At 38.3% G+C, this 1,023,048-nt stretch overlaps 4 protein-coding genes and 1 non-coding gene across 6 annotated transcripts; 2 read left to right on the forward strand and 3 right to left on the reverse strand.

Annotated features, from left to right (window-relative positions):
• Window positions 1-138,405: 138,405 nt before the first annotated feature.
• TBC1D5 (TBC1 domain family member 5) lies at window positions 138,406-629,359 on the forward strand. Its single transcript, XM_054595215.1, has 25 exons — window positions 138,406-138,569; window positions 172,041-172,135; window positions 191,762-191,870; window positions 251,861-252,067; window positions 317,116-317,247; window positions 386,517-386,586; window positions 407,294-407,402; window positions 408,919-409,008; window positions 409,101-409,175; window positions 410,248-410,315; window positions 435,933-436,035; window positions 442,900-442,988; window positions 444,461-444,511; window positions 444,605-444,674; window positions 449,889-450,061; window positions 507,063-507,205; window positions 521,397-521,503; window positions 553,528-553,613; window positions 568,501-568,772; window positions 572,915-572,980; window positions 585,270-585,433; window positions 609,584-609,683; window positions 621,975-622,054; window positions 622,877-623,020; window positions 626,172-629,359. Exons 5-25 carry the CDS (start codon window positions 317,151-317,153, stop codon window positions 626,472-626,474), a joined length of 2,460 nt encoding a protein of 819 aa, XP_054451190.1. The 5' UTR covers window positions 138,406-138,569; window positions 172,041-172,135; window positions 191,762-191,870; window positions 251,861-252,067; window positions 317,116-317,150; the 3' UTR covers window positions 626,475-629,359.
• A 40,603-nt stretch (window positions 629,360-669,962) lies between these two features.
• Window positions 669,963-828,149, reverse strand: PLCL2 (phospholipase C like 2). Of its 2 annotated transcripts, XM_054595504.1 has the most exons (7): window positions 827,767-828,149; window positions 738,106-740,592; window positions 735,191-735,394; window positions 707,407-707,482; window positions 697,150-697,198; window positions 686,807-686,916; window positions 670,669-670,828 (listed from the first exon to the last, which is right to left on the reverse strand). In XM_054595504.1, exons 1-7 carry the CDS (start codon window positions 828,088-828,090, stop codon window positions 670,800-670,802), a joined length of 3,279 nt encoding a protein of 1,092 aa, XP_054451479.1. In that variant the 5' UTR covers window positions 828,091-828,149; the 3' UTR covers window positions 670,669-670,799. The 2 variants fall into 2 exon arrangements, with proteins under 2 accessions (XP_054451478.1, XP_054451479.1); XM_054595503.1 differs by lacking the exon at window positions 697,150-697,198 and having other exon boundaries at window positions 669,963-670,828; window positions 827,767-828,148.
• Window positions 828,150-867,913: 39,764 nt separating this feature from the next.
• On the reverse strand, window positions 867,914-869,404 carry LOC129087909 (actin-related protein 2/3 complex subunit 2-like). Its single transcript, XM_054595000.1, has 2 exons — window positions 869,260-869,404; window positions 867,914-869,102 (listed from the first exon to the last, which is right to left on the reverse strand). The coding sequence occupies exons 1-2, from the start codon at window positions 869,402-869,404 to the stop codon at window positions 868,060-868,062; spliced, it is 1,188 nt and encodes a 395-aa protein (XP_054450975.1). The 3' UTR covers window positions 867,914-868,059.
• Window positions 869,405-884,309: 14,905 nt separating this feature from the next.
• On the reverse strand, window positions 884,310-884,473 carry LOC129061134 (U1 spliceosomal RNA). Its single transcript, XR_008528098.1, has one exon. It is a non-coding gene; the product is annotated as a U1 spliceosomal RNA (small nuclear RNA).
• A 102,058-nt stretch (window positions 884,474-986,531) lies between these two features.
• DAZL (deleted in azoospermia like) lies at window positions 986,532-999,870 on the forward strand. Its single transcript, XM_054595002.1, has 13 exons — window positions 986,532-986,984; window positions 987,413-987,559; window positions 987,719-987,769; window positions 992,686-992,832; window positions 993,099-993,190; window positions 993,729-993,780; window positions 994,296-994,359; window positions 994,454-994,593; window positions 995,980-996,051; window positions 996,962-997,012; window positions 997,853-997,966; window positions 999,046-999,144; window positions 999,817-999,870. Exons 1-13 carry the CDS (start codon window positions 986,532-986,534, stop codon window positions 999,868-999,870), a joined length of 1,536 nt encoding a protein of 511 aa, XP_054450977.1.
• Window positions 999,871-1,023,048: the final 23,178 nt, after the last annotated feature.

Here is a 1,023,048-nt window from a genome sequence, read left to right on the forward strand (position 1 = left end):
TTTTTTTTTACCTTAACTACAAGGGAAAAGATAGATGGATTTATTAAGACACAGTGCCTAGCGTATATCAAATTAACATAAAAATGTTCATAGACTAAGCAATCTTTATATTATACTGCTTTTAATGATTTGGAAGAAAATGCAGTAAAAAAAAATTCTGGGTCCCTTTCCTCAAGCTTCTCTTTATAAAATCTACCCAAATAAAGATTCTACTTCCTCATTGTCATCATTATTAAAAAATAATCACTTGGTTGTTGAATTCTGTCTGATCCTATGCAAGGAAAAGAGCCATTTATACGGTGATAACCACTGCCCATGATAAGATGAGATGGCAGTAAGATGGATTCACACCCACAAAACATACAGATTATGAAATATAAGCATCGAGTAGAATTCCTACAAGGAATGTAGAAAAGTGTTGAATTTTAAATGCTATGCTCTGGTAACATCTTATGCTTTAGGCTCAGCAGACAGTAAATTACACAGGCACACACACGCACACACACAAATGTTATCAAGCAGTACAAGTTAGTGACTTAAAAATGACTAATAAACACATCGATATATCTGTTAGGGGATAATTCCTTAACAAATTTTGGAAGTTTGTAAAAAAGTTGAAAAGGAAATGAGATGACAGATTTTTACTTTGTTTTAACCAAATTCACTTATTTATCATTTATTTAACATTTTTTGAGTTCTTACTGGGTGCCAAAAAGCATGTTTTGCTAAATTTATAATTCATGAGAGAAATAAAATGTTCAAGAAAGAAATCACTCTAATTCCTAACGCACTTTCCACCAAATTTGCAAACCAAGGGAAATGGGTAAGATATTGTTAATAAAATACTTGAAATCTGAATTTTAAAATCAAAGAAAAATTAAAGAGTCAGTACCTTAACTACCTCTTTTTGTTTTTATGAAAGCTATTTCAAAATTTTATCCCAGTCATTCTTTTGTAGCAAACAGAATATATGATTCATTACATTTAACTTTAAAGATGTCACTCATCTGGTAACTGTAGATTATCTGAAAGTAGATGATTCAGCTCATAGTCAGGCATAATCCTCTACTGGGCCACCTGCTTCCAACCAGAATTGGCCATTTGAGTTAGTGGAAAAGGAGCTAAGAAGGGTCATGTTCCAAGAAAGTTATGACAAAATAAACGCTGAGAGCATGACCATTAAAGCTGTATTTCCATACCATTTAAATTTGGTGTCTTTGCATCTGAAGATAGCACACCAGGTGACATTAACGACCCTTCCCCACCTTTCACAGGCTGTACTAAGGAAGTGTCATCCTGGGGTTGTCTCAGATGTAGCTCGAGTAGACATACAACCCGTTTGCTCAGGACATCCCCAGTTTACCCTGCTATCCCAGTATAATTATTAATAACGTCCATTCACACTTTTAAAAAGGCCCTGGTTAGGGATGATTAATTATAGCAGCGCCCTAATCATAATACAATCTATGATACATACACGAAGCCCCACATTAGAACAAATTCTAGTCCTGATCCAGCACCGGGAATATGACAGTCTACAACATTACCAGCTGGAATTTATAATCCTCTTCCCCCATGCCATGGGCAGATTTTTGTTTAAAAAAAAAAAAACTGGCTGAATAAGCTACCCTGTCTGATGCATGGATGTGACCTATAGGTACATGTTCCTGTCAAACCGTAACTGTCCTTCACATGCACCCATTGAATTCACTAAAAATTCCTGGGATGCTGCTAAACTCTATTGGCTTCTGCGCAAAGCCTGACTGTTACAAACATTTTAGGAATAGAAATGTATCTTATTCACCTTGGTGTCTCCCAATGCCTTTAGCACTCAGCCTTGTTTATAAGAACCATTCAATAAATGCTTACTGAAATGCGTGGAACATCCAGTCAAAACACCTGGATGGTTGGCTTAATTCTTTACTTTCTTTGCAACTATTTATCATCATGTAGATCTATAGAATTTCAGAAAACAGACAAATACCAGGCCTGGGCATGTTTGTAAGCAGTGCCTAGGTGCACATGGAAGGAAGTAACATCCACACTTAAACTACTGTTTCCCCTCCTGGTAAACCTTTTCAATCTATCTTCATGTTCTCTTCTAAGGCAACTAGTTGGCTACTTTCTACAACCCAGATGTTCTAGAGGTAGGAGCCAGCCAGGAAGACCCATCAACAGTTGTTTCCACGAGATCTTTTGGACATATAAAGTCAGGGTTCTGGACAGAATCTTGCTAAAGAAGCATTAGTGCTTGATGGTATATTCAGCCTTCACTTGTATTCTTGACTCCATGGAGAGACTAACTATAGTGATGGGAGAATAATGAAAAGATAAATGAAAGAGTCGAAATAATCTTCGCTCATTCTGACTTTGTTTAAAAAGTGGAGGTTTGTCTACAAGTTATTAGCAGGAATTACAGTATTTGAATAAACCCTCATAAATTGTGCTGTAGCATTTGGCCCTCAGTTTTTTCACATTCCCAAATTTTAATTTGTGATTTGTTAAATCACAACTTCAGCACATTTGTGAATTTTTTTTTTTAGATCACTCAAACAGACTAAATAAATATGGTGACTATGCCTAATGGAATGACTTTTGTGAAACTGCCACATGGGACAGAGTCAAAACTGTCATGTAATTTGATGCCACGTGGTAACGAAAAGGTTTTCTTTCCTTTTCTTTTTTTAAAGATATTTATTTAGTTTTAGAGAAAAAGAAAGGGAGGGAGAAAGAGAGGGAGAGAAACGTCAATGTGTGAGAGATACATTGATTTGTTGCCTCTCACATGCACCATAACTTGGGACTGAACCCACAACCCAGGCACATGAACTGACCAGGAATCAAACTGGTGCACTTTGCAGGACAACGCCAACAGAGCCACACCGGTCAGGGCAAGGAAAAGGTTTTCTACAACATCCAACCATTTCTGAAAAATAATGAAAAAGCAAAGTGGATTTCAAGCTGGAAAGAAGGGATAGACAGAATTGGGCCCTGGAATTCAGACTCTACACTCACACAATGTGTTCCCTAGGAAGGTGTGAGTCTGGGAACTCTCTCTTCTCATCTGCCCACATGAAAGTTGTTTTAGCAAGAAGGAGGGAACAAAGGAAGACTTTTGTTTACAAAAGCAAGTCGAATGACACAGTGTCTGTTAGGAACTTCTATTCATGCTGCACCTGGCATTATTTTTAACTGTCTGTGGGACAGAGTTGCTTATGACAACTCTGACAGGGAAATGGTGGGTTTCTGGTCCAACACGTGAAGCTCTGTCATGTGCCTATGAACCCCTGGCTCCTGTCAGCAACAGCGGTTCTGATTGGAGGACCCCAGAGGAGAGGGGCTGCACCTGCATTCCTTGAGTGGGCAGAAAGTTTGCCTCCCTCTTCTACATACAGAAGGTTGTCACCAAGCGCTCTGGTCTGAGCCTTCTACACTTTGTGCCAGCTCGCATCTGTAGTTGATGATCTCGGTGCTTCCCCATCTCTGGGCAAAGGGTCTTTGACATGGCCTTACAAAGAACAGATGGAAAAAGCTGACTTGAGAAAATCTTTTTGCCCATTGCATAGCTCCTTCCAGTCAAGGCAGGCCTTCGGAGTTTTTATATGTGAAGTCCCTAACTTCCTGGGTACAGGTTTCTATTTGGAGTGATGAAAATATTCTAAAATCAATTATGGTGATAGTTGTACAATTCCATGAATATGCTGAAAACTACTGAATGATGCATTTTATTTTTTTAATTTGACCAATTTTTTTTTATTGTTCAAGTATAGTTGTCTCCATTCTCCCGCTACCTCTTTGCCCTGCCCCACCCACCCCCACCTCCCACCCTCGATCCTTCCCCACTTTGGCTTTGTCCATGTGTCCTTTATGCATGTTCCTTAATGACCCTTCCCCTTCTTTCTCCAGTTATCCCCCCTCCTCCCTCCCCTCTGATTACTGTCAGTTTGTTCTTTATTTCAATGTCCCTGGTTATATTTTGCTCGCTTGTTTGTTGATTAGGTTCCACTTATAGGTGAGATCATAGGCACTTTAAATGGGTAAACTATATAGTGTGAGCTCAATAAAGTTATCGCCAAAAAAATAATCACTTAGTAAGAAAAATAAATAAAAGCATTATTGTTTATTTTTCTTTTCTGTTTTATTTTTAATCAAAGAAAATATGATCCAAGTATGTGGTTATGTCTTACCCTGCTAAGGAGAACAAGTCCAGTTGTTGAACTGACCTTGAACAAGCATAGAGAAAAACCCAGAAAGCGCCGGGACAGTGTTTCTTTGAACAAGCCACTTCATCTTTTCCTTCGTCAGATTCCCTCCTCGATATAAGAATGTTAGCCAAGATCATCTCAAATGCCCATTCCAACTGTAACATGACTCCATGATGCTCTATGAGGAGCCTAGGTTCACTATCGTGCATATTTTAGTTGGATGTGAAAAAAAAAATATTTCCAATGCATTTAAATGCTATCACAAAGGAAAAGAAAGTTTTGAGCTACAAAACCTACAGGTCCTGACCATCAGCCCCAGTAAATTTGCAGATCCAGTATTACATTCTGTACTAATCAAACAGACAGAAAGCAACCAGATAACTCAGACTTACAAAGCTATCTAGTGGCAAGTTGTATGTCTAATTTGCTCTTGGAGCACAGGAGACGCTGCATTTAATTCACACAACAGCCACTCAGAGCTCAAAATGGGGGTTCAGATAAATCTCTTCCTATCTTAAATTAGGAAAAACGTAATCTTATAGACCATATAAAATCTTAACAATCATTTCTGGTTAAATATGCCATGACCATAAAGAATCGGAATTTAACCATAACACTTGAAAACCCAAATATTCAAACTAAGGCTTTTCCTTGTGATTTTCAAACTTTTAAAATCAAGCATAATCTCCCATACCAACAAACCTATAATTTAGAAAACTAGAATGATAAATGTGCCGCTCTTCCCTAAGGTTCTAATCTCTCTCTCTCTCTCTCTCTCTCTCTCTCTCTTTCTCCTCGCCCACTCTCCGTCTCACCATGAGTGACTGCACAGGCCAGCAGCCCCAACCAGATTAGCCAGGATCAAAACTGAATGTACCATGTGACACTGAATTGCCAGCATGTCCACAAAAGCTTGTTTGCAGAGGACATGAAAGAAACAGCCTCCAAGTCCAAAACACTCTCTACCCCACACAGGGCAGCCTCGCACACCCACTTTGGGGCCATGTCTTCCTTCATTCCCATGGCAGCAAGCAGTCATTCCCTCCAAATGGAGCTGAGGCATCTTCTGGGTAGGCAGACCACAGTCGAAGCACAGCAAAGCTTTTCTTTGTCGCTGGAGCGGTTAACTGCATTCTGAGTTTCATGTACCACACACTTAGTGAAAGCTGGGAAGGGGTGGGACAGAAAAGTAGTACACAGATGTATAGTTAGCATTTATGTCCTGTAGGGATACCCTTGAAACTTGTTTAAAAATGTCAGTCAAGACATCTGGTCAGCTGTCCTAATCCATATTGGGGTTTTTAGGCTACTGTTATGCCCCAATATGCTTTGAACATTGCCAATATGCTTTCTACGCAGAAGCAGCAGTGTGTCCCCTTTGGTTTCTCCGTTCCTCCCCAGCAATGGTATTTATAGTGTCACGTACAGAGCAAAATGAAAACCGCATACTGTATCTCGTGTGTCTGGCTAACAAAACGGGTCAGACAAACCTTGTGCAATCAGGGATGGGGGCCGATTGGCTTAGGCCCGGTCCATCTTGCACTCTGCAAAAGAGTCAGCTGCCGCCAGTGCCATGCAGCAGATGGACAGTTTGCATCCGATTTCCAGTCAGGCGCCAAACCCTTTAGAAGCTTTGGCAGCTCAAGTGCCATCAGGCAGCAGCCTTTGATGTCCTGCAGATGGCTGTGGCAGCCACCTTGTCTTTGCATCCGGAGAGGCCCAGGTCTTGCTTTCAGGCAGCATTCACTCTGGCCTAGGCCCACGTGGTCAGCCAGAGAGGTGGCCACTGGTCTGAGACGCACTCAACACCAGCCAAGACACTGTACCACTTCTCCATGCATCGCAGCTGAAAAATGGCCCCTACTTTATAAAAGGAGAACACACACATGCACGCAGGCGCGCGCGCACACACACACACTCACACACAGATCTAACTCTTCCTACTTCAGCTTTCTGAATGTAAACATGCCTCTTTACCTTTTCCCAAGTCACTAGTCCAACCCTTAAATGATATCCTTTCTTCTTCCCTGGTAACTGAAAGACTTTTCTGATACTTATCAAAACTTTCCACCCACACCCACTTCTGTGTAGATGACACGAGCACCTATATGTTCCTTTAAAACAAAACAAAATCAGAAGGAAGCGGGGAAGGGGAAAAAAAACCCTAAATTACGGGCTGTTGCTTCTTTCTCCAGATTTCCTCAGGTAAACAGTGCATGCTTTCTTTTCCCCAGGTCACAGGTCTGGCCCCCAGAAAATCTCAGACTCCCTCTTTCTCTGGCATTCCCCCCAGAGTGACAGCAATTGGGTAATTTCAGGATAATCAGGATTTCACATTCAGAGGTTTTAAATTTGGTGTCCATTTTAAAGACCCCTCGGAGCTCCGCTTCCTCTAGGTCTGACTTGCCCGAAGCCCAAGTGCAGAACAAAGCTTGGCCTTCCAGGCGGTCAGACTCATCATACGCTGGGAAGAGCCCAGAGTAATCTGTTGAAAAGCTGAGCCTGGAGGTCTTCCAAGCGGAGCCCCGGCGCATTTGGTAGGAGCAGTTAGGGATTCTGACTGGCACCATTAGTCAGAAGTCCTGTCACTGCACTGCAGAAGCAGCCGTGGGTCTCTCCCGATGGGAAGATCAGCCTAGAAATTTCCATTTCTCTCCACACCCCCTTGACAGAGCGGGGCAGGCAGAGGGAAGTTTAGAGCAAGTGGCTGACAAAAATTAAAAACAAACTCTGTGGAAATAAATTCAATAATGTATGATTTCCAGCCACTCAAAAGTAATAGAAATATTTGGTAAAAATACATAGATATAAATTGCCAATTAATGCAAACTGGTTAAAGCCAGTAAATGGAAAAAAATAAAAAGTTAATTAGAGCTTTTTGAAGCTTTGTTATATATACATCATTTGCAGGTGCTACAAAAGTGAAAAATAACCATTATAATTACTAGTATTCAAAGATTCATATTTTTCCCTGTGTAATTTATTTAGGATTATCAGTTTCCTTGTAGTTATACAAAAGGCCTGTCAAGGTGTTTCCCACGTGTTTGGCTCATGTGTGTTCCAAAAACAAACCAAAATGCTGTTGTATTTCACCCAGTATGGGGAAGCTACTCTGAGAAAGGAAAAAAAAAAAAAAATAGGCCAAGTTTTTACCTGGATCTCTATTTTGGTTAAATTACCTTACATAGGTTTTAATTTTTTTTCTTGTTCTTTCTGTCTTTATCTTTCTCTCTCTCTTTGTTAAAATACATCTGTGTTTGTTGACTGCCCCAGATTACACCTAAGTGAGGAGTGGGTGTACTAGCACCTGGTATAGTATATGTAGCTTAACAATACATATCATTACATTATTTACAGCTCATTTTATGTTATTCAATAGTAAACTGCAAATTAACCCCTCAAAAACCAGTGGGAGAATATGCTCCGTTAGGCATGAGACATCCAGTGAAGGTTTCCCCCTGGCAGAATCGTGAAGAGTACATCGATAACTGTATTCATAAACACAGAAGTGTGTTCATTACAACAGGGATGCCCACCAGAGCCAGCTAATTCCTCTCTCAGGAAATCTGTTCATAATGATATTCCTTACTACGCCACACTTGTACTTATGCTGATAACACAGGTTATAAAAGGGACTTAGGACTGGAGTCAATTAATGTACTGGCTCTTTAACCTCCTTTATTAGAGTACATTAGGCACCAAAGGGAATCGATGTTATGCTGCTAGCAACAGAAAGACCCAAGCGGTACCGTTTCATGCCGTCTCAGCCCTGCCTTCAGTTCCCAGGAATACGCAACATGATCTGACCTCATTAGGCACAGATTCGGCTGCAGTTCGATGTGAGAATGGGGAGGGGGGGAGGTTGGTGAGAGTGGGTGGCCAGAAAGCACCTTTCTCACACCCAGTGAAAGAAATCTCCATCGCTGACAACAGGGTACCTTTAACGTGATTGTAGTGATCGGCAGTGTCTTCTGGATCACCAAGTTCTGCTGATGTTTTGTTACGTTTGTGAGAACTGAAGCCCAGGGAGGCAGCAACATCCAGTTCAAAGTCGCCCAGCTTGTTAGGAGCAGAGCTCAAACTAGAGAATTTAGAGTCCTGATTCCTGGAAGGGGACTCCCATCCCATCTACTGATGCTTTTTAAATAAAAAGGCAATCATTAATGAGCTGTCACTAAAGATTGAACCCAGGGAAGGGAGGGGGAGAGAAAGAGAGATAGCAAGAGAGGAATTACAAGTTTCAAAATAAGTTCTTTTTGCTAATAAGAAATTTGGTTTCTCTTTTCTCTACTAATTAGCATTAATGGGAAAATAAATGTATGCATTCTTAATAATGTGGCATTTTCTAAAAGAAGGATACATATAATTTGAGGTGAGAAAGAATCTTACACTACTCTGCTGCACAAACACTACTGCTAACCTTTAAATAACCCAACAATGTCTTGTTCCTGAATTAATCAGTCTCAAGACTATCAGCAATTTAGCTATACTTTGTTGGTAATTAGCTTGATAAATTAAGATCTGCAATAGAAAACATGACATCTTATTGTTCCCGAGGTTTTATGGTATTTTTCTAAAAACAGCAGCTTTCTTTTAAAACGTTCATTTCTATTGCAAGGAAACAAACAACAAAACCCAAAGTTTGCCGAGTCTGGCTCTAGCCAACAACAGTCCACTGGGCAAAATATCAAAGATTAGCCATTCATAATGCAAACTTCAAACGTGTGGTTTAAAATAATATTCAAATCCTAGGACTGTAGGCAGTAGCTTCTAGATAGTGAGAAACTATTAGTTCAATTCCTTCATGTTCTCTTCTCTTTTCTGCAATCATAGAACAAATGGGCTGGTGGAGAAATATTGTTTAAAATGGCGTAACATGGAGAGATGTTTCCATGTTTATCCAAAGGGCTCCACGCGTATTAGGAGTGCAAAAAACGGCAAATTAGAAGCCAAGCTCTTTTTCATCAAAACTGTCCACAGACAAGATGATTTCTTGGGGCTAATTTCCATTCAGGGGATAGTGAAAGTTATTTTAAATGACCAAAGCCATTTCAGAAGGCTAAGAGCGTATCACTATGTCCATAGGGTTAGAACTGCTCGCTCTCAAAGACTCGAAATGCTCCGCAGTGCCTTGGTACAATTCCCTGCCTTTCACAATGAGTGGAAATGAGAAAAGGTATCTTCCTCGGAAACATGCTAAAAATATAGCAATTACCCGATACAGATGTGGTGTTATAAACTCCTGTTCCAAAGCGTTCTGTTTCAGCCATGATTTCCATTGCAGAAAACTGTACTAATAGAAACATCCCGATTAATCTGAATCTGAGATATTTCATACAATGTATATTACCTTTCTGCTGCTTGCAACCTTCTGCCAGGTTTTTTTTTCTTTTTAGGAGGTGCTTTGAGGGGACCATACCATGAGAACAATACACAGCTGCTGCTGTATAGAGATATCTAATTGTCAATATTGTGGAAATTCTACAGCTTATTACGTGCATTCAGTCTAATTCTGGGCAAATTGCCAGTCACTTCAGGGACAATCAAGTGAGCCACATTACACGTGGTACAGCATCACAGCTTTAAGATACCCGGCTGTTTTGCCTCTGGCCAGAGAATGTTTGTACCAATGCTACCGAGTGAAGGGGGGTAACTACAAATAAAATAAAATTTGTATTTTTTCAAGTGGGCTGCATTTCAAGCCCAGATGTTAGTAATGAAAGATTCAATTTAAGGATTTAAATTACAAATAAATAAAGTATGAAACAGATGTGATTTTTAAGGAAGTTCAAATTATCCAGGAAGAAAAATATCTCTGTGCATGACAAAGTAATAGGGATTGTCTTGAAGAGTCTGTTGAAAACAATCTGCTAAGCGCAATTCACCCTTAGGACAGGATTGGTTTGGAATGGGAAGGACTGGTGGAGCTTGTCATTAAACAAAAATTGTGTTTAATAAAACTTTATAACCGTGATTAATCCTATGAGGCCCTAAAGGAGTTTGCAGTTTCTGATAAACACATTTTCCTTGTTTGCAATGGTAATGATATTTTGGAGTGAATGGAATGAGAACAAAAAAAACTTCAAGGGTAGAAAAAGGAGGTTTGGCAGGTACCACCTAGGCAGAAATTACAGGGACATGTAGGAGGACAGGGTCATCCATTGGGAGGCTGCTTTGATGTGCATGGGACGCATATACGCTCAGACAGGTTCAAATATTACCAAGAAACCAAGCTATCGAGCAGGCAGTAACAGCACGCTCTTTATTTATACAGACAAGCTAATAAGGCTTTTCTAAAAAATTCTACGCTGATCATTAAGTTTGCCTATCAGAAGGATGACAGTGATTTAAAACACAGTGTCTGATACTGGAGAATAGCCCTTAAAAATGAAACCAGAAGGGACCATCCAGGGTTGCTCCATTCAGCCCAGTAGCCATTAGTCATATGTGACTATTTAAATTTAGATTTTAATTAATTTAAATGTTTCAGTTTCCCATCATTTTAGTGACATCATGGTTAGTGGTCATCACGTTGGACAATGCAGATGAAGGACATTTCCATCACCACAGAGAGTCCTATCAAACAGCGCTGCTCTGGAGCAATGCAGGGAGATTAGATTTGAGTGTCAGGAGACAGAGCTGGACAGCAAGTCCTCCTCTTCCTCGCCATGGGACCTGGCGCCATTTGGTTCTCTCTTATCCTGAATCTCACGCATACCTATGTGTGCAGACACACACTTCCATATACTGATACTAAAAGAAGGTTGACAAAGGAACCAGTACAGTAACCCTCATGAGGTCCCAAGGAAAAGGTCAACCTACCAGCCCAGCTCTGCTGACCTGACCTCAGCTGCTGGTCAGTTATTGCCAACAGGAGACTGAGGACCTACAGCTGTAGAATCTCATTCTCGCTGTACAGGCAGCAATGGGTACCACAGCATGAACCACCAAACCTCAGCCAATCAAAAGGCCACGAAACTGAAAAATTCTGTGACAACATGGATGTGGAGAAATGTAAAGGGCAAGGCAATAGGACTGAACCAGGAGAACTGATTCAGAACAGAAGTGTTCACCCCTGAACACATTAGGTCTAACAACTGAGTCATGTCTGTGGTGGAAATCTTATCCCTGGGCATCTCCCCGGTGCCCACTGAGCATCCTCAGAGTGCCAGCTCGCACACAAACCCGCCCTGGAAGAGCAGCACAGCTTCTTTGTGCACGGGGCAGGATCCCTCTGCCACATGAACTTTTCCTGACTCCTTGGAACTGCCAGCAGCCATTTCACTCGGGTTCTGGCTGTGACAAAAGCACCACTGCCTCCCCGGCATCAGATGGAAAATGTAATTTCATGAAAACTCAAAAGTCAAAATCTTGCAGAAGTCAAAACCCTTCAGTATGTGCCAGACTATTGAAAGCCTTTCACAGGGTCTTCACGTCCCAAGAGCATTTTCAAAATCTGTACATTTTTCTCTAGAGTAAAATAGATGCATTTCTGACATCTCTCACATGGCCTTCCTCCCATACTCTGTTTGTTGAAGGATTTTTTGTTTCATAAAGGCATGTGTAGTTCTCTTTCTAATAGATCAGGGTAACGCAAGTATTAAAAGAATCCTAGCATCTTGGAGCTAGATGGGACTTAACTCCACAAATAATTAGGAGATTCAAGAATGGGCTACAAGAAGCATGTGAATCTTTCATTATATATAAAAATTATACATGGGAATTTTTCTGAGAAGCAGCTTCACAGCTTTTATCAAACCACCAAAGGCCCTCGGCCCAAGTAGCTCAGCTGATTAGAGTGTTGTGCTGATAGTCCAAGGTTGCAGGTTCTATCCCTGGTCAGAGCACATACAAAAAGCAACCAACGAATGCATAATTAAGTGGTACAATGAATCAGTGTTTCTCTTTGTCTCCCTCTCACATCAATAAATAAAAATTAACTTTATAAAAAATCAGAGACCAAAGAAATTGTCTGATTGAGCCTATTTTAAATTACAATAACTGAGACTCAGAGAAATGAACCTTCAAAAAGTCACACCAGCTGGTTTGGTGTGACTGGAAATTGTTCTCCAAAGGCACAATGGACTGTGATTTCCACAGCAACAGGCTGCAGAGGGCATTGTTCTTTTTGCCTGTAGGTAATTAACGTGCCAAAGGTAATTCAATATCCGTGGGTATTCTTGTAAGTCAAGAAAGCCAAAAGCTCACAACTGAGGATTTCAAGGAAATGCTCAATTGAAAGTTTGCTGTGTTCTGTTACTATTACACAGACTCTCAAATAGTCACTACATTGAGGGAAATTTGAAAAGTCAGTTTCTTGGCAAAACAATCTTCTGACTTTCCCCAAATTTTAGAATTATTTAGAAAGAAGGCCCTACCACTGGTTATTTCCTAAAGGCATGTATCTGTTTCATTTTCAGTTGAACTCCTTTATTGGGTTGCGCTACAGTGACTTGGATTTGGAATCAAGATAAGTACTGATAATTAGAAAATGCATGTGTTAACATAACTTGTTCACCAGCAACTTTTAAGAGCCTGAAGAGAAAAAATATTTGTTTTTGAATTGAAGCTTTTAAGACACTGAATGAATGCTTTTTCACTCTTTCCACAGCACAATGGTTAAGAACTTAAACTCAAAGCAGATGGACTTGGACATAACCTTGGAGCCATCCCTCACCATCACGCAAGCTCTGTGACCCTGGACAAATCACTTACCTTTCCAAACCTGAGCTTTCTCATCTGCACCATGAAATAACAACAGGAGCTACCTCATAGAATTGTTATGAGGCTTATCATGAAACAAGCTCAAAGACTTTGTACCATGCAGGACACAGAGAAAGGGCTCAGTAAGGGCTGGCTCATGAGTGCGGCATATTTTAAATGACAAAGATCAGACATTTCAAGGTTATAAAAAGATCAACAAACCCATTGTAGTGGGTTGAATGATAACCCCCAAAGTGATACAGCCATATCTTAACCACTGGAACCTGTGAATGTGACCTTATTTGCAAAGAGGATCTCTGAAGACATAAATAAGTATAAGATCTTGAGAGATGATCGTCCCAGATTATCCAGGTGGGTCCTAAATCCAATGACAACTGTCCTGTGGGAAACACACAGAGAAGGGACACAGGAAGGAAGAAGAGAAGGCCACGTGAAGATGGAAGCAGAGATGGACTCCGACACAGCCACAGCCAAGGAACACCTGCAGCCACCAGAAGCTGGAAGAGGCAAGGAAGGATTGTCCCCTAGAGCCTCCGGATGGAGGCAGGCCTCCAGCACCTTGATGTCATTCTTCTGGCCTCCAGAATTGTGGAAAAATATATTTCTTTTAGTTTTAAGCCACCAAATTTGTGGTAATTTGTTACAGTGGCCACAGGAAACTAATCCACCCACTATATTCTAATTGCAATCATATGTATTATTAATGCACACTTACATGTCTGCCATGATATAAAATTGGGATGATTTTTAAAAAAATATTTTAATCACCCAAGGATATGTTTATTGATTTTAGAAAGAGAGGGAGGGGCGGAGGGAGGGAGGGAGAAACATCAATGTGAGAAACACTGATCAGTTGCCTCCCATACGTGCCCCAACCTGGGATTGAACCCACAATGTAGGTATGTGACCTGACTTGGAATTGAACTTAAAACCTAGGTATGTGCCCTGACTGGGGATCGAACCCACAATCTCCCAAGGCATGGGATGACACTCTGACCAACTGAGCTACATGGCCAGGGCAAATTTAGGATGATTTTAAGCAAGTCTTACAAATAATAAAATGTTTGACTTACACTTAACAAACTGTCAAAAAGTTAATTAGGGACTTCAGCTCTCTTGAGGGTTTCCCTGACTCATAGGTCTACCTCTATGGGGCTGCCTCAGAGTTGATGCAGTTTGTAGAAAGCGTAGACATCCCATCAGAAACTCACCCCCTTCTCCATCTCCCCAGCCCTTTTGTCTTGTCCTCCCTTAGACAGAACAAGCTCACACAAAGCACCTACTTGGTTTTATGGCAGAGGGGAACAAGCACAGTCAGTCAAACCCCTGGATAAACCCACCAACCAAACTAAGGCAGCAAGCTGAGGAAAGGGTGGACTAGCAAAGGCACACACTAATTAAATCCTATAAATGGATTTTTCTTCTGCCTCTTTTGAGGGTTCAGAATAATCAAAAGAGAGCAGTGCTAGAAGGGAAAAAAATCAGGTAATTCAAGTAGGTTAAATAATTTCTGTAAGAATCTTTACATGCCCATAAAATGACCATTGCCCAATCAGTACTAAGCAATGCCAGGTAGCATCTTTTCAGTGAAAATGGTCAAACCCATTTTGTAACCTGTCTTAATGCCTTGCATGATCAAATGTATAACCAATCAGATCACATCAGCATTTGGCCCAAGTTCGCTCAGGTCCCCTTGGTGGGGGTCTGTGCCCTCATCCCCTAGCTTCAGAGTCTTCCACTCCTAGGTTGCCAGTTACAAGCGTAATTGTCTCCAGAATGACCCTTCTCATACTGGAGCTGCTGCACCTCACTCGCTGAATCTGGGAGGCCCTGTGAGATTACAACAGCTCCCCCATGCCCCACACTTCCCACCTGCCCAGCAGCTCGTAGCCAGTCACTTGACCCATGTCACAGACTGTCCATTAGTTTGGCCCTATATTAGTAATACTAAACGTAGAGGACTACAAGATCCTGAATCTTCATATCCAATCACCTTAAGCAGTTCTTGGTATTTTAACAGAGATGGAGATGACAGAAGGACAGATGGACAACCAGAGAGACAGATATCATCTTTGATAGCAAATATTTGTCCTCTGGGAGTAGTTTCATTCTTGGAGGCAGACAAAACGACTAGTGACAAAGCCAATGGATTAAGTCAAATAAATGTTTTGGGCCAAAAGAAGCATAAGTGAAAAAAAAATTGATGGATTTTTTAAAAAATGTATTGAATTTTTTTCAATTACCATATATCCCCCTATACTCTCTTCCACTTCTCCCCTTCTCCCCCCTCCCAGTGGATTGTCTTATGCTGCTTATAAACTGGATCTGAGAAACATTCCAAAAGGAGCAGTTGCACCATTCTGGACAATGACAGTACTCCCCAGCATTTGGATGCTTTTGTTTATTAAAACGGTCTGTCTCCTTACTTCCTAACCGTACATGTGCATGAGTCAGGATGCTAACATACAGGCCAAACATATATGCCATTCTGAGGAAGAATGAATTTGATGAAGTCTCTTTAAAAGTCTCCTTCTTTTGTCATTAAAAAAAAAAACCCCTGAAATTTCTTAGTCTTAGCTGTTTCTTGGTCAGTAAAAATTATGTGGTTTCAAATCAGGAAGGAAATTGCCAGTAGGTCCAAGATAGTAGGCAAGAGAGATAAGAGTAAGATAAGAGGGAAAACAATTATTCTCTGAGAGAGCAGCAGATAGAAGGAATAAAATGCCTATTGGAAAGAAAGCACTAAGCACAGTCAGAAGTCCTGCGTTCAAATCTTGAGGTTTTGTCCTACTGATTTATTCAAGTCATTTAGCCTACCTGAGCCTAGTTCCCTCACCTGGAGAGGCAGCATAGCCTTCACTCTTAGGGCTCTGAGAATCAACTGAGACACGATATGTATAAAAATAATTAGTGAGCTATAAGCACCAGAAAATTTTTTCCATGATCATCATAAACAAAAATTAGTAATGTCTGAGTATTTGTGGCTGTCCCCACCCTACATCAACAGCGCCACATGCCTGACACTTCCTTCTGTCCAGGCTCACACCCTGCGCCAGCATCTCTGCAGCACCCACTGTGGTGTCCTTCTTCCCCCAACTGGTTCCTTGGGCTTTTCCGAGGCAGAATTGAGAGAATGAGGGAAGCCCAAGAGAAACAAGAAGAAAACAAAATTGGCTAAAGACAATGTATATATCAAACTGCAGAGGGACAAGGAAGTGGCGGGGGGAGAAATATTGATGTCTGTTGGAAATAGAGGAATTTGTAGGTGATTTGAGGAGAGAGGCACTGGAATTATTCCAAAGTGTGAGAGAGTTGATTGAAGAGAAAAGAGTTGCTGTAGACTTATGTTTAGATCCTATTACAGACTTCCAAAATTCAAATAGAGAAGAGAATTCCTTTTTAATTACTTTTGGCTTTGAAAATATGATTCCTGAACAAGATGTGGCTTCCACACTGAGCCATATGGGATGCTGGTTTTATAAGGATTATACACTCTAGCTGGTTGGACTGAAGAGTTTGAACTTATTAAGGCATAAACCTGAAGTTATTTTATTTTTCTAGTATATAAATTGTCTTTAGCTTATCGACTGTGTTCTGCCAAACCACCCATTTTTTTCTATATGTTAGAGAACATTCTTTATGATACCCCAGCTTAATTCCATAGCTTTTTTTCAGTCACTTTCTGTTATAGAACAGCCCCATTTGGGTTATTAAGAGGTAGCCCTTACTATTTAAGAACTTGTATTCAGTTCAGAGTTCCCCCACCTTCTGGGTGGTGGAATTGTGATTCTGGTAATCTGCAGGGAATAATATCTACTCTGCCCCATACATCCTTCTTCCCTATGTTTTCTATTCTTGTGTTCCCACAGGAAAAAGAGAGAAAAGGATTTTTTTTCTAATGTGACTGCTCTGGCAAATTGGCTGTGTTCTTCTTTGTTGACCAAAAGCACTGTTCCCTTATATGAACATCCCCTTATATGAACGTTCCCTTGTATGAAGCACTGGATTAGACACCCAATCTATCTCATGGTCCATACATCCTCAGAGAGGCAGTTGAAAGTCTCCACCAGCCTCACTAAGAAGGAATCCACCTGTACCATCCTCCCTGCTTTCGCAGTTGAATAAAGAAATGCAACTGCATATACCACTGACTCCCAGAGGGTGCTCTCTAATGCCTGGGTCTCTGTGCCTCACACTGTAGTAGGCTCCAAAAATCCAGCAGTCCGTAATCTCATCTGTCTTCCAAATTTCAAATTCTAGAACCTATAGGCATGATGGTCCATCGTTACTATCACTGATGAATTGGGAACTCAAGAGGCAACCCGTTCTCCCCTCTTCTTGCCAAAACCATCATAACATCTCTCCCCTATTCTTTTCCCCCACTCAGATAACACTGGGGCAGATCAGCAAGCCCGGTGACTCAACAGACACCCAACCCAGGAACAAGATACTAGTTTCTGCAACCCCCTACCCCCAGCTTCTGAAAAAATGCCAGGTAAGAAGCAACCTAAGTGCCCTTCAGTAAATGAGTGAATCAAAAAACTATGGGACAATTACACAATGGAATACTACACAGCAGAAAGAAGGAAAGAGCCACTACCCTTCACGACAGCACGGATGGAACCGGAGAGCATTATGCTAAGTGAAATAAGCCAGGGGGTAAAAGACAAATACCATATGATCTCACCTATAAGTGCAACCTAATCAACAAAACAAACAAGCAAGAAAAATATAACCAGCAACACTGAAAGACAAAACAAACCAACAGTAATGAGAGGGAAAGAGAGAGGAGGGTAACGGAAAAGAAGGGGAAGGGTCAAGTCAAGGAACATGTATAAAGGACCCATGGACAAAGCCAAAGTGGGGAAGGATGGAGGGCGGGAGATAGTGGGAGGTAGGGCAGGGGAAAGTGGTGTCAGGAAAATGGAAACAAATGTATTTGAACAAAAATAAATAAATAAATAGATAAATAGATAAATAAATAACAGTGAATAAAAAAAAATACCATTTAAGTCCTGCCCAAGAGCGGGGGCAGGGGGATACAGGGAAAGATGAGCTAGCCTTTTCAGTAAAGTGCGGTAGTTAGCGTGGACTCCAAAGCAAGACTCTCTGGGTTCCAGTTCTGTCTTTATCATTTACTAGCTGGATGTGCTGGTTATTTATCTATTGTCACTCAGCAATGAATCCATGCTTTCATCCTTCTCCAAGGCATACCATAAAATTGGGGCTAGTAGTCTACAAGTTACATTTCCAGACTCCCGTGCCAGATGGCCTACCATTTTACAGATTGGAAGAAAAGAGAAAGGGAGACTTAACTCTCCTACTTCTGTCTCCAGTCTACATCACTCAGCAGGAGAGGACAGCTATGACTCCAACTTCCTACTACTTTTGGCACTCATGGAATTATTTCACTAGAAGCAGCCATGCTAGCGGGCCCCATCCCATCTTCATGACTTGAATACAGCTAGCCTTTCTCTTTGGGCTGGCAGGGTACCAACCAAGCCTTCCCATGTGCATGGTTGGCTGTGCCACTACTAGAGCTCAGACACCAACCAGCTATGCTCCCCACAGAAGTCTGAGCACCAGGCCCGCAAAACTCCCTTCCAAGACTTGGCCATTTGCCCTGCAAAAGCTTCTCCTCCAACCTCCCAGCTTCTGATAATACCTCCTCTTCCTTCTGCAATAATGTCTGAGTCCCACCCCCAAAGATTCTTAATTTATCGGTCATGGGTATGGCCAGTCAGGACTTTTAAACACACTACCATGAATCCAAAGTGGAAAGCCACTGCAATGAGGCATTTCACAAATAATGAGAAAAGTTTTACACAGATGAACCCAGATCTTACCATGCCGGTTCTCTACAACCTTCAGCACATTAGCAAAAAAGCGTTGTTCACAGGTAAGGTGGAAGCAAGAATGTCTGAATTAACTCATGAAGTCAGAAGGTAGCTGTTGAAATTCCACATGTCCAGTGCTAACTTGCGTTAATCCTCAGGGCACAAACATGTAAAAGACATGGTCCCGGCTCATCAGATAACTTTAATTCAGTTAGAGAAATCAAGATTAACACTCATGAAAAAAGTCTCTCAAGTCTTACCCCACTGCTTCTGAGTCAGATGGGCTTCGCAATCTACATTTTAACGCTCTAACTGATTTTTTTAATTCCCCAAGTGAGTCTGATAGAGGTGGTTTCCAAGCATACACAGGAAAAGAACTGGGTTAGGGATTGCTCCATCCCATTTTTCTTTAGCAGGCTTTGCCTTGCATTTGGAATCCAAGTATCTGGCCTCCCACCCTACTAGCCCCTCTCCTTGCCTTAGCCCCTGAGCCCTTTGCCACAAATTAGGTATCTTTGTACTAAAATGTGCCTTTGGGGCTTGACCCTAAACTCTGCACTGATCCTGGCTCTAATCTCTGTCCTCACCTAATTACCGCTGATCTTGGATTCTCCCAAGCCCATCAGCTCCCGGGGCCTTCGCCAATGCCTCTCCCCTGTCTGCCCCGAGTCTTGCCTCTGTGCTCTTAGTCTTGCCCTCCATGCACACTGCAAGGTTCCCTCCTGACTTATGGGCTAACATCTGAGCTGCCCTTTTGAGCAAGCAAGACTTACTCTGTACTTTTCATCAAAACCCATACATGCCTTAGACTCATTAATTGAGATCTTTGAGCTAACCAGCTAAAGGCAGGAAAGCATACTCAATTATAGAAATTACCAAATTATGCCTCCTCCCTGTCAGGGAGGAAAGTAGAAAGACCTAATGGGCTTTGTGCCGTTCTGAATAATAATGTTACGTGTGTGTGACAGCTTAATGCTTCACAAATGTCTTACCTCTGCTGATGCCTTCAACAACTGTGTAAGGGAGGCCATGCTGTATTTTCATCCCCACTTTGTGACTGAGGAAGCTGAGGCCCTAAGGCTAGCTTTGAAAGACTTACAACCATCCAGAAGTCTCTTTGGCCATCAACTAACATTCCTTAAGGTCCCTATAGCCCCCCAGCAGGAAGAGGAGCACCACGCATGTGCCAGATGTTTTACACACATTAGCCTTCTCCCCTCCCCCAGCTCCTTCGTCTCCAGCCACACTGGTTTCCCGGCTGTTCCCCCAACATGCCAAGCACCTCCTGCTTCAGGGCTCTTCCCCTTGCTGGTGTCTGCCTGGGATGAGCTCCCTCCAGCTACCCGTACAGCAGGCTCCCTTTCTTACTCCTGGCCTTTAGTCAAATACTTTCTCTGTGACGTCTGCCCTGACCGACCAACCTTCTTAAAATCCCAACTCCCCACTCCAACCCTTGATTTTCCCTGATGCTTTATTCTCCATAGCACATATCATCATTTGACACAATATTTATGTTCTTTATTGTCTATCTCCTCCACAACAGCATCTAACCTCTATGAGCACAGATTCTCATCTGCTTTGTTCATTGCACAGAGAAGGCAGTCGATAAGCATTTTTCAAATGAATAAATGATATCATCTAAGCCCTCAGCATCCCCACAAGATGAATGCTATTAGTTCTAGTTTAGAGGTGAGGAAACTAAGACAAAGAGTTTAAGTAGCATTCCCTAGCTCTAGGGTTGCCAGATTTAGCAGGTCAAAATAAAGGATATCCAATTAAATGTGAATATCAGATAAACGAAGAATAAATTTTTTAATATAAGTATGTTCTGTATAATATTTGGGACATAATTTACTAAAAAAATCTAAAATTATATCTGAAATTCAAACTTAACTGGGTACCCTGCATTTTATCTGGCAGCTCTTTGTTGTTGTTTTTTTAATCCTCGCCCAAGTGTGTGTTTATTGATTTTAGAGAGAGAGGAAGTGACAAAGAGAGAAAGAGAGAAAAACACTGATGTGAGAGAGAAACATCAGTTGGTTGCCTCTCATATGCACCCAGAGCAGGGATCGAACCTATCACCTTTCAGTGCACAGGACAATGCTCCAATCAGCTGAGCCACTGGCCAGAGGTGGCAGTCTTCTTAAATCACATTATAAGTAAGACACAGAGCTGGTAATCTAACTCGGGTTTCTTTGACCCCAAAGCCCTGCCATCATCTCTAATGCTGGGGAGCAGGGTCAGGTGAGAAGAGGTCAGAACAAGACAGGCTTATATATTCTCACAAGGGCTATAGGTGAAGAAACTGTGGTACCTTGACAAGCCTTGCCAAAAGTTTCAGTCACAGTCCCTGATACAACTGTACCTATTCATCAGAGAGGGAAAAAAGCCCACTTCATTCTCCTGGGCTGTCAGTCTTATAGCTTTCATAAGCATTAAATTAATTTAAAAATCTAGAGCCTCTCAATGGAATTACAGCCCTCTAATTCAGTTGCCTGTTACTTATTCTGTATTAATAATCCCATTCTATGACCGGCCATTGGATATAAAGGAGTTGATCTCATAAAATTTTAAAGTAAACCTGTTTCATTCCCAGGAGGGTCCGGTGTGACAGAACATATTACAGAAGATTGACAAGAAAATATTTGGGTAGCCAGGACATTCTCTGGAGCAGCATATGATATTTAAATGATTTATTGAGAGTGAGGTGGTAACGCCAAGAAAAAAAAATGGCTGGCATAAAGAAACTTTTTCTGTGGATAAGATATCCCTCAGCCAATCATGTAGGGAAACTAACCAAATCTAATGATGTTTAGCTTCATCATCCCTCATTTAGATTTTCATTAGCAAATATTTTTCCTCACCATTAACAGATATCATCATTTCCTAAGTAGGAAGCTTATTCTAAACCTGAGGCATTTGAAATCTTAGCAAAAGCAAAGTTTAGATCGCATGATCTTTAGAGGAACTTTGGGGTCCCAGAGTGATTCTGGGTCTTTCCTGTGTAGAGTTGCTCTAACTAGTGTGCTTAATAAATCACAAAACTCTGCTCAGACCCAGCCGAGTTAGGATGGATGCACAGAGGACCTTGGGAAGGCATTCTGCACATCAAGCAGGGGGTGGGGTGGCCCGTAAGGCACCTCCTGTAGAATTAATCACATCTTGCTCTTTTTATGAGCCCAAGAATTTGTTCCACAGATGCTAGTTTACTGTGAAGACATTTAACTTATTCCTCAAGGTAAATTACAAGTTCAGAACCACTCATGAACTATATTAATTCTCAGAATATTCCTGTAGCATATAAAAGATGTAGTAGTTTTTACTGTCTCCCTATCATACCTTTCCCCAACTTTTTCTAAAAGCCTGTGTGCGTGCACGTACACACACACTGCCTACAGAGGTACACAATACCTAGCCTGGCCAGTCTAAGCCATCATCCCACCACGCACTTTGGAGATTGTTCAGGGATGGGCATGTGACCAGAGATGAACCAATTCTAGCCTTTCCTTGAGATTATGCAACTGGCACTAGCAACTGAGACCTCTTGCCTCTTAGGTGCCACAGCTACAGAATATAAATCCAGGGTTAATGGTAATCATAATTTCTTGCCATGTGAAGACATCTGTCTGCCATAGGAAAGAAACAGAGCAAAGGCAAGTTGAACAGAGAGGCAGAAAAATAGAGATTGAGTCCCAGCAGTACTGAGCCGCCCAGTCTAGTCCCAGGTTCCAAAGCTGCCCATTTTCTCCTCAAGTTTTTGCTTTGGACTCTATGAGCTGACCCAGAATCTTTCCAAGAAAGCCTTTTTTTTTTTTAATCCTCTCCTGAGACTATGTTCACTGATTTTTTGGAGGGGTGGAGTAGAGGAGGGAGAGGGAGAGAGAGAGAGAAAGAGAGAGAGAGAAAGAGAGAGAGAGAGAGAGAGTGAGAAACACTGATGTGAGAAACAGTGGTCAGGTGCCTGCCACATGCACTCAACCAAGGATGGAACCTGCACTGTTCTGGTGTATGGGATGAGGCTCTAACCAACTAAGCCACCCGACCAGGGCGAAAGCCTTCCTCCTTTTAACCGAAGCTATTTTGAGCTGAATTTCTCTCACTTAACCACCAGAAGAATCTAGACTTTTACATAGAGAGAAAATATAATCCCTAGTTTGTAAATAAGAAAAATTAAAGCACCACAGGTTATGTGGCTTGGCTCAAACTATAACCATAACACTAGACTTTAAAATTGCTACTATCCATCTGAAAACTAATACTTGCAGCACACCTCCCCTATAGCAGTGACTTTCAGAGTTTTTATAATTCACTATAAAAAAAAAAAGCCTTTTACATTGTGGCCCAGTATGTACATTCATGTGTATATGAGACAAAAATTTCACATATTATTTACCCTCATTAAGTGTGATGCACTGTTTTATTCTCTATTCTATTTCATTCTTTCAAATGTTGTTTGTGACCCACTAAATTGATTACACTTCCCACTAAGCTGATTTCACAACACACTAGTGGGTCTAAAATTGTAACTGTTTTTAAAAAATTATACTATACCCTTGTCACAGTATATTGCTAATTAAATAATCCTTTTCCCTATTATAAATTTCCCTTAGATGAAACTCTAGAATACATAGATTTACTGTGTATTCATTTTGGCTTAAGCATATGTAAATTCCAAAGCATTCCTACTAAAATGATTAGAAAAACAGAATACTGGGGAGATGGGAAGAACCTAAGAGCAGGATTTTGTCATCAAGCCACCAGAGAGATAAAGGTAGTGAATTTGTAGAATGCCACCCTGGCCTTAAGTCACCTCCTATGTCTACTCATCTCATCACAAGTTCATTATGTCCAAACCAGAGTTCCTAGTTTCTTCCTCCTCTAGTCTCTGGCCTCCCCATGGCACCACCAGTGACCAGAATGTTCAGGCCAAAAGACCTCTCTCCAAACCAAGCTCTGACTTCAGAACATACCCCAAACCCAACCAACACTCCCGTCGCGGGCACTCAAGTTGGACCACCACTGTCTTTCACTTGGACTTCTACAATAGCCTCTCCCTACTCACCCCAAATCCACTAGTTCCCCCCACAACCCAGTCTCCACAGAGTGGATAGAGTAATCTTTCAAAAATCTGAATCAGAGCATGTCACTCTCCCCTGAAATTCCTCCAAAGTATTCCCCTTCGTATTCAGAACAAAATCAACCACCTTTCCGTGGCTCCCTCTTACATCTCTGAACTGCTTCCCCGGTTCTTTACCTCATGCTCTGACCACCTTTCTATTCCTTGGATACACCAGTCACTCCTACCTCAGGACTTTTATGCTTCACATCCTCTTCAACTAAATTCCTTTCCCCAGATCTTCTCACCTACCTTAGGTCTGTGCTCAGATTCCATGTCTCCAAAGAAGCCCTCCTGAGCACCTTACCTGGAGGTGCCCCTGCCACCTAGCATTCTCTACCCCCTCTACTCTTTTATTTTCCCTCACTGCAATTATGATTACCTTAGATTATATATATAGTATGTGTTTAATATCTGTCTCCCTCATTAAAATGTAACTTCCATGAAAGCAGGTATTAAGTGCTGACTCCTTAAGGAGACCATCAAAATGAGCTGTTAATCAAGTAAAGCCAAGTTCAATGCTTACTGCAGCAAAGGAATACAATGCCTTGACAATATATTAGTAGCTTCTCAGGAGGGAGAGGAAAAGAGCAAGATATTTTAAGGTCTGGGGGTTCTGTTTACGACAAGTGCTTCTTCGGAGGTATGGGAAGTGAGTAAAGCTTGTGATAAAAGAGTTTAGGACTGATGGACTCAGACGACAAGAGTTTTGAAGAGAACCTTGAACAGTAAATAGTTACTTGGTAACCTAGTGAGTATTATTTTGAAGAAGGGCTATTATTACAACCTGATGAGACCTAGTTTACCAGCCTATTATTATGGGGAAGAAAGGAATTTTCACAAGTTCTTAATACAATAAATTTATTCACAAATTCATCTTTCTGGGCAAAAAAAATATTCTAGGATAATAAAATATTGTTAATGCAGTTTTAGTTCTTAATCCTGTTAAGCTGTGTGGCTGTATATGGTTTCATTTATAGGGATCTTGTATATCTGAGTTAATAACAGAACATGCTTAGAACTCTGTTTGGCACATAATAGGCACTCAATAAAAGTTTATTGCTGTTGTTCTATAATCGTGGAAATTTCCTGTCAGGTGCACAACACGTGTTTTTTAAATTAGTTTATTAATTATTATGATTGGAAAGACAGAGACAGAACTAAATCAAACATGAGAGATAGAAGACTTTAGTGATAGTGTCCTGTGATCTAATTTGGGGTTCTTACCTGGAGTCATTATGGGAGGGGACACAGAGAAGAATGCCAGAACAATTCTTCTCTTCCAATGTGAATTGAGTGGATTAAATGAACACTCCCCAAAACTGCTTCTATATCAACCATCCTTGTGCCTTGTACTATGGTGGGACCTCATGGTGGAATCAAAAGTTAAAAACATAAAAAGGCATAATTATTGAACTGTCAGATGGGAGATCAGACATGGAATGAGTGAGCCCTTCAACACATCCTCAACAAAGCAAACAACTTTCTATATATCTTATTGCAAATGCAGGGAAAGAGATTCTGAAAATTTTCTATTAAGTAAGGATGGTGAATGGAAATTGATTTTACGCTAATAATGTAAGATGTGAAAATGCTATACATAATATCAAAGTGTAATTTTTTTATAGTTGAAAACAAGACTCTCATACGAATATAAAATGAACACCTGCCAAAGATTTATTAACTCATTAATGAAGGAGGCAGTGAGAAGGTAAATCTAGTTCAGAGAGCATTTTGAGGAATGAGGTATTTATAGGTATTTAATAAGAAATGTTAGAATTAGATTGCTAGGTTAGATACAAAACAGATTAATGTTCCATGGGACAATAAAAACCATAACCTTTGGGGTTATCTTTGCTACCAGACAGAAGTTATTTGCATCTCTGCCATACAAGATCTACAAGTTAACACATAACTTCACAGAGGCTGAGCCCTTAAGTAATAATAAATAGCAAAGTCAAGCAAAGGATAATTAATTACCCTTAGGTGGCCTTGTTAGATAATGTTCCTATATATCACTGAAAAGACATGCCTTATTTCCAAGCATTGGGGAATTTTTATAACAATATTCTCTTTTGTTATCTTTTTAATTTAATGAGTGTAATTTCCATAGATTCCATAAATTTCCATATCTTTCATAGATTCTCTCTATCCTGATCCCTAACTCTATAGTTTCCATAAGGTCACACAAGAAGTTTGTTCATTTTTAGAGGATGCTGGGGGACATCAGGTTCATGATTGAAAAACACGTAATACTTCGTGTCTCCTTCAGAATGCAAGCCCCTCAAGGTTAAGACCTGATCAGTTTAGAAACTTTAGCATTTACCTCAGCTGCACATTTTGCTGTCTAGTGATGCCTAGGACATTCTGGGAACACACTCAATAATGATGCCTAGATAAATGAATGAATGCAATTAGAGCGAAATAACCGTTATCCTTAATCAGGAAAAAGTCATGACGTTATGTAACAGTTTGACACATAGGTCCAGGCTGTGACACAGTTTTATACAACAAAGGCACAGCTCAGCCAGCTGCACCTCAGAGCGGCCCGACACCTGTTCTTTTAGGACAAGCAGAATTCAGCTTATAAGAAAAAGACTTCAAAGTAAGACAAAAATTGTCCAATCAGCATTTAGCCCAGAAGATACTATTTTCTTCTACCTAAAACAACTAAGGTCTGTAAAATTCCCAACTGTCACATGTGGGAATGGGTCTTCAAAGAGCTGCTTTGGAGAACTGATCCTCCAGTTTTCTGTTCTTTTCTTTTTTCCTTGCTATGAAAGAATTTGTCCAATAACTGTAAAGAAGAGAAATTATGATAGAATCTACATGTTTGTTATATTTTTCCTGGGTGTTATTTTTTTTTGAAGTGGCTTAAAATAAGATACTAAAAAAAGATTTTTTTAGTGAAAAAAAGTATCAAAAAGTAAGGAAGGTAGGTACCTGTACCAGAAACTTAGCCCTGAGCAACCTGGTAACCAAAGCAAGAAAAAAAATTTACAACTTGCACAAATCCTATTTTCTAGTAAGGAAAAATACCAGGAGAAATTTTTTACTTGCATTGAATTATGCAAATAAGTTACTTTATAAACCCTTGTATGGGGACACTAGATATTATGGTCAAAGACTTCAACACAAGCTTTACAAAAGTGGAACTTATGATCTTTATATTTCTATGTTTATTCTATTCTTATTCTATGTTTGTTCTATTACTGATTACTAAAAAATTAGTCCACATTATTATATAATATATGGGCACTATATCTCGATATGTAGTATTGGGTGGTTCTAACCAGCTGTCAAGGTTAAGAATTTGCAGAAATAAAGTTAGAAAATCTCTTGGTTTAACCATTTCAGATATCATTTGAGTAGCACTTTGACCAAGCTAGGTAATGGTCTAATTCAAGACTGAAATATAAATGTTAAAAGAGCAGAGATATATCTCATTAATCTTTGTATTCTCCATGTCCAGCATGGTGTCTGACACAAAGCAGGTACTCAATAAACACTTGACAAATGGCATGAGCAAGCGTTGAACAGTGCTCTGTAACAAAGAGCAGCCAGAGGGTCACCAGGACAAAGATGGCCTTGAAGAAAAGGTCTTACATTTGGATCTGGGTAGGACAGTTGTCTCTTCTCTGCCTGTGTTTGTGTATCTAATACATCTCTCCTGGTTCCAGACTGACTACAGTTATGCTATGTTACACCTCATCTGGACTTTTAGTAATATATGTAAGTTAAACTGCTCAAAACCTGTATGTAGCTTATTCCTTAATATGAGTTTAGTTCTTGTTAACAAATCCTTTACTGTTTTTTTTTTAATGGTACATGGGAGTGCAAAAGACACTCCCACAGTATCCTGGTGCCCTAACCAGTGTAATGTGCAAAGGGGCTCAGTATTGGGGTGCCTGTGCAGACAACAACCATGATAACACCAAGAGTGTGGTGATTCCAGTGATCCATTTCAAAAAATGGCCTGTCAGATGATCAAAACCACTGTCCCAGGGGCCTCCTCCAATTCCCCTAGTCCAGTCTAACCTGTCCATGCACACAAGACTGATTTTATAAAAATATCACTTTCATCACATTGTCCCTTTGCTCAAAAACATTCCATGTTGAGGGAGAACTAACAAGTAAGAGAGTTGAGACCTGGAGGGCAAGGAGGACATCTCTCGGGGACCATCCCACTGTTATGCCCCCACCAGATGAAACACCAAGTAAGCCTGGGAACCACAGATAAGAACACAGTTCCTTTGGGATCGGAGAGAGTGGTTTTAAAGAACATACTCCATTATGCATCCTCCTGCCCTATCGTATGCCTCAAAGATTCCAAAGGAGCAGTAAAGGCAAGTCTCTCCTAGGAGCGTATCAGCTTGATGAGTGCACCAATGACAAAAATGTTACCCATTTGTAGAACAATTTATAGTTTCTCATATCATCACTTCCTGATTCTCACAGCAACCTACCTCATGCATCCTAAGAGAATAATCTAAAGCAGTGCTTCTCAAACTATCCCTGGTGATGAACCACTTGATTTTTCTGCTTCTAATCCACAAAGTAATGAATTGTTTCTTCATTTTCATAATAAAAATGAACAAAATATAACCACATTTTTGTTATTAACATTCAACAGATGTAAAAATGTGTTCATATTATTATTAAAGTTTGCCAAAATCTGGACTTACCATGTACCAGTGCTGCTCGGGGACTGTCGCTGGTCAGGAAACAATGCTGAACAGCACTGTGCTGGGAAAGTCCCTTAGGACTCCAGATACACTCCTTTTGTCTTTGTCTCTGAGCACTCGGCTTGGATTAAAAACCAAACCCCCCCCCAAAAAAAATCCCTAATAATTTAATTTTTTAGAGAAGGGATATGAATATATCAATAGATCATATAGGTGTTATGACATGAATCCATCTTCTATGTCATATGAGATGGATTCACTGACCTGTGTCTATCACTATATTACCATGGGAAAGTCAGTCTTTGGAATACAGAGATTTGGTCTCTATGGATGTATTAACAGCAACTTAGATTGCCATAATACTCATCATAAGTAGTATGAACTTATTTAATGTGGTACATGCTTAGGTCCAAGGCAATTTCCAAAACAAAAGCATCCATCCAATCCATACAGGACTCCCATCCTCCAGTTCCTCCTCCTGCTTTGGGTCTGAGACACTGGCCATTTCAAAGTTTATGCCATGAGCAGGCAAGATTGTATGCTCCCATCCATGCCAAAGATGATCCAAACTGATCGGTATATTTTATTTGTCTTCAGCAGCTAGAAGAGCCAGGGCCTGCACTCCAACCCACTGGTTTCTTCTAACAGATATTTGAACAATTCTCCTCTGTTCCCCAAACTGTTTTCTCTTCTTAGACCAGTTCACATTCCTCCCTGAAATCACTTGTGGCCATGAGACTGAGTTCTGGACAGTGGAATATGGAGGGGAGAGATGTGTGTCTCACCTGCTGGCCTGCCCCATAAAAACCTCCCATGCCTGGTCCTTCATGTTCTCTCCCTTCATCTGGCAACCTTGGGAGCCATATACTGAAGGTGAAAGAGCCACAGATTTGAGTAGCAGGAGTCCCTGAATCAGAGCTTGGAGGAGCCTCTCCCCAGTCAGGAACACTCATTCTAGACATTATGTGACAGTGAAATTGGATATGGGACACTGGCATTGGGATTTGGGGCTTTGTCTATTACAGCAGCTGATGTTTCCTTAATTAATATGCCTTCATAATCATAGATATTAGCTATTTTCCCTATCATTGTGCTAGGTTGGCTGGTGAATTAGAACTTCTTTATACATCAACGCTTGTCACAATCCGTTCATGGGCCTGCTCTCTCTCCACTCATTCAAAATTATTTACTGAGCACCTATTATGTATCTTCACTGGGCACAAGTATCATATCTAAGAGTCCCTTTAAATGAAACCCAAGAGGAACAATTCTCACTTCAGATCTGGTCCTAAAGTGACTAGGTTTAGAGCTATGAGTATAAAGCAGAATGCGCCGGCAGTGCCCTCACTGCCCACCCCTTCCCTCCTCCCCACCCCGCCCACCACCACCCCTGCGTTCCTCTGTGCCACGCAGAGGCACGGCTTCACGCTGTATGACTCTGAAGAAAGAAAACAGAAAGTTCCCAAGGAGGTTTCCTTGCTCCCCATCATTTCAGGTTCATAGCTTCACAGGGACTTCGGTCTGGGAGGTACCCTTTCCACTGTGACAACAGAAACACCGGGAGGGAGAAAAGTTCGCCCTTGTAAAATGAGAGTGTTAGATTCTTTGTGTGTGTGTGTGTGTGATTCCCTCTTCTGGGTTCTCAAGTGACTCTCATTAAATACCAAGATTAGTTGTTAAGGCCTTTGAAAGTCTGGTTTGTTTCTCATTAGTGTGTCGCAGCACCGAGACAGAGCTTAGGGGATGAGCAAAGGGCCCAGCGTTTTATAACGCATCTGAATACGACACTCCAATTTCTACAATTAAATAGAATTTACCTGCGCACCTTCCGCATTCAACTCCCAAACAGGCATGTTCCACCTCTGTCATGTTTCATCACGCATTGGCCTCTTAGCTAGCTGTTTTACCGGCTTTCCAGAAAGTTTAACCATTTCTCACGAACCTTCTTACACGGCTCAGCAGCTCTCCCTCACGCACCATCAGATTTGTTTACTTGAAATGGAGAGTTGGGATTTGCAAATCTATTTTGATTTGATTTTTTTGTGAGTAAAAAAATTAAGCTTAGATGAATATAACCCAGTATATTTTATTCTTTCCTGCTCCTCACATCCAACCTGTGGTCCCATTTCTCCAAGGAAAGATTCTTTTATTGTCCCATTGTCCCACCCGTACTACTCCCTTCTTCGCTGCTTATAAAAACACTGCTGGGAAATTAAAACAAGAAATGCTATTTCCAAAGAAGCTGAAGCATATCTGAGCTTAGGCAAATGACGTTGTTTTAAATGATATTATAAACTCAGAACTGAGTACAGTGCTTTGCAAGCACTGTGTAAATGGTTAATCTTGATGCTAGAGATGATGGAGACACCCACTGACCTATCAGAAAAAAAAAGAAAAAAAAGGAAACCTTCGGTTTACAGTCTGCAGACCCAACTCAGGGACCAACACTCGCTCTGAATATGGATTTCAGGAAACTTCAAATCATCTCCCTCACATGGAGGATTTCAGCCCCCAAGTCTAGGACCGTCTATTTTTCACATTTGATTTGGGCTGGGATTTGGGGCTGAAATCGGACATCCCCCTTTCTCTTCACTACCCTCCCCTGCACCTCTGTAACTCGGTTATTTCTCCTATTAATATCTCATCAACATCGGGCAGGTGCTTCCTGTGCGCAGGTCCTTCATTAGCAAGTTGTCAGCGGGACAAAGAGTCAGCTCTCCACTGCTGAAGGAAATTGGCATGAAACGTGGCGGGCGCGCGCCAGAGAGCAGCCTGCGCAAGACGGCGCTTGCCGTCGGGTCTATGTTTTCCTATCGCACTGAAATTTGGACTCACCTCTCTGACTTCTGAAAACTTCCCCGGAACTTCCTCCTTGCGCAAACATTTATTCTCAAATTAAATCTATTTTTATGCTCAATGTAATATCTGAATCAGCAGTTTTTAAATACTCAATATATCTTCCAATGCCAACAGACAACAAGTATAGCAGGTGTTTAATTGTGGTTTAAAGATCCACATTGTTCACATTTTACAATCACAATTAAAATTAAGCAATAACACCAAAGGAGTTCCGGTACACAGCAATAATACTTACCCATATAGTGAAATTGATAAGGATCCAGATATAATGGTGCCCATTGTAGTAACCCTGTGGTGACTGATTGCTATTCTGCTGTTAGCAAACAACCAAGAAATACTTTATTTTTTCAGAATTATCAATTTGTTTCTAGGGTATGTGAACAATGGAAACCTTAAGGGAGAATGCAATAGTTAGTGAGGTATTAAAACAGTTATATAACTAATAAAAACACTAAATCAACTTAGATATGCAGCAGTGTGTCATTTCCATTTTAATAAAAAAGTACATTATTCTCTTCCCGAAATTACAAAATTTTATTTTTTTTTTACTCTGTGCCAACATATTTGGAAAGTAAAAAAGTCATAAATCTGTGGTCTCTGGAATTGTCATTTATGTGATTCTCTAGTCCTTAAAAAAGATAGAATAAAAACAGGCATTTTCATAAAAAGATCGATTTGAAAAATTATTTGCATTCGCTGCTTGCAATTTTTTTTTTCTTTGGGAGGTTGGGAGGGGGAGCACAGGGACTTATAAATAAAACACATTTGTTTTTCATAGCATCCCTATATGCTGAGCATTAAGATCCCTGGATGTGCCTGCTCAAAAAGGCAGTGTGTGGAGACGCGTTATTGAGGGAAGCTTTCACATCCTTTGCTGTGCAGCCTGCAAGGTAACAAAGGCCCAGGCGGAGGGTCAGACTCCTGCTCAATTAAATCCAGGCACTGGCCACATGGGAGACAGACGGGAAACCGAGCCAGAGGCTGTAGCAGGCTCTCCTATTTGTAGGCCTGAGGTGCCTTGGAATTTGTGGTTCCAAATCTGAGCAGAGCTGGCCAAACGTTACATCAAGAAATTTAGATGCATGCATTTTTCTTCTTTGAAAACACAGGGACAGGCTTATGAACGGGGGCCATGGGATGGTTTCCAATCACCCCTGAACATTCTCATGAGATAATTGCTTGGGTTGCTAGTGAACGTTCTCCCATGGGGAAGAGCCAAAAGCAGCTCTTGAAAGACCCAGATGTAGAATTTTAGAGCTACAAGATCATTCAAAAAGGGCTGAAGAGGGAAGAGGCCCCAACTAGAAAGGACCTTTGAATTCACCCAGAGCACTGAGTGCATTTTTCCACCAAAGTACCTGGAACAATGGTCTCTGCCCTGCCTGCACAGCAGTGTCCTGTGGGAGCTTTTAAATATGCTCATATATTGATGCTCCGCTCCAGTCAAGTTGAAACCAAATCCCGGGGACAGGGCCTTGGTGATTCTGACATACGGATAATCGTCACCGAAGAACTTGGGGGTAGACTCCTGTATCTTGTAATTTGATTTAATAAAGCATTTTTGTTTAATTCATTATATAGACTTCCTTTCCCCAGATATTCAAGTAAAGTCAATGAACCAGGAAGATGTGCCATAGTCTCCCTATGACTTGCCCTGTGCCTGAGAGTGTTATGAATGCCAGGACAGCAAGGGTCTAACTTGTATTGCATAAATGAAGAAACTGAGGCTCAGAGAGGTAAAGTCCTTTGGGATTTCTGACGATACTCTACCATCTGCTCCTTTGTACCATATGTAAAGGGCAACTTGGTGATGAAATACTCTGGATTCCATTCAAGAGAACATAAGGAAATATGAAATGGCTGGAAAGTCTGATAAGAGAGCACCATAACAATGGCAATTACAATTTACCAAGCCCCTGCTAAATATCAGAAAATTGCATATTCATGCATTCATTCAACAAATTTTATTGAATATTATTATAGGAAAAGCACTGATCTAGCCACCTGGGGATACAACAGATATCAATGTGAGACATGATCCCCAATTTCTTGGAACTTCAGGCTCCTGGGGGAGACCAACCATTAACCAAAATCACAGTAATAAAAAAATAACTGGGCCTGTGATAAATGCTCTGAGGAGACTATGGTTCTGTGAAAACAACAAAGAAAGATGATCTGTATAGGAGATTCAGGAAAGGAAGGGATGTTGTCAAGCATGAAGGATGAGGAAGAGTCCACCAAATGGTGTGGGGAGAGAGGGTGACTGAGTAAGGAAAGAACATCCCTCACAGAGAGAACAGCATGTGCAAAGGTCCTGTGGTGAGAGAAAGCAAAGCACTTTGTAAGACTTGAGAGAGCGTTAGAGTGACTGGAACAGAAAGAGGGTGTGGTACAGAAACAGACTAGAAAGGCAGGCAATATTAGATCTAATCATCATAGCTATCTTTCATAGAGAATGTTTCGGTTCCTGTTTTCAGATGAGAAATCCAAAGCCCAGAGTTTAAATAATATAATCCAAGGTTACATCTCTAATATGTGGCTGGTGGAAATTGGGCAAATTTACTTTCCTGGATTATCCCTTTTTATGCCTTGCCACTCAAACACTCAGAGTGGACAAAGGGCTTTAGAGGTTATCTGTTACACCTCCACACAGATGTCCCCTCTGTATCACATGGGTAAGCACCATGCTCAGGGGCTACACTGCAGAGTCTGCCCGAGCTGAACGGAGTGCAAGGAAAGTTCCTTCAAACAAGACCTGACTTGGCCTCTGAATGATCCAGACTCACAGTGCAGTGAAACAAGGAGAGAGGAGCTGCAGAACAGCTAAGACAGCACTGCAACCCTAAAATCTACATGGAATTGTCATATTCTTACCAAACATTTTTTTATCATTATCATGATTTTAGCTGTGTGTATGTAGCAGAAAACTCAACTTTAAATGGTTTAAGCAACGAGGATATTTCCTTATTCCACAAAACACAAGTTCCAAAGGAGCTCGGCTCCAAGGTTGGTTCATTCTGACACTCAAAACCATCAAGGCCCAACTTTTCTCTGCTCCACCACCCTTAGCTTGTTTGCTTTCTCCTCAGTGAGATTCCATCATGGCCACAGGAAGGTTGCCACAATTTAAGTTTCATTTGTAGACAGGACAGCAACCAGCCAGAGGAGAACAGGTCATCTCTACCTTAGGTTTTCTTTTTCAGAGTGAAGAAGCAGTTTCCCAAATGCCTCAGCACCAGCAGACTTCTCAGATCCCAGAAGCCAGAACTGGGTCGTGCTCCCACCCCACATCATTAACTGTCTCAGGCAATGAGAAGACCGCATGTGGCTTAGACTAATCAGGATTTACCCTCTAGGTGGGGATAAGGTCACCTGAAAGACAATTAGATGAAAAAAAAAATTGGAGTTCTGTCAGCAAAGGGTGGGGGGGATTTATCTGAGATAGGTAACTGATAGTCTTGTCTTCACTCTGCTTGACTTGCTCAGAAAAAGTCCCACCTTCTGAGCACCAGGAATTGCGTGGTATCAGGTTCATTGACTGTGTTGCCAACCAGTTCAATGTGGTATAAACAAAGCGATGAACACTGGGTAGGAAGAAGACACCTAACTTTGCATCTGGATCTCTTCCTGCTGAAAGAGAACAGGAGCAAATCCCAGGCAGGCCCCAACTGTGGCAACGGTGAAGATGTTATCAAACCAGCAGTATCCCATGCACGTTGTTCCCAAGTTAACCTGCCCACACGTGAGGGTCAGCAACAAGGCCAGCCAGACCCTAAACCGAAGGATGGAGTTTAGATTATCCTGAGAGTCAATTATCAACCAGTGGGATCTGCTCCAAATGCCTCTCATCTTTCTGAGAGCATCAGGCTATCTCCAGCATGTTTTTCTCATGACCATGGCAAGCACATTTCAGACCCTGTTACATCACCCATGCTAACATTCCATTAGCCAAAGAAGGCTACATGGACAAACCCAGGTAAGGGCAGAGGAATAGAATATACTGTACCTTTTAGTGATAGGAACTTCCAAGTCACATAGCAAAGGGGTGAAGAATAGAGTCTGACTTGAAAGCCTGCACATTCTCCTCCATCACACTGGCCTCCCAAGATAAATAAATACAGGGTCAGGCCCAAATAATGTCCCTCTTTTATTACAAAATCTTCTATTACAAAACCATAAGCATGTAATTCTGTAACATAATAACAATATCACACTCAAGCACCATACAACATTTTAGGTGAAATGTTCAAATTAAAAATATACATTATTACTCTACCAACCACACTCAAGCAGGCGTTACTTCTGCTGGACCCTGTGCAATATCTGTAAAGGTTTAATAGAAATACATCTAAAATGCTGGGAAAGTTTGGTGGAAAGGCACCTCATTCAGCTCAGCGATTCAGTGAACAGGTGCACCAAGAAAAGGGACTGCTGAAAAGAACGTAATTATGGTCAAATGTCTCCAGATTGAACACAAGGAGAGGGACAGGCATGAACATGCCACGCTCTGGCCTCAGCAGGATCGTCACAGTGGAAAGAAGCCCAGGAGTGGAAGAGGTTTTTGATCACTGAGATTAAGCCAGGGGACAAGCAAACTGGAACTGAAACTTTTGTGGTTTGACTAACCCAGGCATCAGCTTGCTGGAGCAATGGACGTTATGATCAGTTAAACAATTTCATCAAACTTCACATTGTAACTCTTGGGCAGAACCAGAAATAAACATTCAATGGTAGGACTTTAACAAAAAGACGTAGACAAACCAAAACTCTGACAGAAGAGTGGCATCCAGTGGCCAGGGGTTAATTTGCAATGAATCACAGATGCAGACGTGCAGATATGGCAGTTGCTGGCTAACGACATCCAAGTGGCTGTTCAGCAGACCACAAGAAGTGGCAGGAACCAGCCTGGGGTCTGCAAAGGGGAGAACTCAACCAGTGACAAAGCCAGATACCATCACTCTCCACCTAGGAGAACACAAGAACCTCATGAGTGTCCTTCTTTCCTGGTGTTCCCATCCAATCAGTTCTACAAGCAAACTGCATCTTGCATACTATATATTTAATTACCTCCCAATTTGCAACTCTACTCCTGGACCCATTAAATTTCTCAGGTTGCTAATATGAATTTTATCTCTGATTTGTCAGAATAGTTTTGTCTAGTTTTCCTTTATTGTTGGGAACAAAATATACCACATGTATATCAAACCCATGAAAAAGGACCATTTTGCACATGACCCACCCTCTCACTCTACCACCAGATTTGACTCTGGCAGGGTATGTGGTTATTAAAGACTGACTTTCTTTTGCAGCTAGAGACCACATCCTTCATCACAAATCAAACCTTCATTTAAAGGAATTTAAATATACAAAGTATATTTTCTGACTATAATAGAATTAAACTATAAATTAATAACAGAAGAATACAGGAAAATTTCCAAATACTTGGAAATTAAACAACACATTTCTAATCCATGAGTAAAAGAAAAAATAATTTTCCCAAGGGAAATTAGAAAACATTTTGAAATAAAGAAACTTCTCAGAGGGAAATTCATAGCATTAAATGCTTTTCTTTATTAATTCTCTAAGTTTTCACCTCAAGCAACTAGAAAGGGAAGTGCACAATAAGCCCTGGTTAAGCAGAAAAGGGAAATAATAGAGAAGAAATCGACAAAATTAGAAACAGAAAAACAATAGAGAAAATCGATGAAGCACAGGGATTTATTTGGAAAGATTAACGAAATTAATAAATGTTTAACAATCCTGAAGGAGAAAAAAAGAGAAATGAGACAAATTATCAAATTAGAAGAATAAAAAGTAAGATAAAAGGCCTCACTATAAAACTCCAAATATTAAGAGGATCATAAGGAACTACTATAACTATAAATGCAAAAACTTAGATGAAATAAACCTATCAAGGTTTCAAGAAACCTATTTCTTGAAAACCACCAACTACCAAGACTCACCCAAAATAAAATAATAACCTGGAGAATCCTAAAAATATTAAAGAAGTTGAATTTATAGTTTAAAACTTTCTGGAAAAGATATCTCCAGTCCCAGATGGTTTCACTGGCATATTCTAGCAAACATTTAAAGAAGAAATGACACTAATTCTACACATTCTCTTTCAGAAAATAGAAATGGAGGGAACGTGTCCCAAATGATATTGTAAGTCCTGCATTACCTTTATGCCAAAAGCAGGCAAAGATGTTACAAGAAAATGAAACTACAGACCAGTATCCCTTAAATAGACATAAAAATCCTCAACAAAAATATTAACAAATCAAATCCACCAATATATCAAATGAACAATACAACACAACCAAGAGGGTTTATCCTCAGAAAGCACAACTAGTTTAATATTTAAAAATCAATATAATTTACTATATTAACAGCCTAAAGAATAAAAACCATGTAGTCCTAGCAATAGATGCAGAAAAATATTTGCTAACACATAACACCCATTCATGATTTCTTAAAATCTCTCAGTCAACAGGAATAGAAGTTTCTCAAAATTATAAAGGACATCTACAAAAAAAATCTGCAGCTAATCTTACTTGATAATGAAGGACAATGTTTTCCCCCAACAATCAGAAACAAGACAAGGATGTCAATTCTTACCATTTCTATGTGATATTGTCCTGGAAGCCCTAGCCAGTGCAATAAGGCAAGAAAAAGGAAGAAAAGACATACACATTGGAAAAAAAGAGATAAAACTATCTCATTCACTGACATGATTGTCATTGTAGAAAATTCCTTGTAATTCTCTATGAGTTTTTTTAACTAAAATCTCAATGAGGTCAGTGTATCTAGCTGCCAAACATAGCTAAGGTAATCTTAGGAGTGCATTATGAGCTCTGCACAACAAGGATGTATTAAGTCCATATCAGACCTCCAACTAGAGTTCTGTGTTCAGTTTTAAGTGGAGTGTCTTAACAGGTACATTGATAAAAATCAGTGTCTTCCTAAAGGACTATGACTGAAAGGATAAAGGTTTGGAAAACCATTCCATGATCACAGCAAGGAGGGGTTGCTGTGGAAACATATGGCTTAACAGTTGTAAGAGAGTCATCCATGTGGAATGGGGGTAAACATTCTCCAGATAAACCTATGACCAGGAAGTAGACAATATACACTTGTTTAAATTTAATATTAAAAATAACATTTAAAGCTCCTCTCAACTGGAACTAGCTATTTTATGGGGTAAACAGGGATTATAATTTGATCTGCATACTTATAGATGACCAACAGATAGATATTAGACTCATCAAGGTGATCATTTTGTAAGGTATGCAAATGTCTAATTACTATGCACCTGAAACTAATATATTATTGTCTGTCAGCTGTAATTGAAAAATAAATTTTAAATAAATTAATAAAAATAAAGTACTTGGCCAAGATTTCAAAGCTAGCCCATACAGGATCATGGTTTAAATCTTGGCCTTTTGCCTCTATCCAGGTATTGTTGTGGTCCTTCAGCAAGTCAGAGAGAGGCTAGAACTGGAGTCCACAGCCTTTGGTTCTGCTATTTGGTCAAGTGGCCCAGGCCTCTTGAATGCAGCAGAAGCCAAAATGCAACTGTTTTGAAGCAACTTTCTAACTATGCTGGAGTTGGTCTACGGTGCTGAGTTTAAATCCAGAAAGGTACAGAATCTAACCATCCAGCAAATGAATGCGGGGTAGGGTGAGGGGATGTGAGCAGATGCTATTGATGTATTTTGCCGAGTGTTTGAAAACCCACTGTGAATATTGATTCCAAGAGCTTGTTACTGGCTCTCAGAAACAAACAGAAGATGAAACAGCCATTTTCCCCCCTCAATACTGTTAGCCAAATGCAGAATTTCAATTTGATTAAGAAACACAAGTCTATCGTACATCTGCCCCTATTGTTAAAATGCAGTTGTTGATGCTTTGTAAAATGGGCTCTCCTGAAAGGGTTACACTAACCACTGAGTACAGAGGCCCAGGTAGCCAGGCCATATGTGTGACAATGCCCTGTCCTGACAGCTGGATCAGCCAATGAATGGATTATTAAATGATTATTCAATCCCTTCCAACAGAACCTCATTAGCTGCGACCATTGTTACCCTCTATCCTGCCAGTGAGTTGGGTTTTCAGTTCAGTGGAAGCTTAGAATTTTCCTATTCATGCGGGCAGATTAAAGCTCTCAATTAACTCAGGTGTAACTTATTTAATTCACCACCCAACTAATTATAGCTGATGCAGATAAACAAGGCTAAGGGGAAAGAATCTATCTCCTAACACAAAACAAAGGGCAAGTGAGCCTATTTCTGAATACCCGGCAAGAATATGTCAGATGGCAAACGTCTAAAAAAGCAAACAAATGTTCCAATGACTTCAAAGATCAATAAATTCTAAGATAAAAAAATATATAGCATGGTTTTTGTTCATTTGGGGGCTACTTGGTTCAACCTTGAATGCCACTTAACAAGGGAAATAGAATCAAGTTTTTCAATCAAGTAAAATTTGAATTCAGCCGGTTCTCACACAATTCCATTTTAAACCAGGTATTTTCTGCCTGCCCAAATTGGGCTTGATTAGCTGTGAATAAAGTATGGAGACTAGAATCAAGGACATTTTTTTAAAATGTGAACTCTCTTTCCTTCAGAGAGGTTAACTGTGAAATATGAACTTAATTGAATGTCTTTTGCTCTAAAGAACATTAATTGGATGTAGCTTATTGTAGTAAAAAAAAATATGTTTCAAGGGGAGATAATTCTAAAAATCTGACTTTTGTTTTGACAGGTCATTTTCTCAAAAGACATATTCAGGAAATAAGTGATTTGAGCATATACTTTGAAAACAATATAGAACCAATCTTAAACATCCTGTTAAAATAATTCATTTTTTTTCATTTACAAAGATTACAGACTGAATAAAAGTTTCAATCTTGGCAGAGACTGGTATGCTTACTTATGGAAGGAAATCGCCATACAAATTTTTTTTCTATTTTGTAAATGGCTACTACATGGTAACCTTATACTCATCATATTCCTACTAACCTGTCACTCTGAGTTTTGGCGGAAATATTTCATGCTCCCTTGTGCAACAACTATAACCTATTCTGGAGAATATGGTCAAAGTGGACAAGCCTGGATATTAGGAAGTTCAAGTACTAGCTCCATCATTCACTGTGTGTGTGACCTTAGCAAGTCCCTAACTCTCTGGGCCTCAGTTTCTACATCTGTAGAGTATCATGGTCTTTTTGAAGCATGTAGAACAACTGAACAGAAATAAACCTTTATGCCAAAATTCCATTAAAATGGCCAGGTCATTGCAGGACAACAACAGGATCTTAACTCATAATCAGACTGTAGAAACTATTCAGTCTGGATTTCTATGTACTATATCATAAAACACAGGATATGCACTTAACACATACCATGAACCAGATACCAGCCTCTGTCCATTCTCATCCTCTCTGTCTTCTTTCTCCTTTCTTTCTCTCTTCCTATGTCTCCCTTTCTGCCTCCCTCCCTCTCTCCTTTGCTTTCTCCCTCCCTCTCTCCCTTTCTCTCTCTCTCTCTCTCTCTCTCTCCCCCTCTCTCTGAAGAGCTTGTAACTCTGTATTTTCTTGAGCAGGTAAAATCAGCAGTCTCTCCAGCCATGAGACAGTGGGAAAAGACATTCTTGAATTCTCTTCCGTATAAATTTACTTCCAGCTCAGAGAAAGAAACCATGAACAACCCATTGCTCTGAAACTTGGGGTTATGACCTTCCCGGAACACATCCTTAAAAATTTCCTCAGCAACCATAACTTAAGATATTTCCTAATATTTATTCTTCAGAGTCAAATCCCAAATGGTTCATCAAGAAAAAAATGAGGACAGGGGCTCAATGACTAAATGTTTGGGAAACATTACATACTTTACTCCCTTCTTAGAAATTCTTAATTCATCTTAGTTTATAGGAACTAATATTTGCAGGAAATAAATATGTTTAACTTTGTTTAACCTGGTATGTCCCAATTATATTTGACTTTGTCTTCATGGGAGTTATTTAGAAACCCCACTTTAATGTTCCATCAAACACACTTAGGAAATTCTGATTTAATCCCATGGTGCCCAGTATCATATGGACCACTTCCTAGGAACCTTTTTGTTAAAGGCATCAGGAAAATCTCAAAACCTAGAATTTAAATAACACACTTCTGAATAGTACCTGGCTCAAAGAGGCAGTCTCAAAGGAAATTTTTTCTTTATCCTTAAACTTCAGAAAATTCACCAGACTTGTTTATCAATAATTGCTATCTCCATAATTCCCAGTTCAGGAATTTTGCCTAAATCATGACAAACTCTTCCAATCCACTGTCCTGGAGTTGTTTTGTTTTGTTTTTAATGCAAGCCATCTTCCTACACCGCTCCTTGTTACTTTAATTATTTTTCATCTGCTTTCTTTCCTCTAGCTCTGCTCCTCTGGTCAATTTTATATCTTTTCCCTCTGCATTCCTAGAAAACATTGCATGTTTGTCCTTTAAATCATTAATTCTCAGTACGGGAGAAAAGTTTTCATCCAATGAAAATTTATATTTCTATCTGCCAGTTCCCTTTTCATCCCACCCTACAACTTCTTAGTGTGCAGTAAACTATATGGGATAAAGCAGATAATGTCCCTACCATGGCTTCTAGGACATAGCAAACATACAATAAATAGCAGCTATTGTTGTAGCTATTATTCCAATTTATACAAATAGTTGAATATCCACAAAAGAACTAAAGTAATGTTTTTGCAGTAAAAAAGAGAGTATATAAAACTAGATATACAAAGTCATAAATGAATTCTCCCAGTAGACAGAATAAAAATGATAGTCATTATGTTTCTTTACATTATTTAGATAATGAAAATAATATGCAGAAAAATATGAGGCAGAACAAGAATCATCACCCATCAACATTCCTGGAATGTCCACTTTTCAGGACAGTCCTCTAACTCTCCTCAGCCTCACCGCTCTCTGTTCTCCTGTGATTTCTGGATAGTAAATAGTAAATTGTTCTGGCTCTAGTTTGCTGTTCATTTCAGGAGTAAATAACCAGAGAACTCTAGCTTTAAAAAAAAAAAAACAGTTGAGAGAGAGAGAAACGATACCATAAGAAAACTGTTTTTCACAGCCGCATACCCCCAGCAATAGAACAGTAATGGCTGTTAAATACTACCCTATTCCTACAAGTGAACAGATTATTGAAAATTTCAAAGTGGCAGCTTTGATTTGAAGATTCACCTCATTGACTACCTAATTCATTCCTAATGACATAATCATTGGTGAACAGTAAATGCAATTCAGAGGGTCAGAATTCTCCTATTAGTCATTAGCTTTTATATCCGGAGTGCTGTTTTACTATTGAGCCTTGTATTTTACTATTTAAAAGAAGAAGAAAGTGTCCCCATTTCCAAGATGATGATTACTAAAAGTACTGCCACAAACTGCACATGGTTATTATAGCACAAACGGAGAGCTATTTGAGACCCACAAAATGCATTTAAATCTATTCCACCAAAAAACCAAATTTTTCACAAATAAAACTCAGCTAGAGATAAATGAATTACCTTATTATGTTCCACTAGGAAAACAAGTGTTAGATACCCTGCTGCATTGTTTGTAGTAAGCAATCAATATTTTACTGTCTAACCATATTTAACTTTACATGTACATCTAACTCCCTTTCTACTAGGAATTCTAATACAATACTCTAAGCATAACTCATGGCTATATTCAGGTAAATTAAAGATTCCCTGAAATATGCTACATGAAGGAAATCGTATTTCATCTGCATCTGTTTCTCTTATTCATTACCTAACCCTTCAACCCTCAATTCTCTCCAAAGCTCTTTATTAATTTAAACGAAATATATTCAATTGGACTTTTCTTGCTAAGACATAAATCTGTACACTTACCCTATCACAGATGGTTAACAAAGACCAAAAAATGTTATACAGAGACTTAGAAAAAAATAAGTTTCTAAAAATGTTATGTGATTAATTAGAAAACTGTATATGCTCGTATTAAGCTCCTTTGAAAGATTTGCTTATAGGATTGACTGCCTGTAGCTCAATCATTGATCTGTTTCCTGGATTCTGAAGATGGGCGGGACAGGGCTGGGATGTTTGGGTTTGCAATAGTTAACTCAAAAGCCTTTTACAGGTGCCCAAGAAATTTCTGAGTGGTAAGTATCAAGAGCTCTTTAACGATAAAAAATGTTTTCATACCTACAATGGTGTGTGGGTTTTCTTATTATTTGAAATTTGTTATCAATGCCTCTATATTTCAAAATCCAAGAGAGAGGCTAATGCTAAAAAAGAAAATGATAGTGGTGAAATAGGGGGAAAAAAATGTGTAATGATAATCTTAGTTTTATTTCTATATGCTTATTAATGTGATGAATCCTAGGAGAGAAAGCTTGCCTTTTGAATCAACTTGAAGCTACTGGACTTGATTTATTTTACTTTACAGTTTACAAGATTAAAGAATAATGCACATTTGACTCTACACTTAATATTTAAACTTAATAAATGTTTTCATCTCTGTGCCCATATGCTGTTACTTCCTTTCTCAAAATTTCAAAGTCAAATATTCTCTTAGAGCATATTTCTCAGTAAACTCTAAAATCTATTACTAACATTGGGTATTTCCAAAGGTTCTCAGCAAGGTCTCAGAGGAAGTGAATGGACCAATAGCCCTAACTGTCCCCACCCCACCCGTGCACGGGGCCTTGCCCCCCTTCATCTGAAAGGACACCAAAGAGGAAAAGGCAGGGCTTCCAGCTAAGAGACTTGATTGGAATTAAGGCCCCAATCTGAATGCATTCATTGATTGAGTCGCATTAATAAAAACAAACAAGTTATTTGATAGGTGAATAGTATAGCTCTGAGCAATGCCATCACATAATATTAATGATAATGTTTTATAGCCCTCAGAGGCAAAGACTGGCCCATTTGTCAATGGAAAGCCCTTTTGCAGACTTTTCCCCAAGGGCATTAAATTCTCAGTCTAGTGCCTCCACCTTTCCCCCAAAAAATAAAATAAAAATATTCTTATTAAAGAGGTCAGGGAGAATGTGGAAGTTTTGCCAGAACTAGAAGTTACTGCTTTTTCTTTCCTATGCCTAAAAAAATACAGCAAAGGTTATGCCAAAGACCCTTCAGGAATAATTCGACCTCAACTATTACATCCTAGGCAACACTCACAAATATCAGACTTTAAAATATAAAAATAACTGTAACATATTACGTGAAACTGAAGTCTTCTGAAATCTCAACTATCTAAAGTTCTTAGGAGGGAAGTGATTCATCAGCACTGTTATCTCATGGCATTGGAAATGACTTCTCAGTCTCTTATCCTTTATTTACTGTAAATACTTATTTGTTTGCAATCACTTCAGCAATGAAGATCATGGATAAGGGAGAATACATTAAATTGGAGTCTCTCATCATTCTTTGCCAAGAAAAAAATCCTCTAACAACTGACTACATGTATGAACTTCTCTTAAAAATCGCACCTCGCTCCATACCTTTCCTTCTCTCTGTCAGACTCCCTTGTATCTATGTAATGGCAGCTCTTCATATTTCCTCACTTTGAATAAATCCAATTAACTTTGACCTTTTTTTGCTGCCCTGTCTGGTTTAATCCCATTTTGCCAGTAAGGGACACCCAGAGAATTCCCAAGAAGTCATGATGAAACCCAAGAAATTCCCTGGTAGGATTTTAACAAAATTAAAATGAGATACAACTCATTTAAATCATTTCCAAGGGCTCGATAAAAGAATGTCACACCACAGACAAAATTATGTCCGTAAGATATGGCTTCAGTGCTCTGTCCAGATCGCCTTTCCTCAGGTGGCTGAAAAGCTGCACTTGTAAATAAGAATTGATTGTTAAAGATAAGAGATTCTGACAATCAAAAATATGTTTGTCATAACAAATTTGATAGAAAGGGTGAAGCAAAAAAAGAAGAGTTAAGTCTCCTAACACATACCAAAGAATGAAAAATAAACAGGAAATCAACTGAGGGAGGAGATTCATTAGCAAAATACAAGAGGAAACTAAGAAAATGAAAGGAAGAAAATAATCAGAAACAAATTTCCTGAGATAAAAAAAAGGCAGAAACCATGGCATTAAGGACAGCCAGAAAGTGTCAAACTGAATGACTGAAAGACGACTCATCCTTTGATAACTTAATGAGATTTCAGATAATTGATGGTACTGTGAAGATCCAAAAATGACCAGCAAAAAGGACCGGTTCCCTACAAAGGAAGGAGAATCTGAGAAACCAGACTTCCCACCAGCAACCCAGCTGCCAGAAGACAATGGAGTTATCCTTTAAAGCTGTGAGTAGAAATTATTTTGAACCTAGCATTCTATTTCATGGCAAAACAATGCTTTTTTTGTTTTTTATCCTCACCCGAGAACATGCCCATTAACACTAGAGAGAGGGGAATGGAGGAAGGGAGGAGGAAAGGGAGGCAGAGAGACAGAGGAACATTGATGCAAGAGAAACATCGATCAGTTTCCTCAAAGGCACCCCAACCAGGGATCAGACCCACAACCTAGGTATGTGACCTGACTGGGAATTGAACCTACAACCCTTCAGTGCATGGGACAATGCTCCAACCAACTGAGCCACACTGGCAAGGACACAAAACGATGTATTTTTAGACAAATAGTTTATCTCCACTAATCTTTTGTTAAAAGTAACTTGAGGCTGTAAAAAGAAACATAAGAAATAAGGCATGGAATCTAAGAAATAATTCTATTTCTATACCAAGAGTTCAATGACAGTATATCCCAGGAGGGGAGCTCTGCAGCAGAACTAGAAAATAGCTGCTCCACAATGGAATGGAGGTCAGGGGATCCAAGAAAATCATCTCTGAGGAGTGGATTCCATTTCATTCTTTTTTAAATAAAGAAGCAAGTTGAGCTTAGCAATTTGATTAAAACATATGTTTATTTTGTCATGGTGGGGAGGGGGAAAGAATGTCAATTAAGAACTCCAAGAAAAATTACTTGTGTGAGACAAAAAAAAAATCCTCAAATATGAAAGAAACTAAAATATGGCATGTTTTTGAACAATTAAGTAAAGACATTAAAGTGGAAGGATAACATATGTAGTTGAAATGCTGGTATTCTTCAGGGCTGACTCACCCTTCCCCCAGCTGCTGGTAACATCCGATGCTAACTGCCCACATCTTCTTCACTGGCCTTCAGCCTCAAGGCAGTGTCTTGCCCAAGGTTATGTCCCTGGTAGGATTGTCTGAGGCTTGAGTTGCAACCACACGGCACGTCAGCTCCTCCCTCTACCCAATCCTGCCTTCCTCAACCCCTTACACTCATTCCTTCCTCACTTCTTCATGAGTGAATCTCCCAAGATGCAACTCTCCACCTCAGAATTCATTTCCGGGGAACCCTATCTAAGATATGTGTAAAGTCTCAAAGGTAAAAGGGAGCATGGAACATTCAGAAAATTGCACACTGTTCTCTCTCTCTTTCAGACAGGGACACGGGATTCACATGGAGAGATGGAGAGAAAATTAAGAGGAATGTAAAGGCCACAGAGCGAATAGCCCTGACTGCCACACTATGGAATGTGAAAAGTCTGAGCCATTTGACCCTGATCACATAACCTCTCTGAACCTCGATGTCTTCATTTGTAAAATGGATAAAAACCTCCAGGCTCTTGTGAGAAAAATGAGATACTATCTATGAAAACACTTTGTAATGAGATTCAAATATATATTATTAATAGACTTCAGCCTGTGATGTTTGAGCATGCCTACAGGCCCGATAGAGTGGGCCAACTACAAGTCTATTTGCAGTAAGAGCTAAAAGAAATCTATCCTGTGGGGCAAGGGAATCAGAGAGACAAGCGAGTCTAATCACAGTGGTTACTGGAGGAGGACAGGATGCTGAGTTAAGAGGTGCCACTTGGATTCGTCCATCCTACCCTTACTGCCCTCCATCCCCAACCCCAGTGAGCTTCGTTTGAGACTGTGGCGATGGAGGGTGGGGGGTGAGGTGGAAGGAAGAAGGACAGGAGGAAGAACTAAGCAGGAAAAACAAAGTAAACACAACAAGAACTGCCAATAGCAGAGCTCTGTAAGACAGCACAAATATCCCTGCTTCATCACGTGACTCAGAATTAGGACAGAGCCATTTCATCTACTTCTGCCAGGAATATGATATGGCTCTGGCATCCTGAGGACCCAGAAAGAATGATGCACAGTTGCCACCTCAGGGGTTCCACACAACAGCTGCAGTGCTACTCAGCCGAAGAGGTGGAACCCATGAAGAGCAGCTCTGTCGTGGGCCCCAGAGACGGTGCCATGCCAAGGACTGGAGGCCTTAGCAGAAGGAAGCCAGAGCAGCAGAGTAAAAACATGGGGCCACATGTGGTTTCCATCAGAAACCATGTGGGACTCCCAGCAATCACTGCCTGACCCTTTTCCAGAAGTGGAGGTCCTGCAGTTATAGATGAGAGAGAATCAGAGAAATGTGCGTTGTTGTTAATGTCAAGCCACCAGGATTTGTGTATCTTGGGAAAGCATAAAGATAATTACTATTATTGCTTACCAGATAACAGCAATCTTCATAAGAAAAATATCTTTAAATGTCTTCTTTATCATTGCCTAGCTTAATCTCCTACAAATAGGTGCTGAATGAATGTTGACTGACAAAATGAGTAAATAAATGCATGACTACTTCATTACATTAGGTTTCCCTGAAATTGGAATATAAAAGATATTAGGACAAAATAAACAAACAAACAAAATTGAAAGAGACCCATAGAGACCAAGAACAGACTGATGGTTGCCAGAAGGGAGGGGAATTAGAGGGTTGGGTGAAAAAAGGTGAAAGAATTAAGAGGTACGCACTGGTAATTACAAGAAGCCACGGGGACGTGAAGTACAGCACAGGCGATAGAGTCATAATATTGTAATAACTACATATGGTGCCAGGTGGGTGCTAGAAATAATGGGGGGAATACTTTGTCAAGCATGATTGTCTAACCACTATGCTGTATCCCTGAAACTAATACAAAACAACATTGAATGTAAACTGAAATTGAAAAAAATGAGAATTTTGTTTAAAAAAGAGAGAAAAGCCCTGATCGGTGTGGCTCAGTTGGTCGGGCATCATCCCACAGAGAGAAAGCTCACCGGTTCAATTCCCAATCAGGACACACACCTGGGTGGCGGGTTCAGTCCACAAGAGGCAACTGATCAATGCTTCTCTCTTACATTGATGTTTCTCTCCCTCTCTTACTCCCTCTCTCCCTGTTTCTCTAAAAAATAAATAAATAAAATATTTTTTAAAAGAGAGAAAAGGTATTATGAAAACCTGAAGAATGGCAAATCAGATTCATCATCAAAGGATGACTAGTAAATAACATCGTCCAAAGATTCAGGAATGTTCCGGAAACACTCAAACTTCCATGGATGTATCATCTGTAAATAAGTCTAAAAACTCCTCTGGAATTGATAATATTTTCCATCTGCAACATCTCCTTGGGGTAGTAAATGTCATATGCTACTACCCCCTGGGTAAATGGCATATCTTTTCCCTGTGCTTGTCTGTCAAAAACTCTAAAGAGTGCTATTTGTCATCAAGCGTGTCTTTCCACGGGGCATAAACTGGGTGCTCAGTGTTTGCTTATCAGAGTGTGTCTTAAGCTACACTGAAACATGGATCAGTGTCTCCTGCTCAGCTACGGTGAGTTACAGATGTGAACTTCCTTCTTACTGACACCGCCAATAACAATGTGCTTTGACCTCTATTATTAACAATTTAAAACATAAGAAGCAAAATCTAAAAAAAAAAAAAAAAAAAAAAAAAAGAAGTAAAATCTTATACTCTAACCATAAGTTCCTCCAGAGTCAGAGGACACAATCAAATTATCAAAATTTCTCTTTTTTAATTAAAATCTTTGTCCCAGCTAGATCTCATTTGTATCCTTCTTGGCTAAGCCCCAGGGCTTTCAGAGTTTGAGCCCCCTCTGTTCAAAAACCTTAGACTGAAAATAAGTAAACAATAAATTAAAAGTTTGAAGGATTTTTGGGGTGGTGGTGGTTTAAAATAATTGTGTGAACGAAATATTTTTTTAAAATAAAATTTTCTACATTTCTTAAAACTAAAAACGGTCTTATTTATTCCCTCACTTTCACACCTTGGCAGGAATATCCTAACTGATTTCATCCAATAAACATGGTTCAACCCATTTTTCTCATCTGATTTTCCTTCTGCAAAGTTTCGTTAAGTGTAGAATAACATGATTGCCATCAGCAGTAACATGATCTATTTATCTGGTCTCCTTCAGGCTGTTTATCATTTGCTTCACTATTTCAGATGAAATTTATCTTCTAAAAACAGATTACACTCTAAGATGTTTTATGGCTAAAAGCTCCATCAAGACTTTTTCACAACTCGTTAATGGAACAGAAAGCAGCCAGGTAACTGTTCCAGGTGCTGTATTAAGTGCTTACTACTGCATTTATTGAAGTCATCACTGTTGTTTCTCAGACATTGAGGAAACCTCTTTGTTTCATAAATCACTGAAATACTTCGGGACCTTTTTCATGAGCCAGAGATATTCTTAGAGTATTTAGCATCAATAACAATGAAAACCAACATGACAACATCTTAAGCAACCTGAAATATTGTATGGGGAGTTCCAGCGTGCCTTTCATTGAAAGACTACTAAAAATAAGTACATTTTGCCCTGGCTGGTGTAGCTCAGTAGATTGAGCCCTGGCCTGTAAATCAGGAAGTCGACAGTTTGATTCCGGATCAGGGCACATGCCTGGGTTGCAGGTCAGGTCCCCAGTAGGGGGCGTGCGAGAGGCAACCACACAATGAATGATATTTCTCTCCCTCTTTCTCCCTTCCTCCCCCTATTTCTCCCTCCCTTCCTCTCCTTATAAAAGTAAATAAATAAAATCTTTTTAAATTTAAAAAAATAAAAATGAGTACATTTCATCACCCCCCTTCACACATGTGTCTCTCACACACACACACGCACACCCCTCCCCACCCCGCACGCACACCCCACTTAGGCAACTTATCACTTCTAGGGCTAATTAAGCCTTTTTGTTTAATAGAGATACTATAGCCAGACTTAATGCATAATGAAAATTTTAAATTTTAATCTACTTATACCCAGTGGATCTAAAATACATAAATTAGTTGAACATATTCATTATGAGTGAACTCAACTCAAAATACTTTACAATGGAGGATCTTGCTCAGTGAAGTTCCTTATTGGCAAAATAAGTAAATCCTATCAAAATAAATGAACTCAATGTTGGTGAGACTCATTTTTCTTCTTCCAGTTGCTGAGACCAAAACCCTTAGACTCACCTTTGACTTCTCTGTCTTTCACACCCCATATCCAACCATTAGCAAACCATGACATCTCTAATTTAAAAGAGCCAGAAGCCAATGTCTCACCACCTCTACAGCCACCAGCTGATCCAAGACTTTCCTTTACCCCTCTGTAATCTAGTCTCCACCAGAAGCCAAATGATCCTATAAAAATAAGTCATGTCACATCATTCCTTTGCCTCAAACTCTTCAGTGGTTTCCATCTCACTAAAGGTAAAAGCCAAAGACCTACCATGGTTTAGAAAGCCCTTCATGGCCCAGCCACCTACTGCCTTTTTGACCTCATCTCTCACTACCTTGCCCTCACTCATGCCAATCTAGTCACACTGGCCTTGTTGCTTCTCCTCCAATACTCTATGCTCCTACCTTCTGCTCTTGCCTAAAGAAGGTCTTTGCACTTAATGTTCTCTCTGCCTAGTATAAATTTCTGCAATGTAAACTGAACTGGCTGTCTGGCTGGCTGGCTGTCTCACTTGCTTCAGAACTCTGCTCAAATAATACCTTATCGGAGAGGCCTGGCCACTATACAAAAAAACCTCATGTACTGGATCCAATTTATGTGCCTCCTACACTCATTCTGTTCCACCTGTCCTCAGGCATCACCCATACCATTTGCCTTACCCCCTCGATGGAGAAGCCCCAGGAAATGCATTATCTGTGACCAAAGTCTGGATTATCATCATCATCTGCTCATCTCTTACCTTTGCTGGCTGACTCAGCTTTCTCCTCTGGAAGAGAACCAGCCCTCTGCAATTCCTGAATCCAGGTCCAATCCACCCAGACCTATGAGGGTTCCAGTCTCCCCAGGAGCTGTCCAGAAAGACTAAATAACACAAGCCAAAAGTCGAACGCTGTTAGGTGAACTTTGATCACTGAAAGACAGGAGGTGGAAGGAAGTCAACATAGATTGGTCTCTCTTCCTGCCCCTCCCCTCCACCACCTCCCAAGCACAAAGCTCCACATGGTCTCTGGGAATGTCCTGAGTGACCCAGCAAACCAGGTGTTTCTTCCGACGCTGTGGCCAGCTCAAAATGCATCACCTTTTGTTTTCCTCATTTCTCTACTTCCCACTCTTTCCCCACATCCAACCCCCTTATGCTGACCCAGTCATTAGTAATAATAACTACTGATTGCTGAGAATATATGATGTGCCAGGAGATATGGTGAACATTTAGTCCTCACAACAACCCTGAAAAGTATAAAAATATCTTAATACTCATTTATACTAAAGTGTTTGGGACTTAAACTATATTCTCTTCAGAGTTACTTGCCTGGATGAAGTTGACAGAGTCAACAGAAATGAATCACTGTTACAACTTCATGCATCAGGATGCCTTCCTCATACTCCTAACTTATGGTCCTGTCCAAATCATTAATTCACAGCCTTGTAGCTGTCCTGGGATTGCATCATGAGAATACGTTTTTGTCTCTATAGGTAATTTAAAGCTCCTTGAGATCACCCATGCCTTTTATTTCTTGGGCACTCCCAGACCACTACATTTGTCTCCTAACTTGATTCTATCCTCTAGTCTCCCCTCCTCCCCTAGCCTGCCTGTATTTCCACCACCAGATTCATTCTCCCAGAACAGGGGTCTCTAAAACGCGAGTGCACATATCCAGGGAGTGAACAAGATGATTTTGGAGGGATGTGCGGAAAATAATTAGGGCTTTTATATCTATTTATTGATACTTATTGTTATCTAAAAAATAAGAACTTATATAAGCTTAATTACATTTGGTATATGGATTCATGCTCTTGTCTTCCCTGGTCTATATGTAAGAAGGTCAAGAGTACATAAGATATAATAGGGATCCAAACACAGAAATTATGACTAGAATGCCTTCCCCTTTCTTCCACATTCAGTGCCTTATACAACAGTTTAGGTTTATGCACATAAAAGTGGTGTTATAAACTATATAACCAAATAACATGTAGTTTCTTTCTAAAGGTGAACAACAAAGGCTACATGTTATTACTAAACTAACTCTGGCAAAATGGACACCTGGCTCTAAGATTCCTGCAAAGAAGTCACAAATAGAAGAGAATTCCAATTTTCCAAGCTCAAGTGAACAAAAAAATGGCAGAGGTAACATGTCTACTCCTAGTACAAAGTCCTCATTTAACATATTATAAAATTGTGACAAGAAATTAATTGGCTTTAAAAAGTTCAAAATTATCTAGAAGACAATTTAAAATATGGATTTATATTTATTTTTATTAACAAAGAACTTTATCTTATGTATATATTGTATCTGGACATATTGCTTAATGATTATGATATAAATATATAGATTTGTGCTTTAAAGTAATAGCTAATAATATAAACAGTCACAATTAACAAGACATTTAAAAAATTAGTATCTAATATACAGAGACAAACCTTTGTAATTTTTTCAAAGGTATTTGAATTAGACAATATTCAATCCTTTACAAAATTTCACTAAACATGTAGTTTCTTTCTAAAGGTCAACAACAAAGGTTGTATGTTATTACTGAAATTCTATTCTTTTTTTTTTGCTTTGATGAATGCTGAAATAATACATTCATAATCATATGGTACAAACCAAAATGGACATCTTTTTCAACAAATAGAGGACTTTTTAACCAGTTTAATCTCTTCCAAACAATTTCAGTGGAACTTGAACCCATTTTGATAAGAGGCGTGGAAAACATTGCTAAAAATTTTTTTTTCAGATAAGAATTGAAAGAAATTACACTGTGTTAATGTTTGATATATAATTTGAATGAACATACCGATATTTTTATTTTACCAAGTCTTAGCATATGGTTTTTGCGAAGTTGTATTTCAGTAATAATATACATGAAGATTTTTTTTTCAAATCATCAAAGGTAAAATACACTAAAAAGAATATTCTCAACAGTAAATAGCTTCCTTAATGGTAAAGCTGTATAACTAATGGAGCCACCCCTTTGACCAAAATTTTAAAAAGATTTTGGCTAAGGTAACTGAGACAGATCCCCTATGACATTCACTCACCCTGCTATATATAGGCAAGCATTTGCAGCTAAGGAGTTGGAGCCAGAAGTGCACAAAGTACTACAGGATGTCATCAGTGTGGTTAATTTTATGTTTTTAATCTTTAAAATAGATTTCACTCTTTAGAACAAGTTGAAATGGGGAGTAACCATGAACATATTTCCCACAACACAAGGATTTGCTCCTGGCAAAGTACTCAAATGAGCTGAAAACATATACAGAGTGGGGTAAAAGTAGGTTTACAGTTGTTCATAAGGAAAATAATACAATAATTAATAAAAATTAATACAAGAGTAAACTCTGTGTTTTGCATACTCAAAACTATAAATCTACTTTTGCCCCAGCCTATATTTACAAGAAGGCAAGTATTCAAAGTGTGCTAACCTTTCTGTGATGACACATGGGATGTCTGTAGCATGCTACCTATCAAGTATTGTTTTTAAATAACAATAATAACATCAATAACCACAATCTACTCCTTTGAGGTGAATGTAATGTTTCAATAGTGAATAAGAGGAAAACTCCTCTTCTAAGGAAGTTTATGGTACTAACAGGGCATTTTGGAAAAGGATCTGTAGAAAGCTTCCCATTGGTATGTAATTTGGATGTCAAAAATAAGATTAGTAAATCCATCATCTATTTTTTTTAAATCTCATACCGGCACATTCTAAAAACATGGAAACAAGATTTTTAACCAGTTTAAGACACTTCCAAAGAATTTCATTAGAATTTGAACCCAGTTTGGTAATGAAAAATGGTACACCTGCCTATTGTCTTGTAAGAACAACCAATTGACATCAGAGAAGATGGAAATCTACTAGCTAAATTTTAACAAAAGCCTTTCCATAACTGTTGAATGGGATTTACTTCAAACATCCAGTAAGGAAATTCTTCCATTTTGATTTACGTGTTTTGTGAAAAATATTTTTCAATTGCAAAAACCATTACACTAAAGTACTGAAAGTTAAAAGTGAATTTAAGAAACATTTAAATGACCATATCACAAATTTCTCAAGTTTTCAAAACTAGCCAAGCATATTCAAACATAGTAATAATTTCAGGGAGAGCAAAATGACTTTTGTACCATTAAAAATAAAACAATAATTGTTTATTTTTTCATTAGCTCAGTTTTTTAGGGCTATAATTGGTTTAGACCTTACAATAGTGACATGGTAGTTTGTCTACAATTTGAAAATAAAAATATATATATAAAGGATATACGATGAAGTTTTTTATTAATAAGAACATGCGAACAAAATTTTTGAAAGGTTGTCTGCTCTAAGTTAATGCTATTCCATGTGTTCTGTGAATTACATCCTCAGCTTGACATGCGAGACTGTTGGAAGTACAAATTCGGAGGCTCCGCCCCAAACCTACTGAAGCAGAATCTCTGGGAGAGAGCCAGGAATATGTGTTTTCACAAGCCCCTGAAGTGATTCCCTGATGCATCATAAAGTTTGAAACATACTGTCCTGATGCACAGATCAAGAACATCTCTTAAAAGTTGTTAGTTGCTTGCTAAATTAAGTCCAAACTCACCAAAGTCTCTCCAAATACAGCAGAACATCCTTCAATAGACTATTTCTGTGACTCTCTACCAGGTTAGATGCCCCAGATATTCTTTAGTGCCCACTTCTTCCCCCCTCACTGTCTCCTTTACAGTCTTTTCTTTGGGGTTCCTTCCCTTGCCTATTATGTCTACTTAACTAACATTTCATCTTCTTCCATGCTTACCTCAAAAGCTACCTAGTCTAAGGATGCTTACAAGATATTAGAAGAAGTGGGGTCTACACATTCTCCTTACTTTTTTTTTTAATTCCCGTAGCATCTTCTTTATTTCCCCTAGTATTTAGTACTGACTGTATTGCATCACGCATTGTACTCATTCAGGTACTTATCTAATTCCCTTTGTAAATTATAGGCTCCTTGAGAAAGAGCCTTCCTTTATCTTCTTTTATGCCCTGGTTTAGCACAGGCCTGGAAGGCTCTCAATAGTTCACTGCAGAGCTAAAACAAAGCACCATAACTGAGCTCTGCCCACACTATCTGCTTCCTTCATTATTCGATTAGGGATTTCATCATCTTGGAGAACGTGGATTTCCCATGGACTTTTCCATATACAGCTGACCCTGGAACAACACTGGTTAGAACTCTGCAGTCCCACTTACACAGCTGGTTTCCTTGTGTGTGTGTGTGTGTGTGTGTGTGTGTGTTTCAATATCTGCCCTTCCTATCTGTGGTTTCACATTCACAGATGCACCAACTTGGAGGTGGGGGCAGGGTGGGTACAAGGATTCACATCCCTAACCTCAGTTTTCCAATCAAGGTGGAAAACAGTTTTTAATAGCTGTTGGTTGACTCCACCAATGAGAAAAATTGAATGTAAAGTCAAAAATTATACTCAGGTTTTCAACCTGGATGGAGGGTGTTGGCACCCTAACCCCACCTCCCACGTGTATTCAAAGGGTCAACTGTACCTCAGTCACTCACTGACTTGCTCCTACCCTCACATTGCATTTCTGATTTGGAAAATCCCTCCTTTTCACTTAGTCATGATTGCAGGTTAACACTAGGAAGCAAATGCTGATTTTTAAAAAAATGGTTATTATATTTGAGGGTTTACCAGTACCAGGCATTATACCAAAAAAACTTTACACGATTGTCTCAGTCCTCTATTTTGTGGGCATATTACCACTCCCATTTAACTAGATGAGGAGAAAGGTGCAGGAAAGTTAAGGATTAAGTAGCTGGTTCAAGGTCACAGGGCTAACAGAATGGTAAGCCAGGACTGGATTTCAGGCTGACTGGCCCCAGAGCCTGCAGAGTTAGTCTCTACATTACCCTAACTGGAGATAGCAGTGTTCCAGGGTCATCCTTATATTATATCCAAATCACTAGCCCTTATAACCACATGAAAAAGCCATGCGCATTAGAATCAATTTTCATGACAGTATAAAAACTATGATTTTACTACATAAGTTCAGTTTAGATCTAGATCAAAGAAATCTAAATTACCCTTCATTTGAGCTATAATCTTATATTCCAAAACTTAAATGCTTATAAGAAAGCTTTATCTAAATCAAGATTACTAGCTCAAATATAAGCAGAGAGTTAATATTACTTTTCCTCTAAAGTAATCAGTACAAAGAGTTCTATTCTTCTTATTGTAAAATATGTCATAGAACTTGAACTAGTAGGCAATCACTATCTTTTCTTCACAAGAAGAAAAAGCCTTTGAAATATGTACCATAACCTCTGAAAAACACAATTATTCTTCCTAAGAATTGAGGCATTTTTTTCCAACAAAAAACGATAGGCAATTGATCTATAGTTCTTTTCTCCCTCAAAAAAATTATTGTATATTGTGTAATGATCATTATAATTAAAAATTAAGATGGCTTGCAATAATTCCACCATTATTTGATTCAAAATCTTTATAAAATATTGGCATTTTCCAACATTTATTTTTCTTGTCTATGTTCCATTTAAGGCCAAATTTTCAAACCCAGCTGCCAAATTACACATATAATTACTGCATTTGCGCACAAAAATGTGATAATTGCTTACACAATTTCAGAGGCCAGCTTGGGGCTCCTTTCCAAATTTGTTTTACATGTACAGTGCGGTGTATGTGGTTTTATATAAAAACAGGGGAAAGTTGAATTCATAGTTCTTCTGGGTGGTGTGTGAAAATGGGTACAAAATAAAGCCTTTCTATAAAAGTCCAGGCCTTTGTTCATATTTTCTCCATGTAGACCTTTCTAAAAGAAAAGTCTCATAGAGCAGCTTAAACTTCAACTGATGTTGGAATAATAGCAATGGTAAGAGAAGACACTTGGTATAATGCCCTCTATAAGACAGGTGCCCATTTTGTTTGCAGTTGACATGTTGTCATGAGGCATTCTTCTGTCGCTGAATACTTTCTGTCAGTATGGGTAAGAGGAGACAAAAGTGACTACACAATTGTAGTCAGCCAAGACAGCACCAACCTCAGTAAGGCAGAGTAGTTGAGCATGGTGGCTGGGGATTTATCCTTCCTACTTTGCCCAGTGCTTGGTGTACTGTTTGGAAAACATACACCATGGACATTGTTTACAATGGATATTACTAGTGGAAGATTTGGTTCAAGAAAAGGCAAAGTAATAAGATCCAGCTAGTCATACAAATTAGTGAGATGATCTGAGATACTTTTGTTTCTACACAAGCAGATTAGAAAATTATGTGCAGTTCCACGTTAGTTGATAACTAGATTCAAAAAATTCTGCTTCCCAAACTCATGGACTATCAGTCTGACCTCTGACTTTGTCCAGATACCTGACTATGGAACTGACCAGAAGCAATTAGGCCAGAAATTTATTAAATATTGAAGGAAGCTCTATTGCCAAAGAAACCCTCAGAAAGATCACCCTCCTGTTGCCCACTTCAAATAACCATAACATTTCTGAGTATTTGATATATATTAAGCAAATTTATAAGCAGTTTGCATGCATTCTTTTCCTTTTTACATGCTTAATAATCTGAAAGGTAAGTACTATTATTATCTCCATTTTATATCTAAGGAGAATGAAGCACAAAATGTTTAAGATATTTGCTCAAGATCGTACAATTAGAAGGTAGAACTTGAACCCAAATATTCTGACACCAAAACCTTTACTCAATCACAATAACATATCGCCTCTCAGATGAAGGAAATAGTGGACAAATGATAACCTCCCAAAGAGAAGACTTGTGCAGCCAGTATGCCTATCCAAAGAATTCACTACTGTAATGTAGTCACATCATTTCTGTCTAGCAGGAATGATATTGTCATGGACTAATGATTAATTTATGTTAAGTGACATAGTAAAAAATTTGGCCTTAATTTAGTAAGAACTGGCAGCTCTTAAATATTAAGAGCTGACCTATTGACATCTTAGAGACCATTTTTGTATTATTACCTACCAGAAACAACACAACCTTTCTGTTCTTACAGAAATCATGAGGAAGCTGTTTCCCCAGGAAACATCTCAGGCATTGTGATTATTTTCCATAGATATTTATGGAGCCATCATTTGAATATCTCTATTTTCTCAGGGTACTGAAGAAGAAAATATTGATTATAGAATATTCTGAAAGTCACTGAGTGTGCATAAAACTAATAAAAAGGCATACTGTGGTCATGGTAGAATTTCCAAAGAGGTAATGTTCATGGCTTCACTGTACCTACCTGTCTGGCAGTTTTTCTTTTATATAAAATGACTATTCATTATATTGTCCAGGTTTTTGTTGACTGAGTTTAGACACATATAACAAGAAAAGAATATCTATATTCTTATACCAATTTTTGACAGCCCTAATAGGCCTAAAAATCTTTCTAATATTTTTCCTAGAGCAGTTAAATACAGTGCTCAACACAAACTTGTTCAGAGTCATCCTTTAATTGCCAGATTGGAAGTTCAGCCTTAGACGAATACTTTAAACTTAGTATTTCTAAATGAGATCTACAGGATACATCTAACTTGAGCACAGTTTGTTTTGGTTTTGGGGGTCTTCTTCAAGTGAATGGGAGCGGGGCAGAGGAGAGAAGGAGGGTGACAAACACTTTAGATTTTCAAAGGCCCAAAAGTGAATAACAGATAGGCAGGAAGGAGAGAAAGAGAGGAAACAGGGAAGGAAGGAAGGAAGGAAGGAAGGAAGGAGGGAGGGAGGGAGGGAGGGAGGAAGGAAGGAAGGAGGGAAGGAGGGAAGGAAGGAAGGAAGGAAGGAAGGAAGGAAGGAAGGAAGGAAGGAAGGAAGGAAGGAAGGAAGGAAGGAGGGAAGGAAGGAAGGAGGGAAGGAAAGAAGGAAGGAAGGGAGGGAGGGAGGGAGGGAGGGAGGGAGGGAAAAAGGGAAGGAGGGAGGGAGGGAGGGAGGGATCTAAGGGTTAATGTAAACTTTTACCCAATAATGTAACGTGGTAAATGCTTCTCAGTCATTCAGCAGTCATATGTCCATTCTGTTTTCTACATATGAGTAGGTCACAGAATGGAAACATACAATAGATATCTAATCATTTAAAATGCTTTCATCACAGCTGCTGCTTAAATGGCTGTTGGTTTTGAAAGGTCACTAAAAATAATGTAATAGTTTAAAATGTGGGCTCTGGAACCAAGTTGCCTAGGTGCAAAATTGTTACCTTCTATTAATTAGCCAAATGATTATGAGCAAGTTACTTAACTGCCTGTGCCTCAGCCTCTCATTTGTAAAATGGGAATAATTATAATACACCTACCTAAACTTAATTGGGATAAATAAAGTGTCACAAAATACAGTGGCTTAAAAATAAGTCTATTTCTCTCATGTTGCAGCCCCCAGTTGCTGGTCTAGTGAGTGGAGTAGACTGGCTCTGCTCATTCACTGAGTTCCCCCATCTAGTTATTTTACCTCCCTCTAGGTCATTGTCCCACTTGTACCTGTTTTATTGAAGTTGGGTCATGGGCACAACTGTGCACCATCTCACAGGAGTGGACACAGAACACCGACCCAGGGAAAAAAAGATTGTATTTTAAGGAGATGACACATAAGTACACTTATCATTTTCACTCACATACTGATTCACATGTTCACATGCTTCAAAGGAAGCTGGGGAATATAGTGTCTAGCTGGAAGGCCACGTATCCAGCTCTATTTTGGAGGGAGAAGGGGAAAATGGATTTTATTGAACAAAGAGAGTCTGTTATCCTACCTTACAGAGTTACTAGGGAGTAAATGAGATATGCACTCAGAAGAACTTACTAAGTGTTCTGCAATGGCTAGCAATTGGTATTGCCAGGTTACAGCTTCTCACAAATATTCTATTTCTCCCTCTTAAAGGCACATGGTTGGACTGCAATTTCTTGACCTTTCTGATGTTAGCCATTTGCCTTTTTTTGGCTGGCAGTGATAAGTGTCACATCTGGGCTGAAGAATTAACAGCCAGTATGCCCTGTTTTCTTCCCCCTGCCCTGGCACTTATGGAAACACATGTTAGCCTGGATCCCTGAATAAATACAACAAGCAGAGGCCACCTGATAACCTATGGGCATGTAACATGAGCAAGAAATAAACATCTGCTGTGTTAAGCCACTGAGATTTTGGAGTTGTTTGTTATTGCAGCATAACCTAGTTCATCTTGACTAATACATGAAGGTTGCAGGACATTAGGCAGACAAAGAATTTGAAGAGGTTTCTTTACCTTAGAGGTCTGCAGTGTTAATTAATATCACTAAAAATAAAATTTGAAAATTGGCCAATTAACTTGTGCATCCCTAGGCTGCTGTGGGATTATAGCTGATTATACTGAGACAGCATAAGTATTAATGACTGTTCATGCAAGACACACCAATCTACCTGGGCTTGATTTTATACTGTAAAAACATGTTCATTGATTGCTAAAGTCTTCCTTTCAAATCTGCATCTGAAAGTGAACTGACACTTGCAATCTTCTGATTCACTTCCCCTGAAATAAGAAAGGTAGCCATCTGACCACATTTGTGGAAATGCTCATATCAAGGAGTGGATCCTGAAGAGAAATGTAGGTCCTTGAAATTTTTTGCATTTCCTCAATTTTGGATTTTTGTATTTCCTTCAGATGAACTCAGTATTAGCAATTCAGAGAGTACCAAGTAGATATTAAAGGTTGTGTTTTCCCGCAAGAATCTAGAAAGTAGATAGTGTGGGTTGCTTGTAAAGGTTATAGACATAAAACAGTTGTAGTTATTATTTATGATCACTTACATATTAATTGGCAGTGTATTAAGTGCTTTATCCACATTATCTCATTTAATTCTCACAGCAGCCTTTTAAAGCAGGTACTACTAATATTTTCATTTTGTAACTGAGGAAACAGGAACTTACAAAAGTTATGGAGACATTTATTTCTTGGTCATGTTACATGCCCATGGATTATGGGAAATGCCTAAGGTCACATAAAAGGCATAATTGGAATTTGCTGTCAAGCATATGACTACCAAAGCCCACTTGTACCTACAATTCAACAGGTGTTAAAACTAAAATATGTTCAACATCTTGTGAGAGCAAAGAAACAGCAAAGTGCATAGATCAGTCAAAGATTCATTCAGAGTCAGATCCTGACTTGACAGGAATTTGCCACATAAAAAGGGGGAAGGACATTCAAGTGAAATGAAAAGTTATATTCACTGTGATCCTTATAACTAACCATGTTCCTGGCTTTACATTGGCTGCCATAGAACTTGAAGTGAAATTTGTAATACTCTTTCAGTAAGAGAGCCAGGAATTGTCAATCCTCATTCCATTTTGTTACAATGCTTTATCGTATTGCCTGGTCAGTTCTTGGCTGCCACTGAGGTTGAATGAATTGCTAGTAAACAAATATGTGCGCTGTTTCATTTATTCGTTCAATTCATCTATTTGTTATCCATCAAATATTCACAGAGCCTACTCTTTACCAAGCATCTACTAGGCATTTTTGAGATCAAGGATCTAATATGCATATGTGTATAGACCACAGAGATTCCTTACTGATAAGTGATAAGTCAGAAAACTCACTCTCAGTGTACAATTATTCAGCATAAGATCCAGATGTGAGTCAAGTAAAGGCAAAGGTTTAATTCAAACTTTTATTATTTGCATGAGTTTGATTAGGTAACGTGAGTAGAAGTCAATTACAACAGTTTTATGTAATTAATTACATTTGTCTTCTATTTCAGTTTCTAAGTGGTTCAATGCCATTATCAGAACATTTGGAAGACACAGTGTTGGTGTTTTTCAGAAGCTGAAGTCCAAATGTTCTACCAGTTTATACGCCCTAGTAAAAATTCAACCAGTATTAGGCAGGAGGTAATCAAATAGAATGTCCCAATTTATCCCTCCCTAAGGGATATTTGGTGGTGTTACAGAAGTGTCATTATGCTTTCCAAATGGAAAGGATTTGTATTCAGTTTATATTCCAATCAGGAAGGATCTCTTTCTGTATGGAAGAATGCTATTATTACAAAGATAATATAACGACCAAAGAGGCCTAAAACATAGGACAGTTTGTACAAACAGTAGTTAGATATCCTTGTAAGTACCTAGATGGGGTTTTGACCATATTTTGGTGATGTAATTACCTAACACCCAGGAATTTATTTATTTAGTAAACATTCATCGAATCCCTGCTATGTACCAGGCTCTGTGTTTGGTTCTGGAGTAACAGGAGTGACCAAAACAAGCATGGTCCCTGCCCTCAACAACCTGCCTTGGAATCCGGTAGTCTGAGTCCTCCCAAGCCAGGTGCCTCTACCATTCTGCAGCAAGCCTGCATCGGCTCCATAAAGAATCAATCTGTTATTGGCACCTTATTGGTGCCTTCTACCCCAATGCAGAACCTTCCAAATGTGGGTTGGACAGCTCATATAAGGCCAGATGCTGGCATGTGGTCCTGCTTCTCATAAGTCTAAGCATTTCACATAACATTAAAAATGACCTCTACTTGACACCCTGTGATAAACCAAAAACAATAAGCTGTATCAGATATCTGTTGCTGTATAACAAATTACCTCCAAACTTTGCAGCTTGAAACAATAAACATTTGTTATCTTACATATAGTTTGGGTCAGAAATCCAGGAAAGCGGTTCTAGATCAGGGTCGCTCATGAGGTTGCAGTTAAAATGTCCTTTGCAATTGTCTGAAGACTTACCTTGGGCTGGGGGTCTGCTTTCAGGGCGAATCATTCACATGCTGGGTTAGTTAGTGCTGGTTGTTGGCCAGAGGCCTCAGTTTCTCGCCACAAGGACCTTCCCTTAGAGAGATGCTTGGGCGTCCCCTGTCACGACAGCGGGCTTCCCCTAGAAAGAGTGATCCATGAACATGCAAGATGGAAGCTCTACCTCTTTTAATAACCTGATCTCAAAAACCACACTCCACATCTTCCACCACATTTTATTTTTTAGAAACGATTTATTTAGTATGGCCCACAATCAAGTGAAAAGAAATTAGCCTCCGCCTTTTGAAGGAATAGTGTCAAAACATTTGTAGACACATTTGGAAATCACCGTTTTCACCCTGTATGCTCCGAGTCTCCCCAACCCCCTGAAATCCTTGAATATTTCCTGTAAACCTGTAACTCTCTAACAAAACCAATTTTACCCCCAGCTTTGGCATCATGACCTTTATGGGTATGATAATCACATGAGCAAGTTGCTATTTTCACCATGAATAAGTAAATGTCTGCTTGGTAATCGATAACTTTGCAGCTTTTTCTGAAATATTAGCTATTTCAGTAAACTAGCCAATCCTTTTGAAGTTTGACTCCCTTTTACTCTTTGCACGTGGATTTTTCTTTTATTTTCTCAGTACTGTGATCTGAAAGCTTTCCTTTGACAATGTCTGAATAGGGCCTCCCACCCTACCCTCTAATCCTTCAACCAGCCTCATAAAGGAAGGAAGTTGTAGAGAAATGGAAGACAAGGTGGCCCAAGCAAGATCAGAAAGCAGGAAAAGCACACAAAGGGGAATCATCATATGCTTCTTCTTGCCATCGTACACTTCTGCCACTGCTATGAAAAACCCTTTCCCTGTGTAGCTGCTGCTCCTTCAGCCTGGATCCCAGAATGAATGTGCATGGAACAGACCCAGCGCAGGAATCTGCAGGCCTGCAGCATGAAGTAGAGCCACCCCAGCTGATCCTCTGATTCATGAACAAGAATAAATAATTATTATTTTAAGCTATTAAATGTTGGTGCAACTTGTTAGGCAGCATAAGCTAGCTGATACACACCCAGTTGTATGTGGATGACTGCACCAACACCAGTAATCTGGGACCAGGAAGCATGACTGTGAAAACACATATCATCTGCACAAACCACAGGTTTGGGGGGGCGGGGGAAGAGGAGGAAATGGTTTTCAGAAGAAGGTTGTGGCAGGAGTGGGGAGGGTGCTGGGCATGCAAGTTAATGAGTAGGTACCTCAGTCTGGAATTTCCTAACCTTTATCTATGTTTCCATCCCTTTACTTCATAAACACTCCATCCAATAATTCTTTGAAACTCTTCTGCTACAATTTAACGAAAAGTACTTTTCTGGAGTTGGTGAGATTCAATGGAGACTTTGAGAAAGAGGAAGCCTGTGTGGTTTCAAGCAAAGGTCTCAGTAGTATGAGTGGGAAAATGGAGCAAAGAGGTGAGGTGTAGGTTGGAGAAAGTAGAGAGCAAAGAGGCCGGGGTAGGATGACAAATTACACACAAACACCTGACATGGGGGACACCTGTAGCCGGGCCAGTCTTCTGCAGCTTTGCTGCATCCAGTGGGGTACACTCTAAGGAAGAATGTTGGAGAAACATTGAACATGATACCCCAAAAAGCCAGAAGACTGGGAAGCACCAACAGGCAGCCATCCCTGGTGCTTTTCTTTTTTCCTATAAACCACTTTTCTGTTTTGTTTTGTTTTGTTTTGTTTTGTTTTGTTTTCCTTCTCACTCCACACACCACCACCAGCAGAACTAAATGGAAGTTACAAAATGAGTATTTGGAGGCTACGTATGTACTATCCCTCACTCACCATAATAGCTTTTTCTTTAAACCAGAACTTTCCTGTAACACATCACTAATCATTTGGGCGTTTGATTCCTCTGTTTGAAGTGTGCCACATGTCCTGTCAAAATAACTTCTTATAGCTGCATAACAATTGTGGGTGGCCTGTGAGCACCTTGTCAGAGTGTCTTTTACACCCAGAGCTGGTTGCCAAATTCCACATTACTTACTTCCCAGCCTACCCGCTCCCACCCAACACACACACAACTTAGGCTCCATATATCATCTCCTTCCTTGTTTTTTTGCTGGCAGTTACTGGGGCCCAATAGCAATTTGCAGTTATGTATGCGGCTTAAACCCTATTGTCAACATCCTTATCCTCCATACACAACCATTCCAATGGTGTGAGCCGAGCTTTTCAGGAATGACTGTGAGCAGGGGAGGAAGACAGGCTGAGGTTAGCAAAAGCGAGGCTTCCCGGGGTCCTCAGCCAAAACACACATTGTTACCTCCGAGCTGCTTTTTCTCCTTCTCCTCTCTATTTGGGGTGCACTTTCATTTGGAATTAAAAGCAGATCACAGCTTGCTGTTTGTTTTCTATTGTCAGGTCATACCAAGCACTCAGGGAGAGGGTGGTATCGTTGTGTGCATAGAATTTTCTTGGCACCCGAGGAGGGATGATGGAATTTGTCTGCATTTGTATAGCACCTTCTCTCCTGGGCCCTCCAAAGGCTCCCAAAACAGAACCTCATCCTCCCAGAAGTCTGGTGTGGCATGGGATATTGTCCCCCTCCTCCCCCAAGCCCATTTTAAAGGGTAGAGTTCAGGGAGCACAGGTGAAAGCAAATGGGGGGAGGGAGGGGAAGCCTGGCACCTCCTTAGAGAACCAGATACAGCCTTTGTGCTACTTACAAAAAAAGAAAGGAAAAAGATCCCCTCTGTGTGGATAAATTTCAAAACGGCACACTTCTGTGTCGACTGACACAGTCCCATGCCAGTGCACACAGCTTCGGTGCGTGAAATATGGACTGGATTTAGGCACCCATTTGTCCTCTCATCCTTTTATACATAACACAACTGTACAGGTTGGCCCTGTGAGATTTTTTGTGCTTCATGCCAGAATTTTGTCAAAAGGCTCACTATATCCCCATTATACTATTGACCAATGAGGAGAACCTCAGTGCCTGAACATCTACTTTGAAAACTACAGTTTAGAGACCTCTAACCGTCTTTGCAAGCATCATCTCATTTATTCAATAAATATTTAGTAAGCACTTACCTACAAAGCACTAGCACTCCCCACTCCCGCCCCAAGAGCCTAAAGCCCTTTAGGAGGACAACAAAACTTGCAGTAACTGTAGCTGTAGTAAGCAGCTTCTCACATGGGCCCCAATGTTTCCCACCTGCTGGTATTAAAACTCTTATAAAATTGCCTCTCCTTGAATGTGGGCCAGGCTTAGTGACTAAGGAATTCTATCACAATCTAGTGATTAGAATAAAGCAAAAGTGATGGCATAGCACTTTTCTGAGAAGGGTACAAAAGACTATGACTTCCGTTTTGCTAGCACTTTCTCCCTTGCGCTCTCGCTTGCTCACTCTGATATAGCAATCAGCTATAATATGAGATGCTGTATAGAGAGGCCAATATGGCAAAGAACCGAGGGAGGCCTCTGGCCAACAGCTTTTGAGGAATGAGGCCTCCATCCAACAAACCCGTGAGGAATTGAATTCTGCCAACAACCACGTGAGTGAGCTAGGAAGTAGATCCTTCCCAGTCAAGCCTTGACATGAATGCCACCTCGTGAGAGATGCTGAGCCACGGTACCCATCTAAGTCACGCCCAGGTGTCTGCATAGAATTTTCTTGGCACTTGAGGAGGGATGATGGAAGGTGCTATACAAATGCAGTACTTTTGTTATGTAATAACATAACAAGCATGTGTTATTTAAGTCACTACATTTTGGGTTAACTTGTTACGTAGCACAGGCTATTACCATAAGGCTGAAATCGAGGCGTCAGCCCCGCCTGCAATGATCTCCAGGTTCCACTTCCTTGAGTGGGGAAGGATACACTTCCAAGCTCACTCACAGGGTTGTTGGCTGTGTTCAGTCCCTCAAAGGTTATTGGACTGAGGGCCTCAGTTCCTTGCTGGCTGTGGGCCAGGGACTACCCTCAGTTCTTTGCCACATGAACTTCTCTATAGGACAGCAGCTGTCTTCCATCAGAGTGAGCAGGTAAGAGAGCAAAAGAAGGCAAGAAAGACAGAGTCTTCTTGCAAGCTAACCTTAGAAGCAACACCCTAGTACTCTTGCCATTTTTCTTTTGCTTAGAAGCAAGTTACTAGGTCCAGCTCACACTTCAAGGATAGGTCATTATGCAAAGATATAAATATTGGGGGGGGGGGCGCGTCATGGGAAGCCATTTTGGAAGCAACCTTCCATGTCCCTGTCCCTTCTGTTGCTCCCTCACCTCATCCCTTCCCCAGGTCCTCACAGGCCTTGGTGATCGTATTTGCTCCACGTTCTCTCTATTTTCCCATCACTATGTCAATGTGTACACCGCCTTCACAACACATGCCTAAACTTTAGAAAAGCCTCCCACTGAATCTACCTCCCTACCTGCATTCTTTCTACTCTCCCAGCTGGTACCTAGAAAACTGATTGGTATTTCTAAGATATCACATTGTATTGTTATAATTTTCCTATTTAAAAATGCCCCCTGGCTCCCCCATTCTTCTTCTATTATTCAAGACTTTCCTCAGTCTAAACCAATGTGCCTTTCCAATAGTATTTACCCTCCTACTGCCCTCCAACCAAACAGATATGCTCCTTATGTGGAGATCACAACTAGTAGACCTCTTTTTCACCTCTATGTTCATGCTTCTCCTTCGCCTAGAATATTCTTTCTTCTTTCCATCTATTAGAATTCTCCCCCTTATTTTATGGCTTAATTCAAGTCTTGTCTCCTTCCTGAAGCTTTAAAGCTCATGATAGAGTTCCCTGGACATAGCTGGTCAAGTAATCTGTGTGTTAGCCTAGTTAGATGTCTGTTAGTTTATAATCCCAGTACAAAAACAATAGGATATCAATGTTAATAATATTAACGCATATTAATTTAGGATGTGGAACAGGTTCAGATTGAAGATCCAAGCTGAGACATCTAGTTTGGGGAGAGTAAAATCTACCATCAAATTTGACCGTAGTCACAGTATGTCCTAGAGCTGTCCTATCAATCTTCACAGATTCCATTGCTTCTTACCCTGTCTCCTGGGATTCATCATTTTTACATAAAGAAATTACTGCTATTTACATTCATAAGCATGAAATATTCACACATCTCAGATACCATTTCTTAACTACATTATACATTTAAGTTTAAAAAAGAGGGAGAGAGAGGTGAGGTCCTAATACCACTAGCCTCTGAGTCTCAAGCCAATGGTATAAGAATGGCCATGAAAGTGGATCTCTGTGGAGGTAGAGAGTTATGGCACATAGCAAAGGTGCTGGTGGCACCTCACTGATATAAGACTACGCAAGGTGTTATTCTAAGAATGAAATAAGAGCTCAGTAAAGGGGGAGAGGTTTTTTGATAAAAAGATATGGTAAGTAATTAGGGAAATATAAGAAGGCTAAAATTTCATTCACATACTAACAGACAGCAAAAACTAATAATTGTGTCATTCTATGTATTATTGAAACAATTCATTTTACAAAAGAGAAAAATGATAGCCCAGAGAGGTTAAGTAATTTACCAAAAGTACATTACTTTTGGTAATTGGTGAGACAGAGATTCCAACACCCGTCTGGCTGGTTCCAAATCCCATTCATTTCCTTGTTTTGGACGTTACACGTGGGAGACATGGCATCTCGTCTGTTTAGAAGGTTATCATTGGATGGAAGACAGCCTATGTCATTCTCCCAAAAATTATTCCATTATCTTTTAGTAGCTGTGCCAATCCAATCTGTGCCTATAGGAAAAATCATCCGTCTTTACGTCTCCAAATGAAATGAAGTACAGACTAACCAACCCACGAAGAAAATTTTATTGTAAAGAGAGAGATGGATGGTGAAATTTGATGGATTCATCTTATCCCACACTAGGTCTTCTGCTGTTATATCCTTAGAAGTCTTGGAAAAAACATTCAAGTACTTTTTTTTTTTCTTTTTCAGATGCATGTTGCCTGGAAATGCAAGGGGTTAGAAATATAGCTTTGTCTCAAAGTTAGTAAATCTTGTCCCAAAGATATCTCAAGGTCGCTGCTTGATTGGTATTTTTCCTGAATGGAGGGCTCTCTAGAACCATCCATTCAAAAAATGTCAAATGACCGTGTTAAATTTATTTAATATGTTGACACTACCCAAGTGCTCTCCCCATTCCCCTGGCTTGACAAAGGTGAAGGTACAGAGGAGTCAGGTGCGCGCACGGGCGTGTGTGTGTGTGTGTGTGTGTGTGTGTGTGTGTGTGTGTGTGTGTGTGTGTGTGTGTGTGTGTGTGTGTGTGTGTGTGTGAGAGAGAGAGAGAGAGAGAGAGAGAGAGAGAGAGAGAGAGAGAGAGAGAGAGAGAGAGATCAGTCTGGAAGGTGTGGACCTGGGAACCACGGGCCTAGGAGCCCGAAGTGTAACGTGCAGACAGAAGGGGGCAGCAGAGAGCTGCTGGAGAGGAGTGCTCATTAGCAGGCTTCCAAGTTGGTTCTGGTCACCAGATACTGGCTGGAAAACCCTACCTGCCCCAGGATCAGTAACCCAGATGACAAATTAGCTCTGTGGAAATCCCCAGCTGGGATCCACAAACAGGATCCTCCATCTTCCACACTATGACCAGAGATTTTCATAAGCTTGCCTTTGATCATGCCATCCTCCTGCTAAAAAAGCACTTGAATCAATTTCTCCCCATTATTTAAGAACCTTGCTTTAGCATCCATCAGCCTCACTTGGAGGACCTGGTAAAACATAGATCACTGGGCCCAAGCCCAGAATTTCTGGTAGGTTAGGTCTGGGTTGGGGGCTAAGAATTTGCATTTCTGACCAGGTCCCAGCTCACAGCCCTGGTCTCTGCAGGCGAACCACTGGCTTAGAACATGCTCAACCTGCCCTCCCACCCCCTGTCCGACAGCTCTCTAACCACTCACTCCCACCTGGTTCCCCCACACACCCCACTCTACCTGGGAACTTCCTTCAGTTCCCCAGAGGAGCCACGTTTTCCCACACCTCTTGGCTTAGTCAGATTCACCCTCCCTCTTCACACCCTCTCCCTCCATCTCTTCACCTGGCTAACATTTACTCATCTTTAGGTCCCAAGTTAGAAGCTTCCCTTCTATGAACTCCCATAGTTCATAGAAATACTTCACTTCTTACACTGTGTTATAAATAGCCATTTGTGCATTTGTCCCCACTAATCGATCAGCCTCGGGGGAATGGAGGCTTGCAAACATATAGGCCATTCGCGGTCACCATTCTTATCTGGACTCTCACAAAAGCCATGCTACATTTTTGCCTCCCTTTGCCACTCTCAATGACTATTTCAGTCTTCATTTTTCCCGAATCTCTAACCTTCACAGCTCCTCTATCACACTGAACAGATGGCCTTGCCTACTCCACACAGAGAAAATAGAAGCCACCAAATAGAAACCTCTCAACTTCCCACCACCAAACTTACAAATCCACCAGAATCTGTACACACCCCATCCTCCTGACCTCCTGTTCAACAGAGGGACTGCTGGTACTTTCTAAGGCTAGTGTCTAAAGCCAGACCCCACATTTATACTGTGGTTTTCTCTCTCCTGCTTCCTCAAAACCCCCACTATCAACACACACCCTTCACGTCTCCTTGCTATTCTTAAAACATGTTCGACACTCTCTTCTATAAATAACTATCCTCTTTAGGCTCCATGTCATCCAGAAATTACCGTCATATTTTTGTTTGCTCCTGCTCAGCCAAATTTGTCTGACATTATGATTTCTATTTCCTCATTTCCCATTCATTTCACAAGCCACTTTCCTCAAAAACTGTTCTCACTAAGGTTGCCAAGGACCTTTCTTTAGCTTAATTCCATGGATGCTTTGCAGTTCTCGTCATACCCTGCCCAGGTGACTGCCTCCTCCACTGTGGAGACCTCTCTTCCCTAAGCTTCTGTGACATCCCGGCCCCATCTTCTGCCTACGTGGCCATTCATCCTTTAAGGCCTTGTCCCCTTCTACTTCACTTGTAACTGCTAGTGTTTTGTTGAGCTCAATCCTTAAACCTCTTGTCTAAAGTCTGCCTGGATATCCTTACAACCTTATCCATTCCCACTGAGTCAGTTACTCTGTACATACCAATCACTCCCTCTACTGGAGACGTCTCTAGCTCTGTCCTGTCCAGATTCACATAACCAGCTGCCTACTTTATGTTATTTTCTTTGATGTTCCACATGTCTCTCATTCTCACCTGATGCAATCTTCTGCCAAACTTGCTTTTTCTAGGTTCTTCTTATTGAAGGAATTTAATGTCTTTGGCCTCAGGGGACATGTTCTTGACACCTCTCTCTCTACCTCCTACTCCATAGCTCACCAAGTCTCTAATTCCTCAATTCCATTAGCCTCTCTCCATCTCCCCCTCTCTCCATCTCCGGGACTACAGACACAGCTACAGTTTCCTCTTATCTCTGGCCCCCTCCAATCCATAGAGGAGTCTTTCTAAAAATAAATGTCACTTCCTTGTTTAAACCCCCCAATAGCTATTTATCACCATTGGGATAGTTTAGTCTTGTCTTGCTCCCATATCTCAGTCACACAAGACTTTTTTTAGCTCATCCAAAGCACCGAGCTCCTACCTACCTCAGGGCCTTTACACATGCTGTTCTCCCTCCTTGGAATACTTGCCTTCACACCCTTCTTTGCCTCGCAAATTCCCATGAATCTTTCAGGGCTCAGCGTCAGATTCTCTGAGAATCTGACCCTCCACCACCACCCACTCACTACCTGCGGATTTAAGTTTACCAGTTGAACACTCTTATACCATGCTTTTCTCTTCCTTCATAGCATTCATTACCATTGTGGTTAATTAAATAACTGTAAAATTACTTTTTAATGCCTCTCGTCTTCTCAGCATCATGCAGACACAAATCAAATCTTTCTTATTCTTTACCATATCATCACTACCTTTCATAATGACTAGCTTAGACTAATCTAACGAAACTTTGGTGAAAAAGTAATGAATGACTAAAGAAACAAAGTCATACCTCGGCACTTGTTCGCTTCGGGACTCATCAAGCCCTGTATTTGTCGCATTTTGACAAGAAAAGAATGTTTCAGTATTCCGTGCTTGCTTGGGACTCATTGCACTTGCTAGGACTTTTATAAGTCATGATACCACCCCACAAGAGAAAATGCTTCATCGTTTGTTACGCATCAGTTTTGGCACTCCTCACGAGTTCCAGAACAAATTAACAACAAGTAGCAAGGTACCACTGTGTATGCCATAATTTGAGATTCAAAATCTCCTGGACTGGCTGGTTTACTGATGCTCTACATTTTGCAATGTACTCTATATTTACTAGATTATAAAATAATAATTTACACTTCTTTAAGCTTTCTGTTTATCTGGTGCTGCCTTATATGCATTACATTTTCACCAGTTCTTGTGAGTCAGAAACTATTATTAGCTCCATTCTACAGTAGAGGAAATTGAGGCAGGGGAGGTTAAGAATCTTGCCCGAGGACACAGAACTAATAAGCAAATGAGCTGAGCTACAAATCAACATAATCTGTGTTCTTAAACATGAACTATGATAAATACTGTGATATACTATCTCTCACGATCTCTTTGTTATGTACAATGAAGACCTTTGTGAGTATTGGGATATGTGCATCTCAAGGCTGCTGTTACAGAGAAAGACAAAAAAATTACATTGCAATCACCTAGAGAAATTGTTAAAAATACAGATTACTGGATCCCATCACCAGAATCGTAGGTCTGAGGGATGAGGTCCAATAATTTGCATTTTTAACAAGTTCCCAGGTGATGTTGATTTATTTGGTCAAGGAATACCCTTTGAAGACTATTGCAGTAGATGAAGGATTTTCACAAGATTTCTCCATCTTTATACCCTTCTTCTGCAATCTGTCCTTATATAACACATAAATAAATAGAAAAGAGAAGCTGTTCAAGAGGAAAATTTTAGATGCAAACAATCTAGAATAGAGGTAAAGTGTTGTTTCAGATTTCTCATCCATTGGATTCTCCACTTCTCTTTCCTTTAATCTCACTGCACAGGTTGTGGTATGCACATCCTTTTGGAAAAATGAACGTATTTGCCTCTAACAAGATGAATGTGTTACTTAGCTAATCTTATGCAGACACACTCTAAACTAATGTGTTACTTAGTTAATCTTGTTTAATCCTCACAACTTCATAAGGTTACTATTGATAGTCTCCTATTAAAGAGGACGAAATTGAGACTCCAAGAAGTTAAGGAACTAACATAAGATCACAAAGCTAGAAAATACAGTCCCAGCTCAAATTCTTGTTCTCACTCCAAATCCCTATTTGTTCCATTGTTTGACACCATCATCTATATTTCTACATACCTTTTTAATTTTCCTACATGCACAAAGAACAAAGTTATTTCTCTCATACATATAGAAAATGTCAACTGAAAAAAAGAAACAGATCTAAATTCATCTCTAGCTCAAAATATGCTTTTCATGCCTCTTCCTCCTATTACTTCTTTGAAATTGGTTGTTATTCATTTCAAACATACAGGGGAAAAAACTCAAGATCTTGAATCAAAGAATTATGAGAACCTCTCTAAGAAGTATGTAGCACCCCAAAATAACCACGGCATGGTTTGTCTTTCTTGAACTACCAAAGAAGCTGAATTGTATCACCTTTCTAGGGTGGTTGAAGAAGCCTTTTAGAATTCCAGTGCAGTGCTGTGAGGCCATACATCCTCCAGGATTAATCACAAATATTTTATAAAGATGAAGTTTTGTTATATCTTTGTTCTTTGTATCTTGGCTTTTGTTAGCGCATTTTAATTAGGATCTGGTATCTGCAATAAACAGTAAACATAAAGAGCTTTGCAAAAATGTATTAGACTGTTTGTTTTCACACTCTAATGCATATTTGCACAATTTTACCATGAAAAAAGGAAAACATGCTAAGCTCTTGGGCTCTATCCCAAATGTCCTGGAATAGAATCCGGAAATTACTAAAAATGCAACCAAACCTCATTATATTCCAGCAATTAACCTAAGAAACGAGGGTCCATTCTCTGTATGAAAAAAAAATATTTTTGAGGGGAGAAGTCTGTGGAAGAGAATGCTTCTCGATAACACACGAATCGCATTCTCCAAACCTGTTTTGAAATTTGGACTATTTCCCTTTCATGCTAAAAGAGCTTAATAAACAAATTCGGTTGGGTGATGTTTTGTTTTTCTCTTTCAGAGTGTTAAGAAAGCCTCTCTTACTAAATCAAGACAGGAAGGACTGCTAAGCATAAAACAAGGGATAAAATAATCACATGAAGTCTCATTTTTAAAAGTAGCTGGGGATTAATAATCTTCCTGCTAAATAGTTATACACTAGAATGAATTATCATTAAAACAGCGAATGCTGATGACAAAGGACAATTTGGGGTTTTTTTTATTTGAACATATCCTAATCAAAAAGTAACAAAAACTTTTAAAATCTCCAAATGTGGCTCTCGTGTACAATTGTTATTGATAAGGCACCTTGATAGTGTTCGAATGCAGCACAAAATCATAAAAGTATGAGCAATTCAGAGGCATAAAGTGATTTTTTCTTTTGTATCTAGATTTTAATATGTTTTCAAATAAAACACAGGATTAAGTAATTTATTTCTTTTTTTGTATGATTTATTTATTATTGAAACACAGTAAAGAACAGATAAAAGGCATAGTCCCAAGGATGACCTTCAAAAAGAAAAATCATTACATTTTAGGGGGAGACGTATAAAAATGCCAATGGAAACTGTCAAGAAAGTAAAAGTATTAGCTCACAGGTCTTAAATTTGAGTTAGAGTTTGTATTCCCCACTCCCCTTTCGGGGAATGATATGCCTGAATTTCATTAGAAAGCTGGTTTTTTAAGATTAAAGTTGTGAGAAAGTTAAAAGGTTGGATCATGCAAAAATAAAAATGGCTCCAAGGATCTGAGGGAATCTGAACGGGTAAACCTAGATTTTATTTCCTGCCAACTGTTTGTGGGAGGATTAAGAGATGTACAGGAATTATTAGTTTTAGATAAAAGCCAGCATTTTATAAAGCAATTAATTTTTCATTAGTTCCACATAATTTTGGCAAAAAATAGTTTTGTTCCAATAAAGCTATTACATTTCAAGAGGCTGCTCTAAAATATAGCCATTAACTTCGTATTAATTTAACCAAATTTATAATAGGCTAAACTACCAGCAGGAAAGCAGTAATAGTTTTTTACAGAATATATTAGAATTAAAAGGAAAAAATTAAGTTGAAAAATATTAAAAAACAGGCCATAAAACTTCTAAATTTCTAAGCATGGTTATGCATTTATTTAAAAGACATTCCCCTATAATGTTTCTTAAGCCTATAAAATGAATTATATAAAGTTCACCTGAAGTTTCTGCATAAGGTCACCTTGGGAATATCAGAAATCATTATTTTTATTACAATAAACTTATTCTATAGTACAATAAATAAAATGCACTTTCAAGATTTGAAAATTTTTTGGTTAGCCCTGGAAACTCTTCACAGAGGCATAGACTACCCTTCCTAATCCTAGAGCGGTAGCCACAAAACTCCACGCAGCTGGCCCATCCAGCCATATCGATGGAGTGTTCCCACCTCCAGTCTGAGTTCTTCAGTCTTCACCAGGGTGACAAAGAAGTCTAGGAGAGTCAGGGTATGGGACCTCAAAGTCTTGGCTGGAGAATATTTCTTGTCTGTTTACTTCCAAATAGACCTCAATGGGCATCACACTCCTCCTCCATCAACCCGTTCCACCCCAGAACTACCTCTCTCTAGTTCCTACTCACTCCTTCAAATCCCATTTTTGTCCCCCACTTCAACCCAGTTGAACAGAAGGACTTTGTTAAAAATGTAAGTCACGTCATGTCACTCCTAAGTTGAAAGCCCTCCACTGGTTTTCATGGAACCTTGAATAAAAGCTTTCCTTGAACCTTGAATAAAATCCTTATCTTCGCCTATAAAGTCCCTGGCTTTTGTTTCTCTCCTCTGAGTAGCGTTTACCCTGGTAATCACTTCAGCTCAACCCTGTGACATTCCTATAAGTGTTCTGCAGCTGCTCCCATCCCCAGTCATGTACCAGGAAACAGACAGATGCTGAATTTCTCTGTTACCGTCGCTATGATTCTAAGAAATTTGTCCCAGTATGTTCTTGATGAGATTTTGTGTGCATCCAGTTTTCAGATGGATGGCCCGGCTTTGTGCCTCTCTTTGCCTTTGGACTGGGCACCGAATATCCTCCTTCACATAGGATCCTCACCCCCGGTCAAACACTACCTCGTTACATACACACACACTCCCTGGTTCAGTGCAGCCCAGCATCTTCTACATGAGCACTGATCAAATGGATGGCACATTTGCCTGGTTTGTACCAGCTCCTTGTGGGTCCAGGGAAGTACCACATTATCAAGCATAAATCTATTATTTAAAGATAGCATGTGTACTCATATTGTCTCCCCTAATAAATCATTACATCTTTGAGTATAAGTAATGTACTCATTTAGATCATGTTGGTGGAGTGCCAATGACTTAGCAGATGTCATATCTTACAAGGACTCAGCTCAGAACGTCGTGGAACCTCACAATGAGCTAGCTCAGAAAAGGGCACTAGGACAGGTCTGAGGAAAGCAAACTCGAAGGAGGGCAAATCACTCACTCATTCAGTATTTTTCTATATCCTAATAGCTGTGCTAAGTGATGCAGAGAAAAATGAATAAAACATAGATGCTCAGTTTTTATTTCTTTCTAAGTTCTTGGTGTCCCTTCAGTCATGCACATGGTACATGCACACATGTACACTTTTTGCTTCCCTACTCAGTATCATTAAGTTTGCTTACGAAGAATAGCAGATCATTGTGTATATAAAAAGACCCAAGAGATAAAATGAAAACTAATAATAGAATTCAATTAGGTGGTAGATTATTGGATATATGTAGAGAAATCCACTAATTTCCTATATATAAACAATAATTAAGTAAGCAATAATCAAGTAGAAATTACTCCCATTTGAATACCAATGAAAAATATAAAATAGCTAATAATAAACCAAATAAGATATATGTACAAAGAAAACTCTAAATTTGCAATGCACGTGAAAGAAGTAGTATAATTTGAGTGGAATACATATTCTTTTATTGGAAAATTCATTATACAAGGTATCGATTGGTTCCCAAATAATTTAGACATATATGTAATGCCAATCAAAAGCCTCAAAAAGTTTTTAAAGACAAAATAATGTTCTTGTGAAGTGATAAATAAGGAAGAATACAAAAAAATCGAAAAGAATAATTGTGTTACTGGTGTATTACTGCACAAAAAGTTACCCCAAAATGTAACGTCATAAAATAAGAAACTTTTTATTGTTTCAGCTCCTTTGAATCAGGAATCCAAGCTTGATTTAGGAGGTGCCTCTGACTCGAGTTCTCTCACAAGGCTAAAGTCAAGGTATCAACTGGGGCTACAGTCCCAACTAAACATTCAACTGAAGTAGGATCCACTTCCTCACTCGCATATGTGGTCCTTGGCAGGATTCAGTTCCTCGAATTGTTGGATTGAAGGCCTCATTTCCTCACTGGCTGTTGTTAGGAGACCTCCCTCACATCTTGGGCACATGACCCTCATCATAAAGGCAGCTCACAACAAGGCAGCTGGCTTCAAAGCAAGTGAGAAAACAAAAAAGCTTGTCCGAGACGGAAGCCACAGTCTTCTTGTAACCCAGCATCAGAAGTAACATGCCATTATTTTTACCACATTTTATTCACTGGAGAGTCACTTCAGTCCAGCCTGCACTTTAGAGAAGGATATGTGCGTGTGCTCAAGGGCATGAACACCAGGGGGCAGTGTTCATAGGGTGCCATCTCAAAGTGTGCCTGTACCCATATTTAAGGGGAACTTGCTCTGCTGGCATTACAACATACCATGACGCTATAATAATTAAAATAGCACGTAATTGATGGCAGAATGGACATTATTCAATAGGAAAAAATAGAAATCTTAAAACACATATAAATATATAAGCATTTAGTACATTAAAATGGTGATCTTTAAATCAATAGGGAAAAGGATAGATGACTAATCAAATTATGCTGAGAAATTTTTTATCCATTTGGAAAAAAATTATATTGGATCTTTACCTTACTTCAGTGCCAAAATAAGTTCCACGTGTTTAAATAGTTAAATATTTAACTATATATATAGTTATATATATAACTATTTGAGGAGGAATGTAAATGGGTCTTCAATTCTATCAGTAGCATCTTCTCTTAAGCTGAGTGGGGATACACAGATATTTGTTATATAATAGTAAAGTTTTAGCTCACTACACATATGTTCATTTACATAAGCTTCACAAAATGATCTTATAAAGAGAGTTCTATTATTTTCTCAACTTTAAAATAAGGAAACTATGGTACAAAATCACACAACTTAAAGATTCATGTTCACTGTATTAGTCATCTATTGCAACATATCAAATTACCCTCAAACTTAGAAGTCTTGTAACAACAAACATTTATTATCTCATAGAGATTCTGGGAATCAGAAATCCAGGAGTAGTTTAGCTGGGTGGTTCTGCCTCAGGGTCTCTCATGACATTAAATCCAATATGTTACCTGGAAATGCAGTCATCTGAAGGCTTCATGGGACTGGAGGTTCTACTTCCAAGCTTATCATGTAGCTGTTGGCTTAAAGCCTCCACTGGTCTTCTCAATGGCTGCTGGTAAAGGCCTCAGTTCCTTATCATGTGGACTTCTCCGTAGAGTGGATTGAACGTACTGAGGGCAAGGTAGTTGCCCTCCCTCAGAGAGGGGAAGAGAGGGAGATGATAGAACTAGAGAGAGGTAGATATAGAGATGGAGATATAAAGAGATACATTGATAGATAAGCCCCCAATGCCTTTAATGACCTAGTGTAAAAAGGCACAATCCATCATTTCTACAATATGTACTCATTAGAAGCAAGTTACTGAGTTCAGTCCATACTCAAGGGGAGGGAAATTAGGCCCCATCTTTTGAACAAGTCCAAGAACTTGTGGATTTATTTTAAAACTGGACCCAGAAAATCAAGCTCAGAAGTCTGTGCTCTTAACTAGTACATATATTACCTCTCTTAAATTATTCTTCATACAAATTTTTATATGTGAAATATTTCATAATAAGTTAAAAATTAAATTAAAACCATTAAATGAATTATAGGCAAGTATTTTTAAATTTTAGGATGCGTTAGAACTTTCTAAGCATGACATCCAAAATAGAAGCCCCACATCCCCCCAAAAAAAGACTGAAAGGCATAACAAAGAATAACTACATTAGCAGTAAAAATGTCTGTATATCGAAATCACCATACAACAAAGTTAAAAGTCAAATGGAAAACGTAGAAAAAATAATGGCAACATAAATGACAAATGAAGAGTTGCTCTCCTCAATATCAAAGGGTGCTTTAAAATCACTGAGAAAAACGTAAATACATTAATAAGAAATTGACATGAATAGGTAACTAAAGGGATAGAAAATATCAATAAACATATGAAGAAAATATTTCAACTTATTCAATATTTAGTAATCTAAAACTAGGTATTAAAAGTTAAATCTGTACTCTCACATTGACAAAGATTGAAAAAAAATATAGAATTTTTAAGATTTGGAGGGAAAAATAAGTTTATATGTTCACAGGTGTATAAACCGGTACAAATTCTGCAAAGAAGATTTCAATATTTACCAGAAATCTTAAGGAATTGTACAGCCTTTCATATAACAGCTTTTACTTCTATAATTCATCTTAAGAATTAATTGTACAAAAATGTATGTATAGAGATAGAGATACTTATTGCAGCATTTTTTATGATACTAAAAAAATCTGAAACAAATGTCCAAAAACTGAAGGATTGTTAAATAAATTATGGTACAGTGGTGAATGATGGAATATGATGCCATTCATGTTTTAGAAGTATATTTACAGACATGGAGTAAATTCATGCAGTTAAATGAATAACATTTAAAGTGGCATTAAAAAAGATACAATTTTTGAAAGAAAAAATGTTAAACTGTATTGCATAAAGCATACAGTTACTAGTGTTAAAATGTTATATAGAGTAAAATGTTAATAGTGTTTACATGAAGCAGTTTGGGGTGATTTTTATTTCCATTTGTTTATTCTTGTTTTAAAAATAGGACTTCTGAAATAAGCCCGAATCGTAAATTCAAAGTTATTTCTTCAATGACCCCTCAGTCTTTTTCCTTTGTCCCTCACTTAGTGACTAAACGACAGAGGAGCTGGAACCTGTTATCATCACTTAATAGTCATTAACACCCCTCGCCCTTAGCACAGCCTCTGCAATTTGCATGATAAAGAAATGAGTGTGCATTCCCCTGCCCAGGGATCTGCATCAGCTTTAATAAACCCACTAGAGTTCTGCTTTCAGGCTAGAACCTTAGGCAGCATATCCAAAATGATGTTTTGTTCACACTTAAAGCAAGTGATCAAAAACGTACAGGAAGACAAGGCTGTGTTACATACCTAAAAATCTCCCAGTAGCTTTTGTTAACGTGGCCTACCATTTCTCAAAACTGTGGCATTTTAGAGATGGTTGAGAGTTCTATTTTGAATATGAACAATTCTTAGACTTTATACACAGGTTTCTAATTAACAGTTAGTTGCTCATATTGAGAGGTAGCCAGGACCAAATAGACCATCCATTTATTACTCTTATGTTCTAATACATTAATGTATTTAATTAAATTAGTCAAATTCTGGCAAACCTTCTATCAGGGAAAACAAAGTCCAAGATAATAGGTAACCATTTTTTGATATAAGAAGAAAAACTCACGTTGACTTCAATATTTTGAAAAGCCAAACAACTACATTAATTGCATAATAATAATAATACAGTAAAACATTTCAAACAGCAATGATGAACATAAACTCACCATTTAGTTAGAGTATTCCTGTATTTTAAAAGCAAGAAAGAATTTGCAATACAATGGGTAGGTAGCTTTTAAGAGGTAAAAATTCTAAATTTTAATTGGTAAGAAGGAATAAGTGGTTTTCATTTTTTTCTCCCTTAATTATTAAAATCTCACAAATTCCTTTATTTCCTATTAGTCAGCACATGCCAAATCAAACCAATATAAACTTACAAAGACTTTTTAAAAATTGTTTGATTAGTTTACTAATTTGGAAATATTTTTATGAGTAACTTATTACTTATTATTTTTTGTACTATTATTATCGATTATCTTTGGAAAAGAAACATTGGCTGGATGGTACTTGTCCTTTTAAAACATGAAGAAAATGTTTTACCCTCTCAGAGCTATCAATTCCCACTGAGAACTAACTCCTTTGATAGTATTAAATAAATAATAAGAATAAAGTTATAATATCCAATCTCTGATTCAGCACCCGGCTTAATGAGTTTTAAGGTAATGTTAAGTGCTTTGAAATCTTCAGAGAGTAGAAAGAATACACCATATTAGCCATCTGAACATAACATCATTCTATTAGAGATTAATATTTCAATTTTTAAATTTAATTTCAATATTTTCACATTGTTCTTTTTGTATTGCTTACCTGTATTTTATGGAAACAACGAAGGTTTAAGATAATACAGAAATCAGCAAAACTTCTAAGGAGTTTAGAAATATTTTGGGGTGGTCCTTTCTATCAATGATGTTTAATGAAGCTTCACTGCATTTAGAATGGCAATAAACTAGTACTTAACAGAGGCATCTGTTACAAAGTAAAAACAAGCTAAGAATCAGATTGGGGTTCTTTGATTTCAGTTCTCTTTTCACTACCTGGTGGGACCGCAAGCTGATCATCAACCCAATTTAGACCTCAATCTTCTTATCTAAAAAATGGTGATTAATAAGACCACCTGCAGCAACAGAATTCTTTGAGCACATTAAATCAAAGTTGAGAAAGACCTGTATCTAAAAAATGTCTAATTAGGATACTTTGTGCTTCAATATGGGGGTACTTCTCTAGAAATCCTAACCTAAGAACGTTCAGTACGAAAGGTCATACATTTAGATAACCAAGGTCTCTCCCAATGAAGTCAAAACAATCACCTTCAAATATCAGTTCTCCTTGACTAATGCCATGATTTGTTCAAAATGCTTTTAGAATCAACCCAGCAGTTTAGTCCACAGCTTACCTATCTGGAGCCAAAGATTTATTTTTTATAAGTGAATATATCAAAGATTGTCATTTGCATGCTATACAAAGTTCCCAAGGGTTAAGATATGTGAGAAATTAAAATAAACAAAAGGGTTTCAGTAATTACTTAGCCTAATCTTCCCTTTTGAATATCATCAAAATTTCATTTCACAAAACTAAGTTAGAGGGTTAAAAAAACTTCTGTTTTGATTTCACTCCTGGTAGGTCTTACTCCGTTGAGATGAAAGCGTTAAGGGCCTCTTCTTTGAGATGTTGGGACCAGACAAAGCTTTGCCTCCCCTGAGAGGTAAGCGCACTTTCTCCTTTCTGATGCCTCAGTTGCAATTGATCATGCCTCCCTCTTCCCCAACCTGACAAGAAGCTGAGGGTTAAAACTCATTCATAGCAACCAGGTGAACAATTATAGTCAGCACAATTTTCCTTGTCCTTTTTCCTATATCCTACTTTTTTTAAAAAAAATTTACTAACCTTGTTGCTAAGTCACTTTTTATGTCATTGCAAACTCTTTTGGAAAGAGATGAAGAATATGTAAAATGAGCATAAAATATAAAAATTAGTCTATGTCCAAAGAACAATATTCCTTGCCTCTATACATTGATATTAAAATTAAAAGCTAATTTATTTGGAAGTGAACAGTGTGATATCAGCAAAATTTAGACAGGTAATTTGTTTATTAGATGCTTCATCAAGTATCTCAATCCATTTTGCTTTATTAAGCTCTTGGGGAAAATTGAGACCTCTCTGAATACTTAGAGTGCTCAATTAAATGAAATATTTTGTAAAAATACTTAAAACTAATTTTTAGGCAAATGCCTACCTTCAACATGAAAACAAAACTTTTTAGAACCAGAGGCTCTGTATTATCTAGGGGAGTATTGGCTGCTCTAACAAGTCCAAAATGTGTCAAGGCTCAAACACATCTGAAGCTTATTTTTTGCTTAGTTAAGTCCGAGGGAGTTTTTCCTAGTCAGCAGGCAGATCCCCTCTATGTGGTGCTTCAGGTGACCTGGGTTCCTTCCATCCTTGACTTTGCCAGCTCCTGGGGTATCCAGCTAGCAGAAAGGAAAGAGAACAGAAAGCCTTGGATTGAAAATAACTTATCACTCGCACTCCCATTCCATTGGTGAAGACTAGTAAGGTGGTCACATCTAGATGTAAAGTAAGAGATGGGGCGAAGATGGGGATTAGGACAAAGAAATGTAGTACATGGCTGAATGGCCACTTTTCAGTAATGACTCCATGCAATGGAAAGGGGACATATTAACTTTTTTGTTTTTTTGTTTAATCCTCATCCAAGGATATGTTCATTGATTTTAGAGACAGAGAGAGAGAGAGACAGAGAGAGATGTGAGAAACTCAACCGGCTGCCTCCCTATGAGCCCAGATCCCTGACTGAGGATCGAATCTGCAACCTAAGTATATGTCTTAACTTGGAATTGAAGAACCCTTGACCTTTTGGTTTACAGGATGATACTCCAACCAAATGAACCACCCAGCCAGGGCTGGAGCACATTAACGTTTGTGGGCAACTTGCCCTGCCTACTACAAGTTCATGTCTTTCCATCCTTTGTGTCAAAACCCTCCATCCTCTATGCAATGGCAAACATTCAAACACAAGGTGACTTGGCAACATAACTTACTACATGTTAGACTGGGTTGCTGGTAAAGAAGAGCTGCTGGTAGAGGTAGACGAGCAGAACCAGGAAATCACACCAAAGACTGAACAGACAAGTAGACACTAGCCCTGAGATCATAAATGGACAGCTTCTTTCCATGCTATTGAGTTTGTGGGAACCTAATAAACTAGATATCCCAGGACAAACCCAATCTCATTTCCTTTGCATCAATGAAGGTTCTTTGTTTAATGTATTACAAAGTATGATACTTCTGAGATATTTTCTAGTTAAAAAATTTACAAATTAAAAAATTTACTTTGTTAAAACAAATGTCCTGATGTTTATTCAGGAAATAATGGTTATTACCTGGGTTATGGGTTGAGCTCCACCATTAAATAGTTGTGTGACTTTAGACAATCCACTTCGCCTCTATAGCTCTTAGAATTCTTCATTTAAAAAGAAAAATTAAGGGATTCAGCCATGGTCACTAATATCCAACTAAGATCCAAGTTGAAAAACTCTGCAATCTGACTGGCAATATAAAGCTAATTCATCTTGAACATATTTTTAATTAATATATTCTGGTATAACCAGTAAATCAAGTTATTAGAATAAATACATCCATTGGTTGGATTTTGAACAAGAAATGTTTTGTTAAATCCAAATATTGCCTACAGTGGAGGCTATTCTTTTCATATACAGACTGCTATTAACCAAATGCCTAATCTACTGTTGCAAAACAGAGTCTAGATAGGTCTTACCTCTTTAAAACGATGACATTGCATTTAACTGAATGACATGAAACGTAGTGCACAACTTCTTAGCCTACTTAACTCAAAAGAGAGCACACTAAGGCTAATTAATCAAAATATGTTATAAACATAAATACTAGTCTTCACCTGATGGGAAATGCCCCATCTAATTCCAGGGACTGTAGCCTTGCCGACAGGCAAGAGGACCCCAAGGCTGGAGCTAGTCAAGGAAGCCTTGGGAAAACAGGCCACTAAGGAGACGAAACCTGTCCCCCTGGCAGGGGCACAGCCCCTGTCCACCTCTCCTCCCCCTGCTTCTGCTTGACCCTGTGATGGTCGGTAATCCATGACGGGTAAGTTCTCTCACGAGGAGAGATGACCTAAGCCAGACATTGGCAGGTATGGGCAACAGACAAGGAGAAAAGGCAAAAAGGCCCTCACCCCTCAGGTTGGCTTGGACTGGACACGGCCAGAGTCCTCATTCTCTCTGAAAGAGGTCTCCTTATCTCTTGGTGGCTCTGCCCCACCCTCCTGGCTCAGGCTTGAAACAATACTAAAGTCACGTACACCCCTAAACTGGGTTGGGCAGTTCCCGGGGACAACCAAGCCTAGAAGTAAGGTCATGTAAGCATGTTTTGTTCTTCCCTCAAAAACTATGATAACCGGCTCACACTGGGAAGATTTACATTATTCATAGACCCTGACCTGAGGCAGATCTCTTGTGCTCTTCCAATTGTTATCTATGATCTCTGTCTGTTTTCTGTAAACATAACCTTTTGATATTGATTGATGAGCTTTGGATCCATACCCCTATGCATATGGTTCTCAATAAAAGCCTTTGGACATGGGGGTTTGGGACCTTCTCTCCCCTAGAGGGAAGAGCCATCTCCCCTCTCCTGGCAAACAGAGAAGTGTTTGGGATGACTGTGTTTATTCCCCCCATCCATGACAACCCCGGGATGGGTTCTGCGGGATTCAGAGCCCCACTCCCTCCTCAGCTGGCTCCAGGAGCCCCATGCTCCACCGCGGCACTCCCCCACTCCCCGCAACGCATCACTCCCAGCGCCATTCACCCATTAGGTACTTTGTGGGCCAGTTAGAATGTCCTTCAGTAAACAGCTGAATGCCTGGTTTAGTGAACTAAATCATAATCCAGTTACTCAGGTAGATAACTTGGCCTTCCTTAGCAGTGTCCCCGGCCAGGGAGCTGCTGCTGGGAAGTGGGCTTTTCCCACCCACTCTCCCTGCACCAATTAGAAGAGTTCAGGGTTAGGGAACTATCCCAGCCACCTCTCCTGTGTCTTCCACAGTTCATCAGAGCTCAGTATTTACGGTGCCTCCCCTGCAAGTATCCTCAAAAAGCATCACTCAAAATCTAACTCTTAATTTGAGAACCAAATGGCTTTATTTGCTTTCTAAACCTCACTAAAGGAGTTTTGATGCAGGTCCAGAAACTGGTAAGCATCATGAAAGAGGGAGGAGCCGATTTTACCTGGGTGGAGTGTTGGGGGAAGGTTTAGAAAAGACTCCATAAGTAAGAAAACACGAGTTCTTCCGGTAAGTGGCCTGGTGACCTCTGAAAATGTTTTGCTATTCACCTGACCCAAAAAACCCCGCAAAATCACGCAAATCAAGACCTTCAGAACTTTGGGTTCACTTTAAAAACACTTGTGAAACTGCCAAGGCCATCAAGGGTATGCATTTCTTAAAAGCCACCAAGTATCTGAAGAATGTCACTATAGAGAAACAATGTGTACTATTCTGTCTACAATGGTAGAGTTGACAGGTGTGCCCAGACCAAACAGTGGAGCTGGACACAAGATCAGTGGCCCCAAAAAGAAGGCTGATTTTTTTATGCATGTGTTTAAAAATGGAGAGAATAATGTTGAACTTAGGGCTTTAGGTGTAGAGTCTCTGGATATTGAACACACCCAGGTGAACAAAGTCCCCAAGATGCCACGGAAGTTACAGAGTTGTGGTCTGATGAACCCATCCAGTTCTCCCTGTTACACTGAGTTGATCCCAAACGAATAAGAGCAAATTGTTCCTAAACCAAAAGAGGAGGTTGCACAGAAGAAAAAGATATTCCATGGGGGGGAAAAAAACTAAAGAAACAAAACTTACAGTTTGCGAGGAAATTCAGCATAAAATAAATGTGAATACAAGTAAAAAAAAAAAAAAAGGATGACATCTGAGAGGCTTCTTGAATGCAGGAGAGACAAGGAGATGGACAAGGAAGGATAATCTTTCTAACATGCATGGGATAGAGAAATAAAGTTTGAACTTAATCTTGTGAATAATGGAAAATCCCTGAAGGATTTTAAGCATCAGGGTAACATGATGAACTTTTGCATTTTACAAAGATTGTTATTCTGGCAACAGTGTGGGGGATAAATTATATGCCAGGATGGAAACAGGGGGCTAGTTAGGAGACAGTTGTGGTAGTTATTACATTGTCAGTTTAGCATACACGCTATGATGAAGTTCCCAGCCAGGAACCCACCCCGCCATATACCCACCCTTAGGCAGGCTCACAAGCCACAGAAAATTTTGCACAGACAAATGCCTCTAATCTAAACATAGATGCTTCTAGGCAGAAATGTTACTTCAAGGTGTATTTATGAAATATGTACAGCCAGATAATAGATAAAAATGCCTTGCTTTTTATTGATTACTTTCAATTACACATTACCTGGGATGGTCTTTTGGCAGATACATCTTATAATTTAGATCACTATTTCTTCGTCTGTGGGTAAGGACCAGGTTTGTGTTCTCTTTTTCTAATTTGTAGCTGACTGACACTTTTGTCAAATACAATCACAATAAATTACTAAGGAAAAAAAAGAAATGAAAAAGCAAAGAATACAAAATACAAGCCCCTTTTCTAATTTTATTGAATGAACATAAAATAACTCCATCAAATTGCTATCAGAGTTTCTGAATGCTTACTCTCAATTTCTTCCACAACCCAGTAAGAGTTTGCAGACTGGCACAAGTCCACAGACTAAACAATGAGTAGCACTGGTCCAGATGGGCATAGCAAGAGCTGTGGAAGTCCAGGGAAATTGATAACCTCCAAGGGGAACCCAGAGTCCTCTAGTTTAGTCTTCCCAGAGATACCGAATGATAGCAGTACTAAAACCATTAGGCAGACGTGGTCAAACACTAGGTCCAGCTTTCTATCACGAAACAATTTAAACAAAGCAGAATTTTTTATTAGACTTGGGTTTTGGGGGGATGTTTCCCTCCTGCATAACTTTGCTTTTAGCAACCACAGAGACCGATATTGAAACACGTTAGCACTGATGAGCAATGCCAGAAAAAATATAATCAAACAAAGTGACTAAATTAATAATTTATACACTAACAACTATGTGAAAATATAAGGCATGAGGAATTAAATTAGAAAAAAATGTAATCCAAATTAGAGTGTGTTTCAATTAAATTAGATTCCCCAGCAGTGCTGTAAGTTTAGTTAAAGCCCACAGCACTGCAGTGACCTTAGCATCACTAATGGTAACTTGACTGGGAGCATATGTGGTATATTTGAAGCACTTTATAAATACTTCTGTGGCTGCTTTGCTTTAGCTTAAGTAGTAATAAGATTCTTCCCAGACTTTTCTTCATAATGCAATAATGATAGTTTTGTGTTGAACATTAGTTATGCTTCAGAGACATTACGTCCTTAAATATACCCTGACAACCCTGCGAGTACTATATTCTCCCATTTTAAAGATGAGAAAATTGAGGATCGGAGAGGGTAAATACCTAACGAAAGGCACACTGTTGTTAAGAGGAGAGGCCACGCCGAGCCCCAGATCTCTCTGATGCCCAAGCCTGCCCTCCTAGACAATGTGCTCTACTGTGCTCTTCCTGGGTCACTGGTTTTAGCTTTGCCCCTGAGGCTGGAGCCTGCTGGTTGGAACTGCTTTTTCAGTTTGGAATGGGAGGGAGACACACTAGTCTTTAACCCTCCCTCAGTAGTAAAATCCCTGACATGCCACCATCCAAGGAAGACATCTTTCTGTATCTGCCACTCTTTTTTTAAAAAAAACTTTTTATTTTGTAATAGCTTTATACTGAGAGAGAAGTAACAAAAATAGTACAGAGAGTTTCCAAATAGCCTTTATCCTGTTGCCCCTAATGCTAACATCTTCCATAGCCATAGGACCATTAATGAAACCAGGAAATTAATATTGTTACAAGGCTATTAATTAAGCTACAGACCTTACTTGACTTATGTCTGCTTTCGCATTAATGCCCTGTTTCCTGCTCTGGCATCCTTGTATTTAGTTTTCATCTCTCCTTAGTTTCCTCTAACCTGTGACAGCTCCTCTGTCTTTCTTTGTCTTTCATAACTGTGACACTTTTGAAGAGTCCTGTCGGTTATATTGTAAATGTCCCTCAATTTGGATTTGCTGGATGTTTTGCCATGGTAATATTAAAATTCAAGATTTGAAGGGAAGAACACCACAGGAGCGTTTTATATCAGGGGATACATGCTGTCAATGTGCCTAGTATTAGCAATATTAACTTTGATCAATTGATTGAGGTGTTGTCTACCAGGTTTCTGCACTGTAAAGTTACTATTTTTTTCACTTTATAATTAATAAATATTTATCTGGGGGGAGAGGAGATGCTTTGAGATCCTCCTGCCAGCTTTTTAAACTTTCACGGGCCAGAGTGTTGATTTTGGCAGATATGACACCGACTTCAGAGCCCTGTTCTGGGTAACTGTTCAGAAGAGGATGGTTGGGGCAGACGATCAGAGAACAAATTTACTCATCACTGAGAAGGAGGAACAGCCTCCAGAGAATGAACAAGGAGCAGAGAGGCAAAGTGAGAATTGTCAAAGAGAATAAATAAAGCCCTGCAGAACCCTGAAAAGAGACTGTGAAGTGTCTCTCATCCCAGTGTTCAGTATTCCTTTATTTCTGTAGTAATTTAACCTCCCCTCACCCTCAATTTTTAACAAAACACATGGCCTTCCAACTTGAAACTGCATTTCTCAGCTAGATGTGGCCCTGTGACTAAGTTTTTACAACGCACGTGAACAGAAAGTCTGAGTGCGTAAAGATGGTTCTTGCTCCCTTGCTCTCTATTCTCTTTCCTTCTTGGACTGAGACCTTAGACTTCTTAGTCATTTTGTATCATGGACTGGCGTGATATGCCAGTGAACTCCCTGAGACGTTAATAACATGATGTTTTAAATACACAAATATGCAAAGGATTATCAAGGAAATCAATCATCCTAAAATTATAAAAACTACGAAGGAAACCAATCATAATGAAATACCATTATAAAATAGTCTAAATAAATATAAGATACATTATATACACCCTGAATTCTATCCATAGGATAGAACTGGAGCAAAAAGACAGAAGGCATATGGGACCTCATTGCCCTGACTTCCTCTCTATTGATCTCTGGACTGTTGCTTTAAAAAAGAGAAATTTCTATATTGTTTGAACCACTTTGTCATCCTTTCTTCTCTATGTCTCTTCGTTACAGCAGCTTAGCTGTACTCCAATTCAGTAGTTCTCAAACTCTTTGGTCTGCCGACCCTTAAAAATCTTGAAAATTATTGAGGACCTCAAACAACTTTTATATGGATTAATGTATCAGTATTTACCACATTAAAAATTAAAACTAAGAAATTTTTATTTTTTAATCCATTAAAAATAACAATAATAAACCCATTACATGCTAACATAAATAACATTTCTTGGAAGAATAGCTGTATTTTCCAACACAAAAAAATTAGTGAGAAGAATAGGCATTGTTTTACATTTGTGAAAATCTCTTTAGTGTCTGGTTTAATAGAAGACAGCTGGATTCTCATAGCTGATTCTGCATTCGGTATGTTTTCCTCTGTTTGTTGTTTTGGTTGAAATACATGAAGAAAATTAAGCCTCACACAGAGAAGTAGCTGGAAAAGAAGGAGTATTTTAACAGTCATTTAAAATAATTTTGGACTCTTTTTTGATAGTATACTAAAACTCTACAAGTGGTAGTTTCTTAAAAGTTAGTTGTAATGTGGACTGTCAAACCATATCAATGAAATTTTAACATAACACTGTTTATGTTAAAATACATGGGTCCATCTTGCATTTTGAATAGATATCTTACCCACACACAATTTTGTAACGTCATGAATTGGTCATTTTGAAAATATTGGTTCACTGAGTTATGCAGATCTTCTAAATGTTGATACATCATTATACAATATTGAAAAACTACATTGGTTAATGCCACCATAGATCTCATGAAAAAAAGTTTTAAGCATTGGGAAGCTGTCAAGCTCATGGTGGTAGATGCAGTCTTCCAAAATGATAGTTATCACTTGAGAGCTCAAATGTTATTATTGGCAACAAATGCTGTTAGTTGTTTTCCTTAAAGTGACAGGCTCACTTACTTTATTTTTGAGGAAATGTCTGCCAACCACCATAGCTTATCTATCAGTTATTCTTTCAAGGAAAAAAAAAAGGTTTTCCATCAAAAAGTGGCTAATTCATCTCACAGCTCAAACAATTGCAGAAGTACTTCCTTTTTTTAAAGATTGTATTTATTTATTTATTTATTTTAGAGAGAGGGGAAGGGAGGGATAAAGAAAGGGAGAGAAACATCAATGTGAGAGGGAAACATCAATTGGTTGCCTCTCTTAAGCACCCCGACTGGGGACTGAACCTGCAACCAGGCATGTGCTCTGACCAGGAACTGAACAGGCAACATTTCACCCTACGGAACGACACCGAGCCACACTGATCAGGCCTCAAGTACTTCTTCAGAAAATCATCATCTTTCTGTGTACAGTAGAGGTGCTTTATGTGCATTTCCCATTTTGTCACCTAGAACAGGACATGTACTCCAGGGTTGAAATTCGATCAAATAAATTTTATTTTATTAATAAGTTTAATAACATTTCTATTTGTTTATCAAGGACATTCTTAAATGGAACTGCCTTTTTGAAATACATATATCACCAGTGCATGGCAGTAAAGACAATCATTATTGCTATTTTGGCGTCACAGCTTTGATTCAGGCTGAGGAACCAGCAATTTTACCTGTCATTGCTTTTGCACATCAGTACAAATGTCAAAACAGTGAAAAGGACAAATAATATCTTAGTATCATTATAAAAATGATTTGACCTGAAAGAGCCTGAGACACACAGGGGTAAGGGACCTGACTTTTGAGGATCACAGTTCTAACTCATGCAACCTCCAGGACCTAAAGCAGGCAATAAACGGGATGGGGATGGCTCCGGGAAAAGGGATGCAAAGTAAGAAGAAATGAGCCAGTGTGACATTTCATGACCCAGGCCAGGCCAATCTCTGTGAATGTGGGGAACTTCACTCCGCATGCTACCCCTAGGCAGGCCAGCACCTTGTTAACTTCCCCTGACCACTGGTGTCAAGCTTTGCCCAGCGAGTGATGGCTCTCAGGTTCATAGTATGGCAATCTGGCCCTTGTGTTCCCTATTGTTTTTTCCATGTAGCATTCTCATCCACATCCCACTTCTTTTCCAAACTGCTTATTTTCTGAAACTGCTCTCATCTCCATCCCATTCTGCAATGGGATGAGTAAGGTTACAGCATGATCCAGATGACCAGCTCTGAAGCCACAGCTAATCAGTGCAGAGGTGCGTCCCAGACTCAAGCTATGCCCATAACCCTTTGCTGAACATTTTGACCTTGGGATTACAAATGGGTCAGCCAGATGGCTGAAGCTGTAAGATAGAAACCAGTGGTCCTCAAACTTGGCATGCGTTGCAGTCACCTTGTTATAGGTGGCTGGTTAGAACTGACTGCTGGGCCCCACCCCAGAGTTTCTGATTCTGCAGGTCTGGGGTGGGGCATGAAACTTGATGTTTCTAGTGAGTTCCCAGGTAAGGCTAATGCTGCTGGTCTAGGGACGACACTTTGCAACTGATGTGAAGTTCCAGAACTACCAGGGCTCAAGGTCATGGTTCCCATTAAACAACTAGAAAAGTTGGGGGGAAAATCTGTCTGGAAATAGAGATAAAGAGTGATATACAAATATAGAGACATAGATAAACATCTATAGTATATATGTATATATACATATATCAAAACACATATACACATACACATATGTATATGCATATACATGTATACGCAGACACACACACACACAGAGAAGGAGCGTGAGCCTGAAAAAGAGGTGAAATTTACTGGAAGTTTTTAAGGGTTACTTGTAATATTCCTGAATCTCAGCTACATGCCTATCTTTAGGTTCCACAAAATCCCTTGGTTCCTTATAATAAAGTGTGAGCTAAAGTTGGGTGTCTACCCCGTTAAGACAAATACCTTCTTAACAGATACACCCACCCAGAGCCAGCCCTGCAGAACTGGCTTCTTCCTGAAGTTCAGTTAGGAGCCATAAACAAAAGCAATGTTAAGAAGACAGATGTCACAAAACCTCTCACAGGCACCCAGAACCTCAGCTAAGATCTGCACCAAAGCTGCTAGTTCATGAGGAAGACCCCCGAATACCAACAGTATTTTCATTGTTTTGTCTCATAAAGCTGCAAAGTAGATGATGGCTGGACTGCATTCCTTTCTGGAGCTCGAGGTTACTTGGTTGTTGGCCAAATTTAGTTTTGGGCAGATGGAGGATGGAGATCCCCACTTCCTTCCTGAGCCAGGGTCCCTTCTCAGTTCTGAGGAGACTAACACAGCTCCTTGCCACATGTCACTCTCACAGGCCATCTTACAACATGGCAGCTTACTTCTTCACAGTCAGCAGGAGAACACCTCCAATCTGCAAAGACAGCCTTATGTAATGTCACATAATCATGGAAGTGGCTATGCTATCACTTTTGCTATGTAAGTAATTTAATCAAGGGAGTAATCATCCCGTTATATACACAGATCCTGCTCATACTCAAAGGGAGAGGATTATAGATGGCATGCACGCCAAGGGGCAGGAATCTTGGGGGTCATTTTAGGATTCTGCCAACCATATCTAATCTTATATTTGTATTTTTATATAAAATATTTTTGCACAAATGTATTATTCTGACCTCTATCTCAAGTATTTTGGGAGAATAAGTTATATAAGAAATTAAGAGAATGTCGTACATTATATGATAAACTGATTCTAAAAATGACCAGCTTCAATTACTTCATTCCCTGCATCCATGTCTCACACGATGTGACTTTGCAGCTGATCCCAGAGATTCTGACAGTCTATGGCTTACTTGGCCAATAGAATGCACCTGGAGTTATAGTATAAGAGTATCCAGCCTAAACCTGGAAAGGGACTGCATGTTTTTGCTCTCTTTGTTTTGGAACCACACCACTACCATGGTAGCAAGCCTAGGCTTGCCTCTACAGAATGACATGATGTCAGGGGCAAAGGCAAGCCTCCATCTTGGCCAATCATAGGTCGGATGGCCACCAAGACCCATGAGTGAGGTTACCTAAGGCTAGCCAAGCCTGTTTCAGATCAGTAGACCCTTCCTACCAATCCATAACCTCATAAGAAAGGACAAATGATTGTTGTTTCAAGCTACTAAAATTTGGGATTGTTTTTTATACAGCAATAGCTAACTGACATATCTGGGGAAATGTAACAAAGGACTCTGGGATGGAAATAAAGTATTTGAAATAAGCATAATTAATTTATAGTACCCTCAAATTTGTTTCATACACTAAATCACTACTAGTGATGGTGGGATGTTTTCAATCTGTGTGTTCAGATAATTTTCATTCAAAAGACTAATGAGTGACCTGAGTCCTTTCTAGAATGAATAGAGCAATAAAGAGATACAGAAATCAAATAGCAAAAAAAAAAAAAAGAAGAAGAAGAAGAAGAAGAAGAATTCTGCTGTGCTGTTCTAGACACAGCTGCCTTAATGGAGAAATGTGCAGTTTCTACTTTCCTTGCAGTTTTTCAGTTTAGAATTACTTTAAAATAAATCCCAATGAAAGCAGTAATCAATTATGTCAAGAAGAAAACAAAGTTTGATCTGAAAATACTAACAGAATCTAACATTTTAGAAATGAACTACTGTGTTACATCCTGTGGCAACGTTGTATGAAATTTCTTAAAGATAAATTGTACAATCAACTCTTGGGTATCTCCATGTGGATTACCCTTTTTGTGGATTATTAATGGAAAACATTTAATTCCAGGATTTTATCCCTCATCTCCTCTGTGTATTTTTCTACCACCTTCCTGACTACAATCACTCATAGTATACAAAAGGGACAGAAATTTAGTGAAATACAACAATAATTCACTTTCACTGCATCATGAAATAAGGTGTTAAATATAAGTAAATTTTTAGCATAGCCTAAAAGTTATCCAAGAACTCTTGCTTTAAAAAAAAAGCTGTAAATATTCTGGTATAAATTTTTCTAAAATGTATTTTACCTCCTGGCTGGTGTGGCTCAGTGGGGTGAGCAACCTTATGGACCAAAAAAATCACTGGTTCAATTCCTACTCAGAGAATATATATGAAGGACTCATGTACATAGACAACGACGTGGGGATCAACTTCTGAAGTGGAGAGCAGGCTAGGCAGAGGGGGATGAAGGGAGAAAACTGGGACAATTGTAACAGTAATAATAATAATAATAATAATAATAATAATAATAATAATAATAATAGAAATTTTAAGAAGAAAAAAATTCCCAGTCAGGGCACATGCCTGGATGGCAGGCCAGGTTTCCAGTTGGGGGCATGCAAGAGGCAACCAATAGATCTATCTCTCACACGTAGATGTTTCTCCCCTCCCTTCCCCTCTCTCTAAAAGTAAATAAATAAAATCTTTAAAAAAATAAATGTATTTTATATTCTTCCTTATGATGTTAACTGTGCTTTACTCTTTAAGTAAACCTTTATTGTACAGGCATTTTAACAGATGTTAAAAGGATGCAAAGGTGAACCAAAAGCGGATTCCAAATTGCAATATTTCACCTTTTTATGGCTCAGGGGTAGTCCATTATTTTGCAAGTATCATGCTAAGTGAAGTAAATCAAATGAAAAAGGACGAGAACTGTATGAATGCAGTCATATGTGGGACAAACAAAAAGCAGCAAACAAATCAAACTCATAGGTACAGACAACAGAATGGTGGTTTCCAGAGGAGAAGGGGGCAGGGGAAGGGTGAAGAAAGTAAAGGAAGTCAAATATACAAGTGAGAGAAGGTAACTAGTCTGTGGATGGTGAGCTTATAATGGAGCAAGTACACAAGTGCTGCATTATAAAGCTGTATAAACGTTACTGACCAATGTTGCCCCAATAAATTTAATTAAAAATTTTAAAAACCCTCAGGATTTCAACCTCAGATAGTTTACAACTGAACAAGGGAGAATGGATGATAAGACATGTTCATAGGTGACTCTAGTGTTAAGGTCATCAAATTGGTAAAGAAAAGAATATATGAACTCAGAGGAAATACTGAACCCATCAGTGACGTGAGAGAAAGCTGTGTGGAGCTGAACCATGAGGACAAGAGGCTTGGGACTAGAGTGAAGCAAGTAAGGCTCTTTCCCCAGGCACAAAATTTAAGGGGGTACCAGCAAACACAGGAATCAAGAGATGTAATATTTTAATGTATAATTTTTTAAGTCAAAATTAATGCAAAATTTAAATAAAGACTAGATCAGCACCATACAGAGCCATGTTGGGGTCTGAGGCAAAAGGGGAAATAAATGAAAGGCTGTTAGGGTTGGTGATTAAAGAGTCCACTAACTAGGGAACTATACCATTTTCTAAAACTAGCATGTTATTAAAAAAAAAACAAAAACCAAAAACCAAAAAACAAAACCAAAACAGTGGTCTACTGCAAGGACTGATCACTTTTGTGATCATTTACCACTTTCTATAAATTTGAGTGACTTTTTGCACCTGAGTGGAATATTGAGGAAGTAAATTACCACATGTGGACCTTACTTGTTAATAGGAGTAGATACTGGTCTCAGGCACTATGTTTCCTAACCTAATTAGGGTTTGGGATTTTTTAAAAGATCTTATTTATTTATATTTAGGGAGAGGGGAAAATAGGGAGAGAGAGAGAGAGAAACATTGGTATGTAAGAGAGAAACACCAACTGGTTGGTTGCTTCTTGCATTCTCCTATTTGAGGACCTGGCCCACAACCCAGGCATGTTCCCTGACTGGGAATTGAACGAGCGACCTTTGGGTCCACAGGCTGGTGCTCTATCCACTGAGCCACACCAGCTAGGGCCCAGTTAGGATTTTTAGATAGAACCTAAAACCTAATGCCATTCTTCAACTGGTAAGGCAGAATATTGGGTCAGAAATGTACTGCTCTAAAAATTATATTAATGTGTTTTTTCTCTATACTTTCTGCTAGAAACAGCTCTCTTTAGGCAGCCTGTGAAGCATCCATCTACCTTGGGGCAAATTAAGATTGTTAAACAGGAATTTAAAAAGAAAGGGAAAAAAGAAAGAAAGTTATAGTTTGGTCTCTAACTTGGAAAATCAAATTTTCAAATATGCAGCATGACTCCCAAGCTAGGCCTTATCAAAAGAAAAGGAATTTCTACATTCCCTTATCTTCCACTTTAACTTCTCAAGAAAGGGTGGGACGCAAGTCAGGGAACGTTTTCCGTAGTGAAGATAAATATCCCATCCACCTTTGGCTTGACAGAGATGGAGGCTGGAGGCCACAGAGGTTTCCTGCACTAGGTAAAAAGGATCTGATACATAGGAAGTGAAAAGCACACTTGCTGCTTCTCATACAAGAGATTTAGAAAGAAGACAAGCAAAAGGGGGAAGGAAATGAGTACCTCTGAAAATAGTATGTCTGAAATAACAAGTCCAGAGGGGATTTTCCCCAATTCATATTTAAGGTGTGGGAAGACATTGCCCCACAGGCTGCCCTGACTTCAACTTCAGCCCCATTAAGGTCAAGCAAGGGCATGGTAAGGCAAAGGAAGACCAGGGTTTGATTTTTCTGAGTCCAAATTAAGGTATGGACAGAACTCAAAAGTTCTCCCATGCCCCCAAGGGGAGATAGAAAAGTAACTGAAATGAAGGCCAAAGGGATTTCTGGGACTTGCTATGGCAAGGGACAAGGTCACCACATAACAGAGACCATGTGATAAACTGCCTAGGTCATGACGAGGGATGTGTGCTAATATGAACCACAGTAATGCCAAGTAAACAGGTATGCACATACATACGCAAGCTATATAATACTTGGTCACAGGTAGAGGACTCTAGGTACCAACCAAGCCAGATAAGTACTCTCAGTTATACAATCTGTCCCCTGCAAGTTTGTGTAATTCCTTTTATTCTCTTGGCCTGTATGGTAAGATGTGACCATGTAGACAGGGAACAATTGTACAAAGACAGGGAAAGCCAGAAGGCACAATGAGGTAGAACTCTCAAAGCTCTGCCCAGATCCCCTTGGATCTCTTTACAGGTTCGGTGTACACCCACTCTACCACCTCCTTTAAGTGAGGCTCTTCTTTGCAGAGATGCCTTCAAGCTACTGGAACAGCTTCATCCATCTGCCACCTAGAGCTAGAAGTGTCCTGTGAGTGGACCGTGCCTAATGACTGATGGGGGAGGGGAACAGGGATGTGTGCTGGGAATAGGAAAGCCCAGTCTCTCCATTTTAAATCCTCAAGTCAAGACTACTTGGGAAAGAACATGACTCCAGAGTTCCCCTGCAGGATCAGGTCAAAGCTACCATTTGCCCGCCTTTGCCTGGAATCCTACTGTTAGTTGGCTGGCTCCCTTTTATTCTTCTATTTTTTGTTGGTTTTTCCTATTATTTTTGTTGCTTTGGTCCTATATGAATTTCCTGAGATGAATGCTTAATTCACTTATTTTTAATCTTTTCAGTGTGTTAACATTTAAGTTGACAAATTTTCCTCTGAGTGCAGTTTTGATGTAATGCTGTGAGTTTTAATATAATATTAATATAAAAGTCATTGATTTCTAAATATTCTATAATTACTATCTTGATTTCTTCTTTAATCTAAAAGATGAGTTGGGAGACTGTTTTATAATGTCTGTTTGTTTCTATGTAATTAAATATAAATAGATATGAAAACATATGTCCACTTAAATACCTGTATGTGAGTATTCATAGCAACTTTATTCATAATAGCCAAAGAAATAGAAACAACACAAATGTCTATCAACTGATGGATGCATAAACAAAATGTAGTACATTCATACTATGGAATATTATTTGGCAATAAAAAAATAATGGACTTATACATGCTACCACATGGATGAACCTTGGAAACATTATCTTAAATGAAAGATGCCTGTTGCAAATAAGCATATGTTGTATGATTCCATTTTTTGTAAATTGTCAAAAATAGGCACATCCATAGAGACAGACAGTAGATTAGTGTTTGCTAGAACTGGGGGGAGGGGAGAATGGGAATTGACTGCTACTGCATATAAGGTTTCTTTTGGGGATGAACAAAACGTTATGAGATTAAATAATGGTAATGAAACAACTTTGTGAACATACTAAAAAACACTGAATTGTACATTTTAAGAGTGAAATATATAGAATATGAATTATACGTCAATAAAGTTCTCATTTTTAAAAAAAGGTACTATGGTAATACAAAATGTTAAAAGAAATTGATTGCTCCTATATCTGGGTACTATATCCATAGGATCCATAGCTGTGTATCCTATATCTGTAAATTGGTTTTTTCCATATTCATATTCAGAAAAATATATAGATGTAATTTTTAAAAAATATAACATATATACATAGAAGTACACAAACACACAACTTGATAAATTTTCTAGTGATGAAAGCACCTGTGAAACAGCTACCTAGGTCGAATTAGAGGACTTTGTTATTACCAGCTCAATAGAAGGCCCCAGAGGATCCCTCCAAGAGTTGGGAGGTTGGGAACATTTCTGTAAAAAATCCTCATCTCAAGGATATTCCTGCCTCAGACAGTGTGAACACAGGGGTCCCTTTTCTTGTCCCTTCCCCAAACACCCAAGAGCCATTTTGGGGAAAAAAGAAGAAGAAAAAGGAAACCCAGGAGGCTAAACTTTCACTTGAAAGAATTAAAATCAGAAGTTATACTTTGAATATCCTGAATGATTAAACTGAGAGGAGATGGCTGAAACTAAAAAAGACTGACATAGTCATTGGTGAGCAGACATTGTCACAGCTATCTGAGAGTTGGGGACTGTGGGAAAAAGGTCAGAGCAACTACCGGCTCCCTGCACATTTGACACCATGTGAGTTTGTCAGGTGTCCCCACCAGAGAGACACCCTGCGTAAGGCACAGAGCTCAGTGACTGGCTCAGAACCAAGCCCTCTGAAGGGTAGTTACTCACCACTGCCTTGTCATGTGACCTCACAGAATTTCATCTAACCACTCTCAGCCTTTGAGTGCTTGACTATGTATATAGGAAAAAACTCTGAATTACATGTGGCTTTCACATCAGTGGTTATCTAACTGTAACTTGTTCAAAGAACTTCCACTTTTACATCAGAAAAGGCAAATACTTATCTACATAGAATCCTGCCCTAGAGGGGCTGTGGTGAAATGACGGCTTCCAGAAGGCAGGGAAAGGGATCAATTTCCCCTGTGACCTTCAGCTGACTAAACTATCAGGGTAATCTTTCAGGAGGCAAGCCAGTCCCTTAATGAAAGAGCATGCTCAGCTGTCCCTTCAACAATAAGTCAAATTCATTATCCTACAAAAAGATTTGGGCATGGTCAACTATAAGCCAATAGTACACTACTGTAAAAATCTGTTCATTGAAAATGCTGCAGTGAAAGAAACTAAAAAGGGGACAAGTATTAATGAATATGCTAGTGAGATTGCTCCAACAGTTGAGTATCCAGTCCTGATGTTGTCAAGTTTTATAGGATGGAAAAGCCCACCTCAACAGAAGAATTTTTTCAGAGCTCCTTTGAATAATATTCAAGACCATTCATGATCTGGTTCTTCACACTCCTTCAAAGTCATTTCCAATCCAATTCTGTTGCCTGGTGGGTCACAGAATATTACTTTGTTATTCTCCCTAAACACCTCCTGTGTTTTTTTCACCAGTTATCCCCAATTCTGGACATTTTATGTATTTTATGTTAGATAATTCCCATTTTTTTTCTTTAAAGAGTCAGATTCAATAGTTAAATGTATTGGATCATGGTTTTGTTTTGTTTTGTTTTGTTTTGTTTTAAATATAGCTATTAAAACAGTTTGAGGAATAATCAATATGGCCTGGATATGAAATTATTTTAGGGAAGTGTTGCTAATCTTATAACAGTTGTGTAGTAGAATGCCATTTTAGGAGATGCACATGAATTATCTAAGATGGAATGCTTAATGTCTGTAACTTACTTCCAAGTGGATCAGAAAATATAGAGAGAGAAGATTATTAAGTAAATGTGGCAAAATGTTAACAATTGTTTCATCTAAATGATAAGTATTCAGACATTGATTTTTTTCAGTCTTCCTTTATATTTGAAAATTTTCATAATAATAAGTTGCACGGGGTGGAGGGAATCAAAGTAAGTTCTTGATATTATCCTAAATCAAACATAAGTAATAATGTGGCTTAAAAAAGGAAGAAGGAGAAATTATCTTAGATGTCATCTCTTCAGAGAGGCCTACTTTGACTTCTGTGTTGTGGGTCCACATTTTACCTTGCCTGGTACTAGCATCAGTATAGGGTATTCTTACTAACATAAATGCAGCAGGATAATTTATTGATCTATTGTGTTTGTTTCTCACTATTTTTTTCCTCCCTCTCTTCCCATACCCAGGAACTCAAGGGATTTTGACCCAAAGTGCCAAAATTGGGTAAGTGCCTGTTAAACTGTAATCTGACTTATGTATATTAGTCAAGTTACTGGTACACAAAATTACTACTTTTAGAGTTCAGCACCGCAACACTGGAAACTCAAGTAATCACTGACAGCTTTATGAAAACAAGCAGTGGACAAGAAGGGTCTTGAGAAGCAAAATCCAAATTGGACGAGGGAAGAAGGTATTCCTTATAGGATATAAATAGGATATGAATAAATATAACAAAGATAGAATGGCCAAATCTATTTATATGGCAATGAATAAAATTCATTTATTTGGTAACTACAGCTTTATTGGTGCCCACTATGTGCAAAGCAATGTGCTAAGGATTGAAGGTATAGTGGTAAGCAAGACAGACAATGTCTAATGTCCTAGATTAGAGATTGGCAAACCTCAGGGCTGTGGATGAAATACAGCCCACCACCTATTTTTGTAAGTGAACATTCATTGAAACGTAACCATACTCATTTGCTTACATCTTGTCTATGGCTGGTTTTGCACAAAAACAGGACCGAATAGTTGTAACAGAAACTTTATAGCTCACAAAGTCTAACACATTTACTTTTAGTCCCTTTACAGAAAAAATAAAATTGCTGACCCATTCCCTATAGCATACAGTATTGTGGGCTGACAGTTATTAGTTAAATAACTACAAATAAATTAAAAGTACAGCTTTGATTAGGGCCAGGAACATTAGATATGTGATACCATAAGAATATATAATAAAGGAACTTGACCTAAACAGAGCAATAAGAAAGACTTCCTTAGGGAAATGAAAATTGAGATCAAGGTTAAAGGTTGAGCAGCAGCTGAGCAGGTGAAGTAGAAAAAGAACATCTCACACACAGAGAATATCACACATAGAGGCCTTATAAGACTATGATGAATTTGACGGAATAAGGAAAACTTCACAGTGGCTGTAGTATCATGAGGAGAACCTGGTACAATAGGAGATGGAAGAGGAAGGCACAGGCCAGACCACAAAAGACCTTGGAGGCCAGGTTGGGAGGTTGTCTTTAAGCTTATAGTAAAGGAAATACATTGACATATTTTAAACAGATGAGTGATGCGATCCATTACACTCTAAAAGCATCAGTCAAGCTTTACATGGGGGAGATAGGAATGATGTCATGTTCCTCATTGCCTGAATCCCTGCTTTGTTTACCTGCTTCCCCACTCAGAATCATAAAGACAGAGGGATCATGATTTTACCAGACTTCCTAGGGATTTGTATGTTGTCTCTGAACTTCAGCCAATGAGCAGAGCCCTTCCTATCTGTTGCTTGTGTCCCTCATTGTAGCCTGAAACAGTTTTGCCTTATCCCAAGCTGGCATTGCCAGGCTCACCTGGCCACAGGTGAGACACCCTAATGTCCTGCTTGGACCAACACAGTTGCTTACACCACACCTACCCAGGATCAAGCTTTGCCTGCCTGTCTTAACTTCTTCCCATTTCCTGTAGTTAGCCCACTGCCCTTGCATTGGGTATTTAGAGTTTCCAGGTTCTCAGGTCTCTTTGGTGTGGCTCATGCAAATGTTTACTAGAGCTCCATCTTATCTGCTTCTGCAATTCCATGGCTCTCAGAAGAATTCCACACTATTAATTATCAAAGCCTTGCATAAATCTAATACCTGGTGTCAGAGTGAATTGCCCCCATACCTATCCTATTATATGAGTTATGACTTGGAAGTCATTCTTAACACCTCTTTCCATCTCACATCCAATTCTGCCTTTTGTAGGCATAGCTCTTCAATTTGCCCACTTGCCCATCTCAGTGGTATAACTGATAAAGGATTACATCTTGCTCACATTGCATGTTCATTGTAGGTCAGCTGTGTATTGCCACATGTTGTCTTCACACTGTGATCCAGGCTGATGAAGCAGGCTTTTCCCAGAACATTATAGGCTGCATGGCAGAGAAAACAGAGAATATGGTGAACTTCTTGCTGGCTCTTGCATCATCTGCTCACAAATTCCCATGTCAAGGCAAGGAAAATAGTCCCAACATGCTCCACAGTAGGAGCAGAAGTGAGGGAGTAGAAGCAACTATGGTTAAAGAACTAACAGAACTGCTAATTGAGTATGAGCGGTGAGGGAGAGAAAGAGTCAAAGGTACAAATATTCTGAGCTCTCTAGGAAATTGTTAGGAAAGGCTGTCTCATGCGTACAGTCTTTCAATTCCCACTGGGCCACATAAGAATCGGCTTTGGGCCTGGAACACTGTCTTATCGAGACATAAAAAGCCTGCACAGCTTGTGCTGGGCTTATCACCTTGTGTGGGAATATCTTCCCTTGTTTCAGGTTCAATGCTGCTCCTTTGTTCTGCTTAAAGCGTGTGATTCAAATGGCACCTGGCCAACCCCACTACTATGTCTGTCTCTATGAAGAAGGAACGGGGGTCTTTTCTCTGTGGTACAAGACGGATGCACCTGAGTGAACTGCCCTACATTGGCTGCAGGAGGGACCCACTAACCCTCAGGACCTTCACGTACTTTTGAAGCTGACCTTGCTCTGTTTCTTCTCTACATAAAGTGCTGTTCCATCCAGTGCTTGACTGTGCTGTGTTTTCCTTGGTGATTCTCATACCAAATGCAGTGAGCAGAAACGCTTAGAGTCATCCCGTGGGATTGGTAACCAGTGCAAGGCACCCTGCTCTACAACTTTCCTCCCTTCATCATGTATCGGGCAGAGCAAATCACACAAGTTCAAGACAGGAGTATGTAGTCCTCTTGCAGGTAGAGGAAATGCATGTAGGAGCTGTGGGCTGAGGTTCAGAGACAAGATACAAGTCCCTGGGATGTCTAGTAAAATCATGGCCCACTCCCGTCTTCGGGGTTCTGAGTGGCAAAGCAGGTTAACAAAGCAGGGGTTCAGCCAACGAGCAATATGGCAGGGATAGTCATTGAAAGTGGGGTACCTGATGGGTGCTTAGTCACAGGACATGAATTAAAGAAAGGAGAGACCAAAGCAAGGGCAATAATCCCAACATGCGCCACAATAGTAGCAGAAATGAAGGAGCTGAAGCAACTATGAAAGAACTAACGGAACTGATGATCCAGTATGAGTGGTGAGGAAAAGAGTCAAAGGTATAAGTATTCTGAGCTCTTTAGTAAAGTGTATGGTGATACCTTGTTGACTTTTTTGACTCAGAAAAGCTGTAACTACACTTCTTAGTATTTGTTCTCCTCTAAGTTTAGGCTAGCATTCATCACAAGAGACTTTTTGTATGGAATCTGGAAGGCAGAAATGAGGCAGTAATGACAGTTTTTTAGCCCAATAGGGTGCTGGACATTGTGGCAGCTCATATACATTGTCACTGATCCACATGGGGCAGCACGGACTCGCAACTCCTCCAGCTCCCACCAGATGTCTGCCATGAGCTTTTCTGAGCGCTGTCTCCAAGCAGGGCACCTCCTTGGTGAAGGGCTTATGCTGTGGGACATCCACAACACCAAGGTTGGAATTTTAGTGAGAAATGGATACAGGTTTCAGCTCATCTTCACAGATTTTAGATGGTCCCAGCTCTTGTCTACACATCTTTGCTTCCTGAAGGATGGCTTATCTACAGTGACTTCAGGCTCAACTTCAGAGTTAGAGCATGTGATTCCCTCAACTGCCCCACCAGCACCCACAAGGGTAAGGGTGACCACCTCACTAACTCATGCACAGCAGTTCTGTTTCTCCCATTCATCCTGACAGCATGTGCACCTTAAGGCCTTTTACATGATGATAGTGTTTGGCCTTAATATGTGGGGTTTTCTCTGTCTCTTTAAAGAATGTTCTTCATTACAAAATCAAAAGTAAGTCTGAGTAAACGTGCCTTGTGGAAAGTCGCAACTATGGTTCAGGAATATGTGCCCATTTACTGTTTATCTGTTAATGTTGTCTTTATGGAATGACACATATATTTTATTTGCTTAACTTTTCTCCTATGAGTCATATAGACAAAAACTGTTGCAGGAGACCTTGACCAAGGCTTCACAGTGAGTCTCGTCAAAAGTACAGAAAATGTCGTCAACTCCTTCTTCCCACTCAGGTTTGTCACTCAAAGCAAACATGATTCTCAAAGCTTTCCTCTGCAACCCACCCACTCATATTAGAAGCAGAAATAAACTGGCCAAGTTCAATGCTGACTTGTACTTCTCTTTCAGAAAGCTCTTATTTGCCTTCACAAATGCCCAGTGTCAGTTGACTCCGGTCCTCTACCATCAGTGCCAATGCTTCACACATTTTATGTTTCTCCCAGTTACAGGTATAGTGTGCATAGTTAGCATGCCCAGTATGCACCAACTTAGGGCATAATACCTCCTATAGCCCTAACATTTGTATGCTGAAACCCTTATCTGCCACATCAGAGGAATCCAGTTATTTCTACTAGCTGCCCTCCTCTACTATGTGCAGAGAGACTCCTTCATCTTCTGGATGCAGTCCTGAGTTTTTTTATTGCATGTTATGGGATAGACAATCAGATGCTATACTAATACATCTCATGAAATAATTGGGACAAATGTTGTGTGGAGGGGAGCTGAAATGGTCCCAGTAGGTTCCGTGAGGTTGCATCCTGGGCAAGCAGTGAGAGGAGCGTACAGAGGAGGGAGGTTGTCCTATCATGAATATATTAAGCCAGGGCTGTGGGAACTAACCAGCTCCAGGCTCCAGGACTGGTACTTTAGAGAGGGTGCCCACCAGCTGAATCTCAGTACAAAAAAAGCCACACTTGGGTTGACGCTGGTATTGAGGGCACCTAGAATGATAGGTAAGGAACAGTAGTAGACTCACGTCAATAAGACCCACTCCAAGTGCTATCTGTTGGGGAGCATGGGCATCCAAACACATCACCAAGATTGATTAAGTTTGGTTCAGGAAGAGCGCTGGCTTGAGCCTGCATGCTGCTAAACAGTGCTAAGACAAGTAAAATGCAAAGCTACAGATAACAATTTATCTGTGACGGGTAATGGGTTTGGGTAATTTTCCTCCAAAGGCGGTAACCATTTCAGTGTCAATCATTAGAAAAAAAGACAGAGCCTCAGAAAGGAAAGTAGAAGTTTGGAGGTGAATCTAGCTCTCCTGCCCAGACCTTAAAAAGGGAGAGTTTTTAGGTATGGGATCCTTCGTAGGATATGCTAGACTGATGACTGACGCCTGGAGAAAGGAGTAGAGGAAACTAATCTTTGAGGGGGTTCTGCAGGGTCTGAAGAGCAGGCCATATTTTAGAAATCAGAATCTGGCTTTACACTCCCTTTAATATTTGTTATCACTCTTAGTTTCCCATTTGTTATCTTTTATCTGACACAAGATTTCCCACCCCTGGCTGCACAGATGATCATCACCTGGGGAGATTTTAAACAGACTCCACTCTGAGCCCCACCCAAAGGAATTTAATTAGAATCTCTAAGGGTGGGACCCAAGCACAATGTATTTAGCATTTCTCTCTCTCTTTCTGTCACAAGTATATATAAAAAATACAAAATTAGTATACAGTGTGTGTATATATATATATATATAAAATCAATATACATACAAGATCAGCATACATGCGGTGTATATTTAATTAGCTATCAGCATATACACAAAATGATTATATATTTATACATACATATATCTGTATACATATAATTATATTTCTATATTTTTATTTATAATATATATTTACCTGGTATATATATTAAAAACTTTCATGCATCAAAGGACACTATCAAAAGAGTGAAAGATAACTTACAGAATAAAAGAAAATATTTGGAAATCACTTACCTGATACGGATTTAATATCTAGAATATATACAGAACTCCTACAAATAACCCAGTTTAAAAATAAGTGTGTGATTTGAATGGACATTTCTCCAAAGAACATGTACAAACAATAGGCATGTGGGAAAAATATATGACAGATAAACACATGAAAGGATGCCGAACATCATTAGTCATTAGGGAAACGCAAATCAAACCGACAATGAGATACCATGGCAAATTTATTTGGATAGCTATAAACAAACAAGCAAACAAATAACAGAAAATAACAAATGCTGGCAAAAATACAGAGAAACTGGACCCTTGCACATTGGTTATAGGAATGTACAATGGTGTAGTTACTGTGGATGGAGCCTCAAAAAGCTAAATGGGATTACCATATGACCCAACAATTCCATTCTTAAGTATATGCCCCCTCAAAATTGAAGACATGGACTCAAGTAGATAGATACTTGTATGTCATATTAATTGCAGCATTGTTGATAATAGCCAAAGGTGGAAACAACCCAAATGTCCAGAGACACATGAATGGATAAATAAAATGTAGTAGATCCATACAATGGAATATTACTTAGCCATAAAAAGAAATTAAGTTCTGATACATGCTACACAGTGAATGAAACTTGAAAACATATGCTAAGTAAAAAAGCCAGACACAAAAGGGAAATTATTGTGTGAACTCACTTATATGAATACCTAATATTGGCAAATTCATAGAGACAGAAAGTAGATTAGAGGCTAATGGGGGGCTGAAAAGAGGGGGGACTGGGACATCGTTGCCTAATGGGCACACACTTTCTCTTTAAGGTGATGAAAAAAATTTGGAAATAGATAGTTGTCATGGTTGTACAACACTGTGAATGTAATTAATGCTACATAATTAATGTAAAAATTGTTAAAATGGCAATTTTATGTTCCACATATTTCACTACTATAAAACTATTTTTAAAAAAATTCATGAAGCTAAGTACTGCTTTATTTACTGTATTCTCCCAATTTCTACTGTCAGTTAAATGTCAATGAAATTAATAGGAAATGTGAAGTTACTTTCGATGAGAGCAAGGAATGCATAGCTAATTTATGCTGGAGCCCAAATACAGATGTTGTCACAGTATAACCACCACATGGCATTAGTTCACAGGACACTCAGGAGACCACCCTGAATCTGGAGGAAGGCTTCACAGACCACTGATCTAGAAGAAAATGTATTATGGAGTATATATGCTCTGATTCTAGAAACACAGATTTCCTTTCCTCTTTTGATTTAATTAAGTTTCTCTTTAAGACAATCCTATTACATGTGGATTTGTTATAGTTGAGATTAGTTTTTAAAAACAAAGTAAAGACAATGTGGTCTTTGAGTGAGAAAATCAATTTAATTTGTCATTACTCAGAATTAGTGTTTTAAAGGAAAAAACCCATAAATTCTAATGGTCTCATACTTCTATATTGTGAAACAAGTCATCATAATACAGATTACTTAGATATTGCTCAGGAGGTGTAACTCCGCAATAGAGTATGAGTTTAGATATTGCCAATAGATTCCAGTAAAATTTTGAAACATGAGAACACAGGTAACTTTCTTTTTGAGTCACTGGTCTTTTTTAATGCTGAATATATACTTAAACATGTAAAAACAATGTATGTAGGAGTCTATTAGAAATTCAGATGCAGAATTTTCTTTCATCTGATCATGTAGAAATGGATTAATACACATAATATGAACAGAGAATGAAAAAAACATGTCATGTTGAATATTCAATAATCCATTACTCAAAGATAAAAGTTTTCTAATAGCCATTAAAAAGAAAATCAAAGAATATATAAATTTTAATTTAGCATAACATTGCATCACATCATAGCTTATGGGAGGCTTCCAAAGCATCTAGCAACAGATGGATTACTGGTCATTGTCTAAGGACTTGCAAATGCCAAAGGTAAAGAAAATTGGACTGCTCCAAGATTTTAAATAAGAAGTTAAATTCCCCATAGTAAAAACCTTATGGAGAACTGTTATGAATTTAGGCACTATTGAATAAAACTGCAGTTAAGAAAACCAATTATTTTTATAGGGAAAATAAATTTTCCTATGATAATTCAGATAAAACTGGTAAATGGATAACTGCCTTAATAAAAGGGAGAGAGAAAGCTCAACATAACAGCAATTTATACAAAACAAGGAGTGATAATGAGGAAAGAGATAAGGAATATCTTTAAAGCATATTATGAGAGTATATAAATCTGAGAACCTGGTAAGTATGGTAGATTTAGAAAGTTTGGAAGAAATAAATTGAAATCTTATATTTCTTCTTAAATAAGACCTTTCTTAAAGATGAAAGAGTCTGCCTACCTTGAAAGTGTGCCTATAGGACCACCCCAAAATTTAGGGGGTTCTAAATAGGACCCAAAATTTCTGTTGACACATTTCAATGATATGGAGGATTCAAACCCATTTTGAAGTTACTGTGTTCTGTTGCTCCTAATTCAATTAGCTGATGCTGTGGGAAAAGCATTTACCTGTATAACTCAGGACTCTCCAATTATAAATGACAAAAACGAACTCAGGTTGGCTTAAGCAAACCAGGAGGCTAGGTTGGTTACTGGCCCCCGGGAAAAACACGGGGTTAGAGTACCTGGTGCTGAGCTTAAGGCCTGGTGACCTGGATTCATCATTACCTGCATTTGCTTCCCTTTCTACTTGTTTCCAGTCTCCATTTGCCTCAATGTCTCCAACTGCCTCCAGTGCCAGAGAATGAAGCTAAGCCTAGACAATCCAGAATTAAAACAATTAGAAGCAAGAGAGAGAACAAGAGGGAAAGAGTGTCTTCATGACAATAGAGTTCCAGTTTCAAACTCTGAGATCCTCAGGACCATGCAGGTTCCTGAAGCTTTTCCTCTGGTCCTGCTAGCTATTATAAAATTCTTAAAAAAAAAAATACAAAAAACTTTTGGCTCAAGCTAGTTTGAGTTGAGTTTGTATCACTTGTAATCCAAAGAGTCCACATTAATATAACTTTCCTCTCTGAATAATGCTGGAGTATGGACTTCCTGGGAAAGGAAATGTGAAAGTAAACTCATGTTTGAGATTTGTTATAAAAGGAGGGAAGACAACATCAGAAGAGAGACTGGGGCAAGTTATTTGTGAGGCATGAAAGTGGAGGAGAGCAAAATGATAGGCTTAAAATAAGGAGAGAGAGTAAACGATATGAATATGTTATACTAACTAGCAAAGTTGTTGATTTTCATGCTTGACAAGTGTTTACTGAGCACCCTTTATGTATCAGGCATGGCAGTTTTAATAGAATAGTAATGGTGGAAGCTACTTAAAAATATGTAAAATAGCCCTGGCAGGGTGGTTCTGTTGGTTGAAGCATCAAGTACACCAAATACACCAAATACATCAAATACACTAAAACGTTGTGGGTTTGATCCTTAAAGCATGTACAGGATGTTTCTCTCTGTCTCCCTCTGTCCCTTACTCTTTCTCTCTCCCAAATCGATAAATATATCCTTGGGTGAGGATCATAAAAAAATAAATTTATACATATAAAATATTTTATAGAACATTATCAATATAGTCGAGGCCTCTGGGTGCTGATTTCTAATAACACTTCTCTTTCTCCCCTGCAGGAGGTAGAGATGATTCAGAACACTGCGCTTAAAGCCACTTATTCAAGAGTTAAGTGGTGAGAGAATGGAGGCAGGGAATCAGGGAGGCCCTTTCGTGATTTGCTGGTAAAATGAATGAGAACAATAGAAAGAAAGCTTCAGGGGAGTGCAGAGTGAAGAAAAGTTTTTTAACTTAGAATGGAGCAGAAGTGAGCAAGTCTCTGGCTGAAGTAAAGCAGGCAGAAAGAGATTAAGGATGCAGAAGAGATGGAAAACTCTAAAACAATCCACTCACAAAAAGGTAGGAATGATGGAAACAAGCACTTTGGGGTAAAATTCGGCTACATCCCTGAATGATCCAGTCTGGTCATTAAGACAATTTCACTTACTCAATTTAATGTGTTTATTTTCCTTGTTATTCAAATATTCCTTTAAGTAAAATACATGTCACATTAGCATAAACCTTTTTTTAAAAGCAGACAAATCCCACTGAAATTTTATAAAAGCAAGGAAATGGTTAAAACTCAACAAAACATTAGCAGAACACCCAGAGAGAAGAACGCTGCTGCAATTCCTTGAAGAATTGAACTCTGTAAGAGACAAAATTTCTTCATTTTTATTTCAAATAGTGCCACATGCATAAATCAATCTCTGGTCCCATTTTTACACTATTATTGAAAATGAATAAAAGAGCTACTTGGCTGTTGAAGATGTTACTCTATTTTTCTCAACAAGATTATGCAATGATATCCCAATTTTGACCAACAAAATGAGTTGGGTTATGGAACAATTTATTCATAGAGATAGGACTCGCTCCATAAACGGTAGACTCTCATGAAACAATGTGAGCAAGGTCTGAGTATTATTAGTTGCGCCCCAGATATTTTATTCCCAGTTCTGATGATAGTGAAATACACTAAACTGGCATTTGATACCATTTAAATGTCTATATGCTTTGGATGGCTCTAAAGGGTTTGGTCCCAAGAAACTACTTAAAATATTCAGTTGATATGCCTCCTTATATACATCTTGTGAAAGTATTTATTAAAATTAATCAGTATTAACCCACATTCTTTATTTAAAGGATTGGGTGATCCAGGATGATATCTGCCCCCATAGCTATATTTGCCTGATATTAAACTGCTTTTGTACTTGTTTTAGACAAAGTAATAATGTATTAAAGTATTACAAGCTTGGCAGCATCTAATTATTTATCATTGAAAATTTATCACTAAAATTATTTTAAATTTTCTTTCATCTAAAAACATAAACATCAGAATGTTTCTGTTTCTGAGAGATATCATATGGACATATATTTGAGTCTCGGTATTTTATGACTAGAAAAATAAAGTCAGAGAATAGATCTCTTTCAAACTGACTCACTTATTAATGATACAGTCAATAGTATTTGAAGTAATTTTCATGGGATTATATATTTGTAAAAACAAACAAACAAACAAACAAACAAACAACCCACCAACACTTTCCTATACGGGGTAAATTATAATCCTTATCTTGGTAGATATTCGGAACATATTTCCAAAAGAAAAATAAAGTTCTTCTCTATGGACCGCTGTTGCTCTTGAGTAAGTTATTTAACCTCTGAGACTGAGCTAGTACCCCAAATTAGCTAGTTTATCCATCGCTGCCAATCATGCCCTTGTCGCTCCTACCCATAGTCCTACTGATAAATTATCACATCCATAGCAAAAATGGAATCATCATTAATCGAACATGCCACTGGGCAAGGGCCTATTGTGCTATTTGATATTTTGAACTATGTCCTTTGAAAAAGATAAAAACTAATTAATGAAATAATTTTTAGATATGGGTAATGTATCAGCCAGAGTCCACTCAAGAAAGCAAAAATCATGCTAGATATTTCAAACAGAGGTATTTAATACAGAGATTTGTTATACAGGCATTGGAAGGCTGTAAGTAGAATGCCGAGGTCACTTAAGAGAAAATACCAGGAAAAGCTACCACCTCTGGGGCTGAGAAAACAAATAGAAGAGATGGTGTTTCTAGAACCCAAAAGTTCCATGTGGTTGTAGAATAGGAAGGGACATCCCCATGGAGCTAATTTTTTCTCCAATCTCTGAGGAAGGGGTACAGCCAGGTGGGAGGTAGAAGGTCAAGGAGATAGGGCTTAAAGGTAATGGAAGTGGAAATCTGGGGTTAGCGTGGCAGGTGCTGGGACAGTTGATTGGGAAGGGGTTAAGGAGTGTAGTGGGGCCGTTCTTCCAACAGCATGGCCGCTACGTGTGCCCATGAGGGGCGGCTGCAGGCTGGCATTGGAAGTGAAAAGAGAAGCTGGAGGCTACAGTTACAGCTGTCCTCTCCTCCTGGAGGGATGTCAACCTGAACTGGAAACCAGGAGAGGGCCTCTTATCCTCTTCTCCTGCCTTCCAATCTCCCATCAATTGGCAGAATCTTTCTGGAAGTGGGTTGGGAGATGGGGTTTTGGAGTGTCTGCCCCAACATCACAAAGCAGCCTATAGGTAAGTGAGTTTGGGTCTGAGAAAAATACGCAAATAACTGGCACAGTAGTTGTGTGTATTTTCCAAAGTTAGAGTTTAAACTCTATGGGACTGTAAGGATTGGTTCATAGGTTAAATAGTATGTATGTTTGCTGTTAGAAGAGTCTCACGACCCTCTTGGGAGACAATTCTCAATGGATCTCTTGTGTTTCTGCATGTCTTATGAGCAGGAGCACTGACACTTTTGTTATCCACTATTTTTCAAGAATGTTCATATAGCAAAAAGCTTTGGAAGATACAGATAGTGTCCCTCTCTGGAACAGAGAGAAAGTTTGTTATCCAGTATAATAAAGACACTGTTTCCCCCAGGGCAAATATTTAAAAAGTTCACTTGCATGAGGCACCAAGGAGAAGCTTATAGAAGACTGGGGTTTCCGAAGCTGTGCTCCCTGGGCTGCATCTCCCTTGCAGGACTTGGGGGGCAAGAGGACCCTCTGTGAATATAAAGCTCATGCTGCTTTTTGTGCCTTGAGTAATAGAGTCCTTTGTCTCTGACCAAGGAATCCCATATCTTCTGTCAACATTCACATGGCAGGCTAACCTATTTGCTTGCAAGTAGGGTAAAATCTCAGATCCTTCACAGTTTTTAAGAGAATCTATTATACAATGCAACAGACGTTTACCGTGAAACTTCTGCTTAGTCATCTCTCACGGGCATGTCCAATGTACACAGGATGAGCACTCTTTACCCTCAAGAAGACGCAATGTAGAAGGAAAGAAATGTATTCTACCACCAGCTCCATCACCACCACCATTGCCTCTATCCCACAAAAACTTGGCGGAGAAAGTTGATGCAAGTCAGTTACCATGAATCGATCTGCTGTTAGTCTTCTAGAACATTGCTAATAGTCTTCATCTGCCATTGTCTCCTCTCTGACTGTTTCTGCCATTTGGGTTTATGTTTAGCTGTACTTTTGGTGAGAAAATTGTCAGAGGTCTTCAACCTGGCATACTTAAACAGAAGTCCCTAAACTTTCATTTTTTTTGTCTGATACGCTATGTATCTTTTTTTGTTTGTTTGTTTGTTCCTGTACATACCAATGAACTCTAACCTTCAAGATCCTGCCTTATAAAGGGATAGCTGCTTTGATGTAATTTTAGGGGTGGAAATGGTATATACACCTTCACCAATAAAAAACTTGCTTCAGGAACTTTATTTTCTTTGGGGGGGAAATATGTTGATCTGTTAGCCATCATTAACATTGACGTGCAAATGAGTTTTAAGTTTTTTTGACAGGGACAAAACCCAGAGGCCTCCTTTTAGGATCCTTATGATGATTTGCAAAGGAGTGTCTCCTGGAGGAAAGAGCTGAGGCTGGGATCTCAAAATACAACTGACCTACTTAACAATTTTACCTGGGGCCAGCAGAATATTTTTTCATTGAGCTGAGGTGCGTGTATCTCCAAGTCTCCAACTTTCTAGGAAATAAATAATGCATTGAATCCAAAAATCTTACTGAAGCTTCAACTACCCCTGATCCATCCTTTGCAACAAAGAGAGAAAGCACAGCTTCTGCATCTTCTGCCCTTTAAAAGAGATTAGTTTACCTTTTCACCAGCTTAAACAAAATAGCAACTCAATGGTCCTCCTAGGACTAACCAAATAAGAAAATAATGATCTAATCAATGTTACTGCTAGGCTTAATAGTTTTCTGATATTTGGTCTAAATTTATTGCTGTCAGCTGAGTATCTCTTTTTAAGCAATTCTATTTGCCTCTCAATTATGTGCATATGTTTCATGTAATATATCTCCTTGTGGCAGAAGAGGAAGGGGACTCTCAGAATGACATCGGTTATTTAGTTTTTCTTGTTATTACAATCAATGGTTTCTTAATGATCATTTTGCTAAACTAGGCATTTATTAGGATTTTTATTTTGGGTTCAGTGAAGTCAGTGCTGTTGGCCACTTATCCCCATGTTTTTTCCTCCCATCTGATGAGAAAGTCAGTAACGGCGTCTTTTCATCAAGGTGCTTTTAAGGTAATTTTTATGTTTTTTGTTTAACATGGCTCAAAGAACAACCCCAGCACATCAAGATACAGATGCTGATTAAAACACATGGCTGTCTGCTTCCCTGCGTGTTGGCCTGGTGCCTGGAAGGATCGTGCAATAGCAGGTGGATAGGCTCGTAACTGATACACCTGACATGAGAATGGACTCTAATGAAACCCAGGCTGTGCTCCAGTAAAAATCAGGATCTTAATACCTTTGACTAAATCACTTCAGATCAATCTTCTATTATGGCAGAACTGACTAGTGGTTTCAAAATTAAAATCAGGAAGGACTTCGACGTTATTATGCTGTTTCCACGTATTACAGGAATCTTAGACTTGGGGAATGATATCATGAAGCTGAACTGGCTCCAATTCTTTACTCTCCTTTGCCATATCAGTCTGACTCTAGTGTGGTCAGCAACTTGCTAGAGTCAATGGGATGTGACCAATATGTGCAAGCAGAAGCTTGAAAAGTGCTTATTGTCTCAACTTGCGCTCCTCCACTTTTGCCGCCACCACGAGACAATGAGTGGGGTAGCCTCCTGGTGGGTGGAAGAGACAAATGCCCAGTCACCCCTGTCACCTAGCAATAGTGAGCCTACCCTCTGGCTCTTCAATGAGTCTAACCTGCATCAGATGAACTACCTACCAAGCCCAACCTAAATTGCTGAACCACAGACCAATGGACTAAATAAATGCCAATTAGTTTAAGCCACTGAGATTTAAGGTGGTACCACTGAGCATTCGCATAGTTAATAACTAATACTACCACTATTTAATTCGAGAAGTATGTCTTGAGTGCCTAGCAGGCTCCTTGATGATGCAAGGATGAGTAAGACATAGTCCCCGTTCTCAAAGTGCTTACACACTAGTAAGAGACAGACTTGCAAACAAATAACCTTGATGGAAAGTAGTTTTAACTGCAAGTACAAACATCTTGCTATGAAAACATCACTCAGTTTCAACAATTTGAAAGAATGTTTACAATGTGAAAATTTATTGCATCACCAGTGGCTACACACGTGTGTGTGTGTGTGTGTGTGTGTGTGTGTGTGTGTGTTACCTGCATAGCATGAGACAGAGTCAGAGATACCGACTCCAACTAGTTTGGCCAAAAAGTCCATATGGTTTTTCCCGTAAAATAAAAGACACATTTTTCATTTTCACCAATAACTATATTGGTTTAGATATTTTGAGTATGTCAGCGCTCTCCTGCGGTTCTATAACATTAGTTGTTCTCAATTAACATCTCAGTCGCTATCAACTTCAACTGGTCTACCTGACCATGGAGCATTATCCAGAGAGAAATCTCCCCCACAAAATTTTGCAAACAGCTTTTGACACATTTGATCAGTTGCAGCACCTTCTCCATACACGGCACAGATCTTATTTTTTTTTGCATTTCAGTTGCACTTTTACCTTTCTTGAAATAATAAAACATAATACGCCGAAAACATTGCACGTTTTCTTCCATCTTCAATATTAAAATGGCTTCACAAAAATTCACCATTTTTTTTCTTAAATTCATGCTGTCACATGACAGCTGTCACAATACAATCTAACAAAATTGTTTCAAATGAAGTTAAAGACAACTAAGCGCTACTTGTTGTTCCCATAAGCCATCTTATGGAAAAAAAACGAATGAACTTTTTGGCCAACCCAATACTACAGCAAAGTGGGTGTTTACCGGTGTGATGTCTAAGGTTCATAATGTTCACATATCTGTTCATTTGGTGTTGGGGGGAGGGTTCCCTGCCATCTCAAGCTCCCATCAGGGGTCACTTTGTCCATAATGGGAGTGAAATAAAATACTATTCACTTCATCTGGGTTTGTGCAAAACTAATAACTAAGGGAGAGTACAGAGCCAGCTAGCCAGAGGATAGAGGGGTATCCAATCAGAAAAGAGAGTGAGTTGAGGCATCTTTGTCTAGTACCTTGCTGCTCTAAGTGTGGTCCATGGACCAGCAGTACGAGCTTTAGCTGGAAACTCATTTGAAATGCAGATTTTATGTCCCATTCCAGACACAGTGAATCAGAATCTTCATTATAATCAGAATCTCAGGTGGTCCTCATGCACGTTGAAGCTTGAGATTAAAGTTTGAGAAGCGCTGCTCTAGCCCACATGCTGCAAATAATTGTGAGTGAGCTTATTCAAGTGCAAAGGTACAGGAGCAAATGCAAGCCTCAGAATTTTATGAGACGCATTTGAGTAATAATAAAGAGAAAATAAGTATTGTTTTAAAAAATAAAAGAAATGTAATAAAAAAACATTTTAAAATTGCTTTAGCATCAAACAATAATCAAAGAGGCCATTCCAAACAGTGCTTTTCAAACTGAGAGATGAGACCTAACACAGGATGGTGAAATCAATGTAAATCTATGTTTTCTCAGTCCTGGCTACACCTTAGAAACACGGAGTTGCTTTTAAAATCCCAATGCCCAGGTTCTTTTCCAGACAAATTAAAGCACAATCTTCAGCGGTGGGAATTAGGGCAATGTGAGAATGAGGGATGAACCCGGGCATCAGTATTTTTTAAAGTTCCCTAAATGATCTTAATGTATAGCCCAATTTGGGGACCACTGATTTAGAAGGTCACAGTAGCAATTCTTTTCATAACTAAAGGAGAGTAGCAAAGAGTAGAGTGATTGAAATAGAATAGAAAAGAAAATACCCATGTTCCACATGCAGTCAGGGTATTATGTTGAGACGTTTTTGTTCCATACCCATATATGTGAGAATATATGTGCAGTGCATTATACCACAAAATATGTTTCTAACTGTGGGTCATTGCCAAGAAATTTTTTAAAACTAGTGTTTTAAAATGAGTAAACAAATACATAAAAGATGGAGAAATATCCACAAATGAAGGACTTGTGTTTTTTTTTTTAAATTACATCCCAGCACATATTGAGATAAGACAAGAATAGTTTAGGAGACAAAATTACCAATAAATCTACATAGAAAACAGAGGAATCTGGAATATACTGGACTAAAACTTAGATAATTTTTGCTTGTTGTATGTACTCATGCTGAAGCTAAAGAGAGAAAAATACACACCATGAATTTCTGATAGTGAAAGGTCACTCTCAAATATTCTGTTATATCCATAAAAATCCTGATTTAGAGAAACTTTTAAGATATTGTTAGGGAGGTATCTCAAGTATGTAGGCAGTGAAATTTAGCAGACTAAACACCTCCAGTAACAGTGGTTTTCAGCTTTGGGCCCCCCTTGAAAATCTGTTCAGAACAAAGAGACTTCTTTAATAAATAAATAAATAAATACACACACACACACACACACATACATACATATACATATATACATATATATACATACATACATATATATACACACACATATATATATATTCAGCTACACACAGAATTTTGCACAAAAATAAAGACCCCCAGCCAAACCCATTTATGGACATTTTCACAGTGTTCCCTAGATTAGGAGCCCCTGAAAGAATGTGACTTTCAGAAAGCTTATTTCCAAGTGGGTGTGCTACAAATTATTCAAGCTATCCATTAACTGACGACAACTTGATATGTAGAGTTTTCATTTCACAGAATTAATAAAGCAGGGACCAGATTTAGTAATGAAGTAATCAAAGGTGAAGTCCCAGGGGCCCACTTGTAAGGTTCTGCTGCTGGTGCAATGCACCTATCCTGTGCTAGACCAAGCCTTCCCTTCTTTCCTTCTGTCCTCTTTATCTCTCTCTTTCTGTTTTAACATTTTTGTGGTAAAATATACTTATAAAATTTACCATCTTATTTTTATAAGGGTATGGTTCAGCAGCATTAAGCACGTTCACATTCTGCAAAACCAATCTCCAGCACTCTTTCACTTGCAAAACTAAAATTCTATATTCCTTTAACAAGAACTTCTCATTTCTCCTTTCCCACTCCCTGGCAACCACCATTCCACTTTCTGTCTCTGTGAATTTAACTACTTCAGGTAGCTTGTATAAGTGGGATCACACAGTATTTGTCTTTTTGTGACTGGCTTATTTCACTTAGCATAATATCCTACAGGTTCATCTATGTTGTAGCATGTGTCAGAATTTCCTTCCTTTTTAAGGCTGAATAATATTCCATTGTATGTATAGACCACATTTTATTTACCTATTCATTTGGGTTGTTTTCACCTTTTCGCTATTGTAAATAATGTTGCTATTTTAATCTTTTAAAAATTAATTGCAAAGAGGTTTACCCCAGAGAGCAGACAGGAAGAATCTCAATTTGGGAATCTAGAGTAATCCTAAAATGAAAGAAATCATTATCAACGATCAGTAAGGATAAAAGAAAGTGCAAACCTCAGATTGTAACTTGTTACGTGGTAACTTGCGGTTGGAATGCCCTGTTTTTACAGAGAAGAGCTGATTTAAAAATCTCTTTTTCTGACTATAAAAATAATATGTGCTGCCTTGGCTGGTGTGCCTCAGTGGATTGAGTGCTGGCCTGCAAACCCAAGGGTCGCCAGTTTGATTCCCAGTCAGGGCACATACCTGGGTTCCCAGCCAGGTCCCCAGTAAGGGGCATGGGAGAGACAACCACACATTGATGTTTCTCTCCCTCCCTTCTTCTCTCTCTAAAAATAAATAAATAAAATCTTTAAAAAACTAATATGTGCATACTATAGAATATTTAGAAACTACAAAAAGAAGAGCGAAGAAATTGTCTGTAAACTGTCATCCTAGAGATAGTCACTGTAAAGATTTTGGTGGGTTTTCTCCTAGTTTTTCTGCTATATTATATAAATGTATATAAATACTATGTTTTATGTGTATATATGTACACACACACACAATTTTTTAAAACCAATTTGGATCATACTATTTTGATATAATTTTATATTTCTTTTACATTTATAATACCACTCTGTATTGTTAGTGTTTTCTTATTATAAAATTATTTTTAATATCCATGTAATGTTCCATTTCATAGATTTATTTATTATAACTATTTGTCTCCCCATTGTTTAATGTTTAAGTTATTGCAATGCTCTCTGTGTCGTAACCTTGTGCAAAACATCTTTCGACTAAGTCATTATATACATTGTTGATTAATTTCTTTTGGATACTGGAAGTAGAATTGTTGGATACAAAGGTGTGAATTTATATAAATCTTATACTACATATTGCCAAATTACTGGAAACCTGCAACCAGTTTGACAATACGTAGTAAGAGATTTTTGGAAATTCATAACTTTGGGTTCAATAATTCTGGAGTATTTTGCTTATTTGTAAGACCAAAAAACAATTAGTATTTGTATTTTTATTTAATTTGCATTTTTCATAATTTTAATGGCCTTTCATATTTCTTCTTGAAAGGCAAAACTATGGAGACAGTAAAAATATTTGTAGCTTCCAGGGCGGGGGGCTGGTGGAAGAGAAGGATGAATATGTCAATCATGGAGGATTTTTAGGGCAGCAAAAATACTGCGTATGAGACCATAACAAGGATACATGTCATTATACATTTGTCCAAACCCATAGAATGTACAACAGCAAGAAGCAACCATAATGTAAACTGTGAACTTTTGATGTTTCAATTTTTACATTTAATTTTTAACTTTCCAAAAGTTATCTTAATGTCCTGTGAGAAGACAATTTAACTTAATTTCTGTCTACCCCCAACTCCACAACTAGCACAAAGTCAATAGCCTGCCTGCCCCCTCACCCCCAAACCCTGACAAATATTACTAACATTTTGGAAAAGAGGGTTGTACTATTTTATTATTAAGAATTCTTTGGACTATTGTTTAAAATAGTTATTAAGGATATATAATTTTATTCTTGGTTCATTAAGAGTTTCCACCAAGAATGAATGTTCACTTTATTAAAGAACTTTTACACCATCTACTAAGATGATAATGAGTTTTTTTGTTTTTCCTAATGATATGATGATATGTATATATAATTTCCTAATTTAGAGCAACCTTTCATTAAAAACCTAAATACAACTAAATCATAGCAGATGGTTATTTTAATATAACTGATTAATTCAATTTATTTTAATCACAATTACATCAGTTGTGATTTTTGATCCTATACATAGGTAAAATTGTGCATTATATTTTTTAGGTTTTGGTATCAAAGTTACATTAATTTCATAAAATTGTTTGGATAATTTTGCAATAAAATTTTTATCTTATTTACTTTTATATCCACTTTTTAAAAACTAATATTTTTTATATCTTTTCTTTTTTTCCAAAGAAGTACCTTATCAATTTATCAATTTTTCTATTTGTTGTTTTATTTCTTAATCTCTGTTTTTAATCTTTATCAATTCCATACTTTCTTCACAGTTTTCCTGTTTGAGTTGTTTTCCTTTGGTTTGGGGGCTCTTTTGTAATGAAGTATAATACAGTTACACAAAAATGCACAAATATATCTATCTCTATATAAAGCTCAAATAATAATTACAGAATAAGTTAATTACATCTTTCTCTTATAAGAAGGAAAAAATACTTAAATAGAACATTATTTAACAGACAGTTGAATAAGCTCAACTTCTCTTTGTGAAATTCTGATGTATGAGTTCTGTCCAGAAAAAGTCCAACCTTTGTTAACATATCGAGAATGATTTTTGCACAACATCCATGTAACCTGGTAGCCAGGGAGAGTGGATTGGATTGTACATGTGTGAACAATGAGGACTTCACTGTACTAGTCAATGGGGGCAGTAGATGAGTTGAGTGAGCATATACTGTGTGGTTGTCACATCCAAAATGACTGAGCAAGTAGAGCAAAGAATCTAAATCAAATGTTGCATTAAGCTTGAACATTCCTCCACAGAAACTTATTTAGATGACTCAGAAGGCCGCAGCTGTGGGCAATCGGTGATTGGCAGCTTCATTAGCAGTGTGCCCGTTCATGCATTACATTCCATGAAGAGGTTTTTTTTGTCAAACATCAAATCACCCAGGTGACCCAGCTCCCTTACAGCCCAAATTTGGTGCCCTGAAACTTCTGCTTTTCCCAAAACTAAAATCACCTTTGAAAGGGAAGAGATTTCAGACCATTGATGAGATTCAGGAAAATACAATGGGGCACCTGATGGTGATTGGGAGAACTGTGTGAGGTCCCAAGGCACCTATTTTGAAGGGGACTAAGGTGTCATTGTCCTATGTACAATGTTTCTTGTCTCTTCTTCAATGGTGTGTCTATTTTTCAGAGTACATGGCTGGATACCTTCTGGACAGACTTCGTATGCACATGTAAGTTAAATCAGTTAAGTTAAAAAACTTAAAATTATATTATTCAAACTATATTTGGTTTGTGTTATTCAACTCTTTTTAGAACTATTGGTAGCAAGTAGCCTTCTGGCTAGATTGAATGGAGTTCCTGTTACTTGCAACCAAAAATTTTTCTAAACCCATTATGCATTTTAGGAGGATTTCTCAAGATTGTCCTCCACATTACTGGTTTTTAATTTTGATTTTCAATCACTTCTTTGTAGATTTTAATTCTTATTTTGTATTTTGGTTTTTCATTTACATTTTTCTCATTTCAGTAAGTTTCTTTCATACCTATCTTGATGTCAGTCTTGTTTATTTCTCTGCTCATCACAAAGAAGCCATGTCCTTGGGTATCTTTTTGAGTATTTTAAGCATATACATTGTAAAATTTTAATGTATTTCTTAGAAATACTTTTTTTTCCCATAACCATGGTCTTCCTTTGACTATTAAAAGGAAGCTTCTGTTCCCATATGCTACAGTACTTTTCATAGAGCCCTAAACTGATTTTTTTTATTTTGTTTACTCATGTTGGAATTTGGAGAGCACCATTGGTTGTGTCCAGTGTTTTCCAATAAACTGAGCAAATGTCCTTGACTATCCTTAAACCTAAACCTGAGGGTCAAGTTAATGTGCAAAGTATCTAATACAGTGCATATTGACCAGGGATTGTACCAGCCCAAAAGGAGAATTTAAAAATGTGGGTACATAGCTTACTTTGTGAGGTAAGTAAGCAAGCAGGCAGAGTCATGCCTTTTCTAAAGATATTCATGGTGTAATTCTTGGAATCTGTGGATATGTTACCTTAAATGGCAAAAGAAACAGATGTGACTAAGGTTATGGACACTGAGGTAAAGAGGGTATCCAGGATTATCCTGGTGGGCCTAATATAATGAAAAATCCTCCAAATCAGAGAACCTTATCCACCTTCCTGAATTGTGGTCAAAGAGATGTGATGGTAGAAGGGTCAGAGGGATGTTACATGAGAAAGACTCAACCTACTTTGAGGATGAAGGAATAGGACCATGGCCAAGGAATGTGGGCTGGTCTCTAGAAACTGTCAGCTGATAGTCAGCAAGAAAATCAAGACCTCAGTTTTACCACTTCAAGGAACTGAATTCTGCCAACAACGCAAATCAACAGGAAACACTTCCCCCTAGAACCTGCAGAAATGAATGCAGCCTGCTTATACCTTGATTTCAGTTTGATAAAATCTGTGTCAAACTTCTGATTTGTAGAATGAGAAGATAACTTGTTTAAAAGGCTCAATTTGTGGTAATTTATTATGGCAGCCACAGAAATGAATACAAATTGTTTTAATAACAGGCAGATTCTATTTTCCAAAGATGATACATACAATACCTCCCTTGATATTCTTCCCATTGAAAAGTGGGTCTGCCCTTGACCTCCAATCTGGGTGGGCCTAGACTCACTTGTAGCCAAGAGTGCAGCAGAAGAGACATTGTTTGGCTTTCACCGTAAGGCCAGAAAAGTTCATACCACTTTTACCTGGTTCCCTGGAACACTCATACTCAGACACTTCCACTGCCTTGTGTAAGTCTGATTATCTTAAGGCTACCATGCAAAGATGAAGCCCAACCACACGGTGAGGCTTCTCAGGGGGCAGTTCCAGTATTTTAGTTCTCTCAGCCCACATGCCAGACACATGGCTGAACAGGCATTTAGATGATTCCAGCCCTCGTCATTGACTTGCCCTACCTTTGAAGTCTTTCCAGCTGAGGTCTGGATGGGGTAAAGAATAGAACAGTCATCTTTGCTGTCCCTGTCTAATTCCTGACTCATAGAATTTGAACACAACAAAATGAGTATCGTCCTATGCCACCAAGTTTGGGGTCGTTTGTAACACAACATTGATAACTGGAATACAGGGGGTACTACCTGAGTCAGGAGCCCAGGGGCCAGTGAAGCCAACTGTCCCACACAAAATCACTTCTCCAAAACCAATAGTGCTTCTATTGACAAATGTGGCTTTAACACATTAATATATGTCTATTGGTATGATGTTGCAGTTTTTCTCCTGCTCTCGACATTGGTTTCTACAGTGAAAAGTTTGCAAAGCTTATTTGAAGAGTGCAGCATGTATGTGAGCCTAATCTACTCACCCAGCAGGTGGCCTTCCTCATGGCTTTTCTGTCTCTATCCCATTTATATCACTTTTCATTAGATTAACTAAGAATCCTAAGATTTAATTTGTTTCTGTTCATTTACCCCTCTGTCCGTGAAAAGGCTGTACATGCAAAGTGGCACCCAAATGCTGAGGAGAACCAATAAGCCAAAGAACAAGACAGACAAGTTCAGCTTGTCAATTTAGAGAGCTTAATAGTAAACTTATGTGCAGAAGCATGTCCTGGGCAGCCTGGGGACATTCAGATCTCCACTACCTTCCTGTCCTCGACCGCCCTCTTTCACGTCCTCTCAGATGTGGATCTGTGTGCTCTGAGAAGAGTGCATGGGTAGTCAGAGGGAGACTGAAAGGCCAGGCAGGTATCAGCAGGTGCCATGATAGCTAAGAGATAGGTTACATCTAGAGCTTTTCGTCCCAGAGGAAGGAGTAATAGAAACTCTGTGACTAGCCCAAAACCTCTGCACACATTCCAGAGTCCAGGAAGGGGAGGAGGTCAAAAGGTCTGGGCTCAGTCACTAGCAAGTTAAGCTGGTGGATTAGCTTCAAGATGGAGTCAGCTCTGTTGGCACACGCTCTTTCTGTGGGAGCTGCCTCTGAACGCATGGAGAGATGGATACTACTGAGGTTAGGTGGTCAAAAGAGTAGGTACATGACAGAGCTTCTGCTTTCACTGGCTCAGTTGGTGCTTGTTTATATTGACCATAAACCTAGCTTTGGTTTTTTAACTGAATGCTGGAGTTAAATGCAAGCAGTGAGGTGGGTGACAATTTTTTCATCATCTGTCACATTCTGTTTTAGAGGAAAGGTTTTTGACATTATCTGTCACATTCTGTTTTAGAGGAAAGAGCTTACAGAAAGTAAATTTCAGTCCATCATCATCAATAAAGCAGTTAGTTGAAATCCCACCTGGACCTTGGCAACTGCTCCTCTCTCATTTTGAGTCCACAGCACCATTGCCAGTCTTTCTCTTTTTCTGTATCTCTATGGGCATTTTAACAGGAAATTGTGAAGCAGCATATCAGAATCTCTAAGACAGTCCCTTTGTGAATCCAAATTGTAGGCATGCTTTTAAAGGCTTTTGCCCAAGGAATATACCTTCAATACTTTAACATAAGATATGGAAGTTAAGTGAGAGAATAGTCTGGTATATGGATTTAGCTCTACTCCAGCTTTTCAGGAATGCATCTGTTCATGTCTGAAGGCATACATAAATGAATTGATAATTGGATATCAGGAGTTGGCTACATATGTGACACTTACTATGACACTACAGAATTTGGAAGGAGTAACATTATATTGGAAGGAATAGCTTTAAGTTCTTTAAGTATATTCGATAATACAGTGTTTTAACCTCCGGTGTTTCGATGTATAATTTAAACTAAATGTAATATTTATTTAATTAATTAAGTACAGCATAACATCTAATGTCCCTCAGATAAGCCAAGTTAAATGGCAAGATCAAAAATTATTCTGTATTTCTTCATTTTTAACTGTATAGGTAAACAATAGTCAAAAATAGATGATTTCTGGAGGGTCTGTGAGTCTAAAAGTAAACAGAATCATCGTATGTCAGTTTTCCAGGTTCATGAAGCTGACTCATTTGTGAGTAAATAGATACCCACAAAGATCCATGAATTAAAGAAAAGTACTAAAATCTGAAACAAAAACACAGGAATAAAATATTGGCACTATCCATAATATATCTTAGAAAATGCATTTCTTTCTATTTGGATTACAACACCACAACCTTTATTCAGTCACCTATTAAACATTCACTTGCATTATGCTGTACATTACTCGAAGCTTCATCCATAAAATAAAATTCCCAAACTGAATCTATAACTCTTTCATAACCCTCATCCCTGAATATGCATGATTCCCCATTACTGTTTATAGTTAGGACTTTTGTCTTTACAGTATATGGGCACAAAAAACTATGTTATACTTGCCATGGGAACTATAATTTTTAAGGCACTGTGCTTGTAAAATCTTTACCTTTATTATATTACCATAATGTAGATTTTGTATTTTATAGAGGATTGCATATCGAGGGAGCACAGTATGGTGCCGGTGGGTGGACTGAGTTGTTAGTTACATTGTGGTGTGGCTTGTTCTTTTAAAGTAGCTGCCAGGGAGCTTGTTATAGTGTCACAAGCAACTTGATCAACTTCTAAGGTTGGCTCCCTTGTGCTTCACTCACTACTGCCCACTTTTTAGTCTCTCCTGATATTTGAATGATTTGCCATGTCCTCTATCATGGGATTTTTGCATGGCCTTCTTCTATAGTAAACAGAGTACATTTTTATACCATATTGATATTGGACTTGGCCATATGACTTGATTTAGCCAATAGAATGAGAGCAGAAGGGATTGAGGGCCGATTTTGAGGCAAAGCCTTAAGAGTTATTGACTGTTTCCACTTGCTCCTCTTACTCCTCTGTCATCTGCCATGAGCAGAACATCCCTTACGTGGTTGCTGGTCCCAGAATGAAGGAGACATGTGGAACAGACCTGGACCTCACCCAAAGCCTGGAGTCTATCCCGGCCCACTTTGGCCCTGTGGAGCCCAAGCTAGTTCATGTGAACCACAGCCAACACGCAATCCCTGGGCAAGAAAAATAAATGCTTTGGTAAGTCATTAAGATATTGGAATTGTTTGTTATGAAGCATTGTTGTAACAATAGCTAATTAAATCTCTCCTATTGTTGATTGTTTTCATGCATTTGTCTACCTGTGTGCATGCTCTGTGTTTTTGGCTGGCTCTTCAATGAATGAAATCAATTGAGCATCCCAAAGAACACATGAGACTTTTTTTTTTTTTTTTTGCTGTGAATTCCTATGCTAGCAAAGAGATATGGCATACCTTCAATGTTCAAATTTCAGTCACCATTTTAAAGGACTTCTAGGTGGACATTCAACCTAACAAAACTACTGTCTGGTGATTTGAAGGTTCAACAATTTTTGATTAATGAGTTATGACTCATTCATTCAAAATGTAAGGACTTCTGTGAAAGAAACTCTTCCTCTTACATCATCTGTTTGGAGCATTAACACATTTTAGTAAGCATCTGGACATTCTCATGAATTAGCATGTGAACCTAACCAAGACTCATCATTTGAGTGGACCAAGAACTAATATCTTATTTATACCAAGGCCTCGCTTGGGATGAACAGACTCCAGGATAGCTCCCAATTATCCCTGCCTCCTGGTACCCCTGCCACATGTAATGCTTTTCCATAAGTATGGAAAGGACCTTTGACTTGCTTCTAACAAACAGTATGTTGTAAAGGTGACGAGATGTCACGTCCATGATGGTGTTATATAAGATTGTTAAATCTGTCTCGCTAGGAAACTCTCTCTCTTCCTGGTGATTTAAAAAAAAAATTATTATTCATTTTGAGAGAGAGAGAGAGAATTTGATTTGTTGTTCCCCTTTTCCACTTTATTCATTGATTCTTGTATGTGCCCAGGCTGGGGATTGAACCTGCAAACTTGGCCAAATGAGCTACCTGGCCAGGGCCTCTGTCTTGCCGGTTTTGATAAATTAAGTTGTTATGTGGTAGGCTGCCCTATGGAGAGACTCACTTGGCAAGAAATGGAGTGCAGCCTCCAGTTGATAGCCAGCAAGAAACTGAGGACTTCAATCCTGCAGCTGGCAAGGAACTGACTGAATTCTGTCAACAACCATGTAAACCAATCAAGCCAGGAGCTACAGGCTTGGCTAACACCTTGATTGCCAACAAGTGAGAGATCCTGAAGTCGAGACCTAGGTAAGCCATGCATAGACTCTGGACCTGCAGAAACTGTGAGGTTATAAATGTATGTTGTTTTAAAGAGCTTCACTTGTGGTAATCTGTTGCATTGCAATAGATCCATAACACATTCTGCAACCTTATAGCAAGTTGATGATTTCCACAATGTGATACATATTTGCTTTTATTCTTATCAAACATATATCAAATACCTGCCAGATGCTAAGCACTTCTTAAAACACTGCTGATGCAGAGATAAACACAACATACTGCTTGCCCTTGAGGAGCTCACAGTCTAGGGAACATCAGACATTCAAACAGCTGGTCATAACACGATGGGACAAACGTTATAACAGGGATATGAACTGAATGGTGTAAACTGTATTGCTTATTTACCCTTTTCATGGCACATTTTAAGCCTGCATCTGGGAAAAATGTAAGGGGCTTATATGGCACACAGACACTACGGAATCACTGTGGAAAGGTGTTTACTAAGGAACCATCTGTACATTCCTAACTGAGAATTAGTAATCCAGTGAAAATAATTGCTATCACAGGAACAAAAGCTTCAAAGAAATGGCTTTACATAATTGTGATCATGATTCTTGTCCTTTTACAAAACTGTGGAAAATCAAAACTGATTATTTTCCTCCAATAAGCTCTTTCTCCTTGTTGGAAAATGCTTTGAGATATGGTATTTCCAGCATAACAAAGTTAAGACATTACTTGTACTGCCATGTCATTTAGGCATATTAGCAGGTATATCATATATGTTTGAGCAGTACAACAAAAATACTGTTCTTTTTTAAAAGTATATCCTTTAAAACCAAGATTTTTTAAAAAATTTTTTGAGAGAGAGGGAGGGAGGGAGAAAGAGAGAGAAAGAGCAGTGTGAGAGAGAAACATTAATCAGTTCTCTCTCATATATGCCTGACCTAGGACCAAACCTACAACCCAGACACATGCCCTGATCGGGAATTTGAACCAGGGACCTTTCACTTTGCCAGACAACACCCAACTGAGTCACACTAGTCATGGCAAAAAACAAAAACAAAAACAAAAAAAAACCCCAAACCAAAAAACAAAACAAAAACCAAACCTTCGATTTTTTGATTTCCAAAGTAAAACCCAGAATTTGCTATTTTGTGTGTGTAAACAGTGAATCCCAATCATTATTGTTATGTCTAGAATAATTTGCTCTTCCTATAGACTGAAGATGTACTGTACTAATAAAGACTTTTCTAATCAAGTCTCCAAGATATAATATTATATAAAATATCTATTTTTTAATTAAATGGTTACCAAGTGCTAAATACCTTACTTAATGGTGGATTGTCTCAATTAATGCTCACAACCACCTGATACATTAGAGACTATTTTTTTTATTTTCTTTTTTTTTAAATTGTTCAAACACATTTGTCTCCATTTTCCCCCTGCCACTTTCCCCTACTCCACCCCGCACCCTTTCCCACTTTGGCTCTGTCCATGGTCCTTTATACATGTTCCTTCATTTGACCCCCATCTCACATACGGAACCAAAGTCACAGAGGTTAAACAATTTAAGTAACTTCCTTGAGATTACATCATTAACAAGTAAGGGAACTGAGATTTGAACTTGGGCAATTCTACTCCTAGCTCTACACACTTAACCTCTATTTTATGCTGCCTCACAATGTCTCTGGCTGCTCCAAGATCTTTACAGGCAGTTTTGAGCACAGGTGCTCTGGTGATAACGAAGAACATAATGGTGCAAAAATGGGCCTTATAATATGAAAGTATTAGATGTTCCTCTTATATCCATAAATATTGACATTATTTTCTCTAAGGGCAAGTGGACTTATTCATTTGTCTTTTAAAAATTGATCTAGACAGTCTTTTGTGAGATTCTCCACATGTCAGCTTAGTTAACAGACTATAATATCTTACATGTTATGCCAGGTAGGGTACAGGACATGCAGATTTTTTAAAAAGATTTAAAAATTCAGTGGCTTATGCAAAGTAGAAGTTTATTTCTCTCTACTTTAAAGGTGTATTGGAGAAGTCAAGGTTGGGAAGGCAGCTCTTCGTGAAGCAATTCAGGGACCCAGCTGCCTTCTACCTTGTGTCCCTGACAGCGCTGCACCCTGGAAGCTGGGTCACCACCATGTCTGTGTCCAGGTGGCAGCGATAAAGAAAAGGCCGCATAGGGCAAGTGACTTTCTTTCAAGTAAGTAATGCGGGAAATGTACATGTTGCACCGTGCAATACTCCATAGATGAAAACAAAGTCACACCGCCGTGTCCAGCCACAAGGCAGAGTGGGAAATGCAGTCTCCTGAGGATGGCCATATGCCCAGCTAAAATTCAGTTCCAATGCAGGAAGGGAAAGGTCAGTTTGGAAGGGAAGAGGAACTCTCAGTCTATCACACGTAGCTATGCAGACACCACATACACATTAGTTTCTGGTTTCAGCTTTTTTTTTTTTTCCCCCTTGGTAGGGCCTCTGTAAAATAATATCATTCTTGTTTTTCTACGACTTGCATGAGAGTGAAAATGGCTTTCAAGCCTGGTATCTGTTGCTGTAGCCTAATATCACTGATCAATTTGTTTCATACCTGCTAATAATACCTACACTTTAATTGCAGGATTAGTAAATGGGTAGTTACTTTATATTAGGTGAGAGCATCTTGAAAATGTGTAGAAGAAGGTTGCATCTATGTGCTGAGTAAGCAATAGAAGGAATGCAGTGAACACGTACTGTTTTATCTGCCAAGCGTCCCTTTCCTCATCTGACAGATAGCCACAGCCCTGCTTTAGGAAGCCGACTCTGTCCCACTCCTCGGGGAAACCTTGCAAGGGCTGTCTGAGGAAAGCTGCCTTGAGATGCTCTTTCTGCATGCAGCTTCTCAGACTCTGTGCCATCCTGGTGTGACCCGTCAGAGGACCCTGGCCCCAGGAACATGATCTCTTCCTTGTGCCTCTTCGGCTCAGGGGTAGCGCAGTTTCCTCCTGCTGTTGCTAATCTCTGGGTCACCTCCCCGTTGCTTAGGCTCTCAGCTCTTCCATCATCCATGTACTCATTCCCTGTATTAGATTGGCTGGTGTAAATAATTAAAGTGGTTTCTAGTCTCCTGATCAGACCTTGACTAATAAAATGGCCTGTTGCATTGGGCAGTTAAAGGTCTAGTCATGTAGTAAGACTAACCAGTGGACTCTTAATCCCAATTCTCTTCTTTCAGAAAGAGAGGCTCTTTGGCTCGCTTTGTTTCAGGTTCTTGATGGGCTTTTGGGGTGGGGAGAAGGGAAAGGCAGTTGAGAGTTGGTGGGAAATAGCCGTATTATGAGCTAGGCAACAGCCCCCAAAGTATCTTCTGTAACAACACAAAGTGGGGAGGGGGTACCCTTGTTATCCTACAACACTTTTAGTAAGTTTTATCATTAGCCTCACAATCTTTTACAATCTTAATTATCTTCAGAGCCAAAATAACCCTTACATAATCTTTCATATCTTCTTAACAATGAAAGATTTTAGCTTGTTATCTCTACCTGGGGTTAGCTCCATTTTAATGGATGGCTCTGAAAGATGAAAAGTTCTTCAAAACCCAAAATACAAAAGAATTTAAAAACTTAGTTTTCTTGTTATTACTCATAACCGTGACCTGTAGCTCTAGTCTGCAGGTGGACCAGAAGAAGTCATAGAATGGGATGTATTTTAGTTCAGGTTCCCAGAGAAGCAGATACCAAGATGAGATTGGATGTACAATGGTTTTAATGAGAGAATACTAGTGAAGGATAAAAGGATAGAAGGAGGAGCAGGGTGGGAGAAACTTCAGGCCATGATGTAGGTATGACCCCTGTAAAAGCAAAGAGGAAAGGAAGGAAGATTGGCTAGGAAAATCCTAAGACTGCAGCCAGTTCTCAGAAGGCTTGAACAGGTCTATGGGGAATCCTCCAGCCAAAGCCACCCATTAAAGCAAACCTGCATTTCCTGATAATGAGCCTGCCCTAATACCTCTGCTCTGTTCAATCTTTGACTGGGAACAGCCCAGGGGAAATGTGGCTTCAGCACAAACACAATGGTGGATCCAGCAGGCGGCAACTGAGACTGAAATTCGACTATGCTCCCTGCAGTGGGAGATCTGAGCAGGGTATTTGCACAAATGAACGTAAAAGGTAGCAAATGAGGAGATGGTTCCTAACATCAGTTTCGCCCACAGCCCACACTTAACCATACCCTTCTCACTGCCAGACTGCATATGTCCATCGTGTCACAATGTTAGTCTAGGCCACTATGGCAATTTCAGCACCTGATGACGGCCTGTTTACCCAGGCAAGCTGAGTGGAATGAAGGACAGAAGAGCCAGTAGATGGGATATATATGTTGGCCTGGCCAGAGTGGGTCCGGGCTGTGTCCCCAGCAGGCAAAGGACTAGGAGAGAGTGTTCCACCTACAGAACACCTGCTCTTTTTTTTGGAGATTCCCTTTCTCCGTGCCCTAAGACAGAGAATGATGCACACAGATGCTAAAGCTGAGAACCAACTACCACATGTATAGCTGCAAAATTGCCTCAATTGTTTTTTTTCTAAGAATGCTGATGTTGGTTCAAATTTAATTTTTTTAGCTTAAAAAATATGAATTGTATTATAAGTAGCATCACTCAAAATGAGTGTCATACAATGTTTATATTTTCCGGAGTTATTAATCATCAGCTTTATTACTTAAGTTTCTTTTTCCTAGATTAGATTGCAGGCCACTCTCAGCCTTGTCAATATGCTCTGTGCTGCCTGGGGACTAGCAGACTTCTCATGTCTTTTCTTGGAGACCAAGGATGTGAGAAGCCAGCGAGGAGCTGCGTCTCCCAAAGGACGGGGTCATTGCTCTGGCTTTCAGTAGCTGGGCCTTCCAGCCTTGAAACCACCAGGATGCAGGTGATGGGAGATGACTGGGTGGGTTTCCCATGTCTCCTCATTTTCTGCCTGCCAATAAACCCCTAACGTAATCTGGGTGCATATGTGACTCTTTCTTGTAACGTGAAAGAAAATGACTAATTTTCAGTAGTTCAGCAGAGGGATACTAAGGATCGAAGGTGAGATGATGTTAGTCGGGCTTGAGAAGGAACCTGATTATTTGGTGCCTGAATGTTGCAGAATAAGGAAGAGTCAAGGAAAGCTCTTAGGTTATCTGCTTGGGGCTCAGAGTGGGAGGGGAAAAGGTAAGGGTAGAGGTAAGGGCACAAAAAAAGGAAAAGATTTGGGGGTAATTTGAAAAACTCAATTTAAGCAGGTTGAGTTTGAGGTGCCAGTGGGACCATTTGGGACACACATCTAGTAGAGAGCTGGATATGTAGGTCTATTCTGGTTATTTACTGCTACTTAACAAGTCAATGCCAAACTCAGGGGCTTAACACAAGAACAAATTCATTTGCCTACAATTCTGCAATTTTGGCTGGGTGGAGAACAGCACTGGTTATGTTCCATGCGGTGTCATCTGGGGCAACTTGACCAGAGTTGGAGAATCCACTTCTAAGATGACCTCACTCACATGTATGGCTTGTGTCTAACTGGAGCACAGCTGAGGCAATCAGCCAGGGGCCTCCATTTTCCTCCATTCGGCCTCTCCTGATGGCTAGGTTAGACTTCTCATGTTGGGAACCATCCCACCTGCTTTCAGGGACTGTAGCCCCGCCCACAGGCGAGAGGTTTCCAAGGCTGGAAATAATCAAGGAGGCCTTGGGAAAACAGGCCACCGAGGAGACAAAACCTGTCCTCCTGGCAGGGGCGCAGCCCCTGCCTTCCCCACGTCACCCTGCTTGGCCCTGTGACTGTTGGTTAGTCAATGACGGGTAAGATTCCTCACAAGGAGGGATGTCCTAAGACGACATGACCAGTATGTCTTAGGGCAGCAGACAAGGACTTGGGGGACATGAGAAAGGGCAAAAAGGGCAAAAAACTTGGCTCAGCTCCGACCACGGCCAGGGTCCTCATTCTGTCTGAGAGAAGTCTCCTTATCTCTTGGCCGCTCTGCCCCACCCACCTGGCTCAGGCTTGAAACAGTTTTAAAGGCAGATACAGCCCTAAACTGGATCAAGCGGTTCCCAGGGGGAAATCAGGCCTAGAAGTAAGTTCCTTGAAGCATGCTTTGTTCTTCCCTCAAAAGCTATGATAATCGCCTCATACTGGGAAGGAGATTTACATTATTCATAGACCCTCACCTGAGGCAGATCTCTTGTGTTCCTTCAATTGTTATCTATGATCTCTGTCTGTTTTCTGTAAACATAGCCTTTTGACATTGATTGATTAGCTTTGTTGTATACCCCTGCACATATGGTTCTCAATAACCGCCTTTGGACATGGGGGCTTGGGGCCTTCTCCACTAGAGGGAAGAGTAATGTCCCCTCTCCTGGCACACAGAGAAGTGTTTGCGATGACTCGTGTTTATTCCCCCCATCCGTGACAACCCCAAGACGGGCTCTGCGGGATGCAGAACCCCCCTCCCTCCTCAGCTGGCTCCGGACAGTGGCCCTCAGATCCAGGAGTGCCCTTTGCAGTGCTCCCCTGCAGCATTCTGACAGCATGGTAGTGTCAGAGCAGTTGGGTTTCTTACATGGTGCTTCCCCCAAAGGGCAACAACAGAAGTGACTGTCAAAGTCAAAAACCAGACAAGCAAAGAAGCAGATTTTATTTCAGCTACCGAAATAGGGAGAATACCCAGATTTGAAGATGAAGATTAGAGTGCCTTGGCAGGGTAGTTTGCTTTATGCTTTTATGGGGAGAAGTAGGTAAGTTATAGGTGGAATGACTAGAGCTGGGATTATTTTATAATCAGGGGAAGTCTCAGTCAGTCAGGAAATACTTATCTCTGAGTCTAACTAGTTTCAAGGGGACTAACAGTTCTAATCTCAGCTAATCATTCATGAGATGAATAGGAAATTAAAGGATTTTCGTCTGAGCTTGTGAACAGGTTTAGGCAAAAAGAGAAAGGTCTGTGCTTGGCATTGTCACTGGTAAACAAGGAGTCATCTTCCAGTCTTATGAGAAAGAGTGGATAGTGAATCTTACCTAAGCCATATGGGGAAGGGTGTTTTTTGTTTGTTTCAAGGCATTTCCCAGAACACAGACAGGTGGGGTGGATGGGGGGGTGGGGAGTGGCGGGTGTAGGGAGGTGGATTTCCTGATCACTTCTGTTTTCCATGACTACAGCTCTGGTAAATTTCAGCATGGTCACTGCAAAGCCTTTTTAAGGCCTAGGTCTAAACTGGCATAGTCATTTTTGCTGCATTCTATTGTTTAATGTAGGTGACAAGTCCAGCCCAGATGCACGGGGATAGAATTACACAAGGGCATGAATAGTGGGAAGGCATGGTTCATTAGGAGCCACCGAAATTATATTCTCCCACGGAGTCTGAACCTTGGATTGGGTATTTGGAAAGGAAGCCACTTAACATAAACTAGGTAGCAACAAACTACTTGGTAGGATCAGTCCGTAAGTGTATACTTTGGTGAGTATGGTAGTTTCCGTCAATATTGCAGACACATGAGATTGGAGTTCTGAGGGTTGTGACTGAAGGGGCACACTTCAATAGTCCACTTTGGCAATGTGGACTATTGGAAGGCAATCAAAGATCAGTAGATTCAAGAAAAAATTTTACCTATCATTAAATTACTAAAAGAATTTATATAAACTGTGTGTTCCCGAAAGGGAGCTATTACCAGATTTATCTTTTTATCTGAATGACCTATCTGTATGGCAGGGCAAACATTTAATTACCAAAATCTGCTCTTATTTTCCTGTGAATTACCTTTTCCCTCATTTAAGACCTGTTCCCTATCCTATTTCTTAGCTCGGTACAGCAAGTCCTTGAATAATGTCATTTCTTTCGGTGTTGTTTTGTTATGTTGATGAAATGCCCTAGGAACTTGGTTTTATCAATTAGCCTACGGTAAAATTGATTTTGTTATATGTTGTTTCACCTAAAGTCAAAGAAGGTATCAACGAAGTTAAGTGAGAACTTACTGTGTAAGGCTCAACTGACCAACTTGCCCTTGGGTCTCATATTCTTTTGGGACCCTGCATGTAATTAATTTTGTTTTTCTCCTGTTAATTGGTGTTATGTTAATTTGATTATTAGACTGCACAAAGAACCTAAAAAGGTACAAAGAAAATTTTTCCTTCTCAACATGAATTTCCTAGTTTTTCAGAAGCCCTTGTTAGTACTATTTATTGATGAACATTTATCCCAAAGTTTTTTTTGTTAGAAGTTCTATTTCCTGAACATGCCTGTATTCGCTACTTTAACAGTAATAATGACTGTTCTAATCAGAGCTCTAAGTTTTTACATTTTAATTCTTTGCCCAGATTAAATCTGGCCAGAAGCACTAACTCCACCTGTCCAGGTTCTACATCAAAGAGGGACAACAGAAAAAGAGGGAATCCCTAAGTGAAGGGCAGCTGGACTGTGAAGAAAGGTCTCCCACACAGGGACCCTCTCTGAAGCTAGCTAACCTTTTGAAATTTGAACTTTCTCCCTCTTAGTTTCCCCTTGCTGGACTCAATAGTGTCAATTTCCTTCTGAGCGGTTGGTGAAGATGGGCAAATAAAAGATCATAAATCTTTTTTACTAGGTGAAGCATTTACTACTCTAATTAGCATTGCCATTCAAAGACTTTCCTATTGGGGAAACAAACACTAGCATTCCACGCGTGCTTGGGTTAAAGGAAATCTTAAATCATGACTAAGCAGAAGTGAAGGGCAACAGGACACAGGGTTTAGGCATTGCCTGTATTCTGAGTCATCAGAATTTAGTGCTAACATGCCAAAATGCTAAAGACACGCCGTCCTAGGTTATGTGAAAAAGATAAAACCTCAGCCTAGTATTGTGGGTTTGTAAAAATTAACTGTTACATGTTATTTCAGTATGCGTTACATTATAGTAGGTCAGCACAGAATGCTAACAACCCTCCCCTTTCCCCAAACAGAGGAGGCTACATTTCACAGAGGAAGTGACAGATAAGCTGGGTCTTGAAGCCGGAATAGAAGTCTACTCAGCTATCTGAAACTAATGAAGACAATTTGCATACAACAAGGAAATGCAACTTTTAGGCCGGGAGAGTTCGGTGGACTGACATCTCTCCTTCCTTTCACTCTCAACCTGGAAAGCTGGTGGTGAGTGTGAGTTGTTAAGTCTCTGTTCCGGGTCCCCAGGCTCTAGCTGCACACTCGTGGTGGTGGGGTGGTGGAGCGGACTTGAAGGACGAAAAAAATTTAAAAAGCCTCCAGCGCATGCGCTCTTTCAGCCGGCCGGCTCACTCTCCACCTCGAGCTTCGTGGGGCCCCACAGACTTGGCCCCGAGAGGGAGCACGTCGCGCGTTCGCGCAGTCTCCAGGCCCAGGCGGGCGCCTGCGCAGGAGCGTCCCGGACCCGCGAGCCCGGGGTTATTAGAGGTGGAGCGCGAGGAGGGCGCGCGGTAGGAGGCGGTCGCCGCTACGGCGTGAGCGTGGTCACGTGGTTGCTGGTCATCGCCGCCGCCACCACCCCTCCCGACCTGTTCTCTTTCTGGTCGGGCCAGCCGGTTCCACGAGCGCCCGGCAGAGACTGAGGGGGAGAGAGAGAGAGAGATTGAAAGAGGAGGGAGGAGGAGGAGGATTCAGGGAGTAGGAGCTGGGGAGCCCTTCTGCGCCACAGGTAAAATAAAATAATGATGATGATGATGATGATGATCATAAAAAAGCTGAGCCCTCTGAGCGCCTCTGCCTTCCTCCAGTGCATCCCCCACATGCAATGACTCCCGCCCCGGCTTCCCCCTCTGCCTCTTAGGAGGAGTCCCGAGTGCCGCCTCCCGTCTCGTTGCTGCTGTAGCTGCCGCCTCCTCAAGGGAAGGCCTGAGGGTGCGGGTGCTGCCGCTGCTGCCGCCGCTGCCGCCGCCAACGGGTAGTCGCACCGCCCCGTGCGTGTGCGTTTCCCGGGTCGGCGTGCGGGTTGGGTGGCGGCAGGGAGGCTCCCCGGCTCCAGAGCGGGAGGGCGTGGAGACTGCCTTCCTCAGTCTGCCTGCCTTGCCCTCCTCGGGAGATTGGGGTCTGGGCTGCAAGACCAGGTGCAGCCAGAGGGCAGAGCCCGGTGGCCGGATAAAGGCTCAACTTCCTACTTGGTAAATTTCCCTGTTCGTTTCGGCGCTGGGTAGCACGCTTCCTTCGCAAGCCGGAAGCGAAACTGGCAGGCAATCCCAAATCTCTTAAAATGCAACTTTAGAAGAGAGAGAATCCTTTCACCTTTAAGGCAGCCAACGTGACCTTGTTTTAGAACGACTTTTGGTTATTCATTTGTAAGAACGTGCAAGCTGAGAGGCCTTTCAGGATGCAAGAAAAACTTCGCTGAGGGTGAAAGTTATTCCCCCCGCCTTTTCCTGGAAAAATGAACACAAACCTCAAAAATAAATTTTCGGTTCGACAAATGACTTTTTCAATGCTAGTATTAAACAGTTCAGGTTCCAGGAATATGATGTATGCCTAAAGTTTACCTCCTTCAGATTTTTTTTTCTGAATGACTTTCAGGAAAAAATTTCATTTGTCAACTTTAAGTTGAACCGAATCCCGAAATTTAGCACACAGTTTGCATACCTTTGGACAGGATTGCTTTGAAATTTCTAGACCCAGTCATTCTTCTGTACTCTTTGGACAATAAAATGTAGTCTAAATAAAATTTCGTATTATTAGTTTTGTGCCGTTGCACAAAATAGTGACTCAAAGCAGGAAGCATTTAACTGCAGGCATTGTTGGATATAGTATAAATCTTTTGAACATTTGCGATTGATGTCACTGGTAAATAAATTCTGTGTTCGTTATTTTCTCAAAGAGATTTTCTGATTCCACATTTTGCTAAGTTTGAGAGTATATGTCTCAATTTAAATGGAAAATTGAACATTTTAAAATTATGCAGGTATCTGCAGCAGTCGTATAGAACATTGCTTCTCAAACTTGAATGTGCATAGGAATTCTCGGGACTCTGTGTGTAAAAATGCCAGTTCTGATTCAGCAAATCCGTGATTCACTTCGTATGTTTCTAGGTGCTCCTGGACAAGGAACCATCCTTGAATAGCAAGGATGTAGACAACTTGTGTGATAAGTAAAACGTGTCAGTGAACAAGCGCCTTTTAATAATTCATGCTGGGTGTAGAGGTGGCTTGAGAGAAAGGGTAAATAGCATAATGAACTTTGAAGGCTTCCCTTAGGGAGATCCCTTATGAAGAGTGAGCAGGCCAAGTTTGGGTCCTGCAGCAGAACTGGAGGAGCTGCCCCAATCAGGAAGAGTGCAGGCACCAGGTGTATATGCTGTGTGGCACCTGTATCAACTGGTCTGCGACTTTTCCATGGATCTTGCTGTACTTTCAGCTGAAGGAATTGCTCAGCTATAGGTAGTTGAATTTTATCAACAGGTGTTTCTGAATGCACTGCTGGGATGAGTTTCCCTAATTTGTGGAAGTATTGAGTGTGTGCTCTTTTTCAAACGCAACCTCATTGAGAATTGCCATCCTGAGTCTTGGAAGCAAACTTTCAAACAGTGAAGGGTCTCCCTCTGTTGAGGTTGTGCTAACTGGATTCAGATTTTTTCCTAATATAATAAAATCAATCATAAACTGAAAAATTTAAAAGTGTCATGCAAAACTTCAAATACTTTATGTACATAAAAATGGTTGTACTTAACTCTAAAACAACTTTATGGAAGTATAACATCAACTATTTTTTAGTACTCTAAGTTTTATAGTTATTAGTTTTTACTTTACCATTGCTTCTTTATATTATTAAATAATATTTATGACAATATTTTTGAAGTAGTTACTAAGTGCCAGGCACTGTTCTAAGCACTTACTAATCTTAACTCATTTAATGCTCTCAACAACTTTTAAGGAAACTGAAACAGAGAGGGGAAAAGTCACATGCTCAGCCTTACGCAGCTAGGAATCTGGCTGGCTGACTCACGAGCCCATGCTTTCAACAATTCTCTGCTGCCTTTTTAGAAGGTAAATTAATGATACTCTTTTACACCTCCTTTCCTGTTGTTGAGAATTATGAGCTTCTCTTTCATTTTAAAATCAAAACTGTCATCCTTTTTAAAATTTCTCCTCTCCCTTTTAGAAATGAACTAGTGTTAGTTCTTCAATGTTTGTAATCGTTTCTGAATAAAATACTGAAATTTGCAAAGATTTATTTTGTTTGTACTTGCTTGCTAGACCAGTCTCTTAAGTTTGTATGTCACTATTAAATGTAAAAGTATTATCTGTTTCTGTTTGACCCTGCAAGTTTTCAGACCTGTATTTCCTGCCTATGCCTGAACTCTACCTCCTCATGCAAACCTGGTAGATTTATTCTGTTTTAATTATCGTCACAGTTTTTGGGGAGAGATTGACTGGGTTACCAACTTTTTATTTTTGCCAGTAAGGACAATGTAAAAACTGAGCATTGGTCATTATCATTTTTTTCATACTGAAAAAGTAATAACAACAACCTCAGAATAAAGGATGATATTTTAAGTTGAATAATTTGTGTTTTGTAAACATATTAACCCCCACCCTCTTTTAGTGTTGGACCATAGAAAGCTTTGTTTTATATGAGCACCAGTCTGAGGAATGGTGCTTTTACAACTGGTCTAAGACATCTCTTAACATGGACAAATAATAGCAGGAATATAAAGTGCGTACTAGAACTGGAGAAATGAGAGTTTGAAACTGGGTCTAGTTGTAGGAGGGGAAAGTTGTGGGGGAGGGAGAGTATTGGGGTGGCCAGGGCCTGTAGGTTGGTTCCAGAAGCATTAATTCTCTATTAACTACGATAATAGTGAGTTTGGGAAGGAAGTCGGTATGACAACAAATCCCTGTTGTAAATGTTTTCTCAAATCTTATACTCTGTTATTGTGATGTCTGTTATAATGTCATGCTGGCCAGTTACTTATCCTCACGCTACACTTTTCTTTTTTTAAAATGAAGATAGTAACTATCTCAGAAAGTTGTTTCGAGTATTAAATGAGAATACATTTATGTATATACATGCATATATACGTATGTACACATATGTATAACATACAAATATAAAATGATTAGTGTCTATCACATAGTTAATCTGCCATGGATGTTCTATGGATAATCTGCAGTGTGGCTGATTATATCCACATAATCAAGACTGACTATATTTGAGTGAACCTAATGGAAAGTGTACATTTATTTGGTATAAGGCTGTATTTTGTGAATGAAAATACAAAATTGGTATAGTAATGCTTTTGTCTGTTTGGAGAATTATTATTAAATATGGTATATCAGCTCAGATCTTTCAAGACAAGGAAGTAAGACTATAGAAATACTAAAAGTTGTCTTTAGTGGATGTATGAAAGGATTAGTTTAAAAATTTTCAAGTGTTGTATTTTGGTGCCGAGAATAAGATAACCTTTTTTTCCTGACTGTTTCTCTGACTATATAATTTATACCTTGCTCAACTGACTCCTTTGCTTCTTAAAATAATCCAGCTTTCCATTTTCTAGACCTGGTCTATAGCCCTGTCTCTGAAATCCATGGTAGCATATGTATCTCTGAAGGGAAAAGCTTTTGGAATTTAGAAAACTAATATGGCATATGTGCTATATATCATGAAACCTCCTGTGCATTGGAGTAATCAGCCCATAATCATTCACATTAATTTTCCCAGTAAAATTATACATATTCACATTAAGAAGAATAAAGAAAGACTATAAAAAGGTAGGCCATGTTTTATTGACAACTTAGAAAACAATTTTTAGTTTTCAGAGTTCTTTGGATTTTTGGAATTGGCTATAAGGGGTAGGAGTCTGTATATATATTTTGTAGTTATATTCATCATAGTGTATGTTTTTTGACTAGATAGGCGAAGAACTGGAATATAGGATATCTGTGTTAGGATTTTATGTCTTTAGGACCTAGTATAGGTCCTAGCATGCAGCAGTGCTCATCAGATATCTATTATTTTGTACGAAAAATACCCAAAGATAATATCATTCAGTCATTGTTCTGTGCCGCATGCAGTATCTGTGGCTGACTTCATGAAAATATTTAGTAATTCCAGATTTATTCTTTTTCTTTTTTTTTAATTTATTGATTTTTGAGAGAGACAAAGGGGAAAGGATGGAGCGGAGTGGAGAGGGGGGATAGAGAGAGACAGACACAGACAGACAGACATTGATTTGTTGTTCCACTTATTTATGCATTCATTGGTTGAATCTTGGGTGTGCCCTGACTGGGGATTGAACCTGCAACCTTGGTATATTGGGATGACACTCTAACCAACTGAACTGCTAGGCCGGGGCCTGTTATTTTTCCTAACTCAGTGGCTAGGAAAGGTGGTTGTTGTATTACTTTTTTGAAACAAAATAGATAAGAAGAGATTTGACATAAGCATTACAGGCATTTGCAAAGTTTCATAAATTTTTGTCGGTTAGAAAGTCTACATTTAGAAGAATGATTTACTTTTTAAAATTGATTAGACTTAGTTTTATGTGATAATTTATGACAGGCTAGTTACACTGCGTGTGTCTAAAGAAAATGTTGCTGTGGATGTGTATCTTAGGTCAAATAATTACAGTATGATAGTTTAGCCTGCCATGAGAAATTTTTTTTCTTCTGTTACAAAAAGTAATGCCTATTGTGGAAATTTTATAAAAATAAATGATCACAAATAATTATCCACTCTGTTGCAAAATTTTTAAAAGTTTTCTTCAGGGTTATTTTGCCTTGAGAGACCTGGAAAAAACTACAAGTACTAGTTTTGAAAGATGAGTCACAATTTTGGTTATGACTCAGGAATGTTTTATCTCTTATTGTTACTAAAAGTTTTTTCCTAAGAAAGATGAAAAAGTTGAACCAAAGTAATTAGGTCTTTACTTTTATATAGTGTGTCTTCAGAATACTTAAGATTAGTTAGAAGTACGCTCCCACTTCTGGTGTAACTACTTTGGGGAGAGGCACCCTCCTTCTGATGGAATTGGGGTGATAATAGTGCAAGTAAACTGACCCCAAGTTACAGGACCTGGCTGCAGAGCCATGCACCCTGTTTTCTGATAATTAGGATCAGTATCAACCTGTTCAGAATTTCCCAGAATAGGTAACTTTGGAGTTGTCTCAGTAGCTACCTTGCAGGTAACTCCAAGAGGACTTACTAATACTAGATCTCTTGCCATCCTTGGGGGAGACAGTGGATTGATTATCCTGGATTTCAGGTAGGGCGTGCTGGGGGAGATGGAATTGATATGAGATGGTTCAGTGGTACCACTACTTCCATCTTTGTTTACTGCATTCACTAAAGTAGGCTTCATGAAGTTCAACAGTCTTGTGGCAAGAATCATTTAGGCACGGTGGGTAGATATGTGTGGTATATCGAGGCTTGTGATAAATTGCCCCCCTTTTCCAACCTTCATTTCTCTTAACTAATTTAAGGATAATTTTAATTTATCCTGTGTGTCATGTGTGTGTTGTGTGTGTATCATTAGCTATACACAGATAAACATGAGTATGTATAGATATACCATATATTTTTAAAACTAAAAGTGGATTCTTGCAGTTTTGGTGCTTGCATTTGTTTTTCATTTATCATTTTATATTACTAATGGTGTTACTCTTGCGTGTAATTTTTAGTGGCTCCATACTACCCAATATTTTATTGTGTGAGTGTACTATAGGTAGTCCTCCATTCTTTGACACCTAGATTTCTTTCGATCATTATGACAAGTAGTGCCACAGTATTATTGTAGCTACTATCCCTTTGTGCAGATGCATTATTATTTATGAAGGAAAAGTTGTGAGTGGAATTATTGGGTCAAAATATATGCCCTTGATTGATACACATGGCCAGATTGCCCACCAGAAGGGTTGTACCACTTTGTCCTTTATTACAAAGCTTGCTATTAGTGGGTATTACCATCTTTTCTTTATTTTAAGTTTTATTAGGGTATAATTGACTTTATATTCGCTGCCCTTCTCTTTCACAGGTTTTAACATTTTCTGTAGTTACATTTTGCCCTTCCTTTGTGTATCTTGTAGGGTTTTTTTATTCCTTATGTTTATATAGCTATTAATTTATATTTCAATTCTTTTCATAATTTCAGTTTTAAACTTTGAGTTTGAGGAACAGTTTTGGTTCTACAGTGTGAAGTACAAGTTTCAAAACAATTTAAAGCTTTTTATTAGCCCATTTTCTCTATACTGCTTAATGAAAGCTCTGTTCTTTCTCCATGGGTATCAGAAGCTTTATCATTTGGCTTTCTATTCAGTACACTGTATTTTATTTTTTATTGTTGTGAGTGGGATTTCTTTCTCTGTCTCTGTATATGTATTTTTACCAGATTTTTGCTGATAAATAAAGATTTTCTGATTTTTTTATGTGTATTTATTTTGTAACTAGTCACTTCCTGAGTCCATTTATTAAAGAGTTTTTGAATTGATTCTCTTATATTTTCCTGGTAGAGACGCATACCATCGAAGCCAGCCATTTTTACATGGGTTTTTTTCGTGATTACTTTTCACTTACGGTAGCTGTGCTGGAATGATTTTGTTAACTTCATTGACTTGAAATATGTTTTGATACGGTGTCACTGTGAATTGATGTACTCAGCTCCCAGAAAGCTTTTCCACCAAATGATCTCTGTTATGGACTGATGTGTCCCCCCCCAAAATTCATGTTGAAATCATGTTCCCCTTCCCATGTGGTAGTATTAGGAGGTGAGACTTTTGGGAGGTAGGATTAACTAGGATTAGATGAGGTCATGAGGGTGGCGCCCTCATGAATGGGATTAGTGCCATTCTAGGAGTCACCAGGGAGTTTGCTTCCTTTCTTTGGTATCTGAGTACATTCCCAGAAATCAGTGGTCTGCAACCTGGATGAGGGCATTCAGCCCTCAGAACTGTGAGAAATAAATTTCTGTTATCTATAAGCCATTCAGTCTATGGTATTTTGTTGTAGCAGCTCAAACTGACTAAGACAGTCTCTAAGGATCCTCCTAGCCCAAAAGTTTTGTATTTCTACTTTGTCAAAAGACACAGCTCTCTGGTACTTTATGTTAAAATAATTGTGGTTGTCTAGCTCCACCTCCCAAGCAATTACTCTTAGATTTTGCATTTTTATCTCCTTAGAGCTTGAAGATTTTTTCTCTGTGGTTTGGCAGAAATTAAAAGACAAGACTGATAGACCGCAGAGATCAGACTGTACCACTTTGTATTTGCTTGTTAGCAGTATGAAGTATCATGGTGTTTTTTTTTTTTTCTTCCCTCTGGTCAGATGGTATCATTTTTTACTCCGTGTGGTGATTTTTTCCCCCCTTTTTCAAGCTAAGGTCCTGCTTGGTCTACTTAAAGATCTCCAAGCCAAATTTAGTGATTTTCAAACTGATTGTAATGGAAGCCATTGAGAAGTGATAAGTGGGCCAGGAGGCACTGAGGATAGGACAGAAAGGCAAAGGTAAGGATGGAGAAGTGTCTTGTATGTCAGCTCTTCTCTCTCTGGTTCTCTATTTTCTGATTATCATTTCTGGACTTCTTTAACTCTGCCCTTTTAATGATTTTCTGACTTTCTATTTATTCTCCAGGTATTCCTTGGTTTCTTTCAGAGAACAGCTCCTCTCCATGCTTTCTACTTTGATCAGGAGAACAGATGCTTTGCTCCAGTCTGGGAGGAGGTCCTGATCTGTGCCCCTAATTTACTTCCTTCTCATCATTAAAATTACCCGTTAAATACCCTGACTGGTGGCCTTTATGCTGCTTACCTTGTAAAGCCTGTGGCAAAACAATGATTAAACTTGGATTTCCTCATAACATAGATCTTTGGAAGTGTTAAAATGAGAGAGAGATAGTTCATAAAGAGAAATTGTCAAGAGAATTGTAGAGTGGTTCAGGGCTGCAGAGGAGATAGTGGGAGATTAGTGTTACAAAGATAGAAAAAGCTTTTGAAGACTGTTATCTTAGATTTCAAACTCTCTTTTCTTCCCGAGCTTTAGATCTGTGCATCTGGTTGCCTACTGGATAACTCCACTTTTGGGTGGCCTGCAGAAAACTCAGGTTCCATATGTCTGCAACTGAATGTACTATCTTCTCTTACCAAACCTATCCCCCCTCCCACGTTTATTATCTCAGTGGGTGGCGCCACTGCTTGAACAGCATCTCTCTAGTTGTTCAAGCCAGAAACCTGGAAGACACATTTTACCCTCTTTTTCTAAATTTTCCCTTAATGGCGTCGAGCTCTATGGATTCTACCTCTTAATTCCATTTTCTCTTGATCCCCACCATTTCTACTCTGCAGTATCATCTGTTGATCTCTCAGACCTACCATGTTTTGCTTATGTTTCTGTAAGGTTTTCTGACTGGTGTCCCTGTAGCCAGGTGATCTTTTTTAAGCTCTCACCTGATTCTCTTAATTTAGAGCTTAGGAACCTTCAATACTCTTTGTCATCTGTTTCTCAGTCTTATGTCTCCCTCTTCTGCCTCCCCCATACTCTTTGATTTCATTTTTAAGTACTGAAATCTTTGAGTTTTTCTTTTAACTGTTTATGATTTTGTTTGCCTCAAACCTGAAATATTCTGTTTCTTGATGCAGTGTAAGGTCTCAGCTTAAATGCCACATCTAGGGATCTTCCTTATGCTACTTAAGTCTGAGTTGTGTGCCCTTCCTATTTGGCCACATATACTGTACTACTCCATAACATTTATGTATTATACTTGTCTTTTTACCTAAGGGTCTGCGTTTCACTTTTGACCGCTCTGTGGGCGCCAAGGCCATATGCATCATCTTTAGTCCTGGTGCTATGCCTATTAAAAGTAGATGACATACCAAGTACTACAAATATAGCAGTAAATAAGAGGGTGTTCCACTTATCAAATACTGTGTGATGAACCACTCTAAATTTTCGTAGTTTAAGACATTAATATTTATTTACTCATGATTTTATGATTTATATAGCACTTGGTAGGGGTAGTTTATCTCTTTTTCACTTGGTGTCAGCCCATTGTTGGTTGGTTTCCACATCCAAGATGGCTCTCTCACAAAGCTGGCAGGTGATTCTGGCTGCTGCCCAGGAGCTCAATAGGGCTGTTGATCAGAGCCACGTACATGAGGCCTGCATGACTAGCGAGTTCAGAGAGAGAGTGTCCCAAGAGCAAGCATTCTAAGAGGTAGGAAGTGGAAGCAGCCAGTCCTCTTAAAGGCTGTGCTTGGAACTGACAGGCATTACTTCTGCTGTATTCTGTTGGTTAAACAGACAGAATCAGTCCAGAGTCTATTCAGTGGAGGGAGGAGCATTCAACTCCATCTCCTGACGGAACAAGTAGCAAAGAATTTGTGACTGTGTTTAATCCATTACACAGACCTAAAAAACAAACAGAAAGTAAAACTACAAAAGTTGTTGCATGAGTTAATTTCTGTCTGTATTTTCAACCTCCTATGGATCATGATCCTACATCATTCATTTAAAAAAAAGTATAATATACAGTGAAATTTTAAAAAGTAATTTTTATTCCCACTCTTCTTAAACAATAACTATTTTCTGTTATTCATACAGTTTCTAATTTTTAAATTTTAATGATGCATGTAACTTCTAATTTTAATTAATGTTGTGTTCTCTTTCAAAATTTTGTTTTTTCTAAACCTTCATGCACCCATGTTATTATTGTAAGTATATTTCTAGAAGTGGGATTGTATCAAAGGTCTGTATATTTAGATTTTAATAATTATTGTCAAACTGCCTAATAGAAAGATGATACTAATTTATACTCCAACTGTTAGTGCAGGGTATAAATTACATTTGTTTACAACTTCGCTACCTAAAGTTATTGTAAATCATTGTATATGGTTAACCTATTGGCAAAAATTGACAGACAGTTTTTATTATTTCATTAATACCTATTTAGTCCTGTGTCTAATTTTGGTGGAATTTTTTTCTTAATGCCATTTTTCCATGGCTCTTTGTATATTATAGATTTTAAATCTTTGCCTATCATTATAGCCAGAGATCCCAGAGATTTTGTCTTTTAATTTTGCTTCTATCTTTTTAAAATTATTATGAAGAATTATGTACCTCTTTATCTTCACAATTTTGTTTCTTGGCAAAAACCAGATTAAACTCAGTTCTCTCTTATTTGTCTTTTTTTTTTTTTTTTTTTAAACCACTCTGGCCAATCTTCCAGTAGCTTCAAATATAGACTTTATACACATACCTATTACCAGTAGGGTAAAAAAAAACGATCAGTAGACCAATTAACTTCATAGCAATAATACAGCTTTTCTTTTTGGAGATTTAATTTCAGACTCTTGTCCATCTCTTACTAGTCTTATAATATAATGAAATTGATCTGTTTCAGGGTTTGGAAAAAATTTATCCTAGACACTGGTGGTGAATCATATCGAATAGAGAGAAATTGTTCCTTGCTGTGTGTTAGACTTTTATGCAAAATGAAACTTTTAGTGACTGAAGTATAGAAATATGAAACCTTTTAATGTTGAAAACAGTATAATGTGGGGTTATATGCACAAAATAATTTCCTGAGAATTACAAATGCTAAAATACTTTTTTTTTCTTGAAAGCTAACATGACAGTAAGAAATTACCAGGCTGAAACCTACATGAAAGCAGGAATTCAGAGCCGTAAGCAGAATATTAAAACTGCTTTCCTTTGTAGGACATTTGCCACATTGAAGGGGACTTTTCCTTTGGTTTTGAAAGCCTCACAATGCACATGGTGTAGAAAATAAAGTCCAGATAAGCCCAAGAACAGGAGTCTGATAGGAAATGTCTTCCCTGTGAAATTGAGACTCTGAAGAGTGATGCCTGGGGTAAACCAGGAATAATATTCTTCCTATGCTCTTGTTCATAGGAGGCTGCAAGAACAGTTGCTTTGGACATGAAAAAATACCTGTTCCTAAGAAGGTCTTCTCTCTTGCTTGTGGCTCAAACTTAGTGTCACCTGGGTGGTCCAAAAAAGCCCTCAAGTTGTGAATTTAAAATGGTTCTAGGTGCCCGGCATAAGCAAATGAAAGTCCTTTCAGGCAGGATACATTTTCTCCTAGGGCCTAGGAAATTCCCACAAATAATTTTCCAAAGAATTAATTCAAAGTAAAATATAACCAAACACATGAGGTAACAAGGCTCCATGAGCAGTAAGAAGCAGCAGAAACAATAGATGGATGTAGACCCCCAAAACTTCAGATTTTGAAATGATCAAAGATTATAAAACAACTGTTCATTATGTTTACAAAAAGATGGAACATATCTGCAGAGAATAGGAAGCTAAGCAGATTTGAAAAGACCTGAATAAAACTAGAATTTAAAAGTACAGTAATTATAATGAAAAACTCAGTGGATGTGGTTAATAGTAGGTTAAATATAGCTAAATAGAATTAGTAAGCTGGACAGAGGAGAGAAGAAATTATCCAGAATTAACACAGAAAAACGGGGGAATGGGTAAAAAGAGACACTTAGATACATAGAACATAGAATGAGAAGATCTGATATCTTCCATTAACGTTGTAATTGTAGAAGGGAGAAATAATAGGAAAGGAGGCAATGCTTAGAGAGATAATAGCTGATAATTTTTCAGAGCTGATGAAAAATACCAGTTCCTGAATTTAAGAAATTCAGAGAATTGCAAGCAGAATAGCTAAAAGGAAAAACACATCTAGTTACATCATAGTAACATGGAGAGCACCAGCAACAAAGAGGGTATCTTAAAAATTAGCAGAGAACAAAAAATAGATTACCTTTAAAGTAACTAAGGCAGTTATGCTGATAGCTGATTGCTCAGGAGCAGAAATGGAAGCCAGGAAATAATGGGTTGATAATCTTAATGTGCTGGGAAAAAAATTTGCCAGTTTGGTATTCTTTACCCAATGAAAATGCATTTCAGAAATAATGGTGAAATAGTGACATTTTCAGACAAAATTATAAAATACTAGTCTCTGATTGTAAATGTATAGGTAAATATATTTTCTGATTTATTCTAGTATTTAAAATGGATTTTAATTAATTAATAACTGTTGTTCATTTATAGTTGTCTCGCCCTTTCCCCATTGCTCACCCCTACCCGGTCCCCAGCAACTCCCACAGTCAGTCCCCGGGCCATTGTCCGTGCCCATGAGTCCTCTGTTAATCTTCCTTTTCTTGACCCCTGCCCTTCTTTCCGCCATTATCCCTGAAGGATTGTAATTAATATAACTAAGCAATTCTGAGTTTCACATGGTATTATATAGTTCTAGAATATTGTGTTTATATTTAGTAAACAGAGATACTGTTTGACAGTACTTTTACTGATATATTACTCCCAACTTTTGGATCTTTGCTCTTTTCAGAATTTTCAGTGTGGTAGGAAATCTTTTGTGGTGATTAATGTATGCCTCTAAGTCTTGCTGTATCTATGATACAATTTTTAATACTTGTATTTGAAATATTAAAAGTCAAGACAGGAAGAATTTGGAGAAAGTCATGTCATTGTGTCTTGGTATTTGCAAAATAACTCCTGGAAATGACTCCCTCAGTCCCCAATAGAAATTTCTGGAAAAAAAAAGTGGGAGTTTTTTTAAACCCCCTGAACAAGGTTGGCATTAAGGGGAGTCTGGAGTGATTTAAGAGCAAATGGACTTTAAAGTTGGTTAGATGGACCTGGATTAGAATCTGGCTCCATCATTTAGTAATTTAGTCTTGGCCGTGTGACTTAACCTTTCTGATACCTAGTTTTCTCATCTATAAAATAGGAATAAGACTGTTTTACCCTGTTGTGGGGAATAGAGCATGTTTATAAAGAGCAGTGAGTATAGATCCAACTAATTGTTAACTACTGAGTAACACATAAAAATGAATTGAATCTTGCAAGTAATTTGAAATTGTTTAAGGTATAAATAATGTAAAAGAGTTGATTATATTTTTACTGTTGAAGAGTTATGGACAATGATAGTAATACATTTTTTTTTAAATTAAGAAATTGTCAGAATGTGATGTGACTTGTTGATTTGGAGGTTAATTTTTCATCACATTAGCTGTGCATGCTGCCTACAGGTTACACAGCTTTGCATTCTTCATGGCAGGTAAGAAGGCAAGGGGAATCAGTGACCATCTTTAGAAAGTTAAAAAGATTGCCAGCTGCCATCACTGCTCACTCCCCCCACATACATAATATGCGTGCGTGCATGCGTGTGTGTGTGTGTGTGTATATATATATATATTTTTCTGTCTCCTGAGATTGAAGTTTGTGATAATAGTTAATTTATGGTAATTCTGAATATTTTAGGAATTTAGTCCAAGAAATGGTTATAAAGTATGAACTTAACACGTTATGCTTAATGTTCAGAAGTTAAATATATTTATTGGCTTCCAGTAACTCAAAGTAAGAGCTATCAGAACACTTTATTGCTATTTGAATCGAGGATACTAATTTCTATAAAATATTTAGACCTAGATTTTCCTTTTTCTGCTTTTTGTTATTTATAGTCATGAACAAGAATTTCTTATGAAGCAGAGTTACTTGTACACCTTGCATATTATTTTCTAGTTTGTTATTCTTTATTTAATAACTAGACATTTTCCCACATTGAATAGTGATAACTATGTAGAATATATTATAGGCTGATTGCACTTTTAAACCACACTTCTTATTATCATAGCAAAATTAAAAATACATATAATGAAGACAATTCAGTAGTTTATATTTTGGGAACTTGACATCATTTTTAGAATGTTGTTTACAGCAATATGTTGTATTTGTAGCTTTTGAGTTTATTCAAGTTACTGAGACAACTTGTAAAAACAAATCAGGCATTTCTTATCTTTCAGGAAGTTTTAGGATCTCCAGTCAAATACTTTGAAAATAATTTGGGTAAAAATAGTGACACAACTTTGTCTAAATATATACTGTACTTTGCCATGTATAATGCGCACCCATGTTTTTGTGCATATTATACATGGGAGTATTATACCCATTATTATACCAATGGTATATATTAATTATATCCATGTATAATGCACACCCTTATTTTCCCCTCAAAAATTTGGGCAAAAAATGTGCATGATAGCAAAATATGGTACATGCCACAAATGCTTCTTATTAAGCATCGTAAATGTTTTAATTTTCTTGACTTACTTTAGACACATGTGATGCAGAAATTGAGCAGCAGCAAATTTTTGTGCAGTTCAATCATGTGATGTAGGTATCTGTGCAATGCTGCTTTTGATCTCGGAAGTAATCCCTTGTAATCACAAACTTTAAAGACCATTAAGATTACACTTTCTAAATTGATACATTTTGCCTTAGTAAAAATACATAGGATTAGAAAAGACACTGTATGAAACTCATATAGACATTTTTTTTTGTTTACAGTTGTTGCCCTTGTATTTTATATTTTGAGCTTTGGCTTATATTTCACAGGCTGGTAATTTCTTTTTAACCAGTGGTTGTACTATGTGAAAAATTATAGGTTAAATTGGAATGAGCCTGATTTTTCTTTTATCTTTTAACCTTTTATATTTTGAAAAAGTATTTCATGATATCAAACTCCATATGAATCATTCATTCCTCATAGAAATAAAAATTACTATAGTCTATTCAGTAGGGTTTATTATATATATGTTTTCATTGCTCTAGTTTGATTTTTTTTTGCAGAACCAAAGAGATTTTTAGATACAATCATATCTACAACATATTATATGAAGTAATGTAAAATGTATTCCTTCAGTAGAGCAGGCATTTTTAAAAAAGGACTAGTATAGAGGATACTGTTGACCACATGGTGGCTAGAAAACAAATGTCAAATTTGCACAAAGGGGCTAGGATAATAACTCAGTTTTCACTGAGTTTCAGACATTAATCAGGCACCTAGGAGTAATAATTACCCAAGAAGATCTGACAGGACTGTTCTATCAGCATATGATAATAGGTCATGTACAAAGTGAGGGGAGTAGGTTAGATGTAGCTTGGAGATGTTGATCTCATTTTAAGGCTTTTGTATCAGTGAGAAATGTTTATTAATCGGTAATTAGTTACATGCTTTTGAGGTAGGTCCTTTTGTAATTGGTTTATTTGCAGAGCTTGACAAACTAGGTGCAAGTGAAGTTCTCTTTATGTTATACAAATATTATTTGTGTTAACAATGTGTGTAGATTTGTTAATAATTACTTTTGATATTTAAAATACTAGCTAGAGAGTGTCATGTTGTTTAGCCTTTTAATTTTTAAAAAGTAATTCTCTGGTTCATTTTTAGCTTAAAATCACTCACGGGAACATTGTTCCAGAGACAGCAAGAAAGAGCCTGACACTAGAGCCAGATAGGACTGAACTCAAATTTTACCTCTACTGTTTGCTAGTGTGGTTGGTTGCTTGGGAAACTTTTGTGACCTTTTGGGCTTCTATTTCCTCATTGTGAGGTTTTAAGTAAAATGAAGTAATTTATGTGAAATGCCAGATAGTACATAATTGCTCAGGAAATGTTTGTTGTTCCAAACCTCCGCCCTCTTTACATATTTCAGTCTTCTAAAGTCTGTAATCTTAAATTGATCTTTTGCTTTACTTTGGGAATCATTGTCTAATAGTATTTTTCTGTGATCAAGAACAACTAATTCTGTGATTAAGAAATACTGTTCATTGAGAAAATAAAAACAAATAATAGATGTTTGCCCTAGAATGTTTCATTTTCTGAAATAGTTTATGGATGGTGAGTGAGTAATCAATTATTTTATTAGGCTAGTTTATTTAAGGAATTTCATGTAATGATTACATGAAAGAAAGGGGAGTTGAAAAGTTCTGTGATAATCAGTTGTTAACACTGAACTGTTTACAAACTGTGCCCTTATTCTTTATGTTTAAAGCAGTGCTTTTCAACTTTAACATTTTATGATCTTTTAAAAAAATTGTGAAATAAGATTAACGGTTAAAGGTGTATATCTTTTCACTGATTTGTCTAGTTGCATTTGTCTTGAACAAGGACTGAATTTTGTGGATTTGAATGATAAGTCAGTGACAGGAGGTCTTTAACATTTTTTTTCTTTTGAACAGATGTCTTGGCCTCTAGTGACTCCAACTCCCACTATCCTTCCAATTTTCCCCTCTACTAAATAAGTTTTTTAAAAGTGACATTTTTGTTATAAGTGATTGACTTAATTCAGGCAAATGTTGCAGCTGAGGAAAGACTTCATTTAAGTGAAGAACACTTTGGTATGAATAAAATGTTACATTCTTTAATTTTTGAGAACTTTTAAAAAAAATGTATTCTTAGAGGGGAAAGGAGGCAGAAAGAGAGAGGGAGAAATGTCCATGTGTGAGAGAAACATCAATGTGTGAGAGAAACATCAAGTGGTTGCTTTTCTTGCATGCCCTGGACTGACTAGAGACAGCCTGCAATCCAGGCATGTGCCCTGACCTGGGAATTGAACTGGTGACCTTTGGCTTTGTGGGGTGACGGCCAACCATTGAGATACCTCAGTCAGGGTTACTTTTAAGAATTTAATGGATGGTTCCTTCTCTCTCTCATCCCTCCCTCCCTTCTTTTTTCTCTTTCTTTATCTGTATTCTGAATAATATTTCTGTGTAATAAGTTTTCCTCAAGGTCAAAAATTTTTATGCCCTAGTATACTAAGGTGTATATGATTCATTCTATTTTAAATGACAGAGTCAGTAAGGATCCATCCAGATGACAGTAACCACAGTACGTCTTTCGTCAGAGGAAGGTTAATCTGGGAACTGGTTGCACAGATTGCTGAGAAGCCAATCTGAACTGTGAGACAAGCCAGATATTAACAGTACCTGAAGGCCTCTCTGATTCCACTAGGGCTGGGGCAAGATTAGAATAGTTGTTATTACCAGAGCACAAAAACCATAGCGGAGTCTGGGAGCTAGAGCCATAGTTGGGGTCTCTTGGTGGGAGCTGGGATGTCAGAGGGCAGGACTCCTGGAGGGAGTAAGGAGAGTGAGGAAAAATACTCTGGCTTCTTCCTCTTCTGCCTTGTATCACCCATTAGCACCTCCCGACCAGCCCTGTCTTCCTGGAAGCCAGAGGGCAATGTTGCTTGGAAATTGCAGTTGCCTAATACAGAGCAACACAGGGTCTGGGGAGTGGATCTGAATACTTGGTGGACTGTCTCAACAACTATGTTGTCAGTGTCTAATAGTCATTAATATACCTGTGCAATTGTGTAGCATTAGCCATAAGGAAGACTTCATTTAAGAAAACCCCAAACTGACAAAAACAAAAAAACAGAATCCTCTTGGTTTTTTGTTTTTGTTTTTGTTTTTTTGACAATGGAATAATTCCTCAAAAACCAATTCTGAGATCAACGTCTCAGTTCAATTGAAACATTTACTGAGTGGCACTATATTAGGTAATTGACAGCGAAGTTGAAAACACTTGGTCTTTGGTCTTGTGGCACTTACAGTCTACTGGGAGAGTTTTTATTTTTTTAAAGGATACTTTCCATTTTAAAATTTCAATAGAATGTGCAATAAGTTAGAGATGGGGACATGTTTTTGTAGGAACTCAAGGGAGGAATAGTTAACCCAATCATATAGTTGAAGGAGTACTTTCAGGAGTTGGAAAATGTGAGCTGAGCTTTAAAAGATTAGCAAAGAGAGGTGGAAGGGATGATGCTGGAAAGAGAAGCTTGAGTAAAGGCTAAAAATTCTGGAAGAGCTTAAAGCATGTATAAGGAATTTCAGTCATTGTTGCTGGAGCATCAAGTTTGGCTCATAAAATGGGACTGGGAAGACAGGAAGAGGTTATTTTATTCCCAAGCTGATAGGGAGCTATTGAAGGTGTAGTGGAGTGGCCTGACTAACTTTGCTTTAGCTCTGCTTTTTTCTGCAAATGTGGAAAATGAGTTCATGAGAGTGCCTTCTGGAGGTAGGAGACCTGGTAAGAGGATATTACACTGGTCCAGGGAATAGAGGAGTGTTAGATATAAACTTACAAAGGTGTCTTTATATCTTAGAGTCATTCATTTCATCTACTCGCCTCCTAGTGCCGAGTCTTTCAATCCATGCCCCACTTAGGTGCTATTTTGTTTTCACATTACTCATGCCTCCCTTAATATTCTGTTACTTGTTCTCTTTGAGAATCCCTGTCTCAGGGTCACAGACCTTTCTCTCTAGAAGCAGGAATGGGAATCAGTAGTCATGATCTAGTGTGCTCTGGAGTGCTGGAAGGGTGCTTTGCTCTCCTGGAGCCAGGTGACTGCTGTGTTCCTGAAGTATTGTGGGGTGCAGTAATTTCCTGTAGAAATTTGCTTGAGAAAAATATCCTGTGTTACTTAATGTAGTTTCTGATATTGAAGAGTAACAGATTTGCAGTGTGACATTTAATTTTAGTAAATATATCTCTTAAAATACCAAAATCCTGCATTTGAATAAGATCCACGTTACACATTGATTTTAATGTATATTCTCTAATTTATTCTGATAATAAACACAAGATAAGTGTTATTATTAGTGCTATTCCTCCCTCCCTCCCTCCCTCCCTCCCTCCCTCCCTCCCTCCCTCCCTCCCTCCCTTCCTTCCTTCCTTCCTTCCTTCCTTCCTTCCTTCCTTCCTTCCTTCCTTCCTAGAATCTCATCTGGGTTGTCTTACTCAAACTCCAGTGGGATTTCTCCTATGTCATAGATGGGCAAGACAGTTTTTGTCCTTAGGAAGCCTATGATCTACAGACATTGTCATAAAACAAGGCCTAAGAAATAAGTTAAATAGAAATACAAACACTGTATTGATGGAATATAGGGGAAATAGGTATTTACTGTATTTTACTGTAAGGCACATATATATTTTTTACACATTTCAATGTCTCTAAAATTGGCAGATGTCTTAGAATATGATGGCATCTTAGACTTGAGGAAAAATATATTTTGAGAGAATAATAAAGACACATAACTCTTGGAGGATGAGGAATTCAGTTAAGTGGAGAAAGCGCTAGGGAAAAAACAACTGGGCAAGAAAGCCATGGTATGATCAAGGAATGATAAATGCTTTTGCTGTCATTTAGGGCTCAAGAAAAACATATAAAGTGACATTAGGCAACTGGGTTGAATCCATCTTATAGAAGATTCTGAAGATCAGGCTGTGGAGAGGTAGAATTTTATTCTGTAGTAGGTGGGAAGCTACTGAGGGGTTTTGAGAAAGGGAAAGTATGGTACATGCTGCATTGTTAATTTCTTGACCTCCATTTAGAAATATAATACTGTAGTGAGGAGAAGAGGAATTGAAGGAAGGGAAATTGTGATCCTTTGAAATAATGACTTTATTAGTTGAAAGGAAAAGAAAGAAAGATGTTATGGAGGTAGAACTGACAGAAATTTGTGACTGACTGAGTGGGGGAGGGGTGCGTGGAGTAGGTGGTTGTGAGGGTGAGATTCCAGAGTTACTAATACGGAAGACTTGTAGGACCTATTAGCCGAGACAGTGTGTTGAATGAAGTAGGAAAAGAAATTTGAACTTAGTGACTGTTGTAACTCCTTCTGTTATGCATGTAACAAGAAGACGGGAAATTCAGGCCTAGAAGTCAGGAGGAAAGTCAAGGCTGATGACAAAGATTTAGGAGATACCAGCTGGACAAGGTTATAATTGAATTCAGTTTAGAACATGAAATTCATGACGAACGTAAGAAAGTAAAGGGAGACTTAGAGAGTGAGGGAGAACTATATTTTTAAAATAGCTTTTTGAGATATAATTCACATGCCAAATAATCTACTTATTTTAAAGTGTACAGTGCAAAGGTTTATGGTATTCACAGAATTAGTTGTACAACCATCACTACAATTGATTTTTGAACATTTTCCTCACCCCCACAAAATAAACTCTGTATAAGGTTTAGCCATAGGCTTTATGCTACTTCTACAAAAAAGGCTGTTGGAACTTGGTAAGAATTGCATCGAATCCGTAGTTATTGCCATCTTAACAATTCTGAGTTTTCCTATCCATGAGCATGGGATGTCTTTCCATTTATTTAGGTTCTTTAATTTCTTTAAACGATCTTTTGTAATGTTCAGTGTATATAGTTTTCACTTCCCTGGCTAAAGTTATCGCTAGGTATTTTATTCTTTTAAATAATATTATAAATGCAGTAACTTTCTTCATTTCTTCCTTGGGTCATTCATTGAGGTTATATTGAAACAAAATTGTGTGTGTGTGTGTGTGTGTGTGTGTGTGTGTGTGTGTGTGTGTCTTGTACCCTGCAGCACTGAAATTGTTTATTAGCTGTAGTGGATTATTTTTTCCATGAATTCTGTGGGGTTTTTATATGTTTATTGGATTATTTCATTTTTAAATAGACATAGTTTTACTGTTTTTCCAGTTTAGAAGCTTTTTATTTTTTTATCTTCTAGCCTACTTACTCTAGGTGGAACTTCCAGTGCATTGTTGATTTGCAGTGGTAAAAACAGGCATCCTATTCTTTTTCCTACTTTTAGGGAAAAAGTCTAGTTTTTCACCATTGAATGCTGTTAGTTGTGGGTTATTCCTGAGTACCGTTTATTATGTTTGGTAAATTTCCTTTCATTCCTGGTGTTCTGATTTTTTTTTTCACCATGAAACGTAGTTTGGATATTGTTAAGTGCATTTTATGCATCAATTGGTATGATTGTATATTTTTTTCCCCCTTTCATTCTAATAATGTGTATTATATTGACTGATTTTCTTATGTTATTTCATCCTTAAATTCCTGGGGAAAATTCCGCTTGCTCATGATGTATAACCCTTTTAAAATGCTGTTGGATTTGTTTTGCTAGAACTTTGTTAGTCTGCAGTTTTGCTTTCATGTGATGCTTTGTCTGTCCTTCATATCAGGATAATACTGGCTTCACAGAACGGGTTAGAATTTCCCCCTTTTTAATTTTTTAGAAGAGATTGAAAATGTTATAATTGGAGTTAATTCTTTAAATGTTTAGTATAATTCACTGGTGAAGCCATCTGGTCCTAGACTTTCCTTTGTTGGGAGGTTTTGATTACTGATTGAATCTCTAGCAGTTTTAGTCATTGAGATTTTTCTAATTCTTCTTGAGTTATTTTGGGTAATTTGCATTTTTAGGAATCTGTCTATTCCTCTAGGTTATCTAATTTGTTGGCATACACAGTATTTTCTTACAATTCTTTTTATTTCTCTAAGGTCTACAGTAATGTTTCTGCTTTTATGATTTTAGTTATTTGTGTTTCTTTTTGTCTTTTTTCTAGCTAAAGTTTTGTCAGTTTTATTGATATTCTCAAAGAACAACTTTTGGATTTTTTGATCTTCTGTTGTGTTTATCTCTGATCTTGATTAATTTTTTTCTTTCAGATAGCTGTGGGTTTAGTTTACTCTTTTTCTCAGTCCTCAAGGTATAAAGTTAGGTTGTTGATTTGAGATCTTTAATGTAGACATTTAGAGTTGTAAACATCCATCCAAGCACTGCCTTCATGGTATTGCTTGAGTTTTGATAGATCTTATTTGTTTCCATTCATCTCTAATCTCTGATTTCCTTTGTGATTTCTACTTTTATTGAGTGGTTGTTTAAGACTCTACTAATTTCAACATATGCTGAAATTTCCTTCCGTTATTGATGTCTAGCTTTTTTCTATTTGGTCAGAAAAGATATTTTGTATGATTTTAGTCTTTTTAAATTATTGAGACTTGTTTCGTGGTGTAACTATATGATCTTTTCTGAAGAATGCTCTATGTGCACCGGAGATGAATGTGTGCTTTCTTATTCTGTGGAGTGTTCTAAATGTGCCTGTTAGGTTTCGGTGGTTTATAGTATTGTCCACGTCCTCTGTTTTCTTATTGACCTTCTTTCTAGATGTCTTTCCATTTTTGAAAGTGGAGGGTTGAATTCTTCAACTACTCCTATAGAACTGTTTTTTCTTCATTTCTGTTGGATGTTCTCTGTTTACATTTGAAGTGATTACTGATAAGGAAGCACTTCTACCATTTTGTTACTTGTTTTCTGTATGCCTTACACCTTTTTGACACTCATTTTCTTATTATTATCTTTGTTGTGTTTAATTGATTCTTGTAGTCAAACATTTTGATTCCTTCCTCACTTCCCTTTGTGTATCCTTTAAGATATTTTTGGGGTTACCATGAGGATGACTGCTATCATTTTAAATTCATAAAAATCTAGTTGAAATAGACACCAACATAACTGCAATAGTATACAAACCTCTGCTCCTAAAATACCTTTGTTCTCCCACCATTTATATTGTTTTGTTACAAATTACATCTTTATACATTATATATCAATAACAGTTATAATTTCTTGAATGTATTTGTCTTTTCAATGTTGTAAGAAATAAAAAATGAGATTACAAATAGAAAGTATAATAATAATGGCCTTTATGTTAGCTCATGTGTTTATTAGTGCTGGAAATCTATATTTCTTCATATGGCTGTGAGTTACTTTGTAGTGTTTTTCATTTAGACTTAAGGACTCCTTTACTATTACTTATAGGACAGGCATAGTGGTAATGAACTCTGTTAGCTTTTGTTTATCTGAGAGTATCTTAATTTCTTCCTTAATTTTGGAGGACAGTTTTGCCAGATATAGAATTCTTGGTTGACAGTTTTTTTAGGCCAGGTTTTCCAGAGAGGCCTTTGTGTGTGTGTATGTGTTTATGTATGTTTAGAAAGAGCCTTATAAGGAATTGGCTCTCATGGTTATGGAGGTTGAGAAATCCCAAGATCTGCAGTTGGCAAGCTGGAGACTCAAGAGAGCCAATGGTATATTTACAGTCTGAGTCTGAAGGTCTGAGAACCAGCAGAAGTAATGGCATAATAGGATAAAATGTTAAGAAAAAGTAAAGGTATGATTAAGAAGAAATTTAGAGTAATGAATTCCTATGTGGGATGTGCAGCAGCAGGTGAGAATTGGGAAGGAACACACCATGAGCTTAAAAATATTGGTAATATTCTACTTCTCAGTTTCAGAGATGAGTTTATCATTTTATTACTGTGCTTTATAATATGTATTAGGTATAATCTTATACTTATCAAATAGTTTTAATACAAAGTTAACAACTTTTGCACAAGTTTGTTATAAAAATGCTTTTTTGACATAGGAATAAAGCTCATAGGAAACAACTCAGCATTTCTAACCTGAAGTAATCACTAGTCTTTTAAAATCCAGTTTTCTCTCCAGATCTGTCTTTATTTGCCTCATGTGATGTTCTCAGGTCCAAAATCTTAGGGTTACCTTTGACTTCCTTATTCTCAGGTTAATTTAATAATGCTAAATGCTGGGGATAGTGTGATAAACAAGTGTGTAATAGGTATTTTTGTGAACAGATAAATGAATGATGATGTCTTTATCTTATCTTTTTTTCTCTCACAACATCAAGTCATTCTACAAGTTCTTTCTATTCTTATCAATGTGTCTGGGTTAATTTGTGTTTTCTGTTGTTAGGGTCTTTGTTTGGAATTCGGGCCCTTACATGCCTACACTATTTCCCAGCAAACTTTGTTCTCTGTATTCTTCCCTCTCTTGTTCATTCTTCCTAGTCAAGCTGGGTTAATCTTCCTAAAACACCAATTTGAACATTTTACAGTCTCTCAGAATTTTTAATAACATAACATTAAGGTACATATTCTTTGAGTGGGGCACCAGGCTTTGAAAATTTGGTTTAACTGAGTGTCCACACTTACTACTCCTCTTTTGGGGAGACAGATCCTCTCTTACTGGCTTCTTGGCCTTGGGTTATGGGGATGAAGTAACCTGCCTGGATATTCTTACCCTTCATGCTGTCAATAGCCTTTAGATTCCTTCTAGCTTCATATACCATAGCTTTTTAGTACTTGGATACCACTTTCAGAGAAACTCCTGTAGTTGCAGCAATTATACTAGATTCTCTCTCTCTCATCAATTAAGATATTTTCTTCTTTCTGGTATCCTTTAAGTTTGAGGTCTAACTTCTGGTTTTCTAGTCTGGTTATGGTTGGAGTTATTATCAGTGGAATCATTATCATTTCAGTGTGATGCTATCTTAGACAAGATTCTTTGGGTGCCAATAATAGAAACCTATGCAAGTTTGCTTAGCCCAAAGAGGAATTTATATTAAAAAGCAACAAAGGTATCTCATAGAACAGATGAACAGGAATTACAGTTGGTCTTTGCAAGGGGCTAGAAATTGGGAACTACAAATTCCAGACCTAATTTCTGTAGGGTTGGTTTGGGTTGGTGAGACTGGGATATATGTCAGTTCACCATCTTGATTCAATCTGAGTCCAGTTTTAGAATCAGTTTATGAAATAGATTGTTTTACATAGAGGAGGTTTGGTAATAGATATTTCCATTATGACTACCCTGTTGTATATCTCTAGCCTACTTTTATATTTAAAGACCATCATTTAGCAGTGTGAGTGTCATGAACCTTGCATAAATGATGACATCGATTGAAATATTTGAAGGGACTTATTTAAAACTCTATACATCTTGAAAGATTTAAGAATGTGGAACAAGGATCATAATTTTGAAGCTTCTAGGAAAAATAAGTTTTATAAAGTTAGAATTAATTCAGTAAACTAGTACTAATATGCATCAATGTCAAGAAAAAAACCACCTAGCAGAAAAAAGGCCAAGTAAAAGAGAGAGAAGGGATACGATTGTAGATCACTTTCCCCATTTAAGCTTAGGGTTTTAATATAATTTCTTAAGAGTGGCACATGTGTACCACTTATTCTTGAAGTTAATAGTTGCAGTGGCATTCTCCTTTTGGAAAATTAATCTTTTATTGGAAAAATTTAAATGGTTACACATTATCGAATTTTGGCAACAGTATTTGGAAACCAGAGGTGGTATATGCTAATGTGAATATAAATTGATGCAGGTATTTGGAGAATAGTTGGTTAGTATTTAGTAATGTGGGAAATATACATATAATGCAGACATTCTACTGTCATTAGAGCAGTGGTTCTCAGCCAGAGCACTTTTACTTCCCAGGAGACATTTGGTAATGTCCGGAGACACTTTCGGTTGTCACATTTGGAAAGTATTATTGACATCTAGTGGATGTTATGGAGATACCAGGGATGCTGCTAAATGCCCTGCAATTCCCAGGACAGATCCCTGCAGTAAAGAATTATCCAGTACAAAATGCCAGTAGTGCTGAAGATGAGAAGCCTTGTTTTATAGAACAAAGTGCACATGTTCGTACATGTGAACGTAGAGACTTGTTCAAGGACAGTTGTTAAAACATTGTAATAGTGCAGAATTAGAAACAACCTAAATGTGCATCAGTTGAGGAATGGATAATAAAATGTGGTATGCATATTTGATTCAGTACTTTAAATCATTAAAAGGAATGATATATTTATGTATATTTATATTAATAGATCTCAAAAATAGTGTTGAATGGGAAAAAAGTGCTTTCAGTGTGATATTATTTATGAAAATAAAAAATTATATAAAAACACAACTCTGTTATTTAAATATGTAAATAAAAATGTAGAACATAACTGAGCAGGCTCCATGCCAGTCTCGTTATACTGGCTGTTCATAAGGAGATGAGAAAGAGGAAATGGCACTGGGCGTTGTGAATGGTTGACTTTAATTTTGTCTCTAGTAGTTATTTTGTAAATACACATAAAGTGAAGCAACTCCGGTTTCATATTTATCTGAATTTGAATGCATAATATGAATACTATTTGTTAAAAAAAATCTGGTTGGTGAGAACATGGATATTTGTAATATTGTTTATGTCTCTTATAGTTTTTAAGTTTCTCAAAAAAAAGCTCATCCATGAATTCCACTTACAGCTTTATCTCCATTCAGACTTCATAGTATTGGGTTGGCCAAAAAGCTTGTTTTGATTTTTCCATATGATAGCTCAGCAGTGCTTAGTTGCCTTTAACTTCATTTGAAACAATTTTATGAGATTGTATTGTGATAGCTGTCATATCAGTGTACGTTTAAAAAAGCTTAACAAAATTGGTGATTTTTTGTGTAGTAGCCATTTTGATATTGAAGATGGAAGAAGATACGCAACATGTTCAGCATTTTATGCTTTATTATTTCAAGAAAGGTAATAAAGCAACTGAAACGCAAAAAAAAGAAAAAATTGTGTGTGGTGTATGGAGAAGGTGCTGTGACTGATTGAACCTGTTGAAAGTGGTTTGTGAAGTTTCTTGGTACTATTGACATTTTGGCCAAATAATTGTTTGCTCTGGGGCAGTCTTATGAGTTGGAAGATGTTTATTAGCAGCATCCCTGGCCTGTACCCACTAGAAACCAATAGCGGGAGATAGCTGACATAGTCAAAAGTATCCAAATCAATAAAGTTATTGGTGGAAATGAAAAAATGTGTCTTTTATTTTACAGAAAAAACTAAGTAGACTTTCTGGCCACCCCAATACGTAGTAGAGCATGCTCTTTCTATTCCCAGTTCTTCCTGTTCAGGAAGTTAGCTTGGCTTCTTACGGAGAGGAATGTAACTATTTTTGTGTATTTATTGTTTAGTTTATGTGTATACTTGTGAAGGAGTTCTATTGATGGTCATTAACTGCTAAATTTGTGCTTAATTTACAAAAGTGAAAGCCGTCATGAAGAACTCCAGGAACTGTTTGTTTTACCTGATTTTGCGTATTAGGATATATAGAAATAATTGGGTCTTCAGCAGAAACATGAAATATTTCTATTTAAACAACTTGTTGCATTGATTTTTTTGTTGTTATTGTAAAAGTCTATGATTATAGTAGTTTAATCTTTTCAGTAACTATTCAGAAAATTAAATTTTGGTTTCTAAGTGCTTCTATGAACTTATAAGATATACTTTCAAATCTTAACTAATATTTCTAAATAAGTTACATTTAACTATGAAAATTTTTTAAATGTTGAAGAGAGAAAATAGATGTAGAGTCATAGCTAATATATTCTTTTTAGAACACAAGGATCAGTTTTTGATAAAATACATTGACAGTAAAATATATAGTGTATGACCTGTGATTTTTTTCTCAGTGATATAAAAATAATTGTCTCAAATACAGTGTAATTAAAAATTATAACTATGATTTCTTTGAATTTAAATTATGTCAAATTAAGTAACTTAGATTAAAATTGCATTTATAATTATCTAGAAGTTTATAATTTTTAAACAAAAAGCATTTACCAAAAATTAGCCCAGAGAAAACCCACTAATTGAAATGTAGAAAGTTAAAGTAACCTTTAGTTAATGATTTTTATTTACCTTTATTAGAGAGAACTTAAATGCAAAAATAATAATCTATATCTCTTTACATGTAGATGTCAATCCAATCAAAAGGTGACTGAAAATTAATTACTTTATTTAAAAAACTGAAGTCCTTAAAGTTTAGATTGGATATAATTTTTTAATTTTTTACAAATTATAAAAATGGCTCATTATAAAATTCATAAAGATAATTTAAATTCAGAATATTTAATTTAAGATAATTTAAGCTCAAATGTATAATTATGAATAGCTTTGACTTCTTAACTATATGGAATTTGAAATAAGTCATATAACCTTTTAAGATAATTTTCATAATTAGGTGAGAACAAGACTTGAACTATCTCTATTTGATTTTCTTACTAATATTTGCAATTTAATACTAGAGTTAATCCTTAATTGCTGAAAAAGAGTTGTCTATAACATGGTTACCTACTATTTTTCTGTATTACAGTATGTACTAAGTTCTAAGGATGGACTATTCAAGAAATAAATGTTGGTTAAGAAGTTTAAAAATAACAGCTTTCTAGCGGTGGGGGGTGTGTGTGCATGCATGTATGTGTAAAGGTACAGTTGATTTTTTGGTGGATTCAGTGTTGATGGAAAAGAATAGCTGATTAAACTTAGAAACTAGTTGGAATTAGTTTTCCTTCAGTTATAAAATACGTGCTCCTTCAACAATGGCATGAGGTTCTGGTGCGAGCAGAGGGTGAGACCCCTCAGCTGCACCCGTGTTAGCACTGGGTATGTGAAGAAGTAGTATAAACATGGGGCACTCTTTTCAGGTTGAATTGTAGTGAGATGTGGAATGGGACAAATTAACACAATTATTTTAAAACTATACTCAGTGCCGAAGAAAATTAATGATTACTGTCAACAGTTTTGGGTTCTATTCCTCAACTCAGGTATGTATGTATTCACTGTCTGTTGGAGCTAAAAGGGGTAATAGGAGGGAGATCTTTGTGGTACGTTTTTGCTGATAACATGATGGTGTAGCCCTTTGGAGTAACAGCTTTGTGTAGGTGTTTCCTTTTGAGAGACTTTAAAGTCTATCTCCTGAGTTTTGCTTGTGTAGACATCAGAAGGTAAGCTGAATTTTGCCAATGCTAGGCACTCTCAGGATGAAATCTGGTTCCTGGGATTTCTTATTCTACTTCAGTTTGTATAGCTTATGTGGATACTGTATTTACTTGCTGTCTAAGCAGGTCTTCCCATTACAGATTAAAAGTTGGATCTAGTAGTATTAAGGTATCTAGTCTGTCATACTGCTTGAGATCAGTGTTCCCTTCTCTCCATACTTCAGTTTTTGCAAATTGGTTACTAGTTTGTGCCTCAGCTCTCTTATATTTGTTATTATAATAAACTTTTTCTTTAACTCTTTGGTCTAACATGTCTGGTGTAGGTCCATCACAATCTGCACTTAGTTATGTTTTCTGTTCTTGTTTCCTGCTGTTCTTTCACTAGCTATATCCTGGTTTCTTAAAGACATGTGTTGTAGCCACCATTTGTTTAATCATGTCATTCTATCCTGTTTAAATTCTGTCTCTTCTTTTGCTCAACTACGCCTTCTAGCAGTGTTGACATTTTGGGCTAAGCAATAAATCTTTGTTGGGGGGCTATTCTGTGCATTGTAAGATGTTAGTAGTAAGATGTAAGATGTTAGTGGGTAAGAAGTTAGTAACCCACTAGACATACATAGTACCTTCCATTTGTGACACCAGATACCCTTGCCAAATACCCTTTTGGGTGGAGGGGGCAAAATCTTCCACGGTTGAAAACCGCTGTTCTAGTGCTATGTAAATTTGGTCTCAGTTGAAGATCTTGTCTGATTATCTCTGATCGTGGCTTTTATCTTCTGGGTTTTCGGTACACATTTCCTGGCTTGTACACTTGCCACCTATTACTTTTGGTTGTGCATTTCTTTTCTCTCCCTCTCTGTTGTGTTTGTGTGTGTGCCTGCTTTTCCCGAGGTCTACATGTATTTTATATTTTTGTTTGCTATTTTGGTCAATCCTATATACTTATTAGTAGTTCTAAATTCACAATTTGTTTGCTTTTTTCATATTTTCCCATTTTTTATATGGTAGCAATGGAGGTTTGGAAAATTGAATCATTCTAGAAAATGTGGAGAACTTTGAGGCATTCTAAGTTCTAATATTCTATTAATGATAATTATGAGACTTGCAGACAATAGAATTAATACTGATGTAATGGTAGTATGTATACCCAATAATAACTGGAAAATTCAAGACAGCAGAAGATAGTTGTAAGAAAATGTAATTTCCATTAGATGTATCTATTATACTTTATAAGTAAGGAGAAAAAATATGCAGTAGAATAGAAATTAAAAAAATAAACTGAGAAATACAGAAAACTGAAGGATTTGTAGAAGCATGAAGTAGGAATGATTAGTTCTACAGAGTGAGATGAGCAAAGTCATCAATATGTTGAAGTAAATTGTTAGGAATGACAGATGTAGCATCTGGTTAGGAGTGACTTGTGTAAAGCTGACAAACGTGATATGTGAATGTTAGTAAGTTGAAAATAAGTTGGGCATAGAGAAGTTAGCTTCTCACTACCAACTAAAGAGAAACATGTATTTTTTTGTACCAGTTGGGAAGGATACAGCTCAATTATAGATTCTTCTCCACCTTTAAAAAAATTATCAGCAAAGTCCATTAATAAAATAATGTGAAACTTGAATCTAACTACTTTTTATAAGGTGGTTTTCCTCATCTAGACCAAATTTTCATGGAAAATAATCATAAGCATAATATGTGTTCATTGTAGGAAAATTAGAAAGTAATGAAAAATATGGGGAAAGTGAAAGGTAGTTACAGATCCCAAAGCCTAAATCACTATTTTCATTTAGGTTAATACTTATTTTCTTAATTTTTATATGGTCTACGTCTCCCTCTCTAGATATAGAAATATGATATGTGTATATATGTGTTTGTATGTATACAGTTATATAAAATGGGTTATTTTATATGAAATGGTTTATAGCCTGTCCTTTTTCATTTAATAGTATGAACATTTCTCCATATGTATGTGTTTTATATATGTTTACATAAAATGGGTTATTTTATATGAAATGTTTTTTTTTATTTTTAAGAGTTTATTTATTCTTTTTTTAGAGAGAGGGGAAGAGAGGGAGCAAGAGAGGGAGAGAAGCATCAATGTGTGGTTGCCTTTCATGCGTGCCCAGTTGGACACGTGGCCCGCAACCCAGGCATTTGTCCTGACTGGGAATTGAACTGGCGACTCTCTGGTTCACAGGCCGACATTCAGTCCACTGAACCACACCAGCCACGGCTATATGAAATGTTTTATAGCCTGTTCTTTTTCATTTAGCTTTATTAATATTTTTTATCAGTAAAATTCTTGAAAGTGATATTAAGTGATTACACAGTATTCTATTCTGATTATCTCCAAATTTATTTAAGCATTCACCTCTTGTAAAACATTTAGGTTTTCTTTCATATATGTGTGTACACAAATAAAAACACACCCATCTATGTGCATATACATATCATTTACAGTGAAGCACTCTAATAAAAACCTTGACTATATCTCCCATTTCCTCTGAAGAATTGTAACGTCTGCTGCAGCCTGGCTCTTACATTTTGTTCTGCAAAATTCATTCTACGTGTCTTCCTTAGTAAAAACAGCTCAAATTTTATACCTGGCTATTATCGCCAGTGTTGGACACTACATTTCCTGTCCTTCCAAGTGGTTAGGTGTGGCCAAAACACTAAGTTATGGTCTATAAGCTGTAAGCTGAAATGTGAGCATTAGAAGGGAGCAGGGTGGGCCTTTCTTTCCCTTTCTTTTTGCTGCCTGCAATGTGGATGTGTTAGCTGGAGTTCCCATAGCCTTCTTGGAGTATTAACTGACTTTGAATAGAACAGTATGTGGCACAGCAAAAGGATGGAAGGAACTTGGGGCCCTGATATTGGAGCTTCCATATCAGCCTTTTGATTGTCTACTTCTGGACATTTTCGTGGCAGAAATTCTCTCCTTTTGTTTCTTCCTCTCCTATTTAAGTTATTATACTATTGTTATTTAAATTTTCTTTTTTGGCTGGGGAAGAATATGACCTAATCCTGCCTGATTATCGTTATTTAATGCTCTGTGTGGTAGTGTGATTGGCCAAGTATAAAGAAACATGCATTGTGTCATGGTAGATTCTAGATCCAGGTTGAAACCAAATCTACTTTGAAACTAGAGAGAGATTAATTGGTATTGAAAAGAAAGCACTTAAAATGATATATAATTCTGGGGCTCTTTGACAATTATATTGTTGTATTTTTCTCAAATGCTTTTACTATCACAAATATTCTTTCAGAAAACACTTCATAGCTTTTAGGTGACCTTCCTCAACCCCAAGTTTCACAAACCATTGAAGATTATATATTGTGTTATGTTAGAATAATCCCTTCAAGCCCTATTAAATATCTTGGCTAGTTACTTTGACAAGGTTAACTCATAGATGTGACTTTTAATGCTCTCATTTTAACTTTATTGGAAGAATTTTGATAAATGAAATGAAAAAACATTTTTTATAACTGTAGATTTGCATTTTAGTATTGATTCTAAGAAAATTATAACAAAAAAGTAAAGGACATTATTTTTTAAAAAATAAACTTTTTTGAGCAATTTTAGGTGTATAGAATAAATGAGCAGAAAGTACATAGAGTTTCCATATACCCATTTTTCCAAGGGTACACATTTTCATCTAGGGTATTCCACTGCATATAGTATTATACATATTAAAGAAACTTGACACCCCTGAACCAAATCTATATATCATTGTAAAATAGGAAATCCATACACTACACAATCATCAATCATTTTATTCTAATCCAGGGTTTTCCATCCTCAACACTATTAATGTTTTACGCCAAATAGTTCTTTGTTGTTGAGGGTCTGTCTTGTGCATTGAAGATGCTTCCATCCTTGATCTCTGCCCACTAGGTGCAGATAATATTCCCCAGTTGTGACAACCGTGTCTCCAGATATTGCCAAATATCCCTGGGTTTGGGAAGTGGGGGTGGGCAAATTGCCCCCAGTTGAGAACCATTGCTGTAATCAATTTATGATGCCCTAGAGTTTGCTGTATTTTTCAGATTGGGCTCAAATATAAGGGATCTGTAGTTGAACAAACCGTCACTGGAAATTGGTATAGGTAAAGTTAGACCCTTCCCTGCCACTGTGGATCTTAGGCAATATGCATACTCTTACTGAGCCTCAGTTTTGACTGTAAAAAACAACCTTTCAAGTTAGGTAATATTTTACCTAACCAAGAATTCATTCAAGAACCAAGAATTCAAGTTAGGTAATATTTTACCTAACCAAGAATTCATTGAGCTAAATTATCTAAAATACTTCTGATTGATTTTAGTGTCCTCTTCAAATGTGCTATATTGTTTGGATTTATTCTCTTAAATGTGTCAGAAACTCTACAAAGTTTTTATTTCTATGGGGAAACTATCATAGTTTGGGATCTAATGGTTATGGATTTCCAGAGTATTATACTATGGATGGTTAAAAACTTTAAATAAATATTCAATGAATACTGATTTATGAGGTCAGTTGTGTTTTGACTCTTTGTGGTGCTCTAATTATATTGTCACTACATTCAAATTGTAATTGTTAAGTGATTTCATGTGTTCTTTCAAGGACTTTGAGCCTCTCAAATTGAGGATAGCATTAGATGTCAGCCAGTCACTTTGTCCTTCGAAGTTTTTGTCTTCACGTCTGAAATCCTGCCAGTTTTAACAGCTTGTGTGTCAGCTGCAGTAGTGGAAGCTGGCCTCTGTCAGCTTGTACTTAGTCCATTAAAGACTTACAAAAACTTGACATAGTTCTCAACTAATAATGTCCACATCCCATTACTACTTTGTTGAATTACAAAACATTGCACTCTAGTGAATGAAATGCCATCTGTAATAATTAAGGTTATTCTTACTGTTCTACCCCTGCAGAAAATTTTTAAAGACTTGGTGAAGGAGGACTTTGTGAATGGAGAAGACTTTCTGATAGGAAGATGATCAATGGCTGGCTGTAGCACTATTATATTGTAAGTACTGCTTTGATAAAGAGGTGTTAAGTTGAGAATGAGTGTTCAATTTTGTGGGGGAATACGTTAGGCAATGATATTATAAGTAAAATATAGAGAAGAATATATCATAATCGTGTTAATAATTTATAAGAAGTGATCCTATGCAGTCTTGTAAAAACTGAAAATATGTTCTCATGTATTAAGGTGAAGATTTTACCAATAGCATTGAAAAATATATCTAATTCTAACAAGGGTTGATCTAGTTATGCACATTTGCTTATTTAAAACTATCAGAATCCAGAAAATCATTGGAGCTTTGTAGGCTTGTGATTTGTTTGGGTGACTTATTGTTTAGGTTATTTTGCAGAATTATTTATTTGCTGATTTATTTATGTATTTCATTATTTATTTATTTGATTATTTAGTAAATTATTTATCTGATGAATTATTAATACATCTTCATGACATGCTTTAAATTATTTATAACTTAATTTTGAGTTTATTGCTTTTAGACGCCGCATTGTTACTGACTAGTTTAGATTTTTTTCTTTGTGGTTCTTTAAAATTAAAGTATTTGCTCTAAGGCAGAAGTATATTCATTGCAATGCCCATGATTTTTTTAAAAAGTAATTTATGGTAGAGATAAAATTTTAGTTAAGCTTTGTTTAGCTCCAAATTTACCTGTTTAGGGTTATAAGTGATAAGTATGTGTGTTGTGTGTATATTCATTCTAGAGTCACTTACAAATTGATAATACAGCCTATCGTCTGTCAACTGAGATTGAGCATCTAAACCTCAGTCCACATTATCCTTTGTATCTCTAAAGGATAGGTCTGTATTTCTTACTTGCTTTAGAATAAATAATGGAGTCCTAGTTACTTTATTTTAGTGGCAAATCTGTTTTACTCCTGGAATATTTTTAGGAAAGTTCAGAGAAATGAAGTCTGACTTAGATTTGGGTCCCTGCGATATAAATTTGACTGATGTCACCTTTGTTTTTTAAATCCCCATTATATGTGATTTGGCAAACAGCATGATGTTTATATAGATTTTTATATCAGTCATAGTGACATATTTATTTCATAGCCTATTTCTTATAGAAAGTTTCATAACACTTTATTTTAATGAACTAAAATGGACAGAGGTCTTTATAAATGCAAGCTATTGTTTCTCTTACTTTAGCTAATAATTCCCTTAAATAAAGTTTTTGTTTTTAACCAAATAAGGTATATCTTCTATTTATGACTCTATTTTTTACGATAGTACAGTATTCAGGCTTCCTTGTTGACTTAATGAATGGGTTAAAGTATTTGTTCAGGTAAAAGAGTGTCATGTGCACAACATGGTCTTTTGTGTTGGCTTGTAGTGAATTACTGTGTACTTTATAGTTTTAGCATTTTAGAGATATGTAGCATTGTGTGTTTCTTGTTAGAATGCTGTTGCAATATAGTGAAAATGTCTGTACACAGGTTTCACTATAGAAATGTAAATTACACATATTTATGTCCAAATTTCTTATTTCAAAATTATTGAATATACAAATGTTTAATTAAAATATTACTTTGATATCTTCATATACTCACCATAAAGGAAAGTGGTTTCTTTTAATTTGTACACATGGGTTTAAAAATGTGTGTAATTGTACATATCATTGACTTTTCTGTTCTGGAGATGAACAACTACAGATATTGTTAGATATGGAATTTTATTTTAAAATGTGTTTAAGTATGCTGATATAGACTTCTTTGGAAGAAAAAAACTTCCTTTTCCAATGTTGACTAAGATCTACGTTAGTTGTCATGAAAATATATCCAGCCCGCAGTATTAACAAGTCTTTGTGAACAATTACCTGTGTCATCTGGGAAGATACACATATGTGTGCACATACATATGCACATACTTTTGAAATTTTCCCCGTACATCAAAGTAAATTTTTAGGACTTGTTTTTGAAAAGAGACATTAATGGAGATTATTGTAATAATAGCTAACGTTTATTGAGCCCTTACTATGTGCAAGCACAGTGCTCATATCTTTTAATGGACTGTTACTCTTCACAGTGAGGTAAGTACAGTTATTATCTTCATTTTATAAGTGAGGAAACAAAGACTTAGAGATGCTTGCCACACAGGACAGTAAGTGATGGTGCTGGGATTAGGATTCATTTAGTTTGACGCTCAATGGTCTTTCATAGCCCATGACAGTTTTGTGTGTGTAGTTGGTGTAATGTAGTTTTCACCAGTTATTTTATTTATTTATTTTTTAAAGTTATTTATCTCTGATAGGCTTAATTTGCTAACCATCTTCACTTTGGATAACACTTGGTCGTCTTTTTTAAACAGTAGGCAGTACCTGAGCTTCTCGAATTTTCTTATTTTATTCTTCTTGTAATCCTTTGTATAGTGGACCAGATCTTTCCAACCCTGTTTACTACCTGCAGGTAAAGGGAAACAAACCTTCATCCTGGGTCTGGAACACACAGAAAACATCAGAAAACTGTTGAGTTAGAGTTAGACAGCAAGAGAGTCTGGGTGATGTTGCATGAGTTCGTAAGTAACTGCATCTGAATGAATGGTAGGGCACTGTGTGAATCAAAGTTTTAAGTTAGATTTTTCAAATGAATAATTAATGTTATATTAGAAAATCCTCAAAACCCGTGATTTAGGCAATATGAAATACTGTAATAGCTAGGATAAACGTAATTTGCCGTCGAATTCAGGGCAATTTGGAGAGTGAAAGAGTGTATTGTAATATGCCAGGGCAATAGTTATAAACTGGGATCTTAGCAAAATTGGGAGCTGTATACACCCTAGTAATAGTACAAATGCCTATTGAATAATTTTAATAGTCTTATATAATGTATGTTTAAGAGGAATCTTAATTCACATGAAGTATCTTTAAAAATATATTGTTTTATGATAAAACTAACTTCCATTATGACCACTATTTATGCATTTTTGATAGCCTATCGAGGCAGTTTGTGGCTATGACTATTATAAAGCATGACTGATGTTTTACAGATTTTGAAACCTATTTTCAAGGTGAAAATAGAGAGGTATTACTACTGGGAAGAAAAAGATAGGTATTATAAAGTTGGTTATAATATAGTAGATAATTCTAAAGTTTTTCTTTATCACACAAAGGATTTTTTATGCTTGTCTTGCCTTGTAAATATTCTAGTTGATGGTATATTTGACATTGCGCTGAAAACAAATCCTATTTGTTATACCTTAGGAATTTATAATTTTATGTTGGATGAGCCAGTGGTCTTTTTTTTTCCCTTAAAAAACCACGTTACATGTTATATATATTGATAGGTAGACAGCTTTGCCAAAACATTTTTGAAAACAACTGTTTTTCCTTGGTGAATTTCTGTATGCAAAAATAAGGATATCTAAAAAGTTTATTAAAGGTTTATTTTGTGTGTGTAGTTTTCTTTTTAATTTCCTCTTGACATGTATTTATCTAACATGGCATATTACATTATTAAAGTTGTAATTAGATTATTAAATTAAGTTTCTAGTTAATTTGCATTTATGTTATAGCTGATTTGTTAAGTTGAACTAGGTAACCATGCTGGCGTATTTGTATTTGAATGTACATTAAAAAGAAAAATTCTCATGCAATCATTCTTAGTCATTCATATGCATAATATCTGAACTCTTTTTGTTCAGAAAGGCCTATTATGCTTAGTAACAAAAGTAAGAGTTTTCATATATTCTGCCTGGAGTTTTTTGTGGTAGAAGCACTTCATGAAATACCTCTATAGTTGTAAGACTAATAACATAGCTTATGTGTTGGCTCTGAGAGTACCTCCTTTATTATTATGACAAGTAAAAGTACAGCCAAAGGTCATGTTAAACACAAGATTTCTTCCATAACTCATCTATTTTGTGGATAGCATGTGAAGTAGTTTGGGTCCCTGTATTGATATTTTAAGAGGACAACCCAAAAGGTTGTTCCCATGGAAGTGTTTCAAATATCTTTCTATCTATCTCCCATGTGGTTGCAATATTTGGCATGAATGTGTATTTGAATTCTGGACCAGTTAAATAGAACCTTAATAAATTTAGAGTTTGCACAATAAAAAGGGACTTTTATACTGCTGGGATTTTGTAGGGCACTAGAAAATAATACTGACATGTAAAGGTCTTTAGTAATATTGAGTACTATACTGACTAACTGCAGTGTCTGAGTTTTGACCCACCTTAGTATTGATATTGCTCACTCAAACAGTAGATATCAAGTAACATACCAACAGAATATATCATTCAGAAAATGAAATCACACAAGTTAAATTATATAAGCAAAGCATGCCTAGATAGATAGATAGATAGATAGATAGATAAGATCATATTTTTGACTTTGGTAAGTAAAATTTAGAATATTGAAAAGATCATATATAGGAACGTTTTCTGTTAAAAACCACATACTGTATAAAGAGAATATACGTGAGTTCCAGAGTGGTTATCAAATCCCTTTAAGTCGTCCTCAGTATACAATACCAAAAAATATAGACTGAAGTAAGGATATTTGGAAGAGGATAAAATTGGCAAGTTACAGTTTTTTGTATAATTGCCAAAGCATTTTTTGTTTTAAATTTTTTGTATTGCTTTTACATTATTGCATGCTTCTTGCAATAAGACTCCTTATTTCATTGATATTATATATATATATATATATAAATTAACTACATATGAAGTATGCATAAAAGGGAATTGAAAGATGAGATTTTATTTTGTCCTTCGTCTCTGAAGTAGAGTAAGTGTAGCTTTTCACTTAAAATTTGAAAAATAACTGAAACTAATCAGCCAGGCTTTTTTCTGGGGGGGTGGATTTTGAAGTTGATAACTGATACATAATCATTATCAAGCATTTTGAATTGTTGCTCTTATCTTAATTATTCTCTTTACAGAAACTATACTGTTACATATTGTTATTGGTTTCTTAAGTAAATCCTAATTATAAAATAATCCAGTTAAACCATGTTGTGAGTCAAAATGTGTGCGTGTGTGCATTTTTGTATAGAAGCATTGTTTTATCTACAAAAGTGATATTATTTATAATGCATGTAAGCATAATTTTAGAGATGAACGCATAACAGTTTGGCAGTCATTTGATATTGGTTTAATGTAGAAACTGTTATCTGAGGACTAACAGTCATCGTCATGGGGGTTTCCTCCAATCTCACCAGCGTATTTGCCCAAAGAATACTTGCTTCTAATTGCTTCCTCTGCTTTATTTCTCCAGCTGCTACTGCCATTTTCATTCAGAGTTATTCTGTGATGTTAGTGTGATCTACAATAAAGTTAAAGATTTGATATCCCTAGAAGATAGATAGCTTTGCTCTGTTCCTTATCTGTGGATCCCATCTCATTGTCTTTTTTACTCTCAGACTTGATTAATAGTTGGGTTGGGTATAGAATTGTAGGTTGCAGATCATTTTCTTTTAGAATTTTGAGGGCTCTTTCATTCAGGTTTGCTACCAAGAAGTCCATTGCCGGCCCTCCCCCACACCCCCACATATACTGTTTTCTGCTGTGTGTGACCTATTTATATCATTCTGGAAGGTTTTAGGATCTTTATATCTGAAATTTTATGATGATGTGTTTTGGAATAGATTTTATTCCTTATTTTACTGGATCTTCAAAGAACCCTTTCATTCTGGAAGCAAGTGTCCTTCAGTTTGGGGAAGTTACCTTGCATTATTTTCTTCCCCTGTTTGTTAGTTGTTTGTATTTCCAGTTCTCTTAGTTGGAGATTCCGCCCACCTCCCCCCACAGGGAAACAGGTGGGTTGTGTGAGGTTGAGTGTTGCCAGACTGTTAGCAAAATGGTTTGCTTTTCCTCAGTATGTTTTATGATAAATTATTTTATGAGTTACTTCCTTTGATGTGTTACTTTCTATTTTCCAAAAATTTGTGTTTTCTTTGGGATTTTGTGAGGGAGATGGAATGAGCCCATATGGTTTACCTTTTCTGACTCAATCTTTTTATGTGGTTCACTCCTTACTTCTCTTCCTGGCTAACTCATCCTGCAAGATGTAGTTCTTGAAAGCTTTCCCCAATTTCTCATTGCTGTCATCTCACCTTTTACAAATCTTTGAGGAATACTTATTATACCGCATAGTAATAATTTATTGCTTACCTTTGTGATAAAAATTTCTGTTGACTTACTTTTACCATTGTCTGTTCAAAACATAGTATTTCTTGAATGAAGACATAAACAATACAGAAATAAGGTAGATAATAGGTAGCAAGAGAACACTTTTTTCTTAATTGTAATTTTTCTTATTTTAATCTTTTTAAATTAATACCTGATAGATAAAAAATAAAACTTAATGGAGATTTATTTTTAGTAAAATATTAATGCTGTTATTTCATTGAAGATAAATTACACAGTAGTCATGAGAGTTTCAATGTAAAAGAGCATCTGTTTAAATGCCTTTATAAAAAAAACAGAAGAACTAGTGAATAGTGTTATATATTAAGGAGAGTACAGTGGAATTGTAGAAAAAGTCTTGTCTTCTTTGGTTAGTGTAGTATTCCAATAATTCCAAGTAATAAAATTGAAATTTGTAAGAAACAACATATATTTATTTTCTGAAAACTTGCCATATCTACAGACAAAAAGAAAATATCTAAATTAGCACAAGATTTTGTAAAAAGTCTGTCACTTTCTTGAGTTTATTTCACCATCAGAATTACTTGTTGTCTCTTTTGCAAAGTTTTCTTTGACGTGTATTGTTTTTATTCATTTTAAGTTTAATAGTAGGAAATAAAATTGTTTTAATATAAACTATTTGACTCATGACTCATGTTTTCAAAAATGTTAAAAATAAATCAATCAGCAAATATATTTTGAGTACATACAGGACCCTGGTTAGAATGAAGAGAAGTTGAAGAGGTGTTCTCTTTTGAGAATGTATCTTCTCTTAGGAAAATGTATGCACATAAGAAGTGGCAGATACAAAGTTCAGTAGGATGAGAAATGTCTCAAAATTGTGTATAATTAACTACTATGAATGGCCTAGAGGGAATTTATAGTAATTTAGATATTTTAGCTATCTTAGTAGAATATTTACATATTCTTAAGTCATATTTTAGGTACGAGGTACATATAAAGCAGTAATGATCAGTAATTTGAGAAAGTCAGATTACTTTCTCAAATAAAATTAACAGCATTCTAATTTTATTTTTAATATTTATCTCTCATTTTTACCCATAGACCCTGTATGATCTACCTATAAACCAAATCTTTAGGGCCTAGCCATTTTTATCCTTGAGTTTGCTTGCTGATTAGAAATCTTGTTAAAGTTACATAGAATTACTTTTGGGATATTACATTTTTCACCTATAATTGATATATATACCGTTATGATATTTTTATAAAACCATTTAAGCTTTAAAAATTAGGGATTTTGCAGCAAAAAGTAATGATGATTTTTTTACCATACAATAATCTTTTTCTTCATAAATCATAATTTGAATTCATTGTTCTATGTTCATGTATTTTTATTTAAATTCAAATTTACATTTTTTCAGTAGTAGTTTTCAGGATAAAATTAGATATAGTCTATTTTTCATTCATACTAACTTATTTGAATTTCACTCAAATTTTCCCTTATCTTGAGACCTTATAATTCATTTGGAGTTTCATGAAAATAATTTTTGGAGTTTACCTAGTTTACACCTACACCATCTCTATCACTTTATCTCCCATACTTCCTTTATCTTCTTATCTTTCATTTTGTAGCCCACTTTACATGGTAGGTTACATTGAACCCAGTACATGCAGAAAGGAAAAAAGTTATGAAAAAATGAAATTGGGTGCAGAAGGGTCTTATAGAGAAAAAATATAGTTATGATATTGTATAAACTTAAAATGTTTAGCAAGCTAGAATTGTTCAACAGATGTGATTGCTTCATTGTTTCAAATTTATGCCAATCAGAGTTGATAGGATTTGATCACACTCTAGTAGATTTATGAGATAAATTACAATATTGCATGACACGCTTCAGATAGAAAACATCAATATAAGTTCAATATGATTTCTTGTTTAAGATAACAAGCCAGTAATTCTTAAAATCAAATGGTTGTGCTTTGAGAGAGTATCAGTTTTTATGAAAAGTAATAGTATCTTTGATATTTTCTTCATGGTGAGAAAAAGTATATTAAACCTTTTTTTAAGTATACAAATGTGATTACTCATGAGAGGCACCATGTTTTTATTTAGCTTTACGTGACTGGCCAGATTTACAACGGCCTATACAGAAATAGTGCTGAACTTAATTTGTCTACAGAAAATTTTAATAGAAGGTAAAAAAAGTTTACCATTACGATTCTGAATTTCTTTAGAGTAAGATTTCATTAGATATGTCTAAAGTCTTACTAGAAATTTTGTTTTTCTTTTTTTAAAACAAGTAGAACTTTAATACCTCACATAAACAAAGAAAATGAAAAAGAACATATTGACTAATGAAGTGACAGGTACCTCTATGGAAGTTAGAGCCAAGGAGTGGGAGTCAGATTCTCAAGCCTCTTTGTTCTAACAACAAATGGTAGAACCAGCTATTTTAAAAGCACTTGCTAAAAATGATTTTAACTTCATACAAGGTAATGATTTTAACTTCATATGAAGTCTACATGGTGGAATCTCGCAGTTCAATTTTCAAATACAAGCACTGGAGTCTCTTGAGAAATTGATTTGAAATTGTTACTAAGTCAAATCATTTGTGAAAAGAGGGTGGGATTTTTAATTTCTTAGGTTGGAATTAAAAAACTGTAGACTACGGAGACTAGCCAAACTAATGATTTTTAGGAAGGTAGACCCTCATATAAGAACATTGTCAAATCTTTAAATTTTTTCAGAAGAAAATTTTACAACATGGCTTAGATTTAAAATATTCAAGAAATTATTCAAATAATCACAAAAAATAGAGGATAAATAGAACAGGTGACCTTGTATTTACCCTGCAGAATTAGTATGTTAACATTTGCTCTTTCTTTCTCTGTAGATAATTTATATGTAGGTCTATAATGTTTTGAAGTCCTTTCTTTCTAAGATATAACCGCCATCCTGAAAGTGTCCATGTTTTTAGATTTACTACATTTATGTGTTTGATAACATTGAGTGTCCTTACTAACTAAAATAATTTATTAGTCTTTATGCAGTTTGCTTTTTTATGCTTTTTACCCATCATCTCTGGGCTGTTCCTTACTTCTGGCTTATTTTAATTGTTCTTTAATACTTCATGATAGGACAACATCAGTACCACAGTGTGTTTATCAGTTTCTCTCTGGATGGACATTTATGGGTCAGGATACTTTGCATTGACTTCTTCCGCAGATACTAATGTGGCTCTGCTGGGCTCAGTGTTTTCAGCACATGAGACAAGCTGCCCTCAAGCTTTACCGCATTGTACCCAGATTTCGGCATTAGGCAGCATCCTCAGGCAACTGGTGCACCTAGTGCTGTACATTGTTTTCTCTTTTCTTGCCAAAGTTCCCCTGCCCTCGAAAGCGAATCACAAGGAAGCCTGCAGACAGCACTGTCTTTCTGCTCTTTCAAAAAAAAATTTTCCTATTCTCTCCCCCCCTTCCCCCCACACCAAAATAAAATTCCATAAAATATGGGGGTTTTGGGGGGGGTATTTGTTTGAAAAAGATATCTTTCGTTATATTTTACAGTTTTTGCATTTTTGCTTTATTTTAGTCTGTAGAAAGCTAGGACCTGTGCTATTGGGGATTTTTCATTTGCCATAGCAACAGGTGCACAGGGTCTGTGCATATATAAAACATGGTTTTGCTTAATGTGAACAATATGATTTTGTGCCCAGGAGGTTTTATAACTGTTTCCGTTAATAACAGTTAACTATTGAATATTGAGAATGACACACTTATTTGTGAGTATATTGAAATTTTTTAGAGCTTGCTTGAACATTTTATAATCTGAATTACATTCTTTGGGTTCAAATTTATATTATAATTTTCATTAGTCAGGCTTCTTTTATTTTAATACATGTTATATATTGGTAGAAGTTATATATTTAAAAGTATACTTAAACATATATTACACACTTAAAATTTGGATTGTGAGGCACTTTCAAACCATCAAAGAGAAAGCTGTCAATTTACAAAATTCTTTGACTGTATGCCCAGCAGCTTCACACTGCCTCACAGAATGCCAAATATCAGAGTATTAATATTATTAACCCTTTTTGAAATACCCTTGGAAGTATTTCTTCTCAAAATAAAAAAAAGATTAAAGAAATTACTAGGTCTGGATAATTTCTTCTGTGTTTTTTCTACATAATTAATAGACATACCTTTTGATGTCATTGTCAAAATTTTTTGGACTTTTTATTTGATTTTCACACATATTTATTGGATTCCCAGGAATATGTTATTATCTTATAAACCCATTCAAAATAGTTACTAAAATATTTTAAAAGGCGATGCTTCTCTTGTCATGTATCGTCTATTTTGCCTGAAAAAAATTCTTACCTGTTCATCTTTTAAATTTCCTACCCTTATTTTTTCATTTTTTTATTTTTTTGAGGGAAGGCTGTATTTTTTTATGACTTACAGGAAAGCTTTAGGGTAGACTGTCAGTTTAGTCAGTGAATTCACTATTGTGAGATTGCGACGTGAGGTTTGGAGTCTCTCATGCAGTGCGCTATGGTTGCCTCACAGGTTTGCTGATAGCAGAATCACTGGAACCTTTTCTTGTGTCTGAGAGCTCTTTGCTAGGCTCTACTTTTGTTTCCTTTTCATTTGATTTATTCCCTCAAACTCAACTTCAGTTGCTGACTTTGAGCCCTTAAATTCTTTTGCATCTGGATTGTATGTCTTGATTGACAAATTTGCCTTTACATATGGTCAGATAATTCTGTATTTGGAAAAATATTCCTATTGTGTGTTTTATTCCACTGAACCTTTCAGTGTTAAATGTAGTTTGGATGCATAGGGAAGAATTAATGATTGGAAGATACAGAGTTGGTAAATTATTTATTCTGGCCCGGAGGAAGCTGAAAAGCTGAGTGAAAGACTAATAAATCATTTGTGGTAGTGCTGGTTGTCACTTCCAATTATTTTAGACTGTTTTGTGATAAACTGCAGCACCTGCTAGATATCCACACACCCTCCCTTGATGCTGGTGGTGCAGCTTGTTTAGTCGATTATCAGAGGCAAGTTTGTGTAAAGTTTATTTAGGTTGGAAAGGAAATTACTCTTTTTAAGTCAATTTTGTTGCTTTTTCTCATTGCTTTGAGTGAAAGGATTTCTGTGACAAGGCAGGGAATTTGGAATATATATACTAGTTTAGCCAGGGGAGCCTGCCTTTATCGTTTGTTAAATTAAATACTTGAAGAATTGGGCTTCTTTATTATTCCCAGACTAATTAAAAACTACTTCGACCGAAATGATTAGTATGCTAAAGATCAAATCATCTCTTTTATATGCTACCACTTAAAAGAGAATCACCGCTGCTGTTTGACCAGACCTTTTTCATCGTTCTCTGTTTTTAGTGGCCGAGGCTTTGAAGCTTATAGTCCTAAAAAGTAGTGAGGTCCCTCTTTGCATTGGTCCTAAACTCAGCTGCTGAGATCCTTGGAGGAAAACAAAACAAAACAAAACAAAAACTTGAAAGAAGGCTTAGCCTAGACTGGTCTGGATTTAGCAGTCAAGAAGTAGGGCCACTCTAAAACCCCTTCAGAAATAAATTATGAACATCATATAATATGCATGCTTCATGTTTGGGATTATGGTCAGCTCTTTTGTTTCCATCGAGTTTAACAATTATTTATGTCAAGCCCAGAACACTGTTCGTTTATACATCAGAGTAACTGGTTTTCACTGAGATTTTCAGCTTTAAAATAAAAATACAGGAGATTTTAGAGGACTCTTAAGACTATATACAAAGAAATAATCTTTATAACTGTCTCGTATTCATTCAGTCACAATTTTACTAACTTATTTATCCTTATAAACATTTATTAAGCTCATGTGTACCTGCTCTCTGGGAACAACTGTGACTACTATTAGTAATAACAACCAACTCTTTTTTAGAGGTTGGTATTCTTAGCATTTTATGTATATTAACTCATTTTAATACAACAACTCTATAAGCCATTTACTGTTTTTATCTATGTTTTACATAGGATCCATATAGAGTGGTAAGGTCATAGTGATTTCATTTTTTCTTTAGATCTATAAAGGAGGGAAGAGTTTGTGATAAATCTTGAGTAATTAGGTTTAGGAACTTCAAATAGTGTAATAATTGCTCAAATTCATCGAACATTTAATTTTGTGTTTAGTATTATATATATCTTAATTTTTAACTTCTGCATAATTAATCATTATCTTCTTTGTTATGATGATGAAATTGAAGTTTAAAGAGGTTAAACCAGCTTGAAGGTGGAGAAGCTGGGATTCGAGTCCTGATCTGACTGCCTCTATACTCTGTTTAGGGGCCACAAACCCTAGTCCCACGTCTGTTGCAAAGTAAGCAGTAGAAAGTATGGAGGAAAATGGGCTAGTGGGAACCCAGGCAGCTGGAGAGCTTTTGCAGAGGTGGGGCCAGAGTCTCTAGATATAGTAATTTGTTTTTGAGAGAAGTTAAAAATCTAGACTTTTATGTAAAAGTTTAAATTTTAAAATCTTGGCAATTCTGTATTAATTGTTTGCCTCCTGATGTGGCCTGTGAATGCCAGTTTATAACCTTTGCGTACTATGCTACCTTTAGTAGAGTTTATTTTGAGGTTTCCCTTCCAGCTTCATCCAATGGAAAACTAGTAAGAACGAATGTAACAGAATTAACAGGATAGTGTCAGTAAAATTTCATCCTTTAGGGTAAGGGTCCCCAACACTGGGGCTTTGGACTCATGCTAGTCAGCGGCCTGTTAGGAACCGAGCTGTGAACAAAGCTCACCTGAACTCTGTGCCCGCCGCCAAGTCTTCCACAAAACCTGTCCCTGGTGCCAAAAAGGTTGGGGGCCACTGCTTTAGGGGGATTAACAGACTAGATGAAATGTAATTATTCATTGTATTTTAGTAACCCTATATAGTTCATAATGCATCTCAGGTGAGTTTTAGTTGAATTTTCTTTTCAAGTTACCATGGGGTGCACAGTCTAGCATAGAGCATAAAAATCAAATAATTAAAAAATTAGACTAAAATCTTAAAAATTTAAACAGTTATTAAAATATGTAAATGTTTATTGAAAATCTCTCTCTTAATGTGTTTCCTCTGGTAACAAATACTTTCATTTCCTCCTCTCCCTACTCCTACACATTTCTTTTCCAATGCTATGAATCATGTGGGAAGGTAAGATACATATAATTTCTCATTGAAATTCCTTTATCAGATTACATGTAGAATCACATAATATGTGGAATGTTGTGACTTTTACTGGAATTTAACACAATTAGTCAAAGACCTTTATTTATATGAAGTATTACCCAGTGGCAAAGTTTTAATGAATCGGAACAATCTGAAATAAAAGTCAGTGGTTATTTGCCATGGTTTTATTGAATGCTTTTATGATACTTCAAATTTAAATAAAATATCCTTGGAGACAACTTCAGTGTCATTGTATAACTGTTTGAAAAAAAATTCAAATTAGTTCTTAGAAGGTCCTTCCACAAACCTAGAGTAAAGACCTAACCTAATAATTGTTAGTGGCAAGTTCACTATTTCAAAATAATTTTTTAATGGATTTTCAAAGCCTACTTTATAAGGAAAGATATTTCATCCAGAATCAATAGTTCTTTTTAAAAAGGGCTTAATAAATTATGAATTATTTAATGTATCCTTCTGATCTTTTACATATTATTTAATATGAAAGTAAAATACTTGTTACTGACTTAATTTTTTTGTTATAAGTTTGTTATGTTATAGGAGTATTTTGATTTAGAGCATTTCATTTAATAGTGTTCAATTATCGGTAAAAGTATGACTTGAAAAATTTAATAGAAAACATTTTATTTTGTCTTTTTATTATAAGAAAAAAGTATGCTCATTACAGAAAAATTGAAAAATAAAAAACACGTGATTCCACTATGCTGAAATGACTAGCAGACCCCTTTGTGTTTTGAGGTCTTTTTTTTCTTTTTCATTTTGACTGTTTAGCATTATATATTTGTTTTTTCCTGTGATATCATTCATAGTTTAGTAGATTTGTTTTTAAAAGACATCATATTATTTGATCAGAGTTCAAATGCGCCTCCTTCATAGACCTTTTTGTCCAGTAGCTAGAAGTAAATTCTCCTCCTTCCTGACTTCAATGTGACCCTCCCTCTATACCTTTTAGTTACTTATATTTTACCCCAGATTTCTTTGAGGGCCAGAACTATCTTATGTTTATCTTTATGTTCTCATAACGTTCACTGAGTGCTGAATGATACATAAATGTACATCTTCAGTTCAATTTGTCCCTTGTATCTACCATTTGAAATGGCAAAATGGCAGCAAATACATGAATGAGGTTTTTATAATTTTAATGAGTAATTCCAGTAGGGCTTTGGTGGAAGTATGATTATACAAAGAAATCACTGAAGTTTATGGTGCTAATCTTTCTTTCTAGCTCTAAAGATGTACCTGGTGTCTTATATCATAATTAATAAAGATTTACTATGTTCAGATATGTTAAGTCAATGTAATTTGAGGGGTGAATTTCACTAAGTAAATGTCTGTACACAATAGTATAGTATTAGAAATCTGCAAAAGAAATACTGAGTTATTGGAAGGTTTATAATTAAATGGAGCATGGGAAATATGAAGTAAAAATTTTTTAGGTATGGTGGATCTAGTATGGTATTATTTAGATAAAAGGTAATTTATAGTGCTAGCGGTGATAAGGTCTTTAGAAATAATTACGTTCTTTGTGGGTAGGATACTGAAGTTTTGGGACATAAATAATTAGACCAAGGTCATATGACTGCAGTGTACCAAATCCTCATTGCTAATGTGTTTTTGAATATATTTTGAATGAGTAAATTAAATGTATTATGTGTAGAAGATGTTCATAAAATTGCCACTTTGAGGCAATTACCTGAGGGAAGTTATTTCAAAAAAATTTTACCATTAATGTCTATATTAGAAAACGGAATGTTTGTATTCCTTAAAATATTTATGCTTTGAAGAAAAGTTAGAAGACATAATACTTTTAAAACATGGCAATGTAAGGAAAAATGAAATAGAATTGGTTCTAGTAGTTTTATTTCCAGCAGCGCTTTGACTATGTAATTGGAAGGTAGCTTTATGGAAACTTTTGAAGTTGGAGGAAGATTTCAGCTGGAGTGTCTTAGGGTCACTTAAAAAAAAAACCCATCTATATTAAAATAAAATGTGTCCAAGCTTAAAAGAAAAGATCTCAGAGTTTGCAGATGATCCTAAAATTGGAGCTAGAGGAAATAATGAGGAACAATGCAATCAGATTCAAAAAGATTTGGATTGTTTAGGTGATTGGGCCAGCAGATGGCAAATGCAGTTCAGTGTAGACAAATGTAAAATAATTATCTTAGGAACAAAGAACCAATCATACAGCACACTGATCAGGAAAAAATTTGTGGGTTATTGTAGGAAAACCATTGAAACAGTTAACCCGGTGCACAGCTGCAGCAAAAAAGGCAAGCAAGAAACCAAATTAGCAGACGGATAGAATATAAAGCAAGAGGCAATACTTATAGTGTATTAAGAAACTTGCTAGACCCCATCTAAATTACTCAGTCTAGTATTGGTTGATGGAACCACTTTAGAAAGAGTAAATTTTTGCTTTGGAAATAGACTAGAAATTGTAACAAGCAAATCTAATAATGTTAAAGAGATTTGAACTAATTTTTATGAACTTTAAGTTTGTGAACCTTTTTAGATACAAGCAACACACTGAGTCCAAGTAATGGTACTTTCCGGTCTGTCCACTACCAAAACTTGATCTTAGTAGAGGACATGTATAGTTTCAGCTGCTTTCTTTCCAGTTTAGGTAGAAGTCTGTCCCTCACCTCTCTTGACTAAAGAAGCCTAAGAGCTGGTACGAGGTATTTCTACAGCCCAAAAGCTGCACTGTAGTACCTAGAGCCGTCATGGCCGTGAGTTCTGAGAGCTGCTGATGAGATGCTCCTCCCTGGCCTGTTACTCTTGAAGCAGTAACATACCTTGCAAGCTACATTCCAGGCTATGGAGGCAGGACTTTGTGATTTTCTTCATTCCTGTACAAGCTTGATTCTCCAGCCTAGTCTCATTTTTTTTTTTTTTTTGAGCTACTCAGTACACAGACAATAAATTCCATTTTGACTTGATTACCCAGAATGTGTTTGTTTATAATCAAGAACCCTAACTGGCATGGTGATGGTGTTCTGTATTTTAGCTTTGGCCATTGCATTATGTTTTTATTCTTCAGTGTGTTTGCTTTGTTTGGAGTGGTGTTGGATGAGAAGAAAGCTGAAGTACAAATATCTATCCCTCTCTCCCTATCTGTCTTCCTCCCTCTCTCCCTCTGATCTTTCTCGTAGTTGGAAAGAGGAAGGAAGAATTTGTACCAGTATCACAGTATCTGTAATTCTTGTATAAAATTTAACTTTACCCATGCAGGTGAATTGTTAAAAATGGTTTTTGGTATTTAGGCTATCGGTAAGAATAGTATGCATGTTTTGTTATATTAATATTTGGTATTTCTAAAAATCATTTTCTCCTTTTCTTTTGAAGGAAACAGTGCATGATTTTCTTAATGTCACATGAGTAATAGAGGGTGGAACCTGGAATACTGTGTAAGGTTTTCTTTTGGTTTTATATTGCTACTGATTTTGGATTTTGTTGAATGAAATATTTTGAAAAATAACACTTGTAATTTAGGAATAGTGGATTATATTTTAAGTTTGTGGTGAGTTGATTGGTCAATATTTAGAATTGGTTTTAATCTATAAGCAATGTTTTAAATAGTGGTTAGATTTTCAGTTTATTACATATACCATTTTGACTTATTTTTTAGTTAAATTATTAGTTCAGTGTATGGATGCTTGAGACATAGCCACACTCAGTAAAGTAAGGAAAAAAGTAATGGGAGCTTTTTTATTTTTCTTTCTTTTTTTCTTTTTTTGTTTTAGAGGTGGTAGACAGGGCTGTTCCTTGGAAAAATTTTTGAAATAATCAATAATTTGTTTTTGAATTTTTTCTTCATTTTTAAAAGTGAAGTGGAGCCCTCCCAATAGAAAAATATCCTTGAGTCTATTACTCATACACCTGTAGGTTGCCAGAACTTTTACTCCTCTAAAAACTATATGTATCATGGGATGTCCTGCCTTCCAAAATAAGTATCCCATGATTCAGATTTGACACCTCCATGCCCCACTCTGTCCCAAATATATGTAGATTATGGACAGTATTAGGAGAAAAGAGCTGTGTTACTGAACTATTTGAAACATCTATTTAATAGTCCTTTCTTAAAGATTATTCTTTTATGAAGAGACTACTTAGTTCTTTCAAATGTTGGTTAGTATGTCTCAGTGAAGGAAAATGATTCATCTAGTTCAGGGAAATATTTTTGGTTGTTTTGCATAGTTAGGGACTGCCTGTATCATATATGTTTTATAATAAAGAAAATAAATTTACTTAGAAAATTCATTATTTTAAGTATGTGATTGTTAAGGGTAGTCGAAGTTTTACATTCTAACCTTTAAATTGTTTGAGATCTTTGTATAATGGAAAGTGTGAGTAGTTTTTTTGTTTTAAAATACAACTGATATATCTTTTTAAAAAGCTTTTATTTATTTGCTTTTAGAGAGAGGGGAAGGGTGGGAGAAAGGGAGAGAAACATCAATGTTTGAGAGATACATTGATTGGTTGCCTCTCACAAGCCCCCAACTGGGGACCTGGCCTGTAACCCAGGCAGGTTCCCTGACTGGGAATCAAACCAATGACCTTTAGTTTCACAGGTCAGCACTCAGTCCACTGAGCCACACCAGTCAGGGCCGTGAATAGTTTTTCCTACATTATGTACTTGTGTAGAAAGAGATGTGTGGGACATGGGCCCGAAATACTTAGCAGATGATTATATATTGCAGTTGGCATGCCAGATTGTTGAAGACTAGTCTGCATGTCTGCAAGGTAGCATAATGGTCCCTTTAGGGTTAGCGTCAAGACCCACTACCCAACCTCCATGCCCTCCCCAGAGGAATGTATTTTATCCTTCTTGTCTGCACTGCAGGTTCCTCTTAAGGCACAGACTCTGGAGCTAACCACTTCTTTTGCTACTTGCAGTTAAGCTCAGCTGCTGCTGTGGGGCAATGGGAGGGTCGGGCTGATAACTTTTGGGATTCCTGGTCAGTTCCTGAATAAAAAGACATGCCTTCACTTTCAGAGTGCACAAAGTATAGAGATGGGGTCTGTGCCTAACACCTGCTTTATATACTAGTCTGTTGGATGTTCAGCGGCTGCCTTTTCCTTGCCCAAAACCTTTTTTTTTCTTTTAAGTTATTGTTAGGTTTGGAGTCATTTCCAAAAACCAATGGCTCTGGATAGCTTATCTTTGTAGTGAGAATTTTTTGCATTTAGCTCTGCCTGCCTGCCTGCCTTTCCCCGCTACCCCCCCTCCCCGCCCCGTTAGTTCCTTCACCCCCCCTTCCTCCACTGCTTCTTCCTTCCTTCCTTTTTTCTTTTTTTTGGTGATAATTTTGCTTATTTCTGGCCTAAAGAAAATGGTTGTTAGAAAATTCTGTGTAAAAATGCAACTTGTCAGTTTATTCTAAAAAATATTAAGTAATTATTAGTAAGAAGGGATTAAATAAGTTTAAAAATTTTAATATAAAAATAGGATCTCACATCTCTATTACTGTTTTTTGCTAACTGTAATGGTCAGGAAATATAAATCTATATCATCTCTTTTAAAAGTTGCATCACATTCTACTTGGTTTAACCAGTTCCCACTGATGACAATTTTGGTCATTAGAATTTTTCACTATTACGTAAAAAGCGCTGCATTCAAAATACTTTTGCTAAAGTTTGTATATGTCTCTCATTATTTCTAAAAGGATAAATTCTGTAAGTGGAATTATTGATAAAAGGATAATAATTACATTGTTAAGGCTTTTGATACTTATTGCTAAAATTTCCATGTTTTACTCGCACCAAAAATTTTTGAGAATCCTGTTTATTTCCACATCAACAGCAAGCTTTAATACTTAAAAAAAAAACTTTGATAATTTTATAGGTGAAAAGTAGTACCTTGTGTTAATGTACATGTTTAATGCTATTGACCTTTTGTATTTATTTTATAATTTTCTCCTTAATATCACTTACCTGTTATTAATGTGTTTTTCTCATAGTTACTTGAGTACTAAGTTACATGGTAAAAAGCGACCCTTTTCAGGAATGTTGGCAGTATTTTTTTTTTTTCTGTATTTGTATGTGTGTGTGTATATATATATTTTTAAAACTACTGAGTTGAAGTACTGCTTTGTTTTTGTTTTATTTTGGGGCTATGTAGGCCTTCAAAATTTAATCAAATGTGTTGTTTTACACAATTTTTAAAAAAATTTTTAGTATTAAAATTTTTTTAATTAAAATTTTTTAAAAATTTAAAATTTTTAAAAGGATTTTTACCTGTTGGCTTTTGGACATAAAGTCTGCATTTTCTGTTTATTGTCTTTACAGACATTGATGTTCATGTAAACTCATAATCAGAAACATAAAGAAGAGAGGACTGAACTGTTGCCAGCTGACTGTGATCTTGAATCTCAGCTTCTACATCTATAAAGTGAAGGTATTTGTTTGGTACAGTGCTGTTCCTTCAGTTACTTTGTCCAAGAACCACATTAAGAAATAAAGTTTAAATCATAAGCTAAAACTCACATATGCACACTTATATAAGATACATGTTTGTGTGTGTAAACATACACTACATGTTGTACTTTTTGTGTGTCATGCCATATCATGCCATGCAAGGCCAGACTATTTATAAAAAACCCCTGCTGTGTGCAACTTACTAAATTCCTTTCATTACCCCACAGTGGGGTGTCACAGTTCGTGAAATGTCACTGATCCTAGAGCATTGGACACTTAAATGCCTTCTAGGGCTGACCAGATAACAGGTGCAGGTACCTTGCCACTTTAGCATATCAGAGGGCCTGGGTCCTATCTAAAGGCATTCAAAGTAAAATAAAACAAAGCTTGTTAGGTCAGTAAACATTTTCAGGTGGAATACAGCCTGCTAATGTGAGCGCCTAGCTCAGGCTAGAGGGAAAAAACCCACAGACAAAATACGAGCTTATTACTCTATCAGATTGTTATAAAATATTTTAAACAAAACAGTGCATGTTCAGGCAGTGAACCACAGAACTAGATGAGTAGCATCTATCTAGTCTAGATGCTGATCTTTGGATACCTTCCTGTTCTAAAAGTCCGTGGCTCTGTGACAACTCTAGACATGGAAATTAGGAGATGAAATGGCCTCACTCAGTTTTTCTGTGATAGGATCTGAAGAATAGAAACGTAAAAGAGATTATTCTAGGCACTGAGTTACTCTGGAGGCTGATTAAAGGAGGAGGTGAACTTTGACCTTTTCCTGTCAAGCAAAGGTGATGACACCATATCCCAGCAACTGTGCCCCCAAACAGAAAATGCTGAGGAATAACCAGTGAAAAATCATATAGAAGTTCAGTGTCATTGAAAAAGTACAGCAGCATTTGTATACCTACTAAATCTTGCATATGTGTACACACAGAATTATTTTTATGACCTGATTTTCTAGTTTTGGGGGCAAAGCTGTGTATACCTGCAAGAGAGATGCTGTGATGTACAACCATTACGGCTCACTCTGGTGACTTGGGTAATTGTAATGGAACCATGGAGCCATTAGGCTCCAGATGGAACTTTAATCTGGCTTCTGATTGAGCCAAGTGTCCTTGTAGAGTCTCTAAGCATCTGTTTTGGAAATATATGTGACATTATTCAAAATTTGTACAAATTAAGCCACCCTTGGGTTATAATTCAATTTTTCTTTATTGAGAAATGTATTGTAAACAGTTTTATGCAATCAAGTAAAACTAGCCTGTACCCATTATTTATTTGCATATTAACTGGTCATTTGTATTTTTGTAATTGAACTCTTAATGGATTTAAGAAAGCTTACATTACTTCTAAAATTGTTATTTGTTTATAAAATCTGAAGACTGCTTTCTAGTTTTAAATAGCTTCCACATTGGTACTTATTATTGAGACACTATTTAAAAATGTATAAAATTATGGTGATTTTTACCTTTGAATGACAGAAACCCCCAAATAATCTTCCTCATTCCAGAATGAAGTTTATTTTCTCCTGTAAACAGAAATTCAGAGGTAGAGGAGGCTCTAGGGATTGGTCTCCAAACACTGTGTGAACAGGTACCAGCTTGGTTTATCTGTTCATTCATTTGCCTTTGTACTGGTTTCCTTCGTGGTCATACGATGGCTGGCCATTCAGCAGCTGGAGCAACAAACATCCTTTAGTTCCAGCAGAGAGAAAAGGAAGAATTTTCCCCTTCATTGAATTTCAAAATTTTTTTCATTCTGTTTTATTGGCCTACTTTAGACCACATGCTCATACTGCTTTTAATTAATTGTTCTCCTATTTACAGAACACAGAAATTAAAATTATATTGTGGGAAGAAATACTAGTTAGGTATTTTATAGTTGCTTTGGTTTTTCTTCCTAAGTAGAGACTGGAAAAACTCCTTTTTTATTTTGGGGGTTATAAATATTACCTGGCCCAGGTGAAGTGTGAGGAGATTGCATTATTAAATAAATGTTGGTGACATTTTGTCAGGATTATATTCTCTAAAATATATTATTGCTACTATTTGTTCCTTCCCCCAAAGGAAGCAGTACAGTTCTTTGGACCCCTGGTCCTTGGCATGCGTAGCTAAGTTTAATTAAAAAAAAATTGTATAATTCACATATACCAAATATTTAGTTAAGTTTTAACAATTGAGGATGAGTACTGGAAATGAAGAGGTATGAATTCATGGTAGAAATATCTTACCCTGGATTTAAGTTGGGAAATATTGAAAATGCTGATAGAAAAGAGAAACATTCCTAAAGGAGAATTACAGCAAATGTAGATTTTAGTTTTACATTGTCTGTTCCTATACGGTAGTATTTGATCAGATCTCTCTGAAGGGTATAAAGCTGTGTTTTTCTTCCAGTTCGTTCACTGCTAAATTTCCCTTGCCCTTTCATGTGTCAAAAATACATCATTGCCAAAACCATTATTTTGGATTTTGTAATTAATTGATCAGAGGTAGTTTTGACTGTAAACAGTTTGATAAGCAACTACTAGAATGAATAAGTACCTGTTTAACTCTTTAAGGGTTTGAAAAACAGTCATGACATTGTGGATATCTCCCTTGCATTCATCTCTCACAGGTCACGGTGATTGTCCCTCTTGCTTGTGTCTGGAATCGGTTTTCTGTATTCTGATTTGGAGCCTATTTATCTCTTATTTGGGTTTCTTAATCTCTGCATCATAATATTCATATGATACATGTTATTCTTCACTTCTTAAAAGATTTATTAGAATATAACACCTTGCAATGTGAGTACATGTACCTGCTTACTTTAGTTTTAGAGGCTCCGTAGTATTCCAAAGTAGATGTTTGTTCTGTATAATTTTAAAATAGCCCTTCTTGATGATGAATCTCTTCATGTTACTCTTGTTAAAAGTTCCCCTCCCATCCCCTACAATGGTGATTCTTAGGTCAGGGAACACTCGTTTTCCAAGGATGGGTAAGTCTGAACCATGTGTGAGCGTTTTTAAACTCTCTCCATAAAATTTTGATATACTTTCTTCGTTGAGAATTTCTCTTGTAGTAGGAACTGTAACCATTTCAGATAGTAATGACAAAACATTATAAACTCCCTAGTGATCTGACCTTCTTGCCCCCTGCAATCTAATAATTTTGAATAGCTTGCCTTTTCCTTGGCTGGAAATGTTTTCTCTTTCACTTCTTTGCACTAATGTGTCTTTTTACTCTGCTTGAAAATGCTTCTTTTCTTTTTGTATTCATTCTGATACTTTATCCCTTCTGGATTAACTGCTCGTGAGCTGTTTACCAGGAACACTTGTAATTCATTCTAAACTTACCCTCTAGTAAATTTTAAGCTACGTGAGGACAGAATGGTGTTACGATCTTTACAGTTTTAGTATGTAATTGTACATAGTACACATGGTAGCAGATGAATTATCTAATTACATGAACGAAATTTAGTGGAATTATTACAGAAATATACTTAATATGTTTTTGCATAAAATAGCTATGAGAGTTAAACTTTTAAATTTACACAAGGTGGAGCAGCGCAGAGATGCCGACTCTCTGAAGAGGCTGAATGACTGATGGGCTCGCAAGCTCAGTGTCCCAAGCCTGGTCGCCGCCTGTTTAATGCAGCTTAAATAGGGTATGCCCGTTAAGGGTGGGTTGGGGTTGGTCTGCCATGATTGTAAAAGGAGATGCCCAAAGGTTGAAGTTGATAGTACTTATCACAGCATTGGCAGGAAGATTTTTAACATTCTGGTTTCTAGCTCTCGATAAAGAGAAACACGCAGGGAGTTGCAGATGGATACTCCAGATTTTTCTTGCAGGTGGAATAGTGATTAAGAGAGAGATTTGACAGACAGGGTTGCAATTCTTTATTACTTGCTAGCTGTGTGTTCTTGGTCAAGGCTTTCATCCTCCTTCTGACACAATGTATTCATCTGTAAAATGGTGATAGTAATAGCACCTACATCAAAGAGTTGTGGTGAGATTTAAATGAGACGATACATGTAAAAATTCTTAGAACTGTTCCTATGGTAAGTACTATGTATTAGGTGGTATTGTTCCCCTAATACTTGGGTCTCCTATCTCTTCTTGTTCTAAAAAAAATCTTAGGTTTTTTGACTTTCTGTATAGGTTTGTCTGCAGGAAGAGAATGTGCTAGTTATGCTGTTACAAAAGTTCCAGTCCTGTGGCACAAATGTTCCCAGTTCTTTGGTATTTATTTTCCAATATATGATGAAAGACTCAAGAGTCAGGCCTGTTTCTTGACTTTGATTAATTTTTTTTTTACCATAAATCATTCCATTCTTGAATGTTCTATCAGAATCCACTTTCTAGCCAGCTTGGCTGAAAGCCAGACCTGGAGCCTATTAAATCCTTAGAGTAATGACTGCCCTTCCATGACACTTCTTGAGAGCCAGCCCTTGTGTTGCCCTCTGACAAGACCATACCTCGTCCCAGCAGCACTGTGGGCCCAGGTGCTTGAACTGTTCCCCTATTTGAACATGTATTCTTGTATGTATGCAGCTGTATGTTTGACAGTGACTGAAATTTCCAGTTCATCCTTTTCTAGTGAAAAAATATATGAAAGCATATGAAATACATCCAGCCCACAAAATATACTCACTAAAACACACACACACACACACATTTGACATGTACTGAAATGATCTTGAAGAGCAGGGTCTGGGTTTGGGTCTATTTTATTTCTGTTTTACTTTGGATTGTATTTGCAAGGGGTATTTGAAATTAGTTCAAATTTAAAAATGTGCAGACGGAAGAGGAGTAGAAATCTGAGAGCAGGGCTTGCTTTTAAGATTATAGGAAGTGCTTTTAACTTTGAGGCAACATAACAAAACAAACCTTGAGCTTTTCTCTGTGTGGCACCTTTCTGTCTGGTTACTATCACAAGTTTCTCTCTCAGTATCATTTTAGCTTGCGTCCTTAGTTTTCCTACTGTGGTATCCAGGGCAGAACACGGGTTTCTTCAGAGATACAGTTCAAATAGTTTGAGAGGCATAGGGAATCTGATGCAGCCCATCCTTTCAAATCAGATGGGGAAGGCCCTAGATTACTGAGGAGCTGGAGCCTAGTACCTACCCAAGGCCCAGTTCATTGTTATGGGTCTGGTTTAGAACTGAGCCGCCATGCCGCAGAGGCTGGCTGGGTTCAAGACAGCTTCTTTTAGGGAGTGATTGTGACTGCTATATTCAGGAAAGTATGCAGGGTCAGAGAAAAAGACTACCTTTAATATGAATACTCTTCTAGGAGAAGGTTGTTGTGTGAATACAGGAATACACTATTTTATTTGCTGCATGGTAACTATCTCTGTTTTCATATATGAAATCAATATACAGAAAAAAGCACCACAAACTGGGTGGCTTAAATAACAGAATTTATTATTTCATGTTTCTGGAGGCTAGGAGTTTGAATTCATGGTGTCAGCGTGGTTGATTTTTTTTTTTTTTTTCCTGAGAGGTACAAAAGAGTGTGGTTTTAGAATCTTGATTATTTATTTAAGCATCTCTTCGTTTTTAGTAATTAGCAGATTTACTGAAGATGATTGTCGTACTGTTTTAGTATGGTAGTAATGTAGTTGTACAGTATTTGAATGCCAGAATGTTTACATGATTATTAAAATTGGGAATGTTTATAGAAATTATGTTGGTGGGTATCATTTAAAAAAATGATTCTTTTGGTCATTGTATACATACATTTTCAAGAGAATTATTTCTAATAGGAAGGTACCTCCTATAGAAGGGCATACAACTAGGAGTTTTATGTCCAGATACAAACTGACTTAATTATATATCAAAATCTCTTATTTAATATTTTGTATTATGATCTAGAGAGCAGGTTACAGATTTAAAGTAAATTTAATTCTAATTAAATTATTAAATGGCTTTCAGTTAGTGTTATTCTAAGCATTCTGATAAAAAAATTTAATATTTAAAATGTTGTTGTAACCTATATTAATTTCAATATTGTTTTAATTTTCTCTTTGACTTGTTTTAATTTTGAATTCTATTGAAAATGTCAAAACTAGTGTAAATTTTACTTAGCCTGATTTCTAAGACTTAATTATTATGATTTGACTGAGGAATCTATCCCCTTCCCCTCAGTGTGAGTATTCTCGTACATCATTAAACAGATGCAAATTTTATGAATTAAGTCTTGCCATAGAATAACCTTTCTATTTATTATCCATTTAACTTTTTTGACAGTTTCCTAATATATATGTTCATGGAGCAAGTTAAAGTTGGTTGCTAAACCTCTTCTTCCTTCCCTTCTTTTCTTTCCTTCCTTCCTTCCTTTCTTTCTCTCTGTTATTTTAAAAAGATTAATTTATTTATTTTTAGACGGGGGGAGGGAGGGAGAAAGAAAGGAAGAGAAACATCAATGTGTGGTTGCCTCTCTTGTGCCCCCGACTGGGGACCTGGCTGGCAATACAGGCATGTGCCCTGACTGGGAATTGAACTGGTGACCCTTTGCTTCATAGTCCAGAGCTCAATCCACTGAGCCACACGAGCCAGGGCACTCTCTGTTTTTATTATATTTCATTGATTATGCTATTATAGTTGTACCAGTTTCTCTGCTTTGCTTCCCTCCACCCAGCACACCCACTCCGTCAGGCAATCCCTATACCATTGTTCATGTCCACTGGGTTACGCCTATAAGTTCTTTGGCTACTCAATTTCCTATACTGTACTTTACATACCCAAGGCTGTTCTGTAACTACCTATTTGTACTTCTTAATCCCCTCACCTCTTCTTCCATTCCCTACACCCCCTCCCATCTGGCAACCATCAAAGCACTCTCCATATCCATAATCTGTCTCTTTTCCTCTTGTTTGTTTAGTTTGTTTTTTAGATTCAGTTGTTGATGAAGATGTGTTTATTGCCATTTTATTGTTCATAGTTTTAATCTTCTTTTCCTTAAATAAGTCCCTTTAACATTTCATATAATAATGGTTTGGTGATGATGAACTCCTTTAGTTTTTTCTTGTCTGAGAAGCTCTTTATATTTTCTCATTCAATTCTAAATGAAAGCTTTGATGGGCAAGGCAGTCTTGGCCAAAGGTCCCTGCTTTTCATGACTTTGAATATTTCTTGCCAGTCCCTTCTAGCTTGCACAGTTTCTTTTGAGAAGTCAGCTGACAGTCTTATGGGAACGCCTGTATAGGCAACTGCTTTTCTCTTGCTCCTTTTTAAGATTCTCTCTTTATCTTTAACAACTTTGGCATTTTAATTATGATGTGTCTTGGAGTGGTCCTCTTTGCATCCATCTTGTTTAGGAGTCTCTGTGCTTCTTGGACTTGTGTGTCTATTTCCTTCACTAAATTAGGGAAGTTTTTTCCATTATTTTTTTCAACTAGATTTTCAGATTTCTTGCTCTTTCTCTTCTCCTTCTGACATGCCTATGATGTGAATGTGAATATTGGAATGCTTGAAGTTGTCCCAGAGGCTGCTTACACTGTCCTTTTTTATTTTTATTTTTTTTATTCTTTTTTCTTCTCTTAATTAGTTGTTTTTTGCTTCCTTATGTTCCAAGTCATTCATTTGATTCTTGGCTTCATCCACTCCGTTGTTTCCCTGTAAATTGTTCTTTATTTCAATTAATGTATCCTTTGTTTCTGACTGGATTTTTTATGCTGTTGATGTCCTCACTAAGTTCCCTGAGCATCCTTATAAGCAGTGTTTTGAACTCTGCATTTGATAAATTGCTTATCTCTGTTTTGTTTAGCTCTTTTTTTGGAGTCTTGATCTGTTCTTTCATTTGAGCCATGTTTCTTTGTCTGCTCATTTTCGCAGCCTCCCTGTATTGTTTCTACGTATTAGGTAGAGCTGCTATGACTCCCTGTCTTGGTAGCATGGTCTAATGTAGTAGGTGTCCTGTAGGGTCCAGTGGCACAGCCCCCCCTATCACCCAAGGTGGATACTTGAGGTGCGCCCTTCATGTGGACTGAATATACCCTCTTGTAGTTGAGCCTTGATTTCTGTTGGGAGGTCAATCGGAGGGATTTAACCAGGCCAGTGAGCTGCAAGGACTGGCTGTGACTACTTACCACCAACCTTCACCCTCCGTAGAGTATCAGCTGTGCAGGGGCAGTGGGTTGGTGCTATGACATGGTCTGTAGCTGTCCACTGGGTGTGCAGGCTCTGGGGTTTCCTGGGTTGTGCAGGCCAAGGCAAGCCCCGACCTGTGTTCTGCCTGAGGCCACCTTGCATGAATTATAAAGCAATCTGATATGGCTGCTACTTGTGCTGGGCTTGGAGATTCACAGGTGAAGCCAAGTTGTGAACCTAGGCTGGCTGCTGCTAGTGCCAGGCCTGGGGCTACTTAGCGAGAGGTAGGGGTGTGGGGGCTCACTGAGGCCGACTGTTGTTTGTTTGAGAACATTTAGGAAGTTGGAAGCATGAGCCAAGACCAGCTATTCATTTGCAAAAGTCATAGTTAACAATTTGAGTGGACCTGTAATTTGAGTGGGTCTGAGTGTCAGGGGATCTCCAGGGCAGGGCCAACAGTGTTACCAGGTTGATAGAGTCTCAGATAAGGCACCCACCTGCTGGTTCTATGGCCCTGTAGGGGGAGAGCCCAGAAAAGGGACAGTGGTCTCTGCCCACCTTTCTGCCTGGGAGCAAGCTCTGCCCCAGCTCCCACCTTGATGTCAGACACTTCAGTTCCTCCCTGTGTGCCACTGGTGCCTTTCAAGCTGCTGCCCCAGTGCTAGAGCTCAGAGGGAGTGAATTTGAGTAAGTCTGTGTATGGGTTCCTTAAGAGGGACTGCTTGGGGCTCTTGAAGTTTCTTCCACTGACTCAGTCCCTGCTGGTTTTTGCAGCCAGAAGTTATGAGCACTGAAACTCAGGCCTGGGCATCCTGATGTGGTGCTGGGACTCCTCGCTCCTGAGATATCCTTCTGGAATTTTATGCACCACATGTGGATGTAAGACCAGCCTGTTCTGCCTCTCCATCCTTCCTACCAGTCTGGATGAATGTGGTTTGTTAAATTCTGTAGTTGTCAGGCTCCCATTTAGCTTGATTTCTGACAGTTCTGAGTGATGGTTCTATATTTTAGTTGTAATTCTGATGTGGTTGTGCAAGGAGGCGAGCCGTGTTTACCTACGCCACCATCTTGACCAGAAGTTCTTTCTCTCCTTTTTCACTTTTTAATTTTAAATATTTTAGATTTGCAGAATAATATAAAAATAATACTCTTTACCCAACTTCCCTTAATGTTCACACTTTATATAGCCATAGTATAGTTTAAAAAATTAAGAAATTAATATTGATACAGTACTATTAACTAAGTTACTGATTTTAATGTAGATTTCACCAATTTTTCCATTAATTCCTTTTTTTGAACCTGTGTTGAACGTAGTTGTCACATCTCTTTATTCTTCCCAGTGTATAGTAGGTTTTCAGACTTTCTTTGTTTTTCATAACCTTGAGACTTGTGAAGAGTACTGGTCAGTTGTGTTGGAAAATATCCGTCAATTTGGACTTGTCTGATGTTTGCTTATGATTCAGTTGAAGCTATGCCTTATTTGGGAGGATACTACATATGTGATGTCCTGTGATGTACTCAGTGTATTGTCTCAGTGGTAGTGTGGTGCTTTATTATTCATTTAATTTTAATAGTTTAGGTAAGATTTATGTAACATAAACCCAACCATTTTAAGGTGAACAATTCAGGGGCATTTGGTACACTGACAATATTGTGCAACCCAACACCTCTATATAGTTCCAAAACATTTTTGTCTCCCATAAAGGAAACTTAATAGCCATTAATCAGATACTCCCAATTTCTTCCTTTCCCCATCCCATTTTTCCCCAGTCTGTCTCTGTGGATTTACATATTCTTGATAGTTCATGTAAATGTAATTATACAATAAACATCTTTTAGTTTCAGGTTTCTTTTGCTTGGTATAGTGTTTTTTCAGTACTGGTAAATTCCCAGATTTATTTATTTTATTTTTTATGGCTAAGTAATATTTCATTGTAGTATACACCACAGTTTGTTTAACTGTCCATTGATGGACATGTGGCTGTTTCTATTTCTTGGCTGTTGTGACTCATGCTGCTTTGAACATGCATGCACATGTATTTGTTGAATTGCTCTATCCTGTAGTAGTTCTAACAAACTTTCTGGGTCATGTATTCTTTAATTCTTCTGGTTTTCATTTGTATGAATAAACTTAATTTTTAACACAATAATAGAGTCCACAAAATTCAGAGCAAAGACATTTGTGTATTCAGCATGTCAGAGTGAGTTGTGTTTTGAAGCCTAGAAGTATTTGTTATTCTGATGAAGCTAATTTTTTTCAGGTTTGATTGTTGACAGATTTTACCTGTTTTTCCCATTCATAATAATAACTAGATACAATGCTAGAGTCTGTGCATTTGTTGTATTTTTCTATATTGCCAGTTGATGTTGTAGCTTTGTCCTTATTTTGGATAATTTATCTCCCAACATTCAGGAAATTGACTGGTCTAAGGAAACATGTATAATAAATACCTTGAAGAATAGTTTAAGTAAGCTTTTCATAATTTTAAATATTTTTCATTTCAGATTTAAGATTTTTATATAGTTTAGAGCCTTCCTTTGATACTGATTTTCACATGCTAGATAAATATAGTACTGATTTTTAAAAAATGCTTGATACTTTTTCATATAGCAGATAAAGGAAGGATGATCATTCTACCAGAAACCTGTGATAAGATAGCAAATGAGAAAGTTCTCTACTTCAGAATAGATCAGATCAATATATGCTGTTCTTTTGTCCAATTTTCCTTAATCTGGAGTGACTAAGAAACTTGTGTTTAGTCCCTGAATATATTTCCACCAAATAGGGGTATAAATTGTGTTCTCCAATGGCTTAAAATACAATCTTTGGTCCTTAGTTTATCATGTTCCAAGACGACCAGCCTTTAATGCTCAAACTGGGTTGACTAAGGAAATCTCTCTTCCCCATGTGGTAGGAAGCTCTGGCACACATGAGGCTTTCAGGCCAGAGTCAAAAGGGACCTTGAATTTTTGATTTTGGTGAGAGTTTCAATTCTTTTATCTTTCAGCCTGTTTGGGCTTTAAACTCTAGAATAAAACTTATGGCCTCCTACCCTGGCTGGTGTGGATTGGGTTCCAGTCTGCAAACCAAAAGTTCGCTGGTTCAATTCCCAGTCAGGGCACATGCCTGGGTTGCAGGACAGGTCCCCAGTTGGCAGTGTGCAAGAGGCAACTGGTAACATGTTTCTCTCCCACACTGATATTTCTCTGCCTCTCTTTCTCTTTCCTCCCCCCTCTCTAAAAATAAATTTAAAAAACGCCCTTGGATTTATTTATAAAAAAACTTATGGCCTCCTATTCTCCTGACAATAGACATATGTTATTGACACTGTAGCACAATGGTCTTCATTTGAGTGGGGAGGAAAATTGAGAATTTTTATGGAAAAGGAATAAATTAATGGGCAGATGATTTGAGAACAGTTTGAAGCTACAGGAGCTTTTTGTTTCTGTTAGCAATTCTCAAAAATTAAACATTACCATGAGTATCTAGACTTACAGGTCTGGTGATGGAATTAATGGTAGAGACATATCTCTGAAGAATAAATGGTAATACATATCTGAGACTAATGTCACCCCATTTCTAGTATTTGGAGTAAGGGAGCAGATCGAAGTTTCTTAATACTTTTGTTCCTGCGGTTGTTTTTCTTCTCTCCTCCCTCACTTCTAGGTCCTTTTGTAAGTTAATTCTCTATGGTTTGCAGTGTTATTTGGCGGTGAAACTGCCTCAGGCTGTTGCTGATATTTGGGCAGCTGTGTGATGAAGTTACACAGTGGACCTTGTTTAGGACTTGGAGTGTCTGCATTCTGGGATGCTTGTTGATAATAAAGCCATGTACTTATAAGCATCCTTTTTTGTCTGGTTTTGGAAACTCACTTCTGTTTTTTTAGAGTTGGAAATATGCTAATTTTTGTGTTCTATTTTAAATAGTGATGTAAAGAGATGTAAATGGTATTTAAAAATTCTTTAGGCACAACATGGTGACTGTAGTTTATAATACTTATTGTATTTATTTGAAAGTTGTTAAGAGAGTAGATCTTAAAAGTTCCCCTTACAAATAAAAAATTTGTAACTATGTGTGGTGATGGATGCTAACTAGACTTATATTTGTGAACATTTCACAAATATTGAATTATTATATTGTAAACCTGAAAGTAATATAATATTATATATCAATTATTAATCATAAAAAAGTTATATAATGTTTTTGATTCAAATGAACCAGAAAACTTTTATTTTTAAAAATAATAATTGCATAAAAACTTTATCAACTAGTTTTTGCAAAAAGTAAGGTAAAGATTTCTTTATTAACAAGGAAAATTATATTCTGTGATCCCAATAATAATGTTTTTATTGTTAGTGAGTGAACTGATATGATGATACATCGGATTAAATTTTTTATGTGAACACAGTATAAAATTTGAATGTTTGTTTCTTTTTAGTCAGAAAATTGGATTGCCTTGTTTAAATGAAGTTTAAAAGGAATATGATAGAGATGCTGTACCCAGAGTCACTGTCTTAAACATTTAACACTCTGCACATTAAGCCACCAACTAAGACTTCAGAGTTGTATCAATGGCTAGCATGCATTAAAGATGATCCTTCTGACAAGAAGGAGATAACATTCCTCCAGCAACTTTAAACTGGCTATAAAGAGGGGAGTACTTTTCTAAGGGCAGAGCCACTTTGTGAGTGGACTAAATTCAAAAGTGACATATTATTTTTTAGGCAACACATTGATTTGTGTAGAGTGATCTATTATCCCCTCCCCTGCCATCTCTTCCTTGTGAATTTTTCTTTACTAGTAAGAGAGAAGAAAAAAAGAAATCATTTTTACCCATTTGAAATTATTGCTTTGTTGTATGTACTGTTGAAATTAAGGTGATCAATTAAAAACATGTCTTACTTAATCTTATGCCTATGTTCATCATCATTACTAGAATCAGCTGTTTGTCTACCACCTCTGTCCCATTCCAAGCCACCGTTACCTCTCACCTGATCTTTGCGAAGCCTCTGAGCTTTCTCTGTGTGCTAGCCTGTCTCGCCACCAAGTGCGTTCTCTGTGCAGCACCAGTGGGATTGTTTTATATGGAATGCCACGTCAGGCTACTCAAAATTCCACTTTTTATTTATTGATTTCTAAACTCTTACAATGAGCTTCAAACCCCTACATTATTTGACTCCTCAAAACCTGATCTATACTTCTTTTTGCCCACTCTAGCCGCAGTGGCCTCACTGGTGTTACTTAAACACTGAGTGTGCACTTCCTTCGGGTGCTTGTATTTGCTCTTCTCTTTGTCAGGGAAGCCCATCTCTGGTATATCCACAGGGCTTTTCTACTCACTCTCTTCAGGTCTTCTCTTAGATTATCGCTGTCAGAGAGTTCTTCTCTCATCATGTTATATAAAATCATAACCTTAACTCTTCACTCTCAAACCTTCCTTGTTCTCTTTACCTCAATTCCATTTTCCCTGAAGCATGCACTATACCATCTGAGTTAGTGTTTGTTTGTTTGTTTATTTATTTATTTAGCTTTCTGTATTGTTTACCAGCCTCTTTAGAATGTAAATTTTGTGAGGGCAGAAACTTTTATTTTTACAGCATATCTAGCTCTTAGAACTAAACCTGGCACATTGTAGGCACTGACTGTGTTTATTCGTTGAGTGAATGAATGAATGAATGAATGAATGAATAAGTAAGGGATAGAGTATTTTAGATAGGTATGAAAAGTGTGGATGTGTTTCAGGAACTGAAGGTACTTCCATGTGCGTTTGAGGGTGAGGGTGGGCATGGTAAGTCTCTTAGTCTCAAAGGCCATTCATTACATGTAGTTTTGTCCGCCAGGCTAAAGAAATTAGTCTTTGTCCTTAGGTATCACGCATGCCACTAATTATGCAATCCACACTGATACACTGAAAGTGTGGTCAGATGAGCATTTTAGAAAGTTTGGTTGCTACAGACGAATGAGCCCTGGCGGAGTAACTCAGTTAATTCGACCCTTGGTCAGGGCTCTTACCTAAATTAAGGGTTCGATCCCTGGTCGGAGTACATAAGGGAAACAGCCTATTGATGTTTCTCTTTCACGTCGATATTTCTCTCTTTTTCCCTTCCTCTTTCACTAAAATCAATAAACAAATCCTCGGGTGAGGATTTAAAAAAAAGATGAATGAATTAGAGAGGAGCAAAACTGTAGGTGTGGTGACCACTTGGTGAGTGATTGTCCAGGGTTATGATGATGACCTGAACTTGACTAGTGATACAGAAATGGAAATATGGACAAATGAAAGTAGTCCTCGGTAATTGATTGACTGTGGAGCAAGAATGATGCATAAGAAGCTGCCATGGCCAGCTAAGTGGATAGGAAGCTACTCAGAGATAAGGTGAGGTTTGGGGGTAGTGGAGCCCAGACTGTGTTCAGGGTGTTATATTGGTTTCCTAGGGCTGCAGTAGCAAAGTGCCAGGAAGTGGGAGGCTTCCAGCAACAGAAACTTATTGTCTAGTTCTGGGGTCTGGAACACCAAGATTAAGGTGCTGGCAGGGCCATGCTCTCTCTGACTGTTTTAGGAGAGAATTCTTTCTTTCCTCTTCTAGTTTCTGGTGTTTGCAGGCAATCCCTTGGCATTCCTTGGGCTGTGGATGCCTCACTCCCATCAGATGGCTATTTTTCCTCCGTGCGTCTTCACATGGTGTTGCCTCTGTGTCTGTCCCCTTGTCCAGATTTCCCCTTTTTATAAAGACACCAGTCACCTTGGATTAGAGTTTCCACTAGTGACCTCATTTTAACTTGATTATCTCTTAAAGATCCTTTTTCCAAATAAGGTCACATTTTGCTACTAGGGGTTAGGTCTTTAAAATATCTTTTATTGATGAATGATAGAATTTTCCTGAAAAAATTAATAGGATTTGATTAATTGAATTAATATAGGGTAGGAGGTTAGGAAGGAGAAAGAGCAAAGGTAAATCTTGAGTTTTCATTCTTAATTGAGAGAATGCTGGTGCTATTGGAAGGAATAGGAAAATAGAGGGAAAAGGGAAAACCACTTTCCAGACAAGGTGAGGGTAGATGGAAATGAGTTATGTTGTAAGCCTTCTGAATTTGGAATTATATGAGAGAGATCAGTTCATGATCTAGTCAGGATTCAGGGAAGACGTTTGCATCTTAGGTAATAGCTTTGCTATGAGACTGTTTTGGTTCTCTGAGGGAGAGAGGATAGAGGAGAGCTAAGTCTAAAAAGAAAGCTAAAGAGAAAGAGTTACTTTGTTGAAATGGATGCCTTCATCCATTATAGAAAAAAAAGTCTCATGAGAAGATCTATCTCTTTACTCTAAATGTCAATTCTAGTAATGTCTGGGTAGTGGATTTAGTAGCTGAAGTGGTCGCTGCATGAACAGAAGTAGAGTTACCAGTTCCTGACAGCTGCGAGTCAGCCTCTGGGCATCTTGCTAAATTTTCAAATATAATTATACAGTAGACTTCCTTTAACAAATTCCGTGTTCCCAGCTATAATTATAACTGCTTTTCTTGCCTGTAGCCTGCTCTTTGTCTTACTACTCGCCTCCTCATCTCCCCCTGCTGGTTGGAATTATCCTCTGGTCATTTTTGGTGTCTGAGAAAATATGAAGCTTGTTTACTGCAGTTTTCTTTCCTAAGCACAGATTTTCCAGTGCATACCAATTTCCTTCTTTCGACTATAGTCCAAAATACATTTATGGTAATAAGAGGTAATGTTTTAAAGCCTAAGTTGGCCATATTCTATATTAAAAGTAATTTTTTACTTTCAAAGACTATGGAAATACAAATTAAGTACATATAGGCTGTCTACTATGCAGCTGTCAGAAAATGACCACCACAACTTATCCCTTGCTCCATGTAACACTTAAGACTTCAAACTCTTGCTCATGGCTGTGTTTTAGACCAAGATTTAAAAAAATAAAAAATAAACTAAGGTTTATAACCAACAATGAAGTCATCATAAATCCTACAACCGTAAATAATCCTGCAATAGTTTTCAGGACTCATCATGACAGTAATTTGTAAGATCAAAAATATGAGTGGGATTTCCCATTTTCTCATCTATTTTTATCACCCAAATAACTATTATGGAAATAAATCATTTTAAAAAAGGGACTTGATGTCCTTTACAAATATATGGTAGTTTGGGGGTGAAAAACTTCAACAATGTATTTTTGTGTCATTTAGATTATATTCGAAATCATTTTAATGTCTTTCTTTAAAAATAACTAAAATGTACAGATTTCTGAATGTACAGAGGAAAAGATATACTTGAATTTTTAGTGTGCCATGGAGATAGTCCAGAAGGAATCACAGAACTATGTCAGTAATGCATTGTATTTTTCACCAATAACTTATTCATTAAGAGTATGTGTCATATGCCAGGCATTGTGCTGGTTGCTAATATTCTGAGGTTTTAATTTGAAGAACTAGATTTAAAAGGTATATATACAAATGGTTGAAATATGCTTGGGGATAAACAGTAGTGTATTCAGTTGCCTATTAAAGTAATTCTGTGTATTCTGGATAGCTTTAAATATTACAAAGTAGGACTTCTCTCACACAATAATTGGTTGATACTTTTTGACCTCATTGTAAAACTGCAGAATTTAATGAACAAATGAGGAGAATAAAGTTTTGATAAATAAGGCATTTTCTTGAAACCTTTAGAAGTAAGCTTTGAAGCCTTCTAGCATTAGATTGACAGCCTTTCTTTTTGTGGAAGGATAAGTGAATAAGGTAATATTTCATGTTCGCAGGTACATGTCATCGGGATGATAGAGCTTGCAAAGCAGAGCTTTGGAATTTGCTATTCTAAAAGATCTCTCCTTACCAGTATAATTTTATGCTCATGTGGTGCGATTTCAGGTTGAGGAATGATTTTAGAGTTGCAGGGGCAGAATTTTTGCTGTCCTCATTGTTTTGGTTCCCAAGGAATGCTTACCCCATAGCCTCAAATGTGCTGTGGTATTAGTTACTTTAAAATAGACTTCTCAAGACTCTTTATTTGGAAAACCTTAAATATGCATCATGATGCATTACTTGCAATAAAAAATGAGGCTACAGTTATATAAAACAAAACACTACAGCTGCTGACAGATGTCATTAACAACGTACTCAAGCACAGATCCTTCTGAAAGAACTGCTAGACATCTGATTCAGGGAATTAAGGTGAAATTCTGTTGTCCAGTACATTTATTGTTTTTTTGTTTGTTTTTGTGGCCATAGCCTTTTGATAATTTATTGGGACCTTGGTATTCGATATAGTTTTAAAATAGTTCTTCTGAATTACAATTAATAAATGTAGAAGGCATGAGGGAAATAGTAAATCACCTTGAGGCAAACACTGCATTAATAGTTGTATGCAAGATCCATTAATGGATGCTGAAAATAGGGTGAAAGTTTGAGGAGAAACAATACTTGCATAGTCTAAAAGTAACTTCCCAAGACATTTAATAATTTCAAAGGAAAATACAGTAACTTTACAGAGGAAAAATCTGGCAGACACCAAGTTATTTAGATTAGCTTTACCAATAAGAAGGCATTAATAAGATACGATAGGATCCATTGAAGAGAGCACAGTGCCACTTATCTGATGTATTGTCAAAAATGTATAATCTCTGTGCAATCATGAGACAACATTAAACAAACCCAAATTGAGCACTTTACAAAATAACTGATCAAAATAACTCTTCAAAAGTATTAGGGACATGAAAGACAAGGAATGTCACAGATTGGAGAAGACTAAGGGCACATGACAACTAAAAGCAGTGTGGGATCCTGGATAGGATCCCGAAACAGAAAATGTGGGAAAAGTAGGAGAAACACAAAAGTAAACAACATTAGTGGACAACTGGAAAGATTTGAGTAAGGTGTATTCATACTATTAGTTAATAGTATTGAACCAATGTTAATTGTATGGTTTTGATAACTGTAGTGTAGGTGCATATGTTGTGTTAACATGAGGGGAAGCTGGTGGATGGTGTGTGGGAACTCCACTACTTTTGGAACTTTTCTATAAGCATAAAATTATTTCAAAGTAAAAGGTTTTAAAAAGCCCATTCTTCTGGAATCCAATAGTGCTCTCAAATTTACCCATGAGGCTTAAAGGTGATCCTCTATTATAATGAAGTATCTTTGGTTTTAAAAATAATTACTTAAACAAAGTCCAGGATAGACTCTTACTACAACATATTTTGCTTGGTAGTTTGTTTTTTCGCATTTCCTCTAATCATCTTTTAATAACAATTGTAGAGACTCAAGTTGTCTAAGTTGTTAATTGGCCTCTGCTGTCATCAGTGGCCTAGTATATGGAAGTATTTGAGGATTAGAAATGATGATATTCAAAAGTGACATCAAAAGCGAATAAATAGCAGGTGTTTTGGGATATGTTCCATCATGTTTTTACAAAAAATGTGGGCATGTTTCCAAGATGTTAAATATGAAAGTGTTCAAAAAGTTTGTCCTTTTTCATACATTCTGTACATTTTTAGGTGGATTTCAGTTATGAAGAAATCTCTGGGAGGAAGTGAACCATGGAATGAACTTTCTGCTTTATAATGTTAAATACATAGCAGGTCACCTGTCATCCGTTTGATATTAGAGGCACATAAATAGCCTTTCTAAATAAAAATTAATAATACTACTGTCTGTGTGTTGAAGACTATTAGTTACACTTACACAGAGAAGGCTTATGCCTTATTGTTGCAAATAATACTACCAAATTAAACTTAGTGAGATCAGTGGTTCTGTTACTTTTTTTAAATTCTACTTAGATTAGTGCTGGTGATAAATCAATACTTTATGAATGAATGAATGAATACTAAAGAGTGGAAGGTGGATTTCTATATTAATGTAAAATTCAGATGTCTACAATAATGCAAATTAGGACTGAACATTTAGAATCCAAGCCATTAAAGTGGAAGTTTTCCAGAGAATTAACTCCTTCCTGTTAAGTCTACCCTTGCTGTTAAGGGTGTCTCAAATTGTGTATTTGGTAACTTAATGATACTATGAATATTTTTGTATCTGAATTTGTTTCATTGTTTCAGCAACAGCATGGATGCTGTGATGGCAGGGCACAGGGAGCCCCTGGAAAGCTCTCTAGAGAGTTGACAATTGTGTTTTGCCAGAGAAGTTGAAATTAGGAGAGTAGAGAAAGCAAATGAAGAATTCTTCTGTTTCTGGGATATAATTTTAAGCGATCTTGTAAAACTTCCTCTAGTCAGAATGTATTTCTAAAAACAGTTATTAGTATTATTGATATAAGGAGAATTTAATGGCATAGTCAATTTGTATCATTAGACAGCTTAAAACATACTCTTTGGAATAATAACATGAATATATTTACTGAAATACACATACTGAAATTAATAGCTTCTGCTTTGTTAAAAAGTTGCTAATTTTACATTGTTAAATTATTTGTTTTTATAGATTTCATCAACCCTCCTGACCCAAAGGTGTACTTTAAAAATGCCATTTTTTTACTGGTTTAATAACTGCTTCCCATCATGGCACATTATGTTTATCCTGGTACCGCTTCCTTTCACAGTCACTTATAAAAGGGAATGAATCTCCTTTAAAAAGTAGGTTTAGTTAGCCTACTTTAAAGTCTTTGGAGAAGTAACCATGTGCAGTTGGCTGGGGGGAGGAAGGAGGGTTAAGTTTTTCCACATTTAAATATATACAATGTCCATAGGACACTAAAATTGATGAAAGTCTCATTTAATCATTCTCAGTTTTTATGTCTAAAGGAACCATTAGTACTGGGAGGAAGAAAGTATTTTTAATTTTTATTTGTTTTCTATGAGGAACATGGGCCTTATATTAAAAATGTGTGGTTTTAATGTCCTAAGATACAAACATTCATTTTCATTTAAAATTTAGGACAGATTGAAAAGAAAGCTGATGGAAGTTTGGGCTCTAGCTTTGCCAGACACTCACTCTGTGATCTTGAGCAAGTCAATTTGTCTTTCTGAATCTTGCTTTTTTTCATCTATGAAATACTGAAGTTAAGAGTAACTCTCTACCTTACATGTGTTGTAAGGCTAACATTAACAAAACATGATAATATATGGGATAACACTCGGGCAGGCTGTCTGACTCCTTTAAATCTCCTGTGAACAGCCACGCCTGGCGTTGTGCTGGGCGCTGTGCCTAAACACAGTGCTTGACCGGCTCTGACTTTCTGATGAGAAAATGTCTGTGAGAGGGTAGTGTGCGTTGTAGTTTTGGAAGAATAGAAAAAAATATTTAATTGTTAAAACATACTTAACCAAATTGATGCAGTTTTATAGGATTTTTATAATATCACAAACCCAAAATTTGTACAGAATACCTCAATGAGGTTTTACTCAGTAATCAAACACCTGATTTTGAACCAATGGAAAAAAGCAATAGTATATAATCCTAGTTGCAAGCAACAGGTTTGGGGTTATTTCAAATTATTTCTTTTTATTCATTTTTTTTTTTTTTTTGCAGGGGAAAAATGTCATTAGTCTGCATTTAAAATCTGGACTAGCTTCCTGTAAAATTATTTATTTTAACTTTTTATTTATAGATTTTGAAATTTACAATTCTAAATACAGCAATAGTAAGGCACTGCATTTTTGCAGGAAACAAAAAGCACAATTAACATAAAGTCAGAGCCAGCCACAAATAAAATATTCCAGCAACTGTGTAAGGGAAAAAAATGCGCTAGGAAGCAAATGCCAAGAAATGTTGCAAAGGTGGCCTTATTACATTGGAAAGAAAAAAATACAGGAAGATTAGTAGTATTGGCAGTAGTATTGAGAGGAGGAGAAGAAGGAGGAGGGGGAAGGTAGATAGCAAATAATATTGAATGAGCACTTCCTAAGTGTTAGGCCCTGTTTAAAGTACTCTATGCAGATTATCTCATTTAATCCTCGTAACTCTTTGTGAGTTAGGCTCCCACTTTACAGATGAAGTAGCTGAGGCTCAGAGAATGTTAAGTAATTTTCCCAAAAACCTTACAGCCAGGATTCAAACTTTAGATATAGAATTCATGTTCTTAACCACCATGCATTCTACATGGCCACCATCTACCCAGAACGTAGATGATTCAGAGAGTGTAGTTTGTGTATTTTTTGTGACTAATTTTTTAAAATGTTATCATGGGATCCTTACCAAGGGCATTGATTTGGTTCTTTAATGAAAGTAAACTGGTTAAGCGCTGCGATCCCTGGTGGCGTCTTCAGAAGTAACCCGCTCAAGATTACCCCAGGGGAGAGACTCTGACTGTCTTCCTAGGCAGAGTTTTTTAAAAAAATTCCTCCCATGTCTGCATAAGGTGTATTGTTACATACAATACTTTCATTTATATACTTCTAACTTTTAATAATTGTCCAAACAAGTAAATAGATGAAAGGAACGCATAGGAATGGTAAAGTGGGTGTGGGATTATATTACCAATCTTTAGGTAGGGTTGTTTTTGAATTTTCGTTCTTTCTGGCAGACTACCTTGTGCCTAATGGGAGTATTTGATTAGAACCTCACATAGTAAGGGCTTAATATCTAATTGAGTGCATGATTCTAGTTATAGAAATAATAAAATGCCCATACTTCTTTGTGAAAAGATTTTATTTCAAAATATTTCCCTTTTTTTTGACAAAAGAGCTATGGATTTTTACTTTAAAAAGATATTTGTGATTTTTTTGTTTAATTTTTTTTTTCTAGCTTGGAGTTGGCAGAATCAAGTGAGCAATAGTTTCTTTATGATAACACCTGTTCTTTTATTTTTTTACTGCAAAATCCTTAAAACGATAGAGTGATTAAATTATTTTATTCTTAGGCATTATTTTCTTTCCTTTTGTCTTATAAGATTTATAGTGCCTTTTAAAAAAAATAGCATTGCCCTTCTCAAACCTAAGACCTAACCTTCACATTAGCCAAATTTTATGAGTTCTACTTTTAAGAGGAAATTTTTGGTAGAAGGTTTTGGCCAAACCTGAGATTCCCTATCATAATTTCAAAAGATCTTCAAAACAAGTTTAATTAGTTACTTTAACTCAGATAGGTAATTCTGGCTTATTTTCTCCTAATTTTATTTATTAAAAACTGATAGACCTTTTTTAACTGCACCAAATGGCACCTGATTTCGTAAGAAAATTCTAGCTTTATAAAGTCCAGGCACTCAGGAGGTAAGTACTTGTGGAAGTGTGGAATTTGGCATTCATTGTTATTATTGTGGACTCAAGCTTCCCCCTCACTTCTATACCTTATATGCCCTGTATTAATACTTCTCTGTAGCTGTCTCACTTTAGACAAGAGGGCTATTTCTGTAACTTTGCTCTTAGCAGGGTGTGGAATGGGCTAAAGCAGGGATGGCAACTACCGAGTCCGACACAAATAACACCCCTTTTTTATTACAAAATCTTTTACTACAAAATCATAAGCATGTAATTCTGTAACACCAGTATCACACTCAAGCACACCATATGACATTTTAGGTGAAATGTTCAAATTAAAACTATAATATCCACATTATTACCCTACCAAACACACTCAAGCAGGTCTTCCTTCTGCTGAACTCTGTATGTAGTTTGCATGCATTCCCCTTCCTATGGTTATTGCAGACATCAGGTCATAGCATACTTTCTTGTTTAACCACCAAGGTGGTTTCGTTGATTTCTCAACTTCAGGGAGCTATTACTAGTCAACCAGAGTTTCACATGAGAAATGTATTTCTGTGGCTAGAAAAGATTACTAAAAGTTTTGTACATTTTTCCTTCATGTTTAGGATTTGATGTAGCCCAAGATTAAGGTAATTAAATGTGCTACGAGTTTAATAACCTTCTAAGGTTAAACACACTTGAATTCTGCACAACACAATTGATCCCCCCTACTTCCCCCCTGCCCCCAAAAATCCAATCCTTTTTGAGCTACTCTATTAGAAAACTTTTTTTTTATCCTCACCCAAGAATATATTTAGTGATGAGAGAGATTGGGGGGAGGGAGGGAGGGGAGAAAGAGAGATTTTTTTTTTGAGATTTTAAGGAATTGGCTCATGTGGTTGTGGAGACTGGCAACTTTGAAGTGTGCACCTAGGTCAGAGGCAAGGCTGATGTTGCAATTCAAGTCCAAAGACAATCTGCTTGTAGAATTCCCTTTTCTTTGGAGGAAGATTGCCTTTTCAAGTGTTCAATTAATTGATTTTTTTTTTTTTTAGTAAATTTAGCAAGTTGTACGACTGTTATGAATCAGTTGCAGAACATATTTATCGCCCCAATATATTCCCTCTTGCAGAGTAACTTTTTATCCCCATGCCTCCTTGTAGCTGCCCCCATTTTAGGCAACTATTGATCTAATTTCTATCTCTGTAGCTTTGCTTTTTCTGGATATGTCACGTAAATGAAATAATACAACATCTGGTGTCTTGTGTTTGGCTTTTTCAGTAAGCATAATGTTTTTGAGGTTTGTCTATTTGTAGTATGTATCCAGTTTCTTTTTATTGGTGAATATTATTTTATTATTATTATTACATGTTGTCATATATTCCCTGTTTGTCAGTCCATTCCATGAACATTAAGTTGGTTTTAATTTGTTGCCATTATTATTAAATCTGCTAAGAATACTGTGTTTATGCCTTTGTGTGGATATGTGTTTTAGTTTTCTTGGATACATACCTAAGAGCAGAATTGCTAAGTCATACCATAAATTTATGTTTATCTTTTATTAAAGGGTTTATTTATTTAGTTTCAGAGAGAGGATGAAGGAGGAAAAATAAGAGCAAGGGAAACATCAATGTGTGAGAGAAACTCTGGTGTTTGCCTCATGCACGCCCCCAACAGGAGACCTGGCCTGCAGTGCACACATGTGCCCTGTTTGGGAATTGAACTGGCAACCTTTGGGCACTCAATCCACTGAGCCACATCAGCCTGGGCAGATTTTTTTAAGAAACTGATAAACTGATAAACAGCACCTTTGTATACTTCCATCACTAATGTATCAGAGTTTCCATTTCTCTACATCCTTACCAACCTTTGTTATTATCTGGTTTTGTTATTATACATATCCTTCTATAACTTACATTTTTTCTCGAAGTTTATTTTTTGAGATATACGCACGTTGATACATGTAGCTCTTACGTATGGGCTCTCACTGCTCTAGGGTATGCCGAAGTATGACTGTATAGTACAGTTTCAACCATAACATCAAAATAATTTTTCAAAATTCAGTTGTATAAAATATAGGGTTGTATTATTGTAAGGTTATTGAAAAACAGTATTTTTAGTGATCTGTATTGTCACAAGAGGCACAAAAGTAAAGGTGGTGAAATTGATACTTAATACCACTGCCAGCATACTGATCTGAGAAATTTCATGTAGTCACAAGGCAATCATTGCCTAAAGCGATCCCGCCTGCTTCCACTGAAAATAAGAATTTTTAGCTTTATTTGAGAAATGGTCAGAGGATAGTCTCTGTTATCATGGGAAAATATTACCATGGAGTTTTATCATTGGAAGTATTATTATGGAGTTTTACTGCCGTAATTTGTTCATTCTCCTGTTGATGAACATTTAGGCTACTTCTAAATTTTCATTGTTGACATACTCTTAGCAGACATACATTTATATACATGGTGTCTTATGCATGTATTATACTTTTTCTAGAAAGCGAAATTTCACATATTCAACTTTACTAGATATTGTCACATTATTCTCCAAAATTTTAATTTTTCCCAGTCTGGTATTTCTCCCTTAGTAAGTAGTGTGCACATAGACACATAGGAATGATTAGCAATATGTCTCATGATTGAAAAAAAGATTAGTTTTATCCAAGTTTTATGTTAATAAGTGCTATAACAAGTTATATAGGTACATACATAACTGTGTATGTAGTTACATATACTTATAGTATTATATGCCAAGTATTAGTATATACATATGAATATATATAAAAAACTAGAAAAGGGAGCCTTTCTATCAGAATACTTTCTATCTTTATTCAATATATAATTCTGATCTGTAGTAATTTTTATTTACTTGAGAATATGACTTGATATAAAAAGTTACAGTATACAGTTGTTGATCTCATTCTGGGAAGTATTTTTGTTATTGTTATTTGTGACCCTGATGAGCAAGCACATTAACTAGTTGTAGGTGATATTAAATATTAAAGATTAATCTTTATTTACTAACCATAGAATTATCAGAGAGTTGTGTTGCTTGATGTTTACTTGACTATTGAGATAGTTGGAAAAGATTTAGTTAAATATGTTTTGTATTTTTTGTGTTTTAGCTGATAACAAAACAGTCACAGGATGTTTACATATATTCAGTTTTAACTAGGAAAGCTAGGTGAATGATAGGTTCATTACCTTTTTATTTCTAAAATGGAAATGGCTTTAAAAATCCTACATGGAAGCCAGTCAGAAAAGAGAGAGAGAGAGAGAGAGAGAGAGAGAGAGTGTGTGTGTGTGTGTGTGTGTGTATGTTTATGAAATGTCTGGAATGGGAAAATCTGTAGAGACAAAGTTGATTAGGGGTTGCCCAGAGCAAGGGGACAGGGTTGGGAGGGAAAGATGGAGAGTGACTGCTAACAGGTGTGGGATAAAAATGTCCCAAAATTGATTGCGGTGATACTAGTACAACTCTGTGTATATATTAAAAAGCTTGAATTGTATGCTTCAAAAGGATTGTATGGTATGTGCATCATATCTCAATAAAGCTATTAAAAAACATAATACATGATTCTTTGCAGAAAATAGCAATAGTACAAAAAAAGATGAAGAAAGAAAGAAGTACCCCAAATTCCAGCTTGTTCCTATGTAATGTAGAGGAACAACATTATTTTGAATGACTACTCAATAAATGTCATTGTGTACCATAATTTATTTAACTAATTTCCTAGTAACAGACATTTTGGTTGTTTTCATTAAGTGATGTTGCAAGGTAAAGTCGTTGTATATGTATTTTGTGCACTTAACCTTTCAGGATAAAGTCTAGAAGGCAATTGTTGAGTCAAAGATTAAGTACATTTAACTTCGATTCATATTTCTAAATTCCTTTTATTAAAAGGCTCTAGTTTGTCCTTCCCCGGAAGTATATGACAGTGTCTGAATCAGCTTGCTCCTGTCAGTGCTGGATGTTGTCAGTATTTTTAATCTTTGTTAATTAGGGGAAGTTAATGCTTTTTTATTTACTTTTTTTGGTGTGTAGCTTGTTATATATGCTTTAAATTTTTTTTTCATTATTTAGAGAATACTTTATTAGTTTCTGTAATCAAACCCATATAGATTAAGACCTTACATATTTACTACAGTGTGTTACCCCTGTACAAATGGAATAAAATTATGTTGAACGTTTCTAGACCAATATGGCTGTTAATTTCTGTACAATGCCAACCCAACACTGTACAACTGGGATAGTTTTTCCAAAGTTGACAGCACAGCTAAAGTTTCCAAAAATTCAAATTATATATATATATATGTGTGTGTATATATATTTATTTATATAAAAGGACCAATAGCAGTATGTTATGCATCAATGGCAGCAACAGCTTTTCCAGGTTCTGCAGTCATCTGGACAAAATTATAGAGACATCCAGCACACTCTATTAAAAAAAAAAAAAGTAAAAAACAAATCCCCAGAAAACAGCAAAGTTCTGTTACTGTTGTGGTACCTGTCACCATTTTTTTTTTTTTAATTAGCTGCTTCATCATCATCTGGAAAGAAAACGTTCTGGAATAATGTCATTAGAAACAGCTTTGATCAATAAAAAATATTTGTTTTTCTTTTTCTATTGGGATAACCTTTTTGGTTTTTTTTTTGCTTTCATGCGTATAATTTTTTCTACCAGGAATATTTACTTTTTGTTTCTTATGTAGTATGAAAATATTTCACTCTTTATACTTCATATTTATTTATGGTGTTATTTTTGCTCTGTACAGAAGTTTTGAATTTTGTGTAGTTATATTTATTAGTTAAAAATAGCCTTCGTAACTTCGCTACATTCCAAGATTATACAAATATTTTATATTTTAAAATTATTTTAATGATTTTGTTTCTTATGTTTACATTTTCAGTTCATTTGTCATACATTTAGTATAAGAAATGAATGAGAAATCCACTTCACCTTACTATGATAAATTTTTATCATTATCAAATGCTAAATTACCACATTTCCCTAAGCATGTCGTTTTAGACTGGTTCCATTGGTAAATCTATTCTTACTCCACTACTGTACTCTTTTAATTATTATGGTTTTAAATAATATATTTTAATATCTGGTAGACTAATTTCTTATGTACTTTGAATTCTATATTGGATAAAATGATTCTGTGTCAGAAACATGTATTAATTAGTTATGTGTGTGGGTGCTAGTTCTGAATAGGGTGATCATAAACCCAGTTTGCTTGGGACAGTGCCTCTGTTTGCCTGTTATCCTGCCTTAAATATTTCTAAGTGTCGTCTCCTGTATTAGATTTTTTTATTGTTCTGATACAAGTTACTGCAAATTTAGTGCTTTAAAACAACCCATTTTTTGAAAAAAAAAATTATAGTTCTGTAGGTCCGAAGGCTAGTATGGAACTCACCAGGCTAAAATCAACTTGAACTAGTCATTCAGTTTGTTGGCAAAATTCAGTTTTTTGTGGTTGTAGGACCTAGGTCTTCATATTCTTGTTCCCTTTAAACTATAAGCCTTTTCTAGTTTCCATAGGAAGCTGCATCTTGGCTGATGGCCCCCTTTCTTCATTTTAACCACCGGCAGCAAGTTGAATCCTTACTTGCATTCCTTTAACCTTTCTCATAATGTCTTTCTTTCTGGCTCCTGTGATTAGACTGAGCCCAATAGGATAATCTGTCCTTCTCAAGGTCCATAACCATACTCACATCCTCAAAGTCCCTTTTGCCATGTCAGATAACTTACTCACAGGTTCTAGAGATTAAGAGACTTGGACATCTTTTGGGGAGTTGGTGCATTTTCTCTGCCTTCCACAGCTCCTTTTCATTTTAGGATTGTCCCAGTTTGGACAATAAATGATATGTTATTCAATTTGTGAGTACCAGAGGAATTATTTAAGCATTAATAAAAATCAAATCTCAGGTTTCTGTCTCTTTTCTTCAAATTTTGTTTCAGTTCTTTCATTTTCTGTTTACTCTCTTGCCTACTTTTGACAGTTTTTCAAAGATCATTAAGTTTTCTGGACTCTCTTGATAGAAATCAGAAAGGGGAGAGTGTATGGTTTTTTGTTTTCTTTTTTCTTTTTTTGGTCATTATTTAGGGGTGAAGGAGCCACATGTGTTTTTTTTTGTTTTTTTGTTTTTTCAGATATACTCTTTATTATACGAGTAGTTGGAGATTTTCTAGTTATCTCTTGTCAACATTTCTCTCTTTTTTTTTGAAGATTTATTTATTTTTATGGGAATAACTTAAAGTTAATACAAACTTTAAAGTGTTAAATTGAAGTTTATGATCAACCACAATGTTTCAGGAACACGTGAAGGTCAGTATATCCCAAGCTGAACTCATTATTCATTTCTCTTCTTCATTCCCTATCTTATTTAATGTCATTGCTGCACATCCAGTGCTGAAGTCAAAAGCCTTAGTCATTTTCAAGTTTGCTCTTCCATCAACCAGCAAGGTCATCAGTTGTGTTGACATGACAGTCCAAGTCCTTCCAGCCCTTCGTCCCTTCTTTCTACCCACTGCCACTGCTTAGTTCAGTCCTTCAGCATCTCCAACTTTTCTCTTTTATTTAAATTAATTTATTTATTTTTCCAAATACATTTGTCTCTGCCTTCCCTCCACCACTTTCCCTTGCCCCCTACCCCCCTCAGTCCTTCCCCACTTTGGTTTTGTCCATGAGTCCTTGCTATAGCCACATGTGTTTTTATAGTAAGATGGCTTACATCCTTTTCATTTTTTGCCATTGAAGTCTGCCATTCTCATGTTCCTCAGTGTTTAGTGACAAGGTAATGGGTGAATCCTGAGGTTGTAGCACCTAAATTTGTGCTGCCACTTGTGCTTGACACTGTCCTTAAACTGTTATGTGGAAAAAGGGGGAATTAGGCAGGCTCTTTTTCTCCCTCCAACTTCAGACTTCATCTTATATGGAAAAAGTACCTGGATATTGCATTCATTTAAGCAGCTGATGTTTTTTTATTTTGGGGGGGGGGTGTTTATGGAAACAATTTTACCAGTACAGCTGTGTGTGTGTGTATGTGTTTTATTTTTAATAAAGTAAGTACTTGAATGCTTTTATTTCACATTAGCTTAAAATACATTAACCGTTGAAAGCAATTAAGTATTTTATGTGTATGTAAAGACCAAATTGCCATTTAAGTCTACCCTTCAACTTAAATTTGGGGTCTGGAATTTTTATCAAAGCACAAAATATAATTTGTATTCAAATGGATTAATTTGTTCCTTGGACAGTCTTTAAAAAGACCAATTTATGATTTTAATCATGTATCTTACTTTAATAAGCTAAGTAGGTATTTAATACTTGCTAATTTGTATATACTTATGTCCTGGATTTAATAATAAATCCATCAGATTTTAGATTTAGTAAGTAATGTCTAAGGGAAAACCAATGCTACATACCTCTAAAGTGAATTTCTTTCTTTTCAGTTTACAACACTGGTTTTACACTCCACTTGCTATCAGTGTAAATGTAAACAGCAGACACACCACATATTTATCATCACCAAGTTCACTATACATACAAGAAAAGTACATTAATATGCCATACAGAAAATCTAACACACATAAACAACCACTTAGCATTTTTAAGAACATATCTGACTTATTGATTAGCTTGCATATCTTTTAGTTGAGTGAGACACCCACGTAGAGTGCATACATTCACTTACTTATCAGAACAAGTGCTTCTTGTGCTGATGAATGAGCACATCTTCTCTCTATTTATCGTGATGAAGATCAAGCCTTAGAAAGCTTTCCCCTTTCCTTTGGAATCCCTAAATCTTGACACAATTAAATTATTCCCAGGGTTCTTCAGATAAAGTGCACTCTGGAAAACAACTTTTTAAAACCTTATTCTGTGTTTACATTTATGCTTGGTGTTCTGAATCTTTTTTCCTGGAGTTTGTACTGTTATTTTCTGTGCTAGTGGTACTGGTGGGTGGGTGGGTAGGGAATGAGGACTTTTAAGTTCTTTCAGTTTTCCCTATGAACTCTTTGTTTTTCTGTAGTCTTCACCTGTAAATTATTCTGAAAGTGGTTATATGTTAGTTTTTAAAAATATATACACTACCTGTTAAGATATTTTTCTCATTGAAATAAATTCTTAAAATTAGGAGAGATATCAAAATACAGTATCGAGTTTCCTTAGATACTGACCTAAACCTGAGAAAATAGTGATAAGAAATAATATGAATATGAATAAATAGGAGGAGTAATGATATAAAACACAAAGAACAGGTGAATATGTTTTTTGTTTAGTCTTTTGTAGACATTTACATTTTATTCTGGAATTTTTCTGTTAGTAAAACAATACACTACAATTATGTGTTTACAAGTTTTATAGTTGCCTAAGATACTTAGTTTTCCCCTCTGGTTTATATTCTAGTATTGTCTATTTCTAAGACAAAAACAAAAACACAATATTTAAAAATGATGCTTTCTTGTAGTACTTCCTAAGACCCTGCATGTTCAACAACCTTGGGTAAGGTTTTTTGCAGTGCTCACTCTGTGGACATTGTGTGTTTTTTTTTTTTTTTCTTGAGTCTTTCTGGGCTGAAACTATGTAATAAAACCAGTCATTCCATTTTATTTTACTGTAATTAATTTCCACAGATATATTTATAGAATTAGTTTAATAGTATAGTATAATGTTCAGTCTCTCCTTTTTACTCTTCCTTTTCTTTTTTTCAGAGTTTTAAACTACATTCTTCATAGAGAAATCTTAAAATCTATAGCTCTACATTTGACCTACTTTTCATGTTTTATCTCTTTTCCTATTCCTCCCTGCCCCCATCACAGCAAATATCTGGAACTGAAAGCATCATTTTGCCCCTGACCTGTTCTTTCCAGCCAGATCCAGCCATTCTTAGCTTCTCTTTTATCCTTTAGGGTCTTTATCATAAACCTAAGAATTCACTGGCTTCTCCTGTACCCATCATATTTAATTAGTTAGCATATAGTCATAGTAATTTTTTGCTTCTGCCAGTTCCATACCATTCCCAAAAGTGAGCCTAATTCCCTCCTTTCAACTTTATTCCTGGAATACTTAAGAAATCTTTGCTATCCTCATACCTGAAATATTTGATACTCTGGTATCTTCCCATCTGTCAGATTGTTGTTTGATTAATCTTCCTAAAGCATTGCTTTTACTTTGCTGCTCCCCTGCTTAGGAACCTTCAGTGCCATTTAGCCTTATCCTCTATTGGTTAGTAACCAGCATTTTCCATAACTGTCATGATGGTCCAAACATAACTGAGAATAGTGCTACATTTGTACATCTTTTCTGATTTCACAGTATTTTATGTCTCTTCTCCCTTTGACCTATGATGTCTCTTTGTTCATCTAAAGCTTACATACCTTTTTCCAACTTACAGCTCATGTTCTGCCCTCTCTGTAAAATTTGTCTTACCAGTATAGTCTACTGTGATCTCACCCTCTTCTGAACTCCTGTTTTGCTTTGTTGCTGCTCACAAGGCCTTTTCAGCTTGGTGTTTTGAATTACTTGTTTTTCTAGGTCTAGGTCTTGTATTGTTAACTGCATTTTAAGTGTCTAGAGGTTAGGGCATATATATTTGCATTTCTCTTACGGGCTTAGTACAATTCATTATAAATCTCAGATGATAAATTGATATTTGCTCACTCATTATTTCCACAAATATTAATTGATTACATTCAAGCACTATTGATAAAGAGTTAAACAAAAGAGGCACGGATGCTGCTTTCATGGAATTTACATTCTAGAAGAAAGATAAATATTCTATAGCTAATTTAATAATACCTACTTAAATAAAACTGAGTAATGTGGTTTGCTCCTTTTTTGACAAGTGAAAAAAACCGGAGAATTGTTTTTTTTTCTGTTGTTATTAGTGTGTTATTAAAAATAAATTTTGATAGAGTAAATTCTTGAAATCATAGGTTTTCAAATGGTAAAACTTAATTGTTTTCTTCTAAATGTACATAATACTGATATGCTTTATGTCTGGGTAAATTCAGCAGACAAAATAATGGAAAGGATAATTTATACATTTTTGACATTAAAACAGTTGTAGTAAGTGAATATCAGCTATGTGATTTATAAACTGATGTGAAATAATTAAGATAATGAAAATATTCTTAAAAGGAAGATTCCCTGAACTGAAAACTATTAAAACTTCTTAGTTAATATATTCAATAGTAAAGTTCTCTTTTATAGGAGAATAAGATTAGAATAAAATTAAATACATAATTAGATACATTATTACTGTAGCTTTAAGTGTTTTTTTCCAGTGGCCTAAACAATATCATGTATTTCTCAAAACTACGCTGAGTAAATTTGAAGATCTAATTGGCTTTATTCAGCAATTCATGATGGGTAGCTTCCCATGGAGCTAATAGAAAGGAAGTTGAAAGAGCTAAAGAAAAGGAAAATGTTTTAAAGGTAGAAAGGGGGTGGGGCAAGGAATCACAAACAAAATTAAGGATTGTTTTAGTCAAGCTCACCTTGCTTTGGGGGAAGACAGGAAGTCTGTCTAGGCAGATTACCTTTCTGGTACTGGCCAAGAATTTCCTGACTAACTGGTTAAGATTACACGCCTGGGAGAGGCCGAAATTGCTTTTAGGTTAGCAGGTTTAAGTCTTGGTTTGCTAATTTGGGGTTTAGCACAAATGACTCCATTTTGGGCCTGTTTCCTTTTACCAATAGGTAGGAATTTTTGAGATGGTAATAACCGTAGGAAGTTATTATTGAAAGAATGGCAAAGTATGCAGTGAAACAAAAAAATTATTGTATTTGCAGATGTAATATCATAATTTACATAAATGTTATAGTCAGGAACATTATGAATGTAAATATGCCTTCTCTATTCTCAGTCCTGTAATGCCATTCTTTGTCCAGTGGGAGATGAAGAGTGATGTTGAGACTGCTGTTTAACCTATTATAACAGCTTAGAAAAATTAAATAGTGTTGATGTAAATATGAGGAGGGAAAAGTGTATTTATCTCCATTAAATGACATAAAAAGCTATGGTAAGAATAACAGGCTGGTGGGTATGCATTAAGCAATGAAATCCCCAAATTCAGGTTCTAATTATAAGCACAAGGACAATTGTCTCTCGTGCGCTAAACTGTTGTATTCATATTTTCTTTCATCAAAGTGTAATTCAGGTTCTTAAAGTGCTAAATATGGCTTTTACTTTTACACTTTCCCTTAGCATATATATCAAAAAATTAAAAATAATTCCCATGATTGCTCTTGGTCTTTATTGAGTGCCTTACCTGCTTCCCACTATTAAAAAACTAATGTTTAGTAGTAAAGTTAAAATTATTTAAACATATTTGAGCACAGTTTACTCACTGGACTATATTAAGGACGTTAATTTAAGGTTTGGATTGTGAAATGAGGTATTACTACTGACATTAAGAATATATTTGTTTAGATTGTTACGGTTTTTAAAAGGTATTTTGGTTATGGTCTCTGGTATGTTGTCTTAAAAGTGATATATTGCTTCTTCATTATCAATTTTGACATTTTTAAGTATCTGAGAAAAAGAAATTTTCTCTCCATTTTCCATAGTACCTTTCAATGATGATTTTGTAACATATTCTTCAGTTGTTGAAAGGTGTATAGTACAAAAACCCTGTTCTTAGAAGGTAACTGGCTTTTAAGTGTAGATTAGCAGGGAAAGTGTTACAGACAAATTATTTTTAAAATTTCATTTTTAGAAACAAGTCCAAAAAAAAAACTCCTTTGTAAACTTGCCACTTTTTTTTTCTATAGGTATGTCTTTTATTTAGCTTTTAATAACTTGTAATTTAAGATCACAGTTATTAGGTGTATTTCTTCATTTTATATATTGCTCCCAGATGCTACAGTATTAGTTTTTATCACTGCATATTTTATGAAATGTCAGCCTTCTGTTGGCTCTTCGCGCAGCATTGTTAGTGATCAAGACACAACATAAAGGAGAGGAGTCTAAACAGTTGGCTTATCTTTGTCCTTCACTGTGACAAAAATTCTATAAAATTGCTTTATTATAAAACATCAAAGGTATCATCTAACATTCAATTAAAAGGTAAATGTCATTGTTTTTTAGCAAAATAACATTTAAAATGTTTAATATAGAGAAACCTAGTTCAAGAGAAATAATTTCTAATTTTGCTAAGTTTTCCTTGGTAAGGAATGAGGATATTAGTTATTGGTAACGTTGTAAAATTTTGCTAAATGACATTGCTGTGCCCAGGAAGAGCCACATAATTTTGACAACACAAAAGGTCACTCACTTTAAACTCTCAATTTTGTTCCTCAAAATACATAAGTGGTTATTAGCTTTAGTATGTGCATTGTTTAAGTTGTATATGATCTAGTTTACTATTTTCTTGAATTGACTTACTTTGTAGTTTAATATTTTATTATATAGATTTAAAAATTCTTTTTTCTGTAATTCCATGATTTCAATATCAAGCTAAAAATATAGAATGGGAAAAAATTTTTAAAGCCTGAAAGTAAATATGTAAGAATAAAACTCTTGAATGATTTTTATCAGCTGTTGTATATTCCCAGCACAGCAGCTGGTTTGATCAATTTTAGGTTTTGGGATGGTTTTATTAAAATAAGCTGCTGCTTTCAGTAAATCATTGAGAAAGATATTGGCTGTATCTATGTCTTTTTTGAGGGTGAGGACAGGGAAATAATAATTTCTTTTAGCAGCCTTGTAAGTCAGTAAAGTTGGATACCATTTCCGGCCACTATAGAAATCAGTGTGTTTCTGTGTTTTTGGTTTGGGCATTTGGGGATAGAAGTAGAATGAGGATTTAGACTAAAAGGTGATTTTGTACATGCACTTTTATGGCTATCTACAGAAAACTACTTGCTCTTTCTTTCTTTCTAAAATATTTTATTTATTTAATTTTAGAGAGAAGGGAAGGGAGGGAAAAATAGAGGGAGAGAAACATCAATGTGTGGTGGCCTCTCACGTGCCCTCTACTGGGGACCTGGCCCACAAGCAACCCAGGCATGTACCGTGCCTGGGAATTGAACCAGTGATCCTCTGTTTCGCAGGCTGGTGTACAATCCACTGAGCCACACCAGCCATAAAGGAGAGGAGTCTAAACAGTTTTCTAAACATTCCTTACCTACTTTCTAGAAAACTGCTATTTCTAAAGAAAAATAATTGTTAGCAGATAATAGTGATTTTAGTATCTTCTTTTTATTGTACACAGTTTCTATTTTTATAAATGAATGAAAACTTAATTGTTTTCCTGCAGGAGAATTAGAGCTTTGAAAAGCAGTTTGAAAGACATAGCTATTGGATACTTAACAAGGTAGGGGCCTCAACTTTTTGTCTTGAGGTTTCTGAAACCCTCACCCAAAGTGTAGTCCATAGTTCAGTAACATTAGTGTTACCTGAGAGCTTGCTAGAAATGCAGAATATGGGTCCCAACCCCATACCTACTCATTCAGAATCTTTTTATCACAATTCACCCTTAATTTGTATGCACATTAAAGTTTGAGAAGCATTGCTATAATGCTTTTCAGTCCAAACCTTTTGTTTGCCCTCTGTGTGTTTTGATTTTAGGAAGGTGATATTGGAATTGGTCATCTGCAGTTCAAGAGTTAGAGGTGACAATGGAAACTCATATCAGAATTTTAGTGGGACCCTGAAGTAAGTAGGTATTTAACCTAGAACTTGAAGGAATTTGGTTTTTATAATTGCAATTAGAATCAGTAACTACTTTGTATTATATGTGTGAAGCTTTGCTTGACCCTGCTAATGTGAAGCAGGTGGGTTCTTTTTGTTTTTAAGTGTCTTATCACAGTGCAAATACTCTGATGTTTTCACTTAGGTATAATGTAGTCAGCATTTCCAAAATATATTCATTGGTACACATTTTTCTCAGGGGATATTCTGAGTAAAAAGATCCCATGATCAAATAAGTTTGGAAAGTACTGTATAATTTGATTTCCTCTAGAAGAATCACAAGATACATTGATTTATAGTAAAAGATCTGACAACCTGATGTAGTTTAATTCAATTTAACATTTTCAAATTTAGTTGGCCGTAGCATCCTTTGCTAAAGACCATTATTATCTTTTGTTTTAGCATATGCACAAACTAGTTTCTTTCCAGTTTTTTATCTTTCTTAAACAAAATAAAAGATGAAGACAGCTTTTGAAATTGCATGATGTTATGCCACATAAACCATACTCTTCAGTATTGTCATTTTAAATGGAAAAAGGTATTGGTATGCTGAAGAAGATGAATGTGGCCAACATTTTTAGGGCTGGAATAACTGAGAAAGCATCTTTTAGAAAGTAAATGTTGGGTAGATCCCAGTCAGGTTCAGTAGATAAATGAAAGGGAAGGGAACTGAGCATCCTCATTTTTGCTAGAATGAAGAAAACCATGAGCAATGGAAAAAGTTCAACATTTCAGTTCAATAGAAGTTTACTGAAATCTCTAATATAAAATAAGCTATATACTTAGTCTCGGGCATACAATATTGAGAATGATACAGTTCTGCCCTCTCGTTGCTTTATTGGCGTGAGCATAGTACATCCTGGTCAATGTATGAGACTTAGAAGTCAGAACATAAGGTCTTAGGGGATTTGTAAAAAATAAAGTTGGCCAGAGTACTGTATGCTGGAGAGCCAGAGATAGGACACAGCTGTGGTCTAGGGGCCTGCAGTTAGGGGGAAAAGAGGAAAGGCAATTTAAGAATATAAGCTAGGGGACTTGACTTTGGGTGGTGAACATATAATATACAGATGGTATATTATAGAATTGTACACTTGAAACCTATATAATTGTATTAAGCAGTGTCACCCCAATAAATTCAATAAAATTTTTTTAAAAAAGGTAAGCTAGGGAAGACCAGACAACCTTGGCAATCCTAGAGCTAAAGGTATGGCTAAATCTAATACCTGAAATGCAGTATATTATGATAATTAAAACAGATGTTAGATTCTGGAATAAGACGGGCCTCCTGATTATGTGGTGAGCCCAGCCTCCTCGTCATGAGGCCTCATTCTCTTCAATTGTAACATGGGAATAATATGGTATGAAAAATAGCTAACAACAACAAAAATCCCCAAACTTCTAACTAGGAATAATTTCAAACTTTTGAAAGGGTTCTGAAAGTAAGAATTCTTTCCTCAGTTCTTCCACTGTTAACATTTTATCCCCTTTGCTTTATCTTTTTGCCACTTCCCCTTCATCTTTCACACAAACACATATGCACAAACATGCACACACTCTCACACAATTTTTTTTCTGAACCATTTGAACAGAGATTGCATTTATCCCTTGTTTCTTAAGAGTAGGGATATTCTCTTAATGATAGTACAATGGTGAGCTTCAGTGAATTTAACATTTGATATATTTATACCTATTCTTTCATCCATATTCCAAGTTTGTCGGATGAACCAATAATATTCTTTATAGTATTTTCTCTGTTCAGTAAGAATCCAGTCTAGGATCAGGTATTACATTTAGTTGTCATATCTTTGTAACCTTCTTTAATTTATGACATTGATATTTTTGAATAATACAGCCCTCAATTTGTCTTGTCTACCTGTCTATAATTCCCAGTTTGGGATTGTTTGCTGTATATTCATGACCAGATTAAGGTTATGTATTTTAACCATGAATACTACGTGAATGAGGTCGTGTCTTTCTCAGGATATCACATCTAGAGGCATATTGGTGATGATAATTTTGATCATTTGGTCAGTGTGTTTTCAGATTTCTCCATTGTCATGTTACACTTTTTCTTTTGCTGCCAATAAGCAGTCTTTGGGGAAACACATTAAGATAATACAAATACCCTGCTCCTTGTCAAAATTTCCTCCTAGATTTAGCATCTAGTGATGATTCTTGCCTGGTACAATTTTTCGATAGTGGTTGCAAGCTCCTGATTTTCCTATTCCAGCCTCCCTCTCAGTCGCTATAAGCAAAAGCCATTCTCTTTTGACTCATTGATTGATTTACTTATTCATTCAGTCATTTACCATTGGTATGAGCTTATAGGTATCTGTTCTTTTCAATGGTTTATAATTCATTGCTGTACTTTTTTGGTCCCCAGATTGTCCAGGTTTGGTTAGTAGTAGTACATGGTATTGGCCCATCACATTTTTTTAGTGTTTTCTTTCTTTCTGGAGAAACAAGTTGTCACAGGCTTATTTTTGATCTATGTGCCCCAGCTCTCAGCTACCATTTCTCTGAATAACACTGATTGTAGTATGGGAATGGTATTAGAGATCAAGATCTGGGACACTGGTGTGCTCAGTGCAGTTGGATTGTGCTCATCATGATGAGATCTTTGCTTTTAGGCCCTTTTAGAGATGACAGAGTCAGGAAATACAGTTATATTTTATACACACACATCTACATTGATACATAAATATCATTTATGTATATATATACATAATGCCTACATAATGATATATAATATCATTGATACATACTGATAAATACACACAATTTAGTAATCATTTCATACCAGTATCTCTATTCTAATCCATCTCCACAGAGTTCTCATCTTTCACCTTTCCATATTTATGTCCCTTCTTTCAAAGTGAGAACATTGGCTTTCAACAGCATTAACACACTATTTGTACAACTCAGTAATACATCTAAAACAGTTTCAGAATTGGTTCATTTTACCAGAACAACAAACAAGTCTTCCAAAAAGAGTTTAAGATTTGTTCCAAGTTCTCCCTCCTTACCCTACTTGATTTTGTGAATATATATAATCAAATGCTTTACTCATAATTACTTGGATTGCTTCTTTCTTTTTTAAGTGTGGATGTGATATTAATTTGAAATACAGTTGAATTCACTCCTTTTAGTTTTCTTTCAGCCTCTGTGTTTTCATCCCTTTTCATATCCTTGCTGATTTAATTTTTTTTGAATATGTAGAAAATGATCATTTACTTTCCCAAAAAAGTAAAATTGATGAAAAGACATATTCAGAAAAGTGTAACCCCTCCTCCCCTATTCCACCCTATCCTTTATAGGTAACCAACTTTATTGTTTTGTACTTCGACATTTTATAAAGATGATCAGATACATTTTCTTACTTTTTTCATATTTCCTCTGTCTTAGGAATGGTAGCGTCCTATACATGTTCTTTTGCAATTTGCTTTTTTTTTCACTTATCAGTATCTCTTGGAAATCACTCTTTATCAGTTTATAAAGATCTTTCTCATTTATTTCTACAAATGTTTACTACTTTATTGTGTGTATGTACTGTAGGTTATTCAACAGATCTCTTATGCTTGGGCATTTAAATAGTTTCCAGTATTTTGCAATTGCAAATAGGGCTGTGATATATAACCTTTTATATCTGTATTTTCATATTGTAACAGGTTTATTTTCAGGGTAAATTCCTAGAAGTAGGATTGCTGTTTAAGAGGGTAAATGCTTATGTAGTTTTATAGATATTGCTCAGTTTCCCAGCATGGGGTTGTATCATTTTCATTTCCACTAGTAATGTATGGGAGTGCCTGTTTCCGCACAGCCTTGCCAACAATATACTACAAAACTTCTGAGTTTTTTTCTGATAGATGAGAAATGGTATCTCAGTGTACATTTAATTTGCATTCATCCTATTATAAGTGGAGGTTAGTGTCTTTTTATATGTTTTAAGAGCCACTTTCTGTAGGATATTAGATGTTTTCCCCCCTCAGTTTTGAAAGTTTTGTTGCAATGTTAGCCATTTATCACTGATACATACTGCAAATGTTTTCTCCCAGTTTGTCATCTGTTTTTTGATTTTGCTTGTGGTGCTTTTTTTTGTGCGTGATGTAAAAGTTTTGTATTTGGATTTTAGTTCTAGAAAGAGTTTTCTTTTCTAAATTGCCAAGTTATAGGAAGAATTCAATGATTTTTTTTTAGTACCTGTATAGTTTCATTATTTACATTTAAATTTCCAATCCATTTGGAATTCATTTATGTGTACAGTATGAGAAAGACATCAGGTTTAATCTTTTTTTCTCCCCAGATGGCTATTTATTTGTCTTATGTTAAAAAGACCGTCCTGTACCAATGTTTTGTGATATCAGTTTAACATAGCTGAATCTATTTCTGAGATTTCTGTTCCATGTCATTGGTCTCTTAATTCATACAGTAATACCATACTGTTTAATTATAGTGGCGTTGTAGTATGTTTTAATGTCTATAGTATGTTTCAGTGAGGTTTTCCCCCCATATCTGTATTTTTTCAGCTTTTCCCAAACTTTTTTTCAGTATCAAATTGTCTAGCTCCAGAAAAAAGCTCATTAATATTTTTATTGAGCTCAAATCTCTAATTAAATTTGTAAAATTATGATATATTAATACTGAGATGTCTTAACCAAGGAGAAGGATTTTTTTTTTTTAGTGATTCAGGCCTACTTTTGTGTCTTTTAAGAGTGTTTATTTTTCTCTGTGTAGGCTTTGAATTGAAAGTTTCTGTTTACTCTAGAGTATTTAATTTTTTATAACTATTTTAAATTGGACCTTCTCATCCCTTATGTATGTATTCTATCTGGGTTTATTTGTGTACATAAGTGCTACTGATTTTCACATTTTCATTTATATCTTGATACCATTCTGGATTCTTTTGCTTTTTGAGTTTTAACATTTATTTTCCAGGTATTTTATCAGGTCACCTGCAGATAGTTTTAGTTATTCTTTTATAGTTCTTCTGCCTATAGTTTTTCTCTAATAATTTTGTTTTTTCATTTCCAATCCTTATTTTTTACACTTCTAATAGTTTTCTCTAGTCTGATTTCATTGACAAATATGTCCAGAAAAAGAAGTGGTAGTGGACATAGTGGGTGTCCTTGCCTTATTCCTGACCTTAGTAAGACTGGGTAATGCTACATCGAGAGCTGTCTGTGAGAGAAAAGAAAGAAGTGCATGAGATGATGAACTCGTTGAGGTGCTTTACAGACATTATGGTATTATCGTGTATAATTCTCTATAATACTTCTTTTCATAGCCAAATTTTTTGAAGGTGTTGCCTCTACCTGTCAGTGTTTCACCTTCATTTCCTTACCTCCCACTGTAACTTCTCAAACAACTCCACTCCAGTTTTTCCATTGTGAAAACTAAGGCCACCATTGAGACATCTGTACTAGTAAATCTGAGGGACTTTTTTCCCACCTTTATCTTATTTTCATATTTTTCTCCGTATCATTCAACAGTGCAGACAATGCTTTTTTTTAAATGCATTTTCCTCCCATAGCTTCTAAAAAAATCACATTTTTTTGGTTATTCCTTTTTAGTCTTCTAGTTCTTCTTTCTCTAATTGTCTTCTAACAGCATGTTTTAGGTCTTTAAAAATTCTGTTCTTTTTTCTTTTTAAACTCTATTAGCTTTCTAAGCAAACCTGTGGCTTAAGTTATCATCCATATTGCAGTTATTCTAAGAGTAACGTCTCTTGTCTACACCTGTCTTCTGAGATTAAGATCCACATGTGTAACTTCCTATCTTGTATCCATTTCTACTTTGAGATGTCTAAATCACTTTACAATGTGAGTTCAACCCTTCCTCTTAAATACCTCCGGTTTTATTTAAGTGACTGATACCATTATATATCTCATTTTATATGCTACAGATCTGAACACTGTTCTTGATTCTTCTTTTTCATGTATCACCTTGATCCACTGCATTGTTAGGTTCTGTTGACTTTATCTCTCCACTTCCTCCAGTTTTCTCAAGTTTGAAGGAAAGAGAAACCCTGTAATCCAGATGTTATATTTGGTAGAATATATAAAGTAGAGGCATACAACTAAGAGTAGGTGTAAACTTACAGCTCCATTGCTAAGAATACTGATTACAAGAGTAAGGAATTTGAGTGATCACTGGTTGCTTGGGTAAATGAGATGATCATATTCCTTTGCAGTACTTAGTAAGATTTGGATAAAGAAAAAAAAGGGAAAAAAAAGGGAAGGTACTGCAAATGGGAGACTAGTCAGGAAGATTGCCCTTTTATCAGCTTAGTTAAGAGGTATTAAGTGCTTATATTAGTGAATGACATTGCAGGATAAAAAGATACATTTGATATCACAATGTTTTTCATTATGATACGGCAACAGTGTGCATCTGAAGGCACAAAAGAGAAAATTATTGAAGATTCCAAAATTTCCTTACAAAGAGATACTAGTGGGCTGGAAAGTTTTGGGGAAAGATACTGAATTCTGTGTTTGATGTATTACTTCTAATAAGGTGCTGATACATACTGTCAGGTGGAGACATTTATGGAGTGATTGGAGATAGGGAGTAGGTTTCGTCTTCAGTGCTAACTCCATCTGATAGAATAGGGACTTTCTAGAGCAGTACTGAGAAGTCATTTGAGGCAATATCCAACCCATTGGCAATGTCTACTTTGGACATTATGTACATGCCAGTGTGGTCTAGTTCTTGGGATCCAGGCCAGGACTAGAGACACAGGGACAGAGGATGATGGTTGAAGGCAAATATTTGAATGAGACCGTTAAGCCAAAAGAAAAAAATAAAAGAAGGGTGGTGGTGGTGGAATAAAATGCTAAAGGAATCAGCCAAAGATAGATCTCGAAAAACTTTTGCGTGTTAATTAGGTAGCAGCATCAGAAAAAGGGTCAGAACTGATGGATGGGTCTATTGTTGAAAAGAGTTACAGAAACGAGGGAAAGAATTTTAGGAAGGAGATTCTGGTTATTAGGGCTACAGAGGAATCAGGAACTATACAGACTTGGGAAAGGGCAGTACGTTTGGACCATGGAGAGAACAATTTCAGGAATTTAAAAAGGCAGGAGTTAGGTAATAAGGGATTTGTATTTTGTATAGATAATGTTGAAGAAAGATGTCTCCTAAGAAAATTGGGAACAGTTTTTGAAGAGTTAAACAATTAAATAGTCAAGTAATACTAGTGTTTTGCTAGGCTTTGAAAAAGTTTGTAAATGTGAAGTAACTCAGTGATAATTTTAAAAAATTCATCATGGATTAGAATCTGATTTAGAAATAGAAAATGAAAAGTGTGGTTAAGTAGGCTATCCTAAATGGAGTGGTGTACGTAGGCAGTGGGAGCCCTCTGGAATCATGTATTAAAACATTCCAGATCTTCGCATGATACTTAGGTCTAGGAATCAAAATGCTGATGAAGCAAATGGTGAGGAATAAGTTCAGGAATACTGCTGAAGACAGCATGGCTGTCCAGGGACCTAGCAAAGTGCTCTTAGTTTTGGCAGTCACAAAGTAATAACTTCAAGTAAATTGGGCTATCTTTTGCTAAGGATAATGAGTTAGGACTCACTCTGATACAGAAAAACAATTATATATTGGAGACATTTTAGGGTATACCCAGAGATACTGGCCTACTCTGATGATCTGGCTCAAAAGAGCAAAAAATAAAAAAAATAAATAAAAAAAGATATTTTAGTTACAGAAGCAGTTCGGTGTAAGAATAAAATGCAATGAAAATGAGGCAGATCTGAGGAGGGGGCCACATTATCCCATTGTTATTAAACTCTAGCACTTAATAAATGTGTAGTTCTGGCCGGTGACTCCTAATGAAGACTTAACCATAGAAGACACAAAAAAGGAGAGAGATAATCATGTATCAGGGAAAGTAGGCATATTAAGTCAAAATTGGAAACTTTATTTTTGTATAGATGCAGCAAACTTTCCGAATGTTCTTATTAAATCCAATAAAGTGTGTATAGATCTTCTTGGGTGTCTTAAGTTGATTATCATATCTGAAAATATGACTTTGTTTCTTCCCTTTTAAAATTACTCTGCCTCTTATTTTATTTTATTTTACTCTTACTATGCTGCCTTGAAGTTTTAGTACAATCTTAAGTGAAAGTTATAGTGGACATCTGCATCTTACTCTTTTTTAAGGGGTTGTGCTTCTGATGTCTCATCACTTCATATTATATTTGGTATAGATTTTTTGGAAAAATTCATTTTATTCCCTTTATCATTTTAAGGTAGTTTTCTTTTAATAGTTAAAGTTTGTTTTTAACTTTTAAAATCATGAATGATGTTGAATATTATCAAAATATTTTTTTCTGAATCTAATGAAATCACATGATAGCTTTGCTACTAATGGTTTGCATAATATACAGTATTTTAATAACATAAAATCTCTAATAAACTTTGTAAACAGAAAGATTGTTAGCCTGTTCTCCAAGAAATGAACAGTCATCTTTCTCCTGGATACTGTAAGATCTGTTCTCAATCCATAAGTCATGTAGTGATTTCAGTTCTTTAGAAGTCCACGGGAATGAAACCAGGGACTAAGAAGGTTAGCTATGAATTTGCAAATGTACTCTAGTTTTTTTTTTACTTTTCCTTTAAGCTCAAATTTGGTTTCTTTTCCTTTTTTATCTCTGATAACTACAGGTTTCAGATACAAAAAAAAAATTATAGTTAGATACAGGTATATTAAGTTAATCAAAATGTGTACAGAAAGGTTGATAATGTGGATTCACATATATATAGAGTTTCACATAAAAGTATATGTCATGTTGGAGGGAAGCTATAAGGCAACATAGCTCAATATGTAAAATTTTAAATTGGATTAAATTTGTATTCCATTTTTATTCACTACCATATGTGCCTTTTTAAAATAGTGCACACTAGATGTTATTGAGAAAATATTTTAAATTGTAGTTTGTATTAACAGGTTATAATTATCTCAATCTAATGATAATCTTAACTTTCTTGCAAATAATAAAGGTTTAAAAAAGTATTACTTTAATAAATAATTACCTGGCTTTTTAGATCGCTTCTCTTCTCTGAGATATTACCTGTATATTACTTCCCAAAAAGATGTTCTGGAAAATGCCTGATTTAATTTTAATAGCAATAGCAGCTTTTACATGGTTAATCATTCTCTTCCTTAAAATTAAATTAACTGTTGGAGGGGAATTTGATTAAGCTATTTCTTCTTAGTTCTTCCCTCTTTTTTATTATCTTCTGCAGCATAGCCAGAGTAGGGATTAGCTGTTCTACCTGAGGCTAATCAAGATTAAAAATCAAGATTTTTCTTCAGGGCCAGTGTTATGACTTAGCTAGTTTTGAGTTATTTTTGATTGTTTTTGTTCACTGTAGGAATGACCCGTTTGTCAAAGTATATGCTTTCATTTTAACAGAAAGATTTTTAAAATGTCAGAGCTGAACGCTTATAAAAGTTTACTATTATAAAGTGATGCATTTGATTTCTCTTCTGAAGAATAGTCTGTCATATGTAATTATATTAAACATTTCTTTTTTTATTTTTTATTGTTGTTCAGTTAGTTTTCCCCATTATCCCATTACTCTCCTCCACCCTACCCACCCCCACCTGCCACATTGAGTCCCTCCTCCATTGTCTTTGTCCATGGTCCTTTATACCTGTTCCTTGACTTGACCCTTCCCCTTCTCCCCCCCATTGCTCCTCTCCCCCCACCTCTCTGGTTACTGTCAATTTGTTCTTTATTTCCACATCTCTGTTTCTGTTTTTGCTTGCTTGTTTGTTTTGTTGATTATGTTAAACATTTCTTATGCTAATTATTTTTATTTTAGTTGTATATTCCAGAAATTATTGTATAATAATTTTAATATAAATTAATTACTAATCATACTTTTCCTTATTAAAGTAATTTACCAGTCCTTTATTTTATTTTAGCATTAATTATAATATTCTTATGTCCATATATCATAGCCATAAAGATTTGAGTAAAATAATAGAATAAAAACACTTGTTGAAAATTAGTCTGCCCCTACTGCAGAGAAGACAGGAAGGAGGGCTGTAGGGTACTACTAATGGAGCAAAAGACCTATTGTTCTTGTGTTCTAGTCCAGCGATTTTCCACCTTTTTGACCTCATGGCACATTTGAACTAATTACTTAAATTTTGCAGCGTACCAAAAAATACATTTTTGCCAATCTGACCAAAAAATAGGTATAATTTTGATCATGTATACTGGACAGCTATTGTTGTGTTGGTTGTTGTCATTTTTTTATTTAACAATCTAAGGGAACAGAGGTCAGTGTCCATGATTAACTAGTCAGGTATTGCATGTTTTGAAATTTCTTGCGGCACACTGGTTGAAAATTACTGTTCTATTCTATGACAGTTTAGAAGAGAGAGCATAACAAGATAAACGTGCCTAGAACTACAGAGCAGGCTCATATGATTTACCATTTTTTTCAGACTGTAATGTAGTAGTCAATAATAATTTGGTGAATGATCTTTATCTTTGTGAGAAAAAGTCTATTCAGTATCATGGAACCATTTTTTATTACACATAGCATAAATATATTTATGTATTTCATTATGGGATATTAACAAAGTCCTTTTTTTCCTTAACTCATTGGAACTTCACAAGATGTGTCTGTTGCTATTGAGCATGTTAATATATATGTTAATATTTATTGTTATACTTCCCCAAAATGAAGCACACTTTCCTGATCATTAAATTACAGAAGTTGATAAAATGAACTCCCACATATTAGGAAATTTGTTTCCTACATGATCAAATTTTTTTACATGATCAAATTTTCTGTTTACTAAAAGACAATTTTTTTTTTCTTTTAAAACATTTGGTTCTGGTTTTTCTTTGTGCCCAAATTCTTCTGAACATAATTTAACATTTGTGGGATGATTAATGGTACTTTAAGTTCTAAAAATCAGAAGAGTTGAGTAGAATTCTAGTTGCTAAAAATGTCAGGTAAACTAGGCAATTTTAGTACATATAGTTCAGTACATTATTTATAATTGAGTTCAAGTATCAAGGTATAATGAGTCACTCGATCATGTGAAGACACCCTGATACTGTTAATTGTGTGAAGCTGGGAAGGCCAGCCCAAAAGCTCTGCTGCTTTGCAAAGAGTTTTTGCTGCAATGAGAAGTTTTGCTTAAGAAGAAAGATTATTTCAGAAGACAGCTTTACCAATCTAAAGAGTGTTGTTTTGGGCATGTGGAAGCCTGACACTAAGTTGAACTTAGAATGCCAAGGCTCTTAGCAATTAATAGAATAATATTATATTAAGTTGTTTCTAGGCATCTAATCTTGGCTAACTAATCCTCATAATAGACTACAAAGGGACGAAAGAGAGTAACCGTAGTCAAAAGAAAATGTACAACAGTGTTTTTCGGAACTTATTTAATTCTCATACTTGACAATTACAATGATTTACCAATCTATTTCCTAAAAATAATTGATTCATAATATGTACATGGTCAAATCTTAATGCCATATGAGCTTTGTTTTTTGGTCAGCATTATTCCTTTGTTGTAAGAGGTAGAAAAAGTGACTTAATCTGAAACTTAGTGCCCCATTTGAAATGTGTTTTGACTGAGGAGCTCCTTTAGGTGTTCAAACAAGTCTGGAAAGAGTGGCAAGTTCTTTGTAAGGAAAATCTGGAATTGCTTTCAGCAAATACTTTAATAAGCTCTTTGGAACTCTTTCCAGTTGGTTGTGTCAACTTTGGGGATGGGGTAGAGATAGGCCACAGACCTGGATTTTCTAGTTTTGCTTTCAATTATTCATAGTATGGTAATTTTATGTTTGTAGATTTCTTCTGGGATTTTTCTATATTCATTGCACAACTATACAAATGAAGCTCAGGACATATTTTGGTTTTGTCTGGCCAGCTTGCACACCGGCTTTAGGAATGTTTGAGAAGAAATGCCATTAAAAAATTCTGATTCTCAACTGTATATGTATGTATGGCCTATCAATATAATATATAGGAAACTGTCTAGGAATTGCTTAGACATTTTAATCTTAAAATAATGTCTATCACACTGACTGAAATACAGAGCTTGGCTAGGTATATTTTTAGAGAGAACTTTTTTCAGAATGAAAGTAAGTGAAGAGAAATTGATGTCTGAGCTCCATGAATCACAGATTTCACTGTTATGAACCTGTGGTTCATGGTTGTAGGGGACACAAACTTCACTTTAAAGCATAGGTTTCCAGGGTACTTCAGTGAGATGGAGGTAAAAGGATCACTTTAATTCACCACATGACTTTGACTTACATTACTCCTAGGTATACTTGAAGGCATTGTGATGTTGGGTAAAGGAGATCCATAGTTTAAATACCAGCGATTAGCTGTGTGGTATTAAATATGTTTAATTAACATGCCTATATTTCTTCATCTATGCAAGTGGGAATAATAATAGTAAGACTTTTTCATAGAGCTGTTACTGGGAAGTAAATAATATGACATTTTCTAAAAAACACAAAGATGAGCCTTACTTTTAGGACATCCTCCACCCACCCTCACTGCTGCCCTAAGTATCATGGGCTGATAGTGTAGTATCACCCAGACATGGCTCCCAGAGCAGCTGTTAAGTTTGAGAGTCCGCTTTACAGGTTGGACTTTAGATAAGACACTTCTGAATGTCTTCAGTGAACTAAAGTAGTATTTCAATGAGCATCTAGGCCATTGTTTAAAGCAGCAGCAACAATTTTAAATTAGGTAACCTAGTCTTTAGAGCTTTTTTTCCTTCCACTAGGATTACTCTGGGAGATGACTTAGCGTTCACTCAATTTAGGCAGTGAGTGGTTCAGTACGGAGGACTGGGAAGGATGTACTACTGAGTAGGGTTACCAGCCTTTTTAAGTGCTTTAGCAGCTTTCCTGAAATTGGTCCTTGTAGGATCCCGGCCATTAACCATGCGTTTACTGTCTCCTCCCTCTTCTGTTCAGCTGGATGAGAGAAATAACTATAAGATAAACACAAAAAACTTTGCGGATCATTTCTTAAAAGACTGACTTGGGTTGTTCGTTTTTTTTCAATCCTAAGAATCAGGTGCCTTATTTGGGCTTCTGCCTTTAAAGAGCAATCAATTGCTTCAGAGTTCTTGTTGAATTTCTACTATCCAAAATAAAAAAAAACACATTAATTTTTAAAAAGTTTTATTACCCAATTTGGTAATAAAACTAAAAGTTTTTGTATACTCTATTTATCTGATTTATGATTTTCTTCTTTTCATATCACCAATTTATAGTCTTTTAACCTCATAGAGCATTTTTCTTATGAGACTTTGAATATATGTTATTTTATACATTTTATTGCAATATGAAACCAGAGTAATAATTTTGCTTAGAATCTTTAAATATTTTAAAAGTGTTTTTGAAGAATACATTTAAGAAGTTATTGTTCTGAGTAGCAAAAGAATGACGTTAGTAATGTAAATTAATTCACTGCTGTTTTATTGAGGTAGTAGACAGAAAGCACTGACACTCCTGTGGTCTTCTTGTATTTATTTTGCTGGGGGCTTAGTTTGTTGGTATTCTTTTCTGACCCAGGCCTCCCATCCCCATCAGCTTGTTTTCTGTATCTGTTTATCTGTTTCTGTTTTGTTTTGTTTATTTATTTTTTTTTAGATTCCACATATATGTGAAACACCCAGTATTTGTCTTTCTCTGTCTGACTTATTTCACTTAGCATAATGTCCTATGGGCTCATCCGTTCATCTATTGAGGGACCACCTAGGTTGCTTCCATATCTTGGCTATTGCAAATAATGCTGCAGTGAACACAGGGGTGGATATATCTTTTCCAATTAGTGTTTTTGTTTTCTTCAGAGAAATGAGCAACTCAGAGTGGAATTGCTGGGTCATTTGGCAGCTCTATTTTTATTTTTTTGAGGAGTCTTCATCTTGTTCTCTATAGTGACTGCACCAATTTCCAATCCAACCAACCAATGGTTCCCTTTTCTTCACGTCCTTGCTAGTACTTGATGTTTGTCGGTTTTCTGATGCTAGCCATTCTGACAAGTGTGAGGTAGTATCTCATTGGGGTTTTAATCTGCATTTTCCTGATGACCATTGATGTTGAGCATCTTTTCATATGTTTGTTGCCATATATATGTCCTCTTTGGAGAAACGTTTCTCCAGTTCCTCTGCGCATTTTTTAATTGGATTTTTTTCACATTAATGGAGTGTTAGTATCAAATCTAAACAAGTAGCCTAGTGCAAAGCTTAATATTCAGCCTGATTCAGCCTATATATCTCTATATAGATATATATAGAGATATGTCTCTATATATATCTATATATCTATCTCAAAGTGAGATATGTGAATCATTGGCAACTATTTAAAGAGCCAATAGACATATGAAAAGATGCTCAATATCACTAATCATCAGAGAAATGAAAATTAAAACCACAATGAGATGCCACCTCATTGTTGCTATCAGAGTGACTATCATTAATAGATCAACAAACAGCAAGTTCTGGCGAGGATGTGGAGAAAAGGGAACCCTTTTGCACTGTCCATGGGGATGCAGATTGGTGCAGCCACTGTGGAAAGCAGAATGGAGATACTTCAAAATATTAAAAATCAATCTGCCTTTTGACCCAGCAGTCCCACTTATGAGAATCCGAAGGACTCCTAAACACTAATTCAAAATAACTTAAGCACCCCTGTGTTCATTGCAACGTTATCTACAATCGCCAAGAAATGAAAGCAGCCCAAGTGTCCATCAATAGATGAGTGGATAAAACAACTATGGGACATTTACACAACGGAATTCTACTCATCCATTATAAAAGAAGAACATTTTTGTGTGTGTGTTGATGGAGTGTTAGTATCATAGTTGAAATCTGGTGAAGAAACTGAACTAACAGGCAAAACAGAGACAGGCTCATAGATGGAGAGCAGATGACAGCTAGTTGGTGAGGGGCGGGGGTGTTTGGGGGTGGAGGGTTTGAGCAAAAAAGGAAAAAGGACTCATGGACATGGACAACAGTGTGGTGATTGCTGGGGGAGGGGGTATAAAGGGACTAAATGGTAATGGAAAAAATATACAACAAAGATTAAACAAAATATAAAATAAGAGAAAAGAGAGTACTTACTCAATTGGAGATTTTTCTAGGCTTGCAGTAGTGTTGTTCAGAAATAAGGAGACTTTCTAAAATAAAGTGGTTTCAAATACTTGTGGAATTAGTGGTGAGATCTGTTTTCTAAAGTTTACTCTAGTTAATGAATTCAAATTACTTAATGTTATAAAAGTTAGCAAAATTAAAATTTAAGATCATTCATTTCCTTCTTTCATCCTTTAGAAGGATGCAAGTTACTGAGGTAGGTATGTATTTGAAATGATACAGTATACACTTTTTCTCTTAATCTTTGTCTTACCTCTTTCTCCTCCTGCCTTTTTGTTATTCCTTTCATGGCACAAGTAATGTGCCTAACTTCTAGATTAGAAACTTTGGGAATTTATTAAACTTATTTTTCTTCCATTTATATGTGTAGCTACCACCATTTTTCTCTTGTTCTTTTGTCTTTCAATCTCTCATTTTAATAGCTACTATACTAGTTTGTTTGTTACTACCCTGTACCTCCATTGGAATTATCCCTCTAAAATGCTAAGTACCTCATAATGGGTTCAGCCATTTTTCTTTGCTGCTCATGATTACTGACATTATCCAGTTTAGATTTCCTTTATTTCTTTTTGAGAAGCACATAATTAATAGGCAGTGAGATTAATAAAGGAACAGTAGTTTGGTAGTAAAGTATAAGTGACGGAGAAGTCATGAGCTAGCTACAAAGTAGAAAAAAAATAGATCTTAAATACTTGAGTCCTTTGTAGAGCTAAGTTATTATCTGTTCTCTCTCTATCTTAATTAGTTTTGTCCACGTCTGTTTTCAGAGAACTAAAGTTTCCTCAGAATTCTAGAATAACTTGGGACAGTGACTGCTTTTCATTGATTTGCCTCCACTGCAGTCAAGTATGGTTTGAGCTTTTATTTTTGCAGTTTGAGCAAGATAAATTACAGGTTTTATTGGACAAAAGGTGACAGGCAGTGATATTACTAAAAGCCAATAGATTTTAAAAAAAGGAACTCTGAAACAAATGGAATAACATAAGGAGTAGTAGTTAATGAGATGTTAAATAATTTAATAAGTCTGGAACTGAACATTTAGAATACAAAATAAAATTATGGACAATGCTTACAGTTCCAGCCTGTTTTATCTAAAATAATTACTTCAAAAATCTTATTTATTTTCATTCTGGTTACAGGAACATCCTTAAAAGAAGGGAATACTTTAATTACAAATACATTGTGTTATTGTGCTATGCAGGATGTCTGCCTTGAAAAGTCCCATGCCTTATATCTGACACAGGAAATGGACAAAAAGTAACACAGCGTTAAGGGAATTTTCCATCTGTTAGAGTCAGGTTGAATCTGCATTTTGTTCAAGGAAACCACAGTTCCTGGAATTTTCACAGAAAAATTCTCTTTTTACATTGGTCTCTGTTTTACCTGGAGCTTAGAATAGTGTGGGGTCTAACTTGGTACCAACTGTTTAGTGAAAAACGAGCGTGACTGGGAGTAAATAATGTTATATACTATTACACGATGAAAAGTCATTTCGGAAGTAAAGATATGTTTTATTAAGACAACTTGGAAAAGTTTAATTTAGAATGAAAGCCAGAGGAACATATTTATATTGTGTCGGTAGTTTTGGATCATTATCTGTTTAAAGGTTTATAAAATTAAGAGAATTCATGAAAGAGTGAACAATGGTCAGGTGAATTATGCTCATAGTTGCCTTTAAATGGATGTAGCACAACGTAAGATCATTTAGACCTTGGTTCAGATGCTGGGTTCCAATTCCAGCTTTATCAGGTGTTAGTGATTATATCTTGGACAAATTAGTGTCCTCAAACTCTTCCTAGCTGCTTTTAAATTTTTTTGGTGTAAGGTGAAGGTGAGGAGGCATTAAATGAAGAGGCTCTATTTAAGTATCAGTATCATAGCAGACTATTGACTTTATGGTTTCTAAAGTTCTTTTTCAAGCAACTTCATTGTCTTTAGCTTTTTATTCTCTATTTAGTCCTGATATAAGTCATGAGGTAAAAAACAAACCAGCCTGAGTGGATGTTTTCTTTGATTCGGCGGAATAAATTTTAAACTTTAATAAAGTTTAACTGCTCACTTTTAGCTTTTCTGCTAGGCCTTGAAAGAATAGTATCTGTCTTGAAATTTCAAAATTAAAAATTCAGTTAACCTTGGGTGAAAGTTTGGAGTTTTTAAATTTGTTAGAATCTCTAGGCTACTGGAACATTGTTATAGCAGCCCTGACTCCATGTGCTAGTGTGTGAGGTTAATTGGAACTACTGGGACAGTGATTGGAATGTAGTGACAGTTGTGGTTCATGTAGAAGGGAAGATGAACATACTTCAATTTTTTTAATGATCAGAAGCATCTAGAAATAGTCATGGCCAGGTAGCTCAGTTGGTTAAAGCATCATCCTGATACTCCAGGAATCTTGGTTAGATCCCTGGTTAGGGCACTTAGAAGTAGCAACCAGTGAATGCATCAATAAGTGAAACAACAAATTGGTGCTTCTCTCTGTCTCAAATCAATAACATTTTTTAAAAAATAAGTTAAAGAAAGTGCCTGGAAATAGAGTAAACATTTTCTGTCTTGAATGCTGCTTTGGTACCAGTGTATGTTCGCATTTACTGGTGTCATTGAGCAGGGTTGTATATACGCTTGTATTTCATTTTTGAGATGATTATTACTGTATTAGACCCTCTGACATATTCATAAGGTTCTTTATTAATCCACAATAGATTTTATTTAACCAAAGGTTAATTTTTGCAGCAAAATTTTCCTTCTGGACCATTCATTTTTCTTAAATAGTCCTATGTCTTTTGATATATGAGACTTAGTTTTTAATCATAAAACTAAAATCTGTATTAAGGAAAATCACATTTGTTGGAGACATTTTATGTATACTTAAAACGCCTTTGTTTAATAATCCCGCTTTCTATTGAAAGGGAACCTTGATTATAGTTCTTCAGAAGAATATCTGAAAGTTTAATATTAGGTGGGCACAATTTAGTTGGACTAAATTAAGGAATATATATGTTTAACAAATAATTTAAAAATTATGTATCTGAAGAATGAAAAGGAGTTCTTGCTGGTAGATATGTTTTAGAAAGATCAAGGAGACATCTATTTCCCTGTTGTATCAGAATCTTTGGGAAGAGGGTCTGCTTGGGAATCCCCATTTTTAAGAAGCTTCTCAGGTGATTTTTATGCATACCAAAGTTTTAGAACCACTGCTGAATTTTGTAGTGGCAGCTTTTAGGATATTGTTTCTTGTTGGTTCTTCTGTTGGAAGCTACTTTTCCCTAGTTGGAGGAAGAATGGAGGGTGAGCTGAATTAAATAGTTGTACCTGATGACCTGCCATGTCCTATACTGTGAACCTTCCAAAGCTTTCACCGTAGGTCTTAGTTTCTGCTCTAAGTCCTGTTTCATCTGGCACTCCGTGGTGAATGAACATGTTATGCTAATGGCGATGCACAACCTAGTGGACTGTGACAGAGGTTTTAACTGTTTCCTAAAAATGTCAGTACTTCCTAACAAGGGAGAAATTGCAGGTAAGGAAATGTCAGAGAATTTAGGTGGTCTTCTGGGTCCAGGATTGAAACTGAGGTTGATTTCTTTAAAGCTTAGCCTTGACACTCACTGTATGTGCTACCTTCCTATTTAGTGAAAAGAACATGGGTTGGTGGGCTCAGGTAATCTTGGGTTGGAAATAGGCCTCCATCACTTACTGGCTAACCCTCAGTGTCCTCATCTGAAAAGTAGGCATGATAACTGTTAAATCTCTAACGTTATGGTGAGGATTAATGTCCTGAAGCCCATATCTGGAGTGCCTCAGCATATTTTTATAGTTTTGTTCCAGAGTGGGCATTCCAATAAATGATGGTTCTTCCTCAGTCACAAGATGAGACAAATAATGCTTTATGGATTTAACCAATTGTAGGCTAAATGAATCTGTCAAATTATTAAATATATACTTACCTGTTCTGATGTAGTATGATGGCTAGAACGAGAAAGATACTGGGTGTGTGATGGGAGTTTCTATTTCACAGCTCATATCCTGGTAAATCCTGAATTTGATTCTAGCCCAGAGCATTCCTTTTTTTAAGTTGTTATTCAGTTACAGATGTCTCCATTCCCCCCGCCCCCGCATTGGTCTCCCCTGCCCCATCTAACCCCCATTCCCAAAGACAATCCTCACCCCATTGTTCTTGTCCATGGGTCCTTTGTACATATTCCTTGACTTGACCCTTCCCTTCCTCCCCAGGTTACCCGCCTCTCCCCTCCCCTCTGGTCACTGTCAGTTTGGTCTTTATTTCCATGTCTTTGGTTCTTTTTACTCGTTTGTTTTGTTGATTATGTTACACTTATAGGTGAGATCATATGGTATTTGTCTTTCATCACCTGGCTTATTTCACTTAGTATAATGCTCTCCAGTTTCATCCATGCTGTTGCGAAGGGTAGGAGCTCCATCTTTCTTTCTACTGTGTGAGCATCCCATTGCATAAATGTACCACTGTTTTTTGATTCACTCATTTGGGCACTTAGGCTGTTTTCAGCACTTGACTATTGTAAATAATGTTATGAACATAGGAATGTATAGGTTCTTTTGATTTGGTCATTCAGGATTCTTAGGCTATAATCCCAGCAGTGGAATCACTGGATCAAGAGGCAGTTCCATTTTTACCTTTTTGAGAAAATTCCATACTGTTTTCCACAGTGGCTGCACCAGTCTGCATTCCCACCGACAGTGTGCTAGGGTTCCCTTTCCTCCAGAACCTCGCCAGCACTTGTTTGTTGATTTATGATGGCCATTCTGACCTGTGCGAAGTGGTATCTCATTGTGGTCTTAATTTGCATCTCTTTGATGGCTAATGATGTGGAGCATTTTTTCATGTGTCTGTGAGCCCTCTGTATGTCCCCCTTGGAGAAGTGTCTGTTCAGGTCCTCTGCCCATTTTTTAATTGGATTGTTTGTCTTCCTGGTGTGGAGTTGTGTGAGGTCTTCATATATTTTGGAGATCAAACCCTTGTCCGAGGTATCATTGGCAAATATGTTTTCCCATAAGGTTGGTTCCCTTTTTATTTTGCTGATTTTTTTTTTTGAGCTATGAAGAAGAAGCTTTTTAATTTGATGTAGTCCCATTTGTTTATTCTTTTCCTTTATATAACTTGCCCTAGGGGACATACTGGTGACAATATTGCAGAGCATTCTTAAAGCTCCACATTCTTCTTACGTTGACATTGAAATGCCTACAGGACATTTTCAACAGGTCACCCCTTAACATGTTTAAATCTAAGCTTGGCCTCTGTTCCCAAAAACTGATCTTTGAGGGCTTGTGCATCAGTGAATGAAATTGCTATCCATCTGCATCCTCCATAAAATCTGATTTTTTACCAAGGTCTGCTGATTGTTACTCCATAAATCTATTTCTGCTTTCACTTCATCTTCATTCATCACCAACACCATAATCTAAGCTACTGTCATTGCACATCTAACTCCTCCCCTGCACCTCTCTTGCCCCTCTCTCTAATTCAACCAAATTCGGTATTTCTTCAGTATAAAATGTATTGCCATACCTTAGTTAACGCCCTGCTGTAGTTTTGCCTTAATTTGACTTTTTTCTACCCCATTTTGTTTCATATACATTTCCTCTCAAGTGGTGACTGGCCACTCTTCTCTTTTTTTGATTTTTGAATGTACTTTCATATAATGGGCTTTTAGACTGTTGAACTTGCTGTGCCCAGACTGGAACACTTTCCAGACCTTTCTGATCTCATATTAAAGTCTTTCTTTAGGTTTTTGCTGACCTCTGGGCTAAATCAGTCTCCTGTTATAACACTCTATTGGCTTCCCACCTCCCATATTTTTAATAGCATTTACCTCTTTTTGCAATTATGTACTTGCATGGTTACTGGGCACTACTGTCTGTTTTCAAAATAAAGTATAAGTTCTAGGCTGAGACAATTTCAGTGTCTTCAAACTGCCCTTACAACAGAAGAGAAATGTTAAAGTACATAGTTTTGTATACTGAAGTACATAACTAGGCAATGGACTACAAAGTGATTAATTCTAAAGTGAAGTAAGTACAGATAGAGTCACAGTGTTGGCATTTTAAGCGTTGTTATTCGGGAATACTTTAGTTACTGGAGCATTAGCTTGATCAGCCTCTAATTTTACTTTTTCTATTAAAACTAAATATATGTAATATTTTGAGTTTTGAATTCCCCAGTTCAGAGTAGGAGCTTCCAGAAGTTAATTGTACTTGAATGAGCTTTAGAATAAAAACTTTCCCCTTTCCTCACATCTGCACAACATTTGAAGTTTACAATTAAAAAAAAAAAAAGGTGGTTACATACTTTTTGAAGTTTACTATGAGGAATAAGTTAGCTGCATGAGGCATAAAAATTTTAAAACACTACAAAACTTACAAAGACAAGAAATCATAGATGTTGTAATAGGTGTCTCAGCTTGTAACGGTTAAAGAGGAATCAGGAAGATTATTCTAATATTGGAATTATATTTTTATGGGTTTTTTTTTTAGTATTTAGACTTTAATTTACTGCCTGCCGTGTTGGCAGATTCAAATGTTCTTATGAAAACCCTTAAGATTTTAGTATTTTCTTGAAAATTGGTTTAGTTCTTTGTTTACACTTAAAAATTAATGCTTTCAATAAGATTTGGTTTCCATCCATCCTGAATTCTCCCTAGGAGTATACAACTTCAAAAGTAAAGAGGCATAGTCAGCAGAAAAAAGAGGTGGTCTGAACATTTATGTGTTAAATATGCATGTTAATTAAGAAAAAAATTAGAAAAATATGAAAACAGATGTTACATAAATTATTTCAGTCCCAGGACAGTAGTAACTTATACACTGACAATAATTTTTATATGTGCATGTGTATATCTATTTCTAGATTTCTCAGTATTTATGCAATTCCATAAAGTATAACTAGAAAAAGAACTGGTATATCCTTTCAGTGAGACTGTGGTAAGCATTCCTTTTGCATATGGATTGCTGAGGAAGCCTGATTGTTTCATATAGCCTCTCTGTACAAATAATATTTGTGTCTCCTAATCTTGCCCATCGTGTTTTTCTTCCCTTCTTGATTTCTCTGATGGTGTGTCAGTGAGACATATTTTAGTGGACATATCCTGTCAGAACAAGAAAATAAATTACAATCCTGGCAGTGTAAGAAATGTAAAATTGACCTTGGTATAAAGTGTGTATTTCGAAATAAAACAAATTACAACTACTCAGGACACTGATTATAGTGTCAGTTTTTCTTTTGGTTACTTTCACACCTTCTGAAGAAATAGCCATTGTTCTCTGAATACTATTGACATGTTAGTATGACAGTATACATTTTGTTAACATAAATACATAGTCATCAAATATACATGTGTTGGAATATTTGAAAGATATTTGAATGTCTTTCACTTTTAAAGAGAATAAAAATGGTCTGTATTTTTACAAGGGAAAGTTGAGAAGTAGAGATGGTTTATTTTAGTGGTTGAGCAACTTTATTTCAACCATCGAGGAAAAACAAGTGATTATACTGCTGTCCAAGGAGCTGCTGACAATATTTAGGTATTTTCCATATGTATATTATGTAATTTAGAAATGTGTTGTTTATAACTTTTTCAGATAAGATTAAAAGTTAAAATAAGCAAATGCTGCATTTGAATGTCAGAAATCATTCTTTTAAACAAATGAAACATGTATTTAATAAAGAGCATAAAACATTTTTTAGAAATCTGTCTAGAGATTAGTCCTACATTTATTTGTATTCTTCAGGAATCCTACTTTGCTTTTGATTTTAGTAGTATATGATGCTAAAATGTATTTTAAGTAATTAATTTTTTGAATCTTAGTCGATTTCAGTTACTTCTATTATCCTAATACTTTTCAGTTCTGTGTTACTGATTTATGTTTCACATTATATTGCCTAATTACTCTTGACCTTTTGTATTTATGCTGAGCCACTGATGAGCTGTAACAGGTTATTGGGAGGAAAGTAAACTAATATAGAATGAAACCTAGAAGAGAGTGATAATGATATGTTTAGTAATTTATTAACATTAAGTTTTATACTTAAATTGGATAACTAAGAAATTCAGTTGTCCTTGCAGATTTTATGTAAAGATATATCTGTGTCAAATATGATTTGTGAAAGTACATTATTTTTTTCACTTGAAAATTTTATTTTATTTTATTTTTTAAATTTATTTACTTTTTAAATACATTTGTCTCTGCCTCCCCGCCACCACTTTCCCTTGCCCCCTCCCTCCTTCCCTCCCTCAGTTCTTCCCCTTTGGTTTTGTCCATGAGTCCTTGCTATATGTTCCTTGACTTTCCCCTTCCCTTCCCTTGATTTGTGAAAGTATATTATTAAAAGTGGTAAGATATTTAGGCAAAAAGTCTATGGAAATTAATTTTTAATTCACAAACAGTATTGCTGCACTGATATGTTTATTTTAATTTTATATCGTACTAATGCTTTGGAATCCACTTTCAGTGGGATTTTTTTTCACATTTCTGGTCAAATATCAAATTTCCATTTTTAATTTTATCTGATTTTAATACTTGATATTGTTTTATTATGTATTGGAATAGTGTTTGTTATTTCAACACTTTATTTTATTGCCACTAAATGAAGTTGTATGATTTGTTTTATATTGAGGTATTTTGAAATTGTTTTGGTATTATAATGCCTTTTATTTTAGGTATTAATAAATGACTCCCTTTCTTTCTGTAGTTAAAATAGATTATGGAAAGAATGATTAATGGGTAGACTACCATTTGTCCTCTTAGAACATAAAATAATATGACAAATATTTTCAGCCTACCTTTTTTGTTTTTGCTTTGTTTTAGGGTTCCTCCTGGAACAGGAATATTTGAAGCTATTTTATTTATTTATTTTTCTAGGTATTTGCTGTTTTTCCAGCAGCTCAATTGAAGAAGAACTCTCCTCATCTTTATTTCTTGAGTTCTCCTTACTTCTCATTAGCCAACTGACACTTATATTTGGAGAACTCTTTTGTACTTATCGTTGAAGTCATCTTTGACCCATAACAAGAGCATGCATTTTCAAGTGTCAATTAGATTTGTGGATCAGTAAAATTCTTCTAAAAGGTAAGTGTATATTTATTCAAAATACATTTTAGCATTTAATATTATCATTACCAGTCTTAGTCTGTTCAGGCTTTATAACAAAAATACCATAGGCTGGGTGTCTTATAAACAACAGGAATTTTTCTGTTCTGGAGACTGGGAAGTCCAAGATCAAGGCACCAGCAGATTCTTTGTCCGGTGAGGAGTTCTGGTTTATTGACCATGACGGAATGAGAGAGCTCTCTGGAGTCTCTTTTTATAATGGCATTAATCTCATTCATAGGGCTGCACCCTCATGACCTAATCATCTCCCAAAAGCATCATTCCTAATACCATTATATTGGAAATTCAGATTTCAATATATGAGTTTTGGTACATAAACATTCATTTCATAATAATACCCTTATGTAGTAATATGTTCCATAGATTCATGCATGAAAAATTGTATGTGTATGTGTGTGTACATGTGTATTTTTTTTACAATTCTACTGGTTTTAGATTGTAGGCTCCTTCACGGTATAATGTCCTCTAACACTCCAAGTAAACAGATCTGTTTCTCTCCACCTCATATCTATTCAGCAGCTTCCTGGCTCTTCCTTTTCCTCATTTTTCTCTTATCTGAGTTTTCAGGGGGGCTTTAAAAATTTGTTCCAACCACGAAACTTTTAGCATTTCCCTTAGGGAATGCTTTCTGTGTCTCTGCCCTTTTCCCTTTTCTTCATCCCCTCCCTTCCTCTCTCCTTCCCTCCCTCTCAGCATTTGTTAAATTTGTTAAAGGAGTAACAAAAATAGAATGTTTGAACTTAGAGTTCAAGATAATCTCAGGTAGCATTTACAGTTTTTTCCTTTTTTACCACGACTCATAGTACAAAATAAAATTTACATTTCTGAGCCATTTCTGACATGTAGAAATGTACAAATGGAACTGAAACAAAAGATGAAACAGTTTTTACCTGACTACCTGGAATGTGTGCTGTGCTTTATTGTATTCTATTTCTTGTGTTTTATTGAATACATGCTGGTGCTTATGACTATCTAGTACTGGATCACTATTGTAATTTCAAAAACCATGCCTTAGATCACTTCTGTATTTGTTCATGACTGACTTGTTAGAAAGGTAAATGGAGTCAGGCAATTTGTTTTCTGTCTCTGACAAGCTGTTTTTAATTCTTTCTCCTCTGTGCTTCTCATCTTTCTCCATTCAGTACAAGCTATGAAATGATTTGGTGGAAGAACTGGGTAACTGCTGGGAAACACCGGCACTTGGTTCTTTTATATGTTAGGAGCACTGGTACACTAGAACTCAAAATCTGAATGGAGGATAGTCTTTGATCGAATTGTCCCTCATAGTAAAGTGTATATTCTGTATTTTCTTTTTCTTTGTTCCATCTATGTAAATTGTATATGTGTGTTGATATCCTTAAGTCATTCTTGATTTAAAACATTTTAAACTTTTTCAGTCCTCTATAACAGTTTAGAATAACCCAAATACTTTGCCAAAGTGGTTTCTCCTAGTACCCATTCCCGTTTTATTTAGCATTTTTATCCTTTTAATAAATTACAAGCATTTTTTTCTGATTATAAATGTAATATGTTGACTTAGAAAGTTTGGTATGTATAGAAAAGTTTTAAAAAAAAAGATAAAAATTATCCCTAATCCAAGGCAGCAAAAGCATTTCTAAGAGGGAGGTTCATAATGATAAGCTCCTACATTAAGAAAAAAGAGCTCAAATAAACAACCTGATTTTATACCTCAAGGACCTAGAATTAAAAAAGAACAAGCTAAGCACAAAGTTAGTAGAAGAAAGGAAATAAAGAGCACAGAAATAAATGAAACAGAGACTAAAATGACAAGAAAAGACTGTCAATGAAACTAAGGTGTTTATTTTAATAACGATAAAATAGACTAACCTTTAGCTAAGCATACTAAGAAAAAAAGGACTCAAATAAAATGAGGAATGAAAAAAGGAGACATTGCAACTGATACTACAGATATACAAAGGATTATAACAGAATACAGTGAACAATTATGTACTAACAAATTGCACAACCTAGAAGAATGGATAAATTTCTAGAAACACACAACTTACCAAGACTGAATCTTGAAGAAATAGATAACCTGAACAGACCAACTACTATAAGGACATTGAATCAGCAATTAAAAATCTCCCAACAAAAGTATATGACTACATGGTTTTTACTGGTGAGTTCTAGCAAACATTTAAAGTAGAATTAATGCCAGTTCTCATCAAACTCCACCAAAAAATAAAAGAGGAGGGAGCACTCCCAAAACCATTTTCTGAAGCCAGTGTTACCCTGATACCAAAACCAGATAAGGATGCTACAAGAAGAAAAAATTCCAGGCCAGTATCCCTGATGAACACACATGTAAAAATCCTCAACAGACCGAAATGGACTGAATTTACCAATACTTTAGTAAAAGGATCATACCCTATGATCAAGTGGGATTTATTCCAGAGGTAGAAGGATGCTTCAACATCCACAATCAGTGTGATAGACCACATTGGTAAAATGAAGGGTAAAAATCATGTGATCATCTCAATAGATGTTGACAAACAATGAATTCTTCATGATAAAAACACTCAACAAAGTGGGTATAGAGGGAATGTGCTTTAACATAGTAAAGGCCATCTATGACAAGTACACAGCTTACGTCATTCTCAATGGTGAAAAGCCCTTTAAGACCATGAATAAGACAAGAATAGCCAATTCATCACTTTTTTTTTTCCTCAAGGACCTGACCGTCCTTTACTTGGGCTATTTATCAGGGTGTTTTTTGCAATTAACAGCCATGAAGAACAAGGCAATGTTCCTCATGTACAAAGAACCAACCTTGCTATATTTATTTAGTTAGTTTTAAAATTTTTTTTATTTTTCTTCAATCTTGCCACTTTTAATTGACATAGTTCTGAAAGTCCTAGCCAGAGAAATCAGGCAAAAAAAAAAAAAAAAAAGAAATAAAAGGCACCAAATCAGAAAAGAAGTAACACTTTCTTTTTGTAGAGTTATGATATTTTATATAGAAAACCCTAAAGACTGGACAAAAACACTGTTGGAACTAATAATTGAATTCAGTAAATTTGCAGGATACAAAATCAATTTACAAAAATCAGTTGTACTCCTATATACTAATGATAAACTATCAGAAAGAGAAATTAAGAAAATAATCCTATTTACAATTGCATCAAAAAGAATAAAATACATCAGAATACATTTACCCAAGGAAGTGAAAAATCTCTGCACCGAAAATTATAAGACCTGATCAGAGGACTTGAAGAACACATATAAATGGATATTCTGTGCTTAAGGGTGGAAGAATTTGTATTGTTAAAATGTCCTTACAAAATGTCTACCCAAAGCAATCTATAGATTCAGTGAAATCTCTGTCAAAAGTCCAATGGCATTTTTCACAGAAATAGAAAAAATAATCCTAAAGTTTGTATGGAACCACAAAACACCTCAAAATAGCCAAAGTAATCTTGAGACCAGAGAATGAAACAGGAGGCTTCTTACTTCCTGATTTCAAACTACGGGGCCTGGCACAAATAATGCCCTTTTTTAAATTACAAAAACTTTTATTACTAAATCATAAGCATGTAATTCTGTAACATAACACTATCACACTCAAATACACCATATGACATTTAAGGTGAAATGTTCAAATTAAAAGTCTTAATTATTAGATCCATATTATTACCCTCCCAACCACACTCAAGCAGGCATTACTTCTGCCATACCCTGTATTTTACAAAGCCATAGTAATTTAAACGGTATGATATTGGCATGAAAGCACAGAGATTAATGGTACAGAATAGAGAGCTCAGAAATAAACCCACAAATATATGGGCAATGAATTTATGACAAAGGAACCAAGCATATACAATGGGACATGGTAGTCTTTTCATAAAACAGTGTTGGGGAAATTGGACATCTACATGGGAGCGAATGAAAACGGACCTCCGTCTTATACCACATGTGAAAATCAACTCCAAAATGCATTGAAGCTTGAATTAAGACCTAAATAATAAAACTCCTGGAGGCAAAGAGAGAGTAAGCTACTTGACATTTGTCCTGGCAATGATATTTTGAATTTGACATCAAAAGCATAGCAAGAGAAGCAAATACAAGCAAGTGGGACTACATCAAACAAAAAGCTTCCACACAGCAAAGAAATCATCAACAGAATGAAAGGGAGTGTACCAAACAGGAGAAGATATTGTAAATGATATACCTGATAAGGGGTTATATTCATAATATAAAGAAAACTTATACAACTCAATAGCAAAAAATCCAAATAGTTTGATTAAAAAATAGGCAGATTAACTGAAGATATTTTCCCAAAGAAGACATACAAATGGTCAACAGATACATGAATAGGTGTTCAACCTCACTAATCATCAGGGAAATTAAAAATCCAAGATGACACTGAGGTATCTCCTCACTGTCATAATGTCTGTCATCAAAAATACAAGAGATTGTAAGTGTTGGTGAGCATATGGAAAAAAGGGAACATTTGTGCACTGTTGGTGGGAATGCAAACTGGCGCAGCTACTATGGAAAAGAGTATGGAGTTTGTTTAGAAATTAAAAGTACAACTACCCTATGATTAAGCAATTTGATTTCTGAGTATATAGTCTAAGAAAATGAAAACAAGGTATCAAAGAAATATTTGCACTCACGTGTTTATTGCAGTATTATTCACAATAGCCAAGATATGGAAACAACCTAAGCATCCATCAATGAGTGAATGGACAATGGAATATTATTCAGGCATGAGAAAGAAGGAAATCCTGCCACTTGCAATACCATGGATGGACTTTGATGGTATTAAGTTAAATAAAGCAAATATGGAAAGACAAATACCGCATACTATCACTGACATGTGGAATCTGTTATAAAAGAGGAATAAAATAGTCAAGCTCATAGAAACAGAGAGTTGAAAAGTAGGTTCTGGGAGCTGAAGGAATTTGTGAAATAGGACAAGGTAGGTAAATATTTACAGACTTTCAGCTTTAAGATGAATAAGGTCTGTAAGTCTAATGGTGACTATAATTGATGATACTATTATATAAATGAAATTTGCAAAGAGAGTAGAACATGAATATTCTCACCAAAAAAAGAAAAAATAATAAATACAGGAGTGGGCAAAAGTAGGTTTAGAGCTATTCATATGAAAAAAGACATGTAGGTTATGATTATTACAGTAGCTTTATTAACTCAAAAGAATGTCACTCACAACTCTAAACCTAATTTTGCCTACCCCTGTATATGCAATAATGGATGTTTTAATTAACTAGATGGTGGGAATCATTCCACAGTTTATACATAAATCATCATGATGTACACATTAAATATGTTATAATTTTATTATATTGAGGTCAATTAAACCTTAATAGAGCTGAACAAAATAAAAAAAAATATAAAAAGAAACGAAAAAAGATCTCTAATCTTATCAGGTAGAGATGAACTGATGTGACATTAAAAAAATTTAATTGAATTTAATTTTTAAATTTTTAAATTATTTTAATTTAATTTTTATTTTTAAAGATTTGAATTTAACAGAGGGGAAAAAAGCCTGAAATGAAGCTTTAATTATTAGTGACCCTCAGATGAATGCTTTTCAAAACCATACATATTTTCTAAGAGCCTTTTAATGTTAAAAAAAAAGATTACAGCAATCTTTAAGTATTCTGGAAAAAAAATAGGAAAAGGCTGATCTGAAAGCAGAATATTCTTCTATTTTAAAATAATTTAAAAGAATTACAATATGCTGAGTTGAGAATTGGTTTTAAAGGAGCAAGGGCAAAAGCAGAGGGACCATGTAGAAGGTTAGAGGTGAAAGATAATTGTGGTTTGAACAACAGGGGAAAATTATAAAAGGACTACAGTGAGGAGACAAGGTCAGAAGTTTGATGTGGAAATGCTAAGCTGGAGACGTTTATTAGACATTCAATTGGAAAGGTTAAGGAGACAGATACACTGATTCAGAGTTCAGGGGAGAGGTCTGGGATGAAGGAAAAACTGTGGAAGTTGTCAGTTATGGATACTGTTTTTAAAGGGGTAAATTTGATGCAGTCCAATAAATACAGCTACAGACAATTGAAAGGTCTAGCTTCGGGGCACATTATGGGATTAGAAGAAGAGAAGTTAGTGGAGGGAAAAAAATCAGGGAAAGAAAAAACATTGAGGTAGGAGGAAAATTCCTGACTTTCAGAATATCTGAAAGCTAATGAAACTGGAGTGACATAAATGTTTCAAGGAGGGGGAGTGATCATCTGACAAATGTTGCTGAAAGGTGAAGTAGTAGATGAACTGAATTGACTGTTGGTTTTACCATTTGGAGGTCATTGGTGACTTTGAGAAGAGCAGTTGCAGTAGAGGACAGATCTCTGATTGGAGTGTGTTAAAGGGAGGGTGGGAGAAGAAACACACATGGCAATTTAAACGGGGTGTTGAAGTCAAGAGATGTTTGTTTTTTTTTAAAGAAGAGAATCAGCAGACATTAGATTAGTATTGGTAATGTTCCATTGAAGAAGCATAAACTGATGACACAAGAAAGAATGGGGAATTGCTGAAGCAGTATGTACAAGTGCAGAGTTGTTTTTTTTTTAGATAGGAGCATGCACAGTTTATCCTTAATAATAGGAAGGAAGGCGGAGTGTATGGGCACAGATCCATCTTTAAAAATCTTTAGTCTGTTTCCAGGATATGTAACATGCAAAAAGCAACATGACTAGCTGCTTCCCACTTCTTTAGGCTTGTCCTATTCTTTTCACCCCTTTGTGGTTTTGTTTTCACAACATAAATGAATGGTGGTTTCCAGTGTAAGAATTTTGTGTTTTAAACAAATTCTGTTAATGGAATTAAGACAAACAATAGGCATTATGAATCATACCCCTCTTGAAGTTTTTGAAAAATCTCAAGTGCGTAAGTATTCTGTAGTGTGTTTTAGAGAACCACCAAGCTACATTAAGGTCAAAAGCGGAGCCATCAAATCCTTTTGATGTGCTCCAGTACTGTAGAGTTTAATTTAGGAAGGAGAACAGGTAGGTTAACAGGTAAGATTAAAAAAACTGATCATCCTTGTGCTTCCGATTCCCCACATTAGCTCTAGTGCATCATCTCTTTGGTTTAAGTAACTAATTTCTATTCTTCATAGGCTCTACCATTCCCTAAAGCCTAGCACAGGTTTTTTGGTCACTGAGCTGGAAGACAGCTTGAGTAACACCTTCTGTACATCCATACATTCACTTGTCATCTTTGAACACATTTACTGAGAGCCAGTACATTTGGCATACTGTCAATATACTTAGTGCTCTGTCTTTAGGTGCGCCTATAGTTAGTTATGTTAGTGATAGTAACAAATAAGATTACTTGTATATCTTCTAACTTTATTTTGATTCCCTCTAAAATTTAGGTTCTAACTTATTGCATTCCCCTTTAAGCAAGAATAAAAGTTATCTCTCATTTTCAAATCCTCACCTGAGAATATGTTTGCTGATTTTAGAGAGAGATGAAAGAGGGGGTGGGGGGAGAGAAACATCGATGTGAGAAACATTGATTGGTTACCTCCTGTACACACCCCAGCAAGGGGGTTGGACCCACAACCTTTTGGTGCCTGGGATGACACTCCAACCAAATGAAGCACCCAGCCAGGGCATCTCTCATTTTCTTTTGGTATATACCCACATTACATCACGGTCTACTATGTGGACTATGTCTATTATTTGTGGCAAGGCTGCCCAGTACTTAACAAGTACTTAACTGAGAAGGGTTTTCAGTGAATTCTCCTTTTCATAGGTGAGTTAGTTCCCATGTCACAGGCTGCTCCTTCACCATCTTGTTAGCTGATTCCCTGTTAAATGACTTTATTATTTAACATCATTTAATGTGTCTCCTTTCCTGGGCCCCAAATACACATTTGTCCAGCGGGTTGCTATTTCGTCATCTGGGACTTGGTTTCTCTCTTTAGATTACTCACTTAAACCGTTTTCAGTGACTTTCTCTTTATGAGCACAAACTTCTTTACAAAAATCGTAGTGCAAGAATCCCACCATCTCCTTCTGACATTGTTGTGTTCCTTTCGCAAGCTAGTATTGATGTCTGTCCTTGAACCTTCAGTCCTATCCTAATCATTTTTTCAAGTTAAACAAGACGAACTATTATCTCTGTGGGGTTTTATGCTAGTGGTATAATTTGAGTAATGTGGAAATAGAGTTCTTCCTAAATATGTTTCATTGAATTGAAAAATTTTAATTGGAGAAGATATGTGGAAACGTAGGGAGAAGGTGAAAGGGTAATTCTGTTTCTGTTGACTCTAAAATGTCATCAGCTTCAAGAGTAGAATCAATATGAATTCATCTATCCATTTTATCAACAAATATGTATTAACTATTCTATGGTAGGTACTCAGCTGACTCTTAAATAAATGCCATTTTAATTTTTTTTTAAATGGATGTTGTAAGGAATATCAGTTTTTTGCCAGGTATATTGTGATTTTTTTTAGGCTTTTAATGTACATGAATTAGACATAATTCTCACTTTTGATAAACAACGAAGTCTAGATAAAAGTGAAATGAGGAAAATACAGAATCTGTTTCACTTCTTCTTCCTTTTCATTTTTACAAAGACTTATGAATACTGAAATTGACCAACAGTTTCACTTCTTGCTTATAGTTTTGCTAGTCTTTTGCAGTACCTAGTAGATCTGAAAGAAGCATCATTAATTGGAAGGGAGAAGTTATATGAACGTATAATCAGACAAATAGAAAATGGATCCTTTATAATTCATAAGTGACTGTATTTCTATTTCACTTCAAAATTTGAATTTTTACTTTAGGTTATTCCCATTTAGGAATACTTTGTAGTTTATGAACAGCTGACCCATTTAAAAGGAATTTTTAAAATCTTTAATTTATAGTGATTTGACCATTACAATACTAATGTTTTATTAATGAGACAAAATAAGGTTTCAGTTATTCAAAATGTGTATTCAGAGTTTTATAGAGGATGAACAATAATTTCACCTCAATTTAAGAGTTACTTAATTTCTTTAGAATGCAGCAGATATTGGCTGAAGATATTTTGAAAGCCTAGATTACTTGGAATATATTTGAAGCCTCTCTTCTTATGTACTTCTGTTCAAAATGTTACATATTTTTGGATCATATATAGTATAGGCTTAAAGTTTGGAGTTTTACATTTTCAGTCTTATAAAGGCTTATAAATATATATGTTAGTACTATTGGAACTAAATAATTTTATCCACATAATTGTCATTCAGTTGTAGCTGTCTGGAATAAAATTTCTTGGAATAAGTAGCCATTTTCCATGTGAAATAACCATTTAAAAATATGTTTCATCTGATAGCATGTATTTTAATTTTTATAAATAGCACAGAGGAATTGAAGTATTTATGAAGCTGAGGAAGGTTATCAGTTCAGGTTCCATAGTAAGTTGTTTGGCTTTATTAGGCTGTGGAGGTTTTATAATTTTTAAAAGATGTTTATTATTACTTTTGTAAAATACATTTGGTTTTGTTATAAGTTATGTGTTAATCTAATTTCCTATTGAAGTCACTGATTAAAAGGGAATTGTGTACCAGTGGGGTTCTAAAACCTTGACATTATTTTAATCTGATAACAAATGGGTTTAAGTTCATGTTCTTTCAGTTGTTGGCAAAAAATCTAAACCTGTATTTTTTGGATTTATGAGGATAAGTCCTGCTTTGGCAATCTTATAGATCCTCAAGAGAATAGTTAAACAGTGATTAATCATTGTTTCTTCACTGAGTGTGCAGAAAAGAATGGAAAAGCTGCATTTCACACTTCTGAAGCAATTAATCCCCATGATCTTAGCCAGGTTTGTCTTGTAGATAAGTCAGGATACAAAACGGTACCTAATTTATCAATGTATGCATGCCATAAAGTATAAAACACACAATTTATTTCATATCATTTATAGTCAAATGTAAAAAAAGAGTGACTTTGCCATATCCAAGAGTGTTTCCTACATTACCTTCATATAAACTAAGTACCAGAGATTACAATGGGATTCCTGTTTATTGTGCACATCTGGTGCAGTCACTATGCATTTTCTCATTCACTTGCTGGCATTTTTAGTGATTGTGGCATAAATCACCTTGCTAATCAGAAACATAAGTGACGGGAAGTCATCTCCTTTTTTTGAACAATGGGAAAAAACATATGGCTTCTTAGACAGAACTTGGCTGTTATACTATTTATGTGGCATTATATTCTGTATTTAGAATTTCATATTAATTGTAGTGGTTTGATTGAAGGCATTGAACACCCAGGGTTTGTGGCCAAAGTATTTGTTTTGTAGCATTTTCATAACAAATAAACAAAAAAAGTAAAATTACCTGCCTTCAACAAAATTTTTTAAAACTACTTTGGGAAGAGATTTTATATTAAGATGAATTAAAGAAAATATATAATTTTAAAGTGTGTGGACGTTTCTATAGATGCATAAGTATAGTAATTATAAGTTATAAGTTAGTTTTTTTAATTATACCTATTTCAAAACTGCATAGATTACGGTAAAAATTACTATCCTTTAAATGATAAAATGTAATTGACAGTAGTTTGCTTTTCTAGATGTAGTATTAGTTGAAAATGAGTTGCGTTTTTTTGATGAATTTGTATTAGTTTGCATCACTTCTGCATATTCTACAACTGAAAGTAAAAGATGAAGTAAGGCTTCATAAAAGATAAGAAATATATCTGTGCAGAATTTAAGGACTACTTCTAGTGAATTTGTTGATCTTTGTTATATAATGCTTGAGGTAGATTTGAAGGTTTTTCTCTTTTTCCTCAATAGTCACTTAATTCTCAAAAGGTAGTAAATATAATTGCCTTTCATCCTTATTTGACTTTATAATACTTATCTTCCTATCCCTATCACTTTCTATTTTCTTACTATTGGGTGGCAAGAAAATAGTTAGAATGTGTAAATTTTGAATGAAAATTTATCTGTGCAGAGAACTTTATGTCTTTTACGTTTGTTTTCTCTATTATATGTGACTATAAATTAGTGAAGCGAATTTTTAAACAAATATATCAGAGCTTATTTATTCAAATGTGTGTTATTCCCTTTGAAGTCATCCCCTTGGGAAGATGTATACATAATCCATTAATCAAAGTATTTTAGGAATGCCTCTTTTTGAATTTTCTTCAGCAGAGTTGATATATAGCTGCCCAAAATGGATACTTTGAAGGGAGATAAGATTCATTATGTGTATATATGTGCTAGTATTTTTTGTTTAAAAAAATCAATCATAATAGTTTGTATTGCAGCCTGTATATATCTTGCAGATAATTGGACACTCTGAATATAAATAGAGTTTTGAAAAACTGCTTGAATTTTAAATAAATGGTCATATTTATCCATTTTGTTTTAGAAATCTTTTATGATATTATCTCAAGGATCACTTGCAGTGGGAGTCCACAGATTGAATAAAATGCAACATAAGGAGGAAGTATTTTTTGATGTTATTGTCGTTGCTTGTTTAAAAAAAATGCCACTATCCAGATTCTCTAAGGTATAGTGTGCTATTCTTAAAAATATATTTATATATGAATTGAGACTTTCTTTCCAGATTAAACTTGCCCGGTGCTTAAAACTCCCAAAAACCTACACCATACTGCCTCAGTCCTTGTCCATTTTTATTTCCTTCGTACTTTTAAAGCCTCTTTTCTCCCTCTCCCCCAGGTATTTTTTGTTTGTTTTTTTAAAGATCAGATGTATTTGTTGTAAAGATCAGTTTTAAAGTCATTCAATTTAAAAATATATATTCATATTTCTTTTTTCTCCACCTAACTATGAAAATTCTAGGAGGATAGGTTTTTCAAATCCAAGAAATATGCAATTTATGAGATGGCTAAAGGTATCAAAATAAGTGAGGAAAAATAAGAGTTCTATTTTTAGTGACTGAACACTTGGACTTTGTTAATAATGGATTTTTGAAGAAAAATTTCTTTCATAAAGTGTTTAATGAGAAAAATATACCAACCTAAAGTATTTGCTTATTTGTCATGTTTCTAAGCCAGAAATTTAATTTAAAAATATATATCAATTTTTGAATGGAATTGAACTAGTAATGTTTATATTCACTGCACATTTTGTTTAAAATTTGCTTTTATATTCAGAGACTTTGCATTTTTTTTTCTTCTAGTTCATTCTTATTTACATTCATACTTAGTTGGTATGTAATTCATTTTGAGTCTGAAGGCCTGAGAATTGGGATGATGGGGTGGGGGGCAGGGAAGATGGTCGAAATCCTGGTCTGAGTCCAAATATCCCAGCTCAGGCTGAGAGTGAATTTGCCTTTCCTCCAGCTTTTAGTTCTGTGCAGGTCCTCAATGTATTGGATGATCCCCTTATTAGTGAAGGCATTTTTTTTTACTCAATCTGATTCCAGTGCTAATTCCTTTTTGAGACACCTTCATAGACATACCCAGAAATGTTTTACTAGCTATCTTGTCATCCCTTAGCTCAGACAGGTTGACATTTAAAATTATTCCTCACAGGGATGAAGGTGAGAACCAGCCAAGTATGTTACATTTATTTTGTCAAATAATTTACAAATTTCTTGAGGTGCTAAGGGTCTTTCTTTTCCTCCTTCCCTTTTTTTTTGTAACTTCTTTCCACAAAACTTTTTGCTTAGTTACCTACTATGGCAAACAGTACTCTAGGTGTTGGATCAGCAAAGTTAGCAAGATTCTTTCCTTTAGAAGCTTGAAATTTATAGCAGAGGAGAGAATAGCAGGTAAAAAAACTAACTTCTGGTCTGATGAATGGTGATGGTAGGGTCATGCGTGGGAGATGATGGACCCCAGAAACAGGTGGTTAAAAGAGCTTGGAGGTAGGGTTAGGGGATTGGTTCTAAGGACGCTGCCAGAGAAGGTGCTGAAGAGAGACACCCTAGGCAGAAGGAACTGTTGTAGAAATGACTGCATACCCAAAGTGTATTTGAGGAACTGCAAGTGTTTGGGTTTGCACGTTGGGTAAGATTGAGGCCAGAGACTATAAATATAAAATCTAGATTTTTGAAGAGTCTTGTGCATAATACTAAGAGTTTGGGCTTTTTTTCTTGGAGGAAAAAACAAAAGAGGAAGGAGGACAGACAGGGTGAAAAGAGCTTCAGGTTGCAGTGCTAGCTGGGCTTTGTGACCTACTGAAGGAATTTAAACTGAAGAGCAGTGTGATCAGATTTGAATTTACAAAGATCACTTACTTAACATTTGGTCACATAAGTGAATTGGAGGGAGATCTCAAGAGCCAGGATACCAATTTAGGAGACTATTATAGAAGGTAAAGGGAGAAATTGAGACACTAAATTAAGTCAGAGTCAGAGTAAGGAAGAAGAAGGGAGTAAATATGAAAGTAGAATTGACTAGATTTTTCAGCTGATTGGATATAAGAGGGGCAAGAAGAACATACAGATATCTGGCTTGGGCAAATGATTTGCGGGTGGTGTTATTCCTTAGATACAGAGTACAACAGGGAACCTGTCTAGGCATCCTGTTGACTAAAAATATTTAGGAGATGGTTGAATATCTCTGAAGCCTAAGAGATCAGTTATAGTAAGAGATGTATGCTTGGAATCATTAATATAAAATTTGGCATGAATTTATTTAACAGTTGTTTGCTGAGCTATTCCAAACATTGTGTTAGACATTGATGAAACAAAGATAAATAAGTGTATTTGTTAGGTATGTGTAAGACTGCCCAGGGAGAAGACCCTGGGTAAGTTGAGTACTCTCACACGGATGATGAGAAAGAGGAATGTGTTGAGGAGATTAAGGAGGGAAACAGTGAATGACGGTGTGACTGAAGACAAAGCAGAAGACAGCAGTAAAGACAGTGTGATGAATAGAGGGTCAGAATAGAAGTGCAGGGCAGTTGAATTTTACATCCCTGATGTGCCTCGGTAAGCAGTGGAGTAGAATGGAGTAGAATAGAATGGACCATAAATCAGCTCACAGGGTAGTTGATATGTAAGTGGGAGATGAGGTATTATAGACTACCAGTGAGAGGTACTGTTTCATATTGAATATCCGTATTATGATCCGTGAAAAACTGGCTGTCGGGGGGATGCAGGTTTGAAAGAGTTTGTTGTTCTTAAAATTTTGACATGTTGATGAAAAAGGGCCAAGAGTGAGAGAGAAAGGTAGATGATACAGGAGAAAAAGCAAGTTAAAACAGTTAAATTTGGAGCAAGGTATATGAAAAGGTGAGACAGATTTGGAGCCAAGGCTAGTGAAGGGATTAGTTTGTACGGGATGATAGCTAATATTTTTTACTAATAATACTGCAAATATGAAAAGAGTGGATGTGGCAGCAGTTCACTTGCTCTAGGAAGCAGATTCCAAATAGAAATGGAAGTTTTAAGACATTTACTCGGGGACACCTTTGGCAGGTTAGGGGAGAGAGCCATGGGTGCCATGTGTAAGCACAGAAAGCCTCTCCAGGGGTGTCCAGCTGTTTGGCGTCTCTGGGCCACACTGGAAGAAGAGTTATCTTGGGCCACACATTAAACGCACAAACACTGATGAAAAGAAAACAATCCCATAACATTTTAACTAAATTTACAGTTTTGTGTTGGACTGCATTCATAAGCCGCAGGTTGCACACCCCTGCTAGACCATAATGCAGGTCTGAGGTCTGTGTAAGAAAGGAGGAAGGAAGACAGACTGGGGAGGAAGAGTCTCAGCAGTGCTGCTTCGAGAAAGTCACAGCCAGACCAGTGGTGAGGGGGTGGTATAGGGATGAGCAGAGCAAATTCTGCCCATTAGAGATGCCCTGTGTTGGGCAGCAGTGGTCTTCCTCTAGCGTCCCTCTCTTTGACTGGGGTGAGTGTGGCCTTGGTATGAACATTGCTGTGGATCCTGAACGTGTGACAATTGGGAATTGACAGTAAACTGAGCTCTTCACAGCAGTGCACTCCTTGGCTGCCACAGCGGATGTGGGGGTTTCAGTTGGATAAAAGGTAAAAGGAATTCCTCTTGGTCAGTTATTTCCTCTGCTTTCACTAAGTTGAATATAGAGTCACAGAAGATGACTGAGATGGGACAAGTGTCAGAAGGTTCTTCAGAAAATACGCAGCTGATAGAGCAAGAGAGGAGAATCTATAGGTAGGATATTAGTTGAAATGGAAGCTCATATAATCAAGGATTGATAGGGAAGGAAGCAAAACTAGAAGAGGGTACTAAAGGATTGATATGAAATGAAGTCAAAGAACTAGGTGTTGCAGTGAGTAAGAAAGCACTTGTACTGAGAGAATAAGAGACCTTATGCATAGAGGCAATTATGATGAAGTGGTATATTAGTTTAAGATTAATAGCCAAACTCCAGGAAATACTGATATTTTGAAATCCCTTCATGTAAAGAGAGAATAAAATTTTACCAGCACAAAATGACAATTATGTGTGTGTGCATATATATATATATATATAAAATATTCATCATAGAATCACAACCATAAATATTATATAAACATATAAACATATCATAATTGCTTAGTTTTAATAGTGAAACTTATGCAAAGTTACATCAACTTTCTTGATTAAATCTATTCAGTTATCAAAGAGTATATTTTTTTCTCAAGAACTTTTATTATGGATTATTTTTAAATTTTTATAATAGCCTAATAAAACATTTTAGAGGGTTTTTTCCCCCCTCAAAAGAGAAATAAGTGAGCTCTCCTCTTCTGAAGGGTTTGTTTGTGTCTTTCTATCTGAAAGAAAAGTTAGAAAGTGAAAAAAACATTCAAAGCATGTATAGCTAAACATTTCTCTTTTTTCCCTTCCTATTTTGTTTATTTTGTTCTTTAGATTCCACATATAAGTGAAACCATATGGTATTTGTCTTTTTTCTGACTGGCTTCTTTCACTTAGCATAATACTCTCCAGGTCCATCCATGCTGTTGCAAAGGGTATCCCAATGTAATAATGCCAAATAGTGCATATCCATTGTATAAATGTACCATGGCTTTTTTATCCTCTCATTTACTGATTGACACTTGAGCTGTTTCCAGATGTTGGCTCTTGTAAATAATGCTGCAGTGAACATAGTGTTGCATCTATTCTCTTGAATTAGTATTTCGGGTAGCTAAACATTTCTTGAACTGAAAGTAATAAGGGTAAAAATAACAGTTTTAAATACAGACAGAACTTTTCATTAGTTGTCCCTTTGCAGAAAGGAATCAGGAATTACAAAAAATAATTTAGATAATTAAAATAATGTAAGATAGATTGATAGAAGGGTGGAAAAATGGATAGACATTACAATAAAGCTGGTATATTAAGATGTAATTGAAGATTCTGGTGGATGCTTATTGTAAATTCTTTAAACTTTTGTGTAGACTCAAAAATATTTATAATAAAATGTTGAAAAAGTAATACAGCATTTGCACCTTTGAAATGCATAACAACAATGGTCTGATGGATAAATAGATAAGTGATAAAATAGGTATAATAAAATGTCAGTAATAGAATCTAGATAGTTGGTATATTAATGTTCACTGTAACATTCTTGCAACTTTATGTAATGTTTGAAAATTTTCAGAATAACGTGTTGGAGAAAATAGTGTCATAAACAGAACAATGTTTGGCATTAGAGATCAGAGCTAAGTTACCTTTTCTATAAAATAGGTGTAATATCTAGTTAGTACGTGGTTCTGAGAATTAGAAAAAATATCTGTGAAGCAACTAACAAAGACACACATTTAAAAATGCCTCTGACAATACTGAAACTATAAACTCCAAATTTAGGGGTCATTTATTAGTTTTTGCTGATTACATTTAGGATTTCTGGATATATTGGCCAGTTAATTATTTTGATTGAACTAGGGATGAGGTGAGATCAAGATACAAATTTTTATTTTCAAGATTGCTTTATTTCACACAAACAATGCTTATGCCTCATGTTCAGAGCCTGTATATTTTTCTGGCCTAGTCTCTTAAGTTATTCAGACTTGAGCACTAATGATGGGAAGTTAGAACCATCTTTGTAAAAAGAATGAAGTCTCTGATTTTCTAGTATCTTTGAAGGAAAACTTGATGGCCTTTAAAAGTATTTTCATTTTGTAAAGTGCTTAAGTTCTCCAAAGTAGAGTTATTGTACTCCTGTGTTAATTATTAGTTCTGTCTGAATATAGGCATCCATAAGTCAGTCCAGGTTTTTTTTAAGTTACATTAATTTTAAAAAGATATATATAAAATGTAAATCATATTTACTGCTGACTATATAGTTATAAATTACATGTATAAACATATAAATATTTACTGTTTAATATTTAGGGTACCATCTCCATCAGTGGCATTTTTTCTTATAAAAATTAATTTTTTTATGTTTCTTTTTAAGAAACTCAGATTTCTGGTTTGTTTAAACTTCAGCCTCAAGTGCATTTATGAAGTACAATTCTCTTGTTTTTTATTTGTTCTGTTTCATATGCAGGGTGGATAAAAATTACCGAACTTTTTATATTTATGTAAATTTATTTAAAGTTAAATTCAAATTTGCTACCATATGCCTCAAGGCTAAACATAATATAGACTATTACAATCATTTATATAAATTGGTTTTAAAAACCATTTCAATATGTTGAATCAATATGTCATGAATTTAATATCTATGTAGTTGTCATCCTAGTAAATTCCATGGCATATACATTTACAGCGTACAGGTTTTAAATAAAATTGAATAGACTTTTCTAGCCTGCATTATGGAGGAACTTCTGTTATCTTTCAGTTTTCTGACTTAATATCAGAAAAGAACCATGCTACTTCAATGTGAATCAGCCAGATTTTGTATATCCATCAAATCCTTTAGGACATAGTTTTTAATCTCTCAGTAATACTTACTGATTGTCCTTCATTTACTGATCTTTTTGTGATATAGAATAATATGAAAATAAATATCCACCTTAAAGTATTTTTCAAAGGGTGCCCTTGTTTTCTTTCTGTGGATATTTGCCAGTCTATGGCAATGATTTCCTAGGAAACATTAGGGTAATATATGTATTTAGTTGGTATTTTGTCAGTGAAGTAAATGTAGTTCACTGTACAGGGAAGAACTGTAATATATTTTGAAATTTAAAAAGTAACCTCATATTCAGATAGTTAGGGATCACTAATATACTGGGGACATCCAGTGTTCTATAGTTTAAATGAGTAAAATTTAAGCATGAGTGAAGTTTTGGCAATGTTTGGAAGGAATAGATACAAGGATATATTGGTAGAAAAAACAGACAATAACCTTACTCTTTACTGAAACCTAGAACAACAGTAATGCATTTACTTAAGCTATGGTAAAATTTTCAAATACAGGACAATTAATGTAAGCATTATATATTTGTCATTGGCCTTGAATGTTAAACAGTGTGGTGTACTACTAGTTCTGTGAAATTATAAAAATCAGGTCATTTTTAGTATAACTTAACAGTTATGCTATTAATACTTAACAACAAAACATATATAAACAAAAGCTGTTTCCACTAACCCCTTGACAGTGTTCTCTTTTCATAAACAAACTGTTAACATAGTTGAACTTCATTGTTTGTTATGTTTATAAAGAATTAAAATAACTTGTTTTTAAAAAGACTGATATGTACCTTTATTTAAAAAAAAACAATCTCATTTTCTCTGTTTGCTAAATAAAATTGCAATGAAAAACTGTGTATTTCTTATATTCTTGAAGAATTCATTTTTTTAAACAGGTGTCCATTAGGGTCACTTGCTCTGAAATTTTATTCTTCCCACATCAAAAAAGAATGAAAAATGTAGACAAAGGTTCACCTTTCAGTTGTTATCTTTCTGAATCTTTCTGTAACATTATTATCAAAGTCTGCTGTAGTCTGTGAGGCAGAGGGTGGAAGAAAAGAATTGGTATACTGTCATAAATCATTACTTTGACTCCGTAGGTCAGGGTTTTTTAAAAATTAATTTTCGGTAATCTAAGAATTTTATTCCTGGATACTTCCTGAATAGCTTGGCCTTTTATATTTGTGGGTGGTTTTTACCTTGTCAAATATACGTATCTTTTGTTTATTTAGACCAGTTTCTAATTGTCTTCAGAAATCATTGAAAGCTGAAGACTCTAAGTAATTTATTTTCAATGTGTAGTATTTACTGCTGTGCTGTATATACATTTTATATTTATGTCAGGAAAGGGTTGCAGAGGGGTGCTTTAGAACCACCTTTTCAGCTCTAAATAGCTATTGTGTACATATGGTAAGGTACTGCTGCTTAACAATTAGTAACTGCTTTGATGAAACTAAATTACATGTTTAAGTTCCCATCAGGAAGTCGCTTCACATATCTGTATTAATGTATTCAAGGCTCGAGAAGGAAAGTTAATTTTCCAGCTTAAATATTTAATTCAAGCTTAAAATTTAGTCTGTAATTAGAGCTCCCAAATGGCAGGAACATGGAGTATTTGTCCATTTTAATTAGATTGTTGTTTACCTATTAATTATATATCATATCTTGTCATATAGTTTTGATGGTAACAGATGGTGCTAGGAGTTAGTAAGGGCTTGAACAAAATAAGATTCCACATGATTTATTAAGTTGCACTTTATTAGTGAGTGGTCTGCTTTAGTCAGGTTATTCTCCCAAATAAGAACTGTGCCACATTTCACGAATTTTGTAATTATTCTTTTGTGGAAATATTGAAAAAAATAAAAGGCTGAGATGAGTGATACTTGTTTAGAAATAATATGGATTATTTTAAGAGTCTTTAATTTGAAGGAGTATATATTGTCAAATAATTTAATTGTTATGAAGTTTAGTGCATTTTGCTAGGACAGAATCAGCAAATCAGAATTTTATGTATTGGTAAAAATATGGGCATAAGGAATTACTATATATAAAAACATATAAAGTAATTTAGAGTATGAGAAATAATGAAAAGATGGCTTAGTTATTTATTTCAAAGGCATTCCTTCTCTGCCTATTGAATTTAACAAGAAAACAAGGTTTTTTGTTTACCAAAATATCTAAGTGCAGACTCTGGTGTCCCCTGAGGTTGATCTACAGAATTTCCAAATTGAAAAAGTAAATGCCAATTAAATAGAAAGGACTTTCAAGTTTGTTTACAGAAGGTTTTTATGATTTTTTGTTACCAACCCTCAGCCTCCTAAAATGAATTTATTATACGTATGTATGAGGTCTGTCCAGAAGGTATCCAGCCATGTAATGTGAAAAAAAGAGACATTTATCGAAGAAGATACAAGATACAAGAAACATTGTACTTAGGACAAAGACTCCTTAGTCCTCTTCAAAGCAAGCACCTTGGGACCTCACACAGTTCTCCCAGTCGCCATCAGCTGCCCTGTGATATTTTTCTGAATCTCATCGATGGTCTGAAATCTCTTCACTTCAAAGGTGATTTTAGTTTTGGGAAAAGCCAGAAGTCACAGGGTGCCAAATTGAGCTGTAGTGGGGCTGAGTCACCTGGGTGATTGGATCTTTCGCCAAAAAACTCTCTGAGATGTGATGCATGAGGTGAGAGTGTTGTCGTGATGAAACTGCCAATCACCAGTTGCTCATAGCTGCGACCTTCGGAATCACAGGAATAGTTTCTGCAGAGGAATGTTCAAGCTTAATGCAAAATTTGCTGCAGTTTCATTGATCTACCCACTCACTCATTTTAAATGTGACAGCCACGCAGTACACATGCTCACTCAGTGGTTGCCCCCACTGACTAGTACAGTGAAGTTGTCATTGTTCATGTATGCATATTCCAGTCCACTCTCCTTGGATGCCAGGTAGGTTTACCATGAATGTTGTGCAAACCATTCTCATCGTATTAACAATGGCTGGACTTTTTCCAGACAGACCTTGTACATGTGCATACATGTATGGAAAGAAGAAAACAGAGAGGAAAGAGAAACTGGAGAAAGGAAGAAGGATTTAAAATTTTAATCATTTAATGTAATATAGTTTCTTTGAAATTTACTACAGGCCTTAATATCATTATCTTAAAAGGACATTTAGTTACTATTTCTTAGCTCTTAAGCTTCTTATTTAAAACACCACTCAGTGTTTTATAGTAAAAAGTAAATAAAAGGCCCTGCCACTACTTTTAACTAATTTCAGTATTTGCTTCGCAGGGCCTCTCTGATATAGATCAGATCTTCAAAACTATGGCCTTCTGTGTTACCTTCAGTAAGCAGCTTTGTTTTTGGTCAGTTTTATCTTGTTTTTATATTGTAATTTGTTTCTAACAGGTAAGTTTTTAGAAATATAAGATATGTCTTTTGGTGTCATAAGTAATTCTTTATAATGAAGTAGTATTTTCACATAAAATGTTCACAGTAGACTATTAGATGTGTAAATCAGGACTCTTAATATGTGTGAAATGCTTATGTAACTGAAATTATCACTTCAGTCTGCCCTTGGTTTCATTTTTCCCCCTAGAATATTGAGTGCTTAAAAACTAATCTCAAATATTATGATATAATGATATAATGTAGGAAGGATGCTGCATTATAGGTACAGTAATCAAAGAGAATGTCATAGGAGAAAAAATTATTTCACTTAAAATATACATAGCCTTAGTTCTAAAGTGTGAATTTTTAACATGTCATTCTCTTATAAAAATATGGTATTGTATAATTTTTAGCAAACTACGGGATCCAGCAGACACTTGCTTGCTTGAGTCTGGTTGGTAGGGTAATAATATGGGTGCAATAGTTTATAGTTTTAATTTGAACATTTCACCTAAAATGTCATATTGTATGCTTGAGTGTGATATTGTTATGTTACAGAATTACATGCTTATGATTTCATAATAAAAAAGGGGCGTTATTTTTCCTGGACCCTGTATATCAAATGTAACATGTACTTTTTCCACACACACCAAAAAAATTAAATTGGAGCATATAAGTAAAATAAATGTAATCACTTTGTAATTAATTTAAAGATAGTTCTTTATAAAGAAATGGGAACATAACGATTTTTTTAATAGGCATATGAAATATATCATACATATGTTTTGTTTTGTTTTACCTGGGGAAATAAATAAATGACTATTTGGTGATTGTTAACAGAAACAGTAAATTAAAATACAAATGCTCTTTTAGAAATGAGGTTTTCTTTTGTGTTCATTCTCTCCATCCCCTAGCCTGCCACTTTATCCCTTGAGAGAACTTTTATTTCAGCAACCAATTGTGCGCATATTTGACTTTCCAAAATAAAATGACAGTAGTGATTACTTTCCTGGAATTTTGAAGGTTCTTTCTTTCCTTAAAATAGCAGAGCATGAAAGTATTGAGGAAAATGTGGTAGTTGATAAAATCAGTCATATTCCGCGATAGTGATTTGACCCCAGCTGGATTTTTGGGCTCACTTTATTATTTTATTTATTTATTTATTTTCCCCCACTCAGCAGTAGGGTATTAGTTACTATGCAATGAGATAGGTTCAAAATTAAAATAATCTGTAAGCAGGGTGTTCAAGATTTGAGACTCATGATTGGATGTATGGATGTTAATTTTTTTAGGCACAGGGAAAAAAAGAAAACTAGTTATCTGTGCTGAGTACTTTAAAGATAGAGATGTGAAGGTGTGATGAGGTGGGGCCTACATACAGAACCAAGAAGTGTGGTGGGTAAGATGGTTGAATGCAGGTTTAAAATTCAGTAGAAGTACTCAGTCTTCTCAAACATACATTTATGCCTCTCTGCTTTGTACTTTTCTGTTCCTTTTGAATAAGCTGAGCTTGACTGTAACTCCTATCTTATTTTTCTTAAAGAATAAGTTCAAATTTTATTTCTTTCATAAAATATTTTAACTTACACCTTCCTTGGCATTTTGTATATACACTTGGCATATTGAATTATTATTATTTGTTCACATGTTTGTGTCCTCTGTTACGCTCTTTGCTCCCGTGGCTTAAGGGTAGTATCTTACTTATATTTTTACCTCCAGTGTTTTTAGCACAGCGAGTGCTTTGTTATAGATGTTTAATGAACACTGGTTAAAAGGATGAATAAAAATATTTCATTTCATAGGATGTGGCCATAATAAAAGAGAATGCTACAGATCTGTATGATGCCTCCCTGAATTTTTTTAACTTTTAAGTAATTTTAATTTTTTTTCTTATGAAGGAAATAATCTGGGTAGGTAATTTTTTTCTTCTAAATAAACTGTATTTTTTGCTAACCTATAAGTACTCCTGTTTTTGGCGAACACTCAAAGCAGCAGAAGTGTGTGAAGTTGAGAACAATCTGTAATTCCTTTTCCTGTGATGATCATTGTTTTTTGTTTGGGTATGTCCTACCAGGCCCCCCTCCTTCTTTTTATGCTGCTTTCCTTCTCCTATTTTTTTTTTTTAAATATTATCTACATAAGCCCTCTCTAAAGACACTTTTGAAATATAGATTCTTCACTTGAATTCTTCACATTGTGACTGTGTAACTTTGTACCATGCACAATGTACTTTGATAATTGAAGTGAATGTTTTCAGACCTTAACTTGTACTTTCCACTATTTTGAAATAAGTTTTTGCCACTGCTAGGATGGTATCACACATTTCTGGTTTTCCTATTTCCTGATTGATTACCGCATCTCTTTTAGCTTATTTTCTTCTACCTGGTTTTTAAGCGTTTGTATTCCTCAAGATTCAGTGCTTTTCTTCTCTCACTGGACTTTCCTCTTGAGAGTCTCCTCCAAGTCCATGACTTCAGTTACCAACTTTGTGTAATGACTCTCAGGGTGACAGCTCCAGCCTAGATTGCTGTCATGATCACCAGTCTCATACACCTAACTACCTACTTGGGGTTTCTCTGCTTGGATTCCACGAGAATTCTTCAAATTCGACAAGTCTGAAGTTAAATTTATTCTATTCTTGCTTCAGTTGGTCCTTCTGCATCTAGTTTCCCACGTTCATTCAGTAATATCTTTCTACCTAATTATGCAAAACTTAGTTATCATGTTCATACCATCAGCAAATGTCCCTTCATCATATTCTAAATTTTGATACAGGTATGGATTTGTTTTGGACTTAGTTTTAATCTGTTGATCTGTCTGTCTCTCTTTACACACATTTACATTTTTTAATAACTGGATTTATTGCTTTTTTACCTTACAAGGCTGTTATTTCACATTATTCTTATTTTAAAAAATCATAGCTTCAGACGATTTAGATGGACTTTATAATCTGTTTGTTAAATCTGCCACTTTCTGTCCTCCATTTCCTTTGAAATTTCTAATAGAATTGCATTAGAAGTACCAATCACATAGAGGAAAGTTTGTATTTTCCAGTTATGAGTCTTCCCATCCAGGAACATATTGTGCACCTTGATTTTATCAAATGCTATGTAAGTCCTTCAAACATGTCACACATTTTCTCCATGTAGTCTTTTTCACAATGCACTGTTTGTTTTTGCTGTTGTCATGAGGTATTTTCCTTATGGTTCTCTTTGGTTTGTCTAGTGTTTAGCATAGTCCCTGACACATCACTCAAATATTTATTGACTTGTGAGGAGTTTCTGGTATACAGGAAAGCTTTCTTTTTAAAAAAATACTATGCAGTCTGACACATTTTATAAATTAAAACAATTTTGCTGTTTATTTCATTTTGTAGTAGATGATAGCAACTGCAAATTATAATTTTGTCTTCCTTCTTTTTAAAGTTTATACTTCTTATTTCTCATACTTGTCCTATTGAGTTTGCTAACATCTTCCTAACAGTGTTGAAAAAAGCATTAGTAGCCAATATCCTTGACAGCTTCTGTTATTTGTGTTTGTGTTCCATGCTAATAAATGCTCTATTGGGGAATAAAAGTTTTATTTTTTATTTGCTTACTTTATTTTTTAATCAAAAATGAGTGTTAAATTTTATCAAAGGTTTGCTACATTCAGTGAAATAATATTATCATCTATTTTCCCTTAGCTTACTTATGCATTTGGTTACTCGATTTTCTAATATTAAATTGCCATTGCATTCCTGGAAAGATTTCTTCTTGGTCATGCCATATTGTGAGACCATTGTTATTGTGCTTTCTTTGTTATGTTTTGGTGTTAGAGTCATTCTAACATACAATGAGTTGGGACACTTTTTGTCCTTTTAAGGGAACAGTTTAAACATAATAGGCATTATTAATTCCTTGAAGGTTTGTTAAAAATTTGCCCATACTATAATCAGAGGCACTGTGGTCAAGGAATAGAGCTTTGTCAGCCACTGCAGAATCCCTTCCATGTACTTTAAGCCAATTGTAGCTCCCAGAGTACCTTCAAAACTTACCACTCTTTTGATTTTTATAATAATTACTTAATTTTATGGTTTCTTTACCCAAGTGTGCATCTCTAGACACTACAGTTTAGTGTTGCCCATTTTTTGAAAATTATATTTGTCTTTTAAATTCTTCTTAATCTATGGTTTCTTTCTCCAGCCTTTATAATTGATCTATTCTTTATAATTGATCTATTGAAGAACCTGGGCTGTTTAACCTGGAGAGTTTGCCGCAGTTTTAGAATTTGTTGATTTCATACTCATGGTGCAATTAAACATTTTCTTCCATATTTTCTCCAAATTGACAGGTAGCATCAGAGCTTGAATAGATTTAGGCTTAATTTCTTAGACAAAACTGGATGCTTTTGTGACCTCTCATAGGGAGGTGCATAATATCTTTTTATCATTTTAAATGTTGCCAGCCATTGATGCTCGAAACCTATATCCATTAACTCATTATTTCATTTTCTATACAATGTTTTTTTATTATATAAGCTATCTAGAAGTAAGGTATGTTTCAATTTCTGCTTATCTAACAAGGACTTAAATCTAGATTTGTATTGCGGTCAAGAAATGCAGTCTCTACGTTTTTACATTGTATTAGGATTATCTTTGTCTCTTAAATATGCAAATTTGTAAATGTTTCATTAGTAGTTGTAAGAACTACTAATGTAGTTTTTCTTTAGTTGTGGTTTAAATGCTGTATGTTTAAATATTAAATTTCTTAATTATTTTTAAAATGGTCTTTGTTTTTATTTGTGTATCTATACCTAATCAATCAAATCATGGGACTAGACTTGCATTTTAGAAAGATTTACCCTAGTAGCAGTCTTTTAGGATGGATTGGAGGTGTGACCACCACTGACGTTCATCAAGATCCCATAGAATACTTTTAATTTTTTTTTATTTTTGGCAGTTATCTAAGTGAGAAATAATGACTGAATTAAGATATCTTTGATAGAAAGTAGGAGATAGATACTAAAATTTGGGGGATGTAGGTGTAGAAAATGAGGGAGATAAAAGAGCCTAGTTTCTATTTGTGTTTAAAGGATGACAGTGTGATTAAACACAGGACTTAGAACACAGGTGGATTTTCATCTGGTTCATGGGCTAAGTCTGGTCTGTCATCCATTTTTGTATTACTCGCCATCCAGGTATGGCTTTTACATTTTTAAATGTTTTAAAAAGTCAAAATAAGAGTGATATTTGGTGATACATGCACTTTTTTATGAAATTACAGTGTCCATAAAGTTTATCGTAACACAGACATGCTCATTAGTTTACAGCAGAGCTGAGAAGTTAAGACAGAAACTGACCCACAAAAGGCCAAATTTCTTACTGTCTGGCCCTCAACTCTTAGCTGAGAAATATCCTCCTTTTTTTATCTTCTCCATTCCCATTCAGTCTGTTGTTCATAACTAATAATTTCTTATGGTAATATTATTTTAAAAATCCATGTATACTGTAATTGCATGAATTCAGCCCTGCTCATGACCATTAATTTTTGGCTACATTGAAATCCATTTCCCATGAAGATGTTTTGGTCTTTGTGTCTGATTGAAAGCTTTTAAAAGAGACTGTATGTTGTTGAATCAGTGCTTTTTTCTTAAATACTATTCAGACAGTCTTGGTCATTATTATTAATTATAATTTAAGGTGACAATTTTATATTGTGTAATGTTATGTTTGCATTTTCCATCGAATTTCTTTTTTTCATGATCTCAAACTGCAATTTAAGTAAACAAATTGATTCTAAAAATCATTCTAAGAGCAAGTTCCCTGAGACTTTAGGAGCAGGATTTTGGTTTCATTAAAGATACAGTAAAGTATGGCTTTACTTATAAAGTCATAGTTTATTGATTTGTCATGGTTCTATAAAATAGAATTTTAGCAAAACAGGGTTTCTTGAAAAAGACTAATCTGGTAATATGTTTATAAATAGAAGAATTTGGCTTTGTTAAAAACAAGGCAACAGGACCAAAATGGAGTCCTTTATGCTAAGCCTCTTGTCACCAAACCAAAACTGAGTTACATTTCCAGCTCTCCCAAAAATGGAATCTAAGTCAATCAGTAATTACTAGTCACACTAGTTAAATAATCTGCCTGATAGACTCCTTCCATTCCCTAAAGAAAAATGATCTTGCCATAACCAATCCACTTTCTTGCCTATTATATCTTCTTTGTTTCCACTTCCTTGTACCTATAAAAGTTTTTCATTTTGTACAGCTCTTGGGAGTGCTTTTCTGTCTGTTAGATTGGATGCTGCTCAATTCATTTTCATTGAATAAAGCCAGTAAGAGCTTTAAAATTTGCTCCTATGGATTTTGTTTTTTAGCAGTTATTATAACCATGTAAATGCTTATAACTCTGATCCACAAGAGAGAAAAATTTGTGTCACAGGAATTTCTAAAGTTTTTATAACATAGTTGTGCCCAGTGATCAGAAGCCAGGATCGACCTTAGGAATTCAAGATGAATCTGTCTTGTTACAGTATGTGGTTGTGTCTTGCTCTGCATCTGTATCCTGTCTTTCTTCAATTTCTGATATTTATTCCCTAATAAATTACAAAATGTTATCTTTTAATTTCTTTCATCTTCTTAAAGCTGTCACTTGAGTATTTAGATACCAAAAAAAAAAAAAAAAAAAAGCCAGAAGGAGACTACCAATGGAAGTTGCCATGCAAAGCAAGCCATATATACTTCCAATTTAATGCTTGTTACCAGCAAAGCATATTTTTAAACTTTATATGTTTATTTCGAAGAGTGATGCATTTATACACAAACTTCTTATCCCATAAATTAATTACCTCCAAAGGAGGATGTTAATTCACTTAAACCATTGTGTGTCAAAGTAACTCAGAAAAGAGGACCCATCACTCTTTTTTCCCCCCAGTGCATAGGTTTTATAGCTATCTTGTTTTAAGTTTTTTTTAAGGGACATTTCTTAATTTTTATTGTAATTAATTCTTGATTTACACTCATTTATCTAGTTCTGTTACCAATGAATAGTTAGAGTCAATACCTGCTCTTTGACTAATGACTTAAACATTTATCAATGCACAACATGCTTTTCATTCATGTTAAGCAGTTAGGTTTTTATTTTAATTTTGTGTTAAGGGAGGAAGGTACTTTAGGTTGTGTTACATACGTTTTGTAGCAGTATAAAAATTTAAATTTGCCTTGACTTTCTACAGTTTCTGCTTTTCCTCTAGGTAAGTGTGTACCAAAGACTTAAATATTTTCTATTCTTGTTTGTCTACTCTATTCCTACGTTTTGTATTCACTAAAATTATAGAAATGGTCAGTGAATGTGGTTTACTTTTATATGTAAATTTTTGTTCTAACCACAGTTAATAATGGTCAATTTCTTGCTCTTAAGGCATTTTATAGTCTGCAATAATCATTTAGGAAATGTATACCTTATGTAGTTCATTAATAAAAATAAATTATCAAATTTGAAAATGAGTTACCCTTTTGATAAATTAGAGCTGATTTAAGATTATCCTTTTAAAATGTCACCTATGATCAGCTGCATTCTAATAAGCTTTCAGAGATGGGAGAGATAGGTGTTCAACAAGGCGTGTCGTGATCAAACCCTGTGTTCATGGAGACTGTTCTGGTATTAGTGTGTAAGATGGTGTCTAGAGGGTTAGACAGCAGAGGTGTGTCGCAAGTGCAGAAGCTGTGGTAATGTCATGGTAAGCAATAGGGAGAGGCCGAGTTGGCTAATGGCTAGCCATGAAAAGAAAATGATGAAAATGAATTTTAAGCCATTGGATGTTGCCTTTATTTGGTAGATGAAAAGCTATTAAATATCAGCAATTTCATATGCTTCAACTTGAGTTAGTAAAGAAAAACATGAATGTTAAATATTTGAAATTAAGAGAAAAGCCAAAGGGCTGTGTTCTTTTTAAGGAAAGGGTCAATGACACTAGAATGGAAAGATTTTATAGAGAAAGTTGATGTGTTTTCTAACATCCAAATCCTACATGCCCTTTAGGATCTAGCCCATTTGTGTCAAGCTTTTACTAACACCCAGGTGCAGAAAATTGCTCCATGATGGGAGAAGATAAAGAATCTCTGTATTCATTTGTCAACATTTGCTGATTCTCTGGAATATGTTTCTAAGTATCATATAACAACAGAAAATACAGGCATAAAAGAACAAGTGGATCTCTGTGGTTCCCCTCAACTAGAATATGTTCAAATTAAGCCTCTTAAATAAAAGTTCCTGTCTATAGTCTGTTTCCTTTTCCCTGTTTTTTTTTTTTTTCACCTTTTCACTGTCCTTTAAGGACATGTACTGGCTCCAGCTCACAAGGTCTTCTTGCATTAATTACATTAGCTATGGGCCACCTGTGAAACTGACTAAAGCTTCTCCAAATTACTGCTCTATGAGCTAACATACTATCATTCCTTCCAAAAAAATATTTTTCTAAAGGTATTTCAGGATGACCTTTTAAAAGAATGGATTAGTGAAATGGTAAGCAATGGATTTTGATTAAGGACTTTTTGTATTGACTAGTAACCTCTTTATAGTGATCTTGAGCTATTATTTAGGTAAGTTACTTCATTCAATCTCTTCTCACCAAATGTACTTAGGCTACAGTAGAGTAGGATCCTGTATGATAGTTTGACTGTTTAGTGAATAGGCATTAATAGGATTTAAAGGCACCAATAAATATTTGAATCAACCAGTTCTGTCTTATTGAACACTTACTTGGGTTATTTTCAAAAGTTTGCTTTTCTATATTGTACAGTATTATAATCAATAAGCTTGTACAGATCCTTAGTTCCTTATCTGAAATACATAAAAAGACTAGATATGTTCTGAAATTCACAATTTTTTTGGATTTCAGAATTGTTAATGTGCATGTTCCAAAATACAGAGCATTTCTAGTGGCTGCAGCACCAAGTAAACAAATTGCTATTTCTGATGGAAAATATATGACTATCACACTGCTGGCTAAATAAAGATTCTAAATAGCTTCATATTAATTCAAGTCAAATTTTGTTGCCACGGGATTTTATATCAAAGTTAAGAAATTGCTTTTGGTTTTTGGAGATTATGGACTAGTATTTTTGTGGGGATAATTTCCAATGTGGATTTCTTGGATCAAGAGAAAATGTATTTGTAGTTTTATTAAGTATTGTCAAATCCCCCTTCCTAGCATTGTACCTTTTTCTGTTTTTTCCAACTAGCCTTTCCCAGTATTACTACTAGTATATATTGTCAGACTTTCAGATTTTTGACAACCTGTTAAGTGAAAAGTAGAATCTCATTGTAGTTTTACAAGTGATATTTTTAAAGATAAGGCATGATGGTTCATGTGGCTTTGGGTAAGGACTTTTTGTATTAACTGGTAACCTTTTAACAGTGACTGAAGAATTTTTAAAATAGTAGCAGGGATACAGTTTTCTTACCTATTTCTCTTTTGTCCCAAATATGATGGCCAAAGGTCATATTTATGCTCATTCTGTTAACAAAGTAATGAATGAATATTTATCATGTAGTCAGTTTTGGGTTTGTTCATGAATTTGTATAGTAATAGTTCATTTCCTATCTCCCAGGCAGGTTTCGGGGGCTAGAATATTAATAGTGAACAAAAACATTGAAAAATGGAAATTCCGTATTAAATGTTAGAAAAATGCTGTGGAACTTTAGAATAGTCTTAAAGATCGTTTCTGTTTCTTCTCACTGGAGTAACATTTTTCTAGATTCCCATCCATGATGAGCTTAGCTGGTCGGGGTGGTGGGGTGGTGGTGTGTGTGTGTGTGGCGGGGAGCGGGGGGGTTCAATCAGCTCTCAGTTTAAATGTCGTCTCTTTAGATACCAGAGTACCCATTTGAAAATTACCCCATTGTCTCTCCATCCCATCAATTTGTTTTCATTGTTGCAGCCAGTAATACCTGGTGTTTTCATATTTGTTTATTGTCTGTCTCCTGATAACAGCATTTAAATTCCACTTTCAGGTCTGACGTCTTATTTAGTGCTTTGTCCCAGGGCCTAGAACAGTGTCTGGCATGTGCTACATTTTTAGTAATCGCTCCAGAAATGGATGCCTTCTTCATTCTTCGCCTTTCTGTTTGCTGCTGCTTCCAGCGTGCTCTTTCCCTCGGCCTTCCTTTTTTTTAGCTCCCAAACTCTTACTCATCCTTCAGTATGGTGTTTTATTTAGGAAGGAAGATGGTATGTGCAGTTTGGATTTATTCAGAAGCTTAAATTACTATTTTGGTTCCCCTTGTAAACATTTCCACATTTTCTTGGTTTGAATTACAACTTTCTAGCTTAGTTTTGATATTGGAAACATAATTTGGGGAGGGGCTTTAACAAGGGGTGAGTTTTGCCCTCTGCCAAGTTGCTTCCTTTGCTCTTTAAAACTTGCTCCTTTGATATTTCTGTGATTATTTTTTTCTTTCCTTTTAAGATCCTAGGTCCTTGTGTTAATCTTTGGAAGGCCTGGTGTTCTTTGTACTCAAATTTAGTTACTGAGTAATAGTTCTTACAGTAGAGATAGCCTAAGGGAACAAATTCCATAAACCACAAATCTATACTGTTCAGAAATAAAGCTTCCCATGCCACTGCTCAGGTGTTGCAGATGTTGAAGTTGGTATTAACACCTACCATATGTGTTAGAAAATAAAAGGGGTAAGGGCAGGAGTTTAAAGAATCAGAAAAACCTCATTTCTGAATTTCTTACTATGGTAAGTTTCAACTAGACATTGTGCCTCATTTTAATATGCAGTTATTTTTGGTGTTATATGTTTTATGTTTTCGTCACTGTTCAGTATTTAAACTCTTTCAAATGTGCAAAGATTAAATGTTTAATAAAAATTGCTTGTTGTTTTCAACATCTGTGTTCAGAGAACAATGGCCCACTGGAGTGCAGAAAGCTTGTAAAGTTTTCAAATGTATTGAGAATGACAGAAAGTTCAGTGAAGAGTTTGCTTCCCTCATTACAGAACTACTTCTGTGGCTGCGATTACACTAAGAGCATCTTTAATTGCTTTAAAATCTGAATGCATGATAAGAATGGATTAATTTGATTTTTCTGTTACTACAAGTAGCAGATGGTTTATGTCTTAGGAATGCTCATGTTGTAAAATGAGATCCCCAGCTCATCTGTGATTGGTCACTGTTAATGAAGCATGCTGTGCTGATTATTGATTTAGAAAATGAGGATGACATGAGTATTGTGTGTGTTGCTGTAATAAATTAAAGAGGAGTATTTTAATAGCCAGCAGACATACACCTTAAATAACATGAAATATTTGATTTTCTATTCAGGTGGTCTCTGCCCTGTCAAACTAATTTTATTGTTTATTAAAAAGATATACTTTTATAGTTTCAGCTAACAAGCAGATGGTCGTCTTTACTTATTTCTGTTTTGTATTGCTGTATGACCGATCAGATGCATGATAGGAACCCAAATTAGCTTGTTGTCTGCAAAGCAATGGTGTAGCCACGGGAGGAAATCTTTCGCAGAGTGTTTGTGAGTGCATGCCCGTGCACGCACTCACACATCACTACTTTACTGTTTCTTTACTGTGTAATCCTCATTTGCTTTTGAAATAAAGCTATACACTGAAAGTTTTTTTTAACAATTTTAATTTCTTTTCAAATACATTTGAAAGAACACATGGGGGGAGGGAATAATTTGGCTATCGCATTTGTTGCTTTTAGACTGATTCCTGTGAACACTGGTATGAATTTACAGTCATATCGTACTGTAGGCTCATTGTGAAAGTCAGGGTGATGACAGTTGACTAATATTTTAACTTAAAACTTTATACGTATGTGATATTTGGTCATGTCCATAGATATGTAAGTGCTCTATCTTTATGGCAAAATAGTACATTTAATGAACCACAGCAGGTGGATTGCCTTCTTATCATTACTTAATATCATTCTGTTTCCAGAAGGCTGAATGCTCTATTTTTCACTTCACGTAGTAAATATATTAATTATATTGGAATAAAAACTTCAAAATGATTTCATGACAATTTCTATTTCTTGATAGTTTTAATTGTGGCCATGATACATTTTTATAGCTTAAAGTGCTCCTTCCCTTGACTGTGGGTAAGATTATGGAAGAAGATACTGCATGGTATTTTTTTAAACTTTGTGTATGTACACTTGTATTTTTTATTTTAAATACTTGAATTCTATTTTACTTTTATAGATGCATTTCAATTTAAGTCATCATGGCAATTTTTAGCAGCTTGGTGTTATTTCAGAGTGACTTAATAAATTAAGATTATAGGCAGTGGAATCCCAGTCCTAAACTAAAACTTTGGCTGCAGACAGAGATGAGTAAGGTAAAGGGGAATTAATATTCTTAAATGGTCCTTTTTAACCCTGATTCTTAGCTTTTTTTAATACACTCAGAGTATTAGCAATTTTCCTATTAAATACTTCATAGTTACAAATCACATAGTAGGTGAGAGACTCAGGGATTTAAGAGATTTGATTTGATAATAATGTATCATTTACCCAGGTACACAAAATATTAGCCTATATAGTATTACTGAGATCATCTTCCTTCACATAGGTTTATTGTATTGGGAGAAACCAATAGAGGTTGGAAGTAAAATTAAATGTGTTCTGTGTTTATGTGACAATTCATTTTGCAAAAGGGTACTAGAAAACTATTTATTATTAAAACTATGTATGGAAAAGCAAAGCACAACCTGTTGCATATTTGTTGAATCATTATAATGTGATTTTTCTTTTGTAACTTTTTTACAAACTCATTTTCCTAACCTATTCACTGTTAATATCTGTTTTGCATTCATTTCTCATGGGAGAAAAACCATTAGAACTAAAAAGGACAAATTTTTAGATAACTTTACTTTTAAATATTTTATGACTAGTAGTATGTACATGATCGATAGAAAAATGAATGCTTTTGTTTTGGTCAAACAGTACCAATCAGATATGGAAAAGAAATTTACACTTGATAGAAGTATTAAAAAATAGCACATTCTTGAAAATGATGTAGAATTGATGACACAGGTATTAAAATTATTACTGTCTAAAATAATTTTTAGTAGAATAATTGAAAAGTATTTGGGAAGTCCTTTTGGATTTATGTAAAAATTTATACTTTGGTGAGCTGAGAAAGTGATTTTTAAATATGTGTTTTATACTTTATTTACTGTGTATATATCCTTTGTTATGTCAACTCAGAATAATGAATTACTTTATTATTCTCAAATTCTTTTTATATTTAAAGCTTTAGTCAAAGTAAATTTTTGTTACATGGAAGGACAAATTTAGTATTGATATCTTCTACTCTTTTCACTATCATGTTTATTTTTAATGTATTTTCTTCCTTCAATAATAACTACAAAGAATCTAGATACATTTTTATGAAAAACACCTTTTCTTGGCAAATGTCGATCTACTGATAATGGATACTTTTATTGACACGTCTTAAGTACCTGCTGAATAGAGGATACACAATTTTTTGAAAACAAATTTTGTAATACAAAACACTGCTTTTTTTTAGGTAAAAGCACTGTAGATAGTTGCAAAATAACTTTGGGACATTTTCAGAAAGAGGAATGAATGCCATAAGGTTTTATTCTGTGTGAAATTCTAACAATCTACATTGTAATGTTTTATACCGAGTTCTATAGTTAAATGTTTTAAACCTTAGTCATCTTCTGTTTTTAATGTTTTTGGTTTTGAAAATTTTAAAATAACGAAAGGAAACTTGACAAGATTGTAAATCTGTCAGCCACATTCCTCTCATCTTGTTCTTCTGAGCAGAATGAGGAAATAGAAGAATTGGGGTTTCATAGATACCTCATTGCACATATTGCAATAAACAGCTATAGAATTATATTATGAAATCAGCTATCTTCACGTGAAATGTGATCAGGTTGTTACTATGGTAACATTTCCATTTGTGAATTTTTGTAGAGTTAAAATTTGTAGTCATCACATCATACTACCATTGGCTTTTGATTTTTCATGTAAATAAATCACTGTGTTACCTGCCTGCTATTAAGTGGCACCAGTCATAGCACTTAACTACCACCCATACACTCTAGGCTAGGGAATCCAGAATAAGAAAATGAAAGAAATGAGAACATTCTGCTAAATTACATTTTAAGACTGTCCTGATGTTGCTGGTAAAATTTTAAATGTTTTTTAAGAGGTATAATATTATTGCCAGTTTCTCTCTGAGATGCTTTCCTTTTATAAGTATATGATATGAAATTGGCTAGACGTGGTAGCAGTAACAGGTAAGGAGGGCTTTAATTTATCAGCTAAATGGGTGTGCTAAATCACCAAAACAGAAGTAATGACCCTTCTGAGACTGAGAAGATACATTTTCAAAACTGTTCCCTTTCATTTTAACCTTTAATATTAAACTGTTGGAAATTTGTTCCGTTTTCAGATATTCAAAAATTGTTCTGCTTATTTCATATCTGATTATAAAACCAGACTCTAATATTTTAGATTAACTTGGATTAAAATAGCCTGTAATGTTTTTCCTAGTATCACTTACTGTATTTCGCAAAGATTCCTACTGTTTTTGTTTTGTTTTGCTTCCTAAAGCCCCCTGCTGCTGTTGATTACACCTAGATCTGCTACTGATTGGAACTGTTAAAAGGCAAAGATAGTGTGGCTGGTTGCTGAATCATTTAATTGTAGGACTAATAAGAGATGTTCTCTCCGGGACCTAAAAGAAATAAAGACACTAGAATATTATGTATTATAGGAAGCCAAGAAATACTCATTTTCACTTGAATATTTTTTGAAGATGAGAAATTATTTACTTAGTGCATTTATTTACTTGTAAGAGAAAAGAGGAATATTAGCTGTCTGTTTGAATTCCTAAACCATGTAACTGAATTCTGTTGAGAAGAAAGGAAAAGAGAGGAAAGATTCTAGAGAAAATTTAGTACTAACAATTATTTTCCCCAGCAATTGAATGTTATTAGTTATTATAAAGGTAAAACAAATGGATAACAGCGTTATTAACATAAAGATGTTAATTCAGTAGTTGAGACATCTGATAATATAATGGCAAGAAATTCAAAGTTGAATTTTCATTTGTAATTGAGGTCATGTTTGTAAGCCTAATCCACAGATCAAGGACAACTGTCAATTTGTATCCTCATTACTTCAGATTTTGAGATAATTAGTCCTGTGCTGAACTTGCTAAGAGATTATTCGAGGGGTTATTTTTTTAAATTTTTTATTGTTATTCTGTTACAGTTGTCCCAGTTTTCCCCCCTTCGCCTTCCTCCTCCCAGTCCATCCCCCGCCCCCACAGTCAGTTCTCACACTGTTGTCCGTGTCCATGGACCGTACGTGTTCTCATGTTCTTTATTGTTAAGCACAGGTATATTATATGATCCTTTATGATATTGCTACTCCTTCTGTTTATTATAAATAACTGCTTATTCTTTTAAAGATATTTCAGTTTTTTAGGTGCAACCTAGATCCGTGGTTTTAAGTCATTTGAAGTTATATACATCTATTGGGAGGTATGATTGACTACAACTAGAATTGGGAAGAAAAAACCCCACAAATGTTCTTTTAAGGTATTTATTAAAACATTTTGATCAGGGAATTTACATGAAGGGTGCTCTCATGAGGGGTGCTGCCAGCAATCCATACAATGGATTGGAGAATGAGAAACCAGTTAGAAAGTTGTCCTAAGGATGAGACAGCGAGTAAGGAGTACTCCAGCTGAGGGGGGGGGCAGTAAAAATGAAGTAGATTTCGGTATTGGTGTCTCCTATGTCCATTGGTAACCCACTGAGTCAGTCATCAATAAGCCTGGAAAAAAACTGCTGAAATCCTAGCAATGACTAATGAATACTCATGCCTTCTTAAATAATAAAATATTAGACCGTAAGCCCTTTGAAGGCAAATACTACTCATTTTTGTGGTCTCAACACTTGACATAATATGTTGCTTATAGCAGCCATTTAACCTTTTAAAGCAAAAAACAGTAAATAAAACAAAACTCCTGGACTGATTTCCTGGGACTGCCATAACAAAGCATCACAAAATGAGTGGCTAGAACAACAGAAATGTGTTGTCTCACTTTTGGAGGTTAGAAGTCTAAGATGAACGTGTGTGGCAGGGTTCGCTCCTCTGAGGGCTGCGAAGGATGGCTCTGTTCCTGGCCTCTCTCCTTTGCTGTTAGATGGCTGTCTTCTTCTTGTGTGTTCACATCATCGTCCCTCTGTATGTGTTTAATTTTCCTGTTTCTATAAGAACACCAGTCATATTGTATTAGGGCCTACCCTAATGATGTCATTTTAACCTGATTTCCAACAGGAGGTACTATCTTCAAAAAAAGGTCATACTCTGAGGTAATGGGGACTAGGACTTAAACATAGGAATTTTCAGGTATTATGGTTCAACCAGTAGCACCTCTGAAGTTGATGTGATGTACAGACCAATGGCTAAGGCATATACACTTAATTAATTAAGTAATAAATGTGGTTACTCTCCAGTTGATGTCAGTATAGGGACCCATAGCTGTATGTTCCTCTGTCATGTGATATAATTTTTACCTTGATTTATTTTATTATTTTTAAATTTATATCTGCAACTTGACAGCGTATCATTGTGCTGGTTTCCATCTAGTGGCAGAAATAGGGATGGGAGGTTGAGTTTGAAAAGTACCACAGAACTAAATTTTTTGTCTCCCTTCTCTCTTTATTTCATCTTGTTCAGAATAATTTAAATCATCATCCACCCCCCACCACTCAGAATCCTTAAGTTTTATAAAAACAAGCATTATTATTTAAATATTATTGGTAATAACAAGATAATATTTCTAATGTTATTATAACATTGTAGTAATGTTGTTAGCAGGTGATTTTTTATGTACAACTTTGGTCCAGAACAGATTTTTCTCAAAGTGTGGTCCCTAGACCAGTAGTTCAGCTTTATCTGGGGACTATTAAGAAAAGCAAACTCTTATTTATAGGCTCTACTCCAGACCTATTGATTAGAAATTCTGAGGGTGAAGTCCAGAAATCTGTGTTTTAAGAAGACTTCCAGGGGATTTCAGTGTACACTCACATTGGAGGACCACTGGATTGACTGTAACTAATTTTATTGTTTTCAGTAATTATAGAAGTTTGTATACATATGCTTTCTTTCTATTACTCTTTTTTATTGTATTATTTGATGCCAAGACTTTCATTAGGAACACCACCCAAAATTATACATTATTTTTATGGGAGACCATTAATCTTTGTGGTTTGTCTAGAAATGTGTGCCTTTCTAGAAATGTAATATGCATGTAAAAGGAAATGCAACACTCTTTCTAGAAAGATGTGTGTGTTTTTGTGTGTGTGTGTATTTTTCACATGAATAGTAATGGGACTTGGCTAGTTTTACTAACCCATTTTAACTTGGAAATCTTTTTGTATCAGTACATTGTTTTTTGTCTTTGTTTTCTTCTTTCCCTTTTTAATCTGTATAGTCATACCACTGTATGAATGTACAATAACTTGTTCAATAAGTCTCCAACTGGTAGACATTTAGGTGGGTTTTAACATTTTGTTATTTAAAAAGTCTCTCAGGAATAGTCTTTGTTTGCATGTGTATATAAGTTATATAATTTCACATATGTATAGGCATATCCATAGCATAAATTCATAAGAATGTAATTACAATGTCAAAAAATGTGTGTGTGTGTGTGTGTGTATGAGGTCTGTCCTGAAAAAGTCCAACCATTGTTAATGAGAACAGTTTGCACAACATCCATGTAACCTGGCAGCCAAGGAGAGTGGACTGGAATGCACATGTGTGAACAAGGACAACTTCACTGTACTAGTCAGTAGGGGTGGTAGATGCCGTTGAGTGAGCAGTATGTCTACTGTGTGGCTGTCACGTTCAGAATGACTGAGCAGGTGGAGCAACGAAACTGCATCAAATTTTGCATTAAGTTTAACATTGCTCCCTGGAAACTATTCAGATGATTCATAAGGCCACAGCTGTGGGCAGCTGGTGATTGGCAGCTTCATCACGACAGTGCGCCTGCTCATGCATTACTTCTCGTGCAGAGTTTTTTGGTGAAACATCAAATCACTCAGGTGATTCAGCCCCCTTACAGCTCAGATTTAACACCCTGCGACTTCTGGCTTTTCTCAAAATTAAAATTCACATTTGAAAGGGAAGAGATTTCAGACCATCCATGAGAACAGGGCAGCTGATGGCGACTGGGAGAACTGTGTGAGGTCCCAAAGTACCTACTTTGAAGGGGACTGAGGCATCATTGTCCTATGTACAATGTTTCTTGTATCTTTTTCAGTAAATGTCACTCTCTTTCATAGTGCATGGATGGATACTTTCTGGGCATACCATATATATGGTATGTATAAAACATATATAACATTTTATATTACATATATAATATATATAATTTTGATAACTATTTCCAAATTACCCTCCATATCATTTATACGAATTTATGTCCCCTTTAACATATATGTTATTGTTTCAAAATATATTTTTTGATGGTGCAGCAGTGTTACATAACAGCATTATATTTTTGAAGAAAACATCTATGTTATGCTAAACAACACAAAACTTAAGTGTCATGTAACAGACTGTATATAAAGACTACTTCAGAGTTTCTTATATTTAAGTTATGTTTTAGAAACTTCTTGATGCATAAATTGAGGATAGAATTGAAGATCGTCTCCACTAATCTGAAGTAAATCTGCTTTTAGTGATTCATTAAAAAGTAATTTTTACATATCTGGAAAAACATATCTGAAATAGTTTTCGTTTACTGTCAGTGAGTACTTGGACAGTTTTTAAATGTAGGAATTATTTGAGATGCTACATATGTAGTTTAAAAAATTATGATTTCTTTTTGTAACTGCTATAATGCTTTTAATTAAAACTCTTTTTAGGTATTTCATTTACGCAATAATTTTTCATTGGTTTATATTGTGTTATTTCAAAATCTTAGATGAAGCAGTAGTTAGACATAGACATTGGTTTTTTGTGTGTTTTTAAAAACACACAAATTCTATACTCCCCCCAAGCTGCCACCCCCCTCTTTTTTTTTAACACTCTCTTAACTTAAAACTACTAAACAGATTTTTATTTTAATCTTTGGAACAAAAAATGTTCTCTTGGGCTGATACCAGTACTTTCTATGCCAAGTTACAGACCGGAATCTATTTTTATAGGCCAAGATACAAACCTCTGAAAACCAGAGTTTATAATGGAAACATTGACAGGCCCTTAACTATCACAGCACACATGGCACTGCTGAAATCATAAGGTATTAGGCAGAAGATTTCTTTTCTTTCTCTTTCTTTCTTTCTTTCTTTCTCTCTTTCTTTCTTTCTTTCTTTCTTTCTTTCTTTCTTTCTTGTTTATTTATTTATTTATTTATTTTATTGTTCCAATGCATTTGTTTCCATTTTCCCGCCACCACGTCCCCCTGCCCCACCCACCCCCACCTCCCTCCCTCAGCCCTTCCCCACTTTGCCAAGGCACAAGACATTGAATTTTTCAGCAATTCTACTGTCAAATGCCTTTCTACTATCATTTAGTAATCATCACGTGCAAGTGGAGCTATGTTAGGGGCCATAAAAGCACATTGTATAGGCCTGATTTCTGTCCTCTGAATGCTTGTCCTCAAGCACACAGACACTGAAAAGTACTTGAAGACCTGTTGGGAGATGACCTTGTGAATGGATTTGGTTGGAAAGAGATATGTGAACTTTATTGCTAGATTTAATTTGTGGTATGACCTTTAAAGCCCTGTACGTTTTGCATATAGGTTCCTGTGCTTGTGTTCTGGGTATTATTACAAAGCAGGTAATACTAATTGATTATATCTTCATTTTAATAATATCACTGAAGAAAGTTTAAACTTTATATTGTTTAACAGTCAAGTAAGTTTGATGCTGAGTCATTAGGTGAATTGAAATTTAACCATTTTACCTCCTCTCTGAGGGAGCCTACCTGGGTTAAAATTAAAGTAGTTTTCTTCAAAGACTGCATTTGATTACTCAGCTTTACTTGATTAAAGAGAAATCATTAAAACAACCACCCTGGGTCCTTGAGTTACTATGCTTTATTTTAGTTATATTTTAGTTTACAAGGGTCCTTCTACTATTAATTAATGATTGCTATCAGTTAACACTGAGTGAATGACACTACAGAGTATAATTACTTTAAAGTGAAACAAGTCAGATGCCAATGTAGGAAAATAGTTAAAGTGGTTTGAGATGTATAGTTAATACTTGAATGTTCATGAAAGTTTGGATTATTTCACTTGTAACAGCAACATTTTTTACTCTTTTTCTTTCTGCCTTTTCTTTATCTCATTAAATGCTGGAGAGAAGTAGAGGTGTTATGTCAGATATGCTATCTCAGAAGCATTGTGAAGTGTTAGAGAAAACCAGAGTCTTGTGGGAAGATAATGAAGTGATAGTTTGTTGTTACAGATTTTGCAAGTGCATACTGCCAGAAGGAATAGGTAAAAGGAAGATGTTAATTTGAATCTGAATCAGATTTTCTGTTTTAGTTTAAATTTTCCCTACCCATTGACCTATATCCATATACGTTTAATAAGATGTAGACAGAAGACATGCTTGCCATCCAAAAAGGTATCTTTTATTTATCAGACTGATTTTCCATTAATGAAAAGAATATGGACAGTTTTTCAGTAGTTTAAGGTTTTTGGATCTGTGATTACGTTTCTTCCCCTAATGTGCTAGGAATAATACCTTTATATCCTGAAAGACTATATTTCTTTCTAAATTTAGAAAGATTTCTAAATGTAAGCTATTCTGTACAATTGTACTAATTCCAGACTAGTGGGCCCTCATTTTCATCTTTTACACTCTTGATCTGTTTCTTTAGGGAGGAAAGTCTGTGTGTGAACTCTCCAATCCACTTCCCTTTGCTGTTGCTGTAGAAAACCTTGCCACAGGCTTTCATCTTGGTTATTGTTGATCTTGGTTATTTAGGTAGAAGATAGAATCACCTTATATTTTAGAAATGCCATTTTATGATGCATTTCACTATAAAGTAAAATGAAGGGGAGTGTGTATATACATGTATATGTACATATATATCAGATAATTCACAAAGTCTATTTTATACTGACTCTATTATTAAATTTATCTGATCCAGCCTTAACCACTAGCAGTTTCTGACTAAAATAGTTTTTAGGAAGGCAATATTTTTAATGAATAAAAGAAGAGACTTAGATTTTGCTTTGCCCCTGTGCTTCATGAAGTGTGAGTTAGTGTGCCAAGGGCTTTCTTTCCCATGTCATTCACACGTTCATTCTTCCTTTCCATTCTGTCTTATTGGAACTTGATATACCAGACACAGGGCTAGGAGCTTCTGACCTTCAGTAGTTGTCATTTACTCTGAAGTAGCCCCAGGTTTTCAATTTCATTAATGAAATTGATACTTTTTAATCTGGTTCCAAGCTTGGATGCTTTTGCTTTTAAAAAATATATATATATCAGAATTAACAGGTTAAATGAACTAGTGTTTGGTTTTAAATAATTTCATGTAATTACAGTGAAAAACAGATTTAGAGATTATTGGAATGCAGAAAAGGAATTGCCTTCTGAATTAAAAAAACTGAGGATGTTTTAGAACTTAGGTAAATAATTGGGGGGAATTTTTGTCCACTTAGTTTTCAAGAAAATACAAACCCTGGTAGATGTGGCTCAGTTGGTTGGAGTGTCATCCCATAGACCAAAATGTTGTGGGTTCGATCCCTGGTCAGGGTGCATATGAGAAGGCAATCAGATGATGTTTCTCTCTCACCTCTATGTCTCTCTGTCTGTCTGTCTGTGTCTCTCTATCTTGCTCTCCTCCCCACTTCCTCTCTCTCTAAAACAATGAAAAAATGTTCTCTGATGAGGATTAAGAAAAAGAAGAAGAAAGAAGATAAGTATTCTAGGTAAAAGCTTTGGGCAGTGGATGATATTTTATGTCTAATTTTAACTATATACAAGAATATCTTGTATAAAATAAAATATTTTAAAAATATACAAGAATGTCTTGGGGAACTAAAGAATGGAAAAGCTGTAAGAACATTGTAAATATTGTGGGGTTTTTGTTTGTTTGTTTGTTTTTGGTCACTTAAATCTAAATTGTGATCACTCCCTCTAGAGAGATAGAAATGAACTCTAGTTACTTTTCCTTTGCTGATAAGTTTACTTATAACCATCAATACCCCAACACAAGTGGTTTTAATCTAAGTGTATTTTTGTATAATTGTTCCTATTGAATTCTATGCTTTTTAGGTTGGATCAGTTTTTACTTCTAAAGCAAACCAGATTTATTAAAAATAAAAATGTACAGTTAGCTTTTCATCTGAATTACCCTCTTTTAGGAAATGTCATTGTTGAATCTCTTTCTACAGATATTAGTAAATGTCTTTTATATGCTGGGCACTATGCTAGGCATATTCCTTGCCCTCATGAATTCAGGGGTGGCAATAAACCTTTAAAATATATGTGCTTATATAAACACAGTCTGTCTGTAACTCAGTCTCTGCCCCCACCCTTCCTTTCACCCAGTTGTACTAAGTACAATGATGGAAATGTAGGGGTTCAGGATATATGTAACAGAGACAGCTACCCTAATTTAGGAGAGGAGGGGAGTGTCAAGGAAGACCCCAGTACAGAAGTGAAATTTAAGTTTTGTTCCTCAGGTGAAAGATCACACCGTTATTGCATGCTGAAGGGAAAGCCTATATAAAAGCCCTGAGGCTGGAATGAAGGGATCATTTGGGGAGTTCATCGAAAGTGTGGTTAGAGCCCAAAAAGCCCAGGGGCACTGGTGAGAAAAGAAACCAGACATTTGGCCGAGGGCCACAAAAGACCTTGTAGATTTGTTGGAAATTTCAACTCTTGAATGGTAACTTACTGAAGAGTTTTAAATAGGGAGAGTGATACGATTAGATTTATTGTTTTAAAGATCACTCTGAACGCAGGGATCTTGATTGAGGGAAACACCAGAGGAATACTGGGAGATCTTGTCATGAAGTTTCAACAGTGAACCAGACGATGGTAGCTTAGATTAGGGAGGTCTAAGGTCAGAGAGACATGGATGGAAATGTTCAGGATGCCTAAGAATTGGAGACTAGAAGACATAGACTGATAATGTGGACAGCCTTTTTTGTTTTTAATGTTTTGAATTAATTCTTTCGTGTTTGAAATATAATGTATTATCAAATATTTATATTACCAGTTGTTTTGTTTTCATAAGTGCCCAAGTAACTACCTGGCTTTTGCACAGAACATTATAGTACTTACATGCATTTTTTTCTTGCTTTGGGTGCTTACTGATGTATATATTAAGGGAGTAGGGCATAAACAAGTTCCCTTTCTTTGTTCTTCCATATAGATCTGCCCAAATGTCTAGAAAAATAGGTGTATATGAGTGGAAGAACATGTGTTTGTAATTTTGGATGTGGTCTAAACAGAACCATGCATATGTAAGAAAACCACAGATTTAAAATCTTTACTATACAAAATACAAATTACATTTAGCATTGCATTTTATTATCTTACATGATTGTCTAATTGTATTGATTGATTGTAGGTGTTTTATTTCTCCAAAAATACTGGCAGCATTTGAGGACCAGATGTCCTTTTGTGAGACTTAGCTTTTCTTCTTTTACTATACTTATTTAAAAAAAAAATTCATCCTGTTTAAGTTTCTGTGGTGACTCCTTTTTACCCTGTCTTCCTCCTCGTAATGTGCCATAGTCTTGATATTATTTCTAGAACTGATATTTATCTTTATTCTTAACCTTTCTGAGGAAAGGCTGTTTTCTGAAAAAGGTTCTGACTGGATGGCCTAAGTGCTCAATGCTTTCCCTCATCTGAGAGTGATTTTTGCAAGGAGATCATACCTCGTACCTGTGAGCAAAAGCCCCCAATGGCTTTCCATCCCGCTCGAAATACAAACCAGAGCCCTTGATGGCCTAAAAGGATTTGCCGTATTTTGCTGTGTATAATGCACTCCCGTGTATCATGTGTACCCATATTTTTGGCCCAAACTTTCAGGAAAAAAATCTTTTGTTTTAATCTTTTAATTCAGTTTTTATTTTTATTTAGAAACAAACCAATTATTGTATTCCAGGGTAGTATTTGGCATATGGATATCATTACTGCTTTCTAGAGTTATACTTTTAATGCATAAGCATAAATAAAAGAATTAAAAATATTTATACAGATACGGAATTAGTATTACCCATATATAATGTCCATCCTTATTTTTCCCTCAAAAATTTAGGCAAAAAATTGCACATTATACACAGGAAAATACAGTAAGTGACCTGGCCTCACTCCTGTATCCCCTCCTGTTTCTCTCCGTTCATTCCGTTTTCTTTTGTTCCTTCAGAACTCGCAGCTGTTTTCCACTTTTGTGTTTCTGCATTTGCTCTCCCCATCATGCTCTGTCCCAAGTTATGTGGCTTGTCCCTTCACTCTATTCAAATGCCACCACCCAGAGTGGCCTTCTAAGACTATGCTTTCTCAAATAAGGTCCCAGCTCCCAAATAAACTGTCCGTTGGGACCCATCGTTCTGTGTCCCCTTATTTTCTATACATTTTCTTCATAGCATATGTCACTTGCTACTTGATGTGTGAACAATTTTTAATCCTTATTTTACTGCTGGTCTTCCCTTAGAATATAAATTCCATAAAGACAGAGGCTTTGTCTTACTCACTACTAAATGATTATCTTCTACAGTAGCTTTGGACACATGGGAGAATTCAACAAGTATTTAAGTTGAATGTATATTACACTTGCACAGCCCCTGCTTTCTCCAATTTCTGCTTACTACCTTCTTTCTTTCCTCAGTAGACATTCTGAGAAACCATTATGTGATATCTTAATGTAATGTAGGAGGTAGTGAACTAATCTAACAGGACACTCAAAGGATCTGTGTTTTGGAACTGTTAAGTACCGCCCTGTCTTTGGTTTGTTCTAAAAACCTAACTCTATCAATATATCCACAAGAGCAATGACAGTATGATGGAGATGGTAATAACAATAACTAATATTTATTAATTGCTTACTATGAAAATCTCGGGTATTGTTTAAGTATTTCAGGGATATTTGTTTAATATTCACAAAACCTGTGGAATGGGTGTTTCCTGTTTTACATTGAGGAGACTGAGGCACAAAGTTTAACCAACTTACATGAGGTCAGGCAGTAAGGGCAGTTCCTCAATTTGAGCCTACGAAATAGGGCTCTGTCATTGATGCCAACGAAAGTAGATTTTGGAAATTTCCTTCTGTAGAAATAGTAAAGCATAGTAATGGAAAGAAGTGATGCTGGTGCAGCTGGAGGGCTGTTCTTCTCTTAGCTGTTCTCCTTTTATTCTCTCAGACAAGGAAGTTTTGTTCATTGTTTCTTCATTAGAAGTAGAAATATGGGATTGACTTTTACATGATCCAATTTTTGAATTTATTCAACTTAATGGTTCAAAACTGAATGAAAAGAAATTAGGAAATCTTATAGAGAGAGTGGAGAATTTGGTAGTGAACTTAGAGAAGTGATTAGTGGGCTATGGTCTAATGGAAACTTACTCATTCAATAATATTTCCTATTATTTGCCAGGCCATGAGAAGAATTTGAAGAGTGTTTTTTTATTTCTTTTTTAGAAATATTTCAGAGAGAGGAATGGGTTGAGATAGGTTTTCTTGACCAAGTCTAGTTGCCCAAATAAATAGAGGTAGGAGAACACTGAATGTCATTAAAGAATAAAAAGATATGAAGGAAAAGATTAGAAAGACAAGACATGGGTAGATCTTGAAAGGTACTGAGAATCAGAAGGTATATTTTAGGCATTATGGAACCACAGACATTACCATATTTAATTAACAAAATGGATTTTTCCAAACAGTGGTAGACTTTATAAAGTAATGTAATATAAAACAGTAAAGTATGAGCCCAAAATACTTTTATTAATAGTTCTGCTTCCTGATTGTATGAACTTAAACAAGTCATTTTAATATTTTTATAACTAAATATTTGCTAAAAGATATATCCTCATGTTTTAATTTTTTAAAAAGAATACACAAGGGTACAAACTGAAGAAACTTTTCTCATGCATAGTGAGCTTATATATTTTACAAAATAATGGTGTCATCATATATATATACATACACACACACACACACACACACATATATATATATATTCTGCTACCTACTGATTTCAGTATCCTTTGTATATTTTTCTCTATTGGTGCATTTACATTTTTAATGCCTATATAGTACTCCATTTTGGGATTGCCATAATTAAAACCAGTTACTTATTGGTGGATATCTGGGTTACTAGTTATTGGCTATTACAGTCAACCTGCTTCTGCATAAATTTGGCTAGAGAGTAGTTAAGTAGGATAAATTCCCAGGAGTAAAATTGCTGAATGAAAGGCTTTGTGGATTTATCATTTTGATGAATACTACCAGATTGCTTTTTAAAAAATTTATACTTACACAATCAAGTTAATATCAAAATGAATATTTCTCTACATCCTTATCAATACTAGGTATTATTCCCTTTTTTTGTTTTGCAAATTTGAGGATTGAGAATTTACTTCTAATTGACATTTCTTAATTATAAATGAAGTTGCAAATTATATTATACGCACACACACACACAATAACATTTCCTTTTTCTGTGAACTTGTTTATCTCCTTTACTCATTCATTCAAATCTTCCAGTTTTATTTATCTTACATGCTTTTCCAAAAAAAATGGGAACTGCTACCCTTCTTACCCACTAGATAGTAGGAACAATCAAATAAGGTAGTGTTTGTCAGTGTTTTTCAACCTCTTTTTCATTGTTACTCCCCTAAAGAGCCTTTAGTTTTTCCCTCCTAATCATTTCCCTCCCCATGAAATTTTAATATAACAGATTTACTGGGTACTGTGGTCTGTTGGAGGGCCACAGACCCTCATAATATGTAATATTCCCCATCTCCACCCCAATAACCACTTTTCTCCCCCTCAAGGACAATGTCGCCTTGTTGGAGAATGCGTGGTATGTGTGAAAGTTTTTGTGAACTTCAAAGTGCTATTTAAATGTAAAGCTTTATTGTTAATAATTTGCATTTCATGTGACATAATATTATATGTCTGTTTTGCAGCTGCCTTTTTCTCATTGCAGATTTCCCTTTTGCAAATACAGACATTTACTATTTTGTTCATTTTGCTGCATTTGGAGCAATCTTTTTTGAGTTGACCTCTGATCAGCTGTCTCTGCCCATCTGTGCCTGTCAAAATGTTACTCTTTTTTTCAAAGCCTGTCCTAAACATTCCCTTTTTCCATGAAATCTTTCTAGTCCTCCATAACTGTCCCTTGACATCTTAGAGTTAAAGCTGCATTATCCTTTGCTGTGACATTCTGTCTTTCATTACGTGGTCTGTGTATTTTTCATATTTTACCTCCTGACAGATTGTAAGCGTCAAAACTGCAAGGATGTTGCCCTCCTCATTCTTTGTTCCCTGGTGTTTCTTTCCCAGTGCCATAAAAAAGCCTGAATTCATGCTCAGGCACTCAGTATGTGACCTAGGACTGACAGCCTTAGCCTGCTAGCCTCAGTATCCACCTCTATAGAACAGGAATAATATTGATGTCTTTCTGTTAGGACTGCTGACATTGAATGTGATAATAACCTAAGCGTAGTATCTGGCATTTATTAAACATTAATGAAATAGTGGTAATCGTCAATATTGAAAACATTTCTTGTTCAGGATCATAGTGTATTTTTCATTGTATCATGTTTCCAAAGGGAAAATTGGGTTTTCTTTAAGTCATTTTCTTTCTTCAAAATGGATTCTGCAGTATAATTCACAGTATGGGGACCATTTAACATGCATATGAATGATGATTAATGTACAGTATGCTTTTGATTTTTCAATACTGTATTATAATTATATACCCATGATTTATTTTTTTAAATCCTATGAATTATTAGGCAAAAGACAGCCCAGTTGAAAATGGGGTAAGAGATATGAACAGGCAGCTTACAGAAAAGGAGACCTAAATGGCCAGTAAACAGATATGAATGCTTAATTTTATGCATAAACTTGACTGGCCCATAGAGTGCCCAGGTATTTGGTCAGAGATTATTGTGTTTCTCTGAGGGTGTTTTGGATGAAATTAATATTTAAATAGGTACAAAGCAGATTGGCTCCCATAATGTAGGTAGACCTCATCTAATGAATTGAAGACTGAATAGAACAAAAAGACTGAGCTTTGCCCCAGCAAGAGGAATTCTTTAGTGGACTGACTTGAACTTCATTTACAACATCATCTCTTCTTGCCCTATGGCCTTCAAACTGAAATTTCGGCTCCTCTTGTCTGAACTAGGACACTGGCTGGTCTTTCCTGGATCTCCAGCCTGCCTGCTCATCTTGCAGAAGGAATTTGCCAGCCTCTGTGATTGTGAGAGCCAATTCCTTGTAATTAATATTCCTAAAGAAATAAACATATAAACCTCCATGTGTATCTTTTTATATATACGTATATATAATGTCCTATTGGTTCTGTTTCTCAGGAGAACCCTGACTAATAGAAGAGATGAAAAGATTTTCAATTAAGAAGTGGTCAGGAAGATGCTAATTAAAACCACAATTCAGATTGGCAAAAAATAAAATGGTTCATGACGCTAAGAGCTACAAAGGAAGTGGAAAGTAGAAAATCTCCCATAACAAAACATAAACTGATACAGCCATGTTGGATAGAAGTTTGGCAATGTTTTATTAGAGTTAAAGATATGGAAATATTTTGCTTTAGTAGTTTCACATTTAGGTTAAAATTAATAGATTGGTCATCAAAATAAGATTACATTAAGTGTTAAAAAATATATATCTTTAGCTTTGCTTTTGTTTTAACATGATCCTCATAAACGTTGTTTCATGACCCATTTTATATTTGGTTGCTTATTTTACTATGGATATTTGGGTATGCTGTGCCATATGGGTTCACAATTGCTTTTCTGCACAGAATTGTAGAGGATGCTTAATAAAATTTTTTTGAAATGGGATGGCTTAAATAAATATATCAGAATTTAGGTCACTATGGTCAGTATGAAATTCTAGTATTAGCTAAAGAATATAGATTAATTTCTTTTTCTTTTTTTTTTTTTTTTTTTTGGTGCTAAAGCTTTTATGTCAATAAATGATTAGAAAGATTCTGTGAGCAACAATACTGGTGTTCCAAGAGGACATGTGTGCTATATGTGAGTAATCTATATCATAATAGAAGATAAAATGTTAGTTTCTCAAATATAAGGAAGAGAATATATCATACCAATCTATTTTTTGTAATTAAATTATGTAAGTTTACTGCTTTGACTGCTTATATTTAGTTATTGTATTTAAATAAAAAGTGATCTTAGGTATTTAGTAAAAACTTAGAGCTTCACACTACTTTGGACAATGTCTTCCTACTACTTTCAAAATAACTGGCCATCTTAATCTTTTACGTGAAATTAAAATATGTGTTTATAGTTTTAAAGTTTTAGTAGAAAACCTTTCTTTGCTAAGGAAGACTTTGTAAAAATGTACTTAAGTAAAAGTGAGAATATTTGGACTGGTGAGAGGGAATTATCTGGTTTCAAAAGCCTCTATTTTTATACGAAAAATAACTTATGATAACATCAGTTAAAGTACTTGATTCTTTATTCCCATTAGAAATTAAGACGACATTTTCAGTCTTAAGAGTCTTCAGAATCTTCAGATATCTATCTGCTGAACTCAGTATATATGAAGAGAACATTATAATTCCAAATGATTGTGTCATTGTTTTACAAATGGCAAAGCATGGTGTGAAGTTTGTCATCTACTTTTAAGTTGTTAACTGAAGTTTAGGCATGGGTAATCAAAGTTTTAAAAATTATACAGTAATTTCACTTAAATAAGTATGGCAAGAATTGTAGTTGTCTAATATAATGTACTTTGAAGCATTTTATTGTGGTATGAAGTGAAATTTTGTGACAGTGTGCTATTATCTTTTGCCTAAGTGTATGCACAGGAAGAAAGAGGTATATATTTTAGTAAAATTCTCTGGCAACTGAGGTGGGGTTTATGGAGCCCCTCTGTAGTCTTTTGTACCCATATTACTGTTTGTGTATCTATTTGTTTTATTAACTGCACCCTTTCACAAACCCTTTCAGACCTTCATTTATTCTACATGGAGTTCCTGGAATTATTTTTTTTTTAGTATGCATTGATGACTTGAAAAATCCTTTGGTAGTACCCATAGAACCCTTATGTTTTGTGACTTCAAGATATTACATAAGCTCTATGTATTGTCTTTTCTTTTTTAATTAGCATTTTCTTTTTTATCCATCTCTCATTCAGTCAATGCTGTAAGCGTTCTTGCTCACAAAAATGAAATCTAAACAGCTTTGTTCTCATTTTGAGGTCCAATAATGTTTACATTTTTAAGCTATACATATATTTCAGTTTTCTTACATGGACATCTAAGTGGTTTTAATGTTAGAAAATATACAGATGGAAGTTATATGTATACAAGTCTCTTTTGGGTAAAGATGGAACACTTGTAATCAACACAGACATCAAAAATTCTGAGAGAAACCCTTAAGTCATATCACTTTTCAATGACATTCAATTCATTATTTTATAGTACTTTTTAATGCTTCAAATGATTTTAATTTTCTGTTATTGTATAAAATTTCTATATATATGTATGTCATCAAGTTGAGGAACTGGAGTTTTCCCAACTCCTTACTCTCCAGGTACATGATAAATACTTTTTTAGGATGTATAAGGATGTTCCAAATACCACTTTTGGTTGTTTTTCTGAAATCCAAATTTAACTGGGCACCATTATTTTATTTTATTTTATTTGAAGTGAATGAGTATTTCAATTAATTATTAATTCTAAGTCTAGCAACTCATTTTCTGGGCCTCTTTGTCACTAAACTTTGAGCTCCTTGAGTGAAGGGGGCAACTGCACCCTGATCCATGTATACCTAAGTTTTCCTGTCCCCGTGATAATCTGGTGATTTTTATTGACTGAAAGAATGAACTCTATAATTATCTGTAATGTTTCTTTATCTGAGTATGTATGAAGCAGCTTTGCTCTACTGAGTTTACCCTTTTATGTGAATTAAATTCATTGAAAAAAAATCATGTTTCAATGAATAGTTGCAGATCTCAACCTTTTCTCTCCCTTTCTCTTCACTTCATCATATCTCTTCTGCTTCTCTTTCCAGTCCTTACTATAATTAGCTAGCATTAACAGCAAATGTTTGCTTTAGTTAAATTATTCAGAACATTTATTTTACTTGTCAAAGGTTAGATCAGGTTGTTGTTTGAACTGGTAATTAAATGCAGCCTAATATTGCTCTCGTATTTATATGCACTATAAGTCTGGTTCCTCATCATTCTGTATAATTTTATGATGTTCAAGGCTGACATTTCAAAAGGGTTTTTGATTTCTTTGAAAAGAAAACATTCTGAGTAATCTAGTTTGTTACCTGCTGTGAGTGCCCAAAGTTATGGTTGAAAGTGAATACCACATTTCAGTGCTGTTGTAACATGAAATATCATGGTGGTTATTTTGAGCAGGTAGGCTAAAGAATTAAGATCACTGCTTATTGAATTTGCATTTGATATGAGGATCAATGCTATGGTACTTAGCTCCTGATAGGTGTTCAATATGTTACAAGAGAGTTTTTTAGGTCATATTAAACAGTGTGGAGGATAGCTCAGTTCCTATAGCTCCAACAAGTAATCAAAGTTAATATTTGTTCCCACAATATATTCCAACATGCATTGAAGTCATTTCAGTTTGTATGCTTGTGAGTAGGAGAAATATATCTCAATCCTCATATTTGGGAATTACACTAAATTATGTCTTTTGAGTTTTATTGATTGGTAGAATAATTGATTTTTGCAAGTTCTTGTATACTAGTACCTTGTAGTGAAACATACCCTCTGTCATTAGAAGGAGTAGAGGTTAGTGGAAAACCATCCATTATACTAAAGAATGATTAACATTACTGTGGAGTTACACATGCAGTAAGTGGGTATCTGAATCAAATTGGGGGAAGTAATGTTAAGGGAAGGTGATTTTTGAGCTGAATCTTGAGAACACATAGCAGTTGGTTAGGCAGAGAAGGTGAGTAAAGTAGTGCGAAGCTGAGCAGACATATGTATGGAAGTTCTGAGGTAATGAGGCTGGTATAGCTGAAGAAAGATTAAACATGGAGAAGCAGCAGATGTTTCCTCCTCTTCATTTAAAAGTATTTGGTGGCTTCCACTGCCCCTAAGAAACAGCTCAGAATCTTAGGTGTGGTTTATAAGCCATGCCTTATGTAGCCTTTGCCTACTTCCTGAGCCTGATTATCAGCTAAGCTGAGCCTGACTTCTTGCAATTTTGGAACGAATGTCTATGCAGTGTCTGTTTTCTGAGCCCTTGCACATGATGTTTCCTCTGCCAAGAGTGCTCTTTCTCCCCTCTTCTAGCCAATCTTACTCTCCGTTTACAATCTGCACCACCTTTTAGTTGTCAATATACCATCTAAACATCAAAGGATGTAGTCACTCATACATCTGCTGTGTTACGAAGGATTTTAAATATTGATTATTATTGTCAGTAAACTATAACGGTGAATCTTGGTTCCACTGTTGTTTTTAGTATGTATTCCCACACATGATCTTATTAAATCCTCATGTCAGTCATGAGATAGGTATTATATGAAATTAACAAGTAGATAAAATTTGTCTTTAATTACAAAATGCCATCCTTTGTTTAGAATTTAATTTTTTCTGAAGAGAAAATAGATAATTGAAATAAAAGTAAAAACATCTTTCAAAATGGTATACATGGAATTAGTTAGATAGCATATCTTCTTTGTGTATGTGTATTTTTAATAAAATTGACTTAAAAGATTAGCCACAAGATATCATCTACTTGATGTCAAATATAAACCAGATGTTATACTAAAGTACTTTCAACCTCTACTTTTACCATTAAAATACTATTTCTTTTGGGGGGAGGTAATATACATGAGTATACTTGAAAATTTTAATGGTTACCTTTTTATGAACTTCATTAATTTGGTTCATTAATTTCAATCCATGGTTTATGACATATTCTCATCACTGGCTTGCAGATTGTCGTTTTGTTATTTATTTATAGATGGTTAACTTTGTAAAGATGGCATATTGTATAAAAATTAGTGTTACTAGGCTTTCAGAAGTTTCTCAAAATCTAAACATTTTATTGTTGAAATGCGACGGTTTATGCCAGTCTCACCCACTGTACTAGTGTATTTAAGATAATCTCTAGTTCCAGCCCTGAACAAGAAGTGGGTGTTTTCTTCCTATAGGATATGAGCTTGACTTAGAGCACAGATCACAGGCTGGGTACACAGATTTCTTGCTGTCTTTGGTCTTCCCTGGTTTCAGTGGGAAAGGGAGGATTTTTAGCCAAAGGGCGAGGTTAAATACAGTAATTTTCCGTGTTGTTTAGGATGTGGTTAGTGAAGATGGCAGAAGTAAGAAGTAAGAAGTGTATGTGGGAATGGGTGGATGGGAGTGTCCGAGAGACTGTTGCTCCACAGGAAACCTGAGTCTCTTTTCCGTCCTGTATTTCTAAGCATGTGCTGAGCAGCACAGACCAAGTGTTTGCCCTGCTGCCTCAGGGCCTCCCAAGAGAGGGCCCTGGATCTGGTGCGGACTCTTGCCAGAGAAGCCTGTCCTTGCTTCTTTAAAGTCATTATTGTTAGAAAATCTTAATTACCTAATTTCTAGTTTATTTTACAGGTTTTGTCTTCTCAAATATCTTTAATTCTAATTTCGTTAACATTTATTTTGTGCTAATGTACATCCCTACCATGTACCTAGGAATTTTTGAAAAACCAATTTAAATTAATACTCTAACTTGGATCGAATTAGCTTTCCTCTCATTGTACTTTATTGGACTCTTTCCAATTATTGTCAGGAAGGCCATATAAAACAAGAAGGGTACCTTTCAGACATGGGAGATGCCGTGGTGAAGAAAATAAAGCCTTTGTATTCATATAACTGATAATAGGGGGTTGATGTAATGTGCAGTATGTGGTAACATGTTAGGTGGCAATAAGTGTTATAAGAAAAGTAAATCTGGGTAATGAGATGAAGTGTAGGGGAGGGTGTTTGCTGAGTGTGGTCCTGTGGTCATGGGTGACTTCGTAAATAAGGTGACACTTGAGCCTGGATGTAAAGGCAGTGGAGGAGAGAATATTGTGGATATCTGAGGGAGGTATTTTGGAACCAGGAAAGTACAAAGGCACCCTGTGGCAAGAGCTTGCTGGGCACATTTGAGGAACTATAAAGAGACCACTAGGGCCGGAGGGCTTGAGTGGCAAGGGGGAGAGTTGTAGGATAGAAGATCAAAGCAGTAGCTAGGGGCAAGATCATACAGAGTTTTATGAAGATTTTGTGTTTTATTTTGAGTAAAATGAGAAGCTATTGGAAAGTTTTGATCTGCAGCGAGACATGAACTGAGTTAAATTTTAACTGGATCCATCACTCAGGCTGCTATGTGTGAATGACCAGTAGATGGCCAGGTGGGAAACAGGAAGTCCTACAAAGACAAATAGTCCATGCCAGGGATAGTGACCTGAATGAGGGTGATTGTGGTACAGAATGGTTTGATTCATGATTTTATTTTGAAGGTAGAATCAATAAGATTTGCCACTGGGTTACATATGCTCCAAGAAAATCTTTCTCCACTGGCCTGATTCTGAGCTTATGAGGTCTGTCCAGAAAGTATCCAGCCATGCAGTCTGAAAAAGAGAGAGATTTATTGAAGAAGATACCAGATACAAGAAGCATTTTACATAGGACAAAGACACCTCAGGCCCCTTCAAAGTAAGGCACTTTGGGACCTCACAGCATTTTTCCCAATCACCATCAGTTGCCCTGTGTATTTTCCTGAATCTCATTGATGGTCTTAAAATCTCTTCCCTTTCAAAGGTGATTTTAGTTTTGGGAAAAGCCAGAAGTCTCAGGGTGCCAAACCTGGACTGTAGAAGGGCTGACTCACCTGGGTGATGTGTTGTTTCACCAAAATACTCTGTATGAAATGTGATACATGAGCAGGCTGGTTGTTGTGAGGAAGCCACCAATCACCAGTTGCCCATAGCTGTGACCTTCGGAATTGGAATGTTTCTGCAGAAGAATGTTCAAGTCTAATGCAAAATTTGCAGCTGTTTTTGTTGCTCTACTCGCTCAGTCATTTTGAATGCAGTGGCCACACAGTACACATGCTCACTCAATGGCATCTACCACCCCCACTGACTAGTACAGTGAAGTTGTCATTGTTCACACATACACATCCCAATCCACTCTCCTTGGCTGCCAAGTTACATCAGTGCCGCACAAACCATTATCATTATTATTAGCAATGGCAGGACTTTTTCCAGACAGACCTTGATGCATGTCTGAATGATATTAATTGGCAGAATATTCTCAGGAGAGGAAATGGAGATATTCATAAACCCAAAGTGGCAATGAGCTGTACTTTTGTTTAAGGAATAGAAAGAAGCCCTATCGGGATGGAGCATACTGAGGGGGGTGGGGTGACAGTGTCAACAGAAGATTAAAAATGGGCTTGGATTTAGGGCCTCTTTACAGGGTTTGCATTTTATGCTAAGTATGTTGAGACACGATTTACAATGAAAAAAATTGCGCTGGATATTATGTGATAATAGATTGTGGGAAGTTAGGCTAATTTCAGCTGGCAATAACAGAAAATCTCAAGTGAGTTATACAGTAAGGATTCTATTATTACATATAGCAAGAAGGCTAGAGATGAATCTAGAATTGAGTAATCCACTACAATTAAGAGTATACATCTTTGATGAGACAGAAACCTCTAGAAGCCCCTGGGTGACTTCCATTCACATTGAATGGTTCATCCCAACCAGTCTGGCACATGAAGTTGGGACCATTATGATTGGTTTAGACCAATTATGACTCACCCCCTGGGGATCTGTCTGGGAGCATGTGGCCTTCACAAAAGTTGGGTTTTGTTGGAAAGACAATCAAGAGAGTTTGCAATAGCAAGGAAGAATAGAAGTGGGGAGACCAGTTAGGAGGATATTGCAAGAATTTAGGTGAGACATGAATGCTAGGATCAGGGTGCCAGGAATGGCCATATTCCAGAGGTGAAACAAGTACTTGGGGAGTAAAACGTATTAACTCCCTAATGGATCTCCCATTACAACCCTTTGTCTATAAGACTCTATAAGACTAATGTTATTAACAGCAAAGTAGAGCAAACTTTTTTTTCATACTCTAACTACTGGCATTTATTGATTGCTATTGTCATGCAGGCTCCTGTGGTACATCACAATGAGGGAAATAATGCTATAGAAGACCAGGGTGAGAATACTTCTGGCGCTGGCCCACAGAAGAAAAGCGGGATGCTCAAAGGTTGTATAGGATTTAGAAATATTGATAGGAGAGTATAAATAGTTTTATATAATAAGCTATTTAAAAAAAAGATTTTATTTATTTATTTATTTTTAGAGAGAAGGGAAGGAAGAGAGAAAGAGAGGGTGAGAAATATCTATCGCTTGCCTCTTACATGCACCCAGTCAGGCTTGCAACCCAGCCATGTGCTCTGACTTGGAATCGAGCTGGCAGCCCTTTGCTTTGTGGGATGACACTCACCCAACTGAGCCCTGCTGGTCAGGGCTGCAAAAAGCTACTTTGACTGGACAGCATCATAGCACATATCTTAGGTTTCAGTCTTCCTCAGTGAAACCACTTGGTACTATAGGGATTGGTGTAATGTGAATCTGTAGCATTTGGGAATTAAATCATTCCCAATTTTGACTCTTTGATATTGATTCCAAAGGTCAGTGTGACTTATTCATAAGTAATAATTTAGCTGAGGCACATATAAATTACACTTACATCCACAGCTTGCTTGTTATTTTCTCACTAGGTATGCATTTACTCTCAGAGGGTGTTTTGGGAAGGCACATAGACCTTGCAACTTTAAAGGACCTATTAAATTTATAATCCTACATTTTGAAAAAGATTGCATGTTAGAAAAAAATGGAATAGTTTGCATGACATTATAACAAAAAAAGAACTTTATCCTCTAAATCTTGGATTAATTTTTCTTAGGACTTTTATTAAGTCATTGTTACGTCATTTGAAGTGGATTTGCTACTAATAATTATGTGACCTTGAATAAGTTACTTCTCTGGTGTCATTATCATAAAAGGAGATAAAAGAATCTACCACACAGAGTTATTGTGAGATGTAAATGTGTTTATATGTAGAAGTGCCTAAACAGTGCCTACATCCTAACAAATGCTATGTTTTTGCTGCTGTTATTATTAAATTAAAAGTGCTACCTTTAATAAAGTATCTTTGGGTTTTCTAGTCCTACCACTTACTAATAGGTAAGGAATAAATGTCATATCCACATGAGCTTTTAGAAGAATCTCTCCACATTTCGGTCATAATGCTTCTGAACATACCCGAGGCCTTCCCCCAAGGTTTGCACTAAAGGGAAGTTTTTGACAAAATGTTTTATTTGATTTTTATGTAAAGAGCTATCATTTGTTTCTTTTTCTTATTCTTAACAACATAAACAGTTTAATATAAATGGCCAAGTTATTATTATTGTTCTCTCTTTTCAAATATTGTTACTTCCTGAATTCATAACTGCTTTAATTACACTTACCTTGATGTTACCAAAACCTGACTGAATAGTTTAATAGCTAGAGGTGGTGTCTATATAAAATAGGGAGAGTATAATTGGAAATAGTATTTTTGTGGCTGGATAATAACAAAAGATTTGGTCACTAGGCCAAGCTACTTTTCAAATTTGTCATCTTGAGCATCTATTCATGAGAAATCTGAAGCCATATGAGGCCACGCTGTGGAGAACCTTTTTTTGACCACTTCAACACTTTATAATGCCGTATTTTCTCTTGGTTTTTATGGTCCAAGAGCCACCTTCTGTAACTTTACTGCACTGGAATATTGAAAGGCTAAATATATTTTTATTTTGTAATATAAAATATTTAAGCCCACCTGTAAACCTTTCATATGTTATAATCTGCATATTTCTGATTAGGTATATTGTTTATGCATCTAGTATTTTTATAGTAGATTGTTTACCTTAACCATCTTGTTCTGGTAGCCTGGAAATTGTAAGGATTAACTTTGTTTTAATTTTCTTAAAATTATTGTGCTTAGCATAGAGACCCTTATTGTAGTTCTATACCTCTTTAATAGGCAACACTTGAGTAGCACAATTGTGTGGTTGGTAAAAATGAATTAGGGTTTCAGGATTTTACCAATGGGTGATATTTAATATTGAATGACATGTATTAAGACAAATGCTTTTATATATAATTTATTTGGCATTGTAAATGCATTTATCTTGTGAGAAACAGAACCCCTGTTGTCAGATGAAGCATTCTGGAAAGGTTTGGAGTAAATAAATAATAAAACTACTTTGATATACAATCTAACCAATATTAAATATTAAGACTTTCAGATGATTGATTTTAATACTTAATTAACTTATTTAAAGTCCAATGTAACCCTCTTGCATTAAAGATTGGCAGAATTTAAAAATGGGACTTAATTCTTTCTCTTTCTCTGTACTTTCCCTCTTCCCTCCCTCTCACTTTTCCCACTTTCTGTCCCTTACTTTGTTCCCCATTTCTTCCTCCTTTGTTCCCTCCTTCTCTCCCTTATAATTAAGACTTTAGAGCATTATTATATTCACAATCAGATTTACTACTAGCTACCAACATTTTTAAATAGTTTTGTCAATTCTATAACTCAGTTACTTTGTCTCTTAATTACGAAAATACAGCTTTATCAAAGTTTCTAGGTTTTATAGCTAAGATGTCATATTTTAGGCTATATACCCATCATAGTAAATGCATGCTCCTGTAACAGATACTTATTCATGCTATATCCTCTCCCCCTTTTATAATCGTGCTTTGGAAATGGTTCATTTAAGCTCTTTGATATGGTTTTCTTATAAGAGATATCTTCATGGAAAGTAATATTACTCCATCATTTGTGTTATACTTTAAGTTTACCATCAGTCAAGAATTTAAATGAATGAGTATGCTTATATGAGCTCTGAATATGGATGTCTTTAGAAGACACAATTCAGAATGCTAATTCTATGCCTCTGTATCAGAAACAGTGAAAGAGTGAATACAAGCTGAAATACATAGAACTTCAGGTTCAGGAGAAATACATTTTTTTTCCTAGAGGCTTTGATTATATGATGCCAATTTAAAAGAGAAAATTTTATTCAACATGTTTTGTCTGTACAATGCTAATTGAAATCTCAAACTTAATATTGCTTCAGTTTACATGAAAAATATTGTTTTGAAATTTTACTTAATATATATTAAAACTGTTTTCTAAGCTTTAGTGCTAAACTCCTATCTTTCATTAAATATTAACTATTTCACAAGACTTCTCTTTTTCCAGACAGATCACTTTTATCTTAAGATTTAATACTGCAAGAACCAAGTTTGTGAAGCCAATACCACTGTTCTTAAGAGTAGCTTTGGATTTTAGATGGTAGTTTCAGCATAATGTGCCAGTTCTTGTAACCAGGAAAGCAGTAAGACCATGTTGCACAACCAATTTTGAGGGTTTTTGTATTTTGAATTCATGTGAAGCAGGAACTGTTATTTATAGTAAGTATAGCAAAGAGAAGGATATTTCCTTCCTCAGATATTGGAAGGTATATTGCTGTGCTTTCTGAATTAGGAAAAAATAAGGTTGCCTTTATTTTAAAAAATGTTTTGAGTACCATCTTTTGTCAATCAGGGAAATTCTAGAGACAATTTGATATTATTTAAGAAAACTGAAATCCATCAAGTATGGATTTGAGTAGGCATTTACATTTCGATCATTATGAATTTTTCTCTGTATAAATACACATTCTATGTAGAGAACATTAAAGCATATCAAATATAGAAGTCTAAGTTTATAATACAAATATAAAATGTAATGATCTGTTGTGTGTTTCAGAGAGTTTATGCCATTTTTACTTTTATAGTAATTATTTTGAAATTTCAGACTAAAATTTTTCTTTAACTTTTTATTTGAATTTTTGTCAGATATTTTCATGTGGTCTAATAAAATTTCATTCGTAATAGTAGATAAAATAAATATAGATTCATTCGTTTAAAAACCTTTAATAATCTGCTTTGCCAGAGTCAACTATTTTCACTTGTTTGTATAGCCACAAAACACAAATTGGAAAATTTTAAGAAAATTACTTCACATTGAAAAACAACATTGTATTGTGATTTTATAAGATAATAACAATAGCAGTAACTAACTCACTTAATTTTTTTTATTCTAGAGAGCTAAAATAGCTCTTTTTATTTAAAACTAAACAACAAAAAACCAAAGCAGCACCTATTTATTAGTAAGTGACTTTTGATTTAGATTATTATTTTAAATTCATAATTAAAAGAATTTTCTACACATTTTTACATCAGGGTTCTTCATATTAACTCATTGTCATTACTCAGCAAGTTGTCTTTATTTAATTGTAAAAGCATTTCAGTGACTCCATTATAATTCATAAGCATAATAAATTTGAATATAGTGGATACCTGTATTGTAGTTTGGTGTATTTGGTAAATTTTGTATTGTGGTTATTGGTATTACTAAAGAGTTAGCAGTTTATAAAGAATTATTATTAAAGCTAAAGTCAAATGATTTCTTGAATCTAACTTTCTCTAAGGATTCCAAAAAAATCAAGTACCTTTGAGTATCCTAAAGGAATGTGCAAACATTATTATATTGTAGAGTATTTTAGCCTTAGAAAGTTTTTTTATATCCTTTCAAAAATATACTTTGCTATCAGTTTGCTCATCATTTATTTCTCATAGAATATATCAAGTCCCCTTATTTGTATATTTCAGGTATGTGAAGTTTGTAACAGAGAAAGAATACTATAAAAATAAGAAATTAAGATAATCATATGAATACATCCTATGGGGGATTAAAGAAATTTTAAGGAAATTTGGCATTTAACTTGGAATGCGTATTTTCAAATGTTTACTCCTGTATTTTGAAAGTATACAAAATGCATAGAGGATATGAATCATCATTAAATAGTTGTCCGTGGGTCACGTACAATTTTGAAATGTGTTTTTGTTTCATAAATTCTTTTTTCTTTAAATTTAAATGATTTACTAACATTTGAAAGAGATTTCACAGAAAACTCTGGATTTCTAGTTTGTCTTGAAAAAGTTGAAGCAGAATAAAGGATGTTCCAATGATTCACAGATCCTGTCCTTTATACCCCCATGTTTTATAACTTGTCTATTTGTGTTATTGACTAATGGAGTCAAATGTAGTGTAGGAGTAAAGAATGGGAGCTGCGGAGTAAAACAGGATGATGGATTCATATTCAGGCTGCAACACCTCCTAATTACGTGACTGTAGACAAATTACTTAATCTCTCTATACCTCAGTTTTTGGTTAAATGAAAATGATGAAGATGTGTCATAGCATTGTTAGAAGGATGAAATGATGAGTTTTTGTTAGTATATATATTCATTGTTTAGCAGATGTTAACTGTAATTCCTAAGGCTTTTGCCTGACCCCGTTAGGCGTTCCAGTTGGTGATCCTTAAACTTTGCCCTAGTAGAGAACTTCAGCAGAGTATCTCAGGTTCTGTTTTACAATATAAATGATCATCCACATTTCGCTCTTCTCTTCTAGGTTATATTCCCCAGAATTCCTTCTTTATAGTATTAAATATCAAAAATTCAACTTAGTAAATTTGACGATCAGTTTTACTCAGTGATTCATGCAGTCAGGCAGCATCCCATCTATCAAATAGAACTCCAAGTTGTACAAAAATGGAAGGATTCTGTAGGCAGAATGGGGAAAAGTGTAGATTGTTTCGGATTTCATTAACCTGCAACTGAAGGGGATTACTTACTGGGGATTACCTCACTAGTGCTGACCAGGTAATTCCAGGTTGACTGGTTAAAGGTTACATTCCTGGGAGAGGCTGAAACTGCAATTGAGTGAGGTATTAAGTTTTGGTTTGCTGAAATGGGAGTTAGCACAAGTGACTTCATTTTGGGCCTGCTGTTTCTTCTTTAACAATTGTAAGTATTTAGTATGTGTTGATTGATTTGCACACAAACAAATACTGACAACCATCTAGATTTATGCATTTAGGACTTACAGTTTTCCCTGGTATTGGTTTTGCCTAACGCTCTGCTTCTGTCAGTGCTTCTGTCAGTGAAAGTTCAAAAATAATTTAATTAAAAAATCTCTATGTAAATTTGAATTATTTATAGACATAAGGATTAAGGAGGAAAACCTTCAAAACTATAAAAAGAAATACACATGCTTATTTCTATAATCTTGCCTTTGTAAGCATATTACCAGAGACAGAAACCATAAAGGAGGAAAAGGTATATTTGGGTGTGTGAAAATGAAAAAATTACAATGTCACAAAAATGCCACATAGTTTGAAGACACACACAGTCTGAGAAAAATATATGTATCCTGTGAAAAAGGTTTAATATCCTTAATATTTAAAAGCATGCTTAAAATCATGAAGCCAATCATAATAAATTCCATCTACACAAGACAATAAACAAATGTCAGAGGAAACATGTGAAGTCTTCAGTAACTTCACTAGTGACCAAGCAAATGCAATGTAAAATTTGACTATTGCTCTGGTCCACACCACTCCGCACCCCCAGCCAAGGAATTACCCATTCCCATTGTTATGAAGGTTCCTGGGAAATGAACCAAAAACGAATCCCGTTGACCTATGGACAAAGACAAGTGTGGCGGGGAGGGTTGGGTGGACAGGAGGAGGATTGAATGTGGGAGGTGGGGGTGGGTAGGGCAGGGGAGAGTAATAGCGGAAAAATGGGGACAACTGTAATTGAACAATAAAAAAATTTTTTTAAATATATGTTTGGGTCCAACAATTATACTTACAAGAATTTATCCTAAGACAATAATCATGGATATAGCACAGATACTGCCAAACTAATGAGGCTGTTTATAATGTTGAATAACTAAAAATATCCTAATTGTTTACTAATAAGGAATTGGATACAGAAATTGTTATAGCTATATAATGGAATACTAGGGATGCATTACAAATGATAATAGGTTTTTTATGGGAAGGAAAACAACAATTTATATAATCAGTATGTTTAGCATGATGGGTCACATTAAAAGTTTTATATATATTTATATTTTAATATGTATTTATATATATAAAGTTATATATATCTATTTATATTTTAAATGCCAGGAAAAAGGCAGGAAAGATATATAAAGTAAACTGAAATGTTAACCACAGTACTTTTAGCTACTCAATTATGAATGATTTCAGTTTGCTGTATTTTCTATATTTTGAAAGTTTCTGTTGTAAATGTTTATTATTTTGGCAGTGAAACAAGGATATTACCAATGTGACAATAATTTAATTTAAAATTCAACTTTTTGTGCAATTTACTGACAATGTGATTGAGCATTGAGTTAAAGGTTACCAACAAAGTTCCACTTTGGAAAGAAATTGTTGACATGGTAATTTAGTGCCACTTTTTCAGTTCTTTGCATATGCTACCAGTGTGTAGCAACAGTCCATGCAGCTGGTAGAAAACTTGTTTATGTCTGTAATGTTCACTTAATCATTTTGGCTTGTACTTATTCCCAGTCATCGCAGAAAGAAAAAATATTTACCATTTTTTTCTATATTTTTCATCACCCAGGTTGTCACTTTCGCTGACACTGTCCAGTTTTCACAATGTATCATTCCTTATCTGAAACTAGACATCCTCTGCAGCCAGAAGAACAAGAAGTGGGTGTTGACCCCTTGTCGAGTTACTCAAACAAGACGGGAGGTGAGTTTTGTGTGCAGATACGTTCTGCGGTTACTGGGAACCATAGCAGAGGGCCTTCAGTTAGTTCTGCCTGCTTTACATGTGTAATTCCGTAAATGAAGCAAAGCAGGGCAACTTTAAAGAACATTTCCCTGCATAGGTCTAGAGCACTCTGACAGAAATGAATACCACAAAACATCAACTTTTATTTGTGAACAAAAACATTAGTCAAATGTGTAATGTGCTGTCATTTGTTTTTAAAAACCCATACTTAAACAATTACGTTAGCATAAGGATGTTGGAATGTGAAATGACTTTTGTCAAACTTCTTTTAATGGAGTTTAAGCCTTTTGATGTTGATTTTTCAGGGTTTTCTTTTTTTTTTTCCTCCAGCAAGCTGAGATTATTCCAGAATAAAAGACTGGCCTGACTCTCCTTTAAAAAAAAAAAATTGAAATTTGTGTTTCATTTGAAAAGATCTTTGCATTGAAATTGTTAAAAAATAGATTGTTAAAAGGTAAACTGTATTCAAGGCCTATCTCATAAAAATTTATCAAATGTGTGTTTATCAGAACTTTGTATTTTTTTCTCAGTATCCGTAATAATAATATGATATCTTAGAAGAAAAGCAGTTTCTGAGAATTCTTGAAGCTTATCCTTATTTTTAATTCACTAAATGTTGATAAAGTTGATTTATTGATTCAGGAAATGCCTTGTAATTTTTCACTCATGAAATAGATCAGGATTATGAGATCTATTTTAAAAATCATAATTAGTCAAGGTAATTTACATGTGTTTTGTATACTTCAAATACAAATTTTTTCTATATTGATATAAAAGCCTGCAATTATCTCATGTCTTGAGAATTTTAAAAATAACTGATTCCTTAAAATGGCCATTTCTTTAGTGTACAAGTACTTTATTTTATGGCGTGTGTTATTGAAAATAGTATAATTTGTCATACAACTTATATTTGTGATTTTATTTTAATATTTGCTTTTATTTAAAGCCCTCAAAAAGACTGCATTAAATGTTTTGAAATATGAAAAATAATATAAAAATTATTAGTGTCCCATTTTAGTGTCTGTGTTTTAAAAATTTCAGCAGTAAGAATATACCTTCCTTAGTAATGTTTTTTCTGAAATGCAGTATCTGTAAGAATCATTCATAATTAAATAAGTCCAATTACTTTACAAATTGTTATATCAGAGGATATTATAAAAGTGAATATGTTTTTGTGTTTTACATATATAAAATATTTTCACCAAAATTTTCTGGCTAAAATACTTATTTTAGAGCATAGAATTTTTTTTTTAAGTGCATATTTTTCTCTGGTCTATTTCATTCAATATTGAGGCTTTAAAAAAACTGGTTAAAATATTTTAAATTAATTTTGTCCTTCATTGTTGCAGGAAGGAGTAGTTACCTTTACTGAAAAGGCTTTTCGTTTATATCCTTGCCTAACATTTCTGTGACATACAAAGTTATTAGGACTGAATTGATGTTTAAAAGTGCCATTAATTCATTTACCCCAAATGTTCATTAACAATGTAAATGTATGCTGATGTTCTATGAGACAAGGAAGTGACTAATGACTCTTCCAACTAACAACACTTAAAATGAATAGAAACTTTAGATAGCTAATCTTGAAGTAATCAAGACCCTCATTCAGCTTGGCATCTCTGTATGCTCTAAAACAGCTGTCAACTGTTAAAAATATATACAAAACACACATACGCACACGCACATGCAGAAAGATATGTAAATATCTAGTTCTTCAAAGCCATAAAGGTTACTAACCGTAGTGGGTTTTGCGCATTGTATATGTAAATATTTTATATAAAGCATCTATTTCATCTTTTTAGAATTCCCTTTTGTGGAAAACCGTGTGTTGCATTTTAATGGGATTGTCATATTTAAAAATCATCACCTTTCTAGTATGTTTGTTTATTTTAATATATGCCTTTCATGGGGTTCTTCGTGTATTTGAAGGCTTTTGCACATTTTTTCCGCAAGGGAATTTGTGGCAACTGGGTGATTCATTTTTTAAGTAGACAAACATTGGACTTAATCAGTGGCTTCCCTGTGTAGGACTCATGTTTTTTTCCCTTAATTCCATTTATAGATTATATAGGTAAGTAAGTTTTTAATTTCTTAAATCTGAATATAAACATGAATATAAAGAAAGAGTACATTACTAAATTAAATGATTCTGAGTATTCTAGAAAGCATTAGCAAAAATAGCCACATAAATAGGAATCATGGAAAACTGCATATCATTGGTTTATTTTCATGGGTTGTTGAGAAAAGTAGGCAAGGTCAAAAAAAAGAATTGTTTAGGTACATACATGTAAAATCTTAGGGCATATATTCCATGTGAATTAAACTTTTAACTGCATGAATTGTTTGTTCAAATAGAGAACAGCATAGCAAGTATAACATTTTCTCTGTGACCTATTAAATTTGGTTGTATACATAAATTAAATTCCAAGATCTTTGGGAAAAAGGTAGTAATTAATAATTGGCAAGTTACCTATAATTTGATTGAAACCATAAAAAAGAAAAATGTTTAACTATTAATGACCATTCTTAGTATGTAACTTAGTGATCAGTTAAGTGAAAAAAGTAATCATTTTATTTTAAACTGAAAATAACAGTATCAAGAGTTAGAGAAAGTTAACCTATTAATAAAACAACATTCCTGGCATGACTAGTTGTTTTCACAAGCTTATAAGAAATTGGAATGTTGCTCATGATGAAAGAACATTTTCCTCCATTGAGAGCATTATTCTCTTTTGAGAATAGCGTTTTGTCACATATTGCTTGTGTTTTTAGCTTCAATTTTATATGCCTTCTTACTTACAGCTTTTATAGTATTTAGATAATTACTACTTAATGTAATGCCTTTTTATATATCTGTTTCAAAGCTTGCTTTCTGTTGTCCTGTATAAAATATTTAGTAACCTACTTAAAAAAAAACCTAAAGATGTTCTGAATAATCCTCTGTACTCCATTTTTGCCTCTTATAACCTTGTTTTTATCTCAAAAAAATTTTTTCTGTTATAATATCATAGAGTTTTGGAACTGGAAGAGAGTGCTTGGTTTTATTGATGAATAAATAGGCAATAATTAAAATAGTTTATTGAAGTTTATATAATAAAATTATGCTCTCCTGTTGTAATCTGTAGTATTATTTCCTATGTAGTAAAAGTGGAAGTTTAGATTTGCATAAAAGACATATTTGTTCTGCTCAAGATACCTGGCCAAAGTAGAGGATGCTGTCTGAATCGTTTTTCTCATTTAAACCCTGCCCTTGGTCTAATTGGCTGGAGTCATTTTAGGGAGGAAAAAAATGTACCTTTGCTGACTTACAGCTCTTCAGTGGTTTTTACTGACTAATAATAAAATTCAAACTTTTGACCATGACATTTATGACTGTCTTGCTAAAGGTTCAAGAAAATAGATGCTTCCACTGGACATAGTCATTGTTACTATGACAAACACTGTTTTTTGTAATCTCCCAAGAATCCATAGCCTTGAATATGTTACTCTGTATTTCAGCTAACCTAATTGTGTGCTCTATACTAAACTGGCATGAGCATGAGAGGAAAAAAATATGGTAGCACTTGAAAAGTTAAAGTCAGTGGAAGAGGAACCCTGGAGCTTTGGAGGGTTGGAGGAGATGCAGTCTAGAGCCAAGATGGAGTAATTTGTAGCCAGAGAGAGAGTCATCATTTTCATTGTAATAATAGAATGGAAGGGAAAAAGATGTTTAGATACAGTAAGTTCATTAGTTCAGTGGCAGAGTTTTCAATGAAATATCACTGATATTTTAATCTTTTTTTTTTTTTTATAAATTAGGGATGGAAACTTTCTGAAAGTGAATGATAAGATGGAGCATTTGGAGAATTGTGGAGATTGATAAATGTTAGATTGAGTTGATAAAGAATACATAATTTTGTGAGCCAAGTCTAGCTTAGACGTTCTAATTTATAGATGATACAAGCTTGTAAACTTGAATGATTATGTCCAGTAGTGTTCAGCATCTAGGATTTAGCCACACAGTAAAGCAGGTAGGGGTTTTGTCAGGAGAGTATAACAAGTACTCCAATAGGCAAGGAAATTGATAGTGAAAGAATTCATTGATGGTTTGAGAGTATAAGGAAGTCTCTTACTGTGCAGTGGCACTCTAAGATGGCAGAGTAGAAAATTTTGGTATTTCTAAGCACGTATAAAGTGTTTGGTAAGTACATTAATTCAATGGGACATTGTTTAGTGGTAGCCAGTAAACCAGCTCAATAACTTCATTAGTAGATTTTGAATTTACTTGATTTAGAATAGGTTTAGGTTTGAAGTCTTTCTCTTTTTTTAAATTTTTAATACTTTGTTTTTTGAGAGCAGATTTAGAGTGACAGTCAGATTAAGAGGAAAGTACAGATTTCCCATATACCCTCCACCCACACACATACACAGCCTCCCCCATTATCAACTCCCGCCTCCAGAGTGGTCCATTTGTTAGAATTGATGAACCTGCGTTGACATTGTAATCATCCAAAAATCCATCGTTTACATTGGGATTCACCATTGATATTGTACATTTTATGGTTTTGGACATATATATATCAGGATGTATTCATTATGATAAGTACCGTCCAGAGTATTTTTACAAAATTCTCTGTGCTTTTCCAATTTTTCCCCTCTTTCCCCCTCCCCATTCCTCAACCCCTGGCCACCACTAATCTTTTTACTGTCTCCATTGTTTTGCAAGAAGTACGTTTTGATTAAAAATCTTTCTAGATATCAAGGAAAAGAGCTTGCAATTCAGATAGATCAAAAACTCTTAAGTAAGGCTATAAAGTCATCAAGGAAAAGAATAGCTTTGTTGAAGATAAAGACCGTTAAATAAATGAATGATTTGGAAGATCTTAAATGACAGTAACAAAGATTAAAAAAAAGATAAGGTGTCTCCTGAGAAACAGATTTAAGTGGTATGACAATAAGTAGAAGTAAAATCTGAGAGCAATCAACATGCCATGCCCGGTTCCTCTAAATTAAACTGCACAAAGGAAAGTTGGAAATGAGAAACTTTAGTTTGAAAGGCCTGAGTCATTCTCCAGAAATCTAAAGAGAGATAAAAAAGAGAGCTAAGGATTGATTTGTAGGAATTCTCCATGATTAGAAATTGGACAGAGGGAGCAGTATTTAAAAAATATTGGAGGAATAGTAAATGAAAATAGGGGACAGATGGAGGAGCGCCAAAATTATAGAAGCTACAGACATAGGAGCTTCCAGAAGGTCCAGAGTAGCCAGTGTTTCAAGGATTGCATAGGTTAAAGAGTAAACAAGGAGACTGGTGATTGGAAGAGTACTGATGAATATTATATTGGTAGTTATGCCAATTTCAAAATACACTAACTCACTTAAGTGGATGGAACTGAACTCAAAATCTGACTCAGAATTGACATAAAAAGATAGTGGTTAAATATCAGTGATAAACATTTAAATGAGATTTGGATGAAGTTTTGAGAATGCATTTTGCCCTAATGATATATGATTAATCTGAGCTCACGATTAATCTGAGCTCAAGATTTTTCATTCTTAACTTGTATTTTATGAGAATTGAAAATAAGTTAAATTAGTTTGCCATCACTATGCTTTTGCTATAATGAGGGCTTACTTGTATCAAATACATACTTTGAAGTAAGTTTTTTCATGTAATACTTCACTCTGGAGTTTGTACTGCTCCTTGAATTTTCCAAGAAGGAATCCCGTATGAGTATATAGGATAGCACAAAGGAAGAAGTATGTAAGCTTCAAGCTGTTTGTATTTCCATATTTTAGGGAAATCTAAATGTTTTAAATGGAAGAAATTAAGAAACTAGTAAATCATAAAAATTGTAATATCTCAAGTTACTTACTTTAAATGTCATATTCTTTTATTACATCGCCAGTAATAAAAATACGATTTACTTGAGTCTTTGGAGGTGGCCTCATATTCTACCCTTTGGTAATTATTGTATTCCTACAAATTACAGTAATTGTCTTTCCTGAACTTAAAAATATATTTAGTTTTACTCAGAAAAGCCAGCCACCTAACCTTGATTTATGAACAAATAGTGAGAATTTACTTTTACGTACTACAGTCATATATAAGGCAATGTTTGAACCAAATAATTGTTTATATTATGGGAATATGTGTAGTTAAATAATTTTTCTCTTACTTTACATTCTCTCCTTTTTTCTTCTTCCAAATGTGGAGAAAATGCAATTGGCTTCCTAGCATTTTTGTGTAGTGACAATTTTAATAGACTATGACTGATTTTGACCAAGCTTAGACCACTGCTATCATTTTGAATCTTTAATCAGACTTGTGAATAGATCTGTTTTATTGAATTTAAAGATTTTCAATCAGACATCTTGGCATGATGGTTAAGAAATTTCCATGATACTCAGTAAATGAATAGAGGTTATAGAAGCATATATATTTTATCACACATAGTAAGGCCTGCAGGCCACGGATCTGATGTTCATTCATTTGATCAAAAAGTGTATTGATGATCTAGTATCTGGGGTTATGCTATTAAACAAGTAGATGAAGTGCTTTCTTTCAATGGAATTCAGATTTTAGTGTAAGATAGTAAAAAAATGAAAAAGTACAGAAATATGAAAAAATATAAGAGTAATAAATACTATGCCAAGAATTAAAATAAGGTAATGTTACAATGAGCGACTGGGTGAAAATTTCAATTTTTATGGAAGAACCCTCTGAGAAGGTATTATATCAGCTAGTTAGGAATGAGAGGGCGCCAAGCATGCAAAGATGGTGAGAGGGAGAAAGGCAGGCAGACAGAGACAGAGAGATGGAAAGAAAGAAACTCTAGTCCACAAAAAGGGAAGAGTTCACACAAAGGAAATGCCTAGGATAGGAAGAGCCTTGTCATATTTGGGGAACTAAAGGAAGTCATTGTGGCTGAGGCACTATGGGTGACAGGGAAATGGCACAGGATGGGCCTAGTAGGCAGGGGCCAGATTATGAGGATTTTGTAAATCAGGCTGAAGAGTATAGATTTTATTCTAAAGAGAGAAAGTTAACAGTCTGTATTGTTAATCTCTGTTGAATTTATAGTTCCTTCTCAAGAATGAGAGCCCTCACTTTTTAAATACATACCCTTATGTATTATTGACACTGGACATCTAATAAGTCATGACTGATTTACACCAAGTTGTAGTATTTTTTAAATTTATTTTCATGTTGCATTTCTCTATACCAGTCTCTGTTTCCTCAGTCAACATGTTAACTCTTTATAATGGTGAGATAATTTCTCTTTAATCTGAGGTAAAAGAATACCCTAAAATTATCCATTTATTTAATGTTCAGTTGCTTTTGTGTGGTGTTTTGTACCGTGCTACCAACGTTAAAACAGTACTGATAAATGCAGCCTAGTGAGGCCTTTTCTGTTTGACCCATTGTGCATGCGTGTGTGAGACTTTTGATGGGGGCATATAATCATTATTTTCCCTCTGCTGATGTAATGGAAAATTTGCTCCTCTAGGACATATTAGAACAATGTATTTAATGCTCTTCAATTTAATTTGCTAGTATCACAATTAATACAATTAAGGTCACTTGAAATGAAACTATTAACAAATTGAGTAATTTACTTTAACAATGTCAATGTGTTCTCACAATTACATTTGCTTAATGAGTGTACAAGCTATTATTTAATAGCTTACTTCACATAGAAAAATGTAATAATGCATTCTTTACTCCTTGTAACGGGAAGAAAACTTTTAATGGACTGAGTAATTTTGTGGAAAAGCTGCTAGATATATAGTGATAGAACAGAAAGTACAAAGCCAGAAAGCTCAGCCTGTAAGAATGTAAATAAAACAAATACTTTTCTTCATACTTACCAATACATGTCCTATTTATCATTTTGTAAATAGTATTGGAAACTTTTATTTATAGCTAGGGAAGGGGACATAGATTCTGAAAAATTTTAAGTGTTCAGTTTTATCTGGTTTTTGCTTAACACTGCAATATTTTAATTTTTGAAAACCATCCTAATGGAGGGAACAGAATGATATGGAATATGAAAGAGGTAAGGAGCCAAAAAATTTAGATTCTCACACTGGCTTTTAAAAAAAATTTTAACATGGATAGTTAACTAAGAATTCACTTTAGTAGCCAATGAAAAAGCTCCTCTTCTAAACTCTGTTGAGATCAGAAGACCCAGCGGGGCAGAAATGGTGACATTTCTCTTTCTGTTTGTGCAGAGTAAGTGGAAGGAGATGAATTGTCAATGCAGTCACAATTAATAAGCTCTGTTGTTCTCTGTAAACATGAGAGCAAGATTTGCTATCATATAATCAAGTGGAGATTTTATGTGGAAGGGAGATAAACACAACCTAGATAATTCAATACTCAACTTTAAAAATTAGTTTGATAATTTCTTTGCCTAATTTGATTGAATGACTTAAGTTTATATTGCTTTCAGACCCCTTTTTTTTCCCCTTAGGTTAAGGACAAAAATTTGTAAAGTTGCAAGTAAAAAAAAAGTAGGCATAAGAATAATTAGGTAATAAATATTTAAATGTAAAATGAGAGAAGCTTGGAAAACCCACAGACTTTGAAATACTTAGTATATCTCTCATTTCTAGAAAAGAGGTTCATTGGAGTATATTTAGTTTTTCAGTACTTGGTGTAGGTTTGTGCAACAATTTCCTCACTGGCTTTCCTTGTGTATCCTAAATTTTGATTTCATTATACCTGGCTGTTCATAGATCAGAGGCGTCAGAATTGGGTAATTTACTAGAAGAACAATTTACTTAGTAATATTAGAAAACTAGTCTTGGTAATTCCTTTAAATAGTGTTTTGAGTTTAGCATGGATAAACCACTACTTAGGTAGTCATTACCTATACTGAGATAGCATTGTTCAGTTGACCCTGATTTGATTCTTATTATATCTGGTCTCTCAATCCTATCTTGAATTTTATTTATTTATTTTTATCCTCAGTCAAGGACATTTTTTTTTTATTGCTTTTAGATAGTGAGGAAGGGAAAGAGTGAGGGAGAGAAAGAAACATCAGTGTGATAAAGAAACATTGATTGGCTGCCTCCCGTATGCACATGGACCAGGAATTGAACCTGGTTATGGGATAGGGCTCCAACCAGCTGAGCCACAACGCCAGGGCTCAGTACTGTTTTGAATTTTAAAATGATTAGTCTATAGATTCCGTAGCCTATCTTTCAGAAATGTAGAATAGCCAAAACCCAATTATTTAAATACGTGACCTTTAAAATGTAATATATTCTATTTTATTTTTTTAATTTTCAATCACCTTTTTAACTGTTATTCGATTACAGTTGTCCCAGTTTTCCCTGCTTTGCACTCTTCCACCCATCCCACACCCCGCTCCCACAGTTATTTCCTGCACTGTTGTCCACGTCCATGGGTCATTCATACATGTTCTTTGATTTGGCCCTTCCCCCTCTTTCCACCATTATCCCCCTCCCCACTTCCCTTCTGGTCGCTGTCTGTCTGTTCCATGTTTCCATGTCTTTGGTTCTATTTTGTTCATTAGTTGATTTTGTTCATTAGATTCCTCTTATAGGTGAGATCATATGGTATTTGTCTTTCACTGACTGGTTTATTTCACTTAGCATAATATTCTCCATGTCCACCATGCTGTTGTAAAATGTAGGAGTTCCTTCTTTCTTTCTGCTGTGTAGTATTCCATTGTATAAATACCACAGTTTTTTGATCCACTCATTTACTGATGGGCACTTAGGCACTTGGCTATTGTAAATAATGCTGCTATGAACATAAGGGTGTGTAGGTTCTTTTGGCTTAGTGATTCAGCATTCTTAGGGTATATTCCCAGCAGCGGAATCACTGGGTCAAAAGGCAGTTCCATGCTGTTTTCCACAGTGGCTGCACCAGTTTGCATTCCCACCAGCAGTGCATCAGGCTTCCCTTTACTCCACATCCTAGCCAGCACTTGTTGTTTGTTGGCTTATTAATGATGGCCATTCCGACAATTGTGAGGTGAAAATCTCATTGTGGTTTTAATTTGCATCTCTCTGATGGCTAGTGACGTTGAGCATCTTTTCATACGTCTGTGGGCCCTCTGTATGTCCTCCTTGGAGAAGTGTCTCTTCAGGTCCTTTGCCCATTTTTTAATTGGACTTTCTTTCTGGTGTTGAGTTCTATGAGTTCTTTATATATTTTGAGGATCAAACCGTAGTCTGATGTATCATTGGCAAATATGTTCTCCCATGCGATTGGTTCCCTTTTCATTTTGATGATAGTATCGTTAGCCATGCAGAAGCTTTTTAGTTTGATGTAGTCCCATTTGTTTATATTTTCCTTTATTTCCCTTGCCCTAAGAGATATATATGCAAAAATAGTGCTACATGGGATATCTGAAATTTTCCTGCCTGTTTTCCTCTAGGACTTTTATGGTGTCATGACTTAAATTTAAGTCTTTTATCCATTTTGAGTTTATTCTAGTGTATGGTGTAAGTTGGTGGTCTAGTTTCATTTTTTTGCATATACCAGTCCAGTTCTCCCAACACCGTTTATTGAAAACGCCAACTTTACTCCATTGTGTGTTCATGTCCCACTTGTCAAACGTTAATTAGCCATGGAGGCTTGGGTTTGTTTTTGGGTTCTGTATTCTATTTCATTAATGTACCAGACTGTTCTGATTATAGTGGCCTTGTAGTATAGTTTGATATTGGGTGTTGCGATCCCTCCTACTTTGCTCTTCTTTCTCAAGATTGCTGAGGCTGTTCGGGGTCATTTTTGGTTCCTTATAAATTTTTGAAATATTTATTCTAGATCTGTGAAATATGCCATTGACATTTTAATAGGAATTGCACTGACTCTTAGATTGCTTTGGGAAGCATGAACAATTTAATGATGTAAATTCTTTCAGTCCATGAGCACAGTATAGGCTTCTGTTTATTTGTATTTTCCTTAATTTCTCTCCCCAGTGTTCTATAGTTTTCTGAGTACAGATCTTTTACATCCTAAGGTACTTTAATTTACCTCCTAAAGTACTTTAGGAATAAATTTATTCCTAAAGTACTTTATTTTTCTTGTCGCTTTAGTAAATGGGATATTTTCCCCCTAGTTTCTGTTTCTGATATTTCATTGTTGGTGTACAAAAATGCCTTCGATTTCTGAATATTGACTTTTGTATCCCGCTGTTTTTCCAAATTCACTTATTAGGTCGAGTAGTTTTTTGGTGGAAACTGTAGGGCTTTCTATGTACACTATCATATCATATGCAAACAACGACAATTTTACTTCCTCCTTTCCAATTTGGATGCCTTTTCTTTTTCTTGTCTGATCACCGTGGCGAGAACTTCCAGTACTATGTTGAATAAGTGTGGTGAAAGCGTACACCCTTGTCTTGTTCCTGATCTTAATGGGAAAACTTTTAGTTTTTGCCTCTTGAGTATAATGTTGACTGTAGGTTTCTCATATATGGCTTTTATTATGTTGAGTGTGCTCCCTCTATTCCCACTTTGCTGACTGTTTTTTACCATAAGTGGGTGCTGGATTTTATCAGATGCTTTTTCAACATGTCGATATGATCATGTGATTTTTTTTCCCTTCATTTTGTTTATGCTGTGTATTACATTTATTGATTTGTGAATATTGAACTCTCCTTGCATCCCTGGGTCAAATCCCATTTGATCGTACTGTATGATCTTTTTAATGTATTGCTGAAACTGGATTGCCAATATTTTCTTGAGGATTTTAGCATTTACGTTCATCAGAGATACTGGTGTGTAGTTTTCTTTCTTTGTTGTGTCTTTACCTCGTTTTAGAAATAGGATGATACTGGCCCTGTAAAATGTGTTTGAGAGTCTTCTCTCTTAAATTTTTTGGAATAGTTTGAGAAGGATAGGAGTTAGTTCTTCCTTAAATGTTTGGTAAAATTCACCTGTGATGCTATTTTTTGTACCAGGAATTTTTTGATTACTGCTTTAGTTTCATTAGTTGTTGCTGATCTCTTCAGGCTTTCTGCTGCTTCTTGATTCAGTTTTGGAAATCTGTATATTTCTAGAAATTTGTCCATTTCTCCCAGATTGTCCAGTTTCTTGGCATATAGTTAGTTGTTCATAGTAATTTCTTGAAATCCTTTGTATTTCTGTGGTATCAGTTGTAACTTCTCCTCTTTCATTTCTTTTTTTTTTTTCCCCTCTTTCATTTCTGATTTTATCTATTTGGATCCTGTCTCTTTTTTGTTGATGAGTCTGGTGTAAGGTTTGTCAATTTTGTTTATTTTTTCATAGAACCAGCTCCTGGATTTATTGATCCTTTGAATTGTTCTATTAGTCTCTGTCATTTAATTCTGCTCCAATCTTGATTAATTCCTTCCTTCTGCTCATTCATAGGTTTTGAATTGTTGTATGTTCATTTTTGTTTGTTTCCTCATACTTTTTGACTTCTTTCTTGATCTCATTGTTGACCTCATTCTTGATCTCATTATTCATTATTTAATAACACATATTTGAATATTTTTTAGTTTTCTTCCTTGAGGTTGGTTTCTAATTTCAAACCATTATGATCTGAGAAAATGCTTGATATGATTTCAATTTTCTTGAATTTGTTGAGGCTGGTTTTGTGTCCTATCATGTGGTGTGTCTTTGAAAATGTTCCACGTGCATTTTAAAAGAATATATGTTTTTCTTCTTTGGGGTGAACCGTTCTGTATATATCAATTAAGTCCATTTGATCACTAGAGTGTTGCTGAGTGCCACACTACCTTTGTTTGGAAGATCTGTCTATTGTTGACAATGGAGTGTTTGTTGAGAAATGCCCCATCTGGTTTCAGGAACTCTAACCCCGCTGACACGCAGGAGGACCTCAAGGCTGGAAATAATCAGGGAAGCCGTGGAGAAACAGGCTCCTGAGGAGACATAACCTGTCCCCCCTGGCAGGGGTGTAGCTCCTGCCTCTCTGCCTTGCCCTGTGATGATCGCTTGTTGGTGACGGGTAAGTTATCTCATGCAGAGATAACAACCAAAGCCAGACATCGATCAGTATGGGAGGCAGACAAGAAATTGGGGGATATGGAGAAAGGGCAGAAGGCTCGCGCCGCTCAGCTCGGCTTGTACATGGTCGGAGTCCTCATTCTGTCTAAAAGAAGTCTCCTTGTCTCTTGGCAGCTCCCTCCCTCCACTTGGCTCAGGCTCAAAACAATACTGGAGTCAGTCATAAACCAGATCTGGTGGTTCCCAGGGAAATCAGGCCTAAAAGTAAATTCTTTAAAGTGTGCTTTGTTCTTCACTCAGAAGCTATTGCCAGCTCATGCTGGGAAGGAAATTTACATTATTCACAGACTCTAACCCTATACCCTTAGGCACTCTTATGTTTACTACACTCTCATGTTTAGTCATCTCTCTTGTTTACTAGTCTCCTCTCAGACCCATGTAAATCGATGTGTTCCTGCCATTTGTTTTCTTCAAAACATCACCCTTCTCTGTGAACATTAACATACTGATGTAATGAGATAACCTGTGCATTCCTGTTACCTAGTCCCACTGATAACCCTTTCAATAAAAACCTTGGAACAAAGGGATTCTGGGCCTTCCCCACTAGAGGGATGTGCCATGTCCCATCTCCTGGCAAACAGAGAAGTGTTTGCGATGACTTGTGTTTATTGCCCCCATCTGTGACACCCTCGGGATGGGCTCTGCCGGATTCAGAGTCCCCGGTCCCATCTCAGCTGGCCCTGGATGGTAACCCTCAGATTTTGGAGCGCTGTGCTCCCTGCGACGTGCTCTGTCGCCCCATGTTACAGGTGTTAAGTCCCCTACAATGACTGTGTTGTTGTCAATATCTTTCCTGAAGTCCTCCATGATTTTCTTCATATATTTAGTTGCTCCCATGTTGGATGCATATATGTTTACATGGGTTATATCCACCTGTTAAACTACACCCTTAAGTATTAAGTAATGACCTTCTCTGTCCATTTTTGTGGCCTTTGTTTTGAAATTCATTTTGTCTGATATAAGTATCGCTACTCCAGCTTTCTTTTCATGTCTGTTTGCTTGGAATATATTTTTCTGTCCCTTCATGTTCAACATGTATAGATCTTCTATTTGAAGCATTTAATCTATTTACATTTAAGATTATTATTGATAAGTACTTAATCATTTCCATTTTTTCATACTTGTGTTCCTGTGTTTCTTTTTCTTTCCCTCTCTCTCTCCCCCTTTTTTCTTAGTAGTCCCTTTAGCATCTCTTGCAGTGCTGGCTTGGTGGAGATCGACCCTTTTAACCTTTTTTGTCTGGGAAGCTCTTTACTTCGCCTTCCATTTTAAATGGGAGCCTTGCTAGATAGAATAGTTTTGGTTCTAGGTCCTTGCTTTTCATTATCTGGAATATATATTGCCACTCCCTTCTGGCTTGTAGTGTTTCTGTTGAGAAATCAGCAGATAGCTTAATTGGAATTCCCTTGTATGTTACTAGCTGTTTCTCCCTTACTGCCTTCAAGATTCTGTCTTTGTCTTTAAAATTTGCCATTTTAATTATAATGTGTCTTGAAGTAGGATGTGGTGGTGCTTGCAGTCATGCAGGAGGAGGGGTTGGTTGTGTCTTCCCTTCCTGGGGGCTTTGATCTCTGCCAGGAATGGGGGCTCTAACTGACTGTGAGTAATCTCAGATGCTCAACTCTTACCCTTCTAGTTCCCAGCCCACTGCCCTCGCAGGACACACAGTCTCGAATTCTCTACTCTGTGCAGCCTCCAGCCTGTCAGCTCTGCTGGGCTCGGGTTGAGAAATTCCCTTGCGCTGCACCTTTTGGATCTCTCTGCCCAGCTGTATTCAGTGGAAACAAACTGTGCTTTCAGTCGTCTCCCTTTGCTGGCAGGGCAGCTATGCACACGGTCTCTGCCCACCTTTACCTCCCTTTTAAAATAGTCTGTCTGGGCATACTCACTGCAGTACTGAATCACTGTCTGGTTTTCCACACACACTACCTATCAAAAAAGCCAAAATTCTCTTATAGCCATCGGTGGCTGCAGCCTGCCTCTACCTGACCCAGGTGCAGGGAGAATCCCTCTCTCTGGCACTCTCCCAGCTGGCATTTGCCACTGCAGCTATGGGTGTGCTCCTTGCTGTGTGTGTGTTATAGCCTGGATCTCCCTGATTTCATGTATCCAAGTAACTCCTGGCTCAGGTCTGGGGATTCTCTGCCCTGGGAGGAGAGGGACCCGCAAGGCTGTGATTTCTGACTAGGCTCTCCACAGCTGCAGGCACCATGCACGGGACATTTCTGCTACAGCCTATAAAATCTCCTTTCCATCTGTTGCAGGCATCTTTTGTACTCCTTGGCTTCCAGACTTCATATCGGTTAAGATTCTGTTGATTGTTCACTTTATTTGTCAGAAGATCTCCTAAGTATCCAGTTAGGGGCAAGAGCAAGTGGACTCAGCTTCCACCTACTTGGCCACCATCTTTCTCCAAAATGTAATATACTTTAAAAAGACATTGATTTGTTTAATCAAAGAAGTCCAAGTGTGAGAAGTAAATTGCTATCTTCCAAATCTTGAGTATATGTGGTGTTCATTCTTAGCTCCTTTTCTATCTTGAGAGTAAGAAATGGCCTAACACTTTTGAAATAACATAATCTACCCTTAAAGTGCATAATCTGTGTCACATCTGAGGGTGGATTCAATTGCATGTCAGGTTGATGGTGTTTCAGAAGCACCTTCCCAAGCCTATACAACAGCCTGTATTTCCATGGATTAAGTGAAGTTTTAGAATAAGCTCTAAAATGCTCTTACCGCCTGGTTCTAAGCATTTTTTCAGTCCCTTTCCAGTGTGACTTAAGAGCTACCTAAAATAGTCAACAAACATTGAGGGAGAACAAACTTTGGAAGACTAACACCACCTGACTTAAAAATAAAGAGCCTAGAAATACACCCATGTAATTATATTTGTGATCTTGACAATGGAGAATAGTCTTTTCAACAAACAGTGCTGGCACAACTGAATATCCACAGGGAAAATAATCTAGATAGAGATTTTGTACCTTTCACAAAAAACAACTCAAAATGGATCATAGGCCTAAATGTAAAATACAAAACTCTAAAATTTCTAGAAGATGGTGTAAGAGAAAGCCTTGGTGACCATGAACTTGGCAATGACATTTTAGTTTTAGATTCAAAAGCATGATTCATGAAAGAAAAATGTATTGAGTTGGACTTCACTAAAATGAAACCATTTTCTCTCCAAAAGAGACTGTTAAGAGAGGATAAAAGACAAGACACAGACAAGGCACAGATTGGGAGAAAAATCTTTGCAAAACATATCTGATAAAGGATTCTGGTATCTAAAATATACAAAGAACTTATAGAACTCAATGATAAGAACACAAACAACCCAATTTAAAAATGGGCAAAATATTTGAACAAAAAACTCACTGAAGAAGACATATAGCTGGCAAATAAGCATAGGAAAAGATGTTCAGCATCATAGTCATCAGGGAATTGCAAATTAAAATGAGGTACCACTACACACCTATTGGAATGACAGATCCAAAACACTGACAACACCAAATGCCAGTGAGGATGTGGAGCAACAGGAACTCTCATTCCCTATTGGTGGGAATACAAAATGTCAGAGCCTCTTTGGAAGACAATTTGGCATGCATCTATCTATCTTAGAAAACAAAGCATACTCCTACCTTATGATCCAGCAGTTTCACTCTTTGGTATTCACCCAAATGAGTTGAACACTTAGGTCTACACATAAATCTTCACACAGTGTTTATATCAGCTTTATTCATAATTGCCAAAACTTGGAAGTACCCGGCGTGTTCCCGTGTTCCTTATTAGGTGAATGGATAAACTGTGGTGCGTGCATGTGTGTGTGTGTGTGTGCGTGTATTTCAGTGATAAATATAAATGAGGTATTAAGCCACAGAAAGTCAATATGCACATTGCTAAGTGAAAGAAACCAAATTGAAAAGGCTACATAACATGATCCAATGATATGATATTCTGTAAAAGGCAAAAACTCTGGAGACACTAAAAAGATCCGTGGTGGTCAGTAGGGGTGGGTTAGGGGAGGAGAGAAGGATGAAAAGGTTGGGGGGCACAGAAGTATTTAGGGGATCTGTATTCTTTATGTTGCTGTAGTAATGAATATATGTCATTATACAATTGTCAAAACCCATAGAATGTACAACACAGAGATTAAACCCTAAGGTAAATTATGGACTTTAGTTACTAGTGTATCACTAATGATGCACCAGTGTAACCAATGTACCACATGAGTGTAAGCTGTAGATACTAAGTGGAAACTGTATGATAGAGTCAGGGGTGAGGTGTGGATATATGGGAGGGAACTCTTTCTGCTCAAGTTTTTCAAAATCCTAAAACAACTCTAAACAACAAAGTTTATTAATTTTTTAAAAAAGACCCTAGAGTCCCTCTTCCATTGATCTTTACTTCTCCAAATAAGTGGTACCATGCCTTTTTCCTTCATTCATCATGCCACTTTAACATGGAGCACATGTTTAGTTTATTTGAAAAATACAGAAGACTCTACTAGGGATTTTTGAAATGACATTATAAAGAAAAAAAAGTGTGCTGCACTTGCTCCTCATAGCATCTCTCACTTAACTCAGACCTTTTTAGTTTATAATAGTTATCTTGTCTCACTCCTGAAATAGGTTGAATTCTCTTATAATCACATCGCGAGGATAGTCTCTCCCATCAGCGTTACCTGCAAGCAGTCTAATCCTTCATTTAGCAATTTTTAAAAAGCATTCTCTCTTTAATTAGTAAAATCCTGTTTTTGTATGACCAGCCCTTGATTCTAGATTGAAAATATTGTCGTAATCATTTCAACATCAACTTAGCTCTCATTTAGTGTTTTTCCTTTGATTTTGAAGAGCCTGGATACTTAAAATTGACACTGTAAAGGAAAAATCTTAGAATATCTGTCAGATGCCAACCTGACATCAATCTTTAATACTTTTTTAGAACTTGGTTGACAATTTTTTTCTTAATTGATCAGATACTAAATATTTTATGTTTGTAGGCCATACCATTTTAGCCTGAAAACAGTCATAGACAATATGTTGTACACAACAAATTCCTGTGGATGTGTTTCAGTTAAACATTATTTACCAAAATAGGAGGTCTACGCCTTTGGCCCATGGGCTATAGTTTGTTGACCTCTATTTTAGAATAACTTTTACTATGTTATGAAAATAAGTATAAATAATGGAAGTATGACAGAGTAATAGGAGGTTCCTTTTTTTCCAAAATTTTCTTTGAACAGAATGTTCTAAAAACTGGGCTTGTTAGCATTGGGACTACATTTACACTTTACATAAATGTAGTGGTATCTTGTCAAAAAGACTCTTTCATTATCACTTCTTAATATATTCACTAATTTAGGTGGATTGCGACTCTGCTAGTTAGTATCAAGAAATATATTTTTGTATGTTGATCTTATATTCTGCAACTTTACTGAATTCATTTCAGTTCGTGTTGTATGTGAACATGAATGTCTGTATACTTTAGCATTTCCTCTATATAGGATCACCTCAGCTTTTAATAGAGATCACTTCTTTTCTAATTCAGATGACTTTGCTTGTCTAATTACTTTGGCTAGAACTTCTAGTACAATACAGAATACAGGTGATGTCTTGTCATTCTAGGGGAAAAGCTTTCAGTTTTTCATTATTAAGCAATGTTAGCTGAGAGTTTTCATAAATACCCTTTTTCATGTTGAACAAGTTCCCTTCTATTCATTGTTGATTGTTTTTACTGGGAAAGGACGTTGAATTTTGTCAGATGTTTTTTCAGTGTCAATTGATACGATCATGCTGATCATGTTGTTTCATCCTTTATTATATTAGTGTTGCGTATTAAACTGAGCAAGATATAGTGAACCACCTTTACATACCTGGGATAAACCTCACTTGGTCATGACACACAATCCTCTTGCAGTGTTGCTGGATTCAATCTGTTACTATTTCATTGAAGGTTTTTGTATCTGTATTCATAAGGGATATTGGTCTGTGGTTTTCTTATGCCATAATTATCTCACTTGTATCAATATAATGCTAGTCTCATAGGTAAGTGATTTCTTCTAGTTTTTGGTAGAGTATGAAAATGATTGGTATTATTATTTTTTAAATTGGTATAATTACCAGTGAAGTCATCTAGCTCTCGACATTTTGTTGAGAATTTTTGCATTACTGATCAAATCTCTTTACTTATAGGTTTGTTTAGATTTTCTCTCTTTTTTTAGTCAGTTTTGACAATTTTTATGTTTCTAAGAATCTCTTCATTTAATTTAGATTATCTGATTTGTTGGTGTGCAATTGTTCATAGTATTTTGTATAACCCCTTTTATTTTTGTAATGTAGTAAAGCCTCTGCTTTTCATTTCTGATTTTAATAAAGTATGTTTTCTATGTCAGTCTAGCTAAAGGCTTATCAATTTTATTTTATTTTCAAAGAACCATTTTTGTTGTAATTGATTCTATTGCTTTTTCTAATTCTATTTTATTTATCTGCGCTGTATTCTTCTGCCCCTCAGCCTAAATAATCTCAAGTTCACTGATCTTCTGTCTACTCAAATCTACTCTTGAATCCACCTCACCTCAGCAGTGAATTTTGATTATTTATTTATTGTCTATGTTTGTTGAGACATTGTTCTACTGGTGTCCTGTTGTTCTTTGTTCATTACTTCCTTTAGCTGTTTGAACATATTTATGACAATTGGTTTAAAGTCTTTGTTTAGTAAGTGTAAGGACTGTATTTCTTTAGGCATATTTTCTATTAATTTCTCTTTTTTTCCTGTACAAATAAGCCATACTTTCTTATTTCTTTGCATATCTCTTAATTTTTTTTTGTTGTTTTTGAAAACTGGATATTGTTGAATATTATAGCAGCCCTAGAAATTAGATTTTCCCTCCACACTTTAGGGATTTTTGGTGATTCCTGGAGTTACCAGACAGGTTGAAACATTCTACTACATTTTTTTTTCAGAACACGGTCTCTGTAGCTTAATCCGATGTTGGCAACCTGCACCAGTTTCCTGTAATGCAGCAGCTTCTTCCTTCATTAATCTTTTCCTTCTTTGTTACAAGTTTCTGACTAGATTTCAGAGTTATGCAAAAGTTATTATTAACAGTTTTTGATTTTGCTAACTTTTTACTTATTTTTGTGGAGGGATGGAGCCCTGGAGTTCCCAGCTTTTCCATTTTTTCAGTCATCCATACTGATATACTATGAAGAGGCTTTTACAATGATAATAGAAGTAAAAATCCTATCTTCTAAAATACTGAATATAGAGAGACAGCAGAAAAACTGCCAGTAATATTTTTATTTTTTAAAAATATATTTTATTGATTATGCTATTACAATTTTCCCAATTTTTCATCCTTTGCCCCCCTCCAACCATTCCGTCCAGGAATCCTACCCCTTAGGTCATGTCGACAGGTCATACCTGTAAGTTCTCCGGCTACTCCATTTCTTACACTGTTCTTAACATCCACCTGTCTATTGTACCTACCAATTTGTACTTAATCCCTGCACCTTTCCCCCCATTCTCCCCCTTCCACTTCCTAAGTGAGAACCCTCCAAATGATCTCCATATCTGTGATTCTATTCCTTTTCTCCTTGTTAGCTTAGTTTTTTAGATTCAGTTGTTGATTCTTGTGAATTTATTGCCATTTTAATGTTCATCGTTTTGATTTTTTTTCTTATATAATCCCCTTTAACATTTCATATAATAATGGCTTAGTGATGTTGAACTCCTTTAGTTTTATCTTGTCTGGGAAGCACTTTATCTGCCCTTCCATTCTAAATGATAGCTTTGCTGGATAAAGTAATCTAGATTCTAGGTCCTTGCTTTTCATCACTTTGAGTACTTCTTGCCAGTCCTTTCTAGCCTGCAGAGTTCCTTTTGGGAAATCAGCTGACAGTCTTACGGAAACTCGTATGTAGGTGACTCTCTGCTTTTTTCTTGCTGCTTTTAAGATTTTATCTTTAACCTTTGGCATTTTAATCATGATGTGTCTTCGTACGGTCCTCTTTGGGTCCAATTTACTTGGAACTCTCCTGGACATGTATGTCTTATTTCCTTCACCAAGTTAGGGAAGTTTTCTTTCATTATATTTTCAAGTAAGTTTTCAATTTCTTGCTCTTTTGCTTCTCTTTCTGGCACCTCTATGATTTAGATATTGGTACGCTTGAAGATGTCCCATAGGCTCTTTAGCCTATCCTTGCTTTTTTGAATTTTTTTTTTTCTTCTTGGTGTTCTGATTGAATGCTTTTTTCTTCCTTATGTTCCAAATCGTTGATTTGATTCTCAGGTTCATCCCCTCCATTGTTGGTTCCCTATAGATTTTTCTTTATTTCACTTAATGTAACCTTCATTTCTGCCTGGGTCTTTTCTTTTTTATGCTGTTTAAGTACCCAATGAATTCCTTGAGCCTCCTGGTAACTAGTGTTTTGAATTGTGCATCTGATAAGTTGCTTATCTCCATATTATTTAGTTTTTTTTCCTGGAGTTTTTGTTTTGTTTCTACATTTGGGCCAGTTTTTCTTTGTCTCCTCATTTTAGCAGCTTCCCTCTGTTTGTTGCTGTGTATTAGGAAGAGCAGCTTTAACTCCCTGTCGTAGCAGTGTAGCCTATTGTAGAAAAGCTCACTTGTAAGTATTATGGGGCAGAGCCTTAGTTAATCACCAGCATGGGGCAACCTGTGTCACCACTCTGTGACTCTGTGTGGGGGAGGGCTTGGAGAGGGGACAGTGCCTCTGCCTGGCCTCTGGAGTTTTGCCCGTGAGGAAGCTGTCTCCCACAATTGCCCTGTTGCCATTGACTTCGATTTCTCCCTGTATGTGACTAGTGCCCTTCCAGCTTTTTCCCTGGTGCTGAATCCCAGAGTGGTGGGGAGTCTGCCTAACTCCTAAGTCCATTGTGAGCCCGTTAAGAGGAGTATCCTAAGAATCCCACAATTTCTTCTGCTGCTCCAACTCCCACTGGTTTTTACAGCCAGAAGTTATGGGGACTTATCTTCTTGGCACTGGAATTGTGAGCTGCGTGGTCTGGTCTGGGGCTGGAACCCCTTGTTCCCAAGGTATCCCTCCCGATTTTTATCCACCACATGTGGATGTGGGACTGCCTATTTTGCACCTCTACGCCTCTTCACTTCTCTGTGCTTCTCTGCATCTCTGTCCCTCCTACCCTTCTGGATTAATGTGGCTTCTTTAAAATTTTGGTTGTCAGACTTCCTGACAGTTTGATTTTCTGACAGTTCCTGGTGATATTTGTTTTGTAGTCTATTTTTAATTTTTGCTGTGCTTGTGCAAGGAGACAAGGAGTGTTTACCTACACCTCCATCTTGATCAGTTTTTAGATACATACAGAAGAATCACAAACTTCACAATACCTTTAAAAAAGTAAGTCTGTTTCTTATTTTAGCATCAGAAGCACTTACTAAGTTCTAAATATCACTTTATTTTTCTTCATGATTAGAAGGTTATAGGAATGATCGTATTATACTTTAAAATTTCTCAATGTTGATGTTATATAATTTTCAGTTTTTATGTTGATCATATTCCTGTTAAGTAACTTAACATTGTTGTTCAGATTCACTTTGCAAATGTGAATAACTGAATATATTACTCTCTTTGATTTTGTTAAGAAGCTTCAAGTTAGGTTTATGGGGTGCCTCTCCTTTCACTCTGTGGGTCCTGTGAATTCACTCTGGGGAGGTTGGTTTATCCTATGATAGGTTATATACCTGACGTGCCTCTTAGCTAATTTTTATAAAAGCCCCAGTCAAGGTTCTTGGGGTAACAATGGTTGTTATCCAGACCAGGCTGTCATCCAAACTAGGTTGTTATACAAATGTAAGTTAATTTGTTAACTTAGTAACACGCTTAAAAAAATCATTGTTCTTTTTCTTCGGTGTTGAGTTTCTGATTTATTTGTTTCTGAAGTTTTGTAGCATAGAAGACCCTTAGTTTTATCTTTTAATAGGGTTTTATGAGGAAGTTCGTCTCCATTATGACATCAGGAGTGTGACAGGTTTCATAGTGAGAAATAGTATTGCACACCTTAGTGTGTTCAAAAGTCCTTTGTTCATCTTTAAGGATGAAACATGAAATCGTCTCAGTCTTATTTCCTTTCAAGGCAGTGGTCTTAACCCTGCCCGTCTTTTTATTGCTGCACTTGCTTTCCATCCTGGAATTCTTTCATGCTCAGTTACTCTTCAGTTATGGTGCTTCATTCTCAGTGGTCTACTGTGGGATTCTCCTTTTGTTCCCTTAAATCTTGGCAGATGAAGGACAATAAAAAATCAACTCTAGGGTAAAAAGACATTGCTCTTTTTCTATCTGAAAGCAACTTTGTAAATAGATAAACTATGAATGATTCACAAGTTAATATTAAGAATGAAAAGGAGATTCTTTGATTGGGTCTTTTGATACTTTTGCCAGTTATCTCTAATATCTTTGCCTAATAAGGCCATTTGTTGCAATCAGTTGTCTGATAGTTTTTGAGAAAAGCTTTTGAAGATACAATTATGATTGTTTTCTTAAAGTCATCATATTCAGGCAGCTATATTTGATAGTTAATGTATTTTTATCCTAACAATATAACTGTATGGACCATAATGACCTATTGACAGTATTTATTTTTTGACCATTCAGAGGCTAAATTATTTTTTGCAGCTGTCAGGCATAATACTTTAATAGTTCTTTATGTACATTTAATTAATTGCTTGTTAACATTAACATCACAAGTAACTTAGTAACAAGTTAAAAATAAATCTTTTGTCTTGTTAATCAAACTTCACACAAAAACGCAGTAAATATTTGACACATTACTTTCTACTTTTAATGAGTTCTGAAATTGTATACACATCAATAAGACTTATTTTTATATTGCATTTAAAAACTCAGTGTAATAGTAAAATGTACTTATAAACACACTAGAACATAAATTCTAGTTGTGGATTGCCTAATTAAATGTAAAGTTTTGAATTTTCTGTTGAAGCCAAAAAAAAAACAAATTGTTTTGAGCCATTGTATATTATTGCCAAGACAAATATAAGTAAAGTTCATTTAAACCTTCTATAAACTTTCTATATAGTCAAATGCATGGAAATAATTAGGATTGGAAATCTAGAGCCTACCAGGAACTTTTCTGAGGGAAAGGTGGAGATTCTTAAGAATGCTTTTTAAAGGCAATTCATGGAATTCATTTATATCAACCTGCAATTCTTAACATAGTTTATCTGTTTTTAGAGATGACCACTGATGTAAATCTCTCTCCAAAGAGAGTTGCTATTCTTATAAACATTTAGGCAAGGGACTGAGTTCAGATGCCTGGCTTGAGTGATGAAAACACCAGTAAGCATTTACATGCTTGGTGATTTCTTGCCATTAACACACATACACACACACACAGACAGGAAGGGGGGAGAAAGAAATTAGGGGTATATTTATGCACAATCTGGCCTTTTAACAAAGAAAAATAAGCCTATGTTTAGGCTGCCACTGCTACGAACAAAACAGCTGAGACTTTAATGAACACCATACTGAGGGCATGTAGGACATAAGGCAAATTAAGCAGGTTACAAACTGCATATCTTCTGTTTAGATATAAGAGATCTCCCCAACCCTGACAGTTAGTTGTACTGACAAGCAGGCAGATAGACAGAAACAGGAGGAGATCATTTGTATCAATTTGAGAAATAGAACTAGTGATGAAACAAAATAGCTGAACAGATAGTCGCACTTTTATTTTAAAATTGTTCTTTCTCTATATTATTTCCAAAAATAAATATACACAGTTAACAAAAGCTTCTTTTATTTGTTTGCAAATAAAGACCAACATAGTTTTTTTTTTTTTTTTAAGCAAAGATTTTCTGGACTCTCAAAGAAATTTTAATCTTGGTAACCTGACAGCTTTGTTTAAACATTGAATATTAGTTTCCTTTCATGAAAATCTTTTCAAAGTATAGCAGTTCAGCTGTGAAAACCTGAATACATTAATGATGACAAAGAAGCTCCAGAATGAGCCAACATTTGTTTTGTTCTTTTACAACATTTCTTGATAAATTGCATACACAAAAGTGTTGTGAGGTTATTTTACATTTTCCCTATTTCTTTGCGAATAAATGTCTGTTTTTACTTTTTAAGACACAGTATCTTATTACTTACTACTTTAAATTATTTTTAAACTAAAATGACTTTAAGAAAGGTTTTTTAAACTAGGACTTAAAGGTACATGTTTCAGGGAACATGTAATCATTGCTTTAGATGTATATGATTAAACATCAACATACATTCTTTATATTTAGGCTTTGGATGATTTTCTTCAAAAGTGAACTTCTTCCAAATACTAGACAATTGTGTTCTGAGGTGTTTATTTAAAAATCATATACTTTGTATCTTAAGTGATAAAAAGATGGATCATTTGCAAAAAAACAATATTTAAATATTTTAACGTACTATTTAAAGGATCGTAGTATTTATTCAATATGGTCATTCTTGTAGAGAATGCTGTTACTAAGTTTTCTAAAATAAATGTTTCTTAGTGAGAAATTTTAATTTTTTAAATTTTTATATATATTCAGAAAGGTTTGAGGCATATTTTGAGTTATAGTCTGTGAAGATTAGCTTCTCTTTTCTGATTTTTAAAGTTCTAATATGTTTTTTTCTATTCTGTTTACAAAATACTTTTCAGTAAAACCATAGCACAAAACTTTTGCAATTTTAGACTTATTTTCTAAAAAGTTCTTTGAACTACACTTTGATACATTCTATTTATAGATTGAAGATGTTTTAACATGGTATTTATATGAGCTCAACAGCCAAAATGAGCTGTGTTAGCCAATTATATATGTTCGGTATATGCCAAGCAATGACATCTCACGTTAGTCATAAATAGCCTATGAGTTAGCTTTTGCTGTATAACCTAAACCTGGTTATATAAAACAGTAAATATTTATTATTGCTAATGAGAAAGGGGCTGAGCTCTGTCTGGGGGATGGCAAGTCTAAGATGGCCTAACTTATGTATCTGATTGACTGACTGTTGAGTGAAGTGATGGAGTGACTGAGCTACATGTTTCATCCCTTAGCAGGCCAGTCCACCGTGGTTTACATGGTGGTGTAAGCATTCCAGGAAGACAAACAGAAGCTGCAGTGTTTCATAAGAACTAGGCTTTGTACTGGCACTTTTTCACATCTACCAAATTTTATTGGCCATAGCAAGGGATCAGCAGAGCCAGGCAAAGTTAAGTGGTGGCAAAGTTATGTTTCCATATACTAGCCATGAATAGGGCCCCAACCCAACAATCATTTAAAGCAACAATTCTATTCAATGCATAGGAACATGTTGACAAAAGAAGTAGAGGAGGTATACTGAAAAGTGCAAAACATTACTGTCCAGAAAATATAAATAAATGGAGAGAGCTTTCATGTTCATGGATTGGAAAACTCATTGTTATGATGCCATTACCTCTTGATGGAAGGAACTGGAAAGCCACATTGTAAAAGACATGTATTCAAAAAGGGGAATAATCAGGACCTTCTATACCATCAGTTTGCCAGATATTGAGGCAAAAATGTCAATGAACAATTATGATGTAAGTACTTTGTTAGCAAGAATCAGAAAAGGGTGACATGATGGAAAACACAAAAGAATCAAATGAAAATCTAAATTGAACGATAATAGAAGAAGTAGAGCTCAACGACGTATTGACCACTGGGAAATAATGAAGCAAACACAATAGTTTTCCTAAATTTGGGGATTAGCAGATTAAAAATATAAGACACATGACTAGAGTTGTGTTAAGGTCTTTTCATAAGAACGTTGAACAAGTATAATGCACTATTAGTCAAATTTCCAGAATGATTCTTTGAATCTGAAAATTATATTTCTAAGATTTATTCAGAATTATAAGCTGGTTAAAAAGATAATAAGAGAATATTGTGAAGTTTTTGACAGCAAATTTGAAAACTAAGATGAAGTGGAAAATATATTAAAACTGGCTGAAATAAAGATATTCCAATCCATTTTATGTAAATAGTAAGTGCTCTATAAGGCTAAAGTATTTGTGTTGCTTTCTTAGTTTTATGTTGCACATCTAAAACTAAGGCTTGGTAAACTATTAGAATATATAGAAAGAATTTACTTAAAAATGGTAAAATTCTTATTTGCCAAAGTGATTTTTTTTATAAAGGACACACAACACTATATACAGCTGGATCACAAACATTAAAATAAATAAAAAAAATTCTTTGCGATTGTATAACCATTGATTTAAAGGAACAAATACTTAATCATATCCCACAGAGAAAACATTGGTCCCCAATTGGGGACAGATGATTTTTAACAAACAATAAAGGGACAATTTTACTCTACTAAAAATTTTTGCAGATAATTGAGATGTAGGAAATGTTCTCAAATTCATATCACCTAGCTAATATAACCTTCATAACAATATCAGTCAAGGACATTATGAGAAAATACAGGGAATTTTTATAGATGAACATAAATACAAATAAAATGTTAGTGAACAATGTAGCAATGTGTGCATAGATAACACATCTTATCAAATCTTGTTCTGGAAATGCAAAGTTCACTCCTTAGAAGAATCTTAAACATAATTCACCTTATTAACAAAGAGGAAAAGTCATTTCAGTAGATATAGTGAAAACATTAAAAATTAAAATAACTTTGGTTTAATAAAACCTCTTAGTAAACTGTGAATAGAAGATAATTTTCATAATAAGCAAAAGGGCATGTATAAAAAACTATAGCAAAATCATCTTCAATGGTAGAATATTTAAAATGTTCTCTTTAAGATAAGACTCTGTAGATAAATTATTAGAACCTTGTCTACCCATTGTATTTCCCAGTAACAATTTCAGAACTCGATCAAAATGACTGTTTATTAGGACCATTCTCACTTCACTTTTCTGGTGGGATCAAAGCTGCTGCGCCAGCCCTAGGGACAAAATAAGAAGCAGAAGTTCATTTTAGAACTGGTAGTAGCCTAAGAATAGCCCGCCAAAGATGTCCACATCCTCATCTTCCAGAAACCTGCAAATACGTTAATTTGCATGCTAAAGGGACTTTGTGGACTTGATTTCAAGTTCAGGCTCTTGAGATGAGATTATGCTGGATTGTTGCATAGTGGTGGGCCCAACGAGTCACAGGTGAGGGAGACCTAGGGGTGGAAACAGAGGTCAGAGAGGAGAGAAGATGCTGTGCTGCTGGCTTTGCAAATAAAGAAGGGGGTAGGAGGCAGGGAATGCAGGCAAGCTCTAAAAGCTGGAAAAGGCAAGGAAATAGATTCTTCTCTAGAGCCTCCAAAATGAACTCAGGCCTTCTGGCACATTTTACACTTCTGATCTCCGGAACTGTAAGATGACATACTCGTGTTGCTGTGAGCCACTGACTTTGTGGTAATTTGTTAAGGAAGTAACAGGGCCGTAATACAGATTTCTTTTAGAAGAAAATACAGGAAACTATTTTTATAGCCTTGGTAGGAAAATATTTAACACCAAAAAATGTGATATAGAAATAGATTGAATGTAAAAACCAAGAAATTCTGTCATCTCAGCAGGGTGGCTCAGCTTGTTTGGAGCATTGTACCATTCACCAAAACGTTGTGGGTTTGATTCCCAGTCAGAGCACATACCTAGGTTGCAGGCGTGACCCCTGTTAGGGTGCATATGGGAAGCAACTGAGCAGGGTTTCTCTCTTATTTTGATGTTTCCCTCTCTCTAAAATCAATAAACATATCCTCAGGTGAGGATTAAGAAAAGAAGAAATTTTGTCATCAGAAGACACCATAAAGAGGGTTAGAATACACAAATGGCAATTTGGGAAAACATAGTAATATACAAAACTAACAAAAGTTTAATATTCAAAATATATGAAGAATTCCTGTGAATCTGTAAGAAAAATACATGAAGAGGCATACATTGGGCAGAAAACATGAGATAACCGTAAATGTATGAAAAACCTAAATAAAATCCCAAAGTTTATATTATATCTTCCAGATTGGCAAAAATCGTATACCTTGTGATTGCCATTGTATGGGAACAATGGGAGCTCCCTTTCACTGCCGATGCTACTTAGTGTTGGTGTCAACATGGTGGGAAAAAACCGACAATACAGGAAAGTTTCATATGAACATATCTAAGACCCAGAACATCCACTGCTAGGAACATAGACAGTCTCTTGCGTATCTGTATCAGGAATCACATACAGGGATAGGAAAACATAGGTTTACTGTTGTGAGTAACATTCTTTTGCATTAATGAAATTGTAATAATCATAATTGTTTTTCATATGAATAACTGTAAACCTACATTTGACTTCCCATGTATAAGAACATTAATAGCTGTCTTGCTTATAATGACAGAAAACTAGAAATGTCTGTCAACAATAGAATAGATAAATTTTGATATAATCATACAACAGAATATAAAGCAACCATAACTATATATGGATTGCATATAAAACTTATAGACGTTAAGACAATACACGAAGTATGACTCCATTTACTTATATTTTAAAGTGACAGAACTAAATACTAAATTGTTTAAGAACATGTACATATGTAGTAAAACTATAAAGAAAAGCAAGAAAATGATTAACACAGCTTAGGATAGGGTTATTTTTGGGTGGCAGGGAGGGGGATATAATCAGCAAAGGGTATACCAGGGGTTTCACAGATTTTCATAATATTTGAATTCTTCAGCTTAATAATGGCTGGTGAAAAATAAAAACATTTCACAAAAAACTTTTTGTTTATTAAAAATATGAATTGGTTTCTCAAACTAGAAAAAGAAATAATAAGTGGGTGCTTGCATTACTCGATACTGAAATGTATTTTGAGCATTGTCATGGAAATAGAAAGGCAAATTGATTGGACAACTGGAAGTCAAGAAAATAACCAGTATTTAAATCAGTGGGAAATGTAACATTTTGTCTAATAACTGGATTAACCCGTTAACATGTATCTATTCGCAGAGGACAAGGCAAAGACATTCTAATTACGGTAGCAAAGAAATCATAGAGGAAACAACAGATTAAAAACAATACTTGGTCACATGTTGTATGTAAATTTTTGCAGCCAGGTGTTGATAATTCCATATGTATTTGCCCAGACTCTTTATTTTATGTATCAAGAAGCTGAGACTCAAGAGAGTTTAAATGACTCATTAGTAGTTTATATAGAGTTAAGAGACATAGCTGGAATGAGCTTGGGACTAAAAGCATATAGCCTAATATTCTTTCCACATTGCTGTTATTTAATCCCAATATGCCTTCTATTTGAATTTATTTTTTAATTAAAAATCATTTGCTGTTAGATGCAGTGAAAAGAAATTTAGGTTTCAAGTTTTACTGTAATCTAAGATTATGGTTTATTTTTATTTATAAAAAATTTTAATGTATTTTTTCCATTACCATTTAGTCCCCTTATAACCACCTCCCCGCTGCAGTCGCTGTACTGTTGTCCATGTGTCCTTTTTCCTTTCTGTTCAATCCCTCCACCTCCTAAACTGTCCCCTCACCCGCTGTCATCTGCTCTCTCTGAGCCTGTCTCAATTATTAGGATCACATGGATTTAAATATTTTTGATGTGTTTGAAACATTGTGGTTACTGTCTTATTTTTAATTGCTCTTCATTTTATTTATCTTTGGCTTTATTCAGGTATAATTGACAAATAAAATTGTAAGATATTTAAAGTGTGTATCATGATGATTGATATATGTATACATTGTGAAGAGATTCCCCCTATCAAGTTAATTATTACTTCTGTCACCTTGCATATCTGTCTTTTTGTTTTCTTGGTGAGAACTCACAAGGTTACTCCCTTAGCAAATTTCAGTTATACCACACAGGTTATTAACTGTAGTCCATATTAAACCTTAGGTCCTTAGATTTACTCATCTTATAGCTGAAAGCTTGTGGCCTTTTACCAACCTCTCCTTAATTTCCTCACCCTTAGTCCTGGCAACCACTTTCCTGCATTTTATTTCTTAGAGTTTGACTTTCCCTTCCTTTTCCCTTTCTCTTTCCCTTCCCTTGCCCTTCCCCATTCCCCTTCCCCTTTCCCTTTCCCCTTCCCTTTTCCTTTTCCTTCCCTTTCCCTTCTCTTCCTCCCTCCCTCTCTTCCTTCCTTCCTTCCTTCCTTTTTAAGATTGCACATGTGATACTATTTATTATTTGTCCTTCCCTTTTTGTCTCATTTCACTTAATACAATGTCCTCAAGGTCCGTTTCTGTTGTTGCAAATAGTAAGATTTCCTGGTTTTTTTAATGACTAAACAATAGTTCATTGTGCGTATATCAGATTTTCTTTATCCATTCTTCCACTCATGGACACTTTGGCTGCTTCCCTGGATTGACTGTTGTAAATAATGCTGCAGTGAACATGAGTGTGCATACAGCTTTTTGATTTAGTTTTTTTGTTTCTATGGATAGAAATCCAGCAGTGGAATTGCTGGATCGTATGGTAATTCAATATTTGATTTTTTCCAGGAACATTCATACTGTTTCCCATAGTGGCTGTACCAGTTTGCATTTCCACTAACTATACTTAAGTGTTCCCGTTTCTCACATTTTTACCAGTGGATTTTTGTAAGGATTTTATTGAATCTGTAGATTCCTTTGGGTAATACTGACTGTTTAACAATGTTAATTCTGTCAATCTGTGATCATGAACTATCTTTGCATTAATTTGCATCTTTAGTTTCTTTCATCAGTGTCTTATAATTTCAATGTACAGATCTTTTACCTCCTTGATTAACTGATCCTAGGTATTTTGTTCTTTTTGCTGCAATTGTAAATGGGATTGTTTTCTTAAATTCTCCTTCTGATATTTCTTTGTTAATGTATAGAAACGAATTTTATATTTGATGTTGTATCTTTCAACTTTACTAAATTCCTTACTAGTTCTATTTTTTGGTGGTATATTTAATATTTTCTGCAAATCGATACAGTTTTACATCTTCCTTTCCAGTGTGGCTATCTTTTATTTCTTTTTTCCCCCCTAATTGATCTAGCTAAAGCTTCCATTATTGTGTACAATAGAATAAAAGTAACAAGATAGGTTTTTTGTATATGTGGGGACCCTTAGCTCATTTTTCATGGTTGCTGATTGGAAAATCAACCCTGAAAAATAGTCCAAGTAAAGAGAAGTTGGGTCTTTGGGGAAAAAAACCCACAAATGTGGCAAGATGGCGCATTTTTTTTTTTTTCCTATTCCTGGTCTTAGAGGAAAACTAGCATTTCACTATTGAGTGTGATATTAGGTTTGGATTTGTCATGTACAGCCTTTGTAATGCTGAGGTGCGTTCCCTTTATATCTACTCTTTTAAAAAAATCCTCACTCAAGGATATGTTTATTGTTGGTTGTCTCCCATGCCTGTCCAGACCAGAGATCAAACACAAAACCTAGGTGTGTGCCCTGACTGGGAATTGAACCTGCAACTTTCTGGTATATGGGACAACACTCCCAACAACTGAGCAACCCATCCAGGGCCCCTTTATACCCACTTTGTTGAGAATTTTTAATCATGAATATATGTTGAATTTCATCAAATTTTTTTCTGCATCTGTTGAGATAATGATTTTTATCCTTCCCTTTATTAATGTGGTATAGTCACATTGATTGATTGTGGATGTTGAATTGTCTTTGTATCTCTGGAATAAATCTCACTTGATCATGGTGTATGATTTTTTAATGTATTGTTGCATTTGGTTTGCTAATAGTTTATTGATGATCTTTGCATGTGTGTTCATCAGGACTATTGGCCAGTAATTTTCTTTTATTCTAGTGTCCTTGTCTGGTTTTGGTGTAAGGCCAATGTTGGCTTCAAAACTGGAATTTGGAAATCATCTTCTTCTTCTATTTTTTGGAAGAATTTGAGAAGGATTGGCATTAATTCTTCTGTAAATGTTTGGCAGAATTCACCAGTGAATCTATCTGGTCCTGGGCTTTATTGGAGTAGGGTGGGGGTTATGGTTTATGATTCTGTTTCCTTACTAATAATTGTTCAGTTCAGGTTTTCTATTTATTCATCATTCAGTCTTGATAGGTTGTATCTACTAGGAATTTACCCATTTCCACTAGGCTGTTCAGTTTGTTGGTGTAGATTGTTCATAGTGATCTTTAATGCTCCTTCATATTTCTGTGGTATCAGCTGTAATGTCTCCTCTTTCAGTTCTAATTTTACTTGAGTCTGCTCTTGTTTTTCTTAGTAAGTCTAATTATGGGTTTGTTTATTTTCTTTTATCTTTTCAGAAAACCAGTTTATAGTGTCACTGATCTTTTTTATTGTTTTTAAATCTCTATTCACTTCCACTATGATTTTTGTTATTACCTTCCTTCTACTAATTTTGACTACATTGTTTTAGTTCTGTGAGGTATGAAGATAGGTTGTTGGACATCTTTTTTTCACTTAATGCCGATGTTTATTGTTGTAAATTCCTCTTAATCTGCTTTGGCTGCCTCCCATGTTTTGATATGTTACATTTTTATTTTCATTTATCTCAAGGTATTTTTCTCTATTTTGATTTCTTCTTTGACTTATTGGTTGTTCAGTACCATGTTGGTTAGTCTGTTATATTTATAAATTTTCCTTTTTTATTCTTATAATTGATTTCTCATTTTTATACCATTGTGTTTTGAAAAGATACTTGATATAATTTTATTTTTCTTAAATTTATTTTGACTTGTTTTGCAGCTCTGGAAAATATTCTATGTGTATTTGAGAAGAGTGTATTCTGCTGTTGTTCAATGGAATGTTTTGTTTAATACACTATTTTATCATCGTATAATGACCTATTTGTCTCTTACTACAGTCTTTTGACTTAAAGTCTCTTTTGATAAAAGTTATATATATTTCTGTTTTCTTTTGTTTTCCATTTACCTGAAATACCTTTTTGTATCCTTTCACTTATAGTCTGTATCCTTTAAGCAGAATTGTGTCTTTTGTAGGCAGGATATATTTGAGTCTTATTTTTTTATTTACTCAGCTACTCTCTGTCTTTCAATTGAGAATTTACTTCACTTACCTTTGAAGTTGTTCTTGATAGGTATAGACTTACTCTTGCCATTGTGTTAATTGTTTTCTGGCTATTTATAATTCCTTTCTTCCTTTCTTTTTTTTTCTTTCTCTTGTGAGTTGATGATCTTCTATAGTGTTACGTTTCTATTCCTTTTTAAAAAAATATTTGTGTCTGTGCAATTAGGTTTTTGCTTTGTGATTACCATGAGGTTTACTTAAAACATTTATAAGGATTGATTTTTTAACAATCCGCTAATATAAATGTTAAGCTATGTGACATTAATAAATTATTCAGCAGTTCAGCATGTGTTCATTGAGTGCCTATCATGTGCTGAGCACTATGAGGTCTGTTTGGAGAATGTACAGCCATTTTTAATATAACAAGAACAGTTTGTGTGACATCAATGTAACCTAGCAGCCAAGGAGAATGGACTGGAATGCGCATACATGAACAACAACAACTTCACTGTACTAGTCCGTGAGGGCGGCAGACGCCATTGAGTGCGCATGTGTACTGTGTGGCTATTGCATTCAAAATGACTGTGTGAGTACGGCAATGAAACTGTAGCAAATTTTGTGTTAAGCTTGAACATTCCTCCGTGGAAACTGTTCAGATGGTTCAGAAGGCCACAACTATGGGCAACTGGTGATCGGCAGCTTTGTCATGACCACACTCCCGCTCATGCATTGTGTCTTGGGCAGAGTATTTTGATAAAACAGCAATCACCTAGGTGACTCAGCCCCACTTACAGCCCAGATTTGGCACCCTGCAACTTCTGCCTTTTCCCAAAACTAAAATCACCTTTGAAAGGGAAGAGATTTCAGACTGTCAGTGAGATTCAGGAAAGTATGACAGGGCAGCGGATGGCAATTGGGAGAACTGTGTGAGGTCCCAAGGTGCCTGCTTTGAAGGGGACTGAGGCATCATTGTCCTATATACAGTGTTTCTTGTATCTTGTGTCTTCTTCAATATATGTCTCTATTTTTCATATCATGTGGCTGGAGACCTTTTGGACAGGCCTGGTATTCCAGTTTCTGAGGATCCAGTGAGTGAATAACACATAAAGGTGACTACAAACAATAAACACTTTAAAAAGCACATGTAAATAAGATGTGTATAGAGAGTTAAAATAAGGTGATAGACAGCAAGTGACCTCATTGAAGGTTTGAGCAAGTTCTTAAGGGTGGCTCCTTCTGAGGAAGAAGCCAGCCATGTGCAAACGAGAGGGAAGAGTGTTCCAATTAAGAAGAGTAGCCAGTGTGAAGACACATTTATCATGTTTAAGAAACAGAAAGAACACCAGCGAGACTGGAGTATGTAGAAAGGAATAAGAAAAACCGTTAGTAGTTGATGTCTAAGAGGTTGGCATGGGACATCAAAGCTTTTAGTATTTCTATGTCAAAGGAAATAGTTTGGATATGATTCTAGAGCACTGGGAATCCATTGGAGCATTTGTAAAAAGGAGAAGATGTATCTCATTTCTTATTCTTTTTATTATGTTTTATTTTGAAACAGTTCATGGCTATTGAGAAACTGAAAATAGTGCAGAGTTTCAGTGATAATACCTTATATAACATTGTCAAAATCAGGAAATTGATATTGGTATAATATCACCAATGTAAGTAAAGGCTTTATTCAAATTTAAACAGTTTTTTAATATTCTAGTTCATACTTCCCCCCTCTATGTGCATAGTTTTATGGAATTACATTATCTTTGTAGATTTGAGTAAATATCACCATAATCAGAAAACAGATTGTTTTGTCATTCAAAGAAACTTCCTCATACTATTCTTTAGTAGTCACAATTTTCCTTCACCTGTAATCCCTGGCAACTGTTGATCTACTCTCCGTTATTACTATTTTGCCACTCCAAGAATGTTCTGTAAGTGAAATCATATAATATGTAACACTTTTTGATTGACTTTTCCATTCTACAAAATCATCCTGAGATCTAAGTTTTTAGGTGTATTAGTAGTATTAGTATTCCTTATTTATTGCTTTTTATTACTGTCCCATTTATGGCTTTACCATGGTTCGTTTATTCACTCACCTATTGAAGGAAATTTGGGTTGTTCATAATTTTTGTGAATTACAAATCTACAGTGGGAATTTGTGTGCAAGTGTTTGTGTGGTTGTAACTTAATTTTTTTAGGCTAACTACTCAGGGATGCAATTGCTGGGTCATCTGTTAAGAGTATGTTCAGCTATTTTTCAGAGAATTTATACCATTTTGCATTTCTATCAGCAACATTTGAGAGGTCCAGTTGCTAGTGTCCTCACGAGTGTTTTGGTATGGTCAGGATTTTTTATCCATTTTAATGGGGTGTAATAGTATCTCATTGTGGTTTTAATTTGCATTTCCCTAAGGACTGATGATGATGTACCTTTTTTTATGTGAATAATTGCCACCTATATTTCCCCTTTGGTGAAGTATCTGTTCAAGTTGTTCGCCTAATTGGATTGTGTTCTTATTGTTGGGTTTTTTACATATTCTAGATACAAGGGCTTTGTCAGATTTGTGTGCAAACATTTCCTCCTAGCCTCTGGCTGCTTTTTCATCCTTGAACAGATTTTTTTGCAGATATATATTTTTTTTAATTTTGGGTTTTTTTTTTTTTTGTTAATAAATTGTGCCTTTGGTGGCGCATCTAAGAACTCATGTCAAGTAACTTCATGTAATTCTAGATCATCAAGATTACCTATGATATTTTCTTATAAGAGTTAATTTTGTTTCACATTTAGATTCATGATTTGTTTTAATTTTGCTTAGTATGTGAGATTTACGTGGTCTGTTTTTTTGTCTGTAAATGTCTACTTGTTCCCAGTCCTTTTCTTGAAAAGATCTTTTGTCCTCCATTGAGGTGCTCGTGTACTTTTGTCAAATCAGTTGGTTGTCCTTCTGTTGAACTGTTTCTAGGTTCTCCCTTCTGTTTCATTGGCCAGTGTGTCTATCCCTCTACCAGCACTTTACTGTCTTGATTAATGTAGCTATATTGTATCCATTGAGATGGGTATAATGTTGCCCCCAAGGAGGGCAAATGTGTTTTTGGGACTTAAAAAAATCTTAGACATTACAATGGTTGTGACTCTGCAATGGGCCATGGTATGAACATGTATACAATATATTTGTAGCATTAAAATTTCATGGATGGGGAGCAATTAGGAAAAAAGTGTCTAAAAAGTTTTCTTAGGGAGAAGGTAATGAAAAAAAGGTTGAAAAACACTGCTATGTAATAGTTTTTAACTAAGGTATATGGTTCCTCTAACTTTATTCTTCCTTGTCAAAATTGTTTTGGCTATTTTAGTGCCTTTGCCTCTCCACCAAAATTTTAGAATCAGCTTTTCTGTATCCTCAAATATTTGTGCTTGAATTTTTAGGAATTGAGATTCACATTTTTAGATTATTTTGATGTTCTGTGGATAATGGGTAGGCAGAAATGAAAGCAGGAACATCAGTTAGGATGTAATGCTGTCTTCAGGAGAGAGATGATGGTGAGTTTGCATTGGCAATGGTGGGCATGAAGAGAATTTAACAGGGATATATTTCTGAGATAAGCAGACAGGGCCACTCATTGATGGATTGATGGCAAAGTAGTGAGTATGAGAGGAAATCAGAAAGATCCCTATATGATGCTATGTAATAAAATGTTGGAAACTGAGGGAAAATGAAATTTGGAGAGAATGGGAGTAGGGAAATCAAGATTTTTGTTTGCCCTTTCTTATGACATTTAACATGTGTGAAACTCATTCTTTTGGAGATGTTCATTGAGCAGAAATTCTGAGAAGATGAGTCTTCATATCCAGATTTGGGACATGTCAACATAAGGGTGGTGTTGGATTTGAGAACATTTAATTGCAAAATCGAGATGGAATCCCAAGATACTATAATCTTTAGAGCTGGTTAATAAGAGTTTGATATCCTTAGTATTTGAGAATTCAAATTAAAAGGAAAGGTGAACACAGTACAAAAATGGCCACAAAATATAAACAATCTCCCAAAAGTATTTTAGATGTTTAACATTATATGCGAATACACTCATTTTCCATTTGTGGAAAATTATAAAATATACTGTTATAATTATTAAACATCTATTAAGAACATTAATGCAAGTTTGTTTGTTTTTTTTATACCAAATCATCCAAGATTAAAAAATAATCAAACTGAGCATTGGCTGAGGTTCAGAGAGATGGACATTTTTGTAAGATTTTAGTGGGAATATAAGCTGGCATAATCCTTCTGGCAATCAGTTTGACAACATTTATCAAAAGTCTTAATGCATTCCTTGTCCATTAACCATCTAGTTTAATTTATTTTCTGTTTCTGAAATTGTGTGATTTTCCTGCCTTTTGTTATATTGTACTTTTACTTTCAGTTATGCATCAAAATATATTAAAATGTGACTAATTGGTCAAATGCAAAGTCTGAAACTATGCCTAAAAAGGTCTTCTGAAGATTGAAGTAGTTTATATTTCTTTATAAAGTTACTTTCTCTTTTTTACTTTCACATACTGTCCAGGTTTTTCTTTTCCTTATAGGTAAATTTATTCCACCTTTTAAACATTGCTATTGTTGTCCGTACCTAGCACAGAGGACCTTATGTATAGTAAATGATGTAAAGTTCACTGTAATGGATTGAATTGAGTACTTTTGTTCTTCCAAAATTTGTATGTTGAAATCCCAACCACCCATGGGATGGTGTTAGGAGGGTGGGACCTTTGTGAGGTGATTAGATCATGAGGGTGACCTCATAAATGGGATTAAGTTCCCTTTTAAAAGGGACCCCAGAGCACTCTCTCCCACTCTTATCACCAGGTGTGTACACAGGAAGAATATAGCCATCTGTGAACTACGAAGCTACCTGGCTTTCACCAGACACTGAATCCGCCAGCTACTTGATCTTGATTCCCCAGTGTCTGGGACTGGGCAACCAGTATGTTTCTCTCTCACATCAGTGTTTCTCTCTCTCTTTGTCCCCTTTCCTCTCTCTAAAATCAATAAACATATCCTTAGGGATGGATTAAAAAATCTGTGCTTTTGTTTACTTTATAAATAAAAAATGTTTGATTAAGTAGAAAAAGCTACAAATCTGTCCATTAATAGGTATTTCCACCTTATACTCAGTTAAATTCTCATCAGATTTGATTTACTGACTCAGGGCCACAGCAGGTATTATCTTAATGGAAGAGAAATGAAGAAAATTATGTTGAACCATAGAACCACCTCCACATTTTATTCTTTGTGGAAGCACAAGAAAAGTTCAAAAGCCTCTTTCCAACCACTCACAAGTACTACGGTAGTTTAGCGTTTTGTACTCTACATGTATATATTAAAATTTATTTTAAGTTTTAAATGTACAGTTGAAATAAATATATAAAGAATGAATGTTAGAATATTTATTAATGGAATCATTCATCTTATACATTTGTTTTTTACAAGGTCATATGTTTACATTAATGTGCTAAGTTATTTAATCCTCTGTCAAAGTCACACATTTTAATAGTGTATTAGGGACATGAGATTGCTTAACATTAATAATTCTTTTATTTAATCTCTCATGACTCAAATATACTTTCAAGATAGTCACACAAACTTGAATCCATTTGTTAGCCATATCTTATTCTGTACATTATAATTGAGATCTTTTCGAAGAGGTTAAAGCTGTAGCTTTTATAGGATTAGTAGTTGGTGATTTTTTTTCTCTCTTCATCATATGTCAGAGATTGAATAGCTCAAGTGAGCTACTGAGTGAATAGTTCAGGCTGCTGTGGTAACTTAGCCAAATGTATTCTCATGACATTAACATAATATTTAGAATTTCAGACATTCAGTACTAATACTCTTTAAGTTTTCTGGCTTGGTAATGTAAAAAAAAATTTTTTTTTTACTTTATTTCTCTTCAGGTTAAATATTCATTGAGTTCTTCATTCAGTAGCTATTTATTGAGTGCCTACTCTATGCCAAGCTCTGTTATAGATACCAGAGGTATAGGAATGAACAAAACACACAATAACCTTCACACAGTAAACTTCACTAGAAGTTTACAATTCTAGTGAAAGACAGACAGTAAACAAGGTCAGTATGTAACAGATACCACGTTTGGTGGTATACAAGTGAAGGAGAAAGGAAAGCATGGAAAGGCAGAAAGTAAATGGAGGGAGGAGGGTGTTACAATTTTAATTAAGGCAGCAGGAAAGGTCCTATTGAGATGGTGGGCCTCCTTCATTTGTGCAAAGACCTTAAGTGTTTAATTTTTTAAAAATCTCCTTTATAAAACCTCGATGTATTTAAATAACATAATAGGTTAGTGTTGATTCTTAATATTCTTCTAATTACATAACTATGCTGAGAATATTGGAAAACCATAATATTTTGGAACTGGCATCACTATGTGTGATTTATGCTACTCATGTCGTTTATCATTTATTTATAGTATTTTAAAGAATACATTTATTGCTTTATGTGGTAATTCTCCTGCCACAGAAAGTTACGGTAGTAACTTTCTGACCTGCTATAGTAAATGTGTAATTTGGTTGATTTATCTCTGTGATAGAAAGGAAATCAATTAAATTCTATTAACACATGTAGGTTCTAAGGCATTAAGGTACATTTTAAATTCCATGACACTGTAAGTCTATGTACTGGATTTTAACCCACTCTGAAGTTTTAAAATGCTATTTGTGTGGTACTATTACTTTTTCTAGATCTTTTGCAAATGCTAGGAAATGGGGAAAACTAGAAAGTAGTTTCTTCCACAGTTCTTTTTTCAATACTTAATGATTCTTCCTCTAAAATTTTTTCAGTTTATTGCTTAGGCAAACTTTTAAAAAATTAGTTGAGCATAAGAATGTGAATACTGATAATATTTCATTGCATTCTAAGACTCTTATCCTGCCATTAAAACACTTTAAAATACAACTCAAAATTAGAATTCTTTATAATATTGATTATTCAAGTATAGGTCAAGAAGAGAAAGAGTGACCACTGAGCTCCAGTGATCTATGTGCCACTTAGGCCTCTTTTAATACTTACCTTCTGGGCTACAGTTCAATCCTGCTGTCACTCCAGGGGTATGATCACCTTGTAGAGGAGTAAGAGTAGGCTTCATGCCCTCCTGCTCCTGCTGGAGACACTGTGCCTGTTGAACCCAGTGTGGCATAACTCACGGCAGTGATGTTCAGGAACCTGAACTACTCACACCGATAGAGTGCGGAACAGGGAAAAGCAAAAACCATTTTCTTTATACAAGTCCATGTCGCAAAAATTGATTTTATTTTTAAGTCAAACTTCCCTTGGTTGCATGGAAGCTGTTATTTCAAGGCCCTTGTGATATTATTGCATATATTTTATAGTTAATCTAAGTTATATTCCATTATTGTAAAGCACCTCACTCCAACACTAATTTAGAATTATCTGTATAAATAAGTGTACACTAAATATACTTCATTTCTCTTGAAAATAATAAAAGATCTTAGTACACATTATCCCTTAATGCCACCGTGAAATTGTATTCTGCTATATGTTGCATATAGTGTTACTACTTTATAAAAAATTAGTGGTGTTGTAAAATAAACTGGATACTTAATAATTTCTAAGGGATTGATGAATGCAGAAATAGTTACTTATTACCTACTTTACCTGTTTTAGACCCCCTGCCTTAAGTAACATTTTAAGTGAGTTGAAGAAAATAGCTAGGCTAGTCAAGTTTTGTACTATAGTCTAAAAAAGTCACTGAATCACGATTGAGGGGGAAAAAATGATAGTAAAGGAATATTGCAGTAGATTAAATGAATAAAAACATGTTTTAGTATGAACTGGAAGAGGGTCTTGAAAGTTAGTAAAGTGCATATTCTGAAACTAAGGTTCAGTACACAAGGGCAGGGAAATTGAGTGAATGAGTAACAAAAGTTTTTACAGCCACATTTCAGGTTGAAAATGAGGAGTGAGATGGGTCAAAAAATGAAATGATTAGCTAAATTCTTCATATAAAACATTTATATTTTATTTTAGTACACTTCCTTTCCTGTACCATAAGTTACGTCCTAATGAAAATTAAAGAGCAAGATGCATTTGGAGGATCAGGTCATCGTAACTCATTGACATTAGGCCACATAACTGAATAATGTCTTCCTTCAGTGAAATACATCAAATGAGATCAACAATTATGACTCATAAACATGCCTCGCAGGCATAAAACAGCAGGGAATTAGCATGTGAGGCTGATAAATATGCATGTAAATAAGCTCCCAAAGGAATAACATGGGTTTGATTGATAGGTTTAGAATTGGAACATATGTAAACCCCTTTATTCTTCATTCTGGTGTAGCTAAGTAAAGATGCGTTTTACTTGTTAAAAAGTTTCAATAACTTTGTAAATCTTACTGCCACATCTGTGTTTTTTTTGTTTTGTTTTTGTTGTTGTCGTTGGGGTTTTTTGTACGTCAGTTGTAAGATTAATTGAATTGTCTACAGGCTGGATGGCCCTCACATACAATAAATGGAAAAACGTGTGAATGCGTGGCTGTGCATCTGGGTCTAGACATGGTGTAAGAATCTTTAGGAAATCTCATTTTTTACATTGTAAAACAATGCACAACCGGATATAGGGCATTTCTTTAGGCAAGAAAGATATGACATAGCAGTGAACTGGGACTCTATAAATATACTTCTTATTCCCTTTCTGTATTTAATTTCTAACAATGAAATTTCTATTTGTTCATTTCATACCACTGCTTTGATTGAAATGTATTGTTTATTTTATTTATTTTTTAAATCCTCACCCAAGGATATGTTTATTGATTTTAGAGAGAAAGGAAGGAAGGGTGGGGAGAGAGAGAGAGACATTGATGTGAGAGAAACAGTTGCCTCCCATTCTTGCCCCTACCGGGGATGGAACCTGCGCTCTAAGTGTACACCCTGCCTGGGATCAAACCTGCAGCCTTTTGGTACATGGGATGACGCTCCAATCAACTGAGCCTCCTGGCCAGGGCAGAAATGTATTTTTTAATACATTTTTTTCAGTTCCTGATAGATTTGCTTTTCTGGCCCTTTCAAGTCAATTTTTATAAACTATTCTGTAATTATTAGAAAACAGTAATTTGATATTGGGGGTCTCCAGTTGTGTGCTGATGCCTCTCAGCCACTGGGTGACTTTGGGAACTATTAATCCTCTCCTTAAGGCTCAAGTCATTCCAGGTAATGGAAGAAGAAATATGGCTTTTGATTTCCTGGTGCAGAGTCTTAAGTATAATTGTTGTGGAGAGTTCAGAGATTTGCTAGCTAAAGACATTACAAGGATCAGTTAGTGCCCACATCTGTAAGAAAAGAGCTTCCCTGTTTCCCCCTATAATAAACTAGTGAATAAGAAGCAGAATTAGCATAATACCATGAAAGAACCTATGGTTTCAAAGAAATCAGGTTTTTGGTTTGGTGAGACAGAACTAAATTCTTTATAGCCTGTGCCCATCATTTTAAAGACCAGGATGGTTGATATGAATACTAGGCCTTCTGAGTTCTTGAGCTGTGCTCTAGGTGCATGGGTTTACATCAGTGAACAAGACAAAGATGCTTGACCTCCACGGAGCATACATTCTTTATTCATCTGTTGAGAAACGCCCTGTCTAGTTTCAGGAACTGTAGCTCCGCTGACAGGTGAGAGGGCCCCAGGGCTGGACCTAAGCAAAGAAGCCTTGGGAAAATAGGCCACTGAAGAGACAAAACCTGTTTCCCTGGCAGAGGCCCAGCCCCTGCCTCCCTCACATCACCCTGCTTGACCCTGGAGGATGGCTGGTTAGTCAATGATGGGTAAGATCCCTCAATGGAAGGGGCAACCTAAAACAGGCACAGCCGCAATGGGCATTAGGGAAAAACTTGGGGGACATGGAGAAAGGGCGAAAGACCCTCACCCCTTGGTTTTGATATGGCCAGCGTTCTCATTCTATCTCATTCCTGGCGACCTTGCCCTTTCCCCCGCATGGCTCAGGCTTGAAACAATACTGCAGACAACCCTAAACTGGATCTAGTGGTTCCCAGGGGGAAATCAGGCCTAAAAGTAGATTCTTTAATGCATGCTTTGTTTTTCCTTCAAAAGCTATGATAACCAGCTCATTCTGGGAAGGAAATTTACATTATTCACAGACCCTGACCCTAAACCCTTTGGCGCTCTTATGTTTGCGCTCTCATGTTTACCCGTCTCCTCTGAGACCCATGTAAATCAGTGTGTTCCTGCCATTTGTTTTCTTAAAAACATCATCTATTCTCTGTAAACATTAACCTATTAATGTAATGAGATCACCGGTACATTCTTATTACCTAGCCCCACTGATAACCCTTTCAGTGAAAGCCTTTGGAAAAAAGAGGCTCAGGCGGCCTTCTCCACGAGAGAGGAGAGCCATTGCCCCTCGCCTGGCAGACGGAGAAGTGTCTGGAACGATTTATTATTTCCCCCCATCTGTGACAACCCCGGGATGGACTCTGCGGGATTCAGAGCCCACACTCCTACCTCAGCTGGCCCCCCAGACAGGGACCCTCAGGTCCAGAGTCCGGCATCCCTCCCACATTCATGCCCTCTTGACCTATTTCCCCTCCCACCCTCCAAACATTTGGAAGCACAGAGAGTGGGGGGGGGGGTGTGTTGGGAGGGTTGTTAGAGGGTTTGCCACAGTAACTAGGAAGCCCCACTGGCATTTAGTAGGTAACTGTTAAAGGCTTTGCAGTGCACTAAACAGTTCCACATGGTGAGGAACTAGCTTGCTTCAAAAGCCCACAGCGGTCCTACTAAGAAGCCCTGCAGCAAAACTACTACGGACCAAGCTAGTCCTAACAAAGCTAGAGAGGAAGTGCTGTGGCACATGAGAAGGCAGTTGTCTGGAAGTGTAAAGGCTGCGTGGGTCAACGAGGGCAGCCAGGGGAATTTCCTATCCTAAATGAGCTGGGAACTCTGGGTTAAATTTATGCTACTTGCTGTTGTGGGAAAGCAAAGGTTTTTAGGTAAACATCTGTGTTTGTGTACACACATTCACGTAAAGGTACAGCCCTGCAGGTGCTTCTCTGACCCTATTAGCCTCAATGCTTACACTGAAAACAGAGTTACACAACAGAATTTTATGTCATGATGATCTGGTACTTGTTAATGAAACCACCTTCAGGAATACATGTTTAAATGCATGATTGACTAGGATAGGAATTCTGAGCATTACAAATGAGTAGTTTTGTTTTTAAAGTTGCTAATTTATTTTTAAAGACTTCATCGCATATATTCCTATAATTTCCAAGATACTTCACAGAAGTGAATGTTGGCTTTAGGTACCTTTGCTGGGTTATCTTGGGAGTAAAACAGTCTTCCATATTACATGTCTGATCACTTAGAACCAAAACTGTTTAGAAAGGGAAGAAGTTATATTTTGAAACACGTTTAAAAAGGGAATTTTAAACAAGTAGCACATCCCTTGTTTGTTTTATGCACGCCTGGATTCCAACACCAGTGTATATAGCACTAAATAGTTTGTAATGAAAGGAATGAAACACCCCAGAGATACAGGCTTAGGTTCCTGAACAGGACAAAAGGTTTAACACTGTGAGTTACATCATTCTCATCCTTTAATGAAAGAAAAAGCGCCATCTCTGAGAAAGTATTCCTTGTTATTAACTACAAAAAGAATGAATCAAATTGGCTCTTATGTAATAATCATTGATCTTAGGTGAAAGTTATTAATATATTTTTAATAAAATGCATAAATATTCATAAAGCTTTACTAATTATTATTCATTTCATAGTTTTGAGTAATTATAATTGTTTTGTATCTGTATTCTGAAGAATGAAGCCGAGCAGAAGGCACCCAGGGTGTTTGTAATGAAGCCTAGATTGAACCTGGACCTCGGTACTGCTTCCTTAGTGTTAGCAGGGAGCAAGCTGAGGACTGGCTAAGGGCTTGCAAAAGCTGGACCCCAGCTAGATAGTCGGCATCCTACCTGATAAAATCAGAAAGGCACCAAACAGCTGGATGAAGGATCAAACCCAGAGTAACAACAATAAAACAGACTTCCGTAGCAAAGTATTTATAATGATCTAATTAAAATTTTAAAACCCTAATGGTTTTCAAAAAGAAAAGTAGATATATGGCAGTTAATTGTGTCGTACTCATTGTTAATACTTAATATGAATAAAACAGCGTATCTTTTTTAAATATTGCTTTATTTTAGAAAATACAAAATATTTATTGGGGCCCTCAAAATTCACTTCCAAAATTCATTCTCCCTCAGATACTGTTTTCATTATAAACTTTTAAATTTCTTTGTGATAAAATTTCAAATCCTGGTATTATTCCATAATTTAAGTATTCCTATTGAAGATGAACTATTTTAGTCACCTTTGATCAAAATACAAACCAAAACTAAGGACATAAATCCTAAAAAAAAAAATTATAATGATAAGGAAAGGGCCTAAAGCTAATGAAATCTAAAACTCTTTATTTCTATAGGAATCTCTTGTCTAGAGGTCTGTCTAGATCCAAAGAGAGAGGAAAAAAAGAGAATTCTTAAAGGAAATGATGACTAGCCAATGTATTTGATCACTATTATCACCCAAATTATACTGGGAACCAATAAACTACATATCTAAAACTTCCACTGTTTTCTGAAGTGAAGGGAAAAAAGAAAGTAAGCAAATAGAGGAGAGAAATGGCAATGAGGCAACTTTAAAAAAAATTTGCCTGCACATTTCCTTAGATGAGTTTTCTTACACTTCGACTATCCCACCTACTTAAAGAGGCACGGTAGCAGTCAGTTTAGGAGCCCATTGTATAGATATTCTTTATATATGATTTATTTATCTGTTTTCCTAACTAAACTATTTGTTCTTTGAAAACAGAAGCTGTGTGTTTCATCTCTGAATTTCCCTAGGCACAAGCGAAAGCTCAGTTAAGTTTTTACCAAATGAATTTACTAAGATTTCTTCGCTAGTGAACATGTTCACGGCAAGTTTGTAGCATTTCATCAGGATATGAGAATACCGACTGGGTCTCACTGGGTCTTGTTCTCCTATTGATGTGGACTATAGGGATGCTTAGAGTAGAGCCAGAATATTTTTCAAGAAGCAATCCATGTGGGAAAGTACTGTGTTGATACCATAGAGTTTTGTGTCACAAAACATGACGAAGATCTGCAAACTATGAAGAGAATGTGTAGTCAGTTCTCTGTATCAGTTGTGAGGCAAACAGGTGTAGGCAACATCTCAGTTGAAGTACCATCATCTCCTAATGGACCGACCAGAAGGAACTGGCTAAAAATATGTTCCTTCGGGTATTACCTTGCTTAATTGCCTTTGTTTGGCATTTACCATGTATACACTAGAAAGTGACTGCCAAAAACAAGGATTTAAATTTGGGTATATTTGATATTGAGTTCTTCTTACTCTGAATAGTTATAAGATAGGAGCCATTGCTTCTTGAAATATTTATCAGTTTATGATAATGTAACCATATGATATATTTGGAGGGCAAGATATATATTCTTGTTTGCCACAGCAGGAGGTTGGGTATCAGTTTATCCATGTTTATGAAGTGCATAAAGTGAAAATAAGTGTGTGTCTGATTGAGGGGTGGAGAGTGGAGTGAGTCAGTTTCTTTTTCTGAGGATATGATTTAAAAGTGAACAATCAAATTTTATTCCTCAGCTGGTTGCTTTCTGTCAACTAGTAGGATGATTCCTTGTAAGCTTTTCCGCCCCCACAGACTACTCCCTGTTCAGCATTACAGAAGGGAGAGCTCTTTACTATGGTCAAGATAGAGCCTTTTCTGTGTCTTGTGCAGCACCCTTATTTTCTGCTGGTGAGGTTTCTCAAGGCATTGCTTTGTTGATCTAGACCAGAAGTGGACTTTTTTTTTTTTTTTTTTTTTTTGTAAAGAGCCAGGTAGTAAATATTTTAGGCATGGAAGGCATATGGTCTGTAGTAACTACTGAACTCTGTCCTTATAACACAAAAGCAGCCACGGAAAACATGTAAAAGAATGGGTATGACTGTGATCCAGTAAACATAATTTATGATAACTAAAATTTGAATTTCATTTAGTTTTCATGTGTCACAAAATATCTTCCTTTTGATTTTGTAAAGAAATGTTTTAAAATATGGAAATCATTCTTAGCTCATAGACCATATAAAAAGCTATTGTTTTTAGACCCCCGATCTAGACTTGTTTAGGAAGAATCATAGTTTGGCTTTGCTTTCTTGAAAATATATTTTCTTTTCAATGTTATAATTTTTGATAATATATTGATACATTAAAGGAAACCAAATTATTTATCATATAACATAGGCTTTCTAAAGAAGTTAGTTTGTGCTATGGGATAATGCCCTATCTGTCCCTTTTTATTAATGTGGGTTTGTTGCTTGTTAGGTGCCTGGAATATTGAGATTAATGAGAGTACCCCTGGGTTCAAGAAATTTATAATCTAGTAAGAAAAATAAAGATCTCATTTAAAATATACTTTTACATGGCTAGGGTTTTACTAGGAAGGAATGGGAGGAACGTTAAAAATACAGGGAGTAGTATTTTTAAAATAAAAAATAGCTGAAAGTTATACAGCATGTTGAAAAGGTTTGAGGGGACCTAGGATTGAGTAGAGCACAGATTTCTTGTTGGTGATGGCTAAGAGGTAAAGGAATGATGAGTGGCACTGTGTAGAATGGATTACAAAATGGAGAGGTAGAATCAAGCAAATTAGAAGGCTAGACGGCCAGTTAAGAGTCTGTTTCAATTGGTTATGAGATGATGAGGCTCTCACGAAGGGACATAGTACTTGTAATGGAAGAAGGATATAGCTGAGAAAGTGATTATAGCTGAAAAAAGATATAGATAAGAAACTACACAAGGTGATTCCTATGCAGTTTAAATCAGATGCTGGGAACAGCAATCATGAATGGCAAATGTATGAGTAAACAATGAGAAAGTGGAAGTAGTGTCTGTATACCACTGTTTTAAGCAGTGGTGAAATAATTGAAATAAGGTTGGAAAAGGAATGTGTTTGGTCAAAAAAGAATTTTACAGTTTCTGGGATGCAATTACTCTTGAAAGGGGAAGGAATCAACGAAAAGGAAGGATTTGAAGTTGATGTGGAAAGACGTCTTTATAAAATAAGGTCCCAGTAAAGGAGAAGGGAAAAAAATAAAATATCTGGTAATCTTTCTCTGACGTAAGAGAATAGAAGAATGTGGGTGAATATTCAGAGACATTTTGAGCAGTGAGAAGTATATGGTGGCATCTTCTTTTCGAGTGGAGCAGTCAGTTGGGAAAACCAGTAACTCTTGTCTTGATGACCTTGATTTTAATTTACTTACTAAGAGTAAGGAAGGCAAGCACAAATAAGAAACTGGAGAAATAAAGTGTGTATAAAATTAATAATAAAATGACCAAGAGCTCTGAAAAGAGAATACAGTTGAGACTGGATCACATGAAATTGTGTGGACCCCATCAGCAGGCCTCATGTCCTGCCTTCTGCAATGACGAGAGCACAGTGTAGGGGCTGGAAAGCACATAGAGTTGCTCAAATATTTTTTCAAGGCCGAGACTAGGATGAAACAAGAAATTGTATTACTGATTTCACCTTTGTTTTGGACGTCTGTGTGGCTTAGAATAGCAGTGTTACTGATCTTGTCTTTATTTAAAATTGTGATATTTTGTTAATCATTTTTTACATGATAAAATTTTTTTAAAAATTTTAATGTTATTATCTTACTGAGTTTAGGCATCCCCTTTAAATTTATGAGCAAGGTAAGTGCCTAACTTTACTCCTAATTTGTTGAATTAACAGTGAAGTCTCTCAGAGTTGATGATTGATTTAGAGAGCACAGCTGATGATCAGAGAAGCCAGAACATAGGACGTTTGAGGATGAGAGCTCAAGATAAAGGGCCTCGGTATCCAATGCGGTAAGACCTGAAGTCTGTAATCAGAGGCCAACAAGTTAAGGGTTGAGCCAGCTTTTTGAGATGTAATCTGTGTTCTCTTATGCTACGGTCAAAATGCCTGTAGCAATAGACACACAAAATTAAGCATTGTTGCCACCTAGAATATTTTTTTAATAATCTGAGAGACAGCAGGAAGAATTTCCACAAACCAAAATGTAAATGGGGTTTAGAAGCAACGTAAGAAGGTTGAGACAGAATGGTGGTAGGAAGTTTTTTTTATTTTTTGTTTTGAGTTGTTTTTTAGTTCTACTGTATGCTTATACTTTTGAGATAACCAGGTGTTTGAGGAAAGAAGTCCTTTTCTGCTCTGACCGAGCTGCTTTGTGACAGGACCATTTCATGACCATGCTGCTCTCTCACTGCCAGGTACTCACCCAGGAGAGTGTTGCTTTAGTCAGCAGTGAAGTTCCTTGAAATGTGATGCGGCCAAGGCCAAAGAGGATAGGCCATGGCGCACTGCAATTGGAACAGGAAAGTGCAGAACCGTGGATCTGTGCAGTCTGGCATTGCACTTTCATCACAGTATCTTTAAAGAGAAGGCAATGCTCCAGTTTTTCCAGGCATCATTGTTTTTTCATATAGACAAGGAAGCAGTGGAGCCGAGATGAGTTCTTTCTTTAGACCCATAGTAAACAAGTGACAACTGATATTGGAAATTTGGCCATGATTGTTAAGATCTGGAAGATTTAAATACCAATATGTGGATAAGGAAGGAAACCAAGGAAGTTAATTTACCACTGTCCCCTTGTTTCCCAATTATTAAGAAAGTGAAGAGCTGACTTCTTCCAGAGTGACTAACTACTCAAAGACCCAAAGACTCAGCAGCATAAAATAAAGGAGCGTTGTTCTTAGGGGACCAAGTAAAGACATGCTTTTAGAAAAAATTCAAATCTAGGAAAGGCAAGTAAGTTTTATTAAAATATGCTTCATATTTTCAGTAAGCATACATGTTCTTTTGAAACAATATATAAAAGATGTTAAAAAGTTAAGAAGAAAATAAACCTAAGATACAGGAAAATATAAGGAAAGAGCTGGAAAAAGCCATAAAGAGTAAAAATATAGTAGTTGAAATATCTGTTAAAAGCAGTAAAGGATAGAATTAATAAAGCAGAAATTGGGTGCATAGATTGGACAAATGGAAAGGACTGTATACAGTGAGGCGATGGGTGTGGAGAACCAAAGTCTCTTCCGGAGCACTGAGATTCTGGAAGGGAGATTGGGGAAGAGAGGGAACCACTTCACAAGGACCTTTGATTCTTTGGGTGGGAGTTTACACTTGAATTTGTAATCAGGTCAAACAACACATACACATACACACATACACAGCACTGCAAGCCCTTATAAGCATGATTATTTATGTGAAGATTATTCTGGTGGTTATTTTTGGAACTTTTCAGGGAGAAAACGAAAGCAGATGCTGAATTTTCTGCAAACTAGGAGTCCATACATCAGGTTATGGTGCCTGGGAAAGGAGTGTGGTGGCTTTGCTAATGAAGCAGCTTCAAAGCACTGTGGACAGTAAATCAGCACAACTCAGTGACTGTCAGATACAGAGGTGAAAAAGTGGGAACTTCTAAGTCCAGGCTTTGAGAGAAGCTCACAGTAAATACATGAGAACATATTAACAAAACCTGTTGGAAGTGTAAGGAAGGGAGACATTCAGTCAGATACTGTGTGCATGTGCATGAGTGTGTGTATGAATGTGTGCATGTGTGTAAAGAGAACATGAGCATCTATCCTAACATAAAATGAAGTTAAATTGTGCTTGCATTATTGCTTTGGTATTAACATGCCTGAAAGTAATACATACCATAAACTACATATATTTCTAATTATACTGCCTTGTCCTATACTGTGCTTGAATCAGCCTACTGTGGAATATTATTTTCTGTTCTTTATTTGCAAGTTAACATTTTAATAATTATCATAAATAGTTACCTGATTTGCATATTCTGGTTCATAATCCAACTGTTCTGTGGATCAACCACAGTTCTCTTATTATTCATGCCAAGACTTGTATATTAGTCTGAATAATCTATCCTAGACTGCATTTATGTTTCCAGTTTTCTGAGCTTTTTATAACTTTAAATATAGTGCTTTTTTAATCAAAAGATTGAATCATGCATGTGGTAGTATAATAATCTCCCTAACCCACTATTACTGTATATTGAAGCTAATATTTATTGCTGTATGATAACCAACATTTCTATGTATCTTTTTTTAAAAGATTTTATTTATTTATTTTTAGAAAGGAAGGGAGAAAGAGAGGGAGGGAAACGTCAGTGTGTGGTTGTCTCTCGTGCGCCCTCTACTGGGGACCTGGCCCACCACCCAGGCATGTACCCTGACTGGGAATCAAACTAGCAACCCTTTGGTTCTTAGGCTGGTACTTAGTTCACTGAGCCACACCAGCCAGGGCTCTATATATCTTTTTAAAAACTTTTGTAGCCCTTTGAGTTTGATATTCAAGTGGTGTTTGAGCAATCTTATCATCTTTCACCCTTTATATGAAAATGAACAATAGTGGGGCGTACATATGAAGAACTGAAGCATTTAGAAAACATTACCTTTTGAGAGTCAAATTATAAAAACTCCGTAAAATAGATAACATAGTAGAAATAGTCATAGTAGAGAGGCAAAATGACTGAGAGACATGATCAAGAACTTGGGTATAATATAACATACCCAGAAAATAATTTAATCAGTGAGACAGAGGGTTGTCTGGAAATGGAAAGAAGTATTGGTAACGACCATTTGAGCATTAGCTGTTAAAGGGCAGCTGTTTCAGAATACCAGGATCGTCTCAGAAGTTACCTCCAAAGGTCTGTGGAAGGAGGAATTCATCACGTTAGAAAAAATAGAAGCCTTTAAAATTAGTCTTTTTAAGCCCCTTTTACTATGGTATTTTCCTTATCGATTTATGTTCTGAAACCTTGATTTCCCAGGTAATTTTTCTTACATGTAGAGACTGCAGTGGTTAGAGTCTCAGAAATGTCCGATCCTCCTGACAGCTTTTTTTAAATTCCACATATCTCATAATACATTTATTAATTGGCACAGACTTTAATTTCTTTTGTGAACAGAATTGGTTAAAAGTACCTGGCTCCAGTAAAATGTGACATCCTGAAAAATTCAACTTTTAGAATTTAAGACTTAGTACTTACCACGAGAGCACTAGAGGCACAGGTATGAAATAGACCACATGAAAGGTGGTGGTCTATTTCATCTCTGTACTTCTAGTTCTTTACCTGAAAGCTACCCTCAACTCCATGTAATATATTCTCATTATATAATATAATTTGATGTATTCAGCTGAATTTTTAAAATCTTGTACCTGTCTGCTGTTGGTTATAAACTTATGGGTCAGTTGGCAAGGAAAAGCCTTTTTGTTCTGAGACACTGTGCCTTTGCTTTATCTACCTGTTACCTGTGAGCAGTGATTCTTGCTTAGTACCCATGCCTTCCTGTTGTCCTTAAAAACCTATGACCATGAGTTATTGATAAGGTGTACTCTAAAGTATTATTTATATAAGTTTGAACTATTTTCTATAAACAAGTATTACAGAGATAAGAGATAAAGTCCTTATCTTACTCATGTTTATATTCTCTACGGTGCCACGCTGTTTTAAATTGTTTGAGTTAAACATTAATATTTATTTAAACATAACTACAAATAAATGTAGTCATGAAATATTTTTCCCTGACTTAAATGTATGCACCCTTAAGGTAAGACATTGGGTCAGATCATCTTGGTGGGTAGTTCGGTATTATAGATATCAGTTAGCTGCTTAACTTCGGCAGAATAAATGCACTCTATTCTATAATTTAAATACAGTGTATGTTTTAATACTAATCTAAAACAACTTTCAATAGCTTCATGGATTTTAAAACAATAGCTGATCTTTAAGGAATTGCCCAAAATAATTATAAACCACCAATAAGTAAATATACTCCTACTGATACTCACCTTAAGAATATCCTATATAGAATTCTCCAAATGAGAAATAACTGACTGAAAGCATTTGCATTTGTTAAGAATTCTAGAAAATCTGTTAAAATATATAATAGTATAATTATGGTGGATTTGTATTTTCTCTTGTGTTAAACTGTATTTAAAAGTTTTCTACAATAATCATGTATTAGTTTGGTAATATTTATCAATTTGTATTAATTTTGAAATTTTCTTAATACTTTTCAATCAAACTATTTATTTGTGTATCTTAAGGCAGCCAGGGAAAGATTTATGCACAAAGATATTTATCACAGTGTCATTTAAAACAACTATTTTAAATATGGAAATATCCATTGATAGAAAAATGGTTAAGTAAAGTATAGAACATTTATTCATTCTTATATTATGCAGCCAATTAAAATTTTGTAGCAAAACATTTTTAAAATACCATGGGAAAAGTGCTTAACTTACAATACATGAAATACTAGAACACCAAATTGTTTATATTGTGTGTGATTTCATTTCTATAGAAAGACAAACAAAAAATATTTCCTCGTGTATTTATATTATGGCTGGATTTCCCTTTCTCCTTTTTCTTCTTTCTCCAAACCTTTTTTTCCCTTTTCTATTTTCTTTTTTTTTTTTTGCTGGTTTTTGTCTTAACAGGTTTTCTCAAATGTACAACTTTTAACATATGTGTATTTTTTATATAAAGGAAAAATAAAATATATCCAAGAAATGAAAGAAAAGTGAATTCTAGAATGGGTCACATTAATTTCCACATTATGTCATCTCATTTTTCATTTATCATCTTTACATTTATTCTGTCTGATGAAACCATATTTGAATACAACTGATGAGAAGATAATTAGATTGTGTCAACGACTCATATAGTGTGATTTTGATATTCTCAAAAAGGTTTGATTTTGAAGATTTACTAGTTGTCTATATTGTCTCAAGCTTTCTGAGGCTCTGTTTATCTTATTTCTTTAGTTTTTCATTTCTTTCCTCTTCAGTTGGGATAACTTATCTTGACCTATCTTCTAGTTTCCTGACTTCTCTGTTGCCTCAGTGAGTTATTGAGCCCATCTAGTGAATTTTTAAAATTTCAGCGCTGTTACATGAAAAAGCTTTACAGTTTTAAAATTTCATTGTGATTCTTGCCCTGGCCATGTGGCTCAGTTGGTTGGAGCATTGTCCTGTACACCAAAAGTTTGGGAGTTTGATTCCAAATCAAGGCACATGCCTAGGTTGTGCGTTCAATCCCCAGTCAGAGCGTGTGCAGGAGGCAACCAATCAATGTTTCTCTCTCACATTGATGTTTCTCTCTCTCTTCCTTCCCTTCTCTCTAATATCAATAAACATATTTAAAAATTTTTTAAACAAAAATATTTCGATTTTATTTTTTTTTAGTACTTTTTCTTACTGTGAATTTCTATCATTTTCATTTCAAGTGTGTATACTGCTGCTTCACGGAGAAAAGTTATAGTAGCTTCTTTGAATCTTTGCTGATTCTAACATCTGGGTCACCTCAGGGTTGGCATCTGTTGATTTCATTGTACCTTGAGATTTGGCCAGATTTTCCTAGTTCTTGATATATCAAGTAATTTTGGATTGTATCCTGAAATTTTGAATGTTTTCTTTTGAAACTCTAGATTCTGTTCAATCTAGAGAAATATTTGCTTTCCTGTTCCCTTTCTCCTTTTTTCCCTTTTCTTTTCTCAGTCAGTCCAGTTAGGTTCAGACTATGAGATCTGCCTTCTGTGGCTGGTGATTTCGGTGTTCAATTTTGAATGTCCTTTTAATGCTTTTCTGAGTCCGTACGTGGTGTGATCCTCAGGGTTTAGTCTGCTGGTGTTTATGCATAGGTCAATTCTCAAAGCATTTGTTGTGCTGCTTTGGGTGTGCTTCGAGCACATACAGCTTAGGAGTGAATCCAAAATTTGTATCAGTTCACATGCAGAATTAGAGAGTCCTCTGTCCGGTGCCTTCTCCTCCATGACTGCCCCACACTTTCTGGCTTGTTCCCGCAGAGTTTTTGTCTCCCGTGCTGTTGTACGGTTTCACATGAATGGGGCTACTTTTGTGGCAAAATCATGAAAGAGAGAGAAAAGAAAACGTAACAGGAATTTCCCACTCAGTGTTCACACACAAGAGCCCCTTTTCCAAGTTTTCTCTCCAAAAAGAAAGCTTTATCCCTCAGGGTTTTACGTGCCCACTTACTGTACCATGCACCTCCTGTTGCAGTGTAGTTCTACAGTCAGGCCTGGCCTATTTGTGAGGTTGAATGTGAAAAAAAGGAAAAGAGAATTCTTTTCTTGGTCCCATAAAAATAGGATTAGAACGTTTGTTCTCTGTGTCTGCTGTTTAGTTCTCAGTCAGATTTCAGCCTGACCCAAGATCAAAGTTGGGAGATGAAGGAGGAAAAAAAACCCCAGAAAACACACTGCCACATACCTCGTCCAATATACTTGCCAGTATTAAGTTCCCAGAGCCCTCAAGAACTTGCTTTTTGTATTGGGCTCAGAGTCTTTAGTTGTGATCAATGGCGGAGAGAGACTTGCAGTTGTGCTCCATGTTGGCTGGGACTGAAAGTCCTACCAGTAATCCATGATGTCCCACTTTAGTGTTCGTATGTGTGTATTTACAATTTATATGTCAGTCTTATTTTGAAACCAAATTTCTGATCTGTGTAGAAAGCCATTTATAAGAATAAGTAAAATTATTAACACTGAAATTAAGAAAGTTCTTTCTTATATACGGAAATAACATATTAGGAATGCATGTATTACTTTCCTGCCATGAAATAATTTCAAATTACTAAAAGGATTTCACATTTCAAATCTTTAGACTATCTTAGAATTAAGGATGGAGTTGTCAGTGTTCATTTATTCAGGCTATCCGATGATCTGGATCCCAGCTGATCTCTGAGCTTTCATCTTGCACCGCCCCGCCCCCCATTCAATTCAAAATTCACTTAGTAGCTAGAATCATCTTTTCCAAACATGAAGTCTGTAATCTTTTTCCTCGTTTTGAAACTGTATGGTGGCTTCACATTGTACTGATAAAATCTGCATTTTTCCTTATAAACCCCAAGGTCTGTAGCTGTGCTTTGGACCTCAGACCTCCCCCCGTACTATTCTACTCCTAGCCTTCTAGCCAGCATGACCCTCCCCGCGCCCGCCTGCCGCTCCCCCCCCCCCACCCAAGCCTGGCTTCTGCTGCGGGGCCTTTGCATGCTGTGTCCTTTGTCATAGATGTTTAAATGGCTAAATTTTTCTTTTTACTGGAATCACAAATCAGATTTTACTTCTCCCTACAGGGAACAGCCTCCCTCAGTCAATGAATGTCATGTTTCTGTAGTATTTTCTTTGCAGCTCTTAGAATTATCTGAACTTACCTGTTATGAAATTTTTTTCTTGTGTTTTCTTCCCCAACTGCTCTGATCCCTGACTTCATGCTGTTTTGTTCATTATAGTACTTCTAGGTCCTAGAGCAAGTGCCTGGCACATAGTAGACTCTCAATAAATAATGTAAACAAGCTTTAACCTTGGTAAGCTGTCATACGTAAGGTGATACAGTAATAGTATCATCAATATAGTTATTGTATCATCATTTTTTATCTTGGAATACAAGAGATTCTTCTCCAGTTTCCCCCCATATGCTCTGCTTCCTCATCCACCCTCAAATTGCTTCACCCTGATGCTCAAGTTATCTTTTAAAAGTTGAAATCCTTTTCATTCTCTACATCTGCTTTTAACCTCCTTTTACTGGCTTCCTGTTTATCTTGACCAAAATACTAAGCATGACTTTCAAAAAGACCTGGCGCCAGCTGATCCTTTGTGCAGTGCTCTTTGTCCTTTTATTTGTTTAGTGACCTCCTCCTCTCTCTCATACGTGATTGTGTAGTAGGGTGTGTAACATTATAACACTTTTTCAAAATTCTCATTGTACATCATATTGACTGTCTCTGTTAATCTTGCAACAAAATCAAGGATGTCTGAGATGGCATTTGAGATTTTGCTTACCACTACTGTATCACCAGTGTGAAAATCTAGGAGATGCTCAGTACATGATTGTTGCAAGAATGAAAATAGTAGAAAAGCTATCACATGATCCAGGTGCATGACTAAAACTGTGAATTAGTAAATGTGTTTATTAAGGCTCATAACTACTTTGAATATTTTTTATATTCTGAAAAGATAGTTGAACTTTGTTTATTGTACATTTCATAGCCAGTTTAAAAGTTATATTTTTATATATTCTAGTTATCAGGTTTAGAAAGTCATATTTACTAATAAATAATTACACTTTATCATAAAATGGTAAATAGAAATCAATTTGTAGACTAAATTTTTTTGAAAAATCATATTTGAGTACAATTTTTATAATTTTTTTTTTGAGAGAGAGAGGGAGGATCAAAGGGAGGAAGGGAAAGAGAGAGAGAAACATCGATTTGTTATTCCACTTATTTATGCATTCATTGGTTGCTTCTTGTATGTGCCCTGACTGGGAATTATACCCACAACCTTGGCATGTCTGGATGACACTCTAACCAAGTGTGCTATAACAAATAATTCACAAAATAAGACATTTTTGTGGATTAATTAAAATGATTTTGAAATTTTTATTTGAAGAAAATGGTAAACATACAAGATATTTGATGATCTTAGATTACCATATTTAAAGTGATTAATTTAGTAGATTTTTTTGTAAGACTAGATTTATCTTTGGTTCTTCATCTGAGCTTTGGGATTTTATCAATAAAATGCCGGTGATGCTCTTTACGTAGATTTTTTTTTCCACTGTGTTCGTTTTTTATGTATATTTTATTGAATATGATATTACAGTTGTCCCATTTTTTTTCTCTTTATCTTCCTCCGCCCTGCACCACCCTCCCCCCAGCATTCCCCTCTACCCTATAGTTCATGTCCGTGGGTCATACTTATCAGTTCTTTGGCTTCTCCATTTCCTATACTGTTCTTAATCTCCCCCTGTCTGTTTTGTACCTACCAATTATGCTTCTTACTCCCAGTACCTCTTCCCCCATTCTTCCCCCTGCCTCTCCCCACTGATAACTCTCCAGGTGACCTCCATTTCTGTGATTCTGTTCCTGTTCTAGTTGTTTGCTTAGTTTGTTTTTGTTTCTTTTTCTTTTTTGTAGTTCAATTGTTGATAGTTTTGAGTTTGTCTTCATTTTACTGTTCATAGTGTTTGATCTTCTTTTTCTTATATAAGTCCCCTTAGCATTTCATATAATAAGGACTTTGTTATGAACTCCTTTAACTTTACCTTTTCTGAGAAGTGCATTATCTGCCCTTCCACTCTAAATGATAGCTTTGCTGGATAGAGTAACCTTGGATGTAGGTCCTTGGCTTTCATGACTTTGAATACTTCTTTCCAGCCCCTTCTTGCCTGCAAGGTTTCTTTTGAGAAATCAGCTGATAGTCTTATGGGAACTCCTTAGTAGGTAACTCTCTCCTTTTCTCTTGCTGCTTTTAAGATTCTGTCTTTATCTTTAAATTATCTTGGGTAATTTAAATATGATATGTCTTGGTGTGTCCCTCTTTGGGTCCAACTTCTTTGGCATTCTCTGAGCTTCCTGGATTTGTATGTCTGTTTCCTTTGACAGATTGGGAAAGTTTTCCTTAATTATTTTTTCAAGTAAGTTTTTAATTTCTTTCTCTTCCTCTTCTCCTGGCACCCCTATGATTTGGATGTTGGAATGTTTAAAATTATCCCAGAGGTTCCTAAGCCTCTCCTCATTTTTTTTTTTTTTTTGAATTCTTGTTTCTTCATTCTGTTCTGGTTAAATGCTTATTCCTTCCTTTGTTCCAGATTGTTGATTTGAGTCCCATTTTCCTTCCCTTCACTGTCTGTTCCCTGTATATTTTCCTTTATATCATTTTGTATAGTCTTTACTTCTTCCTCTATTTTGTGGCCATGCTCAGTCATTTCTGTGAGCATCCTGATTACCAGTGTTTTGAACTCTGCAACTGATAGGTTGTCTATCTCCTCATCGCTTAGTTCTTTTTCTGGAGTTTTGATCTGTTCTTTCCTTTGGGCCATATTTCTTTGTCTGGGCGCACCTGTTGTGTTGTAAGGGACAGAGTCTTAAGTAGTCGCCCGGGTGGGGCAACTCACTTTGCTGCGTTGTGGTGTTGTATGTGGGGGAGGGGTCTGAAAGGGAACAATGCTGCTTGCTTGGCTCTCACCCCACTTTCAGTCACTTCCTCCCACTACCCACAAGTGAATTGTGCCCTTTTAGTACTGATTCCCAGGTGTGTGGGCTCGTGTTCATTCTAGGACCCTGTGGGCCCCTCCAACAAACTCTTCTGTGAGGCTGGGAGTTTCTCCTACCACCACAACCCCCACAGGTTTTTACAGCCAGAGGTTTTGAGGCTTGCTTTCTCAGCACTAGAACACTGGGTTACGCAGTCTTTCTCCCTCCTCAGTTGGTCCTCTCGGTGTATCTCCTATGTGAATGTGGGACCAGCTGGTCAGCCAGCAGTCGCTTCGCATCCCCCTTGCCCCTATATGCCAGCCACTGCCTTGCTGTGCATGCTCTCCATTCCAGCTGCCCATCTATTCTCCCACCAGTCTGGATGAATGTTTCTTCTTCAACTCCTTGGCTGTCAGAGTTCCATACAGTTCATTTTTCTGGCAGTTTTCATTGCTTTTTTTGTTTTTAAATTGATTTTTGTCCTTCTTTTGGTTGTAGGAGGAAACGACCATACCTACGTACACCTCCATCTTGTCCTGAAGCCCCCCCCACCCATAGATTTTTTATATAAGTCCTCGTTCAGTTAGGTATCATTTAAAAGTCTCAAGTAGGACCCTGGTTCATGGATGGTAATTTATTTCTTTCAAGTAATTTCTACTTTATTTTTGATACCTACAGGGAGTTATTTAATATTAACTATCTAATGTTAAGTACTTGGGGTCAATTGGCGTCTTTAATTTTATGAGGTCTTGTCCAGTGTTTATCATCTCTCATGGGCTCTAATAGTGAAAATGGGAAGTGCCCAAAAAAATCCATTTTGTAGAAAAAAAATAATTTCTTTTTTTTGTACATTGAAGTAAAAGAACAATTTACATAAATATTTTACAGTGACTATTTGAGAGATTTACAGAAACTGAAATAAGACCTTAATACCAGATATATATTTTATTTAGCAAATATGTATATTACTCTTATTATATATATTTATTTGTACCCTGAACAGATACTTTTAATATCAGTGTTAGAATCCCCTAAGTGTTAATTAAATTCTCTTTGAAAAGCTATTATGTGTGTGACGAGGGGTCAGGGAGGTAGGTGTGAGGAAGGTGTTCTTTAAAACTTTTGTAAGACTCGTAGCAAAACTAAAAATGCCAGAGTTAACACCAAATCGTTGAATTTTTACTAAGGAAAAAATATAGCAAAGTGCAAATTATGTAATAATCATCTTTGGCCTTAATACTCTGTCTCCAAGTTTAAAGAAATATATTCTTTGTCAACACATTTATTTCTTAAGAGGCTCTTCTCAAAGTCTGTTCGATTGTTTATCAACTCAATATAAATGTGTTTGGAAATGTCTAAATTACAGCATTGGCATTTTGTAACTTTAGGAAGGTGCTTTCTAGGGCCAGGTGGTCCACATAGTCCAATAGCAGTGTTCTGCTTGTCATCTCTAATCTGCATTCCTCCCCTCCCCAGAAATCAGTACATGCTACTGGTCATGTTGGGGTAGTGTACAGAGTTAGCATAGCTCAATACCATCCACTTCTCCTGCTGGAAAATGAGATCAAAACTTGTTTTGTTTTTTAAATTTATTCATTCATTCATTCATTCATTCATTTTTTCAAATACATTTGTCTCTGCCTTTCCCCCACCACTTTCCCTTGCCCCCTCCCTCCCTCAACTCTTCCCCTTTGGTTTTGTCCATGAGTCCTTGCTATATGTTCCTTTAATCACTATGTTGTACACCTGACACTGATGTAGTATTGTATGTCAAGTGTAATGAAAAATAAACTTTAAGAAAACTTGAATTTTAAAAACATTCACAATAAAAAAAAACAAAAACAAACTTGTGTCTCAGTGATATTCCGTAGTAAATGATGACATATAAAATACCCAGTAATTTCCTTATTTGGGGCAAATTACATTACCTTCTACAAGAGACTGTCTCTGTTAGCATGGTAAAAGTGTATTATTTTGGACTAGAAAAGACTCATGTATCATCCCAGTAACCGGGGAAAACTTTTAAAAGTAGGGAACCCATAACTTCACCAATGATTTTCTCATCTCAACTCTCTGTCTCTCTGCCTTAGCCTCCCCCAACTCTCCCTCTCTCTCTTCTCACCTGTCACTCCTGCATTTGACCCTACATATGTGTTTGCACACATGTACACACACACACCACCTACCTGCTCTGAGGTGATTTTGGATGATCATCATGTTCATGTGCATAATCTGATCTAATCAATGTGGATGGTAGGACCCAGAAAGATTAATTTTGCATTAAAATTCTGTTTTCTCAAATAATTCCCAGTCTGCTTTTCTTTTCCTGAGATATCAAGCAGCTTTAAATCCATGGGATGTCTGGAGAAATAGCAATATGCCCAAAAAATGACATTCATAATAAATAAAAATATTTGCATTATTATGTGGTAACTTCAGTTGGGTAGTCATATAATACTTGTGACTATAGGCTTTGAAATAGGCCTTGTTTCCATTCAGTTATAATAATGTATAATAATGAAATGTTTAAAGCTTATTTTATTCTGATGTATGTGTAATATATACTATTCCTATATGCGATGGTTTTAGTTTTTTGCTAGAATGACTATAGTTTTAGTTCTTCATCTATCTAAATTTTATCATTCCTAATAACACATATATTAAGCTCATGCATTAGATGGCTTTAGATTTTAAGATTATAATATTATTTAAATGTACTGTTTCTTCAGTCTCTTTTTATACATATATTTGATATTTGGTATGATCACCGTCAGCAAGGATATTAAAGGATACCACAAAGTTTGTATGCCATCCTTCTATAATTCATAAGGAATACTTCTTGATAATTTAAAAAATGTCAGAAATGTTTTTAAATTACTAATAGAATAAAGTTGCAAGTTTCAGTTATTTAAACTACCAATAAGCTTATTCTCTTTAAATAGAATTAATAGCCTCTTTCTTTTATCTTTTCACCAGTTCCAGTATTTTAAATACAATGATTAAAGTGTTCATGAAAATGATAGCTAGCATTTATTGAGGACTTACGTTGTGCTGTCTTCTACACTGAACACTTCATTTTCACTTATTTAATTCTCATAACCACACGTTCTGGTAAAAATGATCAATTCCACTTTATAGATGAGGAAACTGATATACTGAGTGATTAATAACAGAGCTTGCCCTTTTCTCTCTTATACTTCTCAGGCTCACATAATGCATTGCTGATGTGCTTGATATTGTCCCACAGGCCTCATAGGCTCTGTTTGTTGTTGTTTTTTTTTCCTTTTTTTCTTTGCTCCTCAGGCTTGATAATTTTAATGGTCTAACCTTCAAGCCTGCTGTCTTCTGTCTGCTCACACATGTTGTTGAACTTCTTTGTTTAATTTTTATTTCAGTTATTGTATCTTTTAGCTCCAGAAATTGTTTCCCTTTATTATTTTTATCTCTTTATTGATATTCTTATTTTGTTCATTCTTTGTTTACTTGATTTCCTTTCCTTTTTTATGTATGTTTTCTTTTTGCTCTTTGAGCATCATTAAGAAAGTTTTTAAAAAATCTTTGTTTAGTAAGTCTAATGTCTAGATTCTTCAGGGATAGTTTCTGTCAATTTATTTTTGTTCATTTATGAACAGTGCTTTCTGTTCTTTGTATATTTTGTGATTTTTTGTTGTTGTTGTTGACAAGTGGCTATTTGAATATTATAGTTTGGTAACTCTGGGTATCAGATTCTCTCATTCCTCAGGGTGTGCTATTTTTTATATTCTTAAAACTGTTTTGGTCCATGTGCCTAGTGACTTTCTTGAACTATTGGAGCAAATACTTAGACCTTGACATATATAGTCATTGCATTTTTTATTTCTTAGTTTATGTTCTGCTAGGGTTTTGACAGAGATTTCCCTGAATGCCAGGAGCTTAGGGGAAAAAAAGTAACACAAAAAATAAATATTTCTTTGTGTTTGCAATTCACCTCTGTGCTATGGACAGTCTTTTGTCTGTTAGCCAGCACCCTTTCTAGTGATCAGCTTAACTTGGAAGCTTAAAGTCTCCTCAGTTTCATTCTGATTATGCAGCTTGTCCTAGGCATGGGCATGGTCCTCTACTTTCCCCTGTATACCTGGGAGCTTTTGATTTTGCTATTTGCTAATTTTTCAAAGAAACTCTCCCCAGCTTTTGCTCCCAGGCCTTAGGTGGTCTGTTCTACGTTTCAGTTGTAATCTTTCCCCCATCTTAAACATCTGCTGGTTTTTAGTTTGTTTGGCTTTGCAGTATGTTGAAAAGCAGTGCCTAGCACTTTTTTTTTTGTTTTTCAGTTAGATGAAAAAGAGGTGAGCATCGTGTGTCAGTCCTTTCAGTTAGAACAGATTTGCACAGTTATTTGCAAACATAATCTGTTCTACTGCCTCTGGACCCTCCAGGTACTAGGTTCCCATACTGGGAACTGGTTTTCCTCTTCAAAACTGTCAGGGAGGGGATAGGGCAAGGGCTAGTAAAAATGTCACAGGGCTTTCAAGCTGCCTTCCTTGATCCATTGTTCATTGGTTTTTGTAAAAATTTGTTTTCCAGAGTTGTTCCAAAGTTGTTTTTAATGCTTGCTTTCAGTGTTTCTCAGGGAGGATGGGTTGTATATTCCACCATTTTGTTGATGTAACTGCTTTCTTTTTAAAAGAATTTCATTAATGATTTAATAGAAATAACATAAATATTCTCTTCTTAAATTAAAATTGTCCACTTAAATTTATTTATTTAATATATTTCCTGTGTGTTTCTCTTTTACATCTGAGTTTTTATTACCTAAAAAATAATTTCTAAATATTACATAGAGAACTAAATAAGACCATTAAATCATTAGAATGTAGATAAATTGACAGTGATAGAGAAAATGGAAAATTACTAAATACATGAGTTTTCTATATTTACTTGAGTGCTGATTCTTAGACTTAATTAGTGGTCCTGGATTTTAGCATAAATAATTAGCCTAGACTATTGTTTACCTGATTCCTGATAGGAGGTGATATCTTTAGTGTGGCTACTGTCTTCATAGATGTTGTCAAGTCTTATGCTTTGCCTTCATGTGTCAACATCTGAATCAAGTTTTTAAAAAATCATTACTTAAAATGGGATTTTAAATATAACTAACACAGTTCAGTAGTAATGCTAATTCATTTAAAAGACATAAAAGGTTTTCTAGGTCTTTACACTCAAATGTAGGTCATCTTATCCTATGACAACTAAAATGTGGTTACCCATAGCTTTATTGTCAGTGTGAACCAGATCTTTTCTCCCCTCTTACTATTAAATATTCATCACACATACTTGGTGACATTTCTCTTATAATTCAGAGATAAACCCTTTTAAAAATTATGTAATAGCTATCAGAATTCATACCTAGTGTGATGCAATACCCGAAACTTGGTGTTTTTTGATACACTCTGAAGACACAATTGAGTACATGTGTTTATTCACAGCATTATTCTGGTTCTTTTTAACCTAACCTAGCTTAACAACTCTGATTCCCTCTTCATAAAGCAGATGCTTGTGCATAAAAAGTACTGTAGAATCTCTTGTAAACCTTTGTTTAGTGTGATCTCAACAGTGCACAGATAGTTACTGTAAATGCCCTTCACTAAACATGACTGCAGTTAAAGCTGAAAAGGAGTCTGGAATTTAACTTTCAAGTTTTCAAATTTAAGCCGCCATTATACATATTATTGGCTGAATAAGTTCGATAAATGTATATTAGAAATTACTAGTAGGGAATACTATGCCTTTTGTGATATCATATGAAGCAATATAACTAGAAGCATTTTTTTTCAAATCAGCCAACTTATATTAATTGTGAATGTTATGACCTCATTTTACAAACTTAACCAACTAAAGAGAAATAAAGGTGTTATATAAATTTCAAACTGTAATGGTCCCAAGTAATTGATGAACTGTCTCTATAAATATATAATGTTGAACAATGTTATATCCCATATATAGTAACACAGTATGTATGTTATATATTATATATAATTTATGCATTTATTTAAAATTTACTCAGTTAATAAATCCAGATTATTTTATTGATCAGTGTATGTTAAATATTGAAATACTTTAAAAATCACAATTCTTTTTAAAAACTGTAATCTATTGTTAAACTACTTTTTAAGCAAGTAAAAGGAAGTCTGTTATCTTAAATTTCAGTATTTGTGGTGTTTGAGCATTTCAAAGTCTTTGTGTAAGTTTACTTTAATAATGTATTTATGTGTTTGTGAGAAAGAGAGAGTGTGTGTTCTAAAAACAACCTTTGCATCCTGGTTACAGTAAGACTACCTGATAACTTAGTTCATGAATCCAGAACAACTTAAAACATTATATTAAACTCTCTTGCACCCTCTGTTGTTATTTTTAGGGAACACTACACATACCTTCCTGTGATCACTGGTGTTAGCTTATTAAAATCCCTGCTAAAATTAATACTTAGTATATTATACTTATCTAAAAATTAGGTTGATAGTAATGTTTGTTTTAAATTCTTATTCATTGTTTCTTGTGTTACAGATATGTTTTTACTGTAAAGCAGTTTAAAAGTGAAAGATGAGTCTTTCTGTTTGCCTTTGATTTTTCTTACCAGTTTTAAACCCCTCCAAATGTTTCAAACAAATGAAAGTCTCTACAGGATATAGCACACTCTATATACAATTTTCTAGAATTATAAATTCAGTCTGTTTTTTTGTAAACCTTTCAATTGTCAGACATTTCCTTCCAAAATAAGAGTCTGGAATCATCTATACTAAAATTAAGGATTTATAACTGTAAGGAACAGATGTTTTCATAAACATTTGCTATAATTAATTTCAACTAGAGGATTGAAGGAACAAAGCAGTTTTTTCCATTTCAAAACTGTATTGCCTTTTCCTCCTATAGCAAATTCTGAAATCTTTTCTCTAATATTGTTTAGAGAAACAATTGTAGCCTTATTTAGTATGTTTTTTAGAAAGAAAAACTGCTTTTTTCCCCTTATTACCATGTTTGCAGGTTACATTTAATATGATATATTCATTCCAAATCAGGTATAAAATAAAGAACACTTTTGTAATGTATAATAATGACAAAACCTAGTAGTTTAAGAAAAGCCCTAAAGTCTTAACTATTTGAAGGATTTTGTATTTGATCTGATAAATATCAGCAGAAGGCAAGAAATGTTCTATTGGTGAGATTTTATGCATTTAAGTAAGCATAATCTTTAGTTTTAAAGAGAAAGAAGGATCATACTTTTCAATATATGATATAGTACTTATTCTATGCTGATTTTGGAGTGTTTCACAGGAAATGTCTGCAAGCTGTTAAATAACATGTGTTGTAGAAAATTTTCACTTAGCAAGACAGAGACTAATTTTCCTTATTTTTTTTTAAACTTTATTGTAATGCCATTAATTTTTTGAAGGAAGTGAAGTATGTTGAGTGAGTAATTTTATGGTTCCAGTGTCTTCAAAGAATTAACAAAGTATACCCAGCTAGATTGATCTTAATTAAACATTTAACTGTCTTTTGGGTTATTTTCTTCTATGGCAGTTGTTAACATTTTCAAGTTCTATACTACATTTTAAGATTTTTGTTTAATAAAAAAACTGGAAGCGCATTTTGAAAACTAATAGAACTAAGAGTTCAGTAAGTGAGCTCAATTCAGTTCTTATCCTCCTAAAACTTGGTTGCAGCTGCAAAGATTTTGAAGAGAACCAACATTCTTGACTAATCTGTCAACTGTAAAATGTGCAAAGAAAAATAGGTAGCTGTCATTAAAATTACATTTCAGCTTTCAATAACCATTTAATGAGTAGCATAATTATATAAGTATGGTACCTTAAGTACTATACTCAATAATTAAAAATAATCTCATCTTTAAAGTGAAAGCTCTAATTACTATTTGACTTAACCAGGACCACTGTGATGATCTCCACTGGCACCTTAGGTTGTTGAAAGTGGATTAAAAGTATAAATTAAAATTGGATATATCATTAAATTATTAAGCTTTAAATATCATAAAAATGAATATAACCTGAGGTTCAAAAGTTACATTACAGGAATTAGGAGTATAAAATGTAACCAAATTCTAGTCATTTAACATGTTTCTAAAAAAAAATGATATGTTTTATAGGAGTTACTGTGGTTTCATAAAGACTATACATTGCAGTATATATTTTAAATTTTAAACTATTACAATTAAATTTCTGTCAGTAAGAATATGTATTTTATACTATGGCATTGTTAAGCATTTTTTAACTCCTTTAGCAAATTTATTTTTTTCTACAATTTTAAACTGATAGGTATGAATTTTTTCTAAATTTGATTTTATGAATATGCCTGTTGCTTGAGTGAAAATGATTTTCCCCCTTAAATGTTAGATATTATCACACGAAGCAGAAATACTTTTTGATGTTGTTGTTATTATTATTTTTTTTTTTCATTTTTTAAACTGCTGAGCTTTTGCCAAGAGTTAAAACCTAACATTTTGGGAAGAATATTAAGATGTACTTAAAGCTCACTGGAATATGTAATTGTTCACCACCTCCCAGTTCTGCTTTCTGCCTTATTTCTTTGCTTAACTACTTTTTAGACAGGCTGAACTGGGGGCTGGAAAACATCCCCCCTCTGCTCTGTGCCTGCGCTCTTTGGGCTGTACCAGTGGTCAGGGTGGGGGACTTGGTCACTAACAAAAACGTGTCCTTTGTTTATAAACATTAGTGTATGGTTAAATGGTTTATAAATTTTGGCTTGTCTGTGATTCATAAAAAGAAAAATTCTGTACCGTTACCTTATTTGTTCCTGGTTGCAATTACTTTGGTAATATTTCTATTCAAGTTAGAAGCAGCAGTGTTGGTTTATAGTTTAGCATCAAAATAAATTTTTGGCCTAATGAGCTCTGATTACAAAAGACATTTGGGGGAGGGATGAGCAGATACATGTTTTTTGACCCAATATGCTGCATAGAGTTGTCATACAGTAGCTTTTCAACTGAAATATTCAGTTTTATATTCTCCATTATTTCAGTGTTTAAAATTTTTTTTTCCAGGAGACTCAAATAAAAACGGAAGAAGAACAAGTTCTACTTTAGATTCTGATGGGACTTTTAATTCGTATAGGTAGGTGATGAATACATAGATACATAATATTACAAGATAATGTACAAAATACCTAATCTTACAGGACCCTAACCTTACCTTACAGTAGTAAGGAACTTCTACCTATACTTTAAAAATATGACAAATGTAAAAAGTATTATGATAAGCAATTCTGCACATTTATTAAGTAATGGAAATTACAATATTCTAAATTCTTGAATAAATGGGATTATTATAGATATCCCTTAACGTGTATTAATATAATTGGAATGAATACACAAGTAGTGTTAAGCTTCATTAGAATCCATTTTTCTTTTTTTTTCAGTTTATCTATTACAGTATGAAAGGCTTCCTTTTGTTTACGTTTTTTGTGAAACAAAGAATACTGTTTATGAGCAACTAAGAGAGTATAAAATGTAATCCCTGGTTATATTAAGTGCTGTTTGTTAATATCCCGTTTGGCTCTTCAGCACACAGGGCAGTTACAGTCTCAATTAGTGATTTTAAAAAAGAATGCACTAGTTAAGAAAATGTGTATCTTATCTAGTGTTCAGTTAATATTCTCCTTTTAACTTGAATTTGCTTGAGTATTTATGGAATTTTTACCTTCATAAGAGAGAAACCTAAAAAGAAGAAAGAGTAAAGTATTTCCAGTAATATTTGAAAATTTATATACTGAACCAAAATGATGTAAGAACTAGATTTACTGTTAGGGAAAAAAAGTAGATTCAATAATAGTACATTTTGGCATTATAGATAGCAAAGCAGATTGTTGAAGAAATATTTTAATTGGAGTGCACTGTCCTTACGGTTAAATAGGTCTGGTACTTGTGTAATGACACTGTAAAATATATGCAAGAACCATTGTACACTTGGCAACTCATTTGACTATTAAGCTGTCACTCCTTTTATATAATAAATATGGATTTTACACTTAGAATTTGTATATATTTATATGAATACATACTCTGTATCCCTAATTGGAACTGTATTATTTGTTTTCTCAGATCCCAGGCAAGCTTTTAACATCTAGAGTAGGGCTTTGGGTACAGGAAGCACTTAATAAGAATATAGTAAATGTGAAAGTTTTCACAATTTGTTTATGAACTCCAGAAATGAGATGATAATTGAAATATTTGACATCTTTATTTTATACCGGTTGGGGTCTGTATGAATAATCAGTCGTTCAAATGTCATGGATACTACAAAAGGCTTATGTTCCCATGGTGTTCTAGAAAGTATTATCACTGCAGTAAAGATCATATGTTGTCATATTTTCACTATACCCATTCTACCATATAAATGTTGGAATTCTCCAAATCATTCATTTTAGTGCTCAGGTGTGATATAAACTTGGAATTGGACATGTTAAATAATAGGTAGAGTTCTGTATCTGAACATGTTATAGCTCATCAGTCAAAAAAAAAGGTGAATATAAAAGTTAAATAAATATTCATGATTTGTCATGTAACTGAGGAATGTTAATATAATAATTTATATGAAATCTATGGTGGTAATATCATTATTAGATATAAATACAATAAAAATAACCAAGACAAAAGGAAAATAAAGATGTATTTCAAAGGAAGGAAAATCTATATGTTTATAAATTCAGTTGGTGAATTATATTTTACAATTACATTATAATATAGCTAATTATAGTAAATAATGGACATAATAAAAAGTTAAGAGAAATGTGTTAATGTGAATGCACAGTATTATCTTGTAGTTTATTTTCTTGAATAGTTTGAAGATAAAGGATCTTAGTTTTATTGAATGATAATTGTATTTTGAAAATGAACTCCTAATGCAACTTTGCACAATAAATACTAATGTTGTTAACTAATATATTTTTAATCAATGCCTGTCAGTGTTGTAATGTTAGGATATTAATTTATTGTTGTAATTAAAAAGGCAAGATAAAAAGCTCACGTAATACAGTATATAAAAACAAGCTTTTAATAGTTGGCAGGCCAGTGCTGTTATTAAATAGTATTATAGTATTTAAGGTGTGAAATGAATGTTTTTCTACTCAGTAGGCAATAGCTCTTACAATATAATGAGCTTACTTGTGAATTTGACACTTGGGTTAAATGCAGAATTCATAGAAGCACAGCTCTGGGGTATATTTTCATATTAAGGTTAACTGATAAAACCTAGGAATTGTTGCAGAATCACACTAAAATGGCAACAGAATTGTCAGTAAAATTCACTTTTGAAAATGAAAATTATTTTTCTCCTGCCATCATAGCTCTTTTAAACTAACTGGAAATAGGTCATTGGAAAAATGTGAACGTTCCAAACCCTCAAACATCCTAACCATTTTACCTTTGTATTATTTAAACTGCCTCAGAAATCCTGACCTTCCTTCACAGCTAGACAATTCTGGCTGTCAGCCTGGTGTGAGCATGCTCAAGCTGCATCTCCTTGTGTCCAGGGTAATCAGTAGCCTTACTTTGTCATCTGTAAACTGGATACTTCCTTCTCACAGCTGTTTTAAAGACTGAGATAAAATGTGTAAGATAAAGCCTTTTGAAAATTTAAATGCAAATCCATGCATTATTACTATTATTTTGTGCTTACCTGAAAAATTGTCAGCTTTGTAGCCTTAGTCCTCATTTAATCCTGTACCAGGTATACCCTTGTTGTAGCATATGCTGAGGTTTTATTAACTTTTGAATTTGTCACCTAAATCTGTATTTTTCTATTTTGTTTCATTATTGTGGTTTATAGATTTTCAGTTTCAGGAGGGCATAGTCTCTGTTTTTTCATTGTTTTGTTTGTTTCTAATACCCAACATAGTGAGTTGGTTCAAATACTTTGGAGACTTTGGACAAATTTTAGCCTCACTTTCCTCATCTTTAAAGTGGCGATAATAAAGATAAAGAGGAGTTAATGGGATAATGTCATTAGTGTCACCTGGTAAGTGGCGATAATAAAGATAAAGAGGAGTTAATGGGATAATGTCGTTAGTGTCACGTGGTAAATGCTGAATAAATATTAGCTGATTTTATCTTCCAATCAATGTCATATCATTGTCATCATCGTTATCTTTTTGGTAATATAGAATTTTTTTTATAGTGCTCTAATTTAGAGACACCAAAAGGGAGATTTCTAAAAATGTGTCTTATAGGAAAATAACTTTGTTAGCAGAAAGAGAGCTAAGAACAAGCTTAATGTGAGGCTTGTTCTTAGTCTCTGATACAGTACTCTGATCAGAAAAGCTCAGTCTCTGATACAGTACTATAGGTTGCCTTTATATTAATGAAATTGTACACATGGTAAAGATAAAAAGAAGATGTTTTACTATTAGCCTAAGTTCAGAGGAGGATTTTTGGAATTTTGACCAAAAATTGTGAAATTCAAATTGATGTACCCTAACTATAGCTTTGCATGCCTACTGTTCATAGATTTGGTTTTCATAGGCTGGGAGGCTTAACTTTGGATGCATCTTTTGTGCTTTTTGCTTCATTGATTCAAAATAGAGTTCAGCTACATTTAACTCATAAGGCATACATTGATTGCTGTATGATGCCTGGGTAATAGACTATGTCTTGTTTTGGCAGTTTTCTTTAGAATTTGTTTGTATATCTCCTGACCAATTTTCAGATGAATTATGAAAATGAAAAATGAGTAAGAATTGAGAAAATATTATTAGTCTATGCATTGTATCTTGTAATTGTTTTAGAGACCAATTTTAATGTTTTCTGTCAGATGATACGAGCTTTCTCTATTTCTTATACAACCATTAAAACTGAGATCCCTTACTGGGTGTGAAAGAAGTTTGCCAGTTAGCAGTTTCCAATAGATGTTGAACTTCAGTGACTAGCACAAGGTCACATGGTAGAAGGAATATCCTATCACTGCCTCCCCCACCCCCTCTTTCCAAGGGCAGCTGACCTTCTCCTCTGCAAAGAGGCAAGCCCCTTGCCAGCATACATGACTACAGACTATTACATTAATCTGTTTAGCTGTAGTACCAGCTGCTTGCATGTTTTTAATTATCTTATTAGGTGGTATAACAGTGACCTATGAAATAAATTGAAGGTGAACATTTTGAAATTTCCTTTCATTTACCCTATGTTTCTAAATACCTTTATTGATTAAAGTACAACTTTCTACAAAAGTTCATAGGGAACCTATATGGTTTTTGAATCAGTGTAATGCTTTTTAAAGTATACAGTCATAATTCCAAATATAGAAATAACTTCATTTTTGTCTCATGAGGCTGTGTTTATAGCCACAAATCCATGTTAAAACTCATTGGTTTAATAGTCAATTTAGTTAGAGAAAACTCAGACCAGTTATTGATATTCTCTAGGAAACTCAAAATAATGCTTAATTTCAGACATTGTCTTGGCATTCTGTAAATGACATAGGATAGAATATAAATCATTGTAGATTACTTTACAATAAGTTTGTATATTTAACTCTGATTTTCTGTATTCTGCATATATACTAGTAAATCATCTAGCCTACCCTCATTATTTTCGGATTTTAATTTCACATGGTACCATTTCGGAGTATATTTGCCCAAGCTGTGCTGTTAAGAAAAATGTACTGGTACTACCTTTTAGATTTTGACAGTTGGAATATTTTCAAATAATACTTTGTAAATGAGTGTTGACTCCATGACACACAGTTCAAAATAACAACCAGTGGTTGTTCAATTACAAGTCAGAGCTAATACACCAAGACTGTAATAATTTAGTTAGAAACCCTGGTGTTGAATTAACAAACAATGGTTTTTGGATACAAAAGAACTGCATGTGTGTTTTTTGAGTTAGTAAATCCTACAACTAGGAATAGTAAGGTGACTTGAGACTGGAAAATCTATAAACACCTTAAATACTTACAACATTATTTATGTCTTTTTAAAATCTAAAGAAATACTATGTTTCATATTTCTGAAGAACTTTTTTTGAAGAAATAAAAGGCATTTTTTTTTTCCTTTCTATATTTTCTTTTCTTTCCTTGATCTGAATAGTGGGGTTATTTCTGGCCAGTGAGGGTCAGTTGATTGGAGTGCCATCCCATAACTGAAAGGTTGTCAGTTCAATCCCTGCTCGGGGCATGTGTACAATCCTTAGTCTGAGGTTATAATTTCTTAGTAGTGATCAAAGCTTCTAGCGTTGGTCTAAAGTAGTGGGGTTAGAATTTCTTAATAACAAAGCTTTCATAGTTGCCTTTCTTTCTTAATATGGTATGTTCTATAGCTCCACAGAGCCAAAGCTGTTTAAATTGGTAAAAAAGTTTTTAAAAATTTGGTTGGGTTAGTTTTTATAATCTGAAAGTCAAGTCTTGAAAAAATATATTAATTTGAATTTACTATAGTCATTGAGTGAATTGTAAAAATCAGGCTTCGAGTTGTTTCACAAAGATTTTTATTTATCATCTTTACATGTAATAAGTAATTTGGGAGGAAGTGGAAAACATACTTCCATCACTAACATTTATTTTTGGTATAATATTTCCCCCCCCCCCCATTTGTATGTAAGAATGTCATATGTCTCTTGAAATAACAATGAAGCAATGATTCAAAAAAATTAGAATAGAGATCATTTCAAATTCAGAATTCTAAGTTATTGTTATATTCTTACATGGTATAAATTTGTTAACCTGTTATTTTTAAGAATATGAAGTCATTTGACTTGCTGAAAGCTATACTGTACTAGTTTGTTCAAGCCACTATAACAAAATACCAGAGTCTGAGTAGTTTGTAAACAGTAGAAATTTATTTCTCATAGTTCTGGGGTCTGGGAAGTTTAAAGATTAAAGTGCTGGCAGATTTGGTGTCTGTTGAGAGCCCACATCCTGGTTCTTACACGGTCTTTTCACTGTGTTCTCACCTGGTAGAAGAGGTGAGAGAGCTCTCTGGGGACATCTTTTGTAACAGCACTAAACATGAGGGCCCGCATGACTTAATCATCTCCTGAAAGCCCCACTTCCAAACACCATCACACCCGACTCAGCATATAAATTAGAGGGATTGGAGGGGTGCGCCTTCAGTCCATAGCCTATGTTACAGAACGTAGAGACCTCCTTGGATTCCCTATCCCACGCCGCCACCACTTGCCAACTGAAGTTCCTAAGGCCTTGCCATTTGAAGTATTTTTTCAAGGCATCATAGCTTAGTAAGTAGATGAGGAAGGAGGGCCTAGAATTAGGATTTCTTTCCTGATTCTTAGAGCGTTGTTTTTCTCACTTCGATGTGCTGCCTTTATTTGGTTGAGAATCTGTATAATTATATGCCAGAAACTCTTGTAAGTTCTTAAGAATGAACTCATATTTTAGGGAAACAATTTGGAAAAAGCATACAGATAGAAAGAAGGCTCAACCACTAATGACTCCACCAGTTACTGACTGTGTGACCTTAGGCAGGATAATTAACTTCTCTGATTCCTGGTAACCTCATTTGTAAAATTGTAATGTTAACAGTTTCCATACCATAGAGCAGCGATTTCCAACCTTTTACATCTCACAGCACAATAAACTAATCACTAAAATTCTGTAGCACATCAAAAAATAAATATATTTTTTTGCCAATCTGACCAAAAAAATAGGTATAATTTTGATTCATTCACACTGGTCAGCTATTGCTATGTTGGCTCTTAGAAATATTTTATTTGACAATCTAAGGGAAAAGAGGTCAGTGCCCCTTACTAAATTGTCAAGTATTGCATGTTTTACAAATTCTTGAGGCACACGGGTTGAAAGTCAGTGTCACTGACTTACAAGGAGTGTACCTACAAATGTGTTGAACACCTGGCCCAGTCACCCACCACATAGAAGGTGGTAAATACTAGTTCCTTCACCTTCCCTTTTTTTCTCTCCTTTCTAAATTTTTTTTCAATTTTAATCAACTTTTTCACCTCATACTGTTGTCTTTTATCTCAGAAAAGTATTTTTTTCTGGAAGAGCATTTTTAAAATGCTGTCTAGTTCTGAGGTGGCAGTAAATGATATTAAAGAATCAAATCTACAGTTATCTGTAAAATATAAGACCTACAGATATCTACAGTTACCTAGAGATTATATAGGAGGAATTTTTGTAAAACCCATACTGATATTTAACTCACAATCATATTATTAAGTATATCTTATTTCCATATTTGCTCAATTAGCTCCACAACCTTTATAGTTAAATTATGATTTCAAAGAGCACAAAACGTATAACCTTTGCATTTTCAAGAAACCAAATTCAGAATATTACCTCTTATTCTTATGTTCATAATGGAGCCACATTTGATAGGAGAAATGAATATCACATTTGAATGTTGAATGTATCTTCTTGAAGTAATTTTATTGTTTTTATGGTAGTGAAACTAGTCAATATATATGCTTCTCTATAATATACAGTCTGTCCGAACTAACTGTTGATCACTGAAGTCTCTGGAAATATGTTACCTTCTATTTAAATAATCAACTGATTTGTTTCCATGTACACTGATGCACCACATAATGGCATTTGGGTCAAAGACACACAGCATATAGAACAGTGGTCCAATAAGATGATAATGGAGCTGAAAAGCCCTATGGCCTTGTGAGGTCTCCGCTAGCATAGTGCGATGCATTACTCATGTGTTTGTGGTGATGCTGGTGCAAACAAACCTACTGTGCTGCCAGTCCTATAAAAGCCCAGCACACACAGCTATGCATAGTACATAGTATTTGATAATGATCATAAGTGACTGTGTTATTGGGTTAATGTGTTTATTATACGTTTTATCGCTTCTTTAGAGCACAAAAGTTTGCTGTAAAACAGTATACTGTGTAAACCTTGCAGCAACCTCATACACCTCATTTATTACAACTCTTCATTGCATTATTTCCTCTTGCGCTTCATTCAGTCTCATTTTGTTTATTCAGTGTGACCCCCAAGCATACCAGATCCACTGCTAATGTTGCTAGTAAGAAGCCATATCAAATGGTTGTCCTGGAAATGAAATTAAAAGTGGGTGAGGACTATGAAAGGTAGAAAATCAGTGATGGCTATTGCTCACCAGTCCGGTGTATTCATTCCACAATAGCTGTGATCTTGAGGAACAGGAACAAAGTGACAGATGCTGTTAAGGATCTGCTTCGTTAAAGATGATGGGACTAACAAAAATTTAAGAAGGGCCCGTATCAGACATGGAGCAGCTTCTAGCTACCTGTATGGAAGACCAGGTGCAGAAGAGTAGCTCTGAAGACCGTGACGATCATGACCAAAAGAAAAAGTTTCCGGTGTTGAAAGAAAAGGCTGAACCGGACTAAGATGTTGAATTTACTGCTAGTTCTGGTGTCTTAAATTCCTCAGGGATCGTTATTCATTACATAATATGAAATGAGTGCTGAGTCTATGGGTGCTGATATGAAAGCCGCTGAAGAGTTTTTGGAAACTCTAGGAAAGCTAATTGTGGAGGAAAATTACTCACCACAACAAATATTCAATATGGATGAATGAAACCTCCCTATTCTGGAAGTGGGATACCTGAAAGCATTTTCATGAGGAGACCAAGTCAATGCCAAATTCAAGTCTTTTATGGACAGGATAGCAATATTGCTTGGGGACAATGTTGCAGGCTACAGATTGAAACCCTTTGTGGTCTGGCACAGCGAGAACCCCAGGGCCTTGAAGCACATCAGTAAGCACACATTGCCAGTGTACTAAAGAAGCAATAAGGAGTCATGAGTGACCCAGTTTCTCTTCCAAGGTTCCCTCCTAAATTGCTGCCAGTAAAATGGAGAAGTTCTATTTGGAGAGTATCATACCTTTCAAGATTTTGCTGATAATGCTCCTGTACTTCATCTTTTTACTGGTGATCTTGATCCCAATATCAGAGTGGTACTTCTCCCTTTATACCCCACTTCTTTAATACAACCAATGGATCAAGGACTTACAGAAGCTTTTGAGGCTTGCTACCTAAGAGGACCTTTGTCCAGGCTGTTGCCACAACTGAGGAAGACCCTGATGCAACTCTGAAGCATTTGGAAGAATTACAACATCTAGGACTGCATGTTACCAAGCAGTGAATGAATGGTATCTGGAAGAAGACACTCAAGAAATTTGCCCATGGCTTCAGAAACTCGCCAAACGTAAGTAGGTTGCAAAAACCAACAAGGCTGTCCTTGAAACGACAAACAACTTTAACCTGGGTGTGGACCCAGAAAAGCTCCTAGACATGGTTCCTGAGGTACTGACTAATAAGTTATTTGAACTGGAACAAGAACTCCTAGCTGAAGAAGAGGTAAGATAAAAGGAAACTTCAAGAGATGGAAAAGAACCCCCAAGAAAATTCACAAGGAAGGGTTTAGCAGAAGCTTTTGCAGACCTTAGCAGTCTCCTTAAAAAGTTAAAAAATATGAACCCAAACACTGAAAGGTTTTCATTGTTAGAGAGAAATGTTTATGGTGGATTATCTGCTTACTTTTTATCTGTGACTTAAAAAAAGAGACAAACCAAGTAAACCACTATGGACATATTTCTGAAAAAGTTATACCTCCTCAAGCACAGCCTCAGGCAGATCCTTCAGGAGGTTTTCCAGAAGAAGACATTGCTATCACAGGAGATGAGATCTCCATGAGATGAGAACATGTCGTTGTTCTCGAAGACCTTCCAGTGGGACAAGATGTGGAGGTAGAAGACAGTGTAGGCCTAGGCTAATGTGTGTGATTGTCTTAGTTTTTAACAAAAAAGTTTAAAAAGTAAAATATTTTTCAATAGAAAAAAGCTTATACAAAAGGATTTAAAGAAAGAAGGTATTTTTGTACAAATATGCAGTATGTGTTTTAAGCTAAGTGTTATTACAAAGGAGTTGAAAAGTTAAAAAATTTAAAGTTTATAAAGTGAAGTAGTTTTAGTAAGCTAAGGTTATTATTGAATAAAGACATATATATTTATAAATTTAGTATGTCCTAAGTGTATGATGTTTATAAAGTCAACAATAATGTGCAGTAACGGCCTTCACATTCACTCACCACCCACACACTAACCCACCCAGAGTTCGTGCCCTGTGCAGGTTTACTATTTTTTTATTTTACATTGTATTTTTATGGTACCTTTACTATGTTTAGCTATGTTTAGATACACAAATTACCATTGTGTTAAAATTGCCCGCAGTATTTTCAGTACAGTGACATGCTGTACAGGTTTGTAGCTAGCCGAAGAACAGTGGCTGTCCCATGGAGCGTAGGTGTGGAGGAGTGGGCTGTACTGTCTGGGTTTGTGTAAGCACACTCTGTGATGTTTAATCAATGGGGAAAGTGCCTAAGGATGCATTTCTCATGACATACCCTAATTATTAAGCGATGCATAACTATACAGCCTTAATATAACCCAAACTAACTGGAGTATACATGTTACAGTTTGAGTTTCTTTCCTTCATAAACCCCTTCAAGCCCTTTTTAGTACCTGTAGCTAGGTTGTAGGGGAATTTTTTTGATATTTGTTTATTTACATTGTCGGCCCCAAGCTCCACTCACCTAAAAACTGTGTAAATGTTTGTCTTTGAAATGACAGGCATACATTTGAAATATGAGGATGTGAGGGTTAAGGAGCTCTGAGAGTCCCTTCCCCTGGACACACTTCTGGTTTCCCCCAGTGTTCCTTGTTGAAATGCACCCACTGTCCGCCCTATGAATTTTTGTGAGTCCGTAATATGTTACCACGCTGTGCTTCTTAACGTATGGTAATGAAATAGACAAAATCTATTAAATGATGTTGAATGTGTTGCTGGATCTATAATTTGAGGAAATAATGCATAGGATTAGGATTGAAACTTGGAAAGTTACATAAATCTTTTAAAATGTAGAAAGTGATATTCAATATTTGTCTATTTTCTCTATCAGGTTAGCTAGCCTTTTGGGGAGAAGTAGCAGTGGTTAGTAATCAGATTTTTCCTTTTATTTTTAATCTAGAGCTTTTATAAGTGCTTTTCTGACATGTTTATCTCTTTTTTTGCGGGGGAGGGGGTGGTCCAAGACAGCTAACATCTCAATCATTCTGCAGGTCTTTATTGTCCACTCATTGTAGGCAGTCCAGCGCACTAAGAGGAATAAACACAGACCCTGCCCTGGTGTCCTCATGGCCTAGGAGGGCAGACAGACATGGAAGCAGCTAACACAGATGCTGAGTGGTGTTGCACAGGGGGCATTTTACCAAGAACTGGGGAACCCCAGACGGAGTAGTTAGAACCGAGGGGGTAGGGGAGGCGGCAGGAAGATATGTTTACTACACATCCTAGAGGGACAGGCGTTTTCTAGGGTGAATAATATGAACAATCTTCATTTTTTTACTCTTTAGCAATGTAGTTCCTTTACACTATTAGAATGGGTAGATTTGATTGGCCTTAAATTTTTCACTGACAAAATTATGCTCTTACCTATAAAGACAACCGCTGTTTTTACAATATTAAAAGTTTATGTTTCAATATATCATAGATGTGTGGTATATTTGAATCAAAGATCAAAGCATTTAACTGGACGTTGAGACTGTGTCTTTAAATGCATTAAAATTATATGAAATAGTTGATAATGATACTAATTGAGAATAAATATTATATGCCTAGAAAGATGGGGAAGATTGATACAGCAGCTATGGAATGAAATAGAGCCTGCTAATGGGGGAGTATTTGAAATTTAGAAGTTGTCCTAGTGTTATCTGAACATATGGACATAGCTTTCATTCCATGATTATAGATGTAATGTCCTGAGATAGATATAGAAGTAGTTTAGTCTGGTTGACATATTCTCAAGGAGTTTCAAAGGTTGTATTTCAAGCTTCTTTCTCAGATTAGGAAAGTAATGCCGATGACATACCCAAGTCTCTCAACCCATCTGAAGCAAACCAGGATAGGTGACTCTCATAGCCCTCATTACACTCTCTTAACTCTCTTTACGGGTTTTTAATGTGCTTCTAGATCTTAAAAATCTCTTGAGCCAGAGAGCTCTGCCATCACTGAACCTGGCACAGATATCTCATTATTTGGATTTTGTTCAGTCCACAGTAGTAAGTTTATAATCTCCGAAGTAACCACTGCCCTTTGCTTGCTTCCCCACCTTGACCCCTGGGCCATGCCAAGACTCTGCTCCTCTCTGTCGTATTCTGACTATGTAGGTTAAGAGGGACTGCTTTTCCATAGGAGAGATTTGGGACAGGGAGTAGAGTGGGATAAATAAATGAAGCCAGAGTGGCCTCTTCAGCATTTTTAACACTGCTCCCATTTTGGTTTCTCTCACTGCCACCTGGGTCTTTGATGGACCCTAGAGAGGAACCCCTGCCTTTTATCTCTAGAAGCCATTCCTAATCATAATGTCTTTAAGGACTCTATAGAAAAATGGGAATTTTCTTATGGTCCCAATTTTCAGTTTTATAGTAGCATTCCGTGTTTCCATAAAGTAACAGCTTTATGGAAACATCTCTTTGGTTCATAAAGATGTCGGTGGTCATGTACTTAAATTTTTTGTGGCATGCATTTGGAATCTGAATCACTGAGTGTATGGATAACAGAATAGCAAATAGCAAAATGACAAAAGGACTTTTTATGAAGTCAGGACTAGACTTGGGTTCTTTTGAAGTAGATGAACCCAAATAAGATAAAATTTCAGCGGTGGTGAATATTTCTGCTTAACACAGGAATTTTTATGACACGATTTAATTTGGGTGAAGAGGTCATGAGAAAATGTTTCATCTTCCACTATGATGCAGAACAACTGTTTAAAAAAATCGGTAATCAAAATACTACTCCCACTGTTGTTCTAGCCTTCGTGGGAAACAGAGTACAGACTCAAAGTAGGTCTCCACAGCCTGATTTCTTTATTTCAGAGTTTTCCCTAGCCCTCTCTCCTCCACCCCTAAAACCAACATTAAGAAAAGGGATGTTTCCCCCTTTTCTTTGGATACACAGTAACATATCAGTTATCTAGAGCTCAGATTTCTAATAGCTTCAACCAACTAGGATATAATCAGAAACTTAGAAATAGATGGAAAATACTAGAATGGCCAGAAAGTTTGTTAAAGTATATTTGGTCACAGGAGGGCTCTTTTAGTCCTTACTCTGCTTTTACTTAGTTTTATTTCTTATTTTTTAATTAAAAAGATTATATAATAGTTTGTAATATTGAAGTGAAGCAAGAATGTGTAACAGTTTAAAGTTGAGTTTGTTGTCTTTATTTTAAAAAAGACAAATTAAACTGAGCAAATGATAGGTCGGTAGAGATTTAGAATTTCTAAAAGCTAATTACATAATCATTATACGAATTGGGAGCTGGTAACCTGACAAGTGTGGTCATGAGAGAAATGCCACGAAAAACAGAATGCAAAGCTCCACAAGCAAATCAGTGCAGAGTTGTTTCATGTGAGGGCAAATAGCTGTACTTTTTCCAGCTGTATACTACATCTGGACAAAAATTCCTTTAGGTCTTATAAATGTTTTGATATTCTCAACACTTTTGTGTTGAGGAAAAAAAATGTACATTGGCCTTTCATCATACTGGGTAAAGGAGGCATGGAATTTTTTAAAATTGTGAGTTCTCAAAAATTCTTTAATTATAATTGAGTGAGGTTTTCTAGTAGGCCTTCGGTAGGAACATTTCCTTATCTTTTCAGAGGCCCTTGTGAAATTGATTTCCCAGGCACACTAATCCAAGTTATAAACTACGTACTGACCTTAAACTAAAGTTTATTTTACCACATTGCCCATTTGTCTTCATTTAAAATGACCATTTCCTGGATCTTTGAACCAACTAATTGTTGAGTATGGTCATATTGGCTCGTGATCCAGTAGTGATCATTTTTGATAACTCACAGATGTATCACTATCATCACTGAAGATTTGCTTTCCTAGCTTTTACATGCGTGTGAATGGGAAAAGAGGGACGTGGGAGAGAGCAAGGGGCAGAGTGGTGATAGAGACAAGAACACAGACAGAGAGAGGCAATGAGAAAGAGACAAAAAAGATTAAAATAACCTATCACATCCATATCTTATCTCACTAGCAGCACCATTCATTTAGAATTAATTATGTATTGTGTTACACCTCTATTAAAATACCTTAATTTTTTAACCACTAATATTATTTAACTTTTAACATGTCTTCTTTCCCCAGTAGCATTATATGTGAGTATGTATCATGTGTAGATTTGCTGTTATATACCTTGAACCTTTATAGTTGTTATTTTAAAGATTGAACATCTGTAAGAATGGTTCATCATCCTTAAAATAGTTTTGCTGTGCAATATAAGATCCACTAGCCACATGAGACTACTTAAATTTACATTTAAATTAATTAAAATAAAATAAAAATGGTTTTTAAGTCTCACTAGTCATGTTGGACAGTCAGATATAGACATTTCTGTCATCTCAGAAAGTTCTCTTGGATAGTGCTCATCTAAAAGTTATCAGATGAATGGTAGATTCAGTTAAAATATAATCCATTTTAATCTTTTTAAGAGAAACTATTTCAAGAGTATATTTGTTTCTATAGGTACAATAGGCTATGAGTCAGTCCAGCCTTGGAAAACAGGCTTGAAGAGACAGAATTGACTTTTAATTAGGATATCAGGTTTCGCTAAAATAAATGCCAATTTCGAAATAATTTGTTCTTAATTCTGTATTTCCCTTACAGTATTGCTTACATTATAGACTGCGTGGCAAATTCTTTTTCGTACAGAAAGCTAGATATCAAGCTCTTGCTAATTACCACAAATAGCAAAATAAGTGTGATAGGCTGGGAATGGGAAGAAGGCAGGGAAGGCCTGTAGGGAGGTGTCTAGAGAAGGGAATTTTTTTAATTACGTAAGAAACATCAGTAAACCATGGACTATAAAAGATACTCATTTCAGACAAATTCATAGACATTATTTGGTATAGGATCCTTTTCTCAACCCATTTGTAAACGCCGATCCTTTGATTATGTACCTTATGGTATACTTAATTTATTATAACCTGAGGATATAGCTTTTCCTGATTCCTTTTTTAAAAAGTATTTTTGTTGAGTTTACGCACTTAAATGTGACACTGAATTTAGAGGCTCTTAAAAACTACATTTTGAGAAAAAGTATTATATCTGACAGTCCAAAACTGTTCTCTACTCAGTTCTTTGTGCATTGAGGTGGAGGAGCAAGATTTTTTGATCCAAAGAAGTCCAAACCTGAATCAAAACATCATCATAAATTACTGTAACAAACTGAACTATTGCCTTTGTTTCAGTGGAGTCCGTTATATGAGAACATGTTTCACCTAGGCATAGGAAGAAATGCATTTTAAGCTTGTGAGCAATTGTGCATTCTGTTTTCATGTTTATTTATATGTGTAAGTGATATGTCCTGATGTTTCATAATGGAGAAAAAAGCTTTAAATAAAAGTAAGTTTTTAAAAATTCCTGATACAGAAAGCAAAAAAGCCAGTACAGTTTCTAATTGCCTTTTAGAGTCTCCGAGTTCCCTCATTACCTGTGATTTAAGCTAAAAATGAGGTAATTATAGATAACATCAGTGTTTATCTGGTTGATCTTGGCACCTGCAGCCCTAATGCTGTAGCTCACCCGTATCTGGAGCCACATTTTGCGGTCTGATGCTGACATACCTAACTTACACTTCTATTTCCGTTGATTTTTACTTTAGATGTTCACTGTTGTATTTGAATAGTATTTTTTAAATTATACACTTAAACATGTAAAGCTACCTACTCTTTTACATGGACTGTTGGAATTATGGTATAGTGCTTCATTACATAGAGATTTTCCCCTATGTTTCTAGACAGATTAGAAACAGATTAAAAATTTATTATTTCCTTTTTGCTCTACATTTGATAAAAAATATAATAATGAATAGGGCAGTTTTTCAAATATTGGCATGTACTTTAGGATTTTAGAATTGTATAAACCTTTTTACGCCAGGTTCACTTTTTTTATGTTGTGCTTCCTTACCTTCAGATATTCTACCCATCGAACTCTGAGCTTATCCTGCTTCAGGATCACCTTCATCCTGCCCTGGCCTTTAGTTTTATTGTTATTCTGGTCAGACCTCAAAAATGAGATGACCATGGTTGACCGGCGAAGCTTATAAACTATCCGGTCATCTCTGAGATCCCCTCTAACACCCCTGCCCCGTGGGATAGTTCCCTGACAGCCTTCCCTTACTGGTCTCTGTAACTTGTTGAGCTTCCCCAGAGACGATCCCTTCTCTGCTTTCAGCAGCTTCCATTGTCAGTAAAAACCAAAGTAGCTTCTCCAAACCAAGTACATATTGAAGATTCTAAGAACTAGACTCTATGTAGTCCCTGAGCTCTTTTCAGTTATTGTAGTTGTTTGGGTTTCTTAAGTTAGACCCATAGAGACATTTACCCCTGTCCAAATAATGCCTGAAAATGGAATAGAAACTGTCATATAAAATATACATTATAAAATGTTTTCTCTAGTGTATCATCATTTGGGACAACGATTCAGAAATTTTCTAGTCTAGAAACTTTAACAAAATTTTGCATTATTTAGGTTACAAAAGTATCTAAATAATTATATTTAGGTTTTAACTAGTTTTATACTAATGTTCATAGCTTGGAAAATATTACCTTAAAACACATGAAAAATATTTCCTTATAATCAGCTGTATTTATTCTGTGCATATTCTAGTTAATTTCTATGTTGCTGTTGTTTTTAAACTTTTGCAGGAGGCTTACTTAACTAGGTCTTAGAGGGAAGGCATCAATTGCTGCTGCAAAAGTTGACTTCATTTACTTAGAAATGATTGCAGTGCTCATGGCCAGCAGTTTAAATTAGTAACAGTGTTTTCTGAGGAGCACAGAGGTAGGTTCAGAATTCTTCTCAGCACAATGTTTCCAAGGCAGCCACTACTCGCTCATTAACATTGGCATGAGAAAGGAAACCAGCCTATCTCTGGTGAGATGCTGGTTATGTTTTCAGGGACCCAGTGCCTGCAAGGCAGAGTAATTGCCACTAGATGGCAGTAGTGCTATGTCAGGAGGGTCCTCAAAGCCCAGATCGCAAACTGTTCCATTTGAGGCTTTTACAAATTTAAATATGCCAGAAAGTCTTTAACCACACAAAACAGCTATTGACTTACCTTCCCAGTTCAACTGGTGAAAATTTTTCTCTATACCCTTGGATATTATTTTCAAAAACTAAAAATCTAAGAAGAGAGTATAAGGGCACACTTGTTGCCAGGCGCAATTTTTGTCTTCCATGTCTGGAGTATCACATTCCCCTGCAGTGTTGTCTTCCACGTTATTCCAGGAAGATGCTTAAGCTAATTCTCATTTCTTTTTTTTCTCTTGACATCATATTTAATTTTTCTGAGCCTTAGTTTTCCTCATTTACAAAGAGGTTTAAATATAGACACCCTAGGAGTGTTGTTTAGAGGTTAAAAGTGATATATCTAAAATCGATGTGTTATGACATGGATTTTTAAGCATTTCAATAGCATTATTGCGAAATATTTGCTATTACAGGTACACTATATATTTTTAAAACTATAAGACAAAGTTTAGCAACTACCTTTCCTTTATTTTTTGTTAATTAAATGGAAAATTTCACCAATGGCCCCTCAATACTTACTATTCTTTCCCCATGTTGTCTCCCAAATTCAGCGGTCCGGCTCCCCTCAAAGTGCTGACCTTTCCAACATTTTGCTCTTTGGGGTCCTTTGAACCTCTGACAGCTCATTTCTTGGATGTAGCATGTCAGTGCTTATGAGGCTACTAGTTATTATTTTCTAGACTGAGTTTTAATATTTAGGTATAAAACTATTTTTCCCTCCTTTGTACTATCAGAGTACTATATCTTAACCATATTATTTTATTGGTTTGCACATACATCTTCCCCCTTGACTTTATGCTTATTAAAAAATATCTCCAAGTCTTAAGCATATAGTAGGCACTCTACATTTGTTACATATATTTGGTATCACAGTTTGGTAACAAAACACTATTCCATTGAAGAGAAAAACAATTTAATAGGTTACCTTGTGGCCTTAATGTTACTCTGTTGTTATAACTCTTCATCAGTTTGAGATGTTATACCCTAATTGGAACTGTAAGTACTCATGAATAAATTTAAATGATTGTGAATTTCAGAGAGAGTGTTTCCATTTCATATGCCTCAGTCTCCTTTTCTCTTTACCAACACTGTAATCAAGGCACAGGATCTTATTTAAGCTAACAAATTATTATCCTTCATTATATAAGTAGTGTGTAACTTGACCTTAAAAGGCTGCTGAACTTCACAAGATGGCAATGAATCTAGCCACCAGCTGTGTCTACTTTCACAATACCTTTGAATAGAAGCTGATTTTGCAAGAGGCTGGGGAATCATTGCCTCACCCTTCCCTCTCTGATCTGGAATGTATCGGTGTTTTCAGGCCGGAGAACTGCATCGTCTCGCACAAAATCTGATTCCTCTTGGGTTTAAAAAGCATTTGAAATCTGTGCTTTGTGTTCACAAACCACAAGCTGTGTAAACATAGAGTTTCTGAGATGTACTCCTGTAATGTCCTATGTACTGACTACTGATCTCGTTTCTGAGTATTACTAAAAACTGGATGAAAACAAAACCTGAACAATAAGAGGGATGGATAACATAGGTGAGGTTGTTGGGAAATGGGTAATGTATTTTAAATATTATAGGTAATACAAACAGACTAAAGTGATTTTTAAAACTCTAAGATTTCAGTGACTATTTCTTTGAACTTGGAGTGGCTAAGGACTACTTAAGCATGAAAACAATGGAAAGATCACCAAGAGAAATTAATGTTAGGTTTATATTATATGCAAATTAAAAAGCTTCAGGGTGGAGAAGAATAAAGATGATTGGGTTAAAATACATGCATATGTATGGCAAGCAAAGGTGTGATGTCTTCAATGTATGAAAAACCCCTCTCTTGGACCAGTGATAAGGCATAGTATAATAAAAAGAATTATTATAATATTAACAATAATACTAACTTATTTATTGTTGTGTTATGCTGGGCACCCTTCTGAGGGCCTGGCATCTATTTGTATCCTCATAGTAATTCTTAGAGGGAGATGCTATTGTTATTCTATTTACAGATGATAAACCAGGCTCAGTGAGGTTAAGTAACTTGCTCATGCTTGCACATCTAGTTAAGCAGCTAGTAAACTGTGTGCTGTTTCTGAATGCATGGCTGTCTTTCTGACCCCAGAATGTGGTACTGATATCTCTCTTCCTATACACTATCCTATACTGGTTAACATAGACAAAAGACAAGAAAGGAAGGTTTTTTTAAAAAAAAGAAGAAATGAAATGACCCAAAAGCATGAAAAAATTTTCAGTTTCCTTAATGACGCAAATGAAAATTAAAATAAAAATAAAGTACTATTTCTCTTCTGAATAGAGCGAAGAGAGTAGGAAGCTTACAATGGAGCAGTGGTAGGACGGTATTTCTGGAGTGTGTCCCACTCTGCACACTGAGCCATGAGGCCCTCCTGACAGAGGCTTCATGTGACTGGGGGTCATGGCACCGGGCTGAGGCCAGAGGCTGTCCTGCTTGTGGCAGTAGGGAATTCCATGCCATTGTCTCAGTAACTCTTCGGGAAAACTGGAGAAGATGCAGCGTGCTCCACAGCCTGGTTTTTGAGCTTCAAGTGTACAGTTGGTTACATTCCTGTGGCTAAGATAGCATAGTGTGCAAGGCTGTCCTTTCTCAAAATGTATACATGCAGGGTCTGGTCAGTGATAACTGCATGTATATGTGGAAGGATGACTGAGGTTTTAGAGGCTTCTTTTTTAGAAAGTCTCTGAAGAGGTTGCCAGGCTTTTAGCTTTGATATGAAATTTTCAAATTATGCGTCTCTTGTAGCATTATGATATCTGAAAGAAATTTAATAAAGCTGTATTCAGTTGCCTCAACTGTTGACAAATGATTCTTGATGTTTAGTTTGGTACAGGATGCCGGGAATATAAGTCTACTTCCTTTATTCAAACTCAGTAAATGGTTTGGGACAATTAATTTCCAATTGTTTCCCAGTAGAGCAGATTTACTTGTATATTAATGAGGCACAGGTGTTAGGCCCCTGGTGTCTGCGTGCCTGGGAGGCATATTTCAGTTGTTTATCTACTCAGCCATAGGTACTGCAAGGTACTCAAGCTTGCCTTTAACAGTTTTTACAGTGAGGCTTTTTAATTTTTTGATTTTTTTTCAAATTTGCCTGCACCTGTTAAAATTTTAAAACTGATCATGTAGAAAGAAGTTGCAGAGATTTTAATAGTAAATAGCACTAAAAGTTATAGAAAGTCGTCTTCTGTTATATTTACCCGCCCAGCCTGACATAAAGGAGAAATGGGTTCATTTAAACAGATATTTCATGTGTCGAGCCAATGAAATCAACAATACACTCTTTTTTGCTGTGTATTTTTTGGAGCATGTATATCTTTGTCAATGGCTAAAGCAGTCATAAGCTTGTATTAATATTCATTTTTTATCTTGTCTATTCACTGAACTGCACTACCAACATTTTAGAGGGAATGGAATAGCCTCCATAGACATTATGAATTTCAGTAGCTGGCATAATTATAGCGATCTACATATTCATTAAATCTACAGAAGAACTCTGTCCAAAAAGACAGCCATGCGTTCAGAAACAGTGCACAACTAAATTTATACGTTTTAAAAGTTGCATTTCTTAGACTTATTTAAAATTAATTTCCTGTAGCACTTCTCTCCAAGCAGCAGAATTTTAACAAAAGGATCCCCATGCTTTGGTTTCTTGCATATAGGAAAGAATGGGAAGAACTATTTGTAAACAACAATTACTTGGCAACAATAAGGCAGAAGGGGATTAATGGGCAGCTGAGAAGCAGCAGGTTCCGCAGCATTTGCTGGAAGGTAAGAAGAAAATATTTATTTACAGTTTGTGGTTGCAGTATATCAACACATTACCTGATGCCCTGGAAGACTACCCATTCAGGGGATCACTGAATTTTCCAAGAGACTTGACTTTCAGTTTTTTGGCCATCCGTGTTTATCTTTCATAGGACATTTACTAATGAGGTTGAACCACCTTAGTTTTGAATAACTGGGGTGGTAAGGAGTGATTTGAAATAACTGTTTTTTCATCTCATTTGATGCTGCAGAATTCAAAGCAGCAACACCTTTACATTCCCCACAGGCTTTGCAGAGATCCCTGGTGCTGGGCAGAGCACAGGGGATTAACTTTCAGGCTCCTATTATATCTTGTGCTGTCTTTTAGTAATCCTCCCTTTTTTCTTCATAAATAGTGGATAGAAAAGAATTTTTATGTCTCCTTTACTGTAAACACAAAGTGTGGGGCAGCAAGAAGTGGAAGGAAATTGAGTTAATGTCTTTCCAAGAGAAAGGCCATTGGTTACCAAAACTGGTAATAATAATCTGCAATTTTCTTTTAATTGCTCGGAAATATTGTCCCTTTTTTTTAAAAAAAATAAATTAATTTAGGTTTAGTCTCATTTCTAAAATGACTTATATTGAAAGTTTTTTAGGGTAGATTTGCATGCATTGAGCATCCAGAGTCTACAAGTAAAGATAGTAAGAAACATGAGGTATTAGACAGTTTTAGATTTAATAATTTAGATTTAATAATTAAAATACATTTTTCTTCTGTGAGATGCAGGCATTAAAGGCAGGAGACCTGCTGATGGTATATTTGTATACAAATAGTTGTGCCTCACCCCCCTACCCCATTCTTTGTTGTTTAACTTTTAGTATCCTTCATTTGCTGAAAATAAACTCAAATCCAGATTTATTTTAATGTTGTATTAAGCTAAATTAAATCAGATTTGTCTTTTTAAGAATGCTTGTTATTTTTATAAGCAGATTGCTAGTTATAAATTAAATTTTCTACTGTGAAAGGAATGACTTCACTTCTCAGGCTGTGTCCTCAGATTGCTCTTCTCTGTCTTTTAACCGCTTCATTTAAGACAAATCTTAACCTTGAAATTACTAATTAGACCTTATGCCTGTTAATGTCCTCTCTTACCCCTAAACAGTACTTCTCCATTTCACTAGCATAACAATTCAGGACTGTAAAATCGGAATTATACTTGAACCTCAATGCATTCTTGTTCATTTTCAATATAAATTTGGAGAGAAGGTTGATTCCATTTTGTGGTAAAGCTTTTGGGATCTTCGTGGTTTTTCTGTGTTTTTGTTTTTTGGCCTTTGTTCACATTTTGAATTGTCCAAATATGTATTTCTTACATATACATATATATCTCCAAATATAATTTATCAAGAATTGTAATGATGATAGGAATGTGAAATACCAGGAGTATGAATACTTCAATTTTCAGGTGATTCTGCTTGTCATAGTTTCACATTTTACTTCTTATGATTTTTACAAAAGTTTCTTTTTTTTTCTTGACAGTTGTTTCTTTGTGTTCTTCCTCAAGATAAAAGTCAATGGATAAGTAAAAGTAAAGAATTAAGAGCATGGTATAGCAACATTAAAGAAATAGTGAGTTGTACTTTAATTAATATAATTGATTTCAAATATGTGCTTTAAAGTCCAGTGGCCTCTGATCTTTGTGTGTTTTCTTTCTTTACCAGCACATCACAAACCCAAGGAAGGTGGTTGGCCAGCAAGACTTGATGATCAACAATCCCCTTTCCCAGGATGAAGGGGTAAAGTTTGTCTTTAGTATGTTTATCAGACTGGTTATCAGTCACCATAAAAGCAGCTCCTTTTTTAACCACACATATTATCCCACCTAAAAACTGATGGAAACTATTTCATGCTGTATACGTACTGTGTTGTAGGAAGTGTATGATCTTTTCTGTGGAATGGCACTACAAAGAAGTCCCAAGGGAATCTGTAAGAATTAAGGACAAGATAGAAGAGCTTACGATGAGGATGGAACTGTTTTACCAATGATTGTAGTAGGGAGCAGGGAGGAAAACCTCCCTTTATGATAAAAATAAAGGAGGGTTCACTTGGTAGGACTAACTCACAGGAAGAAAGGACACTATTTGTACTGAGTCCAGGAAGAACTTTTTAATCAGGGAAAAGATTAGGCCTAGCTTCACTCATATTCTCAGGAAGAATAGGAATAATTACTACTTTACAGGTGTTGTATAACTTCTTTAATTACTGCTCTGCTCCAAATCCTAGTTCCCCTGATACCAGAAAAATTTTCCAGTTAATATGTAACATTAACATTTCTTTTCTCTGATACATATAATTATTATAATGTAGTCCATGGTATAGCAGCATAAAATACTGTTAATTTAAAACTTTACTAAAATTCACATTTTGAAAAGTACATAAAAATCTACAGAAGACCAAGCTTTGTAAAAAAAAACATTAGAAATCTTTCTTAGTGTATTGGGAATTCAGGTCAAGTTCATGTGGGGACCAGTTGGGCTGTGGCCCTGCTCTAATCCAAGCAGACCTTTTTGTTGTTGTCATGGGAAGTAGCAGGTATATAACAGTAAAAGTATCATTCACTTTATATAGGTAACAGAAAAAATTAAACATATACAGTAATATCACTGGAAAAATAAATGTTAGAATAAGGATATGTTTCTGAGAGTAAACTAGATTTTAATAAAAATCACTTTAATTTCAGGTTTCCCATCTGCAAAGTGAAATAACTCAGAGAAAGATAAATGTTATGATTTAAATTATTAAATTGAGATCATAAAAATCAAGCAAAGGTATGAAAACATTTTAAATAGATTGTTCTCCTTATTTCAGAGTCTTTGGAACAAATTTTTCCAAGATAAAGAACTTCGATCAATGATTGACCAGGATGTCACAAGGACGTATGTAGAACTATTTATAAATTACTTTCAATAACTCAAATTAGTGTTACCTTTTTGTATTTTAGCAAAATACAAAATCAATAGAGGAGCTTCTGTTAATAACAAAGTTATTTTGGCCAGATTTTGCTAATAACTATCATTTCCTATTCTTAAAATACAGATTTCTGTGTGCCCTTTTTCAAAATAAATTATTGTATTTATAATATGATACTCTTAAAATAATATTTAATCATTTTTCAATTTCCAATATTTATTTGGAGTCATGCACTATAATTAAGGTTATATTATGTATTCATAATATTTTGTATCGTTAGATTTATCTTTTGCTTTACACCTCTGAATTCCTTTTTAGCCAAATTACTTTTAAAATGACAACTATTAATTTTACCCTCCTTATTTCTCTTCATTTTGAAGCCATTGAGGTTTGCAAACAACCTCTTCTCTCAGTCTACTCAATATTTACCATGTGAAAAAGTAGTTTCTTATTTAGCATATAGTCAATATCCATAACTTTTTATACATTGACTTCATCTTTCTGAGTTGAGTAGTGAGAAGTACATGGAATTCGTGTAGGAAGAGCCTAGAGTAAGTTCTAGCAACGTATGCTATAATCTTGGGCAAATTACTTTCAATGAATGTCTTTCTCCTCTGTGTCCTTTTCTATAAAAGGGGGATGACAGTAATCACCTCACAGTATTTTTATAGATGAATGAGTATATGTTGTAATAGTTATAAATGAATATGTTTATACTTTAAATTATAAATAATCACATACATGTTAATAAATTTGAATTAATCATGGGGGTCTAGGGTGAGCCTTGTGTATGCAAAGTCATATGCCTCTGGTGCCTTCTTCGGAGGCCTTATGTAGCTTTGCCTATCCGCCTACTCTTAGTTCAACTGCCTCCCATTAGATCTATTACAGTGTCAAGGCCCCTGGCTCTCTGATGTTCCTCTCTTTCCAGGTCCAAGCATGGAAAATCAGATGGCATGGGCTACTGTTAAGGTTATTCAACATATTTAACACATGAAGTTTGTTTTAAAATGAAAATAATTGAGAGGAATCATGAGTTCAGAGTACAACAAAATCTTATAAAATTGGCAAGAGTAATATGGGGACGGGAGGTATGGAATCATTTTGATGAGCTGAGTTATCCCGTTACCAGGAGTAACCAGTTACAGGGAAGCTACTCTCAGAGGTGTGCGATGGTAGTGCTTGATGTCCCCAGTATCTATGTCAGAAAGTAAAACGCCATTGTGTTGGTGCACAGGAGGCACTCAATTAATGCTTATTGAATAAAACAAAAAGAATAAATTTCCTCATCAGTTATTTAAGACACTAGGTCATCAATGGCAGTAAAACACACCTCTAAAAACAAAATTCAAGGTATATATTGCTAACCAAGCAGTAAAAGCATCTCTTTTTCAAGAATTGTGAGGCAGTTATCTTAGAGAACTTGACAACTGCAGCTTGAAGTGGCTAATAAGGATGATAATCTATCTCTCTCATTAGATGGAAATGGAGGAACCATGTCACTGGGCAGAGGCACACACTCAGGGGCCACACGGGCACATTGGTTAAAAGAAGTAGCAAACAAGAGAAGGGGAAGGTAAAACTCAGATAGCCAAGTCAAGGGGGAAGTGGCACTGGAGGCCTATTCGTCATTTTGGTTACTTAGCTCAAACATTTTTGCTTTCCTGTGTTAGAAAGTGTTATTTTTTGAAAGCAGTATTCTTGTAACTATTTAGTTTCATATTTTCTATGCATTTTTCTTATAAAAATGTGTGTGTGTGTGTGTGTGTGTGTGTGTATGTCTCACATATATGGCTAATTGTTTTCCTTACAACTTGCTTCCACTGGTACATTTTAATTAAGGTAGCAAACCCAAGGTTCAGAGAAACCCTGTAGTTCATTGCATAGGTGGAGGAGGTTGCATATGTTCTCTCCCAGAAGGCTCTCCTATGGCCCTGTCCACATTTAGAGTAAGTTTCCTTGCCATCTCTCTATACATTTTGTGGCAAGTAACAGCTTGTAGGGTAAGACTGACATTCTTATTTTAAAGCCACCAAACTGCTTAATCAAAACTGAATAGCTTGAATACTTTTACTACTTTAGATAATACAGTCTCTTTATAAGGCACTACGTGATCTAAAATCCATGATTTCAATCCCATCTGTAAGGCAGCTCATGATATAATAGGAGAAGAAAGGAAGTACAGCTCAGTGAATGTTACACAGGGTCTATTTATTGTCTACTCTGTTCCAGGCTGATCCTTTGCAATGTGAGGACAGAGTGGTGCACAAGACAGACAAGGTCTTGCTATCACAGAATGTACATTTCAGTGTAGGGGGTTGGCGGGGGTGACATCATAAGCATGTATAGATAAAGAGTGTAACTATAGAGGGTGGTAATTGCTGTGAAAAGATAAAGACAGGTAATGGAATAGCTAGAGTAGATGGCCACTTTAGGACTAGTGACCAGAAAAGGCATCTTTGAGAAGATGACATTTGAGGTGAGATGTGAAAAATTTTTTATAGCCAGTCATGTGAAGACCTAGGGGAAGAACATTCCAGGCAGAGGAAATGTCCCTCAGTTAAAATTCACACAAGCTCAGTATTTAGAGGAACAAAGGGAAGGCAGGTATGGCTGGAAGAAAGCAATTTAAGTAGGGAAATTGAGAGGAGGTCAAATGCCAGACAAGCAGTCCTACAGACCACAGTAGGGAGTTTGGATTTTATTCTAATTGCAACGGGAAGCCATTAGAGGGTAGTGACCAGGGGTGTGATATCTAATAAGGTAATTCTGGCTGCTCTGATAGTGGGGTGAAGGTGAAGGTAGAAATGACTCTTTTGCAGTATTTCAAGTTAAGCAATGTTAGTGACAAACTAAAGAAGGTTAAGAATAGATAGATTGAGGATATACATTTTATATTTTTAAAACAAATTGGGGAGTCATTATACATAGTTTTCTCACATCACCTATGCTCCATTTGTACTGCTGTTTCAGGTTCTTTTTACCTCCTACCTTGAGTCTCTTGTTTAATTGTCCTCTTGGATCTATTATTACCTGTCTCTTCTGGTACTATCCACGTGTAACAGCCCTATTTTCTCAAAGCACATTTCTAGTTACAATACTTGCTTAATCTTGAACTTTTATGACTCTCTGTGGTCTTCAGAAGAATGGGCTTGCTTAACACACACAGCTCCCTTTTAGGGTTTCCATTTATCTTTCTGTTATTGATTTCTAGTTTAATTCCATTGTGGTCTCAGAGCAGACATTGTATGATTTCCATTCTGTCAAATATGTTAAGTTGTGTTTTATGGTCCAGGATGTGGTCTGTGTTGTGACTATTCCATGTAAACTTGAGAAGAATGTGTATTCAGCTGTTGTTTGATATAGTGTATAGATGTCAATTATATCCAGTTGATTGATGATGTTGTTGAGTTCAACTATGTCCTTTCTGATTTTCTGCCTGCCAGATCTGTTTAGTTCTAACTGTGGGGTGTTGAAATTGCCAACCATGTTAGAGGATTCTCTCACTTCTCTTTGTAATTTTAGCAGTATTTTCCCTTAAATAGTTTGATGCTCTTTGCTTAGGCTCATTTATAATGATTATTGTGTCTTCTTAGAGAAGTGACCCCTTTATTATTATGTAATGCACCTTTTTATCTTTTAATTTGTGTTAGCATGGTATGTTCTTCATTCATTTATTTTCAATGTGCAATACATGAGTCTCTGTATTTAAGGTGGGTTTCTTATAGCCAACACAGAGTCAGGTCTTGTTTTTTTTGATTCGTGCTTACAATCTCTGTCTTTAATTGGTATATTTAGACCATTGATGTTCAAAGTGATTGTAGATGTAGCTGAATTACTATCAATTATATGTTATTGTTTTCTATATTGTTACTCTTGTTCTTTGTTCCAGTTTTTGTCTTCTATTCTTTTTCTGCCTTTCATTGTATAAATTGAGCATTTTATATTATCTAAAATATTTTTATTATATTTTTTCTTAACATATTGGTTGTATTTCTTTTTTAACTTTGGTGGTTGCCATAGAATTTGCAATATGCATTTCAACTAATCCAAATCTACTTTCAAAAAACACTATACCACTTCACAGATAGTGCATGTACCTTATAATAACAAAATAATTCTAATTCCTCCTTCCTGTTTCTTTATCATTTCTGTCAATTTTTCACTGATACATAAACATATGTAAGCATATATATACACACCCATATGTATGTATGTGTATATACACACACACAAACTACATAGTTGAATACACTGTTGGTGTTATTATTTTGATCAATTTATGTTAATTAAAAATTAGGAAAATCAATGTTTTTATTTTACTTTTACTTAAATACTCCTTATGTTCCTCCTTTATGTAGATCTGAACTTCCGACCTATGTTATTTTTCTTTTCACTGAAGAACTTTTAAATAATTTCTTGTTAGGTAGGTCTACTGGTAACAAATTCTCTATTTTGGTCTTTTTCACGACTATTTTTTTTCTACTTTTCAAAAGATAATTTCACAGGAACAGAATTCTAGGGGTTTTTTTCCTCTAAACATTTTAAATATTTCACTCCATTTTCTTCTTGCTTACATGGTTTTTGAGAAGTTGGATGTAATTTGTATCTTTTGATATGGGTAAGAGTTTTTTCTCTTCTTTAAAAGCTTTTTCTTATTTTTTATTTATTTATTTAATTAACTAATTTGTAGTTTGAAAATATCATGCCTGGGTGTAGTTCTTTTGGCCTTTATTTGGCATGGTTTTCTCTGAGCTTCCTGGATCTGTGGTTTGGGAATTTGGGGAATTTCCTAGTCATTATTGTTTCAAATATTTATTATTCCTTAATATCTTTCTTCTCCTTTTGATATTCCCATTATGTGCATGTTACACCTGTTATAATTGTCCCACAGTCCTTGGATTTTCTGTTCTTTTTTTTGTTTTGTTTTTAGTCATTGTTCTCTTTGCCTTTTAGTATCCAAGGACTCAATATATTCTCTTGCCGAGAGATTCTTTCATCTCTCAGGTTCAGTCTATTAATATGTCCATCAAAGGCATTCTTTATTTATTACAGTGTAATCTAGCATTTCTTTTTTGCTTCTTTCTTAGGATTTCCATTTCTCCGCTTACATTGCCCATCTGTTCTTATATGCTCTTACTGTATATATTCTATAGAGCCCTTAGCATAGTTGTAAATGAATAACCAGTGGGGTCCCTCTGCCTGCCACACATAGGCAATAACTCTAGAATCAGAGTCCAGTGGAAAGAAAATGAAATATATATATATATATATAATTTCTTGGTGCTGCCAGAAATATATATATAAATGAAATAATATATATACATGTATATGATTTATATCACATGTATGATATATATCACATGTATATAATCATATACATATAATACATATAATATATATATGATTTCTTGGTGCCACCAGAGGAGCAAGCAAGCTGCTGGTGGTCGCTACTGCAGTGGTTTCCTGTGGCTCTGCATGCAGAGGAGGGGCACTTCACTTATTGCTGGGTCACCTCCCAGAACCTGCTGGCCTTAATTTCCTTTCCCCACCCCACCACCCCCTTCTTACCAGCCTTGCTTATAATATCTGCAGTGCTCTGGGTCAGACCTGAAGTGCTCAGGGAAGGGTTTGGGGCCTGATTCTCTCTGACTGCACTGGGGTTATAGCCAACTGGCCCACTTGAAGGAAGCGTATTGGGCTTGTTGTCCTCGTGCCAGAGGTATGACCACGGCTTCCTGCTTGAGGGAGGGGCATGGGGCTTGCTGAGCCATGCCAGAGGTGTGGGCCACGGGTTGGCGGCAGCTGCCATGGTACAGGACATGTCGTTGTCCCAAGCCTCTCCTAGTCCACCAGCTGAGCCTCCTGGAGCCCACCACCCTAGCCTCCCCCCATCCTCCTCCCAAGCCTTCTCCCCACCCTCCTACCCAAAGCCTAATGGCTCCCAACAGGCAGGTACTGGAGCGTTATGGCAGGGAGCACTTGTAATCCCTCCCACTGGGTCCCTGGCTCTAAAGAACTCATCCAGAACAGATCCACCAGCTAGGGGATGGGGGAGTGAAAGCGCTGTTAGCACATGTTCCATCTTTTAAAGACCTCCCGTAATCTCCTGTGCATTGAAGTGGATGGCAGGGGATGAAGTGGGATGGGACATACCCTCCCATCCAATCACTCTCCTGGTTTTTGGTGCCAGTGTTGCATGCCTTTTTGGTGTTATGTGGGCATTGTACCAGTTGCCAGGGCAACAGATGCATGCACTATCTTCAGCACCTCTCTGCCCTTCTCCATTTCTGGGAGGTGTTCCCCTATACAGTTTCAGTGTAACACTCTGGGCAATTGTAATCTTATGAGGCCAGATGGACAAAAGTCTCATTCTTCTGTAACTACTTACTGCTGACCAAAGAACATAGTCCTACCTATCTCCTCGTCCAGTGATCTCTACCTAACAAAAGGGGTCTGGAGTGGAGGGGAACCTTCACACAAGGGAGAGGGATCTTGCAAAATCCAGATTAGTTAGTTGTCCCCAAAAAGTGGCATGTGCAATTTCGAAAGGATGGCATTACTGGATGAGTTGGCATCCTTGTGTTCTGGAGGTGACAATTTTGGCAAGCAGGTTAGAAGGCACAATCAAAACTAGACCAATTAATTAAAAAAGGTAGGGACTAATTCTACAGTGTCCCTGATTAAGAGAAAGAATGGCTTCCTTGGAGGAAAGTGTGGCTTCCTTGGAGGAAGCATGTCATACCTGTCTGAAGCCTTACTGCCTACTATACTCAAATCGAGCTTAACGGACTATCCTGAGATTCCCCCCTTAAACACTCCTGGACCTTTTCTGTCCAAACTATTAAAGCAGGAAAGAAAGCAGTTTTAAAGCACAGCTGATAGGCCATCCCACACTTCACCAACTCAACAGCTTAGTCCAACCAAACTGTTGAGTCCCAGAAGGTGGTGATGCAGATGGGCTTCTCAAGTGTGGCCTACACCTTTTCTGAGTCCACAGGACTGTCTTTTGAGAAGACATTCAGTTGCAAGGCCTTTGCTGGCAGGATACTAAACAGTGACAATTTGATAACATCAGGTGAAACCAGTTCAACTCTCATGTGAAAAGACACTTTGAAGACAGCTGTACTAGAGTCCAATGATCATGAGTAAGCATTGTGAATTTCCTTAAAACCTTGATTCTTCTCCCTCTCATTATCCTCATTGACCTCAAAAAGACTGATAGTTTTCAATTTTGCCTCATCGTTTGCATAAAAACAAGACCAGCACTGAACACATAGGCTTTTTAAAGTCTGCTTTGCTGCAACTTTCACAAATAACCTTCAGATTGACCCTTCTACAGCCCTTCAGGATATAGAAGTCAAGTCCTCAACGGCCATTGGCTTTGCCTGCAGTACCTGTATTCCTCAAGTCCTTGAGGTTCTCATTGTGTGTTAAGGTTCCTCCTCGCCATCATTCAGGAAAGTAACCTTTATTCCCTCCCTGGAAAGACTACCATGAACCGCATGACCAAACAAAGTACCAAGACATTTTTCCAGTGGGCTTTTGTTAGCTTCCAAAGTGAATCTTAGTTTCTCAAGGCTTTCTAGTAACAACCAGAGCCCAGGCATGCGTTCTTCAGGCATGACATTCCAGTCAAATTCTTGGTTATTAAAACTATTAGTTGAAACCAGTCTTACTAGTTTCATACAAAGGAAATTTTATATCCTTACTCATTAAGAATGCCAAATTCCAGAGGGATCAGATAGGAGAAAAATGCAAAGCAAATGAAAAATCCTTGTTCTTCCAATATCTACCAAAATTGCATTTCCATGCCTTATACCTTTCATTACTTTTCCACTTGGTGTGAAGTTTTAACTCTCCCTGGAAAAACTCAATTTCTTTTCAAAACATAAACCAAACAAAAATATTCAAAATAAAAAACAGACTTCCAAAAATAAAAAATAGGATGGTACTAAAACTAACCTTAGAATCTTGTCTCCCACCAACTGGCCTCACTGATCAGTCACTCAGACAACCTTTCTCAGGTCCCGAATGGTAGTAGTTGAGCCTGTTCATCTAATGAGATGGAGAAAAAGGCATTCTTCATTTCTAGGACTGAAAACCATTTGCCATCTCCAGACACCGTAGTCAACATAGTATAGGGGTTGGGCACTGTCAGATGAATGTCCTGAACAATGTCATTTATAGCTCTAAGCTCTTGTACAAATTAATATTGATCCAAGTCAGCCTTTTTGACTGGCAAAATGGGAGTGTTATAGGAAGACTGGCATGACCGAATTAGTTCTGATTTTAAGAATTTCTGCAATAGTGGCTGAATCCCCCCTAAAGTCTCCTTTTTGAGGAGGTGCTGTTTCTTCCATAGGGTCCGCAGCCCCCTCTTTAAGGCTGACTTTTATGGGTTGGACATTAACTGCTTTACCTGGGGTTCCATCAGCACAAATGGTTTGATTGGCATGTTCATAGCTCTCAGGTGGGAAGAGTTCACTTCAGGACCTTCTGGGGAAGTCAGGAGTGCCTGGAGTTGGAGAGAATGTTCCATCATAACCTCTATACATAGTTGCTGCTTTTCAGGAGAAAAAGTTATTTAGGCATGCAATTTGCAAAGTAAGTCTCACCCCAGCAATGGGATAGGGCAGTCTGGCATTTAGAGAAAACTATGCACGATCTTTTCATCCTCAAGCTAACATTCTAGAGGTTGAAGGAATGCCTGTTTTTGTAATTGTCCAGTCATTCCAGTAACCATTACTGTATCTGAACTTTTCTTGGTTACTCTTTTACTGAGCACTGCATATGTAGCTCCCATATCTACACAAAAATCAAATCGCTTGTTCCCCACCATCAACTGTATCCAGGGATCCTGTGGGGATATAGTAAAAAGTTGGGAGATGTCCAAGGGGACACCTGGCATCTTCATTCATCATCAGACTCCCCTTGTCATTTTAGCATTCCCTGGCAAGAGTTTCCATCCCTACTTTCCCTTTTGAATTTCAGGCACTCCTTTCTTCAATGGCCTACCTCCTTGCAATAGGCCTCCTTGCATTGATTGGCACCTATTGGGCCTCTCTTTTTCTCTTTAGGGTCCTGCCTCTTCCTTAAGTCTTGCCACCGTGTTTCCAAGAACATAGTGCCCTGCTTTATCTTCTTTGGTTCCCAGGCACTGGCTATGTCTACCAGCTGAGAGGGATTCATTCCCAGTGCCCTATCTAATCTCTGGAGTTTCTTTCTGACATCTGGGGCACTTTGCCCAATGAAAGTCTTGTTCATCATCCCTGCATTATCTGGTACCTGCAGATGAGCATCAGTGTACTTTCCGTAGGCCTGATAGATCCTCTGTAAAAATTCAGAAGGGTCCTCATCTGGTTTTTGCTAAAGGGCCTGTATCATATTCAGGCTCTTTTGTTTAGGCACCCCTTTCTTAAGCCCTTCCAGTATGCACTTTCTGTAATGTTCCAGGAAGGCTAGGTCCCCACCATATGGATTCTGATCAGGCTCTGTCAAGAGAATTCTCCCAGTTGGGTTGGGAATCCCATTGGGATTCTCTTGGTGGAGACATTGAGCCTCTTCATGAGCCTAGTTTATAACCAGCTGTCTCCCATCCGTTATTAACAAGATATTGAGGAGAGCTGGTGTATCTGCCCATGTTGGATGACGAGTGACAAAGATGGAGGCAGTAAGATCTGCCATTCTTTGAGGATCATCCCTATATGAGGGGTTGGAATTGTTCCTATTCAGTAAGTCTGAAGTGGAGAACAGAGTATGAGCCCAATAGTAGCCAGCATGTGGCCTTCCTGATTTACTCCACCTCTGGGATATTGTCTCAAAGGAAACTGCCTTGCCTTGCTCCAGATAGGGAGGCTCCATGGCCAAACTGGGTGCCCTGACAGGTCTTCAAGGGACAGACTCATCCTTCATCATAGAGGGGCAGGGCCATTGCCTCTTTGGGCTCTATTTTGGGGGTAGCTTGCGGTAGGAAAGGCGATGGAGGGGGTCCTCTTGCTATGAACCTTGAGTTCCCTTGAGTTCAGGGCATTAATGAGGCCCATTTCCTCATTCTCATTTTCTTCCTTGCCTTCTCTGCACCATTAAGCAGACCTCTGTCTCTGGTGAAATCCTACTATGCAATCCTATAAATTCCTTGACATAATGGATTTCATCCCATTTATGCAACTGTTGGCAATACTGTTCCAGTTCCATAATAGCATAGTTAACTAGGGAACCACTCATGGGCCACCTTTCCCCACGATCCAAAAGATATGTAAGCCACACAATATTACAGTAATAAACCAGTACATCCTTGGATATTGGATAATGGCTATACGTTCCCAAGTCTGCTAAAATTCTATCCAGTGGGCTCCCTCCAGGAACCAACCCAGAAGGGCCCCTGCTGGCCCAGATACACAACAGTCCCAACCTTATGACCAAAAGAAGTCAGGCAACATGGGAACATACAGAGGAAACTGGCATCCACCAATCCATTATTATAACAAATGCTTACAAGCAAGTTTTTCTGCCAGCCAATCTCACAATCATTGAACTCAAGCAATGGCCTCCCCAGAAATGGCTGGTTCTCACTGGACTCCAGTTCACAGCCCTAAAACTCAGGTGAACCTTCCTCGTTCCCAGATTTTCTTTCCACCTGTCAGGTGTGTTTAGGTGGCCGACACCCCTCCACCCCCTGCCACCATGGTTGTGCAGAGGAACTCACAGCAACTGGGAAGCTCCACGGTCCCACACCCTGGTGGGGCTCCACCTGCCACAAGTGGCTAGGGCCTCACAGTGGGTGCCATTACTATAACAGAACAGCCAGTGGGGTCCCACTGCCTGCCACCCATAGGCAATAACTCTTGAGACAGAGTCCAGTAGAAAGAAAAATGGAATTTATATATAGAGAGAGAGATTCCTAATAATGTATATTAGATTTCTTTGTGCCCAACACCACTCCTGCTGTCAGAAGAACGAGTGAGCTGCTGGTTGGTGGCTCCTGCGGTGGTTTTCCACAGGGTCACACACAGGGGGTGGGGCAAGGCTTGTCATGGGGCCACCTCCCAGGACCTGCAGTGCTCAAAGTCAGGGCAGAAGTGCTCCGGGAGGGGCATGGCACCTGACCCTCCCTGGCTGCACTGGGGCCTTGGCTCACAGGCAGGCAGTAGCCACCATGGCTTCTTGCCTGAGAAGTGGTGCAGGGCTTGCTGGGCCCTTGTCCGAGGCATGGGCAGCGGGTACGCTGCAGTCGTTATGGCTTCCCTCTTGGGAAAGGGCACAGAGCTTGTCATCCAGAGCTGGAAGCGTGGGCCGTGGGTGGGCAGTAGCCCCACAGCTTCCTGCTTTGTAGCGGCAGGGGATTTGTCAGCCCAAGCCTCTCAGAGTCCACCTGCCAAGCCTCCTGAGACTGCTGTCCTCACTTACCTCATTCCCTCCTCCGGAGCCTCCTGCCCTTCCCTCCTACCTGGAGACTGCTGGCTTCCAGACAGGCAGATCTTGGAGTGCTATGGCAGGGGGCACTCGGAATTCCTCCTGTTGGGTCCCAGGCTCAGGAAAGCTCAGCCCCCAGCTGTGGACCCACCAGCCAGCAGATGGGGGATTGATAGCACTCCATTTGAGGGCGCTCCACCGTTTAAAGACCCCGCATAATCCCCCACGCGGTGGAGTGGTTGGGAGGATTAGTCCCTCCCATCCAGTCACCTTCCTGGTTTCTGGCACCAGCGTTACATGCTTTTGTGTTATGCGCAGGTTGTCCCGGTTGCCCGGGTGACACATGCATGCACCATTTTCGGTGCTTCTCCACCCCTCCTCATTTCTGGGGGTAGGGAGATCTCCCCCCCTTACATAATTAACATACTTTTTAAAAATTCCTGAACTCTTAATTCTAGCATATCTGCCTTGGCTTGTTCTGATGCTTGTTTCTTCTCTTCAAATTGTGCTTTTTGCCTTTTGCTATGTCTTCTAATTTTTTCTTGATAGACATAATGTATGGGTAAAAGGAACTGCTATAAATAGGTCTTTGGTAATACGGTGATACAATGATGGGGAGAGGAAGTGTTCTGTAGTGCTATGATTAAGTATCAGCCTTTTAGTGAGCCTGTGCCTCTGGACTCTGGCCTTCCCAAGTGTTTCTCAGTCTCAACAACAACATTCCCACCCCTTGCTTAGATGGGACAGGATGGCTGGACTTTGCTGAAGTCAGGTATTTCTCTCTTCTGTCCAGTCAGTTAGGCTCTGATAACACCCCAGCAGGCTAGGCTCTGGTTAACTAGTTTTTCCTGAGGGCAGGCCTTGTTAAGAAGAACAGAATGCTGTGTTCACAGTGGTTCCCTTTCCCTTCCCCCGATGGAAGCTGAGGGGATTTTTCTCTGATATTGCTGTGAGAACCTGGTGATGTCCCAGAAGTAAATCTCACAATATTGTTAGGCCCCGCTATGACTGGGTCCACCTGGAGTTTTTACCTGGCAGAGTTGTTTACAATGAGCTCCCAGGAACTTGTCAATTACAGTTCCTGCTTTCCTGCCCCTGCACTGGTTCCAGCTGTGAGTCTCTCTAGTAAGTTGTGACTCCCTGTATTTGCCTCTCTTTCCAGTCTTAGGGACAACACTTTTCCCTGTGTCTTCCCCATTCTTATGGATCCAAGAAGAGTTCCTCATTTTCAGTCACTCAGCTTTTTACTTGCTGGATGGAGAGGCAAAGTCTAGACCCCTCATAAGCAGAGCAAGAAACCCGAAGTCCCTCCACAGCTCCCTTTCAGGTCAGTGCTAAGGCATTATTCCCAGAACAGGCTTTGCTTTCCATTTTCCATGTTTTTTATCACTTGGCTTTGGGGATGCTACTAAACCCCACTCCTCCCTGTTGGGTTCCTGACAATTCATCCTTCAAAGCCTAAGTTCACCACCAATCCGTTAATGGAGCATTTTCCAGTCTTGACAGCTGGAAATATTTTTGCCTATTCTGTGTTCTAGTAGAATGTTCTTAATAACTTTTTTCTTTCTTATTGAATTTATTGAGTGACACTGGTTAACAAGATTATACAGGTTTCAGGTGCACAATTCTACAGCCCATCATCTGTACACTACATTGTGTGTTCCCCACCACAAGTCAAGTCTCCCTCCATCACAATTTATTCCCCTATACTCTCTTCCCCTTCCCCCTCACCACTCCCTCTTAATAACTTTTTCATAATATGACTTAATTTTGTTTGGTCTTTTATTTATTTAGACTTGCCAAGGTGTTCAGTCTGCCAATATATTCATATTAATCTCCTCCTGGTGCTAGGCGCTGGAGATGCCAAGATAAATATGACATGGACCCTTAAGAAGCTCAAAATCTAATAGAGAAAGCAAGAAAAAAAAAGGCTGTAGTCCAAGATAACTGGTGATATAATAGAAACAGTATGTACAAGAACTCTGGTGTTAACGCAGCTCTCACCTATGAAACCTGATGGTAAATCCCCATAGGGCATGGCCCTAATTTTGTTATTGGCTCACTGTTTAGAGTCTAGTTGATGTTAAGAAATGCTCATTGATTGTGAATCTTATCACTTACGATCGGTTGTTCTATTTTAGTAATTATAATCTTTAACCTTTTCAGTCTTCAGAGATATAAGCACACTTGAAAAAAAATACTATTATCAGCCTTCTATCCTTAGTTTAAACAAGATAATTTCATCCCATGAGCTGCATTGTTGCCATTATTATTGAATTTATTTGATCTGAATATGTCACTGTATTAAATATTATCTCCTCTTTCAACTAATTTTAATATTCTTTTATTCTACTAACCCATTTTTGCCTCAAAGGGTTTTGTATTCATTTCAATTAATTGTTCTTTATCTCAGCCTAATGAGGTTGTTACTATTCTCATTTTTATTACTGAAAAAGCTGATAATCAAAAGGTAAATCAAGGAGTTCCATTTTACAGCATTTCTAATTCAGAACTTGAATCGTCCATTCCAAACCAATTTTTTCATGCTTCAAAGGCTGTAATATTAAATGAAATTCAATATTATTTAAAATGACGGGAAGTGTTGAGTTCAGAATAAAATATCATTTCCATATTAGAAGCCAACGAAGTCTGTTATTTGGCCTATTAAGGCCTATTCTAAAAGTATAGTTATAGTGTTTATAACATCATTTGCAAATTAACAGATTTATAAGCTATTGCCAAATAGTATCATCTCTTTTTCAAATGTGTTCCCCCCTCCAGCTTCCATTAAATGATTAAAATACTTTAACCTACTGTTATCATTGTAACTTGGACTGTATTTAAAAGTTTATCTGATTGTCTATTGGGTTTTTTAGTCCTATTCTTCAGTTTTTTGTCTTTTTTTCTGGTTATTGTAGGGTTATTGGAGTTAGCACTTCAGACAGCTAGCTCATTCATCAGTTAATTCCATTCTTTCCTACTTAAATCTCCATGATATGGTTAGATCTATAAAAACCTAACTTTCCAAATTAATGCTTTCTTTTGTTTATGGTTTACATATGGGCCAAGCTTCTAACAATCTATTTAAGCAAACTTTCAGTTATAACTGTCTCCTCAGTTATTTTTAGCTCTTTATGTGGATTCACTAATAATTGCTGAAATTCTCTTTAAAACTATAGATATGCACTATCCAATTTGATACCCAGCAGGCTCATGTTGCTATTTAAATTTAAATTAATTAAGATAAAAAATTTTAAATGAAGTCTTCATTCATAGTAGCCACATTTCAAGTGCTAGTGGCTATTGTACGGGACAGCATAGGTATAGAACATGAAAGCTCTGTTGGCCAGCACTGTAGATAATTTACTGTTGTTATATTTTTATATAGTATATGAGTGTCTACATTTTACTTTTTGATAATGAACTTTTAGATATGGCCTATGCTAAGGATTTACTAAATGTTCATAATTTTTTATAGTATACAATACTTATCTGAGATTTTAGTCAAATTTAATTATGTTACATTGTATAGGCAGCCTAAAATGAGACAACTTTGAAAATTTTTTCTTTATTAGTGATACGCAAAAGTGATTTTACAAAGTTAACTTGTTGGTTTGTTTTTGGGGCTTTTGTTTGTTTGTTTGTTTGTTTGTTTAAAAGTCCATCTTCTCCACAATTTCCATGTTGAGAGAAATACTGTCAGTACTCCATAGAGTATGAATTCATTGTCACACTTTATAAATTTAAGATGTCCTAAATTGGTATCTTTTTTTCTCCAAGCCCATTTTCTTACTTAAATAAAAAAGAAATTCCTCAGGGAAGGAAGATTTCACAAGCAATTTCAGAGCAGAATTGATTTTGGTGTGTGTTAATGCAGACAATCTGCCCAGTGTTAAAATGTTAGAGTGAAAAAAAACACACAAGCTGCCATATTCGTGTGATCACACCAAAATAGCAGCTTGTATTTATATTTTCAGTCTCCTCGAGGTGGACTGCAGGCACACATGAATGAGTGGATGTACTTGGTGTTGTGTTGTGATTTTATTTAATGCAGGCAAAGTACATGCTTGTGCATGCACGACCAGCCCTCACATATGCACTTGTTCGCAGCCGAGAAAATGAAAACTACAACACAAGCCGCTCTCTAAGAGTTGTCAGCAACCTGTGTGTGTGTTTCTTAAATATTAAAGGGGGGAGGGGGAAACAGATTTTCAGGATTATAAGAAACCATTCTTCTGTCAAATGGCCTGTAGTCCTTCCTCATTTGACAACATTTGAGGTAAAAACAAAATATTTGATGATTATGGTTGCATGTATTATTTAGAAATATGTATTTTCCTCTGCTGCTCCTATTTTTAATGTGTATTTTCCCATTTCTGTTCCATTTAAGCATGCAAATTCTCACCATACATTTATTCTAACATATGGAATATTTTAAACTTTTGAAACATTTTTTAGTATTTGAGGGAAAATTTAGTAGAATCTGCTGGTAGTGCTGTGATTAGCATCCTGACGCTCCTCCTAGTCTTCAGGACTTGGGAGCAGTGGTACATGTAGCAGCAACACAGTTGTACCACCTGGAGCTGCTGACCAGAAGAGTTTTTGCTGTTGAGATCCCCCTGTTTTAGATTAAGCCATATTTTTTTAACACTGTATATGGTTGTGTGCTCACATATTGATCATGAGAAGGTAAAGTGTGGTGGGTGGTAAGGTATTACCCCATCCTGAAATATCCCTAGTAAGCATAGCCAGTTCAGTGGTGTAATATAGTCTTCTCAGAACTTCATTGCAGAGTTGGAATTGGAATTACTTTGGTACTCAGGGGTAAATGTCTTGCACTTAAAATGCATACATACATATGTATACATTTCCCTAAATTTTCACCTTTATGGTATGAGTAGAGAGTAGGTTCTTTTTTTCTCCTTTTTTTTTTTTTTTTTTTTTTGAGGGTCGGGGGAGTTAGCGGGAGAGAGGGCTTGCTACGTAACTCAGGGCATTGGAGAACTAGAAGAACGTTTGATGAAAGCATCTATTTATATGATGAGAGCTACCACCTCCCAAAACTCCATCCATACCTCCCCTTTCTCCTTATGCATTATTTGATATTTCCTGTTATCCTAGCGGTTCTATCTTTATCTTCTAACCTGTATGGTGATTTCAAACTCCTACCTTCCACTTAGACTTTCGGAGATTTTTTTCTGTTGTCCTCTTGGGCTGGATGCTACCCTATGTTGCCACAACAGATTTCTACTTTCTTTTCTTTGCCTTTTTAAAATTAGTGTTCACTACCAGTTTATGGCCTATGAAAGCCATACATTTCTTTTGTTTTTATTAACTACAGAAACAAAGACAATAGCGCTCTAGTCCGGCTTTTCTTATACTTCACCTACCCACCTCTAGTCCCTGAGTCCATAAATTTAATTTTCATTGTTCATTGCATTGTATGTTTTTAGGTTTTTCTGGTTATTTATTCATTGAACAAATACTATTTCAGCAATTACTCTATACCAGCTACTGTTCTACAAGCTAAGATCCTCATAAAGAAATTGTGTCTCTTCTTTTATAAGTCGTAGACATTTTATTTTAATTATCTTCCTTTAGAAATATCTGTAAAATATCTATTTTCTCTCCTATGTGTTCTTGAGTTCTTATGTTTTGTATTTTCATCTTCCCTAGTACCCAGCACCCATATTAGGCATTTCTGTTGCTGATAGTCATCTAGTAAAACCTTTTATTTTGCAAATGTAGAAAGTTAACGTTCAGAAAGAATATGAAGGGCAAATATAACTTGTTAACAGCCAGAATAGAAATAATACCCCAGACTCCAGATCTAGCACTACTCCAAATATTTCATATCAATCTTGTTTACCTTGATTTAACACTTTTTCAATTCAAGAAGTATTTACCAAATACTGTCTGTATCAAAGCACTCTGTGAGGCATATTGGAGATGGAAACATGAGTGACTTATCTTAAATGTTATTCAGAAGGAGGTAGAGATTAAATATTAAATAAATACCATTTCTGCCCTCTGGGTTCATGTACTGAAATGCAGACCTTCTCCACCTTGGGATTATTGACATTCTGGACCAATTAATTCTTTGTTGTTGAGAGGCACTATAGGAAGTTTAGTAGCATCCCTGACCTCTAACTGCTAAAGGTACTGTGGGGCATACTATTGAAATCTTTATTGGGCATCAAGGCATTTTGTCAGACAGAAGCGTTCTCTGAAGCACAGCTTTACAGCTTTCTGAGGTCTTGACAATGAATTTTACATTCACACCCTTGGCTTCATTTTTAGACCTTATTTTTCTGACTGTGGCTTAGATTTGATCTTTGCCCAGAAGCAGTGTCTTAATGTTAATATCATTTGCTGACTAGAGAGGCTGAGAATGAGAAAAAGTTTTCATTATGTACCCAGCAAACCCTAGTATTGTGGGTAGAAATTAGTGTCTTTCACGGGATCATGAGGAAAGCATTCCAAGGACTCCTGCACGGGAGATCGGGGTGTGGCAGAATGGTGTATTCATGTAGAAGGCTGCCCCTGGGTCCCATCTCCATCTGTTCCACCATGGAAGATCATGGCCAGAAATAGAGTCAGTGTCCAGAGATCCTGTGGCATATTAAAGCTCAAATGAGTCCAGCATCTGGCTAGTTTAGCTTGTGTTCCCAGCTATAATCCCTTGCTGTGCTGAGGTATCCAGGCTCCCACCTGGAGCCTGCTTGTGGAATTGCACAGCCATTTACCACGTAGGCTGCTAAGGCCACACGACTGTGGAGAGGATGCGTGAGTGCGCAGGTGAGTGCGTTACCAAGTAGGCAAAAGAGAGAGAGTGCAAACTTTTTTTCCCCCTGGAATTATGTTAGCTTGGATTTGGAATGAACCAGGTGCTTTTTCAGAAGAACCACTCAACTTCCCATGTTTTCGTAGGCTTTTGATAGGCCCACTTTCCCGAGTTAGACAGACTGGCCTCCGTGGTCAAGCACCTCCCCTGCACCTCCCAACAAACCAGTAATGGATGGGGGTAGGGAGGAGTGTTAATCCCCTTGGTGGAGCAATGCTGTAATTCCCTGCTATGTGAAGCTGTCGCTCCCTGGTGAAGCAAACAGGCTTATGCTCCCCAGTTTATTAAGCTCAATGTCTATTTCCCTTTGTTTCCTTTTCTTTATTAACAGGTAGGTAACTACCGATGGTAACCTAGCACCTTTATGTTGATCAGTTCTTCCTTTTGCAGCGTGTTGAGGGCAGCACCTTCAACACTCTAACTGGATTGCTCCTTAGATTGCCCAGTTTATTAGGTACATTTTCTATTTTCCGTATATGTAAAGGTTACCATGGTACAACTACACAATAAGGAATGTTTTTTTCTATAGTATTTTCCCTACTTTTATTTAAGCCCTCACTGCAGCCAGGTCCCTCTGTTCTGCATCTGTCCTTTGCTGACAGTCTCATTCACACCATTTAGTCTTCCACTGATGCTTTATGCAAGGGCCTTCCAGCTCCTATTCAGTCCTATAGAAAAATCTATCACATATCTTACGGCTTTTTAACCATGCCCCAGTTTCAGGAATCAAAAACTATCTTAGTTATCTATTGCTACTATAATAAGTCAACCAAACTTTAGTGACTTGAAACAATGATTATTTCATAGTTGCTGTATATCAGGAGTTTGGGAGCAGCTTAGCTGGAAGCTTCTGGCTTACAAGTCTCAATAGGTGGCAGTCAGGTGTCACCTGGAGCTGCAGTCATCTGAAGGCTTGACTAGGGCTGGAAGATCAATATGGGTTCTTTCCATGTGGATCCCCCCATGGGCCTGCTTAAGTGTCTTTCTCCAGAAGACGCTTCCCCTCAGAGCAAGCAGTCCAAGAAAGAAAGGATATATGTTGGAATGAATTTGCAGATATATTTTTTAAAATCACCATAATCCACATGTCGCTTCCCAGTTCACCCAAATGACCTGTTTTTCCATTCTCTCCAGCTGTAAGGGGGAATGTCTATGAGGCTTCATGGGGGTGGGGGATGAGTTTGGTGGGGGGTCGCACATCACTTCTGCTCTCAATCCATTGGCTAGCACTGAGTGGCCACAGCTACCTGAAAAGGGAGCTGGGGAATTAAATCCAGCTGTGTCTCTGGAATGACGAAAAAGCCGGTTTGGTTGAATAGAGAGAATGATGAAATCATATCACCCAAAATAGAGGGAGCACAGGAATAAAGAGTATCTGGTGTGTTTGCTTTCATTCTATATCAAATTATTCCTGTATGGCTTTTGCTTGATTTTTCAGTTTTTCTATAATAAAACAATAAACCAAAGTAAGGTATTATAGTTATCTTGGTGTTTAATAGTATTCTAGGGAGTTTTCATCAACTCATTTTAAATTTTGGATGAATGCTTGCTTTGAAATTCTGTTTTTAGAAGTATGGGCATAACATCAGTTATTGTTCCTTCAAGTCCTTCTGTGCTTCTCTGTCCTACTGCATGATTATAAACCTTCACCAAGGGCTTTATTTTTTCCCTTGGGGCATCTTATTGAATACTTGCATCTTCAGTAATTCATCTGGGCCCAATGCTTTGTCTATTTTAATACTTCTAACTACCTAATTATGTACTATAATGCAGTGACAAAGCCCTTTATCATTTCACTCTTTTCTTAACCCTTTTCTTTCTTAGGAAATCCTCTGTCTCTTTGTTGTCTGAGAAACTCTTCATTATAGGCAGCCCAGATATTTGCCTGGCTTCCCTTTATTGTTTCTCTATATTATGACAGACACTTGCTTTATTGAATGTCTTTTCGGTTAACTCCCAACAGGCACCTGAGTTCCTGGTTATTGGGCTCTAAAGTTGGTGTTTAGTTGTCCTCTGTCCCGCACGTCCTGATTTATTCCCATTCACTGCAGTCACATAAGAAGGTATCCAAAAGAGAACTAGAATAATCTGGTTATGAGAAACCACTTTTGTGACACAATCAGTGGCCATTCTGTCATTTATAGACCTTAGATATCCACAAGTATTCATGAGCAAATATATCAGAAATCAACAAGGTTTTCAAAAGTGTGATGATTTGTACTTCAGGATAACTAAACACTGATGAACAGAAATTTTTCTTGATATGTGTATTTGAAACAACAAAGGAAGAAAAATGATAAAATTATAGTTTTACCATTTCACAGCCTCCAGTGAATTAATAGATCTAAGCAATAGTCATCAGCGGGTGCTAGCATCACAGAAGGAGAGGTAAGTTAACAATGTGTACCTCCTGATGCAAGCATATCACACCAACTATGCCAGCTCTTTATCGCTGCATTGTAAACCACCCCAGAGCTTAAAACAATGACGGAATTTATTTGGTTGATAATCTATAACTTGGGCAGCTGTGAGCAGGACAGTTTGTCTCTGTTCCACAACTTGCAGGTTAGGGGCTAGAATAACCTGAAGCCTTGTTACACTTACACACCTGGCTGTTGAAGCTGCCTCTCAGCAGAGACCTTTTCTGGAGCTGTGGCTACAACACCTCTACATGGCCCTCCCATGTAGTTGCTTGACTTCCTAGCAGTGTGGTGTCTGGGTTCCAAGGATGTGTCCAGATGGAAAGCCAGACAGAAGCTATGTCACAGCATCACTTACACTGCATTCTCTGTGAGGAGCTATCATTAAGGCCAGCACATATTCAAATGGAGGGGAGTTAGACTCACCTTTTTATGGGAGACATGCCAAAGAATTTATGGACATGTACTAAAACCATCCTACCACCTATGAAGAACATCGTTGGAAGTTGAACCTGAATCAGATGAAATCTCTAGGCCTAACTACAGTTTATAGGAAATACAGGGGGAAGAGGAATGTGTTAAATAACAAAATAGAGGAACAATAAGTAAAATTCAGAACATGGCAGTTTTCTACAGGATAAAGAACCTGGCTTCTTATAAAGAAGAAAAAGGACAAATTTATCAAGTAAAAGAGTCAGCAAATTGCAGTATGTGGACATTTCTTGGATCTTGACTTGAATAAACTGAAAAATTTTTAGAGATATTTGAGCATTGACTGGTCACTTGATTTAATTATTGTATAATTATTTGTATTAGTAGGGTTATGGTGGCATTATGGTCATGTTTTTAAAGAGATTTATCTTTGAGAGATGCACTGCAATCTTTATAGGTGCGGCAATGTCTCAGATTTGCTTCAAAATGTGCCATTGAGGGATGAGTATATATACAAAGAGAATTGATTAGTGCTGAAGCTGGATGATGGGTATATTGGGGTTCAGTCTACTATTATCTTTGCAAAGGTTTAAATTTTTCATAATGAGAGATATTTTTTAAAAACATAATGAAAATTATATTTCCTGTGAATTTTGCATGGTTTCAAAGATGTAAAACAAAACACACACCATACTTTTATATATGTTGGTATTCATTTGCAGTAAGTAAAATTTGTCTAAATATAAGTTCCATCACATATCTGGAGAGTGAAACTGCTGTAGTTTAAATATTGATCAACTAAGTTAAAACTAAAATGTCACTTTTTTCCATTAAGTAAAAATCTACACTGTATGAATCTAAATTTCATCATGGAATACTTTAAATTTACTTTCTCTTTGCTTTTTATCTGCACCAGAGTTTCACCCTCACCTATTTACCATCTTTTTTATTTTCTGGACAAATGCAGAAATTACTTGGACTTTTATTTTCTGATAACAACAAAATTTGTCTTTAGTCCCCATTTAATAAGATTTTTTTTACCCTTTTATTTTCCTAACAGGTATTTTGGCTTACATGAATCGTAAACTAATACAGTTTTAATTCTAATTTTTTTCCTCTGTTTCATCTTTACTGAAGTTACTACCATTTCTCTTTATTGAATGAAAATGGAGAGTTACACTACTGATTTTTCAAAATCTAAACAATTGTTGAATCTAGTTTGGGTCTTTATTCTGTGATTTTTATCATTGTTTCAACAGATTTGCCTTTCCAATAGCATTTGGGTTTGACTGATGTTCAAATTACCTGTCCTGAATCAACACCAGATGCAACGGAGTTTTTAAAAAAAGACAACTTAAAAGTGTAATGGGTAGCAGGGAAGCTCTTTTGAAACTTAAAACATATCATGAAAAATATTACTACCATTCCTAGAAAAGCTGCTCACTGTATTCTTCTTTCTCTTTTTTCTGTTTCCTATGTCTTTTGGTTTGAAGCCTTTTAATATGACAATCAAGTATTTGTTGTAGGAAATACATTATTTTTCAAATACATTTATCATCCTCATGACCTATGTACTTCTGTATAACTAATTCTAAAATCATGGAATTTTACCTAAATGCTTATTTTCAACTCATTCCTAACTGATTAGTGAAGCAGTTGGAAAGTACTGCCACCCTGCGAACCACCCAGATACACTGGGCAGGTATTAGTCTCTCTGTGAGCCTGAAACTTGTCTGAATGTAAGTTCTTTTTCCAGCTTCTGAAGTAGCATAAACTTTTATTTCTTTTTCAGAACCTCTCTGTATCTTTCTAGCTTATTTATTTGATGTTTTTCTAAAAAGAGGGTATTATGAAACTTAATAAACTGACACTTTAGCGTTGTAGAATAGACTCGTAGATAGGGTGTCATTGTGAAGAGATACTATGTCTGCCTAATACACATTTTCAGTTGATTGGGTATTTGCTAAAAGTGGGTAATTTAAATTATCTACCTGCAATTTAATTCTTGTAGATCTCTAGCTTTTAATCTTGCAAGTGGATAGTATGCATTTAAATGAAATTATGGATTAGTATGTAATATAATTTACATTTTTAGTAGTTAGGTATTAAACTCCTACTATATAGCTCATGGGTATTTGTTACAAAGTGAATACTCCAGTTTTTAGTACTTTTTCCCATAATCCATTCACATTGCAGCAGCTACATAGAATTTGGCTGTGGCAGTGTGCATACATAATTTGCAAAGGATAGTTAAGGAAAGGACACATCAAATCATTAAGCCACATACCTAAATCATGGGGCGTGAAGCCTACTTATAGACACGGCTAGATTTAAGTCATCTATTGAGGAAGAAGGGGAAGTGATTTTACTTTTCATTAGGATTAGTCTAGTTTTGACCTAGTGACTAAATTTTTCCAAGAAATTTCTCAACAATTATTTTATTAATTACTTACCTTTCATCTTGATTATTTTGGAATATTTGACTTTCTAAGGGTTTTAGCAACTTTCTTTTGTCTCATACAAATCATTTTAAAAGTTTTTGGTTACTTTCCTATTTGGGAGCATTTGACATCTTTCTGGAACGTTTTTTGCTTCTGTGATATATTATTCTTCACTGAATCTACTTGCAGGTTAGTTTTTCTCTTCCGGAGCTGTGGTCACTAGCTGAACTCCCATGCCTGAGTAGGGACTGTCTGGAAGGTCATCACATTAAAATCTATACGGAGGTGTGAAGTAATCTTGCTCAGATCTATGGGTTTATTACTTGCCCCCCAAAGGAGGCCTCCTTTCTTCTAGAAACAACATCAAGTATCTGTTTCTTGGGACACTTGCACAACAAAGGGAATTTCAAGCAAAAATCAGATGAACAGTTGAAGATAAAATAGGCTTTGATTTCCTATAAAAATGAGTACCAGAAAAGAGATGCTTCACAAGTGACTAGCGTCGTTCACCCAGGAACCCAGCTAAGCCTAGAGAAAAAGTTGAATTCCAAAAGATCAGAGTGAAACATAAAACAGCTGGGGTCTCCAGAAATAGGAGAAAGCAAACCATTACAATCTGAGGTAAAACAACCATTAATGCTCTTTAAAATCTTTCAGTGGTGCCCTGTGCTTCCCTGCTTTAGGTAGACCTCCTCTTCAGCCTCTCACATAATTCTCTTAGCCACCCAGTTCACATCTTCATCGCCTGAAGCACCCGTACTCAAACACTAAGAAAGACTTCTACTTCCAAACCGCTACTGTTTGCCAGGCACTGTTCTTGGTACTTTCACATGATCTCATCTTGATCACAAGGTCAGTATTACTATCCCTACCTAATAGAGGAGGCAGTCATTTATTTATTCAGGGTTGCACGGCTAGCAAATGTGCAACGTGAATTTGAACACAGGCTTTTTTTTTTTTTTTTAGGTTTGTAATTTTTTCCATTTCAACTTCATTATAATGTCCTTTTCTCTCTTTCCTGTAATCTCTCCTCCTTCAGACTTATTCCTACTTAAGAATTACTCAAATAATATTTTCTTTGTTATTACCCTATTCAAAAAAATATAGAGTAACTTTGTTGCATTTCCTCAATAGTAAAGTTGGCATTTGAAATTCTTTCCAGACCTGCCCCACCTTTTCTTCTGTCCCATCTTCCTGTTCCCAACTGGCAGTATTCATGGAAATAATTTTCTTTATGATGACTAATTACCATACAGTGTTGCATACCTAGAATACTCAGTGCCTTCTAAGCCTTCATATCTTTTCTTGTTTTAGTGATCTTTTGCATTGATGTTGCATGTTCTTCCTCTCCTAAAAATCCTTGTTCAGGCCTTTTGTGATTGAACCCATTTTGCTGTTTACTTCTAAATGACATCCCCTTTTCCCTCATATATTAATTGTGTATTGAATTGTTATCTGTTTGCTCTCCGGCTTACTGTGATTGTATATTCTTTTATTATAAACAACTATTTAAGTTCATAGTTTGCCCTTTTCTATTTCACGTAACCTCAGAGCAACTGGTTGAATTTTTGATCCAGAAAACATTTAAGAAATACTGATGAACTTGTTCCAGTTAGAGTCTGCATTTTCTTTAGATAAAACTAACAATGTGGTCATGTATAATAATTTAAATTTTAATATTTGCATTAAAAAGATAATACTTTTTTAAAAAAGTTGATAACATCAAGGTCACATTCTAATCCTAAAAACAAAATGGGCTAAAACAAAGCAATCCCTCACCCTAAATACATAGGCTATAATTCATTTTGCTTAAAAATTGTTGTATTCACCATGTGATGACTTTAAGCATATGGAAAACATTTTAAGTATTTTGATATTAAAGGGTTTTGCATCCCTCTGTGCTATAATAATTTCCTCTCTCTCATATGAGTCCCGCCAATGGCAAATAGACTTGCACCTCTCAGAGACGAGTTTGAGGGTAATTCTTGGCATGGTGCTAGTCAGTTTCAATTCTGTGTTTTCTTTTTTCAGGTTTCCTGAAATGCAGTTTTTCCAACAAGAAAATGTGAGAAAAATTCTTACAGATGTTCTTTTCTGTTATGCTAGAGAAAACGAGCAGTTGCTTTATAAACAGGTAATGAAAATATCGTACAGGTGGCATCCATTGACTCAAAATTTTCTATACAGCTTGACAAATGATAGAGCAATAATGTAGCCTTTATTGTATCCAAAGTTGTATCATAATAGTAAAGCAATCAAAGAGCTGCTTGTCAGCTGCATGGTGAGAAAAGTAAGCTCATTGAGGCGCATATGCTTCTTCCTTATTATAAGACATTTCACCAAATTGTCTTCTATAAGGCATTCAATCTTTTCTTTCAACTTTTGGGAGTTTGTTTATAAACAGCATCTTTGAAGCCAATCTAGTAATAAAACTTTTCAGAGTTGTATGTATAAATATTGTTTCTAAGTACAGGATTTATAAATATGTGACATGCTATGTAAAAAATAAAGTATCCTTTTACTCCTTAAAACTTACTAGTAATATAACTTCAGGAAGTTCTTTTAATTTTTTTGAAACTGAAATTATATTCTTTGTGATCCTAATACTGGATTTATCCCATTACTAAAGCAAAGAAGATTGTTGGATTATTTTGACTGAAATGTATGTTATTTACTCAATATATTGGGAAGTATGTGGGTTTCTACTTGAACTTATGGTGTTCTAATAAAAATATGTCATGTTGAATATTAGTATGTATTTCTCAAAATGTGTATTAATAGGGAATTCAAGCTAAATCAATGAACTTTCTAACAAACAAAAGTTATGATCTATGTCCAATTGATGACCGCCTAATTTCAGTATAACAGAAAACACTTGTATGGTGAGAGCAGTGTATTTAATTTGAAATAAACTTGATCAGTTTAAATATAATAAACCAAGCCTTACTACAATTGTCCTAAATAATGCATTTTTTATTATATACAAAAAAGACCCAAGGAACTAATTTTATCTTAGTTTTAATATGAGTAATATGTCTTTACATTAATTGCATGATAATTGCATATAATTACATGAATTACAATTAATTATATAAATCACTGTATAGAATGGGAAATGGAAAAAATATATCCCATTCATAATGCCAACCAAAACCATAAAATACCTAGAAATAAATTTAACAATATAGGCACAAAAGCTATATGAAGAAAACTACAAATTTTATTGAAGTCTATAAAACCAGACTTGAGTAAATAGGAAAGTAATAACGTATTTTTAGATGAGAAGACATTAGATAAAAGTAGTCCTTCTCACAAGCTTAATGTATACATGTATGATCAGTCCAGTGATAGTCTAAGTGAGAGATGTGATTTTTTAAAGCTGGACACATTTATTTTAAATTTAGTACAACAGTCTTTATAGTTAATTTTAATGGAGATGATATGGTTTAGTTGATTACAAGCACTGGGTCTAGGTGCATGTCCCTTTGAATCTCAGTTCCACCGTTTACTAGCTGCATAGGCAATTTACTTACTTGACTTTTTAATCCTTAGTTTCTGTATCTATAAGAAGAGGGTAATAATAGTATATAACTTTGTAAAGTTAAAAACATCTAGTTCTCCCTAAGGATTCATGTGGGTACTTGTGGTGGCTATCATTATGATAAACATTATTAAATATGTTGGAGTTGCCATAGAGTTTAGGAGAAGAGAGGAATAGCAAAGGGAAATATGAAAACTTTTATACATGTTCTGTGACCCAACCAATGTGATGGTAGCGTGGGAATCAACAAGTAGAGGAGTGGAGCAAACTAAAAACAGGTCCAATTATGTATGAAATCTTAATATTATAAGATAGGACATTCTTACTGACTTGCTATACTTGGCCTTCCATCTAGAAAAAAGGTTAAATTATAGCTTAAATAGAGAATAAATTCAAGATGAAATAAGATAAAAATGTAAAAGTAAGAATTATACAAATATCCTAGAAAAAAATTAGGAGAATGTTTTTTATAAGCTCAGGGTAGGAAAGGTTTTCCCAAGCAAGATATCCAGAAGTCATATGCAATGTCACAACGCCAAAAACATGCAAATAAACAAACAAACCAAAGAAAGTAGACTGGGAGAAATTAAATCTCTATCAGTATAGGATTTTTTGGAAGCAAGTAACAGAAAACCCCATTGAGAATGGCTTAAACTCTGCGGGTGTCATGATCATACTTTGCAAGAAGAATGGTTCTGCAGCACTGTTAGTTCACTAGCTCAGATTCTACATCCATTATCAGGTTTATTTTTATTTTTCCTTTCTGCTGTCCTCATTTTGTTCACTTTTATCATCAAGCCCATCTCCTTGTTGTCTCCTCTCCTCTTTCAAGTACTTGAAAATACTTCACAGGAAAGATTTCATAGCAAATCAAGTCAGAATAAAATTAGCCCATTGCACATTTGTTTCCTCTTCTTCTTTAGAGAAAGAAGCTAGATTAAAAAGTCTTAAAATAATGGAAATAAGTTCACTGACAAGGAACAAAAACATAACTGCACAAACTGTCATTTGTGATGTACGTGACCCACTGCATTTTCAAGGAAATCTGCAGAGGAATATGGAAGATCAGATTCTTGATAATTTAGACAAAGACTATCAAAATTGAATATGAAAGTATTAACTTATTCCTCAGTATCAGTAAGACTTAATTACTCCCTATATATGTTTAAAACCCTATAGATTCTTTACACAGAAATAATACCTTGCTGTAGAAGGACTGAATATTTAGCCAGATCAAATTTAAGAAAAAAACCTTGAGTTTCATCACAAGCTGTTAAAGCTATTATTTTGTACTAGGTGACACCCCGTTTAACATCGACCATATTGTTAATAGTTATGGGATTTTATTGAATTAATGAGACTGTTATCATGTAGTAGAATGTCTTGCTGAGTTAATTGAAACTGCAGAGATTATATAAATGGTATTAATGAACTTTGACTGTCTGATGCCTCAGCTTTAATAAAGACTGCTTGGTGAGCTAAATGAACACAGGCAGATAAAAGAACAGGTTCAATTTTGTGAGCCTACAGGCTGTTGATGAGGAAAACTTTGTTACCTTTATTTTCAAATGGCATGAGCTTGGAGTGCAGTGACTACTAACAATCCAGCAGAGATAAAGGCTTTAAGCAAGCAGAAATGCTGACAATGTAGATGGAAACAAAATACACATTTTGAGAACCAAGAAATATACTGAGAATACTTTATTTTTTATTATGCTTTGTTAAATTTATAGCATATTGAATTTATGATCATTCTGTCTAGATAGCTCTCTGTTCCTTTAAAGATATCTGTGTACTTGCTACTTGTAATTATTTTCCAAGTTTTACTAGTCTAGAATTGAGGATAAAACCAACAATATCTTCCAAGTCTATTTAAGGAAATATTCCTAGTTTAGTTGAAACACAACATTGAATTTGTAAAAGCTTGTCTTAAATAGTATTTAGGCAACTCTTCATTTCTGTCATAAAGAGCACCCTACTTATTGATGTAAGATATTGAAATATGATACAGTGTTATTTTTTCCATCTTTTACATTGTAGTTCAACTTTTACCAGTGTGTTGCTGTGTTGAGTGGTAAATATTGCATTTATACTGTCACTGTATAGTGAACACCATTTATGTGCTGTGTCTGTAATAGAAGCTGGGGGGTGTGTGTGTGTATGTATACGTACAAACATACCACTTACCATAGTTTATGACTGTATAGTCACTTCCCTGTTCATTTTATCATTGTGTGCCTTGCTCTCCGGACTGCATGCTTTATAATGATTAGGAGCATGCCTACTTCATTCACTTTTGTTTTCTTACCACGTCATAGGTAGTTAATAAATAATTTTTGAAGTAAGTGAAGATGAATGACACTTGAGCAAAATAGAAAATGTGGAAAGAGTAGTGTCGCAAAAACTAAAGGGAAGAGAACATTTAAAGAGGTGGGAAGATACATTTAAGCAAGAAATCTTTGTTATTAAATTAGACATAATTAGTTAGAAAATACATTGAAGGGAAAACACTCATTTAGAATCACCACCACCACCACCACCAACAATAAAGCCCTATTGTAACAAACCCAATAAAAACTATGCAGTTCTACAAAGTTTTGGATTGGAAAATCTGGTGTTCTAAAAATATCTGTTTTCTTCAAGTTAATTTTAATGCAATGCCAATAAAAATTGCAGTATTTTGTTTAACATTTATGTACTGAGGCTCCTTTGGATGAAAAAATTAAGTTAGAATAGGCAAGATAGTTTTGAGAAAACAATAGAAAATATGAAGGAACAGAACATTTTGCAGCTTGTCATGACAGTAGTAAAATTCTTCTTAAAAATTTCCTTATTTGATTTTTTCAAGCACACCTTTTTGTTGGCTCCCAAGACCCTAAGAAACAAAATGGAAAAGATTCACCCTCTCTACTGAGATAGCCTTGGGGGGGGGGGTGTATGTGGGGGGGGTTGTGGGGGTGTGTGTGTGTGTTTGCACATGTGCACGTGTGCACATTGAAGTTCTGATTGAGAATATTAAGAATATTCACACCAATAAAATACCTGTAAAAGCCCAGAAAAAAATGAGAGCTAAATATTCAATTTATGGTAAAGGTCACATGTCAGAACTCTTGGCAGAAAGTGAGTTATTCAATAAATGGTTATCATTCAATAAATTAGTTTAACTCTTTTGAAGAGAAAAATATGTATGTATTCTTCAGGGCAAAATTAAGTACTAGATAGATAAATAATTGACTGTAAAAAGAAAAGAAAACTATATACTTACCTTAGCCATTTGTGAAATTTGACAGGATTTTATTAAAATTCTTTTTTATTAAATTTATTGGTATGACATTGGTAATAAGATTGTATAGATTTCAAGTGTACACTTCTATGATATATCATCTGTAGTTTGCATTGTGTGCCCACCAGCAAAGTCAAATCTTTGTTATCACTACGTATTTGATACCCTTTTTACCCTTTACTACTCCCATCCTGCCTTCCCTCTAGAAATAACTTATACAGAAAAAATCAGGAACCGTATGATTTCACTCATACGTGGGATATAAAACTGAAAGCGAAAAATGAACAAACAAACAAAAAACAACAGACAGAAACTCATAGATACAGAGAGGATTTCTTTTTAAACACTACAAACATAGGTGAAGATTTGTGATATGGCGATTTTTATGCTTGAAAGTGAAGGAATTCTTTTTGAAGGGTAGCTTAATGGATTATGTCAGAGACTTTAACAAATGTCTTTAATCATTTACACAGAAATTCTGCTTCTAGGTACTTTATCCTGTGTAAACCATCGCAAATAGGAAAAAAAAATACCACAAGAATATCTATCACAGTTTTTAATTTCTTTCCTTTGTTTTTTGGTCCTCCTTTCTTTCCTTTCTTCTTCTCTCCTACCTTCCCTCACTCCATTGCTCACCCTCCCCTTTCTTCATCCCCTCCTCTTTCTTTCTTTTCTTTTTTGTGGTTTTCTACAATAAGTAGCTATTACTTTGATGATTAAAATTATGGCACTTAGTTTTTGGAATAACTTGAGATTTTTCAGGACACTAAAGCCCTTGTGATGATTATAAGACATACTTAGAAACACAATTCCATTCTTTCTGGGTCTGTACCATGTTCTCCTAAAGGCTAGTCTTTTCACGGTTTGTTTAATAAGGACATAGTCACCTAAAAAGATTGATGTATCGTAATTTGTCCTAAATCACAAGTAAATTGTCAATGGAGCATAAATTATTTTGTAAAAATGTCACCAAATCCTTCTAATTCAAGACTGGGGATAACTTACAGTGAACTCTGAAAGAGTTCACTTTCATATCATTTTGTGTTAACAACTAGTTTCTTAAGAATGGCACAGCACTACCAGACTCTGCAGAAGGCTGTGTGATTGCCCTTCTAAATAGGAAGTCATCTCTAATTTCACCAGCAAAACCATTTTCTTCTTTCTTCTTGCATATTTTATTTTTATTTCCTTTAAAGTAAGTGGTGTTTTGTCTAATGTTTTTATAAAAGGTCATCCATAGTTATTAAACAAAAAGGAAATGGTAATTTACTCAATTGTAGAAGCAAAAAGGTGCAATCTATTTTTAACTTGCTAAAATGTGGGGGATTTTTGTACATAAGAGGAAAAATAATTAGCAAGGCAGGTCACTGATGTGGAATACCTTATTTCCCCACAATAATGGGTAAATAATGGTTTTTTGTAATACCCTTTTAAAGACAACTTAGTAGTTAATGTATGTTTTTGTGTCTTTGCCTATTTGTATAATAATACACAAGGTGAACACCAATATAAGGGAAAGAATCAAATTGGTGAAATCACTAAATAAGTTGAAAAGTAACTTTATAGTTGAAATTAGACAGGAAAAATTTATGGTAGTCTTCAGATTAAACAAATTGAAAATCATAATTTAAAAACTTTGTTTTCCATTATACCTACTAAAGTTTGTTTCTTTTATCACCCAACATTTCCAGCAAGCTGACTTCAGTTCTTCCTAAATCTACAGACATCCTAATTTTGAGCCATTATATAATGAAAACATTGGATGTAATTTCCTTAGGTCTACATTTCTTAGTTGCCCTTCTTACTGCAGATCTTTATACTGTAGCTCATGATTATAATTTGCATAAATGAAATTCATATTTATGAGTACAGATCTTGAAGCAACTGACAGGTGCAAGGTTGTCTGCCATGCCAATTTATTGTTTGTTGTGTTATTTAAAAGAGAACTGCTCTCTCTGTTTTAAAGCAGAATACATACATGGTTGAATTGGAACCAAAATCTAAAAGTGTAAATAAGATCTCATTTTCTAGCTTTTCATTTTTATGCTTTTTTATATAATCACAGAAATGCTGATGGCAGGGACCAGCTGAAGAAGCATTTAACTAGGCTTTTTCTGTCTGCTAGTGGACTCTAAACATCCCTCCTTTTCATTTTTCTTGCTCTTATGTTTCAGGGCATGCATGAGCTGTTAGCACCTATAATCTTTATCCTCCACTGTGACCACCAAGCTTTTCTTCATGCCAGTGAGTCTGCACAACCAAGGCAAGTTTTTATATAAGCTCCATCTGTTTTTAAGTCCTGTTGTAATCTTTTTTTGCCTCAAAATCTTTTAAATTGAAGGCACTTTTGTAAATTGTAAACATTTGGTTTGTTTCATGTGGCTGATTATTAATTCCACTTCATAGATGTAATCCCAGTGCAACTATGGGCAAATTTGGAAACATAAGTATCTTTACAAATCTTAAAGAGAGGCATAATTAATGAATCAAGAGGAAGAAATTTTTGTTGTAATGGCAAAGTGTTTAAGGTTGATAGTACTCACACACACCATCCTCTAATGACCTATTCTTAAAGCGCAAGCTGCATGGAAACCTTATCTGAGGTGTTTTTCCAGGTCTGACTCAGTTCAGTTCATAAGAGAGCACTGCCACGACGAATTCAAGTCTGTAACTAAACAAAAATGACTTCTGTTTTTGAGATACATTAATTTATTCTTCTTAGCAAATAACTTTAGTGATTGTATTTAACTTAAACTGTTAGAATTTTTTTTCTAACTTAAGATACCATAACTGATGAGCCATAGAGGCAGCCAGGAAGCATCTTGGCAATAGAAAGCTATAGGATTTAGAACTTTGTCAGGAGTATCCCACAGCCTAGCCCATCTATATGCAGAAAAGAGGAAATAATCATATAATATCTTTATTAGTCAAATGAGGCCATCCATTTACTGAACATATACTCAGGCTTTTGTTAACTTTTGTTCACTGTATTATACATTAGTATTTTCTAGTTTCTTTTGAGTTCTTTAATCATACTGAGTTTACTGGATCTGAATGTAGTAACCATATCTTAATTGCCTTTGTTTAGTTATTTTAAATAATGATAAAGATAAAGTTAGTATTGGATCCTATTTTCATGTCAGTTTTACCTTTTTAAAAACATATGTGTCGAATATACTTCACAGCAAAGTACAAATGATTGAAAATAGCTTTTAAATGAGTTGGACATGCTTCTTTAGTTGTTTCAATTCACCAAAATGTAAAAGCAACACTAAAATAGATTTGGAAGAGGTACTATCACTGATTAATTGATGTTATAATATAGTAAAAATAGAAACCATTAAAAGAAATTAATGTTTTGATATGGTGTATTTGACCTGAAACTATGTATTCTTTTGTTTTGTTTTAGACAATACGCAATAGGTTTTGGAGTAATCAATTTATTCTAGACCAGGCACATTCAAGGAACATATCGTCACAGTTGTATTTATTATTTGAAATAATTAAAAGTTACCTTATGGTAATACACACAAGGCAGCTAATTTGTTTCTGATATTTTTAGAAAGAAAGGATTTCATTTGTTAATGGAGTTCCTCTTTCTACTAAAAAAGGACAATTTTTTTTTCACTTGTACATTGTGTAAAAGTTGGTTTCCAAGTATAGAATAAGGTAAACTCTGTATCTCCTTCCATTAAAAAAATTACACATTTTGATTGCATGTATTGCTTTTTTAAGTGAGGAAATGAAAACTCTCTTGAACCCTGAGTATCTGGAACATGATGCCTAGTAAGTACAAAAAAATTCTGTTATTTTTATTTTTTATACCATATTTATTTTAATGAAGGTTTAACGGTATTATATTATTTTTCTAAATTTTAGTGCGATGTTCTCACAACTTATGGAAACTGCTGAACCTTGGTTTTCTACTTTCGAACATGATAATCAAAAGGTAAATCTTCTAGTACAGATCTTTTCCATATATTTGAAGGAACAAATAATTTTAGTAAGTAACAACATATAATCAGAGAATAAAAGCCATTATTATTACTATAAAAAAGAAAATATAAAAATACCTGTGCAATAAGATTGAACTGGGATCTAAACCGTATCTCTGATAATATTAGCAGATGTATACAAAGGTGATATAACAATTTTTGTGTAAATGAATGGAAACTTGTTTTATACAAGTGTATAATATCTATGCACTTATTAAAAATTATAAATTTTTAATAAGTGCATTTATCTACTTGATTTGTTGCCGTTTTAGTGAACTGATACTTTAAATGAAGTGCATAGATAAACTGTATCAAGTAGGTTGTTTGACTTGTACTAATGTATCATTATTGAATTTACATAGGTAGCATTTTCCCTTTCTCTCATCCTATTTTTTACAATTTTTATTGTGATATAATTAACGTACTATAACATTTACTTTTTAAAGTGTACAATTCAGCCAGTTTTAGTATATTCACAAGGTTGTGCAAATATCCTCACATCTAATTCCAAAACATTTTCATCACCCCAAAAGGAAATCCCCTGCCCAGTAGCAGTCCCTTCCCATTTCTTCTTCCCCGGAGCCTCTGCTGTTACTAACCTACTTTGTATTTCTACTTGCCTATTCCAGATATTTCATATAAGTGGAATTATACAATATGTGGCCTTTTGTGACTGACTCCTTTTATTTAGCATATTGTTTTCAATATTCATTCACATGGTATACATCAGTACTTCATTCCTTTTTGTGGGTGAATAATATTTCATTGTGTGGCTATACCATGTTTTATTTATCCATAAGTTGTTGATGAATATTTAGGTTCATTTTACGTTTTGCTTGTTGTAAATATTGTGTACAAACTTTCGCTTGATTGTATGTGTTTAGTTCTCCTGGCCTATATCTTAAGAGTGAAATTTCTGAATCATCTGTCATTTTAAACAAATATATACTAACTTAGAGGTCATTATGTATTTCCATTTTTATTACACAGTATTAGAAAAATTGCAAATTATTCTGGCAAGGTTGTTAAGAATTTTTGGCATATTATTTTCTATATGATTAATTTCTTTTATCTTGGTATAGTTGATTGCATTCTGGTTAGAAACCATGTATTATTCAGTCACTTCTTTCCATCTCTTAAAAAATAAAATGGATAACTAATGTTTTTTATGCCTTTGGTCTAGGTCAGGGCAAACTACTGCCTGCAAATGAATTTGGCCTGCCATCTGTTTTTGTACAGCTTGTGACTTAACAGGGCTTTTGCATTATTAAATTGTTGAAAAAATATGAAAAGGAGGATATTTTGTGACATATGAAAATAACATGGAATCCAATTTCTATGCCCATAAATGAAGTTTTATTGGGATACAGCAAGCCTATTTATTTACTCATTGTCTATGGCTGCTTGCTCATTACAACAGCAGGGTTGAATAGTTGCAACACAACTGTCAAGCCTAAAATACTTCCTGTCTGCCTCTTTAAAGAGAAAGTTTGCCAACCCCCAGCCTAGGTGATCAAGTCTTCCTTCAGCAGTATATGAACATGTTACCTTCTGTAAGGGTTACTAGCACAGAAACTTACTGTCACTGTATGTGATTACATATATTTTGAAACAATAACTATATTTTTGACAAGTGATTTGATGAAGTCATAAACTTGTGTGAACATCAAAATCTTGAGCAGAGAGTATTTGAATACATTTAAAACAGGCATCATGATTATTTTAGGTAGTGGTCATTTTGTATTTTGTAACTGATTCACCATACCCGAGAAACTGAGTGATAGAAATGTGAGGGTTACCATTTTTCAGTTTTACTTACCCATCACTGATCAAGTTGGTATCACTGAGTCAAGCTCATGAAAATTGCTAAGATAACACAAAGAAAGACATTCATTTTATCTGTGAACACATAGATGTTGTGACCTCTGAACATTTATACTATTTACTTGCATGCATATAGCAATGAAAAAGATGTTCCTATAAAGAATGTCTAGTGAATCCCTTTTTCATCCTCCTATTTTTATTCTATTGTATTATTCTCTTGCCTTTTTAAAAAAGAAGTTTGAGAAATTAATATACCACTTTCTTACTCAGTTCTTCTAGTTCCTTTGAAAATTCAGTTATATAACATGCTACTGTTTCAGCAAACATACTTTTCATAAGACTTTCTTCATGAAGCAAACAGTGCATTGGTTTAGCTAATGACATAAAATCATTATCTCATTGCATTCCTTTAACAGTTTGTGGACTGAACACATTTACTGCCTAAGAAATGGTTAGAAAATTTTTCTGGTTTTATTGGTAGCTGTGGCTGTTCCATTTGATCATACTTGTTAAATGCAAATAGCATTCTTTATTATGATAAGAAATCCTGATGATAAGGAAATATTTTACCATAATTCTAGCTTCCCTTCTGATTTTTACTATTTAGCACTTAAGTGATCCGGAACATTATTTCTGAGTTTCTTAAGTGTAAGAGATTTTGTTGTAAGTATTCTGAGCACAGGGGAAATCTTTTCAAACTATAGTTTACATAAGCCTTAGACTACGCATGAGTCTCTATTAAACATTTCAAAAATGGTCTTAGATATGCCCTTGATTAATGGCAACTCATTCTAGTCAAACTAAAAATTGATTATATGATTTCATTAAGTTAAACATCTTTAAAACGGGTTTATTTAGGATTACTTCTTTCAAAGCCAGTGATTGTATCTCTCAGGACATAGTGTATTCAAACCCTTAGAAGAAGACTAGATACAATGATCTGTTTTCCATGCTATTATTAGAAACCTTGTCTGAACTCAGTGCCTCCACCACACAACTGTACGGTGTTCAGCTGCACATGGTTCTTCAATAAAGGGAAAACTACATGACCGAAATACATAAATTTGTATTCAAGAATTTGGCCTCAGAATAAACACTACCTTTTGAATGTTAATAGTATCTTACAGTTAACACGAATTCTTTTTAAAAAATTATTTCAATTTAATATCAGTAGGAAAATTTTCTAACAAGAATTAAAACTTTTAATTAAATCTTTGTAATTGAAAAATTAAGAATTAAAATCTTTTTTAATTGGAAAAGAATATTGATATTATAAAATCTGAAAAAAGGTGTCTTAGATGTATATTTTGAATAATAAATGACCACAACATAGAGATTTCCTCTCCTTCCATTTACATAAATTAATACAAACTAATTGAATTATAAAAATTACTGTGGACTTATATCTTTCAGACCTAAAGACACTAGGGCAGACATACAGGAAGTACAAAGGGCTACATTTCTTTTTAAGACTTGAAATGATCCTGGTAGATGGAACTCCTTCCAGGAAATTTTTCCTTATCCTAACACGTTTCTCCTCTCCCCTGGGCTTTCTACCAGCCTGATCAGTCACTCTTCTTATGTGGAGTTCTAAGTTACTTTCTCCGTAGTCCTGCCCTTGAGACTACGAAGGCTAGAGCTCTGCCTTATTTTTAGGCCCCTGAATCTGGTCCAGTTACGAAAAGATGATTTTACTCTAGAGATCTCATAGTTTAGGAGCTTAAGAAGTAGTAAAGGATACTGCAGTAGTAGAAAAGAATATAATTAAATATAGCCTGAGCCACATCTTTAAATATACTTGGGAGTTCTTCAGTGGAAACACTGGGAAGAGATATTTGAGGTAAAACAGTTGCATCCCAGGATCTCTGGAAGTGAGAGTTAAGGTTCACTAATGAATAAATGAAAGGCCTTTATAGACCAAGCTAAATAATTTGTTTTTTCTGAGTGAAAATGATGGGGAGCTATTGAAATGTTTAAGGAAGGCCATTTAGAATAGCCTAATATCTGCTTAAGAGAGATCACCAGGCATTTTGGAAGATGAATTTAAAAGCAGATTAAATTAGGGGCAGTGAGACAGACCCATTAGGAGGAGGAAAGAAATAATTAGGGCCCCAAATCATGTTGTTACAGTAGAACTGTAGAGGAGGAGACATATAAGAATCCCCTGAGGAGCTAAAATTGACAAAGTAGGTGATCTCATTGGACGATGGATTTTAGGGTAGGCGTGGGGAAAGGACGCGCATGTTTTTGAGCTGAAGATAATAAACTTGGTTGTGGCCCTGCTGAATTAGACATCCTTTTGGCAATCTAAGAGTCCTTGCCAGGATTCAAATGAATGGTAGGCACTTGAGAGTTCTAGGTTATGAACACAGATTAAGATGTCTTTGGGAACAAAGAGTTTTGGTTGAAGTAGTATGTGTGACTGAGATCACTCAGGGAATTGCATATGAATAGAGAATAAAAACAAGACCAGAACTATATGAAAAAGTAACTTTTGTGAAGCTGAAACAAGAATTTGAGCTAGAGGAGTAGACTGAGGATGAGTGATAGGCAGACCATCATGAGAATGATGCTACAAATTGCATGTTTGGAGAGAGGTGGAAATCAAGGACAACAATATCAGAAGAACTTAGGTCAGACATATATTCAAAGAAACCATCAGATTTGAGGAAGTAGTTGAATTTTACATAAAAGCATTACAAGGAGTTACAGATATGTCTTTCTTACTGTGGAACATGGGAAGAGATGTTGTAGTTGGCCCACATAAATTGTTTTTAAATCAGCTATATTTTGGCCTGGAGAGTTTTTAAATCTTTTCTACTTAGCTATTTAAATTGATCAAAAGCCAGAGAATATCCTATTTTCTAGTACGAGTTTCCTTTATCTTGTGACTTTTTTATCATTTTGAAATCTCAAATTAAAACAGTTTCCATTTACTGTTTTTCATGTTTTAGTTTTATGCCACAAGAAATACATTTTCATTTATACTTGACTGTTCCATTTAGGTGCAGTGGCTGATTAGATGAACTGGCCATGGGCAAATAGACTAATGGCCAGCACTACCTCCGGCCAAAATTGTCTTGTAATAAGTAATGTCACAAGAGAACTTGGTCAAGGGAATATAGGTAGAAACTATTTTAGAAGGCATTTTCTGGCGTTTACTTGATGAGCACAGTCATCTATATATGACAATCAGCATGGGATTCCACACTGTAAGCAATTGTCATAAGATGATTAAATTTCTTATTTAAACTCTCATTTATAAATATATTCAGGAGTGGTGTCTACATATTTGTTAATTTTATATTGAAATATAATACATGTTCCATTTTTCCCATTTTTAGGGGAAAGAAACTTTGATGACTCCCATCCCCTTTGCTAGACCACAGGACTTAGGACCAACAGTTGCTGTTGTTACCAAAGTCAACCAGATCCAAGATCATCTACTAAAGAAGCATGATATTGAGCTTTACATGCACTTGAACAGACTAGAAATCGCACCACAGATATATGGGTTGTAAGTATTAAAGTTTAAATTTCAGCTCTACCTAGTTGTCATTTCTGATGATTTCTGTATGTCTCAGATCCATAGGTATAAGAGCAAGAACTGTTCCAGCTTTGTTTCATTTCATATCTCTCTTATGTCCTATATGCCAGGCTCTGTGTTCTTGGCTTTCACATATGATGTTTAATCTAATACCCCCACCAAGCCTGTTAATTGAGTATTACCCATTTGTTACAGAGGAAGAAACTAAGGCTTACACATACTAAACAGTGAAATTATAATTCAGATCCAAGCAGGATTTGCTCCATAATCTGCAGAGCCAATGCAAAAAAAATGGACAGCCTCTTTAAAAAACAAAATAAGTAAGAATTTCAAGACGGCAACAATAGATAACTAAACCAAGCATTTTAAGAAGTAGAGGGTCATATAGGTCATACACACATGAAACCAGCACTGAACCCAAACAATCCTATAAGATATCCATATTCTTTTTATTTTATTGTATAGTCTTCTGTTTTACCTCAGAAGTGCCTTTGAAAAAGTAAAATCAGGGTCCCTCACAGTGCATATAATATATTAATCTTCAGCCACATAACCTCTGTAACATGCTGTAGCAGAACAGCAGGGAGACCGTCACTTCTTAGATGTGTGTGTGTGTATTGGTATGTGTATTCATTTGGTGGCTTCCAGTGTGAGTAGGCAAAGTGTAAGATAACAGTTTTAAACAATATGTTTGTTGTATACTACTACAGACAACAAAGGATCCTTTATATTAAAACAATAGAGCATTCACATCTGTGAACTGTTGGGCAGTTCCTTAGTAGATATTTCCTTCAAATTTCTTCCTCAATTAGGTAGAACATGGAAAATTGAAACGATACCATTGGGATGTACATAGTAGATGCTCAGTAAATATGACTTCAGTATTTGGATTATGAAGAATCTCAAGTCAAAGGGTTAAGACCAATTTATTTAGTCCAAAGTAAAGAATATCAATGAGTGTTTTCTTTATGTTATCATGTTTTACAGAGTTGTTCTCTAATAATAATTCGCCTGTCTTTCTTTTCTGGAACTCCTAAACTATAACGGAGGAAGTCTGCTTTCCTGTTTTTAATGCTTGTTTTCATTTCTATGACTTAAGCTTGACTTCAACATTTGAGAGCTGCTCCATCATCCCACTGGAAATAAGAAAAGTTGTGGGTAGCATGGTTATTGGGCGGCACTGTAGGTTATTAATGAATTGCCATCTACACTTATTAGTCTAGCTAATATGTTTCTGTGTATAGGCATAAAAGTTTATTTTAAAATAGGTAGTGGCAAGGTTAGGAGTTAAATTTTATTTCTCTCTACCGTGCATTAAAAAAATTGGTCTATTCAAATATAAAAGCCCATATTATACCCTCAAAAATTATTTTCTGAGTGTAGAAATTGGTCTTAAATATTGGGGAAAGAAATTAATGAATGTTTATCATTTCTTTAACATACTTTATTCTTCAGTACCTTTTTGTCCGAGCTGGTGCATTACTTTGCCATGGTTTCTGAAGAGATGGTGGCAGAATGGACTTGGATACAACGATTTAAAACCATTGTGTTCCCGATTCCTTTTCAGACATTAGTTTCCACAACTTTCTCTTCATCATAGTGATTCATAGGCCTTCTTTGATTACAGTACTTTCCCAGTAAAAATTCCTTGATCTGATTTATAATTACTCTTAATCCTTTCAGCTCTGTTTTTTTAGCAGTACTAACAATACCAAGGCTTTCAATAACCATAGCTGACTTATTTATCCCATTATTTTTGTTTAAGATCTCATCTGTATCACCAAAAAATATGTTTTTTTAATCTTTGAAGAAGTTACTCATTTTCGTAATTGGTCTGTACTGCATTTTATAGTGCAAGGGTTTTATGCACTGATTTCACTTTTTAAATTTGATCATTTCTACAAGTGGGGCACTTGAAAGGCCAGTGTGATTTTATTTTCCTATTTCTTTATGCTACCTTAAGCTGTACTGCTCATCTGTATATTTCCTATCGATGACTCCTATAATCCTTGGAACCAAAGAATATTAGTGTAATACAGAATAGCAGTTAGAACCAGGGTTTGAAATAAAACAGGCATGTTTACCCACTTTGAACCTTGTTTTCTTCATCTGTGAAATGGAGTTTAAAAATAATGCTATCTACTTCATAGGATGCCTATGAGAATTAAGTCATAATGTACAAAAATCATAATGCTGAGTATGAAGTAAACATTAAATATATGTTTGGCATGCTTTTGTTATTACTGTCATTACCATTACTTAATTAGGACCTCATGGCTCTGTGAATGTGATAAACTGTGTGATTCATGCACCCTTCCAGCTCTGGCTTTGGCTTTCTGTGTTTTCTTCATTAGAGTATATGGGCCACTTATAAACAGAACCGTAATAGCCATCCTTTTAGACCAGTGCTTCTAAAGAGATAGTGTAGAAGTTGAGAGTAAACTTTTAGAAACAAATCATGGCAATTTGGCACAGTAATTTTATGTCTTCGAACTTAATGAATATTATATCTCATGGAAATGAAATATTTTGTTTTTTTCTTTATCTAAATAATGACTGATGCTATTCTCTTCCTGTTGGAAGAAAGTTGGTAATTTAAGCTTATATTCAATATTTAAAAATAATTATTGCAGTTTGAGTAAATTATCAGCATGTAGACAAATATAAAATAACCGATTTTCAGTTAATAAAACCTACTCTCCCTCAAGCTGATATCAGAATCCATAATTGTATCATCTAAAATGTGATTCCCCCTCCCCCCCTAGCTGGGTAATTCAGTTGGTTAGGGCATCATCCTGATCTGCCAAGGTTGTGGGTTTGACCCTCAGTCAGGACACACATGAGAATTAATCAGTGAATGCATAAATAAGTAAAACAACAAATCATTCTCTCTCTCTCAAATCAATACATAAAATTTTAAATAAATACATAAATAAAATATGCTTTTGCATGCCAGCTGTTTTTTATAGAATTTTAATTTTCAAAAAGTATTTCCCTATATACTAAAATATTCTAACAAAATGGATAGCAATGTGATAAAAATGTCAATAATGAATGCACCAATGGAAAAATATTATCAATAGCAACAATTTTTTTATAGAAAGTATAGTAAATCATAAATATATGTTCATGTGGTAGGCAATGTGTTAGCAAAATGAAACTATATTCATATTGAGCCCAGGTTTCTAATTTTAATCAATCTTTAGCAGTTGCATGGTACATTAAAATTTATTGAAATCTGCTTTCTAATATGATTATAATTATCATTTATGAAAAGATTTTGCAGTTTAGTCCACATTCAGAAGTAGTTTTTGTTCAGTTTTCATAAAATAATATATGTGAGAGTCTCTTGATGCGGCAGATATGCCGTATGTAAACTTATTGCATTTGGCAAGAAAGTCAACAAAGTTAGAATTAATAATTAGTTAAAAATATTAATTGAACTAACGTTGGCTAGAATTATTCCAAATTAGCTTACTTAATTTTAAATAAGTTGATGATATTTATCTTGAAATTTGGGAATAAGTGTCCATGACCTTGAATGTTAGGCAATAACTTGCTTATTAATGCTATTATTTTATGTGTATAAGTGCTTCATTCCCTAGATAATAGAGGCTGGTTTTTCTGCTAGGAAATGTTAAATCAACTTACTGTTTAACCAACTTTATAAACCAATTTACTATTTAGGTTAAACAAAGTTATTTTGAAATTAAGTATTCAATACTTTGTAAGTGACATTATAAAAATAATATTTTCTAAAAATTATTTACACTGTTTTTCATTAGCCTTATAAAAGATTACTCCTGTTTCACTTAGAATGAAGTTTCTCTTGCTTTAATTCAAAGAATTAACTTCTTGAGTTGTCTTTTGTTTGCCTATTGTAGATGTGTATCATACTTCTTAAAAAATATGTCCTATAGGGGCCTATCACTCTCTGGCAAATTTCCAAAGTAAAACACTGACAAATATTTCTAAATTTCCTAGGTAATTTCTAAGAGCTAGTTGTTTTTTTTAATCTTTGTTTTTACTATGAGCAAATTTCCAAAGTAAAACACTGACAAATATTTCTGAATTTCCTAGGTAATTTCTAAGAGCTAGTTTTTTTTTAATCTTTGTTTTTACTATGAGAGTAAGCATCACCTTAGGGTTATTTTTGTAAAAAAAAAAAAAACGAAAACCTCTAAAATACTAGTGTTATGTTTCCATCCTTTAATATATACTTGTTGTGAGTCCTAAAAGAACCTCAATCATAGTAGATTCAATATAAAGCTTCAATATTGTTTTTACTTTATACTATTTGCTAAGAGACTAAAAAATTGAAGTTTAAAAGTAACAATTTTCGCTAGACCAGAGTAACTGTGTTTTATTATTACCTTAAATATATTGAATCTATATATTTTCAATCACATTTTATACTTTGGTATAAATAGAATACATAATAAGCATCTGTGGGATATGCAATTAATGTCATTTTTGAGGAAAAACCCTCATAACACACTTGGGCTTTGACATTCTTAAATTTTGGGCTCTTTACAACACTCATGGGATAAATTTCGTATCTCCCAGCTGTTTTTTATACATCTTCCATTTCTCTTATTTTCTATTTTCTGGATTAGCAGTTGTTTCGTTGTGGTGGTTTATAATAATTTAATTAGGGAAGTTCTTGGTTATTGATAAATACTTTGCTTATTTTTGTGATTTAATTTTAAAATACCACAATGTATTTGTTCTAACACATTTCACAGTGTTATTATGTAGGACTAAGTTTTTTAAACTATGTTTGAAATATAAACGATGGTAAAAAATGAAACTCTCAGTCACTGAAGTCATTTTAATTACCTACCTTAAAAATTCTCTCTTTCAACAATATAAGCAAAAAGCTTCGTATCCTAAGCGCAGGTAATGGTTGAAATAATTCTTTTCTTTTCAGTGAGCTTTATCTTATACATTAAATGTAAAAATCAGAATGAGGGATTCAAAAGTGAAGATCCAGTGTTACATTATTGTCATACACCACTGGGTATTCCCCCAGATTTACCCCTTTTGAAAAAGCTGAGTATTTACACTTCTATATGAAGAATTATCTTGATTAAGAATTATGAGGAAAGAGTAATAAATTATTTGAAATAATCAATAATTATTAATATTTATTGAGTGTTTTCTAGGGGTTAAGATTATACTGATGGCTTTACATAGATTATCCTTTTTATCCTCACAATACATTGTGATAGGTACTGTTATTATCCCCATTTTTTAGATGAGGAATTAAGGTTTATAAAGGCTTATTTAGATCAACCAGCTACCAAGAAGCTGAACCAGGCTTTGAACTCTTGAGCCTGCATTCCCATTTAATTTGGCTTTGTCTGTGAGTATGCTAGAAAATTAAGGCACTTACAGGGCCTGTGTGTCAGATTGGCTCAGGAACCAAGGCAGGGTGACCAGGTTAGTAGCAAAGCCCAGGCAGGTACAAGGCCTGGAATCAGAGGAGTCTTGTTAGTAGTGAGCAGAAGCCAGCTTCCTAAGGGGGAAATAGAAAATGAAGGACCATGGAGAGCCCAAGGCCCATAGCCAAGGATTAGGACAAAAAGAGGTCAGGATCTTCCAGATTGAGGTACCAGCAGCAAAAGTGTAGCTAAAATAATATGCTATTGCCTAAGGCTTAAATAATTGCCAATATAGTTAAGTCCTCATTTAATGTCCTTGATAGGTTCTTGGAAACTGAAACTTTAAGCAAAATGGTGTGTAACAAAACCAATTTTACTATAGGCTAATTAATATAACATGAATTAAGTTCCTGCAGCATATTTCTGGTCACTAATCCATCACCTAACTTCTAAGTGAAGACCCAAAACATTTCTAATATTAAACATTCAAATAAATGTGAGATATATATAATTTTAATAAAGATTAATAAACACAAGTAAGATCATTATTTTTCCAACTCACTTATTCCAGTTCAGGGGCTCAGGTGACTGGAGCCCACCCCAGAAGCTCAGGGCACAAGTTGGGAACTTCCCCGGACTGGACACCCCCCATCTCAGGGCCGCTTGCACACACAGTCACACTCACTCAGACAATTTAGACATGCCAGTGCACCTAATGTGCCTATCTCTGGGATGTGAGAGGAAACCAGAACACCCAGACAAAACCCATGCAGACATGGGAAGAACATGCGGACTCCACACAGATAGTAGCCCTGGCTGGGGATTGATTCTTTTTTTTCTTCTCGTCAACAATATAATGGAATGACTTGAACGAAATGACAGCGTTTGAGGACCAGTTGTACTCACCTTCCTTAGCTGCTGGGTAGAAAAATAAGGAAGTGAGGATGGAGAGGTAGGTGTGGTTGTGTTACCTTACTCTTAAACTTGGCCTGCAAAAAGAGCTAATTGATGAAATAGAAGAAGCAGAATGTATACTGACAAAGTAATCATGAATTTTAAGATAGCCAAAGGTCAAAAGAAGTTGTACCCAGTCACACATGTGCAAGTTTAGGAAAGGTACTGTCCACATGCCTTTTTAGGTTAAAATATTCTCTACCCATTGGAAGGTGAGTGAAAATAACCCAAGCAAGGGAGAATCAGGTTCTAAAAGACTGCTAGAAAACAGAATGACCAGTATGATATTAATGTAGTTTTTAAGAATAATAATCTGAAATTTAGTAAAATATAATTAAAACATTTATTTGGCTATTAGATCTATTTAAATCTATTGAAATATTCAAAGTGGGAAAGAAGTATAAAAGTTTATATAATTTATCAGCACACATGGAGCAGATAAAATATACTATTTTCATTGATGTTTCTAATCACTACACAATTTTTGGTTTATAAATTTCCTATAGAAGAGTATCAATGCAATAGGATTATGAGGATTAAATTTTTAAAAATCATGTATGGAACATAATACTTGACACATTATAAACACTCAATAAAATGTTCATTGTTATTAACTTTTATGTGCCTGACTCATAAGAGTTAATAAATAGTAATAATAAAAATAACTAAAGAAAGTAACAAGAGTACTTACAAAGGAAGCATAAAAGAAGATGACAAATAATACTGTCGAATGTTAGCTTATAGCAGTATACATACATAAATGCTTTAAACGATTGGCTTCACAGACAAAATCCAACTTTGTGCTACTTAAAAGAGACACCTCAAATAAATTGATATAGTTTAATTAAAGGAACACAGAAGTGGTAATAGTGCTATAAGAATATACTTTGAGACAAAAGCATTCAGTTTGTCTATCTTGTTCATTAATATATCCCATATACCTCCTTAACAAAACCTGGAACATGATAAGAATTCAATAAATATTGTTGGATGGATGGATGAGTGAGGGGGAGGTAAAAATAAAGGAAAGGTCAGAAACCAATTATATAAAGAACTGATTATTCAAAATATCACTGTTGGGAAATTTTCTATTTTGAGGAATATCAACTAATATGTATTAAAAAATTAATAATAACTTTGTATGGTGCCAGGTGGGCACTTGAATTATCAGGGGAATCACTTTGGAAAATATATAATTATCTAACCACTATGCTGTGTACCTGAAACTAATAGAAGGTCATATTGAATGACAACTGTAATTGAAAGTAATATTTTAAAAAATTAAAATTCTAAATAATTAGTAAAAAACTACATGAATATATAACCAAATTTCCAAAGAGCATAGATTTTGTAGGAAAAATAACAACGGAATTTTACATTTTAGAGGATAAGTTTGAAATTTGACTAAATAGGAATTTTATTTCAATATAATTCAATTTTGTTTTTTAAAAAAATTGAAATATATATGAAGAAAATTTTTATTCTTTATATATAATAAACCCTTAAAATTAATAAGAAACCACCTAACTATATAAAGTAGAAAAATAAAGTGAACCAAAATGCTTGGGGAAAAAATAAGAATTGCTGATACAGGGATGGGCAAAAGTAGGTTTACCATTGTGAGTATGTGAAACACTTTATTTTTGTATTACTATGTATTATTTTGCCATTTTCCCTACAAACAACTGTAGGCCTACTTTTACCTACCCTTGTAAATACAGTAAAAAGTTTTAAAATATTCAAATATTAAAAGAATTACAAATTAAATAACTATAATTTTTATTTAGATTGAAAATGATTAGGGAAACTTTTACTCAATTATAATATAATCTGTTTGGGAGACAACTGAGAAAGTGAGTCACGTGCTTGATAAACTTGTGCTCCTTGACTCACGGATTCACATTAAGCGCGTAGACACATACATATTAAGGGGATCAGGGAGCAGAGACCTGTCTTTAAGAATTGTTATCACAGTGTTAATTGTGATATGAAATGGAGCTAATACATTTCTAATAATAAAAGAAATAATAATGGAGTAAATAAGTCCATTTGATAAAATGTGGTGCTATAATTTAAGTGATGTATGTGTGGACTACATAATCCCAAAATATGCTTATGATATATGCCAAGTGAAAAATCAGGAAGAAAAAACATATAGTTTGTTTTCCTAGTTTTAAAGATCATGTATGTTTTTATATGAAAATTAGAGAATTAATGGAAGCACTAACAGTAGTTCTATCTGAGAAGGAATGATGGATGGAGTTTATTTTCTTTATACTTATTATTTCAGTTGTCTCTATTGATCATAAATTGATTTTATAAGACAAAAATCTGAGGGCAAAGTAAAAATATACTTAATTATTGTTTGAAGATGTCTTTGAACCACTGTCAATAATTTTTGAGGAATTAAGGGAAATGGAGGAGATGGCAAGAATGCTTAATATGAAGAAACTCTGCAATGCATCAAATGAATTTACCTCAATTCCGACAGTATTTTAAGACTTTTAAAAAATAAATGAGTACAAGGTCTTAGGAAGGGACATTTTTATATGGAACTATCATGTGCTCACCAGAACAATGTGGACAAGCTAGAGCTGCATTTTTTTTCCTGTCAAATTACCAGATTAGAGGAAAACTTTTGACTGGATATTTTGATTTCACCCTTTTCTGTAATATTTTTTTGCTCAAACTGCAAAATCTGTAGACTGAATGATATTACATTGGGGCTTGAAATGTAATTTTATGTAACAAACATGTTCAGTGAGTATAGATGAGCATATTGTAGCCCAGGTGGCGTGAGGTATCTGGCAATATGCCATAGAGCTTTGTCATTGACCCTGCAGAGAATCCCAGCATTTTTAGGGTCTGGAAGGCCACTCTCTTACCTGCTTATGAAATGCTTCAATCTAATTTGTATAGCATCCATATTACATAATTGAATATCTCAACAAATCTCTTGTTGGTGAGTTTGGTACCATTCCTAACAGGTTATTCCATGGCAGATTTCACTCACCTCTTCACTCCATCCCCCAGTATTATTGTAACAAATATTTTAATTTGTAATAAATGTTAAATATTTATTCACAAGGAGCTCATAATACTACACAGAAAAAGAAGTGAGATTTGAAATATATAGACTTAGAGGAAATCATAACTTGAATACTGCATTTCCTATTAAAGTTATCTGTAAAGTAGTCAGGATAAATATAATGATTAGTATGATATATATGTTAACAACATTATTTTGATAGACTGTAATAATTAGAATCATGTACAATCTGCTATGGGCACACAAATATCAGTAATACTATATCAGGAATGCATGTGGCTGCAGGGAACAGAAACTCTACTAGCAATTGCCTAAACAAATGATTTGATTTTTGTTGTCATTGTTGTTGTTATGTATTCCTAAAATGTAACAAGTCTGGAGGTAGGCAGCTACTGGCAATGGTTCAGTGGCTTTACAGTATAGAGACTTGTGTATTCTCTTGGCCTTTCTTCTTGATTGTGGCTAAATGGTATCAGGATGCTGTGATAGTTAGACTCAGTTATTCTGCAGTTCAGCAAATTGTCATTAAAGTCTTTATATTTGTTCAAGAGGCTGGTGCCAATGTTGTTTGATCAAGCAAAGCAGAAACTCTCCCAGCAACCACCTGTAGCAGACATAGACTTAAATATCATTGATAGACTTTGAGTGTATGGCCAACCCTAACTACAAGAAAGTCTAGGAACAGGGTGTAGAATTTATGGTTTCCTTAGACCAGTTGTGCTCTATCCCCTAGTGTTGGGCACTTTCTGGATGGGTAACAGGCAATTAAAAGTTTTTTTAGATGAGCCTGAAGTTTTAGAAGAAAATTTCTAAAAGAGATGCTACCTAGGCTGCGTCTTGAAATGTAAGCAAGAACATGCAATAAAAAATCTAAGGACCTCATTCAAGGAGAAAATTATGAACAAAGGCATGTATGTCTGAATATCATCATGATACAGGAAACACTAATCAGTTTATTAAAACGAGTAGATTCTGTGTGAGAGGAAATGAGGAAAAGGGGGCAATGCCAGGACATTGGAACTCTTACATACCATGCTAAGAACAATTTAGATCTGTGCTGTTCAATAGGTAATGGCCACATATTGCAATAAAAATTTTTTAAAGATTTTATTTATTTTTAGACAGAAGGGAAGGGAGAGAGAGAGAGAGAAGGAGAGAAACATCAATGTGTGGTTGCCCCTCACATGCCCCTTACTGGGGACCTGACCCACAACCCAGGCATGTGCCCTGGCTGGGAATCAAACTGGCGAGTCTTTGGTTTGCAGACTGGTGCTCAGTCCACTGAGGCACACCATCCAGGGCGATAAAATTTAAATTAATTAGAATTAAATTTAAAAATTTATTTCCTCAGCCTCACTATCCCTACTTCAGATGCTTATTAGCCAACTACACGTGACAAGAGACTGACTACCTTGTCGGACCTCACAGACGTAGAACATTCCAACCCTAGAAAATTCCATTGGACAGCATTGGTTTAGATTTTTTTCCTAGGGGAAGAGAGGGAGGGTAGCATTGAAGCATGTTGGTTTTATGATCACATTTGTGGTTTAGAATAATTGCACTGGTGTTACAGTGGTAAAGAGATTGTAGGGACAAGTACGACAGGGGCGGGGCACAGTGATTGGCTACTAAAGTAGTAGCTTGTATACTCTAAAAGATAGATGATGGAAACCTGAAACAAGATAAAAACAGTGAGGATAGAGATAAGTGGACATATTTGGAAGATACCAAGTTGCTAGAATTGTCAGGACTTATGATTAATTGAATATGGAAATAAGGGAGAGGGAAGAATCAAAGATAACTTGGACAACAAGGTCAATGGCGGTAAAAATCAGAGAGATAATGAACAGTAGATCAAGGAATTTTGAGGGAAAGAGGAATTTAGTTATGGATATGTTGAGTTTAAAGTTTCTGTGGGACCATGAATATGCAGTAGACAATTGAATTATATGGTTCTGGAGCATTGGGTAGAAGTTTAGAAATACCAGTTTGATAGTTTACATACTACATGATACTCATAGAAATTGCTAGTAAAGTGAGACAGGAGAGTGACAAAGATCAGTTCCTAAAGAACATCCACCCATGTGTAACTGATTTTTGAGAATATAAAACATTAAATGATTTGATCTAATTAGCATTTTAAATAAATCATTGTCGTTTATGTATTTGAGAGATGCCTAGACTAGTAACAAGGATGCCACTTACAATGGCTTTGCAATTGTCTGGGTAAGAATTGCCAATAGCAATGAAATATTTTACAAATAGATTCTGTGATTTGGTAATTACCCAAACATTTACACTATAAAATCTTTAAATACAATAGGCTTATGAGCTTTGAGAAACTAGTGATTTCCAATATGATCTTGAAATGCTGTAGCTAAAAGGACTGTAACATATATTTGGAAATTTAATATTTTAGACTGGAATATTTTTTCTTCTTTCTAAAATGCTGCCGATAGTTTGAAACTTATTCCGATTAAATGGCTTCTTCCACTACTGTTTTGGATCCTAGTTAATATATTGAACTAGTAGAAACAACTAAAACACAAATAATGGCATTTTCATTTAATATATTTGAATAGCTTTAAATGCTTCCCAAATATCTGGCTTCTAACAAGAAGTACTTACAATGAACATTAAAATGCTTCCAAAATATACAGTATATACATTTTTATACTAAACTTTTTAATTCTGCAACTAAGACCTCATTTATTAAAGTGCATTTATTTATTAAAACAGTTTATTAAAGAGCAATATGCGTAATATATTTTCTAAAATTCCTGAAAGTATGTGATTCAATTGCAGTTTTGAAAGTTATATTTCTGATTAAAAATCGAGGTGACGGAAACACAAAGCGTACACACAACTGAGAGGAACTGACCCGCTGAGGCCTGCTGGGCCAGGGTGTTTCATCACGGATCACAGCCCCCGCCCCCGCCCCCGCACCCCCCGCTGACACACACACATGCAAACGCCAACACCATTCCGGGTTCTAACGGTCATCTTTGTCTCTCAGTTCTACGTCTTAAATAATACAACACTTTGCCAACCCCAGCCTAAAACGCCAGACAGGGAGGCTGGGGTCAGGAAGGAATATGAACTTCCGTTCATACCAACATTCCCTAAAGAAAACCTGGTAAAACCGTGACTTTACAGTTGTTGTGATGTCTTTTCCTGAATGTAAGTGTACAGGAAAAACAAATGTTACTCCAAAACTTTACACACATAAAATGTCATCTAATGAGGGTCATAAAAAAGAAAACTTCAGCAAAAATATATTGTCAGAGTTGTTTTTAAATCACAGTGGGACAATGAAGTGTCGTCTTTTAAGATGCCTGGTTTAAGAGCAAAGTGATATAACTATAAATCCAATACTGCCTTTGAGTCTGTTAGCTAGCAGAATACATTTAGATTGGAAGGGAAATCATTCTCAAATCAAACTGTAGATTCTAAAGAATAACAGAAATTTTCAGAACTTATTGGGGAATAATAGTTGAATGTGGAGTAAAATCTTGGCATTATTAATTACCTCTCACATTCGGTCTCTCCCTCATTCCCATATTTGGCTTCTTTATTTCATGGGTCTCTGCTTATTTTTCTACTCTCCAATTCTTTCCATAACCAAGTAAGCTGAAGGCAAATTGAATATTTATAGCTAATTGCCATAATAAGCTCTTTCCTATTGCTGTATGTATGATATAGATACTTCACATATGATATCATAGTTCATAATTAAGTATATCTTGTAATTAACTTACAGCAGTGATTTTAGTGTATGTCTTTGATAAGTCTGACCAGACTTAAGCCTCTACCCTTAGTTTTTGAGCTCTAGGCACTCTGATTAATATGTGTAAAACCTTTTGTGGGAACTATTAGTACTTTAAACAGGTGCCTGTAAATGCCAAGTTTTATAAGAAGTATCTCTTGACTATCTTTTAAGATATTTGAGATCACCAGTATGCATTTTGTGTGAAAATTATAAGCTATTTTTCTGACTTCTATAAAATTAATTTAAGGACAGTGTTTTACCATTATATATAATTTTATATGACTCATAATACCATGAGAGAATTCTGTCTTCCGACCATTAGTTCTTCCCCCAAGTAAATGTTAGGAAAACGATGAGCTTGCTTAATGAAGAGAACCTCTTCCAAGCTCATAATCTTGTAAGTTGCTAATTGACAAAGTCTGTCATTCAAGAAAATTAATCATTTATTACACTATTAAATAGGATTTAAAAAAATAAGAGCTCCTATAACATGCTCTACTTTTAAATAGATCTGAACCAGAATTTAAATGCAGAAAAAGAAACATGATTTGTAGTTCATTTTTGGCATATATATACACGTATGTGCATGTATATACATATATAATACACATATACACATATTCTTTCTAAAAACTTTTCATTAAAATTTTCTTTCCCTGCTAAAAATAATGCTCTTATTTTCATTGTACTTCAGTTATTAGATATTTTTGTATGATGTTCTAGATTATTTTGTATACAATCACCTCTTATTATGACTTGAATTACAAGTGGCATGTATAGCTTTAAAAAATTCCCAAACTTTAAAAATATATATTTAAAATTTTTATTTTATTTAAATTTACTTAAGTCTTGTTAAAACTAAATGTATCACATGGAATTTTTTTGGAGGCAATATGTTATATTTTTTTAAAAGATCCTAAATTAGAATAGATAACCATTTTAATAGACATAAGCCCTGATTAGGAGCATCAGAAACAATGTAAAAATGACTAGGACTGAGAAGAATGAATATACAGGCTCAGATACCACACCCATGTTGAGTAGGTTCAACTTTTATCAAAGACAACCTCTGACCTAATTACATCAGTGGGACTTAAACTATTAAAAATAATGCTAGAGAGGACAGTTACCATTGTGGACACTGTCGGAATTCAGCCAAAGCAGCGACACTGAAGAGAACCAGCACTCTAGTTCCTCTCGCTGACCAGCTCCCAAGTACAAAGATGGTAGATCTCTATACCTTGGGTGTGGGCAGAGGAGGAGACAAAACTACAAATGTATTTTAATGGGTTGAATTTTACACTGTTGATACTTGGTATATTGTAGGTATAGTTCATTTTAATTACCAGTTTATAATGAAAAGGTTTTTATTTCAAATAAGAAATATTAAAAAATAATATTTAGATATGTCTGTTCCTTCTTAAAATTGCTGAACGCTTCATTCATTGCAACCCAGAACCTAATTGTAGGTACTGTATTGCAAGGGATGCTTACAAAAGTTGAGTTAAAGTCCAATTAAAAGTACCTTTTTTATAGGGTTGCCTCATGAAGTTTCGTTTTGGAAAGCACTTGAAACAGTGTCTGGCACATAGGGAGCACTTTCTAAGTGTTCATTAAATTTAAAAAATAATGATAAATCCTAGCAAGGATCATAAAATTCTAGTTAAGACCTCATCTCTCTAAATAATAATAAAAATGATGAATAATATTACTCCTTTAAATTGAAAATTAACGGGAAATGGTTCTTTCCAGAGTCATGAGTCCCCATATACCACAAGCCTTTTGCTTTGGTGTAGCCCATCATTAAGTAACTGTCTTGTCTGTAGCTTGATCAGGCCTAGGCAAGAGGGTGCCCCTGCTTCTTGGTATATATGACAAAAGTGCCAAATCAAGGTGGACTAGCCCCTAATGTGATTTTCCTCTTATCTTTGACTTTATTCCCACTCTTTTAAAGAGAATAAAGTTTTAAAACAATAGTATATGTGAGGTAAAGTGAGTTACTGATCACCACCACCTTGGCTTTCTGCCTGTGCAGTATTGTACATTTTCACCCTCCTTTCCGCAGCCCCTTTGTTTCTGTCCCTCACTACATCCCCACCTCCAACCGATGAATTTTGCTGATGTTAGGACATAAAATACAGGAAGAAAAAGAAAAAGAAGGGAGGCAAATGAAACACAGAGAAAGTGTTTTTGATGTTTGGTGGTCATGCATTTAAATCATTTATCTAAATTTTATATGGACTCACTATTTCTTTTTTAACAGGCACTAACTAACAAATACAACCCTTCACCACCTCTTAAACTGTTTTAGAGTCTTTGAAGAAACAAGGTTTGACTGGTTCCCCTGTCCCAATTTTACAGCTGTAGGTTAACCTTGGCTCCCAAGCCCTGCATTCTGGAATAAGGTTCCAAGACAATGGAATATTATCCCAACAGCCCAGGACCAGAACTTAACTACCAGAGAGTGGGTCCCCACAGCTACCTCAGCACTCCCAGCCAGCTTCTGACCCACATATGATTGGCCTCTTTGCTTCTGGATGCTGCCCTCTCTGTTCTAGTTAGTCAGAAGTTTGTCTCTTGAGACTTCCAGTCAAGATGGAGGCATAGGTAAACTAGGCTCACCTCCCCACGCAACCACAGCAATACTACTGTTAAACAATAGAACAATCATCACTCAGAACTGTCAGAAAATTGAGCTGCATGGAAGTCTGACAACTGGGGAATTATAGAAACCACATTCATCCAGATGGGTAAGAGAGACAGAGGGGCAGGGACGTGAAACCTGCTGTTCCCAACCCACATGTGATGTATATAAAATGGAGGAGTATCTCGGGAGCTAGTGATCACAGCCCTACACCGGACTACCCAGCCCAGGGTACCAGTGCCAGGAAAAGAAGTCCCCGTAACATCTGGCTGCAAAAATCAGTGGGGGTAGAGTAGGTAGAAGAAACTACAGGACTCTCAGGCTTCCCCTCTTACAGGGCCTTGTACCACACACAGACTTACTCAGACTCCCTCTGGACTCCAGCACTGGGGCAGCAGCTTGAAAGGCACCAGTGGCACACAGGGAGGAACTGAAGTGTCTGGCATCAGGGCAAGAGCTGGGGAGAGCTTCTTCCCAGACAGAACTGCAAACAGAGCCACTGTACCCTTAACTGAGCCCTCCCCTACACAGGGCCACAGTGTGTTGGCACCATATCTGAATCCGTATCAACCTGTCTCATTTGGTGTGCCCCACCTTCATGATTAACTAAGGATCTGCCCCATCCAACTTATGGGCCCACCCAAGCTAGTAACAGTGGCTTTTTCATATGAAGGGCTGGGCTAGGCTAGGTGCAGGCTTCAGATCTTCCTTAATCTGCTCAAACAAGCCACAGCTGAGCCGAGCCACATACCTCTCAGTGAGGGGGCCCCGGGCCCGGCACTAACAGCTATCTGCAGATTATTTTATAGCTTATGCCAAGGAGTCTCAGAATACAGGTGGAAGCTGACCTTGGACTGTACTACCCAGGAAACCCAAGAGCCCATGCACTCAGCAGTTACAGACCACATCAGAGCACCACACAAGCATCTCCACAAGCCACAGAGGGAGGTGATTGCAGACCAGGGGTCACAGCCATTCCTACCAGCTGCCTGGACTGGGTAAATCCCTCCCATTGACTTGTTGACAGCAGTCAAGACCCATCTACAAAAGGAGAGATCATTCAGCCCACACAGAGGGTACACCTTGAATACCCATCTTGGGAGATGGGAGGCTGTGCCACTGGACCCTACAGGATACCTACTATAGTAGACCACACTACCACAACATGGAGTCAAAGCAGCTCTGCCTAATACATAGAAACAAACACAGGGAGGCAGCCAAAATGAGGGGACAAAGAAATATGTCCCAAATGAAAGAACAGAACAAAATTCCAGAAAAAGAACTAAACAAAATGGAGATACAAATTTTTCAGATGTAGAGTTCAAAATACTGGTTATAAAGATGCTCAAAGAACTCAGTGGGTACTTCAACAGCATAAAAAAGACCCAGGCAGAAATCAAAGATACACTAATTGAAATAAAGAACAATTTACAAGGACTCAACAGTGGAGTGGATGAAGCCAAGAGTTAAATCAATGATTTGGAACATAAGGAAGAAAAAGACACCCAACTGGAACAGCAAGGAGAAAAAATAAAATTGAGCATAATATAAGGAGCCTCTGGGACAACTTCAAATGTACCAACATTTGCATCATAAAGGTGCCAGAAAGAGAAGAGAAAGAGCAAGGAACTGAAAAAATAATAAAAGAAAAACTTCCCTAATTTGGTGATGAAGGTAGACATACAAGTCCAGGAAGCACAGAGTCCCAGACAAGAGGGTGGTAAAGAGGACCACACCAAGACACATCATAATCAAAATGCCAAAAGTTAAAGAGAGAATCTTAAAAGCAACAAGAGAAAAACAGATAATTACCTACAAAGGAGTTCTCATAAGACTGTCAGCTGATTTTTCTAAAGAAAATTTGCAGGCTGGAAGGGATTGGCAAGAAATAATCAAAGTGATAAAAAGCAGGGACTTACAACCTAGATTGCTCTATCCAGCAAAGCTATCATTGAGAATCGAAGGGCAGATAGCATGCTTCCCAGACAAGGTTAAACTGCAGGAGTTCTTCATCACCAAACCATTATTATATGAAATGTTAAAGGGACTTATCTAAGAAGAAGAAGATCAAAACTATGAACAATAAAATGGCAATAAATATATAACTATCAAATCTAAACAACAAACTAAGCGAACAAGCAGAACAGAAACAGAATCATAGATAAGGAGAACATTGGGATGGTGGCTGGTGGGTTGGGGTGAGGTGGAGGGGGTGTGGGAGAATGGAGGAAAAGGTAAAGGGATTAAGATCTACAAATTGGCAGGGGGAGGTTAAGAGCAAGTATAGGAAATGGAATTGCCAAAGAATTTATATGCATGACCCATGGACATGAACAAAGTAAGGGGGATTACCCGAGGGAGTGGTGGATGCAGGGTAGAGAGAAGCAAAGGAAGAAAAATTGGGACAACTGTAATAGCATAATCAATAAAAAAATCTTTTTTCACCTAGCTCTTCTTAAGCTTTATAAGTTTTCACATTAAGGAAATTTGACTAAGCTGTGTATATAATTTTCCCTTAGCCTCTTAAGTGTATACCTTTTGATTGTATTAATTTGTGATGATTGATTTTTTCAATTTAACTTTTTTAAAATAGAACTGTTTCAAGCCATCATTCATTCAGCATTTACTTTATTATATTAAAACATCTCCTGATAACAATCATTTTTTTTTATATTGCATTATTTTGTATTTGAGAATTATTAATAGAACAGGGAGTAGCCTCTATAGAAGCCTAGATGAGAACCACTGAAGGAATTTGGGTGAGAGTGCATATTTTGAATCACCAAGTAGAAAATACCTTTTTTACCAAAAAGTTTTTGCAAAACAGATGGCTGAGGATTGATGAGTGCCCTCACCACAGTGTTTCAGCAGAGGCTCAACCGTCCCCAGCCATCAGAAGTTTTATGGGTGGGTGGCCTTATGAATTAGAAATTGGACAAAATGACAGACAAAGTCTAATATCAAAGTTGCAGATCTTTGAAAATAACACAAATGATTATATTCATTTTCATGAAAAAATAAACCAAATGTTTTAATTAACCAACAGTGATTATGTTTTTTTAAGCCAACATACCAGTGTTTTTATATCAAAAATGACTGGTTCTTCTAAAGCATAGTTGCTTTAACAACTCATACACCTATTTTAATGAAACACTATTACTCAAAATACTTTTGAAATTCTTTTTTTGAAATTATCCTTATTTCTAGTGTAAGAACCATATTAGAAACGTGTTTCATGGCTGTGTAATCAAATTATCAAAAAAATAAATGTGTTTGACCTCAAAGTATTGCCTAACCTCATTTCTCAGGTTGTTCATCACGTCTAACTCTAATTAGAAGTGTTAGTTACTTGCATGAATAAAACTCATCCTCAAAACACACCACTAGGCCTCTAGGGGAGGTATACAAAAAGCCTGCCATGGGCTCTGAAGGAATAATGTCACATACACAATATACATTTTGGTATCTTTGTTTAAAAAAAAAAAAGAATCAGTTTCATTATTTTCTAGTTACATGCTCTATATTTTTTTACAGATGTGTGAAAAATTGATGTTAAATATTGTACAGCAAAACCAGAACATTGCATTTGATGCTACTTGATGATAAACATTATGTTCCTAAATACTATTTTAAAATAAAACCGTGTATTACCTAAAAGAGAGAATGCAGTCTGAGATGGCTGTCTTTTCCTACAAGATACTAATTTTACACAGAGACATATTTGAATGAATTTTGTTCTCTACCTGATCCATTTTAATTGGCCACAGCCTTCTGAAAGTCTGTGTTTATTCTTAAAAGAATTGGGAGCATGTGGGAGCCTTGAGTGCCATAAATAGAAAAGTGCCCTTGAAGGACCGTGAAAACTGAGAGAGTAGGGTCCTGGCTCCTGTAGCAGCCATTAAACTACCTGAGCCAATAAACTGCCATATTGTTTTTTAAACATAAGCTGGAGTTACAGGATCTGGGGACAATTTGGTAGAGTTCTATAAAAACCTTGGCTTATAAGAAAACAACTAAAGGGACTATCCCTTGGATTGCCAACCACAGTCTAATTGGCCAGATTTGGGTTTTCAGCTATTGCCTAGCTGGTGAACAGTTCAAAACTATTTTAGGTCATGTGATTCCATTGTATCCAATTGGGTGGTTTGGCGGATGACAACATAGTTAAATATCTGTTCACACAAATTGTGTACATACTGTATTCGTCCATGTGCATTCTCTTCTTGTCTGTGTTGATGATAGCATATCCATATAGATGGGGGGATAAATTGTGTGTATAGGTCCATACCTGGATATTTATACACAGCAATTATGCACTTTGATTCCTTCTAGGAAACAGAATGGTAGAAATAATCTAGTTAAATCAGATTCTATGGGTATTTTTTTACTCCTTTTTCATATTTCCTCTAGTTGTAAAAATTACAGTGATTACACATCATAAAGCCTATCTGTAATAAAATGCATCAGCTGGCCAAGGTTTTCATCGCTCACTCAATAATCCATTAATACAGCAACGCTGCCCAGGCATCTTTATAATACCAACTCGGAGGTAATTTTAATCAGCTAGACCAGCTGGTATTTAACAGCAGCTGCTGGAGATGCCACAAATATACTCAATAGCTGACATCTTTATTTGCAGTTTTTCAAGGGGAGAAGAGATTCTCCTGTGGTTACTTGTATTAAGCATTTAAAAGAAGGTGTAAAGTATACAGGGGTTTATACCTAAAGGAGAAGGGGGAGGGATTAATGATAAAACAAAGGTGATAAATCCTATCAGGAGGAGAGGTTTGTGAATGAAGAAACTGCTCAACTGAAAAGAACACATTGGCCTTGGGTGGACTTCAGACCTTTTTCCTAGTATATTTACACTAATCTTGGATATTGCTAGCATTAGAAATGTACTGTGATGGGTGTAGCATCCTTATATCCTTCTATACTAGATTTTTAGTGTCCTTTGCTCTATGAAGCTGTGAACAATCATTTGATTCTGTGAAACCATGGTCTGCTAATGTGCATGTGTTCTGTCTCAGCCGCTGCATCCTATGTCCTTTTTTGTGTTACGAATATATTTTTATTAATGTTCAGTTTTGATTTTTAAATGAAAGAAATCATCAATAAGTACTACAGTAGTAAATACAGAATGCTCTTTCACATTGGTGTGTATAAGCATGTGTGGAGGAAACAGGCATCGGCAACATGAAGTTAACAGTCACAACCCATTATAAATAAAAATTTAATTACACTTGGGGGAGCTTGGCTTACAAAGCTCAGAAATCCATAATGGAGCTTGCTGGTAGTAAATGCCTGATCTCTTTGTTAAATTCCACTGTTCTATCCCCTTTCTTATCTTCTTTTATAATATACTTTGACATCTCCACTGATTAGAAATTGGTAAAGAGAGCTGACTTTGTGATTTATAAAATATTCTGCCTTTACTTCTTGAGTCAGAATCTTACCCTTTGGTTGAATGAGTAAAAGAGAAAAAATTAAAGTAGGGAAAGGAAAAGGTATAGTTATAAGAATAAAGGATTTTCAAGACAGTTACTTAGTTACCACATTTATAGATGACAACTTAGCATATAGGTAACTGTGTATTGAAACATGTTGGTGATATAAATGTCCGATGCCTATGTGAACAGGAGTTAAGTGGTTTTCATATTCGTAGAAAATTTCTTGTGTCATTTTCTCTAAGACAGATTTCAAAATTAAAGTAAATATAAAATAATAGAGTTATAGGCTTTGTCCACTTTGTATAGAAATAGTTTTGTTATTTCTGGCTCTTGTAGAGCAATCAAACGTTCTTTTCTTATGCTAATAGCCCTTGCTGGGAAATGAAGCATTACAAACCCCTAAAAAAGTGAAATGTATTACATGTTTAAGCATACTTCTGTACTAAGTTATCAGAGGTTAACAAAATCCATTGTAATACCAAGTCTTTTGCAGATAGCTCCATTTATCAGTGCCACTGATTCTCTCTTTTCAGAGCCAAATAGTGGTCTGTCTGCATTGGACTATGATTGATATTTAAAATTAAAATCCAGTGACAGAATGGATTACTGAGATAGCAATTTGAATTTAAAAATTACTTAGCAAGCATTTTTTTCTGTTATTTGTAGTGAAAACAGTCTATTTAAGTTTGTTTAGTGTGTTTGACAACAGACAGTTTGATATATTGCTGGGCACAGCGGTAGGTTGGACTTGAGTGGTATTAGCTCTCAGTGTTTTGATTAATGGTAATTGTTTCCATGAAAAGGCATGTTTTACGTACAACTCATAGTTCTGGAAAACAGAAGTCAACTTGCAAGATCCATAATTACTATTCTGAGTTAGCATATAAAAAGGGCAAGAAGAAGTAGCACTGGAGTAGCACAGTAGGGTTTTTTTTATTTTGCTTTGTATTGTAGTTAGAGACTGTTCTTTATGTCAGAATATAAATCTTCTGTTATTTATCTTTTGTTCAGTATTTGAAGTTGATTTATGACACATTTCTGTATGCCATAATTTAGTTTGAATCCTATACCAAGGTGAAATTTCACCTGTCTCTACAGTAAAAGGAACTGTAAAAGGAACCCAAAGCAAGTTACTGAGGTACAGATGAAAATTTTTTTCCCTATTTTTCTCTAGCCTTCCTCTTATTTTGAAAGAACGCAATTTAGAAAACAATTAGATTTATTTTAACAATTCAGAGATTTCGATTGCCAGTTTAAATAAAACATTTTACATATCATTAAGGTACATAAACCCAGAGAAAATAAAAGGTGATTTTTATTTGGAGAAAATAAAACATGCATTTAAGGACAAAGTTTTTGTTGGCTTAGAAGCTGTCAGAATAATGCCCTCATAACATCTTTTATTCTCACATATGAGTTTGTATACGTATGTGAAATAGAGGTACATAAACATCATCTGCCCACAAAATGCGCAATGCTCTGCATTTAGGCTATCAATAGGTAGAAAATCAATTTTAAATGAATGTCCTTACCTTTAGCATGAACAAAGAAACACCATTTTTCACATAGAGACTTGGAAAGAGGGTGGGAGAAAATGCCTTTACCATATTTAAGCATTCTTGTTCTTAAGACAGAAATTTTGTAGGCGGGAGGTACTGCTAGGTTTTTTTCTTTCCCCTTTATTTTTTTTTCTTTCTTCCTACCAAAGAAAAGAACTAGGTAATGCAATGAATGTAATCAAAATGTACCTAAAAGTGGCAAAAATGGCAAATGTGTTTGTGAAACCAAGATGAGAAGCAGTACTTAAACAACAACCCTCCCCTACATATTTTTTTAAAGAAGCATAGAAATTTTGAGCCAAATAGGTAATTTCCTGAATATTTACCCAGGAAACTGAGTATGATATTTTTAAAATAATAGTCCTCCCTGATAGTAGCAATGGCATAAATAATAACATATACCTTCTATAGTTTTTATATAAGTCATGTTCTTTAATATATTTGGGGGCAGGGGATGGGAGGTGAAGTCTGCAGTGCAGAAACTTGTCATTTTGCTGTTCATGTCTCAAAGGGAACGATCCTGCTCCACAGTCACCTGAATTGAAATACTATTTGTCAGGTGGTTTATTCCAAGCAAAATTAAGATTAATAAATGATTGTGTGATGCACACCTAAACCTTTAACGTAAAAATATATATAATATTTTTAAAAATTGTTCCTCATAGTTAACAACCATGTGTCATTGTGGCATCTTTTATCGAAAGGAACTTTATTTAAGTAGCATAAACTTGTTGGATGGGCTTCAATTAAATGATGATTTGTTAATGCAAATGTGTAGCGAATGACGGTAGTACATCTGTCTCTTCATCCATAGACCATTACTGTGCAGCGTTAGCACATGATTGTAAAAAACGAGAAATCATTATATGCAGGTAGTACATATTCAATCAATTCTGACCTTATGTCTCTGGCGAAATAAAAAAAGTATTCAATGTAAATGATATTTAATCTGAATAACAAAAAAGCAGCTCTTTGACTCTCTGCGACTCAAGCTGTTAGGTGATGTGAAGTGACTGCTGTTCGGGATTGATGGTTATTGGTGGCCCAGTGGGGAAAGGCCATCACTTTAATCCTTTGCCATTCCTCCCGGGCACTCCTCCAACCCAAATTATATTTTAAGTTCTATTTTCTTTTCTTCTTAAAAAATTTTATTTTCGTGAGTGGTTTGTGGGATGGTGGTGAGAAGTGGGCACTGGTGACCACCAGCACGAACGTGTTAAGCAAGCAGTGACAATTAATACAACAAAAAAAATAGTACAATTAGCTTCAGCTCCATAAGTGTCTAATGAGCCATTTGTCAATCTTTTGGTGAAATAAACTACTCTATCTTAATTCTCCACTCTTGCAGCAAATAAATAAAAGTTATGAAACACCCGGGCACCAATAAAATATAATTTATTTCATAGGGCATGACAGAACTCTTTACATATCTAAAATGAACATGTTATTTACAAATGACTTGTGATACTCATATAAACCATGGATCTGTGTGCTAACTGCTTTCATTATAGAAATATGCATTTTTTTTTCTGATTGTTTAATCATTTAAACGTATCATTGCTCCTAAAGGCATGTGAGTTAAAGTGACTCCTCCTGGCATGATTAACTCATGAGGCCAAAAAGAACCTCAGAAATGAGCTACTCTGCAGCTGAAGACATTAAGAATTTACTGGAAAGGACAAAACAATAATTTTCATTTGGGAACCTCTCAGCTCTTTGCTGATTATCTTCCTCTTGCCCCCATTTATTTTTAGGAACCCCAGTCTCTCCAGAGTTTTTCATCATCACTATGTATCACTCAAACAAAACAACACTGTAAGCTTCTTTCACTTGTATTTGTACTAGTTTAAAAGTTGTAGTCACCATTCAGTGCATAAAAATTTGCATTGAAAATGTGCAGGATCACTGAAATAAAAGCCCACATATTTTTAAAATAGCAGTTAGTTGTTTCGAACAGAAGAAAAATGCACAGAAATTGTTTTTCAGAATAGCATATACCATGGTTCTTAAATAGTGCCTGAGCCAGCAGCATGAGCATCATGAAGATTCTGGTTAAAAATGCAGATTCTTTAGTCCCTACTGAATCCAAAACTGTGAGAGGGGTCCAGGAATCTGTTTTAACAAGCCCAGCATGTGATTCTAATGTATACTAAAGTTTGTGAGCCACTCATATGTACTGATAAAATAATTGAAGCAGAAATAAACATTGTAAGACATTTATGAATCCCTGATGCGTATATGGAATCCAAAAGAAAGCTGACAGCTTTCAGCTTCAAATAACTAACTACCAGGAGACCCAGTTCATCTCATTACCAACCCTTCTTGATCCACTGCTACCTCTTTCACTTTCTCTCTCTTAACATATGTTCTTTTTCTACCCATTTTTCAAGATAATGATAACATCTTCGGGCAAATTCCAAGTTACTCAGCCTGCCACTGCCATATTCCTAGTAACCAAATATTTCCGTCTACAATTTAGTGACATTAGTATATGGTGGCTAGAATTTTATTTGACCTTTTAATTTTAAATTTATTTCAAAGGTATTAATAGTTCACTTAGAATGAAGAGAGCAGGTTTCTTTCAGTGTCAGCCTGGTGAATCCAAGAAGAAGTCGTTGGCAAATATCACTGGAAAGGGTCCTGTACCCCCCAATGTCTGATGAGGGATCATTAAGACTTGTTGCTTTCCATCTGCCACCAGAATGATTAGCTGTTGTTACCAGTCGCTGTAGCTTGACCCCCAAAATGACATTGACTCTAAAGTGGAGAGTGACAAATGAAATCAGAAAACAGCCAAGAAAAATCTTACTAAAAGTGAACTAGAACCAATGGAAATCATAGGCAGTTTGGTTTAAAAGGCATTTCTATGTCTCTTGCTACTCAAAGTATGGTCCATCGACCAGCAGCGCCTGGAAGCTTGGTGGAAGTGCGGAACCTCGGGCCCCAGTCTGGGCTAGCCTGCTGACTCAGAATTCACATTTTAACAAGATTCTCAAGAGATCTGCATGCACATTAAAAATGGAGAATCACTTGCTTAGTATATTAGCAGGCAGGGGATTGGGTGAAAGATTGATGGTGAAGGCATATAGTTAAGCACTGTCACACTTTTATATGGAGATGAATTCTGTGTAGCTGTGATAGTTCCAAGGGGGTTTTCAACAAATGCACAATGCTGTTGTAGTTATAGGAGGAATTATTTTATTGGCCTGACTGACTTGATTTTGGAATAAATCCAATATGGAAATATGAAATTTGATTAATGATTTTTAAATTTAAATTTTATTTGTCTCTCCCCCAGAGGAGAAGTTAGAGTTCAAGGTGATGGAGGTGTGAAGGGGGCTACAGCCTACAGAGAAGAGTTAAATGTAGACTTTAAAAAGAATCCTGAGCTTAGACTTTTCTCTTTTTTTCCTAAAGATTTTATTTATTTATTTTTAGAGAGAGGGGAAAGGAGGGAGAAAGACAGGGAGAGAAACATCAATCAGTTGCCTCTCTCAGACCCCCAAGTGGGGACCTGGTCCGCAACCCAGGCAAGTGCCCTGATGGGGAATTGAACCAGGGCAATTTGCAGGACAGCGCCAGCCTCCTGAGCCACACCAGTCAGGGCTGAGCTTAGACTTTCTTAATTTAGTTTTTAAAAAGTGGTAAAAGGTTTTGGATCTTGATATTATTTTTTTTAAATGTATAGTTAATGTACAATATTATACTAGTTTCATGTGTACAATGTAGTGATGAGACATTTATATACCTACGAAGTGAGCACACGGTAAGTCTAGCAACCGTCTAACACCACACATACTTATTATGGTGGTGTCGGCTATAGTCCGTGTGCTGTACTTTACATTCCATAATGTACTCTGTAACTGGCAGTTTGTACTTCTTACCCTCCTTCACCTTCTTCACCTGTCCCCCAAGTCCATTCCCATCTGGCAACCATCAGTTTTTTTCTCTGTGTCCATGAGTTTGTTTTTCTTTTCTTTTCTTGTTTTTATGATCATCTGTTTTCTTTTTTAGATTCCAAATATAAGTGAAATCATACAATATTGGTCTTTTTCTGCCAGACTTATTTCCCTTAGGATAATATCTTCTAGACCTATCTATGTTGTCACAAATGGAAAGTAATTAATGATATGCAGAGATTTTGCTGTAAAGATTTTTTGGCAATATTATTTATGAAGTTAAAAAATTCTATAAATTTCAATGCCTAAAAATAGTGAAATAGTTCAGTAGATAATTGTATATCCATACAATAGAATACTATTCAGCCACATTAAGTCACTCTTTAGAGATAAGTACTTGTTGATATAGAAAAGAGATATAATACAATACTCATGAAAATATAATAAAATAAATGTTTATATTTTATGTGTGCATACAAATAGAATTAGAGAGTTGTAATACAAGATTATTTCTGGGTTGTGAGATTATGGGTATATTTTTATTTTCTTCCTTTTGCTTATCCTTTTTTGTTCTCACTTTTTTGAGACAAATGCAGATTACTTCTGTAATAAGGAAAAATTAATTGTAAAATACCAACCTTGACATTAGCTAATATGTAGAAAACACATAAAACAAATTATTTCACATGTAGATGAAACATTTCCCTTTAATTTAGCACTTATTGTATGCTGGTCCTAATTCTAGAAAAATAGCTCACGGAATTTATCATGGAGTATAGAAGTTAGTGCTATAAATAAAAGGCATATGAATCGGAATGGTTTGTTTAGTCATGAAGGTAGATCTACTGGGAGTTCAGAAGAATGGCTGTCTGTGCTTCATGATAGGATGCAAGTCAAGCAAGAAGAGATACTTGAGAGAGGTTTTAAAGAAGTTCCCCCGTATCCAGTGAAGAGGCTGAGCATTCTGTCATGTGTAAAAGTGATAAAGAGAATGTGACTTTGTAATGTGCAATTAGGAAAGACTGAAATGTGGACTGCATATGGGGAAGTGGCCATAAATTAGTCTCAGCAGATAGGTTTTAGATGCCATGCTAAGGTATTCATCAGATGAGCAGTGCAGGACAGAATTGACCAGATTTACATTTTAGAAAAGATCTGTCTGGCAGCAGAACGGGCCTATAAAGGATGGCAGCATGGAGACAGATTAGAAAACTGAGGAAGTGTCAGGCAGGAAAGACAAGGTCTTTGGTGGTGGAGTTGCCGAAGGAAGGGTAGCTTAAAAGACAGACAATGATGTATCTTGGCACTCAAGGATTGGAGATGGGAGAGGGTGAGCGTAAGGGCCAAGAGCCATTAGCTCTACTCCCAGATGAGGGAGGAGAGAGAGGTTGGGTGGGGGAGGGGTACAATGATGAGTTCTGTGTCAGGTGAACTAAGTTTGAGTTGCCTGTTCACACCCTGTACTGTTACAGTAGTATATTGTGATTTCTCACTGCAATTTTCAGCTTGAATATTTATTTTAGAATTATGTGTAGTACTCTATTAATACCTTCCCAGATATATCACTTCATTTATAGGGCTAAAGATTTTACTAATATAAATACCTTATATAGGAAGGCACTGTAAAATAGTGATTAAGAATATGAGACAGTCTGCCTGGATTTGAACCCAACTCCACCACTTAACTCTGTCTGACCTTAGAAAAGTAATTTGCATCTCTAAGCTGCAGTTTCTCATCTGCCAAATGGGCATGATATCTTTAAAGTATTCAGAATTAGATGAAATGCTACATGTTAAGCTCTCAATATAGTACTCATATAAATGTTAGCCAGACTTATTATAACTTAAGACAAAATGTTTTCTAGGAAAATAGAGTATTACAAGAGAAATAATACAGAAAAATATTTATTTGCACATTTTTCTAAAAATAAAATTATAATGTATTCACTATGCAAAACTAAGGAATTCTGTAAACATTAATGTAACATTTCAGAAACTTACAAATTGCAGAGGCCAGAGCCTACAGTGCAGGCATTTATTCACAAGGAGGTGGCCCAGCAGTAGCTGATTAAATTAGCAAAGAAATAGCAGGGGCAGGAACTGGAGTCAGTGAGTAACTGGTAAAAGAAATATACTACTAGATCCACAACTGTACCTATTCTATAAATATGTGAGAATTAGATAAAGTTGCTTAGTTCACAGGGAAAGAAGCTGGTTTCCCTATCAGTAACTCCAGACTCTAGTCTGGTGATTTATCCATCCCTCTTCTAATCCCACTGCTCTTTCAGCTCTTCTGGGGAGTATGGAGACTCCAAAAGACATCACTCCTAAATCTCCAGGATGTGTTGACTTCTCTGTTCGCAGTTTCCTATGTGAGAAGAGCTACTTTTGTTGCAGTGGCAGACTTAGCCTGTATTTCCTTTTAGCCAGGCGTGTGCTTTCTCCCTCTCCTTACTCTAAATGGGGTGTAAGTGGCCAGTGCGATCTTACTTCTCGCTCAGAGACTGTGGGTATGCCCAGCCCCTCAGCATGGTTGCATCGGGCACTGCTGCTGCCTCCTCCCCACTTTTGGTGACAGCTAGAATTAGATGAGAGCCTGCTTCTCAGATTCTTGCTAGACTGAAGGCCCCATTTGTCCCGACGTGGTTATTCATGCCGCAGAAGCATAGACTTTTCAATTGTTCCGTGTTGTGAACTTCTCAAACTCAGAGTTTGCAGGCAAGAACTGGGTAACTTCCTGATCCCTTCATGTTGCGGCCCATTCCCAGCGTGGAGGGAACCTAAACATGAGCTGGAAACATCGGATTCTTCCTGCCCAGCCCATGTGTTCCCATAGCCCCCACTTCCACCTGGGAGCTCTGGGAACTGTTGACCCATTTAAACTCTCTGGCAAATTTACTACGGCTAGCAACTATTGCAGTGTTTTATCTTTTAAATATCAAATAAATAAACAGTATTATACTTCTTCCATCATCCCATTTTCAAGGTAAAGTTTGTTTTGCTTAATTGAGCTTTCTAGCCTTCCTGCTATAAGACCCTTGATTATTTTCCTTCTAGCATTAATTTTAGGCACTGACCAATATCTTTGGCTTTTTTTCCTTAAAATCTCCTCATTTCTGATTAAAAGGATTACCTCCTCAATTCTCTTAACTTTACCACAAATGGCATGCAATATATTATAGGTAGTAAATATTCTGCTCTATGGTGTGTGTATACATATATCCTTTTTAATGTCATATTTACAGATTTTTTTCTATGTCAGTATATGAAGATCAGTGTCTCTGAATTACAAACCATGGAAGTCTGTGGTGCAGCATAGATGACCAGTTATTACTGGTCAAGTTCTTTTCTTCAAGTAGTTTGTTTTGGCACACAAGTCACTAAGTGGCTTTTTCCCCCCCCCAGAAAAAGCTTAGCTTGACGGGTCGTCACTTAAGCTATTTGACATTTGTCCCCAGTCAGACCGGATGCCACATGAAAAATTTACTCAGGCAAGAGGCTCCTAGGAATAAACAGTTCTCTAGTGTTGCTCACAGGGGACTCAGCAAGGTGAGCAGAACTTCAACTTGTCACGGATGCACTGTTCTGACAAACATAAGTAGATGCTAATGGCTAAATCGTGACAGAATAAAGTCCCACAACCATATGGCTAATTGCCACAACAATATCTTCAGTGTTATTAATCAAGTTTTCATAGTGTGCCATGATAATTGGAATAATTAGAAACAGCATAGGCATTGCTTGTCTCCACCACACATTTTGCAGACAGGGACCTCAAACAACCACAATTGCACATTCAATACTGTGTTGTTTAGTGCTATCTTTTCCTCAGAATTCTTTGGTTAATTAATGAATTAACTGCTTACCATTGGTGTATTTTGTGTGAGCTTCTGTAGGGACACAAGTATCTGAAAGAAACCACCAAACCCCCTGTGTATCGGATTAAATAGGCAATATTTCTTTAAGGCAAGAATAGGGGTCTGCCCATCTTGGATCTTTTCGTTTGAAAGATGAATTCATTGTACACTAATTTAGATGATGGACATTCATTTTTTGGTCATATATTTCCCGTTTTAGCTAATTTAGTTAAGAAAATGAGGAATTAGAAAGCAATTGAATAAATTATAAGATGTAAGTATTTGCATAATTTGTTTCAGGCAAATACTATATAGTAGCATTCCCAAAATGAATTATTTTGAGCATGCCTTTCAATTATGGATGAAGTAAATATTACCATTTTTAATATCACAATTGGAACTTATATTTTCATGTTGCTAATATTAAAATATACTCACTTTAGTCATTTATAAGCTAATATCCTTTCCTTTATCTTAATAGTGTAACAATAACTCATTTGTATTTGGCACAGTGCTCTAATAAGAGGGCTTCTTGGGCTGCTTTGCTTTGTAAGGAAGGAACTGGACAAGAAGGCCAGAGGATTAATGATAACCTCGGTGGGGCAGAAGCATTAGTCAAGAGGAGAACGGAGATGGCTCTTGTAGGTGTCCGTGTTAAACAGCTTCTCTAATTATTTTGAATATATAAGGGATACTATAAATTGTCATCGTTTTGAATTCTGTACCAACTTAAATTTTCTTTTCCTGGCCTTTTCTGTGCTCTTGCATTCTTTGACTAGAGACAAGTTAGACTGCATTTTTCTAGAATTTTAGATTTACTGGTGTCTCTGGTTAAAAAAAAAGTATTTTAAAAATCCCCCAAATAAAAACAACTAATTAAAAGTAATATTTTATTATAACTTTATAATTACCTCAGCCAGAAATTGTTCCTTCATTGATCCCTAAATTCCACAAAATTTAAAACCACTGTCACTCAGTTTATTTTATTTAGGTGAGTCTTCCCCTCCCTTCCTTTGCCTCTCTGTGGATGGAGGGAGAGCACAGAGTAGAGACTATATTAGGAAAAGTGGAAGTTGGAAGTAAGAAAATGGAATTTTTACCTTTTAATCCATTTAATTGATGATCGTTTATTCACTTTGTGGATAAAATGATTTAGACCTTCTACTTTATCCTGCTTTGCCTTTTTACTCCTCATTAGATAGAGGCTAGGCAGGGGAAAATGAAACTTTATTTTGGTACTCATTAACAGTTATTACCAAAAAATTGATTTAGTGAAAAAATTTAAACCAATGTCTTAGATGAAGCTTGGCTTATATGTAGATTTTTTTTTATTTATGTCTTGCTTTAAATAAAGTATAATTGTGTTTTTCATTTAAACTTCAGGTTTATCATTTGCATCAATCAGGATGCTTTTGACTGCACATTATAGAAAACCCTACCTCAAACTGGCTCAAGCATTAAGGAACTTAATTTCACATAGCTGAAGGGACTCAGTTAAGGACTCAAGTTTTTTCTGTATCTTCACTGTATTAACTACATTGTCAGCCTTTAACATCTTTTTCTTTTGTAATCACAAAAGATTTGGGGCTAAGGGCTTCCTTGTTCTAGCCCAGCAGGAGAGATAGAATGAAACTTTTCATCAACTGCAAAACAATGGTTTCTTCCAGTGCCATTGGGCCAAACGAGATCATGTGCCTACCCTAGACCAAGGACGATTCTCAAGGGGACCATCGTCTCCTGTTTACCTTACACTAGCTGAGATCTATCTTTAGAGCAGCGGTCTTAGGTGGCCTGGCTTCTGGACCAGCAGCATCAACATCCCCTGGGTACTTGTGAGAAATGAAAATTCTGAGGCCACACCTCAGATCCACTGAATCATAAACTCTAAGGGTGGAGCCCAGCCATCTGCATTTTTAAAATCACAGATTATTCCGCTACCTGTTGTGCTTGAGAACTGCTGACCTCTAGCTATCAACTTCCTTTCAAAAAATGTTGGGGAAGCATGCATGACTGAACTAAATCGTTTGTTTAGAAAGGAATAAAGCCAGATTAGATACTTGGTAAGCAATTATCCTCCCTATATGTTAAGACTAAAATAATTAAATGTATCTTCTCTCTTGCAAAGTTATTTATATGTGATGCATTTTACATCACTTGCAATGGAACTCAACTGTACTAAAATCTTTTCCTGTCAAATGTGGCAGGCAATGCTATTCACCCACCTAATATCCATTTGCCCTTTCTACCTTACTAAAGTAACTGTGATTTAGAGTTCGCTGGACTTTTTTGGTTGTTGCTTTTGGAATGACACTATACCCAACTTCAGGTGTGCAGTGTGACACAGTTCTGACCAGTCTTGTTTAATCTCCAGTCAGCTGCAGGGGATTTCCATCAAAGATCAATTCCCTGGCATAGGCCCCACCCTCCCCTCTGTCACCTTCTCTTTCTTTGCTGTGTGATGGCTGCAGACGCGCCAGCCAGTTTGCATCTATGAGAGAATGGCAAGGAGAATTTGAGAGACCTCAGCCCTGACATCTTTAAGCTGCAGACCCAAAACCAGCAATCACATACTTAAAACTTCTGGTTATGTGAGACAAAAATAAACCTCATATTTAAGACAATATTTAGGTTTTTTTTTTTCTTGCTTGCAATCAAATGCAATTTTAACTGATAAAATAACATAGTATAATTGTTTTCATAAATGGAGAAACACTTAGCTTTCCTCTTTCTAAATTCTTTCCTCTGTTTTACAGACCTTACTTTCTGTTCATCAAATAATCATTAAGTATAAAGCACTTGGCACAGTGGTCAAGTCCACACACATCCTGAGGCTTGAATCTCCTCTCTCCATATCCAACTAGTTATCTTTGACAAAGTAATATAACTTCTCTGAGCTATAGTTTTCTCAGCTGTAAAGTGAGAATAATAACACTTCATTTTCTGTTAAGGAGATTAAATATGTTAATGGATATACACCATGATCCCCATGCCTGATACATTGTAAGCTCTAAAAAAATGGTGGCTATATATTGTTGAAGCTCAGTGAAGATGGAAATGATCTGTATCTGTAAGATATAATGTTCATCAGCGTAGGGGTAAGGGCATAGGAAATAAGAAGTCAGCACTAACCTTATTTTGTTGTAATACTTCGTTGGACATTTTATTAGCAGCTTATAAAACTCTTCTTAGAAGCTCATTGTGCCAAAATAAGACCTCCAGTAAATATGAATATGCATTTTGTTTCTTCTGTCTAGGTAACACTTCTACTCTTTGTTTTTGGGGAAAATCACCACTTAAATTCTCCAACATAATAGCTGAAATCCATTTGCATAATTTGATACTCTAAAATCCACCCTGGATTCTGTATAGACTTCTTAAAGCATAGGTCATTGTTTATATCCTTAATTCTAGCAGGTAGGGCCCATGCCTATTTAATTTGTGTTCTGCAACATTTAAAACAGTTAAATGTACAAGTATGCATTAAAAATACTTTTTGCTGATAACATAGAGCAGTTATCACCAAGGAATGGTTTACTGTATTTGTCAATTTGAAAGTTATAGCTCTGCTAGTTGGAGTCCTAGATGGGTCCTTCTCGCTACAATTTAGTCAATTATTATACTGCTGTCCCTCCTGACTGCCAGAAAGAGCCAGTGAGTTAGTAAATGGATTAGGACAGAGGTTTTCAGCATTTTGGAAATATCAACTCAAAGATGTTGTCTATAAAATATACATATTGTGATCTTCAACCCTTGTATCTCGTGTTAGCAGTTCCCTGTACTACGCTTAACAACCATGTTTAATAATACCTTTCATTTTTTGACAGAAAAAAAACTTCCTAAGGGCCCATGTCAGATTAGATCATAACTTACCAAAATGTGTTCAGTAATGCAATCCATTAAAATAATTAACCAAATTATTATTTACCAGTTTCAAAATAACCTTATAAGAAATCATTGCTTTTCTTATCTTCTGTGTATATGCACTCAGATTTTAAGGCTTAGAGTAAATTTAAATCTTTGTCATCGTATTTTGATTAAAAGGGTACATGGATAGTTGATTTTATAAAGGTTTTAGTATTATTCCTAAGCTGACTGGCTTATCTGTGATTTATCTGTAGCTTCTTCCCCCTAAAATTGAATGCAGTGTTTGCTTTAAGTACACAAAGATCACATTGGAAAGAATAAAAATTATTAGCTTCAATTAGCCATTTTAATATCAGGTTCAGAACAGCTTGAGGAGAAGAGAAAAAAGGAAAATTGTCCCAGGTTCTGACTCCTTTCTGTACAATCCTCTAGAAATACGAAAACCATTTATTCGATGATTCATGTCAAAGGTGACCTACCAACCACAGTGTTTGGATTTGGCTACATTTTAAAGTGAAAGGCTGTGTCCCACAATCCTTGGAACAAGAAAGTATATTTCCTCTTGTCAATCAGGTTATATTTAAGAAGACTGAGGCTTTCTTTAAAGGTTCCCATTAAGAAAGAGGAAGACCTGGCTGGGTGGCTCAGTTGTTTGGAACGTCATCCATACAGCAAAAGGTTGCGGGTGTGATATCCGGTCTGGGCATGTACCTAGGTTGCAGTTTGATCCCTGGTAGGCACATGTATGAGAGGCACACAATTATCTATCTCTGTCTCATTCTGAATCTCTCTCTCTTCCCCCCTTCCTCTCTCTAGGATCAAGGAACGTATCCTCAGGTGAGGGTTAAAAAATAATAATAATAAGTAAAAATTTAAAAACCGAAAAATGGAGAAAGAAAAGGAAAGGAAAAAGTCGTGGCTTTCACGGCCAGGCTGTGTTAACCCTGGCCCCACCATTTCCACAGCTCTGCCAGCACGGGCACGTTTCTTCGCCATCTTCCAGCTGCAACTGCTTCATCTGTAAAATGGAGACATATAAAGTATTCAAAACAAGTGTCTTCAATAAATGTTGCTTCCCTGTACTCCCAAGAATTAGCATTAATTTGAATTTCTAAAGCTGATTTAGATGATAAGTAGGAAATATTCCTGCTAACCTCCAGGTGGCTCATAAAGTCAGTATGTTTTATGAAACAGGTAGTATCTGCCTCTACTCACCAGTTATTCTCTACCTCCTCACCTCCGGCTCCCTTCTCTCATGGTCACATCTGGAGTCTTTTTATTTCCAGTAATTGTACCACCTCAAAAACTTGCACCGCAAACATGCTACTCTCTAACTTGCCTTCACTCCTTTCATTATCCTGTCTCCAACTCCAGCTTGACTTCCAATTCATTTACCCCACTGCTTTCTCATTGTCATTTAGTCCCTAAAATGCCCTCAATTCCCCAGATCATTCTGTGTTCCTTCAATTTAATTACCCCCATACATTTATCCAAAACACGCTTGCTCCTCCACCCCTCTGTGTTATTTGACTAGCAAAACCCAGCCCCTACTTGTGCTTGTAAGTGAGCAGCTGAAAGTGGCAGGAAAAAAACAACCATGCTTACCGAACTCCCTTTCTCCAGCCTCAGGTGAGCCCTCGGCACTGTCTAGCAACCCTACTTTATTTCCTGTTTTCTTAAGTATCCAACGCTTATCTCCAAGCCACCCCGCCGGTACCCTTGCTACTTATTTCATTGAGAATAGAAGGGAACTTCCTTGTGTTCCCACAAACAGACATTTCAGTCTCCTTGCATCTCTCCCCTCTCTCCTTGGAGAAGAAACCTTACCTCTCCCCGTAGGCTTTGGGTTCTGCTGTCTCCTACACAAAGAATTTGTTCCTAAAATGCTTTATATCTATAGACTATGGTCAAGAATAGAGAAATTAGAGACTGGAAATTGACTAGGTGGGAGGATGAAAGGTTGCAGGTTTTATCTTTGAAATATTTATTCCTGGATCCTGGATCACCTATTTACCACTGAGGCCTAGAATCTGGGGGCCGTGGGACAAAAGGTGCAAGCTAGAGGTAACGCAGGACACTCCCTGAACAAGGAGGCAGACAGACTTTCTGGAGCCACATTAGTGTATTTAATCACCCACTTTTTTTGTGGGGTTTTTTGTTTTGCTTTTTATTAAAATTATAATTTATTAACTATGCTATTACAGTTGTTCCTCCTCTGCCCCACTCCACCCAGCACCGCCCCCGCCCCCAGCCCCTCAGGTAATCCCCGCACCTTTATTCATGTCTGTGGGTCATGCATGTAAGTTCTTTGGTTTCTCCATTTCCTACACTGTACTTTACATCCCCATCACTATTCTGTAACAACCAAGTGGTGCTTTTTAATCCCTTCACCTTTTAACCTATTCTTCCAATTCCCCCTCCCCTCTGGCTGCCATCAAACCATTCTTCATATCTGTGGTTCTGTTTCTTTCTGCTTCTTTCCTTAGTTTGTTGTTTAGATCCAATCGTTGATAGATATGTATTTAATGGCATTTTATTGTTCATAGTTTTGATATTTTTCTTAAATAGGTCCCTTTAACATTTCAGATAGTAATGGTTAGGTGATGATGAGCTCCTTTGGCTTTTCTTGTCTGGGAAGCACTTTCTTCGCCCTTCGATTCTAAATGATAGCGTTGCTGGGTAGTGCAATCTTGGTTGTAGGTCCCTGCTTTTTATGACTATGAATATTTCTTGTCAATCCCATCTAGCCTGCAAAGTTTCCTTTGAAAAATTGGCTGGCAGTCTTATGGGAATTCCCTTGAGAGTAACTACTTGCTTTTCCCTGGCTGCTTTTAAGATTCTCTCTTTAACCTTTGGCATTTTGATTATGATGTGTCTTGATATGGGCCTCTTTGCGTCCATCTTGTTTGGGAGACTTTATGCTTCCTAGATTTGTATGTCTATTTCCTTCACCAAATTAGGGAAGTTTTCTTTCATCATTTCTGCAAATAGATTTCCAGTTTCTTGCTCTTTCTCTTCTCCTCCTGGCACCCCTATTATGAGAATGTTGGTATCCTTGAGGGAGTCCCATAGGCTCCTTATACTCTTCTCAATTTTTTTTATTTTTATTTTTACATCTTGCTATTCTGGTTGGATGTTTTTTTGGTTCCTTATGTTCCAAGTCTTTGATTTGATTCTGGCTTCATCCACTCTACTGTTGATTCCCTATAAATGCTTTAATTCAATTATGGTCTCCTTCATTTCTGACTGGATCTTTTTTATGCTGCTGAGGTCCTCACTAAGTCTCCTGAGCATCCTTATTACCAGTGTTTTGAACTCTATATCTGAAAGATTGCTTATTTCCATTTTGCTTAGTTCTTTTTCTGGAGTTTTGTTCTATTTTTTTCATTTGGGCCATGTTTCTTTGTCTCATTTAGGCAGCCTCTCTCTGTTTGCTTATATGTATTAGGTAAAACTGCTCTGACTCCCTGTGTTGGTAGCATGCCCTAATGTAATAGGTGTCCTGTGCGTTCCAGTGGCACAACCTCCCATATCACTCAAGCTGGACACTTGGGGTGCGCCCTCCACGTGGGCTGAGTATACCCTCATCTTGTAGTTGGGCCTTGATTGCTGTTGACAGATCAATGGGCAGTATTTACCCAGGCCAATCAGCTGCAAGGACTGGCTATGACCGCTGACCACCAACCTATGCCCTCTGTCCTACTCCACAGAGCAGGGCTTATTTCAGCAAGGCTCTCGTGCCTGCTTGTGTTCTGTGTGGGGCCACTTGGCATAAGCTATAAAGTGATCTGCAGCTGGCTGCTTCTTGTTCTGGGCTTGGAGATGCCCTTGTGAGGCCAAGCTATGAACCAAGCCAGCTGTTGCCTGTGCCAGGCCTAGAGCCACTTAGCCAGGTACGGAGCTCACTGAAGCCTGCTGCTGCTTGTTGGAGATGATTTGGGAAGAAGAGAAGCGTGTGCCAGGACAAGTCATTCATATGGAAAAGCCACTTTTAACCATTTGGGTGGGCCCGTGAGTTTGTTGGGGCAGAATCTCAGGGAGTCACCAGGGCAGGGCAAACAGTGTGAGCCAGGTCAATGGAGTCTCAGATAATGGCATCTGTGGCCATCAGGGGAAGGCTCAGAAGAGGAGCAATGACCTCTGTCAGCAGTTCTGTCTTGGAGAAAGCTGTCCGCTAGCTCTCGCCCAGATGCCAGACACTTCAGTTCCTCCCTGTACGCCGCGGGTGCCTTTCAGGCTGCTGCCCTGGTGCTGGAGCTCAGCCAGAGTGAGTCTGAGGAAGACCATGTGCAGGCCCTTTAAGAGGGACTGCCTGGGAATCTAACAGTTTCTGCCACTGACTCAATCTCCACTGGTTTTTACAGCCAGAAACCATGGGGATTTATCTTCCCAGGGCTGAAACCCTATGCTGGGGGTCCTTGTGTGGGACTGGTATGCCTCACTCCCAGGATACCCCTTCTGCTTTTTATCTGACACATGTAGGTGTGGGACTAGCCTGTTGTTTCGCGCCTCTGAGTCTCCGCACCTCTTCCCAGTCTTGGGAGATGTGGTTTCTTCTTTAATTCCATAGTTTCAGGACCCCATTCAATTCGATTTCTGCCAGTTCTGAGTCATGGTGGTTCTCTTTCTTTCTTTCTTTCTTTTTTTTTTTTTTTTTTGATGTGGTTGTGTGAGGAGGTGAGCCATGTTTACCGAGGCTGCCATATTAGAGATCTCTTACTATCCATTTTTATGTTTGTAAGTCTAAAATTTACTTCTGTGACCCAATACCTAAGATTGAATTTACAGTGTGACCCATTTCCTAAAACTGAGTTTTTTAAGTTAACTTTTCGGGGGGGAGGGTTGGCTTTTCTCCTTTATCCTTTATGAAGCCAAGGGTCGTATTATGTTTTTGCTTGTTTGTGCTTCCACAATAAATATTGATGAAAAGTAAAACCACTGAACTCCCATAAATTAATCACGAATCCCTTATTTAAAAATTATCATTTTTAGGTCAAGCCTGTTAAGGTATAATGTGTCCTGAGCACCAAAGCTGAATATCTCATTATTAATACCCAATGTAGCGCTGTGTAAATTGTGTTTGTTATATAAGCCCATTATGTTGATGGATGGCTTAGCAGAGACTTAGAACAGTGATTCTGAAATGATCATCAAGTTATCTCTATGGATGTTATAAAGGACCTAAGCAATGTGTCTCCCATAATTAATTTACTGTCATTCTAACTTATGCTAGCCTCTGGCTCTGTAGGAGAGATGTCCTTCAGTGGCAGCGGTGGTGTGTAGAGGAGTTTCTGTCCATTCCAGTTACGAGGCAAACCTGCAGAGTCAGGCAGCATCTCTTTGACACCTGCCTCCAACTCTTTGTTCCTCTTTTCTTAGTGTTTTCCACTAAAATTTCTCTATGAAAATTGTTATTTCCTCATCCCTTAACTTGAACTTAATGTTGTTATAAACATTATCAAAATGAATATACAACCTTATCAGAATGAATGGAATAGCCATTTGAAATCTCTGGGAAGTTAAGTAACGCGGACACATTGGGGAAGACCAGAACTGGAAGTACCACCAATGTGGCAGTGAATTCCCCACCCTCCAGTGTTGCCACCTGGATGGAATGCAGCTCTGTTTCATTTTTGTTTTCTTGTTTTCTTTTTTTATTAGTTATTTCAGCTTTTCCCTTTATTGGTGTTTTGAGTATCAGGACAAATTTTTCTTTGAATTCTATGAAGTCATTTTTTTGTGTGTGTACCTGTTTCTTGAAATACTTAATTTTCTTCAGATTTATTCCTTACACATTATATTCCTCATGTTCTAGCAAATGAGTACAATCACAAAGATTTTATCTATTCCACCACTTTTTTTGCTCGCTTGACTTTAATATTAAGCTAGTTTTTAAAAATTCTTTATTTATTAATTGACTTCTCATTTTTATTTGATTGTTTAACATTCAAAGTCTTTGTGACTTAATTTGTCTGTATCTTTTATTTTTCATCAAGTGTTTTAAAGTATAATTTGGCAAACACACATTGGTACTATAGTCAATACTCAGAAGGGATCCTTCAATTCAAAAATTTCTCTTGTATTACAAAGTCATCCCCTTCCTTACTCACAACCACTGGTCTGTTTCAGTCTGTCTCTCTAATTTTGCCTTTTCCAGAATATTATATGCAGTATATAGCTTTTTAAGTCTGGTTTCTTTCATTTAATATGAGACATTTGAGATTAATCTATATTGTTGCCTCTAGTAGTAGTTACCATATTTTGCCGCGCATACTGCGCTCCTGTGTATAACATGCACCTATGTTTTTGACCCAAGCTTTCATGGAAAAAATCTTTTAATTTTTTTAATTCAATTTTTATTTATTTATATTTAGATACTTGGTTTTTTTGTATTCTAAAGGAATTTCAACATTTATTTTTTTAACATATGGTACAAGAAATTTTATGTAACAAGTAATTACAAAACACAAGAACAGATACAAGGTATTTCAAGTACTAAAAAATCTGGGCAAAAATGTGTGCATTATACACAGCAAAATATGGTAATTGCTTTGTACTACTGGGTAGTTTTCCAGTGTTTGGATATACCACAGTTTTGTTTTTCCTATGCCAGTTGAAGGACGTTTGGGTTTTTTCTGTTTGAGGCTATTATGAATAAAACCACTTATAACTATTTATGTGCAGCTGCTTATATGAACATAGTTTTTATTTCTCTTGAATAAATACCAAGAAAATGGACACTGGTTTGTGTTGGTAAGTATGTGCTTAACTTTATAAGAAACTGCCAACGGGTTTTCAGACTCTTTTCCAAAATGACTATATTCTATTTTGCATTCCCACCAGCAGTGTATGAGGATTTCAGTTGTTTTGTATCCTTGTCACCACTTAGTTTTGTCATTTTTTAAAAAGCCATTCTAGTGAGTATGTAGTGGTATCTCATTGTGGATGTAATTTTCATTTCCATAATAATTAATCATATTGAGCATCTTTCATACATTTGTTATTCATTTCACTTCTTTGGTAAAGTGTCTATTCATATCTCGTGCATATTTGAAATTTGAGGTATTTATTATGATTGAGTTATGAGAGTTACTAGTATATTCAAGGAAAAAACATCCTTTTTCACATACATATTTTGTAAATATTTTCTCCCAATATATTGCTTGTGTTTTCATTTTCTTAATAGTTTCCTTCAAAGAGGTATTTAAAATTTTAATAAAGTCCAATATTTCAGGTTTTTTAGAGTTTTCTCTTTCCTAAAACATCTTTGCCTAACTCAATGTCACAAAATTTTCTCCTACTTATTTTTAAGAAATTTTACAGTTGTTACCTTTATCTTTGTTCTCACTTTAAGTTAATTTTTGTATAGGAAGTATAAGTCTCAGGTTCATTGTATTTTTGTAGTGGATGTGCAATTATTCCAACATCATTTGTGAAAAGACCACCTTTTCAGGATTGAATTTTCTTGACATCTTTAGTAAAAATCAATTGACCAAATATATGTGGGTCTATTTTTATTTTATTTATTTATTTTTTAATCCTCGCCTGAGGATATGCTTTTAGAGAGAGTGAAAGAAACATCGATTGTTTGCCTCCCATACATACCCTAACGGAAGATCGAACCCACAACCTAAGTATGTGCTCTGACCAGGATGAAATCCACAACCTTTTGATGTATGAGGTAATGCTCCACCAACTGAGTCACCTGGCCAGGGCTCTATACGTTTATTTTTAAACTCTATTCTGCTCCATTGATCTAGGATGTTTTACCAATACTACATTATCTTGATTCCATTACTATTATAGTAATTCTGTAAATCATTCAGTATGAGTCCTTCAGCTTTGTTTTTCTTCTAAGAATTGTTTTGACTGTTCTTAATCCTTTGCTTTTTCATTCATATTTTAGAACCAGTTGTAATTTCACCAGAAATCTTGCTGGGATTTTGATTAGGATTGTATTCCATCTATAAAATTAATTTTAGGGAAATAGGCATCTTAATATTGACTCTTCTAGTCAATAAGTATGGTACATCTTTGCATTTATTTAGGTCGTTGTTGATTTCTCCTTTATTTTTGAATAGTTTTTAGCATATAAGTATTACACTTAATATATTCATTCCTAAATATTTTATACGTTTTTGTGGTACTATTGTCAAAATGCTGATTCTTTTCACTTCAATTTCTAGTTGTTCATTCCTAACACGTAAAAATACAGTAATTGATTTTGGTATATTGACCTTGCATCATCTGTTCTTTCTAAAGTCACTGTTTACTTGAAGTAGCTTTTTTACAGATTGGGATTATGTAGAAAATTCTGTCATCTGCACTTAATGATAATTTTATTCATTTCCAATCTTTATATGGCTGGATAAGATTTACTAATACGTAGTTAAGAATTTTTTAGCTTATATTCATGTGGGTATTGGTCTGCAGTTTTCTTGTAGTGTCTTTGTTTGACTTTCAGTCTTGGTTTTGCTTGACTCAAATGTCTCTGCTTTTATATTTTCAGGAAGAGTTTGTGTAAAACTGGTATTATTCTTTTCTGATATGTTTAGTTGTGGATCAGGTTTTTCTGCTTCTTTATATGATTTGTGTATTTTTAATGAAATGATGTACATTTTGAATGCCACGTTGTTGAATTTCTGAATTTTAGTTTCCTTTTATAGGAATGTTGAGTTTTCTTTTAGCAATCAACTAAATTACCTTTGGATCATCTTGCTCTTTTCGATACTTGGTTTTAAACTTTTTAAAAATTGTGGTTCTGATATATCCCCTACCCAAGGGCCAATCTCTCCCTAGCCTGAACATGAACATTTCCCAGTTTCATAAAACCTTTTTTCAATTTTTATGCTTTCCAATAGTAGTAATTTCTCTGATAGTTTTCCTTAGCTGGGCCTGCTAGGAGTTTACCCCCACACATGTACAGCTTGGTATTCAGCATTAAACTTCAGGCAATCTCTGTGCACATCTAGAGGTCTTTTTCTCTATAGCTTGCTCCTTAAAAGGTAGAATGCCCTGCAACCTTTCCTCGGCCTCTGATCTGTCTTCTGAACCCAGCAAGGCCAATGCGTTGTGTGACGGGTTCCCGTTCCAGCTCTGTGCTCTCAAAGTGCTTCTAGGCAGGAAGCCAGGTATCATAGATTTCCCTTGTTTTCCCCCTTATGCCAGGGGTCACACTGCTGTGCTGACTACTTCTAATGTCTGCATGTTTCATCTATTTTATCCCATTTTATGTCTAGTTATCCCATCATGGACCAAAAAACATCTATTTTTAAAAAAATTAAATTAAATTAAACCAACCCTATTATAAGGAAATCATCACAACAGCAAAGGAAACTGAAAGAGACTGAAAATAAAATAATTGGCATGATATCCATGTATAATATTCATATCAAGTGAATTTAAAGCAAATAGCATTGGATGCGATAAATGAGAACATTTTATAATGAAAAAGTTTACAGTTCACAATGAAGAGCATTCTTTAATCACTGTACATGCCCCTCCCCCTCAAACAAGAAAACTACAATGTAAGAGCTGCAGGAAATATAAGAAGAAATACATAGAAACGCAGTAGTAATAAATGACTTGTACATCTCCTCATCCATGGTAAATCAGGCCTGCTCACTATAAAGTAGGGATGTAGGGAACCTATTTACATTTAATAAGTCAGATCTAAGTGGTATATATCAAACTCCTGTCCTATAAACAGAAAATGAAGTATCCATAGAATATTCATTTTCAAAGTATTTCATGTAATAGAAATGGCACAGGCTGTATAATTTGGCAAAAATACTTGAAATTAATAAAAAAATGGAAACAATTCCCAATAAAATCTATAACAGGAAATATTAAAATTCTCTTTACTCTTGCGCTAAAAGGAAATAAAACTAAAATTGCATGATTTCTAAAAAATAATAATTAAAATATATTGATCATAGTTTATTGATTTTGACTAAAACAATGAAAATACTCTTCAAAGTTCTTAGGCTGATACTTCTATATTGCTAAACAGAAGGGAATAAAAATATGTGAATTAGGCATTCATTCATCTCTAGTAATAAGGAATGTAACAAAATAAATCTAAAGACAACAAAAAGAATTAAGACTAAAAGGAATTATGAATTAATACAAAGTTACAGAACTAATACATGTAAAAATTGTTTCTTTTGGGTAAAAAAATAAACATTTTCACATAATTTAAAGTTTAACATAATAGAAAAATATAAAAGATACATGAATAAATTAAAAATAAATTACAAATGTTACGCATTTCTCAAGGTACAAATTTCCAGTTTTAAAATGAGTAAGTCATGGGACCTGGCTGGTGTGGCTCAGTGGATTGAGAGCTGGCCTGCCTACCAAAGGGTGGCTAGTTCGAATCCCAGTCAGGGCACATGCATGGGTTGCGGGCCAGGTCCCCAGTTGGGGGCGCACAAGAGGCAACCACACATTGATGTTTCTCCCCCTCTCTTTCACCCTCCCTCCCCCTCTCTCTAAAAATAAATAAATAAAATATTTTTAAAAATTGTTTAAAAAATGAATGTCATGGGAATGCAATGTACACCATGGTGATCATAGTTAATAATATTGTATTGCATATATGAAAGTAAGCTAGGAGAGTAGATCTTGAAAATCTCAGCACAAGAAAAAAAGTTTTGTAACAATGTATGGTGACAGATATTAACTGGATTTATTGTGGTGATCATTTTGCACTGTATACAAGTATCAAATCATTATGTTGTACAACTGAAACTAATAAATATTATGTCAGTTGTACTTCAAAAAAATAAATATATTTTTAATTACAAAAATAATTTTTAAAAAATACACATTCTTGTGTAGCCAGTAATGTTCTGAAACAAAAAGGGTCACCAGCCTCGCTCACTTTTTAAATATGTTATAAAAATACCATAATTCTGTTAATTTGGAATAAGCACATGATTAGGGAAATCCACTGGTAAAATAAAACAGAGAATCCAAAATAGGCTCTTGATACATGTAGGTATTAAATATATGATAAAAGTAGAATTTTAATCTAATACAAAAACAGTACATCATTCAATAATACAGTTTTGAGAACGGGCTGTTTGGTAAACCGTGAAACTATATCTCTGTTTTTGTACCAAAATCAATTCCTGATGGATCAGTGATGTTAGAAAACTAGATGAAAAATATTTTTATATTCTTAGGTGGAGAATTCAAAAACCCATAAACCATGAAGAAAATGTTTGGTAAATTTGACATTACAATAAAATTTCTGCCTGGGAAAAGAGACCCCCCTGTATCCTGAGAGTGATGGGAAAAGAGGCCTCACTAAAACTTCCTTGGTCCTTAGTAACTTTTGGGCCCAAGACTATATATTCTTATATTCTCTTAAAGTAGTGTTTCTCCAGCCTGAGTTTACAGTCTTGTCCAAATACAAATTACTGGGCCCTGCCCAGAATTTCTGATTTAGTAGTTACTAGGTGGGTAAGGTCCAAGAATTTGCAATTTGAACAAATTCTCAAGTAATGTTGATGCTACTGGTCCAGGAACCACACTTTGAAAACCACTGTTTTACCATGTTCCCAAATCTCCCCTTTTTTTCCTGAGATCACTCAGTACCAAGTACCACTCTCTGCAGTCAGGGTCCTAAATCAAACTAAAATGTTGAGGTAACAAGAACTAAGCAGTTATCTTCTTCCCAAGATATACTTACATGTACAACGACCTATACAGAGACAGTCAGTTATCTGCATATATATTATACATGCATAAAAATGCCTTTATGTTATGAAAGAACATTAACCACCCTCAGCAAGGTAGATGTGGAGGGAGAGGATCCGGAATAGGAAGGAAAGTTATTTCTCAATTTGTATATCCTGTTAGACTACAAAAAATACTTCTTTGCCACTTGCAAAAAAAAAAATTACACAACAATAACGCCACATAGTTTTATTTTAATTCACAGGAAATAAAAGAACTTAGAAAGTGAGAAAGATGGTGAGATAGGAGGCATTAGTCAGAGAGCAACATCTCAGACTTTGAAACCCAGGATTTGTAGCTCCTCGGCACCAGCAGACAGCCACAGTAACTGCCAGCTGATGTGGAAAGTAAATGAGTGTTGTTGATGAAAATAAATTTAAAGTATTTTATGTGATGTTTTTGTGCTTCATATTTGAGTTGGTTTACGAGCAGATTAATTTATGAACATATTATATACCATGATGCCCTCAGTAAGCTAAACTTCACTGAGTTTCTGTTCTCTTCCTTAGCCCGATAGACAATTCTAGACCTCATAAGTCTTTCTAAAATCAGCTGACCAAAAGTGGCAATTAATTTTTCTTTGTAAGTTCTTAGTTCTTTATAGTTCCCTTAATGAGTTTCCTTGAAAGGAAGCTCTCTAAATCTTGTAGGGTCCTGTAGCTGTAATTACCACTGAATTGTAACTGGGGTACTCATGAAATGGCAGATCACGATTCATCAAAATAAGTTCTTCAGAAAGCTCCATTCCTTCTACTCGAAAACTCAGTTACCACACAGATGACAGTAATAGTAGTTATTGTGCATTCTGAGTCTTATGTCTCAGTCATTAATGTGGAGAGGTGATTTTTAATATAAATCTGAATTAGATATGCTTTAGGAATTAAAGAGGAGAATTCAAGAGGAGTATAGAAGAGCAGAAGGAGCATGGAGCGAGAAGTTAAATTATCATGGTATAAATCTATAGTCTGCTTTTGAGTGGGGTTTGTTCAGGCTATGCCGTGTGCGTCTGTTGAGACACCTGTAACATGCATGTACTTGCCCTGCCTGTTTGGATCCATGATACTATATGTGGGGGGGGGGGGGTGAGTAAAGAAATCACCGGTCTCTGAAACATGGGGGAGTTTCTCCGCAGGTGATTCCAATCCATATATTCCACAGACCACTTGAAGAAACACTGCTTTTAGAGAGTTATTTTCAGATTATATATCTGGTAATACTTTTAGAAATTAAAAAGTGATATGAAGTTATGGTATTTGCTGTTATCAGAAATCATGTGCCTTTATTTTAGAACACTGAGTGGCAATCTTCTCTGCATAAGAAAACTCATTTTCCTTGCTCAGTGTATATTGTCCTTATTTTTTTTAAAAAAATTTACACGCACATTCACGGTTGATTATCAGATGATGTGGGCACTGAACTTCCCCTAGGGAGCCAGGAACTAAACGGATCAGGCAGCCTCCCTTTAACCCTCTTTTGTTTCCATTTCGCTTCTACTACTTGGGGAAAGGAAATTTGTGACCGGTGAGTTGGACTTCAGAACTTTCTCACCAAACCCGTATACCCAGTTAATGACTGTGGTGGTACTGACTGCCCTTTGCCTTCATTGACTCCTTCACAGTTTTCTTTTTTCCTTCATGTCATTATGTGCTCCCTTGTAACTCATCTGGGCCCCGTGCAGACACATTCAGCTCTTCATTTATCTGCATTAATGGGTTGGAACTGGGATACATACAGGGTGGGGCAAGGGGAGGTTTATAGTGGTGAGTATGCAAAACAGTTTATTCTTGTATTTTTAGTTTTTAATTATTGTATTATTTTCCATACAAAAACTATAAACCAACTTCTGGTCCATCCTGTATAATTCCAAATGGTAGATAATCCAAAAACAATTAATACTTGGCTTTGAAATGTGTTTAGTAAAATTTTAAATTGTTTTTATATTATATTATATTTTGCCTATGTTTATTTTGCCAATTATATTTTGCCAATGTTTAGTTTGCACTCCCTGAACAAACCCTTTTTGACTGGGGACTTAATGGGGAGGGGGCACAGAAAAATGCAGAGTGACAGAGGGGAACCCAGGTTGATAGAACTTTCATTGAGTTAGAATTTTACTTTGGATAATTTCCATGTTAGTGATTGGAAGTTGTCAGCATATCATTCAGTCCAGGGCGTAGCACAGAACCTGCTGCCGAGCTGAAATTCAAAGTGGCCCAGCTTCCCCAACCTTTGGGACGCCTTCTCTCTCCCCCATGTCTGTGTGTCTTCTTTTTATTAGGTCATTTTTTTTAAGTAGTACTTTCCAGGGGCAGAGGATGCAGGGAACATGTAGAAGTTTATAATAGAGACAGACTACTAAGAGATGCTTGGCAATGTGTGCTGTGTGTCCCGATCATTAGGTGTTTAGTGGCCATTGGTTCCATGACTGGACATGTTAAGTAAGCTGATTTGAGTACCCACACCAAGGACTAAGCTCAGAACATGTGGAGGGAAACCAGAATGCCCTATATAGTGATTCTCATACTGTGGTTTACAGATCAGCAACACCAGCAGTCCAGGGAACTAGTTCAAAATGCAGATTATCAGGCCCCATCTAAGTATCAGATCAGAAAATTTTGAGAATGGAGTCTAGCGGTCTGCATTTTAATAAGCCCTCTAGGCAAGTGTGAGGCATGCAGAAGTTCGAGACCACAACTTTAAGTAGGAGTGCTATCCAATAATTTAAGCATTTTCTCTCCTAAGTAACATATTACATGAACACACAGTGGGTTTTTAGGAGCCTTGACAGCTGGCACCAAAATGGGCAAGAAATAGGGATTTATCACCAATCCAGCACTTCTCAAATTTAATATACATACAGATCACCCAGAGGTCTTGTTAAAATGAAGGTTCTGATCCAGTAAGATTATACTGGGGGCCTGGGAGTATGCGTTTCTAACAGGCTCCCAGGGGATGGTGCCGATCTCGGATCACACTTTGAACAGCGAAGGTCCAGCAGACTGTCGGCCCTAGCGGAGGAGTGCCTGAAGTATGGGCAGGCAGGGGGACAGAGTTCAGGGTATGAAGGGGGTGGGTCCAGGACGGCTGAGGAGGCCTTGATCAATTTCTACGCAGGTCCACCCGCCTGTGCCCACGACCCTCTGCAGAGATGAGAAGAGCCTAGGGAAATGTCTGATGAGCAGCCAGGAAACCTGGAAGAAATCAAGGATGTAGGCTCAAGATCAAGAAAACTCCTGGTTAAGAAAAACTGACCCAGGGAGGAGGATTCATATAAATAAAATAAACATTCGTTAACTGCATGCTCAACCAATAACCCAAGAAGCTTGTGATCTGCTAGAGAAGGGAAAAAACAAACTATCAGTAACTAACCCTTTAGCTAGGATTTGTTTATGTCCTTTTTCTCTGGAAAATATAATTGGAAAGCAGTGACAGTAATAGATACAGAACCTCCAAACACCAGACCCGAGTAAGCACTTGTCCTGGCCTCTGAGTAGCCAGGACGAGTCAGGGTGCCTTGTGGAGTGGGGGGAAAGAGAGGAAAGAAAGGGCTAGTGGAAAAACCAACCGCGGAGAGTGTTTTCAACTATAGGTAAGTGGTAAGAGGTCAAAGGGAATCAAGCTGTACTGCTGCCTTTAGGAATGGGTTCAGTCTGACTCTCGATGACAATGACATATGACCAGCCTACATATTTATGGTCTTATCCTCCATCCTGAATCGCATGGATTCTGATTAGTTCTCAGCTTAGTGTTATACTTCATGTCAGCTCTCCCAACAATGTATATAAATGCATGGGAGATTTATGCAGAGGAAGTTGAAAAGTGTTATTCTTTAACATTAAGATCCCATTGGTATTTGAATTTTGTTTTGTTTTTTAATGAGTTCCAGATTAGGGAGGATAGGAGCAATTATTTTTAGCAATTCTCTGTATGCTTTTAGAAAACTGATTTCATCATAATTATCTTTCCTGAAGGTAAAATGACAGAACAATGCCTATTTACAGACTCTCTAGAAGTAAAAATTTTCTGTAGTATGAATAAAAACTAGTATCCAGGGAGCCTACAATTAAATTTTTCCAAACGTTACCACCAATGGTACCTTAATTTTCATGTTCTTATCCATAATCAGGAGTGACTTCCAAGTAATTTTTTTCAAGGAGATAACATTTGCTCACTTGTAGTAGAGTCCAAGTGTTAGGGTAGAGAGATTACCTCTTAGGAACGTTTACCCTCATTGCCCTCTCAAGTTGGGGCTAAGATTGCAGATGTGCCCTGGTTAGAACATACAATGGGATTCTCAAAAAGAACACATCCTATTCATACACTAAATCTATACTGAAGTATTAAGCATCTTTCACTAGCTTTGTTTGAATTTGTTGGTAAATCACACATCCTGATATTACTCAGTCCTTGAAATATCATACTTCTAAATCTACATAGCAGGTATAACTGTAAAAGACGGTTGTGTGAGTGCATGTGTGAAAACATCCAGTCATTTTACAGCCCCAAAACATAGGACCATTGCCCTGGCCGGTGTGGCTCAGTTGGTTGTAGTGTCATCCGGTAAACCAAAGGATCAAGAGTTTGATTTCTGGTCAGGGCACATGCCTGGGTTGCCTGTGTGGTCCCCAGTCAGAGTTTGTGCAAGAGGTAGGCGATCTATATTTTTTCTCACATTGGTGTTTTTCTCTCCCTCCCTTCCTCTCTCTCTAAGGTCAATAAGCATGTCCTCCTGTAAAGATTAAAAAAACAAAAACAGAAAAATGTGACCATCATCTGTGTTCATCATTTTCACAAGCATCTTATGCCTGTAGAAAAAATACAGATACACAAAGCCTTGTTTTCCATTTAGACTGGGCATATTATAGTTGTTCTGATTTAAAAAACAAAAACAAAAAACAGCTTCAAACACTTGTCAATGAGAATAAATTACAATATGAATGGGTAGTATTTATTAGGAACTTATTTTTGGAATAAGAAACCTTCCTTAATAAAGGGCTACGTACTGCCCTCTGAAAGGAATATAGAATTTTCCCCAAAGTTAAAAATACCCTTTTAACAATTTATGTACATGTCCTCTGTGGAGTAAATTAAGTTTAACATGTGTTTCCAGAAAACCGCATTCAAGCTGGTTTCAACCCATGGATTACAGAGAGAACATAGAGAGCAAATTTGAGTCCTTTACAGATAACTAATTCAAAGTTTCAGTTCCTTCTATTTTTAAAGCAGAGTTTGATGGGCTTGAAGTATTTAAACGTTTCTGTAATGTGTGCAGATTCCAAATATTTTTAGGAGGACTGAGTTGAAATAGTTGACTACATTTTTAAAAAAATAGTACACAGGCTAAACATCTAATAGTATATTTTACAGAGCCATTAGAAGAGTAATAAATTTGAAATTTGAAAAAAATGATTTATTTTGGCTTTCATCTTTTGTAACTTTGCTCCCCAAGAAGGTAGAATTAAAGATGAGCATGCCTTGTTACCCTAGTTATAATAACTGCAGTATTTGGTTCTAATTTTAAGACCATCTTCACAGAGTTGATATAAAGAAAACCTAGGATAAATTAATTTTTAAAAAACTGAGTACAAAGGAAACCAAAATAAAAAGAGCCTAAACTCAGTCAAGAAGATAGCAAGCCACAGAGATGAAAACTTAGATTTGCTTTCATTTTTCTCTGGTACTAATACAAAATTTGGATTCGGTGTTTAGTCCCTACCAGGCATGGGTTATTTAAAAATTGTTAGCTTTTAAAAGTTAATGTAGACTGGTGCAGCCACTGTGGAAAACAGTCTGGAGCTTTCTCAAAAAATTAAAAATGGAACTGCCTTTTGACAAATGATATCACTTCTGGGAATATATCCTAAGAAACCCAAAACACTAATTTGAAAGAATATATGCCCCCTGTGTTCATTGCAGCGTTATTTACAATAGCCAAGAACTGGAAACAGTCCAAGTGCCTATCAGTAGATGAGTGAATAAAAAAGCAGTGGTGCATTTACAGAATGGAATACTACTGAGCCATAAAAAAGAAGGAAGTATTACCTTTTGTGACAGCATGGATGGTCCTGGAGATTATTATGCTGAGATAAGCCAGTCAGAGAAAGATGAGTACCATATAATTTCACTTATATGTGGAATCTAATGAACAAAAGAAACTGACAGACAAAATAGAAACAGAGGCACAGATACATGGACCAGACTGACAGCTGTGAGAAGACAAGGGTTTTGGGAGCTGGATGAAAGAAGGGCAAAGGGTGGATAGATGGGGATGGGAGGAGACTTTGCCTTGGGTGATGGGCGCATGATGCAGTGCAGATGATGTTTTGTTGAGTTGTGTACTTGAAAGCTGTGTGGTTTTGTGAACAAACGTCACCCCAATAAATTCAACTTAAAAAAGGATAAGAAGTGAACAGAAAGCAAAAGTTAGTATCATTAAGCGAAAACACAACATACTCTTACCCAGTGTTACCATTTCACGATCACAGGTTACTTAAGAAGCCCTTCAAATGCTTGTTAAATTAAATTAAATATACTTTTATTACTTTATTTGTTTGTCCTAAGGTGGTAATATCTATAATTCACTAAGAGGTCATTAAAGGAAAAGGAAATCAAGATCTAGTATATAAATTTTTTTTTCTGAAGGTATACTATCACTACAGCCACATTGGATTAAGGCTATGTTTATTTAAACCTCAGTCAAAATGGTCATTTTCATAAACTGATAAAAATGGGTTTCTCTTGGTGTTTCATGGGTCATTCACCAGGCAGTAATACCACCAGGAATTTCTCATCCCCTGGGGATAGTGGCTTAATTACGCAGAAATTTAAAATTTAGGATAGTGGTATAAATTCATACACAGAAATTGTCCTGTCTTTGGGTGGTTTATAATTAAATTTAATACCTCAGATGGTCCTTTTTGTTTGTGGAGATTTTAATTACTAAGTGGATCTGGTAAATTATGAATTATTGTATTATCACAAGTGATAAGATGTATACATTAATAAGCATTACAATCAGCAGGTGTAACATACATAAAGCAAGATTAATAGTATCAGGCAATTAAACTGAAGCTATCTTTATGGGGAAAAGAAAGGTTTAATTCTACCCTTAAGTGTAACTTAAACTCTCACTAAATATTTTTAAATGCAATAAAAGCGTGTTAATTTTAGGAGTGACTTCCTTGTAAGACCTCATTTCTTAGAGTAAGTTTTCCTTTCTAAGAATAGAAGAGCTTACTAAAATGATTTCTATTGATAACACATTCCATAAAGAACTGAACTTTTCCTCTTAAGCTCAATGAAAAAAGCCCAAAATAGCACAGGAAGTTTTGTGTGTGGTGAATATATGTATGAACTAAATCCAATTGGGATAAAAATGATTAAATTATTGATAGGGTCACTCTTGGTCCCAAAGCATTCCATTAGTTATTATGATACTTCTTAAATATTTTGAGAATTTCTCCTTAATTTATCTATAACTGAATATAAAATAGAGGAAACTGTATTCTGCTTTAATTTCATATGCTTGTATGTACAACTTACAAACAGTCTTGTATAAAAGAAACATGTTAAGCATCTAATAATAATTTTTTTGCTTATATGTTTCTGGATTTTTTTCCACTTACTGAAGTATTTTTATGCCTCCACTGACAAGATCAGTGCCTATATTTCCAATTTAGCTACACCTTTTCTTCTCAGTAGCATGACAGTTGGCTTTACAGTGAATTTAACAAGACCTTGGTAAATACATAGAACACTTAGCAAAATGTACAGAGCTCTTTACAAAGAATGTTTTGGATCTTTCTCTCCCCCTCCCTGTCTGTCTGTCTGTCTGTCTTTCTCTCTCTCTCTCTCTCGCTCTCTCTCTCTCTCTCTCTCTCTCACACACACACACACACACACACGCACGCACACGCGCGCGCACACACACTCACACAGAATTTGGTCCTTACCCTGGAATTACTTAGCAGTGTACTTGGCAAGGTGAAACTTCAAAAGTAAAGCAGTGTGAAACATTTATAAAAGCACATCATAGATTACACATTAAATATAAAAGTACTGAAGATTTACATTCTATGTAGTTTTTAGGATATGTTTTATTCAATGTAGATTATAGATCTTTTCAGTTCCCCTCCTGACAATGCTGCAGTAGAGATTGCTGCGTGCATACATCTGTGGGGTCATTTTTGAAGCTAAGCTAACACAACCCTATCTCAGCAGGAAGGTTGCAAGAGAAGTTGGAGCAATAACTGGGCATTTTGTTATAGAAATAATAGGAATGTAAGTTATTTCTTAAATAGACTATTTTGGGATTTGTTTGTTTGTTTGTTTTGCTTCGTTTTTGTTTTTATTTGCTCTTGATGCACTGGGTGTGATGAAACCAAAGATGTGATTGTCCCTAAGAAAATGAGAGAAATTTGAACTTTGAGGAAAGGGAGAAAAAAGTAATGTATTTTCATCTGTGCTATGTTTTAACTTCATCTCTTTTTTTGCTAAATTGTATCTATTACAGCATGATGTCAACTGGTTTCAATAGGAGATAGCAGGGAAAACACAGAAAAATTTTCCCCTATAAATAAGAAAGCTAAGCAAAAGCAATGCTTTTCAAGAAACAGCAGCAGTAGTTACTGAATGGGTTTATTCAGATAAGGAAAGCATTAGAATACCCTCCAAGAATGAAGGTGGCACGGTACTATTTTATAGGTGTGATGCTTAAATTTTGTATTAACATCTGGATTTGAACCAGAATCAGTTAAGGATTGGAATTTTTAATTTTGAAACGGCCAAAATTTGCCTATTCATCAACCCATTTAATTACTTAATTATTTAAAGATATGTATTTATTTACTTAAAGATATTTAAGATATTTAAAGTATACATCATAATGATTGATGCATGTGTACATTGAAAGGATTCCTCTCATCTAGTTAATGAAAACATCTGTCACCCCACGTATTATATATTTTTGGTGAGAACATTTACGTTTTACTCTCTTAGCAAATTTCAGTTATACAATACAGTGTTATTAACTATAGTCCCCATATTATACATTAGATCCTCATCAGTGTTTTAAATCGGTGAATCTTTCTTCCTGTTGTCTCAGTTGAATAACTGTAAATAACCATATTCTAAATGTTTAGTCATTTAATAATGCAGATATAGTTATCAGTTTAAAGATCTTTCAAACAGGTGCCCGAAATAGTTTAACCAGCTACCTTTTGCTTTGTCTATTCCTCTGGGTCCCCTCATAATTTTTTGCAAGACCAGCTAATTCTTTATAATTAAGAAGAGTACCTATTCAATCTAGAAATATTTTTATACTTATTAAACAGTAAATATTAGCATTTGTAATTTGAAAGAATTAGAAGTGTGTAAAGAATAATGTTTTTTCCCTAAGCTGCATAAATATCCGGCACATTAGATAAAAAGGTATATTTTATTTCTCATATTAGCAGTGGAGTAAGAATTGAAAGGTAGATAAAAATTGTGAATAGCCTGTAACATTTTTTAAAACATAAATGTTACTTAGGCTTTAAAATTTTTTCCTGAAAAACCGAGTAACATATTTTAAGATGTAGTTGCAATGTAATTATCCTGTTGATTAATTTGATAATATGAATAAAAGGACTTAAGTATGTGATTGTATGGTTTCTAATAAACTGATAAGTATATGTGATTACACACTATATTATTAAGATATGATTCCTCCTTAAATGTAATAATTCCTAAAGAAAGTATTTGAATATTTTGGCCTCACTTTAACCCACAGATGGTTATATCTGGTTTCAAATTTTGCAAAACAGTAATATCTATTAATTGATTTTAAACTGTTTCCTCTGCTCTGTACTGTTTGGTGGTACTAGAAATTTGGAAGTTTTCATTCTTTACTATGTGCCAGAATCACATAGAATTCTAGATAAGTTCCTAGAGAAAGGCTATGTAAGGAAATGGTAGCCATGTTATATAAAATTAGAAGTTAATGGATAAAAACATATCAAAGTGAATTATTTTAATTTTCTTGTAAGAATTAGATATAAATAACTTAATCATTTATTGAAAGTCTGAAATATTATTGTTTATGATATGTAATTATGTACAGACCTTGTTCATTATTCTTCTTAGCTGCTTATACACAGATATCCATTTTCCTGTCCATAGCAGTCACCGTTTTGAAAAACATGCCTAGGCAGATAGCCTCACTGATAAGGCATGTCTATTCTAAAGGTAAAAATTAAGAATCACTTTATGTTTCATTTGAAATATCTGTGCTTGACCAAAAATACATATATCTACGTTTTTTCCTCCACATTTAATTTTAAAATGAGTATTTTTAGAATAGGAATGAAATTTTCTGTTTGACTATAGCAGTTTGTCAAATAACCATTTGCTAAAGCCTAGTTTAAACAAAAATTAGTAATCATGAAATTTTGGAATAGTATGATTTTTAATTCAACCTTACTTAATGATTCATTTATCAGACTACTGTACATTTATTTTTCTCTTTGCCTTTTTGATGTGACTTATATTAAATATTGAAAATTTGGACTATTTTCAAATATTGTACTTTTGTTTTACTCAGTTAGGAATAAAGTTTAATGACTCTGGCCTAGTTACAAAATTACAAAATTCGTTTGAAAGCTTAAAACTTGGGTCATACTTTATTATATTCTTGATATATAATACTTGCTCAGTGTGACCAGTTAAAAAATATAATTTTTTCACAGAGGAGAAAACGATTCCTCTTTATATTACTCTCATACGTACCATTTTCTGAATTTTGGTTGTGTTTCTCTCCAGACGGTGGATACGGCTGCTGTTTGGCCGAGAGTTCCCCCTACAGGACCTTCTGGTGGTCTGGGACGCCTTGTTTGCCGACGGCCTCAGCCTGAGTTTAGTCGATTATATCTTCATAGCCATGCTGCTCTACATCCGAGATGCTCGTAAGTGTTCATGACCTTGCCTACATTCACGTAGGTGATCCTGATTTTTTAAAATATGTTTTATCTTTTAAATATATTTTATCTCTTATTCTGAATTACCATACCTACATTCTATAGTAGGCAATATATTGAAGTTTCAAAGGGACATACTAAATATTTTTTTGTTAGTTAACTATGCACATATTGGGAGATGTGAGTGATTTTTTCCTGAGAGAATTGGAATATTCTTCAGAACCATTTTTCTGAAGATTTTACTCCTGCTTTAATCTCCTCATTACACACATTTGTGAAATGTGCATATAAAAAGCCAGTATTTAAGATATGTTTAGAGCTCCACCTTCTGACAGGTAGGTAATATTCAAGGATATTTATCGAGAGATTGGAGCTGGTTTTTTATAGTATCAACAACTTGCCAATAAAAAATAAATACTACATTTAAAAATATTTTAACTCCTCAGTTATATTTTAGCCAATTGTATTCCTCAATAGAGCGCCAAATAGCAGTTGTATTTCATCTCATCAGCTCTCCCATAGCTGGAAAACCGGGGCCTGTCCCTCCTGAATAGTCAGATAATCCTCAGCTTGAAGAAGATACCAGAGCATGTTTTAAATTTCAAAATACCTCAGATTGTTTTCCTTCTCAGAAAAATAATCACAGTTCACAAAACAAGATTTGTAAGCCAAAATATAAATGGGAAATATTGCATAAAGTGATGATTAAATAGGAAACGAAAAGCTATCATAAGTGTAGGTCTTTATAAGAAGAATATAAACTGTTTCAAGTCATTCATAATCTTGACTGTTAAATTGCTGTGTGGTTCTCTTTTATTTATTCATTGACTACCATTTGTGCCAGATGCTCTTGTTATGCCTCTGGTAACACTAATAATTCTTTAAAATTTTAGCTTATACTTTTTTAATTTCCCCCAAATTACTTGAATGAATAAATGACAGGAGTCCCACATTTTATCCCCCCCAATTTTTATTCTGTGCCTTGAAGGTCAAATACTTTGGGTTTTGACAGACAAAAGTGAAAAACTCCTTTTTTCTGAGTCAGAGCTAATCATATAAAGACATGGAAATCATAAGAGGAAACATCTGGAAAGTAGAGAAGGATGTTTGGAGAGATTTGATGAATACTAGATTTTAGGGTATTCAATACTAGTGTCTCATTTTAAAGTTGTCTGACTTTTTTAATATAAGCAATAAAAAAACAAAGGAATGAGAAACTGCTTTAAATACTACAGGATAAAGGAAAAGTAATTTTACAGTTGTTCATATAGAAAATAATACAATAAGTAAGTACATACAATTAATAAATAATAATGCAAGAATAAACTGTTTCATGTACTCACAACTTAAGCCTACTTTTGCCTCACCCTGTATGTTCACAAAATTTTTCATAGTAAAGAGCTATTAAAATGTATTCTGATTATCTATATTCTTAAACAAGTATTTGCCCTTTTCTTAACTTTGACATATCGCAAATACCTTTTTAATTTAATTGTCCTGTCTCCTATGCTAAGATCTGCTTTTTAAAATTAATTTCATGAAACAGGCAAAATTTTGACAGCTGAAACTCTTACACATTTTTTTTTAATCTCTCCATTGGTGATGTGAAAACACATATGGGCACATGTGGAAAAATGCAGGAATAAGAAGTTGTTTATTCATTTCAGTGTTTAGTCCAACCAATTTTAATTTGCTTGGTTAAATCCATAGCCATGCATAAAAGCTTCTAAAATAGAGTGACGACCTACTACGGATTTAAGGAGCACTGCCCCGTCCTCAAGAAGCTTATCAACCTGTAGGAAAAACTAATATAATTAATTTCAAGCTAATAGATCCAGTGCTGTGGTTGAGATGTGGACAGGCACCTAGAAAGTATAAAGGAGAGGCACTGAGCTCCCCTCTGGACAAGCTGTAAGAAATTAGAGAAAATGGTATAGATGCTGGCAAGAAGGAACAGCATGAACAAAAGGGGGGGGTGTGTGTGTGTGTGTGTGTGTGTGTGTGTGTGTGTGTGTGTGTGTGTGTGTGTGTGTGTTTCTACAAACTATTTGGTATTATTGTAGTGCAAAGGGAAAGAGAGACTAACAGGTTATGAGACTGAAGAAGTACACGGGAATGAGATCATGATAAAAGTCTTTATCTTGTAAGTGATAGTGACCTAATGAAAGGTTCAAATAAGAAGTGTGGTCAGTTTTTGATTACTCTGGCAGCAGCATGGAAAACAGGCTTGAAAGAGACAAGACTAGAGCAGAGAAATCAGATAAAAGGTTATAACAGTAGTCCAGGGGGACAATATTAGATTAGAGAAATCTTCAGAACTAAAGTCAGCATGTCTTAGTGATTAATTATGATGGGTGAGGAAGAACAGGAAGTCTCAAATGATTGCCAGCTTGCAAAGTTGAATGATTTGGTAGCATCCTTAACTTGGATAGGAAATACAAGAATTACAAGAATTAGCAGGTTTTAGGAATAGAAGGGATTGAGTGAGTTATGGCCTTACCAAATTTGAGATACCTGTAAGAACGAAGATTTGAAAAGTACAGCTCAATAAGTATCAAGTGGTTTTAGGAATGGAAGTGATTGAGTGAGTTATGGCCTTACCAAATTTGAGATATCTGTAAGAACGAAGATTTGAAAAATACAGCTCAGTAAGTATCAAGTGTACAGACTTAATTTTGTGAATGGTTGATAGGTACATATTAGTTAAAACCCTAACATGGATATGATCTCTTAAAAATAGGGTAACCATATATCCCAGTTTATTTGGGACAATCTTAGTTTGCACCTCCTTTCCAAGAGTAGTAGTTATTAATACTACCATCTTTCACGCTCAAAGGCATCTCATTAGGATCATAAGAATTACATGGTCAGCCTACCTAAGATGGGTATTTATAAAACGAGAACATGGGCAAAGGTGGAACCCTGCATTTAACATCAATGGTTAAGTTAGTTTTCAGTGTTAACACCAGAGAAGGAAGAGCCAAGGGAGACCTTGTATTGTAACCTCACAAAACTTTGTTACCTGAGCCAAGGAAGGTGATGTGGGGTCAGGAATGCAAAGGAACGGTAAGGTAAGGCTGGAAAAGTCCATTCAGATTTGGTCCTGTGGAGAGACAGTTATCTGATACCTTTGCCTATAAGATTTTAATCAGTACCACTAAAGGTAGTATTTAATTAACTCCATCTTATTCCTTATTGTACATATCTGTTCCATCTTCTCAACTAGATTGCAAGATCCTTAGGACCAGAACCACCTGTTAAAATTTTCCCCTATCCCTCAAAGCATCTGAAGTTTTTCATGTGCTCAGGTAGTATTTAGAGTGATCTCAGAGAGAAGTGTACTCTGGACACCAAGGGGAGCATGGATTTGGATGTAACAATTGCTAGGAAGAGAGGTACCCAAAGGCTCTGAGAATCCCAAGTCAAATAAATAATGATTTTTAATATACTTTTCAGCATGGCTTTTTAAAAGAAAGTATTGTCTGCTTTTTAAATTACCTAAAATTTTTCATATTTTGTGTTGATTTAAATTTTTATTTCATTTTCGACTAGTATCAAAGAAAATCATTTTCTCTAATTTACAATGTAACATACCTTTTATTTGTCTTGTAAAATATATTAATAGGTAAGACACTATATTCAAATCCATTTCATAGTAGACTCTTCTAACCAGAAAATATCTCTCAAATGTTTATTGTTTGTTAATTTACCGTCTCCCTGAACGCTTTTGGAAATGGAAAAGCTTCCTTCTTGGCACTCCTACCCACTTCCTGCCTTGTTCCTTCAGCCAGCATAAACATGTTACAAACTTGTCACTTTCCTCAGTCTTCTGTAGGGGTCTCTCCAGGCATTTTTTGGCCTGGACTGGCATGGCAGTTGTGTCCTCTTTCTGGTTTAAAACATTGTTCCTTTTTATTTCATTTTGCATCGCCACTTAACTCTTCAGCCACAGCCTGTCTGCCAGTGTTTCCATCTGTCCTACCCCAGAATTTCTATTTCTCTGTTTTCCCGTTAAGAGCATATTCAACATTATACTGATGTCAAAATGCAGTTAATTTCACTACAGATTGAATTTACTTGTCTTTTCTGGAAAAGCTTTACCCAAACTCAGGGACTAGAAACAAAGACTTAAATCACAAATTAGTGGTCTGATTTTTGAAGGAGTGTTTCAACACTTCCTGACAGCCAGTTCTTTTCCCTCTCAGAGATTAGTACTGAGTCATTTTATGACCACCTCAGGTATGCATATTAACCTACCCTTTGAGTTTCAAATGACATTTATATTACTTTAGTGCATAAATTGTTTAAAATTTCACAAAATTTTAAACTGTGCTAATAAAGCACATTGTCTTTTTTTGATGTTTAGATTTTTTAAATAGACTTATTTTTACAGAAATTTTAGGTTCACAGCAAAAGGTACAGGGTTCCCTTATACCACTACGTCCACATACACACAGCCAGCCCCATCAACCTGCCTCACTGCTGTATGACATTTGTTACAATCAGTGAACCCAGACTGACATATCATAATCACCTAAGGTCCATAGTTTACATTACAGTTCACTCTTGGTGGTGTACATTCTGTGGGTTTGCACAAATGTGTAATGACACGTACCTGTCATTATAGTATCATACGGAGCAATTTCCCTGTCCTCAAAATCCTCTGTGCTGTCTTGTTCATCCATCCCTTTCTCCCTCCAGCCCATGACAATCATTGATATTTTTATTGTTTCCATAGTTTTCCTTCCTCCGGAATTTCATATAGTTGAAATCATACAGTTAAGTTCTTTACTTTAGTAATATGCATTTAAGTTTTCTTCATGTCTTTCCACGGTTTCCTAGAACTCATTTTTTTTAGTGCTGAATAATATTCCATTGGATGTATCAGTTTATTTATCCGCTCACCTTCTAAAGGATATCTTGGTTGCTTCCAAGTTTTGACAGCTATGAATAAGTCTGCTATAAATATCAGTGTGCAGTTTTTTTGTGAGGATATAAGTTTTCATTTCATTTGAGTAAATATCAAGGGGCACAATTGCTGGCCTATATTGTAAATGTCAGGGGCTCAGCTCAGCTGGGCGGGGGAGAGAGAGCTGAACTGCTAGGTATCAGAGTAGCCAATTAAAGCAACAAGTCAAAAATGAAAGCGTTAAGCCTTTAATCACTGAAGTGGTATAAGCAAGAGTCAAAAACTAGAGAAAAATGTCAACTCCTCCTATTCCATTTTGCCCATGGAATAGCACACTGGTCACGGGTTAAGTGGATCAGCACAGATAGGAGGTCATCTCACTGTTCAGGAAGCCCCGAGTAAAAGACTCCGGCATATGGACCCTGAGAGGGTGAGGGTGTCCACGCAGGGTGCCAGGAGTGGGAAAGTACTGGGTACTAAGTGAAATAAGAAAAGTTTCCTTCTCCTCTCCCCATAAGGAGGTCTTGGCAGAGGTCATCCAGCAAGGCCTTAGATAAAGAGATGTAGGAATGAAAGCAGTAGGGCTAAGAATATAAATATGTGAAAGGTCATGACCAGCTAAGTTTGCCTGAGACCTTGACTGCAGCTCCTTTCAGAGACCACAACACACTGACTGTGCACCATCTGGTATAGGAAGGACCATTTTCCCCTGAAAAGCCTATCAAGTAAAACCTTTTGTATTAGGGTTCTCCACAGAAAATGAACCACTAAAATATGTCTATAAGAATTATTATTGTGATTGGCTCAAATGATTATGGAGGCCTAGAAGTCCTAAAATAGGCCATCAGCAAACTGGAGAAACAGAACAGCCAATGGTGTAATTCAATCCAAGCCTGAAGGCCTGAGAACCAGGGGGCTGATGGTCTAAGTCCCAGAGTTCAAGTACTTAAGAACCAGGAGCTCCAATATCTAAGGGCAGGAGAAAATAAATATCCCAGCTCAAGAAGAGAGAGAATTCGCTCTTTCTTCACCTTTTTATTCCATTTGGGCCCCTAAGAGATTAGATGATGCCCACTCACACTGGTGAGGGTGGATCGCCTCACCTAATCTGTCGAATCAAATGCTAATCTCTTCCAGACACAGTCACAGACACACAGAAACAATGTTTACCAGTCTATCTGGACACCCTTTAGACCAGTCAGTACCACCACATAATAGACTGTAGTTAGACCTGAAAAGTCACATGTAACTGCCAAACTGCCTTTCATAATGACTCTACCACTTTGCAGTACCACCAGCAATGAATGAAAGTTCTTGGTGCTCCATATCATCACCAGCATTCTGCAGTATCAGTGTTTTGGATTTTGGCTATTCTAGTGTGTCACATTTTCTTTTTAATGTCTGTCTTTTCCCTGAAAATAATTTTTAATCTACGCAGCTATGAGAATAGAGATATGAAAGGGGAATTATTATCGTACTGAAATTCTATTCCATGTTCAAAATTAATAGTTGCCATCTCATGTTGGCCTTCTGTAAAAAGGAGGAAGTGGTCTTATCTCCTAATAGCATAATCTTACCCTTTCATGTGGTTACACCCTTCTCACATTTTTCCAGTGTCCTAAAAAGCAATGCAATAGATGGGTTCAGAAGCCCTAGAACAGCTTTAATGAGCAAAAGCCCACAAAATTACATGCATCATTGGAGTCTTAGGAATTCTCAAGATTTCATGTCCACCTGTTGCTGCCAAAAGAGAATGTGAATAGTCTTGCAAGTTGACTAGGACTATTCTCTCTGATGATTAGAGAAAAGGAATTGGCGATATTTGGTTTCTGACTAATTACTTCCGCAAGTTTATCCACCCAGTTTCCTCCCCACCTAGATTCTTCTTCCCCTTCAATTTGTCTGTCTAGGTGCTGAGTAGGAACATTATTAAAGAAGTGACTGAGGATATCAGATATGAGATGCATTTGTTACTGGTGAATGGCACCAGATGTTAGACCTCAGTCCTTGACTTTTGGTTAAGAAAGAAAACAGAGCCACGACTCAAATACCAGCAAAAGTCTATTTAGAAAGTCATAGAGATAGAGGAACTGAGCCAGCTGGGCTGCGTGAGCACAGGAAATGAGTTACAGAGGCAAAAGAAGGGCCCTTGGAGCTTTGGAAAAAGAAAGCAAAAGTGAGCACCCTGTGGGAAGAAATGGGGAGGAAAGGCATGGGCATGCACCATGCACGAGAGAGAGAGAGAGAGAGAGAGAGAGAGAGAGAGAGAGAGAGAGAGAGAAGATGAGCTGGGTCCTTTGCCTTAAGGGCTTTTATCTGAAGGTCCCCGGTGAATCTCAATAGAATATTCATCAGCTTTCAAAGTGTATCCTTTCAAGGCTGTGGTCTCTAGTATTGATCTGCACCAGTGCAGGAGGTCATCAGTCCTCGCAGCTGGTCCTGATGCCAGCCATGGTGTCACCCCAACCTGGCCTTGCTGCTTTTCTGGCCTGGAGATGAAACATGATTAAGGCCTAGATCTCTAGTTTGACCCAAACACCGTCTCTGTGGTCAACAGACCCAAGGCTTCGTTCTTATTTGACTGGGTCAGAACTCATTGTCCTTAGGGCTTAATGCTTAGAGTGATCTTACAAGGCCATGTATGATGGATGCCCTTCTCAGGCCCCCTTGTTCTTCCTCTAAGGGGGTCTACGGCATGACTAGCAACATGCCAGGGGTGGGGGGGTTCCAAACCTCACTGGTGGAATGCTAGAGGAGGAAAGGTCATGGTAGGGGCGAGGTCCCACGTCACAACTGTCTGTTGCTAGGCACCCCAGGGCTTTCCATCCTGGTGACCTCAGTACCTGGTTTATCATTCCTCCTCTGCTCATGTCTAACTGACTACTGTGTCACATTTACCTCCATTGCTCGTACAATCCCATTAAAATAGCATAAACCTACAAGACACAGAATTAGGAAGGAGATAACAGCAATTTTGGAAGCAGGAAAACAAGTGGATCCGTGATAACTGATTTACCAGATCTAAGAAACCTAAATACAAAAGTGATCATGGAGAAAGCAGAGGAATAACCCATAGTATTCCTAAAAGTGTAGAAATTTGCAGTGCTAAGAACCTCTGGATAATGCTAGGGTGGGGGGTGGAAGAGTTAAGACTAAAAACGGGAACTGGTTGATAGTCTATTAAGAAGCTGTTGTACCCAAATCTACAGCCTTTATCTCCAGGATTTATCCTCTGGAGATGGTAAAATGGAGAGTCTCTCAACTAGGAACTCAGGGAATTTTTCAGTGAATATTGAGGAAACCAGTCTTCATCACCGTCTCAAATAACAGAACACAGAACCGCAGCCAGACTGTCTCTCTCCAGGAAGAAATCCAGAGACGACTCTATGGGAGAATCTAATCAGTCTAAGGGAAAAGTACTAAAAATCCAGGCTCAAGAATGACCTATGATCACCCCAGAGTGGACAAACCCATCCCTCTCTGTAACTGCAGCCATCTACAAGTTACCTCTATACTGCCCCATTCTGAAACATGAGCAGAGAGCCAGAAATACCCAGCATTTGAGGAAAGCTTCAAAGGAAAGCAGCTATCTAAACAAGCAACCAGGCTAAAAGTGACTGGAGGACACAAACTATGCCAAGAGGAGAAAACTTCTGAGAAAGCCAGGAAAGTACATAAAGGGAAAAATGTAATTGAAAATTGAAATATGATAATAAGATGGCTGAAATGTAAAATAGAAAAAGTGTCCCAGAAAGCACACCTACAACTGAGTTAGAAAAGAAAGAATATCAGAGGATCAGGCCAGGAAATTCCATCTAGATGAGATACCTTTAAAAGAGAGAGAGAAAATAAATTACAAACACAAAACAAGCAGAAGGGGGAAAATCATCAAAGAAACAATTAGAAATTTCTAGTTAGACAGAAAAACATGAATTTCTAAATTGAAAGGGCCCATTATGAAAAAAGGCGCAAGGTACATTATCATGAATTTACAGAACATGAGTGGGGAAGAGAAGAAAAACAAGTCACAAAGAGGTCTAGGAATTAGAATGTTTTGAGGCTTTTCAACTGGAAACCTGAAAACTCTGGAACAGTATTCCCAACATTTGAAGGAAAATTTATTTATTTCCAACCTGGAATTCTGTATCTAGTCAAGCTATTGATTGCCAATAGAAAATCTTGCAAACAGAGAAGATTTGGAAGATATTGCTCCCATGGATGAGAAAATAAAGCAAAAAAGATTAAATTAGTTACTCTAAGAAAAAAGGATACAACACTTGCAAGAGGTAGAAGACATCCCCAGGATAAGGGAGTGGACCAGAGGCCTCCTGAGAAATTTCCTAGGAAAAAAAAGAAAAATAAACAAAACACAGAATTGAAAGATTACCTAAAATTTAGAAAAGTATGGAGAGAAGATTCATATGACTAAGAGAGCATTTAAGGTTAATTTAATGTTAAATATATATACAAGGCAAATGAAAAACAAAACAGTTATAAACTCCAGGAAAGAAAAGAGGCTGTTCAAGAAAGGAAAAGTAGCCATGATGCACTGTCTTGCTCAGCTGTTCTAACATTTGCCTGGTTATAAATATAAAAACTCTAAAAATTGATCTCACTAAAGATATGATATAACTTCGGGGGGCGGGGAGACAAAGAATGCATGCGTGATATGTGGGCTTTGATGCTGAAGACAAGTTAAAGCTTGGTCTTCTTGAATGGGAAGTCACTCGGTAACATTTAAAATAAGAGCTAGTAACATTTGCATGTTTTTTCACAATCTGGAAGGTAAATATTTTTTTTTAATCAGCTAAAAGAAAGAGGGTGCTTCTAGGGAGTGGAAAATGGGGGCAGGAGACAGCAAGTGCAGTTTTTAAAGCCAGATTTAATAGAATGATTTGACTCTAAACACATGCATGCATAACTTTCATAAAAATAAAAACTACATTTAAAACTTTCACAAAGAAATAATTAAAAATTGCTATATCCTTTGAGTAGTCTTATTTGTTAATATTTTAAGTTCTTCTTGTCTGCTATTGCATTTCTGTTTCTTTGTCATAAGCACACACTCCCCAAATTTAATCACTTAAAAAACCTACCCAGTTTTCCAACAGTTTCTGCCCATTGCACCCCTGTTCCCATTCCTCACTTCAGATGTTCTTTCCTCTGCAGTGTTACCAAGAGCTCTGCCTGGCCCCCTGCCTCTGGTCCTCTTTCCCTCCCTCCCACTGATCGCCCTGTGCCAGCGCCAGTCTTACTGGAAGACAGCTCTAACCACATTACTTACAGTCTCTCAGTGAATGCTAACAAAGACAGAGTAAAATCTAAACTCCGTATCCCCTGTTTATGAGCAAACCCTCCACCCATTTTTTTGCCCTCCTGCCATAGGGGCTGCTCAGTGTCCTGCCTCCCTGTGCTTCCATGTGCTGTTGGCTGACGTCCTCACAGCCCATAGCACATGCCACTGTTATCAGCTCTGCCCTGAATTGCCATTAGCTTTATTTACGCTTCTCTTCCACTGGAACATGAAGAGAAAGTTGAGACTGTGTCTTGCTTCTTGTCATATCCTTGAGACTTAACTCAGTGTAAGGAGCAAAATAGTTACTTCAGAAATGTTTGTTAAATGAGTGAATACACGTCTAACAAAGAGAAATGCATATTGTCAGAACTTCTTCCTAGAGTACTTTCTATACTTCAGACATTTATACCGACAGATCTATAATTCTGAGTATGGCATTAAAAAATCACTTAAGTGTAAAGAAATAAAATAGGTCAATAGATTTATAGTCATACTAACTAGTTAATAAATACATTAACCTATTAAAAGTTGCCATATCCTTTGTTTTCCTTCATTTGGATTAAAAGTTGAGAGGCAAAATTATGAGTCAGGCTTTCAGTTTCTTTCCCAAATTTTGCAACACTAATTTTTTCAGACTTCATTTGAATGGCACTTTATAGGTGTAGAAATAGAACTTGGGCCCAGATTCTGAGCATATGCCTACAATTATTACATTAATGGTAATAACTTGCATTTAAAAAACTTAAAAGGTTTTTGCACTGTATTGGCCCATTTATTCCCTCAACGTAGTGATTTTCAACTTGCATGCTGAGGCAGGCGCACTGGTGTGCCACAAGAATTTTGAAAACATGTTATACCTGACTATTTAGTCAGGGGCACTCCGTAGACTGTCAAATAAATTTAAAAAAAATGACAACAGCCAACACAACAATAGCCATCTGGTGTGAGTGAATCAAAATTATACCTATTTTTTTTATCAGACCAGCAAAAAACATATTTTTTTGGTGTGGTGCAGAATTTTAGTAATTAGTTTATGTGTGCCATGGGATGAAGAAGGGTGAAAATCGCTACCTTGATGGGTCATTAGATAGGGATGGTGGAGAAAACTGAAGCCGGTACAGTTAAGTGGTTTGCTTCAAATTTCACAGCTAGTACCAGTGGTGCTGTGGAGTTAACATGCTGTGGTTCTGACTGTTCCGATACTGCATCTTTCTCCAGTGCTACCACCCTAGTCACCAATTTTGCGCTTGATGCTTGCTTACTTACTGCCTTTCAATTGGCAGTACTGTGTGTTCAAAGGTGTACATTCTTGAATAAAGTCTTTTACTAGACAAAGAGTGGGCTACTCCAAATTTGAAGTTACTCTCTTTATAAAAATTTAATTTAAAAGTCTTCTGTTATTCTACCCAAAAGCTACTAGAGAAATGAGGACCAGCAAGGACAAAATCTTATGAGGGTCTTAAACACTAGATGAAAATCACTTAATATGGAGAAGAATAAAACCCTATTTTATATTTGGGTTTCTCCCAGACTGCCAAGAATAAAAGTTTTGTTATTTTTATTTATGATTTACTCCCTACCCCCACCTGGTTGTCTGGTCCATTCAAAGCCCATTTTGAATGTTGCCATTTTATAACTGGGAAAGTTAAAATAGTAAGGGTTTTTAAGTAGTTGAAGACACTGCATATAGTAATTACGCAGTTTTTCCTCCATGCAGAAAGCCCTCAACAAGAATGTTTTCAGAGCACATTGCATTCATTGAATGTCTTATGCATGCCTGGTTATCTTGCAGGACACTTAACACAAATTGGCTTTGTTTTCAGTGAAGAAACACAATAAATTATGTTAAAGCCTTAACTTAAGGTTTTGTTGTTAGCTCATTATTTTTGTTTTATATTTAACCCATGATTATTTGTTTTATTTGCTAATTATGCCTAAATATAAGAATTTATGCCTATTTCTAAATATTTACTATACCTGGTGTTATACACCAAGGGCTGTGTGATTTGGACAAATGTCATAACTTTTCCTAGTATCAGTTTTCTCATCTGTAAAACAGGGATAATAATTGTACCCTTATAATAAGATTATCATAGAAACTTAATGAGATAACGCGGGTAAAGTTCTTGGCATAGGGCCTACTCTCAGAAAGCCATCATTAATTCACTATCATCTTAGTGATAGTAGTAGTAATAACTTCTTGTTGTTACACATCTACCCTTCTGTAGTTTACTTTTCTTCAGGGTAAGGACTGTGCTTTGTTCACCTCTACATCCCCTCCTAACATAGGACCTTTTGTGGATTAGGCATTCAACAAATAATTATTGAATTGAATGAGGTGGGCATATAGTTTTTTAAATGAGAAAGTTGTTTTCCAAATCACTACTCTTAAGCTTAGAGAGGTTATCTCTAACAGGTTTTGAGCAGCTGCTGTAAATAAGTCACATAGATTATGTCATTCAATCTTCATGCACCTTTTTGTGAAAGGTTCAAATGGTGACTCAGGATTTAAACCCACACCTTTGTATCCCTATCCCATAGCCATTTCAAAAATCTACAAGAATACTTCCTGGGTCAGTTACTAATATATGATCATTATGGCATGTGGAAGAGTAACTATGAGTTTTAAAATGAATTCGTTATCTAAGTTTTATTTATTTGTTAGATCTTATTAGGAAGATTACAAGAAAACATTATACTGTTCCCAGTATCCTAGCTTTCTGACTTCTAGAGAAAAAAGGTAACTAAATGCAAACATGACAGAAAGAACAAATAAGAAAAGGAGAGTCGGAACAGATATAGAAGGGGTAGGATAAGTGAGTACTTTACAAATGAAAGCAGATGTATGAAATTACAAGCTGTCAGATCAGCAACGGAAATGAAGATGATAAAGTGGTTCCTTACATAGATTATAATTATTCATTTTTCCCAGTCCTGTCTTCATTCCCCATAATGTTCATGGGCAGAGGGAGGGGCGAGAAGCTATAGCAAGAAATGGTGTTTCCAACACAAGGGGAAAAAAGAAATCCAAGAATCAGTAGTGTTTCTGATGATAACAATTATTTATTTTGTGATTGGTGTTGTTTCTGTTGAATCGCAGTTGTTCTCCCCTGAAATTTTTTTCAACTACTCTGATTAATAAAAAAGATTCGTTTGCAGCCACAGGAAGTTGTAGCCATAAAGTTCCTTCACAACCAGTGATGTGTAAGCAGTCAGTGTGGCTTACAAAACAGGCATCCTCAGTGGGCCTGACTATGACAGCAGCAGCAGATGGATTGCCAAGAAATGAAGTGGTTTTCATAGACCTGCCTCCAAGATGTGTTTAATAATTGTATCCATAATTAGGTTGATTTGAAAAAAAAAATTAAACGACAATCTAAAGCACACAGTTAGGCTTATCTATGAAGATTTTGACATTTTTACCTCCAAGAAGTGCTGCTTAGATAATTTCCATAAATTTCTTATTACCTTTTAAAAAACAAATAATTGGAAGAAATTATATTTTTTAAAATATTGAATTATGTAATATATATACAAAAGAATATGCAATGTATAAGTTATGAAGCATAATAATGAGGATAAATATTATTATATGAAAATTTGAAACTGGTTTATTCCCATTCATGAGATTTTTGTAATTTCTAAGCAACAAAACTGGAGATATTTAAGCACAGCCATATAAATGGCAGTAAATACCCATGCTTCTAAACAGTTATTTATATTGCAAACACACATATCTATATCTGAGGCTTTCCCTTCAACACGCCATGAGGATAGGTGCTGGTATATTAGATTGCAGTTAAAAGTACAGTGCGTTGCTTCAAAGGTCATTTGGTAAAGACCCCTTCTCCCTATTTCCTTTTATCAAATCAGTTGAGTTATTGCTTTGCTTTCTTTGAATCTGTTATATTTTTACTCAGTATTGCAAAGTCTTTAAAAATACTGCTTCTGAATTATTTTTTCCTCTTATTTAGTGATCTCTAGTAACTACCAGACCTGTCTTGGCCTTCTGATGCATTATCCACGAATTGGGGATGTCCACTCACTGATCCTTAAGGCTCTGTTCCTTCGAGATCCAAAGGTAAGCATTCCAAGTAAGGGATGCACAGTTTTAAGTTGGGTGAAAAATTGGGTTCTCTCTAGAGAATTCCTAATTTGTAATTTGTCTAATGGCAGATAAATTGCCTAATGAAAGAATTTGCCTAGAGTTGTAGGCCAAAACTCATATACTTCATTGCCTAGCAACTCAGCAGACAAATTAACTGGAGCACACATCTCTTATCACCTAGAAGGTTGTCCTGCTGTCCTGCCTTCCTCATAATGCAAGAAGGTAGATGAGCAACTACTTCTCCTTATAACTACCTTCATTATAATTGGAACTCTTCACAAGGCCAACTTATCCAAGTAGAAACTCAGGTGCCATGTGAAGACCAAGATATCATAGCTATAAAAAAATGACTAGTTCTATAACAGTTTATGATACAATGAAATCCTAAAATACTCTGTATTATGAACATGTATTTCTTATTTTGCGGGTGAAGAATAACCTAATAAAATAAAGATTTAAACAGACTATAATGCTGATTTCTCTAGTTGAACTTAAAACAAGTCACCAAAATTTTCTTTACACTTCAGAGAAAAAGTGTGCTCTTTTACAACTAATGTTATATTTCTTGAAAATAAGAACATTTAATGATCTAAAAAAAATGTGTGAATTCTTGATGCGTTTGAGCCAAACAAAAATATTGGATGAAATTTAAGAGAGAAAGCTTCAAACACGAGTAGGAGAATGCCAGGCATTGGGTGGTAATCCCAGCCTTTGGCTCTTTGGCAGAACTCCCAACAGTCTTGTTGGCAGTTGTCAAACTGTCTTTGAGTCAGTCTGTCTGTGGATTCCATTGCCAAAGCTCTGTCTGATCAACTGGGGCCTCCACGTTCAACATACATTTTGATTCAAAAGGATTTCTGCCCTTTCCTCAGTTGTTGACTTCAACATTTGAGTATATTCTCTATTTATTCTTAGATTGATTTAAAATAGCTTATTTCCTTGTACCTATATCCATTTTCTGCAGAAATACACAATTGTATATCATTTCTTTTAACACAAAATTTCATTGAATATCAGAAATATAGGCTATTGTTTTCTCTGATACATAAGATAGCAATTTTTTTGTGGTAACATTAAACAGTCTGACTATGAAAATTGAAAGTCCCAGATTTTATTTTTTATATATGTTATATGTAAGTGGTATAAGTATATATTTTCATTTTTTACAAAAAACTGAGATTATGAAATATCTATAAAAGAAATAATGAGGTTGCTGGTCAATGAGCTTTGGACTGCAAACTTAAGGTAAATTCTGTCAGCTCAGCATTAGAAATTCATAGAGTGATACAGAGTGGGAAAAATTGCAAGAATAACTATTTGAATTATCTACTTATATGATTTGCTTCATTTAATTGAAGGAAGAAATGAATATGTTATCTAAATCTATCGATCGTGGTAATTTTTCCCTAGCTAATTATGGTTGATCTTATAATGAATCATTCACTATTTTAATTGCAGAATTCTATATACTAAATCTGTCAATGTTATTAGTGTAATCTGTGATTTTAATAGAGTACTTTTATCTCAATAATGTAGTATACATAATATATGAATATAATGAAGCCAAGTCTACAGGCATTCAAAAAAATATTTTCCAAGGTTTAAGAGAAAAAATTAATTAATAGCATATCTAAAAAAACAATAACTCCTACTTTTACATTCAGGACCTTACCAAGTAAAAACATGATTAAGATAATGGTCCAAAATAGAGAACCTTAAGCCGATATTTCTGAGACATAAGAAATTGGGCAGGAGAAAGGAGTAGATTAAAATGCTCATGAAAACCTGTTTAACTTACTATTGAGAGCAGGTTCATGGATGATACAGGAAAAATGAAGAAAGATGTATAGCATTAAGGGGCTTTCAGACAGCTAACTCAATAAGGTGACAGTTTAAGTGTGTATCTTGGCTGACCCACTGACATTATTTAGTAAATGTCAAATGGTAACTAAGGTCACCTAATTGTAGATCTCTTGCCGCATAGTGTTCTTCAAGGAGCCTGAATTGGGAATTGGAATATTAGGTCAAATCTTGATGTTGCCACCACCCCTCGTGATTTTGGAAAACTCGTGCTTGCTGAGTCTTGGTCTTCTCTTCTGTGGTTGAAATTAATTGTCTCCATTGACCCGCCCTACCAGAGCATCCTTTGTCCGTAAAGAACTGACTTCTAATAGTCCAGTGCTACAAAGATACAAGAACAAAAAGCAAGTTTATATATACTATAGAAATCCACAAGTGAGTTTAGAGTTTAGAGTGTAGTTAATGTCTAGTGTAAAATCATAAAGGAGGCCATTTATGCTGAGGGGGGGGAAATAGGGAGAAACGTGACACTAGTACCTCACTCGTAGCCTCTAAATATTCGAACAACAGAGTGCTTTGAATGTTTTCTATTATTAGCAACATCGAAACACTTAAAATACTCCAATCATCCCTGATTCAAGTAGATCAGAATAAGTATGTAAACACACAAGTCTCTATGAAATAAACTAGTAGAAAGATGAGATCTGAGACATGAAAGTATACTTTTCATATCCCAGCTTCACATGACAGTCCTGTTGAGTGCTGCTGACGGACTCAATAACAAAAATAAATGAACTCTGAGCTTAGGGCTTCATTGTCGGTGTTCAGAAAAGCATTTTGCCCTATTGCTATCCCTAAATCCCAGTGGAGTTGCTGAGTTGAGAATAGACATAGCAAGTAGAGCTTGAGACACTGGGCTTTAGTTGTTTTATGTCAGACATGAGGTAGGCTTTACTGTGAAAGATTTCTCATTTGAACAGACTGCAGTAGGGCCCTGTAAACTGTAATAATAGGACCGTATTCCTTCACAGTTCCCCAAGCACTTAATTTGAGCTTAATTTGGTCCTCACAGCAAGCGAGGAGGTAGGCAGACTAGGTTATCTTTCCATATTGTTTTTCAGTGCAGCGAGGTTAAGATTACACAGCTTTCCCAAGGCCAAAAAGCGTGTAAGCTTCCAAGGTAGCCAGAGCGGCTCTATGACCTTGTATCTACTCATTATCTGCTGAGATTCCCACCGTCCATTCTACCTTTTCCAGGATACCATTCTCAGGCTCAGACAGGACATGTTCTCCCCTTTGGGTCCCCACAAGACCTTGTGTTTTACCTATTTGCTTATTGATTTTTTTCAATTATTTTTCCTTATGATGCTGCTCATTTTTATTTTGTATTTAACTTTGTGTTCTGCAATGCTTACTTTAAGAAAGTAGGCATAGACTTGAATTCTGACTCAAATGCTAAGCCTCATTCAATACACCATTCTGATTCTAATCTAGGTGTATCTCATTCACCTCCGGTATTTCTGGAAACTGTAGCCAATTATATATTTGTCCGCTGCCATTTTATCAAGATGGTGAACTAACCCTATAACTTGAACTTAAATAAGGGCATCTAGTTCCTTAATTTACTAAGTGTCAGAATTATTTGAAAACTTGTTACCACCTTCAAATATTATGGAACAAGAAAAACATAACAAAGAAAGTAGTTAACATACTTTACTTGGACTGTCAGATTTTTTGGAACTGCAAAGAACCTAGAGTCTAATCCAGCGCCCCGTTTTGTAGATGAGCACTCTGAGGATCAAGGTGAAGTTTAAAGGGGGACCCCAAAAAAACCAAAATTTATTTATAAAAAATTGTGTATTTATTCTTACATGTTTAAGCTTTGTCATCTTCAGAGTACTTTCCATTTGATGAATACCCCTATTGAGACATTTTTTTCCACCACTCAAAACAGTCTTTGAACTCATCGATTTTGATACCTTTTAGTGCTTCTGCCATTTTTTGTTTCACCTCTTCCACACTGGCAAAGTGTTCCCCTTTGAGGTCTTTTTTTCATCCGAGAAACAAAAAAATAAAAAGTCTCTGGGAGTGAGATCGGGTGAATAAGGAGGGCAGGGCATGAGGTTCATGCTGTTTTTCGTAAAAATCTGCTCAGCACTCAGTGCAGTGTGGGCAGGTGCGCTCATAAATCACCCATCATGAAATGGGCGAATGTGTTGAAAGAGTCTTCAAAAAAAATTCACTGAAGCCGAACACAGCCTCTCACAGCAATGCCAGCTGGTACACTGATACAGATGGGTTCTTAGAACACTCACCTACGGCAGGGAGCCTGTACTACAAGGGTCCTGCCACCTAGAAGAGGAAAGTTTTTGGGGATTCCCCTTCATATTTGAGGTCACATAGCTCATTAGTGGCAGAGTCAGCAATTGAACGCAGGTCTTCTGACCACCTTTCCACACAGGAACTGTAGTTTCATTAGTTTTAAAAACCGTGAAATCCTAGTTACTGCTGTTACTCACCCAAATTCTTCATTTGTATTAGACATTTATTTGCATCTGTAATAAATGAAACTGCCATGTGTATAAGTGGCCCAAAAACTATTTGAATTTTTTAAATATATGCTATATGTAGAGACTGAATGTGCAATATCAGCTTGTAGTACCCTATGCTCTATTCACAATAAATATGGTCTCCATTCTTAACTCATCAGACCACAATCCTAATTCTCCTTTTCTTATCTTCATATTAGAACCGCTGAGCAGATTTCCAAAAACAATCCACTAAATAAGTAGAGAGATAGAAGGACAGTCTGAAAAATATGAAGTGATTAAAAAACATTGTTCTAAGTAGTTGTTCAAATTCAAAAAAATTTTAAAACCCAATTAGAAACAAAAGTCATAGAAAATGTGAACATATTGTGTTCCTTAAATAACCAGATGTTCTCTCCTTCCTGAAGGCAGTAAGGGCTAGGAATAAAAGGTTTAAAACCATTGTTTTAAGTTAACTGTGAATTTTGCAAATCTGTTTTTACCCTTTAGCAAATAAAATTCTAATACGGAAACATAAGCAAAGTAATTTTCATTTTTTGGTGTTCCCTTATTTGTGTTATGTGTTGAAGCGTTAACCTTATCACAAAGACTTATTACAAATGAAGTACAGTACTCGGATTAACATTTTAGATTATGCAGTAAGAATTTGACAGATACTATTTGTTTTGAAGACTAGAATATTCCCCCCCAAAAATCCTCTAAGGTTGCAACCAGTCCTTTTAGCAGTGAGTGTTGTTGTTTATGAAAGAAAATGGCTAGAAATAAGATGATTTAATTTCATAGTCATTCTTGTACACAGAACTGTGCTATAAAAATAGAGTGTACAGTGTTCTTATGCTTGGCCATTTCTGATTTGGTTTTTGTTTGGAGTTATATTAAATGTTGCCTTTTTAAAGTATAGAAAATCTGAATATTCAGATTTTATGCAGGTAATAGATTTTTACTCTTTCAGTTCCCAAAAATACCCACGGTAAATGCAGCTTTTTAAAGAGGGAAAGGGGAAGGGGGCATTTGTAATAATGTCAAAAATAAAAATAAAGCAACAATGCTTATAACAATGAAAATAAATAAATAGGTATTTTTTTTAAAAAGAGTCAAATGGCTTTGGTAAAATGTCATACATCAGAATTGAAAAGTGCTGAATGGATTCAAGTCTACTACCAGTCAGATGATGGTATTAGAAAAAGCTCCATTCTGGTAACACCAATGTAATATTTTTCTTCTCTGAGCAGTAAAAAACTAAAAACCACACATACTGACTCTCTAATAAGGATGCACAGTATTATTTACATTCATGATGTTCCTATCAGAGGTCCTATTCACATTTTCTAGTGTGTTTCTAATCTGATATTCTGTTATGGAAAGAATATGTTACTTTTGTCTTCTTCATACTTTTTTTTTTTCCCTAAAAAGCTGGAACGTTTCTCTGAAAACAACCATTCTTTGAGAATTGTTTGCTTCTGTGTTTTCTTTTTTAGTGACAGAAAAAAGGTATTTTTACCATTGTTTCTGTGGTACATGACTATAGGTTGTTCTTTTTATCATTAGATTATGGCCAACTTGATGTTTATTATATACTTAATATTTTTTTATTAATGACTACTCATGTATGTTTTCACATGCACTAGGTATAGACCTTTAGACATGAACTAGTATTAAAAAAACCTTAAGTTCAACTTCCGAAGTAAACGGCAGCTATCAAAACTTTGATAAAGAGGAACCTAAAAATCTTTATTAAACCGATATTTGAAACTTATTGTTTATTATGTTCAGACATTTCATAAAGTAAAATTGTGTATTTTGCAAAACTTGTTAAGGATTTCATAAGGGAACATAATTTTCAGTTAGTTTTATAAGAGTATTTTGAATTCATTAAGTTATTCAACAAATTTGTATTGTTTCTCTGTAGTGCACCTGGCACTGTTTAGATGCTAGTTTTATAATGGTGAACAACAAAAAAAAGATATGGCCCTTATCATCATAATAAACAAGTAAATAAACAAGAAAGTACTCTGTTGTGTGCTATAAAGGATACAAATAGGGTATCATCATTAAAATAATGAGAGGAGGAGGAAGAATCTGGGCTGGGAGAAGACCTAATTTACATAGACTGGTCAAAAGGCCCCCTCTGAGGAGGTGCCATTTCTGGTGAGAAATAATAGAGGAGAAGGAACAAACCAAGCAAAGACGTGGGAGAAGAGCCTCCAGCGGGGGAAGAGCAACACAAAGACTCTGAGGTGGAGAGGACTGTTCATGGAACTGAAAGACAAGTATGACTGGACCAGGGACTAGGGGACCTGCCTGAAAGAAAATGGATGAGCCAAAGAAGGCTTGATATTACTTTGTTCTTCATATGAAATCTTACATGCTGATATAAAGTAAAATTACCCTTAAGGTCACATTTTGAAACTCCAAAAAAGATTGCTGGATTCGTGGTGACCCTCCCTGATGATTGATACCCACTTCCTGTAAACTCCTCTTGCTCCTATTCAGATGTACCAAGAATCCTTCTTAAATGAGTCCCTCACTTGGTACAGAACACCCACTTATTCAGACCTCTAGGCTGTCACATGGGTCCGGCCAGTAGAGTATTGTTTGATTTAGGAAGGCTGTGGCCAGGACCTTGAACTCTTTTAATCATGCATATGTTACTTTCCTCTTTAAAAAACAAAATTTTGGTTGTCTTCTATATACCGCCAATCTCAGTTTTGCTTTAACTTATATGTTATGTTCTGCTCCACTATGTAGTCACAAGAGAACTAGACCAGCGTCTCTCACCTAACAGAATGGGAGCTCTACTAGGTTGGGGACTAGATGTCCAACAGCACTAACCCAACGTCAGCCACATGAGGGAAACCCATAATCCAGGTTCCCCCTTCATCACAGCCTGCTGTGTTTATTGGACAAATCACTCCTTTTCTTGAACTGTAGAATGAAGAAGCTGGACTGCGTAATCTCAGTAGACTCTTCTAGATTTAGCAAGATTCAATTCAACAGATACTTTTTTTTTTTTTTTTTTTACTAACTACTGTATGCTGAGCTTGAGAGTTGGTCCATGAAACAGTCCCTTATAGATGCAAACAGCTAATTGATATGGAAGGTAAAATGAGTGAGAGTATTATAGAAAGATCAGCTGATTTGGACTTGGATAATCACACAGGCTTCCAGGTGGAAGAGGCATTCCAACTGAGCTTTGAAGACTTGTCCCAGAAGATGTTATTCTTCCTTAAGAAAACAGCATGATCAAAGTCCCTGAGAGCTAATGAAGGAAGTGCTTAGGCCGAGCCTGGCGGCTCTCTATTCAGAGTCACTTGCTGACCTCTCAGGGCCATAAAAGTGTCCCCCTGTCCATACCTCATGTATTAGCAGACATGAGTTTGTAAAAAGCCCATCAAATGTGCAGGGAGTCTTTATTTGATAGAAGTTTATTTGGCATTCGTTTATATGATGTTCTAACTTGTGTGTTATTATTCAATATAAATAAATGTATTGCAGTTATGTAAAAAGTCAATGTAGAAAGGATTTCATCCCAGTGATTTTTACTAGACGTATTGGCTATAAACAGTTACTTGTTAACAGTACAGGATGGGGCAAAAATATGTTTACAGTTTTGAGTACATGAAACAGAGAGCTTATTCTTGCATTATTATTGATTGTATTATTTTCCATACAAACAACTTTATACTTATTTCTGCCCACCCCTGTATTTGCTCAAAATAAGAATGTTATTGTTTAGATCTTTAAAATCACCATTGGAAAAGTTAGCCCTTTTTTTTTTTGGACGGCTGAAGAGAGCTATGAAACTTTGTGGCAGAGATTGCTCTACATGTATTAAAGGAAAGTGTTTCCTTACTGATTTTCAACCAGTTACAGTGATGATTTATTTTTCCTCAAGTTAACTGAAGAAGAAACTAGAATCCAAGGTTAATTCTGTTCTAAGTAACAATAAACAAAACAAAATCTACAAACCAATCCCCTGCTTTTTATTTGATATCTTATAAGTAAGGGAAATCTAGGTTTTTAGGGAGAAATATTTATTTTAAATAGATTACTTAAGCTTATAAAGCTATTAATCCTATGTGTATGTGTGTTTAGAGAGGCACTGTAAGGTTCCAAATGTAAAAGTATTAAAGTATTACGACACATTACAGTGAAGTGTTTGAGGTATGTCCCTGAGGTCAAAAAATGAAGTGGCTGCCGTGCTTCATGCCGACTTGCTGTTTTACCCTCAGAGAAATCATTTAACGTTTTGCTGCCTTAGACTCAGATTCATTAATTGTTTTCTTTAAAAGGGATGGGTGGCTAGTAAGGCCTTAATTAGCCTGTAATCTCTAAAAGTAATTTGTAGCTCTAAGTGCTTTGAGAACCTAGCTAATCACTTATTTTCCTTATTATATATGAGGTAGCTTATTCAGAAAGAAGAAACACTACTGTCTTCTTACTGTTACAGAAATTGAAAGTTATAAATCACAAATTATGAAAGATTATAAACTTAAAACTGACAAAAGAGAGGAAAGCATAATTCTTTTTAATATAAGCAGTTATGTCCACAATGAATATTTTAATTGCCCGTTAAGTATATTAGCTCAATAAATATAGCTAATTAAAACTACTAAATATATTGATTTTATAGGTATAAAAAATCAGTGCATTCAAGTAGTAAACTGCTTAATCATAATCAATTAACTGTTTTCTTTAAATACTTTAGACAGGAAGTTATATATATTCCAAAAAATGCAAAAACAAAACCAAACCACAAAATATTGATCATTGAGAACTTTTAAAACACTTCATCCAATACAAGCACTTTCAGGATTGCCATACTGGGAAATTTAAGGTAGATTGCCATTCTGTAAGATAGTGGCTGGACCACTCAGATTCAAATGAACCTAGAGCCGCCACCGCATAGGCAAGGCTGGCACCAGCTCCTCCAGGCAGAGGCCCGTTTGGCTCTGTGAACAGTCTTTCATTCCAGCATTTGATGTGTAGAGTCCTCAGATGCTACTAGGGACATTTTTCAAGTATCTTCATATGATTTGAAATAGTTCTTTATTTACTTGGTTGTTTTTTTCTTTTTTTTCTTTTTTTTTTTTTTTTGGCTTTGAAGAACTTCTCATTTCTCCACATTGTTTCTTTCTCCAAAGTGCTGTTTTTATTCATTCAGCTAACATGTACTGAGCTCCTGCTGTGTATCAATAGCATCTAAAATTTCTCAGGTGTCTTGGTTGCCACCTGTAAAGGAGGATGAACAGGATTTGTGGCAAGCAAAAGGAATATCCTCTTGACTAATTCCCTCTCCTCTTTTAAATCTCCTCTTAGATCCAGTCTCAACGAGCCTGCCCTTCTGGCCTGCAGACTGCCCTGTCCCCCACTTGCCTCTCCCCCAGAATTCCTCATCCCTTACCCTGCTCTACTTTTTTCCCATAGCAATTATCACCCACTATCACAGTAGGTAATTTGCTTTTGTATGTTATTTTTTATTTTCTGTCTTCCCCTGACAATATATCAACTCTATGAAGGCAATGCTTTTATTTTTTTCCAATTATAGTTGACATTCAGTATTATTTTATATTAGTTTCAGGTGTACAGCATAACGGGCTAGATATTTAATTGAAGAGGTTCAGGTGAAGAAGGCAATGCTTTTAGTATGTTTTCTATTACCCAAGTACCTACAATAATGAATGATTGAATGAAGGAAGGAGTAAGTGAATGAATGAACGAACAAATGAGCAAACGAACGGTGACTAATTACCCCAACCAAACCCTCAATTTTTCTGCTGGAGGAGAAATTAAGCTGTAAATTACAGTTTAGTTCAACAAGTGTTTATTGCCTCCTGTGCCAGGTACTAGGAGTATAATGAATTAGGGAGACACGGTTCCCTCTTCACAGTGCTTGCAGCGTAATGCAGAAGAGAAAACCGCGGTGTGCCAAAGAAGCTCCTGAGGGAGCTCGTGACAGATACAGACTCCCAGACATTCTAAGGTAAATAGTTCTGTGATAGGGTCCAGAAATCTGCATTTGTGCCTATTCTGAAACCGGTGGGCCACGGGCAACAGTTTAAAAAGCAGACACTAGGTTGAGGAAAAAAAGTACCGCACAAACTGAAGGGTAAACACCTAAGAACAGAAGCCTGGCTCCAAACTGATAGTTTCTCCAATAGAATGTGTGCACATTCAGTGACCACACAAAGATAATGCAATGGAGTACTGGCCTTTTAGTGCACATGGGGTGCCTTCGCATGGCCCAGGTGTCAGCCAGTCCTGTATTACCTCTCAGGTCTCCTAAGGGAAGAGGAGACTTCCCCACGCAAAGGTATTGGCAGTGGCCCTTTGCCTCCTCCACCTTGTGCCTCATTGCCATTTCCACAGGCCCAGTTAAATGGATTTATGGGTTATCTTATCTTAACGGATGGCCTGTTTACCTACCAAAGAGATGTCAGGGGCTGTGAACATCTATTACGGGCTCAGTAAGTATCTTCTGCTAATGTACTTAAGAGTTGCCAAATATAATTTCTTTTGGAAAAAATAAACATACTTCAAATATGCTTACCTCTGTTGTGAGGACTAGCAGCTGTCAATAGTATGGTACCATGCAGATGTTTTTGGGAAAAAAATAGCACTTAATTTGTTTCTTCAAGGTAATGGTAACATTTTAATAATGAGAGAAAATAAGAGCTTTTTGAAAGAAATTCATGCTATGGAAAGAACATTTTTAAATTGAATATTTGGAAATGTTTCATCCCTTTGTGGTGCTCTTGCCAAAGATGATTTAAGTGCATCACTTATTTAAAACTCTTAAAGTACACTAAAAAAATATAGAAACAGAATTTTCTAACTGGGTTACTAATCTTCCCAATGAAGAGAGAAAATCAGGTTTGAATCCATTTTTTTAAAAATAGAAATATAACATCTTCCAATTAAATTTTAAGAAGAGTAATATGATGGTTAATTTTATGTGTCAACTAACTGAGCTAAGGGATGCCCAGATAGCTGGTAAAACATTATTTATGAGTGTCAGGTTGTTTCCATAAGAGATTGGCATTTGGATCAGTAGACTAAGTGAAAAGGATTGTCACTCACTAATGTGAGCAGGCATCGTCTGATCCCTTGAGGGTGTGAACAGGGCAAAAAGGCAGAAGAAGGACAAACTCTCTGTCTTCTGGAATGGCCTTCTTCTCCTGCCCTTGGACACCTGAACTCCTAGTTCCTGAGCCTTCAGATTCCAGGACATACACCAGCATGTTGTCCCAGTCCTCCCCAACCCACCCCACCCTCCACACTGCACACCTCCCAGTCCCCTTTTCCATCAGGCCTTGGAACTTTGACTGAATTACACCTTCAGCCTTCCTGGTTCTCTGGGTTGCAGGTGGCATATTGTCAGTATATCTCCACTTCTGTAATCACATCGGCCAATTTTCATAATAAATCTCTTATCCATATATATCCTTTTGTTTCTGTGGCTCTGGAGAACCCTGACTGATACAAGCTGATTCACATTAATGAAGATCGAAATTTTATTAGCCAGATTTAACAAATACCTTGGATTTGTTAACTGATGGATTGCAAAATGAACACCATGCTTTAGCAAGGACGGCCAGTGATGGCCTTCCTCCATTCAATCCTGCCACTTTGCGAGCTCGCTTTTCCCAAAATTTATTAACAAAAGCTCACCATTACAAAGCATTTAACCAAGGTTTTCAAAAAGTAAAGAGGCACATTCAGTTACATTGCTACTGTTAAACATTTAGTTAGGAAGCCCAAAAAGATACCATTATAATTAAATTATAAAACTTAATTTAAATATAGCTTATTTCATCTCTTATTTAAATATTTTACTGTGCATATGTTTTCTAATGTACATAATAGAGTAATGGTATATGCATATGATTTGTAAATATATAAACATACATGTATCGAGGGTGCGAACTATCTGATTTTAACTATAAGCAAAGGAATAATCAAAGTTGAAGGATCCCTACTCTAGACCAGTGACTCCTAAAAACTGATCTAGTTGGTTTCTAATCTTAGTGAGGGTAAGAGTCTTAAGGCTGGCTTCCAGCACACACAAAATTCTGGAGTCCCCCTAGACACAGCTGCTATAAACAAGGGCAGCTTGGGAAGACACAGGCCTTCCCCTTATCCTATGAATAATGGAGTTCTGCTGATGCTTCAGTAGCTTCTGTACCTTTGAATTTCACTGAGAACTGTACCTATTCCATCCCAGCCCTCTTGCTTTGTTCTTATAACTTGGACTCATTATGCACCTTTTCTAGATGGTACTGATGATTAAAAAGTAAGTCCTTTTAAACATTCTGTTACAGGAATATAATGCATTTTGTAATTTCTCTTAAGGAGGTTGAGTCTCTAGAGACCCTTTCACTATACCCTCATTTCCTCCTGAGGCCTGATGAGGGTGAGGTGAAATACCCAAAGTCATCCAGAATTCAGGGGTAGACTCCCCCAGACTCCCGCTCCCAACCTGGAGGCATCTGTCATCCTCCTCCTCCTTGGCCTTGCTCTCCTTGCAGACCTCTAGTGTAGAACCATCTGACTATTCCCACACTCACAATTACCCCCACTTCCTGAGTGGGCACAGGAAGATTAAGACAGACTCTTTGGTCTTGTGCAATAAATACAAAACCATGCATTTCAACTCGATTACTCTTCCAAGGACAGTTATTTACTTCTGATGTCTCATTTATTCATGGTCTGAATATTGACTTTGAAAATTGGTCTGTTATTAGTTTGAGAAGGCTGGCCCCCTAGGTTCCCATAGTGTTAGACCCAGTGAAATCGATGGGGGGAACATATAAAAATAATAATATTAATTTCTGCTCTATAATGAAATTGATCTTTAAGTTTTCTCCTTAACCATATGGCTACAATGGCTGCCACCCACCTTGAAGACAATAAGACAAAAGTAATAAAATAGAAAGTTAGAGTAACTCAGTCAAGATAGCCAGTGCAAAGGGTTAAGAGAGACAGTATAAAATGCAGAGGGGGGGAAAAGGGAATACACACACACACACACACACACACACACACACACTCTTACGTTTGTACAAGGACTGTCTAGAAAGTATCCAGCCATGGATATGAAAAACAAAAGGCATTTATTGAAGAACATACAAGAAACAATGTACATAGGACAATGACTCCTCAGTCCCCTTCAAAGTAGGCACCTTGGGACCTCACACAGTTCTCCCTATTGCTATCAGCTGCCTTGTCATATTTTCCTGAATCTCATCAACAATGATCTGAAATCTCTTCTCTTTCAAAGGTGATTTTAGTTTCAGGAAAAGCCAGAAGTTGCAGGGCACCAAATCTGGGCTGTAGAGGCACTGAGTCACCTGGGTGATTTGATGTATTACCAAAAGAACTCTGCACGAGACATGGTGCATGGGCAGGTGCATTGTCATTTTGAAGCTGCCAATCACCAGTTGCCTATAGCTACAGCCTTCTGAATCATCGAAACAGTTTCCACAGAGGAATGTTCAAGCTTAATGCAAAATTTCATGCAGATTTGTCGCTCTACTTGCTCAGTCATTTTGAATGCAACAGCCACATAGTGCACATGCTCACTCAACAGCGTCTGCCACTCCCACTGACTAGTACAGTGAAGTCATCACTGTTCGCTCATGTGTACTCCAGTCCACTTTCCTTGGCTGCCAGTTACATTGATGTCGCAGAAACTGTTCTCATTATGTTAACAATGGTTGAACTTTTTCCAGAAAGACCTTGCATATAAAGAACTCTCACAACTCAATAATAAAATGACGAATAACTCAATTAAAAATAGGTAAAGGATTCAAAGAGACATTTCTCCAAAGAACATGTACAAATAATCCATAAGCACATGAAAAGATGTTCAAAATAATTAGCAGAGAAATGCAAATAAAAACCACAACGAGGTTCCATTTCATATTGATTAGAATGGCTATAATAAAAATGGAAGATATAGCAACTATTAACAAAATTATAGAGAAGTCTGAGTCTTCATACATTTCTGATGGGAATGTAAAATGGTGCAACCACTTTGCAGAACAGATTGGCAGTTCCTCAAAATGTGAAATATAGAGTTACCATATGACCAAGTAATCCCACTACTAGGTGTATATCCAGGAGAAATAAAAACAAATGTCCACACAAAAACTTGTACAAGAAATGTTCACAGAAGCATTATTCATAACCATAGTGTGAGAACAACTCAAATGTCTACAAACTGAAGAATGGATAAGCAAAATGTGATATATCAACAATGGACTATTATTTGACAATAAAAATGAAGTATTGATACATGGACGGACCTCAAAAACATTTAAGTTAACTAAAGAAGCCAGTTACCAAAAAAAAAAAAAAAACAAACAAACAAACAAACACCCCCCCCCCACACACACACACACATTTGTATGATCACATTTATACAAAATATCTGGAAAGGCAAATCTGTAGAGAGAGAGAAATTCATTTAGTGGTTCCCTAGACGAGGGTGAGGGGAAGAAAAGCGGGGAATGGCCGCTAATGGGCACCAGGGTCCTTTGGGGACGATGAACGTATTCAAAAGTTAGATTGTGTTGGTAGTTGTACATCTGTGTACGAAAAAGCATTGAATTGTATGCTTTAAATGAGTGTGTTCTTACTGCATGTATTATAAATTATATCTTAAGCTGTTAGAAACAAGAAATATGGGATGTGCTAATAGACACACACACACACACACACACACACACACACACACACACACACACACACACACCCACCCCCCCCCCCCCCCCCCGCCTTTGGCAGGGAAGGAAGAAAAGGCCGATGCAGAAGAGAAACTGAATAGAGACTGTGGTTTTTTTTATTTTGGATTTTTGTACTGTTATAATTTCCCTATCATATACCATACTATTCCACTCCCACTTTCCAATAGTGGGAGTTATCTCCACATAGGTTTATGGGCAGTGATGATTTCTGATTTATTCTATATACTTTTATGTACTAAATTAATAACAAAACTTAACTTACAAGATACTCAACATACAAGATAAAAAGTATGTTATATCCTTCTCAGCTGAGTTTCTATACACAGTATATCACATATCATGGTTAAACAGGGATGCAAAATATTTCACAATTCTAGCTAAAATAGTTAACATTTTACCAAATGTCTGTCTATATAGTGTTATTCTTACTTTGTTTAGTCAACCTTTTTGACCTTTTATAGAATTGGCTGTTTCTACCCAGGCCTTTGACAGTCTGGGAGTTCAGGTACCATAAGGCTGACCCTTAAAAGTCACCTAGCAGCTTTAAATGGCACCAGCTGCAGGATTTCACTACAAACTGACATGCGCGCGTGCACACATCCCCCTGCAAGGGGAATCTTTCAGATCTGGTAGTATGTCCTTGTGATCTTCTAAATATACCCTCAAATCCAGTCCTTCATGTCCAGTTCTTTTTCTATTCATTTCTCTACTCTCACCTCTCTGCATAAAACCTAAACTTCATTTCTGTTATCAACATTTCAGGCTACCTCTTAGAATCTTAGATGCAGGACAGAAAAAATCAGGGCTGAGACAGTTCTGTCATTCTGCCTCCTCAGAGATTCCTTTGTCAAGGCTGAGCATTCCCACGACCCTCACTGTAGTTCAGACTTGTCTTAATTTTTGCCTTGAGTATCTATTGTAAGTCCCTAATCTTGTTCTCCTCTGATCTACACATATCATGCCACCCATAGCACCTTCCAAAAGTTTATGCATGACTTTTTTTCCGAATCAGGTCTCAATTGCCAATCAAGTGAAGTTCCAGTTTCTTAGCATGACATTCAAGGACCTCCATGATCTGGGTCCTACGGTACTTCTCACATTACCCCCAACAGACCCAGCATTTCATTCACGACCATCTATAACTGTATCTCCAGGCTTTATTTTAGGAAAGCTGTTCCCTCAGGTTAGACCTGTCTCCTTAGTATTCTCTGCTTACTGAATGAAATGCTTCTCATTCTTAGTTCAAAAATGGCCTCCTATGTGAAGCTTTTTGTGGATTTTTAGTTACTTTACTACCTCCATTCTGGCAGCAGGCTTATTTCAACTAAGTTTTGTATTTCATTTCCTTTGCATTGTGGTCAGTTGCATACACATCTGTCTTTCGTGTAGAGTGTTAAGCTTACGGAGGCCTGAGCCCTGTCCAGAGCAGTGTATCCTCTCTGTCTCTAGCAAGGTGTCTGGCACATGGTATGCGCTCAGTGATTGTCTGTGAACTAGGTAAACTGAAGAGCTTGCCAGAATCTGGCTTTAAAAAATACCGCTGCAGAGAAGTAGCATGAAAAATCATTTGATACGCAGGTATGCATGGCAAATGGAAGGCTCAGAGAGAAGGCATTTTTTAAGTGCCCACACAAACCCTTCCCTTGGTTCGAGATGGGCCTAAGCCAAGTATGCTACCATTATGCCCATTTCAGAAAGAAGCTCCAAAAAGCCTAACTGGCAATAAGTGTGATCTCAGCTGCTCTCAAAGTTTTTCTGAACGAACAGAGTCTGAACTCCTACATCCAGTCATGTAGTATCATGATCACAGTTTGGGTAACAGAAATGGAAAGTTCAGTGAACAGTGACAAAAGGCAGCCTGTTCTAGCAGGGAGATCGGTAGGCAGAGTGTGCGGGATTGGCATGGCTCCCTGACCACCCGTGCTTGGGGGACTGCCTCGCAAAGAAGCAGCTGCTTAAGTGGACATGGATGGCACCCTGCTTTAGAAAGTAAAACACAGGCAGTATAATGAACGTTTCTTAATTGAGTTGAACTCCTTGTAGGCAGTAGGTTTTCTGAACTTACTTTGTTTTGTTTTTTTGGTGTGATACTGTCTGTGTTTGTCTGGATCTTCATAGGAGTTTCCCTAGGAAACTGTGAGAAGCGGGATGTCATTTTAAACCCAATCAGTGCTACAGAAGCTGAATGGGAAGGAGGGCTGTAAAGATGCCAGAAGGAGGAGGGCAGAAAAAGCAATTCAAGCAGAGGGAAGAAAGCTCAGAACTGGGTGAAGATAATAAGGAAGAAACATCCTTCTTGATCCCTCCCTCCCTTCCAGCCATGAATCCTTCCATCCAAGTATTTCCTATGTATCAGGCACTGTGCTAGGTACCAGTGGTACAATGTTGATGCACAGTCATGACCCTACCCATAACGAGTTACAGTAGAGAATGAGACAAGCAAGTAATTACTTCAATGTAAGACTGTGTCTGAGCTGAATGCTTAGAAAAGGAAGTGAATGGTGCTATGAAAATGCATAATAGGGTCATTTTATTTCATCAAGGAGATCAGGGAGGACTTCCCAGAGGAAATGACAGGGAATGGCAGTTTGAAGTAAGAGTAGTCTTTAACTATGTGTTGTGGAGAGAGGGTTATGAAGAGAGTACAGTAAGGAAAGAATGAGCTTTGATTTCATCAATCTTAGAGTTCTCATTAGCTATTAAACTGTGACTTCTTTTTTTCTAAACTGTACTATTTAATGATTAGTGATATCTAGAACCTTCAAACTTTAACTGTGTATACAATTACATAAAAAGCAATAGACAGTTTTTTTTAATCACGCATACACTGTACTATTAAATTATTTAGTAAGTTTTCTATGTAAATGAAAACTGAAAATTAAGAGGTTTAGGAATCATCTCGGTTATTTACAAGGCATCAGTTGAACACTGCAGGTTTAATATGCCGCAAATAGAGTCAAGCCCATTTAGTCTTGCTTCTTTCTCTTTGAGAATGGACATATAGCATCAGCTGTTATTTAGTGGGTGCTAGACCATAGTAGGCCCTTTATGAACACTTTCATATTTGTGGAATTTTTACAACAAACTCGTCACCATTTTACAGGTAAAGAAACAGGTTCAGAATAGTTAGAAGTTTGGCCTAAGTCATGGATGTGGTAACAGTATAGTCAAGAACTTAATTCATTTCTCTCTCCAGACCTCTTCTGGCTACACATAATAGTGGCTGCTTTCATTCATACAATGGTTTATGGCAAGAATGAAGAAAAGTGTTTTATTAATTCTTAGTTTTCTTTTGGAGCTAGATAATCTTAGTCCTAGATATAAAGCCTTCATAATTTTTTGTTTTATCTGTTTCTTTTAAATAATATCTTCAAATAGATTTCATAATTTTTCACATTCAAAATCAAGAACAAAAAATTGGACATACTACTTTAGTAAGGGTCTGGTTGGGAAATGCTATATTATCTGTATATTTGAAAATAATTAACCCTTTGCTATCAATGGCACTACATTGCTAATTTATTTTCAAACATAGATTTCGCTCTATCTCCACTTCTCTTTCTTTCTCTTTCTCTCTCTCTCAAAGATTTAATTTATCTCCAGAGAGAAGGGAAGGGAGGGGAAAAGAGAGGGAGAAAATCATCCATGTGTGAGAGACACTGATCAATTGCCTCTCCCGTGCACTCCAACAAGGGGATCAGGCCCACAACCCATGCATGTCTCCTGACTGGAATCAAGCCAGTGACCTTTCGCTTTGCGGGACAGCACGCAACCAACTGAGCAACAGCGGTTAGGGCTTCTCCATTTCTCTTTATTTATCAACCATTGGCAGTCTTTTTGCTTGTCTTTTGTTTATTTTTTTTCCTGCCATTGTTTCAATCTGAACGGATACTTTTATTTCACATTCAGTGTGCAACTTAAATATGTCAGGCAACTTTCAACAGTTATTTGTTTATACTTTATTTCAGTTGACGTCTCTACAACACTTATCACTAACCATCCATATTCTTGGGATTACCTACCTTTAAGCGACTGGTTTTCCCACGTTCTGAGTCCTCTCTGTCTGCACCCTCCTCTTCCACCTATTATGTCCTATGATTCCTATTTCAGCTCTCTTCTCGTCTCCCCAGCGTATGTTCCTGGAGACCACTTACATCCCCTCTCCTACAATTAATACCCCTATTCCAAGATTTCTATATCTATATCTCTGATTCAGATCTCTCCCTTGAGCTCTACACACACATTTGTAGTTGCCTTCTGGACCTCTCTGCCTGGGTATCCCACAGCCTACTCAAAATCCACTCGTTATCCGAACTCTTATATTTAACCACTCTTATAAACTTACTCATCTACACATTTTCCCAGCAACTCAATCCGTAAGCAGATAGTTGGGAAATGCAATTAATTGTATCAGTTTGTTGATATGATCCCAAATGTTCCTTGAAATTATCCTCTATGTTTTCTGTTTTCAAGAAGCTCATAATTCTTATTTTTTTTTAAGAAAAGAATGAAGGAAATGAGAAAAGAAAAGAAGGAAACAGATGCTCATACTATCTATATTTCACTGTTTTCTTTCTTAAACCAAAAGGAACAGTTGGTAGAAAATCAATGACAATCATTTTAATAACAATATTCAAGCATGAACACATTAAATCCTCCAATGAAAACCTTTAGGGCACCAAACTGTATTACATTTGTGATAATAAAATCTCTTCTCACTTGTTTAATCAGAGGTCAATTTCTTTTGAATGAGTAAGTCCTTAATATATTCTGAAATTTTAGTTTTTGTTCTGTGCTGTTTTAAATACTTTTTTCCTATGTAGTTGGTTAGTCTCTAGAACTCAAATGCAAGGAAGCTCAAATAAGAGAGCTTAAATGAGATGCTATCAATTAAGTAAATTAAGTAGCTGATCTCAAATTAATAGCCGACATTCTCATCAGCGGGTCCTCTCATAAGTGGAATGTGTCACAGATGCATTCAGATAGAACCTTTATGAGAACATTGGGTGGAATTTCTCCAGATACTGGCTAGGAAAATGAAGGTAAAGCATTTCTCTCTTTCCTGGGTTACTGAAAACAACTTAAACCATTCCTGTCAATTTTCTGCCTTCTTCAAATTTTCCCACTTGGTGCTGTTCCCTAAAGACGCCTCAAACCATGTAAGCACCATACAATGTTTACTTTAAGTGAAATAATTTGAAATACTATTTTTATTGCTGTTGTTACAGAAAGAAAGAGAGATGTGATGAATAAGGCACTTGTACTGCAATAGGAACTTCAAGAAAAGGCCAGAAAGAATCAAATCTCTAACAACCCCAACTTAAAAAGTGATGATGGTCAGATGTAGGGCTGACAAGTTTGTGAAACATCTTATAGCTCTCCACATCATCAATTCATGTCTCTTCAACACTTTTTCAGTAAACGCTATAGAGGATAAAGTGGAAGGGCTGTCAAAAAGCTAAGAAAGGCACAGTGTGGAAGGAATCCTGAAGACAAACTCTTGATTTACGGAAGCAATCATGCAGTAACAAGATGTTCAAGTGTCTGTATCCCTAAAACAGTGGGTGACAGGACAATTATTTCCAATTTTGCTTTTCAGAAATAAAGTTTATTAATGATTGGGAATAATTCTGAGGTACACCCAAGCTCTGTGGAGGAGTCAAACTGTAAAATTTATATGAAGTGCTCCTGAGCAGAGTTCTGCAAAGCCTTCCTGAAAACACCAGGTGGATCTGACTACTCGTATTCTGAATACAAGACTCTTAACTGATATATGATTTGCAGATATTTTCTCTCATCTGTAGATCATCTTTTCATTTTCTTAACGGTGTCCTTTGAAACACAAAATGATTTTAATTTCCATGAAATCTAACTAATCAATCTTTTATCACTTGTACTTTTGTGTCATATCCAAGAAATCATTGGTAACTCAAGCTTACCAAGATTTACTCCTCTGTTTTCATCTAATAGTTTTGATAGTTTTAGCTCTTACTTTTAGGGTTCTGATCCACTTTGATTTAATTTTTTGTGTGGTGTGAGGTAGGGGTCCAAAGTCATTCTTTTGCATATTGGAGATCTACTTGTGTTTATTAAAAAAGACTATTCTTCCCTCCATTGAATTTTCTTGCCCCTTTGTCCAAAACTAATTAACCATAATTGTGAAGGTTTATTTCTGGACTTGGCTTGATTTTATTGATCTATATGTCTGTCCTTAATTCTAGTACCACACTATCATGATTATTGTAGCTTTGTGCTAAGTTGTGAAATAGAATTTGAATCTGTGAAGTTGGTGTTATCTTTTTCAAGGTAATTGCAGCTATTCTGAATCACTTGGATTCCATTAGGAATTTTAAGATCATCTGGTCAATTTTTTGCAAAATACTTTTTATTTATATATTTTTGCTTTACTTAATCCCTGAGAGAGAGAGAGAGAGAGAGAGAGAGAGACTGACTGACTGACTCAGGGACACAGACGAGAGAATGGTGATTGCCAGAGGGAAGGGTGCGGAGGGAGGTAGAAGAGGGTAAAGGGAGAATGAACAGTGATGGAAGGACACTTGGGGTGATAAACACGCAATACAATATACAGATGATAAACTGTAGAATCGTGTACCTGAAACCTATATAATTTTCTTAAACCACCTCACCCCGATTTAATTGTAAAAAACTGCGAATTATGTGTGAATTTTTCACTTGAAAAAATAAAAATTGAAAAATATTTACATGAAAAGAATTATATTTTGTATGCTATTTTGTAAATTACTTTTTTTATCCCTTTCATTTAATATCATCTCTCTCAAGGGTGTTTTAAATACAATGTCCACTGGGAAATAAGTGCCTTGTACTTCCACACGGAATAACTACTGGAAAGTAATGGCCTCCAAAGATTCCTCTTAACCTCGCTGGGATGATTACTTAACATCTTCTCATTCTTCTTTCTGAATCTCTACAAAGTATGCGGCCCTTTTCCTTCTCACTGCTTCAAAGTTCTCACCTGGGGGATCTCGAACCCCAACTAACTGATTTGATTCTAAAACAAACAACAACAACAACAAAAAAACCTCTGAGGAGAGTTATTTTCTTGAAGCATCTGGCTGCAAACTAAGAAAATTCAGCTACCTATTAAGAAAAACTGGCAAGCCAACAGCCCCACTTAGGGGAGCATCCCTACAAATCTAGGGGCCGTCAGCTGCCCCGCAGCAATGGAATCCCTCTCAGAGAAGCTGCCACGGAAGGGAGGGCCCTCCAGAGGTAGACAGCTGGCTACGCTGTAACTGCGCTTTCCCCCTCATCCCTGTCCTCACCCACCTAGCCACGCTTCGCATTCATTCATTCAGATAAGCTACTGGGTGCTCTCTAGGTCAAAGCCTTTACAAAGGACTTCTACATCACTATGTAAAGAAATGCAGCACCTGATGGGTTAAAACCGGGCACAGTGAGGGCTCTTCCAGTGTTTCCTCCTGGGTCCTGGATCACCACCTGTCCTGATTGGTAGCTGTCTATGCTATAGCAATTGTTTTATATTTTGACTATCACCCCTGCATACATTTATACAGCAAAAGGGTTAATGAACTAGTACAATGGTACCCATAAAACTCTACCTTCCCAAGAAGGAAGCTGTTATCCAAACCACCTTTCAGGTTTCTGAGAAAAGGCTGCATCTATGGATGTAATTGCGGGGTGGGGGAGGGGGCAGACAGGGGTCTAAGAACTTGAATTGGAAAAATTTACATCTTTATTTTCATTAAGCCCTTACTAAAATTTAGTATTTATTTCAAATATGGATGAAGGCAACAAACTGCAATATTATCAGCAGCACCTAAAACATTTTCACTAATAGCAATCACAGATATTTTATACTACATTAGAGTTGATGAAGATATCTTAAAATACCATTTTTACATTCATCACTACTTCTAAATTATAGTAATGATTAGATCAGCCACTATATCTTATTTAATACATTAATATAAAAGCAGATATCACTGTTACAAATCTGTTCAATATTTTGATCACTGTATTTCAGTATAATTAGATTCCTTTTTAACCCTACGTATTTTATTTTATGCATTTAAACACATTGTTCTGAAAAGGAGGCCAGAGTCATCACAGGAAGCAGAGTAGTCCACGGCACAAAAAAGATTAAGAACACCTAGCGCAGATATTATATGAGCAGTGTTAGGGTGGCCGGTGACATGGGCTGTGAGAAAATTCACAGAGAGAAGAAAGTGCGGAGAGTGAAGGTTTTATTTTTACTTTCCCACGGGAGGGAAAGGGCTCGGTGTGGAGATGTGGCCCAACACTGGCACCGGCACCGGCGCTGAGGGGTCAGGGCTGTGAGTTTTTATCGAGTAGCAGGGTGGACCTAGAGCAGGATGTTTCAGTTAGGCTGCAGCTTGTTTGGACGTTATCTTTGGGTGCAGGGTTGGGTGGTCGGTGGTCGGTGCTTGGAGGTCATTGTGGTCTGATATGCCCTGTTACACAAGTTCCTCCAGCCTCTTGCTCCTTGAAGGCTCTTCCAATCATTTTCTAGTCCTGAGGATAAAGGCTCATAAAACAATTTGGGTCAATTATGCTTTAAGGGGTCCAGCCAGCTCTGGGATAGAGCAGCTGAGAAAGTGGCTTTTGTCCTATTAAGCAACATGCAATTCAAGTGCCAGTTGTTAACACTAGATATTTCAAGGGGGCTTTGGTTTTAAGGCTGAGCTGTATCAAAAGTTACCGATTAAAAACATTTTGTAACAATACCTACTCTTTAGAGGAATTAACACCTGCTATGGGTGTTTGGTTGTTGTTGTTGTTTTTTAAATAACACACGAAATCTAGATTACTAAATCAAGAAAAACAAGACCCCATCTGTATGGCCTCTTCTCAGTGACCCCTGTGGTCTAACTTGACACACTTTCCTAAGTAGCAATTGGTCTGGCTTAGGAGAATATAACTCTGATCTCTGTGTTATTTATATTGGTTTTCTCATTTCTCTCCACTTAGATATTTCAAAGTTCAGTACTGGTATTTCATTGTTATACGAGAAAGCATCACAAAAAACACAGTATAAGTGTATGACGTTAGTAAGAATGTGTTTATATAATAAATGAATTTTTAATTCCAAGATGTTGTCATTGACTTTACTCCCAAACTTACATTCGAAATGTGGCTGTGCAAGCCTTCCTTTTACCAGGCCTCAGTGTGCAAAAGCTTAGTCTTTGTTGCCTTGGCAATGACAAAATCAGATGATGAAAGGGAAGAAGATAGGGAAAACAAGATGGGGCAAAATGTGTCAAACCAGGGTTCTGGGTCCCATGGGGTCACAGACTTATTCTCTGTAATTCAAATATCCTAAAACCATTTTTTCAGTTGCTTGTATTTTGATGATAATTTGTTAAGCTATCTTTTAACATTTCTAAATATAAAAATTTATAATAATAATAATTTTTATATTGAAGATTTTAGTTTCTTAAGTCTGTTTCCCAAATTGGAATATTTCAGAACAGTTTTTGAGATCAACTCTTTTCTTTTTTCCTTAATATCATTGGAGGTTGGGAACCACTGATAGGAAAAGACAAATGGTTTCCAGATTTCTTTAAACCACTGAAATAAGGCTTTTCCTTCCCCATTCTGCTTACATTCAAGGAAGGAAAAAGGTAGAAAGTTCAGTAACCAACTATCAAAAGGAGTATTTTGAGGACCAGTACTGGTAACAAGGAAAATGTATAGGCCTAAATTACCTTCCATATCTATATATACTGAGGGGCATGTTAAACTGGCATCTTCCTGCATGCTAAGTTCAAAAATATAAATACATTAGAAAAAGGGAAAAAATTATTTCTCTTTTGGTGTCTATTTATTGTGTGAAGATACAGCCGAGCATAACGCACAGGTGGTTTAAAATGCTTCTCTGCCATCTGAGATCTCGGCTTGCCAGGGTATAGATGGGGATGTCACTTTAGGGAATTGGACCTATTCAGTATGTAAAATGAGGCTGGCATGGGTTCAGAGGTTTTGTCTGTGTCTTTACCCAATTAACAATTCTTTGCTTTCTTTTTTTTATACTTTTTAGGCCTGTTAGATTTTCTTCTTTTTTTAAATTTTTATATGTAGATGCAAAAACTGAATAATTTAAATTTTCCTGCCAATTGCTATATACTTCCTGCCAAACTAGGAATTATTACTATATAAACCAGAGGTCATTTTAAACCTGGTACTGAAATAATTTTCTAATTTACAATCTTGTTATTGTACAAAGGTTTATTTTTTATGAAGATCTGTGTTCACTTGATGAATGCTTTGTATCCACATTTTGGACTTTGTAATATTGTAAAAAATCAAACCAGGTTTTCATTTTCCAAATCTGATATTTTGTGAGTTTTTTTAAGTATTTAACATTTAATTTATAGTATGGGTTGTTAAGGAAGGTATGGCTCAGTATGCTATTATACATAAATATGTGTAGTAAATGAGTATTGTCTCAATAAGTATTATAGAAAGAAGATCAACTCAGACAAATGAAGAAGGAAATAAAATTCAAGTCTAGGTTTGACAGCAATATCCAGATAAACCAGTTATTTTATGTATTTTTTAAATGGGAATGTTGTGAGCATTTAGGATTCTAATGTCTGCCTTTTTGATCCAATGTGTTCCGGTATCTAATTTTAATGAAGGGGGCAGTCTGTGGCAATAAGAAACAGAAATGGTGAGACCTTTGTGGACCCTCTAGCAATCAGTGAATATCAGATCACAAATTTCCCCAGCTTTAATTACAGGCAAAAGAAAAGACAAAATTAGCATTTTAATATAGAAATATCTTAGGCTTTAGGAGAATTATGATAAATCTGTGTTGCCTAGTGAACCAAAGAGGGGATATTACAACAAACTGTCTCCTTAGGAATATTTGTTTAAATAAAGGCAACAATACTTCATCCTTATCTTTTTTGGATAATTATCGCTATTTCAGGCTGTTCTTTGTTCCAAGTTTAAAATACCTTTAGTTTTGTTTTTTTTTCTTTTAAGTAATTGGCAGTGTTTGTTTTCTATAAAACTATAAGACGGGAAAATTCTGTTAGCTTGGCACTAACAAGGTAATTATTTTAGGGAGAGTTTTGCTCTGCAGCTCCAGTACGCTGGTGCCATGGCATCCCTGCACTTGGATGCATTTAGGTTATCTCGTTTCCGTTACAGCGCATTAAACTAACTCCTCTTCCGTGGCGGAGGTTTGCCCACCTGTCTCCCCTAAAACACCTGCAACATATGTTTGCATAACCCTGTAATGCTTTGCCTTTGGGGTCCTGAGAAATTCCCCTAGAGCTTTTTGCTTATAAACAGCTGAGCAATTCGTTTTTCTAATGACGGTTGCTTTTCCCCCAGCATTGAGGCAATAACATATTCACTAAAATAAGAGTCTCATTTTTCATCAAAGAGAAACGTTCGACATGTTTTTACAGTGCTGTTTCTCCTCCCGAGCCTTATTTTTCCCCTTTTCTAATCCAGCATGCTAAAAATTAAGGGTTAGTAGCAAAATATTAGAGGAAAGAAAACTAATTCTTTATTTGTCAAATGTTTTCTTCATGCCAAACATACATAGTGCTGTAAATCTAAATCAATCTTTTCTATTAAACAAGTGCTACAGAAACTGTATCAGTTTAATTTAATGAAAAAAGCATGACCAGTAAACTATAAAAATGATAATAACTTAGACATATTGCAGGAAATCACTTTAACTATTGTAATTGCATAAGCAGGCAAATGTGCATTAATGGCACAGTATGATTTTACAATTTCTTAAAAAGTTATAAATATTCTTATATTTAGTATTATAAATGTCTTCAGAAAGAAGACAGCCTTTCTTCCCACATATGAGATGCAGTGTGTGTGATATATTTTCCTAAATATGTTTTTGCTTGTTAAAAATGTATCATTTAGAAGAAATCTACCCTAAATTTAAATATGATCACTGAAAGTATGAAACATCACTTTCTCTTACTATTTGTTATCATGGATTTTAAGTTATTAAACTGTAAAATCTGCTCTCAAATGGAAGGTCTGTTTGTCAGTGCTCAGTGACATCAGAAGGGAATCTTAGCTTCCATCTCAAGGCATTTTTATCAAGTGCCCTGCACTGTGCTCTTCGCTTAACATTCATTGTCTCATTTAATCCTCACTGCAGTTCTGCATAAGAAGAAACTAAAGCTGGGAGTGGAACTGACTCCTCACAGCGGCTTATCAGCTGGTAGTGGGTGGAGCAGGGATCTGAGCTGGAAGCCCACAGACTCCTGGTCCCCTGCCTTCCCCACAGGGCACCCTGGGCCTTTAAAGCACAGAGCGCAGAGCAAGTTATGTTTACCCTAGTCTCTTTGTTTTTAACATATAACTTGAACTCTTCTTTAATTCTTTCTGGCACATTCATAAATTAGAACAGGGCTCACTGATACTGCTTTTCTGTGCCTCTTTTCAGTTCTGTGTTTATAAATAGCCAGCCCTCTGAAAGGCACTGCGCTGTTCAAAACAGGCCGAGTACTTTAGATTCTTTTCTTCTGGAGTTTCCATGTTATGATTCAAAAGGAGGTAATCATCTATGAGTGAGGGTTAGGAGTTAGGGGGTCAGTCTAGAAAGTACTGTTTGTAATGACCATTGTCGGATAAGTTTGATTTCACCAAGCTAAGAACAAGGAAAATTGTCACACACCAGCTTGCAAGTAATTGTACTTATAGTATTTTGTAGTTAGTTGTAGCTGGTGTGAATGAGCATTTAAATATTTGTACACTACTGCAACAAACTGAGTTTGAACTTAAAATACTGAAGTAAAACCATGGGGATAGGATAGCAGGGGAAAGAGGGTTATATGCTGATCTACAGACTTCCAGTAGGATAGAGCAGAGAGGACTAGTCCACCATCAAAAGTCATATTCTGTAAGGGGCAGTGTGTATGTGTTACCTCAAACTATAGTAAGGAGCAAGCTTACTATCATAATATAGACTTAGAAGTGAAGAACATGAACTACAACAGCAAGATTAGGTAGATATCCATTAGTTTTATTCCTCATATTGATTGTTGCCATTTAAGTACTATTTGTAAATTGATTTTATGACCATGCCAAATTAACAAAAGAATTTTGGGAATTCAGAAGTACAGTATAGGTTTGGTTTGGTTTTATTTTTCCATATAGCTCCCCCTAGGACACTTGTTTCTACCACTGTCTATTCTGCTTCTGTAAGTCATTTTGTCCACAGACCTTTAAGATGCTTCCCCAGAACCAACCTGTCTTTGCTATGGGTGGCAATTTCAGCATTCTTCTTATATTACCATAAAATAAAATGCTGAATACGAAGCTTTAAGGGCTCCACCAGCTTGTTAACAGAGAACTGAATGGTACTTGGGAAGTTAACCAGCTGCAATCTTGTAGACTTATTTCAAGTCCATCAGGGTTGGTCTAGGAAAGGCAAGGTAAACTGGATGTGTGATTTCAGCATCTTCACGTTTGGTTAACATAGACTTCCCAGGTCATGGGACATAATTGGTATTCCTCTGTACACAGGCCAGTGTGAGTTAAGATATAATTACCATTTTGCTATCTTTCTATCAAAGAAAAATTCACCAAAACAAAAGCTTTTTTTTAATGTACATTGGGTTGGAAAAGCTTGTAATAGTTGAAATCACGACTTGAAAATGGGTTTAAATTAAGCACCGATTGTTCCAATCTAAGCAAAGGCATAATGTTAAAGTTATAGATATCACATGTTCTGCACAATGAGAAATTACACCTGTTACTCAGTCTGGTCTTTCTTACATACAAAGCTTCACATATGTAAAATTCTAGTGGTTCCTATATTTTAGAGGGAATTCCAAATCTTTAAAAATTAAAAGTCAGAACTGTTATATTTTTACGAAACTTAATTAATTAAGTAATTTTTGTGATCCTGGCTGGTATGGTTCAGTTGGTTGGAGAGTCACAGGTTTGATTCCTGGTCAGGGTACATGCCTAAATTGCAGGTTCATTTCCTGATGGGGAGTGTATGCAAGGCAACCAATCTCTCCCTTCCTCCCTTTCCCTCTCCCTCTAAAATCAAAAAGCATGTCCTCGGGTGAGAATAAAAAAAATTAAAATTTTATTTGGAAAATATTCTTTAAAGTAAGAAAAACAAGGTTCTCTTTACTTTTAAAATATTTCAGTTGCATAACGTTAAAATTCTTCTCATTTAATCTCATTCTCCTAAGGATGCCATTGTTATTTTGGTATATAGAGAAGATATTGTCCCAAATTTTGTTCACTTTTTACCTTATTTAGAAGAGATTAAACTAATTTAATTAAAATAGAAGAATTATGGTATATTGAAGGACTGTAAGTTCTGAATGTTAGTGTATAAAAGTATTTGTACCCTTTTTATTCATATAAAATATAGATGAAAATCGATATATTGATTTTTATAGCCAGCCACATATTAATTAACATTTATGCCAGATATTTAGTTCTGTTCTGTCCATTACAAGCCACAAGCCACATGTACAATTGAGCACTCAAAGTGCAACTAGTCCCAAATGAAATATGCTAGTCATTTAAAATATATACTGGATTTCAAAGATTTTTGTACAAAGGAAAGAGTGTGAAATATCAGCTCAATAATTTTTATATTGATTACATGTTAAAATGACAATATTTTGGCTATTCTGAATTAAATAAATGCGCTATTACATTTAATTTCACTAGTTTCTTTTTTGCTTTTCTAATGTGGTTGCTAGGAAAAACTTAAATTACATATGAAGCTTGCATTCATGACCCACCTTGTATTTCTATTGGACAATACCAGCGTAGACCTTCTATGTCTACTTACCTTATGTTTTAGTAATAGCGTCATCATCTCAGACAGAAAACCCTATTGAATAACTTTTAACTAGAATCTCTGATTTTATTTTCTTACATTTCAAATGCTGTTTTTCAACATTTTCTTTTGATTCTTTTTTTTTTTTTTTTTTTTTAGTCCCAGTATAGTGGTACTTTAAAGTGCCTCTTCCGTTGATACTAGTAAGTCTCTCAGGAATTTAAATAGGCCTCAGTGAAAGCAATACTTGAGCCTCATTCACATATTCAAGTTAGATCATTATTCCTAATAATGGCTTTAAGTGCTTAGATAGATCAGCACTTTGGTCTTGAATTGCTTGTCATTTCTTTATAAAGATGTTTCAAGAAATTGCTCCATGCAGCCCCCTCTTTCATTGTTTTCTAGAAAAAGTAACATAGTCCTTTATTAGTTTGGTGGAAGTCAGAGAAGAAAAGTCTTTTTTTATATTAACAAAACACAAAATGTATTTCCAGGTACTGAGAATAAAGAACAAAATTAGTCATGAGAGATGATCCTGTGAAAGTTAATTTTTAAAATAAACCATGAATGCACTGACTGTCCGCTAGTGGCTTTAACCTCTATTTTATTTTCCCACTATACTGAGTCCAGGTTGTCATCAGCTACCACAAGGAAACCTATCTAATTCCTCGAGAGAGAAAAGTTGCTCTGTTAGACTTAATAGTATGGTAGTCATGGAAGCATCAGTTATCTTCATCAAGGCAATTCAGATTTGATTATTTTAGAACTGTGTGTTGAATACCAAACCAGTGGAGTAGTAGCTGGAGCTAAATCAAGGGATTGTCATTTTTGTTAGATGATTAGGGCTGACTTGGAAGAGATATGAAAGGGTTGAGCTGTGTAAATATCCTCTTTTCAGCAGGAAAAGAAAAGGTCCATCATGGCCATTAAGATGCAGCTTGTTAGCTTGATGAATTTCAAACTATTTAACCTTAGCAATTATATACCCCCGCCTGCATGCAAGTGTATCCGTGCCTTAGGACTGTGTCTCCAAGGATTGTTATCAAAACATATTGGTAATTTTCTGTTAAGATAAAATGCAGCCTTTCTGTGTCTAAAAGGATCTCTTAAAGGACAGGGCATGTTCTGGTTCAGAGTAATAATCTTGTGCTCGGGTGAACGTCGGAACACACTTATTTATAAGTTTTTTGAATTTTTATATAAAAGTAGATATACTTTAACATTTAAATGATGCTTTATTAACATGTTACATTTTTATAAACTAGATTACTTTTTTTCCCTATGAGGAACTTAATACATTTAAGTAAATAGACACATTACACTAATAGCAACATATTTAAACATACCTGATCTATAATTCAAGGACATTTCTGCAGTGTTTATAAATAATATTAAATATCAGAAAGGACCATGTATTACTCCTTTTATGAAAATGTGCTTTTTGGTCAATTTACTTTTGTATTGTGATGGTACCCTGCTAATATTTTCACTACTTGGGCGCTTATTAAACTCATATATAAGAATAGATGACATAGAAATTGCTAACTTGAAAAGAGTTGCTGAATTCTTGAAATAATTTATTCACTTTAGGAGAAGACTCGGTGTGCCATCTAGTGGACATGTTTAGCATTCTTTGTATGGGAAACAACATTTCTCTTACTCTTCCTCCAAAATGCAGCGCTCTTGACACTTTGTATCTCCTGTCCATTAGCATAGATGGTGCTCCCATTAAATCTCATAACTTTTCAATTCTGTTGTGATTTTATCTTATTGTATTTTGAAAAGTTATATTGAAAGTGACCAAAATCATCAAAAATAAATCTAATGATAGGACTAAATCTATATGCACTATAAGACAAGTAAAAGAAAAAGAAAAAGCTATTAAAACAATTTCAGTCTTTAGTCAGGACTGAGATCAGTTACAAAACTTCAACAATAAAAGCAAAACCCAAGCACACTAATTATTAAACTTCTTTATTTTGTGTATTTTTTCTGAAAGAATATAAAACCAATCATTTTGTCCTTTTATATGTTAATGTATAATATAAATAGCTTTATACATTTCAATTTATTCTTTTTTTATAGAAAAATCCAAGACCAGTGACTTATCAATTCCATCCCAATTTAGATTATTACAAAGCACGGGGAGCAGACCTCATGGATAAAAGCCGGTAAGTCTCCTTTCTCTGATGAAAACTGTAAGTCACAACAATATTCTCAGAGATCATCAGGAAATACTGTATATTTGCTGAAAATAATTTTCTAGTTTTTAGCATATAAAAGGTTAATGAATGTTATGAATCTTTGTTAAATAACTTATTCAAGTTTTTTATCCAAGTTTTTTTAAAGGCATAAGAAAATGATATACACAGATGTCAGTGGTGAGATGAAAAATTAAATAAATATGAGTGCCTTTACAATTTGCAGTCAGGCAACTTTGTTTCTAACACTAATAAACCTAAATAAAGTGTGCCTACTTGTGTAATCTCTTTCTAGATCCTTGCTGTTGATTGAAAAGAGGCAGTTGTATAATATATTTTTAAATTATTTCAGTAACAAAATTAAAATTGATTTTCCCAACCGTCTTTAGAACTACACAATAAGCTTATAAATGCATCTTGTGTGTGCATTTGTGATTGCATACATAGAAATTTTAAGGGTCACTGTAGGAATTAAAAAACATTAAAATCCTACTTTTAAAAGAAATTAACATTGGCATAAAGGGTTGATGAACAGTTTCGTTCTTTCATAACACTCTACTCAGATGTCTCAAGAGTTAACTTGTCAAACCAGAACCATCTCAAATTAGAATGTAATTTCAAAGTTTACTCTAGGAGCCTAAAATGTTAGCAATGATAAATGCTGCCAAGTTGTCCGCATTTTCTTCCTTAAGCATTTTGCCTTTGCGCTAGCTTTTTTTCAGTAGGAGTTCAACAACTCGAATATACATTTATGGCACACACATACGCAACGTGTGCTGCTCTTGCTGGGGGAGCACAAGGACGACAGAATTCCGGCCTCACAGAAACTCAGAGTCTAAGGGATGAGATGGTTGTAAGAAGGTGGCTAAATTTAAACTTGTATTTTTTTTTTCTATTAAAAACAAAGAGAGACAAGAGTGTTATTTTTAAAAACCACAACTAACGAGGATAGAGAATATTTAACTTGGATTGAAAAAGACAAAAACTTTGCAGTAAGATTTCTAATACATGTACTTACGATTTTAAGCTAACTTTCCCAAACCCCAACTTTTGTGATGTTGTCCTTCTCCCACCCAGTGCCAAAAATCAAATAAACATATTAATACAGTGTTTAGAATTGTTAAGTATTAACAGTAAACTTGTATTTTGAACTGTTTTAGTGTAGTGGTATTTTTAAATTACCCATCTTTGATTGAAATCTGCCTCATATTTTGAGGTACAGTGTAATTATGAGACCAGTTTTATAGCCCATAAGGCTTCTCTGAAGCTCTTTTCTGACGTCCATTTCATCTGATTCTTGTTTCACAAATAAAAGGCTATTTATTATTCCCTCTAGTCACTTTGTTGACTTTATTTAACACATTTTTGATGAGTGCCAGACTCCCATTGTGCTAGGCATTGGAGATGCGCAATGAACAATGAACAAAAATCCCTGCCTTCAGGGATCTTACGGTCTAGTCACTTGAATTTACTCCCTGTTATGTCAAGTATTTCATTTTGTTTTATTTAAAAGAACAAGATATTTTAGGTACTTTCTTTATACAAAATCCTTCTAGCTAAATACTCTGGTTTCTCTTCAGATCGTATAACTCTTCTACCTTTTACAAAATCTTCCCAACTGGAGTCCCTTCCTACATACTCTGGTTTCTCTTCAGATCGTATAACTCTTCTACCTTTTACAAAATCTTCCCAACTGGAGTCCCTTCCTCTCTTCCCTTTCATCTCTCCCTGCCCCAGATTAGGTTTCACACAACAGCCAAAGAACTCTCAATTTACAGCAGATTACATTACACCTCCCACTTAACCCCCATCCTCAAAGGCTTCCTGTTACTACCGATCCAGTCTTCTTCCGCCCTGCTCTCCGCGACCTTATCTCCTTCTGCTCTCCCCTTTTCTTCACTCCCCTGCTGCACTTTGCTTGGGACCTGTGCACTTAACTCTCCCCTCTTGCTGCGGCATCCCTCCCGTCATCCTCCTTGGCCTCTTCATGACTCAGGGCCCAACCCCAACAGTCAGGTCTGGAGAGCCACTCTGAACCTCCCCGTTGTGTTGTGTTCTCCTCCCCTACTCTCTCTCTCTCTGCCCCTTTGCCCAATCTTGTTTTCCTCATAGCATTCATTACTAATTGGTTATATTCTTCATTTGTGTACATATCACCTGTCTCCCTAACTTCCGCACTAAAACCTAAGCCCGTGTCTTTCTTACTACTTCATGGCACCAAGGGCGATGCCTGGCATTGGCAAGGTGCTTAACAAACACTTGTTGTACGTATAGCTGTACTCTCTATTTACATTTTTCAACATCTTTTTTTTTCAAGAAAGGAAATGGACTGTCCCCTTCCTGTTCTCCCCTTCATGTTATATCTTTCTTTTATTTAGCTTTTTGTCCCTGAATTTCTCTTCCGAAAAATGTTGGTTTTGTTTTATGTATTTCCTTGTAAGCACATTGAAATCCGTATATAAAGCATATTATTTTGACAATCGAAAGGAAGGTTTTCCATCATCTTTTTTGTAATTTCAAGGTTTAAAATTGAAATTGAACTAAATGAAATGTACTGTGTGAAGAAGACGTCACAGACCAGTGAGCAAGGGAAGAGTTAATAAATGGTGCTGGGAAAGTTGATAAATCTTTTAAAAGGTATATCAACTTATAACCTGACCACATACTAAAATAAATTCCAGATGAACCAAAGTACACTCAAACTAGCAAACACACAAATAAAATACAAATGTCTATGTAACCTCTAGTTGTTACAAGGCTTTTTAACCTTAAAAGTAATGGAAGAAGCCACAAAGGCAATGGCATGGGGATTTTACTGTACAACTATTTCTAAGTAGATATGTCAGAGGTAAAATAAACTGAATCAAACACAAACAGAAAATTGGGGAAATGTTTGTATTGCAAGTAACAGACATAATATAGTATCATTAGTGTAGACGGGATTTTGCAGTTCAGTGAGAAACACAAGATCCCGTCTCAGCGGCCGTCCCACCCCATTACATGCTTTGTCAGATCCGGCCTGAAGAGGCTGAAACACCCTCTAGTCTTCTTTTCTCTGCACTCCTGCCTTCAAGGATCTCACCCCAGGTCCATGGCTTTCAGTGCCACTTACGACTGAAGGCTTTTGTGTATATCTCACTTTGACCGCTTCCCTTAAACTCTAGACTCATATATCCTACTACTTACTCAGTTACTCCTCTTGGATGTCCTATATGCATCTCATATTTAGTGGGGGGTTTTTTTTTAAGAAAAAAAACCAAAACTCTTGATTCTGCCTCCACAAACCTCTTACTCCTGAAGTGTTTCTCCATCACAGTAAATAGCAGAACCCTCAGTTGATCAAGTCTTAGAATTGTCCTTGACTCCTCTTTTTCTCTCACATCACACATCAAGTCTGTCAGCATCTCCTCTTCAAAATACGTCCTGACACAAGTCGCTCTTCTCTGTACATACTGCTAATACCAAGTCACCACATCGTTGCTCATCTTACTATACCTTAAGTCTCCTAACTCATCTCCCTGTATTTCCTCTCCTCCGCCTTTCCACACAGCAGCCCCATTAATGAAAGTCAGATCATAATACTCCACTGCTCAAGCCCTTCAATGACTTCCCAGAACATTTGGGATAAAATCCAAAGCCTTTTCAGTGGCCTGCAAGGCAGGCTGTAATGACTCAGCCTCCTGCTAGCTCTCCAGCCCCATTTGCTCCCATCACTCTTCCCTGTTGTTCATTGGCTTCTAGCCACACTGGCCTGCTTACTATTCCTCAAGCACACAGACATGTTCCTGCTTCAGGAGCTTCGAGCTTGCTTGCTCCTATGCTTGGATTCTCCACCAAGAATCCACATGGCACATGTACTATTCAGTCTCTATTCAAATGTCACCTCTTCATAAAGCCTCTCTTTGACTACTCTATCTAAAATAATGGACCCCTTTCCTCAGTCCCTTTGCTTTGCTTTCTTACTTTTTTAAAAAGATTGTATTTATTTATTTTTCAGGGAGGGGGAAAAAGAGGGAGAAAGAGAGGAACAGAAATATCAGTGAGCAAGAGAAACATCAATTGGGTTGCCTCACACATGCCCCCAACTGGGGACCTGTCCCGCAACCCAGGCATGTGCCCTGACTGGGAATTGAACCAGCGACCTTTCAGGTCTCAGGTCAGTGCTCAATCCACTGAGCCACACCAGCCAGGACACTTTCTTATTGTTTTTGTTTTGTATTTTTTATAGCACAAAATGGTGTTTTTACCTTTAAAAAAATTATTTTTGTTTTTTTATCATGTTTCTTACACTAAAATGTAAACTCTACATGTTTGTCTTATTAACCGTTACACCCCCGGCACCTAAAATAGCGCCTAGAATATAGTAGGCACTCGATGAAAAAAAAGAATTACAAACAGCAAATAAACATTTAAAAGGCTGTTCAGACTCACAATAATGCAAATTAAATTACCAATAAAGTACCATTTTCACCTTTTAAATTAACAAATTAAAAATAGATGAGCCAGAAATGATTAAATCCTAGAGATCTACTGTACAGAAATATTTAATAACACCATATTATATACTTAAAAATTCCCTAAGAGGGTAGCTCTTATTTTAAGTGTTATCACAAAAAAAATAAAATAAAAAAAAGAGCATGGCAGGAAACTCTGGCTGTAATGGATATGTTGATGGTATTGATGGTGGTGATAGTTTCGCAGATGTCAAATGAACCTCAATAAATTGGTTTTGAATGAATGAATGAATGAATGAATGAATGAGCTAGCACTGGTGAAGGTGCACAGATACCCTTAGTCACCAATTGATCGAGTATAATAGGAGGCCTACTTGATAATCTTGCCCAAAAATCTTTCCACTGTAGCCCTTATTCCCTGGAAGTTTATCAGGGGCCCTTCAGCCATAATTAACCTGGCAACTACTTTCTTTGCTGTTTAGAGTCTATTAAAAAGTTAGTATACTGGGGCTGTCATTGAACAGCAAGATGGGGAGTGGGAATGGTCCAGAGGGGATACCGATATTGTGGGGGGACCTCGCACAGTGATCTATAAATACAGGATAGACAAGAGACAGGCAGACCTGGGAAGCAGGGACCTAATACCTGCTCCATCCCGGGCGATGGACTTCTGTGGGTGTTGCTTACCCAAATAAGGGACGAGGATGCAAAGATGACATGTGATCTCATGGATAAAAATATCTCTAGAAATCAAGAAGCCTAATTTCTCTGCTTTACCATGGATTGCTATAATTAAGTCTTTAAAAGCAAATGCCTAGGTATTTTAGTGGTAGATTTTCCATTGCGTGTGTGGGTAATATTTGCTGTGCTCTGATTTTACTTACTTGCAAATTTCTTTTTAAAAATGGGAATTGACATTTTGTTATTCATTCAACTTTAGAGCTCAGAACCACAATTTAACACTCAAATCTTGTTCTAATTTTGTCCTTAAATAACCAGAAATTGCTGCTATAAAAAAATAACTACATCTAATTTGTGACCAGTCTTCAGAAAGACCCATCTAATTTATTTGGGAATTTGTGACTACTAAAATGCCCAATTGAGTACTTATGGAACAGAATTTCATAGTTTTTAAATACTGCAATTTCATATTAAGAGTAGAATCACATACCTTCTTTATTCCAGAACATTTGTGGATTTTCTCTTTCGAAAGTGACGCACACAGTTACTCACAATGTGTAATTCTTTGTGCTCAGCAAAGAGGATGAAGTCATGGCACCTTAGCTGTCAGCAGTGCCTCAAGAGCATGTGTCACTTTCTCTAGTGGTGCCTTTTTACGGGCTCCACGGCAGTTGGTCTTTTGACTTGCTTAAGCAATTTGTATCACCTGAGTCAGGTTCTGTCATTTGGTTAAATTAAGCTTTGATAGAGATGGAAGAACCGAGCTTAGTTCCTGATCTCTGCCCTCAGCAGGTCAGCGGTAACAGTCTCTGCGCTGACATTTCCAGCTTTCCTCTGCTCCATGTCAGAGCCTAGTTTAAACAGCTTAGCTGGTATCATTGACAAGAGATTCCAGAATTACAACTCTAGCAGGTAGGCAGCCCTCTGCAGAAGGCCCCTTGTCAGGGCCTCTGCACGGAATCTAAAAGAAAGCGAGGCTCCAGGGAAAGGAGATTCTAACAAAGAGGGTTCCCTGGGCTCTGAGGGTGCATCTTACATTCCTCAGCTGAGTCCCATGTGGCAAAGGACTGGCGGTGTTCAGTTTATTCTTAACCCAGGGATGCCTGGTGGCTAGTAATTCTCCCTCTGTCTTTGGGATCAGGATCTGCCTCAGCTTAGGAGGGCTCCTGTCAGGACCTGGCCTAACAAGATTGTCCGGGGAAAGTGGGGGATCCCAGGAAGGCCAAGGATCCTTCCCACAATTGTAATCTTATACTAGATTATGAGTTTCATTGCTGTTTCTTCAGTTCCTGGCACAGAGAACAAATTCAAATATCATGAAATAAATCTGTGTTTTTAGCCTCAGATGTAGAATAACATATTAATGTCAGAGTCTAGGCCTTAGAGTCTTCATAGTCCCGGGACCTAGCACAGTCATGGCACTATTTATAGTATTCAGTGAATACGCAGTTTAATGACTGAATAAATAAGAGTAGTTTTGAATATCAAAAAGGCATCATAAAATTTTCCTGGACAATTTTTATTTTATATGGTCTGATCATTTTATGTGGCCAAAAAGATTTTTGAATTAAGCTTTATTATATTTACTCACATAATGACTGCCTTTTTTTAGAAGTATTTTATTACTAAAATATGGTAAAGAAATAAAATGCGAATAATATTCCCAAAGCCACGAAGCCAAGAAATCCATGGTTATCCGTCTTAGCAGTTAATGAGGTAATCAGAATTTCAAAGGACACTGATTTTTATGAAATGTAATTTTGTAATATCTTTGTGGTCAAGTAACTTAAGAGTTTATACTATAAACACATCTATGTCTGGAGCATTCTTTCTCTTGTATTAATTCTTAACTAATAAGGTAAAATGGTAACACTATCTCCTATTTAGTCCAGAGTAAAGACATCTTCCTCCTTTTTAAAAAATGTATGTGTAATTTGTACACAATACACATATCTTAAGGGTTAGGTCTAATGAGTTTCGACAGTGCGTGCACCCATGTAACCACCATCCAAAAAAATGTATCTGGAGTGACTGTTTCCCCCACTGACAGTTCCCTCGTGTCCCATTGCAGTCCATTCCAGCCCTTCATCCTGACGGAACCACTTTCTGATTTCTTTTACCATATACTAGTTTTGCCTTTTCTTGAGCTTCACATAAATGAAACCACACGCTATGCACTCTTCCATGTCTAGCTTTTTTGTTTTTACTCAGCATAATGTTTTTATAATTCAACCACGTTGTTGAATATCCATGTTGTGGTATATACCATGTATCACTAGTTACTCCTTTTAGATTGTTTAGTTGTATGCCATTATGTGAACATACCACCGGTTGTTTATCTGTTTCCTTGCTGATAGATACTGGGTTATTTCCAGATTTGGGGTATTATAAATAAGGCTGCTTTGAACATTCTTGTACAGATGTGTTGATGTAGTTGTTACTGTTCTTTGTCTTTCTCTTGAGTAAACACTTAAAAATTAAATTGCCCTATCCAATAGATGTATGCTTAACTTCATAAGAAACTACCAAACTGTTTTAAAAAGTACTTACACCTTTTCCCACTCCCACCTGGAATATATGGGGGTTCTAATTGCTCTACATCCTTACCACCATTTGTTATTGTCAGTGTTTTGATTTTCTCCATTCTAGTTAGAATGAGCCTGGCGTCTCATTGTAGTTTGATCTTCATTCTCCTGATGATTAATGATGTTGAGCATATTGGTGATTTGCATATCTTTTTGTGAATGTCTGTTCAAGTATTTTGCCTATTTTTAATGGTTTGTCTCTTTAATCTTGATTTGTAGGAATTTTTTATATATTCTGGATAGAAGTCTTTGTCACATATATGTACCGCAAATATTACTCCCCTGGGTGTGACTTGCCTATTCATTTTCTTAATGATGTCTTTTGATGAGCAAAAAGTTTTTTATTTCAATGAAGTTCATTTTATCAGCTTTTTTCTTTGATGTTTAGTGCATTTTGTTTCCTGTCTAGGAAGTATCTACCTATCCTTAGTCTCCATTGTTGAGGGTTCCAAAGACCACCCTCAGCTTCAATGATTCTCTGTCACTCACAGAACACAAAAAAAGCTGTTATATTCATAGTTACAGTATATTATGGCAAATACAGATCAAAGTCATGGAAGGAAAAAGGTTGGAGTCTAGGAGAAACCAGGTACAAGTTTCCAGTTGTCCTCTCCAGCTAACTGTGGAGATATACAGTGATCCTCAAAGTAAAGGAGAAGAGGGCAAAATTACCCAACAGGTGGGCATCTCTGCATTATATCCTCTTCCATTCTGATGTGTTCCCCTAGGCCAGAGAATCCCTACCCTCTGAAGACTGCTGTTGTGAACCACAGTCACTGATGGGAGAGAGTCATACACTGGCTCAGAAAATAAACTAGTTGAAAACTACCACTGTAGAAATAGAAACTTCAGTATTTCTTTTTATAGCTGTGTCTCAGAGAGTTTATCCAATGGTTTTATATACCATGATTAATGCATAATTGCATATTATTTGTTATGTTAGTAACCACTGTTATAAATTGTGTTCAGACCCAATCAGGGGAGCCCCGCCGTCTAGCTCGATCCACTCACTCGTCAGAGCCCAGCCTTTTCACCCCTAAGAAGCACTACCCCTTTTGCTTCACCTCACATTGACAAAAACGTACCCGCCACATGCAAAATAATAATAGTCTATTTCACTTGAAAGTCAGACTCCTAAGGAATAAGTAATAGCAAGCCAATTTTCATTATTTAATTTTAATAAAAACCTATAAAATCTAGAGGTCCTTGAGATGTGGTGTGAGTTCATTTTCTAAGATAACAGAAACCTCACAATATGACAAAAAGGTTAAAGTTAGATATAAATGTCTTTCATTGAAGCAAATTTGATACACTCTACTTCAAAGTTAAAGAATTAAAGAAAGGTTGGAAAATCCATTTTATAGAACTCGAAGCCTTCATCTTACAGAATTTATAAGTAGAAATAGATCATGAATGTTAGCTCAGATGTTTGAATCATCTTGAAAAGTACTATATTACAACCTCAACAACTCTTAAATTTTCAATTAAAAGACTGATGTCTATAAGTATGAAAGAAATAAGTATGAACCAGCATCCATTCAGGGTAGGTCAATCTCATAGACTTTAGAAAAATAAAGGAATGTGAAGAGAATATTGTTTCTATCCAAAAACCAAGGTCACATATTTATTTTATATGTCTATATCCATTTACTTTTCCAACTACCCTTTTTACTACCGAAAATAATTTTAAAAGAAGTTATGTGTTTTTATGATAGAATCCGTATAGATAGTTCGAGGTGAGAAAGTGATAGAAAGGAAAGGGAAAAGAGAAGAAAGGTCTCAGGAGAAGGATGAACACTTCTCCATCCGAGGAGGAAGGAGGGGCAAAAAGGACAGAATGGAAACTGAGAGCAGAAAGAAGATGGCAGGGCAAGCAGGCACTAGCACCTGGAGATGGGGTCGAGCCAGCCTCCCTCTAAAGCCTAGACTGGCGTCCAGGCCTCGTATGTGGTCCCATCTTCCAAGCGGTACACTGAACGTGAGGGTAGGAAGCCATCTGACACAGCAGACGACACCCTCTCAGGGAGGGAACGGGATTTTCCTGTAACCCCGCCTCTCACCTGTGCCAGGACCAGAAAGCCTGTGTCTGGAGACGATTTCGCAGTCTCTGCTAAGCAAAGGAGCAATTCCTATTTTAAACAGAGCCTGTCAGTTTCTTTAGAAAGGATTTCCTATGTCATGGTTTTTAACTGTCTTCTGGTCTGTTTTGTAACTTATGCAACTCATCTCCTTTTTTTAGAGCCATGCAAAAAAGGACTGCTTTTCCTGCAGGCAGTTCTCAGCACAGTGGAGGACTGCTCCCCAGCTTTTTCAGCTGTTCCTCTTCCGGCATAATTTTCATACCTCCCCTCCGTTCCACTCCACTTTATAAGCACAGATCTCAATTCTCTGCCTGAAATTAATATCACCAAGAACTGTCTCTCATAGTTGTGCAGTTATCGTCCGCAATGTAGGCACTCATCTAGTGCTTTTAGTCACAATGATATTTAAGGATAGTAACAATTAAAGGATAATATGTATTTACTTTATGCGGGTAGTATATTTACTTTTGAAGGTCAATGCCATGGGGTACAGAATTCAAGTGGGTGGTGTTTTCTCTCAGCACTTTACATGTTTACTCCATGCTCTTCTTGCTTGCAAGGTTTACTGAGACCTCGGATGTGATTCTTATCTTTACTTCTCTATAGGTAAGGTGTTTTTTCCCCCTCTGGCTTCTTTTAGTTTTAGGGGGTGTTTTCCCCTTTATCTGTGATTTTCTGTAGTTTAAAAATGATAAGACTAAGTGTAGTGATTCTGGTATTTATCCTGCCTGGTGTTTTCTGAGCTTCCTGGATCTGTGGTTTGGTGCCTGACATTAATTTGGGGAAATCCTTCATCATTTTTGTTTCATGCATTTCTCCTGTTCCTTTCTCTTCTCCTTCTGTTATTGCCATTATGTATATGTTACACCTTTTATAGTTGCCCCACAGTTCCTGGATATTCTGTTCTAGTTTCTCTTTTTCTCTTTCTCTGTTGCTTTTCAGTTTGAGGAGTTTCTGTTGAAATATCCTCAACCTCAGAGATCCTTTCCCCAGCTGTGTCCAGTCTGCTAATAAGCCCACCAATGACATTCTTCATTTGTTTCAGTCTTTTCATCTTTATCCTTTCTTTTTTCTCCCTTAGAATTTACTTCTCTCTGCATAAATTTTTCATCTGTTCATACCTGCTGTCTATTCATTAGATCCCTTAGCATTTTAATCATAGTTGTTTTAAATTTCTAGCCTGATGATTCCAACATCCCTACTATATCTGAGTCCAAGTCTGATGCTTGCCCTGTCTCTTCAAACTCTGTATTTTGCTTTTTTGGTATGTCTTGCACTTTTTGTTGTAGCTGGGTATGATATAGTAGGTAAAAGGAACTAACTGCTGTAGGTAGGCCTTTGGAGATGCAGTGACAGGGCCTGGGAGGAGAGGAAGCCTCCTGTGGTCCTCTGGGTTGGCCGGTGTTGCAGCGAGGCCACGCCTCTGGGCTGCGACCTGCACGCACAGCTCTCAGCCACGGTCCCCAGCTTAGTTGGTGCCACAACTTGTGTATCAGGAGAAGAAAGGTTGTGGAGAATTTTTACAGAAGTGGTAATGTGGTGATGTGTCCTAGGACGATTTTAGAAGTTGAATTAAAACGCTCATCACTGTGGCAATGAAGAGGGCATTGGAGACCCTAGAAGCCCTTTCAGTAGAATGTGGGCTAAAAAGCTGAGCCACAAGACACCGAGTAGTTAGAGGGTAGGAAGAGGCAGCAAGAGTTTCAGAGAGTTTTTTTTTTTTAGAATTTAAGAAACTGAACAAAAGGGGCCCAACAGTAAAGCCAGGCTGGGTTCTGGTACAGGTGTTTTGAAGGATTCATGGATTTTCAGAGAAGTGCCCATTTGCTACTGATTCAAGCTGCTAAATGAAGTTATGCCCAAAGTTAAGTTGTTGGCACAATTTCAAAACAATCTCTCCTAGATGGTACTATTTACTTAATAGTAACATGTAATAGAAAATAGTAATGAAAATCTTTGATTATACAGAACGTGTTACTCATTAGATTTGTGACCTAATGTCTTAATTGCAAAATCCTCTTACTGTTTATTTCAACACTATTTACACATTATACTCCACCTTTGATCCAGTTCTATCCTCACTACCCATCAGATTTCTGATAACTGCATTAATTGTTATTAATGTAGCACACGTGACTTAATAGTATAAATCACAGATAATAATAATTGTTGCAAATTGTTTAGTATTTCTTGTGAAGAATGCTGCTATTGAAGTTTAAGATCTATATTAGCTAAGTTGGCCTAAAAATTGTCATGCCTTAAAAACAAACTACAGACAGCATGCTTTTCCTAGAAGTAACATAATTTACAATTGTTTATATCTGAAAATAAGTAGAGTTATCATTGATAGTTGTTTTGAAAAGAATATATTCTTCTAGAAGCTATGGGTAGGGGATGAGGGGGAAATTGGTTAAAAACAAAAAATGTTCAAAAAAGGAAAACAGTACTCATTCCCTGTTAAGAGCTATTCAAATGAAAAATTGCTCGGCATGAGCTTGATCTATATGTTTTTTGTGGTTATTAGTAGTAATGAAGATGCATTAACCGTATTCTCTTGATAATGCTCCAGCAGTTTCTTAGTACTTTTATCAGCATATAAATTTTACAACTGGCAATATGGGAATTTGACTAGTACATTTTTGTTTATAAAAAAGGGTAACAACATTATAACTTCTTCATATCTATGAATTATGAATCTTGACTTGCAAAGAAGCAAAACTAAACTGCAGTAGAACTTCAGTATCATGAGAGCTCTTCCTTCTGCTGCCTCACAGGAAATGGGAGCGCCTGCAGGCTGCTGAGCGCAATGCAGTGCCAGGGGTGAATGCCTGCTTGCTCCGGGATTTACGAGTTCTTTTCTTTTTATTCATTCTTTTTCTCAATAAACATGTATTCTGTGCCTTCTCTGTCGGTAAGCTACAATGTCTGTAAATTGAGAATGCTCTCCTTCGTAAAGGAACAACTGAAAACGAAGAAATGGTGTGTAATCACCATATATATATATGTGTGTGTATATATACACATATATATGTATCTGCTAGGAAACACTATTTTTAAATAATTTTTCAAAGGACATTAAATAGCTCAGTTCTTTAAAGATTAAACTTGATGCAAACGAACCTTTTGATAAATGATTTTTCACATTTCATTGAGTTATAAATGAATGAATCTTTCTTTTATAAAGCTGAATTCCAGGTTTTAAATTTGATTTGTCCTATATCCAAAGCAATATATTGCTCCAATACCTAGCCTGTAATATCAGCTCGTACCATTAGAGAAAACTTCATGGAAGGAAGAAGGATAGCGTTCTTTCCTTTTATTATACAACTACGGATCAGTTTGGCTCTAGAGCTGTGTGTACTAATGCCAAGGGCACAGCTGTCATGGGAAAGGTGGGAGAATTACTAGGTAAGTGCTGCCAGGTAGAGCTGAAGAAAGGAAACGATGGTAAAATTCAAGCTAACGGAAATCAAGAAAACGAATCCCTCAGACCTGATTTTCAGCTTCCCTCTTTAATGAAGGAAAAGCAAAAAAAGGAGAAAAGAAGCTTCTGTTAATTATTTGGGCAATTAAAGTACAGACTTCAGTGTTGTCATGGAGTTGAACTATCTCCTACAACTAAAATAATTTATACTCATAATTGGTCTTCAAGAAGATACTAGCTCTGAAATACTTGAAGATCATGAGTCATTTGGGAAGTCATCATTCATTTAACCAATGTTTACCTGGTGTCCTCTGTTTGCCAGCTGTAGCACAGAGGCTGGCAAACCCTGGAAGCCTAAGGAGGAAGTGTGTGCAAGGTGGGGAGTGTTTACAGGGGTTAATTGCCGCTGAGAGTTGGTGGAGTAAGATAAGAATGGGCTTTTGGCTCTGCTGTGTGGTGGGAGGTCTTGGATGGCTTTGAGAAGTGGACTCAGAGCAATGGAAGGCCACAATCAGACCTTAGAGAGCCAGAGACTAAAGAAGCAGCAGTACCACATTAAGACACCTTTTGAAACAAAACGACTGTTGTGAGCTAATGGAATTCATATGGTAGAGACAGAGAAAATGGTGACGCAGGAGAGGGAGATGCAGAGCCCGAACGTAGAGACTGGCCATGGCTAGGGGCACAGACTCTTCTTCCCACTGTAACAGGTGAGAAGACCTAGACTGTAGGTGAATGCAGCTGCCACTTAACAAATATTTATCAAACACCTATTGATGCTGGGCAATGGCCAAATAGCAGAGAAACAAAAAATCCTTGTCTTCATAAAATGTTTACTCTGGTGGGGGTTGGAAGAAGTGGACAAATAATAATCAAATAAGGAAAATATATAGTATGTCAGCTGATGCAAAGTGCAATCAAGAAAAGTAAAGCAGGGAAGTGGGGAAGGAGCCTCTGGAACGCTGGGGCGGGCAGCAGGGATGAGGGTGGATTGCAGTTCTCATGATCTGGGCACTTAATATAATTTCTGTGGATTTACTTAATGACTCTCAAGTTTATTTTTCAAAATCATAATAAATGTGGCCTCATTCCCACATGCAAGAGCTAGAGGGGGACCTCCTGTTGCCTTGTTTCACAGGTGCCCCCTTGTGTGGGTAGCCCAAGACTTGCCCAGCCCTGTTCCTCTCTTTTAAAGTCCTCACCATAGGTTTTTGATAATTCATTTATGTATGTAATTATTTGATTCATATATTTACTATCTACTAGACTAGAAGCTCCAGAAGGAAAACTATGTCTGTTTTGGACAGTTGTATCCCCAGAACCTAGCATAGAGTTGGCATGCAATAGACCCTATTTATTGGGTGGATGGATGGATGGATGGATGGATGGATGGGTGGAAAGTATAAAGATTGTTTTCCATAAGCTGCATCTTTAAGAGTCCTGTTGTTTTATTATCCTGTGGTTAGTCACTTTTAAGTTTCCCCTTTTCACTTGGTGCAACTGATCTAGTAAATGGCTATTTTCGAAGCAGGTAGGGTATATTTTTATACCAATGGTGTATGTGAAATAATGCAAAATATAGTTGTCCTCCAATTTAAATAATGTCTCTCTACCTAATTTGTTTTTTTACAGGACCAATGCCAAAGGCACACCCCTGAATATAAATAAAGTCTCTAACAGCCTGATTAATTTTGGAAGGAAGTTGATTTCTCCAGCAATGGCCCCAGGCAGTGCTGGTGGCCCTGTATCAGGAGGCAGTGGTGGCAGTTCCTCCATGGCTGTGGCTCCCACCAGGACCTTAGCAACCTTAGCAGAGACCCCCAGGCATCATTTGCAGCAGCAGCAGCAGCAGCAGCAGCAGAGGCTGCTGAAATCGGAAAGCATGCCAGTGCAATTGAACAAAGGTAAGGAGAAAGTACTAATAAATCTAAAGGAAACACTCACAATAGAGCCTGGGATTTCCTCACCTGCCTGTGAGAAACCAATTTCCTGGAAATAGAAGTCAATGCAAAACTTAATTTTAAAAAGACTCATGGCATTAGATCCTTTTAAGTTAGATTATTAGATATTGTTCTTAATTATGACCATTTTATGTGGTTTCACATTTCTGTGAAGGTGTTCTTTTAACATTTGTATCCTACTATAATTGCATCCCAATCCTGTGGATCCCTTTAGAGTATGGCTTGAACTATCACAACACAGAATGGGAAATCAGCTGACTGTTATCTCTGCTATCATAGACAATAATGCTTTTGACTAGAAGAGTATCCGAAACGGGAAGTTCCGAATCTCACGGGCTTTATCTGGCAGAGCATTCATCCACGCAGTCCATTTGGAAGGAGCGTGCCACTAGGTTTGCAGCCACTCATCCGGCCGTTTTACCTCTGAGCTCCACAAACTAGAACCTTGGGGTTGGGGGGGGCGGGGGAAGCTAAATACAATGTTGAGCAGCCACAGTAGGTGTCTGAGTCCATGTACTAATGATTGAGCTATAGAGTCTGAGAGCAGAAGTCTGGGAAGTGAGCCGATCCGAACCTCTCATTTGATGAGCAAGGTCCCTGCCGTGGGTGCTGTCAGTGGCACTCTTGCTGCTGGGACTCAAGTAAACTCCTTTCTATTTCTGGACCTCCCTTGTGCTTCACCTCCCTCATGTGCTGCATTCTTAAGGGAGCCTTTCAGGTTCTAACTCAGAATCTTTATACACTTCTTTTCCACTTATTTCCAGAGACATATGATTAAGTACCCCTATTCATAGCAGATTAGAAAGAGCTACATTTAGTTTTTTTGTGGTGGGACTCTGCAATCTATACCACGGAAGAAAGAAATAATAACATGATGGCAGAAAATTTACAAAAATCATTCCTTAGCATTCCAAAGCATCAGATAGCCAGTTCGTTTCAAGGCACATAAACTGATGCATGCCTCATTTATGTCTCTAAGGGGGCCCCTAAGCAATAGCCCTGTTACATAACTGGTGTTAGCAGCAACTATAGTAATATTGAGTCAGTAGGAAGACCTTAAACCATGTTCCGTGTACTCTGTTTAAGAAGTTTACATCCAGAATTATGAAAAATTTTAAATTACTGGTATTTAAAATGGTAAAGTTAAGTTAAATGGTCTTTATTCCCCAATAATAAAATGAGTGTGTGTTCTTCCATTAAATACATCATGTTATCTGTTGTTGCCTATATGCAGTATTAGATACTATATATTAGTGTTTGAATTTTATTAGAGTATTCAGTTTACCTACATAAGACCATCTCGTTTAAAATTACATTCTTCTGTTTTTAATGTGGAGCTATCACACATGATTTAAAGAAAAGGAGACTTCAAATCATTAGCATGTTGTAAATGTATTTTAATGCCAGGAGACTTGCCCACTTACAGAATGGAAATGAATGTTATTTTATATATTTCATAATTGTACTGTTTTATTGTTCTAAACAAATATGATTTCAATATTGCTTTGATAACAAGCTGTACTCAGTAGTAATTCTAACTGATGGCAGGCAAATGAGTCAGAGAATCTCTTAATGCTGTAGCTTAAATTTTCTGAGGAACCAAGCCAAATGACTATAGAAATATAAAGTTGTGTCTCTAAGGAAATGTCAAGTATTAATATCACAGTAAGTGAGAAAGGAAGTGCATGAGGATGGAACAATTGATGAAAACCAAGTCCCCAGTTATAAGAAGACAACAGAGCACTTAAGCAAAGTATTTGGAACATGAGCTTCATCACTGGGGCATTTTGTAACTGATCTCCGTGCTGGAGGGAAGTGGCCTTGTTTGGCGACTCTTCTCTCTCTTTATTTCTGGTGTGTTCTTCTCATGCCAATCTACAAAAAGCTTGTCTACCTTCATATGGAAGGTTAGATATTCCTGATAATGTCCCTCCCCGCACAAAGTTTTGAACAAAACCGAGGAAAAGGCAAAGAGAACAGTTTATGCAAGTGGAAGCTAGCGTAGGCTCATGCTGTTCATCCGCTCACTGGTGAACTGTAAGCGGACCCCTAATGCTTTCTGACCCTTCGTTTCCTCGCCCTAAAGTAAGAGGTTTGGATGATCCCTGGGGGGGTTTCCAGCTCCAGAAATCTGTGGCTCCAGTGGTGAAAGATTATTTGTAAACTCTGCAGTGAAAAACACTTCTCCAACAGTGGCTCTTGAAGCAGGTATTTCCCACAGGCACCCTGCTGTGCCGTGACACCGGCCAGCCCGCAGGTGTGCCACAGATTTGTGTAGTACAGCAAGCACCATTCAGCCTGTCAGGAGGCTTGTGTTAGAATATGACTTCTAACTCTCTCAGAACGGCGCCATCTACTTAGTGCCTTTGAGGAAAGATAATGTAACAGCCGTTTTAGTGTACTCTGCTGGAAAATTTGAAAGTTGTTTTGAAAAATGGTTGTTTATAAAGATGAAAACGCTTATGGTTTTCCTAGGTTAGTTAACTCTCAATCATTTGTGCTTATACAGGGGAACAGCTGTATGGAAAACAGAAAATTCATGCATACGTTGCTTGAAATGCATTCTGTAGTTCGTGTATGTGTTGGGGGTGGGGTCATGAAGGAAGGAAAACGGAGCACAGATGTTCCTTCATAATTTTACTGGTAATATTTAATATTAAAATTAGTTTTCAGTCTCTAAATGTACACTAATAGGTGATCCAGAAACAGCAAAATAAAATGGGTAGCAAGCATAAAATTGAAAATTTCCTTTAAATATACAGAAAACAAGCATGCCACTTACCAGTGAATAGAGAGTTAACTGCGTTATGAAAATTCAGGACCTGATAAGTTCTGCTAAAAGCTGTTTATCAGTTGTTTGGAGTATGTACCTATTTATAGATTTTATTGCAGTTAGAGGAGAATATAAATGTGTGTACTGTTAATTGATGGGGATGATATCATTGCAACCCAATAATTTCCAGATGAGCTGACCATGCTGTAAATTATAATTGTAACAAGTGGTCAAGGCACTGAGGATATGTTATGTAGTTTAAAAATAAATTTTTTTTTACTATTGTGTAAAAACTACAGGGAAAGCAAGTCCATTAATCATATATTATCATACATAGAAAATATGGTGCCTTTTAAGAAGGCTTCCTTTTTTTTTTTAACCTAGTTAATCTTTAAATAACATGGGCCTTCAGATGCTGATATATCTAGAGGATTACTCTGTTGACAGTGAGTGCTTGTGTTAAACCCTGTCATCCAGGAAGGAAATCAAAGAAGCAAAAAGTCTCCCGTCTATAAATGGTAGTGTGCCTCGGTTCTTCACAGAGCGTCCCAGAGTGCTCTTTTGGCTTTCTTCTCCATGTTCCTAAAATGCAACCCTTTTTCCCCATTGCCTTTGTCTGGTTTCCAAATTTGAACGCTTCTTTATTTGAAGCATTTACATCAGGTCCAATTTGTAAATGAAATCTTGCCTGAAATAAGTATATCAGGTTTAAAGGATATGCAGTTCACAGATTTATTTTTACATGTTGACATTTATAAGTACATGTGGTAACTTTTGAAATCTTTTCAATACTTAATGTGAAATTAGAACTTGTTTAGGTCCTTATCTGATCACTGAAGAAGTTGGTGTCAAGACTAGTTAAAAATAAATTGTGTCTGTTATAGAAGGAAATCAATTTCAAAAGAATACTTAATAAATGAATGTAACTTTTTTGTATAAAGAATTTTAAAAAGAAAATATAAAATCATGCTAATATTTGTAGCACAATGAAATCTGTTCAGCAAAATATTTTGATTGCTAGAGTTTCCTGTACTTTCAACTAGGAGAAACTTGTTTTATACTTTAGTAGAAACTTGTTTTTCTTTTTCTTTAAGAAAAACATGTACACATAAATGCTTTTTAGGAAACACTTTTAAAAAATAGTTACTTTTAAAAATATTTTATATTTATTTTCATAATATTTCACTGTATTTTCTGTTTTACTTTACTTTTAGTAATTCAGTTGATAAATGTATTATAGCATTAAGTGTGAAAGAAAAGTTGATTTTTTTCCTTTTTATGAAATCTAATTATTTTTTCTTATGAAATCCAGGTGATATAGTTACAGGAAGCAATGCTCAGGTTTCTGTTCCTGTCCAGACTCTAACTGACCTCCAAGGTACAGTTACCACGGCAACGAAGTATATCTCTTTGCCTGCAATATTATCATTGCCTGTTCCAAAGCTCCATTATTCTTTTTGCCCACCCTCCATTCGTAGTTTATCAGTTCACTACCATTGTTCAACCACTGGGTGGCACTGTTGTTTAGAACAAAAGTCCTCATGTCATACCTTGGGGATGCCAAATCTAGCTGTGATGTGGGTTTTCTGTTAAGTTTGCATCAGCCTCTTTCATTGTGAAGTATGGTCTACCATTTTTGGTGATTTCAACACTATATTTTATTGGGCAGCTCACACCCAAGTGTTCTTTTTGTTGCATAGATGCTCTGTGGCAGTAACTGATGAATTAGTTCTGAGAATATACCATTTTATGTGGGGTTTGAATGCATATTATTATATATATTGGGTGTTAAACAGAGTACTTGTTATTTTATCCAAAAGAATTACAACTTGATTTTAAAATAAATTTTTAAGTACAGGCTTTGTATTATGAATCATAGTAACAGAAAGTTTCATGTGACAAATCTCCATGCATAACTAGCAGTGATTCAAAATAAAAAGCTATTTTAATACTGTAATTTTAGTTCAAAATATAGGAAAAATTTAAGAAATGCAAAATAATAGTAATCCATATTCAGCATTTCCTGTAGAACTTAAAAAATAGAAATATCTAAAATTTCTGCATTAATCTCTTATTATATAATCTTTGAGATAAAATATGCTAAAGAGAGGAGTTATATATTAAGCAGAAGCCTAGACTAACTTTAATAATCTCCCATTTAAATTCAAACTAAAAAGTGTTAATTAAAATTTATATTATGCTTTGCCTAATTTAAAATATCCGCATAGTTTAGTCATGCTAGTAGTATTAAAATACTGTTCTAATAATATGTCTTCATGATATGTATGCTTCTTGATAAACTAACAGAAAAGAATATATTGTGATTAGGAAATGAGTGGTGTGTGGCCTATCATCTTTTAAAAAACAAAGTTGCGATAGAGGGATGTGACCTTGCTTCTATATATAGTTCTGTGTTTCACAAGTGTAGTTTCTAGTTGTGTTCTGGTAACTGAACCAGCTGACCTTTAAGGGTTTTTTCAGTCTGAGGATTACATGAGGAGCTGCTATGTACTCTTCCTGGTGTCTGTTAAGTGATATAAAGGGATGCAGCAACATGGAAACAGAAAAGGCAGATAATCTCTAAAAGATTTCTCTTTGGCCTTGCCAGTTATTGCACTTAAATAAACATCGATGTGATCATCTGATATGATGAGAATTCATAGGACTTAAATTTGTTTACTAAAAAAATTAAAATCTGAGCCCCTCACCCCCACCAACAACTCTTTAACAAGTATCTTGTTAAAGTTACGTGTTAAAGTAACTTTATCCCAAAGTTAGTTTAGCTATTGAAAGAGAGAGCTGACGGCTGCCTTGCATATTTTGACCTCTGCTTCTATGCTATTATTGCTCAATTCATTTTTTTCCTACAAACCAGAGCCACTTGAACAATGTTGTTTTTTAATAGCATCTTGAAGAGGGAAGTTACATCATTTTATTCAGATAACTTTATGTTATATAAGTAGATTCATGTCATTCATTTATTCAACAATTATTTACTGAGTGCCTACAATGTGCCAGGCTTTGTGTTCATAGGTCCCTTGCTGTCCCTACAGCATGACCAGGTGGCTTGGGCATGAACCTGTGCTTTACATGATCCAGGGAAGAACACCCAATCAGGAACCAGCTCTCTCTCCAGATGCCCTGTTCAGAAGCCCGCTGCTCGCCGTGCTCCGACAGAGATTCTCTCAGTCTGTTGGGGAAGGCTCCAGCCACTTTATGAGACCTGAGGCCCCAATGCACAGCTTTCGGTCTGGGATGACGGCTGCCGCGGCCGTGGTGAGGAGGCAGTGAGAGGATGCCTGCCCGCCCTGACCTGAAGAAGGCACTTCGTGTTTTCTTCAACACTCTGCAAGTCAGAAAGCAAGTGGAGGGAGAAGTAAACTAAGTAGTGGTGGCAACAAAAAACTTTCTAAAAATTTGTGCTTAACAAGATCAGTTATATTAGAAGTTAGAGAACTTCATCAAATATGCCAAACCCTTTTATAGTTCCCTGCAGAGTAGGTGTACTTTTCATTTCATGAAACTAAAACTACCATTTAGAATTTCCCCAGATGTCTTCTTTTTCAAGAAATGAAGTAAATATCAATACTTTCCATGATTCTTTGAGTATATATAGTCTTTTTAATGAGCTTTTATTTCTGTAATCGTTGTCTTTTAATACACAATAATTACATGTGTTTTAATTTTTTTTTTTTGGAAGAAAAGTGCTGACTATAAAGTGAGAATTTACAATTTAGCTCAATAAATAATTTTTGGAAACTTTGGAAAATTCTTTTTATATCTCTCAGTATAGGTTGCAATCATTTAAAATGTGCCACAGGAAAATTAGTTTTTTGAAGACAGCTCAGTAGGTTTCTTCAAAATTATTTTTGAAAATGTACACCTACCCCAGAAACTTTTTTTCCAGACATATTTAGGAATTTATTCACAAACCAAAAAGCTTTTTAATATGGATACACACACACACAGACATAGACACACAGGTATTACTTCCAAAGAGAATTTAGAATTTCCAACAATAAAAGTGTGTAAGTGTTATCATATAATAGACCATTAAGAAAGAAATTTCAGTTTTTTAAGTAATTGCCATAGACATTTTTAAAATTTACATTTGTGTGTATTTCTGTTAATGGGTAGGAATATATATGTATATATACATGCACACACATAGGTATCATTATATAGCATTTAAAAATAAAAAAGGAAGAAAAAGGTAAAAAAAAAAAAAAAACTCCCTGCCCAGATAACTACTGTTGGCATTCTTAGAACTAAAACACATGTGACATTAAACAATCCCAATTAATTAAAGTTATTAAATAGAAAGAAATAACCCTTTTCTCCTCCCACTTTTTTCTGCCAGCCCACTCCCCTATGGGTTATTTTTGTTAAGTTTCTTATCATTTCTCTTAGAGGGAAAAAAAATAGATTTTAAACTGAGGAGTTCAGCGGGAGTCACACTAAAGTGATAACAGCTCACGTGTCTAGAGGTGACTTCCTCTCTGGACCTTCAAGAATAAAGCACTAACTAACAAATGTCCTAGTGCAGATGACACACAGCAGACCGGTAGACAAAGAAAAGGGAGGTCAAATCATCTAGACACTGTCATGACCAAATGGAGACAGCTTCTACTCAAAAGAGTGAGGGAAGACAGTGAAAACCAAAAAAGCATCCTGTGGATGACCCTATATTGATCACCCTGGTTGTTACTGAGAAATGATAGCCCTGAAGCAGAACAAATAGTTCCATTATGTTCTGTATAATTACTTTAACAAGGCAGAGAAATATACAATATGTAAAACAAGTTCAGGGAAACATCGATTAGCTAGAAAATGCATTTTTGTGGAACAGTTACTCCAAAAGACGTTGAATAAAAAGAGTTGTCTTTGGATTGAGAATAAGATGAGAATTTGCCCTTTACTAGCATTTTTCTTCCGTTTTAGGTCCCGTTCACTGCGGCCCACCTGGCATAGGCCTTATTAGAGGAGCAGGGCCACACACGTCCGCCTAGCGGGGTCCCTGGAGCTGGGCCTGGGTTTGAGTCCGCCTCCATCCCTGCCTTGCTAGATGAGCTAGAAAAGAACAGCTGCTTCAAGGGTGGTTGTAGGAAGTGACCGCAACACTGTCCCATAGTAAGGGCTCAAGGGTGCTACCATCAGGTGGTGGTGATGCTGGTAGAGCCCTTGTGTTTTTCTCAAATGCCTTCTGGTTTTCAGAATCAAATTATGAAGGAGCCAACTCAGCACCTCTATATTTTCTTAATAATAACTTCCGATACCCTGAAATCCAGTTCGCAGGCAAGAGGTCTGTTCCTAGGTACAGCCTGCTTCCTTCCATTTGCGCTCTGGTGACACCAAGATGTATGTTTTCCCTGAGCAGACGTCAGCCCTCTTGCTGTCTGTCATTCAAGGCCGAGGTACCCAAATGTTACCAGACCGACCAGATGCCTCCTTTTCTCCTGGGTCACTGTGTCAAGTCAGGCTGACCCCGCTTCTGTGGCCGCAGCACGGGGCCTCGCGGGCTTTTCCCTTTCAGCTCGGAGCCACGCCTCCCCGCCAGCGGCCCCCAGATTTCCTAGCCTCGTAAACATTTTGCTTTTGGACTTGATCCTATTTTACACTAGTCCTGGTGTCATTTTCAATTACATATGGATGGCAGGAAGCTCCGAAGAATTTAATCAGACTGTGCTTGAGCCAGATCTTCCAGTAGCCTAGCTGCCTTGGAGAGACTGTGTTCTGGGCCAAGAATGACCCGCCCTGCGCCACCGCCACCACCCCGCTCATCACGTTTTAAGATTTACCTCACACCTCTGACTGCCTCAGAGAAAGTTAGACCCTCCCTCCTTGGTGCTTCCAGAGTACTGTTTTGTATACTGCTGTTCGCTTCCGTCAGCTGGGATTACAAGCCAGTGCATGTACCAGGCTGTATATCCCTTGTACTGTTATTTTGGGAGCTTTAGAAGAGCTCCTGGTGTATCGTCCTCCCATCCTCAGGGCTGGACGGAGTTTCTGCAGCATTTCAGAAGCTTGTGCCCTGTTGCTTGGTTATGAATGAAAGGCTGCGCGCAAGCCTGACGCAGCTTAAGAACTGGTCTATATTTAGTATGTTTGAGAGTACCTTGCAACATAAAATAACTATTAATTAATTGCCTTGGGACAGGATTTCTGATAAATAAATGTGAGGCAAAGATTTATGGGTAGGAAGCTTTGCACAGAGTACGCTCAAGATCAGCACCCACGGAGTGAAAGAGGCAGCACTGAGCTGAGGAAGGGATGGCCCTTCAGGTTGCCCGCCTTGAGGCAAGGGGGCCAGCCCTCCTGCTCTGTCAGCCCAGACCAGTATCTGGTTTGGAGCTAATCCCCTGGGGAGGGTTGTGTCCTGGGGCAAAGCAGCTCCCTTCAACTCAGGGCTGTTTCCAGAAGGGAGCTCATGAGAGCCATCCGCAGCAGCAGGGGAATCTGAGCAGGGCACCACAGCAATAGATTTAAGAATGTGCCTCTAAGAATAAGCTTTAGTTTTAGTGCAAAAAAAGAAATTATTAATGCTGTTCCTAGCAGTGAAAAACTTGAAAAGATTTGTAGAGCTTCGGAGCCACTGTGCAGATTTTGAGCATTAAGCTTGCTGAGCATATTGCATCCTCAGCTTAGAAGTGTCCATCCAGGCGAGGCCTGGGTGATAGATTGTCTCATCCATTGGTGAAAAGGGCAGAGAGGTCTGAGTCCTTTCTGCTGCCAGGCTCTTCCGACAGACCTCCAAAGGCAAGAGTCCATCATCACCTTTGGGAGCATGTTGGTGACTCCATTTTCATCAGGTCTAAAATGGTTATGTTCCCAAAGGACACAAAACTGTTAGTAATTGAGGGGAAATATATTTTGTACAGGATTTTTATGTGAGATATAGGCCAAGAACTTTATTGTTGCCCTACTGTATCCACCCACCACGCTAACTTTTCCCAATCAGTGAAGCTGGTAATGACCACAGCCCTTGTCCTCAGTGAAATCTGGCCTTTGTGATACGAGAATCTGTAATATTCTCGTATCAAGAATTGAATACAGGAGGCCTGACCATCAACTTTGTTTGTAGAAAAAAAAATCTCAAAATACATATATATGCCCTAAAAATTGGGTAGATGGGCCTATTCCCCAAATATGGGTTGTTGGGGGTTTTTGTTTGTTTCTTCTTTGCCATTTTGAATTAATACCTCCTTGGAGTCACTCTCTGTGATACAGAAATGAAATAATATGTGTTGACACAGCATTTAAAATTTGGACAAATCTTATGTTTCAGATATATATATATGGAGATATATGGATGGATATGTGTATGACATATATGTCCATATATATGTCTCATACATATCCATATATATGTCCATCCATCCTTAGGCAAGTTTATTAAACTCTCTAAGCCTCAGTTTTCTTATACGTAACTACTTCACTATGTCATTAAGATTACATGAGATAATATGTACAAAAGTCCATATATGTCCTTGGACTAATGTTTTACAAATATCACACTGCTATAGTGTATTTTAATTTTCTAATCTCTTCTTTGGTTAGACAGACTAGGGTATATGTATATCAGGAAGGCTGGAGAAAAAAATGAGTAGTACACAGCTATAGTACAGATAAAATCTAGAATCAAGGTTTTCTGCTCTTATAATTTAATCGTGGAAACAGTTGCTTTATAAAAACTCATATGGCTTCTTAAGATTTTTTTCTTTGATAATATTATGATTCCTTTTAAATAGAAAGTTATCCCAAGAAGTTTGATAGAACTTTACTTATATATTGTAAGTATCAGATAAATAGCTATAATAGGTACTACCTCATTTCAGAAGTATTCAAGGCAACTAAAATTTTGTAAGATTTGATATATATAACTGCCCACAACTTTTTTTTTCCATTGTGGAAGAAATGTAAAAAGTTGTAACAGTCCACAAAATTTTAATTTTTTCCAGCAGCATAATAAAATGTAAGGGATTCTACGTGGCATTTTAAATTAACTTGGAATTTGAACTGTACTGTCAAATACTGAGTGTCTAGAGATCATAAGTAGAGTATAATAATCAAAAGAGTAATAAAGAGAATTTCCCATTTATTTAACAGTTCTGTAGGTCCAAAGTCTGACACAGATCTCACCAAGATAAAACCAAGGTGTCAGGAGGCTCCCAGAGAGAATCTTTTGCGCTGTTGTCAGAATCCAGTTCCTTGTGGCTGCAGGATCAGCGTCGCCCTTTCGTTGCTGGCTGTCGGCCGAGGGCTGTTCTCAGCTTCTCGAGGAGGCCACGTTGGCCCACGGCCCCTCTCTTCATCTCAGGGCTGGCCATGCCAGGTCGAGTCCCTCTCGTGTCTCAGCTGTCTCCTTTTGCTTTAGTCACATCTCCAACTCATTTTCCTGCCTTGCTAGTCCATTTTAAGGACTTTCTGTTTATATTAACCCACCATGAAAACCTAGGATATTCTTCCCATCTCAAGGTTCTTGTTCTTAATCGTACCTGCAAAGTCCTTTTGCCACCTAAGATAACATACCCACAGGCTCTGGAGGTAAGGGTGTAGGCATTGTTCTGCCTGCCTCATATATTGACTTTTAAGGGGAAGATATGAATGATCAAAACTGACCCAAAGAAAAGTAGAAAATCTTAATAATGGAATGAACATAGAAAAAATCCAAAAAGCCATCATCATAATTCCTTTAAAAAGTCACCAGCACCAGAGAATTTTATAGGTGGGTGATTCAAATTTTGAAGGGATAGATAAATTCAATTGTATAAATGTAGAAAAAATTTAAAATGTTTTCATTTCATTTAATCAAAATGCTTTGGCTTCTTAGATTTATCTTTTTTCTATGGACTTCTAAAAGCAATTTGAAACTCAAAGCTAAGCAAACGTTCCTTTTGTTTTAATTATATCTTCCATGACCCCAAGGCAATAAAGCTACTTAAAGAGTAGAGTTCCAAGTAGCAATGAGAAAATACTCATAAAAGGAAAAAGAAAAACCTAGGTTCATAGTAAATACTTAGATTTATTCCCATTTTATCATCTTGGGGTAAGAAATGCATTCCTAAGCAGAACCATAAAAACAAAAGCCATAAAGGAAAACGTGGACACATACACACACATATACACACAAAGATCTGAGTTCCAGGATTTAGGAGGAACTCCCTTAATTCAGCTTTTTAAAATAAAATGAGCAGAGACAGTTCAGACAGGACCTTCATGTGGCTGATATAACTAATGAGGCTGAATATCTCAACCTTCAGCCTCATTAGTTATCAGGAAATGTCGAACTAACATAGTGAAATTCTCCCTTCATCAGATTAACCAAATAAAAAATGAGATGAATAGGTAAAGATATATCATGTTACATTTGCACATGTATATAAATATACATACACATATGTTAAAATCCTAGGGGAGAGCAATTTGGAATAATTTATGTAGATTTAAAGTGCACATACAATTAGACTTAGCAGTTCCATTTATATAACTTTACCTGATAGAAATAATCAACTGTTTATACATAAAGACGTACTTCTTTAGAGTTTTAATTGTCATTTAGTTTATAAAGACAAAAAATTAGAAAAATCCTAAATGTTTAGGAAGGTTACAATTTTTTTTCCTTCGCAGCCATTAAAAAGAGTAAGACAGATTGTTGTATAAGAGAAAGACAAATTTTAAAGACCCACATTTGGTCCAAAAAGCAAGTTCCAGAGGGAAGCACTTTTGGAAGGCAGAATAAGGATCTCTGAAAAATATTTCTCCGTAGAAGCAACATAATCAGTGGCACCAATGTCAAAGTCAGCTTTCTCAGAACTCAGGAAGTGAATGAAAGAATTGCAACAATTCCAGGAGTATCTATTCTAGAAAAAAGTGGCAGGATCTCCATTAGAACAGCATGCTTTGACCTTATTCAGAATTCACTAAGAAAGAAACCCTATCCACAGGGCATCCATTGAAAATAATCAGTGGAAATCACTTAATATCACAGCTGCCAAGGCAGAAATGGAGCAAACAAGAGGCTAACCAAAAATTTAACAGAAAAATCAGAGGCTACCAAAAAACTTAAAATCAAAGACCCCTGGGGGTCTTCAAAAAGGTCTGATATATTTCTGCGATTCTAGAAGGATACACACATGCAGGATTGTGCACATGACCAGAAAAGACTTGAGAATGGCATGATCTCTCAACTCTGGATGAACCCTGAGGCTCTGCGTACGCAGGAATGAAGGCTAAAGCAGAATTGTAAATCTCCGCTGGAGCATTGAAGTTATCCCCCAAAACACACACAGAACACCCACCAAATGCTTTGAGACTTACTGGTTCAACGCATTTAAGGAAAGGAAGCCTCTGTCTCTTTACTGACCACTAAGCTAACAAAGCAGAGACTTCAGTGGCCAAAGAATGTAGACATAGCAAAATTTGTTTTAAGGTAGTCATCAAAAAAATAAACAAGAAAAATCCAAGGGAAAGAACGGGATCTAATTTCCAATGCTGCCACATTATTTAAGCTTTCGATGAAAATTCTGAGACATGTAAAGAAACAGGAAAGTAGAAAGTATACACGGGAAAAAGCAGTCAACACAAACTGCCCCTGAGGAAGCTGAGACACTAGACCTACTAAAGACTTTAAATCAGCTACTGTAAATATCTTCAAAAAGCTAAAGGAAACTGTGTCTGAGGAACCAACAGAATGTAGGAGACCAATGTCTCACCAAATAGAGAATATTAATAAAGAGATAGTAATTTTTAAAAGAACAAAATAGGTATTCTGGAGTTAAAAAGTGCAATAACTAAAATTTAAAAAAAAATTCACTACAGAGGATCAACAGTAGATTTGAGCTGACAGAAGAAAGAGTCAGAGCTTGAAGATATGTCAATTGAGAGTATCCAATCCAAAATACAGAAAGGTAAAAGGAGGAAGAAAAATTAACAGAGCCTCAAAGACTTGCAGAATACCGCGTGTCATACCAATATACAGATGACAAGAGTCAAGGAGAGGAGGTGCCCTGACCGGTGTGGCTCTGTTGGTTGGGTATCATTACACAAAGCAAAAGGTTGCCAGTTAGATTCCTGGTCGGTGCAGATACAAAAGGCAACTGACTGATGTTTCTTTCTCATATCCATGTTTCTCTCTCTCTTTCTGCCTGCCTTCCATTCTCTTTAAAAATAAATAAATAAATAAATAAATATTGTTTTTTAAAAGAAGAGAAAAAGGTGTAAAAAGAATATTTGTAGAAATGCTAGCTGAAACATTCCAGTTTTATGAAAAACATTACGTATTTAAGAAGCTCAATCAACTCCAAGCAGGATAAACTCAAAGACATCCACTCTTGGACACATCACAGTCAAACTTAAAAGTCAACAGCAAAGAGAGAATCTTGAAAGCAACAAGTAAAAAACAACTCATGGTATCCAAAGGAGCCTCAATAACATTAACAGCTGATTTTCATCAAAACCACGGAAGCCAGAAGGCAGCAGGATGACACCATCAAAGTGATATTTTTTAAAAGACTGTCAACCAAAAATTCTATAGCCAGTAAAACTATCCTTCAGAAAAGAAAGAAAATTAAGACAGTCACAAATAAAAACAGAATTCACTACCGGCAAATCTGTCCTTGGCACTGGGACCTGTTCTCTCTGCTGCTTTCCTAACCTCAGGGTTACTGTCCTTAAAGGGTCAGCAACAATATCATCCATTACAGGTTGAGGCAGAAGTACAAAAGTTTTATTTTAGGGAATAGCAGCTGTGGAAGGAAAAGGGGAGAACATAGAACTAGGCAAGGGGATGTTGTCAGACTGCGATGCAGACATCACAAAAGTCTCTGCTAGATGAACAAAAAGCTCTGGAGCCAAAATTTCCGACTAGAAGAGCTTTGGTGGGTAGAAATGGGCAGGCTTTTTGTTGCCAGTCACTAGCTGGGAAATATGAAAACTGACTTCATAAAAAGAGCAACTTTATTGAGATATAATTCATAGACCATACAATTCACCTTTAATTCGGTGGATTTTAGTATATTCACAGAGAACGCTCGGCTGTCACCAGTACCCAACCTTAGAACATTTCGAGTTAAACTTGGCTCCTCTCTTTCTCTCATACCCCTCATACTTTCCTCAGTAAACCTATTCAGTTTTAGCCAGAGTCTGACCTCTCCTTAACACCAAGCTCTGATCATTCTGCTTACTTGGAGTTTTGCAGTGGCAAAAACTTATTTCCCTGCTTTTGTTTTTGCCTCTCCCACTCCTAATTACATTCTCAACATTGGCAGCCAGAATGATCCTTTTAAAAGTAAGTCAAATTATGTCACGTCTCTGCTCAAATCCTCTAGTGGCTTTCAGTGGCTTCTCTTCTCATTAAAACTAATCAAAATCATCTGTAAATTGCTATCTGCTCTGATCCCTTGCTTGCTGTCAGACCTCAACTCCCACCCCTCACCCCCTCATTCTTAGCTTTAGCCAGTCCGGCCACCTCGCTGTTCCTTGAAAACACAAAGGTCCTGCTTGGGGCTTTTGTTCTTGCTGTTCCTTCATGTTATCTGCAAAGCTGGTATTTCGCCTTCCAATTTTTGCTCAAATGTCAGTACAGCTCAATACTCAGTGACACTTGTCCTGACCATCCTATTTAAGATTGCAACACCTTTCCCTGCCATGTTCTCCTTCGCTGTTTTGTTTTTATCCGTAGCCCTTACCACCATCTAAAATCATATATATTTTATTAATGTATGCCGGGGGCGGGGAGCAGAAGTAGATGACAGTTGTGGTATGCACAACTGCAAACCTACTTTTGCTCCACCCTGTATTTGTCTGTCTCCCCGTCACTACAACGTACCCTCCCTGAAGGATAGGATGTTTTATGGTATTAGTTTCTACTGTCTCCCTGCACCCAAAATTGCCTAGCACTTACTCGGCCTTCAGGTACTAATGGTTGAATGAATGAATGCAGCAGGTATTTTACTAGGTCCTTAGGTTCCTATGACAATCATGCAAGAGTAGCCCCCTTTGTAAGTAAGACCTGCATGGGTCTGGCTGTAGCTAATTCTGTATACCTGACTTCAACACAAAGCTGCCTTCTCAGCAGGACTTACTAGAGTCCTTGCACCTGTCTGAGGGAGTATTATGGAGCATTGTTGGCGATCACAGATGCATCCACCATAGTACAGGGACCAGTCTAGAAACAGGCCCTGTGAGCCAGCACCTTGTCCCAATTTCTAGATGCTTCCACTATAGGCTAGAGTAGCCATATATCTATTCTGCAATTAATGAAAAGGAAAGAGACTCTTTTGAAAAACTGGTGAAGGATTTCAATTTTTTATATTAATAATATAATGTACAGTATAATAGTGTCCAGTTTCTGTTATTAAGGATGATTCTATTACTGAAGGTCCAGTTTTCTAACCTACGATTTCTAAAAACTTATTTTTTTATGTTTTATATGTGTGCAGCACTTGGGACTACTGTAGTATAAATTACGTGTAGAAAACTATAGCATACTTCGTTGTTTAAAATAATTGACAGCTACCCTGATACAAAAAATGTATGCATTTTAATGCTCCATAATGTCATTATGTTGACAGTGTGAACAAAGAGGTATCATAATTACTAAGAACAGTAAGCTTAGTGTCTTAATGAAAAAGTGGTGTTTCATTATTGATACTTAACTTTTCTTACAGGACAAAGTACTAAAAACATCAGTTCATCTCCAAGTGTTGAGAGTTTGCCAGGAGGAAGAGAAACCACTGGCTCCCCACCTATGTCTGCTACTAAAAAGGATTCCTTCTTCAGCAACATCTCACGGTCCCGCTCACACAGCAAAACTATGGGCAGAAAAGAATCTGTAAGTATTTCGCAATGGTTTTCTTGTTATCCCTCATTTTCCTCTCGAGTGATGCATTTGTTAAAGCCTCTTATAAAGCTCTAAAAATTCCTACAGACTAAAATGAATTACTCATCAAAAATAATTTGGAATATTTTAAGGCCATGGTCTGTATTACACTGGGGTGGAGGGGTAATGTAACATCAATTTAAAAGAAGTGAAATCCCAACTTTCAGTCCTTTTTTCCCCCTAAAAATGCCTTTTTGTCAAAGTCTGTTTTTTTTCCTAAAATGTAACAAATAGCATTATACCAAATAGATTAAGACCCTAAAACAAACCAAGCTGTTTTTTTCAGTTTCAAGTATTTCTTGAAACTTAAAAAACAATTATTTCACTACTCATTTTAAAAAGTCATACAAATTAAATTTAAATTATGGTATATTGATAGTTGTTCTCTACAAGCTATTACTCCAAGGAACCTATCTAAAGTATATCAAATGCTTAAAAAAAAAAAAAAAAAAGACAAACCTAGTTGTATCTGAAAAGTTTTTAAGCCAAATCACAATAAATAAAACATTTAGCCACATTTTATAGGTAGTTTAACACAATGTTCTACTATGAAGAATTCATCTGCCTACTGAAAGAAGATTTAAATTTAAGGTATTACAGAAAAGAGTCTAGCTGTTGCTGAAATAGTCCTAAATTGCGGGGCGGGGGTGTAAAACTTTTGAGGGATAATTATTTACAGTACCTAGAATTGATAATAGCATGGTATCTATTATCTGTGTGACTGTGTATGACGTTGGGTCAGACATGCAGCTTTGCAGTGCTTGAACCACTTCATCTGCAAATCAAACAACATACTTTGCTCTCAGAGGAGAAGAGTTCACTATGTACTCTCCTGGGGTCCCTTTCAGCGCCTAGGAACTGTGATCCTCTTGATTTGTAGAGGAGCAGAATGGAACTTTCATTTAGAGATGGCAGCTTAATGCAGGCAGTTAGCTCTTCTCCCTCTCAAATTCCACTCCAGGGATAGTTAGGGTGGTTAAAGATAAACCCCTGAGGAATAAGAAAACAGAAGAGAAGACAACAGCAACAAATTTTTGTTACTTGGAAAGCAGATGTTAAGTGCTAACTAACTTAACAGCCTAAGAAAGCTGAATGCCAAGTCAGCAGTAGGTAAAAACCAAGAAGCAGCTTGATTTAGATTTAAAATCTGGAAGCTCAGGACTGGAAATGGAGTAAAGGTAGAACTGAAGACATGAGGATTGGTCAGAAGTCTCTTCAAAAAGTAATTAGGTACCCCTGCCCACTCTGGCAGAGACTGGAGGTTTAATTCTTTGGACTGGGCAAGAGCAGGCACATTCAAGGATGGCACCGCCATACTGGAAAAGGAGTGATGAATGTATTTAACTACTGCATTTGAGAACCCAGGCCTTACCCAACTTGGTTCCCAAAATATCAGTGCGTATATCTCTGCAGGCAGGAAGAGTTTTCTCTAAGCAGAAGTCACAAATGAAAAAGAAAAAACAACACACAAGCATTCTGAACTTATTGGTTTTTCAGGGAAATGGCCACTTTACCCTCAGTGAACCTAACCATCACAGCCCCATCCAAACACAGACCTTTCACTTAACTTTTAGTTTACACTATTTTAAATGAGCAAGACAGCCAGGGATCGCCGGATACTTGAGGAGAGCATGGGATAGTGACAGTTAGACAAAAACAAAGAGAGAAAAGTAACATTTATATCCATGTTTTGATGTTTTCATGTGAGTGCCTGGTACACAGTAATTAAGCAAAAATAACTTGGATTAAGCTCTGGACATGTCATTTACCTTTGGTTAGAAAAGAGCAAAAAATGATATTAACATGAAATACCTCACTTTAAAAATACCATTCTTTTGAAACTCATTTTCTAAGTGGCTCTTTAGGTAAAACCAAAATAATAAAATGTTATTAAGCAAAAAATGCCACTGGGAGGAAACAAGTCTGTGCAGGAGTAGAATGCTTTAGAAAAAAAATATTTATAAATCAACCACAACAAAGATCATTAGAAATTAAAATACAATACCTACAATGTAAATATCTACAATGTACATACATCTACACTGTAGATCAATGTACATACATACATCTACAATGTAGATACAGGGTACAATATCTACAATGTAAAACTCAACAGAAGAGTTGGAAGACAAAATTGAGGAAGTCTCCCCAGAAAAGAGACCATAGGCAGAAATGGATGGTAGGAAAGAAAAATATAGAACCAACCCCAGAGATTCAAAATCTATAAAACAGGAGTTCCTGAAAGACAGAACAGAGAAAATGAAAGGAAGGGTGGAGTCAAAAATACAGTTCAGTAAGTTTTCCACTAATGAAAGACCTGTTTTCAGATTGCAAAAGTCCATGGAATGTCCCACACAAGTAAATATAAACCCACATACAGACCCATCGCTGAAAAAGGTCAGAACTCTGGAAACAAGGTGATGTCCTACAAACTTGTAGAACTAGGTGAAAAAAAAGAAAAAAAGATTTCGAACAAAGGATCGAGAATTCGCATAGCTGCAAATTTCCCATAGCCAGACTAGAAACAAGGCAGTGGAGGAATGAATGCCTTCAGAGTTCTGAGAGAAAATTACTTCCCACTTAGATTCAACACTTATCCAAACTAATTAAATCTGAGGGTAGAATAAAGCCACTTTCAGACATTCAAGAGTCATAAAATTTATTCCCATGCACCTCAGAAACCACTGGAGGATATGTGCTACAAAAATGAGTACGTGCGCTAAGGATGAGGAGTACATGAGAGCAAGTAAATAGATTATCCAGAGCAAGACAGAAGTATTCCCCAGATGGTAAGGTAGGGAGATCCCAAAACCACTCATACAACACAGCTACTTCGCAGGTCCAGAGAGCAGCAGCCAACCCAGATTGGGGAAAGTTAGAAGTTTCCAGAAAGTTTTCCCCAAAAAGATGAAGTGGTAAGAATAACTAATATATTTGAACAGATTGAGAAATATATGAAACTAGAGGTGAAGTTCAGTATAAATTCATGATAACTTGAGAAAAAATAGGCTAGTAAAACACAAGACAATCAGTAACCCCAAAGAAAAACAAAATAGCTACAGGAAAAGAAAGAAAGGTTATGATAAACCCTGTAAGTGAGCCAAGGCTTTAATTTATGTAGACAGTATAATGAAATCTATTGACTGTTAATCTAATCAAAATCATGATAAAATTCGAGAAAATAAACTGTGGGAACTGTGTATTTGCATGTAGAGGGGAGGAAATAAGTGGTCCCTGGTCATTAGAGCTAAATCCCCCTCTTCCATAGTGGAAAATTAGTTTATGAGGGGGGACCCCCAAAAAACCAATTTATTTGTTAAAAATTGTGTACTTATTCTTACATGTTTAAACTTCCGTCACCTTCAAAGTACTCTCCATTTGATGCAATACACCTATTGAGACCTTTTTTTCACTGCTCAAAACAGTTGTGGAACTTGTCAATTTTGATGCCTTTTAGTGCTTCTACCATTTTTTGTTCACCTCTTCCACATCGGCAAAATGTTTCCCATTGAGAACTTTCTCGTCTGGGGAAACAAAAAAGTTGCTTTGGATGAATAAGGAGGGTGGGACACGTGGGTCATGCCATTTTTGGTCAAAAACTGAACACTCGACATGATGTGGGCAAGTACACTCATAAATCGCTCGTCATGAAATGGACAAACCTGTTGAAAGAGTCTTCAAAGAAAATTCCGGCTGAAGCTGAACGCAGCCTCTCACAACACCAGCTGGTACACTGGTACAGATAGGTTCCTATAACACTCACCTAGTCGGGGAAGCCTGTATTACTAGGGACCCACCATCCTGAAGATAATCTGGGTTTTTTGGGGTCCTCCCTTGTATAATACTCTAGAACAGCGATTTTCAACATTTTTCATCTCATCGCATATATAGTAAATACTAAAATTCTACAGCATACCAAAAAATACTATTTTTTGCCAGTCTGGCCAAAAAAAGGTATAATTTTGATTGATCTACAAAAAAATTATAATGGTAATTACTGACCTTTTTTGCTCCCAAGTGACTCTTTAAAAAAAAAAAAAAAATACAGGTCCTATACTTGCATATAAGGATTTCTGGAACCAAGACTTAGCCAGTCTGATGCAACTTTATCATGTGATGTGACCAATAAAATGCAACTCTATTATATGACCTATATTTATGGTTCAAAAGAGAGCACTCACAACAGACACTGTTGTTGTGTTGGCTGTTGCCAGTTTTCTGTTTGACAGTCTAAGGGAAAAGAGGTCAGTGCCCCTGACTAAATAGTCAGGTATTACATGTTTTAAAAATTCTGGCAGCACACCAGTTGAAAATCACTGCTGTAGAAAAATCAAGAAGTAGCCATGTAAGCTAGAAATACAGTGATAAAAAAAATAGGTAAGAGAATTGAAAGTGGTTACTTCTGGAGAGCAGGAAGTGGAGGGTGGGGCTGTGTGAACTGTTTTTCACCACACGCCTTGTAGGACCACTTGACTCTTCAAAGTGTTACATATAAAACTTAGCTTAAAAATAATAACTTCAAATTACAACAAAAATAGAATGTATTGACATAACAAATTAGAAGAGGAGATGCCTGCCCATACAAAGATCATGTCTGTGAAGAATCAGAATAAGGAATAACAAATGAGAAGGGCATATGGAGAGATGTTTCGTTTGCATTATCATATTTTGGTGGCATATGGATTAGTCTACAGCACCAATTAATTACTTTTCTTTATGTTGATGCTGTGACTTAACAAGGAGAAGCGGAGCAAAAATAGAAATAGAGTAAGTCTAACCACCACATAGACCTGCTGTGAACCAACAAACAATGCCAAATTATTACTCATAATTTAATATAGTTCCTGGCTTGTGGGAAGTATGTGGGCAGAATTTTCAAGAGAAAGCTATGTTTTTCCAAGTAGTAGGTTAGCTTAATATTTTATGGAATAATGTACTATGTGGTCAGTGCTCTTCACCTAATAACTCCAGTTTTCCCTCACTCTAGGCACTGATGGACTGCACCTCCTTATCCCCTGTGGTCTGTCAGAGCCGTGTGACTAGTTCTGTCCAGTGAGCTGCGAGCGGAAGGGCTGCGTGTGTATTGTTGCTGCAGCACCCTCCCCAGCATTCTCTCTCTCTCTGGCACAATGAGCAGAGTCCGCCTGCCAGCCCATCATAGATATGAAACATGAGTGAGAAAAAAAACCTTTATTAATTTAAAGTGCAAGTGTTGCTTATCACAACATAACAGTGCACAGTTGGAACATGGTCAGCCCCATAATTGGGAATCATTCTCCCATGGGAACCACATCCCGCAGCACCCCCCCCCCAAAGTGGTCCCCGTAGCATCAGAGCCTGTGACTGGGCACATATCCTCTCTGATCCCACTTCTCTTGCACTTCCAGCCCAGTATGGTGTGGTACAGGGGTATTCTGTGCCCTCGAAAAAGTTCAAGGGAGTTTTTCATTAGCATTATCAGTATCAGTTTTCATACAACAAGTGGCCAAAATTGAAGCAAAGACATCTCTTTCTTTGGGTCCCCAGTGCCTTAAATTATATGACATCTTTCAGATTTCAATACTCAGATGATCTTTTAAAGTAGCTCAGGGTCAAGCAATTGTTGATGTCAGTTAAGAAAAGGATGAAATAGCAGTTGAAAGAGACATTAAAATAAGGATAATCTAGTAATAGTTCTCAGCCTAAGTGTGGCTAAATCTGCTCATGTTTCTAATCTAATCATTGAGAAATGATTTTCAAAATCAATATAGGCATGACATATTCTGGACAAATGTCATATAGTCATATTAAGTCTCAGAACTTATTTCCTCTCAGTATTGCCTTTTTACATATCAAATAAAGCTTTTCTGTAACCCACTGGCTACCTTTAGAGGAAATTGTACACATTTATTCCTGTTAATGCCCCTGATTTGGCCATATAATAGAAGAGTGTACAATTCAGCTAAGTCTTTAAAGAGGTAATTAATTAAGTCTTGTGCCATATGTTTATAAAAGACAGCGTTATACTTCTTTTCTGAAATGTTTCGCTCTGCTTTGTTTCACAAGAAAAACAGAAACAAAAACAGAAGAAAAGCCTGCAGGGTTCACCTAATTCAAACCCAGATTTTAATCAAGCTCTGATTTTTTTAGTCTTGAAGACAAAATTCAAAATTTTTATAATTTTTATTTTTCATGCTTTATTTTGCATACTGTAAATGACATCCAATACTTATTTTTCTGGAAGTCGATTTTAGTTGGTCATTCATATGACTGTTAACTAACTTTTTATTTATTTCAGTACTGTTAAGTGTTCTGCAATTACTGCCAAATCATTTTCCGAATCACTTCCTTTGCTAAGGTTAAAAAAGAGGGAAAATACTGAATAGTAAGAAAACCTTTAAAATTGATTTATGTATGCAGTAAGTTCTAATATTTAAGCACATCAGCCAATTAAAAGGTTTTTTAATGTTCCTTATTAACTGCAAGACATTTTGCTATGCTTTGTGATAATTACATACCAATCTCTAAAGCTCTAAACGTACCTATTCAGAATCCTCTCCAAGCCACAGGAAATCAAAACTGAGTGAGCTGGAAATCCCTACATAAAACAGGATGTGTAATGAGGTAAAAACCACCTGCTGGTTCACATCCTCACTGGAGATGCTCCTCCTGTGTCTCTGTAACCCCAGCATACCCTCGTCATTGCCACCTGGTAGTCTGAGTGTATACCATGGCCATACTAATAGAATTTGATAACATAAAGTGTCAGATGCATGGAAACAAATTTGAAAGCAGACTCATATTTACTTGTGGAAGTACAAACAACTTGCACGTTACCTGATCTACTTGAGGTCATGTTCTAGAAATTGGAATTTAAGACATATCTGTATAAGAACTATGAAAGAGCAGTCCCAATGAGGCTGCTTACAGTAAAACTGGAGGAAGAGAAACACATCAAAAGTTAAGTAATAAATAAAAATATAATTCATCAACATGAGAGGTGGTGTATGATTAAATGCCATATAAGCAGTAAAGATCGTAAGTCGTATGGATCCAGAGGTCAGACTTGAACCACAAACATTTCTGTTTTCATTAAATGCAACCACTGTTTTTCCTTACGCATATCCAGCAGTTTCCTGGGACTGATTAGTGGTGGAGGATATCGAGTAGGCAGTCAACAGTATCTGCTGTAGGTCTTCTTCCTCACATCCTCTGGCAGAGTGTGAAGTAGTTGGGATGATATCAAGTTGCTTTTGATAAAGATAGAAATTATTATCACAAATAAGGAAATGTGTTGCTTATTATTCCAAATAACAAGACTCCTGAGAGAGGCAGGTCTAGATTTGGATAATTTACCTGTTCATTAACATCACCATCTTTCTGTTCTGCCATCCTCAGTATTTTACTTTGACCTCAACTCACTCCCATCATGTTCTCAAGGCGGCTACCATGGAGCCAGGTATCTGTCCTGCCATCCCTCCCGTCACCCTCCTCACACGTACACATCCTCTAGAGGTCTAGATGGACGTTCCCCAGCAGGCTCCCCCTCCTGTCTCATTGACTGGCCAGAATTAAATCCCATGCCTCCTCCCAAACCAGCCTCTGGTGGGAGCAAAGGTTCAGAGAAGGCCATGACAGTGTGAAAAGGTGGCGGCGGCAAGTGACCGACGCGTGATACATACTTCCAAAGAACACATAGTATGTGGAAAATATTGATCATAATGGATCTCTTTACAGGGTTCTATACAGAATTGAAACCTGACATTTAGAGTTTATCTAATTGTAGGTATTTTTTTCAATTCATAAATACATTTTTGAAATCTTTTATTGTTTAATCAATAATATTAATGATAACTGCATTCAAATACAGTGCTATTTAAAATAACCATTTCTATTTAATACAGTTTATTAAAATAAATTCAGACATCTACAGTTTTTCTAGCTTTGTTTAAGTCTTGTGATAGGAATTTTAATCTAAGGCTAAATTGAACTCAGGTGTTTGAGGTGTGACATTTAGTTAGTCACTCTGTGTTATATGAACTTTGTTCACAGTCTTTTGCCAGTGCATCAGTTCAGGGGTAAGGAAGGTAGACCATTTGTCTTTGTAGCGATAGGAGTATTCCTTCCTTGTATCTCCACCTTTTTGCCTCACCCAGTTCACATAATTCCATTGTAAAGAAGTGTGAACCTCTAAAGAGCATCATAAAGAGTTGTTTTTGACAGTTTTGTACATGACATTTTAATTTAGCTTTTGTAAACAGGTTTTATAACCAACTTTTTAACATCTTTATGCTTCAGTAAATTTATTCTCAACCAAAAATCTGAGGAGCCTATGAAAGCAGAACCACAGGAAATAGAGTTCTGAGCCTTGACTGTAACATCCTTTTTAGGACAGTGAAGATGGTGCCCTTTGGGGGCAAATGAGACGTTCACTCCCCCTCATGCTGGGCCTTATTCCTCCATCCTTTGTCCTCATCTCCACCATCTCCGTGAAATACAAACTGCCAGACTGTGCCCATGCCGAACCCTGGGCTGGCGGCAGACAGTGGTTTGGGGACAGCTCAAGCGAAGCACTTAGAAATACTGAGAATCGCTGCACAGAATCATGCTAAGTTAAATGTGGCATTGGTAGCATTTGCTTTCTTCCAATGACCTTTCTTGAAACTTGACATTTATTTAGTCTTGCAGTGCCACATTGTCTGGGGACAGCCTCAAAACATACATGTACAGGGCAGGGAAGAAAATGAGGGCTTTGAGCAAACTTCTGCGCCTGGAGGTTAGTCAAGGCCAGAGGCCAAATTGTAGAGGCTCTTCTGTTGTCTTTCTCTTTCCCCCTCAGTGGTATCACCACCTTCCTTTTCCTCTCAGCATCTTTCTCTTCTTAAATCTTCTGCCCCGTAGCTTCTCGTCATTTATTCTTTGAAACACCTCTGTTAACATTTCCAGGAAGCTGTCTTTTTAATCCACTGAGTTCAAATTCGAGAGAGAATGGCTTTGCTCGTGTCACAGAAGTCTAAGCCTACCGAACAAAGAGGGAGATGTTTATCATACGGGGGCCTTTGTCTTGCCCTGAAACCTCCAGGCTAAGGAACTCCTTCTGGTTGTTCCTTACATGAGAGCTGCTGTGCCCAGAGGGTCAGTCAGGGCCTTCCGCCTCGACAGCCTCCTCCTCTCTTTCCCTGAAAGAGAAATTCATGTATCAGGAATTTATACACATGGAAACACTGTAGGCGGTCAGGACCAGGACCTGAAGGGCAGAGTGGCAGGGTGTTCAGGAATGCGGCCTGCGCTCTTCTCACAGGAGCCCTGCTGGAGGGGCCAGTGGGCGCTGAAACGCAGCCTGTGCTCTGATCACTGAGCAGCATGCCCAGGTCCAGGGGCTGCATTTGCCTGGGGATGGGACATTTTTTTCCTCTGCACAAAGGCAATATCCATCCCCAGGTTCTGCACCCGAAGGGAGTGGCTTTCCCTAATGAAATGAAAAGCATGTTTGAGGTTAGTAAAGGCCCCAAGAGGGCACTGCAATTGTTGGAAAAATTCAGGACCTTTCTATTTTGTGGCAATGATGAGAAGATAAAAAACGTGGACATGAGCAACTTTTTAAAATATATGAAAAAAACAACAACCCAAATTCTTCTCAGCCCTGACATTACAATATGGCTGAAGGATTTTAAAAACCTTGAATACATGGATCACTGGAAGAAAATATAATGAAATTCTAAAACTTCTTTTTTGTTTAAGATGATGGCAAAGCCCTCCCTTCTTTTCCGTAGAATTGTTACCAACTTAGTACCTTCTGTTTATAACCATATCATTTCCAGTCAAAACATCCTCCAAAGTTACGTAGGTCAATAGATAGGAACTTAAACAACAATAACTCAAAGCATGGTGACTGTAGGAAGCCGAGAACAAACGGGCTTCATATTAAACTCGAGAAAGTTATGGGCTACATTTGAAAATAAGAGAAAACACAATAAAGAAAAAAATTAACAGAAAAAGCAGTGAAGAAAGGGGGCACTTCCTTTGTCCCCACCTCCACCATTTATTCATGGACCCCTGTCCAGACTCTGATACCTGCATTTCTTGATTGCATTTTCCAATGTTTTTTTTTCACTTTTAATGTTCTTATTGTTCTGCTTTAAAGTTCCTATCTTTCTCATCTTGCTTCTTTGATAACTCTTACAGAAGACCTGATCTCACTAAATAAATCTGTTCTAACCATACCTGGCCCAGCAACAGAAAGGGCCTTTCAGACTGGCATCTAAGGTCGCTTTCGGGTAACCACTGACCTCTTGATCACTATCACCTTTATTCTTAGAGACTATCCCAAAGATAGGACAGAATCACAAAGAAGACCATGAAAGTTTGGAACATTTTCCTGAATTCTTCCACATGACCATTCAGGTCACATGGGTCCTATTAACAAGGAAATGTAAAGAACTTGCCAATTATATCACTCACCTCTCCCACATACACATGTACACTCACTACTGCAGAGTCCAAATCAGAATCCCCAATCAATTTTGAATAAACAGTGAGAAGTGCTGCCAAATTGCTTACCTTCAGGATGTTCCCAGTTGAAGTTCTAGGCAGTCTTTTGTTTGAAGCATATTTGTTATTCCACATACGCCTCTAACTCATTGATCATGATGTAAAGATACATGTTCCATGAAATATCAGAAACAATACTTTTGAAAATGACACTGAAGAAAACAAAAATGAGACCAGCAAGTTACCATTATGTAATATTGCTAACGTTTATGGAAACCTTGAATTCATCTGTAGACGACAAGCAATATAATCCAACTGGACGATGGTGATACTATTATCAGTTTACTGCCAAGGATAAATGAGGTATGGGTTTTCTTCTCAATGTTTATATTCAGTCACCCACCCTCAGTCTCGATGGCCAAATTCCTTTTTTGACGCCCTACAAAACTAGGTTTGAAAGTTGGGCAGGAACAAGATCTTTTTCTCAAATAAGCAAGCAGACCTAATTCTTTTGCCAGAAATAGAGACTTAAATTTCTGAGGTAAACTAATTAAATTTAAAGACCATTTAAATACTGGACCTTGCATTTCATTCCAAAGAGAGTGTCATTTTTAGGATTTTTTTTTAAGCTCAACATTACAGAGATTCTGGCTCAAACTGATTCAAATAGTAATTTATTAATTCAAATAAGTCCAAAGGACTTCTCATCCCTGGCTGCACATTAGATTTACCTGGAGAACTTAAAAAATACCAGTCACAAAAGAACTGAGCCAATCTCTGAGGTGGGGACTGGGCCTCGGTAATTGCTAAAATACTTCTCAAGTTATTCAAATGTGTAGTCAAGGTTTAAAACCAGTAATTTAGAAGCTCATCAGTGTCTTCAAGGAACCAAGTTCTTTCCACTCCTCTGCCCTGCCCAGAGTAGGCTCTTCCCCAGGTTAGAAGTGAGGCAACCACAGCAGTTCTAGGCCCTGTATCTCTTCACCAATACCTAGAGGAGAAAGACCATGTCTCCCTGGGGCATTCTCTTAAGATAGAGTTGCCAGGTAAAATACAGGATGCCCGGTTAAATTTGAATATCAGCCAAACAATGAATAATTTTTTAGTATGTCTCATATACGGTACGGGATATATTTATACTAAAAAGCATTTGTTAATTGTCTGAGATTCAAAGATAACTGTATGTCCTATGTTTCTATTTGTTAAATCTGGCAACTCTGTCCTAAGAACCTTTGTTCCTTGTCTTTTTTCAAGAGCCTCCCACCCAAGCAAGACCTCCCCATAGGTCCCATTGGCCCGCACTCCTCCAGCCATTGCTATGAAGGTAACAGGGTTACCCTTAAGTCCATCAGGCTGGGCCCCGGCACACAGCTCTGGGTGGGGTCAGCTTCCCCGCGAGAGGAGGTTTGTGGCTGCAGGACCCCGTTAGGACAACAAGGAGATGAACACCGGGAGCACCAGAGAGTCACAGTTCAGTTAGCCCTACTGAGCGCTACCATGATCTCTAGACGAAAGTGTTTCTGCAAAAATTTACCTTTTTGGAAAAATATATAAATTTGAGTGCCATGAATCTCTTCATCTTCAAATGGATAGTCATCGTCAGGTCAATTCTAAGGCAGTTTACTTTAAAAAAAATCACCGTGTTGTGCAAAATCATGTAATGAAAATGGCAGGGCTCATGGGAAAGGTGGGACGGGGAAACAACACTCAAAGCTTTATTACTGACACAGACAGCAAGGTAGGAGCCTAATAAGAGTGGAAGCATGGTTTTACACATGTTGAATGATTAAGAAGTAAGTAAATGCTATAATAAACATGATCCTTTACCTTGAAAAAGACATGCGGCCTGGTTGGGGAAGAGGACATCTTCAAATGAACAGCCATCATCAGAACAGTCTGTTCTAAGGCAATTTATATTTTCACGAAAATCACCATGCTGTGCAAAATCTGACAGCTTTGGGTCCTGGGTGTGGCCCGTCACACATGCTCTGAGCTGAGGTGACAGGCAGGTGTGTGAGGCGTGTGCCTGTGTGTATTTGTGTACTTCTTTAAGCCTGGGTTCAGCTACATGTGGTTTTCTGTATTCACCTAGTGTTTCTTGTGGATGAAACATATAAGCAAACATGAAATTCATGTTGTGCTCAATTGTTCCTTAATTTCGCAATCTCGTTGGAACAAAGGCACATTTTTAAAACAAGCATGACAACAGAACTGACTCAACTCTGGGTTGACATACAGCTTCTGAGGGTGACAGGCTGGGAGAATAGGGGTAGAGAAATATTATACTTTCTGCACTAATGTTTTTGTTCTCAGTTCAATAACCAACAGTACCATGTTAATTAGAAACTTTAGAATAAATTCATTTTATTAATGGTTACATACCTCGGAAGTATTTCATAACACCAGCTGGCTCTCTGTGAAAACCCAACTGAGTGACTAACTCCCCATCAGAATTCTGCAGGGGCACCTTCCTCGGCTAAATCTCAAGATTTGAAGGCACGGCCTGCAGGGCCCTTGATGATCTCAATGGGTACAGCCTCATCATCAGCTCTCCCTCCAATTCCTCCGCAACCCCTCAGGAAAGCAACAGCTGCTTCTGTTCCCTCAAACCAAGCACGCAGTCTCATACCTCTGTGTCATTTTGCCCCACTGTCCCTTCTGACCAAAATTGTCCGTGTGGCCACAAACTCATCAAGTTCCTTCCAGTCTCAATCCAAGTACTTTGTGTCCGCGGAGCCTTCCCATCCAGTCTCTGGAAGCTTCAAGCCCTTTCATTCAGCAGCTATGACCCTGGTTAAGTCACGGGTTCCAGAGCCCCTGCCCCAGCCTGCAGAAGCAGCATGTTGAGGTAAGGGATGTCCTAGTTGTCTGTAAACGAGTCCTGTGCTGGCATTGTCAGAGAACTACTTGGATTCAGTGAGAAGGCCCTTGCGAGCACTTGTCACTCTCCCAGACCCCCCTGTGGCAGAGGTTGTGTCTGGCACTCAGTAAGAGTTTAGGAATGCATGAATGCTGTTAAGGGTTCTGTGCTATGCAGGGCTGCAGATGCATTAGGCTTTGTTCTGGCATCTAGGGCCTGGAAGGTCACATCATTTCCCAGTGGCGTTCACCAATCACATACAAAAGCTGTAGGAATTGTTGGTGCATTGTGAGAAATTAGGTTCCTATAAATTAGTTTAAGGAGTGAATTAGCAAAAGTGCAATAGCGTGCGAATAAACCAAGTAATTCAGAGACTTATTTCCTCCTCATCTTTTCTTTTCTTTCCAGAAGTCTCAAACTTTGTAGTGTTTGTGTTAAACAAAGCTGTTCCAACACTTAGTTCTCTTTACCAATTGTAACTGAAACTATTTCCTAAAGAATGCTTGATCCTTAGCTTGGATTTGCTGTAAGGTACCAATTTTTGTTTGTTTGTTTGTCTCTAATTGGACTTTGTGGGGATCATTTAGTCCAGAGATTGGTGGTACGAGGGTGGACATTTTTTTCCTCACGTGGGTCAATTAGCTTTGTCATCAGGGAAACGGCCTTGGCCGAGGCCCTTCTCCCTGGGTCAGCCATTGTGCCGACGCCTCCTTTTGGGGCCAGAAGCTGCATGGGAAAGCACGCAGGTGGTTCAGCCGCTGAGAAACTCAGCTGGAGCCCTCGGTGCTGGCTGGGTGGTTTCATCAGTTGGTCTGATCACGTGTGTAAGTGGAGATGGAAAAACCCTTGTTAAATAAAGTAACATCTGTGCTAATTGGCCTGGTGGAGGCGAGAGCTATTCTCCTTTACAAAAGATTGGTCAGGTTGCGTAATTATAAAAATACAACATGGAGGTGATGGCCTAGGAGTCCAAAAGATAGGGACATTTCTCCACACAAATGCCATCTAACTAGCCTCCCAAACCCAGTCCCTTCTAGGGGGGACTTTTTTCCCAGCTAAAATGTTCAAAAGACAGGCATTATGGTTAACATTTTTATCCCTTTTGAATTTTTAAAGAATAGATAGTGCCTAAGACACACCATATGCATATAATTGTTTATTTTTAAAAAGCAGTTATAGGATTTTTATAAAAAATAAGGTTTGTAACTATGCAAATACAGTTTTATTCTTCCTTAGGTTATAAGTATATGAAGTTTTCCAGTTAAAGATTTTAATTTTCACTATATTTACTTCAGGATTGTAAGTTTATTCAGTTTATTTTAGAATTTGTAGCACATTGTCCTGTTTTTGGCACCATTCTTATCTTTTCTGTTTATTGTTTATTGTTTTTTATAAACTAAGTCCAGAAAGGAAAAGATTAAAGTAGCTCACGATATTGATATGCCAATAGACATAAAAGCATGTTGCTAAAGGCTAAAAGTATTTAGTAAATATTATTCATTATGATCATTATAAAAATAACTTCAGAAAATGAGAGATGAATTTAAATACCATGGATTATGGAAATATTCTACCATTTTCTTTTTATTGCATTCTTGTTTGAAAAGCATCTTTTATGCTCTGATACTTACAGCCTTTGTTTATCAAAATGACAGAAGAGAGCATGCATAATCCAACAAAATTAATTTATATTTGGCTTTAAAATGAGTGCTTGTGTTTACAGTCGAATAAATTGATACCTAATAGCCTAAGAATGAGCTCTGAACAGATAATGAAGCCACTCTGTAAAGGACTGATTGAGGGAGGTTGGAAAGCTGTCTGGGAAGCCTGTCATCCACTTGTTCCTTCCCTGTATTCTACTCCTTGTCGAGACCTCTGTCTTTTGGACTGTTACCAAATAAGCATGTCACCATGTAGCCATCTGTTAACGCCGTCTTAGCATAGGAAAATAGTAAAGTGCTTCACAACTTTCCAGAGGGATTGGGGACTCCGTATCAAGTAAATCAGAGGGCATGAGATGAGTCATCTAAATGCTGGCCATTCAAGGTGTGGTCCACAGCCAGCTGCAGGCATCCCCTGGGAGCTTGTTAGAAATTCAGAATCTCAGGCCCCACCCCAGGCCCCCTGCAGTAGATTGCATTTAATGATGTTCCCCAGGTGATGTTTATACATATTAGAAACTGTGAAGAATTAGTCTACTTAGAGTAACTGAATACCAAATGAGAAATGACATTTTCTATAGACAAAGCCAGTTTCAAATATATCCCAGTGTGGCTCCATTGGTTGGAGCATTATTCCAGGCACCAAAAGGTTGAGGGTTCAATTCACAGTCAGGGTGCCTACCTAGGTTGTAGGTTCAGTCCCCAGTCGTAGATGCAGGAAACAGCTGATCCGTTTCTCTCTCCCCCCCCCCACCCTCACTTCTTTCTCTCCTTCCTCCCTCCCTCTCTCCCTCTTTCTCTGAAATCAGTGGATATATCCTTGGGCAAGGATTACTACTGTATTTTGCCATGTACAGTGCACACCCAAGTTTCTCACCCAAACTTTGAAGAAAAAAAATATTTTGTTTTAGTTTTTTAATTAAATGTTTATTTAGTATTATTTATATTATTTTAGCATTTATTATATTCATATATATTTTAATATATACTATTATATTTAGTATGTCTTTTGCATTATAAAGGAATTTTAGCATTTATTTTTGAACAAATGGATGTCATTATTGCTTTCCAGAGTTACACTTCTAATGCATAAGCATAAATAAAAGAATTAAAAACATTTATATAGATATCGAATTAATACTCTCCATGTGGAATGTGCGTCCTTATTTTTCCCTCAAAAATTTGGGCAAAAAAGTGTGCATTATGCATGGCAAAATATATATATATACACACATGGGTTCCAGCAGAAGAAGCCTGCCTGAGTGTGGATGGTAGGGTAATAATATGGTTGTAGTTTATAGTTTTAAGTTGAACATTTCACCTAAAATGTCATAGTGTGCTTGAGTGTGATATTGTTATGTTACAGAATTATGTGCTTATGATTTTGTAACAAAAGATTTTGTAATAAAAAAGGGGCATTATTTGTGCTGGACCCTGTGTATTCCCAGTGTGTGAGCATGTCTCCGCTCTCCGCGTGTGTCCTCTGTTCTCAGCAGTGTTTGTGTATGAGCTCCCTCACCCTCAGAGGACTTGGTGAGGTCTGCCCTGAGGTGCTGTAATTACCTCCCATTTTATAGATAAGAGAACTGAGGCATAGAGACTGTGGTTAGCTCCATCTGCCAAAAAAACATACTCATCACTGGATAATGGGAAATTTTTGCCTCATTACATAGAGCCAAGAGAATAAAATGGGGTAAGGAATGAAACTATTTTTTTTTTACTTCCTCAATAAAAATTTTGAGAGGCAGCTGAATAAGAGGAAATTTCTTTTTCTTAATTTTGTGAGCCTTACATGTTCTATTTTTAAAATATCATTTATAATCCATATCCTATATGCCCCACCTACAGCAAACATGTGATCTGAGTTAATTATTTTAACCTGCCAATATCTGCCACCCTCTTTCTCTCTAAAATCAATTTTTTTTAAAAGTTGCCCTGACTAGTGTGACTCGGTTAGTTGGGCATCATCCCACAAAGTGAAAGGTTGCTGGTTCCGTTCCTGATCAGGGCACGTGCCTGGGTTGCGGGCCCGGTCCCCAGTTGGGATGCAGGCAAGAGACAACCAAATCAGTGTTTCTGTCACACATCGATGTTTCTCTCCATCTCTTTTTCCCTCCCATCTCCTCTCTCTACAAATAAATAAATAAAATATTTTTTTAAAAATTCTTGCAGCACACCAGTTGAAAATTGCTAGACTAATAGTATTGTTTAGAGTAGAATCAATTTTGATCATTTAAAAATACTGACACCTCTTTTTTCTCCTTGGTAAATACCATATCCATTTTTTCTTACTTCGTATTATGTTATTTGAATAATAATTTGACTTTCTTATTACAAAAATATTCTATTTCGTTGTAAAATATCCCCCCCAAGAAAGAGCTAAAAGGTTGGGGGGAAATGACTTGTAATCCCACCATTTGGAGAATAACTGATAAAAACTATTTGCATGAATATCTTTTCTTTTTTTCTATCCCTTTTTTTTGCAAAAAATATTTTAAAAATTTTTTCAATTCTAACTGATAGACAGTATTATATTAGTTTCAGGTGTTCAGCATAGTGATTAGACATTTATATATCTTACAAAATGATCAATCACCCCGATAAATCTAGTACCCGTCTGACACCACACATAGTTATTACAATATTATTGACTGTATATTCCGGGCTGTGCTTTACATCCCCATGACTGTTTTTATAACTAGCAATTTGTACTTCTTAATCCCTTTCATCTTTTCACCCAGCTCCCAGCCCCTCTCCCATCTGGCAACCATTTGTTCTGACAGTCATTCTTTACCTAGAACTTTGTGCCTTGTTTTCCCAATTAGTTTATAATATGTTACTGTTAAATGTTGTCATATGAGACATTTTTAAATATCCTCTTTATGAATGGTACAACAGGGTACCTAAGTCACCTATCATTAGACATTTTAGGCTTTGTGTGGATTGTGTGTGTGTATGTGTGTGTGCATGTTCATGTTGCCATTGAATGTATGATGAATATCCTGGGAGTTATTTTTTTTGTATATGTCCACAGTTCAAGGAATAACTTTCTAGAATTGTATTAATAATCTAGAAACAACAACAAACATTTATGGAGTGTTTACCATATGCCAAGCACTGTACAAAGTACTTCATCTGAAAAATCTCATGTAATTCAGTCCTCCAGCAGTCATATGAAGTGGGAAATATTGTTGTCCTTGTTCTATAGACAGGAAGCTGAGGCTCAGACAGGTTTGCTGTCTGGCCTGCATCACAGAGATGTTACATCCAGATTCTAGGGCTTGTGACCATATTCCTCTTGCTCTCCACCAAGGCCGTACCACTTATTTTTATAGTCCTTAAACGTCTTCCTTGTGTTCCGCTTCCTTTATCTTTTATTTTCTTCTGCTGGTGTCTGCCTCTGCTGATACCATCCTTATGCCTTGGCTTGGTTTTCAGCCACACCAGGTGTGTGTATTTGCCCTTGAGGACAACACAGCTTCCTCGGAACATCCATGGCCTTCCCGCATTTTCCCTCGAGACCTTCCATTTCCTTCACTTCCCACTTTTTGGTCACCCATCTGTCTGAAAAAGACTGGGCATCTTTCCTGTCTCTTGGTTTCTATATTGAGCCTGTTCCTGCTGCCTGCAGTCGGTGTCGGGTCTCTGCTCTGCTTCTCTTGTGAGCTGAAGGCGCTCGCCTGGAAGCTGAGCACATCTCCACCCTGGTGCCCTCCCGCCCCACTTTCCTCCCAAACCGAAGACCCTGGCTTTAATCAGCCCACGGGCAAAGACACCTCTGCAGCCCCTGTCATCATTATGCACGTGGTGCCTGCTAAGAGCAGTGGCCACAACAGTCTGAGTGTCAAACCCCAGCCCCCAAAACATAATTATCAGAAGTAAAAATGGAATAGGGTTGAATGAAAAGGGAAGGGAAGGCTTTCTGCCAGACCTCAGCTTCTACTATTCTCCAAGCTCTGGCTCTGCCCCGGCCCCACACGTCTCAGACCCCTTTGTTTATGGGGCTCTTGCCTCCTAAAACATCGTTGTCCATCATTTCTTCTGGGCCAAGTCTCCCTTCTTCTTTAAGGCCCATTAAAAAATACTGCCTCTTCCAGAAAATCTGCTTTCATTTCCACGGCTACAAATTGAAAGTCATGTGCCCTGCCCAGAACTGTGCAGGCTTCTCTCTCATATCTTCTGCTGAACTCACTTTCTTTGCCCTTTGCCATTATGTGTAGGTCTTGCCTTTCTAAACTTGCAGAGGTCAGATTTTATGTCTCATTCATCATTGCATTTTCCACAAGGCCTAAAACAAACAAATCTATTCACTGAGTAAATTCACAAATAAGGGAGTAAATAATAAGCTACAAAACTTGTTTTTTTATATAAAATAGAAATACATGGAAGCATTTAAAGTTGATATATAAAACCCATGTATTCTAAAATAACTCAAACAACTGAGATATATAATATTTGAGTAGAAGTATAATGACACATCAACTGTTTTGGGGTGAAGAGTGGTAAAAACACTCTTTAAAGAGCTAATTCTGAAAAAATCATTTTTCTAGATACAGTCAAAACAAGAATCATTGAACAAACAACAAAACAGACCACAACTAATTTTGCCTAAATTTTTTTGCAGAAAAACAATTTAATAAGTAACTTGGGGTTAGGACTTAACATGGTAATTGCTGAATCTCTCTTAAAGGAAATTGAGATTAAGATTATTCATTGGAACCACGCATGCGGGAGAATGTGCACATGGGGAAGAAGCAGGAATAGTGGCCCAAGGGACTTGGGTTCTCAAATAGCTGTTTACATCTTGCATCTACTTTCAAGAATGTGTTTACAAAGACCATGTTTCATGTAGGAGACAGGAGAACCTACATTCAGGGTTTGTGGTGAGGGTTCAATGAGTTACGCACGTGAAGCTCAGTGTCTGGAATATTGTAGTCGCTGTAGAAGGGGCAGGTGCTAGGCGTTTTCCTCTTCCAGTAGCGTGACCCTCATCTTCCCTGCACGGCTGCCAAGTACAGGTGGTGACGAGTTGCACACAGTAGTCTGCGTGGCTCTACTTCATAATCCTCCCCCAGTGTCTTGTCTTGCACATCAGGTTGCTATCCAGAACTGAAGATGGTGACGGGCTCCAAAGCCCTAATTACCTTTTCTGGGCTCAGCCACATAAAGATTTTAAAACCAGAAATCAGTGTTTTACAATAGTGAATCATAAAACCGTTACCTAAAATCGATTTCACTGTTTAGACTTGATTATAAAAAATTGTTTAAAAGAAAGAATAATTGCCCTTACTGAGTACCCACTCTGTGCCACACGCCCTCCATGCTGTTCCCATTTTGTTCTTCGCGCAGTCCTGTAGGTGGGGGTGAGGGGACCAAGAAATCAAGGAGCTTGTCGAAGATTTTATACAGTTTGTAACTAACTGGCAGAAAGCCCATTTGAACCTAGGTGTGTTTACCCCAGAGTTGCATCCTGCTCCACTGCGCTCCCTCCTGTAATGGCGGGCAGAGCATGTCTGTAGTGGTACATACAGTAATTCCTCATTTAGCATCATCAGTAGGTTCTGTGACTTTAACTGAAATGACCTATAACAACACCAATTGTACTGTAGGCTAATTGATATAAACAAGAGTTAAGTTTCTGTGACATCTCATCAATTTAATAACATGGTATTGAATGAAAAGATGTTATTCGAGGACCTGCTGTACAATAAACATTTTTCTTCAGTGTCTTATTTTACATAAAAATTATACTAACTGGTTGTTTTCATAAGACCTGAAGGCAATTAGCCAAGCATTTGTTTTTTATTACAGAGGACCAGTTTAATGAAAACAAATGACTAAAGCTGTCAGTGTTTAAAGCATGTTAGTTGGGAAGAGTGCAGAGCATGAGAAGCTAAGATAGCAATGTGAAGTCAGTTCCACAATTTTAGAAGCTTGATTCTTGGCTCTTTCTCTTATCTGTAATTATATAGTGAGGAATAAATGACAAGCCACCTTTTTGCCTCCACAAGTGATTCCATTTCTATTTATAAAGCCTGAGTTACAGTGGAAGGGTTTAGGAATGTTCTAAGCTTAAGCAAACTCTAGAAGGATAATAGATAGCACTGGATTTCTAACTTCCAAGTGGAAGAAGGTCCCGGGCCCCTCAACCTATTTCAACCAGCATGTTCTTCTTATCTCATACTCTGGGTTTCTGTGTGAGCTTTCCTTTGAAAAAAAAGGTTTAAATGAATGAAAGTTGCCATTTTCTACGGTACACATTCCATTTGTGTTGAGGTTTTCTTGGGACTTAGGCAAGCAGAATGCCCTTCACTTGCCACCTGAGCCCTAGGCAACATTCGCAGACTTGGAAAACTGCGTTTTCCTATTTCCACAGGCTCGTGCATCAAGTGCCCTGGACTGCCATGCCCTCGGCAGTCCATCAACTTGTGCAGACCATGCACTGCACAATTCAGAGCGCACCAGTCTCCTCCCATTTTTATTACAGGAATGTTCCTGCTCGCACAGTTAAGTGTTTGGAGGAAGGGACTGCCCCTCTAAGCCATGTGCTTCCCTCCAGCTGCCCCACGCCTCACCACCAACAGGCCAGGTCTCCCACCTTTAAAGGGTCTCCTCTGAAGAGCTTCTTGCCTCCCAGCTTTTAAAATGAAAACTCGCTGAATAAAATGAATCCTTTCAGGTAGGAATGTCTGCTAGGGATTAAATTTCCCCAGTGCTTTCTGCTTTTAAAGAAGTGATTGCTTAATCCAAATTAAACTGATACAATAGAGAAGGTGTTTTCAAGCCGGGAGGCGGTGCCTTCCTAGTGCCCTCTGTTCACTCTGGGCTGTTAGTACCCCGGTTGGTAGTCACGTGTGAGGAAGAACTCGGGCTACAGCTGGCCCCCCTCTTCAAACAGACTGCCGACTCGCAGCTCAGTATGGTTCTAGACTCATCTGGTTGGGTAGTGTCCGTAACACATTGAAAAGGTGATTTGTTCAGTAGAAGGGACAGGAGGCAGGGACCAGGATTTCCCCAGCAGTTATATAATTACAAGACTTTCATGTATTCTACCTCATACTCTAGTACTTTATGTATCTTTCTTATTCCAACTACAAGTTTGTAAACTCTGTGAGAGCAAAGTGTCTGACTTATAAATGGCAGTACCAGAAATAGAACTCAAATGTCCTCGGACCACATACCAATCCAGTGTTCTTTCCATTCTACCACTGTTTCAGTTACGTGTCACTGCATAACAAACCATTTCAAAAGACCACTCCCCAAAACAACAGCACTTATTTTTCATAGGTTTATGGATCAGGGGTTTGGACGTGGCTTGGTCGGGCTGTTCTGTTATGCATGATGTTGACTGGGTTGCTGACTTGGCTGGCTTCAGGCGGGCTGAGCTCACAGATCCAGTAAGACTTCATTCACATGTCTAGAACTCAGAGCTTCTTCTGTGGCTGCTTTCTCTCTAGAGTTTCTCTCCTCTCTTTCATATTCTAGCCTGAACTTCTCTACAACATGGTAGCTATCTTCCTCTAGTGAAAGCAGGAGTCAGCAGGCCCCTCACACTAGCGCACAATGGGCACGGTTTGATTTCTGCTGCATTCTCTGTATCAAGGCAAGTCACAAAGCCAGCCCCGGTATAAGGGGAAGAAGGACTTGATGGTGGCCATCTTGGGAAACTAACCACAGCTATCATTTAGTCAACACATGGAGTTTTCTCTATCCTACAGTATCCTGATAGAGCAGAGAAACTAAGAAAAAACCACAGGCAAAAAGAATAATACCCTGAAACACCCCATCCTTTTCCACCTTAAAGCCCAGATGAAGAGGCCGGAAGGCAGCATCACCTCCCCACAGGCCCCTGTAACCATCCTGTGGCTGAGCTGCCTCTGGTTGCGTTTGTCTTTATTTGTGTATCAGATGAGAGGCTGCTGCACTTGGTGGGATCTGTAAGGAACATGGTTAGTGCTTGTGTTATCCTACAGTGGGCACTTCTCAATAATTTGTTTTTTAGAGCTACTGCTCTGTTTTCTGTGTCACGCATTTAGATGCATATTTCTAAGGGCTTGTTCTCTAGGCAGCTGTTAGAAACAATACTTTTCAGTGCTGCCTATGTGTGTTGCTAAAATGGAATACACCTACAAGTAACCTTTTCAACTGTTAACTTCCATCCATAAGTGAAATTTTGCTCAATCTCTAAGGAAAAGCATATCTTGGTAGGTTTCTCTTCCCTCCTTTTCAATGATAAAGGATTTTTATGTGAACGGACAAGCACCTAAAACTGAAAAATCCATTTTCTAGCCTATTCTACCTCTGGAAACATCTCTCCTTTGTGTTCTAGCTTAGTTTAAAATTTCCTACCTAATGAGGCTAATTCTCTTTCTCTGAGAAAAACTCCCTTAATCTTCTAACTTTTCTTGGGAAATTTTTTACATGTATTTTTTTTTTTTTACTTAAAAAAAACAGAACAGGCTTTTTCCTTTTGTTACAGTGAGGTTGTCTTTACCATTTAGATAATTACTCAACCCAGAGTATTTTTTGCCAGAAACAATCAAATAAATAAAATGTTCCAGTGTCATATCAAGAGGAAATGTAAGAGCAGCTGTTTATGGGCTACAGGGACAAAACTTTTCCAAGTGCTTTGGGGAAATCTCACTCTTTAAGAGATATCATTGTCTGGAAAGTGATGAGATTTGTCTTGTACAAATGGAAATCTCTAGTTTCCCATATGTGTATGAGAGAAAATGTAATGTGTTTGTACCAGCTGTTTAGGGAGTATGGTTCACTGAAATCCAATTTACTCTCCCAATTTGTGGGACTCAATAGTTGTTGAAGATATTGTCTGTACTTTTTTATACAAGGTTGTGTGGGTAAACATTTACTCATGGCACAAAGCTAGCATTCAGTTAGGAGAAGTCCAGGTTTTTTCCAACCTCCATACATACCCTTTCTCTATTTTATTTGTAATGCTAAGGATGGGTTTGCTCTTGTTTATTTGCTGTTTTGCTTTGGCTAGGACCGAAGGCATTGTTCCTCTTTAAAACAGTCCAGGTCATTGGAGAACTTTGGGGATTTTATTTGATCTTTATAAAAATTTCCATATATTTACCCCCTTCATTTTAGGAAGAAGATTTAGAAGCTCAAATTTCTTTCCTTCAAGGACAGCTGAATGACCTGGATGCCATGTGCAAATACTGCGCGAAGGTGATGGACACTCATCTCGGTGAGCGAACCCCTCTGGGCCGGGGACTCACGGCGGCCGTGAGGGTAACGGCTGCCGGGCCTGTGTTAGCTCTTACTATGAATTACCTCCTGGAGCCCTCACAGCAGCCCTGCCATTACTGTTCTCGTACAGATGAGGAAACTGCAGCACAGAGAGATTAACATTTATCAAGATTTATATCCCTAGTAAGTGAGGTAGAAATTCAAAATCAAGCAGTCTGAGTATGGATTTCAGCTCTTACCTGCTACACTGCACTTTGTACCGATCCACTTCAAACCAAACCAGAATGTTGAGCTTTCAAGATCAGTCCATTCTACTGTTGCACCAGCCTGGCTGCAATCACTAATTTGATTATTTGGACAAGGCTTTCTTTATTTTTAAAATATGCGTTTTTAACCAGCTGCCTGAAATGCATGTCAGGACCACATGATCTCTTCTTACTTCTGACTGTGCGTAGAATGTCCTAGTGTGCCATGACTGGTGTGACTCGGCTGGTTGGGCATTGTCCCTCCAGGCAAGTGGTCACTGGTTTGATGCCCCGGTCGGGGCACATGCCTGGGTTGTGGGTGCCCATGGGAGGCAGCCCACCAGTGTTTCTCTCTCCCACATCAATGTCACTCTCTGCCTCTCTCTCCCTCCCTTCTTCTCTCTTTAAAAATAAATAGTCTTAAAATAAACAAATAAATAAATGTCCTAGTGTACATGCGAGTCATACATATGTCACATTAGAAGGTCTTCCGCCACTGCCTTCTCTACATTTGTCAAGTTTTGTATTTTGTATTGGAAGTGGTCTCTGCTGCCTCACGGATGCGTTAACTTGAGTAATTCCATGCTGCCTGCCAAAGCTTTTATGATGCACATTGTTACTATTTTCAGCCCACTTATGGACATTCTTACTTCCCTTTGCAGTGTCTAGTATGTTTAGTTTGGGAACAGATGAAGAAAATAAGACATGTACTCTGATGGAAATGGCCTATGTGTTGCTCTGTGACTGTGGAGAAACGGTGATAGTAAGCACTGTAAGAAATCAGGATGCACCCCACCTATGAGGGGAAACCAGAGAGAAGCCACCAAGGTCCCTTCCCACTGACGGGCCCCTGGGAGTGGCCCATCCCTGGGCCATCACTGAGGGTGGACTTTCTGCCTCAGACTCCATCGGTCCCAGCCTGTTAGGTCCATTGCATGTGGCCCGAATGGCCTTGCCTCTGGCAAGTATTGATAATAAATGTTCTCTTACAGATTTGGAGAGATGCTGACCTAAGTGTCTGGCTGCCTGCCAGTGTCTTGTATCCACTCCCTGGACCACTCCTTCAGAGAAAGGGTTCAAGAGGAGGAAAGAGCAGGAGATACTACCCTTCCCATCATCTGGCAGGTGATGAGAAGGCTAGTATCTCTCATCACAGCAAGCCACCCTGTCACATCCGATTCCACCCCTTCAAAACTATATTTATTATGCTTCTTTATGACCATTTTTATATAAAACTAAGTTTACTTGAGTCTCATAGCATCACACTTTAAAATGTATCAAAAAGAAGACAGGTTATATATAAATGACTAACATGTATCATATAACTAATTTTACTTAATATTTAACATGTGCATATGTGTATATGTACACATGTGTTTTTGTTGTTTTATTTTCTTGCTCCTCCAGCTGCATGGACGACCTTTTCATTACTTGATTTTGGTTTTGATCAAAGCCGGAGAACCAAAAAGTGACTGAGAGAAAGATTTACTAAAACTCTGAAAATCCTGTTAGGAAATTTCCAAATTGTTAGTCCATATAGTAGCTTTTAAAGCAGCTTTACTTAAGCCCCAGAATTTTCCAACAGCTTTCCTCTGATTTCGATCTTCCAGCGAGCACTAAAGGAGCATTTTCTCATTGCATGGGAGGGGGAAACACTTTAATTAAAGGAAAGCCCGCACCAGCTGTGAATGTTCAACTAACCACAAAACGAGATTTGTTTTTGTGTTTCCCTTTCAGCCCGAGTCCCTTCACACAGCCGTGACTTCTTTTCACCACACAAACACCATGACCACATTTTAAAGCAGGGCTGAGTGATGCCAACAGAATTCCTGACCCAGGGGCCCATGGATACATTCCTTTTCCTCTGCACGTTATAACATTGGTTTATTAAGGGTTATTCCTGTGTTGCAGGCAATTTTGATTGTAAGCAGAAATTTTAGAAAAACACAAAGATTCATTAAGGTTAAGCTCTTGATTTACTTTTTGACTTACTATACTTCAAAAATGACTTTCATACCCTGCTGTTTTTTCCATATGATGTTTTCTATTTTTCCTGATTATTGAAGTATTATAAAATTGAAACAACTGAAATATCCATTAGAAAATGATTGAGTATAATTTAGATATGCAGTCTTTATAAAGATGAAAATACTTGTTTATTTATTAACAAAGGAGATGCTCGTGATACATTATTAAACAAAAAAGGCAGGTGGCAGAATAGTGCACCATGTATTTGATGTGGAAATGCCTGGTAACAGTGGTTGCCTGAGTGAAGGGAAGAGTATAGAGGGACTTTCCAAGGTACCTAATCTTCTATGCTTGGAAAATGCAAGACAGTCACTGAAAATCTGTAGACAGTTTAAGTGCATGTAACTAACACCTGGGCAGGGCGGGGGCTGAGCCTTCCTGCTGCCTGCAAGAGTGAGCTGTCAGAGCGGCTCGAGTGGTGCGTGAGAGGGGAGACTGCTTGAAGTGGCATCAGACAGACGCCGAATTATAACCAGGCTCTATCACTTCTTAGCTCAACCTGGTGATGATTATATCCTCTTACATAAAGTAGAGAGAAAATTATCTATCTTGGCAATTTACTGCCAAGATAATATATTTTTCAAAGCCCAGCACAAGGCATGACCCAGAGTAGGTATCAACACAAATCCTCTCCTCATTCCCCTTAGCGCTTGACAGTCTCTTCTCAGGGAAGATCCTGAGAGACTCGTCCAGCCATGACCAGAGGCTGAGCAGTGACTCGACTCAGGCCCCACAGCTGGGCTGTGGAAGAGCTGGGACCAGTACCGCCTTTCCCAACACCTGACTGTGCATTCCTTTATCAAAGGATGCAAAAGGGTGGCGGGGATTTGGTTGTGTTTTCTCTAAGGTTATGTGTGTGAGCTCTGTGAGTGAGAACGCTTCATCAGAACTGGATGACGCACGTGCACGTGACAGAGCGCTGCTGAGCCCCTAGTGCGCGCTGGCCACAGTGTGGGCTGTGAGCCCTGCCTCAGAAACTTCTTCTAGCGTTAACTATGTCCGCTCAGTTGCTTTCGTTTCAAGAGAGTTCTGTTATCACCCTACATTTTCATCAGACATGTAGTAATATCTTAAAATGTCAAGCAGGGCTCAAGACTATTATTATAACTGATAGAACAAATACAGAGGAAAGCCTCTCAGTTAAAAATTATATAAAGGCATTTGTTCAAATTATCCTTTAATTAGAACAATTTGACAGGTTAACAGTATTTCCTTATAGATCTGGAATCCACAACTGAAAGAGTATTTGTTTGATCAAAATTATAATTTTATTACCTCCACAAAATTGAACTATTTGAATTCAAAGATTTAGAGACAGGAATTAAAAATAAGTTTTTTATTAAATCTAAACTTTTCCTGTCAACTTCAGAAGACTTTCTTTATGTGTTCATTTTTCTGTTGCTATAGTTACTCCCTTTCCTGTCATCCTCATAGTTGAGTTGAAAGACACTGACAGTACCGCATTAATCCTCGGGCCTGAGCTCAGGCTATTTTTAGATTTGCCGTACTTAACACGCAATTGCACGTGGGTGAGCAGCCTGCACTTCTCTGATCTCTGAGCAGCTGGGCTGAGCTGCCAGCTGTTTGCAGAGAGCCTGAGCTGCTCACCCTGCTGGCCCCCAGTGCTCGCACCTGCCTACTCCCAGTGGAGGTATTTCCATCATTTGTTTGGTATTTAGACACCGGTTTCCAGCAGCTTGTCCTTTCGTTGGTGGTTTATACAATGGGTGAGTTAAATGCAATGAATTCAGAGAAAATAGGTTTCCTATGCTCTTGTTGAGAGTCCTGCTGTAGGTCCTTGAATGGTAAAGATGTAGACGCCCTAAAAGCCGTCTCAGCTGCTCTTCATTCCACAGATGAGGAAACCAAGGCCAGGGAAGGATGAGTGACAGCAAGCTGGCGCTGGGAGTCCAGACCCGAATCCAGTCCTGAGCTTCTCTTTCACTGATGCTTCTCTGAGGCCCCACTTGAATCAGTAGCTGGATTTCAGTTCTCCTGCTATTTTATTGCACACGCCATTAGTGATTTTACACTTGTCATAATATTTATGCAAGGATTAGCTGCAAGAGGAGGCCAGTTTGGAAAATTAGTTTATTTGCCTCTGCAAGAACTTTATAAATCTGATTTTCTAATGTTTATAAAAACAACTTTCAGTGGATGTCTTTGAAAATGTTCAATAGGGCGATTAACTAATGACATTTGAAAAACAGAGGGAAAATGTGGTCCCTGGCAGCTTTCTCCCTGTCAGCCGCACTGTGATGAAAGCTTTTTGTGATCTGAAGAATTTGAAGTACTGCATCTAATTTTGGTAGCAGAGTCCTGGGAGAAATGCAGATTCTGATTTAGTGGGCCTAACTGATGGGGGGCCCGGAGTTCCGCACTTCAGTAGCCCCCAGGTGACCGGATGCTATTGGCCCATGACAGACTAGAAGCAGCAAGGAACAAGAGAACTGAAAATGATTTGGGCACAATTCGATATATTCGTAACCCCACACTTAAAGCGCATGTGCGAAAGTCTGTGGGCAGAGAACTCACAACCTCCCCAGCCATCTTATATATATCTCCATCCATCTTAAACCCAGTTCAAAGGCTCTCATTTGACTAAATGATTTCACTGTGAGGAGTCATGCTCTGTCAGTCACCCTGGTTGGCAGGGTAGCAAAATCTGTGAGAGTTATACATCAAACAGTAGAGATCAGTGAAGATTTGGAACTCTGTGCTAACCACATTCAATTCACTTAAGGGAGTTGTTTGGTGGCCTGAAGACTCTTCTTTTTTTAATTGATATTAGAGAGAGAGAAGAAGGTTGAGAAAGAGAGATTTGTTGTTGTTCCTCGTATTTACACACTCCTTGGTTGATTCTTATATGTGCTCTGACTGGGGATTGAACCTGCAACCTTGGCATATGAAGACAATACTGTAACCAACTGAGCTACTGGCCAGAAGACTGTTCATAAGAGTAATGCACGCATTTGCCTAGCCTCCTTTGGATTTTCCTAAGTGATGCTTCTTTCCCAGTGTGAGTTTAGGATTTTCAGCCATTCTGGCAGCTGGATACAAAATAGGTCTCTTGATTATATTTTTTGTGTAATCTGCTTTTTGCTTTTTAGGAAAAAACTGAGCATGGAGTGCCTGACTCAGTACTTGGCTCTTTATAGACCATTGATGAATGCTGTTTCCCTTTACCTCCCCCTTGACGTCTCAACCCAGGATCTGGTTGCCATGTTATTAGCCACTAATTCTTCAGCTGAGAAATATCTCACCTACATCTGTTTCTCAGGAGATAAAGATCAGCCCTAATGCTGCTGGGAAAGCCTCACATTGGCCATTCAGCCAATAATTACTAAGCACCTGCTCTCTGATGCACAAAATAGATTCCAGGAGAAGAAGGTAAAGGGTAGGGTGAAGTGGAAGGGTGGTAATCTAAAGTTGAGCTCAGTGTGTTTGAATGAGGTGAGTAAAACTTCGAAGTAGGGAGAGAGAGCAAAAGAGAATATATCTCCTCAGAAATACCAAAAGTGACACATGGCTCCACATGAAGCAAACCAAGACCCCCCCAGAGCACCGGTGACCTCAGAAACATTGGCAGGAACACGTGGGACTCTCAAGTAAGAGGGATATAGTGAGCAGAACACCACATTTGGACTCAAACGACCTTGGGACCAGGATCTGCAACATAGAACTGTGCAGTTTCAGGAAACATTTAGTCTTTAAGCCTCATCTATGAACTGTGGTCCCAAGAGGAAAGGATTGAGAGTCCCACAGTAAATGTTGGAAATGTCGGGGAGAGTCCAACAACAGATGCTCTCAAAGGGAGGACTGTTAATAGGAAGCTGATGCTCGAATGCAGCTTTAAGACAAGAAGGGATGTGATGTTGTAAGGAGGAAAAGAGGGCCATCTAGAAGGGGAATGGCATTTTCACGGACACACAGAGGGACAGATCGTGGATGAATTTGATACCTGCAGTCTTCTCCTAAGCCTGCCTTCTCCCAAGCTCTGGACAACCACGGACTCACTCTGTAAACAGAAATCCCAATGGTCCAGCTGAAGTGAATAGTGACAAATGACAGGTTTGCCCCCTCCCCTTGACTAATGGCTACCTCTTCATCCACTACCACTCTGATCGTGCATGTGACCCGAGGTCAACCCTACATGTGACCCCTCTGTTTTATAACAGCCTATATATTTCTTCATTCAAGCCTGGAACAGTCCTTATATGAGGTTGTCAGAGGTCAGGTTAACTAAGTCTTTCCCAGGGATGAGAGAACCTCAGAGAGCAGAATCCACTTACCCAGATATTTAGGGTACTAGAGAAGGGGAAAAACATACTGAGCAATAATGTAATAGTGAGGCAGTATGTTAGAAGTGGACCGCTTCGATTGTCTCACCTAACCCTCAAAAGCAACCCTCCAAAATAAGTGTTAGTCCCATCTCACTGACACACACACATCACAGCACAAGGTCATCAAAGCCCAAGCTGTTTGATGCGAGTGCCAGTGCTCCTAAAGGTCTGGTCCAAATGACTGGGCAGTCTGTTTTGCACATAGGTGACTTCCTGTTTCTAGCTGACCACCAAATGAAGGGCACTAGCCTCTCAAGGCACTGGAGATGCTGCTCCTCTTCAAACCTCCTGCCCCTCCGTAACTGCCATACACATCGCTGTGGAAGGGGGCGCCAGACGCAGGTGCTCAGGAAGGAATTTAATCCTGGCTCTGCCGCTTCCAGTCATGAGACAGACCGCTAATAACAGACCTGGCATTTTGGAGCCTGGCTGCCTTTTTCTGTACAAGGAGGATGGTCCTAATCCGGAATGGTGTCAGGCTGCTCGGATGAGGAGGGAGCGTGGCCGTGTGGAAATGAAAGCTGCTGGGTCCTGAGCCTCTGCAGCGGGCGAGGTGCTGTGCTCATGTACGTGTTTTCACAGCGGTCCTGTGAGCAAGGTTCTGTTACTGCCCATCAGGCACCACCAGGAGGTTAAGGAACTTCCCCAGTTTCCCCTCCATCAGAGACAGGCGTTGGTTCTGTTTTTGTCACCTTTCCACTACCCCTCCTAATGAATAGAGGTTCATGTTAACCTTCCATACCTGTCACTTAAATGAAAACACTTTTATTCTAGTTTTGAAGAAAAATAAGGTGTTTAAGAAATTGAAAACATAGTTTGTGCGCCATTCCTGTTACCCTTAAAGTCAGAGATCTATTTTTGTGGCAGTGACATTTCATTAAAAATAGTGGAGTCACCATGGAATTATGTTGATGAGATTTTTGTGTAGTTTTCACAGAAATGGTTTTGTGAGACTTTCCCCTTTAGTCTCAATGCTCCAACATTTATAATATATAATATTTAAATAAAAGGAGTTTATAAAGAACATAATCTTCCTGCTACACAGAAACAAAAAGAGTCTTTGTATCATAATTTATTTTGCTTTTTTCTATAAAGACAAATGTGCATTATGTTGGAAATTTAAACATTTCACATTTCTGCCTTTAACATTTTAAAGCCTGGAATGGCATCATTATGTTCTATTTTCATATGCAAATGCAATGTACTTAAAGCAAATTTGTTACTGAGTGTTATATATTAACAGAATGGTCATAAATGCTACCTTATATCGCCATGTAGTGGAACTGGTTAGGCAAAGGGTTTACATGGACAGCACTTAGTAATGTGAAAATTCTTGTGTTCAAGACACTCAACAGCCCCTGAAGATGCCCTTTTATTTTAATTTGGATTTCTATACTCCAGATTTATTACAGTGAAACTAGTCAGCTTAGTTGATTATAGCAGAGGTTTTTCCTTAAAATTAGGTGAACATTTTATGTGTATATGAGTTTTCAGGGGAAACAGTCCTGGTTTTCATCAGATTCTAAAAGGTGATCTTTGACCTCATCCAAAAATTTCTGGCTGAGGGTACAGTGCTGCTGATACCAAGGCTCTGGGCCCTCCACCTGCCCCACCCCCGAACCGCTGCCTCGCCCCCAGCGTGCTCTTTGCCAGCCCATGGCACATAGGCCAGAGCAGCCTGGAGCCTGAATGACAGCCTATATGCAGGAGAGGACTGGTGGGGCTGCCTAGGTCCCCATTCATTGGAGGAACTGGATGGTTTTCATCCTGTGTGACAGGCAGTTCTGCTGCTGTACTGTGTCCAGTAGTGTTACTGCCAAATTTATGCCCACCTGGAACCTGTGAACGTGACCTTACTTGGAAGTAGTCTTTATAGATGTAATCAAGTTGAGATGAGGTCATACTGGATTTGGGTAGGCCCTAATCCGATGACAGGCGTCCTTCTATAAAGAGGGGAATTTGGGCCTAGACATGCAGGAAGAATCCCATGTGATGATGTAGACGAAGCCAAGGAAAGCAAGGACTGTTGACAACCTCCAAAAGCTGGGAAGAGCCAACACCTTGACTTTGGACTTACAGCCTCCACAAATACATTTGTGAATAAATTTTTCTTGTTTTAAACCACCTGGTTTGTAGTACCTTGAAACTAAAATAGATGCTAATAAGTAAATGCAAAAAACAAAACAGTAAATAAACTAATCCATAGGGTTTTGTTTTTGTTTTTTTTTTTTTCCTTAAATGAAAGCAGCCCAGAGGCAGGCGTTCCCAGCAGACATAACAGCTCCAAGAGGGCCCAGTGCCCCGGGCTCCTTCTGGCTTCCCACCCGCAGCCCTGAAGCTGCGATCCTCATCTGCGGGTATGCAGGATGACTTGTAGAGCTCCTGCCAGCACCTCAGGCGGCAAAAGTAGGGAGAGTACAGGCCCCAAAGGTGCAAACTGAGTCAGTCCCTTATGAGGACCTTTCTAGTAACTTTATACAGTGACTTCTCTTACACCTCATTGACCGAAGCTCTGTCACATAACCAACGTTGGCTGAAAGGGAGGGTGCGAACAGTGCTGCCCTGAACAAAATCTGGGACATGTTGGTGAGGAAGGGGTGGAGGCTGGAGGTGGGGTAGCCCACCAGCAGTTCTGCCACCTCATTAGACCCAAGAGACAGTGCAGGCGTGAGGATCTAGGCTTGTTGGCTGCTCGTGCCCTTATCAAGGGAGCACATGGGGAGAGAGGCCTTTAGAACAGGGAGCATTATTCCCACTTAGGCCTGTGAAGAAAGACAAGCCTTGTTCCATCTTCCCAGTCACTCATACCTTCCGTCTTCACCGCCTCTCCCCGTTTCAGCCCACTCCTGCAAGCATCGCCACCGTCTCCTGGCAGGCTCACAGCAAGACAGGGCATCCAAGGGAGGAAGGCTAGGGCTTCTTGCTTCATGGGGTTTTTAGGCAACATGGCCAGTTTGGTTTTGTAAGAGCTCAGGCAGACACTGACACTTCTGTGGTGGAATAATAAATCTATATACCTCAACTCAGGTGTGTAGAAATCTTGTTCTGAAGTTCCCTTCCCACCGATGGCAGTCCAAGGCTCAGACTTGCCAATTAAAAGCTACTCATTTTCTCACAGGTTAACCATCCCATCTGAACAAATGCCACAGAGCTTCTCCACTCTGTCTCTTTCCCTTGCCTGGATGGTGTCAAGATTCTGGGATGGTGTTTGAGAAAGGCCTTTGAGTGCGTCTGGGTCCTTGCTGGCCTCTAAGGAGAGCTCTGTGCCTGCATGTTTCTGGGCCTTTGCCCCTGCTGGAGCCACTTCCTGCCCTACACCCCTGTAGCCTATAACCCTAAATGCCTTTGGTCCTTGCTGCTGGCTGTGGGCCCCGCCCCACCATTACACTGGGGGCAGGAGCGAGGCAACTTAGCCAAACACTTTGGCTTCCACAGCAGACTATCCAGGGGGCAGGCAGGAGACATCACACGTGGTTTTTTCAGATTTCCTCTTTCCCTGGCCCCTTGGTTCTCTGGGTACAGCCTCCAGAGGCCTCCTCTCCTTTCGTGCCTTGGACCTAGGAAAGCTCCCATGCTTCTTAGTACTCCTGCATCCGTTGGCTGAGCTTCCTTCCAGGGTCTGGGACCTGTCTGTCTGCTGGCCTTGCTGACACAGCAGGCACCGGAAAACCAGTCAGGGCCCAGCGCTTTACCAAACTACTCCGCTACTGGGCGCCCTGCTGCTCCCGGCTGCCCGCAGACCCTCAGAGCTCTGCCTTAAACCACAGCATCATAAAAGCAGAAGTAACCTTTCTCAGTCCTCTAAAAGACCTGCAGAACTGTTTCTTGTTAATTTTCTGCAGTTGGTTGTCATTAATGACTTGTTGAGTGGAGTGTGTGTGTGTGTGTGTGTATTTTATTGAGAGAGAACAAATTGTTACAGGCTTTTATGGAAACCGAAAACATTCCCTCTCTAATTATATCTATTATTCCTTTCCCATTCATCTTGCTTGCTTGTTTTGGAGCAGGCCTTTCTGTTAGTCAGAAACGACAGTCACATTTGCTGAATAAATAAAAGCTGCTGTTTTTCTGCTCAGTCTGTAAGAGGACTTGTCAACACGATGTACAGACTTACTCTTAGTGAAGATCCTAAGAAATTTTCAAGCTGGACTCATAATTGATGGTATCAGTCCTTGCCTTGCCCCTTACTGGAAATGCTGTTTGGAAATATTTAGAATAGCAGTGTTTTTAAATGCAAATTCCAGGAGTGTTTTTCCATGTTTGTTCATTCATTCAGTCAGTACTCATTGTGTACTTGAAATGCACCAGGCATTATTTTAAAGGCTGGAAGCTTATGTCTTACTGGGGGAGATGGACAAGAAATAAACCGGCAAATGCACATGATAATGTCAGATGGTGACAAGCACTTATTGTCAATAAAGTAACAGAGGTGATTCAGTAAAGACTAGAGGGTGACTTGGGCTACGGCAGGAAGGCTGCTCTGAGGAGGCAGCCCTGGAGCAGCGAACGAGCGAAGGGGAGGAGCCAGTCCGCATGGATGTGGGGACAGGGCCTCCAGTCCGCAGGAGCAGTGTGTTGGCTCTGCCTCGACCACGGGTGGCAGAAAGCAGGCGGGGAGTGATAAACAGCTCTGGTGACTGCTGGGGTCACACGTGGGATTAAGGAGGCCAGAGGAGAGAATGAGACAGTTTCACAAGTGCAGGACTAAAAATGTGGCCTGTAAGACCTTCTAAACGGGGCATTTTTTTTAAGGCTACAGAAAAATAAGAAAGCAGAGGTGAAATGGAGGGTGAGCCTGTTTACTGAAGTGATTTTTAAAGTGTGTTTTCGTTGCCCTGCACACACGCCTGGCGCACAGCCCCAGGGGAGAGGGCTTTTGCTCCTCCCTCTGAGCTGCCCTGGGAACCCTGCCTCAGGAAGCCGGGCCCCAGCAGGGCTGTGTGCGTCCACAGGCGGGCGGAGGAAGGCTGAGGACCGCGGCGTGTCTAACCTGTCAGTGGGCAGCTTGGTGCGATGCTGCGCCCGATGGGCAGAGCCGGCTGGGCAGAGCCTTCAGCCCAGCTCAGGGCAGCAGGATTTCTCAGGTTGAGGACCAGGTCCTGGGAAGACCCTGGGCCGTGTCGGGCTGACTCCGTAGGCATCGTTGCTTGATGGCAGTCGGCAGTGCCATGAGTTTGTCCTTTTATTTCCACCATTTTGTTGAACTAACAACATGCTTCACTGTATAAACCCTTAAAGACGGTGTCTTTATTAATTTCAGTCACCTGACAGGAACTGGTCTTTAGAGAGTGAGGTGAATTAACATCACTGAACTATGCGGCAGTGCAGGAGGCCCAGGCTGAACCCCTTCCTCCAGGAGGTTGGCAGAAGGCCAGAGGCTGTTCACCACGTGGTAGGCCAGCAAGAGTTGCCTGGTCTCTCTGTGGGAGTAAAGACACATCTGTCATTATAGGAACACATTTGTGTGATGCTGGTGGGAAGGCCGTGCCCAGCAAGCTCAGTGCTGCGCACTGCTGGACCCAGCACCTGCCCCATCTGCAGTTTGGCAGAGCATTCTTGGTGGAATAGTTGCTATGAAATTTGGCAGAAAAATTCCCAAGGTTAAGGTAGGTGCAGCAGCAGATAAGTTATACTCAGAGCATTAGTTATAAAATGTCATGCTTCTATTTTCAGTAAACATTCAAGATGTGATATTACAAGAAAATCTGGAAAAAGAAGATCAAATTCTGGTTTCCCTGGCAGGATTGAAACAGGTATGTCCATTGAGCTGCCCTTGTGTCCCACCAGCCCCCCGTCAGTGCCTGTTGGGGAGGGCACCCAGGGCATTGGTCGTCGGCTCCCGCTGATGCCTCCTTTCCCTCAGCCCCTCAGACAGAATCCCTCCTGAATCTCCGCCTCCTTGTGCCCCTTGCTGTTTCTGATGATAATGTCTGACTAGCCTGCAGTCCAAACTGGTTTTCTGTTTCCCACCCTTGTGCCTTCCTCTTACCAAACCCATTCTGTTTGTTCCTCACCCAAAGCTGGTATAGTGCGGTCCAGCGTCATGCTCAATCATAACCATAAATACCAACGTCCTTGGAGTACAAGTCATAAACACTATCTACAGCAGGCCTCAGACCCTCAAGGGCCACATTGCAATGACCCTTTTGACCTTCTAAGGGCTCCATGGAACAGAAACGTCAATGAAAACAGCATGCTGCTCTCAAGTGTCTGCCTGTGTTACTAACAGCTCAGCTGGGGTGCAGCACTTTAAGAGCCTGAGGCCATTCATGGGCTGGCCCTGCAGGCAAATGGTGCCTCCTGCCTTAACTGAACTGCTGAGGACGTGACACCCACATCTGGCCCTGTGAGAACCTGGCCACTGAGACTCTTAAATTTTTCTTGGTCATTAGTAAATCAGTGGCTTTGATAGAGTTGAATTTTTCTCTGTTACTTCTTTCTTACGGTAATATATTGATATCTGTACTATAAAAAAATTGTCAATGGCAAGTCTAGTTTAAATGTTTTAGAGATTTAGCTAGCATTTAAAAACAAACTCATTGATCTTTTTCATTTATTTCCTCCTCTGAAAATAGATCAAAGACATTCTAAAAGGTTCCCTGCGTTTCAACCAGAGCCAACTGGAAGCCGAGGAGAATGAGCAGATCACCATCTCGGATGACCACTACTGCTCCGGTGGCCAGGGCCAGGGCGACCCAGTGCCTGGGGCCACCAAGCAGGTACATGAGCTCTAATGGGCAGCGTCACATTGATGGGGGCGCAGTCCCGTAAGTTCTTCAAAGTTATGAATAACAAAAATCCTATTCAGGTTACTTTAGATTTCCTCATATAAGGTTCAACCATGTAACACCGCAGTGCCCTGAGCCAGGGTTGCTCCGCGTCACTGTGCAGCCGGTGTACTCCCGTGCCCTAGGGCAGGCCCGTCCGCCATGACGGTAGTTAGACTAGTGTCCCCCGGAGCTGTGCAGTGCATGGCCTACACACCTTTACGCAGCAGCTTTGGCCTGAACCTCCTGCCAGTCCCACTGTGTGGTGTGAAAGCCAGATCTCTGCCTCTGTCATTGGTCGTCAGCTCCAGCTGATGCCTCTTTCCCCTTCAGCACAGAAGTACTGTCTGCGCTTTCCTAATGCTCTCTTGGGCGTAGTTCACTTGGCTGGAACCTTTTTTGCCTTCGATGGGAAGGACTTCTCATTAATGCCCATCCTTGAAGGCAGAGAGGTCAGCAAGCTTTTCTTGTAAAGGGTCAGATAATAAGCATTTTAGGATTTGCAGGCAGATGCAAAAGCAAGTCTCTGTCATCTGTTTGTTTTTGTATTTGGCGTGCTGGCGTATTCATTTGTTTGTTGGTTTGTTTGTTTTTACAACTCTTTAAACATGTATGAGCCACTTGCAGCTTGAGCGCCATGCAAGCTGGATTTGGCCCATGGGCCCTGTGTGCAGACCCCTGCTCGCAGCCCTCAGCTTTGTGTGTAATTTATTCCAGCAGAAGATCACGGAATTTTCCAGTTAGAAAAGATCCCAGAAATCCCTCATGTACTTCATCCTACCTGCTTGCTTTACCGGCGAGGAAATGAAGGCCACAGAAGCAGGCAGCTCGCCAGATGTTGTTTGCAGACCCGTGTCCCAGTGCAGCGCGCTTCCTGCCTGCCCCGCAGCGTCCAGCGTCGCTGTGTGTTATCTGATGGGGCTAAAAATCCCTGTAGGCCTTTTTAAATGGCCTACAAAGTTTCATTTTGAAAAATGAACATTAGCAAAATCTCATCTAATTCACTTTCTCAAAACCTAGCATCCAGATGCTTGCAAATTATTTTTTATGATTTTTAAAAAAGCAAAATGATTTTTTAGAATGGGAGGTGTTTTTAGTTTTACGAGTGCTCTTCAAAAAGAGCAAACCCTGTGTGGTCAAGGTCATTGAGCATTAAAAGGAAGTTTTCATGGAGCCTTTTGAGTCACATTTTTTAGCCCCATGAATACATTAAAATTGCAAGTTTAACTTAATTAGTCCCTCTTAATTCTCCCTTCCCTGCGCAGATGTTTAAATTTTCAATAATCATTTCTTTATTCAAATATTCTTGAGCCCCATCCATTTTTAATTGACAATTTTATTGAAAAATTTAGCATGGTTCTTTTTGTTGAAGGTGTAAAAATACTACAAAAAGAAAAACTCAAATACACTAATGAATTTGCTAACTTTAAAACTTCATTATACTTTGCAGTTGTTATTCCCGGTTTTCATGTTTGTAAGAACCTACCTGTTAACCAGCACAGGTTTTCAGTTTACAGTGCAGGTCAACAGTCATATGAGCAAAGCGTCCCCACTTTGGAGGTAGGAGATCAAGCTGAGGTCCCATATAGCCTTACGTGCACCCCACGTGCATACGTATAGGAGGACAAGCCCCACTCAGATGTCCCCTCCCAGCCTCCCCAAAGGCATCACGGCCCCGATCGGGTACACCGTACAAAGGGGCAGTAATGGGGGTGAAAGAGGACAGCCTTTCCCTACCAAACTGCCCTAGTGCCACTTGTGACGATGCCTGCTCCTACCAGAGTGCCCTGTGCTGGGCATGGTCTCTTCAGATTTGTAAAAAGTAATGTGTTGGATCGAGAACCTCAAGGCCTGTTGTCTCAACACTCAAATCTTAAAGGCAAATTCTGTTTCTGTTCAGTCGTACAGGTGACAAAGTGTTGGGGGAAGCCCCTGGGCCATGATTTAGCCACACACCCACCCCCATGTCACCAAGGAGAACATGAGATTCAGAAAGGGACATGTCAGTCAGGCCCAGATTTCCCTTAGAGGTGTTGCCAGCTACGTGTCCCAGGCTCTGCCCACAGCTCACAGGTGGCCTTGGCCATACCATTCTTGAGGCTGGAGGACCCAAGGGGAGCCCTTCCAGCCAAGGGGCTCTGTATATCTCATTAGGCTTCAGACCCCTGCACCCGTCCCCACCCACACTGGAGACAGTAGGCAGGCAAGGGGAGAGCAGCTGTGGGCCCAGAGGCTTGCGTCAGCACCGGGGCAGGTGCTGCTTCTGCCAGGCTGGCATCGGCGCAGCTTTGCTTACACTGTGGCCCTGCTTTTCCGCCCCAGGGGAGTCAGGAGCACCTCTCGCCGTAACTCAGAACCTTTGCTGATGTTCACAAATGTCATCTTTAATTCAAAAACTAAGCACTAGTTATAATTGCTTAGACAGAGGGAAATAATCGTAAAGCAATTCCATCTCTATGCTTTTTGGCGTGTGCTTCGCAATTATTACTCCCGGCTTCCATGATTGGAGAACCTGCCAGTTAACCGCCACCCTCGCGGGGGTCCCCCAAGTGCACACCCAGGATGAGCCAGCCATGAGGTCTGGGAGAGATGCAGTGCATGGGCCCTCCCCACGCTCCCCTCGGAGCAAGTAGTAAACTTGCTCCGGACATGGGGTTCACATTAGGGAGCCAGTCCTGTGCAATTCACATCTGCCACATCATCCTTCTACATGGTGGCCACACACTAGGACCAAGACGCTGTCCTATCCCCATTTCACAGAAGAGAGAATTAAAGCCCCAGGAGGATGAGGGAGTTACGTGGCAGGGTGCCACCTGAAGCTGATAGGGATTCTGTCTGCAGCCACCTGGCTCATCCCAGAGCCTGCATCTCTCAACAACTTATCAGCAGGAGGTTTTCTTTGTTCCCCTGGGAAACCAGCGTTCAGCTTCCAAGAGGCTGGCCCTCTGCCACTGGGAAGCACCTGGGCTTGCAAGCCAGCCGATCGTGGAAGGGCGTGGCCCAGTGTTTCGGGTAGCGCTCCGCGCTGTCCGGGCCTCCACCCAGCTCTCTCATTTTCCTGGTGTCTCCTCTCACCCCCTGTACTTCTGACTGTACTTCACAGGCCTCTCCAGAAGCACCCGGGCACACAGACAGAGGGAGCGCAGATGACTTCATCCTGGTTTCCAAAGAAGATGAGGGAGGCAGCGCCAGGGCATCCTTCTCCAGCCAGGCCCAGCCCCTTCGCGCCCTCAGAGGCACAGCTGGGAAAGCCGAGACCCCGGCCCGCTCCCCACTCGTGTTCTCAGACCCGCTGATGGGCCCGACCTCGGCTTCCTCCAGCAACCCCAGCTCCAGCCCCGACGACGACAGCAGCAGCCACAGCAAGGACTCTGGCTTCACCATCGTGAGCCCCCTGGACATCTGACCGCAGTGCCCAGGACATCCACCCCCAGCAGCCGCAGGGCCCAGGCAAGGCTCCCCGCTGCAGCGACCCCTCTGAAACCAGCGCTTCTTTCCCAGCATGCACGCGGCACTGGACCAGCCCACAGAAGAACCCTTTAGAGAAGAGCGAACGCCCCAAGGACACAGACTGATGGCTGCCAAAGTGCAGACAGGCTCTTCAGGCCCCCACCGAACCCCTGCCCCACTCTCTCTCTGAGGGAGAGTTGCGTTAGCACCCGGGTTCACACCGTCAGAAAAGACCAAACCACAGTTAGAATGACTTTTCCTCTGTCCTCTGCTCCCTAACTAAGAAGACGTGGCAGTGCCATCAGTTATATCTAGAAGAAGGAAGAAGAGTTGGTTTCAAATCTTTCCTCCCGCAGAGCACCAGGCACAGGGAAATGGGTATCAAGAACACACTCTCTCTGGAAATCTGCGTGACAGCCGATTTCGCTTCTCCCTTGGGAAATCACATGGCAGAGCCAAGTGCCACGGAAAGGCCTGGTGGATTCCAGGGCTGGGAAAAAACCGTTACTGACCTCTCAACATTACAGCGATCCTTAGAAAAGCGCTCTAAACTTAGGACTCCTTTAGGTGTGAGGGGGTTTTGATTTTTTTCATTTGTTAAAGAATGCATTTCCCAGCCTCAGGCCAGATCACTCTGGTTATCACTGCCCCTCCTCAAACAATCGTATTTCACCTTTTAGAATCTTTGATGCCAGAAAACAAAGTCACTTTAAGCAGACCTAGCCCTGGGCTGACTGGTTCTTTGGGCTTCTCCTCTGAGGGTGGCAGGACCTCTGGGCGGTGGGAGCTTTTGTGGCAACAGGCAAACAGACAGTGTTTACGTCCCTGCCACGGCTAACCGTGAATTCCCTATAGACAAATGTGATAATGACAGGACTCCCCACTCCTCCAAGAAAATGCTGAGGACTCGAGTGGGGCTTCTGACTAGCTCTGCAGTTTGTTCTCAGGCTCTAGCAAGGGACCTCCCCCTAACGCATCAGCGTGTGAGGTGAGTGATAGACCCGCTTTTGCTGAGATGTGCTCCTGGCACCAGGGGGTCGGCTCAGCACCCTGTTTGGGTGGCTCACAGTACGTTACAGACAAGTGTATGACCCCTTGATGATACTTCTTAAGCTCCCAAGGTGCCCTAAGTGAGTGGCCTTGCAACTGCACCATTGTCATTACTTTCTCTCAAAGGACCTGGCTTGGGAAGGCGTTGGCGCCTTCAGTTCTGGAAGTGGGGCGCTGTCCTCGCCAGGCCGTCAGGGCAGAGACTGGACAGGGCCGTGGAACTGGCCATCTCCTGGTGGCTGAGCCACAGTTGTCTGCTCACTGGCAGCATTTCTTTGCCCTAAGAGCTAGAGTCATGACAGCCGCGTGTCACTGGCCCCATGATAGCCACCAGACACCCCCCACCCCAACACACTCTAGGACAGTTCCCTGCTCAATGGCCCCTGGGACCTCCCAGCCCTGCCAGCCCGCAGGGGTGGGTCCTCCATTCTGTGCTTCCAAGTTGGTGCCACCTGGAACCAATGGGTCGCTCAGAGGTGTTGCTTCTGTGGCCCCCAACACGCCGCTCACTCCTCAGAGGGGAGACACCCAAAAGGGACATAGGCGCAGCCATAGCCACCCTCAGTCCCCATGGGCTTATGGGGTATGAGAATTGAACTATTGTCTTGCCTTTTTTAAGTGACATGTTTTTATTTTTCGTAATTGAGCATTGTTTGCATTTTTATTAGTTACAGTGCTATTAAAGAACTTATGTTGCTTTTTATTACTCTATCAGGTACTTATGTTTAATGGCACATTTTTTAAATGCTGAATATATGAAACCTTTTTGTTTTTCTTTAAAAAATGTAATCATTGGAACCTCTCGTGTTTTGATTATTAGCAGTTAAATTTTATATACATAAAGCTTAATTTTCTTTATCTCCTTTTTTTATACATGTCCCTGTGTTCATGCATTCCTCTCAGATCAGTTTGGAAATTTGAGTTAAATTATATGTGTACATTACATATGAGAGTACAGATTAGAGAAAGAAAATCATTATGACTTTGCCTTACCTTGCGTGTATGCCAAGGGGTCATATAACACTTGAAACATTTAATTACATGGATTCTTCCAAAGATGACCTCCTGCTAATGTTCACCGGTAACTGCAATCTGGTAAGAAAAACTGTCACTTTGGGATGAATGGGACTAACAATAAACCAAGACCTCCTGTGATTTGTCTGCCCTGCATATAACAGTTGAATCTTCTCATCGTTCCTTCAGGGGTTTGATTGTTCACCATTAACAAGGATGAGATGACAAACAATTACAAAATTCTGTGACAGTTCTCATGTCTCCTAATGACAACCAGCCAGAGTTGACCCAGATTTATTCTTTTTATTTCTATTTTATTGTTTCTTTAAGAAGCGGCCCCCGGGGGTCATCACAGAACAAGAGCGGATGGAGGGCTTACTCCCCCGCTGGGAGTGGCTGTCCTGTGGAGCCCAGCACGCGGCCGCGCCACCCCGCTCCCCAGCAGACGTGCCCCGACTGGGACCCTGTGTCCAGAGCGAGGCCGTGGGGCGGGAGAAGCGGCAGGAGGAACTGAGGGCCACAACTGGCGAGCAAGGCTTCCTTCTCTCAGGCCAAAACCGCTTCCTCAGTGTTCTTTCAAAAGCTCTCCTTTTATAGTGTTAAAAAACACAAAGTTCCCATAAACAGGCTTGAGACCACTTTGACGTAAAAGTTGTCATCATAATTTTTCTCACAATGGCACAATTCCTTTGATTTATGGAATACTCCGACTTGCCATTTATATCGCTTTTTTCTCATTCATCATGATGCTGTAACTCATATTGATTTAAGAACTGACTTATCCTCTTGGAAAAGTGATCCCATTCAGTACGATTATAATAAAAGACTAATGTGAAACTGAGAACATAGCTTGACGTGTTGCCGGCGGGGGTTGGGGGTGGGGGCGAGATGCGGGCCTGGCCTCTCGCCGTGGTGCCGCGCGGTGCACAGCCAGACGGGGCGCCACCCGCACCTCCGCACGGGCAGCAGGACGAGGCCGACCCAGGCCCACACCCAGCTCTGCCCCTCCCTTCCTCTCCAGTTTAGTCTGGTTCCTTAACCTCTGGCGCCTCAGTTTATCTGCAAATGGGGGGTAATGATAGTGCACTTACTTTGTAGGGTGTGCTGAGGCTTAAATAAGGAGACACCTTTAAAGCACTTAGAATGGAGCCTGACACACGCTGAAAAGCAGGACAGGATCGCAGAGGATGCCCAGCTCTGAAGGCGCCCCTGGAGGCCTGGCCGTCGCTCCTCGGGCTGCGTCGGCCCCAGGGGCCCACCCCATAGCAGCTCTGCTCAGCCTCGCCGGTCCAAGAAGCCATTTAGAGGGTGGCCCCAGCGGCCTGCTACCTCCTCCGCACTGTCCCCTCAGCCTCGAGTTTGCCCTGGTCGCCTCACTGACCCCCAGAGAACATGGGGTTTGGTGAAGAAGCCGCAGTGGGGTGGGAGAGCACAAGTCATATGGTCATAAGTGACACACCAGGAAAGGTAAGGGGCTCTTGATAGTTTCGGTAGAGCGTGAAGCCTGTGGCTCCTTAGCACCTGTGCTCGGGCGCGTCCCTCACAGGCCTCTGTCCTGGGCCCAGCCAGCTGGGGCCTGCCCTCCCACAGGTCACAACGCAACCCCCACCCCCACCAAGGGACTTTATTGACTACAGGTTCTGCCACCAAAAGGTGGAGCTTGCACGCTTCTCAGATGGCGCGTGTGCCTCACCTGTATGCCTCATGAAGCCCCCTTTAGGGCTGCTGCACCGTCCTCCTGTCCTACCTGACCCTCTTTACCTGGTCCCCACGCCCCAGAAAGCTGCTCCATGGCTTGTGGGAATTTCAAGGAAATCGCATCTCCCCGGGCAGCTCTCAAATGAAGGCTGAGGAGAGACGAGAGTGGGTGGCTTCCCTGCAGCTCTGAGTCCAGCTGCCGGCCTCCCTCCCTCTCCTGGCTCCCTTCCCCACTCTGCTGCCGCTGTTTCCTCCTCCCACGGAGGCAGCCACACTGGCATCTTCTCTCAGGGCTGGAACTTGCACCGACACACCTTGCCAGGGCCCCTTCAGGCCAAAGCCACGTCCCTGGCTCACCCTCAGCCCAGGGATGGGTGAGTGGGAGGGGCTGCAGGCTGTTAGGTGGGCTCAGAGTCCTCGCAGACAATGGCCGTGCTGAGAGGCACCCTCACTGGCTGCTCTGGTCAGCAGAGGAACCATGTCACCGGTCCCATCCAGGGCCAGCCCTCCGTGAGCAAGTTCTGGTTCCCGGGGGCCACCGAGTCACCAGCTCCTACACGTGAGCGTTGCCCATGGTGACTATGCTGTTAGAGGAGCTGTGGACAGCTTCATTTTTATCTGGTAACTTGCCTCGATGACAGCCGGCATTCTCAGCTCTCTAAGGATGTCCCTGTCACCAGAACCGTCTGCCCTCTGAGAGGCACATCTGTTCCTGAGAAGGGATGTTCCCAGGTGAGTGGCCTTGGAAACATGGACAGATGACACGTTGATCCAGAGAATTCATTCAACGTTGGTTCACTTGTTCCTTCAGCAGGTTCAACTGAACCCCCTCAAAGTGTGAGGACACGCCGGTGCTGGGGATACACAAATGCCCCTCAATTTGCCAGGAAAGGGTGGAAGGAGTGCTGAAAAAGGTTTAAACTCCAACAGAGCTCAGAGGAAGTCCTCGCCAGGGAGGCTTCAGGAGGCTCAGAGGGGAGACCGGTGAGCCGGGTCCAGGGTGAGGTAGCCAGGCTTCCCGCGTGGGGAACTGACGGGGCACCTCCACTTCCTGCTCTGCAAGGGCTGCCCAGCAGGTTGCATTTTCCCACAGGCACGTGCTGTCATGAGCTGACCCCTCACTAAGGACGGGGATGCTGTCCCATCATTCAGTTCCAGCCAGAAAGTGCACCCAGCCGGAGCAACCCCAGGAGGCTTCCCTGGGCCCGGCCTTGTCCTAGCTGTAGCCGAGAAAGCTGCTGGCAGCAGGACCCCTCCCAAAGCTCAGACTTGGGAATGAAGGGATGTGTCTCGAGTTACAACTGAAGGGGTAGAAGGGCTGCAGTGGTACCACCTCCCCATGGGCTCCCCCAGAGGAGGGACAGCCAGAAAAGGCCCTGCCGTAAAGAGGACAGCATCTTCCACAGCCCTGCCAACGACGTCCTTGGCCCTCAGTACGGGTGTCCCCAGCGCCTGCCCCCTCAGCTTCTGGCCCTGGTCCCACATTCACCCTGCTGTCCAGATGCCACTGTCCCTCCACAGCCTCCCATCCTCGTCCATCCCACAGCTCGGTCTGGGCCTCTTCCCCACTGCCCAGCACAGCGGAGACCTCACCCCGACTTGGGCCCGGCCTGTGGCGTCACTATCCATCTCACCGCCGTATCAGGAAGCAGGCCTAACCCAGCGTCCTCTGGGCCCTCAAGACAGGGAGCTGTTCCCTGGACCACTCCCCACAGGGCTGTGCTCCAGCCCCACCGGGCTCCCTCCTGCTAGTCCCTTTCCTAGCTCGAAGCGCCACCCACGCTGTTCCCTCTGTCCGAAACACCTCTCGCTGCTCTCCAACCTACCCATGGTGAGTGTCGCCTTCAGGGGCCAGGTGTCTCTGGTGAGGCTCCACCAGGCCCCACTTGGCCCTGGAACTGCTTTCTGGAGGTCCTAGTGTTGTATTTCACTTTGCCCACTGGGCCCATAACTATGGCTGCATTTTGAAGTACCCAGAACTTGGTGGCATAAAACCACCACTTAACCTGCTCATGGGTCCTATGGGTCAGAAATGCAGATAGAACACATCTGGGGTCTCAGATGGAAGATGGAGGCTGGAGGCTGGAATTCTCTGAAGGGGGCCGCTTAGATTTCTGACAGTGGATGCTGAGACCTTAGCTGGGCCTGTCAGCCGGCACACACACAGGTGGCTTCCTCACTTGGTCTGGGCTTCCTTGCACGAAGGCACCTGGGTTCTAAGAGTGAGTGTTTAGAGAAGCTCATTGAGAATGGAGGGGTTGCTGTGGCCACTTTTGGAGAAGAGAGTCTGACAGCCTGGAGGCTTTTTCGGGTAGCCAGACGAGGCCTCCACTCTGCTGGGGTACACGGAGGCTGCTCTGCTCATATGGCAGAGCTTGCAGGTGCCATCCAAGCCTCAGGGTTTGTAGTTCCTCATTTCTCTTCTCCAGGAAGCCTTTTGTGATGGTTCTAAAGCATACCGCCCAAACTCCGATGCTCCTCCCATCAAAAGCCCCTTGAATCTTGGATCTGCCTGTGACTTCTTAACCAGGAAAATTTGGAAGACGTGATGAAATGCCAGTTTCTGGGCCCGCATCTTAAAAAAGACAGGCTGCTTCTACTTCCTGTCTCTTGGTGGACTCATTCTTGGAACCCAGTCACCACGCAGCAAGGACGCCCAAGCAGTTCTGCGGAGAGGCCCTTGTGAAACCAACAGCCAGCGGGAGCTGAGAGAGGCCACCTCGGAAGGGGATCCTTGAGCCCCACTTGACACTGTGTGGAGCTGAGATAGGTATACCTGCCGAACCCTTCCCAAGTTACATGATTGAAAGCAAACGAAATGACTGTTGCTGTTTTAAGCCACTAAGTTTTGGGTTGAGTAGTGAGGCAGGAGTGTGTAACTTTCCCTGACCAGCAGGACTCATCTCCTCTCAATTCCCTCGTCCGAGTCCGGAATTCGCATTTCCCTCCTTGAAAAGAGGGGCCGAGCTTTAGCTCTTCATTCACCCATATTTATTGAGCACTCGCTACGTTCTAGGGGCTGGATATGTGCAGTGAACAAGATCCCTGTCTTCAGGGCGCTTGCAATCTGGCGGGGGAGAAAGGGAAGCTTTCTCATTCCGTGCATCATTCTTGTACATGAAGGAAGGAGATGATTTCAGGTGACAATGACACAGCAGAGGCTCTTCAGCAGTCCAGTTCCCTCTCCTTCTGGGCACAGCTGGACCACATTTCCCATACTCCCTTGCAGCAACTGAGCTCAGACCACTGGAATATTAGTGATGCCCTAGAAGCAGTGTGTGGAGGGGCAGGAGATAAACAGACAACCCCTGGAGCCCAGAATGCTGGGAGGGGGGCTGGGGGTACTGGGAAACCCCCTTATCTCCCCAGATCTTGAGACCCAGCCTGTCTGAGATTTTTCCTAAGCCTCTGTGTCATTCTTTACTTTCATCCCAGGAACAAGGGAAAAACAGAGCCAGCCTGACAGATTGAGGAGAAACAGAGGCCAGTGTCCTCGCTAACCCCTATTCACTCAGGGGAGAGTTCAGAGCCTGTAGGTCACCAAGGCCCTGTGTCTGGCCTGACTCCACCCTCAAGATGCCAGGGCTCCAGCCCACCCTCAGCCAATAAGGGGGGACTTTGAGCAGGACACGGAAGCTCTGGGAGTCTCCATTTCCTCATCTGAAACATGGGGCAAGGGAGGGAGGGGAAATGCCAGGCTTAGCCACCTCACAGGGGTGGAACCAAGTAGCATCAAGTCCGCTAATTGTCTGCTACCACTTGCATTATTAACTCACACTCACAGTAACCCCAGGGGGAGGTCAGGGGAAGGCACAGCCTTGCGCTCACTTGTTCAACACTCACAAACAGCTGCCTGTGGCCCTGCCCTCCCAACTGCCCCCTCCTCTGCTGCGGACCGGCAGCCTGGGGCAGCCGGGGGTGGCGGCTCGGCCCCTTTGTGGGACCGACGCCAGTGTGACTGCGGCAGCCTCTGTGTGTCCCCATGACCGAAGCTCCTCACCCTGCCCCCCGCCCCCCACCCCGGCCACAGTCGGCATCAGCACCAGGGACCAAACTCCCGGTGTAGCGGACAACCGAGGGGCGGTTCCTGGGTGTGTGTTTCTGTGTGCATGTGACTCACCGGAGGCTCTGACGGCGGGGGCCAGGCGGCTGCTGGCTTCTCAGAATCCTGCGCCTCAGAGAATTCAGGGAAACTCAGACTTTCAGAGAAAGTCTGTCGGTGCGCTGCAGAGATGCTAACCACAGGGCCTCACAGGGCCTCGCAGGGCAGGTGAGAGCCGGTTCAGCAGGGCCACGAGGAGTTCACTCTTCCTGTCCCGGCTGTGGGCTGAGGTCCCCTGCAGCAGAGCACAGGTGTCAGACCCATCCCTGAGGGGCCTGCGGCAGTTGCAGGAGTGGGTGTCCCAAGTCTGCCGCTTGGCAGGCAGCTCTGCCCCATTTCGGTGCACGAAGCCTCCCAAGGCCTCGCGGCATCTGCCCTCCTGCTTTGGCAGGGTTTGCTCCCAGCTCGTTCAGAAGACTTTGGGGAGCCCCTCTCCCTCTCTGACACTTTCTCCATCTGAAAAACAAGGGGGTTAGATTAGATCAAGTGCTTTTCTCAAACTTTTTTGACCGTACCCACATTAAGAAATACAGTTTATAATGTACTGCACAGAATGAGGTTAGGTGCTGTATTTCACAGGTCCCAAGATGTCCGTGGCTTAACACAAGAAAAATTCATTTCTCACATAACCGCAATGTGAGATTTCCTGGCTTTGGGTAGTTCTGCTCCACACAGTGATTCAGGGACCCTGCCACCTTGACTCAGACGTAAAATGTCATTTTCAGCCCCATTCCATGGGCAAGAGCTAGTTACCCTGGGGCCCACCTAGAGTCCAGGGGTTAGGGATGGTCATTCCTGGCAAGGCAGCCCCCCCTAGAGACACAGCTATGCACTAGGAGGGAGTCTGCTGCCTCTGCCACACCCTGGACACACACACACGTGCACGCGCACGCGCGCGCACACACACACACACACAGAAATAGAAGGTTCATGAAACAAACTTGTTCATATGACGTGGGATGCTGTCTGACTTTAATACCTATTAAATTTTATTAGTGCTGAGCCTGACCCACTAAGTTAATCTCATGACCAACTACTGGGTCAATGCCTACAGTTGAAAAATTCACAGAATTCCTTAAAGAAGTGACCATAATATAACCCAGCTCAGTAGAGTGTGTGAAGCTCAGTGGCCGCACGTCTTGAAGAACTTTTTCAGTCAAGAAAGAGTTGCTTTAAGCTGTAGCTGTCACTCAGAGGAACATGCAAAGCAAGAAAAGTGGCTTTTAACTCACAATAGATTAGGACACCCTCCTAGTCTATTCAAAGATGTGAGTCCTGGTCAGATATCTGGGGCAGAAGGGGCCCGGGAAGGTGGTTTCGGAGGCAAATAACAACCAGGTTTTGAGGAGGGACATGCTGGCCCCAAGCCTCCTTCTGAGAAGGATTTGGTTAAGGGCTTTTCCCAGAATGCAGTTGATTTTGGGCAAAATCCCAGCTCAGTGGCAATGGCGAGGCAGCACTAGCGCCAGCCATGAAGCTTCCCGGTGTCCCCACTGATTACACTTCTCTCCCGGCCTGCCCCCACCCAGGAAAGCTCGGGGCCACCCACCTCATTGCTGATGTTCTGCCAGCTCTGTCGGGTTTGCAAAACACCCCAGCCTGGAGCTCTTCTCTCAGAAACACCTGGGAAAGAGCCCCATATCACTCTGGGATTCAGGTCATGACACGTGACCTGCAGTGACACTGGGATGTGGGCCCTCTTCTGTGAATGAACGAATCCGATTTCAATGAGTGACCCAGCTTTTCCTGTCTAGATCTGACTTCAAATTTTCCACCTAACTTTGCGGTTCCACGTGCTGTAATTCGTGCGACTCTCTGGTATGAACCCAGAGCAAGGAGCCTCTCTTGGAAAAGGTGTGCGATGGCAGGAAGTCGAGACGGGGCAGCCAGTGGATCTGGATTCAAGGAGGGCCTCTCCCCACGAGCTGTGTGCCCTTGAGCAACCTGCACAACCTCTCTGAACCTCCGTTTTCTTACCTAGAAATAGGAGGGAGAGATCGCCTGCCTCTTGGGACATGTGTGAATAGCAGGCGAGTTAAAGTAAGTGAAGGGCCTGATTCAAGGGGAGTGTCCCCACCCACCCGCCAGCACCCCCTGCCATGAGGAGGGGCTGCAGAAACATGTTTATGCTGTGGGTGTGGACTTCACTGCCCTCCAATATGGAGGTGACAGGCCAAACGATCCCTGCGTCCCGAGGGCCACACGCAGCGGCCCAGCCAAGGGGCTGCCCTAGGAAACTTACTGCCACCATGCACCTGCTGACAGGTCCAAGCGGGACAATTTCTGAGTCTGGGAAAGGTGGATTCAAGAGCAAAGAAGGGATTTGATCTGCCCTAGCCTAGGAGGAAGGGGCGGCAGGCAGGCTTCCCCAAAGAGGTGACGTTTGAGCTACAACTTCGAGTTGACTGGGCAGCTCGGTGGAGGTGGGGAGCTGGGCCGGCTCGGGGGCTGTTCTGGAGCAGCATGTGCAGCATGGAATCAAGGCTCTGAGCAGGAAGGAAGGAGGGGGCGGCCTGCGCTGCCTCAGGTCCCCAGGGGCAGGGAGGGGCTCATGCTGGGCTTCCTCGAAGGGCCCCACTCTGGGAGGTGCCTGGGGGCCCCACAGGAAGAGCCCCTGTCGTCGAGGTGACCCCAGGGCCGCTCTGGGGCCTTCCCACCACTCTGGGGTTGTGTGTTGGGGGGTGAACTTCTACAATATCTAAGGTTCAAAGCTGAACTGAAGTTGATTTAAGGCATCACCTCAGAACGGCCAGGCTGCCCCAGATGGGCACCTGGGGACGGGTGCTGTGATAACGGGACAGGCCGAGAGGCTGGGGCAAAAGAAGGGTGGACCGACAAGACCCGAGAACATTTCTGGTGTCAGGAAGGAACAGGAAGTCTGAGTGTCCATCCTGGGCCTGTTCCTTGCTGGGCAACCTTGCGCGGGTTACCTCCCCTCCTGGGCCCAGCCTTATCTCCTTGTTGTTGGCACGAGAGGAAGAGACTGGACAGAGTCATCTGTAGGGCTGTGTCTAGAACAGTGATTTTCAACCTTCTTCATCTCATGGCACTTAGAGACTAATTACTGAAATTCTGCAGCACACCAAAAAATAAACATTTTGCTGATCTGACAAAAAAAAAAAAAAACAGATATCATTTTGAGTCATTCACACTAGACGGCTACTGTTGTGTTGGCTGTTGTTGTTTTTGTATTTGACAATCCTAAGGGAAAAGAGGTCAGTGCCCCTGATTAGGCAGGTATTTAATGTTTTAAAATTTTTTTCTTTTTTTTAATTGCTGTGATAATTGCTGATGCCCGCCTTCCACACACCCTCACCCCCACTTCCCTGGAGACTGGGGCACTGTGCCAACGGCTGCAGGAGGGAGGGAGGGAGGGAGGGAGGGAGTCCACCATTCATGACGGAATTCACAGTTCTTCCAGTAACAGTAGGCTGTTCTGACGGGAGAGGGACGATGTGGGGAAACTGGAACTCGCATCATTTCTGGTGGGAAACGACTTTGGAAAATCATTTGGCAGCTTCTAAGAAAGCTAAACACACACTAACAGGCCGTCACACCCCTAGGGATGTACCCAAGAACGACGAAACGCACGTCTCACAGAAAGACTTGGACATTCGGATCGCCCCAAACGGCAAACAACGTGCATGTCCATCGGTGGGTAAACGAATGAGCAAATCTCGGCAGCCCCAAGCTACTGGATGTAAAGGGAATGAACTGTGGTGTACACAGCAGGGATGAACCTCACGGGGGGAGCCCCAACGGCCACACAAGGAGGATTCACTCAGATAAAGCTCAAGAAAAGACTGAAATAAATCTATAGCCAAACCCGTCATGGGATGGATGCTGCCGGTCAGAGGGAGCAGGGGTTGCCTGCATTATAGCAAATACCCTCCTCTCTGCTCTCCCCCCTTTCCCTCTCTTTCCAGAAGACTGTGCTCACATAGGGTTGGTAGGACCCAAGAAAAGGACAGCTGTGTACCCTACAGTCACATGGACAGACCCCTCTGGGCCCACATACGTGCACTCAACACACAGGAACTGATCCTTTCAGACACTGTTCTTGGCACTAGAGAAGCAATAGAAAAAATTAACAGTGCAGATATGTCCTTTTCAATAGCCTTTGATGCATGGACTTTATTTTTCCTGCTTGCCTCCAGCCAACAGGCCTTCCTTATGTTACTCTATCCTGTGCAAGCCTTCAGTCTGCTGGCTGTGAGGCATCCAGCGACACAAGATCTGTAACACAGCTTTTCAGAGTCAAGAAGAAGGTAGACGAGACATGGAGGGGCCATAACAGGTGCTGTAACTGTCACCACACCCCTGCTGAAGGGCCATCAGCCATTGCCCCGAATTTTGAATGCACATTTTACACACACATGTCTCCTCGTCCACAGTGGTGTAGGGCCTTGGCAGCAGCTGGACTTGCAGTTGATACTATAATACTGGGGGTGACACTTAAAAGCCACCCCATGAAACTAGAAGAGGGGGATCTTGAGTGCACAGTAAATTGTCCAGGAGGACTATCACATGTCAAGAGTTTAGGAGGGCATTTCATTACGGCTGTGGAGTAACTTTTCCATTAGTTACCAGAGTCTTCCAGAAAAGACTGAATTATGTTTTGTGTGCTCTTCAACAAGGCAAGAATAGATGGCATGAATTTAAGAGTAATTTCCACCCTGGCTGAGTGGCTCAGTTGCTTGGAGCATCGTCCCATGCACCAAAAGATTATGGGTTCGCTTCCCAGTCAGGGCACATACCTAGGTTGAGGGTTTGATATCTGGTCAGGCACATATGGGAGGCAACCAGTTGATGTTTCTTACTCACATCGATGTTTCTCTCTCCATCCCTCTCTTTCTCTCTCTCTCTCTCTCTCTCTCTCTCCCCCTCTCTCTCTCTCAAAAATCAGTAAACCTATCCTTGGGTGAGGATATTTTTTAAAAAGAGTAATTTTTACCTCAAACCATTGACAATTACAGAAATCAAAATGCTTCAAGAGGTAAGCTTTAGCAAGTTGACTTGAATACGCTGATGCCAGAAAAATAATGTATCATTTTATTAATTGACAAACACATCCCAACAGAAGATAGGGCAGGAGCCCCACAAATGCTCCAAGGACTGCAGATTATGCCTCTAATCAGGGCAGAAACAAGAACTGAGTCAATCTTTCCCACAAAGTATGGCTCTGACATCACACACACCGGGAAGTGAGGGTCAGCGGAGTAACCTTGGTCAAGCCGTTTAATCTCCCTGAGCCCCAGTATCCAGCCATTAAATGCGAGTCGCAGTACCTACCTGCTGGGGTCCCAGTGGGAATGGGATAGCGTGAGGCCTGTGGCATGTCAGGGTGTCTGTGAATGTTCACGTGAGAAACAACTTTCACATGAGCAGTGACTTTTCCTTGCAGTAGTTCCAACTCTCCGCCCTCCTCGACGTGGTGTGACTGAGGCCAGTTGGTGGTGGCCGTGGGGCCTCTCCTCTCAGCCCCTCCCTGACTCCGTGTCCCCTACCCCCACTGCCAACCGCCAACGCTGTGAGTTTCATGGGACGCCTGCACCCTCGGGGGCAGGCTGGCTGTGAGGAACCTGACTCGCGGCTCCTGGAGGTTTCCCCCAACCAGGGTTCCTCCCCGCACCGCACCCCAGCAGAGAAGCATCGTCTCTCCTCTCTGGAGATGTGAGGGCCCCAGGAGGCAGCATCTGTGAAGTTCTGCAGCCTCTTCTGACGAAATTAGCTTCCATAGCCTGTCACCTTCTAAACCTCCCACTGACAGTCAGGAGCTGCTCGTTCCTCTCTAGACGCAACCTCTTAATTAGGTTCATTGGGACATGTGTTTTCTTTCTGAGAGAGCCTAGTTCAATGTCTACGCAGGGAAATGTGGGAGTGATTCTGGAGCCGCTCACCTCCTGGAGGGGACGGGTTTTGTAACGGGGAGTGTGACGCTGGGGGAACTCCTGCTGGGAAGAAGCTAAGTCCTGCTGCCCCCGTCCAACACAGTGACGGGGTAAAAGTCCTGGGACCCCATGGGCCTCAGCTTCTTCAGCTGCACAATGAGGCAACAAGTCCCTCTCCTAGCACAGTGGTAGGAATTAGGCAATTTATGCAAGGTCCTCTAAATGGTCATTGTCCTTGGACCAGCCAGCAGGAAGCAGGAGAGCATCCTTCCCATAGAGACAGCAGCCGCACAGGAAAGCAAGCCCCACTGTGCACGCACGCGCCTCTCAGGCCTCTGCTTGCTCCATGCCAGCCGAGGTCCCCTCGGTCAAAGCAGGTCACGTGGCCGAGCCCCGTGTGAGAAGCAGGAAGTATGCCACCCCCGTGGGATGACAGAGGAAAGAGCTAGAACAATTCTCCAGCTGGCCACAGATGTGTACCATTGAGCTGGGATTTGCACCCACATTCTCTTTGAGGGCAAAGCCTCCACGTTACTCACCTGCAGTGACTCAAACTGAAAATGAATGCTCAATCCTTTTACTTACAGGAAAGAGCCTTTTATTAACATCCAGCCATAATTGGCCTTCAATTGTTTTCCCAACAGGGAAAGGCCTGTTTAGCAAGCCTTTATGGGCTAGGGCTGTGAGTGCTCTACGCATATTAACTCATGTTCCCCCTATGAGGTGGAGACTGCTATTATCCTATTTTAGAGAAGAGGAAACTGAGGCAGAGAGAAGGCAAATAACTTGCCCAGGGTCTCACAGGAGTAAGTGGCAGAGACAGGATACGAACCTCTAGGGCCTGAGCTCTGACCACTGAGCTGCCTGGCTGAGGCTCGGGATGAGAGCAAGGCTGAAAAACTCTGGGCAAGGCCCCCTTCACGCTGCCCGCCCTGTCGTTTCCACTCGAGAAGCCTCAGCGTGGATCTCACGGGGCTGAGGAGTCCAGCGTGCTGTGAACACCCACTGCTGCTGTTGTGGACACGACTGACGCCACCGCCACCCGCCCCCCGCCCCCACCCCAAGGCCCCACAGCCGCTGTGACACCCACTGCAAAGACAAGGAGCCTGAGGGGTGGGGAGGGAGTCCCTCCTGAGGGCTCTTCCTGGGGCTGAGATGGGAATCCTGAGGCGCCCAGAGCTGCAGGGGGCTGAGGAGAGAGGGAGGGGCCCAGCAGCCCCTGGGCTTGGGGTGCGGGAGGGAGCAGGGCCCTGAGCTGTGGCAGGACTTTGGGGTTATCTCTGAGAGGGGGCAGGGAGTCTAGTCTTCCAGAGAGACCTCCCGCGGGGTTTCCTTAGGGTTGTCCTGGGGGACACTGGGGTTCCAGCCCAACGGGAGCCCTGGCCCCTTCTCCCACATCGAATCGCAGCAAGATGTGCGCCCTCTGACGCCCTTCTTCCTGATGCACCCACGGCGCCTCACGGCCTGGCCCAAGGCGGCCTCTTAGCAACTGGGCCCGGCCCTCCCCACTGCGTGCTGGAACCGAGGAGCATCTGGACTTTGGAGGGTGCCCCAAATGCAGAGGAGCCCCCAGCAGCCCTGCTGTTGACTGAAATGCCCCAAGGACTGCAGTTTTAAGATGCGGGGTAGCTGGCATCAGGGTGGCTGTGTTTGGTGAAGCCCTCTGATGATTTGCAATTCAGCCGTAAGCTGCGAACATTAAAAATGGAGATTTCACATGAAAGGAGTTTTGGCTGCTCTTGAGACCAGGGACGCTTTGCCCACGGGGGCCCTCACCAGCTAGGACCTGGTGAGCCAGGGAGGCAGCCAAGGTGAGCAATTCGAGGAGCCTCGCACCTGGATCTGCGCCCCAGGCTCTAGACAGCCATAGTGGCTGAGCGAGGGCATCCGTGTTTGTGAGCCTTGCTTTATGGTTTGGTGGGTGCCTCAGTTTACCCTCGAAAAGCCAGACCAGGTCCTACTCTTTCTGCTTCCCACCTTTTCTTTTTTTTCATAATTGCCTATTTTTTTTCTTAACTGAGTTAGAACTTGCACACAGTAGATGAGTTTTGATGAGTGTTTGCACCTGTGTAACAATCACCGCATCAAGATACAGACTACTTCCCTCATCCCAGAAATCTCGCATTCCCCTCCCTGTCAGCTCGCCGCTGCCTGAGGTGCGCCACGGATCTGCTTTTGACCTCCAGGGATGCTTTCGTCTGTGCTCGACTTCCACAGGGTGGAATCATACATTTTTTGGTGCCCATCCTCCGTAGCTTAACGTACTGTCTGTGAGATAAATTTAAAAAAAAAAAAGGGAGCCTCAGAGAAGACCAGCCCATTGTTGCAGGTTTATTTTATTTACTTGACTTTAGAAAGAGAGGAGAGGAGAGAGGGAGAAACACCAATTTGTTATTCCACTTACTGATGCATTCATTGGTTGAGTCTTGTACGTGCCCTGACTGGGGATTGAACCTGCAACCTTGGCCTATCAGAATGATGCTCTAACCAACTGAGTTACCAGCCAGGGCCTTGCAGATTCCTTTCTATGGTTAGTGGTAGTCCACTGTGTGGACGGACCACATCTGGGTTAGCCATTCCCTGTTGATAAACAACTGAGTCAATTATGGGATAATGTGAATAAAGCTGATACACGAACCAGCCTCTTAGGGGATTTGCAGAAATCTCTGGGCCCCCCACCTTCACAGGTAAAGTGAGCATGTGAGTTAGGCCCAGCCTTCTGACCCTCATTCCCTCTCCCAGCTTTAAAAAATCTTGTCCTGGCTTCCCCCTGCTTTTTCTGTGGGGACACAGAGTGAAGAAGCGGTGTGCGGGGGAGGTTGCTAAGACACCCACACACACACACACACACACACACACACACACACACACACACACACACACACACACACACACAGAGCCTATTTTCTGGCTGTCAATCTGGCCTCCGACCCTGTCCACCCCGGCCCAGAGCGGCCAGGTCTCTCTTCTTACACAAGACACTGTTTCGCTCATGTCACCCACTGCGCGAACACCTTGCCTGTCCCCGTCTGCTCTCCACCCCCTCCCTCCCACACTCCACGCCCGTTCCCACCCCCGGGCCGGTGGGCTTCTGCCAGAAGGTCCTCCTCCGCTGTACAGGCGAGCCTTCCCTGGTCAGTTGCCCCCTCCTGGACATGCCATTCCCAAATACCAGCACACCTCAGGCTCTGCCCGCAATCGGCCCACGCCCTCACTTGTCCGGGTCCTCTCTTTGTTGTCCTTGCTTTTGTGACCACTTGGGGCAGGGCCAGACAGCGGACGAGCATTCCTTCTGGTGTCCAGAGGCCAGACGTTGGCCTTCTGGGCAGACAGGAAAGGCCTCACCCTGCTCGGCTAAAGTGCCTAGGAACGCGGAGGCGGTGCTGGGGACCTGGGGTGGTGGGGACGGACCTCGGCTCTTGGCCCCTTAACCGTCGCATCGAGTCCCTGTCTGTCTCTGGGGCACTGTGGCTGCTCCCCAGTGGGCGTGACAGTGCCCGGGCCTCCTACATGCACAGGTCAACATGAAGGCCACCTTTGCTCAATTATAAGTGACCGCAAAATGTGAAGTTTTCCCAATAAGATCTCTTGGGTCATTTTGTGACCATCTAGACATTTATGGACTGAACTACACTGCTAAAATGTCCTGTAAAAGATAAAATTTATTAATTGGTTGCATAGAACTCTCAGCATCTCTTGAACAGGGAATGTCTTGTGCTACTTTTCTTCCCTGTTAAGTCCAGCCCAGTCTTGAGAGCAGAGCTGCAGCTCCGTAATGGCGGCAGGAGGGGAGCGGAGGGGTGGGGCGGCAGCTGGCACCCTAGTTCCCCAGAGGGGCCTATGGGACGGGCGAGGCACAGGGTGCTGGACAGCGTGTGCGCTGCGTTTCTCCCCCAAAAGTAAACCGACTGCTTCCCTTCAGGCAGAGCAGCCCTGGCTGCTCTCCCCCTGTTCTCCTGTTGCAGCGGCCCTGGCTCACCCGGGTACCCGCACCGAGGTTTCTGGACTGGGCCAGAGAGAGTGGGAGACAGAAGCAGAGAAAGAGAGACAGACAGACAGAGAGCAAGAGACAGAAACAGAGAGAGACAGAATAGAAAGAAACCAAGATAAAAGATACGCAGACTGAGACAGCCAGACCAAGAAAGGGAAAGAAATAGCCAAAGAGGTGCTGGCAGAAAGAGACCCAGAGGGACATCAGATACTGAGGCATTTGGAGACAGAGACGCAGAGGGACTCAGGAGGAGAGAAACACTGAGCCATGGAGGCCAAAGCCGAGACAGAGAGAAGAAGAAATGGCTAAAACAACAAAGAGAGGGCAAGACTCTTAAAATCTGCAGAGGAGAAAAACCAACAAGACTGAAAACTCCTTGGCTTTAAACACGGTGCTAATCACCAGGCCTCATCCTGCTTTACATGTCTGGCAGCAGAAGCTGTGCCTTGCAAGACTAATAACTCCTTCTCCCAACTGCAGACCCTGCCCCAGAATGCTTGCCCAGAAAGCACTTTGAGAAATTCAGTTAAAGGTTTAACAGTGAGGGCGGGGATCACCCCCACCCCAGTGCAGAATGAGGCCACATGGCGGGTCCCCAGCCTCCCCCTTCCTCCCACCCCAGTCTCCCATAACAGCTGAGGCCACCTGCAGGGACAACTCAGAGCTGCCCACAGACACCACATGGTGAGTCTCCAGGGAGACAATCTGATGCCCCAGAAACCGCCTCTGGTTAGGGAGCAGGGGTGTCTGGGTCACAAGTAGTAGCCAAGCCCTTGAGCTGTGCCCTGCCTCCCCAGTACCCGAGCGGTCCCGGAAGTGCAGCCGCAGACCCCGGGCTCCACAGTCAAGGCAGGGAAGGCACGGGCTATGACTGTGCTGCGTGCATGTGTCTGTCTGTCTGTCCACAGCTGCTACCCTGAGGAGGAGAGAAAGGACACTCCTAAATACGATGGATATAAATAAACCGTGGGTTCCAACCAGGGAGATGGCCGGAGCTATTTCAGGATTAGAACAAATTCTGGCCCCCGATGAAGAAAAATTCCACCACCGGCACCTAGCTCTTCCCTCCAGACTGGGGACTGAGTGTTTTTCTCCAAGTCGAGGGCAAGTCAAAGCGGGCTGTGCTGGCGCTGGCGGGCGGGCAGATGCCCGAGTGACACCGCAGGCCCGGGCCAGAGGGCTGAGGTCCCTGTGCACTTCCAGCTCCTCAGCAAGAGGACACTTTCTCTTTTTGCTGACCAACCATGCAAACAGATGTACCAACCAACAGCCCCTGAAAATAGATCACAGTTGTTACGCCCTTCTCAAGAATAAATGTTCAAAGACTTTTAAAAATGCTGCACCGCAGTGTGGATGTACTTAATGCTATGGAGCTGTACACTTACGAAAGGTTAAAATGGTAAATTTTAGGTAATGCATATTTTACATTTTTTACAATAAAAATCCTCGCCAATTTTTAGAATACAGTTTTTTTCTAAACGAGGGGTTCAAGCAATACCACCGGGATCTGTCGGTGTCTGAGGCCCTGGGTTCCTCCGCATTGGCTTCGCTGGAAAGCAGTCTCTTTCCACTTGATGGCAAAGCGGCCAGGCCGCCCGGCGCAGCTGCCCACCCACCAACACCAGTGAAATCCTCAGCGCCCCCACGGCCGCCTCACAGCACGTGCTGCCCAGAATCCCGTCCTATAGCCCGGGACCCAGACGTCATGATGGGTCAGGTTTGGCTCAAAGCTCCCTGAGGTCCATTTCTACCACAGACGATGGCTCGTTGCCAGCTGATGTGCTGGAGAATCCTGTCCCCAAAGCAGCTCCAGGAAAGGACGTGGGGTAAATAAATGCCTTGGCCTGGGAGCATGTCCAGCAGCGTCTCCTGGAGGTTCGCCCATGGCGGCCTGGGCCCTTTCTTGTCTCACATGCCCACCCCTACTGTGTTCCCCGGGACCACCTTCTAGACGGACTACTTGCACTTGAATCCTTGTCTCCGAGTGGGCTTTGGGGGTACCCAACAGTGGATCCCGGCTGGCAGGCCAGCCTCCTCTGCTCGCCCTCACGTGCCAGGGCTCAGCTCAGGGCTGGGTGACAGCTAGGGGGCCAGGCTACGGCCCTGTGATTCCCGACCCACCCCTACCCCCTGCCACAAATAGCCCTCTCTGTCCCTGGGGAAAATCCCGCTGAAGGAATTCCTGCTTGAAAAGACAGGATGGTGTCTCCCAGGCAGACATCGAGCTGTGCTAAGTACCGGAGCCACCCACGCAGCCACCGTGGATTTAAGTAGAAAAATAATAATAAAGAAGAGATTAGGAGCAGAGTGCTGGTGCGGAGGGGGCCTGGTGGTACGCATGCAGGGCGGCAGCTCTGCGACCGCTTCGACGAGGTTGATCTGTCACCTGAGAGTGTGCGACTCAGTCCCAAGTCACCTTTAATATGAATCCAGGTAACAGGGAAAGCTAATAAAGAGATCAGTGGCTCTGGAGAAACAGAATCCCTTTTGTTTGTAACTGCAAGGATTTAAGGGGCTTTCACACAAGCAGGGATTCCTGATGCCTTATTTGGAGCCCAGAGGATGGGCGTTTCTGCTTTGCAGGCCGCCTGCCCTGAGCCCGCCCCCGACACGCTCCGTGTCCCACGCTACCCTCGGGGGCAGAACTGCTGCGTGGGGGTGAGGAGAGTTGTGACGCGGAAGGCAGGAGGGTAGTTATTAAAGCAACTCTGGTTCATTCGTTGAGGGCTCGCTGGGAGGACTGCACCCCCAGGAGCCTCACGACAACCCTATGACCCCCATCTCACAGTGAAAAAACTGGCTCATCAAAGAACTAATTTGTCCATGATCAAACCGCTGGTACATGGTAGAGCTGGGGGTTCAGCAACCAGGTAATCTAGCCCCAGAGACCTCTTAATTTCTGTGGGGGTCTGCTTCCAGGCATTGGAGAAGCCGCTGAGATGGAGGGAGGGACGGTGGAGACACCCAGAAAGAGAGACGCCCGGGAGCAGGCATGCCGGTGCCCCAGCCAGGCCCAGGGATCTGTGACCCCCCCGCAGCGCCACTCACCCAACCCACCGGCCGGGGTCAGGGGCCGCAGGCCCCGCGGGAGTGCAGGCCCCACCTGGCACTTTAACTCTTCCCGCTTGCATTTCAGGAACTCCCTCTGCATCAGCTGAATGCTGGCATTTTTGCAGGGCCCGCTGCCTCAGGACCCCCTCCGTTACCTCCGGGCCCAGAGAAATACCATCCTTCCCCAACAACGCCCCACCGAGTGGCCCGCACTTCCTGGCTCTCTGCATCCCCGCGAACACGAGCCCACTGTGTCCTTCCGACCGCAATGAGGGGCTGCCGAGAGCTGCTCGTCAATCACACCACAGGAGAGGTGAAGGGTGACCGGCTGGAAGACTGGGGATAAGTACAGCCGTGCGGCCAGCCACCCGCCAGCTTCCCCCTCCACAGCCAGGAAGCTTCAGAGAGCAGGACCCAGCACAGTGTGAAGGGGCCCTTTGTGCCACCTCGACTCTAAGGGCTTCAGCAAAAACATTCTAAAACCTACTGCCCCCCACCTGCCCCCCCGGCCCCCTAGGCCTGCATCATCTGGGTCCAGCTATGAGGCGGGCTCTGTAAGCTTCATCCCAAGGACCTCTCCCTTCCCTGGTTTCAAAAAAATGGCAGAGGTGAAACATCTTAAGTTGCCACCCAACAAACACTGCACTCTCTCTGCTCTGTCTCCAAGATTTTGCAGAGTTAGAGACTGTCCTTGGGCCTATAGGGGCAGATGGCAATGTGGCCATCGATCTGTGCTCTATCACAGAACCTCTCCCCGCAAGGCCACGTAACCCTGGTCACTGTTGCTCCCATGCTGGGCAGGGCCCTGTGCTAGGTGCTGGACCTGTAACAGTCGCATTTAATTCTCCCAAATGTGCTGTGAGCAGTGCTCTGGTTCAAACTGAGCTCAGCTGTGAGTGACAGGCCCCTCTCAGATTAACAGTAGCTCAAATCAGTGCTTCTCAAACTTTATTATGCACATAAACCACCTGGAGATCTTGTTAAAATGCAGACTCTGATTTCGCTGGTCTGGGGTGGGGGCCGAGATTCTGCAGTTCCAACACATTGATGCTTGATATCAATGCTCCCAATCAAGCATCAGGAGCTTAAATGTGGTAGTGGTTAATTTTTCTGCCAGCTAAATGATATCCAAAGGGAAGGAGCCCTAGACTGATATATGTTTTGATGGTATCCTTTTGCTCTGCCATCCTCAATTGCTAGTGTCTTCCTCCTAGCACAAGGTGGCTGCCCAGGAACCAGCTGTCACATCCATATTTCATCCAGCAGAAAGGAGAAGTAGCTGAAGAAGGGCCTAGTTGCTTTCATGGGACTGAAAGTTGCGCATGACATTTCTGCTTACACAGTGTATCCCATTGTCCAGAACTTAGTCACATGCCTCAGGAAGCCGAGAAAAGTTACTTGTCCCAGGCAGCGGTGTGTGCGGCTAAAAATTGGTGGTGGTGGTGGCGGTAGTGATGGTGGTAGTGGTGGGAGGTCTATCAGAAAGGAAGAAATGAAGGATGGATGGTAGGAACAGCTATTCTCACCCTCATTTCACAGAAGAGGAAATGAAAGGACAAGGAGTTTAAGTGATCTGAGGATTAAATGACTTCATATATGAGCACATAGCAATCACTAGCTGATGTTTTTATCCATGAGTCTGTTTGTAATGTTAAAAAATAAAATAAGCAACAAGGGCACTTAGAAGCCAGAGAGAGAGGCTCAACTACCTGTCAGAGCAAGCGTTTGGAGGAGGTACCAGGAGGTTGCAGGCTGCTGTGATCCTGGAAATGGGCCAGCTGAAGTGGGGGTGGGGGAGGGCTGGAGGGAGGTGGAGGATGTCTGGCCGCAGCAGCCTGGGCTTCCAGATGCAAGCCGCTGACTTGCAGACCAAAGGGAAGGGAACAGGAGCAATGAGCGTTTTTTTCCTGATGAGCTCCCATAAATGCCACTGCATCCTGGTATCATTACTGTGTGCCAGACCCCAGGGGCCCAGCTCCCTGCGAGTGAGTTCTCGACCTCACTCAGCCATGACCCAAAATATCTTCCCATCATCTGAACTCCTACAGGGAATGCACTGCAAGCCTCTCGCAGCCTGTGCAGAGAGAGGCTCCCGGGAGACTTCGTAACAGGTGCTCCATACACACCTTCTTCCACCCATTCCAGCCATTTAAGGAACAGATTTCCCAGCCTCCTGCAGTTAGAGGCGGCCCTGGCGGGGGTTCTGGCCAGCGGACTGGGAGTCGGGGGAGTGTGCCCTTCCCAGCCTGGCCATGAGGGCTACTCGCCTGCTCCAGCTTTGTTGGCTGGCGGAGCTCAGAGGCTGAAGCCGAAGAGTCCGAAGGCCCTAGGAGGTCGTGGCTCCGTGCAGTGTGCTCTCTTGGCACCTTGCTGTACTCACTGTTGCTGTACATGCCACTCACATTCCCTTCCCCCAGGCCTGAAGCTCTCACCGGCCACAGGATGATGCTCCGCCCACCTATGACGCAGGCGCTCTACCAGTGGTGGATGGGAGGTGGTGGACGACTTCGGCCAGTTCTTGTCCCCGGGCCCCACCAGGATGGAGCCCAATTGCCCGCAGCTCTCTAGCGCCTCCTGGATTCGCTTCTTTCCCCACCGCACTTTCCCATTCCCCTCCAGAGCTTCCTGAGCTCATTCAGGATCTGCTTCTGGGGGGAGTGAAATCTACATCCCAGCATGAGGTGGAAAGGCTGCCTGCCAACCCAAATGGACTGTGACAGGAAGGAGAAATAAATCTTTCAAGCAGGATCAGTGATCTTTTCCTGAAAAGGCCACAAGAGTTAAAGTTTAGGCTTTGGGGTCCATGAGGTCTCTGCTCCAACTGCTCAGCTCTGCTGTCCGCACGAATGCAGCCAGAAACAATACATAAATGAATGGGCATAGCCATGGCCCAAGAAGACACTTTACAGAAAGAGGAAGTGGGTTACATTTGGCATTTGTTGACCTCTGTTCTTGAGTGTGAAGCCACTCCAGCTGCTCCCCTGCCCCAACACCTGGTTTTTCAGAGGTCTCAGCACAGGCCTCTTCATTGGAGCCCACTTGCCCCTCCTGGCTGTCCCCTTGGATGGCTCCAGAGATCCTCTCTCTCTGAGGTGGCCCACCTCTAGCTCATGAGACACAATGCGGGTTCTTCACCCTGCTCTTGGTGGCAATGCAGTCACTTCCCAAACTCAGCCTTTGACTCCCTCTCTCTCTCTCTCTCCCCAATGACTGTTTGGCAGCCACATCTTCTAATCGTACGAGTGCTTAGTCATGTGCAAGAGATTAAATCCAATGTCCCCCTACAACCGCACCATTGTAATCTCGCTGAAGACTTTCGTGAAGTTGGCAGCAATTCCCCAAATCTCCCTGAGGTCCCAGGACTTCCCCGAGTGACGTGGATGACTCTGCCATCATGGGATGGAGCTTATTTTCCCTTCTTTGTATGTGGGCCACTCTATTGACTTGGTTTGGCCAGTACAATGCAGTAGAAGTACAAACGAGCCTTTCCCAAGCCTAGACCTGCGGAGGCCCTGTACACCGGGCTCTCTCCCTTGGACTCCTGCTGCTGTCTCCTGAACAAACGCAGTCTAATCTGCTGGGGGAAGAGAGGCAGCCTGGGGCAAAACTGAGTCAGCCAGCTCATCCCAGACACAGGAGGGAACTCAGACGGGATCCATAGAACTGATGAACTGATCCAACAGCTGACTGTGTGTGCCTAAGTAGGATCACCCTAGGCTAGGATGGGAAATGGAGGGTAGCTAATCTGCATGTGAGCTGGTTCTTTTTGAGGAACCTCCATTCTGTTTCCACAATGGCTGCAACGATTTACATTCGCACAAACTGTGCACCAGAGATCCCTTTTCTCTACAGCCTCACTTGCTAGCTCTTGTCTTTTTGATGACAGACATTATGATGGGTGTGAGGCAATATCTCATTGTGGTTTTGGTTCGCATTTCCTTAACGATTAGTGATGTTGAGCACCTTTTCATGTACCCACTGGCCATTTGTATGTCTTCTTTTTTTAAATTATACTATATTGATTATGTTCTTACAGTTGTCCCAATTTTCTCCCTTTGCCCCCCGCTCCACCCAGCACCCCCCACTCCCTCAGGCAATCCTCACACTTTTGTTCGTGTCCATGGGTCATGTGTATAAGTTCCTTGGCCCCTCCATTTCCTATGCTGTACTCTACATCCCCATGGCTATTCTGTAACTACCAATTTGTACTTCTTAATCCACTCACCTCTTCACCCATTCCTCCAAGCCCCCTTCCCATCTGACAACCATCAAAATGTTCTCCATATCCATGATTTTGTCTCCATTCTTCTTGTTTGCTTAGATTGCTTTTTGTATTAAGTTGTTGATAGAGATGTATTGAGTGACATTTTATTTGTGAATTTATTACCATTTTAATGTTCATAGTTTTGATCTTCTTTTTCTTAAATAAGTCCCTTTAACATTTCATATAATAATGATTTGGTGATGATGAACTCTTTTAGTTTTTTCTTGTCTGGGAAGCTCTTTATCTGCCCTTCAACTTTAAATGATAGCTTTGCAGGGTAGAGCAATCTTGGCAGTAGGCCCCTACTTTTGATGATTTTGAATATTTCTTGCCAATCCCTTCTAGCCTATATAATTTCTTTTGAGAAATCAGCTGACAGTCTTATGGGAACTCCCCTATAGGTAACTAACTGCTTTTCTTTTGCTGCTTTTAAGATTCTCTCTTATCTTTAACCTCTAGCATTTTAATTATGATGTGTCTTGAAGTGGGCCTCTGTGGGTCTATCTTATTTGGGACTCTCTGTGCTTCCTGGACTTGCATGTCTATTTTCTTCACCAAATTAGGGCAGGGTTTTTTCATTGTCTTTTTAAAATAGATTTTAAATTTCTTGCTCTTTTTCTTCTTCTTCTGGCACCCCTATGATGTGAATGTTGGAGCTCTTAAAATTGTCCCAGAGGCTGCTTACACTATCCTCATTTTTTAAATTATTTTTTCTTCTTGTTGTTCTGAATGGTTGTTTTTGCTTCCTTATGTTTCACAACATTGATCTGATTCTCAGCTTTAGCCACTCCACTGTTGACTCCCTGTAAATTGTTCTTTATTTCATTTAGTGTATCTTTCTTTTCTGATTGAATCTTTTTTTATGCTGTTGAGGTCCTCACTAAGTTTGTTTAGCATCCTTATAACCTGTATTTTGAACTCTGCACCTGATAGATGGCTTATCTCCCATTTTTTAAATTATTTTTCCAGAGTTTTGATCTGTTCTTTCATTTGGGCCATGTTTTATTGTCTCTTCATTTTGGCAGCCTCCCTGTGTTTGTTTTTATGTATTAGGTAGAGCTGCTATGACTTCCTGTCTTGCTATAGTGGCCTAATATAGTAGGTGTCCTGTAGGTTCCTGTGGCACAGCCTCCTCTATCACCCAAGCTGGGTACTTGAAGTGTGCCCTCTCTGTGGGCAGAGTACACCCTCCTCTTGTGGTTAAGCCTTGGTTACTGTGTTGGTAGGTCAAAGGGAGGAATTTACCCAGGCCAGTCAGCTGTGAGGATAAGCTGTGACCACTGATCACCAACTTCCTCCTTCCATGGAGGATCAGCTATGCAGAGTCAGGGTGGTGGTGCTCTGATGTGGTCTCTAGTTGTCCCCTGGGTATGCAGGCCCTGGGGTTTCCTATGTGGTGCAGGCCAAGGTTAGCCACCACCTGTGTTTTTCCTGGGGCCACCCTGCATGAGCTATAAAGCAATCTGCAGATGGCTGCTACTTGTGCTGGGCTTGGATGTTCCCAGGTAAAGCCAAGCTATGAACCTTGGCTGCTACTGCTAGTGCCAGGCCTGGGGCCACTTAGCAAGACGTATGGGGGTTGAGGGCTCACTGAAGCCAGCTGTTGCTTGTTTGAGAGGATTTAGAAAGATGTGAAGGATAAGTCAAGACCAGCCATTCATATAGAAAAGCCACTGTTAACAGTTTGGGTGGACCCATAAGTTGGGTGGGATAAAGCCTCAGTAAGATACCAGGGTTGGGCAAACAGTGTGAGTCAGGTTGACGGAGCCTCAGATATGGCTCCTACCTGCCATCTCTGTGGCTCTTGGCAGGGAGGGTTCAGAAAAGGAATAATGGTCTCTTCCCACTATTCTGTCTGAAAGAAAGCTGACCCCCCAGCTATTGCCCTGATACCAGACACTTCAGTTCCTCCCTGTTTGCCACTGGTGTTTTTCAAGCTGCTACTCTGGTGCTGAAGCAGGGAGTGAGTCCATGTGCAGGTCTTTTAAGAGGAACTGCTTGCAAATCCAGCAGTTTCTTCCACTGACTCAATTCCTGCTGGTTTTTACAGCCAGAAATTATGGGGACTTATCTTTTTGGCACTGCAACACTGTGCTGGGGTCTTGGTGTGAGGCTGAGACCCCTTGCACCTGAGATATCCCTCCCGAATTTTTATCTACCACACATGGGTGGGGGGCCAGGTCATTTTGCGTCTCCACATCTCCGCCCCTCCTATCAATCTGAGTGGATGTGGTTTCTTTAATTCCATAGTTGTCGGACTTCCATTCAACTTGATTTCTGTGGTTCTGAGTGATGGCTGTTCTACAGTTTAGCTGTAATTTTGATGTGGTTGTCTTCTTTAGAGAAATGTCTACTCAGGTCCTTTGTCCATTTTTCAAAAAATGAGTTCCTTATATATTTTTGATATTAACCCCCTATGAGATATATGACTTGCAAATATTTTTCTCATTCCAGAGGTTATTACTTCCCTCTGTCGATTGTTTCCTTTGCTCTATAGAGGTGTTTAATGTGATGCACCCCCATTTGTCAATTTTGCTGTTGTTGACTGTGCTTTTGATGTCATTTTAAAAAAAATCATTGCCCCAACCAGTGTCAAGAAGCTTTTTCCCTATGTTTTCTTCTAGTAATTTTTTACAGTTTTAGGCCTTACACTTGGGCTGATTTTTTTGTATGTAGAATGTGACAGTTGTCCAACTACTTTTGCTGATGGATGTCCAGTTTTCCCCCTCACCATTTATTGAAGAGATTATCCTTTCTCCATTATGTGCTTTTGGTAATCTTGTCAAAGAGCAGTTGACAGTAAATGTGTGAATTTATTTCTGGGCTCCCTACTCTGTGTGTCTGTTTTTATGCCACTACCATATTATTTTGATTATTGTAGCTTTGGACTATATTTTTAAATCAGGAAGTGTGGTGTTTCCACTTTGTTTTTATTTCTCAAGATTTTGGCTGTGTGTGATCTTTTGTGGTTGCATATGAATTACAATATTTTATTTTCTATTTCTATGAAAAATGCTATGAAAATTTTGATAGTGATAGTAATTACATTGAACTGTAGACTGAATCTTTGTGATTTCAGTTATTATATCATGGTGCCTCAGTCAAAACTTTCAACTCATGCTGTTACATATCTAGAAATGTGTTTGTTAGTTCAGCTTTAGCTTTCACTAATGCAGGTAGCATTTAACTTATGATTGCCAATGCCTGGTGGTTTCTACTACATGACTTGTTCACATATTTTGTGAATCAGGTGTCTAGAGTGATCGTTAATACCCAGAAAATGTACTTACTGTGATGCCAAAAATCAACCTAAGAAGTAAGTTTTGTTCCCTCCAAACTATTTTACCCATACTTAACGTTAAATATGGGTAAAATGATTTATTTTGTGTGCAGGGAAGTTATTAATACTCTCATTTAACAGATGAGAAAACAGGGCATAAAGGAATGAATCAACTTGGCCAAGGTCAAAGTATAGAGCCTTAGTCTAGGGCTCCTGATTTCTGGCCAAAGTGTTACTTGCTCCCCTCTCATTTCACCCCTGTGCCCATTCCAACCTCTGGATAAAGGACTTTGTGACTTTGTAATCTCTTAATCAAGAGAATGCAATCAAAGACATAGACAGGTGCTTGGCTTGGGGCTTTCCCTACAAAATCCGGGCTAACCCTCGATTTAAAATCCCTCAAAGGCAAGGACCAGACATTCTCTTCAATAAACAATAAACACGCTGACGATAAAAGGAAAATTACAGTCGCATGGGGTTATACAGCCTATTTATTTGAATTTTAGTTGTTGTTACGAGAATTTATGGTATATTTATCATCATGAAAAGCATTTATCTTTGGGCAACTAAAGCAATAAAAGAGGCATAGCACTTAATTTTAACCACAATATTTCTTTTAATTCAATCTGACACCACAGAAAAAGAATCAGTTAGGATTTACTGGCTCAGGATAATTCCTAATTCTCAGATGGCAGCTGCCAGAAAAGCTAATTAATTCAGATTGAGTGCTGGGTTTCATTTTTATTTGGACTTCAAAAAAATGAATGAGGGTAGCAGATCAATAGCATATGTGCTGCCCGGGCTCACATTCTAAGATGTTCTCTGCCAGCTGGGTTCTGTGCCCTTCTGAGGCTGCATCCCACAGAGGGCAGTTTCTGGGAGGATGGTGCCTTTCAAATATTAGCAAGAGCCAAAGCCATCTGGGCTGGGTTCTAGAGCCAGGCGACCAGGTTCAGAACTGGGTTCTGAGCACTGAAGTCAAGCAGGTCTGATTTTGTTCTCTTGCTCACTACCTGTGCGACTGTGGGCAAGTTCATTCACCATTCGGAGCCTCAGTCTCCTCTGTAATTGGGCATAATACTACTTAATGCACAGGCTGTTGAAGGGAATTAAATCGCATAGCAGGTGATCACTGGATAGGTGAACATTGCATGCAACGTATCCCAGTACATTGTCTTTATCATAAAGTGTTGTCAATGAGAAAAGCTTCATCTCATCATTCATTTGTTCAAAACTAATATTTACTGAGCACCTATGGGGGGTTGTGGCATTGAGTACTGGGGATGTACCAATGAAGAAGACGGACGAGTCCTGGCCATGATGGTGTTTACATTCTTATTGGGGGAGATAATTGGTGTACAAGTAAACAAAACATCTTTGGAAGACATCAATCAAGTTGGTGAGCTGAAGAGTCAGGTCAGAGATCGCGTGGCCAGGGAAGGTCTCGGGGACATTAGTGCTGAGACTGGAATGATGAGAAGGGGCCAATGATGAGAAGGGGCCAGTTCTGTGCAGTGCCAGGGGGAACATTCCAGGCATAGAAAGAGCGAGTGCCCAGCCCCTGACAGCGCAGGGGGTGGGATGCGTGCAGGGGGTGTGGCTGCGGCGCCTGTTAGGGAGGCAGAACCTGGAGAGGAGGCTGGGGGTGGGCAGGGGCAGGGTGTGCAGGACCTTCTGGTTAGGGGGTGGCAAACTTTTTCTGCAAAGGGCTGGATAACAAACCGTAGGCTCTGTGAACCATGTGGTTTCTGTCACAAGTATGGCTGCAGCAGAAAGCAGGCACAGACAATCTGTAAAGAGTGGGTGTGACTGTCCCAATGAAACTTTGTGGACAAAACCATTCAATGAGCAGGATTTGGTCCAAAGACTGTACTCCGCCCGCCTTTGTTTTAAGTCCTGGTGGAGTCTGACGTTCATTCCAAGCACAGCGGGCTGCCATTAGAACACATGAAGCAGGGGTATGACGTGCTCTGACCCATGTTTACGACTTTGATCTGGGGCTTCATAGCAATAATACAGTAAGGCCTTACTTAACGTCCTCAACGGTTTTTTGGAAACTGACTTTAAGCAAAACAATGTATAACAGAACCAACTTTACCATAGGCTAATTGATATAAACATGAGTTAAGTTCTTATGGCATATTTCTGGTCACAAAAACATCACCAAACGTCTAACTTACCCAAAACCTGTCTAATAGTAAACATTGAAATAAATGCGAACTAAACGTGCATTCAAGAAAACTCACGGAGACCTGTGGAGAACATGGGAACTCCAGACAGTGGCCCTGGCCAGGAATTGACTTTTTTCTCACCGATACCATAATGAAGTGACACGGGACAAAGCAACGTCACTTACGGCAGGGCTCCAGAGGCTCTCCACACAGAATCTCCAGGAAAGTCCAAGTGAGGAATCAGAAGATGAAGAGAGAGGAAGAGGAGGAGAATAAGAGGAAGGGAAAGGGAAGAGGAAGAGAAAGAACAAGAAAAATGCATATTCTTTGTATTGACTAAGAGTGGTCTTTGGGTCTGGCTTCACTCAGTGTTGTACCTTGACATACCTTGCGTGGGGAATTGTGGTATTTTTGTTTCTTGTCATTGCTCTAATGTGTTCCATTGTGTGAATATATTACAATTTCTTTACGCATCCTCCTGTTGGCTACATAACAAGGGGTTCCTGGGTGTGCAGGAACTCTCAAAGGTTTACTTCAAGTGTCAGCACCCAGAGCTGGTCCCACAGCGAGGCCCTGGGTCAGCATCTGGCTCTGTAGGTCCTGACAGATGAGGACCAGGCATGGGAGGGAGTTCCCCCACACCCCAGCGCAGTCCCCACTCTTGGAACCCAAGCTGATTGATTTCAGATAAATGGGCATCAACAATTTGGACTTGTGCCCAAGGAGTGTACACAGGTGGAGGTGGTGATGAGGGTGTGGTATCTCAGTGTTCCGTTCATTTTCCCCATTGGGCTGCAGGTCAGCAGACACATACTGGAATGGTCATACCTGTTGCTAGAATGTTGGCATATATCTATAATAGCAGGAAAACAGCCTCTGCCCTGAGTTTCCCCTGCACCTCCTTTCTCCCTACCACCCAGGTCCTGCCCGAGGCTCCCCTGGATATCCACTAGCCTGCCAGCCTGTCACCTGTCACGGCTTCTATGCTCCAGCTTCTGCCCCTCCAGCCAAAGCAGACACCCACCTGTCCCCAAGGCTGGGGTCGCGTCACATCACCTGTACCCATAGAGCATTGTGCCAGTTGGTAAGCATTTGGATGATCACATCTGCCTTTCATACCTATTTTCTGCCCCAAACCGTTGGAAGGAGAATTGCTGTGATAGCTGACTTTGATCCTTGATGAAAGAGCTACAGTGAACAATACTAATAGCATCTTAATAAAGGTAATGGTAAGGACTATAATAGCTAACACTTCCTCAGCTCTTACGATGTCCCAGGCACAGTTCTAAGCGTGTGACTTGCATGAGCTCACACAATCCTCACAACATCACTCTGGGGTGGGTGCCACGGAGACTTCTATTGCACAGATACACAAACTTAGCCAATTCAATTGCCCAGTCAGCAGTCAGTGGTCAAGCTGGGGTTCGCACCCGGCGATCTGACTCCAGCACCGAGAAAGCAGAAGAAAAGACAGTAAGTACATGCAGTGTTTCCTTATGTGTTTGTTTCCTTGCAGCTCCTGGGCAGTGACAATGGTGTGTAAGCGAGATAGAGTCCTGGTGGCAGCGAACACCTTCCCTTAACTGCTTCTCTTTACTTATAGTTGTCTTCTATCCCTTCTTCATGCACATATGCATTCATTCATTCAACACCATTTATTGTTTGAAAGTGTTGTTAAGTATCGGACTTCGTTCTTGGTGGGGCTGAGAGTCAGGCAAGGACAGACAAGGCAGCGGAGATGCCTCAACCGCTGCTGGCTCTGCGCAGCCCCCGGAACAGGAGGGAGGTCTGCTCTCCACCCTGTGTGCTCTGAGTCCACTGGGACCTTGCGAAGGGCACGTCTGCCCTGGGGTTCCCATGGGGGAATGAACCTAATTTGGGGCACAGAGTCCTGCCCTTCTTGTTGAGACTTGCGGCCTGTTTGGCAGTTTTGAAATATGGCCACAAATTCTTTGACATTCTTCCTGTTGACACATGGGGTCTATGTCACCCCCCTTCTCACCCCCTTGAACCTGGTCAGGCCTGTATCGATGTCAAGGAATCAATTTTGCTGGAGAGGTGAGGTCCTGAAGGCCGAGCAGCTTCTGCCTTGTCGTCTGGCAATGCTCCCCATGGGAGCTTTGAGCAGTTCGATCTCCCTGAGACCTCCATGCAGACGAGGTCACATGGGGGCGCTCCCAGCTGAGCCCGGCCTTCCTCCGCCCTAGGCCAGGAGCCACGCATGCGGGAGGAAGCCTTCTCAGTTCTGGGTGCCCCAGCCCCAGCAGTTGGATCCTCCGCCGTCGACTGAATGTCCCCAACCATTCCAGACATCCCAGCAGAGGCCCCAGACATCGCAGAGGAGACAGAGGTGCCTCTGTGCCCTTTCCAACTTCGTGACTCACAGAACCGACAGAATTTAGTGGCTGCTGTAGCCACAACATTTTGTGAAGGTTCATTGTGCAGCTGTAGATAACTGGAAATCCGCCTGTCAGTCAGGATTTGACCAGAGAAGCAGAACTAATGGTAAGAGATGCATATTACGGCTTCAATGGTCGCTCTGGCATCTCAACTTAGTTATGTGCAAACAGCACCAAACTTGCTTTGCCTCAAGCCTTCCCTGGTCAGTCAGTGGCACACGATTCACCTAGCTGCCCAGGTGAAAACCCAAGAGCCACCCTTGATTCCATTTTCTTTGCTGCATCCAGTGAAGACCCCAAAAGGATCACCTCTCCTCATCTTTACTCCAACACTATTCCAGACCCCGTCACTGCTTGCCTGATTTGCGGCCACAGCTTCCTAGCTGGTCTTCCTGCTTCTACTCTCGATCGACAACCTCATGTTTCACACACAGCCAGAGTGCATCTTTAAAATATAAGTCAAATCATATTACTCCCTAATCTACCCAGAATAAGCTCCAAGTTCCTTGCAGGGTCTGCAGGGTCCACTCCTGTTTGCCTCTCAGCCTCATCTCCTACCGGTTTTAGTTTTACCCACAGACTCTCCAGCCACCCTGGCTTATTTTGGTCCCCCACTGAGTCCGTTCCCACCTTGGTCCTTTGGGTCATGTTTCCTTTATTGTAATTAATGTTCTTCCCCATCTGTCCATGTAGCTCCTTCTCATTGTTCAGGGCTCTGCTCAAATGCCACCTTGTCAGAGAGGCCTCCCCTGGCACCTCCTCTACAGCTCCTCCTCCTGCCTCCGTGCATCATCGTCCCGTCCCTGTTCTATTTTCTTCTTAGTACTTGTCAATATCTGAAGGGATCTCAGCTATTTTGTTGTTTGTTTTATTGTCTATTTCCCCCATCTGAATGCAACCTCCGCCAGAACAGGGAACTTATTGCTCTGAAATAGAGCCTCTAGGGTTCTCTATAATCAATATCTACCTTAAGGGTTTGTGAATGACTGAATTAACTTATATATCAACACAACATTTTAGAACACCACAAAAAAAGAGGGAAGGAGGAGAAGGAGAAGGAGAAGAAGGAGAAATAATCAAAAAAGTTCCCAGGTAAATGAAACAGGTTACCTACAAAGGAGTAAGAATCAGAATAGTATGTCTTCTCACAAGCAATAGTGGTACTAGAAGAAAATGCAGTGATGCTTCAAAGTTCTCGGAGAAAATGGTTTAGAGCCTAGAATCAGAATGAGATACACAGTCAAACTTTCAATCAAATATGAGGACAAGGTGAAGAATTTTTTAACATAAAAGACTCAAAAAAATTGTCTTCTAACTAACAGAGACAAGAGGGAAGGAGGGAGTGGGGGAGGGGGAAAAGGAAGGGAAGGGGAAAGTCAGGGAACATATAGCAAGGACTCATGGACAAAACCAAAGGGGAAGAGTTGAGGGAGGGAGGGAGGGAAGGGGCAAGGGAAAGTGGTGGGGGGGAGGCAGAGACAAATGTATTTGAAAAAATAAATTAATTACAAAAATAAGATAAAATAAAACCTTAAAAAATAAAATAAAATTAAGAATGAAAAAAATAAAAAAGATAAAAAGATAAAAATATTTGTCTTCTATAAACACTCTCTGAAAGAATTATACAGGCATTCTCAGCAAAAATATCAACAACAAAGACAAAAAACCAAAACCAAAACCAAAACCATAGAACCCAAGAACCCAATATATAGTAAAATCCTATCATCATTGTGATACAATGAACCCAAGATTAAATCTGAGTGGCAGAGCAGAGAAGCAATTAGCCCAATTAAAACCAAGAATAGCAGAGGGCTTAGAGAGGAAAAAGCCTTCCAAAAAAAATAGTCTGTAACCAATTATACAATTAAGAAACAGGAAAGATTTTACTGATAAGGGCAAAGCATGAAACAATAATAATACATCATATTCCCTCTTCCCATTCCTACTTACAATTGTTTTTCTCCTAGTTTTTTAAAGTTATAGTTTCCTTTTTTAATATAAAGTAAACGTTATTGAAGTATAATTAACATACAGTAAACTGCACAGATTTCAAATATACGATTCGATGATGTTGACAAATGTCTAGACCATTGTAATGATAACCAATGTACCTGCAATCAGTCAAGATACAGATTTACATCTAGGTCACATGAACATCACCACAGGAATTTCCCTTTGCAGTCAACTCCCACCGCAGCCTCTGCTACTACTGTCTCTTAGCCCCAGCTACTCTAGAACTGCTGATGCATGGAATCTCACGACAGGTACTTTTTGGCGTCTGGGTTTATCACTCAGCATGAAGTTTTTTAGAGTTACCCACATTTGTTGCGAGTACCATCAGTTTGTTCTTTTTATAGCTGAGGGATATTACATTTCGTGAACATAACACAATTGTGCTTATCCGTTTTCTTCTTGATGGTCATTTATTAGGGTAATTTAAAGTTTTTGAATATTATGAATAAAGATACTGACAACATTCTTATGTATGAGTCTTATGGAAGATAGAAGTTTTCATTTCTTTTCAGAAAAATCTAGCATTGGAATTGCTCGTTCATAGGTTAGGTGTATGTTTATATAAAAGAAATGTCCAACAGTTTTCCAAAGTGGTTGTACCATTTTATGTTCTGATAATAATGTATGAGAATTAGAGTTGTTCCATGTTCTTACCAATATCTAGTATTATCAATGTTTTAAATTTCAGCCACTTCAGTGGGTATGATGTGCTGGCTCGTTGTGTTTTTTGCTGTGCGTTTCCCTAGTGACTAATGATATTGAGCATATTTTCATGAGCTTTTTGGCCATTGCATTTTCTTTTGTAAATTGTCCTTTATCTGTGATTTGCATTATATTGTCTGCTTTCTAAATATTCAGTTATTAGTTCTTGATATGTTCTGGAAACAAGTCTTTTGTCAAATACAGTGTTGTAAATATTTTATCACCGTCTGACTTTAAAACATCTTGCAGTTGATTGAAGGCAGAGAAACATTAATTTGTTGTTCCACTTATTTATAGATTCATTGGTTGCTTCTTGTATGGGATCGAACCCAAAGCCTTCGTGTATCAGGATGATGCTCTAACCAACTGAGCTACCTGGCCAGGGCCTGGTCTAACTTTTAATTCCCTTAATAATGTTTACTAATTCTAACATTTGTGTCAGTTCTGAGTTGGTTTTGATTCATGGGTTTTTCTCCTCATTATAGGTAATATTTTTCTGCTTTTCCTTCCTTCCTTCCTTCCTTCCTTCCTTCCTTCCTTCCTTCCTTCCTTCCTTCCTTCCTTCCTTTCTTCCTTTTTTCTTTCTTTCCTTTCTTTCTTTCTCTTCCTTCCTTTCTCTTCCTTCCTTCCTTCCTTCCCTTCCCTTCCTTTCCTTCCTTCCTTCTTTTCTTCCATCCTTCCTTCCTTCCTTTCTTTCTCTTCCTTCCTTCCTTCTCTCTCCTTTCTTTCTTTCTTTCTTTCTTTCTTTCTTTCTTTCTTTCTTTCTTTCTTTCTTTCTTTCTTTCTTTCCTTCCTTCTTTCTTTTTACATGCCAGATCATGACTTTTTAGATACCAGACATTGTAAATTTTATCTTTTGTGGTCCTTGATATTTTTATATTCCTATAAATATCCTTGAGCTTTGTTCAGAGATGCAGTTCAGTTGCTTGAAAAGTTTAATATTTTTAGGCCATACTTTTAAAAATTTTAGGTGGGACCAGAGTAGTATATGTTCTGGAACTAATTATTTCCCATACTGAGGCAAGACCCTTCTGAGCACTTTCATGTGTCCTGTGAATTATATAGGTTTCCGGTCCGGCCGGTGGCAATACTGTTCGTTCAGTGCGAACGTCAGAAGCTGTTCTCTCTAAGCCCTGTATTCTCAGTGGGGGGTGATACTGCCCCTAGAGCAGCAAAATTTAGTGACTGAAGACTAGTTTTTACTCTATTTATATATAAGCAGAGATGTACACAAATTTATATATGCATATGTATATATACATACAATATACATAAATAGCTCTATAGATACACATTACTATGTGTGGCATTAAAATTTCATAGAATAATTATGAAAAATAAACATCTCAAATGATTCCTTAGGAGTTCGATAATCTTAAAAAGACAACAAAATGCTGTTCCAATGGTTTTGAGCGGTCCTTTCCCTGCCGAGGGTCCTCATGTGTGCTGACGAGCACTCTGCTGGAGCCTGACCCTCTGCAGGCCTCTGTTCTTCCTCTGGGCAGCTGTCTCCTCTCTGGGCCCCTGTCCTGCAAACTGTAGCCACCTAGGTCACTCAGGTCCATTTCCGCGACTCAGGGGTCCTCTAGGCTCTGCCTGACTGTCCCCATGTGCAGCAGGGCCTGGAAACTCCCTCGAGGCCACCAGCTGAGGCAATCACTGGGCTCCCCTCACTTGCTTCCCTTTTCTAAGGGACCACTGTCTTTCTAAGTATGATGTCCAGTGTCTTGAAAACCATGGTTTCATACATATCCCCTGGGTTTTGGTTATTTGAAACAGGAAAGAAAATCTGTCCCCTACCCCATCACTCTATTTGGCAAGAAGTGGGAGTTAGCCATGTTCACCTTAAAAAGCACAGGTTTGGTGACCCAGGATCATAGATACCTCCTTGTAGGCGAGTAGTCACACTTTCTCTGTTAACAAATGGATTCTTATGCAATAATACTAGTATAAAGGTTGTCATTGCATTTTAATTGTAGAACCAATCTTAGAGCATGGAAAATTATAGTTACAGGACAGAATATTAATGCCATCCAGAGACCCTGTCTGTGTGACAAGCAGTGGGTGGTGCCTGGGAGCTGCCAGTGGGGAGCCGTGGGGGGAAACATGGAGAACACATTCGCTGATCTAACTTGGTGGTGGACTGAAGACTAGTCAACAATCGGTGTATCAGGAACAGCTTTACATATATCTCTAAAAGCTATAAAGGTAAACCAACAGAATTAAAATTAAAATGTTCCTTCCCTGGCTCGTGTGGCTCAGTAGTTTGGAGCATCATCCCATATATTGAAAGGTCATGAGTTCGATTCCTCGTCAGGGCACATGCCCAGGTTGCAGGTTCTGTCCCAGGTCACGGTATATGCAAGAGACAACCTATCAATGTTTCTATCCCTCTCCTTCCCTTCCCCTCTCTCTAAAACCAATAAACATGTCTTCAGGTGAGAATAAAAAAAATTAAATTAAAATGTTCCTAGCAGGGCTTAGAAATGGAGGGCGGGCAAAGGGAGAGAGCAGTGGAATGAGTCATGAATTTCATTTTCCCTAGTGTGGAGCCAGAGACCTTTCTCCAGTCGACAAAGCAGCAGCAGAGGGCTCAGCACACCATCCGCAGCTGCGCTGTCCATCGGGGCAGCCACCAGCCACAGGGGGCGAGTGAGTCATTGAAATGCGGCTAGTGTGACTGAGGAACTGAATTTCGTAATTACAATTTTATTAATTAAAATTTAATTTAATGGCCAGTGTGGCTAGTGGCTAATGCATTGAGGAGCACAGATAGAGATGTCTCCTTCTTCACTGAAAGTTCTACTGGACAGCATTGGGCCTGGAGTTTGGGTGACAGCTAGCAGAAGAATCAACACCAGATAGGAGTAAGTGCAAGTTCTTGGCACTGAGGCTGCGAAAATGGGAGGGGGCTTTGACTCTTCCTATATCACCCTCCCTCATGCTCTGAATATGCATTATCTGAATCACATTTTCTCATATGCCCAGAATGCTCATTGCAACCTGCCAACTCGATGGCCACAACAATCCCTTTCCACAGATGGTTACGATTTTTGGTTTTGAGTTAAAAAAAAAAAATCTTTGTAAAGGGAAGTATTTGTTCTTGTAAACTCTAATAGTCATAGTTAAACAAATGTTGTTAATCCCTATTTTCTAACTAACATGAGTGGCTTTCATAAAACACAAAATTATTCTAGTTCATAAAACTGAATTGCTGTTTATCACCTTCCAGGCCATAGCTTTCCTTCTTAAACGCTTGATTATTGGATTTCTGTGATCCTTAAAGAGAGTGATGCCTTTTCTTAACAGTAAAAGTCAGAACTTCTCCGAGAGCACTGCGGGGCATTTGCTGGTGGCACCGGAACACGACCATGGACCATGGACGGAGGAACCAGCCGGGCCACTTCCCACAGGGAGCGGGAGACAGCAGCGAGAGGGACACACACACTCTGTAATTGACATTCTTCAGCCTTTGACCTTTTTGGCAACAAGGATCATATATTTCTCTTGTAATTAAGTAAAGCCAATAAAAGGTGGATTAAATACAATAAAACTAAATGCTTGGCAATAACCTGTTGGGAAAATGAGACCAAAATTCCTGACCAGGCTTACCCCACGCCCAACCACCCCCTCCACCGGCAGGGTCTGCAACCTGCCGCTTCCTGGGCTAAGTAGCTTTAATTGCTTCACCCTTCCTGACCATTTTTACCTTTAGGTCTCAGCTAAACTCTCTATGGCAGATTGTATTTTCCAAAGGTGGTCTTAACACTATCTCCTGTCGCATATGCACTTCTGCAGCATAACCTTGTCACTCACCTCTCAAGGGGAGGAGTCAGTTTCTCTACCCTGTTGTCCCTGAGCAGACTTAGGGATGTGCTTGAACAATAGAGTGCAGGACAAGTGACCTTTTGGGACCTCCAAGGATAGGCTCGAGAGGCCTCAGGAAGACCCGCCGCTTCCGTATGGGCCGGCTGGAACGCCGGTTCCGGTGATCACCCTTGGGACCCCGTGCCCTGCTATAAGAAGTCCAAGCCACGTGGAGAGCCTGCGTGCAGGTGCTCTGGCCAACAGCCCAACTGGGTCCCTGGCAACAGCCATGTGCAGGAGCCACCTTGCATGTCCAGCCCACCTGGGCAACCACAGCCCCCGCTGACATCTGCCAGCAACTGCATGACAGACCCGAGGGAAGAACCGCTGAAGTGGGCCTGGCTACCCACAGAACCAGGAGAGATAATTGATTAATGTTTTAAGTTTTGGGGGTTGTGTTTCAGAGAAGTAGGTATTCAGTCCATCTTCCCAGGAGGGTGAGGCCCCCATTATGCTCTCATGGACCCTCCTTTCAAGAATAATAATGGTAAAAATACACCAAGTCCACCATGAGCCAGGCACTGGACCTAGCGCCTTATAAACACTATCTAGTTCAGTCCTTATAAAAATCCTACAACGGAAAGAAGCAGTTTTTTTTTTTATGTCCTTCTTACGTTACAGAGACAAGGTGAGTTAAGAACACTTCTTGGTAGCACCTCCCAGGGTTTGTTATTGTACCTCTACCTTTGTAATTATTTGGATCAGTGCCTCTTTCTTCTCAACTGAACTGTGAGCTCCGTGGGGGCTAAAACTATGCTGTTTTTATTCATGGTGAATCCTTGGTGCCTAAAATGTGCTCAATAAAATCAGAGTGAGTATATCTCAGTGGCTTTTGGGGGCTCATGTTCAATGTGAAAGAATAAAATGCCATGTACCTCATTATTCTTTATGACTCCTACCCACTTATGGTTTAGATGTGAAATATATATTTGGAATTTAGAGAGTATAGATATTGTGATTGGGAGCATAGGCTTTGGAGCAGACAGACCAGGATCCAATCCTAACTTGAGCATTCTTTGACCTTGACTCAAGTCATCACTTCTTCACCTATAATATCCAATAAATACCTTGCTGGTTGCTGAACGGATGAAACAACATGCAATATTCTTGGCACACAATCCCAACCAAGAGTCCCACTGTCAAACATAACAAATAGGAAATTCTTCCAATGCATGGCACATGTGAGGTCTGCTCATAGCAAACATTAGCCCAGACGTGAGAAAACACTGAAAATGGTAGAGAGATATAGCCAGCTTGGGTGTTCTCATGCATTAGGTGGTACAGTGGAGCTATGCCATGACTGCACTAAAATTTATGTTTATAATTTTTCAAGTCCTTGGTTAAAGATTTATTGAATTCAAAGTATTCCAACATAGCCCTGGTTGGGTGGCTTGGTTGGGTGAAGAGTTGCCCCATACACCAAAAGTTCGCGGGTTCAATTCCTGGTCAGGGTGCGTATGGGAGGCAACCCATCAGTTTCTCTTTCACATCGATATTGGAGGCAACCCATCAGTGTTTCTCTTTTACATCGATGTTTCTCTCCTCTCTCTCTCTCTCCCTCCCTCCTTCTTTCCCTTCCTCTCTCTAAAATCAATAAACAAAATCCTCCTTGGGTGAGGATTAAAAAATAAAGTATTCCAATATCAATATATGAAATGAGGCCACATGATGAAGACTGCGAGCTGGATGACCTCAACTCCATGCAGGTGGAGAGCATCCTCCCAGGACGTGTTCTGGGACTCCAGCCTGAGCGGACGCCTTTCCCGCCCAGGCTCCTGGGCCACATGGCCCTGAAATGGAGGAGGAAAGCCTTTGGGGTTTGGAGGCCTTCTTCTCCATGATTCAGAAGCCATAGCTGCTGAAAGCAGAAAATAGGCCGACACCCGAAATGGCTTCAGTTGCAGAGAGGGTCAATTTAACAAGCAGGTGCAAAGAAGAGGCAAAAAGCCCTTAGTGTGGTAGAGATGCCTCAGGATTTACTCCCCGCACAGGACAGCGCCCCGACTACTGAAAACCTGGCACGGGGCTCCATTTGCATGTTGCTGGTGTGACTTTTCATTTCCCCCTGAACTGACCAGCTGTCCACTGTCATCTGTGCATTTTTGCCCGACTCTACATTTTCCTGTGTCCTCAGCAGAGCTTTACCAGTTGTTTTTGCATATTTCCCATCAGGCATTTGCCCTAATTAGGGGTGACGCACAATGTGTGTGTACAGTGTGGTCAATGGCGAAACCAACAGGGCATTATTTGTACTTACAATAAGTAACTTAAATGGGTGTTCCCCACCTCCCCCTTTCTGTTTCAGAAATGTTACGCCAGCAGGAAGCCAGCATGTTAGCCCACTGTCAACCACAACTTACAAACTCAGGAGCAGGTGTCTCACTTTTGTTTGATCAGTGGGGTTTATAATAAGGCCCCTTACAGGTTCAAACCAGAGTGGGCCAGTCAGTCCTTTGCAAGAGAAAACTGTTTACAAAGTTTTCTTTGCAATGCTGTTTACAACATTGGCCCTTGCCCTTTTGATGAATGTTTCCATTTCCATTTGAATGGAAAAGAGAGAACAGCTCAATTAGCCGTACATGCATGTTCTGCTGATGTGGGTCATCATCTTGAAGAATGGGACAGGATCTAGACAAACTGGGGAAATACTGCAGTTCTGCGTCTCTATATTCCATCACTTGCCTTATTTTCTTTGAAGAGATGGATCAAAGAGGTTTGGGTTTTTTTAAGTGAGGAAAAGTGGACCCTGGGCTATGTCCAGTGCCAACACTGCTCCCTAACGGACTTTGAGCCATCAGGCAAGGCATTGTATTGTTCCTGTCTGCAACTTGTGCATCTGAAAAGGTGTCAGGTAAAATGATGTTGTAGACTCCAGTTCTAGTCACTGATTCTAAGCCTGGTGCCCAAACAGCAAACAACATGTGACTTGCTCTGAGTCATTCAAGTCATGTAAGGAGACAATGCCTGCCATGACTACATAAATGCAGCAATTGTTTCAATCTCATTATATGTTAAAAGTTATTTTTTTATGATTTCTGGATTTTCACTTTAAATTAGATATTACTTGCAGTCAAGTTCAAGGATGGCTGACAATAATCTACGTTACATATTCCTTTATTCCTCCACCTATAAAACCACTTTTAATTCTTTGTTATTTTATATTCTCGTTTTTCCCTATGTGGAATTCATTTCAGAGCTAAGAGCCTAAGCCACTGACTGGCTGCTTGTTAGCTGGGATGTGCAGGGAACTGTACTATTGTTCAAATAACAGATAGGTTTAATTTTCTGTCTGTAAATAAGGAGTCGTCTTTGGAGATGCATGCCTTAACCTATGCACATTAGAATGCGGATGACAAGACTGAGCAAAGGAATTGGTTTTTTTAAGAGGATATTTAGGAGTCCGGGCAGAAATAAATATGTCAGCCTGAGCATCTCCCCAAGTCTGAGGAAGTTAAGTTGAAAGTCATGTACACATATCTGCCCACATACGTGAATTGCTGAAAAGAAAATGGACTAATCGAAAGGGGCCGTTGGAGATTTAGATATCTTTTACTCTTCCAAAATTTGAGAGCAGTTTTGGTTTGGGAGAAACACTAGTTAGGCTGCAGTGTTTCGTATCTTTTCAAAAATTGCACAAAGTTCCACTAATTTGGAAAATAAAAGCTTGGATTAAACTCAGCCGGCCTTATGAGAGCTTCATCTTCTCTAGCCTTTAAAGTACTGTTTGCACTATTTCAAGGCGCACTTCACTGCAAACTGAGAAGCGGAAAGGGGTGTCTCAGTGCACTTTATAGTTAGCTGCCATTGTGTAAAGCTGTGAACCACCTTAATAAAAGCTGAAGTGTCAAGCCAGACAAAACGGTTTACCAAGTAATTGGTTACTCTTAAGAGCAGAATATCTTGAAAGAAAAATCTTAAAAGTCAAAATTTCATTAAATGCATGTACTGCTATTGGAGAAATATCATAAAACATCTTTTTAATGTAACACTACTTCATACAATGAAAAACTATTTACAATGTGCTGCTTCCAAATTGGCTGCTTTTACATCATATATATTATACCCAGCACGTGTCTTCAGCTGGGGAGCTTCAGTCCGATTGCACGTTCTCCTTGTATTCGATGGCTCTCCAAGGTCCCTGGGGATTCAGGGGATCTGTCCCCTTACATTCTCCATAGTAATTATGGCTCAGCAGGCATGCCACCAAAATCATCTATAACCCAGAGACTCTGGCAATCACACATAAGTAAAATGTGCAGACTAGGTTTTTCTCCAATAAATACTAATTTGACAAAACAATCCATTTCCATCTTAAGAAAGTGTTTTCAGTTAGGAAAACATTTTTTTCTCAATGCAACTAGAGTGACTAGTCTGTTGTTCACACTAGAACTGAGTGATGATATCTTTGTATACAAATATAGCATACTTTGGCCAGGAATATAATTTCTTGTTAAAGAGTTTATTTTCCTTCACACGCCGGACTGCTACATACATTCACAGTTTTAATAGACTGTAATTAGCTATTCCAGTTGTGCTTTAAAATCCCAAATATTGTTTTCACTTGTGAGTGCAAAGTCCCATTTGACGGCCATTGGTCCTAGAGTCATAAACTCCAAAAGTGTCCCTAGGAAGCTCCCTCATTCTCCAGTTTCATCGTTTGCTTTTTCAGGTATGACCTCCAGGCTCCGGCGTGGCTTTTGAACGTCGGCATTTTCTGTCCCTGGTTTATTCAGTCCACATGAAACAGCAGCATAATGAATTTGTTTCAGGTTCTCCAAAGTCTCATTCTTAGCGTATTTTAAAAGATCTGCTTGTCCCTGTAAAAAAACATGCGATGAAACATGTTAGATATGACACGACACTGTTACAGTTTGACAACACAGGTCGTCCGCTGAAATTGAAATACCTCCAAGGGGGCATGTGTATTTCTTATTGTCATGGCATCACAATAGGTCAATTTAATAAAAAATGAGTTTGTTTTCCCAGTTTTCAAGACCATACTCCAAGGGTATGCTGCCTTGTCAGTCCATTTATAAATCTGAACAGGGGTGTGTGTGTGTATCATTCCCATCTACCCTGGTAAAAATTACATTTCCACTAATTACTCGGCCAATCTTCGTTTTTTCCTTTTATGGTTTGCTTTTCATAAAACAAACGTATTTCATTCGGAAATATGTATAAACTCACAGAAGATGCAAATATAGTGTAGAGAGGTCTTGTGTACCCAAACACGCCCCAATGCTTACATGTTATATCTATAGTACATTATCCAAACCAGGGACCGACACCAGTTCAATGCATGTGTATAGTTCTGCATCACTTCATCCCACGTGTGGATTCATGTAAGCACCACTGAAGTCAACACTCAGAGCTAAGCCATCACCACAAAGATCTCCCTGCACTATGATCCACAGCCACACCACCCATCCTCACCCCTCCACCATCCCTAGCCCTCGACAACCACTGATCTAGGGCTGGGGAGCTAACTTGTATATCTTAAGGTACTTAGCAGCATCCCTGGCCTTGACCCACTAGCAACTAGCAGTAACCGCTCAGTTGAGACAACTGAAATGTCTACAGAAGTTGTCAAATGTCCCCTGGGGGGTGAAACTGCCCATAGAGCCAATGGTTTCAAGATTATTGAGTAGAAGAGATGATGTGGTGTAAATTGCTCCATCGTTATACATTCCAACATTCCTACTTTGGTTTTTTTTTTGTTTTTCCTTCCTATATTTAATCTACTTCCCACCAACAGTTCTACTATTATCTTTCCTTCTTTCTTATTCTCTTTGCTCCCTATTTTCCCCCCTTTTCTTAGGCTCTAAATTTATTATATTATCTTGTGATTCCTCTGTAGTTTGACTTTTTCTTTGCCATACTTATATTCTTAGTACCCTTCTTTCTCCCGCTGTTTTTTTATTTTTTTGAACTGCATCCCCATTAAAGCACTCCTGTACAAGCCGGGGTCACCCACGGAGGGTGACAGGTAAGGATCCATGCTGGCAGGCAGCTGGACTATAATCGAATCTCAGTCACTAGTGAGACTAAATTGCAATGCACTTTAAGTCACCATGAGGTGGGAATCCAAAGAATGGCTTGCTGTTTGCCACTTACTGTTCGTGACTCTCCTGCTTTGCAGAGACCTTTAATTAGTTACTATAAATAGATGTTCCATTACTTAGTTTAACTGAAGGAGCTTCATTTTTATTCAGTGGTACTAGTCACTGAACTCATATACTGCGGTTTTATAAGTAGTAACATCTTTGTATATAAATATACCATATTGTTCTTGGAATATAATTTCTTGTTAATGAGTTTATTTGTCTTCACATGTAGGATTGCTACATACATTTATGGTTAATAGACTGTAACTAGACAATAGTCCATTTGTGCTTTAGAATTCCAAATATTATTACTTTTAATTAATAAACTTCCTATTTTAGAGTAGTTCCAGGTTCTCAGCAAATTTGGGCAAAAAGCCCAAAAGAGTTCCCATCACCCTGTCCCCTCACAAGCACACCGTCCCCCACCTGCTGATGCCCTGCCCCCCAGTGCCACGTCTGTGACAGCCAATGAACTTACACTGTGATCCCATTATCACCCGTGGTCCATTGTTTACATCAGGGCTCGCATTGGGCGGTGTGCATCCCATGGGTCTGGACAAATGTACCCACCATTACAGTACCGTACAAAGTAGTTTCACTGCCCTAAAAATCCTCTGTTTCCACTTATTCCACCCGCCTGTCCCCCTCATCCCTGGCCACCACTGATCTTTTTACTAACTCAATAGTTTTGCCTTTGCCAGAGAGTCATATAGTTGGATTTACACAGCATGTAGCCTTTTCAGATTGGCTTCTTTCCAAATATGCATTTAAGTGTCCTCCATGTCTTTTATGTCTCAGGAGCTCATTTCTTTTCAGTGCTGAGGGAGATTCAGTGTCTGGATGTACCAGAGTTAATTCATCCATTCACCTGCTGAAGGACATCTTGGTTAAATCCAAGTTTTGGCACTTATGAATGAAGCTGCTATAAAATTCCACATGCAGGCTTGTTTGTGGACAGAAGTTTTCAATTTATGTTGGTATATACCAAAAGAAGAGGAACGGTGTATCATATGGTAAAAGTATGTTTAGTTTTGTAAGAAACTGCTGAACTGTCTTCCAAAGCGGCTGCACCATTTCACATTCCCGCCAGTGGGGAGGGAGAGTTCCTGTTGGCCCACACTCTCACCAGCGTGTGGTGGTGTCGCTGTTTTAGATTCTGGTCATTATAATAGGTATGTAATGGTATCTCATTTTTGTTTTAATTTGCAAATCTTCTTTAGCGAGGTGTCTGCTCAGGTATTTTAACTGTTTTAAAATTAGGTTGTTCATTTTCTTATTGTTGCATTTTGAATAACAGTCCTTTATCTGATATGTATTTTGCCGATATATTCCCCAAATCTGTGGCTTGTCTTTTTACTCCCTTGTCTTTTTCGGAGCAAAAGTGTTTCATTTTAATGAAGCCCAGCTTACGGATTTTTTTCATTCATCAATCATACATGTCTTTGGTGGTGTATCTAAAAAGTCATTGCCATCCCCAAGGTCATCCTAATTTTATCCTATGCTATCTTCTAGGAGTTTTATAATTTTGCATTTTACATTTAGGTATACAATCTGTTTTGAGTTAATTTTTGTGAAGGGTGGGAGTTCTGTGTCTGGATTCAATTTTTTTTTTTTTTGCCTTCGGATGTCCAGTTGTTTCAGCTCCATTTGTTGAAAAGTCTATTTTTGCTCCATTGTATTATCTTTGCTTCTTTGTCAGTGAGCGCTTGACCTCAGATGTGTGTGGACCTATTTCTGGGCTCTCTATTCTGTTCCATTGATGGAACAGAATTCATCAATTGGGATTGCATTGAGTCTATACATCAAGTTGGAAAGAAATGACATCTTGAAAATGTTGAGTCTTCTTATCCATAAACATAAACTGTTGCTCCATTTATTCATTTCTTCTTTGATACGTTGTATCCAAATTTTGTAGTTTTGCTTACATAGATCCATACATATTCTGTTAGATTTATACCTAAGTGTTTTGTTTTGGGGGAGTGCTAATATAAATGGTATTGTGTGTTTAATATCAAATTCCTCTCATTCTTTCCTGCTACTGTATATAGGAAAGTGATTGACTTTTTTACATTAACCTTGTATCCTGCAACCTTGCTGTAATAGCTTATTAATTTTGGGGGGATTGTCAAATTTTGGGGGGGATTTCTACATAGAGGAGTTTTTAATTTTGTCAATTTTGGGGGGAATTTCTGTATAGGTGATCATGCCATCTCTGAACAAAAAGTTTTATTTCTTTCTTACCAGTCAGTATACATTTTTTTCCTTTTCTTGTCTTACTGCATTAGCTAGGACTTCTAGTTTGATGCTGAAAAACAGAGGTGTCTGGAGATATCTTAGCCTTGTTCCAGATCTTAGTAGGAAAGTTTTGAGTTTCTCACCATTAAGTATGATGTTAGTAGTAAGTTTTTTTGTAGATGTTCTTTATCAAGTTGAGGAAGTTCTTCTCTATTCCTACTTTACTGAGAGTTTTTTCATGAATAAGTGTTGGATTTTGTCACTGAGATGATCATGATTTTTTTTTTTTAGCTTATTGATGTGGTAGATTATATTAACTGGTTTTTGATGTTCAACCAACTTTACATATGTGGTATAAATCTCATTTGATCATGGTATATAATTCTTTTTATACATTGTGGGTTCTATTAGTCAATATTTGCTTGAGGATTTTTGCATATATGTTCATAAGTGATACTTGTCTACAGTTCTCTTTTCTTAAGTCTTTGTCTGGTGTTGGCATTAGGGTAATGTTGGCCACATAGAGTGTATTAAGTTTTCCCTCTGCTTAATTTTCTGAAAGAGATTGTAGAGAATTTATATAATTTCTTCCTTAAATGTTTGGTAGAATTCATCAGGGAACCCATTGAGCTGGTGCTATCTGTTCTTAAAGGTTACTGGGTATTGATTCAATTTCTTTAATAGAGATAGGCCTAGTCAGATTGTCTGTCTCTTCTTGTGTGAGTTCCAGCAGACTGTGCCTTTCAAGGAATTGGTCCACTTCTTTGAGGTTATCAAAATTGTGGGCATTGAGTTGTTCATAATATTTTGTAGTTATCCTTTTAAAGCCCATTGGTTCTGCAGAGAACTCCTTTCTTTCATTTCTGAGCTTAGTAATTTGTGTCTTCTCTCTTTCCTCCCCTAGTTAGCCTGGCTAGAGGCTTACTGATTTTACTGATGTTTTCACAGAACCGGCTTTTTTTTTGTTTATTTTTTTCTATTAACTTCCTGTTTTGAGTTCCACTGATTTCTGTGCTAATATTTTTATTAGTAAAAATTTGTGGCTCTTTGTTCAAAATGCCTACTTGGCCTGTCCTCCTGGACTTAACACATCCCAAACTGAGTTCCCAACATCCACCCCCTCTCCCTATAACCCGCTCTTCCTAGGTTAGGCAACTTTGTTCTGGCAGTGACTCAGACCAAAAACCCCAGTATCATTTTTGACTCCTCTCATTTTTTTTGCACCCCTCTTTCTGCCTGTCAGCAGTTCCTATTGGCTCTGTCCCACAGACTAATAGACACAGGGAACAGACTAATGGTTGCCTGAGGGTAGAGGGACAGGGGGCTGGTGAAAAAGGCAAAGGGAGTTAGAAGTACCAATTGGTAGTTACAAAATACTCACCAGGACGTAAGGCACAGTATAGGGAATACAGTCAATAATACTGTCATAACTATGGATGTTGTCAGGTGGATACTGGAAATATTAGGAGGAACACTGTGTAAAGTCTAACCCCTATGCTGTGCACCTGAAACTAACATAAAATAATACTGAATGTAAATTGTAATTGGAAAATAAAATTAAAAAGAAGAATGTACACACACATTCTCCCCACTTCCTCCCACCCTCATTGCCACCACTGCAGCCTAAGCCACCATCCCCCTTCTCTGGACTTCTGACAACAGCCTTCCAACTGGTCGTCCTGCTTCTCCCTTTTCAGGAGGACAGCCAAGAGATCCAGTTCAAACACGGCGAGAACACGCCTCGCCCTCTGTGGCTCCCCAGGTAGCTCCGTGGGAGTCCGAGTCCTTTCCTGCAGCCCCGAGCGGTCCTTATCTCCCCTCTGCCACCCCACCCACACCTTGCAACTCAGCCTCTGATACACTGGGCTCCTGAATGTTCCCCACACAGCAGGTCCTCTTGGCCCAGCCTCAGGTCTGTGCCCTCACCGTTGCCTGAGTGAGGAACGCTCTTCCCCAGAAATGCACAACAGCTCGCTCTCTCACTTCCCGCAGGTCTTGACTCGGAGGAGCCCTTTTTGATGACAACCTTTCTAAAATTAGAACTCCTGCCTCCTGCTCAGAGCTCTCCTCACCCCTTCTCTTGCTTTCCCCAGAACACTTATCATCATCAGACATACTCTCCTGCCTTGTTTATCGCCCGTCCCTCCCATTACATGGGGACTCCATGAGGGCAGGGACTTGATGTCCTTAGGTCACTGATGAACCCTCCAAGACTAAAATGGCACCAGGTTCACAACGTACGCTCAGTAAACATGCTGAAGGGATATAATGAAGGTGTAAAAGTCTCTTTAGTTTTCATAGCTGCCTCCCAAACAATGTGTTTTCCCTTTTTCTCTGCACTTATATGTCTTACGAATAGGTATTTTATTTTATTTTTACATAAATGAAATCAAACAAACTGTGCTCTTCTTCAGTTTCCTTTTTGCTCACCAAAAACCATGTCTTGGCAATCTTTCCACGTCAGCATCTATAGACCCTCCACTGGATGACAGGGTGTTTAAAAAGAAAATCCCCAGATGATGTAAGATAATTAATGGGGTAACAGTAGAGTTCTTTATCTGGTTCTGACAAGTCACTATGGCATCCTGAACAAACCAGGCCTTTGGCCATTATCCAGATGAGGCACAAAGGACCTCTGAGGTGCCAGACCTGGGCTGGGGGAGCTGCCGAACTTTATCTTCATCACTTATTTTATTCTATGAACCTAAACGCATGTCTGGCATGTCTTAGAACTACGGTGTCTAGAGCGAGTAGAAAACAATTCTGAAAGAGGCAATGTTCGCAGTAGCGCTGTTCAGGGCACATTGCTTCAAAAGAGCACAGGCTATTTAAAACGCACTGCCCACCGACGTAGGGCGTCTGGCTTTGAAGACGCCTACGAAATGGGCTTTGCAGTGTTTTTAGTTGAGAAGCTCAACCCTAGTTGGTTTCACACATTCTGTGTTGAGTTTCATAACTTATTCTATTTGGTTTTCATCTTGAAAAGATGTATAACAACCTTAGGTCAAAATATTTAAGATTCTTAGTTACACTCAGAAAATAATCTTTGAAAGATAGAGCCATGGGCGGGGGATCCCAGCGGCTGCTGCTGAGGGTCTGGTGTGACCCTGCCCGTTCCGGCTCTGCCTATGGCCGACCTGGGACTGGATCAGAGGCTGGAGCAGCCAAGAAGGAAGGTTGGCAGATCCCCGGGGCCGGCACCGGTGCCCAGCCATGCTCGACACTGGGCTGATCAACAAACTTTCTGTCTGACCACAAAAGATGCCCTAGTTTTTAACATATTGAAAATGTTTCAAGGCACATCTGTTAGTACTACACACAGCTCTTGAATCCAAGATTAACAATCACAATTCATTGTTTTTATTCAGACCTACAGCTAAAACAATGGGGATTTTATACTTCAGTTAATTTTTTCAAAGCTTTTTTGGTCACACTATGTATAGAGAAAAATGGGCTTGCCTTCACTCTGAGGTCAGTGATCGAGGTTGACCACAAAGACTCCCCAGCCTCTGCCCCCAGCGCAGGCCATGGCCGCGTGGCTGAGAGCTACAGGGAACAAAGACTCCCCTGCCCTGCCCTGAGGGGAAGCAAGATGGAGGAGAGGACACACAGACCATTTTGGTTGTCTGGAGGAGGCACAGAAGTACTGGAATATTTTTTTTTTAAAAAAATGCAAATAGAAATGTAAGTTTTCAGTGTCTGGCTTGATCTCAGCACTTCTGGAGTCCATACTGACTTTTGAGTGTTTCTGGGGCCAAAGGCCCCAACACAAGAAGGTGCCCCTGGATGGTGGGGACTAGGCTGCTGCCTTGTGGCTTCTTTATCCACTCAGGGACATGGCGAGGGCCATGGCAGATTGTGGGTGCCGTCCCGGGCATCTTCTGCTCCCCAAGAGATGGGACTGACTCTGCGATAAAGAAAGAAGGAAGACACTGGGGAGCACCAAGGCCCAGAGGGAAGACGACTGCCACCAGAGTGGGCCTGCCACCACCTACATGCTGGGCCCTTGCTTAGCAATTTGACATGGGCATGTCCGTATCTCTTCCATCACCTTGCAAGTCTCCAAGGGGCCTTAGGTGCCCTCAGTGTCACTCTAAGTAAGACGGCGGCACACAGGTCTGGGGTTCCTCTGCTGTCTCTCACTTGAGCAGCTTCTGCAACCAGAGCCAGGGAATCAAACCTGTACAACCCCAAGACAGTTCCATTTATCTAGACGATTAATAGTAGGTGGTCATGCAGTACCTTTTAGTAAACATTTTGTGGTTAGTCACTGATTGAGGTGATGTGAGACTCATATAAACAGTGAATTTCAAGCCAGTATTTTATAAATATACAGAATTACAGGCTAAATGCCTCTTTCAAGAGTGCTATGGAAATCATTTAACATGTTACATTTCTTACAGCTACAATTCAAATTGGCACAGAAAGGCTGAGAATGTAACGATAGTCCTAAGTCTGAAACCACAGAACTTACTTTGTGCCCAAAATTAGATATGTGGTAATGCATACAATCAAAGCCTTCTGGAAAGAAGAGTTATCAATTATTGAGTGACTACTGTATGCCAGGCACTGTATTAAGCCCTGTACAAAGTTTATCTCATAAGACGTGCTTAATTCTGCAAGAGAGTGCAATTACCACCTGCACTTTAAAGATGAGGAAACTGCCCTGGCCAAGTGGCTCAGCTGGTTCAATCATCATCTTATACACCGAAAGGTTGTGGGTTCAATCCCCAGTCAGGGCATATACCTAGGTTTGTGGGTTTGGGGCATGAACTGGAGGCAACTGATCGATAGATTCTCTCTCTCTCTCTCTCACATAGATTTTTCTGTCTCTGTCTCTCTCCCTCCCTTCTTCTCTCTCTAAATCAACAAACACATCCTCAGGTTAGGATTTTAAAAAAATTAAAGATGAGGAAACTAAGTTCAGAGAGATAAAAGGCCTCACCCGAGGCAGAGTCTACCCAGCAAATCATGCTTACATAGCGCTTTCTCTCTGTGTGTTTCCGTTTCTCACATGTGACACTGGAAAGAAACTACGTGGAATATCCATCACACTTTGAACGTACTCAGCGCATTACCAACTATGCAGACACTTCACTCTTCTTGTAATTAAACACAGGAAGAGAAATACAGATTTCCAATTAGTACGTGTGGAGTGAGGATTGAGTCAAAAGAACGAATGGGCTGTGGGAGTCCCGGCGCTGCCGTCATTACACTCTGACAGCTCCCCGGGAGTGGCCCCGGGTGGCCAGCCAAGGCCGCGGCACATTCACGGGGTTAGGACAGGCTCCCAGCTCGGCCAGGCCTCCTTCCCACTGAAATCTCAATGAACCTTACATTTGACAAAGATCCCCAGTCATCGGCACCTAAAGCTAGAGCAACGGGGGAGGATGGCATGTGGTTTTCTCTAGGAGGTTAGATTTGCTTTGAAGGGTTCATTATTATTTCTGTCCCGTTGGCTTCCCCTGATGTTTCTTCACATGTCTGAAGGGAGAGAAATGGGAGTTGCAAATACACTCATCTCACTGAGCACCTAGGAAAGACTGCCTTCCCTCTCCCCTGCCTTCCACCCAAAGGGTTCAGGGGCGCTGACGAGGTGGAGGTGGGGTGCTGTGAGTGTGAAGAGCCCTGGGAACACCGCTCCTTACCCTTGATTTTTCTCTTAGTCCTAACACACATTCGATTGTGCAATGAACTGTCTTGATTAAGGGAGGCCAGCGGGCCGATCTGAAGGCTATGCTCATGCCTTAATTCTCCACCCATCCTCCTTTCTTTCCACCCAGTATTTGTGTAATTATTTCACCACATTTAGTTATTCCTCAGTTTAACCGTAGTTGCGCTCAAAGGTTTATACAAAAGTTAATAATTAAACATCCTAAATATAAGATTCAATTTAATTAAATTCAGAATGAATGCCTTTCTCCTCAGAAGCATTTCACGTTTCACTCCAGAAAGCTCGGGGGTGGGGATCGCGCCCCCAGGCAGCACTGGGGAGGAGCGCGCGTCTGAGCCGGACCGACTTCCACACGCGGCTCCGCGGCTCCAACAAACGAAGCCTGTGGGGCCTGCCCGCGGTTCAGTGCTGTGGTTTCTATCCCACAATGCTGCCTAAGTTCCCACAGTGACTATGTCTCCTGTGTCAGACCTGGCCATAGGAAGGGCTAATTTTCACGCTGGCCACAGGCAGGGCCCCTGCTGTGGGGAGGGGCCTCTCCTGGCACAGAGGTGGTTGCTCTGAGGCAGAAGTGGGGTGCGGGTTTCAGGAGCAGCTGTCAGAGCCCCCGATAGTGGGAGTGAGCCACGACCCAAGCATAGACAGTAGGAGGTCAAGAATGGGTTCCGGGCCGAGACCAGGGCCTGAGAGGAAGGGGGGCGCGTGGGATGCTGAGAGGAGCAGAGCCGGACTGGGAATGTCCCCGCAAACACTAGTAAAACCAGTGTTCGCACAAGCACTGCCTTCGCCCTATTAATCTTTCAAGCACATCTTTGCATAATCAAATGTTAGCTGAGGGATAGCAAATTCCACATTAGTGGGATCCAACTGTGTGAGGTTTTACTGTGTTTTAAATGCATCAGAAAGAACAGCCTGTCTAATGACAAACACTATTGCAGTTTGATTTTCTGAGCCATCTGAGGAGTTTTCACACACTACCTAGAGGAATGGCTTTTAGTCAATTACAGTTTTTCAGGAAAATAGGCAACATAATACATCACCTATAATAAATAATGTAACTAAAGGATATTAGCATCAATAAAGTAAATAATTTACACCTAGATCACCAAAGTAATTTTCTGAAAGGTAACAAATGTTAGGCTTCAGGTCATTGAGGTAAGCACTGTGCATCAAATAAAAACAAATAAAATCAGGATTAATGTCTTAACAGGTGCAAAATTTGTCTGGCTTAATTATTTATTTTTGGCATAAGTCTTACATGTCTAAAGAGAACAAGTCTCTAACTACATTCAGGGTTTAGTTTTTAGTCTTCTTCCGAGGGTGGAATGGCTCAGGACGGGGACAGGTGGCCTGGTAGCAATTCACCTGGAAAACATCTTGGGTTGTAACAGCTTCATTTAAGTCTGTGACTCAAGTGCTATACAATCCAACATAATGTTAGCCTATACTAACAGTAAGATGATTTTCAGACTATGAGCAAAATCATACCAAGGAGTCTCCCTCTGGGCTGGTGCCCAGGCTGCACCTAAAGTATGGGGATAATTCTGGTCACCCCAAAGAACACTGACACAGCAGAGCCTTCAGGAGGCCCAGGGGCCAGAGGGCAGGGAACCAGAAGCCATCTCATCCTCGTATCTGCGGAAGGGCGCGAGCATGTCTGAGCTGAGTTGGGGGTGGGAGGGGATCTAAGAGAAGATGCGACAGTTCCCAGACATGGGAAGGGGTGATGGAGAAGAGGGAACAGGGTAATCCTGTGCTGCCTGAGCACAACTGTAGCCGATGGGCAGAGGTGAAGTTACAGATTCATTGTATGAATCTACTACGCGATTCCACCATCTTTGAAATAGCAATACATATAAATAGGAAAATTATCACCTGTATAGTGAATATCTTAGCAAATGGAAAATAAAGGGAGAGGAAACATCTTGCTTGAGCTGGTGGGTCGAAAATGCATTCCAGAATTTACTTCCCACATTCCAGAAGAAACGAGCAACAAGAGTAAAATTAGCAAAAACAAAAAAAATTTAAAACCCACGAACAGCAACCAAACAAAGAATATAACATAATTTAATAAACTTCTAAAACTCACAGATTTCATACTGGCAATTCACAAACATCCTGAAAATTCTAACAGCCAACCAAGCTGGAGGGAAGCAAAGTGACTGAGTGTCCTGTTTTTACTGCTTTTTGATGGAGGGGAAGACATGATGGGACAGAGGGTGGGATGAACCTCAAAAGCATTACGCTCCGTGAAAGAAGCCAGGCACAGAAACGACATACTCCACAATCCCTCCTGGAACAGGTAAAATGACAGAGATGGAAATCAGGTCAAAGGCTGGCAAGGTGAAGGCATTTACGAGAAAGGGGCGCACGGGACCTTTGCGGGGGGAGACAGCTCTATCACCACTGTATGGGGTGGCGTGACCACATGCATTTGTCAAAATTCATTGAATTGTACAGTCGAAATTGGTGAATTTTATTTTATATATATGCAATAAAGGTGACCAAAAAAAAAAAAAAAAAAAAAGGAGAGAGAATGATGCTGTCTGTTGAGAGTAAGGTCTGGAGGGCAGCTTCTGAATGAAAGAGGCCACCGCCCTCTCCCCAGTTACGCTGCAGAGACCCTGGAACAGGAGCCTTGCACATGGAGATAGCTGGGCCCGAGGGTCCACACCAAGGCTGCCCGTGATCCCACCTGAGAGTTATCTCTTCTCTCTGCCATTCCCCCAGGTTACAGGAAAGTGTGCGTGACTTCTTGATCTGGTGGTGACAGTGAACTAATCGAGATACTGAGCTCACAAGAAACAACATGGGAATTAGTCTGGGGACCAAATGGAAGTATTTAAACCTGGACAACGTAAAAAATAACAATATGCCTAACTCCTTAACTAGATCTGCTTCAGAGTACTAATATTCTCATGCTCCATAGCAGAAGGACAACCACCAGAGCTGATCATGGAAATGTGTAGCTTAAAAAAAAAAAACCCAACAAGATGATTTCTATGAACATTCTTCATCTTTTTTCCTTAACCTCAGAGGGAGTTAGAGAAAATGAATACCTCTTACAGTAGAAACTGTTCAGCAATTCATTTAGCTTCTTTATGATTTACTTTTCTTCTGTTATATTAAGTAAAGTAAAATTTAGTATTTTTTTTAAAAATTAAAAAGAGCAATTATGGTAGGATTCTACTTACTGACATATTTTATAATATCTGAGGCACCAGTGCTTATGTGCTGTGCCATTATTTATATACCGCTCGGAGAGAAAAATCACTGCCAATTTAATGAGGATACGTGCAGGGATGTCATGGACTATAGATACATACCAATTTCAAACATGTCAAAAACATGAGAAACGCTATGACTCAGAATCAAGAAATGCATCCCAGTCATCCATCTACCCATCCATCTACATGCACAATAAAAATTCTCCTGGCGTAAGGTCACGTCAATTTAATAATAGTTGTTTCTCGGAGGAAGGATCATTTTAAAACTTTCATCTTTTCTACATTAAAAAAACTTCTTCATAATAAAGGTATATTTATGAAAACAAATAAATGACTTTCAGTCAAAGAAACAAATGACTGGAAGTAAATATGCCGAGCTGTTAATTGTGGGTCATTCTGGGTGTGGTGATCATGGATGATGTTTCTTTTTTGTTCATTTCTGTATTTCGAAGCAATTCTTACACTTGAAAGACTAAACAAAGCAAGTAACGATTCATGAAAACTGGGGTGGCCACCCTTGGCCGAAAGGGGTTGAGGGCGGCGTGCCTCCGCTCGGGGTGACCAGCTGTCCTGTTTCCCCAGGCCTGCTGCGGTTCTCACACTGCAAGTCCTGTGTCCCTGATGACTGGTCACCCTGCCTCCTTCACTGTTCCAGCGGGAGGGGTGACACACAGGAAAGATACTTTTGACTAGATTCCAGAGAGTTAATACTTGATTTTTTAGGCTGCCTCAGAATCCTCAGAGGAAGCTATTAAACAAGAAGATCCCTGTGTCTCACCCCCAGGAGATTCGGATCCAGGGCCAGGAGGTCTGCATGGGGCTAAGAGGCTGCAGATTTAAGTGCCGCAGGTCATACCCACCCCTGGCCTCACAGCTCCCTCACCTTCCTGTCCTCCTTTCCTCTCTCCCTATCCAGTGTCCCCTGACACCTTCTCCAAGCCTCTGTGCCCACCTGGGCCAACTGCATACTATACGTAGCCCTGGAGGGCTGCCCCCTCTCCACGCCCACCCCAAAGAACAAGCAACGAGAGGAACTCCTGCCGGGAAAAGGTTAGTAGTTCAACTCAGACACAACTCATGTCCAAGAGTCCCAGAGCACAGATTCTTCTAAAGAAAGTTTAAGCCTGTGAAATACACAGGAAGGAGAAAAGCCCTTTCTGTTGTACAGAAATGACACACAGGTCTCTCCAATTCTTCTCCATTCCTCGATTAGGTTCTATTATACTCACACAACATCCATAGTAAATATCTTTGAAATTTTAAAATTATCTATTACTCTGATACATTTGTTTCCATAGGAATATAAGTCTGAGGTGTTAATTCTCACTGCTGGATGTAGGTCTGTGGGCAAAAGAAGAGGTACATACAAATTCAACGACCAAAGGTAACAATCACAGAGGTGGGGAGGGTATGACCGTAAATTCCTAACTGGGCAGGTCATGGTAAATAGTCACAGCCCCTGTTTAAAACTTTAGTAAGAGCTCTAAGCAAGCCCTGTCCATTGTTCTTGTGCAATTAGGTTAAGCCACCTTTGAAAGGCCAGAAATAACTCCATTTTATAGACCGCAGGAAGGTATAACCACCCTCAAGGGGCACATAATTTGTTAACTATCCTGGACGTTGTTATCGCCCACGTAATCTTCCTTAATTCCTAGGGTATAAAAGAAACTATAAAGCAGTTCTTCTCCAGAGCATTTGACATCTTGCTTCCTGACATTGTTGTCAGTTTGGCTCAGATAAACTCTTATACAAATTCTCTACAGGTTGGACATTTCCTACGTCAACACGTCAAGACACATTTCCTCAGCATAGCTATTTGGTTCAATTATTTATTTCTAAAATCTGGTACATTACTTTATGTCAACGGTTTTTCATAAATATGTGTGCCAGGTTTCCATTTTTGGTGGTTCTTTTCCCAGTGTTTTTCAAACTTTAATGTACACAGGAAAGCTCTGGAACCTTGTAAAAACACAGATTCTGACTGGGTGGGTCTGGGGTGGGGCTGGGGAGTCTGCATTTTGAACAAGCTAATCCCTAAGTGTGGGGATTAAGTGTGGTCCCTAAGTCTGATTTGCCTATAACAAAATAAAAACCAAATAAGCACTTATTCCTATCACAAAGCTATGAACTATTGTGCTATTTTTTTCATGAGGATTGCAGGGAATTTGTAGTGTAACCCCAACCTCTGGTGGGGGTGAGTCCCTCCAAGCAGTAAAGCCAAATTCCTTTCAATTGTAAATTCTTATCTCTTCATTTACTGAACTGCCAACAATCAGAGATATACACTAAGAAGAAGATCTAAAAGTACATGTGTAGGAAGGGAAACGTTGGAAGAAGAAAATGATTTTAATTATAAAAATGAGTAGGGGTTATATGTGAGAAAATGCAAGTTGGCGAGCTTTGGGAGTGCGACTTTTATCAAATTAACTTGGAAAACTTGTCAGCTTCAGGGACGGACCCTTAACTTGAAGGAGGGTGGGGAAATTAAAAGAGGCAGCATGGTAATGCTTTAGTTCTGAATTCAACTGAGTGGAAAGTTTGACGGGTGAATACCCGAGAGTAATTTTATGTTTCGCTGTCCAAGATCCAGAAGGAAATAATGTTTTCTGTGTTATTATTTTTCAAGTTCCCAAACACTGAGGAAAAAGAAGAGTGAAGATCATTGAAACAACACTCAAAAAACTTTCAAGGTACATACAAAGCATTATTTTAAAAATCATGTCATATTCTATGCAGCAGAGAGAAAAAGACTGAGAGGAAGTACAGTGCAGGGACATGGGCATTGTCTCTGGATGGTTAGGACTTTGTTTACCTTTGGTTATGCCATTTGGATGTTTTCTAATTTTTTAATGTTTTATGCTTATTGAATTCTTCCATTTCCATTTATCCCCCTTATATTATTGCTTTTATAATAAAAAAAGTTAATTTTTAAAAATGGGCATGTTTAGTAGGATAGATGGAAGGAAAGGAGTGAAATAGGGAGGAAAGGAGGAAGAAAAAGAGAGAGAAGGGGGGAGGAAGGAAGGAAGGAAGGAAGGAACATAGATGGCTTTTCCCTTGAAGGAGAATTTCTTTCAAATGGCAATTCCTTTACATATTTCTTTTGGTAATGCCCCACACAATTCTTTACTGTTTTTCTGGGATTATATTAATATTAAAACTGTGATTGAAATTTAAAATGTTAAATGAAATTTGAGTAACTAGAATTTTTAAAGTCCCAATCATTCCTCTCTTATCAACATTTTCTATTTCACATACAGCAACTGGCATTTATGAACTTTAAAATGCTTCAAGGATGAAATGAAAGATCTTTTCCCTTCCCACCTGAGTCTACCATGTGCCAACCAGTCAAGTGCTCACGTTCTTTCTCCCAGCCACACCACCCAGCTCTGGTGTCTGTAGACTTTCCAGAGGGCACCAGGCACCAGATTTCTGTGAGCATGTACAGCCTCCAGTGGCTGATATTGTACAGTGCAGAACACGTGATACGGATAGAAAGAAACATGCTGAAAAAGACTGCAAAATCACAGGCAGCAGAAACAACTTGCTCGATACCTTGAGGATGGTGATATTCCAGGTAAAGCTCTCCACAGCTTTTTGTAGTTTTCGTTCCTTCAAGCCTTCCTTGGTGCCTATACTGTGCAGATGCTCGTGGAACTCCATGGCTGAAAGATGAAAGGCAAAGCAGATTACTTCTCCATCCACCCTGTGGTGATGGACCAGCAATATTTATTTTTCTAGATGTTGCTAAGCAATTCCAACTTCTGATGGAATGTTGTGAGTGCACCTATTTAAGAATGCAGTAATGGGGGAAACACTGAGAATTCCTGGTATCGATAAGGCAGAAGGCATGGGAGAGGGCAGCGGCCATTCCTCATGGTTTTGAAGGGTGAACATGGCACACAGGACCGTTCTAATTCTTATTTCAGAGGTGAGAAATCTGGGGCTCAGCCAGGTTCAGAGCTTGATGGCTGTGCAGGGAGCAGGAGGAAGAGGAGGGACTAGAACCTAGACCTTGGGACTCTCAGAAGACAAATTTCAGCTCTGCTGAGGACACAATGTTGGAACTGGGGATGAAATGAATGCAAGGTATACTTCCTGTCGCAGTAGAGTCAATCTGAGGTCAGACACCAAGCCAGCATGTTATAAGGGGAAGGAGATGGGGAGAAAGACCACAGACTCTGATTTGGCATTCATCTGTACCTGACTCTACAAAAACTTACAAAATATTGTCTATTGCCAGTTATATTGCCTATTGTCATTCAAAACCGTTTCCGGAGGCTCCTCACGCAGCAACACTGCAATGATGCAGGACAGGCGAGATGGCCCTTTTACTGGTTTAAAACATTATGATTCATGGATTTTTTTGCACATTCAATTGCAGTCAATTATCCCATCTCTGGCCAATGGGAATCCTTCAGATAAGTTTCTATGTTCTTTTGAAACGACCTATTAGCCTTGGACATGTTCCTTGCTTTCTTGTACAAGATGTTCCCACCTCAGACTTGGAACCAAGCATTTCTCCAAGGACCTCAGGATTCTGTCAGTGAGGAGTGATGTTTAAAGGCTACAGTGTGGGGGCTAGAAGTGCTCATTGTTACTGAGTTTTCATTGTTTTCTAGGCCTTTCAATGGATAGATCTCAAACACATGTTTCAAACACATTATTTTTAAAGGGGAAGAATAAGATCTTGCTAAACTTCTAATTCAAATTTAAGTATACAGTGTTTTCACATATTTTTAAAAATTTTTATGCTTATTTCTTATGTTAGGGGGAAATCTTAATTCTTAACCACATCAACATAACTATTAATAATAAAACTGCTGAATCCAATTTAAATTCTCTTTGTATTTTTCTGTACTTAGAGCATATCTCATTGGGAATGTATGGTAAAAATGTGTTCTAAGGTCAGTTGGAATAATTCTTTTCTCTACATGGTGATATCACTAACAAAGTACAATTAGGTTCATTTGTTTTGTTTTGTGTGTGTGTGTGTGTGTGTGTGTGTATGGGCAAGTACATTGTTGGATGTAATTTCTGTTTATAATTATCCCAAAACTTTACATGATTCCAAACTCAAACTATATACCAAAATGTATTCAGGTAAGTCTTGCTTCCTTCTTGGTCTCCCCTACACTGCTACCTCCCACCCCTATACATTTTTATCAGATTTTACTCATCTTTCTACTATATTTTTTCCTTGAAAATATAAGCAAATATGTACATATGTTCATAATCTTCTCTTTCTTGTACAAAAAGTAGCACACTATGTACACTGTTCTGTGTCTTGGCTTTGTTTTTCCTTCATGTGACTACACAGAAGGGATCACTCTGTGTCAGTGTACAGAGCTCTTCCTCAGTCTTTTTTTTTTTTTTGAACAAACAACTTTTTAAAAAATCCTCATCTGAAGATATGTTTATTGATTTGAGAGAGAAAGAGAGAGTGGAACATTGATCGGTTGCCTGCTGTATGCTCCCAACCTGGGATCAAACCCCCAACCTACAAATGTGCTCTGACCAAGAATCGAACCCGCAACCTTTTGGTCTATGGGATGAGGCTCTAACCAACCAAGCCACCTGCCTAGGGCCCACTCTTTTCTTAACGGCTTCACAGACTCCACTGTGTGGGCAGACCAGCATTTATTTACCCAGTCCCCTACTGATGGACATAGGGTAATTTCACATCTTTTGCTATTACAAATATTGTGAAGTGGTTATAATTTTTACAAGACATTCCCCGTGTTCTTTTGTCCACTTTTTTTCTGTTAAGCTGGGCATTCCAATTTCTAACTCTCTTTCTATACACCACCATTTCAAAGCAACTCTTTACATAGTAATTGACAGCAGCTTTATTCCTTAACGGCTATAACAGTAAGCAAAAGCTGACACACATAGGATAAATATGGTACACCGACAACTTAATCTTTTTCTTTTCCCTCTATATCATTTTTCCAACATAATAGGAAATATGGTCCTACTTCCTGTCATGCTAATAAGGCTTAAGAACCTCATTGGTTTCAAGAAAGAACAGCAATTAGTAAAATTTATTACACGGTCTAGGAAACTACCACACTGACCACTCTCCTCTCTAACTTCTCTTTTTTAAGGATAGTACTTAAGAACATCCCAATTTGATTAACTAAATCCCCCTCTACCCCGCTGCGGGTGCCCTGCCTCAGTGGGCCACATCCCCTATATCTAGTTGTGACTTTCATTGGGTGTGCTTGGCTTACACACTGCAACACACACACACACACACACACACACACACCCCAGAAAGCAAACAAACTAGATAACCAGGCATAGATGGCAGTCTTGTTCTAAACCCCAGGGTATTTTTGTAGAGTATTATAACATACACACACACACACACACACACACACACACACACACACACACCCATTTTCCCTGGTCACATGTGGGACTCCCCCTGGAGTGTGCTGTACTTCTTACAACATGGCCAGGTGAGGCTCTCGTAGTAAGACTCCAATGTGCTGGGTTTTTCATTAAGATTTAATATTGGACTTCAGGAAGATCCGGGTTTCAGGACCTAAATCATTAATCCTCATAATGTTTATATTTCTGGTGGTCAGAAGGCACTAGAGTCTTATAAAGATCACTGAGGTTTAGTAGATGGAATTCATGACTGGAATATGGGAAAGAGAAGAGACACAAGAGAAGTGGTGGCGGGGGTGGTAACTCTGTAACCAGGAAGACATGCAGCAATGCGGTCTTTGAGGTGCCCAGGACAAGAACTTGGGGAAGGAAATGCCAGTGATGTTAACACAGGACTACACACTACAATTGCCTGACCAGGTGCAGCTTCCTCACAATGCTTTTTCATTACAAGTTTCAAAACTGGCACAGAGGTGTGACACAACAATACTGGGGGGTTTTCAACCACCCAGGTATCTTCTTGGACATCTCTCGCCACCAAAGGCAGACCGCTTCTCTTGCCTTGCTGAACATTTGATCACTGTAACCGCGTAGAAACTTCATTTCTTTAATATGACCTTTTCTCCTTTCTTTCCTTTGATGTAAGCTGGGCTCGTCCAGCACCCTGACTCACCCGCCACCCTCTACCTTGTACAGCCACCCCTGGAAACATTAAGTTCTCAGGGCAATGAGGTTCTGATCAGCATCAACCAATTTCTAGAACAAAACGTCGGGTTTGTTGACCCCAGAGACAGAGTTTCGGTCAAACCAGAGGTAACCACCTAGGCCTTAGTTGTGTTTCAGCTCCAGGCCCAGGACAGCCGGGAGACCAGACAAAGGGACTCCATGGCTGACATCAGGACCAGATGCACTGATCAGCTGCCCCTACCTTAGTGCTGACCAGTCAGTAGAGACCATGACGCTGACCATGACCCTAACTCCCTCAGTCTCCGTGATGAGTGATTTCCCCCCCGTATTACCCATCCTCTGGACTTGAGGCGGAAATACAGTCAAGATGATGAAAGTGATACTGATAAGGACAAAACAGGAAAACATTTAAAGTATAGCTGTCTAAAAAATTCACATTTTACATTTATTAAAAAGTGAGACTAGACAATTTCCTTTTATCTTCCCCCCTTCAAATAGATGCAGTCCACTAAAAATCTATAGGGAAGTACAAAGTGCATTGTTAATAAAGATTTTTAAAGGGGGGGGCATGAAAAGAGTTGGAAATTGGAAAAGTTATATTAAAAATATAAACCCCCCAAATTTTAAAGTGACCAAGACTTTCAGTCCCATTGTTATTTATTCCATTATTTGGCTTGCTGCACAATGCATGTGCTTCTTTAAAAAAATATTTTTATATCATTAACTTATAGACTAATCATTGCAAACATTTTCTAATCTATTGATATGAAGCATATGTTGATTTTATTTTTATAGAAATTAAAGGGTTCTCACCTTGTCCAATGCAGCTTGACTGCACCCTTCACTACTCCCCTGCCACATGCAAAGACCAGGGCAAGTCTTAGGGCACAAAATCCAGGGAAGCAAGAGGCAGCTCAACAGGAGCTTTACCTATATTAGAGGCGGAGCTTGGAGAGGGGTTATAGGATTTTCCCAAGGAAATGGTAAAGAAGGACTTGAATACTGGTTTGCCTGATCCCAGTTCCCCAAGGTTTTCCAACTACCATGCATTATTTCTCTGTGAGAGTCTTTGTCCTCAGTAAGAGCTCATGCTATAGCTATGTGTAACAAATAATTATGCTGTGAGGTGGAACACTGTAAGGGCTCCTGGACAGGCACTGACCAAATTCTAAGGGAATATAGAGGGAGACAGAATGAGATTATGTATTTGAACTGGGTCAGCCCCTATATCACAAGAAAATCGAATTATATTTCTAAGGTGAAAATTGCATTATTACCATGATATTAAATTACCAGGAAATCTATTCTAACATGTCACAGGAGGCCTTTTCAGTTCTGTAAATCAACAGTGAGTATAAAGAACTTGTCTGGGGTAGATGTTAAGTAATTTTCTCCCTACTTGCCAAATTATTTTCAGCAAAGAAACATGAGCCCAATAAAAAAACACCCTTATCTTATTAAGAAGTTTAAAAGCAGTATTTCTTCTCCTTTCTGTAAGGCATACCATTCTGTCTAAAGAGCAGAGTGAGTTTTAAAGTAGCTGGTAAAAATCAGGTAAGTAAAAACTTTAAGACTAAGTTACCGTCTCCCTGTACCCCCCTACAGAGAAAGAAAGTTGTTTTTGCTTTACAACTCTTGGTTCTTTAATTTCACTTTGAGGGTGGTTGAGCTGGGAGCTAGTGGAAGGTAAAGGAATTTGGGGCTCCCAGTGTGGGGGTGAGGATGGGGCGTTGGCCAGTGCTGGGAGGAGCCCTGGGGTGCGCAGGGAGCTGGTGTGAATCTGTGACTGAGATGAAGAGCCAGAAGTGGAGGAGGCAGGGAGTTAGGGGGTTGCTCCAGCAACCTAGAGAATTTTAAGAGCATGTGGCCTTGTGGCTTCTATAGTTTGAGAGAGCCTGGAGGAATGGTGGTTCAGCAAAGGACTTGGGTGGGGGAGCCTGTAAAAGCATGGGGACAGGCCTCACAGAGGGTGACTCTCAAACCTCCGTGTACCACAGAATCACGGGAGGTGCACGTTTAAAAGGCAGCTCCTCTACCTGTCCGCCAGGACTCTGATTCAAGAGGTCTGGCGTGGGCCCAGCCATGGACATTTCCAGCAAGCGCCAGAAGGTTTCTACGCAAGAGGGCTAGGGATCACTCTGAGGAAACCAGAGCCGGAGGACGGGGAGGCGGGACTGAGCAATGGAAAGCCATGATGAAGATGGAGAGCCAGCCCAGGAGGCGTCCGAGGGCCATGATTACAGGCACATTTCAGAAACCTAAGAAGTACGATCCTGCCAATTCTGCCCTAAAAAAGGGAAGGAAGTGGGGGCGGGGCTGGGGCAAGGAAGTCAAGACTCTTCTTTAAATGACTGGCCCAGCTCACATATACAAATATTTATTTCCAAATTATTTTGTTTATCTTGAATAAAATTTCTTTCTATGTTTTCTGTTTTAATGTTTATTGGAAAGGACTGTAACAAAAAACTGAACTATTACCTAAGATTTCCTTTATATGTCCATTTTTCAAAATAGTTATCTGTTTCTGTAATTAGTAGTCAGTCTTCATAATATGCAGATACAAAAGGTTGCATCATTTTGGATAATGAATGAAAGTAATTCTTGATTCATGAAGTAATAACACAAATTGGTCAGCCAATAATATTTATTGATCACACATGTGCAGGTCACTTGACCATATGCTGTGTTGAGTCCCATTAAAACCCATTGCTTTATATGCTGAACGCTGCAAAAAGCTACAGATTTCTAAAAGCATGGGGAACACAGTAGGGTAAGAGAACTAGTACTTATATTATCAGCTCGTTGACAATTCTTCAATAAAGAAATCTTCACAACTTTGTTCTGGAATACAATGGCTGTGTTTGAAGGCACTGTATAGCAAATAGGGCAATAGCATTCAAACGATGGTGTGAGAATACATAACAATTGCTGCTTTTTAAAAATCAGTGTGAAAATAAACTCTGTAGGTACAATACCACAACTTTTGTACTAGGAAAAGAACCTATGTACGGGAGATTTTGTAGGCATATACGGACTATATACTATAACGTAAAAGGTTACGGAATAAATTACAAACAACTGGTAATTTCGTATTAGATTACTTACTCAAAACAAAAAATAATAAATCATACAAGTTTAAATTTCTAAAACCTGAGGAAGCTCATCCTGTGTTTTCACTTAAATGACTAGATAAAAAAAATGAGATGATAAATACTCCTAATGTACAATGGATTGCCCTTGCACCTGTTATAAAATTGTAAGCAATTATATTGGAAAGTTATATAACAAGGAAGACAGGGCGTTCTGTATCATTTTCTGCGCCTGATCTTTGCTAGCCTCAGTGCCCTAAGTGAAGTAATAGGAATGCTGAGCTCTGATTAAAGAAAGACTATTTGTTTAGCTCCTGTCCTTGGGAGACACCTATTTATCAGCAGAGCCTGGGATGCAGGGCACCTGAGCAGCCAGCACAGTTCAATTGTGACCTTAGGGTGCAGGCTGGGCCTCACGGAGCCTGTGCCTATTACTTTGTTCAGACACAAAACCTGGCCACTTCTGGTGGCTGTCCATCTGGTCACCTTACAGAGGTTAGCTCTACCTCCTGCCCTCCTATTGACCACAGCAATGACTTTTAACCCTTTTCATCTCATGATACATATGAACTGATTACTAAAATTCTGTAGCACTTGTGGTAAAAAAGTATATACAGTTTGTTTGTTTTTTGCCCATTCGACAAAAAACAGGTAAAATTTTGATTCATTCACACCAGAAGGCTATTGTTGTGTTGGCTGTTGTCATTTTTTATTTGACAATCTAAGGGAAGAGAGGTCAGCGCCCCTGATTAGGCAGGCCAATATTGCATGTTTTAAAAATTCTTGCGGCACAGCAGTTGAAAATCACTGACCTACACTATTAACCCCACTGACGTGCAATTACACAAAGTACATATCTGGCTTTTGTTGCCTGCTCTTTGTTCATGCATTATCAACGTGTCTCTTCTCTGCCTGTCTATGTTGCCAGTATTTGAGGGTGACTGTCCCTTTGCTCTGGGGAGGGGACTGCTCATTACCCAGGTGCAGTGCCTAGAAGCAGTCCTCATTAGCAGGCTTTTCATAATGTTTGTTGAAACGAGCCTTTATGCTTTTTAAAGGGTTAAGGAGATCTGAGAGAACTACCCAAAGCAGCTCTCTGAGCAAGTAGAAAAAACAGAACGCTGCTGTTGCTGCTGCTGTTATTCCCTGTATTCTCTGGGGTGGATGCCACTGAGGCTGTCCCCACGCGCGGCCCTGTGGGCACCAGGGAAGAGGCAGATCAAGGCGGCTTCCGTGGTGCCTCCGCCTCTTCATCTAGGGCACAAAGGGCTGAAGTGGAGGGCTTTCCAGGGCCAAAAGACATGTGCGTTTTATTGATGAATTACAGGTAAGAAAAATTTACATCCTCTTGAAAATAATGAGAATGTCACTGAAAATTTCTTTTGTGACCATCTACAAAATCCATACTTAAAAGTTTTAGAATTACAGATTTAAGCCAAAAGAGACTTAATATGCTTACAGAATGTGGCTCTAAGCTTACAAGGCCTGACGCTTCCTGGTGGATTTACAAAGAGCTACCAGCCAGGCCCTGGAGACAAAGGAGAGGGAGGCAGGTCCTTGACTGAGTTGCTGCTGCTCCTTAGTGACAAGCACTCCCACTGTGAGAACAATCTTCAGGTTCAGAAATAGAAACCAGGACAATAATAATGAGGGACTAAGAAGCAGGATTTTCTTCTTAGGCACAAGTTCTACTTCTTGTATGTTTCCACTACCTTCTAAATGCTCCATCGACACATTTCACCATAAACTTGTATATTTTAGAGCCATGTGTAGTTGTTTACATCATCTGAAGTTAGTTGTTTAATGTAATTATTTGTATTTTTCTATTAGTTCATGTCCCATCTACTAGCCTTATTTAAAGGAAATCGCATTGTAAGAGCCTCAAATAAAACATGGCCTTGCCCAGATTTTCCTTAAAGGTGAAATGTAACATTTTGGGTCAACTAGTAAGGAAGTAAGGGAAGGAAGCAGGATTCCTGGATTCTACTACAACGTTGCCATCAAAGTAAAACATGAGGTAACAGTTAATTCTGGCCAAAGAAATGGAAACCTCTGTTAAGTTTTAGTAAACTTCACTTGAAAATCAATTCTAACTAGGTAAATAATCCTTTGAAAAGTTTGACATGTTATACAACTGTAATGTGCTATATTCATTAACAGTCAAAATATACAATGTGTTTAGAGGCATAAAAGTTTGAAGGCTGTGAGCATATTGCACAAATCCAATGACGTGCACTGGAACATGGGCTAAAGCTCATGGTAAATGGTGGCCAGAAGGCAGAGAATGGTCATGTCTCATGCACAGAACTGGCTGGGTCTGCTGCAGCTGCTCTTTTGCCAAAAAAATTGTCTTTGAGCCTTGACTGCCCTGTGCCAAAAACCTACAATTATGTTCCTCTGATTCTGTGACCCCCAGTTTCTGTTCCGAGGAAAAAGCTGTGGGTTATTTTTCTTCTGGAATATTAGCCAAGAAGAAAATCTGCTCAAATTCTTTTGTGGTAACAAGCTTGAGAACTAAGGAAATAGACAGCAAGTCATCAAACAGCAGAAAAAGGACGAATGGAAAACCCGTGCTCAGTGATTTCTACATGAGTTTAGTTCAGTTCTGGTCTTCAGGGCATGGAAACATAGGCACAAGACCAATACACAAGGCCAGGCGGCAGGTCCATGGTGGGCACCACGTAAATCATCCAGTCTTTTGGTTTATAGGTATAATGTTAAATTTTAAAAATTGTTAGAGCCATACAAAAGTATATTACTTCATTTATATGTAAAAAACTGTATGTTAGAAAGGTATTGCTTCTTTCTGTGTCACCTCTTGAAAATCTAAACAGCTCCTATCATTTATATAGGTAGGTGCTGATTTCAGGTAATTTTCCAATTATTTCAAAGTATTTTGTAACTTAAATAATTTAAAAGTTTTTCTTGGAGAGGCTTAAAGCTTAATGACAAAAAAAAAAATGAAATGCAGTGCTGATACAAGTACTATGTTTTATAAAAATTAATACATGAGTAAATTTTCCAAGATGATATAATTCAATTAAGAACATTAGTACAACTGCACACAATGGAACGTGGTGGAAAGAAATTCCCACTTTTATCAAGTTTCCTGCTTCCCATCACAGCTAAACGTAGATGAAAACCAGCCATAAAAATAAAATAAAAATTGAAAAACATATGATATACGTACAATGCTAAGATGAAAGAGGCTTTTACTTTGAAGGGAGGGGGTTTCAGTCAGAAACATGGCATCATTTCCTTTTCGACGGAAACAAATGCCATTTCTTCTTGCCAAACATAAAGCAGATGACCTTTCATACCTTCTGGTTGGGATTTTCGCCACCAATCTAAATGATATGAACCTAGAATATACCATGTAGCACATGGCTAAAAGATTTTAGAAGCAAGTATAATTTTAAGAAATACTCATAAGAGAGACAGATTGATCTTAAACTGATATACTTAAAGATTAGTTTTTCAAATGAAAATTTACTTTCCTGTCCTAGAAAGCTTTTTTAATCACAAACACATCCAGTACAAAAATATTTTGTGTGTTGAAAATAGAAACCAAAAGCAAAGGGAAAAATTTTTCAAACGGTGACAAAAGGAACCTATATTTATAATTCCAATTGATTTCAAATGTCCCAAATGAAGTGTAGTGAGCTATTTCCTGAAAGGTGGAATATAGCATTCAAGAGGTCAATTTATCAATACTATTAACAGTACCTCGATATAACATGGTCTGCATGTGTCTTGCGGCATAACATCAAAGTATCTTGAAGACAAAATATGAAAAATTAATCATTTTTTTCAACTAATTTACATACAGTTCTTGTGAAACTACGCAGCCTCTGTAAGCTATTTCCTCTGCTTCAGGGCTCCAGCGGTTGGAAGTTCGGGTGTACCGCTGAAACGCGGGCGTTCACACCATAATCCCCACAGAACATGGGGATGCCTAATTAGTTTTCCTATAGTTCCAGTGGGTAGTCTCTTTTTCTTGGCCTTCTTCCCAAGCAATTTTTGCCTTACCAAAAGCCAAATTATTTTAAGATGGATTTTGAGCTGTTATATCCTGTTCCACATGAGGTGGAAGAGATAAACCGGGTCTCTTAAATATATCCATGAAACCCAGATGGAGGATGAGATCCCCATGATGCCAAATCCACAGCAGTGTAATTTATGAATGAATTATATGAAGAAGGTCATACTGCCTCTGCCAGCAGGTTCCATCTGGGTGAATCTAGGTAAGACGAAGTTGCGTAACTTGTAGTCAGTCCCCTGTGGTACCTAACTACCATGCCACCATTCTAAACTCATGATCACGTGACTCACTTGGATCACGTGACTCACTTGGATCACAGAGGGATAATGTGATCCCCTCCTCACTTCATTTCACTGAGGAATAAAAAGGCCATCTTCACCCCAATTATACTCTTTTTTTTATTTTTATTTTTTTTTGTAACATAGGACATCTTTGTTTGGACTGTCACTCTTAAATCAATTCTTTCCTCTTTTGGTATTTGTCTAAGAAAGATAATTTATTTATGGACTCTACTTGAGGTTCTTTAATAAACAAGTATAACAGAATAATAACAATAACAACAAAAAAACACCCTTATAGGAATACCAGAGTTTCTTGAAGGCAGTTGGACCCCTTCCCTGCAGAGCATCCACTGAGATGACCCTGAGAATTACTATTTAAATGAAAAGCAATGCCTTCAGGCACTCTGGGTTTACAAAGGAAGGAGGGAGTAAGAGGTGACCAGAAAGTACTGCTTTGGGATCCGCTCAAAAGACAGGTGTCCCAGGAAGGGAAAGCACCCCCCAGTTTCCATTCCCTTCTTTCTTGGCATTGGAGAAATTTCACTAGTGAAAGAACTGTATTAGAAAGAAGGAATACGCTCCTCAAAAAGGACATGTTGGCTGCCAATCAATCACCAAAGCAAGTGCACACCTGAGTCTGAACAGTTACTTGTTCCCATGAGGGGCAAAGAGGCTCCTAGGTGAGCATGAACCCAGGAGAGGGCCTGCTGTGCTCCACCCTGTAAACAGAGTTCTCAAAACCTGAATGCCATCATTCGAATGCGTATTCCTGGGCCCTGCCCCAAAGACTCCATATTGGGAGTGATACAAAGAAATGGCATTTAACAAGGAGAAATACTATCAGTAAGACCACTGACTTGCACACCTTGAGGCAGGGTGGGGCAATGGGGACAGAAGGTGGTATGGTGAGACAGTGGGTTTCTAGAGACCCATTGCTTATTTTGTTGAAGTTTTGCCATGAGTTGGCCTAGCTGTCACCTTTGTGACCATTCCCTCTACCCTCCGGAAGGTGACTATCCTTCACCACCGATAAGGGAATTCAAAGGGGCAGACAGGCTGGCCAGCCACTGAAGACCGCCATACTCCTTGGTTTCTGATGGCTTCACTAACCTGGTGTTAATTAAAGCATCTAGGAGAGGATGTGGTGATTCAGCACCCATTCCTCAAGAACAGGAAAGATGCTGAGGGCTTCAAAGGAGCTGGGGGAGTCTGACTCAGGTCCACAGGCCTCGCCTTCAGAAAGGCCACGCTCCCTCTTCAAAGTGAGTCATTCACGTTCCTCCTTGAAACTCATGGGATGGACTGTAATTTACCATGTTTTGCCATGTATAATGTGCACTTTTTTTGCCCAAATGTTTGAGGGAAAAATAAGGATGTGTATTACATGTGGGTAGTACTAATTCTGTACCTCTATAAATGTTGTTAATTCTTTTATTTATGCTTACACATTAAAAGTGTAACTCTAGAAAGCAATGACAATATCCATATGCAAAATACAATAATATAAAAGACAAGTATCTACATAGAAATAAATAAATTAATTAAGAAATGAAAACGAAAGGTTTCTTTCCTGAAAGTTTGGGCCAAAAACATGGGTGCGCATTATACAGGGCAAATTACGGTAGGGTATCTTGTGTCACTATATGGGATTACTTCTTTAATCTGGGAATCTTTTTAAGCAACTGTAATGAAGCCATTCCACACTTAGATCACTGTATCTTAGTGATCTTAGGCCACTGTATTTTAGAAAGCATGGAGCCAGCAGGGAATCATATGACCCCATGTCACTTAGAAGGAGGAAAATAAGGCAGAGAGGAGTCAAGGGACTCACCTAATATCACTCAGCAGGACATGGGCAGTACAGAAGGCACAAGAACGGGGATCTCTGGGCCCCTAAGGAAGAACCTCTCACTTCTGTAAAACAGAGCTGGGAAGCACCCTGACATAAATGAAAACACAAGTTACGGGCTCCCAGGTTTCCTTCTGTAAACGTTTTCAAACAGAACACCCGTGAAGTGCTTTCAGAATAAATCTTCCAGATGATTTTATGTTCACTCTGGTGGGCAACATAATGATGTGAGCAAACCAAGTGATAGATGGTGACAGGTTACTTATCTGGTAACGTCAGCTCCTAAAAACACACTGAGATCCAAGGAGTTGGCGAAATAAAAAAGGTCTCTGAGCAATCAAATCCAGGTCATGTAGGGCTGGCCTGACAGTCTGCCTCTTCTCCCCACATGGGAGTGCGTGGGGCTCTCGTCTGCTTTTAGGTAAGATAAATCTATCAAGTCTGGTCACAGGGGAGATGCCAGCTGCTCAGCAGCCTAGAAGCAGTAAATTAGAAAGGAAAAAAACACGTGGAGTACAGACAGTCAGAAACTCAGTACAAATTAGCAGTAGGAAGTGAAATTTGAATGAGATGGAATTTAACCATTGACCCTGGAAATGGGATCTGAACAGACACAGCAAGGCCATTGAATGTGCAGGTTAAGAATCCTCCAAAACACAAAGGCTCCTGGGGAAATCGCCACATTAAACAGGAGAGCAATAATAGATGCCTCTGAAGGTGACCCCAAGTCACGGGAAGTTCACATTTGTTTTGGCAAGGCAATTTTAAGAAGGTAGGGATGTACAGAATCCATTATAGAAAAATTCCCATTAAACTGATTAAAATGAAGGGTAATTAAAGCTTTCATTATTTGGAAAGCTACCTTATACCCCACTTCACTAAGTAATGATGCAACCCTGTCATGCATGAGGCTGCCTTAGAGCTTTTAGAAAAGAAGCTTCTATTTATAAATAGGTAGGCGGCAGGGGAAGGGGGGTGGGGAGGGACTGGGTTATCTTTCTCTTACAGCTTCATCTGCCCTCAGTCATTCTGAAAGAGAACGAATTCTCCTGCCAGAAGAGGAACCAGGCTCTCGCCCACCCAGCCACTCAGGCACACAGGCACCCTCTGGGCACTGGGCCTCCCGTGAAGCCAGGGAGGCCGGCACGGGTGCTTGGCAGTAACCTCACCTGACACCCAACGCTGTCCCCAAACCTTGCAGGGGGGTCCCATGTCTTCACCAGGAACATCCCTGGTCACAGATTCCTGTGGCAGCTTCTGTTCCTTGATTCCTTCCTTCCTTTCTTAATTTAGTAATTTAATTGTTTTCAGAATTCTGCACACACGTAAAGAGCCAAATAGTTGTCCTAATTCCCCCTCTCCAGAAACAGTTACATTCCACCCCTTCAGATGAGCTTTGTTTCTCTGTTTAGTGCATGTCCACGTTTCTAAGGAACATGCTTATATTGTTTAGGTAGATTTTTTGTCAAGTGTTACCTACTACACTCCCATATGAAGGATGAGAATGCTGCTATTTTTAACTTCCCTACTATCAGAACACAGGTGGTCTTTTGGCTGCCTGGGGTCTCCCTGCTTCTTACCTCAGCTTTGGGACAGCTCTCTTGTCCTGACCTTTCCCCTCATTCCCAGGGGCACCTGGTGCCCCTGACCTCTGGGCTGGTGGGGGTGGTCTGCAGGGCAAGCTGGACGGTTTGGCAGGGCTCCCCTCGCCCCGCTTCAGGTTCACCTTGCTTGAGTCAGCTGTCAATTATCACTTGTTCAACTGTTTTTAGTTTTCCCAATTTTTTGGCTTCCATATTTTTGGTGCTTATGTGTTTATGTCTTAAAACAAAACAACAACAACAAAAACCCTATCATTTTAATAAGACTTAGAACGGAGTGGGGCTCAAATGCACATGTTAATTCACCACGTTTGACAGGAAGCATGTCATTGATTTCTTTTTTTCTTTCCCAGAGAACAAATTATTTTCCATTTATATTCACATGATAGAAACATCCAGCTCACTGAAGCAAAGCAGTTTGAGTTTCTTTCTAGATCATCTTTCCATCCTTTATGAAACGGATCAATAAAGCAACTAAAAAGGAAATTAAAATTCAATGACAGTCTGCCTTTCTGGCCATTGGGAGAGAGAAAGAGAGGGAGAGGTTGAGAGAGAGTTAGTTGGCTGCCCTGCATGTGTTCCTTACTGATCACTGACTTTGCTGTTTCTTGGAAGCACAAGCATTTGTCAGATTTAGAAGGAGTGTCTGAGTGGAGTCCACTGAGCTCGTTAGTTTGTACATACTCATTCTCATAGTCACGAAACTTATTACTTAACCTTTCTCATTCGGTGGCGGCCCAGCCCACTTGTCCCACATCGCTCCCGCAGATCTAACATGTAATTAATCCCCCTTACCGGCACTGCCGGCCTCTGGCTGGGCAGAGCCCCCACACTCTCGCCCTGTCCTGGTTCCCTCTTTCACTTCCTCAAGCCCCAAGCTGGGGCTCTCCTAGAGCAGTAAGTACTTCCCTGTCCCTCTGCTCAATGGAAAACCCTCTGCTCCTCCTCAGAATTCCTCTCAACATCAAAGCCTTCTGTCCTGTCTGGGAAGAAGAGGGCTCCCTCCCTCTTCCCAGGGTCAAGTGAGGCATGGCTTATACTCAATTCCTGCCCTCCGCATTTCCCCCATCGTTCATCCCTGTCTCATCTTTTTACGTCTTCCTCTTTACCTCTTCACTGGATCTTTCCTACTTCTGGGAACATGGTTTTCTTAAGATTTCCCTTTAACGCTCTGTGCTGCCATATGCTCTTCTTAAAAGAAAGAGCTACAAAGCCTTCCCCAGCTGCCCACCTGGTGCCTGCCCCCTCTGCCCTCCCTGCGGTCCATCCCTCTGGGTCATCTGCCTGCAGGGTCCATGCCCACCTGGGCTGGAGATCACTTGTCTACCTTCCTCCCCTGCCTCACCGCCTCTTCTTAGTAACAACATCAGCATGCACGTTTCTATCTCCAAAAAATCTACTGCACAGCCAGGAGTCTGAACCTGCTCCAACTGGGTGCACTTTTTAACATGTGACTGCAGGTGGGAGTGTAACTCCTTATTTTTGCTTAATGGTTTAAATGATAAGACTGTAAATTAGTGCTTATAAGAATATAAGTTCGTGTTTAAAACTTTGAAGTACTTCTGAAATGACCCTTTGCTACAGCACTTTGGTGACCTATCTCTTCCTTTTATCACTGAGATTAAAGTTATGCAAGCAGAGCAGCAATCACTTACCAAAAGGAAAATCTTATGCAAATGTTTTTAAGCCTGAGACGAATTAGCAATTCTTTATATGACTAATGACTATATGCCTTTATGATAACTGTAAACATGAGAAACAAAAGATCAAGGGTCTCTAAAATAAGCACTGGGATAACAGAAGGGCTGTGTAGGCGGTCAGCAGCAACTGTGAAACTGAAAGATAATCATTAAAGATGTGGTATGTATAGAAAATGGAATACTACTCAGTCTTGAGAAAAGGTAAAATATTGCCATTTGAGACAATATGGATGGACCCTGAGCATATCATGCTAAGCGAAATAAGTCAGAAAAAGCTAAGAACCATATTATTTCACTCACATGTGGGATATGAAACTGAAACCCATAGACACAGACAATAGTACGGTGGTTACCAGAGGTAAGGGGGGTGGGGGAATAGTTAAGGGTAAAGGGGGACAAATATATGATGATGGAAGATGATCTGACTTTGGGTGGTGGGCACACAGTGCACTATACAGATGAGGTATTGTAGAGCTGTACACTTAAAACCTATAGAATTTTATTAACCAATGCCACCCCAATAAATTTAATTAAAAATAAAAGATAATTATTATATGGTTTTAAAGATTTTTAAACCCAGAGCTACGCAAACCTGGTGCACTGTGTGGTGGCTCTATGGGGCACAACGCCGTCGGGGAGCACCGCCGGGGTCACCGCTCGTCCAGCGGCTGGGCAGTAACTGCCACGTCGCGGGAGACGGAGCACATTGCGGGGAGCATGGCGCTCCCTGAACCTGAGGGAAACCATCGCGGGCCAGCTGAGATGGGAGCAGGGCTCTGAGTCCCGCAGAGCCCATCCTGGGGTTGTCACGGATGAGGGGAATAAACGCAAATCGTCACAAACACTTCTCTGTTTGCCGGGGGGCACTTCCCTCTTAGTGGAGAAGCCCTGTGGCACATCCCTCTGGTGGGGAAGGCCCGTGGCACATCCCTCTGGTGGGGAAGGCCTGTGGCACATCCCTCTAGTAGGGAAGGCCCCAAGTCCCTTTGTCCAAAGGCTTTTTTTGAAAAGGTTATCAGTGGGGATAGGTTAACAGGAATGAACAGGTTATCTCGTTACAGCTGTATGTTAATATTCACAGAGAATGGGGTGTTTTGAAGAAAACAAATGGCAGGAACACACTGATTTACAGGGGTCCAAGAGGAGACTAGTATAAACAAGAGAGACAGCTAAACAGGAGAGCTTAGTAAACACAAGTGTGCCCAAGGGTATAGGGTTAGGGTTTGTGAATAATGTAAATGTCCTCAGCATGAGCTGGCTAGAGCTTTTGAGGGAAAAACAAAGCACACTTTAAAGAATTTATTTTAGGCCTGATTTCCCCAGGAACCACTAGATCTGGTTTAGGGCTGACTCCTGTATTGTTTCAAGCCTGAGCCAGGCGGGGGAAGGGAGCCGCCAAGAGACAAGGAGACTGCTTTCAGTCAGAATGAGGATTCCGGCCATGTCCAAGCTGAGCTGAGGGGTGCAGGCCTTTCTGGCCTTTCTCTGTGTCCACCATTTCTTGTCTGCTTCCCATACTGGTCAATGTTTGTCTTAGGTCGCCCCTCCATTGAGGGGTCTTACCTGTCATCAACAAGTGACCACCACAGGGCAAACCAGAGAGGCAGAAGCTATGCCCCTGCCAGTGGGGACAGGTTACGTCTCCTCAGTGGCCTGTTTCTCCAAGGCTTTCCTGATTATTTACAGCCTTGGGGCCCTCCAGCCTGTTGGCAGGGTTACAGTTCCTGAAATCAGACAGGGCGTTTCCCAACACAAACCATTACATGGTGGTTTTTCTCTGCCCTGCCTCCCAAGCAAAAATCCTTAACAGAGAAGACTCTTCAGTTTTTAAATACAAGCAAATACATCCCTTACTAAAATAAAATAGAAGAACAACATAAAGCTACATTATGTTAGAAATTATCAAACTTCATTAACCAATGAAGTGGCAAAGAATTGACAAAATGTCCATTAATGAAGTTCTTTTTTCTAATAAATGCAGTTTCAAATTCTAGTAGTCCCTAATTCTCACAGCAATAATAGAATTGAATACTTAATAAAAGTCAAATCACACTTAGTCAGTTAATATTTGAGCAAAATGTTAGAACAGATGTCATAGGTAAAGTCCAGAGAGTAACTCAATATGCAAACCGAGTGCCATGGGAGGTGCTATCCTGTTTGGAAGGTGGTGTACATTAATAAAATACACAATAACTGAAGAGGCTCTATCAGCTGGAAGGCTGAACAGAATGGTTAGGTAACATAAAACCAAGAATCCTAAAAGGTCTCCTGGAAGACTGTTGAGACAACAAGAAGAAAAGTCAGGTTGGCAGAGAGGAGGGAGACAGAAGTCTCACCAGAGGGATGGCTTGCGAAAACCCGGCTAAATGGAAACTCACAAGGAATGAAGAAGGGCAGCCCAAAGGCCAGGCTGGATGGACACTGTCACTTCCTTTCCTTCCTCACTGCTCCCAGTAGCCCCCTAATCGGGTTCCGCCCATGAAAATTCTCTGCTCACAGCTATTGTGATCATCATGTTAAAGCTCAATCTCTCTCCCATTCTGCAAAACAAACCAATGGCTCCCATTGCCCCACAAACTGAGTTCAGACTCCTGAGTGACACACATTCAACTCAACACATTCAACTGTGTGTGATTAATTTCTTATCTCTGGTTCAATTGCAAGGTTCTAGAAGGCAAAACCAATTTTGTTTATTTTTGATAAGCAAGTACTTCTTACAAGTACCTTATGCATAATGGAAGCTCAAAAGATAGTTACTAAATGAACAGATGATTTAATTAATGAATTTTATATGACACTGTCGAAACAGGTGGACCGGTAGGTACATGACCTTGCGTGGGAAGTTAGAATCTTAAATTTAATACCACAGACTCTAGTGAGCTACTAGAAGACTTTGTGTAGGGTAGTGTCATGATAAAAATGGTGTTCAAAGTAATTTCTCTGAGGTCTGGTTGTAGGGAATATCACCCCAGAAGTAAAAAGATCACTTTGTGAATAATGTTTTGCTAACAAAATGAGTAAAACAAGATGAGAATTTTTATTTGTTCATTAGTCGCTAATATGTATATTCCTTCAATAAACACACACAAAAAAACAAAAACAAAAAACCAACTGTCACACATATCCTTATTTTTAATCTATTTTAAAGAAGTTTATTCTGATATGAGAGGGTTTCTTTTCAGGCTAGGTAATAGTTAAAGTGTCTTGATTTTAAAGAACATCAACCAAAAACCTTAGAAATTAAGGACAGATATTTTTATTTATGAATTACAAATCTCCATATTAAAATCTTCCAAATTCATACTCAAACAAAATTTGAAAATTGAAAGAACTCCATTTTGTCTGTTCTTATTAGAATGCAGAACACTTGACTTTTTGGTTTTATCACAGCTAAAATTAATTAGATGGTTGTTTATGTAAGTAGAATTTTATAATCTAGTATAACATTTGGATGTTAAATTAATGAATTCATAGGCATTTGAAAATGTCAGTGCATTAAAAAGTGTTAAGAGGTTGTTACTGGTGCCCATTCTCCTTTCTAAGAACTGATTCTCTGCTTAAGCCTCACCCTCCCTACCATGTGCTAAAAAGTCACATTACACCAAGAAGAGATTAGTGAGGAGGTTTTCAATTTGCCTGGTCATTAGAGAAACCAGGGAGCTTTCAAAAGCTATGAATTCTTAAGCCGCAGTCCAGACTAATGTCAATATGTTTTAAAAGACACCCATCCTCCTCACCTCCCTGGCCCTGGGTGGCTTGTTATCCAGGCTTAAGAACCAGTAATCAGTATTTTCTTTAGCTATGGAAAAATAATTTTGGTATCTGGTTTTCTTGATTCTTGACATAGTATGAATAGGATGGAGTAGCTTAGAGGGAAAATACGAGGGGGGAACCCTCAAAAACCCAGAATTTATTTATAAAAAATTGTGTATGTATTCTTACATGTTTAATCTTCAGTCACCTTCAAAGTGCTCTCCATCTGATGCAATACACCTACTGAGACTTTCTTCCACTGCTCAAAACAGTTTTTGAACTCCTCAATCCTGATGCCTATTAGTTAGTGTTTTGCTGTTTTTCGTTTCACCTCTTCCACAATGGCAAAACGTTTCCCTTTGAGGACTTTTTTCATCGGGGAAACAAAAAAAAAAGTAGCTCAGGGCAAGACTGGGTGAATAGGGAGGGTGGGACATGGGGGTCATGCTGGTTTTGGTCAAAAACTGCTCAACACGCAGCTTGGAGTGGGCAGGTGCGCTTGTCAATCACCCATCAAGAAGTGGGCGGGATGTGTTGAAAGAGTCTTCAAAAAAATTCACTGAAGCCGAATGCAGCCTCTCATAAAAACACCAACTGGCACACGGAGACAGATGGGTTCCAAGAACACTTACCTATTGGGAGGAGCCTGTACTACTAGGGCCCAGGCCTCCAGAAGATAATTCTGGGATTTTGCGTTCCCGCCCTTGTATATGATGCTACTAAATTTATTTTAAAGAAACAACAAACTTTTGCTTACCTGCCTTCTGACAATGTACAATCTTTTCATACACAGCATCTGCATTTTCAATCAAGGCCTTGAGGGACTGGATCATCTGCAAAGGGAATGTCCGGACATGGGGTTACACCTGACAGCAACACATACACCTGCAGCATGTGCATGAGGCTCTTCCCCTCAAATCAGGCAGAGGCTCTTTTATCTCATGACTCAACTTCAAATGTGTACGTGGAAAATGATAAAACCGTGCATCGCCATGAAGAGGTTTCAACAAGACTGTGAGTATGGTTTCAGGTACAGTTAGCCTTATACAACACTGAATTTGAACCCTAAGTACTCAACTGAGTTCATTTCAGTGTGGAAAGCTACACCTATGTATGTGTACAGAGTGTTTTAAATCATATTTTCAGTCATTTATTTTAATATCACCTTATAGAGAGCTTCAATACCTACACACCTTACTCTTTTCAGCCAAAATGCCTTCATCTGAAGATTAGTTTAAAACAATGAGCATAAAAAGCGGCTATTATTTGATCCATCACTAATGATATATTTTTAATATTCCTATCAATGATTTTAATATTTCAATTTTGAGTTCTTGTTCCAAATTTCATGTGCTTGTTTTAAGAGCCAAGCTTGAATAAGAAAAAGTCTCAGGGCACAACTGATTAATTATTTTACTCACCAAAATGCTGGGGCAAGATCTGTTTGAAGTAATGTTTTTGGTTCTAAAATTACTATGAAAATGGGATAGACAGATGCAGCTCTCCTGGCTCAAATGGGTATGATTATTAATGCTTACCTTAAGTGCAGAGTCTAACTTTTGTATTTAAATGTCCAAATATTTTGCATTATAATATTACTCATCTATTTTACATGACCATTCTGAATAACAAATACCAATCCATCATTCTTCATTTTTTAAAATTCTGCCTTGTTGTTCTTTATGGTATTTATCACTGGCTGCCATAGTAATTACTTTACAGAAATGAAATATATGTAGGTCGGATTATTTGTATAACTCAAAGAACACCATATTTTGATTAATTACTTATTTAAACTAAAGCATAATCAACATGCCTCTTAAGAAGTGCACCAGATTCTTAAAGTGAGTCATACAGCATCTATCAACTTCTGCTGTTCTAAGAAAATTATAGGAAACATCCAAAGGTTTGAAGGCCAAAGCAGGTGCTCATTTACGGATTCATTCATTTTTCAAGGGAGGCCTACTATAGACAGCCCCTGCGTAGGAACTAGGGACACAGTGACCTACAGGATGAAGCCCAACTTCAAGGAGTTCACAGCCTTGTGGCAGGGCTTGTAGTTTGTAATTCAGTGTTTTCACATTCATTCTTCAAGATCTGAGTCATTCCTGTAAATTAAAATATTCTAGCTTGACATATTTAACAGGCAGTGATAAAAATGAATAGTTAAGAACTCAATTATAGTGATATAAAGTCATTTGTACTGTTATATAATTCGCACACTGAGAAGGTTCATCCCGTCATCAGTAACCTTTTTCAGCTTTGATGTCAAGCCAAATGAGATAGATGAGGAAGCAAGGACTTCTTCAAGCAAGGATGGTGGCTGTCGCAGCTCACTATCAAAGAAGTGGCCAACCATGCCCCCATCATTCGAACAGAAAAAAGGAAAAAAAATACAAGCAATGAAATGAACCTGGTCATGAAACAAGTGGGCAGGGCAGGAGCAATAACAGGAAGAAGAGAGGAAAACCAAACAGCAGCATGAAGCACAGACTCGTGCACATAGACAATCTGTGGGGGAGGAAGGTGTTCAAAACAGATTCATACTAGGGGTGGCGCAGGAGCAGGAAGCGCACGGGCTTATATGAGTTCAAATCCTGGTTCTGCTGTTCATTAGCTTTGTCACCAAGGACAAGATATTAAAAGTCATGGAACCAAAGTTTCTTGCCAGTAAAATGAGTTTAATAAAAGACATGACCCTGATAATGTTGTGAGGATTAAATGAAAGAATGCATGGGACTGGTACAACGAAGATCCTTGTGATGGCTGATGTCACAGCTGACTCATTTATTCAGGGGCCTGGCATTTTCTAGTATCCCAAAATTAGCTAGATGAGTATGACTTCCTTTCACATAGTCACTGGCAGTGTTTCAAACACCCAACACTAATTTTAGTTTTACTTGAAAAGCCTGGTGTGATGAAGCTCAGAGAAACAACAAACTGCATGATTATTCTTGAAAGCATCTTCCAGATTAAACTATCACCCAAGGTTAAATAGCTATGCACCTTTCAGTTGTACAATACACGCAAGGCTTAAGACATGCACATCTATTTCAAGGGTCTGGAGAGCAAACTTCACCAGCCTCCTGTACTCTGTAATACTTGGAGGATCAGTCCTCTGTTCGTGGGACAATCATCTTCTGAGGCCTCTAAGTGGGACCCTGAACTGGTGCTGACAATAAATAAGAGAAGTGTTGTTGACCCAGGGGCATGAGCAAACAGTAATCACAATAACATGTTGCACTGTCATTGAAGCCCATGTGCTTTTGGGTGTGACAGCCAAGGCAGGTTGGTGGGGTATTTAATGGTGGTGTCCTGATAGCCACAGTGATGTTCCATTTGTGGCTTGGACTTTGATACAAGAGTTCTTGTCTTCGTAATAGGAGTAAAAACCATGCCCTCCTCCCCCGACCCTGCCCTTACTTATGAGCAGTATATAAAATATGAAGGTGGTTAACGCAACAGTGTGAATAGAGACATAGTGAAAAGCCAGTCCTGGGGTTTGTAAGTAAACAGCAGCAGGTATCTGTAGATCGTGTCGCAGGGAAGTCCCAGAGGGCACAGCCTAGGAGAAAGTAGGAACACAGCTAGCAGAACTCAGACAACACAAGGAGAAAACATAGCCAGATCTTAGGATAGATGATTCTCTTTGCCATAGCTGTTATTAAATGTTTTTACTACTTCCTTTGGGAGGAGGAACTGTCAATTTATATCTTTATAGTTTTATAGTTAGGGTGCACACTTATAAATTAAACTAATGTATGGCAGCTTGTATTTCTTGTCCATTGCATTAGTTCATTCACCTGCAACTCTTGCAGTATTTGCATAAGTTCTTCTTGAGTGAGATGCTCCCTCTAGTTATTCTTAAGGAAACGCTCTGGACTGTGAGCGCCTTCCAATAAACACACTAGGTGAAGGGTCCCACAGGCCGAGAGGGCAGGGCCAGGTGATGGGCTTCCCTGCCTGCCAGCTGGCTGATGTCTTGCTTCATTCAGCTGACAGCTATGATTCAATGTAGAGAGCACATGGCACTGCAGACGCAGCAGGGACATAATGGGGGTGTCATTAGATCCAGTGGGGACCAATCCCTGTCTGGGTCTGCTACTTTATAGCAAGTCCTGATTATAAATAGCACAAGTGCTGATAAATCAAAACGGAAGCAATTCAAGGCCTCCTCTGCATCAAGCACATACTTGCTGCATTCTAATTCATTTAATGCTCATGAAATCCATGTGAGGTGGGTATTTAGGGTTTAGTTTTACAGATGCGAACACTGAAGACCTGAGAGTTAGGCATCTTTCTCAAGGTCACCTGGTATTATGGACAAAGGGACTAATAATCAATGGAACTGGTATTCCATTTGACCTCGGAACCTCTGCTTTTTCCACAGCACCGTGACAGACTTTGCCATATGAGTGGCAATTGCACAAGACGAGGAAAGGCACTCCAACCAGAAAGGTGTGGAAAAGGAAATTTAATAACTTCTGATAGGTACTATGGACCCTGAGAAAGAAGATACCTGCTCAGAAGGGCTTCTTGTAACTAACTGGGCTCAAATTTTAAAAACAGAGCCGAGCAGCCATTTCTACACAGGGGCCTCCATGCAAGGAGAAGCCTGCACTAAGCTGCCTGCCTCCTGCACTGACCTGCCTCCCGACACTGTGTTTCTGCCATTTGGGCCAGCCCTCAAAGTAGTCCCTGGAATCCTATTTCAACCAATAGGACTGAGGCATTCCTTAGCCAGTTGGAGCTGTGTACCTACGTAGCCCCATCAACATCTTCACCAACCAATCAGAGCACCTCCATTCTGACCAGTCAGGAGAGTGCCTTTTGCACCAACCAATCTGTGAGAATTTAGAGCCCTCATTTTGCATGAGGAACCAGGGGTGGGGACTTCTGTCTTTATAAGTCAGTTCCCCTCTGGCTCAGAGAGCTCATTTTTCTTTCCAAAAGGCACTTTTGGACTTTCTTTCCAAAGACTGAAGACTGTGTTTCCCTCACTGGAGCTGAAACACTGAAGATGAAACATGAAGGTGTCTCGCCAGAGCAGAGCAGAGCTGTCTAGACAGAGAGAGGCCTGGCTCCAGGGCTTCCTAATAGCCTTGCTGTGTCACAACTGAGCTGTTTGCACGCAATAAAGTTTCCTTCCTCAGTGCACCCCCCAAATGGGGGTTCCTGTTCGTGCTGAATTGACACCAACGACCATGGGTTGACCATACTACACAATGTGGCACAACAGTATTATCTCAACTTACTGATATTGACCCAGAGTTGTTGTTTTAAATAAAATTTCTATGAAGCACTTTGGGAAAACGTTTTTCTAATGACAATAAACAACTTACTTGGTTCCACTTAACAATTCATTATTATGGCAGAGAAATCATTTAATGTAAAATTACTAGCATAAGCATCTCAGATGAGTCAAAAGCAGATGGGAGGGGGCATCAAGGGATGACTCAAAGGGACAACTGCTTTAAGTTTTCTTATTTTCTTTGCATATATCACATTAATATGCCAATACAATGAAAGGCTCATTAGAGTGGTTGGCTTTATAAGCATAATTTGCACTAATGCAAATGGCTTAACTCCATCAGTCCCCTTTAAATGCATAGGTATGTGAGTCTTGGCACCGCACTCAGACCTCCCGCTGCCAGCCCTGGTAACTCACCGTGTGGACACTCACACTGTTTACGACGTACAAGAAGCTTTTATAGACCTGTTGTTAATGGAATTTACCTTAGTGTCTAGTTGCCAGTGCCTCCTACATTTCTGAAACTAATAACTCTTTTGAAAAAAAACTATGGGTTTAACATAGATTTTATCAGCTTTAATATAAGATTTTAATATAGGACTCAAGAAGATGAAAAGCAGAAAGTAAAGGCAAAGTAAAAGTTCAAATTAGTATTTTATTAACCTGGAAAGAAATCAGAAATGTCTTTTAAAAGAATGCTGTTTTGAAAATAAGTCCCCATGTTAGTGTAAGACCAACTTTTCTGTTTACAGGTGTTATGAGGACAATTACTGTGTTAATGTATTTCATATACTGGATTTCTACAGACTGCTTCTTTATTTTCTGTTTTGAAATTTGCATATCAAACTGGAAAATTCTGCTTTCAGAATGAGCAAGTCTATGGTTTTACATAAGAATCTTATGTTTGATTGTGGGCAATACGTCAAACCTCCTTTCATCCTGAGAGTACGGATTTTGATAACTACAAAAGTAATTTAAGCCCTTGGGTGAAATAAATTTAATAAAAGTAATAGCATCTTCTAAATTCTACATTTTTCCCACTTTGACTCAGTTTCAGATAGAAAATGGCTCTCTCGTAAGACCTTCCTTTGCCTGTCCCATAACACATGGATGCTGCTGCTTTGGCTGTAGCTGCTTCTAGTGAAGTTTCAAAGTCTTAGTCTGAGAAGTCCTAAAGTTGGTATAAAAGAGAATAGGTTGATAGCAAAAAAAAGGTTTGTTCTTTTGTATAGATTCTGTGACTGGGCGACACATAACAGGTAAGAATTTCCCCCAACTCAGAAAATCGAGCATCATTCTCAAGCTTTCCAACGGACTTATGAAAATGGTACACCTGGTCCTCACTGAACACCTCCAGAGTTCTAAGTCTGTCTTGGCGGTCCATGGCAGGCCTTGGTTGACAGCGAAGGCCAGGTGGCAGGCTGGCAGGTATGGCTTTGGGTACCACCAAGTACAGGAAAGACCCTGGGAGGACCAAAGTTGGACTTGCCAATCATGACAAAACTGCAAATGTGAACCAAGGTTTGAGGCCTTTAGAAGATAAACTAATTCAATCCAAAATAGCATTCTACTGCTAATGAGAAGGATCTTCATGGCAGTCTCTAAAGCTCAATGTCACTGGAATATTGTCAGAGAGGAATAACAAAACAGCAAATGTGAACCAAGGTTTGAGGCCTTTAGAAGATAAACTAATTCAATCCAAAATAGTATTCTACTGCTAATGAGAAGGATCTTCATGGCAGTCTCTAAAGCTCAATGTCACTGGAATATTGTCACACAGCCCTTGTGCTACACAGCCTTACAAATTGAGCTGGTTTACTAATGTTCAGAATGGGACAGAAAATAAGAACACAATTCCCTCAGGAATCTGTAAGATATGGTGGTTTTTTTCTCTATGCTCTTGAAAGTAACTTTTCTCTGAGTTAAGAGCACTGTCTTTATATATATAGCAATAGTTAATAGTGTGTGGGCGAAGAATTTTAGAATCAAATGCAGGAACACTGAAATTCAGAGGTAACATTTTCTTTCATTAAGCCTTCCAAATACAGCAAAACGTCTCAAAGTTGAACTAACAGAAGAGAAACCATTTATAAAGTTATTGCTGGAAAATACAACATAGCTTTTAATACTTGAAAATAATATAAAAATCACTTATTTGAACTGGAGTGTGAAATCCCATCATTGTGGGGGTCTTTGCCCAGCCCCATGCTACCATTAAGCCTAGCCCCCCTTCCGTCTTGAGCAGGTGGAAGGTTTGAGGCCACAGTCGGCCGCGTGGGGGAGCACAGCGAGCTGGTCACCCTCCAGGGCCGAGGTATGCTGTGTCATTAATAGCTGCGGTCATCATCCCTTCCAGCAAGGTCACTATGAAAACACTTTCTAAATAACAAACTGTTTCCTGAGTAACCTGTCCTAGTTTCCTCATAAATCTCACTTGTGCTTCCACATTTTCCACTATGCAAATTAGACGTAGGGAAAACCTACATAATAGAAAAATTATGGAAAAAAGCTAACGCTCTGGCAGCTTAAAAAGCACTACTAAATTGTTAACACACATGTAGGGAGGAGCTTATTTTATTTGGGTGTTACATCATGTGGGACCCCACTGCAGGCATGAGATGGGGAAGGGGCAGGATATGAATCAACGTAAAGTATCATTAAGCTCTCCAGGCATGACCACTCATATTGGAGGAAGGTGGGGAAATGCAATCTAGTTTCAATGGGATATGGCACTGCAACTTTAAGCAGAGATGCTCTGTGATCATAGTGGAATTTCAGAAGTAGGAACAAAGGGTGAGGGAAGAAGTGAAGGTGGGGAAGGCAGCCAGCAGGGCACCGCTGACGTATGAGAGATGTAGGAGGCCTAAGAGGGGCTGGGAAAGAAAGGATGGAACTGAGAGGTTACGCAGGGAAGAACAACAGGCAAACAAAACAGGACTGAGTGATTTTATGCGCTCTGGGCGCAGAAGGAAGAGCGGAAGACATTGAGGGTAAACTGGATAGATGAGAAAAACTATAATCCACCCACCAGCTGTAAAGCATTTCACAGTTTGCAAAGTATCTTTAACACGGTAACTGCTTCAGGATGTGGAGTTCCGCCTTAGGTGAGCTGCACTGGTGGTTACAGTGGGGCAGCCTTGAGGAAAACCTGCAGCACCAACCAGACACTGCGCGAACGCTTGGTTCTGGCATTGGGAGATTGAGAATCTTCTGCACCGAGGTTGAAACTGAGAGAAAGAAGGTCTCCATCTCCAAGGGAGGAATTTTAAAGATTACTGAGATTAAAACATCACAGCGGTGCTCCAGAGTCAGGCCAATGGACAGGCCAAGGAAACCGGTGTAAGGGACACAGGAGTGGTCCGAGGGGAAGACAGAGACAGGGTATTAAACGTTTACAGATGTGTGAGGAGAGCTGCTGGAAGGGGCTGGGTCCACAGGATTAGGGGCTCTGGACTTGGGAATTGCGGAGAATGTAACTGGTGTTACGTAGTGTGTAGCCCTGACCATTCTGCTATAATGCGACAGCCCACGTGTTCCTCAAAATCAGTGCCCTGGAGAGAATTGCGCGAGAAAAGCAGGTTTGTGGGGAAAATGGGGTCAGGGGCACATCATTAAAAATTTTTGCAGTGACACATTCAACAAAGGCAGGAACTAACTACAAGTGATAGCACACAGTTCTATTTATCCACAGTTCTATTTATCTATTTAACATATCCACAGTTCTGGATATGTTACATAGTTAAGAAATGCAAAAATCACTGCAGTAAATATGGCACTTGAAAAAGACCTGAAGTTTGCTTGTTGAAATGGGTGTCAGAAGTGCTGCAGCTTGTGAGTTACTGTGAAGTGGGAGACGAGAGTGATCTGAAATCTGACGAAAAGTTGTAACACAAGCTGTGGACAGGTGCAGCTCCTAACACACCTGGTGAACCGAAGTAGTTTAGGCGTCTGAGGTGTGAATGTGTGCATATCGTTCACCAAGGTGCAGCTTTCTGCATTCACTAGTGTTTCTTGTGGTCAAAGCTGTGCATAAGGAAACACAAAATTTGCCTTAGTCTAAAACTGTTCACTAATGTGTCAATCATTCTAACAAATTTGCATTTTCAAAACAAGTGTTGTAACAGAACTGACGATAAAGGGGAGAATATTTCAAAATCTTTCTTGTGAAGTATGAACTCTCAGTTTCTATCATATTCAACCTAAGTACGGTTTTGGCATAATATAAGCCTGCCTCAACACTGTATTCAACTATTTTAACAATCATTTCTTGCCAAAAAATAGATGCCAAGTGCTACAGAAATCTGGAGTGAATTATGAGTTACAAGTGACCCAGGGTCCACATTCAGGAAGCTAAGAATTCTCTAGCTTTTCAGTATGCTCTAACTTCTCATAAAGTTCACTTCGGAGTCAGGGTGCTACGCACCTATGGGATGAATGTGGCTCTCCTGTTACATAACTTTTCTCTAAACACTGATGCAATCTAAATCTCTTATGCACTAAGTTTCAGAACAATCCCGTAAAGCACCATCCGATCTCATCTGTAGGTGTCTAGTTGAATTTTCACATGACAAAAAGCCTCCTCCACCACAATGTCTCCATCTATAATTTCTCACTCTAAATTAGTATATTACCATATTAATACACTTGGAAAGGGCTGCATTTCACAGAGCAAACTTCAAGTTTAATTCAAGTGCAATTTCTGAGGAGAATCACCATGTAAAGATGAAGACATTATGCTAATTATACAGAGAGTAATATAGCTTTCTCTTGTTCTCACCTCAATAACCATTTGGATTCAGTACAAAAGTCACAAAAATAAACAATATCACCTAGTCAGAACACCAGATTTCCTTAGGTTCTTACTCTCTACCAGCTGCTTTGGCACCCAGTGCATACTGAATGGACGGAAAGTTTCCACTGGTGGGTGTTTCTGAGAGGCACTTCCAGCCTTAGCCACTAGAAGTCCTTAGTAACACACATTTGCTAGGCAAGAAGAGAGGAGAAAGGAGCAGAGATGAGAAAACACCTCAAGGAGGAAATTGGGGGTGGAGGGAGGACACCCGGTAGAGAAATAAAAGAAAAAACAAGACAAAATCACAGAGGCAGAATTTAGAGACATCAAAACAGGGAATGAACTATGGTGATTTATATTATCCAAAGATAAATTTTTAAATAAGTTAAGAAATTTTAAATCAGATAAGGACTTTTTATTTTATGCAGACAACTGAATAAACTATAAAGCCATGACCAAACTCCTATTCACTCACATTTCTAGATTAATTGGGATTTAGCACTATTAAAAGCCTCTGTATGTTCCCAAGTACATTTAAATAGGGGGAAATAGAAAGGGGCTCTGGAAAAACCAGCAGTTCCTATTATAAAAAGATTAATTTTGAAGTCAATGTACAGGTTTAAAATATTCATCCTACTATAAATTGTTGGCAAAAGTTTTAAAATTGTTGAATAGTTTTAGTTTCACAAAGTACCCAGAATTTCCAACAGCTGAATAGAATTGTGGTTGTTTTTGTACTGGATCTGGTCTTGTACAATACAATATTCAGAAAAAAAAACAAAAATCATTGAAGAAAAAAAAACCAACCAGAACCTAAACTACCCTAAAAAGGAACTCCACTGCAATTATAAAACTATCCAGAAAAACTATATAACTCCTACCAGTTCCTGTAGTAATATATCATGCAGTGCTTTTCTGTGTGAAGCGCAGGAATACAGTAGGTTCACGTGCACTTAACTGTAATAATCTTGTTATTTCTCCGTTTTATGATCCACCTCATACGACCAGGAGTCACCTCAGGGAAGCAGGTGGTGTGCCACATGTCATTTTCCATGTGATCCCTGTGGGAAGCTGCATGCAGCTCTCCCACACTAGACAGGCAGTAAGTTTGCTCCATGGTCACCTGTTGAACGTGCTCACACAAACCCGCCCTCCCTGGGGCCTTTGACCGCTCCAGCCTCTTACACTCTAAAATGCTTTTCTTCTTCCTAACCTGTAACAATGATGTGCTTACATGACATCCTCATACCATCTCCGATGGCACCTTTCATTCAAGTATCCTCCATGGTTACGGGAGTAGGAAGTGATAAGTGAGGGACATAGCAACTTGGAAAGGAACTTTCAGCTGGGCCTCTGGACAGCCAGGCGCAGTCCAGTGGGAATGTTGTCTACGGCCAGCCACTCATTCACTTGTGCCTCCAGTAAATGCCTGGTAGGAGGGAAGAAGGGCCAGTGACTCCCCAGGCCCTGGAAGTTGTAAAGGCAGCGGGTGCAGAGGCTACATCTTGGATGGAAGGGATTGTCTCCAAAGAACTGACGAGAATGGCTGAAAACCTGGCCTGAATCAACCCTGCAGGAAGAAAGGGGAACTTGAACTTGTTAAACCCAATTATTTAGTGAGCGAGCTACTTCCAGAGAGCAGGTTAGAAACTTCATGATGCTACATTGACTCTTTGAAGTCTCCAAGGACCATTTAGAGTTCTGACATGCTCATTTAAAACTATTATTACTAAATTAATTAAATTTCAAAAGATACAATTTGAATTAAATATAGTACCACTTTTATTACTGTGCATTTATATTGAGCCTTTTCTCCAAGGGGATCAAGGTGATTTAGAAACTCCTAATTAAGAGAAGGTAATTCAATCCTAGCGTTAGTGTAAGATATCATTAGTTTCTCTCAAGTCTGTGATAACTAAGTATAGATGTTAGTTAAGAGAGAAAAGCAATTTGAAATTTATCTGTAAAGAAAAACAACATTTTTGAGCACAACAAAGTGCCCGCAGAATTCCCGGAATGGCAGAGCGGGACGCCAGCGATGTAGAGACCAGCTACCGCAGTGCTTCCCCTATAAATCCAGGCATTCTTCCCGGTGTTGACTACATAACTCACGTGTTCCTCCATCTCCCCTCTTCCGAGGAGAGAGACAACTGGCTTCGCAAAGTGGTGTGAAACCTTACCTTCCGCTCTTTACTTTGTAATTTTAAACCTGCCTTTATGAAACAGAGCCGCGATGCTCTCCCTTCGACTACTCTGCTGCTGTGAAGTTCGGATGTTAAACCATACACCCTTAAAGGCCTGCATGTTTCTAGCCTTTGAACGCTAACAGTGACGTGATAATGACTACCATTTATTGAGACTTTATTATGTTCTGGGCTATGGACATGTCACTTCACACCCGCCGGGGTGGGGACACTATGCCCAAGTCACAGATAAAGAAATAGCCTTGCCCAGAGTAACAGGGTAGACTCACTGGGGCTCATATTTTTTGCTACCATCACCCCCTGAAAAAGTGCCACTCAGATAGTTCCTAGGGCAGCGATTTTCAGTGGGTGTGCGACAGAACTGTTAAAACATGCCATACCTGACTATTGAGTCAGGGTCACTGCCCTCTTTTCCCTTAGGTTCTCAAGTGAAAACAAAAGGACAACAGCCAACACAACAACAGCCAGCCAATGTGGACGAATCAAAATCGCACCTATTTTTTTTTGTCAGATCAGCAAAAAATATATTTTTTGGTGGGCTGCAGAATTTTAGTGATTAGTTTATGTGTGCCATGAGATGACAGAGGTTGAAAATCGCTGTCCTAGAGTACCAGCAGGTAGGTCCTTCTTCCCCCAATTTCTAGTCACAATGTCTTTGTATAAGAACCATCTTGCACGCATGTATTCACACTCCACATACACCTGCTCAGATGGTCCGTGTGAATTCACAACTGTATTTGAGATGGGCCTTCACAAAACACACCAGAGCATACCTTTTGTTAGAAATGTAGACACCCTGGGGCAGAGATATATGGTAGAAAGCTCCCCTTCTCTTGGGGACCTTTTGCCTTGGGAGTCAGTTCAGGGTGGCCCGTGAGATGATGAAAACATTTCCCAAGGTGGGGCTGGAACCAGTGGGTATTGTGGGGTTCAAGGTTTCTTCCCCCAGGAGCCCAGGAGTGTGGTATGGCTCACTCACCAGAGCCGGTTTACTGTCAGTGATGAGATGGGTACAAATATGGAGAAAAGGTGGTTGTATGGCATTCAAGGACGTCTCTGCTCAACCCGCTAGGAGCCTGTGCCCACCTATTAGCTCATATGACAATTGATGTATGAACATGATTTGGAAAATCATAAAACTTCAGTGAATCTTGCTCCTCTCCTGGCCAGGTGAGCAACTAAGAGCCCTCACCTCTTCCCCCTCCTCTGCCCTCTATTTCTCCACCTGTTCTGTTTTCTTACCAAGGACATAGGCATCTTGCAGTAGGAATCTCAGATAGGGTAAAGAATTCCCTGGTAAAGCACAGGGGAGACATTGAGGGCCAAAGGTAGATGATCTGCAGAGCTAGGACACTCAGGCCTGCCCTCCCCCCACCTGTTGTAGGCCCAGCGCCTTCTGCCTCCCCACAAGTGCCTGGAGGTGACCATGAACCTCAGGCACCCTCCCCTTCCTGGACTGGCAAGGCCACCACTCAGCGCCTTTGGACAGGAGTGCTACTATCTAGACTGAGACTAGAAGAGCACCTGCTCCACATGCCACCTCCTCACCAGAACCTTAGAACTAACTCTTGTAAGGAAGGCTATTGTTGATGATATAGATCAGTCCAGCTCAAGGAAATGGAGACACGTGGGGGCAGAGATATATGGTAGAAAGGACACCTGATACCTGTGTCATGGACATCCAGGTCATTTTCACTCATTCATTCAAACATATACTCCGAGTGCCAGCTCTGTGGTGAGAACACAGTGGTGAACAGGACACACCTTGTCCCGCCATCCCGGAGCTCAGAGCTGGGGGAGCGAGAGGGACTTTACCAAAAAAATAAATCAAACCAGAGAATGTATGATTACAAGCTGCAGTGAGATTAAGAAGGAAATGAAGAGCATGAAGGGTCACAGGGTATGGGAATCCGCTGGGAGGCTTCAGGGCAGCTTCCCCAAACCCCAGCGGGAAAGGGCCTCCCGGGTTTGGTCTCCACCTCCAGCACCCTTTTTAATCCCTCCCCGTATAAGACAGCTTTAAATAGAATGTGGTTAGCAAGGCCTGGAAATGATAATTTGAGAGAAAGCCCTCCGCCTCTCTGTCAGGGAGGGTGAAAGGAAACCAGGGGTTTTTAGAGAAGATGCAGAACCTCCACCCAATTCCCCTTTCTCCACCCAGCCCTTACCCTCCGCAAACAAGAACTGCTTGATCTAACTGAGAAGAGGGGCACCACTCAAACTCGCTTCTTCTGTTCATTTTTTTTTCAATGCCTTCTTATCGCGCAGCGCCATTGTTACTACGCATCTCACTAAATATGCGTGAAGTTAGCTACAAACTTTGTTGGGTTATAACACAACTCTACTGAAACAGCATGCTTGCCTCGTGAACTCTGGTAGAAACCAGAGCAAACTTCACTTTTCGTGGCTTTGCTCTCCTAGTTCCCACCTCCACTGCCTTTAGGTTCCTGACCACCAGAACTAACATTAGTATTACTGCTCTCGGCTCACTGCTTTTTCCAGAAAGGTACTCAAGTGGTTACAGGCCTCTCCTACTACTGGGCTAACAAGCAGAGTGATGTTCTTAGGGATCAAAATCCAAAATGAACTCAGTACATTCTTTTAAAAAAGAAAAAAAATTACATCATAACTTAAGCTGGCAAATGTGAATTTGGAAACTAGTGCATCGAACAGAATACACTAATGGCCTTTTCGCCAGATCCTCTTTTCTGAGGGGCTGGCATACTTTTTCTGTGAAGGAGCAGACAATACACCTTTGAAGCTAAATTTTAGACTTAGTTTCGAAACTGTTGCAACCACCTCACTCTGCTGTTGCCCTGGGAAAGTGGTCACAGAGAATGTATGATAAACGTGGCTGTGTTCTAATAAAATTTCACTTATGGACAAAGCTTTGAGTTTCATATGATCTTCTCATGCCATGAAATACTAGTTTTAAAATATTTTTCTAATTCTTTAACATGCAAAGAACATTCTTAGTTTGGAGACCATGAAAAGGTGATCCCGGATTGGCCTCTAGGCCACCATGTCCCAACCCCTGCTCTGACATGTTACACGATGCATCATTTGGTGATACTGGACTAAAAGTATTCAACAGAACACAGTTTGATATGCTACATGTACATTTTAGAAAATGTCATTTAAAAAAAAGCAAATGCAGTTAGTATTTTAAAAGGATAACCATGTGCTATGATATATGTAAGCAAAGAAAAAATTTGGTTATGGAGAATCCTAACATTTGTTAAAGACTTTCACAAACTCACAAGAAAGGGCTCAGTTTTAGGGAATCAACTAAAAATTATTAAGTACCATCCCAGTTGCACTTAGCTACATACTCAACCATTTGTATTCACAAAGATAGGTTTTTGTTTTTGCTTTTGGCACCAACTAACAATTTTAAAAGTTAAAATTATTTTGTGCCATATGATGACATAAATGAAGGTATAACTGTATTTGAGCACTTTCCAGGGTAGAAGGGTAATGGCTATAAACCAGAATGATCAACAGTGATTTGAAAGTTGAATTATCAATCAAACGTGAATTAAAGATTTCTATAAGTAGATAAAGGATATCCTATATAAAATCTCTATATAAAAGGCTGTAACATTTAGCCCCAAAGATTTGACTAATACTAAATGTAGTAGGGAAATAAATATTTTAGACCACTTAACATGTTATTTTTAAGTTAACTGGTAATTAAGCTTGTAGAGTTAAACTCAACTCTTAACACATCATATTGTCCACCCACTGAGTTTACTGTGAGAGTAATTTTTTTTTTATGGTTCAGAATCTAAACTGCCCTAATTAAGTTAGAAAAGACTTTAAAACCATTATTAAGTGTTATTTTTATTCCTGATAAATTTGTGTGTGGTAAAATCAGGTTTCTGGTACTAAAGGTGGTTATTTTAGGGGGGTGAGTAGCATTAATTATTTCACAGTAGACGGGGGGAATATGAGTGAACAGGATGAAAACCAGTAGCTGTTAAAATAGAAAACCAAGTGACAGTTTCTGCAGTCCCCACTGAGAGAGCAGTTCATGGGCAGACGGAAGTCACCACCCAGGCCCGAATGATTAGGGAGGTCTGGTGAGGCTGAGGGGGAGCCTCCCCACCTATGGGAAAACGAGAAACTTTTTAAAAATAAATCCACGGAAAACGGAAAATGAATCCACAGGCTGCGTGAACATGAAGCTAAATGTAACATACCAACGAAATAGGCTTCAAAGCTTATATAGTGCCAACTGTTATTTGTAGAAATACATGTAGCTGTGAAGAAAAAAATCACTGCCTCATTATTCATCAGTTCATGCCTGGGAACATAACAGACAGGAAAAAAGGTCAGAAATGAGTATATCCTTCTGCCAAAAGAAAAAAAAAAGGTGCCAGAGGTGGCTCGAATGTCTACAATTACATTTTCTCAAAAACAATTCTGAAATATAAACTGGTTATTTCAATAGCTTCATTTTTATGAAGGTGATTCCATCCAAATGATCCCATTTCTTAGAGAGTTGTCTTCTGAAATGTGATCACACATCCAAAGAGTATGTGTCCATGAAAACAGAAGAGCTCATTATTGCATTTATAAACCTATCTGTATACTGCCACTAACAATTTTATACACATACCTAATGTAATTTCAATCTTTTCAATTCAACACTGCCAAATTTCTACATGGAAAAGCATTATGCCCTTCTAAATTGCACAGAAATGAGTGGCAATAAATCAAGTTAATCTGTGATGAATGGGTCTTGCATGCATAAAGTCAGGGAATGATGTAGAGAACATCAACATCTTAAACCATAAAATTATATTATCACTGCAACTTACATGCTCTCTGAACTCCAACCTGAGTATGAACAACAATGGAACAGAATGCAATATTAAACAATTTATCCTTTTTGATGAATCTTTAACAAAGAATACTTCTGAAAATAAGTTCACATTTGTGGTTCTTACTGGCTAATTATAGTCCGGACTTTGAAGCCAGCATGGTTCAAATAATCACTCAGGAAATTATCTCCATGTCACTAGCTGGAGGGCATTCTGAACCCCACACGGAGACATGCACCAGGGCAAACGGCAGGCGCAGAGGGCAAAGGCACCGCCTTTCCAGGTGGAATGTAGAACCACCATCGGCTTCACACCCCCAACTCTCCATCTGGTCAAAAACTGCCCCCTTTAGGAAAACTTAAACAGTGAAGGTATACTCACTGGCTTTTCCAATGAGGTATTTACTGGTTCCTCCAAGAGAGTATCTCCAAAGTAGAGCCCTATACTTGGGGGGATCCAAAGTTTTATCCCACTCTCTGCAAGCTCACAACCTTGTAGATGAATACATTGATTTCTCTCTCAAAGTAGCCAGCACACACTCGCACAGTCCCCTCTGTGCCAACAGCAGACAGGGCCATGGAGAGATGCAGCTCCCCTCTGGGTCCCAGGTGAGATCGAGCCAGAGGGCTCTCAAACATGGGGGAGAAGCAGGCTGATGCATTAGTCGAGAGACGCCCGTTCTAGGTCAGCTAATTTCAATTTTGAGAATCTGAAAGGATTTGGAACTCAAGCTGCATAAAGACACATAAATTAATCACATGGGGAATGCCAGTTAGACTCAGAGTCTTTTGACCATCACTTTTCTGTCTAAAATGGATTTCCACAAAGGAGGACAATCACACCCACAAACCTAGACGTAGAAGTGATACCATCCTGTGGACACTACAGAAATAACGTCAACCTTTAATGTAAACGATTCTGGACGCTGTAAACACTTTTTATTTTTAAAGGGCTGTACAGTATTAATACTGTTTGATGCACGTTTCAAGAGCAAATACAAAATTTTGATTCTGGGAACGTTAATCACTAAAGGAATGCATGGATGAGGTTTATGCCCTTAAAGTTAACTTCCTCTTTTGTTTCTCTCTTGGCAATTATGAGGCTTCACATAAATTCTTCATCGAAACACACCAAAGGGATGCCACCGTTCCAAGATGCTCCACGAAGAGTATTATCCACCTAACAACGACAGTCAAGGTAATAGAGAGCAACCTGTCTCTATTTCTCTTGATGGGATCATCATATCCCTTTAGCTGGTCTAGTTCTGAACATTGTCACTTTATACTACTAACTCTACCTGCTGCCTCCTCTGAGACATCCCAGCGTTTCTCTAGGTGACATTTCAGGAAGTTTGTCCTTATGACAATCCAGGGGATAAGTGCAGGGGGGAGGGCATGCCGTAGCCTGGGGGGCTACAGCAGTAATGAATGTAGCGGGGATGGCATAAGAATATTTTTCCCACATATGTTGCTGTGTTTTAGAAACCATCTTGCCCTGGGGGCTTTCCACCTATTCAAACAGCGAGTTTCAGAGTCTGGGTGGAGAGCAGCTATCTTAAACAAACACAGACATTTTTCAGATTTAAAGGTCAAATTAGATTTTCATTCAGGTTTCCACTAAAAACAACACACGTGAAAGTGAGGATAGGTCAAGGAACAACTACTTTCTCGATGATTTTAACACACCAAGAAGCAGCCCTGGAGCTTCAGCCCCTTGGGTCAAGAAGGCTGCCCTTCTGTCTTCCAAGGCTGGACCAGGGGCTTGCAACTCTGGGGCAGGAGGAGGGCAGAGCAGGCGAGGAAAAGCTGGCAGGCCACCTCTGGCCGACTAGGGATGGAGCTGGGAATCCCCCACACTGCGCTGACCTGACTCAGAGTGCAGGGGAGTGAGGCGGGAGGATGGTGAGCTTAAGTGAGGAGAGAAGACTTCTGCGCCCATTCCCCTGCAGGCAACTGGTGGCTGCTTTGTAGAGGAGCAGAGGGAAAAGTCTGAGAGATGGAGCATTTTCCCTAAAAAGCAGAGCATCTACAGTCCAAATGCAATGAATCAAGTTTACCAACCTGAATTAAAATTTAGGAATACCCAGGAGAGAGAGAGAGAGAGAGAGAGAGAGAGAGAGAGAGAGAGAGAGAGAGAGAGAGAGAGAGAAGCCACATTTTCTTTGCCAACTGAGCTTCACTGTGAATTCTGAATTCAAACTCTGCCACACAGATGTAAGGTGATAAGGGGCTGAATTAGGACTGGCCACAGAAATGGAGAGACAGCCAGCAACGCCTCATCTGCTCTATCAAAGCTTATTTATTTCAGGTCTAACAGAGACAAAGAGGGAGTAAACTAGGATAAGGAAGCTAAATGCTTCCTCATAGCTCTGAAAAGCCGCCAGTGCATATCATGACTGACCAAGAGAATTGTGCATATTATTTATAGAGAAAACACAGAATTTTAAAGAAGTATATGGACCGCCTACATAAAGTTTCCTCTAGGGGTCCTTGAGAGAAAGAAAAACTTAGCAATCAACTCAGGAAGGTACCTTCAGCCACAGCAGAAACAAAAACAAAATACTCAATACTTGCTGTCAAGAAGAGAATACATCAAAAACAAACTCTGAAGGAATTATGCAAGAACAAAATCCATGTTCAATGTGGAATTTGACGGGAACACAGGAAGTAACTCCTCTGCTCTTGCAAAGGAAGAAAAAAAGACTACAGTACTTCAATGCTCTTCTCTTATCAAAGATGAAGTAGTATTCTTTTGCATAAAGCATAGGTTCAGAGAGAAGTTCCCTAACTTTTCTGGAGCTTTAGGCTGCAGATATATTTTATACTTACTGCCTACCAGATTCAGGGAAATAAAGTGTTTGAAAAATCAGCGAGCTTGCTCTATTCTTTTAAAAAGCAAGAGAAAAGCTCTAAACTGAGGAATAAAACAGTAGAGATCCCACCAAACACATGGCCCCAAACCACTGCACCATATACACCCCCAGGTGCCTTTGGTTCAAACAAAAGCTAAAGTGATGCCAGCAGGAGGCTCCCATTTCTCATTTACCAATGGCAGCACTGAGTTGTTATGCCTTAGCTTACTGAGAAATTTTAAATCAGACTGCTCATGAGTCAATCAGACTCATGTGTCACACAATACAGTGCCTTGCTTAATACCATTATAATTTCTTGTTTGAAGATACCATCTGACAACATGTTGATCCCCACTGAGGTTTTCATCTGTGTCCTCCCAGAGATCCTGGAACTGGGGGTCAAATTAAATTGATAAAACAGCTATATGATGGAGTCTCTTTCAAGGGGGTTGCTAGTCCCTAAAATGCTCCTCTTTCTTCAACTGTTTATAACTTAGTATCTGGTGTGTGTGAGTGTGTGTAAGAATAACTCTAAATATGTGTTCCTCACTGGTTTCTGTGGAGACATGTACAACTAGAAAACTGAATCAGAAATAAAGTCTTATAATCACCACCATGTGCTCACCCTGAAGGACTATCTTCCAAAAGTTTCCAAATCTCCCTGCATCTGATTACTGAGACGCAGCCTGCTACGCCTGATCTGATGTGCTATGTCATCAACATTTTTTTTTAACCCTCATCTGAGGACATGCTCACTGATTTTAGAGAAGGGGAAAAGACAGGGAGAAAGAAGGGGAGAAACATCTATGTGAGAGAGAAGCATCGATCAGTTGCCTCTCGTATGTGCCCCCACTGGGGACAGAACTTGCAACCTAGGTTTGTGCCTTGACTGGGAATGAAACCTGTGACCTTTTGGCTTATGGGATGACGTTCCAACCAACTGAGCCACACCGGCCAGGGCTCTTCACATTTTTAAAAACATTTCTTTCCCTTTCTCATTGGCTTGGAAGCTGTTCTGGAGTGCCTTCGCTGTACGGCTTTGATGACTCTAGAGAAACTGCTTTTGGAAATGTCATTGGTTAGACCTGCCCTATCACCAAATTAAGCTACGGCCTTTGGGATTCTGCTCTTCCCTCTGTAGCAGGATACATCCCCCTTTCCTTATTTACTCTATTTTTTTTAGCTCAGTCTGACTCCAAAGCATACTATTCTATCTGGCCTTTTATTTTATATTGAATAGTTACAAAAGTTGGGAAAGTTGACACCTCTAATTAAAAGAAGCGTTTTATGTCAGGGTCTGAGGCAGGATGGTGATAAAAGGAGTCACAAGGGAGATGGAGATCAATAGTAACCTTATTACAGATCATCTCTAGCTTGGTCCAGATGGGCAGACTCCATTAATTATGAAGTGTGATTTATTTCTTCAATGCGTTAAGAAGCGGCAAGACAAAACACATCAAACCACACTGACAACATAAAGCAGAGTGTTCCTGATATTACATGCCAACTGCCAGCATGTCTGTGTTTTATTTCCCACATTTGATTTACAGAACCTTGTTTCTGCCCTGACTGGTGGGCCTCAGTGGGTTGGGCATCGCCCTGCAGATGTAAAGGCTGCTGATACGGTTCCGAGCCAGGGCACACGCCTGGGTTGTGGGCCAGGTCCCTAGTAGGGGGCGTGCAAGAAGCAGCTGATCCATGTTTCTCTCACACATAGACGTTTCTCTCCCTCTCTTTCTCTCTCCCTTCGCCTCTCTCTAAAAATACATAAATAAAATCTTTTTTAAAAAATTTGTTTCTATTTAAGGAATATTTAAAGTTATGAATTAGAAGAGACTACTCAGCACCTTATATAAAAAAACATTCACAGAAAACGAATAACATCCTCTTAGACAAGCATCTTGTTCCTTTTAATGCTGAAAAAATACTGTTCTCCACTGGATAAACGGATTGCCCGGCAAACAAAGGGACTGCAATGATAAGAATGAATTCATGTACAAGCTCTGAGCAGACGGTGGCTGCCCAAGAGTCTACCGCTGTGCGGGCGGACAGCCAGGCTGCCTGTAACAGGGCTGAGCCTCATTGTCTTTACTTTTTCCTCTTCTCTCCTTTTCATTCCCTAAAACTGCATCTCCAATTTAATGACAATGACTAAAGCATATTCCATATTCCATAAAAATGATAGCAAGATCCACAAGGGGAATCTAATGACCAAAATAAACTAACCAGCAAAATAGAACCAGAGACATGGAAACATGGAACAGACTGACAGAGGCTGGGGGTGGGGGGATGAGGGAGGGTGAAGGGGGGAAAAATGGGGATAACTGTAGTAGAGTAACAATTTAGAAAGAAAAACACTTTTTATTTAAAAGATCTTACTGTGATAAGAACACTTAACTTGAGCTCTGTCCTCTTAACAAATTTTCACTGTACATTACTGTTGACTATAGGTACAATGTGGTTCACAGATATCTAGAGTTTATTCACCTTACTTTGTGCCTATTGATTAATAATTCCCTAACCCTCCCCTTCCCCTGCCTCTGGTAACGACCATTCTAGTCTTTGATTTTATGAAGTTGACTATTTTAAAAATTGTAAATAAGTAGAATCAAGCAGAACTTGTTTTCCTGTGCCTGATTCATTTCACTTAGAGAACCGTACTCAAAGTCCAATGAAAAAACTTTTATAAGAACTTTCTTTTTATGTCACACTTCACAAAACATTTAAATTTCCCATGTTTTCTCTCTATAGAGGGAGAGTATCGACTCCTTGGTGTCTCTCTGTTAGTAGAGATCTTGTAAAAATTTTTAAAATTTCACTTCTAAAACAGACAGTAAATCCGAAACTAATAGACAAAAGTAGTTAGAGCTGAAGCATTGCTTTCATCAACATCAAAAGATGGTAAAAATTACTTCAGTTTAAAAAGATGGGAATTAGACACTTACATTGATGGGGGAGGGAGAATATAGTACAGAAACGCCAGTGTAGATCCATTCTCAAGGGCATTATGTATCATAAAGAATATCCAGTTATTCACTAGAATCTCTTAAACTCAGTTTACATAATCATTCTTTTCACCCAGCAGCCTTTAGTTAAGAGGGAACAAACACAATCTTGTTATTTGATTATAAACAGTGGATGCACTCAAGTTCATTTACATAACTTTTAAGTAAAATATTATAATTTTCTGTTTCCTGAAGCAATATAAAAATATATTGAAGTACTTGAGCAGAATTTGATCTACTATCAATTACAGTCTTCCTTATTTTAAGCTTCCTTATTTTAAGCTCATTATGCATATTAAAGTATGCATAGTGAATTATTTTCCACCTTCATGGGGAGCAAGAATTAAAGAAAAGGTACCTATGACTTCAAGAGCTCCACACAAACAACTTTAGATTACTGTTACTGAAATTATCTGGGTTTTATCGGTATATTGATCATTCATCTACACAGCACACATGGCTAATTTTCCTGGTCTGGAGTGCAGAAAAAAAATGGATGGAGAGAGACTACCTGAGCTAACCCTGGTTCTGTCGTTAATTTGATGTACCACAAGGTTTCCATTTTCTTATCTGCAAAACAAAGAATAAACAAGTGGGACCTCATCAAAATAAGAAGCTTCTGCACGGCTAAAGAAAACATCAGCAAAATGAAAAGGGAGCTAACCCTATGGGAAAATATATTTGCTAATGATACATCAGGTAGTGGTTTGATCTCCAAGATATATAAAGAACTCACTCGACTCCACTCCAAGAAGACAAACGATCCAATCAAAAAATGGGTAAAGGACCTGGGCAGACGCTTTTCCAAGGAAGAGATACAGAGGGCCCAGAGACATTTGAAAGGATGCTCGGCATCACTAGCCATCAGAGAAATGCAGATCAAAACCACAATGAGGTACCACCTCACACGGGTCAGAATGGCCATCATAAACAGATCAACAAACAACAGGTGCTGGCGAGGCTGTGGAGAAAAGGGAACCCTAGTTCACTGCTGGTGGGAATGCAGACTGGTGCAGCAATTGTGGGAAACAATCTGGAATGTCCTAAAAAAAAAAAAAAGCTAAAAATGGAACTGCCTTTTGATCCAGTGATTCCCCTGCTGGGACTATACCCTAAGAATCCCAAAACATCAATCCAAAAGAACCTATGCACCCCAATGTTCATAGCAGCACAATTTACAATAGCCAAGTGTTGGAAGCAACCTAAATGCCCATCAGTAGATGACTGGATCAAAAAACTATGGTACATTTACACAATGGAATACTACGCAGCAGAAAGAAAAAAAGAACTACTAAACTTCGCAACAGCATGTATGGAACTGGAGAGCATTATGCTAAGCGAAATAAGTCAGGGGGCAAAAGACAAATACCATATGATCTCACCGATAAGTGGAACCTAACCAACAATACAAAGATGCAAGGAAAATAAGACCAGCAACACTGAAAGGAAAAGAAACCAACAGAGACAAGAGGGAAGGAAGGAGGGGGGGCAGGGGCAAAAGAAGGGAAGGGGAAAGTCAAGGAACATATAGCAAGGACTCATGGGCAAAACCAAAGGGGAAGAGTTGAGGGGGGGAGGGAGGGACAAGGGAAAGTGGTGGCGGGAAGGCAGAGACAAATGTATTTGAAAAAATAAATAAATTTTAAAAAAATACCAAAGATGATCAACATGTGGTCTGAGTTCTCCTTCACTCCAACCCTCTCAGAGTCCCTAATGCCTAATGCTAAGCATGAGTTTTTACTGCTCAAGAATGTGCAAGAACTCCCAGAGTCCAAGCTCGGATTTCTCAAGATACCTGCTTTCCATTTCTGAGTATGTTTCACCCTGTGAAGTCAGCTTGCAACAGCCTCCTTCTTATCTTTTCTGTTGAAATCTGACTCATTCTGAAAGGTCTAGCTCAAAAGCCTTGAAGTCTTCCTAATCCCTAAACCTGAAATTGAGCATTCTTTCCCATATACATCCAAATAATTTGTTTATATATTTTTAATATCTATTTATCAATCAATCACCTATCATCTTACTATCTAAGGATACTCTCCATCTTTTCTATTGAGCTGTAAACCCCGCAAGGGAAGGAAAGTCTTATTTGTCTGACAGCACACGGTCATCCCCACTCTCCACACCAGTCCAGGCCCTATTTGTAACAGCCCTTCCCCAATCTGTGTTGTCTGAGAAGCTGTCTGTATTTCTCTTCTTCTCTGCTCCTGAATGGCTTTGACACCTGCCTTCCTGAACTAGGTCCCAGATCCAAACCTCACCACTTCTGGGACACAAGAATATATCACCGATAGGATAAAAGCCCAACTGGGGCAGTTTTGAAGATCTGTTTGTTGTTGGTAATCACAGACACCATCAGAACAATCAAGGGGCCATAGGCATGGTGACCACACAACTAATTCTCTACAGAGATACTTTTAAGAGTTAGAGGGAAAATATTAATAATTATGCTGGGACAGCAGGTGTATAGGCAGGGCCTACCCCAGGAAAACCGGCACCCTGGGCATGGGCGTTCTCTTCTAGCCCCCAGGCAGGCTTGCGTGTGCCCTTCTCCACCATCAACTCCTTCTCCGCATCCTCTTTTCTCACAGACCCCGGCACAGTACCGATATGCTAGTTTATTCCTAAGAATGGAGACGCGGAAAAGTCATCACAATCTTGACTGCGTCAGTCCACGTTTGTACCCCCTTAGCAGACAGCTTGGTGCTCTCCTCACTGGAGAGTGAGCTTGAGCAGTGCAGACCGGCAGGGACCTGCGTTCTGCAGGGGTTTTCTAACCTACCCTTACTTCTCATCTGGAGTCTTCGAATTATAGATGGGAATAGATGGGAAGTCAACAAAGCGAAATAAGATCTTATTTCTAAGGTTAATTTTGGGTTAAGTTCAACATAACATTACAAGAAATAAAGAGCTATATTTCAAGTTACAGGCTGTGCAAAAGCATAGTACATTTCCCATTAATGTTTAACCTTTGTCACAAGGTGAGAGACCATAAAGTCACTAGAAAAGGACTGTGAAATGTCACAAGAGTTCTAATAGTGCCGTAGCAAAATTACAATTTCTAAAATTCAAATTACAATGATTTGAATTAACTGTAAATATTTTATAGCTTGATTTATCAGCTGGAATTAAAAACAGAACAAATCAATAAAGCTAAGGGCATAATGTAGCACAGCCATTTCAATTAAATATCATGTAAGAGTAATTTCACACTTAAAAAATGTAAACAAATGAATGCATTCTTTCTTATCACTTGTACAACAAGACACATTGTTAAAGTTACATGTAAAATAAGAGTTGCATAATAAGTGTTATCATCTGCCAGCCCAGGTGTACATACACCTGCCCAGGAAGAGGTAGAAGCAGGGAACCAAGGGACACCAAGCGATTCCGGGCCCAGCACTGTGGTGGGAGCCCTATGTAGGTGACAACAGGACAGAATGGACAAGAGTTAGTACCCAGCCCCCTGAGACCCCGGCCATGATCGCCCTCTTGCTCTGGATCGGCTCTCAGCCCCTGAGCCAGGTCCTGGGTTCTAGCCCTTGTCCAGCCTGTCCTGTTACCATCTGTGCAGGGAACCACCACTGTACTCACAGGAAGCTCTTGTTTTAGAAAGGTTACCGTGGAGAAATGTCACCATGTGACTATCACAACCATCAGTGAAACCCCTGAGGGGAGTAAGTCATGTTAGATTTTGGTCAGTGAAATAGGTCTGTAAAATGTCTAATGATTTTACGTGTGGCTTAACCTGAAAAGAGCATTTACAGATATCAGCTAGTTGTTTTGGCTTCCTCTCATAAAACTCAAAGAGTTTGGAAGTAACTGAGCAGCCTGGGTCATAGCATGGACGAGTTCTTCAAACCTCCCCACGCTTACCTCTTTTTCCTATGTTTCCATCCCTCCCCCCCAAGAATCTCGCTGTGAGCTTCCTGTGTTGATTTCCTTCCCAGCTGCCTCCATTTCCTTGTAGTAGCCCGGATGCTCCCTGAGCACAGCGGCCCAGCGTGGTGTGTGTCAGGTACACCTGCCCCTGGCCTGCCTTCCTCCTGCAGGTTGACCGACACTCTCTAGTTCGCCCGCAGTGTCCAGTGTTTAGTACTTTATAGCTCTTATGGGACGATGAACTCTAAGCTGGAAATAGCAGGGATAAAAAGCATCTCCTACAAAGCATGGCTGCTGTGCAGGAACCTATGAAAAAGATCAAACACCACTTTTTTTTTTAAGGTAGGAAATGATAAGCTATTTAAAACATTCCATACTTCTGACATATACTTCCAAGAAGTGAAGAAAATCGAGAAAAAAGTTCTTCGGAAATTGTGTTTTTAGATACAGTATCCCGTGGTTAAGTCAATTTGTGAAATAGGGCACACTGTCCCTCACCCTCTCAGGGACTCACTGTGCCTGCAAATAAAAAGCCCTGAGAAGCCCTGCAATAAAGACATCTGATTAATTCCATTCAAACCAGTATTTCCCCAAATTATTTCAGCATGCAAGCTTTTCTCCCATGTGACATTAACTAACATCCTAAAAAACCACAGTTCCTCCAAACAGTGTGGCAAATGCTGACGGAAAGTGGGGTTTTTTTTTTTTTCCCTTCCCTTGAATTGCATAAATCCCTCTGAATTGCAGCTTTCAGATCAATTGACAAAACACTTAAAAATATTTTTGTTACAGTGTATGATACCAATCTTGTTTTGTTTTTGACCACGGTGGGCTGCATCAGAAGAGCTCAGTGGTCTGCGGGGTTAGCTTGTGCCTTTAGTGTGGAGGAGGTGGGGCCTCTTAACTCTGAGCGCGTTGTTATAAAAGGTGTCGGCCTAGCCTGTCAGGGAAGGGTGTGTCCAACACCAACCTTAACCTTGACAGCCTAGAGGGTAGCTGCCAACACTCGTGAGTTCTGATAGCTTCAACGATACTGTGAGCTTGAAATGGGTGTAGTTCACCCACTAAATTCTTCTCTTTTAGAGTTATGATAAGTTAACAAGTGCAATTAAGAGCAGGATGTGATTTTTTTTTTTCCTTAAAAAAAGCGAGGTATACTGTTAAGTGCAAATATGTAATATTCCAGATCTCCTCAGGATACCTCATTAATGTTAAGCTGATTATAATTACAGGTGTCTCAGAGCACCTGCTGTTAGAAAGAAAACCATCGCACAGAATAGAGTTATGGGATGGAAACACCTGCCCCTTAGGGCACTTAAAATATATTTTTTAAAACATTAAATTTCTCACCATTACCAGTTCGAAAAATAAAAACAAAACAAAATGAGTGAATCAATGGCTGGCTGCAGGGGACGATTTTAAAAAAAAAGCAAATAACTCTTTACGTGGAAAATAGTGTATCCTTTAGAAATCTACTCAGATACAGTTCTTGAAAAGCAAGCTATTATTTACTCCAACTGAGGCAAGAGTCTCTGAATCCTGCTTTCTAAAACAACACGAAAAACATTAAACTCTTTCAAATCCCACAAGGTCAGGAGAATAATTTTTCCAGCAGCGGTAAATGAAGCATGAAATAGGAAAGCACTCTTAGCAAGAGTTCTTAATTATGTCTGGTGTGTTACCTAAGATACCTCCCTCACCAGGGCTCCACAGAAGTACAAAAAGCTACTCACCGTGTCATACGTTGTGACGATCTTCTTGAGAACTTCAGGCACGATTCCCTGCAACTCCATGGTGGGATACTGCTCGCTGAGATTCAGGACCACCAAGGGTGTGTTTTCGGGCCCCAGAAAGCGGGGGGACACGGCCAACATGCACTGCATGAGATTGGCCACGGAGGAGAGGCCGCACAGCTCCTTGAACGACGCCACCGCATTCTGTGCATTGGAAAGGAAGGAGGCACTCTGTCACTGACCAGGTGTTTTAATTTCTCATGGAAATTGTATTAGACATACTTGATTGTACTTGAACCGCCAAGTACGACAGTTGTCAGCGACGTCACAACAGAATTGGCTAATGATTATTTTATACCGTGAAAATGGGCTCTTTTCCAAAGTAAATACACTCATAGATACCTGTAATACCAATTTATCAAAATTACAGAAAACGTAAACAAGTTAAATTCTCCCTGAGGGCGAAGCCTCTTTTCAGATCAAAGTCCAGAGCAGTGCTGAGGCTGAAAGGCAATTACAAGCAAACAGAAAGAACGGCTTCTGCATTCAAAAAAAAAAAAAAAAAAAGAAAAGAAAAAAAAGGTACAGATTGAGAAAAAAGATAATGAAACCAGGCTTAAAATAAGTATCAAGTATGCCAACCATCCCAAAAGGAAAGGAGTACTTGTGAGGAAGGACCTTGCATCTATCTCACCTGTTTATACCTGTGGGCTCCAAATCTAAAGGAACTGGGAGGAGGCTGCAGTTCATGGCAAGGTAAGGTCTGCCTGGTGGGGGACACTGATTACCCATGGACCTTCCCCCGCCAGTATCTCCACGGACCTCAATGCTTCTCCGCCGCTCTTTTTTTTTTCCTAATCACCAGAGGTATGCCCTTAAGATATCCATTAAACAAAACCCTTCAACACTGTACAATGCCCTGAGTTGGCATTCTCTGAGCACTTACCGAGTGCAAGGCGGTAGTGGGCCTATTTATGCCACATGACTTCATGCAATGCCCTCAACAGCCCACATGTGGGTGAGGAAGCTGAGCCTCAGCTACAGCTTCTGTCTGCTACTTGCTCAAGGCCACACAGCAGATAAGTGAAGGAGTCAAGATTTTACCTGACATCTGTTGATGTTGAGGCTTATGCTTTTAATCCTTATGATATAAAGACAGGTAACTGTAATCAAAATAGGAGTCAGGCTATTATTCCTGGCGCACCTGGGTCCCGATCAGAGCTGCGCGCAGCAGCAGGCGAGGCAAGACAGAGGCCTGCCGAGTCCTGTGCCTTCTGCTCTCAAATTCCCTGCTTCTGGGAAATGAGCGGCACTTTCGTTTTAAATTTAAACATTTTCTTTTTATTAATAGTGCTTTAAATGCGGACGGCAAACTGTAGGTCATTTGACTCCAAGGCCTTTCAGTGTTGACGGCTGACAACAATAAATCGCTGTCATCCTGTCCGAAGCGCAGCCTCCCCATCACTCTGTCGCACCTCCCTGTTTACTTTCTGCACAGCACTTGCTTGTGTCTGCAGTTGTCCTGTTTGTTTATTCACCTGCTCACGGTTTGTTTCCCCTCCCACGACCCACTCCCAGCTCAGGGCATCTGTGTGCCCTCATGGCCGGGGCTGCCTGCGCAAGGTGTTCACTAAACATCACCACCCACTGCTCCGCGGGTTCAGGGCACATGATTCTGGAAAGGTGATGCTCAAGCTCTGGCAGGTCAAGGGAATTCTGTGTCACATGCACAGCAGCAGCCATGGAGCTGGGGACAATGTGGCTGGCTCAGCTCTGGAGGGTTAACCAAGCCATTTTTACCCACATAAATGGGGAAAAGTCCTTCATATTTCTTGTATGCTTTACTTTGGAAGAAAGAGTATAAAATTTCTCTGTTGTGGGAGGGTCTTTTTATTAATGAGATATTCATGGAATTGAGGGGGGCATATATTGAATTTTCTGAGTCAGATCTCATTTGGTGGTGGCATTCTTCTTATAATAGCTATATACAGGGTGGGGTAAAAGTAGGTTTACAATTGTTTGTATGGAAAATAATACATTAATTAATAAATAATAATAGCAGAAGAAACTGTGTTTCACATACTCATAACTGTAAGTCTATGTTTGTCCCACCCTGTATATACTCACACAAATATATACAGTCAGCTAATATATTATGTATATTCATTTAATAAAAACACACTGAGCAGCTGTCACACACATGGACCTTCTCACCCTGGGACGGGAGAGGGCTGGGGTCCCTGTGAGGTGACCCTTGCTGTCCACTTCTGTGTCACTCCTGGGCCCTAGCATACTGCGAGACATGTGGACGATCCTCAATTACATACATAATTCCTTGCTTTTAGCCATTACAGAGTTCAGTGGTGATCATTAGACATCTAATCGATACACATACCACATGTCTTTTACTTCAACAATTAAATAGCTATCCTCTAAATTCAAGAGGAGGCTCCAAATGCAAACACATTGCCTCATGTAAATGCTTGCTACTTTCCCAGCAGAATAGCTCCATAACAAAGTGCTAGAATATATACCTTTTATTTTGACAGGTCATCAGCTTGTGTTCCAGCTAAAGAATATTCAGAAAAACCAGAGATTCCCATGTACAGTACTGGAAAAAATGGGGATACTGTTAAGCATTAGTTAAAAGAGAGTAGGATGTGGTATGTGAGACACCAATGAGACTGGTTTATTCTAATATGTTGTCAATATTCTCAATTCCAACTACGGTTTTGGAAATCTTAATGATAAAAAATGAGATTAGTGGTAAACATTCTAGTTACCAACTAGAATTTACAAACAATTTACAATCAAATATACGACCGTAGGGAAAAAACCTCCAATATATTCATGAACAATGCACATGCACTAAGAAGGAAAACTGTTGAGTAAATACTTAAAACACTAGAACGTACCTGCATGTTCTCTCTCAGGTCTGTGGCATCCCGAATAGGGGGCTGGGCGTTCTTGAACACCTCATCTACAGTTTTAATCCACAGTGTTCTCAAAGATGCATATTCCCTGGATTTCTTCCCTTTCCTCACAGAGAGGCCCCTTTTATGAGGTTTCCCTCCTCCTCTCCGGTTAGTAATAGCCACATGGACAAACAAAGAGGCGTGTGCGAGGACCTCTCCAGTCAGTGACTGCAGGGGGACGTGGCGGTAACCCGTCTGTAAACATTCAAAGGGAATCGTGTACTGGCCGATAAACTCATCCCCAATGTAGTCATCGTCTAGTACTACAAAGCGCACCATGGCCAGTTCTGGGAGGTTAATTTGAAATTCAAAGCTTTCATCAAAAATAGGAGCATCTCCATTCTGGTGCACTGTTTTTGTCCTTTGTTCTGCACAGTCGGCAGGGATTCCATGGATTTCCACATAAACGTAAGGATCCACCACGTCACCTTTGGCACCTGACCCTTTGGGCTTGGGAAAGTTCTGCCCGCTGATGATTTTGATGTGAAGAAGCTGAGGTGAGACTCCTGGCACAGAGTCTTTTGTGTTGGCGCTGAAGAAGGAGACTTCCTCCCTCATGATGGCTGGCCGAAGGACATAGCCACAGTTCCCATTCTGCCTAAACCAGCCAATGTTCAGGTCCATCATCAGCCCGGGCGTCTGAAAGTTCATGGCTACGATCTGACATCCACATTTCCAAAAATCTTGAGGGTTCATGTTACTGGAATCAATCCTCATTGGGCTGGGAAAAACCCTCGCAAGGAAACGTTTGTTGTAGTTTACAAAGTCTCCCGGATTTTCATTGGCGTATTTGCTGGCAAGCACTTCATTAAACGAACAGACTTCCCAGTACTTCTGAGCCTGAAAGGACACCTGAAATTCTTTGAACTGAACTGACTTACAGATGCTTACCAGTTCAGACAGCTCTTTGCAGAGCTGAAATCGCTTCACAGGCACATTGTTGGGTTGCTCCACGTTCTCTTTTCCCATCCTCTGAGACATTTCTGCTCCTTCATCTTCATCAGTAACATCTCCTTCTACTCCAGAACAATTGGAGGACAGCTTCTTTGCTTTAATTAGTATCTTCCCTTTCAGGACATCTGGGGATGGCAGGTAGGATTCCTCAACATTGGGGGAAGTTGTATAGAGCTTGTCTCCTAAAATTTTCTTCATGTGTTGAACCATTACCTTCTGTTGCTTAATAGAACAGTGGTTTTCTAAACACAAAATAAGCGGATACTCTGAAGCAAAGAATGCATACTTGTTGATAATATCAATGACACTGCGGAAGACTATCTGAGAGGTCATGGTGTGGCCTGTGTAAATGACAGGTTCATTGTCTGGCCCATCCCATACATCTAATTCAACACTCCGGCAACCCATTTTAAGAGCGCGAATGTATCCTGTGATATCAGAGGGACCTCGGAACTGATCCTCTATTAAGTATGTATTATGAGATGAGTTTATAAAGTAATGAGACAAAGGTTGCTTCATATCCTGACAGACCTTCTTATGTTCCGGGTCAAATATGTAACAGTCAGGTGACATAAGGTAATTTGTGAACCCGTCTATGGAGAGCCAGCCTTTCTCCCGGCCCTCTTTGGATGGCTCATATTTGTGAATAATTTCAAGGCTTATTTCCTCATTTATATGTGCCACACCCTGCTCTGCCTCAAGAAACATCATAAGGTCCTTGGTATCAAGGAATTCTTTATTGCTTGAAAACTGAACTAAAAGGAAATAGATTTCAGGTCTAGTACAAAGCTCGTGGAAAACTTCAACAAATTCTTCCTTTGTGACTTCAGTCCCAGATTTGTCCTTGGATTTGTGCAATTCTTTGAACTTAAGCTCAATTTTGCTAGTTCTTAAGCCAGGATTGAGGTTTCTGATACACTGCACTGCGTTACACAGAGTTATGTGTCCAACGTTATCTACATCGATTTCACTGTACATTTGTGAAACCCAAGAAGTCCTCATGTTGTCTTGGCTACTTTCTAACATATCAAGTGTATGTTTTCCATATGATATTAGGTACCGCAGTCCCGTAACCCAGATGTTCGCAACATCTGCAGAGTTGGCAACCAAATCAAGTGATTCATAATTTTCTCCATATATGACTGAAAATGCACAGTCTTCAGATATCTGGTCAGAAATGCCATTGCTGCGAAATATGTCCGTATTTTTTCCTGTTCTTACTTCCTTGATGGATTTAATATCAATCTTGGCTTTCTCAGAATCCTTCTTAGATGGTTCCCACCTCAGGCTCTGCATGTCGGCATCCAGTAAAAAATACCGATGGTAAATTCTAGAGTTGGAGCGAACCTTTTTGAGTTCTGAACCCTCAACCATTGAGTTGATACAATCACTTGCACTGCTGATCTTCTTCTCTGTTGGCATGCTACTGAATGAGACTGTCTTCTTCCGTTCTCTTTTCTGTTTTGTACCATCCTAGGAGGAAAAAAAATAGTGTATTAGAATAATACAAATGTAGATTTCTATGTTCAAGACTAGAAATAAATATTTAATTTCCTGGAGAAAAAAAGCATACTATTAGGATTTCCTATCCGATGTCCAATGATGAATGATACTCATTCACTTCTAAAGTTTAGAAGTGGCCTTGGTGTTTCAACCTGATACAAACAGAGAAGAAATCATTATGGAATAATTGCAATCCATGGGTGCCAAGAAACACAATTTCAGTAACACTCAATCAAATCTTGTATAGAGATCTAGCTACATAATTTTCAGGCCTCGGGGAAAAATGCAAATGCAGGACTCCTTGTGCAAAAATTATTAGGAATTTCAAGAAGGTGACCGAAGAGCACTAAGCCACATGCAGGGCCCTTCCAAGTGGGGTCCTGTACAGTTGCACAGGCCACATACCCATGAAACAGGCCCCGCTCGTACATGCATTTCCTACACAAGTGTTTCTCAAAGGGTTGTCACTAGACCACTTGCCTCAGAATCACTTGGGTTACCTGGTTAAAATACAGATTCCTATGCTCATGGTATCAGATCTCTAGGGGGCAGTACCCAGGAATCAGCATTTAGGGCAACACTCTAGGTGATGGGGAGGCAACGAAAGTTTGAAAACCACTTCCCAACCACTGAGACTCACTGAGATGCCTGGGTTATTTCTGGAAACTACACACCTGATGACCAGAACCAGCAAAGTATGAACCATGTAAGAAATTAGCAGATCCTGGAATTCAAGCAGAACCCTGGCCCTTCTGAGTCTCATATTAGATTATTCCTGGTCCTAAATATTTCAGATGGATACGGTTTTACTGCTGCAGTTCTGCTAAGTCTGGGCGGGAGGCCTAGATTACAATTACAGCAGGAGGTGCTTCTAAAATTCCAGAGTTGATTTACTAAAGCCTATTACCATGCACCAGGCCAATGCTCAGAACATGTCACCTAAGTGCTTCCGATATTAACAGACTATTAACACTACCAAGTGAAAATTTTCAGGCAGCACCTGTTTCTAAAGGAGCTCACACTACCAGTAACACAGTCCTCAACTTTCCTACATAGTGTAACAAGTGCCCACCTTATGGAGCAGACTCCATACCTATGTGTGGGTTGAAGTCCTTCCATGTACTGATGCCTTTGTTGTTTAAAATATAAACTGCTCAAATGACCTCACAACATCTTTCACAATCTTAACCTTAAAAGCGGTATCGCCTTGCAGGAGGTGCACAGAATTTGTGATAATTTTTCAGAAATTCATTATATTCATAAATAAAGGAGATGGAGGTTGGGATTATATAACTTTCATGGCAATAAAATAAAGAGCATGAAAAATATTATACAAAGGTGATTCTAATTTTTCTGCTCTGGAGAGAACCTATTTTGAATAAAATCTCTGAAAAACAATTATGCTATTCTCTATATCTCAAATTTTAAAACCACTTTTATTTTGTGACTACCTATACTTCCAAAAGTAATTTGCAGAAGGTAATTAAACTTAAACTTTAAATCATATGGGTATCATTTCCCTCAAAGTTTCAAAATGAACCATAGAGGCTTTTGTGATCTGAATGCCAAGATAAAACATAAAAGCCGCAGGGCAGAGTATTTCTTTACAATTGTATCCTCAGAACAGTAAAGTGTAGAAGACATAAAAACTGTGGTAACTGTATCCGTAAGATATATTGTGTTATAGCTGCTCCAAATCCCTAAAGTGCAGATTTTATTCTGTCTATTCAAGCAAGTTGGCATGAAATCTGTAACCAGCCATGCATAACGGCATGTAACGAATGTATAAATTTCCCATTTTTCAGAATGAAGGCTGTCTTTATCTTTAAAAAGAAATACTTACCTTTAAAAAAGACAACATACTAATTAAGGAAATTTTATAATCTTTATAAATTATACCCCAAAGGTGTCACTAATAAAAATAAATCACGAAGATAAATGGAGGTACCGATCCATTAAAAATACAGATAGCATTTTTCAACATTGTAATCTTTCATTCTGTCATTTTAAACATATTGACCAATATTTGACTACCACTGTCTAATTTATTACAAGTGATATATTCCAAATTCATAGGTTTCTTTGTTATTAAGAAGGAGAAAGCCAAACCGCACAGTAGGTTAATAACATACATACATGCTCACGCACCCACATCTGTCGGACAGTCCACAGCTTAAATAAACACCATACTTGTGGCTTTAAAACCATTGCCTTGCTTTTCACAAGCCAGCCCAGGCAACGACTGAGGGCTTCAGGCCATCGAATCACACACCTGAACGTGCCAGTCACCCTGGCACAGGCTGTTGTAACGAGAGGAGGCCGCCCCATCAGGCACTCCCTGTCTCTTCTCGCCCTGCTGTCCGCTGTCGCCTAAACTCTCCTGTCCTCTGCACAGCACACAGAGGCCTGGGTGACAGAGTTTGTTTCTCCTTCTTCGCTGGCAGGTAAGGCTATCAGGAAACAGATGGAAGTGCCTCAGAATAACTGATGAGAATAATTTCAGAGCTGGCTCGTATATTTTAAGTACTTGTCATCTAAAGCTTCTCAGTGGTGAAAACAACAAAATGTAAACTTGGTCCATTGGTGCATTGATGCTACTCTATCAGCTCTTAGTACCATCAGGAGAAAGAACAAAAAGCAAAAGTCCAGTCTGGAAGAAAACCAGCTTCCTAAGGAACCCACCTCTGTATCAACCCTGAAGTAATGAATTCTAGATAAAGATAGTCATAAAATTTTGAACTGGAAAGAAGCTTAAAGATTCATTCATGCATTTAACCAACACTTATTTACAGAATAATAATTTTGTAACAGGGGTGATTTTAAGAAAGCAATGAACCAGGAAGAGGCTAAGCAAACTTACCACAGCAAATTCAAGAAGAATAAACTTGTTTACTGGACTTCCATTTAACATTAGAAATGGAAATAGCCATACTGAATTCTGTGGAGAAACATACATATTTCTAACAAGTCTGCCTACTTTAATAGGACCTTGTCTCTACCTTTTGGCCACTAAAACTACCATCTGGGATATTGAAAAGGTAATAGCAATTTCATAAACGGATATGGGCAACTTCATAAATTCTCATCCCAAAGGGAGGTAACAAAGAGGTATGCCCCATTTCTTCTGCTAGCAACAAAGCGGGCAGCACTGATCCAACCAATCCAGCTCATTCTGGAGCCAAGGAAGCCTATAGGGGCTGGGGCGGGGGGCGGGGTCTGTCTTAGGATACACAGAGGGCCGAGGTCCTGCTGGATGAGAATTACCTATGACCTACTGCACTTCTCTTGTGTTTCAAAACTGATTTGTTTCCATTTTCTGTGTGATTATCTCTCAATAAACACCATGAGAAAATGATGAGTCAATATTCAGCTCCCATACACTGGCAAAAACAGTGCAAGAGGCTAGGCAGTGATTCTGGCGTGGGGGCGGGGGACATAACAGAACAGGGAAGGGGATGTAGTGTGAAAACACAGCAGCCGTTCCTCCTTCTGCTTTGTTTTGAGTCCAGTTATTTACTCTGACTTATAAATAGCATCAAAGAAGGGTATGAGATCTTGATGCTTATTGAAGGGGGTCTAGGATTGAAGAAACACTGGGCTAAAAAAAAAATTTCTATCCTCAAAACAAAATAAAACAAAACATCCCAGAACTACATGAGGCCCATTAAAGGAGAACAGCAAGGCCTGACCTTTCTTCTGCTCAATAACAACATCTCTGAAACGACAGAGTCAGTCCTGCCGGGCACATCAGGGTCACCTCGCAAGGCGTTTCACACATCTTTACAACTCTGGCGTGCTCTCCAAGATGAGCAACGAGGACAAAGAAAAGGCTCTGGAGCAAAAGTGGTCACTCTGAAGGTCATTTTATAATATCTGATGATTTGAAAAAGAATAAAATGACTTAAAAGAAAAGCAAGTACAGTCAAATGATACTTTCCACTCCTGTGGAAGGCCCTTCAATGCAAATAATGGGTCTCTTTTCCCATGATGCCCTCTACTGGATTTCCCAAAGCAAACCCCGGCCCATGTTCGGCAAGTGGTCTATGAGGGCACAGACCTGCTAATGGCTGGGGAACCTGTGGGGGACTGGAAAGCCACGCGTGCGTCGCGGGCAAGTACAGCTCCGAGGGCGGCTTCCAACATAGATAGCCAAAAGAAAACGCCACTCCCACTCGAATGAGAAAAAGCCAGACTAGCAATACAATCATAATATTTCTTGTACCCACCAGAGAATTACGGCCCCCAGGTAACCAAGAGAACTGATTCCAGAGGGATGTGCCCTTCTAAAGAAATACAAGACACAGAAACTATTTCACATTTAGCAGAGCATGGGAGGAAGAGCCCACCAGGGAAGGTGGTGAGGGAAAAAAAAATCTGAAATTTTAAGGAATCCCTAAAGGCCAGTTGTGGGCTAGCAGGTTAAGTGATCAGTTATCAGGTTAACTAATAGTTTAGAGTTCACTGGGTGCCCCAGAGACAGGGAGAGTTTGTCCCCATGAGTACTCCCGAGAAAGACTGGGGGCAGAGCCACTCTCTGGGCCCAGGCATAGAGCTGGTGACACCACCACTGGGGACAGCATGAAACTGCCTATTTCCCCAACCATCCTCTCACAGCAAGCAAAAGCCTCAGCCGCCAGGGCAAGGGTAGCATGCCTCTTCCTCCAACGGCTACTGGGAGAAGGGTAGAAGCAAAATCCATCCACCTCTGCAGCCGGGCAAAGACTGACTGCCCCAAAGGCAGAAGGACCTCCTGAACTCCAGAGCCTGCACTGGTAAAAGCAGAGCTCTGCTACCACCAGGAAAGAGGCGGAAAGCTGTCTTCTGCCCAGGTATAGGCAGAGGCTGGCCGCCCTGGGCAGCAGGGCAGGAAAGCTAATGGGGCCCAGGTGCACAGTGCAGCCTAAGATTGAAACTAGACCTGGGGGACCAAGAATTACCCCTGACTCCACCAGAAGCCTAGCACCAAGGAGCGAGCAGTGTGCCTGGCAGAGGGCGAGAGCTGGAAAGGGAGGCTTTGCTGGCCCAGGCCTGCAGATGAGAGCTGAGGGCAGAGCAGGAACAACAAGTAAACTCTCTGACAACTCTCTTGGAGGAACACTTTCACTACTCCTGAAATATTGACTCAAAGTAAATGTATAAAACCATAATGTACATCTGTGTCCAATGTAAGCTGCAATAAAATTCATCGGTTTTCTCCAGTAATGAAAAACGCAATGGTGAGGACTGAGCTCCTATAAACTACACTGGCGCTACTTTACATTCCAGTGAAAATATTGATGCTAATGGATTTTAATTTATGATCTATAATAATGGTACTTAAGTGGGCCGCTTTAGTGTGAAAACTATCAGTGTTTCTCAGCTGAGTATATGGTATTTCCTATCCAGCACATTATAAAGCCTGCTGACTTCTTCTACTACAGAGCTATTTCAAGATGTGGTTACATAATTTTAACTGTTAATAGCTGTCTGGTAAATCAAACTGAATTTCAAAACGTATGCAAGTCAAATCACATACTGTGAATCCTTCACTACAAATATGGTCAAGTCTAAGAGCAACTTCATAATCACAATTTTTCCCCCTAAATTGTACTGGCTGTTCACCATTTCTGGACAGCTTAGGAGGAAGAGTTTATTTTTCTAATTTTTTAAATCCTTAACTCTGTCATTGCTTGGCATTGAGGGAAAATTATGGCAACTTGGGGGTAGTTAGGACTCTGAAAGAAGCCCAGGGAACCACATCTGCCACAGAGAAGGGAGAATAGTAACTCTCTCAGTCAGAAATGTCAGTATTTCCGCAGTTATTTTAAAATTAAAAATTTTAAAGAAAATTGCTTCACCAACAATTTATTATGCAATCACCTTGTTTATTATTTTCTTTATATATCATTTTGTTGAGAAACTTCTTTCCGGGGTCCTTTTAAAATCCAGTGGTTTATATTTGCGCATGAAATTACTGTGTGTATGTGTTGGGGGCAGGGGCAATTAGATAATAAAAACAAACAAAAGAACCACAAAATGATGAATCATACAAAAGGGAAACTCAGCTTTCTACAAAATATTCTTTTAAGTTCCAAGCCATTCATGAGCCTGTGCTAGTCCAGCCCTCATTGTTGTCGCTTCTCCAAACTCACACGGTATTTATAGTCTCTACCGTATAATTTAACTCTGAATTATAGTCTTATTCAGTTCTCTAATTGTTTTATGTGGGGTAGGCTTATCTCCTCAGTAGAAAGTGAACTTTCTGAGGGAATGAGCCATGTCTTGCGCTGGCTGGACCGATGTAGCAGTCAGAACAGTGACCCCTTTTGACGGACTGGTAATTTCAACAGTAAAGAGGTCAATCCAACAAGAGGATGTGACATTTGTAAATATTTATGAACTCAATATAGGAGCACCTCATATATAAAACAAACATTAACAAATCTAAAGGGAGAAATAGAAAGCTATACAATAACAGTAGAAGACTTTATTACCCCATCTCTGTCAATTGATAGATCATCCAGACAGAAAAATCAATAAGGAAACATTGGCCTTAAATGACATGTTAGGCCAGATGAGTGTAGATATATATCTGGATAATCTCATCCAAAAGCAACAGAACACACATTCTTCTCAAGCGTGCATGAAACACTCTCCAGGACGGATCATATGTTAGGCCACAAAACAAGTCCTAATAAATTTAAGAGGATTGAAGTCAAACAAATCTTCTTTTCCAACCACAATCATATAAAACTAGAAATTAGTAACAAGAAGAAAATTAGAAAATTCACAAATGTTTGGAGATTAAACAACAACCAATGGGTCAAAGAAGACATGAAAAGAGAAATTAACAAATATCTTGAGACAAATCAAAATGGAAATACAACGTATCAAAACTTATGGGATACAGCAAAAGCAATTTTCAGAAGGAAGTTCACAGCAATAAATGCCTACATTAAGAAACAAGAAAAATCTCAAATAAACAACCTAACTTAACATCTCAAGGAACTAGAAACAGAACAAATCAACCCTAAAGTTAGAAGATCAGAGCAAAAATGAATTACATAGATTAAAAAAAAATAGAAAAGATAAAATTAAACTAAAAGCTGGTTCTTTGAAAAGATAAACAAAATAGACAAACTTTTAGCTAGAATCACCAAGAAAAAAGGAGAGAAGACCCAAATAAATAAAATAAAAAATGAAAGAGGACACATTACAACCAATACCAGAGAGATTCAATGGAAGAGTTTGAGGAGGACTGGTGTTCATTCCTCTTCAAATGTTTGGGATGATTCACCAGTGAAGTCATCTGCTTCTGGGCTTTTCTCTTTTGGGAAGTTTTCACAATTTTAAAGGGCTGACTTTTTTTTTTTTAACAAAGTGCTTTTTGTATACTGATCATATGATCCTATTGTTGAGCATGCTTCCAAGACATGTTCATTTATTTATATGTTAAATACACGTGCTAACTACTAACAAATTCTATATGCTGGAAAACATCCACAAAATTAAACTGAAGTTCTAATATTTTCTTCCAGACTTACCCAACTTGAAACTATTGCTCTAACTCATGAGCCCCTTTCTCAATGCTATAGCCTGCAGGGCTGTCCAACCTTTTGGTGTCTCTGGGCCCCACTTGGAATAAGTGTTGTCTTGGGCCACACAATAAATACATTGTGATACATAATCACACACACACACACACACACACAAATCTCACAATGTTTTAAGTAAATTTACGATTTTGTGTTGGGCCACATTCAGAGCCATCCTGAGCCCCGTGCAGCCCAGGGACCACAGGTTGGACACCCCTGGAGGGTGTTTTGAAGGCCCCTTCCCGACCTTGCAGCCATCGGCCATAAAACCTTTCAGGCCTTCCTCTGAGGGTTCCCAGTCTCCAACTTGCAGAGGTGGTCCCAGCTGGGGCGAGTGCTGCATGCCTTCCAGACAAGCTTCTGGAAGATACCCCACCCTCCGCCCCACCCCCCACCGTGAATCTGTCCTCTGCTCCTGGTCCCACTCGGTGTCCAGGAAAAAGCAATAACAACTGCAAACATGCAAACACCCTGAGGCTCGGGTGAGCTTGATTACTCCAACGCTGAAAGGAGACCAGGGTGGCTGTAGAGCAGTTAGCTAGGGAGGCGGAAAGGAGCTGAAATCACACAGGGAGAGGAAGAGGCTAGATCCTGCAGAATCTTAAAGGTATCTTAAATCATTTGGATTTAATTCAGCGGGCAACTGCTTCACGGAGAGTGACATGGTCTAATTTACCTTTTTAGAGCAGTGCCAGGCAGAAGGTGAATTGAACGGAATAAGAATGGAGGCAGGGAAACAGTTTGGAGACAATTATAGTATCCCAGATAGAGGATGGTGGTAGCTGGGACCAGAGTGGTTGACAATACAGGTGGATTGCTTCAAGAAACTTAAATGATAAAGCTGACAATATTTGCTGGTGGACTGGATGCAAATCATGAGAAAAGTGGAAGAATCTAAGATAACTGCCAAGTTTCTAGATTGATTAAATGGTGCACAAGGATGCCATTTATTGAATGGAGGAGATGAAGGAATAGTCTTTTGGTGGGGAGGAAATCAGTAGTTTTGTTTTGAACATGGTAAGTTTGAGAGGTCTCTAGATATCCAAGTGGAGATGTCAAGTAGGCAGTTTAATGTGTGAACCTGGAAACAGGAGAGAGGTCAAGCCTATAGATATAAATTTGGAAGCCACAGCACATTGGTAGCCACATAAGGTTACCTAGTAAAAAGGAGAGAGAAAAGAGATGATGGTCTAGGGTTGAATCTGGTGTGTCCCAGCATTTTAGGTTGGCTAGAAAAAGAGGGACCAGCAGGAGGCAAGAAAGCTGAAGCCAAAGACGTGATAGTGACTCCAGAAGACTGTGGTGTTACAGCAGCCAAGAATAAAGTGTTCAAATAAGAACGGAGTAGCCAACAGTGCTTCTGAGAGCTCAGGTCAGAAAAGTGAAGTAGGCCTAATATTAGCATAGCCTCGCCAGCTTTCTTACAGTTGTTATTGGTAGGATATATCTTTTCCCATCTTTTTGCTTCCAAACTATTTCTATCTTAGAACCAAAAGTGTAGACAGCATGTAGTTGGGTCTTTTTTTTTTTTTTAATCCAGTCTGACAATCTCTGCCTTTGATTGGATTACTGAATCCATTCACATAATGGTATTACTGTTACAGATGAATTCACATCTGCCGCTTTACTCGTTCTTTTTCTGTATCTCCTATCTTTTCGCTCCTTTATTCCTTCTGTAATGATTTCTTTGATGTTCAGTTAGTGAGGCGTGTGAGAGATCTGACAGCACGGAGTCCTTGGGTGCCCCTGCCCAGAGCAGCTTCAGAGTAGTGAAAAGGGGCCAGGAGGCCTGCTGGACTGAGCTGGGGACGGGAAGGGACAAGAAGCCTGGAGACAGTGAGCCCAGTGAACTCTGTGAAGGAGCCAGGGAGAGGAATTGGGAGAGAGTGGGAGAGAGAGTATTTCCTTCTTTACTCACATTGGAGCTATTAGAGCAGGTTTCTATGCTGAAGGAATCTGCCCAGTAAAAAGGGGGAATTAATGAGAGAGAGAGAGAGAGAAACACACATATCTGTGAAGGAACAAAGTCCTTAGAAAAGCAGAAGAGGAGATCATCACTAACTTCCCCCCAGGGGTGACTTTCGAGCTGGATCCTAATGGGAAATGAGAAGGAAGGGAAGGCTAATTAATCGGAGGGAACAGTGTATGCAAAGACGTGAGATAGGAAAGAGCTTGTATTGTCTAGAGAAGCCCGGCAGGCAAGGGTAGGGAGGCAGGATAAGGCGGGCAGGCAAAAGGCTGGGGGTGAGCCCTGCGGGCAACACTGCGGGGCGGGGCGCCAGCTGCCAGCCTCCAGCCTCGTGGGAGAGGAGTCAGCACCTTGTCTGCAAAGGCCTCCGCAGCCTCAGGAGTTCATGTTCCTGTGCCACAGGCAGAAGAAATACAAACAAATACAAAACCAATAATCATGTGCACTTTTCCTATGTGTGCAAACACAACTCACCAGCTTTTCTGAAGGGTCAACAAATGAATAAGGTCTCATTTGTTTTATAATTTCAAAAATCACCAGCCCATTCACGTAGGTATTTATTTTGTTTCTGCCTTAACAGTCTAATAAAACTGAGCTAAAGGATATACCATGTTTAACTGTGATACAGTTTATTGACCCCACCCCCAATGAATGAATGAACTCAAAGATTATCATTTGAAGGATCACCATTTTCAACACCAGAGAGAAACCTGTATACATTAAAAATAACCTTGAAACAGTTATAATTATCTCCAAATGTTATAGTACTTGTTGTTACAATCCAAATATATTTACTTATTGACAAATTTTTAAATTACAGGCAATCCCAAACCCTCTGCTTTTCTACTTGGAAGCATTATATGCAAATGCAAATATTCAAACACAAACCTTGCAGAAGGGACACCCACCTGTGTGCCTTCCCCAACTTTGTATCTACTGAACTTACAGCAACGACAGACTCACACTTTATGTCGTGGCCACAGTAAGCTCCCCCCCCCTTTTTTTTTTATTAAAAGCCACATGGGTTAAGAAATCAATAAAAAAATGCCAATGCCCACATGGCAGGAATCCATAACACTCAGTGGCTAATCTAGAGCATTTGCAATGCCAGTTTGGACTGCAGAAGAGGGTCCAGGTCTGCCATTTTCCTGAATCATCGTATTCCCTTTTAAAACCACAAGTCCCTTCCAAATTAATTAGCTCCTCAAACTGAAATGAAAAGCAGTTTTAAAAACCAGCAAAATCTCATCATTAATGCATCTTAAATGGCCTGGGCTGCCAGTGGCTGAGGCGATTTAACTGCCTCAGTGAAATCTTGTGTCACCATTTCTACCCCTCACGGCTGTAAACCTAACTACTGGGAGAAAAGTACAAATAGCAACTGTACAATTAAATCCACACGGCAGGTACAAAACTCATTCTAAATACAGCTTCCTAAATCTGGCTCGCATTTCAAGTAATACGGAACAGCATGCACCATTAATAATTGTATAGAACATAATTGTATAGAACGAGCAGCTCAGGCAACCCTACAGAGGACATACTGGAAACTTCAGTTTGACAGTTGGGTCTAGAAGGGCTTCTTATTGCTATGCTTCAGGATACTGGTGTGAGAATAAAATATAGGTACTTATAAGGCATGCTTAGATTTTACATAAAGGTGTTATAATATAAGCTTAAAATGACTGACTTAATTACACTGTCTTTGTTTCAATGAAGTTACCCAGGAGTAAAAACAAGGGCCAATTCTACTTACAAACTAATCACCAAAACCCTTACTATGCAGGATGCTGTCCTTATTCCAAGAATCGGGCTGCCATACCAGCTCCCACTTCTGTCAGTGCTTTGATTCCCGAGAGTCCTGCAGCGGACCCTTCAGTCCCCTTGTGTGACTCTGCACTGACTCGCCAAGGCCCGGGCTGCGTACGGAGGAGACCTTCAGGGGGAGCACGTTGGGAAGCAGTGTCCCCACAGAAGGCTGCGGCTCAGGGCGAAAGGCTCAAGGCCCCCCGCCCGACAGACCACAGGGATGGTGGGAACCACTAGCAACTGGTAGACTCTATTCCCCCGAGGTAGACTGACATCTCGACAGGACACTTCTGGGACCAAAGGTGGGCTTTATTAATAAATAGGCCACAGCAACAGGGACTTTTCTGGGCACAAAGAAACGTATGGCCACCCTACTTGAAAGTGACTTTATTAATAGTGTGTTCAGTCCTTACTAACTGTCAGGCACTGAAGAGCCAGGTATAACCAAAGTCTAATTTCAGCTTCAGGGATGTGGCAGACAGGCAGGCCTCACCTTGTCCAGCCAAGTCTCTACTCATCTCTACCTGTTTGTGAGGTCTGGATCGTCTTTCTTGCTGCCCTGAACCAGTGGACAGGCGGAGTAGTCCTAGAGCTACTTCTTTTTTACGTCCTGAGGCTGCTACAGTTCTCCCCATCATCTGCTGCTTTGTAGGATGGACCCGCAGCCCAACCCCTAGCCTGCCTGGCTACAGCTGAGTTTTTGCCCAGCTCCCAGCTGAAGTTCCCCTCTGATCTGCATGGGCCTGGCTGGGCAGACAGAGTTCTGCTCTCCCGTGAGTCCCATGAGGAGAAGCCCTGCAGAAATTGGCCTGGGTTCATCACACACCATTGGACACTGCAGTTCAGGTTTCCCAGTCTCAACTCATGCCTCTCCCATAGTCTGATCGTCCTGCAATGCCTGTGGAGTTCACACAGAAGGAGAATCCACACACACGGGGACTGTGACCTGCTGGATGTGATAAACACAGGTGTGGGTGAGCACTAGGCAGAGAAGGTAACATGTGGGAGACCTTCACAGAGGAGACACAGTTGTGAGAAGGGGATATGGAGGCGGGGCGTGAGGTCTCGGAGCTGCAGCAAGGAAGGAAGATGCGAAACAGGGTGAAGGAACCTGTGGCTGGGCTATTCCAATTGACCATTTTAACAGACTATAGATCATTCTTCTGGAGATCAAATCACACCCACTCCCCCAAAATATGCATGTGTATTGTAGTTCTCATTTTAAATTTCAAAAAACAAATGTATCACACACATATAACATTATCACCGTCGTATGTGTCACCATTGACAAACTAGGACTCTCTCTCTTATAGTCACCTCAAAACTCAACTCTCCAAGTTCAGAAATCCTTTGTAAGGCTGCTGAGTGGAGTTTGTGGCTCACGACATTTAATGTGTCTAAAAATTGGATTAGCAAACAGTTTATCTTTTAATTTGATTTTATGCATCTCTCCTCCTCTCTCAATCCAAATATGATACAAAATTCACTTGGGTTTACTGGAAATTATAATGGCAACACAGAAATCACATTCTGTCCTCTGGAAAAAGCTGAAGTTTTAGCTGAACCACATTTATTCTAATTACACTTTTTTTTTCAAGTAATTTAGTTGTGCTTTTAAAAGCATTACTGTAGAACATTTCTTAATTTAATAAAACTAAAACTTGAGACCAAGAGCTTTCCAAAATAAGACAGGACTTGGAAAATGAGGAAACGAACCCTCGACATGGCCTGTCTGAGCGCCCTCAGAACAGTCTTAGCTCTCACAGGCCCTGGCCCCAGGACGAAATGGGAAGGGGCCTTGATGTAGATGATGCAGTGGGTTTTCTTTAAAAATTGAGAAAGGAAAAAACAGCAAAACAGAATAAAGAGGACAAAGTGTGGAGAGGAACCAGAATAATCCATGATTTCTCACAGTGCTCAGACAGAGGACCAGGATGTAAATTCTCATTTGTCACACACACTTAAGCTTTTTAGGCCACATGGTAACTACTGTCCACCTTAAGTGTAGTTGTCCCCATGGAAAGGAGAGATGGGCTAACCTTTGGGGAGCTCCCGTTACACACAGGCACTTTATGAACATTCTCTCTTTGAATCCCTGAGTCCTTAGGCAGGACCTTAAGGAGTCCTAAACGCTTCAGAGGCTAAACGGTTTGCCCAGGCAGATAGGTCTTCCTGCCACCCTGCTCTGCTCTCTATGACCAGAGGGCTGGTCCTTGGCAGGTTTCCTTGATCCCAAGTCAGCTGGCTGCCTGCTGGGTTACACCCAGCAGGCTCTGGCAGAGGACTGGGGGTGAGGCAGGAGAAAGAGGGAATCTGGGTGGTTTTCCTTCCTCCTCTCTCTGCAGGGGAGAGGCTGGCAGTGGCTTCATCCCTGCTGAGGTTCCCATGGCCTCTGGGTGGGCACCCTGTCTCTCCAGCCTGCAGGTGGGATGGTTTTCTGCTGTTGCCAATCTCTGTTTGGCCTTGAGGTTCTTCCAGCACCTATAGCAATCCCCTAGATTTAATTCTCAAGGAAAATACTATTTCTTCTGGTTGGGCCCTGGGTGACTCAGTGCTCAGAGTCACAGCTGCTAAGTGCAAAGTCAGGTCCTGAAAATGGCTTGACCAGATCCCCACGGCTGCCGGGCTGGCCCACTCTGCCAGCCAGAGCGGAGTTCTCCTTGCTCCCCTGTTCCTGGCTGTGCAGTCTTGGGAAGGTCAATAAATCTCTTGACACCTCAGCCACTAATTTTATAAAATAAAGAAAGTAATTACTTGTCCTTAATTACCTTAAAGGGCATGGTAAAGCACAAATGAAGTAACAAATGTTTTCGCACTGTGGAGATTGACTTCACTATGACTTTACAAGTCTTCAAGTCTTCTTTACTGGGATTACTGGGCAGTGATAAAGAAATTCGCCTGAAAGGAACCCCCAAATTAATCTCACAAATCTAAGTGGCTAAAGGTTACACAAAGCTGACCTCTAAGCGCTCACTTCTAGCTACCAATACTTTGTTCTCATAAAAGGGAAGTCAGCTGACCAATGGTCTCCACGGTAGCTAACACAGCACGTCTGACGGCCACAGTTTGGGGCTGACTCCATACTACCACTTCCTGTGCAACTCACCCTGGCCTGATGCTATTGAAACAAAAGCTATGATGACTGTACATCTTCCAGGGTTGTTGTATTGGTCAAGATCACATAGAAATGCCTACCAAAGTTCTTGATGCCCTCAATACATGTCAAATCTAGATAATGTGGTTTGTCTTATCACTTACTATTATTACTGTCATCATTCTCTCCTACAAGAAGCATTTAATAAGGGTTTTATCAGAGCATTTTCTGCCTATGTCACTTTGAGACAAGTGGCAATCTCAGATGTGCTTCCTGATCTTTTTTTTTGCAATTGAATTTATTGGGGTGACACTGGTTAATAAAATTATATAGATTTCAGGGATAAAATTCTACAATACATCATCTATACACTGTACTGTGTGTTCGCCAAACCAAGCCAAGTCTCTTTCTATCACCATTTATCATCCTTCACCCTTCCCTACCTCCCCCACCTTTCCCTCTGGTAAGCACCATACTGTTGTTCTTGTTGTTTTGCTTAATGTAGTTGAAACAGTCATCATTATGCATGGATGGCTCTCCCCTGCACCCCATTTCTTTCTATTATTTCTATTCTAAGCAGCTGGGAACCTAGGTTTCAGTATCTTTTAAAAAAAATATTGTGGAAGAAAAAAACTGTACTATCTAGCCATGTATTTACATAATAATCAGTTACTTAAAAGGCTAATAAGAAATCATATACTCTGATTTCTTATCCTGTTATACTTTGGCTGCTGTTGTTTGTTGTGATAAAAAATATGAGTATTTACGGGAAAAATACTGAAGTCCTGCCAGTGGGTGAGTCCTTTCCTTTACTGATAGCATTGGAAGGAAGCAGGGACACAACCAGTGCTGCTCCAAAAAGTATGAGAGTCACCACACGTAATTTAAATTTTCTAGTAACCATTACAAAGAGTATAAAAAGGAACAGATGAGATACACTTTAATAATTTATTTGATTTAACCCAAAATACTATTATTTCAACATGCAATCAACATAAAAATTAAGACATTTTGTCTTCTTTATTTACACTAAGTCTCTGAAATTCAGCCACAGAGTACATGTACAAAACACGTCAATGCCGACTAACCCCCCTGCAGTGCTCGGCGAGCCCGGGGTCTCTCCGACTAACCACCCTGCAGCGCTCAGTAACTCCGGAGTCTCGGGCTAGTGTATCAGACAGTGAGGTCTAGAGGACAAGTCCCTTAAGGGTACGGACTGGCCATACGATAATTCCGAGCTTCCCCTGACATTTCTAGTGCAGTGCTTTGCCCACAGCAAGCACTCAGCAAACTGCATCACTGAACTTGGGGATGATGGCTGGAGGGAAGGGCTGCTACTCATAAATGTAAGCAAGGCCAATACAATTTTTTTGAAGAAATAACATTTTTTGTGTCTTATGCTTTAAAAAATTACAAATGAATATCATTGCTAGAATATCCAACAATGTTCATTCACTCTCATGTCACCCCAAAACCCATACTGTATATAAAGAAAAAGCAAGGTTAACTGTCCTCCAAAAGAGAATAAAAAGGGAGTTGGGGGAGAGAGAGAGAAATCAAAAATGACCCTAATTAGACGTCCATAACAAATGACCACAACGAATCATCGAGAACTATTTAAATGACCTCATATATTTAATATTATTTAAGAAGCTATAATATATGCTAGGATATAGATATAACTAGAAAGGAATTAAAAACTTATACTGCAACCAGATAATTTATGAAAATAAATGTCTTTTTTCTTCGGTGTTACGAAAAGCATATTTTACGTGAAGTTTAGAGGCTCAACAGATGAAAATTAAGTTTGCTTTCAACTACTTGATACAAATCAAGTTTTTCCATCAGAATAACCACTTAAAAATAATTTGTAGTTCCTGCAGGCCACAGAATTATACTGTCTATACAAACACAGCCATAGGAAAGATGGCAGCTCCTTTCACCCTGTGGTATAGACATAATCAATGTCAAGTTCCTTGTGACTACCAAGGCTCCCTTTCCCCTGAAAGACTACCTAGACGGCTGCTGCCAGTTGTCTGAGACAGCTTCTTCACACAAAGCAAGGGGCCTTCCATTCCCCTCAAGAAAAGGAAACGGTCAGTCTCAACAAAAGTTGTGAGAATTTTGAAATACTTGGCGTATCTTCACTAAAATTGTGAAATGAACTTTTAAGGAAAGTGAACAGCCCTAACGGCACTTGGGTGGCGGGGAAGCTTGCTTCTTTACTGTGACAGGATTGGTTTTTGCTAGTTCTAAATACACTTGGACCAAATGGATGGAAAGGAAAAGGCATCTTGACACACCTGGGTCTCCCGTGAAAGCCCCTGCCTGCTCGGGGAGCAAGAACTGGGGTGCCGGGGAGAAGCGCCGCGGCCCAGGCGGTGCCTTTCTACCTGTGGTGAAAAACCCCCATTTAACTAAACTTGATTTTCTTAACCAAGAAGAATTTCCATCAGATCCCCAGCTTCATAAATCCATGGTTCTGTGGTTACTAATAAAATGCCAGTTTACCTAGCCCTACCTCTTTATCATCAAAATTCTTATAAAACGTACAGCTAATAGCTTCATTTACTGGGCCAAGAACTGTACATTTTAATTTTCAATCTGACTGAAAGTTGTGCGGTCTTTTACATGAAAATAAATAGTGCTTTTAAAAATCTCCATAATGGCAACTTTTGAATATTTAAACTTCAGTGCTAAAGAAATGAAGAATACATGAATCAATATTTACATCATTACTTTTTAAAAGATATTTTTAGGCTTATCGGTTTACTTTCTTCCAGAGGCAGTGTGTGCCTCTTTAGTCACTTAAAAAATTGTTGACATCTTTTGAATTTATTTTGTGTCAGTTTTTCACACATTGTCCCATTCAAAACACAGATCTTTGAAATTACTGCAAAGCCATTTGAGTGGAGCCTGTGTTAATAAATGTCGCATATTTTTCAGTAATCCAATAATGTTGATGACAAATTTCATATTGCTGACAACCTGCCACTTGCTCAAATACTTTGTTTGCAACCTTAACATGTGACTTTCCCTCACTCCGTCAATATTTACCAACAGCCTGCCATGGGCCAGCCATGGCTGGGCCCCAGGTTTACCAGGCAGGACCCCAGCCTCCCAGACACCCCTGGGGCAGGGGCTGCTGTGCTCTTTGAAACCTCTCCTTCTAGGCAGTGTTCTGCATTTCGGCAACTGTGGTAGCATAAAGAGCACTGGTATTAACACCTGACAAACCTGGGTCCAAATTCTGGCTCTATCTGCTAAGAGCTGATGACCTGAAGCCACTAGATTTGTCCTGTCTTGGCCTCGACTTCCTTATCCACTACACAAGGATGATAATGAATTCTACAGGGTGGCTGTGAGAATCGAATGAAAATAATGGAGGTAAAGGGGAAAAAATCTGGCACTCAGAGGCCCCATAAATGTCAGACTCTTTCCTTCAATTCCCCTTAAAAACACAGTTTTCTATATCGGGTGAACACTATTTTTAAAGTAAAGAAATAGAGGAATTGTAGATCATAAACATGGGCTGGTATATTAAATATTCAGAAGTTATATGTAATGAAGGCTCTTGGTAACCTGAGAGTCTATCACCAGCTTGATCCCCATCCAGAGCTTCTCTGACAGGTGATCCTTTCTGGATCAAGTGTTGGATTTTCATTTGCTCTTTAAAAACAGTTCTACTGTGTCCAAAACAGGAGCTAAAGAACCCCTAGGGGCGTGGCCCTTCCGTTGTAGGGAGATTCACACTAGATCTGTAGGGTGAGGAACCCCACAACTACCCCAAGGCGCAGATAGTATCTTTTACCTTTTGCGAAGAAACCCAGCACTCAGGGAGGCTACGGAAGCTGTCCACAGTGACAGAGATACAAGTTGCCCAACATCTTTTCTCACGTCTCTTCTGACTTGCCTGGTCATTAACCGCCTCCGCTTGGTAGCTGTCTGGCTGGTTCCTCCCAGCTCCTCCTGCCCACCCTTGTGGGTTGGACAATGCTCCCTCCTGCTGAGAATTCCCTCTGTCTTGACTCCACTGACTGCCCCCATCAACATCCCCCGGGTTTCTCAGACTCATGGACAGCTCATGATGTACAAGTCACGGCTCATGGATCACCTTAGTGTTTGTTCTCCTGCCGGTATTTCCAAGGGGTTGCCAGGAATACTGAGAACTGAACCTCCATCTTGATGACAAACTCTGTCTCTTTTGCAAATCCCTCAGCAGCTGCCCCTGGAAACAAGCACCCGCTCCCCCACGCATATCTCCCACCTGCTCTTACTATGGGTGAGTGTAGCTGACCTCTGCCTCTTTACTCAGGATGTTAAGTTTATTCATCTTTAACGTAAAGTGAAATGGCCGTCCCAGGCACTGCAAAGTGGTTGTTGTCACTCCTCTTCGCAGCACCCAAGCACAGGTGACACAGAGGAAACGGCCCCAAATCCTTTCCACGCATCCCCTTTGTAGAGACAAAAGCACATGGAATACACAGATGAAGCGCAGACATAAGTCATATGACTCTCAGTTCCTTAAGGAAACAAACTAAAAAAATTACACTAAATTAGAATAATAAACCAAGTTTCCCTGACCTTTACTCTTCAATGTTTCAATATGCATCATAACAGAATATTACACTCATCAAATACATTGTTAGCTTAAGGCATAAGACAGCCCATTTTTATGCTTGCTATTTGGCTTTCAGTTTAGTTCACTTCAACTAACAATTATTAAGCATCGTGAGCCAAATACTGTGGAAGTACTGAAAAAGCATATAGTACTCAATAATGGAGACAGCAGAAATAACAATTTCAGAAGTACGTGATTAAAAGCCAATACAAAAGCATGCCCCAGGAGCTACGGCACCAGAAGGGAGCCTCCATTCCCAGCCTAAAGGCTCAGAGAAGGCTTTCTAGGGCTTCTGAGCCTTCAAATAACAAACACATAGAGGTCAAGTTACTGTGTCCTTTACTGAAGACAAGAAATAATTCAAGAAATTATGTGAAAAGCTCTCTTTGCAAATGACAGACAAATTAGGAATGTCTGAAGTTCAGGAATGAACCACTTGCACTTATACTTCAGGATCAGCCTTAGCTTCTCTTAAGTAATTTAGGCCTACAGTTGCTAGGGAGGGATCTGATTCTTAAATCACAGCCCCTTTTTTTCCTACTGGTGACATCCTCTTGTTCCTTTCCATGTCAGTTATTAATTATCATTATGGAGATCAGAAGCCAAGTATATTTCCTGAAGAGGTAAACCCTGAAAAGACCCCTATAGAAAAAGCAAACTAACACTCCTGCCCACACAGAAAGCCTTATAATCAAAGAGCCAGGGAAATGATTTATTATTATATAAAACCTTATTTTCCTAAAATTCCAGAACTGTCCAACCAATTACAGTCTACTAAGCAAAATCAATAAGTGAAATAGAAAGGAAGACTCAAGGAAAATAGATAGTGGTACATTATTTTTATTCTTAGAATTATTAGACCCTTATTTCTTCTTTTAAAAAGATTTTATTTATTTATTTATTTATTTATTTATTTATTTTTGGAAGAGAGGGAGAGAAACGTCAATGTGCTAAAGAACATAGAATGGTTGCCTTTTGCCTGCCCCCCACCAGGGACCTGGCCCACAACCCAGGCATGTGTCCTGACTGGGAATCAAATGGGTGACCTTCAGTTTGCAGGACATTGCCCAGCCCACTGAGCCACACCAGTCAGGGCTTATTGCTTCTTTTAAAAATCACAATCTTAAGAACAAATGATCTGTTGTTATTCCTTATTTTGTTTAAAAACAAATATCAACACCTATAGGCAGGGCCATCCTATTTTAAGCTGTGCATATTAGAAAAGAAATACCACCTACATATTCTAATATAAAAACACATACTAAAATTGCTTTTAGCAGAAACCTTAGAATTATTCCATTTTCTACCTTGATTGTAAATGACAATTTCTCTAAATGGTTAAAAACAAATAGCTTTCATATTTTGACCAAGTGCCACAATATACAGGAAAAGATGTAGTTTGCTGCTGAGCACAATGAGATAAAAAATCATCACATTTCAAAATGTGACTGAAAATGCAATGGAAACTTTAGAAGCATTCATCATTAATTAAAGAATAAGAGTTTGTTCAAATGACATATACGTTTTGGAATACTTTTCTGGATAAAACATAAAGTCTTTACAATGAGACTTTCTCTGTTCCTATTAAAATCATCTCCATTTAAGCTAGTCGTTACTAGCACAATAAACTGAGTGAGTTAGTGGTGGATGATCCTGGCCACCTCATCTGCTTAGAGGTAGTTCTAAAGACACTGAAGCTCTTCTCCCATATAGGCCATTTTATTCCCACAGGAGTCAATTAGCTCTGCTTGGAACCACGGCCACAAATCACAGGTCTTTAACTTGTCTGAGCATTCTATAAATCCAAAGGAGAGTGAATTAGAGACTGGGGCTGGATCATGACAAGTTAAACTTTAAACAAACAAAAAGCGTCCTTTCATAACAGCTATGCAAGATATGTGCTCAACTGGAAAGCGATATACATTAGCAAAAATAGCTGAGTGAAAGGAATGAGACCTAAGGGATTTTTTTCCCCAAAATGTTCTTAAATATATGCTTTTTATCGTCTTTAAATATAAAAAAAATTAAAGACATAAATACATGCCACTGACATGGTAAAACAACTCAAAGCAAAGGCCCACTAATGGTAGATTAACAAATTCGTATTTACACAGAATACAGAAACGTAAATATGGGCGAAGACAGTTATAAAGAAATAGAAGTATACTGAAGGATGAAAATAAATTTGTCATTAAAAATGGAAGAATGGATTTCATTTTTAGAAACCTCCATGATGGCTTTCTTCTTTTGTTATTTTATTTTGTGCTTTGAAACTACGCATCTACAGAACAGCCTCTGTCCTTTGAGGACAGAAGAGAGGAGAACGCTTGGCAACTGAGCAGGAGTGGCCACCGCTGTTCATAAAGGAAGTCAGCTCCCCCTGCAGCAAGGGGCTCATAAGTAGCAGAGGAAAGAGAGGACACAATTGCTAGACACTAAACACTAAATTAAACCAGGCAGGTCCAGACAACATCCTGTCCCAGGCTCTGCTTCTGACACTCGCTTGTCAGTTCTAAATGGCTGAAAAACCCTCCGCTCAGAAGTGTGCATTTCTGCCTTGGCTCTGGGCCACATTCCTGGGTTTTGATAAAGGTGGTCGGTGCCAACAGCTGCATTTATGATGATAAACACCACCTCCTCCACCCAGAAAACACATATTCCTCAAAGCAGGAAGAGAAAATAAAAAATGGTAAGCCGTGGCTCAGAAGCTTTCATGGAATTCTCCAGGGGACTAAACAACGGGTACTGAAAACTTGCAAAAGCCTAAATAAACAGGTAAAATAAAAAAGAGGCCAGAGGCTGGATGAAGGGAAAAGGCACGCATGGAGAACAGGCCTTAATTTCACCATCTGAGGGGAGAGATATGTGGTCTACCACTTCAATTCGACAGAGATTCATGGAGACTCTCCCGCGGTCATGAACTGTTCTGATGTCCTCTAGGGTTTTGGACATGAAGCAAACGCAGTCCCTGCCACAGGGGTTCCTCCTCTGCACCACTTTCGTGGAGATGAAACTATTAACTGGGAAACATGTATTTAGAAGTGTGGATCCTGCCTATTTACAAAGACTCTGAAATGACATGATGGTTACAGCATAATATGAAAGAGGATAGTTTGAGATGAAAAAATAGAACATCTAAAAAAAGCTTCAAGATAAGATGGCACCACATACCAGAGGTAAACAGACCACCCCGGTCAGATACTAAATTTTTGTGACAGAAAAGCTACAGGTGGCAATACACAGGGTTACACACATTTTACCTGTCCTGCAACATTAAGCAAATACATGTCCTTGCTGAAACTAACTTTCAGAAACTAAACTCATGATGCAACTCATCATCATAGGGTTCTTATACAAAGAGCATTGTGAAATTAAACAAAGTGGATGGCAATTACGTCTCTACTTAGGAAAGAGAAACCCAACGGTTAACAATTAGATTAACCTTCAAGGACAGTTTCTGGGCATTCTGCAAACAAAATATAAATCTTTCAGAAGATGCACTTACATTTGAACCAAATTACAAGAATCACAGAAAACTTCATGACTATTTTAAACCCTCTATAATGGCCCACTATTATTGAAGCTGTCCATTTCTCATAGACAGTAAAAATGAAGATAGATTTAACAATGTTTGTCATGCGATTACTGTTGGCTTTCTTTTTCCAAACCCTCAACATAAAACTTTAAAGTTACTATTTTTAAAAATCTAACTGTACACAAAATTTTCTTAAAAAGAAAAGTAAACGGGGGAAATCGCGCTTCTTTCATTTTTACTACTTGATCAAATTTAGAGATTCCCGTTTGGGTTGATAAAGGTCCAGAGGCTTACCAAACAAAAGTAAATAAGGCAACAACGAAACAAATTGCTGATGCTGTTAAAGAATAAACATTCCAAAAAGAAGACTTCATCATTCCTTAGAATTCTCTTCTCTTGACAAATGTTCTCTAAGGGCAAGTATAATATCTCTGCATCAGCTAAAATTTCTAACAAAACAGCAAGCGCTGAGCAAAAGAAAAATGTACACCAGTTTTCCTAAGCTTTGGCAAAGGGCAAGATCTGCTTTCCTCTCTGCCAACAAAACTTCCTAATGTGAAAAGAGTCATTTTCAATAAGTTTCCAACATTTAACATTGTTGCTAGGATTCTGGGCTTGTTGCTTTGACACAATGTCGTCTGGCATTTGAGTGTGCCAATGCCTCTATGGCAGGAAAACTAATGAGCTTGTAAGAATGTCCTTACAGCATTACATCCCCAAGAACATTCTGGCCTCCAGTACTTGCCCACAGTAAACAGTTTTCTCCCTTTCAGTGGTCATATCTAGGCAAGACCCAAACTCATTGAACTGCAAAGGAAATAAAGGCAGGCCTCTGCCCCACCCCTCTTCTATCTGCCATCGCACCTTTTGTTCCTTTCTCTGTCCTCTTACCGGGCTGGACGAAGAGTTCCTAAGTGGCAGCTAATGTGACTATTAAAAAAAAGGGAGTTTCAGATTGCTGTCCACCCACGGGCCCTCAGAGCAAGGCAACAACACGCAATTTGTGAGTATTGATGAAAATGAGGTCCACTGATGAAGAAGTAACTAATAATTTTTAATCTGTCTTGCAGCCATTCATTTTAAACTTTCAAATAATCATGTTTTTGTTTTTGTTTTGTTAACTACCCTCTCATCAACATTAAGAAGGGGAGGAAAGATCCTAATTTCATTTTCTGTCCTCTGACTACATTCCGAGTACAAAAAGAAAGGCAAAATTTGAGACTGTACAGACACTGGATAATCAGGCCAGAATAATGTAGTGGCTGCAGAGATTCTTAACACGCGTCAGACACAACACAAGGACTGCTGGGGCTCCAGTGAGTTCCACCTCATTAACATCTGCAAAGTGCAAGGTACTGAGAGGGGACACAGTATGGCATGAAACACAGACTCTGTCCTCCAGAAGCTTTCAATATAGAAGCTAAAGGAAATACATAAGTGGTAATTATATTAAGAAAAGTTTATGAAAATGCTGCAATGTTCTGAATACAGAAAGCATGGGGTCCTGGGTAGGTACCTGAGCTCATCATCTATTGAATAATAGATCTGAATGGGTAAAAAGGAAGTGAACTGGCAAGAAAGGGCATTTCAGATGAAAGGAACATCATAAGTGTGGAAATGCTCTAGGGGTGACTGTGAAGGGCAGCTAGTCTGGAGCGGACTGAGTGCAAGCTATGGGAGAACAGTAAGAGCTAAGACTAGAAACATAAACTGAGGAAAATCACAGAAATGGTAAATGTCAGTCAAGGAGTAAGTACTCACAGGCCAGTGGTCTAGGATGTGGTAGTTTGAGATCATTTCCCTCCAAGCATGGGGAAAAGGAAATAAAAATCATAATGTAAAGTCATGTGCAATAATTCACTCAATAAATACGTATTCAATGGTGGTTCCAACACCTAGCAAACACAGTGCATTGAACTTGAAAGCCTTCGGTATATTTTAAATGAGTAATATCTATTATGTATCAGGCTCAGTACTAAGATACGAGACACTGTGGGGCTACCAAGATAAATAGACATGGATTCTGCCATTAAGATAGATAGTATATATATATATATATATATATATATATATATATATATATATATATATATATATATATGAAGGACCAGGAGTCTGGGGCCCTGGCTGGTACTAGTTACTTTTTGAAAAGGGAGTGATCTATATAATAAGCCAGTTTCCCAAATGCCACCCTAGTGTGGACCAATACAAGATTAAAAGTTCAAGAAGCAGCTAAAGACTGAAATAAATAAGCCCCGTAAATAAGGACAATAGTCTCCCCTCCCCTCTTCCTCCTACTGTCTCTGGAGGGGAGAAGTCTTACCTAATGACCGTCCTTCCTTTAAGAGATGACAATGTTCCATGAACATTGTGGTGACAGTTAATTTTATGCATCACCTGGGGCAGACCACGGTGTACAGTTGTTGGGTCAAGCACTAGTCTAGGTATGGCTGCAGAAATATTCTTTTAGGTGTGATTAATGTTTACAATCAGTTGACTTTCAGTAAAATAGATTAGCCTCCATAATGTGGGTAGGCCTCATCTAATCAGTTGAAGACCTTAGGAGCAAAGACTCAAATTTCTCAAGAACAAGGAATTCTGCCTCCAGACAGCCGCAGAAAGAATCTGCCTGAGTTTCCAGCCTTCAGACTCAAGACTGCAACATCAACTCTTACCTGAACCTCCAGCCTGCTGCTGGCTTGCTCTGTCAATTTGAAACATGTCAGTCCTGACAACTGCTTGAGCCAATTCTTTAAAATTAGTCTCTCATTTTCTCTCCCTCCTTCCCTCCCTCCCTGCCTTCCTTCCCCGCAACACATGCCCTATTCATTTTGTTTCTCGGGAGAACCCTGAGTAATACAACTGGAATCTGAACTGTGGCCTCTTTTATAGCCTTCTCTTTTCCTCAATAGTTGTCGGAGATGTCCATTTTGTTCCATTACCCTTTCCTTTCTCAGAGATCATCATCTGGAGGAGAAAGGTTCAACACTGTCTTCTACCAATTCATTCTACAACGGGCCTGCGGCACCGTCGGGCACCATCGGCTCCGGCCAACCTAACACAGTCAGTCCACCTCCAGCAGCTCGGCCCCTCCAGACCTGGGCCACGGTGGGTAGGCCTCCTGAAGGACTGGCAGCAGCTTTCTTGCTGGCCAGTGGGGTTTGGAGGAGGCCTGCTGCCCCAAGGCTAGGGTATGGTACCGCAGATGACCTTTGCCCCAACCAATCAGAGCACCTCCGTTCAACAGTATCTTCCTTTTCCCAACTCAGTGATCCTGGACTTCTGCCCAACCAGCCATTCAATTAAGGGAACATCCTCCCACCCAACCCCTACCCCCAGCCACCAGGGAGAACTCCCATAACGCTGTTTGAGCATCACATGGCCTGGAAGCCCTAGCAACAAGCCCCACCCTGCCTGGGCCTCTCAGATTTTTCTGCCAGAATGAACCATCAAGAGAGCTATGTCCTCTGACTCTGTAATTTGAAAGTCTGATCCTTCACTGGGGTCCAAATCCATCTCTAAGGTCCCTTCTAACATTAACCTTCTGTACTCCAGTACCTGTAAATATCAAAAGGCTATGCTGAGACAAGTGGCAAGCTCTCCACCTCCACTGAACAAGAGGACATACACTTTAAGAGTAAGTATTCCATCCAGACAACATGTTTTAGAAGTATGCTTAAAGAACGTTAGGTACTGGCCTGTTACTATGAGAAACTTTTAGTATTTCATCAACCATAGGTGATTAGATTATTTGAAATCTGATTTAAATTTTCTTAGCGTGTTAAGTATTCAAACTGTGATGCGCAACAGTTAATCAATAAGTAATTAACTGAAATTACATTCAATATAATAATGGTCACCAGAGGGGACAAAGGGGTGAGTGATATTCTCACCCTCAATAAACTAATAATTGGGTGAATGAGACTAAAACATGTTTTAAGGAAATGAAATGGCTTCTGGGGAGATTTCTGAGGGAAGGTGAGGTTTATTTCCAGGGGATTATTTACGTATCCATATACAAGACACAGTTGAAAAATACTCAATTAAAGTATGGGGCATTGACTTGCGATGTAGATTTAGAGAGATTTTGGTGGTCCTTCCAAGCCAGGCAGGGCTTGGAATGGAGTGAAGCAGCCAATCCCAACAAAGAGAACAATGGCACCGAAGGTTTAACTAGAGAATGTAGTTGACGGAACATAACATGGAAGGAAGGAAGGAGGTGGGAACAGAGGCAGAGCCAAACTCCCAGGGCCCTGAGAGTCAGGTCCGGAGCTAAAAACCAGTGCGGTGAATAAGGGAACAACTAGATGATTAGCAGCTTGACTACATGCTGTTTAGAAAGTGGCATCAGGCCTGGGAGCAATTCACGGTCAGAAGGCCAGGCAGGGTGAGGCGGACCGAGGCGGTGGCCCCGTGCAGGGTGAACTGACAAAATCAGCACACGACTCCACAGAGGATAACATGGTGGGGTGACTCAAGAGACTTTTAGGTTTTTCAGCTAAATTATCAGTCAAGGCGGTGCCACTTAAGAGGTCAGAATAATGATAGTGCTTTGTTGAAACAATTTTTATAAATTGACTAGTTTTATAGAGGAAATGACTTTCTTTTCACCCAAAGAATCACGGGTTCTCAGGTTGAAAAGGACATTATGGCAGGATACAGTGTTGAGAGCCAGGTAAGTGTCCAAGGACAGGAGTAGGCTGAGGAAGCCAGTGGAGGTTGGTGTCATCTGCCCCCTTGGGACAGCTCTTCCGGGGGAGGAACCTAGACTGGACAGAGGAGAGTGTGGCCCCAAGGCAGAGCTGTAATGGGTGCCTCCTGTCCCACAGCACAAGGAAGGGTAACCAGCAAAGCAAGCTGGGGAGAACTGGCTTAAAGGTAGGAGAAAAATTATGATCGATAATATGTGAAAAGCCAGGAGAAAAAATAGTCTCATGAAAGGCAGAGTCAGCAACATTAGTGCTGTGGAAAGGCCAAGGCGAGAAATAATGCACAGGAGACCTTTGGATTTTGCAATACAAAGATCAAAGGTAGCATTGGAGAAGGAAGTTGATGAGTATATTGGTGGAAATGGAAATCAGTTCAGAAACGTGGAAGAGAGCACGCAAGAACCACTCGTTCCTGTGTTTCGTAGTAAAAACGAGCAAAAGAGAATAGGAGTCAAAAGGCACATGATGTGATCGAGAGGCCAGGTGTGTGTGGTTGCACTTGGAGGGACAGAAGAAGATCCTGGGGACAGTGAGGATAAATGTGGAAGTAAGAGCTGAGGTGGCCAGGAGCAGTGCCATCGGGTACAGGCGCAGCGCTTAGTCCCAGAGCAGAGAGGAGACTCCCCTTTCTCTGCTTGAATGAGAACCTATACGCGTATACAGAGCCAGAGATGGTCTGGGGCGCTGATGAGACAAATGTAGAGTTAAGCTTTCATAGAGAAAAACATAGTACAAAGGTATCTAATCCCAACAAAGTGGAGAGACAGTTGGGGGAGAGGTCTACAGTAAGTCAAGAGTACCCTATCCCTGAAAGAGGGCAAAGCCAAAGAGAACCAGAAGCCCCATCCTGCAGTGCCTAAAACCTAGCTTTCAGCGTTGCCCCTGACACAGGTGTGCATTCTGAACAGTGTATTAAACAAATACTTACTGAGAACAAATACCAGCTTAGGTAGGGCTTAACAGTGTAGAATAGAATAAGACAGAAATTAATGCGTGAGTTTAATTAAGTTTAATAATTAAGTTTAATTAAGTTTAAGTTTAATAAGTGATTTAAAGTGGAAGTCTTGCAAAACTATCCACAGGGACTTTACTTTTTATATAAAACAGTTTGACATCATTACTCTAGGCCAGTAGCTTTATTTTTTTCTTCTTTATAATTGTCATATCAGCAATTTAACTTAACATTCAACATGTCGCTCACTTCAATTCTCTGCCAATGATCCTGACGATAATAATGGCTTAACCTATCAACTAAGATTTAGGGAATAAATTGCAAAAGAAATTTTTTTCACAACTTTAGCTTGCATTTTTAATTTGCTTTATTTGTTTTACTTTTACACTGTGCCCATATTTACTGTACACAAAAGACATTTTCAAATACCAGAAATAAAGCACAAAAGCATTCAGACCCTGTATGTAAGCTGTAGTAGTATGACATTTTTACAAACATTGTTTTAAAATATAACTTCATAATTACCTCCTATTAGTGGGTTATTGCTCATCCCTTTCTACGTTTGGCTTGGAAAGCTAGGCAGTTAAAGGAGGGGTAACAGAACTGCTCAAGAAATATAAATGCCACTGAGTGAAAACTGTAGCTTAATACTGTATGAATTAACAGGTATTTTAAAGTTCATCAGATATATTAAATGAAAATCAGAAATCAACTCAAAATGTAAATATTTTTTCAGAATTATTTATCTCCTCCTAGTATGAATGAGACAATGATGCAAACATAAGTTTTATTATATTTCACAGGAACTCCTATGGTTTTAAGTTTGCATTAATGTTACTAATTTTGCCCATGTAATTTCTTTCTCAGACAACTTAAATACCTACCTTTAGATTATCTGACCTGTGTAGGATAATGTCCATTAAATTAGCACTATTTCACTGAAATAAGAAATTCCTGAATTGTTATTATGGAATTGTTATGTATGTCAGCTAGACTTATTGTGGTGATCACTTCACAATGTACACAAATACTGAATCATTACATTGTATACCTGAAACTAATGTGGTATTTTATGTCAACTCTACCACCAAATGTTTAAAATAAATTACTAAAGTGTAATTCTTTGACTTCTCGCACATTAATTATCATGTTACTAACATTAAAAGTAATTACATGAATGCTGCACACCTGTGAAAAAGAGAATTTCAGAGAACAAGAGGGGGTGGGGGGGGTGGAGGCAGTGATTCTATTTCACATGCTAATTACACCATAGGGCTACTGCTACCCACAGAAAGGAAATGCCTAAGTAGCATCTGATTACAGTGATATCATTTTTTTACTTTTTAAAATTTACTTTTATCAAAATTTGTTTAAATAATTCATGTTTATTATTAAATTCAAAATTATAGTAATATAGGAAGTTGCCCAGGTTTTGCATTTTGCTCACAAGTAGGTACTATTAACTATCACACATATTTCTCAAAAAAAAATTTTAATGCATCTACCTACATATGCATTTACAAAAATAAGATATTACACATAGTATTGGCAACTCATTTCATTAACTTAAAAATGTATCTTGCATATATTTTCCATGTCTGTATCCATAGTTCTCCTTCCTTTTTAAGACTTGTATAATATTTCTTTGTTTAGCTATAAAACAATTTATTTGACCAGTTTCACGGGGGAAATTAGAAATTTTCTTTCCATTTTTTCACTATTATAAATAATACTCAGTGAACTCTGTCTTTACTTTTATAATTGCTATAAGTTTAATTCATAGCAGGGAACTTTTTGGGTCAAAGACCGTAAATATTTAAAATTTAGACAGATATTGCTTAACTGTCCATCACAGTTGCCTAACACTACTAACCACTAGCAGATACGCTTATCTACTTCCTCCTTCACATTCTGCAACACAAAATATATCAGTCTTTTTACTCTTTATTCATTAGTTATTATTTTAATTTACCCTCCATTGCATATATTTTAGATTAAATCTGCCATAATCACTTGCAGGGGTGTCCAACCGGCAGCCCAGGACGGCTATAAATGTGGTCCAACATAAAATCGTAAATTTACTTAAAAAACTGAGGGTTTTTGTTTTGTGATTACGCATTGCAATGTATTTAATATGTGGCCCAAGGCAACTCTTCTTCTTCCAGTGTGGCCCAGAGACACCAAAAGGTTGGACACCCCTGGAAAGCTACAACAGATATTCCAATTAGCACTCGCCTGGTTTTAGGTTATGTACATACTAGACAAAACAAATTATTTGATGAAAGGTCCTACCAAAGACATACATTTTATTATTAAGTAAATCATCACTGCAAAAGTTTTGAAAACATTGCCAAATATAAAGAATAAAATGAAAACATGTATACCATCATTCAAGGAACAATTGTTAAAAATAACCTTTTATTCTATGCATACATTTAATGCACATATATTGTTTTTCTCAAAATGTAATAATACCATATACTATTTTATATCCTGCCTTATTAAAGACAGCATGAAAAAATCGCCCAAATAATCTTAAATATTCTTTAAAAAAATTTTTAAAACCACATAATAGCTCTTTATTTCTTTACTATTATTACCGGACATTCACTTCTGGTTTTTCATTATTACAAATTATGCAGAAAAGCATCTTTGACTGTACCCCTGAGAAATCAGTTTGGTTGGAGAGAGTCCTAAGAGTGGTTAAAACATGTTCTTTATTTTAAAATAATGAATGGTATTTTATAATATCAAGTCCTTAGGTTTCCACCATCTGTTAAATACAGCCCCATCTATGTGGGTAACTTTTCACTTCCTTAGGATTTGACAAACAGCGTGGTTGAACTGAACTTTATACTTATGAAACCAGAAATATGTCCTTTCTTAGTTTTTGTAAAATTATTCATGACTTTGAAAACCAGCATATATAATTAACAAAGCAGTAATCATGAAGAGACTTTCACCATACTTTTTTCAACAGAAATCATCAAGGACAGAAAGAAAACTAAGGGTGAGTGCATCTGAATATAAATTTAACAAGTCTTAGTCTTCCATGGACTCACCAAAAGTGAGCTTGTATTAGGCCCCAAAGGAGCACTCAAAAACACTCCCTAATCAGAATTATACAGGGCAAATATTCTGACAGATTTGCATAACCAAAAACATCCTATATGTGCGGAAATTTAAGAACACACTTCCAAAAGTCTTTTAGAATAAGAAAAAAAAATCAAAATGGAAATCCCCAATTGTTTGAAAATGAATCATGAGACCACTGTGCTGCTGGAAAAAGTGGCACTTAGGAAAATGCATGTAGCCTTCGAGACCTGTTTAGAAAATAGAAACAATAAAAAATAATGGGCCTAAATTTTAAATTTAAGAGGATAGAAAAAGAGAAACAAATACATGGAAAAGAGCAGTTAATAAAGATAAAACAAGAGATAGATGAATAAGAAATAAAAAAACACAGAAAACAAACAAAAATAGTACAGTTGATCAATAAACCCCAAACCTTGTAATTTCCAAGGACAAATAAAACACATAAATCTTTGGCAAAATAAATTTGAAAAAGAAAAAAGACAGAACTATTATCTTTAAATTCAGGTCATATATAATCACTATAAATAGATTAGAAAAATAAACAAAATAGTCAATTTACCAGGAAAATTCAAGAAAAAATTCTATAAAGACAATTACTATACTGACAGAGTAAAAGAGAAAAAAAAAAATCATATGATTGTGTTAATTATTGCATAGAAAAGGATTGATAAAATGAAAAACACATTAATGATGGGACTCTTAATAAACTAAAAGTAAAAATATTCCTTAACCTAAAAAAGGAAATCTATGAGAAACCAATTTTAAACTTTTTATGTAACAATGAAATTCTAAAAGCATCCCAATTGAAGAGTAACACTTGTGTTAGTCCAAACAGTATCTCAAGAAAGTAAAATATACATATTTTTAAAAAGACACAAAATTGTCATTTTTTGAAGACTTTTTTATTGTCTACACAAAGAATTAAGAGAACGAACAGGCAAACTATTAGTGCTATAAGGATGTCAGCAAGGAGGTCAAATACAAAATGAAAAATAGAAATTATTAGCTTTTACATACATTAGCAATGATCAATCAGAAAAATCTGGAAATAAATCCCATTCAAAATAACAATTTAAAAATGCCTGACATGCAAGACTGTTACGAAAACATATATAAAACTTTACTGAAGGACATAAAGTAAATAATGAAGAGATAATATTGTATCCCTGGATGTGAGGACTTAATATTATATTTTATTTTTTCCCAAATTAATTTACAAATTTAATATAATCCCTAACAAAATACCAAATGGAATTAGCAAGGAATTGGATGGACCGACATAAAAAAAAATTAAAGCAAATGAAAAACATACAAGATAGTTGAGGCAATCTTGAGAAAGAACAAAGGTCTTGCCCTACCAGATATCCATAAAAACATTGTGAAGATACACTAATTAAAACAGGATGATATTGGTACAGAAATAGATAATCATATTCATAGAACAGAACACAGAGTCCAGAGGCAGTCCAATGAATACGACAGAATTAAAAATATAATAAAAGTGGCATTCCATTAACTACTCAACAAATGGTACTGAAAAGATTGGCTGTCTATTTGCGCAAAGCATAAAATAAAAAAATGAAATCTCTTTGTCACACAAAATGTCCAGAGTAATTAAAGACCTCGGCTTCAAAGAACATGTAAGCAGGACCAACTACATAATTTGTGGGGCTCAGTGCAAAATGAAAATGTAATACTTTCAAGATGGCAATAGGAGAGAATTAAACAACGTGAGAAGGGAGACGGAGGGGCTTCTGAGCATAAAAAAAGAAAAATTTGACGACACCTACATTTAAAACTTCTGCCTGACAAAAGATACCATAGACAAAGTTTTAAGGCAAGCCACAGAGGAAGAAAAAATTTACAACACAGATGAGACAGATGATTAATGTCTAAAATATATTTTTAAAAATCTACCAATCAATAAGAAAAACATAAATGGCCTAATATTTAAAAGCTGGATAAAGGATATGCAAGAAGAGGAAATTAAAGAGCCATTAAACATGAAAATCTGTTCAATCCATGAATACTCATGCAAATGCAAATGCAAATTAAAACAAGGAGATACTTTTTTAACCACAAATAAAGTTTGATGGTGTCAAGTGTTGGCAAGTGCACAGAGAAACTGCTGGCGGGAGGGTACACTGGCACATTTGAGGGGACAACTTGGCAGTACCAAAATAGAAAATCAGCACACCTTCCACCTAGCAATTATTCCTCTTGTTTACTACCCTAGAGAAGAGCTTCCCATGTGCATGTCCACAACAAGTCATATACTGGGATTTTTATTGCTGAGTAGCAATAAAATTTATAATAGCAAAAATTAGAAAAAAACATAAATGACCATCAATAGGGGAATGGTTAAATAAGTGATAGTATCTACATGCTTTTTAATCACACATGCATGTAACAAATGCTCTGCAGCAGTTAGAAAGTGTGGAACCTGATGCCTACAAACAAACAAACAAACAAACAAACTCTCCAAGACATATTTATTAAAGGGAAAAATTGCTCCTATTATGTTGCTGAATTTTTCTTAAAGAACCACACATCCAAACTATGTATTTCTATAGGAATATATGTGTACCTGTGACATACACAGAAAAAGACCCCAAAGCCCAAGGACAATATCTATCAAATCACTAACAAGTAGTTTCCTCTCTGGAGACAAATGGGATTGGTTGGGTGATGAACAAAGGGAATTTTAGCTGAATCTGTGATGTAAAAAATATTTTTAAAAAATATCCACAAATTGTTTAATAATGAAAAATAACTTAAAATGTTTCAGGGTAAACACTGAGGACTTTGAAGATAAGTGTTATCCTAAACACTCCACCTGGACAACACTAAATAATTTCAAATCTCCTATGTCAAGAAGGCTTCTTCCATCTCAAAGAGGAAGAAAGAAAGCCCTACTTTTTTCTCGAGACCTCTTGCAGCATATTCATTTCTCATTTCCCCTTCACACACCAATATCAATGATTAAAGTGACTGCAACTTCCCAAATTCACATGACAATTATGTTGCCTGATCTGCCTTTTGTGGTTTAGGGCAAACTACCTTATCACAATGGGCCTGGGACACTGCAGAGCAAGGGCTTCTCTAGAGCAAATAGTAAAAATATTTTACCTTCATGAACCAAAGCAGGTTGTCAGACTTTAAAGAAAAATTTCAGTACATGTAAACTCTAAGATCTGCTCCCCAGAATATAAGCACAATGATATTTTCAAATTCATGAAATAGAGCATTTGTTCTTTATTCCTTCTCACCTGAACAGAGTTTCAAAGAATCTCTCTCAGTAGATATTAAATTCACTTATTTGCTCTGCATTATATTTATCTAACTGAACATGCTCTGTCTCTCTAAAGTCCCTTCCATTATACTGTATGAAATTGGTGAATGAATTCTAACAAAAAATTTTGAGAGCAGCTTTATTGAGATATAATTCACATATCATACAATTCATCTATGTAAAGTGTACAATTCAATGACTTTTAGGATATTCACAGAGTTGTGGAAACATCACCATAATTGATTTTAGAACATTTTCATCAAACTCAAAAAAAAAAAAAAAAAAAAAGTCCCACACCTATTAGCAATCAATCCCCTTACCCTCCAAACCCCTACCACAGCCCTAGGCAACCACAAATCTACTTTCTGTTACCACAGATTTGCCCCTCCTGACATTTCATATAAATAGGCTCATAAATATTTGGCCTTTTGTGACTCATTTCTTGTATTTGCATATAATGTTTTCAAGGTTATTCTATGTCATAGCCATGTATCAGTACTTCATTCCTTTTTATTGCCAAACAGTATTCCATGGTATGGATCTACCATATTTTATTTACCCATTAATCAGTTAATGGCTAGTTGCGTCATTTCCACATTGCAAGTATTATGAATAATGATGATGCAAACATTTGTATATAAGTTAAAATGTTTTTTTTAAAAAGCTGAACAATTCTATATAAATGTGTGCTGAATGATTTAGAAAGTAGGACAATTAAAATACATGTTTTTCTTTAGCCATCCTAACAAGTAATCATTAATGAATCAAATGAGCCATTTTATTAAAATAATGAACAGGAAACAATTATTGATATCATACCAACCCTAATTAACTTCCAAATTAACCTTCTTTTAGATGCTAAGTTTTAAGAAATGAGTTTTTGTAACTGGAGAAATATCCTTGACTACCATGTAATTTATTGATTAGAATTTTCTGAAGAGAAAGACATGAAAGGGCTTTCTAGAATGTGGAGGGGGCAGGGGGTTTTTAATCTTGCCAATCACTGGAGTAACTGAACATTTTGGTGGCAAAAATACTTTGAACTCTCGCTTGGAATAACAAAACAACTGGAGATAAAACCATTGAAAAAATAATATATTTTGTTTTTAAAACTCTTTTTTCCCCATGGATGTAAAGAACTGTCCTTCAAAAGCGCAGAAGTACCAGACAGCTAAGACATCCATCCAAAGGCTTTGCAGGTGGCCCTTGCTTTCTGGTAGTCTCAGTATACATTGTTATTCCTTCAGCACCATTTACTGAGTGGACTCACATCTTAAGTGGTCCAATACCACAAAAGTGAGAATTTAAAAAATCCTTTACTTACTGCTTTTTCAGCAATTTCATTTGAGTTCCTATACCAAAAAAAAAAAAAAGATGATTCATAAAGAATAAAGCTTTACTCTTCTATTCATTTATTTACTCTTCTTATGTGGTAAAATGAATATAAAAGAAAACCTCTACTACCTTGGCCAGATAGTTCATTTGGTTGGAGTGTTGCCAAGGTTATAGGTTTGATTCCCGTTCAGGGCACATACAAGGATCAACCAATGAATGCAAAAATGAGTGGAATACCAAACCAGTCTCCCTCTCCCTCTCTCTCTCTGCTCCTCCATTTGTAAAAATCTCTCTCTCTCTGTCCTGTTTGTAAAAATCAGAAAAACAATAATGTGATTGCTAATCTAGAAAGACTTTTATAAACTATTTCCTTTATACTTGGCTGCTCACATCCCTCCAAAGCTTGCGGGCTCTCAGGATGGGACACGGCATTCAAGCCTTCTGGGAGTAACTTCTCTTAAGTGGCTCTTCTTGCCTTCAAAGCAACCCCCAGGAGGAAATTTGTCAATGGAAGCATTTTAGAGCTGGTACAGAGGACACCTGTACTCACAGTTCTTAACTCACTCTGACTCAGAGAATCAACTTTTCACAAATGAAATGTCTGACCTCAAGAAGCACAAGCATATTATCCAGCTGGCATTTTATTATTCAGCTGGTATTTTTAATAATATCAAACCTGTCAAGATTGTCATTGATGTCAAAGTCGTTTATGTCAGGGTTATAAAATAAAGCACTAATAGTGCTGTAAGAAGAGGGCAGGTAAGGGCATGAGAGAGAGCAGGGGAAATGCTAAGGGGCAAATCAACCAAAAAAGTCATTGTAGCATCATACTTAATACTTATTAATTCAAGCTATCTGACAGCAAACTATTACTGAGCTCTTCATTCTCTGCACGACACCATGCTATGCCCAATGAAGGTAAAGATAAGTAAGGCACAGCCCCTTCAGGACCTCTACCATTTTTTAACATGTGATCTATGGTACTAAAACAAAATTCCTTTCCATTTATTGAGTGGAGGTGCCCAAATTAAGTGGAAGTCATCTGATGACACTGATCCTTTACGAGCTGTGTTTACAGATATTTCTTTTATTCTTTGCTTGTGAGGAGGAGGTAAGACTGAGGGATGGGATAAAACGAGAAGGATAAACACAGAGTGAGAAGACAGCTGATGAATATATGAGAGGAAGCTGCAGAAGTACTGGAATAAACACTGTATTTGGAAGAAAAGATGCCTGAAAAAATAGACAGAATGAGCCAGAAGGATGGGAAAGCGGCACGTGAGACAGAGACACATCTGGCTCTGTGCTAGGACAACGAGCAAAGACAAGGAGGGCAGCGTGGAGACCCCGTGAGTGAGCACCCCGAGGCTCCAGCTCTGCATGTCAGTGGGCCCCCGAGGGGGAAGGATGCACTCCTCCTCCAGGGCGTGTTTCTGGTCTGTCCGTGGGAAAACGTATGGAGAGACTACCTGGAACCTTTCACCTGACCACCCTGTCCTTTCTCTCCTACCCTGGCTGCATGAAAGCCAGGTGACAAGCCGGTGAGGTAAGAGCTCGGCTTCTGTAAGGAAATAAAATAGAGCTGCTTCACCCCACCCCGCAAATAATCACAGAATGTTTTCATATGGGCTTGGATGAAAGAGAACAAGGTACTCTCCTTGGCTGTCAATGGGTCCACAGGACGAGGAGGCTTCCGTCTGGGGGCCCAGAGTCAGGAACTCGTTTAGACTCAAAGCAACAGCTTTTCGCATGATCACTGGTTTCATCCTAGCAGTTCATGTAACTTACTATTTCCCCTCCCCTCTGCTTCTTTGAGAATTAGCAGATTCCATTTAACTAGGTTTTTACTCAACTACATACTTTGCTAAACATTAGGGCAAAAGGACAAGAACAGTCCTTGCTCTCAAGGGGTTTGCAGTCCATGGGGAAACGCATGGAGCATGCAGTGGAGCGTGGCAACCTTGTGCTATGATCCTGAATAAAACCCATGGTTTATACAGGAGCCCTGTATATACCTGCTTACACACAAACATGTGAGATGGCAGTTTCTCTTTCAGTCTGTTCTGTTTAGTTTTATTTAATCTTTTTCTTAAGTGGGTCATAATCGCAGCTTGAGAAGTAGATGGGGTCCTGTGGGAGGACAGGGGAGGGGCCGTCAGCCCAGCCAGGAGTCAGAGAGCACCTCATGGAGGTGAAGCCTGTGCTGAGGGTAACCAGAGTGAGCGAAGGAGGGAAGCTATTCCAGGCAGAGCAAACATCGTGACGCTTGGAGGCAAAAAATGCACTGTCTGTTCAATGGACCTAGTAGCATTGGGTATCAACAGAACTTACACTGTGATGTGGGGAGGGACAACGAATGGGGCGCTGAGCAGACCGGAGGCAGGAGAAGGGGGGCAGTGGTGTCACGGTGAGGTGCTATAGCTTGTGCTGCTGCCCCAGGGGCTTGGCTCAAGGCGAATACTCTGATTGGCCTTTTCCAGAAACCATTCTGCCTCAGTGACAACAATATTTAAGAAAGACAGAAACAGAATTAAAAAGAATACTTAAGAGGCAACAGTGGAATGGAGAAGTGATGGGGTTTTTAACATACTATGAGCAAAGGGGACCCAGGAAACCCCAGTGACAATGTCAGCAGGCAATAAAGCACAGATGTGCAGTCACAGCTGTGAGTACGAGCGGCACAGTGGTGGGAAGAACAGGAGGCCACAGACTGAACCTTTGGCAGTCCCCTCCTCTCGGTCATGGAAAAAGGACAAGGAGGCCAGGAAGGAGGCAAGACACTGCAGGCCGGGTCAGAAACACACCCCCAGCGTACAAACATGCAGGACCAGGGGTCAGAGCACGAGGCAGACTGCCGCCCACAAAATCAAAAGCAGTCGCAGGTCTAGTGGCCGTTACTGCGCCAGATGTTGTCCAGAAGTGGGAGCAGCAGCCACCCTTCCCGCAGCGTCTCCTGGGCGCTGGCACCATGCACTGCATACTTAAACATATGATGTACTTTATCACACTGATCTTTATAATGAAAGAAGCCACGATCATCCCATTGTATGATGTAAGGCCCAGAGAAGTCCACTAACTGGTCCGATGTCACTCTATTAGTTTACAGCAGAGCCAAGACGCAACCCCCACCTCCCCATCTACCTCGCAGCAAGTCCTATTTTAAAAGGATGAAATTTTACAACATGGAACTTAGTCGTGGCCTTTGCAAAAGCAAACATAAGATTACACAGTTATGGGGGACTCAGAGAAACAGACAGTAAGAAGAGAGAGTTGATTTCTCTTGCAATAAAATTGACAAGGAGGGAAACTAAACAGAGGATGCTGGCCCTACGAGGACTGGTTAAGGATGTGAGATAGGTGAGCACGTTCAAAGGCTGCAAGGAAAGTCAGTGTAGAGAAAGCATTTGAAGATGAGGGAAGGAGCCAGAAAGATAAGGATGGGCGGTGCTGGGTCACCAGAGGGACCACTCACCTGCTCAGGTTGGGGGCCAGGCAGAGTAGGAGGGTGTTGCCTAGGTGCTTTGCACATGAAAGCAATCCAGCCATCCCTGGCCTTCCTGTCCTTTAATGAGTTCTTTTCTTATCCTCTCTGGTTTCCCTCAAATCCCACTCATCTGGGGTTTCAAATGCCTCTGTCTCAATTAGGAATACTGTGTTTTCATAGTGCGAATCTTTTTGCTCAGACCTGAAGGCCTCAGGTACCACCCACCACCCACATGCTGGGGTATTCCTTCTGCTTCCCAATTGCCCTGCCGAATGGAAATAGTCGCTCAGTTTCTTCTCCTTCTAGAGTGTCTAGAAACAAACATCTTTCTGAGGTTTTCTAAAATATGTTACTTTGCAGGGAAACAGATGGAGTGGAAATAACAAAAGTATCACCCCAACGAAAGCTGTCCCCAATATCCTGTGCAGTGTAAACAGAACAAGACCCTGGACTTTTGCACAATTCTATCATAATTTTTCTTCCATTGAGGCCTAATCCATCTTTATTGATTTTACTCTAGAGTAACTATCTTTTGATTGCTTCATCCAATTTCAATTATAAGCATGCACTTATCTGATACTTTTGCCATTTACTTATGTGTCTGTGACCTGCCTGCCTTATTTACAGCTGTATGTCCAGCACTATAGACATAAATATCTGTAGAATAAAAAGATGCTTTCTTTGGGCCTGGCCCCCGATGACCACCTCCTGAGAGACAGTGAAATACGGATGGGGCAAAAGTAGATTTACAGTTATGCGTATGTGAAACACAGAGTTCATTCTTGTATTATTATATTATTTATTTGTATTACAACTGTAAAGCTACTTTTGCCCCACCCTGTATAATCACGGAATTTGGCAAAGCTAAGTCTTAGATGCAGAGCTCACACTCATGACTTTAGCCTCATTAATCCCACACCCCAATAAACACAACCAACTGGCTTTCCTAAAGTAAGCACTTAAAATTAAAAATCCACAACCCAAAGATTTGTATTTGTTTCTAAGTCAACAGACCTAGAAAGTCTGGAAGACTAAACACTAGTAGTTTGAATCTATCCAAATTTCAACAGCTCTTAGCCTACTGCCCTGCAAGAAAACATGATGAGAGTGTGGGATTGCCCATGCGCCCTTAGTGCTGGCTATAGTGAGAATTATATTTTCTACATTTGCACAAGCATGTACGGGTCTGAGTCGATTTTCAGGAAGATAAAACATAAAACATGGATTCACAGTATCCCTGAAAATGGTTATATTTAGACAAGTGACAAGACCAGATGTTTCAAACACACTATATAGCTCATTGTTAATAAGTTTTAAAAATTGACTGAAAGTTAGAGACAGGACTAACACCCTCCCTCAAACACTTGTATACATTTTCCTCATATTACTGAATTCTTTTGCTCTAATTTTTAGAGTAACAGCGTTGGTTGTCTTTGTTTCAGGCACAAGCACGAAAACAGGAAAGTGAATGTAAATACTTGACATCCACAACTCAGGCCTGGGTGAGGCATTAACAAAAGGAGAAGAGGTACAGGGAGAAGAGGCCTTGACAACATCGCCTGTTCCAGGCGTTTCCAAGGAGACACCCAGCCTCCTGGCACCAGTCTCATCAAACTGCCTCTAAGTGTTACCTTTGCACTATATATACAACAAGAAATGGGTTACTGTTTCCTGGTTTCATACAGAAATACATTCAGACAAAAGTCAATCAAAATCTGCTAGGAAAAAAACACGTTAACACGCAGTCTTCTGCAAGTAGATTGCTTTCTCTGAGGCTGTGGCTTCCCCTTACATGGCCAGTCACCTCCTGCTGCAGACGCAGGTTAAGGCCACGCAGGGAGAAACTGAGGGTGGTTGGCTTCTTGTATTTCTTTCCAAATGTGTGTTTTGTTTTCTTTTGGGTTTTTTTTTTGTTTGTTTTTTGTTTTGTTTTGGTTTTGGTTTTCTATAATACTTCTTCTGCCCTCTATTAGCAATGATCATTGAAGTCATCACTGGAAGTGGACTATAATTCTAAGTTCTAATTATTACTTTATAGTCCTTTAAAAATGCACTAGAGGGCTTTTTTATATAGTGAAGAAACAGTTCTTAATCTTATTATCCAAAAATGTTATAAAATCATCAAAACTTCTTTTAAAAAACAGATCCAAACATGACTAATTGCTTGTCTAATATAAGCAAAGCAATGTTCCTGGCAGGAGATTTATAATTCACTTCACTTAAGTAATTAACAAAATATATTTAACAATGAATTAACACAATTGCATTATATAGGCAGTTATGCTTGAAAGAAGTACTAAAAATGATGTAAGACAAGTAAGTACATCTTAATATGGAACATTGAATTACACATCAATTGCCACCTTTCAGACCAATTTTTTCATAATTTCTATTACATCATTTAAAATCCAATAAAAAAACCTATAACGTGTTATCCAAAATTAATGCAAGAATAAGATTCGCTGCTAGAGAAGGAGTCTGTGACATGGCTCTTTTGTCTTGTCTGTACTGTAGCGTTAATAAAAAGGAAGAATCATCTTTAGAAACCAGGAACAGTGAGAAGAAAATTGAACCACATGTGAGAAAAACATAGGCCACTAATTTCCATCCAAGTGTGTAACTTGTAGTCATTAAAACTCGCTGTCAACAAAGGGTTTTATTACAGGCTTTGGTTGATTTTCCAGATTTTCCACAGCAGGTGGGTGTTTCATCTGCACAGGCCAGCTGTCCACAGAGGGCCACAACCTGCAAATCTTGCAAAGCTGGCCAGCCTAGGGGGGCAGGTAGGTATTTTAGGAAGGAAGCATCCTGTTGTTTTTTTTTATTTATGTCATTAACATAGCAAATAACTAAATTTAATGACCATAACGGATTCCAAAGAAGTGCCTTACAATTCCTGCCTTTTATCTGGAATCAGTTGAGACCTACATCGGATCACTCTCTCCCGAAAATAACCTCCCAGATTCTCAATGGTATCTTCAGGTCTCAGTTCACTGATTTCATTTTCAATATAACAGATTCACAGTTAGTGACTCCCAATGTTACAAAATTTAATTGTATTTCCACTGAAGTTTAGTAAAAGGGCTCCTTCCAGTAGCCTAGTATTGTCCTGAAGACACGAACTACCAGACTTGAAAGTAGATGACAGATAAATATAAATCTTGATTCAACCAATCCTGGTTTCTCTGCATTGATGGCTCTCAACCAGGGATTATAGGCTCCTGAGCTGACACTTCACAATGTCTAGGGGTACATTTTAATTGCTGTGGCTGGGGCAACAGGGAGAGGTGCTACTCACATCTGGTGAATAGAGACCGGGGAGGCTGCTAAACGTCCTACAGTACAGAGGCCAGCCCCTACCACAATGAATTATCCAGCCCAAAATGTCAATAGTGCTAAGACTGGAAACCCAGAACTATAAAAACAAATTTTAAGGGCACTACCTAGACCTGGACAATATCAGAAAACCTACGCCATAACAACAAAAACAACAAAAGATGACTTCCAACAGTCATTCTTTTCCTGATCTCTGATATACAAAGAGAAGTTAAGTATAGCCTTGCTTTTAAAAAAGATATTGCTTAGGTGCAAAACAAAGCATGTGCAATGTCATATTCATTTTCATAGTTAATATTCCTAGCCTTACAAAAAGACCCGATCACTTAAAAAAATCTCCTCAGGAAAACACACTTTTCTCATGTAAAATGATACATATTTAACATATCATCCTTGTTTGCATGTCTGCTTTCTTTTTTCTTTTTAAAAACATGTTGTCGAAAACAGAGAACAAACGAACCACAGAGTTATCAAACAGATACACATGGCATTCTGGGTGGCCTGAAAGCCACCGAACCTCACCTCAGACTCTTGCAAACAGCATTTACCGGGCAGCATGGCTTCCCTGAGAGCCAGTGGCCCAGGCTGCCGTGCACAACACAGCCCCTCTGAGCCGCACACAGACAAACAGTCCCGTCACTGGCTTGTCTCCAAATGTCTCCTCAACAGACAGAACAGGGCAGTGCTTTCTCTCAGGCAAAACCAGTGAAGCTTCAAAATCAAAATCTTAAAAAGTTCGACTTCCATTAGGCACCTAAATTACTTCTAAAAGTTTAGAAAACGTTTAGGAAATCTTGCTGCCAAAATGATCAATGTAGTATTTTATTTCCTAAGGTTCCTTGAGTCACTTGGAGGCTTTGCTTCATTTAGTGCTGCGGGTCAAGGCTAGACGATCTGCAGTCCTGTTCTGATTTCAAGAGAATGGGTTCTCTTGGACATGCCGTATCGAAAGCAACCTATGAAGATGCAAAGATTAGAGCCACCATGCACCTGAAAAGTCTTTTTGGTGTTGATGTTTCAAAGAGGAAGGATACCTTTGAGCTTTAAGAGAAATGCAGGCTGCAAGCACATAAACCATGAGCAATATTTTATGGCCTGAACCTTCTCATACACTCCTGATTTCAAACATTCTATTCTTTTGACCACATGAAATGCCTCAGAAGTTCTAATATTTCCCCATCTAACCTTTGAGACTGCCTCCCCACACAAACTGCATAAGAATCCTTTGTTAGACTACATGTCCTGATTTTTGGTTTCATAATTTTATTTTTAGCTTTTTTAAAAACTTTGGGAACTAAAAAGATAGGCTTCTACAACACATTTTACACCACAGAAGTCCTGATTATAAAGATTTAAAGATAGAAAATGACAATAAAAGTGAATATTTATACAAATTTCAATATTTACGTAACTCAGGGTTGAAGAACTTTCTCAACACCAAAGGCAGAAATCATGAACAAAACAGTTATTACATTAAAAAAAAACTTTCCAATCAACATAAATAGAAGTAAGCACAATAACTAGAGGAATGCTACAACAAACTAGATAAATACTCCAACAAAAATCAAAGACAAAGGATTAAGGAACTAAAATATTTACAGAGCTCTTAGAAATAAGACAAATGGTTGAAGAGAAATATAAGCAAAAAAAACCCCCACGAATATGCAATTAGTAGAAATATAATTAGTAAATAAACATTTTTAAAAACCTGTAACTCAGAGAAACACAAATTAAAACAAAGAAAAGATGTATTTCTGACTATGAGATTGGTACAGATTCACAGCAGTGACAGTACCCAGTGAAGCTGCAGGGAATTGGCAGTATCCTAATTCCCAGGGGACCTACAAATCCATAAAGTCTTTATGGAGACAATCGGACTGCATTGTTAAAAGATTTTAAAATCTTGTTTTCTTGGACTCAACAATTTCACTTCCTGGGTTTATCCAACAGAAACATTAGGGAAAGTTCATAAAGATGCGTATATTAAATACATTGTTTATATTTTTTAAGTGAACAACAACCAGAGGGCTGAGAGTCTCTGCCTGCACACCCCACTGGCAATTGCCGGCCCTGCCGAGTCCACTCCAGAGAGCTCTCTCGTGTCTGCTTCTCTCTACCTGCGCTGTCATCGCCTGGCTCAGGCCATCATCACTCCTCACTGGGGTGACTGCAGCGCCTTCCTAAAGAGCGTCCTTCCCTTTCCCGTTCATTCTCCACGTGGCATTTATAATGAGATTTTAGAAACATAAACCAGGTATCTTCACACCCCTGGTAAAAGCCTTCCCGTGGCCTCTGGTAGCCTAAATCCAAGTCCTTAACACCTGGAGAGAGCTGTGGCTCTCCTGGCCCTGATTACCGGCCAGCCTCCCCTCCCACCGGTGCCTGCCCAGCCACACTTAGAAGTTCCTCCAGTGGGCCATGATGGTCTCCGTGCATGCTGCTGTCCCTCTCCTACAGCTTGGGGCCCCCACTATCCCATCCCTTAGCTAACCTATTCTTCAGGGCTCAGTTCGGCAGGTACTTCCTCCGGGCGAAACTCTCCTGCCTCTGCCCTGTTTGAGTTAGATGGGGCACCAAAGCACATACTACCCACAGCGCCTTCCATTTATTCAGTCATGGCACTAACCACACTGTACCGGAATGGTGGGTTTAACTGGGGGTCACTTAGTGTACAGGCATCTCAGGTCACCTTTATCAGTACTTGGCCTTTGCAACAAAGCCTACACGCTCAAGACCTCCCTTTCTTATTCATGCACCACGTTCTTCTAGGTCCACAACACCAACACCATTTCTCTTACACATGCTCAACTATTCCAAAATGCACACACCTGGGAGCAGTTGCCTGAGACAGCAAGACGTCAGGCAGGTGTACTGAAGCTGCACATTTCATAGATAATTTTCGTGGTTCTTGGGTCCTTACTGGCTCTCCTGTATGCCTTATCAGACTTGACTTTTGTTGTTTTAGAAACAGAGATCTTGCCCAGTTCCTTGTATTCTTTTTTCTACAACAAATTATTAATCACATCAACAGAGCACATCATATTAGGACAGCTTTCACAAATTAAGAAGATAATTTTTCTAAATAGTTACTTCCTCCCAGCACCTTTGGTAATAATCAAAGATGAAAAGCAACCTAAATGCCCCTCAAAAGGAAACTAATTAAATAAATTATACATCAACCCAATATAGCACTGTGCAGGTTTAAGACTGAAACACTCTCTGACTTAGAAAAGGTCAGGAAATACTGTAAGGTAAAAAAAAGAAAGTGATGAACAATATGTGATGTGCTCCTATGTGTCTACAAAGGACAGGCACGTGCCTACGTGTGTCGGATATGCATGAAGCACCTCTGGGAGAACACACCGGTGGGAAGGGAAACTGAGTGGCAGGGGCCGGGACGGGGAGACGCTTCCCTGTATGATCTACTTTTCAGCCTTATTAGTATATACTACATATTTCAATGATCACTTACTTTGGATTTTTATTTAACTAAATGAGCGTGAATGATTGACAAAACTATATGGGAAGCACAAAGGCTAATTTTAACATCTATTCCCCCCAACCACCACAAAAAAAAAAAACAACACAACAAACTTCCAGTTTCCAGTGCTCTAAACAAGGCTGTCAGGAGACAGTAGTAGCACCAACCCCCCCGCAGGTCGTTTAAATATCGCAGTGGAGGGCGTCGGCCTTCTCTTGGGTCTGCTCTGCTCCTTCCTTGGTCCTTCGCCCTGCGATGTCCTGAGCAGAAGCCATGTCAAACACCCCCACTGTCTAGCAATACTTGGCTGCATCTTGGAGGCAGTGTGAAAGCCTCCCAGAAAGTGGTGCTGAAATCAGCTTTAAAGGAAAAGCAAAACTAGGAAATTGTACACTGAAACGGCACTCACTATATATTCTGCTTCTGCAGCCCATGTAAGAAAGGAATGGATAGACTCAAGAAAACAAGAAAGGAAGGAAAAAGAGAGAGAAAAAAAACCTTCACTCCAGTAGGCTTTTCCTTTTCCTTTGACTTGACACAGCCAACATGGCAGGAGAAAGGGAGGGCTGATTTCCTCCTGATTCTTAGCAGGTTATGGACTCTGTCTACCATGAGTAAGATGTAATTCAGGCCTTAGATTAATTTTTCCTACAACCTAAAGATAAGTACAGGGATAAATATGCTCCGGATCCCCAGCATTTCCTAGTCCAATCCAGGTATCATGCTCTCCCAGGCTGAACCAGTATAAGGGCTCCTTCCCAAAGGACAATTGCAATGGAGAGAAAACTTAGCAAAAATTCCAAACAAAATAATGATAACCATGAAATGTCTTATTTCCTGTCTTCATACCAAAACAAAAATAAACTCCAAAACAAAACTGCTAAATTTAATTGTCAAGTTATAAAAAAACTAACTCAATTATATCCAAAACATAAGAGAGAAATAATGAATATTCTAAAGATTCTTAAACAAGAAGAAAAAATTCAACCCAGTTGTCTTATGAAACCGTCAGTTGAAGTAATACTCATACGCTTTTCCCAAAAAAGATGTTGCTAACCTGAAATATAGATTTTGAAAACAATCATTGAGATATCACATATACTTAGAGTTGGTACTAAATAAACCAACTAGTAGAATGATTATCAAATCCAGGCCTAATAAATATATATATAAATCCAGATGCAACTAAAAATTAAGTGAGAACTTATTCTATTTCAGAACTTAATGTCTTACACCAGGGGTCCCTAACCTCTGGGCAGCGTACCAGTACTGGCCTGGGCCTGTTAGGAACTGGGCCACACAGCAGGTGAGCTTGAATGTAACATGCTTGAATCATCCCAAAACTCACCCCTCCCGCAACCCCAGTCCATGGAAAAATTGTCTTCCATGAAACTGGTCCCTGGTGCCAAAAGGATTGGGGACTACTGTTTTACACTCTACAAGGTGCTTTCATATCCAATATCTCATGGAATCCCTACCACATAACTTTGTCAGGTAGGTGGTGGTATTATTATTATTATTATTATTATTATTATTATTATTTTGCAACAGAGAAAACTTAACCTAAAAAACAGTGGAGATTTGCCTGGGGTGGTTTTCTATTCCTTAATGTCAACAGATATTAATTAAATTACATTTTCGCAAGAACACTGATAATGCAGCCAGGTTATTCCATTTGCTCATAAAGTCTATATTTAAGTTATTTTTATAGGAACAGAAATTTTGCATGTTTTTTTCCCTAAGTTTGAGAAGCAAATGATGAGGGAAGAGGAAAACAAATTCAAAAAGGGATCAAACAAGAAATTATAAGCATGATTTAAAGGTTCTTCTTCTATTCCATGGATCTTTTTCTAAATTCACATCAAAATGTGGCCATTAGTATTCGTGCTGACACAGGCGCAGACATGGATCTAAGTACGAAGTGGTCCTTACCCTCCAAGATCTCCTAACCTAGCAGAAGAGCCAGACCTGCAAATAAAAAAATACCAACTAATTTCAAAAGTATTAGAGTAAAAGAAGAAATAGTAATCCAGAGAAGGAAAGCAGTGTGTCCTCCTGGGACAGAGGAACGTTAGGGAGGTCAGGGAGGAATGTCCCTGCTGAGGACGTGACATCTGGGCAGAGGAACAGGAACTGGCCAGAGTATGAGAATTTCAAGGAGAAACATTAATGTAAATATACGGTCTCATGCTACCACCTGCACTGATAGGAGAAAAAGTACAAACTGGCCCAACTACAGTATACATCTCAGAAAATGGGGTAATCAAACATACACTGGAGAGAAGCCAAAAAGGAGATAAGGAGATAAAAATGGCTTCAATGTTTCTTGCTTAGGTCATTTAAAAAAATGTCATTTAATGTCTTACAAACCACTGGGGGATAAGCAGACTTAAGGAGACAATGATGAGAACATTTGGGACATTCTGAATTTCAGGTGCCTGTAAAGAGAGTTCCACAAAGCAAAAGAAAATAAGAGACTCAAGTTTAGGAGAGATGATGAGGTTCACAAATCTAAGTAGCCCCTCAGGGATTTTATAAAAGCATCGCTTGTTTATTACTCTAGGTTCGATTTCTTAGAAATGAACAGAGGCTGAAGAAGGCTGAGGTTTGGTTTGGTTTTGTTTTTTTCCCAAAAGAAAAACGACTGAATTGTGGTAAAAGCCCGAGGAGTTTTAAGAAAACAGTGCACTACAGCTCTTATTCATAGCAGTTCTGATCAAAACAAAGAGATATGATCAGCAAAAGTCCTAGTCATACATTTGTTGAACTACAGATCTACAGACCGAATAAATAGCAATTAGGAGACTTTCAAACACAGCTGTTCGCAATACTGCCTCTTCCCCGCAGTAGTGGAGGGAGGACCATTGTTTTCCCTCAGCCACAAGTATTTACACACTCGGAGCACTCCTTCAAATTTGGGTGTTCTTCATCTACTCAGGAAATCTCGCCTGTCTTCAAAGCGAGGGAAGCAAAAATAGGAACTCATGAGGTTAAGTCCTCAAGTTAAAGGGAGAAATAATTAAAAGCATACTCTTAACCCACATTAAATATTTTTTGGACTAAAAAAGAGGGGGAGATAGACTAGGAGCATTTAGTAGAGGAAAGCACTGATCTAGGTTCTGAGAGAGAAGACAAACCAGGTAAATTCTGGCCAGAAGAATATAATTTCTAAATTAAGAGTCTTGTAATTCTTCTTTTCCTTAGGCAAGTCATCTCCCGTGCTATTTCTCCATCTGTAAAGAGAGGCCTCCACCACCCTGAGAGGAGTCTCTGTGAGGTGACATGTAGGCCCTACTTGGAATTTCTGGTGGGAAGTATGGAAACAAAGCCCAGGACCATAGGATGACTTGTGAGGCCCACACAGCAGTCCAAGTGCACAGGGTGGCCCACTTGCTCCTGCTGGACTCAAGCATGGAGAATCCTCCTTATACTCAAGTTGTTCCCATGACAAGAAGTAGAAAGCATTCTCCTCTCTTTAGTTTTGAGACCACCAGGCTTTCCCAGGCCTCCAAGACTGGGGGACGGTGGGGATTCCTCTTGCCTCGTACGGAAACTGGGAAGACAGAGGGTTTGTTAACCCTGGTCAGAAAAACAACACATCAATGGCTCCAAAGAAGCCGGGGAGGTTGGCAGATGTATCTGTGCACAGAGAAATCGGGAAGGACAAGAACCAAGGGCTGTGGTTCAAAAGAGTGAGATTTGAGAGGCTTCCTTTTGAAAAGTTAAGGATGACTGGAAAGTGAGTCTGCATTCTAAGGTGACTCTCAGGGTGCTTGACAACTTTACCAAGATGCTCTGACTATTGTCTGTCTTCTCAAAACCCTTTTCAGGATTTGAAAACATGTTACCTTTATGAAGAAAACACCGTAATGGCCCTGGCTGGTGTGGCTCAGTTGGTTGGAGCAATGCGCTACAAACTGGAAGGGTCACGGGTTCAATTACCAATCAGGGCGCATGCCTAGGTGGTGGGTTTGTCCAGATGGGGGCGCATATGAAAACTAACCAATCAAAGCTTCTCTCATATCAATGTTTCTCTCCTGCTCTTTCCAATCCGCCCCCCCCCCAAAAAAGGAAACATGTAATCGTACACCAAACCCTGATTTTCAGGAATATATAAATCTCAATTCCAGCAGTAATGAAATGCTCTGAGGCATGTCTCAGTGAAGGGCAGGTTCTCTCCCGGTCCTTGACTCCGCTCCCCACCCCCCCACCCCCCGCCAGAGTGAGTGGTACTCCATGGGTGCACACTTTGGCAAACACTAGACCAGCGATTCTCAGTGAGGGGCAATTTTGCCCTCAGAGGAATATTTGGCAAAGTCTGGGGACATGTTTAGTTGTCACAAAGGAGTAGAGAGAAAGCGGGGAGGTGCTATCGACATCTAGTGGGTAGCGACTGGGATGCTGTTCAGCATCCTACAATGTACAGGGCAGGCTCCTGAAAAAACAACTCTCAGCCCAGAATGTCCATAGTGTCCAGGCTGAGAAATGCTGAGCCACTCTGATCCTTATTACCAAGGTCCCCTCCAGCTCTAAAACTGCGGATGCTACCAGGCGGACAGAACTTACCAAGATGCTCCATACGTAGATAATGGGACATCCTATTTAGAACAGAGACTGAGCAAAGATTCATTTCTTTTCAACTAACAAAGAGGGTTTAATCAGAATGTTCACTAACCATTGTTGGCCATTTTCAGTGTTGTCCTCGATTGTTTATTCTATACATTTATTTTTAACTTGCTTTTTGTCAATATTTTTTTAGTACTACATTTGTAGCATTACATTATGGGGCAATAACTGGAAAAAAATCACTTTGGTTCCTTACTATAACAAAGCAAAATCAAACAAATGTGACAGTTGATACACTGTTGCACATATTATTGTCACCCCAATACATTCATAAAGTCATAGAAAAGAAAAATAAAGAAGTTTTTATTATAAATTATTTTGTTTGCTAGAGTAAAAATCTGATTACTGTAGTAAAACAAGTTTCACCTCCAAGTAGTTTCAGTGAATATTTTAAAATAGTTTCATTTATTCTTCCAAAGAAAATCTTTACAGTTAAATAATGATATAACGATAATAAGGTTAAACACAGTTAACACTGACAGAGCACCTGGGAAGTGCCCGGCACTTGGCACTCACACAGGCCTCCTTCTGATGCTGATGAGAACACCTACAAGTAGGTACTAGTATTAATCCCATTATACAGAGGAGAAAAGTGAGGTTCAGGAAAGGAAATTACTCCCAAAAGTAGCAATGCTAGGAGCCTAGTAGCAGAGCCATGTCTCATATCTGTTTCTAGAATATTGGATGTTATGAATAAGGGACAATTCTTTGGTTTGATTGTAATTTAACAGTACTTAAGCAGAAATGCCAGCTATCGTGAAGAATCAGCAAAAGGTTTAACTCTGATGATCCTGACAGTAATATTTAGAAGTCCTGAGGGGAGAAATGAAAAGAAAAAAATTGTTTTCATACAGTTTTCCTACAAATAATTAGCACTTAAAACATTTAGTTTATAGAAATGTGAGGAAATATGGCCTACTCCTTTGTTTTGTGAACTTGAAATAGTCACCTGAAAAGCAGACTGGGCCACTTTAGAAACACATGGCCGTTCCTCAAAAAATTAACCGATTTACCATACGACTCATCAATTCCATGTCTAGGTATAAATGAAAACATATGTCCACACAAAACTGTATACACAAATGTTCATAGTGGCATTATTCATAATAGCCAAGAGGTGCAAATAAGCCACATGTCCATCAACTGATGAGTGGACAAACGAAATGTGGTAGATCCATACAATGGAATATTCTTCAGTCACAAAAAAGAATGAAGTACTGATACTACATGCAATTACATGGAGGAAACTTGAAAACATCCTGCTAAGAAAAAAAAAAAAAACTAGTTGCAAAAGACCATCTATTATGTGCAAAATAAGCAAATTCCAAGAGACAGAAAGTAGATCGGTAGTTATCAGGGGCTGCGTGACTGTTGACTGGGGACATGAAAATGTCCTGGAATTAGATGGTGGTGATGGTTGCAGAGCTGTGAATATACTAAAAAACCAATGACTTGTACACTTTAAAAGGTGAATTTCATGGTATGTGAATTACATTTCAATAGGAAAGGCACAATGGATAAATGCAAAAGAAACAAAACGAACAATAAAGCTTATATATTCAATATAACATGAATTGGCTAAGATAAATATGTGCACAATAGGATTTTGGAATTTTAAGTGGACACGCTGATTAACCATAATGACTTAGGTCATTCACACTAAAAACAAAACAAAACAAAAACCTGTACCATGTAGAGTTAAAGTCCACATACATGAAGTAAATCTGAATGAAATCTGAAAGTATGACCTACAGGTATCTTCTAATACCTGTCCCATCTAATCACAGCTACTCCCAGTCTCTGACCTACACTGAACAATGATGGTAAGCCTCCCCGCCCCACTGCTGTTTCCTTTCAGAGCTTTCAGAGCTGAGGGGGAAATCTATTATCCTCTGTTCTCCCTGCCAATGTCCCTTAACTGGCTCAGAAAAGGACAGGTTGACCGCAGGTCGTGGAAAAGTTAACTAACTCACACAGCTGACAGTTCCAATGCCTGGAATGCTAAATCCTAGAGTTCTAATTTAAATTTCACTCTTTTTGTAAAAGATATTATACAACTTAAGAGTATCTTATATTCATTTAAATACAAGGAAAAAAAATATTTGTCCTGACAGGTCCAACTGAGGCACTTGAAAGGATGGGTCCTTTCCGAGGAAGCCTCAGAAACTAAGGGTAAAACCAAGGAAGCTTTCCTGTACCTCTGTTGTTTTACTTAATGCAATCCAAAGGTCTGGATAATTCAGGTCTTGGAGATCTTCATTCCAGTCTTTCATTTAACAGCCCCAGTGTTTACTCATTCATTCAACAAATGTTTCTTAGACACCTTCTTACTATGTGCCAGGTATCATGCCTGGTGCTAAGGGTACAAAAGTGAATAAAAACAGAGATCGTCTCTGCATTAGAGAGTTCTGAAATCAGTGGGCAAGACCGTCATCAATCAAATAATAACACATATAAATGCATGCAATCAACACTATTTATTAAAAGTTAGATGAATTCTGGGAACGTTGAATCTCTGAGCAACTCTCTGGATTCTCCAAGCTCTATCTTATTTATTGTCCTGAAAGGAAATCTTATTTTATTAAAATAAGATATTAGATTAAAACTTTTATTATATTAACTTGGGAAAATCAATAATATTGCTCTGGATATGCCTACAGACTCTAGAGAGTTCTGAAAAGTAAAGTATTAAGAGAAGCAAATGTTGCATTATCAAATGCATAAGCAATATCAAATACATATATTCACATATGTCAGTAAAAAAAAGGTTCATCAAGAAAGGCTGAGAGTTACATGGATGTTAAATTAAGCAGATGACAAAGTGACACTAATGAAAATGGCAGGGTAGGAAACTCCAAAAGTCTGTTCCTCTACAAAAGCATGGAATAAACTCGTGAAACCACCAAAATCGACAACCAAAAGATGGCAGCAACCAGGGGAACACAATCAATAAAAATAGCTGAATCTCAGTAGGAACAGCCAGCTTTGTGTGGGGCATAATTTACCTTGATCCCACCCCCCCATCCCCCTACCCCATTTTAGCTCAGTGGGGGGCCTTGCAGGCAGGCGCCCACATTCCCAGTACATATACCATTACCTGAGGGAGCAGAATAGAACTTATTCTGAAAGGATTATGACTGTTTGCTTTGATCTGCTGAGTGGCTCTGCTCAAAGGACTTAGCTTAATCTCTTCTAACATGGAGCTCTACCAAGTGTTGAATTCAGGTGGCTATCCAGGGAGCTTTTGTCAAAAACACTTAAAAGCAAATATATTCGTCCCTGCAGTCTGGGTCAGTGGGTAAAAATTGAGGTAAACAATAAACTAACCAAAAAGCTTGAGAGAAAAGGCTGGAGAATGAGGTGCTTTGGCAAATTAGGACTTTGAAACGATCAGACATACTCCTGGGAATCTAGACAATCATGTGCATGCATGCACGGGGCCAAATACAGGCTCAGGAAAGCCCTGAGGTAGCCCTAACCTCTCATCTCTGGCTGTCCTTCAGGTTCTGGGAAAGCAGGAAGTGAAGGCTAAGGCAGAATCATAAATTTCTGTCCCATTGCAAGCTGACCACTAAGCTAACAGGATAGAGATGTCAATGGCCACACATGACAAGGAATACAGACTTCAAAAAAATAGTATAGAAAAGTCACTGAACAATAGCAACTACAATAAGCAGCAACAAACCCTGGGGAGTGAAGAGAATCTGATTTCCAGAGTTGCCAAATTATAATATTAAGAATGTCTAGTTTTCAACAACAACAACAAAATTACACAATATGTAAAGGAACAAGAATGCCCCACACACAGGTGAAAAAGCAATTAATAGAAACTGTCTCTGAGGAAGCGCTCACATGGGACTCACTAGATGAAGAGTTGAAATCAGCTATTTTAAACATGTTCAAAGAACTGAACGGAACCATGTACAGAGTACAAAAGGATATATCATAAGAGTAATGTCTCATCAAATACAGTATCAAATAACTAGAAATAATTTTCATATGATTTTTCTGACAGAAATATACCTGCATGGTATATTTCAATAGCACCTAAAACCATAGTTTCTAAACCCTCTATGAAACATTTTATTCAATTAACAAACACATTCACAGAAAGATTACTTCCCAAATGTGGCCTCCTCTATAGCTATACTTGGCGGAATTATGAGATCTTAGGAATGATTTCTTTTGACAACAGAAGTAATCTTTTATGAGAGAAACACAATGCATTTTCAGGAAAGTTCCATCCAGTTAGAAAAGCACAAAGAGATTTCAAATCTTTTAGGTTATCATTTTTAGATGGTTTTAAAATTTCAGAATTGTTTAAAGTTTTAAGTGGGGGTTACGTGTTTAAAATGGGTTTTAACTTAGCATTTCTATTATAAACTCTAAATTGCAATGCTGAATTCTGAATACCAAAATTTTGCCTGAATAAGCTTTAACAAAACTGCAAAGTCAAATTTTTCTCTCAGTAAAGATTATTTCTCACAGAAATCAATTCTAAAAGTTAATAACTATTAAAAAGCATGAATTTTCTTCCAAGCCACAGATTAAAAACAGTTTTTGCTGTATCGCATTCTTTTTAAACAGTTGCATGCAACCCTCTCTCTCACTCTTTTTCGTCCTACTAAAAATATGTATAACTCAAGCAACCTACTAAAATCAAAGCGTCTTCAACTATGTTTTCCCCATAGCTACCAGTGTCTTGGATGAGATTCTTCCACACAGCTATCTTAATAATTCCTGTGTCCTTACTTAAATAGACAACAGCTGTATTTGGACCTTGCATAATCAGATGCTTTCTTGATGACTGTCAGTTTAACAGACAGAGGCAGTGGTAAAGATCATAGCAAAATGACTTGCACCTGTCTTTAGAAAACATTTTTACACGTGTATATGAAAATGATTAGTGATATTCTGGGAACTTAGAACCCTGTTCTTTCAAAGTCCGCCATACTTCTAGTTCACATTTTCCTAAAATACTGGCAGCAGCGTGTCTCCTGTCCTTCTCATCCACACCCTCACGCAGCCTTTGAAGAATTCTGAAAGCATGGTGAAATAGGATCTCCTCCTAGGGGAATCTGGATGCTGTTTTCCTCAAAGACTGTTCTTAGCTCATGTGTTTTAACGATCTTACCGTTTACTAGATATTTCATCAGCTTGCCAAGAACAGATATGAGAGGCACCAATTCATAGTCTCCATTAAGCAGGTAAATCACATTTCCAATGTATCAGTCCCTCGATCCCTTGGTCACTATATTTAAAGCTTTTCTACATGATAAAAGACAGGTGATTAAGTTAAAAATAAAGTAATATTCTTGGTGCTGATTATTTAAGATTCTCTACAAAAGTAACTTTATTCTGGAATTGTCCATTTTAAAAGACATGACTGAAATAGCTGACTCACATCTCTCTTCCTATCTGGTAGCAGGTATTTGTTGCTATAAATATATACATAAAAAGCAGAGGATCTGACTCCTGCCCTTGGGAAAACTTACTATCTGGGCTGGATCCACAAATAAAACAGGTTATACTTAAAGAAAGATGCTTTCAAATCAAAATGTTGAGCATCTTTTTTTATGGCTTTGATCTATCCTGTTCTTCTGGATGAAATTCCTCATTCAAACTTTAATTGAAAGTGAGATCATTTTAATGTCAGTTAACATACTAAATTTCTTCCAAATAGCAAAGATAAAGGAAAACTATAAATGTGGGATAGTCAAAACAAATTTATAGATTATGATTTGGTGCTGAGAAATATTCAAAATGTTTTGTTGTATTCCCATTTAGTAATGGTTATCAATCCAGCAAACTCCTACTTATTCATGGTATTTGAGGAACTGAGTGGCCTCCAGTTAAATGAAAAGTCAATCTTTTTAAAATAAATGAAAATGTCACACAAGCACTTCCATTCTGCCTCCTGTGAGTGTGTCCCACCTAGAAGGAGCGTGGATCTCTCTACCTGAACCAACAACCAAGCCAGCGTGCAAGAGCCACATACAAGCTCAAAGTACTTACTTTCTTGCTCTCTTTCTCTCCCTCTCTCTCTAATTTACATATCTGCTTTTAATTTGTGGCTGATCTTTCCACTTCAGGTTCTCAATAAACACAAGTTTATCATATAATCAATTCAATAATAAAATTAACTTATATTTATTTGGTAAACCCTAGGAGGTAATACAATGCTATGTCTTATGTCATCCATAAAAGAAAAAACATACAAAGATTAACATTATATCTAAGAAATGCAGGGGAAAAAGTTAAATGATATTGTAAAGCCAAGAGGTAGTACCTTTCCTGGCCTTCTAAACAGCAAACCTTTCTGGAATCCAGAATCCAAAGAAAAGTGACCTGAGTATCTGTTGTCGTATTTACATGCTATGAATAGATTTTTTTTACAGATACTAAAGTAACAAAACTACAAACAGTACTATAAACAAAATATTACAGACAAATTATTTAGTTTAAAAACACACAGGCTCTTTGCCTCACTGTTTTTTCATAGAGGCAGGGAGGAAAAACAGATTGGGTTGGTAAGAATATATTCTGGTGAAGTTTTAGACATGTTATATATGTGGTACTTTACAGGTATTAGTTATTTTATATTTTGCCTGAATGAATTTTCATTTGTTTTGCTCATTCTTGCACCAAAAAAGTACCATTTTGAAGTCCATATTCATAGAATCTCTGTGATGGGGGTTCCCAGGAGAGAAATTTACTCACATGCTGCTACCTGAGGTAACCCTTCCTCATTCTGGGGGAAGCACTTCCAGGAAAACAGGTATCTATTCAACCAGGCCCCACAAAAGGTCAGTCATAAAATACACACACACACAGAGTATTTAAATATATATTTATATTTAAAATATATTCTATATATATTAAAATACATATAGTAAGCCAATTATACAAACCACAGAATTAATACCCTAAAAGAAGGCTAAATATAAAAGAGCTAACTAAGTATACAACCTAAGTAGTCACAAAAATAGCAAAAAGAATAAACCCAAAGGAAAAATAAGAAAAGAAAAAATAAGGGTCACGGAAATAATAAAGATAAAAGTAGAAATTAATGAAACAGAAAAAGGATACAAGAGGGCAATACAGAAGATCTATAAAGCCACAAGTTGACTTAAGAAAAACAAAACTGTGAAACTGATAAACCATAGGGAAGCATGATCAAGAAAAAAGAGCAAATATATATTTCTAGTGATGAAAAGAAGGACATAATTATATATACAGTGGATTGTCAAAAGGTGAGAGAATATGATGAACATTACTATTAAACTGTTAATAGCTCCAAATGAGTGAGTTTAGGTTTCTTCGGTTCAAAGGAATAAAACTAAAAAATGTATATACAATATTTAATATCTAAATATTATGACTTGTAAATGCTCTAAATTTTTAAAGGGTGTCCATATCATTTTATTTTTTTAACATTTTATTTATTTATTTTTAGAGAGGGGAGAAGGGAGGGAGAAAGAGAGGGAGAGAAACATTGGTCAGTTGTCTCTTGCAAGACCCTAACCGGGGACCTGGCCTGCAACCCAGGCCTGTGCCCTGACCTACAATCAAACCAACCAGCAACCTTTTGTGCACAGGGCAACGCCCAACCCACTGAGCCACACCAGTCAGGGCTCCATATTGTTCTAAATAATATACTTACTCTGTAATTCTCCTATAGTATTTCTATTTAATTTGGGGAATTATTTAAAACAAGTTTATTTGCTAAGTATAAAGTGACTAGAATTTAATAACTCTGAAACTTAACTGAATGACCCTTGGACTTCTATATTTAATATTAACTTTGACCTGCCATATAAATGTCTTGTTCCGGGGCTAGGTGAGTGTAAGAACAATAAAGTTGAAGTGCTAAATTGAAGAAATTTCAATGCTTTGCTTTACAGAAAAGAAAACTGACATCCAAAGAGGTAAAGTAACTTGTCTAGATTTTTATATTACCTTTGTCTTTTTCCTTCGACACAGAAAGTCATGATAATTCTATACTCTGTGGAACATAATTCTGTTGTGCTGCTTCACTCTTAAGGTATTAGGAAGCTATAGCTAAAACCCCAATGTGCAACTCTCTATGGCATACTATTTAGAATCATCAGTACAGTCCTTGGTTGTTAAATTTGCATACACTATCTAAAAAGACTATTTTCTGCACAAAAATTTCCGTTGTTTTAACATTTCTCTCCTTTCATCTTTCTGGTTTAAATGCCTTGTTGATTGTAAAGTTCATGGTAACAATTTGCTCGTATAATAATCTAGCATAATCTTAGTCTTATTTTAGCTTCTCAGAGTAAGGGTACAAATGAAGACTGTGCTGAACAGCCCTCCTTTGAATCTGCAGTTACACAAAAGTTACATAAAAAGTCAGGCAGCAACACAAGTAAATAAGAAGGAGAATATTCAGGCAATCATCCAGATATTTTGGTAGGAAATACTAAACTTTCAAATTATGAGACATTTGAATGATTCACATAAGGAAATAGAAATTAGCATTATGGACTCAAAATACCAAGATGTAGTTACTTTTGCATAAGTTCCCAGATGACAATGTCCCTCATGCTACATGATCTTCTTCATTGTGACACTGCTATCCCCCATCAAAAAATGAGGTCTCTTGCCCTGGCTGGGTTGCTCAGCTGGTTGGGGTATCATCCCATATACCAAAAAGTTGTAGGTTCGATCCCTACTCAGGACACATACCTAGGTTGCAGGTTCAAACCTTGGTCATGGCATGCATGGGAGGCCATCCATCAGTGTTTCTCTCTCACATCAATGTCTCCCTCTCTGTCTCTCTAATATCGATAAATATATTCTTGGGTGAGGATTGAAAAGAAAAAGCAGGGTCTCATTCCCCTTTCCTTGAATCTAGGCTAGCCTCTGATTCACTGGTAACTTGTAAAAGAATGCAGCAGAAGTGACTCACTGTGACATCTGAGGGCTAGGTCAGAAGAGGCCATGCAGCTTCCACCTGGTCCTCTTAGGAGGATTTGCCTGGGGGACATTCAACTACCTGAGACCATCATGTTGGACAGGCTACACGTAGGCACAATGCTGAGCCCAACCTTCCCATTATCCCCACAAAAATGCTCAATCTGTGACTGAGGAGGCCGTCTTGGAAGTGGACACTCCAGCCTCAGCCCATGTCTGAGTCACCCGGTATTCAAGTCTCCCCAGTCAAGCCCAGACTAAGGAGCAAAGTCTAGCCCCTCATGATGTGTCCTGTCCCAGTTGCTGATCCAAAGAACCCATGGTAATAATAAAATGGTTACTGTTCCATGCCAGTAGGTTTAAGGTAATTTGTTATATACTTGTAGATAACCAGAAGGGCATGTTTGGGCCAAAAACAAAAACAAAAACCCTGAAACTCTGTATTACTGCTGAGCCTAGTTATAGGACTAATTCTGATATTTATTGGTGAGGTAGGCAGAGAGGCCAGAAGGCTCAAAGGAGGGTGCCTTCAGATCTGACCCTAACTGAAAGGAAGATCAATCCTTTGACACGCAGAGGATGCATGTCCTTAAGAAAATGGGACCGTATTCTATGCACATCCGGATTGTGAAGAACAGAGAAAGGCTAAGTAGCAGGAAAAGGCTGGGCCAGGGAAGGAAGAGCCTTTTATAGCATAGCTATCTCATTCTCCAGTCACTGCCAGGCAACCTACTGAGGAAACTATGAGTCTCCAAGGGGTTCATAAGACAAAGAACGCAGGCAAGGGGAGAGGGGGGAGATAAAGAACACACAAGTTGTTCCTTTATCCTTTGAGGTACAGGATGACACATGGCTAATGTATGACCACAAAAGGGAGAAGAGAGTCTAAGATATAATTTACCATGCAGACTTCAACACCAAAGAGGGGGAACAAAACAGTATTTCAACTACCTTTACCTTTTATCCTTCAAAATTCTGTTGGTAATGTATTTATGTTTTAAGTCTCTAAGTAACTGGTGTCAAAATAATTCTTAACATTCATCACCAACTATTTGAATTCTTCCTCTAAATAAAAAGATGATAGAGTTATATGAAATATATTCATTTGGTGACACAATACAATGGACTCTTATAGGGACATTAATTTTCCTCTTTCAGAAATAACATATTACCCTTGGTGGTAAATTATTTCTGGAGTTTGGACATTAACAAATTTGAATGCCAAGTTGCAGAATATATTTTTTTCATCAGAAATATTTCTGGAAGAGATGACTTCCCTCTTGACCATTTCTCCTCTCCATGGATCATTTTCTTATTTCCCTTCTTCAATGTTTCAGGAAAGATACCCCCAGTAGATGCACAAATTAGTTCACTACAGAAACCACCAGCTTCAGCACACCTACAATCCAACAAGGGGTATTATATTTTCTTGATCAAAAAAACTGAGAAACAACTAGTTGAAAAACAAAATATTTAGTTACTCATTGTTTTAAAATGTTGAGTAATCTTTTATTCCAAATTCCTCAGCCTTCCTCAAATTTGTCTGTTCCCTAACAGTGGGGCAGATTTACTGAGTCAGTGTTACCTCTGTTTGTTCTGGTGCTACAGTATTAAAAATAGGCTATATATAGTATATAATCTGCAAAAAAGAAAGAAACAAAAACTTTTCACAATCAGATTAAAAACACGGGAGGCATACACCAAAAGTTCTACATTAAATCAGAAGAAAAAGATTAATCCTAATGAAATAAAATTCAATTTCATCTGTAGTTACCAAATTTAAAACGTTGTGACAATAGAGATCAAAGTTGCTAAAGATTCCCCGGGAGGAATCAGTCAAGTCACACATTATAAAGTATTGAAAAAAACATTTTAAAAAGCAAAACATGATGGTGGGTGTTACATTAATCCTATAGCCTCTGAATTTCAATAACCTGACATATTAAAATATTTTACTCTTTTAAAACAGGAACAAAATTTACTGGCTTTTTTACTTCCACAAAATCATGAATCTAAATCAGCACTTCAAGCATTCTATTCAAAATGATTAAGAACTTGGTTTTTTTTTTATGAACATGCTATTATAAAAATGATTTCATGAAAAGTAAATTACATACATATATACAAGTATATTTATGTGTTCATATTTTATTAAGTGATTGAATTTAATATCCCATTCTCAAAGCAAAGTCACTTTATATTTCTCAAAATTTTTGACTAAACTTAAATGTTTGTTTACCCTAGAGTCAAATTTAAAATATTTCAAGTAAATGTATCACAAAGCAGTAATCCATTAAAACATTAATTTATTTTTTACTAATTATAACAGAATTTCAGCAATAATCTGACAATATGATTAAGAAAAATTTTACACCACATCCCACACTAGGTAGGGATCCTACTTTCTAAGTGAAGACATTACTAAGCCCTCAGAAGAATCTTAGAAGCTAACGGATATATTTAGCAACCCCCCACTGCCACCCAATAAAAACTTCAACTAGTAAGAAATGCCCCGAGAGGAGCACTGGGCTTGTTAACCAAGAGGTTCAGAAGAAGGACATTTCTGGAATGGGGCAGAGAATACAAAACTAGAAGAGGGGGTTGGCAAGAAGCAGAAAAGGACCCTGGAGACACACCAAGGACAGAAGGGGAGTGTCCTAAAAACCAAAAGGAAACCCAGGACTGCAGCCTAAATTTAACAAAGGGCATCACAGGATTGTTGAGTGAAGAATTTTACAAAGTAGTGTTATAGGAGTATTAATCTGCAATCTTTCTGAAAAAGGATTTAGGGGGAAAGGACAGGAGCAGTAGGGAAGGGAGATTAAGTCTTATAATCTCCCAAGCAGGTGGTAAGAAGAGCTGGGTACCAGCATCAGAGACGATGGGACAGACATGGGGCACAATGCGAACAGGATCAGCTAACGCCAGCATCTCAAGGAGGGTTTTGTTTGTTGGGATGGTTGATTTGGCTTTTTTAGGAATTACAGTATTATGGATGTAACTAAGATTCATCTCATAGTCATTAGTTATGCATTATTTTATATTAGGTTGGTTTTTTTTTTTTCCTTTTAGCAAAGAAAGCAGAATAGCTCAGTGGAGAGCACCTGGTCTCACTGTCAAAAAAAAAAAAAAACACAAAAACCCCCCACAAATCTATTTTGGGGTTTTTGGGCAATGTTGCTCATCACCTTGTACAACCAAACAGGTCTCTCAGTTCCCTTCAAAGAAAAATGATAGAGCAAACTGATACAACTCATTCAGTGTTACTGGGCCAGGGCTGGCAGGGGCAAACAAAGTCCAACTTGCGAAATAAAGTGTTTGGGACTGGCACTTAAATAAAATATTTAAAACAGAAATAATTTAACACTTGCACTAAACCACTGGGCAGGTTGTCTATGAGGTGAGGCATCCATAATTTCTGAAAGGTCTACTTATCTCCCATTAAATTAGGACATTTAAAAAAATATGCAAATATAAAATTAAAAATAAGAGTGAAGACTTTGGAGTCTGATGGGCATGAGTTCAAATCAGAGCCATGCCCCTTACTAACTCTATAATGGGGGTAATACCTCCACCACGCGCTGAGAGTCTAGCTATATTTTGAAGGTAGCGTCAAAGGATTTGTTGCTAGGTTAGATGTGGTGTATGAGGGAAAGAGAAAAGTCAAAGGGACCCTGAGGCCTGGACAGCCAGAAGGTTGCCATCCAACTGAGACAGGGAAGGGTGTAGATGGAAAGGAAAAAGGACAGTTGTGTTTGAGACATGATAAGCGGGGAGAGATAGTAGGAAGTTGGATAGGGTGGCCTGGAGTACAGAAGAGATATGGGGCTGGAGATAGGCCTTTGGGAGTGATTGACACTTAAAACCATGAGACAGGATGGGATCATCAAAGGAATGTAAGCAGATAGAAGGGAACAGACAGAAAAAGACTGAGATCACTACAACATTTTAAGATCAAAGAGCAGAGGAGGAATCAGCAAAGGGGACTGAAAAGACTGGCTGGTGAGACAGAAGGAAAACTAGGAGAGTAGGGAGCCATGGAGATCAAGTGAAGTACGTGTCTCAAGATGGGGAAGGACCAACCATGTCATAGGCTACTCATGGGGACTGTAAACGGAGGACAGAGAACTGACTGGTGCGTTAAGAACTTGGTGACCTTGACAAGAGCAGCACTGGTGAGTAATGAAGGTAAGAACTGAAATGAAGTGGGTTTAAGAAAAACTGGGAGCAAGGAATTGGAGACAAACGGAGCATATACAATTCTTCAAGTTGTTTTGCTGCAAAAAGAGACAAAGAAATGGGGCAGTAGCCACCAGAGAAGTGGCATCAGGAGAACATGGAAGGGATAGCAGAACGTTTGATACTGAAGGGAATGATCCAGTAGAGAGTGAAAATTGACTCTAAAGAAGAGTGAAGAGCTGCCGTGTAAATGAGCTGAGTACTCAAGATGGGCTGAGAGCTTCTGGCTCGCTGGAGAGACCCAGGGTAGGTCATTTTGGTAACACTAGGGACAACAGGAGATGTGGGTGCAATGCTGATGACTGGGTAGAGATCATAGTGAGCCATGACCAAGTAACAGTAAAGGTAATCAGTCAGACCAATTCTACTGTTTCTTAGGGATAGGAAGGGAAGAGCCCTTGAAGAGGAAAGAAACCACACAACTTTAAATTTCCTAATTATCAAAAGAGACAGCATTCAACCCAATATAGGCTGTTTTAAGCCAAAAAAGGCAAAGCTAGTTTTGATATACTGCCTTTTGCTGACAGGAATGAGGACTCCAGACCAATATTAAATCAGTTATAGACTATAAAGAAAGACATAAAATATAAAAGAAGGATATCTAAGTTGTAGAGTGCAAATTTCAAACCCAGGAGACATAAAAGTTAATACCCTTGTTCCTAATCCCCTTCACTCGTCATTGTCTGCTTAGTGCACCTTAACTCAATTACCCCAAAAGATATTTGATAAGAAAGCTGTAACAGTAAGAATAAGAACAATCAAATAATAAACAAAGCTTTGTGTGCTTTAGTGTACCTAACCCTCGCTAAATGCTGTAATATACCCTTTCTCCTTAAATAATAATAGTAAGGGGAAAGTGGTGGCAGGAAAATGGAGACAAATGTATTTGAACAATAAAAATAAATAAATTAATTAATAATAATTGTTATTATTATTGGCTTTTCAAAGATGAGGGAACTATCCATAGAGAAGTTATGTAGCTTGCCCAACATTAAGTGGCAGAGACAGAATTGAATCCCAGGTCCTTGCTGTCAAGAAACAGCAAAAACCTATACATTAAGAATGTACATTTTAAGTTACCACATTAAGAACTCAGACCAAGAACATCAACATGGATTACAATTGTTTAAAGGTATTAGAAAAAAACCATAGAAATACTGATCTCTTCAACTGGCAAAATATAACAACTTTTACCCAAATTCAGCAGGTAAGTGACACAAGCCCTTCTAGATACTCCTGGGACTCATGAGATAACCATGGTGAGCCCTTCGGGACGTCACCATATGCTAACATTACTTTTATAATAAAAGGAAAAATAGAAATAAGGCTAAAGCACACTTTGTTCCAAATATCTAGATAACTTAGCTTCCACAATGTTTATCACATATTTCCATGATTTTCCAATTTAGACATTATCGGAAAATAAATGTTAAATTGATACACTATATAACCCCAATAGTTTAGCTACTGTCATGTTTTTATTCATTTCATCCTCATCTGAAAAAAACAAGCTATTTTGAAGCCCAGTATCAAAAGTGTATAATAAACCACAACCTGGGACACAACACAATCCACAACATCTCTTCCCCAAGGTCACCTGCCCCCAAGAAAGGCAGCGTGTCTCATTCCACCAAACGTGCTGCGCTACGCTATTCACGGATCAGTGCTCAGGCTGCCCCTTGGCCTGGAAGTTATACCAGTTGTGGATGCCACTGGTGGCCTGACCAAATCCCCCAACTGCCCTGAGTGTTGGTTGCTAATAGCTCCCAGCTAACCCTGGAATGTTATGTCCTCCTGCCCAAAGGCAATGACTGACTGACATGGGGGAAAGATTCAAAGAGATTTAAGAAACACATCAGCCAATTGCAATATGTGGGCTCTGATCTGGCCCCTAAACAAAACAAACTATTTTTAAAGACAACTGGAGATCTGGGCACTGACTAGATATTTGATATTAAGGAATTATTGTTATTTTTTAGGTATAATAAAGAGATTGTGGTTTGCATAAATATATTTATGAATAATATGATGTCAGGGATTGGCATTAGAATAATACAGGATGAGAATACGTTGTTAGAAGTACAGAAGAAACAAGACTGGCCATGAGCTGGTAACTGATGAAGCTGGATGATGGGTACATAAGTGTTCGTCATACCATTCTCTGCAATAGAGAGAACCCACAAAAGGGAGAAATGGAATACAATACACAATAGGAATCACAACCTGATAGTGCCAAACTGATCCACAAAATTAAGCTTTGATTTACGGTTGCTTAAATGTTATTTGGAATTAATATACATACAATAAAAAAGATAGTGACAACCCATTAAATGTGTTTTGAACTAAATTGAATTGAAACAGATTAAGTGAATTGATGCTCATTTCTTTCGTAGGTAAAGAAATCGAAGGGCATGAAGCCTCAAATGAGGAGATCAAACTCTCGCAACTGTATAGGTCAGTACATAGGCAGTCACTAATACTTATTGACAGCTGTGCCTCATATGTATGACCTCAGTTAATTCTCACAAGAATCCAATGAAGCTGATGCCATTATTATACCTATTTTAGAGATGAGAAAACTAAGGCTGGTATGTGCCCCCATCCTGGGTTCACACCCAAGCCAGCTCACTTCAAAGCCAAAGCAATAGGCTCCTCCCTCCAAAGCAGGGCCCTGTGGAACTGGCACCATCAATGCCTTAATGCCCTGTTGTCGAGTTAGCAAAGCAGCAACAATTGGGGTAAAAGGCCCCAGAAGTGGTTCATGCCTCAAGCACCAGACTGGTATCACGAGGCTGCCTGTCTGGTAGTCGTAGTAGTCAGAGCACTGTGTTAAGCTGTGCACTTTTCGAAAAAAAAAAAAAGCAGCTGTGCACTTTGGGATGCTCACAATACATGACACAAATGACAAGCTTGTCTTGTTAATATTCATTCAGTCTTAAAAAGTTGCATCTTTCCCAGGTGAAAAGCTTATGCCAGAACTGAACTCATAATCTAGGCCCTTTTAACCAAATAAGTAGCCATCTTTTTAGACTATTATGAAAAAACGGAAACCTTAAAATTACAAACTGACAAATTTTGAAAGTATAATCATTAGTAAAACCAAAATTTCAAAATTTCCATTCATGGCACAGAGCTTAGATAAAATATATAAATAGAGAGGAGAATGAACCGAAAACTAAACGAGGTGGTCAAACTTATTTTCATGTAACAGCATGCGAAAATAATTCATCTGAGTTGCCAAAGAGAGGAAGCGGGGCTGAGAAGTTAAAAGGACAATCTCTTCCTTCAACCCTGCAACAGGGGGGAGAAACACTCTCTAAGCCACCAGCAGCCTTCCCCAAGCCTGCAGCCACATGGCTGTGTTTTAGACTGGGTGGAGCAGAGAGTAAATAAACACAGCTCCTATTTTTAGCATGCTTTCCCTGGCCACTCTGAAATTTCCAAGTCACAAAATTATTGCCTGTTATCTTTAAAAGTAGATGTATACTCAAAGAATTCATAGAAAACACAGGAGGAAACATATAGAAGTTCCTATATAAAGCTAATTTAGTTTAGAAAATCACGTATTATGTAAAAAGTATTATATAGTCACAAAATAAACTGGAAATATTTTAAAAACTTAAAATATTTTTCATTGCATATACTGAAATCTCAAACTCTGTAGGATATGAATTGCTGATATTAATATGGCAAAATTTTAATTTTAAAAACTCAAACTTTATTGAAATTTTGAAAACCAATGTCTTGGAAAAAAATTAACAATGAATCTAAGCTGAACGTATGAGTTACATATTAACTGATAAAATATTCTCTCCAAAATTTAAATTCACAGTATGTTCAATTTCAATGACCTTTCTAAATTTTACTTGAGAATAATGGATTGGAAATAAAAAGAACGTATTTATATATTCCACTTCTTACTCATACATTTAAGAAAGAAAATTAGGGTAGTCTGCACACACCAAGGCCAACTTACCCGCTGGAGAACAGGCACACAATGCTAGGCCCACAATATTTTTAGGGGCCCACAAATATGTTTTCATTTCTTTTAAAATCAGAAGGAACAGAAAGAACCTGTAGGTTGAATAAAATGTTTTAATCTATAATATTAATAGATTTGTCTTTATACCAACACAGTTATAAAATATATTTTTTAATTTTTAATTTAAATAAAAGAAGGACACCACAAAGAGAAGAGGGCCTAGGCCCATAAAGTCAAAATGCAGCCCTGCAACATGTAAATGCTCCCTGCCCTGGGCGCCTCTGTAGGTAGATCTCGGTTGTGTTTCTTAAAGCGGAAGATGGTTAGTGGTGCCTTGGCTGGGCATGGACAGCGATGGGCACCTGTCAGCAACTACTCCTCCGCCTCAGGGGCCCCTCCCATCTCAGCTTCCTCCCTCCTGTCTCCCGCGAAGATGGGGTACAGCACTAATAGGATCCCTCATGCCGTTAATATTCTGAAAAGGCTTAAACAGTAAGCTAAAGCTGCTGGAACAGCACAGTGTTGCTCTGAATCAGTTATTGGTTGTTTTTAAAAATTCAGATGCCACTGGAAATCTCAGAAGCATATGCACATACCCACAAGACTTTGCATACAGTTAATGTCTTCACTGGAAATTCATTTCTTTCATGTAGAAGATTTTTAAATTTTGTAAATATTTCTCAAGTTCATTTCAATTGAGAAAATTAACTAGCTGCTTCCTGAAAAAACTGAAATAAATCTAAGCAGTGCAGCTAACACAGAGGTATACTATATATACTGAAAGAAAATTTCAGTTAGAAGGTGGCTGCTTTTCTCTGATACAGAAGTCGAAATTGGGTCCTGGCATTTGACAGTCAATCAGCTTCGACTTCTAGTTTTTGTTTTAGTGACAAAAGGCGAGTAAGTGCCAGGTGGAAACACAGTCGTCTTTGCCAGCAGGCTAGGATGGGCTGTGTGAAGAGCTGTGACAGTGCCCCGGAAACCTCTTCCAGTTCCATTCACTGCACATCACTCCCTGCGCCCACGCCCCCTGGGGCCTCCTGCGGCAAGAGAGCATCGCTGAGGCTGCCTGCGTCACGGAGAAGATTCAGTCCGCATCCAGTATAAGGCTGTCAGAGTGAAAGTAGCCTTCAAAAGCATTCTGTAATTTTTCCTGAGGTCTACAGGCTTCTGCCTGCAAAGATGCCACCGCGGCCGCGGTACTGACTCTGGTCAGCAGATGTAGTTGGTTACCAGCCTCCAGGCAGTGCTTCCTGGCTGGCACCTGGGCAAAAGCACTCCTGGTTCTCCAGTGGCTCCGCCACAGCGATGGCAGAGCACTGGCCGGTAAGATGGACCTCACTCAGAAGGCCAGATTACAAGCCAACCCAGTGGAAAACTCCTTTGAGTGAAAACAGGGTTTTCCCTTTCTTAAAACACACAAACATGTCTTGCAACACACTCCTGTCGCATTTGTCCTCAGTGTTAACCAAATGGAATCCATAGTCTGCTCCCATTTTTTTGTCATGATCTCTTCCAATGGTTAAGGAGTGAAAGTCATGGCCATGGTTCTCGCCAAATTGGCAACCTTGCAGGCATCGAATGTTTTTCAAGATTACTGGCTGGCAGACGTGACCACACTGAGCAAGGACACAGAAGCGCCAAGTTCTCATGGCACATGGGACGGCTATCACCTAGGCAGCAAGGCCAGGTTAGCTGCCCCGCATCCAGATGCTCCCTCTTCACAGGATCAAGGTTTTCTTACCATCACAGTTCTACGTTTCAAAGACAGCTGTGGCCACCGCGCCTTCCAAAAAGAGATCACAAAAGACGAATTCTCTGAAATTCCACGCACACGCAACAGATGAAAACCATCAGGTGGCTGTACTGACGGATGCCAACGGCTCACCCAGGTGCAGGCAGAAGGGACCTATCCTGCCAAAATCTGTTTTAATATATTAGAAGAAATGTCAGTAACCTTGAGTGTGCACTATGTTAAATAAACTCCTTCAATTCTTTCCTTCTACACTCAGCCACAGATCCAACTTGACCATGACCCAGAAATAAAGCTGCCCTGGGTCTCTCCCACCAGGTGGCATCCCCCACCTGGTCCTATGATACACAACCTGAATCAGTACAGCTCCGTCCTCGCACACAGCTGAGCACTCCCCACCCTCACCCGCTGCTGGGCACACCAGAATGTCTACTAAGTCTACAACTTCACTGGCAACGACCTTACTGTACAACCAGCATAGGGTTTTTGTGTTGCACCATATTCAGCAACAAAAGTAAAAGTAAAGAGCTGGAGCTCCAACATACTTGCCGTCTTTAGCATTTTCCAATATGGGAAGGGCTGGATGTCCATGATCATGTAACAGAAAAGGCCTGCTTTAGTGCCTGTCAAAGGGGAACGACAATAATTCCATGACGTGAAGGTCACTCCAAAGGTGACTTCCAGACCATGCATACTATCATTCCATCCTACCTGATACTCACCTGTAGCAAAACAGCTTAGTAATATCTTTGGCATACAAAAAATTTTTTTTCACAGAAACATTTCAAAGGAACAGGAAAGAAATCAATGAGAAAAGTATTATAAATCACAGATCCTAGAGTAAGAACTACTGTCCTAGTCCAAAGATAATTAGACGTCAAACTGAAACCTTAAAAGAAAGAAATTCTTCATGTAGATACCTCTTTTCAAAATGTTTAAAAATTGTCCCTCTCTGGCTCACAAATATGTCTGTTCCTAACTTATAACACTATCCCTGTAAGAAGCAAATGTTTCTGAGCCAGGTACTAATTAAATTTTGCTTTGCAATGTTAACTGAACCAAAGCATGGCAAATAATGATAAGAGACTCTCAAAGATTAATGGAGGTTGAGGGTAGAGGCATATGAGTACCTAGTTACTTGTATGATTCCCTGTAAACCATTTTAGACAGAAAATTACAGAGAAAGTTATACTTAAGAGTTAAATCATTTTAAGTCAATTCAGCCCACGTTCTTGCTATAGAAATCATGCACTTACTTAATTTTAATAGCAACATATATCAAAACTGACCATTTCTTAAAAAAAAAAAAAATTTAAGTGCAAGCATTTTTCTTATGAAAGAAGAGCTTGCAATAATTTCCTTAGCTTCCCAACTCCTCTAAAAAAACACTCTCCCTTTCATTCAGACTGATTCTTTGACCATAAAGAAAGCAGAATGGATGGTGGTGTTGTGTGCCAAACTAAACAGCTCCAGAAAAGGACCAGATGGAGGGTGGGAGCAGGAGAAGAAGGGGAAGGCTGGATTTGAACACGCTGCCGTGGGATGTGCGGTGACATGCTAGAGGAATGCTGAGTTAGACAGCTGTTTCTCGGGCTCAGAGGGCAAATCTGAGCTAGAGACATCCATTTGAGACACCTCAGTGAATATCTAGTTTAACTGCAGCTATGGCTGTGAAAAAGCTGCCCAAGATGAGGCCTGGCAGTAGGGAAGGAGGCCTATTAACTGGAAGGGCACAGTGAGCCCTGATGACTTTCACTGGTGGGGGAAGGTGGAGGAGGAAATGGATGGAAAGAAAACGGAGCAAGAGATCACAGCCACTCTCCAGATACAGCTGAAGAGAGAGCTGAAGAGGGAGGAAGGAAGGTTACTGCTATCTTTCTTGTTTTGTAAGAACCTGGGCATGCTTATGTGATGAAAGGGGAGACATATGCACAGAAGGAGAAATTAAAGAGACCTGTGGGGAGGGAGGGGGGTGGGGTGGGAAGAATGGGATCTGGAGCACAGGGACCATGGGGAAGAGAGGGAGAGCTGACTCGGGAACAGGCCTCACGGCAAAGGCTGAGAGGTTTCCCTACGAAGCAAGAGATAAATCTAAGGATGGTTTGCAGGAGGTGACAGGATGGACAGCCACAGGTTTCCTTGCCAAGACTTACTCATTTGTGGGGGCACTGTCCATCCAGTCAGGGATGCAGACCAGGACCAGAGAGTAGAGTCCTTCCTCTCTGCAAAGCTCCCGGTCTCAGAGGAGGACAGGCTGTGACCCTGTCCTCATCAGCACCAGCTTCACTTGGGTTACACGGCCGTGAGAAAAGGACTTCCCCTGCACTCTGAAGGGTCTTTCTCTTCCAGGAGCAGCACCTTGAAAGAAACAGGTGGCCTCCAGAATGGTAGGGAGCAATACTGTTGCTTTCTTGGAATGACAAATATGTCTGACTTGTGAAATAATTTTAGTGCAAAAATATAATTTTTTTTAGCTTCAAGGATATACAGATGGTCTGCCTTATCAGAATAAGCAGCGAAGCAGGTAACTTTTCTAAGTAATAGTGAGCCAGAGACAAAATGCTCAAGGCATTACACCTCAGTTACTTTCACAGCAGAAAAATAACTCGGGTTTCTCAGCCAACCACACAATTCGAGATTACCTTTTGATGATACCGGGTTTCTATTTTTGTGTCTCGTTAATTAAGTGGGTAAGGAATGAAGCGCCACCTTCCCAATTTACACGTACAAAATGTGTGAAGATACCCGAGTAGCAGGGAGACTGATGAGAGGACTGGACTACAGGTCAGGAGACCTGGGTCCAAAGCTCCACGAGGCTAACATTTTGTTTGACCGTGTGTAATTCTGTACACATGGGCCTCAACTCTTTCACCTCTAATGGGGGCGGAGGGGGGGGGAGCACACAAGACAGTTGTGAAAGTAAGCTTGTTAACAACTTACAAGTTGTTAGAAGTCCCTTGTAGAGATTAAAGAACTATGCAAATATGATGTGTGATTAGTATACAAAGGAACTTTTACAGGAGTTTTGTTTTTGTTTTTGTTTTGGTTCTGAGAATTGTTACTACCATTTTATGTTTTCATAACATCTTGCTTTAGCAGCCTTAAACTCCTTTGAAAACATTAGGATCATTATCCTAATAAAATGAGTAGATAGATCAACATATAGCTTTATTTCAATTTATAGAGAATACAGTGAGATATAAAAGATTTCAACTGATATTCTTACAAGTCAAAATACAAGCTAGACATAAAGTTCAGACCTTCTGCCTTCAATGGGATACTCTACGAGAAAAAAAGTGAAAGGTAATTTCACCAGTAAAAATGTTACTATCTTTTCAAGTCCACTGAAAAACATTCAAAATACACAATTAACTTATATGTAAATTACTATTGCTTTAAGAGACTTCCTGAATTCTTCTCTGAATTTCCACGTTGGTCCCGGAGAAAAATGAAAGTTATCTGCTTCAGTATCACAGTTGATGCTATCTCATAAGAGAGCATTTCAAAAGGTTGAGATTAAGACCTCATTCGCTCTATCCTGGTAGTAATGAAAACAATCATGCCAACTCACCAGTTCACAATGCTGATAAATAAAAACAGAGGCACAAACCCTAAGTCAGAGCCTAAAACTCTTGACTTGCAGCTTCCAGTCCCCACCTGCCAGCTCCCTGACTGCTGGAACTGGAGTCCACACCGCGGGTTTGAACCTCTGCAGAGAAGCTCAAGGAAGTCAGCCGCCCTGTCTGCTCGGGGCTCTTTTGTTGTTGGTTTTAAACATGACCCCACTGGTCTGCTCTGTTCAGACACTGCAGAATAGCCTAAGGCTATATCAACAGTCCTCTCCACATATGAAATCGCCCTCGGTGAATGTAGTGCTGGAACATCTCACTCTGGAGATGGCCCAGTCTGTTCAGTTCTCACATCCATAAGCAAGGCTGACCTGTGTGCTGTTGTTTGCACAGTGAAGGTAGCTCCATGGCATGTCTCAGAGCCAAGCTTCAATCCCTCACTCAAGTGAATTTGCCATTGGAGTTGTTTTGTGGAGGGTCACCCCAACAGCAAGAGACGAAGGGCACTCCAAAGCCAACTGTACCTTTCCTCACACCTCTGCTCTGCACCACCTTAAAAGCACAGCCTCCTCGTCAGTGTGCCCAGTGTGCCCCGGAACACCACTGTGTGCACAAGTGGATTACAGACTGACCAAGACACTGACTTCTGCAATCCCCCCTCTTCCATCTCTGCCCTCACCATAGCTGGGTGAGGCCTCTGGCCACAAGCAATCTCCTCAAACTCAGCTGTACAATTATATCATTTCCTATCAATAGCTCAGTGTGGAAAAGATTGAAAGAGCTCTTTTGGAGCATAATTTATGGACCTAATGCCCCGTGGTGTTCCTAGGAATGGTAGGCCTGAGAGTTGCTAAATTCTATCTGAGAACAGGAGCTTTTTGCTGCCTTGTTTCTTTGGGGACACTTTCTAAGCCATCTTCCCCCTTGTTTTACCTCACAACCAGTAACGAGGAGGGCAGCAGGATAAATGCCCCAAGGTCAGGGCACTGCCACAGAGAGCACTCTTCCCGTCTACTTCTCAGTAAGGTGTCCAGCGGAGCACTGTGTGTCCTACTTCTCCCATCTAGTTTCACTGCCTTGCTTCCAGGCCCCTCAGGAGAACATTCATAGATGGCGGCTATTCTCTGGGACAAAGGGCTATTTAACTATTTAAAAATATTTTTCCACAATACTTTCCTCCCTAACAAGGATGATGGGTAAGAAGATCTGACTAATGGTGCCGTAGAAAAGGACTCCTCTCTGATTCTTTGTTTGGTCAATATCCCTGCGTACTAAATGGTCATGAAAAGATTGTAGAAATTTCTTCCCCAAAAATTGTTACCATTCATTTCCACCATGCCTCACATTGGCAAATAAATTAATTAAACTACCTATTAAAGATATATGTATTAATATATGGGTCTCTATCACAATCAGGGAGGCTTAAGAACACTTTTCTGCTGACAAACTGTCAATATGCCTCCAGCCTCTACAGACTGGAGTCTCCAAGGACGTAGTCTTCCCACCAGACCATGTCTCTTCCTCAGCATCTGCCTAGGATCAGTGGACATGGGATTCTCTGCTGGAAGATTCCCCCCCCCCCCCGCCCGCCCTGGCCATGTGAATTTGAAAGAGAAGAAATAATTGACCTAAAACAATAAACGTGAACATCGATGATGTGCTAACAGGGCAACTAACAGAGTACACACCAAGTAACTAAGGCTGGAAATAAACAACACTGATATTTTCATGTTACTGCTTTGCAGCCAATAAAATATTTTTATAGATGCTTTGGGAATTCAATGGTCATTCCTTCTGACCACAAGTGCCTGTGTGGCAAGAGGAAAGTGCTAGACAGCATTCAGAAAGTAGATATCCACCCAAAGGTCATGGCGTACCAACCCAGACGGTCAGCCCACCATAACGTGGTACACTGATACAACATTGGATCTCTCCCTCCTGTACAAATAGATACATGTCTGGCAAATGTTGATTTATAATCTTCTATGAGTAAATAGCATTTTTGCTACACGTCGCCACCTGAGCACAGATGAGGTGGTTAAAGGAAATGTGAGGACTCGATTCAGCATAGTTTGAAATGTGCAATCACCTCTTTCTAGAAAGAGTGCTCATGCCTCAGTAAAATTAGTTCTTTCTAAATTACATTCCTCCTGGGAAAGTTCTTCCTCCATGATGTATGATGTCAGGAATGCACAGATGTCTTTTCTGTGTGGGGATAGAAAAGAGCCAAAAGATGGACCAGGAAATAGTGGCTGCACAGCGATGATTCATCTAGGTATTATGGATCCTGGCTCCAAATGACCAACCCAGGGCCTTCGTGATAACCAGCGCAACATATTCCTTTCTCTGGATCAAAAATACATCCTTATAGCACAATGATTAATACACAGAGCAGACTATCATTTTCACACATAAAATCTGTTTCTCCAAATTTGACTAAGAAAATTTTCCTTTTCATTGTTATTTTATGTCCTCTCAGAAAAAGGGCAGCTCGGTTAAGCCTTGAAGGAAAAGCTCCACTGAGGCAGTTGAAGGATTAACCCAACCCCCTACAGCACCCACCAGCCACAGAGTCACCAACTGTCACCTGGCGGATTCTGGAGCTGCTTGTTGTCTGTTATCTCACAGAGCTGAACGGGCAAGGATTCAACACGACAAAGGTTTCTAGGCTGTTTTCAATGCTGGCTACACCTTAAAATTGCTTAAGGTTAGGAAATCCTCAGAAATTCTGATTTAACTGGACTGGAGTGGATCTGTACATCAGTATGTTTTCAATCCCAGGCAATTCCAGTGTCTACTCATATGACCCATTTGAAGATTGGGTGTTTTCCCCCACCTGAAACAATTTTTAGATAGGACAAAGTGAGTGTTCAGTAGAGCCAAAACACTATGCTGACCTCCTGGGATCTCAGGTAGATTGCTATTCAGCAGTAATCAAATAACGCTTCCTTTTGTCTACAGACCTGGACAACTTGTTTCTGCTTTTGACTGCTTTTGAGATCAAAAGGTGCTATCTAGAAAACTGTCATGCAGAGAACAGGTGCTCCACAAATGAGTGGTTCTCTTAAGTTTTCTATGAGCAGCACACTTTTCAATATTAAACGCTTGGAGTGTACCTGTATGAATTAAAACCCTGAAAACTACAGCAAAACAAATCATAAAAACTCCCAGGAATCACGCCAACAGTGTATGGTGACTCCTACGACCAACACACCCTTCGCCACTGTGTCACATCCCACGCAGGCCCAGTGCCTAAGTGTTCTCAGTACAGTCCAGGAAAGACACTGTCTGCACGCTCCTCCAGTCGGCTGCCCCGCTCTCCACACGATCACTCAGCTCAAGGCTCGATCATGTCTCACTGTGGCTCAGGTGCTCCAGGGCAGCAGAAAGCTGTTTCACATGTTTGTGAAAGTTTCCATTAGTTTCCCTGTTATTGAACTTTATATAAATGAAATCATATAGTATGCATTTTTTTGTGGCTGGTTTCTTTCCCTCAACATTATGCATGAGAGACTAGAGGGGTACATGTAACAGTTATGGGCATTTGGTTGTTTCCAGCTTGGGGCTATTACAGTTAATGCTGCCATAAGCACTCTCGTACATATCTTTTAATACACAAAGGGACGATTATCTGTTGGATATTATACCTAGTAAGAAAGACAATGTGGCACAAGGATAGATAAATAAACTGATGTAACAATATAGACTCCAGAAAAACAGATCCACACATATAGAGTAACAAGGGGCCAATGCAGTGCAGTGGTGGGGAAATAATGTTTCCAAATAAACTGTGCTGAATTAATTAATTTGATATATATGAAAAGAAAATCTTGACCCCTACCTCACACCATACACAAAATAATTTCCAGATAGATTGTAGATCTAAATGTGGAGAAAAAAGTTCTATAAGTGATTATCTTTCATGGTCTTAAGCTAAACAAAGATATTTTAAACAGGACACAAAAATAATAACCATAAAAAATGCTGATAATTGGATTTCACTAAAATTAAGAACTGTCTTTCATTAAAAGATGCCATTTAATGTATATAAATATCTCTTAAATTATATATATAACACAAAAGACATACCAGAAAGTGTAAATAAGTCCTACAAATCAACTTAAAATATATAAAAACCCAATTTTTTAAATGGACAAAAGACTCAAACAGACATTTTTACAAAGAAGACTATCCAAATGACCAAGAAAACATATGAAAAGGTGCTCAACATCTTTAGCCATAGGGGCAATGCAAACCAAAAGCCACAGGAAGGTACCATTACATAACCATCACAAATGAAATGGTTATGATTGAAAAAACAATACCAAATATTAGTAAGCATTACAGCAACTAAACTCATGTAACCAGGTGGAAGTGTGTAAATTGGTTTAACCAGTTAGAAAAATCACATGATAATATTTACTACAGACAGCTCAATATATGCATATCTTATGATGTAACAATTCTCATATTATTTTAATATATAAAAACATTCATGGGAATACATATAAACCAGAGAAAGCTTTGAAGAAACATACAGATCTCTTTCAAAAGTTCCAAAGGTAAACACATCCTTAAAACTGATATTACATCAGGAATTCTATTAGTTTCAATATAAAACCATCTGAATAATTCTACTGGTATTTAATACTATCTATTAGCATGGATTGACAGAAAGAAAAATCTAAGCAACTTACTGTATTTCCTTCAAGAATAAACATTAAACCATATTAACTGTCTGAAAAATTACATCTGTTATGCCCACGGGACATCAGAGCTTAGAAGGAAGATGGAAAATAAAAGGTATCAGGAAACCATGTGGAGAGAGTCATACAGCTTGTGATTCTAATGGTATCTGCAAACAAGGTCACTTATCCCTCTGTGGCCACATTAATTGGTCAAGAGCAACACAGGCTTCATCAGCAATGCTCATAAAAACAAAAAAGAAAGAAAGAAAGAAAAACACAAAACAAACAAACAAAAAAAACAGCCTACCCCTTCCTGGGCATTTTCAATTTAGACAGCAGACACCTGCTACCCATCAGTCTTTCGCAAGACAGGACTCCTGACACCCTACCACTCCATTATTTGATTTGCTCTTAATCTGTACTATTTATAGACAGAGTCTTCAGAGTATATGAATGCACAAGGATAGCATATATACACACACAGCCAGCTATAGCAAAAAACAAATTCTCAAATATAGTTGTTTGGGAGACCACATCTTGTTCTATTAATACTCACATACTGCAGTATTACATAACTATTTTTTTCAACTCTGTTTCGCTAACATGCAAATAAAGGAACTCAACCATAGCTAGGAGCTAAATGGACTAATCAGTATGGCCTGTGTACATCTAATTACAAAAGAATTTTACATGATCTCTTTCAGTTCTAAAAATCCCAGAATCTACATATTAATCAATTTTAAATCCAGCTGCTTAGTTTCTGGGGTGTTGTTAATATCTGCTATTTCCAAATCAGTATACTTAGCATACTCCAAGAAGATACATGAATTCTAATTTCACAATAATGTGTTGTAAGTATTAACATATTTTGTAATGTTATAATTACTTGACAATTCCAAAACAATAATAAGGATGGATATTTTAAGAAAAAGCTCACCTAAAAACAAATTGTTATTCATTATTATCTGCTTTAGCTTCTAGGAACCTAAAAAGTATGTAACTATAAAACAAGTTTTTGTTTAAAAAAGAAACAAAAATGGAAAATGACCCTCCTCCCAAAATTTTTTCAAATCAATCAAATGAGAGTGGAGAAGAAAAGGACAAAACTCTGGTTTGCGGACCAGAGAGAAATGGTGGACCGGACTATGGCTATGGATTTTGGCTGATTAGGTACATGTTGGCTTCATCCCAAGATTCAGCCCCAAAAGGCCAAACTTTCCTAATTAAAAATCAGTCATCTATTTTAAGACTGGTAGAAACCGCTAGGATCAAGAAGCCAGAATGGCTTGGGCAAGTAGGAAAAAAAAGTCAAAGATAATTTCGGAAGATGAAATAGAAAAAGAGTGATGGAGCCGTTCAAAGTGTGGCTTTCAAGTCAGCCAAACTTAGTCTCAATGTGCGCTCTGCCTCGTACAAGCTCTGTGACCTGCTTGAAAAACCCACACCTTGAAGAGTGGGTTTCCTTGTCTGTAAAAAGGGAATGATAGTGTCTCCTTAGAGGTTGTGGTCAGACTTGGGTGAGATGATGCATACAAAGCATTTCTTAGTAACACTTCCAAACCCAATCCTTGCGCTGCAATAAAATGTAGGATTTCTACCATCATATGTCAGAATGTGCTTAGGGATTAAAGATCCTACTTCTACAACTCCACCTATATTCCTTTTTTATTCTTTTTATTATTAATTCTAAAGTACTTCCAATGAATATCTTTTGACAATCCAGTGTTAATGACAATAAAAGGTTAAGTAATTCAGTCCCTTAAAAATAAACAAAAAACCAAGCAAAAACTATAATCCCTTAAGGAAACTGAACACGAGAAAATAGATTAAATGCTTTAACAAACAGTAAAGCTCTCTCACCATGCTTTTTAAACTTGATAGAACATAAATCAAAAGAAATTTTTAAAGGTCTACTCTTATTTCAGGGGCGCCAAAGGGTCATTTATATTAACATCTTGCAAGACACTTCTGAGACCAACCAAATTCCTGAATCCAACTTTAAATGAATGTATTTCCTTCTGCTTCCTTGTTTCCAAAATTACGTATGTGAAATAAATTTCTTCTTTGACATACACAGCCTATTGAGTTTTATATTCCAAACAAAGCTGGTGAAAGTTAATTCTAAATAACATCTTCATCAAACTCCTCAGATAATTTGTATCATTTATGTCCACTTACTCATCCATCGCACATTTATTCAACAAATATATACTTAAATACCTGCTTTCTACAAGACATTAAACTAGGTGTGTGCCCAAACTGAAGGTGAGTAAGATAAGTTACCTATGAGGCAGGAGGAAACGGGGCTGTACAGAGGTACAGGCACAGTGGTGGTTGGAAGGCAGAGAAGGAAATAATTCCCTGGAGAGGCGGTGAACTGAGGAAGACCCTGAAGGTGACAGAGAGGAGGAAAGCATTCCAAGCTGAGAAAAGGGAGGTATTAAAGCCAAGGCTAAGTTTAGGTAGAGAAAGCAGTCTCATGGGGCTCCCACTTAGGCTGTAACAAAGAGTTTGTAAAAAGCAGATAAGTAGGGTGGCCATATTATTTATCATCCAAACCAGGATGCCTCTGAGAGTGAAAGAAGACACTATTAATAATTTTATCAGGAGAAAGATGTAAATCTGGACTGCCTGGGCAAATCAAGACATACAGGTACTTGACTCAAAGAAACTGATGTTCAACACCCTCGGACCATTTAGCTGAGGCTATTTAGATATCTGCATAGTTATCTGAGGCTTCAGATTTAGAAAGGCATCAAGACAAATAATTATTGAAAGCATCTTTAGAATATGCCTGAGAAATTTTTCTGAACACTTTCTACATATTTCAAAAGACAAAACTTCTGAAGCGGGCATAGCAATGTTAGTGATCTCCAACTTGAATGGAGCTAAATGAGTTTGCTCATCTCAGGAGAAACTTTAATTTAGAGAAATTAAAAATTTAAAAAAAAACATACTAGGTACTGCTTATTGAGAGTTTACCATATGCCATACAATGCTCTAAATATTTCACTCACATCATCTCATTTTATCCTCACAAAATGCTGAGGGGGGATTTTATGCTCTCTGTTGTAGAGATGGGGCAACTAGACACAAGACATAGATATCTTGCCAAAGGCCACACAGTAAGGAAGAGAGGGAGCCACAAACTGATCCAAGCACCTAACTCTGCAATCTCTATTTTTCCCACCACTATTCTGCCCCTTGAATAATCCAGACATGCAACATGTGGCTTGCGTGTGGCATAAGGCCCCAGAGTACAGCCCAGCTGAAATTGTTAGCTAGAATACATTCTGCCTAATTATTCCTCCCATGTGACCAAACACTAGAAGCCAGCAGGGCACCTAGCCACCTGCCCTCCTCTGACACTTGGAAATAAGCAGGTGCCAAGTATCCTTCCAGCAGGCTGAACCATTTGCATGATCATTGCTAAAGTTCAGTGTAAATAATTATATATTTTGAGCACCCTAAAGCTATGGAATTTTTTTTAATAGGATTTTTTAATCCTTACCTGAGGATATGTTTATTGATTTTAGAGAAAGGAGGGGGATGAGAGTGGAGGGGAGGTCAGAGAGAGAGAGACAGAGAGAGAGAGAGAAACATCAGTGTGAGACAGAAACATTGATCAGTTGCCTCCCATATACACTCCAACCAGATATCAAACCCTCAACCTTTTGGTATACACTCCAAACGACTGAGCAACCCGGCCAGGGCTGGAATTATTCTGATGCAAGGAAAGCAGGTACTGCTAAGACCTCCCTGGGGACTCTGACTTGAGTTTGAGTCACTACTAACACTCTTATGCCAAGTACAACCCCATTGCTTCACAATTATTATCAGTAGGAACACAGTGTCAGATACTGTTGCCCACAGGTAAAAATAATTGAATATCTCCTGAACTACAGAATCTTATTAATGTAAAACAAAAAGGTAGCTAAGCTTATCCAGGAGTCTGGCAGATGAGTAAGTAATGACAGTGAACAGTTAGCATTAATAAGGAACAAAGTATCTATTTTTTTGACATACATATATAAAATAAAGTCTGAAGAGAAAATACGAATGTTCATATTTCATTTATATCTGCATTTAGGCTGTAAATAACACTGCCCTATTTTGTTCAATAGTGAGGCATGGGTAAAATAGGCATTAAAAAAGAAGAAAAGAAAAAGAAAAAAAGACCAGTCAAGTTCAGACCCCTTGTGGAGAGCACAGAACTATAAAAGGAACTGAACAGATTCTGGGAGAGGGCAGTCTAAGAAAATAGCCTGAGTGGCCAAGATCAGCAATTAAAAAAAAACAATTTCTTGTCAGTTGCGTATTTAGATTTGACAAAAAACAATACAAGTCAAACATAACTGTTTGGAAGGAAGGCTGGAAAACTGAATGGCTGAGAGAAGCAACTCTGCCTTGGTCTTTCAGCAGTTATCTCGTGTGACCTAAAATGCATTAGTTCAAAGTGAAGTGGAGAGTTGCTGACTGGCCAATAGATTTTCCTGACCTAAAAGATCCCAGCTGCCTATCTCTCCAGACAAATTCACTTTGTGATCATGTTACTGTTTGTTTAATATTTATGCCCACAAGATTTTTGGGCATGTAGTTGTCTTTTCCCAACTGTTCAAAAGAAAAATAGCTAAAGTCAAATGCAGATAGTATATTTAAGGTCCAATTCAAAATATAGTTACTTGAGTGCTTCTTATCTGTGCAGAACTGATAAATACAGCTCAACTTTTGCCTACAAGGGGTCTAGTTTATTTAAACCATGGGAAAAATATAATATTCATGGCCACATTTTTATTATTTTGTTTAAATATGTGTAATAAATCCAAAAAGCCTATTTATTCCCCACTTTGGGATGCTCGGCATCAAGACATAGGGAAATATATTGACAAAAAGGTAATAAAAGCATTTCTCCTACACAGCACTATGATAATGAGAGTAATGATATTAAGAAAAACAAGGGTTGCCACCTTGATAAGGTCAAACCATTGGTCCCAGTGAAGCTGGCAGCTCTGGTCAAGCAGCTACAACAGGTGACTAACAGCTGCCTGATTATATTATCTGTCAAACTCTTCTGCCAGCAGAAATAGAGATTCTTTTTCCCCCTCCAATGTCCCCTACATTTAAAGGGGAAAATCAAATCCAGTGTTCCAGATTACCAACGCTACCTTAATTAAATAGAAAATTTAAAACAGCCAGCACAATTTGGAGGGCAGCAGAGTACAGCTGTACCAAAGTGGAGTACATCAACCAGCTCTAGCACCTTGGCCATGTGGTTAACGTCTCTGAATTCTGCCTACATGATTGGTACGGAACCAAATCAAAGAATTACATTAAACACTTTTCCTGTGTTTTGCATGTAGTAAGTGTTTAGTAAATGATGGCTGCAGTTACTACTTTTAAATACCAAAATAATGCAATACCTATATTTCCTACTTATTAAAAAAGGATCTAAGATCAAATGTTGTCATAGTCTGGGGGTGGGGAGAGGGGAAGACTACAAAGGGACTGGGGAATTCTTTGAGTGATGGAACTATTCTATATCTTGACTGTGGTGGTGGTAACATGGCTTTATGTTTGTCAAGTCTCATGGAACTCACCAACAGAAGTGAATTTTACTTTATGCAAATTATATTGCATTTTTAAAAGTATCATCTGAAATATTTAATTAGCTTTGATTAAAATAAACCATCCAAATATATAGACACTTTTATATGAAGAAAATAAACTTCATTTATTTTCAAAATTGAAATCTAAGGTCTAAAAGGCTACTTCATATTTTTAGGCCAAGTTCCTAAGTTAAAGGATTGAGCTATTTGTAAAAAATGGATGCTGTATGAACAATAAACTAAGTAAACAATTTCAAAATAAAGTGTGCATTGTACTGAATAATATGATGAAATGAAATATGAAAAGAGAAAATGAAAGTGATGTTTTCGTTTACTAGATCACTTAAGAAGAGAAACATAATGGCTCATTCCCTAAAAATCTAGTAATAGGCCTTTGTAAATAATCTAAAAAGTATAACAGCATTTTCAATAAGCCAAGGAAAAGTAGAAAAGTATGGTGATAAGTCCCATGATTTATTTCTCTTCTCACAGTATTTGTAAAAGTTTCTACAAGGCTGTTTATTCTGAATTTTCATCAACATTGTTACCATAACCAAAGAGTTCTTTTAGTATAGATCTGTGCACCCACTTTAGCAGAATGTAGTTTAACAACTATTTCTTACTCACTGCCATTATTTCCAAAATAGATGGAATTCAAAAAACAGTGATTGTAAATGAAGAATATCATTCAGATGAGACCACAGGATATTTCTGCCTATGTTCTGCACCTCAGCAATACTCTCTTTCCTGTGCACACTGTTTATCACTTTTACGTTGTTATTTCTTTTGATTTGGGATTCCCACCTGAGATGGCTGTCAAGGCTATAATGAAGATGGAAGCTAGGAAATGGGCATCGCTCACAAGCCTGACACTGCAGCTAATGCAATCCCGTAAATTCTGGTCTCTGTTCCTTAGCCAGAATTTACTCCTGCCATTTTCTCACGCCCCCAATTATCATCGTGCTCATTAATCTACTTCCGCCTCTACCACTCCATCACCAGATTGCGTGCATCCCCTATATTCACAAAGAACATAAGAAAACCTGGGAAGGATGTCACGGTTGTTTTTTTAACATGGGCTTTTGCTAAGCTTTTTATTCTTTTTTACCAAAAGTGAAAGATAATTTTTGCCATTCATGTGACAAAAATGTCTGTGCATTATTCATTGCTGTATGAAATTTGATGTTGAAGTAAAAGATCTCTTTATTCAATTAGGACAGATGCTGTTATGTCTTTAGAAAATACCACACTAACTTTCTGAAATCTTGATTCCTCAAGGCACCAATTCAAGGGGAAACATACCAACTAGTTACCTACTTAATTATAGAACAACCCTTTCCTGTAATCCAGGCTTGATCAACTTGGCAGGAAAAAGCAGTCAATCGAGTCACCTTAGGAGGTACAAGTCAATGAATAAGATATGAGACTGGTAAATCCAAACTAACCCATTTCAGAAATTAAGAGAACTTAAAAGAGAAAACATGTACTTCCTTATCACTCCTCCATTCACTCAGGAAGCATAACGAGGTCTTACTGTGTTTCTGGCAATGTGTACCTAGGAAAACAACTGTGAACAAGAAGCTAACTGTCTTCATTAGCAAGAAGAAAAATGAGAAAGAGATCTTTGAAAGTTTAACAATTCAGAAACCAGTGATTTCTGTATAATTAATCATTTTCCCATCTTCTTCTAGAATCTTCAGTGAAGAAAAGACATCTACCAAGTTCTCAATTCTACATATCAGAAATATGGGCAAACCATCCTTCCTAATCTTCCCAAGAACATAAAACTAAAATAGATGCTGTTGTAATTAAGTAAGTTACACTGTGAATCCCACTATGGACACCAAAAAAATCTGAATTTTTTAAAATGTAAAAACAGACCCCTCCAGAAAAATGGGGTGAAGAGTTAAAGTAGGTTGGTATCTTCTCTGGAATTTTCATTTCAAATTTCATTAATACCGCTGTGCAAAATCACCACAAATCTCTGGTCACCAATAAAAACAGATATGACACATAACTCTGTCAATAGGATTGATTACCACACACAGTTGAAAGCAACTTACATGGAAATATAAGCTACAGAGTAAAAAAAATATATATATATATGAATCACTAAAAGCTAGGTATGCAGCAAAAATATACTTTACTTTTTTTAGTTAAACTCAAAACACCTGCTGCAGGTACATTAATACACTTGAGCTTTAAGCCTTTCAACTGTGCTCTTGCCCAGACATAAACTGTGCAAACAGATGACAAAGCGAAAAGCAGTTTCACAACTGCCTGTTACATTGAGTAGCACAGTGGTATATTTCACTAGATTACTATATTAGTTGATAACAGCATCAGACACTTAACATTGTACTTAGGACATTGCTGTAGGTCCAATTAAATTTCAAATACCACCAGTGCCAACTCTTTTCACTGTGGCCCATTCTGTCCTCCTTCCCACCAGTGATCAGCTATAGGAAGGGTAGGTGCAGCCTGGTCAGTGTGCTTGGCTGCTCACTGTCCTGGTAACCCCTTGCTTTTCAGAAAGCAACATTTTGGTATTTGCTCCAAATCTGAGCAGAATGAGCCCGTCTTGCTAAAGCTCTGTTCTTCTTAGCTCATCAACTTTTTTTTTTCCACTTCATGTCACGAGAAATTTTTGGTCATGCAGACCAAAATGTAATATTAGAATGAAACCACCACAAACTCAGGAGTTCCTAATGTTACTTCTTGAGTTTAAAACACACAAAACAATCGCTGACTTTTTCTGCTAAATAACACAATGCAAGAGATAATCAAGACCAAGCAGAGTGCCCAAAAGAACTTCCAACAGAACTGAAGGCCAGCCTACTGCAGCAAGAAAAAGACTAAATCGTGCAGAACTGTACTCTCTTAGTGCTTTTGAGCCTAAGAAAGCGGAAATTTGCATTTACGTTCAGAAACCTACTCCATGTCTCAGTGTGACTTAGTGTCCAGGGACTTTGCAGCCTCGAAGTATAACCGTTTGCAAAACGCGACTGTATACAGATCAGAAGAAATCTATTAAATAATCTCTGTTCTCCCCCTGGGATTTTTAAGAAAATGTTTTCACATAATCACTGTCTTGAACATACAACAGAAACCTTACTGGGAGTCTGCTGCCAGTCGAGGCTACCACAGAAGAACATGCTCTGCCCAGCCAGGTACAGGCCAAAATTCCAGGCCAATCCCGGGAGAGGTGACAGCCTCAAGTTCAACTGGGAATGTCTGAGCACAGTTCCCCCCACACATTGAGGAATACCTCTAGAATCTTTCCAAATGCCACTGGCATCCAATCCCCACTCAACCATCCCAAGCACCCGTGCACCAGTGGTTCCCGTTAGCCATGGGCTGCTCTTACAAACCTCTCCTTCCACCACTTCCCTCCTGGGGAAACAGACCCGAAGGGCGGCTGGGGGTGGGCGATGAGCGCCCTTCTCCCACCTACCTTGATGATGCTGCTCCGGCGAGGCAGGCCGCCCGGCTTGTTTTCCCGGATGAGGGGGCAGGCAGCTGGGCTGGGGGTCGGCGCGAGTACCCCGCCATGGGGTCCCCTGGAGGGGCTGGCCCGGGCTTCGTCCCCGGACACGCCGAGGCTGCAGTCTCCGTTAGAAACCCCGCCGCTGTCACAGCGCGCCCGCCCGTGGCCGAGGCGACCTCCCCCGCCGCCACCGCCTTCCCCTGCTTTCAGGGCGCCCTTGGCGCCGAGGGCTGGGCCCGGGGAGGTGGGCAGGGCCCCGCCAGCGGCGCCCCCCCGGCCGCACTCCGCCATGGGCGTCCCGCGACCCGCCAGCACAAAGCCGCGTCCCCGCGTCCCCGCGTCCCCGCCGCCGCCGCCTCGGGCCGCCGTGCGCGGCCCCTCCTCCTCGCCTCCTCCCAGCCGCTGCCTCAGCCGCTTCTTCCGCTTTTTCTTTTCTTTTCTTTCTTTCTTCTTTTTTTTAAATTTAGATATGATGTTTGTTTCGAGCTCTCCCCGAGCACCGTTAAACTCGTGGCGGCAGAGGCAGAATGGTCGAAAGATTCCTGCAGGGGAGAGAGGAGAGAGACACAAGTCAGCTCCAGCGGCGGTGGAGCCCGGGCTCCGGGCACCTGGGGAAGGAAAACACGCCCAGACACACATGCCGCCGCGGGCGCCAAAAATAACCCGCGCGCGCCGGGTGCCCACCCCAGGGCTCCAGGCACCCACCCCAAGGTAACGGGGCACCTAGCTCTGGGGCTCGGGGCACCCTCCCCGGGGGCCGAAGAACTCATCGCGCGGGACCCGGGCGCCCTTCCCTGGGGCCGGGGTGCCCACCTCGGGCTTAAAGCCAGGGGAAGCCGCAGGCAACCCGATGCGCTCTGGCCACGCGGAGGCGCCTGCCGAGGGTATCGCTGCCCCGCGCGGAGGGGCTGCGACGCGGGTCTCCCGGATCCTAACTCCCTACAGGCCGTCGCGTGCCGGCCCTGCCACGTCCCCCCAGGGTCCTGCTGAGGCCTGAAGCGCCGAGAGGAAGCGCACGGCAGGCAGGGGCAGCAGGGCCGTGACAGTCGCTGCGTGGCCCGGGGTAGCCCAGACCCACCCACCCCCGCCCGCTGCTAAGAGTCTCCTCTTGGGCTCGGCGCTGCCCCCTACAGGCCGTAGGGACCCTCCCGGCCGCCCCTGACCCACCGTGAGTCGCCCGGGCTCCCGCTCCAGGTCCCCGCCGTCGGCCAGGTCATCGGGCCGCGGGAACTTCACAGCCAAGCTGACGACAACCGGAGGCGGCGACGGGTCCTGGATACCCCGCGCCCCACTGGAGCTGCGGTAACTGCCAATCACCTGCCAGGCGCCCCGAGGGGCAACAACCGCACAGGCCCCGGGGCCAGAACCTGATGTCCCGGGTCTCAGGGGGCTCAGCTGCTGCCCCTCCCTCCTACCCCCAGCCCTAAGCACAGGACTTGTTCTCCTTCCTCCCAGCTTGCGAAAAAGCCATCCGGACGTTCCCCTCTGGGCTTCCCCAGTGGGTCAAACCCAAGTCACATACAGAAACCAACTGCATTCCCAACTCCTGAAACTGTAAATTGATTCAACCGGTTTCCAGAATGCCAGGGGCGGGGTGGGTGGATATGTTGGGGGGCGGACGGCAAGAGGTGAGGAGCAGAGGACCTTGGCAGAGCCTGCCCTGTGCCCTCTGAGTCGCCCTACAGGGATTTATCAGCCCTGTCCCTTCCTCTTAGGGCCCTTCCTGAGATGCCGGTCCAGCCCTCTGAGGGCCATTGTATCCTAATTGGATCACAACAGCCGGTCCCTCCTCTCTCTGGTCCTCCCCAGTTACCCCGGGGCCCAGCGCTTCAGGTACAGTGACCAACCTAAAAATCAACCTTGATCCAGTCGCTCCCTGGAGCAAATACCTCCTCCCGGGAATCTTCATCCCTGCAGCCAGACAGGGCCCAAACTAAGCCTGATACCCGAGGCCCCACCCACCTTTTCATCTCTGGCTCCCTGACTCCAGTCTCCAGCCCTCCTTTAGCATCCCAGCCCTTCTCCAACTACTGAGTTTTTTCTAGGAATGAGCTTCTCTCAGGGTGCTGAAAGAGAAACTGTTGGTCCGCTGGGGGGTGAACTTAAAGACCTTGCTTTCATTAGCATGATATTGTAGCAAACTGCAGAGTAGCCTCTGTGGAACTGGACTTTACATACATGTACTGATACCCACCCCTGCCTCTGAAGCAACTTCAAATACCTCGATGTTATTCTTGGGAGGTGTTTTAATTCTTCTGATCTTCTGGATTCATATTTTTGTAACCCATGAAACAGGCTTTTTATCCATCTCTTGCCAACCAGGGCCTACACACTCACAGAAATATTTTTACATCGAAGGACAACAATGTTTCAATATTTGATTCAGTCCCATCCCTTTTCTTGTCCCCTAGTTTTGGTTCAAAAAAATTTGTTTTGGTCTTGTGATAGTTTTTGCAGGGAAAAAATATGGTCAAAGAATTCAAATCAAGTTCTTGATCTACCTTATTGAATTTATGGTCATAGTATCCTGTGAGTATGCTGCAGGGGAGGAAAGGAAGAATGCTAGGCCTTTATTCCTAAAGATCTCCAACCTTGGTATTTTGAGTAAGCACCTGGAGGTATCTCTGCCCTTTCCTGCATTTACTAATCACTAGGAAAATGCTGTGAGAGTCATGTACCCTGCAACTTGTACCATGAGTTTCCCCGGGTGAGTGAGGATATACGGAGATTTAAACCTCCAGGATGCTTTTTATAAAACCACCATCTAATTTGCCTAATCGGCAAAATGAACACCTATCCATCTCACTGTAGACTCCCGACCGGTCAAACCAGGGAGACTTCGTTGAAATATACTGGGTATTCAAATTAAAATGTTTCCCAAAGTATCTTGGCAGACCTGTAACTAATGATGCCAGAAACACAAGGCCTGTGCCAGGTTCCTTTTCATCCCCATAAGTGCTTGTCTCCCACAAGCCACTGGTCACATGCCTGCTAATGTTGTAGCTGTACTTCTCCATCACAGAAACAGCCAGGCTCTGTACCTTTTTTCCTATATGGTGATGGGAAGTGGCATGTTTCTCTGACAAGTGAAATTCTCAGTTCCCAGCAGTCTTTTTAATAACTAAACTCAGATTTTGTTCGTCACACACAGCATAGTGAACGTCTGTTTCTTCTTCTTCCTGCTTGTCTCTCTGCAGTTACTAAGTGATTGCTTTCCATTTCTCCTATTCCATGAGCAATGTTATTGAAGAAAGTGTAAGTATTTTGCCAAAGTGTTTTCATGGCATTGTAAAATTCAGAGAAGTTAGAGTGAGAAAAAGAGCCAAGATATCATAGTCATTCCTCAGGAAATACTTATCTAGTGGTTCCTTCAGACTAATTTTCAGAGGCGGGCAGTAAAAGATAGACAAGATATTAATAAAATGCTCCATCTGGATAACTCCATGGTGTTTGTGCTAATTTATTATATCTATATACTTACGGTTAGGTCCTGCTGAATAATTTGTTCAGAATGTTTTAAGCCAATAGATACCTTTAACGTCTCATCATCGCATCATGCCAGCAATGCATAGCATTATCTTATAAATTTTCCTCATATTTCAGTCCATTTCAGCTTCTACTCATTGTTGTCACCTTTCGCCAACTGTCTTCTATTTGTTTGTATCTTTACTTGGATGCCTAGAACATGAGCTATTCTGTCTCACTCATCCATAATAACCTTCCTTCAGCCTCCCAGGATAACACTGACACTGTTTACTGACTTCTTGCCATCACTTATACCCTTCCCGGTTATGAATTTATATCTAATTTCCAGTTCGCAGGCTCTAACATATGACTCTAAATTTTTCTGACTCACTGAATACTTGGCCTTCAGATTATTTTTCCCTCAATGTATTAAGACAATTTTCTTTCCCAAATCTCAGTCTCATTTTATTTCCTGTATTTCTCTAAAGATGTAATTGAACCACTGAACTTTCACATTGGACTTCTCCCTATATGCTTAATGTGAGAGCTTACTAGAGCAGAAAGTAGAAGACCAAAATGCTTTAAGGAAATAGCAGATCATATCAATGTACTGGTCCACAGTAGCTACCCATTTGCTTCCTGAGTTAATCCAAAGTGTTGATTTTAATCTAGTATGCTACTAAGGCTTGGATCATGTTTATTTTCTCATGATTCTCAGCAAGAAATACAGAGTGACTATCTTTCATCCTAGGCAACAATGAAAGAAGTTAGACCTGCCAAAAGCTTTCATTTGCATATTCTTCCCCTCCTGACACTAAAGATCCTTCACCCACTTACTCTGAAGCCACCTTCTCCAAGTGTATATGGCTGACAATAAGTTAGGCACTCAGGGAATTACCTTGATGCTTTCCGGCCACTGAGAAACCACTGTGTGAATGCATTCAATTGTCGGTGGCTACTGAGTTAGGTAGTGCTTTGAGGGAATCTATTAATTACTGGAGATTTGATAGGATTATTCTATCAGCAAAAGTAATATGATTTGCTCTAAGAATTATTCTTGCTTAGCACACTACTTTTGCAAACCCTCATGTATTTGATTGCATTTCTACTCTTATTTATTACAGGAGTCATTACATACTCAAATGGCTATAGGGGCCAGGTAAACAGTGCACTGAGTAAAGCTGGGAGGATTTGTTTCATAAGAGCAGCATCATCTATAGTTTTTCAACAGTGATGTATTTCCGTATCAAATACAGAGGGATACTCTTCCTGAGTCATCTTTGGTTTTCCTATTTTGAAAGGAGCCTTTGATACAAGAAATATTTCATTTTCCTCGTAACTCTAAGAAACAGTGTGAACACAATGACAAATGGCAACTGACACTCAGCCAGGTATGGGGCAGCAGTGTGGAGTGGTAGGGTTTCAGATAACCTGGTGAGGAATCTTATTGCTGCCAGGATCATCTTATTTTTCCAGAGAAGTAAAAAGTCTGGAATATAAAACTTGCTAATGTGTTAGTTCATTCTCTCAATAGAAGGACCCCCACTAAGTGAGGTCTCCATATGCTGTTCTTTTCAAGGTCTACAGGGAGGCCTATTTTTTTCCTGTCCTACCTCCTAATTGCAAGATAAGCAAAGCAGAAGAATCATCTTCTACATTTTGCATTTACTTGGGTCTCATCTATCTGATTTTCAAGGACAGGTTTATTTTATTTATTTTAATAATTTAAGAAGTCCAACTTTGATGACTGTATCATTTTATACATCCTAGTGTGTGAAGTATGGCTCCCAAATGGCTTCCGTGCATCTACCGACTCCTACTTCCCAGACTCAGAATTATTTCATCTCTGACATCTGAAACTCAGGAACCTATGTCTAGCCAAAAATTCTGCCCTTTCGTCAGTCCCATTCCCTTACATCCCCAAACCCACCTCCTTTAGTAAGGTCTGTGATTCCTCCACCCCATCCCACGTTCAATCAATCCATCGGCACTGCTCTCTTTACTTTTTCCCCCCTACCCAGCCTGGGCCTCATGACCAAGACTTGCAACCACATTCTCACCAGCATCCTAGACCCTTCACATCATTGTCCTTGGGTTGTGCCTACCTTTGACGATCTACTGCTTTGCATAACTCTAACCATGGCTTTCCCCATACATGCTCAAGGCTGCTACTCTGCTAGAGAAAAAATTCACATAGCCATGCTGACTGAACAAGTGTTCAGTGGGGTCTTTGGTGCTCATAGGCAATATTTCACCCTTTTCTAATCATCTCCAATCTCCATTCTTCAAATTAGTGCTCTCCCAATCCCGGCTCACCCACGGCTCGCCCTCTCATCAGTCGTCCTAGGGCTCTACTTCACACAGACAATAAGATACATCAAGAAATAAACTGCTTTAACTTTTCCTGCATTCCATTGATCCTCTCCTCACCCACCATCCCTGCTGTCTTAAGGTAATCCAAAATCAGAAACCCTCTGTCGTGTATGATTATTGGACTCTTCTGTTCTAATGTGATTGTCCTTTCTTTTGGGACCACGGGGTTTTGTCACTCTGTTTGGGTAGAAGGAAGAGTGGAGTCTTCCTGAGGGAGTGGCCAGTCTCAACGTCAGCCATCCAAGGACAAGGAGCAAGGGTTTGGAAGGCAGCCTTAGATCAAGGAGGGAGGAAGTGCTTTCCTCCTCCTGATGCACCTTGTCCTGGGCCTGGTGTCTCAGGTCTTCATGGGGGCTCCTGCGCAATGAGGAGGAGGAGAGTAGGGCCTTCAGGAGCCAGGACTGGAAGGGGCTGCCTTCCTTAGAAACACCGTTAGGCTGTGCCTGTACACTCTAAGGATAGGGACATTTGTGTGGCCAGTTTAAAGCTGCTCTTTATCCAAGGTGTTAAGGAGAATTAAGGAGAGGTTGGGTATTATAGCACCTCGCAGCTGTACCATTGTGGAAAAGGGGGTGGATGGTCTGTGAAAGAAAAAGGAGCTCCTTTCTCCACCCCCACAGTGAGGGTGATGGCTGCAGCGGTCATTAGTGACATTCTGGGGGCAAGTACATCCCTGAGGTGGTGCCACAGCAAATGTCCCTCTCCGTCACAAACCTGGCAAAACGGGGCAGTCCTCCCACCCGGCCTGCCTTGCTAGTCATCTCTTCATCCATTTCTCTCCCTATGAGCTGTTTTCCTTCCACATATAAATATGGCTTGCTAAAGACTTTTTCAGTTACCAACCTATTGTAACTGGTTTCCTCCCTCTTCTACTGAAACTGCCTTCCCAAAAGTCATGGTTGACATCCTAATTAACAAACCCAATGGTTACATTTTAATTTTTATCTTCCTTGACCTTTGTAGAACACTGGATATTGCTAATTCTGCTTGTTTCATTGAAACTTTTTCCCTGTGGAGGTTCTTGGCTTGGTTGTGCCACAGAAATCCCAAACTAACAAGCCTCAGGTTTAATTTACCAGATACATGCTCCATACATCTATTCTACACTCTGTGTTTCTTTTAGTACTACTGTACCCACAAAGGATTCGGCATCAGCCTTCATTCCCTGTACCCCTTCCTTGTTCCAGTTAACTATTAAGGCATAGTTAGTCATGTAAATCAACCCAGAAATTTCTCTCAAACCCATTCCCACTGTGGATTACTGTCACCAAGCGTGGCCTGGATTACTGTGTCCTCACACTTGGCTTGGATTATTGGATTATCCTGCTTGACTCCAGTCCCTCCCTAAATCAATCTATTTCTCAAACCAAGACCAGAATTGTCCCGGGGCGGAGAGGGAGTCACTTCCCGAACTAAAAGTCTCCAACAGTTCCACAAAGGGACAAAATTCCTTCTCCTTAGAAGACACACACAGAGCCGCATCATAACCTGGTCCCCAGCTTCCCTTTCAGCATTTCCTACCCAGATACGCTTTCTATATGCCAATCACACTGACCTGTTTCCTGAGAAGGTTATGCAGTCTCACCCCCCTGGGTGCTTGCTCATGGTGTTTGCCAGGGTTAGAATCCCTGTTTTTCTCTCTCTCCTTTGGAAGGGCTTAGAAGCATCCTTCAAGAAAGCACAAATGTCCCCCGCTTTGATAAGATGTTCCTGACTCCAGAACACATAATGAGTTGCTCCCAGGCTCTTCAAGCAGTCAGTACAATTTACAAACCTTTTCTCCACTAATAACAGACCTTCAAACTTTACCAGACCAGGACCTGACATAGAATAGATCCTTAATAAATTTTTTAAATTTTAATTAATCAGCCTTTTGGAAAATCAATCACTGTCCCTCATATGATTATTAAATGCTTTCTTATATCATAAGACCACATTCTTTGCAATGCTGAGAATGTTTTATTCCGTGCCTTCCAATTTTTCTCCCCCCTTTTTTTATTATCTGATACAAATAAATCCACTCACATAGGTAGCATCTGTTAAATATACACGTACTTTGTGGAAAGGGCTGTCTTTGATGCCATGGGGGATGGAGACTGGGAGTTTGAGGTTAGACGGAGGGTTATTTTCCATTGTGTATACATGACATTTCTAATTTTAAAAGTAATTAAAAATAACAAATTAAAGGAGCAATTCCAGCCCTGCCATGGGTCAATAAAAATCCTGACCTAGCTTTGAGACGTAGGGTGTAGCAAAGCCTGACCAGACCAAAAACATTACCTCTTCAGCTTGGCCCACTGCCCATTCCTTTCTTAATTAGTTTGAAATTCCCACAGTAGCAGTATACAACACAAGAGGACAACATCTCCAGAAGGCTGCTGTTAAGATGTACAAATTACCTAGAAAAAGGAAGCCTCCCTAGACAGCTCCCAATTATGCTCATTAGCAAAAAAAAATTAGCCAAATGTCACCTTGTCCCTTTTGGCAGAGACATATGGGGGCCACATGAGAGAGAAGACAAGTTAATCTTGTTTCCCAGAAGGCGGAGGACAAGGCTCAGGATACTAGCCACCCCTCCCCCACCTACACCCACAAACACAGGGCAGGGGCAGGGTGGGAGAGGCAGGCTCAGGGCAAGTAAAGAGTGACTGGGAACCACGTGTTGTGATTTTACTATCTGGCTCTGTGTCTGCCCCCAATATGGAGTAACACCTAAGAGGAGGCTTAAAAGGGAATGAAACTAGGCTTTGAAGGAAGTAATGGAGCAGGCTTGCTAAACAGGGGTCGGAAAGTCATTCTGGGGAAACCAGAGAGCAAAAGCCAAGACGCATCCAAGTTCCTCTCCTTGTCACCAGTTCCTATGCAAACGTTTCTTGCATTACTAAGCTTCAGTTAAGACATGATGGGGAGGGAGCCTTCAATGATCTTTTCAAATCACGTGATCATGTAAATAGAGGATCTTGAGCTGAACTGGGACTCAAAGCACAAGAGGAAGTAGATAAACTGTGGCCATGGGATTTCAGGCTATGCTGAGAGGAAATCTTCCTTGTGGGGCCGTTCAGGCACTGGTATGCATTCATTAGCGAAGGGGCCTTGGAATTTCCTTTTCACAAGAACCTTAAGAACAGGACAGGCAATTATCTACCAGGACGGTATCAGCAGCTCCAGCCTGAAGGCAAAGTTCATAATGAATCATTCCTTTGACCCGCTGACTCTGGGGGGTTAAGCACAGGTTTTTTAAAACTTTTCTTTAAGTCAAGTTAGATGTTGTTTTCTTTTCCGGTCCTTGGTAGTCTTTATTTTAGTGGAATTATTCATTGGTGTGATATAATGAAATTAAATGTTTTGGCCCTCTTCAAATCGCATGTATTTCTCACTGGAATGCCCAGGTCCCTAACATTTGCTGTCTTGAAATTGAATACCTTTGTAATCATGTAGTCCCACGTAGTCTGAGTTCAAGCATTTCTTCTAATTAGTCCATTTTCCCTACCTTCTATGTTAGGTTCCCTGGTTTCCCTTTTTCACTGAGTCAAAAATCCCAGGACATTCTCTGCCAAGTAGAGATTCTCCACTTGGTGAATTGTGAAATAGCCCTTTTCCTAACATGGTAACTTCATTGATGCTAAGGACTTGCTGTGTTTGTAACACAGTTAGGGACAATTAAAGGGTCTTGTAGAGAAAAATGTTAATGTAATTAGAGTATGTGGAGTAACTTTAAATCACCCTCAGTCTCCAGTTCTGATAATGGGCATCCTGGGTCTTTAACTCTATGTTATATCCAAAATGAAAATTTTATCACCCTATTCCCCAGCGTCAAACTTGGCCTTATTGCCCCCATAAACATTTTGCACGTTGAACCATCTCTATGTTCTTTTATCCATCTGTCTCCCTATGAAGACGTATTAGTCTACATTGATATTTCAGTCATAAAAATGATCCCAACCACCTCTGCTCTGCCTCTCTTTTCCTTTATACACACAGCTTAAATCTTAAGTCTTTCATAAGCCCTTTCTCTGAAGTGGTGTGTAAACACTTCATTCCAACTGTCTGCTGTTCTCACTCTTACTTGAAGGGAAATTCAAATCTTCTGTCTAACTTGGAACGTCAGGAAGCAGCTCGGCTATGTGACTCGGCTCCCAGACCTGAGATGCTCTGGCCAGGAGCACAGATGAGAACCGTTGCCATTTTCACTCCCTGACAGAGACAAATCCTTTAAACCTTGGGGATTTCATTTTCCTTTGTAGCCACAGAGGGATAAACACAGACCTGCCTCCCAGGATGGGTGCAGACCAACATTTGCAAACATTCAAGAATGGTATAAATGCTGATTGAAAAGGGAGCACCTTGAGCTCACAAATAGTTTCCCTAAAAAGTCAATTAGACCCACAGGGTTTTTCTTGAACACACAGAAAATCTCAGCCTCATCTCTATTTAATGTGCTCCCCTTCTCACTGATCACCATAAAGGTAATTTTAGGGCATAATAAATATCTCACAGTAAAAGTTTCTGTGCCCCCAAATTCCAGAGCCCCAATAAGTGGACCCCATATTTCCATTTTGCATAAAACAAAATGTCTGTTCAACCTCAGGAAACGAGTATTTGTTGGAACATATAGGCTACATTTCCTTTGTAATGCTATTGACAACTGATTCCTGTATGTTATGTTGACTTGGGAGTTGTCTGACTGCCCCAAAACTTATACAGCGTGTGATAAGTGTTTTTGTCTTTCTGGTACATCTCATGAGCTATTAACTCTAAAGAGAAAGAAACATACCTCGTAAGACAACAAAGGGACCGAAACTGTCTTCCTAAATTGTGAGCTTATCAAAAGGAGAGAAGCTAGTCCAGTAACCAGGAACTGTGAGGGGAAAAGTATTCATCAATCCAGAAAGGTGGACAAGTAACGGGGCTCACAGGTTAGGAGCAGGACTATTCCTAAGCACCAAAATGAAAGCAAGCATTAGTAGAATTAGCAGGCTCTTTCTGCAGCTGGTTCAAGAGCCCTACTTGTTTCTGGCATGAGAGGAATAGGGGGAAGGAGCTAAGTACTTATCAGCTTCTCTGGACACGTCCAGATCATACCAGGCCACAGGGCAGGGCATTGGGGCATGGTGGAATGAGCACCTGAGAAGTGGACTCACATCCTGATTCAGGCCTGAACACAGACCCTTCAGGGGTGAGTACACAGGGGTCCTAGGATGGGTCTGCTTTAAGAGTCGAGCTTTATGAATTTATTTCATAAAGACTTTGTCTCTAGAATCTGGAAGTAGGAGTTCAGTGAGTGGATTTCAGCTTGTGGCAGCAGCTACACTCCCCCCTGCCCCCACCAAAAAAGATGTCAATTTGAGGAAAGAGGGGAGCGAGGTAGAGGGAATCAGGGTCTATAAGCAATACAGAGCATGCTTTTCCTCTTCTGAGCCAAAAGCTTCCCCCAGTGAGTAAGAGGGAAGGGGGAAGGAATGCCATGGTGAGACCAGGAAGAGGGGCCAGTTGGACACATTTATTGCCACTTTACAGATGAGGCTACAGAGGCACTTCCTAAGTTGGTTAACTTGCCCAGGGCAAAGGATGGCTTAAAAGTATCTATCAACTTAACCACTATGCAATTATGAGGGAGAGGGGAAAAAAGCCAGGATTTCCTCCTTGACAGTCCAGCCCAAGAGGAATGGGTAGCTATGGGGACACACTATATTCCTGTATTATTTTTCAGCAGATTGGGGCCCAGGGCAATCATCCTGTGGCTGTTCCTTTGCTAGGGTTGCACAGACCTGGAGAATTCTCCCTGCATCCTCTCCTGAGGTCAGTATACAGAGAGGCAAAGAATACCTCAAACTGTTCAACAAGAACCACAATCTTGGTTTACCCTTGAGTGTCAACCACGCAGCTCAGGGGAGAACCAGTGAGCACTTATTCTGTACCAGGCACCATTTCAAGGATTTCTCACTTAGTCCCCCCAGAAACTCTGATAAATACCTACTGTTACTTTCTCTTTCACAAATTGGAGGACTAAGAAGGCTCAGAAAAGGGGAGCGACTTGCCTAAGACCAAGTCATAGAGGAAAGACAAAACATCTCCAAATCTTCAGGGATGTTCTGATGGCTTTTAACCCTGTCCTGTCCTGTGGCAACTCTGTTTCCCAGGATGCATCTTGAGAGTTAAGCTTCCTCCTTCACTCCTCCAGAGAAAGGGTGTATTTGAAGGCACGTGAGCTTTGTACCTCCAGGATGACGTATGCTAAGGCAGAGAGTGTGCAAAGAATCACAGGCCTGAAATCCAAAATGAACGGGGGCAAGGCTAGTCCTCTTTGTGTCCAGAGGTTGCAGAAGATAGGATTCTTGGGCTGGGAGAAAGGAAGTGAGGTTAGAGGCAGAGCTTACTTTTACTCATGCTGCTGTTCCAGGCAAAAGCCCTGGTGGGCCAGAGCTAAGCATCTGTTGGACACCTGACCGCAAGCTCCTCTGGAAGTAATAAAAGAGCACTTGACATTAAGTGAAGGAGACACAAGAAGAGAACTTTTAGCAATGATTTCACCCTGGGGGTGGGGAAGCACTAACCAGAGGACTCTCCCAAATGTGCCTGGCTGGAAGAGGATCTCGTTTAGATGATGGAATAGCTTATCTAGGAAATCCAACAAATCATCCCCAATCAGCTTGTGATAAAAAAAAAAAAAATGAGTTTGGCAAAGTCCCAGAATGTAAGGAACAAGCAGGACCAGCAACATAATTTGAGGCAACCCATTGCAAAATGAAAATGAGGATCCTTTTTTGTTGAGAAATTAAGAATTTCAAGATGGTGACAGTGGTATTAGACTAAGTACAGGGCCCCTCTGAGAGCAGGACCCTGTGTGACTGCATGAAATACCATGGAAGCCAGCCCCTGGTCAAGGCTTGGAGAGAAGTTGGCCAAGTGCAATATGAAATTCATTGAAATATAATTATAACAAAAGATCTCAGAGCTAAAGAAATGTGGCAGAACCTGTAGACAAAGAGAAGAGAAACAATTTAGCTGAAAAATATAAGAAAAAAGTAGAGCTAACAGACATATGGAAAGTATTGAATCATCAACAAGGGATTATAAAGATTCTTTCTAATTATACAAATTAATCATACACTGGGACAGAAAATGCACTTATCTAATGTAAAAACTAATAGCATGAAGTCTGTGAAACCATATTCTCACATCACAACACAACAATACAATTATAAACAAACAGGGAAAATAGACTTCAACAGAAATCACATGAAAATTAAAATTCAAAATACCATATTCACTTACATAGAGAAAAGCTATAGTAAAATCCTTTTTAAAAATAGAAAGCATATAAGTACAACACATAATAATTAATGAGATGCTGGAAGAAGTGTACTGAGAGGAAAATCTATCTCTCTAGATATACATTAATAAAATGAGAAAAGAAACACCATGAATTAATTATATACCTCAAGTACTTCAAAATGGATTGAAACAGAATAGAAAAGTAAAAATACAATAAAAATTTTCAAATAAAGGAATGATAATAGAAATAAACAGAGCAGTTATTTGCATCTTGACAAAATGGACAAAAGTGATCAACCACTGTCCCAACAAAAAAGGAGAAATTACAAATTAATGTAATGAGGGGAAAAACAGAGGTATCCAGTCAAGATGTCAGCGTAGGCAGACATGGCTCACCTCTTTGCACAACCAGATCAAAATGGCAACTAAAAAATAGAACAACCATCACTCTGAACCATCAGACATTGAGTTGAATGGAAGTATGACAACTACAGAATTAAAGAAACCACATCCATCAATATGGGTAGTAGGGGTGCAGACACAGAATGGGCTGCTCATTCACCCACATGTGATGGATAAAAATTCAGGAGGGTTATCTCAGGAGTGAGGAATCCCAGCCTTACATCTGGACCCCCATCTCAGGGTTCCAGTGCCAGGAAGATAAGTCCCCACAACTTCTGGCTGCAAAAACCAGTGGGGATTGAGTTGGTGGAAGAAACTTCTGGAGCCCCAAGCAGTTCCTCTTAAAGAACCCACTCATGGACTTACTCAGACTCACTCCCTGTGAGCTCTAGCACCAAGGTAGCAGCTTGAAAGGCTCCAGTGGTACACAGGGAGAAATTGAAGTGTCTGGCACCAAGGCAAGCGGAGCCCATTGTCCCTTTTCTAAACCCTCCCTCAACAGAGCCGGCAAGCCTGGTGCCATATCTGACACTCCATCAACCTGGCTAACACTGACCCACCTTGGAGATCCCCAGAGACTCTGACCCACCCAATTTATGGTTTCACCCAAGCTGCTTTTCCATATAAATGGTTGGTCTTGGTTCATGCTTCACAACTTCCTAAATCCTAGCAAACAAGGACGGTTGGCCTCAGTGAGCTCCAGGCCTGGCACTAGCAGCAGCCAGCCTAGATTTATAGCTTGGTTTCACCTGGGAATCTCCACGCCCAGCACAAGTAGCAGCCATCTCAGATTGCTTTATAGCTCAGGCAGGGTGCCCTGAGAAAAACACAGGAAGTGACTGACCTTGGCCCACACCACCTTGGAAACCCCAGAGCCAGCATATCCAGTGGACAGCTATAGACCACATCAAAGCACCACCACCCTGCCTCTGCTCAGCTGATCCTCCATGAAGGACAAAAGTTGATGGTCAGTGGTCACAACCAGTCCTTGCAGCTGACTGGCCACGGTGAATCCTTCCTATTGATCTGCCAACAGCAACCAAGGCTCAACTACAAGAGGAGGGTGTATTCAGCCCACATGAAGGGCACACCTCGAGTACATGGCTTGGGTGAGAGGGGAGGCTGTGCCACTGGACCCTACAGGACACCTACTACATTAGGCCATACTACCAAGACACTGAGTCAAAGCAGCTCTACCTAATACATAGAAACAAACACAGGGATGTTGCCAAATTGAGGAGGCAAAGAAATATGACCCAAATGAACAGAACAGAACAGAACAGAACCCCAGAAAAAGAACTAAATGAAATGGAGATAGCCAACTTATCAGATGCAGAGTTCAAAACACCATTGGTCAGGATGCTCAGAGAAATGAATGAGTATGGCCTCAAAATAAAGGAAGAAGTGAAGGTTACACAAAGTAAAATAAAGTAAAATATACAGGGAACCAACAGTGAAGAGAAGGAAGCCTGGATTCAAATCAATGATTTGGAACAAAAGGAAGATATAAACATTCACCCAGAACAGAAAGAAGAAAGAAGAATTTAAAAAAAAAAAAATGAGAAAAGGTTAAAGAGCCTCTGGGACAACTTTAAACATACCAACATCTGAATCACAGGGGTGCCAGAAAAAGAAGAGGGTGAGCAAGATACTGAAAACTTATTTGAAAAAATAATGAAAGAAAACTTCCCAAATTTGTTGAAGGAAATAGACATGCAAGTCCACGAAGCATAGAAAGTCCCAAATAAGATGGGCGCAAAGAGGAGCACACCAAGACACATCATAATTAAAATGCCAAAGGTTAAAGACAAAGAGAGACTCTTAAAAGCAGCAAGAGAAAAACAGAGAGTTACATACGAAGGAGTTCCCATAAGACCACCAGGTGATTTCTCAAAAGAAACTTTACAGGCTAGAAGGGGCTGGCAAGAAGTATTCGAAGTGATGAGGAGCAAGTACTACAACCAAGATTACTCTATCCAGCAAAGCTATCATTTAGAATTAAAGGGCAGATACAGCGTTTCCCAGACAAGGTAAAGCTAAAGAAATTCATCATCACCAAGCCATTATTACATGAAATGTTAAAGGGACTTATTTAACAAAAATAAGATCAAAACTATGAACATTAAAATGGCAATAAACTCACAACTATTAACAACTGAATCTAAAAAACAGAAACAAACTAAACAAACAACCAGAACAGGAACAGAATCATAGGTATGGGTATTATCTGGAGGGTTATCAGCTGGGAGGGGGAAGAGGATGGATGGGGAAAATGGTGCAGGGATCAAGAAGCATAACTGATAGGAACAAAACAGACAGGGGGATGTTAATAGTATAAGGGAGGGAGAAGCTAAAGAACTTACATGCATGACCCATGGACATGAACTAAGGGTGGAAGGTTTCTGGAGAGAAGGGGGTACTGGGTGGCGGGGGCAAAGGTGGAAAAATTGGGACAACTGTACCAGCATAATCAATAAGATGTACTTATAAAATGTAATCAGGGAAAGACAAAATAGCATAGATTTTGTCAAATGTTAAAGAGCATAATTCTTAGCTATAAGTGTATGGATAATTCATTTAATAATCACACATTATTTCTCATAAATATGTAGTAAAAACGTATGCAACAAGAAATAGAAAACATTATTAATTCATGGTGTATAAATATGACAAATTAAATACTATTATCCTGATGACTTAACTGGAGAATTTTCCAAGCTTTTAAAGAATAAATAATCCCTTATGCTCTTGAATTTCTCCCAAGATATATTTTTTTAAAGTATGAAATATTTCCTAACTAAATTTGTTGAGCCTTTGTTGTTGGGATAGAAAAATTTCATTAATGGAATAAAGATGCAAAACCTTAAGCAAAACCTTAGCAAACAAAATGTAATAGTTTAAAAATTTGTTCAATATGGAAAAAGCAGGATTAACTTCAAGAATATAAAGTTGGTATATTATTGCAAAATGTTTAACAAAATTAATCATAAAGAATAAACAAAATAAGCACAGTAGATTACTGCCTTATTATAATAAAGCAGAGATACTTTAATAATAAAAGCCAAATACAAATGCTGGCACAATGTATTCAAGAAGTAAAAAAAAAAAAAAGTATATACAGGGAAGAATGAATTTTGAAATTATGGTTTGACAAGTTAATGCAGCTATATCTAGAAACTAGAAATAAACAAGCCCCCAAAATACTAAAGATAATTAAGAAAAGATCAAATGAATTAAGAATCACAAAATCCAATGGCATTCCCCTACATTGGTGACACACTACTAGAAAATACAAAGAGTTCCTATAAAAACAATTTTTAAAAAAAGGTTAATGAGATCAGGTTAGAATAAATTGATTTCAAAAATTGTAAAACCCATCCCTGACTGGTGTGGCTCAGTTGGTTGGACATCCTCCTACAAAGCAAAAGGTCGCTGGTTCAATTCCCAGTCAGGACATGTGCCTGGGTGGCAGGTTTGGTCCCTGGTTGGGGCATGTATGAGAGGCAACTGATGTTTCTCTCTCACATCGATATTTCTCTCTCTCGCTTTCTTCCTCCCTTCCTTTTTCTCTAAAAAAAAATTTTTTTTTAATATTTAAAAAATTCTAAAACCCAGATGGAAAAATAAAGGAATATATAATACATAAAACAGAATCGGGCATTTGGGAAGCTCATAATTTCTTTAAAATGGCAATATTTTTAAATTAATAAAAATATGTAATGCTCTATGAAGTCAAAGTTGCCATAAAATAATATATAGGTCTTTATAAACTGATGGTGCCCACCATCTGGATACATAAGAAATCCTTAATATCAAATACTATTTTAAAGATGTGATTGTACTCATGTTCTATTTCAAGTATATTTCAAACAATTAAAGTAAATATCAAAAACACAGGAATTAGGTGTAAACAATTACAAAAACTAGTTATATAGAAAACCCAGACGTAAATTCAGGCATTGGCTCAGGATCATCCAAAAGAAATATAATGTAAGCCATATATGTAATTTAAAATTTTCTAACAGCCATATTTTCAAAAGTACAAAGACAGGTGAAATTAATTTTAATATTTCATTTAATCCAATATATCTAAAAATATTTCAAGGTGTAATCATTATAAAAATTATTAATGATATATTTTACATGTTTTATTTATAGTAATCTTTGAAAGACACTGTATGTTTTATAACTACAGCATATATCAATTCAGACTACCCACAGTTTATGTGGCTAGTGGCTATCACATTGGACAAAACAACATAGAAAATAATATTTGACAAACTGTTTATATGTAAAAACTCAGTATATATTATATATATGAGACTCTAAAGAAAAAAATGAATGCAAGTTTCAGTCTGTTCAGGCAACTATAAAAAAATACCACATTGGGTAGCTTCTAAACAACATAAATTTATTTTTCACAGTTCTGGAGGTTGGAAAGTCCAAGATCAAGGTACCAGCATGGACACTTTCTGGTGAGAACTATCTTCCTCATTCATAACCAGCACTTCACATGGTAGAGGGGGTTAGGGAAACCTATGGGGTCTCTTATAAGAGTACTAACCCCATTCACGAGGGTACCACCCTCATAACTTAATTACCTCCTAAAGATCCTGCTTTCTAACACTATTACACTATTACTCTGAGCATTAGGATTTCCACATGTGAATTTTGGGGAGATACACACATTCAGCACTAAGCAACAAGTATTATCATCATAGCATTATTTGTAATATCAGTACATTGAAAACATCCAAATGGTACTAAATAGGGAGCTCCAGGCTAAGACAGTAGTGTGAAATCAACAAAATAAAATATTCTGTAACAAGTCTAAGATACAGTCAATGCAAAAAAAAGAAAAAGGGATAGTAATATTGCATGAAGTGAACAAAGGTCAAACAAAGCAACTGTATGTTAGAAAGCATTTTTGTGCAATGACAAAGAAAATACCTGAATTGTGAGGAATGTAATATTAATATGGCCATAATAGTATAGCGTGACATATTCAAAACAGTTTTACATTAATCATATTTCAATGGATATAATGCCTCTTTTCTTACAGAGACTTCTGTTCATGAAGGAAGGAAAAGGTGTGCTCTGTTTTATTGCAACCTGACCACAGTAATTACCAAATTTTGGTTATACAGTGCAATTGCACCACATGTTTGACTTAGGGATATTCAAAATACTCACATCTCTCTTCCATGTAATTAAAAATGCTGCCAAATTCTTTTTCACATGGCGTTCCAGTAAAGAACTAAGTCCTAATGTCCTAAGACATCCATTCATGGTAAGTAATGGATTCACTTACATCTGGAATTGTGCTCGCTCAGCACCCTCAGTCCCCTCGCCAACAAACCCGTTGTAGCCCCGGCTATGGCCCTTTGGTATAAAGCTCAAACAATTATGTCTTTGCCCTCTGATATTCTTTTTCTCCCTCTAAATATTGCACATTTGGGGGCTTTAACAGGTTAGAGATTGTCAGAAGAGGGGATGATACATGAACGTCTGAATAATTCTGCTTATGTCAGTGAATAGGTCAGGGCACAATCAGCCCCTAAAGGCTTTCCCAGGAAGAATAATGATCATCTAAAATCAAACGGAAACAAACAAAGGCCAAAGAGCAGTAAATCAAGACCCAAATGAACACACTGAAGGTTCAGCCTTGAATGAATACATCAAATAATATTCAGTGTTGTGAAAAACAAGAAAACTGGGAGGGCAGGAGGTTTGACAACATCACTTCATGAACATGGTTCCATTCATATCAAGCTCAAATGAAAAGGAAATGCCCACTGCAAAGAAGTTGAGTGAAATATGTATCAAAGTTGTTGATAGCTAAGGACCCCTCATTCTATGTTCCACGAAACTCTATCAAAAATTGAATGGATTCTCATTCATATGATTATTCCCTGGCACTGATTCCCTGGGAAACTGACTCTGAAAAGGTGATTAACGTATAGAAGGACTATAAGGAGTATTGGCAAAATCAACACATAAAAAGGAAGGGAAATAAAGCAGAATGGGCAGAGGGAGAGGTTGGGTTGTGCTGTAGTCACAACACAGGCCTCAGCCACCGCCAGGAGAGGTTCTGAAGCTGGGATGGCCCTTCGGTATTGCCCTGTGTTGGTCAAGTAGGAAGCTGGGCTTTGTATCCTTCCAGTAGCCAGCTATTAGATGTGGGCTGCCTTGGAAAGAGGGCATGACTTTGGGGGAGTAAGCTCTTTCCAGTCAAGGGCAATTCTGAAAAAAGATCTGAGGGCCATCTGCTGATTGTATCCCCAACAGATGAGGACATAGGTCCTTCAACCCTAAAGGTAGATCCGGGTGATTTATGAGGGTATCTACTGCGATTCTTTAACAAGTACTTGCTGAGCATCAGCTATGGTCCAGGAACTAGGCTTGGGTCCATAGGGACATGACTAGGAGCAAGATACATACAATTCTTCTGCTTGAGGATTTTCCCATGTCCAAAATACGCAACCATTCCATAGTGAGAGTTAAATTGAAAACCTTTGACTTAAAAGGCAGTAAGAGCCAGTGTGCTTTTGTTTGGCATCAAAACCAGTTTGTTTTTCTTTTCTCCAGTTTGGAGTGGAATTTCAAGAGTGCCTTTAAAAAGTTTATTAGTCTGGTTCTCTTAAAGCTCATTCAGATGGTTTGACTTTTTAATGAGATTAAAGAAGCATGGAATTTTGACCTAGAAGAGACATTAGCGACCACGTGCTATAACCTGTGTCCCAAAGTTAGAGACATCTTTTCTACAGCACCTGAGACACATACATAGTGATTCGGCTTCCCTTACAGACCTCCAAAGGCAGAGAATTCCCTACCCAGGGAGGAAGCCTCTTCCATTGTTGGATAACTTCGGTTGTTACTAATGACTTCCACCCATTGATTCTAGTCCTGCTGTCCTAAGCAATATCAAACATCTACACTCCTTCAGGTATCAGGAGACACCACTCATCTTAGTCTTCTCTACTCTGGGTTAAATATACCAAGATCATCTGACTGTATCTCATTAAATTATATCTTTTAGGTATCTTCCCAGTCTTCTTCCCTGTGTCCATTTCTGTAAGACTGCTTGTCTTATTTAGGCCTTACCTTTACACTGTTGATTCCAACTAGTTATAACAGCCCTCCCAAGAATCCAAAATATGACAGGCCAGAATCATATTTTTTAAATACAAATCTGCTTGCCACTCCCCACCCCCATGCCAGAACCTGTTTGAATCCTAGATCCCAATCTCTTACCCAGAACAGAAGGCCCTTCAAGATGGGCTCCTACCCGTGGTATGGGCAACTCCCACTATCTCCAATGTGTACCCTATGATTCAAACACCCTCCCCTATTTGTACATGATCTCCTCCTTCCTTGCTGTAGCTGTGCTCTTCTGTCTTTCTAGGGAACTTCTATTTAATCCTCAAAATCCAGTTCAAAAATTCAGCCCCTCTGTGAAGGCAATCCCAAAGAAATTGTTTCCATCTCTGTGCTTCTGCAGAACTGCCCAACCCTCTCTGTTACCATTTATCACATTGTTCAGTAATTACCAGTTGTGAGTCTACCTTCCCAATTAGAATGTGATCCTTTGAGAGCAAGAAATTCTATTCTATTCTTGGCATACTGTAATTGAGTACATGAGTAAATGAACGAATGAATAAGTGAGTGCATATAAAATACTTTTTAAAATCTTCATCAGCATAATGATCTTCCACTAAATAGTTAATACGTATCTTAACCAACCAAGGGCAGCTTCATCCTCTGAGTGTGCAATTAAGTTTTGGAACCTGAAGACAAAGCTATGCATTTCTAGATTTCTTGTCTGTCACGAACACACAGACAAAAATCTAATCTTAACTCTATTACCTCTTATGTTAGCCAGTCCTAGCCTCAGTTTTGTACCATTTGTACATTTTTATACCTAAAAAGGGAAAATTTTATGTCTTCAAATAAATGACTGACAAAATTAATAACCAGAATTGGCATCCTTCCAGATGCCAAGATGACAAGCTACATACATTCCTGTGGTGCTGTCGTAAGAAATGAAGTCCAACCTCATCTTGGCATCATTGAAAAGCTAGGCAATTTATGCATTCTTTCTTCAAGATCAAACAGTGGGTCTATCATTAAAGATGTGTGTTTGTCTTAAGAGATTCTAAGGTGATTAGAAATGTAAATTAGTGACAATTTTCTTGTATTTTCAAAAAGTATATTTCAAAATCTTATCTTTATTCTTGATCTCACGTTCAGTCCACACTGGTGACATAAGTCATATCTTGAACTAATGAAGGGAAAAGAAAAATATAATTTATTACTGTACTATTGGTGCTTTACCAGAGCCAAAATACAGCCCATGTCCCATTTTAGCTTTAATAATCTATGTATTTGGAGGAAATATATTTTATTTTTTTGAAATATATTTCATTGATTATGCTATTCAAGTTGTTCCAAATTTTCTTCCTTTGTCCCCTCCACCCAGCACCAGCTATTCCCTCCAGCAATCTCCCCCAACCCTCTTAGTTCATATGCATGGGTCATTCATATATGTTCTTTGGCTACTCCATTTCCTATACTGTTCTTAACATCCATCTGTCTATTCTGTGACTACAAATTTGCACTTCTTAATCTTTGTACCTTTCCCCAATCTCCCCATTCCCCCTCCCAACTGATACCCTGCAAATGATTATAGAAAAAATATCTATGATTCTGTTTCATTTCTGCTTGTTTGGTTGGTTGGTTTTTTAGATTCAATTGTTGATAGTTGTGAATTTATTACCATTTTAATGTTCATAGTTTTGATCTTATTTTTCTTAAATAAGTCCTTTAACATTTAATATAATAAGGCCTTGGTGGTGATGAACTCCTTTAGCTTTACCTCATCTGAGAAGCACTTTATCTGCCCTTCCGTTCTGAATGATAGCTTTGCCGGATAGAGTAATCTTGGTCGTAGGTCCTTGCTTTTCATCACTTTGAATACTTTTTGCCAGTCCCTTCTTGCCTGCAAAGTATCTTTTGAGAAATCAGCTGGCAGCCTTATGGGAATTCCTTTGCAGGTAACTCTCTGCTTTTCTCTCACTGCTTTTAAGATTCTCCCTTTATCTTTAACTTTGGCATAATAATTATGTGTCTTGGTGTGGTCCTCTTTGTGTCCATCTTATTTGGGACTCTCTGTGCTTTGTGGACTTGTATGTCTATTTCCTTCACCAAATTTGGAGTGTTTTCTTTCATTATTTTTTCAAATAAGTTTTCAATTTCTTGCTCATCCTCTTCTCCTTCTTGCACCCCTATGATTCACATGTTAGTACATCTGAAATTGTCCCAGAGGTCCTTAGCCTACTGTTATTATTTTTGGATTCTTTTTTCTTCTTGCTGTTCTGATTAACTGTTTTTTGCTTCCTTATGTTCAAAATCATTGATTTGATTCTTGGCTTAATTCACTCCACTCTTGATTCTCTGTAAATTTTTCTTTATTGCACTTAATGTAAACTTCATTTCCGCCTGGGTCTTTTTATGTTGTTGAAGTACCCAATGAGTTCCTTGAGCATCCTACTAACCAGTGTTTTGAACTCTGCATTTGACAGATTGCTTATCTCTATTTTGTTTAGTTCTTTTTTTGGAGTTTTCTTTTGTTCTTTCATTTGAACCATATTTCTTTGTCTCCTCATTTTGGCAACCTCTCTGTGTTTGTTTCTATGTATTAGGTAGAGCTGCTTTAACTCCCTGGCTTAGTAGCATGGCCTATTGTGGAAAAATGCACCCATTAGTTGGATGTGGCAGAGCCTTAGGTAATGGCCAGGGTGGGGCAATCCATGTGAACCAGGTTGATGGAGTGTCAAATACGGTGCTCTTTGCTCTGTGGTTCTGTATGGGGGAGTACTCAGAAAAGGGACAATGGCCGCTGCCTGGCCTCTGAGGTTTTGTCCTGGAGGAAGCTGTCCGCCTGTACTTGCCCTGATGCCAGACACTTCAATTTCTCCCCCTATGCCATGGTGCCCTTCCAGCTGCTGCCCTGGTGGTGAAGCCCAAGAGGGAGTGAGTCTGCATAAGTCCTAAATCTGCTGCAGGCTCTTTAAGAGGAGACTCCTGAGAATCCTGTAAGTTTCTTCTGCTGCCCCAACCTCCACTGGTTTTTATAGCCAGAAATTATGGGATCTTATCTTCTTGAAAGTGGAACTGTGAGCGGGGTTGTCTAGTGTGGGGCTGGGATCCCTCACTCCCAAGGTATCCCTCCCTATTTTTATGTACCACACATGAGTGTGGGACTGCCAGTTCCGCATCTCTGGGTCTCAATGACTCTCCATGTGTCTCCACCCATCTCTGCATCTCTGCCCCTCCTACCCATGCGGATGAATGTAACTTTTTAAATTCTTTGTTTGTCAGACTTCCATAGAGCTTGATTTTCTGACAATTCTGGGTGATATTTGTTTTGCAGTCTAGTTGTAATTTTTGCTGTGGTTGTGCAAAAACTTTGCTGAGGTGAGCTGTGTTTATATATGCCTCCATCTTGACCAGAAGTCCATACTTTGTTCTTAGCATTACTCTAAATAGATCTTTGTGTCATTTAGTCTCTCCCTATAACAAAATGACATTGTTAGGTTATAGATTAAATCTTGCCTCATTATGCAACTTAGGGTATGTCTTTAACTCTAACATGAAAAACCTTGTTGTCTTTCAGCAGCTTAAAAGTGGGGTCCCTTGGAAAAGATTCTGATTATTCATTTCATTGTTAAGTGGATACCAGGGTCACCATCCTAAAACCTTGGAGTGTCAAATGAGAAGACAAGGTTTATTTTTAAGATCTAGGAGTTAAAAGGAGGAAAAAGATGATGTTGTTCACTTTTCCAACTCCAGTGTTGGAAACACTGTTGATGCTCTTTTAAAAATGTCTAACTGAGGAATTAAGAAAGGATGGCCCTCCTGGCCTAAAATATGGAACCTCAATGCAAACCTGGGCCTTTTAAAAAGTTCCTTGACTCATTAATTCATAATGAGTGCCTAGAATGTTATACACAATAAGGGAAATCTGGGAAGAAGGAGGAATACACAGAGGAATGAAATCTCAAGATTTCCAAATTCCATTGTAATGTTTCAGCTAAAACACATAAAATTCATCACCATCACGAACATTTTTCATTAATCTTTCCATCACAATAGAGTTTTAAAATCCACAAATAAAGGTGACATGTAAACACACCATCTAACATATTTTCCTGGATATCCTGCCTTTCAATGCACCAATTTAAGCTTGTTTCTATTTGCTAAAGAATCTTGATGACCTATTCTAAGGTTATTGTAACCCTCAACTCCCAATAGTCATTTCTACCCAGTTAATATAGTAATTTCTATTCAGTTAAAATGAGATTACAGTATTATTCACCAAATCAGAACATTTTAAGAAAACACAGTGCTAAATTCAGAAGACACCAGTTGTTCAAATTACATTGAAGTTTTTCCTATTTGGATTCTGAGGATGAGGGAGCAACTCATTGCCTTACTGAAAAAACTAGATGATGTTCCTTTGGCAGTGAAACATTCATAAAAGTCCACAGCACAGTATTACTCATTCCCCACTTCTGACTCACACACATTTTCAGAAATAATCTTCCTTTGAGTGTTGCTGCAATGAGAAATGTGAAGAGCAAAGTTGTTTTGGCACAACTTCACTCTTGTTTTGTTGAGTTATAAACTGTGTTTAGTTTCACGCTTTTGATTTTGTGCATTCTGGATGATATATTTGCATACATAACATCTCTATGTACATTAGAAATAGACATGCTAAGACACCTCCTATGATTTAAAAATTCTCTATATAGCTACTCATAGAAATTTCTTTTATAGTAATCTATTACTTTCTATCATGAAAATACTTAATGCCATTAGTAAGATAAATTTTATATAATATGTATTATAATACTTTTTGAGGATATGACATTGCAGTTATGCATAAGAAAAAGTTGATGAGAATTAAATGTTTACATATTACTTTTACATTTTACTTTTAAATAAAAAGGGAAGATGAATTTATAAATTTCCATGCTTTTAGGAAATATCTTCCAAATGATAGTAAAAAAGTAAAAACTGTTTCTCTCAATCTAGCTCAGGAATATTCATTTCTGAGAAACGTTTGTAAGCATCTGTGGTCTTCTATGATTGCTGCCTACTCTGAAGTTCAATGGAAACTTAATGTTGTTTCACTCATTTCAGCCCTTAATCTTGGCCTTTTATGACTTTATTGATTACTATCTTATGTTTTTAAGTATGGACTTTGGAGTCAGAGAGAGGCTTGAATCTCATGTTGGTCTTCATCAATAAAATGGAGCAATCATGCCTTCCACAAAGGATCTTTGTAAGGATTAATGTATGTAAAGCTTTTTGCACAGGGTAGGGTGCATGGTAAGTGTTGTAAAACCAATAGCTATTATTATGACTTGACAGTTATATTTGACAGTTAAATACGTGTTATATACCTTCTGAGATATTCAGAGGTAAAGTGGCATTATGTTTGTAACTTACTTTCAAATAGTTCAAAGAAAGATATACACATGGCCAAGATGGAGGCATAGGTATATATGCTTTGCTTCCTCACACAACCATAAGACTGATCCCAACTAACCTCAAAATCAAAAACAACCAGAACTTCCAGAAAATCAAACTGTATGGCAGTCCAACAACTAAGGATTTAAAGAATAAATATTCATCGAGATGGGTAGGGAGGTAGAGACAGGGAGCTGGGACGGAGAGGACACGGTGTGGCAGCAGCAAGGTGGTGGTGGTCAGCAGAACTGGCAGCCAACCCCACATTCATGTGTTGCAGATAAAAACCAGGGTGCACACATGGGGAGCCAGCAATCCTAGCCTCAAGCCAGGCCACGTAGCCCAGGGTTCCAGCACCAGGAAAATAAAGCCTTAGATCTCCTGGCTATAAAAACCAGTGGGGGTTGGGGTGGCAAAAGAAACTGTTGGTTTCTCAGGAGAGTCCATTTAAAGGGCCCCTATGGTCCTAAAATGTATGAAACCCACCCACTCTGGGGACCACCACCAGGGAAACAGCTAGAGGGATGCCAGTCTCATATGGGAAGTGGGTAAAGTGATGGGAAATGAGTGCCAAGCAAGTGGCATTATTCCCTTTCCGACCCCTCCCCTACACAGAGCACTACAAAGCGGTGAAGCAGGTTGCCCTGCCCTGGTGAATACCTAAGGCTCTACCCCTTACAACGTAACAGGTGCACCAAGACAGGAGTCAAAGCAGCTCTACCTAATACATAGAAACAAACACAGGGAGGCTGCCAAACTGAGGAGGCAAAGAAATATGACCCAAATGAAAGAACAGATCAAAACTCCAGAAAAAGAACTAAGCAAAATAAAGATAGCCAACCTATCAGATGCAGAGTTCAAAACACTGGTGATCAGGATGCTCAGAGAACTCAATGAGTATGGCAAATGCATAAAGAAAGATATGAAGGCTACGCTAAATGAAATAAAGAAAAATCCATGGGGAACCAATAGTGAAGGGAAGGAAGCTGGGATTCAAATGAATCATTTGGAACATAAGGAAGAAATAAACAGTCAACCAGTACAGAATGAAGAAACAAAAATTCAAAAAAATGAGGGCAGAATAAGAAGATTCTGGGACATCTTCAAAAGTGCCAACATCCAAATCATAGGGATACCAGAAGGAGAAGAGGATGAGCAAGAAATTGAAAACTTATTTGAAAAAATAATGTAAGAAAACATTCCAAATTTGGTGAAGGAAATAGACATACAAGTCCACAAAGCACAGAGAGTCCCAAATAAGATGGACACAAAGAGGACCACACCAAGACACATCATAATTGTGTCTTAACCTTATGCCAAAGGTTAAAGATAAAGAGAGAATTTTAAAAGCTGCAAGAGAAAAACAGAGAGTTACCTGCAAAGGAGTTCCCATAAGACTGTTAGCTGATTTCTCAAAAGAAACTTTGCAGGCAAGAAGGAGCTGGCAAAAAAGTATTCAAAGTGATGAAAAGCAAGGATCTACAACCAAGATTACTCTATCCAGCAAAGCTATCATTTAGAACAGAAGGGCAGATAAAGTGCTTCTCAGATGAGGTAAAGCTAAAGGAGTTCATCACCACCAAGGCCTTATTATATTAAATGTTAAAGGACTTATTTAAGAAAAATAAGATCAAAACTATGAACACTAAAATGATAATAAATTCACAACTATCAACAACTGAATCTAAGAAACAAAAACAAACTAATCAAACAACTGGAACAGGAACAGAATCATAGATTTGGAAATCATATGGAAGGTTATCAGTGGGGAGGGAGAAAGGAGAGAATGAAGAAAAAGGTACAGGGATAAGAAGCATAATTGGTAGATACAAAAAAGACAGGTGGATGTTATGAACAGTATAGGAAATGGAAAAACCAAATAACTTATATGCACGACCCATATACATAAACTAAAGAGGGGGGGACTGCTGGAAAGAAGAGTGGTATCAGGTGGAGGGGGGCAAAGGGGAAAAAATTGGGACAACTGTAACAGCATAATCAATAAAATACACTTTTAAAAAAGGGAAGAGAGTGGTCCCTCCCACTCTCACACAATTAAGAAGATCGAAGGCCAAGAACGACATTTGACTCAATTGGAAATACCAGAGATTGTAATGTTATATCCCTGTCCCCAACCTGGCCAGCTCCTTCTTGACCCAGCCAAATCAAGCCAGGTCTGTGTTAGGCCAGGAAGTCCAGTGACTCATAATGAGGTCAGAAAGGGGGAGATTCTGGGAAAAAATAAAATAAAAAATAAAGGAAAGAAGCTTCACTCACATTCCAGCACCAAGAACCAGCTGAGGTTCATACTGGCTGGTCATCAGAGCTGGTGGCTCTTTCCCTGTCACTTAAAATGAATGATATACATACACACACACACACACACACACACACACATATATATATATATACACACACACATATACATATACATATACATATCCTATATTTAAATATAAGAATATATATGAGAGAGAACAAAGTGTTAACAACTGGTGATATTAGATGAAGAGTATACAGATGTTCATTGTACCATTTTTTTCAAATTTTCCATAGATTTGAATTTTTAAATAAAAAACATGAGAGAAAAATGTAAATTAAATTGTATAATTTCCTTATTTAAACATTAAAAAGAAGTTACTTGTATACATTCATGTTTCAGTCTTATAATGACCATTTAATCACACAGACACACTGCAGTTCATGATGCACTTAAAAGTTCATTGTCACAGATGGGCCCCCAGTCAGTATTTCCATTTATCTGTTTTATTCATCATTTCATGATCTCACCTCACCAGCTCTTGATTCTTATGACTCCAACCTCTGGTTCTTAAGTAACCAATTGGCCCTAAGTAACCAATTACAGTCGTCTTTTCTGACAAATGTTTTCAGGCTGACAATTGAGCGTGATACAAGAATATTTAAAAAGTTGGAAGTCACTGGGCTCACAAGAACACAGACTGGATGCTCTTATATTATCTTTGTGGAGTCCTTCTGGAAAAAAACTATATAACAATACTCAGAAAGCAGTTTCACTGCTTTATTAATTACATGTTTTAGCAGCCAGCTAAACCTAATATCCATCAACAAAGTTGAATTTTTTTCAAAGCCAACATGGCCTTAGGATGTGATCAGTAGGAATGTAATAGGAGCAAGGAGGTATTTAATCAAATGGTGTCAACATACACCACCTTGTTTGTAGAATATTATGTCCAGCTCTGCACCAAAGTAAGCCAAATCCTGTATTTTTTCTTTAAAGCATGAATTTTAGAATGTGAATTTACCTTTATAAATATATAGCTAAAAGACTAAATATCATTTTGTTGACTTAGATAAAAAATTAAAATCTCTACCTCTCTGGCATTAGCACTTAAAAGCAATCTTTTTCCCCTTACATTTTATAAAGAATATATTCTCTTTCCCTTTTTCCCAGTGAGCTTCAAAATTATATTACCTGTTCCTCAGAACAGGTCATATATATAGGAAATATATATATATATATAAAATATATATAACTGTAAATATATATAAATATATATTTATATATAAAATATATATAAAATAGCTATATAAGTATCTATATCTATATATCTCCTATGATTGATTCCATGGCTATCAAGTTGTAATTTTTAGTTTCTGTTTTTATGACTTGACCCTATGATGACTCTTTTTTGACTTTCCTTTGATGTCTGGTATTATGCAAAAAGGGACAATTTATAAAGAAAATGTTATGGAGGCCGACTGATCATACTTTGCTACTAAGCCTACAATCTCAGTTGCTGATCCTTGATGGGAGAAATAGCCTTTCAATGGAAGTCCAGGTCCTAAAATTATGCCATCAGATCATACAGTTAAACTATTTAGATGCATATATTATAAAAAGAAGGGAGAGAAATAAAATGTTAGATCTATTTATGGTAAAATAAACATTATTAAATATACACAAAGGGTTACATTATGGAGTACCTAAATACAATACTTCATTTGTTAGATTCAACTGGCTGAGAACCCTTCTCTCTCCCAATTATACACAAGTCTCAACTCTCTCAGCAAAAGGCTTTATTTCCTTCCCTCTAGCCTCCCCCTATTTTCTTTGCAAACTTCTCAAGGGAGTTTCTGTACACACAGCCTTGTTTTCCTCACTCAGTTCCCCATTTGGCTCCTCCACTGTATCAGTTAGAGTTCTAGCAGAAAAATAGAACCAGTAGGATGTGGAGAAATAAACAGATATAGATACAGATAGTATATAATATAACATATATTAGGCAATATATTAATATACTATATATTTGGGGTATTATTATATAGTAAGATATATAAGATGCATACTAGATATATACATATAAAGGAAGAGAAGTGATATATATATAAAATTTATATATGTGTGCGTGTGTGTGTGTGTGTGTGTGTGTGTGTGTGATTTTATACATATACATAAAGAGAGAGAGAGAGACAGAGATTATTAAGGAATTGGCTTAGGAAACTATGGGGGCTGGTGAGTCCAAAATCCATAGGAAAAAATGGGAGGCTGGATCTCCTATTCAGGGAAACCTTGGTTTTGTTCTTAAGGTTTTTAACTGATTGGATAAAGACCATCCAGATCAACAAGGACATTCTCCTTTACTTAAAGTCAATTGATTTTACATATACAAAATACCTTCAGAACAACAACTGGACTAGTGTTTAATTGAATAACTTGGTACAATAGCCTAGCCAAGTTGATACATAAAACCAACCATTACACCAACTAACTACTGAGATTTCCCTCAAAGTTTGCCAGTGATGTCCTGGCTGTTAAATCAAGAGCCTTTTATAGGATGGCAGTCATTTGCATGTGCATTTGACAAGGTTCACTCTTTTTCTTTTTTAAAACCCTCCCTCACCAGAACACCGGCTACCCTATTCCAAGTCAAGTGCTCCTACTTAAACCATCCCCCCAGTTATGTTTAAAGAAACATATTTCTTGAGAGTAATTTAATGCTATGGGAATTTTATGACAAGCTCTTTATTTGAAAAGTGACAATATATGGATAAGGTGTATGTAAATGGTATTAACCAGGACTCTAGGGACCTCAAAGAAATGTAGGTCCAATTACTGCATTTTACAGATAGAGAAAAACAACCAGCACACTCCATTACCCTAACATTGATAATAATAGTCTTCAGTAAAAGATATGGCTCTCAAATATTATTATTATGATAAATAGTATTTTGCAAATAATGAAAAGAAGAATAAAGGGTGGTAAAAAGGAAAAAAGAAAGGATGTTCAAACAAAGATCTCGACCTGTTGATCAATCACTATTGTTCCTTGATTTAAAACCCAAGTAATTCAGCAAATGGCCCTGTGATATCCACATGCAAGAAAATGAAGAAAATTTACTCCAAATGGATCAAAGACCTACATATAAGAGCAAACTGTTAGAATACAACTATTAAAACAAAACATAGGAGTAAATCTTAGTGACCTTGGATTTGGTAATGTTTTCTTAGATATGACACTAAAAGCACAAATAACACAAGAAAAGATAAATAAGACTTACCAAAATTTAAAACTTTGTGGGTTTCAAATGACACTGTCAAGATAATGAAAAGATAATCCTGGGAATCGGAGACAATATTTGCAAATTATATATCCAATAAGGGACTTGACTCCAGAATATATAAATTACTCTCATAACTAAACAATAAAAAGAAAAATAACCCAATTTAAAAATGGGAAAAGGATTCCTGACTAGGTAATTCAGTTGGTCAGAGCATCGTCCCTATATGCCAGGGTTCAATCCCTGGTCAGGGCACATACAAGAATCAACCAGTGAGTGCATAAATAAGTGGAGCAACAAATCAATGTTTTTCTCTCTCTCTCTCTCAAATCAATAAATAAAAAAAATGTTAAAAGTTATAGCAGCATGCAAAGACTATAGGTAATTTTCATTCTCAACTTCATACATGTCTATAGTCTCCAAATGTTCTATTATGAGTTTTCATTGTTATTATAATTGGAAACATAACACAGTATTTGTTGAAATTATCAGGGAAAGATATAATAATGTCTGTTTTATAACACTTGAAGTAAAGTATTAATATTGTCTTTTGGGAAAAGTTTTTACTTTTGTTTATGGCATATAAACAAAAAAAAAGCAGTATTTCCAGCTCCTGGTTTTGCTAGTATTTTCAATGCTTCTGTGGCAAAAGTATTAATCCTTAACAAACAAGAAGTTGACTATGACTGAGGCTCCTAATGAATATCCTTCTGTAGAACCAACTCTAATGTCTTTATTTCATAGCTACAGGGGAATCATTTAGCAAGCAAATGTTTGCTGATGAGATTTTAAAGAGAGTATATACAGCAAACAACTAAAAGTCATTATGTACTTGATTTCAACAGAGCCTATTTAAATAATGACTCAGAGTTGAATGTCGGCAACTTTGGGGGTTACTGAAGGGAAGATATTTTGAATATCATTTGAATAACAGTTTGCAGAGTGCTCTTATTTGATGCTCACAACAATCCTGTGTGTCATTTGATATCCTTCCTTTTATTTATGGGTACACATGAAGCAAGTGAAGTAACTGGTACTCCAACCAAAGTTTCTGACTCACAGTTTTTAGTTCATTTTTTCTTTGGATCTTCATGCAATGGTAAATGAATTAAGTGAGTATTTTAAGCATAAGTAAAGTAAGTGAAGCAATTAACCATAACTTACAACCTTACTAACCACTGCTTGCTATAGAGCACAGTTCAAATGTATTCCATTCTCTCTACACTCTTGTGGCAAGTTTCATCCAGACTATTATCACCAGTGTGGTGAGTTTTGCCTCAAAGTATGATGGGTCCTCCTCTCTAGTGCTTTTAGGATTTGGGGGAGGAGGAGGATGGGGTGAAGGGCAAGAGGATGAGGTCACTGGGTTTCAGTAGGCCACTCTCAGCCTGGGCTCAGGGAGCATGTCCTATTGTGGAATTTCCATGTGGAAGAATTAAGGTACATTATGGAATGAGGGCTTTATAGGGAATGTGCTGCAGTGCACACTAATTGGCTACTATCTTCTAGGTCAATTCTAGCCACCAACGCAAGCCTGAATATTTCCAAGACATAAGCCAACACACACACACAAACACCCCTACATTTTTTCTGATGGCTTGGCTAAATTTTTATTTAAATGGAAAAATAGCTTAAATTTAAAAACTCACATTTTGTGGCTAAATTTTTATTTAAAGGGAAAAATGGCTTAAATTTAAAAACTCATATTCTGCTTTAGTTTTAAAAGGATGTATTATTCTTTTAAAAATCCCTAAAATTTATATATAAGCATATAAATTAATTATGTAAAACAATTCAATAAAACAATGAAAATGTTTCCGATTATATCTATTGTCCTCTTAACAGAACAACAACTGTCACAAGTATTCATGATCAGCCTGTTGAATTAGAGATGAGTCACCTCCAAGGTTTTCACTTCAATTTCCTTTGGCTAATAAAATAACACATCATGCTTTACTCTTGTGATGTTGCTATAAATTTAGGCTGAAATAAACACAAAAACAGATCAGTACTTAAACATACCAAGTGCACGTGCACACATACACACGCAATCAACTGGTCTTTGACAAGAGTGCCAAGATAATTCAATGTTTCTTCTTGGATAGCCTTTTAAGCAAATAATATTGGAACAACTGAACATCCATATGGAAGAAACTGAATCTAAACCCTTATCTCACATCATACACAAAAAGTATCTCAAATTGGATCACAGTCCTAAATGTAAAAGCTAAAACTATAAAATTTCTAGAAGCTCCAGAAGAATATCTTTACAATGTAGAGTAGGCAAAAATTTCTTAATAGGAAGTTTTAACGGTAAAAGAAAAAACTGAGAAACCATATTCCATCCATCCCCCACCCAGCCCCTTAAATCACCCCCACCCTCAACAGCTGTCAGCCTTCTCTCTGTCTGTGAGTCTGCCTCTGTTTTGCTTGTTCATTGGGGACTGAGCAAACAATTAAACAAGAAGAGAAAAAACTCATGGACATGGACAACAATGTAGTGATTGCCATGGGAAAGGAGGATGGAGAAGGTGGAAGAGGGTAAATGGGGGATAAATGGAGGTGAAAGGAGACTCGACTTTGTGTGGTGAACACGCAATATAATGTACAGATAACATTTTGTGGAATTGTGCAACTCAAACTTGTATAATTTTGTTAACCAGTGTCCCAATAAACTCAATAAAAGGGAAAAAAAGAAACCATATTTCATCAAAATTAAGCATTTCTGCACTTCAAAAGATACCATTAAGGAATGGCAAGGATAAGCCTCATACTGAAAGAAAACATTAGCAATACATATATTTGATGTATATCTTGTGTCCCAAATACATAAAGAATCCTTGCAACTCAATAATAAGAAGCAAACTGGTAGATAAAAATAAGCAAGAGGTTAGAATAACCATTTCAAAAAGAAATTATACAGCTCTGGCTGGTATGGCTCAGTGGACTGAATGCCAGCCTGCGAACCAAAGGGTTGCCGGCTCAATTCCCAGTCAGGGCACATGCCTGGGTTGCAGGCCAGGTTTACCGGTAGGGGACGCACAAAAGGCAACCAGCATAGATGTTTCTCTCCCTCTCTTTCTCCCTCCCTTTCTCTCTCTCTAAAAATAAATAAATAAATAAAATCTTTAATAAAAAAGAAATTATACAAATGGCCAAAGAGTTCAGAGATCAGAAACAAAAGATACTCAACATCATTTGTCATCAAGGAGATACAAATCAAAATCACAAGGAGATAGCATTATACATTCACTAAAATCAAACTGACTAAACCAAATGCTGATGAGGATGCAGAGAAACTGGAACTCTCATATATTGTCAGTGAGTATGTAAAATGGTACAACCATTTTGGAAAGTATTTTGGTAGTTTCTTACAATGTTAAATGTTTGCCTACTCTATAATTTAGCAATTGAACTTCTAGGTATTTATCCAAGAGAAATGAAAACATACACTATCCACAAAAAGAAATACATGTGAATGTGTACAGCAGCTTTATTCACAATAGCCCCAAACCAGAACCAACACCAAATGTTCATCATACATGAAAGTAGACTAATTGTGGTATCTTTAACAATGGAATACAACTCAGTAATAAAAAGGAGTAACATACCAACACCATAGCAATATGGATAATTCTCAAAACCATTACATAAATGACACAATAGAGTATACACTATTATAATTCCATTCATATAAAGTTCTAAAACCTTCAAAGCTTATCAATGGTAACAGATATCAGAAGTGTAGTAGCCTGGGGTAGGGATTAGAGGTAAATGTGGGAGTTGTGCTTGATGGCAAAAACGCAAGATGGAACAATACTGGGTTATGAAAATATTCAACATCATGATTGTGCAATAAGATGCAGATGTACACATTTGTCAACATTCATCAAACTATACTTTAAATCTGTGCATTTTATTATTGTTAATTATGTCTCAATAAGTTAACAAATTTTAAAAATACTATGTACTTTCTAAAAATAAAGCTTGTATCAATTTATCACTCAAAAACAACATATATATTTCTTTTACAAAAGAAAATGATTAAAGTCTGTGAGTCTTTCTGTCTAGGCACATACAAGGATGTAGAAATTCACCCAGTTAAGATTTTAAATCCATCTTCTTCAGACAGTAGGATCTTAGTAATTCATTCCCTCTCTCTCCCTCTCTCTCTTCCTCCTGGTTGTGCCTCTCCCCTGTAACTATCCAGTATCCCCTGTAACTATCCAAGATCAATGTAAAGCACTACTGTAAGGGGTGAAATGGGGGATCTGTAACAGGGTCCAGAACTTAGGGTGTCCAAGAAAAATATTGGATATTCTCCTACCCTCCACAAGGCGGGCCACCATGTGGGAGGGGAGACTTGGAGCAGAGCCATTGAGTCATTTTGCATGTCAATAACAGCAGGATAGTTTCATATCTCATACGTGGAGATGGGTTTTTTGCATATCAACAAAGCTAACCAGGAAGGTTTGCATAACTTAAACCCAGGGTATAGTTGGGAGGCAGCTCTGCACCACCCGTCCCCCATTACATCCCTATTCAGGAGGGCTGGAGAGGGTTTGCCCCACACCCCGGGAACAGTGCGAAGACCATGCGGGAAGAAAAGTGGAGAAAGGACTCTTGCTAGTGAGCCATGAGGAGGTGCCTCGTGGGTTTGGGTTAAGAACTGGAGATCACGGGACACAGTGGATGGTGCTGGGAACAGTGAGGGGCCTGCCTAGGCAAGCTCCGGTCTCCTGTCCTTTCTTTTCTGAAGGACGGTACCCCTAATTGGTCTGACTGGCCCAAAGTGGGGGAAAGTGTGTGTTGGTGGGTGTTTTAAAGGGATTTTGAGATTTAGCAGCGACATTTAGCCATTATTCAAACCCTGTATAACTTTTGAATAAATAGTTCCTTTCCTTTTCACCAAACTCTGCCATTGAGAGCCATGATTTCTAAGGGGGCCGCGGTCAAAGAACCTAGAACAGAGGGACCCCGGAGAAGGAGGACATTGTTTCGGTAATAGTACCTGGGCTCCCCCAGATGGGTCCACTTTTGATAACATTATGATGGGTTAAAAACTCAACTGCACAATGGAGGGTCAGCTGTCCAAGTGAAAACAGTACAGGTCATTGTTTCTCAAACTTCCAGAGCTCAGACCTTGGAGAAAATCTCTGAACACCACCAACGTGGCCTGGCTTCCATTTTAAGACATACTAACCTCGGAGTTCTGTTCGATGTGATTGTGAAAAGAGCTGACCCTATGAACCAATGGTGGACAAATGTGGCATTCAAGAGAAAGGACAAACAATTGGAGATGCTGCAAACGAAAGCTTAAGGAAGGAAGAGGATGTGGAAATACGGTGGATTAACTGGTAAGTAGAAGCCTGCCAGCGGGAAGCCCAGTTGGCAGGCTGGATTGGTGCCCAGTCCTGGGACAGTACGGATCTAAATTACTTAGAGCAACAGAAAGAAAAAAGATGAGAAGGGTTTCCAAAGAAGAACCTCAAGTTAATGTCTTGGCATCCTTTGCCTGGACCACGTTTTATAAATCTGCAGAGTCATAAGAATCCTGTTAAAGTTATTCTGAAGGTAACCTTAAACTCACTCTTGACAGCTCTTGCAAGCTTTAGGCAGGCAGATGAAAATTAAATTACTCAAAAGGGAAAAAGCATAGGAGTTTTCGATGATGCAGAGCTTTAGCCTAGTTCACATTCATCCAGGAACAGCTTGCCAGTCTTGGCAGCTAGTCCATTTTCTTCATCCCTAAGACAGGAAATTATGTGAGGCCCAAAATACTCTCCCCTACAACTCTATGACCAAGTGCAGCTGTTCTGACAGTATTTTCTAAAACCAGCCTCCATACATGAAGACTTGTGTATTGCCAACATGTTTGTTGAGCACCTACTCTGTGCTCAGTCAAATGTGAGAGCAGGCAGTCAGCAGAGGGTACTGGCTCTGTGCCACAGTAGAAATGTAGTAGTCCCCTTGGACCCCCTGCCAAATTTCCAGAGCATTGTCTATTGCCTAGGTCAGTCTCACAGCTCCTCCTCAGGCCATGGGAGGGCTCTTTCTACCCCCAACCCTACCCTATACGCAGAACTACCGTCTTTTACTTGGGGCACTCAATATTGGCAGCAATTCTGATTCATCAGTGTGTGTGTATTTCAGAGCCTAAATAATAGTAGCTAACAAATAAGTCTATTAAATATGGCTTCCTAGAAAATATGTGAGTGTGCTTATGGTTCATAAAGTGATTACCTGAACTCTCTTTTTCTTGGTGTTTTCTATCTCTTGCCTTAACAGGTTGCAAATAATGTGTTTTCTTAACCAAAAAAGTGAAGGGAGGAAGGGAAGGAGAGAAAGAGAGAGAGAGAGAGAGAGAGAGAAGATTTAAAACATGAAGAAACAGAACTTCTTGATTTCCCAAAGAAGGAAACACCTATTTATTTATTTATTTATTCATTTTTTGAAAAATGCCTGGCAGAGGAAGTATGGTTGCAAATGTTACCCAACAATAAACCAGGTTAATTTTCCATTCAAAAAGAAAAGTAAGCAACTTGGATTAAAAGAGGCAAATTGCATGGTCCTATTATTTAGCACGTTTGAAATGAAAGCCAATACTGCTCTTGAAGCACTGACTGGCCAGTCAGTGATGGAGGTTTCTCTTTCTCTCTCAAAGGCCCACCCACAGGTTGCCTGGCAACCAAATTACAATGCTGAGAACACTCCCCAGCAATAACTGAGTCTGGATTTTAATTTTTGTGCTGATGCCTAAGTGGGATAAATAAATAAACCCAGTCTCCCTGAAACAGTATTCATTCTGACAAATAAGCAGCATGTGTAGAAGATTATAGGATGGCAAATAGGACCATACAAACAACTGGTAAATTCTTTCTCAGAAAGAGTTTATTTAAAAAAATTTTTGAAAAATCCGGGTAGGCCACAGAAAAAAATTTAGTAAAATGATTGTATGAAGGTAAAAATGGGAGATGTACTCAACCAAATAAAAAATTCTAACATCTATAATAATATAAAGAATAAAATGTTAATCTTTATCATCCCTTACTTGAAATAGCTTTTCAAAAGTAAGAAATAACACAAAATGCAGTATGCATTAAAGGATCTGGGACGGCCACACACAACCCTACCATTCCCTTCCCTTTTCACACATAGTAGAAATAATAATTTGCATGCACAGTAGTAAAAAGGGCCAGGTTGAATTGAAGGTTTCACATTAATGTGTAGTCGCTGCTTTTTGTTTTATTAGAATTCCACTCAATCTTTAATAAAGTAGGGACAAATCCCCACTTTTAAAAAATCTGCAGTTTGAAGGGCAAAGGGAACAGATGAAAAAGAGGAAATTTTATATTCACCTCTCCCCAAAATAGTTTGAATTGAACATGTTATAAGTGACTCCCCACAGTTTCTGTTGTCCTTTATTCACAACCTTTTAAAATGCAGACTAAATAAATGTATTTTATTTAGGTATTTCTAATTCGGGGGCTAGCAATGATTATTTTTACCTTTTCTTCTAGTTTATCCTCAAATTGAAAGGGGAGTGCTGTAAATCTCTTATCACTTCAATATGTGGTTACATTTTTCCTGGAAACTTAAGTTCTTTTTTTAATACAGTATCTGTAATTTATCCATCCCCCCAGTTTTCATGAATGATAATTGACATATATCACTGTATAATTTTAAGGTGTACAGCATAATGGTTTGATTAGCATTGTGAAATGATTACCACAATAAGTTTAGGTAGTAGGAAACTTAAATTCTTCCTTGAAAACATTCTTTTAGGTTCTTACCAAAACTAATAAAGACAGGACTTAGGGTTCAAATTCTGGTTCCCCAATTTATCAGCTGTGGGACCAAGTAGTGACTGTCTTATTTCCTCATGGTAAATGGAAACACTATTAATAACCATCTCTTTGGGTGGCTGTGGGCTAAGCGAGATCATCTAGCACAGTGCTGTAATGAGGTAAGTGCTCAATTTCAGCCATTATTATTATTGACTATATGGTGAGGTATTATGGCTGTAGTGGAGGCTGTGATGTCTGCGCTGATCCCCCCTTGGGAATGAAGGAGTTATTCTCCTAGCTTCTGGGAATGCTGCCCCAAGACAGCCTTCAGCTCAGAGTGCTCTTAGAGGACTGCCTTGGCTAAAGATCACTACCTGGCCTAAGCCATACATCCTTCCAGGGTCAGCCTAAAACCAATCAGTGGTCCACCTGGAGATACAAAGGTCCAGCCCCTTCACTTCAACATATGGGATGATCTCAACTATGACAAATTAAATTTCTTTTTTTTTTTAAGATAGAAAGATTTTCTTTATTAATGACCCCAACCATATTTTAGATACAAGACTTTGGAACTCAAATACTTAGGAGAAAACAAGTTAAGACTGCATTATCCTGCAGCTCATTACCAGTAACATATTGCAAAGCAAAACAGCTTGGAAGGAGCATGGAAGGGAAGGGGAGTGAGGGAGGGACAATAAAGAAAAGGAATTAAGTTGATCAAGTGGATTTTTCTTTCTTTTTTTTTTTTTTTTAATTCTTGGGATCTATGAAGTCCTTGCAAGCACAGCTCGTTTCTGCAGATTATTTTCCAAACGTGTACAAAATGGAACCAAAATGGAGAATTCCTTAAGAACCTGAAGAGGTGCAACATTAAAAGCTACGATTATCCAGTAGCAAGTGTTCCAGCCTTCAGGTGCCAGCCGCTTCCTCTTCTGGTTCCCAAGAGTGAGCGGGATGAAAACGTCTTCCCCGTGATTGTTTTCATTTCCTTCTTCCCAGCATCTGGGCGTGCACGGTTCAGCACCTTGAGGAAGTCAGATGTTTTTGCCCGCACACGTGTGGGAATATAGGCCTTAGGGCACTTGATGTGGTAGCGCAGGTCGTCCCGGAACGTGTGGATCAGGTTGATGGCGTTGTCTCGAGCACTGGCGTTGGTGTGGCGAGGGAACAGCACAAAGGTAATATAGCCAATGTTGTCACCCACAGCAGCGTCGGTGTCTTTCAGCTCCAGAGGAGGTTCCCTGTGGCTAACGAGGACCTGTGGGGCTGTGGGGCTGGCTCTGCGTCCTTCTTTGAACTCCTGCATGAACACCTTTCCAATGACCACATCGTCGTCATCCTTAAACACTGTGCTGAAGACTACTGTGACTCTGGTCTTTTTAGTCTCAACGTACATGGTCTCATCATCTCTATAATGGATGACTGCCCTGTTCTCGCCTACCTTCCCCTCTTCTTGGAACTGGAAGTATTTCTCAAAGACAGAGGCAAAACAATTTCGTTTCAACATGCCAGCCTGATGCACAATGGAATCCTTGGATGCAGGCAGATTTTCAAGGTCGTATAGCAAAGAGACATTGTACCCCGATTCTGGATTTACCAAGTGACTCCCGTACACTCTCTTTAGTAGCTCATCAGCACCATGTACCTGAAGTTCCTTGTAGAATTGCAAAGAAATACTGACCATCACTTTTGTTTTGTCTCCATTAGGATTTGAAATATGATAAAGGACACCATCAAAATCTGCAAATGTGACTCCTACTGTTTCTGGTTTGTTTCCGGCTGCCGCGTTCTCAAACTTGAGCGCGAGCGTCTCCTCGACGATGCGGTTGTTCACCTCCAGCAGGATCCTGGCGGCGGCTGGCCCCAGAAGCCTGAACCCGCCTGCCGAGCCGCCGCCGCCGCCGCCGCCGGTGCCCCTGCCGCCGCCTCACCCACAAGACCGGTCCCCCTCAACTATGACAAATTAAATTTATATGAATGTGTGTAATTGGAAAACTGAAAAGTACCCCAAGATTAATAATGTTTCTTTCTGGGTGGTAGGACTGTTTTCGTTATACTTTTTTGTGCTTTCCAAGCTTCCTACAAGGAGCATTATTATTTTTTCTGTGGGAAGGGGATAGGGTCCCATCCTCTACATTAGGTCCCATAAGCAGTTCGGCGTTCCGATAGCCACGATGAGGAGTCAGCCTAGAATACCACACCCCTGTAACAGGTCGGCTCACCCTCATGTCTCCAATGACTGGAACTGGTAGTTTTCAACCTTTAGCTAAGGAATCTTTTTTCAAATACAAGTTTATTCAGGTACTCATTATAGAAAGTATCTAAAATTAGGGCTTCTATGATAGAAGCTAACATTGGGAATAGGTGTGGGAGGTGGAGAGGAAGATGGCAGTCCCTGCCCTTTGGTCAAGTCTTTAAGATATAACTTTGAAAACCCTGAACCAGAGTCAGGATTTTTAAACATCACAGAGCCCACACCTTCAGTCCCTCTCTTTTTTTTTAAGTTCCCCAGATAAAAAGTTTATCAGTCACCTTGATCATCAAATGCTAGAAACCATGATGATGAATTACATGTCAATAAATCATGAACAGAGATATTATTAACACAAAGTTTCAAACAGAAAAATATTTGACCATATATTCTTTTGCATTTTCTAAATATTGTTCAGTTCTATAACTGATATGTTGAAAAGTAGATTTTTTTACTGCTTTATTGAGCTATAGTTCACAATACCACACAGTTCACCCCTTGAAGTGTACATGTCAATAATTTTTTTTTTTTTTTTGGTACATTCACAAACATGCAAAGACCACCACGGTCAGTTTTATGACATTTTCATCACTCCAAAAAGAGACTATCATTTAACTATCACCTCCCTAAGCCTTTAGGCCTCCCAGCCCTTAGCAACTACTAATCTACTTCCTGTCTCTAGAGACTTTCCTATTCTGGACATTTCATTGAAAAAGAGTCATGTAATTGTAGTCTTTTGTGACTGGGTTCTTTCATTTATCATAATATTTTCAGGGTTCATCAATGTGGTAGCATGTATCAGTGTTTCAGACATCTTTATGGCAAATAATATCCCACTGTATGGATGTATCACATTGTGTTTATCCATTCATCAGCTGATAGAAATTTGGGCTCTTTCTACTTTTTAGCTATTATAAGTAATGCTGCTATAAACATTCATTTATAGGTGTTTGTTTCTCTTGGGAATATAGCTAGAAATCAGATTGTTGAGTCACAGAATGATTAATGTTTAACCATTGAAGAACTGCCAGAGTGTTTTACAAAATGGCCTCACCATTTTAAATTTCCATCAGCAGTGCATGAGGGTTCCTGTTTTTATATATTTGCAATATTAACACTTGTCATTATCTGACTTTTATTTTATCATTCTAGTGGAATCAAAATGATTCTAGCATTTTATTTATCTCACTGTGGTTTTGATTTGCATTTCCCTGATGTCTAATGATGTCAAGCATCTTGTGCTTACCTGGTCATTTGTAGTATATCTTCTTTGAAGAACTTGCATTCAGATCCTTTGACCATTTTTTAAAATGGGGTCATTTGTCATTCTGTTATTGAATTGTGTAAGTTTGTGTATGTTGTGAATATGAGTCCCTTATCACATATATGATTCACAGTTATATTTGCCCATTCTGTGAGCTATCTTTTTCTTGATAGCGTCCTTAAATTTCAAAAGTTTTAAATTTTGATAAAGTCCAATTTGTCTATTTTTTCTTTTGTTGCTCATGCCTTTAGTATCATTCTAAGAATCCACTGTCAAATTCCATATCATGAAGATTTACCCCTATGTTTTTTCTAAGAATTTAATAGTTTTAGCTCTTACATGTAGGCCTTTGATCCCTTTTGAGTTAAGTTTTTATCTGTTGTGAGGAAAGGGCTTGATTTCATTTGTTTTACATGTGGCTACCAGACTGTCCCAATACCATCTGCTGAAACAACTATTATTTCTCCATTGAATGGTCTTGGAACCCTTGATGAAAATCAATTGACCATAGACACATGTATTTATTTCTGGACTCTCAATTTTATTCATTTGATCTATAATGTGTATCATTATGCCAGAATCACACTGCCTTGACTAATACTACTTTGTAGTAAGTTTTGAAATTGAGAAATGTGAATCCACCCACTTAAATCTATTTTTTTCCAGATTGTTTTGTATATTGTGAATTGCCTGAATTCCCATATAAATTTTAGAATCAGCTTGTCAATTCTATTCTTGATATTATAATTAATTCTATTCCAAATATTTTTATACATAAACTCTTATTCACAATTCCTCAAGAAAAACTCTAGTAGCTATAATTATTGGACCAAAAGAGATAAATAAACATCATTGACATGCCCTTCAATACTCTTTAGCAATCAGGATAACTTTGCTAATCTGAAACATAAGAGTTTACAGGAACAAAAAATAATTATAAAGGAATACTATGAACAATACATTAGGTAACAGATGAAATGGACAAATACTATGCAGATACATGATAACATAGATGAAATGGACAAATTCTTAGAAAAACACAAGCTACCAAAATTGACTCTAGAATACATGACTTGAATAGAACTATAACAAGTGAAAAGATTGAATTGGTAATCAAAAACTCATCCACAGTGAAAAGTCCAGGCTCAGGTGGCTTCAATGCTGAATTCCACCAAATATCTAAAGAAGAATTAATATCCTTTTTTTCATAAACTCTTTCAAAAAAAAATGGAAGAGGAAAGGACATTTTCCAACTCAGTATGAGATCAGTATTAACCTGATATCAAAACCAGACAATCACTGTAGACCAATATCTTTTATGAATATGGATACATAAGTCCTCAACAAAATACTAGCCCTTAGCAACATATAAAAAGAATTACACACCATGACAAAGTGGGATTTTTCCCATAAACGCATGGTTGGTTTGGTATCTGAAAATGAATTAATATAATACACCATATCGACAGGAAAAAAAACCCCACATTATCATCTCAACAGGCACATTTGACAAAATCCAACAGCCTTTCATGATAAAAACATTCAACAAACTAGGAATTAAAGGGAATATTCTTAACCTGATAAAGGGCATCTCTGAAAATTCCACAGCTAAAATACTGTTTAATGGTGAAATACAGAATGCTTTCCCCCTTAAGATCAGGAATAAGACAAGGATGTCCACTCTCACCACTTTTATTCAAAATTCTACTGGAAGAAAAGGTGAAGGGATTAAGAAAAAAATTCATAGACAACAGTATGGTGATTACCAGAGGGAAAGGAGAGTAGGGGGAGGGAGAAGAGGCTCTAGAGGGGATAAATGGTAAGGGAAGGAGATTTGACCTAGGGTGGTAAATGCACAATACAGTCTACAAATGACGTATTATAGAATTGTATGACTGAAACCTATATATTAACCATAACTTCCATCTTGATGATGTGATTTAAAGGGCAAGACATAAACCCTGACTTCAATGTTGTTGGAAAAACACAAGTAAGAAACGAGACAATTAGGCAGTGGTAAATTTTTGTCACTGTAAATAAGTGCAGTAGGAGTCCAGAAAAAGATGACATGCATACAGGCTGGAATAATCTAGTCAGAAAGGGGTTCATAGAAGAAGTAGCTTATGGATGTGTCTTGAAGCATGAGTAACATTTAACAGAGCAGAGGGCAACAGTGAGGTCATACTGGACAAGAGCAGTGGCCAAAGCAGAGAAGGGAACTGAGTATTGGATCTATCAGTCCAGTAAAGAGCACACTTCTTCCTTATTGGAGCTAAACATGCACTTGGAAAATGAGAAATATGGTTGAATCAAAATGGTGAATTAGATTTTGGGAGGGAAACCAAGCAGTGGAATTTAGACTTCCTGTTCAGGTAAAAGAAGTTCCTGAGGGTTCTTGGTAAGTTGAAGGTGGTCTCATTAAGTACTTTTGTCTGACTGTGATACACAGGGTGAGGCCAGAAGGAAGAGCCAGGCAGAAGTCATTGAGGGAAGGGCCCTAGTCTTCACCTCAGGGTATTATGGCCCAGTGGGAGCTGGGTTCTGGCAGGAGTTGGCATATTTAATTTGAGTTCAATGACATTGATTTTCTCAGGCTTATGAAAATAAATCACTAGAGGGAGCATACCTCAACATAATAAAGGCCATATATGAGAAACCTACAGCCAATATCACACTCAACAGGCAAAAACTAAAAGCTTTCCCCTTAAGATTAGGAACAAGACAAGTGTGTCTGCTTTCACCACTCTTATTCAGTATAGTACTGGAAGTTCTAGCAAAAGCAATCGGACAAGAAAAAGAAAGAAAAGGCATCCAAATTGGAAAGGAGGAAGTAAAACTGTCATTATTTGCAGACAACATGATAGTATACATAGAAAATGCTATAGATTCCACCAAAAAACTATTCAACCTAATAAGTGAATTTGGCAAAAGAGCAGGATACAAAGTCAATATTCAGAAATCAAGGACATTTTTGTATACCAACAAAGCAACAACTATGTTTGCATAACAACAACTATAGCAACATGACAAATAAAGTACCTAGGAATAAATTTAACCAAGGAGGTAAAAGACCTATACTTGGCAAACTAGAGAACAATGAAGAGAGAAATTAAGAAAGATACAATTAAATGTAAGCATATACTATGTTCATAGATTGGAAGAACTAACATCATTAAAATGTCCATACTACCCAAAGCAATCTATAGATTCAATACAATCCCTATTAAAATACCAATGGCATATTTCACAGATCTAGAAAAAATGTTTCAAAAATTTGTATGGAACCAAAAAAGACCCAGAATAGTCTCTGCAATCTTGAGAAAGAAGAACAAAGTAGGAGGGATCATAATACCCAATATCAAATTATACTGCAAGACCACTGTAATAAAAACAGTCTAGTACTGGCATAAGAACAGATACACAGATCAATGGAACGAATAGAGAACCCAGGAATAAGCTCTATGGTTAATTAATATTTGACAAAGGGGGAATGAACATACAATGGAGTAAAGATGGCCTTTTCAATAAATGGTTTTGGGAGAACTGGACTGGTACATGCAAAAAAAAAAAGAAAAGAAAAGAAAAGAAACTGGACCACCAACTTAAACCATACACCAAAATAAACTCAAAATGGGTAAAAGACTTAAATATGAGTTGTGACACCATAAAAGTCCTAGAGGAAAACATAGGCAGTACAATTTCAGATACCCCAGGTAGCAAAATTTTTGCTGATATATCTCCTAGGGCAAGGGAAATAAAGGAAAAAATAAACGAATGGGATTACATGAAATTAGAAAGCTTCTGCACAGCTAAAGAAACCATCATCAAAATAAGAAGGGGACCAATCATTTGGGAGAACATATTTGCCAACGATACATTGGACAAGGGTTTGATCTCCAAAATATATAAAGAATTCAAATGACTCAACACAAGGAGGACAAAAAAATCCAATTAAAAAGTGGGTAAAGTACCTAAAAAGATACTTCTTCAAAGAGGACATACAGATGGCCCATTGACATGTGAAAAGATGCTCAACATCACTAGCCATCAGAGAGATGCAAATTAAAACCACAATGAGATATCACCTCACACCTGTCAGAATGGCTATCATCAATAGCTCAACAAAAACAAGTGCTGGTGAGGATGTGGAGAAAAGGGAACTCTAGTGCACTGTCGGTGGGAATTCAGACTGGTGCAGCCACTGTGGAAAACAGTATGGAATTTCCTTAAAAAACTAAAAATTGAACTGCCTTTTTGCCCAGAAATTCCACTGCTGGGGATATACTTTAAAAACCCTGCATCACCAATTCAAAAGAACTTATGCATCCCTATGTTCATAGCAGCATTATTTACAATAGCCAAGTGCTGGAAATGGCCTGAGTGCCCATCAGTAAATGAGTGGATAAAAAAACTATGGTACTTTTACACAGTGGAATACTATGCAACAGAACGAAAAAAGGAATTCCTACCCTTCATGACAGCATGGATGGAACTGGGTGCTAAGTGTAATAAGTCAGTTGCTGAAAGACAAATACCATATGATTTCACCTATAAGAGAAATCTAATGAACAAAATAAACTAATGAGCAAAACAGAACCAGAGGCCTGGAAACATGGAACACACTGACAAAGACCAGAGGGGAGGAGGATAAGGAGGAAAGAAGGGAAAGAGACTAGTCAAAGAGCATGTATGAATGACCCATGAACATGAACAACAGTGTAAGGACTGACTATGGGAGCGGGGCGGAATGGGCTGGGTGGAGGAGGACGAAGGGGGAAAAATCAGGACAACTGTAATAGACTAACAATAAAAATTTTAAAAAACATCAATCACATCACACACAAATGTCTGTCATTCCCTCTGGTAAATTTTCTTTGCTATTGCTCTATGTCTTACTGTCCAGTGCTCCACCAACAACTGTCCTGTGCAAAAGAGTAAAAGAGGCAAGAACAAGTAAAGGGTGATCCAGAAATCTAAGTGTGTGATTATCTCTGGGGCTGGGTCCTGCCTCCTTGGCTTCTGCCTCGTTAAGTAAACAAGACCTTTAACAATTCTGCCCAGAGCTATCTGGAACAAACCTAGAACTTCCCTGATTTTATGGCACCTAATAAATGAGTAAGTGGAAAGATAAAGTGTGCTATAAAATTATGCATAGGGTTTTCCAGTCCCATGAATCCTTGTTCAGTTTATTAGATTAGAATCAAATGACATTTATTGATGACTAATTGTTAGGGAGTTTGCATGCATCTCATTTAACCCTCAGCACTCTGTGAGGTAGGTAGTTGTACCACTGTTTTGTAGACAACTGGCATTTTGTGAACATTCACTTCTATTTACCAACATAATCAAACATTTTATCAGGATTTTTATTTTGACACAAACAAGGAATTCTTTCTCTTTACCTCAGTAAATGTAAAGTGTATATTTAGACAATAGGGCTTGACTCTACAATTAATTGTAGAATAGCGGTTCACCATCTGGGTACTTTTTCCATGTATGGTACTAGGGGCTCTGCGGGGAAACACAAAGCCTGACGATGCAATCACTGACCCAAGCTGCTTGCTCCGGAGTTAGATAAATATTCAGTGCATAGAAGAATATTAAATAGCAGTTCAAGAAGGTATGTGTAATAGGATCCAATGAGGTTAACATTCAGGAGCCACCTTCCAAATTCTAAATCAATAGGTATTTCCTAAATCTCAAACATCCAAAACAGGTAAGCCATCTTTGTCTACATTTCTGCCACTTCTCTTTCCTGCTCAGTGAAAACCAATTGTTTTTCCTTTTTATCTCTCTTCTTCCAATTTCCCCTATTTCAGGTTTTTCTCATCACTTGTCTGGATTTTACCCACAACCTCTGGGCCAGTATCCTAGCTAAGATGGCTGGTTCCTCTAGTCCAGCTATTTAGGCCTTACCAGACTCACCTTGGCAAAATACTACTTGCATGATTATGCTCTTCTGCTCACAACCCCTCTGTGGCTCCCATTGTCTGTAGGGTAAAATTTAATTCTCTTAGATTGGCATTCTCATGCTTCCGAAAACTGACCCCAGCCCATTTCCAGTCTGATTGCCTACAAATATTTTTACTTCATCTCAAGTATCTGCTGCCTGCTTTCCCAGCATGCTGTACCCATTTATGTCTCCTTATCTCAATTCCACTTGTGTCTCCTGTTGTGTCAACTGTAAGCATCATGTATTTTATCAAACCCATCTGGTCTCACAGCATTTCATTGGATTTTTTTCACACACCTTCTTGGAATGCTATTTAATGTTCTTCTAGATATTCACTATCTATCCAACTCAGTGGTAAGCAATTTAGGATCAGTGATTATATCTGCTTTCTTCCTCAGATCCCCTAGTTTACTGTGATATATAGAATAAGTGCCTAGTTATTGAGCAGCTGTTGAACAAAAAAGTAGAGTCAAATTTTACTAAAAGTAAATTTACCACTCTCATTTCCTAATTTTTGTATTCAATTCTGCAACATCCTTATTGCATGAGTTCTGGATTTTGCCATCTCTGGGTATCTCAATTATAACTGGTAACTCTTAATGTAAAAACAAACAAAAAGCCCACTTACGCTTTGTCAGTTCTATACAATGAAATGTTCTATATGTATATCTGTGCTGTCCTATTTGTTAACCTCTAGCCACGTGTGCCTACCAAGCACATGGAATGTGTCTAGCACAATTAAATTTTAATTTTATTTCATTTTCATTAATATAAATAGCCACATGTGGCTTGTGTAAACACTACAGGTCTAAGTATTCACAGACAAAAAAGAAAAGAAGATAGAGCTACCCATTAACCACTATAAACTGTAAGCAATCTACAAGAGTATTGAGCAGTGATGGCATGAGCTTCTTGGCCCTTTTCACCAATATAATACATACTTGCAGCTAGGTTTACACCTACTGGCTGGCTGTTGACCTAACATTTCTGCTTTAATGGTCCACTGGAATTCCAGAAACCCAGCTCAAGTGATCTTACAGGGAGACAGAATTCTTCCACATGATACCCCTAAATAACTAGAAACCACCTCATAACTAATGGTCTCACTTGAAGACCCTCATTTCTATCAAAATGCATGTTTTCCTACTTTAATTTCAAGGAAAAAAACTATAAAAAGTACTATAATTACCTGTCATTATATATGTTACTGAAGGGTAGACATGGCAAAAATAAATAACATTTACTCATAAGCCCCACTGTAGACAAATATGCCCATCCTCACTAAACTGTATCAGTCAATATGTGGTCAAGTTAGCTAATATAAATTTCAGCTCTTAACAAAAATAATAAAAAAATATGTATTGAATGTTATAAACACTGGAAGCAATTTATATGTACTATGTTATATAAGACTCGCAACAACTCTGACTCAATTCTACTATCATCTCCATTTTACAGATAAGGAAATTGAGGCATAGAGCGATCACAGGATATGTATGCCTAGATTTATGCAGCTAACACACAGCAGAGCCAGGATTTGCACCCAAGCATTCTAACTCCAGTGCCTGTGCTCTTAACAACTCCGTTATTCTCCTGCTGAGCCCAATATGAAGTACTAATATTCATTCATTTAAAACTCAGTAAGTAATAAGCACAAGCTTCTTGCGTGTATCAGACATGAGCTATCTGTGGAATGGAAAAGCCATGGCCTCCGTCATAGAGCTATATAGCCTAGGACTTTACAAACTCTAACATAGTGACTTGTCATCTACCACCAGGTTTGCTCTGAGGACCTTATGACCTAGATGACCAAAAAAAAAAAAAAAAAAACAAACAAACAAACACAAAAAATTACTAAGGAAACAAGGCCACTAAGCAGAGGGACATGGGTCAGCTGAGTGTTAGGACTGCGTTTCTCAGAATATCGGGTTTGGGGGCTGAGTCTTAAAGAATGAATTAAGCTCCTACTAGAATTAAAAAGTAAGCCCAGGGCTATTTCAAGGCTATCCAATAAAACCTCACCTTCTCTCAAGATTCAACCCTCCTCACCCCTGAAGTGGCCTACCCTCGATGCTGCTTCTCATGGAAATATCTTTCCCCACTTCTGTACCTGGCTCCTTCTTAGACACCACTTGAGATTTTGATACTCAAAGTGTGGACCATGGACCAGCAACATCAGCATCACCTGGGACCTTGTTAAAAATGCATAATCTCAGCGTTCACTCCAGACCTGCTAAATAAGAACATGAATTTTAGCAAGCTCATCAGGTGATTTGTATGCCCATGAAAGTCTAAGAAGTGCCAAGATATGGCTTGGCGATGTCACTTCCTTGAGCCCCTGACTTCTCTGCAGGGAGTGCCCGTGATCCCCTGGTTCTAGGTCTACCACTGAGGCTTGCTGACCCTCTGGCTCCTCTCTGGAGTCCTGGAGGGCAACTATGGTGTCTTATTTCTCTTGGTTTCTCCAGTGGGTATAACAATACTGAGAAAGTGTCAGTTGAATAAATAACTGAGTGGCTCTGAAAAAATGTGAAGGCTCTCTTTGAAAAAATTAGTGTCATCTGGAACCGTGTACTTGGCATTATTCCCTCCCAGCTGCTCAGCCACCCCTTGGATAGGTGATCCACGTCTCTGAATGTGTCTAACTCCAGCTTTTAGGTCTGAGCCAGGGCTGGGGGTTATCTGAGCCTTCTGTTTTTAGCTACCTTCTCACAGAAGCCAGCAGGAAAGCCCAAGCAAACAAGGGCGGGCCTTCTGCTGCTGAGCACAGCCACCTCAACAAAGCAGGTTGCTTCCTGTGGGGCCCGACCCAGTCTGGTATCCCACCCCACAGAGGGTTCCCCAGTGCTTAGGACGCCAAGGCCCTTCCCCTGATGCCTGGGATTTTTGCAGGTGCTGGGGTACACCCTGTGGGGACAGCTTCAGCACCTCTCAGAGTCAGCAGATGCTGGGCCACCTCAAGGTTAACTCCAGGTTAGTCTTCAAAGATCCCGCAAAAGCAGAAAAGGGCTCTGAGCCTGCATCTAGTTTCTTCTCAGAGAGTGACTGTCCTCTAATTAGCCTCACACACATGCTGATTTAGGGGATTGTCTATTCTTAGTGAACATGGAAAGAGGGCTTTACCCTTAATAACGTCTTTCTTTTGTAAGTAGGTTACTTTTCTCTCTCTTTTTTTTTTTAAAAGAGAATTTTCTGGTAGCTGCATGAGGTTGGGTAATGCCCAAGGCTTTGCCAACCTCATTGTGATGTTTTTTTCACTTGTTACATGTGTGACCACAGATGCTACCACAGCATCACGTGGCTCACACCCCAGAGCTGAGAGAGAAACACACCTCTCCTTTTCCTCTGACCACTGGGCTTGCCTCTTCCCTTTCCTGCTTAAATTACTGAGCTGTCAAGAGAGCATAGAAAAGAAGAAACAACTGCCCACTAATAAAAACATTAGTGAAACAAATTGCTTTCTCTTTGTTTAAAGTGTTAGAAGTATTTTATTTTTATGCGATACTTCTACATGCTTATTGTAGAAAAATTGAAAATTATAGAGAAGCATAAATTACCCATAATGCCCCAATACAGAAAAAGTCATTCTTACTATTTTGGTAAATTTCTCAGTAAACACCCATAGCCCTGGAATAATGTGAGTTTACACGGAAGGTGACTAAGAATTAGCTCTCACCCACCAGCTCCCACTTTCACTTTAGAAATGTCATAACAATACAAACCTACATTTCATGCAGTTTAGGATTTTGGTTCCATTATGGGTAGAGTATTGTATTTACATAGTTGAACTAAATCTATATGCAATTGTGTATGCTAATAATTATTTCATTTGCTTAAAAGAATATCAAGAGTGCTCTTCCATGTTAATATTTTTTCAATTTTCTAATTTATCAAATATGTTTAAATGAGATAATAAATAGTTGGAAGTAAGGAGGTTACTAATCTGTCATAATAAGGTTCAAATGAGATAATATATACTCAAAGTGCTTACTTAGCCTGAGGGTTGGCATATAGTAAATTTTTCATAAATGGCAGGTATGGCTACAGATTATCACTAAAATCTCATTTTAATGCCATCATACTATTTCATTCTAAGTAGTATATTTAACTGTCCTTTTATTGTACTGATCTTATTTCTACTTCTTCCTATTTAAAATTGTAGCACTGCAACAGATATCTTTAAATATAATTTTTAAAATATAAAATTTCTTTAAAATGACTATATTGGATGATATAAACACTTACAAGCCTTTTATTATATATTGGTAAATGGGAAATAACTTCCCAGTGATTTTACCAAATTTCCCACCAGCCATGAGTGGGATTACCTGTCTTTCTGCATCTTCACTAGCCGTGAATCTTTCGTTTTTAAATCTGCCAATCTGATACATGAAAATTAGATGTCACTGGCCCTTAATTTTGCACGTTTTACCAAAGAAATTGAAATATTGTTCCATATATATTAACCATTTGTATTGCCTCTTCTATGAATTATCTCTTCAATATCCTTACAATAACATATCAAATGATTTGGGTTTTCTTTTGTGTGTGTGGTGCTTTTCCATATCAAAACTTATCAGAAACCTGATCATTTTCTATATAATGGGAAAATCTAACAGTGAGGCCATTTGGGATTTTATTAGAGATGCATTTAAATTAATCACATAACCTATAAATATTTGGCAAAGGCCTACTACATACACCCATACAGTAGTCTTTAACACAGATTCTGTCGAAGATTAATTAGTGGGAGAGAAAGGGGTAGGCCACAGCCGGAGCCTAGGCAGCTCGACACCTTTGGAAGCCCATCACATCTATGCTCAGCCCCAGCTGAGCATCTGAGCCTACGCCAGGCAAAGAGACACAGAATTCAGGTGACACTCCCAGCTGCCCCAGCTGGCACCCTGAGATTTGGCTAATCCCTGAGAGTGGGAGATGACACAAGGAGCATGCTACACAGGCACAGGCTGCCACTTTACACCCCTATCTCTCACCGTATCCCTTATATGAATAAGAAAACTGCAGCTTGAAGAAGGTAAGCTGCCAAAGATCACAGAGTAAGTGGCAGAGCTAGATAGGATTCGGTGCCTAGTGAACCCTGATGTGGGTACTCTCAGCCGCCAAACCACACAGCTTCTCTTAAAAACAGCGTCTCTGAGCACAACAATGTCCAATGTTTATCTTCTGAGAGCCTCAAATAAAACTTTTAAGTTCTAGGCTACTTACTAATTTTTACCCTCGAAGTAAAATAGCCGTCTCCAGCAAATGAGTCCATTCATTTCCCTGGGAACTCCCTGGGTCCATGAGGTCAATCCTGGCTCCCAAGGAGGAGCTTATTCTTATTGTGACTTGGTTTTCTTTCCTCAAAAAGGAGAATCACTCCTTGCATGGGGAAAATGACTACAGAACATCAGATACTGAGGACCGTTGCATAGATATTGTACAGCATCTGCTACTCATACAATGCCTGCTGATGAACGATGATTGAATTTATTGTGAAAGCCATTTGCCAGTACAAAGCAGGGTCTGATTAAGTCTGGGAAAGAGCTCTGAATATCCATCCCAGCAAAGCTTTTACCTCCAGAGCCAGGTTCCCCGCCAGCCCTCAATCCCTGCAGAGGAGGGATAGGCAATAGCATTACCTATAATCCTCCGGTTAAAAGCAATTGACAAGCTCTGTTTCCCCCCAAAACATATATTTAACTTATTCATAGCCTGGTTTCTTTTAGGGTTTCCTAATTTCTGAGGTATACTGATCCATGGTGCCATGTTAATTCATATGATTGGTATAATATCTCTCTTTTCCGGTACATGGAGAGCTATGAAAATAGTCATCTCTATGAACTACAGAAATCAGTTTTCTCATTTATGTCCTGTGAAAGTATTCAATGCTACCTATCAGAAAGGGATTGAGATACACACACTTCCATGTCTGAATCCTGAACTGGAGGGAAGGACAAAAAATGTGTTGTGGTAGACCTTACAAGTTCAGATAATGTTGTTTTTAACTTTCAACTTGGATCTATACTCAGGAACCAACTTGACTACCTGGAGTATCCAGAAGAGTTAGCTGCATTTGCTTCTGCGAAGCAAGCTGAAATTAACTGCTTTTGCCTGAATTAAACAAACGCTGGCACTGCTATCAGGACCTGGCGTGACCAGATGGCAGTCGCCACACCTTGCCAGTTACCAATCAGCATGCAACAGCTGGGCTTGACCAAACAACAACTGCCCTTGGCCCTGGCTTCTGATGAGCTGTTAGCTATAGATAGAAGCCAGGTATCAAGAAAAGAGAGCAAAGTACTTGACACCAGCAATTCAGGAAATCCATCTGAACACAACATAACCAGTTTAGTATATTGAGCTAGTTTCTAAATACTGAAAATGGGAAAACATAATGCCAAATAATTGATCATTCCTGCAGCAAGAAGAGGGGGATGTGTTTATGAAATGAAGACTTGAATATTTCCAGATACATATGCAGTCATATTGAAAACATGATGTGTCAGTGCTTAAAGTCCCCCTGGGATTGACAGCGATCAACTGATGGAGTTTGCTTAAGAAATAGGAAAGCATATCCAAAATCTAGTGTCATGCTTTTCCCACACCAAGAGAAACACAGGCAAAAAAAAAAAAAAAATTGCAAGTTCACCATTCTGCTTCATGAAATGTATCTTAACCCATTTATCAAATTTTGATTAGTGCTAAAGACTAAGAGATGAGTGTTCTGTGGACTCAGCTCTGGACTGGGTAACTGTAAAAAGAAAAGTATTGAGAAGAGAGACTCCACATGTGATGTGGCTAAATATTCATGTTTTCCAAAGACGAGAGACAGGGAATGGGGGGAAAGAAGCAGAAAATGGCATTTTTAGAAACAAAACTGAGATTACCTTAGATCTGCTGGCTGAGATGGGAACCACACATTCTGCAGGAAATGAAAACACAGCCAAACAAGAAACGAAAAAGCAAGAAGGTGGAATAAAAAATGAGAAAAAAGAAACTAGCTGGGTTTGAGCTCCACACAGACTTTCATTAAACCACAATGCCATTATATGCAACTGTGCTTTAAAAGTTAAGGCACACTGGCAAGCAGGCCCAGGGGCCTCTTCATGTCCCCTCTCCCCAGGAGCAGCTGGGGATGTCTTTCACTGCTGACAACTGGGGTGGAGGAGTGTGCAGACAAAACCAGTAACTGTGGGCTTGGCAGGACTCCGCGAAGCTGAGGGCGGGCTGGCTGGGCAAAGCCGGCATTGAAGAGCCTCTTCTCCCCGGCATTCCGCCAAGAGACTACCTGATCACAGACCTGTGGGGACCAGAGCAGTGGATCAGAACTTTGTGCTCAGGGGTCTCTCTTTCAAAGTCAAAAACAGTGCCAAGGAGCCAAGTATAACCGCTTGGTTATACTTTGAGTAGTCAAAAGACTGAAGGCAACTAGGGATTTATAAGACTTTTAAAAATAATTTTTATTTTTGTTCCTCGCCATACCATCTATATAGATTTGGGAACAAGTCATACAAAATCTGTGAAAGAAGTTTGTTCGTTTTTTTTTTTTTTTCAGTCTACAGATGGATTAGAAGTCCCCTGGCCATTCTGAAGCTCAGATAGAACATTTCATCACGTAACTGACCTCAGGGCTGACCACTTGATTTTTTCTTTTTTCTCTCTCAGGGGAGAGCGCGAACGCAGTCCCCCACTACCACAAATTATGCAGTCGAGTTTCCCACATTTGGGGAAATCGCAGGGGTCAGCACATCCGGAGTGCAATGGATAAGCCTCGCCCTGGGAAAACCACCTTCGTGATCATGGTATCTCCCCTGCCAGGTAAGTATGACCACTTGATTTAAAATTGCATTATTTATGCCTCTCTGGGATTGTAGCATTGGAGGCCTAACCACTTTCTGTGGTGGCCTTTTCCATAATTTTGGGTTCGTTGATCTCCTTTTTCGATATGTTGGTTGATTTTTGATCCATGGTTGGATTTTTTAAAAAATTAGTTTATCAGTTTTCTTGTTTGCTTTTCATTACTCAAACTAATCTCGATCCAAATTTGGAGGATGGAGGACCCTTTTCACCTTGCCCTCACATCAGTCTTCCTTTTCTGGAAGATTCTGTACATATTGGCCCCAAGTCTCAGGTCACTGTTTGCTCACTAAGAATCCAAGAAAACCAGTGCTATCTCAGCAAGGTAGGTATTTTCTGTCTCAATCTGGTGCTTAAAAAGCAAATCAAGAAACTGTGATAAACAGTAATAAACAGAGTTTTCGGCTTCAGAAGAATCTCCATAATTGTGCAAGTATCTCTCAGAAGGTAGGCTTGTAAAGTGTTAAGGGCCTGCAGGCCCGCCCCACACACACTGGTTTTCCACAATTCAGATTTCCTGAGGAGAGCCACCCAAACCCATGACCAACCATTTTTTACTTGGAGACCATTCTAATTCATAATGCAAGCTGTTAGGCTTAGCAAAGAAAATCACAGAATTAAAAACAAAACAAAAAACACTTTGAGAAAGTTCACTCCTCAAATTTTATAAACCAGGAAATAGAAACCTGAGTTTTTAGAGCCCAAAACACATACTGACAATGCCATTTCTCAGCTCTTTTCCACGAAGGGTTTAACAGTACCCGAGGCAGGCACCACCTTTCATGTCTAAAATGCAGAAACACCGGTTACCTAAGAGCAATTAAGATGGGCTTTCTTAGGTACAGTCTACACTTTGTACCACACACTGTGCTTTGTTGATGGAGACTGATGACTATGCTGGTACTGCTATTCAAGGCCCCATGGCTCTTCGTGGTTTATCAAACCATGACTAGCAGTGGTATGGCATCTCATTGTCACACTTTGAGTTTCCATCCTGTTTTCTATACATTTCCAGAAACTTTGAAGCCACCCAAAAGGACAACTGCAGCGCAAATTCTACTGTGGGTGCGATTACCCACAAGGCCCACCAAATTGCTTTGCTAATCTTGACATTAATCTTGTCTACCTCTTCAAGCTGAAGGCTGACAAAAATGAGTATGATTAAAATGGATTGCTTTATAGGTATCTAGGAATGTGTATCAGTCAGGGTTAACCAGAGACTCAAAAGACAGATATTAAAAGATTTATTGCAAGGAATTGGCTCAGGCAATTGTGAGGGCTGGCTGGGCATGTATGAGGTCGGCAGGACAGGCTACCAGGAGGGGCTGGCATGTGCTGGCACTGCAGTTCACAGGTAGAATTTCTTCTTCAGGAAAACCCCAGTCCTGCTTTTAAGCCCACCCAGATTATTGAGGATATTCTCTTTACTTAAAGCCACTGATTGTGGACTTTAATCTACACAATGTCTTCATAGCAATACCTAGATTAGGGTCTGATTGAACGCTGGGGACGATGGCTCGACTAAGGTCAAGCTGACACAACACTGACCAGCGTCACAGAGGGGCATATTCTGCATTCCCTGTAAAATGTTTCCATACTGAAGGAGATTCAAAGTGTCCCCAGTTGTTCTTAGCATTGTGTCAGGCACAAAATTGACAACAAATATTTGTTGAATTAATTAATTAATTAACGAGAGAGATCATGGCAAGATGTAGAGATGTGGAGAACTAAACCTATTCTGGGGGGGATGGCGGTGAGGGGGCAATAGGTCCAAGACCCAGGCAGAGCCCCAGAGGTATGGCCGATTAGCGGGTTTAGGTTTGGCGCACATCACCCCAACAATTTTATATGAGCAAACCAAGGAAACTTTGTTCTCAAAAGGGGAAAACTCACAAAGGGCAAACAAATATGCCTATGGAGAAGGGTAGACACTCTTCTGTTGATAGGAAATCTGCGCAGGAGGAAGCCCATGAGGAGGAACTGCCAATGTTCTTTATTGCCTCCTTTGCCTAAGCTTTCCCTCTGCTGCCCTATGTCCTACCCCAGCCAGAAAAACAAAGCAATGGAACTAGCAGCTATGAACCCTAATGTCAGGGGCAGAGCTGGTGAGCACTTCGGCTCTCCCACCTCCTGGCTCTTTGTAGGACTTGAGAAAAGTCCTCCATGATCTTTAGTTTCCTGACCTGAAAAATGATCTTAATATTATAATATTTAACTCTCTGGACCATGGAAGGATTTTAATACATGTTGAGAGCAGTGGTGGATTTATCTTGAAGCTAATGAAGCATAAGCTTCAGGGCTTCCCACTTGCACAGGCCCCTCCAAGGCTCAGAGCATCCCCAGGGATGTGAATGAAAACAGCCGCCCACCGCAGAGTGCCAGAGAGTGGAGTGCGTCTGCAGCTTGGGGTTACCCTCCATGCCCTGGTGGTAGCCTGGGGGCTGCCAGCACTACCTCTGCGTTCACCTGACCCCAGCAACCACTTGCCCCTTAGGAACTAATTGGGTGACTTACTTTGTGGGGAGGGGAATGCAAACGAGTTTTCAAAAATGTTAAGTACTGTTACTGTTAAAAAGCTTTACACAATATTTGAGCCAGTACAGTAGTGGATGCTAAGATTAACGTCAAGTTCTATAGATGCTCATAAGAGCTGAGTTCTGTCCTGCCAGGGTGTTCGTTTTCCTACCAAAGTGAGCTATTTTTATTAATCTTCAAAGTGTATCCTTTTAATCAGGATATAATAGGTAAAAATAGTGGGTTTGCTGGCTTAGTGTTAAAAATAAAACATGGTCTTGGTTATCCTAACCATCTTTCTCCCTGTTTTATTTCTAGAACCCACAGACTAGTCTCTAGATAGCAAGAAACTGAGAATGGAGTTGAGTGGGCAGAATGGAGAGATGAAATGAACAAATCAAGCCAAAAACATTTAAAATAAAGCTTAGTCAATGCTCATCTCTTACAAACAGCTGCCAATCCCTTTTACCAACTGAATGAGGATTTCACATTTTGGCTTCCAATTCCTGGAAAAAAATATGGGAGAAGGTCCAGCCTCATTTATTAGAACTTGACTAGATTGCTTCCATTATTACCAGGAGGGTCTTTGGTTCAACTACACTGAGTGCCTTCCAGAAATTATGAAATGTGGTCACTCTTCTACTATCATGATTCTGACAGTGATAGGAATGTATGAAAAAGCAAAAAGTGTCCCACCCTGTAAAGTGACAAAAGCAAGAGAAAATAAACTTGAGGAGCAATGGCCAATTTATGAAATAAATGAAATCATATAATATGTAGTCTTTTGTAACTCGCTTCATTCACTGAGCATAATGTTTTCAAGTTTCCTCCATGTTGCAGCATGTATCAGTACTTCATTCCTTTTTATGCCTAAATAAATTATTCCATTATATGGATATTTTACATTTCATTTATCCAATCATCAATTAATGGACATTGGGTTGTTACCATGATTTGGCTATTATGAATAATACTGCTCTGAACATTCATGTATAAGTTTTTGTGTGGACATTGTTTCATTTGTCTTGGGTATATATCTTGGGGTGAAACTGATGGATCAAATGGTAACTCTATGTTTAATCATTTGAGAAATTGCTAGATTGTTTTCCAAAGTGGCTGCACCATTTTACATTCCCACCAACAATATGTGAAGCTGCCAATTTTTTCACATGTTTATTAACACTTGCTATTATCTGGCATTTTTATTATAGCTATCTTGATGGGTGTAAAGTGTTATATTTTTATAGTTTTGATTTATATTTCCCTGATAGTTAATGATATCTTTTCATGTGTTTATTGTCCATTTGTACATATTTTTTGGAGAAATGTATACTCAGATCCTTTGCCCAATATTTAGTTGGGTTATTTGTTGTCTTCTTATTCAGTTTTAAGGGTTCTTTATATATTCTAGATATACGTCCCTTATCAGATATATAATTTTAAAATATTTTCTCCCATTTTATGAGTATCTTTTCATTTTCTAGATGGCATACTTTGAACACCCCTGATTTTTTATTTTAATGAAGTACAGTTTGTTTCATTTTTATTTTGTTGCTTGTGCTTTGGTGTCATATCTAAGAATCCACTGCTAAATCCTGAGTCAAGATTTACCCCTATGTTTTCTTTAGTTTTTGGCTTTACATTTAAGTCTTTGATCTATTTTGAGTTAATTTTTGTATTTGGTGGGAGGTAAAGATTCAAGTTCACTCTGTTACATATAGCTCTCCAGGTGACCTATACCTATGCCAATACCATGTTGTTGTTTTATGGTAAGTTTTGAAATTGGGAAGTGAATCCTCCAACTTTGTTCTTATTTTTCAAGATTACTTCAATGACAGGGCCCTTGCAATTGCATATGAATTTTGAGATCAGCTTGCAAATTTCTACATAGAAGCCAATTGGGATTCTGATAGGGATTGAAATGAGTCTATAGATCAATTCTGGGAAGTACTGACACTGCAACAATAGTAAATCTTCTGATCCATGAACATGGGATGTCTTTACATTTATTTAAATCATATTTCTTTCAACAATGTTTTGTAGTTTCCAGAGTATATGTTTTGCATGGTTTTTTTTGGTTAAAATTTATTCATAAGTATTTTATGCTATTTGATGCTATTATAAATGGAACTGTTTTCTTAATTTCTTTTTCAGACTGTTTCTTGCATGTGTGTAGCAATACAACTTATTTTTGTATATTTTGTGTTCTGCACACTTGCTAAACTTCTTTATTATATTTTAGTGGATTCCTTAGGGTTTTATATATACAAGATTATGTCATGTGCAAATAAGGAGAGTTTTATTTCTTTTCAATATGATGCCTTTATTTCAATTTGTTGCTCTTATTACTCTTGACCATTCTTATTTCACTTTATTTTTTTTCATAGACCTTACTATTACAATTATATTGGATGTTTATCTGTTTATAAATGTCCTCACTAATAATTAAGCTTCCAGAAGGCAAGTTCTTTCTTTATTAGGTTCACTGCCTTTTCAGGTTTTCTGGAGCAGAGCCTGACACACAGTAGGTGCTCAATAAATATTTAAGTTCTTTGTTAGCTTTCAAGGTGAATCTGCCAAAGGGACAGCTCCCTAATCTTAGCATGCTCTCAAAACCCAGCATTGCTTGGAGTTAAGGCCATAGCTGAGTGAGAGTTCAGGGCATCCAGGACCACTGCATCAGGACACACATGCCTTTTCAGGAATGGACAGCAGGTATTGCAAAAAACAAACAACAAAGTCATTTTCCATCTGTAACTACTGACAGCAAGTCAACTTGCATCTCAGGCTCCAAGATGGGAGTCTACAGGATCCCTTACTACTTTGCTGATCATAGTCACTTACGCCTTTTCCCACCACCTGACAACCTAGGGCACAGGGACCTCTTGTGGCTGCAAAGCAGTGGCAGGAGTTAAGGGGCCTTTTGCTATCACACTGGGCTAAGCCATTCAAGAGTTGCTAGAGTCACTGCATTGCACAGATTCCACCTGTACTGGCCACCCCATCATTTCTCTTGCCAACAACATCTCCCAGCCACTGTTTATGTTGCTTCACCTGAACCATCCTTTCTTAGTATTGAAAAAAGATCATTAATCAGAGCAATGAAGAGTGATAGGAGAGGATTTCTCCAAAGCTAAAGAAAGGAAGAGCTAGTCTGGAACAAAGAATGGGTAATTTGAGTTCCGTGACACAAGCTAAGGTTTTTGGAATACCGGCAGGCAGCCAGCAGCTCTGCAGGGAGGTGGGCTGTTGGTCAAACTGCAACCCTCCTCTTCCACACACCTGCGTCAGGACAGCTGAAGTAGAGGGATGGTATAGGGATTCTTCTGGCTCCATTTATTAAAAGAAAATGAGTCATTTCCGGTAACCCAACAAAGTTAAGACTATTAGCAAAATTGCAGGAGAGATATGTAGATGTGTAGAGTATGAAAAAAAAAATTGTTCTCTCAAAAGGCTGTCCCTGGACTTTGGTTTCATTTGTCCCACAGTGCATTCAGGAAAAGTAAGTGCAATTTCCACACCAAGCATAAGGAAAAAGAAAGGGAAATCCAAAGTATTCCTAAGGAAATGGAGGAAAACAAGAGTTGAGAGTTGACTGAATACATGTGAGGTCTTTTATAGTGTAGTTTTTCTATGCTGATGAGTTTTGTCTGATGATACTTTGACAACTGAATTATAGAATAAAATGTTGAAATCTTAAAATATTAAAATTGAATTTATCTTGAAGGCTGTTTCTCATAAAGTGTCAGGCACCAATTTTATCATTAAGAAAACTAAAATAATTAACTAATGTATGTAGTGTTTAATATGTGCCAGGTTCTATTCATTGAGTTCTCCCAGCAGCCTCCAGAGGAAAGGCCTATTACTAATCCCATTTTCCAGATGAGAAAGTTAAGGCAAGTAATGTTATGAGCAAGTTGCCCAAGGCCCCACAGTCAGTCTGGCAGGGCTTAAGTTTAGATTTAGGTCATCTAATTCCAGAGCCTGGGTTACTGCTCCAATGTATTTTCTATGCCGGTATAGTTTATGATAAGTATTCTGTCAATCTGAAAACCCTTAGTATGCAAACTATACTCATTTTCAGATAGAAAATTGTCAACCAAATTAATATCTGTTTATGGGCTGCTGAGAATATACCCATAAGATATTCTTGTACATACGCCAAAGACCAAGATATTTGCACCAAATATGTTCCTTATAGGATTTTTTTTCCTTTTGGTAATAGTCAAAATCTCAAGAGAACCTAAGTACCATTAATAAAAAAAATTGTTTAAGTAAATTGTGGTCTATCCATAAAAGTGTAATATTCTGCAGCCACTAAAAAGAACATGCAAGACTGGTCTAAGGTGATGTAGAAATTTCGGAAGATACAGAAAAACACATTTGTATAAATAATAAAGAATGTGCCTATAATTTTCTGAAAGGACATAGAAAAATATACTGTGGTTAATACTGGAGGTTAAGGCAAGGGAGAAAACATAACAATGTGAATATACTTAACTCTATTAGGCTGAACGCTTAAAAGTCATCAAATGGTAAATTTTGTATGTATTTTACTATAATAAAGAATAAAAAATAAATAAGGGACAAGAGATATATATTTCTCATTTCATATCTTTCTATTCTCCGATATATGTACACATTACTTTTATTTTCATAAATAGTCCAGTAAAAAAATAAAACGCATAAAAGAAAGTTTAGAGGGACTCAAAAATCACTTATTATCTGCATCTGGCTGTATTTTTATTATTGTCCTGCATGAAAAGCTCTAAGAGACAAGAATAGTTAAATGTATGTGCGATTTCAAGTGACTCTCTGGTCATCTGAAAGCTCCTAAATAAATAGTTCCCTGAAAGCTCATACCCCATTAAGAAAAGAGAGTTTTGTTGAACGCGGTCTGGGTAAGAACATCAGAGAACCCACCTGACATATTTTCCTAGAATTTATTTCCGTTTATCTTGTTTTGAAGAACAGGTAGTTGCTCTGTAATTTCAGACTGACCGTCTGAGAACACATTATCCTAGTGTCTTCTCTCTTCTTGACCATGCAGCTTCTTCATAACCTTTTATGGCTGTTGTTTTGTCCCTGTTTTGTCCCTGTTTATGACTTCAAACAGTGAGCCAGAATATAAAAATGCACAGGGAGTAGGACAAACATCGTAAATTATACGTGTTGTGGTTAGAGACAAAACATAGGCAAGTATCTAACAGAGAATGTTAACATTTTGTTAGTTTTACCTTGATTGTCCCTATCTTTACGTGAAAATGTTGGGTAAGCCTGAGTCTCTAAGATTTCATCTCTGCCTCACAGGTTGCAGGATCCCATGAGTACAGCAATCTCAACTTCTGGAAGAGACTTTGGAGACCATCTGGTTTCCAGATCCGGCAAGAGTCCGATGGTAATGAGGGACTCTAAGGAGAGAGTGCCCCGTCTAAAAAGAGTGCTGCCCTCCTAACTCCAGCCCACAGTTACACTACAGGACCCACTGTGACAAAAAATGTCTCTAAGGATTTTCCAAGAGAAGCTGGAAATCTACACTTGTATGTAAATGATCCCTATTTTTAAATGTTGGCAATTAATTTGAGAAATGTGAAAGCCCAACAAACAGTTTCTCTTCGCTAAGCTGAAATGGAACCTCAAATAGAATCTTTGTTTTATGGAAGAGGCTCAGAGGGAAGTGAAGTTACTCGCCTAGGGTCCCTGGGCTGCTTTGGGGAAGGAACAAGCACCAGATCCACTGTACCTTCCAATCTCATCCTCTTTCTTCAGTCTTCAGCCCATCTAATAAAGTTGCAGAGTAATTTTACATGAGCACATGACAAGTCTTCCACCCCAACCCATGTCAGTAAGCCTTCAACCTCATGGCTAGACCTTAACCACAAAGACCCAGCTGACAAGCTCCACTCACGGACCCCTTAATTCTGACTAGAATCTAGCTCTCCATCTTTCTGGGTAGATGTGGGGAAGAAAAGGAAAGTTGACATTTTAACCCTTAGACAGTCTGTGGGAGGAATGAGAAAGTCTGCATGTTCTGGTAGAAATTTTTAAAAATCACTAATTATACATGTGGCATTGCTTGGGAAGATCTTTTACTCAGCTTCCCAGGAAGGAGATACAGAATCTCCATTCCCTGCTCGTTAGTGACTTTAGAGTTATGGGACTTTGCCAAAAATTTGTATTTCCCATGTCAGAAGAGGAAATGAACCTGTTGTCTTAAGAACATGCACTCTGGAGCCAGATGGCCTGGATTCAAATCCACACCCTGGAAATTACCAACCATATGATCTTGGACAAATCATGTGACTCTGCTGTGCCTCCCTCTCTTCATCTATAAAATGGGAACAGTATCTGCACGTCATTTATAAGAGAGTTGCAAGGATTAAATATATTAATAGGCATAAGGCATATAACAAGCACCATTGTATGTCAGCCACACCATGGAAGCACCTGGGAAACTTTCAAAAAAATATGACACTTGGGTTTCACTCCCAAAGATTTCGTTTTAACTGCTCTGAGCTGTGTGTGGTCTGGACATCAGAGCTTTTTAAGTCTCTCCAGGTAATTCCAATGTGCAGCCAAGCTCAAGAACCTCTAGTATAAATGTTTATTAGATAAATGATCATCCTCTGCATAATTGATTCAGAAGGAGTTGGGGTTAAAACAATAGAAATTTATTGCCTCACAGTTGTGGAGGCTAAAAGTCCAAAATCAAGAGTCAGCAGAACCATGCTTCTTCTGCAACCAATCGGGAAGACCTGTTTTCTGTCTAACCTCACGATGGTGGTCGTCATCTCTGAGTAACTGATTTTTAAAGAAACTAAAATGCTCTCTTCTTCATTTTAGCACCTATTTTGCAGGCTCTTGAAGTTCCCCTAATGGTCGTCTTTCAGTAGCTTTCAGCACGAGGAGAGCCGCAAGATTCTGGGCAAGTTTGCAAAGAAGGTGAAATGCTTGTGAGAGCCTCTCTCCGCCCCCTGCACTACTTTGACACCTCTGCCCCTGCTTTGGATGCTCAGGCAGCCCCCCGAGGTTCTGATTCAGCTGGGTGGTGGAAGAACTGGTGAGAGTTCTTTGAGTCAGTATGAATGTTTAAAAGACGGATCTGTAAATCCAAATAATCTTTAATGAATGGAATACGCCTGTGGAGGCTTCGATGTGGGGATGAGTACTGGAGAGAAGGGGGCATGTCTTCTCCATCTCCCTGAACCTTACTAATTCCAATGACCCAGGCCAGTATGGGATCAGGGGCCTATAATGTAGCTCCCTAGCATCAAAAGATAGTACCTCTGAGGTGCTGACTGATCAAGTCAGAAATATTGCTGATACAGTGAGTTATTATCAATCAAGTGTGTTACATCTTAAAAATTCAACACAGTATGCTCTCAAATTAAAATGATTTTGATTTCACTCTTTCACAGAAGGCTTATTTATAAGTTACTATCCCAACATCTTCAGTTTTGATGCTGATTAGAAACTCTAAGGTCACTTGATTGGGGGGAGGGGTAGGAGAGGGGAGGGTAAGACTTCCATGTGACGGAATGTCTGCCCTGAATTGAGAAATACGGGGAGAAGACTTTTAAACCCAATGAAACCTTGATGAGGGGGTGGTACCATCTGTGGTTTGAAGCACAGAAAAACCAAGTTCCTTTGTTAGCGCCTCTGGTATTTTTTATAAGCCCCCATGTTTCCCCTGGACTTGGTATCTTATTAGTAAGCACTCTGTCACACACATTTGTTCTCATGGTAGGAATCTGAATATAAAGTCTTCCACGGTGATTCTGGATTTTGCAACTAGAAAAACCAGGAAGTTAGTTGACCAAAGCTAGATTCATTCTTTACACATCTCCAACCCAAAGCAGGATGATGTCCCTGTAGTCCAGCCAATGGCCTAAAAGCCTGTCCTGAGAGGCCTAAACCCCTGGCAACTACCATTCCACTTCTCTGTCCTGGGCTGTTAAGATTTCTGGGGTTGCAGGAAAAAAATGCTAATAACAACAATTAATAGTAGCTCAACTTGCATAGTGCTGACTACCCTAAGCCCTAAGCTCTCTCCATAAACTAACAGGTCCAATCCTCAAGCAACCCTAAGAGGTAGGTAAACCAATTTTTACAATGAGGAAACTGAGACACAGAAAGGTTAAGTGACACAGCCAAAGTCACACAGCGAGGATGGGCAGAGCTTGGACTAGCATCCAGCCATCCCAATGTCAGCTGCATCGCTTTCCCAGAGAGTGCATAGCCTGACACAACAAAACTTTTGTTAGATTATGTGGTCAGGAAGGGCACTTTCAAAAAGCCACTTCTTTATAAGCCCTGAACAACTACCACCCTTCTGCCATCTTCCTCTCAGCTCTTCCATGAGTGAGCACATCTAAGCTGTTTCTCAGGAGAACCCTCAACTCCCTCATCTCACCCTGACCCCCTTCTACTTTTAGTTCCTCTTTTTCTCACGTTTCAGAGCACAAGCGTTCACCCATCCCAAGACAAACACCCTAGCTGTGCTCTAAATCACTCTTTGAACCATTCCTCCTTGGAACAGCAACAGTTCTTGAGTTCCGTAATTTCTGTTTCTCCCTCTCCTTCCCTGATGCCCACAACAAAGTGCAAGCATCTCAAAAAACCGAGGTACACAGCACTGGCTCAGAGCCAGGTTGTTTGGGTTTGAATCCTGGACCTGTGTATTCTGGAGCAAGTGACGTAACCTCTCTGTGCCATCTTTAACTTGTGGATAATAAGACTACCCATTCAATGGGACTGCTATGAAGATTAAAATAGCTTAGGACAGTGTCAGGCACATAGTAAGAGTTCTAAGTGTCACTATATTATTTTTATCTCCTTTACTAGAGATACATTGTCCTAATCTCCACAGTTCCATACAGATACCTTCCCACTTCCTTCTTTGATCCCAGTGGCCAGGTTACTCTCCAAATCAAAATCTGTCAATGGCTCCCCATTGTCTACCAAATAAGATAAGATAGCTTGGTGTTCAAGGCCTGCCCCTTCCTCTGTCTGGAATGCTTCCTCCTGCCTTCCATGTCTGATCAACGCTAACCCATCCTTCAAGGTCCAGGTCCCATGGTGCCTCCTACAAGAAATCCGAGATCACCACTTCCTTACTGGGACCCTTGGTTTCTACCACTTCCCAGCACTTCGCAAATACAACCATCTAGTATGTGCTTTTTCTCATCTATCATCCACTAAGTTTTTTCTCCTCTCCCTATAATTACTCCTACAGCCAGACCACACTGAGTGTTCACTAGATGCTAAACACTGAAGTACATGCATTATCTCAGTCAATCACTACAAAAAATGGTGGAAGTCATTATCCACATTTTACAGATGAAGCCTGGACAGCTTCGTAACTTATCCAAAGACAATGAGCCAGCAAGTGGCAGAGCCTAGACTTAAAGCCAAGCCACAGAGCTTGTTACTTTAACCATCATACCCCACAGCTGCTTGACTTTGTGTCACCCCCGACCTTAAAACAACAACAAAAAAAATGTGTGCTGCTGAGCACTTCATGAAGTGCTTAGTAATAATGATAATGACAACACTGATAATCATAACAACAGCTAACTTGAGTGCTTACCATGTGCCCAGCACCTTTCTAAACACTTTACATTTATTAATCAATGCAATTCTCACAATAGCTATTTAAAGTAGGTACACTTATTTTCTCCATTTAATAGATAAGGAACCTGCAGCACAAAGCATTAAATAATTTTCTCAGGATTACATCTGTAAAGCGCAGAGCTGACATGCAAACCCAGAAAGCCTGGCTCCAGAGTCCATGCACTTAACTAATATGCCACCTCCTAGCATGTCTATTTTGAACAAATGGATTTAACTGAGGAAAAAATAAAGAAAAAGATATATCATTGAAAAATAGAACTTAATGAACTTGCACTTTGTAGACATTTCCTAAAGCAGGTAACAGGAACTGAACTGTCACATTTAGCCACATGTCCTTTTCTGGGGACAGGCAGGTCAGAAGTTAGGGGCAGGGTGCCAACGGCCACAGAGAACCTGGGAAGAGAGCTAGAAGCCCAGGCAGTGCCTCCTGCCACAGTTCCCTGCTTCTTCCATCCTCAAAGCCACGGAGACTCATTCGGGTAGCCCTGGGCTCTTGGCTGATCTTATTTGACCACCTCAGGAGAAAATCAAGAAGGGCCTGCTGGCTTCTGCACCTGCTGCGCAGCTCAGGCCCTGTGCCGGGAACATCAGTGCTGGCTGCCATGGTGAATTCTGCGGGCATGAGCCAGTGTGCCCACATAGGCGCACTCCCATGCAACTGCCAGGCAGCTGCCTGAGGTACATGGAGTCAAGGTCACCACTTGGCAGAGGCTCGATAAACACCTCTCTTGGGCTTCATTCAGGAATGGGGCAAAGGTGCAGGTGGAGGGTAACGGAGGAATAAACAGAGGTCCTTCCTTTCCTATTCCAGTGCTTGTTCTCAGCTCTTTAACTGGGACAAATACTCACAGTTCTATTTATTGCATTGATATGCAAGAAAACTGCTTGCTTTGCTGGTTCTGAAACATCTTGTTCTTTCCTTATCAGAATACTTATTCCCCTTCACTATCATTGCTTTTTTAATGGTCTAATACCAGCAAATGGTAAGTAAGCTCCATTAGGGCAGGAATCATGTTTGCTTGTTCACCTCTATATCCACAGGCTCACTACTGTGCCCAGCAGACATGCAAATATCTACTGAATAATTCATGAGTAAGTAAATGAATACATGATCATGTCAACAGAGCTAGTCAACAGGCCTGCTCACGAATATAGCTTTCCTCTCTGAGTTCTTAGTTCTATATTGGTTAGATGGGATTACCTGACTTCTTCTGATCCGAGTTGTGAATGGAAATGACATGTCATTTCTGGCCTGGGGCTTCAAGACCCACAGGGCTCTCTTTCCCTCTACCATGGCTATTGATAGTTTTCCAAATTGTGGGTTTTCTCTCAACCTGGATCCTATGTTGGACATGCAGAATGAGTGAGAAATAAACCTTTTCTGTTTGAAGACATCAAGACTTGGGCGATTATTTCCTACTACAGCAAAGCTTAGTCTGTCTTGACGGATAGATATTAAGTCCACATGAGTTTGTCAGGGCCTACAGTGCTAAAGAGACCCAGGGAGCTAGAATTGCTCGATACAACTTTCTGCAGTTACGGAAATGTTCTATATCTATTCTGTCCAATACAATAAACTCCAGCCATAAGTGGCTATTAAGCACTTGAAATGTGGCTAGTATGATGGAGACTCTGAATGTTTTATTTTAATTAACTTAAGTACGACTGGCGCTTATTGTATTAGATCACATTGTTCTAGACTGCACCATGGTGGGAGATGCTGCAATGCGCTACGCCACAGCCCCTCTCCCCACCCGATTTCAGGGCAGCTGTGGCAGATAGTTCCATGCCCACAACCTGAGTCCCACCTCAAGTACACCTTACAGTGCCTGTCTGGTCTGCCTTCTTGGAGACTGAGAAAGTCATAGAGCCAAATGCAAAGTAAATATATGTGATGGAGAGCTGAGGCCCCCAGAGGTGATCTTCAACAATGGAGGACAGACATCAGTGGCTCAATGTTCCAACCTCCCCATTCTCCAGTAGGAAGATTCTGAGACATGTTTGACATGCGTTTGACATCGCCTCTTAGAGGGTTCCCAGAGAGAGATTTACAGAAAGTAACCCATTCATTTACATACATTTTATTATTAGTCTTTCTCACTTCCCCTCCTCCCTCAGCTCTGCTTTCTGGGAACCCCTCCCAAGTAAGCTACTTGTACCCAAGTGCCCCTGGTGGCAACATGCTTTAGAGGGAATTCAAGCTAAGAGAAAGTGGTTCTACTTAAGAATCCCATAATGAAGATTGCTGATGCATTACTTAAAAAAAGATCTTTTAAATTTTGACTAACTATCCAATAATGGGTTGTCTTTCCACGTTTTTTTAGCCCGCCTCTGTGATAGGTGAAGGTGGGGGGAGGGGGAGCAGCTTTGAAAGGAAGAATAGGAGCACTCACAGATTGCAGGAGCTGCTTTTTGCTTTCAAATGCAAATGAAAGACGGATAGTATCCTTACTAAATGCCATCTGAAATGCGAAATCTCAGTTTTTATCAGTTTGCGGGGGAAAGAGACAATTTAATCCCACTATAATATTTAGAAACTAAGCTAAAGATTTCAAGGCTCCAAATTCCATTCCTCCCAGGCTGCATTTTAAAAAGGTATTCTAATGATGATGCATTCAGGCTGCAGTCTCCCAGGCTCCTGCAGGAGGCAGCTGTCTCTTGAACCCCTGGAGCTAACTGCCCTGTACAGTCTTTCCCCGCCTGCTAGCCTGGACTCTGATAGAGAACAATTTGTAGTGAGGAAGAAGGCCTGCAGAAATGGCTGGCTTTATAGAAAAGCCCTGGTCAGGAAAAGCTTCTATGAATAAAATTTTTACCCACTTTATATGTGCTATTTAAGGGTCCATGGTATCCTAGTGCTGCTATTGGTATATAAAGAGGCATATTCTTATGAGAGGAAACTGTCAATTATTGAGGGCTAACCATGACCAGACGCTGTGCTAGGTTTTATGTACAGGATCTCATTAATCCTGAGAGATGGGTATTATCAGGGCCATTTTGCACCTAAGGAAAACTGAGGCCCAGAGACAATAAGGAATTGGAATTCAGACCTAACTCACCTTGAGCCCAAATGTCATGGTTCTCTTGCTCTTTTATACAATGTTTAGGATATGTGGCAGGACCACAGATCTTTAGCCAAAATGGGAAAACAAAAGTATGGTAGTAACAGAGGGACTTGTGCCTTAAACAGAAAGGTTAAGGAAGAAGCAAAGGGAAGCAAATGAGCAATGAATTAGGAAAGATGTGGGTTCCAGTTCAGTATTTGCAGAACCTAAAGTAAATACCTTGTTTTCTCTGAACCTCAGCTTCTTCATCTGGGAAATGGCATGGTTCGATGGAGTCATCTCTACCAGCTCTGTACTTTTACTGGACTAGCCATACAGCTCTGAAGGCTGCAAACGTCAACCTCCCTCAACAATCATCCCATATTAGATTTTGCTTGTTGTGGCTACTCTTAGACTAATAAATGTCAGGGTCGGTACTGAGTGGTGCTATCTTCACAGCCAGTCTAAATCATTAAGTTTATGTCTTCATTGGGTAAATGGTCCAATTCAAATATTTATCTGTCACTCTTTTTTTTTCTTAAATTTTTTTATTTTAGAACAGTTTAAGATTTAAAGAAAATTTGCGAGGATAGTATGGAGTATTCCATATACTCCACAGCAGAGTCCTTCATTGTTAGCATCTTGTATTATTATGGTTCATCCATCACAACGAATGAGCCAATAATGATTTATTATTATTAACCCAACTCCATACTTTGTTCATATTTCCTTCATTCTTACCTATGCCCCTTTTCTGCTTCAGGATCTCACCTAGGATACCACATTCCACTTAGCAGTCCTGTTTTTTAGGCTCCTCTAAACTGTGACAATTTCTCAGATTTCCTTGTTTTTGATGACCTTGATCGTTTTGAGGAGCACTGACCAAATATTTTATAGAATGTCCCTCGATTTGGGTTTGCCTGGTGTTTTTTCTTATGCATAGACTGCAGTTAATAGTTTAGGGGAGGAAGACAAGGAAGTAAAGGATCATTCTCATCACATCATATCAAGGGTGCACATTATCAACATGACATCACTATTGGTGTAAACCTTGATCATGTGGCACAGGTAGTATTTCCCAGGTTTCTGCAAAGAAAGGTTAGTTCCCTTCTTTCCATACTGTGCTCTTTGAAAGTAAGTGTCTATGTGTAGCTCACATGTTAAAGGTAGGGCATATGCTCTACCTCCTTGATGGGGCAACATGCATTTTTGTAAAGTTCAAACATGTAGGCAATTTCTCTAGAGAACAGATTCCAACTCTAAACCTTATTGCCCCCAAACAACTAAGCCACAATATTGGTAAAATGTAGTCACAGTAACCAGTCTCTGAAAGGGGCATTCCTTAACAGTGAGGGCAAATTGTTCTATACAAGTAGCATACATAAAGCACCCTACGCAAAAGATGCTGCTGACTAGAGGGTTTGTTCCTATTCCTGTTTACAGAAGACGTCTTTAATGCTCACAACCTTCAGTCCCATTCTCACCTACAAATCTAATGCAGTTAAGCATTACCTATATAGAACTCTTAGAAATCAATAAGGAAAAAACTGTACTCTTAATACAAGTTAAAGAGAGATGACAGATTTTATAATTCCTTTGGATCATCATAATGGTCTTAGTATAACAACTCCTTCATTGAGAAGGATGTCTACATATATATTTGATTATATTAAACAATAAATTTAACACAATACTTTATTGTACTAAACAATAAATTCACATAAGAAACACAAATGGACAATAAGTATACATATATGCCAAGGAATCTAAAGTGGCTCTCTCTGAGGTGGGCATGGTGATGGAAAAGTTATACTCTCACTTTCTACGTTAGGATTTCTGGATATTAAACAACAAACTTTTTGCAACCAATTTTTAAAAGCAGTAAAAATAATTTTAATATAAGAAAATTATACCCATTAAAATATATGCAGTATGGTTTCTCATCTGATACTGGTTACAAAACCTGAAATTTACTCTACAGTCTCTCATTCTCTTAACTATCTCTTGCAGTGGAGAACCTGCAGGCTTTGGAAACAAGTGGCTGGTATTGTGAAACATGATGTGACAATTTATCTGCAGCTCTTAATTGGAAATTTAGCATGCAAGGTCACTCCACCTTATATGTTTATAATAAGAAATTACAGATGTTTTTCTTTGCTAGGTTTTCAAGATTTGGCAATTAAGGCTGTAACAGTGGAAACCATTGTCCACTAGGCAATTTTAGTTCTACTTGCCATTAAGTGGAAAAAAAATGAGTCATGTGCAGTTTCTGAAGAATATTATTTTTCTGCATATTCTTGCTTTGGTTATAGTAAATAAATATATATGTAGACATCGTCTCAATGAAGGAGTTGTTAAACTAAGGCCATAATAATGATCCAATGGAATCAAAAAATCTGTTACCTCTATTTAACTCGTATTAAGAATGAGAAAAATTAAGAATAACTGGATTCAAAATTTAATTACAAATTTATATTCCTGAAAAGACGGTCCTTAAATGAACACACTGATATTTGGGGGCGTTCAAATAGGTGAAATATAATGTGTTATTAAAATTCAACCATTACTGTTGAATAATGAGCGTATAATAAAATGTGATTCTGGCATATGCTGCTGAAATGTTTTAGGAGAAAGAAATGTGTTAGAGTTGCTGGCCAGGCAAAGGTAACACTAGTTCTGCATTATCCCCAGGGAAAGAACCTAAGATAAACACAGACAGGAGCAAGAGAAATCAATGCCCACTTATTTAAGGTGAGATTGTGTAGAAAAGATGCTCATAGAAGTGCTAAGCGTTTGTTCCTCTGACAAAGGCTAGAGCCCTGATCACAAGCTTTGACCTGTGAGGAATTGAATTAGCTTTGATGTTATTGTTCTGGGCCTCTGAATACCTGCTAGTCTGCTGTTCCCTGATTAGCTGAAGAAAATACGTTCAGGCACATAATGAAACCTCTTTTATCATCAAGTTTTTATTTGACTGTCAGGGCTGAGCAGCCAAAATAACTTCAGAAGTTACTGGGAATGTGAGGCAAGTACTCTTATTGAGGCTTACGGGAGACGTGTAATTTAAGCCACCATGGATATAGCTAGATCTTTTAAAGCACTCAGGAGATCCTGTTGGAAAATGGTTTGGGGGGTTTTGTTTTGTTTTGTTTTGTTTTTTGGACTTGGTGCTGAGTCCATTTGGAACATTTAAAATTTTGGATGTTATTTTTGAACAAAAACTTTCTACAAATTTCACTCAGAAAGAGCTGAGATGAAAGAAAGAAGCCCTAAAATTATTTTCCCAATTCCAAACCTTCAAACAACATTGGAATATTTATGTTGGAAATCCACAGGGCAACATTACCCAATTTGGTCACAATCCTTCCACTACAGTGGACAGCCAGGCTGAAAAACAACCAGAGTGGTGATGGGAAAATTTTTTTAATCTGGCAGAGACTAAATACAAACAAAATTCTGCAAAGTATCTGAATCAGACACTCACCATCTCTGAAGTTTTGATTTGTCAGAATCCGGACTGGGACAAAATCTCTTTAATTGTTGGACAGTCTGTTTTGTAGAACAATTTCCTCTGTATAGCTAAATGTTCCAATAATTCATTTTCCAATTTCTTGTGGAACTCCCGCCAGAAAATGGTGTTAACATCCCACCAAGTTGATAGATAGGGTTTCTGTCAATATATTTTTCTGTATTTTCAGTGATAACACAGAAAATACTTTTGCTACAGGGAATCAAAAAGAAGATATTCTTTCCTCAGAAAATCAAAGGGCCTGCCAGCTGTCTCAAGTATCTGATTTGCAGCAAGCTTGAAAAATTTATGATCCCTCGGGTCAAGGCATTTTGATAAATAAGTATGTTCAATAGGCACCCAACATATTGTTGCTTACATCAGCTCTTTTCCAAACCATAATCACCACCACCAACAAAACAAACTGTCCAAATAAGCATCTACCACATTTTGGTCAAAGACATGAAAGTCACCAGAAGATATAATTCTTCAATTAGATGTTTTCAAAACTTTATTTGTATATTACTGTGGAAAACACTGCTATAATCTAGGAGCACTGTACTATTAGGTGGGACCATATAAAGTTACCGATACTTGGGCGTGCCCTACGAAATAAGAAATTTAATTTACTAATTATATTTACTGAATGTTTTTCCCCAGACTGACTAACTTTAAAATCTTATATTGCATTCGGCAATTGTGCTCCTCAGTATTCATCCAATGGAGTTGAAAACTTATGTTTACACAAAAGCCTGCACACAGATGTTATAACTGCTTTATTCATAATTTCCAAAACCTGGAAGCATCCAAGATGTCCTTCAGTAGGTGAATGGATAAACTGTGGTACATCCAGACAATGGGATATTATTGAGTGCTAAAAAGAAAAGCGTCCTCAAGCCATGAAAAGACATAGAACAAACTTAAATGGGTATTACTAAGTGACAGAAGCCAATGTGAAAAGGCTGAATATTATGTAATTCCAACTATATGACATTCTGTAAAAGACAAAACTATAAAGACAATAAAAAGATCAGTGGTTACCAGTGGTTGAGGTAGAAAGGGATGAACAAGCAGAACACAGAGGAATGGGGAAGTGGAAATATTCTGTATGATACTATAATGATGGATAAATGTCATTATTCATTTATCCAACCCACAGAATGTACAACATGAACCCTAAGACAAATTATGATCTCTGGGTGATTATTATGTATCAACGTAGGTTTATCGATTGTAGTAAGTACCCTCCTGGTGGGGGATATTGACAACGGGGGAGGCTATGCATGTTTGGGGCAAGAGGTATATGGAAAATCTTTCTACTTTCCTCTCAATTTTGCGATGAACATAAAACTGCTCTAAAAATAGACTATTAAAAAACTAACAAGAGCACAAGCTTAAATTAGTGATAAGTATTTTAGTTCTTAAGCATACTATAGTAGAGAGTCTCCATATATGGCCACCATCAATTCCTTCCCTCCCTGCACATTCATGAAGGGGAGTTGAAGGTAGCTGGGTCTGGGGACTCTCTCTCTTCCTTTTGAATCTAGACTGCTCTTGTGACTTCCTTTGACCAATACAGGGTGGCAGGGGTGAAGTGGTAACAGTTCTGAGCCCAACTTTAAGAGCCCTAGCAGCTTCTACATCTCTCTGAAAAGGAGCCAGCAACTATGACTACCCTAAGATTGCCCTAAGACCACCATGCTGTTAAGGAGCCTAGAAGTTAGTCCCATGAGGAGGTCAGATGGGGGGAAGCCGAGGAGCCTGGCAGACAGAACTACAACACCAGATGAACCACTTCAGCCAGGTCTCAGCAATTTGAATCATCCCTGGGAGGTCCTAGGCATGGCAACGTACAGATAAGCCATCTTTCCTGTGACCTGTCTGATTTCACGGCTCACGAAATCAATGAACATAATAAAATGCCTGGTGTTTTATGTCATTACATTTGAAAATAAATAACTGAAACACTCTGTTTAAGGAGATTTGCCTGGTGGTTATGATATAGGTTCTGGAACCAGACTGCTCCAGCCCTCAGCTTGACTACTTACTAGCTAGGTTACTGAGGGCTGTGGAAGGTGGCTGTGGAAGGTGGCTGCACCAGTGGCCCCCAATGAACCGCGCTCCCAATATTCGCTGCCCGTGTGCAGCCCCTTCTTCACTGACTCTGGCCCTGGCCATATGTCTTGCTTTGATCAATGGGGCATTAGTAAGTACAATGTAAGCAGAGACTTGATAAGCACTCGCATTAACAGGACTTGTCCTCTTAGAAAGCTTGCTCTTCAAGCCCTGATCTGCCATGTAAAGAAGTCCAGCTACATGGCTGAAGAGATTACCTAGAAGGAGAGAGAGATTTCCAGCTAGCCCTACCTGTTCCAGCCATCCTAGCTCAAGTGCCAGACAGGTGAGTGAAAAAAAGCAGAACTGACTTGTTGAGCCTGGCCGAGATCACTAAACAAAAAAATAGTAATAGTAAGTCATTGCTGTTTAAAGCCACTAAGTTTAGGGATGACATGTTATGCAGCAATAAATAACTAAAATAGAAATTCTACTCATGAAATCATAAATATGATTATTATTTTTTTTCTAGCACAAATTAAAATGTTTTTGAAGTCAATGTACCACATACAATTATATACCACCAAAAACCCCACTTATCAGACTTTGGGAAATGCAGGTTTAATAATGGGACAAAAACAATGACAGTATGTATAATAAGAATCATTAATTGAATATCGACACTTTTCTAGATTCTGGGTTAAATGGTTTATATGCACGAAGTTGTTATTATTTCTATTGTATAGACAAGGAAAGTGAAGCTCAGAAAGGTTAAGTTATTTGCCAAAAGTCACCTGAGGGTCATCTTTGAGAAAAAGTTACAACTTTTTTGTTGTTGAGTAGAAACTTTCCTTGATCTGGAAGCAAATGAATGAGATATGTTCTCTATGTAAATATGTTTTCACCTTTTAGTTATGAATTGCTGATGTCTTTGTTTATATCACATTCAGGGTCTACTTCAGGGATAGAGCTTCTCTCTTTGACCAGAAACCTGGGCTACAGACAGGCTTTTCACCCACCCTTCACCTTACCCATCTCCTACCCCTACTGGGGAAATGGGGCTATCAGAACCAGTACATTGTCCTCATCAGAGCCATTCTGACTCTTATAACCAATAATATTTATTAGGTACTTTGTATGTGCTCAGTTTTGTGCTGAGTGCTGAGGTGGGGATAAAAGGTTAAGAAGAGATTCAGTATAAGGGTAGAAGACTCTCAAAGATGACTAGTGTACATACCCACAGTGGTCACTAGACTAAGTAAGTCATTTTAAATTACACAGAACAAATATTTTACAGAAGTTGGAAAGAAAAGGAAAAACCATGAAGGGTGAATGGTAAAGGAAATTCTTGCATGCCTCAGAAGTTGAGCTAGATTTTACAATATTGGAACTGAAAGGAGAGGGCATACTAGGAAAAGAACATACCCCAGGAAAAGAATTGGTGATGAGAATAATATTCATGGAACAGAGAGACAGGTTAGGGGTAAGAAACAAGTTTGGATCCACAGACCAGAGGCACTGAACAAAGACCAAGTTGGATTCACCTCATGTTCCCAGTCCAGCACAAGGCCTGTCACATAGTAAGTCCAGTACCCATTGAATAAGTGTGAGTCACAGCAAGAGAGTGGCCCAGGGAGCATTTGTGGGTGGAGGCCTGGATTGGAGAGAGGAAGACTGGCAGGTGAGAAGGTAGACTTCCAAGGATTATTCAAGGAATGAAATCAGAGGCCGCACCCATGACCTTTCAGGAGGGGTACTGGGGCAGGACACAGAGCCCAGATGGATTAACATCCTGAGGAGAGAGCATCCTTTCCTCCAAGGGACCTTACAGGTCTGGGACAAAGCCTTCCTGTTGTGTCGCAGCAGGTGTCTAAAACAGAGGCTAACTCCACCTACTGAGAGACAAAGGAAGCTCCTTGTCATCTTCCTTCATTGGCCTTAGACAGAGCTCAGTAACTGCCCTCTCTCTTTAGAAACTGACCTTGGCTCCACAATGACCCATTTCTTCCCTCCAGCAATAACCACCTCCTCTGTGGCCATCTTCCTCTGGGGCCTAACCAGCAGTCCCTGTTCCTGCATCCCACCTGAAGAGGGAAGAGGGTCCCCCAGCTCCCCTACCGGGGACTGAACACTCACTGTGCTTTGGAAGTCTCTAAGTCTCCATCAGACCGTGGGGCCTATGTGTCTTCTTCAAAGTCCTTTGACCTGGCAAAGCCGCAAGCTACACCCAAAGCCCATGATGGTGAGACCTTCTGGTGCAAAGTCAGCAAAATCCAAACAAGCTTCTTGACTTCCTGACCATCGGAGCGCTCCCAAGCACGGGCACTATGTTCTCACTCTCTCTTTGTTCTTCAGGGAACAGTGAGCTTTGGTTTGACGTTACCTCAAAGGAAAGACAATCTGATGTGTGATAAGTAAGCCTCTTTGGCTGCTGGCAGAACAAGAAGGGCCTATCAGACCTGGTTCCAATTAAACAAAGCCATGCTTTCGTAAGGAGTTAGGCTAACCCATAGCCCTAGTTTTTAGTGAAAAGAAACCAGCTGAAACTCCAGACCAAGGCTGACACCTGGGAAACCTTCTAGAATTAAAAACAAGCAAAGGAAGTTGTGCTGGGGTATATGCAGTACTAGAAAAGCAATTTCATAAGCCTATACATTTCAAACAGCACCTCTACAAAAACAGCTCAATTTGAAATATTCATTTGCATCAGAATAGTCATGAATATTCAAAAGTCAGCCAGTGTTTCAAAACCATTGTCTATTCCTGGCGCTTTCATCTTCCCCTTGAAAAGCAGATCATGGGTTTTCAAGAAAAGGTGGGCTTGGCTGGTTTTTGCACTGCCATGCTTGGCAGGAAAGGGGATCATTATTTTTTTGTTTCTTAATAGTAAAAAAAAAAGTCTCAGATGGTGTTAAATCTTTGCTCTCTCTTCTGGTCAGGATATGAAGCATACCACTGACCTCAAATCTAGCCTAGGAATTCATTTTTTAAACGGTTAGGCAGAGCTTTCCAGTCAGGATCCCAGACATATTTTCCTCCATGCAGGTTTGTTAAGGGGAAATCCTACCAGGTCATAACCCAGATCTGAGGAACGGACACAGCCCTAACATTTGGGAGATGCCTGTCACAGTGCTTAGACTTGGGGTTACTATGGCCAAGCCGCTTCTCTTCTGCACTTTAATATCCCCGTTGGTCAAATACAGACTCATATGTGCCCATCCCCCCTTTACTTTTTTTTTTTTCTTCAGTTTTACAAAGCTAAATAAGATGATACTGCTGAAGTGAAAGTGCTTTGACCTCCTTGGAGGAAAATCAAGAACTATGGCCAAGTCCATGGTTGTATATCAAAGCTTTCATTGCCAGAAAGCAATACAATCTTATGATTCATAAGGGATTATCTTAAACAGTTTCAATGTTAAGAAAACAGGTGCCATTAAAAAGAAAAGGGAGACTCACCAGTTTATCATTTGTTGAGATGATTGGCAGCTACTTCTCTCTTATATAGTAAAATTTATTTTCCCGACATGCCTTCCTTATGCTGCAACCTGATAACCAGTTCAACAACAGGTTTAAGGTGGGTTATGAGAGAAGGAGACACAGGAAGGTTGAATTGCCACAAACTTAATTTTCTGAGGATTCATCCTTCTGCCCCCATCACATTCCAGCTGAGGTTCATTTTAGTGTCGCCTAAGCTCTGTCTAAACTGTGCAGTGTATGTGACAGGGTCTTGATGGCGTCTCTTTAAGGCTGTCGGAGGAGTCAATGCAATGTCAATTCAGAAGTGAAGTCATGGTTACAAAGGTGCGTTTAGTAAAAATTGAAAATGTGGGAAGCCGTACTTGTTCTCCTGCAATTATTTCCGTATTCAATTTGCAAGACAAAGGATGAGTGCCTCTCCACCCACCCCAGACCTCTGGATCAGGCTGTGCTCTTTCTATTTATTCATCAGTTTCCTCCGGGTTGGCCTCAAATCACCAGGTAGAGTCCTTGCATGTTAATGCTGGGGAGAACTTTGAAGATTTCTAGTCTAGCTAGAGAATCTGAACATCCAAAATGATAGAATAGTTCAAAACAAATATTTTTATTAACTATGCATTTTAAAGAATACATTACCATCATGAGGCTAAAAAAGGATCTAAATCAAAAGAGAAAGTCTGGGGATGGGGTGAATCAGGACAGGAGACTGATACATTGCCCCACGGTTTAATGGAGGATAAATACCTCAGCTTACATGCTCTTCAAAGGGACAAATTTTAAGTGTGTTCTGCACAGTCCCAGAGATCCCTAGTGTGGCTGACCCTTTTCCACCCACAGCAGTAACCAGCTGGTTAACACACCCTTTATTGGCTATCCTCCCTTCCCTGACTCACTCACTTCCCAATCCCTCACAATCCTTCCTGAGATGACCTCCCAAATCAACTATTTGCACTCAGTTCTTTGCATCCAGGGCTGCTTTAGACAATGTGGAAGTCCATACATCCAAAGACACTCCCCTTAGAGGACTGGTTCTCAACTACGGATAATTTTGCTCCCCACAGGACATTTGGCAAAATCTGGAGACAATTTGGTTTTCACAACTGGAGGAGAGGATCCTATTGGCATGTAATGAGCAGAGGCCAGGAATGCTACTAAATATCCTATGATGCACAAGAAAGTTCACCTAGTGTCGAGGGTGGGAGACCCTGCCTTAGAGTACCTGCTCCACATGCCTCATACCATCAGCTCAACTCAAAACTGTAGGAAGGTCCATTCTTGCAGGATGAGCTCACAGAGAGGACCCATTCAGGCCATCTCAGCTGCTCCTCTGCTTGTAATAACAGAAGAGTTGTTTTCTGGGGTCTGGTGATGGAGTGATTCCTGCAGCTACAAATGTGAAAGGGGACAGGCAGTGTGGAGAATGATTGAAAACCTCAGGGAAACCACTGAGGTCGCATAGGCAAGGCATTCATTGCGATGATTCCTGTGCAGATAACTTTTCTTTTTACCACTGAAGTGCAATTACATATGCATATTACATGCTAAAATCATTTTGTGACTAATTGTGCTATTTTGAACTACGTTTATCCAAATTCCGAAAATAATGTTAAATGTACCTAAATAGGTCCCAGCCATTCTAGGTGAACATAATCTTCTACTGCAGCTCATTTTACAGATTACAAAACTGAGGTTCAGGTCAAGGAAGCTGTTCCTCATCACACAACTAGCTGGCTGCTGAATCATAACTGATACACAGATATTTGAACTCCAGCCTGAATGGGAGAGCACAGTTTTTTATTGCTGGGTGGATGATATAATCCTAGCAGATGGCAAAAACTGAAGCCAACAGTTTTTCAAAATTCCTAAATACTAAAAAGCATCAGTCTCATTATGGTGAACTGTGCCCATCCTTTCTTGTACCTTCAACAAAATAATACAAAACACATATACACACAATCTATATTCCTTATCCTTAAAAATATATAGGCAATTCAGCTTTAAAAAAACTTTTTAAATTCCAGGTGAAGATCAACAGAGAAAGTGAAATCAAGTTTATGCTAAGAATTCTGAAGAATTCTGTCCCTGATTTCTTAACTAGATGTCATAGGTAGCTAGAAAAAAAAAAAGTCAGAAACCAGTAAGAACCTTTAAAAAACCATAGAATTTTCCACCTGGGAGAAGACTACTGACATTGTCTCACCCAAAAGCCTTACTTTACTGATTAACAAACCGAGGCACAGAGATGGCAAGGAACATATGCAAGTCTGCTCAGCAGAGGCTAGAAGAACATTCCCTGCCCGTTATTGTAGAACATTCTTCTGAAGCCAATTTTCTAATATGGTTCTCATTTAAAAATTGATAGTCATCAAATATGAATATAGTTCTAAGCTAGTGTGTTTATATGCAACCCAGGAAACAACAAAAACAAAAAAATAGAAGAGGGAAATTTATTACCTTTCAGGATTTTCTGAATTATTTTCTTCTAGAGTCATCTATAATTTGAATCTTCTTTATTGTTCCATGAAGAAACAAATTCCTACCAAGTTCTGGATTATATATTTGAGAGAGTAGTTATTATTTATTGGGACTGAAATAAACATGTGGTCATACAGCATACAGGAGATTGAGGAGTACAACTTAATTTTTGCAACTCTATCACTTTAATTAGAAAATCATCTTGAAGCAAATTTTTTCTTTGGATCATTGATACTTTAATTTTCAAAAGATTATTAGAAAATTCATGTGTTGGGCTTTTGTTTAATTTTCTATTATAACTAGACTACACAGCACTTGAGGTTAGAAACAGATCACATTTGTCTTCCTGGCATTTAGCACAATGCCTGGCACTTGGTAATTACTCAACATATTCGTGTGGAATAAATGAATGTCAGTGATTCCTTTAGAAGGCATTCTGCCCTGAAAGGAATTATGAGTAAGTGCAAGTCTGCTTATTTTTCATAAGTGTGTTTGAATTTCCCATCTTTCTATTTCTTGTAACCAGAGTCAGTCTCAGAACATCCATCTTTTATTTAATAATAATTCAAGAAGGGAATTATTGAAACAGAAGCCTGAACAAAAATGCAGATCATCATTTCAAAAATCATTCTTCCCTTCTTGTAGAAAGTAATCTTTAGATAGGAAAGAAATACAGAAAGAGTTTTAAAGCTTGAGTATTATTTCCCTGTCTTTATTTATCCTTCATTATTTTAGGTTGGTTCATTATAAGTGCCCATGGCAGTGTAGTAGTGTGGTCATGGGCCAAGGACTTTGGAAACAGGCAGACACAATGTCAAGTCTCAGACCTGCCTCTTGCCTATCATGTGACCTTGGGCAAGTTACATCACTTCTCTGTACCTTGGTTTCCCCAACTACCAATTATATAGTAATATCTATCTCATAAGGCTGTTAGGAAGACTAAATGAATTATACATCTAAGATATCTGGCCTGTACTAGATACCCACAATATGTTAGAAAAATAAACTCTCCATCTAGTTGTTACCTTGCTCTTCTACCATCAGAGTGCATTGAAGACCTTGACTGTATCTATTGCATTTCTCTATTGAAGCATAAAAACCTACTCCAAAATTTAGTGGCTCAAACAATAAAAATGTGGTTTGTTGGTTGGTTTGTTTTTATGATTCTGGGCATTGACGGGGTGTTTCTTCTGTTTGTCTTACAAGGGCTCACTCATGAAAGGCCAGCTAGGGGCTAGATCCAGTAGGAACAGCTAGGCAGCTGGCCTCCGTCTCCATGTGGTCTTTTATCTGGGCTTCTTCTGACACAGTAGCCACAGAACAGAGCTCCGAATGTGCAAAGGCAGGACCTTTAAGGCCTCCTGGGGTCTAGGCTTTGGAGTTTGCACATCACTTCTACTATATTCCACCAGTAAAGTTAGTTACAGGGCCAGCCCAGTTTTAAGACAGTGTAGAAGACTCCTCTGGAGAGAGGAGCAGCAAAGTTACATTACAAAGGGCCATGCACACTAGAACAGATGACTTTGTGCTCATAATGCAATCTACCATGATATCCGTTCATCTTGACTCATGTATCTCTTCTTGGTCTGTACTTTCCCAATCCTCCACTTTCACTTCACAAATTTTTCAGTCATTGCATGGAATAAAAATAACTCTGTCACATAGCCAGTGCCTGCTGGAGAATCATGCCAGAAGTCAGTGAACAAAGAGCTTATGCCCCTAAGTAAGGTAGACACTCAAATCTAGGGATGAATTAAAAAAGAGCCACTATCCAAGAAAGAAGCTAACAAGAACCCATATACCATGATTGGAACCACTTATTTTCCCTGGAATAATCCAAACTCGGGATTTTGGAGTTGTTTTATTTGGAGTCATGCCATTTTTCTAGTATGAAAAGTAACCAGCATAAAATGTAATTATTAAAAAATAATCTATCTCTGCCTAATGTGTGGCTCAGTTGGTTGGGTATACTGCAAAGTGAAAGGTCACCAGTTCAATTCCCAGTCAGGGCAGTTGCCTAGGTTGTGGGTTTGGACCACAGCTGAGGCATGTGGAAGAGGCAACTGGTCAATGTTTCTCACATTGATGTTTCTCTCCCTCTCTTTCTCCCTCCCTTCCCATATCTCTAAAAAATAAATATGAAATATTTTAAAAAATAGTCTATAAATTTAGGAATTTAATCTGGTATGAAAGTCTTTAGAAATAAAAAGGGAGTGATGAGGGACGACAAGTAAGGCAGGAATTGCTTTCCCAAGCCTCCCTCAAGCAAGGCCAAGGCATGTGACTCAGGATTCCCCAATCAGAGGTTCCGGTCTCAGACTTCATGTTGAAAGCTAGTGAGAAGAAGAAGGCAGAAACACACAAGCAGTTTTGGTGGAGCCAGAGATACCCAGCTGCCAGAGCCTGTGGTGATAGAAGTTCTAGAAATCAGCAGTGTGGTGTGTAGTACCTGTATCCAGGTGGATTTACACTGGAGCTATGCTCCAGGGTCATTTAGAAGCTGTTCATGCTGCATGCCCCCTGCACTAGACTCTCTAGCCTTCCTACAGATTCTGTGAGCTACCTAAATCTTGAATAAATTCCATTTCTAGTTAAAGAGGGTTCTGGAGTTTACAATGAAAACCCACCCTGGTATATTTGTATAACTAGGCAGATTGGTTAGTAGAGTGGCATTCTCAGGACAGTTTATCAGACTTTTTATCAGAGTTTAAATGAAACCAGATTCTGTCAGTCCTGGCATGTGGCACCCATGGCAATGTGTCACTCAGATTGCCCCACAGAGAGAACTACAGAGATGAGGGGAGTTAGGTAACAGCCTCCACCTGCCACAAGTTTAGTATTCACCATTTTGTTCTTGCCGAGGCCATGCTGTCCTCGGGGTGCCTCCAGGCTATGATTGAGCATGGTGGGAGTACCAGAGCTGGGACGTTTTGTTCTAGAGTTCCTCACTAACCTGGGTGAGATTCTCTCAGAGCATGCCTTGCTTAAGAAATCCTTCCCTGAAAGTCAGAAAAATATTAACCTATATTTTCTGCCAATGGTTTTAAAGTTTTGCTTGTATAATTAAAGACTAATTCATCTGGAGTCATTTCGGCATACGGTGTGAGGTAGGGGTCCAGTTTCATTTTTATCCACATGGATAAGCTTATTTTTAGCTCTGCTCATTATAGAGTCCTTCCTTTCCCCACTGCCAAGCTGCTCCTATCATATGTCACAGTCCCATGTGTACACATGTCTGTTTTGGAGCTCTGTATTACACTTCCTCAGTTTATCCACTGCAGTGTCAGTGCCACATTGTCTTAATTACAGTAGCTTCAAAATAAATTCAGTTATCTGAAAGGTAAGCCTCCCCTTCCAATCCTTCTTCTTCAGAAATGCCTTAACTATCTTTGGCCCAATACTCTTCTAGATGAATTTTAGAATTAGCCTGCTAATTCTATGAAATACTCTGTTGAAGCTTTTGCATTGAATTTAACTTGAGGAGCTATGGCTTTTTTGTTGTTGTTGTTCCTGGGATTAAATGCCTGGCATCTGGCAATTCTGCATCCAGATGTGGGGAAATCAATGACTCCTTATACAGATCATTTAACTTCTGTTCTCAGCCTCCTTTCTCATTCCCAGGTCATCTGATTCTGAGTTTGAAAACTGAGAATTAGTTCTAAAGATTTCTTTCCTATGCTGTACCTATAGGTTATTTTTATTTTTTACATCTTTAGAATTTTTCTACAATGAATAGGCATTATTGTTGTGATGAAACAAACAAACAAAATAGTTATCTCATTCCCTTGGTGCCAAATCCCAAGTCCAGCAGTCAACTTTGTCCATTACATCACCGCCAACAGGATGCATGTGGCCAATGTGCTCTCCCAGATCGATGGCAGACATTGGTAATGATCATACCCATCCACCTGATGCACCTCTTCATTGGAATGAATCCTTCTCAACAGAGCCCCACAGGCAGCTACTGCTAGTTTATCTGAGCTATGAGAGAAAACCTCTTTGCCATCCCAGGATGTAAAGATAATTCACTCTTCCTTCTAGGTCTATATTGCATGAACAATTCTGAAGGAGCCAGTCTAGGTGGTGAAAAGAGTACTGCACATGCAGCCAGATGACCCAGTATGCAGGTCCGGCTCAGCCACCTTCTAATAGCGGGTTCCCCCTTCCCCACCTTGAGACAGCTACTTTCCTCATCCCCAAACTTCCTCTTCCGTGAAATCAGGAGGAGGTCAACTTAAGGGCTAGCTGAGGCCCCTACCTGCCCTAACCCAATGTGATTCTAAATTCTAATTTTCCTCTAGACACATGATACAAAAAAGGAAAATGACAATAATGGTAACAATACCACATATTGTAAGGGCCTCCTCTGTACTAACCATTGTGCTAAGCATTTCACACGTATTATTATCTCATTTACTACTCACAATATCTCGTGATAGTATCGTCCTCCATTTTATAGATAAAGAAACTGAGAATTAGAGAGGGGAAGTAACTCGTCTGAGTTCATCAAGCAAGTCAATGGATAAAGATTTGAATCCAAATCTGACCAGAGCAAATGCTGCTACATTCTGCCCATGGCCCTCAAAGCACTCATTGTTCCAGTACATTCTACTACATAAAGTCCCTCTTCACTTAAGGCCTTTCTCTTTCCATAGTGGGGCTGGTCAGAAGTTTCAGAAGTACAGGGCAGTTAACAGCCCTGGGAGCAGCTCTTATGTAATGACAGACAGGAGCTGGAGGATATGTATCAATCCAGGTGAGGCCCAATTCCCTCACCTCCTGCTTGGGATACTCTGGGGCAAGCTTTTTTTCCTTCTCTGTCTTACTTCCTCTCCTCTCTATCTTTGCTTCCTGGGATAGCCTCCCAAGAAAACTTACACTCAGATTCTTGCCTCAGTTTGTTTCCTGGAACTTAAACCAAGACAACCTTGTATGATGCTATACTACCATGAAAACTAGACAGGAATATTATAGGAAAAATATATTTCAAAATTGTTTTTCTAACCAGACTGAGTTCCCTTTGAGTTTGAAGAATATAAGCCAGATATCTCAAGATCTGTACCCCTTGAGAGAGGTGAGTTAGGGGCTGTTGGAGTTTGAAGAGCTGTGAAGGTCATGTGGCTTCATAGAGCAGGCCTCTGGGTTCTTGTTTTGTTTTCAGCCACTTCTGTGTCCTCAGACAAGGGTGGAACCTCCAGAAGACTGTGACTCTGTAAACAGGAAGCTCTGTGACTCTGACTCGGAAGATCTTGAATTTAAGGTAATCTGGCACAGATTGGCCAATCCATAGTTAACGCTGCAGTGCACCACTTGGTGCAGCTGACAACTTCACATAAAAGAAACAAAGGCCTGGGACACCAGCAGGCAGGAAAATGTGACAGCATGGTACCGAAAAGGAAATAAGATGGGCAGAGATAAAGGGCTGTGCAGTCAGTCCCAGGTGAAAATGTAAATTCTGATTCAGTCTCTTGGAGCAAGATGGAATATAAATTCCACACACTACAATGTGCCCAGGGCTAAGTACACAGCCGTTGTGATGATTTTTTCAAAGAACCATCATATTCAATTACAGCTCCGAGATGTTTCTTTTCATTGATATAATACCGTTACATATTTAATAACCTCTTTGTAGAATCAATCTTACTTTTCAGTGGCAGGGCATTACTGAATGCCATGTCTTTCAGCCTTGCCTTGGTGGTGGTTCTTTGTAGGATCAGCTGAAATAATGCTTGCTATTTCATTTGAGGCATTTGTTAAGAGGACAAGGTTCCCAGTAGAATCTGAAAACAAAGGAAAAGAAACATCCCATGTGACTTTTCTCCCCTGAAATTTTCTGTGACTCCCGGCCTGCCATCAAGCTTGGGCTGTGATGTTAATTTTTCCATCTGCTTTGCTGCAGGTAATTTGGAGACACTGACGTCATCAGACCATCTGTTCAGTAAAACCACAGCAACACTTTCCCCCTGAGTTGTTTATGCCTTAACAGCTACTTTGGGCTATTTTCAATGTATGCTTGGGCAGAGAATAAATTGTGTTCCAAATAGTCCCTTGGCATTGCATCAAAGGGTAAGGACCGAAGATTAATTCTGTTTGTAATTATTTAAAAACTGCAGGTGTAAATAGAGTTACTAAATTCATGGCTAATCTCAAGACAAGGGAAAGCAGAGAGTTTGCATATAAGCAGTATCCCGTATGATTTTTTTTTCCTGATGATTTTCTGACTGACTCAGTTTATATAACTTGATCATCTCAGCTATGCCTAGGGCCTTGTTGATTATTGAGAAGCTATTCTCAGAATGACATTGCTCAATGTCATGCATTTCTTTCCTCAGTGATTTTGAATCTTCTGAAAAATCTGATTCAAATGACATTTATTGAGTACCTACTATAATATATCTTGAATATTGTCCCATATCAGTTCAGGGAGTTTCCCCATGCTTTTTTTTTTTTTTTTTTTTTTTTTTTTACCCTCACCTGAGGACACGCTCATTGATTTTAGAGAGAGGGGAAGGGAGAAAGAGAGAGAGGGAGAGGAACATTGATGAGGGAGAGGAACACTGATGTGAGAGAGGAACATTGATTGTTTGCCTCTCTCACGCACCTCAACCAAGAACCTACCCCTCAACCTAGGTATGTGCCTTGACTGGTAATCAAACCCACAACTTTTTGTTTTATGGGATGATGCTCCAATCAACTTAGCCACACCAGCCAGAACTCCATGTAATTTTTCTTTTTACAGCCTCATGATACTCCATTGTGTGGATATCTCATGGTCTGTTCAACCACTCTCCTACAGAATGGTGTTATGAAATTGTGTCTCCCCAAAATTTCTATGCTGAAGCCTAAATCCCTAGTAACAATGTGACTGTATTGGGAGAAAGAGCCTTTAAAGAGATAACTAAGGTTAAATGAGGTCATAATCCAAAAGGACTGGTGCCTTTATAAGAAGCGGAAAAAGTACCCGAGATGTGAGCAGACAGAGAAAAGGTCATGTGAGGACACAGCAAGCATATGAGACTGGGAGCTGGCCACTATTAAGAACCCCCTCAAAACGTCAGAATTGAGAGGGATTTGCTTTGGGACCCCATCCTCCACTTCAGAGGCCCTCAGTCTCTCCCTAGAAGCTCTTGTGATATCTGCAGCTGACAGTGCTCCAGGTTTGGCCTGGGGATGAACCCGAGGCTGCTAGTGCTCCTGCAGCTCCACGGGTGGGTAAGCGAAGCATTTATGCATGTGAGCGGTGGTGGTGGGGGGAAACTGGCACAGCTTTGCCACAGGCAGTCTTCCAATTAACAGCTCTTCCACAGTTTACTCTCCCACCTCCCACACGAACGCTCCCTACCTGGTGATGCCAGGCTTTTCCCATTCCTGGGACTCCTGGGGGAGACAAGCTCCAGGAGGAGTTGCAGTCTTCTTTCTAGCAGTGGTGGGTTCCTCCATGTGTTTACCTGTCAATGTATTCCCATTCTGCCATCTGCCATCCAGACATTCACTAATAACTCTCATGTAATGATAAACCTGCTTCCACTCTCCACACCGTCAGGGTTTATTTCCTCTGGAATTTCTGTGTCACCATTTCAACGGGATTTAGCGAGAGAATGGGTAGATAATTGCATATGGTCCCCTTATCTTGACCTAGAAATCTGCAGTATTACAACATGTGTGGTATAAAAGGCACTTGACTAAGAGATTGGAAACCAGATGCTTTGTCTTAATTCCATCATCATCTATGTCACCATATTTTTACACTCCCCTTGCTCATTGGTCCCTTACAGCTCCAACATTCTGAGATTCTTTAGGGAACATTTTCCATAGAGCTGACACCCACCAGCTGACTCTGTGAGTCTTACCCCTGACATTTCCTCCTACTACCCCAAAGTATCACAAATGGATATTTGTGTCACCTTTCTTTTTCTCATTGTCCAAGAAACATTAAGTATTCAAAGATTTCAAGCAGCAAAATAACCAGAAGAAAATTATTCAGTAAGAACTGAGGGCGGAGGAGTCTCAAAATATTGCAGAATCCTTTTGCCCTCCTCTTTAAAATCCCCTGCTAACAACAGTAGACTCTGCCCTTTCTTAAAACCTATCCTTTCTAGGAGTTAGAAGACATTTAAAGGGCTTAAGCAAAAAGATTAGGCAAGAGAAGGAGCAGAAGCAAAGTTAACTGGTAGTGCCAGAGTGGCAAGAATGTATTCATTGATCTAAAGAGAAGCTATTGGGACCCAAGGACACTTAAATTGCAGCCCTTGCCCTCCAGGAATCTACAGTTTCGTCAGTCAGATTTTCAATCATGAAGCCAAATTGGAAAGGAGCAGTGAAGTGTCTGCTGCTCCAGATAAATGTGAGGGTGAGTGAGAATTCACTTGGTGGAAGCTGTAGCCTACAGAGGCACTATCTGTTATTGCCAACAAAATGCCAAAGACTAGAATGAAAGATGTAAATCTCATCAAAAAGGATTCTTTGGAACATAGGGCTCATAGATGAGCCAACTCATAGAGAAGGAAGAGTTCCAATATGGCACACCAAGGCGATGTAGGGAGTCAAAGCCAGCATCTCAGCTCCCCTGACACCATTTGCCAAACCGAAAGAGTCTTGCTGAGGTTACACAAGGCTGGCATAGATCTTACACAGAACATTTATTTGGAGATGGCCACTGTTTGAAACAATGAGTAAAAAGATTATTGTACAGTTTACTTAAATCAGTTTGAACATTCCCCCTAAATATCTCTAGCTGCATAACAAATTACTCCAAATGTAATAGTTTAAGGACACGGCCATTTCATTATTATATCACATAATTTTGTGGGCCAGGAATTTTAATAAGATGCAGCTGAATAAGTCTACTTTTCAACTCGACCTCAAATGAGGTCACTTGGTGATTGTAGTGGTGGTATTCAATTGGTATGTGGGGTGGTCTGGAGGGTCTAAGACAGTTTTATTCATGTTTAGTGTCATGATGATGGATAGAAGGCTGTGTCCAGCTGAGACTGTGGGCAGGAATGTCCACATGTGAGCACTCCAGCATAGAAGTCTTAGAGTAATTAGGCTTCTTACATGGTGACTCAGCACTCCAAGAGAATGTATAAGAGATGGGAAGTGGAAGCTGCCAGTCTTAAGGCCTGAGCTTGGAAACCGGTACAGTATCACTTCTCCTGTATTCTGTGTAATCACAGAGTTGTCCAGGTTTAAGGGAAGGGAATATAGACCTCACTTCTCAGTAGAAGGAGTGTTAAAGAATCTGTGATGGCATTAATGAAGAGACTGGAGAACAGAAGGCTGAAGTATTCTACTTACAGGATGACTAACCATGTGTTTTTCCCAGGACTGCTGGGATTTTAGTACTGAAACTGGGACCATCCCAGGCAAGCATGGTTATTTTGGTCACTCTACCTACTGAGCCTCATCCTTGATTCACCTTGACAGAAACAGTACCTTCTTCCTATTTTTGCATTCTAGTGTCTTCTTATAGATTTGTGTTCATATGGGTTGTGGTTCAAGGAGGCAACTCAGGAAAATTTTCCTGAAGTTGAGATATGGAAAATAAAGGCATCTGCAAGTAAAGAGGAAAAATGCACAATGGTGGAAAATGGAGATTAAGAAAGAAATGGCCCATGCTATCTTTCCTACAAGTCAGTGTCAATGCTCATCTATTATATCATTCTAATTATATTTAGTCATGGCTTACATTTTGTTTGCTTTTCTCCTAACCCCTCCTTAGCCAATATCCAGGGCTGAATACAAAAAGAGCAGAAAACATAGGTTCAAGTTCCTTCTTTGCCATACCTATTAGATACATGACCTTGAGCATATTCCTCTCTGAGTCTTGATTCCTTTATCTCAAAAGCATTAATAATTTCCCTTAATTATCTGATGGTTTATGTCTATATCAGTTGAAAACTTACATGTTTATTCAACATTTTAATCAATGACTTGGATGTGAGCCCTGATAGCATAACAGAATTTTTAGGCCATATGCAGCTTTGGAAAGGGAGATAATACAGCAGATAATACTCAATAACCAAAAAGACTTATTAGCAGGCTGGAATTATGGGATAAAGTTAATGAAATGAAGTTTAAGAGAGAAATTAAAATGTTTGAACTTTGGCCTAAAAAAAAATCCAACTCAGGAATTAGTAGCAACAAATGTGACTTGATTTGGGAATTTTAGTTGACTGTAGGCTGGGTATGAGTCAACAGCACTATGTGACTACCAAAAATAAAAGCTAAAGTAGCCTTGAGCTGATTAAAAGGAATCCAGAACTAGATAAAGAGGAATGCTCATCCTTTTCCAAACTCAAATGGAGGAATCACATCTAGAGTATGTATTCATATGAAAATCCCAATGCTTTAAAGGGGTTAAAAGCACAACCAAAGCTCATTTAGAGAAGAATGCGTAAGATACAATATGAACCCCAAATTTGAATGATTAGTGTAAAGGAACAAAAACTCCTGGAGTACTAGGCAGATTCCTTAAATGCACTGGAAATAATAGGCTGGCTCTGTGTGGCCACAAGTACAGAGAATAACGCCAAAGTATAAGAGTCCTAGGGAAATAGATTTTATTTATGACAAGGGAATATTGACTCTGCTACAGACCTATGTCCATAATGTTGCCCAGGTCATAGGGCTTCCCTTGGGGTCGAGCGTGGAAGGAGAACCTTTGGGTGCTGGGAGGATGTTGCAGGTATAATTCCCAAAAACAGCCATGCCATTACATATTCTACCCCTACCTTACAATGTGATGTTGCCACTCCTCCATCCAAGGGTCGGGGGTGGGGGGGTGGGGATCTATATTCTCCACCTTGAATGTGAGCAGATCTTTGTAACTCTCTTGACCAGTAGGAAAAAAATGATCCTATGTGACTTCAACTGATGCACCAGACATTTTGAACAGAGGTCATCCAATTCTGCCATGCCCTGAAACTCCATGAGTATATACTATACCTGACCCAGAGAATCCATGAGCACATAATAGTCTTTTTATGCTACTATACTTTGAGACAATTTGTTATAACCACCAAAGTAACTGTAACATATGGGTCCTACCAAAGGACTGTTGTGGTCCCTCTATGTGGAGGAAAGGAGAGAATGTCTAAATGATGAGTTGTGACCCTGACCTCTCATATTCAGGAAGGATGGGGTTATGAGGTATCAAGAGATAGGCAAAGGTGTTCAGAGAATAAAGAGCAAGGTATGAACCAGATGGGATCAAAGGATTCAGGAACAAAATCTGAGAATGATGGAACTCTGGGCATTCAGGGAGGAGGCATTTAATTTACAAAGAGCCTGGTGGCCTTGCAATGAAGAGTGGCCGGCTCCAGACCAGGGAGGTAGAGGAGGCTGTCTCAGAAGGCAGTGGGTGGCCTTCAGCATATGCTATGGAAAGAATTTAAAAATCACACGGGTGGCTGGACTACATGATGGCATTCAGTGTTCCTTTCAATCTATGAAGTTCTTAGGAAAGTGTAAAGCACTATGCAGATAACATGCATTACTATTAACATATACTTTATTGGCTCAATAAAAAGAGGCTTAATAGAAATTGGTCAGTAGCTAAAAGTTAAGTCAAGAAGTTACTAATTATTTTGATAGGGTTAATGGAGGCACAATTGGAACCTCTTCTCATTGGTGGCAAGATAAGCTCCCACTACTCTATCCATCCTGCTCTAACCTTTAGTCACACATTACATTCTGGGCCACAAGGAATAAGCTACTAATAAAGATGAAAGGAAGTAAGGAAGAAGAAAGAAATCTATGTGGGAGCATTTAGCCATTGCTCCCACAACTGGGGTGAAGAGGTAACCCCAAGTCCTGGAGCCACATTTGTGAACAACTTATACATTGTTAGAGAAGTAGCTGCCCATGCCCTATGTTCTCCAAATAGCTCATAATATCTCTCTTGAGCCATTTATTGCAATAGCTTTTAATTACGTGTTCAGTGGGACTGACTTTTAACTTCTAAAGGGCAGGGATAAAATATCTTCAAGTCTCCAGTGATTAACATAGTACCTGACAGAGAACAGGAACTCAATAATCATTTGATGAATGGGCAGATAGAGAAAATGGCTGGCTGGCTGGCTGGCTGGCTGGATGGCTGGCTGGCTGGCTGGCTGACTGGATAATAATTCCTCTTGGATATTTGAAAGCTAACAAGCCTACCACCCAGAGCCTTTTCAGGTGGGTAAGAGAAGGGTAGGAAGAAATCTTGACCTTTTATCAGTGGTCACCTCTGTATTATTTATCCTCCCTAGAACTGCTCCCATAAACTACTGTGGAGTCCTATGATGGGTCCTCCACCTATTAAGCCTATTGTTCATTTAGTGAACAAACATTTATGGAGTAGCCCAGCACCCTGTGCTAGGAACTAGGAATAAAGATAAAAGTTGTGACCCTGACCTCTCATAATCAAATAATCAATAGCACATGATTTGATATGGACAATGAGGGTGGAAGAACAGAGTACCACAGGAACATGATAATAGCAGATAATAATTACCTTGGTTTAGGGACCATCCCAAAAGGTATCCCTTAGAAAATGGCATGGAACCTGAAACCTTAAGCGTGAGTGAGAGCGAGGCAAAATGAATGGGAGTGAGTATTCTGAGCATGTGTAAATGTCCAGATGTAAGCTAGAAGAGTTTCAGAAACTGAGAGGTTCATAGCTTGAGCCATAAATAAATGTAAATACTTCATCGAAGGGCCCTTTTTATTAGAACTGAAAGAGGTATGTGTGCTGAAAAGACTTTTTGCTGTCCTGAAAGAACCAAATTGTAAACCCTTGGCCAGCCAGGACTGTGCTTTTCTCATCTTGCTGGCCACAGAGGACTAGTTTTCCTGCACAGAGAAGCAGCTCAGCACAAATTACACACCAAAAACTTCCCTTAGCAAATGGTCAAATTCCAATTTTCTTCGAGAAGACCCCGTGCTCAAAGGTAGTCAGACTGAAGGGAACTTTCCGGTCGTTCTGAGCACTGAAGCAACACTGTATTTTTTTAAGCCTTTGCTATTTCCCCAGTGACTGTATATCTATGTGGCTTTGTCTTCTTTGACAGGCAGACCCTAAGACAGAGTTGGGTTCCAGTAGCTTATTGCAGAGGTGATCCCAGGAAGCACTGTGAGGGACAGGGGAAGTGAGACAGGCAAGGGAAGGAAGCCAAGAAGTAAAATGTGTGTTAATGAGTTTACTGCTGTGGAAACATATAGCTCCATCCTGTGTGATTCTGGGAAATAGAGCAGAAAACACTTCCAAGTTGGCTCACCCCAGAAGGGAACAGGGGCAGGGGCTGCTATTTATCTGCCAATATCCATCTCTCATTGGTTGAAGGCAGCTCCTGAGAAAATGAACTCCCACCATTCCTGGCCTACCCACATGCACACAAAGGAAGTTCCTGCCTTTCGCCAAAGACAGGAGAGTCCTGGGTAGTTGAGACATGAAACGATCCACCCATGGGTAAAGAGAGGGCTGAGGGGTTACGGGAAGGGCAATGGCCACATCTGCTACTGGCTCCCTCCCACTTAGGCTGTAAGCCCTGCTCTTGTGGCTCAGGAACAGAGGAGGTCCAGCCTCTGAGTTCCAAACCACTATCTGGTCCTGGTCAGAGGTGGATTTCCTGATGGCAGGGAAGCTGAGGTCAATCTTGTGTCACTTTCTATGTTTGAGTACTAAAGAAGCCACACAGTTCTTTGTTGTCATTTTTTTTAAACTTTATACACTCCAGCCATACTCACATTGTACTCACTTAATTTTTCATCTTATGTACTGCTACACTTTTTTGCTTTTAATCAAAATGTTATTCATTAAAATCCTTTCACTCTTGCCTTCTGCCCACTCTTCCACATGTCATAGAGTTGAAGAGACCTGGGAGGGTCCCATGATGAAAGAGAAACTGAAGCTCAGGAACTAAAATAATTTACACAAGGTCACCCAGCTAGATAAAAACAGAGCTAGGACTAGAATTCAAGTCTCTAGGCTTCTGGTACAAAGTTGACAAACTTTGACCCTTGAACTAAATTCAGCCCACTGCCTAGTTTTATAAATAAACTTTTAATAGGGCATTTGTTTACATATATGTATATAGCTTATTTGACACCTCAGGCAGAGCTGAGTAGTTTCAACAGAGGTGGTATGTGGCCCACAAAACCAAAATATCTACTATCTGGTCCTTTACAGTAAATAATTTGCCCTATTCTAAGCCATTGTTTATTCCCTCATCCCCCAATCCCTAACGCTAGCATTATTCACAATCACAGCATCATCTCACATATAGTCTCTGATTTAGACTGAACTGGAGCCTAGAAAAGTATGTAGTTTTTCCCATTTTATACATGAGAAAATTGAGGCCTGGAGAAGTTAAGTGACTTGCCCAAGATTATGAAGTTGGTTAAGGGACAGAGGCAAGACTCAAATCCATATCTTCTGACTTTATGTCTATGTGTTTTCTTCCACTTAGCCCCTGCTCCCTTGGGCTTCATCATGCCTGTCCTGAGTTTAACTCCTAAATACCTCCCATTCATGCAAGAGATGTGTGGCTTTATGTACTGCATGAGTGATCTTAGGTGTAAATCTTTATGTTTTTCTTGTTGCCTTCAGCCCAAATGAACATTTGGCACCAGTACAAGATAAATTATAAGAACCCAGGAACAAAGCCATACATTTCGATAATGTAGGTGGTGGTTGGCTTTATATATATATATATATATACACACACACACACACACTGTAATTTATTGAGGTAGAAATGTAAGCCTTTCAGGTGCAAATGACTGGGAAGATTTATTTGTAGCATAACATACTAGAACTAGGTCTCACTGGTTAAAGAACTATTCCAGAAAGGTTTAGCAAACCCAGTTGTGGCTGTTCAAAGCAACAGCATTTTGCTTGAAACAGTCTAGTGGGGCTATATGGTTCAAAGAGTTGTCTGAAAACTATCTCAAGGATAAGAGAAAAAAATTATTAAAAAACGTGCACTTGCTTCATTGAAAGTATGTGTGTAGGTGACTAATGCTGAGAATCACAGTTGTTTTAAAAAATTTTTGTAGACCCATCATAATTCATCTGTAGTCAGTTCTAACCATTTAAGTAATAAATTTAAATCATCTTATGATGAACAGCGGGATTCTAGATTTTTTTTCCTTTGGATTTAAAATTGACAGACTAAACTATCACACCAGGTATGACTTGACCACGTGAATTTGACAACGCTCAAGTTGGTTTATACCGCATTCAATGGGACAAGGCCACTCTTTCTTCCACCCTGCCTCTGCTCCTTTGGGATCATGCCTCTCCTTAGTTACCCACCCATTTAGACTCATAGCTTCTCTATATAACTTGAGTAATCTTAGGTGTATGTCTCTAGTGTTTTAATATCAGTTGCTAGAATCAACATGAAGGAGGAAGGCCAGGAAAAAGGAAGGCAATCTTTGGGACACCTTGAATCCTGGTGATAGCCCAGAGCTAGTTTTGGTACAAGATAAATTACGAGAATTCAGGACCACACTTGGATGCTGCAGCAATATCAAATTCTTACCATCTTTTCTAAATGCTTTCTTTAAACCCCTGTATTTCTCGCATTGCAGAGAAGTAACCTGCAGTCCATAGACCAGCACTGGTCCATACTTGGAATAGCACTCAGAGAGACCCCCCTTCTTTACTTTCTGATGTGTGCTGGTGTTCTTTGCTGTGCTCCATGCTATGTTCCTCTCGCACCCTCTCAATATTGGCCCTGCTTGCGTCCTTGTTTCTATGTGTGAAGAATTGAGCTTTCTTCCCAGTATTGCCAAGGGGCTTTTATTCCGTGATAAGCGCCGCCTACCAAAAATGCTGGCTCCATGCTTTACTTTCATGGGTGTACCATGCAAGATTCTCTCCCTTGTATTCTGAGCACTCCACCTACATTTGGGTGGCATCTGCCACTTAGCCAGGGTAAAGTGAGGAACTGTGTAACATCTATATGACACAAAGCATCACTTTCTCGTTAGCATCTGAGCTGAAAATCGATCTCCCCACTAGGCAGAAACACTGTAGCCATGACGCCACCTGTATCCTGTCATCGCCTTCAGTTCTTCACCCCACCCCTCTCCTCTGCCCCCAGCTGAAGCACCATTTGATTGAGTACACTCATACTTGATCATCTCATACTGAATATTAAGTGGCCAGAACATTCACTGACTGACAGTTACCTTGCCTAAAAGCGTAATAGTCCTCCCCATCAATTCAAACCTCCCTTAAAGCTACTAACAATAGATCCACAGGCATTTTCTTAACTAGAAGAGAGAGGTGCATATTTTAAACTACACCAATCCCATCTAAAGTTTCAATTGCCAGTATATATTGTGAAGTAGCATTTTTAAATGGATAAAATTTTAGCCTTTACTCCTGGTTAGTGTTTAGACTTGATGACTAAATTTCTTTAGAAGATAAATTATTTCAGGAACAGTTTGAGAATAAAACTGGCTTCTCTACAAGTTAATGTTTGTCACCATCATACATTTTGTTTCCATACCCTTTCATCTACTACTTTTAGCTCTACAATTTGTTAATTCTCTTCTCTTTGAAATGTGAGAGATACCAGTGTTGAAGAAGGCAGTGAAGTGCTGGAGAAAGGAAAGGAGCCTTTGACCTCAGGGTAATACATAACAGGTAAATGTTGTTATAAATATTGGAAAGAAAATGTCCACTTTTAGTTACAGAGAATTAAGAAAAGAATTAAAATAATAAACTTGTTTAAAGATGCAAGACATGCCTCATTTAATTAAAATCTTGGACAAATGCCCCCCCAATATTGTAGTTTTAGGAACCTGTGACAAATGTAAAGATATTGTTTCTTCAATCCATCAAAGTCCCATATCCCAGGGAAACTGAGACTAATAGCTTTCAAAACAACGTAAGTTCCTAAACCATGACATTCTATAAGCTTCTGGGCTATCACCAAAATTCAGGGTATCCCCAAAAAATCATCTTCCTTTTCCCTGGCCTCCTCCTTCGTGTTGATTCTAGCAACTGATATTTAAAAATTAATGCCATTTTCCTCTGTGGTTAAAAAAAAAATTGTTGACTTCCAGTCAAGATGTCAAGATGGAGGTGTAGGCAGACGTGCTTCACTTCCTCGTGCAACCACAAAAAGAATCACAACTAACCTCAAAACAAAAAAAAACCCCAGAACTGCCAGAAAATAGAATGTATGGAAGTCCAACAACCAAGGATTTAAAGAAGCCATATTCATTTAGACAGGTGTGCTAAGACAGGGAGTCAAAGCAGCTCTATCTAATACACAGAAACAAACACAGGGAGGCTGTCAAATTGAGCAGGCAAAGAAATATGACCCATGTGAACAGAACAAAACTCCAGAAAGAAGGACTAAATGAAACGGAGATAGCCAGCCTATCAGATTCAGAGTTCAAAACAGTGGTGATCAGGATGCTCAGAGAACTTGCTGAGTACAGCAAAAACATAAAGAAAGAAATAAAGCCTACACTAAGTGAAATAAAGAAAAATACACAGGCAACCAACAGTGAAGGGAAGGAAGCCAGGATTCAAATCAATGATGTGGAACATAAAAAAGAAATAAACATTTAACTAGAACAGAATGAAGAAAGAAGAATTCAAAGAAATGAGAAGAGTATAAAAAGACTCTGGGACATTTTCAAAACTGCCAACATCCAAATCATAGGGATGACAGAAGGAGAAGAGGGTGAGCAAGAAATTGAAAACTTATTTGAAAAAATAATGAAAGAAAACTTCCCAAATTTGATGAAGTAAGTAGATATACAAGTCCAGGAAGCACAGAGTCCCAAACAAGGTGGACTCAAAGAGGACCACACCAAGATACATCATACTTAAAATGTCAAAGGTTAAAGATAAAGAGAGAATCTTAAAAGCTGCAAGAGAAAAGCAGAGAGTTACCTACAAAGCAGTTCCAATAAGACTAATAGCTGATTTCTCAAAAGAAATTTTGCAGGCAAGAAGGGATTGGCAAGAAGTATTCAAAGTGATGAAAAGCAAGGACCTACAACCTCTATCCAGCAAAGCTATCATTTAGAATGGAAGGGCAGATAAAGTGCTTCCCAGATGAGGTAAAGCTAAAGGAATTCATCATGACCGAGCCATTATTACATGAAATGTTGAAGGGACTTATTTAAGAAAAATAAGAAGATCAAAACTATGAACATTAAAATGACAACAAACTCACAATTATCAACAACTGAATCTAAAAAACAAAAACAAACTAAGCAAACAACTAGAACAAGAACAACTAGAGTTATCACCTGGGAGGGGGACACAGGAGAATGGGGGAAAAGGTACAGGGAGTAAGAACGTAATTGGTAAATACAAAATAGGCAAGGGGGGATGTTAAGGATAGTATAGGAAACAGAGTAGCCAAAGAACTTACATGAATGACCCGTAGACATGAACTAAGAGGGCTGAGCTGGAAGGAAGTGGGGTACTGTGCAGGTGGGGGCTAAGAGGGAAAATTTGGGACAACTGTAATGGCATAATCAATAAAATATATCTTAAGAAAAAATGAATTGTTGAACTCAGATGTGACTGTCACTCACAGCCCCAATATGTGACACTTTTTTTTTGTTATTTTTTTCTTTTAAAACAAGCATGACAATTCCTCCACTAAATAAATCCTACATACTGGGAAACACAATCACTAGAATTTTTCACATGATACTTTTGGGAGAAAGAGGCACCTGAGAAGAAAACAAGCTCATGTTGAGCACATTTGTTTAAAGCCGCTTTCCAAAGTGCATCCCAGAGTCAAGCAGATTCTTGTTCTACATCTATGGTTTTGGTCAGAGATGATCAATGGTCATAAGGTTGACCTTCAGGCACATTGGGACCTTGACTATCCAAGGAAGAATATTGTTTGATTCACTGTCCTTACTACAGCAAGAAGTTAGACCAGGACATTTCAGAAAGATTTTGAGCATTAGTTGAAACCTTAATTTTAACCAAGTGATTAAAACAAACTGGAATCCAGATTCCTGAAATACTCTGGTTAAACTATTACCTCATCTGTAAAATAAGAAATTTCCATTAGACAGTTCATTCATTTATTTAGCAAAGACTTATTAAATGCCTAATTTGTGCCAAATGCTGTGTTAGGCGCTGAACATATGGACATGCACAAAACAAAGTCCCTTAACTCATGTGACTAATAGCTTAGTGGGAGAGATAGATACAAGGCAAATAATTACATAAATACTTTATAATTGCAATTGTGATAGGTCTTACAAAGAAAACATTCAAGATTTTATGAGAAAGTGTCATGAAGACAGAGAAAACTAATTTAGGATTCCTAAATCAGCAACAAGAGCATGTGCAAAGGTACAGAGGTAGGGTGGACTCTGGTCCTTTAGAGAAAATGAAAGTTAAAAAAAAACAAGTTAAAACAGTATATATAAGTAAGCAGGGATGAAACCTGAAATATAGCAGTGACTAGACCAGTCAGGGCCTTTTTGATCACAACAATGAGTTGATCCAAAAAGCAATGGGAAACTGTGGCTGAGACACTTATTTCTTTTCTTCTATATCTGTTCTACTCTTCTTTCTTTATCAAAACCACTCTAACATCTAACCAGGCACACAACCGCCTGAAATAAAGACTACATTTTTTAGACTCCCATGTGACTGTTCTAGCCAATGAGGTAAAGGAGAGGTGGCAGCAACTTTCAGGAAGTATCTTTAAAGAAGAGGGTGTATTCTTCCTTCTTCCCTCAAGTAGGAATGCCAATAGGATGGCAGGAGTCCGAGTAGACACCTGGGACCATGAAGATGGACGCCACATATTGAGGATAGCAATGCCACAAGGCAAAAGGAGCTTAAATGCCTGTTACCATGAGAAGCCACACTAATCCTGGATGGAAACCTCTTGGGCTTCTACTACGTGAGAGAAAATTATGCTGAATAAACATCAATGCAGGCCACTTTCATTTTAGATTTCCTGTCAGTCTCTGCTGAGGTTATTCTTAATTGATACATAACTCTTGTCTTAAAAATAGAGTTTAAAAAAAAAAGATCTTTCGTGATGGGATTATGATTTCTTAAGATCACAAATTTCTATGACTTTTATGACATACCTGAATATTTAATATTAATATAAGAAAAAAATTGGAGCAAAACTTTTGTTTCCTTATTCATTCTTTTTTTATTCATTTACTTACTTGTCCACCACCTTCTATATACAAAGTATTAGTTGTCTTAGGTATTGTAGAGGGCGAAATCACAATTCGATGCCTATCCTAAAAGGATTTATAATATAGAAATACAGGAAGCAGTTACATAAGTAAGTTGCAGATGACCAGCAAGACAGGAAAAGCTGACGTTAGGAACATGGGCAATTCACAGAAACCATAAAACTATCATGCATTGAGTCTAAGTGCACTTACAAAGCTACCATGTAGCCTAAGCTTGTGCAATGCCTCCATTTCAATTCAGAAACTATCTAAACAAGTACACGAAGACACAAGGTTTCAGGACAGCTGGAAACTTTAAAGGAATTTGTCCAATTCATTAATTAATAGGATTCTGCTAACCTGAGCACACTGCTCAGGAAAAGTAAATAGGCAAAGATCATTTCCTTCTTTAAAAGCCATGATTAACAAGGAAAATTCAGCCAAACAATGGGCTTCAAATACCTGCTGATGAAATATGTTTTATCATTGTCATTGCAAAAGCTAGTTCCAATCATGGGTTTATCATAGTTGCTGAGTTCTTAATTAAGAATTAATGCTGCAGATTTACAAGAAAGAAACCTGATCTCATGTTTAGAAGTAGGTAGAGTTGAAGAGCCAAATGCCTTACTAAACAACCCTTTAAGACCATCTACGAGCACACACCAGCTGAAGGAGGAAACATATGGAAGAGAGTATGCTCTAAAATCTTGGGTGAACAGGCAGCAGAAGGCAAGGAAGGACTATTTTTTGAGCACCTTTGTGCCAGAGATTGTTTAAGGCACATTTTTTGGGGGAACTTGCCATGCAATCAGGGCACAACTAGACCACAAGCTATGTGTGTTCTGCCCATTAATTCAGGCTACATGAAGCTTTGTGGTAGACAGTGTCTGCAACTATAAATTGAAAGTGAGAGGTGTTAGTAGATGGTCTCCAAGTGCACTTTCCTTATAAAAGCCAAGCTATAGTTCTCCACCTAATAGCCAACAAGACCATTTCTGAGACTTGGGAGTGCCTTGCAGTCTCAGAAATAGTGAAGTCTTTCCTCTGAACTAAATTGATAAATTTAGCACAATAAATCAAATATAGCTATTCTTCATTTTAATATGAATATCTTCATCTTAAGATTTTAAAATATCTTAAGATATATGAAAGTTGGCACTTTCAAATACTATTGTACAAACTTTTATGGGGAAAAAAACAAAATAAAAAATTGACAATACCAACAATTAAAAAATTTGGATTCCATAATTCTCTTGATGATGGGTTACTTCTTTCCCTGGAAAAGTCTAGAGGTTGGCACTTAAGCTAGTGTATCAGCTCTGCACTATGAACTCTTTAGGGACATAGGATTCTCCCAGATCAGTGCTTTATCATCTCTATGACATGGCCCTTGTCTTAATGGTCCAATATAAGTGTGAGAGCTCCAGATACAACATCTGCATATTAGGCATTTGGACAAAAGAAAAAGAAGTGGGAAAGAGTGCTTACCAGTTGTCTTTTAATGGACAATATCAGAAATGCCACATAGTACTTGTACTTTTATCTCATTGGCCAAAATGTAGTCACAGGGCCAAGTGTTCTTGCAATGGAAATATAAGATGTAGTCTTTATTTTGGCAGCCAAATACTCAGTTAAAAATCTAAGGCTCTGTCATGAAAGAAGAAGTATTGGATTAGCAAAAAGCTTGTTTGGTTTTTTCTGTAAGATGGGTATAGTAGCACTTAGTTGTCTTTAGATTTATTCTAAAACAATTTTGTTAAATTGTATTGTGACAGCTGTCATATCAGCATGCATTTAAAAGAACTTACCAAAACTGGTGAATTTTTGTGTAGCCCTTTTAATATTGAAGATGGAAAAATACACATTTTCAGCATATTATGCTTTATTATTTCAAGAAAGGTAAAAATGCAACTGAAATGCAAAAAAAAAAAAAATGATTTGTGCAGTGTATAGAGAAGGTGCTGTGACTGACCAAATGTGTCAAAAGTGGTTTGCAAAGTTTTGTGCTGGAGATTTCTTGTTAGCAGATGCTCCATGGTTGGGTAGACTAGCTGAAGTTGATAGCAATCAAACCAAAACATTAGTTGATAACTATCTTAAATTAATAATACAAAAAAACTTCCTTAACCAGCAAACAATATCCACAAAAAACCTACAGCAAACAATATACTCAGTAATGAAATGTTGAAAGCATTCCTTTTAAGTTAAGGAAGAAACGAAAAAACAGAGTATCTGCCATCAACTCTTGTAGTCAACCTGTACTGAGGGTCTCAGTCCATACAAAAAAAATTAAAGATATGATTTAAAACAAAACATTATTATTCACAGTTGAAATAATGTCTTCATGTCAACCCCAAAGAATCTATACAAAAATATTAGTTAACTAAACATATGAGCAAATTCGCTGGATTTAAAGTCCACATGTAAAAGTCAAATGCATCTCTACATATCATGAACAATTAGAATGAATAATGTTGAAGGGATGCCATTTACAATAGCATTAAAAACAATGAAGTACCCAGAGATAAATCTACTAAAGATATGCAAAGTTCATTGGAGAAAATTATACAACTTCTCTGAAATGTATTTGAAAAGACAAAACTAAGGGAGGACTTTTATCATGTTACTGAATTGGAAAATTTGATGTAAAGATGTCAATTATCCCCTAATTAGTCTACAGGGTCTGTGTAATTTTAACAAAAAGTGCAACATTTTTATTTTTAACTAAACAATGTGGATTCAAAATTTCTGTGAAAAATCAAAGAGTCAAAAAAATCCAAGACATCGCCCAAAAAGAATAATATAGGGTCTTGCCTTATCATGTATCAATACATATTATAAAGATATAGTTGTTAAAACTCTATAATATTGACACAAAATTACACAGAAAATCCAGGGGAACAGAATGGAGAGCCTAGAAAGAGATCTACACATACACAGAAACTAGATAATGGCACAATTGGCAAAACAGATTAGAGGGGAAAGGATGAGCACTTCCGTTGTGCTGGGGTGGTTGGTATCTATCTATTCTACACCACACACACCTCCTCATACCATACATCAAATCAGTTCTTGGTCCAGCAAACACTGAAATGTGAAATGCAGAAATATACAAAGCATTTAGAAGACAATATAGGAATATAGATTTATCACCTTGAAATAAGTAAAGGATTTCTTTAATAAGATACAAAAAGGCACAAAAATCATATAACATGACTATAGACTTAGTTACATTAAAATTGAAATTTTTATCCATCAAAAGATATTGAAAGAAAATAAAAAGAGAGGCCAGAATTTGGAATCTTTGCAATATACACAACTGACAATGTAGTATCCACACTATAAAAAGACCTTCCATAAATTAATAAGAAAAAGATATAAACAACATTACTGAAAAATAGACTAAAGACAGGCAGTTCAGAGAACAGAAAATATGAATGGCCCATAATCATTTAAAAAGATAGTCAATCTCATTGCAACCAGGGGCATACAATTTCATTCTTACAAATTAGCAAAGATGAAGAAATCTAATAATATCTAATACTAGAGAGATTATGAAGCATGAGAAATTCTTAAACACTGTTGGGAAAGAGTGAATTGGTACAACCATATTGGAAGACAACTTGATATTATCTAGCAATGGTAAACTTTTGTATACCTTATGACCCAGCAATTCTACTTCTGTTTATTCCCTAAAGAAATTTTTGCGTCTGTGTACAAGAATATTCATAGCAGCTTTGTGTAAAATAGCAAAAACTTCAGCAATAACCCATATGTCCATCAACAGAGGAATGAACAAATAGTGTGTATTATATACACAGAAGTAAAAATAAACAATAGCCACATACATCAATATGGATGAACTCTGAAAGTGTCAAATTTAGCAAATAAGCGTCTCAGAAGGATGTGTACCTACATATATCATATTTACATAGAGAATTCCATTAATAAAAATTTCAAAATGTATAGAACTAATAAATGTTATTTAAGATATAAACACGTTTAAACTATCACAAAAATAAGGATGAATAAGGATGAAAAGATGCTCAACATCATCAATCATCAGGGAAATGTAAATCAAAACCATAATAAGGTACCACTTCCTACTCTCTAGATGGCTATAATCAAAAAGACAGATAATACCAAGTGTTGGTAAGACTATGAAGAAATTGAAACTCTCATATGCTTCTGGTAGGGATATAATATGATAAATCACTTTGGAAAACAGCCTGGCAATTCCTCAAAAGGTTATCTATGAAGTTGCCATATGACCCAGAAATTTCACTTCTAGGTACTGAGACACTTCAAGAGAGATGAAAACAAAAGTCCACAGAAAACTTACATGCAAATCCTCATAGCTGCATTATTCATAATAGTCAAAAAGTAGAAACAACCTAAATGTCCATCAACATAAGAATGGATAAATAAAATGTGATATATTCATACAATAGACTATTTCTCAACAATAAAAAAGAATGAGATACAGACCACAATGTAAATGAACCTTGAAAACATTAAGTGAAAGAAGCAAGTCACAAAGACCACACATATTGTTATGATTCCATTTCTATGAAATGCCCCAAAGAAGCAAATTTAAATAAACATAAGGCTGATTAATGGTTGTCTAGGGTGGGCACGGGGCAAGGGGAGAAATGGAGGAATACTGGTAAAAAACACAGCGTTTCCTTGGGGGATGATAAAAATGCTGAAATTTATTGTTGTGATGGTTGCACAGCTCTGTGATTGTACTAAAACCCATTCATTTATCACTTTAAATGGATTCGTTGTATGACACATGAATTGTATCCCCAAAAAAGCTGTAACAAAAGATAAATAAGGGCAAGGCACACACACACACGCGTGCACGCACACACACTCAGGTAATATACCACATGTGTCAATTAACTTGATGGAAGCAGTCCTTTCACAATATATCAACTCATCATGTTACAGACTTTAAATATATACAATTTTATTTGTCAATTATACCTCAGTAAAATGGAAAAAATAAGGGCAAGGGAATATAAACATAAAATTCAAAAGGATTCTTTCCCTTTGAGAGGGAAAGAAGTGAATGGAATCTGGAAGGAACCCACAGGACATTTCACAGCAAGATGTTTTTTTCTATACTGTGTATGTATGCTGTATCATAATCCTTAACACCATGTATGCTGTATATACTTAAACTATTTAAATGGTCAATAAGTGCATGAAAAAGTTTAAACTCTTTAATATTAATGAAACAACAGAAATTTTTAAACCTATGAAACTGCCAGGGATTGTCATTTGGATGATGAAATACATGCTCTTATATACTGCTGGTGTGGCTGTACCTTGGTAGAAACTTTCTGTGTGACAATTTGATAATGTGTGTTTCATGAGTCTTAAAATATGCATATCCTTCCATCCAGTATTTCCATTTCTAAGAGTAAATTTATATCTCTCTCCCCTTGAATCTGGGCTGACCCTATGAATGGCTTTGACTTACAGAATGAAGCAGAAGTTATATACTGGGACATCTGAGCCTGAGTCTCATCTGGTAGTTTCCTTTTCTGCCTTTTGGGAGCCAGCCACCCACCATACTGTGGAATGATAAAGGGCCACATGGAAAGAGGTCACAGAGGAAGAGACACTCTCTCCGATGATGCAACCCCAGCCAAGCTCTCAGCTGAATGCAGCCACATGACTGATTTCAGCTATACCACCACATGGGGCCAAAGTTCCCAGCTGAGCCCAGTCAACCCACAGAACAATGAGTAACAGATCATTGTTGTTTTAAGCCACTAAGTTTGGGGTGGTTTGTAATGCAGCAACAGAACTAAAACAATATCCTAAAGAAATAAGGTAACAAACACTAAGGTACATAATTGCAACACATTAGAATTAATCTAAATGGTTGTGCTGGATTTCTGTTGTTTCTTTGACTATTCAGCATCCATTCTTCCTTTTATTTCATAACAGAATCCAGAATTTCCATTATGAAAACCTTCTTCCTCATTTTCAGTCAATGTGGTTCCAGTGAGGTTTCCCCCACACCAGGAGCAGGCATATGTGACTCAGACCCAGCATCAGATCCCCCTAGGGCTGGCTCAGGGATCGACCATGACTCACACAATATGGTCACAATCAGAGTGAGTCCCAGGCTTGTGCAGCAGCTACAGGAAGGAGTTCTCTTTTTCTTTTGAGACTGTTAATAGACAAGAAAGATTAAAGACAAGAATTCTTAAGAGGCTAGGACTTAAATGAACACCAGAGAAGGTAGAGCTGAAAGACAGAGATACCCAGGTCTAGATGACACTTTTGAGTCCCAAGATCAAGATGTATCCTGGACTTTCTGGGTATATGAGCCGACAAGTCTTTTTAGACTTAACCCAGTTGAATTTTCTGTCTCTTGCAACCAAGATTCCTATGCAATACAAGGCTTGTTTTAGGGAAATTTTGTTTGCAAAGGAACAGACATCCTCTCAAACTAATTCCAGAAAAGAAGGGAAGTAAAGGAAGGGGAGAATCTTATGGGTTTCATGTGAACTGGATTGTTACCAAACTAAGAACCTCTCCATTTCTCAGAGCCTCTATTTTAAGTGCCTACATCATTTCTTTCTGTTTTTATAGCCAGTTTCTTCTGTCCCCTTCATACAAAGTTCATCATAATAACCACAATCTCCAGAGTTTATATTACCTTTAAACTCATTTCCACACATCTAGCTGGCACAGTCTCAGTATCCCCACGTCAAATTCCCAAAGGAAAGATCTCATGGGCTCAGCTTCGGTTGCATGTCTACCTGTAGTCCAGTCAGCCAAGCTCAAAGGCAGTGATCATGAAATCTCTAGGGATTACTTTTTCTGTGGCTGTGAACCGGACAGTTTTCCTAAAGAAAGATGTGGGGAAGGAGTAAATTATATGCATATTTAGAACACCACAAGGGAGGGAGGAATGAGTAATCAAATGATATGTTGAATACTATGCAGCTACCAAAACCAGGTTTACAAAAAGTGCTTAATTTTCTTCAACAAATGGTGCTGGGACAACTGGATTTCAATAGGCAAAAGAATGAAGTTAGAGCCTTACCTCACGCCACATATAAAAATTAACTGAAAATTGATAAAAGAGCTATGTATAAGTGCTAAAACTATAAAACTATTAGAACACATAAGTGTAAATCTCCATGATCTTGAATCTGGCAATGGTTTAACTATAAAACCAAAAGCACAAGCAACAACAAAAAGATAAACTGAACTTCATAAAAATGTAAACCTTTTGTGCATCTAAGAACACTATCAAGAGAGTGATAGATAACCTATAAAATGGGAGAAAATATTTGCAAATTATATCTCTGATAAGAACTTAATATCTAAAATATATAAAGTACTTCTATAACTCAACAAAAAAAGCGCACCCCAATTTAAAAATGGGCAAAGGACATTTCTTTAAAGAAGAAATACAAATGGCCAATAAATAAATAAAAGATACTCAATGTCATTAGTTATTAGGGAAATACAAATCAAAACCATAATGAGATATAACTTCACCTCCTTAAAACTCTTAGAACAAAACTTAGGTGTAAATTTTCATGATCTTGCATTAGGCAGTAGTTAATTGCGTATGAGACCGAAAGTACAAGCAACAAAAGGAAAAACAAAATACACCATCAAGAAAGTGATAAGAAAAGCCACAGAAAAAGTGACAATATTGTGCCTGTATACAGAACACATAAAGAACTCTTACAACTTATAACTAGAGAGATGACCCAGTTTTTTAAATGGGCAAAGGATATGAATGGGCATTTCTCCAAAGAAGACATATATATGGCAATAAGGTATGAAAAGATGTTCAACACCATTAATAATTATGGAAATGTAAATCAAAACCACAAAGCCATACCACTACAACCCCAAAAGAATGGCTAAAACTAAAAAAGACACAAAGCAAGCACTGGCCAAGGTCTGGAGAAGTTATGACCTTACACATTGTTGAGGGCATAGCCACTGTGGAAAACCTTTTGGCTGTCCCTCAAAAAGTTAAACACTGAGTTACCATATAACCCAGCAATTTCACTCCAAGGCATATACCCAAGAGAATTAAAAGCATGTCTACACAAAAGCCCAAACATAAATGTTCACAGCAGCATTATTCATAATAGTAAAAAATAGAACAAGTCCAAATACCCATCAATTGATGAATGGATAAAAAATGAGGCATATCCACATGTGGCCACACAGAGCCAAGAAAAACTGTGGAGCTGACTAAATCTTCTACTTCTATGGCCTATCTCAGGCTGCACTTTCCAGTGCAGTAGCCAGTAACCAATTATGGTTGTTTAAACTTAAAGAAATTAATTTTTTTTTAAAAATCCAGTTCCTCAGTCCCACTAACCACATTTCAAGTGCTCAATAGCCACATCTGGCTAGTGGCTACCATATTTGACAGCACAGGTATAGAATATTTCCATCATATTACAAACAAATAGGATGGTGTGTTCTTCCTAGATTCTGCCATACCTTTGTGAGGCCACCTTAGGCCCTATGTGCTTACACACACAGTGCAGGCGCTTCTTCTCAGGTACAATGCCACATCTCAGGATCTTGCTCCAGGCCAAGTTCCCATCTATAACGAGATCTCATAAACCCCAACTGGAGATTCTGCTCCCTCACTCTCCCCAGATGTTGTCTCAGGAGGAAATGGCATGATCCAGGTCTCAGGGACCCATGGGGATCGTTGCTCTCCCATCTTCTCTATCACTTCTCACCCACTCGCTGCTAACCTGCACAGTCTGTAGTTTATTTTGAAGGTGCAAGGCCTCGATAGTCCTTGTTATGTATTTTTGCAACCTATTGTCTTTGTCAGACCGTTCCTGGCAGGGCTAAACTCTTAAATCTCAAAAACTAGAAGACTCTTTTTCCTAAGAGGACCACTCTTTCTCTGAGGCAGAAAGTATTCATTAATAGTTCCAAATGTTATCCCATCACATAATCACAAAAAGAATATATAATCACGAACTGAATCACTGCCAAGCCAATGATTCAATGAGAAAATATGATGAAGGAATCCGACCTAGTTTGGGAGAGGGGTTCAGAGAAGGCTCTTTGCTCTACCTTTGAGATACATCTAGAATATGCTCACTTTTCTGCACCACCCCCCTCTGTCCCACTTGCCATCATCTCTCACCTCTATGTATCCTGTAGGCTCCTTACTGGCTCCCAGCTTCTACTGTTTTCTATTCTCCACACAGACGCCAGAGGATCCTTCAAAACCAAAAGTCAAATCATGTTACTTGACTGCCCGGACACCTGCAGTAGCTCCCCCTTATCATTTGGGGGAATGCAGAGCCCCTATCGGGGCCTACACGGTCCTCCGTGATCTGGAGCCATTTCCCATCACCATGAAGACCTCATTTCCCTCACTGCCCTCCTGCTGCTCACCATGCTCCAGTCACACTGGCTTCGTTGCTGTTCTTTGAACAAGAGCACCCCTACTTCCAGGGCCTTCGTGCCTGCTGCCACTCCCTCACTTCCTTCCAGCCTCTGCTTAAATGTCCCCTTAGCAGGGACACCCTCCTTGTCCAGCAGTCTAAAAGAACAATCCCATCCCCAGCTTGGCTTCTTACTTACTTCTTAACTGTGCTCTATTTTTCTTCTTAGCACATCTAGCCTTATGACATATTGCATATTTTCACATTTGTTTATTTTGTGCCTCCCCCCTACTAGAATATCAGCTCATGAAGGAAGAAACTTTTTCTCTTCACCCAGAAGACTGCCTAGCACATAGGAGGTGACATATATATGAAGGAAGTAACCTTTGAGCTGAGAACTAAAGGGTAAGCAGGAAGAAAGAGTTGTGGGGTGGGGTGGACAACCGTTTCAGGAAGAAGGCAACACGTGTAAAAGCACTGAGGTAGAAGGAAACATGGACCAATTAAGAGATCGTTGTGGTTGAGTACAGAGTGATAAACTGGTACCCGAGGAAGGGCAGCAGGAGGCAGCAGCTAGATCAGGACGGCCTCCCAGGTAATGGCTAGGGTCAATGAGAGGCCTGTAAAAGAGAGTGAGGTGGGTGGGTGATGTAATCAAATCTACTTGTGGAAAGCCCGTTCTGGTCGTGCTGGGAGAGGGGCAAGGGAGGGGCACCAAAAGAACCATGGAGAGGTTCCGTAATATCCTGAGGAGAGAAGATGATGGCTGAGAAAATTTGATTCTCACCATGAACAGTTTGCTTAAGCACAACTTTCTAGGAAGACGTTTATTTCATAGGCATGCCTGCATTAAAAAACAGAAGATAAATGCCTGCATAGGTATCAGATATGAGAGTCATTTTGATAGCAGTGCACTTACATTTTATGAATAAAAGGATGTCAAATAACCTACTATGTAGGGCAAATAAAATATGTTTCATGTGAGTATATACATATTCATGAAAATTGCTATACCTTTGGGCTATCTCTGTCTGGGGATAGATTTTCTTAATTTGGACCTTTGATCTTCCAGTTAAAATGCCTATCCATTCTGACTTCTAAAAGCTACTTGAAGATAACACATTCATTATTCACAAACACAGACCTAAATAATTTTCATCACAGAACCAGGTTATCTCAAACTTCTAGTTATATCTGTCAATTAGATGACCATTAAACTACCACCTTCACTTTTTCAAATAAAAGGTGATTAACTTACAAAGGGCATCTGTATTTTAAGGGCAAATATTATATCTTTGGGTTATGGAGGCAAAATTCTAAAACAATGATTTTTTAAAATTTTTTCTCATGACCAGTAAATATATGAATATAAAAATAAAATTATTTTTCAGGTTTATGAAGCATTGACTACTTCATGCATAATATTTTTGATTTCAGTGAGAGCTGTAATTACATACAAAGAACACCCCTCCTTGCCATCATCTCTCACCTCTATGTATCCTGTAGGCTCCTTACTGGCTCCCAGCTTCTACTGTTTTCTATTCTCCACACAGACGCCAGAGGATCCTTCAAAACCAAAAGTCAAATCATGTTACTTGACTGCCCGGACACCTGCAGTAGCTCCCCTTATCATTTGGGGGAATGCAGAGCCCCTATCGGGGCCTACACGGTCCTCCGTGATCTGGAGCCATTTCCCATCACCATGAAGACCTCATTTCCCTCACTGCCCTCCTGCTGCTCACCATGCTCCAGTCACACTGGCTTCGTTGCTGTTCCTTGAACAAGAGCACCCCTACTTCCAGGGCCTTCGTGCCTGCTGCCACTCCCTCACTTCCTTCCAGCCTCTGCTTAAATGTCCCCTTAGCAGGGGACATTTTTAAACAGTTTTAAACACTTAAACTGTTTAAACACTTAAACAGTTTTAAGTGGGGCCCCTATATTCCTTTTACTTGCCAGTCATTTGCACACTTACAACCAGTTTATTACCTGTGGCCGTATCTTTCACTGCACTGATCCCAGAGCCTAGCCCAATTCCTAGCACAGAGTAGGGCCACAATACAAACTTACGGACTACCTGACTGGCCACCTCGTCAGTCCCTTCCTGTACCACCTCACTGGCAGCACGTCAGTAGTAGCATCACACACATACACCCCCCCCCCCACCCCTCTCGCTTCCATTCTGCACACTCCTGGTAAACCCATCTTGCTAAAATCCCATGTCCATCATTTTGCAATTCTGCTCAGAAACCTCCAACAGATCCTTATTGTTCAATAAAGGAATTTTAAAGCAGTAGTTGAATGGGAGTTTTGGAATAAGAATGACTGAAGTGAAATTCTGGCTTCCACATTAATAGTTTTGTGACATTGGGCAAGTTACTTGATATTCCTTTGTGTTATTTCTCCCACTGATAGAATAAGGATATTATTACAGACTGTGTTATAGAGTTGCTGTGATGTTTATTTTTTTATCTTTTAAAGATCTAACTGGCTTTGTTGAATGAGTCATAAATTGGGCAACATATAGTAAATAGGTGCTCCAGAGTTGCTGTGAGATTTAAATGAAGTAAAACATAAAGCACTTATAAAAATTTTTGAAAATAGTAAATATTCAATGTGTCAGGCATTATTATCCTTGGTGTTACAATCAACTCCAAACTCCTTAGCCTTATTGAAGGCATTCTACCATCTGACCTTAGTACTTTTTATTTTATCTTTTTGTATTCTACCCCTTCCCCAGCCGCATGAATCATCTGCTGAGGCTAATTAATTCTGTCCCTACATTTTCAGCTTTCTTCCTTCTCCAATTTTGCTCATGTCTCTCTATCTCATAGGAATGTCCTCTGACTGCTCTGTTTCTGTTTATATCATTTCCATCCTTCAGGGTACATAAAAGTCTCACTGCTTCCACAAGGTCTTCCCTGATCTGATCATTCCCCTTTGGTCTTACCAATAGCTCTTAGGAATCCTGTCCCATATTTCCCAGTCAAGCAAATATTTTCCAGGGACAACTCATTTTTTTTCTTATACAACTGAATAAAATCCTCAGTCATAACAAACTATCATCATTAGCCCATGGAAGAGCCATTATTTTACCTATTGTATTTTATTATTTGTTTTACTTAAAAATTGCATCCTTATCCTCCATTCCAATTCCCAGTGTTCAGCCAGTATTATATCCTATATCTTATCTTGCTTGTTATTTTTCCACCTGAACTTTTTCTTAGTAAGATCTATCCATGTTGACATATGTATATGTGTTTATATGAATCTAGTTTATTCCTTTTAACAGTTAAATAATAGTTCATTCTTTTTGTTTAGGCTGCATTTTATTTCTCCATTCTCATTGAAATTGTTTCAAGGTACATTTTGCTATCAAAACTTATGGGATGAAAATCTTTGTTTAGCTCTCAGTTCTATGCCTTTATTCAACAAATAGTTATCAGCTGTCTACTACTAGGTGCTAGGCATATAACATGAACAAAAGTAGACAAAGCCCCTTCCATTATTTTAGTAAAGTGAGATTATAAATAGACAAATATATACTTCTAGATTATAAATGCGAAGAAGAAAATAAATCAGGATTAGAGAATAGAGAGCAATGAAGGGTGCTGTTTCAGAAAGAGCGGTCAGAAAGGGCCTTACCGTGAATGTGCTGACATTTGATAGAGACTTGAATAAAGTGAGTTGGCCATGCTGATATCTGGAAAAAGAGCAATCCAGGCTCAGGGAACAGCAAGTGCAAAGTCCTCCAGGTGAGAATGTACAAGACATACTCCAGGAATAGCACTGGGTGGAGCTAAAGCAGAGTGAGTCAGGGGAGAATGGCGACAGATGAGATGACAGGGTTGGCCGGAACCAAATCAGATGGAGTCCTATGGGCCAAGGTTAGGACTTAAGCTTCCATTGTAAGTGAAGTAGGAAGGATTTTTGAGGGGAAAATGTCAAGATCTGACTTATTTTTTTAAAAAAGACAACGCTGGCAGCGAGTGGAAAACAGACTATAGCAGAGTAAGAGTGAGAGGGAGAGTCCAGATAGGTCATTGCACTCGTCCTGGGCAGAGATGATGTGCTTGGGTGGTGGTAGTGGAGGCATGGAGAGGAGGTAGACATATCACAGCATATTTTGAAGGTAGGACCAATAATATTGGCAAATGGAATAAATGAGGTGTGTGAGAAAGAAGAATCAAGGGTGACCCCCAAGAGTTCCAACTTAAGCAGCTGGAAGGATGGAGTTACCACATACTAAGAGAAAGATGACAGGCATAGAACAGGTTTCAGGGTTAAATCAATAGTTTGATGTGAACCTTGTAAGTCTGAAATGCTTATGAGACATCCAAGGGGAGCTGTTAATTAAGTAGTTGACTTCTGGAGTTAGGGATCAAGGTCTGTGCTGGACATAACTTTGGGAAGTCATTCTATGCATGAATCCTTAAAGCCAAGATTACCTAGGAAGTAAGTGTATATTGAGAAGGGAACAGACTGAAAGTCTGGAAAGGCTGTGAGGAACCAGCAAAGGAAAGTGGGAAGAAAGAACATGAGACAGAAGAATTGAGCCAAAGAGAGAGATCCCTAGAGTAGTGAAGAAAGGATTTCAAGAAGGAGGAAATCAGCAATTGTGTCAAATGATATTGATAGGCCCAATCTAGGGAAGAATGAGAATTATAGATAATTCTTTGGAGAAATTTTGCTGTAAGAAAGGAGCAGAAAAAATGAGGGGCATGTTCAGGGTGGGGCAAGTAGGTTTACAGTTGTTCACATGAAAAATATAATAATTCATAAATAATAATACAAGAATAATCCCTGTGTTTTGCATACTCACAGCTCTAAACTTACATTTGTCCTACCCTGTATAAAAGAGGGAGGTTTTCTTTCCTTTCTTGTTCCTTTCTCCTCTTCCCCCCTCTCTTCTCCCTCTTCCTCCTCCCCCTATATGAAGACTACAATAGCATGCTGATGTGAATGATCTAACTGTAAGGGAAAAAAACATAATGCAGGAGAAAGGACAATCCAGGGCAAGGTTTTTGAGGTGAGAGGGATGGGAGAAGTTAGTGTGGAGAAGGGAAGAAGAGGATACAGGCACATTTTCTGATAGACTGGTAGATTTGGCAATGGGAGCACATAGAAATATCTTTCTTGTTGTTTCCATATTGTCAATTCATTAAGACGTGAGGTCATCAGCTGAATGCAAGGAAGGAGGAGAAGGTATTAGAGGAGGGAAGTTTAAAAGGATAGAGATGGACTTGGGAAATACGGTAGGATTACCAGGAGCACTGAAGACCAGGTGTGACTCTTAGACCAGGTGGGATTAGATGTGTGTGAGTCTGCATGGGTCATGTACCTAGGAGAGGATTTGTGAGATTGTGGGCTGTACATATATGTAAATTCTCTACACACAGTAAATTATTCTCCTGAATGGCTGCACTAGTGTTTTACAGGTTTCTATTTCTCTACACTCTCATAAGCATTTATAAAATCCTTATTTTTAATTTTCACCAAACTTTTAGAGGTTAAGTTGTAGTCTCCTATATAGTTTTTATTTCTCTGCTTACTGAAGTTGAGCATCTCTTCCCACACCTGTTAGCCTTTCCTATGCCCCCTTCTCTGAAAGGTTTATTTATATCTGTGCCAATTTGTGTTCTCCTGAAAGCAGACCCTCAGACAAAGACTTGAATGCAGGTCATTTATTCAGAAGCATAAGTGAGGGAGTAAAAATAGTAAGACAAGGAAGGAATCCAATAAAGGGTAGGTTATGAGTAGGTTGCTGCTGGGCAACTAAGGCTTAGTTCTTCTGGGAACCCTCTGAGGAATCGTGTGAACACTCCGCTGAACTGACCCACCAAGAAATGGGGAAGCTGGGCTATTTATACACTACCCCCTGGTCCTTGTTGGTTAAGGCTGCCCCTGCAGAGACTCAACCACCAGCACTTCCAGTTTTCATTGCACCTAAATTGAGCATGTTCCCACAGGTCCTAAGAGAACATTCAGGCCGAGAAAGAGAAAGGTTCCCACACTGAGGTGTGACACTGAGGGCAGCTGTGTGGCCCAAGGAACCAAGTGTCCACTAAGGCTGCAGGTGAATTCAGAGGTGGGCTGAGGGATGTGGGCAGGGCCTCAGGAGGGTCTGCTACAATAGCCTCTTCTTTTTATATTTATCTGATTTGCAGAAGTTATCTGTGTATTCTAAATATTTCTTTGTCAGTTATCCACTTTGTCACCACCACCTGTCAACTTTGTTTACGATATTTAATTTCTTTAATTAAAGATATAAAATCTTTAATTTTGTGGTCAATTCCATCAGTTATATCCTTTATGGTTTTCACTTTTTTTCATCTTAAAGAAATCCTTGTCCATCCCAATATTACAAAAAAAAATTCTACTTTTTTCTAATAGATGTGTAGCTTTCATATTTGGCTTTTAATCCAACTAAAAAAGATTGAGATCTAATTACAGTTTTCCTCCATACTGAACCAGTTTTCTAGAGATTAATGATGAATAATCCATCTTCCTCTTACCATGTTATGATGCTGCATACAAACACCAAGCCCCCATGCACATATGGGTTGGTTTCTAGATTCTATCCCTTTGGCAGTCAACCAGCTTTTCAACTCATTCTTTATTTGGGGGAATATATTTTTTTAGATCCAGTATCTTTGGTTAATTTTCCTTCAAAACTATCAATTCTTTTTTTTTTAATCCTCATCTGAGAATATGTTTTATTGGATTTAGAGGGAGGGGAAAGGAGAGAGAGAGGGAGAGAGAGAGGGAGAGAGAGACATCGATGTGAGAGAGAACATCCATCAGCTGCCTCCCACACACCTCTCAACCAGGGATCAAACTCAAAACCTAAGTATGGGCCCTGACTAGGAATCAAACGCATGACCGTTAGCTGCACAGGATGATGCTCCATCCAGCTGAGCCACCAAGCCAGGGCAAATCTATCAATTCTTGTTTCATTTTTGCAATGTCTTACTTAGGATTAAGATTACTGTTCATATCTGTCAATAAGTCTCCTCCTTCTACTACACATTGTTCTCTTTGTGGTTATTCTCTCATGGTACTTGTTTTCTTAAATTGCCTTATGATATTTATGTGTGAAACTATCCTTAGTTCTTTGAGACTATTAACCACCTCTGCCTCTGAGGTCTAACTGGAAGAAGTAGCAAAAGCCATGGTCAGGGAGAGGCAGGGAATGGGTGAGTGTTATTTCTACTAATAACAGCCTTAATAACAGCCAGTGTTCCCTTGGGTGTCTCTCAGGGAACTGCCCCCACCCTCATCCCTAGTACCAGTATCTTTCTGAGACAGCCACCCAATTTGGCTCGTAGTAGTGCCCATCCCAGCCAAACATTCTCTTAATCTACGATCTCTGACTACCCATAACCCACTCCCAACCCAAGACTTCTTTTTAAAAAAAAATTCCTAAGATCCTTCAATCATTCCTCATGGCACGGCTTTCCAACTTCTGATCACTTGTCAATGAGCATATTTCAATTTGTCATGGTCTTTCTTAAAATGTAGTATCCAGACCAGAAAAATAACACTCTAGGTTGTTCATATAATAGCATTTGGACAGGTAAATATCAAGGTTGTAAAAATTCTTTCTGTTTCCTTTATTTAAACCAAGAAGTTTTCAGTGAAATACTTTGTTAAGTTTCTAACGGGAGATTGTAATATGTGAGAAGATTATCCTAGCAAGGGAGAATAAAATTGTTCTAATCATAGAATGGACAGCAAGGAAAGACTCAATAGATATGGGGTGGTTAAAACAATATGAAGCAGTTTGACTAGGCACATGTATCATTATTAGCCACACCTGGGACAGAGATAAAACAAAGACTATGGTGAAGTCCCAGTGAAATGCAAAAAAAGAATGAAGAGTGATATATGAATGGAGGAAAGGAAGATTCTGGAGTTTGGAAAAATCAAGAAAGAGTGAAATTCAGAAATGTGAAGCCCTGAAAAAATAATCAGAAGCATTTATGAAACATCCCCATTCATTTATGAGGGCAGCTTTAAAAATGAAAAAAGAATTGGCATCATTTTAAGTGAAGAAATTCATTACATAAATTAATTTGCCTATTGCTACCCAGGCTTTGCTCTCCCAAAACTATGTAACAGAAACATTTGCATGTAAAGCTATTTAGAGGAATGTCTGCAACTAAATCAGGGTGTGCATTTTGGACAGATAAAACCAATCGGTTTTGAAATTTAAGAATATTTTCATTCTTAAGTATAGGAAAAGATAAAATAAAAATTTTAAGAAACAGAATTTTATTGTTCACTAACTCATGCTAATACCCCTTGGTAGATCCAAGTTTCAAAGTTTGTGGGGGCTAATATGTGTTTGTGGAGCGAATGAAGGCAACAGTGAATAAATAAGTGAAAAATAAGATGGAAAAGGGAAAGAAAGAAGGGAAGAAGCAAAGAGTATTGGCAGCACTATCAGAATTCAGGACATCTGTACCATGTGAATTCCTTCAGGAGTGTGTCTACTGAATGGCGGTGGTTAGGACCAAAGCACTTGCAGACTCTTACTTTAACCTTCTTTGACTCCTCTACTTTCTGGGGCTCATGAAAGGAGTTAGTCAATATTTGCAAATATATCAAATTGATGATGCTGCTGCTGATGATGATGACGGCATCAGATACCATCCCTTTCATTGATCCTATTTCGATCAAAATTCCCTAAAAAGTTATTTGATGTGTTCTTTCCTCCATTCACTATTGTGCCCACTCCTCTACCTCTCTCTTCTTCTCTCATGAAGTTACTCCAACCCAGCATTCCGCTCCACAACGCCACCAGAATAGGGTAGCTGGCAATTTCCACTTTGCTAAACCCAACCAATGACCAAGAGAAGACACCAGAGAGCTCACTGTCTCAGCCATGCAAGGACACTGCAAAAAGGCAGATATCTGTAAGACAGAAAGAATTCTTACCAGAAACCAAATTGACCAGCACCTTGCTCTTGGATTTTCCAGCCTCTAGGACTGTGAAAAAATAAAATTCTGTTGTGCAAGCCACCCTGTCTGTAGTATTTTGTTATGCAGACTAGTACAGTTACCTCACATGGCAAAAGATAACTGACAAGTGTGATTAAATTAAGAGTATTGAGATGAGTAGATTACCCTGGACTATCCAGATAGGCCCTCTGTAATCTCAAGGGACCTTATAAGAGAGAAGCAGGAGGGCCAGAGTCAGAAAAGTTGTGATTATAGGAACACTCTTACAAATAAGTCCTAAACTGACTGAATGGCTTAATTATGTACATGGTTCTTGTACCAGTCAGGATAGACTAGATTATGCTGCTATAACAACTCCAAAATCTCAGCAGCTTCAAACATCAAAGGTTTATTTCATTTACACTATGTGTCCAGTGCATGCCGGCAGGGTGTTCTCCTCTGTGTCCTTATGTCACCCTGTCCGAGAAGCCTGGCCATTTGGGAATGCTGCTGAGGTGGCGGCAAATGTTAACAGAGCAGATGGAGAATCTCAAACTAGCTCTTCAATACATCCATCTAGAAATAACACACACATTTGGCTCATATTTCAATAGCCAAATCCAGTAACATTGCTGTGATTTCCCACTTACCCAGTGGTGCTACTACAAGCAGGACAGGAGAACCAGGACCACAGGGGAGCGACCCAGTGTCTACCCTCACACCCTCAGCTTGTAGCCCAGAGTTCTCTCCTAGTTTCCAGACTTGAGTTTTCAAATGCCTATTACACATTTATACCTGGCTGATCTTCTAGTGTGTTATTTTTAAAAGTGAACTTAATATACCTCCATCAAACCCCCTTTTCTTCCTTTCTTTGTGTTACTGGGTTTAGTCACAGGAAAAACCTATGGATTCCAACCCTTGATACTGTCTTAGCCTTTTACCCTCCCTTCTACAATCAGTTGCCATATCCAACCAGTTATATACCTCAGTATTTGAATCCTATTTTATACCCTACCCTAAACAACTCTACTCCTATTTATTCATTCCACAAGCAGGTAAGACACCCACACTGTGTGTCAGGAATGACCATGGGCGTTGGAGTAGCAGTTTGGAGCAGAGTCCCAGCCCTGGCCTCCTGGAGTTTACAGTCTTATGAAACACAGAATGCTGACAAATGACCACACACATAGAACCATTTAATTATGGTTGTAATACATGCTGTAATGGAGGAAAGGAGGGAATGAAGGCCTCTGCAGGGGAACTTGATCTAGTCTGGAGCAGTTGAGGAGAACCTCCCCAGGGAAGTGAAACTTAAGGAGATATACAAGGGATGAGTGGTATAAAACAAAGAAGGAGAGTGTGTTCCACGCAAAGGAAACCCCATAGGCCATGACTCCGGTCCAAAACCTTTCTGCCTCTTTTTCAGATCTGCTGCAGAAGCCTCCTCCACGGTCTTCCTGCCTTCACCCACCACCTGCCCAGTGCTGCAAACGTGAGGAAGAGTAAAATAATCCTCCTAAGCAAAGGATTTAACCATAGCATTCCCTTGTCCAAATATTTTTAGTGAGTCTCCATTGTCTCAGAATGAAGTGCCTTTCAAGGTCCTCCAGTTTTACCCTAATCTGTCTCTCTGCCATTTCTCCCACTTATCCCCAACAGTCAAACCAAACCAAACTGCACATAATGCTCTTTGCATACATTCCGTACTTTCCCGCTTCTAGCCCTCTTCCCTGCCTTGAACGCTTGCCAATTCCTTGGCTCGGGGTCCCACCCATTCTTCAGATCCCACCTCATCCGTGAAGTGTTCCCTTGGAAACCCATCATAAGTAACCTCTCCCTCCATTTAATGCCAGTGATGTTTGCTCTGAATTTTTCTGACTAGTGCTCATGTGTGTACCTTATCCCTTCAGGAGACTGTCATTTCTTTAAAGAAGAGAACTGGCTGTGACAGGCTTGTTTTTCACAGGACTCCTCACAGGGATTTGCACTGAGTTGAGCTGCATGACTGTAGGGTCCATCACTGCCCTGTGTCTGGGCCAGGAATCTAGAGAATTCGATCCCCTCTGCTCTGGTTCTCCTTCTCTCAGAGCAGGTACGCCTTGGCGGCAGGGGGTGGGTGGTGCTGAGGGATCCCTTCATTTCTCAGAAGGAGATCGAAACTACATTCTACTGCATCTACTGCCTGGCACATTCTTCAGCCTCTTAGTCAACTGCTCCTGTCTTCCTAGCCTAGTCCACCCATTGTTTGCTGTATTTGAAAGGACGTATTTTCAATTCTCTACTGGGGTTGGAGGCTAGGGGCTGGTGGGAGGGAGCCCTTGGGTTGTAGCTCTTTTTATTCATCTGCATGATGGGGATAATTGTGCACCTGCCCCTAGACAGAGAATATGCATAGGAAGTGCTTTGTTGATTATTTCCTCCAACAAATACCTCAATAAATGGTTGTTAACCCACTCCGTTTTGCTTCCCTGTAATCAGTTCTCCACCTCCCCTTTAACCTCTCTATCCCCATGGAACTGCCAGCAGTGCCCTTTACTGCCACACAGACAGAGGTCTTCTCCTCTCCTGCCCACAAACTCCCCTTCTCCTCTTGGCACCCACAGTGCCCTTGTGAGGGAGGGAGGGAGCAAGTGCTAGATTTAGAGTGAAATGGACAAGCCCCAGGGGCAGACTGATCTCAAACTCAACCATTTCAATTTGCAGTTTCTCCCGTCTGGAGAGTGGAAGGCTTTCACTTCGGATCCCAGGGAGCTGCTCTTTGGCTCTCCTGAGACCCAATTATCACACTGTCCACTGAGCAGCTGGAGGATGTCTCAGCCGCTCAGTTTACTCCTATTCTCAGCCTGCTCTCTTCCCCCGAGAGCAGACAGGAATGAAGAGGTCCTCTCTCCCTTGCCCACAGAGGTCCTCCCAAAGCCTGAAGATTTTGGCCTGGCTTTACTCCAATGTACTGTATTGCAGTCTTTCTGCTAAAATATTGTATAGCAACAGGAAGATCCCTGGAGAGTCAGAACAAAATTTTTAATGGGCAAACTGTAACCAGCTCCACTGTGCTGCAGGCCTGAGTTTGGTGGACACAGGCTATGAAAGAGCTTTGCCTCTGGGTGTCTAGGGGTCCACGGCACAAAAGCAGACATCCTGGGAGTCTGGAAGTAGGCGCAGATTTTATGAAATCTTCAGGCCCAAGGTTCCGTGGATGATCTGGGGTCATGTCAGGACTAGTCTCTTGAGTCTATGCAGCCCGTGACTCTGGAAAGCACCAGTTATAATCAACCAAGGGTTTCCAACAGCAAAAATATCCAGAGTAATGAATAACATATGCCAGCTAGTGAGCTAAGGTGTATAACCCTTTAATCCCCGTAAAAGTCCTAGGAAGTTCTTTTACGTAGGAGGAAATAGAGAGGTCCTTATTCCACATGGGTACATGTACAATTCTCCCTCTCCCCAGTTCTGTGGGGAGCTTGCTTTTTAAGTCCAGCAGGCAGCATCCAGCTACATTTTATACTGTATACAAATGTTGAGAATTACTGATTCATTATATTAACCCTCAGCTATTTGAATAAAAAAAGAGAGAGACAGAATTAAGGAGTATACTGTCCCTGTTCTTATTCACACCTAAGAAATGACGTATTGGTTCGTCCCCATGCCTGCTAGCCAAGTACCCAGTATAGACTGTAATGCCTTATGCCAAAATAAGACAGATTGAGCACTGTAAAATTCTAATTATCTGTGAACTACAGACATGCTTATTTTACAGTTTGTTCCCTAAAATTGTACCTAATTTTTATTATAATAAGTATAATAGCTAACATTTTTGAGCACTTCCGATGTGCCAGACCCTCAGCCCAGCACATACACACTCTCTCCTTCCCAACCACAGCAACCCTCAGCGTGAAGACTGTCAGTGCTCTCAGTTATAGACACAAAGAACGGCTCCGAGGTTAGGCAGCTCCCTGAGGTCACACAGCTGGGCTATAATAGACCTGGATTAGACGCCAGGCTTTGTGTGCCTCTAAAACGAAGGCTCTTAACCATTCAGCATGCTGGGGTAAAAGTAGCTGATGTATTTTAAAAATTTCATTTAAAAATAAAGAGTATTAGGCGCACAGAGAGAGCAAACAAGGTAAGTCTGTAGACTAAAAGGACCTGGTCTTTCCAGCAGCAATCTTCCCTTGATTCCCCTGGAGAATGAAAGGCTCCACCCACAAGGAAGCAAAGGCATGAAAGGGCCAGGCAGTCTGATTCAGAATGTTCATGGGGTCGGGGAGTGGAGCTTTGGGCCTCCATGCTTTTCCTTTCTCCAGATTCACATCATCTTTCCTGAACCCATATCATTCTGTTGCCAAAATGCCCTTTCTCTCCGCTTCAATAACTGTCAGCTGTCTTAGCAGATGATTTTTATTGACACCCTCTTCTCTTTGAGACTCCTGACTAATAGGAATGCATATTAGGGATTTATAAACTTGCTTTCAAAGACGCCACAGGAACAGTATACAATTTTTCACACATTGCTTTGTCCCATTCGAAGAAGAAGAAGAAAAAAAATCCTACAATGGAATATAGTGAGTTAAAGGAAAGGTCTTAAGTGATAGCAATTGATTTTCTGTGAAGTCTTTCCTTAGAATGCTTTTTAGAGAACAACGGGGGTCCCCCCACACACTTCCCAGGGGTTCTCAGAACCATTCTTCCCTCTTATTCTGCAAGTGGTAGCTGCCATGGAGGTGTCAAGCCACACAGGAGAGCTGTGGGGGCTCAGCCCCAACCTTTATTATCTTTTCAGGGAGGAAAGAGTTGCCTGAAACCAGCTTTTATGTCACACACCAGCCGCATTTAGTCAGACAATGTGGACATAATTACCACTTTTAATCTGGTGGTGGGGGTAGGGGGCGGGGACATTACCAATCTAAAGGCTTGTGATGTGGCTTCTGTTTTAGGACAGGTTTCAGAGCCTTCTGCTACAGTCGGAAAGCCTCCTAGAGGACACAGCCATGTCTCGGTTGATTTCTGGATCCTCTTCTTCACAATGAAATCTATGGAAAGAAATGTTACAAACTACTTTTTTTCCTAAGAAAAGCCATTCATTTACAAAAAATTTACGCCTAAAAGATGCACTTCACACCAGCATTATCCAACAGAAAAATAAGGCACATCACATTTGTAATTTTAAATTTTCTGGTAACATTTCAAAAGGTAAAAAGAAATTGGTGAGCAATAGGTACAGAATTTTAATAATGCATTGTCAATGCAAGAAACATCCAAACCTGTAAGAATTGTTATGACTTTATTTGAGTCAAACTGACAATAGTTGCTGGGAAGCAAAAGCTCAACAGATTGAGAAAATGCTGCAGAGAATGGCAGTTTTGCACCTTATTTTATACATTACTATAAAAGGAAGACGTGTAAGGGGGTTCCATGAAATCCACTGGTGATTGATTAGGGATGTGGGAGAAGGCAAAGAGGGGAATCTCTGGGATTAGTTAAAAAGTAAAACAAACAAACGTATACTCTTTACATAGGTGGGTATAAGATAGGTAATCGTTAACAATTAATATGGTAATAATAACAATGAGGGGATCTGTAGTGTCTGCTCTGGTGCAGTGGGTGTGTTTTGAGGGGTCCGGATTAAAAAAATTATTTTTGATAATTCCAAAGTTACTGTTATCAGATATGTTATCATAGATTAAAAAAAAAAAAAAGACAACACACCAGACTCAGTGAAGATAAAGATCAAACACCGTTAGGGAAAAATACTGGCCTAGGATATTACTAATCGCCATGAACCGCTTTTACTTAGAAAGGTTTAACTTCAGACCATCCTAGGTGATTACTTCCCATCTCTGAGTCTGTAAGGCCCACCATGCAGACCTCCCCTGAGCCTGTCAGGGTTAGTATGCGGTCTCTTTTTCATCCACAGCATTTTATTTATCCCAATATAGCCAAAACATCATCTCAACATGTAATCAATACTTTAAAATTTACTAATGAGTTATTCTGCAGTTTTTCATATTAAATCTTTGACCTCAGATACGTATTTTACAAGTACAGCACATCTCAATTTGAACTAGTCACCTTTCAAGTGCTCCATTGAGGAGCATGTGGCTCATGGCTATTGTACTGACCAAGGCAGATTTAGCTGTTGCTTACTATCAGAACATGTACACATTGCTTTAAGCAGATCTTAGCACTACAATTCAGGATTCCCATAAAAACATCACATAAGTCTGTATTATTATTCCCACTCTCTGTCAGGCAAACTGCAAACACCTTGGGAAAAGGACAGCTCAAACATAGCCAGACATGTTTATGAATGATAGTGATAATTTTGTGGCTGATTATATGTATATGTTGGGTGGTTTCTTTAAATACCTATTACTAGTCTGTTTGTTCAGTTTTATATTATTCTATTTCCAAACATTTGAATTTTGGAGAGATCTCCACACTCTAACATTCAATCACCTATCCAACCTCTCCAATTAATGACATCTCACATTCAACATATCCAACATTGCATTTTTTATCCATCTTGCCCTGCCAAAAAAGAAAAATTTGTTCCACCTACAGTCTCCTGCATCTCAGTTGATGGCAACTTCACCTTTGAAGTTCTTCAGGCCAAAAATTTACGAGTCATTTTGATTCCTGTATCTCTGCCATACCACATATCCAACCTGTCAACACATCATGTGGGCCCTACCAAAGTGTATCCAGAATCCATCACTTCTCACCAACCTTATCACCACTATGGTCTAAGCCACGACCCTCTCAACTCAAAATCCAAAAACTCTTTTTAAAACCTAAATCAGATCAGTCTGTCTTGCTTAAAAAACTATTCGACGACCAAGTGAAAAACAAAATAACCCTGTCCCATAAAACTAAATTTCATCAGCTCCTCTTTCCCCATTATCTGAGACCTCATCCTTAAAACCATGCAAGAAGCTTATTTTCTTTAATCTGCCCATTTGATTTTTTTCCCTTTGACTCAAACTGGCCTCACCTAGCACCCTGACCCATCTACCTCCCTCTCCCTTGCTTTATCATGAAGCCCTCAGGACAATGAGGTTCTGGTCAGCATCCAGCCTCGGGTCTGCTGACCATAGAGACAAAGTTTCGGTCACACTAGAGATAACATCTAGGCTTCAGTTAAGTTTCAGCTCCAGAATGACCCCAAAGACTGCATCCTTGAGAAACCATAAAAAGCATCCCCATGGCTGATATCAGGACCAGATGCACTGATCAACTACCCCATAAGCTCGCACCAACCAGTAGGTAAATCCCCAACTCCCTTAGTCACCATGATGATGATATTTCCCCTATATAACACATCCCCTACATATAGCCTTCAGGGAGCCAGGTCTTTGAGCATGGGCTAGCTACCTGTGACTCCAGGCATGGTACCATTTTCTTAATAAACCCTTTCTTTCTTGGCTGCAAACTCCTGTTCATGTCTTACTGGGCTTTTGTGCACGCCAACAGACCTCTTCAGTCTGGTAACAGCCCTTGACTCTCTTCTTTGCTCTCTCGGCTCTAGTCACAATGGTCTTCTTGCTGTATCTTGAATATACATAAGGACCTATTCCCTTGTAGGCACTCCGCCTCTAGACAGCCACATGGCTCACTCCTTCCCCTCCTTTAGTCTTGTTCAAATCTTCCCTTCTAAGGGGTACCTTCTCTGATCCATCTATTTAATCCTACCTTCTCTGTTCAGTCTATTCCCCACCTCCACATTCCTGATCTTTCCTATCCTGATCTACTTCTTTCTGCTTGGAACACTTTCCCCCCAGATGTTCACATGACTCACTCGCCTGGCACATGGCACATGGGAGGCACTCAGTAAATATCTGATGAATAAGTAAATTTCTGTTATTCAGAATGAAGTACATCATTAAAATTTTCAGCAGCTTAAAAAACTTTTTTCCTCACACCCTCCACAGACAATTTGTGGGCAACACTGTTCAGTGTCTAGTGTTCTTATTACTGCAAAATGTCAGATCAGTCTTCACAAATATATGAAATTGATAAAATTTCTCTTCCTTCCCTTTCCACCTTGTCTTTCAACACTGTGTCCCCATCCCTTTTACTTTTTATCCTGCGTATATTGAACACCAGTTTAAGCCAGTTAGCATGAACACAATAGAATAGTGATGGAAATGTTTTATATGTTCACTGTCCATTCTTGGAGCCAGTAGTCGCACATGTGGTTAGAAGAACTTGAAATGTGGCTAGCACAATTAAGAAACTGAATTTTAATTTGATTTAATTTTAATTGCTTTAAATAGCCACACGTGGCTAGTAACTACTATATTAAAAAGTGCTGCTCGAATCTTAAAGAATATTTATAGGTTCACTGAAGAAAAAAATATATCTTCTTACTAAAGTATCCTTACAAGTATTTCATTTATCATTATATGAATTAATAAGAAAACAAGTTAGTATTTCCTCCTGATTTAGAATTTGTTAAAGTATTGGAGAAAGAAGTGACTTATTGATGGACACATTGTAGATCAAATGCAAAGTTTTTAATTAAATCCAGTAAGTCCAGGGTTGGGACAAAAGGAGATGGAATGAGGGACACAGGTCCTGTCTCTTTTCCATGTTTCACTTCCAAGAATAGAGATGATAAGAACATTAATCTCCCTTCCTTAAGCAATGTACCAGGCACCGTGCAAGCAGTTGTTTTTGTTGTTGTTTGTTTGTTTTTTAATCAATAACCTTATCAAGTTCTTATAATAATCCTGTGCAGCTGGTTAAACTATTATCATACCTGTTACACAGACAGAAAAACAGAACCTCTGAGAGCATGACTTTGCCTTACAGCTGGCCTGAGTCTGTCTGATATGCTAAGTCTGTCTGATCCTGGAACTAAGCAGTACCCTGTGCAGCCTCCCCCTTCTTCCAACGCTGAGACTTCAAATATCTTTAAAATAAATTTAAGTACATCAAGATCTTATCTACCACCTTTGCTACTTTTATACAAAAGACTAAGTGGTTTAAAATAGAGAGTAAAGCTGAATTAGTTGCTTATTAAACTCCTTAGCTTATTTTTTTTTTTTAAATAGCAAGAGCAGGGGAACCAAATGAGACTAGACTATTAGGTTCTATTCTTGCAATAGGAACAGTCCTGCCCACTTGCTTTCCTCGCATCATGATGGTTCTATAAGAGGATACAGCTCTGATTAAGTCCTCATTTTTATTCATCTCTTCGTAAAGATGTGAAAGTAATAATTCATCCATAGTTAACAGCAACAAAGCTTTCCCACCCTCAAGCATTCCCACCCCTGCTATGGGCTTTACTTCACCCAGCAGGGGAGCCCCAGCATTTTATAATTACACGTTAATGAAGAACAGAATCCATCCTCGTTTTATTTTGCATTTCATTTCCAGAGTAATTTGATGTGTGTGTGAAGAAGGGAGGGTGTGAGGAAATGTAAGCCGTGCTCATTTATTACGTTTTAATTTAGACCAGATCTACCCCTAATCCAATTCTGGGTAGCACAGTTTATATCAGTGAGCAGTAAACACTAATAAAGATCAGCTGCAGGAAGACAAGGAATAACACTTCTGTTGAGTATGCCTGCTAGTGAAAAACAAACAAACAAAAGAACTCCAATACGTTCACATTTTGCCACATAATTTTGACCTAGATATAGAAAACATGACAAAATTTTGGTTTTAAAAACGTCTAGTTCTGCGAGGGGTTTTCCTCCAACAATCTGGTTGACTACCTCATCTCAGACTCCCACCCATGGTCATATCCTGGACCTAAACTCAAGCTTGCAGACTGAATTTCTAGGTCCTCCCCTCCAGTATCCTGTATGATTGTTCTACTGCTGCTGTAGCAAATTACCACAAACTTAGTAGCTTAAACAACATAAATTGATCATCATACAGTTTTGTGTGTTAGAGATCTGACTTGGCTCTAACAAAGCAAAAATGAAGACATTGGCAGGACTGTGTTCCTTTCTGTGGGTTCTGGAGAGGATCCATTTCTTGCTAATATAGGTCTGGTTTTGGTTGTGATGACAGTGTCCCTAGCTCTAGGAGTCAAATTACAATGGGTTTAAGCCAGTTATGATGATTCTTAGAAACTCACATTTTCAGTCATGTTCTCTGACAAAACATGAGGAAGTCAGTTGGGGCACAACCAGGAAAAACTCTCCTCTCTGATAAAATAAGAGCTCTTTTCAACCTTTTCTTTCCTTTTTGAATCTCCAAATGTTTGAAGATACAATGTTTTGGAACTGTGGCTGCAATTTGTGGTGATGAGTTTACAAACTTAAGAAAGCAAACCATCACCTTGAGGAGGGCAGAGCAAAGAGACACAAAGAGCCTCAGCCTTTGATGACACTGTTGAGACTTTGGACCAAATCCTGGGATGACCTATTTTCAGACTTCCTGTTTTGTGAAACATTTAAATATCTGTTTTGCCTAAGTCTCTCCTTAACAGGTACTCTGTTCTTTTCGGCCAAAAGCATTCCTAATGCATATAGCCTAGGTGAATCTTCAGGTGAACTGTGACATCAAGGGACACCATACCTAATGGGATGTATACCAATTCACAGAAGCTCTCAAACCTCAGGGTGCATCAGAATCCCCCGGCAAGCTTGTCGGCGTGCGGCTTCTAGGGATCCACCACCAGGGTCTGCTGCAAGAGGCACAGGGTGGGTTGAGGAAACTGGTATGGCAGCCATAGAGGAGAAGTGCTCAATCTCCCTCCAAGAAGGAACTTCCTTCTCAGCTGTGAGAAGCACAGTCAGCTGACAACTTCCAGTTGTTAGTATCTGCAGGATCCACGCTGGTTTTTGAGCCAGAGCCACGCACCTCTCCCAACCAATGATGAAGTATGGCAGAGGTATTAGGGAATGGCCATTTCAGCCCAATGTGGGGCTCTGCTGGGCAATCTTTGCTCTGAAACTCTCCATTGGGCTGACTAAGACTGTCAGATCTTCCTCATGCTCTGAGCACTTCCTGCCCAATCTTGGTTCCTTCCCTCTTTCTTTCCCTTCATAGGGGTCTGATGAGCATTCTGGCGTAAAGCCTTTCTGTGCCCAATACTGCTCCCTCTCTTTTCTGTCTCTCACAGGTGTTGCTACCCAATAAACCTCTTGCACTACCAATTCCATCTTAGGCTCTGCTTTCCGAAGGGCCCAATTAACACAATCACATTTTTAAAAAAGCACCGAGGAATGAGTCTGATGCAGGTGATCTGTGGTGAAACTTTGGGAAATGTTAGTGCAGAATTTGGGTTCTTTGTTCCTTCCTCCAACTCCAGGGACAAAGAGAGATGTTATCCATCAGACTCTGCCTCCACGTCTGAGTCCGTGTCCTCCTCTTTATCGTTCTCTGGTAATACTTTCTATTTTTCCCACCTGTACATTTAGCATAAATATTTGGTAAATGGGTCCAACAATAGTGCCTGTGAAGAAACTCTGTGGTACAAACTATTTGCTATTGAGTCACTTTACAAAATTGTACAAAAAAGATGATGTGTACATGTTTGCCTTTTTCAGGAACTGTAGCTCCTGTGTGGAGCACTTGACAATGCCTTTGCTTTACTTCTGCAGTCAGAAGTTCCATCAGGGGCTCTGATGCTTTTGGTTACAGTTTTATTCTGGGAACTTTCTTCTTTCAACCTTTGGATGGGGGTAAATGGATAGTCAATGGGAGAAAGCATGTGATGGATGCCCATCATGAAGAGGAGCCCTGAATATGACAAATATCATGTTGCCTGGAACCAGTCTCATCTGAAGCTCACATTCCAGGTGTCCAACTTTCAAAATTGAGTTTTACTTAAGTCCATTTTTGGAATAGTACTGAAAAACTGCAACTCATAGATATTGCCTAAACTAGATTTGTTAAATGAACATTTAAATAAAACCAACAACAACAACAACAAAAAACAGCAACAGAAAAAGAACAAATGGCCCCAATGTTATCCTTGATATTATATCCATAATGTACAGTGCCATTTTGTAAAGTGATTTGGCATTAATGCTAATTCTTCCAATTCTCATGTTGTAGACATCCTGTGAAGGCAGTAATTACATGAATAGCACACCTTCCTTTCCATCATCACACCCAATGAATTGCTAAAACCAGGAGTCTTCCTCCATACCTCCCTCTTACTCATCTCTCACCTTGAAGTTAAGACTAAGTTGTACCCCACCTACTTCCTAATGATGTTGTTAACCCATTCATTTGGCACTACCTCCACTGCCATGACTCTTGTTGAGGCTTTCTTCATCTCTCCTCTCAGACTCCTCTGATTGTTGCAATAGCCCCCTCCCATGCTTGCGTCTTTCTAACCCATTCTCCACAAGGCTGCTTGAGGGATCTTTTAAAATTATAAATCAGATTGTGCCACTTCTTGGCTTCAAGACTTTCAGTGACTCTGCCCCCCAGGAAAAAAAGCAAAGCTCCTTACTTGGTCCATCAGCCCTGGAACAATCTAATCTCTTCCATTCTCTGCAGCCTCTTTCCCCTCTCTGACCACCTCTCCGGCATTCTTGGAGCTTTCTGAATGGGCCAAGTTTTTGTCCCTGCTTGTAAGTCTCTTCTATCTTCTTCTCACCAGAGCCCTCACTCCCTCAGGAAAGCATTCCTCACCACCGCAGCCTTCTATGATAGTGCCCTACTGTTCCTTCATAGAACTCGACCATGTGATAGTTGGTGCAATGTTGTTTTTTCTACTTCATTGTAAGCTCCATGAGCGCAGAGGTCTTCTCTGTCTGGTTGAAAACCAGATACTCAACACCAGACGCAGTGCCAGATTCATCATATTTACTTAAAAATGAATAGAATTGGTTTTTATCATAACTCCATCTTACTCTTACCAATTTTTCAAGAAACTACAAAGAGGCTTCAATCTTAGCTGTTGATAATTTCTACTTAGCTACTGAAAGCACTGCATTCTACTAGGTTTCCTGAAACTAGGGACTAGGTGAACAGCGAATTATTTTCATTGGTGCAAATATACAAAATACTTCTATATAAATCACTTTGAGAAAGTATATAATAAGAATATACCAAAAGGTTTTAAAAACAGCCTGTAACTATTCCCTCTAGGTTTAGTTTCTGAACAAATCAATACAATCCCCAGTTGCACTGAATCCCATGGAGACTCCACAACTCTGTCTCAGCTCAACCAGCAACTTGGAAGCCCTGGCAGCGTGAAGGTCAGAGTTTACATTTCCATGTGACTGGTTAGGCCAAGAACGCTTCCCACGGATCCGAGGGCCCCTTTTCAAAGGTAGTGTTATCTCACTAGGTGAGTAGGGTTTAGGGTAGCGACGGGAATGGGGCTTGTACGGGTGGTTACAAAGGGATGAAAAGGAGTGAAGTTGTCTGAAAGACTCAGAAGATTCAATAAATTCTAAAGGAGATGTCAGTCAGGATTTGGTCAGAGAAGCAGAACCACTAGGAGAGAGATGTACAAGAAGGGATTTATTTAGGGATTTGACCTTTCACAGTCATGAGATTTGGTTATACAGTCTCTGCCAGGCTCTGTGTCTGGTGTTAGAGCCTGAAGTCTTGAGCTAATAGTCAGGAAGGGAAGATGAATACAAAGCAGCAATTTTCAATCAGACTGATTTTGCCTCCACCACACCCAGAGGTCATTTGACAATGTCTGGAGACATTTTGGGCTGTCATAATTAGAAGATGAGGTGTTAGTATCCAGTGGGTAGGGGTCAGGAATGCTGCTAAATATCCTATAATACACAAGACTATTCCCCACAACAAAGAATTATCTGACCCAAATGGTTATAGTACTAAGGTTTAGACACTCTAATGTAAAATGAAGAACAAATGGGAATCCACAAGTGTAGTCTGGAGCCCAAGAGAATGGACTACAATCAGTTTCTCTTACTGCTTCCAATTTCAGTAATGTAGGTGCCCTGATGGTGTTTTTTGTCACAGAGCTAGTGATGCACTTGGGTCATCTGTCAGGGAAGCCGAAGAAAGATCCAGGGGCAGGTGGGAAAGCTGCGGGCTCAGTTGCTGCTCCACACCAGTGAGGTGGGCCAGCGGAGTCAACGAAGTGTGTGAGGTGCACGGGCACTTGTGTCTCTGCACCTATGACTCCTGCAATCCCCCAACTCTGTCCCCTACACGTAAAAGCAATACAGCTACTGCTTCCAAATCTCAAGCAAAAATAAATCTTTTTGCCCACCTTAAGCATACAGGGGAGAAAATTCTGGAAAATGTAGTTCAGCATTGTCAAATTGACACTTTATAAAGTCAGCACAGGACATACATGGAAGAGTTATCTATTAGTCAGGGTCCTCTAGAGTGGCAGAATCAGTACAGCGTGGAGAGCCAGATAAAGAGATTGATTGACTGATGATTTATTACAAGGGATTGGCTCATGCAATTATGAAGGCTGACAAGATCTGCAGTCAGTAAGCTGGAGACCTAGGAGAGCTGAAGGTGTAAGTTCCAATCTAAAAGCTGGCAGGCTCCAGACCTTAGAAGAGCTCACGTTTCAGTTCCAGACTGAAACAGAAATAGATCAATATGTAACTCAAAAGCAGTCAGGAAGAAGAAATTCTCTCTTACTCAGCTTTTTTTATTCTATTCAGCTCTTCAACTAATTGGATGATTGCCACATTAGGGAGGGCAATCTTCTACAGTCAGTCAACCAATTCAAACGTCACTGTCACGAAGAAACACCCTCATAGACACATCCTGAATAATGTTTGACCAAGTATCTGGATACCTCATAGCCCAGTCGAGTTCACATTGTTGGGGAGGTACAAACTTTCCTCCACTATCAAGATTCTTCTGGCTGATCTAATAATTAAATAAACATGCAACAGATTAACACAGGAATTCTGCATACATGAGAGAGTCAGAGATTGCATATGCGCAAGAGGTTCAGAGATAGAAAGGAAACATGGTTATGTAAGACTTCCTGAACTAGAGATGATGTAAGAGGCCTTGGGGGCTTCAAAAGGTCATTGCAGGATGATAAGAGCAGACCGTTAGTAAACAGAAGCTTGCTCTGCCCTACAGAGAGGTCAGGAGAAGTTATGTCTGATAATCCCTTATGGGCGAGGCCTGTAATTCAAATTTTTCTAGATAGTCAAGTGGGGTGTTAATGGAGGAGAAGTTTCTCTTGAGCCTGTGGCAAAAGTTTCCTTTAGCTCAAAACAATCTGCAGACCACAGAGGCACATCTTGGGGTGACTAATTCTGGACTCCCACAACATGTAAAATTAACCATCTTAAATCGCTTACAGCATTTCCTAGATTGTACATCAGTAAACACAGGGAACAAGAGTAAGGGTCCCCCTTATCAGACCTCCTATAGACCTTGAGTTTGCTCTTTTATTAGAAGTTGAGTTGTTCACCAGACTTCTAAAAAAGGTACTAGTTCTCCTATATCAACATCTTCTTAAACCTACCCTGGAATATTCCAGAAATGACATACTAGAATGTTGTGTTGCAGTGAAAAACAAATGGATCTTTTTTTCTCTTTAGGAATAAAGATAGAAAAATTTCAAGAGCCAAGTGTATTTAACTCTTCAAGGTCATTTTTCACCTTCAAAACATAACTCAGGAGCAAAATAATATACCCTAAAATCTGAAACAGGAAGAATCTGTAGAAGGAAAAAAGAGCAAAGGACAACCTCTATTTTTACTCTAATCACAACAGATATCACTATATTCAACTGGAGATAAAAAGCTTTTGGAGATGAAAATCCCCAGAAAAACAAAATCTTTTCTTCCCTACTTTTTATGAAAAAGAAAAATGAAATTCTTCTGAACTTCACTGGTCACCAAGAAAAACCACATTATATCTAAGAGGGTTTTAAAAAGAGTATCATATTAAGTAGGCTAAATAAAAGACCAAAACATTAATCTATATAACTTCACTTTTCCATGATATTAGTAATTTCTGAAGTTATTGTGCATCTTAAAACCTTACAGTTCTTTGGCAACTCCTGAATTTCCAAATGAACCTAGCCCAAGATATGTTAGCTAGTACTTTATATGAAGAAATTACTAAACTACCAGGGAAGAAATACTCTTAAATTCAATTTCTCCAAGAGCCAGGTAAGTGGACTGCAAAACACTATGATCTCTATTTAAAGAGTGTCTATCATAAGAAATACCCAATATAACAGGTGAAAGCCCTAACTGAATTAGTTTCAAAATAATGTGAAATGTCTCTCCTTTCAGAACAAGAGTTCAAGATTTACAATTGAGAAACTTGGACTTAATATCTGGCTTTACCACTTATAAGCCACATAACCTTGAAAGAGGTAAGAGGAATGCTGTGCATTAAATGGTATCCTCCCCCACCCCATCCCACACCAAATTCATGTGTTGAAGCCCCGGTGTGATAATATTTGGAAATAAGGTATTTGGAGATAATTATATTTAGATGAGGTCATGAAGGTGCAGTCCTCATGACTGGATTAGTGTCCTTGTAAGAAGAGACACCAGAAAGCTCGCTCTAGCTTGCTCCCTCCCCCCTCCTCCTTCTCTCCCATTCCCTCTCCATCCTTCCTTCTTTCCCTATCTCTCAGCCATGTGAGGACACAGCAAGAAGGCAGGTGTCTGCAAGCCAGGAAGAGAGTCCTCACCGGAACCCTGCTGGCACCCTGATCTCAGACTTAGAGCCTCCAGAACTGTGAGAAAATTAATTTCTGTTATTTAAGCCACTCACCCTATGGTATTCTGTTGTGACAGCAGCCCAACCTGGTTAACACAGGGAGGCATTAAACTTCTCTGAGCTTCAGTTTCTCATTTGTAAAATTGATATAATTATACCTAAGCTATAGGGTTATTGAAAGACTCAATGAAATAATATATTATGAGAGCTTTAAATAAAGTGCAAAGAATAATACAAATGCATCATCTTGTTCCACTATTCCACATTATTCCATATCGTAAGTAATTATGATCATAATTACAACAATAATAATAGTAGCTGCCATTGATTGAGTTCTTACTGTGTGCCAGGCACAATGATAAAGATTTTACAGGTGTCATATCTTAATAAAAGTCCTATGAGGTAGGTATTATTTTTACTCACATTTTACAGATGATGAAACTGAGGTCCAGAGAGCATAAGACATTTGGTTAAGGCCAAATGATTATGAAAATGTAAAGAAGAAAAATATGTTTTTCCTTTTACCCTTCCAGGTTCTCCATGGGTCTCTATAACAAAAGACAGATTACCAAGAGCAAAGCATACACATTTATTTAACACAAGTTTTACATGACACAGGAAACTTCACAGTGGAATGAAGACTGGAAGAACTGGTTAAACCTGGGTGTTTCATGAAGAGTGGAAAGTGCTGGAAAATGTGATAGGACAAAGTGTAGTCAACTGCAGCAAGTAAGACTTATTTGTTCAGATTCCTCTCAGAATCCCTCTGTTTTAGAGATAAGGATGCTCCTTTCTTCCAGGTATAGGAAGGGCACCTCTCACATAACGGGTTATGACCTACTGTTACAGAACCCCGTCAATGCTGCTCTGGAACAGTTGTGGGGCGCAGCTGCCCGCTGCCAAGAAGCGTGACTCCCAAGGCAAGAGTTTCGTGAAAAAGGAAAGGGGTTGTATGTTTAAAGGTTATACAGATTTAGAATAACGGCAGCTTTTTGCCATTAAGTCCCAGTCCTTCTAAAACACTCAAAAACACATAATCCTGCCTCCCTTTGCCAAACCAGTCCAGTTTGAGGACATGACAGAGGTCCCGTCTTTCAGAAAAGCAGAAATCTACAGCTCAGCATTCCTGGTCACGGCTCAGCATTCCAGGCATCTCCCACTAATCCATCCGTGTTTGGTCAGGCAGGTCCTTGCCAATTCCCAGCCCCATCAGCCGTGCTGCCATGTTCTCCAAGTAGGTTTCCTAGCGAGTCTCCTTTTTCTTCCTCCAGCTTTTAATCCAAAACTGCATGGCACCTTCTTATATACCAGACCTCACGGCCGACAGGGGGCCCTTCTACATCCTTTCAAAATGCATGGCTGCTACCCTTATGGCCAGCTCAGGCCACATGGCTGAATCCTCAAAGGAGCAGATGTAGCCCCTCCTTCACTACTGGCAGCATGGCAGAATCTTCTTTTCTCTCAGACCACCCTTATTTTTAAATCCTGACCCAGAGCTTCCTACATGACCTCCTATCCAGCTCTTCCCACAATGTGTTACATTTGCCAATTTCCCCATGTTATTTACATTCTTCTGGCTGCCACCTTTAGTCAGGGCAAGAGCGACTCAGTGATGCCCAGGCCTCCACCTCCCTGCCTCTTGCACAGGTGCTAAACAAACCCCCGGCTACATCAGGAGTCCCTGAATACTCTGGAAGTCAGTATGCCCAAGTGGCAGCTCACTTCCCTTCAGGAAAGACACAGTTATCTCCTTGTCATTGTTATGAAAAGTATCTTAAGCCATATCATCCACTTCCCCCTTTCCCCCAGCCATGGGCTGCAGGGAGTATCTCCTTTTTCGGGGTCCTCTTGCTTTGCAACCCATTTCACTACTTCAGGTAAAGGTCAAAGAGTTCTTATCCCATGGTTTCTCCAATTCCTTCAGTGTAAAATATTCCATATACCAAGGTACTAAATTTTGGAATAGCATGTCCTAAGCAGCATCAAAGACCACGTGGAAATTGCTATACTAAAGACAGAAAAATAACCGGTGTGCTTAGAAATTATAGGGGAGGTGGCAGTTATTTCTGACAAGGGTGGTAGAGGTGGGAGCAAAGGTCTTTAGTAGGACTTCACAAAGGGAGAGATATCCAGGTTGGGTCTTGAGTAATGAGTAAAGGTTCATGTGGCAAGCAAGTGAAGAGGGAATGAAGGCGACGTCAGTCAGAGAGAACATCAAGAGTGAGAGGGTGGGAGTGAGAAAGTGCACAGCGTTTGCGGCAGCCACAGGTATACAAGGTGCGGAGTGGCTGAAATCAGGGATGGGGCAGACAGGAAAGGCAAGTGGGGGGCAGGAGCCCACAGTGGCCTGACAATGCACTCTACCCCAGAAGGGTCAGGCCTGGGGGCCCGTCTGAGGCCTGTGGAAGAAGATCCTAAATAACTCTCAATGATTCCTGACAGATATCCCACATAAGGCTGTCCAAGAATGATGGAGCAAGAATGAATACTGCTCAACATGTGTCATATGCTCAATCCAGCACTCGGCTCTAACCAAACAAAAACACAGGTGCTTCCCTGCCACCATTAAATAGTCTCACTTCACCTCACCTGAACTCACATTACATTTTTCATTTTGTCCCGCTTGCCAGAAATTGATCCAGGAATGTAGAAATTTTCTGATAAGATGTCTCCATTGGAAGGAAAGGAAATACACACTCTTTTGTGTTCCTTTATCATATTATTTTAAAATATAAAGGCCATTTCTTAAGGGGAAACTCTACATGGGTATGAATTTGTGCCCAAAGTGGCAAGAATGATGTTGAGAGTTAGATTTTCTGCATAAACTGTCAAAAAATCAAAATCCTAGCCTAGATTCTGAAGTCTAAACATGATTATTTAAGTAGGAAGTTTTCAGTTCATAATTTCCCACCTCCTTGAGCTAAAAGGATGCCAACAGTGTAAGTCAGAGATTCTCATAAAGCACCCAATAAATATTTTTATATGGATTAAAAGAGACTAGAAAATGCCATTAGGTATTCAATTTATATATGATAAAATAACATTATTAGTATTTCTAAATACACAATTTTGCCCTGAACACTAGTAATGAATTACACTCACCTAATGACCTGGTTCTAAATCCTTTATTCCCAAGTGCACAAGCAACAGTAAATAAGCCCTGCTAATTAATCCTGTAGTCTTCTCTGCAAGAAATTTGGAATAATTAGAAGTAAAATTTGCCTTGTGTGTGAATTCAGAGCAGATCACGGGAAGACAAGTCTGTTTCCATTGCTTGCTGCTCTAGAAATCTGAAGAACAGGCAAGGGGCTAAAGCATCATCTGAAAAACACATCAGGTACAACTCGGGAATGTGTAGAGCCTATGCCCAAGGCTCTTTGAAGCCGTTTCTCCCTGTGCTGAAATCCATCTAAAATGTAAGCAAGACTACCAGTCACTAACCCGTAGAAGGTGCAGGAATGAGGTCCCATCCTCATACATTAGCATTCATGCTCGACCAGACTAGTTCACTACCCATGGAGTGAAAGCAGGAAGTTTTCATGCTCCTCCCCATTTACTGCTCAAATAATTCCTCTGGCCTCTGACACACCCTGTGGATCATTAATCGGTTACGGACACTGGGTTTCTCCCTCCCTTGAAATGAAATGCCCAGTGGGATTCCAGTGGTAATTAATGCCAGAAGAGGGAATTCATCAGACTCTCCTTTATGTGCACCAGTGCCAACAAGGTCGTGGTTTCAAACCACTAAACCTAAAGCAACTCTTTCCAAGTTCTCAGAAGCTGCCTATGCCACCCAAGTTGGGAGTCTGAGATAATCCCCCCGCAACGCCTTTTGCCAATGACTGCTCAGTAATGATTTGAAGTTTACATGGCTATTGGAGCTAACTATGTAGACCCCAAACAGGTTACTCTACAGGTTACTGTACAAAAGGCCAATTTTCCTGTAAAAAGCAAAACAAAACAAAACACCCAGTCCTTGTCATAATAGTCATCCTAACTGGAATCTTAGGATTTGGGATTTAGAAAAGCATTTTCAATATTATCCCATCTAAGCATGCCATCTTACAGATGAGGAAACTCAGGCTCAGCAAGGCCACAACACTTACTTAACATCCACCAACTAATTAATATCCTCAGGAACTGGGACAGAAATCTCCAAGTCCTAGTCCAGTTTTTCTGTGGGGGGGGTCCTAGCTAATACACAGGTGAGAAGCACAGCTGTGGGATTACCACAGCCCATTTTCCCAGAGCAATTTTCATGCAATAATAATCTCTAAAACATTTTTTGCTAAAATATAGATTAATTTTTAAAAAAAGACTCCTCAAGGAAAGTTCATGTTTGTGGTAATGTGTAAGGGTATGTTCCCTAGCCAGAAACGCTGGAGCTGCATTAGCAGCCTGGTAGCTACTAGCCACATGTGGCTGTTGAGCACTTGAAATACAGCTAGTCTAAACTGAGGTATGCTGTATACGTGTAAAATACGCACCTGATTTCAAAGACTTAGTTTAAAAAAACAAGAAAATTCCTCAATAATTTTTATGATTACATACTGAAATATTTTAGATAAATTTGTTTAAAATACATTTATTAAAATTAATTTCACCTGCTTCTTTTGCACTTTTTTAAACATTGCTACTAGTAAATTAGAAATTATATGTGGAGCTTGATTTAAACGTCTATTGGACAGTGTGGCTGGACTAGTGGGTCGATATTAGGGCTGTTCAATAGTCAGGCTCTCTTCCAGGCACAAAATATGATTACAGGTTCCTGCTCACTTTGACATTAGGTGTAGTCATATAGTCTTATTTGGCCAATGAAATATGAGTGGATGAAACATGCGTTCTTCTGGGCAGAGAGTTTAATTGCCTGTGCAAGACACTGCAGTGCCATCTAAGGGAATTGCAGAAGTGAGAATGGAAACTGAACCGCTGTCATGCTGACTGTGAGCTGAGGCCCCTGCCGCTTCACCTAAGATACGGAATGTGAGCTCGAAATAAACTTTTAAAAACAATCAATTGAAATTTTGGGATCGTTCATTCCCATAGCATAACCTAACATATACTTAAGTACAGCTTTCTGGTGTAAAGGTGTGCAGAGAACTATACCATAAAAGCATTTCCCAAACTTGCCTAAATGTAGAACACTGTTGAAAGTGTAATGTTTTGACAGGATAGTACTTAGGCCTCAGGAGACAAAATGCATACTTAGATTATATTAGTGAAGACAACAAAAATAGATCACGCAGATCAATGGAACCAACGATTAAAACCTGATTTGCATGTCTTATTATTCTTAGAATAAACCCAAAATAAGTCATTTTATGTTAAGAATGAACAAATCAAGTTCATTCATTTTACTTTTTAAAATAATTATGTTTTCCAAAAATTTTTCTATAAAAATAGTATATTTTTTTGACTTTTTAAAAGTCAGGAGCCTGCTTTAATATCAGAAACAAGATTGCTGATCAAGGGCAGTGTATAGTCTATTCCTATATTTTGTTTTAACTGCATTATAACCTTTTTAAAAAATCACATTTTCCAGAGAAGGAAGAACAATATGGTCAGTGTGTTTTCCTTTATTTGGGCACTACTAAAGCAGCGTTCTCCAAAATTCAATTGTTTCATCCTGAAAGCTCATTTCCTTCTTTTCTTTAGAAAACATAGTATGTGATTTTTCATTTTCACTGTGAAGCATTCATTTTTGCTTGTTTTAGAGTTTGTGCGCTCTCAAGGCTCTGCTTTTTATTTAAAACTCTTCTTGCAACCTCAGGTCCACTGAGAACAAGTGTATGTAGTATATATATTTTTACATGCAACCAAAATGAAACATTATTACAAATTAATTTCTAATTGTGATATATCACAACCTTTTAAAGAGTTTGTTAGTATCTTCACAAGGCATGCAATTGCCACCATTAATTTCAGAATATTTTTATCACCCCACAAAAACCCCATTCCCATTAGCAGGTACTCCCCACTTTCCAATCCCCCAATTCCTGGCAACGACTAATCTACTTTCTGTATTTATGAGTTTACCTTTCCTAGATATTTCTTATAATTGGAATTTATACAATATGTGGTCCTTTGTGTCTGGATCCTTTACTTAACAATGTTTTCAAGGTTCATACATACTATAGCATGAATCAATATTTCATTACTTTTCATGGCTAAATAATATTCCATTGTTAAGGTGACTGTAACACGTTTTGTTTACCCATTGATTAATTGACAGGCATTTGAGTTGTTTCCACTTTGAGATATTATGAATAATATTGCTATGAGCATTCATGTACAGACTTTTCTATAAAAATATGATTTTAGTTCTCTTGGGTCAAATTAAAATTTGAATACAAAAAAATAACTTTTAAGACACAACACATACTTAGGTAAATTCTGCCATTGTAGCAAAGTGCATATTAGATATCCTGAATCTGTACGTCAGGCATGAGGTGAAATGCTGGGGAATAGGGGCATGCTGGGAGATTTTTAGCTGGCCTCTTTTGGACCCAGTTTTTTCCAGGCAGGAGCTTTCGCCACAAGTTGTGGTCACCACCACCACCACCACCACCACCACCCTTTACAAAGTGTGCAAATCCCACTTTGCATTCCAGGAAGCTCCTGAGCATCCTGGACGTTATCCACTTGTGATGAATCAGAGACGGTCCCTGAACAAAATCTCAGACACAAGTGACCATCAGTCATGCTGGATTGATGAGCATTGTGCTGGCAACTCCCTATCAGCAGTCCTCTCTGGACGACAACAGGAAGCATCGACAGACCTCCCATTGTGGTCCTGATTTTTAGAGGTCCTCTTGGGACTGGAAACACACTGTCCTGATCCCCATGGGAGCTTATGGTCTCTAACTTGTATGCAGCACCCCTTTCAAATGGTTCCTCCCAATCCTTCCCAATATTATTTCTTCTGATCCCATGGGTTTTTAAAAAATTTATTGTGCCTTTTACTATGCTTGCAATTGTCTACCTTTCACCCGTGTATTTTGAATTCAAGACTCAAATATACTATATTTTGCCTTCTAAAATGTGCACTTTTAGCCCAAATTTTTGAGGGAAAAATAAAGATGTGCATTATACATGGGTAGTACTAATAAACGTATCTATATAAATGTTTTTAATTCTTTCATTTATGCTTATGCATTAAGAATATAACAGTAGGAAGCAATAACAATATCCATGTGAGAAATAATGCCCTGGAATACAATAATTGGTTTTGTTTCTAAATGTAAATAAATAAAAAACTGAATGAAAAAGTTAAAATGAAGGGTTTTTTGCTGAAAGTTTGGTCCAAAAAATGTGGGTGCACATTATACATGGCAAAATACAACACTATCTTTTTTTTCTTGCCTTTGGTACCTGTGTCTACCCAGAGAGGAGGGTAGCTGATGTCTGGCAGCCTGGGTTGGGGAAAGGAAGAGTAGAAAGGCCCAAGAAAAAGAATTTGGTTTTAACGTACAACTTTGGGGTGGAAGATGGGAGGTAAGGAGAGCACCAATTGATCATTCTCAATATTATCCTGGATAGCAGAGTTCTCAGCAATGCCATGCCATTTCTTAATGATAAATTATTCCATGAGACTAAGAATAACTATAGGTTTGATTTTTTTTTTAGATAGTTGATAAAACAATTCACTAGTATCAGTTTTATCCCCACTGTATTCCATTGATGCCTGGCACAACCTTAGCTTTCTGAGGGACCCAGTTCTGGAAATGAGACACCCTAGCACATCTAGTTCCGAGTATCTGTTCTGAGCTTAGTATCATTAAATGCCCTCAATTAGTGACACACATTACTGCCTCCTGCATTTCATTGGCCAAAGCAAATCACAAGGCTGTTGACTATCCAAGTTCACAGGGTATAAATGAACAATCCTCTCATGAGGAGGGGCCCTGAATTTGAGTGAAGAATAAGTAAGTCAACTACAGGACCCGAACCAGCAAGCCTTACAAATCTTTGGATCCTTGTGTGAGATTTAAATCATTAAGCAATACTATCTCTTCACTTTCATTGAGTTCTTCTTTGAGATCATTTGGTTCCCTTCTTATTTGGACCATTTCCCCTGGTCGAAGCCTTTTCATTATACCCCACCCTCTTTCTCTAACTTTGACATCTCAGAAAGTAGGGATTGGGTCTCAGACTCTTTTTCTGAGAAGACCTGTGGCTCATTATGCAAATTGGCCTCCTTCCTCCTCTGCAATAGGTACAAGCATTCTGTTGGCTGCCTGCTCTTGCTACTCAGAGGCAATGTCAGGGGCAGGAGAGCCATCCCAGCAATGAGCTACACAGTTACCTCTAATCCCAGGCCAAGTTGTGGAGGGCTCCAGAAGTCTGAGCCACCCCTTTTTTTCCTGTTTATGATTTCCTCCATACAGTGATGTTAACTAACAGAAAAAGTGCCACATCTTGGATATGATAAATTAACGAGTCTTGGCAGAAGTAATACAGTGACAGCACTCAACAAGTTCTCTCAAACATACATGCTTGTGTTTACATATTTATTCTAAATCTAAAACCCTTCCTTTCTTTGATCATTGTATGCATTAAGATTGCATTCACTTGCAAACGCAGAAAGCCGCCCAAAATGAATACTTAAATAACTAGGTATGTAAAGGAGTTTTTTTTTTTAATGTAACATTATATTCTGAGTTAAGCAGAGCTGGTACTGAAGCTCACTGAATCTAATACTATCAGGTTTTCTTCTCTTCTTCTATTCCTCCATCTTTTATGTCTGTGTTTGTCAATTCAAGGTCCTCCTATGTGTTGCTGCCCCTCCAAGCTCGCAACCATGTCCAAGAAGAAAAAGAGCGAGGAACAAGGGGCTTTCCCTTCAGAAGGCTTGTCTTTCTATTCAGGAACTGGCACAGTAGGGTTCCCCTGCTAAAGAGCTTCCACCTGTATCTTATTGACCTGAAGTGTGTCATTTGGTCCTCCAGCTGTCACAGCCTCTGTAGTTAAAACAGGTAATGAAGAACAGGGTTTGAAGCTGAATTTGGTCAGCCAACCTATAGCATCCTTCAGAATCCCTTCTTGGTGTGGAAGAAAGAGGCAGCCAGGCCAGCAATGCTGCAGCCACAACCAGTGAGGGCCCAGCATGGATCAGAGGCCCTTCTTCCCCCTCCAATGTAAGGCTTTAAACAAATCTCCATCTACTGGCTGCCTTTTTTTAGAGAAAATGGGAGGGAGGGAAACTTTAAACTGATCCTGGGACACAAATTGAATGAATTCACCCCAAAGGGGACTACTGACATCAGGAGAGACTGAAATATTATCAACAGGACAGATGAGAGCCTGACTCCCTCTCATTCATACCCTACTCAATTCCTCACAATGTTTGGCCCCATGGGGGCCTGTTGAAAGTGAAATTTAAAGAAGCTACCTTTTCTTCTTACATCTGAATGCAGCACGGATGGATGAATATGGGAGTCTGGTTAGCACTTACAATATCAACAGCAGTGGATTTATAAAGATGAGAAATCTGTATCTGCTGCCAATTCCGTGATAGAAAGGTGTGGTATTTATACAACATCATGTCTTGAAGCACTTTGCTAAAACAATAGTGTTTATTTACTTAGTACCAAGAGTACAGTTTTTGTGGCCCTAATGTGAATTCATAAGTGGCAACTGTTTCTGCTTGAAACCAAAACAAAAATGTACTGCTTTTATTGTTGTTTTGGATACATCTGTGGACCAGTTGCAACATCTGGAACCTGTTGAATCTAGATCTTTTTACAAACAAAAAAGAATTCTAATATTAATTTTGTTTTTTAAAGGGATGGATATTTACTTAAACTGGGGCTGTTTGATGTAAAATGTTCGATGTTATGGAAAAAACAGATTTGTCTAATTTGTGGCTTGAAACAAAAGCTTTTGCGATACTGGATTCTGAGGAATTTTGTTTTTACTTGTCAGACTGCACAAATGCCCAATAAACATTTGAATGATCTGTTAACAAAGTAGCGTTTCTTTTAAACAATTAGCAGAGATGTCCAGAAAACCCAAATGATTTTTAAAACTTAGCCAAGCAGTCTTTTGTTCATTTTTAAATCAAATAGGAATATTTTAAAGTTTTTTAAGGGAAAACTAATAACTTGGAATCATGTGTACTGAAAATTGTGTTTAACTTTCCTATGAGATTAATATTATCCTATGATAAGAGGAAGTCAAAATCCAAAATTTCTACTATACAATTAAATCCAAAGTTGAGGTCTCTAATGCTAATGTTTACCTCCAAGCATATCCTTAGGCAAAAGCAGAAAATTAAGAAACACGTACTAAATGGCCAAATATATATTTTTTCTGATCACCTCTTTTCAAATTAACTTTTTTCTTTTCAGATTCTGAAAGTAATTCATGTCCTATGTAGAAAATTTGAAATATTTTTATTATTTTGATGAAGATAGACCCATAGCACTGCCTCTTAGAGATAACTTTGTATATTAGTGTATATCTCTTTATTATTTTGTCAATTTGGTATATTTTAAAAGATTTTAAATTTATCAAATGAGCAATCTGAGTTGCATTTTGCTACTCTGATGGATTTTTGTCTACTTCTGGAACAGTTAGAAATATTAACTAAAAAAGAGTAGCAACCAACCAATCATTCAGCAAGTGTTAAGGGAGCTCATCATACCTTGTGGTTAATACTAGCTTGAGAACTATGAAAAATAAAGTACACAGTTGATTTCTGCCCTATGGAATTTACAGGCTATGTGTAAACTGAGACTGACATGCTTGAAATCATTCAAAAACAAAATTGGACAGTAAATATTATTTTAGTGATTATTACTTGAGACCATTTAACTGAGTCTGTAGCCTAATTAGGGCTCATCTGATTCAAGAAACAGAAACCCACTAAAAGGAGACTCTATTGGAATGATGCAGAGGTATATCATAGAATGTATAGCATCAAAACACTGGAATCAGGAACTACTGATTCTTGAGCTCTTAATTCAAATTGTAATGCAAGAGAATGTGATTGCCTCAGCTTAGGTGAATGATCGTTCACATACAATTGAGGTCAGAAGAAAGAGATCATGTGGCATCTTGAGTTGCCCAAAGGGCAGCCATAGTTGACACCTATGTTACAGCCATCTTCTCTTTGTCCTTGATAAAAGAATCCACTCCTCATTTCAGGCAGGAATGTGCTCAAGCCCAGAGGATGAATCATGACTGAACCATGTCAATTATTGTGGATGCATTCCCTTTTGCCAGATAAGCACTTAGCCAGATTCTCTTTGAGCTGGAAGTAGATACATAACACAGCTCTGACCAATAAATACAAAAGGAAAGCTACTAGAAAAGATTTTCCTCCCAAGTAAAAGAGAGATATAAGAAGAGGATATCTTCCTTCCTTCCTTCCATACTCTTGACTCTGAGAATAAGTCATGCTTTACGGTACTAACTAAAGAATGCCAGAGGTGCTAATTCAGAGCCAAAATATCATGGAACCTCAACACCAATGCTGGAACTGCTTACATCTAGACTTTATTTTAATTAAGTTTTTTTTTTGTTTAAATCAGTATTATTTAATCACTTTTAATCAGGCATTCTGTTACCTCTATCCAAAAAGCATCCAAAACGGTAGTAATCTCTTTCGGGTCTGTGGTAGGAGTAGGTTCTTGCAGAAGGGGTTATGAGGAGAGAAAGAAAACTTTATTGGTATAGCTAGCATAATTTTTTATGGTTCAGGTATGGTGTTAAGTATCATATACCTACCCTTCCATTTAGCCTATCCTTCTACTGATCCTCTAAGGTGAAACAGAAGTAACCACCTTTTATGGAGGAGAAAACAGAGCTTCAGTGAGGGTAATGGCTTGCCAGTGTCATTAAGTGCTAAAAACAATACAAACCCAATCCAAATCCAAAGACGTGATGTACTTCTTCCCCAGTTTCACACATGATGTCACCCAGAATTGCATATCATGAACTTTAGGTACTGAAATGGCTATGAAACAGGAAAGTAAAGGTGAGATAGACAGAAAATTTTACACATTAGGGTAAACTTGACAAGACCTTCAAGAATAGGTAGAAATTAAAGTGGAAAAGCACAACTGGAAGGACATTTTAAATGAAAGGAATACAGAAGGCAGAATGAGCAGGGCAACACTGGTGGGCAGTCTGACAACGGCTATGTAGGGTGAAGTCATATGTTAAAGGGTTCTAAGAGCCAGGCTGAAAGAGTTAAATTTAATATGACAAAACTGGAACTAGGAAGCCCTAGATGGTTTATGAATAGAGCAGAACAACAATATATTGACAGTAGTGTTTGATGGACATTTAGGTGGCATGGATTCTAGTCACATAGCTATTGGAATCATCAGGCACAAAATGAAGAGAATGGGGCCTGGTTGTTTTTTTTTTTTTAACTAAGGGTATGTCCTATGGTCTAAAAGAAAGGGGTGGGGATAAAAAGGAAGATAACTGATTATCTTAAAAAGTGATTAAATAATTGATCTCTGTTAGAGAATCAATTTAAAGAAAAACAAATGGAATTTGATGACTGGCCAGTTATGGGAAATGATAAAAGAATGTTTCCTTTTTCTTTTTCTTTTCTTCTTTCTTTTAAAGTATGTGTATTCATTTCTGCACTCTGTGATTTTCTTTCAACTTAACATTCTATTCTTCTGACTTTTCATCTCCTTTTTTTCTTGTTTGGATTGGCCAAAACGTTAGTTGCAGCTACACAAAACAGAGCATTTGTCAAAAGGGAAGCCATAGTGGTTCTATAGACAGATTTCTTTTTTCCAGTCAATTCCACATAGAACAAAGGAAAAATGCTTAGAGGAGAAAAGGAAATATCTTAGCTTCTCCTTTTTGGGGTGATAGGAAATTAATTTATGTTTATGTTAATCAAATTGTTTTCAGAGACTTTTCTGCTAAGCTCTAAATACTGGCTTTCTAAATGTTGTATTTATTTACCTGATGTCTCACGTCTTTTCTCTACAGCTATTCTTACTCTAAATTGAGGGGACCCAGGGCAAGAGCAGAACTGCAAAAGTTGTTGGACCTCAGCACATTGTTGCCCTCAGCAGATTTCTCTGAGATTTTCCACATTGCTTAAAAAAAACACATACAATATAAAAAACAAAACAAAAATCCTCTTTAGAAATCACAGCCCCTAACATTTCTCCATCTCTTTGGCAATTCTATGAGTTCCTAAAAAAATGTTCTTTGAAAATGAGAGACTGACTGATTTAAATAAGAGCTCTTATCTGGTTTGTTAGGAGGATGTCCAGGAAAGAGTTGATATTCAAAGATTCAACAGTTGGTGTTTATACCAGAGATTTCCTCTCTTTTGTGGCTTCAATCTCTCCAGTTTAGGGAAAGAAAATCTTGGAAATGAATGTAACACTAGTTTATTACATTGGACTAGAATTTCAAGGAGGCTCCAATACCAATTTTCCCTTTGCTTGAGGGGCCGAGGAGGGAAAGAAAGGAAGAAACCAGACTCCCACAAACAATATAAAAAAGACAAGCAACCCAAAATAAAAATGGCCAAAGGCTATGAACGAGACATTCACGTAGGAGGACTCTGAACAGCCAACAAACAATAGAAAGAGGTTCAACTCTATAAGCAATCAGAGAAATGGAAAGTAAAATGAAAATCAGATGCCATTTCTTGCCCATCAAGTTGGCAAAATAAAGTGTGATAATATCAATATTGGCAAATGAATAGACAAGTGGGACTCTCACTCACAGCTATAAATTAGTATCTACTGGCACAGCACTTTAAAGGGCAGTTTCATACTACCTATTAAAAATTTGGATTGTGCATATCTCTTGACCCAGCCATTAAACTTCTTGATGTTCACCACAAAAAAATACTCATGTGGTTCCAATTAGATGGGTTCATTGTATAGTATTTGCAACACTAAAAAAGTGAAAAGAAAATAACCTAAATGTCCATTGACTAGGGAATGCCTAAATAGAATAGTATGTGTCCACATTTTGTAAAATTATGCCACAGTTAAAAGGAATTAGGCAGATCTATATATTAACAATAGCAGTCTCTGAGTCATATTGTTAAAGGAAAAAATCAAGTTGCAAGATGCATATAGTATAATATTTGTATTAAAACACAACAAAATATTATATATTCTAAATAAACATATATTCTGTAAGCACAAATATTTAGCATAAGTATACATCTACAAGTACACCAAAAGGAGCACATCCTTTCCATTGGTACAAGTACTTTCTGTAAGTACATACACTAAATATTTATATACAAGTGAACAAAAGGAGGTTAATAAAAATAATAAATACAATAATAATAAATAAATAATAATACCACAATAAACTCTGTTTCATGTACTCACAACTGCAAACCTACTTTTGAACACCCCTGTATAAGTATACAAAAAGAAATGCCTAGAAGAAAAGGTCTGAAAGGATTTATACCAAACTAGCAGCAGTGGGGAGGGATCTGAGATGCAGAGTTGGTGGACAAAAAGGGACTTAAACCTTACCTTTAATGCTTTTAATTTTTTTAAGGAAGGGAAACATATTCATGTATTCTCAAATATGGATAAGAAAAATTTAAATATAGAAAGATTGAAACTATGAAAATAATGTTGAGAGTGATGAGGGATGAGGAAAGATGTATAAAATCTACCAGCTTTTCCTCCCTGCTCCTCCATAAGTGTTAAACAGCTTCTGCTTCTCTGATTTGCAAAAGTCTGCTCAGTGATGCTTCAACTCAGCAAAAGCCATTTCAAAAATACTGGGAGAAATATATATCTGAGTAGGGAACCAGAAGTGTGGACCAAGGCTGGAGATGATGACCCTGCTTATTAATGCAAATATATCAGAAATGACTAAAAAAACTTTTTTAAAAAATGAGAAATCACCATAGCCTCCCTTTTTATTTGGCTATTTGCACAGAAACCAGAGATTTGATACATAACTTGTCCCATTATATTAGCCCTTTCTTCCTCTGTGTAGTTTGCTAATACAGCAACGTGGTTAAGAACTCAGAAGCCAGATTGGGTTAAAATTGCCACTCTGATGCTTACCAATTGTGTAATCTCAGACAAGTTATTTGAACTCTCTGTACCTCTGCTTCCTTCTCTATAAAATGGGGATGATGATAATAATAGTACCTATTATTATAAAGATTAGATAAACTAATAGAATTAAAATGGTTAGAATAGTGCTTGGTATGTAGTAAACACCATTATCAGTACCAGTTCTTATTGTCATTATTGTTACTTTTAATAAGTCAGTCACTTTTCATAGTTATGTATTTAGGCAGGTCTTATGAAGCGATTGTGAAATCAGCTTGGTTAGGACCAACCCCCAGATTCAGGCAATTTGCTCAAGAGATCAAGTGTTGAATGAATACAATATTATGCAGATCCTAGGGTTAAAGATGCACAAGGAGAGCTTAAGCAACATTGCTCAGTGAACAGACATCACTGCAAGTATGCACAAGTGTACTCAAGATGTGTGTTGCTATGCTGGGCCATGTGAATACAGGTCCAATAGAAGCTGAGGCACCATACCTTGAGATTTAAATGGAATTGACTCAAATTCTAGCCCACATACAGTGGGAATAACATATGTCTCTTCCTAGCTCTCTGGGTTTTCTGGGAGTATGATTTATGCTTTTCCAGCTCCCTTTGTGCTCTAAGCTTCTGTTCCTGCTGAATTATTTCATCTGTGAATCATCTTGCTGCCCTGAATGTAGTAGTCCTGCCCATAACATTTGCTATAGAGAGGGAAAAGAGACCTTTTCCTCGACATCCCTCCCAAAACACTACTGGCACAAAGCTTTTGTGCAATACAGGGGACATAACGTTGTGGAGTCACAGAGCAAAGCCATACATCGTTTAGCTGTGAACCCTCATCTTAAAAGTGCTTTGGTTGACCCCTCTCATCACCTATTTCAGTTAAGGTTCTTTGTTGCTTGCAATAGACCCATACAGTTTGGCTGATTTAAACAGGAAAGGAATCTCAGAAAGGACTGAATAATCAGGCTAGGAATCTGTGTCTCCAGGAATGACACAGGGAATCATGCTGCAGAACTGGTCCAGTGAAGAAACGAAATTGCAGCACAGCTTGCACAACTGACAGCAGTGGATATGACTATAGTTAACTGATGCCATGGCTGCTGCTGCTGTTGCTATCCTTCTCCAGAATGTATTCTCTGCAGTCACTGCTTTGTGTCATCATTAGTCTCATATTCAAAATTTAGGTGAGTATACCTCATTGGTCTTGTGTAGGTCATATGTCCAGCTCTAGCTGCAAGAGAGGCTGGAAAAGTAGGCTCTCTCTGTAAGGCAGGCATTCTCAAATCCAAAGATGCAAGGGATTCATGGCAAGTTGTTTATGTCAGTGCTTCTTTAACTTTAATGTACTGGTGAACCATCTGGAGGTTTTGTTGAAATGCAGATTCTAATTCATTAAGTCTAGGGTAAGCCTGAGATTCCATAATAATTACAAAGCTGCTGGTCTGGACCATACAGAGTAGCAAAGCTCCATAGCAAAGAGTTTCATATTTGGTTGTATATTGGAGTAATTTTAGAAACACTTAAAACAAATACCAATGTCTGGGTTTCACTCTCATCTGACTTAATTTATCTGGGAATACAAACTTTTAAAAGCCTCCAGATGATTCCAGTGTATTCAGATAGCATCTTTCAAAGAAAGCTGCAACTTCTTGTCACTTTGCAAAATTATTTTTCTCCATATTCCCAGATTTCCACTTTTTGACCCTTGCCTGGGTTCCCCCTTCAAATTCAATTACTCTGACTTACAATGCAGAAAACTTGACACTCCACCCCCTAGTTCTTTGGATCTAACTCTGCATATCCAAAGACAGGATATAGAGTGCTCCTAATCCAGTATGCTCCGAAAGTATGCTACCTGTTGCCCTGAGAGAATGTGATCTGAAGAAACCCACAGATAAATATTTTAAATTTTAGTAGTCATGTATTTATTTTAATGTGTTGCTAAAAAATGTAACATGACAAATGTGATTTCATAAATATTATGGTATAGGAAAATATTGAGTCAGCTTTTTAAAAATTAGGTAAATAATAATGTAGAGTTTCGGAGCAGATACAATAAAAATCATGAAAATGGTTTGCAAATAAATGAATTTTGAGAATGCTTATACTAATTGTAGTCCCAGGCTTTAGAAGCACATTAGAACTGGCAGAGAAGTTTAAAAAAAAAATAGCCATTTTTTTCTTCCTGTCCTATCAGCGTGTAGAGTAGCGCTTTTCAACCTTTTGCATCTCATGGCATACATAAAGGAAGTACTAAAATTCTGTGGTACACCAGAAAATTTTTTTTTGCTGATCTGACAAAAAACAGGTATAATTTTGATTCATTCACACCAGACTGCTATTGCTGTGTTGGCTCTTGTCATTTTTTTATTTGACAATCTAAGTAAAAAGAGGTCAGTGCCCCTGACTAAACGGTTAAGTACTGCATGCTTTAAAAATTCTTGCCACACACCAGTGTGTCAGGGCACACCAGTTGAAAAACTGCTGCTTGCTCTGCAGGGTTGTCCAAACATTTGGCATCTCTGGGCCACACTAGAAGAAGAGTTGTCGTGGGCCACACAGTAAATACACTGTGACACATAATCACACACACACACACACACACAAATATTATGTTTTAAGTAAATTTACGATTTTGTGTTGGGCCACATTCATAGCAATCCTGGGCCACATGTGGCGTGCGGGTTGTACACCCCTGCAGTCTAAAGGATAAGGAAGCAATGTAGAGACTTATTTCTCAATTTATATGAATTATGCTACCAACCTCTACACACTGAAATGATTACAGTCAATTATGACCTCAAATAATAATTTTTTTTCTAAGTAAAGGTTTCTTGGGTTTCAAGAGAATACCACAAACCTTTGAAAAGGACATGACCTAAACAAAAATTACTATATGAATTGCTTATGGAATAAGAAATATAAAAACTAGGTTAAATTCCTTAACCAATAAATCTTTGACAAAAGAAAAATGGTTGAATTTTTTTAAAATTGTTGAAAGCCCAAAATCTGCCAAGCAGGATAAATTTTTAAAAGTTCACGACCAGTCACATCATTGTGAGATTTCAAAACACCAAAAATAGATCTTAACCAGAAATTAGATTGATAGCAGATTTCTTAGTAGCAACAGGAACCAGAAGATAATAGAACATGTTCAATATTCAAAGAGGAAAAAAAAAGGCAACTGTAAACCTAGAATTATACTATATCCAGTATTATTATCTTCGATGAACAAGAGGAAAATAATAGAATATCAAGTGGGAAAAAAACCCTGAGAGTTTACCACATCACACTCTCGTTAAAGAAAACTCCATAGAATTTACTTTAGACACAAGGAAATGATGTCTAATTTAAAGAAGGAAAACAGGATAGAACTTAATGTAGTGAATAATAATAATGGCTTATAAATCAGGAGGGGGTGTACAGAGTTAAAAACATCCTAAGGCCTTTGAATTATTCAAGATGAGAGTACAGATATATTTTAGATTTTTAAAGTAGTAGAATAATTAGTTTAAAATATATAGAGTATATTACTCCAAATAAGTTGAGAAAAGACATATACCACACCCATACACACACACAAGCACACATCAAAAGAAGCTTTTTCTCTAAGTCTGACATTTTAATCTTTTTTTTTATTGTCTGCCATTCTCATTCACAGGAATAGTGTTTTGTAACTTTTTCATTGTGAACTTATCTTTAAAGGGTCCTTCTCTCATGAGAATCCTTTTCAGCCTTTTATGGAAATGTCTCTCCAGGTCGTTTTTATGTTTGTTTCTGCCTCGCATTCTAAATATACCTTGTCTGGGATCTTTTTGGGGAGGAAGTGGGGGTTCGGGAATAAATGTCTAGATTTTGAGATTCCAACAAAATATAAATATTTTTGTAAAATACAAGTCTATGGTTTCAAAATTTCATAATATTTTCTTTTCATCCAGAAATGGGACAAACTTCCATTGGGTGTCTTGTATTTTCCCTATTTTACCTTCAGATAAAGAAGATGTCCCTCAGAGACAACAGCTTTTTGTAGTGTACTCAGTTCCAGCTACCCCCTTGGACTACTCCAAACCCTTACTACCTGCCCCTATACTTCCAGGCCTCAGGTTACAAAGACTAACATCTTGCCCATACCTAAGGTGACCAACTATCCTGGTTTGTCTGGGACCTGGTTTTCAGGGATGTGGTGCTTTTCAGTGCTAAAATTAGGAAAGTACAGGGCAAACCAGCCGGTCACCCTATACTTCAGCTCTCGTACAGAGGGCCCAAGGAGAACCAGTTAAACATGTCCCTGCTCTGGTTTTCACTTTCATTTCTGGCATCTTATGATTTCCCTTTATTTTTTATGGGTTTAGCTGCATATCAAAACTAAGGTCAGTTTTTATTTTATCCAGTAATACTAGGTGTTGGTAGTGACACAGTTTGTCAGGCTGCAAAAGTCCACCATTTTGCCATCTCACAAAATAATATTTTTGTGCTTTTCATTGGTACAAGTGAAGTATGAGGATAATAATCATAGCCAGTTACCTGCTATCAGCATAGGGTATTTGGGTGGTTGCCAAAGTTGTGTGATTTGCTACACCAACCGCCTCACAGCTCACCCTTACTCAAGGCCCTATTTCCCTGAACTTGAGAATGTTCTAGAATTCTCTAGGAAGGCCTAGCTTCTTCCTGTAAGGCCTGGAAGAGAAACTCTCCGCCTTACAATTTAAACTCCCTAGCAGGAAAAAAAATAAAGGTATTTGCCTATTTTTTTCATTCTCACATCTGCGGTACGTGGTAATCATAAGCACTCAATAAATGCTTCTTTAAGGAATGAATGTCCTTAACGCCAAGCTGGCCTGACCTAGCTGGTCATTCCTTCCAATCCAATCCCATCTATATCAAATTTGACAGAAAGACATCCATGCTTCCTTTCTTTCGATGTTTTGTTCCCTGTTCTGCTTAGACTTGTTTCCATTTTCTATTTTTGCAGGCACTTCAATCAATTTGGGGGGCAGCAATAGGGATAATCGTGATGGGACTAATCCTCTGCATTCGGGACGCCATTTTGAAACTAGATCCTGGGCACATTAAAATTTCTTTTTTAATTTTAACATATATTTAAGTATGCATACTAATTTCAAGTGTGTTCCTAAAGCACTTTTGGGGTGATGGATGCGTCTGTGCGTCGGAGGGTCTGTTTTAGGGAAGAGCCTCCCCCGCTGCACACTGCCGACCCACACGCACCCCCCGCATACCCCCAGCGCACCCTCGCGGGGGGAGGGGGCCGACGTACCCTGAAGCGTCCCCCCGCAGAGGGCGGCGCTGTCGCCCATTGGCTAACGAGTCCGATGAGCCCCAGTACCCAGAAGGCTCTGGAGCACAGTTCGGAGCCCCACACGCCACGCCTCAGTCTGCCTGCGCCCCTCAGCCTCGCGGGGCAGTGCTCAGGCCTCCTGAGCCTCGCTGCCACCTTTGACTTCTCTTCCCTTTTCTCCCGTTGCCCAGTTGAGGCCAGGCAACAGGCACGAGCAGACCTACCAGCAGACCTAAGAGTGGTGCCAGAGGAGCAGCCTCTGCTCCTCGAGACCCGTCAGCGGGAACTGATAGCTGCCGCCATCATGGTGAGTTGAGGAAGAGGCCAGAGGGACAAAACAGGGGGCTGGAACTCGGTTTTGGGGGGAAGGTGAGGCGCGGAGGGAAGCTAGAAGTGGGGTCATCCGACTTTCCTGTCAGAGGCACCTGCCTGGATCCACCTCAGGCCGCGGCCTAAGAGTGGGCGAAGGGGCGGACATCTGGCGGCTGGGGTGGGGCCTACCAGGCACAGCCCGGCAGGCGAGGAGCAGCGCGAGGCCTGGGGTGTGGTGGAAGGGGGCGGCCCTGCGGCCCTGCTCTGGCCAGCCGCAGGCCGACCACGTGCAGGGCCCGTGGCCTTCACGCCGTCACCACCTCCCGCCACAGCGCGAACTAGGCTGTGGAGAATCGTCCCAGGTTCTCCGCCCGGCTGGGATGTGGGGTGCGGGGTTCCCTGCTCCCGCCCCGCCCCCACCAGCTTCCCTTCCCGCTCTTGCCCTGTGGAGACGAAGCAGCAGGCCTCCGCGAGGTGGCGTCGGGCCAGCCGCCACTCAACGCCATGTGGCGCCGACTTTCTGAGGAACACACTTACCGAGTTAGAGACCCACAGTTTTCGCAGAAAGTGGTTTGTTCCTGGTCCTCGTGAGGGTTGAGGTGGTGGGGTTCGGGGGATGTACAGGGCGGGACTGGCTTCAAACTGAGGCGTCTTGAAGGCGGGACCTGTGAGCTGAGTGAGGGGCCGGGAGTGAAGGGCTTTTGTGGTGGCCCCTCCTTCCGGCCCTAGTGGGGCGGCCTGAGACGCAAAGCCCGCCTGCCGCCAGCGTTGCCGCCCGAGGTTGTAGAGAGTTGCCTTTGCTTCTGAGGGACCGCGGATTTGAAAAGTGTAGAAATTTTTACTCAAGGGAACAGTTTTCCTCTGTAGATAAACTGGAGAGCTTTAAACCAAGTGTACGTACAGGAATAATTTTAGGGGTGTATAAAAGTTTTGGTAAATGGGTGGAGTTGATACCGCCCCACCACAGAAGTCTGTGAACACTTTCGACTAACCATTAAGTCACAAATGCATTATATACCATGTGTGTTTATTATAATTACTATTCTCTATATTTAGAGGTAAAGGGAGAAAATTTTTATTAGTACATATATTGAAATGAAAATTTATAATTATATGTAATTGATAATTGTTTTGTCACGTAGTTATCCATATTAGTTATTTAATAATCACTGTTAGTTACTATAAATAATTATTTACAATAATTTTCTTCATTTTTAAAGGAAAAAGTGGGCAATGCTAATAGCTTATTTTTTCCGATTATAAAAGTAACATTCAATGTAAGAAAATAGAGGTCTATCTTAACCCCAGCATCTGTTAAATTTTTGATGTCTGTGCCTTTCCAGATAGTTTTTGTGCATGTATTGCATATAAATAGGTAAATTTTATTTTACAAAAGTTGTACCATACCATATAATACTATTTTACAATTTCCATCTTTCACTTAATATAGTGGACATTATTCCAAAGGTAAGTTTAAAGTAATTTTGGATATACAATATGAGAGTATAAGATTGTGCCATCGCTTATTTTTAGCAAACTACCTTATAATGAATAATTTTTTCTATGTTAGAACAATACTATGATGAATATTTTCGTGCAAATGTTTTGACATGCTGGTTCTATTAATTCCTCGAAATAAATTGCTATGAGTGGAATCTCAGGGTGCGTTATGCCCATTTTTATAACAATTTTAAATTACACATCTTTCCAAATTACTTTTGATAAATTAAAGCAGGTACCAGTATATATCCCTGCTGATGGAATGTAATCTCTAAATTGACAATCTAGTAGCAGAAATATAATTCGCTGTGTTGATGAGCTTTTTTATTATTAGTGAAATAGTTTGTCATTAGCTTTTAAAATTTCTTCTTTATAAATTCTTAAGCTACCTTTCTATTTGGATATTTATCTTTTTCTTAATGATTTATAAGAAGTCTATTAATTTTAACCATTGGTCATATATAGTAGAAAAAATTTAGTGGTAATAAACAAGTGCTCTTATTCCTAATTTCAGTGGAAATGACTATGTTTCGCTTTAAACCTCGTGATGGTTTAGAATTAGAGCGAAAGCAAATAAGATTTGTCTAATTCTACTGTACTTGTTTTTTTAATTTTAAAAATTAATCCTGTATTTTTAGCAAATGTTTTTCAATGGTAAATTACAAAAACAGATTTCCTAAGAATGAACCATCCTTGCATTTCCAATATAAACTGTATTTCATTGTATTTTTTTAATACACTGTTGGAATTTTGCATCTTCGCTGGGGGGAGGAGTGAACCATCTTAATCAAATTTTGTTATTCAAATGCTGTTAGTTTTGTAAAATGAATTGAGAAATTTTTTTTTTGAAAAATTTTTAGGAAAAATGTTAATTTTCTTTCTTTTCCACTTCCTTTTCTACTTACCATTGTTTCTGTCTTGGTGCCCCAGTCCGGCAACACAAGTTATTTCTTTACAGTTTGAAAAAACTCCCAGTGAAATTGATCTGGGAATCAAGTGGTTCTTTTTTAAGATTGTTTTCAAGGATTTACATTTCTCTAGAAGTTAGCCATTTCCTCCAGATTCCCAAATTTATTCTCATGAAACACATAAATAGTATTCTCCTATTCTCCTATGAATCTGTGTTCATATCATTTTTTCCCACAACTAAGGTATCTGTGCTTTCTTGCCCTTTTTCTTGCTCTTCTTTTACCAGGATTGTTTATTTTTTTGGATTTTTCCCCCCTAAGAGTTTAGTCTTTGATTTACTTAAAAGGTTTTATTCTGATTTGCTTGGTTTTTGCATTTCTCTTTATTAGCTCTTTTTTAAGGATACAGCTGCGGAATAGAAATTGTAGACTTTTTTGTGGGGGGTGGGGATCAATGTATATTTGGGAAGGGTCTCAGTTTGCTTGCATGTAGACATAGTAGTGGAATGAAATAATATTGTCAAAGAGCTGACATCCCAAGAGCATTAGTGATGATGTGTTTTTTTCTTTTTTTCCAGCTTTTAGTTATCATTGTCATTTGGTTATCCACTCATAACAGGGAATATATTACTGTAAATAGCAGTGATGAGAATTGTATATATGATGGCCTCTGAGTTCACCCCTATTTAACATCTCAGCATTCCTCATTTCAAAATCTGCCAACTACTTGAAGATATAATTAAGAAAAATAATACTTCTTATATGTGATTTATTTTCTATATGCTTATGGTGGTTAATATTAATACTTCGTCAACACCAAACTTTTTGCTTTCTTGTGGGGTATTTTTTGGCAATAGTTTAAAAGTAACTAAAGGTTTTCTATTGGTTATGGAGGTTGTATATGTAAATTATAATTATATATAAGTACACACAGTAGGAGTTTAAAAATCCCTGCTGTTCAGCCTCGTTAAAATGGAATACTTTGCTTACTTTGTTGGCTTTGAGCGCCACCTGCTGGCTAAGGACTAGGACCCTGAGGGTGCCTTAATTTAAGGCATTATGATACTGGTAAAATAATTTGATAGATTTTATAGTTAATATTCCAGATAACAGGCAGCCAATCTGTACCACCAACTGCAAGCAAAACTTCCTATAATATCTAATGTTTTTTTCTCCTTTCATCCAATTACTGTTTAGTTGTCTCTCAAGTATCCATTTTACTTTTGTAAATAGAATATGAGACTTTTCCTTTTCAGTTCTGGTGACACTATCACATAGTGTTTCTCAGCCATGACTCTATGCAAATTTTGGGCCAGATAATTGTTTGTTGTGGGTGGCTGTCCTTTGCATTATAGATGTTTATTGTGTCCCTGGTCTGCAAAACCTCCCGTGGTTGATAATACACTATCATCATTCCTTATAATCTGGCACAGTTTTATGGCCTGATGTTACATCTGTAAATTAAAAAACATCCTTTTTTTTTGTGATTCACAGAAAATACTGTAAGTAGTTATTAAATTAAAGGGTATCCAAAATTCACACACAAATGAAAAGGAAATTGAGAAGGAGAAAAGAAAGTCTGCAGTAATCTCAGAAACACTATTTTGTGTTTTGGAATTTTGAGTGAGCTAATTGAAAGGGATTGATAAATTGTCGTAAGGGAAAACTAGTCAAGTTCTCAATAGTTCAAGATATGTAACTTCTGTAATATAGTCCCATTTAGAAAAAAATTAAAATTATAAAAAATTACAGTTTTTGTTTTATAATGGAAAAACTTTAGAAATAGTTTACTGTCTCCACTTTATGGTCATGAAATGTCACTGTACCACAATTAAAGGAAAGAATTAGGAAGTATTCAAATTGAAACACAATGTGACAATTACAAGCACAAATTAATACAAAAAAGCCAAAACACTCAAATTTGGTGATTTGACAATTTTTATTTCATCTTTAATTAGTATAGCAGTTTGTAGAATCTTAAATTTACCAGTAACTTCTAGCATGTAACGAAATAGGAACTTTACCTATTTTGTCATTTTTACTAATTTCTATAAAAATTACCTTTTTAAAAATAGGTATAAGTTGGTTTCTTTTGTCCTTGCTTTCCTTCATAAACAGATGTAATAGCTTTATCTCTCTTTTGCAGCCTTTTGTACTTAGCTCTTATAATCAGTAGGCACTTTATAAATGAGTTTCAAATGAGCGGATGTGCCATAAGATAATTTCTTGAAATTCCAACTCAAATTAGTTGTTCATTAAAGTGTCTAAAAAATAAGTCAATGGTAAAACCAGGAAATAAACGTTTTTAATCTATTGAAAATTCAAATAACAGGACACTAACTTATATTGGCATACTCTTTTCAAAATGAATTCACAGATGTTATCTCACTTCATTCTCAAAGCAATTTTCCCAGAAATAAACAGCTGCAAAGAAAGTGGCTTATAACCCAGCAAGGGATATGATCCTACATCTCCTGACTAAATCAATTTTATTTCATTATGCTATACTGCTTTTCCGGCATATATTATCAGTAAATTCTGCTTCAAAGAAATTTACATTAATCTTAGTGTGGGAAGACCAAAGACAGAGTTCTGACCAGAATCCAGAAAAATAATGAGTTTCATGTGTGGGTCTCTTTTTTTTTTTAAACATAAAGATGGTATCCTATCTATCAGTCCACTGTGAAAATTAGAATTATCAGTAGGACTGATTTGGTATAATTCAAGAAGAAATACGTTATTTCAAAAGATGCTTTGAACACCCTAGCGTTAGGGGAAAGGATAGTAAGCCCCTTTTTTAAAAGCAGGAACTCTGAATTGTGAGCAAATAATGTTTTCATGATGCACTTCCCAAAGTAAAGCAGGCATACTAACACAAAGATGTCATAATTATAAAATCCATGTTAATTTTGGTGAATAGAAAAATGAGACAAAAAATGGTTTAAAAATTAGATGTGCTTTCCTTTTAATGCTGCTTTTTAAACTTTATCTTTTTTAAAGATTTACCATAATTTTTTAAAAAGTTACTTGTAAAATTAAAAGTTATTTATTGGCAGAAACAAACAAAAAAAAAGCATGACTTTAGTAACTCTGATTTTACACACCTGAACCTACTAATTATTTTTCACCAGTTTACATAGTATTTCCATAAATTCAATGTAAAATCAGTATTCTACCACAGCATTGTATAAGAAAATGTTTTATACTTTAAAATCAAAAATTGTATTTCACATTGTGTATGGTTTTTGCTCATATGTCTAGTGATAATATCTGTTTACCAAATTACAGTCTGCTGCAAATTCTGAGACTCCAAAGCCAACCATCTCGAGAGAGGCCAGCACCCAATCCTCATCATCTACAACCAGCCAAGGCTATGTTTTACCTGAAGGCAAAATCATGCCAAACACCGTTTTTGTTGGTGGAATTGATGTTAGGGTATTGTATTCATTTAATTTATTTAAAAATATATTTTGTGAAGAATGATACTTTGGCCCTTGTTGCAAACATAAGGTTTTTTTGTACTTAGTGCAAGTTTGGAATTAGTTCTATACTTAACTTCTGGAGACTAAAAATGTCTTTGACAAAAAACCTACAGGTAGTTTGGGGATACTTCAGGGAAATAGTTCCACATCATCAAATCTTTTATAACATAATTGAACTATTTGAATGCCTAATATTTAAAGTCAAATTCTTCTCCGTAGATGGATGAAACTGAAATTAGAAGTTTCTTTGCTAGATATGGTTCAGTGAAAGAAGTGAAGATAATCACGGATCGAACTGGTGTGTCCAAAGGGTAAGTAAAATATATGTTGAATATAAGTTATAAAATATATATGAATTAGTCTGTAGAGTATCAGAGAGACAGAAACACTGGTGTTCTTATACTTGTATAAATGAAATTTGTTACTTTGTTAATGTGTTTTCATGTAGAGGATAAACATTTGTTGCCAGCTCTTTCATTTAATCATTTTCCTAGTATTTGTATTTAAATTTTGTCCATCTTCATTTATTTCATCTACATGGATTAATCAGTTTTATCAAAGAATTATTTTCTTTGCACATTTCACAGTATCTTAAATTTTAACTATCTTGCCATAGATAATAAATTAAATTTTGGTTCATAGATGCGAATTTTCTGTTAATGAATAAGGTTCCCACACTACTTTGTAAGAAAAAAAGCAGTAATATATAGAATCTATCATGTATATCTTAAAAATACTTATCCAAGTATATTCTTCATCCTTTATCATTATGACACTTGTTAATTATTTCTTAGAATACTAGTAGTTGTAAAACATGTACTTTTACACTTCATTTATCTGCCTTTCTAGCTACGGATTTGTTTCATTTTATAATGACGTGGATGTGCAGAAGATAGTAGAAGTAAGTAATCTTATGGAAAAAAAATCTTAATTAGATTATGGATGCAATGCTTAGGATTGTTTGAGTCCTGAATACATATTCAGTCTTGTATAAAATGTAGAGATAGATGTACTTCCTTTTTGATATCTAAACTTGAGTAACCTTACCTAATTTGTGAGACTATAACCTATTTATTTTCAGTTGGGCCAGTCTTGTATAAAATATAGAGATAGGTACACTTCCTTTTTGAAATCTGAACTTTACTAATCTTACATTATCTGTGAGAATGTATGTATTTTTGATTGGGCATCTAGCTTCATGAACTAGAGATAGAATGTAAAAGTTTTTGATCAAATTCCACAACAGCTCTCAACAGAGTAGTAAAGAAGCACGGTGCTGATAAATTTTTATTTGCTGTGTTTTTGTCACTGATTTTCTCTGATAGTAGAAATTTTAGAAGATTTGGGATATTTATCAAAGTCTTGGAAATAAAGATTTGAAAATTGATTCTACTTTTGTTACTATTTTATTTTTAGTCACAGATAAATTTCCATGGTAAAAAGCTGAAACTGGGCCCTGCAATCAGGAAACAAAATTTATGTGAGTAAAGAAAGGAATTTTTCTTGTTGACACATGTGTAGCTATTTAGAGAACTAAAAATAGGTTTTTGTTTTCTTTTTATTCTTTAAAAAAGGTACTTATCATGTGCAGCAACGCCCTTTGGTTTTTAATCCTCCTCCTCCACCACAGTTTCAGAGTGTCTGGAGTAATCCAAATGCTGAAACTTACATGCAGCCTCCAACCATGATGAATCCTATAACTCAGTATGTTCAGGTAAGAATTACCTACAATCTTTTTTTTTTTTTCCCATTTATTAGTATTGGAGATTTTATAGGTGGGGGCACCTTAAAAATAAGACAGTCTTACTTCTTACCCTCTATGGAATTGTATCCATAATTTCCATAGTAAGTGACAATACTGTTGCTGTTTGAATACTTTAAGTAACGGGAAATCTACTTTTTTTAAACAATCTCTCATTCTTAGTGTTTTTTATTCTCAGCTAAAATCTACTTCTATGTAGTTGTAAGCCTTTATCTTAAAACTGACCTCTGTAGCCACATAGAACATACTTTTTCTCTTTTTCCCTTCTATAATAACTCGTAAAATATTTGAAGGCAGTTTTTCTCATGCATCATCCTGGTTTATTCCTAAGGTTAGCCATTTGTCTAGTTATTCTTTATTTGCAATAATTTCCAGATGTTTCCCATATAGATTCCTGACTTATGGATGAATTTTGGTTCTAGAATGGATAGGTTTCTGATGACTGAACTGTATTTTTAAACTGTAAGTCTGGCATACAAGGTACAATCTGGTTCTGGTTACTTTAATATATGAAGTGGTATGTGGAATATTTACTGTCTTCTATTGATGATAAATAACTTCTATTTTATTCATTTTATTTCATTTAGTTTAAAAGACATTTTATTTGTGAGAAAAACAAAACAATAATGAAATAGTGCCTCAGTGTCTTTTTTGTTTACATTTTCTACCTGCCTGAAGTGTAGGATATACTTCTTTACTTATTTTTCTTGCTCTAAACATGGCTAGAAGAAAAAAACCACTGTTCCTAAGATTTATTATGAATTGTTACCTATTCTGTGTATATCCATATTCTACTACCCAGAAGTTTTTAATCAATAATATTTATTGAAAGTTGTAATATATTTTAATGTCTCTTTTCTAGTTTTGAGTTATATATTGCACTTAATGTTTAGAAGTAAAATACAGAAAGAGCCATAAAGTCTGTAGGAAGACTATACATTGACTACACATTACGCCATGATACGGTCAAAGAAATAACAAAACTGCCTAAAAGTATTTTTATAAGAAATAGCAGATGTATTAACATAACTTTAACATGGCAAACTATCTTAATAGAGCCTTGTCACCAGGTAAGAAAGAACTTCTGGGTGGGGACACACGTACAAATTAAATAAACATAAGCTGGAAATATTAGTCACTTCCCTTGTTTATTCCTTACTCCTAGAGAATACTTTTTTCATAAAGAATCCAGTCACTCAAGTAGGATCTTGCATTGTATATAGAAAAATAATTAAGACTTTGGTATTTTTATGGTTTTGTTCTTCTGGGGAAAATACTCCTTTCTAATTTTTAAATGTGTACCATATTAGTATATTCTTTCTGAAATGTTATTTTCAGGCATATCCTCCTTATCCAAGTTCACCAGTTCAGGTCATCACCGGATATCAGCTGCCTGTGTATAATTATCAGGTAATTTAAGAGGGAACAAAATGATTTACTTTGGAATATTATTGAGGTTTTTATTTATATAAACTTCCCCAATACTTTCCTATTTAAACTAATTGAGTATGCCTGAAATTTAATTAAACACTTTGAATTAAATCTTTTGTATTATTAGAAATAAGGGAATGATGTTTTGACAAGAATGTACTTAGCAAGAAGTTTTCTCTTGTACTGTCTTAAAATATTTGATACCCTCTTCATTATTCTTCATCCTTGCTGTCAAATAGCTGAAACAACTAGACTGACTTACAAATTTTACTAGGGGAATAGGTTAAAATAACTGATTACTCACTTCTTAAGAGCATTGACTTCCAATTATACTTGATAGTGTTTCTTTTACCTGACTACTACAAGACAGTAGTTCTCTGAATTTCTGCTCATAGATTTGATATGACCATATCTATGATCCATGACCATTTTTATGGTAATAAATTCAAAGAACTACCATTTTTTAGTTTTCCTGAATGCCAGCTTCAGAAAATTGAGGAAAAGGTGGCATTTTCATATGAAAGTAATAATAAAATTCTCAGGTATTAGAACCATAAAGTACTACTTTCTTTCTTTCTGTTTCTTTTATTATAACAAGTTTACAGAGCCAGCATGACAAAACATCCCATATTTTTGTGAAAAGTGTAGGAATAGTTGGGTAATTATTTCCTTTTTAAAAAATATTTATTGTATTTTTTCACATTACCATTTAGCCCCCTTTTACCCCTCTCCCTGACCCTACTGTCACAATACTGTTGTCAACGTCCATGAGTCCTTTTTATTCAATCCTTTTACCCCCAACCTCTACCCCCATCCCCACCTTGCCTTACCTGTCATCCTGTTCTCTATGAGTCTTGTCTCTTATTTTGATTTTTTCTTTTTTTTTAAGATGCCACCACAATGGCCTACTGGGGAACAAAGGAGTTATGTTATACCTCCGGTAAGGTGGATTAGCCAAACATATACTTCCTGTTCTTTAAAGTACTTTTTAACTGTTATATATTTCTTGACCTTTTGTCATACCATGTATGTCCGGAAGCATATTTAATTGTCCTTTTACATTATGTGTTAAGTTTTACTAATTTCTTTGTCAACTCAAATGTGTACTCCAGTGGGAGAAACTGCTTTTTCTCAGCTTGTTTTCGTGTGCTTAAGCAATGGCTGCTCTTCATACAACAGATGTTCAGTTAGTTACTGATAGAATATATAACCCAAAAAAGTTACTGGGGATATGGGTACCAAAAAAGGTGGTACTAATACCTGTGCTCAGGCCAATTCTATGGATTTAGAGATAGTATTGAATCTTCTTGTAGTTTTCTGCCTACAAAAAATCTGTTGAAGAGAAGCAAAGTAGTATTTTGCTGTACTACTATTACATGTTATGTAAGAAAAGGAATAAAACAAAAGAGTGCTACCTCTAAAATACCCAAGTCCTTATTGCCTTCGGTCTTTCATCAGGACTGGATATTTGAAGGATGTAAGTTAAAATTCTCAGGTACTGGGAGATACCCTCAGTAACATTTTGAAGTTTTTTTTGTTGTTGTTTTTTAAGAGCCCTTCTAATTCTGATTGTTTTGAGGCATAAAAGACATTCCAAAATAAAAGACTTCTACATTTCAGCTATTCAGTTTAAAATAAAGTTCCTGTGATAATGTAATTTAACTTTAATACGACCCACATTTAAACTTTCAGTATCACCTTGCCATTTTGAAGAGTAGATTGTTTAGAAATGTGTATAACATACATCTCTTTAATTATACTTCTGTTATTTTAAATGTAGGTTTATACAGCTGTTAACTACCACTGTAGTGAAGTTGATTCAGGAGCTGAAGTGTTGACAAGTGAATGCTCAGTTCATGAAGCTACTCCATCGTCTGGAAATGGCCCACAAAAGGCAAACTTATGATTTTGTTTATTAATATTTTCATATTTTCTAAAGTTTTAATAATGGCCCTTTCAGAAATAAGCATCTTTTCCCAAATTTAAATATGGAAACTACAAATGAAAGAGCTTGAATAATTGACTGATAATTCTTCAGTTTATGTTAAAGTGGATGAAATTTCAGGTACCCCCAAATTTGTAGTGCATACATATAATTTCAGATTCAGTAGTCCTTTCCCTTTTTTTTCCCTTTTTTAACCATACTTTAATATTGTAGTATTAAACCTGATTTAGCAGAATGGAATGGCAGGTTTCCTCAAGTCTCCTAATCCTCAAACAAAGGATTAGTACGAATTATGCCTGGTTTTGGTTTTTTTGTTTTTTTTACCAATTTAAACATTTCTTTAGCTAAATAGTAGCATACAGTTACTTATGGTATTCTTTCTATAACATTTTGTGGTATATTTCAAGAGTGGTGGAGTCACTGGTAATAATTGAAATATTGAAGAGTTTTTATCATTAGAGCTGATTTCCTTTAATAACAATGCTCTTTGCTTTTGAATTAATTCTCTTACATTTAATTGAATGAGTGGGAATATGGGTAACTGGGGAATTTTCATTATAGTGCATGAACTTTTTCCAGGTGGTTTTCAGTCAGGGAAAAAGTCGAAAACTACTGAACTATATAGTGAAAAAATTTCCTGATTGGATATATGATTTGAAATTTGGAAAAATGTTAAAATAACTCCTAGTATAATTACAGTCTCAGGTTTTTATCCTGGATGTTTTTTCTTGAAATGTTGAAGTTCACTGTTTCTTATTTAACGGGAAAAATTAAAGAGCATTTAGCAAATATCTTACAGTTTTACTAAATTGAGCTTTTTAAACAAGTACTCTATCACTAAGGTTCTAAAGTATTTCTTCAAATTGGTAGGAAGGTTACATTCTAAGTGATGTGGTAAGAATTACGAGTTCCATAAGAATTCTTTAGAAATAAATATATGTATTCATTAAACTTTATATTTTAAAAGCTTGTTAACAGTAAGTAAAAGGAGGAGTAGTCTTTAGATTACCAAAAACTTTGTGTTTCAGAAATCTGTGGACCGAAGCATACAGACAGTGGTATCTTGTCTGTTTAATCCAGAGAACAGACTGAGAAACTCTGTTGTTACTCAAGATGACTACTTCAAGGTATGAAAGGACTAGTACGCAGGATAAAAGTACATTTGCCACTATGAAGCATCTTTTTTTACTGTGGTACATACATTTTGAGATTACATAGAACATTTAATCAAACTCTTGACATTTGACTGTAACCCAGATTTTGCCTGGTAGTGCATTTTATGCTGCTCAAACCTTAATATAGTGTTTGTTCTTAGGGAACAAACCTTTTTGCAGAATCTTTTAATTGAAAGGGTTTGTGAAAGAAAAGAGTTGAAAGAGAATATTAGGTGAAATAGAAAAGTTTAAATACAGAAAGGAGAACTTAAGAGTCCAGATGGACTTCTGTTAGTAAAAACAAAAGTTTTTTAAAAATTACATTTTTCACTAGCTGTTTTTGGGTCATCACTGCCAAATCTTCAAGAATTTGCATAAAATGGTCTGATTCTAAGCCTTCTGTTTCTGAGTTTACCAAAATTTCTTTTTAAACTACATTGTTGAATAAAACTAGTCATTGGTACATTTGTTATCAGAGTTCAGGAATATTTCTGGATTTTATAATCCAGATGGAGAAATATTTTCTCTTATTCATAGTTCTTAAACCCAAAGTAAATGTTTTAAGTATTTTGCAACTCTCTTAGGTCATAGTAATAATAGGAAATTTTTAATGGAGTAAAAAAGAACTGTTTTTGTCTTTGCTAGGATAAAAGAGTGCATCATTTTAGAAGAAGCCGGGCAGTGCTTAAATCTGTTTGATCTTCTCTTCTAACTTTCTAGTCTCATGGGAAGTTGCTGGTTTTGAATATTAAGAAGAGACTGAAAGTTTTTCACTATTATAGAAATTTAATTGAGTATTGATAAATCACATTAAGACTATACAAGCTGTATTAGATTGCCTAGTTTTATTTTACCTTGCAACTGTTTTTCATTAGATGTTTATTTAGAAACTGGTTCTGTGTTGAATATATAGTTTTAAAAGTAAAAAATAATTGAGACTGAAAGGAACAACTTTAAGATTTCTCTGTAAGGATTTTTTAAAATTGAAATTGACATTTTAACAGTTTAAAAGTAAATGCTGATTTTCAAAAAATTGTTTTAGGAAACCTACTATTTTGAAAGGTCAGAGTTTTGATCGTTTGAATATAAGCATTTTACTTCTCCAGCAAGTACCTGTGAATAAGTACAGTATTTACAATATTGTGCTTTACACTTAGAATTTTTCTAGAAATTCACCACAAAAGCATAGTTTTTAAAAATGCATTTTTTAAATCAGTGGCACTCAATATATAGTTAGCTTTATTGAAGTCTTCCTTATCTAAACCCAGTAAAACCAATTCTAAACAAAGTCCAATCAGTGGGTCTTACGTTTATTATTTAGAAATATTTTATCTTTTACCTAGAATCCACACATAGCTATCCTATTTGAATGGGATGGTAATTAGATAACTAAAAGTTTAGACCTAATTTTTTAAAAGAATCCAAGACAAGCTAAACTTACTAGGTACATACACTTCTCGGTGAGTTACCATTCTCCTTCCCCCCACCCCTAAAATGCTAAACATACCTTAAATTGTGCAAAATATTGGGAATAAAGAATGCTGAGCTTTTTTTTTTATGTCACTTAAAGGTTAATCAGAGTATCTGAAAGGAATTCTTTTTATAAAAACATTAAAATAGTTATTTGTTAGCAAAAAGATTTTTATTTTTGTTTGTTAACCTATTATATTTCCTTTTTTAAAGTAAAATATGTCCGAGAGAGTCAAAGTAGTTTTGGCATTTCTAAATCACAAAAGTTGTTTCATAGGCATATCCCAAGAATATAGTAGAGTCAGTTAATCCATTTCTAGATTAACCAGTCTCCTCATTACACATTGTATATCGCGACAAACAACTAGAACACCAGAGCCCCTTTTACTGTACCCACAGTCTTGCTTTTCCAGTTTATAACACTATTTTCCCAGGAGGTTGCTCCTAGAACAGGTGATGTAAAAGATAAGTAGCAGCATGAGCAGTTTGAAGGCTAAGCCTTGGAAAGGTAGCAATGGGATAACACCTTTCTAAAGGAAACGTGTGTCTCAGCATCATTTGACCTGCCATGAACATGAGTTTAAAATGGCTTCCGGGCCTTTCTTTCATTGGCCCCTTCACTAAAACATAGGAAGACTCTTTCATCCCTAATCTAATACAGCTACCGTGGGCCTTATCATCAGTGCCCATTGTTGCCATATAATTCCTAGTAATTTTTATTCTGAATCTGAAGAGAGGAGTCTTAAAGATCCCCTAAGGGCTTTCCTATGCCTTATAATTTGAAAGTAACCTGAAATTTGTCCTTTTAAAAATTCTCTGTACTGTTGGTTGTGTATGCTATAACATTCTTTTATGTATCATTCTGTGATTAAATTTCCAGGTTACTGTAAATGATACCTAATTTCTAAAGAGCCACTTACATGCCTCTAAGTAAGGGAATAAACTTGTTGTGTGCTGTTTTGTTGGACTGAAGTATTTTTAAAAGAGTAAGGTATAAAGAAAAGACAAAGTCCTGAACCTTTCAAAATGGGAAATTAATTTTGAACTTAAAAGTATGTTCCTATTACATATTGCTGATACTGTTTTTGCATAAATGAATAAATAGAAATAAAGAAACTTTTTTCAGAAGCATTTTCGACCTACTTACTCCTGTTACATTACCCAAAGAAAGGGTGGAGAGGTGGGTGGGTAGTATGTGACAAGTTTTAGATACTTGAAATTCAAAACTATATATATAGTTCCATTTCCTAGTCTGGTGAAGTTAGTATATAAAAGCAAATTTTGCAGCATTTTTACTGCTTTCTTTTACAGAATTAAGAGATAAGTATTCATGAGAAAATAATCAAATAATCACTCAATGTTAAGTTGGAAATAGTTAACAGTGGGTTTCAATACAGTGCATCAGCAGTGGGAATGCTCAAGAATCAGTTATGAATCTGCAGGCCAGTGGCCAGGGTTCCTCATTTTGGACTATAAGCCTTCTGTCTGCTGCACACTTCGGGGTATTGGAGTTGTCAATAATAGAGCATAGATTTTTTTTTCATATTGCATTTACCTCTATGAGGAAGCATTCTAAAGATTATTACTCACCACCTCGTTTAGTTTTAGCTCCAGTACTCCCCAGTTCTATAAGCTGAGGCCATTGGAGAGGAACTCTTCCCCCACTGGATACTCATATGCTCTACTTTAAACCAACTCATTACCAGAAAATTGATTTTGATAACAAGGTTCCGCAAGATTTAAAAAAAAAATGACTTCTGAATGACCAAAAATAAAATTCTGACATTTAAAGTAGATTAATTTGCAGATTAGTAAACTTTAAATGTGCATGTGTATATATACACACACACATACGTACATACTAATCGTTATTCAGAACATTCATTTTCCCTGGTCAACCTAAATTGAAACTACATATATCTTAAAAGTTTCTTGAAACCTATTTGATATTTTAAGTATATTTGCAGTTGAGGGTTACCACAAAATTCTCAACACAAAACCACATCTTTGGGATTGTAAAAGAAATTTTCATATAGCACATTTTTTTTGGAAGAAGTTTGAAGTTATGGTAAAATCAAGCAACTCCAAAAAGGTTGGTCACCCTTGTAAGAGGTGAATTGTGCATAATTTTTTCTTTGCCAGAGAACGTGTTACCTTTGTAATTGTTGAAAATAATAACTTAATATTGATTAACACCCTTAAACTGCAAGGAAGTCATTGGTTTTCAAAAATAAATACTCCACAGCATTGTATAACCCTTTATGTCCTTCCCTAAAATTCTCTTCATTGTTTCTAAAGGTAAACTCTCAAAAATGGGCTGCCATGTCGCTTAATTGTTTTGCCAGCTTTCATTGCCATCATTTGAGGGTAATAAGGAGCAGTAGCAGTAAGACAGCGTGCTACTCTGCTTTTGCAAATATGGCAATAGGGAGGGTGGGAACCATAAGGGGGGGGAAAAGCGACAATATTTTCCATTGACCAAGTCTTGCAGATAGGCCCAGCTGTTGAGTATGATCATTTGGAATTCCTGAAACGTCTTCTAGATGAGGATTGTTCCTGTACATATTTTGATAACTGTGTAATCTAGCCCTTCCCAACATTATGTGTAATATGTCTCTCTGTGTGTAACTGAATCTTTTTGAGTAATTCCTTACCACCCGTCATCAAAGACTCCAAGTTTTCCATCTGTAGACATACATTTGGTAGTAGAAAACAATAAACATAGAAGTTCAAACTATAAACATGCATTTTTGAGTGCTCATGCAGATATTCAATCTGCATAGCAAAGAAATGATAGGTAATTCCGCATTGCATTTAGAGTTAAAAACATCTGTCCAATATGGCTGTAGCTGTGGGCCAATCCCAAGCAAATGCAAAAAATTACCTCTTGATACAGAAGTTGAAACTACCACTGTACAATTAAGCTCTATGTTAGCTATATTTTATGGTTTTAACTGGTCTGAAACAAAGTTTTCCATTTGAATCTCTAGTTCATTTTCCCAAGACACACAGAGACTTTGTTATGTGCACCTCCATTAAGGCTGTGAACAAGGAATATGCCTTTTCCCTCTTAGAATTCTCAGATACCAGTTTCACAATAGAACAAGTGGTTGAATGGCTGGGATATTTGGCTTATGAAACCATTTTACAAATTTGCAGCAAAAGTAACATTTCAAGCAGTTCAGAAAGTTGGAGGTTTTATTCTTAATCCGTTTTTTGTTTTTTTTTACAGAAAACGAGCAAAATTTTGTAAATGTTCTAATCACATTTATTGTCTTTGTCATGGATAGACACTATTCTGGCTCAATTTTGGGTGAAATTATTTGCTATAGAAGAAAGGCAAGATTGACACTCAGTTGATCTGGTACAGAGAGATTAGCCATTTACAGTGAACTATTCCTCTGTGCCCTTGGACACTTGATAAAAATTTTAACACTTTCAACCCACTCTATCCCCAAGAATAAATATGGCTGGACTAGTGAGAATGGAGAGGGATAATTAAAAATACAGAGCACTTTTTCTTTGTTTTAACTTAAGCCTACCTAGTGTTTGAGCTGCCTGACAGTGTAAGTTAAATCTAAACAGTATATAAACAGTATACCTGCTAAATGAGAAAGGTTTAAGTCTGCACTTCTTTTTCTGAACATGGCTTGGTTGCTGCTTATCATTCTTGCTGGTTGTGTGCCTCTTTAACAAAATAAAACCCCATACACTCACCACACAAGGTTATATCCGTGACCAGATCCCCTCCGTATCTTTTGGGGGCAAGTTTCCTCAATCATACCAATCTCAAAGGGAAGTCAAAAGACATCAGAACCATCATCCAGGGTGCTTTTCAGAGACTCAGAATCCTGGACCCCACTCTTGGATGCTCTTATTCTGTTGGCCTAGGTTTAGTAATCTGCATGCGTAGTAAGTCCCTCAGGGGATTCTGAACTCCACAACACTCAGAAATACTGCCCCAGATGGCCATCTCTCAGCGTATCATCTCAGGCTACTTCTAGTTTTGGTATAGCTAGACTTGGAGAATACAGTTAGGACCATTTTCATTCCTCTATAAGGGATTTTATTGGATATATTCATCTTTCCTTGCCAAGCTTGTGCCTAGGAGTGCCAGTTACCCACAGACAAGGGCAATTGATGAACAAGTTGAAAGTGGATCCAATGAAGTCTGAAAGCCAAGACTTGTGGCCAAAAACAAATGGTAAAGGGAGTGACTGTAGAACACAAGCTGGGATCCAAGGCCAATTACAGGCAAGTCAAGGGCAAGGTACCAGGCTCAGCTTAAGAGGGTACAGAATGCACATTGTGGAGGAAGAGATGCCATCGATTGCCTCCTAAAGGGAAGAACTATGTCTTTGGCCCACGTGACAAACTTTAGTAACATACTATTAATTTCAGAAGGCTGTGGCTTGTCATTGCTCCTTTTCCTGTCTTGGAGTTAACTAATATGTCTTATACTTAGAATATTAATAGCAAATCAATATAAGAAATAATATTAAAAAATCAAATTCCAGAGACAACCTTGGGCATATTGCATATCAAGATCTATATTGTGTTTGTGTGTTTTAAAAATTCACTCTATTTATGTAGAGTATAGAATAAGTATACTCTTGAAGAATAGTTAAATACCTAAATAAGCTTAAAAAATAGAACATTCCATTAATTTAGAAGTTTCCTACATGCACTCTTCTGAGCATACCCTCTTCCTCCTCAACAACAGGTAACCACTAAATGGAATTTTTGTTTAATCATTCACTGAAATAATTTGTGGTTTCTTTCTTTTCACATGTTTATTTTTTTATGGCCTTTTTTAACCCTTCTTCCTTTCTCCCTTTCTCACTCCCTCCCCCTTTCCTTCCTTCCTTCCTTCCTTTCTTTCTTCCTTCCCTGCTTCCCCCTCTACTCCCTCATTCCCTTCCTTCCCTTAATTGTTTTAAGTTGTTCTATGTTCACAGCACACTGAGAAGATACAGAGATTTCCCATATAACCCCTTCCCCACACATAAGCCTCCCTCATGGTCAGCATCCCCCAACAGAGGGAGATGTTTGTTAAAATTGAACCCATACTGATACATCATAATTACTCAAAGTCCATAGTTCACTTTAGGGATCACTTATGTGTTCACTGGGTTTGAACAAATGTATAATGATGTGAATTCATCATTATATTGTAGTATTATACAGTATTTTCAACTCCCCTATATAAATCCTCTATGCTTTACGTATTCATCCCTCCAGTGCCACCCCAGCCCATCCCCTTGGCAACCACTGATTTTTTTTTTATACTGTCTTCATAGTTTTGTCTTTTCTGGAATTTCATATAGTTGAAATTGCGCGGTATGTGTCCTTTTCAGATTGTCTTATTTCACTTAGTAATATGCACTGAAGTTTCCTCCATGTCTCTTCATGGCTTGACAGTCCATTTCTTTTTAGTGCTGGGTAATATACCACTGTCTGCATGAACCATGGTTCGTCCATTCACCTACTGAAAGGCATCTTGGTTGCTTCCATGCTTTAGCAATGAATAAAGCTGCTATAAGTATCTGTGTGCAGGTTTTTGTGTGGACAGAAGTTTTCAATTCATTTGAGTAAATAGCAGAGTGCAATTGCTTGATTGTATGGTAAAAGTATGTTTAGTTATGAAAGAAACTGCCAAACTGTCTTCCAAACTGCCTGTACTATTTTGAATTCTCACCAGCAATGAATGAGAGTTCCTGCTGCTCCACATCCTTGCCAGAATTTTGTGTTGTTAGTGTTCCAGATTTTGGCCATTGTAATAGGTGTGTAATGGTATTGTTTTAGTTTGCATTTCCCTGATGACATGATTTGGAGCATCTTTTCATATTCCTATTTGCCATCAGCATATCTTCTTTGGGAGAAGTGTGTATTATGGTTTTGGGCCCATTATAGGGTTTTCTTATTGAGTTTTAAGAGTTCTTTGTATATTTTGGATGGCAGTTGTTTATCAGAGATGTCTTTTGCAAATACTTTCTTCAAGCCCGTGGCTTATCTTCTCATGCTCTTGAAATTTCCTTTTGCAAAGCAAGTTTAATTTTAATAAAGTTCCACTTATTTCTTTCACAGATCATTCCTTCTGTGTTGTATCTAAAAAGTCATTGCTCTACCCAAAGTCGTCTAGATTTTCTCCTCTGATATTTTCTAGGAATCTATAGTTTTACATTCTACATTTAGGTCTGTCATCCATTTTGAGTTAATTTTTGTGAAATTTACAACATCTGTGTCTAAATTGAATTTTTTTTTTTTTTTTTTTTTGCATGTGGATGTTCAGTTGTTCCAGCAGTAGATGTTGAAAAGACTACTTTTGTTCCATTTCATTGCCCTTGCTCGTTGGTGGGTCTCTTTTTGGTCTCTATATTCTATGTCTTTAATTTATTTATCTACTCTTTTAACTAATGCCACATTGTATGATTACTTTAGGTTTATAGTAAGTCTTGAAGTCAGTATCGGTCCTCAAACTTTTTTCTTCTCCTTTGATACTGTATTGGCTCTTCTGGGCCTTTTGCAACTCCATATGAACTTTAGAATCAGTTTGTCAAAATCCACAAAATAGCTTGCTGGGGTTCTGATAGGGATTTCATTAAGTCTACAGATCAAGCTGAGAAGAACTGATACCTTAGTAATAGTGAGTCTTCCTAGCCATGAATATGGAATGTTTTTTCCATTTATGTAGTTCTGGGATTTTATTCATCAGAGTTTTGTAGGTTTTTTCATAGACCTTGTACATATTTTGTTAGGTTTATACCTAAGTATTCCATTTGGGGGGCTGATAAATGATGTTTTGTTTTTAATTTCAAATTCCACTGGGGTATAGGAAAGCAGTTGCCTTTGACACATTAACTGTGTATGCTGCAACCTTGATGTAATTGCTTAGTAGTTTCAAGAGATTTTTTCTTAATACGACCTTTTTTTTAGTATTTTCTACATAGATCATCATGTCATCTGTTTCTTCCTTTCCTATGTGTAACTTATTTTTTTCTTGTCTAAGTGCATTAGCAAAGACTTCCAATACTATTTTGATTTTTTTACATGGGTTTGAACTTTAAAAGGACTTGTACTGCGTCTTGCTTTTTGGCTGTACATTATGGGACTCATTGTGTTGACCTGGATACTGTTTTTATTTTCATTGCTGTTTTTGTATCAGTTGAGTGTCCCATGGTTTATTCATTTTTTTCTCTTACAGAGGGACTAAGAATTTAATTTTTTATTTTTAAATTCTAAATATTTAACCATACTCTGAGATTTCATGGAGGCTTCCCTCCTGCGTCTCAGCTACCAACATCCCATTCAGACTGAGGGGAAAAAACTGGAAACTTCAGGGCCACAGGAGCCACACCCATGGCCCATTGATAAGCTCAGGAAGCACCCAGGAGGCGAGGTAATGCTGGTGGCCTGCATCGTCACAGGATCACCTTCAACAAATATCACCCACCTTACTTTGGGAAAGTTGGTATGAGGTACTACCACTTAAAGGAAACCAGAGCTTCTGCCCCACTGTCAACATTGATAATCTGTGGACGTTGATCAGTGAGCAGACATGGGTAAATGCTTCCAAAAACAAGACTGGAGCCACTCCTATCACTGATGTGGTGCAACTGGGCTACTACAAAGTTCTGGGGGAGGGAAAGTACCCAAAGCAGCCTGTCCTTGTGAAAGCCAAATTCTTCAGCAGAGGGGCTGAAGAGAGAAGAAGAGTGTTGTGCGGCCTGTGGGCTCGTGGCTTGAAGCCACGCAGAGGGAAGTTCTCACAAGTGCAAAAAAAAAAAAAATTCCGAATGTTTAAACTTTATCTGTTGATCAGTATTACAAACTATGCTGCTATGAACATTCTTAGATGTTTTTATGCCTGTGATCACTTTAGAACCAGTCTCAGGCTAAGTACTAGAGTGTTGTTAAAAGAATGTAAACTTTACTTTCTGAGTAACCTTAGATAAGCTTTCTGAACCTGTTTCCTCCTCTCTGAAACAGTAATTCCAATATCTACTTTATAGGGTGGCTGTGAGATTAAATTTGGCAATATATCAATATGGTTATCTTCCCATCCAACACTCCACCCATCTACCTGCCACAAAAGCCTACGTAGACTTCTTTTGCCCTTACATTTCAGTGACCAGAACTTTGCAAACATTCAATGTACAGAATGACCACGGTCTAATAAATGGGTGGGCTCCTGTATCCTGGGACACAGTGTTTTGCACATCTCCTTTGGCAACAGCAAGCAGCTCATTGTTTTGAGGTCTCAGCATGTATTCTAGAATGGCTCTCTCTCTGGGAGGGCCTTGATTGAATAGGGCACCCAGTAAGTGAAGGAAATAACTGTGCGTGGACCTGCATTCTGTAACAGTGTGGATCCCCACTCCAAATATGCTGAAAGTGTCAGGCAGGATTTGTCATCTAGTTTTTCATCACAAGAATACTTGATATTTGTACAGTCCTTCAGGGTTTTCAGAGCTACTTCACATATATGATCACATTGGACCTTCACCAAATCCTTTGAAGAACTGGACACATCTAGGTTTCAGGTATGATTTCCCTAAATTTAGACACCTCGAGATTGGGAGGAATAAGAAACTAGGATTTTATATAGCTGGGCCATTGCTTTTTCTATTATCCTATAGAGAGTGATCTCTCCAAATACAAAAGATAGAAGTATTTCTTTACTGTGCTCTGTAAAAGCTATAAACTAGGACCAGAATGTAAAACAGACAACTTAGCGTTTGATGGAGAAAAAGAGATCACTTACAATTAGAATGGATTGAGCTCAAACTCACCATGTGCCAGGCTTTGTGCTAAATTGCATTAGGTAGCTCACATCATTTAATCCTCACAAATGAGGTTAGATATCATTCTTGATTTTACTCACGAGAACTCTTCAAGTATGAAATATCTTTCCTAATGTCACAGACTAGTTAGCTGCAAAGTCAGGAGTCTGGCTACCCTGCAGTCCTCTGTGATTGTCACTTAAACCTCAATCCTACCTCACTCCACACTCCTTAAAATGTAGTAGTTTATGTAGAACAGATCTGGTATAATGTTTGGAACATGTGTCCAAAAATGCATATATTTTTCCTTTGTAGAATCTTTAAAAAATAATTTGTTGAGGTGAAATTCACATAACCGTTCAGAAGTGAATAGTTCTGTGGCATTTAGTAAATCACAGTGTTTTTCAAACATTGCCTTTCTAGTTTTAAGACATTTCCATCATTCCAATACCCACATAGGCTTTAAATCGCATGTCATGCTGCTTCTCTGCAAGGGTGCCCACTTTGCCTGGCTCAGCGTCTTTCACGTTGCAATAGGCTACCCTCATGCATGGACATCCTGCTCACCCTATGCAAGCAGAACTCCTGTGGGGACACTCACTCCCCTTGCCCTTCCTGGGCCAATACCTGCTCCGGGCCACTATGCCACTTTGACTCACCCTTCTTTCACTCTTGGCTGCTGGTGCAGAGCCTGCCTTGCTCTGTCCCAGCTAATTGTTTTAGCAGAATTGTTTGTTAAAGGAAGGAAAGAGAAAGATGAAACAATATTTTCATTTTTAGCTAGTTCCCCAAGTGAATTTTACGATTTTGTTAGAGTTGGTCATAAACTTTACTTTGAAAAACACTGAATGAGCAATGGAACCCAAGTCCTTTGATGTTAAAAATAATTTGAGAATGTGATTTAGAATGTGCATTGACACACAGGTGAGAAATAGCTCATTATTTCCTTCAAAAATGTTACCAGAGCAAGAAAAATAGGTTATATGAGATTAAATAGAATGTCCCAGATGTCAGTAATGCACAGGATTGCATAAAAGAGCTGTTGTTACTGTCAATTTTCCTGAAAACGCCATAGATGAGCTTCAGATGAGTAATGATAAGGTGTGACTTTAGGTACCTGTTCTCATAAAACATTTCTGAATCATGGTACAAGGGCCACCTCATGCCTAGCCTGTACATGGCAAGACCATCAAAAGAAATAGTAATTCACCATCTGGAAAACATTGAGAAGTAGTCCTAGCCTCTACTTAAGTCTTACAAAGAAGGGCTACTGGAGAAATTATGTTACATAACACAGTAAAAGCCTTCTATCAGTCATCTACTGCTGTGTAACAACCTTCCCCAAAACTCATTGGGATAAACCAATAATCATTTATAATTGCTCACATGTCTATGGGTCACCCGTGTCTTGGCTGACCTAGGAAACGCTGAATTGGACTGGCCCTGCTGCATGCGTCATTCATCTCCTGGAACCTGTGGGTTAGACAATGGCAAAGACAGGAGCTTTTAAAGTCTAAGTCTCAGAACTGGCTCACTTCATTCATCTCAGTCTTTTGGCCAAAGAGTCACATGACCAACCTCCAAATTCAGGAGTGTTGAAATATATTCTGCCCTTTTATTAGGAATATCTGAACGTCATGTGGCAAAGGCAGTCCACAGCGGGAGAGTTGAAAGAAATAATAAAACATCAGTCACAAAGAAACTCATCACCCATCCCTTCTTCAAGGCTCTCCTTGTTAGGTCATCTGCTGTCTTCCAGATCTTTATCTTTCCCAAGTTTTCTGCCAAATAATTCATTCACACTAGCAACGTTTTCTCCTTTGACACCCTCTTACCACTGTCCTCCTGGCTTACTCTCTCAGGCTTCCCTTTTTCACTACATCTCTACCCTTCCCCCTCATTACTCCAGCAGCTCCCAAAGGACCCAGACTGAACAGACAAAACACGTAAGGAGGGCAGGGGGGCAGCTGGTGAATGCTCTCACATTGCTGCTTTCTTCCTGCTACAGGCCATTAGGAACTGCTGACACGTTTTGGGACTTGGGCATTCGCCTATCCACATCAAAGTTGTGGAGGAAATACTGTAAATACTGTAAATGGCCTTGTAATTGTACCATATGTCACCTTAATAAACTTAACTGTCACTTCCAGACTAGGTTAGGGCCCCCTCAGGCTTTTGTATTCTGTGTCATAAAGAGCCAGTGTAACTAAACACTTAATTTTTGAAAGTTCTAGCTTACTGCCTAGTTTGTCTCAACCACTAAACCATGAGCTTCTCATGGACAGGGAGTCTGTCTTCATCTCCCCTCAACAGCCAATCCATTGACAAATGCTGTCAGCCCTGTTCCAATGCCCACCCTGGTCCATCCACATCCTGCCGCTGAAACCAGCCTGACCTGAGGCCCTTCCATGTTGAGCCTGGATTACTGCCATGGCCTCCTCTGCTGGTGGTCCTGCTGCCCCTGTGCCCCTGTGCCCATTTACAGTCTACTCTCCAAACAGTGGAAGAGTGACTTGAAAACTAGATAAAAGAGCAAATTGTGTTTCTACTGTGCTCAGAATCCACTGGCAGGTCCTTCTTCCTGGGATTTAACTCCAGATTCCAGTGGCAGATGATAAACATTTAACTATCATCTCCCTGGAAGGGCATTGATTTGAAGTGGTGTGAACACTCTCACCTTTGCCAATTACAAGCTTCTTTCTTTCCTCCTTCTTTCTTTCCTTCCCTCCCTCTCTCAGTCCCTCTCCTTCCCTCATTCACTTTTTCCCTCTCCCCCTCCTTCCTTCGTTCTTTCCTTCCTCTCTTTTCTTATCTCTGCCTCCTCTAGAATTTGCATTCCATGGTAAGAAGATTCATGTTTTGTCTTAGTCATTGTTTACAAGTGTCAGGCACATAATAATAAATATTTGTTGAATGAATGATTGATTAATTGAATGAACAACCCTTTCTTAATGCTGTCCTTCCAGCATTTAAGAATTGTCCAGAGCAGACAGCATAGTTTTAAAATAATCAAGTAATGTTTAGCACTTTCAAGTTCACAAATCATTGCCTCACACTTCATCTCATATGACCCAGCACCATCCTGAGAAGAAGCCAGAGAAGGTGTTTGTCTCCCCACTTAACAAATGGAAGTACTGGCCCAGGTCACAACACAAGTGACAATGTCTGTAGGGTCTGACTCTCAGTCCAGCATTTTCCCTTATGGTCACCAGCGACTCTTAGGGATATCTCAGCAGGGAAGCCTAGTGGCTTCAGGGAGAGTTGTCCCAAGGAACAAGAAAGCAGGAGGTAGAATGGAAAGGGGAGAGGCTTACAGAGGGAGGCCCCTACCAGGCAGCCCTGAGGGGCCTGTCCAGTGGTGACTTCAGGCCTTGCTCCCATTCCTGTCACTATACTCACATGTCCCCTTCCCCTAGACCTAGCGCCCCACAGAGAGCAGGCTGACTCCTACCATCCTGTCTTCTTAAACTTACATGGAAATGTACAGCAGAGATCACAATCTATAGGCCTTGGGGGCTGAATCCAGTCCCCATGTATGACTTGGCCCCTGTCAAGCTTAAAAAAATTGATCCAATTAACAAAGCAGGAGATCCCACGTATATAGATGGTTTCTTTCAGGAGACTGGCTGTTACAGTGACCACCCTCTGATCTGTTTGTTTGTGCTCCCATTGTTGTTTTTCTTATTGTTGAGGATATACCTGTGAACCCACATTTCTCCCAAAATGAGGAAAGCAAAATATGTAGGGCTTCATGATTTTATTATATCACGACTGGTAGGCACATGAGTAAAAGAGCTTTGTTTAACATCAAGTACACCCTCTCTCAGTCGTCCCAGCAATTCCACAAAGAAGGCTTTGAGAACTATTTACGTGAGGGTCCTGGAGCTCATTAAAGGTTGAGAGGCTTACCGAAGGCTTCCTAACTAATTAGAAGTAGACATAAAACTTGAAGACAGTATCTCACCCAGCACAGAAATCCTCATGAACTGCATCTGCAGCCACACACCGCCTTTGTGTGCATCCTTGACGACTGTACAACTTGAGGACACAGCCCTTATGTAATCTGCCACATGGCCATTAGGTGGCACTGTAACCCAACAAAGGTTTCCAGGACAATGCCTTTGTGGAAATTGGTTTTTTCTATGATTACAGGATTTTAAGTCAGAATGGCTTTTCCTCTCTTTCTCTCTTTCTTTTTAAAAAATGGTCTTTCAACACACAATTTAGAGTGGCTTTCATGCCAGGCATAAAGTGAAATTTGCCTTAATCCATCACCTAGGGAGAAAGTGTTTATGTGTCACAATTGACATCTGTTAAATTTTAAATGAAGTAAGCAAGCAATAAGAAGGTCTGAAATACATTCTTTGTTCAAAAAATCATGCAGACACTGATCAGCTGCTCTGTACAATTAGGAATAAAAAAGCACCTTTTTTCCCCCCAACAACGGCCGCTGAAAGCCCCTGAGAGGAAAAAAGCAGAGGATGGATGGACTTGCACTCCATGAGGTTAACACTTCTGTTTCAAGTTCAGGCAAATTGGCTGGGCACAGCAGGGATGGCTGTGCTGACAGCTCCATTGTACCTGCTTCTGCTCAGAAGGCTGAAAGGGAGCCCAGGCCTCCCCACCACCCGCCCGTACCTTCTACTGTTTTTGCAAAATGTAAGGAAGTATGAGGAGCTTCATCCAGAGCGAGCAGATCAGTTTTATCCATCAACATATAATTATAGTGAATTTATTCTTAAATCAAAATGGATTTGTTCTTTTGTATTTCATACTACCAAGGAATTTGGAACCCATCCCTCCAAAGTTAGCCCTTGCTATCTATTATTCAAGACTCATTATTTAAAAGAGAATGAGAGCAGATGTAATTCTGATATGCAGCTTAAATATCCGTTAACAATTTGCTCCTTTTAAAGATGCACTACCATCAAATGAGAAAGCTAAGCCTTGCCTATAAAACTAAATATTGTACTTGTGGAATGGACTATTTGGGATGCGGAAATTTTTTGATAAACATTGGGGTGGGAAGTCCTTCAGTTTCAACCCTTTATTCATTCTTTCCCTGACCCCTATAATTAGGTTGGATGTCTATAACGGTAATAAGTTGTGCTTCCCAAACAACCACACACATCGCCCAGCAACCCCCTGCAAATGAGTTGAATTGTGTGGAGGAGTTCTGCCAAATGGGAATGTGAGTGGAAGTGACAGCGACACAGTGTGAGGCACCTAAGAACCAGTGTGTATCCTCTATTTCCTCTTCCCCTACCTTGGAATCCTGAAGGCCCTGTGCCCTCAATGGTGTCCCTCCAGGATGGCAGAGAGACCATGGGAAGCCAAGGCCTCTTTACTGACCTGCATTGAACATGCAACAAGTGAAAACTCTTTTGTTGTGTTAAGTTGTTGAGATCTGGGCTGAACTTGTTACTGCAGCAGAGCCTATCCTATCCTAGAAGGCAGGACTGTGCCTATCTCTTCAGAGCCTGAGCACTGTGTATGCTCTGTGCCTGGCCTGTGTAAGGACTCAAAAAATGTTTGTTGAATACATGACTTGTTTTGACCATCTTTCCTTTGACTATTTGAAATACTTCAGTATTCTTGAATAAACTCTCTGGTCAGCTAGTGTGAGTTGGTGCTTGCCGTTTGCAACTAAAACAACTGCTTAACGTAAGGCAGCCAAGAAATGTTAACACTTCTCCCTCTCTGCCTCTCTCCTGTTCTGGAATCATCTTTTGGGTGGTTGTTGTTTTTCCTGATAGATTACTACTCTTCCTTTCAATTTCCTCTTCCTTGGTTTTATGACATATTCATTAGTCAAAAAGCTCAAATGAAGTACATGTAAGTATTAATTTTTGTTTCTTTTATTCAGGAAAGTGTTTTCAAATTTAATGACTTTTTTATTTTAAAAGCATGATGAATTTATAAAAGAAAAATCATAAAATACATGTGGGCCAAAGAAAGACAGAGAGAAAGAACCTGTGATCTCTAATGCCCAGAGAAAATTATGGTTCATATCTTACTGTGGAGCTATAAAGATAGTATGATTTTTACAAAATAGTATCAATTTGCTCGCCATTTTAAAACCAGTTTTTTTCATTGAATATATGTAAAAGTCCATGTCAGTAAACATATTTCTGTGACACTATTTCAATGGCCACATAATGTTCCATTTTCTGGCTAGCTGACATATTTTAAAAATTTCTACATTAGTTAAACACCATAAACAGCTACCACCACCAGGTCTTTGTCCATATTGTATCCTTTGTTATTTTCTTAAGATAAATAAATCCCCAAACATGGAGTTTATGGGTCACTGCACAGGTACAGCTTAAAGACTGTTGATACATGACTCCACATTGCCTTCCAGAAAGTTTCCACCAAATTATCACACAAGTGCTCATTTCCCTGCATTCCTGCTGAGGATTATAACTTCTAAATATTTCCACTTTGGTAAAATTCATGTTTGTTATAATTTGTATTTTTAAATTACTAATAAGGTTATTAGTAAAGCTTTTTTCATGTTTGTTGTAATAATTTTCTATTCATATGCTTACTATATTTTTCTATCAAGCTATTCCTGTTTTTATTGATTTATAAGGACTCTTTACATATTTTTGAGATTAATTCTTTGTTATATATATTGAAACTATTATCCTCAATTTTTTACTTACCTTTTAATTTCTTATATGTAGACATTTCTTTTAAAATTTTATATAGTCAATGTATCCAGCAGTCTTTTTCTTTGTAATTTCTACCCTTAGAGTCAGCTTAGCCAGGCCTTCCCCACTCTAATGTGACATAAATATTTATTTATATTTTTTCTAGTTGTATTGTAGTTTTGTCTTTTCATTTAAATATTTAGTCCACTTTGGAATTTGTTTTGGTATATTGATTTTTAGCCAATTGTTCCCAGACTATTTAGCTGAGCTATCTTTTTCCCACCTATTGTAATTGCCAAACTTAGTATATGGGAAATTCTGATTTCTGGTCCAATAACCTATTTTTTTCATTCCTTCATTGTTAACAAACTTCCTAAGTTATAGTATTTTGGAATTATGTTTTAGTATCTAGAAGGGCCTCTCACCTGTCCCATATACTCTGGAGCTTAAGCAAAGTGGCTGTGATTTAACAAGAATAAGGTCAAGTCATAAAGCTCTGTGGTCAAAGAAAGTGAAATCTCTTTCAAAGAAGGGTTTCAAGCAAGGGGTAAATGACCTTTTGTCCAAGATCCCAAAATTTAGTAGAGGTTGAACCTAAAGACTTTATTTAAGGTCTCTTCCCAAAGATTCCAAGATGAATCAGGAAAAACTATACTTATATTCTTATGGGGCTTTACAAATCATAAAACCCTTATAAAATATTTTATCTCATTTAAGCTTTAAACAACTCTGTCAGGTAAAGTGGGTTGATTACTGTCATTTTATAGATGAAGAAATTGAGGTTCAGATAGAGGTTAAGTGATTTTTTTCCAGGGTCCCACATTTAGGAAGCAGAAGGTCTTCAGAACTTTGGGTCAGAGTTAGCCACGGCCAGGACAAGGAGTAGATGTGAAGCGGGGCTTGTCACTGCGACCAAGGCATCAGTGTGGCTGAGCACGCTGCTAGGCACAGAAAAGTGGCTGCCCTGGGCCCTTCCCTTTCTCTATGCCCCAAGGCTGGTCCACAGCAAAGCTGTGTGTCTTCAGGGCCCTTCTAGATTCTTTCTCAGTCTCGATTATGATGGATTAGAGCTGTTCTGTCTCCCCAAAATAAGTTTGTGGAGCCCATGGTTTAACCGTGCTTGGTGTTTTCAGCCCATTCCTGGAGTATCCCTTTTTAAAAGACCACATGCAGAGTCACTCCAGTGAAGGGGCTGCCAGGTGGGCTCCTGGGCCCTGGGCCTAGGCGTGGGAGAAGGGGGTATTTCTGATCGGCAGGGTCTTTCCAGCCATGCCCTGGGCGACTCCACCCAGTCTGAATTGTGTGAGAGCACAAAGGACAATGCCCAGTTTGCTGGGGGAAAGAATGTTGGTGGAGGGGAAGGGATGTCCCGTTTCAACTTCCCCACAGCCCCCAGGCCCTGGCTTAGAAGGGAGGACAAATCCCCTTGTGTAAGGGCCTGGGAACTGAGCTTTCTTCCACGTAGTTCTTCCTATCAGATTTTGCCCTATTCTGGTAATTCAATGGCAAATGAATCCACCCAGGAGTCTGGGCTGGCCCCTGAAAGGAAAGTAAACATAACAAAGAGAAAGTCATTGCCAATTTTAGAGAGCATGTGTTCACAGGAATAAACAGGAATACAGCTGAGTGGGAAAATGGGAGTTTCACTGCGCGTTACATCTAAAAACGATAGTCAAGCCAGAAATGTGCTTTATATCCTTTTCATTTGGGTTGTCCAATGGAGGTAAATGAGGAGTAATAAAATATACACAGATTGTTTCAAATATAATATCTCTGAGTTTTAAAAAACCCTTCGGTCTTGTTACTCCCAATACACCAGGAGGTAGTTACATTTTCACTGAGTCTGGAAGATTTTTCTCTCTCTGCGTAAATATCTCTGACCACATAGTATGAGCTTTGGGCCTGCTGGGGAAACATTTTTGGACACTGAGGACCAGAGGAAATGGATGTTCAGAGAGAGGGTAAGTGGCTTGCCCAGGGCTGCACGGCTTGGGAACGCAAAGTCAGGGCTCTGGCCCCGTCTCCTGACCCCCTGCCCAGTGTCTTCTTGCACACCTGGATACGACCCAGGCATGGGGAGGGGCCAGGCACCCCACTACACAGTAGGGTAATATGTTGATGCTTATTTTTGTAACTATTTTTCCCCCAGGACCTTCTCCCATTCAAACGGCATGGAGGCTTCTGCTGTCCCAGAGGAGGGGCGCTAAGGTATTAACATAGAAGCAAATGTTTTCTGTCTCCCACACCAGGGCTTTAGAGATGCAGGAGCTTAAGCACCTAAGGTTGGGGCGAATTAAGGCCCAGAAACAGTAGATTTGGAAGAATAAATGAGTTTGCAAGAGCTGGTTCTTCTCACTCCAAAAAGTGGAGGAGAGAAGCTTAGGGAACAAGAGAGTTTGGGTGCTAATGTATCTCACTGAGAAAGGGGACTGTGCCTTGCTCCCACCATGCACATTTCACACTCTTCCCAAGGGGGGTGTGGGAACTGCTGAGAGGGACGCAGGTTCAGAGAGAGACCTTGGAGGCGGGGCAAGGGTAGAGAAGCGATCTTCATGGGCCAGTGATGGAAAGTATAAGACAGGACATCTCAGTGGCATGACAGAGTGGGCAGTGATTAGGGACCAGGTGGCCCCTGCACATGACTGCCCTTCCTTGCATGCTCCATCACCATGCAAGCCCCTGGAATGTAGATACAACCCTAGGGGTGACGGAGCCAAATTATGCTTTGAACCATACACGGTTGCCACACTTGTTGTTTAGAAATGATCAAACAGCAGCAATTTCATATTGTTCATCATAGTATCGTAGGAAACTCAGACCTGCCTGCAATTTAGTCTCTATCACTCAGCAGAACAGGGGTTTGAAATGGAAATCAAATTCGGTCACAGACCAACAAAGACACATGGACTTCCTACCCCCTGCTTGGAGGCTGCATGCTGTGTTCACTACACTTAATTGCCTTGGCACCAATCAGTTTTCGAGATGCCCGGTGGTTGAGATCAGAGCGTGGGACGTCTCCAGGACATTCGGCTCTAATTAGAATGGATTCTCCTCCACGCCCTGCCATTTCAGACTTTCCTCCAGTGTTCAGAGGGAGCATGCACGGAAGCAGGGAAAATTCATTCCTTACGATTCAACCCAGTTTAAAGTCTTGTCTATGTCACAGAATTAGAGCAGTGATTTTCAACCGTTTTCATCTCATGACACACATAAACTAATTACTAAAATTCTGTGCCACACCAAAAAATGTATTTTTCCCTGATCTGAGAAAAACAATAAGTACAATTTTGGTTTTTTCACACCAGACAGCTATTGTATTCGCTGTTGTCATTTTTTTTTATTTGACAATCTAAAGGAAAACAAGTAAGTGCTCCTGACTAAATAGTGCATGTTTTCAAAGTTCTTGTGGCACACTGGCGTGCCTCTTGCGATACACCCATTGAAAATCACTGGCTTAGAGGAAATGCAGGAGCCTGCAAGTCATCACCTTTACTTTCTAAGTGGGTTGAGTTTTGTCCGGAGCAAGTGGGGGTGGAGAAGCTTGGCCCCCACTGAATGAGAAATGGTAACAAGGAAACTCCTGGTAAACTCATTAGCACTCACTCCTCTTGGCATAACCCCTGGGGTGATACGTAATGACAGGAGTCTGGGAATTGCTGAGGAAGTGATTGCCAGAAAGGTCAGAAGGCATTGCCCTTCCAAAAGAAGCTCTATTTAGGCATAGCCGCAGTGAGATATACAGCCAGGGGGGCAAGGACAATACTGTAGGATAATGGTTTTCAAATTGTGTGCCAGGGAACACTGAGCGGCCTCAGTGAACGTGTGGGAACACTATAGGGTAGTATAGACTGTTGAGGGAAATTCATTAAACATTGTCATATACTGAATAAAACTACTAGCTCAAGATAACTCACAGTTATAACATTAGATCATGACAGCATGTCTTTGTGAAGCTAGGTTTCAAATGGTTGCTATGATAAAAATCAAGCTCTATAAAAAAAAAAATCAATGTGGAATGGGCAATGACAATGGCAGTATCCAATCTGAGTCCAAGCTTTAAGAAGTTATGCAATGTCCAACAGGCTTGCACATCCTTTTTATTAAGAAATTGTGGTTATTTAAAAATGAAATAAAAATGCTATTTTATTTCAATCTATATGTATTTTTTTTCCAAATAGCTACTAGGTTTTTAAATTATTTGGACCTGACTAATTAATAAACAAACCTTCTGGGTATTTCTTTTGACCTGTAAATGCCATGAAAAATGACTGAGATGCTAAGAGAGCTGTGAACCAAGAAAATTTGGGAATCTCTTGCCTTAGAAGATGGGCAAGCTAGAATGAACTTGGGTCCCTGGATGAATCATCCTCAACTGCTCACTACCCTGGACAATTATGCAAGAGTGAAACAAACTGTTTTGTTTGAACCATTGTACTTGGAGTCTCTTTGTTACAGCAGCTTAGCCTCAATCTTTGCTGAGACAGTACTGCTCAGTAAGTAAATCTTTGATGATGAGACAGCATTGGTTTCCTCCATTGTTTCAGATTTTGGATTTGCTTCTGGAACAGCAGTAAAACAAGAGGTGGGTTATGGAAAAATAAAAAAATAGCAACAAGGGGCCATGGGAAATATATGGGAAAGAGCATCGGACGCTTATTTGACCTGTAAGTTACTTGAATATAAGGTTCATCATTTGTAAAATGGAATAATTTATCCACCTTTTATACCTGTGGTGATGGAAATTGGATAAGGTAATAATCGTAAAAATATTTTGAGAAGTATTGTCCTGGATGGTGTGGCTCAATGGATAGATTGCTGGCTTATGAACCAAAGAGTCACTGGTTCAATTACCAGACATGGCACATGCCTGGGTTGCAGACCAGATCCTTTTTGGGGTGCATGCGAGAGGCAACCACACATTAATGTTTCTCTAAAATAAATAAACTTGTAAAAATATTTTGAGGAGTATACAAATAATATTAGTCTTCATTATTATAACATTTATGAAAATATTAACTTAAGGGACCATCTTAAAAAAGGGACTTGTTGGGAGGAAGAAAAGTCTGAATTAGTGAAGGATATGAATGATCAAGTAATTTCTTTAAAAAAAATTAAACTTTATTTGTTCAAAAGCAGTTCAGAGACACATTTGAGTACCACAATTTAGCGGGTAAATTTTAACAAATAAAGAATCATTTACCCCTTGCATATCAAATCCCAATATGAGGAGCTTATGTGATTTGACTACCAAAAAATTCATCAGGATCTCAAAAAATGTAATCCTCTTAAGTAACTAAGCAATGCTATACGTATTTTGTTGATATCTTTCATTAATTGGAAACCTTTTTTCCCCCATCAGTGTCACTGTTAAACTCCGATCTGTCCCCTGTATGAGTCCTTATTATATTAAGTTAGTAGGATGTGAATTAGTAATTAGTTTGGATAAATCAATCACATCACATCCAAGGAACCCCGTAAAGAACAATATGAGAGGCGGTCCTGGAGTGGAGAGAAGTGCCTGGGGTGGACACTGGTCATTCAAAGGCCACCTGGCATGTGCTCCCCTCTGTAACTTCCCCTCCTGGAGGGACTTTTCTGCATGTGGGGTCTCGGGAAGTAGGAACACAGCCAGGGAATAAGACTCTGCCACTTGGGCTCAGCTTCCCCTCCAGGCTCTGGATCTCGAGGCGAATGGGTCAGGGAGCGCCGCGGGCAGAGGAGGGTGTGCAGCCACATGGTCCTTTTCAGACCCCGCTTGGTCCCAGGGCCTCAGCCTGCCATCAAGTCAGGGAGCCCCAGATATCCTTCCCATGACTCCCCTTTTTAGCCAGAATCGGTTTTTTAATTTTTATTAAAGTTTTATTTTATGAAGCAATAGCTTAATTAATATGATGCCATTGTCTGATTTTTTTTTTTTTTAATCCACCAACACTTTTTTGGAGCTAATTTATAGTATTACCGGTGTAGAGTGTTAAAAAAAAAAAAAGAAATCAGAGTGATTTTAGAAAGGGCACGCATTCCTGTCTCAATCTTGAATTCCTGAGTTGGAGATTTAAGATGTGTATGGGAAAAGTCTGTGTTCTCTTAAAATGTAGCCACGTTTTTATAATTGATGGATTATGCCTTTGTCATATTCTTCATCTGTGTGTGGCTGCAAAAATTATAAAACAAAAAAGTTTCTATTCCCAAAGGAGAATTCCTCTATGGAAAAATTTTTTAAAGCCACAATCATGCTTCTGAGAATGTTTATCTCACTTTACTAAAACATCATACAATCCAACCTCATGGGCATTCTTTATTCTGACACTTATAACTGTGAATAAGAACACCATCCATCTTGAGAGAAAAAGCTTTAAGAGAATGTTTCTTTCCTAAGTATACTTACTGTTCAATTTACAGTGTGTCTGCGGTAGAGAAGGGGAAGAATGAATTTTTCTTCAGACCTTTGAGAGGCTAGTTATTCAACACTGTCTATTTTAAATAAATTTTATCATCTAAAATCATTAAGAATTTAGGTCGTTGGATGTTGACTTTCTCAGCCTGGGAGGTAAACCCAGAGGAAATGGATGCAACACTAACGGCTACATTTTGGCGATAACATTTGCCTTGAAGAAGAAACTATAATGAGGGAAGCGATTCGGTCTTTTTGTGTATGCATTATTTAGCTTACACTCTTAATTTATGATTCTGCTTTGTCTGTGCTGATCACCTCATTCAATCAGTCCCCTTAAATTATCTGTTTCTCTCCATCTCTCTGCCACTATCTTGGTCCAGATTGCTACCATCCGGCCCATATTAGCACAGCCTGTTGTCCGCTTTCATTGCCTCCATTCTCACTCCCAACCCCCATCCTCCAGTCCATTTTCAATAGCAACAGAAATCTAACAGCACAAATCTGGTGACTTTATCCTCTGTCAAATATCATCCAGTGACTCCTCAGTGTTTTTAGGATGAAAACCAAGAATTTT

This window comes from Pteronotus mesoamericanus, unplaced genomic scaffold (genome assembly GCF_021234165.1).
Source record: "Pteronotus mesoamericanus isolate MK-2021 breed Mesoamerican mustached bat unplaced genomic scaffold, CSHL_Meso_final scaffold_54, whole genome shotgun sequence".
Classification (NCBI taxonomy): Eukaryota; Metazoa; Chordata; class Mammalia; order Chiroptera; family Mormoopidae; genus Pteronotus; species Pteronotus mesoamericanus.

What these genes read in the sequence shown, in the direction of transcription:
- TBC1D5 (XM_054595215.1), top strand. Translation starts at nt 317,151, where the DNA reads ATGTATCATTCCTTATCTGAAACTAGACATCCTCTGCAGCCAGAAGAA. An exon ending in GGGACTTTTAATTCGTATAG is followed by an intron (nt 386,587 to 407,293) that starts GTAGGTGATGAA and finishes TCTTGCATATAG; the next exon opens with GAAAGAATGGGAAGAACTAT. An exon ending in TCGAACATGATAATCAAAAG is followed by an intron (nt 444,675 to 449,888) that starts GTAAATCTTCTA and finishes TCCCATTTTTAG; the next exon opens with GGGAAAGAAACTTTGATGAC.
- PLCL2 (XM_054595503.1), bottom strand. Translation starts at nt 828,090, where the DNA reads ATGGCGGAGTGCGGCCGGGGGGGCGCCGCTGGCGGGGCCCTGCCCACC. An exon ending in GCCGGAGCAGCATCATCAAG is followed by an intron (nt 740,593 to 827,766) that starts GTAGGTGGGAGA and finishes TTTTCCTCCTAG; the next exon opens with GATGGTACAAAACAGAAAAG. An exon ending in TGTACATTGTCAGAAGGCAG is followed by an intron (nt 686,917 to 707,406) that starts GTAAGCAAAAGT and finishes TTCATCTTTCAG; the next exon opens with CCATGGAGTTCCACGAGCAT.
- LOC129087909 (XM_054595000.1), bottom strand. Translation starts at nt 869,404, where the DNA reads ATGAGGGTGAGCCGACCTGTTACAGGGGTGTGGTATTCTAGGCTGACT. An exon ending in AAAAAATAATAATGCTCCTT is followed by an intron (nt 869,103 to 869,259) that starts GTAGGAAGCTTG and finishes CTTGTGGGTGAG; the next exon opens with GCGGCGGCAGGGGCACCGGC.
- DAZL (XM_054595002.1), top strand. Translation starts at nt 986,532, where the DNA reads ATGGATGCGTCTGTGCGTCGGAGGGTCTGTTTTAGGGAAGAGCCTCCC. An exon ending in TGCCTGTGTATAATTATCAG is followed by an intron (nt 996,052 to 996,961) that starts GTAATTTAAGAG and finishes TTTTTTTTTAAG; the next exon opens with ATGCCACCACAATGGCCTAC. An exon ending in CTGGAAATGGCCCACAAAAG is followed by an intron (nt 997,967 to 999,045) that starts GCAAACTTATGA and finishes TTTGTGTTTCAG; the next exon opens with AAATCTGTGGACCGAAGCAT.